Source organism: Lutra lutra, chromosome 11 (genome assembly GCF_902655055.1).
Source record: "Lutra lutra chromosome 11, mLutLut1.2, whole genome shotgun sequence".
NCBI lineage: Eukaryota > Metazoa > Chordata > Mammalia > Carnivora > Mustelidae > Lutra > Lutra lutra.
In genome coordinates, this window is record NC_062288.1 from 24,710,815 (window position 1) to 25,864,247 (window position 1,153,433).

The window sequence follows — 1,153,433 nt, forward strand, 5'->3', positions numbered from 1 at the left end:
TTGCAAATTACATAAAAGTTGTAAATTCAGGTAAAAAGTTCAACATAGAGGATACGGATATTTATTTTTACAGTGATTATGTAAATACAAACTTGGGTGGTGTCAGCACTGTGAAAAAAAACAAAAATTAAACCAAAAAATTAGTTCTGGCTAATTTAAGAAACCTATTGTGTCAGTTGGCCATTGGTATGTTAATACTGCCTAGTAAATTATCCCAAAATGTAGTGGCGGAAAACGAAGGATTGATCTGTAGGGATGTGTGATTTGCAGACAGCAGGAAGACCAGCTGATAGATGAGTGCAGTGATCAAGAGTGAAGCGATGGTGGCTCAGGCTGGGATGAAAGGAGTGGGCACCTGGGTAGTGACTAGATTTACATGTATAGGTCTGCTTTGCTTCAGAGTGTGGCAGCTCAGGGTCAGCTAATCTGGGTTCCATGCAGGGGACACTCTATTCCACGTGTCTCTCCTCTTTCTCATGGGCCCAGTGGGCTAGACAAGGACCTGTTTTTCTCATGCTAATGGAAAAGTCTCTGGACCACAAGCAGAAAAACTGTAAGCATCCTAAAGCCAAGCTGAGGCTCAGAACCAGCACATGCCACTGGCCTAAGTAAGTCCAGGGAAAGACGATTCTGCTCAGAATGACAAGGCTGTGCATACAAAAAAGGATGCAAAGATTTGGGCCAGTCATTCAATCTACAAACCTGTTTAGAAGCAATGGGCTTGAAACGAGATCTGTTATTGGCTGTGGTCACACATAATTAAGTGAACCCCTAAAAATGCAATGCTCTATAGTCAAAGTAGAGGATACAGAGGTCAAAACTTACACCTTTTAATGTTTGTTCACAGAGTTAAGTACAAACTGGGGGGGATAAAGCTGATGTGAAATAGAGGTAAACATGCCTTCACCTTGAAGTACATGTTTTCACATGCCACTTCTCCATAGGATTTTAAGAAATATTTGTGACTTGGGAAGACAAAATTTGTGCAACAACCTAAAAGTCCTGCAGTGGAATTGAAATTCTTTACAAACAAGTAAACAACAACAACAACAACAACAACAAAATCCTCTAAATTTTGCTTGTATTTTGTTGAAAATTAAAGTTGAAAATATTGAATGCAAATGGAACGATAAAAAAGATACCTTTTCAAGGTTTTAGAAAAATAAAATTATTGAGAGTAGTGTTAAAATCAGGAAGGCTGGGGGCACCTGAGTGGCTCAGTGGGTTAAAGCCTCTGCCTTCAGCTCAGGTCATGATCCCAGGGTCCTGGGATCGAGCCCCGCATCGGGCTCTCTGCTCAGCAGGGAGCCTGCTTCCTCCTCTCTCTCTGCCTGCCTCTCTGCCTACTTGTGATCTCTGTCTGTCAAATAAATAAATAAAATCTTTAAAAAAATAAAATAAAATCAGGAAGGCTTACAATGTATTTGTACAAAAACAAGCAAAAGACTGAATAAATTAATGATGAGAGCTCAAACAGGATACAAGATTTATGGTTTGAATTCTATACCTGCACTTTGGAAGATGTCAATTTGTGGGATGAATCATTTGATAAAGGTCTGCATGGATAAATGTATAATTTCTACCAAAGTTGAGTGAAAGTGATATAATTTTAAATATAGTGAAATAACAAAAAAATAATAAAGAGATAACCTGTCTGGTAAGTTATTTCTGACAAGTTTTTTCTTATAAAATATACATCAAAGAGAGGCTTTCTGAGTGGAGACAGAAAGATAAAACCTGTCCAAATATTTAGGTTAAATAGCTGCACATTTGAATTGCAAAAATAAAAGAAAGAATCGACAGTATCTTCCATTTAGCAAAAATTGCTTAAGTAATTCCAGGAATCTTAGCATCCATAAAGAGATTAATTAAAAAGAGGATGATCTACAGAGAAATAGTAATCAAAATTGTCAACAATTTTAAATTTAGTAATCATAAGATACAACGCTGAAGAACATTAAGGGTAATTACATGAAAACTGAAAATAATTAAGATATTCTTTTTTAAATGCTAAAAAAAATACATTCCTAAGAAAAACATCAATGGGGCCCCTGGGTGGCTCAGTCAGTTAAGCGTCTGCCTTCAGCTCGGGTCATGATCCCAGGGTCCTGGGCTCCCTGCTCCGCAGGGAGTCTGCTTCTCCCTCTGCCCTTCCCCCTGCTGGTGTTCTCTCTCAATCACTCTCTCTCTAAAATAAATAAATCTTAAAAAAAAAAAGAAGAAAAGAAAAACATCAATGGCATCTTTAATCAAACTGATTGAAGAATGTATATGCCAGGAATAATTATTCTATTTTTGTAATATTCACATAATCAATATAAATAAATGTTAAATTTCTTTAATGAATATGGATAGATGCTATTTTTATTTCTAGAAATCATTATATAGTTTCAGCATTATAATAATAAAATAATTTTGGGGGTAGAGAGACAAACATTTTAAAAAGTTATGTAATTATTTTGATATCCTCTTTCATTCTCAAAATTATCCCAGACTGAGATTTAAAATAAATGGTTAAACCTATATTTCAGTGATATAGGAATGACGTCACTGTCATTTGAACTCTGTAGATAAATGGTAATTGTCAGAAATAGAGATAGTGCCTGATTATATTTAAGAAGAAAAGTCAGTAGAAAGTTAAGTAAACATCTCCAGTTTTTATATTTTTGATTAGTAGAACTAGTTGGCTAGTAGAACTAGTTGATAAGTGGAACTCATCAGTTACTAGATGTTGTTGGCCTTCATGGGATTTAAAAAAAAAAGAAGAAAGGTATATAGTTTGGCAGGAGATTAGTTTTCAAATGGGAGTATCAAGAGACATTGAGGTTCTTGATGGTGGTCTGAAACCCCAGAGATGGTCATGGTTTTGATATAAACTAAAGGACAGCTTCTTCCCTAACTGACCATATCAAAGGTATTTCTCCTATCAAATGTACAGAGTTTTGTTCATTTGAAACCTCTAAACGTACTTATTTTAGGTGTTTTAAAACAAGACTAGGAAAGAGATAACGTTTTCTGTAATAATGTTTGTATGACAAATAAGTTACAAGTTAATTTAAAAAAATACTCTCCTCTATACTAATTTTCTGTGAGACCTAGGCAAATCAATTAAGAGTCCAGTGAGATAACTGTATAATTCCATTTACCCAGTAAACATAATGCATAATTCAACTAAGTAATAAATCCATTGGAATTCTATGCACTAAGGAAGTTAAAATTTAATATATTTGCATTCTCTGTTGATTTATTTAGTTCCTCATGAAAACATACACACACACGTGTATACTGAAATCACAGCCCATATAATATCCCAGGTGAAAATGCACAGATACAACCTGTAAAGCTAGATCAGTCTGGCATTTTAAACTTTTTTTTAAAGACTTAAATTTTAATCTGGTTAATTTTATTTATCTGATCTATTTAGTAAGACAGTAGATATTGCTTTAGCCCACATTAGGTTTTTCGTGTAATGTCAGATTTTCTAAAATCCACATTTTTTGTGATTTCTCTCCTTTAAGATTTTAAATTACTTTATATTTTATTTTATTCATTTATTTGGATAGTTTGAAAAATTATCATGGGTGTGCACATGTACATATTTTGGAAAAGCCTTGTGGAAAATATGATGTAGAACTTTTAATAATATAATGCCTGAATTTATAGGACAGTAAATTTTTTTTTAAAGATTTTATTTATTTATTTGTCAGAGTGAGCCCAGGCAGACAGAGTGGCAGGCAGAGGCAGACAGAAAAGCAGACTCCCGCTGAGCAAGGAGCCCGATGTGGGACTCGATTCCAGGACGCTGGGATCATGACCTGAGCCGAAGGCAGCTGCTTAACCAACTGAGCAACCCAGGTGTTCCTAGGACGGTAAATTTCAGTCCTAAGACTTATTGTATCTGAGGGATTCTGTTTAAATATTACTCTTTATCACAGATATTTAGACATTTAGTCTGGCCAGATATCAGTATGTATAGATAATCAAGTTCTTCCCAGAGTACTAAAGATGGATCAGAAAATAAATAACCTAAGTGGAAACAGAATCAATTAGATTCTAACAGTTATTAGAAAATTATTTCTTTTTTTAAAGATTTTATTGACTTTTGAGAGAGAGAGCACATGAGTGTGGGAAGGGGCAAAGGGAGAAGCAGACTCCCCCTCTAAGCAGGGAACCCAATATGGGACTCAATCCCAGGACCCTGGGAGCCTGACCTGAGCCAAAGGCAGACTCTTAACCAACTGAGCCACCCAGGCACTCTCAAGTCGATTCTTGTATGTGCTGGATTCTATCCCTTCTTGCCTTTTCAAGGACTTCCATGCCTCAGACATGCCTCAGACATGCCTCAGACATGCCTCCTCTTTCCTACCTCCTCAGTCGTTTCATCTTCCCATCATCCATTTCTCCTCTCTATTGGAATAATTCCATCCGCACACAGATGTTCTCTACTCTTTCCATTTTTTTTTTAAATGATGTTTGCCATTGCAACTTTTTTTTTAAGATTATTTATTTATTTATTTGACAGACAGAGATCACATGTAGGCAGAGAGGCAGGCGGGGGAGGGGGGTGGAGCAGGCTCCCCGCTGAGCAGAGAGTCCAATTCAGGGCTCCATCCCAGCACCCTGGGATCATGACCTGAGCTGAAGGCAAAGTCTTAAACCACTGAGCCACCCAGGTGCCCTACTCTTTCCATTTTTAAATCTCTTCCCTAACCCCTCATTTCCTCCAGTTACTGTCCTATTTTCCTTGTCCTCCTAGCAGACATTCTCTATTTAGTTGCCTATCCTCTCCAACTCTCTATTTCTCCAGTCCATCCATCAAACTACACACATTTCACTTATCTGCCCTTTCCACTGACTCTTCTTTTCAAGGTCACCAATTACCTCAGAGTTGCCAATTCTAATAGTAATTTCTCTGCGTTTCTCCTACTCCTACTCGGCCTCTTGACAGCATTCAACATGTGGGCAATGCTCTTCTGGAAACCCTTCCCCCTGAATTCTGTGACCTAACAGCTTTGGGCTTTTCCTCCAGCCTCCCTATTACCTCAAAGTCAGACTCTGATTTACATCCTTTCTTCTACTTCTGACCCAAGATTTGGTTTGCCTCCTCTTCCTTATTATCCATATCTTTCCTAGGTTATTTTTTCTTTGTCGTAGCTCTAGATAGCATTTCTGTGCTTCCACATACTTAATGTATTTGTCCAGGTCAGACCCGGGGGAATTCTAGATCATGCATTCTAGACACATGTGTTCAACGCCTGCCTGCTATCTTCCCTTAGAGGTCTAACTGAGTTGAAATATTCAAAAGGTAATTGAATCATTCTCCCTGCTGACCCATTCCTCTCCCTGCTTCCCCATCTTATGCAAGGGCTCCGCCATTTACTGAAGCAACAATAATAACAAAATCTAAAAACGATGCTTGATTCCTCTCTGTTCCACACCATCATTCCTGACATGCAGTTGTCTACCAGGTCTTGTTAATCTAACTCTAAAATATGTCTTAAATTTATCTAATAGATGTCCATTCTAATTCTGAAGTGCACCTGCCCTGTTCTAAGTTATCTTCCTGTATTTCCTAAAATAACGCAAAAGCTTTCTAATTACTCTCCCTTGTTAACAGTTCTTCCATTCTCCAAATTGTGGCAAGAATGTTCTTTTAAGAAATAAAATGAGATTGCATCGCCTCTCCATTTAATTTCTTCTCATTGTTCCCTAGTTTGCCTTTCCGTCATCCAGCTCCTATTCACGTCTGCAAACAGGTCCCTGGAATCACCTTTGAGCTCTGTTCCAGGCTTTAGCCACCTCGCCTCCATCCTGCTCTTCCGGTAGCCATGTTCCTGATCCCTGCTTGACATGAGTTCCTCCCCGCTCCCGTCCTCACCAGCTTCATTCTCATCCATCGTACTCCAGCTTCAAGTTCTCACTTTTGAAGACTCCTTCCCTCCCCCATACCATTTAAAGTGGCCTCTGTCTACTACTCTTTATCTTCTCTCTTTATTTTGCTGATCACAACTGACCACCACCCAAAAACATTCTATTTGGTGTCCTGTTCACTGTCTATCCATGTGAATGTCCATTTAAATGGAAGCTCCCAGAGAACAGGGACATTATTACATTATTTCTCTGGACCACTGTTATATTTTCTTAGGCCCAGGCCAGCGTCTGCCCTATATAGCGCCTGAGAGGTCATTATTGAATAAACACATGTCTAAATGAGTAGATTATTTATAAAGCATATTTGTTATATGAAAAAGGCCAAGGAATGTGAAATTGGATAGCATCACACTCTAACCCACACTAAGTGCCCCAACACCCTCAATTGTATGAAAAAGCCAGAAAATAAAAATAATCCAAGATGACCTGGAATAACGGCCCAGTCGAAAGAATCAAAATAAAACAAACGTATTAAGTTTAGAAGGATCCTTCTTCCCTCTTTTTTTGAAAGTTCCAAAGAAATGTATATATAATTGCAGAAATCTTATAAAACATACATAAGAAAAATAAGATTAACCTGCTAATCCATCAACTGAGTAAAACCTCAATTAATATTTTGTTGGACATTTTCCAGGCTTTTCCCATAGAGATGTACATGGGGTTATTGAGCACTTAAAACCTGGCTATTGCACATGAGGAACTGAATTTTTAGTTTGCTAATTTGCTTATTTATTTTTAATAAAATCAAAATTAAAACTAAAGGAGTATCAAATGTTTCTTCCAAAAACCACTTTATTGTTTGGTATGAGTACATTTTGCTTTAATGAAAATATAATGTCTGACTTGAGATGCTCTGTGAATGTAAACTATGCACTGGAGTTTTTAAAAAGATTTTATTTATTTATTTATTCATATATTTACTTGACAGAAAGAGGGCACAAATAGGGGAAGCAATAGAGGAAAGGGAGAAGCAGGCTCCTTGCTGAGCAGGGAACTTGACATGGGACTTGATCCCAGGACCCTGAAATCATAACCTGAGCTGAAGGCAGATGCTTCACTGACTGAGTCATCCAGGTGCCCATATGCACTGGATTTTAAAGACAATATAAAAAATAGTGCCAAAGAAATCAGTAATAACTTTTTTGTGGGATTCCATGTGTATTCTCGATATAATAGATTATATAAAATGTATTTTAAAATGTAATCTACTTATTTTTAGTTTTTTTATAGTAGCTACAAGAAAATTTAAATTACATGTGTGACTTGCATTATATTTCTATTTAATAACACTTCTGTATATACAAAGACTTTTACATATATATATTCACATCTGTTTTTATCAAATGTTCTTTTATAAATTATTTCCTTAGTGTTATTGTACAAACATCGTTTGCAGTCAATAAATACAGATCTATATTTAGCCTTTTTGAATGATTGTTTAGTATTTCACTGTATGGAATACTAGATACATACTTTTTTACTGACCATGTAGATGGTTTCTAAATTTTCACTTTTATATACAAGTAGGAGAAACACATTAAGGGATATTTTTATTTGTGAGGGATGCTTACAAAAGCCAAGTACCTCTTATGATTAGTATCAAAAGAATTGGATAAGACCAGGAGAAATTTTTAGAAAATTATTAAGGCAATGAGAATAATGGAAAGCCAAAGCAATAATGGATTATTGGGTAAGAAGGGGCAAGAATGGGATGCAGAACTGGTCACAGTGCATTCCAGGAGGAGCACAAGTCGTGGCAAGAAGAGTGTTCAGTGGGAGAGGGAGCACCAACAGAGGCTGAAATCAGAGACAGGAGGGTTGTCCGAAGATCTTTGGTCCAAGTGACCTTACCCAACTCCTGCACATATTGTTGTAATAGACAGAAGTTTCTAAGGATAATAAATGAGATCTGACCTGTTTCATACCTTCCATTTAAGACATAATGTAAATATTCATTGACCCGATATAATGTAAATAGCATATATTATAAAGATTTCTGTTAACAGCTAATTTTAAAAAAATCTATGTAAGATAGTTCTAATTGGGAAAATATGTTATATGACGAGTTCACCACTCTGAGAACACTTTAAAATAATTTTAGATAAATACTGCTCTTTAAAAAACAGAATACAAGGTCATGGATATAAGGTATAGAAAGCTCTGGCCTTAACCTGTCAGTTTTGCCTGTCTCTGAGATGTCCTGAGTAGTCTCAGAAGACACAGAGCCTACATGGACTGGTCCTCTGGTCCTGCCCTCCTGAGAAGTGTGTGTTATCTCTAGTGTGATGTTTTCCCACCTATGTAGGCCAGTCCCAGGGTTTCATGGAGGGATGTGGAATGGAATTGTTCTTGGCCCAGTTCAAGTCTCTGTGTTCCATCCCATGAGATCTGCTTCAGGTATCAACAGTCTGTAACTATGTTATCTCCAGAGAACTTAGGATGCACTCTACCTTAAGAGAAATAAACAGAGTAGTTCTTTCTTGATTTTCCAGTATTCTTAGTATACTAAATAATACTTAGTAATGCTAATTACTATACTCTGTGTATACTAAGTATACTATACTCTTAGTATGCTCTGTGCTTAGCGTTTCTGTATTGTGTGAATTACATATTCCCAGTGTTCCAAGGCCATTGCTTGGTTCTTAGACAGCAAAAGATTCAAGTTTAATACAGAGAAAATTATAGATGCGTAAGAGGAACTATTTTTATGATATTACATAGAAATAAAATATAAATACTGTATTTAACATTGCTAGAAAAAAGTCTTTTCAAATTTGAACCCATTATGCTACTTACTCCATAAATAAAATCATGTGACTTCCTTGGATAAGAACAGTACAGTAGAGTCTTTTTCAATCATTTGTTTCATTAATAAGGGTTTTGCCTCCTGGGGCGCCTGGGTGGCTCAGTCCTTAGGGGTCTGCCTTAGGCTCTGGTCATGATCCTGAAGTCAGGCTCCCTGCTCAGCAGGAAGCCTGCTTCTCTCTCCCCCCCCCCCCCGCCCCCGCTTGTGTTCCCTCTGTTGTGTCTCTCTCTGTCAAATAAATAAATAAAATCTTTTTTTTTAAAGATTTTATTAATTTGACAGAGATCACAAGTAGGCAGAGAGGCAGGCAGAGAGAGAGAGAGAGAGAGAGAGAGGAGGAAGCAGGCTCCCTGCCGAGCAGAGAGCCCAATGTGGGGCTCGATCCCAGGACCCTGGAATCATGACCCGAGCCGAAGGCGAGGCTTTAACCGACTGAGCCACCCAGGCGCCCCTAAATAAAATCTTTTTAAAAGGGGGGGTTGCAGCCTATGTCCTACACTGGAATTTTACTACAATTTCCTGCAATGTAATGTGTAATAAGTGGGATCTAAGAATTGTTAAGTTTCCAACAGTTAAACCTTTAATGTCAATATACTGGAAATTCAGTCAAAAGCCACTCCTCTTTACATCACTCCTGGAGGGTCACAGAAGTAGCCAGAAGCTCTGTTCTCTCTTTTTGGCTCTGCTAGTTATTATTTCACCAAGGGTATGTCAGTTGATTTCTCTGAAAGTCAATTTCCTCATTTATAAAATGGGACAATAGATATTATGCTGCCTACATCACAGGTTGTCATGAGAATCAAATGAGGCAAAACATATAAATACATTTACAAACTAAAAGAGATATTATTCCTGGAAGCTTAGAAAAATGTTAATAGTAATATCAAATTCTCATTTGGTAAATATTTATTAGGAATCTTAGGGTTGCAAACTATAGAGATCAAGTCCAACTTGCTTAAGGGGGAACAAAAGGTAGACAGAGGGTTAGATTATAGGGATACAAAACCATCTCCTGATATCCAAAACCAGGAGCACATCAAAGTCACCAAGAACTAGAACCGGTCACCTCTCCTTCTCTCTTCTGTTAGTTCTGTTTCCCTGAAGCATTTCTTGAAAAATACCTACAAATAGATTTCTTCTTCTCCTTGAATGAAAATGTGGCTACCCATAAAGCCAGAACATCTGTTTTATAGATCCAGTCGCCTGAAGACGTTTGATCTCTCATTTCCAACTACAGGTTCACAGGGAATCTCGTTATGTTCGGATTACATGCCCACCCATAGTCCCGTATTGTGATGAACAATAAGGACAAGTTAAAATGGCTGGTGAGAACTGCTCTCTATTTTATTTTCCAATAGATTGGAAAGAGAAACACCACTTCCCTCCCAGGAAAAGGGATTGTCAGACATAAAATCCCTAAAGTATCCATTGCTATCCTAAACTTTCCAAAGCCCTTTTTTTCATGTGAGTGAAATGGCGGGTGGTGGGAGGAACTATTGTATTAACAGATAGAAACAGAATTTCTCTGAGGGATAGAACTGTTTTTATTAAGAGGAAAAACACCTTGGCAAGCTATTGAAAGAGAATCTGAGATACTGAGTTTGTGGGTGCCATCTGAGTCCCAAAGACAAAAGAGTACAGAAGGGGCCTCTGCTTGGCAAAATGAAAGGTATTAGATTTTTTCTCCTAAGAGGGGAGGACATGGCGGGGGGTGCGTGGTAGAAGCAAGCTGCTGGGCAACAAAGCTCCATGGAAGAAAATCTCCCTGGTTGTGGGATACCCTGAGCATTCCTATCTACCTACCCCCGCAAAAGCCCTTTAAGAAGAGAAATAACCCATATGTGATTTTTAGTTGTTTCTGAGTAATTTGGATTATATGTCTGCTCTGTGGACATCACTTGAATGAGGGGTGTGTGTGTGCGTGCGTGTGTGTGTGTGTAAGTAAATTAAGCACGTCTGGACCAAATCAGTAAGAAACAGAGGAAATGTAGGAAAGCAGAATCAGAGGCATCAGAGGCACTCAAGGGCAGGGAGGCAGCAGCTGACTCAGGGTTATAAAGTTATTATTTCCTATGATCCGCCCAACAACTTGTCAAGTGATGAAAACAGATTATCATTACCATGTGACAGATGAGAAAACTGAAGATAATCATTTACTTAATGGCTTATAGCAAATTAGTTTCCAAACAGAGCTAAAGCCTAGGTGTCTCCTCACTCCTGGGCTCCTGTTACTGCACTGGATTGACTTTCCTTCCTCCAGATGTTATGACAACAGAACAGTGGTAACACACTTGATGGGCCAGAAAAGAAGACATTCTTTTTAATGAAATGCTTTTCATGCTTTTTAATGAAACCACTAAGATTACCTCTTCTCCACTCATCTAATAGGTGTTTGTTGAATTCCTACTCTGTGACCAGCACTGTGATACGTGATAATTCTTAAAAAACAACAACAACAACAACATTTTATTTATTTATTTGACACACAGAGAGAGATCACAAGGAGGCAGAGAGGGAGGCAGACAGAGTGGGAAAGCAGGCTCCTCACTGAGCAAAGAGCCCGACGTAGGGCTCGATCCCAGGACCCTGAGACCATGACCTGAGCTGAAGGCAGAGGCTTAACCCACTTAGCCACCCAGGTGCCCTGTGATAATTCTTTATTATGAGTAAAAATAGCTTGACCAAAATGAATCTTAAAACTGAGAAAGAAGGGACGCCTGGGTGGATCAGTCGGTTGGGCTGCTGCCTTCAGTTCAGGTCATGGTCCCAGAGTCCTGGGATGGAGTCCCACTTTGGGCTCCTTGCTCGGCAGGTAACCTGCTTCTCTCTCTGCTTCTGCCCACCACTCTGCCTGCTTGGGTGCGTGCTCTCTCTCTCTCTCTCTCTCTCAATAATTAATAAATAAATAAATAAATAAATAAATAAATAAAATCTTAAAACAAACAAACAAAAAAAAAAAAAAAACTGAGAAAATGACCAAATAGTAACAAAGGACCATGCAATTCTCAATGTTTTTGATTGTGTGTGTGTGTGTTCTTTGAAATTGCAGCGTCACACAAAGTCTGGTCTGGTTTCAGCAGCAGAACCAAACAGTTAAAAATCTCATACTAAACACATCAGCCCTCATCTGCTGCTGCTAGGAATACGAGGGTGCAGCCACTTTGGAAAACAGCTTGGCAGTTTCTCAAAAACTTCACTATGGAGTTACCACAGGACCTAGCAGTCCTACTCCTAGGTATATGCCCAAGATAAAGAAAAACCAGGTATTTAAACAAATACGTGGGGCGCCTGGGTGGCTCAGTGGGTTAAGCCTCTGCCTTCGGCTCAGGTCATGATCTCAGGGTCCTGGGATCGAGCCCCGCATCGGGCTCTCTGCTCAGCAGGGAGCCTGCTTCTCCCCCTCTCTCTCTGCCTGCCTCTCTGCCTGTGATCTCTCTCTCTCTCTCTCCGTCAAATAAATAAATAAATCTTTAAAAAAAAATAAATAAATACGTGCACATACATGTACGTATCAGCCCATTTTGCAATAGCCTCAAAGTGGAACTAACCCAAATATGCACCAGCAGATGAACAGTAAACTAAACCATGCGGTGTATTTATACAATGGGATAATATTGAGCAATAAAAGGAAATGAAGTATTATACCGCATGGATGAGACTTGAAAACATTATGCTAAGATACAAAATACACATTGTATGATTCCATTTACATGAATTACATGAATGGAAATTCATGTTCTAGAAATGTCTAGAATAGGCAAATCCATAGAGATGGAACACAGATGAGTGGTTGGCAAGGGCTGGGGTGAGTAGGGAATTGGGAATGACTGCTAAAGGGGACAGGGTTTCTTTCTTGGAGTGATGAAAATGTCCTGAAATTAGGGGTAACGATGCACAATCCTTGTGAATATGTTAAATCCATGTGAATCCTACACATGGATTATATCATAGTTCCATGAAGTCAGGACAAATAAAATTATCAACATGAACACTGACCACACTGCACTCACAGTACTTTGGTTACATTTTCTTTTCAGTGTTTTCCTGTGCTATCCAAAATGCTCTTCAGTGAGTCACTTTCTGTTAGAAGTCTCAACAATTTTATGGAAGCCAAACTTCTGAAAAGAAGCCGATGCCCTACTTTACCTTTCTCAATAGTCTGACTCTGTGTCCGAATAATCTTTTTCTTGTGGAAAAGCAATTGTTAATGGCTCAACACAGTGTAGGTCGGTTGTTATCTCTGCTTTGAGAATTGCTAGATATTAGGGTAAAGCTTTGAAATTATTTGAAATTTTACTTTCTAGGACCTAGAAATGCTTGAAAGTGCCCTGGCAATAGAAACCTTACTCATCTAGGAGTTCCCAAAGAACTGTTTCGAAAAGGAGTAGGAGCACTTTGAATCAAAGCCCCACAGTGTCAGTAGCTCTGCAGCCCCTATATCCCAAGTAGAGCTTTGTAAAAGGAGGAGGTTGAACCGGGGCCAAAGCTCGAGGGCCAGCAGCACCTCCCAGTGATCACATATTAAAAATCTGAGGGGGTTGGTGAGTTGGGGGCACCTGTGTGGCTCAGTGGGTTAAGCATCTGACTCTTGATCTCAGCTCAGGTATTGATCTAAGGGTAGTGAGTTTGAGCCCCACAGTGGGCTGCATGCCAGCAGAGCCTACTTAAAGACAACAACAACAGGGCGCCTGTTAAAACCTGTCTTTGGCTCAGGTCATGATCCCAGGACACTGGGATCGAGCCCCGCATCTCTGGCTCTCTGCTCAGCGGGGAGTCTGTTTCCTCCTCTCTCTCTCTGCCTGCCTCTCTGCCTACTTGTGATCTGTCAAATAAATATATAAATATTTACTTATATAAATATATAAAATCTTAAAAAAAAAGACAACAACAACAAACAAAACAATTCATGGGCCAATATGCTCAGGCTTAATTGTGAAAAAAACAGTGTACTGTAGGCAGGCTTTAAGCCAATACACATATTTTATGTCTTTCTTTTTGCAGGACATTTAGGACTTGATCTTCAGCATCTGACTAATAAACTCTCCAATTTGCCTGCTGCTATAATTGGGTACATGGAAAATCTGGAGAGTTTCATGTCTTAAAGTCCCTTGTGTGACTTCTTCCCCCATTCAGTGACCCTGAACTCATACAAAGAGCTCCTTTCTTAATAACTTAATATGGAGCTTATTTTGTCCCATTTAGTCCCTAATCCGTATATCACCTAATAAGGTGGCGATATTGAACAAATGCTTGCAAAACTCCTTACTGCCTTTATTTGGAATAATATTGCCAATAACTGTAATTAGGACAAAAAGGCATTCAGTGCTTCCCTGAATCTCTTTGGCCTGGCTCCTACTCCCAGTCCTGATCAATCCTTCTGTTGCATTTCCTGCTGAGCAGAACAAGAGACACACATGTCAGTTTCATAGCTGAAACAGAGAGCTAGAGTGAAAGAAAAAACAACTGAGCCAGCAGGGAGCATAAACTGAGGGGGAGGTGTCAATAGAGATCTTTTTAAATCCAATGTGGTAAATAAACACATAGCCTTTAATAAAGCTAGGTAGCTCTTTCCTTGAGATGCTAGCCTTCTTTGCTTCAAGCTTAGCCCAATGTTCACTTGATTCTTTATCAGAACAGCATTTTAGGAATTTTGGTAAAGTCAAACAAATGTGGGAGAAAGAAGAAGTTAAGGTGCCCATTCCTGGGCTTATTCTCAAAAAGAGAAGTGGGAAGCCTGAGACCCACGAAAAGACAAAGCAGGTAGGAATCACAAAAATATATTCTAAAAATTTAGGATTGGCCATCAAGATACAAATGGATACCGTATCACAGATTTGACTATGACCTAATCTTTCCTCTTTGGAACTTATGCAAATCCCTTGTCTTGGCTCTCAAAGCTCTCAATCGTCTTCTCTACCTTAATCTCTTCTCTTTCCCAGTCTGCTAAAGAGTGAAATGCTTAAACTCTTGGATCTGACAAAGCAAAAATTAAAGTACTGTAACTCTGAGCAGACAGGTGCCAGGAATTAGGTTATACATTATGTTATTTAATCATCCCACCCCTTCTGCTTATGTGTTCAGTTTTGATGAAAAATTTGAGGCTTATAAATTCTAATTTAGAATAAAGTTAACATAAATTCTGCCCATCTTTGAATGGTCTGCCCAATGTTCCCCGGCCTACCTTGCAGCCCTCATCTGTCTTGTCTCCTACCCCTTCATCTTCACTTTTATACTTCAAACCACCCTCTGAGTTCCTTGAGTGGGCCAACCTTAGTTCTACCCCAGGGACTTTGCATTTGCACGTTGTCAGTGAGGGAGATCAGAATCCTCTTCCTTAAATCTGGTTCTTCCTTATCTTCTACTTCTTAGCTCAAAAGTGTCACCTCCTTGTAAGGTTCTTTCTAAACAGGTGGCTAACAAGTATCAAACCCTTCTCTCAGAATAACTTCCTGTTTTGACCATGGAAGTGGATCCTCAGGTAACTCTTTAGGGGAGTGTAGCTGACTAACTGACTCCAACTTCTCCATCTTTAGATCCATTGCAGTGTTCAGTGTAGGTCTGAGACTTTACCCTTCGGACAGTGGTCAGAGTCTGTGACTTGGGCTGTTTCTGCCCAAGGCAGGACTCTTCCAATGAGCAATATTTACTAGGAGGTGGGGGAAGGGACCCCATTGGCCTGGTCAAGATTTTCTCAGTGTTGTACCCTAGTCTGAGGCTATACCTACCCAGTCCTTCTTCTTTCCTTCTCCCCAGCAGGTGTCAGAAATGCATCCCATTTGTAGTCTCTCTTCCTGTTCTCCTGTCTTCCCCTAATGAACCACTTGCTCATCTCATTCTGTCTTAGTGTCTCCTTCTCAAAAGACCTGAACTGGTGAGCTCTCTTGCTAAACACTTTGTTTCGTTATCTTCATAGCACTTAGAATTACTTTTGAATGTATCCGGTTTAATTGATCAGCTTACCTATTTATTTAACATGTCTCTCCAGCCTCTGCCCCCATTCACACCCTGAGGTCATAAATCTTACTCACTGATTCCAAGTGCTAAGAACATTGCCTGGCTAATGATGGCCCTTCAGTTAATTTTGCTGAATGAATTAATGACTGGTTTAGAAGACTAGGTTTATGCTCTAAATCTAGCTTCTCCATTTATCCATTTACAATGGCTATTTACTCTTCTAGCTGTTGGAGATAAAACAGTAAACAAAAGAGACAAAATCTCTGCTTTTCCAAATTCATGTTTAAGTGAGAGAGACAGGCAATAAACGATCACAAAAATATGTGTGTGATGTGCTAAGAGTTACAAAGAAGTGGTAGTGCATCGTAAGGGAATGAAGAGGGACAGGTGGGTAGTTAGGGAGTATATTCCCCTGATTAGGCGACATTTGCAGAGATTTGAATAAAATAAGGGAGGGAGCCAAGCAGATATCTGGCAGGAGAGTGCACCAGTCCATGGAGAACAAAAGTGCAAAGGCCCCATGATGGAGTGGGCTTGGCAAGTTCAAGGAAGAGCCTGCAGGTGGTGAGGCTGAACCACAGAGAGCAGGAAGGAATGTGGCAGGAAATACTAGGGGTGAAGGAGGTGAACTTGATAAATTACGTGAGTCCTTGTGTGTCATCATAAGGACTTGAGATGGGATTTTTCTCCAAGTAAGACGAAAAGCGAATGGATGATTCTGAGTAGAGGAGTGAAGATATCTGATTGACAGTTTTAAAGGATGGCTCCAGTTTGTAGCTAGACGATAGAAGGAGATAGTGGGAGAAGCAGAGGGAGTTGTAACAGGCTATTGCAATATTCCATAGACAATTGGAACCAGGCTGGATCAGTGGATGTTGATACTGAGCCACGTTCTGGATTTATTTGAAGGCAGAGTTAAGGGGATTTCCTGACACACTGGATATATAGGGTTTGGGGGAGTGGGAGAAAGCAATGCTGACGTTTGATTTTTGGCCTGAGCAAATGGAAGGATGGCGTTGCTGACTACTGTGTTTCTTTCAGTCAAGCTCAGCTGTGCAGGTACAGACACGTTCAGGCAAAGACTTGATTAACCAAATTGGAGGTTTTCCCCACTGAATACAATGATGGTGGTGTTTTGAAGGTACGTGGTAAGAGTATGACGATCCTAGCGGAAGATGGGACATAAGTTGCGTAATGAGAGAAATTAGTGCATGACAGGTCATGAGGGACAGGGGAAAGGACTATGCTCAGTGGATGGAAGGACTTGATGGCATTGAAAATTGGTGGCTAGAAGGTATCACCGGGAGTGAGGGGGAAAAAATCAGAGCCCGAGGTCCAAAAGTGGGGCAGCTGTGTTCCTTCCTTTGTACCATAAGCACTGCCTTTCCTACTCCTACTGCATAATGCCTGAGAAGACTCATGGCTAAAATGAAACAATAAATCTCAAACCTACTTCTCCATCTACCATCCCATGTGTCTACCACTCTTCATAATTAAAATTCTTAAATGTGGGGCGCCTGGGTGGCTCAGTGGGTTAAGCCTCTGCCTTCGGCTCGGGTCATGATCTCAGGGTCTTGGGGTTGAGCCCCGCATTCAGGCTCTCTGCTCAGCGGTGAGCCTGCTTCCTCCTCTCTCTGCCTGCCTCTCTGCCTACTTGTGATCTCTCTCTCTCTGTGTCAAATAAATAAATAAAATCTTTAAAAAAAAATAAAAATAAAATAAAATTCTTAAACGTTTCCACATTACGCTCTGCAATCACAGCACTTCCTTAACGTGGAATTTTACATAGCATGGATTCCATTCACAACAGTACATCAAAGTGCTTTTGTATCTTTGTCAACCACTTCCTGTTGAAATGATACACTCATAGGAACTCAGAGTTATTGGGACCTTGCAGGTGATATTATTCCATAAACTCACTTTGACAGATTGGGATGCTGTAGTTTAGAGAGGTGAAGGGACTTTCAAAGACAAATACGCAGTTGAAAACAGAGCTTTGAACTGCTCTAAGTTTATCTGATTATCTGCCTAGAGTTCCTTCTATCGTATACTATCGCCAGTTCTTTTTCTTTACACTTGTGGGGGGGGGTGGTATTTTGTGATGTTTTGGAAATCATTTATTACGCTTTTCCCCTAAACCTTTCCCTCCTTCACTATGTCCTGTTACGTTGTTCACTTTCTCCTGGCCTCATCAACAGTGACTTCAAACCTTCGCTGCTTTAGCAGGAACTTAAGCCTCCTAAAAATGTTTCCCAGATATTTCCAAGAGTCCACCAAGTTCGCCTCACCTTCACATGTGCTCTCAGACCAGTCTGTTGAAGTCACTTTTTTTTTTAAACTATCCTTCACGTTTTTTCTCTTCTTTTCCAGTTCCTTCTGTTATGGCCTCCGTCTGTGAAGCTCCTTGAAGGAAACTGGGGATTGCCACTGGCACAATGTCCATCGGGAGAAGGTGAATGCCCATACCCACACTCTGCTTCTAGAAGTTTTAGTCCCTCAGTGTGCAGGTGCCTGAGACTTGGTATGTTCCCTGCAGAGATGATGCCTTTTACATTATCTCTGCCCACATGTAACTTGCACACCCAATGAGTGCGACTTGACCAGTAAAGTCTCTCAATAATAATTCAATGGTTTTTTTTTCAACCTTCACCTAGAATCCCACTACTCTAATAGAAATGGTTTTGATTCGGGCTTTTCTGTCTCTAGCTAAAGAGGGGTACACATGCCATGTGTACTTTAAGACATGAAACTCTCCAGATTTTCCATGTACCCAATTATAGCAGTAGGCAAATTGGAGAGTTTATTAGTCAGATGCTGAAGATCAAGTCCTAAATGTCCTGCGAAAAGAAGGGCATAAAATATGTGTATTGGCTTAAAGCCTGCCTACGGTACACTGTTTTTTTCACAATTAAGCCTGAGCATATTGGCCCATGAATTGTTTATTGTTGTTGTTGTCTTTTTTTTAAAAGATTTTATATAATCTATATATATAAAATATGTATTTATATATATATATTTATATTTATATTCTCTTTTTCTAATTTTTTTTTTTAGTCTCTCCCCAAACCAAACTCTTCCCTTCTCACTTAGAAAGCAAAAACCTCACTGTAGGCAATGGAAAAGTATCCACACGCCACGTCTGTTCTCACCTTTGTGAACCAAAGATACACATTGCCCTTCTGATTTCTTTTTTTTTTTTTTTTAAGATTTTATTTATTTATTTGACAGACAGAGATCACAAGTAGGTAGAGAGGCAGGCAGAGAGAGAGGAAGGGAAGCAGGCTCCCTGCTGAGCAGAGAGCCCAATGCGGGACTCGATCCCAGGACCCTGAGATCATGACCTGAGGTGAAGGCAGCGGCTTAACCCACTGAGCCACCCAGGCGCCCCTGCCCTTCTGATTTCTTTCTCCCTCCCTTTGTGTGTCCGTGTATGTCAGGTTGTCCTGACTCTGTCTTCCTCTCTGATTTCTCCTTATCCCTGTGCCTAATCCGTCAACACACCAAGCCAACAACCTGTTAGATGCACTCCCCTTTCCCACTTTTGAGGGTTTTGTCATATGGCAAGATAAGTAGGGACAAGGCTGGAGGCCAGAAGGAGTTTCTGAATTTTAACTCTCCATTCTGACACTAATCCCATCTGACTCCTGAATGATATGGAATCTCAAGGTTGGAAGGTATCTTTAAAGTTTATCTATTTCTAGATCTTTCCCTAAATGCAATCATCCAGTCTAGATGTTTATATCTTAGTCAAGAATGAGGAAGCTTCCAAGGTCACCTATTCCTTTTAGGGGAGTTGTACACCATTTTCCCTCACATCCAAGTAAAATTTATTGGATGTAGCTTTCTTTCAATACCTTTAATGTACCACCTTAAAGTCAGACAGTGTTGAGTTATGACACAGTTTCGAGATACTTTAATACCTCGATGCCCACAGCTGAATGTGTCTCAATTGGTCTTAACATGTCCCTAGCTTTTTAAAAAATTAAATTCTAGTATAGTTGGCATACAGTTTTATATTAGTCTTGGGTGTATAATTAACTCTCTCAACATATGATGCTTATTAGTACTCAGCACTAAAAAGAAATGAAGTCCGGATCCATGCTACAACATGGATGAAACTTGAAAACTGTATGTGAAGTGAAAAGAAGCCAGACCCAAGGGTCACATACTATATGGTTTCTTTTATATAAAATGTCCAGAAGGAACATATCTACAGAGACAGAAAATATATTAGTGGTTGCTTAGGACTTGGGGTCAGGAATTAAAAAATTGGGGATAAGGCTATGGTTTAAGGGGTTTTCTTTTTGGGGTGATGAATATAATCTATAATTGATGGCCATCATGGTTGTACAACTCTGTGAATATGCTAAAAGCCATTGAATTGTACACTTTCAATGGATAAATTATATGGTGTGTGAATTATATCTCAATATAGTTATTTAAAAATATGATGTCCAGAAGGGAAAACAGTACTCTGCTGTAGATTGCCTTAACCTCTGTATTTCAGTTTCATTCTATAAAATAGATGAGTTAATAATATCTACTCCACCTCCTTGACAAGATTGTTGAATCACACTTTGCAACATCATAATTATGTAAGTTATTAGTTTGACTCTCACCACCTCATATCTGGATCACTGACACAATCCATTTACTGTAACTCATTTGTTTTGTGGGGTAAAAGACAATTTTTTTTTTAAACACTTATTACCCAACTCAGGAGAATGTAAGGAACACTTAGCACCCATTGCATAAAGTCTAACACTTCACCTTAATATTTAAAGCTTTCTTCCAACTTTGCCCCACACTTCCTATCATCCTTCACAGCCAGACTACATTCCAATGATAAAACACTTGCTTTCCCCAACATGTATTTTATGTATTAACCTTTTTAGCTGGTTATTCCTCTCAAACAAAATATACTGTGTTACAGACTGTCTTCCCTCCCCCCTTCCCCCCAAATTCGTATGTTGAAGCCCTAACTCCAATATGATGGTATTTGGACGTAAGTCTTGGGAGGTAATTAGGTTTAGATGAGGTTGTAAGTCTGGGGCTCTATGATGGGAAATTAGTCCTTATAAGAAGAGAAAGAGACTAGAGCTCTACATGCCAGGGCACAGCAAGGAGGAGACCACCTGTAAGCCAGGAAGAGAGTCCTCATGGGAGACTTGAATTGGCCGGCGCTTTGATTCTGGACTTCACAGCCTCCACAACTGTGAGAAATAAATTCCTGTGGTTTAAGTCACCCATCTGTCCTATTTTGTTATGGCAGCCCCAGCTGACCAATATATGCCTCTGGAAATCCTTCACTAATCCCAGTTATGGCTTCCTTCCAAAGTTTTTTTTTAAGTTTTTTTGGTAACTTTCTCTTGGACCTGCCTCCCTCCCCCCGCCTTACTGATTACTCCATTACTCTACATCCTCTAAGAAGGTTAGCTTCATATAAAGCTAATTTTCAGTTCTTATTCACTTATGTACTATATTTTAACTCCTCACCTACTTGACAAGTTTGTCAAATGAGAGATGCAATGTGAATAATTTTGTTGCACCTTCTCCAAAATATGAATTTTATGGTCACTTCCTCCAGTATTAAGTCATGGCTGCTTCCTCTTTTCCTGCCGTTGTTGGCCCTACACTAAGTATGGCCCAAAGCTTATAGGAAAGGCCTCGTAGCCAATAATCCAAAATGGCTAATACATAAACAATATGTTGAAAGTTCACTCTATCAAGTTTAACTTCAGAGTTTCTGATGAGTGTCAACATTTAAAGCACCAAGAAATATGGTAGCAAGTGATTAAGTACAATTTAAAGCTTGTACCTTTTTGTCGTTGTGTTACAAAAGGTCATAGGAAAAGTTGGGGCAGTTCTTGAAATTGCATCTCTTGAGCCCAGCGGGTTTGACTATTGTGGGAGGACAGGAAAGGGCATATCCAATAAGGAGGAAACTGCAGCCTCTGCTAGCTCCCCAGCCCGGGTTCAGTGACCTACTTCTGCCTAGAGCATCAGGTTTTTTTTTTTTTTTTTTTTTTTTTACAAACACTTTGTAGAAAGTAAGACTTCTAGGTGGAAACCAAAGAGCAATTTCCTAATTTTTTAAATACATTAAAGAGGATGTTTTTCTTTTTGCTACTAGCCCCGTTTTCTAATCAATCAGCATTTCCTGCAATGTCAGGGAAAAGTGTAGTGTAACTGACAGAAGAGACAAGAGCTTAAACCTGCGCTCATTCATTCCATTCTGGGTGAAATGCCTCCGAGGGTCCTACAGGCTTATTCCCCCCAGACCAGTTGGCAATAGAAGGTTGGAGCCATACTATGGATCATCTCCAACTCATTTTATGGGCAAGGAGACTAATTAAGGCCTGTGAAAGGGAATACCATGCCTAGTGGCTTATGATTTGCTAACACGGTGATAAAAATTGGTTTAAAATTTGGTGTGGAAGCTTACAGGATGCTCCATAGGAAGTAGGTTTTGGTGCGAAGCACATTTATCTGTGTGTGTTTTATTGCTCTTGTCGTTATAAAATATACTCTGAATATTTGTCTCATATTTTCTCAAGTTATGAGAAAATCTATCAAAATGTTCTCTGCTTGTGAAAAGAAACGTGAGAATGGATGGAAGGAGGGAAAATAACGAAGGAAAGAAAAACCTGAAGGAAGTAAGTTAACCTCCTAGCCCCCTCCCCTTTTCTGTTCCCCACCGTCCCCATCTCTGCTTTCGCCATGGCTCCATTCCCTTCCCAGCTCCCTTTATTTCCCACAACCCTGAAGGCCAGCCGACAGGGGTTTACATTTCGAAAACCCTTGCGCGGCTGCCGGAGCTGGGCATGCTCAAACGCCCAGGACTGGCTTTTTTCAGTTTCCAACTTTGGCAGCTCTCCCACCCGCACCCCGAAGGGGCAGGTCCGCACAGATCCCTCGGTGTGAGTAAGCGGGGAGAAATTAACCCACTCCCACGGAGGAAACGAGGTAGGGGAGCGAACCGGGCTGTTCGGCGTTCCGGGGGCGCCTCCAAAGGGCAGGCGCGGGGTTGCCAAGCCCTGGGGGGCTGCGCAGCGCGGGGGTCTGTGGCAGCGCGGGGGTCTGTGGCAGCGCGGGCGCGCGCGCCCGTGCGAGGGGGCGCTGTCCGAGGGCACGTGCGCGGGAGCGCGCGCGGGGAGTGGTCGCCGAGTGGCGGGCGGGGCGGGCAGGGGCGGGGCCGCGGCGGCGCGCGGACGCCGAGCTCCACCGGGTTTCCTGAGGCTGCGGCGCGGCCACCAGCGGGAGGGCGGCAGCCACCGTATCCAGAGCCTGAAAACCTGGGACTTCGGGGGCGCTGAGGGACGCAGGAGCGGAACCCGGCCGCGGGGAAGAGCCGCGCGGTGCAGCTCGCGCCTTTGCAGACAGCGCTTTCCTCGCTCCGTTTAGGAAGTGGGTGGGGGTGTTTCGTGGCCGGCGTCGGGAGGGATTGGAACGCCCGCGCCCGGAAAGAAAGAATTCACCTGTGTTTGAAGGCAGCTCGTCGGACGTGGAGGGAGCGGCGGCGAGCTCTCGCTTCTGGCACAATGGGCTGTACGCTGAGCGCCGAGGATAAGGCGGCGGTGGAGCGGAGTAAGATGATCGACCGGAACCTCCGTGAGGATGGCGAGAAGGCGGCGCGCGAGGTCAAGCTGCTGCTGCTCGGTAAGGGCGGCCAGGCGCGTCCCGGGGGGCCCTGGGGTCGGGCGGCTTGCTGGGCGCGGCGCCCCGCGGTGGCCGCCACAGGCCCCTCGCGTTTGGAAACGCAGAGCGGACGTGTCAGAGCGGCCGAGAGCGCGTCTCGTAGCGCCGGGGGATGGTTTCCGGGCGAGAGCGGGGACGGTGCGGTGGGGAGCCGCGGCGGGCGCTCCCGTCCCTGGTCCCCTGCCTGTCTTCTCCCTGGCCGGTGAGAACTCGCCCGCGGGGGGCGGGAGCCTCCATCACTGACAGACGTTGGTGTGGACCCCGCGAGGAACCGAGGAGCGGGTCGCGAGTAAGCCCGGTTTCTCTGAAGTTAGCTCAGCCTTCGGAAGATGAAGGGGGCTTTCGCGGCGAGGGGAAAAAAAGAAAACAGCACACCACCCCTCCCCCCTTGAAAACCCTTCGTACGAGGTGTCGTATCGTGGTTGTGGTTTTCCCCTGTCTAGAGTGCCTCGTTTTGTGAAATCAGTGCACCTTTTGTGAGGTTCCGTGGGATCGAGATGTGTCCTTCCTGTTAACTTCCTATGACGACTCAGTAAGTGTAAAGGTAGCACCGACTATATTTACCTGGCTCAAGGAAGTAGGCTATCTATGCGGGATGCTTGGTTTTTATTACTGCGGAGACATGGAAACCATCAAAGTTGGGTAACGTTTGCTCCGGTAGTAGGCAAGGCAGATACTCGAGCGGAGAAACCTATGCGAAAGGTGCGAAAGGGTCACGCGGAAAACGGACTTCTCTCCCAGCTGCCACGGTTTCTGATGAATGAGATTTGCCAGGTACACGCCAGGCTTTTATTTGTCCTTAGTATTGTTCTCTTGGTGGAACGCTATGGGGAGGTCTTTTCCAGCTTCTTGAGAGACCCCCCGAAAAAAAAGAGTAAGCCAGGGTTTTGACTGAAGAATACATTAGGAAAATAATCACAGCTTAAGATTTGTAGATCTGTGAGTTGGGGTTTTCTTTTGTTTGCTTGCCACCCCCCCCCAACATGCACACTCTATAGTTATTTAGGTAGGTGAAAGATTTCACAATCTTTATTTGCACTTCAGCGATTTCTTTTTTTTTTAGAGCAGTTAAAATAAAAGGAATCTTGCACAAGCCTGTTTTCAGTAAGCTTCTGTTTCATTGGTTTAATGACTGCAGGAAAAATGGTGGGTTTTTTTCTCCATTACTAGTAGGCTTAGAAGCAGCAAAGTTGGCATGACTAAAACTAATAATGATCTGAGTCATTTTGCTAGCAAACTGTGAAATAACTTTGCATTTTAAAGACCTGAGTGACTTTCTTCACCCTTTCCCCCAACATAAATCTTTCACAATTAATACTATTTACCTAAGTTTTTATGTTAATAAGAAATAACATATTTTTGCCTGGGTCAATGTGTTTTTAGTGTCTTGAACATAGAAGAGACACACCTTGATATGGAAACATGTAGATGGCTCTCTTCTGATGTGGATGTGCTTGAGACAAAAATGAAACAAAAGGAAGATTGCAAAGTTCTCTTCCTGCAGTTTCTGCACTCATGCTCTGATGTATTCTTTCCTTGTATTTTAGTGTGACTCTAGTTTGAGCCAGCCGTCCACCATGTTTAAAGCAGTTGAAAAATTGAGTCCTCTGGTGTTGTTTTATGCTTTAATTAGATGTCTGTTGGAGAGAGATGGCCTAGGATAAAGGTCAAAGGAGTTGGTTTTTGCTTATATTCAGAAGAGGTCATTGTTTCTCAGCCTTAGCGCTATTGGCATTTTAGGCACTGTAATCCTTTGTTGTGCATGCTGTCTTGTACGTTGTGGGATGTTCAGCATTGTAGGATGTTCTTTGGCCTCTACCTGTTAGATGCCAAGAGCAGCCCTCTTAACCTTTGATCCTTGAAAATGTCTCCAGATAGTCCCCAAAGTCCCCTGGGGGTAAAAATTAATCTCTGATGAGAACCTAGATTAACAGGTATAGTGACTGTATAATGTAGAAGTAAAAGTTGCCCCTCTACAACCAGCTACATTGAGAGTTATAGGAAGGTGTAGCAGAGTCATGCTTTTCAGAAGAAATTATGAGATTTTGTTTTTCTATACCACTAATGTTAGAAAGATTTCAAAATGATTTTTAATATTTTTTAGGTAACTGAATTCCTTCAGTTGTCTTTTCTAGCTTTGGTGTTTTGCTTTTCCCCCTGCATCTTATTTCTCTGTAGAAATCCCTTTGTACCCCTGTTGTGGGCCCAGTTTTTTCTCTTCTTCTTTATCTGTCTTACTCCTACTCCCCTTTTGCCCAGGGTCCCAGCGTTCTAGATCCTATAAACAAAATGCTGGCTTATTTCATAAATGTTATTCTTGGAATGTTTCAAAACACTTTTCCCCCCCTAATTTGTCTTTAGCAGTGAAGTTTTGACCTTTGGTTATTTTATGGATGTTAAAAGGCATATGTGTAAGTAGCTCAATGAAATCATTCCATATAAAACACGACAGCTGAATCAACTAGAAAAACAAAATGGTTTTCTGGGTAATCAATAACCACTGTCACTTCCATTTATATCAGGTCTTCCTCTTCAATTATTTTATTATTTTTTTCATCAAATGAACTTTTTCCATTTAAAAATGCCAGAAATCTCCCGAAGTATATTTAAGATAATATAATAAATAGTTCATTGTATTGCATTTTTTCTTAAAGTGTATATGTATTGTATTTTAAACATCTGGGTTGAGGTATGAGATGCCCATTATTAGGGGAAAAAAAGGTACTGGGTGTCTATTATAATTTAAATTTTCTAAAAAATCAGAGCTATTTCACTATCCATATTAGGAACAGTGAATTAGGACTTAAAAAAGAGAGGACTTAGTCTAATCATTGTCCTAAGGGAAATTAGGTCAGCGTTAGAGTGGTTCAAGTCTTCAGGTTTAGTTTTCAGGTATTGGTATGAGAATAATCATCCTAAACCGAAAAACTTATTTTTATAATGAAAGTTTTCTTTCCATTATAGATGGCTAATTGCCTGAGGGGAAAACATTTTTTATTGTCATATCTTTGAGGATGTTACAGTTTATCCTTTTTTAAGGGCTGTATTATTAGGTTTTGACTGTTTTTACAGTGAGACTATATTATGCATATGGCCACTTCTTAATTATAATTTTCAAAGATGTAAAGGTTAGATTATACAAAAGTAGAACTTTCATGCATTCTTCATAACATTTCACTCTAAAGCTGAGTTTTGAATCTCCTTTACTCCATCTCATTATCCTTTCCACTCCACTCATCCTCACAGACAAACAAAAATCCACACCCTTTCTCTTTCTATAGTTGGTTTTAAATATTATAGGTTGAGTGAAAATGAGGTGAGGGATAAGATCTCTTCTGCTTGGTGAATATTTTTCCATTGCTACCAGCAACCAGCTCTTTGAGAAGCTACATCATTAATCTTTTTGTTCCTTTATACTTGCCCTGTGACTTCCTTCGTTGGGAAATTCTGGCATTGCAGGACGTTGGATTTTGCGTTGCTTTAGCCATTTCCTTAGCATTGGCTCAGGATCTTAGATGTGGGGAGTCCCATTTTCTTGAGTAAATGGACCTGTATTTCAGCATGGGTTCTGTGTTTCTCTCTCACTCACCTACCTTGAGGTTAACGATTACTTTGATAGTCACTACAGGTGGTATTAAAGTGTGTTTTGAAAGGGCTGATTTTTCTGTATCTTCTGTTTCTTCTTAAAATTTGTAGTTCAAGTTCTCCGATGCCACTGGCAGCCTAATTGCAGAAGGCTTTCCAGCATCTGATATTTCGCCTCTTGCCTACTCTTGGTATCATGCTAATTCCTTGCTCAGAAACCTTTGTTGACTTCTCCATTGCCTGCATAAAAAAACTTTCTTCTAGACCTCGCTTCCCTCCATCCTTATGCTCTTCTCCTCAGGGCACCCTCCTCCTCCAGACAGGAACAGTTGGCATATGGTGAAGCATATTGTGCTCTGGTTTCTAGTTTGGTTTAGCTGTGTGCCCTGCCTGTTTCTCGGACTAGTGTGAGCACTTCGGGGGCAGAATCATTGTCAGTTGTACTTATATGCATCCCGAAAAACCATTTACTTTGTCATGTGCTTAATTAGTTCCTAATTATGTTAATACCTTATATAGAATTAGGACTTCATCTAGAATATAAACCATATACTTGGCCATTTTCAGTATTGATGGGAATAATTATCCAGCCAAACAAAGTAAACCAAAAAGGAATATTAACAGCATGTGATGACCAAAATAAACACATGGTATCTAAAAGCAGATTCGTTTAAGAATTCTTTTTGATTTTTATGAGAATTTTTCACAGTTCTTATATTATTTGAGAAATTAGAAAAAAATAAAGAAAAATGATGGTGGATATTCAATGGAGGAAAGTCTGCCGTGTTGCAGTTGTTATGTTATTCCTTAATTTTTTTTTTCTTTTGTACAGATCTTATTTTGTGATCTTTATTTTTGGCCTCTTTTAACCATAAATAAAGAGCATGAGTCTTGTTAAATTTATCAGTGTTGGGAAATCTAATGCCAATATTATAGGACTTAGAAGATGCTTGGAAATGTAATGCCCGTTTTCTAGGATTTAGTGGGAGATATTATTTAAACCGGGGAATGATTGCTATAACTTTTTAAACAAAAAGTGAGCATCCAACCACAGTCTTACTGTTCCTTGTTTTGCATGCCTCAGCTTTGGAAAGTTCAAGCTACCACAAATTCCCATGGGAGGACCTGAATGTATTTGTTGCACTTCTAGGTCACATATTTCTTGGTCACATGTTCTGGCATATGCAGTTACCCAATGTGTGACAACCCACAGTGTGACATTGGTGAAGCTCAGATCCCAGATGGCATTTGAGCTGTATGAACTAAGGTCAGCAGCACCTAATCTTGTAGTGCTTAGACTGCCTTCTGTCATAACTTGTTAAATACTAATTAAAAATCTTAGCAGAAATAAGGCAAACATCATTTTAAGGTGAATGTTCATTCCTTAAGTGTAGTGGCTTTTAAACAACATAAAATGTAATGAGTTTTATGTTCCTGGAGGTCAGAAGTCCAAAATGGGGTTCACCAGGCTAGAATCAGGAGGTCAGCAGGGCTAATTTTCTTCTGGAGGTCCCAGAGGAGAATCTTTTTCTTGGCCTTTTCCAGCCTCTATCTAGAGGCTCCCTGCTCTCATTGGTACATGGGAACCTTTCTCCATCTTCAGAACCAGCAGTGACTGGTGGAGTCTTTCTCAGGTAGCATTGTTCTTGTGCTAGTCCTTTCACTTCCAGGGAACCCTGTGATTTCATTGGGTCCACCATGATGCAGGATAAGTCCCTCCCTTCAGGAGACTTGTCTTAATCCCTTCCACATAGTTTCTGTTCCCATGTAGGCTGACATGTTCTCAAGTTCCTGGGACTGAGCCATGGGCATCTTTGGGCATCTCATGGGCTATTACTCTGCCTCCCACAGTCTGCCCTCTGGCTGCCAAAGATTTATGTAAAATGTACTTACCGAATCCCAACATCTCCCACAGTCTCAACCCATTACGGCGTCAGCACAGTGTCCAAACTCTCATCCGGATCTCATAATCTAACTCATTTTTGGTGAGATTCTGGGTATAATCCATCTTGTGACAAAATTCCTCTCTGCCTGTGAACCTGTGAAACTTGAGAACCTGTCTCTGCTCCTGTAATACGATGGTGGGACAAGCACAGGGTATCAGCTATAGATCTTCCTGTTCAGAAAGAAAGTGGAACCAAAAAAGAGTCATCCGGTCCCTTGCACTGTGCAAACTACATTAGGTTTCAAGACCTGGGAATAATCTTCTGATCCTCTCTACCTTCAGGGTTCTAGACCCCCCCCTTCCTTTTTAATGAAAGGTAGCGTGTTTGCAGCTTGAGTAATTTTATCAGCCAGTTTCTTGCCTATAGAATACTTGTGACCTGATAGGTTTTTGGACTCTCTCATCTTTTTTCCTTTACTCTTTTATAATAACCAGCAAGAAAGAAAACAGCTTGCACCTTCTAACAGTTTGCTTGGAAATCTTCTCATCTAAATACCCAAGCACATAGCTTATATGTTCTGTTTTCACATAACCACAGGACATAATTCACTTAAGCTTTCTGCCACTAGGTAGCAAGGAACCTCTTTCTGCTATATAACAACACGTTCTTCCTTCCCGTCCAAGTCCTCGCCAGCAGCACAGTTAAAGTCCATATGTCTGTCAGCAGCATGTTCATGGCAATGAAAATATTTCCTGAGATCTCATATGTTTTCTCTAATATATGTTCAGATGCTTAATATAGGTGTTAACACCTGTATTTCTAATAGTGTGTTGGGGGCAATCCAGGCTTTTACAACCTTGTTCCTCAAAATTCAGCCTCTGCCTTTCGCCTGATTCCAAACCCATTTCCGAATGTTCAGTATTTTTTTTCTTTTTTTTTTTGTGGCAGCATCACTGATACCTCACGTATAACTTAAGAGCATGCAGAATGATTATGACTTCATTTTCTTCAGTCCTTTGCAATTTGAGTGACTATCATGATAACAGCAAAATCACCAGTTTTCTGGTGCTTCGTATTGAACCCGTGATATTTCAGTCCAGGCATAGTGTTAAAGAATAAGACTTTTATTTTTGTTTGCCTCTGCTTCAGTGAAGTTTTTCCTGACCATCCAGTCTAAATTTGTCTTCCTTCCTCTCCCTTCCTAATTACACCATTTTGAAATCATCTTGTGCATCTACTTTTTTATTGTCTGTTGCGCCTTGTGTTAGGGTTGGCTTCCTCAGAGCGTGAATCCTGTCGGACTTGTTTATCATCGAATGACACAGAGTAGTCCTTCCATAAATGGTGATTAAATGATTGACTAGTTAAATTATTGAACATTAATTTTGACTAATAATCTTTTAAAAAGTTGATACATTTTTCTTGTGCCTTGGGTAATTTTAATGAGTTTTGGCCCAGTGTATTCTCATTTATTTCTTTCATATCTTGCTGGTTATTGTAACTAAATTACTCATAGTCTTCTAAAAACTAAAATTAGGGCGCCTGGGTGGCTCAGTGGGTTAAGCCGCTGCCTTCGGCTCAGGTCATGATCTCAGGGTCCTGGGATCGAGGCCCGCATCGGGCTCTCTGCTCAGCAGGGAGCCTGCTTCCCCCTCTCTCTCTCTGCCTGCCTCTCTGCCTACTTGGGATCTCTCTCTGTCAAATAAATAAATAAAATCTTTAAAAAAAAATAAAAAAGTAAAAACTAAAATTAATTTAGGATACCTAATTCTTGTTGCATGATCAGAAACATACTATGACTCTTGGGAAATTAGGTGTAGAGTGAAATGTGATTTTTATATTTGCATATCCTGGACATTTTTTCTTTTTTTTCTTTTTCTTTATCTTTGTGGACACTTTGCTTTTAATAGGATTGTTGCATTGTTGTTTCACCTGTTATTTGAGCGCTTTCTTAAAAGGCTTGCAGTCATACAGCGTGACCTCAGATGTATTCTCACAATCATATCTTTCACAGCAGGACAATGAGATTGTAACTTTGGCTTTCTGGAGCCAAAGTTAGAGTGCTCAGAAACTGACCACAGTCTATTCTTTATGTCTTTTCTGTCCTTGTGTGGCAAGAATTGTCCTTGGGGCATTTGCAAAGTGCATTGTATATTTTGGTTTTGAGTTATGCCTTAGGCTTACCAAATCCTTAAGAGAATTTACAGTTTACTTAGGGAAATATATACATAAAAGTAGTTCCTCATAATGGTAAATAGGGAAGAAATGGTATAATAATAGACACTAGGGGAGGTGAGCTTTAACACTGGGTGTCTTCATTATTGATCACAGATGAGGGTGGAGGTCACGTACCTCTCAGAAATTACCTCTCAGAATAACTGTGGTTATAAATCTGTCCATTTCCATGCATTTTGGGGCTTATTTTTTGATCCTGCCTGGCTGTAAGCTCTATTATATAGAAACCTGCAATCTAGAAGAGACTTTGCTATCTATGACGTAGTTTTCTTACAGTCTCCACGTAGAAGGAATTTTAGCCCTCCAAGGTTTATTTCGCTCTGTGCAGAGACTCTCTACACAGGGAAGGGCCGTTGACCTGGCAGTAAAATGTTTCCCTTGAGATCTTGGTCAAGTTATCCTAATTCTTGAAGCTTTAATTTTCTTTTCCATAAATTCCGGATAGTAAATGTACCTACCTCACAGGCCGGGGGGACAAAGTAAGCTAATACATCCAGGGTACTTAGAGTAACACATGGCACAGCAGTTCTTAGTAAATATAAGCTGTTATGATAAACACTTCAGAGATTCTTTGGAGTCAGCCCTCCCTCTCTGTCTCCTTCCGGTTCGATCCATTTATGGTCATAGATATTAAATCTTTTTGTTGGCTCTTCTTAGCCAAGGGTATGTACATAGCAAAGATATCGAGAAGTATAAAGCCAATCTTAATTACTAGTTTCTGATCCAACCATGGCTTCCTTGTGGGACTTGGCTTTCTGCTAACAGTATCCCCATTGGGAAAAGACCAGGTAAATATCTGTGCTGTTAGGAATTCTAGAGAGAGTAGATTTTAAGTAATTGGAAAACTTTACAGATGATTTAAAAGTGATTTTTTTCTCCCTTTTATTACCTGTTTTTAGAGTAAATGTATTAATTTCCTGTAAACTTTCCTTTTTATCTTTCTTGAAAATAAAACAAGGCTGTTAATGTAAGTTTTGAAACATTATTTGAGTTGACTCAAATGAATGTGCCATTTCTCTGGTGAATTTATGATTAGTTGCCACGAATTTAAAACCTTTTCGAAACTTTCTGTACTGGTGACTCAAACAGATTCCTAATAAAATTCCAAAATTACCATGAATATACTTTTAAGAAAGAAGTAGTATCTCTTGAGAAAGTGGTAGTAACCTTGATATAGAAACAGTGGAACATTTACTCTGTGATAGTATTTGTCTCTTTTAATAATATTTCAGAGGAGTCTCTTAAGACTTAGTCTTGAATTACCTGGAATTCCTTCTGCTTTTATTTTGCCTTTCTAAGGCACAGTCTGAAATTTTTCTAGTAATTTACTTATCTAATCTATATTGTAATTTTTTTGTTTGTTTGGGCACATGTCTTTTATTTGACAGACTTCCATGATATTTAAGAAGCATTGGACTTGTAAGTAAATGGCACCTAAGATCAATGTAATATAATAGGAATTAGAAGAAAACCTCCTTATTGGTAGTTCTGAAGTTAATCTAATTTCCAGAGTTAAATTTATTTCAGTGCAATTTAAAATTGATCTACTGAGTTTTTACAAACTGAGCAGTCAGTGTAATCAGCAACAAGATCAAGAATTATAGGCAAGGGTTATGCTGTGACTGTAACCAGTTGCCAGTCTGGCCAGTCTGGAACTGATGAGCTGGTGCACTGGCTCCCACTCAGCCTCCCAGAACCTTCCATCTATCCTGGTTCTCTCTGCCATCTTCATATTTCTCTAAAGACTCCTGCATCCTGGTCCATAAACATTCTCAAGTCATGCCTAGCATTAAAAATAATAAAATCCAAGCAAGATGTCCATACTCTCCTTAAATCATTTTTAGTCTCTCATTTTCCATCTAAACTTTTCAAAATAATGAGGCTACATTCCATTTTTATTTTTTCATTTTCCGTTCACTCTTAAATTGTTTTTTATTTTAAAAAAAGTATTTTTCAATTATATAGGAATATTGAGAAATAAAACAGGCACTCTTGTAATCTGTATGAATATATTTTTTTAAAGAGAAACTATCTGGGGTGCCTGGGTGGCTCAGTGGGTTAAAGCCTCTGCCTTCGGCTCAGGTCATGATCCCAGGGTCCTGGGATCGAGCCCCTCATCGGGCTCTCTGCTCAGTGGGAAGTCGGCTTCCTCCTCTCGCTCTGCCTGCCTCTCTGCCTACTTGTGATCTCTGTCTGTCAAATAAATAAATAAAATCTTAAAAAAAAAAAAAAGAGAGAGAAACTCTTATGGTTAGTCCCTTCTATAATTAGGTCAGGCCTCTCATTCTGACTTCCTATCTCTTAACTTTTCTCCAGTTTTTTTTTTTTTAAATCTCCTTTTTATGTTACGTATATATCTTTTAGTTTACCTTATCTATTTAGCAATAAACTAATCTGCCTTTTAACATACTGTTTTTAATTTTATTAGTAATATTTATATTTCTAGGAACTCTAAATAATCTTTTGGAAATAGTTTTTTCCATTCTTATATTTTGTAGCTTTTTAAAAAAGTCACTTTCATCATACGATACTTCATAGTCTCTTTGTGAAAGATTTATTATGTAAAGTTCTTAACAGTTCACATATTTGTAGGGTGTTGACTGTATTTCACGGTAGGTAGATCGTGTGCTCTAGTAATTTTTTATTGTGAGTGCATAGTAACCAGCACATTGTGTGAATCTTGTGCACCCCAGGTTGGCTCTAGTTTTTTCTTAGTCTTGCGGGGTAAGGGTAGAGGGCAGATTTACTTTACTTACCTTGTTATCACAATATTCTAAAATGGAAGGCCCCATCTCACCCACTTACCCAAACCACTTCCTCCTCCTCCTCCTCCTTGCTGTTGGCTCTATTTTAGTTGGTGGCACCACTGATCCTTGATTTCTTATTTGTTTTCACACCCATTTAGTCAAAAGCTCCATTGACTTTGTTTTGTAAATTTGTAAATTTGACTTTGTTTTGTAAATATTTTGCTTATTTTCCTGTCTTGCATTTTATCATCCAGCAACACTGAACTCAGGGTTTCTCTTCATTCCTGTGCAGGTTGTTTTTTTTTTTTTTTTTTTTTTTTTGGCCGCAGACCACCCTTTGCTCATGTGGTCTCTGCTTAGGATGAGGAGTACGTGTGCTTATGTGTGCATGTGCATGTGCTCGTGCGCATGTGCGTGAACCTGGTTGGCTCTCCCAGTACTGTTCTGGACTTATGATTAACTCCCATGGTGTCCCAGTTCCTGGCAGCCAGTTTTTTTTCCTTGCCTGCCAGCGTTCACTGCTTATTGGTCTATTATGGCTCATTTTGTTCCCGGCCAGGACAGTTTCTCTTACAGTCTTGCTCCTCCTTTGTGTCTCATGGGTGCTGTGGACCTTCTGATCTCTGTTTTTCCTGGGTAGCCCTTTGCTGCAGAGCCAGGACTGGTAGCCAGGCTCTTTTTTCGCTACCTTGAGTGCTCTGTCTTCTCTGGTCACATCAAGCATGTTGAAAATTATATGTCCTGTGCATTTTGCAGTGGTGCTGATATGCCCCGGAGAGATGCCTCAGGGTCTTTCTTCTCCCTGGATCTCACATAGGCTCTTCTGCCTTGAGCAATCTTTTCATCTTCTCTGATATTACTGGTCACCTCTGAAACTGTGGCTCAAAAAGGGATATCAAGATAGAGGTGACTCCCGGCCTCTCTCATCCCTAGCTGCCTCCTGCATTTGCCACTAGGCCATGGATGACCCTCTGGTTACCAGGCTAATGGTCTCTGCCATGCGATGCCTGGAAAGTAAAGCACTTGTACCCATCCATTTTCATCTGATGACACTAATGCACCCCGTTTGCCTCTTCTCTCATTATGCATGTAAATGCAAAGGAGAAAAAAGAACACATCAGTAATTCTCAAAATACTTCTAGCATTACATTCTCTGTTGTTCTTTCCATTCCTGCTCTGACGTTAGGCCTTTTCACACTTGTCATTATTGTATGCTTTTGCTGGTCCAGGTATGCTAACCTTATCTTCCTAAGGCAGCTCTTCTTAAATTTAAACTTTAATATGCATTGAAATAAGTTGGCATCTTTTAAAATGTAGATTTTCATTCTAGGTCTGGGATGGAACCTGAGATTCTGCATTTCTCACGGGCTCTCAGGGACTGCCTTTGCCACTGAGCCCCAGGCCAGTCCATACTTTGGGAAGCAGAGTTCTAGAGCTGGTGATCCTCCTGTATCTTTTCCATTTATTCATTGGATAAGCATTTTTCACGACTTATGCCGTTTTGGCCATATTCATGAAATCTCCCATAACCTCATCTTTAAGGTATTTAAAACAGTGCTTTGCACAAAGAGCTATCATTTATACACACACGTATGTACACATGCGTATGTAACACCTGTCACACTTACATAGTTAAGCTCTTAGTGTTAACCTGAAATGGTTTTTTAGTAGAATATTTTGAGGAAAACTATTTGATATGATCTTGCATGGAAGCATGCACTTCCTGGAGAGTGATCGAACACTATAATTAGCCATAATGAGTCTTCAGTATATTTAGCAAGTATTTTTAAAATGGATTTCTTCTTTTGATGATATGATTATTCAAGTCAGGTTGAATGTGACCTTATAAATATGTTTTTATGAACATCTTCATCTAGTAATATTCATGATGACATTCCTTTCTCAGAAGTAAATAAAGGATGGTTGCAAACTCTAAGAAAGTTTATAGTCATTGGTCTTGAAATAATTGATCATACTATTTTTATGTAACCTCATCTCTCCTAATCTTACCTCACATACAACACGATTTCCATTGCCTTCTTTAAAAGGCAATTCTGATCTTAGAAAACTGTCCTTTCCATTAATATTCACTGACAAGTACTACAAAATATGAAACATTTTATGATTAAATATAGCATAAATGACCTATCAGTTCTTTTCATTTGCTGGTTAGGCTTAACTCTAAGTTAGTTATGACACCTGGTTCTTATAAAACGTGTAAGTTCATTCAGTAAATATTTATAGGCGCCAGCTCTATGGCCTGCATTATCTAGGTATCTGGAGATGGAACTGTCTCTGGAAGCTGATATTAATTATAAGAGAGGAAACATTCGGGGCGCCTTTGTGGCTCAGTGGGTTAAAGCCTCTGCCTTCCGCTCAGGTCATGATCCCAGGGTCCTGGGATCAAGCCCCACATCGGGCTCTCTGCTCCACGGGGAGCCTGCTTCCTCCTCTCTCTCTGCCTGCCTCTCTGCCTACTTGTGATCTCTGTCTGTCAAATAAATAAATAAAATCTTTAAAAAAAAAAAAAAAGAGAGAGGAAACATTCTTCAAGTAGTTTAAGTATTAAAATACTGGAAATGTAGAATAAAAGCAATATGGGTATTTTGGCTTGTTTACTAGAAAGTTTAAAGCTTAAGAAAATGGGTTCTGGGTTTTTCTCTCTTTTGTCTTACTGTGTCTTTGGTGGAGTAGATCATTTTAACTTTGTTTTGGACGATTGCATTTTATACATCAGGTTGAATTTTATTGCTTTTTGCCAAACGCTATTCAAAAACTCAAGGATCAAGGAATAAATAAGGAACTCCGAAGTAATTTATACCATGCACATGGCCATGCTTAGAATTTTAAGACTAATTTCTTGAAAAGTTTAACCAACAACATAGCCCATGGGAGTTTTAGCAGTTATATTTGAGATGCCTTAAAGTTTGATATAAAATGTAACCAATATAGGGGCGCCTGGGTGGCTCAGTGGGTTAAAGCCTCTGCCTTCGGCTCAGGTCCTGATCCCGGGATCCTGGGATCGAGCCCCATATCGGGCTCTCTGCTTGGCAGGGAGCCTGCTTCTTCCTATCTCTCTCTGCCTGCCTCTCTGCCTACTTGTGATCTCTGTCAAATAAATTTAAAAAAAAAATGTAACCAATATAAAAAGAGTAGTTCTGAAGAATAGAAAACTCTTAACAGACTCTTAGTATAGCTATATTTGGAGAGCCAGTCAGCAGAACTTTATAATTCATAGACTTGTGTAGATTTTGAAATATATTTGGGCATGTGTATGTTTTTGTTTATCAGTGAGCAAGTGTTATTTTAAAAAAAACAAAACCAGAAATGTTAGAAAATTCAAACATCAGAATGAGTCTTTCAGATAAACAACTCATTTTTTTCTGAATAGAAGTAGAAAATGCTCTTGTAAAGTTTTTGTAGAATGAACCCATAGACATGGGGAACTAAGTTGAGATCTCAACTTAAATATTTTCAGAATTGTGTGGTATTCTAGAAATCATTTAGCATAATGGTTTGTCTGGGTTTCTGAAAGTTAAGATTAGTTATTTAGATTTATGTAGTTTTAGTCATTAAATATTATATGAATAAGTTTGCAACCAAGATATTCAGTGCATTTAAATAGGACATTTTGAGTAAGAGTATGGAGATGTCATTTAACCTTTGCTGCATTTTCAAGGTTTAGTTTGTTTTTAAGATTCTGAAACTAGATACGTGTACGCCTTAAAGGGGAGCATTCAGCTGGAGCATTTCTGTTACTATCTAGTAGATTCTGTGTTTCTGAATATGTTTCTTCTAATAATGGATTGTATGGTGTAGATCCAAGATAGTTTTGTATTTTTAATACAACAGTGGCGTGATAACTTCAGTACAGAGACCTCATAAAAGATACGTTCTGTAAATTTCTTGGGCATAAAATATTCACTCTGTTTTTCTATTTTTTTTCTTCCTATCTGTTTTTCTAATTTTATCTTTAATATTTATATGTTATTCTCTTATAAAAATGGCATCTGGGCTGTAGACATGGTAAACATTTGACGTGGTAAGTGTGTGAAGAGTGCCCCTGTTTATAGGTAAGGCTTTTTCTGTGTTAGGGGAAATACTCTTCAAGCTAGCTTCAGCACAGAGTCTATTATGAGGCAGACACCTCAGAGGAAACCCAACACTGAAACTTGAAAGCTGGTGCACGGGGAACAAGACTGTACCTTTGGCTTTGGAGATGATGGCCTTGCCATGGTGGTTTCCTTCCAGCCTTCTGATTTCCTCACTCCATAAGTTTTATACTCAGTTTATGCTACTCACTGCGTCAAACTCTTAGTTTTCCAAAGTCAGACAACTCTGATCTGCCCACCTCACCTTTTGTCCCCTGCTGTAGTGTCTTCAGCCTCTGGCAGGTGGAGATTGGGCACGTTTTGGTCAAATACACAATCCTCTTCAGTTCAGGCAGCTCTGGTGGGAGAGCAGGGCAGTGCCATGGTGCCTGGTCCTTGGCCAAGGAAAGAAAGGCTTTGTTAAACAAAAAAATTTGGTGCTGCTTCCAAAACTTTTATACATCTAGTATCAAAGAAATAGTTTATTACCTCTTAAAGAACAAAGAAGAGGCTTTTTTTAATCACATTGTTCCATCAGCAATGACATGTATGTTCATTGTCTTACATGCTTTGTGTTGTTTAGTTTTAATCTAAACTAAAGGTTACTAATATCTCAATGTATCTTGAATATCTTTAGTTATGTACAGCATTACTGTTTTATAGAAAGAAAATATAGATATTGATCCCTTTTGTTCTAGTATCTGATTATCTTCAAAGACTGATTGTCTAATTATTGAGTATTACATGTATTCTTTGAACATTTGGGAAAATAAACCTTTGAGAAGTTTCATTCCTCTATGCATTTTGAATAGTTTACATGATACTGTCTATGTATTTAACTGTGTACTTTTGTGGCTCATATATCAACTTCTCATTAAGTATTTCCAGTATGTCTAAGTAAATATGTAAGTATGTAAGTTTAGTGCCTACACAGTAATCCACTTATAGATCTGCATAATTTATTGAATCACACTAATGTTGAAAATTGAGGCCTTTCAGTTTTATAATCAGATATTCTGCCATGATGACTGTATTTTATGCATATATCATTACGTGTATTCCTGACTATTTCCTTAAATTATTGGGTTAAAAGGCTTGAACTGTCTTAAGGCAGATGATGTGTACAGCTAGACTGCTTTCCCTACATTCTGGTTTCCACCCCTGCAGGTGGAACATCACCTTCATTAGCATTGAGGGTTCTTGTAATTATCTGTACTAAACTGATGAGTAAAAATGGCTTCACATTGTTACTGTAATCTGCAATCTACTTTAATTTGCAAAGGGGTGGTGGAAGGACTGTTCTAAAGAAGTGAGTCTGGTCCATTTTGAGGTTCATCAGAACCTGCCCTTTAATACTTTGCGTATCTGTTGCATATAATTTCCCCTGTTGTGTGGTTCTGGATTTTGTTGCTTTTAGACATACATTGCTTGTTTTACTTCAAGTTCAGTAAGAAGATATAGAGTTGCTTAAGTTGTTGGCTCAGTAACTATGCCTTGAGTGATTTTGACAAATGGTTTTTTGGTATTAATTTAATTATATATGCCTTCAGATTTTACAGCCTGAGAGGTTTCTCATCAGCAGTAGAGAAGACTTTCTTAAAAAACAAGGGAAAAGTGCAGATTGTAGAAGACAAAATTGATTAATTCATTGATGTTAACATTGATGACATATGTACCATGAACAAAGTGAGGCAAAAAGCATACTGTGTACCACCTATTATGATGGAAATGCAAACAAAGATGAGATACCATTTCATGCCTCTTAGAATCAGGCAACACCAAATGCTAACCTGGACAACTTTAATATCCTTTTGGGTGGGAACATTAGTTGTTAGAAGCACTTTGGGTAAAGATACAGATCTTTACCCCACTGTAGTAATGTAGTAATCCCACTCACAGGTACAGACTACAGAGAAAGTATTGTGGTTTTAGTGAGAAAAATTTTCCTTGCAATATTGCTTGTAATAGCAAAATTTGAAATACCTAAATTATTCATCATCAGGTGTGAATAAATGCGAAACAATGAATAGAGTATATCTTGAAAAATGAAATAACCTGTACGATTAATGCAAATGAAATATTATACAGAGAAAGTAAATGTGTGATAAATCTTAGTGGCAATGTTAAGTCAGATAGGCAGTTTGCAAAATGATATGTTCTGTGACACATTCATATAAACTTAAAAAAATCTTCAAAACTATATCATATGTTTGGGCACCTGGGTGGCTCAGTGGGTTAAGCCTCTGCCTTCGGCTCAGGTCATGATCTCAGGGTCCTGGGATTGAGCCCCACATTGGGCTCTCTGCTCAGCAGGGAGCCTGCTTCCCACTCTCTCTCTGCCTGCCTCTCTGCCTACTTGTGATCTCTCTCTCTGTCAAATAAATAAAATCTTAAAAAAAAAAAAAAAAACTATGTCATATGTTTATAGGTAGAACATATATAGCAGAAGTATAAGGAAGTGCCTGGCAAGGCTAAACATCAAAATCAGAGTGTTGGTTATTTTAAGGAAGGGAGAAAGGGAAGTAGGTGAGGGAGAGGTGTCCAGGGTGCTGTAATGTCTTCATCTTAAGCAGGGTGCTGAATGCACAGATGTTTGTTCTCTTATTTTCTGGATACTTTCATATGACTGAACTATTTCATAAGTAAACAGAAGTTTTGTTAGATGCTAATTCATTGCAATTTTGGCATCTTTGTTTTATGTGCTCCCACATCTGGTTGTTTCCCGAGCCTTGTTTACTCTCATTTCCATTCCCTTGTCCATCCTCGTCCTCCTCCCATTTTCACATAAATGAGTCTGCTGTAATACCTTCCTACCTGGTCTTCTTGCCTACACACTTTCCGCCCTCCATTCTAAATTAATCTTTGTAAATGACAGCTTTGATCTTATCAGTAATTTCTCAGAAGTCTCTAGTAGCTCCAGTTATTTACAGAATTTCACCCTGTTTATTAGCACTTCTGTGGTTTGGCTTCCACTCTGCCTTCCAGATTTCCCATGACTATCCCTTGGCAATCTCTGATGACGTCCTGTGCTTTCTTATCTTTGATACCCTTGCCCATGCTGTTCTTTCTAGGAATACCTTTCCATCCTCACCAATTTCTAGTCCTGTCCATGTGTGTTTTGGAGCTGAGTTTTGGACAGTATTTGTCAAAATTGAATAATATGTCTTTAATAAGGAAACAATTCTTAGAGGTTCCTAATACTGATTTATGTATATTGTGATACCACTTATACAATTATGCAGCACGTAATTAGGTGTAAAAATCATATGTTTCTAACTTCTAAGCAGTCATAAAGCCAAAAAAAATTGCAAGTCTACAAACTATTCAGTTCTTATGAACATTACTTGTTCTGTGCTGATTGTGATATGAATCCGATAGAGACTGCTTTTGCATTTGGCGTTCCCGTACTACCAAATGCCACAAGATGTCTCAATTCTCTCCTCCACTTTCTGTAATTGAGCTATTGTAAAACCCTCATTCCTGTGATGTGCCCACCTTCATTGGAATAAATGCCTCACTGAGGAATCATCTCTGAGTATCATGAATTATAAGGCTCAGTGGTGTTCCTACCATGTAGTCTGATTTTATACATAAAGATAATATCTCTGGACCTTAATGCAGATATTCAATAAATCTTTAAGTAGCTACTGTCAGCTGTGGGCTATGTCAGGTGTGTGGATCCAAACATGCATCAAACATGGATCTGCCCTCAGGGAGTTCAGTGGCAAAGTAAAGCAAAAGGAAACATTAGTTATGGGAGGAACAAATGCTGGGGGTGGGCTTGGAACTTACAAGGAGAGGCACTTGAATTTCAAGTTCTAGCTGTTAACTATTCAGCCCTTCAGCTATTAAAGTACACATACAAGAATCTTATGTTTATATGTTTATATTGAGTTTATGTCTCTACTTTTATATTTATGTTCTTCATTCTTCTTTCCTTGCCTCTCATTTCTTTTTCATGGACCCTGTTTCTTCAATTTTTTAGAACTGGGGTAGGTAATATTAATTTCATGTTGCAAAGGATGAAATCGAAATTGAGGCTTAGATAGACCTGTAATATGTCCAAGGTTATACAATTAGTATGTGGCCAGGCTAGGTCTTGTCTCTCCCCTCATCAAATCCTAAGTTCTTAACCCTCTTGGTATATGCTTCCTTACACTTTGAACTAAAGTAAGTTTCTGTCCTCTTGTTATATTAAGTGGGCTTTTGTGTTTGTGAAATTAAAGCATATTTCCCCTCCATTAGGGGGACAGGGCCTGGTAAAGAGTAAACATTCAATAAATGTTGGTTGAATAAATTAGTTATATCCTATGTTGAGAGAATTAATAACTATAACTAAAAATACCAGTATTAACTGATAATATGTGATCAGGTGTTTTAACTGGATTTTTTAAAGTGGAGAATAACTTCTACCTGTACATTAAAATAGTGAGAAACCATCCTCAGGATATAGTCTGGAATTAGTATAGATTCACTCTCATCTCTTACATCTTCTTTATTTAGGACTGAAATATTTCAAATGAAAAATGAAATATATATATATACACACACACACACACACACACATACACATATATATATTAAAATACAGGTACAGTTAAATATCCTGAATCTTTGAAGAAAGAGTTAATTATACTTAAAAACTATACTTACCAAAGAATAAATTTGGGTTATTATATTTTAGAGATACTTTTTTCTATGTCAGCGACTTCACTATTAAGCAAAGTAACTAAAATGTTAACTTTTTCAGACTATGCCACAATGTAAAAATATCCCTGTCAGTCACAAGCTGGCCACAGCTTGATGATGACAGAGATTCTAAGAGGGCCGATTAAATTAATCAGGCTTGTCATGTCTGATGTACTCTTCAGAAAGAATCCAAGTATTCATTTTAATTTAGCATCCTTTTTTTTTTCTTTGATAGATACATAATACACAGTTTTACATTCTTGTTTTAAGGTTTCGATTATAATAGGTTTATCTTAAAAAATGGGAAGCTATAGTTAATGCCTATACAGTATCTTTCTAATAACTTTGGAAGTATATTTGAACACCAATAGGTCTGATTATCAAATTGAAGTTAAGAGTATTTCCCTTTCTACAAGTGAACCAGGAATATGTTGGAGGTATTTTCGCTCTGATAAAATTGAAGAAAAAGAGTGAGATGATTAATAAACAACTCAGAGGTGCCTGGGATAGACTGTGCTTGTTCCATCCAACATGGTAAAATATTATAAATATACAAAGGAGGGCTTCTGGTTGTCTTATTTTGAGGGGTCATATTAAATGGCCTTACCATCCTTAAACAGTGCCCTGGCTACTTACTTTACTTTAGAAACAATGAAAAAGAGATCTGTCTTTTGTGCCTTGGGCAAGAAGGAGAGGAAAAAAAAAAAATTTGTGAGCTGAAAATAATACTTTTTTTTCCTTGCATTTAGGAAATTGTCTAGTTTTGTTAATATTTTGTGACTTCTGTTCTGTTTCCTATACTGTAATTCCTAGAAGTATTTCATGCAGCCAGCTTATGTAAGCTTTATGGAAATCAGGTTTATGTACTCACTAAACTGATTTTTTTTTTAAGAGAGCAATAAAGAGGCACACCTTTATTTTGTTATTTTTATGATTATAATGTTTTTGTTTATTTGAGTTCTGGATTGTAAATGTTTTGTTAACATGTGTGCTTTTAAGCCCCTGTGAAAATATGGCAAATTTTGTGTTTAGGGCAGTTATGGTAAGGTAGGCGTGAACTCTTTGCACAGAGACTTTAGAAATAAAACTTTAATCTTTTCCAAAGTCTTAGGTGTTTGCCCTGGACAGAGTGGCAGGGATGGGGTGATAAAACCTGATTTTGTGAACTCGAGTGTGTTTGTTAATTTCCAGACTGAAATTATCTGGGGCTTTCATTTTTTATTTGGGTACTTCTTAGATAAATAAACTTCTACCATAATTTATATTCTTTACTGGAGTAACTTTATTTAGGTTTATGGTTGACAAGTAACACAGTTCAACTGTTACATAATTGTTTAGGGTTGTTATCTTTATAATAAAGCAAATGATGGGTATGTTTTACATTTGGGAGAAAACTAAAATATCTTTTTAAATTGGTATTTTCTCTCAGTTGCAAGAGCTTAGAAGAATTTCAATTATTCTAACTAGAGCTTTGACCTCAGTAATAGCTCTCTGGGGTGTGTTCCAGAATTATTTGTGGGGTCTAATTGTGAAAGACGTGGTTTTACAACTTATAAAGCTACAAATACAGTATTTTTAAAAGTAGATTATTTTTATAAGATGTAGTTTCATCTTCAGTGAGAAATATTACTGCAGCAAGAATACCTATTACCTATTATAAAAAAATAAATAGGTCAGTTATTTTTTATTCCATTTTAGCCTGCTTTTGAAAATTCATTTTTATATGGATAAATGTTGTATTTCTAACCAAAGTAGAGAGATTTTTTCAAATTACTGACTCAGTAAGTAGGATTATGAAACTTTTGAATTACTGAACTTTCCTTGGTAAAAAGAAAATTTGATGCTTTGCGTCTCCTTCCACAAATAAGAACAAACCATTCAGAGTTTGCTTTTAATCAAACACATAACTTATTTTGCTTTTTGGATATTTTCATCATGACTGAATTGTTTTCTTCTTACATAGAAAAGGAAACAAAACTTTCTTAGATAGTACTGCCAATTTAAATAATTTCCAAATCTATATTTCTGTAAGACATGTATAAAGTATAAAAATGAATTTCTGAGGGGTGTGTGTGCACCAAGACTATAATAAAGGTTTTAGAGATTTCAGAATTTGGTTTTTAGGAGTATTTGTTTTTATTTTGAAATCACATGATTTCATCAGGGTTAAACAAAACTCCTATGTGCATACGTTCCTTAAATATAATTTATGTAGTCTAGTTTTTAAGACTTTGCACTCTTAGTCATTAAGGTGTCAAAGTCAGTGAGTAGGCTGGTATCTTTATTATTAAAGATCAGTGATTATAATTGAGGTTTTGAAATTTTAAGTAGCAATGGCATCCCAGAAAGAATGATAACAGAGTTATGTAGTTAGATGTTTAAGAAAAAAAAAATTCACTGTCACTGAGTAGACTGTGAGAAAGCTGATGTACGTACGAGCAGGCAAGTCTATTGGGGCTTGTCCTTAGTCATCTCTTAACAAAGAACTGTTGGAGCAGGACTTAGTTGTTGAGGATGCCATGTGCATTTGCATAATTCTCCCCAACACTTTTCCCCTGTCTTAAATACATATGTTGTAGTCTGTAAACACATATTGTGTGCTTATTGTATGCCATGTATCCTGTTGTAACAACTGAAAGAAAAGACAAGGTTCTTGTACCTTAGGTCTAGTGGTAAGTGAGGGATTTAAGGTATCCCTTGTAAGGTGAAATAAATCCCCAAGTATACATTATAAGTGCACTTATTCTGCCTCAGCATAATAAAGGCCATATAAGGAGCTAACATCACATGCTGTGGTGAAAAGCTGAAAGCTTTTTTCTAAATTCAGAAATAGGACAAGGATGCCCACTCTTCCCAGTTTTATTCAACATAGTATTGGAGGTCTTAGCCAGAGTAGTTAGGCAAGAAAAAGAAATCAAAGGCATTGAATTGGAAAGGAAGAAGTAAAACTCACTATTTACAGATGACATGATATTATACATAGAAAATTCTAGAGACTCCAGTATGTAACTGTTATAACTAATAAGCAAATTCAGTAAAGTTACAGGACAAAAAAATCAACTTAAAGAATCTGTTGCATTTCTGTACACTAATAATGAACTATCAGAATGGTAAATTAATAAAACAGTGCCATTTACAGTTGCATCAGAAAGAATAAAATAGCTAGGAATAACTTTAACCAAGGAAGTGAAAGGTTTGTATATTGAAAACTATCAGACATTAATGAAACAAATTGAAGACACAGATAGAATACAGATAGATACTCCTTCCTCATGGATTTTCAGAATCAAGATTGTTAAAATGTCCATACTACCCAAAGCAGTCTGCAGATTCAGTGCCATCCCTATCAAAATTCCACTGGCATTTTTCACAAAACTAGAAAAAATGATTCTAAAATATGTATGGAAGCACAAAAGACCCCAAATAGCGAAGCAGTGTTGAAAAAGAAAAACAAAGCTAGGCATATCAGGCTCTCCGACTTCCAACTATGTTACAAAGCAATAGTCATCAAAACAGTATAGTATTGGTATAAAAACAGACACATAAATTGATGGAACAAAATAGAGAGCTCAGATATAAACCCACACATACATGATTGATTATGATAAGGGAGCTGAAAATATACAGTGGAGAAAGGCCAGTCTCTTCGATAAATGATGTTGGGAATATTGGATACCTATATACAAAAGAATGAAACTGGACCACTGTCTTAAACTATGCACAAAAATTAATTCAAAATGGGGTGCCTGGGTAGCTTAGTCCATTCAGTGTCTGGCTATGGTTTTGGGTCATCATGGGGAGGACAGAGAAATGGGTGAACTGTTTCCTTTTCCCTTCTTTTTTTTTAAGTTTAAATAAATTGAATTTTAAAAAAAGAATGCATAAAAATAAGCTGAGAAAGGGTGGAAAAAAGAGACTGACAAAAAGATACACAAGTTAAATATATATTTTGCTGTATGGTGTTAGGTTCTCTGGAGAAAAATGAAGCAGGAATTGCAGATAAGTATTGGGACTGGGGGTTGAAATTTTAAATAGTTGTTCAAGGAATGCTTCAGTGAGAAGGTAACATTTGAGCAGATATCTTAAAAGAGATGATGGAGTAAATTACACCGATAGCTGGGACAGAATTTCTGAGGATTAGAAGCAGCAAGTGCAAAGGCCCTACTGTGGAAACATGCCAGGTATATTTAGGATTAGTGAGGAGACCATTGTGGTTTGAATGGATCCATCTAGGGGGAAAATAGGAGATTGGACTTCAGTGAAAGTCCACATCAGAGGCAAAAAGTTTATATTTCAATGAAGTTTGAAAACTCTTCATCTAAATTACCTTTGAGGCCCTGAGAAGCATTAAAATTCTAAGGTTCCTTCTTATAGTACATAATCAGTGAGCCTTCATTCAGTGATATTAACTGCCCCCCCTTTTTTGCTAATTAATATCACTCCTCAGGGATTATATGTTTATCCAATAACTGGTTCTTAATACTTTTGTGGAAACTCAACTATGTTATTTTAGGGGGGAATAAGAATGGATAACCTGAGCATAGTATCTAATTTGGCTTTCTAGAAGTCTTTTAAATCCACAGTGGTTTTAAGAACTCAAATATACATAGTTTTCATATTCCCACAGCCAAGTATGTCCATCTCAAATTCCTAAATGAAATTACAAATGGCAAAGCAAATAAAGATAACTCTGGAGAACTTCATGAGAATTAACCAAGTTGAAATTTCTTTTAAGTTATCAAACATTTGAATAACCACACACTGTGGCACTTTCCCCTTACTCAAAACCGAAAGAGCTGTTTATTTCAGTTGAAAGTTGAAAACATATAGAATTCCCGAAGAGGAACTCTCAAGTTGTAGGGTGAACCTAGACTGTTACACTTCTTGAGTTAATTTTATGCACCTACTGAAATCACCGAAAAATCAAAAACAAAAAAGCATTTATTCTAAAGGAGAACTTTTGAAATAGTTTCTGTCTGACTCCAAAACTGTTAATGAGGGTTTTATATGCTTCATCAGTCTGCTAATACTTAACAGTTTTTTCTAGACTTTTAATTAAATTTTTCTTTTTCAGAGAGTGACCCTTAAATGAATATAAGTCGCATTGCCAGTGGTGAAGCCTACTTTCTCAGTGTGCACCAAGCTGATCTTGCCAGCCTCAGAAATCCATCCCTTTCACATTCTTCCTAATCCATCTTGAGATTTGTCAGGGAGACTTCTTGAACCTTTGCTCTTGGCTTTCACATGGACTCTGTCCCTTTCTTCTGCTTTTGGCATGACTCACCATGGAGAGGTCTTCTCTTGCTGTTGAGGTCAGAGGTGGCCTACCTCCTAACACTGCTCATCACCCACCCCACACATGCTGGGACTGCTGATGCCCAGGCTTGAGTGTGCTGTTTCTGTCTTGTGGCCTCACCAAGTCTTCTGTGGGTCAAGTTGAGAGTACTGTTCTGGGCCACCGCTGCTGGTGCTTTGCACTCTCACAGTCCCACAGACACATTTATGAAACTGTTCTTTTTAGGTTTTACTTGCTTGTTTATTACAGTGCTCTTGTGCCCTATTCTGGCACAAATCCAGATAGGCTTGGCCAAGTGACACTAAGAACCATAGCTCTGGGTCTGGTCTCCCTTGTTTTTGAGCCAAGAGTGTGTGACTTGATTCCTCCTTACTCTGTTTCTTTTGAAGTAGTGTCTTGTAGTGTTGAGAAAAACCTGAATCCTAGAGGACCACAGCTCAAGTTCAGGTAATACGCTCAGTGGGTGGTTCATCACAGACACTTGAGACATTTCTATTTATTATTTTCATTTTCAGCAGTCTCTTGGTATTTTGAAATATCTTTGTTTCCTGTTTGGATGGCCAAGAATCTTTATTTGTGGTTATATCCAGGTAGATTCTCTCCGTTTTTCAGTTTTCTATACTAAAATATTCCAGTCTTCAAACAGGCAGAATTCAGTTTGAATCTCTACTTCAGCTCTTTAACTGGTGGGGTGACCGTGGCACATTTCTGAATTTCTGGGAAACTCAACCTCCTCATCTGTGAAATTGGCAGAAAACATCTATCTCATAGGGATTGTAATGAGGGTTAGACATGTGTCAAGTGCTGGGCACACAGGAGATGCTCATTACCTGGTAGTTAATGTTGACCTCCCTGAGTTGGTTGGATCACTCATTAACCATCAGTAAGTAAGACTGCCCTCCCCTTTCTTTGCCTCAGAGATCTCTGCTTGGAGACAGCTCTGTTGCGTTTTGGTTCCTGGCAAGCCTCTCGGGAAGATGACAGTTTCTTTTTTAAATGATTTCACCATTACTCCACAAGTGACGTTTGCATATAGTATATGTAGCCTCTCTTTTAGGTTAGCTCACTGCAGACAGTGTTCTTTGAAAATATGTGGGATAGCATTAGAACTGTTTGCACATGATGTGAACGTGTGATAGCGGAGTGTAGATTAAAACACAGGAGTTCATGGAGCGCAGTTTCTCTGTAGTTCTCTGAACCTCAATTTAGTTATTAAGAAAAATGGCAGGAATGAACCAGGTGATATTTTAAGAACTTTAATTTGTTTTAAAAAATCTGTTATTCTCTAAGATCTGTGCTCAATTTTGTATTTTATTTTAGGAAGGTGGTTTTCATATAAGGATATATTCTGGGATTCCCATCATGGAGTAATTAAGTGTCCAGGAGAATCTCAGTAGAAGTCAGAGTTTGGAAATTGATCAGACAGTTTCCAGTCCCTTTTGGTTGTGACCTTCAGAGATTTTTATTTTAAAATGAATACTGGGACATTCATTTGAAGATCAGAGTCTTCAAGTTACTTGCCAATGTGTTATCTGGAGTGATTTTACCCGTTAACACTTTTAAGAAGAAGAATATTACCTTGAATTGTTATAGTACATTATATTCTTGAGAGCAATGTGAAAATCTATTAAAGAGGATATTTTGGTAAAACAATTTGAGTATTTCCTAAGAAAGGCAGGAAGTACATTTTTATTTTTAATATTCTTTCCATGTGGTAATATTATTTTTCAAAAAAAAAAAATACTTTGATAGCTAACATAGTAGTTCATGTCATATGGCATGGTATCTTCCACTTTTCTCCAGAACGCAGAATTTCCATACATCAGGTAAATTGGCTTCCCACATCTAAGAAGTACCAAATTCAAGTTAACAGATTTCTACTTTAGGACACTTTTGAATCTTTAATATGGGGATGTGCCTTGTGAATTCTCAAAAAGAAGGTGCACACTTTATGACACTATGTAGCCTGGTATGCACAGAACACTTCTTGGCATTCTTCATATCAGTGTTACAAGGTTACAGTTTGCGAGAAACTCATTCATATATAGTATTTCGCAGTTTATAAAGTGCTGTTACATTATTACCTCATTTGATCCTCTCAACCCTGTTAGGTATTGTTTTAATGTTGCAGGTATTAGGAGCATTGGAGAAACTGGCTGGCTACATTATGAAGGCACATATAAACGTCCTTGGAGATTATTTGATGCTGAGAAGGAAATTAGATCTTAAATCAGCAGCAGCATGTTGTTTTGAGAAGCATTTGAGAAGTTAATTGAGAATATGGCTTTGGTGATTAAAGAGAAATCTGTTAGACGACATTGATTTAGAGAATGAGAGTTTAAGAATGTCAACTATTTATCACTGGCATGCTAGTGAAATTTTCCACTCCTTAATTATGTTTGTGTCAACAAGAAAGAATTTCTTTAAATGTCATGTGTTTTTAGAAATGCATTATATGGCTCTGCAATATAACATCTCTGGGTTCTTAATAAATTTAATTTAAAAATACAAGCTCATCTATAATGTTACCGTTTGTTAAGGCGGGCGGGCCGTGTTTGTTTATAACGTGTGAGCTGCACAGTCCCAAACACACCAAATCATAGGATGATGGGAAGTTTAGTCCAGAGAGATTTTTGTTGTCCCTTACTTCATCCATCCTCTTCCAGAAAGCTGAAGTTATCCCTGCAACATTCTAGTAGACCATGGAAGTGTATGGCATGATTGGAAGTCACTGTAAAGGTGCTCACTTGCTTTATTAACAGGTACTTGTATGGTGCTTGCCATTTGCCAGGCAGCCTCTGAAGTGATCTGTAGAAATACCAGTGTGTTTCATTAATAGTCACTGAGTGTGTGCTAATGTGCCAGGTGGTTGGCCTGGAGCTTTAAGGTTCTTTATTAAATCCTACAGCAACTTGTAAGGAAGTGTGTATGAGTGTCCTCATTTTGTAGATCAAGAAACAGATATTCTTCTCCTGCTGAGATAAATCAGGAAATGTATTCTTCTCAAACAGTGTGTACACACCTGCATGCCAGGGTTAATACAAACCGCAGGAAGAGAACTGTGCTACATCTTCTCGAGTTGGCTTTGTTGCACAAGCAGAATCATTAGAATTCCCTCCATTTTCATGTTTTCAAAGAGGTTTTGCTCCTGGAACCATCATCTCAGTAGTTCAGTAGTTTAGGGAAATCTGTCCACCTGGAAACTCTTCTTGGGTTGAATGAATACCTTGAATAGTTCCTCAGATTGGTGGAGAGAAGTAAGTGGTCATTATTCAGCCACATACTAGGGTTTGGTGTGACAGTGTGGTGGGTGGTTGTGGAGACACCAGGTGAGAACAGAGTGGAAGGGAGCTGGAGTGACTTCCAGTGAAGAGAGGCAGGGGAGGGAGGAATGGATGTATATGTTGGGCGGGGGGGGGGGGGGGGGTAATACTGTTAGGTTTCTGGGATGCACAGTGTGATACCAGTCTTATTCCTTGTCTCCCCACAAAGTCTTTCTTAAACTTTAAAAAATAATTTGTGAAGCTGGACTTATATTAGGGAATGTGGCCAAGTGTTGACTACCGGTTTGAGGAAGGCTCAGAGCTGACTTGAGACAGGGACACATCTAGGTGCGCTTGTCTCTGTAGTCCTATATGTGTTTCCCTCTGGCAGTGTTTGTGTCCGTTCCCTTTTACGGAGCCTCTGAAGGGGTTTGAGATGTTTCAAGTACAAAATGGTCCCTACCCTAGAATTCTTCATTTTTTTATCTAAGATAAGTAATTTTAGCTCTGTAATTATCTTTATCACCTTACCACCCCCCTACCCCCCAGATACCTTAGTGTCCTGGTAGCCCTTCTGCGCGTGAGCCCATGCCGTTTGTAAAACAAGGTATATTGGAACAATGGCGCATATTCAGACCTTGTGTCATCTCCGGATGTCTTCACAGTGTGGTTTGATTCTGGTAGATTCTTCATCAGTCTGCTGTGTTTCGTAAACTCTTCACCATTGGCAGGTTCATTCTGTTCTTCTGAAATTAATAATGTAATTCCTTAGCTCAAACCAGTAACACATTTGAGAAATGGGACATTTTCCATCTAACTTCTATTTCTCGTGTCCATTTTAACATATGTGAAATTATTCTGAATTTTAAGATATTTACAGATAGAGGTTTTTATTGCGTACCTCATGATTAAGGTAATGGATTTTGTAGCATGTTATTAACACACTGATAGTAATTAATTAATCAGTATTCTTTAAATAGATGCTAGATACACACTCGCCTAAATGAACAGAAGTCCAGCCCTGTATTCTTGTATTGAGCACACATATATTATGGGGCATATTGTTAAAGCTTTGCTGAAATTAAGTTAGTCTCAGGTGTACTCGGGCCTTTTTCTCTAATAATCTTATCAAAACAGGGCAGGCTTTTTTTAGTGAACCTAGGCCACATCCTCATGCCGGTGACTTTTCTACGTGCCCACAATTTACCTTTTAATGAGTTGTTTTCACAACTGTCAGAAACTGATTCCAGACTCGCCTCGTTTTCCCACCCCTCCTTGCCGATCCCTTCTCTGACATTCTCCATGATTTCCTAGCTTTCATTTGATGATTTTACAAAAGTACCAGGAATTGGAGGAGGAAGAAGGATGGCTTAATAATAGCTGATTGACATTTCAGAGCATTAGAGTACCACTTGCTTCTTCATTCTGCCTTTTAAGAGTAATGGAGGGGCATCAGAGAAAAGGATTTATAAGCAGTTAGAAAATAAAGCTTATGAGAAGAAGATAAAGCTGACCTATTTGTCCCCCCAAAAGAGAAGGCTGAAGGGTTTATAAGTAAGGCTGTATTGTAATGGTCAACTGTTGTGCACATTTCACAAAGACCAAACAAAAGGAAATGGATTTAGGCTGGACTGTTCAGGGATTTATATTGAGTATTCTTAGGAATTTTATGATTCTAAACATTGTTGATCTCTGGAGTGACTTTTTGGAGGAAGTGGATTTTTTTCTCCATAGTGTCCAGAAATGAGAGATTTTTTTCATTTCTCAGGAATGGTGTAGTCTTATTGTGCTCCCAGAGGCTAACAAAGATACTCAATGACCTTTGCAAGTTCTTTCTTGCTCAGTGATTTTGTCTTTTCACAATCTCACTTCACATCTAGAGATCTGTTGCATTAGAGTCACTTTTATTCTTTCTCTGTCATTTAAAGTGCTGTTAACATTCCATCATGTATCTGCTAATGGAAAAGTGATGGTGCAGTTTAGTGTGCTCTTCTCAGTATAAAAATAAAACTCTCTATGTTTATATCAAGTAGAAAGACCTCACGTAATATTTCACTAATTTAAATGGCACTAGGTACTTGTGTTTAGTGACCAACTTTATTTTTCAATTTATCTTCAGAGATTTGACAAGAGTATTTTTTGTGTCTCTTGTGAAATTGGATATGCCATTCATTTATTTTTATTTTCTCCTTCAAATATGTCATTACTAGTTTGTTCTTTTAGCTAAATTATTCTATAACTGGAGTAAGAAATACTATAGTACTTTCAGAAAACTAGATTATTCTTTAAGCATGTCATATTATCTATCCCAAAAGAACAGATGCTATTTGGGAATATTATCCTTAATTTTTTTTTTTTTTTTTTTTTTTTACTTAGAAGTGAAATAAGCCATAGATGTAATCAAAATATTGAAGTAACTATGTAAAATATTCTTGTAATAATTACTGCACCATTAGGACAGTGTTGCCTCATTTGACTTTAATTACATTTTACTTCATTGAGAATTAAAGACAGAGAAGGTGTATTAATATGAAATCTTTGGCTCCTGATCTCTGTTTACAAGTAGGGTAATCTTGGGCAATTTAATTTTTATTAAGCCTCAGTTTTACCATTTATGATAGAACATAGGAATGTCACAGTGCTTAGTAAGACTGATGATAAAAATGAATGCAAAATGCTTAGCATTAGTGCTTGTCACACAGTAAGAACTATAAAGGTAGCCATTTTTATGCATTAACAAAAACAGATATGGTTTGCTTACCACCATTTACTAAGCATTATACAAGACACTGAGCACTTAAGAGGAAGAAAATTAGTCTTTCCTATGGGGGAGCTCTCATACTTAAGTAGGAAACATAGGTAGAAACTAGTAATTGTGATAACGAGAGTGACCACAGAAATGTAGTCTTTCAGAAAGTGAAGTTGGATAATACCCAACTTTACCTGCTCTTGGGAACAACAGAAATTCCAAATTGTTTCTAAAAAAGTGCCGTTCATATTTTTGTGTGTGTGTGTGCTGAGTATATTGATAAGTTGTTCTTGTAAACATCAATAATCATAGGATTAGCAGTAGAAATGCATTTTGCATTTGCTTGACTTTCAATCTGTTGGCAGTGTAGAGTCTCACAGATAATACCATTGTGAATATTTGCATATTGATTTAATTTAGTATTCTAGACTGACATTATGATTACTCATTGAGTTTTCATTCTAATATTCTTTAACTGTACATATTATAATTTAATTTTAGTGCTTTCAAACTATGGGAGTTCTGATAATGATGCATATTTATAAAAATATTACAGGGACCACCTGGGTGGTTCAGTTTTTTAAGCTCTGCCTTTGGCTCACGTCATGATCCCCAGATCCTGGAGTCAAGTTCTACATCAGGCTTCTTGCTCAGTGGGGAGCCTGCTTCTCCCTCTTCTTCTTGCTGCTCTCCCTGCTTGTGCATTCTTTCTCAATCTCTCTCTGACAAACAAAATCTTTAAAAAAATACATATTTATATTCAGTTTCATTTCCCCCATTATTCCTAATGTCATTGGTTAGTGATGGATATGGATCTTGTACACATAATGCTCTATAAAAATGTATACCTGTGGTTCTTTAGTGATTTGCTATAGTTCCCCCAAGTGGGTCTTCATGACACTCTTTAGTCTTCAGGTTTATAAGTTGATGTGTTCTGTAGAGATTTTATGACAAGTTTGTCACCATTGGTGTATGTCACTTGGAGCATTATGTTGGGTGTGAGAACTGATGAGGTAGGTGGAATTGGTATGTTCTATGGTCAGTGCTGTGAATTGTGTAAGACTGATGAATCACAGACCTGTACCTCTGAAACAAATAATACATTATATGTTAATAAAAATAATGCTAACCAGTGGGAATGAGTGGATTAATGAATGGTAGTGTTTCATAACCCCAAATCACTTGAGAACTGTTGATAGTTTCATAGACCTCTTAATGGAGTTGGAGCAAATCTTGGATTTAATTTTTGTCCAGCCTTAGAGTGAATATAAGAATGCCCTCTTGGCATTCTAGATCTCATCCTGATTCTGAGCCCTGCATATGGATAGATAGAAGAGAAAAAAGGTCTTCCTTTCATTGCTTCACATTCTGTGGAAAACAGACATTACAGTATCTGCAATATACATCCATTTTGTAGCAAATAGTTTAATGTCACCTGTAATATCCTGAGTATAACATGTAACTAATGTATTAGAGAAGTAAAAAAAGTAATCTATAATACGTTTTTCAGTGTGGATGCTCAGCTACAACTATAAGTCATTATAAAACTCAAATACTTTTTCCATATGTAGAATCATGCGTAGTTTGCTGTACGCACAAACTGCATTAGGTCTGCCTCTGAGAATGTCATTGTCAGAAATGATGCTCAGCTCTAGTGAAATTTCTAAGTGATGAGGATAATTAGTTGCATTCGTGGAAAAATTTGGTGTATATTTAAGGCATGCAGAAATTTATCTTTATAATCTTTGTTTATATGCAAAGTAAGTTCTAGACTCGGATTTATAACCCTGTGTTTTTGTTTGTTTTACCGACAGAGAAGTCCAGAGGGTCATTTGAAAATTGTGCAGCATAGAGGGCAATGTTTCATTGATAGGATTGTTCTGTATATTGCACCCAGCCACTCTTAAAACCAAAAATGCTCTCATAAATTTCCATTACGCTGTCTGTGGGGCGGTACTGTCCTTTTTGAGAATCACCGCCCTGTGCTGACTCCATTGGGACACCATGTAGCAACTTAGAGCCCTAGGAGCTACCTTAGGTCAAAAAGCTTAACATACGTCTATGCATAGGGACAGTGCTCTAGAAATCTCTAATTATCTACTTAGCCCCTTTTCACTAATTGACTAGATTTTAAGATTACTGTGAAATTTATTAGAAACAAGCCCCCATGCATAAAAGGCCCACATGTAGAACCCTAGATACACTTGAAAATTTTTTCTATTATGATAAAAATGTAGATAACATAAAATTCACCATTCTAATCATTTTTAAGCAATAGTTCAGTGCCACTAAGAATAGTCACACGGTTGGGGTGGCTGGGTGGCTCAGTTGGCTAAGCCTCCTGACTTGATTTTGGCTCAGGTCATGATCCTCGGGGTGGTGAGATGGATCTAGCCCGCTGTCAGGATCGGCATGGAGCCTGTTTAAGATATCTCTCTTTCCCTCTCTCAGTCCCTTCCCCTCTCCCCCTTAAAAAAGAACAGTCACACTGCTGTTCAAGCACCATCACTGTGCATCTTTGGAACTTTTACATCAGCCCAAACTGAAGGTCTGTACCTATTAAACAATAACTCCCCCCATATCCCCCTCCCCCCCAGCCCTGGGCAACTACCATTCTACCTTCTGTCTGTATGAATTTGACTGTTTTGTATCCTTCATGTAAGTGGAATCATTCAGTAATTGTCCTTTTGTGTCTGGTTCACTTCACTTAGCATAATGTCTTTGGAGTTCACCCATGTTGCATGTATCAGAATTTCCTTCCCTTTTAGGGCTAATATTGCCTTGCATGTATTTACCATATTTTGTTTATCCATTTGTTTATTGATGGACATTTTAATTCTTTCCACCTCTTGGGTGTGGTGATTAATGCTGCTGTGAATGTGGGTGGTACAGGTATAGGTATCTCTTTAAGACTGTTTTTAGTTCTTGTGATTATGTACCCAGAAGTGGAATTTGCTAGATCACATTACATAGTAATTTTATTTTTTAGAATAAAAAATTCTGTTTTTCTTATTTTAAACTGCCAGATTGTTTTCCATAGTGGCTGTTCTGTTTCACATTCCCACCAACAGAGCACAAGGGTTCTGCTTTCTCCACGTCCTTCTCTACATTTGCTCTTTTCCATTTTTACAACAGTAGCCATCCTTATGAGTGTGAGATATATCTTAGTGTGGTTTTGATTTGCCTTTCCTAATAATTAGGATGCCGAACTTATTGGCCAGTTATAAGTTATTACACTTATAAGAAGTGAATCTTCTTCGGATAAATGTCTGATCAGGTTCTTTGTCCATTTTTTTAGTTGGGTTCTTTGTCTTTTTTATTGAGTTGTAGGAGATATATATATATATATATATGGAGATACATATATATATATGATATGTGATATATGATATATATGATATATATATATGATATGTGATATATGATATATATGATACATATATATAGATATATATATAGTAGATATATATATGTAAAATACATAAATATTCTGCATATTAATATATATTATATATATTATATTATATAGTTGTAGAATGTATATATAATATATAGGTATTCTGCATACTTAATCCCTTGTTAGGTATATAATTTGAAAACATTTTCTCCGTTTTGTGGGCTGTCTTTTCATTTTCCTTTTAGTATTTTTGATGCACAAGTTTTTAATTTTTGTGAAATCCTATTTAACTGTTCTTTTCTTTCATTGCTTGTCATTTTGATGTCATATCAAAGAAACCATTGCCAATACTAAGTCGTGAAGATTTTCCCATGTTTTCTTCTAAGAGTTTGATAGTTTTATCCCTTGCATTTAGGCTTTTGAAATGTTTTGAGGTGGCCTTAGCATATGGTATAAAATTATGGTCCAACTTTGTTTTTTTGCATGTGGATATCTAACTTACTAGGTTTTTAACTTTCAACTTTCAGAATTGTTGTTATAGTCTTAATGATGTTACCATTTCAATGTCTTAATCTCCTTTTCACATGTTACTTTTTTCTACTTTATTTTTAAAATATTCTGCTTATTTTTCTAATTTGTTATGAGGTCATTTTTATTCTTAAAGATGTGCACATTTTTGTGTGTTTATGAAATTATTTTAGCTTTGTCTCTTTTTCAACATTCTCTTCAACTATCCTATTTTTTATCTCTTACCTTTTGTTACTGCCACCAGATACCCACAGACCTCATTTCCAATAATGTTTTCCATTGTAAGATTATTATTTTTATTACAAGATATGTGATTATTATAAAATTAATTTGCAAAAAGAAGTCAGAAGATAAAAAACATAATCTTAGCCTCAAAGGATAACAATTTACTGTATATCCTTTCAGGTACTGATTGATTAGATATGTAATTAGATATGTACATACTCATATATATATTTGATCTGTTCACACACTTTTGTAGCCTGCATTTTTTTCACATTAGGTATCCTATACTTTTTTCTATGTTGATTCATGTAGAATTCTCACATTTTTAATGCTTATATAAAAATATATCCAGGGGCGCCTGGGTGGCTCAGTGGGTTAAGCCTCTGCCTTCGGCTCAGGTCATGATCTCAGGGTCCTGGGATTGAGCCCCGCATCGGGCTCTCTGCTAGACAGGGAGCCTGATTCCCCTTCCTCTCTGCCCACTGTGATCTCTCTCTCTCTGTCAAATAAATAAATAAAATCTTTAAAAAAGAGAAAAAAAAGATATATTCATATGGTTCTACTATCATAACTTGTTTAATAAACTCCTTCTTCCTGGACATTTAGGTTAACTATATTCTTTTTGTATTGTTAAAATGCATACATGTATTAAGGACAGATATCTAGAAAGGATCATAGTGTTTGGATTTAGAAAATTTAAAAGTATTTAAAGGTTTTAAAAAATATATTGTCTGTTGCCTTCTGAAAGGCTGTAACAATTCTCAGTAGTAGTATATAAGCATATTCAGACTTCCACACCATGTCTTAAAAGTCACCCTACTGGTTTGATTAAAAATATTTTATCCCTTTTTTTGAATGATAGACCCTTTTTTTATATTTACAGAGCTTGTAATTTCTTCCTGTGCTTTGTTTTTTATTTCTTTATTGTTACCTGTTCTCTCCTTATTCTGTTTATTGGTTTCATCTTATCTGGTTTTTTTTTTTTTTTAAAAGATTTTATTTATTTGACACATGCAAAGGGGGGGCAAAGAGAGAGAGAGGAAGAAGCAGGCTCCCCACTGAGCAGGTAGCCCGGGTGGGACTTGATCCCAGGACCCTGGGATCTTGACCTGAGCTGAAGGCAGATGCTTAACTGACTGAGCCACCCAGGTACCCCATCATCTCATCTATTTTAAATAATAATTTTTTTCATCACCCTCTTTCTGTGCTGCTTTCCCCATTTATTTTTATTTTCATTATTGTCAGAATTTTTTAAAGTATATTATATATATTTTTTGGATTTAAAATAGGGAGCAAGGAAAAAATAGGGAACAAGAATTATGAATTGAGAGATGATGATTTTAGGAAGATTCAGTGTCATACATTTGGCACTTAGGGTGACTTTTTCTAGCCACTTGCTTCATAAGAGAGGCTCCTGCCTCTCTTTAATAAAGCTTTAGAATGACTGTGTTTGAAATGAGCAGTCTAAAGACCTACAGGCTAAAATTTCCTCCTGAGGGAATATTTTGCTAGTACTAGAATCATATTGAAGTAGTAGAAATACATCATTTTCTCATGCCAGACACCACCTGTATGCTTAGGTATAAAATCTTTGGATTTCTACTTTAGATAAAATCACGAATCTTTCAGAAAATTGTGCTGTCAGAAATGCTACACAATGGAAGTGGGGGGGGGGGTGTGGTATGAATGTTCCATTTAGAAAAGGTTTGGTTTTACTGAGCAAGGAACAAAGTGTTATTGAAAGTTTTGGGATGATTTCCTGGGAAGGAAGTAAATAGAATATCTGTAATCAGGTTTTTAAAATATTCTTAAATTATCTATTATTATTTTCACCAAACTTCTTTAACTTTTATTTTTTATTTATTTATTTTTTTAAAGATTTTATTTATTTATTTGACAGAGATCATAAGTAGGCAGAGAGGCAGGCAGAGATAGAGGAAGGGAAGCAGGCTCCCCACTGAGCAGAGAGCCCGATGTGGGGCTCGATCCCAGGACCCTGGGATCATGACCTGAGCCGAAGGCAGAGGCTTTAACCCACTGAGCCACCCAGGCGCCCCCTTCTTTAACTTTTAAAAACATCTTCACTGAGATATGAACCACACAGTTTGCCCATTTAAAGTGTTGTATGAGTCCGTGATTTTTAGTAAATTCACAGCGTAGTATAGGCATTACCATCACCAATTTTAGAACCTTGTTACCTAGAAGAAATCCCATATCCTCTATTAGTAACCTTCCATTTCCCCTAAACCCCACCTCAATCCTAAGCAACCATTAATCTCCTTTTGTCTCTAAGTTTGACATTTCCAAACATTTCATATAAATGGAATCATATAATATGTGGCCTGCGTTTGACCCCTTTGACTCAGAATAGTGTTTATAAGGTTGATTCATGTTGTAGCATCTATCAGTATGTCTTTTTATGGCAGAGTAATATCTATTGTTTGCATATATGGATATGCCACATTCTGTTTATCTACTCATCAGTTGATGGATAGTTAGGTTGTTTCTGTCTTTAGGCTATTAAGGAATAATGGTAACATGAACATTCAAGTACAGATTTTTACCTGGGCTTATGTTTCATTTCTCTTGGGTATGTATTTAGGAGTGGAAATGTTGGATCAAATGATAACTCTCTAACATTTTGAAGAACTGTCAGAGTATTTTCCGAAGTGGCTGCCCCATTGTATATCCCTGCCACTAGTGTATGAGGGTTCCAGTTTCTCTATGCCCTCCCCAATATTTGTTACTCTCTCTGATTTAGCTACTTTGGTGGGTGAGAAGTAGCATCTTATTGTAGTTTGGATATGCATTTCCCAGATGACTATTGATGCTGAGTATCTTTTCATGTTTATTAACTCTTCAAACTTAAAGTATAATAAATCCCTAGTAGAAGCCCTAACCTAGTATTTAGATCCATTGGTGAGGATGAAACAAGGGAACACATCATATCTCATTAATTCAGAGATACACATTGCATCTTTTTTTTCTTCCAAGATTTTATTTAAATTCAAGTTAGCTATCATATAGTATAGTATTAGTTTCAGGAATAGAATTTAGTGATTCATCACTTACAGAGAACACCCAGTGCTCATTACAACAAGTTCCCTCTTTAATGTCTGTCACCAGTGTAACCCATCTTCCTACCCACCTCCCCTCCAGCAACCTTGAGTTTGTTCTCTGTAGTCAAGAGTCTCTTAAGGTTTCCCCCTCTGTGTTTATCTTATTATTTTTCCTTCCCATCTTCTTTGTTCATCTGTTTTGTTTCTTAAATTCCACATGAGTGAAATCACATGGTATTTGTCTTTCTCTGACTTTTTTCACTTGGCATAATATACTCTAGTTCCATCTACACCATTGCAAATGGCAAGATTCCATTCTGTTTGATGACTGACTACTAGTCCATTGTGTATGTATATACATATGCACACCACATATTCTATATCCATTCATTAGCCAGTGGGCATTTGGGTTCTTTCCATTCTTCGGCTGTTGTTGATAATGCTGCTATAAGCATTGGGGTGCATGTGCCCCTTCACATCAGTATTTTTATACTTTAAAAAAAATTTTTTTTTTTAAGATTTTATTTATTCATTTGACAAAGATCACAAGTAGGCAAAGAGGGGGAGAAGCAGGCTCCCCGCTGAGCAGAGAGCCCGATGCGGGGCTTGATCCCAGGACCCTGAGATCATGACCAAAGCTGAAGGCAGTGGCTTAACCCACTGAGCCACCCAGGCACCCCAGTATTTTTATACATTTTTGGATAATTACCTAGCGGTGCAATTGCTGGGTCACCGGGTGGTTCTATTTTTAACTTTCTAAGGAACCTTCATACTGTTTTCCAGAGTCCACCAGTTTGCATTCCCACCAACAGTGTAAGGTGTGAGGTGGTATCTCACTGTGGTTTTGATTTGTATTTCCCTGTGATGTTGAGCAACTTTTCATGTGTCTTTTGGCCATCTGGATGTCTTCTTTGGAGAAATGTCTGTTCGTGTCTTCTGTCCATTTCTTCAAAGCATTATTTTTTGGGGTGCTGAGTTTGATAAGTTCTTTATAGATTTTGGTTACTAGTCCTTTATCAGATATGTCTTTGATATGAGTGCCTCATATACCAAGTGTAATATAGCTTTAGTAAAAACAGCTTGAAAAAAGAAAATCTAGACATTTAAGAAGTTTACTGATTATGGTTCTATAGTCCTAGAGCAACTTGTTCAACTAGAACCTAAAGTATTCTCAAGTTAGGTTCAAATATTCTTTCTCTTATACTTCATCAGATTAAATTTCTGAGTAGCTCATGGTGTGAAGCCTTTTTGCTTTTTTAGACCTTCTGATTAGAGTGCCAGTGCTTGTGAAGCTATTTTATCATGTTCTAGCCAGTGATTTGGTGCTTTATTTATCCTCATTTTTGAATAAAAACTAATTCCCTATTTCCTTGTAAAACATTATTTTTTTTTTTATATTTATTCAGGGACTTTTGCCTATTTTCTTTTTTATAAACTTGAGATCTCTGTGTGTCCGTGTGCGTGAAGGAGTGCAGGGATTTAGTTAAAGCTGCTCGGTTATTTATCATTGTTAGACTCGCCCTCATTCAGTAGAGACGGCTGATGAGAAAAAGCAATGAGGCCTTGTCTTTTATTGATCTCCGTGGAACTTTGACCCTGTACAGAAACTGGGTACAGCCAGAGAGCCAGAATAAAAACAATTTATTATTGTTGTTTATATGAAATCTACATGTTAACACAACTGCATGAGTCAGGATGGTACAAATAATTTTAATCATTTCCAGCAGTGTAATCCAGAGTTCTGTTGTGGCCCATTACCTCTCTCCCTCCCCCTGTTGTCTTTTTATTGTGATAGGAATACCTAACATGAGATCAATTCTCTTAACAAAATAATTAAGTGGACAATACAGTATTGTTAACTATGGGCAATGTGTAGTTGCCCCATTTCTTTTTAATTTGTATGTGATGTAAAGTGACATCTAACAAAACTATATATATATGTTATATATTTTATATATATATATACCTTCTACAGTAGAGAACTGGGGAGAATAACAGTCCCATTGACAGATGATATTGTTTAATAGATCTGGCATCAGATTATTAATAGATCATTACTTTTACTGAGCAAATTTGCTTCTGTGTAATTTCAGTTATTGATCTTAATTCAGCCTTCTGGAGTGTCGCATAGTAACTTCTGTTTCCACATGAGAGCTCTTCAGCTATTTATCAGACAGCCTGTTTTCCCTGATGTTTTTCTTCTGTTAACTTCTTCAGCCTTTGTCTGAATGAAGCAGTTCATAGACCTGTATACCTCTCTGGACATACTCCCATTTATCAAAATCCTTTCTAGAATAGTGTTTTTAAAAAAGTATTTCAGATATTAGTGGAGCAGTGGAAAAATGTAGGGTATAATTCTTATATTTTGGAATCATATGTGCTTGTACATGTTTTATTTGTATTAACTTTTCTGTAACTTTTTACTGTCATTTTCTTTTTATTAATTTAGTTCTTCCAGGGAATTACTGGATACATTAATTTGTTAAGCTACATTTGTAGCAGGTGTTGATATTTTAAGTCAACTGCATGTATTAATCACTTCCTCTGAGTAGCCGTTCCTTACCACACAGTCTGTAGTGTTTCCTGCAGCCTGTTTCTCCCCGCTCATGAGACCTGGGACCACAACTCTTATTTCCACTCACTCTGTCCTCTATGTCCAGCACTGAGCCTATACCATATAAGGGGTACTTCACGTATGAAAGAAAAAACCCCGTGATTGTTCATTTCCTTTACACCTTCCTAGAATCAGAGCGCTTGTCTTAACTTTGACTTGATTGCCTAACATAGTTGTTGACACCAAGTTGCTAGAATTCTGGTTGTATGGATTAGATAGACTCTTTTGAACATTGACACAGCTGGAAAATGGTTGCAGGCATGGGAAAGAGGTGAGACTACAAGGCCTTGGGTTCAAATCCAAGGATCTTTGGGATGCTGTGCCAAGAAATTTGCATTGAAGAGTTGATACAAATTTAAATATTTGAGAAAAGCAGTTTTGGAAAGAGTATAAAAATTGGGAGATTGGGTAATTAAGTTTTGAATATGTTGATATGCAGGAGGAAGTGTCCTCTGTACTGATGGGACTTGTATTTGTCAAAAACTGTCTTGGGATGCCTGGGTGGCTCAGTCAGTTAAGCATCTGACCCTGGGATCCAGCACCGCCCCTCCCTCCCCCTCAAGTAAGCTCCCTCCTTATAGGGGAATCTGCTTCTCCCTCCTCTCCCTCTACCCCACCTCGGCATACTCTCTTTCACGTGTACTCTCTCGTGCGCTCTCAGGCAAATAAAATCTTTAAAAAAAAACCCTAAAAACTACCTAAGGGAAAATCCTAAAACAATGCAAACATACCTTGAATATTTTCTTTTAAAAATAAGTAGTGTACTTTTATTTAGCAATCTTTTGATGTAGGATTGAATGAAAAATCCACAGTTAACATCATACTTAGTAGTGAAAAACTGAAAGATTATGCCCTTTTTTTTTTTAGTATGCCTCACTCATTACAGTTCAGAATTGTCTTTTTACACATACGAAATAGACCTCTTATTTCTGCTTTCTATTTCTTTTAAGTCAGAATTTCAAGATACCTGCAAAGGAATCTGAATGAAGAATCCTACTAGATTTAAAAATATTTTCCCTTCCATTTAACAGTAACTCATGGGTTACTTGATTCAGTAGCCTTGATTAGAGCTTGCTTTATTGGGTCTTTCCAAGACATCCAATTCAGTTTTTAGAAGAAAACCAAAACAACAACAACAACAAAAATCCTGAAATGTTTTATTTTGTATATGTTGATTGGCATAATATTTAATTTTAAAAAATTTCTTTTTTTTTTTTTAAAGATTTTATTTATTTATTTGACAGAGAGAGATCACAAGCAGGCAGAGAGGCAGGCAGAGAGAGAGGAGGAAGCAGGCTCCCAGCTGAGCAGAGAGCCCGATGCGGGACTCGATCCCAGGACCCTGAGATCATGACCTGAGCCGAAGGCAGCGGCTTAACCCACTGAGCCACCCAGGCACCCCAATTTTAAAAAATTTCTTAAAAGATAAACAGATCACAAAGGGAAGAAAAGAATAGACTTAAAGCGTACAGCCCAGACTTCTGGTTATCCCCAGTATCCACTGTCCCTCAGTATTTATTTTCTAGAATATAGCCACACAGCAAGGAGCCAAGTGAGGCCAGGAGGCTAGGTTCTGCTCCTGGGGATGTGAGTGGAAATGATGGTTACATTTTTTGAGTTAACACACTTAAAAGGAAAGAGTATTTCCTCCACTTCCCTTGCTTGTTCTCCCTCCCACTGCCTGCAAGGTTTGTGTACAGGTGGGATCACAGACAGACAACTACACTGAGTTGGAAGCCTGTGAAGTTGTGAAGATGGCAGAGTAGTAAGGCGAAAAGGCACTTGGACTCCTAACATTATCACGCTGACTGTGACCTCTGAACTGCTTATGCTTGGACTGCTATGTGAAAGAGAGGTGCCATTCTTTCTCTTATTTAGATCACTTCCTTTGCCTGAACCAAAATATTTTGGAAAACTCTAAACCCCAAGCACCCACCTCCCTATTGTAATCATCAGTTTGTTCTCTGTGGTTTAAGATTTATTTCTTGGAGGGGGTGTGTGTGTGTGTGTGTGTGTGTGTGTGGCTGTTTCAGTTCAGTCCCAGAGATAAGTGAAGTCAAATTATTTGTCTTTCTCTGACTTATTTTGCTTAGCATTATACTCTCTAGGTCTATCCATGATGTTGCAAATAGCAAGATTTTATTCTTTTCTATAGCTAAATAATATTCCATTCCATTCCAACATACCACCTCTTCTGCATTCATCTGTTGATGGACGCTTAGGCTGTGTCCATAGTTTAACTATTGTAAATAATGCTTCAAGAAGCATAGAGGCTTTGAATTAGGGTTTTTTTGGTGGGGGGTGGGGAGTGTAAATACCTAGTAGTGTGATTAATGGATCATAGGGTAGTTTTATTTTTAAAACTTTTGCGGGGGGGGGGGGTCCTGCACACTCTTCCACAGTGGCTGCACGGGTTTACATTCCCACCAGTAAGGCACGAAGCTTCTTTGTTCTTCACATCCTCACCAGCACTTGTTGTTTCTTGTGTTTTTGATTTTATCCATTCTGACAGGTGTGAGATGATATCTCATTGTAGTGTTGATTTGCATTTCCCTGATGATGAGTGATGTTGAGCATCTTTTCATTTGTCTGTTGGCCATCTGTAGGTCTCCTTGGGAGAAATGTCTGTCCACATCTTCTGCCCTTTTTAAATTGGATTACATGTTTTTTTGGATATTGAGTTGTATCAATTCTTTGTATTTTTTGGATACTAACCCTCTATTGGATATGTCATTTGCAGATATCGTCTCCCATTCAGTAGGTTGCTTTTTAGTTGTGTTGATGGTTTTCTTCACTGTGCAGAAACTTTTTATTTTAATGTAGTCCCAGTAGGTTATTTTTGCTTTTATTTCCCTTGCCTCGGGAGACCTATCTAGAAAAATGTTTGCTACGGTCTATGGTCAGAGAATACTGCTTGTGCTCTCTTCAAGGATTTTTATGTTTTCACATCTCACACTTAGGTCTTCAAACCATATTGAGTTTATTTTTGTGTTTGGTGAAAGAAGTTGTCTAGTTTCATTCTTTGGCATTTACCTGTCCAGTTTCTCAATACCATTTGATGAAGGGAATGTCTTTTTCCCATTGTGTGGTCCTTTGTCCTTTGTGAAAGGTTAATTGATCATATAATTATAGGTTTATTTCTAGGTTTTTCTGTTCTATTCCATTCCACCAAAAGCATGGTGTCACATAGAAATGGTTTAATCTGAGTTGGTGAAAATAGAAAAATAGAATGGTAGTATATGCATCCGATTACTTGAGGGAAGTGTTTAAAGTGGTGAGAGAATGACCTTAGTTCACATCAGGTGTGTAATACATGGTCATCCAAGTCCCTTTGATAATTCTTCAGAGCAGGCTGTGGATAGTAGGTAAAATTTGGGGTGGATACCGGAGAAAGTGTAATATCCATGTCTCCTTCTGAATATGATTAGAAACCATTACTTACGTATTAATAGTGAGGGTACAGGAGTTAATGTACACCATTTTTGTTTTAATTTAGCCTAAAATCAACTCACCTCCTGCTGAACTCCTACCTACTGATTAGTAGAGAAAATTACAAAATGTTCAATGTTGCTTAAGCCTTAGTCCAGTCGGATTATTTAAACAGCCCATTTATTTTTTAATTGAATTATTATTAACATATAATGTTACATTAGTTTCAGATTTACAACCTAGATTTGACAATTCTATACGTTACTGGACCGTCACCACAATAAGTGTGGTCATCATACAGTATTGTTACAGTATTGTTGACTATATTCCTTATGCTGTATTGTTCATTTCCATGACTTACTCATTTTATAACTAGAAGTTTGTATTTCTTAATGCCCTTTACCTATTTCACCCATGCCTTCCCCCCGACCCTGCAACCACCAGTTTGTTCTCTGTATTCGTAAGTCTATTTGTTTTTTTTTGTTTGTTTGTTTGGTTGGTTGGTTTTGTTTTTATTTTTGTTTTTCTGATTTCTCATATAAGTGAAATCATATTGTATTAGCGTTTTGCTCTCTGACTTATTTCACTTAGCATAACATCCTCTAGGTCCATCTATGTTGCAAATGGCAAAATTTCTTTCTTTTTTATGGTTGAGTAAACAGCCCATTTATGTAGTTTTCAGATGAAAGTGTTTTATCATTTGCCATCCTCCACTCCTGGCTGTTATCCCTAATTGGTATGGGGGGTCAGTGTGTGAGTGGGAAGAAGGGCAGAGTGACTTACTCCAACTCATTGTAGCAGGGCCAAAGTCTTAGATGTGCTATGCTCTGCCTCTTCTGGTCTTGAACACAGTGGCTCTTACCTAGGTGGTCCTGGCATCACAGTTGAAGTGTCTTGTGCTACTAATCATGGCTTGCAGAGAGCCTTCCTGCTTGAGCTGCCTCTAAGTGTGGCCTGATAATCTGTCACCTAAGTCTCTCTAGGGTTGTGGTTATCCCGCCTGCCATATGGGCCATGTGGTAGACCCAGTGTCTGTCGTCTTAGTTCCCACACTCCCTGAAAATTGGAAGTACCTTGGTCGGGAAGGCTCAGCCTCAGATACTCCCCTCCCTAAACATGGTGTGGTCATTTTTAGTCTCCATGTTGGTAAGGGGCTCTAGTTAGGATAAAGTAGGGGAAGATAGGGATGGTCATGAAAGTTTTGTTAGTAAAAGTAATTTGCTGTGATTAGATTGTGAGATTTATATGCATGAGTGATGATAAGGGAATGTGGGTTTGAAACAAATGAGATTCAAAAAGATAATTTTATTCAGATTTGATCATGAGAGAGATATGACCAAGTTTTTCTAAATAAATTGCACAATTTTAAGTCAGTGTTATATACAACATAAAAATTTGGAAATTACAGAAATATTTAAAGTATAAAATTGCTTAAGATACAAATATTTAATGCTATACCTCTTTAAATGTTCTTTTTGCACTAGCTGGCCGGTTAGCTCAGTTGGTTAGAGCGTGGTGCTAATAAATATATTTTTTGCATGAATATATATTTACATATAGCTTAAAAAGGTATGTTTGGTTTTCCTCTATAAATTGTTCTTTTTTTGTCAATTTTAATTCATTATGCATTAAATCTATGTTTTGATACTCTTTAATCACTGATATTTTTCCCTATTCTGTACTTTGCCTTTCCACTTCATTTATGGTGATTTAAAAAAAAAAGTTTGTAGGTTTGGGGACTTCTTTGTTTGGTTTATATATATATGTTTACATATTTGCTTATATATTTAAACCTGAACAAATTAAAAAAAATTTATGTCAGTATAAAGTCAAACTCTGTACCAAAGAAACCTAATCTGACCATGGCCTAATGAAGATGGATGCTTATTCCTTCCAGGTAACAAATCTGAGGTTAAGTAGTGTTGAGGTGCTCTCTTTGTATAGGCATTCAGGGACCCAGGTTTCTTCCTTCTTGTTACCCCAGTATTGTCTTATGCCCCTGGGCATTGTCTTAATCCATATAGTTAGAACAAGACCACAGGCATATCTAATTTCTGGCTCATACAAAGGATCAGGAGAGAGATGCCGAGGCTGCATTTTCCTTTTATACACATCATATGCTCTGATGGGAGATGTGGTGATGTTAACCTAGCAGCAAGTAAGGATTGAAAATACAGTCTTTAGCTGTCATGTTCTCAGCCAGTACTCCTATTACAATAGAAGAGAACCTGTTTTAATGGGCAATCACAAGCTCCCACCACACTTTTTTTTTTTTTCTTTCCAGTCCAGAATTCTCCCTTTTCGTAGTTCATGGACATATTGCTACGTTTTTTCATACTTTCTTCATGGTGTATTTCCTTCCTGCCTGCCAGAAAATGTGTTTATTGTATTCCTGCCATGTGCTAAGTATAGGAGAAAGCTTTGGGGATATTGTAAAAAAAAAAATCACTGGGGGTGCCTGGATGGCTCAGTTAGTTAAGCATCTGACTTTGTCTGGGGAGCCTGGGTTGGGAGGGGCTCCCTGCTCAGCGGGAGTCAGTTTCTCCCTCTCCCTCTGCCCCTTCCTCTGCCGCTCCCTCCACATCTTCCCCTCCCTCCGCTGTCCCCTTACTGCTCAGGCTCACTGTCTCAAATAAACAAATAAAATCTTAAAAGCAAAACAGGGCTTACTTTCTTCATAGCTTATAGTTCAGACTTTAAATCAGCGATTCTAGGAGTGATCCATGGACCCTGGGGTCTCTGAGACCATTTTCATAATAATACTAAGATGTTGCTTGCCTTTGTAATTGTGTTGTTCTTTGTTATGATAGTTCCAAAATACTAATCGGTTAAACTACCAAGTCAAGTCAGTGGACCTAAATTGTACCAGTAGTCTTTGTAGTCTTCACTACTATGCACTTGTGATAAAAAATGCTGAAGTTGTAAAAATCAGTATTTTTATGAAATCATGACCATTAGGTAATGTACGTGTAATACACAGTGTAACCAAACAGGAGGTGTGCCCAAAGGACTTTGCCATGTTCCAAAGCATGTTGCTTATCTTGAGGAAAAACAGTTGTGTGGTTGCTTGAGTTGTGATTTGAACTAGTTGCTCTTTTCTTGGAATACCACTTAGACTTGAAAGGAATTATGGTTAGTCCTACTTTGGGATTTGGCAGAGTTAGTCACTTCAAAGAAAACAGCTAACAGTGTTAGTTGCCAATAATAAAATTAGAGATTTTGAGCAAAAAAATTTTTTTGAAATTAAAAAAATGTATCCCTGGCACTGAGAGCCTGATATCTTCCCAAGACCTAGACTCTTTAGTGATGAAATTACAGGTAATATTAAAAAGGTAATTAAATAAATACATATACTGTAGGTAATATATATTCTTCTTACTATGTCATTACCATTTTGTATTGAAAATACATCAATATTGAGTTCTGCAGAGCTCAGCGAACTAATTTCCAAATCAGACATGGGTAAAATGCCCATCCAAGTACAAGGGAGACATATGAACTTTAAACTCTCAGAAGTATGAACAGTTCATAGAAATGCATTATTAACCAGTCTTCAAGCTACCCTTTTCAAATTTTGATATAGAATCGAAGAAGACTACCCACAGTTATCTATACATGCTATGAAATTGCTCTTTCCTTTTCTAACTACACAATTATGTGAAAACAGATTTTCTTTATATACGTCAACCAAAGTAATAAGTAATTGCACCATATTAAATGCAGAAGTATATATTAGAATAGAGAAGCCAGCTTCCTTTTAATAAGCTGTTTGCAGAAATGTAAGACATTACTTATCTCACATTTGAAGGGAGGAGGAAGATACAGTTAATGTTTTTTGTAGGTAGTCAACAATTAACTGACTACAGTTACTCTGATCACTAATCAAGAAAAAAATGTGACCCTTCTTGGGGTTCCTGGGTGGCTCAGTTGGTTATGTGACTACCTTCGGCTCAGGTCATGATCCCAGCCCAGGGTCCTATGATTGAGCCATTCTTGCTCAGTGTCATAGTATGGAACCTATTTCAAGCATGAAAGCCTTAGGAATTAGTTTTATTGAGAGTTAACAATGAGAAAGTTGGCCATTTGGAGAGTCTAAATTTTGGTGTTTATAGTCATTATCCAGTTATCATTATATCCTGGAATACCAGATATGTCCCATAAATATGTATATATTTACTTAAATAAGTTTAGAGGCTTTTTATAGGTAAGTAAAAAGGATTTTTAGGCTACCTAGAAATCCTCCTTGTAAACGTATCAGAGGAAAAAGAAAAAACAAACAAAAAAAACACTTGTTTTTGAATAAGCATTGAACCAGTGTGGTGTATATTAGAGGCAGTGCACTAAGATCTTGCCAAGACAGAAAGGAATCTCCTCCCTTTATATAGCCAAATGGATACAACGTACTACATACCTGTTTTCAAGTTAGACCTAACTAGTGCTTAAGAGGCTTGACACCTTATGCACACAGTTCATTGGGTAGATCATTGGTGTTAGCTAATTGGCCTTATCTGGAGGAGAAACATATCTCTTATCTTTATGACAGGAGGTAGTTTTGCATCTTGGAGCAAGGCACCCATCCAAGTTAGACCCCTACCCTTCTACAGAAACTGGGAGATAGGGGTGCTCTCTTCTTTGATGTTCACATTTCAAAGAAGTGGCTCCCAATCTCTTGAGAAGGATGTTTTGGGTTATAAAGCTGACCAAAAAAAAAAAAGCCTATTTGTTTTCTAAAATATGTGCACACACACATTTGAAAGAGAGGAAAAGTATTTACAATTATAATTTTTCTCAAGTAAATGTTCTAAGGACAAGGAGGGGAGGGTTATCTTTCCCCTTACTTTCAACAGGTTTAATTAAGCCTCATATTTTTAATTTATATTTGCCCTCACACCTTCTTTATTGCTTCTGTCGTAAATATAAGGACCTTAATCTTGTTGATTGTGTGGCTGCAGTGTGATAAACAAAAGTGACTTTACATGTAATTTGGTTTTATTCCAGTTTGAATTAAATTATACTGTAGCTTTATTCACTATAAAAATTTGAAGTTGTTAAATTCCACATAACATTTAGGATTCCTTAAAAGTAGAGTTGGTAGCCCAGGAATTCAGAATAAGATAATGAAATTGCCATCTTAATAGCTGAATAGCCTCTGATATTGGGCAGCTTAAATCCTGAAGCCAGGAGAATTGGATGAAGAACCTTCTTGCGGGGGCGCGGTATTTGTTTTCTGAAGTCAGAGGTACTTTGCTTTTAAACTGTTTGCAGTTAAAAGTTTAGATTTCCTATACTGCTCCTTAACAAAATCAGGGGCAGACACTATTTGATTATTATTTTTTAAATGGCAAATTATATAATTCTAGTCTAGAATTAAAATCTATCTAACCAAGTTTCCTTTACTTAGATACTGTTTGTGTTTTGGTTCCTTCCCCCTACTTGTCCTTGCTTGATGTGTTTCCCTTTCCTGAATCTCTTTGTTGACCTTCAACCGCCAGGAGTTTCCTCTTGGTGTTACCATGGTGATGCTCTCTGACTTTCCACCATCTGTCTGTGCGTTACCATCAGAGGCTGAACTCTGCTTCATACTCCTGCTGAGCTTACTCTTTGCCCTCAGAGAAGCAGTTTTCTATTAGCCACTTCCTCCTTACAGAGAGATCTGAAGGAGTGGTGGCAGGGGGTGGTGCCTGAATGGTGCAGTCAGTTGGGTGTCCCACTCTTGGTTTCACCTGAGGTCATGATCTCATGGTCATGAAATCAAGCCCTGTGTTGGGCTGCACGCTGAGCACAGAGTCTGCTGGAGATTCTCCCTCACTCTCTGCCCCTCCTGCTTATGCTTGCTCTCTCTCTGTCTCTCTCTGAAATAAATAAATTTTTTTTTAATTTTTTTTTAATATTTTTATTTATTTGACAGAGAGAGAGAGATCACAAGTAGGTGGAGAGGCAGGCAGAGAGAGAGAGAGGTGGAAGCAGGCTCCCCACTGAGCAGAGAGCCTGATACGGGGCTCGATCCCAGGACCCTGGGATCATGACCTGAGCTGAAGGCAGAGGCTTTAACCCACTGAGCCACCCAGGTGCCCCTGAAATAAATAAATTTTTAAAAAGAGAGAGGCCAAGGGGCCTTTTTGGTGATCCCACCTTTGACCTTATAGTGACTTTATAGCGCATTAGCTTACTAGTCTACCATGACTATATTGTACACATTCTTGCCCTTTGGGAGTAAAATCTCCCTTCCTAGTACTCTGAAGTCTGTCTCATTTGACAGTGACCAGCTTGTTGACAGTTACTTTGTAGATGATTTAGTCATCTTGACCAGCCTGGTGTTGTGACCACAGTGGCCACACACTTTGCTCTTTTCATACATGTTCTATATTCCTTGTTTCTCCTTGAGAGAAGGGTGCTTCCAAGCCTTTTTAATGCCACTTCTGGATTTAAGGGGAAGACACTAGCTGTCTAATTGAGTATTACTAGTAAAATTCACTTTTTTCCTTTCCCCTGCCTGTCCACTAGGTCTGAGATTTCTTCTTCTTCTTCTTCTTCTTTTTTTTTTTTCCAAATAATACTGCTTCCTGTCAGTGTCTCAAACGTGATTATACTGAGATTTTTGAGAATGACCTTTAACTCTTTCCTGTATGCTGTGTGGAAAGAATACCAGTATTTAGTATATTGGAACCCTGATCATGTAGCATTTCTGATTTTCCTATTAGGAGTCTCTGCATGGAAGTGAGAATTGAAAACTAATTACATAAAATTGCTAAGCTTTGAAACTCTTCAGCATTTCTGCCTCTAGGATATCTGTTCCTCAAAGAGCACCTTGTGACTAGCAAATAAATTAGGTAAAAATCCAATTAATAATACTCCCATTCTCAATCTTTAATGTTAAAGAGATTTGAGGATATTTTGCATCACAAGCCATTGACTTAAGATGATCATTGCAAAGGAAGCTAAGTGTCCCTGCTATCAATTATTTTAAGAGATGTGAAGTGTACTAGAACCTAAAGATAATGTCAGGAAATTTTTTTTTCTTATTAAAATTCTTGTCTGTATATACATAGTTAAACTGGTAGTTTTTTTGTGTTTTTTTTTTTTTGTTTTTTTCCTTTTTTTCACTATTTCTGATTTTACCCCATTTGGCTCTCAGACCTAACTGGCTTATATCATGTGAGCCTTTCTGGGCCTTTCAGTTGTTGACCTGTTTCACTGAGAGAACGATCCTTGGGTGGCTTTTCATCAGAGCTCACTATACCAATGGAATCCCCACTTCTGTGTATGGTTACAGGGATTTAGAAGGTCTCATCATTACAGCATGGCTGCTGCTGACTCAGTTTGCATTTCCGTAGAAACCAAGAGGGCCTTGTCAAGATAGCCCCTGCTGCAAACTACCTAGGGCATGTTAGTTGGGTGGATCTCTCTTGCATGAGAGAAATAAATGTGTGAGTCACAATGGCTACAGTGGTGCTTTTCACAGAGCCAAGTACACTATTGTTGATTAATAAATAATGGGTTGTTTATCTTGGAATTGTTTTTATTGGCAGATGCCCTGAAACATTCAAAGGCTGTCTGTAAATGAAGAATGCCCTCATTGTTTATTCAGCTCCTGCTTTTCTACTTAATGTGCTGGTATCTTGGGAAAATTTCTTGGATATCAAATCACAAGTAAAATTTAAGCAGCTTTACCCGCCCCAGATTTTCAAATAGGCCATTTAACTATGATCTGTTCTCACATACCTCTGATGATTTGGGATTGTGTGTGTGTGTGTGTGTGTGTGTGTGTGTGTGTGTGTGTGTAGCTAGAGGGGATGGGGTGAAGGGAACGAAGCCCAGAAGTTTGCTCTCTGATTGTAACAGGCACAAGTAGCTTAAATAAATTTAGGTACATTTCTGGTTGATTTTGTGTCTAGCACAAGTTAGCTGCTAAGAATTCAAGAAATATTGCAGAATTCAAGAAACATGTGCAGAGTGAGGGGTGGCAGGGATCCTGGGGGAGTGGGTCAGGAAAAGGTGGTTGATGAAGGGGTAAATTCATGGTTGATGGAGGATAAGCCGGGTGGCAAGAAGCAGCAGAGCAAATTAAATTTTGGCAGGGGAAACAATGTTTGAAGGTTTGTGGTGTGATCACAGTAGGTGTTCTTGGAACTATAAGGTATTCGGTCCTGCTGGATCACACAGCACTGGAGGAAGGGCCCCGGGAAAATGGGGATATGGGGCCCGATAATACAAATCCTGGCTATGTCTCTGAAACCGTGATAAATACCTCTGTGATAAGTAGCCCTGGCCAAAGACAACACGAAGGGAAGTGATGGACTTGTCATATTTTCTTTGTTTTGTGTCCTGTGCTCAGATGTTCTCTGCAGCATCTGGCTCTCAGAAGGAGCCTGACAAGTAATTGATATAATGTGATACGTGAAGACCAGTTACTGTTAAATGTGAAGGATAGGAGGGCTCTCCCTTTACAAAGGGCCATTTGATTGGTAATATTTTTATGTTATGATGGCATAATTCTAGGGACCCAGACTGTGAAGAGACCTTGCATATGTAGAAAGGGAAGGAGTGTTTTGAAAGTGGTTTATGACTTGCATGATAGGGAGGCTAGAAGAACATGGGGGAGACATTTCTGTCCTACATCCCGTTGCATCCCCCATGCTAGCCAGTTATGTTGGCTGTTTGTTAGAGGTTTAATGATGCTGGTTGGACATATATTGCATGAGACACAGCTCTTGCAGCATAATATTTTTCAATTATTCGTTATATGGCTTCTTGGCACCACTGCCCTCCACTTCATTCTTAGGAAGAAGCAAAGGTTAAAATTAGGATAACTGACCAAACAGAACATCTTTCAAGACAGAGCAAAATTTTGAATAAAACTAATTTATAGTACTTTAAGTTATAGAAGATTGAATTTTTTAATGGTTTAGAGAATGCACACAACAATAAAAGCATTTTTTTTTTTTTTCAGTTAAGTTGAAGTATTGTGAAGTAATAAACTGGTGGGACCCTTTTTGACAGTTTTTCTATATGTTATATGTTAAAGATTGTTTTGATATAGGGACTCCTGGGTGGCTTAGTCGGTTGGGCATCTGGCTCTTGGTTTTGCTCAGGTCATGATCTCATGGATTGTGGGATCGAGCCCCGTATTAGGCTCTTCACTCAGCGGGGATTGTCCTTCTGCCCCTCCCTACAGACAGACACACACACTCTCTCTCTCCCTCCCTTTCCCTTTCTCGCTCAAAAGAATAAATCCTTTTGAAAAAAGGTTGTTTTGATATACAATAAAATTTAGCTGTAAGAGAAGATGTGTGTGTGTGTGTGTGTGCGCGCGCGCGCGTGCACACACTCATTAATGTGCTGTGTTGAGGGGGTTGGATATGTGTAAGTGATGAAGTTAAAAATCCTTTATTTTACTTTTTTTAGGTGCTGGTGAATCTGGGAAAAGTACAATTGTGAAGCAAATGAAGTAAGTAGATTGAAAACATTAAATTTGTTTTTTATGTTTAACTGTACCCTTCCATCAAAGGAAGTAAGTGTTGTTTTGCCTTTTTTTTTTTTTTTTTTTCCTTTTGTCCCATTAGAATTATCCATGAAGCTGGTTATTCGGAGGAGGAATGTAAGCAGTACAAAGCAGTGGTCTACAGCAACACCATCCAGTCGATCATTGCCATCATCAGGGCCATGGGGAGGTTGAAGATCGACTTCGGTGACTCAGCTCGGGCGGTGAGTTTTTAAATTCATTATAACAGGCCTGATGAGTAGCAAGAATAACTTACATGATAATACCAGACTACGTAACACAGATTTATTTACTGTGTCAAGACCATTTTATAAAAGGAGTCAAAATGATAGTAGTGAGTGAAGGGAGTCAGAAGCTTTAGAAGTGATAACCCAAGAATATATAGCATTGTGTAATCTCTTTATACCTAGAATTGTTTCCTTATCCATCAGATGATTTGGACAGTATTTTCTATGTAACGTGTGATACTGGGTACTCCTGTATCTCCATAGTGATTCTTGGTAGTTACTGCTGAGTTTAATGCTGACTCTTCAGAATTTGTTTTCATAATCTGAAATGCTGAAATGATCTAATTATTTGTATTTATGCCCAGCTTAAAAAGCAGTCTAATCTCCTATAATGAAAATGGTATAAAATCTTGCCTGTCTTTTGAATAGGAAAATATTGGCTGTTAGAAAATGTGGATCAGGATTTTGGAGCTAAAGGGATGGGGACCTTAGGAGAAAAGCTAGTCCCACCCCTTTATTTGATCAGTAAAAACACTGGAACCCGACATGACAGAAAGATTGCCATATGGTTAGTGGGAACGGGGCACCGGGCTGGCGCTTCCTCATTTGGTCCAGTAACTCATTTTGCATTTGATCACAGCTTCCCTGGCCTAGTTCTTCCGACACTTTTTTCTTCATTTCACCCCACCCAGTTGTTTGCTTAATCTCCTTTATTTAAAGTTTTATTATTTGTGTGTGGTTTTTTTCTTCAGTGATTTATTTTTAATAACTGATAAAACTTAACCCTTCCACAAACCTTTAACTGAAATTCTAGCTTAAATTTTGATTTTTTTTGGGTACAGAGTAGGTGTCTTATTACTATTACTACTACAGTTTTTTATAGTCCCTTGTATTTTATGTATTCAGTATATATGTGTATGTGTGCATGTGTGTGCGTGCTTGCTGTCTCCCTGCTAATACTATGAGGAGTTTCTGTATTGAGACTGTAACTTTTCCTTTTTGTCTTCATAGTGTCTGGTAGAAAAAAAATTTTTTTTTTTAACTTTGAGACTCAATTTGTTCTTAATAGGAAAAAAATAAAAGCATTATGAGAAAAGATATATTGGGGAAATTTAAAATAACCCTTTTTTTAATATAAGTTACTCTAACATTTCTTTGTCAGTTATTGATCCATATTAATTTACTAAGCTTTATCTTTTAAACAAAAATTTAAAAACTTAGCATAATGAATTAAAATGTTCAGGCAGATTTCAAGATTATTTTGAATAATAATTCATTACCTTATAATCTTTTCTGGAAGAAGATTTGATCATATTCAGACATTTCTGCCTAATCTACTGTTCATAGAATCTTTTTTTATCTTTGATCGATTCATTTATCATTTATTCATTCAGCAAATGCTTTTTGAGCTCTTAATCTTACAGCAGACTACCACCTTGAAGAAGAAATGGATATAGATTGTACTTCACGCCAGTTCCAGTTATGGTGATTTAAATCGTCCATCCCAAAACATAGATGGCATTCTACATTTAGATGTTATATGTGATTATTAGTTCGGTTTTGTAGCCTCCCATTTTCTGAGGCAATTGAAGGGCCAGTGCAAGCAGTATTTTGTGGAGTCTCTTTATTTCCTGTTTTTCTCTCAAGGACTGAAGGACAGAATTGACTGGGAATAACTGCTCTGTCGCCACAGACTTCAAAAAAATATTTATTTTTTACTGGTTTTCTGATGCTTTGAAATCTACATGTGGGACTTCTTTTCTCCTCTTTGTTTCACTTAGTGGCAGTTTGAATCACTCTTCTTAGACTCTCTAGCTGTAGCCTAGTAACTGTTTGCCTCCTACCTTCAGACTCTTCCTTCTGTTTGCTTTAGCCATTGTTACTAACTCCTTCACACAGATGTCTTCATGCTCTCACATTGCTCTTGATGGTCTGCCCCATGTCTTCTTTTTTTCATTTTCATTTTAATTTTCTAAAGATTTTATTTATTTATTTGAGAGAGAGAGAGAGAGTGAGAGAGAGCATGAGAGGGGAGAAGGTCAGAGGGAGAAGACTCGATGTGGAGCTGGGAGCCTGATGCAGGACTCGATCCCGGGACTCTGAGCTGAAGGCAGTTGCTTAACAAACTGAGCCACCCAGGCACCCTGCCCCATGTCTGCTTGTGTTGCCTTGCATCTGATTAAGCCTTAAATACTTGGAGGCTTTTGGAATTGTGCTAAGAAATAACAGAGATGCACTAAACATGGCCTAGACTTGAGGAAGGGACATGAAGCTGGATATTGAAACGTGTAAGACTTTCCTAGACAAAAATAAAGAAAAAGCATTCCATAAATAAGAAACAGTATAGTGAAAGGCTGAATATATTTCTGTTTCTAAAGTACCAATTCTTGGAACTGTTATCCCTGAACTGGAGGATAACCGTATATTTAATTTTGATGGGAAGCACAGATGTCCTTTCAGAAAGAAAGTGACATGAATAATCTTTTCTAACAACTGTGCATCAGTGTTTACCAGAGTCTCGCCAACTTAGATATTATCTGCACTCTAATTTTTAATATCCCGTGCCTGAAAAATATTGTCTTCCTTTTTTTCTTTTTTAGTTTTTATTTTCCTGATTGTTGGTGAGATGGGAAATCTTTGTCTTTCTCTCTTTCTTCTGTGAATTCCTCTTAGTATTTTTCACTCAATTCTGTTAAATTACTTGTTCTTTTTACATTCATTCTCTTTAATATATTTATGTATTTAATTTATATTTTAAAATTGTATATTTAATAAATTTTTTTTAGTTTTTTGAAATAGTAGTTATGCTGTTTTAAAACTTAATTTTTTTTGCAATCAATTCTGACTTCTCTGTTTTTAGCATAGATTTTGTTCAAGTTATAGTTATTTTCTAAACTACTCTTACTTTTCTAGAATGTTTATTGTTTTATTCTTTAGATTTATCACTTCACCCATCTGGAAATGTTATTTGTGTCTCTTGGTAGGTGGGACCTAAGTATATTTTATAATCTGATCATCCCTTGCCTTACAGCCATTTATTAAATATTCCATTCCTCAGTGAGTTGAAAATGCTGCTTTAGCATCAAATTGGATGTGTTTCTGTACTCCATTTTTCCCCTATTGATGCATTTTTTTTTCCAGATTGGTCACTTATTGATTACTTTGCCTTTATAAGTTTCTTTCATTATAATAATATGGAAATGGGCACCTAGGTGTCTCAGTTGGTTAAGCGTCTGCCTTTGGCTCAGGTCATGATGCCGGGGTTCCTGGGATTGAGTCCCGCATCGGGCTCCTTGCTTAGCAGGGTGTGTGCTTCTTCTTCTACCCCCTCCCCCTGCTTGTAATCTCTCTCGCTCTCTAATAATAAATTAAAAATCTTTTAAAAAATAACAATATAGAAATAATAACATTCACCTGGGAGGGTTGTGAGGAATAAGGACATAATAAACATCAAGCATTTACCACATGCCTTTGTCATAATAGCTGCTCTTTAAATGTTTGTTGCTACTGTTGTTGCCATTTGTAATTATTATGCAACTATCATTCTTGTCAGAATCAGTTTATTTTAGTTCCTATTGTCTCACAGGGTTAATTGGTATTTGGCAGGTAAGAGCACTTATCCCATTGTTCTTTTACCAAAGTGTGAAGGCGATTATGCATTTCTCTTCCAGGTGAACTCGAGTATCAACTTAATGCCCCACTTCCCTGATGTAACAAAACAAAACAAAAAAGTCTGTTGGTATCTTGATTCGGATTACACTTTAGTGTGTAGGTTAATTTGATGAGAATTAACTAAAAAGATGTAAAATTTTCAGAGATGGTGACTAATTTGCTGTGGAATACTTCATATTTGGAAGTTTTCAGATTTGCAAAGCAGATTACACATTAGTTACTTAAAATCAGAGGAAACAAAATTGTTTTCTAGGATGGCATAGAGTGATCAGATTTCATGCTGATTATCCTTTCAAAACTCTCAGAATGAGTGTCTGTGGATGATAAATTATTGTTTCTAATAATGTGAAGTTAGGGAGGCATTAGGGAGGGGCCTGTTAGCATTTCTTGGTCACTGCACCATTTAAAACAGCGCTACTCTAAGTGTGGTTCATGGATCCGTGTCCACAAGCATGCACACGAGATGAATTCTGAAATTAAGGGTAAGCACTTCGGTTCATAGTAATTGGCAGAGTAATTTATATGCTAACTTTGATAGTTTAAGAAAATGGGTTTATATTTTATGTGGCATAAATCTTATTTTTCTAATGCTAATAGTTCTGAAATAGTTGGGAAATAAAACACAAGACTGGTCCTTTATCACATATAGTTTAAGAAGTACTTACTTGAAATAATTCAAGTACTTACTTGAAATAAAATATCTTAATATCTAAGATATAAGGAGCAGAAAACCTTGCTTGAATTGACTGAAATTTTGAGCACCCTTTTCCCCCAGGCTTCAGCATGCTCCCATATAATGGCCGCTTTTCTGTTTCTCTAATTTTGTAGTTTATTTCATTAGTTAGTTTCTGTCTCTCTGCCTGCATTGCCAGATTGCCTTTGAGAAAAGTTGTATCAATTTACTGTCCTGTCCCGTTTACTAGAGTGCCTTTTCTTAGCCCCCTGAGTAACCAACATTTAGAAGTCTTATTGTCAAAAAATATTGGCTAATTTATTAGTAAATCTTATCTCAATTTAATTTGCATTTTCAATTTTTAGCAAATTGCACAGTTTTCTGTCTCTTTATTAATTGTATTTTTCTATCTTTGTGTCAGTGACCTATTTTATGCCTTACTCATTTAATTCTTGGAGTCTTCGAGTTTTGATGATCTGTGTATGTGTTGTTTATGTGTTACATGTTTATGTGTTGTTTGTGTGTACATAATGTGTTACTCCTTTGTCCACTAATAGAAATTTTCTCTCACGTTTTGTTTACTGCCTTTAATCTTAATGGTGTTTGGTTTTTAAATCTTGTTCTGTTTAATTTGTTCTTGTGTTTAAATCTAGAAAATCTCAGATTTACTAAATATTCATTTTAAATGTTTTTAGGGAGTCAGTTTTAACATTATTCTTGTATTTATCCTTTAATCACTCCAAAACGTTGTTTTATGAATAGGGTTAAGAGCTACATTATTTCTTTTTTTGTCTTCAGATGGCTATTTAATTAGTAGAGTTTTTTTGTTTGTTTTTGTTTTGTTTTTTTTATAATCCTATCCTTTCCTACTAATTTACCTTGCCACCTATATCATATAATAAGTTCAGATTTGGGGTTTTTTTTTCCTCCCTATTGATCTGCTTTAATACCAGAGTGTTCTATATACTTACCCTAGTTTATTTCTACTTGTTATTTTTCCAGATAAATTTTTGAGTTGGTTTTTTATTCTGGCTTATGTTTGAGAACTAAGAGGTTGTTACAGGATTATAGTATTTTTCATTCTAAGGAATATTGATTTATGTATGGGGCAAAGTAGAATTAACCTTTATTTGAAATACAATATGTGCCTCTCCAGCACTGTATTTTTTCTGTTTCCCTCAATTCATACATTAGGTAGCACATGTTTTTATATCTCTTTTGACAGCAGGTTCTATTGTCCATCCAAGAAACACTAAAACATTTTTTATTTTATTAACTTGAAAATAAAAAGTAGACATATTTACAGGATTCATAAATGTATGTATAAAAGTTATATTTGTCTAACATTTATTGTAATCTCCTTTCTTGATATAAAGAAGCTCATGCTCACTACAATTTAGTAAAATTTTGCTCTCTGCAAATTAGTTAAAATTAACAGATTATTTTATTTTTAGGCTCCCCCCACCCTGTTAAGTAGTGCTATGGGAAAAAAGAAAAATGACTTCCTATTTCCTTGCTTCAGTCATTTTAACTTTGATTACATTTGTGTTTCTAGGGGGGGAAATGTTTTACATTTGTGTATTTCTTAAAGCAGTTCTTTTTTTTTTTTTTAAGATCTTTATTTGAGAGAGAGAGTGAGAGTGTGTGCCATTGAGAGTCAGGGGAGGGGCAGAAGGAGAGGGAGAGAGAGAATCTCAAGTAGACTCCCTGCTGAGTGTGGAGACCCATGGGGGTCTTGATCTTACACCCTGAGATCATGACCTAAGCTGAAACCAAACTTTGGCCACTTAACCGATTGAGCCACCCAGGTGGCCCCAGTACAGTTCTTGAAATGTCTGGGATTGGCACCATGAGCCATGGGGGTGGTATGGGGACTCCACTATTCTCAGATTTTCCTTAAAGGTATACTAACTTCGATAAAAGTGGTATAGTTGTGTTAAATTTTGGGGGTGATTATTTCCTATAGACATGTGGTAGATTAAATATATGAGTAGTTCTCATATGTGGTATTCAGTATTGTTAACTAATGTTATTAATTAAAAAATAGAGCTAAGTCACTGGAACAAAAGATTCCTATACATGTATTAATCAGGACATCAATATATCATCCTTGTGGCCGGAAATTTAGAATTGTCACTATTTTTAAGACTCCTTTATCGTATTATTTAGTCTGTATTATAAGAGGGCTTTCTGATGTCTTCTGTTTAAACCCCTAATCTCATTCATGAATTTTCTCTGCTGTATTACCATAAATAATTATCTAGTCTTTGCTTAAAAATTTCAGTCTCTCACTCCCCCTCACCCCATCCCCCGTTTTCTTTGGATGGCTTTGTTAAAAAGTGCTCTTAAAAAATTGAAATCTGATATCCTTTGATGCCTTAAGAATTCATAGAAGCTTTATGCCTACTAATGAAGTCTCTTATCTTTAATGATCCTTACTTAATACGTCAGAAGACAGCTGTCACAGTCCCTCCGTCTTCCCTTCTCCAGCCCAGAAGGACTCTTCCTAATTCTCATAAAGTGGGTGTCAGCTTGGAATAAAATGTGCTATCACTAAATACAGCATGCCAAGTGTTCCCTGACCATCAGTGGGAAAAGAGGCCCTATGACGTGTCTCCTGACACACAAGCATTTCATAACTCCTTTCTGAGTTCCCAGAGCACACAGTTATGTGACTTGGAGTGTACATTCTCTCCACCATCTGATTTTCTTTTCATTCTTAGTAGCTTGAAAACATATTAACGTGGCACACCCAATTATTTTTCCTTGCTACTCAGAAATTGCCTGGCAAACAACATTTCTTTCAACAACACAAAAGACTACCCATCTACCTATATTACTTTACTAACCTGTATCCCTTCTGATTAAGCTTCAGTCTTTTCTTCAGTAAGCAGAATCTTTTTTCTATCCTCTATCAGGCTGTTTTGGTACCCTCATCTTTTGCTTTCTAAATGTTCTTAAATAACACTATTTTACATAAATTTTGAAAAGACCTAATTCCATGGTCAGGTGGGATCATTGCTACATTGTACAGTGTTAACAGTTATCTTGCCTTGGGCTATGGCTGCTTACTAGTTGCTTGCTGGTAGGTGTGATTGGGTGACCAATTACCTGTGAAACTTAAATTTTTTTTTTTAAGGTTTATTTATTTATTTATTTGACAGATAGAGATCACAAGTAGGCAGAGAGGCAGGCAGAGAGAGAGGAGGGAGCAGGCTCCCCGCTGAGCAGAGAGCCCCATGTGGGGCTTGATCCCAGGACCCTGCGATCATGACCTGAGCCGAAGACAGAGGCTTTAACCCACTGAGCCACCCAGGTGCCCCACCTATGACACTTTTAAAAGAAGTTGCCCAACTTCTCTGTGCCCCGGGGTCTTTTTATACCAAACACAAATTTAGGTAGAATAATTACTAGGGTAACTTCCTGCTTAAATTTATTACCGTAAAGCTCATCCACAGACATCTGATAATGTCCTCCTAATGACATGGAAGTGAATATTCTAAGTAGTTTTTCAAGGAAGAGAGACTATTTTACATTTTGTGAAGAAGATAAATTTTTGAATGCAACAGAGATAGTATATAAATATACTTCCAACGTTTCTCAGGTCTTTTCTTCAGGCTTCTTCCTAGAAGGATTGAAGAGAATGTGATCTTATGGCCCATACTAGAGGGCATTAGTGTTTTCTATCGAGAAATTGTATTGAAATTGAATAATTATATCATAAGGCAAGCTGATTAAAATTACTAAGTGAAGAGTACTTTTCTGAAATGGATAGAGAAAATTATGTTTGATGTTATTTAGTTAATAACCAAATTTAGAAATTTCTCATATAAGGTAGTTATTTGAAAAAGTGAATAATTGTTTACTGTGGTTAGGTAAGTGGTGCTAAAAGTGACTTGAAACTATATTATGTTGGTTTTTTTTTATTAAGGCTGTTGTGCATGTGTTATTTGCTTGCATGCATTTCTCTTGTGATTTACTAAAAAGGGAAACATATGCTTGAATAATAAGTTCCCATGCTGGGTTACTTAATTATTTTTCACTATGGGTTCTATCTGGAAAAAAAAAAGTTTCACAAATTGGCAGCAGAATGAATTCATACTATCAGCTAGTACTCTTTGCTCTCCTGTGTCACCAAAAATTTCTCTACTGTGTACTTTGTCATTATGTGTGTCATCACTTTATAAACATTTACCATAGTACTTTGGGAAAACACCCCTTGAGAAAAATTAGGGATTGTCCACCCAATTAACATAAAGCTCTAAGTCTTAGGGTACAGGGAACCTCTGTGAAGTTAGCAGCTTCACATCTCCCCTATTTTTGGATTAACTGTGTTTTTACCTGAAAACTAGAGTTGTGTGATCCAGCACTGTAGTTTTTATAGAGTATTGAAAATGTATCTCTAAATAAATAAATAAATAAATAGAAAATGTATGTAAACAGAATTGAGATGTGCTATCTGTATAAAAGAAATGCCAGATTTTGAAGATGAAATATGAATAAAAATATGAATTATCTCAATAATTTTATCTTGATTACATTTTGAAACATTTATGTATAGGTTGAAGTATCTTGTTACATTTTACCTTCTTAAAAAAAATGGTTAGTAGAAAATTTAGAATTGCACCAGTGTCTCATGTTATATTTCCTTTGGACAGCCCTAACCTAATGTGCTTGATTACTTATGGATCAGAATGATTTAAGTATTTGTAGTCTCAAAACTTAAGGAAAATTTAATTAACTTGATATGCAGCAGTCCTTCATTTAAAATATTTTGCATGCTGTCTTCAACATGTATCGTGAGCATTTCTGCTTCATAGCTATGTTTATTTTGTTTCCTGTGCCTGCATTAACAAACACCTGTCCCCACCTCCTGGCCCACTGATTTTAATGTATACACACTTCAGGGTCTCTAGAAAATTTCAGATCATTCTGTGAAACTTTTTCTTACTCCACGTTGGTTTTTCCCCTCTGAGTTTCTTTTGCTTCTATAGAAACTATTGGAAAGCCAACATTTAATGAGATTCTATTTTAAAATAATCTCTAATGGTATTAGTGTGCCTCTTAGAAACATTTTGGGTGGGAGGGGTAAGGCATACACTATTCTTCTGTGTCCAAAACTGATCACTGTCGGTGCACAACAAACTGCGTGACAGTGGATAGTTGGCTAACATGTCCCCTCATGAACTGCAGGTGTCGGTCACTCTTCCAGTTTCCTAGTGCCTTGACAGCTATTACTAATATTACAAAACATAGACACATGATTTAAGATTATGCACTTTTAGTTAAGCCAATGTTTTTTAAGCGGTGCTTCAGAGAAACAAAAGTCATGACCCCAATGAGAAACGAAGGAAATTTCAGCATTGTGTCTTTTTGTAAATCTGTAATGCCTTCCTTTGTACTTTTCATCTATAATGTCCGCCCTTTCTACTTTAAAAAAAAAAAAAAAATGGTCTTTGAATGTTCAGGATGATGCCCGCCAACTCTTTGTGCTTGCTGGAGCTGCCGAAGAAGGTTTCATGACTGCGGAACTTGCTGGAGTCATAAAGAGATTGTGGAAAGATAGCGGTGTACAAGCCTGTTTCAACAGATCCCGAGAGTACCAGCTTAATGATTCTGCAGCATAGTAAGTAATCATAACTTCAGAACTAAACTATCACGAGTAATTACTTGCAAGTCAAATATACCTCCCAGTCAGTATTACTGCAGAACTGGCTGACACGTTCTTGTAAAACTCAGGATATTCAGGATGATGGTATTTGAAGACTTTTATGTTTTTTGTGTTTGTAGATAGCATTGCTGCTACTTCGTGTCCAGAAGTGTCTCAAGAGACTCATGCTTATGTAACTCTCATTGAAACATGCAGAATGGACTATTTGCGGAGTGTTTCCAAGAAATTGGAACTTCGCAAAGTTCACTGTGAATTTGGGTGTATCTCTAGTTTGCCTGGGACTAGCCCAAGGGGAGGGCTAGTCTTTTCATTATGCTAATAGTGCCTGAGAAGAGTTGTTTGTCCGGTGACAGGCACCTTGCATGAGATGTACCCCTTTTGAAGACGTGTGTGGTGACCCCAAGATGGTTTCTCACGGAGTAAAGTACTCTGTGCTTGAAAGTTGTCAGTTGTATGTGCCCTGTTGTATCAGACCTTGTTTACAGATAGCTAAGTATAGTATTTTGTAAGAAAAATCTGCCCTGAGTTTCTAGGTGGTGGCTACAGAAAGCTCATAAATCAAGTTGTGATAAAACCTGGTCAGGGAGCTTTCTGCTTGGTGATCTAGCTACAGTTAAAAAAAAAAAAAATCATGTATTCCCATAATGTGGCATACATACTCAAAAATGTCGGATAGGAGTAGCATTAATTAGTTTTAAAACGTGCGCTGTGCACTCATTTTACTTTGCATGTTACTCCTTTCCTTGACCGAGCCATTGGCGTTCAGGAACGTTGAAGTTAAAGTAGAAGATGGTGGTTAGTAATGCCGTCTGGTAAGTGCACGCACTTGAGCATAGTGAACGACAGACAGATGGGGGCGGTTCTCACTGGCGATCACGCGGCTGCAGGTCACTGGGTACACAGCAGAGTGCTCGGTACGTGTTCTGTGAGTGATTCCGTGTGAAGGAGTAAGTAATACGCCTTCGTGTGTAACTCATACCAATTTTTATTTTGCTGTTTCCCAGTCTGTATGTTTATTTTGCTGTTTCCCAATCTGTATGTTTATTTTGCTGTTTCCCAATCTGTATGTAGTGCTTTACAACGTGTAAACCACATACATTATTTCGTAGGTATTTTATACATGTGGATGTAACGTGTTACCCAGCACGTAGCTCCCCTCTCCAACTGGTATCATCGTTTCTTAGGCTGTATATCCCATGACTCACAGACTATGTCTTTGTCTTCCTGTTTTATATACTAATAATACAAAATATTTCTTTTAGAGCACTCACATTTGTACATTTTGAGGTAACGTGATTTGTATTTGTATCAAAAGGATTGTTTTCTTTCTCTGACACGACACTGTAAATTCGGTCAGGTCTGTTCTCACCCTCTGTTCTTTCTCTTTTGCCTGGCATATAGTTGTCATTCGCTGTGCCCTTGTTTAATGATGAATGAATGAATACACTAAACAGAGGCTAGAAGAGAAATTAGAAGAAAATTATTTACAGCAAGAATACAACTCTTAGACCACATTATTTGCTTTGGCACCACCAGCACCTGCAGAAAGATCTAAATGGGAATCACTGTTAGTTGAGAAGATTGCTCGAGCTGAGCCCAGCAAGGGGAGCTTTTTCAGTAAATAAGGGGTGCTTCTCAGGAATAATCGACTGATGTCAGTTTCCCCATGTGGTGGGACTTCCTGGACCACTGCAGGCTAATGACCAAGACTTGTTTCCTGTGCTCACATGTGTGGGTGTACACTGAGATAAATAAGCCATTTGGGCTCCCCAATATTTCATCAGTAGTAGTTCTGACCTTAAGATGGCAATAATGGAGCCATTTTTCAAGAATGAAGGAAGTCATGGAAATATTTTTTTCCATAGTGGTCATAGTGCATTTTGATTTCTGAGTTTTTTGACTAGAGATGGGGGGATGCTGCAAAGTTGCAATTTAGGACTCTCTAGCCACCTATTTGCTTTAAATTTATGATCATTTAAAACAATTGGGAGTTTTTCACGATGACTGTCTTATTTATCTTGTTGAAATATAACGTGCATTGTTTTGAGAGACTATTAGAACTGTAGCAATTTTAAGCAAAGAAATGCATCTGAGTAATCAAAGCACATTTTAAAGAAGAGTAACACACTGCTTCAGAGGGACAATTAGTAAAATCTTGCCATGACCTATTTAGTTGTTTATTAAATTAGATTTTCTTACGGTAATGTATAACATTATATATGTGTAATTAAAAACACCCACTAAAGTACTGGGGGATTATCACCAGGGCAACAATAAGATAGTATTATTTCTCAGTTCAATAAATACAATATGTATAACTCAAGCTATCTCCTACGAATCCCTAGTATCAGTATCACATACTTAGACTTAACTTTCTAAAACACTTCTGATTCCTAATTCAGTGTTTGGATAGCTTTTCAGCTCTATCTCTATGAATGAAATATTTATTAAGCTCCTTTTGTTTGCAAGACCTGTTCTAAATGGCTAAGAACGAGTTTCAGAGGATAATAGCAATTAAAGTTGTAGTCGTTGGTGCCTCACTGTAATAGACATAGATATATTTCTAACTTGTCTTTGACCACTCCACTCTGGTATCAAAAAACCCTGTAGGGATGCCCCCCACACTCAGCTGACCTTAGGATCAATTCCAGACTTCTCCTTTGAGTTTATGCACAGCCTCCTAGGGGCCTTACTTTCTGCAAAACAAGGTGACTATTCCCGCCTCCATACTATTTGACTACTTCCCCTGATGTGGGATGGCATTGTTTTTCCCATCCCATCATTCAGATTTCTTTTTACAACCCTCACCGTCTATGAGTGCTTCTTTAACCACTCAGGTTCATATTAATCTCTCCATACCTGGACTTTGTTAATAACATTGTTTACCATATAAAATGACACCACGACATTTTAGTAGCCCAACATATTTGGCCCAGTTGGCAGAGAGTATTGAATGGGTGGGTAACTAAGATCAGTGGGAAGTAAAATGTGAATATTGATTCAGGGAGCCAGGAAGATGCAGAGTAAAAGAGCATGTGCAGTGTTTTCCTGTGTGTTACTTAAAGCTGGTTAAAAAGGAACAGTATTGAATGTAGCCTTTGGCTAGAGGTTTACTCATTACTTTCTCAAAAACTTAAAACTTTCTAAATCCTCAGCAAGACAGATGTCTGGAAAATAAACACAGTGCTACCTTAAAGTGTGATAAAGAGAAACAAACTCCTAGTGTGTAGTTGGTTGTATCTGGTTTTTAAGAAGTTATTATTCTGTTTCCAACAAGGGCAATTACTAATTCATGTCCTGGGAAAGCAAAGTACACAATACCTAGAAAATGTTAAAAGAGCTTTATGGCTGGAGAAGTATAAAAATTTTCATTTCAATGGGAATTGCATAACATATAAACTTAAATTGGTTGTATTATATCATTACACGGAAACGTAAAAATGTCCAATAATTTAGAATCCTGCATGAATCAAAATGTTTTACTCCTTGGTGTAGATGATCTTTAATGGGTGTATTAACTATTAGCATATTGTTTTGTTTATTTCCTCAGCTATTTGAATGACTTGGACAGAATAGCACAACCAAATTATATCCCAACTCAGCAGGATGTTCTCAGAACCAGAGTGAAAACGACAGGAATTGTTGAAACCCATTTTACTTTCAAAGATCTTCATTTTAAGTGAGTAGCTTCAAAGCATATCATTTAACAAATGTAGGTATCAAACACTTTGTTTAGTAAAGAAATGTGGTAGAAAAAAAAGGAGCTAGAAATTACAAAACACTCTTCTTAGGTGATTGGACAAAATATTTTGAGTGAAAGGGGACAAGTAACATTCTTAGGAGGAATATTTATATATGTAAGAAAAAAATGGCCATGCAGATCTCTTGTCTATATTTTTCAGAGTGATTTAAATAAAAATAGTTTTGGGCTTTTATTTCTAAATGGAAAATAATTGTTCTGATACTGTATATTTGGAGAAAGTATTGCTATATATTCTTAGGTTAAAGAATTGTATTGATTATCTGCTTATTTATGGAAATACTAAAAATCAAGGGTACCTTAAAATTTTTCATGAAAATTTTGCAAACATGTTTGCACTTTTTCATGATGAAAAATGTCATTTAATTTGGAGTGTGTACCAAATATTAAATTACTGAGGTTTGAGCAGAGAAGCACTGAATTGTAACTTTTTGAAATGCAAGGGATCTTGGAGCTCGTTTTGTCCAATACACTCATTTCATAATGAACTAGACTCAGGGAAGTTCAGTGAAACACTAATTTACAGACCTATGTTCCTCTTTTTTTAAAGTATGAAAAAAATCTGTTGGAATTTGCTTCAGTTTAATGCTTTGAAACAGTTATAATAAAGCAGAACTTCTGAAAGCATTAAAAGATTTCTAGTCGAAGATTAAAAATATTCATAAAGAAGCTCACTAAGATGTGGAAGTACAATTATATATATGCAACTGTACTTAAAATTCCTTCCGTGAGTATTTACTTCTTTAGAGAGAGCAAGCACACACACATGAGCATGGGTGCGAATGACGGGGTGGGAGAGGGAGAGAGAAAATATTATTAGTAGGGCTTGATCTCACAACCCTGAAATAATAACCTGATCTGAAATCAAGACTGAGCCACCCAGGCACCCCCCTTCCATAAGTATCTCAGGTACATTTGTTACTTTCATTTGTCACTAATTTATCCCACATTCAGTGGTTCATGTAATTGAATTTTCCAGAAAACTGAAATTGAATTTTAATTTTCCATGGCAGCTTCCCTCCAAAAAAACCCTAAACATGGCACTACTTTTTAAAAAACAGAATTATAGATTATAACTACTTTATCTGACCATGTGATTTTGTACTTAATACATGGTCAAGTTTTTCATCTGCTTTAAATTCTTACCTGTTTTCACCAGTTTTTAAGCTGTCAGTGGACATTTTTTGGCTGCTAGCAATAGCTCTTACCAAAATCATTTACTGTCTTTTAATCATAGTTTACTGTTTCTAGGATATTAAATGACCAAAGCTGGGAATAGTAAAACATTAATATTTAAATAGTCTGGTATTTAGATGGCATAGATCTGGGAACTATTGTCATATTAATCTTAAAGTTACAAAATAATTTTAAGGAAACTCACTGTCAAAATGAGGCTTCAGAGTTTTCTTGGTTTTTTTTTTTTTTTACTTTGATTGATATGTACATATATTTTTCCTTTTTGCTTTATTTTAAATGCCTTATTTTTAAAAAGCAAATGTTGATTGTTATGTTCAAGTAATGACTGCGCTCTAACAAATGTAGTCTGAGGGGAAAATGCACGGAGTTAGGGGTTAACAAGTGCAAATTCTTGAGTCAGGTTACCCTCGTGGGTAAAGTGGCCATTTGGTTAAGGTTCTTGGCACGGAGCATTGCCATCTTGCCCGTTGTCAGAGGTAAACGCAAATGAGGTCATTGCCTCAATGGGAAATGAAGAGCTCTGTCGGTGGGGAAATGTGCAATCAGTCATTCAGCACTTCAGGCAGTCTGTACAAAATTCACTTTCAGTCTTGGTTCGATTCACCTTAAACATTCACCTGCCAGACCATACTCTTCACTTCCAGCCTCGGTTTCTCAGAGTTGTCATTTCGTCATGACAGAAGGGCTGGGATTCAGTAAAGCCGGCTCTCAGCATGCCGCTCCCCGGAAGTCCATTCATCTCTAGTCTCCTTGGGTGAGGTAGAATTTCATAGGACGTGTTTAGGTACTGTTTTCACTTGCTGCCTTGAACATAGGTTTGTCAGGAACTTGAGATAAACTTTATCTTATTTTGGATTTGAATTCTGTTAAATTACTATCATTGCTAACATATGGTTCTAACTTTGCTTTTTGTACGTTAAATGAGCCTCAGAAGAATGAGGGCAGAAATATACTTAGAATAAGTCTACTGGGAACTCTTGAGTGTGTCTTAATATTGTAATTCATTGTTTTATTTTAACAGCTAATGTAAATTTTCAGTTTCACTTAGTTTTGGTATGATTGGAATTAAATTCAAAATGAGGCAATCAAGCATTATAATTTAAGAATCTGTATTATCACTTTTGTGACCAGGCATTTGTAGAAAGTGTCTACATGGATTATTTTGCTTTAAGAAATCAACAGTTTTACTCTAATAATTTTGCCAAATACAAAATTGGAGTATCCCTTCTATTATAAAATTATAAGACAAATGTGTCTTCCTTTTTTACAGTACTATAAATGTGAAATGGGTTTTGGAGTATGTTATAAGGCTGATGGGCCTGTATGGTCAGCTAGCTTTGTACCAGTTGGTCTGGGTCCCAGAATTGTTAGGTCACAGTCTGAAGAAAGTCAGAACATTTCAGAATCTTCAGTATCCCCCTGCACCTTTTCCCTCTCCCCCTAAAAAAAAAAAAAAAAAAACTAAGAAAACTCAAATTCATTCCTCTATTTGATGCTAGAAAAAAGTCTGATCTCTTCATGTGAAGCAGAATGTATTATAATTTTCTTCTATTTTTGGTTAATTAAAAAAATAGTTCATAATTTAAAGGTAATTCTAATGTATGTGTGAAAAATAAATAATGCCTTAGGCACAATCATTTGTAACATCAGATTTTAGTCATTTTTGCTCCTTGGCTAAGGAATTAGACCAGTGATTCAAAAGTATGGTTCCCAGATCAGCAGCATCAGCTTTATCCCTCAGGTGATTCTGTTTTATACTAGCGTTTGAGAAGTACTGGTTTAGATGAAAGGTTCTTTGTTTCCAAATTAGAGATTTTTTGTGTGTAGTTAAATTACTTGATTTCATCAAGTTAAAGCTCTCTTACCTGTAACATTTCCACAGCATAGCTGGAAGATGCTGGAAGACCTAGATCTTTGAATTTTGTAAAGCTCGTCTGTTATTGCTTGAAGGTATTTTAAAATATTCTGTAGATAGAGTTCATTCATTCATTCAACAAATATTGATGAAGTACGACAAAGTCTTTGTCTCTACATTGTTGGGAAGCAGGGGGCGGGGGGAGATGAAATAAATATAATTATCAGGAGGTAATTGCTATAGTGAAAAATACAGCAGCCCTAGGAAATGAATATGTCCCCCTCCACCTTGCTTTAACAAATTTCTACAAGGTAGATGGCATAAGACAACAAATTTATTTTTTCATAGTTCTGGAGCCTAGAACTTTGAAAACAACATGTCAGCAGGACCGTCCTCCTCTGAAGGCTCTAGGCAAGAATTCTCTCTTGCTTCTTCCTGCTTCTGGTTGTGGTCAGAAATCCTTGGTGTTGTGTCACATGGCCTTCTCTGGTTCCTCTTGGCTTAATGGCTCCTTCCTCAGTTTCTCTCTCATTCCTCTTACATTTTACTATAGCAACAAGGAGAGAAGCCTGCACACTTTGCTTGGAAATTTCCTCAACTAATATTCTAGTTCATCCCCTAACACCCAGCACTAAAGCACAGTCTAGCGAAGATTTTGTGACTTTGCAAGTGATTACCTTTTCTCCTTTTGAGTTCCTTTGGAGAGCTCATCAAAAACATCTTTAATATTCAAATATCTCCCAACATCATGTTCATGATGATAAATATATCCCCTAAGATAGGAATATCTCCAAAATTATTACCTTCTATGTCTGTGTTTCTAAACCGACCATCTTTTCAGAGCAATCTGGGCTTTTTCTGTTGAGTAAGTCAAGATTCTTCTATCCTCTACCTCTTACTCAATTCTACAGTCACTTCACCTTTTTAGGTATTTGTGACAGCAGCTTCCCACGGTGGATGCTAAAATTTGTATCCATCAGGCTTGTCCCTTCCAAGGAATTGACTTCTAGGACCATGGGGGCTGGCAGGTGCAGGCTTGGACAGGAACTGATGCTGCAGTCTTGAGGTGGAATTTCTTTTCCTTCTGCGAGACCCGTTTTTGTTCTTAAGGCCTTCCAGCTGTTTGGATGAAGTCTGCCCTCATCAGCCGGGATATGTCTTCTTTACTGAAAGACCACCAATTAGAGATGTTAACTACGGCGATAAAATGCCCTCACAGCAGCACTTACGTTAGTGTTTGACTAGCTTCATGGCCAAATTGACACATAAAACTCACAACCACAGAAGGAAATTGTGGGACGGGATAGGATGGGTTTGCTTTGGTTGTTATTTTATATTGAGTAATCCGGATATATGTGCCATTTGATCAGAGGAGTTATTAAATAGTTTTTTCGGTAAGCTTCTTTTCAACTCGTGTTCTAGGCAGCTTAACAAATGGGTAATCATTTTAAGTTCTTTTATTTTGTTCTTATTTGATCTTTATTACCAGCTCTGTTTTTTGTGTCCCACCCATATTAATTCATTGTGTGGTAGAATCATTTTGTGATAGAGCATACTTAATGAACAATTCACTAGCTAACCCAGTGGAATGAAGGACACTTGACAATATTAGTTGATGCATTCAGATTTGGTTTATAGGCCAGTACTACTCTGCAGGGAAATTCTTTTTGCCTGAGAATTAAACAGGGACTGTTTTAATTAGTGCACCATCAAGATAAATGGACCCTTTTAGAATGTACCAGTTTGCATCGTGTTTCCATTATATAAGTGGTTATTTCTAGGTTGCATAACAATATGTGAATTTCAACTTTTGCTTAACTTAATATACTCTTATAAGGAAAAGATGAAAAGATCATTGTCTTTATGCAGTTTGTGTTACTACCCTGTACTAAGCTACAATGGTCTACTGTGGTATATTGTATAACTTTTTTTTTTTTAAACTCTAAATTTTAAGACTGTTCAGTAGTCTTAACCCATTGATCCATTCCATCTCTTATTTCTGTTTCTATACCATGGTTTTACTTGTTAATTTAGGCAACCTTTTCCCCCCTGTAAATACCACCTGCTTGCTCAGCTTTTTCTTATGGAACAAGGTTTCTTCTCCATGTCAGAGTCCTACTTGTTGCCTCTGAGAGAAAGGAAGCATTTTGTAGTGGGAAGAGGGGACTGTGTCCTCTGGCTCTCATGTTCTGTGACTTTGTCAAATTGAATATACCCTATTATCTCCGCATTGCCGGCTGCTTCCTGTGACTTCTCAATGTTTACTCATAGTGCAGTCCACTCATTCGTTTCTGCTGTTTCTGCTTTAATGTTCCGATCTAAGTGTTCTCATATGTTAATGAATGTGTTGTTTTTTGAGGGTATTTTGGGCTTTGTTTTCAATCAACAGTTTTTAAAAACCAGACTTTTTTCCCTTTTTGAAAACCAGTTTCTGACATCATTTTCCTCCTGTAATGTTCTCCTTTCTTTCCATCCCACATCTCTCTGCAGTTTGGAGCCTTTTTGATGATTTTATAGAACCCCCCCCCCCAGAGCTTTTGGACATTTAATGTGATGTCCAATGCATTGCTTCTCTTCCAGAATGTTTGATGTGGGAGGACAGAGATCTGAGCGGAAGAAATGGATCCATTGCTTTGAAGGAGTGACCGCCATCATCTTCTGTGTGGCGCTGAGTGACTATGACCTGGTTCTAGCTGAAGATGAAGAAATGGCAAGTAGAGCTACTGTTGAAGATTAAGTGTGAAATCTGAAGGGCTGGAGATGTTGCCAAGAATTTTTTCTGTGAAAAATTCTTGAGTAATTCTTGTTAGTGCATGAATTATTTGAAAGTTCAGGCTTTTTTTTTTTTTTTTCTCTCTCTGGCTCTTCTGTTTTTGTAATAAAAGGGAAGTACACTCACTCAAGAAGCACAGACCCGAAAAAAGATGAAAAGACTGATAGTTAATCTCACTTCAACCCTATATGCTTAACTGTGCATTTCCTGTATGTGGTTCTCTACATAGTATCTGAAAGTAAAGTTAGTTCCCATAATAGTCCAAGGCTCATTTTTCTTAAACTTCTGTCAGCTCTGTTATCTTTGATCCAGGTTATACTTTGCTATTGATGTGTAATTTTCAGATGTGTTCCAACATACCGTTAATCTAGAGGAAATATTTTTAAATAGAAATTTAAAATTCTGTCATTTTAAATTAATGTTAGTACATACTGGGGGGTGGGGGATAGAGCTCACAATGTCACTTCTGTGTTTTTAAAATCAGGCACATACAATTACAGGGCAGTAGGTACACGATCCCATCATGCATCCATTTCTCTCAGTTTGGCACTATAAAATGTATCCATGCCCTTTTAGAAACCACAGACACTAGAAGGGCCGGAAACAGGATTGGAGATTTCCTTCCCTAATACACCATTATTTTTAGAGTATTGGGCTAATTGTGTCTCCGCTTGCTCAGTTTAATTTATTAATCTTTACAAAACCTCTCCTTGTCTTTTAATGGAAACTTTGATTCCCCCTGTAGCAGCGAGGTCTCTCCTCAGATGTTAGCACTCCACAGCTGTAGACTGCAGGGTCCTGAAGCTGGGGGTCCCCAGGCCCAGTGACCCATGGTGGACACTCCATGAGCACTGGCTGAGAGCAAAAACATTCACCTCACCTGTAATCAAGTGTCCTTGTCCCTAAATGGCAGGAATGTATTTTTGTGGTACGCGGGGTTTCAGCTGACTAAGCTGTTTTATTTTAGTGCTTTTTAAAAAGTAGTGCTTCTCAAAATCCTTGCCCTCATGACAGATAGTATTCTTCTCTGTTACAGAATCGAATGCATGAAAGCATGAAGTTGTTCGACAGCATATGTAACAACAAATGGTTTACAGATACATCTATTATACTTTTTCTAAACAAGAAGGATCTCTTCGAAGAAAAAATCAAAAAGAGCCCTCTCACTATTTGCTATCCAGAATACGCAGGTATGCTGCTCTCTGTGGATAACTTGTCAAATCATGGATCTCTAGGCAAAGTCCCCCTAATGCAAAATTTCAGTTATAGATTTGAGTCTTTGCCTTAATAACTCTTACCCTTAAGGGAGATTATTAAACTATGCTCAAGGACAAATAGTTTCTTGAAGTGTAGCTAAGATGGTTGAAAATAGCATAGTTGTATGGAAAAGCTGTTAAGATCATTTTCTGTGATTACTCCAAGTCTTCCTAAACTTAAAATACTGATTTTTTTATCCAGTGACCAGATCTCTTGACAGGTATGTGTGACACACCATAAGACAGGTCTGTGCACACAGCCTAATCTCAAACACGGATATACCCCTAAAGCAGTGCAGCATGTTACTACAAAGGAACACGAGCAGTAATTGTAGGGGATACCTGAAGAAGGAATCCGTGAAATTACTTAACTTAACTTTTCAGGGGAGTCAGGCAAAGGTTCACAAGAAATCCTAGCACTGGTAATGAGACTGTTAATGGTCCTGTCACTTCCCTGCTGCAGGAAATGGTTCGCACTTCGAAAAAGAAACCTAAGGGACAGTTCTGGCCTCCCATGATTAGCTCTTTGATCTTGAACAAGGCCATTAATTTACCTGGGTCTCAGTACTCCATTTGTGAAATCAGAAGTTGAGTTAAAATTTGGTTTTAGTTGTGTTTCTTGGAACCTCTTGGGCTGCATTTGAAAAGTGGGTCCCAGAAATGGAGACATTTCTCTCTGCCACCCAGACATGCACACAGCATCTCTTTTATTAAAGTCGAGTGACTTTGTTGTTAATCTGGTTTACATTTTGGGTTTCTGAATAAGATTTTATTTTAATGAGAACTCTGTGCCTCAAAAAGAGTTTGACTACCACTGGTTTTAGGGTTTGGATCATTTAGCTAATTAATACAAGTTATTCACCCTCACTCCATCCTTACTTTTAAGACTTTTCTTTTTTTTTAAGATTTTATATATTTATTTATTTACTTACTTACTTTTGCTGGAGACAGAGGGGGAGATAGAGAATGTGTACAAGCCAAGAGAGGAGCAGCAGGAGAAGCAGATTCCCTGCTGAGCAGGGAAACTGACGTGAGCCACCTTTTTTTTCTTTTAAAGTCTCAAGAACTTGTTTCATTATAAACACAATTTCAGTCTTATAGGGAGTATATTGTACAATGAATATTTACTGCCCTGTCACAGGTGCTGATAAAACAGCTCTGCGATGGCAGTGCCCTCACATCCCTCTCCTGCAGGTGAAAACCCTGGAGCTCAGTGACCGTCCAGACCCACGTCTGTGGCACTCCTGCACCCAGACCCCCACAATTAAATCTGCACTAGAACCAAAGGGGAAAGTTCTTTGACAAATAGAATCATGCTATTCATTACTACAGGGTTTTTTGATGTGTACTCCAGGGTTATACTTCATAATTATTTCACATAATTGCTTACTTTTAAACGTTTTTCTTTTTGAAAGTCGTAGTATCTGGTCACCTTGTTCAGAAACATTGTAGTGCTTCTTAGGAATAAAATTATAGTTCTGTGTCCAAATTTGAAGTTAGCCAGAACCAGGGTGCCTCAGTTTTGCCTCTCCTTTCATCTTCCAGTTTATTTTTGTCATTTTGTATTATCAAGTAGCCATTTTGTGCTAATACTACCAGAGTGCCCACATGAATCCATAAATACCACATACCAATAGGGATTTCAGAGCCGCCAAGAATATTTCTCATGTTGTCACGTAATTTCCTCACGTGCCCAGGGTTAGGGCCTGCAATGAGAACTTTACATGATGATCCTGAGTTTTGATTCCGCTGCTGCTTGCTGCAGTGTTTAATTCCCACGATTATTGGCTTTCCACGGAAGAAGCCTGTATGGCCTCTAAACTACGTGGTCGGTTTCTCTCTACCACTGCCTGCTCCGCTTTCCCCCTCTTCTGCTTAAATACCCATATGTTGGCATTTCACCACATTCCATCTGCAACCTGTGATCTTTGAGCGCACTCTCCTTTCATAGTCTTGTCTATTCTCAACATGTTAAATTCCAAGGTTGATTCTCATTTCTCTCTAGAGCCTCAGGCTTCCATTTCCAGCTGCTTGTTGAACATGTACATGCTTTTTAGCCTCTGAAACTCAAACTGAACTCATGGGATTTGGTTTCTCAGATCTCTTCTATCTCCCTTTCAGTGCTTCAGGTCTCCATTCATGACCCAGGTTATCACCTATCCCTGCCTTTATACATGACGGTTCTAGCACATGGAGAAAAGTTCTGTCACCCTCCCACCACATCCTTGCCAATCTTAATTAAAATCAGATGAGAAATGTGCTCATGAGTTTATTCATGTATCTTGTAGCTCTTGGCATGGAGCAGTCTAGCTACCCATAATATATACAGCAAGTTGAGCTAGGCACTCACTGCAAGCTGTTTTCCCAAAGCATATTTTTAATTGACAGGTTGCATTAACTTCTATCCATAAGACACAGTTTATTGCTTTAGGAATTCAGAATATCAACCTTCTTGTGATTTAATAAACTAAATTTTGATTTGTAAAGTATATGGTGGCCTGCTAGCAACCTGAGTTACATTAAAATGTAAACTTATTTTGACAATCTAGAAAAAGTATAAAAATTCCTAGAAACATACAACCTACCAGGACTGAGTCATGAAGAAATAGAAAATCTGTTCAGACCAATTATTTCATAATCATAACCTCCCAATAAGTAAGTCCATTACCAAGTGGCTTTACTGGTGTATCCTACCACCATTTACAGAAGAATACATACTAGTCCTTCTAAAACTCTTGCAAAAAAAATGGAAGAGGAGGGAATACTTCCAGACTCATTTTATGAGGACAGCATAATCCCAATACCAAAACCAGACAAGGATGACATAAGAAAATTATAGGCTAATATCCCTAATCAACATGAATGCAGAAATCCTCAGCGAAATATTAGCAAACAGAATTCAGCAATCTGTTCAAAGGATCATACACCATGATGTAGTGGGGTTTATTCCAGGGACACAAGAGTAGTTTAACATTTGCAAATCAACATGATTACCACCTTAAAATTAAAAAGTCTTATCTCAAATGCAGAAAAACCCTTTCACAAAATTCAACATTCACTTATGATAAAAGCTCAGCAAAGTAGGTGCAGAGAGAATGTACCTCAGCATCTAAAGGCTATACATTATAAACCCGCAGTTAACATCATACTTCAACAGTGAAAAACTGCAGTCCACTAAGATCAGGAACAAAACAAGGAATTCCTGTCTTGCCGCTTTTATTCAACATCGTATTAGAAGTGCTACCCAGAGCAGTTTGACAAGAAAGAAAAGGCATCCATACCGGAAAGGAAGAAGGAATACCATCACTATTTACACGTGACAGATATATATAAAACTCTAAAGACTTTACCAAACACCTATTAAACTAATCAATGAATTGAGTCAAATTGCAGGATACACGGTATATACACAGAAATATTTTGCATTTCCATACACTAGTAATGAATCAGAAATGTATCAGAAAGAAATTAAAATACTATTTACAAGCGCATTAATACCTAGGAATAAATTTGAGGAATAAATATAAATTAATACCTAGGAATAAATAAATATCTCTACACTGAAAACTATAAGACATTGGTAAGAGAAGTAGAAGAAGACCTAAATAAATGGAAAGATATTCCATGTTCATGGAAAAATACTGTTAAAATACCTATACGACCCAGAGCAATCTGTGGGTACAATGCAATCCCTATCAAAATTCCAATGGCATTTTGTTTTCCCACAGAAATAGTATAAACAATCATAAAATCATAAAATTCACAAAAGAACCCAAATAGCCAAAGCAATCTTGAGAAAGAACAGAGCCAGAGTCAGCATGTTCCCTGATTTTCAACTATATTATAAAGCTGTAGTAATCAACACAATATGGCATTGGCATAAGAATAGACACATATGTCTGAGGAACAGAATAGAGACTCTAGAAGAAAACCCACACACATATGATAAAAAAAATTACAACATAGGATCCAAGAGCATACAATGAGGAAAAGGCAGTTTCTTAAAAAAATCGTGCTGGGAAAACTGGACCACTGTATTATACCATACACAAAAATGAACTTAAAATGGATCAAAGACTTAAAATTAAGACTCCAAACCATAAAACTCCTGAAAGAAAACAAGCAGTGGCTCTGTGACATTGGTCTTGGTGATGATGTTTTGGATCTAACATCAAAATTAAAGACAACAAAAGCAAAAAATATACAAGTAGGACCACATCAAACTATAGAGCTTTTACACAGCAAAGGAAACCATCAACAAAATGAAAAGGCAACCTATGGAATGGGAGAAGATATTCGCAAATCATGTATATGATAAGGATAGTGAAAACCTATCAAGAACTTCAGCTCAATAGTAAAACACTAAAATATGGCTAGAGGCTTTGAATAGACATTTTTCCAAAGAAGACATACAGATGGCCGGCAGGTCCGTGAAGAGAGGCTTAAAATCACTAATCATCAGGGAAATGCAAATCAAAACCACAGTGAGCTATCACTTCACCTGTTAGAACAGGTATTATCAAAGAAACAAGTGTGGTGAGGATGTAGAGAAAAGGAAACCCTCTTGCACTGTTGGTGAGAATGTAAATTGGTACAGCCACTATGGTAAATAGTATAGAGAGTCCCACAAAAAATAAAAATTGGAATACGATCTGGCAATTCCACTCCTGGGAATATTTCCAAAAAGAATGAAAACACTTGCACCCCCACATCTGTTGCAGCATTCTTTACAAAAGCCAAGATATGGAAAGCGGAGGGAAAGCACTTAGTATCACAGGTGGGAGTTGGTGTATAGGGTCCTGCCTGACATGTCGTGAGCCACAGATGTGGGAGAGAGGATCTCAGAATAGCTTTACCAAGCAGGCTGGATAACAGGACCTTGAAGCCAAGCAAGTAATTTTGTTATTACTGCAAAAGAGAGTTAATTTTTTTTTTCAGAAGGAACATTTTTGAGGTATATGTATATATATAAAATATATACATACGTGCACACTTAGCATAAATGTGAAGCTCACTGAATTTTAAAAAATGAAAATGCAGATATATTCACCATTTAGATCAAGATACTGAATATTACCAGGTCCCCAGAAACCCCGTCATGCTCCTCCCAGTCTTAAGCAATCACAACCCCCACCCTCCATACACACACCACACACACACACACACACACACACGTAATTATGACTTTCATCATTTTTTATCAATTTTTATTGTTTTCCATCGTTTTCCAAACAGCAGTTGAATTGTACAGTTACATACTCTCTGTGTCTGGCCTGTTGTACAATGTGGTTCTGGACCTCCTTCATGCTGTGCATAGCAATAGTACTTTATCAATTCTCATAACTGTCTGGAAGCTCATTGTGCAGCTACACAATAGACTGACTTATTTGCCAGTCTACTGCTAATGAACCTGGGGGTTGTTTCCTAACCTTGAAGTTGGTTCTGCCATGAATAGTCTTTTACAGGTCTTCTGATGAACTTTGTCTGTGGCTCTGTCAAGGGCACACTGAGACCCTATGGCTGCCTCGTGGAGTATGCGTGTGATTGTCTTTCGATACGGACTACTTCCTCAGTGCTTGTACTCAGAAGTCTTTAAGCTCATGGCCAATAAGCCACCTTGTAGACCCATGTACAATTTTTGAATAAAGAAAAATGGGAAAAGCTAATTGATATGTATAGAGTAAAGGGAATAACAAGTACTGATCAGCATTCAGCCAACATTCCTTGATCAACCACCAGTTAGAAAGCAAATGGCGTGCCACCATCAGGGAGAGTTGGCTCAGTATTGGGATGGAGCTTATAAGGGAGAAGAAAGGGAGATCTGGTGCTTGAATCTGGTAGGGACAAAGACCCTGGGGAGCATGGAATACCATGCTTTTGATTATAGGGTTTCTTTGAAAGGCTGACTGACAGTCATGACAAAGTAAATTAACATTGGGTATTTTTCATTTAGAAGAAATCATTTCTCTCATCCCAAAAGGAAAAATACAGGGACAGAATCCACCTATTTTGTATGTGTGAAACAGACTTCAGTATTTGCAGGTCCATTTTGCTTAACCGTGCACTCATTTTAACTTTTCGCCTTGTGTTTTTCTTGCCTTTTCCCATCTCAGGCTCAAACACATATGAAGAGGCAGCCGCATATATTCAGTGTCAGTTTGAAGACCTCAATAAAAGAAAGGACACAAAGGAGATATACACCCACTTCACATGTGCCACAGATACTAAGAATGTGCAGTTTGTTTTTGATGCTGTAACAGATGTCATCATAAAAAATAATCTAAAAGATTGTGGTCTCTTCTAAGTTTTGCAGTTAATGGGGAAAAAATGCATTTTCAAACCAAATGAGTGCTTATATGGGGATCTCTCTAAACTAGAGTCTTGCAGCAACACGGGGATGTAGTATACGGCAAATGCATCTGGGACCTGACCAAAGTTGTTCTGTTGTGTCTTTTTTTAACTGAAAGGAGCAGAAGGACCTTTCTTAAATGTGAGAAGTGGTCCTGCAGTGTGAAACTAAGGGCAGTGTTAACGCTCGGCTCTAGTGTATTGATGATTTCTGCGTAAGTGTAAATATGCAAATGTATGTATACATGTATTTATAACTTTAGTTTTCCACACTACTTTTAGGCTTTAAGGGTGGCAACTTAAGATTCTAGCGTGATGGCTTTGGTAATATCAGAAATATTAGGTACTTTGTACTGAATGACAGACTATTACTTTGTTTGCCAGTTTTAAACAGCTTTATTTATGTTCCTGTCCTGTAAATTTTTAAGTATAGTAATTAAAAATAGGAAACCTTGCAGTCCTTATCTTGATTATATGTATACTTATAATTCTAAAGTTATTTGTACAAACATTGCACAGACTATTTTAATAACATGATTTGTTCTTTAAATTCACTGTGTTTTACTGAAATGTTCTTCAGAGGATGACTATACCTGCCTTTGGATCAGTTATATAAACATTGTATGCATTTTAATTTTTCTTTTAAGAGTGCATGCTGATCTGATTCTACATTGAATTTGGTTTGAAAAACTAAAAATTTCAGATTTTTGAGGATATACTCTTAGACTTACTGTAAACACTTAATTTTTATTCAGTTGGTTTGTTTTCACTTTGAATTTTAATATTTGGATGGTATTCATGCATTTCCTTAAAGGTGATGCCAGATTAATTTTTTATACACTTTAAATAACTACATTTTTATTTATAACTAAGTTTAGGTGGATTATTGAGAGTATTTTGTGGGTAAAAAATATGTCAGCATAATGAATTTTGAGACATTCATTTGTGTATTTCCTTTGGGAAATCCCTTGTACCTAGAACACATGATAGTTCCTTATTTGGAAGATAACAAGAAAGACCTTTGATTATTCTGCTGCTGATATAATGCAAGCTTTAAATTCATATGTATAACTAGTTTCAAATTTAATTATCACACTATACTAAAATTACTTTTTTCCCTTAGACTATTCAGAGTTCCTCCACTTGCTTGAGTTAATCTTTTTAAATTATGCTATTATTTCTGAGACTGAAATGGGCAATTACACTTAGAAAATGAGTAGTAGTATTGAGTAAAGTCAGTGACTGTATGTATCCTGAAATAAGTCTTAAATGTCAGCTCGATATTGAATTTTGATAGCCTTTTCTTTTGATTCTTCACAATGTGTCTCTGTGACCTCATTTCAACAACACGAACAGCATTCCCTACGCTCCTTCTGTTTTGTGTCCTCATCTTGAAGAAGTCCTTCAGTAAGCTCTGTGGATAAGTACTTTCTAAGTTGAGTTATGTGCTGTCATTTTGTTGGAGTATATTTCTTGACGTGTATGTGTATGTATGTGTGTGAGGGGGGGTAGCCACAGACTACATTTTCACCTGTTCTATTTTGGGGATTCGTTTTTCTTCTTTGTAAAGAAATTTGAAGTTATCACACTTTTCTTAAATGTGTTAGTTTAGATTCTTTATGTGCCTTTCACAAAAGATATGTTCTCATTAATTTTACCGATGAAAGACCTGTAACATCCATATCGTGAAGCTATGTATGAGATTCACCTGTACTAAGAATAAATTTGAATCATGAGAAATACTGTTTAAAAAGCCACAAAGAAGCACATATTGGTGACCATCATTGGTGAATTCCTGAACTTTATTCTGTGTAATTGTGTTACTAATAAATCCTAATAAATTTAAATTTTTAAAATTTTACAAACCTGTTGACTAAACACATGTTTTGCATGAGGATTTAAGTATCTCTCTAGGAAGTCCATTTCTCCAGTATCTTTGCTAGCTTTTTGCAATTTCATCTACTCCAGAAGCTTGAGTAAATTTTCGGGCCCTAAGTTTTCCTCATGAGAGGAAAGTAGGACTGCCTGCTTGATATCCCCTTCTGAGAATGTACTGCCTGCTCCAAGTCCATATGCACCAAACCATCTTCATCATCATTCTACCATTAAACTAGTTCTTCTCACCTCCTGGTGTAGCCCACTCAGTACCATCATTTATTCAGTCCCTTAGTGGGGAACTTTTTAGCCACTTTTTAGCCCTTGTCTCCATCTCTAATAAGCCACCATCTTGCTCACAAGTCTACTTATCTAATGCCTCACTGGATTTTATTTTTTTCTTTATACTCTTTACATTCTTTACATTCCTACTGAATGCAGGTTTTTGCTTAACTTCCACAGGAAATGGCTTATTAAATTTCCTGCCTCCCATTTCTCCCTTCTCTAACCCAGGCTAGTTATCCCAATATAGAACTGCAGCTGTGTTATCGTCTGTGCACTGACCTGCATTGGCTCTGACCTGTCAGTAAAATCAAATTTAACTTAGCTTCCTATTCAGCGCTCTTCCATCATCTGAGCCCAGTTCATTACATTTCCACTCTTCTCTTATGCTACATCTTAATAGTACTTTGTGCATAGCCTGGGTTTTTTTCCCTCAAGCATCTGTCTACATACAATGTGATATATGCTTAAAACAATGTTCAGAACATGGGAAGTGTTCACTCATATCTGCTAATGTTATTTTTATTTATTAGGACTTTTGTTTGTGGTATCTTTTTTTAGACTCATCTGGCATCTTCTTTAATCTGCCCTTTTGAGAACTCCATGGTTCTAGTAGAGCTGCCAGTCCTCCGTGGCATAGACCAGTCCTAGTCTACTGTCACTAGGCATGTGACCCCAAACGAACCAGTTGTAGTCCCAGTTTCATCCCTAAGTTTCTAAAAGCTTTTCTGATTTCTAAAATTCCCTTCATTTCAGTACCCTTCTAAAAGACTACTTATATGCTTGATCTTACTCATCCGAATTCAATCACTTACTGAAAAAGTCCTGAATAAAATGTGTATGTTCTTACCCGAATAGCAAAGTAACCATAAGACCAGAAAAGTCTCAGAGAGGTTAATTAGGCTTAAAAATAAGGTTAAAAGGCTCAGAGAGGTTGAGCAAGATCAAAGTTTCAAATCTGTGGCTTCTGACTTCATGTCTGTTATAGAACTCTTAACAATGTGACCTTATTTCCAGAAAATGTATAAATAGTGTGCCCCCACTCTTAACCTTCTGAGTTTATCTAAACTACAACACTTTTTTAGATTAAAAATACACAAGATAGGGCAAACCTGGAGGCATCATGCCGCCTGATCCCGAACTATATTACAAAGTTAGAGTAATCAAAATAGTATGGTATTGACATAAAAATAGACACACAGATCTAAGGAATAGACTAGAGAACTCAGAAACCCATGCATTTATGGTCAATTAGTTTACAACAGAGGGGCTAATAACATACAATGAGTAAAGGACATTCCTCAATAAATGGTGTTGGGAAAACTGGACAGCCATATGTGAAAGAATGAAATGACCACTATCTTAAAACACACACACAAATTGAATGGATTGAAGAAACTTGGATATAAGACATGAAACCTGAAAACTCCTAAAGAAACATGGTTACCTCCTAACATTGGTCTTGGCAATGCATTTGGGATCTGATGCCAAAATTAAAAGTCAACAAAAGCAAAAATACGCAAGTAGGACTACAAACTGAAAAGATACTGTGCCATAAAGGAAACAAAATGAAAAGGCAACCTAGGGAATGGGAGAATACATTCACAAATCCTATCTGGTAAGGGGTTAATATTGAAAAGATAGAACTCCTATAACTCAATAGTAGAAATCAAACAATCTGACTTTGAAAAGGGCAGAGGATCTAAATAGACATTTTTCTAAAGAAAACTTACAGTTAGCCAACAAGTTCATGAATGTGCTCAGCATCACCAATGATCAGAAAAAAATGCAAATTAAGAAATCACAATAAACTATTGCATCATACCTGTTAGAATGGCCATTATCAAAAAGACAAGAAATAATGAGAGTTGGTGGGAATGTGGGGAAAAAAGAGAAGACTTGTGCATTCCTGGTAGAGAATGTAAATTTGTGCAGCCACTATTGAGAACAGTATAGAAGTTCCTCCAAAAAATTAAAAAATAGAGCTATAACATCATGCAGCAATTTTACTTCTGAAGAAAACAAAGACAGTAATTAAAAAGATATATATATCTCTCCCCATGTTCATTGCAGCATTATTTACAGTAGTCAAGATACGGAAACAATCTAAGTGTCTAGCAACAGATGAGTGCATCAAAATATGTGTGTGTATATATGTGTGTGTGTGTGTGTATCTATATCCACGTACATATACATAATGAATATTTTTCAGCCATAAAAAGAATGAAATCTAGCCATTTGCAACAACATGGATGGACCCTGAGAACACTATGCTAAGTAAAATAAGTCAGAGTAAAAGACCAAATACTATATGATCTCATTTATAGGTTGATTTAAAAAAAAAAAGAAAAAATGGGGCCCCTCACTGGCTCAATCAGTTAAGCAACCAATTCTTCGTTTCAGTTCAGGTCATGATCTCGTGGGTTGTAGGATCCAGCCCTGCAGCGGGCTTCACCCTCAGCAGGGAGTCTGCTTGAGATTCTCTCCCTCTGCACCTCCCCCTGCTTGTGCTCTCTCTCCCTTTCTCTGCCCCCTCACCCTGCCTCTCAAATGAATAAGTAAACCTAAAAGAAAGGAAAGAAGGAGAGAAGAGGGGAGGAAATGAAGAAAGGAAGGAAGAAAAGGGAGGGAAGAAGGAAGAAAAGGGAGGGAAGAAGGAAGGAAGGGAGGGAGGGAGAAACAAAGAAGCTCACTGATACAGAGAAGAGATTGGTGGTTGCCAGAACAGGGTGGTGGGCAAAATGAGCAAAAAATTAACAGGTATAAACTTCCAGTTACAAAATACATCATGGAGAGATAATGTACAGCATGACAATGATAATACGGTATTGCATATTTGAAAGTCTGAGAGAGTAAATCTTTAAATTTCTCATCACAAGAAAAAAATTTTGTAACTCTGTGAGGTAATAGATGTCAACTAAACTTATTGGGTGATCATTTCACAATATATACAAAAATATCAAATTATATTGTATACCTGAAACTAATACTATATGTCAAATATATCTCAACAAAAACTTAAATAGGATACCTGTTATATCTTATACCCAACCTTCCTATGGTATCTTAACATCCATTAGATTTGAAGCTACTTAAGAGTATGAAGAGTTTTAGATGTTTTACTTCATGTATGGTCTTCCGAACCAACCGTGATGCCTTGTGTAAATGAATTAATAACGTCATCGGTGTTATAGCTGTTACTATTTTCACTGCTCAGTGTGCTTTCTTAGAGGCCAGTAGAGAGTGGTGATGGGGGCCTAGGCTCTGGCATCCAGTCTGGCTTCAAATCCTGGTTCTATTTCTTATTCCTTGGGTAACGTTGGGCACTTTATTTAATCTTTATCTATTCCCTTTTTATCACCTGAAAAAAATAGAGATTAACTAATCAGACCACTAATCTTAATGGTTGTCAGTATTTAATAAGTTCACAATGCATATGAAGCTCTGAGAAGTGAGCCTGGCATGGGACAATCAATGTCCCTGTTATTTGATTATAAAGAATATTTAATTTGGTGGCGCCTTTAAAATCATAACCAGTGTTGACCAGTGGTTGTTGCTATGAGCCTTGGATGAAATGCCTCAGAAACAACATAACCACTGTGATTCATCCTCATAGTTAAAACCTCTGAGTGTCTCACATGGATATTGATAGACTGGAACAAGTGAAGGAGGACCGAAAATGTATCTTTTTTTAATTCAACTTCAGGATCCACGTCTTGTTTTCATGTAACCAAAAATACGAGAGATTTAGGTTATTTTAAAGTTGATTTGGGAAGTTTGGGAAGTTTTTTTTCTTGTTAGTTGCTTTCCCAAATCCTATCTTAATAGTTAAAATGCCCTTCTATATCACGAGTTTTAGATTTCACAACTCCATTGGCCTGTTTCCCAGGCATTTTTCCTTTAACCAGTACCACTTGCTTTGGTGTCTGTTGTGATTTCTATTATTTACTTGGATTTTTTAGTTACATTAAAAGTTGTGAAACACATTTCATCAAGTACAGAAACACCCAAATGTGCACAGGCAGGAAGCTGCTGGCAGCACACAGAGCAGGGCTGAAGAGGCCGGCCCTGGGACATGGGCGTTCCATGTGATAAATCTTCTCAGGACCATTTTGAAGGACAGATCGTTCCAGCTTCCCTGATTTACTGGCTGTCTTCCTGAGTTCTGTACCAACAGTGAGTGCAAACACTGCCATTGCCAAGAGACAGTTCTTTAAATTAAGAATGCATAGTTTCATTGATGAAAATGGAGACAGTAGTGTTGAGCAAAGCATGTACAGAAGATCAAGACCGATTTGATGACCATTTTAGCAGGTGATAAGTGCCACTTTTAATAAAAAGAGGTGCTGTTTCCCTCTGAATTGCTTAGCACCTCACCTAAAAGAAATCAGAGTAAGACCAGGACTGTGGATAACCTAAGAATCAAGGCCAAAGCTCTTCCAACGGCAGTGTCTTTGAACGGATTCTTAAAATTAATTTTATTCCTGCATATGCTATATTCGTATTCTCTATCTTACCAGGATTTTCTTTTTTAAATTAGATCTGCAATTTTGGAGTTCATTTTTACTAACTTGAGAGATGTTTGTGCAATTTCACTGTAAAGCTAGTCTTAAAGTAAGCCATTTGGAAGATTAGATATTACCTAGAATTTTATGTTAGGCACTCTCGAATTTTAATTATTTTCTGTGCAACTCCTCAGTACAGTTTCAATCCTTTCCTTACTTTTGAAATAAAAATAGGTGTGAAGTTAAAACTATTTCCAGACAACTCTGTCCTTAGTTTTTATTACACTAAATAGTACTGGGTTCCAGGTCATGATGGCAACATAGGAAGACCTTGAGCTCATCTTTCACAGACACACTGAATTTATAGCTACATATGGAAAAATTTCCTCAAAACAAAACACAAAAATACAGAACAAAACAGTAAAACCCCAAAAACTAGCTGTGCAACTCCTAAACACTGAGTGAATGAGGGGAAAATACCCCATACTCAAGTGGGTAGGAGAGATGAAGTCACAATCTCACCATAAAACCCATTCCTAGCAGGTCTACCCACAACAAGGAAAAATCTCAAACCCCCCTACTTCTTTGTGAAAAACTAACCTGACATTGAGCACCACAACTTCTAATACCTGCACCTGAATGATGAGCCCCCAAAACATCCAGCTCTGAAAGCCACAGGGGCTTGCATCCATGAAACCCACCAGACTATAGTGAACGGAGAACACACTTCTTAAAGGGCTCTCAAGTGCACAGACTCATCCACCTCAGTACCCAGTGCACAGACAGCTGACTGAAAAGTGCCCAGACTTTTCTGAAAGAGGCTTGTTTATCTTAAAGCGTCAGCCTAAGGGTAGGCATCTAAGTCAACATACATCTGACTCAATTGCTCTCTGGAGATGGAGGCCAGCAGGCGCCATCTTTGTGCCCTCCCTCTGCCTCACTCCAGCTTGCTGTTGTCTCCTGCAAAGGAGTTTATACCCTCATCTGGTGCCCTGACTTTTATGGCTGCTGCCCGGGGAACAGCTCCAGAACACCTTGCTCTGGTGACCAGGGGACTTATGCTCATGCTTCACACAGGAGAGAAACAGAGGAAGTGTTCTTAACTGGCTACTGCCCCTAGGGCACTGCACAAGGCCATAGACTGAGGCCCCCAGTACCTCTGTGAAAGAGGCCCCCTAGTTCGTCATACCCATAGCCTGAGAGTCCAGCTAATTGAACACACATCTGAGGACCAGCCGTAACCCTCTCCAGTGACCCTGAAGGGCTGGCACCGTCTCTGTGCAATCCCTCTGCTGTGCTCTTGAGTGACAGAGTCTTCTAGAGGGGAGCTTATACATGTGTCTGGTGTCCCAGTTTCTGTGACTGTCACCCGGGGTTGCCCCTTGATCCCTTGTCTCTGGTAGCCCAACAGAGCTTGCTTTCATGGGTTTCATGGGAGTTAAAAAAAAATGGAGAAACAGTTCTCAGCTAGTTACCACCCTCAGGGCATGCCACCAACAGACTGAAACATAGTCTTTCTGGAAGTGCCTATTTACTTTTCCTGGAGCTTCAGCCTAAGAGACAGGCTCCTAATATAGCACACTTCTAGGGCTCTACTGAGTGGCTCTCTAGGGAGACAGGGCAGTGGACTGGCCATCGTTGTATTCGCTTTCTGCCTCACTCCAGGTCATCAGTATTTCCTGGAAAGGAGCTTATCCAGTCATTTGGTGCCCTAACTTTTGCCACTACCACCCAGAGGACACCTTTAGGACACCTGGCTGTGGTGGCCAATAAGACTTCGGACTTGTAGTCCCACAGAACTGTATATATTTTCACACTTTAAAAACTGCTGCCTGATTGAACTAATAAACTTGGTAAAATTGCAGGATACAAAATCATCATACAAAAGTCTGCATTTCTATACATTAATAACAAACTATGAGAATGAAATTAAGAAAACAATCCCATTTACAATTGCATCAAAAAGGATAAAATACCTAGGAATAAATTTAAGCAAAGAGGCCCACTGAACACTGTGACACTGATCAAACAAATTGAAGAAGACTCAAATAAATAGAAAGATTATCCAAAGTAATCTACAGATTCAGTGCAATCCCTATCAAAATACCAAAAGCATTTTTCACAGAAATAGAATGAACAATCCTAAAATTTGCATAAAACCACAAAAGACTCCAAATAGCCAAAGCAATCTTAAGAAAGAACAACAAAGCTGGAAGCATCATGCTGCCTAATTTCCAACTACATTACAAAGCTACAGTAATCAAAACAGTGTGGTATTGACATGAAAATAGACAAACAGATCTGAGGAACAGAACAGGGAGCCCAGAAATAAACCCATACATATATGGTCAATTAACATACAATAAAGGAAGCAAGAATATATGATGGAGAAAGGACAGTCTCTGTAATAGAAAATGTTGGGAAAACTGGATAGCTACATGCAAAAAGGATAAAACTGAACCACCATTTTACACTATACACAAAAAGTAACTGAAAATGAATTAAAGACCTGAACGTACAACTGAAACCATACAACTCCTAGGAGAAAACATAGGCAGTAAGTAACTTGACTTTGGCCTTAATGACTTTTTAGATCCGACACCAAGAGCAAAGGCAACAAAAGCAGAGGTTGACAGGTAAGGCTACATCAAACTAAAAAGCTCTGCACAGCAAAGGAAACCATCAACAAGAAGAAAAGACAATCTACATAATGGGAGAAAATATTTGCAAATAAATAAAGAACTCCTACAGCTCAATAGCAAAAATACAATCCAATTAAACAAGTGGGCAGAGGATCTGAATAGATATTTTCCTGAAGATGACATATGGATGGCCAACGGGTCTGAGAAAAGGTGCTCAACATCATTAATCATCAGGGAAATGCAAATCAAAACCATGATGGCTATTATCAAAAAGACAAGAAATAACAAGTGTTGATGGAAGAAACCTAAGCTTCTCCATGGATGAATGGAGAAAGAAAATGTGAATCAGTAGTCTGTAGCCTGTGGAATGCGAACCATCCTGGCAGCAAATTCATTCATCTAATTTGTGCTGGACTCACTTTTTAGCACTCTACTAGAGAATAGCATAGGTTTTTTGTTTGTTTTTAATAAAAAAGATAAGTACCTGTCAATATAAGTGACCATTTCTCAAGCAAGACAGTTTAAATTAATTAATTAGTTTATTCTAATGAATAAAATATTTGTTCAGGCTTGGGCATACATTTTATTCCATTCTAAAATTCTCTATTACAGTAGAGTACCAATTAATTTAACTGTGCATCTGTTCTTCAAAAGGAAACTTATCTAAAGTCTAATAATTAATGACTGAAGCTAGATGGGAAAACTTGGAGCCGCTATAATGGACCCTTTCTTCTAAGACCACCACCTTTAATTTTCTGCACCTAAGACTTCTAGGTGTAGATTTAAAACAACAGAGTTCCAAACGGAGTCCCTTGAAAAATTTTAGTAGTGTAATAAGATTCATTCAAGACCATAAACCTATACATAGTTTCAAATATACTACAGATAACGTCTCCTCTAACATGTTAAGTATATATTAAAAATGCATACATACAATATCTACTCAGCACCTGAAGTAACAGGCATTTATGGGGCATTACTGATGCTTTCATTTAGTCCTTAGAAGAGTCCTGCAAAGTTACTGATTAAAGTTCCATTTTTTCAGATAAGGAGACAAATGAAGAAAGATTAAGTATCTGGTAGACTGTTGACCACTCGTAAAGTGGCAGAAAAAGCTAAAATTCAGGGCCTCAGATCATTTGTTGACCGTGTTTTCAAAATGCAGTGGCATAAAGATGTTTTCCCTGAGTGCCACAGGTATAGAGCAACATATCTCCAATGCTGTTGTCTAAGCAGACATTACTAAGTATGCATGGTGCACACTAGCACACCAATGGCAATGAAAAGTCTAGTGTGGAAAGGCAGGAAAAGAGCCTAGCATGTTAATCCGCTGTTTTCCCAACACTGGATCTGTGCTAACACAGCAGCTATGACCCATATGTGATTACAGAGCACGTGAAATATAGCTGGTCCAAACTGAGATGGGCAGCAGGAGCAACACACACACACACACACACACACACACACACACACACACACAGCTTATACAAAAAGAATGCACATGTTAAACATTTTGGATACAATGGGTTAAATGAAACGTATCTTTAGAATTCTACCTCTTCTTACATTGTTCATGAGGGTACTGGAATATATAAAATATTCAAGCATCTAGAATTATACTTCTACTTGAAAAGTAAAACACTTTTTTTTCTTCCACAACTTGATTTGCATTCCATGGGAAAGTTCCCAACTTTTTAGAGAAGCATATATCATAGATAAAAAGCTTAGATGTGAAGACTATTCCAGTTCTGAAATGGTATGGTTTGATGTAGTATGGCCTTTTACTGTGGGCGGAGGGGGGACTAGCTCATTCTCACTTCAAATATGTCAGCTGTAATAAGAGAGAGCAATACACACTTTAAAAATCCATACTCTAAAACTGAATTTTTAAATTAGCTCTGTTGTTATTTTTAGTTCCAATACATGGAGTAGAAGTAGACCCATCAGGGTACCGGAAAATTACTAAGCCCTGGTTTACAAACCCATCTCTTTACTGTTCTTTAGCCAAATCACAAGATTTGTTGCTGTTGTTGTTGTTTTTTAATGTTGTTATTGTGTTTTGTTTTTTAATATGTTTCAGTTTCCTTAGCCAAATTCCTTTCTTCCTCCACACCTCCTACAGAACTGGGCTGAGCATAGTCATGCATTAAAAAAGCTTCTGAACTTTTTTCAGAAAGAGCTGCTTCCCTGGAGCTGCAGAGGAGGACAGGAATTTCATATTCTGCAGGACTTAAATCATAATAGCATATCAAATATTCCAGTGCCTTTGATGCATATTTTGTTCTTTGATAAAGACAAAAGTCAGCAATAAGATCGCATCTGTTCTCAAAGTTTTAATAAAATCACATCTGTTTATCTATACAATTGAAACTTTCTAGATTCTCAAACTTCCCTCAGGATTTGAGCTCATTAGTTCACTAGCATCAATCTGAGAAAGGTTATTATACATATGTGCATATTTTAGCTACACTCCTCTTTAGAATATACATGTATAAGTCACCCCATGAGAAATACCACAATTTTCTATGTGGCACAATGTGCAACAAATAAAAGTTAACTGTATCAGAATATGTGAATAAGTTCATTTGTCATTAGCTGAAATCATCAAGACACTAGGCATTTTAGAACTATGTCTAGGTATATTTTTTAAGTTCTGGAAGAGCCCAAATGATTAAACCTTATTTAAGTTGCTCTAACAATTAGGAAGAAAAACCCTATTTTTATATCAACTTAATTGTAGTTTGATTAAATCTTTATATATCCAATAAAGGCATTAAATTTATCTCCCTATTTTTATACCAAACAATATAATGTTTAAAAGAATAAATTTTTTTTTAATTTTATTTTTTATAAACATATATTTTTATCTCCAGGGGTACAGGTCTGTGAATCGCCAGGTTTACACACTTCACAGCACTCACCATAGCACATACTCTCCCCAGTGTCCATAACCCCACCCCTCTCTCCCAACCCCCCTCCCCCCAAAGAATAAATTTTTTAATCAAATCATGCACACACGAATACAAGTTTTAACTTCATTCTGGTAATTCCATGTGTTTCTACCCTTTATGTCACTAAATCAGTAGAATGAACTTACTTTTACTCAAATACACCGTGGTTCACATTGGAAGAAGTACTTTTCCACAAAGAAATAGCAGTATCAATCCTGAGATCTAATCTCTCAGAGACTAACTTCATCTTTTAGGCCTATTTTTTGTGGTTGCTACTGTTTGTCCATTTTTGTTTTTGCATAAGTGTGTGGATAATCAAAATCACAGTTACTCTGTTTACTAAGCAGCAAAGGACTTCACACACTTGGCTTGCAGTCCCAGCCCAGGGTTCTAGGTCAACATAATTTTCTCAAATTTGGCAAAAAAGTTTATCTAATAGGCCTATTCCTTACTTTCTGAAGAAGTGTCATTTTTCTTGAACTTTGGGCAAAAAATGCCTTTTGTTTAGTTATTGTCAAGGGCAATTGAAAAGCATACATATGCACATATGTATAATAACCTTTCTCAGAATGCAATAACCAACGTTTGGATCTTGAGAGACTAAATTCATACATACCGGGCTTGAGCTGTAGTCCCAGCCAGCAGCTCTGCTAATCTGCAGAGCCTAGACAGTCATGCAGTCTGACCAGGAAATCTAACAAGATGCATGTCTGCCTGATTTGGGTCTTCAAATAAAGGTCTTGCGGGCCCTAGAGCTGAGTCATAGCCCAACCCACAGCTAAGTGTAGCTCCTGGAACTGGTTTACCAGAAAGTTTGGCCAAAAACATCTCAAACGTTATATAGCCCAACAATACTTGAGCAGAGTCCAGCAGGCAGACCTGATTGCCTACAGAGCAAATCCAGTGTCCCTGGTCATCCAGAGAACTTGGGGCACAGGTCAACTTGAGTCAAGACCACAAAGAGCCTTTCTGGCCTTGGAACCAGTCTTCCTACTCTGCCCAGTCAGGAAAAGTAATTTGTAGCCCCACTCATAGCCAACTATAGCCTTCAGCCCACTCAACCACTGAATGTCATATTGCACACAGAAGCTGCAAAGTCCACCCAACATCCATGCTAACATGTGTACTTGAACAGAAAGCACAGACCAGGACTTTTCCCCAATTGCAAGCAAAACCAGTGGCCTCAATACCAGGGAATTCAGCACATAGTCTTGCCTGATTCAGTTTCCCAAACAAAGAGCCATGCAGGCCCTTGGGGGCCTGTTCTGCTGCCCCACCAGGGCAGGGAAGATAATTTGTATCCCCACCTATTATTCAGTATAATTCCCAATCCTGACCATCTAGTAAGCTCGACCTAGAGAACCCAGGCCATTGTGGAGACTGTCCTACAGCCTTGCTTGGGCAGGGAACAAAGCCAGGAGTTTTATCCAACTCTTCTCAGCCAGCAGTAACCCTGCCTCCCCCACCTCAGAGCACAGGCAATGTCCTTACTTTATAAATAGACACTGATGGGGCGCCTGGGTGGCTCAGTGGGTTAAGCCGCTGCCTTCGGCTCAGGTCATGATCCCAGGTCCTGGGTTCGAGCCCCACGTCGGGCTTTCTGCTCAGCAGGGAGCCTGCTTCCTCCTCTCTCTCTGCCTGCCTCTCTGCTTACTTGTGGTTTCTCTCTGTCAAATAAATAAATAAAATCTTAAAAAAAAATAAAAAATAAATAGACACTGATAACAAGCTCCACCTCCCCAAGGGCTTTATAAGTGGACAAGCTTAAACCAGAAGCTTAAACTGAGCTGATTGGTGAAGAATGGTCTCTGCCATAGTGAATCTGTAAAGTCTGGATGAGGAGATGGCTTACTCAAATGAACTGATACAAACATAAGGAATCAAGGATCATGAAAAAGCACATAAACATGAAAATGCCAAAGCAACTAATAAAGCTTCAATAACTAACCCTAAAGTAATGGAAATCTATGAACAATCAGACAAGGAATTCAAAATGATCTTAAAGAAGTTTAGTGAAGTATAAAAACACAAAGACAATGAAATGAAATTAGGAAAACAATGGATGAACAAAATGAGAAGTTCAAAACAAAATAGAAACCATCAAAGAAAAAGAAAGGAGCCAAACAGAAATCCTGGAGCTAAAAAGTAATGACTTAACTGAAGGACTGAAGAGAACTTCAAAAGGAGACTTGACCATGAAGAAGAAAGAATTGGTGACCTCAAAGACAGAACATTTGAAATTTTCCAGTTAGATGGTCAAAAAGAAAACAGAATGAAACAGAGTAAAGAAAGCTTACAGGACTTATAGGACACAATCCAAAAGAAACAATATCTGCATTATGGGAATTCTGGAAGGAAAAAGCATGAGAAAGAGACAAAAAAATATATTTAAGCAATAATGGCTGAAAACTACTTGAACCTGGGAAGAGAAATGGACATCCAGATTCAGGAGGCCCAAAGAATCCCCAGTAGGTTGAATCTTAATAGGGCTACACCAAGACACAGTATAACTGAATTGTCAAAAGACAAAGAAAGGATTTTGAAAGCTGCAAGAAAGAGACAAGTCCATAAGAGTATTGATGGATTTCTCAACAGAAACTATTAGGTCAGGAGAGAATGAGAGGATATTTTTAAAAATTTAAAGGGGGAAAAAAACCCTCCTGTCAACTAAGAACTCTATAGCTGGCAAAGATGTTCTTCAGAAATGAAGGAAAGATAAACTTTCCTGAACAAACAAAAGCTGAGGGAGTTCATCACCAGTAAATCTGCCTTATAGAAATGCTAAAGGGAATTCTTTGAGTAGAAATAAAAGGATACTGATTAACATCATAAAAATATAAGAAGGTAGCATAAATTCACTGGTATTAAGTATATAGTCATATTACATTGTGCATTACGGTAATGGTGGTGCATAATTCACTATTATAACTCCAGTTTCAAAGTTGAAAAACAAATGTAAGAATAGTAATAACTACAATAATCTGTTACTGGATTCACAACATAAAAACATGAATACAGTAATGTCAATAATTTAAAAGGTAAGGGGGAAGAAATTTTAAAATATAAAGTTTAGGAATGCTATCTAAATTATCAGTTTAAAATAAAGTATTATAATTTTTTTTAAGATTTTATTTATTTGATAGAGAAAGACACCGAGAGAGGGAACAGAAGCACGGGGAGTGGGAGAAGCAGGCTTCCCACTGAGCAGGGAGCCTGATGCGAGGCTCGACCTCAGGACTCTGGGATCATGACCTGAGCCAAAGGCAGATGCTTAACGACTGAGTCACCCAGGTGCCCTGAAAGTATTATAAGATATTTTATATAAACCTCATGATAACCACAAGGCAAAAACCTGTAACAATTACACAAAAGAACATGAAAAGTTAATTAAAACATACTGATACCCAAGAGACATGAAAACACACAAAAAAGGCAGCAGAACAAGAAATAAGAAACAACAAATCTACGAAAAATCTAGAAAAGCCAGAAAACTCCTCTAGGATTCTGATGGATTCCTGTCTCACATTGAGGTCTTTTATCCATTTCGAGTTTATCTTTGTGTATGGTGTAAGAGAATGGTCGAGTTTCATTCTTCTACATATAGCTGTCCAGTTTTCCCAGCACCATTTATTGAAGAAACTTTTTTCAACTGTATATTTTTTCCTGTTTTGTGGAAGATTATTTGACCATAGAGTTGAGGGTCCATATCTGGGCTCTCTACTCTGTTCCACTGGTCTATGTGTCTGTTTTTATGCCAGTACCATGCTGTCTTGGTGATCACAGCTTTGTAGTAAAACTTGAAATCAGGTAACATGATGCCCCCAGTTTTATTTTTGTTCTTCAACATTTCCTTAGCAATTCTGGGTCTCTTCTGATTCCATACAAATTTTTGGATTATTTGCTCCAGCTCTTTGAAAAATGCCAGTGAAATTTTGATCGGAATGGCATTAAAAGTATAGATTGCTCTAGGCTGTATAGACATTTTAACAATGTTTATTCTTCCAATCCAAGAGCATGGAATGGTCTTCCATCTTTTTGTTTCTCCTTCAATTCTTTCATGAGTGCTCTGGAGTTCCTCGAGTACAGATCCTTTATCTCTTTGGTTAGGTTTATTCCCAGGTATCTTATGGTTCTTGGTGCTATAGTAAATGGAGTTGATTCTCTAATTTCCCTTTCTGTATTTTCATTGTTAGTGTATAAGAAAGCCACTGATTTCTGAACATTGACTTTGTATCCTGCCACGTTGCTGAATTGTTGTATGAGTTCTAGTAGTTTGGGGGTGGAGTCTTTTGGGTTTTCCATATAAAGAATCATGTCATCTGCGAAGAGAGAGAGTTTGACTTCTTCATTGCCAATTTGGATACCTTTTATTTCTCTTTGTTGTCTGATTGCTGTTGCTAGGACTTCTAATAGTATGTTGAACAAGAGTGGTGAGAGTGGGCATCCTTGTCGTGTTCCTGATCTCAACGGGAAGGCTGCAAGCTTTTTCCATTGAGGATGATATTTGCTGTGGGTCTTTCTTTAGATAGATTTTATGAAGTTCAGGAATGTTCCCTCTATCCCTATACTTTGAAGCATTTTAATCAGGAATGGATGCTGGATTTTGTCAAATGCTTTTTCTGCATCAATTGAGAGAACCATGTGGTTCTTCTCTCTTCTCTTATTAATTTGTTCTATCACATTGATTGATTTGCGAATGTTGAACCATCCTTGTAACCCAGGAATGAATCCCACCTGGTCATGGTGGATAATCTTTTTAATGTGCTGTTGGAACCTGTCTGCTAGGATCTTGTTGAGAATCTTAGCATCCATATTCATCAGTGATACTGATCTGAAATTCTCCTTTTTGGTAGGATGTTTGCCTGGTTTGGGGATCAGGGTAATGCTGGCTTCATAGAAAGAGTCTGGAAGTTTTCCTTCTTCTTCAATTTTTTGAAACAGATTCAGGAGAATAGGTGTTATTTCTTCTTTGAAAGTTTGGTAGAATTCCCCAGGGAATCTGTCAGAAAACTATTAATAAAATGGCAATAGGAAGTCCTTAACCATCAACATTTACTTTAAATATAAATGGATTAAATTCTCTAGTCAAAAGACACAGAATGTTTGAATGGATAAAAAACAAGATCCAGTTATATGCTGCCTACAAGAGACCACTTCAGCCTGAAAGACACACAGACTTGGAGTGAGGGATCCTGATACTAAAGCCAGAAAATGACATCACTAGGAAGAAAAAAAAAACTACAGTCCACTATCCCTAATGAATACAGATGCAAAAATTATCAATAAAATACTAGCAGACCCAATTCAGTAGCACATTTAAAGAATTATTCATCATGATCTAATAGGATTTATCCGTGGGATACAAGGATTGTTCAACATAGACACATCAATCAATGTGATGCATCATTAATAGAATAAAAGAAAAGAATCATATGATTATTTCAGATGCAGAAAAGGCATCTGATAAAATTTAACATCAATTCGTGATTAAAAACTTTTAACAAATTAGGTATAAAATAAATGTGTCTCAACATAATAAAACCTATATTTATAAGCCCACAGCTAAAGTTATACTTAATGGTGAAAGGCTAGAATATTTTCTCTAAGATTAGGAACAAGACAAGAATCCCCACTCTCCATTCCCATCCAACATAGTACTAGAAATCCTATCCAGAGAAACAAGGCAAGAAAAGGAACTGGAAAAGAAGAAGTAAAAATGTCTATTTGTAGATGACATGATTTTATATATAGAAAATCCTAAAAGACTGCACCAAAAAACTGTTAGATTTAATCCACAAATTCCAAGTTGCAGGATACAAATTTAACATACAAAAAGTAGTAGCATTTTTATATACTAACACACTATTTGAAAAATAAGTGAAGAAAATAATCCCATTTATACTAGCATCAAGAGCTATAAAATACTTAGGAATAAATTTAACCACAAACATAAAAGTTTACTACATGAAAACTATAGGACATTGATGAAAGAAATCAAAGAAGACACAAATAAATGGAAAGGAATCCTGTGTTCATAGATCAAACAGTATTAATTCTGTTAAAATGTCCATGTTGCCCAAACCCATCTATGATTTAATGCAATCCCCCTCAAGATTACAGTGACACTTTTTACAGAAGTGGAAAAAAATAACCCTAAAATTTTTTCTGGAACTCCAAAGACCCCAAAGAGCCAAAACAATCCTGACAAAGAACAAAACAGGAGGCGTCACACTTCCTGATTTCAAGTTATAATATAAAACTACAGTAATCAAAATTTCATGTACTTGCATAAAAACAGACACATATTTCTGAGGAACAGAATGGAGCCTGGAAATAAACACATGCATATAAAGACTATTAATATAGGACAAAAGAGCCAAGAATACTCCATAAAAAATATAGTCTTGTCAATAAACTAGATATTCATATGTAAAAGAATAACTCGACTATCTTATGTGACTCACAAAAATTAACTCAAAACGGATTGAAGACTTGAATATGAGATCTAGAACCATAAAACTTTCAGAAGAAAACATACAGTAAGCTCCCTGACATCAATGTTGGCAAAGATTTTAATATAGCACAAGCAACAAAATAAAAAAAAATTAACGAGTGGGACTATAACAAACTAAAAAGTTTTTGCAAAGCAAAAATATCCATCAACAAAATGAAAATACAGCCTACCTAATGAGAAAACATATTTGCAAACCATGTAACTGACAGATGAGACCCAAAATATATCAAGAATTCATACAACTCATTAACCTCCCCCAATAATCCAATTAATAAATGGACAAAGGACCTGAATAGACATTCTTTCAAAGAAGATATGTAAATGATCAACAGGTACATGACAAGGTGCTCAACATTACTAATTATGAGGGAAAAACAAATCAAAACCATGAGGGGAGGAGTCAAGATGGCGGAGAAGTAGCAGGCTGAGACTACTTCGGGTAGCGGGAGATCAGCTAAATAGCTTATCTAAAGATTGCAAACACCTACAAATCCAACGGGAGATTGAAGAGAAGAAGAACAGCAATTCCAGAAACAGAAAATCAACCACTTTCTGCAAGGTAGGACTGGCGGAGAAGTGAATCCAAAGCGACGGGAAGATAGACCGCGGGGGGAGGGGCCGGCTCCCGGCGAGCGGCAGAGCAACGGAGCAAAATCAGGACTTTTAAAAGTCTGTTCCGCTAAGGGACATCGCTCCAGAGGCTTAACTGGGGTGAAGCCCAGGCGGGGTAAGCGCGGCCTCAGGTCCCGCAGGGTCGCAGAAGGATCGGGGGTGTCTGAGTGTCGCAGAGCTTACCGGTATTAGAACGGGGAAGCCGGTTGCAGAGACAGAGCCGAGGAGTGACTCTCAGCTCAGGGTTGCCTTGAACCGGTCGCAGGCTCGGTCAGCTCGGAGCGCGGCCGGAGGCCAGGGTGACGGGAGTCATTTGGCGCTGTTCTCTGAGGGCGCACTGAGGAGTGGGGCCCCGGGGTCTCGGCTCCTCCGGGCCGGAGACCGGGAGGCCGCCATCTTTATTCCCGTCCTCCGGACTCTACGGAAAGCGCTCAGGGAACAAAAGCTCCCGAAAGCGAACCCGAGCGGATGACTCAGCGCGGCCCCGGGTAAGGGCGGTGCAACTCCGCCTGGGGCAAAGACGCTTGAGAATCACTACAACGGGCCCCTCCCCCAGAAGATCTACGGGAAACCCAGCCAGGACCAAGTTCACCTCCCAAGGAGAACGGCGGAATTCCAGAGGAGAAGAAGGCAAAGCACGGAACTCATGGCTTTCTCCCCATGATTTTTTAGCCTTGCAGTTAATTTAATTTTTTTTTCTTTTTCAATTTTTTTTTCTTTTTCTCTTCTTCTGCTAAATTTTTTTTAACTTTTACCGTTTTCTTTTTTTAACGTTTTTTAAATAGTTTATCTAATATATATATATTTTTTCCTCTTTTTATATTTTTTCTTTATCGGCTTTCTTTTTTTTAATAGTTTTTTTTTTTTCTTTCTTTCTGAACCCCTTTTTATCCCCTTTCTCCCCCCTCACAATTCAGGATCTCTTCTGATTTGGCTAAAGCATATTTTCCTGGGGTTGTTGCCACCCTTTTAGTATTTTACTTGCTCCTTCATAAACTCTTATCTGGACAAAATGACAAGGCGGAAAAATTCACAACAAAAAAAAGAACAAGAGGCAATACCAAAGGCTAGGGACCTAATCAATACAGACATTGGTAATATGTCAGATATAGAGTTCAGAATGATGATTCTCAAGGTTCTAGCCGGGCTTGAAAAAGGCATGGAAGATATTAAAGCAACCCTCTCGGGAGATATAAAAGCCCTTTCTGGAGAAATAAAAGAACTAAAATCTAACCAAGTTGAAATCAAAAAAGCTATTAATGAGGTGCAATCAAAAATGGAGGCTCTCACTGCTAGGATAAATGAGGCAGAAGAAAGAATTAGCGATATAGAAGACCAAATGACAGAGAATAAAGAAGCTGAGCAAAAGAGGGACAAACAGCTACTGGACCACGAGGGGAGAATTCGAGAGATAAGTGACACCATAAGACGAAACAACATTAGAATAATTGGGATTCCAGAAGAAGAGGAAACAGAGAGGGGAGCAGAAGGTATATTGGAGAGAATTATTGGAGAGAATTTCCCCAATATGGCAAAGGGAACAAGCATCAAAATCCAGGAGGTTCAGAGAACCCCCCTCAAAATCAATAAGAATAGGTCTACACCCTGTCACCTAATAGTAAAATTGACAAGTCTTAGTGACAAAGAAAAGATCCTGAAAGCAGCCCGGGAAAAGAAGTCTGTAACGTACAATGGTAAAAATATTAGATTGGCAGCAGACTTATCCACAGAGACCTGGCAGGCCAGAAAGAGCTGGCATGATATATTCAGAGTACTAAATGAGAAAAACATGCAGCCAAGAATACTATATCCAGCTAGGCTATCATTGAAAATAGACGGAGAGATTAAAAGCTTCCAGGACAAACAAAAACTGAAAGAATTTGCAAATACCAAACCAGCTCTACAGGAAATATTGAAAGGGGTCCTCTAAGCAAAGAGAGACCCTCAAAGTAGTAGATCAGAAAGAAACAGAGACAATATACAATAACAGTCACCTTACAGGCAATACAATGGCACTAAATTCATATCTCTCAATACTTACCCTGAATGTTAATGGGCTAAATGCCCCAATCAAAAGACACAGGGTATCAGAATGGATAAAAAAACAAAAACCATCTATATGTTGCCTACAAGAAACTCATCTTACACCCGAAGACACCTCCAGGTTTAAAGTGAGGGGGTGGAAAAGAATTTACCATGCTAATGGACATCAGAAGAAAGCAGGAGTGGCAATCCTTAAATCAGATCAATTAGATTTTAAGCCAAAGATTATAATAAGAGATGAGGAGGGACACTATATCATACTCAAAGGAACTGTCCAACAAGAAGATCTAACAATTTTAAATATCTATGCCCCTAACGTGGGAGCAGCCAACTATATAAACCAATTAATAACAAAATCAAAGAAACACATCGACAAGAATACAATAATAGTAGGGGATTTTAACACTCCCCTCACTGAAATGGACAGATCATCCAAGCAAAAGATCAACAAGGAAATCAAGGCCTTAAATGACACACTGGACCAGATGGACATCACAGATATATTCAGAACATTTCATCCCAAAGCAACAGAATACACATTCTTCTCTAGTGCACATGGAACATTCTCCAGAATAGATCACATTCTTGGTCCTAAATCAAGTCTCAACCGGTATCAAAAGATTGGGATCATTCCCTGCATATTTTCAGACCACAATGCTCTAAAGCTAGAACTCAATAACAAGAGGAAATTTGGAAAGAACCCAAATACATGGAGACTAAACAGCATCCTTCTAAAGAATGAATGGGTCAACCAGGAAATCAAAGAAGAATTGAAAAAATTTATGGAAACAAATGATAATGAAAACACAACGGTTCAGAATCTGTGGGACACAACAAAGGCAGTCCTGAGAGGAAAATATATAGCGGTACAAGCCTTTCTCAAGAAACAAGAAAGGTCTCAGGTACACAACCTAACCCTACACCTAAAGGAGCTGGAGAAAGAACAAGAAAGAAACCCTAAACCCAGCAGGAGAAGAGAAATCATAAAGATCAGAGCAGAAATCAATGAAATAGAAACCAAAAAAACAATAGAACAAATCAACGAAACTAGGAGCTGGTTCTTTGAAAGAATTAATAAGATTGATAAACCCCTGGCCAGACTTATCAAAAAGAAAAGAGAGAGGACCCAAATAAATAAAATCATGAATGAAAGAGGAGAGATCACAACGAACACCAAAGAAATACAGACAATTATAAGAACATACTATGAGCCACTCTACGCCAACAAATTTGACAATCTGGAAGAAATGGATGCATTCCTAGAGACATATAAACTACCACAACTGAACCAGGAAGAAATAGAAAGCCTGAACAGACCCATAACCAGTAAGGAGATTGAAACAGTCATCAAAAATCTCCAGACAAACAAAAGCCCAGGGCCAGACGGCTTCCCGGGGGAATTCTACCAAACATTTAAAGAAGAACTAATTCCTATTCTCCTGAAACTGTTCCAAAAAATAGAAATGGAAGGAAAACTTCCAAACTCATTTTATGAGGCCAGCATCACCTTGATCGCAACACCAGACAAGGATCCCAACAAAAAAGAGAACTACAGACCAATATCCTTGATGAACACAGATGCAAAAATTCTCGCCAAAATACTAGCCAATAGGATTCAACAGTACATTAAAAGGATTATTCACCACGACCAAGTGGGATTTATTCCAGGGCTGCAAGGCTGGTTCAACATCCGCAAATCAATCAATGTGATACAACACATTAATAAAAGAAAGAACAAGAACCATATGATACTCTCCATAGATGCTGAAAAAGCATTTGACAAAGTACAGCATCCCTTCCTGATCAAAACTCTTCAAAGTGTAGGGATAGACGGCACATACCTCAATATTATCAAAGCCATCTATGAAAAACCCACCACAAATATCATTCTCAATGGAGAAAAACTGAAAGCTTTTCCGCTAAGGTCAGGAACACGGCAGGGATGTCCGTTATCACCACTGCTATTCAACATAGTACTAGAAGTCCTAGCCTCAGCAATCAGACAACAAAAGGAAATTAAAGGCATCCAAATCGGCAAAGAAGAAGTCAAACTATCACTCTTCGCAGATGATATGATACTCTATGTGGAAAACCCAAAAGACTCCACTCCAAAACTGCTAGAACTTGTACAGGAATTCAGTCAAGTGTCAGGATATAAAATCAATGCACAGAAATCAGTTGCATTTCTCTACACCAACAACAAGACAGAAGAAAGAGAAATTAAGGAGTCAATCCCATTTACAATTGCACCCAAAACTATAAGATACCTAGGAATAAACCTAACCAAAGAGACTAAGAATCTATACTCAGAAAACTATAAAGTACTCATGAAAGAAATTGAGGAAGACACAAAGAAATGGAAAAATGTTCCATGCTCCTGGATTGGAAGAATAAATATTGTGAAAATGTCTATGCTACCTAAAGCAATCTACACATTTAATGCAATTCCTATCAAAGTACCATCCATTTTTTTCAAAGAAATGGAACAAATAATCCTAAAATTTATATGGAACCAGAAAAGACCTCGAATAGCCAAAGGAATATTGAAAAAGAAAGCCAACGTTGGTGGCATCACAATTCCGGACTTCAAGCTCTATTACAAAGCTGTCATCATCAAGACAGCATGGTACTGGCACAAAAACAGACACATAGATCAATGGAACAGAATAGAGAGCCCAGAAATGGACCCTCAACTCTATGGTCAACTCATCTTCGACAAAGCAGGAAAGAATGTCCAATGGAACAAAGACAGCCTCTTCAATAAATGGTGTTGGGAAAATTGGACAGCCACATGCAGAAAAATGAAATTGGATCATTTCCTTACACCACACACGAAAATAGACTCAAAATGGATGAAGGATCTCAATGTGAGAAAGGAATCCATCAAAATCCTTGAGGAGAACACAGGCAGCAACCTCTTCGACGTCAGCCGCAGCAACATCTTCCTAGGAACATCACCAAAGGCAAGGGAAGCAAGGGCCAAAATGAACTTTTGGGATTTTATCAAGATCAAAAGCTTTTGCACAGCAAAGGAAACAGTTAAAAAAACCAAAAGACAACTGACAGAATGGGAGAAGATATTTGCAAATGACATATCAGATAAAGGGCTAGTGTCCAAAATCTATAAAGAACTTAGCAAACTCAACACCCAAAGAACAAATAATCCAATCAAGAAATGGGCAGAGGACATGAACAGACATTTCTGCAAAGAAGACATCCAGATGGCCAACAGACACATGAAAAAGTGCTCCATATCACTCGGCATCAGGGAAATACAAATCAAAACCACCATGAGATATCACCTCACACCAGTCAGAATGGCTAAAATTAACAAGTCAGGAAATGACAGATGCTGGCGAGGATGCGGAGAAAGGGGAACCCTCCTACACTGTTGGTGGGAATGCAAGCTGTTGCAACCCCTCTGGAAAACAGCATGGAGGTTCCTCAAAAGGTTGAAAATAGAACTACCCTATGACCCTGCAATTGCACTGCTGGGTATTTACCCTAAAGATACAAACGTAGTGATCCGAAGGGGCACGTGCACCCGAATGTTTATAGCAGCAATGTCTACAATAGCCAAACTATGGAAAGAACCTAGATGTCCATCTACAGACGAATGGATAAAGAAGATGTGGTATATATACACAATGGAATACTATGCAGCCATCAAAAGAAATGAAATCTTGCCATTTGCGACGACGTGGATGGAACTAGAGGGTATCATGCTTAGCGAAATAAGTCAATCGGAGAAAGACAACTATCATATGATCTCCCTGATATGAGGGAGAGGAGATGCAACATGGGGGGTCGAGGGGGTAGGAGAAGAGTAAATGAAACAAGATGGGATTGGGAGGGAGACAAACCATAAGTGACTCTTAATCTCACAAAACAAACTGAGGGTTGATGGGGGGAGGGGGTTGGGAGAGGGGGTGGGGTTATGGATATTGGGGAGGGTATGTGCTATGGTGAGTGTTGTGAAGTGTGTAAACCTGGCGATTCGCAGACCTGTACCCCTGGGGATAAAAATATATGTTTATAAAGCTGTAAAAAAAAAAAAAAGAAAGAAAGAAAGGATGAATCCCCAAGTTTTGTAGCAACATGGACGGGACTGGAAGAGATTATGCTGAGTGAAATAAGTCAAGCAGAGAGAGTCAATTATCATATGGTTTCACTTATTTGTGGAGCATAACAAATAGCATGGAGGACAAGGGGAGATGGAGAGGAGAAGGGAGTTGAGGGAAATTGGAAGGGGAGGTGAACCATGAGAGACTATGGACTCTGAAAAACAATCTGAGAATTTTGAAGGGGTGGGGGGTGGGAGGTTGGGGGCACCAGGTGGTGGGTATTGTAGAGGGCACGGATTGCATGGAGCACTGGGTGTGGTGCAAAAATAATGAATACTGTTATGCTGAAAAAAAAAAAAAAAAAAAAAAAAAAAAAAAAAAAACCATGACAAGATATCTTCTTACAACAGTTAGAATGGCTATCTTCAAGAAGAAAAATGCTGGCAAAGATGTGACAAAAGGTAACGTTGGTGCATTGCTGGTGGGACTGCAAATTTAACAAACACTATGAAAAACAATATGGAGTTTTCTCAACAATTAAGTATTAAACTACCATATAATCCAGAAAGTCTACTTCTGGAAATATATCTGAAGGAAATGAAAACACTATGTGAAAGAAATGTCTGGAGCCCCATGTTCATAGCAGTATTATTTACAACACTCAAGACATGGAATCAATTTAAGCATCCACCAATGGGTGGATGGATAAAGACAACGCGGTTGGCAAGTGCGCATACACATGTGCGCGCGCACACCGCCCCCCCCCCCCAATGGTGTATTATTCAACCATAAAATAGAAAGAAATCCTGCCATTTGTGACACAACCTTGAGGTTATGATTAGTGAAATAAGTTAGAGGGGGAAAAAAGAGAAAGGCAAATACCATGTGATCTCGCTTACATGTAGAATCTTAAAAAAGAAAAACATTTGAAAAAGAGATCAAACTTGTTACTAGAGATGAGCAGGGAAGGGAAGGGGAATTAGATGTACATGGTCAAAAGGTAGAAACTTCCAATTAATTATAAGGATACATAATTACAGGGGTGCCTGGGTGGCTCAGTGCATTAAGCCTCTGCCTTTAGCTCAGGTCATGATCTCAGTTCATGATCTCCCCTCTCTCTCTGCCTCTCTGCCTACTTGTGATCTCTCTGTCAAATAAATAAATAAAATCTTTAAAGAAAAAAGATACATAATTACAGGGAATTTAATGTGCAACATAATGACTATAGTCAACACTACTGTATATTTGATAGCTGTTAAAAGAGCAGATCCTAGGAATTGTCATGGCAAAGAAAAAAAAAGTTTTAATTTAAAAAATATGGTAAATATGAAATGATGGATATTAACTAAACTTATTTTAAGTTGTTAATCATTTCACAATATAGGTAAATTGAATCATTATGAATCATTATGCTATATGCTTTTACAGTGCTGTATGTCACTTATGTATCTTAACTGGAAAATAAAAAATTCATATGTTCCTTCTAGTGACTCCTATTTTCCCAAGTTAATTCTAATAATTTCAATTGACTTCTTAAAACATCAGGGGCAATATCTGTGTGGATAGCTATTTTAATTTGCCATAGAGGGTTTTTTTTTTTTTTAAGATTTTATTTATTTGAGAGAGAGAGTGAGAGAGAGAGAGAAAGCATGAGCAGGGTGAGGGACAGAGGGAGAAGCAGACTCCCTGCTGAGCAGGGAGCCTTACGTGGGGCTTGATCCTGGGAGTCCAGGATCATGACCTGAGCTGAAGGCAGACACTAAACCGACTGAGCCACCCAGCTGCCCCATGCCATAGAGGTTTAGATAGAACACAAATTATTACATTGAAATTCTTTGTTGCCCAAACCCTTTTTTCTATTAACAATTAGAATTAGGGGTGTAATTGTGCCAAATTCTGTGTCCTTCACTTTTCAAATGACTACATATGCTGTGTTGGTGAAAAGTCCTACTTGGGGAGTCAAGAGTGATAAAGAAGCCAGCCGTCTACACCTGCCTCCTGGTTCTGCCATTTCTCACTGTGTGACCTTGAGCATATTACCTAGCTTCTCCCTGCCTCGATAATAGTTCTATAAACTGAGGATAACATCAGTGCCATCCTGCCTAGCTGTTGCCAGGGCTGACTTACCACATGTGATGCACACAGTGTGTCCAACACATAGTGAGTATGATGGGAGTTGTAGCTATTATAATGATCAGGATACTGAGGGTTATGATGCTGATAAATACATCATGGAGAACAGAGAAAGAGGAAAACGTCCCTTATCTCTGACAAAAGGACTGGGAGGGGGGACCAGTAGTGGCGGGGTAGACAAGTGCTTAACTGTAATTCAAAAGCAAACTGCCATGAGCACTGTGGTGGAAATATAAGCTGGGTGACCACCTGTCCCAGGACAGTTCTAGTTTATCCCTCTTTTCCCAGCATAGTCATTAATTTCACCCATTGCACCTTCAGAATGGACCTATGGTCACTTGAAATAAAAGCATCCTGGCATGAGAGGCCAGGGGATGGACTTAAGGCCTCATGGAGGAAAGACTTTTGAACTGATCTATTAAGAACAGTTAGAAAGGGGCGCCTGAGTGGCTCAGTGGGTTAGGGCCTCTGCTTTCAGCTCCAATCGTGATGCCAGGGTTTCTGGGATTGAGCCCCCCATGGGGCTCTCTGCTCAGCGGGGAGCCTGCTTCCCTTCCTCTCTCTCTCTCTCTGCTTGCCTCTCTGCCTACTTGTGTTCTCTGTCAAATAAATAAAATCTTTAAAAAAAAAAAAAGTACAGTTAGAAAATGAAAGCCATTTCTCTGTTCCTTGCCAAGTGTCTCCTAAAAGGGACCTGGATAGGGGAAAGCTAAGTTTTCCTTGCATTTTCAGAACAGAAAACAGGAAAAAAAAAAATTCTAAACAAGACTGTACTGGTTTCCTTTTGCTGCAGAAAATTACCACCAAATTTTAGTGGGTTTAAGCAATACAAACTGTTCTACAGTTTTGGAGTCAGAAGTCTAACATCGGTCCATGGGACTGCATGTCACTTGGAGGCTTTAGGGGACAATCTATTTGCTTACCTTTCAAGCTTTTGGAAAGTACCTGTGTTTCTTGCCTCACAGGCCCCTGCTCTCTGCAGCCCAACCTCTCCTCTCTGATCTTGGCCTCTATCTAAATATTTTGACCCTCCTGCCTCCCTAAGGACCCTTATGACTACATCGGGCCCACCTGGGTAAACTAGGATACTCTCTCCTATGTGAAGATCTTTGACATATTCTCATCTGCAAAGTTTTGTACACTGTGTAACGTATCCACTGATTCCAGGGATTAGACCATAGACATCTTTGGGGAGCCATTATTCTGCCTACCGCAGAGACTTATTGTTTTCATTGCTTTGGTGGCAAGAGCATAGTACTTGGAGCCAAATACCATCCTATTAAAAATGAAAGGTTCAGTATTTTAGCAACCTCAGGCACATGGCTAAGTCATCTAACTACAATTTCCAAAACTAGAATTAGGAACTCATTTACTGAGAAAATAGAGCTCTAAACTTCAGTGTGACTTTTAGACTTATGTTTAAATTAGAAGAATACCAGCATAGGAAATCATCATATGAGAATAATAGACAATGGAAAGGGCTTTTGAAGTGAATCCTTTTAAAACAGGAAGAAAAATGAGTAATAAATAATGATTAAGTTGACTGGATGTGTTCCTGACAGATGAAATTTAAGATTCTGAAAAAAAAAAAAAACATAGCTTATATTTAACAAAATTAAGATTGCATTTCAACTGTGCTCTAATTTGTTGAACAAAGGGCAAAACAATATATACTTTCGGCATAGTACTTTTCCAAATAAGTAAAGAAGACAGAAGGGAGTTGGGGGAAATTGGAGGGGGAGACAAACCATGAGGGACTGTGGACTCTGAGAAACACACTGAGGGTTTTGGAGGAGGGGGCTGGGGGGTTGGGTGAGACTGATGGTGGGTATTAAGGAGGGCACGGATTGTGTGGAGCACTGGGTGTGGAGCATAAACAATGAATCTTGGAACACTAAAAAAAAATTAAAATTTAAAAAAAGTTAAAAATAGAAAAAAAAGAGTCTGACTACCTTCATAGTTGGCTTTTACAGGATGATCTCAAAGAGGTATTCTGAAGAATACTAGAGGGCTTACCCTTTTCTCAAGCATCTCTCTTAATAATTCACCCCTGAATAATTCATTTTGTTATCATTCTTATAATTATTTTTCTTTGTTAACATTTCTTATTCTACCAGATCTTTTCTATATCAGATTTGATTATAGTATTTTTCCACCATTATTTTCATCAGTTGTGTTAATTCTCATATTGTCAGTGGCATCAGTAATTTGCCTTCACAGTGGATTTGAGTACATTTGCTAGAACTTCAGGTAATAAAAGGCAAAGACAATAATTAAAAGCCTGAATGGATGAAGGTGTTATTGTCCTGTGATGCAATGTGCTCCTATTAACAGAAGAGAAATGTTTGAGCAGGGACCAAGTAAATCAAAAGTTCTAAGTCAATTTTTTATGACAGGATGATTTTTTCTTCCCTATGCAATAATTTTTACTTTTAATAGTTACTTGAGTAGAGTCATAATAATTTAAAAAATATATTGGGGGCTTAAAAAATCACATTAAATTTGCCTTCAAATTGTATTCCTTATTTTACTGTTAAGTGTGTTTAAGAGAGGGGATTACTTTCTAACCATTTATTTTTCTTACATATAAGCTCCATGAGGACAGTAGTTAGGTCTATGTTTTTCACAATTGTGTTTCCAGCACTAAGATAGTACCTAATATAGAATAGATACTCATTCAGTACTGGGGGAGAAAGCTTGATGTAAGTTTTTTTTAAAGGTGATTATGTTGAGAAAATATTCACTAAACTGCAATATTTACCATAGAGAATTTGCTATCCACCTAGCAACAAAGAATACACTGTAGAAAGGAGGAGAATTCAATTAAAATATTTTATTACTAATATTTCATGTAAAAAATATTTAACTTCTTTTCCTTTTACTTTGAGAACAGTATTGGTCATAATTCCAACTCAGTATTTCCCATAATTTCTCCACAGGACATATTATTATTCAAGAAAGACAGGTAGAAAAGAAGGGATGTTTTTGGTCAAATTTTGGAAATGAATAGCATACCAGATCCTCCCCTTAGAGTTTTAAAGACACTGATAAGTCCTGATGTAAGACACAACTTCTTTACATTTGCTGTACTTACCTAATAAGGAAGGCTCTGTTGTTCTCAAACACCTACAAGGACACAATGAGTATATTTAGACCAGTATTGGGGGAATAATTTATTATTCTTTTGTCCTTTTCTCACGCCATTTCTTCTCTATTACTATGTGCTTTAAGAATTTGGCAAATAGAGAGTGAAGGTTTTAATTTAAAAAAGGAATGGGGAAGGAGGTGAAGAAAGAGAGGAGAAGAGCAGGAAGGGAACAAACATTGAACAAATGCAGAGTACATGGTTACTCGGGAGGCTACATGCTAGAGCCATGGTCGCCTGGAGGAGAGAGACCTGGAGGTTGAAGTGCTGGGAGATGTGAGTGGTCATTGTCCATAGGAAAGCTTTTGTGTGAGGAGACTCTCCCAGGGTCTCATGATCTGATCACTAGTATTTGTGGTTGTTTGCAGAGAACAGCTAGGGAGGAATTGGTATTTTGGTCTTTTCCACTCCCAGAAAGCCCCTGGGGTTCTTATGCAAATGATCCTTCACCGCCATAAGAGTTTTGCAAGACAGGGAGTCAAGAGGGAGCCAAGAAGATTTTCTGACTGGTCTTGTACTTCTGGAGCTATAGAGCCCACTTAAATGATCCTTTGAGTTTTTTGTTTTTTTAAAATTATGAATGTTTGTATGTAGATAGGTATGCACCAAACATTGAGCATAGACTATGGTTTAAAGAAGAATAAAACAGATACTTGCGTCGCCTGGGTTATATAAAGTTATTATCTTTGGAGCCCCCCATATGACTAACTCTGACCATGGCGCTCTCCAACCTCTCCAGAGCTAACCTGGATCCTGAAGTTGGTATTTACTAATCTTTGCATTACTTTATTGAATTAGCACACATGTAACCTCGTCTTTATATATTGCTCAGTTTTTCATATTTTTGAAATGGTATGTGATATATGGCATCAGATTGCACATATTCTTTTAGGACTTGCTTTTGTGTTGTTGCTCAAACTTGTTTGAGGTTTATGAATGTTGACATGTGTAGCTCTTGTTCATTTTCACTGATTTTTAATCCACTGTAGGACAGTATCAATTTACGTACTCTTCTTTGCTAAACAGTGTGGTCATTTCCCCGTCTTTCATCAATAGTGCCATGAGCATACTTGTCTAGAGCTGATCCTTAGGAAGGAGAATTAGGGAGTACAAGCATAGTCACATCTCCAAGCAGAATTATCTAGGATAAGCACAGTCACATCTTGAACTCTAAATGTGAAATTGTTTTTTGAGGTGGGTGTAGCAATTTGTACGCCTACCAGCATTTTATAAAACTTGCGGTTTAGGGGCACCTGCATGGCTCAGTGGGTTAAACCTCTGCCTTCGGCTCAGGTCATGATCTCAGGATCCTGGGATCGAGCCCCGCATCGGGCTCTCTGCTCAGTAGGGAGCCTGCTTCCTCCTCTCTCTCTCTCTCTCTGCCTGCCTCTCCACCTACTTGAGATTGAAATAAATAATATCTTAAAAAACAAACAAACAAACAAAAAAAACCTTGCGGTTTATTCACATCACCAAGAGCACTTGGCATCATTCAACCTGTAACCAATTTGCAGCAGGGCAGCAAAGTGTACTCTGTGATCAGCTGCTGGGAGGCAGAGCGTGTGGAATTTTGAGTTTACCCTCAAAGGACATCCCTGTACTCCAGCTTTCTTGTGATACAGTGGGAATTCAGACCCAGCTACTGTGGTATATGGGGACCTGTTTTTGGAAAGTGTCTGTGAAAATAAATATTTCAATGATCTAGATCATTGAAGCTGAAAACTGGTCACCACTCCATCCTGGGCAGGTATGTGGACCTGCAAGGGCACTTATGAAGGAAGTGACAAGAAGCATCTGACAGTGGGAGATGCCCGTGACCAAACCAGTGGTGGACATGGGCCAGTCTGACCTTACAGATCTCTCTCTCTGTGTGATACGTGGAAGCAGAACTGATTTCCTTTGTATTGAGTAAGCCCTTTGGTTCCTCAACAATTCGTTGTGGGGTTGGGGTGGGGGTATAGCGGGACATGTCAAAAAGGGAAAGAGAGGAACTTATGCTATAGAAGGAAACTTGAAAACTCAAACAACTAACTAGAAAATAAGTGTGATTATATTTATATTGCAAGCAAATGAAACAGGTGAGGCTAAATTCATACCATTTGGTGATCTAAAAACCCTTCTCTTCTCTCCTATTTTATACTAAGTCTGATTTAAACTTCTGAGAAGCTGCACCATAATCCAGCCTTCTTATAGTGAACCAGCCTTATTTCTCATGACCCCCTCCAAAATTGTCATCTTGTCTTATCAGTCTGTGGTTCTCACAGTTGAATGAATATCAAGATTTTATTGTTTTCCTTCTCTTTAGAATAACCTCTCCTCACTTCTTTCTCTATATAAATCGTCTGAGGTTCTACTTAAAACTGTAACTTAAACCAATTTTGTTTACGGAAATTACAATATTCGTATGGACTTCTGTTTTTCTAGAAATTTCCAACATTTGCTTTTGGTAAATTATGAAATATTTGTCCTTGGACTCACCCTTCAGACTCCAAGGGAGCGATACCTCAAGTAAGTGTCCTAGAGGTCAAACTCCATTTTCAAACCCCTTTCTGCCCTTAGTTGAGCATGGCCCATGTGACAGTGCCAGTGACCAATGGCAGTTCTTCCCTGGTACAACAGGACATAACCCGTCACAGCCAACTTTGTTGGAAGCCCTAGGAGTTCAAGTCTGTGGCTCACATGAACATCAGACACCTCTTCCTAAATCCCCAGTGCCATGCTCCCCAATGTCCCGATAAAAACTTCTGCCACTTCCCGCCTCCTCCTTGTGAAAAGGTCTAGTAGTAAAAGCCTCTCTCTAAAAGAAACCAAAAGGAAATTCAAGCTAGCTTAAGTAAGTGAATAAATAAGTAAATATTGATTCATGCACCTGAGAAGTGAAAGCATGAGGTAGACTTTGAGAGCATTTAGATCTAGGGTCTCCAACAAAGTTGTCTGACTCAGTTTCCCTATTTCTGGGCTCTGCTTCCTTCTACATGACAACTTCATTGTTATGGAAGCTTTTCTATGGGACAGGAAAGAGGAATATGGTCAGCCTCAGCTCCTTATCTCCATAGTTCATGAACTAAAAGAAAGAGAGCCTCTCTCGTTCCCGATATCTAGCTAATCTCATGAAAGACTAAGATGTGAATGTCTACCTGTTAGATTATCACACTCATTGACTGGATAGGTTATCCTGAGGAGCTAGGAGAGGGTGGGATTGTGTGATTGACAGGCCCCTTCAGGATCACCATGAAAGAAAGAGGAATATTTCCTCAGTGGAAATAGTGATGAAGTGTGAACACGTGTGCATGCATGTGCGGATACGCGCACACACACACACACAGAGAGAGTCCACTAGGCCCCTCTAAGATAAGCCAAGTTAGGGATCCTACACTGAACACTTCCATGTCTCCATGTATAAAAGAAACTTGAAATGGTTAGGACACGAACCTCTCAAATTGTCGGTCTCTAAATTTTCCCTCAGTGGCAGAATGATTGCTTAGAAAACTTAAAAAATTAAGAGGACAATGTGCCTGAAAAGATAACTTTCTTCTGATAAATGAGATCTTGGCACACTCAAGTGTTGGTCCCTGGCTCAGCCTCCCTTACTGAGAGGAGTTTCTTTCTGAGGAACTCAGGCCTGAGAATAATCGAGATTCGCTCACCTGGTTCCACCCTGGTCAGTCAATTAGGGTTTCATTCCTTGAGATTCCAGTCAAAGTGTCTGCACCTTTTCTCCTAAGAAGCTCCTAAGTATAAATGTGCACACAGAGTAAAGATACCTACTAAGGCTACTCACTGACACCCAAAATCTAACTTTGGAAATGAATGGTGCCTCATTCCACTGTATTCAATGTAAACTTAACCCCAAGTTCCAAGACTCCAAAAAGGTCTCATACTATTCTCCCTTAGGGCCAATTAAGGTCTCTCCTAAATCTTTATTTTCCTTATCCATTTTAGCTGACATATTGCTAGCTTTTTCTCTGAACGGTTATATATTTATAGTCCTTACAAGGCAGAACATCTTTGCCCAGAGTGAATTGTATGTTCCACAAGAGTGTGTAGTTATAGAAAGATCAATATCCTATACTTATCATATCGTATGCTGCATACACTTAATGCATACTTTTTAATAGCCTTGAAAAATATATATATATATAGGTCCCTATTTTTATATATAGATTTTTGCTTTGAGCTCACAAAGTTCACATAGTTCAGAAAATAATTGATCAATTAGTTTCTTAAGGGATGGAGGCAGTCTCTCTACAACACCTCCCTCTCTTTTTTCTCTGAACTTTTTGGAGTGAAAAATTTACTCATACTTTTAAGCCAGTGTTTCTCAAATTGTTTCAGTATATCAACAATTAATTCTGCAAGCTGTCTCTCAAAAAATTTTTTTTTGAGATTTACGAAGTACTTAAGCATAATAAACATTCTGAATGTGCCTGCACTAAAGAAAACAGCTTAATTTAATCTAGTACCTCCCAAACTTATTTGACCATGGAACAGTTTTATATGACAGATTTATTAAAACTTTACAGATCTAGTGCTTGAGGAACAAAGTATGGGAAATACTGACAAATGGAGAGATATGGACTTCCTTTAAGAGATAATGGCATCTCTGAAGTGTTTTGCCAAAAGATAGTATTTTCATGGAAGGTGGAGAGAAAAGGGTTAAAGTGTCAGGCTGGTATAGGAACAAGGCCATTTACCTGGGAGCTCAGCCATCTGGATCCTAGGTCCATCACTGCAGTTAATGCACAGCTTTCACTCTGACTCTATATTACCTTTTTGCTTTTTTCTTTGGTGCATTTCTTGTCTATTTTTAATTTGCTATTTGGTTATGTTGGCTCTCTTTAAGTTGCTTTAAAATCATTTTTTCATTTACTTAATAAAAGTTTATTGAAAACACTGTGTGATTTGTGTAGGCTCTGTGCTAGATGTAGGAATAAAAATTTAATAATATATGAAAAATACCTTTTTTAATTTTCCAGTCCACTGGGAATTTGAGATAAGTAAGCAACCTATATACCAAAGTACTATAAAGCAGATTCTAAGGAACCTCAGAGTGTTATCCCAAGCTTCAATGATCAGTTTTCTTTTTTTTAACTTTTTAAAAAAAGATTTTATTTATTTATTTCACAGATATCACAAGTCAGTCAGAGATCACAAGTAGGCAGAGAGGCAAGCAGAGAGAAAGGGGGAAGAAGGCTCCCCGCCTAGCAGAGAACCTGATGCGGGGCTCGATCCCAGGACCCTGGGATCATGCCCTGAGCCTAAGATAGAGGCTTTAACCCACTGAGCCACCCAGGCGCCCCTAGTTAAGTTTTCTTGAAAGACATTGTATCAAAGACTTGGATGAATGGGTGATGGTGAGGTGACCACCTGTCAGAGAGCATTGTTCCAAGTATTCTCTCGAATTGCATGCGATCTGCTGATAGGAGGAAAGAGAAAACATGCTAGGTTCAAACTAACAGATTAAACATTTAGTATGTCTGCAGCACAAGAGGAATTTGGGGAAGGGAATGGTGGATAGAGGAAGCAAGAACTTAGGCACAGCCTAGCAAGCCATTTTTAAGAGTTTGGACATGATCTACTCATAGAATGGAAGAAGAAATATTGTTAAAATGTCTATACTACTCAAAGCAGTCTACACATTTAATGAAATCCCCACCAAAATACTGAAAACATTTTTCACAGGCTTAGAACAATTCTAAAATTACTATGTGACTAGAAAAGACCTAGAATAGCCAAAGCAATCTTTAAAAAGAAAGACAAAACTGGAGGTATCACAATTTTAGACTTCAAGTTATATTACAAAGCTGTAGTAATCAAAGCAACATGGCACTGGCATAAAAATAGACACATAGGTCAACAGAACAGAATAGAAAACCCAAAAATAAACCCAAAATTTTATGGCCAATTAACCTTTGACAAAGGAAAAAAGAATATGGGACAATGGGAAAAAGACAGTCTCTTCAACAAATGATGTTGGGAAAACTGGACATCCACATGCAGAAGAGTGAAACTGGACCACTTTCTTAGATAATACACAAAAATATAAACTCAGAATGGATTAAAGACCTATATGTGAGATATGAAACCATAAACATCCTTACAGAGAACACAGTCAGAAGTTTCTCTAACATCAGGGCTAGCAACATTTTTCTAGATTGGTCTCCTGAGACCAAAGAAATAAAAGCAAAAATAAAGTACTGGGATCACATCAAAATAAAAACCTTCTGTACAGTGAAGTAAACAATCAACAAAACTAAAAGACAACGTAAAAAATTGGATGAAATATTTTCAGATGATATACCGGATAAAGGGCTAGTATCTAAAATATATAAAGAATTTATAAAGCTCAACACTCAAAAAATAATCCAATTAAAAAAGCGCAGAAGACGTAGCCAGACATTTCTCCAAAGAAGACATCCAGACGGCCAGAATACACATGAAAAGATGCTCAATATCACTCACTGTCAGGGAAACGCAAATCAAAACTACAATGACCTATCACCTCACAACTGTCAGAAAGGCTGAAATCAAAAACATAAGACACAAGTGTTGGTGATGATGTGGAGAAGAACCCTTTTGCTCTATTTGTGGGATGCAGACTGGTGCAGCAAAGTTATGGAAACAGCCCAAGTGTCCACTGATGGATGGAAAAAGAGGTGTTTTATATGTGCAGTGGAATATTATTCACCCATAAAAAATGAAATCTTACCATTTACAAGAACATGGATAGAGTAAGAGAGTATAATGCCAACCAAATAAGTCAGAGAAAGACAAATACCATATTCTTTTACTTATATGTGGAATTTAAGAAATAAGACAAAGAGGAGGAGGGGGAGAGAGGAGGAGAGATAGGGGAAAGAGGGGGGAGAGAGGGGGAGAGGGGGGAGAGAGAGAGATAAACCAAGAAACAGACTCTTAATTTCAGAGAACTGATGGTTACCAGAAGGAAGGGGTAGGGGTCTGGAGGAAATAGGTGAAGGGGATTAGAGTACATTTAGCACACTGAGCACTGAGTAATGTACAGAATTGTTGAATTACTATATTGTACTCCTGAAACTAATGTCACACTGTATGTTAACTATCCTGGAATTAAAATAAAAATCAATGTGAGAAAGGGTTTGGACATGATCAGATTTGTTTTAGAAAGATAATGTTGATTATACTGTGGAAAACTGAAAGGGTTAAGACAAAAAGCAAGGACAACTGGCTAATTTTTAAGTCAAACATAAAAGTTCCCCAAATAGGAGCAACTCATGTAAGCTACTCCGGCAGCCAATCCATGCTCTCTTCAGATCTCTGTAGGTTCAGCTAATGGGATCAGGAGGAAAAGCAAGGAAGTAGGGTCAACAGAAAAGGGCAGCAGGATTAACCACACATTAGTCTATGCTGCAGATACAGCCCATGCTTGACCTATGGAACAAGTACGTGTAACTCATCACGGCGTCTCTCAGTCCTGCTGCTCATTAGAACCACCAAAGAACTTTTTAAAATGCTGAAGCTGAGATTCTGATTCGATTGCTCTGGACTGGGGTCTTGAAAACAGTCTTGAGTGGGATCAGTAGGCAGGACTGAGATTCAGGGAGAACCAATGAGTCTACCCAGAATTTCAGACCTTTCTTAATTTACATTCCATAGTCTAAGCTAGTTCTTAAACTGTAACGGGCATCAGAATTTTATGGGGGAGCCTGTCAAAATGCAGACAGATATGCTCTACTCTGAGTTTCTGATTCGGTAGGTGTGGGTGGCACCTGAGAATCTGCATTTCTCCAAGTACAAAAATGATGCTTGTCCAGAGACCAGACTTTGAGAACCACTAGTCTTAGGCAATCATTATGGAAAGGAGATTTTTTTCTTTTAAAGGATTTTTTTTTTCCCCTGGAGGAACTAAGTTTTATTGTTTTGTTCTTTTATTAATTTATGTATGTGGAATCTTTTGTTTCAGAATAAAGTCTTACACACAGCAAAGAATTTCCATAGAGTAATTTATAAAAAATACAAGTTTTTTTTTTTTTTAAAGATTTTATTTATTTATTTGACAGACAGAGATCACAAGTAGGCAGAGAGGCAGACAGAGAGAAGGGGGAAGGAAGCAGGCTCCCTGCTGGGCAGAGAGCCTGATGTGGGGCTCTATCCCAGGACCCTGAGATCATGACCTGAGCCAAAGGCAGTGGCTTAACCCACTGATCCACCCAGGCGCCCCAAAAATATAAGTTTTAAAATAAGTTTGGCATGTTTTGTACAAACTATATATTACCTTGCATCACTATTATTTTTAACAATAAAATCTGCTCAAAGGCTAAAACAATCATCATTATAGACTTTTATTTCTAAAAATATACCAATATTAAATGTCACAGGAACTATACATATAAAAATAAAGCCATCAAAATAAAATGAAATGATGCAATTTTGAAATTAAGAAACTGACTTCTTCTCAATTAGGAAAAAATCTGGCTAAACAGATGGATCCTGAACTGAGCCCTGAAGGAGAATAGACTTGGCTTTATTGGACCATGACTGTTGGCCATGGCTTTGCCCTTTCATTGTCATTAACTCTTAGCACTTTACCACTACTTAGACTGGAATATTCCAGAAATAAGGTGACTCCTAAATTAGCTTTGGGGAACATCTTAACAACCGACAAGAAAAGCCACTAAAGCAACACCTTTTTTTTTTTCCTTCAAATTTTAATCCAAATTCTAGTTAGTTAACATACAGTGTGATATTGGTTTCGGGAGAATTTAGTGATTCCTCACTTACATTTAACACCCAGTGCTCATCACAAGTGCCCTCCCTAGTACCCACCACCCATTTAGTGCATCCCTCGACCCACCTTCCCTCTAGCAACCCTCAGCTTGTTCTCTATAGCTAAGAGTCTCTTATAATTTACCTCCCTCTCTTTGTTTTTTTCCCTTCCCCTATGCTTATTTTTCATTTCTGATTAAGTCATCAAACACACGAGAATTTTTTAAAGATTTTATTTGTTAAGAGTGTGTGTGTGTGTGTGTGTGTGTGTGTGTGTGTGTGTGTGTTAATGTATATAAGCAGTGAAGGGGCAGAAAGAGAGCGAGAATCTCAAGCAGACTCCCTTCTGAGCATGAAGCCCTACTCAGGGCTCAATCCCACCACCTTGAGATCATGACCTGACCCAAAATCAAGAGTCAAATGCTTAACTGAGTCACACAAGCACCCCACAACAGTAGAAATTTTAATTCAGTTTGGATGGTTTCTCAATTTTACCTTCACCCAAATTTTTCCTGATAAACCTTCCTTTAATAAGATGGTTCCTGCACATGCCAAAATTCCATTCCAAAAGCAAGAATGTGGTTTCTGCAATCTCACAGTTGTCACTCCCATGCCCTTAAGAACTCTCAATTTATCTAGAGCCATTTCTGCATTTCAGGGCAATGGGAAATTAGTTTAACATACAGTAAAATCATAGGCAAAGAAAACCAAAGCCTCTGTAAGCCCACAGATAGACTTTCATTTTTTTCAAATCACGCAAAATATGTTTTCAGTAATCATTTGTGTCAGAAGTAATTTGTGGGGTAACTACTCACTACTAAAGAAACATTTGCTAAACACCAGTGGACGATAGGTGCCAGACAGGTTCTCAACACAGGTTTAGTTTCATCATAAGCATGTAGATCATTCATCATTACTTATGCACAGGCTAAAATGACATGTTTTAACTCAAAACAATCAAAAGCCCGCATGGGTAAATATTTAGTCCTGTCAATCACTAAGAATATTAGTCAATCACTACTGAATATTAGTATAGATTTTATGTATCTATATTTTAAGTTTATGTATTCGGGAGAGAGTGAGTTCACATGCATGAGTGTGGCCAAGCATGTGGGGCAGGGGCACAGACTCCCCGCTGAGAGCAGAGCCCTATAGGAGGCTCAATCCCTTGACCCTAAGATCATGACTGAGCTGAAATCAAGAGCTGAATGCTTAACTGACTGAGCCACCCAGGGGCCCCAATATAGGTTATATTTTTATAATAAAATATTCACTATTAAAACTATACAAGAAAAAAATTGAATACTTTGGATATTACCTATTTTTTGATGTTTAAGTAAGCAATATTTTCATTTAGAAGTATAATCTAATTCAGTCATTTTGTAAGACTGTCCAAGAATGTGATCCTTATTTTAAGTATTTTGAGGAAAAAAAGAAAAACAAATTTGTAAGAAATGGATCAAAATATGAACAAGTATTCAGAGCATTCTTCTCTTTCTCCTTTGTTCCATGCCAACAAGGGCAATAAAGTTTAAATATTTTCCTCTAGCTAATGTAGCAAATGACATTATCAAGCAGGAGACCTATGGAAAACCCTATCATATTATTTATGGTTCTTTGAAGTGGCTGTTTATAGGTTGATAAGACACAACCTAATTGTATCACTTTAGAGAAGTTAGAGACGATCTCTTTCCACACCCTCACTGACCTATGAGGAAACGGAAGCCCAGAGCTAACACCGGGAATCCGTAGATGTCCCTCTGTCATATGTGCCCTTGTAGCATACAGAGCGCGGCTGGTGATACACTCTGGAGTGGTGTCAGTGTTAACAATGGAAAAACTGCTCGGTGGCTCTCAAACATTTGTATGCTGCTGGGTTAAACACGCCCCAGGCCCAGAGAGACAATTCACTAGGTCTGAATGGAGCCCAGGTGTCTGCAGTTTCAGCAGGGATGGTGAGATCACTGTGCTGACGCAGGTCAGTCTTGGTTGGTACTGAGAAACGCAGAGAACTATAGAATGGAAAGTTTCAGAAAGGGGTTTTATGCTGAATGAGCACATTTTCCCAACCAAGTGACAGCTTTTTCATCAAAACTTAATGGCTTCTCCTTTCCTTTACAACTATATGGAAAGAGGGAATGCTGTTTAAACAAGACACCAGGAAGACCACAGAGCAATAATGATCAACTTCTCGCACCTGACAATCAATCACCTGGGGATACCTGGAAACGTACACATTCACAGGCCTTTTTTGAAGAGTCTCATTTATGGGGAGGTATGTGGTAGTCCCCAGGAATCTACAGTTTTCATAATCACTCCTGGTAATTCTTATAATCACCCCCCCCTTTTTTTTTAATTTTTAAAAATTTATTCATGAGAGAGAGAGAGAAAGAGGGGGAAGAGGGGAGAGGGAGAAGAGGGCTCCCCACTGAGCAAGGAACCCAACCAACATGGGCTCCAGCCCAGGACCCTGGGATCACTACTTCAACACTTCTCAACGTTGATCTATGAAAGGTGAGGTAAAATAGAGTTGTCCATGGTAAGGGGTTTTTAAAAATCAGCTGGGAGGCTATTAAGGAGGTGGGCCTTAAGCCTGTCATCACGGGGTAAATAATGAACTTCTGACCTGGGCCAAGGTACAAATACTTCAAGGACTCCGTAGGCTCTGTAAACCAGGGACATAAGCATTCCCTTTTTGTTTTTAAAAATCACTGACTTTTAGGGCGCTTTGAGTGTCTCAGGGGGTTAAGCATCTGCCTTTGGCTCAGGTTATGATTCGAGGGTCCTGAGATCAAGACCCCGCATTGGGGGGCGGGGGACCCTACTCAGCGGAGAGTCTGCTTCTCTCTCTCCCCGCCCCATCGCCCGCGTGGTCTCTCTTTCTCTCTCAAATAAACAAAATCTTTTAAGAAAAACTCACGGACTTTTGTTCCCTTAGTGGGACATAATTTGCATTGCTCCCTAAATTAGAGTTCTAAGACCCTAAATAAGTGCTTTTGTTTTCTTTCAGTTCTGCCTCTTTTCTCAGTCAACAGGTATATAAAGTCAGCTCGGGGGACGCGGTGAGACATTTACCTCCACAGCTTCTGAACGCGTAGGGCTGGAGCGTGGTCCAAGAACTGGCATTGCTGCAAGTCCCCAGGTGATGCTGAGGATGCTGTGAAATCCCCGGGGTGGGGCCACGCTGTGCGAGGTGAGACAGAAAAATGCCCAGAGGCCCCGGTAGGATCCCTGACGAAGCCCGGACATATGCCCACGGTTGCCGGAGGAGCAGTAATGTGGCCTCTGCTGCTTTTCTTGCCTCCAAGGTTCAAGCAGGTGTTTCTGGTTCGTGGAACCTAAAGTGGAAACTCCTGGTAGAACTTCTAGACAACGAAGTTCCCAGGCTTCCAGCTGTTACAACCGGGTGGGTGCAGCCACGGGGATGAGGGGGGCGGGGGGTGGGGGAATGGGGAGGACAGGGAAGACATTAGCGGAAGCTCTAAGAGAAGAAATTGTGCTCAACTGCTAACCCAAAAGGTAGCAGAGATGTGCAGGAAAGTTTTCATAGTCATTTGTTCCAAACTATAAAAGTCCGTTTATCCCTGCCCATATTCCAAATATAAAGGGATTAGAAGGATCTGAGGTTCTTGGAAAAACAAGAAAATAAGACCCTAAAAGAGAGAAATTTCAAGGTTGAGGTGATCAGACCAGACTGTCCAATGTGACTAATAATGCACACAGTCAAGAGGCTTACTTAACAAAACCTGAAAGTAACATGATCAATGAAAGAAATCTTTGCTCTGTTGGCACGTACCCAAATGCAGAATCCCACTTGGACTTTGGAAACTATCCTTTTCTGTGCAAGTGAGCTATTAATAGGGGGAGTAGGCTTTGGAAACAAAGGCAAAGAGATCACAAGGAAGGCCACAAATCTGTGTTGGGAGAACAGAATTTTGTCCAGAGTAAGGCATACTTTAAGCGAGGGAAAGGAAGACTGAGAGGTGTTCTAAGTATACAGAAGGGGATCTCACAGTCCCTAGGCAAGTGAAGGCACTAAGACGCAATAATAAAAATGAAAATAAGAAAGGAGCTTTAGGGACAAAGAAATAAATGAATGTTAAAGGGGTAACTATAGGGAAAGCAGCCACCAAGGCAGTAAGCCTTGCATTAGAAATAAGAGTGGTGGGTATTATTGGAGGGCACGTATTGCATGGAGCGCTGGGTGTGGTGCATAAACAATGAATTCTGTTATGCTGAAAAGAAATAAAAAAAAAAAAAAGAAATAAGAGTTTGGTGAACAGAAAGAAGCCAGTCATTAAGGTGTAGTTAGCTTGTCTGTCTTCCACCAAATCTGCCTCTGTACAGGCACCATTTTAAAATCAGGCATCAAAACAGAATACTCCTGGCATAAAAGATCTGGTTTCATAAAATGACATGAAACAGGGACGCTGAAACTGTCACCGATTCAGGGAGCCTGAGATCATCAGATAATCACATTAGCACAGAGCCAGACTTTCAAATGCTATGTTTTCTTCAATTTTCTCTTGAATCCTTATGTTTATAGTAATTCTATTTTGCAGAGTTGAAAAGTAATATTCTTTGCTCTCAGTAAATGAAACACTCCATGTTGCTGCCTTATCTAAAGACATTTTAGGTCCCATGGACACATTTAGAAATGCTTAGGTAGAAGAAATCACAAAGGTAATAAACACAGAGTAAATTAAGCATACTTTAACTTATGTTAAACCTTAAGACCTCTTTACGGGAAAAAGTGTACATTGGAAGGAATGAAAGAGATAGTGAGAGAGGGAACAGAAGCAGGGGGAGCAGCAGGCAGAGGGAAAAGCAGGCTCCCCTCTGAGCATGGAGCCCCATAATGGGCTCAGTTCCTGGACGCTGGGATCATGACCTGAGCCAAAGACAGACGCTTAATGACTGAGCCACCCAGGCGCTCTCTATGATAGATTATTGAATGAACAAAGCAAAAGCAGCATTATATATATGCTTAGGGTCACATCTAGTAAATTTAAAAAATAAACACATTAAACGGATAAGTGGGCATGTCTGATAGACATTAAACTAGTAGACCAGGTGAGACAGGCAAAGGAGAAAGGAGGACTTGGAGTTTTCAGGCTTTAGTTCCACTCAAGGATTATGAGCCTTTTGTTTTATTTATTTCTTTTTTTTAAATTTTATTTATTTATTTATTTGACAGACAGATCACAAGTAGGCAGAGAGGCAGGCAGAGAGAGAGGAGGAAGCAGGCTCCCCGCTGAGCAGAGAGCCCCACGTGGGGCTTGATCCCAAGACCCTGAGATCATGACCTGAGCCGAAGGCAGAAGCTTTAACCCACTGAGCCACCCAGGCACCCCGAGCCTTTTGTTTTATAAACATAAAAGATTTATCATTTAAATATCAAAATGCTGGATTTAGGAAAGCCGATTACTTGCACATTTCTTGACTTCCCTGGTTTTAGATATCTTCTCAGCATTTCATACAGGAAACCAATGAAGTAATATATGCTGAATTGTAAGGAAAATAATTTGTTTCACAAAAATGTGACATTAATGTAAGGTATCAGGAAGACATTCTCCATTGAGCAAATACGAAAGAAATATATAACTCATGCGCTCCTCAGTACATATAGAAATTCATTAATCAGAAGTTGCTGTGTAAAAGACAAGTTATGAATCTATAACCCATTGGGACACAGAATTAATACTAAAATAATATAGAATCTGATTACAGAAAAGAACACAAAACTTGCAATTCTGGAATTAAAAGCTACATAATTTTCTCTAATAGACCAAACCAAAATTCTCTGCTGTGCCCCTGAAATGGGAGCCTAGAAGTGGAAGAACGCACACCTGCAAAGGTGGCCTCGTCTTTCATGTAAGGAGTGTAGCACTTTGTCATCATTGGGAAGGCCGCCAGGAGTGCTGCCTGGTCCACAGCATGCTGGGGGAAGGTCACCAAGAAGACGTGACTGCCAGCTGACCCGTGAGCTGGACGTGGGAGATCCCAGGCTGTGCACCCCCACCCCTGTCTTTGGAACATGGATTCTGCTTGCCTTTCCTGCTTCCAGAGACTTCTCCAAGGACAAAGCCTTGAGGCAGTGATGTGGTGTTGGAACACCTGCGTGGGTGTTCACGCAGAACACCTCCGTGACTGATTCCAGTTAAGGCCTCTATATAAACTTTACAGACCTGGCCAGCAGACATGAGGATCGATTTGCTTTACTGCCTCCACAAGACAAGCCTCCTATGTAAGTTCCCTCTGCTTCTGAAAACTGCCACCTACCAACCTGGATGACCTGCCCCTTCACGGTCTCCCTGCCCTCTGAGGACAGGGGCCATTTCACATCACACCTGGGAGCTCCTGAGGAACCCATGAACCAACACAGCTCGGAGAATGGCACCATGTGATGGGAATCCCCTGGCTTAATTAAGGCCATTCCCCCTTTAGGGACAACCAGCATCCGGTGACGGATCATCTGGATCCCCTGCCACAATTCTGAAGGATCCGGTGAGCTTTAGAGCAACCCATGGGTGGCTAAGGACTTGACTGTTACTGTGTAACAACACACCTTCCCCATGCACGCAGACGTGTTTTCTTCTCCCCGTTCCTATGGCTGGTTGTGCACAAGCACTCCCCCAAATCTTCCCATGATCAAATCTCCACCCTGGAGGACAGTATAGCAGGTTCCAGCTAATAAGGTTAACAAGAATAAATATGCTCTAAATTACTGAAAAGAGAAGAACTGAAAAACCCTAAAGAAAATTTAAAAAATGCGGAGCCTGGGTGGCTCCGTCAGTTAAGTCTGTCTTCGGCTGCGGTCCTGATCCCAGGGTCCTGAGACTGAGCAGCACATCGGGCTTCCTGCTCAGTGGGGAGCCTGCTTCTCCCTCTCCCTCTGCCCCCCACCCTGGTTTGTGCTCTCATTCTCCTGTGGTCTCTCTCTAATAAGTAAAACCCTTTAAAAAGAAAATTTAAAAAATGCAAAAACTCAAAAATTCCGTAAAGGGATCAATACAAGATCAGTACAATAAAATCTACAGCCCTCCGCATCTCAACAAATATTTGAATATATAATGGCAAATTTCTGGATAACAACAGAAAGATAAAACATCTTGGAAATTCACCCCAAAAATAAAGGAAAGCACATGGTATATGTGAAATAAATCTTGAAATTTAAAAAGAAGATGGCTATGAAGAGGAAAGATTGTCTTATCAGTCATGAAAATGTTATATAAAACTTGAGTGATTTTATTAATTTAATATTGGATGGCAAATAAAGAGGTTATGCAGAGAACTGTAAAGACAGACTCATGAACATATAAGGATTTAGTTTGTGATAAAAACAGCAATTTATGTAAGTGGGAAAAGAATAGTGTTGAAATGAGTGACTAACCATTTGCAAAACATTGAGTGAGATTTACAAGTCCTACTGTACACTAAAATAAAGCTTAACTTTCCACGTAAACCTCTGACTCCATCCTTTCTTCTACCCCAGCACCTAATTCCATCCCTTTTCCTCACCTTTTTCTGTATGTTCCACCTCTTCCTCTCTTTTCCATCAACAATTAAGCATACTTAAGTCTTTCCTATCTTAAACTACCAAACAATTAAACAAAAGAAAAACTCTCAACCCAACCTGCTTCTTCCAGCTACCACCATGTTTCTTGGCTTTTTGAAAGAACCCTCTGTTGTTCCTGTCTTTGCTTCCCCTCCACTTTTCTTACGTGGCACACCGTGTCTTACACTGGGTCTCTGGAATAGGTTCTGCAACCAGAGAACTCTGGACAAAAGGATTTTCAGGATGTGCTCTTAGGAGGTGCAGCAGGAAGAAAGTGAAGAAGGTAAAATTAAACAGATGGAGAAGGTGACCCACAGTGTAGGTCCTACTGAGTGCTCAGGTGATCCTGTTGGGGGCGGGGCTAGAATTCTTCCATTTGAAACACGGGGAGCAGGCCTTTTGATCCCACCACAGACAGTCACTGGCCTGGGCTGCCTTGTGCATGACAGTGCCCTGCCACTCAGGGCAACTGCCCATGGCAGGTGGTGATTCCTGATCAAAGAATGGAGTATTTGGCCTTCCAGAAGGGACTGGGTGGAGCAAGATGGTATCCACTACATTATCCACTACATCTACTCTGTGAGGGGTTTACAACCACTGGCTTCTTAAGTGATTTCTCCCCATCAGGGAAAAGCTTGACCTGGATTCTGGTTACTCCGGTTTCCTGGGGGAAATTAGGTGAGAAGTATTAGTAGAATGAGCTACAACCCCTATGCCTCCACCTGATCTCAAAACTACAACAGGCGTTCATCTTCTCCTCCTCCACCACCCATCTTAGGTGCCGCTTCCGTCGGCTGACACCTCTGCCCGCTGAGGCAGTTTGCTGGGTTGGCTGACTCACCACCATGAGTTGATGACCCGGTTGCTGGGCTGCTCCCAGGCTGCGGCTGCTCTACTCCTTCCAAGAGGGTCACTGTGAATGATGGCAATCAGAGCCACTCCCACTTAACTCTTTCATTTCCAAGCCCCAAATTCTACTTCTGTGGACACAGGTCCACAAACAGTTCCTGATTTAGGCTCCATCTGACAGGCAGGAAGGTGACGCCTTTCTCCCAGAGTATCTTCCCCAAGCTGGCACCTCAGTTACGCCTGGAAGAGGACAATCCATGTCCATCAGGCTGATTGGTTCTGAGTCATGTAGTAATGTGATAGGACCAGTGAGTCCCTTGTTCTTGTGCAGGACTGGAACTAGATAAGGCAAGTGAGGACTTAGGGTGCACCATTTAAGGGAACCACGCAACTGGAGTGCCTAGGTGGCTCAGTCAGTGAAATGCATCACACTTCATTTTGGCTCATGACCTCAGGGTTCTGAGATAGGTCAGTGTCTGGCTCCACACTGGGCGTGGAGCCTGCTTAAGGTGCTTAAGGGTCTCTCTTTCCCTCTCCCTCTCCCTCACCCGCTGTCCCACCCTGCCTTTTCTCTAAAAAAAAGAAGGGGAAAAAAAAAAAGTAAGGGAAGAAACTGCTCAACCTCAAGGGTGTGACATTTCTCTCAGACAATGTCTCTCTCCTGCAAAATGGCTGACCAGGCCCACTAACGGGAGGTCTGCCTATCAAAAATTTCTTCTCACCAATTTCTTCTTAGGCCAGCCCTGTTACTTGCAGTACAGAAACAAACATTTTTGCCTTGCCCCTGCCATGCCAGCTGACTCAGCCATTAATCCTGCTCCCTTTTTTCTCCTGGAGAGAAGCCATAAAGAACTTTTGATGAGGCAGTAAGAGTGATCGGAGCAAGAAGTACCAGACAATAGCAGCAAATGACTCAGTATGGGATCCTTGCGTTCATCCTCTTTACTGGTGCTTTCTCACTCTGTTCATGCTCAATTCCAGATGTACTACTTCTGTCTTACCATGGGTTTCTGCTGGGCCTTCCCCTACTTACGATTCCATGATTAGAGTTCATGAAAGAAACTGGCCACTTAGTCACTTGATGCTCTAGGGTCAGATGCTCACTCCTATTGCCCTTATAAGATCCACACGATGTCCATTTTCACTACAGATAACATGAGGACTACAGTGTCTCGGATTGTATGGCCAAGTCAAAGATCATTTGCATCATACCCTGGCCTTGTTCTTCCTTACAAAGCTCTTTTCTGTTCTTGTCTTCATTCAAAGATGGCAGTTTTCCATGTCACCTGATAAATGAATTCCAGCAATATTTACAGTTACAGAGTTCTAGAAGTTCTACCAAATGTTGTGTTTTTTTAATATGTTGTCAGAGATGTAAGATGCAATAAGTTTATTTTGGAGAAGATGGCCCTTTTGCCAGCACATATTGTTCCCATTCTGAAGCTCCCTTAGTGTCTGGTTCTCTTTCCTTAGAAGGGCCAGCATCTATCACTAAGCTGTGCTTGGATTTGGCCCTTTGTGTGGTAGCCTATAGGGGAAATAAGAGTAAGGCTAAAGAGGGAAAGCACTGAATTGCGAGGCGCCTGCCTCATTGGAGTCCTCAGCATAATCTTCAAGCAAAGGGACAGCCACTATCTTTTAGTAACAGGCAATGAACCATGTCTTCTGGCTTAGCAGTTTCATGGGACTCTGGGAGTTCAAGTCTATCAGCAGCATCTCCTCTTTTCCTCTTAGCCCACCATAGTATGGAAGAGCTTTCAGAGCTGAGAATTCAACCTGTTTGAAATTTTCCTACTCTTACAAATAAATTGTGAGTCTGCTCCTGTCTGACTTCCAAGATTCTTATAAAGTTCCCCAGTTCTTTATTATCTGACCAATCCTTACTTTTGAAACTTCATTTCTCATCACTCATCAAGCTCTTTATTTACTACAGTCTTTAACTAGACAATTATTTCTCAGCTCTGAAGTCTTAAGTTAATACTCACTGTTGAGGAAATGCTATCAACCATAAGTGATATAATATAGTGTGTTGGTTAATAGAATATGTCCTGAGAGACTGAATCATCAGTCTTTCTTAGGCCAAGGGCTTCACTTTGTACTGCCTGTGAATCCTCCGCCAAACTACAGATCGCTTTATGTTCAGCTTCCTCTCCTGTAAAACAAATATAGGTATTCTTCTTCACCATATTGTGGTGACAATTAAATAAGATGACATGTGTAAAATATTTGTAATATGTGAGATATAGAGGACTGAATAAATGTTAACTATTTAAAAATTTTCTCTACGTTCTAAAACTACTTCTGCTAAAGTTCACATACAGTATTATAATCGCCTATTTTTTCCTTTATGTTCTTCCCAGGATTATGAATTCCTGGGAGCCTAAGATATAATCTGTACAGTCTAGTAATAATTATACAAAGTTTGTAAAGAAGGTAATGGTGATGCTATGAGGACATCTAAATCATTCTGAGGATTTAGGGAGTGTTCAGGGAAGGAAGGCATGAAAATTTGTGTTCAGTTCTGAAGAATAAACAGGAGAAATCCAAGGAGAGCATCTGAGAAGAGAGAAAAGGGCACTCTCTGGATAAAAGACAGGATTGGTGAGGGTTTGGATGCAGTAAAGATCATTAGAAAAGACATTGCTAAGAAAGGGGCAAAGGGCAAGCAGGGAAGTGGTGGGAGGTGAGGCCAGTGACTGGTAGTCAGCAGGTGTTGACATGAGTAAAGCCTTTGTTTTCAGACACTCCTGGGTAGTAGAGGGTTCTTTGGAACCAAAGATTAGGTTTCTCAACATCCTGGCTGGATGGAGACTTAAAATTGTATTTAATCTGATTAAAAGAAAATAAGAAATGTTACTTTTTTTCTATGTGTTTGCGTCTAGGGGTGAAGTTACATCAGTTGCAGCTTTCCAGTGAAGCATTAGCTACCTTGCCTTGGGTTTTAGATCAAATGGGAGCTGAGGTAGAGATGATAATAGTGAATAATACTTCTTTAAAAAGGTGTATGGTAAAATATAGGATAGAAAAGTACTCTAATTACTAAGGAATAATAGGGAACCAAGGGCAAGCTTTTTGATCATGCTGGGTGGGAGTTGTCAGTGTTTGAATGTGGTACAAAGAGGAAAGCAGCTATGGCTGATGAATCACAGTTTCTGAGGAGCATAAAGCTGCAAAATCTAAAGAACAGGAGGATGAATTAGCCTTGAATGAGGGAAGAGGGAGTTAAGATACACTTGCTCCACTATGACAGGAGGAAATTAGAAGAAGATGTACAAGTTAAAGTTATTTTTATATGGGGAATAGGAAGTTTAAGAGTCTCAGAGAATGAGGTAAGCGGTAGTGGAGTGATAATATTCGTGAAGTAGGTAAAAATTTGGAAAATCTCCTGAAGGGGAAAGAGAAATGAGTTGACTGGGGACACTTAAGATTATATATCTGGGTAGAATTGAAGGCAGATATAACATATTGGCAAAGCACGCAACTTAAAGAGATTTTGTTGGAAGGCAGATGATCTGAAGAATGGGAAGAACATCATGGTGTCACCTTTTACTGACTTTAGCCACACCATATTAACCTATCCGCTTATCTACCTAATAGCCAGGCTGTAAAATTTATGTAGACAATGACCATGTCATTTTATATTTTTGTTTCCCCAGTCCTAGAACAGTGTCTTCCACATAGTGAGTGCTCAGAGGAACTGACCTTTTGGGAGATCTGCTTGCAAAGAGAACATTCTGCTTAAAAACAAAACAAAACAAAAAAGATTGAGGGTACATTTCCAGTGAAATAGGAGTTTCAGGAGACAAAATAGAAAAGATGTAATAAGAAAAGTAAGTTGTAGGGGCACTTGGGTGGCTCAGTGGGTTAAGCCTCTGCTTTCGGCTCGGGTCATGATCTCAGGATCCTGGGATCGAGTCCTGCAGCACGCTCCCTGCTCAGCAGGGAGCCTGCTTCTCCCTCTCCCTCTGCTGCTCCCCCCACTTGTGCTCTCTCTCCTCTCACTCTCTGTCAAATAAATAAATTCTTAAAAAGAAAGAAAGAAAGAAAGAAAAGTAAGTTGTAGGGGGTTAGAAGGGGAGGAAGAAGGCCAGAACAAAGCTATAACAAAAATACCTGTAGGAGAGAGGGGAGAGGGTCTGGCATTGGAGACAGTCATTCGGTAGGAAGAGAATGAGAAGCAAAATGGAAAGAACTGAACTAATGCTGGAATTCTGGCCTCAAACTGTTTCCACACTAAAGCAGTTAAAGACGCTTTTGAGCTGTTCAATGCTAGATTATATGTTTGTTTGGGGCTTAGTCAGCAATGTGCAGGCTTTTCTTAAGAATGTAAAAAGAATAGTGGGCAAACATTTCCTTTAATTTCTCAGTATATAAACCATTTTCCTAGATTACAGAGAGCATATTTAATTCTGAGCACTTTTTAAAAATTTAATTAATTAATTTATTTGTCAGAAGGAGAGAAAGCGCACATGCAGGGGGAGTGGCAGGCAGAGGGAGAAGCAATCTCCTCGCTGAGCAAGGATCCGGATGTGGGACTTGATCCCCAGACCCTAGGATCATGATGGGAGCTGAAGGCAGCAGCTTAACTGACCAAGCCATCCAGGTGTCCCTATTCTGAGTACTTTAGTGTCATTTCTGCCTGTTCTCTTTTTCTTTTTTGTGACTTTCTTTTCCCTTCTCTCTCTCTCTCTTTCTCTGGTCGTACCTCTTCTTCTTATATTTTCTTTTCTTCTTCTTCTCCCTCTTTTTTAAACAGTTTATCTTCAATTACTTTCTCTCCAACCATTTCTCATTTGTTAGGAAGGGGGAACATTCATGAGATAGGAGTATAACTGGAAAAACCAAGATGAAGGGAAGAGGGGTTTTGAAGTACAATGAGCATTTCTTTCTCTATTCTGGTATAAAGGAAAATGCCCCTCCCCCCTGCCCCAAGCTGTGTTTCATTAGAAATAAATTGCACCATTTGTCCAAGGTGAATTATGGGTAAAAATGGAGGAATTTCATGGTCACAGGAAGTACTGAACCTGAACTCGTACATACTTGGCTTCTCATTCTAGTTTTGTCATTTTTTATCTGTGACTTATGGCAATTTCTTTATCTTTCCTAAATCTCATCTTCCTCACTTCACAAAAGGAAATGTTATTATCTAACTATGGTAAGCAGACACTTGGCCCTCATGATTTTTGCTCCCTATGAATGTTATTTTACATAGCAAAAGAAACTTTGTAGGTGTAATTAAGTTTACTAATATGTTAAGTTTAAGATCAGAAGATTATCCTGAATTACCCAGATTGGTCCAATGTACTTGTATGAAGCCTTAAAAGCAAAGGAGAAAGGCAGAAGAGCAAGTCAGAGATTCAAAGCACGAGAAGAGTTTGACATGCTGACTTGAAGATGGCGGTGGCCACATGGAAAGTCATCAGTTATATTTGCAAAGTAGTCCCAGCCAATACTTTGATTTCTGCCTGCTGAGACACTGAGCAAAATTCAGCCACACCATGCTATGCATCTGACCTACAGAAACTAAGAGAAAGTAAATTTGTGTTGTTTAGAGATGCTTGAGTGGGTCAGATGGTTAAGTCTGCCTTCAGCTCAGGTCACGATCCCAGGGTCCTGGGATCAAGTCCCTCATCCGGCTCCTTGCTCAGTGGGGAGCCTGCTTCTCCCTTTGCCTGCCCCTTCCCCTGCTTGTGCTCTCTCTCTCTGACAAATAAATAAAATCTTTAAAAATAAATAAATAAATTTGAGTTGTTTAAAGGTGTTACATTTGTGGTAATTTGTTATAGTAGCAATTAAAACTGATACTAATAATATTATAAGATTTAAGGAATTGATATATGGATTGGAGTTTTAGGAAGCCAATAAGTCACATCCCTTTTATTTCTCAAATATAAACCAACCTCTGAGAAGTAAGACACAAAGGACAAATGGAAAATTAACACTAATGTTATTATTGATGAAGGCTGAATTGAATGATGTGACCTCAGTGTGTGGCCACTACAGACTTTGTACAGTTTCACTCAGGAAATAAATTCACATTTTTAGTCATCAACTGGGTCGAATGACCTTAGCACTTCTTCATAGGGCAGACCACTTACCACATGTTTGAGAAGAAACCAGAGAGCAGATCTCTCCAAAAATAGGCACATCTAAAAGATAGAGACCCCATGTATTTTGAGCTAAGCATGATTATTTCCTCTTTACAAACTCACTAGTCATATGAGTCATTCTTGTTTAATGGGTAGAAAGAGATGAGGAGAACTATTCCAAATGAAATTCTTCCACATTGAAAGATAGCTCAGGAGAATGAGATTCCTTAACAAAGAATCTGGCATATAATAAATGCCTTATTTATAGTTACAAAACAGTGGCAATCATTTGGCTTTTCTAACATATTCCATGCGAGTGTGACTTTATTTTTTTTTTCCTTCCAGAATCCAACCGTATGCTCTCACATTGACCTCTGTACACTGAATCAGGGCCAGAGGTCTTCGTTTTGGTGCCCAGCTAAGGCTAATAACTCTTGCTTGTATACCCTCATGAAACTGCCCAGCTCACTTCATCTTTTTTTCTGTTACCCTTTCGTACTGGCTTGTTGAATCTCATGATCTTGGGGCCAGATTCTCCACGCTTCTGTGAGTAGAAACTTGTAAAAATGCAAAGCAATCACTGCAGATGGGTTTTCAGTAAAGAGAGACATAACTGGACTCCCTTTTTACCCCATTCTAGATATATTACATCCACCTTGGAACTCAAAAGATCTCCCACTGAACCTGAATATTCCTTAGAATTAATCCAATAGTAGCAGCCTTCTTCTAACGTCAAGAAGCAAATAAAACTGGCAAATCAAATTTTGTATGTTGAACTCTTTTAAAACTTTGCTAAGTGTATGTCATAATCTAGTGAGCAATGGTATCTAATTTGGCACAAAATCATTAGTGTTGTAACTGTTTTAAAAAAGATTTATTTATTTATTTCAGAGAGGAAAAAGAGAGAGAGAGCATGAATGGGGGTAGGGCAGAAGGAGAAAGAGAATTTCCAGCAGACTCCCATGTTGAGCGCAGAGCCTGGGGCAAGGCTTGATCTCATGAACTGATGTCTGATCTGAGCCAAAATCAGGAGTCAGAGACTTAATGGTCTGAGCCATCCAGGCACCCCGGTATTGTAATTTCATGGTTAAACTTGATCAGTTCTTCATGATGCAACACCATGAGCAGAATGATTTGTATGTCTTTTATCAGAACAAATTTTATTTAAAATAATATGACATTAAGTGCTATTAATAGTAGGAATTTTAGGTTAAATAAAAGAAGTTGTAGGATTATTGTTACCTGGTAAAGCATTCTGAGGAAGCAGCATGCATTACAAAAGAGCCTCATAATCACAAACTTAGTCACTAACCTTAAATCTAGGCTGGCTATGACTATAATACTATTTTATGCTCCTCTTTCCCAGCCAATTAAAATACCAGCAATTACATGGCATTCCAGTTGGCTATTTTTGCTATCTACGTAAAGGAAGGCAAACATCTTAGAGTCATAGTATTTGGAAGGGGAAATGAGAATGACACAAACTCCTTTTATTTAAATAAAATTTATTTCATTGAGCTTCATAAGCACAAAAATGTATATTTATGTCACAATACTATCAAGATACCAAGGTCAGTTCCCAAATATTTGTGGATATTGGAACTTTCATTGAAGAATTATTTGTTCTTACAGCATTTATGCCAAATACCTGTGAAATATCTATGGAATCTTTGACAGATTATTTAACTTCTCTGTGCCTCAGCCTTCTCATCCAAGAGTGTGGGTAATAATATCAATTTTATAGGATGTCTTTGAGTATTAAGTGAGTGTCTCTTTCTCTCTCTCTCTCTCTCTACACACACACACACACACACACACACACACACACACACACACAGGTTAAAACAGTGCCAAACACATAAAACTATAAGCCATTATTGCTGCTGTTATTTTTTTAACACTATTTAAGTTGAATGACATGTGTTGCTGGGTCTCTCTCTGGAACAGTTCTTGGCATGAAACCACTCCCAGAAACCATACAGAGGGCAGACTGAAGCACACCTTGATCTTTCTGTGAAAAAGGCCTATTTTCCAGTCATGGAGCTTCAGCCTCAGGGCAGACTTCAGGTTTGCCATACATCTGGAGGCTATGGAAGTGTTCTCAGGAAATGAATGCCAGGGGACTCCAACTTTGCCCTCTGACTCAGCCTGACCACAGCTCATCAATACCTCCCAGAAAGGAGCTTATAGTCTCCTCTTATAGAAGCCTTGATTTTTGCCACCGTTGCCCAGGAGATCCTCCAGGTCTCCTGGTATGGAGGCCTGCAAGGTTTTATTGCAGACCCACAGGACTGAATATACTTAGATACTTTAAAAGTTGCTAAGTTTCTGGCTTCTGATCAGCCTGAAACTAGGTGCTGACTGAGATTTCTTCTTTGGAACTCTGGCAAATCTTGCACACCCTCATTAAATGGGACCTATTGAGAATAAATCAGGCTGCTTAGACAATCACAAAATTTCAAGAGAAAAACAAAAGCCAGGACAAGGTTGAAAAACAAGGTTTATCTCCTATACAAGGCCACTCCTTCAAAACTGGGAGAGGTAACTATTTTGCCTGATACATAGAAACAAACACAGAAAGTCAAGAAAAATGAAGAAACAGAGGAATATTTTCCAAACAAAAGAAAAAAAGAAGAATATCAAAAAACAAAAATAACTTTAATGAAATGGAGATAAGTAATTTACCTGATAAAGAGTTCAAAGTACTAATCGCAAATATACTCACTGAACTTGGGAGAAGAATGAACACAGTGGGAAGAGACAGAAAGAGACAGAAAATATAAGAAAGTTCCAAATAGAAGTCACAGAGCAGATGAATACAATAACTGAAATGAAAAATGCGCTAGCAGGGTGTAAAAGCAGACTAGATGAAGCAGAAAAAATGATCAGTGATCTAGAATGTGGGAAAATGGAACTCACCTAGACAGAGCAGCAAAAAAGAACAAAAAGTAATTTAAAAAATAAAGATAGTTTAAGGGATATATGGGACAACATCAAGTATAATAACATTTGTGCTATAGGAAATCAGGGAGAAGAGGAGAGGAGAAAGCTTATTAGCAAAAATAATGATTGAAAACTTCCCTAACCTGGGAAAGGAGACAGATATCCAGATCCAGGAATCTCAGAAAATTCCAACTAAGATAGATAAACAAAAAGATATCTACGCCAAGACACATTTTGATTATTGTATCAAAGTTAAAGCAGCAAGAGAAGAACAACATGGGCTATGTAACAGAACCCCTATAAGACTGCAAGCAGATTTTTCAGCAGAAAATTTGCAGCCCAGAAAAAGAGTAGCACAATGTAATCAAAGTGCTGAAATGAAAAAATTTCCAACCAAGAATACTCTACCTGACAAAGTTATCACTCAAAATGGAAGGAGAGGTAAAGAATTTCCCAGACAAGGCAAAGCTGAAGTTCTTCACCACTAAACTGGCTTTACAAGAAATGTTAAAGGGACCTTTTTAAGCTAAGAAGAAAGGACATTAATTAGTAACAAAGAAACATATTAACATATAAATCATACAGGTAAAGGTAAATATATGGTAAGAGTAGTGGGTTAATCATATATGAGGCTAGTATGAAGGTTAAAAGACAAAATAGCAAAAATAACTAATTATAATTTAAGAAATACACAAAATAAAAAGATGTAAAATGTGACATCAAAAACAAAGTTTGAGGAGGGGAGTAAAGATGTAGTTTTAGAATGTGTTAAAACTTAAGTTGCTATCCACTTAAAATAGACTGTTGTATGTATAGGTGGTTTATGTGAGACTCATGGTGAAAACAAAGAAAAACATCTAATAGATAAACGAAATATAGTAACAAAGGGAACCTAAAAACCTAAACTTAAAGAAATCATCAAACCACAAGGGAAGAAGCAAGAGAAAAAGAAAGGAACAGAGAGGAACTACAAAACAATTAGCAAATTGAGAGGAACAATTAGCAAAATGGCAATAAGTACTTACCTAGTAATAATTACTTTAAATATAAATGGACTAAATGCACCAATCAAAAGACATAGCATAGCTGAAAGGATTAAAAAAAACAAGACCCATCTATATGCTGCCTGTAAGAGACTCAATTCAAATGTAAGGAATTATAAGGACTGAAAATGACGGGAAGGAAGAAGATAGTCAATGCAAATGGGAATGTAAAGAAAATGAGTAGTCATACTTCTTTCAGTCAAAATAGACTTTAAAACAAAGACTAAGAAAAGATAATGTAGGGCATTAAATCATGATAAAGTGGTCAATCCAACAAAAGAATATAACTTTTGTAAATATGCAGTTAACACAGGAGTACCTAAGTAAATATATAAAACAGCTATTAACAGACATAAGAGGAGAAACTGACAATAATACAATAATAGTAGGTAACTTTAATTTTCCACTTACATCAGTGGAAAGATCATACAGACAGAAAATCAATATGGAAATATGGACCTTAAACAACACATTATACCTAATGAACTTAGATATGTAAAGGACATACCATCCAAAAGCAGCAGAATACACATTCTTTTCAAGTGTACATGGAACATTGTCCAGGATAGATCACGTTAGGCCACAAAATAAGTCTCAGTAAATTGGAGAAGATTGAAAACACATCATGAATCTTTTCCCACCACATGATATGTAACTAGAAATCAATTACAAGAAGAAGAAAATTGGAAAAATCACACATACATGGAGATTAAACAAAATGCTACTGGAAACAAGTAATGGGCTAAAGAAGAAATAAATGGAGAAATGAAAAAAATAGCTTGAGACAAATGAAGATGGAAATACAACTACCAAAATCTATGAGTTGCAGCAAAAGCATTCTAAGAGAGAAATTCATAGTGATACAGGCTTACCTCAAGAAATAAAAGTCTCAAACAATCTGTCTTTACACCTATAAAAAATAGAAAGAGAACTAAACTGCCATGTTAGTAGAATAAAGGAAATAACAAAGATCAGAGCAAAAAGAAATGAAATAGAGACTAAAAAGACAGTAGAACATATCAATGAAACTAAACTTGTTCTTTGAAAAGAAACAAAATTGACAAGCCTTTAGCTAAACTCATGAAGAAAAAAGAGAATGTTTAAATAAATAAAATCAGAAATCAAAGAAAAGTTACAACTTTAATACTAAGGATTAGTAAAAAAGTTACAACTTAGTAATATTAAGGATCATAGGAGACTACTATAAACAATTATATGCCCACAAACCAAACAACTTTGAAGAAATGGATAAATTCCTAGAAATATACAGTTTTTTAAGACTGAGTCATTAAGCAATAGAAAAACTGCATACATTGATTTCTAGTAAGGAGATTGAATCAGGAATCAAAAACTTTCTAGGACCAGATGGATTTACTGGTAAATACTTCTTTTTTTTTTTTTTTTAAAGATTTTATTATTTGACAGAGAGAGATCACAAGCAGGCAGAGAGGCAGGCAGAGAGAGAGGAAGGGAAGCAGGCTCCCCGCCGAGCAGAGAGCCCGATGCGGGGCCCGATCCCAGGACCCCGAGATCACGACCCGGGCCGAAGGCAGCAGCTTAACCCACTGAGCCACCCAGGCGCCCCAAATACTTCTAAATATTTAAAGATCTAATACATATTCTTTTTGAACTCTTTTAAAAAATTGAAGAGGAAAAACACTTCCAAACTCATTTAGGAGGCCAGCATTTCCCTGATAACCAAATCAGACAAGGACATCATAAAAACTGTATATATAGGCCAATACCCCTGATGAACATAGGTACCAAAATCCTTAACAAATATTAACAAGCTGAATTCGACAATACATTTAGAGGATCATACAGCATGATCAAGTGGGATTTATGTTAGGGATGCAAGGATGGTTCGGCAACCACAAATCAATCAACATGATATACCACATTAACAAAATAAAGAATAATAATCATATGACCATCTCAATAGATTCAGAAAAAGCATTTGACAGAATTCAACACTAATTTATAATAAAAAAATAAACTCAACAAAGCAGGTAGAGAGGGAACATACCTCAACATAATAAACCCCATATATAGCAAGAGCACAGCTAACATCATACTCAATGGTAAAAAGCTGAAAGCTTTCTCTTAAGAGTACAAGCAAGACAAGGATGCCCACTCTCACCAGTTTTATTCAACATAGTTTTGGAAGTCCTAGAAAGAACAATTAGACCAGGCAAAGAAATAAAAAGCATCCAAATTGGGATGGAAGAAGTAAAACTGTCATTATTTCTGGATGCATTTTTTTACATGTAGAAAACCCTAAAGACTCCACCAAAAACCTTAGACCTCATAAATGAACTCAGTAAAGTTGTAAGGTATAGAATCAGCATAACTGACAATAAACTATCAGGACGAGAAATTAGGAAAACAGTCCCATTTACAATTTTATCAAAATGAATAAAATAGCTAGAAACAAATTTAAGAAAGTGAAAGAACTGTACCCTGGAAACTGTAAGGTATTGATCAAAGACATTAAAGAAGACATGAATAAATTGGGAAGATATTCCATGCTCACAGATTGGAAGAATCGATATTGTTAAAGTGTCCATATTACCCAAAGCGATCTATAGTTTCAGTACCATCCCTATCAAAATCCCAGTGGCATTTTTCACAGAACTAGAATAAACAATCCTGAAATTTGTATGGAACCACAAAAGGCCCCCAAAGGCCAAAGTGATCTTGAAGAAGAAGAACAAAGCTGGAAACATCACGCTTCTTGATTTCAAACTATATTACAAAACTATAGTAATCAAAACACTAATGGTATTAACACATAAATGTACACATAGATTAATGAAACAGAATAGAGTGCCCAGAAGTAAATCCATGCATATATAGTCAATTAATTTATGGAAAAGGAAGTAAAAATATGCAATGGGAAAATGACAGTCTCTTCAACAAATGTTGTTGGGAAGCAAGAGAGCCACCTGTGTAAAAATGAAACCGAACCACTATTTTACACAAAAACATATCATGTTGATTGATTTATGGTTGCTGAACCATCCTTGCATCCCTAATATAAATCCCACTTGATCATGCTGTATGATCCTCTAAATGTATTGTCGAATTCAGCTTGTTATTATTTGTTAAGGATTTTGGTACCTATGTTCATCAGGGGTATTGGCCTATATATACAGTTTTTATGATGTCCTTGTCTGGTTTTGTATATATTTTATATAAAAATTAACTCAAAATAGATTTAAAACTTTACATTAAGACTCCAAACCATAAAACTCCTAGAAGAAAGCATAGGCAGTCAGATTCTCAACATTGGTCCTGGTGATATATCTTTGGATCTCACTCCAAAAACAAAGGCAACGAAAGCCAAAATAAACAAGTAGTTCATCAAACTAAAAAGCTTCTGCACAACAAAGGAAACTATCAAGAAAATGAAAAGGCAGCCTACTAACTGGGAGAATATATTTGCAAATCATATATCCACTCAGGGGTTAATATCTAAAATGCATAAAGAACTCATATAACTGAATAGCAAAACATGCACACAATCTGAAAAATAGGCAAAGGACCAGACTAGATATTTTTCCAAAGAAGACATCCAGATGGCTAACAGACAGATGAAAAGATGCTCAGCATCACTAATCATCAGGGAGATGCAACCCAAAACCTCAATGAGCTATATCACCTTACAAGCATCAGAATGCCTGTTATTAAAAAGACAAGAAATAACAAGTGTTGCAAGATGAAGATAAGGAGATCCTCCTGCACTGTTGGGAGAATGGAAACTGGTACAGCCACTACCTAAAACAGTATGAAGATTCCTTAAAGAATTAAAAATAGAACTACCATAAGATCCAGCAATTTCACTTCTGGGTATTTATCAGAAGAAAACAAAAACACAAATTCAAAAAGATACACACACCCCTTTGTTCATTGTAGCATTATTTATAATAGCCGAGATATGAAAGCAATCTAAACATCTATAGATAGATGAATAAAGAAGATGTGGTATATACATATATATATATATATATATACAATAGAATACTACTCAGCCAAAAAAAGGAGGAGGAGGAGGAGAAAGAAATCTTGCCATTTGCAGGAGCACGATTGGAACTTTGGAACTTGAGGGTATTGTGGTAAGTGAAATAAGTCAGAGAAAGACAAATACCATTTGGTCTCACTTATATTTGGAATCTAAAACAAACAAAACTCATGAGTATGGAGAATAGAGTGGTGATGGCCAGAGGCTGAGGGGTCATGGTGTAGGCAAAATGGGTAAAGGATTTCAAGAGGTACACACTTCCAGTTGTGAAATGAAGAGGTTATAGGGACATGGTGTGAAGCATGGTGACTAAAGTCAATGCTATTGTACTACATATTTGAAACTTGCTGGAAGAGTGGATCTTAAGAGCACTCACACAAGAAAAAAATTTTTTTTCTGTAGATTTTATGGTGGTAGACAGTGGCTAGACTTCATGTGGTGATAATTCTTCAGCGCACACAAGTGTCTAATCATTACCTTTTATACCTGAGACTAATATAATGTTGGACATCAATGATACCTCAATAAAAAAGAATATACTCTATGATAGTGTTTGTAAATACAGAAAAGCCTTAATATAGGAGGTGAGACTTAACTTTAACCTTGAAGAACAAAGGGAATCTGTTGAGTTGAAAGGGAATAAATCAGAATTGGAAAATCTATTCTGTGTCCTCCACTTAAAGACAAAATTGTCCTGGTTAATAATGTCTTTGTTATTAAGCACTGTTTCAGCCTTATCCCTTCCTTATGTAATAAGCTAGTCCAGCCCATAGCAATTGGAACTTCTTGTTATCTTAGAATATATATATTTTAAGCTCTATATGCTTGTATATAGAATTTTCAAATGTTTTGTAGTCATTTGTTCTTCTGACGTTGGCTATGGAATACTCCGCAGGCAATACCTTTAGTGCTAAGATGTCAAGAGAACAAGGGTCTACCTAGAAAAGTTTAAATGATCATTAGTAGACACTAAAAGCCACCTTATTCCAAAACTCATGTTTTTCCAGAACCTAGACCTAAGTAGGAGCAAAAGTAAAATTGGTATGCTGTCTTCTTTCTTCCCCCTTCTCCATGGAGGAAAAAGGGTAATCTTGACAGAAAACTATCAACTCCCTGCTAAAATCCTCCAGTGGTCCACCATTCTACTTATGATAAAATCCAAACTCCATATGTTGGTCCACAAGGTCCTGGATGATTTGTCCCTGCCTTCTTTCCTACATTAACTTGTGCCATTCTCTCCCTTCCTCTCTATGCTGCAACCACATTGCATCCTCTCTAATTACCCACAAATACTAATGTCCTTTCAACCATAAAGTTTCTGTTGTTGTTGATTCTCCTATCCCAAATACTCTTCCCTAGGCCTTTGAAATGGCTTTTTATCAAGCCATTGTACAACATCAGAAAACCAGCTCTGATGACTCAGTCTAGAGTTGCCTCACCTTTGTCCAATTTGTCATATCATCCTGTTCATTTGATAGTATTTATCACCTTGAAATTATCTTATTTATGTATTAATTCTTTCACCATTAACATATAAGCTCTAAAAGGACAGCGGTTAGGTATATCTTGATCACCAACAAGTTCCCAGTGTCTTAAAGATCACTTGGCATAAAGAGCCTGTCTATGGATAACTGTTTTGAGTAACTAATGCTGACTCTGCTTATCATGGATAAAACACTATACAGGCAATAAAAGAGGGCTCACCTTTGATAGCAATGGAAAAAAAATTAATCTTTATGCCCTCTAAGAGTGCATTTAAACTATAGTTGGGCTGTAGCACAAGCTGCATTGTACCATTTCTTGATAATGGCAGTCATCATGGAATCAATTAAATTCTTGAAATTCTGGAAGTCAGATCTATCTCTGCCTTCTCTTTATTTATTCACTACCCCCAAGGGCCTGCAGACACACAGAAGGGAAATTTTTATAATGGTAACAGATTTAATTGGTGGGAAGGAAAAAAAAAATCCCAAGACATTCTGGGGAGATGAAGCAGCCTTATCTCAAACCAGAGGCCACAAAGAGATTAAGGGGCAAAGCTCAGATTCTCTGACAAAAGTGGATGTTGTCGTGGGTAGCAGTAAATTTGGGTGAGTAAGTTCAGATTATTGTTAACATAAGTTTAGACTAAAGAGTAGATCAAAAATCCAGGAGGAAGAGTGGATTTGATGCTGAAAATATTTGGGAACAAAGTTAAGTCCTTGTACAGAGAAGTAGCCTAAAGATAGTAATATTTAGGAAGGATACTCTATCAATTTTATTTTGGACAACTTCCATATGAGAGGAAAGAAAGCTTAGAAGGATACTTGGGATCCATAATTAATGTTTCTATACCAAAAAGCTAATTGCTTTTACTTTGACAAATCTAAACATTAGTACTCACAAGAGTGCTTCTGTCAGAACATAAATTTTCTCTTAACTGCATTAAAAATTGCTATTTCATTACTTAGAGAAAAAAAAAGTCACAAGTCTTCACAGTTATATAGAGAGTAGCACAGCTGATGTGTTGGCCAGAACAGACTTATTTTCTTTTCTCCCCTTTTCTTCTTTCTCTTTCACACATTCTATCTTCCACTTCATTGTCTCCGATTTTAGTAGACATTTATTTTACAGAGGTTTTTTTTTTTTAAGATTTTTATTTATTTATTTGACAGAGAGAAATCACAAGTAGGCAGAGAGGCAAGCAGAGAGAGAAGGAAGCAGGCTCCCTGCTGAGCAGAAAGCCCGATGCGGGGCTCGAACCCAGGACCTGGGATCATGACCTGAGCTGAAGGCAGCGGCTTAACCCACTGAGCCACCCAGGTGCCCCTTTACAGAGTTTTTAATGTGTGTTTAACAAGATGCCAGGGACTGTGAGAGTACAAAAGCAGAAGATATCTAGAATGTATTCAGGAATTTGGAGGAGGAAGTGGTAAATGTGGGCAGAGGAGGTTGGAGAAGTAGCCACAAATGTGCACCTGATTACAGGTCTGCTTTTATTCACTCACAGGCTTCTTTCACTTTGTCACAGACAGACGTTTCTCTTTGTCCCCTCCCCCTCCGAATTTAGTAGCCCCAGTCATTTCCTAGGCTGTAGAAAGGAGAAACTCATGAGGTCATTTCAACCTTTGTCTCTTCTCACTCAAATCTATTTTCCACACACAAGTCAGAGGTGTCTTTCTGTTTTCTAATAAGTTTTCGCTTGAAATTATATTATGTGTTCTGTAATACATGTGCATTGATTCTCCTATCTCAAATACTCTTCCCTAGGCTTTTGAAATGGCTTTTTATCAAGCCATTGTACAACATCAGAAAACCAGCTCTGATGACTCAGTCTAGAGTTGCCTCACCTTTGTCCAATTTGTCATATCATCCTGTTTATTTGATAGTATTTATCACCTTGAAATTATCTTATTTATGTATTAATTCTTAAAAAATAACACCCAGAACTTTACAGATACAGCTGAAGTTTCCATTTGATCATTAACTTCAATGCTCTTTCTTTGTGCTGTTTCGAGTTTGGTATCTCAAAGTTTATTATTGGAAAGAAATTATGTATGTGCCAGGCTATGTGTGTGTTCACACTCATAAAACAAACATGACATTGGTTTGTCTAGGATGTATGGTTTTGCTAAAAAGGCATCTGATACTACATGTTACATTTCAACTTGCTTTTTTTTGTGTTTCACTTAATGCTTGGTTTTTGAGATCTCTCAAGGTCAAATTATGTAAGTATTGCTCATTTTAACTGCTTTTTATTATTCTGTTTCATAAGCATGCCATATTTTATCTCTTTATTTCATTTAAGGGTGCTAATTGCAAATTTTGATATCATGAAGAATGTTTTAGTAAGCATTTATTGATTCAAAATATATTTATTGAGGATTTGCCAAGTGCTGGGCATTGTTCTGGTTGTTCGTATCTGTGAACGAAACAAACAAAAATCCTGGCTTTCTTGTAATTTGCATTATACCAGAGTAGACAGACAGTAAATAATAACAGAAAAAGTAGAACAAGATAAGAGTTATGAAACAAAGAAAGAAAACAGTAATATAGGCATGTCAAAAATGCTAGAATAAGATGGGAGCTCAGGTTTTGTTTTGTTTTGTTTTGTTTTTTAAAGATTTCATCTATTTATTTGACAGAGATCACAAGTAGGCAGAAAGGCAGGCAGAGAGAGAGAGGGAAGCAGGCTCCCTGCCGAGCAGAGAGCCCGACTGGGGCTCCATCCCAGGACCCCAGGACCACGACCTGATCCAAAGGCAGAGGCTTTAACCCACCTAGCCACCCAGGCACCCCAGGAGGTCAGGTTTTAATACTAAATGGAGTTACTCGGTTTCTTACAACTCCGGAGGTCAAACTGATACAGTATGGCCCAAGTTTTAACCATGTATCACATTGTTAGCATAAACAATCTGGTTTGCTAGAAGGCCTCATGGATCCAAAGAGACTCCTAACAGGATATTGGGCTTAGAGGTTATCTCTCAAGAACCAGTAGTGAGCCAGTTCTTTGGAATGTGAAAGGTTTGAACACCCCAAGCCTGCTGATTAACTCTTGACCAAATAGTTTCAAATATGGTATGTGTGTGTGTGTGTGTTCCATTTTAAATTTTATCTTTTTTTTTCTTTTTTTAGTTTGCCTTGGTGAGAAGGTTCATCTGAAATAAATTAGTGTGCAATTGAAGAAGCAGAACTTTGCTTACTATTTTGAAAATATTGCTGTATTGATGCCCTGTATTTAATGAATCTGATAAAATAGCAGATGAAAATTGATTTTTATACTTTATTTTGTTGTTTTTCTTCCTGATGGTTTTAGAAGTTTCTCTTTATTCTTAACATATTGAACCTACAATGTGTACAATGTGCTCAGGTGTGAAGTTTAATTTGTTTCTTGTTTATTTGTTTTGATTTTGCTTAGCATCACATAGACTTTTGCAATATGTGAAATCATACGTCTACAATTCTCAGAAATTCTTTCCTATTATTTCCTCAAATACTGGCTTTCTTTATTTTCCCTATTACTTTCATCTGGAATTCCATTTAAATAAAATTTTGAACTTCTGGATTTATGCATCTGAACTTCTCTTAGACATTTTCCAGAGCTGACTCTTGTTATTCCTATAGTTATATTTTATTAAGTCTCTGTAAGCATTGAATTAGCACACACTAAGCAATTGTTCCTGGGGAAAATATGCACTTTTATATTTAAGAGCTATGTTGTTCTTTAGCTAAGTTCAGTTTGTTATTTAACCTAACTGTAATGAATTTCTTTTTCATTAATTTCAAACAAATTTGCATTTGTTTGATCTCTAAGTTCTTTTACCAGAAACTGTATGTTTTTTTAATAACAATTTACTTTTGTGTCATGGGTGGTTTTCTCTTACCTATTTCTTTGTAAATTGTAACTATACTTATTCTAACTCCTTTTTTATTTCTATATTACTTCTATGTTATTAGGTATAAATTCTTTGAGTCATGAATGTGTTGCTTTCTTTTCTCAAATGATTGATGATTTTTAGTCATGCATTGATCCTTTTCTCTTAATTATGACCACCTGCTGACACCTTGGTTTTTCGATATAGACATTTTCTCGGTGGTGTCATTAGCAATATATTGAGTAGCCTTTGTTCATTGCTTTACTGATATAAAGCAAAGTAGCCTTTGTTCATTGCTTTACTGATATAAAGACATATATTAGTCTCTCCTAATATAGAAATGTATGAAATAATATTTTAATAAACTTTTTTCAAAATCTGTTTTAAACTGATAAACTACAATACCAGTGTTGAAACAAGAAATTTTGGTATGCATGTTCAGCCTACCATCTTGAAATTAGAAGTCCCATGGAATTGTCAAAATTTGACAGGAGATGTAGCCATAGAAATAAAACTCTCTGACAGAAGTAATACCATTTAAAAAAAAAATTAAAGGCATTATCAAACAGATTTTCAGAATGAAAGATATCTATCTCCTTCTTTCCAGTGCCTTTCTTTGAACCAGATCTAACCATAAGTCAGAGAGAAGGTGAGCCCAGGAATATAATTCACTGAAATTTTTAGAGTGGAGCCTACAAGAAGAGTTAAATGGAGGAAACCCAATGTATCAAAATGCTTTTAACAACTAATTCGTCAACACTCTACCTTAATGCATATAGCACAAGTTTAATTATGACCATATAATTGCTGATCAGCTTCTTATGGTACCAAAATTAACATACCTGTTCAAATAATCTAACATTCTAATTATGCTTTTTTTCTTAGCTAAAAATTTTTCACTAATTTCAACACCTATTATCTAGAATATATATGTAAATTCTATACATATTGTATTAATAAGTATATTTTAATAAATTATAATGTATAGATATAACTATTTTATCTGTCTCTTTGTGTCTTATTTAAGAAGTCTTATATACATGAACATTCACCAATGATCAAGAGATTGGGACTGGGGTTACTCTTGTACTAAAGAGAATTATCTTATTTTATTTTCTTAGTAGGTCTTCTTCACACAGTGGTTCTTCTAATTTTTTAGAGACAAGAAAGCAAAGGAGTTAAGGCAAATATTTGCTTGACAATATTCTCATGTACTAATTGATTCTAATCAGGACAGCCAATGTCAGCTAAGTTAATATCATTATGCAAAAAACAAAAGTAGCATCAGGAACACAATTTACTAATTTGCTAATCATGGTTGAACACTAGCCAGTAGGTAGTAACTAATGGCACCACAAATAGATATGGAGATATTGACTGAACTATATTTAGTAGATACAATGCAATTCTTTTTCTTTTCAATTTTTATAGTTGATGGCAATATATCATCTTTGGGTAGTCTTGTTATCATTAATTTTACCACAAATATTATGGTGAAAATTACCAAAATATATATATATATATATATGTATATATATATATATATATATATATATATCTCCTGTGTGTAAAGTGGCAGATACATGTGCTGGTGGAAGATACATTGATGAACAGTGAGTCCTTCTTTAGAGCCCTGATAATTTAGTAAAAAGGCATTATGTAGGCAGATAGGAGGTACACCAAATGATAACTAAAATAACACTGACACTAATACAACAATTAATAAAAGTAAATAATTATAATAAAACAACAAAGTGTTACATAGCAAAAGATGAATGGTATGTACTTTTTTAGTGCTTAATAACTTATAACATGTTTCCCTACATTCATTTCATTTAATACTCATACTCTTTTGAGTTTGATAGTGGTATTGCTATTTTATTTATTTATTTATTTACTTTTATAGATTTTTTTTAAAGATTTTATTTATTTATTTGACAGACAGAGATCACAAGTAGGCAGAGAAGCAGGCAGAAAGAGAAGAGGAAGCAGGCTCCCTGCTGAGCAGAGAGCCCGATGCGGGGCTCGATCCCAGAACCCTGGGATCATGACTTGAACCGAAGGCAGAGGCTTTAACCCACTGAGACACCGAGGTGCCCCAGGTATTACTATTTTACTGATGAAGCAAAAGAGGTACAGAGGCAATAAATATATAAGAAATAAATGAAAGAAAAAAATCAGGGCTGAGAAGGAAAGTAGCCTATAGAAGACAGATTGGACTTAACATCATTCAGGAGAGGCTGGGGAAGGCATGTGGGGTCAAGGGAATGGAAAAGATTAGAAAAAGGAATATACAGAGCATATCAGTGAGCAGACCAGCTTGGCTAGAACATGCATATAGAAGAAAAATAATTTATCCATGCATAGGAAATATTCAATATCAAAAATCAGAAAAAAATTTCATCAATAGATAAATGATTATGCAGATTATTGTGTATGAATGATGGAATTATAAGAAGTATTAAAAACAATGTGAATAAATATACAAAGTCATAGTAATGATGAAAATAATTGACTTATATAACTATTTTTAAAAATAATAAATGAATATGGTACAAAATTCAGAAAATATGAAATGGTTTGTAATGAAAAGTAATCATCTCTTTTCAGTATCCATTTCACCCTCCATCTAGTGGCAATGTGATCATAGATAACTTATATATCTCTCTAGATATGCATATGCATACATAGGTATTATACACACATATCCATTTTTATCTACAGATTACAAATAGTTCTTAAACTTGTTTTTTTAAAAAATATAACAATAGGTGGGTATTAAGGAGGGCACAAGTTGTGATAGGCACTGGTCTTGTATGCAGGTGATGAATCACTGCTTTCTATTCCTGAAACTAATGTTAGATGTATGTTAACTAATCGGAATTTATATTAAAATTTGAAGCTACCCAAAAAAAACCCCAATATATTTTAGTAATTGGTTTCATTAATTGTATGGAGCTACCATGGTATAGATCCACTATAATTTATTAATAAGGATAAAAGTCTTTTCATATTTAAGATATTTATATTTTCCTCTTTAGTGAGTGGTTAGCTAAAATCCTTACTTACTTTAATTGGGTCATTGATTTTTTTCTATTAATTCTCTTCTAAAGTTAATTACTACTTTTTAAGTTTTTATTTAAATTCTAGTTAATTAATATATGGTATAATATTAGTTTCAGATATACAATATAGTGATTTAGCACTTCCATACAACACCCAGTGTTCATCACAGCAAATACACTCCTTGATCCCCATCACCTATTTTACCCATCCCCCCACACACCCTCCTCTAGTGAGAGTCAGTTTATTTTCTAAAGCTAAAAGTCTGTTTCTTGGTTTGCCTTCCTCTCCTTTTTTCCCCTTTGCTTGTTTGTTTTGTTCCTTAAATTCCACATATGAATATTTCTCTTTCTCTGACTGACTTATTTACTTAACATAATATTCTCTAGGTCCATCCACCTCTTTGCAAATGGAGCGAGTTCATTCTTTTTGCTGGCTGTGTAATATTCCATTATATGTATAATACACCACTTCTTTGTCCATTCAATAGTCAATGAACACTTGGGCTGTTTCCAAAATTTGGCTATTGTAGATAATGCTGCTATAAATATTGGGATGCATGTATCCCTTTGAATTAGTATTTTTGTATTCTTTGTGTAAATACCTAGTAATGCCATTGTTGGGTCATAGGGTAGTTCTATTTTTAAATTTTTGAGAAACCTCCACACTGTCTTCCAGAGTGGCTACACCAGTTTGCATTCCTACCAACAGTGCACTTAATGTTCCTTTTCTTCCACATCCTTGCCAACACCTGTTGTTTCTTATTTTTGATTTTACTCATTCTGACAGGTATGAGGTAATATCTCATTGTAGTTTTGATTTGCACTTCCCTGATGATAAGTATTGTTGAACATATTTTCATGTGTCTGTTGGCTATCTCTCTCTCCTCTTTTGGGAAAAAAAATGTCTATTCATGTTTTCTGCCCATTTTTAAATTATTTTATTCATGTTTGAGGTGTTGAGTTTTATAAATCTTTTAGATACTAACCTTTTATCCAATATGTCACTTGCAAATACCTTCTCCCATTCTGTAGGTTGCCTTTTAGTTTTGTTGATTGTTTCCTTCTCCATGAAGAAGCTTTTTATTTTGAGTTAGTCCCTGAAGTTTATTTTTGCTTTTGTTTCTCTTGCCTCAGGAGACCTATCTAGAAGGAAGTTGCTACTGCTGATGTCCAAGAGGTTACTGTGTTCTCTAGGATCTTTAATGGACTCAGGTCTCACATTTAGGTCTTTAATCCATTTTGATGTAGTTCTGTGTTTCACTTAAGAAAGTAGTCCAGTTTCATTCTTTTGGATGTTTTTATCCAATTTGCCCTGCCCCATTAGTTGAAGAGACTTTTTCCCATTGCATATTCTTTCCTGTTTTGTTGAAAATTAGTTGACCAGATAGCTGTGAGTTCATTTCTGGGTTTTCTTTTCTGTCAATTGTTCTATGTGCCTATTTTTGCACCAGTACCATCCTATTTTGATCACTACAGGTTTTAATGTAATTTGAAGTCCGGAATTGTGAGGCCTCCAGTTTTGCTTTTCTTTTTCAAGGCTGATTTGGCTATTCACGGTCTTTTGTGGTTCCATACAAATTTTAGGATTGTTTGTTCTAGCTTTATGAAAAATGCTGTTAGTATTTTGATACAGATTACATTGAATCTGTGGATTGCTTTGGGTAGTATAGACCTCTTCACAATATTTGTTCTTCCTATCCATGAGCATGGAATATTTTTCCATTTCTTTGTGTCATTTTGTTGTTGTTGTTTTATAGTTTTCAGAGTACAGGTCTTCCATGTCTTTGGCTAGGTTTATTCCTAGTTATCTTAATGTTTTTGGTGAAATTATAAATGGGATTGAATCCTTAATTTCTCTTTTTGCTGTTTCATTATTGGTGTATAGAGATGCAACAGATTTCTGTATGTTGATTTTGTATCCTGCGACTTTACTGAATTTGGGTATCAGTTCTGGCAGTTTTTGGTGGAATCTTTTGGGGTTTTGATATAAATAGTCATGCCACTTGCAAATAGTGAAAGTTTGACTTCTTCCTTGCCACTTTGGATTTTTTTTTTTTTCCTTTTTGTTGTCTCATTGCTGAGGCTAGGACTTCCAGTCAAATGTTAAATAGCAGTGGTGAGAGTGGATATCCCTGTCTTATTCCCGACCAGGGAGGAAAAGCTGTTTTTCCTCATTGAGGATGATGTTTGCTGTGGAATTTTCATAGATGGCCTTTATTATGTTGAGGTATGTTCCCTCTAAACCTACTTTGTTGAGGGTTTTTATCATGGATGGGTGTTTTACTTTGTCAAATGCTTTTTCTGCATCTGTTAAAATGATCAGGGGTACCTGGATGGCTCAGTCATTAAGGGTCTGCCTTCAGCTCAGGTCATGATCTCAGAGTCCTGGGATCGAGCCCCGCACTGGGTTCCCTGCTCAACAGGAAGCCTGCTTCTCCCTCTCTTACTCTCCCTGTGTTCCCTCTCTCACTGTGTCTCTCTCTGTCAAATAAATAAAAATCTTTTAAAAAAATGATATCATTCTTATCCTTTCTTTTATTAATGTGTTGTATTACATTAATTGATTTGTGAATATTGAACCACTCTTGCAGTCCAGGAACAAATCCCACTTGATTGTGTTAAATGATTCTTTTAATGCATTGTTGGGTTCAGTTTGCTAGTATTTTATTGAGAATTTTTGCATCCATATATCCAGGATATTGGCCTGTAGTTCTCTTTTTTAGTGGTGGCTTTATCTGGTTTTGGTATCAGGGTAATTCTTCTAGAATGAATTTGGAAGTTTTCCTTTATTTTCTATTTTTTGGAATAGTTTGAGAAGAATAGGTATTAATTCTTCTTTAAATGTTTGGTAGAATTTGCAGCAAGCCATCTGTCCCAGACTTTTTTTTGGGGGGGGAGTTTTTTGGTTACTGATTCAACATTTTTGCTTTTTATCAGTCTTTTTAAGATTTCTAATTCTTTCTGTTTCACTTTTTTTGTTAGTTTATATTTTTCTAGGAATTTATCCATTTCTTCTAGGTTACCTAATTTGTTAACATACAGTTTTTCATAATATTCTCATATAATCCTTTGTATTTTTGTGGTTTTGGTTTTTATTTCTCCTCTCTCATTTGTGATTTTATTTATTTGGGTCCTTTCTCTTTCCTTTTTGATAAGTCTAGCTAGAGGTTTGTCAATTTTATTAATCTTTGGAAGAACCAGTTCCTGGTTTCATTGATCTGTTGTATTGTTGTTCCAGTTTCCATATCATTTATTTCTGCTCTAATCTGTATTATTTCCTTCCTTCTGCTGGCTCTAAGCTTCATTCGTTGTTCTTTTTGTAGCTCCCTTAGCTCTAAAGTTACATTGTTTATCTGAGATTTTTCCTTTTTCTTGAGAAAGGCTTGTATTGCTATATACTTCCCTCTTAGGACCACTTTTGCAAAGGTTTTGGGCTGTTGTGTTTTCATTTTCACTTGTTTTCATGTTTTTTAAAATTTCTTCTTTGATTTCCCTGCTGAACCATTCATTCTAGAGTAGCATAGTGTTTAACCTCCACGTATTTGTGGTCCTTCCAAATTTTTTCTCGTGGTTGACTTCTACTTTCATAGTGCGATGGTCAGAAAGGTGAATGGTGTGGTTTCAATCTGTTTTATTCGTTGACTCCTGTTTTGTGACCTAATATGTGATCTCTTCTGGAGAATGTTCTTTGTGCGCTTGAAAAGAATGTGTTTTCTGCTGTTAAAACAGATGGAAAATTCTGCATATATCTGTGAAGTCCATCTGATCCAGTGTGGCATTCAAAGACATTGTTTCTTTGTTTATTTTCTGTTTAGGTGATCTGTCCATCAATGTGAGTGGGCTGTTAAAATCCCCTACTATTATTGTGTTATCAATTATTATTTATTGTTTATCAATTTATTATCAATTATTAATTATTCTGTTACTATAAATTTCCTTTATGTTTGCTATTGTTTTATATATTTGGGTGCTCCCATGTTGGGCATATAAATATTTCCTACAATCATCCATGTTACGATTTATTTTATAATTTCTTCTTTTATCCTGATCTTATTTATGATATTTTTGTTCTGTAGTTATGTTTCATTTCTGTGTAGTTGAGTCAATTTTTTTTCTGGTATCATAGAACTTATTTCATATTTTCTTCTAGTGCTTTTACCATTTCATATGATATATTTACAACTTCCATCTGTTTAACATTTTAAAAATAATAAAGGCAAGAGGGAGAGATACTCTCTAGTTATGTGATTATCTGTTGAAAAATCTGTCATTTCCCTAATTACATGAAATGCCTTCATCTTATAGTAAATTGATGTAATTTTAAGTATATTTCTAGAATCTCTCTATTCATTAATCTGTGTAAATATTCCTTACCTGTCATTACCTAATTTTTAAAATGTGTAACTGTTTAATTACTCAATCACTATCATTCACTACAACCAATGATCACATTGGCTAACTACCTATTATTACTTATGTTAATTTTCCAAAAATTTTCTATATATACACAGTGACTTAATATGCAAAGGTTAACAGAACAATGTGCTGTCTCCACTGCTACAACCAATTGAAAAGTTGCAAATGGTATTTATTTTCTCCATTCTCTATCACTGGTTTTATACTTTTCATGCCACTAGCTAGAACTTCAGTCTAGATGGCTTGCTTTGGGCCAAGGGTTTGGACCTCCCATTTGCTTTAATGTTGTCAGTTTGGGTTTATTACAGTTGCCCACTAGATTTATCAGTAGGCATGAAAACACCAAGAGAACTCCTGTTCCAGTGAACTCCTGCATTCTAGTTAGACTCCTGTATTCCCACATTGTGTGGCAGCAACCCTTCCTTAAGGTATTTAGGATCATGTCTGATGCTATGGTAATGTCTTTCTTGGCCTGCTGTTTCACTGGTATGAGATAACTTGAAAAGCTTCAGCCTTAATAGAACTCCTACTGTGTTCACAAAGAGAACCTTCTCTTTGTTGCCTCCCTTCCCCAATCCCATTTGCCACTATGTCTTCTAATCCAGCAGAACCTAAATTTGTAGGGTCGGGGAGTAGAAATTCTGCAAAATCATTTCTGGAGGAGATGATACCATGAACCTGTCCTACTTATCATCCCTGTTTCTTGGACTTAGGTAGTCTGAGTATTGGGGTCCCAGCACTACATACCAGGTATTAGTACAGTACATATGTCTCATCTAGGGGATGCCCCAAGCTGTTGCTTGGGTTTTTTTTTTTTTAATAGGTGTTCCAAAATTCTATTAGATTAGCAGCTTCCAAGCTGGCCTATTGTATGGCTGGACCAGTGAATCCTACAGTCAGGCCCTCTGTGTCATACCTTCTCTCTCAGAGCAGGTCACTTGGTCTGAAGTTATGTTGTGAAGGATCATACGTAAGTAAATTAGGCACTTTCTAAGTTTTTGAGTTGTATTCCTGATAGAGGCACTTTAGGCAGGAAAGACAAACTCCTATCCAGAGATTACTTCAATTCTGGCAAGAGATCATTGCTGCCCTACCAGGATGAGGATTGTACAGTGATCAACATGCCATAAAGTGAATGGCTGGGCTCCATTAGGGGTGTTGCCGTATATCAGGCTGGGCAATTTTTTTCTGCGACTCGCAGATTGGGAATTCCTACAGTAGCGGTGGGTAGATCAGCATCTTTGATGGAAATTTTGTTCTTTCATTTGCCATTAACCTAAGGTTATCCCATGGGAGCTTAACTCCTTCATGTACCCAGGCTTACACAAGCAACAGAAAGATGGAATGGGTGGATTCATGGAGTTGTCCCACATGGTGGTGACAGGGAAGCTCCAGGCCAGATAAAGACATACTGAGTAGAGAGAGAGTGAGATATTGTCAGGTTACATCTGCATGAAGCTGGTTCCTGCAGCAAAGGCCACAGCAAAAAGTTGGACTGAGAGGATGTGAAGCAGGGCAAGCAAGTAATTTCTGATCCTAAAACCGTCTTCAGCAGACTAGTCTTTGGGGATGTTATTTTGCTTTCAGTAAAGTCAAATAAAACATGAAGGTAGAAAAATATCTCAAATACCAAGACTAGCAATTAGTCTCTTTACCTCTAGGCAGGACGAAGGAGAGAAACCCTCTACTTTTGAACAGCAAATATTGTATGCTCCTCAATAAACATGAGGTATGAATATTTTAGTGTATGAATATTTTAAGGTCCTTGATACAGATCACTGAATAGTTTTAAAACATTACAGCTAGAGAGTATAATGCCAAGTGAAATAAGTCAGTCAGAGAAAAAAAGGACCATATGATTTCACTCATGTAAAATTTAAGAAACAAAACAAATGAACAACAACAAAAATAAACAAGCAAATGGGGGGGTGTGCACTAAAGAGAGAGAGGGAAAGAGACAAACCAAGAAACAGACTCTTAACTATAGAGCACAAACCGATGGCCACCAGAGGGGAGGGGGGTGTTGAGTGAAATAGGTAAAGAGGATTAAGAAAGCACAGGGTGATGTATGGACGTTTTGAATCACTATATTGTACACCTGAAACTAATATAACACTATATGTTAAAAATACTGGAATTCAAATTTAAAATTTTAATTAAAAAACACAACAATAAAAAAAAACAACAAAAAACATTATCAAAATGTATTGTGTAAGAGTATCCATTTCACTGTATCTTTAATAACAATGAGAATGAAAAGATTTAGTCCCATAGTTTAACAGGTGAAAAATAGCATTATCCTTTAAATTTGCAAGTCTTTGATTACTAGTATGGTTGTATTTTTGAAATATATACATAAACATATTCTTCTCTGGGTGACCAGTTCGAATCAGCTGAACATTTTTAAATCACCTTTTTATTTCTAGGAACTCTTTATATATTAAGAAGACTTTCTATCATACACATTGCAAATAATTGCCCATTTTCCCCTTGCCCTCTAATACTAATCATGATTTTAAATATTGAGCTCCTCTCTGTTTTTCCCGGGTTTTGTTGTTGTTGCTAAAAACTGACATTTGAGTAATCTTTTTCAAGTAGAGCTTTTTGGTTTTTTTTGTCAGGCTTGTTACTGAAAGCTAAGAAAAAGTCTGCTGGTCACAGTTAGATATCACTTGTCTCTACTTATCTGTTTATAATCTCCATTGGTAAAACATCATTTTTTATTTTTATAGATAATGATAGAAATGGAAAGAGCTTAAAATATGCTCTGTGGAACAAAGAGATAATAAAATTATATTTTTATTATAACTTATCTCCTTTTAGTGGCTCAAAACAGTTTTATTTATTCCTCACTTTGAGTAACATGGAATACCTTAAAATCTTAGATCTTTGTTTTTCAAACTGTGGTTTGCAGATAGTATCTCATACATGCTGGCAGAATCTCCGGCCTCATTCCAGATATACTAAATTAGAATCCACATTTTAACATGGTCCCCTGGAAATTCATTTGTCCATTTTGAGAATCATCATTTTAAGTCCTGCAGTCTATTTTCAGGGAGACATAAAACTAATTAATTTATCAATTTCCTGGATTACGAAATTCATAAAAACTAAAGTTGTAGAATGTCATAACAGAAATGTATATTACTTGTTTTTTTCCACTCCCATCCCCAGATTTTCATTTCAAATAGTTGAACACATGTGTGGCATCTGAGCTGTAGAAAATTTTCATTTTTGATAATCATCATTAAGCTTGGAGATTTTCAGCACTATATAGAATAGTCGATCTGTAGTCAAAGAAATAATTATAAACTAAGGAGTCACATAAATTTGTATCATAATCATACTCATTAATTCATTAACACATAAATTTACTGTGTATTTATGTACTGGGCACTATGCTAGGTGCTTTTGAGGACTTTTCCAAGGTCACACAGCTAGTGAGTAGTGGGGGGTGGAATTTCAACCACACTTGCCTGAATTCCTAGCCTATTACACATAGTTGAATACCTGCTTTGATTCTATCAGTAGGGGGCAGTTTGAAAAATTGATGACATCATTCATTCCCACGTCAGATTTCTTCCCTTTAAAGTTTCAGGTAAGGAATTTGAGCAGTTTTTTTTTTCCATTAGTGCAGGTGCTGCATACCCAACTTATTTCTTGTCTCTTTGAAAAGCCAGAGAGAAAACATCTATGAAGGCATAAAGCCGTGTATTTTCACCTTGTGGCAGCTGAGAGACACATTATAAATGAACAGGATGGACAGCACTGGACAGAAGAGGCAGGCTTCCTACATTTTCCCTTTCCAAGTAAAACTGTGGATAAGAACTTATTTCTCTACCTTATAAAGGGCACAAGCCATTATATAGTATTGAAAGTAAGACCTGTTCTTTCAGAGAAGAATAAAATGATCTATTAAGATAGGACAGAACAGGGGCACCTGGGTGGCTCAGTGGGTTAAAGCCTCTGCCAAAGGGTTCAGGTCATGATCTCAGGGTCCTGGGATGAAGCCCCACATAGGGCTCTGCTCAGCGGGGAGCCTGCTTCCCCCTCTTTCTCTCTGCCTGCCTCTCTGCCTACTTGTGATCTCTGTCTGTCAAATAAACAAATAAAAAATCTTAAAAAAAAAAAAGAGAGAGGATGGAATATTCTTGTGTGCGTATGTGTGTTTGCAATGCATTCGAGAAGTTGTATAAAGTCTTTTTCCTGATGTTATTTTCCAGTTGTGTGGTTGAATAAATATAGCTATGGAGAAAATTTAAATAAATTTGGTTAAACATGCAAACACCGTGCAATCCCAGCCTCGATGTAGGATTGCCTCTGGTTTACTCTGATTTGGTGAAATTCCAATTCTTTATTCTAAACAAGATATATGATAAGGGTGTGGAGTATTTGCAATACAAATCCTACTAATTACATGTAGATTATTTCTAAAGTCATGAGACATTTTCTTTCAAGTTCTAGTAGTGGGAAGGATGTGAAAGCATCCCAGCAATTGACTTCACGCCAGAAAAACTCCAATTGAGTCATTCTCCTTACTTGCTTAATTTAAATGATTCCTCCACAGTGGTTCCATAAATATGGTGTTGAGTCTTTTTTTCTTTTAAGGATGAAAACAAATTTTAATGGCCTATTCTAATTTCACAAATTAGGATAAAGAAGATATAAGCTGCATCGTGCAATAATAACATTCAGGGATATTACTTTAAAACAAACATTTTCACTGGAAGCAATATTTTTCCTCCGTGGGGCAAAAATTGGTTCTTGGGGAGGGAAAACCAACTTACCCTTTCTGTGGCTAAATCACAGATAGGCAGACAGTATATCAACAAAGATAGAGTATCTCCCTGGTATTAAAATTTCATGGGAAGTGGTTAGGGAACAAATGTCTAAAAGGTAATACTAATCATTTTTAAAAAGGTAGAGAAACACAGCTTTAAAGCGTCCCTCCTCTATCCCAGGCCACCAAGTCCCTTCCACATTACTGTCACTAGGTTGAAGAGCATGGATTCTGTTCCTTCACAGCAGTGTCCCTCCTGAAAGCAAGTGATAAACCTGCTCACCTGCTGCTGTCTCTAGTGAGGATCTAGACACAAAATTACTGTCAATAGGGAACCCACTGCCTTCCATTGCCCACATCCTGTGGGCTTTTCAGCTCCCTACTAAAATGGTTGAGTCTGTTCCATGACAAGATGCTAAAATGGGTGATTTCTGAACATCAGAAAAGATGCAAAGGTCCACAGTGAGACCCTGTGAACATTATTATCCATGACTGACATTTACAATTTTACTATTATTTTCAAATACTCAAAGTATACGAGAATTAAGAGAAAGAGGTTCAACTTACTTCACGGTAGCACTCAACATGTTGTAGAACCTGAGAATTTTCTGTAGGGCCTGCACAAAATCATGAGGCTTTTTCCCACCAATTTCCTCCTCAGGTCTTATTATACTCTGCTGTCTATCCTTCATCATAGAAACCACTTCCTTATAATTGCCAAAGGATCTCATATTATTTTATTATAACTTATATGAATTTTATGCAATATTTCATCTCTCCCCCTTCCTTATAATTACCAAAGGATCTCATATTATTTTATTATAACTTACATGAACTTTATGCAATATTTCATCTCTCCAAAGGATATTTACCTCTAATTAATTATGAAGTAAAGAGTGGTTTTTTGTGAAATATATTTCAGACATTATGAAGTATATAAAGAAAATGTTTTAGGGGAGATCTTGCAGTACCCCCAAAATAATTTCATGTAGACTACTATCTATTTTCTACTGTGCTTAAGTGTAATTGCAAGCTTGCTTTTAAGAATTGTTTGTTCATCTAGCTGACAGTCTAAAAGCTAAAAATTATTAAAGGATAGAATAGCACATTTTTCTTTTTTCCTATCTTCTTGAAGAGGGATTTTATAATTCATAGCTGATCCCAATCAATGGAGAGTTAGGGCCTAAACTCTAGGCAACCCCATTCTTTTATTTTTAATTTTGCTAAATAACAAGTTGGTGTAATCCCTATTCTTCATTAACATGCAGATTAAGAAATGAATAGAGGAAGGAAGCCCTTCTCATGTGTGAGAACTGAGGCACAGATACCTGTTTTCCTTTCCAAACCTTCATTTCTTTATTTGCCTTCTTGTTTTTCCCTTTTCTGTTAAATTGTCCAATCATAGATCCAATGTTACTAATATCCCCAGTCTGGCTCTTTTCATATAATATTAAAACTAAAAAGAAAATTCCATTTTCAAATTCAATATAATAATGCTTTTTTAATGTGACACATTTAAGTATAAAAATATACAATAATGAAGCCAATTATAACCCCCCCACCCTTCACTTGACCTCGAAAGGCAACAGTTCTCCAATTTGACTACATGCTGGAATCTGTTGGGGCATTTTAAAAGTATCCTCTGATGTAATAGATCCAAGGATGTATCTGGGCCATCAGTAAGATTTTATAGTTTTTAAATTTAACAGTTGTGTTCTTTTCAAGCCTTATTTTCTTGGTATTTTATATTATATTTCATTGACCCTAAGATGTCATGCTTGTTATTTTCACATTTTAATATCTCCCAAATCAAGATATATCAGTGGCAACCTAGATAAAATGAATTATCATAGTTTTTCTGTCATTACTGTGAACTGAATATTTTACCCTAAATTTACTATAATTTAATTTAGAATGTTTGCATTTATAGTCAATAGTGAAATTAGTCAATAGATTTTTAGCTTGTATTCTTTTTATTTTTATTAGGATATATAATCAAGTTAAATTGGGAATCTTTCCATTCATTAATTGGTCTAGTTAATTTAAATGATATTGCAGTTATATTTTTGTTAGAAGTTGTATTACACTTAGCTTTGAATCCAGCTGTCCAGCTTATCATTAGTAATATCATTATTATTAATTGAGGTATAATTAACATATAACATTATATCCGTTTCAAATGTACAATGTAATGATTTAACATTTGTCTATATTCTGAAATGATCACCACAGTAAGTCTAGCTAACAGCCATCATCATACAAGGTTACAAAAAACTTTTTTTTTGTGTGATAAGGATTTTAAGATCTACTCTCTTAGCAACTTTCAAATATGCAATACACTATTATTAACTATAATCACCATGCTGTACCTTATATCCCCTGAATTATTTATTTTATAACTGCAAGTTTGTGCCCTTCTCTGTGGATTTTATTTTATTTTTTTATTTTTTAAAGGTTTTATTAATTTATTTGTTTGGGGGGAGTGGAGAAAGGAGCAGAGGGGGACTGAAAGAGACAGAGAGAGACTATCCAGCAGACTCCATGCTGAGCATAGAGCCCCCACACGGGGCTCAAACCCACAGCCCTGAATTCATGACCTGAGTGGAAACCAAGAGTCAGAGGCATAACTGACTGAGTCACCCAGGTACCCCATGATCTCTGCTATGGATTTTAGCTCTTCCACTTCTTAGAAAAATTTTGAATAATTTATCATTAGCTGGCATGTTGCTTGGTGAATATGGTTATAAAAGTTACCTCAAATTATCTTTTTCTTAGTACATATTGTAATTTATCCTTAATTTTTCTTTTATCTTAATAGTTCGCCTTGTCTGACATTAACATTACAAATTGCACTTTCTTTTTGTTTGAAATCACAGGGTATCTTTTGGCCTACTCCAATATTTTCAATCTCTGTATACCACTTGCTCTCAGTATATTTGTTTGATATCCCAAAATGACAGTCTATGTATTATTTTAGGGGGACAATTCATGTCTTTCACATTTTACTGTGAAATTTATACAGGTAGTTTTTATTCCTAATATATTACCTCATGTTATTTATTTTAGTCTGAGATTTCTTCCTTCCTCCTCTCTTTTTACTTATTTTTTTGCTACTTTGATCTGCTATTCATTCCCATTTCCTCCATTTTATCATGAGAGACCTTCTGAACTTTATTGCATCAGCCTTTATCTTCCTTTCCCTAGAGCTTATAATTATAGTGCATTTTCTAGAAACATGATATCAATTTTCAACCAATCAAAATGCTTTATTATTCCCAGTCTCCACATAGCATGATGATGAGACCTTTAGAAGACTTTGACTTTCCAAAGACTATTTCCATCAAAATTCAAACTTGTACTCTACCTAATGGCTTCTCAGAAATTTATAAAGGAGAAGATGCATCAAATCTCATTATTATGCCAAAGAGAGATACAACACCCATGTCATAGGCTAATTATGGTATAATATGCATTATTGCCTGTTGTAATTTTGCCATCATAAATTCAAATCTAAGACATCTGAATCTATATAATCACAGGTCATAGTAAAATGGTAGCATTGGTATTTACTTGATCTCATTGAACTTGTTCACAAAATATCATGTAGCCAAAAAGCAAATTTAGTTTTATTGTAACCAAATATTGAAAAATTGAAAAGTTCTATGTAAAAAGGAGATTTTGTGACTCTACAGAAATATCATTTTCCTGAAGAATCAGTATAATAAAGTATTCATATACATTCTGTTAAAGGGAAGGTTGCTATTGGTACCCTATATCCCCATACATTCAACAAATAATTTAATACCATTAAGTTAATGAAGGTACTACTTTTAATTTTCAAAAAAAAATTTCGATTTAGTTAAGCTACTTTATATTTAAGTTGTTAGCATCTACATGTGAATGATAATGGGTCTGCAACCCACAAAGGTGACAAAACATCAGAGGATTATATTTCATGAATGAAATATCTCTATGTTTTGATGTTGCCCTTTTTTCTCCTAGAAATTTTTATTCTAAATAATTATATTTGCAATTGTTTCTTCTTTTTACAAAAAAAGTACAACAATACATAGACTATGGGGCTAGTTTTTAATAAGTGTAATGATTTTCTATGCTATTATAGGTACTCAAATATTATAGAAATGCTAATTATCACTTACAATGTGCTAACAGTGTACATGAAAGTGAATACAATGGTGTTTCCTACTCTAGGCAGTTGACAATATCTAAGAGAGTAAAACAAAAATCTAAGGAGCGGAGCAGATTGGTTACATGGAAAGAGGGCAGATTTGGACAATCTGGGGCTTGAGTCAAGTTTTGAAGGAGTTTTGATGTATCAAGAAGACGGGGGAAGGCAATGAAATATTCAACCGGGTAGAAGCACTGACAGATGAGAAGGCTTAGAGATTTGGAAGACCTTGATACATTGCAAGAAGTGCAAGTTGTTTCTTACAATTGATGTGAAGAGTGTGTTCTATGATAGGGTTAAAGGATATGTACAAAAAAGTAGACCAGACCCAACAATAAAAGGCATAATGTATTAAACCAACTGTTCACATTTTGGTCTTAGGATCACTTTATTGCTGGTTTCAAAGAGATTTTGGTTATATGGGTTATATGTCCTTTGATATTTATACCATGTTCAAATTTAAGCTAGGAATTTTTTAAAAAAACATTTATTAATTCATTGGAAAATAAGAAGAAACCCTGTTACTTTTACAATAATATTTTTCTGAAAAGTAATTATATTCCCCCCCAAAAAAACTAAGTGAAAAAATTTTACATTTTTCCAAATCTCTTTAATATCTGGCTTTATAGAAGACAGCTGGATTCTCATATGTGTTTCTGCATTCGGCATTTTATTTTGACTGAAATAATGAAGAAAATCTAACCTCACAAGATAAATATTTAGAAAAGGAAAGAGTTTCTTAGCAGGCTTTTTAGATAATTATGGATATTTGTTTTTGGAACTACATCAAAACTTAAGGAATGGATGGGAAGACTTATTATTATTAGGATGGTAATATTCCCCAAATTAATCTACAGATTCAACTCAATTCCTGTCAGAATTATAGCTGCCTATTTGTAAAAATTGTCAAGCCGATTCTAAGATTCGCATCAAATTGCAAGGGACTCAAAGTAGCTAAAATAATCTTGAGAAATAAAGTTGGAAGACTCACACTACTCAAGTTTAAAACTTAACTGTAAAGTAACAGTGATAAGATAGTGTGGTACCAGTATAAGATAAGCATATAAATCAATGAAACAGATTTAAGAGTCCAGACACAAACCCATGTGTCTATGGTCATCTGATTTTCACCAAGAGTGTCAAGATCATTCAGTGAGAGAAAGAATGTCCTTTTCAACAAATAGTGCTGTGACAAGTGGCTAGCCATATACAAAAGAATGAAAGTGGACTCTTATGCCATACCATATACAAAAAATTAACTTGATATGTATCAAAGACATATGTATTAAGATCCAACCTAAAAAGTCTTAGAAGAAAAAATTAGGATAAAGTTTCTTGACTTTGGGATTGCCATAGATTCTTATATATGACATCAAAAGCATAAGGAACACAAGAAAAACAAAATATCACAGTTCTAAGATCTAAAACTTACGTGCTTCAAAGGACAATACCAAGAAAATAAAAAGGTAACCCCAGGGGGGAGAAATTTTTGCAAATTTTTTATCTAGTGAGGGAATTGAGTATAGAATCTATAAATACTCCTACAACTAAATAATAAGAGAAAAACTAACAGTTTAAAAATGGGCAAAGTAAGTAGTTCTGGTCCAAGATGGCAATATAGGAAGACCATGGACTCACCTCCTCTATAAGGCACACCAAATTAAACCTATTAATAGAAAAATCCTTCCTGAAGAAGAACTGAGGGACTGAGGACTGACTGCACACTTTGAACAGCCAAAGATAGAGAGAACAGCAGAACAGCAAGAGACTTATACATGGTGTATACATGTCTCAGTATTTATCTATATCTACATATATATCATGTATATATACCATGAATATATACCATGCATATATATAACATATATACACTTCTCTATACATTAAATAAAGAAATAAATAGAAAATGGGCAAATTATTTGAATAGATAGGTCTCCGAAGAAGATAGAGAAATGATCATAAACACATAAAAAGTTAATTGGCATCATTAGGCATCAGGGAAATGAAAATCAAAATCCCAGTGAGATACTACTTCACATCCAATAAGATAGCTATAATTAAAAAGAAACATAACAGGGGCACCTGGGTGGCTCAGTGGGTTAAACGCCTCTGCCTTCGGCTCAGGTCATGATCTCAGGGTCCTGGGATCGAGCCCCACATCGGGATCTCTGTTCAGCAATTCCACTCCTGGTGACATACCCATGAGAAATGAAAACATATGTCCATACAAAAGTTTGTATATGAATGTTTATAGCAGCATTATTCATAGTATCTGAAAGGTAGAAATAATCCACCTGTCCATCAATGTATGAAGGGATAAACAAAATGTGGTATAGTTATATAATGGAATATTATTTGGCCATAAAAGGGAATGAAGTCCTGTTGCATGCCACAAATGGATGAATCTTGAAAACATTGTACTAAGTGAAAAAAGTCAGATTAAAAAACGTCAAATGATAAAATAAAAATAAAAATCATAAAAGGGAAAAGAAACATCAAATGTTGTCTGCTCTATTTATATGAAATGTCAACGATCAATTCCTTTAACACAGAAAGTACATTAGTGACTGCTTAGGGCTGTGGTAGATGGGACAATAAGGAGATGATAACCATAAGGTATGAGATTCTTTTTTGTGCTCATGAAAATATTCTAAAATTGGGGACATGGTTTCATGTATCTGGGAATGTACCAAAAGCCATTGAACTGTACATCTTAATTGTATTGTATATGTACAATTGAATTGTATTATATATGAATTTTATCTGTGAATATATCTATTTTTACATAAAAGCCAATGAGTGTAGTTTCTTAATGGTTAGATACAATGTACAATCTAAAAAAAAATCAATAAACATTTCTTTTTAACATAAAATCACTGAATGGGTCTATTACTTATGCATGATTTTGATCTTGTAGATATCTCAAAAGACCAAGTGTCCCTAGAGTACAGTTGGAGAACTGCTGTCCTAGGTTACAGAGTTTGAAATTCAGGGGGGCACAATCTAATTGAAAGGAAAAGAAAGAAAGAGAGGGAGGAAGGAAGGAAAGAAGAGAAGGAGGAAAGGAAAGGAAAGAAAAAAAAAAGAAAAGAAGAGAAAAGAAAAGGAAGGAAGAAAGGAAGGAAGGAAAGGAGGGAGGAAGGGAGAAAGGAAGAAAGAAAGAAGGAGAGAGGAAAGATAAAGAAAAGAAAAAAGAAAAGCCAAGCCAAGCCATCCCTTGAATCTTAGGAACTTTTGGAGTAAACTCTCTCTAGCTAGGTTCAAAATCATGTATAAACATTTTTAATTTTCTAAATTTTTAAAAGATTTTATTTATTTATTTGAGAAGAGAGTGAGTGAGAGAGAGAGAGAGAGAGAGAGCACAAGCAGGGGGAGGGGTAGAGGGAGTTGAGCAGGGAGCCCAACAGAGGGCTCAATCCCAGGACCCTGGGATCATGACCTGAGCCAAAGGCAGACGCTTAACCAACTGAGCCACCCAGGCGTCCCTGTACAAACATTTTTTAGATAGAGTACATAAACATTTACATTTCTTTCAGTCTAGTAATAACAATGACAAATATACGTGACACTCAGGTCAAGAAAGAGATTCATGAGACTGGAAAGAAAAATCTGGGGGAAAATAATTTCATACTTTCCTAGAAATTATGAGGGCCCACATGAGCTAAAACATTCAAGAACGGGAGGGAGCTGAGTCTGAGTAGCTTTGGAAATCTGACTGATGAGTAGTGTACAGTGTAATTCCCCGGGGGGAGCCCAGGAAGCTCCAAGTTCATATTCACTAAGCACAGGAAAAACAGCTTCTCAAGAAATGAAAGAATGGGTTGGGGACCAAGTGAATTGCCTTCATTTCATTCAGAAATGAATGTTTTTCTCTTGCCCAACAAGCAGAAATAAATAGTTCTTACTTATAGCCAAAGCTTAAATTAAGGGTGAAATTTGGACAGATTATAATATAGTAAGATATTTATTTTTATGTATGTATAGTCATGAGAATAATAAAGGTAGAAATTTAAAAAAAAATAGCATATGAATACATTTTCCTGGAGCAGACACAGCAAGAGATGAGGGTTATAAAGAAGAGATTGGAAACCAAGACTTGATCACTCAAGGGGCGAACTCCCCCAACTTGGAACCTAGTGTCCTAGATGCCATGGAATTGTTCCTACACTCTTCTGTTTTATTAGGTCATTATTGATCATATTTCTTCACTCTTCCAAGTCACTCTATATTACTCAAGACCAGACCTTCAAAGTACATCCAAACTTATCTCTAGTTTATGTGCTTGTTTGATCCTTGTACAAATAACTTAAAGGCTAATTTAGATTTTCATCTTGTCCCTTGAATTTGTTTCTTTTTTTTTTTTTTTAAGATTTTATTTATTTATTTGACAGATTGAGATGACAAGTAGGCAGAGAGGCAGGCAGAGAGAGGAGGAAGCAGGCTCCCTGCTGAGCAGAGAGCCCGATGTGGGGCTCGATCCCAGGACCCCGGGATCATGACCTGAGCTGAAGGCAGAGGCTTTAACCCACTGAGCCACCCAGGCGCCCCTTGAATTTGTTTCTTAATGAGTCATTCTTTCAACAAATATTTGAGGACTATTTACAGAGTGTTACTATAAACAGCAAACTTGCTCTTCTTCCCTGAGCAAAACACAGTTGTAAAACTTTTATTGTAGTGGGACACTAGAAATGTGTAGCTATCCATACCACAAATACTTCCGCCTCCCAGTTTTTAACTTCAAAGAAATAATTGCTACATAACAAAGGGTGCTTTATTGAAAAGGGGAAGGACACTGACCTCTTTCAAGAACACATCGATTCCTGTAAAATTAACTTTTGCCATGAGATCAGTTGTTTTGGTATCACATTACAGAAAGGCTTAATTATTCATTAATCAAAACTATTTATTATATAAAGCTCTCACTTAGAAAGCAGAGGGCCAGAGGTTGGGCCTAAAGTTTAATATACTGTCTTTCAAAATGGATTCATATTCACTTTAGTTTTTCTGGGCAAAGGAATATGATTTTGTGATGTGGAACAATCAAGCTTCCATAGGTCTTAATTGCTTATTTGAACTCCATATTTTAGCTTTCATGATTCAACAGCTAGATTAACCAACTCTGAAGTCTGTTTCCAGCTTTTATATTTGATACTTCTGATGTCAAAATGGAGACACAATTTTTTAATTCAAGCAACAAAAACAAATGACAGGTTAAATGTGCTTCTCTAAAATGAAATACCATCCTTCTCTGAAAGTGAAGTGACCGAACGTGCTACTGTAGTCATGATGTATTACTATCACTGAGCACACCCAATAATGCAATTTCAAGTTTTTTATGGATTTTTTTTTTTAGAAGTTGCATCTGTTGTACATTTTGGAAGCATGCATTTGTGCATTTGATTTACTTATCTACTGGGTCAGATAATATTGAGTGATACTGTAAAAGGTTTTGATATCAAGATTTTAGTAAAAAGGAAATAGAGATACTTCAGAAGGCAAATAAAATTTTCGTCGGTTTACAATGTCAAAAAAAAAAAAAAAAAAGAGAGAGAGAGAGAGAGAGAACTACCAAAAAAGCATGGCTAGTAGGACTATAGACATCAAACAGAGTAGTAACAGTTACACTCAAGGAATGAACAGTGCTCTGAAATTCTCTATGCCTCTTTTATTTGTTTATTTGATGGATGCCCATTGTTTTCCATAAAGATGCAAAAGGAGGGGGCACCTGGGTGGCTCAGATGGTTAATCTGCCTCCAGCTCAGGTCATGATCCCAGGGTCCTGGGATGGAGTCCATACCAGGCTTCCTGCTCAGCAGGAGTCCGCTTCTCCCTCTGCCTCTGCCTCTCTCCCCTGCTCATGCTGTCTCTCTCTCTCTCAAATGAATAAATAAAATCTTAAAAAAAAAAAAAAAGACACAAAATGGAACATAAAGCAGAGCCATAAAATCATAGAATTCACATATGAAATCCCTCTATCTTAATAACAGGAACCCTGGACTAATTAGATCTCTTTGTCCACATTTGACTCAGATAAATTTATGGAATTTTAAAATCTCTTACATAGACATGTAATTTTACAGACCTCATTTGGTGGTATCCAGCATGATGCCAATTTGAATTTCTTTTCTAATAAAAGCTTTTGCCTTTATTATTTTGTAAGAAAGAAATGATTGTAAAACAATTTGAATTAATACATCGCCACGTGGCAACCCTGTTATTTATGTCTCTTAAATATTGTTTTGTTGCTTAAAGAGGAAACAGACTACTATCTCAGTTCTTTCTTCCTGTTTTCCCGTTAAATGATTAGATTCGCCTTCACCCAGGGGCGCTTATCAATGGCGTGGTGAGGAGTTATCGTCTAGACTGGTTAGTGAAATTAAACATCGAAGCTGTGGAACCAGGGCGGATGCAACTCTCTCTGTCCGCTGATGCCTGCCAGAAAATATCATCAAGGTTGGTCCATAAATAGTCAAGCTTTTTCCTGCATGGTTTTTAATAGCAGCTTAAAATGATCTTTAGAAGGACGTGTGGATTGAGCAACAGGAAATTTTAACCAAGTCATTAATAGCTAATGATGTGAACTACAGCCAACTACCCATGACCGGTGGTAGAAAGAAGAGGAGAGAAAGGCCAGATCAAGGCGAGGGTATGCGGCAGTGTTTACTGCTGTAACTGTTCACCTTTTGCCTCATAGGTTATTCAGATGGTAGACAGAGCTTACTGGGTCAATGACTTTTCTTCTGATTTGTTTATACACACATATATGTACGTATAAACATAAATACTTATATATTCATGTTTATATATTATTTCTTATCAACATAAATTATATAAAATTATTATATTATCGCTCTTTTCCTGTGTTTTGTATTACTCTAAATAAATATAAAATATCCCAAATATTCTTTTTCTTTTCCCACTTGAGGCAGGTGAATATTTGTTTAAATGTACACTATTAAGAATAATATATTTGATAAATAACTTGTATCCAGAATATATAGAGAGCCCTCAAAACTCAATCATAGGATAAATAATTAAAATAGGTAAAAGATTTGAAAAGATACTTCACCAAAGAAAGTAAATAAAAACATGAAAATATGCTCACTATCCTCAACCACTGGGGAAATGAATGCTAAAACCAAGAGTTATCACTATCATCTATCAGCTTTTTTAAATTTTAAAATTTGATTAAGTATTAGGGAGTATGTGGCAGAAATGGAACCCATATATATAGTTGTATATATATTTAATATATATTATATATTACATAAATACATATATAAAATATATTTTATAAGTATATAAGTATATAATATTTATAGTATATGTTATATATATAAATTATATAATATATAAATATATAAAAAGCAAATATATAAGTAATTATATAAGTATATTACTTATATGTAATGTATAATATATATTAAATGTATATTTATATACATTATAATTTATATATATTATATTTATATATAATATATTATACTTATATATAATTTATATATAATATATAAACATATATTGAATATTATATTATATTATATTAATATATAAACATATATGTTATACATAAATATATAATATATATAATAAAATATAATATATAATAATAAAATATATACAATAAAAATAAAAATAATTTATATATTTATATATAATATATATAATTTTATATTATTTTATATATCATATAAATATATATTTCATATATAAACATATATATTCATATATTTATATATATAATATATATAAACATATATATTCATATATTTATATAAATATATATAAATATGTGAAACATATATAAATTTATATATATACATATAAATGTATATCATATATTTATATGATTATATGATGTATATATATAAATTTATATGTTTATTTATATAAGCATATATAAATATGTGAAACATATATAAATATATATATTTACATATATACATCATATAATCATATAAATATATGATATACATATATATGTATATATATTTATATACATGATATACATATATGTATATATATTTATATACATGATATACATATATATGTATATATTTATATACATATATATGTAAATATATGTATTTATATATGTTTCACATATTTATATATGCTTATATAAATAAACATATAAATTTATATATATGTTTATATAAATATATGAATGTATATGTTTATATATTTTACATATAAATATATGAATATATATGTTTATATATTATATATATTTTATATAATATATAAATAATATAAAAATATTATATATATTTTATATATAATATATAAGTATATAAACATATATTATTTAATTATTTATTATTTATATTATTTATATATTATATAAAATATATATTTATTATATTATTTTATATTATTTATATGTTATATATGTCATAAATATATTATATTTACATTATATTTATATAATATACATTAAATATGTATGACTATATATATGAGTTCCATTTATCATATATATATGTATACACACACACACACACACACACACATATATATATACATACACACACATACACATACACATATATACTTGGGGATAACAGTGTGTCAGTGCCTGTCCAGCCTTGGTACCAAATGCACCAATCTGATGAGTGATGTTGACAATGGGGGAAAACACGGGTGTATTGTGCAGGAGCATATGAGTAATCTCTGCACCTTTTTCCTAAATTTCTTGTGAACTTTAAACTGCTCTACATGGGGGGGTTAAGGGGGTAGGAGAAGAATAAATGAAACAAGATGGGATTGGGAGGGAGACAAACCATAAGTGACCGTTAATCACACAAAACAAACTGAGGGTTGCTGGGGGGAGGGGGGTTGGGAGAGGGGGGTGGGGTTATGGACATTGGGGAGGGTATGTGCTGGGGTGAGTGCTGTGAAGTGTGTAACCTGGAGATTTACAGACCTGTACCCCTGGGGATAAAAATACATCATATGTTTATTAAATTAATTAATTAATTAATTAAACAAAACAAAACAAAAAACCCCTGAAGTCTTTAAAAAAAGAATATTAATCTTTCATTAGCATGCAGGATACAATTTGTAAGAAAGACAAAGATCAGAGAAATATATAGGAAAGTAATGAGAGCCTAAACCTGAGACCACAGAATCAAGCCTAAGAAGGGGGAGCAGATAACCAGAAAAATGTCAAAATTTAATTCTATAAAACGAAGCATCAAATTTATGACTCAGTTGGTTATAGAAAGGAGACTATAGATCTACATAATTTGAATTGATTTCATGTCAGATAAACTGCTCAGTTACATTTATTAAAAGAATCTTCAAAACAAACCAAATTTTACTTTAATTAATCAATAATTTGACAAAATTAATGATGAGTTTTGTTAAATTGTACATGTGATGGAAAGGTTTCTCTGTTCCTGCTTTCGCTTTCACCAGAATGTGGAAACTTACTGAATTTCACCAAACTATCCCATTAATTTTATATTTTCAAAATTGGAATAATACATATATTAAAAATTTAGAATGTAAAAATGACGAAGTAATACTTGGTAGATAACTTAATATAATCGCTATGTAGTCAAAATAATAGAGTTATTTACATATCAACTGCGTTGAAAAATTTGAACAAAATTTGAATTTGAATCTTGACATTTTTCTTGAAACTTGGGCATTCTTCAGAGAATACCCATCTAGCACTAACTGTATTTTGATGAAGAACTTTTAAGTTTCTTTTACTGTTGCTCTTCTCTTGTAATGTAGGCACAAATATTTTTTAATTTTTAAGTAGAGACTGAGTAAATTACTTTGATCCATTAGCCCTAATATCTTTGAGAGTATTTTTTTCCTCTTATTTTCTTTGGTTAGGACATAGAATAAAAAGTAATAAACACTATCCCAGAACTTGAGTAGAACTTCACTGCATTAAATAGTGTCTTCAAAGGCAAAGCCAGACTATAAGCTCAATTCAATTTCAAATTCTTTGAAAACTCATGTCATTTTGTTCTCTTCTATGTCAGGCGATTGACCCAGCAGTAGCCAGATAAAAAGGCTTAGCATATGAGTCATTTAGACCACATCTGGGGAACTCAGATGTGCACTCTGACTGCATCATAAGCTCTTCCCAAAGTAGAAAATGAAATAAACAGAGATAATTACTGCTGCTGAAAACTTCAATGCTCTGCAAGACAGATTTATCTGGACTAGTGCATATTACAGTGCATTTGTGGAACAAAAGACAAGCTCACTTTTTAGAGCTTGTTTCCACAGTCTATGTGGCGAATTTATTTTCTAACCTGGGCATCGTCAAATGCACTTAGGTCTTTTTCCTCCCTCTGGCATTTTCCCTCTTTCTTAAAGATTAACAGTAAAAGAAAGCATCAGGGCCATTTTAATTTACTTATCAAGCATGTGACTATTGACTTTAGTTATTTAGCATGTGCTGAAGAAATACAGGCGTATAGAATGGAAAATAATGTCAGAAGAGTGTGAAATTCTTTTTTTTTTTTTAAATTCATGGCAGTGGCAGAACAGTTTGATTATACTCAGTGTTGGTGAGAGTTTGGGTAAAAAGACCCTCTCACACAATCATGGTAAAAAGGTAAATTGTTTCAACGTTCTCAGTTGCTAAGTTAGCAACATCTATCAACTTTTAAAATCCACTAAAATTTGACCCAGAAAATCCCCTGCCAGGAATCTGCACAACTATTTTAAAGATACAAGGCCATGTGCTACAATATTGTCAGTATTTGCAAAACAATGGCACTGATCCAAAGTGTCCTTTGTAGGGGAACGGTTAAGCCAAAATAATTTTTGTAGAAGTCTTAATAAAGTAATTATCTATGCTGGTAAGGAGAGATGACTGTGACGGACTTACGCTTGGACAAGCTGCCCCAAAATGTGACATTGCATATCGAGTACCTGAAGATGAAGGGCTTTAGGAAAACCACAGAAGCAGAAAATTCCCTCTGACCTCCCCTCTCCGGGAAAGGTGCGCTCCCTACACCCAGAGGAAAAGAGCAGCCACAGCCCTGAAAAGAAAAGGATGCTGGGAAGAACCCTGACAAACGGGCCTTGCTGTTCTCTCCAGTTTACAATTACATCACTCCTTCATCTACCAGAGTCCTCTACTACTGAGCATACTTTCTTAAGTCTAGCAGAGGATTTTCAGGTTGAGGACTGCCTGGGTGGCTCAGTGGGTTAAAGCCTCTGCCTTTGGCTCAGGTCATGATCTCAGGGTCCTGGGATTGAGTCCCGCATAGGGCTCCCTGCTCAGTGAGGAGCCTGCTTCTCCCTCCCCCTCTACACCTAACCCCACTAGTGTTCTCTCTGTCTCTCTCTCAAATAAATAAATGAAACCTTTAAATAAAAATAATCCTCAGGTCCAACTGTTTCTTGGGTCTTCATTTCCTTAGGAAGGCTCTCATGTCATGTAAGACTTATATTAAATAAATGTTTTTCACCTATTAATTTTTGCTAGTTTACTTTCAGACTCTAAGAGTGTTGGGGAGAAAGTTAAACTCCCCTATAATATCCACAAATGCGTGCTCAGAAATCCATAGAAATTTTCTTGAAGGTACACATGGAGCAGTTCACAGCGGGCTGTGAACTCTTCATAGAGACAAAAGAGCTGTGCAGCTGAGGGCTTTTATGTTTCTGTATTTTAATTACTTTTGTTTTTGTTTTACCATGAGGTTGTATCACTTTAAAAATCACAATGAAATCTGTATTAAGAGTATAAAAAAATGCATTGCTAATTTTTTTTTAATTGTTCAAATTCTTTTAAGTTTTCAGATTCTATATTAGGTTAAAATGTTAGGATTAAAGTCATTCTCACGGAATATTTGTAAAGGAAAACAAAGAATAGGAAAAGGGCTCTAATACTAGCAACTCAGAGAAAAATCAAGAGGAATACTTGTAGAAACTTGAGCCATCAGTAATAAAAATCGACTTGAAGATTATTTATTTTGAAATATATTTATTTATCAATTATGATACTTGGGATTAATGTTAGAATAATGTGAATTTTCTATTTTACAGATATAACTTCTTACACATAATAGATGTTCATTAATTATATGCTGACAATTAATAAGCCTATATAAAGATATTCAGTCTCAAATTAAACTGCGACATCTGACCTATGACTTTGTACCAGTAAAATTTAGGAAGATAATTATCAAAGCTTTTATTGGAAACAGTGCTCAAACCACTATTAAGAAGCCTTTTAATTTAGAAGACAGGGACAAGGGATACTTTGTAACAGGATATAGTAGACTGATTTATTTGGTAAATAAAGTTGTGCGCTTAAGTTAACAGATATTACAGGGGTGCCTGGGCGGCTCAGTCAGTTAAGTGTCTGACTCTTGGTTTGGGCTAAGGTCATGATCTCAGGGTTGCAGGATCAAGCCTCCCATCGGGCTCTGAGCTCAGCTGAATCGGCTTTAGATTCTCCCTCTCCCTCTGCCCCATCCCCCACTTGTGCTCATGTGCTCTTTCTCTCTCCCAAATAAATAAATAAATCTTAAAAAACAAAGTTACAGGTATTACAAAAGAAATTAGCATCTACTTGAGGCAATACAGAAAGACAAATCTTTAGGAGAAATCTGATCCTCTCACTGGCTACGAGGAACTACATCATAAGAGGAATGTTGCTTAATTTTATCTTTAAAATGATGGACGTATCAGTTTAAATGATCGGTTTTCATTCACGAGTCAGTCTTGAGTAAGTTTGGGTTTTGGGAGTTTTTCTTAGGGTTAGAAAACCCTGGCTGCTAGTGGTTAGTTTCCTCCAATAAAGAACAGAATAGATCACTGTCAGGAGCAAATGATAGTTAATTCTTTTCCTGATTTATGCATATCGATTATCACTTATATTAAAGAAAAAAGGTGGTTTACTGAAAGATCGTCATAGGGGCCCCCAGATTTGTGCCCTTCCGTTTATCCAAACAATCCAAAAGCCAAAAAACAAAAACAAAGAAATACACAGTTTTTTCTTACCTTGCTTTTATCTGTGTGAAGTGGAATCACAAATGCCCTTTTTACCTGTGGCCCTTGACCTACCTGCCTGCCTTCCTTCCTCTCTCCGTTCTGGAACAGTTTGCAGGATCGCATGTCCCATTTCCTCCTTCCTTTCCCTGTGATTCCATGCCAATCTCTCTACCACATGTAACCAATTGCATTCTTGCCTAGGAGAAAGAGGGAAACTCAGTATCACCTGAAGGAAATGGAAGCTGGGACCCTCCAAGGAGTCTAAGAGATAGATACACCACTGTGGAGCTCGTTGGTGCGCAGGCCTGCAAGTGTGTGACTGAGCTGTTGTGGTGCCTCAGAGACATTTATCATGATAGGGAGTTAAATGGGTTAGATCAGTCACTGTATTTAGTCTCTTAAAAATCAATATTTTTACATAAAGGAAACCTAATCTTTGAAATATATGATATTGTTATTGTCTTGTAGAAATTTATATAAAATGGTTTTTTCACTATAAAACAGATTTGTTTAGTTTAGTCTTCATTATTTGGGTATTACGAAAAACAAAATATACTTTCAACAGAAATAAATATATCTTTTATTCCAGCTTTATTAAGGCATGATTGACAAAAATTGTTATCTAATGTGTTTTGATATATGTACACAATGTGAAATGGTTACAACAAAAAAGCTAATTAACATATCCATCACTTCATATAATTGCCATTTTTTTGTGCATGGTGGGAACACGAGTTACACTCTCTTAGCAAAAACCAAGTACACGGTACACTATTAACTTTAATCATCACGTTGCCCATTAAATCTCTAGAACTTATTTATGTCATAACTGAAAGCTTGTACCCTTTGATCACCGTCTCATTTCCCCCACCCCCAGCTCCTGATAACCATCATTCTACTTTCTTATTTTGAGTCTGACTTTTTTATATTCCATGTACAAATGAAGTCATGCAGCATTTGTCTGTGTCTGGCTAGCAATAAATACATTTTATTTGCTTCTTGTTCTAATTTTTGATTTATTTACCTTTGAAATAAATGTAGCTTTAGAAAATTAATGTTGTCCCAGAATCTTTTGAGCTTCATATAGACATACATCTGTGTTTTGGGGACATGATTTTACTCGTACCTTATGCAAATCTTATGATAAACTAGAGACAAACCAAGCTGTTATTCAGAGGCAGGTGGGACATCCCATGGCTGTGACCATGACTACAAATTACATGAGAGTCCCATAGCCTTGCCAACTTTTTTAATGTGGTAGTGATGAAACATTTAAACGCTAGTCATATTCAAGCATCATGGAGAAAAATATAACAAATAAATTCGTTTGGTTGATATTACAGCAATGGCATAACAATGTAATGTCATGATTTCTTCAAACAGTAAACCAAGAAGTGAAGAAAGTCGAGCCTCATGAGTTTATAGTTTCGATCAAAGCCTAGGAAAGAAAATAAGACATTTATTGTAAGTGACTGTATTAAATGGAGTTCTGATCATGACAATACACACTTTTCCAAGTCCTGTCACACTTGGCCTTGTCAATCAAATATCACAAAGGACATAAATGTGATGACAGTCAAAGGACAGAGTGTAACTGCACAACATTTCAAAATGATTGTTGAGACACCTTTGAAAGGATGCTTTCCCAACCAATGAGAGAATTTCCCAAGCAGGAGGTATAGTAGCTATTTAGAGACAACTAAATGGTGGGGCTACGTGGTTCCAGGAGCTCTGCCATATACTTCATCATTCAAAATAGAACAAAACGGAAGAAGGATCATTTTAAGGCTCAGGTTGGTCCCAGAGACCAAGATGCCGTCAGAAGAGGCACAGTAGAGAACACCTTACTACAGTGCCAGTCATTTTGCCTGTAAATAAGGAAAGCTTAGTTTCTTTGAGAATGTCAACCCCTATAGCAAATATTTCCAGAGTATTTACTACGCGTCACATCCTGTAGTTTCTTGGTAGAGAATATAGTAAACATGGGATAAATAAGATAGCGTTATAAGAATCCATTTTGAAAGTTGGGTGTGCGCTCTTCCAGACCCAGACTGTTTTTTAAATTCCCTGGATAACTCGGAAACCACTTTCCCTGACTGTTCAAAATCATAGGGATTACGAACATCCGCGAATCCAGATTTCCAATGATTCCTGTTATTCCGAGGAAGCATAATCTCAGCTTTATACCCATGTCCTTGCTGCCTCTACCAGCAATCCCAGAGAGGAAGCCAGCCAGCATTTATGATACAGAACGGGCTGGAATCAGGACATGCTCAGTTCCACGATAAAGAATAATGGCAGTAGAACCTCTCATTTACTGGACACTCTATACCAAGCTCTATATTAGTGGCATGTATGTTATCGTATGAATCTTCAAAACAGCCAGGCAGAATAAGTATTATTGGCCCCACCTTGCACATTAAGGCACAGGTTCAGAGTATAAAAATAACTAGCCCAAACTACTCATAAAACAAAAATAGTATTCAGATGCGCGTTGTGAAAGCAACTGCTATGTTTAGAATACACTAGAAAATGCAGTAAACTGCCAGAAATTGCTGATGGAAATACTTGGAAGCAACATCCTAATACTCATAGGCAGCAATGGGCTGATCAGACTCCCTAGCAGCTCGCTGGGGGCTCTCAGCAGGCTTGGGGTTCTTAGTATGTGAATTCTCATTGTTTACCTTTGATTCTTCGCTGTTGGGAGAGGACTTTGAGAATGATTACACTTTCTCTGAGCTCTTAGATTTTTCTACTTTCCCAGGCTTCTCTGTAGTCCCTTTACTTTCATCTGAAGACTTCTTGGATTTATTCAAAATGTTAATTCCCAAGATCTGAGCTACTTTGTCCAGTTCTTGGAAACACTGCTCCTAGTACTGAGAGATCATTTCGTCAATCTTAGCTATTGCTACATTGTAAGTCACTTGTCATTAACATGGCTGTCACATAAATCTTCTCCCAGCTGAGGCAACTATATTTGATCTGCTCAAATGTTTACTCCCCCCCCCCTTTTTTTTCATCCCAAACTCTGCTAAGCATCTAATCTTGGTTTTATCTCTCATTTCCAGCTGTGAATTTATTGTGGAAACCTGATACATTCTTCATCTTGACCCTTGATGTGAATTCCTGTAAACCGCTCCCTGAGTGAAATTCACTATCCCTGGAATCCCACATTTCCCAGCCTATGAAATGACCCTCTGGAGGAGTAAAGTGGGTAGTTTCTCTCTCTAATGAAAGTGGGGCCAGGGAACAATACAGGAAGTCTGTAGCATAAGTATAATAAAAATCTATTCTAGGGGCGCCTGGGTGGCTCAGTGGGTTAAGCCTCTGCCTTCAGCTCAGATCATGATCTCAGGGTCCTGAGATCAAGCCCCGCATCAGGCTCTCTGCTCCACAGGGAGCATGCATCCCCTTTTTTCTCTGCCTGCCTCTCTGCCTACTTGTGATCTCTCTCTGTCAAATAAACAAAATCTTTAAAAAAAAAATCTATTCTAAAAAATACAAAATATTTGTTTTAAGTACAACATTCACATTGGCTTTTCTAATGAGAAATAAAAATCTTTCATCTTAAATTACTCAAAAATTTTCCTACTTAGTAATAGAACAAAGCTTTAGTGGTGCACATCTAGCCCTACCTCATGCCATGAGCTAGAACAAATTAAGTATATAACAAATACTGATCCAGTCTGAAAAATACAAGTGTTTTTTCAGGCTCTGTACTCACTGAACACCATAATTTTCCTTTTCCATGATTGATCATGTTACATGGAAATACGAAAACAATTCCTCAATAATGTAAATACAACATTTATTTCAAACCATCTCACTTAAATATCAAACCAAATTCTCCTTTTAATTTCCCATACCTTCCTCCTCAAGGAACATTCACTTGCAAATTATGTGTTAACCAATTTCTGCTGGAGAATCCTGTGCGTGTTTAATCACTGAATCATGGCTGTTGCAAAATTCTGGTGAGGAAAATCTAGTCTTTGTTATTTTCTGGTGATGATATCATCTTCAAAAGTGTATCATCTTCTGAAGGGACTTTTGGAGCCCTTGGAAAGCACAGAGCTGTTGGTGGTGATAGGATCCAAGCCCTAAGGCAGACTAATATGGAAATACATTATGGGTTTGCTGTACCAGAGATTTCATAAGATTCTTCCCAAAAGTCATGATAAAGTCCTTTTCTTAATTGTCAGTAGAGATCAATGGAACAGGTGTTTATTGCTCTAGGAGTCCAGAGAAATGAATTTAAGACTTAGCTTCTTTGCAGTATTACCTTGGACAAACTATTTCACTTCTTTGGGATTTGACTTATTCAGGTTATCTGGAGGGATTGGAATTGTCGTTTTCAGCTCTGGAAACGTAAGGAAATGTGATTGAAGATGGTCTTTTATCAATTTGTCTTTTAAAAATTATCTTAACTTCTTGGGGTGCCTGGGTGGCTCAGTCAGTTAAGCAGCTGCCTTCAGCTCAGGTCATGATCTCATGGTCCTGGGATCGAGCCCTGCTCAGTGGGGAGTCTGCTTCTGTCTCTCTCTCTCCCTCTGCTGCACCACCCCTACCCACTTGTGCTCTCTTGCTCTCAAATAAATAAACAAAATCTTTAAAATTTTTGAGAAAAAAATCTTAGCTTCTTATTTATCAATTTAACTTTTTCCTGCAGGAATTAAAATTTTGAGGCATCTCCATCACACTTCTGTCTGCCACATCCCCTACCCAGTGTTACTTTTTATTTTTAACCACTCATACTTTTAATTTATTTTCTAGCAGTTTTGTTCAACATGTCCTGTGTTAGGGATCTTCTGCTTTGCAATACTTATAATGATTCGGGATGATAGAGATGGATAGATCAAATGGGCATTGCATTTATTTATTCGTTTATTTATTTATTTTTAGAATAAACAGGCTAGAGTAATCCTTTATTTTGAGACATGTTCGCAAAGAGGTTTTCAGTCAATGAACTTTCCAGTGGAGAAGAGAGAACATGAAAATCAGCCTCTGGCCATCAGCTGCTGCTCCGCTCAGGGCCTATGATCCCAAGTTGTGAGGGGGTGGTGCGTCCTTCTCACCCTTTATTAATTAGTTCAACTCTCTGCCTCCTGATGTCACTCAGATGTGTCATCATCTCCTGCCGAAGCAGACATTCTACGAAATCACCAGATTCTATCTTGTACTCATTCTCTGCACGAGAATTTTTTTTTAAGATTTTATTTATTTATTTGATGGAGAGAGAGCACAAGCAGGGGGAGCAGCAGGCAGGGGGAGAGGGAGAAGCAGGCTCCCTGCTGACCAGAGAGCCCGATGCGGGGCTCGATCTCAGGACCCGGGATCATGACCTGAGCTGAAGGCAGACACTTAATGACTGAGCCGCCCAGGCGCCCCTATCCATTCTCTTTTAAAAGCATGGCATTGACCTGGAATCTCGTGACTCTGCTCAGCACTTTGGACTCTCATCTAATGGTCTAAGTCAAAGAAAGGCGTGGCGTCCTGCCACCGTGCCCCTGTCTCCTCACTGGCCACCTCTGCTCAGAAGGGGCATTTGAAACCTCACATTGGCTGAACTTGCTTTTCAACACTTAGCCTTTCTCATTTTCATCTAAGGCTGCAGTGAACTTGAAGAGTGAGGGTTAGGAAGTCTAACAGCTCTTTCTTTGAGCTAGTTTAGCTGTATAAACAGAATGAAAGGTGGGTCATTTGGGATCCATGGGCCCTGTTCTGCCTTAAAGAAGAAGAATAACCATAGTAAATAGTACCTGAGTGACAGTGGCCCAAAGACCACCTGGAAACATACGAAGGAGGAGGCAAAATGACGTACCATGTGGCTCAACTCAGTACCCAAGGCAAGGCTGGTACACAAATCATTTCAAGCGGTTGATCAAAGTGTGAGCGGGTTTCAATCTATTCATGAGCACCTATGTGAGTACATATACCTACACTGAAATATTTGGCAATGTCTGCATCACACGGTAAATACATGACAATTTGTTGCTATGGTTTTACATTTTTCGAGGCTTAAAGTTATTCATACTCTTTCTACTTAGAAAGGCATAGATATATAGTCTTGGTATAGTTATTTTTGCAGAGTGGAAAGTCTCCCACAGATTATGTTTGGCTACTAATGCTAACTTTTTCCTTTAATGTTATGCATTACTGTTCGTATACAACCTCGTTGTATTTTACTTTTAATATAAAATTTGAATTCTCCATCCAGTGAAATGTAAGTGGCTCCTGTGTCCTCCCATCTCCCAATGGAGAAGAGGTGAGAGTCACACACCATGACAAAATCAAAATGGGCTCCATGTGGATGTGGGCCCTGAGAGTGAGGAGGGAAGGGGCCTTTTGTGCCTCCTGCACTATGGCTCCCAGAAGATGAGTCAAACATTCCTGAGTGTTGGAGGGGAAGGGAGAAAGTCACTACATGGTTATCCTTAGAGGAGCTCTGCGTTAGGTGCTCTCCCTCCGGGGGAGACTCTGATTTCCCCTTTATGCTGGAAAGAGCTCTTACGTCTTACCTTACAGGGAGAAGACCATCTGTATACTACAGAAACTTCTGAAACTGTTGCCAAGAAACAGAACAAAAAAAAGGAATCTTAAAAAGTCTGTGGTCTCTTTAACTCTGAGAAGCCTGCAGAAGCTAACGTCTTCACAGAGTCTGCACTTATTCTCCTGTGATCTTCCTGTGGAGAAGCAGCAGACTGGGGGCCCCTTAAGGTGGCCAGACTCCAGCTCCAATGAAAAGTTGGCCCAGAGAGGGTTCCTTTGGGTTGGCGCCTGAGATGTAGTTTCTTTGGGGAAGCTTTTCCTGGACCATGGACGGGGCAGTGCTGACCTATTCAGGTCCTGGATTACTTTTTATCAAGGCGCGTGTGTGTGTGTGTGTGTGTGTGTGTGTGTGTGTGTGTGTGTGTGTGTTCCTGGGGATCCCAGGAGGGGTCCTGAATTCCTCCCATCTTGATAACCTTGGCAGTCCAGTTCTAGGCACTCTTTACCCATTATGGAGGCATAGAGGAGCCTGGGAGGTTCATTTTCTTTCTGTGAGCCAGCAAACCAGGCAAGGTTAGGACAACTGTAGAACATAGAGGATCCTCGTGAGAATTAAACTCATGACCTCATTCCCATCAGCACTAATTCAGTTCTGTCCACAGGCAACACAGTGTTCCCAAACACAGGGAACTCACTACTGTTCTGTAACAGAGTCTCTCTTGAAAGACCGTATATAGAGCTGGTTTCTTAATGGGTCAAGAAAGTAATTAGTCTTTTGCTGCATTGTTCCAAAAAAAAGGAGAGACGTTATGAAAAGAAATGGCCCTAGTGACGTATGTGCTGTGTCACCCTGTGACAGGTGAATACGTAAGCAGTGGTGTAAGATGGGTATAGACTATACATAACTTACGGCAAGTTACTCCAACCCATGGGAGAATTTTGTCTCCACTTCGGAAGAGAAAACAAAGTTCCTATTTCTTAGGACAAGCAGGGAAATATCTTAGGTAGAATATAGCTTGGGCAGCAATATAAGAAGGAAATAGTTATCATTCCTATTGCCTGCTTGATGTCCTATTTTCTCCCTCTCATTTGTTTTTTTCTCCCTTGTCTACTTGTAATAGAGTGTGAACATGAGGTCACAGATTTCCTGTCACTACTACAGGAAAGGATTCAAAAAATCTCTAAGGTGTTAGGGACTCAATATATTTGAAATAGTTCTCTCTTCCTCTCAGGAATAGTTGTATCAGGAAATGAATAAAATAAGTGGACAGAGCTATGCTTTACACAAAGGTGGGGAGGGGAGTCAGCATTCCTAGTATTTATCAGAAGATATCGTGTGAAAGCATATTTAAAGAATAAAAATCATGATACAAAACCATGCATATTAACTTCACTACTGTAACAAAGCACACATGAGGGAACAGGAAGACAAAGAAAACTATCATGTGTAGTGGGCTATAGCTTTTCGTTAAGATTTATGCGTAATTATTTGCTTTCTGTACACACACACACACACACACACACACACACACTATCTAATACAGCCTTTAAAAAAAATGGAAACCAGAACCCCCAAAACAATAAAATCTAGGTGTCTTGGCAGAAAAGATGAAGGGGAGAGTCAGACTAGAATTCGCAGGGCTGTTGTGTTTCCCAGCTCATTGACATTTCTCCTTGGCATCACAGCAATGGTTCCCTGTTGTTTTCAGTGGCCTAAAGCATTGCCATCCGTGTTGTGACGATTTCCTAACCAGGATGCCTGATACATTCCACCCAGCAGACCTCTTGCTGGTGCAATAATATTTTTGACATGTGCATTCTTCTCTTAGTTTAATTTAAAATTCTCTTCCACTTACTAGCTCACAAATCCACAGAGAACCTAGGTGGGAATTGGGTGTACTTTATTTAGCCAATCTAACACAGTCCTGGAAAGGCCAAAATAATCATTCAACAGTAGACTTTAAAAAAGAAAAAAAAAAGTGTGATCTATAGCATTCTCATCTCACCCTATTTCCTGTCAAAGAGAGGAATTTTTACGAGCCATAATAAAAATAGAAAATATTTTGATTCCAAGAATAATAGAAATGTCTGGCAAGACTTTTTATTTCACATTCAAGTGAGTCTGTGGATTGGAGTACTTTTTTTCTTTTTTTTTAAGGTTTTATTTATTTATTTGACAGACAGAGATCACAAGCAGGCAGAGAGGCAGGCAGAGAGAGAGAAGAGAAAGCAGGCTCCCTGCTGAGAGAGAGCCCAATGTGGGGCTCGATCCCAGGACCCTGGGATCATGACCTGAGCTGAAGGCAGAGGCTTTAACCCACTGAGGCACCCAGGCGCCCCTGGACTGCAGTAGTTCTAACTGTATTCTTTTTTCTACATAAGATCCAGAATAATAGCAAATATTTACAACGCACTCACTACAGGCCAACTTACTTAGTGCTTTATGTCTAAGGACTCATCTAAACCTCATAACGTGCCTCAAGGTAGCAAGTACTATGATACTTATTTTAAACACCAGGAAACAAAAACAGGAAGCTTATCATACTTGGCTAGGATCTTACAACAGGGCAGTGGCTGGAACTTAGACCTAACCCGTACTTGTAAAAACTGTCATTTTTTTTTAAATTAAATATAGGAATTCTTTTTTTTTTTTCTGAAAAAGGACAGAATTTGGCACTTGTTTCAAATACATGAAAAATAAATTTTTACTGAATTATTAACAATGGGTAACATGTATTGCTTTCTCTGTGTCAGGTAACTTCTTTTTTCTTTTTTTAAAAGATTTTATTTATTTATTTGACAGAGAGAGAGAGAGAGAGATCACAAATTGCCAGAGAGGCAGGCAGAGAGAGAGGGGGAAGCAGGCTCCCTGCTGAGCAGAGAGCCCAATGCAGGGCTCAATCCCAGGACCCTGAGACCATGACCTGAGCCGAAGGCAGAGGCTTAACCCATTGAGCCACCCAGGCACCCCAGTGTGTCAGGTGACTTCTAAGCACTTTGCCTGAAATATCTCATTATTGCTTGCAATAATCCTCTGGTCCATTTTATTTTTATTTATTTATTTATTTATTTTTAAGATTTTATGTATTTATTTGACAGAGAGAGAGATCACAAGTAGGCAGAGGGAGGCGGGTTGGGGGGGGGGCGCGGTTGGGGTGGAAGCAGGCTCCTGCTGAGTGGAGAGCTGGGTGTGGGTCTCGATTCCGGGACCCTGAGATCATGACCTGAGCTGAAGGCAGAGACTTAACCCACTGAGCCACGCAGGTGCCCCCCTCTGGTCCATTTTAAAGGTCCATTTTAAAGACAGGGAAACTAAGAATTAACAGATAAGTTACTTGTCCCAGTTACAAAGCTAGTGAGTGGGACATAGGATTCAGGTAGTTAGACTCCAGGACCCACACCCCTTAGAACCCCTCTACATGTTCAGTGGATGAGTCAATCATCAACGTTTATTGAACTGTCACGAATTTTGGAGGTAGACTGAAGAGTATTTCCCCCTTGGGATGTGTTATTGCCCCAAGAGTGTAGTTTGTCTGATTAGCATGAAGTGTGGAGCCCAGGCAGCAACATTAATTAGGATCATTTAAAGTCCAAGGAATTGGAATGAGATGATTGTTTCTTTGCCATGTATTCTGAATGGCTGCAGATTTAAATCCTGCAGTCTTTGCCAAAGAATTCTTGGGCTTATCCATTAATGTTTGAGTGATTTTCCAAGATATGCCAAGCCTATTTGAAGAGTTCTAACTATATTCATGTCTTGAGGGTTGACAGTGTTGATATGATTTCTTTCAATGATTGTGCTCTTGGGTGAGAAGATGGCATCAGGATAACTAGACAAGTGAAATTTATTTGTGAACTTTGTTCAACATGGTATTCTTGATGTATTCTTTGTAGAAAGGGGAAAAGCTAACAACAAGAAAGGATAAATTACAAAGTGGTATTTTAGAAAGAAGTTAGATTGATAACTGATTGTCAGGGATTCCATCACCCATCCGCTGGGTGACTTGACATTTTCTGTGACCAGAATCCTAATGTATAAAATGGTGGGGTTGGGGTTGATATTCTTTAGATAATCCTTCCATTTCTAAAATATAAGTTCTGTTAAATGAGAGGGATATTAGCATAATATCTTTCTGACAAATAAGGTTAGTAGTGGTTGTAAACCACTAAATGGTATGGGAATGTTGGGAGGGGTGTGGTGGGAAGATGAGGTATGGGAACGTTGGGAGGGGTGTGGTGATAGTTTGTGGATACAGATATATAATAAAGAAGGGATTTGTAAAGTAAACTAGGTCATTGGAATCTATTATAGTTTAGAGATGCTAATATTTGTGCTGTATTCTATAAATGCCAGGGTATTACCTATTACTAGAAATCGAGTAAATTATAAGCAATAAAAATAAATACTTCTGAGGATAAATTGTTAATTATTTACTGACTTTAGCATGTGTAAAACACCAGCACATAACATACATAGTAGCTTAGAATGGTGACCTGCTCACTGCTTGCCATTTAAGTATAAAACAAGGCAAATTATTCTTATTTTGTGGCAGGGATGAATTGATATCAGTCACCTTCAAGACAGTCTTTGGACATTCAAACTAATAACCTAGAAAGCCTGCCGCACCTCCGATCTGAAGAACTTCTAGAAGAGGAGAGGCCTCTCAAAGGCTGACTTAGCAGCAATCATATCAGGGGGTGGGAGAAGGTCTGCACAAGTCCCCTGCTACTGCTCAACCTCATCGGAAATTTTACCAGACTTTTAAACTTCGAAGTTTCCAGATCAATTTTAGTACAACCAGTTTACCTGAAGAATAAAATAAAATAAAATAATTTCTTTGAATTACTGATTTAGAAAAGTTTGCCATGAATTCCTTTGTAAAGCCATATTACAGCTAAGAGCTTTAAACATTTATTGGTTTTCACATGTTCTTCCTAAATTGAAACGAATACTGTGCAAATAGAGTCATTTGATACAATTCTGCAATTGAAAAGCCAATACACTGAAAAGTCTGGTGTCAATATTTCACTCGTACTCTTATCTGTAATAGGTTTTCTCTCCTAAGTTAGGACAACTCTCTCTTTTTTTCACCCAACAAACAATTAAAACTAATTCCAAATGGGTAGGGATAAGAAGAGAATCGTAACATCACATAAATAAGCTGAATTGAATATAATTAAATAAAGTTAAATTTATAAATAAGGAAATCTAGTTTTGTCTATCACGTATTTTCTTGCAAAAGATATATTCATTTGTTTATTCATGCTGCATATAAGTAATTGAATGGCTCCTAAGTGCTAGTCACTATGTTGGATAATAGATACACATTAGTGAACAGGAAATCAGATTACTCCTGGAGCTTATACAGTAAGGGTTAAGAGGTCTTTAAAATCACATGTATGGGGGCAGCTGGGTGGCTCAGTGGGTTAAGGCCTCTGCCTTCAGCTCAGGTCATGATCCCAGGGTCCTGGGATCAAGCCCTGCATTGGGCTCTCTGCTCGGGGGGGCCTGCTTCCTTCTCTCTCTCTCTGCCTGCCTCTCTGCCTACTTGTGATCTCTGTCAAATAAATAAATAAAATCTTTTAAAAAAATAAAATCACACATATGTGTATTTTTATACATGTGTGTATAAATCGACTACCTTAGGTATTTCTTTGGATTTCAGTGTCCCTCCCATTCATCTCCCAGGCCCCTTCAGAGTCAGAGAAGTGCTTGCTTCTCATGCTCCAGATATGTTTCTGGATTTAATCATCATCTGAGTAGAGAATCCCAGAAAAAGAGACCTGATGAGTGTCTCTCCCTCAACAAGTCCCGGCTGCTCTAGGAAAGATAAGAAAAACTCTATAGTATCTCTGATATCTCTTGTGAGTTTGTGAACTACGATTAACGAGTGTTTGATCAAGTATAAACCGTGGGACACCTGGTGGTGCAGTCGGTCGAGCGTCTGATCTGGTGTAGGTTCAGGTCTTGATCTCAGGCTCATGAGATTGATGGATCCTGTTGGGATTCTCTCTCCATCTCTCTCAACCCTTCAACCCCTTCCCCCCATTCTAAAATAAATAAATAAATCTCAAAAAAAAAAAAAAAAAAGTAAATTGTGACTGGCAGACATTTAGTGGCCTGACAGGCTCGGTGAGGTCTGTGCAGGGGGCAGTAGGATCAAGTCAAGGTCATAACTGGTGATCAGTATGACAGCCAAGAGCTGAGACATCATGAGTTACACAGAGAAGGCAAAACAAAGACAGCAACTGAGGTTAGCGGTTAAAATCAGAAGAAATGGGCAGAGAATCGGTGGGTTGGGAATGGATTAGAAACTCTGACAAGCCTGTGTAAGAATTTGGCTTCTGTGTAAGGATATTCTTCCATTCTAGGCCACAAGGACATGTGACAATGAGCCAGTTGAGCAAGCCTGATCAATAACATTTCTGATTGTGTACGTTACGTATTGAGCAATGGAAAAGCTGATTAGAGCTAATTAGAACAAAGCAAAGCCAAACAAAACAAAACCCTAGGTCTAAATCTTACCTCCTATATTAGTGTTACAACAGGAAGGTTCATTAATATCTCTGCAAATCAGTTTTTGCATCAACAAATGTGGAGAACCTCTCTCAAAGAGAGCTTTCTTCGAACATTAAATTCGATCTGTACATGAAATTACCCCCAAACTAAAAAAAACCATACACAATCAAAATTGACTATACAAATGCAAACTCATTTCAATAAAGAGTACTCAGATAATAACTTTTAGGAGACAGATTTTCTCCCCTTTTTGAGTTATGTATTGCTGAGACAATTTTAGACCTCTAGAAATTTCTATTAAAAATGTCAGTTATATCAGAGATCATCCTCAAACACTACAAAGCTTGGAAGAGCTTAGGAGACACTTACGCTTGGGATCAACATGAGATTCAGAGTAAGACTCTCAGCTGTGCAAAAAGGTACACCTGAGGTTCTGTATAGGCAACTGACGGTTGGCCAGATCTATACAGACTGTGTCCTCTTTAAGACTGGAGTGACTGTGTTGCATCACAGCTACCGGTGTCTAGGATCAGAGAGGTAGGGGATGGCCTATCCCATAGAGCAGTGGCTGACTACAGGGACAGAGCAGGGTAAAGGCCAAGAGCAGTGCGTGTGGACACAAACAACCAAGGGCTATTGATGACCTGCCACTCGCCCAGTGTGATCCCATGGACAAATCTAATGCTTTTTACTGCATTTATGAGCAAGGGTCTGGAACCAGGTGACCTCTCACATTTCATCCAGTTGTAATAGTCTATCATTCTATAAATTGTGTCCCACACTTGTCTAGCATGTTTCAATTTCTGAAACACATTCATCTTTGCCATTCATTGATCCAGTGAGGCAGGCAGGACATGTATTTTTACCATTACTTTACAGATGAATAAAGAGAGAGTTAAAGGTTGTGGCTTCTATGGAGTTTCACTGTGGAGTTTGAGTCACAGATCTAGATTCAGAAATAGTAGGTTTTTAAAATTATATCAGAGTTGAGTGTGTTTTCCTTTAAGAGTTCTTGGCAATTACAAATTATTTTGAACTACCATGTGAGGTGGTGGTTGCCATGGAAATGGCATTAATACATGAAGCATGCAAAGGTTGTCATGGCGTCAGATGTTGCTGCCCTTTGGCTATGCTAACTTACTCATCTGTTTTTTTGAAAAATATTTCTCTCTTTTTTCTTCTCCCCACCCCCCAAACACATGCATATTATGCTTATAATCCAAGAAATCTAATTTTGAAGTGACTCATTCTTCAGAAGTGCATTCAATGACTTGGAACAAAAGATTCTGGTAAAAATACAACCTGGAAAAAATAATCTGTTTAAAAAATATATATATATATATATATACATTTATATACAAAATATATATATATATACACATTTATATACAAAATATATATATACATATATTTTTTAAAACAGATTATATATATGTGTGTATATATATATATATATATATAGTAATTGTTTTGTATTCCCATGGCCCCACTAAAATGTGAAAAAGAGCAAAGGAAGAAGAATTAGATTCACAAGCTGGGATCATGTTTATGTTACAGTTATAAAGGAAAATCATACATGAGTTCAAGTATGATTTATTCATTATAAATAATATATAAAGATGTTTAGTATCTTTGAGTTTTGACCAAAGCTAGAATTTTTAAAATTTTGCATGCATTTATAAAATACTAGCACTTATAGGCATCTTTTAAAAATATTTACTTATTTTTTGAGAGAGAGAGTGCTCATGTATGGGTGGGGGGAGGGGCAGACAGAGAGGGATAGAGAGAGACAGAATTTCCAGAAGACTCCCCTCTGAGCACAGAGCCTGACACATGGGACTCCGTCTCACGACTCTGAGATCATGGCCTGAGCTGAAACCAAGAGCTGAAGCTCAAGTGGCTGAGCCACCCAGGAGCCCCGCTTATGGGCATCTTAAAAGAGTGATCATTGTTTTTAGATCGAATATTATTAAATATAAATACACATTACATATATGCATATAATATACATAATACTTGTAAATAGTTGCCACCTGCTGTTGACTGTGCCCCAAAATTCTATGTTGCAACCTAATCCCAAATATGATAATATTAGAACATTAGGCTTTTGAGAGATGATTAGGGTCAACATAGAGACCTCATAAATGGGATTAGTGCCCTTTTAAGAAGAGACCCCAAAGAGATCACACACCCCTTCTGCCATGTGCAGACACAGAGAAAAGACTGCCATCTCTGAGTTGGAAAGCAGGACCTCACCAGACACAGAATCTGCTGGCGCCTTGATCTTGGACTTCCCAGCTCCAGAATGATGAAAGATAAATTTCAGTTGTTTATAAGCTTGATATCCATAAGTTATATGAAGCACAAATACGTACTTTCTCCTACATTCACGTTTTTTGGCAAATACATTTAACCTCATTTTTTGTTGTCATGTGATTTGCTACCTTGTGATGCCAGGTATGGTTAAGGGGTGACATTCAGCACTATAATTCTCTTGCTGTCAATTATAGGCCATTATGGCACACTGGTCATCTTCTATTTGCATTTCTCTGACTCATAATGAAGTGGATTGTTATATACCAATTAGTTATATAACTTCTGTAAGATATTTATTTTCCCATTTTGCTTTCTGATTTACATTAATTATGTATAATAATAGTACGGAATACATTAATGTGTTTGATATATAAAAGATTTCAATTTTTATGTAGTAGGCAAATCCATCATCATTATCTTCACATGTGTTATAATGATTTTATTACTAGAAAATTCTACTCTTCCATTTTTTAAATATTTATATTTCATAGTGTCAGTAGTTACCTTTAAGCTTTCTCTCAAGTTTCAATAGAAATATTTTTGGATGCCAACTGAGAATTGGCCTTTTTTTTTTTTTTTTTCAAAATAGTATATTTTCCCAAAGCAATGTTAAACATAATAAATCTTTTTCCTACAGATTTACATTTTAAATCTTATATTGAGATCCTACAATGATTCATCTATGCTGTTGTCTGTCCCACCACACTATGATAATTATTATAACTTTACGATAAATTTTAATATCAAGGACATAATTCACTCTTTAGTATGATTCACAATTCTCATTTGTTTAATTTTTCCAGATAAACCTAAAAAAGTTCTCTCCCCTCACCCAAAATTCCAATGCTTTTTATTTTCTGTTTCATTTAGTTTGATTTATTTTTCTGCTTTTTGTTGTTGTTCCTGTTCATCTTTATTTTTAATGTTTGTCTCAAACTTGGAAGAAGTCATTATTTTACCAGAAATATTGAAATATTGGATATTGAGATTGGGGTTTATAGAATTTTGTCTGGATAGGACACCTTGATGAATAAGAATTTATACTAGGTAGGAGTAAAAAAAGACACCAGGAAAGTTACCCTGGAATAAAGGATATATATATATATATATATATATATATATATATATATATATGTGTGTGTGTGTGTGTGTGTGTGTGTGTGTTTGTACCGAATACAGAATTTTTTGAAAGTGAGGGTAGTGGCATTAAAGAAGTGATACTTTATATGGAGAGGATGTGAAATGGTCAACTGTAAGTTAATCTATGTTACTCAGCTGGAGTGATCCTGGCCTCAAAGACAAGCAATTTCTTTATCCTTGGGAAGTTTGCTTGTAATCTGGGAAAGTGACGTAAGAACATTTTTCAAAAAGAGCTCTTCCCTCAGGAGATTCCCTCCAAAATCCCTTTCTACCCCCGATCACACTTGTATATTAGAGAATACTTACAATGAAGAAAACTACAAGAAAGACTTACATCTCCAGCAATGACTACATTACATGATCCTATTCATAGATTCAGACAAAGATATAGGAATCACAAGACCAGTGGAATTAAGGCTGGGAGGTTTTAATGGAGGAGAGAAATTGATATTTTAAAGATCATACATATAAGACAGTGAAATATCACAGATAAGCTAAGATTTGAAATCTCATTCCACTAGGTACTGGTGGTTCGATGATGGAAAATTGCTGAACTAATCTGATCTTAGTTTTCTCATTCATAAAATAGATCACGATAATGTTGTAAAAGGAACATAAAAAAGACTAAAAGGAATAATGGAATGATTTGTAAACTGGGAGCAATGCTTGAAACAGCAGTAATAAATGTTAGTAGTTACTATTTATTGCAATTAATGAATAGTTTTTATGAGAATGGAAATTCTCCATAATACTAGGAAACAAGTAAACTATTTCCATTGGATCTAAATATATGCAGAAGAGCCTGTAGACAAGAGAAAGGAAGATCTAAAGAGAATCAAGACAGAGAAAACCTAGATGATTCTTTCTAAGGACTTTATTAATGTATTCATAGGGAGATCAACATTAAAACTGAATTCTATAAAGGATACTACCTCTTGTAAATGGTGCTTTACCATCTGGCATCTTCATTGAATTAAACTGTTTGAAACAGTGGGAATGTGACTGATTACATTTGTTCGAAAGAAAGGCTTCGAAAGTAAGACCAAGAAAAAACAGTAAATAGAAATGATTGTCAACTGTGTGAAAGGGAGACAATAAAATTTGTAGGTGATAATTTTGGGTGTAAAGACAAAGACATTAAGAACTAAGGAAAAATTCAGAAACTAGAGTAATTGATTTGCCGAGAGAAATACCTTCAGTCAATTTGAAGAAATGTGTTATTTTTGTTGTTGTTGTTGTTGTTTTTTTGGTATAGGGTTATCTTAGAGATATATTATGAAAAGTTTGTCCCTCCAAATTTATTATGAGTCCTATAAAATGTGCAGTGGCTTAGGATGTATTAAGGACTGTGAAAGAAACAGAGTTCTCAAGTTAATAACTAATCAGATGATTACAGGAGAAAAATGAAGAAATGGAAACATAATTTAAAACCGAAGAAAGGAATTAGCTTTGATGGTCTGATTAAAAACCAGAAAGGAAAAAAAAAAAGCTGCTGTGAGCATTTATCTTTAGTTATACAGCAAAAGTAGATAAAATAATTTCTGAACAGATTAATAGCAAAAAATTCACTCAGAACATATAAATTGTGCTACAGCATTTTCAGATAAGTTATCAACACCCAGAAGGGAAATTTATAACTCTGCAAAGAGAGCTAGAGAATTATCAGAGTAAGCCAACATCCTGAAAGAGATAAGAGATGGAAAATATTCTCCAGCCTGTGTTCCTCAGTTCTAAATATACTTAAAAGAAGGTAGCAATTACCCAGTTGAAAAACGTATGGACACGGGGAACTTCATTTTCTACAGAACTAAGAATTCTATTCTTGCATGTAAATTATAATACAAAAAAAAGCACTTTCTAAAAGTTAAGGCAAGTATAAGTTGAAATTAAGGAAATGATATTCTTTCAAATGTAAATAGTACGGTTTTGGACAGCAACTCCCCTGGTAATCTTTCAAGAATCTGAACTCCTTTGACGTCCAAGGGAGTCACTAGATTTGGCTTTGTGGCATTGCTGCTCAGGTACATTTTATAGCGGAAAGAGATACTGAGAAGCAGTATGTAAAGGAAAAAAGAGAGTGATAAGAAAAAAGGGAGTGCATTCATTCATTCATTTATTTTATCACTCATCTAGTGAATATTTATTGAGAGCTTGCTATATACTAGTGTTCCAATAGTGAAAGAAGTTGTCAACATCTTCTTACATTTTTTTTTTTAGTTTTTTTATTTTTTATAAACATATAATACATTTTTATCCTCAGGGGTACAGGTCTGTGAATCACCAGGTTTACACACTTCACAGCACTCACCATAGCACATACCCTCCCCAATGTCCATAACCCTGCCCCCCTTTCCCAACCCCCCTCCCCCCTCTTCTTACATTTTTACACTATAATGGTAGCAACAAGGAAATGACAACATATAAATTAATTTATAATATTAAATAGAAGAAGTGCTATGAAAAATGCATAGAGTAGTTCAGAAAACTAGGCCTGAGAGGCACCTGGGTAGCTCAGTCGGATAAGCGTCTGCCTTTGGCTTAGGTCATGATCCCAGGTCCTCGGATCGAGTTCCGCATTGGGCTCCTTACTCCATGGAGAGTCTGCTTCTTTCTTTTCTTCTGCTTCTACCCCCTGCTCCTCCTCTCTCTCTTATAAATAAATAAAATCTTTAAAAAAAAAAAAAAAAGGACAAGTAGGTCCTATATAAAGAAAGTTGACCCTTGCACAACATGGGTTTGAACTGCCAGGTCTACTTCTGTAAGAATCTGGTTTTTATCTAAATACAGTACAGTACTGTAAATGATTTTCTCTTCCTCATGATTTCCTTAATAACATCTTCTTTTCTCAAGCTTACTTTATAAGAACATAGCATATAATACATATAACATACATAATACATATTCATCAACAGTTTATGTTAACGGTGAGCTTCTCATTAACAGTAGGCTTTTAGTAATTATGTTTTTGAGGACTCAAAGTTATATGCAGATTTTTGTCTATGTGGGGATGGGGACTCAACCCCTCTAACCCCCATGTTGTTCAACAGTCAACCATCATCCAAATGAATGCTGCTTGGTGGAAGCCTGCAGAAGGTAAGAAGTCAAGTCAGTCCCTATGATAAATCAGCAGTGCTTCCCCAAGCACTTGGCATGGCGAATTGTTTGGTGCCCAGTCCTGGGCTGATTCACTCATCTGCAAGCTGGAGGGCATGGGGGATTCCCACATGTCACATTGTGTCACACACACATTACACACCCGCCCAGCAGATGTGATGGATGGCTAATATGGGGGTTTCTAGGCCCCCTACATCAATCTGAGACAACCCTGAGGGTCATCATAGCTCCAGAGTTCCCAGGGTGGTCCGCTGAGGCCTCCACTGTCCCTGCCCTGTAGCTCTGCTGCTCCCTCTGGTGTAGGCCTGCCTCTGACCATACTTCCGTGGCAGTGTATCTCCTGAAGGCATGTCCCAGGAAATCTGCTTGGAGTTCTCTCTCAGAATCTGTTTCTTGGGGATCCAGTCAAAGACACAGATAAACTGAAGGGAGCCAAGGGCTTCCACATGGAGCTTGGTGAAAATTCAGGACAGTTTTTATATGACAGGAAACAAAGCACAAAGTTTGGGGGAAAATTCAGATACTGAATGTATATGCACCTTGAAAATAATATCTGTTGAAAACTTTTTTTTTTTACATTTTTTTATAAAGATTTTATTTATTTATTTGACAGACAGAGATCACAAGTAGGCAGAGAGGCAGACAGATAGAGAGGGAGGTGGAAGCAGGCTCCCTGCAGAGCAGAGAGCCCGACGTGGGGCTTGATCCCAGGACACTGGGACCATGACCTGAGCCGAAGGCAGAGGCTTTAACCCACTGAGCCACCCAGGTGCCCCCTATCTATAATAAAAGTTGAAAACTTTTAAGGAGAAACTTGAGCTTACATCTGTTAAAAACAAATTAGGGTTTATGCTTGAAAGAGCTACACACAGCTTCTTCTTGAGACCTTTCAATGATCTTTTCAAATTCTTTTTTTTTTTTTTTTAAAGATTTTATTTTATTTTTATTTGACAGAGAGAGCTCACAAGTAGATGGAGAGGCAGGCAGAGAGAGAGAGAGAGGGAAGCAGGCTTCTTGCTGAGCAGAGAGCCCGATGTGGGACTCGATCCCAGGACCCTGAGATCATGACCTGAGCCGAAGGCAGCGGCTTAACCCACTGAGCCACCCAGGCGCCCCATTTAAGTATAATTTCAATGGTTCTAAATTTTTAAATAGTTTTAAACGTGTTTAAGTGATCTTTCATCTATCTATGTGAATAAAGATTACCCTTGGTGGAGACTATCAAGAATTTGAAAAGATGGGCGCCTGGGTGGCTCAGTGGGTTAAGCCGCTGCCTTCGGCTCAGGTCATGATCTCAGGGTCCTGGGATCGAGTCCCGCATCGGGCTCTCTGCTCAGCGGGGAGCCTGCTTCCCTTCCTCTCTCTCTGCCTGCCTCTCTGCCTACTTGTGATCTCTCTCTGTCAAATAAATAAATAAAATCTTAAAAAAAAAAAGAAATTATACTTAAATGATCTTACAGGTATTCTTTATTTTATTAATAATATAATGATACAAATTCTTGGGATACTTGTAACAGATTTTAAATCCATTCAACCTTTTTCAAATCAAGACTTTCAATATAATGGCGAGTCTCTCTTTTGCAGAATGAGCTACCCATTGCTGTGACTTGGCCACTAGCTTAGAGGGCTCTAAAAATGCACCTGGATTGCAAAATGAATAGAACCTTCTGACGGATGTGAGGACAGTTTTAGATTGGACCTCTAACCGTGGTCTGCAGACCAAGCTCTTTGGGCACCTGGGACACTCACATGGCACCAGTTTGATGGAACACACACCCACAGTGGCCGCCGATGAGATTTCCGGGGGATAAATGATTTCCTCCCTTATGGTACACCAGGAAGTGCTGGCTGTTCACTGCTCGCAGGGCCCTGGGGCATGCTTTCCAGGCTTGCTCTGCTGGGGCTATTGTCTAATGAACTCAAGGCTCAGCCTCTGGAGACTGTTCCAGGCCCAACCTGGTCACCTCAAGGACTAAAGTGATCTGTATCTTCTGGCACACTTACGACCCTTTGGCGGCAGTCCCTCCTGTGGGTAGCTCCAGGATCTACTCCTGGAAGCAGATTCTCCAATGACCAGTAGAGGTTCTCAGGGGAATACATAGCTCTTAAACAGTGTAACTGAGATTTAGGGACCTGGAGCTCTGTGACATTTACAAAGCTAACAACAATGTATGCTGCAGGTTGGGAAACAGATGGACCTGTGGTAACTTACGGAGCAGTCCTGAGAAAGAGGAACCTTCAGGCAACAGGAGTCTGAGCAATCTGAGAAGCCCCCTGTTTTAAAGTGGAGAATCATCAAAAGTTCCAGGAATGGGGCACCTGGGAGGCACACTGGGTTAAGTGTCTGACTTTCGGTTTTGGCCTGGTCATGATCTCAAGGTTGTGAGATCAAGTCCCACATCGGGTTCCGTGCTCAGTGGAGAATCTGCTTGAGATTCTCTCCCTCTGCCTCTCCCCCGACTCATGCACTCTACCCCACCCCCCTTAAATAAAGAAATAAATCTTTAAAAGAAATGCCAGGAATAGGTGACACTATGTGCCTCAGGGCCTAGGAGTAAAGGGTAAAATGCTAAAAAGAAGGAAATCAGGGGAAAACTGTTCAAAAACCAGTTGAATCTCTATTTTCTCCCCCAAACTAATCCACTGGACAGAAGAGATTCATTTCCTGGAAAATGTAGGACCAAGGGTCTTTGGAGTGCGGATCAAATGGCACAAGTGATAATGTTGGTATTACACAGAAAGTAGGGGAGGTGGTGACTTGACACACATTGTAGTCTGGATTCAAACCTCCCACCTTCCTTCTCCACTCAATTCCCAGAACTCATAGCCAGACCTTTAGCTACCAGGCAGAGGATTGGAAGAGAATCTTCTGGGAATTGGGCCAGATCCAAAGGAAAGTACTAAAGACACAAACACTTTTGGTTCATCCGCCCAGGTATGCCGTGAGGTTCAAAACATCCACACACATCTTCAGTGTTTCCACTCGGGTTTTTAGACCATCACCTTCCTTCATCTCTTTTGCCTCTTGCCTGATCAATTCTTATTCCTTTCCCAAGTGGTTTCTCTCAGGATAGAGCCTTGTACAGGAAGGAAACCCATGGTCAGTTCTGAGAGTTCATGAAGCCACCCTGTTCTAGTCCTTTCTTTGGTTTCTCTTCCTGGAGGTCCCTTGAACTCTCTCACAAACTGGGCAGGGCATAACCCCCACAAATTTAAGCTTTAGTTCTTAAATTTCCCTGCCATGCTTTGCAGTGACTAGCTGAGGGCCATTTTGGGGTGTTCTTTTGAGGTAAGCGAGAGTCATTGGTTTGGCTTTCTAGGCTTGAGAGGTTTTTAAAGTCTAATCTCACATTCCTTATGAAAAATTATAGCAAAGCAAGCTCAAAAAGGCTTATGTGATCAATCACCATTCTTGCTTTACTGATATAAAAACTGAGGACAAATCTAATAAGATTAGACTTATTTCATAAATAAGAAAAAGGGGGAGTGACTGTAGAAAGGAATTTTGTTTATTGGAAAGCTACAGTGCACCCATGTGGGTTCTCAGTTCTTTCAGTTTCTTCTGATACCTGGCTACAACTCTTTAAACTGATGTTTCTGATTCTTCTCCCACTCTTATGTCTTGGTATCACTGAAAATGAAAACTGTCCTTTTCCGGAAGTCCTGGAAGCTGAGCTGGAGGATTTGATATAAACATCAAAGAAATCACCAGGACAGATCTCAGATGGGCAACCTTCATGCTGGCTGCTATATGGGCAACTCAGAAAGTTCATTGGAACACTCACTGCCATCACCAAAGATATTCAAACTGCAAAGCAGGAAATCCACTGGATTGCCACTGCCATTCTCCAGCACAGGATCTAGAAATTTCCTCAATTGACTGGCTGTACTCTGGACTCAGAAACTGGATTGCCAGTCTGAGACTTTGTTTTTCTTTTATTTTCATAAATTGCCTTCATTTATGCTGGACTGCTGGCACCATCCAGCAAATATACCCTACAGCCAAGCTCCAAAGATGCTTCAACTGGCCCTTAATGAACAAAAGGAGATCAACTGAGAAGTGGACTTAAACATTGTTCGAAGGGAAGAAGAATGTCTCTTGAACAAGAGGAGAGAATGATGAGGATTCTCTTATTCACCAAACTTATAGTAATTTTCTGCTGAGCCAGACTAGACCCTGTCCTTGGGCGTGTCCTCTAGAAGCCCAGTTTTAGCAAGAATCCTGGCAAGTCATTTTAATCAGAATCCCGCACTTTTGATAACTGATCACTCTTTCTATCTGACCCTCACCCTCCATCAGCCCCCAGGTGAAGTCTGGGCACCCTGGGCTGCCTTCAGCAAGAATTCTGGTAAGTTGGTTTAGCTAGAATCCCCTACCCTTCTTGTTTCCTCTTAGTAATTTTTCATCCACTGAGTCCCCACCAGCTCCTTGGCTATAAATTCCCACTTTTCTTTGTATTCTAAATTGAGCCCAGTTCTATACTGAGGTCTCTTTTCTCCTAGTTCAATAGCTCCTAAGCAAAATCTGCCCTTACTGCTTTAACTAACAGACTCTGGATTTTCTCTGCCAAGGGAAACCATCTATATACAAAGGCTAAAGAGAGGAATTCCACAGGACTCTTCAGAAGAAATCATTTTATTTTTGAAAGGTTAAGTGAGAGAGAGTGTGGGAACCCTCTAGTTCCTGTTTCAGAAAAACAACAACAACAACAAAAGCTCCTGACTCTAGGAAGTGTTAGCTATTCTGCTGTCCTATATTTGGTTGGTAACTGCTGTTGCTCTGATTGATTTCAGCTGGAAGTGAGATGTAACTTTTTATTTCTGAAATTATGTTTTAAAATTAATTCAACTATTCTCTCTGGGAAGGAAAAACAGGAAGTAAGGACATTAAGTTTTTGTTTATTTTTTTGTTTTTGAGGCAGCCAAAAATAGTCTGTAGGCCAATAAAAAAGATGGTGGAGATGGCAATGATATTAAGGAATCTATCTTGGCAATAGGGTTCTGTGATTAATTTAACTATAACACAGAAGCTAGTTTACAGATGGGTGGCAGAGGAACATGTAATTACCAAGAAATTCAATGGCAGTTAGCCAGTATCCAAAGTCTATGTAGGGGACAAGAGTGATCCAATTAAGAAAGTATGTAGAGAATGTTGGATTCATGTGAAAGTTTCTAATGTCTCCGATAGATGGATTGATGCCAGTGGAATTTGACCCAGCAGGAATCAAGATTCAAGGAAATGATGTTCTAAGAAGATCAAAGTGCAAAGGTAAAAGCTCCAGACAATTAGGCACTCTCATTTACAATAAAGACTTTGGGATGATTCCTACATTTCCAGAAGACAGGAAACCTACATTTCAGGAAGGGCAACATCCTTGTCACTTGATACTGTAGATACTAAGGTATCAGCACCCACTAGCTGAGCCATCCTTTCCAGACTATTCTTTTATCAACTTATAGAAATGAAAACAAAGAAGACTGAGATTTTATTTCACAAATTGTGCAACTCTTATCTCTGAAGCTTAGTACTGAGAAATGCCATGACTCAGTAAGTTATGAAGACAAAGATACTTCAGATAAAAAACATGAATGGGGGGATGCCTGGGTCGCTCAGTCGGTTAAGCGGCTGCCTTTGGCTCAGGTCATGATCTCAGGGTCCTGGGATCGAATCCCACATCGGGCTCCTTGCTCCGCAGGGAGCCTGTTTCTCCCTCTGCCTCTACCTGCCACTCTGCCTGCCTGTACTCTCTCTACCTCTCTGACAAATAAATAAATAAAATCTTAAAAAAATATATGAATGGTAACTAAAGCCATAGTTAGTTTTAAAATATGGGATGCATTTAACTTAGGAAGCTAAAAAACATAAACAATAAAAAAAAAATCCCAATGAAATAGAGACAATGTATGTTTTCTGTCCTAATTTTAAACTCAAAGCCTAGCAGAAAGTAGAAATTCAATTGCTCAATGAATGTATAAATGTGACATTGTGAATGAGCATGTGTAAGTGAAGACTTAATAAGGATAAAAAATAAAATTAATGAGGTATGAAAAAATGAGCTAAAAAACAAAATTTAAAGTATTTTTTACGATGGTATTAAATGAAAGTTTTTGGGTAGTTTGTTTGTTTGTTTGTTTTGGAGGGGTTGGTAGCCGCATTTATCTTTGATTGTTTTTATACTATTTTCCTGTATTGCAGAAAACAAAATTTTCCTATGAAATGTGAAGTTTAGGGTCAAGAACTGGAAGGGTCTGAAATTGACCCACTTGAAAGATAACAAATTAGTTTGCCAGTGTTTTATATGAGCTGGTAGAGAGCCTGAAACTCTCGAATCCCAGATGAGGGACTGTATCATTCAGAACAGCAGTAGAAGCCAGATGATCAGCATTTGCTTTGGTTCTGCAAGACATACACCCCAAAGGGCAATGCACAGAGGGCTGGATGATACTGACACCAACAGTGGGGTGGATTATGGGAGAGAAACTCTTGAGTTTAAGGCACCTGAATATTTTAAAGTAGCAATAATTCTTTCTGGGTTTTGCCCTGAAGGGAGAAACTATTTCTGTCTTCCAAGACTATTTGCTACATAAACACCCTTGAAAAGATAGTCTGCAATTAAATCATTCAGTCAGATGTGTAGATATGTGAGAAACCCACCCACCGAGAATTGTCTTCCAACAGTTATGGAAGGAGGGAAGGAAGCACAATTTTTGAATGAGCAGCGGTAAATAGGTTTGTAGGATTATAAAATAACAGATGGATATTTTCCACCATTTTCTGAGTGTTTTCCTGTTGGATCACCCATTTTGATGCTGATGGCATCTTAGGAAATAAGCAGTAGTTTCTTGTAATTTTTTACTTCATGATTTCTTTGAATTGAACAGATTTTTGCCGCTTCCTCTAACCCCGATTATCAAATTGTTTTGTAAGTTTCTAATTTCCTCTATTAAATATCTTCCTTCTTATAATAGTATGTTTTCTGTTTTTCTGAGCAAACCCTATCTGATACGACCTAGGATATAAGAATATGAATTCAGAAAACAGGCTCTCATAGGTGGGAATCTGGGATTGCTCATTGGAAGGTCATGTGACTCTGTCATCAGTGGAGAATGGAAAGCTCGTAGTCCAAAGAAAACAATAGGACATAGGAAATAAATACAAAATAGGAAATAAAGTGTCCATTGTACTAATGGCACAGTTGGAGAAGCAAGATCCTTTTAGGACTGCTCTTAGAAATATATTTTTTAATTAACTTATAGATATGGAGCTACTAAATACAGAACCAGAAATAAGATTTCATCTTATGAGTTGCAGATTTACAAGACACATGGAATTTTAACAATGCTTTGCCTCTTGGGGCACCTGGGTGGCTCAGTGGGTTAAAGCCTCTGCCTTCAGCTCAGGTCATGATCCCAGGGTCCTGGGATCGAGCCCCATATCAGGCTCGAGGCTCAGCAGGGAGCCTGCTTTCTCTTCTCTCTCTCTGACTGCCTCTCTGCCTACTTGTAATCTCTGTCTGTCAAATAAATAAATAAAATCTTTAAAACAAAAACAAAAACAAAAACGAAAAAAAAAAATGCTTTGCCTCATACCTAAAAGTTAGGGCACTGATTAGGAAGGAGTAGAACCTCTAAGAATTGAAGTAGGAACCTTCCAATGGATTCCAATGAATCTGAAGAGTTTAAACTGCCTACTTCCACTGATCTTTACTTTCCATCAGAAGCAGCCCATCTTTGCCTCTCTGGAAACATTAGTCTCACTTCACCTGATGATTCTAGATGACCTCAGTGAAGCCTCCTCTTATAAGGAAATGCCAGTTCCATTCAAGACCTACCCCACCATCTTTCATTGCTTTCAGACGTGGAATTAGAAGTTTAGCACAGGATGAGGGGGATAATTATAAGGTCTAATCCAGGAGGAGGTGGCATAGACGCTGAAACAAAACCAATATTTTCCAAATTTATGTTTATAGAAACTGGGGTGAATGCTGGTAAAAATGATTCTAAGGGTTTTACAGCAGGAAAAAACAAAATGAAACAAAACAATAACAGCAACAAACAAAAACATACACAAGGTTAGATTACAGAATGGTTGCCCTTCCCAGACATTCTGAAGTTACCATGTTCCTGCGAGTGGCTAGGAATGACTCTAAGAATTTACTCAGTATGTTGACTTAAATCTGAACATATCACTGACCTAAATTACATAAGTATGAAGTGCCAGGACTTAGTATAATGCAGACTAATGAATCTAAGAGCTTAAGGATGTAAGCATACTGTTGACTATTAATTACATGAAACTCATGCATATATGCCCTTATTGTTAACCTGAGAATAATTTAGAGACTACTTCCTTCACCAAAGTTTGGAGGAATAGGTAACCCTAGTGTCTTTGAAGAGCGTGGCGGTAGCTGTCCTTTGCAAGCTGGATTAGACTAGGAGAGAAAGTGCCATTGAAAGGGAGTCCCTGGTTTTAAAGGATAAAGGGATCTAAAAATGGCGGAAACCAGGTGGCAGCATCAACTGCCAGAGACAAGGAGGTGCCATCACTGTAAAAGGCAGAACGTGAAGCAGAGTGGCTGTACTGTGAGAGTCTAGGTCTTGATAATTGAACAGCCTAGTAAGTTGTACTTGTTTTTTATGACCTGTACTTGATTTGGATATTGGATAAAATCTCTAGGTTTAGCGATCAGAGACTTGAACTGAGTCAGAGTCAGAGTTTGGTTTTACTGTGATCAAGCATTAAATGGAATTTGGGCCAATGTCCTTTCTGACACCCTGTGATTATTATTCCAGCTCCTGAATGCATGGTTGAAATAGATATAATCAGCTACTGACAGAGTCTCCACGTTGGCTTTCTAACCTATAGAAGAAGACTGTATAGTAATCTATATATAAATGGGATAAGAAAAATAGCAGCAAGCAAGTGCTCCCCTCTACCAAAATAGTAAATGAAAATTAATGACAAATTATGGGCAATTGCAGAGATTATTGCCACCATCAAATATTTGAAAGATGCAGGATTAATTTTTTTTTTGTAATTACATTCCTATGTAACCCAACTATTTGTTTTGTGCAAAAGATAAAGAGATCTTGTAGAATATCCATTAGTTATCATAAATTAATCAGGGGATGACTCTAATTTTAGTTGCTGTTTCAAACGTAGTATTATTAGAGTAAATCAGCTCAGCCCCTAGTACTCAGTATATAGCTATTTAGCAGGACATATTTATAATCTCACCTCAGAGCTATATCAGTTCTTTCTCTTCATCATAATATGTTCTACAGGAAACTGTCACACAGGATTTTACAGTTATCCACTGTATTGATGTCATGGAAATTGTCTTATTAAGACATGTGTACTAAAGGGTGGAGAAGATTCTCATAGAAATTCAGGGAACTTGATGGATTTTCTAGGAGTTTAAGAGGATGTACCAGGCATGTCAAGATATCCCATCCAAAATGAAAAAAAAAAATGTTACTATTCCTTAGACTTCTATCATAACAGAGTCATAGGTCTTGGTGGGGCTTTTGAATCTAGAGGCAATACGTAGTACCGCATTTCAGGAGGCTCTAATCCACTTACCAAGTAACCCTAAAGCTGTCAGGTTTGAATGGAGCCCAAAAGAGGAGAAAACAGTGTCATTCAGCTTGGGCTGAATGGCGTGTTGATCTGCCACTTAGAATTTATTAACTGCCTAATTCAGTGAATGTTCTCTAACACCTTCTGGAAATGTCTGATGGGTATATGATAATATAAATCCCTAGGTTTTTTGTTTTGTTGTTGTTGTTGTTTGTTTGTTTGTTTTTAGAACTACCTTTCACAGTTAATTGTTTTCCTTTTAAGAACTAGCCCCTAGCTTGCTTCTCAGCCTTGGGAGTGATACGATGACTCACTACAGAATGTAAATCAACCATGCTACATATGGCTTCTGTCTCAAACTGGATGTTATCTGGTCCTAAGATTAAGAGCATGCCCCGCTTCACTGAATCAGCAAGTAGAAGTTATATATATAACGTCATGTCCAAATAGGTCAGCACAAGCATGTTGTCTGAGTAGGTGACTCAGACTCCCAAAGCATCTCTTTCTGCTTCATTGTCACTTTTCCTTCTACTCTAACGAATGGACCTGTGGGCAATAGTTTCCTCTGACTAGTTGTCTGAAGCAAAAAAAAAAAAAAAAAAAAAGTCATTGGTTTTGAGGTAAAATTTGGCTTAGAGATAATTCTGGATGATAGGCTGCCCCTGATTTGAAGAGCACAGCAACTTCATCATAGCCCCACGAGGAAACGAGAAAAAAAAACTTCCCAATGGACAGAATTTTAAGTACATTGTATTTTTGTTTTTTTTATTAATTTGTTTATTAAGATTTTATTTATTTATTTGTGAGAGAGAGAGAGAGAAAGTAAGAAACTACAGAAGCAGAGGGGGAGGGGTGAAGGGAGAGGGAGAAGGTGAACCTTGCTGAGCAGGGAGCGGGATGCAGAGCTTGATCCCAGGACCCCTAGATCATGACCTGAACCGAAGGCAGATGTTTAACTGACTGATCCACCCAGGTGTCCCAAGAAATACATTGTATTTTTTAATTTAGCTTGAAGGGATAACAACCAGCAGGATGGATGGATACTAGTTCATGAGCAAAGACTAATGGATAAGCTGGATAATTATAGACTTGAGCGGAATAAGAGAGGAAGCTTAATGGTATAGAGGTCATGTGGTACATGTGAATCCTCATGAAAGCATCCCAGAGAAGACCTTTAATAATATTTGGATAAATCCATTCTCTGGATATCAATTTGCTTCTTTTCACAGTCAGTCCAGTGCTTGGCCATTGGACTCATGAAAGAAATTGCCAGAATAAGGATGGAATCTAAACAACACAAGATTTTTCCCCACAGAGTTCATATGGCGAATACCACAGCTGAATGGTTAACCAATAGACAGCCCAGGGCAAATACGAACCCGTGATATAGCATCATTTCCTAGCACGCCTCATGAATGACTCAGTGACAGAATGATTATATTGGACCCCTACCATCCTGGAAGGGGAGAAATTTTTCCCTTTGGAAAATATATGTACTTTGGCTATGGATTATATTCCCCCATGCACATGCTTCTGCCAGCGTTACCTCCTGGATATTTATTTATTGGATACTTTATTCTATGTTGGTAACCCACATGACATGGCTTCTGACCAAGTGCCTCATCTTACAGCAAAAGCAGTGACTCATGTCCATGAATCTCACTGGTTTTACCATGTACCATGTCATCCAGAAACTGCTGTCTTGATGGAATAGTGCAATGGTGCGTTGAAGAACCAGTCAGCTCCCTGCTGGGAGAACAACACAGCCCATATATGCAAATACCTTGTAAGTCTGAAGGGACATTGGACAAGATTTCGTGTATGTTCTAATAACAACTGCAACTAATACACAATTCTGCTTCTGCGATCACCAGGAGACACGTGGTCCAAGGGCATCAGAGTGGAGACAGCCCCTTTCCCTGTTTCTTCAAAGTTGTGTTCACTAACAATTTGGTTTCCCATCCCTGTCATGTTGATCTCTGTTAGATTTGTGAGTTGAATTTTCACAAAAATGGTTCTCGTCACCTGAAAGTTGAGAATTTCACAGGTGAGAACAAATTTTTCAAAAGGTTTGTTTATTTGAGAGAGAGTGAGAGAGAGGAAACACGAGCAGGGGGAGGGACAGAGAGTCTTAAGCAGACTCCACTCTGAAAAAACGCAGAGCTGTACGCAGGGTTGGATGTCACAGCCCTGAGATCATGACCTGAGCCCAAACAAAGAGTTGGACACTTAATCCACCACCTCCCAGGTGGCCCCACTGAACCATTTTGAGCTCCTCTCGCCATTGACCTAAAGGGCAAAGCAGGTGTTTAATGTCTGGATGGTTGATCCTGCTTATCAAGGAGAGATGAGATCACCATTGCACATTCTGGGGCATTCTTTCTATTACTACTCTTGTTGCTGCTGCTGTCGTGATTACTAAGAACAATTCAGAAATGACATTTGGGTCACTCAACCAGACAAAGAACAATGCCCACCCTAGGAATGCTGGCTGAGGCAAGGAACAAGATGTTTCTATATGTTATGCTCTGCTCACCACAGAAGAAGGAAGTCGTAAAAGCCAGCTAGACAGAGAGCTTCATGACTTGTTACCATATGGATATACATCTTCGTCCTGTTTCCATATACATATGATGACAAATGCTGACTGAAACAAAAAGTTAAAAATACATTATTCATAATTCACCAAACTAAATAATTGTAAAAGAAACAAAGAATTAAGCCTGGAAATGGTATTATTACTTAAGTTTATAGCGTTTATACTTTTGAAGTTATTAAAACTTAAAACCTCACTAAGACTTTGAGGAGAAGTTAATGCGTGCCTGGGCACATGTTTCTGTCTGTATATAATAATGACTCTGTTTTTCCCACTCTCTCCTTACCTACCATTTTATATGGAGTGTGTTGTTCCCAGTGGTTATCCTTCTAATTTAGTTATAAGTAGTTATTAGTTATTAGTTATTAGTTAGTAGTAGTACTTAGTAGTAGTTAGTAGTTATTAGTTAGTTATATGTCAAAGAGGGATTATACAGTAGGTATGCATGTTTTTCCTTACTCTCTCATGTGTTCATTTTATGTCCAAAGTAATTTTTCCTCCCTCTTTTTCTCTTCCCTTCCTAAGGGAACATAAAATAATTGATATACGTTCAAAGCTGCCGCTGGAAGTTTTCCTTCATTATTTCTCAGGATCTACGGGAACAAAGATGAACATTAGCTACCGGGGAGGAAGCATTCCTCTGACTTGAGGGAGCTATAATCTGTTTTCCTCCTGCATCCTGCATTCTTTCCCTTCAGTGTTTTTCCAGGGCGGTACAGAGAGAGCCCCAGAACCCTTGGCGATCTTGCCAAGAACAAATTGTGAAGTCGTTGCTAAACTCATTACCTGCTAAGATATTGTTGTTCATCTTAATTTGACAAAATACACATCTCTGGCCAAAAGAGTGTACTTCCTTAGGTAGTAAGAGACTCTGTAAATAATTCTTAGAAGACTCGACTATCATTACAGTCTTCTTTGGCCAAGCCGGGTGAATCCTGGAGGGAGTTTTCAAAATATACTTTAAAAGAAATTATTATGTCAGGAAGAAAAGAGAACATATGTGTGTGTGTGTGTGTGTGTGTGTGTGTGTTTGTGTGTGTGTGTTCAAACCATGTAGAAGACTTCATCTGCTTTGAGTCTCAGGGAAGTCACAGGGCTAGATAAATGATCTCAGTGTCAGTGTTTGGGGGGGAGATCCTTCCAGAAAACTTGCTGGGTAGATGCATATGAGAACAAACTTTCTAAAGGCATCAGCTGAGAGCCACAGAGCGCTTCACCTCTGTGAGATAGTTCTCCCCTCTGCCTTCGCAGGGCACATAAACAGGGCAGATAAGACCGGGAAGAGAGGCATTCATATCTTTACAGTGTTTGCATTTAAGCACATGAAAGAGTGAAGAGGAGGCACGGAAACATGTCTGATACCCTGCTCCGTGACAAATGGCTTAGTGTTATCATCAAAGTCCTACGCTGCAGGAACTGGCTGCATGTATGTTGACCGTCCCAGAGGCAGGCACCCCACAGTTCAGGTGGCAATGATGGACCACGACACCCTGAAGAATGGGGTTCTGTGCCCTCGTGTGTCCCCAACCTTGGAGGACAGATGCCAGGTGTTGAACAACACCATTCATTTGTGGTTTCCTCTGAAGCAGGGATGTGGGGAAGTTATACTTAAGCTTGGACCCATTGTGAAGAAGCGGGGAGGAGGAGGAAAGGATACATCTCCCCTGTGCTCTAGGGAAGAGAACGTTGGCTACCTCTTCCTTACAACCACACCTGTTCCCGTAGCATCAGGGTGCTATTACCATTTTTTTAAAAAGATTTTACCTTTTTTTTCTTAAATATTTTACTTAAATGTCTGACAGAGAGAGGCACAGTGAGAGAGGGAACACACGCAGGGAGGGTGAGAGAGGGAGAAGCAGGCTTCCTGCTCAGCAGGGAGCCTGATGTGGGAGTCATGACCCCAGCTGAAGGCAGACGCCCAATGACTGAGCCACCCAGGCACCCCCTGACCCCTATTCTATAGCCATTTGTCCAGGATCTTTGGGACATTAGTGTTTTTTTATTTTTATTTTTTTAACCTATTTGTTATTTGATTTCTTTTCTGATCTAATGTTAACTAGCATCTATAATGTGCTGAAAAAGAAAACACTTTTATAAGGAAAACACTAACAGGATCTCACAAATACCCATGGTTTTGTGTGCTAGCATAAAAAAGGCAAAACCTTTAAATTCATTGTATAATGTGTAGAATTTTGTTACTTTTGAGATGCTATGTGCCCTTTGGTGCATCTGTTATCAGAACCTGGTAAACCATATTGAAATAAAGTAATTTCAGAAAAAGTCTGAAAGATTTTCAGTTGAATATATATTAGTCATTTTTTGTGTATGTGTTTTTTCCCCCAAATCATATTTTATTTCCTCTTTCACCTTGACAAAGAATTATCAGCAGGAGATACCTGTGATTATTATTACACAATGAAGACATTTCCAAATTGTGTCTCCAATCTCTTCAAAGGACAAAGCACTTTCATATTTAAAATATTAGATAGTTGGGGCCCCTGGGTGGCTCAGTTAGTTAAGCATCTGCCTTCGGCTCAGGTCATGATCCAGGGGTCCTGGAATGGACCTCCACATAGGGCTCCTTGCTCAGCAGGAAGCCTGCTTCTCCCTTTGCCTCTGCCCGCCTCTCTGCCTGCTCAAGCTCATTCTCTCTCTCTCTCTCTCTGTAAAATAAATCAATACAATCTTTAAAAAATATATTAAAAAATAAAATATTAGGAAGGCAAAGTTGCCTAGCTTCAAGTGAAAAATTAATCATTTCAAGAGCAATGATCATATGGAATATATTATTAAGAGCTTTCACTGAGAAACAAAGGAGAGTTCTGTCTTTCTGAATTAGCCTAGCCAAATAAGGAAGAGGCAAATGGAGAAAAGGAAGACCCCATTAGCTCTGCAGTTGGGGGTTTCCCAGGGGCATTTCCGCTTGTCCAGTGTTGGGAGTAAAGCTCTTAAATAACTCAGTGCCATAGGGTGGTTGTGTCAGTATCACTTCATTTTGGGGGGAGCAAGAATGTGGTAGAATTGGGGACATGATTGGGCACCAATAGATGTTGGTAATGAAAAGAGCACTTAAAAATTAATAGATTTTTTTGGAGTGGTCTTAGGTTTACAAAACATTGAGCAAGAAGTACACGGAGTTCCCCTGTGCCCCTCACCAACCCCCCTTCTTGCACAAAGCAGTTTCCTCTGTATTTAATATCTTGCTTTACTGTGGCATGTTTGTTAAAATTGGCGAGCCAATGTTAATATCTTGTTACTAACTAAAGTCCATTGTTTACATTAGGGTTAATTGTTTTTGTTGTACATTTTATGGAGCTTGACAAATGTATGTTACAGTGACACTGTTACAGTGTCATGCAGAATGATAGCTTCAATGTCATATTGTGTTTTCACTTCACATTTTAAAAATGATTTACTGAGCAAATATTAGGTTAAAATAGCTTTCACTCTGTGCCCGTTAGTCTCCAATTGCTCTGTGATATCATTCACTGTTCTCCATCCTGCTCTATGCCCTTAGTGGTGACCTCTACTGACTGCATCACTGGGGCTCCACTCTGAATTTGGGTTGGGTTTGGTCAGGGAAAGTTGCCAGCAGGTGATCATCGGAGGCGAAGAGAAAAAGATCAGGATGTTTACTTCCTGCTTTCTCCTGTCAAGCTAAGGTTTGGCAACAGTTCTACCCATGTTCCTCTATCTGTGGCTATAATGGGGGCTCTCCTCTTCCAAAGGTAGAGGTCTAAGCTCATTCTAGAAATAGATCCTTCCCATATGCCCCTGGGCTAAGGGTAGTAACTCCTTCCTATTTTAATTATTTCTTGTGTGCTTTCCCATCCCTTGTGGATTTCTTTTTGTTGTGTACACCTTTGTAAAATGACCCTTTATTAAATTCTCTTCAATTACCCCTTGATTGTGCAACTGTGTCCTGCAGGAAGCACACACATCTATTCCATTGACTTTTTTTTTTCTTTTAAGTTTTACTTATTTATTTATTTGAAAGGGAGAGCACCAGTGGGGTAAGGCACAGAGGGAGAAGCAGACTCCCCACTGATCAGGGAGCCTGATGCTGGTCTCAAACCTGAGACTCTGGGATCATGACCAGAGCTGAAGGCAGATGCTTAACCAACTGAACCACCCAGGTCCCCCTGTTCCATTGACTTCTTAGAGCATTCTTAGAAATTCTAGCCTGTAGCTTTATCTTCATTTTATTTTGTGATTAATTAGTGATTACTGATTAACTGGTGATTAAGAAACTGAGGCCTAGAGGAGTCAAAGCCCAAGGTCACAGACAATGTTGATCCAGGGCTACTATTTAAGGGTATTGACTCCCTGTATAGCTGTCTCCTTTGCACAGGAAGATTTGGAAAAATGCTTTGCTATTATCATGTTGTATGTTTATCATTACCTGAAAAGGGAAATCAATAAGAGAAATAAATCTATTTTTGGAACTACTGAGTTTATAAGTGAACTGTATCACTTAAAAACTGAGACACATATTATTTGGGATCTTTCATGTTAGCTTTCATTATCTGGGGAATTGGATGTTAAGGAGTAGAAAATGTATTAGCATGCATTTATGTGTGCATGGAAGAACATATTTTACATGTGAAACAACTTGATTTTCAGGCTTCTTTCCAGAAATCATTTGATGGCCGGGATGGGCCATATTATGTCTATATTTAACATTTAGTAGGCAGTTTGCATTGAAAGAAAAAAAATATTTAATTTGTGTAAACGTTTTGCCAAATGTCAGAAAATCCCATATGATTTAGAATTAGCAGGTGTTATTTTCAAAGAATTCAGCAGATTAAGAAAATAATGAACAAATAATTGAGGCTCTGGATTTCAACAAAGCATTCCCTGACAAGGCCCCTCATGGTGATCTACTGCCAAGGGAGAGAAATATGGTTTGGGTAAGACCTGGTGGAAGTTTGGATTAATGTTGCAGGGAGTATGAGGGGTGGAGTCAGGAGATGGATCCCCATTAGAAAAAACAGTCAACTAGCACCCGTATGGCAATGATTCTCAACCCTGGGTGTATGGTGGAATCATCTGAGTAGTTTTAAAAAAATACTAATACATGGGTCTACCCTGACTTAATTGATTTGGGATATAGTGTGGGTAGTGAGATCTTTAAAACATTCTTTTTTAATTAATTATTTTTTAAAATATATAATGTATTATTTGCCCCAGAGGTATAGGTCTATGAATTGCCAGGCATACACACTTCACAGCACTCACCATAGCACATACCTTCCCCAATGTCCGTAACCCAACCACCCTCTCCATAGCCCCCTCCCCACCAGCAACCCTCAGTTTGTTTTGTGAGATTAAGAATCTCTAATGGTTTGTCTCCCTCCTGATCCCATCTTGTTTCATTTTTTCCTTCCCTACCTCCCAAACCCTCACTCTGTTTCTCAACTTCCTCATATCAGGGAGATCATATGATAATTGTCTTTCTCTAATTGACTTATTTCGCTCAGCATAATACCCTCTAGTTCCATGCACATTGTTGCAAATGACAAGATTCCATTTCTTTTGATGGCCGCATAGTATTCCATTATATATATACCACATTTTCTTCATCCATTCATCTGTTGATGGACATCTAGGTTCTTTCCATATTTTGGCTGTTGTGGACATTGCTGCTATAAACATTTGGGTGCACATGCCCCTTTGGATCACTACATTTGTATCTTTAGGGTAAATACCCAGTAGTGCAATTGCTGGGTCATAGGATAGCTCTATTTTCAACTTTTTGAGGAACCTCCATGCTGTTTTCCAGAGTGGCTGCACTAGCTTGCATTCCCACCAGCAGTGTAGGAGGGTTCCCCTTCCTCCGCATCCTCTCCAACATCTGTCGTTTCCTGACTTGTTCATTTTAGCCATTCTGACTGGTGTGAGGTGGTATCTCACTGTGGTTTTGATTTGTATTTCCCTGATGCCAAAGGATGTTGGACACTTTCATGTGTCTGTTGGCCATCTGGATGTCTTCTTTGCAGAAATGTATGTTCATGTCCTCTGCCCATTTCTTGTTGGGATTATTTGTTCTTTGGGTGCTGAGTTTGATAAGTTCTTTATAGATTTTGGATATTAGCCCTTCATCTGATATGTCACTTGGGAATATCTTCTCTCATTTCTGCCAGCTATCTTTTGGTTTTGTTGACTGTTTCCTTTGCTGTGCAAAAGCTGTTGATCTTGGGGCACCTGAGTGGCTCAGTGAGTTAAAGCCTCTGCCTTCGGCTCAGGTCATGATCCCAGTGTCCTGAGATCAAGCCCCACATCGGGATTCCTTTCTGACATTGAGGGCTTTCATCCATTTGGAGTTGATTTTTGTGTGTGGTGTAAGGAAATGGTCCAGTTTCTTTTTTCTGCATGTGGCTGTCCAATTTTCCCAACACCATTTGTCAAAGAGACCGTCTCTTTTCCATTGGACATTCTTTCCTGCTTGGTTGAAGATTAGTTGACCATAGAGGTGAGCGTCTATTTCTGGGCTCTCTATTCTGTTCCATTGATTTATGTGTCTGCTTTTGTGCCAGTACCATACTGTCTTGATGACATCTTTGTAATAGAGCTTGAAGTCCGGAATTGTGATGCCACCAACTTTGGCTTTCTTTTTCAACATTCTTCTGGCTATTCAAGGTCTTTTCTGGTTCCATATAAATTTTAAGATTATTTGTTCCATTTCTTTGGAAAAAAAAAGATGGATGGTATTTTGATAGGGATTGCATTAAATGTGTATGCTTTAGGTAGCAGAGACATTTTCATAATATTTGTTCTTCTAATGCATGAGCATGGGACGTTTTTCCATTTCTTTGTATCTTCCTCAATTTCTTTCATGAGTACTTTATAGTTTTCTGAGTATAGATTCTTTGCCTCTTTGGTTAGGTTTATTCCTGTATCTTATTGTTTTGGGTGCAATGGTAAATGGGATTGACTCCTTAAATTCTCTCTCTTCTCTCTTGTTGTTGGTGTATAGAAATGCAATTGATTTCTGTGCATTGATTTTTTATCCTGACAATTTACAGAATTCCTGTATGAGTTCTAGCAGTTTTGGAGTGGAGTCTTTTGGGTTTTCCACATAAAGTATCATATCATCTTCAAAGAGTGAGAGTTTGACTTCTTCTTTGCCAATTTGGATGCCTTTTATTTCTTTTTGTTGTCCGATTGCTGAGGCTAGGACTTCTAGTACTATGTTGAATAGCAGTGGTGATAATGGACATCCTGCTGTGTTCCTGACCTTAGCGGAAGCGTTCTCAATTTTTCCCCATTGGGGATAATATTCGCTGTGGGTTTTTCATAGATGACTTTGATGATATTGAGGTGTGTATACTGTGTCCCTACACTTTGAAGAGTTTTGATCAAGAAAGGATGCTGTACTTTGTCAAGTGCTTTTTCAGCATCTATTGAGAGTATCACATGGTTCTTGTTCTTTCTTTTATTAATGTGTTGTATCACATTGATTGATTTGTGGATGTTGAACCAATCTTGCAGCCCTGGAATAAATCCCACTTGGCCATGGTGGATAATCCTTTTAATGTACTGTTGGATCCTATTGACTCATATTTTGGTGAGAATTTTTGCATCTGTGTTCATCAAGGATATTAGCTGTAATTCTCTCTCTTTCTATCTTTTTTTTTAAGATTTTATTTATTTATTTGATAGAGAGAGATCACAAGTAGGCAGAGAGGCAAGCAGAGAGAGAGAGAGGAGGAGGAAGCAGGCTTCCTGCTGAGCAGAGAGCCCAATGCGGGACTTGATCCCAGGACCCTGAGATCATGACCTGAGCTGAAGACAGAGGCTTTAACCCACTGAGCCACCCAGGCGCCCTGTAATTCTTGTTGGGGTCTTTGTCTGGTTTTGGGATGAAGTAATGCTGGCCTGATAAAATGAGTTTGGAAGCTTACCTTCCATTTCTATTTTTTGGAACAGTTTCAGGAGAATAAGTATTAATTCTTCTTTAAATGTTTGATAGAATTCCCCTGGGAAGCCATCTGGCCCTGGGCTCTTGTTTGTTGGGAGATTTTTGATGACTGCTTCAATCTCCTTATTGGTTATGAGTCTGTTCCGGTTTTCTCTTTCTTCCTGGTTCAGTTTTGGTAGTTTATACATCTCTAAGAAAGCATTCATTTCTTCCAGATTGTCAAATATGCTGGCATATAGTTGCTCATGATATGTTCTTATAATTGTTTGTATTTCTTTGGTGTTGGTTGTGATCTCTCCTCTTTCATTCATGATTTTGTTAATTTGGGTCCTTTCTCTTTTTTTCTTGATAAGTTTGGCCAGGGGTTTATCCATCTTATTAGTTCTTTCAAAGAACCAGCTTTTAGTTTCATTGATTTGTTCTACTGTTCTTTTGGTTTCTATTTCATTGATTTCTGCTCTGATCTTTATTATTTCTCTCCTGCTGGACTTAGGCTTTCTTTGCTGTTCTTTCTCTAGCTCCTTTAGGTGTAGGGTTAGGTTGTGTACTTGAGACCTTTCTTGTTTCTTGAGAAAGGCTTGCATCAGTCTTTACTTTCCTCTCAGGACCACCTGCTGTGTCCCACAGATTTTGAGCCATTGTTTTTTTCATTTTCATTTGTTTCCATGAATTTTTTCAATTCTTCTTTAATTTCCTGGTTGACCCATTCATTCTAGTAGGATACTCTTTAGCCTCCATGTATTTGAGTTCTTTCCAACTTTCCTCTTATGATTGAGTTCTAGCTTCAGAGCATTATAGTCTGAAAATATGCAGGGAATGATCCTAATCTTTTGGTACCAGTTGAGACCTGATTTGTGACCCAGGATGTGATCTATTCTGGAGAATGTTCCATGTACACTAGAGAAGAATGTGTATTCTGTTGCTTTGGGATGGAATGTTCTCAATATATCTGTGATGTCCATCTGGCCCAGTGTGTCATTTAAGGCCTTTATTTCCTTGTTGATCTTTTGCTTGGATGATCTGTCCATTTCAGTAAGAGGGTGTTAAAGTCCCCTACTGTTATTTTATTACTGTTGATGTGTTTCTTTGATTTCGTTGTTAATTGGTTTATATAGTTGGCTGCTTCTATGTTAGGGGCATAGATATTTAAAATTGTTAGAACTTCTTGTTGGACAGACCCTTTGAGTATGATATAGCATCCTTCCTCATCTCTTATTATAGTCTCTGGTTTAAAATCTAATTGATCTGGTATAAGGATTGCCACCCCAGCTTTTTTTTTTTTTTTTTTTTTAATGTCCATTAGCATGGTAAGTTGTTTTCCAACCCCTCACTTTAAATCTGGAGGTGACTTTGGGTCTAAAATGAGTTTCTTGTAGACAATATATTGATGGTTTTTTTTTAATCCATTCTAATATCCTGTGTCTTTTGATTGGTACATTTAGCCCATTTACATTCAGGGTAACTATTGAAAGATATGAATTTAGTGCCAGTGTATTGCCTGTAAGGTGACTGTTACTGTATATTGTCTCTGTTCCTTTCTGGTCTACTACTTTTAGGCTCTCTCTTTGCTTAGAGGAGGCCGTTCTATATTCCCTAGAGGGGTGGTTTGGTGTTTGCAAAATCTTTTAGTTTTTGTTTGTCCTGGAAGCTTTTTTTTTAATCTCTCCTTCTATTTTCAATGATAGCCTAGCTGGATACAATATTCGTGCTGTATATTTTTCTCATTTGGTGCTCTGAATAGATCATGCCAGTTCTTTCTGGCCTGCGAGGTCTCTGTGGATAAGTCTGCTGCCAATCTAATATTTCTACCATTGTATGTTACAGACTTCTTGCTCCAAGCTGCTTTCAGGATTTTCTCTTTGTCACTAAGACTTGTAAATTTTTTTATTAGATGATGGGGTGTGGACCTATTTTTGAGGGGAGTTCTCTCTGCCTCCTGGATTTTGTTCCTTTTGACATATTAGGGAAATTCTTTACTATATTCCCTCCAATATACTTTCTGCCCCCCTCTCTCTTTCTTCTTTCTCTGGAATCCCAATTATTCTAATATTGTTTCATCTTATGGCATCACTTATCTCTCAAATTCTCCCTTTGTGGTCCAGTATTTGTTTGTCTCTCTTTTGCTCAACTTCTTTATTCTTTGTCATTTGGTCTTCTATTTCACTAATTCTCTCTTCTGCCTCACTTATCCTAGCAGTAAGAGCCTCCATTTTTCATTGCACCTCATCAATAGCTTTTTTAAATTTCAGCTTGGTTAGATTTTAGTTCTTTTATTTCTCCTGAAAGGGATTTTATTTCTCCAGACAGGGTTTCTCTAATATCTTCCATGCCTTTTTTGAGCCCAACTAGTACCTTGAGAATCATCATTCTGAACTCCAGATCTGACATATTACCAATGTCCATATTGATTAGGTTCCTAGCCATTGGTACTGCCTCTTATTCTTTTTTTTTTTGTGGTGAGTTTTTCCACCTTGTCATTTTATCCAGATATGAATATGCAAACGAGAGAATAAAATACTAAGAGGGTGGCAAAGACCCCAGAAAAATGTACACTAAGCAATTCGGAAGACACCCCAAACCAGGGGAGAAGAAAGGGGGTAAAAAGAATTATATATGTGTGTGTGTGTGTGTGTGTGTGTGTGTGTAGACTGATGAATAGAACAGAGCCATCCACCTGAATTTGGGTGTATTTTGTTCTCTTAGAAGAAACTACCCCCCAAAATTTTAAAGAAAGAAAAACTTATATATATATACAAAAATAAAGGTAAAGACGATGAAGAGATGGAATATGACTGTAAAGATGAGAATTAAAAAAAATTTCTAAAAAAGGATTGATAAGATAAGTTGGTTGGAAAAAGAAAGAAAGAAAAAAAAAGAAAGAGGAGAGAATGTGCTCAGTTTGGAGACTAAAACAATGCCCTGTGCTAGATTTAGGGTATCTTTTGATCTATTAGAAGAAATTATACCCCAAAATTTTTTAGGAAAAAAACCCCTATATGCATATGAAAAATAATGTTGAATATAATGAAGGATAAAATATGACTATAATAATGAAGGTCTAAAAATTTTTTTAGAAAGGTATTGTTAAGATAACCTAGTTTAAAAAAATATTAAAAGAGAAAAGAGGAAAAGTTTAAAAAAATGGAATAAGAGAAAAAAATTTTAAAAATTTAATTTAACTTTATAAGACTAAAGGATCATGGGGACAAAGCCATGAATTCCATGCTTCATTTTCCCCTCCTCTGGAATTCTGCTGTTCTCCTTGATCAATGAGCTTGGTCTTGTCTGGATGTTCTTGCTGATCTTCTGTGGGAGAGGGCTGTTGCAGTGATTCTCAAAAGTCTTTGCCTGAGGCGGAATTGCATGGTCCTTGCCAGGGGCCGGGCTATGTAATCTGCTCTGCTCGGATTTGCTCTCGGGGAGCTTTTGTTCTCTGAACACTTTCCATAGAGCTCTGGAGGACGGGAATGAAAATGTTGGCCTCCTAATCTCCAGCAAGAGGAGCCGAGAGTTTGGTGCCCCACTCCTCAGTGTGCCATCAGAGAAAAGCACTCAATCACTCCCGTCTCCCTGGTCGCCAGCCACACTTGGAGCTCACCCGGCCTGTGACTGAGCATTCCTGTCTCTGGCATACATCCCCATTTGGGGCTCCAAACCCAGCAGATTCCTGCTGTGCTGCTCCTCCACAGGAGGAAGTTCAGTCCCCCAGGATCTTCCACTTTTGGGGTCCCTGCTTGAAAAACAGTGGTTTGACTGTGACTTGGATCATAGTTTATGGTAACCCTGAACTGAGAGCTCACTCCTCAGCTCTGTCTCTGTAGCTGTCTTCCCTGCTCTGACACCTAAGGGCTCTGCTGCACCCAGACACCACCAATCCTTCTGTGACCCTGTGGGACCTGAGACCAAACTGTCCCTGCAAGGGCTCCACCCCCCTTAGCCTCTGGAGCAAGACCTCTAAAAATTCAAATTTTGTGCTCTGTGGCTCCACTGCTTGCCAGGAGCTGGCTCCTCTCCCCATGGTCTATCTTCCTGTTGCTTCAGATTCACTTCTCCGCACATCCTACCTTTCAGGAAGTGGTTGATTTTCTGTTCCTAGAATTGCTGCTATTCTACTCTTAGATCTCCTGTTGAGTTTGTAGGTGTTTGGAATCATTTGATAACTAGCTGAACTCCTGCAACCTGATGTCATTTCAGTCTGCTACTCCTCTGCCATCTTGGCTTTCCCCTCTCTTTAAAACATTCTAAGTGGTTCTAATATGCAACACAAACTGAATGGGAGAGACGATGCTGCATGCAGGCCCTAGAAGATGTATTTTATTCTTTGAGAGTAAATATGTGGAGTAGTCAGTCTCAAGACTCAAGATCTAGGTTTTATGCTTGATGGTTTGGATTTTATCCTAAGGCTAGTGGGGAGTTGCTTGATTGTTTTTTTTAAAGATTTCATTCATTTATCTGACAGACAGAGTCACAAGTAGGCAGAGAGGCAGGCAGAGAGTGGGGGGAAGCAGGCTCCCCGCTGAGCAGAGAGCCCAACTCGGGGCTCGATCCCAGGACCCCGGGATCATGACTGGAGCCAAAGGTAGAGGCTTCAACCCACTGAGGCACCCAGGCACCCCAAGTTGCTTGAATTTTATATGATATGAATTTTAAAAGGATTGCTGTGCTGTGGTATGGAGAACAGTCTAGAAATAGATCTGATGTTATGCAAGGGGACCACTAACTGAAGTATTTCAAGTCAGGTATGTTGGTGGTCTGGAGAGGGTGGTGGTAGTGTGGAGGTCGAGAAGCAAATGGATTCACAAGATATTTAGGAAGATTTGGTGACAATGTCTACAAAGGTGAAAGAATGGAAGAAGTCAAGAATGACAAGCATCGTTTTCAGAATATCAAACTGCTCTTATTTAGCATTTCCTGGGAAGGTCTGGGAGATTCTTCATTTTGAGGCCTCATTAGCCAAAAATCAGAGAATGCTGGCTAATGAATTTCAATAGCCATATTGGATCTTAAACTTTGTTGGTTAGAAAGACAAACTTCTGAGTTATCATTGTTGTAACTGACCCTTAGACATCATCTTGAAATGAGTGGAAAGTGTTTACTTGCAGAAAAAATTTATTTACTTGCATTAAAGAATGACTCTATATTTAAAACCAATCTCAATGAATTACATGAGTGAAAGAAAAATAGGCTTTGTCAAATTTTAAAATACAACTAGTATGTGTCTTTCATTTTGCTTTCAAAATGTCAGATTCATCTCTCTTTAAGGAATACAGTGGTGAGAAAACACAACACTTCAGAGCTCCTTTAAGAACTACTTTGTAAAAATGGCAAGTTTAAGAGCAGAGTGGTTGACAAGGTTCTGGAAATCCTAAAGGAACAATTTCCAAATATATCATGAGAGTGAGAAATGAATCAGAGAGATGGATGTAGTCATAGTTTTCAACTGCAATTCAGCTCCATCAGTAGATTTTTTATAAGCATCCTGAAAGAAAAAAATATATATATTTATGATTAAAAAATGAAAATAGTACATTTCATTCTCCTCGTTCAGTATGCAGCAAAGGTGGTGTGGATACACCTCCTACCACATTGAATCACTGGCTCACTGGGTTGCACCATTCATTACAATAGGTATCTACATCAATGAGGCTAATTTGCATATAAGTATAAAATTTATATAAGGTAGGTTATAGCCTACATTTGGATAATAGTCTTCCTATTATCTATATTTGCATTTGGTTTCAATTCAACTGGGTAAATATGGCTTTTGTCATCCTTGGAGAGTCATGTTAAACTAATGTGTCCTTTTATTTATATCATATGTCATTTCTGATGCCAAAAACATGGTTGGCCAATGGTTTCCCATAAACATATCATGGTAAAACCCCAAACTATTGACTCTTAGATGTCTTTATTTGGTAATGCTACCACTGTCCTAAGTTGAATATCAGTTTTTGGTGAGGTGTTATGTGTGTGTGTGTGTGTGTGTGTGTGTGTGTGTGTGTGTGTGTGTATGATGTGAAATTTGCTGAAAAATTCTCCGTCAAAACTACAAAGTGAATTCATAGATGGTAAAAATGTATCAAGCAATGAGAGCTATTTTAATGTGGAAAATACACAAGGGTTCCCTCTACTGAAATCCACTGTGTTTCTAGAAACCAGATCTTTAAGCAAATTGCTAAAATATAAGTTAGTCAGTTGTTTCTGCACATCACTGTTGACCAATAGTGGGAAATTCCAAAGCAATCTAATTTGTGAGAAATGTATGTGTCAGAGGATTATATTACAAATTCGGTGTGTTTATTGTTCCTGCTGAGTCTGACAATTTTGCCTGTGTATTTTCCTTTGTTTTCACCTTCAAGAAAGCATCATGTAGGTTAATTATGAACTCTACACCTACATGAATTTCAACTTAATTAGTTTGAGTTATGACTTTGTATGTCACACTAAAACACAGCAAAAGTGAGCTATGGAGTAGATGTTGAGAGAACAGAGTAACATAATATACACTTGCTATATAGACATGGCTAGTTTGTTGATAGCTATAGCTCGATTAACCAAATTACGTATTGTGCATGTGTACTATGAGAAAGGCTTAGAACCAACTTCTTATAATGAAAGGGATAGCAGACCCTCTGAAAAAACCAGCAGGTGCTCGAATAGTGAAAACTGTGCCTTCCTAGCTCTCTGGGTGTCATTTGATACAATGAAATACATATACCTGAAGAAGAAAGGAGGATACAGCAGTTGGAACTTCTGGACCAAAAGGAGGAGAAGAGTAGGAACTGAAGGCATCCCATTGACCTTAAAAGGACAGTGTGGTAGACATCGAGGAGATATGCTTGCTCTGCTCTGAGTCTTTTCAGATGTACCTGAACTTAAACTTTTGGAGAGATTTTGGAAATTTCAGATTTTTTTTTTTTGAGAGGAGACATTTATTTATTATTTTAAACTTTTTTTCAGAGAGAGAGCATGTGTGCATTAGCAGGGATGTGGTTGGTGGGGAAGGAGAGAGAGAGAATCCCAAGCAGACCCCACACTTAGCACCTAGCCGGACATAGGTCTCTATCTCAAGACACTGAGATCATGACCTGAGTCAAAATCAAAAGTCAGAAGCTTAATCAGCAGAGCCATCCGGGCACCCCTCAGGCATTTTTTAAAAGAAAATTTAATCTAATGTTTCACCTTTTTCCTTTCTCTTTCCTTCTAAAACATATATTTCTCTATTTTTAAACAAATACCTAAATAAATGGGAAAAACAATATTTTTGCTTTTATTTTTTAATTTTCTGTACAGAATAGACTCATTTCCTAGTTTCTGCTAGATAGGGCTTTCCACATTACTTATATACTCTACAAAGCCATCCATCTATTTGGGCCAAAAATTTGAGGGATGCATATGAAACACTGAAAAAGTATAGGTTTTAGAGTCAGAAAGATCACATTTTGAATGTCAGGTTTGTCAGTAGCTTCGCAACTGTGGGTGAGTTAATAAACCCCTTGGAGATTTATTTTTTCTTCTGTAAAATGGTGATATTTTAGAGAATGAAAATGACCTCTAATTGCTCATTTTTAAAATCTTTCACTATTATTAATTATTATAAAAATGTTCTCCTTTGCCTCAGTAAAAATAATGACTAGGAAAAAAATCAAAGTAAGCAAAATTTGTGCAAGTAAATGTAATCATCTTTAATTGTTATGTTTGCCATTTGTCTCTACAGGCTTTCACTCAGTATAAAGACCAAAGAGCTATCAGCATATGGGCACTATTTCACTTTTTTTCTTTCTATCTTTTCCCACCTTGGAAATAAATAGATGGTTAACTCAGATGGGCAAAGTGAGTGAAGACAGAATCCGCAAATAGATAAAGTAGATAGCGCTAAATGTAATAAATAAAGCGCTAAATGTAAATAATTGAAAGTTGACTATGTAGAATCTTTCATGACAATCCGTTTCATTTCTGTTTCTCAAATAGCATCCCCCAAGACAGAAGGCTTCTTAGCAAAGAAGAAAACTAATAGAGAGGAGTTATATACACAGTCAGAAAAAAGATATGTATTTCATAGTGCTATGAATTGGGGGAGTCTATGTTCATCAAATTAAAGTTTTAACATAAATATTCTGAATTACTTCGGCTGAAACAATTAGGGAAACATTCATAAAAATGATCTTGACTTGAGTTTTTCAAAAAATCAAAGATCATTTTAGTTATATGACATTATTGATATGCAATAAACGTGCTTTGAAAATAGGGTTTCCATATGAAAATTTTAAAGTAATAACACAAAGGAAATCCCAGGTCTATTGCTAGGCAAGTAATTTGTCTTTGATTCTGAGCATTTTTTTCCCTAAATATATTTGAGTTGACTCAATTCACAAATGTTGTTACTGTGACTGAATATCATTAGGAGTGATAAGATGATATTTCTGTCATTATTTGTTTCAGGTTTGTTTTTCTGGGGTTTTTTTTTTTTTTTTGGATGGCTAAACATACTATTTTGCATATAGTATAATATGTATTAGATTTAAATGTGACAGGTATCCACATAAATTTAAAAGATCATATCTATTGAATCACAATATTTTAGATCTAGAGAGTAACTTGTAGCTCAATTAATTAAATTCTTTTGCTTTCTTGATGAGGAATTGGGGAGATAAAAGGTTGACTTTCCCAAAGACTAGCATTAGATTTCCTTTACTTTAAATCTGAGTGAAGATTAGTTTTTTGGTTCTTAATACAGTCATGAGCTCCAAAACTACGCACAGTTATGTTGTTTGGGCAACTTCCAACCCTCTGTTTATTCATGGATCTATTTTTAGGAATCTGCTTATGGTGATGATTTCCCTATTTGCAATGACAATGATGATGATGGTAAAAACAGTGAGAAGACTGTAAAGACTGATAATACAACAATCAGCTTTACCGATGTCCATAAACATTCCATAACACAATCTTCATACATGTGTCAGTGTAGACCCACAGTTTCCCCCAAATCTTCCCATCCCTGACACCAACTCTGTCACTCCTCAGAAGGGGATCTGCTCTGGCCTGACATGAAAGCTTGTGGGAAGGCAGAATCTCAGGCACATCCCAGTTCTACAGACCCACAAGGTGATTTTTGACAAGATGGCTCTCACGCGCAGAAATGTTGCTCTAGAACGTCTTTGATGAGTCTCACGTGCCTCTCTGGGGGGAAGTTGGACTAGTCAATGGAGAATCTCAGTCTACCACTTTAAGGTTGCAAATTTTTCTTTTCTTTTATTTATTTATTTATTTATTGGTGTGGGGACAAGTACAGACCATACAATCCAGATTCTTTCTGTGGCACTCCCTAAATGTTTGCAATTGCCAAAAAAATGAAAGGATTGTTATAATTTCGCCCCAGAACCTGGTGGCGGCTGTATTAATTACCATTTCATGGCTATGTGGTGTACTCTACACTTAGAAGAGAGACCTCACACTTAATAGAAGTGGCTTTGCACTGCATAGCTGTTAAAACTTCCAGCAAATGCTACCAGATAAATTATATGGGTGAATTAAAGGGCCCCCTTTATAAATAGTCACAAAAGGCCTCAGCAGCTGATTATGGTGTGGGTGTAATTTGCAGAAAGGTTTGCTGTAGGCATGAAACTATAGTACTGCTGTTGGAATACAGCCAAGAGCCTAGCCATTTCCAGGAGCTGTATCACCACCTGCTAGTACCCTTATTCAGAATTGAGTCAGAGGGATGGATGAAGTCTAATGAATCATCACCTCTTCATCTAAAACACTTAATCTAGCTATTACTTTTCAAATGAGCCTTGTTTGTGCCAGACCCCAGCCTGTGGGCTGACCTGAAGTCGCAGAGATAAAGGCTTTCTGCCAAATGAGCAAATCACTTAACACAGCCTTTATTCTGAATCAGTTCTGGAGTTTTGTCTGGATCTCTCTCTGGTCCTGGGGGCTCCTCATATCTGAGGACAGGTCCTAAGAAATCTCTATCTCTCTGCCTCGAGTGCAGATTTTATTTCTAGCATTAAGCTAGTCTAGTAGTTAATGGCCTTAAGTGACTTTTGACTCAGAATGACCTGGAAAATGCATCTCCTATAGTCGTTGTTATATAGTAACAAATTGCTTATCACTAAGGTCTGCTGTGGTTTGAGGACAGCTAGCTAAGGAGCAGCAAGCCCTTTCTAAGGCTTACTTTCTCACTTAATAAGTCCTCCCATTTCCCATCTGATCAGACAAGGATTTTTAAAACTGTGCATGCATGTGTGTGTGTGTGTGTGTGTGTGTGTGTGTGTGTATGAAATTTCTGTGTGCCTTCCATAGTTCTAATAATAGGTACATTTATATAGATTTTACGGTGGACAAGGCACTGTTTTTAGCACTTCATATATGTTATCCAATTTAATCCTTACTATGACCGTGACTCAGGTACTATTATCTGTTTTATAGGTAAGGAAACTAAGGCTCAGAAATGTTAAGTTCCTTGATTGAAGCCACGAAGTTAAAAAGGAGGAACCAAAACTCAATTTGAACCCAGGTAGCAGAGATGCTAATTTATACTGTAATAGCTCCATTGATATGGCACCTGCCTTTAGTGGAAGAATGAGGGGACGGGTTGGCGGAAACCCTGAGAGCGGGGACGTCCAATTAGGACCTGGCAAGGAGACTGTCTCTAGCTTTGCTGGTGACCTAGAGTTAATGAGTGGTGAAACAAAGAGAGACAGGCATTTCTTCCTGTCTTCTCTGGCTGGGGAGCAGAAACGTAGGGGGAACATCCTGGCAGACAAAATAAGGAGCAAGTCACGAATTCCTCATTCGGAGAAACAGATGCCAACTCCTAGACAGACTCGTGTGGCCACACATTTAGGGTCTCAAATAGAGGGTTTTACCATCAGCCTGCTTTCTGGGAGTGGGAAAGAACCAGGCTGACCCTGGGGCAGTTGGCCAGCCTGCCAGAAATTGAATGGAAAGATGTAGGCTGCTGGAAGCAGATCTGAGAAATGCTGTTGAAGTTATCTGTGCCCAGATGGAGGAGGAGGTACTGGTAGGCAGGGAACAGGGTGTGGCCTGGTCAGCTGTAATTTCCTGGGGGCTGGAGAGAACATAGCTCAGCTAGTCTCACTCTTCCTGTACTTTGTGCAAAATATCCCCAACTGTGTTCATTAGATTATATAATCTTGAGTATTGGGAAGAAGATAGAATTTTTCTTAAATTCAGCAATGTACAAAGCATTCTTCATGGAAGTGATCTGGTATACTTTTAGAGATGGGAGACACAACCACAGGAAATGATGCTACTATGGGAGAAAATGTTTTTAATTAATACTGGAAGAGTGAAGACTCCACCAGCAAGAAAAACATTTAATATTAAAGTAAAATGTTATTGCCTGCCACTTCCTTTTCTCTTTAGATCATTAACATCGGATTAAACATTTTTAAATGGGATTTCCAACCCATACCAAGCAGCTGTCTTCTATTTCAAAAGACGATGCACTCATGCATATGTATTATGCACTTAATTAAAACTGTTGCATTTTCATTTTAAAAAGTTCTAATGCTGTCCAGCATTTTTATAATAATTAAAATCTCTGGACTGCCATCAGTTTGCATATTTTAAGTGGGAAAGGAGGGTTTGGGTAGGATAAGCATCCCTAAATTCACACAATTGGAGGGGCATGGCCTGACATGAGTGTGCACTGGCCCATTCTCCTGTAGCTGTTCCACTCTTAGGGATTCATTTCTTTTACCTAATGAGGAGATATTTTTCTCTCTGAATTTTTAAATTATAAATGTAATATATATTTGTTATACAAATTTTAGAAAAATAGAAGAAAATAAAACTTATCTATACTCCTATTTCCCTGAGATGAACCTTATTAATTCTCTTATTATAGATTTCATTTCTATAAGTTTGTTATGCAGAATCTACATGTTTTATAGAATTTGACTCATGCATGTTTGTAAACACATACTTTTTAGTTTTCACTTAATTTTAGGTGGTGAATTTTTTTTTCATACCTTTAACTCATCTTCAGACATGATTTTTCATGACTTCATCATCACCATCAGCATGATCACTGTAGCTATATTTGAACGTTTCACTTTATAATGTATATAATTTAAATTATAGAGAAAATAGAGATATAACTGAATTATATTGGAAAGAAGAAGAGTGACATAAAATCATAGAAGATAAATTCTGAGAGATTAAAGCATGAAATAAACTGATAATGTATACAAATAATTTTTTAAAATATCACAGTATAAGTGGCCAAGAGCCGGGATGGTTTAAAAATCTGCTTCTAAAAAGAGGAACATTTTTTTTTAAGATTTTATTTATTTATTTGACAGAGATCACAAGCAGGCAGAGAGGCAGGCAGAGAGAGAGGAGGAAGTAGGCTCCCTGCTGAGCAGAGAGCCCGATGCGGGGCTCGATCCAAGGACCCTGGGATCATGACCTGAGCCGAAGGCAGAGGCTTTAACCCACTGAGCCACCCAGGTGCCCCAAGAGGAACATTTTTTAGAAAAGAGGAATTCAAATAGGAGACCGATGATTTTTATTATGAGTTCCTCTAAATTACTTGATTTTTAACCATCTGCATATATGTTTTGGCTTTTAAAAAAAGGTATAACTTAACTTTGGCAAAGAGTTAGACATTAAGATTACCTTCAGAATCTTACACCTGAAGTTACAGCAGTTTGCGCGTACGTATATTCAAGGGAAGGCAAGAAGGGGAATGCTATGTAGGTAGTAGCACAGAAGATAGTAGGGGCTGGCTGTGGTACTCTCCTTAGTGGCCTGAGGCCACAGGGGGCTGAGAAAAAAGAGGAGAATTCAGAAGTTCTCTTTGTACCAAAGTGTCACTTTATACAATGTGTTTTGCTTTTGGCTAGTCTCACTGAGTAGACTTGATCATGTGGGATATAGGATCTCAATAGCAAGGCAAGGGACCTGGAAAAAGGACAGTCCCTCCAAATGCTATCATTATGTAGAAACAGAAGAGAACAGTGTTCTGGGGTTCCTGGTTTGCTCAGTGGGTTAAGCTGCTGACTCTTACTTTGGCTCAGGTCATAATCCCAGGGTCACGAGATCGAGTACCGGTTGGGCTCTATGCTCAGCAAAGAGTCTGCTTGAGATTGTCCCTCTCTTCTTTCATTCACCCAGATCCCCACTCCCGTGTGCACCCCTGTGTGTGTGTGTGCGTGCACGGTCTCCTGTTCTCTCAAATAAATAAATAAAATCTTTAAAAAAAAAAAGAAAGAGCAGTGTTCCAATCAACAAGTCTAGTCATCACAGCCATGTAAAATCCCCTTTTATAAACTGTATAGGGTGCCCAAGCCAGTTTGCTATAGTGTGATTTTGTTAAAATAAATATGTAGCTACAAATCGCATTTCCAAGCTGAAATACTCGGAAAGGAAGAAAACAACTAGTTTTCCCGGAGTGAATTGTGAGTTAAAATAAAAAGCATCTTAGATCTAATGGGAAAATGGAGGGTATCATGCCCACATCATGTTCATCCCTATAACCATTCTCTTTTTTTCCCTTCTGGTTCAGAGCCAAGTTGTGTTCTCCTTTAGTCTGATTGATGTGTTCGGAAGTTCAGATTAACAGACCTGAAAATTCGACGAAGGCAAAGGTTATTTTATAGATTATATTAATTAGCATTTTGAGGTGTTGACAATGTGCCAGGAACTATGTCAGCAACTGGTTTATCGTGGTTGGTAAAACACTCTCCCAGCCCCGAGATCAGCCATTGGGAGGGAGCAACAGTAAGCAATTTCATCGTGGATTTAGGAGAACAACTAAAGTGAACAGCTCAGCCCAGCTGAAATTTCTTTTCCTACATATACCATAAAATGTTAAAATTTAACCATTTCTTGTGGAAGGAGTAAAGAAAGAACATGTAAACAAGAACAAAAAAGTTAATATTATTTTCCTTTGTTAAGAATTCATTAGAGCCTGATAAATCCAGTTCTGGGTCACTAACTGAATTTGGTTTAAAGGAAAAAATGAGAACCGATAGAATATTTACTTTCTGTTTTGGGTGAGCTATTTTTTTTTTTTTTAAGATTTTATTTATTTATTTGCCAGAGAGCGAGGGAGAGAAAGCAAGCGAGCACAGGCAGACAGAGTGGCAGGCAGAGATGGAGAAGCAGGCTCCCCGCCAAGCAAGGAACCAGATGTGGGACTTGATCCCAGGACACTGGGATCATGACCTGAGCTAAAGGCAGCCGCCTAACCAACTGAGCCACCCAGGCATCCCTGGGTGAGCTTTTTCAATAGAGATTTCTCTTCTTGTTCTCCTCCTCCTCCTCCTCCAGGTGAACAGCATTCCCCACTTCTCTCTCTGGTTCCTTTGTTTCTCTCCCTCTCCTAGTGGTTTTCTTTACTTTTTCTTTCTCCCTGTTATTTCCTCTTTAGATGCCATTTCTCTCTCATCTCCCAGCCCCATACCATAAACCGCAGCCATTAAACAGTCTGAAAATTACAATCAGTCAAATCCAGCTTTCAAAGATACATATACTAGGGGCAATACCGGATATTGGCATTCCTGTTTGGGCAGTAAGTTGAGTTTTGCCTGCCCTGTGGTAGGCAAAAACACCATCCCCAGAGATGTCCATGTCCTCTGTCCAGAACCTGAGAATGTGTCCAATTACATGGCAAAGGGGAATTAAGGGTATAGAAGGAAGATTGCTAATTAGCTGACCTTGAGATGAGGTTTCCTGATTTATCCAGGTGGGCCCAATCTCATCAGAGGAGCCTTTAAAAGCGTAAGAGGGTGGTGAGTAGAAAACTGGAAAGATGGCTGTGTGAGGTGGCCTCGGTGTAATGCTGCGGCTGTTGGAGATGGAGCAAAAGGGTCGAGAGCCAAAGTGTGTGAACTTCTAGAAGCTGAAAAGGTAAGAAAACAGGTTGTATCCTGAAGTCTCCAGAAAGGGACCTTGTTCTGCTGACTCCTGCCCAGTAAGACCCATGTTGGACTTCTGAACTGATAATAAAATGGTATTGGTTAAGCTACTACATTTGTGGTAACTTGATACACCAGAAAAAGAAATTAATATAGGCTCTTTCTGGAGAAATGATGCAGCTCTGGTTTGTTCCTTGCTAATGACTCATTGACCCTGTAGATCCGAAGTGATTTTTAGTATTCACTAAACACAGGTGTTTGAAATTTAGGGCCACAGTACCTTCAAAGAGGCAATAGATAGTGAAAAGGGGCCCAATGGATGTACCTAGAAATAGAAGTACTGAAGAGTAACTTAAAGAAAAACGTTTCAACATTCACATGTTTCTGGAAATATATATGTGTGAGTTGTGTGTGTGTGTACTGTAGGGGAAAAAATAAGTTTCCCTCTTCCTTGCTAAGTTCTTAGCTAAGACCCCTGTAATGAAGATTAGTGAGAGAAAAACAAACCCGTGTATGTGTGGGTGATACCCCGGGAAATATGTATAACTCTGAGATCAAGGACCTGTGAATGGGTTCAACTACATGGGAAAGGGGAATTTAGCTTACAGATGGAATTAGTTTGCTAATTAGCTATCTTGACATGAGGGTGTCCTGGATCACCCAGGTGGGCCTAATCAAATCATGGACATCCTTAAAAGTAGAAGAGGGAGGCTTATAGTTCAGGCTGAAATCCCATCATAATAGAGAAGGAGGAGGAGGGATATAGGTCTCTTAGTGGAGAGTAAAGGATTATTAAAAAGATGAATGGGCTTTGAAGAATTAATGGGAGGTATGCCGGGTTTGGTGTTGACTTCTCTCCTCTCCCATGATGAGTCAAGCCCTCCTGATGAAAATCCTGGGGAGGGTCATCTGTGACAACTGAGTTCCTTTTGGTGGGTCTGTCTTTAGGTAGATGAAGGGAGTTCAGAGAAAGCCTCTCCTTGAGTTTGTTCAAAATAATATGCTAGAGTGACATATTTCGGGATGGCAGTACACACATAGGTAATTCTAATGTATGCTGTTGTGATAAATAAAATACAAATACTATCATCATTACTAGCCCATTTTTCTCCTTTTAAAATACATTTTAATAATCAACAAATTCTAAAATTCCAATTAATATCCTGTTGGAGTATCTGAGATATTTTTCAATGCTATGTAAGGTGAACTCAGCAATCAAAGTTTTGAATATATTATTAAGCCATAGGTAATGAAGAGGGTAAATAATCACTCGGAGCTCTTTTCATATATATCTTTTCTAAGTATTTGGTTGAATGCCTGTAAGATTTGGACAACGCTCAGGATACTGTTCTTTTTTTTTTTTTTTTTCCTCTTCCATATGTATATTTTAAGGGTTCTATATAGTTTCTAAACCAGGTGTTTAGTCTTAATGAGCCCAACTGGATGTTAGCAATCCAGGACAGTAAAAAAGAAGCCATACTTGCATAGGCCTGAATCAGCCAAAATCTGAATAACACAGCTCTTAAACCATCTGGATATTTGAGATTTTTTCCTAAACATTTGGATGAGAATAATAGGGGAAGTGGATGTATCTTACTGTTCTTAATGTCTTCTGTATGCTCTAGGAGCCTGAATTTGGAGCAGGTTTCAAGGGAAGGGGGTGGTGGGGATAGGTGAAAGTAGTACTAGCTCAGCCATAGGGAGAGAAAAACCCTTCATACTGTGAAAGCTGAACAGTGTGTTCAGGGTTGAGAGTTCACGGAACTCAGAATATGTCTACAGTGATAGTCATATCATTTTAAAGGCCTACAGGCAGTGACTGTAAAATTAAAGAGAACATTGACCTTAAATTGTTCCCCCAGAGAACAACAAATGTACATCTACAAAACCAATCCCCTTTCAATGCGTCTTCTGCATTTCCAGAAGGCTATAGAGAAGTTTTAGTACAAGCAGAAGTCTTTAAGTATAATGGTTTAGGGCCATATAAATCAGGTTCACTGTACTTTTTTGTGGTTTTGGAATTAGGAAGTTGATACAATCTTAATTCATTGAATTTGGATGACAAATTTTGGACAGACTCAGGAAGTGAGGTACAACTGTCTGATTTAAAAAATTCTTTTAAAATTTTTTCTTTTTAAAATTTTCGAAGATTTTATTTACTGATTAGAGCATGAGCAAGGGAGGTTCCAAGGAAGAGGAAGCAGACTCCCTACTGAGCTCAGAGCCCCATGTGAGGCTCCATCCTAGGACTAGGAGACTACTACCTGAGCTGCCTGGAACCCCCTAATTTTAAAAATTCTTCAGAATTTCATCAACATACCTATTTAACAATATAGTTGAACACTCAGTGTGTAAAGCATTATGTTAGCAGTTGGGGATATAGTAGAACTTAACAGAAAAACGATTCCTTTTCCTGTTTATATAATTCTAGTTGATGGTTGTAGACAATAAACAATGTAAATAGAATATATCAGACACTGAGAAGTCCTACTGAAGGAAAAAAAAAATAGAGGGAAGAGGGATATTGTTAATTGGAGAGAGGAGAAATTATTGATATAGTGGCCACAAGATTTTTTCGGAAACTGTCATTTGAATAGAAACCAGAAGGAATCCAGGGTGTAAAACAGAGGTTTCCGATGGGAAGCCATAAAGAAGGGAGCAGTCACTGAAGGATCGGGGCATGAGAGGGTGACAGCGGGGAGGCCAGTGTGGCTGCAGTGGAGGAAGTAGGGGGTGGAGGTCAGAGGGGATCTGTGGTTGGGGGCATCCAATCCTGTGGCTTATTGTAAGGACTTGGTCTTTCTCACTGAGTGAGATGAGAAGCTACTGGAGAATTTGCTCATGTACACAGATTACAATCTAAAATCTGAAGACCTGAACTGTCCAATACAATAGCCTCTTGCTACATGTGATGACATAAATCGAAATGAATTAAATAAAAATAAAATTCAATTCTTGAATAAACCACATTTCAAATGTTGAATAACCTTAGGGGGCTCTTGGCTATCCTATTAGGCAACATAGACGTGGAGCATTTCCATTATTGCAGAAAGTTCTTCGATATTTGCATTCTAGATTAATCAGACTATTTATTCTAAAATGATGTATGCCCCTAAAGAATCTGAATGGCATTTTGCTAGGCTTTCAAGATAAAATATAAGGAAGAACTGGGATTTTTGTTATAGATCATTCAGTCTCTTAAGGGGAACAAGGCACATAGTCACAGAACTATTACTGAAGCATGTTCAGGGAATAGGTTTCAAAGGAAAGAGTTGCTACTAATCCTGGGGGAAAGGTGAGTTACGAATCACAGGATAGATCAGGGTGTTTCTGGGGAATAGCTGAGTAGGGACAGTTTTACTTAATAACTACCGCAGTAAATGTGTATCTGTGATACCTCATTTAATATTTGCAGTCCTCTTGTGAGAGCAGGATTGATACCCATGTTACAGATAAAGAATACAGAAATTAAAAAGTGAAACCATGCCATGATCACCTAGCAATTTGATATATGAAAAATTAAGTTAGATTTATTATGGGCAAAGAAAACAAATATTGTTAGAACATTGTGCTCATGGAAAAGATGATGATAGAACAAGGATTAGGACTCAGGATTTTGGGTTTTAAAGGGTGTGCTTTTGTTGGCGAGTTAGCTCAGTTGGGACTGAGTTGGGACTCAGAGTGTGGTGCTGATAAAGGGTGTGCTTTTAATTCCTATGCCATATTAGTAATCCAAGGAAGCTTTTATACAATGCTAAAGAAAGGGGGGGAAATTATGTAACTTATTATAATACCTAAGTCAGTACTTCTCAAAATTTAAGAGAGCAAGCTAAAATTACAATTAGTGGGAACTTTTTAGTTTTAAATATTTTGATAAACAACCAAGAGTTCCATGAACAAATACACTAAAAGTTCAAAGTAAGCTGGAAAACGTTTGAGTCTAGAAATATGAAAAAAAGAAACAGTAAGGGGCGCCTGGGTGGCTCAGTCAATATGCATCTGTTTTCTGCTCAGGTCATGATCCTAGGGTCCTAGGATAGAGCCCCACATTGAGCTCCCTGCTCTGTGAGAAGCCTGTTTTCCCTCTCCCACTCTTCCTGCTTGTGTTCCTGCTCTTGCTGTGTTGCTCTTTGTTGAAGAGATAAAATCTTTTTAAAAAAAAAAGAGGAAATGATGACATAACAATTATGAAAATAAAAAATAATAAAGTTTATATAATCATAAAGATATAAGTATAGAACAGCAATCAAAATTAGAGCAGTAAAACAAAACCAAAAACTAAGCTTTGAAAAAGTTTGTGAGGTGATGTTGGGGGTAGGTGGGAAAAGGGAACACAGATCTCTGCTGGAGCCAGTCTTCACCAAACCCCCAGGTTTCCTAGTTGCACTTGTCCTACTATTTCCTCCCCTCTTTCCTCTGCTCGTGTGTTCCTAAAGTATGAGAAATTCCCAGTAATTGTACTCTTCTGCAAATTTTCATAGAAAAGATAGCAGAGCCAGTGGTATTGCTTTGGCTCCTAATGTTTACACCCATTTCCTTTCCTCACCCTCACTCCCTCATTTCTTCCCTGCCTTTCTTTTTAAAAAGCTGCCTGTATTTGTTTTAATTTTCTGTTATTTATGGTGGGCAACTTTCTTGTTACCATGGGACATTCTTTAGCTCTGCAGAAATATTTAAAGCAATGAATAAAATACGTTTTTGTTAACACTTTGAGCAGAGATTATAAGCAAGGCTTTTAATGGGGAGGAATCCATCTTCAGCCTCACTGTCTTCATTAAGGAGCATGTACTTTGAGGAGTTAAGCTTGACCAGTTTTATGACACAGCTGGGAGGCAGACAGGATTTGCAAGCAGGTTTCTAACATTTTTGTAAAGGAAGGTTTGCATGATAGGGTCTAGCAACTGTAGACCACTTGAAATAGTCACACAACAGATAAGATTTCTTAAAGCTAGAAATCCTACCCTTCTATAATAAGTAATCATTCTTCTTGAGACTAGAAAAAGAAAATCCCCCCAAAACTGGAGATAAAAGTAGGCTGAAACACAATGTGTATGTTTTGAGTATAACTGAATCTTCCAACTCTTTCTTTGTTAGTGGGAGTGAATAAGCCATGTTTTTCCAACTAATTTGATCCAGTATGCAGCCCCAGACCCTGGTTTACCCCACTCACTGTGTGGTGCCATCATTTCCAGAACACAGTAGACTACTCTCCCTTGGATGTGCTCTTATTTTCTAAGGATGCAAGAACTATTGGAAGCATTCCTTTGTCACTAATGAAATTCTGAAAACACCTAGAATACTGAAGAGAAGGGATAATGCTGGGAAAATCAGGATTCTGCTTTCACAACTGTTAGACTTCTTGCTCAACCACATCTGCCATCAGCACTTCCTAAATACTAAACTTATGAATATTTGCCCCTACCCTAACCCCCTGCTCCCCTGACAGCCTGGAGAGCCCACGCCTGCCTCTAGTCTTTAGTAATGTTGACTAATAAAGGAAGTGTCTACAGTTTCAGCTCTAACATCTATCTAGGAATTGGAATGAGTCATGATGTCATGGCTCCTTGACAACTGCTGGGCTTGCCTTCACCCTTGCTTCCATCTAGTGCTCTGAACTTAGCTAATACAGGGGTCGTCAACAGGATTTGGCAAAAGTCCTCCAGGAATCCTTCCCTGAGTTGGATCAAATTCATGTATCTCTTTTTCTCCTTCATTGGCTAATTCAATAAATAAATATTGAGCACTTCTCATTTTCTAGGCAATCTTTAATGTCTCTGGGAGATACCAGTAGATTCAACAAATTGCTGGCTCATCATAGTTTGGGGGGTGGTGGGGGGCGGGTAGAAAAAACAGTTTAGTGTAGATATTTGCTATGAAGAAAAATAAGGGTAAAGGTATAGAGTGGCTTTGGGAGCTGAGCTAAGGGATGGAAATGTTAAATGAGGTAGTAAGAAAGGACTCTCCTAGGAGAACAAACCACATCTCTATCTGGGGAAAGTGTTTTCTGGGCTGAGGGGACAAGCAAGACCCAGGTTCTAAGACAGATAGAAATGTTCCTGGAAAGAAAAGTCTACTGTGGCTGGAACACATTAAGTGAGATGAGATACAGAATAGTGAAGTAAGGCAAGGGGAAGCTCATGCAGGATCCTTGTAGGGCAAGAGGAGGAGTTCACATTCTGCCGTCTTCATGATGGTAAATTGTTGGATGGTTTTGAGCCCGGATGTGACATGAAAGTACCTATATTTTAAAGGTTCTTTCTGCTCTGTGGACAGACAGTAAACTGTAGGGGGACAAGAGACAGGTTAGTTAAAAGGCAGTTGTAGTCAAGGGGCAAAATACTGGTATCTCAATTAGAAAATGATAAATGATCAAATTGTAGTATTCTCATGAAAGATAGTACCTTGGAATACTTGATTCTGTTCCTTACTCATATGACTTAACTCCATGGGACAATTTTTGAAGATATTTGGATTTGAACGTTCTAATTTCCCTTGTCAATGTCCACTTTCCAGTCTCTTTAATCTTTGCTTACAAACATTCCCCAATTTTTCCTAGTGGCAGGTGTTTTATGTTTAGACTTGGACTTCTTGATTACCCTTTTCATGACCAAGTTCAGTCTCTTTGATCCCAAACTACAACTGCCCAGTACTTCTCACCTGTGAGAGGATCTCCTTTTGGTCTTTACTCATCCTACATTCCTACCATCCCTGAGTTTCACATGTCACAGTGGTTTCCCAATGAACTGATGGAAGTCATGAAAATCATAAAGAAAATATGACCAGCATAAATGCTATAAAATAGTGACCAAATAGAAAAGATAAAACTAAGTTACTGTATTTGATTCTGCTCAAAATGAAATGAAAATTCAAGAAATAAAAAATGCATGACTGAAATTAGGCACAACTGAAGAGAAAATGTATCATTTTCTTCATCTTACTTTTTCCTCCCTCTCCTTTCCCATAAACCCTCTTTTCCTCTAGCTCTAGCCATATTTCTCTAGTTAACTTACCTTTCTATGTCCAATCCCTGATTTGATGAAGACCTATGAATTTCTTGCTAAGATACAGTGGGTGAATGGGAAGCTAAGGTCCATATTTGAGGGATCAGGACACATCCAGAAATTGTTGAGGTATGATAGGCAGGAATGGAATCCCCAGTACTGCAGTTATTGGTCTAGGGAGCAACTATAAAACATAAAAGCACTAACCATGGTCAAAAAAGAGAATGATCCCAGAAAAAGAAGACAAACTCTTTATGAAATAGCTGCAATTTGAGTTCAAACCTCATTAAATCTCTATGTAGGGCTTAAAGAAGCATAAAGACCCAAATTACATTGATTCCAGCCCATTAGAATAAATACTTTATAGTGTTAGCATCTGTAAATGTTAATAGAATGAAAGTTAAAACTAATTTTGACTTTAAAATATTCCAGATATTCAAACTCTTCAAGTCACTAACTTTTTAACTTTCCAACCGACAACTGTAAGTTGACCATGAGTTCACCAGCCTCTTCGGCTCTTGTGCAAGATATCATTATGTCATGTAGTGTTTCAAAATTGTATTGTTTTTTTCCATTCCAAAAAGTGCCCAGTCCCCTTGTTGGAAGAGCAATTAGAGTAGATACATTCCATGTACCTTGGTAACAGATGTTATCTCACACTGGGCAAATTCCTTGACTCATTCAAGGTAAACATGGAGTCCAGGAAAGTAAAGTACTTCAGCCAAACTTCTGTCCAAGAGCCAGCTGTTTATGCAGTTAGAAAAAAGATGCCATTCAAAGTCTCTTATCTCAGTTACAGGATTTTGTAGCATGCTTTATATTGCTACAAATATTTATTTTCAGAGAAGCAAAAAGATTGCATGCAGATTTTACTCAGCATTTTGCATTTCTTTTTGCTTTTCTTTGATAAAGGACGAATGTTATTTGAATTGAAATAAAGTAAATCTTGCTAGATTTTGAGGCTTAGGAAAACTGTAAAACCACCCCTGTAATGGCAAGAAAGAGGCTTTTTCTTCTTGTTGTTGTTCTTCGATTTAATTACTTGGTATATTTTTTCCTTTTTTTTCTTGAAGCTGCCTGGTAGAACTTGCTTCAAGATGTTCCTTCTATTCTGACTTGCCAGTTCAGATCACTGTTACCTACTCTAGGGAAGAGAGTGGAAATAAAAGTTGATTATGTCTTTTTGCTCTAAACTGTGGGTTCTGTTACTCTAAAGAAATACATTTAAATAAATTTTTTTTAAGCAAAGGGAAAGGAACAGAAATAGAATAATGTAGAAACAACTGACAGCCATCTGTTAAATTTCACCAACTGCTGGTGGTATTGGTTTCTTGTGTCATTCTGACTCAAAAGAGCATTTTAAAATTTAATGTAACTATTATAAATGTCTTAACATACGTCACTTGGGCCACATGAGTTAAGAAAGAATGACTTTGCAGGATATATGCCAAAGGTAAATGTTAGACTTCCCTGCATACGAAGGCAAGTAAATAACCATGAAAAGGGATTCTGGCAGACAAAATATGTAATTTGTTAAACATTTTTATAAATATTAAAGCCACTTTCTCAATAAAATTTTACTTCTTTTAAAGTTAGTTTAGATTGACTAAGGGAATACTTTGAAAAAGAACCAAATTTCAATTATGATTACTGTGACAGTTGTAGGAACATACTTTCCTGAAGACTGGAAAGGAATACAGTCTCTCTCTAGCTCACCCTAAAATCTCTAGGGAGCTAAAGAGAACATCCATTAAGTGCTTACTCTTGTTAGATTTATGTACAACTGTCCATTCAACCTTGGTTTAGCATTGGTTATGATTAAGCTAGCTCAGAAAAGTCTTTGGAAGATGTGTATAGACCTGCCCACTTCTGTCCAGGATCCATTCAATTTCATTAGAGCTTCATGGGTAAAGCAACTTTTTCCATCATTTGAAGAAACAATATTTGACCATTTTTTATTTTTACCTACTGAACAACAATTTAAAGTGGTTCTTAAGGTCCTGGTGAATATTCTCATTATTTTGAGTTGCTATAGGAAATCTGCAAGGAGATTTGTGTGTCTAGTATCTTTATCTTTCATATCAACTGATCCATATACTTGATAAAAATAACTTTTGGTGGGACAGGACAGCAACATTTGGAATATGAGTTTCCCCTGTTTGCATTTTAAGCATTTTAGCCTTGTCCCTAACCTTGTCGTTTTCTACCAAAATGTAGTATTTACATGTTGTTGAGAGCAAAAACTCAAAAGACAACAGGGATATGTGTGTGTGGTTTCCAATGGGTGCTGTCTTAGAAGCTATTTATTTTTCATCTAAATCATGAGGCAGGGTGATTAATTTCCCAACTTCCTGGGAAAAAGAAACTGGAAAGATGAAAAACAGAAAACCTATTCTGCTCATTAAGCCATCTACTCAGGAGCTATGTAGAAAATATTTTTAAATGACATTATTACTTTGGTAATAATTACTTTGGTAAAATTGTTTGAGTAGAAATTTCTCCATTTTTATACTTCATTTCACTTCCACCCATGTCTTCCATGTAATGCTCTATGAATTACACCTCTCCGTCTATCTCTCCCATAGTTTCTTTTTCATGTCTTCTCCTTACTGGATATATATACTACACTAATAATGAATTCTGGTTTCTTCAGGCAGTAATTTTTAGTGCTCACTCTTACATACGTCACAGAGCTACACTATATTTCCCAGCTCCCTTGCTTCTAGATCTGGCTACTTTGGCTAGCCCACCCCAATAAACAGGGTGGAAGGTTTATGTGTCCCTTCCAGAGCAAGGTTGTTAAAGTACATGTGAAATTTTCCATAATCTTTAATCTGTGACATCTTCTGAATGTTCTTACGGAACCCCAAAGATGGAAGAAGGCCACCTTGCTCCTCTCATACTCTGGGAAAAAATTGTAACATGGACGGAATGAAGCCAGTGAAATTGGGGAATGTGCGTTTGATAAAGGAATTCTGTCTTAATACACTCTTAAAATCTCAACTCCATGGACATGAACTTTTCCTGGTCTACTCCTACCTCATCAACAGTTACTTCTTTTTTCTGCCCTTTATAGAGCCCCTTCTACTTTGTGTCTCTTAAACATTGGTCTTACACAGATATCCAATGTCAACACCTTGGTCTTTTTGGTCTATGTATTTTTTTGAGGGACTATGTTCCTCTCAACGTTGAACCTTTACTTTTATCCTCTCAAATTTCTCTCCTGATCCTTGACCTCTGCTGTCAGAATCAGACTGATGCTTTCAAGTTTTTATTGGAAACTTCTAAGTAGGTACTCCCTAACTACTTAAAAGACAGACTAAAATCAAACCCATCATTTTACTATTCCGATTAGCACATTCTTTTCCCCCTCTAATTTGGTGAATGTTATCACCACCTACCAACTGAATGAAGACAGAAATTTGGGATTTTTCTCAAACTCATTACAACATACTTCCACCTAAGAAAATGAAAATTTCTGCCAGTTCTACCTCAATATATTGTCTTTTGAATAAAAATAGATCTTTCCATTCCAACTATTCTTGTCTTATAAATGACCCTTATAATCTCTCATTTGGACTTTTAAAATAACTGGTTTCCCTCCTTCCATCATATATTTATCTGCTGCACACATTATTTCCAATAGAAGAGAAACTAAACTGATAATACTAAGGTGAGGAAGACAATGCAATGGACATATTGAGCTTTTTTTTGTAAGGGGCAATTATGAGCATTCTAGCTACAATGTATTCATTTTTCTTCCTTTAAGGGGGAAAAAAAAACAGAATTCAAGCTAGTGAGAGTGTTACTATCCAGACAATTATATTAAAATTTTGGTGTTAATATGAATTTTTTAATCACTGAAGCCTGATTGACATGTAATAAAACTTGCTAATTAAGGATTACAATTTCATGAGTTAGGATTAAAGTTTGCAGTCTTATAACCACCATCCCAGTCATGACCCAAAACCTGCCTATCACTCCCAGAACTTCCCTTGAATCCTTTTATTCTAACCCCTGAACCCTGAAAACACTGATTTTTTTCCCCTGCCAATCACAATAGCACAATTCAATTCTTGAATTCATAAAATGGATTCCTAGAACATACATTCCCTTATGTAGGATTTCTCTTCCTTGGCATAATGTTTCAGAATTTCACCAATGTGTGCATTGGGATCCCATTCTTTAATTTTGTTGAGTAATTTTTCTTTGAATAGGAGATCTAAAATATGTTCTGTCTTTCCAGGCGATGGACATTTAGGTTGTGTCCAGTTTGGGTTATTTTGAATACAGCTGTTATGAGTATTTGAGTACATGACTTTCTGGGGACGTGGGTTTTCATCTTGGGGAACTGATGACCTAGGAGTGGGAATTGTTACTGTATGATAAATACATGTTTATAAGTATATGACAAATTGTTTTATGCTCCCACCATAATGTGTGAAAGTTCAGATTGCTCAACCTACTTATCAATACTAGCTGTATCTTTTTTTTTGTATTTTTTGTATCTTTTTTTGTATTTTTTGTATCTTTTTTTTGTATTTTTTGTATCTTTTTTTAAGATTTTTATTTATTTATTTGATAGAGAGAGAGATCGCAAGTAGGCGGAGAGGCAGGCAGAGAGAGAGGGAGAAGCAGGCTCCCTGCTGAGCAGAGAACCCGATGTGGGGCTCGATCCCAGGACCCTGAGATCATGACCTGAGCCGAAGGCAGAGGCTTAACCCACTGACCCACCCAGGCGCCCCAAGCTGTATCTTTTTTTAATTACAGACATTTTGGTGACACTTGTATTTCATTGGTTTTAATTTGCATTTGCTTAGTGCCTAAGGATATTGAACATCTTCCATATGCATATCTGTCATTTAAAAAAAATTTATTGGATAAAGTGTCCTTTGTACTCATAGGCGTTTTTCCTTTGTCCTCAAGTATATGATGTGTTAGCAGCTGAGTATTTTTATCAGCCTGTTTTCTGCCTGTAAAATTTTAGGTGTCCAAAATCCTTCCTTGATTTCATATTCATCTTCTCTCTGTTCTTTTCAGAACCTTGGGCCCTGAGTGTCCATCACCCACAGGGTGTTATTCACAATCCTGAAACTTAATGGATTTTGCCCAGTTGAATTTTGAAGGAAGTGAGAGTTAGAATTGTTATATGAATAGGGACATGAATCCATTTGATTATAAAGTCAATACTCTGTTCATCAATACTTTGATACGATGGGTTATATAATATGTTCTTCAATAAAAGGAAACATTATTCATCAGGAGAGTAAGATATTTTGTGGTTAATATCTAAAAGGAAATTATTTTATGAAAAATATTGAATAATAATAAGATATTTAACAATGATTTTGCATAGGAAACAGAACATGTCTCCATTTCTGAAAATTTCAACTTTAATGACTTTCTATTTTAATAAATTATGACATTGAAATATGCCTAATGAAGATCTTTAGGTAGTGAAGCAGAGGAGTTTAAATATGGTTTTGGGTTAAATCTATACAAGACAAAAATAGAGAATCCAGAGGCATAGCTTTATAATGTCCATTTAAGAATGACCAAGAAATTTTGTGAAGAGTAAATAAATTATAATTGATTGATTTTCAGTGGCATTAAAAAGCAGTTTTCAGTAATCTGACGTATCTTTCAGGTGCTAGTGTCGTGTTTTTGTTTTATTTTTCCTGATTACTCCACTTTATGAGTATCGACAATTTTTATTTATTTATTTTGCCATTGTTGTGTTTCAACCTCAACTGTACACCTTACACTTTAAAACACCGTCGGTTTTTTATCCAAATGCTAAACTCAACTCTCCAATGTAAATTCTCTTCAGAGATAGTTAAGAAATTGTCAGACTAAAAAAGATGCTTTGTGATGATTACCATTTCTCATTTGTGTGAATAACATGAGGTAAACTTTCCATTGAAAGAATGTGTGGGTAGTACAGTTAAATCGCAGCAATGAGAACAATGGCTAAAACTGACAGATACTTATTTTCATGTTGGTCCCATTTAGAATCTATCCTTAATCAAGTCCTCTGCTTAGGAACTAGTTCTTACAGAATCGTAGGTGTCTTTGGTAATCAAACAAGATGGTATTAATGCTGGCTCCTGGCTATCTTTTTACAGGCCATCAATTTATTGTGGGTTTTTGTTTTTTTATTTTTGTTTTTTTGTGGGGTTTTGTTTTGGTTTTGGTTTTGGTTTTGGTATGGTGCAGTTCTTAGAAAAAAATTGTCTTGATTACTCTGGAAACTGTCTTCTGATGATCAGTTCATAACTCTGATGACAATAATAGCAACATCATGTGTGCTGTTTCAAATGTATTATTTAAGTGACTGTAAATTCATTATTAGAGACTGTTGGCAGTGGGTTTATATATGGAGTCTGAATTTCAGGCTATAAAACCACTATTTCTACTCACTCTAATATTTAGCATTTACCATGCTAAATGTTATCTCATTACATTCCCATAGAAGCTATTGGATGAATACTATTACATAGATTTTTTTAAAGATTAAAAAAAGATTTCAGGACTGTAAGCAACAAATATGCATAGATATACTTAAGTTTTGTCAGATACCCAAAGCACACAGCCTTAACCATTATGGACACTGCCACTCCTATATGGCTCTAATGCTCTAGGCAGACCTCCCCATTGAGCCAATAGAAAATCATTCTATGCAGACTATGTTATCAGTTACTGTGAATGACATGGAGGACACAGAGGTCCCTGCCTTTGAAATATTCAACCTAAACACAATCAGGAAATGCCCCAATAAAGTGTTCTAAGAAAAAATACTGATTTTTTTTTTAAACAGTGGCAATATTATTGAGCTTTGTTTACATTAAAAATGTGTTCTTCCTAGGTCTCAATGCTGTGAAGAAAAAAGAAAAAGAAAGGGAAAAAATCTTGACAAATTGGTAGACTTGTTTATTTTTTTTTATTAAAAAAAATTTTTTTTAAGATTTTTTTTATTTATTCGTTTGACAGAGAGAGATCACAAGTAGGTAGAGAGACAGGCAGAGAGAGAGGAGGAAGCAGGCTCCCCGCTGAGCAGAGAGCCCAATGCGGGGCTCGATCCCAGGGTCCTGGGATCATGACCTGAGCTGAAGGCAGAGGCTTTAACCCACTGAGCCACCCAGGCGCCCCAGTAGACTTGTTTAGAAAGAGTTTTGTTTTCTCTTATTAAGAAAACTCCGTGAAAGAGATGGTAGGGAACCCTTTTTTGACTGTTTCATTATCTAAATAATACATTATAGCTATACATTTATAGCTTATTTATAAAATTATCAATTTATAAATTGTAAAATTTCAGTTTTAAAGATAGTGAATGGACCCAAATATGCAGAAAACAAGTGGTAAATTAAAATTATGGATTATGCTCAATGTTACAGTTTTATTTAAAAATTACTCTAATAAAATTTTCTTTTCCCTTTTTCTTTCATGTTTTCAGTCATCAAATTTATTCAATTTGCCTTTTTTTCCCTTTTTCTTTTTTTTTATAACCAGCTTAAAGTTTTAATGATGTGTCTTTTTTTTTTTTTTTTAAACTGACATATATTATTTGGCCCAGGGGTACAGGTCTGTGAATCATCAGGCTTACACAATTCAGAGCACTTGCCATAGCACATACCCTCCCCTATGTCCATAACCCAGCCAATCCAACCCTAACCCTCCACCCCCCAACAACCCTCAGTCTGATTTGTGAGATTAAGAGTCTCTGATGGTTTGTATCCCTCCTGACCCCATCTTGTTTCATTTTTTTCCCTCCCTACCCACCATACTCCCCACCGTGCCTCTCAAATTCCTCCTATCAGAGAAATCATATGATAATTGTCTTTCTCTGATTCACTTATTTCGCTCAGCATAATACTCTAGTTCCATCCATGTCATTGCAAATGGCAAGATTTCATTTTTTCTGGCTACATAGTATTCCATTGTATACATATATACCACATCTACTTTATCCATTTATTTGTTGATGGACATCTAGGTTCTTGCCATAGTTTGGCTACTGTGGACATTGCTGCTATAAACATTCAGGTGCATGTGCCCCTTCAGATCCCTACATTTGTATCTTTAGGGAAAATACCCAGTAGTGTGATTTCTGGGTCATAGGGTAGCTCTATTTTCAACTTTTTGAGGAACCTCCATGCTGTTTTCCAGAGTGGCTGCACCAGCTTACATTCCCACCAACAGTGTAGGAGGGTTCCCCTTTCTCTGCTTTCTCACCAACATCTGTCATTTCCTGACTTGTTAATTTTAGCAATTCTGACTGGTATGAGCTGGTATCTCACTATGGTTTTGGTTTGTATTTCCCTGATGCCAAGTGATGTTGAGTACTTTATCATGTTTCTGTTGTGAGTGATGTGGAACACTTTTTCATGTTTCTGCTGGCCATTTGGATGTCTTTGCAGAAATGTCTGTTCAAGTCTTCTGCCAATTTCTTCATTGGATTATTTGTTCTTTGGGTGTTGAGTTTGATAAGTTCTTTATAGATTTTGGATACTAGCCCTTTATCTGATATGTCAGCTGGAAATATCTTCTCCCATTCTGTCAGTTGTCTTTTGGTTTCGTTGACTGTTTCCTTTGCTGTGCAAAAGCTTTTGATCTTGATGAAGTCCCAATAGTTCCTTTTTGCCCTTGCTTCCCTTGTCTTTGGTGACGTTTCTAGGAAGAAGTTCCTGTAGCTGAGGTCAAAGAGGTTGCTGCCTGTGTTCTCCTCAAGGATTTTGATGGATTCCTTTTTTATATTGAGGTCTTTCATCCATTGGGAGTCTATTTTTATGTGTGGTATAAGGAAATGGTCCAGTTTATTTCTTCTGCATGTGGCTGTCCAATTTTCCCAACACCATTTGTTGAAGAGACTGTCTTTTTTTCCACTGGACATTCTTTCCTGCTTTGTCAAAGACTAGTTGACCATAGAGTTGAAGGTCTATTTCTGGGCTCTCTATTCTGTTCCATTGATCTCTGTGTCTGTTTTTGTGCCAGTACCATACTGTCTTGATGGTGACAGTTTTGAGTTTGAAGTCTGGAACTGTGATGCCACCAACTTTGGTTTTCTTTCTCAACATTCCTCTGGCTATTCGGGGTCTTTTCTGGCTTCATATAAATTTTAGGATTATTTGTTCCATTTCTTTGAAAAAAAAAAAAAGGATAGTATTTTGATAGGGATTGCATTAAATGTGTAGATTGCTTTAGGTAACATAGACATTTTCACAATATTTGTTTTTCCAATCCATTAGCATGGACGTTTTTCCATTTCCTTGTGTCTTCCTCAATTTCTTTCATGAGTACTTTATAGCTTCTAGTAAAGAGTGTGTGTGTGTGTGTGTGTGTGTGTGTGTGTGTGTGTGTATGACTGGTCAATAGAACAGAGCCACACACTTGATTTTGGGTGTATTTTGGTCTGTTAGAAGAAACTACCTCCCAAAAATTTAAAGAAAGAAAAACATATACATACAAAAATAAGAGTAAACATGATGAAGGGATGGAATATGACTGTAAAGATGGAAATTAAAAAGATTTTATAAAAGGAATTGATAAGATTAGGACTTGGTTGAAAGGAAAAAAGGAGGAAAGAATGTGATCAGGCTGGAGAATAGAACAAAGCTGTGTGCTAGACTGAGGGTATATTTTGATCTATTAGAAGAAATTGTATCCCAAAATTTTAAAGAGAAAAAAATCTATATGTATATTAAAAATAAGGTTAAATACAATGAATTGATAAAATATGACTAAAAACAAAAATTTTTTAAAAATTAAAAGGTATTGATAAAATGAAATAGTTTAAAAATGTTAAAATAAGAAAGAGGAAAAACTAAAAAAATTAGAAAAAAATTTTAAAAATTTAACTTTGGAAAACTAAAGGATCATGGGAAGAAAGCCATGAAATTCTATATGTTGCTTTTCTCTAGCTCTGGAGTTCTGCACTTCTCATTGATCAGTGAACTTGGTCTTTGCTGAATGTTCTTGCTGATCTTCTGGGAGAGGGGCCTGTTGCCATGATTCTCAGATGTCTTTGCCTGAGGTGGAATTGTACCACCCTTGCCAGGGACCAGGCTATGTAATCTGCTTGGGTTTGCTCTTGGTAGCTTTTGTTCCCTGAATGCTTTCTGTAGAGCTCTGGACGATGGGAATGAAAATAGCCTCCCAATCTCTGGCCCCATAGGAGCCAAGAGCTCAGATCCCCACTCCTCAGTGAGCCCTCAGAGAAAGCAGTCAATCCTGCCCATCTCCCTGGTCTCTGGCCGCATTCCATGCTCACCCGGCCTGTGACCAAGTGTTTCTACCTCTGGTGCTCAGCCTTGTTTGGAGTCTCCAAACCCAGCAGATTCCTGCAGTGCACTCCTGTGTTGCTCCTCCCATAGGAGGAAGGAGAGGGTCTCCCTGGATCTACTTGTAGGGTCTCCACTCCTTGAAGAACAGTGGCCTGACTGTGCCTTGGATCACGGTTTAAGGTAATCCCAATCTGAAATCTCGCTCTTCAGCTCTGTCTCTGCAGCTGGCTTCCCTGCTCCAATACCTGGCAGTTCTGCCACACTCCAACACCCCTGGTCTTTTTGTGGCCCCATGGGTCCTGAGACCACACTTTCCCTCCAAGGGCTCCATCCCCACCTTAGCCTCTAGAGTGAAGTACCTCAGTGAAGCAGACTTCTAAAAGTTTCAATTTTGTGCTCCACTGCACTACCACTTGCCAGGAGTTGTCCCCTCCCGTTGCGGTCTTTCTTCCCATATATTGCTTTGGATTCACTTCACTGCACGTCCTACCTTCCAGAAAGTGGTCAATTTTCTGTTTCCAGAATTGCTGCTTTTCTTCTCTTCTATCTCCTGTTGAGTTTGCAGGTGTTCAAAATGGTTTGATAACTATCTAACTGAACTCCTGGGACCTGACAATAGTTAGACCTCCTACTCCTTCACCATCCTGCTCCTCCTTAGTCTTTTAATCATGTCTCGTAGATGAGAGTTCCTTGGAAGCAGAACATGTTATAGGGAGTTAGTGAATGTGATTTATTTGGAAAGGGATCTCTGGGCCACAGGGGTGAGAGAAGCAGGAAAAGTCAAAGGAAAAAGGCTGAGCAAGGATGGGGTCTCCACTGGAGCCTTCACTGTGATGGCAGGTGACTCAAACACAAATTACACCCTAGTTATATCCTTGAGGCAAAAAGGCAGTGCCTTGTAACCCTGTGCCAGTCAAATGTGGGAGGGCAGTTTTCAAGCAAGTGGCAACTGTGAGATACTAAGAGTCAATTCTCAAAGCAGCTGGGAGGTGAGAACCTCAGTCAGCAAGAGGGGACCTACACCATCCATGGTGCATGTACATATTAGAGCACACAGTCTATCATGCTGTGTCAAATATCAGCTAAGTTTCTTTGAATTCACATTTGTGTATTCCCCAGGGTTGTTAAAAGCATGAAGTGGTTGCTAATGACTCGATACAGGATTACCTAGAGCCTCAATAACTAGTGAGCCAGGATAGCTATTTTGTTGAAAAATACAGGTTAGTTTTGCCTGGTTGGTCAGTGACTTGTTTGGCCTTACATCCAATACCTTAGTTTTATAGTCTTTTGGTGCAAATGTACTAAGAAAATGCTGCATATATAATTTAAATGATAAAGCTTATATAAATTCTATTTTTACATAATTAGTTTATTCCTAATTGTGAGGTTTGCAGTGTGGAGTAACCAAAAAGTATGGGTAATCACCTAGGGGTTTTCCAACTGGAAAAGTTTGCTTCAAGCCCATGGGATGTTTAGATCCTTCTGTCACTTTCTCTTGTTTGTCTTTGAAGCAAGAATGAGGACCAGTATGTAGCAAGCTTTATTAAATCATTTACACAATTTTTTATCTGATTCAATAAATAAATGTGAATTGAATCAAATCTGTTGGGTTGGGATAAAGAACACTAAATTCTTCAGCATGATTCTCTTAGATAAAACACATGTCATACATTCTTGATTATATTGATGTGTTTTGTAAGAGGATTTTTTTTCCTAATAAGGCATTTTTGCTTGAGGAAACAAAAAGCAGTTTTTTCTTTCTTTCTTTTTTTTTTTATTCCTGATTTGCTTCTCTATAGCTACGTTTACACTGACAACTGAAATAACAGAGTCCAACCCTGAGACAACCGGCTGAATGTTAAATGCAGTGTGTCTCTGCCACCCTTGTCTGTATGAAGGGGTAGAAGTTTTTTTTTTTTTTTTTTTTTAAACAGTACGTCACTTTGGGTTTTATCCTATGATTATCTAAATTGGGGTCTAAGTTTAGCTGAGACAATGACAGCCATAGCAACCCACAGTTTAGTAAAGCCAGGAAGAACTTTAAAAGAAAACTAACAGATGAAAGAGATCCCAGCTAGCCTCATATGTATACTCTTACATGATTTTGTTTACCAGCCACATTTTAGAGGAAAATGAGGGTATTTCATCTAGAATAGAATACATGATTATAATTCAGAAGGAGAATATGGAACTAACATAAAAAGAATGAGGAAGATTATTGAGGCAAATAAGGATCCTACTATAAAAAAATATGTATTTGAAAAATACTCCAATTATTAAGTAGTTGGTTTCCATTCCTAACAAAGGTAACCTTTAATTAATTCAGATCACTAATAACAAATAAAGTCTCATTTTGTGGGTCTTTAAAGAAACCGTAGCTTATTTATAGACGTTGGGAGGCAGTAAGTCCATTCTTTTGACCATAACACCACGTTTTAAAGACATCACATTTCTTTGAGTCTTAGGAGACATTGAAAATCTAGTTGCAATGTACTTCTTAATTAAAATATTAAGAATGCTTTGAAAATAGCAATCTTTAGATACTTTAATATATTATTTGGGGGCTAAACAATTAAATTCTAGAGAAGTTTGTTGTGAAGGACCACAGAAGTATACTACATATTTACAACAAAGAGAAAGGTAAGGATAAGTTTTATAATTTTATTCTTTGGAGGTAATGGAAAAGAATTTGTTATCTCTGCAGTGCACAGATTTTGTTTCATCTTTTGAAATGTGGCAAATTTTTTAAAAATGCTGTATTAAAAACAAATTGGATGTATGCCTTATTAGAGAAAATATAGTGTAGAATGTTTTACTACATCTGTACTGACTTATAAAATGAATATGGTGTCATTTTGTCTACCCAGAATCATGATACCAAAAGTGATTTGGAGAACAAATATTTTTTTTAACTAGCTGAACAATTACCCTTTACATACTACAGTGATTTGCTTCAAGTTTTAACTATTCCATTGAGAATTTTTTCTGAAGTACTGTGTGTGTGTGTGTGTTCTTCATACTGCTGAGATGAATATAATTTAGATATTAGGCATCATGGTGAGAGCAAAGATCATGGGCTTGAGTACTGATCGGGGTAACATTTAGCATGTTTTTTTTTAAGTTGCTTAAATTTCTGATTTTTTAAAAAATTAAGACCTAGAACTAACTTTCTATCTCCTGGAATTGTTCAGAAAATTAAGCTTGAGCTTACACAACACTTCTAGCTCTGATCCCATCCTTGCATGATTCAGGTTCATTGTGAACATCAGTTGAGAGATTAGGATTGTATGAACATGTGTTAATTAACACTAAGGTTTTTGGAGATTCCTTTGTCTGAATTAACTTTTTCTCATTCCTTTGTCATCTCTCCTCCAATTTGCTCCCTATAATCCACTGAGAGCCCTAAAGACCACTCTAAAAAGAAAGCTGAAAGCCAACTAAAAATTAATTCAGGCACTATACAAATTGTCTACAACTGTACTGTTAAATACAGTAGCCACTATCCACATTATAATTTTAATTACAATTAAGAATCCAATTCCTTAGCTTCAGATTTCACATGCTTGATAGCCACTGTAGCAAGTAGCTACTATATTAGATGATGTAGAGAAATTGTTCCATCATTACAGAATGTTCTGTTGGATTGTGCTGACCTACATTGTTTAAAGTTCTGTATTTCTGTTGTGGAATTCTAAAGATGGGTGGAATGTGGTTCTTGCCTTGATGTAACTTAAGCCTAGTGGAAAGAAGTAAGATATTTGGGGGAGATGTTTGGGAAATGTAAAATCTCAGTTGTGTAGATGATGACTTTTTTTGACAAATACTGGGAGTTAGAGTAAACAGGTCAGAATTAAAAGAGGAACGAACTGATGGAGATGAACCCTAAAGCATACTATCATTTATGATCTTCCCAGTACATCAAGATGGTAGAGTGTACCAACTTGGGTCTATTCGTAGAAGGAGAGAAGGGGAAAAATTTGTGTCCTTATTTGTATTAGTATTTTAATCTGTTTTGTGTATTAGAGGCTTTGTGTTAAAAATACAATAGTAAATAGAATTATATTTTTAAAGAACCATGACTTTTGTAATATTTAAAGCTCTGTCCCTCTCTTATTCTCCAAATTAATTTCCTGGCATCTATTTTCATTCTTGTCATTTTTAGTTCTACTTAACTGAAAGATCTTTCTCATCCTGTCCAAAACTAATGTATTCTACAGAGTTGGAATGCCTTTCTCTCCTATTTCATATCAGGTAGTACCTCCTATTTCATTCCCCCCACCCCTGTTTTAAAACCTACTTATTTTCTTTTTAGTCCATTAATATGGATAAGAGTCCTATATCAAACCTGTTTAATCCTTTTGTCTCTCCTTTTGAAATTTCCTAAGAGAGTGGCCCCAACTCCTCCCCAATTTCTCACCTAGAAATTACTTTTCAACCCCAAAATTTGACTTTTAACTCATTATTATGTGGATGTTTTTGTTTTACATGGTGTCCAATTAACATTGTCAACAATTACTGCTGTCAATGCTAGCAGCTCCTTCACAGTCCACCTGTTTCTTTGATAAAATGTTAACTTCCCCATTCACCTATACTGATGACTTCTGAAGTTGTGCTTGACCCAGGTGTCCCTGATAGTCTGTCTTTCTACTAACTGACCACATACAAAACTGACTCTTCACTATTTCCACAAGGATGTAGGCATTTCAGACTTTACACTTGATCTTAGCCAAAAGGCTGAGAAGCAATAGGCATTTCAAACTTGAACACAAACATCACTGTGCCAAAATCTTCACCTCCTGCTCCTCCAGTATTTTTCTCCTGGTCAGTTGCACCACCATCTACTCATTTGCCCAAGCTAGAAGCTTAGAAAATCATCTATTGTATGCCAAATACATTTTCTCTAGCAATGGTTGCTATCTCCTTAAAATCCCTCCCATCCCCCTTGCCACCCCCAGCATCACTGATGTAGTTCAGGAGTAAACTTGGTCCCAAATCTTGGTCCTTCAGTTCTCACCCTCTCCCATTCATTTTTCACACTACCTCCAGGGTGATCTTTCTAAAATTTAAAAGTGTTCTGTCATTGTTTCCTTTTCTATTTATTTTTAACTTTTTGGCCAAAGCTCTCTGGTAGTTTCTCTCCCTTCTTAAAAGAAATAATGCCAGAATGATTTTTTTTTATTAAAATAAAGCAAAATACAGAATTCCTAAGGTTTTAGCACCACTTGAGGAATCTCACAAAAGCATCCAGGACTGACAATTCCTCAGTTTCAAATTCTCTTCAGTGTCTCTCTGTCATGACTGCTGCCTCCAACATGCTGGGGCCTGGAGATCACACTTCTTGGTTAGAACATAGTACTAGACAATACCAATTCTTTTATATAATATCCAATGATTAAGTACACAAAACTATGACCAAATGTTACAAGACATAATTAAAACTTGAGGAAGAACAGTGAGAAAATCAAAGAAAATTACAAAAGAAAAGACCTAGTGGTTTTATTATTTCAAATCTTGCTACCTTCTCTTCTAACAAAGCATTAATCTGTATCTCTTGGGGCGCCTGGATGGCTCAGTGGGTTAAAGCCTCTGCCTTCGGCTCAAGTCATGATCCCAGAGTCCTGGGATCGAGCCCTGAATCAAGTCCCGCATCGGGCTCTCTGCTCAGCAGGGAGCCTGCTTCCTCCCCTTTCTCTCTGCCTGCCTCTCTGCCTACTTGTGATCTCTGTCTGTCAAATAAATTAAAAAAAATTAATCTGTATCTCTTCAGCCAACATTTGAGATGAAGAAAAGGTAGGCTTCCAACATAGTTACTCAGCTGCTCTGCTACCCTCTGAATAAATGAGCCACAATCAGTGTAGCTCAGATGTTTCTGTTGGCCTTTGTGCAGATGCTGATGCCTGCCTCTGGTAGGACTTGAATGTAGACTCCCAGTGATTAGGGACACTTGATCTATATCTAAAAATTCAATAATAACTGGAGTTGGTAAACATTATCCTGGATTATGTGAAAATTATATTTTAATTTACCTATAAAATATGTGTGGAATCCTATGAACTGTTCTTAGAAGAATTCAATGAGTATTTTATGGCCATTATGAGTGAGAAATTTACTCTTGATGCAGATAGGACTAGTGTCCATGGACAGTTGGTTCCATGGCCTAATCATCATCAATCTTATCAGTGAGAAGCCTTAATATAGTCATATTACTCTTAGTTTCCAATATTCTATCAGTTGATTTATACCAAGTAACTCCATATGGAAAATTGATTAGTTTAAAATCTTAAAGAGAAGTTTTGCTGCTAATTTGTATGTGTTTGGGGGGATGGGGCATGGAAAGCCGTCTTACTAAAAATCGGATGATCACTAAAAAGCTCACATTTTAAAAAAATGTCCATAAAAATATATTACCTCAGTAAATGTGTCTTTATAGATGGAGACTGATCCTCAAAGTAATTTAAATATAAAACATGGCTTTATTTCTTTGTTCACAATGTGCATTAAATCTTTCATATCATAAACATGTCTACTAAGTGGCCCTATTTGGGTACCTATAGTACATCGTACTAATGACCTTGAGCCATATCCCAGAACTGAGTGTTCCTAGATTTTCAAAGCATTTTCTTCAGCATAGCTTCAATGTTAATGTTAATTTAATTGCAAACATTTTTTTATAATTTTAAAATGAATGTCCTCTGAATTATAACCTCTACCAGAAAACACATTTTATTGAATCACAGAGCCAAAGAAGACCCTTGAAATCACATACCTTATTAGCTTATGAAGCTGTTTGTGGATCAGTATTATCTGGGGACATTTTTTAAAAAAGAAATCAGATCTTGGGCTTGCCTCAAACCAATTAAAACCTGAAAATGAGGATTTTAAGGAATGCCTTAGATACTGCTGATGGGGATGGAAGCCAATTTTGGAAGAATAAATTCATTCTTTCCAGTTTTTAAATCAGAAAACTGAAGCAGGCCAAAGAAGGCAAAGTGACTTACCAAATAACATAGCACATCTGAGACAAGATCTTGACTCCTAAACCCCAGAATGTAGTAATTTCCATGAACAAAAATATAGAATTTCTTGTACAAAGAAATCTAAGAATTATTTAAAATAGTGGGATACGTATACGTTTCTGTTATTCCATGTGATGGCTCGCTACCAGGAATAAATTTTTCTGCTTCTAATTGAGGTGCTGATTGACCAGGCTGAGTCAATTATGTTTGCTTGAATTTTGCTGTCCTAAGTTGAGGCTGTGCTAATAAATGTATCACTTGTGACAAGTGCAAGGCCTATTACTATCAATAATAATATGTGTTTTATAATAATTTACTTTTCTATGTTCCTCTAGAAACTCAATATATTTTTCCTTCAACTTGAGCTTTGTGGTTTTATTTTTATTTTTATTTTTTAAAGATTTTATTTATTTATCTGACAGACAGAGATCACAAGCAGACAGAGAGGCAGGCAGAGAGAGAGAGAGAGAGGGAAGCAGGCTCCCTGCTGAGCAGAGAGCCCGATGTGGGACTCGATCCCAGGACCCTGAGATCATGACCTGAGCCGAAGGCAGCGGCTTAACCCACTGAGCCACCCAGGCGCCCCAGAAGAAAGGCTTCCCTGACCGGGAAACGATGAGCTTTGTGGTTTTAAAAGCCAGATTTTCAAATGACATTGAAATGCAGCATTAAGTTCTAAAAATATATTCACTTGTTCCATAACACAACACTGCTAAGACATGAACAATCACTTGTTATGCTGCTGCAACACTACAGTGATGCTCAGTTCTTGCCTAGTCAACGGGCTCAACTAGAGCAGCCATTCCACAGATCGTAAATCATGGCAAAGGGCTCATATAACACCTGGCATTTGTTTTGATCCCCAAAGAACCATGCATTATAATAAAAGCTAAAATCTATATGGTTCTTTAATAATTTCTGCCTATTGATAGCCTATGTTTTTTCACCCTGTACCTCACTGATGCTAATGAGCACTCTGAAACATGAGTAGGGTTCAGAATTTAGCTCTAAGTGCTTTTGTAGAACAGCATTATAGGTTCTTAAAGAATGATGTGTTTACAATAGTAATTATTTACTCTCCTGATTAATTGAAATTGCAGATCTTTCTTTGGGAAACCATTGCCATTCCTTTATTTACTGGCCCTAGCAAGTACCATTAAACTTTCATAAAGCAGACATTACCTTTTTTTTTTTAATTTTTAAAGATTTTATTTATTCAAGAGGTGGGGGGGAGAGAAGAGCGCAGGAGAATGAGTGCACGTGCACGCACATGTGAGCAGCAGGGAGGGGCAGGGGAAGAGGGAGAAGCAGACTCCTAACTGAGCAGGGAGCCGGACACACACGGGGCAGGATCCCAGGCCATGGACCATGACCTGAGCCAAAAGCAGACACATAACTTACTGAGCTACCCAGGTGCCCCCACAATCCTTTTATTTTTGCCATTGTGAGAATCTTCATCAGTCAGTATACTTTCCTGCTCCTGCCTGAAAGGCACAGGGAGTCTGTCCTTGACCAGTCATCAGAGTGGGCTTCGAAGCTTTATAGGGCTCATCATCATGGTATGTGTCAAAGAAGTAGGAGCATTTGACAGTGCCAACTCTGTTCCTAAAGAGCACATTCAGATTCAGTGTGACCACTGCAAAAAATGAGAGGTAGAAATAGAACGTCTCTAAGGCGCTTTTAGTTCCAAAGGTCTGTATTATTTTGAAAATTAAAGGTTGGGTCATATCTATACTGGTCCTTGTTGATTCTCTTGAGTTCCTAGTGTCAGCCTCTTCTGTCTTCTTCAGATTGCTCTTAAAAGTAAAGAAGATTTCCTAATTAACAGAGGCTTTGTCTTAATTAGCTAGTAAAAAGAATAATCAGAAGAGGGATTTGCTGAGCGTGGCAGTTGGTAAGCGACATGAGTGAATGTTATCTATACAACAGCAGATCTTGTTGTAAATGGCTGCTAGAACTCATCCCTACCCTCTCTGCCTCTCACACCACTCAAGTTCTCTGGTATTGCCTACCATCCTTAGAGGACAGAATACAGCAGAAATAATTCAGATACTCAACATCTGGGGCTTTAGGTATTTTTTTTTTCTTGTGCTCCTATCACATAGTCAGAAAAATGGGCAGAAGTAATTATAGAAATAATCCTATCTACCTTAATTTACTCTGAGGTGTTTCATAGTTAAGTAGAAATGATTGTGTTCCAACTCTGTGTGTGTGTGTGTGTATGTGTGTGTGAAGCTATTATTGGTTATGTATTAAAATATTTTCAAATACATATTAAAGCAAAAACACATGTAAATATGTTTTATTTGCATAAGTAAATTATAGAAATGATCATTCAAATGCATACCCTACCAAATCTTGTTTTAAGAAAATGCTGATCATTCCCTTCAAGATCATCTTTGTAACTCTCCTGAATTCCATTCCCTATTTTTTCTACTAAGAAGAAATTTTCTATTTAACATTTCTTGGCTTTTTTACTTTTACTCTAGGTCATTGAATACCAAAACAACATAATGTTCAAGTTTTCATGGTTCTCAAAGGGAATTACATTGTACAAACGATCTGTGATTTGCCTTTTAATTTTATTAAAAGAGTTGCTGTTGAGAAATTCATTCTTACTGTTCTTTAGGGGTCGGTACATTCCATGTGTCTTGTCATACATCAGTCCAATATGAACATAGCACAGTAGACTGATTATTTCGTTAATGTACATTGAGATAGTTTCCATAAATACTATGTCCTTTCAGAAGTACTTTTGCCTCTATTCACACGTGCTAGAATTCTTTAAGTAAATATTCCATGTTGAATTACTGGATTCCAGGTTTAGCTGTGTTAGAGAATATCAATTTGTTCTCCACAATGCTAAAAACAACTCATATTTCCATCATCATTGCTACCATTCCATTTGCTTCTTACCAATACTGGACATTGTCAGACTTTCATATTTGCCATTTCTGTGGGTATGAAAATGTATTTTATGGCAATTTTAATTTGCATTCCTCAGACTAATTTTTAACTCTTATTTTGATTTATTATAGTTATACTTCCCTCTCAGGACTGCCTTTGCTGTGTCCCACAGATTTTGAACAGTTGTGTTTTCATTTTCATTTGTTTCCATGACTTTTTTCAATTCTTCTTTAATTTCCTGGTTGACTCATTCACTCTTTAGTAGGATGATTTTTAGCCTCCATGTATTAAGTTCTTTCCAACTTTCCTCTTTTGATTGAGTTGCTCATAGTATGTTCTTATAATTGTCTGTATTTCTTTGGTGTTAGTTGTGATCTCTCCTCTTTCATTCATGATTTTATTTATTTGGGTCCTTTCTCTTTTCTTTTTGATAAGTCTGGCCAGGGGTTTATCAATCTTATTAATTCTTTCAAAGAACCAGCTCCTAGTTTCGTTGATTTGTTCTGTTGTTTTTTGGTTTCTATTTCATTGATTTCTGCTCTGATCTTTATGATTTCTCTTCTCCTGCTGGGTTTAGGGTTTCTTTCTTGTTCTTTCTCCAGCTCCTTTAGGTGTAGGGTTAGGTTGTGTACCTGAGACCTTTCTTGTTTCTTGAGAAAGGCTTGTACCGCTATATATTTTCCTCTCAGGACTGCCTTTGTTGTGTCCCACAGATTTTGAACCGTTGTGTTTTCATTATCATTTGTTTCCATGAATTTTTTCAATTCTTTAATATCCTGGCTGACCCATTCATTCTTTAGAAGGATGCTGTTTAGTCTCCATGTATTTGGGTTCTTTCCAAATTTCCTCTTGTGATTGAGTTCTAGCTTCAGAACTTTGTGGTCTGAAAATATGCAGGGAATGATCCTACTCTTTTGGTACTGGTTGAGACCTGATTTGTGACCCAGGATGTGATCTATTCTGGAGAACGTTCCATGTACAATAGAGAAGAATGTATATTCTATTGCTTTGGGATAGAATATTCTGAATAGAGCTGTGATATCCATCTGGTCCAGTGTGTCATTTAAGGCCTTTATTTCCTTGTTGATCTTTTGCTTGGATGATCTGTCCATTTCAGTGGGCGAGGGGGGATGTTAAAGTCCCCTACTATTATTGCATTATTGTCAAAGTGTTTCTTTGATTTTGTTATTAATTGGTTTATATAGTTGGCTGCTCCCATGTTAGGGGCATAGATATTTAAAATTGTTAGATCTTCTTTTTTGACAGACCCTTTAAATATGATATAGTGTCCTTCCTCATCTCTTATTATAGTTTTTGGCTTAAAATCTAATTTATCTGGTATAAGGATTGCCACTCCAGCTTTTTTTTTTTTTTAATGTCTTTTAGCATGGGAAATTGTTTTCCAACCCCTCACTTTAAATCTAGAGGTGTCTTTGGGTCTAAAATGAGTTTCTTGCAGACAGTGTATTGATGGGTCTTGTTTTTTTTAATCCATTCTGATATTCTGTGTCTTTTGATTGGGGCATTTAGCCCATTTACATTAAGGGTAACTATTGAAAGGTTTGAATTTAGTGCCAGTGTATTGCCTGTAAGGTGACTGTTACTGTATATTGTCTCTGTTCCTTTCTGGTCTACTACTTTTAGGCTCTCTCTTCACTTAGAGGAGCCCTTTCAGTATTCCCTGTAGGGCTGGTTTGGTTTTTGCAAAATCTTTTAGTTTTTGTTTGTCCTGGGAATTTTTTATTTCCTTCTATTTTCCGTGATAGCCTAGCTGGATATAGTATTCTTGGTTGCATATTTTTTTCATTTAGTGCTCTGAATATATCATGCCAGTTCTTTCTGGCCTGCCAGGTCTCTGTGGATAGGTCTGCTGACAATCTAATATTTCTATCATTGTATGTTACAGATGTCTTTCCCGAGCTGCTTTCAGGATTTTCTTTGTCACTGAGACTTGTAAGTCTTACTAGTAGATGATGGGATGTGGACCTATTTTATTGATTTTGAGGGGGTTCTCTGGATTTTGATGCTTGTTCCCTTTGCTATATTAGGGAAATTCTCTACTATAATTCACTCCAATATGCCTTCTGCCCCTCTCTCTTTCTTCTTCCTCTGGGATCCCAATTATTCTAATATTGTTTCATATTATGGTATCCCTTATTTCTTGAATTCTTCCCTCGTGGTCCAGTAGTTGTTTGTCTCTCTTTTGCTCAGCTTCTTTATTCTCTGTCATTTGGTCTTCTATTCCACTAATTCTATCTTCTGCCTCATTTATCCTAGCAATAAGAGTCTCCATTTTCTATTGCACCCCATGAACTGCTCTTTTTGTTTCAACTTGGTTAGATTTTAGTTGTTTTATTTCTCCAGAAAGTGCTTTTATTTCTCCAGAAAGGGATTCTCTAATATCTTCCATGCATTTTTTTGAGCCCAACTAGCACCTTGATTATCGTCACTCTGATCTCTAGTTCTGACATATTACCAATGTCTGTATTGATTAGGTCCCTAGCTATTGGTACTGCTTCTTGTTCTTTTTTATGTGGTGAGTTTTTCTGCCTTATCATTTTACCCAGGTAAGAATATATGAACAAGAGAATAAAATACTGAAAGGGTGGCTAAGACCTCAGAAAAATATATGCTAACCAAAGCAGAAGAGACCCAAAACCAGGGGAAAAAAAATAAAAATAAAAATAAATATAAATATAAATATATATATATATATATTAGACTGGTGAATAGAACAAAGCCACCCACTTGATTTTGGGTGTATTCTGGTCTCTTAGAAGAAATTACCTCCCAAATTTTAAAGAAAGAAAAACTTAAATATATACAAAAATGAGGTAAACATGATGAAGGGATGGAATATGACTGTAAAGATGAAAATTAAATAAGATTCTAAAAAAGAAATTGATAAGTTGGTTTGAAAAAGGAAAAAAAAAAGAGGAGAGAATGTGTTCAGGCTGGAGACTAGAACAAAGCCATGTGCTAGATTTAGGGTCTATTTTGATCCATTAGAAGAAATTGTATTCCAAAATTTTAAAGAAAAAGAAAAACCTATATGTATACAAAAATAAGGTTAAATACAATGAAGGGATTAAATATGACTATAACAATGAAAATTTTTAAAGATATTTTTTAAAAGTTATTAAGATAAAATAGTTTAAAAACATTAAAAGAGGAAATGTTAAAAAAATCGAATTAGAAAAATTAAATTTAAAAATTTAACTTTGCAAAAGTAAAGGATCATGGGAAAAAAAGCCATGAATTCTATGTGTTGCTTTCCCCTAGCTCTGGAGTTCCAGGGTTCTTGTTGTTCAGTGAACTTGGTCTTGGCTGGATGTTCTTGCTGATCTTCTGGAGGAGGGACCTGTTGCCATGATTCTCAGATGTCTTTGCCTGAGGTGGAATTGCACCACCCTTGCCAAGGGCCAGGCTAAGTAATCTGTTTGGGTTCGCTCTCTTGGTAGCTTTTGTTCCCTGAATGCTTCCATAGAGCTCTGGAGGATGGGAATGAAAATAGCATCCTCCTAATCCCATCCTGGAGGAGCTGAGAGCTCAGGGCCCCACTCCTCAGTGCACTCTCAGAGAGAAGCAGTCAATCCCTCCCATCTCCCTGGTCTCCAGCTGCCCTCAGTGCTCACTGGGCCTTTGAGCATTTCTATCTCTGGCACACAGCCCCAATTGGAGTCTCCAAACCCAGCAGCAAATTCTGCCATGTGCTTCCATGCCACTACTCCTGGAGGAGGAAGGAGGGGTTTCTCTCCAGATCTGCCACTTGTGGAGTCCCTACTCAAAGAGCAGTGGCTCGACTGTGCCTTGGATCACAGTTTAAGGTAACCCTGAGATGAGAACTCACTCCTCAGCTCTGACTCTGCAGCTGGCTTCCCCGCTGTGATACCTGGCAGCTCTCCCACACTCAGATGCCCCTGATCTTTCTGTGACCCTGCAGGTCCAGAGACCACACTGTCCCTGCAAGGGCTCCACCCCCACTTAGCCTCTGGAGTCATGTCCCTCAGTGGAGCAGACTTCTAAAAGTTCTAATTTTGTGCTCCACTGCTTGCCAGGAGCTGGCCCCTACCCCTGCAGTCTATCTTCCCTTCATTTTGGATTCACTCTCCACATATCCTACCTTCCAGAAAGTGGAAGATTTTCTGTTCCTAGAATTGCTGCTCTTTTCTTCTATCTCCTGCTGCATTTGTAGGTGTTTTGGAATGGTTTGATAACTAGCTGAACTCCTTGAACCTAAAGATATTTCAGTCTCCTACTCCTCTGCCATCTTGCTTCCTCCCCAGCTAAGAATTCAATTTTTGAATTCATGACCTCAAACACTAGTGTCAGTACCATTGACTGAAAACTATCCTTTATCCACTGACCCTTAATGTCATTTCTATCACAAAGCAATTATCAAATATATGTGAGGTTTCTCTTGGGGGAGGAGAAGAGAGGTTTACCATTAAGTAATACCAGGTTATTTTAATTACTCTTCAGTTTATAATACTTGTTCATTTTTGTTAAAGTAATTCTACATTTTTGTCTTAAGATTATCTGACCTATTCTTTGATCTTTGTATTTCCATATACATTTTTTTCATTTAGCTTTTCAAACTCCTCAAAAATAATACTTCAATCAATGTCAGGTTAACATTTGCAGCTATTGCTCATTTGGGGAAGAATTGGTATCCCTATGATGCTCATGTTCCTTGTTCATATTACTTTGCTATATTTTTAAAAAAATATTCTGAGAAATTATAAAGATCTTATAATCCTTCTCATTATATACATTGTTCTCATTAAGTGACATCTATGAGAGGAACATATTTTATTTTATAATTGTTTAGATGTAGAACACTCTCAAGCAGATAGTAGAGAGTTTCCATATACTTATTGCTACTCCACAGGTTCCTTAACTAACTTTTTATGCTAGCATGATGCATTTTTTACAACTAGTGAACTGATGGTGATATAGTAATGTTAACTAAAGTCCAAAATTTATCCAGGTTTCCTTAGTTTTTACACAAAGTCCTTGTGCTTTTCTGCTCCAGAATCCCATCTAGAATGTCACATTATATTTGGTCACCATGTCTATTTAGGCTTCATTTTGCTTTGACAGTTTCTCAAGTTTTCTTATGTGATAATCTTCACTATTGCAGAGGATGACTTACTGTTCAGGTATTTTGGAGAACCTTCCTCACGTGGGATTTGTCTTTTTGTGTCCTGATTAGACTGAGGTTATGGATTTGAGGATGAAAGAACACAGAAGTAAAGGAGAATTTTGATCCCATTATATCAAGGGAAATTTCGACATGATTTATGACTACTGCTGTTGACTTTAATCACCTAACTCAAATAGTGTTTATCCAGTTTGTCCATTACTGTAAAATACAATTCCTGTTTTAATCCAACCCTCTCTTTCTGTCTTTTTGGAGGGAAGTCACTATGCACAACACATACTTCAAAAGTAGAGAGCTATACTCTCTCCAACATTATACTATCTGATTTTTTTTTTCTTCCGGTGAATAAAAGTTAGTATTTTTTTAATAATTCCCAAATTGCTGAGCTCTCAACATTTGTCTATTTTTTTGTTCTTTTTAAACATAGACAGTAACCTCATCTGCAAATAAGTTTTGGTTCTTGCTTCTGATACTTTTTATCACTTTACTGTACTGAAAACAATGGTGAATAGAAGTGTTGATATTTTTCCTAATCTGTCTGCATTTAGTTCATAGTGGACTCTGGTTAATTGTGCCCAAGAATCTTGGAGAAAGAACTATGTAAAGATAGATTTTTAAATCAAATATGATTGTATTCTGTTGTAGTAATTATAAATTCCTTGCCCAAATTTAGCTTTATTACCATCAACTTCTTGCCAAGTGACCTAAACCATAGCCACACATCAGTTTTATGACAGTCAGAATGTAGACCTCTCTGTGTCTGAAACTATCTCCTCTCTGCCTCCTATGTCTTACCTGGTCCTCTTCTCTTTTCATCTCTGGAAATTCTTACTCTCTTTTCTTCCCAAGTTCTCATTCTCCTGCCTCTGAAATGTAGAATGATGTTCTAGGCCTTCTTTCTGTAGTCTTTCTCCTCTATGTATTTCCACTACCTTCTTATTTCAACTTTGGCCACTATATTTCTTCTAACTTTGAACTCTTTCCAAACCCTACCCCATGTTCCACTGCCTGTAGGATAATTAGATGATGTTGTATGTAGACTTGCCCAACATCCAACCTACATCTTCCCCCTCCAAATCCAACCTTCTTCCTTTCACTTATGTACATGAACCCCACTGTACTTTTCCCCCAGCTACCAGGTTCAAAACCTTGACATCTCATCTTGATACCTGGAAAAAAACTTAAGATGCAGATGATGGTATTGTGGTCGTCTCACTTTCTCTTCAGATAAGAAGTCCTAAAATCTGCAGATTCTTAATACATTCCCATTGATTTAATTTTTTCTTTTCAATCCCTAGTATCTCTACTAAGATTCAAACCTGCCTTAATTCTGTTTCTGTTGTTCACTGACATCCCAAATGTAATCTACATGCTGGAAAGTTGGCCTTTCCTCAATAAAGCTGTGGTGGTATTTTGATCTTACTAAAACAAGTGGCTTTAAGTTCTGAACCTGACATTCAAATCATTCCTCAAAATGTTGTTTGTTTTTTCTTAGTATGTCATCATTGCTTTATCAAATTCACTGTTGGTATGACTTGACAGTAAAATGTAACTTAAAATGAATTTTTACCTGATAGAAGAATTCCCCCTGCTCCAAAATAGGTAGAGTATCAGCCTTTTAGGTTTTCCTTACAGAAAGGGTTCTTTTTAGGTTCAGTAATGCTCCAATCAGCTCACAATGTTTAACTCACTAATCTAGGTAAGGAAAGTCAGAACTGTTTTTTTAACCTGTACCTGACCTATTGTACTCTCGTGGGAAAGTCTGCTTTTTCTTGTTTGCTTGCCTATAAAACAGTAATCATAAACTGTTTAATTCTTGACTATCAACAGGTGAATTATAATCATTGTAGATAACCTTGATTTTATGTCCTTGTTGGTTTAATTACAGAGTAGAGGAAACTATCTTTAGCTGAAATTATATACTAACTCTTGTCTGCTTTCAGTCTTTCTCTAAGCAGCTTGCTGCCCTTAAAGAGAGCTTTTAAAAACATAATAAGTTAATAGTTTCACATTTTTTTGAAATCTCTGAACAAAGATTTCTTAGCTACTGCTTTTGACCTTACTAATTGAGCAGACCTTACTAATTGAGCAGACCATCCTAGTTATATATAGTTTGGAGTAAGGACAATGGAAATGGAGAAGAAATGTTTAATGTTTTTCCATCTCCTATATTAGTTTTTCTTTTTAAAACAGAAATGCCTTGATATTTACTGATATGCCTGTCAAGCAGTACATAGTTACCTAGAATAATTTTTGCACTTAGTTTGAATCTGGATTATGCTTCTCATGTGTCTTTGACCTTGGGTATAGTACTTTATCTCTCTAGCTTCTGCATTGTCATGCATAAAATGGACAGTAAATAGGACTGCACTTAGTCCACATGTCTGATGTACCTTCTAACACATGTAATAAACAGATGTCAAAGATTAGACCAGGGATTCTCAAAGTGTGGTTTCTAACTGCAGCAGTATTATTACCTGAGAACTTGTTTAGATATGTCAAATTTTGGGTACCTGGATGGTTCAGTCAGTTAAGAATCTGCCTTTGGCTCAGGTCATGATTTCAGAGTCCTGGGATCCAGTCTGCCATTGGGCTCCCTGCTTAGCAGGGAGTCTACTTTTCCCTCTACCCTTCCCCTTCTACTCCTCTCTCTCTCTCTCTCTCTCTCAAAAATAAATAAAATCTTTTAAAAAAAAAAAGAGTCAAATCATTCTCATTGGCTTCCATTAATTATTTAAGTTTTTTTTATTTCCTGGTTGATCCAAACATTCTTAAGCAGGGTGGTTTAGCTTCCAAGTGTTTGATTTTTTCCAAACTTTTTCTTGTGGTTGAGTTCGTTTCAAAGCATTGTGGTCTGAGAATATGCAGGGAATAATCTCAATCTTTTGGTATTGGTTGAGCTCTGATTTGTGACCCAGTACGTGGTCTATTCTGGAGAAAGTTCCATGTGCACTCGAGAATAATGAGTCTTCATTGTTTTAAGGTGGAATGTTCTATATATATATATCTATGAGGTCTATCTGGTCCAATGTGTCATTAAATGCTCTTGTTTGTTTATTGATTTTTCTGCTTGGATAATCTGTCTATTATTGAGAGTGGTGTGTTAAGATTCCCTACTATTAATGTATTCATATCAATATGACTCTATTAACAGTTGTCTTATGTAGTTGGCTGCTGCCACATGGGGTGATAAATATTTATAATTGTTAGATCTTCTTGGTGGATAGACCCTTTAAGAATGATGTAGTGTCCTTCTTTATCTCTGACTACAGTCTTTAGTTTAAAATCTAATTTATCTGATATGAGAATCAGTACCCCAGCTTTCTTTTGAGGCCCGTTGGCATGAAAGATGCTTCTCCATCCCTTCACTTTCAGTCTGGATGTACTCTTAGGTTCCAAATGAGAAAACAAAAAGAAATAAAAGGTATTCAAATTGGCAATGAAGACATCAAACTCTCTGTCTTCGCAGATGACATGATACTTTATATGAAAAACCCAAAAGACTCCACCCCCAAGCTACTAGAACTCATACAGCAACTCAGTAATATGGCAGGATACAAAATAAATGTACAGAAATCAGGTGCTTTCTTATACACTAACAATGAAAATATAGAAAGGGAAATTAGAGAATCAATTCCATTTACTATAGCACAAAGAACCTTAGGATACCTGGGAATAAACCTAACCAAAGAGGTAAAGGATCTGTACTTAAGGAACTACAGATCATTCATGAAAGAAATTGAAGAAGACACAAAAAGATGGAAGAGCATTCCATGCTCACAGATCAGAAGAATAAACTGATAAAATGCCTATACTGCCTAGAGCAATCTATACTTTCAGCGCCATCCCAATCAAAACTCCACTGGCATTTTTCAAAGAGCTGCAACAAACAATCCTAAAATTTGTATGGAACCAGAAGAGACCCCGAATTGCTAAGGAAATGTTGCAAAGAAAAAACTGGGAGCATCATGTTGCCTGATTTCAAGTCTACTAAAAAGATGTGATCAGCAAAACAGCATGGTACTGCCACAAAAACAGACACATAGACCAGTGAAACAGAGTAGAGAGCCCAGATATGGGCCCTCAACTCTATGGTCAAATAATCTTCGACAAAGCAGGAAAAAATATACAGTGGAAAAAAGACAGTCTCTTCAATAAATGGTGCTGGGAAAATTGGACAGTTATATATAGAAGAATGATGCTCAACCATTCTCTTACACCATACACAAAGATAAACTCAAAATGGATAAAAGACCTCAACTTGAGGCAGGAATCTATCAAAATCCTAGAAGAGAACAAAGGCAGTGACCTCTTTGACATCGGCTACAGCAAATTCTTTCAAGATATATCTCCAAAGGAAACAAAAGCAAAAATGAACTTTTGGGACTTCATCAAGATCAAAAGCTTCTGCCCAGCAAAGGAAACAGTTAATAAAACAAAGAGGTAACCCACCGAATGGGAGAAAATATTTGCAAATGACACTACAGACAAAGGACTGATATGCAAGATCTATAAAGAACTCCTCAAACTCAACACACATACAACACAGATAATTATGTAAAAAAATGGGTAGAAGACATGAACAGACATGTCTCCAAAGATGACATACAAATGGCTAATAGATACATGAAAAAGTGTTCATCATCATTAGACATCAGGGAAATTCAAATCAAAACCACACTGAGATAACACCTTACACCAGTTAGAATGGCCAAAATCAACAAGACAGGAAACAACAAATGTTGGAGAGAATGTGGAGAAAGGGGAACCCTCTTACACTGCTTGAGGGAATACAAGTTGGTGCAGCCACTTTGGAAAACAGTGTGGAGATTCCTTAAGAAATTAAAAATAGAGATACCCTATTACCCTGCAATTGCACTACTGGGTATTTACCCCAAAGATACAGATGTAGTGAAAAGAAGGGCCATCTGTACCCCAATGTTCATAGCAGCCAGGCCACAGTCACCAAACTATGGGAAGAACCAAGATGCCTTTCAACGGATTAATGGATAAAGAAGATATGGTCCATATATGCAATGGAGTATTATGCCTCCAGCAGAAAGGATGAATACCCAACTTTTGTAGCAACATGGATGGAACTGATTATGAGATTATATGAGATTATAAGAGTTCCATGGGTGAAACTGATTATGAGATTATAAGAGATTATGCTGAGTGAAATAAACCAAACAGAGAGAGTCAATCATCACGTGGTTTCACTTACTTGTGGAGCATAAGGAATAACATGGAGGACATTGGGAGATGGAGAGAAGTGAGCTGGGGGAAATTGGAGGCGGAGACAAACCATGAGAGACTGTGGACTCTGAGAAACAAACTGAGGATTTGGAGGGGAGGGGCATAGGGGTTTGGGTGAGCCTGGTGGTAGGTATTATGGAGGGCATGTATTGCATGGAGCACTGGGTATGGTGCATAAACAATGAATTTTGGAACAGTGAAAAGAAATGAAATTAAAAAAAAAAAAGTCAAATCTTGGGTCCCACACCAGACCTACTAAATCAGGAGCCTTGTGACTGGGTCTCAACAGTCAGGTTAACTGGTCTGCCTAGGGTCTCATGCCTACTTTAGGGAACCAATGCAATAATGGCATGAATGAATGAATAAAATTAGTCTAGAATTATGAGATGAAGCAGGAATGATCATACCTCATATGGCTGAAGAAAATTTGAGATACTCACTACATTTGAGCTGGTAATTTGTCATGAATCATAGAGGCAATTCAAAATAGTTAAACCTGGTTTGAAAAAGGGTTTATGGAGGAGAGCAAGGTGAGGATGTGATTTACACCACTATGTCACATTTAGGAAACTACAAGTTCTTCAGAAGGCACAGAACAAAGAACAAGAGGAAGAATTTATTCAGTTGAAAATATTTGTGTAAGTTTCTAAGTTACAAAATCAGTTAAAAAAATCAAGTAGTCAGATTCATTTTACCATATAATATTTCTAGCTGTTAAAGGTGCTGTAGTGGAAATGTATCATATAGTGGGAATGACAGAAACCTTGGGTGGATTGAGGGGTCTCTCTTCTCAAGGTGTCAGCACTCTTAAATCCCTAAATAAAATGGGATCAAGAAAAAGGTAAAACTTACAGTCCAACACGTAGAAAAGGTAGAAATTCTTTAAACTCTATAATCAATTTCTATCTCCAGTCCCCAAGAAACACTTAAATATGTATTCCAAACTGTGGATTGGAACTGACCTACTTTGAAGTATTCCTTTCTTGAATGAATTATGTGAAGGTCAGAAGAAGGGGAAGGAGGCAGGGGAGACACTACCAACCAAAGAGTGTATGTGTTTCAGCTGGAGTGCTCTGCTTGACTTCACTGGGCAAATTCATGATTGCCCTGAGGCAAAACAATTCTATTTCATTCCTGACCCTCTGCTATGTGCTCTGCCTTGCTTGCTGGGAGCTTTTTAGAGCTAGGAAAATATGATCCTAGAAATGTTTGAATATAATATTCCAGCTTCAAGACATGAATTCTGTTATGTAAATTGTCCACTTGTATTTATGTGTTAGGACAGAAGGGTTCAGCTGCCCTCTGACTATTAAAATTTTTGCCTTCTAAGGACAAAAGAAATTCAGTTAGTATTTTTTTTTAATAACTTGCTCTCTTCTTCCTTTTTTTTTAAAGTGTCTTTCTAATTAGAGCATGATAGTCACCAGGGTCGTAAGACATTCAAGATGTTCTGGTTAAGGCTTTTGGATTAAAAATGTCTCTGAGGTCAATATCAAATATAATCCCTAAACTATACCAAGATATTGATCAGTGGGTGGTGGTGGAGATCATTAACCTGCTTAAAAATTGCATTTGTCTGTTGATTTTTATTTATATGCTATTTTTAATAACTGTTTTTAATTCCCATACTATGAGGAATCTTCCTTCCAGATTTTCTTTCATATTATACTCTGGAATTTAAAATTACTTTGAACAAACATCACTACATCTTCAAGCACTGTGCACCTCTCACACTGACCAAAGCTCAACCTCTTCTGGATTTTACCGTCTTCCACAGATGACCATCGTAGGGGAATGCTCCTCCCACATAGCATGTGCAACAGGGTGTCAAAAGAAAGGTGGCATCTCCTGATTCCTTAATATGGCTTGCAAACCACTACTTTCCTTAATGTCTTTAAAAAATATTTTAAATTTAATTCACATTTTTATTGAAGTGACACATGGATGTACTTTAAAAATGTAAATAGTTCTACAAAGCTTATTACAAAAATCCAGTAGTCCCCAAAACACCAAGCCCCATCCGAGGCCGTCTCGTAATATTTGTAATACTGAGTCGTTTCTTTTGTAATTTGCCCTCAGATTTATAAAAAAAAGTATATATCATTTTTTTCTTTTTTTCCCCCCACTTTTAGATATTAGCTATTCCTACAGAGTAAGAGGAGGACTTACGTTTATTATTCACTTGCCCTGTCTTCCCACTCATATTCTACCTCCCTACCCACCTCCATAAGTTACCATAGCTGATCACTTTGATTTTTGGTATATGGTCATGTTTTAAGTCATTAATCATCTCTAGGGGCAAGAATCTTCCAGAATGGGGTCCAAAAATTTTCTATGAATATTGCATCTTTGGTAGTAAGTAGGCATTCAATAATTTTTGAATAAAGGCACAAAATAAATCCTTTTTTTTTTTTTAAGGTTTTGGTTTTATCTTAATAGTGCAGTTGAGGTGAGTGGTGCAGTGCTTAAGAGTAGAAACAGGAGAATCTGACTACCTGAGTATAAGTCAGGGCTCAGCTATGTATTACCTATGAAGTTCGGGAAAGTTCTATAGCCTTATGTGGCTCAGCATCCTAAAATGTAACATGAGTACACTCACGGCACTTACCTCATGGGTTGTTAAAAAGCTTAAATTTTATTCTTATTACAATTCTTGGAATGTTTTTTGGCACCCGGTAAACATTCAACATTACTGTTATTGTTAATTTACATTAATACAATGTTACATTGAAGAGACTAAAAACCTTTGTTAATTTAAGGATCAAATAGTAAATCCTAGAAATCATTTAATTTGGTCAAAGTGCTTCTTTCATGGTATTTCTTATGGAAGGTAAGAAAAATGTTGAATTATCGCAACAGCTACACGAGTGGAATGAGAAATCCCAGATTCCTAGAATCCAAGTTTGTTTATATGTATGTTCTATCAACATTTCCTCATTATTTTTATGAGTATTATCTTACAACTACCTACTACATAAAAAATAGTGCAGCAAATCAAAATTAAACCCATATTGTTCATACTGGAGGTCACAAAGCACACAAGCACAGAGGAGAGAATGATAACCAGCGCAACCATCCAGAGCAGCTCAGATGCATAGACAACTGACCGGTTTGTGAGAAATGAGAAAGGATGAAAGGTTGTGCAAGTAAAATAAGGAGAGTGGCGCATGGTTAGAAACAGGTGGGATTGATTTAGAATGCCTTCCTGAAGGAGATGCTGATTCAATGGGTAGTTGTTTTATAGTCCAGATCTGGTTGTAGCTTGTCTTGAAAAATGATTCTTTTAAAAGGCTCCAAAATCTGATGCAAAAATGATTTGGCAGCCCATTCAAATGGAAAGCTGTAGTTAATAAAAGTAATTTTTTCTGCTTAACACACAACAGAATTTGCACCAATGTATTTTTGTGGCTATTCAACTAAAAATAAAATCAAGATGGGGAATGTAGTTATATTTTTCTTGAGCATAAACCGAATTTTTAGATTCTAAATTTCTGTAGCTGTATTCCTGCCATCTGGTGGTTGAAAATATTGATGTTCTTGCAGTCTGTGAAGCTATATTCTTTGTACACACATATTAATATGCATTGCCTCCACAAAGTAATTTGCCATAACTGAAACTGGCATGCATTTCAGTACATTGCACATGGAAAAAATAGAATGTATTTTCCTTTTTTGAATTCTTCAGTCAAAGTTTATTAAATTATTTGCACACAAAAAGTTTATTATGTTGAATTCTGTAAATGGTATTGTTTCGGAATGAAGTTTTTTTTTTTTTCCTTTCAACATGCTCTAAAGATATTTTTCTCCACTTTTCCAGCTGTGCATTTTTAGAATGCCAAGGAATTTAGGTAACCTTAGAATAAATTATTAATTTTGGTTAACATCTTTTCAAGAATGAGAAAGCAAAATTGAATACAAAATGAAAAACAAAGTTCAGTTTTCATTGGAGTTTATCCAAAGACCACCATTCACTTGGTTTGTGAGAATCTGGACCTTCCTTCACTTGTGCAAAGACAAATTTTTGTCTTCCAAATCATGCAAAGTATGTAATGAAGTGGGAGAAAAGGTAGCAAGAGAGTTGGGAGTGAGAGAGAGAGAGCAGACCCTAACATTGTTATAGTGGAAATAAATATAAGACCTCTCAGGCTAGGTCAGGGTCAAGCTTAATTGCTGACTCTCTTTAAGACCTTGACTTTGGGTTCATGACTTCTCTTAAAAACATTGGATTCTTGTTGGTTATCAAGAACCTCTACTATCCTATGACTGTCAGAGGAATTTAAAACTGTGGAGAGTTCCTCCTTTTAGAATGGGGTTGATCTTGTGTGGCTTATTTTTTATTTAAGACTTTGCAGCTATGTGTGCAAGAGGGGTAGTTCCCCTCCTGTTAGACAAGAACATTTTCAATATTAACTGAAGTTTTACTTGCCGTTCCCTTTGAAGCCTCTATTCTATTTTGCTGGGACAAGGACATGGTATTTGGAAACCTATTATTTGGTTACCAGGTCTAGTTTTTTTCTGTTAATTGACTTCACTCAATAATTTTGTTCTCAATAGATTGATCTGGAGAAACAGGGATGATGACAATACTTATCCTCCCTCTCTGCATCACATGGCCTTTCCATGATCAATAAATTTATGGTCAAATAATTTATAAAATAGACTGCTAAAAAGCTGTAATATTTAACATGGCTCCAGTTCTATTTGCTTCTTTCTATCCCTGGTTCCATCCAGTTCAAAAAGAGGACAAAGTAGAATTTAATAGAGGAAGAATATTGTGTGTGACAAGAGCCACTTGGGGCAACTTATGCTGTGACCAAGTGTAGGGGCAGCTACAGAATGGGGGTTAAGGGGACTGAGAACGGGGTCCTCTACAAATAGCTAAACAACATCTACAGTCAAACTCATGTTGAAATTTTGTAATTGAAGATTCATTTCACTTAGATCTTGTTGACCTCTCTTCAGAAAGTCCCTACCAAAGGGAAAACACTTTCCAGAGGTCATCAGTTACTAATAGCATGTCGAGAGAAATGAAGGGGAGGTCTACTGGTCAGAGGCCAAGCAATGTATCTGAGGAGGAAGAAGGCAAAGGACAATTTCTCTTGCACATCTATCTTTATCTTCCCAGTGGATTTTCCTAAGGCTGAGCCCTATTTTCATGATATCTTTTTTTTTTCCTCGGGAAAGTACATGCCTTTGCTAAAACATAATTAAAATAAGTATTCACCAGAGATATAAATAGTCAAGTTTGTTTTCCTTCACTATTTTCTAGGCTTTCCCTGAGTTTGAATTTTTTTAAAGTATTTTTTCTTTTATACTGTGTGTAGTTATCACTGTGGTAACCTTATAAATAAAAATATCTCTAGCATATACAATACATTTATAAACATTTCTGTGGATAACCCCGATATACTGGTGATAGCTCAGGGAATTTTCCGTTCCCATTTAAGAAATCAGGGTGAATTTTTTTCTTTCTAAAATTACTCCCCGCCAAATATATTTTGTTCACAACCATAAAAATGATGTTTAGAATGGTGACAAGTTGTGATCACAATTTTCTCTGTGCCAAGGATGAGTTTATAAAAATACCATTCTTGCAAGATTGCCAATCATTTTATATTCCTTAATATATTTTAAGAACTTAGACTATAAAACAGAAAAGACAAGGAGACAACTACATTTTAAATGATATTCCCTTTGTAGTAAAATCCTTATAGAACTAGAAATTAAAAGGGCACAAAACTTAAAATATGATCCTTAGTTAAATACCATATATATCATCTTGTTCATTCATTGTTAGCTCCCAGTACAACTACTGGCTTAGTGCTAAGTCCTTGAATGATGTATGTTACAATTCAGCATAGATCCTGCTTTTAAGGAGCTCATACATTTCAGGGAAATATAAGACATGATGCAGCATGGTAAGAAGAGTATGACAGACACTTGAAAGGTAAGGTACAATCAGTAAGAATGACAAATTCTTCTTGAGAATAAGAATGAAGAAAGGCTGTGTAGAATAGGACAAAAAAAGGGGCTGAGTTTTGAATGAAGACAATAGACATTTTACTAATCAGAGATGGTGGGTAGAGATGTGTGTAAGAACTGGTATTTTGGATAGATGAGTTGACATACATAAGAGCTATATGTGATATAAACTAATATTTAAATAATAGATTACAGAAGAGTAAAAACTAACATGATATAATATGTCTCATGACCCACTTACTTCCCTCACTAGAGTAATAGCTACAATTAGAAAGAATGTATTGTAAAATGGGATCTTTCAGCATTTTGCCTGTCTTGTTTGGATCCAATATTTTAAAGCATCAGTAAATTATAAATGATACATGCATATGAAAGAATGTGTTTGAATACTAAGGAAGCCTATGAGAATTTATAAATCTTACATTCTCTCTTCAAGCTATGATGTTATAAAACCTTGATAAATTTGATGTGGGAGCACATGAATGTTTTAATGTTTCAAAATTTTTGAGGTATATATTTTAGAATTTTATTTAGGTAAGCATGGAGAATAGGGTAAAGGTTTTACAACTTATGCGGGTAATGCAATAAGATTCTAAATTATTTGATAAAGGATTAAAAACAAGTTTCTTTTATTAATAGAAACATTTATAATAAAGTGCTAAACCAACCTAAATACTTAGTAATAGTGAAAATATAAATCAATTGAAATACATCCACATGATGCAAATACTAGGCAGTATACTTAAACTCACTACCTGGACACGTTGAATGGAGAATGTATCGTAATATACCAAAATAAAAATGTAATACTGTATTTGTTATGTAGAATAGGCTTTTTTTTTTTTTTTTTTTTTTTTTTTTAAAGAAAGGCAGACTGCCACGTGCAGCGCCTCATTTGGATGTGTCTGGAGTCTTGGAAGCTTGACTACCCTACGTTCTCCTACAAATGGACCTTGAGAGCTTGTTTGGAGGTTCTAGCAGGGGAGCACAGCTACTCGTATACCCTTGACCGAAGAACGGTCCTCTCCTCTATCGGGGAAGGTCGTCCTCTTCGACCGAGCGCGCAGCTTCGGGAGGGACGCACATGGAGCGGTGAGGGAGGAAGGGGACACCCGCCTAGCCAGCCAGATCAGCCGAATCAACCCTGGCGATCAATGGGGTGACAGATGTCGCAGCCAGATCGCCCTCACATCCGGCATTTGTTTTTTTGAAAAAATCCTTAATAGTATTTGAAGATTCTATAACTTTATGATGTCTCAGTTTTGTGAAATTCAGTGACTCATTTTTAATCTTTGGGGAAAATTCTTAGGGATAAAAGTGGAGTATAATAACAGATGCAATTCTGAAATTTGTGTAATTACATATTATATATAATAAAACATACTATATAATAGAATTGTATAATATATAATAAAACAGTGTGTACTGTGTATGATTATTTTATATAATGTGTATAGTGTTATATATTATAAAAGTATTTATAATTATAATACATATGATAAATATGTCACAGACACTAAATTAGAAAAGAAAGAGCCTATCCAGCAGTTTTATAGAGCTGGAACCAGCAGGTAGCTTAGATCCAGAAAGGTGTTCTTAGTTTCCCAACAGTGTCTCCCTGGCAAGTCACTAAATTATTAGAGGCTGTTATCTCTTGATATGCAGTTTTGGTTGCGTTTAATTTTTCTTCATGTATTGGCTGAAATTTTTCTAACATGTACCAACCACTATCATAAAACCATACTGTTTTTGGATAAACAAAAAATGTGATGAAGAGTTGGTACTGAATTTATCAACTGGAGTAAATGAAAATTTCTCTTCCTTACTCACATCAGCAACTCTTGGTATAAAGGAGTGTTAATTACTTCTATTCAAGTACCTAACAAAGGCAAGTGAGTGACATTCATTCATTCATTCATTCTGACAGCTCAAAGCCTGCAACCATTGTTTATCCTCTAGTTGCCTAGTAAATCATATAATTAATTTCTACTCTCAAAATACATTTTATAAAGGAGGCAAACTATAACCATTGTACTTGGTAATATACTTTGGTGGCATCATTATATAGTAAAGTGGGTTAAATATCCAAAGAGGCAGTTACACTGGGAATATTAACTACAACATTAATGGAAGTATGTGTTGATCACCAAGCAATGACTGAGAATAATAAAACTAGGCCAAATTATGAAATGCTATTGATACATTAGAGATAACTAATTTAACTTAAATGATCTTTTTACAGATGAGTTAAAACCCTAACGCTTATCTGAAACAACTTTTCCAACTAATCAGTAGCAAAATTAATGCTAGACTCCGTTCATATTTAACAACTTCCACATCCATATTTTTTTACTCTGTAACATTAGCTCCAATTCTGAATTTATTGTATATTTTCTGTAAAACATTAATAAAATTTCAGTCCTCTAACCAAGACTTTACAAATCCAAGTGTAAATTCATTCACTAAATTAAAAAGGAATTTTACTGAAAACTGTTCTGCTTTGGGTCATTTTGATGGAGTATAACAGAATATATAAAACTATGTTCATATCTCCCTGGCTGGAGATCAACTCATACCAACCTAAATACTTAGTAACAGTGTTATGTCTTTGATACATTTTGACTACATTTTTGTGAGTGCTAATGAGATTGGGGTCCAATTTCATTGTTCTGCAGGGGTTTCTTCAGTTTTCCCAGCCCATTTGTGGAGGAAATTATCCTTTCTCACTAGATATTCTTAGCTCTCTTTTCAATATTAGTTCACTGTATATGCTGGGATTTAATTCTGGGCTCCCTATTGAGTTCCACTAGTCAATGTGTCTATTTTTGTGCTAGTACCATACTGTTTGTATTATTACAGCTTTATAGTACAATAGTACAGTTGGAAATCCATTAAGTGTAATACTTAAGGCTTTGTTGTTTTTTCCTAAAATTGCTTTGGCTAGCCAAGGTCTTCTTTGATCCTACACAATTTTAGGAAATTTTAACAGAAATTTTCTATTTCTGGGACGCCTGGGTGGCTCAGTTGGTTAAGCAGCTGCCTTCAGCTCAGGTCATGATCCCAGCGTCCTGGGATCGAGTCCCACATCGGGCTCCTTGTTTGGCGGGGAGCCTGCTTCTCCCTCTGCCTCTGCCTGCCATTCTGTCTGCCTGTGTGCTCGCTCGCTCTCCTCTCTCTCTGACAAATAAATAAAATCTTTAAAAAAAAAAATTTCTATTTCTGTTAAAAATGTCTTTTTCATTTTGCCTGGTATTGCATTAAATTTGAAGACGGCTGTGAGTAGTAGGGCCATTTAACAACACTCTTGTGATCTACGAACACAAGTTGTCTTTCCATTTGTGTCTTCTCTGATTTCTATTGGCAAAGTTTGGTAAATTTCATCATATCGAATTTTTACTTCCTTGTTTAAATTTAGTAAGTTTCATTGTCTTTTAATGTTACTGTGAGTGGTATAGTTTTATTTCTTTTTAGATGCTTCACTTGTGTAAAAAATGCAATTGATGTCTATTGTATTTCCATTCTTATTTGTTTCAAGGCATTTTTTAATTTCATTTTGATTTCTGTGACCAACTGAATGTTCAGTATCCTATTGCTTAATATCTAAATACCTGTGAATTTGTCATTTTTCTTGGAATTTATTTCTTTTCTTTTTTTAAGATTTTATTTATTTTTTTGACAGAGAGAGATCACAAGTAGGCAGAGAGGGAGGCAGAGAAAGGAGGAAGCAGGCTCCCCGCTGAGCAGAGAGCCAGATGCAGGGCTTGATCCCAGGATATTGGGATCATGACCTGAGCTGAAGGCAGAGGCTTTAACCCACTGAGCCACCCAGGTGCCCCAAAATTGATTTCTAATTCATACTATTATGATCAGAAAAGATGGTTGATATGATTTCATTCATTTTAAATTTGTTAAGACTTGTTTATGTCTTCATGTGTGATCCATCCTAGAGAGCGTTTCATGTGCACTTGAGAAGGTATATTCCATTTGGGTGGAATGTTCTATATATGGATGTTCAAAGTCCATTTGTTCTAAAGCATGGTTCAATTCAAACGATTTTTCATTGATTTTCTGTCTATGATCTATCCATTGCTGATAATGGAGTATTGAAGTCCCCTACTATTACTGTACTCCTATTTCTCCCTTAAAATCTGTTAGTGTTTGTTTAATACATTTTAGTGCTTAAGTATTAAAAGCATGTGTATTTAGAATTATTATATCTTCTTGATGAACTGACCCATTCATTATTATGTAATGACTTTCTTTGTCTCTCCTTAGCTTTTGTGGCTTGAAGTCTATTTTTTATCAAAGTATGTCCATGTCCACCTTTTTTGGTTTCTGTTAGCTTGGAATATCATCTTTTATCTTTTCACTTTGAGCTGATGTGTGTCTTTAGAGCCGAAATGAGTTTCCTGTAGGCAGTATACACAGTTGACCCTTGAGCAACATGGGAGTTGGGGCACCAATCCCTCATACAGTTAAAAAAAAAATCTACATATAACTTTTATCTTCCCTAAAACATAACTAGTAGCCTACTATTGACTGGAAGCATTACTGATAATGTAAACATCCAATTAACACATGTATTTTATGTTACATCCATTATAGACTGTAATCTTAAAGCATGCAAGAGAAAAGAAAATGCTAAGAAAATCACAAGGCAGAGGAAAATACATTTACAGCATTGTACTATTTTTATTCAGTACTGTAAATTTACATTGTATCTTTATAAGATGGAGATAATGAAAATTGGTTGATCACTATGAGGATACAAAATGTATGTAGTTGCTATATGTATTGCTAACATTAGACATAAAAAATGAAAAGACAACATGAAAAAATTATAGATACAATGATTTATGCATTTATAAGAAGCAGTATGATTGCATTATGGTAAACCTAGTATAATAGCCTAGCCTTTAGATGATAAAAAAAAAATTTTATGCCATACAGTATTACAGTCATATTTATAATAAAGTATTGGAACATTGTTACATAAACCCCATTTACCTGTGATGTTAGGCTAATACAGTTTCTCCAATTATGAGAAAGAGACATATTGTATGATAATGTTATTCGTTAGAAAAAAAAGATAAAACTAACGCAATATTAATTTTATATTAACTATCACTCACTTTATGCCTACGTTAGGATAGGCTATCCACTCTGTGGTCTTGCAATGATGTTCTACATGATGAATGTTTAGGAGGTGATGATAAGCATCTCCTACATTCTTGCCATACAGTTATTAGCTGTTCACAGGAAGATACACATCTACACACCAGATAATTTTATTAGCTGTGCAGCATGATGATTATCTACTGTTGATTAAATGAAAGTGGATCATCATAAAGGTCTTCATTCTTAAGATCTTTATGTTGAGTAGGCTGAGGAGGATGAGGAAAAAGAAGAGGGGGTGTAGGAAATATGTTGTAATTTTAAAAAAATTTTTCTAAAAATGTTCCCACACAGTACCAGTCCTTCTTCCACTGTTTGCTATAGTTTCAGTGTCTGTGTCATAGAAGGGTCCATGCTGTATAAGAAGTTCAAAGCAGTCTTGAATAATCAGAACCCTTCTGTCAGATTATCTGATGTCCATTTGTTTTCTGGCACTATTTTCTTCTGTGATTTCTTCCTCATCATGTGTCATGGGTTGGGAATCACTCATCTTCATCAAGCCATCTTCTGCTAATTCCTCTGGTATGTTGTCTATTAGCTCTTAAATTTTCCTAAGATCCATATCTTGAAACTCTTCACCACCCACCTTTTTTGACATGCTGACAGTCTCTTTAATGATTTTCTTCATTAGCTCTGTTGATAATTTTTTGAAGTCATGTACAATACCTGGGCATAATTTTGTCCAAGAGGAACATACTGTTTTAGATATAATGGTTTTTGTAGCTTTTTCTATAACAATGATGACATTTGAAGTTGTGTAATCCTTCCAGACTTTCATGATTTTTTTCTAGGATTCTCTTCTATAACACTGATAAGTCCTTTCTATAGAAAATCATGTGTAATGATCTAAAAAAAAATGATCTTTAATGATCTTTAAAAAAGTCCTTACGACCCTCTTATCTAAAGGTTGGATCAGGGATGTTGTGTTAGGTGCAAGCAGACCATTTGACCCTTTGGTGTTGTGCTCCTAGTGTTCTGGGTAGCCAGGGACATTTTCCAACATCAAAAGAACTTCAGAAGGCAGCTAGTTATTGGCAAGGTACTTCCTGACCTCAGGGACAAAACATGCATGGAACCAGTCCAGGAAAAGAGTTCATGTTCTCTAGGCCTTCTTGTATTTTTTTTTTTTTAATTTCTTTTCAGTGTTCCAAAATTCATTGTCTAGGCCTTCTTGTTGTGCAACCAAAAGACTAGCAGCTAGTACTTATCTTTCTTCTTCAAGGCATTGGTTAGCAGTTGTCATAGACAAAGGCAGTCCTGATCATAAACCTGACTTGATTGGCTTAAAACAGTAAAATTATCCTATTGCTTCCCGCCTTAAATCCTTGTGCTCACTTCTCTTTCAATAAATGTCCCTTATAGGGCACCTGGGTGGCTCAGTGGTTTGAGCCGCTGCCTTCGGCTCAGGTCATGATATCAGGGTCCTGGAATCAAGTCCGCATCGGGCTCTCTGCTCAGCAGGGAGTCTGCTTCCCTCCCTCTCTCTGCCTGCCTCTCTGTCTACTTGTGATCTCTCTCTGTCAAATAAATAAATAAAATCTTTAAAAAAAAAAATAAAATAAATGTCCTTTATAGCATTTTCAGACAGAATAGGAAACTTCTGTCTGCATAAAAAGCCTGTTCAGACAGATATTCTTATTTTTAAATGACTTTCTTAGTGTCATCTAGGAATTCATCTCCATGCCTCTTGACCAGCAGAAGTTGCTTCTTCTGTTATCTTGACTTTTTTTTTTTTTTTTTTTTTAAATTTTGAAAGAGAGAGCGAGAGAGAGAGAACATGAACACACAAGGAGGGGCGGGGGAAAGCAGAGGGGAGGGACAAGCAGATTCTGTGCTGAGCATGGAGCCCAAGGTGGGCTTCAGTCCCCAGGACCTGGTTGGAGATCGTGACTAGAGCTGAAATCGAGAGTTGGATGCTCACCTGACTCACCCACCCAGGCACCCCATCTTGATGTTTTTTAACACCGACCTTCTTTTTAACATTACCCAAGCATCTTCTGCTAGTATTAAATTACCCAGCTTTAGAACCTTCACTTTCCTTTGGGTTTAAATTGTCACATAATGACTTCACTTTTCTCAAATCCTATTAGAAGCTCTAGGTATGCCTTTCTTAAAGCAAGACTGCACCCACCTAAGAACTGCATATTCAATACAAGATAAAAAGGTACGTATTTTACAAAAAGTGCAAGGTATTCATGCCTGCTGGTGTAGCTGCTGCAGTAGCTTCATAAAGGTTTTGTTTTTACAATGATCCCGACACCGAATTGACATATTGAAATGGCAGGCAATCCCAGCTGCTGCCTTAATCTGTGGTACTCATCAATTAGTTGAACTTTTTCTTGGGATGTTAGGATTTCTTTTCTGCTTCTTGGGAGCTCTTTCAGCATCACTAGTGGTACTTAGTAGGGGTCCCATGGTGTTATGTAAGATGCATGGTACTGCAATAAACACAATGAAAACTATGTGAAAATTCTGAGAGATCATTTCTTCCTGTGATAGGAAACTTACTGGAGGGAACAACTGCTCAGGAGGAGATGAGTAGCATCACACAGCATTTTAAGTGGATATTTGGAATACTTGAGCTCACTGTAATAGCAACCAGAGATGACTGCAAAATTATTACAGTACCCTATGTACTATACTTAATTTTATGTGGTTATGACTTAATACTGCATCTTTACACTTGGTGACTTTTCTCTGAACTGTGAAGGGCATGTATGGCCCATGTGTATAAGTTTAGTACATTTTAACTTCTTATATTTAGTGTATATTTTATGGTTGTAAGTAAAACACTTATCTATAATACATATATTATGCATTCATGTCAGACCTTTTTCTAATTTTTTTTTGTTATTTCTAGGCTATGTGTTTCACCTATGAGTTTTTTCAAATTGTCAAAAATTCCCAAAAGAATTTTGCAGCATATTTACTGCAAAAAAAAAAAAAAAAAATTATGTACGAGTGGACCCATGCAGTTCAAACACATGTTGTTCAAGAGTCAGCTGTTGCTAAGTCTGGACTTCTATCCAGTCAGCCACCCCGGGTCTTTTGATCCTGAATTTACACATTGACATTGATATTTAGGGTGATTATTGATAAGTGAGGATTCACTACTGCCATTTTAACTTTTGTTTCCTGGTTATTTTGTTTCTCCATTTTTATCATTCCATATCTACCTTTGTAAATTGGTGGTTTTCCATGGTGATTTGTTCAGTCTCCTCACCCTCCCCCCTCTTTTTTTTTTTCTTTCTAGAGAGAAAGAAAGCATGAGTGGGTGGGGGAGGGACAGAGAAAGCGCACACACCTTGGCAGGGGGCATCTCAAGCAGGTTTCACGCCCAGCAGAGAGTTTGATGCAGGACTTGACGTTATGACCCTGATATTATGACCTGAGCTGAAATCAAGCATCAGAAGCCTAACCAACTGAGACACCCAGGGGTTGTCCCCACTTTTTTGTGGATTTATATCTCTGTTCTAGATTTTTACTTTGTGGTTTCCAAGGTTTACATAAAACATCTCATAGATGAAATAGTCCTTTTTCTGAGGATAGCCATTTATCTTCATTTGTTTATAAGGATTCCACTCTTTTATTCTTCCCCTTTTATTTTTTGATGTCACAAATTACCTTTTATGCTGTAATTTAATTACCAAGTGGTAATAACTATTGTTATTTTTAAAGTTCTTTTTCTTGAAGCTTGATACTATAATTTCAGAGTTTAATCGACTATTTACAAAAAAGTTTTCTAATTATGACTGTATGCTTATCACTTTGATCAGAGCTTTATGTACTTTTGCCTTTTTGTCTCAGCTTGAAGACCTCCTTTTAACATTTTTTAGGCAGTTTGAAAGGTGATAAACTCCCCCAGCTTTTGTCTGTCTGGAAAAGCCTCTATTTTTCTTTCAAATCTGAAAGTTAACTTTGCCAAATAGAATATTCTCGGCTGACAATTTTTATCTTTCAATATTTTGAATATGTCACTCCATTTTCTGACTTACAGAATTTTTGCTAAAAAATTGGCTGATAGCCTAATGTGGGTTATTTTGCAGGCTACTATACTCCCCACCAACTCCCACCCCCCCACCCCAACTCTGGTTGCCTTTAAAATTCTTTATCATTAACTTTTGACAGTTTAAATACAATGTGTCTTGGAGAAGGTCTTTTGCACTGAGATAATAAGATGTTCTATTAGCTTGTGGATTTCTATATCCAGTTCCTTCCTGAGATTTGCGCAGTTCTCAGCTGTTATTTCTTTAAATACACTTTCTGCCCTTACTCCGTCTCTTTTTCTTCTGGTATATCCATTAGTCTTTTCTCGTGTTTTTGTTTTTTTTTTTAAAGATTTTATTTATTTATTTGACAGAGAAATCACAAGTAGGCAGAGAGGCAAGCAGAGAGAGAGGAGGAAGCAGGCTCCCCGCCAAGCAGAAAGCCCGATGTGGGGCTCGAACCCAGGACCTGGGATCATGACCTGAGCCGAAGGCAGCGGCTTAACCCACTGAGCCACCCAGGCGCCCCTTTTCTCGTGTTTTTAAGATAAATTTTTAAATAATCTATATACCCAGTGTGGGGCTCAAACTCATGACCCTGAGATCAAGAATTGCATGATCTACTGACTGAGCCAGCCAGGAACCCTATTCATTAATCTGACATTGACTTTCCTAATGGAGTCTGATAGTTCTCATGGGCTTTCTTTACTTTTAAAAATCTTACTTCCCTCTACTCCTCCACTTGAATTATTCTATTTTCCTGTCCTGAGCTCACTTAATCTCTCGTCTATCCTATCTTCTCTATTTCCAATGATTTCTAGTACAATTTTCATTCTCATTTACTGAGTTCTTCACCTCCAGAATTTATGGTTCACTTTTAATAAGAATCTCTTTAGTAGTCCATCTGTTCACTAACTTTTATTCCTGAGAACATTGTATTACCTTTTTGAGTTTTCTTGTAGCTCATTGAAAAACAGATATTTTGGATTCTTTATCAGTTAGATTAAATATTCCATGCTTTTGGTTCGGTTGCTGGAAAATGACCATTTTCTTGTGAAACCGTAATACCATGATTTTTCATAGTCTTTGATGGAAAGTGCCTCTGCCACTGCATTTGAAGTACTAACACTTTTCTTATTTAGGTGCAGTTTTGTTTACGCTGATTCTAGCAATTTAACACATTGGTAATTAGGAACCTTCCTTTTGTTTTCCAGATAGTGGCACTAGAGCACAAGTTTCTGGTTTCTTTGAACAGAGCTGACTCAATACTAAGATTGGGAATGCTAGCATAAGAAAAGCTGGCAGAGGGGCGCCTGAGTGGCTCAGTGGGTTAAGCCGCTGCCTTCGGCTCAGGTCATGATCTCAGGGTCCTGGGATCGAGGCCCGCATCGGGCTCTCTGCTCGGCAGGGAGCCTGCTTCCCTCTCTCTCTCTCTCTCTGCCTGCCTCTCTGTCTACTTGTGATCTCTCTCTGCCAAATAAATAAATAAAATCTTTAAAAAAAAAAAAAAAAAAAAGAAAAGCTGGCAGAGGGACAAACGTGGTGTGGCAGCAGACTGGGGTGAGCTGTGTGCTTACCATTGGGGTTTTGGGTGTGCCCAAGATCTGGTAGTGTGGATCTTTTTAGGGGTGAGAGGGGCCAGGGGCTGTCCTCTTGCCAGAATCTCAGGGCAGATGGCAAGAAACATTTTCCTTCAGTTCTTCTTCCTTCCTCCCCTTCCTTTAGCACCTCCAGTCACTGAGGTCACTTTTTAGAGAGAGCAGTGGGTCTCTTCAGCTCCAGGGCAGAACCAGGCAAACCCCCACTCACTACCTTCACCCTCCACCTCCTCTGCTAAATTGTTGTGCTAGCCATGGTGGGACCGATGACCATCACCACTCCTCTCATTCCACAGCCTCTTCTGAAGTCAAATCCACCCAATTCAGGATACACAGATGGACTCTCAGGTGTCCTGCGCAGAGGTGCTTTTCTAAGTTAAGAATGTTTGATAAGTTGTAAATGGGAGAGACAAAAAGGACTCATGCCTCCATGGTACTGACCACACTCTGTCCTAATTCTTAAAACCATGAATTTCTTATCTGAAACATCTTGAGATCTGATAAGTATTTTGGAACTGTTGACTGTTTAAAGTATTTCTCAGTGTAGACCAACCTATCATGCCAAAGAGAGTTGGCTAAAAGTAAATTGGGAAAGCAGAATGATAAGCTATTCAGGAATCTATCAGAATCTGCAATGGTCTGACTTAATCCAAGGATATATTTTTCAGCATCTATAGGAATACTACCTATCCCTCAGGCAAAACTCTATCACCAGTGTCTTGCTCAACAGAACAAATATTTAATATTGACAAACAAACAGTGGTGTGTTCTATTCCCCTGCCCACCCCAGCTACTAACTAGAGCTCTACTTTCCTAATTTCCAGTTAAGTGCAGTCATACATTGCAGAAAATGATTGCCTGATGTATGACTGACTTCTTAGAGAAATTTAATCTCTAACAAGAGTAAGTTTCTGAATAAGTTATTCTACCTTTATGAGGTGGTAAGCCAAGTAGAGAAAAGAGATGTGGATAAAGAATTGAGGGTCATCCATTCACAGATGCTATTAGAGTGGAGTTTCTCGAGATTATTCAAGGAGAATGTAGGGAGAACAGAAAAATGGTACGTGAAGGCCACTTATAGGAAGCCAGAAGTCATATGGGGGGAAGGAGCACCACAAAAAATGGTGCCTTGGTAGTCAAGAGTAAAGAGTATTTTAAGAATGGACTGGCTTAAAATAAAAAAAATGTCAAAGAGAAACCAAGTAGGATAAACTGAACATTAAATATTACTGAGTTATAATGTTACTATTGACCCTGTCTTTGATAAAGACAGGTTGCAGTGCTTTTAACACTATTTGAGTTGTAGGAAAGTTGCTAGTCTTCAAAAAAATGTTTGATTGGGAAAAGAGAATTTGGAGATCTAGGGTAGATTTAGGACAAAAGAGCAGAAAATAATTGTGGTCTTAAAAGGGGAGAGTTTTATGCTATTACAAACAGCAGAAAAGATATTTAATGGAGCAAGTCCCGGGGAGGTAAAGTAAGATGAAGTCAAGAATACAAGTAGAAGAACTCACTTTGTAAAAATAGGATGGCACAGCTTTTCTGTTAAAATCTGAAAGTCAAAAAGGATGATTGAAAATAAAGGAAATTACAAAAAGAGAATGTTGTTTTGAAAGATCTTGTTAAAAACCAACTATTTAGATGGAGGTAGCTAGAGTAAGACTAAAATAAAAATGTGTAGGTAGTACTCTAGATTGTGAATAATTGCTTTAAGGAAAATGATTTGAAGGTGATTAGAGTCAATAAAGAGAATTCTGAACTGGTTACAGGCTGGTTCAAAAGAGCATCATATATGTGTAATGGTGTGTAGGTGCAGGCTATCTGACTCTCCCTGGTGATGCTTGACAGCCTAAAATCTGAGGGAAAATAGATTTCTCCAGACATGGGATTATCAGGATAGTTGTAATGAAAAGACAAAAAGACCACAAACTTATTATTGAACTGGATAAAGGAGGTTCTTGAGACCGCTTGAATGAAAACTCTAAGTGTTGGAGTGCCAGACTGAAGATTGAGTCAGTAAACCTTTGGGCTTTATGGAGTTGCTTTCAGCTTATTTTCTGGTATAGGTTTAACTCTGCCACAGTTTGCATCAGTACTCAGTTGAATGATTTGATCTCAAAAAATTAAACTCTATTTGTTTTCTATCAACATGAGCCAAAGGGAGTGGGAAAGAAATCAAGTTGAAAATAAATAGTTTGAAACAGTTCCTATTCTACATATATGTTTGATATAAAATGATGATAAAGGGGGAACTTCAATATATACATATTCAAAATAAGGATGTAAAGCTTAATGGTATTACAATTAAACTTATTACTATTACTTTATTTAAATTTTAGTTAACATACAGTGCAATATTTGTTCTAGAGTAGAATTCAGTGATTCATCACTTAGATGTAACACCGGGTGCTGATCACAAGAGCCCTCTTTAATACCCGTCACTCATCTTTCCCATCCTCACCAACGTTCCTCCATCAACCCTCATTTTGTTCTCTATTGTTGAGTCTCTTATGGTTTTTTCCCCCCTTTTCTCCTGCCCCTTTCATATGTTCATCTGTTTTCTTTCTTAAATTCCAAAGATGAATGAGATATATGGTATTCCTTTTTCTGACTTACTTCATTTAGCACAAAACACTCTAGCTCCTCCAACGTCATTGCAAATGGTTAAGATTTCATTCTTTTTGATGCCTGAATAATATTCTTGTGTGTATGTGTGTGTTTGTAGCACATATTCTTTATCTATTCAACAACTGATGGACATTTGGGATCTCTGCATGGTTTGGCTATTGTTGATAATGCTGCAATAAATGTGGGGGTGCATGTACTCCTTCGAATTGTATTTTGTATCATTTGGGTAAATACCTAGTAGTGCAATTGCTGGATCATAAGGTGGTAGTGGTGGTGGTGGTTGTTGTTTAACTTTTTGAGAAATCGTTATTCTGGCATGGCTGCACCAGTTTGTATTTCCAAAAACAGTGCAAGAGGGTTCCCCTTTTTCCACATCCTCACCAATACCTATTTCTTTTGTTGTTAATTTCAGACATTCTGACAGGTCTGAGGTGGTTTCTCATTGTAGTTTAATTTTGCATTTCCCTGATGATGAGTGATGATGAACATCTTTTCATGTGTCTGTTAGCCATCTAGATGTCGCCTTTGGAAAAGTGTCTATTCATGTCTTCTGCCTATTTCTTAACTGGATTTTTTTTAATGTGTTGAATTTGATAAGTTCTTTATATATTTTATATATTTTGGATAACCCTTTATCAGATAGATCATTTCCAAATACCTTCTCCCAATCCATAAGTTGCCTTTTAGTTTTGTTGATTGTTTCCTTTGCTGTGCAGAAGCTTTTTAGCTTGATGAAGTCCCAATAGTTCATTTTTGCTTTTGTTTTCCTTGCTTATGGTGATGTGATTAGTAAGAAGTTGCTATAGCTAAAGTCAAAGAGGTCTCTGCCTGTATTGTCCTCTAGGATTTTGATGGTTTCTTGCCTCACATTTAGAATTTATTCTAGATTTTGAATTTATTTTTGTAGATGGTGTAAGAAAGTGGTTTAGTTTCATTCTTTTGGATGTTGCTGTCCACTTTTACCAACACCATTTGTTGAAGAGGTAGTCTTTTCTATTGGATATCCTTTCCTGCTTTGTCAAAGATTAGTTGACCATATAGTTACAGGTTGATTTTCTGAGTTCTCTATTCTGTTCCATTGATCTATGTGTCTGTCTTTATGCCAGTACCATGCTGGTTTGATGATTACAGCTTTGTAATATAGCTTGAAATCCAGAATTGTGATGCCTCCTGCTTTGTTTTCCTTTTTCAGGATTGCTTCGGCTAGTCAGGGTCTTCTGTGGTTCCATACAAACTTTAGAATTGTTATTCCAGCTCTGTGAAAAATGCTTGTGGTATTTTGATAGGGATTGCATTAAATGTGCAGATTGTTTTGGGTAGTATAGATATTTTAACAATATTTGTTCTTCCAATCCATGAGCATGGAATGCCTTTCCATTTCTTTATGCCCTCTTCAATTTCTTTCATAACTATCACATAGTTTTCAAAATATAGATCCTTTACATCTTTAGTTGGGTTTATTCCCAAGTATCTTATGGGTTTTATTGCAATTGCAAATGGGATCAATTCCTTGATTTCTTTTTCTTCTGCTTCATTATTAATGTATAGAAATGCAACAGATTTCTGCACACTGATTTTATATTCTGCAACTTTACTGAATTCAATTTTTTAACATTTTTTAAAAGATTTTCTACATAGAATATCATATTATCTGCAAATGGTGGAAGTTTGTCTTCTTCCTGGTCAATTGGTATGCCTTTTATTTCCTTTTGTCTGATTGCTGAGGCTAAGACTTCCAGTACTCTATTAAATTGTAATGATGAAACAGACATCTTTGTTTTGTTCCTGACTGTAGAGTAAAAGCTCTCAATTTTTTCCCATTGAGGATGATATTAGCTATGGGTCTTTCGTACATGATTTTGTGATGTTGGGGTATGTTCCATCTATCTCTCCTTTGTTTATCAAGAAGGGATCCTCTATTTTATCAAAGGCTTTTTCTGCATCTATTGACAGAATCCTATGATTCTTATCCTTTATTTTATTAATCTGGTGTATCATGTTGATTGATTTGTGGATATTGGACCACTCCTGCAGCTGAGGAATAAATACCACTTGATCGTAGTGAATAATTCCTTTAATGCAATGTTGAATTCAATTTGTTATATTTTATTGAGAACTTTTGCATGCATGTTCATCAGGGATATTGGTCTGTAAATCTTTTTAGTGGAGTCTTTTTCTGGTTGTGGAATCAAGGGAATGCTGGCTTTGTAGAAAGAGTTGTAAGTGTTCCTTCCATTTCTGTATTTGGAACAGTTTGAGAAGAGGTTGACTCTTCTTCAAATGTTTGGTAGAATTCCCCTGGGAAACCATCTGGCCCAGGACTTTTGTTTATTGGGAGATTCAATTTCTTTGCTGTTTATAAGTATGTTCAAATTTTCTGTTTCTTCCTGTTTTGGTTTCAGTAGTTTGTGGGTTTCTAGGAATTTGTCAGTTTCTTTCAGATTTCCCAGTTTGTTGACATAATTTTCATAATATTCTCTTATAATTGCTTTTATTTCTGTGGTGTTGTGATCTCTCTTTCATTTGTGATTTTCTCTCTTTGGGGACTTTCTCTTTTTGATAAATCTGGCTAGAGGTTTATCAGTTATCCTATTTCTTTCAAAGAAACAGCTCTTAGTTTTGTTAATCTGTTCTACTAGTTTTTGTTTGTTTGTTTCTATATTTTGTTTATTTCTGATATAATCCTTATTATTTCCTTTCTGCTGACTTTAGGCTTAATTTGATATTCCTTTTCTAGCTCCTTTATGTGTCTAGGTTGTATATTGGAAACTTTTCTTCCTTCTTGAGGTAGGACTGTATTGAAGTATACTTCCCTCTTGGGACTGCTTTTGTTGCATCACAAATGTTTTGGTCTGTCATTTTCATTTGCTTCCATGTATTTTTTTTTTAATTTCTTCTTTAATTTTCTGGTTAACCCATTCATTCTTTAGTAGGATGTTCTTTAATGTCCATGTATTTATGGTCCTTCCAAAGTTTTTCTTGGGATAACTTCAAGTTTCATAGCATTGTGTTCCAAAAATATGCATGGCATCATCTTGATCTTTTTGTACTTGTTGAGGGCTGATTTGTGACCCAGCATTGTGAACTATTCTAGAGAATGTTTCATGTGCATTTAAAAAAGATGTGTATTCTGCTGTTTTAGGATGAAATATTTCTGAATATATCTGTTAAGTCTCTCTGGTCCAGTGTGTCATTCAAAGCCATTGCTTCCTTGTTGATTTTCTGCTTAGGTGATCTGTCCGTTGTTGTAAGTGTGGTGTTAAAGTTCCCTGCTATTATTGTATTATTACCAATGAATTTTTCTTTTATTTACTTATTGTACAGACAGCACAAATAGGGGGAGCAGCAGACAGAGGGAGAGGGAGAAGTAGGACTCCTGCTGAGCAGGGAGCCAATGTCAGTTTTCATCCCAGGACCCTGGGATCATGACCCAATCTGAAGGCAAACTCTTAACCCACTGAGCCACCCAGGCACCCCATCAATGAGTTTATTTATATTTATTATTAATTGACTTAAATATTTGGGTGCTCCTAAGCTAGGTGCATAAATATTTATAATTGTTAAGTTTTCTTGATGTTTAAACTCCTTAATTATGACTTAATGCCCTTTTTAAAATCGATTGTTATAGTCTTTGTTTTAAAATCTAATTTGTCTAATGTAAGTATGGTTACTTCAGCTTTATTATGGCATCCAGTAGCATCATAGATGGTTCTTCATCCCCTCACTTTTAATTGGCAGGTATAAAATGAGTCTCTTGTATGCAGCATATAAATGGATCTTTTTTTTTCTTTTCTTTAACAATTCTAATACCCTATGTCTTTTTTTTTTTAAGATTTTATTTATTTATTTGACAGACAGAGATCACAAGTAGGCAGAGAGGCAGGCAGAGAGAAAGGAAGGGAAGCGGGCTCCCTGACTAGCAGAGAGCCGGATGTGGGGCTTGATCCCAGGACCCTGGGATCATGACCTGAGCTGAAGGCAGAGGCTTTAACCCACTGAGCCACCCAGGCGCCCCTACCCTATGTCTTTTGATTGGATCATTTAGTCTATTAACATTCAGAGAAGCTATTGAAAGATATGAAGTTAGTGTTACTGTGTTACCTGTAAACTTGGTGTTTCTGGTGATGTTCTCTGGTCCTTTCTAGTCTTCGTTGCTTTTGGTATTTTTCCCCACTTAGAATCTCCTTCAATATTTCTTGCAGGGCTGGTTTAGTGGTCCCACACTCCTTTAGTTTTGTCTGGGAAACTCTTTATCTTTCCTTCTATTTTGAATGACAGCCTTGCCTGGATAAAGAATTCTTGGCTGCAATTATTCCCCATGTTGAGTATATCCTGCCATTCTTCTGGCCTCTTAAGTTTTTGTACATAGATCTGCTGCAAACCTGACCTGTCTTCCCTTGTAGGTTAATGACTTTCTTCCCTTTGCTATTCTCAGGATTCTTTCTTTGTCCATCTATTTTGTGAATTTGACTATGATATGCCTTGGTGATGTCAGCTTTTGTTGAATTTAATGGGAGTTCTCTGTGCTCTTGGATTTTGATGTCTGTATCCTTCCCCATATTCAGGAAGTTTTATGCCATAATTTGAATAAATCTTCTGTCCCTTTTTCTCTCCATCTTCTGGGACTCCTATGATATAGATTTTATTTCATTTTAATGTCACTGAGTTCCCTGAGTCTACCTTTATGATCCATTACCTTTGTTTCCCTCTGCTTTTCAGCTTCATTATTGTCCATAATTTTATCTTCTATATCACTAATTCATTCCTCTACATCATCCATCCTTATTTTTATGGCATAGCTTGGCTTGCATCTTGGTTTTCAGTGTTTTTAATTTCAGCCTGAGTTGATTTTAGTTTGTTTGTTTGTTTTTAATATCTCTGCAGTAAGGGGATTCTCTATTGTCTCCTATGCTTTTTTTCAAGCCCAGCTAGTATTCTTATAATTGTTTCAAATTCTAGCTCAGAGATCTTATTCATATCTGTATTGATTAAATCTCTGCCTGTCCTTTCTTCTTCTTTCTTTTGTACCAAATTCCTCCATTTTGTCATTTTGGAGGGGGAAAAAACCCTAAAAATTATAAAATAATTTAAAAATAAATACATGTAGGAAGTTAGATCCTAGGTATGTTTAGGTTTCCTTCTTATAAGAAGCTTGATAGAACAAAGGGAGAAAGAAAAAAAATTAAAAACACAAAACAAAACTTAAAAAAATATTAAAAATTGCTCTTTCTGTATCCAAAAATATGAAACAAAATGAAAAGGAAAGACAAGACAAAGCAAAATAAAGAGAAACAACTAAACAACCAAAAAGACCTCAAAGGACACAAAATTCTGGTTTGGTGTGGTTGAAGGGTTTGTACTGGTCTTCTGGGGAGAGGGGTCTGTTGCACTGATTCTCAGGTGGATGCTGGAGTGGATATGCACTTGTAGGGGAGAGGAAGTCAGGGCTTGGCATAGCTGCTCCTTTCTCTACTTGGTGGTGCTGTTTAGCTCACTGGGGTGGAGCAAGCTTATGGGTTCCTAGGGAAAATGGCTTCACTCTGTTCTCTCCTTTCCTGAGTGGGAAATATATGCCACACTTCTTAGGTAAGCCCTCTCAAATGCCCAAACAATGATCCCTTCTGCATCCTTGGTTTCCATAAGATCCCCACCTTCACCCTGTATCCAAGCTGTCCACCTGCCAAATGGTGCTGCATTCTGGTGTTTGATCTCAGCAGTGGCTGTGTTTCAAAACCTGACACTGCAGAGACTCCCATAGCAGGGACCCGCATTAATTCTCTGGGGGAGGGTGGCCAGTGCCAGCTTGTCCCAGAAGACTGTTGCACAACCTCACAGTGGTTTCTAGTTTATGATGACTTGCAATACACAGCTGGCGCTAGGGTTTGCTGCCCTCAGCTGGCATCTTTGTTCCTCTACTGGTTAAGTGGGGGATAGCTCTATGGATCCTTCAGGGCCCTTTGCCTGCGGAGAGGCATATCCCCTCTCTCAAATGTGCTCCAAGACAGGGAACCACTTCTCCCCATGTGATCCTGGGGATCTTTGCTGCCTGCTGCTGAGGTTTCACCCTACTCTAGCACCAGAGCTCTCTTCAGTTCCCCAGGTGCAAACCTGCCAATGTCACAGACCTCTGAAATTTCAGACTTTGTGCTCTGCTGTGTATAGAAAATTGGTGGTAGTGTAACCCTTTCCTTTTTCCCTCTACCGTCTGTGTTTTGGGTCTTTGTTTAAACTCTAATCTGAAGGTTCCTTCTCTGCTGCTATATTGCTGTGGATGTGTATAATTTTTATCCCTTTCCTATCATTGTGTGTAACCTGGATGTTCTGGATGTAAACACACTTGATTTCAAGGTAGGCACTAGGCTCAAGGTCTGACCTTGCTAGCTAAAGAGATGAATTCTCTGAGGTTCTTTGCGAGAGCTTAGTGAGGCGGGAGCTGAAATGAGAAGGAAGCCAGATCCATGCTATCTTAATCTTAAACCAAAATCATCTGTCCTGAAGCCAAATATCATCCAAACAAATGACCGACAACAAATCCAAATGGGCAGTAAAAGGGATAAAACTAAATATAAAATTGATTTTTAGTTAATGATGTAATTTGACTGTTTAACTAGCTAGGTATAAGCTAGCAAATACACTGAACAATCTCCACTGTGGAGATATGAAAGCTATGAGAATCTTACAGATCACCTCCATCCCCAGAAAGCAATTATGTTAGATTCAGTTTCTGTCATTATTGCGTGTACTTCCTTCCCAGCTCTGCCAACAATTCCTTGGATACACTTAGAATCTACAAATATTTCCTTGATAAACCCTTATCTGACAGACCAAAGCACAATAATCAAAACTAGGGTTGTTTTGGATTTTAGAGGATCAATTTCTTAGTGTTAGGAGAAACCCTTAGATTAAGGTAGTGCTCTTATAGCCTCAAAATTATGTTAATTATTACTGGTTTGAATGGACAGTAGATGGAACATTCTGGCAATCTGGTTGTCAACAGCTAGTGATTGGGTTCTCTGCATGATAAATCAATATGTACGTGGATATATGATTGGGATTACAAAAGCATAAATGTTATGGTTTAGAAAACAATTTATAATCAAATTTCAGACTCACTGAAATGCTTTAACAAATACTGAAGACTATTTTCTAAGGATTCATATAAAGTAAAATGAGGTATTTGCTATATTTATGACTGTATGAAAGGTTTATGTAAAAATTATACTTTTAAAATCATAATAACATAATTATAATGAACAAGTTGAGTGGGTGCTAAAATAACAAGTGTGCATATTGTTCTAAAATTCATAATACTTAAAAGCTCTTAACAAACAGTAGCACTGCCTTGATCCCTTCATATCAATATCATTCTCTTAAGGCAATTTATGAGATGACAGAGATGTATATTAAACTTTTCTTTTTGTATTAAAATACATATGTTCCTATTTTTAATAAGATATAATCCACATACTGCAAAATTCACTAATTAAAAGTACACAATTTGAGGTTTTTCCCTATCCACAACTCTATCACAAGATGAAACCCTCACCATTATTGAAACCCAGTAGATTTTAATCACCTCCCAGCTGCCTAGAAAATCCCATGCCCATTAAGCAGTCATGTCGCCCACCTCAATTAACCCCAGGCAGCTACTAATCTGTGTTCTGTGCATTTACCTATACTTGACATTGTATATATATAGAATCCTGACATATTTAACCTTTACTGCCTGGCTCTTTTTACTTAGCATGAGGTTTTCAAAGTTCATCCGTGTTTTATCAATACTGCATTCTTTTTTATTGCTGAAAAATATTCTATTTTATGGATATGCCACATTTTATTTACCTATTAAGCCATTATAGAATTTGAGCTGTTATGATTTTTGGCTACATAAGCAATGCTGCTGTGAAAATGGATGTACAACTTTCTGTGTAGGCATATATTTTCAATTCTCTTGGGCATACCTCAAAAGTAGAGTGACTGGGTCATATGGAAATCTATGCTTAACTTTTTCTTGAAATCAAAGTAGAGTGGACATTCAATATTTGTTTCAGGTATACAACATAGCAATTTGACAATTATATACATGGAAAATACCACATTAAGTGTAGTTACCATTTGCTGTCATACAAAAGTATTATAGTATTATTATTTTTTTTTAAGATTTTTTATTTATTTGTCAGAGAGAGAGGAGAGCGAGCGAGCACAGGCAGACAGAATGGCAGGCAGAGGCAGAGGGAGAAGCAGGCTCCCCGCCAAGCAAGGAGCCGGATGTGGGACTCGATCCCAGGACGCTGGGATCATGACCCGAGCCGAAGGCAGCTGCTTAACCAACTGAGCCACCCAGGCGTCCCAAAAGTATTATAGTATTATTAACAATAATCCCTATGCTGTGTTTTTCCATCCCTGTGATTTATTTATTTTATAAATGGAAGTTTGAGCCTCTTAATCCCCTAACCTTTTTCACCCATCAGTTTATTCTCTGTATTTATGAGTCTGACTTTGTTTTGTTTTTCAGATGTCAGATATAAGTGAAATTATATGGCATTTGTAGTGCTCTGGATGACTTATTTCATGTAACATAATATGCTCTAGGTCCATCCATGTTGTGCATGGCAAGATTGCATTCTTTTTTATGGCTGAATATTACACTGAGTGTAGAAATACCACATAATTTTTATCTATTCATCTATTGATGGACACTTAGGTTGCTGCTATATATTGCCTGTTGTAAATAATGCTGCAACAAACATAGTGCACTTATCTTACTGGATAAGATATTTGATTGAATTACTGTTTTTGTTTTTTTTTTCAAGTAAATACTCAGAAATGGAATTACTGGTTTCTACGGTATTTTTTTTCTTTTACTTTTTTAGGGACCATCCATACAGTTTTCCACAGTGGCTATACCAATTTACATTCCTAAAAACAGAACACAACTGTTCCTTTTCATCACATCCTTTTCACCACATTTACACAGCCAACACGTGTTCTTTCTTGTCTTTTGATGTCTAGTCATTCTGATAGGTGTGAGGTAATATCTCATTGTGGTTTTTATATGCATTTCCCTGATTAGAGATGTTGAAAACCTTTTCATGTATCTTTTGGCCACTTGTATGTTTTTGAAGAAACGTCTGTCTGGGTCCTCTGCCCATTTTTCCATCACATTATGTGACTTTTTTTGGCATTTAGTTACAGGAGTGCTTTACACATTTCAGATAGTAACCCCTTAAACAATAAAGCATTTGCAGGTATCCTGCCCTGTTTGCAGGGTTGCCATTTTAGTCTTGTCCATGGTCTCCTTCACTGTGCAAAAGATTTTCAGTTTGATGTCCTAATTGTTCGTCTTTGCTTTTGTTTCTCTTGTCTAGATAGACTGGTTCAGAAAAATACAGCCATGACTAAAGTCCAAGAGCTTACTGCCTATGTTTTCTTTTAAAATTTTTATGGTTTCAGGCCTCACATTTAGATCCTTAATCCATTTTGAGTTTATGTTCATATACGGGATAAGAAAATGGTCCAGTTTCATTCTTTTGCATGTATCTGTCCAGTTTTCCAGTACTGTTTATTGAAGAGACTCTTTGTCCCATTGCATATTCTTGCCTCCATTGTCATAGATTAATTGACCATGTAAGCATGGGTTTACGTATGGGTACCCTATCCTGTTCCTTTGATCTGTATGTCTATTTTTGTGCCAATCCCAAACTGCTTTGATTACTACTTTGTAGTGTACCTTGAAATTTGGGATGGTGCTACCACTGGCCTATTTAATTTGTCAAGATTGCTTTGGCTATTCAAAGTCTTGTGACTCCATATAAATTTTGGCATCATTTGTTTTAGTTTTGTGAAATAATGCTGTTGGTGTTTTGATAGAGATTGCATTCAATCTGTAGATTGCTTTGGGTAGTAAGGACATTTTACCCAATTTGAATTCTTCCCATCCATGAGTATCTTTAATTTGTTTGCATCATCTTCAACTTCTCTAATGGATTTTTATAGTTGAAGGACTCTTAAATAAAAACATTTGGTCCATTTTGAGTTAATCTTCACATATGATGTGAGACAGGAATACAAGACTTCATTCTTGGCTTGTGGTTGTCTTGTCCTACCACTATTTGTTGAAAATATTATGTTCCCTCATTAAATTTTCTTGGGTTCTTTGTCAAAAATTGTTAAAATTTGGGGGCACCTGGGTGGCTCAGTGCCTTTGGCTCAGGTCATGATCCCAGGATCCTGAGATCAAGTCTTCTGAAGTCTTCAGGCTCCCTGTTTATTGGAAAGTGGGCTTCTCCCTTTACATGTGTTTCCCCCCCATCCCCCACCAACCCTGGCCTGCTCCCTTGATCTCTCTCTCTCAAATAAATAAAATCTTTTTAAAAAATTACTGTAATTTGGAAGCATTCATACAGTATTTTAGGTTCTGGCATATAACTTTAGAAATATGACATCAATTTTATATTTATTTGGTTATTTTCTCTTTCTGGACACTTGTAGAAAACACATTATTAAATTGTTTGGAATTGTACTATCAATGCTTTGGCGTAGGAATTTGTATGCTCCTATGTTAGGCCTTTGTTCTGACATTCAAGTGGTGGCAATTTTAAAATATATCTGCAAATATTTGACACTACTCCAACACAGAGATGGGGGTCTTTGTCCTATCTTGTTGAATTCATCTTCTTTAATGACTTGCTTATAGCTGATACATACATTTCAAAATATGTTATGTAACCTTCCAAGAGTAGGTTGTAAAAGTGATGAAACTTCCACCTGGCCTTCTGATGCACCCACATTGGTGTCTTGAGCACAATGTAAAAAACCCGACTACCTTGTAACTTCTACTCTATGGGGAAGGCTAGGCCACCTGGAGAGACCAGATGTAGTTCATACAGATCCAGCTGAGGTCACAGCTGCAAGACCACATCAGTTGTGAGACATATGAGTGAAGATGGTTTCAAATGGTTCTCCATCATTCAATCATCCCTAGCCATTGACTATTCCCAGCTGAGGGCCCAGAAACTGTAGCAGAGACAAGGCATTCTCACCACTCCCTCTCCAAATTTTAATATTTTTTAGTTTTAATTTAAATTAAAGTTAATATGCAGTGTAATATTAGTTTTAGCTGTATGATACAGTGATTCAACACTTCCATACAACACCCAGTACTCACCATATATGCACTCCTTAATCCCCATCACCTATTTATCCTGTCCCCACTACTGATCTCCCCTCTAGTAACCATGTTTGTTCTTTCTAGTTAAGAGTCTGTTGGTTTGCCTCTCACCACACCCCCTTTCTTTGTTTTGTTTCTTAAATGCCACATATGAGTGAAATCATATGGTATTTGTCTTTCACTGACTGTTTTCACTTAGCATAATACTCTCTAGCTCTATCCACATCATTGTAAAAGGCAAGATTTCATCTTTTTTATGGCTGAGTAATATTGATTATATGTATGTCACATCTTCTTTATCATCAGTCAACAGACATTTGGGCTCTCTCCATAATTTGGCTATCATACATGATGCTGCTATAAACATTGGACATGTATCCCTTCAAATAGAAACTTCTTTATAGATATGTCCCTTGAGGCAAGTCAAACAAAAGCAAAAAAACTATTGGGACTTCCTCAAAATAAAAAGCTTCCACATAGCACAAGAAACAACCAAAAAACCCTAAAAGGCAAAGTACAGAACAGGAGAACATATTTGCAAAAGATGTATCTGATAAAAGGTTATCCAAAGGTATCCAAAATACATAAAGAAGCTATCAAACTCAACACCCCAAAAAACAAATAATCCAATTTAAAAATGGGCAGAAGACATGAATAGACACTTTTCCAAAGAAGACCTACAGATGGCCAGCAGACATGAAAAGATGCTCAATAAAACAAATCATCAAGGAAATAAAAATCAAAACTACAATGATATGTCACCTCACATCTGTCAGAATGACTAAAATCAACAACACAAGAAGCAGGTATTGGTGAGGATCCGGAGAAAGGGGAACCCTCTTGCAGTGTTTTCAGGAGTGCAAACTGGTGCAGCCACTCTGGTTAAGAGTATGGAGGTTTCTCAAAAAGTTAAAAAAAAAAAAAAAAAATTAGACCTACACTATGATTCAGCAATTGCAGTAGTAGGTATTTACCTGTCCAAATTTTAAGCCCAAAACTGTGAGCATGATTAAAGGATTATTTACAGCAGCTAAATTTTAGGGTGTATGACAGTAATGATTATTTCTATTAATATAAATAATATTTAACATGACCAAACTTTTGTGATATCCAGTACTATACTCTGTCATTGATAGGTGCTTTTATTTTCTTTGTACTGTATCTAAAAACTGCTTTTATTTTCTTTGTACTGTATTTAAAAACTATATATATATCACCTGTTTCGTATCTTAAATCGTATCTGTATTTCAAAATCTGTGAATGTAGGTTTATATTTTTTTTTCCTAGAGAGGTTGGAAATCTAGGAGTTAATGGAGGTAAAGGAGGAACTGGGCAATTCTTTGACTCACAATGCTTTGAGCCTGACTAGTAAATTAATTACAATACTTTCTGTTGACAATACACTTGGGGAATTTATGTTGATCTACTCTCAGGGCTGACTTCCCAAGAGGATGCAAGTCAATTATGGTTCAAGCTCTTCCTGTCTCATTAGCTATTTGAATAATAGTAATATATTTGAATGATGGCCCAGGAGACTAGAATTAGGAACTGCTTGTCTCAGTCCCAAATGAGCTTTTAGTCAGATAATCCTAAGTGTCCATTATTAGTTCAAGCTGTGCCATGACTGACTCGTGGAAGTTCTATTCAATTCCAGAAAAACTGGTGGGATACAGAACTTTATTTCTTTTTTTTTTTTTTAAGATTTTATTTATTTATTTGACAGACAGAGTTCACAAGTAGGCAGAGAGGCAGACAGAGAGAGAGAGAGGAGGAGGAAGCAGGCTCCCAGCTGAGCAGAGAACCGGATGCGGGGCTGGATCCCAGGACCCTGGGACCATGACCTGAGCCGAAGGCAGAGGCTTAACCCACTGAGCCACCCAGGCACCCCAGAACTTTATTTCTTTTTAATAAACATCTAATTCTATCAGACTTCTGCAGCTTAGCAAATTTTCAAATCATCAAAACTGCTTCTATATCAAGAGATGTAAGTGATATGTCAGTTTTGCTCATTTTCAGCTTATAAACATAACTACCTTGTCTTAAAAAAATTGAATTTTAGAGATCTTTTTCAAAATGACTATTTCTCTGTAACCAAAATTTACACTTAGTGCAAAATTAGGATGCATGAGATGTAGGTCAATCTATAAAATTTCACAAATGATGATGACCTAGGTTATTATTTAAGTAAGTTGTTGAAGGGAAATTATTATTTTAAAAGCTGTTTTCCAAAAAAAATGCTTGAGAAAAAAATGCTAAAACATTATACAGTATGACCGACATAGAACACATAAAAGAAAAACATAAACCATGCAGTAACCGTGTAAGCAGTAGTCCCAGAAAAAATAGGATGGTTCTTTTATAAGTTGTAATTTTAAGTATCTGTAAAAGTGAAACTAAGAAACAAAAAGTTAGCCTTTGAATCTTTATAACACTCTAGAGAATAGTAGATAAAAGATCAAAAACCCAGCAATATTCCCCATTCCCAAGGGAGGTGTTTCCTATGTGATTACTACTCCATTTTGGTAATGTGTTTAGCCAACTTGAAGACAGTCATTCCTTACTTGTCATAAAAGCTCGCTCTTATCCTGTGAAATGCTTTCTCACTAGCTGGAACATTAACCCTTCGTCTGAGAAACCTCAATTCACAGATACCATGAACATAATCATCCTCTAGTTCTATCTAAATCATTAAATTCTTTCTATCACATGTTAATACAAAATGTTCTCATGGAAACACTAATACTAGAAAGGCCTAGATTTCTTATGAAGAGATATCTGTTTATTTTCTTCCTATAGAATTTATGCACACTTAATGTATGTTACATACTTTTTCTTAGTTTCTGATACAGATGATACTGGATTTTATGAGTTGATAGATTGCCCATGCATGTGAAGTGACTAGATTATAGATGAATTGACTATCCTGGCTTATTTGTTGATAGATGGGGATTAGCATATTAGCAGTGACCTCTGTTGATTAATATTGATCAGCACAGAAACTATAAAATGTGGCATACCTTTTGCAGTGACCAAGTGAAAACCTAACTTGAGTGAACATACCCATTGTGAGCATAAAGCTCCCAATGAAAATGTAGATAGAATTATTTTAGAAAAGATTAGCATTGGGATGCCCTGATGGCTCAGTCAGTTAAGAGTCTGCCTTTGGGGACATATGGGTGGTTTCAGGCAGTTGAGCATCTGCCTTTGGCTCAGATCATGATCCCACAGTCTTGGGATCAAGCCCCACATCAGGCTCCCTGCTCAGCAGGGAGTCTGCTTCTCCCTCTCCCTCTGCCCTTCCTCCCTGCTTGTGAGCTCTCATTCTCTCTCTCTCTCATATAAATAAAAAAAAAAAAAAAAAAAAAAAAGAGTCTTCCTTTGGCTCAGGTATGATCTCAGGGTCCTGGGATCAAGCCTTCTGGGTTGGGCTCCCCGCTCAGTGGGGAGTCTGCTTGTCCCTCTGCCCTCCCCCTGCTTGTGTGCTTGTGCACATGCATGCTCCCTCTCATATAAATAAAATATTTCCAAAAACAAACTAAAGGATTAGCATCATCATTCTATGGTAAAATATATTTAACTCATCTTTCTGGTGGCCTATCTTTGGATGCTGTCTGTAAACACATTGAGGTTATTTCAATAATTTTTAAAGAGTGAAGAAATTTTACCTATAAATATTTTAAATAGATCCCTAATGGGAAACATTCCATCATAACCAATAGCACCCCCATCTGTTCTTATGATTTGAAGACAAATATCTTGGCCTATGTAAGCCTGTGTGTTCTCATGTTAATTTAAGAATCTATTCTCATTAAAATAACTTGCTATATGTATTACTACTAGACTTTGGCTCCTTGAATACTCTGAAAGCAGGCTGCCTATTAAAATATGTTGACAGGGGCGCCTGGGTGGCTCAGTGGGTTAAAGCCTCTGCCTTCGGCTCAGGTCATGATCCCAGGGTCCTGGGATCGAGCCCCACATTGGGCTCTCTGCTCGGCAGAGAGCCTGCTTCCTCCTATCTCTCTCTGCCTGCTTCTCTGCCTGCTTGTGATCTCTGTCAAATGAATAAATAAAATCTTTAATAAATAAATAAATAAATAAATAAAATAAAATATGTTGACAATTCTCTCTAATTGTGCAGATGCACAATTATGGACCAAGCTGTGTTCCTGCATAATTTGTATGTTGAAGCTCTTAACTGCTAATGTGACTGTCTCTGGAGACAGGATCTTTAGGAAGTAATTAAGTTTATATGAGGTCAGGAGGGTAGAACCCTAATTTGATAGGATGGTGGCCTTATAAGAAGAGGAAGAAATCTCTTCTCCACCTCTCCCCTTCTCCTTTCTCTCTGATTCCCTCCTCCATCTCCACCCCCAAGTCACATAAAGACTTAACAGGAAGGTGTAGGTGGCTCTTTGCAAGCCAGGAAGAGAGCTGTCACCGGAAACTGAATCCTGCCAAACTTTGAACTTGGACTTTCTAGCCTCTAGAGATGTGAGAAAATAAATTTCTGCTGTTTAAACCACTCAGTCTATGGTATTTCATTGTGGCAGCCTGAGCTGACTAATACAGCAGTTTATAATTAGTGTGTTTTGATAGAAGAGCTGCTGGCACATTGAACAAGCTGCATCACGAATTTTAAAAGAAACTGATTAATTATGAATTGTATTTAATTGGACAATAGCTAAAGACAAAAATCAACACCTTCTTACAATTACAGGATGAAAATATCTTTTAAAATATCACTGCTATATTTAACAAAGGCTTTAAAATGCTGTGCTTACTAGGTGTATGTCTACAGCATCTATAATGGCAGTTTCAAATCTTTGTTTAATAACTATAGAATAACTAAGATACCTCCTACTTCTTGAGGACATATCTCCTAGGAGATGGTCACATTATTTAAATCTCTTATAAGATACTATTTTTCCCTTTTCACAAATGATGAAATTGACCATAGGCATGCAAATGAGAATACAGAGATTACACTTAATTCATTTAAGACCTGGTACCCAATGCTACACTTTCACCATAGATACACATACCTGCCACATAAAACATGTGTTTATGAGATAATGCTGAAGATACCATGCCAGTTTGTTCTTTGTTCTCTTTCTATAGATGTTATTTAGACCATTTTCCCTCCATGAATATATTTTTTTTCATTTCAAACAGAATTTTCCAAGACAAGAGCTTTCTTGCTGATAATCACTTTATAATCTTTTCATCCTTGAGTTTATATTCAGGGTTTGATTGAATACTTAGGTCATTTTTTGCAAGGGGCTAAACTTAGTCCTTAGAAAGTTTCAAACTACAGGGATGCCTGGATGGCTCAGCTGGTTAGGCATCTAACTCTTGGCTTTAGCTCAGGTCACAATCTCAGGGTCCTGGGGTTGAACACTGCAATGGGCTCTGTGCTCAGCATGGAGTCTGCTTGAAGATTTTCTCCCTCTCCTCCAGCCCCGCCCCCTTCAAATAAATAAATCTTAAAAAAAAAAAAAAAGCCTTCAACATACAATTTATTCTGAGAGTGACCACAATTTCAGTTTTGAAAATTTTGAAAATGCTTTACTCTCTACCTATAGAGAAAAAGATTTAAAAAAAAAAAAAGTGGGAGAGAACCATCTGTCTCTATATGCCAGGAAATATCCAGAACGAATCAAGTATGTCTCCCTTTTTCTTAGATTGTCTATCTCAGTTGGCTCAGGCTTCAGAGAGTTTATGAACATTTGTGGGAGACACCAGTGGGCAGAAAAATGACCCATAGAAACCTTTTTAAGGATAACTTCCTGTCTATATAGCTTTTCCTAGACCATTAAAATGGAAAGGAGGTATTGAGAGTCATGGACTCAGCAAATTCTCCCACGGACCTTAGAAAAGGAAAGAGAGCCAAACTGTTGAGAAATAGATTAGTAGAAAACAAATGTTGAAATGGTAGCACTTTCCGGTGCTTTCTGCCACAAATACCTGGTCCTCATTATTCCAGACCTCAGCTTCTTAGCTAAAACAGGCTGTTGCCATATTTTCTCCAAGTCTAGTGTTTATATATGTCACAAAACATATATTAAACCAGCAAATCCAAATACAAACTCATCATATAAACAATCAAATGTCTGTCATCCTATAACAATATTTTAAGTGTAATATCGACATAAAGATAATTTTTCCTAGGAGATAAAATGTATTATTCTTAGGGGCTGGTTATGATAAGGACTTGTAGAAAGCATTCCTTGAGAGGGTAGGATATCCATGAGAGAGTTAGAGTGGTAGCTGTATGAACAGTTGAGTCAGAGTAGGTTTCCCAGACCCCTGACTTACTCTGTAGACTTGATCCATATGCCTAACCCATGGCCATCTTAAGGAAATTCAGCAAGAAAAGAGAGGGACAATTTAAAAAGAGTAGAAAGCAGGCAGTTAAGGTACAAATAAAAAGAGAATAGGTTCCAATAGATGAGAGTGTTTAAAGAATAATCTGATTTCAAAAAATTGGAAATCAGAAAAATAAAAATTTGATCATAAGATAATTATAAAAGAATATTAAAAGGAAAAGTTTACATGTAAAAATAGAAATAAAATATTTCAATGTTTATAACACAAGTAGGTAAGATTGTAGAATGAGAGTAAGAATTAAGAACTGAAAATATTGAGCATAAATTACAATATAAAAACTGTGACAATAAATACAACCAAGAAAAATTTTTAAAAGTTAATGATTAGACAACTAGCTAATAGAATAAAAAAGTTATATGAAAAGCGATGGAATTGAAGATAAATAATAGAACTAAATAAAAGAACTAAAATCCTATGAAGATTAAAATAAAATAAATTATTTTATTATTAAAATAAAAGATTAAAATAAAATAAAAATAAAAGAACTAAAATCCTATGAAGACATTAAACTTGATTCTATCAAGAAGTGTGAGCCTTGGGGCGCCTGAGTAGCTCAGTGGGTTAAAGCCTCTGCCTTCGGCTCAGGTCATGATCCCAGGGTCCTGGGATTGACCCCCACATTGGGCTCTCTGCTCAGCAGGGAGCCTGCTTCCTCCCTCTCTCTCTGCCTGCTTCTCTGCCTACTTGTAATCTCTGTCAAATAAATAAATAAATCTTTAAAAAAAAAAAAAGTGTGAGCCTTGATGATATGGTATGGATCAACAATGACAGGGCATGAGCTTAGTATGGCAATCAAAAACTTCTACAGACCAGATATTAGTAATTCCATGGAAAAAGAAATTAATCCACATTTGTGTAAATACCCTTATCTGTTTGTATTTGAGAGATTAACATTTTAGACAACATGGAAGAAACTTTGTAAACTGTTTCTGCTAGATGGGAAAAGGAAAAACATTTCCATTTTAGTATAAACTCAAGTGTTTATGTATGATTATCCCTATCAAGATAAACGATCTCAGCTTGGGCATATTTCTCTGTGAATCTGTCTTGGCATCCAAGAGTAATCTTCAAGCACCAGAAAAATGAACTCTGTGAATCAAACAGCTGAGCAATTTAGTAAGATATGGCCTTTCACAGTTTCTTTGGTCTTGATCCTGGTGTGATATGCTTTTCTGGATAAGGAAACAATAGATCTGCTCTGTAATTTTTGAATTGCATGTCTAGCCTTCCCTCTGGTTGCAGTTCAGTGGTGGAGAATGATATGGCCAACAGCCTTGAGTTGGTAGGAGAATGAGTCTGTGTGAGCTATTACCTCCATTAGCTTGTCCATGCAAAAAGGAGTTGAGACCAGAGAGACAGCCAGGGAACTGGGAGGTTGAGTCACAACCGAGGAAGCTCTGGGCTATAGTGAAGGCACTTGACAAAATGTCTAAAAGATGAAATGCAGAGATTTATGAACTGGTCATTGGAGTACTTAACTAATGTTCTATAGAGGCCAAAAGGTTATGGATTAAGATGTTTGTTTTCTACCTTCCTTGTCCCCTCAAGGACCAATCCCCTAGAGAGATCTCAGGTCACAATTTGGCTTTGGCTTTGTTTTTTGTTGCCCCAGGCCAGCTTCGAGTATTCTCCTCTCCCCTGCTCTTGGGCTCAGTGTCTTCATCTGTCCCAAACCACTTAAAGCACCAAGAATCTACACACAACCACATTTTTATTTTTTTTTAAGATTTTATTTATTTATTTGACAGGCAGAGATCACAAGTAGGCAGAGAGGCAGGCAGAGAGAGAGGAGGAAGCAGGCTCCCTGCTGAGCAGAGAGCCCGATGCCGGACTCGATCCCAGGACCCTGGGATTATGACCTGAGCCAAAGGCAGAGGCTTTAACCCACTGAGCCACCCAGGGGCCCACGTCTACCTTCTTTATTCCCTTGGAAGTCCTCTGTGCCAAACCTTTTATTGCTACTCAGACCCACGATCTCCCACTCAATCTGATGTCAGCTGGATCTAAAAACGAAAGCAATTAGATTCTATGAATTGATAAAAGTATGAATAGCTGATAACACATACCTACTTCCAAACTTTTTGAGAAAAACTGTCATTTTGAAGTTAGACACTTTAACCTCAACAAATACTCATTTGGTAATAATTCAGTCACTATGTGAAAGTGAGAAAAGGGAAAACAGTAGAGATTGTGAGAACTCAGAAAAGGAAGGGCATAATTAAGAACTTCTAAAGTATGTGATATAAGTGGCTATGTAATTTATGTCCAAATACCATTCTTGAAATGCTAGTATTTGCCCATTAGTACCTGGTTACATATCTCCTGTGATTTTTGTCCAATTTAGCATACATTATTTAGTAATATTGCAGGTACAAGATTCCTCTTGGTTACTTCTTTTATGAAATGCTTGGTCTTTGTTGACAGCACAAATTAGGAGTATAATCCTTATCATGTTTTCCAGGCCATGGTAATTTAGTTTCTGCTCATTAAATGAGTGAATTTTTGGTTTTGGTAGAAAAAGTTCTATTTTATCAAAGGATAGCTATAAATACAGGTGAAAGGATCTCTTATAGATGAGAACGAAAGAAAAACCAACATAACTTATCAGCATCATTAGAGACACGTTCTTATAGTTCACTGACTGAAGGTTATGCTATACAGATACTACACACACACATTTCTCCCTAGTCCTTTCCATAATGAACATTTCCCATTATGGAAAAACTATGTGTGTGCAGTGGAACTGTGACAGGAGCCTTGTGTGTTTTCTGCTGGTATTTCTTGTTCTCCAAGTTTCTTAAGCTGGGTATGAACACACAGTCCAGACTGTCAGTTCTAAGGAAATAGACATACAATTGGGAAATTGTCATATCTGAATTTGAAATGAATTTGGGCAAAGTATAATATGGGAAAAAGGTGAGACTGAGCAATCAGGTACATATGTAGTCTGAGGAGAATCCCAGAAGCGAGAGAGCTCTAGTGTTCAAGTGAACAGTACTAATCTTCCTACATGGTCCTTTCTTATTTCTGAGGGCAACCGTGAAAATGAAAAATAATAACCATGGACTCCTATAAACCTGGGCCTGAATTCCAGTAATGGTCCTTACTCAAATGTGAATTTGGAGGAGTAATTTTTTTTTTTTTAAAGATTTTATTTATTTGTCAGAGAGAGAGGAGAGCGAGCGAGCACAGGCAGACAGAATGGCAGGCAGAGGGAGAAGCAGGCTCCCCGCCAAACAAGGAGCCCGATGTGGGACTCGATCCCAGGACGCTGGGATCATGACCTGAGCCGAAGGCAGCTGCTTAACCAACTGAGCCACCCAGGCATCCCAAGGAGGAGTAATTTTTAATCTCTATGCCTTGATTTCCTAATGTATGAAAATACAGTTAAATATATTTACTCTGTGTATTTACATAGTCCTTGGAAGAACCAAATAGGACATTGATGTGAAACTTCTGTATGCTGTCAACTTTTTAAAAAAAGATTATGTTTATTTGCAAGAGAGAGATAACAAGGGAGAGAGAGCATGAGTGGGGGGGCAGGGAGAGAGAGAAGGAAGCTCCCTGCTGAGCAGGGAATCCAAAGTGGGGCTCCATCCCAGAACCCTGGGATCATGACCTGAGCCAAAGGCAGATGCTCACCCAACTGAGCCACCCAGGTGTGCTTGCTATTAACTTTAAGCACAAAGTTGTCATTCCTTCATAGAAATTCTCTCAAGAAACAAATGTTAACAGCTCTACTATTTAAATTGATATGTGCTCATACTTCACAATACATCTACTGAAATCTGTAAGAACAGCTAAGTCCGGTATACAATGATACATAAAGAATATTCAGTTTGGCAATAATTTAATAATGTTTTACTGGATCCATGTGGTAGATTAATATATGTCCATTTAATTGTTGATGTAACATGTTTGCCGAATAGGGAGTATTTTGCAAATATAGTTTATAAAAACAGTTCACAGGAAAATATATACCACTGTTATGACCAAATGTTTGTATCTCTCTCAAATTCATAGCTCGAAGCCCTAACCCCCAATGTAATGCTATTTCAAGATAGGAGCGTTGGGAGGTAATAAAGGTTAGATGGGGTCTTGAGGGGAGGCCCTCATAATGGGATTAGTGCCCTTACCAGAAAAGATACTAGAGAGCTTACCCTCTTTCTCCTTACAGGTCTTCAAAGAGGTCATGTGAGCGCATAGCCAGATGGTGGCTACCTAAAGTCCAAAGAAGCTTGCTTTGCTTGTATCTTGGACTAATCTTGAACTCTCCATCCTCCAGATGTGTGAGAGCTAAATTATTGTTGCTTAAGCCACACAGTCCATGGTATTTGTTAGGGCAGCTTGAACCAAGATAGTTACATAAGTTTACTTTGTTAAGATTCCTAATATGTGTGTTTTAGGGCAATAAAGTGGAAGAAGAGACACCACACACTTAACAGTGGTTAGCAGTGGGATTTAACATTCAGCACTTCTCACTTTTTACTCTCTAAATTTGTACAAGATATAAATATTTTCTAATGTGCATGCACTATCTTCTGACTTGAAAAAAAGATACTTTTATGTAAAAAGAAAATCACAATTAAAGTTTTAGAAAGAATGCTTAAATTTGAAGGAAGTGATACCATTCTTGATCACGTTACCACAGGCATACCTTAGGCAAGTTTGTCAAGCTTTCTAAGCCTCAGCCTCTTCATTTGTAAATTACGTATAACGATATTGGCCCTACCCAAATCCTAGAATTTTGTAGGGGGAAAACAGATAAAACATAAGCAGATTTTTAGAAACTATAAAAGTGTTTTTCCTATGTACAGTATATCATAAATAACTTTGTCACCACATATGTTAAGAAAACCTATTTCTGAATAAGAGGGAAGGAGGAAACATTACTTAGACATGAGAACCTTAAGAATCAGCAACACACAAAGATGTTGTTAAAAAGTTATTCAACCGAATGGAAAGGAGTGAAGATTGAAACTGTTTGCTTCACCAACCGTGTCTGGGAACAAAGAGCACTTGCCTGTTATTCTGAGACATCCCATATTTCCAGTGGTATATTGCTATCTTGTTTAAATCATTATTCAGGTCTTCTCTGTCTGCTAATCTCAGCCTCTATTCTTTCCCATTTCTCTGTATTTTAGCCTTTGTGTATTTCAGAAAATAGTTTATTTAATTAGTTCTGATCAGACTGGATTAATCAAGATCCGTGGCTCCTCATCACTTTCAACAGTTCAATAGGAACTATTGACAGACAATAATACTCTGGATTTTCTTAAGAAACATAATATGTACCATTAAAAAAAAAAAAAACCATCTGGGGTGCCTGGGTGGCTCAGTGGGTTAAGCCTCTGCCTTCAGCTCAGGTCATGATCTCAGGGTCCTGGGATCGAGCCCCACATTGGGCTCTCTGCTCAGTGGGGAGCCTGCTTCCTCCTCTCTCTCTCTGCCTGCCTCTCTGCCTACTTGTGATCTCTGTCTGTCAAATAAATAAATAAAATCTTTTAAAAAAATCTTTTATATCTTAATTGATGCTTAATTAATTTTAGCACCACGTACTCTAAGATATTAAAAACAAGCTAGGGGTGATGTTGAGCAGCTTTGCTGCGTATTTGATAGATCATTTACTCTGAGAAATAGAGTACCATTTTCCTGTCGCTTACCTTCTTTTTATCGTAGGTGTAAAACGCTTGGTGAAACAAAGGTCATATATGACATTAGTTAAAAAAACAAAATAAGAGCCCTGACATTGCTTCCTTAGAGGAGAAATTTTCTATGGAATAACTAACATTTGTGGCTAAAAATAAGTCTGTCCTTGGTGTCATCTTTTCCTCAATAAATAGATACATCACCTTGTTAGAAGACCTATGGATACCCTGTCATGGGCAAATAGTCATGGACATCGAAAGTTTCATATTTTCCATTGGAAAATTAGAAGGATAGAAAATTTGCAATAAAGAAAACTGGGAGTTTCAAGTTGTCACTGCAGATTAAGAATGTAGTATGTAGTGTTTTCACATTAAGTGTGGAATGAATCTGGGGTTCTATTAGTTTCCTAAGTCTGTGCTTTTTTTTTTTTTTTAAAGATTTTATTTATTTATTTGACAGACAGAGATCACAAGTAGGCAGAGAGGCAGACAGAGAGAGAGGTGGAAGCAGGCTCCCTGCAGAGCACAGAGCCCGATGTGGGGCTTGATCCCAGGACACTGGGACCATGACCTGAGCCGAAGGCAGAGGCTTTAACCCACTGAGCCACCCAGGTGCCCCTAAGTCTGTGCTTTTTAAGAAAAAGGTAAATAAAGGTAGAATTCTCTCTCTAGGTTCTCTGGGTTCCAAGACTGCCTGCGTAAAGAGAAGAAACAGGTATTGTTATAAAACAGAGGAAGATACGAAAGTAACAAGTTGAGCTTTCAGAATGAAAATGCTCTAAGGGGAAGTGATTTTGTAAAAGGCTACTTGATGTTTACTGGTGTTTTATTTGTGTATATACTTATTTGAATTTCAATAGCCTTGAGATCTAATTCACATACCCCACAATTCACCCATTTAAAGCACACAATTCAGTATTTTAGTAATTCACATGATTGTACAACCATTAACACAATCAAATTTTAGCACATTTTCGTCCCCCCTAAAAGAAACTCAGCCCGCATTAGCAGTCAGTCACTGTTCCCACCTTCTTCCAACCTCTAACTCTGATGAATGATTAATCAAAATTCTGTCTCTGTAGATTTGCCTAAATATTTCATATGTATAAGGAATCCTGTAATACGTGGCCTTTTGTTATTAGCTTCTTTCGCTTAGCAAAATGTTTTCAAGGTTTGTCTTTGATGTGATATGCGCCAATACATTTGTTTTTATTGTGAAATAATGCTTTGTTTTATAGCTACATCTTATTTTATTGATCCATTCATCATTTGGACCTTTGGGTTGTTTCCACTTTTTGGCTATTTTACATAACACTGCACTGACCATTCAGGTCTATTTTTGTGAGGCTGCGTTTTTTTTCTTTGGGGTATAAAAATAAGAATGGAATTGCTGGCTTATAATGGTAGGTGTGGTGAAATACTGCTGGGGAGGGTGGATTTGAGACTCATTTTTAGAAGGATGATGAGTGATAAGATAATATGAAAATAAAGATCACTAACAGTTCAGAGCAAAAGATAAAGAGGCAAAGTGCCTCAAGGGTATGTCCATATTTAAGCAGCTGATGGAAAGGTGACATTGAAGAAGGGAGTAGAACAGAGCTGTTTGGAAACAAGAGAAAAGCCATGTCAGTGCTGCAAATAGTTCAGGAAGAGCAAGAATAGAGTCAGTGATACTAAACGTGGCACAAAGTAGATCAAGCATTGGTGACCTTGGGAAGAAAAGTTTCCGTTGATTGAAAAGAGTCCTAGGTAACAAAGGCTTAAGGAGTAAGAGGCAGGGAGGTGGCCAATGTGGGGTAATAATTAACAATTTTGATTTTTTTTTTAAAGATTTTTTTTATTTATTTATTTGACAGACAGAGATCACAAGTAGACGGAGAGGCAGGCAGAGAGAGAGAGAGAGGGAAGCAGGCTCCCTGCTGAACAGAGAGCCCGATGCGGGCCTCGATCCCAGGACCCTGAGATCATGACCTGAGCCAAAGGCAGCGGCTTAACCCACTGAGCCACCCAGGCGCCCAGCAATTTTGATTTTTGAAAGGAAAGACCATGAAAGGTCTATCGTTCAAAGTCAGGAAGCATGTTGGTAATCGGAGAAGAAAAGTCAGTACAAAGAAAGGAACTCTGAAAGAAAGGGAATTGTTCATTGAGAAAAATTCCAAATAAGGTGATAGAGTATTAGGCAAGGAACACAAGTAAGTGCAGGGTGGAAGCTTGGAAAGAAGGTAATACCATTCTAACAAACACACATCTGTAGTTGGGTAGGGAGTGAAGTTATTCTGTGAGGAATTTTTATTTTAGTTCCAGAAAATATTAAGTAGATATGACATTTATTAAGCATGTATTTTGTTCCAGAAACTATGTTAAGTGCTTTATGCATGAAATCTAATTCTCACAGCAATTTTATGGAATAACATTGTTAATTGCAATTGACAGATGATAAAACTGAGGTTTAATGTTCAGGAAACTTTAAAGATCACAGATAAATGAGGGTATGATTTAAAATCCAGGCTTGTATGACTTTGCTTTTAACCAGCATCTTAGTCTTTTTGTTATATTGACCTTAATCTATAAATTAGAAGATTTCAGTTGCTGACATTTGGAGTAGGATATATGGCTGACTGGATCTGTGACTGTTTTAATGTGTAGGAATATAAATCTAGAGTAGATTGGAATATGAGAGCTGAAGCTGTTCCTGATTTCTAAATGTCTTACCTTTTACCAGTCCACGTGAAGACAATGATGTGAAGTCTTGAAGCAGTCCTGCTCACAAAAACCTAGATTTGCCCTTCTCCAGTAGGGGGCAGCACACACCAACACACACCAAAACACACACACACACACACACACACACACACACACCCACACCCACCCACCCACCCACCCACCCACCCATTCACTGTGCCTCCGACCAACGCAAATAATGCAAAGAAAGATCTTTGAAGAGTCCACCGTATGAAGGTAGTAAAAACAAAACAAAACAAAAAAAACCCCTGAACCTATAATAATAGGGTCTTGCTTTGAGGAAGCATTTTGTGGAATACATAGATTAGTTTTGGTTCTCCCATTATATGGTTTATTCATTAGTTAGAAGAGCTATGTTGTCAATCCTGCTTGAGAGTCATAATGGAGATACTAAGAAATTGAACTGAAAATAATTTGCTTCAAATAAATTGAATATAAAAACATAATTCTTAAAATTCAGAATAAGGAATTTCACATCGGGGCTTAGAAATTGATGCTTTTAAGATCTTCCAGCATCTAAAACTTTGGGGTATAAATAAGAATATAAGTTACTGGCTATATGAAAGACAACACAATAATACTACAAGATGGAATTTACTTTTGTATTTCAAAGGCCACTCAACTATTTTAGGTTTTTGTTAATATGACACATCCTATGTTTGCTATGTTATTAGTTGGGTTCAAATTGCCATTATTTCATCATATACTTTGTTTTAAAAAATAATTTTAGTTTGGTATAATTAATGTATATATATATATATATATATACACACACACACACACACACACACACACACACACATATATATATATATGAAATTTTAGAAATAAAAGGAAAATAGAACTCATCTAGTGATAGCTTTTGCTTAAACATCAAATTTCAAGGCAACTTTGGATATTTTCCTAAACACAAAATTTAAAAATACATTAATTCTAGTTCTAGACTATTCCATTACCCACAGAAATAAGCTTAGATTTGCTGAGTGGCCTAATTGTGTGTTATTTAATAGGTAATATTTTATAGCAGAAAAAAAGGTGGGGGGGGGGCTTACACGGATTAGGTACTTCCCCCAGTGTCCATAGCTGGTGAAGCTAGGATTCAAACATAGGCCTAACTCCTGATCCCATGATCTTTCTGAAAAGCATACCACATCATTCCCATAGAATGCTCTCTCTAGGTAAGAATCCTACAGATTGAGGCCAAGATGGCTCAGAAGAGCCAGTAACAAAGTAGATGGCCTTCCCAAAGTTTCTCTTCTTACCCCTCTGTCAGGATACTTCAGAAGCCATTCACTAAGTCTAAAAGCAAGGATGGGGTAGGGAAAGGACTCTAGATACAGACAGTGTCTATCATCCACAAAAGCAGTGAAGGAGCCATGTCTTCAAAGAACAACCTTCTCCTTTGGTTCCTATGCCTCTGTTCCTAGAACACTGTCCTACTTAGGAAGCCAGTTTCCTTCCATCTTCTTCTCTTGGATCACTCTCTTTCCTACGCTGTGCTGGGCTTCCTTCTCTGACTTGCAGTCCATTCCAACGTTTTAGACACACCCCATACCAAAAAAATTCCAGGCTTTGCCACACAGACTAATAACCAATCTGTGAGGTACATTTAATAATGGCTGCACCTTGTAATAAAGTTACTGCATATTTTGTAAATTGATTGAGGCATAATTGAAATATAGTCAACTGTACAGATTTAAAGTATGCAATTGGATTATTTTTGACATCTACATATATCTGTAACACCAACAGCTTAATGAGGTTAACACATACTTCCGTGACCCCAAAAAAGTTTCCTCGTGCCCCTTTGTGATATTGTAATTTATAATTAAAAAAATTGGTTTTTGTCCCCATCTCTGATACAGAGCTCCTAAAACCCTTGAAATTTTCAAAGTGATAAGATCAACAAACTCATGTCTTTTGTTAGTCATAACAAGCCCTTTCAACCACCTGAGTTCAGGTCATCGAGATGACTTTTGGAAAGCCCTTAGATAACCACAGGATAGGGTTTGGTTGCCAAAGGAACCAACAGTGTAATTACAGGGTGGAAACTTTCAGTCCTGTTGCACGCTTTGTGGTTGCAGAGAGGCTCTGGAGGTTGAATTAATCCTCTGTAGTCAATTATTTAATCAGTTATGTCTATGTAACGAAGCCTTCATGAAAACCCAAAAGGATGGGCTCCTGGGTGGCTCAGTCAGCTAAGCGTCTGCCTTTGGCTCATGTCATGATCCCAGAGTCCTGGATTTCAGCCCACAGTGGGCTCCCTGCTCAGTGGGAAACTTGCTTCTCCCTCTTCCTGTGGCTCTTCCCACACCCTTCCCGCCTGTTTGTGAGCTCAGTCTCAAATAAATAGACAAAATCTTTAAAAAAATTTTTTTTCAAAAGGATAGGTTTGGAGAACTTTGGGGTGGTGAACATGAAGAAGTGCTGCCAGAGTTGTCTTGGAGAGGTTCTGGAAGCTCTGCGCCCTTTCCCACCTACTTGGCCGATGCATCTCTTCCATGCAGCTGTTTCTCAGTTGGATCCTTTAAAATAGGTTGATATTCTAATAAGTAAACAGATTTCCTGAGTTCCATGAGCCATCCTAGCAAATGAGGGATCTGAAGGAGGGGATGCAGAATTTCTCATTTATAACGGGTTGGTCAGAAGCATGGATGACAACCTAGACTTTTTCTGGTCATTTGAAGTTTGAGGAAGTTCTGTGGGAATGAGCACTTAACCTGAGAAACCTGATGCTATCTCCAGAGAGAGATTGACAGAACTGAGCTAAAGGACACTCAGCAGGTGCCTGGAGAATTCGAGAATTGCTTGGTATGGCAAAACAATGAAAATAAGGGCGCCTGGGTGGCTCAGTGGGTTAAGCCGCTGCCTTCGGCTCAGGTCATGATCTCAGGGTCCTGGGATGGAGTCCCGCATCGGGCTCTCTGCTCAGTGGGGAGCCTGCTTCCCTCTCTCTCTCTCTCTGCCTGCCTCTCTGTCTACTTGTGATCTCTCTCTCTGTCAAATCAATAAATAAAATCTTAAAAACAAAAACAAAAACAATGAAAATAAGAAAAAGAAAAGAAAAAAAAAACCCCAAACTCCTATATCTGGTGTCAAAAGTAAAATGCTGAAAGTATTAATGGAATAGTGAGTAGACAGAAAACAGGAGTTTTTCTTTGTACCCTTGCAACCCAGATGTCCACAGGCAACTACTGATCTGTTTTTGGTTATCATAGATTTTGAGTTTTACATAAGATCTTGAGTTTATTTGAATAGAATCAGGTAATATGGTATATGAATAGTCAAAAATGAGATACTGATGCAGTTATTTAATTACCTGAAAATACAAAGCTGGACTTTTTCAGGTGTTGGCCATGATGTAAAGCAATCAAACCTCTCCTGTATGTACCCTTCTGTGGGGATGTCAAATGGTACAACCAGCTGGAAAAAACAGTTGGATAGTTTCTTAAAAAGTGAAATGGTACCTACCTACTTCCAGGAATTCATCTGAGAGAAAGGAATGCATAAGTCCACACCAAGACTTGTACGTGAATATTCAAAGCAGCTTCGTTTGTCACAGCCCCAAACTTGAAAAACGAAAGTCCATCCACACATAAATGGATAAAATGAATTACGGTGTCTTGATACAATGGAATATTCCTCAGCAACAATAAGAATCAGCTACTGATACATTCAACAACATGGTTGAATCTTAAGGGGTTTATATTCTTAAAGCCATTGTCTGCCTTGAAGGGGTTTCTAGTGAGAGGGAGGAGGGAGAAAAGGAGAAGGGAGATCTAGCTCTATTGTAATCATTTAGAGATTTTTACCCAAGTAACACACACAAGATAGCTTCCCTGGTGTGTATCAGTGTAGGGAATGGTACACAGAGATAATCTGAAATGTTAGCCACCCTTTCCGTTCTTCTTGTCTCCCTTCCTCCAGGGCAATTTCAAACATGAAAGGAGTATGGAACCTTCTTAGCATGGCTTGAGTCAAACTGCACAGCCTCAGATCTTCTCAGGCAGAGCTAACTCTAGGCAGTAACAACGTGGAAGTATCATTTTAAAGTCTTTGCCCAAAAAAGCATAGGTCTGTGATGAGTGACAGACAGCTAAGGAAACTCAAGAGCATATAGATCTACTTGGGTTCCCAAGGCCCAAGAAAAGATCCAGCAACATCTTGAGAGCCAGGGTGCATTTGGGTAATGTTAATTCTGATTTATTCTACTTTGAAGAAGCCCATCTTGAGTTGAAGCAAAATCATTCTATTCCTTTAATTAAGAGTCTCTCCCCTGGCCTAGTTTTTTTCTATAATTTCTCACCTTTTTCATAATGCTCTTTTAATTGGATGACCTCTTGCTATATATTCAGCCATCATCTCTTTTTGTGTTACTCAGACTGAATCAAATGATCTTCCTCTTATGAAAAATTCTTGATGCTGCATTTTGATGTGGTCTGTTTGTCTGGAGGCTTCCAGGTGTTACATGAGTCCTGTGCCCTTTATTTTTCTCATTAAGAGCAAACCCCACTCTTCTCTAAGGTTTTTAATTAGAGCGATTACAAAAAACAACAGAAGCTCTGCTTTACCCTTTCACGGTTTTCCTGTTAAAATTCATCTTACTTTGTTGCGATAAACAAACCAAATGCTTAGTTCTCAAGCTGGCCGCCTGGCACGTGTGCAGTGACTCCCACATCTCTATGTGACCCAAGCCAGGGTCACTTCCCCTCAAGCCTGTCGTCCACATCTGCATGCAGCCTAGATGTTCCTCCATTTTTGTTTTGTCCAGATGTTTTGTAATTGCTCTCATTCTCTGTCCTACAAAAGAAGACCCCATAATATTAATAAAAAGCAATCTTCTGCTAGGATCAGCTAGGCCAGCCTATGAGAGGCAACACCTCCTGGATGAGAACAGCACCAGAATCTTCATCCAAGTTTGGAGAAGGCAGATGATTTGAAAAGGCTTGAGCACTTAACACAAACTAAAAGGCATCCTTTTGATTGTAAAAATTTCAGTAAAAGTAGAGGGAAAATAAACAGCTCCATACATTTTACAGCTAATGGGAAGAGCATTACATTTTCATTCTTTTTAATATGATAGACATTTTAATCCAATTGAGATCATTCACTTCTGTTTATTTGTATTTTTTTTAAAGATTTATTTATCTGAGAGCAGCATAAGCAGAGGAGGGGCAGAGGGTAGGGAACAAGCAGACTCCGCATTGAGCAGGAGCCAGACACAGGGCTCCGTCCCATAACCCTGAGATATGACCTGAGAAATCAGATGCTTAACTGACTGAGCCACTCAGACACCCTGAGACTATTAACTTCTGCTTAAACATGTTATAAGGTGTAATTTAAAGCTCAAAAACATAATTATTAGGTTTTTAAATATCTTCAATCAAATATACTAAAAACTGAGAAACGTAAATATGTTTTACATATATATGTTTTTTAAAGATTTTACTTTATTTTAGAGTAAGACAGAGCGAGCGTGAGGGGCAGAGGGAAGAAGAATCTTCGGTAGACTCCCCACTGAGCGTGGAGCCCAATGTGGGGCCCAGTCCCACAACCCTGAGATCATGACTGGAGCTGAAATAAAAAATCAGATGCTTCACTGTTTGAGCCACACACTATTTTGCATGTATTTTATCCTAACCTGAGTTTTCCAGAGAGCAAACCTGAAGGGAAAAAATTCCTTAGGAATAATTTATTTGGGGAATAGAGATGAAGAACACGAGAAGTGAGAATGTGCATGAGAAAAAGCCAAGGTAAGGATGTACTGTTGAGTTGGCTGTTACCCTATCTGGTGCTTCATCTTCAGGGATTTCTAAGGAGCCTAGAAACGGCCTCCTACAACTGACTATTCAGAGAGGATGAAAGAGGAAAATTATGGATAAGCTTCTGATATCCTTTGATGATGGCTGGCGCCACTGGTGTTGACCACCCCTACTTCCCATGTGCACTTCTCTGAATGCCCAGCAGGCTCCCGAGGGTGTCCCACCCCATAGGATTAGAGTCGTCCCCAGTCAGGAAGCAAAGGGATGCTGCATGGCCCAGACAAAGCATTGTATAGTTTCATGATAATAAAGCTGGTGAAGCACTGGCTGAAGTAAGAAGAGAGAAGGCCAAGAGGATGTGAGGAGGTTCTGATCCATAGCCACTGATGTAAATGTCAATACCAGTGGCAGTAAATAGGAGAGTTTATGAGCCACCTGCCTAAAATGCTAATAATACAAGGTAAAAATGCATCTCCACCTCTGGGTAGAAATGTAGATCTATAGCTATCTCAGCATTGGGAGTATACATACATGACAAAATGGAGTGATAACAAAAATAGTGATTACAATATAAACTAGTTTAGAAACACAGTCTGTAGAAAGTTCCTAAGTTTGATTAGTCAAATCCCAACAAGTGCAAGACCACCAGACTGTCTCTGCCATTTTGTGCTTTCTCAAAATGTGAACCAAATGTCTGATGGTTAAAAAAAATCATTTCCTTAAACATTTTATTTATTATACTGTTATGACATCGGTGGGATTTCAGATGATTCAGAAATTAAACCACAGTAACCTATCTCTTAAACAGTTATATATATCCTTCTAGCACTTAATCCTATGCTTGTAATGTGGACAAAACTGCAATCAGACTGAGTATTCACTTTATATTCTGTTTTAACATTTTCTTGTTATTCTGCAGTGTTTGTTCCTATGATTTTTAATCTGAACATTTTATTGTATGAAATTGAACTCTCATTTATCTGGCTATTTTTCTACCATTGTGTACTTAGTATGCTTCAGAATATAACCCATATTTAGGCCCCAAATATGTTGTAGTAAACATTTTTATAGTCATAATCTATTTCCTCTTTTGCATTACTTATGGGGATAAATGTCTGGATTTTAGACAACTGCATTTAAAAAGAGGACATATTTATTCTTAAGATATATTGTCTAAAAGGCCTGTATAGATTTTTATGTGCACATTCTCATGAGCATTAGGAGTTATGTTATCATAGTCATTAGCATTAGGAGTTATTTTTAAATTATTGTCAAAATAATAGTTGATAATAATTCTTGACCTAACTTGTGGTTTTACAGGTCAGGACCACCCAGTGTATCCCTTTTGATTATCTCAAAATCAACTGATAACCAGCTAATCACAGGAGTGATATCTTATCATATTACTAGTCCTGCCCACACTCAAAGAAGAGGGTATTCTATAAGCCCTGTACACCAGAGGGTGGAAATCTTGGAGCCATCTTAGATTTCTGCCTACTACATTGAGCTAAACTTAAGATTCCATATTGAACAGATAGAAAGTTATATGTTGAGCAGGTCAGGAGATTAAGATGCAATGGAAGACAAACATAATCATATAAGAAATAAGTAAACATTTTAACCTAAGTTACATGATGAGTAAGGATAATTGCTTTATTTTTCATACGGATTTGAAATGTCCTAATGTTAAAAGTTGCCAAAGAACTATCCATTTTCATGTCATGGAAAAAACATATTGATTATAGACGTGTTGGTCCAGGTAATTACTTTAAAATACAATTTAAGTTATAGGCGTAATAACAACATTTTAAAAATTGGAGAGAAATGAGAAAAGAAAAAAAAAATTACTCATGATGTCAAACGCAGGCCTCTCCACCATATCTCACTGACCTCCCTACTTCTTGTTGGATGGCTTGCTAGTGATGTTCCTCCTTACTGTCTTCCCCTTTTTCCTCTGATGTTCTCTGTCATACCCCAGACAGAACATTCACTTGCTTTTTCTCTAATTGTACCACTGGGTCTCCAGCTCATCATCCATATCAATTCCTGCCATCTATTATCATGCTGAGTGCATACAGAGTCCCACCTGACTTCTTCCCATTACCTTGTACTCGTTTCACAGGGTTTTCAGTATGGCTTTATGTATGCATACCTCTAGGTCATGTCCACTGAGCTTCCATCTTGATATTGAAAAAAAAACTGCATATCACTTTTCCCTTGAGAATTAGCCAAAGCGGAACCAGGTCTTGGTAGTCTCTGGTACAACTTGGAGATTTTCTGTTGGTTATCAAGGTCCGGTTTCTATATTGTTATTTCTGTATTTCTTGGAAGGCTGAAATCATAAATACTGACAGCATGTTTCTGATGTTTAATATGTCTCAAGCACTGTGCAATGTGCTTTGTATACACTACCTCTTGTATCAGCTCAATAAATGAGAAACCCATTATCACCACTGCCATAGATTGAATGTTTGTGTCTCCCTAAAATCCGTGCATTAAAATCAAACTCCCCATGTGATGGTATTAATTGGTGAGGTATTTGGTAGGTGATGAGGGTGTGAGGGTGGAACACTCATGAATGGGCTTGTGCCCCACCCCCTTTGGACAAGTGAGGATGTGGTGAAGAGTGAACCAGGAAGTAAGCTGTCCTCAGACACTGAATCTTCCAGCATGCTGGCCTCCAGAATTGAGAAGCAAATTTTGTTGTTTGTAAACTACCCAGTCTTTGGTATTCGGTGATAGCAGCTCCAATAGAATAAGACATACACATTAAGGATGAAGAAAGCAAAGCTCAGAGGTGAGGTCACACATTTAGCAAGCGGTAGGGCTGGGGTTTGAACCCAAGGAGACTGCATCCTACCTTGGCGTTCTAGATCTGACATGGCTTGGCAGTGAGCTGAGCTGACTGATCCCAAGGTATCATTTTCTTCAAAGACAGCAGTCTAGGAGTGCTAGGAGGGAGTGGATAATAGGATTTCTCTCACTTAATAGTCTATGATTCCCCACCAGGGTTCCACGGATAGTAGGTGCCTCTCCTCCAGAAACTTACAATTTATTGTCTAAGTTACAAGCTCATAAATGTTTTCTCTTTGTTTATGTCCTGTTCAGTTAATCAACAGTGTATTAAAATCCCTACCTCTATTACTGCTGCCTCAGGGTTTTTTTTTTTTTTTTTTTTTCCCAAGAATCATTGTTCCAATCTTGGAAATTTTCCAACTTTATACTAAAATTTAATGAGAGTATAAGAGACTTTCTTTTTATTCTTTTTCACTTTATTAGATCACCTTTTTCTAGTTTAGTTCTGTTTGAGATCTCAAAGATGTATCATTCACACAAAGGAAAATATATACACTTAAAAAAATTAATTCATGATTTTTCCACCATTCTTTGGTAAAATGGCTCTTGATTTTTCTCTTCTGCTGTTTTTACTTTTTCATAGATAGGCTTGTTTTTCCTAATTTGCAATTCCAAGTGAGTGAATGGAAATTATGTCTCTGCTCCTCTGAATAGAATACTTTTGTCCATCCTTAATATCAAAAATAAGAGATAAACTGTAAACTTTAATTTTTGTCACATCACTGTTTGCAAATGTATTTTTAAAATTCTCCTTAAGTGAAAAAGATGATAAATCATCAAATTATTTTAAAGTTAACCTCTTACTCTTTCAGTAAATAATGATAGGGATAATGTACATGACTTAAACTAATCTACCCTCAGTTTACTTTTTTGTTTGTTTTAAGAATACTTGGGTTGAATTAGTTGAGTCTAGGAAATTGACCTTGCTTCACTTTCTATCCTAAGGATTTACAGTTCTTACAGATTAATGTGATAAGATGGGAGTTGAAAAGACAGAAATAATGTCATTCTCCAATGTTAGCATTAAAATATTCCTGAAAATAGAATTGAGATCTACATAGCAAGTGGATAAAATATTTATTCTCCCCCACAAATACTTAGATTGAAATAGCATACTACATATCTATTTTAAAGTAATGTGATTATTATAAAATTTAGAGGAATATTTTGTGATTCAACTTAATTTAAATTACTATTTAAAGGTTAATTTTCTCACCTGCATTTTAGATCATTCCTACTCATTTATACATGTAGTTAGTGGAAACTGAATAAATACATGAATAATTAAATGAATTAATAAATGCAAGATTGGAGATAATACCTTTATTATAGAACTCCTCTTGAGATACCTGGCTTATCTCCCTTACTAGAATAGTTGGTTTTGAAAGTAGAACCTAATCTAATCCACTCACATTTCCCTCAGTGGTCTAGGTTGGAACATAGTTTAAGTGCTTTGTTAACTTTTTTTTTTTAATTTTATGTATTTATTTGACAGAGAGAGAGAAATCACAAGTAGGCAGAGAGGAGGAAGCAGACTCCCCGCTGAGCAGAAAGCCCAATGTGGGGCTCGATCCCAGGACCCTGAGATCATGACCTGAGCCGAAGGCAGAGGCTTAACCCACTGAGCCACCCAGCACCCTTGTTAACATTTGTTAAATGCTGTGTTCAGTGACTTAGGAATCAGACAGCATCGAATCTAATAGATGGAAAGCAGCTCCAAGGAGCAGTACAAGATGAAAGACTTCCATGGGCAGAAAGGAATAGGAACAAGGAAGTCCCAATGGGCAAAAAAGAAAGTTGGTTATTGTGAAGTTATTTTCCTTTAGGGGATGGCAGGGTCTATCAGGCAGATTACCTAATTAGTGTCAATCAGGTGATTCCTGACTGACTGGTTTAAGATTCCATTTTTTGGAGAGGCCAATACCGTAATTAAGTCTTAAAAATCTGCCTGGTGACATAGAACTTACTATAATCAACTCCATTTGGGAACTATTGTTTCATTTTAACACTGGATAAAAGACATCAGACGTAGATGACTTGAATTCAAATTCAACTGATGATCATTGAAATCTACAGTGATCAAGAAATGTAATGAGCCCTGAGGATTCATTATCTCATTCAAATTTCATAGAAATCTATGAAATAAGCACAACTCATAGTTGAGCAAGCTATTCAAGAGATGTTACATAGTGAAAGTTAAGTTGTTAGCTAAATGGTGGAACTAGGGTGGAACGTCTATTGAAACAAAGTCACATGCCCATTTGGGTAGAGGGGAAAGAGAGCTCAAGGTTCTAGAGACCATTTTCCACCTATCTCAGGACTGAAGTCCTGGTAGAGAGGATGAGTTAAAGCAAGATTATTAGCTTCTGTGACAGAGAGGCTCAAGGTACATTTAATAGAAAAGAAACATGAAAGGAAATTAAGAGGATGAGTAAAACAGTAAAGATGATGTTTTGGGAAATAATGTGTTTGAGATGTTGACTGGCATTTGAAATCAGCACTGCCTCTTCTCTCTTTTTTATAGTCAGACTTAAAACAAACAAAGAACAACAACAACTGTCAGGGCTCATCATCACCATTATCCTCTTATTATTTCTGGGTTATCTGACTTCCAGCCACAGCACTTTGCCAATGTGTCATCAGTAACATCAGTGTCCCTAAATCCAGTAGATTTTTTTCTAGGCTTCGTCTTTGTTGATCTTTTTTAGTGTATAGAACCATTTTTTAAAGATTTTATTTATTTGTAGGGGAGGGCATGAGTCAGCGGAGGGGCAGAGGGGAGACCAACACAGGGCTTAATCCCAGGACCCTAGGATCACAATCCAAGCCAAAAGCAGACGCTAAACTGGCTGAGCCACCTAGGCATCCTTCCTGTATAGAACAACTGATAACTCTTCTTTAGTTTTGAAAAATTCTCCCATGTTATCTTGTCCCTGCACTCTCTCTGATCTGAATCCTACCTGTATTTTTCTTGACTTTTGGCTCTCTTCTGCAATCTCCTCCTCTTGGCCACATAACTGTTTACAGTGTCCTGAGCTTTTTGTGATTTCTCCTGTATCCTTAGACAATCTCATTTGCATCCAAAGTTTCTATTACTCTCTATTTCTTGATGCTTCATAAAAATACCTATCTTTGGTCCAGACTGCTCCTCAAATTCATCATGCGCAACACCATTTTCATATACCCCCTTTGCCCTCCCCACACATGTTGCTCTTGACCATTCCCTACCTTGGTAATTTACCACCATCCCTAATATTTTCTCTCCCTAGCTGTCCACTAGCCCTACCATATCTCTTAGTGATGAATTAATCACAAGGTCTATTGCATTGGCCTCCAGAATACACTGTAAGTCTGTCTGCCATTTTACTCTCCATCTCTGTAGTCCTAGGTTAGGTTATTATCTCCTCTTGGATCATTTTGAATAGCTTCCCACAGATCTGTGCAAATCCAGTTTTCTTTTAGTCATTTTCCACAGCACAGCCAAGGTGAACCTTTCTAATTGTTAATCTTATCACACCTTCTCATTTCTGAACACTCATCTTAAAAATAAAGACAAAAATCCTTAATGTATATTAAGAAGACCCTGACTAGTCTAATCTTTTCAACCTTACTTCACTGTATTGTCCCCTTTCCTCTTTAGCTCCAGTAACCATAGTAATTTATCTATCCCATGATTTCTCTGACCACAGGGCATTGGCACAGCATTTCCTTGACCGAGAATTTTTTCCTTCTTCCCTTCATCTCATTACTGCATCCTCATCCTTGGGTCAAGTTTATTTACTCAGAAAAAATTTGCTGGCCCCATTGGAGTAGATCACTGTTTGCATGTTATGTGCTCATAAGATCACATTCACTGCTTTCATTACATACCTTGCTTTTTATACTTACTATGTTACTAATTTGTGTAATGGCTTTCTCCCTCCTAGAGTAGGAATTTGATGAAGAACAAGTCCTTATTTTTGCTATTATAGACCCCTAATTTGACATAATGCCTGTGCTGTAGCAGGTAAGTGATACATATTTACTGAGTAAATAAATGAATAAGGAAATGATTTAATAAATGCAAGATTGGAGATAATACCTTTATTATAAAATTCTTCTTGAGACATCTGACTCATTTCCCTTACTAGAGTAGTTGGTTTTGAAAGCAGACACTAATCTGATCCACTCACATTTCCCTCAGAGATCTTAGTAGGAACACAGTTTAAGTGCTTCATTAACATTTAAACTAAAAGAAAATATATAAGTGGAAACAAAAATTTAAGTCAGTGTTTCCTTTTTGATGTTTTAAGCAATGTTTCCCCTATACCTGATCATAACAATCACAAATTCATGGATCTTCTTCACCAGAATTGGAGTGGGAACCTCTAAATATACATTTTTATTTTTGTTTTTTTTGGGTTTTTTTTTTTTTTTTTTTTTTTTTTGACAGAGAGATCACAAGCAGGCAGAGAGGCAGGCAGAGAGAGAGGAGGAAGCAGGCTCCCCGAGAGAGCAGAGAGCCCGATGCGGGGCTCGATCCCAGGACTCCGAGATCATGACCTGAGCTGAAGGCAGCGGCTTAACCCACTGAGCCACCCAGGCGCCCCTAAATATACATTTTTAAATGGTCCTCTCTGTTGTTAGCAAGGCAAGTTCAAGAAGTACCAATTTAATTTATATATTTAATTTTAATTTATTATATTTAATTTAATGTATTTATATTTATAATAGACACAGTAATGAGCAAAAAACAATGACATCATTCACACATGTCTTAAAAAAAATACATTCTTCCATCTTTCCTACCTTCTTTTTGTCTGTCCATACATTCATACTGATGTATTCCAAAATCAAAATCAAGTTTATTTACAATAGACTTGCCAATTGTGTCTTCTTTTTCCTGAAGCATAAGTACACTTGGGATTTCTCATATCAATTTTTTTGCTAAAGGCAGAAACATATTTGTCTTCTGCAGTGATAAAGGAATTGTTACTTATGTCTTCAGGTTGGGGACATTGCTACTTAAGATTGGATGCTGAGAGTGTGGTTGTACTTAATGTGTAACTTATTGTAATCCACAGTGGTGCAATTATGTCTTATACATCTTACTGTATATTCTTTTGGGAAATCTCAACCTAAGTGCTAACATTTTTCTAGGTCCAACTCTGTGGGTTAAATTGTCTGGAAAATAGCTAAGCTGAGAAAGCCATGTTAAGATTATTACAACAGCATTTTAGTGAAAAATTTGAGTGTCAAGGAAGAGTTGCACTCAGATGAATGACCTCATATTGATTTTATACAAAGGGGCAAGTGGTTTTCTAGGGAAAGAGAGAAAGAATCTTGTCTCTGGCTCAGCATTTTAAAATGATAATAAATCAGGTCAATGACATTCTAATGGTTTCACTTTTAGAACAGTTAAGATTTCTGCTAGAGTTGGATAAGGGTTTCTGAATTAGGATTTCATAACTTAAAGACGACTGTTCAATGTAATTCAAAGAGTCAGGATGAAAATCAAAGCCCTGGAGAACCCCAAGGGCCTCCCCTTATTCACAGCTTTTTGTCTTCTCTTTTAAAGAAAATTGTTGCACAAAATAGTATTATGATCCATTCTGGCTGGGGACTTGGGGGTGGAGAGAAGGCAGTACAAAGGCATTACCTACAAGATGGCCACACTATGCCCAGGTCATGGCTCCCTGTCTTGCTACTTGGACTTGGTCAGTTATCAAAACTGCTTTTTACTGCGCATGCAAATAGTGCCCTTTTTTCATTGAAATTTAGTTTGTGGCCATGTCACTTAATGCTGACCAAAACTGAAAATCAGGAAGTAAGCAGAAAAGGCCTTTGCCCAAGAAACCTGTCACAAAATCCATGCAATGATGTTATTGCTGCGAATTTATTTAATATTACTCAGACTATATTTCTCAAAACCACCTGCAACAACAGGGGTTCCAAAAAGGAATCTTTACACTGTGTTTCCTCAAAAATACACAGCATTAAAGAAAGGTTTAACTTTATTTAACCTACTATGTTAAAAATTTGTCTGGCAAAGCTTACCCCTCAATCCTTACTTTTACTAATGTTGTCCTATGTGGGAAACTGTTCTATTAATTTGAAAGTATTTTGGTAACAGAGAGCTCATATTAAACATAATGATTTCACAAAATCTTTCAAAGTGCCAATTTGCAGTAGTTCTTTGAAAATTTTAATAAATGATTGGGTTAGTGGATGGATGGATAGATAAAAGGATAAGCAAGTAAATCATAAAACTCTTAAGCCTAATATAATGAATGTAACATCGATATAGTAAAAATGAAATAAAGTTTGCCAAACTCAGATGCTACTGTAAGATGAACCAATATTTATGGTAAATGGGGCACCTGGGTGGCTCAGTGGGTTAAAGCCTCTGCCTTCAGCTCAGGTCATGATCCTGGTTCCTGGGATCGAGCCCCACATCAGGCTCTCTGCTTAGAGAACCTGCTTCCCTTCCTCTCTCTCTGCCTGCCTCTCTGCCTACTTGTGATCTCTGTCTATCAAATAAATAAATAAAATCTTTTAAAAAAATTTATGGTAAATGTATAATATATATGTGTGTGTATATATATATATATCCCATAAAATCCTTTTTAATTAATGTATTAACATTTTAGAGGACATTTTTTTTTCCAAATCTCTTTCTTTCTTTCTTTTTTTTTTTTTTAACCTCCACTTCCCTTCAATTCCTTCCTCCTCTCCCAGCCAGGTTCTCTGTGACACCAAGAACCCTCTTCACATTTCTGTATACATTACAATTGGATGTTAATTTTTCTGCTCCCTCCCTTAATAACCAATAATCTCCAAACAGATCAGTCATTCTTCTAAACACTACACACATAATACCTCTTTTAATCCCAGACTCTGACCTGTAGCTGTTGTTACTCTAATTTTATGGATGTGGATACTGAAGAGTTAAGGACCTTGCTCCAGGCCATGCAGCTAATCCATGAGAGGGAGAGTTGAGTTTCCAGCCCAGATGTCCAACTGAAGGACATTTACTTGGCCCTGCTCTTTTCTATTTATATTCTCTCCACACTAAAGAGGAGGTTTCTCCTGCTTGTTTGTCTCTACAGCTCAGAGCACTTTTGCCAGATTACTCATATGAGCTCCTCCCATGTATTAGTTCTTATGGCAATGAATAAAATAAAACCCACATGCCTAAAATGAACCTAAAGGTCATTGTTGCATTATGATGTAGTAGTTATTGTTCATTATAATGACGATGGGACATTAAAGAAAGAATAAAATGTGTTGAATATATTCTATCTCAGAAGACAGAATAGTCTATAATACAGTTGAATAATTCATTATGGTTTAAGATACCAGGGTTTGAAAGGAGCAAATACTCTAGTAGTTTGAAAACACCCTATTTAGTAAGAAATCTCCCAGATAGACAGATGATAATGTCCTTTGAGTTCCAGATGGCACAGTTCTATCATATTCTGCTTATACAACTTGTGTATCAAAACAGAGCTTTTTTTGTTTAAAATTCGTACTCAGCTATACTATTCTTGATCTCCTTGTTGGAATAGTAATAAAATATGGCACTAGATGAGTTACTTGATGAAGCAATTTAAAATTGCAGCATGTTTCAGATACAGTGGTAACACCCTTAGTCAGCTGATGGTTGCAGATTAATGTCACAATTAGTGTGTGGGTGTTTGATATGCCGATCTCCTGGGTTTGGAGCACTTGTAAAATGCCCTGGGCTCAGCAGGCCTTTATGTCGCCATCGCTCACAAAGGTAATCTAAACAGTCATCTTCTGGCCCTCTTCCAGACCGGCCTCTCCTGAAGTAAGACTTGATTTGACTTCAAAGAGAAAAAAGACTTCCAGAGTGAAAATATTTTTTTCAGAAGGCAAATATCACAACACCTTTTATAGACAATTAAATGATCATCAGAAAGTCAAATTGTGTACATTCACCATTCACACCGTAGGAGTTTAATAGATTACACAGCTATTGTCGTTTGGTCATTATGCATGAGGGAAAACCTGCCCCTTCCAATGTTTTTAAAAATCGAAATTTATGCTGGCTATATTTTTAGAATTGAAACACACCTGAGAGAGAGCACAGAGTACATGCACAGTAAATTCGCTGAATCTTTCTGAAAAGGTTTTTACTGAATTTTTTTAGATTCAATTTTTGACTTTTTTAAAATTCAATTTTTTTTTTAAAGATTTTTTATTTATTTGACAGGGATCACAAGTAGGCAGACAGGCAGGCAGAGGTAGAGAGGAAAGGAAGCAGGCTCCCCGCTGAGCAGAGAGCCTGATGTGGGGCTCAATCCCAGGACCCTGGGATTATGACCTGAGCCAAAGGCAGAGGCTTTAACCCACTGAGCCACCCAGGCGCCCCTAAAATTCAACTTTTTTTTAAAAAGCCCTGTGAATTGAATAAAAAATTTACAACCCCTAACTGGTTGAACTTTAGCTTCTGCTTTAAAGAAAGACTAAGTAACTGGCAGGTTTTATTAGTTTAAAGGACACTTTTTAAACTGTGTTCAGCAAAGGTACTTTAGGTCTTCTTGAAGCATGAGATGATTTAGGTCATTATATTTAGCAACTTGCCTGCATACTTTATATTAAGAAGATAAAATTACTGAAACTTGCTAGATGTGATGAGTTTATGAACTTAAGGGAGGGCAATAAAAGAAATCTAAAAATCTCATGATTAAGCACCCCCTAACACAAGATTAATGGAAATGATGAAATTTCTAAATCTGTATCAGATCTGTATCAAAGATCATGATCGCTAAACTTCATTGAGAAAAAGTACTGATTTTCAACTGAAGTCTCTCCTGAGCAACGCAATATATCCATGTACATCTCAGTGAAAGAAATATTTTCTGCATAAAGATAGGTTAAAATGTGAGAAACTTAAAAGAAGAAATATATTCAGATTATAGAAAATATAGAAATAAGCATTTCGCTATTCCCTACTCGTGTATATAGGCATTAAGAGTAATTTATTCATTAACTTTACAAGTTTTATTGTAAATTTTGAGATGTAAGCATTTTCTAAAGCTCTGTGATAGAACTTTGCGCATATGATTTACACTCTTAGAATGTTACAGATGGGGTCATTTCTACTACATTTGGTATTAGCTTTAAAAGTGACTTAATACTTTGGTAAAAATCTGATTTATGTTTGTAAAGTAGTTGTGCACCTATCCAGTTCAAAGTCTGTGCTGTTCTTAAGGACAGATTTGCTTTTGCAAGGCTTAAAGACAGTTGTTTTTCTTTTTTTAAAGAACATAAAAATATTAGTAAATCTAAACAGGTTGCCCTCTATTATAAAGACAGCATGAAAAGCTACGAAATAAAATGTCTAAAGATTCTAAGGTTGGTTCCTTTCTTCCTGTGTTTTGCTGTTCTAAGGACAGTGCTTCATTTGACTATTCTATCTTTGTAAGCTGGGAGACAAGAGATATGTTCACATTTTAAGGTTTGTTTCTCGTGCAGTGGACTAATTGTTAACAGGCTTTCGTGATAGGCTGCTATTCATTATCCACAGCCTCAAAAAATTCTGTTTGACATCCATGTCTGCTTGGGATCAACAGTCTCATTTCAAGCTTTGTGAGATACCCTAAACGGGCTTCTTTTTACAAAGGCATCAGTGTGGTGGCAAAGGCAAGAATAGTGTTGCTTTCTTTTCAAATGTCTTTAGGATGATACTATAGTTTCTTAAAATAATGATGGGTTTGACTTCCTCTCTAGAAGCTTATGTAATTCATATTGAAACTAATAAGACATGGTAAATAACTTTGAGAAAACAGATGGCTAATGTATTCATGGAGCCCCCTTTGAAATATAAAATAAATAGGTAAAGCATGACTGATTGGAAACTTTACCAAATGCATTCAAGATTTTTTTTTTTCTTTTTAGGTTTGAATTGGGTAGAAAATAGGATATATGTTTTTTTGTCATGATACATGACTCTTTTTAGACACTTTTATTATCCCTTGCTACTGCACCAAGAACGCTGACAGAGCTGTGGACTTTAAAACACAAGGACACCCCTCACATGGTATAAACAGAGCGAGGTACAACCCTGTTTATCTTAAAGTGAATTATGTACTCTTCCGGGGACTGATAGGGATTTGCTTGACTTCATTATCATGATAAGGCTTACAAAGGAGATACAAGGGGGTCAGGGAGCACAAAGGACAGACAGGTAGCCAAGACCTAGACGATAAGGAGAGAATTTTTGAAAAAAAAGTAAAAACTTAAACGTTGAGTTTATTAGTCAACAAATGGGGAGAAGGGGAATATCTTAGGAAGAAGCACACTTGCCCGTGGATTTAGATTGAAGAATGGTAAAAGACTGAGCTAGACGGGTGAAAAGGTATCGAGGCAGAGAGGACATTTAAATATCATGGCAGTTGGACTCAATTCTGTAATAGTAAAGAACCAGAGATACATTTGAAGCCCTATATGAAGTTGTTTTGCAATTTAAAACAAGCACCATCATCTTGTCATTTGGATGGAAAATAGACTGGAAGTGGTGAGAACAGATGCAGTGTAGACAGTTTAAGGAGCTGTCCCAGAAATCTTTGCAAGAGAGAGACTTGAATTCAACACAGAATAATGATGATAGAAAACGCAGGCAATTAAAGAAATACTTAGCATGCAGAATCACTAGAACTTGTGAGTAATTTGAGTTGGTATCAGATGAGGGGGGCGGAAAAGGCTAAACCTAAAGTTGGCATTGAACAACTGAGAGACATCATAGGAAGAGGGATAGATAGATTCCATGAGTTTAAATTTAATTAAACTCATTAAATCATGAGTTCAATTTTGAAAGTGTTGAAATTTATTTCCATATGTCTCAGGAAGCAGTTAATATATACATCTAGAGATCAGAAGATTGATCTTTCCTACAAAAGAATGAAGTCATAAAAGTACTTAAGATTCCCAATAATCTGTAGAGTAGTAAAATATGGTCTAGATACATATTTTTAGTAACACTAATATTTATGGGATGGTAAGAGGAGTTGGAGAAGAAACAAGATAGGAAGAAAATCAGGAAAGTATTGTATTCTAAAGGCAAAGAGAATAGAAGCTTTCCGGGAGGAACTGGTAAAAAAACAAAAAACAAAAAAACATTGATTTATCCATAATTCACAAATAATAAATTTCTACGTTGCATCAAGCACAATTATAGAAAACCCCTATAAGGGCTCTGCTCTCAGGGAACTTACAGAAAGGTGGGAAAATAATGTAAATGAAAAAATTACAGAGGCACCTGGGTAGCTCAATGGCTTAAGCCTCTGCCTTTGGCTTAGGTCATGATTCCAGGGTCCTGGGATGGAGCCCTGCATCAGGCTCTCTGCTCAGCGGGGAGAATGCTCCCTGCTCCCCCTGCCTGCCTCTCTGCCTACTTGTGATCTCTGTCAAATAAATAAATAAAATCTTTAAATTAAATAATTATAAACATTTCATTGTAAATTTCAATTAGTCAAAAAGAGTAAAATTACCATAAAAAACTATAAAAATATAAACCAGTTGATCTTGTGTGAGTTTTGGGAACCACTGTCTAAAGAGGTGAACTCTGATTGAAGATTTAAGGAAGAAGTAGGTGCTGACAAGGCATGAAATGGGAGGGGACCCTGCAAACATTATGCACTGACTATGTGAAGGGACTTGGCCATGTACCCTGAGCTCTAGGAGTTAACCTGAAACTTTAAGCATGAGAATGATCTCCGCTTCGAGAAGTTTTTAAAAAAATAATTTATTACTTTTAGGCAACCAGCCATGCAGAGAGGATGGTCTTATATTGACAGGGTTGTTGAAGTTTAGTACATTTCCATTTTAGGCTGAGAGGTAATTAATTATGGGAAATATGAACTTGATAATTTATTAAATATTTATTCTATTACATGTAATGTGTGTGAGGTACTATAGGGAAGAAAGAGTTTATTATGATTTGAGGGACAACTTATATATTCACCCATTTTTAAGTGCACAATTCAAAAATTTAGTCATTTTATGAAGTTGTCACATTTTCTTTAAAGAAACTTTTATACCTCAATTGATGTGTTTTTCCTCCCTTGGATGGCAAAAGGACTCTACCAGACTTAATGAAATCTTGCTCTGTGAAGCCTTTACTAGGGCCAGTTAGATGCTTGATTCTTCTACCCAGCAATAAAAAACATTTCTAAGCCCTCAACTTAAGACTGAAAAGTAAAGGAGATGGCAAATTTTAAACATTTAGTCTCACATTTTAAGTGTTAATTAAAAAATAAAAATCCATTTGTCTTCCCATTTCTATTTTCTTTAAATAACTGAATTCAAACAAGAAAGAAAAGAATAGCCACTTTGTAAATTAGGAACTGTTCAAGTTTCCACAGGGAGATAGTTCATTCTAGAACTGATACATGAGTTCAAGTTCTCAAGCACAGTGCAGAGTTCCCTAGAGTTACCGTGTTACTTGTTCCAGAGACAAGATCCAGTTCAGTTCAGGAGAACTTTTTACCAGAGATTCATAATGAAACACCTGATGAGTAATTTGCTGTTGGAATCTCTGAGTTTAACGGAGCCTTCGAAGCATGGTGGTCCAGAATACAAGCGCCCAGATGCTTACATTACTGTTTCAGAGCAAAACAGTACTTGTTTTTATACTTGGAAAAGGAATAGACATCTGTGTTTGTTTTGGGGTAAGGTATACTATAGGCATGTAGAGAGAGTTCGTCACATGAACTGAGAAGAGTCGGAGGCTCAACTGACTGAGTCACCCAGGTGCTCTGCATTATATGTATATTTTTACTAATAAAATTCTCTGCCTTTTGTTTCAAAAGGAGGGGATGATAATGGTCCACCACTGCAGCTCTCATTGGGAGCACAAAATATATATGTGAATAAAAATGTGAAGTGGTTATTTCTTGAATGTCATAGAAACCAACTAAAGATTTGTAGACTCACTATGATGAATTAACTTGACTGAAACTACAAGGGAAATAAAATCGTTTCTTTCATTGGAAAACTATCTCACATAATCTGCGCTTTTGCAGGCATACCTCAGAGAGATTGCAGGGTTGGTTACAGACCAGCACAATAAAGTGAATATCATAATAAAGGGAGTCCAGTGAACTTTTTGGTTTCCCAGTGCATATGTCTTAGGTTTACACTATTCTGCAGTTTATTAAACATGCAATAGCATTATGTCTAGAAACAATGTATAAACCTTAATTAAAAAATACTTTATTGCTTAAAAATGCTAGCCATCATCTGCACTTTCAGCAAGTTGTGGTCCTTTCATTGATGTTTGTTGATGGCTGCTGACTGATCAGGGTGGTGGTTGCTGAAGGTTGGAGTGGCTGTGGTAATTTCTTAAAATAAGACAACAATAAATTTTTTCTCATCTGTTGATTCTTCCTTTCACAAATAATTTCTCTGTAGTATGCAGTACTGTTTGATAGCATTTGACCCAGGTGGAACTTCTTTCAAATTTGGGTTCAATCCTCTCAAACCCTGCTGCTGCTTTATCAACTAAGATCCTGGAATATTCTAACTCCTTTGTGGTCATTTCAACAATCTTCACAGCATCTTCACCAGGATTAATTTTCATCTCGAGAAACCATTTTCTTTGCTCGTACAGAAGAAGCAACTCCTCATTCATTCAAGACTTCTCATGGATTACAGCCATTCGGTCCCATCTCTAGGCTCCACCTCTAATTCTAGTTCTTGTGCTGTTTCTACCCCATCTGTAGTTACTTTCTCCACTGAATTCTTGAACCCCTCAAACTCCTCCATGAGAATTTCAATTAACTTTTCCAAACTCCTATTCAGGTTGATATTTGACCTCTTTCCATGAATCACAAATGTTCTTTATGGTGTCTAAAATGGTGAAACCTTTCCAGAAGGTTTTCAATTGATTTTGTTGAAATCCATCAGAGGAATCACTGTCTGTGGCAGCTATAGCCTTACAAAATACATCTCTTCAACAATAAGGCCTGGAAATAGAAGTTACTCTTTGATCCATGGACTATAGAAAGGCTGTTGTGTTAGCAGACATGAAAACATTAATCTTGCTGTACTTCTCCATCAGAGCTCTTAGATGACCAGATGCATTGTCAATGAGCAATGTTATTTTGAAAGGAACTTCTTTTTTCTCTCTGAGCAGTGGTTCTCAACAGTGGGCTTCAAATAGAGTAAACCGCATTGTAGACAGATGTGCTGTCTGTTGTCTAGGCTTTGTTGTTCCACTGATAGAGCACAAGCAGAGTAGATTTAGCATAATTCTTAAGGGCCCTAAGATTTTCAGAATGGTCCATGAGCACTGGCTTCAAATTAAAGTCATCAGTAGCTTCAGCATCTGATAAGATAATCAACCAGGCATTGACCTCTCCTCTCTAGCTATGAAAATCCTAGATGGCATCTCCTCCAAAATAAAGCTGTTTTCTCTACATCAAAAATCTGTTGTTGGGCGCCTGGGTGGCTCAGTGGGTTAAGCCGCTGCCTTCGGCTCAGGTCATGATCTCAGGGTCCTGGGATCGAGTCCCACATCGGGCTCTCTGCTCAGCAGGGAGCCTGCTTCACTCTCTCTCTCTCTCTCTCTCTCTGCCTGCCTCTCTGTCTACTTGTGATCTCTCTCTCTGTCAAATAAATAAATAAAATCTTTTAAAAAAAAAATCTGTTGTTTAGTTTAACCACTTTCCCGAATTAGGTCTTCTGGTAAACTTGGTGTATCTTCTAGAATGTACCTGGTGCTTTGGTTTGTACTTTTATGTTGTGGAGATAGCAGAGGTTCTTTATTAAGATTTAGAGAAAGAAGCTATCTTCAAATTTTTGTTGTGCAGCTTCCTTCCCTCCTTCAGCCCACATAAAATTAAAGAGAGTCAGGGTCTTGCTCTGGATTAGGCTTTGGTTTAAGAGAATATTGTGGCTGGTTTGACCTCCTATCCAGACCGCTACAATTTTCTCCACAGGAGCAATAAGGTTGTTTCTCTTGTCATTCATGTGTTCACTGGAATAGTACTTCTGATTTCCTTCAAGAACTTATCTTTTGCTTTCACAACTTGGCTAACCATTTGGTGCAAAAGGCCCAGCTTTCCTCCTATCTCCACTTTGGACATGCCTTCCTCACTAAGCTTAATCATTTCTAGCTTTTGACTTAAAGTGAGAGGTGTACGACTCTTTAACTTGAACATTTAGAGGTCTTCGTGAGGTGGGAAACAAAGGCAGAAGAAAAGTTATTAAATTTCCTTACAACTTAACAGCCCATTGACAAGTCCTTGAAACAAGCAGATTGACATTCCCCTAGGGACTCCGCTGCCTCGATGTTAACACTGTGCTAAGGGCAAAAGGCAATCTCATCCCAACCCTCCAGGCTCCTGTAAGTCTCCTTTAACATATAAAAATTCCTTTGAAAACTTTCTTTATCTCTACTGCCCAAGATACATGTTGGCAATCATCCCCCAAGCATATGACTCTCCGATACATATCTGAAGGGTCTCATGACTAAAGTTTTATTTGATGGTAATAAATGCTCTTTTCCTAACAATAGCTAGACCCATCAAGGTCCTGGAATCCTTGCTTCCAAAATTCCTTCAAGACTTACGGTATCCCTAACCCCCTCCCAACTTGAAAGTATATCATCAGCCACTCCTCATGACCCCAGGGAATATTTTCTGCCCACAGGTCCTGTCCCCATGCTTTAAAAAAAAAAAACAAACACTTTTTTTTTTTTTTTTTTTGCACCAAAGACATTTCATCTTGGCTGTGGGCTTCCAACCCTAATGTCTTTCCTGCATCTGTGGTAGGGTGGATACCTTGCCTAAGATCAGTATTACTGTGTCTCAGACAATAGGGAGGTCCAAGGAGAAAGAGAGAGATGGGGGAATGGCTGATGGGCAGAGTCCTTAGAACATATCATTTATTGGTTCAGCTTGCTGTGTCGTATGGTTCCAATTCATGGCACCCAAAATGATTACAATACTAACATCAAAGATTACAGATCACAGATCATCACAATAAATATAATAATGAGAAAGTTTGAAATGTTGTCAGAATTACCAAAATGTAACAGAGACACAAAGGGAGCAAACGCTGTCAGAAAGGTGGCCTTGACAGACTTGCTCGAGACAGGGTCAAAGCTTGAGATGCCTACTAACTATAAGCAAAATACACTGCAAAGCACAGTAAAGCAAAGTGCAGTAAAACAAGATATGCCTTCATATACAAACACTTCTACAACAGTATTTTTTAAATGGAATAAAACATTCAGATCTTCCTTAGAGAGGATAAATAATCTTCGCATACAATACCTTTGCCTTTGGCATTCCACACGTGGGGCTTTTTATGCCAAACCTTCTTCCACTAACTCTAAGCATAATCATCTATTGTTTTCTCCATTGTAAGGCTTTTAATATGTTAAAGTAGAAAAAGGCACCACTTTTTTGACATCATAATAGCATGTCTTACTTGGCCATTTTTCTTTTTCAAAAAAGAAACCACCACAATCTACACTGAAAAATATTTTCAATCACATGTATGTGCTAGCTTCTGTTCCAATCTGATGAATTTAGAAAACATGAATGTCTTTCAAATAATCCCTTGGCTTCTGTGTCTCATATATTATTTGCTTTCTGACAGGTGTTAGAATTAGAGGGCCATTACTGCCCATCTGAAGTAAATAAGGGCCCTTTTATTTCTTTCTTTCGTATGACTCTATTTACTTCTTAATGAGAATGACAAATGTGGTTTAAAGTAAAAATTGTGCCATTACTAATGAAAAATGTGCTGGCAGCCACAGAACTGGGAATTGCAAAATGTCACAGAGCACTTATTTTCCTGTCGATTTGGTGGAGTGGTGGTTAAGGAAAAAGTTGTAATCAACATAATAACGGGATGGTTAATATTTTAGCAGAGTGGAATTTTACTTTGATTTACTGAAAAGAAACACATCGATCAGCAGCCATTTAATTACTATTCATGAAACATAGTTGTTAAACATCAAATTATTTTTCTCCCATATTTCATTGTAAACTAATGAAGATTTTAGAAACAATGTAGATGAATGGAAAAACACACTGTACAAAATGACTGGTAACTAAGATTTAAATAAGAACTTGGAAATGGCAAAAAAAAAATTAGAGCATGGCTAAATATCTGTATAACAATGAACAAATTTGGAGCTGTTTTAATAGCTTTGTTATTCACAGACTTGACTAAAGCAGTGCTGACTGTGATCGGAAGATTATCGTATGCCTCTGAGCTGGAAGCACAAAATGAGCTATATTCTTAATAGGATTTTATTATCTGTCTCATTAAAGCTATTGATAATCTAAATTTATTATGTTTGCAACATTTGGGTAGAAAAACACACGATGTTAGTGTGCCCCCGTGTGGCTATAGACTGGTCAGTCAGAATGTCAGAAAAGGCCCACAAAGAAAGGAGGCCATAACTGGTTAGATTATCCATTGAATACTTGCTGAATCCAGGCAGAGGGTAGTGGCTCCTGTTTTTAAAGTTACTCTGAGAGGGTTCACAATTGCTTCTATAGTTCCTATGAATATTTTACTTTTAGTAGTTACTCCTGCTAACTGGCAAATCTATGATTCTGAAGTTGGGTGGCATAGGAAAAACACGTTATCTCCACACAGAAGATTTCTTTTCTCTCATGTTTTTATTTTTATTTTTTTTTAAGAGATTTTCTTTATTTTCTTTGACAGGGAGAGACACAGTAAGAGAGGGAACACAAGCAAGGGGAGTGGGAGAGGGAGAAGCAGGCTTCCTGATGAGCAGGAAACTGGGCTTGATCCCAGGACCCTGGGATCATGACCTGAGCGGAAGGCAGATGCTTAATGACTGAGCCACCCAGGCGCCCCTCTGTCATGTTTTTAGTGTGATTAAGTCAAGCCTGAATGGTTCTGTGCAAGTATTTACAAATATAGTTCATAAGTCAGTAGGATAGTGGATCAAGTAAGAAAACTTGTGTTTGGAGAGGCCCATAGCTTGAAAAAACCTAGTTTACCAGTTTGTATGATGTGCATGAAGACTGGTATTTGTTTATAAATTTTGTGAATCAGTAGGATATGGGATATCTATAAAGTTTGTGGTAGATTTCGCAGAATTTGAAACCCCTTCTATAGAACTGCTTTTTAGAGTCACCAGCTTTAATATTTTGACTCCAGGGTATTACCAGTAAACACTCTTCTTCATTTAACTCTCTAGTCACTAGTCCCAAGATGCAAAGACAACTGTGGACAAGTTCATGCTTCTGGAAATACTCCGCAAGGACCAGTTGTTAGTGACTCTGTTAGCTATAAAACCTTGCACCAGATCTTTGAGGTCCTGCAGTGTATCTACAATTGGACATGTTTTAGAAATGAATGAGTTGGGAGTGTTAAAAATCTGAGGCAAAAGGATTTACGGATATTCTGAGTGAGGAAGAGAAACCTCAAATAATAGAAAAGGGAAGTCGCAGTATAATAACACTTGATTTGACAAAGATTAAGACTGCTTTGAGATAAATCAAAGACTAACTCTATGGTTGGAAGGTTGAATTTTCCATTGAAACAGGTGTTCAAATTCTAACCAACTTTAATATTGCTGGTCTCAGCACAGGTTTCTTCTGGCTCAAGCATGGTTTTCCAGACTTTCCATTTTGTAATTTTCTTTAGTTCAAAATACTATGCATCCAGGCCAACCACTTTTTATTAAGAATTTAAAAAGTGAAATCAGAAATAAACTCAATTTTAAGGAGGCAGATCATTAAAGAAATAAAGCAAACATCTGTTTTCTCTACTAAAAATTTCTTTTTAATTAAAATGAATTGTTTACCATAACAACTGTGATTGTGAAGAATTTTTAAAATTCCAATCATTCCATTGGAAGGAATAGGTTTTATTTCCTTCTGTTTTCCTCTAATCCAAAGTGACCTCTAATTTTTTTTTAAAGATTTTATTTATTTATTTGATGGAGAGATTGAGAGAGAGAACAAGCAGGCAGAGCAGAAGGCAGAGGGAGAGGGGGGGGAAGCAGGCCCCCCGCTGAGCAGGGAGCCCATGAGGCTGGGCTTGATCCCAGGACTCTGGGATCATGACCAGAGACAAAGGCAGCAGCCCAACCAACTAAGCCACCCAGGCACCCCAAGTGACCTCTAGTTTTAATTTGATCATTTAACATAGTTTAATTTCCCAGAGAACAGTATTTTATAAATATTGATACTTGTCAATTTTCTGCACATATTGAAATGAGTTATGTATTTTTAAAAGACAAATCGAACCATTTCTGACCCCACCATTTACACCAAAAAGAGAAACCTTAAAGGTAGGGCAAAGTCAAAATCCAAATAATAATAGTAATACTTGACAAACTATTTTACTTCTCTTCACACTGTTAGAGAAAAGCAGGTTAAAGTAGAATAGGAAAAAATGAAAAGGCAAAGCAAAAGATGAAATGATAGTGTTTGTGATCTTAATTTAGAATCTCTTAGCATTGAATATCTCCTACCAAAATGTTGGGGTTTTGTCATATAGATTATTGGTTCTTAGCCAGAAAATTTTATTGAATTCTTGAACTCAATGTTTTCCCTTTTTTGGTCCTTGCTATCTTAGGCTCCTTGATGATTTATATTCTGCAAAGAAATTTCCAATTAATTTTTCTTACTCTGACATTTTTATTGGATTGTATTTGTTGATAACTCCTTTGTGTTTTTGAAAGTAAAGCCAGAAAATCTCCAGTCAAGGCTATTTATTGAATAGTGATCATTCCTAAGTGTTTAGAAAGGAAATGTTACAGAAACAGAAAGAAGTGACCCTGAGACAGAACTACCAAAATCCATCTGAGCTACAGATTGGCAAATTGCTTAATTTCTGTTTTCCTAATTTAGCTGGTTAAACACCAATTAGCTCTCTTTTCAGGGTAGTTATAAATCTCATGTGCTGACCTACTATTCTGATCTATGTATCCTTCTTCAGGATAAAAGAGTGAACAATATTGAGACCTGTTTGAAAAGGATAAATTGTTAAGTGGTATATATATTTTAAAAAAGAAAGTTCAGGGGCGCCTGGGTGGCTCAGTGGGTTAAGCCGCTGCCTTCGGCTCAGGTCATGATCTCAGGGTCCTGGGATCGAGTCCCGCATCGGGCTCTCTGCTCAGCAGGGAGCCTGCTTCCCTCTCTCTCTCTCTCTGCCTGCCTCTCTGTCTACTTGTGATCTCTCTCTGTCAAATAAATAAAATCTTAAAAAAAAAAGAAAGAAAGAAAGTTCATCTTTTCTGTTTGCAAATGACATGATTTGGTTTGTAAGACACCAAATTAACTTTTAAAAAGTAGGCTTGACCATTAGCATGCAGTCAGACATTTAGAAAGGACCATACAGTACTAACATAGAAGCTCAATGTTTCTTTCCTACAAAATCTCCTAATTACTCTTAAGTTCCTACTTCTTATTCACAAAACCAAAACGTACTAAATGCCAAGAAACTGAGTTACTTTTCTCTCTTGAAGTCTAAAGTTGTTGTCCCTCAACCATCAGTTGTAGTAATGTTCCATGTCACTCTGGAGCAAGATATGGGACTGTTGTTTGCACACAGTCCCATTTTCCACTAGGCTGATATAAAAAGATAGATTGTTAAGATCTCCAATTCTAAGGATAAATTCAGCATGAATGACTTTTTCTCTCAGAAAAATGTAGCAGATAAAATTACATGTGTTTCTTTTGCATATGGAATTTCCCATCAACAAGTACATGTCTAGTGAATATTTCATTAGCAACTTACTCATTAGGAGGAATTGACCAATAATGAATAGTCTTTATAGTACAGGCACAGTTACATATCAGTGAAAATAAATGCCTCTCAAAGTGTGGCCAATGAAATGATACAGAATACCTTGCGTTTGTCATTGTTCTATGATTAGAAATGGATCGCAGTACAGAAATTTTCTACCAAGCAAACTCACTGTCATTGATATGTACTGCTACAGCATTACCAAAATGTACATTTTCAGATCCGAGGACATGAAAATCAGTGTCCCAGAGAAACTGAAACCTACCCAGATATAGCTGAGAATATGTAATTTTTTTGTATGAAGTTTTTGCTTTAGAACACTAATCTGTTAAAACTAAACACATCACACAGCACCTTTCCTTTTGTATCTTGAAAAGTGTACATGAGCAAGAGCTGAAGAAAAAACAGATTGATTAGAAAAGCCCACAGTCTTTTAGATTCTCTTTGATTATTATATCTGTAACTGCATCAAACACGAACTTGACATTTTGGGTATCTGTAGCACAGGTCATGTGGGAATAAATTTCCTTATCTTCTTTCTTTAAATTCAGGTCTAGAAACTGGTTTTTGATGTAGTTCCCTGCATCTTCAAATGTATTTGGTCCTTATTAAAAAAAGAAAAGAAAGAAATGTTAATTGCATTTTAAAAGCAATAAAATTAGAAATGTCATTAAGTTTTAGGATTTTACTTTGTGTGCTGCTGTTTGATATACTCAGTGTTAAAAAAATCAAGAAAGCAATGGTCAGTTATCCAGGATTTATGCGATATTAAATTTGTGCTGGGAACTGTGCTTGTCTCACTGAGTGGGGGCTTTACTTGATTAAAATACAATAAAAATACTAACATATATCCATAAATGATCAATGAAGTCTATATATATGACAAAGGCCGTGCATGTATCTGTGTACATGGGGGTGTGTGAGTTTTCATATGAACTAAAAGAATAGAAATTGTAGATGAGTGGACTGTGGAATGAGGTGGTGTTTGAGCTGGATCTTGAGGGGTAGCTAGAAGAGAGAAGGAAGTAGTTTGACTGAATGCCAAAAAGTGGGAGTGAGAATGACCTGTGTCACTAGACTTGAGGGTAAGGTTCAGGATCAAATGTGTACCTTGGAGAGATGAGTTGGATGGAAAGGACAGATTTTTGCAGAAGAATTATAGCAAATCAAGTAGAATGGATGGTATAGGTCAGATTATGGACTATGTTGCTGACCGAACAAAGGAGTTGAGATGACGTATGTAGAACTAGAGAGAGCTGCTCCTGACTGATGCTTTAGTAGAGCTAGATGGAGAGTTGATGGGGAAGGGGTGGGGGAGGGGGACAGTTGGGAATGGTTAGCCTTGTAGCAGGACTCGCAATGGATCAACTGGGAAAGGAAGAAATAAAATACAAGTGCTAAGAAACACAAGGCAGCTAAAAATGACCTGTGTTGATGGTTTTACAACAGAATATACTTTGAGGGAACCTAACATAGGACAGGGCAGCAGCATAATGATTTTCCATGGTGGTAAGATTATTGTTCCTCACTTCATTGTAACTAGGAGAAAAATTCCGTGAGGGACCATCTTTAAAATGTAGAGTGCCTAAAATCCAAAACATTAACAGAACACCAAATACTGCCAAAGATGTGGAGCCACAGGAATTCCAAATGGTACAGCCACTTTGGAAGGCAGTTGGGCAGTTTCTTACAAAGCTAAACAGAGTCTTACCATACACTCTAGCACATGTGCTTCTAGATATCTACACAAAAACATACAGGCACACAGAATCTTGAACATGAATGTTTATAGCAGCTTTATTCATAATTGTCAAAAATTAGAACTAAGATATCTTTCGATAGATGAAAGATGAAAAAAACTGGTTTATGGAATGAAATATTATTCAATAGTAAATGGAAATGGACTATCAACCCATGAAAAGACATGGAGGAAATTTAAATACATATAGCATTTTATAATGAAAAGAGTCTGTCAGAAAATGCCATATATTGTATGATTACAGCTCTATGACATTCTGGAAAGAGTACAACTATAGATGGAGTAAAATGATCAGAGGTTGCCACAATTTGGAGGGGAGGGGTAAAGCACTGATTTATAGTGGAACACAGTTGATTTTTATGGCAGTGAGGCTATATGTTACTGTAATGATGGGGACATGACATGAATTTGCAATACACACGGAACTGCATGACACAGAGTGCCCCTAATAAACTATGGACTTTAGTTATAATGTATCAATAACTGTTAGTCAATTGTAACAAATACACCACCTCAATGCAAAATGTTAATGATAAGAGAAATGGGAAGCTGACTAGAGAGGGAGTAGAACTCTCATTTTCCATTCATTTGTCCTGAAAACCAAAAACTGCTCTAAGAAATAAAGCCCATTATTTAAAAGAAAACATACAGAGCTTTACTGAGTCTATATGTAGTTTGTATTATTCAAAATGGAATCATGATTATATTTAATCACATGATAATTGTGTTAACATAATTAATATTTACAAAGCTAGAAGAAAGATAGAAGCACTACTTTTACATTAGCATAAATAGCTACTATGACAGACTGCCATGCTTCTAGTAACATCTGGGCTACCCATAAAGCAAAGTAGTAGAATTAGCTTCTATTTGTGTTTTTTAAAATTTATTTTTATTTTTTTTAGAAGATTTTATTTGAGAGAGTGAGAATGCACATGAGTTGTGGGGAGGGGCAGCGGGAGAGAGAGAAGCAGGCTCCCCACTGAGCTGGGAGCTGACGTGGGGCTCCATTCCAGGACCCAGAGATCATAACCTGAGCCAAAGGCAGACACTTAACCAAATGAGCCACCCAGGCACCCTATTTGTCATTTAAATCATAAGTATTTCCATCTTACACACAATTTCATTAACAGAGATGTAACTATATACAAAAAAAAAAAAACCTATCTCTGAAGGAAAAAAAAAACTACTGACAGAACCTGATATTTATAGTCATTAACAGGATTAGCACTAAAATTCTAGGCCCTAGAAAAACTGGAAAATGAAAACTGGAAAGAGAAAATGTCACTATTCTCAAAAATCATTGAGACCGTCACTCAGGAAACTTAATTCAGACTTAGAAAAACAACTGCATTTTGAAGTTTCATTAGGAAGTACATAAAAAAATGCCAGTTTGGTGGGGGCATCTGGGTGGCACAGTTAAGCTGGGTGTCTGACTCTTGGTTTCAGCTCAGGTCATGATCTCAGAGTCTTGAGATGAGGCCTCGCATCAGGCTCCCCACTCAGTGCAGAGTCCACTTAAGACTCCGCCTCTCCCACTGTTCTCTCTCTCTCTCTCTCATAAAATAAATCTTTTTTAAAAATGCCAATTTGGAATATATTATTTGTAATGTTTAAGTTAATATAGTTTGTAGTGTTTAATACATAGAGTAGCAGCGCTGGTCCACCTAATCTTCCATTTATTCCTTAGAGCTTTGCTTTAATGCCAACAGTGTTGAGAGGGTTTCCTATTTCACTGTAAGATTTCTTCCAGTTTGAATCATGCACATGACTCAAGCAATTATCATAAGCCTCAACTTGATAAATGTTACCTATCAAGATGAAGATGGGAAAATATAGGTGTATATAAGAATTTATATGGAATTAAAGGATCTTACCAGTGTATTCTGGAAAGCAGATACTAAGATGCACTTTGGTTAGTTTTTCTTGAAAGAGATCTTTTTTATTGAGAAACAGGACAATGGAGGTGGTTGCAAAGTACTTGTGATTACAGATACTGTTGAACAGGTGAAGGCTTTCATGCATTCTGTTCTGTTAGGTATAAAGGTGAGAATGTGTAGCATTATTATTTGCAAAATATTAACATTGGGCATTATAAACAAGACTCGAGAAGTAACATCTATGTTTGGAAGATCTTCCCCTAGTTGGGGAATATGGTAGTAATGTTGAGAAGCACATATGCTTGGGGTTTGTTTGTTTGTTTGTTTGTTTTACCCTGGCTTTATTTTCTTTTGAGACTCACCACTTCCCCGTCTTCCACTAGGACCATGTCGTAGGCACTGAGAGCAGCACAAAATATAATACATGTGACGCCTTCAAAGCAGTGAATCCATTTCTTTCTCTCAGATCTCTGTCCTCCTACATCAAACATTCTTTAAAAAAAATGAAAACAGGATAACAAGTCTTAGAGATACCCACCAAAAGTTACATTAATGTTAACTTTTAGAACTATAAATGAACACTCTTAAATCTTCAAAAGATAATCTTTTGATTTTTATTGATTATAAAATATTTTATTTGGCCAATTTACAGCTCAAGGACTACAGAAAAAGAGTTCATCTTTTTTTTTTCTTTTCTCTTTTTTCTTTTTTGGTATTCATGCAAGCTAGAGAAAATCACATACTGACTTTGAGGGACTGGGCAATTTTTAGCAATTGATAGTTTTAGTAAGAAATTTACTAGATTCAAGAGATTTTTGGCTAAAGACTATGCATAGTGTGGAAGTGTTGTGTCACTATGTTGTACACCTAAAACTAATAGAAAACTGTATATTAACTGTACCAGAACTAAAATTTTAAAAAAGTCTATGCATAGTCTTAAATGAGCAGAACCTACAAAAGGATTGGAAGCTAACATAGTTCTGATACTCTGATTCTTGCTTCTTCTCTTAGTTCTTCCTTCCTTCCTTCCTTCCTTCATTCAATTACGTTTTCATTTTCTGTGTAGGGCACTGTGTTAGGCCTACCAACAGAAAGATGAAAAGATATGGTCACTCCCTTCAAAGAGCCTGCTGTTTTGGAGAGAGAAATCCAATATGTTATAGGATTATATGATAAATAATCTTTTATCTTAAAAGATTATATTTATTTGAGAGAGAGAAAGTGAGGGGAAGGGCAGAGGAAGAGAGAATCTCAAGCAGACTCCTTGCGGAACATAGAGCCCAACAGGGGTTTGATCCCATGACCCTGAGTTCGTGACCCCAGCTGAAATCATCTGTCGGACACTTCACTGACTGAGCTACCCAGATATTTGGTACTATATAATAAATAGAGTAATCCACAAGGTAAAATGTGAGCTCAGAGGAAAACCTAAGTCAGTCTGAGTCATCTTAGAACTTACTCAGAAGAGGTGTTTGAAAATGTGTTAGTATTTTGGTAAAAGTGTTAGTATTTTGGTTAAAGTCACCCTCGTGGACCTAGGAACTCAGTAAAGAAACTAGGAGTTATTCTTAACACCTTCCTTTCCCTTACCCTCCACATAATACCCATGCAAAATGCAGTTCCCAATTCATGCACTTCTCTCTAAGGCCCCTTCTCTTGTACAAGCCACCGATATTTCTCAGCACAGCCACGGCCAGAGTTCTGTGACTTTCCTCGGGCTTGTCAGCCATCAAACCACACACAGGCTGGTCTGATGACCCTTGAGGCTCTGGAAATTTTGGTTCCTGCTTACTTTTCCCACCTTAGTTCATACTACTCTCCTCTTTAATATAATCTGATCATAAGGCTACTCTTCACGCTCTTAATCCTAATTTTTTGCAGCTTCAGGACTTTGGCACAACCTGTCTCCTTCCCAGGTGACATGACTCCTTTCTTCATGACATGACCCTGCCTCATTCTCACTTCGCAGGTCTTACAGTCAGCGTCTGTCACAGTGTCCACAAGGAAGGTGCCTTGAACCTCTATGTGAATTGTGTCTCTCCCCATCTCCATTTACTTTCTCTCACATCACTTTCTTTCCGAGAAAGGATTGCTTTATAGGATGGTGTTAATAGGACAGGGTGGGGGGGAGCGGGGAGTTGTTATCAAGTGCATGTGCCAGTCATCAAGAAATGAAGAACATGGCATGTCTGGGGTAAGCACATAATGTATATTTTTGGGAACATGAAAACTTATGTAAAACAATTGCGATAAATGGCCTAATTATTCATTTATTCAAAGAATATTTATTGATCAGGCCAAGCATTAGAGATTCAACCTCAAGAAGCTTCTGGTCTACATGGTGGCAGTGTTGGTGGTGGGGCTTGTTGTGTGGTGTTTGTGAACAGACTTAGGATAGAGACATGCAAGGAGTGTAGGGATGGGTCATAATTTGAACTAAACTAACTGGAAACTGCTAATTAAAAGCTTAAGGAGTTGAGGGACTGAGCCAAGTGAATGTCTAGGAAAACGTTTCAGGGAGAGACAGCAGAAGAAACAGCAAGAGCAAAGGATTTGAGCAGGTGGGAGCAAACCTGGCATGTTAGCCCTGAAATAGGTTAACTAGGTCTTTTGTGTTACACGAGAAGACGACATTTATATAGCCATCAGTGGGGGAATTATGAGGGATTTGGGGGGCAGAGAATTAACATTGTTTGTTTGCTTGTTGTTATGTTAGGTCACTTTGATCTGAGTCCAGAAGATAGATTTGATAAGAGACTAGAGGCAGAAAAAGAAATTATGGAGCTTTCATAATAGTTTAACCACAACATGTTAATTACCAAGAAACATCCAAGCTGTACAGAGATTTCAAAGGCATTAACTGTACCTGGGATAATAAATTCCTATTAGTTGACTTGGTGAAGATAATCAAAAGTAGACTACATCGTAGAGTCCATTCTACTACTTTACACTTGATGTGTGAACCAGGTAGAGAACAGACATATAGAATTGAATTCCTCAAATTTGTATGTGTATACACACACACACACACACACACACAAATGCATCCCGATGCAAAATTAAAAAAGGAGATGCTAACAATACTCAAGATAATGTTGAAGAGTTCAGTAGTTAGGTGCTTTGGAAATTTAAATCCAGTATCAACAAACACTATTATAGTACTGCTAATGCCAAATCCTTTGCAGTTTCAGACTTGTAATATAAATGGAGGAAAAGGACAGAATTTTGAATTTAAGGTTATATTATGTGTAAACCATTTAATTTTTGAAAATGAGTTAAGACTCTTATGGAAACAAAGATAATTAATATGCAGTCAGACCTTTAAATTTTAGTCAAATATTTTGTTGATCTATAAAAGTAATCTTTTTTTTTTTTTAAAGATTTTATTCATTTATCTGACAGAGAGAAATCACAAGTAGGCAGAGAGGCAGGCAGAGAGAGAGGAGGAAGCAGGCTCCCTGCTGAGCAGAGAGCCCGACGCGGGGCTCGATCCCAGGACCCCGAGATCATGACCCGAGCCGAAGGCAGCGGCCTAACCCACTGAGCCACCCAGGCGCCCTATAAAAGTAATCTTAATATTTTAGTATTTTTAGTATTTTTTTCAGACTTTGAAAAATCATTTTATCTATAGCTTTGTTGAAATTATAAAATGTAGTCCAAATGGAAATAGTTTAGATTATGACTTTTATTAACTCCATGAGTTCCCACCAGTTGTAATGTCTTAATCTTAATTTAACACACCCAGTGAGAGTTTATTTGCCAAGCATGTGAGTAAGCTACAACAATCAACTCAAATTTTAAACTATAAACTCATAAGGCAAATACAATTATGATTTCTATTTTTCATAAAGCCACTTGCCCAAGGTGTATTAATTCAAGTAACAATTGTGGAGGCTGTTATGTACCAAGTGGCATGATAGGTTCTGTGGGTATGATCATGAAGCTTTGTTATGAGCTCATCAAGTGCAACTTATTTACTTGAACCAGAGGTCCTCAGTTAATACCTAGTGGCCAGTTAGCTTGAAAACTCTTAAACTCTCACCAGTGGGCTGGAATTACCTTTACTGTAGTCTGTCCTTCTTCTAGTTCAGACAGTAGTTCTATGTGTTGTCAAACTGGGCAAAAATGTAAAACTCCCCTTCCTAGGTATTTTGTTCCATGATTTTAATGGTGATAGTATAGATTGTCAGAATTCTAGGTGTTGTGTTTATTCCCCATTTGGTCATAGACAGATATATGATCATTTGTTGGCAAAGGAATGTGATACTGTGATCAAACAAAGATATATTAACTTGTGGATTTTGGTGTGTTGAAGATTGAATATGCATCCTTAGGTTTAAACTCCTGGTAAGCTTTTCTTTTTTTTTTTTTTTTTTTTTTAAGAGATTTTATTTATTTATTTGACAGACAGATTATAAGTAGACAGAGAGGCAGGCAGAGAGAGAGGAAGGGAAGCAGGCTCCCTGCCAAGCAGAGAGCCCGATGCGGGGCTCGATCCCAGGACCCTGTGATCATGACCTGAGCTGAAGGCAGAGGCTTTAACCCACTGAGCCACCCAGGTGCCCCGCTTTTCTTTTTTTTCTTTTTTTAAGATTTTATTTATTTATTTGACAGAGATCACAAGTAGGCAAGAGGCAGGGAGAGAGAGAGGAAGGGAAGCAGGCTCCCTGCTGAGCAGAGAGCCCGATGTGGGGCTCTATCCCAGGACCCTGGGATCATGACCTGAGCTGAAGGCAGAGGCTTTAACCCACTGAGCCACCCAGGCGCCCCTGGTAAGCTTTTCGAACTAAAACCACCCATTGTATCTCCACCCACTAGATTTGAACATGTATCTCCTTAATTCTTGTTTCCTCTTTCGTCCTAGTCCTCTCTTCAAGGTCTGCTTCCGTCGTGGGCATCCCACAATGGAGAACTAACTAATCACAAATGAGGACAAAAGTTGCTGGATGAATAGAATGAGTGATAAGAGAACTCAAAATTCAATTTCCACAGTAGAAATGCTATTGCTGTAGGAACCAAACTCCAGGACACCTTGGTTAAGTTTTCTCCACCAGATAGATAGGACTTGGGCTTGTCTAACTAGCGTTTCTTTTTGAGCCTCTTTTCCTCTGCTCTTATGGCCAACTAAGTAAGCTATCTCCGTCCATCTGATGATTTCTCTTTTTAATTACTTTTATATTTTCAATTAGATTATATTCAAAATTTATAAATCTGAAGATGTTCTATTAGTAGAATATTCCTTTCTCATATTTTTGGCACAGTGATCAAATATTTTATCTCAAAGAAGATAACCTTATTATGCTCGTGTCAATAGTTTTAAATCAGAAAAAAAAATTGCAGGGAGTCCCTTGCAATGAAAATAGTAATAATTATCAAGATATGGGTATTACCAATTTATGAACTCTGAGGGGAATTTAAACTCACCAGGAAAAGGGAAAAACAGAAACTTCATGTGGTTTCCATGTTTTTCTTTTCTACAACGTAATCTCAAATGGCTCTCCCAAGAAAGAGAATGTTTGGAAAATCTTTGAGATGAAATTCAGAGCAAGCCTAGCAATCTTGCTGGCTCTCTCCTGGCTTTCTCTGATCATTCAGCTTCTTCACAGCCTACTGTTGACATTAACATCCTTGTGTAAGGGTATCTATTCTCCTCTTCAAGTAAATATATACATTTAGTGAGGGGCATAATGTGTAATATGACCCTTTGCCCGCTGTTCTTTTAATTTGTCATGCAGCCTTCAGTAAACATGTTTCAATTGGCATAGCTTTCTCCTGAGGAAGGAAAGACAAAGATTTGTTCTCTGAGGGTTTTGTCATATTGATAAAATAGCTTTTCAAAGTCTTAGATAGCATGTTAGTTACCTTCTCATTTTATGACTCACTTAATAAACAGTGATGTGTATCTACGTGCATGTGCTCAGGTTGAAGTTAGAGACAAAGGCCCAGGGAGCATAGAACATTGCTCTAATGCCATCTGCCGTAACAGAATTGAAATGTCCATTAGCAAATCAGACCAACAGCTGGAGTTCTGCTCTTATACTCAGTCTACTGGATATTATGTTAGCTCTAAGAAGTTACGTGTTGTTTTGCTGCTATTGTAGTAATTTCTTTTCACACATCCCTCTTCACTTTGACCTCTTCCTCTAAATTTTAATTTTGGGTTTATTTTAGAGGTATAAAGCATTAAAACCTAGAAACATTTTAGAGATTTCCAAAGTAGAAGTCTTTTCTAACATATTTCATTGAATCGGTGTTCTCTGATCTAAAAAAAATATGTAAGAATATATATGAATATACATGAATATGAATACATGTATATTCCATCATGACCAATTTGTGAAGAACAAATGGAGAAATCAGAGAAAAACATGCTTTTTCGCTAACTGACATTTGGATTGGTCAGATCTACAGAGACAATTAATGAAGTAAACATATGCATGATACAGATTGAATAGCCTTGATTCCCTGAGTAGTGAAAGTAACCAGAGCATTAATGATATTGAATGAAATGTGCAATTCTCATTTGGGTGAAGAAGTTTTATTTTACTTATTTGTTTGGTTATATATATTTCCTTATTAAGTCTGATAGTTCAGTTAGACTTGTTTAAAAAAAAAGTTTTTAAATGCCCAAGTTGTACCATACAGCTAAAAATCCACAAACAAGGCTTTCAAGTGACAGCTGAACATTGATTATTTGTTAAACTATCCATGGCATTAATAGAGAGCAAGGTATCAGGGTTTTATGGCTTTATAGTCAACATTTGAGTTGTGTAGTCTATTTTAAACAATTGGGAAAGTTGTTGAGTTTTATGGCTTTATGTCAAACAGTCTAGCAGCTGGGTAGCCAATCAGACTTACTCCTAAGCTGACTTATACCCCCACAATAAAGGAAACCAGTGCACATGATCAATTTAAAATTCAAGAAAATTATAATTTATGTTATATCATAGATACACTCGAACATTGTTGGAAATAGTTACATTGAACTTACAAAACCTAAAGCTTCACATTATAATAGTTGCTGACTTCTCTTCTTTGACTTCCTCATAGCTTTATGTCTTTATAATTCTCTTGTTTAATTGTGGAACAATTAGGAAGCGACTTTTCTATAATTGTTTGATAAAGCCTTATAAATCTTTAAGTTCTTTGTCCTAAGGAATTATTTTATAACAAATAAAAGAGCTCACACTTGTATTTTCCATTTACTAGTACTTTAACATGTATAAAGATAATTTCTTTTATGTTTGGCAGTTGGAGTTCTGGTTTGATAAGAACACTAAGGTAATTTCCATTAAATTAGGTGATATAGGAAGATGATGTAGTATATTGGCAGAGAGAATTTTTCATTTTGATGTTCCTATTTAAAATTCTAGAGTTCTCTAATTTAATATGCAAATTAAATCTTTAGTTTTAAAAAATCATAGGATGATGTATGCTATGTGAATACAAATCAATGCTAATGCAATATATTTTAATATCTTAGGCACTTACTGAAATGAAGTTGGAAGGTATCTTATTTTTGTACTTTCTATTTTGAAATACTACCAAATTTTATACTACAAAATCCTGTGCATTTATAGATAATCCTATTCAGCCCTTCAAAAAAAAAAGTGATTTAACTGTGGGAATTTATTAAGGGATTAATATATCTCAGTTGCTGTGACTAAACTTAAAAATGTAAGTAAGTGGTTTTAAATAGTTCCTTAAGAAAGTAGAGTTGCCTTTTTTATATTTTGTAGTAAAATTTAAATATTTTCCAAATTCCATTGTTTAAATACTTGTGTTTAGAGAAAATCCTTGCATTTGAGTGAGTAATTAATATTCTCCATTCCTTATAGAAGATGCCTTTTAAATAATAAATCCTCTTGAGCAGGAGGAAAAACAATACCTATTAAAACAAAAGAGCTAAAAACCTATTTTTTTTAAAGATTTTATTCATTTATATGAGAGAGAGAGCACAAGTGGAATATGGGGCAAAGGGAGGGGCAGGGTCCCCACTGAGCAGGGAGCCTGATGTGGGGCTAGATTCCGAGATCCAGGATCATGACGTGAGCCAAAGGCAGATGCTTAACCAACTGAGCCACCCAGGTGCCCCACGAGTTAAAAACCTGTCTTAAGAATGGCAAAGAGGTCACAGTTGGGTATCATAGAAATTGTTATGACAAAAGAAGTCCTAACTTGACTTTACAATCCAGTTCCCAAACACCTTCCATTTCAGCCTTGATGCTGTTATAGAGAATTAGAAGACCTTTCCTACTCCTTTGTAAGGGCCAGTGAGATACGAAAGTAGCATAGGCAATCCCCTGCCTGTAGGACTCAGTGCCTCACAAACCATAGAAGGACAGAAAAATGATGATGGACCAATGGGGGTTTAGAGGTATAATCTGATGAGACCTATTATGAGGTTACATATCTTTAAAATAAGGTTTTATTTAAAAAAAAAAACTAATGCAAATGCTGTTACACTCAGAATATAATTTTTTAAATTTTATTAGTATTATTTGGTACTGAGAGGAATAGATGTTCCAGAAAATGAACGTGACTTTCTGAGGTTTGGGATGCTCACTGGCAGTCATCATGTCCCCTGGTTTCAGAAGCACAGATATGCGAAGGTACCAGAGCCTGCCAACTCCTAGACAGCTCCCCAACAGGCTGTTTTATTCCCTGTTCCCTCTTCTCTCTGAAGGGAATTACGAAGGACCAAAAACATTGGAAGGAACACTTATTCTATGGAAGAAAGAATGGTTTCTGCCAGTTTACCTCGTGGCCCACAGAGATACTCAGTGTAAGAAGTGTGGTCTTGGAAGTTAGAAAGATGTGTTCTAACCACATTTCTAGTGCCTCTATGTATGATCTTGAGGAAATCTTTCACCTCCTTTGAGCCTCCATTTTGGGGCTCTTTCCAACATAAGAGCAGCAATGCTCGGTTCAACGTGTTTCAAGGAATGTGTACAAATAGGGTCCATACAGTGATTGGCCTAGCACGTTTATTCATCTGGCAAAAATTAACTGTAAGCCTACTCTGTTCTAGCCATCATGATAATCACAGGAGATGGTACTGTAGAGACATGGCTCCTACCCTCCGGGAGCTCGGAGCATTTAAGACAGAAATAGAAACAAACAAAGAAGTCAATTTCATACATTAGTAAGGGTTTTGTTTTTGTTTTTGTTTTTGGAACAAAATAGCATGATATTTCAATCTTGTAAAGGCATTGGCTCACGTTGGTATGGCAAGTGAGAGCTCTTTGCATTTCTTCCCAGTACTACATTTAGTGACTTCTCATTGCTAGGTTGCAGTTAGCCATTGTTACAGTATTTTTATACCAAGGGGATCTTCAGGGACCGCATATCAGGCCTTCCTTCTCCCCCTGTCCCAGAGAGCCTACTGATAGGCTTACCAGGACACTATTGGGTATAGTAGTGACAAGTATACACAGGGATGGTAGACAGAATGATCAAGGTTCCATGAGGAGATGGCATCTCATTCTGGAACTTAATGATAAGAAGGAGCCAGTCTTTGCAGAGATCCAGGATCAGAGAGAGCATTTTAGGCAAAAAGAACAGCAAGTGCAATGGCCCTAAGGTTTAGAACGTTCAAGGAAGAGATATATACGGCAGATAGTTTATGATAGTGACTATTTCTGAGAAGATACCAAATTGGTGTTGCATAGGCTGACTGGAGTTGTCAACTTCTAGGTATTCAGTACATGATATTAATTTTCATAAGTGGTCCATGATCCCGTCTAAACTCCAGAAAATTCTATTAGTTTGTGTAATGCTTTGACTAGGCTTAGGAGGGGCAGAGGATCTAAGCAATTGGACTTGGATTCCCATAGGAAAACCTCAGAAACTGGATCAAAAGCCAGGAGTGTGGAGAAGGTCGTTGCCAAAGAGGAATTGCACGATGGCCGTGACAGGACCGAAGACAAACTGCTTACATTTGCCAAGAGTAGATGTTGATCCAGATCTTAGCAGTCCCTTTATCCTGGTTTGATCTTTGACTCATCTGTCAGAAAATTAACCATTTGTGGACTTGGAATTCAGGTGTAAATTTTGAAGAGCTTTCTGTGATATTAACTTGAAAATACCCTGGCTATCTATGTAACATCTAGTCTAAGCAGATATTCTGATTCGGCAATGTTAATAATAAAAAAAATTTTTTTTAAAGCTTTTATCCCACTGAAGTAAGTTTGCTTCACAAATGGATGCAGATAATCCATGTCACTTTTGTTTCATTTTTCTACTTTAAAAAAATATTCTCCGTTTGCATACATGAATGAGTTTTTTGCATTTTTAATTATTTTTTTCATTTTATTAAGTGGTACATCTGGAGCCTGGTTTTAATGTTTAACAGTCCATCTTATCCACAATCCACAGGGAGAGGTACTTAAGTGTCATGACATTTTATAACATTACACTTTGGATTTCCATTTCTTGGTATAGTAAATGAGTGGTTTTGCACTTCTAGAAAGGTCTTGGTAATGTGACAGCAATAAAATTAGTGGACTCATTTTCATACCCAAACCATACTTATAAAATAGGTCTTGTTACTTCAGTAAATAGCATCACATTCAAATAGTTCTCTCAGTTATTTGCATTTTTTAAATTAAGGATATGAATAAGAATATTTCAGGCAAATAGGAGATTGGAGGGCAAAGGACATTGTATCTGTGGCACCTGTTACTTAAATTTTATTAAAATATAATTTCTTTCTCTCCTTCTCTCTCTCTCTCATTTTCAAAGTAGGATATCAGTTTCAAGAGGAAAATGAAATCGAGCTCCCACCTGGTCAAGACAAGGCATTTTTCTTTGAGGAGGATATAGGGCTTAGGATGAGGTATAGGGTGTAAGGCCATAGGAAAGCAGTAAGAGAAAGTGGTACTGAGAGTGAACAGAGCTTGGGAAGAATGCCCAAGCATTCAAGCCCAAGCTCAGAAACAGGTTAGACCTTTCTCTGTGAAAAAATATTGACTACTTTCGTAGATGGTTAGAAAAGACATAGTGCATACCTGAAATGCAAATCTTTAAAGGAGAATTGAGTTTCAATGATTCCAGTTGTTTTCACTCTAGAATATAGCACATCTTGCTCATTCGGGACATATCCAGGAGCTGTGATTCTGTCGACGTCATTAAGATAGCTAATAAAACAACAAAAATAGCATATATTTTTTAAATTTATGTTTGAAGAGACCAGGATTTGGTACCAATGAATTTTTACTTCAGGGTACATTAAAATTATGAAGCTCCAGGCTGGTGCTTTTAAAATTGTGCTCATCAGAGCTTGGTGGCCGGATGCGGCAGGGCTAAGAGTGGTGCACAGCTGACCCATGGAGGTCTCTATAATTATAAAGTCTGCTAGACCAGTGCTGCCTTAGCCTGTGTTTTATGAGGTATATGTAACAGAACTGGCGGTGTATGGATATATTTCAGAGAAAAGTTCTATTTTCAGGTTTTGATCGTCCTCCCCCAAAATGCTATCTTGTCACGCTAGGCACTAGACTATCTTAAAAATGCTGTAGTTTGAATTTAGGTGCTTTGAATTTTAAGACAGTAACTGGTTGCAATAATGTTGTTCTCCACAGATTGTCTAGCTTAGGACTCTGGACCATTTGTTTTAAGTGCCATGATTATATGCAGTTAGTGCAATTAAAAAAAACCAAAAAACCAAACAAAACAAAAACACCTTTGACTTTCTTGCTCATTCACAGTGGAACTAACTCATGACATTGGTGACCATCCAAGCGACAGAAGGCTGAACTTAGACATTGCATTCACTCCTACTACTCTTCTTCCACCTGTGTGTCAGTGGCCTTACTCTTTCCTGGAGGACATATTTAAAAATCCTACCATTCCCAAGCCTAATACTGCCCTTTTTTGGGCCACAGAATCTAGGGGTGCTGAAAAGGAGGAACAGGTCTGAGTAAACCCTGTGCTCTCTTAGAGTCTGTTAGATGAGAGGGGAGGAATTGCTCTTTGGCTCTGTTTTGAAACCAGATCATGTCTTTAAAAGCATTTAATTGCTTTCAAAACAGTTGACAACCACTATTCTAGACTTTCAATACCAGGGCTTTAGTAGCTTAGCAATATGGCTATTTCTGTGAATATGCTAAATAGAGACAGTCAAAGTCTGGTAAGGTTTTTATGACAAAACTGGCCATTATATTAAACGAAGTTTACATTTACAGCTTAACAGGAAGGTCATGATGGGCAAACTTCCATCCAGACAGAATTCGAGGGGTAGAATCTAGCTAAATATTACTTATTATTCAGAAGTTGAATTTTTCAGGGGCTCGATTGAAGAGTTGGTATGCATTAGCACCTCACACAATGCCTTAAACAGCACAACTATGTTATCATTAAAAAAAAAAAAAATTCAACAGCAATGTAGATAATTTATTCTCTGAGGATCTTTCTGCTTTTGAGCAGAAACAAACGGACTGAATGCCCCAAAGGGGTTTTGGCCAGATGACAAAGAGGCAATCACAGTTCAGAAACATATGTATGTGTGATATGAAAATTTCTCACCATGCTTTATTCCAAAAAAGCTGAATTTTTCTTAAAAGCAAGAGACAAATCAAGATACAGATATATCAGAAGAAAATATTGGAAGATTTTTCCAGTTTATCTCTTTTCTATTTTGTGAAGCCCCGTCCTTTGTGAATTCCGTATTGACTAAGTCTACACGTAAGATAAAGTCTCCTGTTAGTCGGTTCATGGTATTGACTAAGTCTACACGTAAGATAAAGTCTCCTGTTAGTCGGTTCATGAAGGAACAACAACATCAAAAGCAAACATGTCAACATAGCAGTTAAATTCATTTTAATGATAGCTAAATGAATACTTTGGTAAAGACACATTTAATGTACTTTCATTTGCATGTACAAATGATTTCAAGCAAAGCAGAAGCATTAGCAGAGTGACAAATTTGCATTTAAGATAACTGCTTTTAATAAATAAAAGATTTGAGTGCTCAGGCCTGTGGTCTAGAACTGAAACCAGAAGACCAACATACATATGGCTCAAATCACCTTAAAAAAAAAAAAATCTTTTTCTAATCATGTAAAAACAGTATTTTTTTTCTTGTAAAATCTTTGCTAAATCTAATGCTGATAGAATTTAAATAGCATGCTAGATGGCCTCAATCAGTAAAACATGAAGTATTAATAAGAATCTTTCCCCTGTTCGTCACTGTCCTGCCCTCTTCCTTTCAGTTTGCTAGTACTGATAGGGGCAGGTTGGTGGGGTGTTGTCAAGGACATCGCATTCCCTGCTCTGATTAGGACTCACCTCCTTGTGAGCTTAAATTTGAAGGGACTAAAGGTTCTTTGTTTGTTTTAAATACTTATTTAATTGAGAGAGAGAAAAAAAAGAGAGCAAGAGAGCAGTGCAGGCACACACGTGAGTGGGGGTAGGGGTAAGGTGGGGGATGGGCAACAGCGGGTGGGGGGTGCAGTTGGGGAGAGGCAGAGGGAGAGAGTCTTAAGCAGTCTCCTGGTGAGCACAGAGACTGACTGACCTGGGCTGGTCTCCCAACTCTGAGATCTTGACCTGACTCTGAGATCCGGACCTGAGTCAAGACAGAGAATCAGAAGCTCAACCGACTGTACCACTCAGGAGCCCTGAAGGAACTCTAGGTTTGAAAAAATAATATCCTATTTTGACTGAAAACAGAAAAAATGGAAATGGGGGAAAGGGAAAGAGAGGGAGAAGAGAAAGAGAAAGGGGGGGAGGGAGAGAGGGAAGGAGGCCATTGCCCTGTATGGTACACGCAAAATAGACATGGGTTTGGTACCTATCTGATAATATATTTAGTTGTAAAACGTAAATCTAAGGCAGTATTGGGAAAAAAAAATGTTAATTTTTGGAAGAAAGCAATGGCCATTCAACTATTTTTCTTTGTGTTTTACATAATCTTTTAAGGACTTCTAAGGGCAGAAAATGTTAATATTTAAATTTGGAGGTTTTTTAATGAAAGTTTTCTTAGAGGCGCGGAGGTGGGAGTACTCAAAGGTGGAGAGGGGGATCAGATTTCTTGTTCTATTGCTCTGTACATCAGTCAGGGTATTTAAAACCATTATAATATGGGCAACATTCACAAAATTGGTACAAATGTGTAATTGCATTTAACTTGAACAGATAATTGCTTTTAATACGAATCTATAATGTGATAGTTCCACGGTAAATTATGTATTTTGTATGTCAGAAAAACTGAAACTTAAGGTTAGAAATACTAGAATATACTAGAAAAGGTGATTTCATCTGCCCATTTTAATAATAAAATGCATAAATTTTTTGCGGTTAAAGAGCAAAGTGTTTGGTAATCATAATGATAATATATAATCTCAAACACACGTCTTAGACTATCTGAATGAAAAAATAATGCTTAATTGCTAATGAATATCCAAAACTAACTTTATTAAGTACAGCTATTGAAGTGGTTCAGGACATCACCCTCTCCCCGCCCCGTTGAACCCCAGAAGGTACCCTTTGGCATGCAGATTATTTTGAGCTGAAGGTACCTGAGACCTGCAAGCCTAAGAGAACTTTTGCCCCTCCCTCAACTACATAGAAGAATCTAAATTGAGAGTCTTTGCCCTTGATTTGGCAGAGATACATTTTATCTCAGTGACCCATCTGTACGGCAGGGCAAACATCTGATTACCAAACATCTGCTCTTACCCCTCTGTGAAACACAGTCCTTTCCTCTCAAGTCCCAGACCACTACCCCCTTCTCTTTAGTTCAGAATAACATATATACCTCATTTTGACTGACTTTGAAATTTCCATGGTCATGTAGATTCCCTGTATGTATGCCTATTATATTTAATTTTCTCCTGTTAATCTGTTTCATGTCAATATGATTCTTAGGCCAGCTAGAAGGATCTTGGAGGGGACAGGAATTTGTGGTCCCCAACACTGTCTTGCACTCACTTTGGCAGCACTTACACCAACACCCTTAAACTCTCCCTTCTTCCCTAGAATTTTGTTATGCAACATTTTAGGAAAATATTCCATAATTCAGTTTCTTATTGTGACAGCCCTAATCAATGATTTATATAGAAAAGCCAGGCTCTCTATACTACAGAGAGTTCTGTTAGTATTAAAATGTGGCTAGGTACCTGGACATAAAAAAACAGTTTTTTTAGTTTATGTAGTCATATAATGATAGGCATTCTCTCCTCCAAAGAGATAAGAGCAGGGCTTTCCTCCAAGGGCTTTGGACTTTAAAGTGAACATGAGTGAGTAATCACAGAAGACTGTTGTTATTAACTTTTCCCAAAATTTATATGGTTTGTTTCCTCTTCATAATCCTTCTGACTGTCATGATCAGAAATCGGAAGTCTCATGCAGGTTTTATTGTTCTGTCCTCACATAACTTTTCATTTGCTTCATTTTGCCTGTATCTTTTTTTTTTTTTTTTAAGTACTACTAACATGTTCTGTTGGGAGTTCATCAAAAGGACTTTATTTATACCTTTTTAGACATGGTATGCATGGACAGAAATATAGAATAAGTAAATTATATTTGTATACATGTGCACACATGCAGGCATATAGCCACAGCATAGCTTAAAAATTGCTTACTAAAGTAGAAATTTAAAATAATTTTGGTAATGAAATTATACATGTTGTCATAACCTCCAAATTTCCTTATGGCTCATAATTGCCAGCTGGATGATACTCGCTGTGAAAATTGAATAATCTTTCTTGAGACTCAAACAGAATCCCACAATACACAAATGTGTTGGAAATCATTATTTTCTTCTATAATTCTGTATGCTAATCATCGAACCAAAGGAGCCAAAGAATGTGTCATTAATAAAATTATTTAGAAGATGATTTCAGTAATAGGACTAGAAAAGAAATGAATAGCCAGAAACCTTAGTATGCATGTCCTCGGTCTGTGTTGATGTTGAGCACAGTGCACAGAGATTAATTCTTTCATTTGGGAGAAAATATTTGCAGAACAGAGGTCTCGGGCAAATAGTTTCAAAATCAGTTATTTTAAATGCTCCTTTGCTTAGATTTTTAAATCTCATGACGTCACTTTGATCTTTATTTCTCTTCAATTACTCTTTCAATCTAAAAAATATAAAGCTGTTTGCATTCCTCAATGGTGATTACAAACACAGAGTTTGTAATCTTTGACTTTGAGAATTCTTAGCATAAAATGTTTCAACTGTAATTGCTGTTAATCGTATTCACTTACTAAGCTGCTGAGTCGTTGAGGTGATACTCAGATGCCCTTTCAAAGCAGGCCTGAACTCCGGGGTCCCTCCAGAGTCGCTTTATTACCTCAGCCAGTTCAGGTGTCATGCCTCCATCTTGCAGAGTGTTGGCCATCGCGCAGAGTTGTTGTTGGTCTTCCTAGAGCAATGTTTTTGTGACAGTGATAAAAATGTATTGTTATTTGGAATCACATATTTTTTTTTAAATAGAGCATTTCAGTTTTATTATTTTTATCTTATTCTTTTAGGTAATAATTTTGTTGACCATTTATTGAGTGTATCTTAAGGTCAGTTTCCTTCTAATGGCTGGGGGAAAGAGCTGTCCATTGCAGAAACTATGTAGCATTATATGGTGAAATGAGGATACTTTGGTATATATCATTAACTTCTGAATATGATGTCCAAGGGATTAATAATACTTCATATCCATTGAGATCTCAGTCAAAATGCAAGGAGAAAATACAGTGTCTTTTACAAATGAATCCAAAACTAGGAGGTTAATTTGCCAAACCAAGAAAGACAATGAGCATCAGAAGAAGAGTCCAACTCAGACTACTTTGTGCAGTGTCAGGTGGCTCCCAGTGAAGAATGGCCAATGAGAACTTGCTGCTTTTCTGATACAATTCAATTTATTATTTTAAAGAAGTAATAGTGGTTATTTCACCATCTTACTAAAAATCTGTTCTTTGAGTTAAAAACGGAAAGGTGGTCTCTCATTGTCAAAGAGAGGCTCTGTTAAGACTAAAAATCTTGTTACATCTGTCTTCACATTCAGATTTTATTGCTAACCCAAATTGATCGATGACTATTAAGCCAAAAATTATAAATGGCCCAAATCAAAGGATTGACCGCATTTTCATATACTGGCACAGTAAATTTTTAAGTCCTTCTTCCTGATAAATTGGTTGTGAGAGAGGGCTGCAAATCCAGTGAAGAATGACCCAGCCAGCTTAGCTGGGATTATCCCATTTGCCTCCTCTCACTGTTAGGGTGCCATTTAGGATAAAGGATGCAATGAAACAGCTGCTTGAACTAGGTTGTCCCTGTTAGCATACCTTTACAGACAATATACACTTTCATTAAAAAATTTTTTTCCCCAATTTCAGTTTATACTTTATTTGAATAGATACTATGAAAACATTCTCATCTTGAACATGTAAGTGTCAAAGTATTCTTCTACCACCACTTCAATCCTAGTACTTCCCCCAAAGGGCCAGTCATCCTATCAGCTTGGTTTTTGTCTTTTAGGACCTTTTATTTTTTAGTTTACTGCTTGCATAGGTAAAGTCAATGGTGAGGGTTTTCAAACCAGGCTGTGGCTTATAAGCATGTGGGGCACTTATTTAAAAAATACTGACACCAGGACCTTAACCGAAACAAAATGAGGCAGAACCTCTGGGATTCAGGTTCTGCAAAGGTATTTTTGAAAATCTTCTGGTGACTCAAATGTGAAGCCTGAGTTGAGAATCCTGGCAATAGAGGGTTTCTTTAACCATAAATAATATCCTAGTGGGCATACTGTATGTTAATTCATAAAGTTCTTCTATAGTTATTAAAGGACTGACATGGTAATTTAAAGAATCAAAATTCATGTATTTTAAGGAATTGGGCTCCCCAATCACATTTGAATTTTTAAAGTATATAAAACCAAAATTAACCAGTATTACAAAAAGTTGTCTTCTATATAAACAGCCAAATGATGGAAAACTGACTCCTACTGATAATCTTACTCATATTTTAAAAGCTCCAGTAATTTCCCATCACACTCAAAACCCAAAATCCCATGCCATGGCTCACAAGGTTCTATCTGTTTTAACCCATGTATTCCTTTTCAGCTTTCTTTCTCAGTCTCTGTCTCTCAGTCTCTCCCTCTCCATCTTTCCCTCCCCCCACAATTTGTCTCTCTTTCCTCAAGGTGCATTAGACTTCTTACTGTTCCTTCAACTCACGAAACCCCCATTTGAGAACATTTGAATGGCTGTTCCTCCATGTCTTCCCTATGGCCCATCTCCAACATCATTAGGTTTCTCCCAAAATATCACCCGCTCAAGAATTCCTTCCAGGGCCACCCTTACTTCCATTTTTTCCTTACAGCTCCAGCCCTCTGCCTTCCTTGATTTTTCTTCATAGCACTTACTATTACCTATGTAGTGCATATGTCTTTAATTTGTATCTTTTAAATTCGATTATAAGCACATGAAGGCAGTGATTTTTTTTTGTTCTGTTTATTTCTACATCCTTAAGACTGAAAGCAGAACCTAATACATTGTATGTCTCAGAAATATTGTAGAACAAATGAGTCAACAAAGTGAACACACTGATTAGCTCAGACCTCAGTTTCTAAAGAAACTTAAAAGGTTCTCCAATAACTTCTCACATTTTTCAAATAGCTCCAAAGAAGTTTGAGTGGCACTGTGAAGAGATTTTATTTCCTTGTGATATATTTAGGAAAGCTTGGGAATTATGGTGGCTCTGGAATAGTTCATTCTCTCAAGGTTGTGTAGATCTGGAACAGTGTTGTACAGAAAGCAAAATACATGTTCTCTACAAGTTACCCAGGCTTTCCTCATCAACATTAGGTGGTGGTGATCCTAGAACCCTGGAGAACTCATTTTAAACCTTTGAGTCATATTTCGAAAAATTGCAGAAACAATATATCAAGGAAGGAAAAGGATATCACAGCCTTGTAATCTTGGGAAATGTCAGGTTAAGAAATGCCCAGTTTTGTTATACAGGACTTTCTCAGGGCCTTTGAGTCCTGAAATTTGCCAATTTCCAAGAAGTTGTTATAATATATGCTTTCAAACTTACTTGATCACAGAACTTTTATCCTAGAACATCTTGTGAAATGAGTGTTCATTGGTTCATATGCACTTTGTAGAACACTGACTCAAGGATGGTCACAACAACACTCAAATCATGTGATAAAGTGTTAAAACTTTCAACTTTTTTTAAAGTTGGTAGTAGATGTTTTAGATGCTCTAAGATAGAATAATATCCGGACAGGATAAGTTGAAATTTACTAAATGCCTGTATTATGTCCGCCTCTAGTTTCTTTAACTTTCCCCTTTACAAGTTGTGTATTTATGAAATTAGTCTCTCAAGTATTAAACCAAAACAAGAACATGTTCTGTTAGCTTCATTCCTCTTTCAGCTATAAGTTCGCTTTCTCTCTCCTACTCCTCAGCTATAGTTGCTAAAAACGTCTTTATACTCTGTTCCCATATTTTCTTCTCATTTCTCAACATACTTTATTGGATTCTGCATCCACAACTCTTCTAAAACCCTTCTCATGATATCCCCAGTGATCTCTGTATTATTAAATCCAGTAGACTTTAAATATACTTCTTTCCTGACCTCTTAAGACCTTTCATCTTAGATAACTTCCCTCTGGAACCCTTGCATTGAATTCTGTGCTTCGATAAAAACTTGGTTTTCCTCTTACTTTCCCATCATTTCCTCCAAACTTCCCTGTTCCTCCTAAATGACCAGAAAATGTTACTTTCTTTTTTGAAGCTTTTATTTATTTGAGAGTGAGCAAGAGAGAAAAGGAGCAGGGGACGGGGAGAGGGAGAGGCAGATTCCCCACTGAGCAGGGAACCTGAAGGGGGCTTGATGCCTGTGACTGAGCCACCCAAGTGCCCCGAAAATGTTACTTTTTCAGCACAGGCACCTAACTTGCCACTCTCCTTTATACCTGTATCTTCTCTTTGTAAATATTTGACCTCCTTGATCCCATCCATATCCTAAAACACATTATACACCATAGTGTAATGCCAATACTACTGAGATTCCGATCTCTTATCAAATTATCTCGTTTGGACTTGAAATGTACATTTTCAACCACTTACACATGTGGACATGTTACAGAGCTTACAGACACATTTCTTAAATGTACTAGTTGTCTAGTTGTGCCCCCTCCCCAGTGACAGACTTCCTTTTTCAGTAATTCTTTTCATAAATGAGGATTTGGCTCTCCATCCAGCTGTGCTGCACTTTTGAAATAGCTGATGCTTTGTAATTACTTGTTCAGTGACAGATTTCCTTCTCTTGAGGGAAGATACTTCTCTTATTTTATTTACTGCTGATTCCTCAGTACATCCCGTGTCAAGTGTCTGCCATATAAATCATAGTTTAATGAAATATAATTTTTTCAGGGGCACCTGGGTAGCTCAGTGGGTTAAGCATCTGCCTTCAGGTTAGGTCATGATCCTGGAGTCCCAGGATCAAGCCCTGCATTAGGCTCCTGATCAGTGGGGAGTCTGCTTCTCCCTCTGCCCCTTACCTCCCTGGTATTCTCTCTCTCTTTCTCTCTCTCAAATAAATAAATAAAATCTTAAAAAAATATATATAATTTTTTCAAATGATGTTAGATGTGTAGACTTTAATATATAAATTTTAATGAGCTTACACTTAGAGTGATTACTGGAAAATAAATACTCAGTATTTACTAGGATCTTAAATATTTTGTTTTTAAGTGGATTTCCTATATTTTTGTTTGCTTCTGTAATAGTCCTTGAAACTCAGTGAAAAAAGCACTAACGTTTTGTGGATAAAGAGACCCAAATGTAGAGAGATTAAGTAATTCGTCCAAATTTACAGAACCAGTAACCAATAAAGCTTATGGACATTTTCCTTTAGGACTGTAATATAAAAATACATAAATTGTATAAATAGCTAAATTGAAAGCTATAGAACAATAGAACTCTGAAAGCCACACACATATAGATGTTTAGCAGGGTTATAGTTCAAGCCAGGGTTAAGAGTATATTAATTTTAAAATCAAATACTAAAGAAGGTCACTGAAACTACTATAGTTTACAACAACTGAAATCAAAATTGGGGGTATGTAGTACCTGACAGCTGATGTTTGACCCTTGAGGGTATAGGTCTTTCTGAGAAGTTGTATCAGTCCTTCAGTGCTGCATAAATTGCTCTGTTTTTACCATTTAATGTACAGTTTAATAAATTGCATTTACTTAAAGTTTCATTCAGCATAGTGGCAGCAATCTACAGAGTCTGTATTATTATCACTCTGCCTGCATGCCAGATCATTAAGATGTTAACCAGTGGAGGAGTAGCAAACATTTTGGATTGTTGAAAGTATTTTTACAAAAATCCTTGCATCAGGAAAAGCACTCCAATGGAAGCCAGAAGAGGTGGGTTTTGCCCAAAACACTAGCTGTGCAATGCAGGCTACCTTGCTAATAGTCTTTGGCCTTTATTTTTCACATCTTTAAATATGGGGATTATACCAGGTTGTTTCTGAAGGGCCAATTTAAAGTCTCAGATCCTTAGGAACAGCTAAGGTCAGAGGGATAACCAAACTACGCTTAAATAAAAAAGGAGATCACCAAGTCTAGGAATGGTAAAGAATACAAGGATATTGGAGTTGGGTTCTGGCAAGTTCCCCTCTTACATGTGAGAGGGGAACTGTAACCTAAAGAAGGTAGTGACTTACTGGAGCCAGGTTTGAGGAAAACTAAAAATGGAAGAGGAAACCTAGCCCAATTCCTGACTGTGCTTTACAAAGCATCTGCCCTAAAGACATACTTAGAATTGCTGTGCTCTTCGTTGGAAAATGGCAGAACAAGATGAGGGTTGACCATTAATTTTTTTTTTTTAATTAACAGCATGAAAGAGGTATTTTTCTTTTCATCCTAATGGCATCCAATGGTAATTTACATAGTCAAACCCTAAACTTCTGGAAGGGTAGGAAGAGTAAAGTACAAGGGTCATACTCTTCTCTACAATTAACATTCTTCCTCTCTTTCTTACTGTTAGTGGACAGGGTATCTAAGTTTACACTGGGAGCAGCTCAGTGGATACCATCTGGAGGCAACCAGCTGCTCCAGGACAGAACAAATGGAAATGAGTGTTTTCCTGTTGATCATGCACTCTTATTCCTTTTTTGCATGTGGTTAACTATTGTTCTTTGGAGAATGCTCTGTGTTCCATTTGTCAACTAAAATAGTTCTATATATTTGCACATAAACTGTTTGAAACGAAGTGGGTTTTTAATGTATTTTAACATAAAATATGTATTTAACATAAAATATTGAATGTATTTATTATACAGACATCTTAATCACACAATTTTGAATTCTTTTTAAAAAAATTAGCACTCTAAAATAGTCATTTCCCTGCCCAGCATTGTCTTTATAGTTATTGTTGAACAATAACAATTATGTTATTACTATTACTATAATGTTATAATGTTCATTCCATGAAATGACTCACAATTCAACTAAGAAAATAAAAATGGAGTTATTGCAGTTTGATTTTATAGAATGAACTCTTTCGTATTTAGTAAATATCATCATTTTTCTCTAATACAGTATATTATTTAACATTAGGTTTGATTCCTAGGAAAATAGTTAATGCCAAATAAGAATATGGCACACAGAAAGTTTCATTTAAAGAAAAAAATCTTACACCAAACAGAATTAAAGTTTCCAAAATTCATATTTTATGCTCTTAAATTTTTGGTGTAGATTAGTACTACAAATTTAGTTCTACTGTTTTATGGCTCAAACTCCATTGGAGACCTACAACTGTCATTATTTGTATACTTACTGCACTTGTGGGATTTACATAATCAATCCCAAGGGTAGTCATGGCTTTCACAATCACTAGGATGGATTGCAGTGTGTTACTGTAAATCACTGCTTTGAACTCCATGCATTCTTCCTCACTGTAACCATTCTTATGGATGATCCTGTAATTTAAACATGAAAAGCTTTTGTGAGTTGAGCAATTGGTTTTTTTTTAAATAATATTAAAACACATCAACAATAATTTGCTTGAATAAAATTACAGTATATATTTGTTACAAAAAATATTACCCATATGTATATGTTAAATCTGAACAACTTTATGGCTTTGGATTTTATTATTATCCTTGAGATTTAATACAATATTTTCTTTCTGGGCTCCTCATGCTAAATATAAAGAGGACGTAGAATTTGCCCTGGTAAACCAGTCTTTAAAATGAGTAAATCATGAGGAATTTTACTTAGAAAGCTTATTTATTTCAAAAGAAAAATTTCCAGATTCACAGGACAAAGAAATATACAGAGTTCTGAAACTAGTCTTTGTAACCTAGTTGTTGATGTCTAGAGGAAGCAAAGTAATTTACTAGAACATTCATTTCTTTTCCTATCACTTAAGACACACTGGAAAATACAAGTGCCTGCTTTCTATTTATAGCATTAACAAAGGCATCTCTCTCTTTTTTTTTTTTAATGTAGGCAGTTACTTGCCGTTAAATCCCTTGTTCCTTTTCCATCTGTGTACGTGCCATTAGTTCTCAAATTTGAAAGGCTTATGTTACTTGGTTGAACTCTCTTCCTTCCACTCACTCAATCAGAACTCAGCGTTTTATAGTTTTAGAATAATAGATTAAAATAGATTTACCTTCAAAAGCTAAAATCTCTGCATATTCTAGTTATTTTATTGTGTCTTTATTGGATAATACGTTCTTGCTCCTCTTTGTTGTTGTTTTTGAAGTGCTATCTGTAGGCATCATTTTGGAAGTCATATTCTGAAGTATTTGTGTTTTACAACTATTCACAGAGAGGCTTTAGCATAGGGAAAAGAATACAAATGCCCCCCAAGATATTAAAACTTTTAAATACAAGAATTTTTGCAGTCAAAGGAGAGGTAGCCCTTATATCCATTATTGACTGTTTTTGATATTTGCTTGCCAGTAATTGCTGTATTTCTATTTTAAGCATGGCCATGTTTATCTTGCTGTATTAAACAAATAACTTTAATGAGTAAATAAAGCAGACAACTAAAGGTTGTAGAAAAATGCAGTTAAAATATCTTTGTGGATAGATCAAGAATAAGTTCATTAAAGAAATCTCAGTTCTAAAAAAAAAAGAAATCTCAGTTCTTTCTCAAAAACTGAAATTGGGAAGTTATTTTAGTTACTAAATTAAAACAGCAGTTAACAGTAAACTTGGGGCATTTAGGATTTCTTTCTGGAACAAGTTCTGATTCCTATCTTTTCATCATAGGATAATGAAATATCACAAAGCAAAATGGCAAAAGCATACTTTAAAAAAATCCAGCTGTAGTAGGACTTTAAGCAACCTTGTTTTTCTGGGGACTGCATAAATACATTTCTCTGAGATAGAGCTTTGTACTTGAAGTTGATTCCTAAATCTGTTCCAATTAATGAGCTTTTACTGGGCATTTTCTGTAACATAAGGTATTATGTGCTGAAAAGAATGAGTTTTACTTTCTCTCCTCCCCAAAAACCTATAGGCTAGAGCTCTACTGTCCAATACAGTAGCCACCAGCTGTTATTTAAAATTAAATTCCTCATTCACACCAGCCGCATTTCAAATGCTTAATGGCCTCATATGACTCGGAGCTGCCATATTGGAGAGCACAGAAAGAGAATCTCCCCGTCACCATAGAATGTTCTATTGGACAGTAGTAGATTACAGAAAGATAGAGCATAAAATCCATTTCTGTGCAGTGTGATAGTATTTAGCATCAATGTCTGCATGTGGTCCAATAAACTAGAAAAGAAAAAGTGATAAACTTTATTGGGAGTAGGTGTAAGGGATCACGAGAGACTGCCTGGGAGCAATGATGATCAGCTGAGTTTTCAAGAAGTCATTATTTCCAGATAGTGAACAGGAAGAACATTCTAGGCAGAAGGATCAGTTATGACGGAATAAGATGGTTACAGTGATCAAGCCAGTGTGTGCCAAGAACTGTGTTAAGTGCTTATATATCTTCTCATTTCTTGCAGTAAGTCCTTTAAAGAAGGTAAAATTATTACCTACATTTTATAGGGAAGAAATGGAGGCACAGATAAATGAAGGAACTACCCCTAACTTATTCATTCAGTACGTGATACACTTGGGCAACGAACGCACTCTGATTTGGGAGCCTGTGATCTTAGGCGCTAAACTGTCCTGTCTTTTGTAGTCCGCAGAACTATGTGAGTTCAGGATTTCTGGGTGTAGAAAGCAGGAAGGGGGAAGTCATGGGACCTGAGAATGAAGAGAGAGATAAGAGCTGGATTCTAAAGTGCCTTGTGCTTCCTTCAAGGAGTCTGTTCTTGACAGTTCACGAAGAGTACAGTTCAGGAAAGAGATAAGTTTTCTTTTTAAAGAAATCCGTTGATGTCATTGTGGATACTGCAGTGGAAGAAAGAAGAGGGAGGGAAAAAGTGTTTTGCAGGGTATTGTATTAATCCAGCTCAGGAATTCGAGGTTTTTAAGCTAAGGCAGCGACAATAGGGATAAGTGACACCCTTGAAGACAAAAGTTGTTTAGATGTGGCAAAACTGAGAAAGTGAATGTCAGCATATCTACCCCCGGATTAATTGCTTTAGAGGCTGCAGCTGCTGTATTTCATTGTAGGGACATGGAGGCCAGATGGGGAGATAACTTAGCATTGTTCATTCTGATTTGGACCTATCCATAGAATATGGAGGTAGATGTACCTGCTTCCCTAATTTAGATAAAGTGAATGTGAAAGAAATAATCTGGGACAGTCTGCTTGAAGATGAGAGGGAAAATCATTGTACCTTAGCAGTTTTCATTTGAACCTATAGAGTAAGCGAAAAAGGGGGCCAAGTGCATTAGAGACACCAGCAGTTAGGTGGAATCTGAGAGTCAAGCAGGCAATTAGGACATAAACTAGGAGTTATTCCAAAAGTCAGGGTGATGTTTTAGAAGAGAAAAGTCCAGTGGAGTCGAATGGAATTCAAATAGGAACTCATGAGCATTTCAGACAAAATGGCAATTGGAGATAATATTGATGCTATTAGGGGCGCCTGGGTGGCTCAGTGGGTTAAGCCGCTGCCTTCGGCTCAGGTCATGATCTCAGGGTCCTGGGATCAAGCCCCGCGTCGGGCTCTCTGCTCAGCGGGGAGCCTGCTTCCTCCTCTCTCTCTGCCTGCCTCTCTGCCTGCTTGTGATCTCTCTCTGTCAAATAAATAAATAAAATCTTAAAAAATATATATATTGATGCTATTAAGGGCAATTGATGTGGCAAGCCAAAGGCAGCAGTGATGAGAATCGTTTAAGGGTAAATGGAAGGTGGAAGAGTGAAGAGCGTTAAGGCAGACTAGTCTTCATAGAGTCAACTGAAGAAAGGAAGGAAGGAGGAGGTAATGAGGAGACTCCTTTAATAACAGAAGCAGTGCTTGCTCCTTGTAGAAAATGTGAAAAGCCCAGCAGTATTCAAAATGAAGGTGCAATGTAACTTTAAATCCCAATGTTGAGAAATAACTATCATTGAATATTGGCCTGTATTATTCCTTTTAAAAAACTGTATTTTGGGGCGCCTGGGTGGCTCAGTGGGTTAAGCCGGTGCCTTCGGCTCAGGTCATGATCTCAGGGTCCTGGGATGGAGTCCCGAGTTGGGCTCTCTGCTCAGCAGGGAGCCTGCTTCCCTCTCTCTCTCTCTCTCTGCCTGCCTCTCTGTCTACTTGTGATCTCTCTCTGTCAAACAAATAAATAAAATCTTTAAAAAAAAAACTGTATTTTGTCATAGTTGAGGTAAAATGTTCATGCAGTTTTAGGTCTTAGTTTTTCAGCTAGTGTGAGTATTTTCTATTACAACTTTCTCATGTACGTGCAACTTGTAATGGATGCAAAATATTGCAATTGAAAACTGACTGGTCCCACACTTTTGCAAACTATTTCCTTGTGTTTTATTTTAATTTAGGGCACTTTAATCTCTCTCTTATTTCTCTATTTTAAATAAGACTAATTTAAACCTCTTGGTGCATAAACATTTGTATTTTCATGTTTACATCATTTTACTTTTGTGCTTTTTCAAATTTAAATTATTTTACTAGAATTCTCAGAGACCTATTTATATCAGAAGTTATTATTTTCCCAGGTTTCTAGTTTGATTGAAAAATTATTTCTACAGATTTGCTATAACAAGTAATTTTATTAGTAGTAATGAGAAATATTAAGTTCTCAAAACCTCACCCTTATTGGGTAATATTATTTAAAATTGTTTGCTAATATGATTTCACTTATTTGTGGAGCATAACAAATAACATGGAGGACATAGGGAGATGGAGAGGAAAAGGGAGTTGAGGGAAATTGGAAGGGGAGGTGAACCATGAGAGACTGTGGACTCTGAAAAACAACCTGAGGGTTTTGAAGGGGTGGGGGGTGGGAGGTTGGGGGAGCCAGGTGGTGGGTATTAAGGAGGGCACGTATTGCATGGAGCACTGGGTGTGGTGAAAAAACAATGAATTCTGTTACGCTGAAAAGAAATAAAATTAAAATTTAAAAAAATGCTAATTTACTAAGATGAAGAATAGCTCTTTATTGCTTTATTTATTTATTTGACAGAGAGAGAGAGAGAGAGAGAGAATACAAGTAGGCAGAGAGGCAGGCAGAGAGAGAGGGGGAAGCAGGCTCCCCACTGAGCAGAGAGCCCGACTCGGGGCTCAATCCCAGGACCCTGAGATCATGATCTGGGCCTAAGGCAGAGGCTTAACCCACTGAGCCACCCAGGTGCCCCTCATTATATTGCTTTAAATAGATATTTGAATTTTGTCTTGTGTGAACTGTCTGTTCATAGTCTCTTCCCATTTATATGTATTGGGCAGCTTATTTTTCTTAGCAGCCTGTGTGACTCTTTTTATATTATGACAGTCGGTTACTTATCATATTTATTATAGTTTTTTTTTCTAGTTCTCTTTTTAAATTTTATTATGGTTTGCTATATTTAAAGGGTTTAATTTTTAGAGAGTCAAATAACTGGTTATTTTTTGCTTTACTGCATTTAACTTCATAGAGAATGGAGAGGTAAATAGGATAGGAGGAACTCCAGTATGATTAGAACTGAAAGAAAAGAACAGGTGAACACAGTGGGAGTGTGATGGGGGTGTGAGATGATTTGCGTGAATGGTTGGAGCAGTCTGAACAATGATCAGGAGAGACGAGTGTCCTGTTCTTTAAAGACAGAAGAAAAGGTAAAAAATTTGGTTGCAAGTACATGTGTCAGGAAATTCCAAAAGTGGGACTTAAATAATTGTTGGTATGGAACTTAATGTCCTTATTACCTGAAAGGAAAGAAAAAAAACTAGTGATTTAGATTCTAAATAGACAATCATATCATTGACTGGGATGGAACCCTCGTGTGACATATTCCAAAGGACGAGATCCTCCAACACGGAACAAAAAATAAGCCAAAAAACAAAAAGGACTCTCTTCTTCTCCTATGGCAAGAGTTGTCCTTCAGAATTCTCCAGCAGTGATGGAGCCATCACTTAGAAGGCTTTACATCACTTAAAGGGCTTTACATAATCCCTTCCACTTACCAATGTAAATTTTATTCGTTTAGACATTATATTCTTTAATTTTAGAGTTTTTGTGTTTGTTGTCTCATTAAGAAATCCGCGTCTATTTATTTCATTATACAAAGAAAAAAAATAGAGAAAAGAAGTACAAAGATAAATTGAAATCCATGTTAGTAATAACTTTAATAAGCACTTTATTCCCCGGCAGGCAAAAATTTGTCAATTAGGTTTAAAATACCATTTCCTCCTAAATTCAAATGGGTCATTGATGGACATATTTTGAAATGTTGATGGCTTATACCCACAATACCGAAGCCCTAGATTATGCCCAGATGAATATATTTAAAACATGACTGCTTAGAGTATGCATCTTGTTGAGAGGCAAAATTTAAAAGAAAAATGGAAATTACAATATCACACATCAGTTACGCTCCCTGCGAAAGGATAGGAGAGAGGCTCACCCGGCAAATGAGACAGCTCTGCCAGTAACTACATGTACAGACCATCTGTCAGATTTTCCCAAAGTATTTCTTTTCAGACTGGTCAAGTACACAGACAGCCTTCAAATATCAAACATATAAAATAGTTTATACCTACTTCATTTGTTTAACGATTGTACTTTTTCCAGATTCTCCCGCACCTGAAACGAAAAGAGGAGAGTGTTATCAATTGCTACACTAAATTCATATAGATACTAAAACCTGGGGTTGTCATTTTCTCGTGGGTAAATCTTGACCAGATAGCGCTCCTATATAAAGAAGGAAAATAATCTCCATCAAGTCTTGAAAGGTATTAGCTGCCTACTTTCCATGACAGCAGAAGAAAATAAAACCTCTCTATATTGATGTTAAATCCAGCTATAGGTCTGGCTTCAAGGTAAAGGGTGTCTTCTAAAAGAAGAAATGTATATTCTCAGGGAAATAAAATTATTGCATTTGAACATAATTTGGAAAGCTCTATCCCCTGGGTTTGCACCCCAAGAAAAGTGGTCCCAACTTTGCAGTCTCTAGAAAATGTCTCCCAGAATGTCTTCTCATATATCATGTTTGATTAAATAGCAGTAAGGAAAGAACACCAGATGATTGTCTTTTATTTCCAGAACTGTTTGAAGCCTATCCTAATTGAAGAATGGACTTTTGTCTTTATTATTGTGTTTATCTTCATACATAGGTGTATTCTGCTTAAGTAAAGGAAAGTTAATAACACAACACTAAGCAAACCTAAAGAGCCTGCAGATAACAATGATGTAGGAGTATCTGAAAATGGATTACACACTCCATGGGAAGGAACAGGGGTGGCAGTGATAACATAGAGAACCAGTCGCATTTACCTAGAACATTTATTTTAGTTGATGATATACAATATACAACTTTATTTTGGTATGTTTGGCAAACATTGTATAAAGAGATGCGAAAATCACGTGATTTTTTTCAAAGATTTTATTTATTAGAGAATGAGCAGGGGGAAGGGGCAGAGGGGGAAGGAGAAGCAAACTTCCTGCTGAGCAGGAAGCCTGATGCAGGGGTAGATCCCAGGAACCCAGAATCATGACCTGAGCCAAAGGCAGCTGCTTAACCAAATGAACTACCCAGGTACCCCAAAATTCACATGATTTTTAAAATATAAAGGGAAACTTTGATGAAAAAATTTGATTATTTCCAGCTATGTCTTAAGGCCTTTAGAGCATATTTCTGGAGTGTCCTTTGCCATTAATATGAGTGTTGACTTGGGAAACGGAACCCAAGAAGTACTGACATGAAGTGACCTAAGTTTGAGGGTTTGGCTCTGTCCCCATGTGTGCACACATGTGTGTTTTTGTGTAGCTGCGATAGCTTTGGTAAATTTGTTAGCGCCTTAATTTCCTTACCTATAAGCTAAGAAATTTACCTCACAAGATTTATTAGAAGACTGTAATGACACAATAAGCATGAACTTATCTGCCAACTACCATGCAAAATAAAACAGAGCAATGTACTTAAGAATCCAAGAGTGAAAGAAATTCTGTGGTGTTTTGTAAAGAGAAGAGTGTCAAGATACCCTACATGTACCAGATGAATGATGCTGGAGCAACTGTGTGTCCATGTGGCAAAACAACACTGACTTTTATATGACAATAGGCCAAAATTAATTGAATTGATTCATAAACGTGTATGTGTTTTTGTATATAATGAAACTCTTAAAAGTTCTAGAGCAATATGTAGATGAAAAAATATTTTCCAACTTGAAGTAGTCAAAATGTCCTTAGATAAGACATTAAAAAAAAACTCAAAACAACAAAAAGTTGAAAATTGATAAATTGGACTTGATCATTGTTAAAAATATTTGCTCTCCAAAAGACAGTATCAAGAAAATGAGATGACTCGGGCGCCTGGGTGGCTCATTGGGTTAAGCCGCTGCCTTCGGCTCAGGTCATGATCTCAGGGTCCTGGGATCGAGGCCCGCATCGGGCTCTCTGCTCGGCAGGAAGCCTGCTTCCCTCTCTCTCTCTCTGCCTGCCTCTCTGTCTACTTGTGATCTCTCTCTGTCAAATCAATAAATAAAATCTTTAAAAAAAAAAAAGAAAATGAGATGACAAACCACTAACTAGGAGGAAACATTCATAGCATATATGTCAGGCGAAGGACAGGTGCCCAGTTTTATAAAAATTATTGTAAATTCATAATGAGAAGACCTAAAAATCCAATAAAAATTAGAAAAAAAACCTGAACTGACATTTCTCAAAAAAAGATATATGACGAATAATCTTATGAAAAGATGCCCAATATCACTAGTAATCGAGGAAGTACAAATGGCACCATAAAGAGATGGCATTACATATCCAGTAAATTTGGGTAAAATTTAAAAGATTCACAATACCAAGTACCGACAAGAACGTGGAGCAACTGGAAGGGTCTTAACACTGCTGATAGAAAACCACATAGTATAGGCACTTCGGAATACAGCCGGCAACTCCTAAGATGTTAAACATAAACCTGCCATATGATCCTGTCATTGCACTCTTAGGCATTTACTCCAAATAAATGAAAATATACATCCTCGCAGGGATTTGGACATGAATGTCCATAACAGCTTTGTTTGACAACCCTAGAGCAGTAATACCCAAATGTCTGTTAACGGGGATGATGAACAAAATGTAGCCCATCTTTATAATGAAATGCTACAAGCAGTGAAAAGGAACACACTATTGGCTCATGCAACAACATAAATAAACTCAAAATAGTTATGCTGAGGGAAAGAAGACAAAAAGTTTATTTACCTCCTATAGTCCCTAGTATATTTGTTTTACTTATATAAAACTCTAGAGAGTAAAACCAAAGCATAGTGAGAATGCAGACTAGTTCTTCCTGCTCGTGGGAGAGGAGAAAGGCAAGGATTGTAAAGGCATGTGAGGAAAATTGGGGGGTGATGAAAATATTCCGCATCTTTAATTATGGTAATAATGATGTCATGGGTGTGTATGTTTATAAAAACTCCACAAGTTGTACCCTTTCCGTATTTGTAATTTATTATATGTAGATTTTATCTCAATAATCTTGTTTAAAAAACAAACACCATCACCAACTTAGAACATTAACATTGTAGGTCATTATCCATTTCACCAATTTTTAAGGTCTGATAGTACCATAATATCATTAATATGTGTGTGCTTTATAAAGTAGGATATTATGTTTTTATAGTTATATTTTAAACAGTAGGGTGAATGTAGGCAGTGGGACTCAAGACTGTTTTATATAAGAGTGTTGATTAAAATGATGACTAATGTGAGGATGGCTGCCATATGAAGAGTCTAAAAATGGATATGATTCCTGAGAGAAAATGATGGGAGAATTTAGTTAAAATTACTGCAATATGTAGGGCATATTGTATGGAGTATAAATGGGATATAAAGACATGCTTTTTAGCGCACTTATGTGATAAATATCTATTTATCTTTAGTGCATTTATCTGTGGGATAAATATCTATGTATTTATCTTTATGTGAAGGAGGAGGTAGGGAAGGAGCAACCACTTGAACTTTGAATGTTCTGATTTTATAGATAGGAGAAAACCAGAGTCACCATGAGTTGGCAAAGCCTGATATACAGATTTGTTCATAAAATTATTAAGATACAATCACCTATAAATCTGGAAGGTATTGGGGGAAATTCAGAATTTTGTAATTGATATGAAATTGTATTTTTTTAGAATGTATCCTTGGGTTACAACTAACCCTTATCCATGCAAATATGATGTTAAAATATGGTATTGACCAAAGACCTGAACTAAAATACCAAAGAGTCGAATATTTTGGTCTTCTTATCCTAATTTCTGTATCTTTAAGAGAAGCAAGGGGTGTCATAGGTTACTGGCAGCTCCAAAAACTGGGTCATGGGATGTCTTCGAAGTCTCAACGTGCCTGTTAATTTTGGACAGATTTCAAAGTAGCACAGCTAAGGCAGTTTTAAAATTTCCCAGGAAAAATCAAAATGCAGGAAAACTAATAAACGTATATCCCTTACCAGCATGGCAGTCAACTGCGTTGTTTTACCTCTGTTTTTATGTAAGCAAAAGTAGTATGACTTTTTGTAATCCTCAATCTCAGAATTTTATTTAAATTTATATCAAGATATGTATTAAATTGGAGGACCTGACTACCCTGTTTCAGTTTTTAACTTCCACTATCATGCACTTTATTCTGTTTTCCTTCCTCTGCTTTTTCCTATCACTTACCTTATTCTACAAACTTACAAATTTTTCACATGCTGTTTTTAATTTTTCTTATCTGTCTTCCAATGCTGTGAGGTCAACTGCACTAGGGCGGGGGTCTTTGTTTTGTTCCCTGATGGATCTAAAGCACCTAGAAGAGTGCCTAATCGTAGAATTTCAATGGAATAAATGAATTCTGTAAATTCATAGTTCGGAAATAAAGTTTTTCCTTGTGTCTTGTATATTTTTCACATTGCAACATTTCTGTCTGATTGGCACTATTTTCCTAAGCTGTAGTGACACCTAAATTTAATTCTACTTCACAGCGAATTTGTATTGTCTCAGCCTATCTAACTGTATATAGTTTTATCTGAAACAGCTTATATAGTAACCTTATATAGTAAGGTATCAGTGGCAAAGTTATGGGAAATGGAATTTTATTGCCTGGTGGGGATAAATGGGTACCTCTTGGGGAAGCCTCCAGCATACTTCTCCTTATGGCTTTATATTGGTGTGGTCCACACCACACAGCGTAAAATTTGATAAATGCAAAATCAACGACATGAATTTGCTAATATTTCTTTGTAGACTTTCTAAGATGTAATCAAACATGAACTGACAGATGGGGCAAAAACCATCTCATTTATTAGAAACTGCTATGTCCAAGAGTAGAATTTTTGAGGATCAAATAAAAATCACATTAAAATATCACCTCTTGGGGGCACCTGGGTGGCTTAGTGGGTTAAAACCTCTGCCTTCAGCTCAGGTCATGATCCCAGGGTCCTCGGATCCAGCCCTACATCGGGCTCTCTGTTCAGCAGGGAGCCTGCTTCCCTTCCTCTCACTTTACCTGCCTCTCTGCCTACTAGTGATTTCTGTCTGTCAAATTAATTAATTAATTAGTTAATTAATTAATCTTTAAAAAAAAATCACCTCTTGGGGTGCCTGGGTGGCTCAGTGGGTTAAACCTCTGCCCTCAGCTCAGGTAATGATCTCAGGGTCCTAGGATCAAGCCCCGCATCCTGCTCTCTGCTTGGCGGGGAGCCTGCTTCCTCACCTCCCCACCCTGCCTGCCTCTCTGCCTACTGTGATCCCTCTCTCTCTGTCACATAAATAAATCTTTTAAAAAAATTAAAAAATATCACCTGACCTATCTTTAGAAGACAACTGGCTATATTATTTTGCATGGCTGAGCATTGCTTGTTTGCAACAGTGGTAAGAGAAAATCAATGAGCTTTGTACACTATCTTGGTTTGCCAGCTTTAGAAAATTTGTTATTTTGCTTTGGGCTGTGCATCACTTTGGAAAAATAAAAAAGTTATTTGGCAAGATTATAAAACTGTTTTTGGTAGTTTTGTTTTATGTTCTCTAATGGTAGATGTGGACATAAGAAATTATAGCATCATCCTCTATAGGTGACAGATTTGGAGAACATCTCTCCATATTTATATTTATATTTATATTTATATTTATATTTATAAATAATTTGCTATATAGTCTTTTTGCTATATGGAAAACTACAGGGTCATAGGGATGTGGGCAAAAAGCCAATGGGCCCAGTAGGGACTCTCTTGTTTATTCATGCCATGTGTATTTAGTGTTACATTTTGTTCAATCAGAATGGAAATACTGGGAAAAAAAACTTTGGAGAAAATATGAGACTGAGAAAAGGAACTCATTTCTGACTATTATATTTAATTGGTAATCACACAGCACTAAGATCTGGCATGTTTCCAAAATTATTTCTGAGTCTAGAGGGTATCTTATAATAAAATGATCATTGATGACCTTTCTTGGGTAAGCAGAATAATCAGTCATGTTTAAAAAACAGTATGTGGGGTTTTTTTATGGAACTACATAATGAAATATGAGTATTTTCTTTGGAATACTTTACAAAGGATATCTGGACTGTTGCTTGCTCAGTGTAGTGACCCTAGTCTTCTATATGAACATCCACTACAATCAGCTATAGCATTAACAGGAAAATTCCTGAAGAAAAGTCAATCTCTCTAAAATCTCATTTATTATCTGAAACTCTGTAAAGTTACCTCCAAAATGAATGATCAAGTCCCATTCTCACAATCGTTCTGGGTCATAGTTCACAATAACCATTCCATTCTTGTACAATGAGATCATGTTACAGAGTCAAATATAGACCTCAAAACAGCATGTTCACATAGGCTGAGGGTGTCCCGAAATAATCTCTGCCTTCCAAACTGGTAATTACTAAAATTATTTTCTGGGTCAAGGGGTACTAAGGGAATTTTATTTCTTGGAAGTGGATGATGTTTCAAATAATTAAATATTTAGGTTTATGCCTCATACTTTAATACTCATAAATTATTCCTAAGAATTAGAGATTTTATTCCATATTTTTATTGCAAATATTAAAAATAATGTTAAAGCTACATGGTATCTATACTTGTAACTGAACTTCAGCTGAACATACTCTAGGCTTGATTGTTCATTTGCTAAAAGAGGCAAAATAAGAATAAACACTTCAGCTTGTTATCCTGCATAAGATTTCTTGTAGGTGGTTTTAAAAATCACACAATTGTGCAGTAGAATAAAACCTCAGAAATCAACCAACTATGCTATCTCTTCATTCTGTGCATGAGAAAAATGGGTCCAGTAGAAATTGTGATTCTCACCCAAAGTCCCACACCTACCTTAAAACAGAGAAGCTATGTCTTCTGACTCCTATGTTAATGCTATAATGTTGTTGCTTTTTAAAATAAGTTCTGGTAATGTCAATATCAATATGATTTGAACACGTAAGTTATTTTAAATTCCTTCATTTTGAATTAATATGAAAGCAGTGTACTTGTCATAGATACTGGTATGCAGTCTATGCTTGTCATCCATTTATAGCCTGCAGGCATGGAAGGTTTTTAGGGTAGCCCTTTGGAACCAACTTAATTTTGTTGCACTGACTCTTCCTCTTTCTTACAGAGCAACAACAAAATTATCTGTCTCTTCCACATGACAGCCCTTCAAATCGTCTAGACTGAGGGTAGGAAAATGTGATCAGCACTTTGGAATTAAATACAGGCTCACAGTTATTTCTGACTTCGGGTATCTTGATCAAATTTAATAGAGAGTCAGTTTTTTTCTTTTAAAAAATGGGGCTTATTAATGTCTACCTCTTAGGGTCTGGGCAGGTTAAATTAGAGATAGGAAATACGCAGGACATATTTAAACTTACAGTGAGTTCTCAACACTTTCTTTTAATTAAAGCATGCTCTCTCTCTTTCCTAAGAGACTTCCAGTTTAATATGTCCTGTTCCTTTAATCCTTTCTTGTAGAACATATATTTCAACCCCTTCCACTCGGAGCTGGGTGAAAAACAGTGTTTGAAATACTGGTACTGAAAATTGTGCTGTAGATATCAGGAGATTTATCAACAACACTGATATTCTGATGTAGCAGGATAGGAATGCAACCTAGGCTGCCCTTGCCCTTGGTGCTTGTTTTTAAATAGAACACTTAATTCGGACCATGATTCATTTGCCGCCTCTTTTTTTTTTTTTTTTTTTTTTTCTGTAACTGTATCACATTCTTTACCTATATTAAGTTTGGAGTAAGTTAAGATTTTCCTACTTTTACTCCACACCACCCCTTTCACATACTATATACACACCTCATCTTTTTTAAACCTCAGTTGAAGATCTCAGTTAAATTCCATTTTGTTTATTTGGACCAGTCATTTCTGGTAGTTGAATTCTGGTAGTTAGAATTTTGACTTTGTTTGTCACTATATGTTGCCAAACTCTGAATCTTATTTGAGTGTGAAATGCTGAAAATCCTCCTTCACCCAAATCCCTGGTAAGAGCATTGAATAGGAAAGGGTGAGGGGCAGGAAACCGTCAAGTACCTGAATCACCATTAGTGCAGTCAACAATGCTAGCCGTGTAGTACACAGAGCTGACCTACACAGAGCTGACGGTAGTTAACTATGGCAACAACTGAAGGTTTTTGTACATACTGCTTATCTGGTTAAGGGATTGCCTTTATAGCTTATTTGATAAGCATTTCTATCAGGAATAGCTGAAAGAAGTTTATTGTGTTTAGCTTAGCTTCTAACATAACTATAGTGATTTTTCTCTTTTAATGTGGTAAGTTAATGAGTGATATTAATGTTCTAATACTATTTTAACCATGCAGTCTTGGGATAATAACCCCCCCCATACACACTTTTTTTTTTTTTTTTAAACACTTTATGCATTATTAGAGTTAGCTTGCTAGTATTGGCTTTGGTCTTTGTATTTATGTTTCGGAGGAGGGAGATTGGCCCGTAACTGTCGGTTAAATTTTGTTGTTAAGGTTGTCAAAGAATGCATTAACAAGTACTTCTCTCTTTATGTAATTTTAAGTGATGTGTTCATGAAGTAATTGGTAGGATTTACTTATAAAGTCATACTGAATTTTTAGATAAATTTGTACATTTTCTTTTGCCAGATAATAAACAATATCTCAGTGTACACTTATTTTTCCCATTTTATTCTACTAATCTTAAAACCTGCAGAAGTCTGAGAAAACAGTTCATTGAAAACCTCTATTTTATTTTTTAAATTGAAGTATAATTAACATACAATGTTATATTAGTTTCAGGTATACAACATATTGGTTCAACAATTCTGTACATTACTCAATTGTATATATTGAGTATATAATAAATGCTCACCAAAATAGGTATAATTATCATCTGTCACCATACAATGTTATTGCAGTAGTATTGACTATATTTCCTATGCTGTACTTTTCATCTCTGTGACTTACTTAGTTTAAACTGGAAGTCTGTAATTCTCTTTATCTCTTTCGCCCATCCTCTGGCAACCAGCACTTCTTTGTATTTAAGAGTCTGTTTGGTTTTTGTTTGTTCATTTATTTCGTTTTTTAGATTCCACGTATGAGTGAAATCATAGGGTATGCATCTTTCTCTGACTTGTTTCACTTAGCATGATATCTCTAGGTCCACTCATGTTGCAGATGGCAAGATTTCATTCTTTTTTTATGGCTGAGTAAGAGTGCATTGTATTTACCACATCTTCTTTATCCATTTATCTATTAGACACTTGGGTTGCTTCTATATATTGCTTCTTGTAAATGATGTTGCAGTAAATAGGCAGATGCATATGTCTTTTCAAATTAGTGTTTTCATTTTCTTTGGATAAATATCCAGCAGTGAAATTACTGGATCATACAACATTACTACTTTTAATTTGGGGGGAAAACTCCATATGTCTTCCATAGTGGCTACACCAATTTCCATTCTCACCAATAGGGCATGAGGGTTCCCTTCTCCACATCCTTGCCAACACTGGTTATTTCTTATCTTTTTTTTTTTTTTTTAAGATTTTATTTATCCATCTGACAGAGATCAGAAGTAGACAGAGAGGCAGGCAGAGAGAGGAGGAAGCAGGCTCCCTGCTGAGCAGAGCGCCTGATGTGGGGCTCAATCCCAGAACCCTAGGATCATGACCCGAGCCGAAGACAGAGGCTTTAGCCCACTGAGCCACCCAGGCACCCCTTATCTTTTTTTGATACTAATGTTTCTGACTGGTGTGAGGTGATAGGTCACCATGGTTTTGGTTTGCATTTCCCTACATCTTATGGTTTTGATTTGCATCGTGAATGATGATTACTGATGTTGAGCATCTTTTAACATGTCTGTTAGCCATCTGTAGGTCTTTGGAAAAATGTTCAGGTTCTCTGTGTATTTTTTAATTGGGTGATGATTTGGTGTTGTTATATGAGATCTTTATACATTTGGGATATTAATTATCATATAGGTGTGCATTTATTTCTTGGCTCTCTATCCTGTACCATTGATCTATTTGTCCATTTTTATGCCAGTGCCATACTGTTTGAATACTAAAGCTCAATAGCATATCATGAAGTCTGTGATTGTGATGCCTCCAGCTTTGTTCTTTCTTAAAATTACTTTTGCTATTCAGGGTCTTTGCGGTTTCATACAAATTTTAGGATAATTTATTCTAGTTCTGTGAAAAATACTATTGGTCTTCTGCTAGAAATTGTATTGAATCTGTAGATTGCTTTGGGCAGTATGGGCGTTTTAATGGCATTCATTCTTTCAGTGCATTAGCATGGTACAGCTTTCTATAGGTTTGTGTTGTCTTCAGATTTTTCATCAATATTGTATAGTTTTCAGAGTATAGGTCTCACCTCCTTGATGAAATTTATTCCTAGGTATTTTATTCTTTTTGGTGCATTTGTAAACGGTATTTAAAAAAAAAATCTCTTTCTGCTACTTCATTGTTAGTGTATAGAAATGAAACTGATTATGCATATTAATCTTCTATCCTGCAAATTTACTGAGTTCATTTATCAGTTCTAGTAATATTTTTGGTGGAACCTTTGGGGGTTTATACACAGAGTAACATGTCATCTGCAAATAGTGAGTCTTACTTCTTCCTTACCAATTGAATGTCTTTTATTTCTTTTTCTTGTCTGATTGCTGTACCTAGAACTTCTAGTACTGCGTTGAATAAAAGTAGTGAAGTGGATATCTTTATCTTGTTCATGATCTTAGAGGAAAAGTTTTTAGTTATTCACCACTGAGTATGTTCCCTGTTTGTTGAAAGTTCTTATCATGGTTGGATATTATTTTGTCAAAAGCTTTTTCAGATGATCATGTTTTTTATCCTTTCTCTTATTAATGTGATGTATCACATTGATTTTGTGAATATTGAACCACCCTTGCATCCCTGAAATAAATTCCACTTGATTGTGGTGAATGATTCTTTTAATGGATTGTTGAATTCAACTTAATATTTTTTTAGGACTTTTGCTTGTAAGTTCATTAGAGGTACTGGCCTGTAGTTCTTTTTATTTTCTTTTTTCTTTTTCCTCCCCCTACCCTTTTGTTTTTTGTGTGGTGTCTTTGGTTTTGATATTAGAGTATACTGGTCTCATAGAAGGCATTTGGAAGTTTTCCTTCCTCTTGTATTTTTTGGATGATGTTGAGAAGAATAAATATTAACTCTAAATGTTTGGTAGAATTTACCTTTGAAGGCATCTGGTCCCAGACTTTTGTTGTTTTTTAAATCTCTTTGGTCACCCATATCTTTTGATTGGAACATTTAGTCCATTTACATTTAAAATAATTATAGGTATGTACATCGTTTTCCTGTTGTTTTTATAGTTCTTCTTGGTTCCTTTCTTGTCTTGTCCTCATTCCTTGTGATTTGATGGCTTTCTTTAAATGTTATCCCTGAATTCCTTTTTTTTTTTTTTTAATTTTCTGTGTATCTGTTACAGGCTTTTGATTTGTGATTCCCTTTAGGTTCAAAAATAGCATCTTACATGTAGAGCAGTCTATATTAAGTGAATAATCATTAAGTTCAACCACATTCTAAAAACATGCAATTTCCTCTCCCCCTTTGATGTTTTATGTATATAAAGTCATACTTAATATCTTTTATTTTCTGTATCCTTTGACTGACTTTTTTATAGATATAATTGATTTTACTGCTTTTGTGTTTTAACCTTCACACAGGATTTATAAGTTATTAATCCATTACCTTTCCTCTATGTTTACTTTTACCTGTGAAATCTTTTCCTTTCATAATTTTCATCGAGTTATGACCTTTCCTTTCCACTCAAAAATTTCCTTTAGCATTACTTGTAAGGCTGATTTAGTGGCAATGAACTCCTCTGACTTTGTTCCTCTGGGAAGCTCTGTATCTCTCCTCCTATTCCAAATGATAACTTTGCTGGGTATAGTGTTCTTGGTTGCAGGTTTTTGCCTTTCAGTACTTTGAGTATATCATACCATTCTCTTCTCGTCTCCAGTGTTTCTGCTGAAAAATCAGCAAATAGCCTAATGGGGTTGCCCTTGTATATAACAGTTTTCTTTTTTTCCTAACTGCTTTTTTTTTTTAATTTTTAAAATTTATTTATTTATTTGACAGAGAGCACTAGTAGGCAGAGAGGCAGGCAGAGAGAGAGAGGGGGAAGCAGGCTCCCCGCCGAAGCAGAGAGCCCGATGCGGGACTCCATCCCAGGACCCCGGATCATGACCTGAGTGGAAGGCAGCAGATTAACCCACTGAGCCACCCAGGCGCTCCTCCTAACTGCTTTTAAAATGCTCTCTTTATCATTATTTTTTGCTATTTTGATTACTAAATGTCTTGTCATGGACCTCCTTGGGTTAATCTTATTAGGGACTTTCTGTGATTCTGGTCCCAAATGTCTGTTTCCTCCCCCAGAATTTGTCACTCTTGATGATGTCACTGAGTTCCCTTAACTGATTTCTATTTTTTACTCTTTGCTATTCAGCTTCCTTGCTTTTCATTACTCTTTTCCACATTGCTGATTTGTTCTTCTACAACTTCCAATCTGCTATTGATTCCCTCTGGAGTATTTTTTTTTTTTTTTAATTTCAGTTACTGAATGCTTCATCTCTGACTGGTTCTTTTTTATATTTTGTATCTTTGTGAAATACCTCACTGAATTTATCCAGTCATCTGAGTATCTTCACGACAATTACTTTGAATTGTCTACAGACATATTGTTTATCTTTGTTTCATTTAGCTTTTTTTTTTTTTTTGCTGTGATTTTGTCTTATTCTTTCATTTTGTCTAACTCTGTGTTTGCTTCTATGCAATAGGGTGATCAGCAATATCTCTTGGTCTTCAAAAATAGTGGCCTTGTGTGAAAGAGGTCCTGTGGTGCCCTGTATTGCAATGTCCCCCTGGTCACAGAACCAGATGATCCAGAGGTTTGTGGCTCTTGTGTCACTGCATGTACCCTACTATTGTCACTGAGTTGCACCTGTTTTCTTCCCAGCCATCTGCAATGCATTGGGTGCAGACACACCCAGTGGCAGGCTTGCTCCCTGTGTAGCCAGCAATGAAGCTTGGATGCAGGAATTGTGGGTATGCTGGTGTACGGGGTTATCTTCCCTTTTCTCCAAGACAGGAATCATTTTGGAATGGTGCCAGTTCCTGCTGGAGCTGCTTGCACTATGTGGTGGGTAGGCTCTTTAAGGGCAGGGACTCAGTTTCCTATTGTTTTTGGACTTTCCTGGAGTTAAGCCCACTGATTTTTAAAGTAGTCAGGGTTAAACCCCATGAATTATAAAACCTCTCAAATTTAAGCCCCACTAGTTTTGAAAGCCAGACCTTATGGAAACTTGTCCTCCCAGTGTGTGTCCCCAGTTCCTGGGGTGCCAGGGTGGAATTTAATCCTCTTGCTTTGCTACACTTGTGGTGTCCCTCCTGTTTGTGGTAGTCTCACTGGGGGGGTTGGTTCACAGCTGTGTCTCCACCTTTTCCAGTGTGGACTCCTCTCTACAATTAACTATGGAAGGTCTGTTTGGCCCGTCTGCAGGTCATTGCCAGAGTTAGTTGCATATGTGTACATGTTATCTCAGTGTGTCCAAGGAAGGAGATGAGCTGAGCATCCTCCTACTCTACCATCTTCCCTGTCCTCCCTTAAGAATCTATACTTTACACCCTTCACCGGTTTTTGTTTTGTCATGTTTCCTTTCTTTCGTACATCTATGAAATAGTTATGTATGTATTTACATATATATACATATATATATATATAAAATATACTTTGTTTTGCTGAACCTCTGAAAGTAGACACTTTACCCATAAACACTTCAGAATGCATAAGAATAAGGTAATTTTTTCCTATAAAATCATGATACAAGATTTCATGCTTGAGAAAATTAATATTAATCCAAAATGTGAGCTAATATATATTCTATATTTAAGTTTGTCTGATTGTTCCAAAAAAATATTTTTCATGCCTTTTATATTTCTTGGATCCAAGATCCAGTTAATGTTTATATATTCCCTCTGATTATTATGGTATTTAAATTTGTTTAATTTCAGAATATTTCCATTTTCATATTGTTTTAAATTTGTTTTCATGACATTAGCATTTTTGTAAAGTGTAGGGTAACTTCTTATATAATATCCAGTATTCTGTACTTATCTGGTTAGATTCAACATAAATATTTTAGCATAAATATGATATAATACTGTGGTTTTTTGGTGCATCACATCAGTACACTTATGGTGTCAGATACATTTCTGTGACTAATAGTATATCTAAGTTCCTATTTCTGTGATAGAATACTATAAGCATCACAAATCTGTAAAACACCTCATCAGGCAAACTAAGCATGTTTCATTTGTGGGAAATATTGTGGTTATATACTATCTTTTCTAATGAAATTTAAATACTTCCAATTTTATACTTGTTTTAAAAATATAATATTTAAAATATTATATGAGCCTTTTTGGATTTTGACAAATATTTTAAAAATATGGCTTCTTTCTTATCTTATTACTATATATTGTAGGCTGAAAAGGGACACCGTGGTTTTCCCCAAAGAGGCCTATTTTAACTGAAACATAGATGATAGATTTGTCTAAGTGTTCATTAATTGTGGAACAGGCACACACACACCTTTTTGTATACTAAAGTTTCCAAAAAAAAAAAAAAAAGGCCTTGGTTAATTACATGGTTATTTTATACACATTTGAGAATTGGGTAAGGGTAAGAGAAAAGAGAAGATTGAATATATCAAATCTCTAGTGCTCACTGGAGTTGTTCCTCCTAATTTCCAGACCCAAATATTCATCTGTTTAATAGATATCTCCACTCATTATGCTATAAACATCACCCATTTGAATGTCCTAAATCATTTCTCCTTTCATATCTCCCCCAACCTAAACTTTCTCTTGCCTTTTACATATCAATGAATAAAATGATCACCATTTTCAATTCTACCTTTAATCATTCTTCTCATTTAAAACCCATATGGAGTCAGCTACCAAGTTTTGTTGACCTTGTCTCTGGATGTCCTTCAAATCTTACTTTGAAACTTGTACTTTCCACTTTAATTTACAATCTTATCAAGTATTTGTGAAGTAGTGACAGTTTCCTAGTTGACCCACCTACCTCAATCATTCTCATAAAATCTTTGTCTTGTAGCATAGCCGGGATGGTTTTGGACCTCCTCCCTGCCCCCGCCCAAAAAAAAGAGTATAATCATTTTCACTTACATTCTGAAAACCTATCAATATATCCCAGTTGAATTAAATAAGCTCTTTATGGGATGCCATAATGGCTTTTTTCTAGCTCTCTTTCCACATTCCAAACATAATGTCCATGCGTTAGACACTATGAACAGCTTACAGGAATATTTTAGATTCTGATTCTGTCATTCTTCCGTACGTACATCATGCATGCATTCTTGTGCTAAGTCATAGGAATAAAATGAAGAATAAAACCTGACATGGTGTTTGTTTTCATAGACCCTAGAATGCAAATAAAAATTTAATACTAATAGGGATAAAAAAAGGCTTTGTTTTCTTGTCAACTATGTTGTAATCTTAGAAACTGAATTCTCTTAATTTCTTAAGATTCTCCTCTGTAAAATGAAGATAATATCTATTTCGTAGGGGTGTTTTCATAGACAGAAAACAATAGCAAGTGGTGGAGAAATATGAGATCCATTCTATCAGAGATAGAAGTAAAACTCACCTTTGCCACAAGGTTGCCCTCCGGCAGTGGGCAGAGAATGATCACAAAAGAGATAAAGAAGATTGAAATACAGAGTTAATATAATGGGAAAGAATATAATGGGGAGCCTCATAAAATACAAAGCTTAAGGATAAGTAGGCAGCGAGATAAACCTGAACAATAATTTTGAGGTCTCCTAAGGTACAGTCAGTTCACAGTTCACAGAAATTTGCAAATATGGATCAAGACATGGGCAAAAGGAAGGATATTAGTGTCATTCTTCCAGAAGAGATTGTTAAGTTTGATCTGCAAGAGACAGGACAGATTGCAAAACCAAGATCCAAGGACAAACCTTGATAGGTGAAACCATTTAAGACTGGGGAGAAGAAGAATGCTTCAGTAAAGGGAGCCATGAGGGGATAAAACACTAGAGGGTCTTGCAGCATTATAGGATGACTAAAGAAGAGAGACACAGTTATTAAAGTCTGAATTTTGTGAATTGGGGGTTATCAGGGCTCTGAGAGAAAGAACATTTTAGTAGAGAGGAAGATACACAGGTGGATTGCAATTATCTAAAGAGAATGTAGAGGATAAGAAAACAGAAGCAGTGAGCAAACACTAGAAGTATTTCAATATAAAAGTGTGTTTAAAAAGATACCTATGGGGGCGCCTGGGTGGCTCAGTGGGTTGGGCTGCTGCCTTCGGCTCAGGTCATGATCTCAGGGTCCTGGGATCGAGTCCCACATCGGGCTCTCTGCTCAGCAAGAGGCCTGCTTCCCTCTCTCTCTCTCTCTCTCCCTGCCTCTCCATCTACTTGTGATCTCTCTCTGTCAAATAAATAAATAAAAAATCTTTAAAAAAAAAAAAGATACCTATGTAAGGTAAATTCAAGGAGATTATGGAGTCAAAGAATGTTTTTTAGGCTAATGGAGAGAAATATATCTATGTTCCAAAAAGAAGGAGCCAGTAGAGAATTCTGAAAATTCACTTAATAAAACTTCTATAACTTAAAAAAAAAAAAAGAGAAAAGAGAAAATAATTCATAAAGCAAAATTCTTAAGATATGGAAGAGGTTGAAATTTATAACACAGTGGTTGAAATTAGCTTTAAACTGAAAGTGGAATAGTTCAGTGAGGTTTGGAGATGATGATTGATCACTATCTGGTACACAGGTGTTCATCTTGGGTGAGGCAGAGGGGAGGAGTTCTAGATGAAAATGATATTGGGAATACAGAAACAGTTGACCTTTGGTTGATTTTAGGAGAAAACTAGGACTCTGTAAGATAATTAACAGCTGTTTTTAACAGCTAAAGTTAAAAACAAATTAGTCAGCCAGGAAACAGAAAATGATGCCATTTTATTCTACGACACCTGGGAATGAAAGAAATTAGGAGAATGCGTGGGGGTCAGAATTGGATCAGCACTCAGGGCTGAAAAGATGTTGAATAGCATTGCTTTGGTGGAGATTGGTTGGTTTCAGTATATCAGAACAATGGTGGATGGAGAATTTTGAGGAATTATCTAGGGTGCAGAGTATGAATCTCAATTAAGGCAGCAGATTAAAGGAACAGGATGGTTCAGAGCTGTCAGACGAATACAGCTAAAATTGGGTTGATTCCAATTGAAGGGGTCAGGAAGGTATATGAAATCGAAGAACTAACTCACATGTGTCAAAGAGTGAGAGAATATAAAATGCTGGTCAGAGATTGAAACTTTCAGATATCTTAAAAAAGGAACAATTCTAAGTAGCACATTTATTCTATTTGAATATAAAATAGTGAGGCAGGAGTGACAGCTGTGACATCTGCTTTAAAGCATCAGGATCTAATCAACAGAATGGTTGTTTTTCCAATCTTGATTGGTCTTTTCCTCAGTTTCACCTTGAATCAATCCTACTTCTATAGGTTCAAGGCTACACTGATGTATTTATACATCAATACTTGGAGAAAACTTAGATAAGCAGATGGATTCTGGGTTTGAGTCTAAAATATTAACTGGAGGTATATTTGATGTGCAATCTATCACGGAGTCATTATGCTCTCAAATGTTCACTACCCTCCTATATCTCTAACAGTTTGGAGGAGTGAATAACTTTTTGTTGGCTGCTCATCATGCTTCTATAAATGTTTTTAAAGGTATGGTATCGCTTGCTCTCGAATCAGTAATTCAGAGTCTGAATGAAAAAAAGTGAATACAGAAAAGTTCTGTGGTATTACTAGAGAGGTTCTGTTATAAATCAGAGTTAACAAGAGTCTTTTCCAGAAGATTTAATCTCATTAGCAAATACCGTCATTTGGCTAAATATGGAATACCTTAATACATGGTTTGCATGTTTTATGTGAAAGACTTGAGTCTATGTATAAGTTCAACTGCTTATTTAAGATAAATTAACTTAAACAAACAAATATATGCAAAACATTTGTCTAAGCACTTTTTGCCTGTTGGAAAAGAGACATTATAGAGAGCTGTTTGATACTGCCATCTGCCATTCTTGGTAAATAAATACAATATTATAAATATTTGGGTTTGATTTTGGAACTTTCATATTGTTATGATGCAAATAGTTCATTGCATTTTTGATAAAATTTGAAACTCTTCAAGTAGACTTTTCTGCCTGTTTTCTCTCTCCTGAAAATCAGTTTTGAACATTTGCATTAAATATATTTGTGCATCCACAAGATTGGATATCTTTAGAAACATAAAATTATTCTATAATATTTTAAAACAAAAATACATTATTAGAGCAAGGAAAGGGTGGCTTTAATTTGAATAAATAAAACAAAAAAAATTGAAAACATTTAGGAATATATCTTACATGCTGTTCACTTATCACTAGTGATCAGAAAGAAATTGATTGGTTAATCCTGAAGTAATTATTCCGGGGGAATCTCATTGTCTGATCACATACATTGTCAGGCATTGATTCTTGGTATAATGGAAATTCAAAATAGAATTTCTTACATTTGATGAATTCATAATCTAGCCAGTGACAGAAACACATCCAGTTTCCTGCATACTTTCCCACTCATATTTAAAGATATTTAAAAAAAAATAAAAATAAAGACCTACTTTTCAAAAAAAGAATAAAAGTAAGAACTTTGCTTTAACCTGAGTTTCTGTCTTCTTTTCTCTTAGGTATACATAACAGGAAAACAAAGGAAGAAAAATTGTATACGTTTATGAACATTTAATTTATTTCAGTTTTGCAAATCTATTACACAACAAAAATACATCATATTTGTCTGGATTTTTGCAGTTTATAAAATACTTTGACATCCACCATTTCTCTGATGTTATGTGGCTAGCCTGAGGTAACTCAGAGATGTTTAAAAGCACATTATAATGAAAGCATTAAATCAATTATTTTTATCTCAAATGGCTTAAAAATACATTATACTCTACATGTTTTGAATTATAGTCTCCACTCTTCCAGGTGGATAAACCTATTTAGTCAATTCTGCTGTGCAGATTTTGTTTTACCAATTATTTTGTAATAAGCTTTTAAACGGTGTCAAAATTATCATAATTCTCCCACTGTCATACTGGAAAAATGATATACTTTCCAAAATATCCATTTGTTGAATAAATGGGACCATTTGAAAAAATTGAAAATGTTGATTACCTAAGTAGATACAAACACATTTAAAGTAGATATTCTTTTATATTTGGATGTTCAAGTTCACATTCCTAAGAGTCAGATGATTGCAATAATATTTTAAAACAGAGCTGAAATGGCACCATTAAAAAGTTTTGTGATATTAAATAAATAAAGAAGGGTTTAGATCTAAAAGAAAATTAATGATGAACAGTACAGGATAGTGCTGGAAATCACTGGCTAAAAGCTAATTATAATATCATAACTGAAAATTATAGAGTAAATGTGACAGTGTTCCAAATACGAAAACAAAGTTAATTTTTCCCTATACTTCCCATTAAGCTCTGAATCTACAAAAGTACAAAAGAAATTAATGTAAAGTATGAAGAGAAGGGACATAGAAAGAATGGAAATGATCCACTCTGATTCTGTAATTTAATGACAGGTGTTTCTTTTGGATAGTAATAAAATTTAATCAAACATTTAGAAGTTAAGTCTTCAAGAAATAACTAACTTAAGAATCCTCCAAAAGGAAAAAAAAAAAGAACTCTCCAAAAGAGAACATGTTATTCATTAAAATTTGTTCTTCTTATTAAAATGTACTCTTTCTGGGTAATCTTTACAGTTTTTTTTTTTTTTAAGGTACATGGCATTATTATTCTTACAGCAATTTTCAAATGTGCTAGGAATGTCTGAGTCATCTCCAGTGTTTCCTAGAAGCCTGCTTTTTGCAAAGGAGAAAGATTTGGCATCTCTTCTGTAATTTTACTAAATGTCTAAAAGGCATAATAAAGAGGGAACCTGTCTGCAAGGTATTCCTTTATTTGTAAAATAGCAATTAGATAGCTCTTTAATTTCAGTGAAGCCTTATGTCCCATAATAATACAAAAATGGTACATCTGCTTTACAGCACATGTTAAATTTGTAACTTGTGTCAATGTGTTTAAGCACCTACAGTTGATTAGATAAGAGGATCAGCATAAAGAATGAATTCTGTCAAAAATATTTTTCAATCTGAATCTTTTCAGAAATTGAATTAGAATCAGAATCTGATCACTACCAAGGCCTAACTAGTCCGTCCCATGTGACCTACATGCATTAGTAATCACTGTTTCAATGATGGGAGAGGTTAAGTAGATTTCATTTGTGAGGGGATTTGAGAGTTGGAGGATGGTAAGGTTTAGGTTAGTTCCATTGAACGCTTGTATGTCTTAATGAGGCCATATTGCAAATAAAAAGATACTGTTTAGAGAATTTGAGTTAAAGTAAAAAAAGGAGGATTGAAGCAGAGTTTTTATAAGACTTTATTGTTTTGAACTTGACAATTGAAAGATCATGCATAGAACTCAAGAGTCCAGAAGGGAAAACTTAGACAAACATTTGGAATAAACTGGGAGAGGAAGACTTGAGAATTTGATTCACTTGTGTAAATAAGTTCAGTACACTTATTTTCAGAACAAATAAATCCAAGCATATTGTATGGTATCTTTGGAACTGAATTTATGAAATTGTCTGGGAAAAGTAAAAGGTAAAATAATGCTACTAATGATCCTTTTTTAATCTCTGGTACTAGAAGTTACCCTCATTTCTTGATCTAACCCAACCACTTTAATCTAAAAAGAACTGGCATATTGAGAATAGGTCTAGTCTTTTGAAACTTTATTCAAAAATAGGGATTTTTAAATCTGTTTTATCATTACTCTTATACCACTGTTCTTAGTACAAGTGGGACACTGAATGCACTTGTAGGAATGTTTGGCTTTCCTTCTTATCTTTTATTTGCTTTTTCTATGTCCACATTACTTCTACTCTTGATCAAAGAAAACCTCAGAGAATGCTCTGGAGTGAGGGGGAAAATATTTCCAGTTGCAAGAGTTGGCTCCAGCATCTTTCTAAGTTACTCACCCCTAGGTGGTTACTTGCAAGTGCTGTGGGCAGGTGTGAGCCACAGAACTTGTGCATAAAGGGAGAGAACATTTTCTTTTCTTTGCGGAGCAAGTGCTAGGAATCCCACAGTTGATCTCTGAGACACTTTTGCCACTGAGAGCAAACTAGACACAGGAAAGGAGGCACTTAAAAAATGAGGGTATTTTGTGTGAACAATACACAATTCTGAAATAAAATGAAGTCTTTTTGTGGGTGCCTGGGTGGCTCAATCGGTTAAGCGTCTGCCTTTGGCTCAGGCCATGATCCCAGGGTATTGGGATTGAACCCCATGTCCTGATCCTTGCAGGGAGCCTGCTTCTCCCTTTCCCCCTGCAGCGCCCCCTGCTTGTGCTCTCGCTCTCTAACTCTCTCTCTCTCCGCGTCAAATAAATAAAATCTTTAAAAAATAAAATAAAATAAAATGAAGTCCTTTTGTGTGTAACTAAGCAGGAGCAACATAGTACCAATTAAAGTTCTTGTTTTGATCTCTTTTTAAAGGTCTTGATTTTTATTTCAAAAACATAATTGATCTTGCCATGACCACTACATGTTAGATTTTTTTATGTTTAGAAAAAATGTGCAGCATATAGCTTTCCTTCAACTCATTAAACATTAAGTTAGCATTGTGGTAAAACGTTGTGCTGAGTTTTAAAAGGGTAAAAAGAGGGGTGCCTAGGTGGCTCAATGGGTTAAGCCTCTGCCTTCAGCTCAAGTCAAGATCCCAGGGTCCTGGGATCGAGCCCCACATCCGGCTCTCTGCTCAGCAGGGAGCCTGCTTCCCTCTCCCACTCTGCCTGCCTCTCTGCCTACTTGTGATCTCTCTCTCTGTCAAATAAATAAGTAAAATCTATTAAAAAAAAATAAAAGGGTAAAAAGATAGAAGGAACATAATCCTGACCTGAATCAATATATAAATATCCTAAAAAAGTTTCAGTGGAGTATCTTATAAGTGTACAAATGGTAGCACAGGCAGTATTCAAAAGCCTGAACAATGTTATTAATCTAAGGTAACTTATCATTCATTACTCTCTAAATAACTTAATTCTAATTGGTTTTTACAGCACAAGTAATTAAATAACATGTTAAATTTGATATCAAACAACTCAACGGTTATTTCTGTTCAAACAAAATAATGTAACTCTATATAACTTGTAATTAAAGGATTGTTTTCAGTACTAAATAACTGATGTTCAGAAAATGATTAGTGTAGGAGGAAATAATAAATGGATATGAGTTTTCCTTTAATTGTAGTAAATTGTATTACTGACAAAGAGGAATTGAATCATCTCATAAATATTTGTCTCTCTGCTTAAGCAAAATAAAATAAAATACTAAATAAGAAAAGTAAACCTTTATAGAGGGCATATAAAATCTAAGTTTCCAAGCACATATTCATAATAAATCCCCCATATGGTAATTTACCTGAAATTAAAATTTGAGGAAAGAAATACATCCTAACTGCAAAGAAAAATGGGGGTTTTGAAAGCAAGAGGGAAAAAAATATTACCTAATAACAGCAACTTGACAGTTCTTGTATCTCGTTCAGCATCTTCCTGAAGCTTTTTCTCCAGTTCTTTGGATCTTTTGGCTGACTCTTTGCTCTCTGAGCTAATTCCGCTCCCCATCTCGTGGTGGTAGATACTAGTTAGTTTATGTGCCTGAGCTTTCTTCAACGTGGAGCACAGCTCCGGCTTGGAGGGAAGATGCAGAAGCAGTGCACTGCAGAGCTTCCTAACCACCCATTCCCTCACTCTCTGAGACCCTGCTTTGCCTAAGGAGATGCTTTCAGAGCTGTCACCTGATCACAGGGCAAAACCATACAACCCCATGGTTGTATGGCTAGAGGCAAAAGAGGAAATTCATTATGCTTTCAAATTAATGACCATTTATGGCACATCTTCAAAAACTTGCCCATCTTGCTTAAAGAACAGTGTATAATAATGTAGAACGTGGTGTAAATCTATCCACTAAAGATAATCTGCAAGGAACAGTTCAATCAGAACATACCATTGTTACTGTGATTTAAAGTTATTACTAATCAACAAGCTTGTATCTTCAGATATTTGAGTCTTCAAATTCTTCATAATCATTCCAGTATCACTATCAGAATATTTATATTGAATCATCCAAATTTATAGTCTTGTATATTCTGATTATCACTTAAAATTATTAGAAATATCTTCATATTAATTACAAAACAGGTTTTTTTTTAAAAATGGAAACAAATGAATGCAGTTCTTATATTTATACATATTTTTGTATTGCCACAAACCTAGAATTCAACACACATTGCTTTTTATTTTTTTAAGATATTATTTATTTATTTGACAGAGATCACAAGTAGACAGAGAGGCAGGTGGAGAGAGATGAGGAAGCAGGCTCCCTGCCAAGCAGAGAGCCTGATAGGGGCTCGATTCCAGGACCCTGAGACCATGACCTGAGCTGAAGGCAGAAGCCAAATACACAGAGGCACCCAGACGCACCCACACTGCTTTTAAATTATTGATTTTAGTCTCCTAGGATCCGTCTCTAAAAATTGAACTTTTACTGCTTGTGAGAAAACCAGTCTATCAACATTACTTGAGGGCCCACTTAGTGTAGACACTGAACAGAGTTCAATTTAGGCAGTACATTCACTCTTTGGGGCCATTAAGCAACAGCTGCTGAGCTGGAAGGACTTTCATTGATTTGGTACCAAAGAAATAAAAAACAGTGTTCTTTGAAATGGTCAGTAATTTGGCTCTTCCTGAAAAGTAAGAACAGTAAATATGCCTGTATATGTTCCCTGCCTTTCACCTATCCCAATAGATACCATGCATTTGAAGATCTGCAAGGTTGGGGGCAAAAATTATTTTGTACAACTTTTTGTTTATCTGAGGCTTAGAAAAGCACTTGTTAGGTAGTTGAGATATATTTATACATTATATATAATAATTACATAATTGATATATATCTCAGTTGAGATATATATAATTAATAATTGAAATATATAATCATATAGAATTGATATATAATATAATCTTAAGAGATACATATATATTCATATATATTATATATGTGAGATATATATAATTACATAACAATTGAGATATGTAGAATTATATATAATTGATATATAATCTCAACTGAGATATATCTCAATTATATAATTATTATATATGCTATACATTATATGTAGATATATAATATATAATTTTATAAACAGGGTTGGCTACCTGTGGCAGCAGGCAAATCTTTCAATGAATATTTTGGGATTTGTGAATGTGCCCTAGCCAGGAAATGATAGAATACAGTCAGCCCATCAACGTATCAGTGCTGTTCTTCTTTTGAGAACTTATATAAAGTTTGAACAGGTGGGGTTTTGCATATTCACAAAAGAAGGAAATTTTAGGCTTCCAAATTAAATACATATTTCTGATTTGTTTACATTTTCCACACACAATATTAGGCTGCAGATATATAAGCATAGTCAAAACTCCTGGATTTCACCTCTCCAAAGCCATGTTGTGATAGCACAGAGATGTGGAGAGGTAGGTACACAAGGCTTCGTGCAAATCATGTGGTATTGTTTTTACAATGCAAAAGGCCTGCCCCAAAGGAACAAGATTTGCACTGCTTCGTTTATTTATCCCCATCCCTGAACACAGAGTTCACTCTGACAGCAATGCAAAATAACAAAACTTAAAATATATTTGTTTTTGCCTACTGTTTCATGTCAAAATCAAAAATACCTAGTACCTTGACTATACAAGATTCTTATATGTTTCATAACAATTATAAACTAAGACACTTCATCTAATTTGCAATCAAGTAAATATGTCCCATAGCCTTTTCGTGGGGACATAACCTGGCCTTTGAAAAAGTATGCATTTTACTCAGCCTTCCAAAGTAGGTTATTAACTTTTTTTTCATTTTATTTTATTTTATTTCTTTTCAGTGTTCCAAAATTCATTGTTTATGCACCACACCCAGTGCTCCATGCAATACATACTCTCCTTAATACCCACCACCAGGCTCACCCAACATCCCACCCCCATCCTGTCCAAAACCCTCAGTTGATTTTCATACCAACCATGAGAGACTGTGGACTCTGAGTAGGTTATTAAACTGACCAACATTTTCAGGGCTATATACAATTTTCTGCATTGTGTAAAACTATAAACTTCTACTTTGCTGTGCAACCCAGAAGGATTAGTCATCAATTTGGAGTTGATTATGTGATTTTTTTTTTCATCAGCGATTAAAATAAGCTTGATATAAAATTCAAGACATTTCTATATTTAGGAGAGGCAGGCTGGGGAGAGCCAGGGGGAAGAGAATGGTTCCTTTTTCAGCTGTCTCCCCTGGGTACCTGGGCCACAGCTTTACTAATGAGCTAGGGTTGTTAATACAGCTCTTAGCCTTGTGGCTACACTTAGGATTATAGTTTTCTGGACTTAAAAAAATGATGAAAATTAAATAATAAACTCCAGTGGAGTAGGGACAATATCTTCCTAGCTTGGATGTGGTCTACAGTATATGGCAGTGTTAGCCATAGGAAATGTTCAAAAATTATTTCTTGCTAATAAATGAGGTCTGGAGTCCTTTTTATTTCTTCCGCTCTGTGAAGGTGACAGTTTGGCTAGGGTTCCTTTCCAAGGTTCGTTGTCATAGTGGGTCTATCTCAGTAGCCTAGAAATTTTAGGTTGTCTCCACAAATCAATGGAAAAGCCCAGTTTCGGTCTGAAGCAATGTCAGTATATACAATTACAACTGCTAGCCCAACATTTACCTTTTTTTTTTCCCCTTCAGCCTTAAAAATAACATTAGCATACTCCCTTTATATGGTTAAACCTCTTTTCATAGAGAAAATGTTGACAATGGGGAAAGGTAACTAAATTAGATGCTTTTTATTCAGGGGACAAATGTGGCCATAAATTTTGTTCTTGAAAATAAACATAAAACTATCCAAGACACTTTAAAATAGAGTTCTATGTCTTACCCAGCTGAAGGGATAGATTGCTCTGTGTATACACACACACACACACACACACACACACACACACACCCCTTGAAGGCAAGAGAGATTGTAATGGAGTGTCAAGCTCTTTTAGAATAATCACTGAGAATGACTTCTAAGAACCTTGTTGCTTTTTAAATGTTTTTTTTGTTTCATAGCTTCAGCCTGATTGAGAATATCTTCTTTTGGCATCAGGTTGTGCAAAAAAAAATTGACTTGAGGTAAAGTACAGAGAGAGTCCTCAGCTCTAAAGGTCACTGAAATATAGCAAGCTTTGTATGGTGTGAATAATTTTTCCTCTTGGTATTTTTGGTCAGGGTCTCAGTGTAATCTTCAGAAGGGGACATTAGCCTTTAAAAAAAAAGTCTGAGTTGAAGGGGTGGGGGGTGGGAGGTTGGGGGCACCAGGTGGTGGGTATTGTAGAGGGCACGGATTGCATGGAGCACTGGGTGTGGTGCAAAAATAATGAATACTGTTATGCTGAAAAAAATAAAAAAATTAAAAAAAAAAGTCTGAGTAATCACTCTTTTACAATCATAATTCCACATCTAGCTTGAGATGACATGCAATTATTCCCCACCTGCTTTTCATAATGAAATTTCAAACCATATTTTTGTAGATGTCTCTTTTGCCAGTATTACCTGGGCTTCAAGCTGGATTTCCTCCGAGGATGTGATATGTGGCTGACTTTAATAAGTGGTTTCAGTGGCTCAGCTCCTTCTGAAAATTGTAAATGCAGGCTACCATCTGTATTATCCTTTATTTTGTTTCCATATTTTATTGGAGGTGTTGACTTCAGACATTGGGTCCCTGGGTGGATTGAGTCCTGGCTGCCTTAGCAATGACCTTTATTCTTATATATTCCCATGAAACTTGAGGCAAACCATCCCTCCTTTGCTAATGGTACTCAAATGTGCACTTCTGGGAGCTCTGTGCATGGTATTTCCTCCAGAGAGTTCACATCTTTGGGGACTTCTTGAGAGCAGTCTTTTGATCTGGAGGGAATAGGGCAAAACTTGCTGCTTCAAGTTAGTACATTCATGTGGTGCAATAAATTTACCATACAGGCATTAAGCAGCTCTTATGTCTTAAGAGGTAATACAAATAGGTATTTTTATTCATTGGAATGGATTTCTACATTTACTTATTCTGCATATTCTTTTTAGATTAGAATATGCTTATATATAATGATTATTTGAAATTAAGAAAATGCTTTAATGCTTAATCCACAAAAGTGAGAATCTTAATTATCTCCCACGGGGCCCAAATTCTGTCCCAAATTCTGATCTTATTTAAGATGTTTCTTACCGCATCTCTTTAATGTAGTGTTTCTACCACTTATCCCCTTAATCTTATTCCTCAGTCACTTCAGTTCTGTAATTGCAACCACCTCTTACTTAGATTTACAGATTTAGTCTCTGCTGTTCCACCCTAACCTGTCTGATTGTGCCAGGTTAAAATCCCTCAAACCCAAGTTTCATGATTATATTTTTCTTGTTGAAAAATCAAAGAACTCCTTCACCATGACTGCTTTCTGCTGCCATATTCTCAGAATCTCGTTGGCGCTCTCCAACTATCCAAATACATTTCCCATTACTTCTCATAACACATTCTGTATCATAGCTGGGTTTTTGTCTTTTTACTAACTAGATGTCCCAACTTAGCTTTCACATATTCTTTCTTTCCTCAGTAGGAATATCCTGCCTTTCCATAGCTCAGTTTTTCCATAGTACCCATTCTTTAAGAACCTAATATGTATATTCTCCCTTACACCCACAACTGCTACCACCCATTGGGTGATCCTTTACTTTCCAAATTCCTAAGAGGAATCTGTTACTGGCTAGGTTGTTCTTCCTCATTAATGAGGCAGAATACTTTCCAGTGACCATGCCCTCTGCTTCTCTTCTGTTTGCAAGCTCCAAACTAAGAATACATAGAAGAAAATCTTCCTTATTGAAATAATTGGTGAATAGTAAGTAGTTGAAGGAAATAGGGCATTTGACATCTCTTTGCTCTGTCTTGAAAATATGTGATTCTCCTTTCTACATGATTGCAAGTATGAAATATTACTTCTAGAATGCCAGGAATTTATTAAACAGTTGATATATTTAACAACTGTTATGTACCAAGTATGGCAGATTCAGCAGAAAAGAAATTAAATAACACCTCTTACAGAACTTAGATTCTAGGATGTGAGTATGAATGGGGGCTCACATTATTGTCTAATAAACATATTGTCTGAAAAACATAATAAATATTAGAAGGATGTAGAATTATAGATGGTGGCAAGTGTTAAAACAGAATTTAAAAAAAAAAAGAAGAAGAAGAAAAGGGGTACCTGGGTGGCTCAGTCAGTTAAGCATCTGCCTTCAGCTCAGGTCATGATCTCGAGGTCCTGGGATTGAGCCCCATACCGGGCTCTGTACTCAGCAGGGGGTCTGCTTTTCCCTCTCCCTCTCTGGGCTCTCATTCTCTCTCAAATAAAATAAATAAATAAATAATAAAAATAAATAAATAATTAAATGATTAAATAATTTAAAAAAAAGACAAAAAACCCAGAATGAAATAAGAAGTATGAGGGTTGTGGTGAGGATGAGAGATTAGAATTTTATAACACTTGTCCAGGAAGACCTAACTGAAAAAGTAATTATTTTAGATCAAGTTTTCTAAAATCTGACTTTAATACAAAAAATGCATTCAGAAAATTTACCAGAAAGTTTTTTTTGGAACAATCCACAAAATGAGTAAAGAAAGCAATATTGGCAGGAGGAGGAGTTAGATTGCAATGGAGTTGCAACAGAGAACTCAGCCATTCCTATGGGGAGCTCAAAAGCTGAGATGGTCCTTTGGATTTATATTGGAATGAAGCACAAAGACTGGACCAGTACACCTCCTTTAAGGACCATAACAGCCAGGACTTGGTGGGGCAGTATTTAAGGCATCCGTTTGATATTCACTGTGTTAAGTCTTAACCGTGTAAACCAAAAATGTGATAATGAGGATTTTGCCAACTACCATGTATATTTATTCCAATTATGCATTTAGGGAGTTGAGAAATGAGTACTGGCCAAGTCTATGAATCCAGTGGATCCACTGTAAGCTCGATATGGTCCCAGATACCATTTATTACCCACTTCCCATATGTCTCCATTCTAGCATGAGGGCCATATGCTATTGCTGGTCCCCAAGTATCAAAGTTAACACAGACCCATAAGGTATCTTTTATAAATCTTCACCCTATACATATATCATGGTGTTGAAGTGCTGTCATTCATGAGGATCTTTTAGTCATTGGATCGTGGCTTTGAGAAATAGCTCAGGTATAGAAATAGAACAAAAGTTCATAACACTTTTTTGAGAGTGACTGTTCTTATCCTTCTAATGATTACCCTTCACTTTTCTGGTTGTTTAAATTAAGCAATACTCATATTGCCTACTCATTTATTTGGGCTTTAAGAACATTCTGTTCTGTGAACTTTTTTCGTAGATCTCTGCATATAAGGGACTCCTGGCTGCCACTCTGACTTTGACTCTCATTCCAATATTACACTTATTTTGTTCTCATAATTAAGTGCTGAAACCTGGTCTTTCTTATTTTGGGATCTTATTCTTATTGATTTGAGGAAGCCTAGGTCTGTAATTGAATTTTTTTTTTTAACCATTGCCTATAAAGAACTGTCTCAGTGATGCTGAAATTTTCTTCACTGGTATATTTCTTATTATTTTAATACATGGAAAACTATTTGTTCATTTCCTAAAGTCTGATTGGTTTTCCAATCTAGGATACCAACTTCTTTAAGCCTCTTGTTGCCCTTCTCTACTATTTTCCATAGGAAAATGCTATATCCAGTCTTCTAAGACCATCCTGTAAAACGTGTTAATACCATCTCCCAGGGTGTTGGCACCCTGAATCATAGGGATAAGCGTCTGTAAGTTACCTCTCCTTTATCTAACTTATGTCCCACCTTCCTTTGATCTAGCAACCTTAGAATTCAGTCATATATGTATATGATATATATGTATATGAATCTATTCTAGTTTCTGTACATGTTGGTTAATTTCTGTAGCTCTTTTGGTATGTGGCTCTTTCTTCTGGTGGCAGGTCCAGAGCTTCCCCGGCCAGGTTATGTCATAAGTAGATTATAGTTATTTACCTGATCTCTAAGAGCAGTGGGATTAGATCTTCACCAGGTTAAATGTTAAAAGACAAAGGCCTCTGTATTGTCTTCATGCAAGTGGATGTGTTAGCCTTAAAAAAGGAAGAGTATCCTACTTTTGTTAGTCGAGATGGTCCAAATCTAAGTATTCAACATTTTTTGATGCATCAGACCAGGCACTCCTTTCCAATGAAGACTTTGATTTTGGTGTGGTGGTCTTGCCAAGGTTGAAAATTCAATTTCTGGGACGCCTGGGTGGCTCAGTTGGTTAAGCAGTTGCCTTCGGCTCAGGTCATGATCCCAGCGTCCTGGGATCGAGTCCCGCATTGGGCTCCTTGCTCGGCGGGGAGCCTGCTTCTCCCTCTGCCTCTGCCTGCCATTCTGTCTGCCTGTGCTTGCTCTCTCTCCCTCTCTCTCTGACAAATAAATAAAATCTTTAAAAAAAAAAAAGAAAATTCAATTTCTTTGGAACTCTCCTACCCTTAAAGTTAAGTTCTACAGCTGATCATCAGTTTTTCCACCCTTACTTCTACTACAAAAGATGAGAGTCTCTTTTTATGCACCATGAGAAATCTGTTGGCTTTTGTATTTTGCATTTAATTGTTGATTAATCACTTTTGGCCCTTCATTGTCTTTATCTAGTGAATCCATAGTTCATCACTATAGTCCTTATAATTTCTGTTTTCCTTAACTCAAACACTAATATTTTGCTCACTTATGCATCGACTGTCACTGGTATGCCATTTCAGGTGAAAAGCTTTCAAAACTAAACTGCTACTGAAGCCAGGGGCTATCAGTGATACACCTACCATCAATCAAGGGGGTCTAATTGTTCAGCTGGCTAGAAGTTGAGGGTAAGGGGTGGATAATCTCTTTCCAGTGTCCATTTTAGAGTCTGCTTATTAGGTACACCCTTGTACCAACTCTCTCAGGTTAGGTTTCCTGAAACAGAATCTGAGACAGATTTACATAACACAGTGGGGTGGGGAATGCCCTTGGCAGATACGTCTTTATAGAATTAGAGTCAAAGCATGGCAGGAGTGAAGGCTGGACTACAATGCATTTACAAGGAGTCTTTAACTAGAATGAGTCTTCAAAGTCTGAGAAGGGAGAGGAAGCCTTACACTCCATCCCTCCGGTAGGAGTTAAAACCTTGGGAAAGACAGCTCCTTTTGGTCAAGCCCAGTTCCTCAAGAGAGACTCAGCAGCCAGCACTCCTATCAGCTGAAAGAACAAGAATCACAGTCATGAAAGGAGTTCTGAGTGGTGTAGCAGAATGCTCACTTCAGCAGTATTTAGGCAAGGACATCAAAGAGATGAGGAATAAAAATAAAATTGTCTGGAGAAAGACAAATCTGAGCAAAAGGAATGGTAACACAAAAGCCATGAGGCAGACATTTTGCCTAGTGTGACTGAAGAATTGTGAGAGAACAAGAGTCGCGGGAGTAGAATGAGTGCAGGGATGTAGAAGAGTAAAGCAGAGTTAGTAAGTGTGGGAGTGGGTGGTCCAGACTGTTGAGAGACTCTTAGGTTAACTCATGACTTTGACTTTTTCTCTGAGATATTGGAAAACATGGCAGGGTTAGCAGAATTCTGAATAGCATACTGAAAATTCATTAGGAAGATTTCACAATAATGAAAGTGAAAGGCAAAATGGTTTAGGCTAGATTATCACCATGGTAGCAAATGGCCAGATGTTTGGATACAGGTTACAGGTAGAACTGACATAGTATGAGAGGTTCAGCATTTCAGAGAAGCCTGAATAATTAAGAGTGTAGTTGCTATGTATTGAGATGGGAAAGACTGTGGGATAAATTTGGTGGAGAAAGATCAGAAGCTCGATTTTGAATATCATATATTTGGAATAATTATTAACCAAACTAAGTGTTTAAGCAGGTCATTTGTACATGAGTCTATGGGTAAAAGAGTGGCTCAGATAAAATTCTAGCTAGAATATGATTTGGGAGTGATCAGCAAATGATGGAATTCAGAGCATTCAAAAGTAGACGATATAATCAAGGGAATATGTAAAGATAGAAAAGAAGTTCAGAGGTTATGTACAAGACTTTAAAGAACGCTGAGAAGTTGTTGCTAATATGAAAGGAGATGAGTCAGGAAAACATACTGTCCTCCTGGAAGCCAAGGAAAGGGAGAGTTCTTAAGTGAAGGCAATGGTTCACTCTGTCAAATGTTACTGATAAGAAAATATATTGAGAATTAATCATTGATTCTAATCAGATCTACCACTAGCATTTTCAAGGAAGAATATCATTCAAAATGCATATGCTAAACATCTAAATATTTATTATAAATCAAGCTAACAATTGGGGGGGGAAGGTATTCTTTACTCTTAAAAAAAAGGAACTTCATAGTGCTATGAAAAGTCATTCAAATTTAGCTTACTGAGGGCTTTTCAATACCAAAATATGAAAGAATGAGGATGCTGTCTCTCTTCTCTTCCACCATCAACTCTATGCTCTGCCATGACATAATTCTTGCATAGGCAAGTTCAGGCCAAACTTCTTAATACCATACAAGCAGGTGCTTATTGGCAATTTCTCTGGACTAAGGATGAGTATACAGTTGGTGTGACCAACTCTTGAGGGGTCAGACTCAAGAAAGAGGCCCATGCAGATCCTGAAGTGGGCTTAAGTGATTTTAGCAGGAAATTCGGGGGTTGTGGTTTCTTGAAATATTTTCTAGAGGAAGAGCATCGGCTCTAAGTGGTCATGTCCTGGCCTCATGAACTCCTTGCTCTATGAAGAAAGCCCTGAAGGGCCAGAGCAGGGATTTCTAAGTTGTGGGGCTCAGAAAAGGGTCCCCTCTTAACTGAATATAGAGGTGGTACAGAATTTAGAAGAATTGACCTTGATAATAGTGGTTTTGAAGAAGTATTAAGAGTGAAAAAATGGGGAGAGAAACTAGAGACTGCAAAAACTAAACTCTTATTAGACCTGACATCATAGGGACAGAAGATTTATCTTTCCAAGGAACGAATGGCAATGTCCCTTATACATGTCCATTGTTTAAATTAAAAACTGTTAAAAGGCCTGAAGAACAGAAACTGGTTTGGGTTTTTTTTTTCTATTTTTAAGTTTTTAGTAATGAACAGTAGGATTTGAGAAGCCATTATCCTAAAAACTTGAAATGCTCAATAATTTCTGTTTATGGAAATTACATAATATCCACCCCTCACTTCTGACCATACATTCCCAGAAGAATTGTTGAATTACAAGTTCACATAAAACCTACCTTACACCCTACACCAAACTTACCACTAAGACCAAAGAACTGTAAGCCTACTGAAGTTATCCCATATAGAAGACCTTCTACTTCCAAATATCTCTGGAAATATTTAACTTTGTGTTTCCATCTTGAAGGAAGACATCATAAAATAAAATACCTTATAAAAACAACAATAAAACAACTTTTAAGCCTCTACTAGTTGATCTCAATTCACCTTTCTCCTGAATTTTAGAATTCTCCTGAATTCTAAATTCAGAATTTAGAATTTATTCTAAATTCTAGTCAAAATTAATCACTGTTTTTCATACCTTCTTTTTGTTAGCCTTTCATTCCTTTCTTCATTAACCTTGTGCTATTCTTGTTGCCTCAATGCCCTTTCTCATCTAAAAAATCTTAAATGCCCAGTTCAGTGTCTGTGCATCTATTACTTTCAACTCTACCTAAATTTGAGCAGTTTATATATTGTCTGAAAATATAAAATTTTTCTGGGACCACTTTTACAGTAGTTGCTGAACTTAACTGCAACTCATTTAACATACTGATATATCTGGTTTATTATTTCTTGTTGTTTTGCAAGTTGCTCGGGGGCTTTCCAGGTATAATCTGAAACTGGCCCCCCAGTATAGAGGGCAGAGAAAGACTGAAGAAAGAGGTCACTCCAGATTGGTAGGTGGCAGTTTTAAGAAGGAAAGGAACTTACATACGAGGCTTGTCCTGGGTGATGGTAAGATGAGTAATTTTCTGCACCTGCCCATGAAATCGTAAAAGTTTATATAGAGGACTTACTGGGTTCAGTCACATATTCCATGTGGATGGTCTCAATTGCACATCACTATCTCAAGGCTATGCCCTTGGAGCAGCATCTGGGATCAGATAAGGCAAGTGGACCCCAGAATCCAAGGTCAGGGAAGAGGGTGAGGAATCACCAGTTGCTGGGTCCATCTCACGGGCCAACCAGCAGTCCCATCTTCTTGATAACCTCCCTCAACAATTACTCATACTAATTGATGAGCTGTAGGTTTTGGAGACAGAGAAATCTGAAAAGAATACCACATGTTACTTGTACTTTGTAGAAGATTCCGTTGCAGAGTTCTGACTGAAGGTGGGAATATTCTGTATTTGCACAGCCCAATATACTAGCCACTAGCTGCCTGTGACTACTGAGCACTTGAAGTGCGTGCAAATAAAAACTAAATTTAAAATTAGATTCAATTTTTTTTTAAAGTTTTGGGTTTAAATTTAAATAGGTACAAGTAGCTAAAAGCTTTCAGTTACTATGTATTTGGCCTTCATGTGTACAGTGAGATTTCCTGTGTAACTGTCATCACAATCCATTCATCTCACCACATGCAAACTCTTGAGGTAATGCTGCTCTGATTCATAACTCACCCAGCCATTGCAACACTGCACTGCACATGCCACCTTTGGCCTTCTTTCTATGACTCATGCTAACTAACTCTAATCTGAGTGTTTTCCCTTTTCCCCACACTACTCAAAACATGTGAAAGCCTAAAAACAGTCACAGAGCCATTACTCACCAGACACTAGCCCCTGATCCAGTATTTTCTTTCCTATTCGTGTGGTTCCTATTTTCTTTGTGCCGAGGGGTAGACATTACTGGGTGCTTGATGGTAGCAGGAAGAAAAGGTCATCTGTTTCAGCAACTATACATATTTCTCTACCTTCATTGTGCTAGCAAAAGAATGATTTCATGTCTCCATTGAATTATTTTTTTCCCTAGAAAGTCCTCAAATGATTTTTGTACCTTTTTAACAATTTTTATATCTCTACTGATGTTTTGAACTGTGGTCATACCACAGAAGGATATTCCTAAAGATTATTAAAAAAAAAAATGGATCGGTCAATAATAAAATACACAAGAAAAGAGAACTGTGGTACAAGAGTTTTATGGTTAATGTCCCAAGAATTGTAAGGGACACCTTGGTGGTTCAGTCAGTTAAGTGTCTGACTCTTGGTTTCGGCTCAAGTCGTGATCTCAGGTTGTAAGACTGAGCCCTGTGTTGGGCTCCATGCTTAGTGGGGAGTCTGTTCAAGATTATCTTCCTCTCCCTTTGCCCTTTCCCCAGCTCCCTCTGTCTCTTTCTCTCTAAAACAAAACAAAACAAAACAAAACAAAACAAAACCTTAAAAAAAAAAAAACCCGTACACACACATATGCATAAAATTCAAGGAATTCAGAGGAGAGACCTATTACTTTTGTATCGTTTACATATAAGGAATCCTGTATGAAGTTATGCTTTTATTTATTTATTTATTTTTAAGATTTTATTTATTTATTTGACAGAGATTACAAGTAGGCAGAGAGGCTCCCTGCTGAGCGGAGAGCCTGATGTGAGGCTCAATCCCAGGACCCTGGAATCATGACCTGAGCTGAAGGCAGAGGCTTTAACCCACTGAGCCACCAAGGCACCCCTGAAGTTACGCTTTTAGCTATGCTTTGAATTATAGGTAAAATTTCAAATAGATAAAATAAAAGGCATGCAGAGCACAGTATAGACGACCACAAAGACATGGAATTTGTAAGCACATAATTCTCTTGGTAGTTGTATCACCCTTTGCAAATTTCTTAGTATTTAAAAACTGATTTTTCTTCCTTTGTAAAGTGAGAGACTTACACCATTCTTTCTGTTTCTATTTTCTATTCATTCTTTTTCTATTTGAAGATTAGATAATAATGTCTGTAAAACTCCCCCCATGGTGCTCGGAGGATTGCAGGATTTCAGTATAGAGTAGCATTATGACTTTTCCAGATGCAGGAAGCTAAATGTCCTGAGAACCAGAGGCAGGAATTCCCACAGACTCAAGAGAGTTTAAGAGACACCGTGGTGAGTTACCATGAACAGATCAGTTTGGCTCAAGGATTCTGTGTATTTGGGAGCAATGTGAGACAGTTTAGAAAAATAGATTGAAACAAGATTGTGAAAGGCATTTTATTCCAAGTTAAAGAGTTTGTCATCCAGATGGAAAAGAGCTGATGAATGTTCTTCAGTAACACAGTAGCCAAGTAGAAGTGGTGTTTTGAGAGTAGAAACTTATGTACCATACTTGGAAAAAAGAGAGATAGGAATAAAGCATCAAGTCAGGAGTCCAGTACGGTAGTTGAAACATTAGAAAATAGGGATTAGAATTATGATATCAAATGCGGAAAAGTGATATTTGTATCACTTAAAGGTGAAACAAATAGAAGAAATAATGTCTTCAAAAAGGTAAATGATGCTTTATGAAAAGGGGAACATGGAATGAAAACTTGGTTTAATGAAAGGAATTTTTTGGAGTCAAAGAATCTTGGGCTCAAAATCCAGCCTTCACTCTTTGCATGAATTTAGTCACATACCCAGTCTCCGGGAGCCTCAGTTATCTCCTCCGTAAGATAAAACTAACATTACCCGTGAGTTTGCTGGGTAACTGTAATATGATGGGATGGTAATGCATTTTGTATCTTGAATTGGAATGGTGGTAGTGTAAATGAACAGGATTTGGAAAAAAAAAAAAACCAACATATTTGAAATGGGAAATAAGACTAAGATTTAATTTGACATAATGGAAGGATTTCCTTGAGGCAACATATAATAGGCATTTGAAAATTCATGACTCATACTCAAGAGAAACATCATTATTTTATTTTGAAAATGGAGGTTATTTTGGAAGAATGGGGTAGAAATCTTGGCCTGGAATGTCAGAATTGTGAGGTTCGTGTACATCGCTCCATCCCTGCGTACAGCTCATGATGAAATCTGCTGTAGGTAATAGACGTCTTAGCCTGTCACTCTTACCTTTCCCCTTCAGTCTACACACTATGATTAAATAAGTTTTTCTAAGCCTCATTTGAAAATCTCCATTGACTTTGGAGACGTGGCATTCTCTCTCTGCTAAATAGCTCCAGTATCCCCATTTAGTCTCATACTTGACCATATTTCCGTAAGCTCTTTGCTGTTCAAGACAAAATCTCCCAGGACTTTTCAGTCTTCGAAAACAAACTCTTCGCTTTCTCTCTGTTCCCTGAAGTTATTTCTATGTGAAATGTCATTATGAATTCCAAACATGTCCATGATACCAGGGTTATGCAACATTCATTTAAGAGTTGAAAATGTGGAGTATGTAAATTAGAAAATCTATTTTAGGGAGTGCAGATCTAGCAGTCAGGGTAGCAGATTTGTATTGCGTTCTATGTTGATTCACACAATTTAGGTCAGATGCAAAAAAGTAAGAGTTAGATATTCCTTTCTCTTTCTTAGCTTTAAAAAATTAGGTAAACCCAAACATTTTCCACTGACGGTGATAATGGATCATTGGCAGAATGCAGAAAAGGCTTTATTATCCACCAGATGTTTACCTGGAATGAAGAGTGGACATTACTAAATAATCATTCCCTTAGTTTTATTTGACCCAAGACCAACCCCTTTAAAGAGTTACCCTGATAGCAAATGAGTGACATTATTATTTATACCACCCTACCTCCTTTTGAGAGTTTTTCTTTTCCTATCTCTTGGTACATTCTTCATTAAAAGCTCAGAGACCCACAAAACTTCCCATTTTCTAAATGACACACTTTTCAAACATGCCCACAAAACAGAACCTCTTAATTCAGACCTGCTCTACTCTCTAAAGATCACACTATGAAAGCTGTTTTAATAAACAGTATAGGGAAATGGAAAGTCAAGCAGATCTCACTGAGTTTAAGTAATCTCTAAAATGATAGTAAGATTTGTCTATTGTCACAAATGAACTAGCACAGGAGAGAATATTAAAGCAATGACTGGCTTATGGCAGTTTTTTTAAAAGAAGTATATTCTTCCTGATCCAATGCCAAAAAGAGATGTTCTGATAGGACTCACCTAAGTAACCACTGATGATTATATCTCCAGCACAATTCTTTGTCCTGTGGGTGGCCTAACGGTCATGTTTACTAGGATTTTGCGTAGATATCCTGTTGTGGATCCTGTGCCTAGTCACCCACACCCTTACTCTGGGTTGAAGGTTACTCCCCTTCAAATGCTAGAATGTTGTTGCCTGATGATAGCTGTGGGATTGTTCGTTTTCTCCACAGAAATTTCCCGCAGCCAAAAATATCTACTTCGCCCAAGGTCATACATCCCAAAGGGGGGTAGTCTGCACCCAGTGACTGGGATTTCCAGTCAAGACAAATCTGAAGAATCATCCCAGTTTCAGAGCTCCCCGTGGGCTTTGCGGAAACATTATTACTGCACGACATCCTACCTTTCCTTCTACCTAATTCTTAATACTTTTACTTCCCTCATAGATGTTAATCCTGGGAGCATTCCCTAACAAACTTCTTTTACAAAGGTCTTGTTTCAGAGTTGGCTTTCTGGGGAACCACACCAAACAGCATGCTCCAAGACAAAACAGGCTGCCACTGATAACAACAGCACAACTAGCAAACCTGTCATTTACATGGCATTTTCTGTGCTGAAAGTTTTGAATCAATCAACCAAGGTATTTTTGCCACTTAATCTCACTTTATTTCCACATCCAAAAAAGAGTCTACTCATTTTTAACAGACTTTATTTTTTTAACAATCTAAGACTTACAGCAAAATTGAGCAGAAAACACAGAGATTCCTCATATATCTCTGTCCCTATATGTATAGCCTTCCCCATTACTACTATCCCCACCAAAATGGTACATTTGTTACAATTAATGAACCTACATTGACACATCATTATCACCCAGAGTCCATAACTTTAAATTAGGGTTTACTCTTGGTATTGTACATCCTTTGTGTTTGGACAAATAGATAATGGCATGTATCGATCATTATAGTATACAGAGTAGTTTCACTGCCCTCAAAACACTTTGTGCTCTATTTATACATATCCCCTTTTCCATTAATCCTCAACAACTGCTGTTTTTTGTTGTTGTTGTTGTTTTTGTTTTTGTTTTGTTTTACCATCTGCATAGTTTTGCCTTTTCCAGAATGGCATGTAGTTGGAATCATAAAGTATGTAGCCTTTACAGATTGCTGTCTTTCACTTAGCAGTATGTATTTAAGTTTTCTCCATGTCTGTGGCTTGACAGTTCATTTCTTTTTAGCAATGAATAATATTCCATTGTGTGGATGTATCACAGTATATTTTTTTCATCACCCACTGGGCAATATCTTGGTTGCTTCCAAGTTTTGGCTGTTACAAATAAAACTTCTATACATCCACATATAGATTTTTGTATGGACCTGAGTTTTGAACTCTTTTGTATAAATACCAAGAGGCACAATTGCTGGATTAAATGGTAAAAATACGTTTACTTTTGTAGGAAACCACCAAAATGTCTTCCAAAATGGCTGTACCATTTTTCATTCCTACCATCAATGGATGAGAATTCCTGTTGCTCCACATCATTGTCAGTATTCTGGATTTTGATCATTTTCATAAATGAAAATGGTCACTATCTCTCTTTTTTAAATTTTCACATCTCTGGTGCCATACGGTGTGGAATATCTTTTCATATGCTTATTTGCCATCTAAATATCTATTTCTGTGTCTTTTAAGGAATTCGTCTAGGTTATCAGATTCAATGAAGCTATCAAATTTGTGGGCATACAGCTGTTCCCTCTAACGTAAATGGGTAATGATACCTTTTCTTTCATTTCTAACATTAGTGATTTGTCCACTCTCTTTTTTCTGTTAGTCTGTATAGAGGCTTATTGATTTTATTGATCTTTTTGAAGAACCAGCTTTTGGTTTTATTTATTTTTCTCTATTGATTTTCTGTTTGAAAAGTTCATCAATTTCTGTTATAATATTATTTATTTTATTCTTTCTTTTATTCACTTTGCATTTTTTCCTAGTTTCCTAAGATGGGAACTTAGATGATTAACTTTAGATCCTTAGTCTTTTGTAATACATGCATTTAATATTATAAATCATCTTCTAAATATGATTTCACTTCACCCCACAAATTTTGATAAGTTGTGTGTTCATTTTCATTTAGTTCAAATATCTTAATATTTCTCTTGAGATTTCTTCTTTGACTTACGTGTTATTTAAAAGTGTGCTGTTTGATTCTTTCCAAGTATTTGGTAGAATTTCTACCTTTTCGTAATTGATTTCTAGTTTAATTGCATTGTGTGATTCTACCCTTTTAAATTTGATGAGATGTGCTTCATGATACAGACTGTGATCCATCTTGATGACTATTCCATGCAAGCATGAGGAGATTGTATATTCTGCTGTTGTTGCATAAAGCAGTCTATAGGTGCCTGTTGTATCTGGTTGACTTACAGTATTGTTTTTTCAGCTGTGTTCTTACTAGTTTTCTGCCTGCTGGATCTGTCCATTTCTGATAAAGGGTGTTGAAGTCTCTAACTGTGCTAGTGGATTCATCCCTTTGTCTTTGCAGTTCTACTTTTATCTTGTTTTGTTGTTATGTACATATACCTTAAGGATCATTCTGGAGAATTGATACCCTTATGTGTCAGTTATGTGACAATTACGTGATACATTGATGTGTCAATATGTAACACCTACTTTATTATCATTTCTCCTTCAATTTTGAAGAATGATTTTTTAGAGTATAGAAGTTTAGGGTTTTTTTTCTCAACACTTTAAAATATTTTCATTCCTCTCTTACTTAAATTGTTCTGAGAAATTGGTTATAATTCTTATCTTTGTTTCTGTATAGGGAAAGTATTTCCTCCTCCCTCCACTGACTTTTTCAGTATCTATGTTTAATCTTTGATTTTCTGTAGTTAGGATATAATAAGTCCAGGCATATTTTTGGTTTCTGTTTGTTTGTTAGTTTTGTCATTTGTCCTTCTTGATGTTCCCTGAAATTTCTGCATTTGTTGTTTGGTGTCAGCATTAATTTGGGGAAATTATCAGTCATTATTTTTTCATGTATTTCTACTGTTCCTTTCTTTTTTCTCCTGGTATTCCCATATTTTATACTTTTTGTACTTGTCCCACAGTTCTTGAATATTCTATTCTGCTTTTATTCATTCTTTTTTCTCTTTGCTTCTCAATTTTGGAGTTTTCTACCAAGATATCTTCAAGCTTAGAAATTTTCTCCTCACTCACTTGCTCATTCATTCAGGCTGCCTGCTTGAGAGCTTGCTTGATTTGGTATTCAGTTCAACAAGCAGCAGGTTGTCTTACTACAGTGTGTAGGGCTCTTCATGATCCAGCTCTTCCTTCACTCCCCAGTTACATTTTCTTGCCATCACACCACACCCCTATTGTAATCATATTATTTATAGTCACGATATTCTTTCTTTAAACTCTAGATATTTTGCACAAACTGCTGCTTCTGTCTTGGCTTATCTTGCTAGTATTATTCATTAACACATAAAGTTGCATAGTTGTTAATTTCTTAAGTTAGGTTCCAAAATAACTAGAGAGGATTCTTGTATTATTTACTATCCTAATCTCTGATCTTGACAAAATGCCTGAATGGTATATACTCAAATTAAAAAAACAAACAAGTGATTTCTGTGTTGAAATGTTGTTGTTGTTGATTGGCTTATTTGATATAATCAAATTGTTTTGAATGTGGCTGGGTATAGTTCTAAGCTATGGACATTTTGGGGGAAAGGTTTTTTTCTGTTTAATCAATTGATATAATTTTAGGGCTCTGCATCAGTCAAAATAGAACAAGAAGTAATGCATTAACAAATAATGCCAAAATCTCAGGAACTTGAAATAATGATTTCATATAGTCATTACATAGAGACAACATTGATGCAACAAAAAAAAAAAACAGAATTCTGAGAACAGAGTACTGGGGAATGTTTCACAAGTAAAATAAAGAAGAAACTTTTTCTGTATTCCAGTATAACTACATGAAGATAATTATTTCTATATTTTCTACTGTATATTAAATGCATTTATGTGCACCTATATGAATTTATAAGCTCATACATATAAAGTTCATAATTGAATGCTGAAAAATATTTAGATATTTAAGCCATTGTTACTAAGTACATTTTCTAGAAAGTGACATTTCTATGTCATTTGTATTCTAAGACATTTGTATTCCGAGTTATAGGCCTATTTTATCTAAAAGAGTGATTATTTAATTTTTTTCCTAATAATATTCCAGGACAAACGTACATGAAGTATATTTTCTTTTTAGGTATATGAATTAGCAAGAATGAAAAATTTTCTCACAGAAGACCTTAGTGATAGTTTGCAAATTGTTTGCATGTTACCATATTTTTTCCAGGTTTTATGTTTTACATTAGTTCTAATCAAATTCCAAGACTTCTATTTTCTTTAATATTTGGTTATAGCAGTTATTCCTGTTATTTAGAGAACTGTTTTCTAACTGGTGTGCTAGCATTCTCAAGCTTATTTCCCAGAAGGGGAGAGAATATCTTATTTCAGGAATTTTATTTTTCAGGTCTCTTACTACTAAGAATGCAGATTATAACACTTTTATTAAAAGAAAGCATATATTACTTCCAAATCTTGCTCAATTTCTTCTAGCATATTGCTTCTTTCTATAGGCAATATTCTCAAGAAACAATCTACTCTGCTTATAATTAGAATAAGTGGATCGATAAGCATACCATATCTTTTGAGTGGTTCCACATTTCTCCACCACCCAGTTCCAGCATCTCACGTTCCCACATTGGCCAGGCTTTTTAAGAAAAACTATTTTGGCACGTTTATAATGTTAACTCACCCAAATATTTTCTGTTTTCTCTATGTTGTTGCTCTGTTTTCACATTTTATTTCTCAGAATATTAAAAAGCAGTGTTAGGGGTACCTGGGTGGCTCAGTAAGTTAAGCCTCTGCCTTCGGCTCAGGTCATGATCTCAGGGTCCTGGGATTGAGCCCCGCATCGGGCTCTCTGCTCAGCAGGGAGATTGCTTCCTCCTCTCTCTCTCTCTCTCTGCCTGCCTCTCCGCCTACTTGTGATCTCTCTCTTGTCAAATAAATAAAATCTTAAAAAAAAAAAAGCAGTGTTAAATTGTTGAGTTATTTTATAACCATAAATGAAAAGGAAAGGAAGAGAGAGGCTTTAGTCATAGGCCAGAAACTATTAGCATAGCTCACATCACTCATTCTCTTGTTCCATAAGAATTATTGACCAAGGGAAGATTAGAAAGGGTCAGGGAAAGCTATCCCTCTTCCAGGCCTTAGGAATACATTTTTTCTTCTGTGAAGGAGGATATGTATTATATATTAATATATATTAATTATCTAAGTTGAAAGGTAAATAATAGTGGAAGGCACACAGTTCCATTATAACTATTTCCCACTCATTTTGCATAGGTAAGATTATGTCTTCTGAATTGGACTGAGAACTTTCTAGGTAGAATGATTTCATTTTTTTTCCTTTTCATTTCCATAGTACCTGGCATAGCAAGGCTTTCAATAAATCCTGCTAGAGTAATGAATGAATAAATAAATTGATGGATATACCTTAAAATGTTACTCAATTATTAAAGTGTTTTCTGGAATAAAAACCTAGAAAATCTATTCTTCTGAGTAGTTTTTTTTTTTAAGATTTTGATTATTTAATTGACTCAGAGAGAGCACACAAGCAGGGAAAGCAGCAGAGGGAGAGGAAGAAGCAGACTCCCCACAGAGCAGGGACCCCCCCCCCCCCCGCCACCATGTGGGGCTTGATCCCAGGACCCTGGGATCATGACATAAGCTGAAGGCAGACATTTAACCTATTGAGCCACACAGACACCCCACTTCTGAGTAGTTTTAAAGCAGATTTAAAAATTGATTTAAATTTTTAAATTAAATTAATTTTAAGTTTAAATTTAAAATTTAAAATTCCCAACAAGTACTTCAGAATACTCAGGTGAAATTCATAAGATTGTTGTGAAAAATAAAGTGGGTCAGACATCCCTCTGTGAAAGATATAAGGTGCTCAGTAAACAAGTTACTTTTTTCAAAAAGTCTTTTCTAAGGTCCTTTTAACAAGTGAGCCAGAATATACCAACCAGAGAGGACACATAATCTGGGGACCAACTCCGTCAAGCAAACCCCATCCATATCTCCCCTAGTAGCAGTGATTGGGGCACCACATATCTCCTTGGGGGAGATTAACTGCAGTGTTTATAGAAAGCTGGTTTGGTAGTGAGTTATTCTGGGGCTTCTTTTTTGAAGGGGCATGATAGGAGCCTCACAATCCCGTGTCCTCTCCTCTGAATGCACTTGGATCTGCTGTGTTACTTAATTCATGCCTAGTCCTCCGTCTCTTCTTTCACATGACTGCATCTAGTCTTAGTTGTACTGGGTCCATCATCTTTGGGGGTCTTAAACATGGATATATTATCTTTGTGGATATATGCAAAAGATATTTATAAACACGTGCTTTAGCCTTTCTTTGGAAGAATAAAAAAAAAATCTTCAATGCAAACTTACATGAAGACTTAAAAACCTTACTGTGTAGACTAGTTATCAGGCCTATCTGAGAGAAATGCAAAGGAATCACATGAAAGAGAATATGAAATTTGAATTTAGTAAATCAAAGGAATGCAATGCCTTATGCCAATTTACCTTCAATCACTCATGCTCTCATTATTACTCAAGTTGTCACTGACAGATGAGAATTAAAACATTTTTATTTTTGCTATCATTTGTATGCAGTGTTGTTCTGTAACATGTAAATAGTTTTAAAAGTTTGGTACAGATGGGGCTCCTGGGTGGCTCAGTTGTTGGGCGCCTGCCTTCGGTTCAGGTCATGAGCCCAGGATCCCTGGGATCGAGCCCCACATCGGGCTCCCTGCTCAGCAGGAGGCTTGCTTTCCCTCTCCTAGTCCTCCTGCTTGTGTTCCCTCTCTCACTGTGTCTCTCTCTGTCAAATAAATAAATAAAATCTTTAATTAAAAAAAAGTTTGGTACAGAAATCCGACTATAAAGTAGCTCACTTACTTCCTTTAATGTATACCTTGAAGTAAACTTACTTGTGTTTTATTCTCGGAGAGGCAGTGTGAGTGCAGAGGAGGATACTGGGGAGTCACTAGACTAATAAGAGTCTCTGATTATTTTTTCCTTGACTTCATCTGCTATTTGCCTATAGCCTGACTTCTTCAGGGCTTTCTTCCTATTAACTCATCTTGACAACCAGCCAAAAGGAATTTCAAGGCAAATAGTAAAAGGGCACATTCAGCTTTTTCTTCACTCCTGATCACAAAGCTATTGTTGATTTCTTTTAGTTAAAAATCTCATCTAGAAAAAGTTATGGAGTAGAAAATTTGGGGCTTTCACGTTTTAAACTTTTGGAAACTCGTTATATCATCCTGAGGCTCTAATCTTTATTAGAGTACCTCCTTCTCCCTCACCTCCACCTCCCTGCCCCTGCAGACCCCAGTAGTTTTACTGCTTTACCCTCAATTTCCTGGAGGTTTATTCCCAACTGTGGAAGTTGGGAACTGGGAGATCCTACTGAGGATATGTTTATGGATCTTTTTAAATTTTGTCTCCCCTAGGGTCCTTGAAGCATTTTCTGACTGCTTCACTACATGTCCACTTAAATGAGAGAATAAGCAAATGAATAATTAACAGTTTTTATTAAGCTTTCCTACTTTGCACTTCTTCTTATTCTCTGAAGTTATTTTAAGACAATAGTCAATGTAATTAACTTCTTCGTTATATTTTGAATTTTTAAAAATTCTTAACAATCTTGTGGTTTATAACATACTACTACTTGTTATTTTAAATGCTTCAAATGTAATATTAAACTTTAAAAACTAGGGTGCCCTTATAAATATTTGAAACTAGCATTGTTTTCTTTTTCTGTATTCTCTCCTTCCCTTTGTACTGCAGAAAAAGAGAAAGCACAGAGAAAGCAAAAGAGAAAGCATAGTTTTTTCTTATCAAAGAGGCATTTATCAGAGGGAATAGAGTCTGCCTTCCTGGGGTTCTTTATCCTTTCCTATAAGGCTTTCTCGAAGTAATGCTCACAACCTGTTAGCCTTAAGGGCAGTTGGGCAATGCTTTATTTCACCTGTTGTCTCATACCTGTTCAATAGCTCGATAGGTAATAAGAAATAAAAAGTGAAAACTTACCTGTTGGGAATGCTAATAAAAAGAAAGTGTAAAGGAAGCAATAAACAAAATAGAAGTCTTACTATGAATAGAATGAGCAAAATGCAAATAGAATATTATGAGGTAAGATATTAATAACTTAATTGACATAAAAATCTCAGAAAAGCTTGCAAGTTTATGAAATCTGGGGAACACGGAAGCTTGGAATTTTATGGCTAGATAATATGAGAGATCATATAATAAAAAGGTTTTATGTCATGGAATAGAGACCTGGGTTGGGTTTTGTTTTGTTTTTTTGTTTGTTTTTGTTTTTGTTTTTCATAATTCAGCCAGTTCAGAGCTAAGACAGAAGTAGAATCCAAGTTTTCCTATGTTAAGCCTGGTTCTAAGGTGACTTTTATTTTTTAATTCTTTTGTAAGATTTTATTGATTTGAGAGAGAGATACAGAGAGCAAGCAAAGTGGGGGGCAGAGTGAGAGGGGGAAGCATACTTCCCATCTAGCAGGAAGCCTGATGTGAGGCTGGATCCTAGGACCCCGGGATCATGACCTGAGCCAAAGAGTACTGCTCGCTTAGCCTACAGAGCCACTCAGGCACCCCTCTAGGGTAACTTTTATAAGGTTCATAGTATAAGCTCTCTGAGAACAAGGATTTGTGCCTTCTTCACTGTGGTGTCCCTGTGTTTAAAACAATGTCTGACTATATTAGGTACTTAACTATTTTAGAGACACGTGAATATGCACTGAATACATTGATTCATTAAGACTTCATTTCTGGGGGCACCTGGGTGGCTCAGTGGTTAGGCCTCTGCCTTCAGCTCAGGTCATGATCTCAGGGTCCTGGGATCGAGTCCCGCATCGGGCTCTCTGCTCTGCAGGGAGCCTGCTTCCTCCTCTCTCTCTCTGCTTGCCTCTCTGCCCACTTGTGATCTCTCTCTGTCAAAGAAATAAAATCTTTAAAAAAAAAAAAAGACTTCATTTCTGAAGGGTTTGTAACAAAGCTCCTATGTAAAATAATGAGGTCCAAGATATAAAAGGCACAAAATATTTGATATTATTTTCTCTATATACTGAGGAATTTTTAGTAACTATATTAAATTATATGTAACTACTGATAGTTCAACATTTTTGACCTATAAAAATGGCAACATCATGGTTCAATTGAAAAATCACTGACATAAATTCAATAATGTATAATTGTAAGAATATGAAAAAAATAATAATGCTGCGTAATGTTGGAAAAATAACATATCAGCTCTGCTAGTGGTCTCTGCAAATTGCAAAAAGGTTAGTTTTTCTGATCAGGCTGGGTGATTGAACATAAGAATCATCCTGGAAGCGTTTTAAAATGTCCATTTCTGAATCTCTACCATTGGGATTCTGGACCAGAAAAACCAAATCTAAACTCCCCAGCATTCCAAGGCCTTTGTACCAGGTTGTAGCTTCGATGTGGCACTATCACCATCTCTTCACCAGTCTCATTTTATCCCTTCACCCCCAGTCACACACTATAGATCCTTAAATCTCCTTGTCTTTGTTATCTCTATCTTTATCTCAAATGCTGCATCACTGTCAAATTAAGTCATTTCTAAAAGGTGTCTTTACAGATTTATTTATTATCCTTTCCCCCTAGTAGGGAGAAAAGTTCCCCAGCGACAAGCCCATTCACCAACATTTTCCAAGTTCCTGGTAAATTTTTCTGGTAAATTGGATAGAATTAACAAATATCTGTGATATCCATAATTGGAATGATACATGCCTACTTTGCTATAGTAAGAAGCATAATGACATAAATATGAAATAGAAATGCAGATTTCATGCAACAGGACTGCTGAGGGCGGGTTTATTAACTCTGCTTGGGTAGAGGGTGGCTATTAGGAAAAGCTGCATTGAATTGGTGTCAAGTCAAGGTCTAGCTCATAATCAAAGACTAGGGATTTTCTCTATAGGCAAGGACTGACTGAGATTCTGATTTTTAGTTCTCTCACTCACTCACTCTCTTCTGCTGTCATTCTTTCTCTCAAAATGGCACATTTCATAAATATGGATTTTTAAAATTAATTTCTCAACTGTTATTATCTACCCCTTATTATAGCTTGAGAGCTCAACTTTATCTTAATTGGTAGTTAGTTTATGTGTTTGTTTAATATAACCAGTTTATTACATTTTGAGAATTTTTCTCCTTTTAAAGTGAATTCCTGATTGGCTCTCTCTAATTATCTTGGTTTTTGTGCGCAGTATTAAAGGAGTTGACTTTTAGAAGCATTCTAGGATCTGTGACCTATGATTTACAACGTTTACTTAATAACACAAAAGAAAACAAACAAAAGAACACTTTTTAACATCCCCAGAGACTTTCCCCATTAATGTCTAATTTTAGATTGTGTCAGTTCCCGCTATTGGCAGTCTTTGGAGCTGCCTGTTCCCATAATGCTTTCAAATTTACATGAGAAAGCAGAAACAACATATGGGACCAAAGTTCTGTTTTTCATATTCTCCATTTTAACCTTTCCCTTTAAAATTTAATCAGCATGAGAGGAAATAAACACTTTTCGCCTCCATTGTACAAAGGGAGTGACATCCTCTTCCATTTCCCTAGTGATAGTCAGATTCCAGATGGCTGCCTTAGACGCACATTTTTGATCAGGTTGACTCCTAAGAGTAACTTGGCTAGTATTTTTGCCAAATGGAGTCCAACTGTTTCTTAGATGGTGCCAAAGGGCTAAATACTAGTCCAGAACTATTCACAGGACTTAACAGTTCAAATCTGTAATAAGATAACATGTGTCAAACAACTAGTTTACTAGAGATAGAACCCAGGAAGGAAAAATAATTAAGAGGAGAAGTCTTAGGACTCATGGAGCATTATGTAGCTGTCAAAAAACTGGGATTCGTACTACAGAATGTCTTTTGAACAATTAACATGTAAAGTTTAAAGGGGAAATTAACAGAATTACTAAAACCTCACTGCTTTTTCTGAGCTATTTCTTCTGCTTCCTTGGTGAGGGGTGGAGGTGATGGGCAGCAGAAAGAAATACTATAAAAATCTATAGATACTAAACATGTTACACATTTTTGTTTTTTATAAAAAGAAACCCCAAATTCATTAAATATTAATTGCTTCATCTTGGGTATATGTGAAGTGGAATTGCCCAGCTAGATATTTATTCCCTATAGTGTTCATACTTAATAGTACTAGATTTTATTGACATCGGACTCAAAAATCAAAATTCTCATTCTTAAACTCTAGAGGGGAAACATTTTAAATCTAAGAGAAGTAAGTTTTGCTTTTCAGTAATTATGCTATTTTGATAAATAATTGAGTCTTTTTTTTTAAAGAAACACTTGACAAATTTTATCAACTTCTAGTTCTGTAACAATCATCAGATAAATATGATTAGAGTTTCCTTAATTATTTGTTGAGATATTTCCTTTCTAAATATTTTTGTTGCAGGTTCTTTTTCTAAATAGTTTAGCAATTAGATCATTTCATCATTAAAAAAACATTTTCTAACGTATGAGATAGATGAACAATATTTTAAGTAGCAATGATTCTTGTTAACTGAGTTCCATTTGTGTATGAGAGACTGGCAAGATCTTTGCACACACTATCTGTAAAATATTAGATTTTCTTCTGTATAAAAGGGCATAATAATAGTATTTACCTCTTAGTGGTGCTGTGCAGAATAAGGAGTAGTTGAATAAAAAAGCACTAAGAACAATGCTGGCCACAGAGGCACCTGGGTGGCTCAGTGGGTTAAGCATTCAACTCTTGGTTTTGGCTCAGGTCATGATTTCAAGGTCATGATCTCAGGGTCATGAGGTGAAACCCCACATGAGGCTCTGCCTCAGCGTAGAGTCCTCCCTCTCCTTCCCTCTCCTCCTCCCTACTCCCACCGCTACACAGAAGCACATGCATGCTCTCACTTGCTCACTCTAAAATAAATAAATAAACAAATAAAACTTACCAAAAAAAAAAAAAAAAAAAAAGAACAGTGCTGACCACATAGTAACCCTGTATGCATTAGGTATTACATAATATAATACCTGATATATTAATAGAATTGTCCCATGAGGTTAATATTTAAATGTCAAGAAAATTAACCTTAGGAGTTTAAGCCACTGGCCCAATTTCACGAAGTAGAGAAGTCCCAATCTCGACTCCAAAGTACAGGTTTGTAAATTGCCTCTCCTGTTTCTCTGGTATGCCCCACCCCCATAGGATTCCCCAGTATATACAAGGCAAATATCAGGGAGACTGCACCGCAGCACACGTGCTCGGTTATGGAGATGCCTATCTTGCTTCCAGAGAAGCACCTCCCTGAATTGTGCCCTGCATATAGGATTTTCTTACCATTTTGTATTTATGAGATGCTACTCTTTCTTCAAGTCCTATTTTTATTTTTATTTTTATTTTATTTTTTTGCTTTCTGGCTCTCCTGCTCATTCTGTCTCCTACTCCATCTTTGTCTGCAAGCTAAGAGGAGGAAGATTATTCTATCCAATCTCAAGAAGGTTATCCTATCCCATCTCTCATAGCAAAAATCAAAAGTTTCTCTCCCATAACATCTCGGTCATCAGTAGGCATGGTGCTACATTTGCCTCAATTACCCAAAAACCTTCCTTAATTTGAGTTTGAAATTTTTAAGGGTGGTTAGGAATACTTCAAATGACTCTCAAAAGATTAAGATAGGATCCCTTGAGCGGCCACGTGAATTTACATTGGAGAAATGAAATACTGACGCATTTTTGGTAAATACCGTCTTCAGACTCAACCTGTGTGACTGCCGTGAGGGGGAAGGGTTATCCTTCCATGCAACGACTGACAGAAAAGTGTTGTATTTCACTTGCTGTGTCACATGATCTTTGTAAAAATATAACCAGACAGAAAGAAATAAATGTTTTAGGCCAGAATCCACAAATCAGGGAAAAAATTCAGGGGGAGTGGTGACTACTTGGAGAATTAATTTTCATCTTTGATGGTAGATATACCTACTTATCTAGGTGAAGAGACCCTTCTGTCTCTTTAATTAACAACTTGTAAACATGTAATTACTGGGATAAAAATCAAGAGGAAAATCATTTTGCTACTTCCTGCCTTTCAATCAGGAATATAGGCAGACCTTCTGTTACTCTTCCTGTTCTCTCAGCATTAGCCTTCATTCTAATGACCCAAAGATAACCTTTCCTGATAATAAAATTTTCCAGCAAGAATTATAATTTATCCTACTGAGTTGCTGTGGAAATAGGGGCTATTTATACTGCTGTCTCTAATGATATTACTCTTACAATGGTTACATTGAATAATTTCATGCTTTCAATGTGCTAAATAATCTATTGGGACATAGAACTTATAATTTCTAAGAAATCCAGAAATTCACACTGCTCCATAATCTTTTTTTCTTGCATTGAGCCCCAAATTCCTGAGCGAATTGATCAGGTAGCTAACACAGCATATCTAACTTGGGAATTTCTGAAGGAATCAAAACTATTTGTTGAGAATGACTAAATATTTAGTGTAAAGTAAGACATTTGTAGAACGAACTTAGGAATACCTTTTTATGCACACTGAAAAACTGTAGAAGGTTCTAACTCACCTTCCAGTTTACTCATCTCTCACTGATAACTTATCGATGAGACCAAATATATTCTTATGTATTTAGAAAATTAAGTCATTTTTCAATGCATCTTTGTGTCTTCTTTCTAACAATTTCTACAACTTTGCTCAACTTAAAAATTTTAATGACATTCAATTCTCCTCTATGACTCAGAATCTTATGACATGCACATGTTTGAATATGTGGTATGTATGATTATGGAGTATGTGGGTAAATTGGTGCTGATTTCACTTGGCAGAAAACTCCAGATTCAAGTCTCAATAGATGCTTTTGAGATGTCAAAAATGATCTGGCAGGGAATGGTGCTAATGGCTAGAATTTCTTTGGTCATCTAGAAAGTTGTTGATAATTTGTGGGAAAATTTTAATTTTCTTTTGCATAATTTGCACTGCCTTTTCACTTTGAAAAATATTTTTTATAGTATTTTATTTTTGCTTTTGCTGTTGTCTATGTTTTATTTTTCTTCAGTAAGTCTTTATGAAGCTAATTCTACTCACAGATAATGTGTGCTAGATAGGTATCTCTCTTTTTAACTCAATTAGGTATGCCAGATATTAGGTGTTATGAACTGATGGTTGTGTTCTCCCAAAATGCATATATTGGAAACTTAATTTCCAACATGATGGTATTTGGAGATGACACCTGGAGGAGGTAATTAGATTCAGATGAAGTCACAAGGACACACCTAAAAGATGCAGAGACCGGAGCCTGCTCTCAGTGAGAAGGGAACGGTCTATAAACCAAGAACTTGGGCCTTACCAAGAACTTGACCATGCTGATATCCTGCTATCAGACAGAACCTCCAGAACTGTGAGAAATCAATGTTTGTTGTTTCACAACCTACCTAGCTCCTAACATTTTTGTTACAGCATTCTGAACTGATGCTGATACTGGGATTTACTGTCTGAGTGACCTTTTTTGAGTTGTTTATATCCTATACATAGATGAGTAAGGCATGCACTAAGCCCCCATGGAGCTTGTAATCTAGTAGCAGAGGTTGCATATATTCACCACTTGGCTACAGTAAAGCTGAAAATTTAAGAGGTCGTATGAGAGCCACAACCCATTAGCCATGTTAAAAAAGAAAGAAAGAAAGAAAGCATATTTCCATCTTGGAGGGTTGTTTCATTCTTCAGGAACACATTGAAATTCTTTAAAAAAAATTTTAATGTTTATAATCAAAATTTCAAAAATAGAGAAACCAGAAAGGACAGTACAGTGAAACCCATGTGCCCAATCCTTTATCTTCAACTGTTGTAAGCATTTTTCCATATTTGCTTTAAAAATTTAGAAATTAATAGTGGAAAAATCATTTTAGTTAAACTTTCTAAGGTAAGGCACTAGGATAAAGTCATTCAGAGGTTGCTTAGAGATAAGACAAGAGGATACGGGACAAGAAGGAAACCAAGGTTATCATAGAGCTGATAATTGGATTATGGGAACACCAAGCTCAAGGACATGTTTATGTAAAGCATGGTGGGGACCGAAGGGGATTGAACTTTTTGCATCAAGCGTTACGCTGCATGCTTTCATCTGTATTGTATATTTCATACAAGACATCCTTTTTTTTTTTTCCTATAGGTATCAGAAATCTCTTTAGATTTGTTATTTGGAAATTCTAGCATGTTAAGTTGAACAGCTTTCAGGGAAAAAAGAATGAAATCATGGAAGTTGGTTTAGGAGGCGAGGTTTGATAACCATGTGAGTGCTATTAAAGCTGAGCACAGGGCATGGTGGAGGAAAAGAAGTTGCAGACACATTTTTGGGTGAACTTTCAAGGAAGTGGCAACTGGGTTGGTAATGGATCATGAAGGGGGAAGGGAAGAGGCAAGATGAAGAGACTGGTAAGCTAGTATTTACTGAATACTCACTCTGTAAATTATGGAGATTAGTATTTTAGTTAAATTATTGCATATAATGCTTGTTAATTTCAAGGTCAAAGGCCATTGGTTTTCCTGTTTGTAAAAATAGAAAGTTGAGGCAAAGAGGAGTTAGAACATTTATATTAATAAACAGAACTTCCAAGCAGAAGGCTCTTGCAAGTTCAGTCCTGTTGGATGTTATAATCCCTCATTTGTCTACCTTATCTCCCTAAAAATGCATTTAACAGTAAAAGATTGTGAGTCTTAGTGAAAGAAAAAAGGATAGTACTACTAATAATGATAAGAGGGAAAACTAGCCATGGGGAATAATAATGACTTTGGTTTGCACACTGTAGCAGAAAACTCTGGTCGTCATATCCATTCTCCTTTTCTTCCATGATGAATTACCTTCCAATTTTTAACTGGTACCCAGCTGTCTAGAATGAAGAATACATTTTCCAGTTTCTCTTACAAACAGGTGCTGACTTGTGACCAAAGGCTGGCCAGTAGAAAGTAGGTGAAATGTTAAGTTCAGTGTCCGGGGAATGTCCGGGAAATTAAGGAACAAAGTTATGCTCTACCTCTGTACCTTCTCCTTGATAGAGGGAAGGTGGAGGCCACTGCTTCAACAGCAGTTCTGAAAGATTTATCTTTTGGGCCATGAGACCAGAAACCACAGCAGAGAATAGTAAGAGAAGTGGCTTGGATCCCTTCCACCGTGAAGTGAAAGAAAGAATAAACTTGTTTAAATTATGATTACTCTAGAATTTCTGCCATGGGAAGCATAATCTCATCCTACCTGAAACTAATATACTGATTTTGATTTCTATTACTTCCTCATTCCTTTTCCTATTATATATAAGTAATAAAAACCTTCAATGCATAAATACCTATACTTCTATTTACATGTTATTCATTATCTTAAATATGTTGAATGATTGTTTTTAGCCATATGATTATTGTTAATATTCTTTCCTCCTGTGAAAAGTATTTTGTGTACTTGAACTTAGATATCAGGTATAATATAGAATTGAATTCATCTATGTCATATGCTAGCTGTCGGTCCTTGGAAAACTCCTCAGTGTCTCTGAAAATCATTTTTCTCACCTCTAAAATAAAGACAAGAGTATCTGCCTTTCTTAAACATCGCTGTGTAGAGTAAATGAAAAAATATATAGAAAATACTAGGTAAATTTTAGTTCTCCTCTAGCTCATGACTCGTGCCTGGCACACAGAATGTGGTAATTGTTGCGTGAATTCCAGTTTGACAAGTCGAAGCCCCAAAATAAATGTAGTTCAAGTATTAAACTCAAGACCATATTGTGAAAACTCTGGACGAGAGGCTAAAGAATTCTCACAATTTTTTTTTCCTGAAGTTGGCTGTAACTTAATGCCTTGTGTATTTTTTTTAATTTAAATTTTTATGAATGAAAAGACTCCATGGAGAAGTATGCCCCTGGGTGAAGAAGGACTTAAATTTGTGTGCAGATACCTCAAAATTTACAGAGTATATGCTCTTGGATAGTGCAAAAGTAACACAAACTTTTGACTTTCATAACATATAATATCTCAATTCTGATTCTTAGTTGACTCCCATGGACTACTCACATAAATTTGTAATACTATATCCCATTTAAAAGGCAGTAAACATTTTGAGCTAAAGATGCCAATACTAGAATTATTTGGGTAATTATCATCAAATAAATAACACTATGATAATAGTCTTTATTATAAATTTACTATACTAAATTTTAGTTTAAAAATTTATAAGTTATAAATTTATATTAAAAATTTATATAAAATTTATTAAAATTTTATATAAAAATTATATAAATTTATAAATTATAAATTTATAAATTAATTTATAAATTTTATTGATTTACTTTACTAAATTTATTATAAATTTACTAATAAACAAATAATAAGAATAGTTGGGAAATCTTCAAAAGAAAAGAAATGTTTCTCGAATCAGTAATGAGTTGTATAGGAAACATCATCTCTGGCTATCAAATGACCATATTTGATTTCCAGGAAAACTGTGGGAACTTTAAGGACATACATGTTTCTTTAGAATGAACATCTAAGCATCTATCTAGTTCTTATAGGGCTCTGGATTGTTTCAAGTTATTTCCCTAAATAATATGTAATGTGTAATAAATAAATAACATGCAATAAATAATTGAAAAAGGGCCTACAGAGTCTGCATGTGGGAGACAGTTTTGGTAGGGGACGAGAAAGAGCTTAAACAAAAAGGGAGATGACTTATTAAGGAAAGTCACTGTAGTGGCAGGAACACAAGCTTCTTCTGTCATCTTGGATGCAGTTAGGACACACACTGCTTTAAGTTACTTTAATTACTGCAGTATGTTCCTTTGAATGTGTCACTGAACCCTTGGGGGGCTAGGTCATGCTCAGCATTTTGTTTAGGTTGCATGGTGGTTGTAACATGGAAAGGTTGTTTTATTTTTTTTAATTTCCTAATAGAAGTGGGTTTTAACTACATGTAAAGAAATATTGAAACTGGTGGACCCTTTGACTCAAATATACATCAGAAACAATATGGAGCATTCATTCCAGGGGCCAGGCATTGTTGGTGTATTACATGCTGGAACTTCGGAGCTAGGCAGAAAAGAATGATTGAATTTTTGGTAACTAACCTCAAACTGCTACATCTGCATTTTGTATGTGTTCCTTGTATCCTGTAAGAGAGGAAAAGTAAAAGGACTTACAATAAAATAGGAAAACACACGAATGATTATAGATAAAGCTATCATTCTTACTCTAAGCTGGCCAGGTACTCTACTTTAGGTAGAAATCAAGTCTCATTTATTCTTAGAACTTAGGATATGGATATACTCCACAATTATTTGTCAAATGAATAAAAGTGTAGATGGTGAATTCAAAAGACCATCCCACTCTATGCTAAAATATCTCTTTTTTCAGTTTTATACATATAGGAATATAAACTATGAGTGAGAGTTGATATATCTATAAATGACATATATATACATACAAATGTAAAACTATGTGTAAAATATGTGTTTATGTGTGCACATATAGGTAAGATAATGAGACTGATAATAATAATAATATCTGGTTAATATATATTGAACTTCCACTATATTCTAGATGTAGTACTAGGTGCTGCCATTTTCTTTCTTTCTTTTTTTTTTTTAAAGATTTTATTTGTTTATTAGACAGAGAGAGACACAGAGAGAGGGAACACAAGCAGGGGGAGTGGGAAAGGGAGAAGCAGGTTTCCTGCTGAGCAGGGAGCCCAATGTGGGGCTCAATCCCAGGACCCTGGGATCATGGCCTGAGCCGAAGGCAGCCGCTTGACTGAGCCGCCCAGGTGCCCACAGGTGCTGCCATTTTCTGCTTAATCATCACATGAGTCCATAAATTAAAAATTTCCGCAAACAATGTACCATTAGGAAAATGAATGTGAATGCCACATTGTTAGTGGCAGGGCAAAATTTCAATGCATGTATATTTGCCCAAAGAGACTACACTTTTAACCAGTATGTATATATCTATAAAGATATCCATAAGATCAAATGAACAACTATAGTTCACTTTCTTTTTTCATGAACTTATAACAAAAGGTTTGAAAATGTTTTATTTCTGTACGCAGCCACATATACATGCACAGAATAAAGAAAACGATGTGTCATTCTCACTATCCCAGTTATATCATTTCCTTGCTTTTAATATGTTGCTCTAAAGGAGGTAGGGTCTACACCAATGAATCTGGTTCATTGTAATGTAATTCAGAGTGAATTATAATGTAACTTGCTTTTTTGAATGAAGCAGGAATATGATTCCTATTGGTGTTCCATTACCAACACCTATATGAAGTATTGCATAGAACATAAATGTATCATTATATGGAATATGAAATCAGAATTATTTTGGCCTCTGTTCCTTTCATTAGAGTCATAAGATTTGACCTCCAGTTAAGTCCTTAGTCCATGAAACTCTTAGCAGGTTTCTCAGCTCATAGCCTGGACATCCTCCAGAGTTCTCTCATGTTCTGGACTCTACTCAAAACTGGCAGCCTCCTGAGTCACCTAATAAATGAGCTGAAGCAGTGTTCTCAAATGTCATGAATGCTGCTTCCAAATCCAGACAGGAGAACCAAACTGTGTGCCTCTTTCTTAGACGTAGCAAGTGCAAGGCCAGAAGGTCTAAAGGGTCTGCCCTTTACCTTAAGGGGGATATCCTAAAAATCAACATATCACCACACTTCTAAGACCCTCTCTGATGAGCCCATGAATCTCTGTGAGCTTATCTTGGACCCTCTAGGTCCAATGTGTCTAACTAGGCCACACAGAGTACTTGAACTTTATACACCAGTTCCAATTGCCATGATGTTATAGTCACTTTCTATGAAATCAGTGACTTTCTGCCACATACAAAGAAGACCAAGCATCCTGTGTACTCTCTTATGATAGAGACAGCAAACAATTGAACATGACTTTGGACTATGATTGTAAAACCTTACGGTTGCCCTTCTTGCATAAAGGCAAGATAATGATATAATTATCTTTATTGATATGATTGAAAAATATCTGTTTGCCAGATCAACAGATCCATACCAAAGCCAGCTGTTGTGTTGATATATTCAATTAAGAAGAACACATCTACCTTGAAGCAGCAGTTGGAGCCACTTGGTGAAGTTGATATTCCATTGCCATCTGTATAGTTTTTCCAAGAGCCGTTCAAAAGAAGTTAATGGAAATGTAATGGAAACTACCACACCTATATCCTTAAATCTTTAAGGATGGCACTATGCCTTGCAATTCTATCTAGAATATGGTATTGCTTCTGAAGTTTCAAGAGTGAGAAATTTCAGGGGCTTTCATTTGGTCCTTTTTATGCTACTTGAATGACTCTTACTGTCAGGTCAAGGGTCAGTATTAGGGTTTTCCAGCTACAAAATGTATGAATCCCAATGAGACAGTTGGGGTTTAAGGAAATAACCACAGAGTGGGTCTTTGGTTTAGGTCTTAGACTCCTTCTGTTACATGGTCTGTTTTACCCCACAGTTTAACTGAGAAGTCAAGCTTACTTTTATGTCCCTGATATCAGTGTCAGGTTTTATATATATTTATTTCTTGAAGAGAGGAGTATCAAAAAATTGGTGGACATATTTTAACCTAGCTATAATGTGTGATGGTAGAAAGTCCATGTGTGCCACGTACTTTAATTTTGCTTCAGGAAATACGCCAAAGATACTCTTTAATGCATACTCCATTTATCCTGTTTGGTGTTCTGTTTCTCTTAGTATTGATGGGAACAACAAAAACAAAATGACTTTCTGACCCTGACTATCTTTAACATTTTTTGGCTGGATATTGCATTTTTTTCTGTGTTTAGGATAGATTGTTTCCACTGAGTCATCAGATTATTTGAAGTGGAAATAATCTATCCTAAACATAGATAGATTATCAACTAGGTCAGTGTTTTTAAAAGCTGGCTGTGGAAATGTTTGTTGTTGTTGTTGTTGTTGTTGTTTTAATTGTTGTAGTTTGGGGGGGGGCAGTATCTCTGCTACACATTTAGCCAAGTAAATGGAATTTCTTTTTTTAATTTCTTTTTTTATTGTTAGTCACCACACAGTACATCATTAATGTTTGATGTAGTATTCAATGATTCATTATTTACATATAACACCTAGTGCTCATTACAACATGTGCCCTCCTTTAATACCCATCACCCGGCTACCCTATCCTTCCACTCCCACAGATACTTCTCCAAAGAAGACATACAAGTGGCTAAGAGACACATGAAAAAATGTTCAGCATTATTACCCATCAGGGAAATTCAAATCAAAATCACACTGAGATACCACCTTACCAGTTAGGATGACAAAAAGTAACAAGGCAGGAAATCACAAATATTGGCGAGGATGTGGAAAAAGGGGAACCCTCCTACACTGTTGGTAGGAATGCAAGCTGGTGCAGCCACTCTGGAAAACAGTATGGAGGTTCCTCAAAAAGTTAAAAAAATAGAGCTACCATATGACCCAACAATTGCACTGCTAGGTAAATGAAATTTCTAAGCAGTAGATCCAATCATCTGCATTTTTAACAAACTCCACAGCTAAATTTTGCTCTATTGGTTTAAAAACTGCTGAAGTCAATTAAGTTTCTCTTTGTCTTAAGTCATCACTTTCAAAGTTCTGCTTTGATTTTATTTTCCTGGTTCACTAATGGTCACAAGATACAATTTGAGATAGCAGTCTACAGCATCATAATTTACATTTAATTAATTATTCTTATCATTATGTGATTGTGGTCTCTCTTTCTGGGACTCTGTGGCCTTCACACAGTAAAATCATCTATTCCTGGCATTGGTTATTTTATATAAGGGACTTCTTTCCGAATTTCTTTCTTAGACTCTAAGTTCCTATGGAAAAGAGATAAATGTTACTGAGAGTGTGGATTATATTCTATGATTTTTAAGTTATGGTTCTTTAGCCCTAGGCTTTCCTTTCTGTGCACACTTTAAAATATTACTGAGAGTGGTCACAGAATTATTTGAAGTTCAAAAATGAGTCTCTTGATACATGAAGGATCATTTTATATTTATGTAAAAGTTTTAGGGATTTTTTTGTTTGTTTTATTTTTAATAATAGCATAGAAACTGAAAAACAGAGAAAATGCCTCATGTGTTCTGTTAGGCTGACCTAAATATAGTCTCATTACTCGTATCATTCAGTTGATGTCATTCGATACCATTCAGGCCTCTTGTTTTTATCCTTTTTTTTTTATTTGTTGGTTTAATTTTAAGTAATATTTGAAAATGCTTTACAAAGTAGACAATATAGAACCTCTAAAAAGAAAATACATAACCTATGTTCCATTTCGGCCTACCCCCACTTCCATTTCTCTGAAGTAACCTCTTAATTTTTTCTAGTTTCAGTCTTGTAGTAGTTTCGCCCCATGTATGTATGCATAGTTAGCACAATGTAGTGGCTTAAAGTGTGAAACTAAAGTACTGGCTTCAAATCCTGACTCACCGCTTATGAGCTGGGTCACCTGGGCTTAAATTTCTATGCCTCCATTTTGTCATCTATAAAATGAAGATGAGAATATCAAGTTTGTAAGTCCTAATACCGTAAAGTATTTTATTTTTTTAAAAGATTTTATTTATTTATTTGACAGAGAGCACAAGTAGGCAGAGAGGCAGGCAGAGAGAGAGGAAGGGAAGCAGGCTCCCTGGTGAGCAGAGAGCCTAATGCGGATCTCAGTCCCTGGACCCTGGGATCATGACCTGAGCTGAAGGCAGAGGCTTTAACCCACTGAGCCACCCAGGCACCCCAACCTTAGAATACTGTTTGGCAAGTAGAACACTAGCTGTTCTTAGTACCTCCAAATCTCTAAATACTAAATAGTTAATAGCTGTATTGCTATTTTTTTTAAGTTATCAATTTAAAGTATTTTCTACTGATGGGATGAAAATTTAACTCACATAGACCAGGTTATCTGTCTGCTTCACTATAGTCATTTCTGTATCTATTTTAGGCCATGTTACTTGTTTTATTCATATTTCAGTAATTTCCAGTTCCTTTACCCTTTTCCAGAAATGTGTTGGAATCTCCTGTATACTGAAAGTTCTCCTCCCACTCATTTTATTAGAGTTATATATTTATTGGGTTTTTACTACTATTTGAGTGGGGTTTGAGAAGAAAGGAGATAAATAATATGGACAATAAATAATAAGGAGATAAATAATAAGATTAGATGACCTCTTGAGTTTAAGAAACATGAATTTTCATTAAAAATCATAAGTGAGATAAAGAAGGCAAAATGATATGTACTTGTATGTGAACAGGGAAGATAGAGAATTCTTTGAAAATTACTTTCAGTTATCTAATATTTTTGATACTTAATCTCCCATCTATAAAATAAAGTACTTGAACATATTGACTTCTGAGTTCCTTCCAACTTGAACTTTTTATCATTATATTAGGGTTTTTTTTTTCCTTACAAATCTCTATCCTCCTCCTCACTGAACTCTGCTAGCCTAGTCAGTATCAGTGAAATATAATCTACACATACTGCCCTCTTCCTTTATATCCTCTGTTCACATCTACACACCAAATTTGAAAGATAACACAGAAACATTCTGCCACCTTTCATTAATAATCAACTTCTTTCAAGATTAGTAATTAAAAGGAAATACTTTGTAAGCTTTTATCTTCATTGTTGTTGAAGAATTAAGCTCAGAAATGGCCATTGTAGTTAATGTATTTGGGAAATATTTAGTTACATATTTGGGGAATATATCTATTAATGGCTTCTGCATATTTTGACCTAATAAAGCTGGTAGAATATTACTGTCCTCAGGAAAGCTTACTCATTGATGAAGTTTGAGTTAAATGGCCCTTCAGAGGCATACATCCTGGATTCATCATGATTTTTCCTGTTTCTTCACATCCATCCAGTATCAAGTCAATTCATCAGGAACTATGCTTTACTTCCTATATGTATGTATAAGAAGTTGACCCTTGGGGGTGCCTGGATGGCTCAGTTGCTAAGCAGCTGCCTTTGCTCAAGTTATGATCCCAGGGACCTGGGATTGAGCCCCATGTCGGGCCCTCTGCTCAGTGGGACTTGCTTGTCCCTCTTCCTCTGCCTGCTGCTCCCCCTGCTTGGCCCCAATCTCTCTCTTTCTCTGTCAAACGAATAAATAAAATTTAAAAAAAAATCAAGTTGACCCTTGGAAACACAGGACTGAGGACACAAAACCCCTCTGCAATCAAAAGTCTGTGTAGACCTTTTGGCTCCTCAAGAATTTACTAAGAGCCTATTATTGATCAGAAGACTTACCAATAACAAAAACAATTAACTTATATTTTGCATGTTACATGTATTATATACTATATTCTTACAATAAAGTAAGCTAAAGAAAAGATGTTATTAAAAGAACATAAGGAAAACAGACTTACTATTATACTGTATTGTGTTTTTCAAAAAAATCCACATATAGGTGGACCCATATTGTTTAAGGGTCAACTGTTGTATATATGTATGTGTATTACTATATGTATTACTATGTATATATGTATGTGTATTACTATGTATTACTATGTGTGCCTTTTCTCAGCATTTTCGCTGATACTACCCTCTGTTGGGTCACCCCTATACATCTCTGGTCTCCTACACTAATCTCCTAACGAATCCCTTTGCTCCAATCTTTTCTCTACATTTGCTTATTTTAAAGATTTTGTTTGTTTGTTTGTTTGTTTGACAGAGAGAGAGAGAGAGAGCGCGTGAGAGGGAACACAAGCAGGGGGAGGGGGAGTGGGAGAGGGAGAAGCAGGCTTCACCCTGGGCAGAGAGCCCGATGCGGGCTCTGACCTGAGTGCAAGACAGATGCTTAATGACTGAGCGCCCCCCAAGGTCCCTACATTTCCTTATTTTATTTATTTATTTTTTTTAAAGATTTTATTTTTTTATTTGACAGAGAGATCACAAGCAGGCAGAGAGGCAGGCAGAGAGAGAGGAGGAAGCAGGCTCCCCGCTGAGCAGAGAGCCCGATGTGGGACTCGATCCCAGGACTCTGAGATCATGACCTGAGCCGAAGGCAGCGGCTTAACCCACTGAGCCACCCAGGCGCCCCCATTTCCTTATTTTAAAAGGCTTCACAACACAATCAAAACTCCTACCACGTCCTATAAACATTTCTTAATCTGACCTGGCCTCCTCCTACCTTCTCTTTACTCTGTTCCCACAACAATGGCTTTGTTGTTTCTCTAATACATCCAAAGCTTTCCATCCTTTGGAATTTAGGCTTGTGATAGCCCTGCCTTGAATGGTCTCCCAGCTTTTTCTGTGGCTGATCTATTTTATATTTGGTTCTTTGCTTCATTGAATTACTTCAGAGAAGCCTTCCGAAAGAACGATGCTCTTCCCTCATCCCCTCCCAACATTCTGTTCCCTTTATTCTAACTTATTATCCTCATAGCACTTACCATTTTTTACTGTCACATGGAATTATTTATATTTATGCATATATGTTTGTTTATATTTTACTTCTCTCTCTGTCTCTGTCTTTGTCTCTTTCTCTTTCTCCTTCCCTCACCCAAAGAAGGTAAGGTGGAGGTTTTGCCTGCCCCCTTTTCTGCTGTACTGCTCTTCACAGCCCCTAGGATAGTGCCTAAAAAATAATACGCACTTAAGATATTTTAATATTGAATTCTAATTGCCTGTTTAATTACTTATAATTCCGAGTAGTCTGGAAGCAATCGCAGAGCAGGAACTATGTCTGCTTTACCATTTGATTCCTAATTCAAACTGGAGTTCTTTTAATGGTCTTAAAAGAGAGAAGGAATAAAAGTTCTGAATTCAACAATGAGTCTTATCTAGAAACTACTTTTTGTGACATTTATATGAAATGTTCTAAAAATTTAATTATTGGCGTCATGGCATTTCTAGGCTGAAGGGCACTTTAAATAACTTTTTAAAAATGACAGTCAACTTTTAAAATAGAAAATCCACCCAAATTTTTTTATGATGATGACTTCGCAAGTATTTGTGGTTTTCTATCTCTTACATACAAACATCTTAAATTTATCAACATCCTCCACTACAATTAGACACACTGTATTAGAAATGAGGACATTTTCAGTAAGCCTAGGAATTGAGGCAAATCACTGAATCCTAAGGAACCCCATTTGCTTCATTTGTAAGCTGAGAAGAATGGTATACAGGTTGTCCAAAATGCTGTTTTTCTTGCCATACCACATGTTTTATGTCATAATGTTATTGTTTTCCATAAAAGAGTAGTGAGTCATCATTAATCATACAGTCATACGTTAGTCATATAGTCACACGTTAGTACCACTTGGAGATCGGTTTAGTTCTGCCTGACTGTTTCAGGAACGTTGTTTTAGTGTTTGGGTTGTGGTTAACTAGTGGATCATGCTTTCATGAGCGGAGTACACTAGCATTTGTTCTGCTGTCTGTATGGATAACATAAACAGAGCCTCTTCAATTCAGGTAGGCAAGGTTGCTGAACCTTGACTTTATCTCTCTGTTGGATTATCATGTCTTATTAAGGCAGATGACTTTGAATTAAAAAAAAACTCTAAGAAAATTCTAAAAACTGTGTTCAATGCTTTATAGTACTGTTTCACAATGTTTGTAGGTAAAATGAATCTATCCTTTAGATTAACAAATCATATATTCAGTGATGGTTGTCACTCAGATTCTCTTATTTACTATAAACATATTCTTTATTCTAATCATTGTGTTTACTTCTCTAAATACCACTATTTTGCTAATCATTTTTTTAGTTCATTCTCTTGAGCTACTCTAAAGTTCTTCAAATTTGATTTAATATAGAACCCAAACTACAAAGGCCAGACAATGAATATGATTAATAGAGGCCATAAAGGAGTTCCTTTAAGATAAGGTGTTAATTTTCTGCTCACTAACGTTTCAATATCATCCTGATTTTTTTAGGAATAGCTAAATTGGTGGGTCATCTGGGTAGGTCAGTTGGTTAAGAAAATGCCTTCAGCTCAGGTCATGATCCTCTAGGGTCCTTGGTTCAAGCCCTGCATTGGGCTCTCGGCTCAGCAGGGAGTCTGCTTCTCCCTCTCTCTCTGCCCTTCCCCTTACTCATACACCCCCCCCCAAATAAATAAAGAAAATCCTCCTCCTCCTTCCTTTTCGCTTTCTTTCCTTCCTTCCTTCCTTCTATATGGCCCCCGCAGGGTATCTGGGTATGCTGGGGTGGGGGATAGATGGGGAAGTGTTAGAATCAGAACTTTTAGGAAAAACAGCTTGAGGAGAACTACTTTCTATTGATGATAAAACCTTAGGCTAACCTTGATATGTGTAGTCTATACCTATGTTCTCAAGAGAGGGTAGCTAGGTTGATCTGGCACATAGGAAGCTCTCAGTTAATTGTTGAATGGGCTGTTTTCCTTATATTCCTGTGGCTTCAATCTCTGCCCTTTCTACTGACTACTTCCCAAGAGCACTTCATTGTGCTTCATCTCTCCATCTCTCCTTTTCTGCTCCTCAGATCCATAGGTTCTTCTCCACTACCTTATCTCCCTTTGGCAGCCAAATTTCCTTGTGCTTACCCCTCTTCTCCCAATGTTCATCCCTCTCCAGTCTGTCTTCTACCCACAGAAGTGTCTCTGGTCAAGGTCAGCCATAGCCTGACCTGCTAATTTCACATTGCTCAATTCTTACTGTACTTGTTCTCTCCCACTGTTGAGAAATACTCTTCCATCAGCCTGTGTGACCTCAGACTTCCATTTGTTTTTTTTTTTTTCTTCCTCCCCCGGAGGATGCTCATCTCAGTCTCCTCTGCAGGTCCCTCTTTCTCTGCCAAGACATTAAATGTAGTGGCTATTAATATCCCCAGGGCTCTGGCCTTTAACCTCCTCTCTCCATTTTTCGTGGCTCATCTCACCTCCTTTGGCTTCAGTTACTAGTTACACTCCGTTGCTTCCCAGTCTACCTGTAACCCAAACACATCTCCTAAACCCAGAGGGATATTTTCTAGTACATATCAGATGTCTGTATATCCCACAGGCAGCCCAGACTCAAAATCTCCAAAGCCAAACTTGCCATTTCTCCTCAAAACCCACTATTTCTTTTTTTCTTTTTCTTTTGTTTTGTTTTATTGTGTTTTGTTTTGTTGTTGTTGTTATTGTTCTTTTACCTTAGACTCTTTTCACCCATTTTTCCCCCTTCTGGCAGCCAAAACCAGTCTTTTCTACGTATCTATGAGCTTTTGTCTTTGTTTTTAAGATTCCATATATAAGAGAGATCTAATGGTGTTTGTCTTTCTCTGTCTGATTTCACTTAGCATAATGTCCTTGTTGCAAATGGCAAGATTTCATTCATTTTTTTATGGCTGAATAATATCCCATTGTGTGTGTGTGTATACTGTAATATATACTATATATATATAGTAATATATACATATGTATAAACATACGTATATATATAATATGTACTATAATATATCTTTATATAACAATTTCTTTATCTGTTCATCAACCAGTGGTCACTGAGGTTCCTTCCATATCTTAGCTATTAGAAATCACTGCAGTGAAATAGCTACAGTGAACATGCAAATGTATATATCTTTTTCAGTTAGTGTTTTTGTTTTATTCAGATAAATACCCTAGGTGGAATTGCTAGATCATATGGTAGCTTTATTTTTAATTTTAAGTTTAATTTTTAATTTTAAAATTTTTAAAATTTTTAAATTTTTGAGGGACCTCCATGAATCCCTCCATGCGTTTCCATAGTGGATGCTCCAGTTCATATTCCAAGAGTGCACAAGGCTTCCCTTTTTCCCATTCCTCCCAAACTTCTTATTTCTCGTCTTTTTGATAGCAGTCATTCTAATAGGTATGTTTTTGTTAAAGATTTTATTTATTTATTTAAAAAAATTTTTTAAAGATTTTATTTGTTTATTTGACAGAGAGACACAGTGAGAGAGGGAACACAAGCAGGGGGAGTGGGAGAGGGAGAAGCAGGCTTCCCGTGGAGCAGTGAGCCCAATGTGGGGCTTGATCCTAGGACCCTGGAATCATGACCTGAGCCGAAGGCAGACGCTTAACGCTTAATGACTGAGCCACCCAGGGCCCCCAAGATTTTATTTAATTTTCGAAATAATCTTTACACCCAATCTGGGGCTCAAACAACCCTGAGAACAAGAATCACATGCTCCACTAACTGAGCCAGCCAGCTGCCCCCTAACAGGTGTGGTTTTGATTCATTTCTCATTGTGGTTTTGAATTGCATTTCCTTGATGATTAATGATGTTGAGCATCTTTTCACCTATCTGTTTACCATGTGTATGTCTTCTTTAGGAAATCATCTATTCAGTTCCTCTGTCCATTTTTGAATTGGATTGTTTAGGAATTTTTTGCCATTGAGTTCTTTATATATTATGTTCTTTATGAGTTCTTTATATATTATGGATATTAGCTCCTTATCAGAGATATGATTTGCAAAGTTTTCTCCCACTCAGTAGTTTACCTTGTCATTTTGTTGATGGTTTCCTTTGCTGTGCAGAATCTTTGTAGTTTGATATAGTCCCACTTGGTTTTTTTGCTTTTGTTATTTGTGTGCCTTTGATATCAGATTCAAGAACTCATTGCCAGGACTGATGTCAAGGAACCTATGTTTTCTTCTTAGGGTTTTATGGTTTCAGGTCTTATGTTCAAATCTTTAGTCCATTTTGGGTTAATGTTTTGTGTATAGGACAAGATAGATGTCAAGTTTCATTCTTTTGCATGTGGCTGTCCATTTTTTTCCAACACAATTTATTGAGTCACTGTCCTTTCCTCATTGTATTTTCTTGACTCCTCTGTTGTAAATTGACCATGTATGCGTGAGTTTATTTATGGGCTCTTCATTCTGTTTCATTGATCTGTGTGTCTGTTTTAATGCCAATACTATACTGTTTTAATGACTACAGCTTTGTTGTGTAGTTTGAAGAAAGAGAGCATGATGCCTCCAGCTTTGGTCTTCTTTCTTAATATTGCCTTTGTTGTTTGGAGATTTTTGTTATTACATTCAACTTTTAAGATTATTTGTTGTGTGTCTTTGAAAAATGCCACTGGATTTTGATAGGGATTGCATTGATGCAAAGCTATAGATTGCTTTGAGTAGTATGGGCATATTAACAATATTGACTCTTCTAATCCATAAGCACACAATATCTCTCTATTCATTTGTGTCTTTTTCAATTTCTTTCATAATTGTCTTTTCAGTATGCAAGTCTTGACCTCCATGGTAAAATCTATTCCTAGGTATTTTGTTCTTTTTGATGCAATTATAAATGGGATTGTTTTCTTAATATTCCCCTTCCAGTATTTTGTTATTAGTCTTTGCAACAGATTTTTGCATGTTGATTGCATATCCTGCAACTTTACTGGATTTGTTTATTCGAACAGATTTGTGATGGAGTTTTTAGGGTTTTCTTTGTGTAATATCCTGTCATCTGAAAATAGTGACAGTTTTACTTCTTCCCCCGCCTTCCCTACTCATACACTCAAACTTCAAAAAGTTTACAGATTTTGGGTCTGGGAGGCCTCAAGTTTCAGACATTAGGTAACTCAAGAAAACCTGACTGCAGACTGGGTATGTAGTGACATTTTATCTTCTGCATGCCTATTTCACTTCTCAGGGCTATGACCTCAGCTCTGTAGATCTTTCTGCTGGCATGTCTTAGTTCCCTTCATCTCCTCACACAGCCCTTCCTAACCACTTTCCTTTGCCATCAATACCTGAGCTGAGGTTATATTCTGTCAGTCCCTTACCTTGTTTTGAATTAAGCAGCACAGTGATAAAACACGGGTCTATCTGTGAAATAAAAAGAGCCCATTCTGCAGTTAAAACCAAGCCTTAAAATACTTACATCCTTAAAGCACATGAATAATATTTGCTTATTTTAAATATTAAGCAGCACAAGCATAAGTTTTCATAATATTATTTTTTTAAGATTTGTTTATTTCAGAGAGCATGAGTCAGAGGGGTGGGGGGAGAGAGACTCTTAAGCAGACTCCATGCTGATCACAGAGCCCAGGGTGGGGTTCCATCTCATGAGCCTGAGATCAGGACCCGAGCTGAAACCAAGAGTTGGACACTCAACTGACTGGCACCCCTAAATGTAAGGTTTCAAAAGAGGGTACCAATGGAAATGGCACAACAGCTTTGATGGGAGAAGAGAGAAGCCAAATCGAGAATAATTTCACAAGAATGGGAAGCCAAGGAATCAAACTAAAACTTTGACTTCAAATTTTTGCCTAAAATGAGCCTTCAGAGTCTCTCTTGCAAAGGTTCCCATCTAGGTGTACACAGCTCTCCTGAGTTCCTGCTGGTCACCAGACTTCGTTTTGGACCACTGGACCATTCTGTAGCAAATGAAAAAACTACAGATTAGCAAGGCAATATTATTATTTCCACAACAGACAATAAGACTGAGGCCCAGGGAACTTACATAAGTAACTTTCTTGAGCTTAAGGACTGCATCAAGAATCTGGGTCTCCTCCTTGCTCTTAGGAGACCATATCCACAAATCACACCCTCAGGGATATGATTCTAGGAAAGCCTGTCATGTTTGCTTACATCCTGTCCCCATTTGTTCTTCAGTTATTAGACTATTATTTTGCATTCTTCTCTGTCTTTTCCTCTGTTTCCCAAGCGCCTTTGTACTTTGCCCTTAATATTATGTGTGTTGCTCCATTATCTTAAATAGACCCAGCCAAAGATTCACATGATAACCTCTGCCATAAGCATGTTGGTCAAGGTACTAGGGAGGCAGGAGGTGTGCCAGCACATTGCCTAAGTGCCTTGATCGAGTAATCAGATACTGTGACACAGGACAAAGTGACCAAAGGAAGCAAGGAAATAGGGTAGAGTAAAAGTGAAAAGGAGAAAACCACAGAACTGCTAACACAATGTACTGGAGGCAGAATAGGCTGAAATTCTTCTGCAATCGTACTGTTAGAGACTTTACTGACAGAAGGAGGTTTAAATCAAATCCAGAATCTAATTACATGGAAACTTATTGGGCCACTTGATCCTTCATCAAAGACAAGAAATAGACATTCCCTTTGCATCCCTGAGTATGTGATCTCCCCCAGCGGAGTGGGATATACAAAGCTATAGAGGAAGCTCACCAATACTATTTGTACTTTTTTCTCTGAAATTTGTTGCAGGTTCTGCTCCAGAAGATCATAGAACTGGGAAAAGTCTTAGATGGCCCTTTTATGCAATCTCTGAAATGTCATTTGTTTTAAAATTTTTAAAGGGAAGGTATTTCATCTCATATTCTTTTATTTTAACTACCATTTTCTGCTCACCCTCAAATGATTGTTTTATAATGTCTTTGCATATTTAGCAAGAAATACGTAATTGGTGTACTCTAATTTTATACACAACCAAGGTTAGAAATGGTAGTGGGAAGAGATGCTTGGGGAAGGTCCTAACATCTCTACCTGTCCCTTGTAGAACAGCCTCAAGATGGTAGTTTTCCAGTGCATCTTGTTCATCCCCTACTTTCACAGACCTTAATGTCACCACTTATCAGTACCCAAGATTTTCTAAATAGTTCTTATGCTATAAGAAGGAACATTCTGGGAGTGGGTGTATTAGGCATGTCTGGATGTCAGAGAATTTAGGATATGAGCTCATTCTGTTTATTTAGAGCTTGATTTCTCTTGGGAGGAAATATACTCCCTTTTCACTTACAGGATCTCCCAGGTGGAAGACAGTTGTGTTTAAGTCATTCTGTTGGCTCTTTCAGTCAAAGTTCTTGGGCTTGAGACTCATTTTTCTTCAAGGCTGTATAAACCTTGGAGTTGGCAGGATGATTTTGGAGGAGGTACAAGATGGCAAAAAGAGAGCACAGACTAGAAGGCAGTGATTTGACATAATATTTCTTTTTTTCTTTTAAGATTTTATTTATTTATTTGACAGAGATCACAAGTAGGTAGAGAGGCAGGCAGAGAGAGAGAGAGAGGAAAGCAGGCTCCCCGCTGAGCAGAGAGCCCGATGTGGGACTCGATCCCAGGACCCTGAGATCATGACCTGAGCGGAAGGCAGCGGCTTAACCCACTGAGCCACCCAGGCGCCCTGACATAATATTTCTTATAATTCCTTGAGGAAGCTTCAACTGTGTGGTTGGCTCCTCCCAACTGAATGAATACTTATTTTAAATTTCATTAATATCACAAAGGAGTTGTAGAAAACAATGGAAAGTATATTGTTTATAAGGCAATGCTTGTTCTGTTTCTTATTCTACCATAAGTAAATAAATATATTTTATTTCTTATACTCTTCCATTAAAATGTAATTATAACTGATGGGTTGCATAAAATACTTCCTTGGAAAAATATTCAAACCATAGCTTTCATATTGTCTTCCTTGATACAGTCTTTAATTTTTTGGTTGATTAATTCTGCATAAAGATGAACATGTTCTTTAAATGTATACAGGGAAATACTTGAAAATGAAAAAAAAATTTTTCACTAAGTAAAGGTGATCTTTCATGTATTTTCTTCTAGTGAAAAGGCTATTTCTTATCACTTAAGAGTGGTTGAAGATAAACTATTGTATAGTATTAAAAAACTAAGAAATTCAGTGTTATTAATTTAGGATTTGAAAGGAATGATTAGAACTAAAAATGGTCAGGGTATCTGGGTGGCTCAGTGGGTTAAGCCTCTGCCTTTGGCTTGGGTCATGATCTCAGGTCCTGGTATCAAGCCCCACATCAGGAACTCTGTTTGGTGGGGAGCCTGCTTTCCCCTCTCTCTCTGCCTGCCTCTCTGCCTACTTGTGATCTCTGTCTGTCAAATAAATAAATAAAATCTTTAAAAAAAGAAAAAGAACTAAAAATGGAATGGTCATACTGAATTCATCATGACAACTTAGGTACTTAGGTCTCATTCATTTAGGCTTTGCTTCTATTCTTTTATTTATTTATTTATTTTTGGTTGGAGTATTTTTCTAGTGTTCTAAATACCTCTTGTTATTTTTTTTAGTACCTCTTGTTATAATTGATTTTACCATTATTTCTAGATGTTATGACAACAAACTTCTACAGCACATAGTAAAACACAAACAACTTTGATTCTGATTTCAGGCCCTTTGTGCATTTCAATTTCAAATTTATATATTGATAAATCCTAAATCCAAGGACAATTTTATAATACATATAACCCATACTCTAACTTTAGGGAGCCCGGGATTCTGATACCTATTGTTCAGACCTGAGACCTGAGAGCCCAGGATTCCTATTGTTCAGACCTGAGAAAAGGTTTTATTAAGCCCTAAAAGGGTTAGTTGAGGCATGTGAGTATTGGGAAATCATCCAGGTGTTTGGAAAATAGAGAGTTATGGATAATCCATTAGACATTCATTTCCTATTAAGAACTCTAGTTGTAAGAGTAAAAACATAACAACTGGCTACCAGGATAAGGAAGGATATTCTAACCAACTACATTTTGACACTTGATTAGTAGCTATTCTAACAGCAAGAATAAATAATAATGCCTGGCTGATAAATAGGTCAGCTTCTTCATGTAGTAGTTTATCTGCTCAATAAAGTGTTGTTTACCCGAGACACTGAATGAGGCTTAACTGAGATGTAACTGTAAGATGGAGTGTCATGGCAGGAGTAATGAAAGTGTAGGTATAAACTAGACATCAAAGGAGCATAAGCCCTGACTTATACCTTGGAGACATAAATTCAGTGTAGTGTAAAGACCAGGAGTTGGCAGTGGAGTCACTCACTAATAGCAATGCAACCAGAGGACGGCATTTAACTTTTCTCATCTGCCATGTGTGTCGCCTGAGTTGACGCTGATAATTTGCATTCACTTTGAATACATTGCTTGATGTATGTGTCAACCAGTTTGGTTTTTATAATCACAAGTCATCAGAGTAGTTCTCAAAAGTCAGTCTTGCTCTAGAGAGTGCAAACATTAAGAAATCATTAAGAATGGCCTGACGTTGGGGAGAATTCTGTGACCCAAGGAGAAAGATAGGTTATGTTGATTGTGCAATAGGAAATCCTTGTGCACGATGGAGACTCGTTGTTTGTGATTCTGATAGTATGGACAATCAAAATTCAATCAAACTCATGATAATTATTACATTAAAGAATTAGTGAATTCATGTATTAAAAATACTGGGTGTCTGCTATGTTCTAGACACAATGATGACTGCCAGTCACTTCCCTCCAGGAGCTTCCATTTCAGTGGATGATGATAATTAACAACACAAGGCAACATTCGTTAATTTTCAAATGAGTACCACTGAGAGTAAATTCTCCAGGAATTCTTAAGAAGAAACAATCTTCCTAAACAGAGAGGCTCATAAAGCCTCCATGCTCCCTGACGAATTTGTCCAGCTTTCACGTGAAACCAAACACTCAACTAAATGTACATTCTTCCCCAAGGAGACTCACCTGCTGTTTGTATTAAATTCCTTTTGGCTTGATTATTGCCATACAAACTTACTATTACTAGCATTTGTCCAATTTCCATAGAAAGCCGTCAGTGGGACAGGCCCTGAGCTAAACAAGGAGAAACTCACTAAGCCTGAGTTGTGATTGACAAGTAACAGAGCCAAACCTCCAAAGGACTTTATATGATAATATGACAAAGGTCAAAGGTCTTGGGGTCGAGTTCTCATGTCGAGTTTTCATCAAGAAAAGTAGAAGTGACATTTTTAGACTCAATGATTTATATCATCTCTTTGTTCCTATGGATTATTCTCTTTGTTCCTACAACCAACGTATTATAGCAAAATGAACCCAATCAGTTTCTTCTGGCTTGCGTGCAAAACAAACATAACATTTCATGACTGCTTTTATCTAGTGACTCCCAGCCTTGGTCTTTGCAGTTCTAACCAAATCTCCAATTTAGCTTTCAACTTTCAATTTTTACATTTCATTTTTCATGTGTCCTCCATGTTTCCCTTCCTATTCATCAAAGGCCTTCTGGACTCAATATATAAAAATGATTTCCTCTCCAAATGGCAAAATATTGATAAACACTGAAGCTGGGAAATGGTCATATAGGTCATTATACCTTTATTTCCACGCTTAGAGAGTCCAAAACACAAAGTCAAAAGTGTTTTCTGTATCAGTTTTGTGTGCAGTTAAGTCATTGTATGAAAGACTGTCAGTCTCCTGTGGTTTCTTTTTTTTTTTTTTTTAAAGATTTTATTTATTTATTTGACAGACAGAGATCACAAGTAGGCAGAGAGGCAGGCAGAGAGAGAGGAGGAAGCACGGTCCCCGCAGAGCAGAGAGCCCGATGTGGGGCTCGATCCCAGGACCCTGGGATCATGACCTGAGCCAAAGGCAGAGGCTTTAACTCATTGAGCCACCCAGGCACCCCACTCTCCTGTGGTTTCTAAGTCTCCTCAATAGGGTGATATCATGTAAATCGTGATCAAGAGTGAGGCCTTAGAGTCCTAACTGCTAATTTCAGCATTTCTATGTGGTGGACATTGTTGTTAAATATAAAATTCCTTAAGTCGGTGATTCTTTTTTAACACATTACTATTGTCAGGGACCAGATGTTTCCTTTAGATCATGTTAAGGCTTCTGAGTTGCTTCCCTTTTTGCTCTTATAATACATATCTTGCAATAGCTTCCATGCAGTTGTTTAAGGAACATTACACTATAGAGTCCTTGAGCTGGAATCTTGAAATAGTGTCTCAGTGACAAGGAAGGAAGCTCTAAGTGAAAAATGTGGAAAGAAAATAATAATGATAATAAAAGAAACAAATACAGTATATGGATATACCAGATGAGGCAAAGAAAAAAAAAAAGGCAACATTCTCCAGTTGTTTAACTATGATCTTAATGCAGAAGGAAAAATAAAACAAAACAAAAGAAACAACCTAATGGGGAAATGTTCCAATTCACATTGTTAGTTTAATATTCAGAAAAACTTTTAGTAACTGTCTTTTAGAACATGACAGTATCTCCATGACTTAATAGTCTCACTGTATTGGGGCACGTGGGTGGCTTAGTCACTTAAGCAACTGACTTGTTTTTGGCTCAGGTCATGATTGCAGGGTCATGAGCCAGCCCCTTGGTTGGGTTCCTCCGTAGGCACTGAGCCTGCTTAAAATTTTTTTCGGCCCTTCCCCTACCTCTCTCTCTCTAATATATATATATATGTATTTTTTTCTCACTGTATCATTAAATTTTCTATTATGTGTCATTTAATGGGAAAACAGAGATACTTAGATTATTCATTTTTTTTCTTTTGATGTAACTTTCCATATGATCAAATAGAAAATATGCATCAACAAAAGGCATTCAGGATTGTAATGGCTATTATAAAAATCAAGTTATTCAGGTTTTATTAGTTTATCGTCTTTCTGCTGTGTTTTACAAATGATAAAATTAAGATTTATAGAAGTTAAGTGGCCTATAATCACATATATTATAAGTGGGAGAATCACCATCCCAGATCTCCTGATTCAGTGCTTATTTTTCAAGGGCTCCCATTATGTAAAAAGCTCTTTTTTTTTTCCTTTGAATAAAAAAGAAAAATAGCATTTAAAAATATATTCCTTTTTTTTTCAGCTTCTCAAAAGTTTTTCCTCCAGATTTAAATGTGTCTCAACTAAGTTGTCTAACATATTTAATTGGTGAATCCTGTATCTCATCTAAGTCTCATTGCAAGTGGTTATGTATTTTTCCCTAACAAACATTATTTCTCAAGATCTCATTATATTTAGAAACAGGATATTTCCAAAGGAAAGAAATGACAAGGCTGTATCTTTTTTTCTTCTTTTTTAAACTAGTGCTACATTTTAGGGATAAGGACAGCTTCTTCGAAGTCTTATCAGAAATTATGGTGAAGACTCATTTGTCACTAGGAAAAAAACAGTAACTAAATTTTGTTTGTTTTTACATGCTTGACAATTCAGAGCCCAGAAGAAATTGATTGGATTTATTTTGCTATCTACTAATTTTATCTATAAACACATACACAGAATATAAGTAAATTCTTAAAATACCTTTAATTATTCAAATGTCTGTTCTAAAATGTATTTTAATAGGTGATAGATGAATTCAAGAGGTCTAAATAGACTTCATTTTAAATTCCAAACTGTTAAACACAGGCTAGTCACTTGGGACACCATATTAGTGTCAAGGAAGAAGATTGAGTTCTTCAAGGACCGAGACCTCATTGAAAATAGCCCACTCAAAAAACTAAGACACCCTCATTGCAAATAGAATGAGCCTAACAAAGTGAGTGAGATAAAGCTGAGATCCATCTTCCAGGCAAAGAAGGTAGGAACACCAAGTTCATGATGAGGCTTGAAGTTAAAATCAGAGAGAAGTTTCAGAGCTAGATGAGGTAGTTAGCAATGTCATGAACACAGACTGGAAATGAACAAGTAGGTCTGAATTTCATGGGCTGTCTGAGCTGAGCAGCAGAGTTCAGATGCCAGCAAGTCCCACCGATTTCTTACAGATTCTGAATGGAAACCTATGTCAGTAATTAGATATAATGACTTGAGAAATTTTTCTTACCTTCCTGCTGGGCTTTTCTTTATCAGGAATTATAGCCTGTTCTCTCAGTGAGAGCCTCCCCCCACACACCACACATATACTCACCAGGCCATTTAAACTGGAAATAAAAGGAAAGAAGTTACATGATTACATGTTCAACAATTTATTGACATCTGCCTGCAGGCAAATTTGTGACACACACACCAGGCACATCACTTAACATTTGTAATTTCGACAGTCTTCCTTCACTGAAAAATGCATGGCAGGCCCCCATTGAGTGCATTGTCATCCCCTATGGCAGCTCTTGAAATACCTGGGGGAACATTAAAGAAAAAAATATCCTCTATCATGATGAGCACTGAGTAATGAATAGAGTTGTTGAATCACTATACTGTATGCCTGAAACTAATCAAAGTAGGATCAGCAAACACATAGGTTTTCTTCATCATCTGGTAATGGAGACTGTTGTGATGTGTTATGCAATTATAAAATAATTCGAACTTTCTCTCACAATTATTCGAACTTTCTCTCATACAAAAATATAAAAACATCTTGTTACATAATATTAAGTCTTTAAGCTTCCTGCCAAAAGTGTTTCAACTTTGATAGATAGGAAATCTCTTTTCCTTGTACCCTTATTGTTATGACTGATTTCTGGCTTCATGTTGAGTCACCAGCTGAATCATGGACATGATCAGTAATTATGACCTGAACTCAGTACAGAGATACTGTGGGTTTGGTTCCAGACCACCACAATAAAGCAAATAGCATGATAAAGTTAGTCAAATAAATTTTTTTCATTTCCAAGTGTTTATGACTCATGTTCACATATACTATAGTTTATTAAAGGGTACAATAGCATTACACCTAAAAAGTGTACATACTTTTTTTGCTTTATTGCTAAAAAATGCTACCCATCAGCTGCACTTTCAGTAAGTTTTACCCTTTTTGCTGGTGGAGGGTTTTGTCTCAATGTCAGCAGTTGGCTGACTGATCAGGGTGGTGGTGGTTGCTGAGGGTTGGGGTGACTGGCGATTTTGTCAAATAAGACAATGAAGTTGGTCACATTGTTTGAGTCTTCCTTTCATAAACGATTTATCATTTATCACATGTAACATGTGATGCTGTGTGTTAGCATTTGACTCACAGCAGGATTTCTTTCAAAATTGGAATGGATCCTCTCAATCCCTGATGCTATTTTAACCACGACATTTCTGTAATATTCTAACTCCTTTGTGGTCATTTCAACAATCTTCACAACATCTTTACAAGCACAGATTACACCTCAAGAAACCATTTTCTTTCCTCATACATAAGAAGGAACTCCTTATCTGTTCAACTTCTACCACGAATTTTCATTCATTCAGTCTCATCTCTAGGCTCCACTTCTAATTCTAGTTCTCTTGCTGTCTCCACCCCATCTGCAGTTAAATTCTCCACTGAAGTCTTGACCCTTCAAAGTAATCCATGATGGTTAGAATCAACTTCTTCCAAATTCGTGTTCAGGTTGCTTTTTTCACCTCTTCCCATGAGTCATGAATGTTCTTCATGGCATCTAGAGTGCTGAGTTCTTTCTTGAAGCTTTTCAAGTTAACTTTCCCAGGTCCATCAAAGAAATCACTATCTGTGGCAGTTACAGCCTCATAAAGTGTATTTCTTCAATAATAAGACTTGGAGATTTTGGGGTGCCTGGATGGCTCAGTGAGTTGGGCCTCTGACTTCGGCTCAGGTTGTGATCTCAGGGTCCTGGGATCAAGCCCCATATCGGGTTCTCTGCTCAGTGGAGAGCCTGATTCCCCCTCTCTCTCTTCCTGCCTCTCTGCCTACTTGTGATCTCTCTCTGTGTCAAATAAATAAATAAAATCTTAAAAAAAAAAAAAAACCACAGAAGACTTGGGGGTCAAAATTACTCCTCAGTCTATGGGCTGTGGAATGGATATTATGTTTGCAGGCATGAAATAAACATTAATCTCATTGTCCACCTTCATCAAAGCTCTTGTCAATGAGCAGTAATATTTTGAAAGGAATCTTTTTTTTTTTTTCCTGTGTAGTAGGTCTCAAGAGTGGGCTTCAGATATCCAGTGAACCACGTTATAAACAGCTGTTCTCTCATCCAGCCTTTGTTGTTTCACTGATAGAGCAAAGGCAGAGTAGATTTAGCATGATCCTTGAGAGCCTTGGGATTTTCAGAATGGTGGATGAGCATTGGCTTCAACTTAAAGCCACCAGCTGCATTAGTCCCTAACAAGAGAGTCAGCTTCTGTCCTTTGAAGTTTTGAAGCCAGGCATTGACTTCTCCCTAGTTATGAAAGTTCTACCTCGCAACTTCTTCTAATATAAGGTGGTTTTATCCACTTAAAAAATTTGTTGTTTAGTGTGGCCACCTTCATTAGTTTAGCTAGATCTTCTAGGTAGCTGCTGCTTTTACGTGACGACTTGCTGCTTTACCTGGCACTTTTATGATGTGGTGACGGCTTCTTTCCTTAAACCTCATAAACCAACTTCTGCTAGCTTCAATCTCTCTTCTACAGCTTCCTTATCTTTCAGAAAAATTAATGAGAGTTAGAACATTGCTCTGGATTACGCTTTAGTTTGGGAGACTGTTGTGGCTGATTTGATCTTCTACTCAGACATCTAAAACTTTGTATCAACAGTAAGGCTGTTTCACTTTTTTTTTTTTTTTTTTTAAGCCTTTGTGTCTTCATGGAATAGAACTTCTAATTTCCTTCAAAAACTTTTTTTTTTTTTTTCATTCACAACTTGGGTAACTGGTATAAGAGGCCTAGCTTTTGGCCTATCTCAGCTGTTGCCATGACTTCCTAGCTAAGCCTAATCATTTCTACCTTTTGACTTAACATATGTGAGACTCTCCTTTCACATGAACTCTTAGACGCCATTATAGGGTGATTAATTGATTGAAATAATTGACATATAATGTTGTATTAGTTTCAGGTATACAAGATAGTGATTTGAGAGTTCAATACATTATGCTTAACCTGATAAGTATTGTCACCATAAAATGCTATTACAATATTATTGACTATATTTTTGATGCTGTACCTTTCATCTCTATGACTATTTTATTTTATAACTGGAAGCTTGTACCTCTTAATCCCCTTTCCTTAATCCCCCCTCCTCTCCTCCCCATCCCCTACCCTCCTCCTCTTTGCCAACCACTAATCTGTCTTCTGTGTTTGAGAGTCTGTTTGGTATTTGTTCATTTGTTTTTTAGGTTCTACATATCAGTGAAATCATATGGCATTTGTGTTTCTCTAACTTGTTTCACTTAGCGTAATATCTTCCAGGTCCTTCCATGTTTGCACAGATGGCAAGATCTCATTCTTCTTTATAGCTACTATCCCATTGTATATGTATACTACACATTCTTTATCCATTCATGTATAGATGGACAATTGAGTTGCTTTCATATCTAAGCTATTTTAAATAATGCTGCAGTAAACATAGGAGTGCATATATCTTTTTGAATTAGTGTTTTTATTTTCTTTTTTATTTATCCAGTAGTAGAATTACGGAATCATATGGCATTTCTATTTTTTTATTTTTTGAGGAACATCCATACTATTTGCACCGTGGTGGCACCAATTTTAATTTCCACCAACAGTGCACAGGGGTTACCTTTTCTCCACATCCTTTCCACACTCATTATTTCTCATCTTTTAGATACTAGCCATTCTAACAGGTATGAGCTGATATCCCGTTGTGGTTTTTTATTTGCATTTCCCTGATGTTTAGTATGTTGAGCATTTTTAATGTGTCTGATGGTCATTGGTCTGTCTTCTTTGAAAAAAAAAAAAGACTGTCTATTCAAGTGTTCTCAATTTTTAATAAGATTTGTGGAGTTTCGGTGTTATGTAACTTATGTATATATTTTACATGTTAACCCCTTATTAGATATATCATTTGCAAATAACTTGTCCCATTCACTAGGTTGCCTTTTGTTGTTGTTGTTGTTGATGGTTTCCTTTGTTGTGCAAAGGCTTTTTATTTTGAAATAGCCTCAATTGTTTATTTTTGCTTCTGTGTTTTCCTTGCCTGAGGAAATATATATGTAAATCTATTGTTGACGCTCTTGCCCAAGAGAGTACTGCCTGTTTTTCTTTAAGGAGTTTTGTGGTTTCAGGTCTCAACATTTAGGTCTTTAATTCATTTTGAATTTACTTTTAGTTATGGTATAAGAAAGTGATCCAATTTCATTTTTTTGCATGTAGCTATCCAGTTTTCTCAACATGACATATTGAAAAGACTATCTTTTCTCCATTGTATATTCTTCCTTATTTTGTTGTAGATTAATTGGCCTTATAAATGTGGGTCTATTTCTGGGCTCTTTATCCTGTGCCAATGATCTATGTCTATTTTTGTACCAGTACCATACTGTTTCAATTATGATAGCTTTGTAGTATACCTTGAAATCTGTGACTATGAGTAGGGTTATTGATTGGTCTACTTTCAATATTGTTGTCTCTCAGGGAATAGGGAAGCCCCTACAAGGGAAAGAGACCAGAAACAGCTGACCAGTGCAATAGTCAGAACACACACAAGATTTATCAAGTTTGGTGTTGTATATGGCACAGTTTGTGACACCCCAAAACAATTACAATAATAACACCAAAGATTACTGATCACACATCACCACAAAAAATATAATAATAATGAGGTAAACAGCGATTTCTCTATCAGCCTTCTGAATGTGAACAGTTAACAACTTTTGTTGGACTTGATTTGGAATAATAGCATATTAGATATGGTTGACAGAATTCCATAATGGTCCCCAATATTCCTGGTCCTGATATGCACACATATGATTTCCTGCCCTTGTGAATAAGTGGGATGTCTATATTATATTTTTCACTCCAGTGATGACAGTGTATTTTATTGAAAAATTAAAGGGAGTCAATGCTGGGGAGGTCTTAAAAGGGGTCAGAGATTTCAAGTGTGAGAAATTGTCTTGCTGGCTTTCAAGAAGTAAGCTACTATGTTGCGAGAAGTCCACATACAGCTAGGGCCTGAGGACTCCCCTAGTAGCTGAAGATAAACCCTGGCCAACAGCAAGCAAGGAAACATGAACTTCAGTCCTACAACCACAAGGAACTCATGAGTGTAAAAGATGACCTCAAGCCCTAACTGAGAATGTAGCTCAACAAAGCCTTGATTTCAGCCATTTGAGACTCTCAAAAGAGAATTTAGCCACCCCATGCCCAGACTTTTGAAATCCTCAGAACTGTGAGATAATAAATGCTGCTTTAAGTCACTAAGTTTGTGATAATATGTTATGAAGCAATAGAAAACTAACTCACTAAGGGTTTTTTGTTTTGTTTTGTTTTGTTTTGTTGCTATTAATTCTCATCATTTCCTGGGGGAGGGGGAGAAGCTGGAAGCTGTTCTTGACCTATAAATATTCTATCCCCCATAAAAATTATTTCATGGACTTAAGTTTCAATGTTAAATCTCAAACATTTTGGTTGTGAGTTAATGTAATAAATATATGACAGATAGTTTACTTAACTTGTTAATAAATATTTCCAGTATGCCTTTTTTCTGTGTGCTGGGTAATCTAAGGAGTGTGGAATATGGCAGTGAATAAGATAGTGAAAATTCCCTCAAGGAACTTACATTTTCATATGGTAGATTTTAAGAACTTAAAGAATACCAAACATATTTGATAAAATCAAGTAGCATAATAAATGGAATAAAGAAGACTAAGAAGATAATGATGAGAAATTGTTCTTTAAATACATAGACCCCAAGAGAGGTAACATGTGAGCAGAGAAACTGAATGAAGAGAGGAAGCAGCACCAACACACAAACATTTTGGAGAAGAGGTTTTTAAGTAGAAGGAAGAGCCATGGAAGGTCCAGATGTAGTTTGACCTGTTTCAGAAAGACCAGTATGGTTTGAGCAGAGTCCCTGAAGTAGAGCATAGTAAGAGATAAACATGGAGAAGTGGTTAACATCAAAACCATATGAAGTCTTATTTTTTTAAGTGGGCTCTACAATCAATGTGGGGCTCAAACTCATGACCTCAAGATCGAGTCACATGCTCTACCAACTGAGCCCACCAGGATCCCCCATAAGAGGCTTTAAGATTCTGAATCTTTTTTTTAAAATATTTTATTTATTTATTTGACAGATCACAAGTAGGCAGAGAGGCAGGCAGAGAGAGAGGAGGAAGCAGACTCCCTACTGAGCAGAGAGCCTGATGTGGGGCTTGATCCCAGGACCCCAGATCATGACCTGAGCCAAAGGCAGAGGCTTTAACCCACTGAGACACCCAGGCACCCCAAGATTCTGAACCTTTTAAGATATTTTCTACTTTTGAACCTTTTGTTAGAATTCTTTGGAGACACTGTGCCTTTTAATGTCTATCTCATAAAGATCTACTAAACTGAGTCAACTTAGAGTACAAGAAGTTTGATGTCTTCCAAAGGACTGCTATTTTCTTTTATGAGAGCTTTGACATACATTAGATCTCCCTTTTGGGCCTGCCTGCCAGGGTACACCAAGCTTGGCTTTGACTGAACAAACATTTCTCAGGCAGGGTTTTGGAATAAATCCATCTCTCCTCCCTCATGATTATCTTTGTTATTTATTTCATGCCTCCATGGATTTTATGTTGTTTTATTGTCTTAAATAACTTTTAGAAAGAGGTACAATAAAAAAAGAGGGGGACACTGAAAATACATTTTAGATGTATTGCCAATCAGAGATCTTTCTTTCGAAAATGATGATTCATAGTAAATCCCTTTATTAAATAATTGGTTAGTATAGTGGAACTGTGGATTAAATTAAATGAAAACCCTCAGTGTCATCAAAGAGATTAAATATGTATGCTAAGAATGATAAAATATGAGATTATGGGGAAATAAGAATCAAATATAAATACTATGGGAGGTCAATACAGGAAAAGCTTACACTGAGGAGACTTCACAAAGACAAGACAGAGAGGAGAGGTTCTCATTGAATTTTCAAGCAGGATTATCATAGGCTGCTAAATTTGTACAATGAACTAAAGGGTGTGAATAAGGTGAATACTAAAGGGTGTCATTTGTACTGTATATGTGATAAATTATATAAATTATAAAAGATATAGTATAAATATATATATATATATATATGGCAATTTTCTTATAGAGTATAGAAGAGCGTCTTGAAGAAGTGATTCCTTTAATTTGCAAAAAGTAACCCTATGGGCTAATAGTAGCACTAAGAGTAATTTTTAAACATGGAAGTATCCGTTAATTCTAATTTAATTTGTCCAGGATGGAGATTGAGCGTTGTATGTTTTTTAAAGCTTCCAGGGTACACACCATGTTAAAGGATCATTGAATTTCAAGAGTAACATTTAGGTAGAGCTTTCAGAATTCTATACAGAGGAAATATTTGAAGCAGTGGGAGATTCTAGATGAAAATACAGGGACCATTTCACTGAAGAAGAGACTTCACACATGAATAGAAATGACATCTGAGAGACTTCAACAGTGGTCTAAGTAGTTTAAAGTCCATTCTCTGGGCAATGGGTACAGTTAATGTTTTATTTTAAATAAATAAGTCATAAAATCTGATTTGTTTTTGGAAGATTAATCTGCAAGCTGTGGAAAGGATAAATGAAAAGGGAGAAATTCTGCATTCAGGAAAATTAGGAGACCATGGCAGTGAACAAGGTTCATTGGAATCAAAATCCAACTTAAGTAGAGGCAGTGAAAATAAAACACAGGAGACAAATAGAAGGTTCATAGTGAAGTTAGAATTATTAAGAATTAGAAGATGATTGGGTGTATGGGAAAGAGTTTCAGGCTGGGTGACAGAAAGCGTGGTGATGTAACACTGTAGAGATCAGGAACGCAGTCTCAGAGATAATGAGGTGGAGATGTGTGTTTAAGGCAGCAGAGTAGAGAAGTCCACAGAAGTGGGAGATCACATCTCAGCAGCACCTCTCAGCTCAAGAGCTGGATCCATGGAGAACCATACCCAAATCTGGCTACCTGGAGCCTTCTAACCATGAAGCAAGTAACTTAACTTCACTAAACTTTATTTGAATTTGTTAAATGTTAAACATTAATTTTAGCCCAAAGTTTTTTATTTTTTTAAAATCACATGAGATAATATAGACCCTTGACTAGTGTATAGAGAATTCTCAAAAATGCTAACTAAATTTATTAGTAGGATAGAAGGTAAAGGTAAAAATAGATTTGCGAGTTAACTCCAGAGGTGCCAAATTAAGCCCATGGAGTAGGATATGTTGCCAAGGAAGAGAAGATATAGGAGGAAAAGAGGGGCTAGATCTAGATCTTTGTAGATGCCTACGTTGAGAATGCAGACAGAGCAAGGAAAACCCAAACATGGATGGGAAAAGGACAGTCAAGAAAATGGGTCTCTAATCTTTACATGAAAAAAATATATATCCAGAAAAAAAGAATCATTACAAAATATGACCTAACACTGGAGTTCTTAAATCTAGAGCTTTGTTAGAACCTTCTAATGGACCTTAGGATTGTCCTACTTAATCTTCCCATTTCTGTTAAAGAAAAGAAGAGAGAGCTACAGTACACTAGACGCTGCTTTGTACAATCACCCACCAAGAAAGTACTAAGAATTGCCTGATAATTAGCTGATATTATGTGAGAACATCAAAACAAAATATTGTACACAGAAAGTGCTCAACATGGAAGTAATAATTATAACAAACCAAGGCTCTGTGTCTGGTTTTAAAAACCAGTGGGACATCTGCTTGGCTGCTACCATAATTGGCTACCAGCCTGTTGTTTTGCTGTGCTGGAAGGAGGACTTTATGTTCTGTGGATATTATTTGCTCTCAGTCCAGAGGGACCCAAGTTTCCATTAGGTTACAATCTAATGCACAACTTCTCTAAGTCACTTTAATTTTCTTTCCTTTGAGCACTGGGTTCTTTCAGGCTTTCTTGATACTTTTGTACGACTTGACTGTCCCTGTGACCTTTTGGTCTCTGAGGTGTCACTTGGTGTGTTATGACTCCACTTGGCAGTCGCTTTGAGAAAATTGCCTGTGATAACCTAAACAGACAGAGATATATGATGTCACAACAGAACTGTTCACTCCTGCTCACAATGTACTTAATTCCACTCACTCACTTGTTCATTTGTGCAATCTCTCATTCAGGAAATGTTTCAGCATCAGCCCTGTGCCGATCACTGACTTAGACGTATTCTCTCCTGTTATCTGAAGAGTAGTGTTCTGTTAGGGTCTAGAATGATTTCTGGAATACCTTCGATTTAAAGATTTCCTCAATTATTCTTCTTCCCCTTTCCTCATATACAACAACCACAACCACCACTAAAATCTCTTGATTTTACCTCCTAAGTGTATTTTTGCAAATCCATGTGTTTTCTTTTTTTTTCCCTCCATTTTTCCTGTATCCATTTTAGGTCAAGCTACCATTCAAGTTAGTAAGAGTTGCCTTACTGGCTTTCCCACATCCATTCTTCCATTCTCACCTCTCTTCAATCCCAGCAGCCGTGCTGCTCTCAGAGTTTGTTTTTCCAATCTGTATTTCAGACTTGAGTTTGTATCTCTCTGGATTAAAATTCCTCAAAGGCTCCCCATTGTTCTTGGGATAAATCCCTGCCAATATCTAAGATGTCTGGCTCTTCCCTAACTCTCCTGCATCATCTCCTGTTACTTTTCCCTATCCTCTCATCTAGTCATGTTGGCCTCCCGCTCTCCTTCTTCAGTGACTTGAGTCTTCTGGCTCCTTCCCTTCCATGGCAGGCTGCTTACAGTTGCTGGCTTCCTACCCTTGAAAGCTTTCCAAATTCTTTGCCACTTAAAACCTACTCACCCTTAGATATTAGTATGTGTCTGTAAATCAGTGGTAAATAAAAGTGGTAAATAAAAAGTCAAAGTTTGTGCTCCCAAGTATCTTACTGTTTTGTGAAGAGAGCCAGGCATTATTTAAGAAATCATAATATATGGTCATAAACTGAGATAAACTAAGGTAAACTGGAACAAAGTGTAAAGGGATGTTACACTGTAATAAGCTAAGCTGAAAGGTCAGAGGGGCTTCCCTACACACACACACACACACACACACACTCACACACACATACATATGTTTATGTGTGTACACTTTAAACAAGTTGATTACAATCCAAGGGTGTTTTCCAGATACGTTTTTCCTAAAAACAAGGTAGCAAGGTTAATGTGTTGAAGTATCTTGGTGAATATTCTCATTGTTTTCAAGTGTGTACAGAGGTTTATGCCAAAATTTCCCAACAAGGCCACAAACTATTCCTTCCCTGATACGTTACAGAGCCAAGGATTCAAAAACACTTTACTGTTAACTCTTACACAATGGACAGAAATATAAAGTGAGGGACAAATCTAAGATTTAAAATTTGAATTTCTCTGAAGGGAACTTTTTAAGGCATACGTTAATTTAAAAGTCCTAAACGCATTCATCATGGCGTGCTTAAGGATGAAGCGGGTTCTGTTACTACTATTTGACGAAGGTTACTGGATGATGCTGGCTGGCTGAAGAAGAAAGATACCTGGAAGAAGAATGGCGCCCTGGAGGCATCAGAGCCACAGGACTGCGAGGGGTTGGGAGCACAGAAAATAGGAGTACTGTTAATGCCCCTGTATTAATGATGTTGTGCGTATGGACAAATGAACTGCTTGTTTCGAGAAAAGCTTTTCACAACGAAATGGGAAATTCCATAATAGCATCTTGTGAGGGCCAGGCTATCGACAGCTGGCGACAGCTGCTATTAGCAGCAGAATTATTGGTTCAACTTTAATGCCCTAAAATTCTGCCATTCCGTGTGCAAAAAAAACCAGATGTTTTGGTTTTCTCTGGTTCAAAAATTTAGGCTCATCAATCCTTGAAAGAGGAATGGTTGGGGGGCTGAAAATTCCTGGGTTTAACTGAATTCTGTGGTGAAGTGTTTAATTTTGAAGATAGTTGGTGAAGAAAGTTTCTGATGATTCTCTGGATAAGGGGTTAGAAGTCTTGTCCTAGATCATTATCCCAGAGCTATAGTTTTATTTTTTTTATTTTTATTTTAAGTAGGCTCACACCCAATGTGATGTTTGAACTCATGACCCTGAGATTAAGAGTAGCATCTTCTACCAACTGAGTCAGCCAAGTGCCCCTGTAGTCTTTTTTTTTTTTTTAAACTGGGTCTACCACTAGTCTTTCCTTTCTCTCAACACCCACTGCTCATAAATTGGTGCCTAGCAGGGAGTGAACAATTTAATGACGATGAATAGGTAATTCATGGAAAGGAAATTCAAGATTTCCTATTCTTATTTATAGGACATAATCCTTATCCAAATATAATGGTGCTTAGAGTGTTGGAGACATTCTATGATATTCATTGTATTCATTGAAAATATGTGTGATCCTGAGTCCACTGGATTTTTTGTCTTCTCAATTCTTGGATGAAAGGTTTTATAAATAAATTCAAGTAGTAGACATTTTACACACATGAAAATTGTGGAAAATCATGGAAAATCTTTTTTTTTTTTTTTAAATGAACACGCTCACATTCACATTCTATGATAGTTGAAAATACCCTCCGCCCCCCCACCAGCCCCAACCCTCTTCTCATGCAAAATCTCTCTGGTACTGGTTGGTTAACCTCACTGGCTGACTCTCTGCCCTGTGGATAGCCCTCCTTTATGCTGGTCATCCAACCTCCACTTGCCAGATGTGCCATTATGGCTGAGAAGTGGCCATCAGACCTGGCCCTCCAGGGTCTGGCAGGTCAAACTCTGCTTATAGAAAATGATGAGAACAAGGTGAAAAACATAAATGTAAGAGATGAGAAAGATCTCTGGCTAGAATTGTGCCTTACAGAACTGTCTTTCCCTTGTGCTGGGGACATAATGCTTCTGGGGATTTCCTGGTGCCATAGCAATACTCCACAGGGACCGTTTTCATCCTTTCCCTAACTTTGTTTTAAAATTAAAAAATTTAAAAAGCCTTGGAATCACAACTAGGATGGCTAATCTAATATAGATAAAGCATGGATGAAACTCATTTTTAACCTGTAATTCTACTGTATGATGAGAAAAAAACATACTTTCAGGTCAAAATCATGTAAGCTAGATTCTCCTATGAGCCACTAACTAGCCATATGTCCACTGACAGTATTTACCCTTTTAAGTTCTAGGTTTCTTTTCTGCAAAATGGGACCTAAAAATATTAACTTGATTTGAAAGGATACTTTTGGATTAGGAAAAGAGAATGAGATTGTATGATATCTACTTAGCAAAGTGCTCAATACATGGGACTTACTAAAACACAAAAATACTGGTTTTAGTCATTAGAAAAAAGAATCATTCTCCTTTGCAGGATGTTAGGTACTACTAGGTACAGGTCAGCATCACTTAGAAAGTGGTAACCCAGAGTCCATTATTTTTCTTTAATGTCATTCTGTAAGACATACTATTAAAATATTTAGTACCTCAAAATATTTGTTGCCTCAAAAATCTCAGGGGAGTCGTGTGACTTTTCTAGTTCCTCTGTTCACTTCTAATATAGAATTAGATTCTTAAATTATGAATCCTAGAAAGTGATTGATTAGAGAATTTGCCATCATATCTTCAGAGTAATAACTTTAATCATAGTTTTGCAGGCCAAAGGTAATCTTATTTATATACTGACAAATAGTACTAAATAAAATTCAATTGAAATCAGCTACATTACACAACTATACAGAAAGATTAACTTAAACCAAAGCACTTGGCAATGCATAACACTTTCTGCCTCACTGAGTCAACCAATAAAGAACCATATTACTCCCCCACCATATAAGAGAAAAGATACCAGAGAGTTTACCAAATAGATGTTCACATTTAAGGACTTGCCTGCAAAAGAAACTAAAAAAAATATAAGTAATTCTTAATATTCACTATTCTGTTTCTTTTATACTTAACCAGAAAAGGAGATTTTGAGCTTGTCTCTATGCTATCACAACAAATGGTAATTATGGAGAGAAGCAAATTGATTACTAATGATTATTTGATTTCTCATGTTTCATAAGCACAGAAACTATTTTTTATGGGACATAAAAGGTTTTAATAGGAAAAGGATTATAGGTTTTATTTTCCTCAACTGAGGCACAAAATGAATGAGATTTTTCAAGTTAACTTTCATTCCATCTGGCTCAGGTGTCAGGGATCTATATTTATCTCGAGTTAGGCATGCGCCTGAAGAGCTGGAAGGCTCAAGATGTCAATGGCTTTCAGATGTCAGGATAACCTTAAAGACAGATGAATGGTCAAGACCCCGTGCCTCATTTCTGAGTTCTCAGCTGCTGTGCTGTGGAAATCATGTGTTTATTTTCTGCGTCTCCTCCTACAACAGTGTCTCTGAAGCCACACTTCAGATCCTACTTCTAGGCGAGCAAGCTACTCCAGAAGTTGGTGAGCAAAATATTTTTACTTAGGGATGAGGTTATAAATGTCTTTGTTGTGGAAGGGCTATCATCTAGTAAATATTAATAATTATTATTTTTAACTCTTTAGGAAGATCATACTATCTGTTCTAATAATTTAGGATGCTTTTTTTTTAACATTTGTAAGCTTTCAACTAAATAGATGAATAGCCTTTTGACACTTAAACAATTCTACTAGTCTCCAAATTCATCTTTTGATATTTCCATTTGCCCCTCTTCATGGCTTTGACTTGGAAAGTATAAGAAAAACACAAATTTCTTATTTCAAAAGTGTAATTTTACTGGAAATCTTATTCCTTCACATTCTCTTAAGTTGATATGGCTTGTCCCAACCTAGTCTGTGTTATTTTAATTTCTGTTTATCTTCTTCTAAGCTTTAAAAATATTATCCTTTTGAAAAGGACACTAAAAATCTGACCAATTAAATTTTTCTCTTCAAATTAGAAAAACTTTTATTTTTTTTTTTTTAATGAGACTAGAAGTTGAATGACCTTTGTTCTTAGGACTCTGAAAATGTTTTTTGGCACACCATCAAGACTAACAAGTATATTTAAGAAATAATTTAAAAGATCAAATCCTCTTAAGCTGACTCGTAGAAGGAAAAAAAAGTAAAAATCTTTATATATACTTACTGATCACTGGTGATAATACAAATTGTATTGACGGTGGGAACCAGATAACCTATTTTGGAGGGAGAGGGTTTTGTCACATAGCAGAACTTTGTTACCTGGGGTGTTTCATAGTAAGGCTGTGTAAGATCAGAGAACACTGCAGAGAATGACAGAGGAGTGACTTATGCAGAAAGGAAACTTAAGGACATACTTAGCTTACAGACAAAACCAGATGCTGATTTAAAAACAGTCCCCTCTGACATCCCACGCTATTTTTAAAAGTTTCAAAAAGAATTGGGTAGAATTCTTTACCTTTAAAAGATCATTTCCTTTTGTTCTTTGGAGAAGTGGTCGTTTGCAGCTGTGCTGAATTCTGGGGAGAACATTCTGAACTGATGCTTACAAAAGTGTTAACTTCTCGTCCACTCCCTTCGTGAGAACTCACAGCTCAGGTGGGAAGTGGATCAGATGAAGAGAAACAGGCAACCTGTCTTGTTCTCAGGTACACCTGACTAAATAATGAAAGCGGGATTTGTAGGGCAATACATGAGACTCCTGTAATCCTGACAAGGAAAGGAGAAATGTTTTCAGATGATGTACAACGCAAACACTAATTATTTGGAATCTGATCCTTTTGTAAAGGACAATGACAACTTTGCAGCTAACTGTTTTGAGAGTTTAAGAAAGCAAACACCTGAGGATAATAAAACAATTTTCACCTGGGAAAAGTTAAGCTTTTGAACTCAGAAGAATCGTTGTCAGGCAAAAACAGGGGGAAGGAGAAAGGTGGAGGGACTTTAATGTGGCTAACAAATCAGTAGTAAATACTATTTAAGACTGCAGAGCAGGCAGTTAAATGGAAGAATATGTTTTTCTTGGAGTGAAGAAATACATAGTAATCTACTGATGTTAATGTGACTGTGGTTAATTTTGCTTTTAGCACAAATGGCTAATTAGGGTTATTCATTAAGGAATTTAATATCCTTAGTATTTACAAACTAAATTTCATAGAGTTCTGAAATTCAAAAGAAATGCTTTAAAATGAATGACAAGGGAAAATGTCTTTTATGGGTCCGTTGTTTGTTTTTCATCGTTCTTTGGATGAAAACTGCTAGGTGCATTACCACTTCCCTGCAGCCTGTAGGAAGTGTTCTGAAGTGAGGAACAGGGAGGTGTCCACAGGTGAAGTGACCTTGTGTTTTCGTCAGGTTCCTGGAATCCTAAATTCTGCTGGGTTAAGTGTGATTCTCTCCATCACAAACAATGAACTGTTGTCAGGAAAAAGGAAACAGTCTAAAACTAGCTTAAGTGCAGGGAGAATAAAAAAAGAAACAGTTTTATAAATAATTAGTGTTACCGTTTGTTGTATTGTAGCAAAGTGCAGAAATTGACTAAGCCACTAAAAACTTTTGTCTTTTACTAAAGACAGTGAGTGTATGCCCCTGGTTTCCCTGTGAACTTTCTAGCCACTTCTTTATGAAGGCTGGTAAGGTGGATTCTGTTTTGTGTCTTCTGAGGAATTTAGCTGTGTGGAAATTGAGTAACCACTTTAAAGAAGGTGCTTGGTGGTACATTGTTAAATTGTTTAAAATGTTTTGAAATATGCCCAGAAAACTTTGTCACACAAACACTATCATCTGAAAGAGGAAATGACAGAAAATTGGCAAGCATCATTGAGGGGCATAGCAAACAGCTTGGCTACATTCATTAAGGAGTCCAGAGTGTCCCCAAATAGAAAAGCATTGTTCAGTGCTTGTGGAGTTTAAAAGCAGAATAAGAACAGTGCTTTTAAAAAAAAAAAAAATTAGTTTCATCTCTCTTAATGTTGTTTTTCTCATTAAGTCTTCCAAATATAAATATTACTTTTTTTTTTTTAGGAAATCAAAAAATATTAGTAGTCATGTCATAGTTTTAAAAAATTAAGAACACAGTCTAAACAAAATTCATCTGAAGGCCCATTTTGTCCTATTCTGGAATCTCATTACTCCATTTGAAATGTAACAGATGCCATTGTAAAGTGTCCTTCCTGTATCTCAATCTAGGAAGTTTTAGAAACGAAGTAATAAAAGTTAATTTATTCAGGACACTGGCTCCATAGCATGGACCCTAAACACAGTATCTTTATAGAACAGGCATTAATTTGCAATAAATGAGTGGGATCTTTTCAACAAGTGTTGTTACTTTAAGAGTGAACCCTAAAACAGCAAACCTGATGGAATCAACTATCTGTCAGTCACTTATTCATTGTTGTATCCATTAAAATATACATATGAGCATTTATTTTGTGTCAGACACTGTTGTAGGCTCTAGAGAACATGATTAACAATATTGTGCTGGATGTTTATAAGGATCCGGGATCTTTCTTCAGGTGCTTGTTCAACCCCCCGCCCCCGCCAGATTCTAAATTTTGTTTATATGGAATGAAACTTTAAAAAAAAAATTTATTTATTTATTTGACAGAGAGAGTCACAAGTAGGCAGAGAGGCAGGCAGAGAGAGAGAGAAGCAGGCTCTCCATTGAGCAGAGAGCCCGACACAGGGCTCAATCCAGGGACCCTGGGATCATGACCTGAGCCGAAGGCAGAGGCTTAACCCACCAAGCACCCAGGCACCCCAGAATGAAATGGTTTGATGAAAGTTTCAAAAAACCTGTTAACTTAGTAAATGACAAAGATGTAGGATTTTTGTGGACACTTTCCGCACCACTGCACACAGACCCCATAATGTATCATCTCTCCTGAAGAAGACAGGCTGGACAGGTGACTGCTAACTTTACAGAACTGGAAGGAAGAGACTGGGCAGAGTTACTTCCTTTGCTCGCTCCTAACATCTTGTCACTGCCCCTACAGATGAGCAATGCATTCTTAAAAAGCTAAGGAACTAACAGAAAGCATGTAGAAAACCCTTCTGGAATACGGTCACCTAACTGCGTGTGTACTCCCAGCTTTGGGTTTGATAGCTCCTTAGGCTTACTTTGTGATGACCTATTCCACCTGAATGGGGGAACCAACACTCCTCTAAACTTAGATCCGTCTCTTGGAGGGGAAAAGAAAGACATGGAGTTTCTCTGGAAACTTCTAGTTTCTGGGAGCCGTCTCCTTTTCAGAGCCGCTTGGTCAAAAGTTAGATCTAAGCCGACATGTGGAGGGGCAGTTACAGAGCAGGAGGACACAAGCTGTAATAACTATAATGAATGGTGATTAGACCTTCACTGTGCCCTCCGAGTTGGCCCTTTGGCGAGGCTATAAACTCCAAGGAGGCAGGGGTCATTTGTAACTGAGCATCAGCACTGCCCCGTGCCTGACACAGAGTAAACCCTTGATAGTTCGATTTTACTCCTTATTCCAATTTTAGTATATGTGCTGCCGAAGCGAGCACTTACTCCTTATTCAATACAAAAAGTTTTACATCTAAATTTTTCCTAACCCAAAACGTTCACCTTCCACTAAGCTCTCTGACTAAAATTTTCAAAAGTTTTAATCATTTAAATGCATCTCTTATGCTTGGTGCTTTTAAAAAAATAACCAAATGAGTACAAATCTCTACCGCAAAGTGATAGATCTGCGCAGTGTTTTGTGTGTGAAATCCTTAGGTAGGCGCTTTCATGGAACGTTACCACGACGAGCACCACTCCTCCATTCTCAGCACGACTAGGGTTTTGTTATTCTGTCATACAGGGTAGATCGTCTGTTAAAAATTGAATTATGAAATGTAACACCCAAGTATTCTGTAATTCACATAACACGATGATCTCCCAGTGGGTCAAGTCCATGAAGTCCATTTATTTCCCCAAATGCCGCTGATTTCTTAGTCTTCCTCCCACCACCACCACCACCACCCCCCCCCCCCGTGTGCAAAACTCAGATATGCTTGTTCTGGCATTCAGTCTGTAGTCTTTACTCTGTGTACCAAGTTTTGGAGAATAAGAGAAAATCTCTCTCTTATTTCTATCTGTTCCATTCTCCGCAGGGTCCAATGGTCATCTTCTAGATTTGCTAACCTGGCCCCAAGTACAGATTATGATTCCTCCATGTCTCACACACTTAATGGGAAACCACAGCAAAGAGAGAATCTGTTTTTCGCAAGCCTAGTACACAGAACCCCAGAATCCTCCCTTGGGGTGGAAGGAATGGCCAGCTGCGGGGAGAGGCATAATCATCTTCTGTTGTCTTCCTCTTGGTGAGGGGACTTCCTTCGGTTTTCCAAACCTCTGTATTGCATCCTTATCCTGCACTGCTCTTATAATAATTCAGCGACATTTTATGTTTTACCCAATGAAGTCAGGAAAAAAAAGATTAAGCAGGGAAAATGGTAAATCCTTGTACTCAGAGGCACATTGTAGGAAGCTCACTGTGATGATGCCCATTATCTTCTCCACCCCATTAATATTCCTCTTAAGTAACAGAGGTGCCATTTTGTTTTTCTCTCTCAAATCTCCCACACAGAACTTCTGTACATAGTAACCGCAGGAACATTTTTGAAGCTGAAATCCTGTAGAATAAATAAAAGCAGTTGAAACTCACTGAATGGTCTTTTGTGAAAAGAAAACGACTTACTAATTATCTCCCATGGCAAAGCAACAGCTATGAAGCTTGGCTTTTTTTCTGAGGTTTAAAGCTGGAAGTCGACTTTCAGCAGCCCTCCCAACGTTCACAGTTGCTCACAGCAAAAGCTGCAAACCTTAGAAGTGGGAAGAGTCTTAGCATACTTTTAAACCAAGATCCACTGATTTTATAAATGAGGACTTCAAGGCCCAGAGATGTTAAATGAGCTGTTTATGCCATTGCCTAATAGGCTTTGAAGTGACAGTCCCCTGTTTCCTTGTCTTCAGTTTTTTAGGGCCCCGTTCCCCATCAGCACCTACTAAGTGACCTTAATCAGTTTTTATAGTTTTGCCAATAATCTATACATTCAAGAGGACGCAAATCTGTATCTCGTGACCCCAGTGCCTGCTGATCAAGGTCTCCATGTGGATGCTTGGGGTATCCTGTGTTGAAAGTATCTGACCCCTTTAAACTTATAGTTTTGTCTTCTGTTTCATGATGTGCATTTTACGTTCAAGATTAAACTGGAAGCAACCCCAGGATAGGTATGTCACTTACTATGCTTGGATCGATCCTCATGCTGAGTAAAATGTATGTACATACGTAGACTCTGCAAACACTTCTTAAACAAATGAATAGGTTGAATCGGTAATTATATCCTGCCAGTGAAACCAGAAATTATAACCCCTCTGATCGCAATGATGTAAAATAAGTAGTATTTAATGAGAGGCATTGTAAACCGTTGGTGGAAACACTGTCTCTGTAGTCCGATGGAAGAGGTGTGAAATATGGATCTGCCATTTCCCTCAGCCATGACCCTGGCAAAGTTGGTAAACCTCTCTGAGCTTCTACATCCTCATCCGTAAAATGGGGATGATGAAAGTATCTACCTCATAAGTCAGTTGCTCAAAGACAGCAAGTTACTGCATGCAAGGTATTTACACAAGTGCCTTGTACGTGATAAGTGCTTAGAGGGATTAACTATTGTTATTTCGCATATTAATTAGAAATGGGTAGGGTTAGCCTCATTTTAAGTATGAGTAAACAGAGATTAGGAAACTGGCCCAGAATCTGGCATCTAGTTCAGTGAAAATGGCATAGACCTAACCTCATCCCACACCCACATCTAGTCCTAGTATTTCCTCTCCATTCTTTGCTTTCTTCTTGTTACTAGAGCCTGAAACGCAGGACCCCTTCTTGATTTTTCTTTTTTTTAAACTTTACCTAGCTAATTATTCCACAAGGTTGAGCTATTCCTGCTACTTTCTAAATATCTCTCCATCTCTACTAATATTTCTGAAATCTTTCTCAACTACTTCCTTCCCAGCCACTACTTTAATTCAGACCATATAATTTTCTGCCTGGGTTATTTTCAAAAGATTCCTCTGGGTTTCTGTCCAATCTGTTCTCCACATTGTGCCAAAGCCATCTTCCTAAACCTAGATTTTATTATGTATGCCTTCCCTAAAATTCTTTAGTAGCTCTAGATTGCTTTCAAGAGAAATTCCCGAGAGAATGAATTCCTGGGTCTTCAAGCACACAACTCAGTCTGGTGTGGGTTGTGGTAGGACTTCACGTTGTCATCTGTGCCTTTCTCTCTAATATCCCATCTTGTCTTTCCAAAACCCATATCTGGTACCAAAGCTTTCTCAAATAGCTATCTTTACTCAGTATGGGTTTTTTTTTTTTTCGTTTGTTTTTTTTTTTTTTTAAAGATTTATATGTTATTTTATTTTATTTTATTTTTAAAGATTTTATTTTATTTATTTGACAGAGAGAGATCACAAGTAGACGGAGAGGCAGGCAGAGAGAGAGAGAGAGGGAAGCAGGCTTCCTGCTGAGCAGAGAGCCCGATGTGGGACTCCATCCCAGGACCCTGAGATCATGACCTGAGCCGAAGGCAGCAGCTTAACCCACTGAGCCACCCAGGCGCCCCAAAAGATTTATATGTTATTTTAGAGAGAGCACAGGGTGAAGGGGCAGAAAGAGAAGGAGAATCTCAAGCAGATTCTGCTGAGCAGGGAGCCCAATGGGAGATGACAGATGGGGCAGGTGCTTGATCACATGACCCTTATATCATGACCTGAGCTGAAATCAAGAATCAGAGGCTTAACAGATAGAGCCATCCAGCCACCCTGTCAGTGTGTGTTTTAATATGGAGATTATATATATTCACATACATACATATATAATATATTTATATTATTTATATATATATAAATTTATATTATATTATATATTATATTATTATATTATATATTATTATTATATTATATATTATTATATATATTATATTATATATTATATATATTATTATATTATATATTATTTATATTTATATTATATTTATTTATTTATTTATTTATAAATAAATAAATATCTTTTCTCCCTTTTACCCTCTTCCACTTGCTTTATCTGGACCTGTATTGTATACCTCTCAAGTAAGCTAACACTTTTTTCACCAAAATGTCCTTCGTCACCCTTCCCCAATCCACTATTCTTCTCCCAACCTCGGTGTACGTGTCACAGTGTAAAATAATTTACAATTATTTGTAAAATTGTACAAATACAATTATTTGTAAAGAGACAATAGTTGTCTCTTTACAAATGTATCTTCCTAGCCATTCCTGAAGTGGCTTCAGAAGTAATCTGGAGCTTTCAATAATGAGGAAGAGTTTGATAGAGGAAGTGATCCAGTATTAGAACCTGCAAAAGTGGGAGCCTGGGTGGCTCAGTTGGTTAAGGGACTGCCTTTGGCTTAGGTCATGATCCTGAAGTCCTGGGTTAGAGTCCAGAGTTGGGCTCCCTGCTGCAGGGAGGGAGCTGCTTGTCCCTCTGACCCTCCCCCGTCTCATGCTCTCTCTCAAATAAATAAAGTCTTAAAAAAAAAGAAAGAAAGAAAGAGAAAGAAAGAAACCCATTAAAGTGATTGCAAAAAGCCTGAAACAAGAACTTGTGTATCTCCTGGGCTGTGATGTAGTGAAGGGAGCGGAACCAGAGCTTGGTTCAGGTTGCAGGCATGACCATTCAGCAGGTGCTTGCTATGTGGGCAAAGGGTGAAGGGCAAGATAAGATTAGTGAAGGACAACACTGTGATGGCTGAGCCAAACTCCAAGTCTGATGTAGTTTTAAATCCTTCCTTCTTTTGGAAAACAAGGACAAGCAAGGGAATGTTGGAAACTAGAGAGTGAGAAGTATTATGTCCTAGCACTCCGCTCAGTTTTGACAGCTGCTTAAATCAGACTAGATTTAGCACAGTAGTTCTCAAAAAAATTGGTGTATATGTGAATAACCAAAAATATTTAACTCAGTTCTCATAATGCCTGCTTTTAAAAAATCTGTTGTTATGTGGCGTAATTAGCCTCATCATCACCATCATCATGACCGCTGTTTCCTTAATCTCCTCTCACATCCTGTACTTCCCACCTTACTGATTACCATTAAAATTTGATCCCTTTATATACAAACTTTATCTGAATCCCTTTAAGAAGTTGTTTAAAATCAACCTACTATTATCTTGATAGCCCTTTATTGGGAGGGTCATTGGTTCTCTAATTATATGGTGCTGTTTCTATGTTTTGTGGCAGTTAGAATTGCATAATATCTTCAATGTAGTGGCTGAGACTCCTTTCCCTTAGTGGGATTTCAGTGATAAAGACTCAACATACTTGGGACGCCTGCGTAGCTCAGTCATTAAGCGTCTGCCTTTGGCTCAGGTCATGATCCCAGGATCCTGGAATCGAGCCCCGAATGGGGCTCCCTGCTCAGTGGGAAGCCTGCTTCTCCCTCTCCCACTCCCCCTGCTTCTGTTTCCTCTCTCACTGTGTCTTTCTCTGTCAAATAAACAAAATCTTAAAACAAACAAAAAAGACTCAACATACTCTTGTAGCTTCTCTTGAAGCAGAACTATAAAGCTCTTCATTATTTCAATGTCCTTCAGCTCCTGATGGGTTTCTCCTCCCCTGCCCTGGCTTATGTTTCTCATCTTGGCATATTCTTTTATTCTCCATTTCATACAGTTGCTCTAACCTCAAAATCATTGTTTAATGCCATTTTGCATAACTATAATCATCTCTCTTGTTCCTCATCACCATATTATCTTCTAATTTTTCTTCAAGTTCCATTTAGTCTTCTACAACATTCTAGGGAACCGTGGTACCAAATATGTCAGAGCCTCCTGATACCAGGGGCACAAGAGCCAGGCTTTTGAGATAGTTCATAGTCCTTGTGTTCTTCAGCCAAAGACAAGCAGGAACACACCTGCAGTTGAACAAGTTGAGTTGATTACTCATTGCAAAGAGGGCAGAGTGTACCATAGGGAACCAAGGGTGACTCAGATAGGTGTTTGAAAGATTCTTATAGAATTTGGACTTTGATTGGGTGATTGGGTGGCAGGGGGCGGGGAGAGGGGGCGGTGGCAAGGAAACAGCTTTGCCCTAAATAGGATATTGTTGGGAAGCAGGGTAATTTTACAACTGGGTGTCTAATACAGCTAATCTAGTAGGAGGCAAGATGAGACTGGCAGAGGCTGTAGTTGGCACAGAAACAGAGATAACCTTTATTAGCTGGGAAAGGGGTTGCGTCTTGTCTTGTGTTCATAACTAGTCTATGTTTATTTATTTTTAAAAGATTATATTTATTGGAGAGAGAGCGAGAGAGAGAGAGAGAGAGAGAGGGGACACAAGCAGGAAAGAAGGGCAGGAGGGGAGGGAAAAGCAGACTTCCCACTGAGCTGGGAGCCCCATGCAGGGGTTGGATCCCAGGACCCTGGGATCATGACCTGAGCAGAAGGCAGACACTTAACCAACTCAGCCACCCAGTGGCCCCGATAATTGGTCTATATTTAGACACAATTACAGAGTGATTTGTTTTTGTCATGACCCACCGTGATCATAGAGTGGCCATTTCTAAAGCTGATATTTGTGAAATTGTTCCTGTTTGACAAGCAGATACCAAAGCCTGGCTGTGAGTACCAGGCCAGTGTCCAGAGACAGCAAGACCTACCTGTCACATAGCAGTGGGTGAGGTTCTGACATCAGGGGCAGTTTTCTCTTTCTCGTGACAAAATTCTTTGTTATTTCACTAATGAAACCTACTTCTATGAAGTCCACTTTCCTCTATATTGGTGATAAGATTCTAATAGAGCTTCTTTGTAATTTTCTTCTTAAGCCCTAAGGTATGGTCAATGCACTGAATATTTTAATACAAAATTTTATTTATTTTATGCTAGCTTTTTTTTAATGATTTTATTTATGTATTTGATAGAGAGAGACAGCGAGAGAAGGAACACAAGCAGGGGCAGAGGGAGAAGCAGGCCCCCTTCAGGGCTGGATCCCAGAACTGTGGGATCATGACCTGAGCCAAAGGCAGACACTTAACAACTGAGCCACCCAGGCACCCCATGCTAGCATTTTGATGGTTACTAAGAACCACAAGAGATTGATCTGTGTGTAACTATAATGCGTACCAGTTTCGGGAATTGATTCATTTGTTTGCACTTGTACCATAAAAATGAATTTGTTATGTAAATGAAAAAATATACCATTGACCGATGTGAAATAAATGGAATGAAATCTTAATTTCACTTAGTGAAAGCTACTTGTGGAGAAATTAGAAGGTCTTCCCACTTAGTGCATAGGGGAAGAGCTTAATTAATCAGAGATTGCAGAATCTTGGAGTTGAGAATTACTATAAATCAAAGTATTTCTGGAAATAGATCTAAGTTGAACTTAAATAAATGTGGTTAAAAATAAATAGGCCAAACTTCTACTTAGATATTCTAGATGCCTCTTGAAATAAATGGCATAATCTTACTTTTTCTTTTGCATAATAGACTATCATTGTAAGTTTTGCTTGAAAGAACATCTAGGAAGTGATTCAAGTTCATGATTGAATAATGTTCAATATTTTAGTAATGTGTGGATTTAAAATCATTAGAAACATTGACAAATACCCCATGCTTATAATTTGCTTTAGAACTTGCTGGCTTCTGTAGAGGAGGTGTGGGTTGGGATGGGACAGGTTGTGGGGGCGGTGGGGAAAAGATGAGATAAAATAAAAATTAAGCTTGATTCCATAAGTCACATATGGAAAAATACTTTTCACAATGTAATATTTAAGACACTTGGAATATTGTTAAATATACCACTCGTTTTATATGTACTTACTTTTTAAACATGAGACGCATCATAAATCTAAGATTTCAGTCCCATATGTAAGATTAAATTTCTCCATCTTTGGGTGTTTTTCCGATTAGTCTTAAAATAGAATAAAGGCAGTACAAAATAGAGATTTGTTTTTCACCTCTGCTTTTTTTTTTTTATCGTATTATCTTCTTAATAAATAGAAGTTATTTTCATTGAACTTTATAGAATTTGCCCTTTAGTTGCCCTGAAGATAGGATCTAAACAAAGAAAGATGTGCAATTTTTATTTTCCCTGTAAGATTTACCCTGTTGCATGATCCTATTTCATCTTTCCTGTTTTCAAGTGAAACATGTAGCTTTGTTTTATGGAAGCCAGGAATAATAATTTACCAAATGGGAAACTGAAATTGAGAAGTTAAAACTCCAGTTAAACATTTCAACTGTTAATTAAGCAACAAGGCTTAAGTCTTTTTAAATATTACAGATATCTCTTAGGAGCCTAGGTGATGTGGGTTTATTCAAGTCTTGTACAACCACTGGAAGCACTTTGGATCTTGAAATCCTGATAGTTGAGTGGTTATAGCAAGATCCTGATAACTGACTTGATTCCTTGTTTATAGTAATAACAGGGAAATAATACCAATAAATATAAAAATATCCATTTGTTACTTGGGAAATTAGTATTCTTGGACAGTGTTATTTTATGCAGGGTCAAATTTGCATAAATGTACTTGTGGATATGCATTTTCTTTAATACTGCTGGAAGTTTGCTACAGATAATCATTACTGATTTTTGTAATGGTCAAAGTAATTAATTACTGCTTTTTGTAATGGTCAAAGTATCTTTGTGTGCTCAGTTTAGCAAGAGATACCTATTTAAAATGGAAATTAAAGAGGATTAGGGCCAATCATTTTCCTTACCTGAAACATTCCTGCACTTGGTGTGTTTCTGCAAACTCCTCACACATCACAGATACTGTTAAAACAGTTGTTATGACTGAGGTCAGAATAAAATGGCAACTTTCTCCTTCTGCCTACATCTAATCCTTGTTTCTCCAGAGCATATCAGGCTTAGGGGCAAACAGAGGTGATTGTTTTTAATTGCAAAAACTAACCAGATTATTTCTTGGAAAGTCTTCGTGTTTTCCACCGGCTTAAATTCTCTTCTGTTCTTTATCCTGTACCTCTTTAAACTGTCCTAATGCATTTACGTTTTGTGTACCCACTGGCCAAACAAGACACTGTACATATGTGCACCAAAAAGCAGGGTCATACAATCTTTTTACTTATTGCTTAACAACATAAGTTGTTAAGGTCCTTCTCAAAGTTACGCACACTAGACTGAGGAAGGCAACTGACCACTGTCTCTTACTCATTGGTCCATGGTCTTTGTAATAGAGCCCTCTGTCTCTTGACCTTTGTTCCCCAACCTTAGCCCCTGCGTCTCTCCCCGACCCTCCACGATGCTACAGGGCTCTCCCAATTCTGCTCGACCTTGTGAGCCATACTGCAGCCTGGGAAAAATGAGAAATTAGGAGTTTAAATGCTTCTTAATAGCAGCTGAAGGCCGTGAGTGCCCTGGTTATCTGCTTTACTATTTGTTCGCATTATATTGTAGTTGGCACTTCAGCCGGTGTAAGAGAAATGCTCTGGCCTAGGTTCCTTTGGGTGTTAGTGTTTTTGTCTCTGCCCTTACTGGGACTATTGGTTCAGCTCTTACTCCGTTTTCACTGCTTCTCCTCTTCCTACCCCTGCTGTTCGTCTCCAGAGCCCCGTCAAACAGGCTTTGCAGGATTATTCCTTCCAGTTAGGAGGAGGACTCCAGGGGCTGGCTTCTCAGTTTGACGACCCCCTTGCCACGGCTGGGCCATAATAAATATTCCCACGATGCCCCGTTCTGTCTAGAATGACTCTATCTCCTCCTCGTTAGACCGGATACAAGTTATAGTTCAGAGCCTCGTGTTGTGCCAGTGTTCATTAGTCTTCTGTGGACTTCCATCCCAATTTACTGCTTTTAATACAACCCTTTATAAGGGAAAACTGTTATCTTGTCATTTCCTCTACTTACAGTCGCTTAATGAGTCTCTTCTGCTTACAGAATAAAATTCGAGTTTCTTAGAAATATGCAGGGGGCCTCAAAATCTTGTTTCCACCCATTTTCTTCACTTTTTGCTACTTCCTTAAAAGTGATTTTTGTAGTCTTCCAAATACATCATTCCCTTCTGACTTTGAATTTATTCATACTGTTCACTTTGCTTGTCCTGCCTTTTCTTCCTCTCGCATGATTAGAAAATATCTACTTATCCATTGAAGCCCTTCCTTTAATGTATAGTATATCCCCTCTCGACAAAACCACAATCTATTAAACACCCTGTTTTTACTCCTCTTGTATCCCAGTGCCAACCTCAGTGTCTGGATAAAATCAGTGGCCAGTAAATGTTTAAATGAATATATGAGTAAATGAGTTTCCTAACACCTTTCCTCCCTTTTAATCCAAAGCTTGGAACTTTCTTTACTTCTGTTCTTTATAATTTATCCCAGAAAAGCTTAGGAGAAAAGCTTTATGAAAACTCTTGGAGTTTTCCCCAATAGCAATTCCTAAGTGTAAAATTTATATGGCATTAAGTAGATCTGAATTCAAGTCTTAGTTACAGTTTCATGCCCTTGGACAAATTGGGCAGCTCTCAGTGTCTCAGTTCCCATCTGTAAAATGGGTGCAAAATTATTATATGATTATTATTTTAAAATCCAAACTATACCAAAAAGTTGGAACTCTAAATGATTTTTAATATCCCTCTCAGGTTCAGAATTAGAAGACATGAACTTTATTTCCTGTTCTCTTACTCTCTGTGATATTGAGAAAATAAATTTTAAGGTCCCCTCTCTGCTTTTTACTAAAATGAGGCAGTTATACCAGATGATCTATAAAGAGTCACCCAGTCTAAGTTTACTTGATCATCCGTCATCTGAATCTATTTCCTTTCTTATGTATATATGATTACACTATAGTTTCCCAAGTATGTTTTTTTTAGTTTTTTTTGTTTTAATTAAAATTGTTTGAAAAAAAAATTTTTTAGTTTTCCCAAGTGTGTTTTTAAAATTATTAACAAATGAAGATAATTTCAGCAGGGGAAAGTGTTCTAAATTTACAGAATAGGTGTCTGGGAGCTGGTAAGCAACAGGCTACAATATCTTGGTCAAATTCCAAACACAGAAGTAAATTTTGGTGTGTTGATTTTTTGATCTATAGGCTCATATAGCAACTATTTATAAAGACCCCAATAAAATTTTTAGACTAAATAGGAATGATGTCAGCAAGAGAGCAGTTTTAGAAATTTCTAGCACCCATTCTGTCCCAGACACATCAATCTGAACAACTACCTACACATGAAAATACCTTCATGAGAGCTAAGAATTCCAGGTGAGGAATTATTGTACCTGTGTGAAGCAGGTACTCTATTTTTTATAAAGATGTTGAGACTATATTGGATGACCTCAATATTTTCAGTGAAGTAAAAAATGAAGCAGTTTTCTGAGAAGATAAATTTCCTGGGAAATTCTTGAGAAAATCAAGACACAGAAGAAACGAGAGAGTGATGGTAAGAGACACAAGGTTAGGAAGAAAAACTAAGGGATTGAAAGTCCTTCTTGTGGACAGCTCAGTTCAGATATAATATTGTTTCAAAATGTATTTGATTGGGGCACCTGGGTGGCTCAGTTGGTTAAGTGTCTGCCTTCAGCTCAAGTCATGACCCTGGGGTCCTGGGATCCAGCCCCGAGGTTCAGCGACAGGAGATGCAGCTCCTGTTCATCAAGGAGCCTGCTTCTCTCTCTGCCCTTCACCCCACTAGTGCTCACTCATTTGCTGACTCTCTCTCAAATAAATACATAAAATCTTGAATAAATAAATAAATAAATATATTTGATTACCAAATTGAGCAAAAGTCAAATAGTATTTTAGCACCTAAAGAAAAACAATTCAGGGATGCCTGGGTGGCTCAGTCGGTTAAGTGACTGCCTTCAGCTCAGGTCATGATCCTAGTGTCCTGGGATCAAGTCCCACATAGGGCTCCTTTCTCGACAGGGAGCCTGCTTCTGCCTCTGCCTGCCTGTGCTCTTTCTCTCTCTCTCTCTCTCTGACAAATAAATAAAATATTTTTTAAAAAAAATTCCAATTGCCCTGGTTTCCCTGTCTTCTCCCATTCCCCGTGTCTACTCCCAGGAGAAGAATACCTTGGACTTTTTCTAGATAACATACCTATAATGTTAATGCTTGATTTAAAAAAAAAAAATGTTGTCTTTTACACATTAGCCTTTGATTTGCTCCTGTGGAGAAGGAGGACCTCCCTTTTATTGTATATACACACAGACCCCTCCCCCCAGTCACCCACTACACCCACATATATACCTTTTCCAACCCAATCAGCATGGTTCCTTCTTGATACTACTGACTGTTTGCATTCATATTATACATTTTCTGAAAAGCAGAGCCACAAGTTGAGAATGAGTGCTTTCTTTCTGGTCAAATTTACCTTTTCCTGGTGATGCTAATTGCCTCCTTCAATCTTCTTTCATCCTCCTGATCCAATATTACCTTTCCACCCCCTCAATCCTATGACATAATTCTTACCCTGAAACTGCCTTTAAATTTCCTCATGGAAATTCCCTTTTTGTCTCTCAGTTGTCAGACTAGCTATTTCTTCAATCCTCTGTCTTCAGGTTTCTTGGTTTACTTCCTTGCTTTGATGGAGTTTCTGTTCTGGGAAATCCTTGAGCTCCTTAGGAAAGGGTAAAAGACAAATTTGGGAACTTGTAGACATTAAAATGTCTTTACCCTCATTCTTGAAAACCTGTTTGCATGTAGAATGACAGAAATCATTTTCCCTCAGATGGTTGAAGAGATTGCTCATGTGACTTCTAAATTCCCAGTGTTGCTATTGAACGTTGTTATCTTTCAGACTTGTGTGTGACATTACTCCCAAGCCCACTAGAGGTTTTTAAGACCTTTTGTTTATTCTTGATAGTCTCAAGGCTCATGAGTACAGACAGCTAGGACACCGCAGGGGCCCTATGAATCCACTTTGCTATGGCTGGGTGACTTCTCATGCTCCAGACATTTCTGTCCCTCAATTCTGGAAAATACTCGTGAATTCTACCCTTATTCCTTCATTTTGTTTCTGGTTTTATTTTGCTTTCCCTGGAAATGGCTTCACGTGGATGTTGCCTCTGCTCTACTCCAGTGATGGTGCTCTCATGACTTCTCTGTGCAGCCAACACTCTGACTCAGATACTCCAACTGCTCTGCTGACTCTGTCATTTCTGTGAGCATCACTTACATTTTCCAGATTGCTACCTTTTATTTCCCTCTCTATGATTTTATGATTTTCTATTTCACTAGTCTAAGGTGGAATCTCTTCTCTCAGTCTAAAGACATTAATCACAAAAATATTTAGTGTTTTCTTTATTCCCTTTCCTTTTATTTATACTTCTTGTTTGCTTGTCTGTTTTAAATTTTGTCTTGCATGTCAGGTGTTCCTCAAATGTCTGATGATGGTCCATTTATGTTTAAAATGGTGGCAGATAAATAAAAATCTCTCATATGGGTTTTCTCTTATCTATAGCCACTAGCTATAGATGGTTCTTAAGAATTCACTTAGTCCAAAATGAGGTGTACTATTTTTTAAAATTTTATTTTATTTTATTACATTCAGTTAATTATAGCATACCATTAGTTTCAGAGGTAGAGGTCAGTGACTCATCAGTTGTATATAACACCCAGTGCTTATAACTCATGTGCCCTCTTTAATGTCCATCACCCAGTTACACTATCCCCCCACCCAGCAACTCTGTTTGTTTCCTATGTTTAATGAGATGTGCTCTAATCGTAAAATAAGCTTGGACTTCTAAGACTTTGTATAAAAAAGGCAAAATATCTCATTAATAAAAAATACTATAATTTTTATTTAGGTTATTAAAAAATAATGCACTGTAACACTATAATATATATTATTTATACATACAGATGATTATAATTGATTAAAATGATAGCATTTGTGATGTTGGACTAAATTATATATTAATATGAAAATTAATGTCACCCATTTATGCTTTTAATGGGCACCTGGACATTTCAGAAGTAAGTATAACTTGGTATACTTCTATTGGACAGTATCACTCTAGAGGAATCAGGTAAGGTCCCAGCCATGTCGTTGTCCTCCTCCACGGCCCATCTCCACTAGGACATCCTAGCAACACATTTTCTCTTATACCAGTCAACTCCCCCAGAAAGAATCCTGTCACTTCTGGCTTGCTAGAGTTCTGTCACTTCTGGCAATAGATAAGGAATCAGTATGTAGAATTTCACTTAAACTTATCGCAGCGTGGATCTCCCTCGTGCCCATAACTGGGCCTCCTGCTCTTAAGCCCAGAATTCTCTGGCTCAGTACCGCCAAAGAGAAAAGACCCCACCTTTCAGCAGGGCGAGGAGGGAGAGCAAGTAGGCTGAGTGGAGTGTGTAAAGAGAGGATCTAGGGTATAGGACTTACAAAGATATTCAACCAAGTTATTCCCTGCTTCCCATGGCCCCCTGTACTGCTAATCCATGGCCCCATCTCTGGGACTCTAGAAAACAGATTACTCCTTTTGCTTCTCACTGGCTTCATGTTCTAGGCATAGATGCTGAGAATCTGATGCTCTAGGGTCTGCTGAGCAATTACCATTGGTCCATTTGCTTTCTAATTATTGAGTTGTCTCTGGCCTCTCTCATCTAAACACTTGGGCTGAACACATGCATTCATGTTTTTGTAAGCTCTGTTACTTTCATTTTAATGAAATTTCAAGTGCAAGTGAAAATGAATGCGATTTGCCACGTTGAACCAAAAGTCTTAGAAGTACTTTATCTTTCCTGCCTTCATTCTTTTCTGTCAGGTTGTGCTGAGGCATTTAAGTCTCCTATAACCCAGTCTAAATATATTTACCTCTACCTGTAGATATATCAAACCAGGCACAGTTTGTTCATACGCTTTTTTTCAGTCATGCCAGTTACAGTGCTAAATGCTTTGTGTAATGACCTAGTTTTATTTTCTGAGAATCCTACTTCTTTCTAGTTGGATCTCAGAGTTCTGCAAATACATTCTTAGAACTTCATGTGATTGTTTCCTACAACTTACAGTTTTTTTTAATAGGATATACTGTTGTTGGGACATGTTAATCCAGCTAGTTTTGTCCCTCCCGTGCTCCTCATTTGAACTGCAAAATAGGAAGCTGCGAATTGGGGAAGGGCCTTAAGTGGAGGAGGCAAGAAATGGACTTTATGTGACTCTTCAGTTTTTGTTTTTGTTTTTGTTTTTTGAAGAGAGTGTACAAGCAGGGGGAGTGGGGGAGGGAGAGTGTACAAGTAGGGGGAGTGGGGGAGGGAGAAGCAAGCTCCCTGTTGAGCAGGGAGCCTGATGTGGGGGCTGGATCCCTGGACCCTGGGATCATGACCTGAGTCAAAGGCAGAAACTCAACCAACTGAGCCTCCCAGGTGCCCCTGTTTCTTTTTTTAATTCGAGAGAGAGAAAGAGCATGAGTGAGGAGAGGGGCAGAGGGAGAATGAGAGGGAGAATCTGAAGCAGACTCCACACTGAGCGTGGAGCCCTAAGGAGCCCCACATGGGGCTTGATCTCATGACCCTGAGATCATGAGCTGAGCCAAAACCAAGAGTCAGATGCTTAAGGGACCGAGCCACCCAGTCACCCCAACTCTTCAGTTTTAATAAAGATCTGGAAAGCAGTCATGATCAGCCTGAAACATTTTTCATTCTCAATATTATCCTAAGGCAGATAAAAGATCATTAAGCTTGGACTGGAGTGGGAAAACAGCAGCTTAGATGTGAAGGAATCCCAGAGAGTTACTGTGGTCTGCCTTGCCTAGACCCATTGACTAAGGCAAGCTTTCTCCCCTTCCTCCCCTCAGGTGAGTATAACACTCTTAGAGCTGAGGTGTGGCTCAGAGACTACAGCCTTGGAAAACACTGTGTCCTTCATGGAGTCAGAGCCGTGGTATATCCGTGGTGTATCCTGGGCTCTGTGTGATGTATAGGCAGCTGTGTTTAGAAGCACATTCATGAAGACCTTGGGACCTAACAGTGTGCTCAGGGTTCTAGAAGGTTGTGTAACTAAGCAGAAGAACAGCCATCATCTGCTCAGTGCTCATGACCAGGGAAAGCCGTAGCCACCATTCAGAGCGGGTTCTGTGTTCCCATCTCTTCCTCTGAATCTAACCCCTACTGAGAAACCTATTGTTGAGAGTTTAAACCTGAAATGACTGAGAAATGTTCAAAAAAAGGGGGGGGCGGTTTCTTGAAAGTGCTAATATGAAATATGCTGGACCACATAGAACGAAGACTTGAAATAAAAAATAAAATGTAGAAAAGAAGAATTTCATTTCTGCACACCTGAGTCAGTGATTCTGAAGCTCATTTCCATTTCAGTAATAAACAGCTATTCCCAAAGTCACCAACTGTGACAGCTCACTCTTGCCAAAACAAATGGAAAAGTCTTTGAAGTTTACCAGGCCTGCTTCCCTTTGTTGTGTAGAAGTGAATTTTCTATTCCATGTTCCCCTTGTCAGGATAGACTGTTCTCTTTCCTAGAGGGATGGAAACTTCTACTGGATTTATTTTTTATTTTTTAATTTTTTAAAGATTTTATTTATTTATTTGACAGATGGAGATCACAAGTAGGCAGAGAGGCAGGCAGAGAGAGGGGGAAGCAGGCTCCCCACCAAGCAGAGAGCCCGATGTGGGGCTCGATCCCAGGACCCTGGGATCATGACCTGAACTGAAGGCAGAGGCTTTAACCCACTGAGCCACCCAGGCACCCTGTATTTTTATTTTAAACTTTGATTTTATTTTGAAACCTTAACATGGAACATTTTCTCCCATTAAAGCAATACGCATCCTTCTAGGTGATGGGTGATCCTGTGGCATTTCTGTGGTCTCTGGTTCAAGTTGATGGCATGCACACACACATGCATAAGCAATTTGGTCAAATAACTGGTTTCAAGATGGTAAAATAGCACAGTGTTCTAGTGGCTGCTTCCAAGAAAAGGTAGCATTTCGGAAGCTGATCATTATTTCCTAATAAATATTATTTGACAAGTGCGTCGGTGTTCCTCCATACTTTGGCCTACTTTTCTTGGAGCAGTCTGTTCCTTGTAGACGGAAGCACCCCCATCGGTGCGGCCGGGGCTCAGCCCTCTTAGACCTTGAGCCGGAGACTTAATCTGTGTCAGTCCTTCTGCCCCTCAGTACTTGGGTACTTAGGCCATTTCTAATACTGGGGAAACAGTAATCCTTCAGATGGTTGTGAGATGTAGTAAGACCCCTATCAAGTTCATGGAATGGTGTCTGGTCTGTAATGAACACCCTCAGGGTTAACATGACACAGTTTGGGTTTTTCAAAAAGAAAATGTGCATCTGATAAGATGACCCTTTCACAAATGAAATACAATGTGATTCTACAAGAAATAAAAATGGTGATGTGATTAGTTAAAAAGTCAGCTGACACACGGTAAGACTCTGCCAACCCAGCCTGCGATCAGATTCTGGAGATAACTGCAGTGACTTTTGAAATTACTCATGAGGCAAAACTTTGGTTTTACTTAATCTTAAGGCTGAAGGGGCAGGAGGTTCCATTGAGCTGGTATTGACAACTAGACTAAAATAATTATTTGCCCGATTGTCTCCTTCTAGAAGCTTGCCCATATATCCGAACATTTATCCTTGAGTTTAAACTTGGAAGCTCAGTGATGTTTGGAGAGAAGAGGAATCCAGTCCCTGCCTCCGGGGACTTTGGGAGTTAGCTCTTTGATAGAGGACAAAGCAAGACTTGACTTTTTATTACCTAATCCAGTTGAGCAATAAAGAGGGAGAGACTCCAGGATAAAGTGCTTGACAGAGGTCACAGGGAGGATTGCGTGCTGAGAGAGTGTTGTGTCCTCATTGCCTCTTTGTCTTGTTAGGAAAGCCTCGAAGTAAATGATTATGACCAGAGAGCATTATATTTGGATGGTACCTGTAGGAGTAGATTTTAAAATGAGTGATCTGGAATTGGGAAAAGACTTTTAAAGTGAGGGAAATAGAGGTGATTAGGGGACAGTCAGCACCTCTAGAAAGCCAACTTTCTGACCTAAGGCTGCAGTGTAGGCTATCCATATTTTAAGAATGTTTTACGGTGGGGGTGCCTGGGTGGCTCAGTGGGTTAAAGCCTCTGCCTTCGGCTCAGGTCATGATCCCAGGGTTCTGGGATCGAGCCCCGCATCGGGCTCTCTGCTCAGCAGGGAGCCTGCTTCCTTCTCTCTCTCTCTCTGCCTGCTTCTCTGCCTACCTGTGATCTCTGTCTGTCAAATAAATAAATAAAATCTTAAAAAAAAAAAAAGAATGTTTTACGGTGAAAAATAGGGGAACTAATACAATTTTCATTAAGAATTTTTCCTCTGTGCTTCCAAATGGAAACAAATTTCACCCCTCACTCCTGCATTTAATTTCTTTAAACAAGAATACATTGCTTAAGTTTCTATCTTTTGTGAATTAGTATTTGTACAACCTCAGGTTTCTTGTTTCCTGAGGCATATGAATGTTTGCTTTCTCTAACGCCTAACATTCACAGTAAGATGATAAGTTTTAGCCATAACAAGAGATATTTATATAAATATACGAAGATCTTCTTAAAATTTACTTAATACAAAAGGAAATCTATAACAGTCATAAGCATGTACATTTTGATATGTTTAGCCTGACTAGTTTTAGATTTAAAAATCATTAAAGTGCTTTGAAAGTTATAGGTACACCTTTACTTTTCATCTTCATTATTTTCAAATTAAATTGGTATATTTTGGGGTGCCTGGGTGGCTCAGTGGGTTAAAGCCTCTGCCTTCAGCTCAGGTCATGATCTCAGGGTCCCAGGCGTCTCTCTGCTCAGGGGGGAGCCTGCTTCCTCCTCTCTCCTCCTGCTTCCTCCTCTCTCTCACTCTCTCTGCCTCTCTGACTACTTGTGATCTCTATCTGTCAAATAAATAAATAAAATCTTAAAAAAAAAAAAAGAAAAGAAAAAATTGGTATGTTTTTATAGCAATCTACATATTTGTACTCATTTTCTAAATTTAAATGACCTTTCATTATCTATGAAAGTACCAAACAACCAGTGATGTTCATAAAATGCATCCAGTATTTTCTGTTTTGTTGTTTTTCTTTTTTTTTTTTTCTCAGCCCTAAGTAAACTTCTTTTGTGCTTCGAAGTAGAATTTTTAGTTCTTTCCTGGACTGACTTATGCAAAGTTATAACTCACAGCAACTTAATACAAATTGCTTTTGAATTTTAAGATGAAACCACATTTTAACCTAACAGTGCCTGAACTTAGCAGACACTCGGTTGGAAATTAATTTCCTCTAATCTTGTTCATTTTGATATTGCCACAACAGTTTTTTACATGTTCTTCCTTGAAGTCACTAGCTTTCTGGTAGAAATTGCTATGTCTTTCTGAAGATGGAGAAATATCATCTGTCTTTCACCCTTCTCTGAGTTGGCCAATACATGGTGATTGGTGTGTGATTCATGTGCCTGTGGAAGGAACTGGAAATAGTTCCTCTGTGAAGCTTGGCATCTCCCCTTCTGAAACCTTCCCCCTCTGCAAGTCACCCACTACACCATAAACTTTCCATCAGACTACCTGTTGTCCTAGTATAGTAATTTTTCTGTGTGTCTGTCTCACTCCATGAAGCTAAGGTTTTTATTTATTTTCATAATGTCTGCACCCAGAAATACCCAGTGCCAAGAGGAATAGATTTTTAAGACCACAAATTTATTCACTTTTATTTAACTATAATCTCTACATAAAATTAATGAAAATAATTCTAAAACCACAAAGTAGCCTAGCAAAATGCATATGCTGAGAGCTTTATTTTGACAAAAGGTAAAGATTTAGCTCTTGCAAGGAAATGGTTATGTGTAACCATATATACATTTTTCTACCAATCTTTGATATCACTTGTCACTTAGATGCATAAACTCAAGGTCATACATTTCATACTAATACTGAAAATCTTAGCATTTGTCTAATTTTCCTAGTTTTTCCTGAGTTACTTATCTTCTCTGTAAAAATGTAGCTAATAACAACTAATTACAGAATTTCTTGTGGACTTGAATAATAACACATGGAAGCATTTAGCATGATGCCTGGCCCATGGTATAGTGTTAACAAATATTTGTCTTCTCCCTTGCCCTTTCCTAGAATTTTCACATTGTTCCATGTGAAAGGGAAGAAGTAGAATATATTAACCAAATAGAAATGTTTTCTTTTCATACTTAGTAATTTAAGTAACTTTTAAAATGTTTAAAGATTTAAAATCAAATTTGAAAAGCGAAAAAAGCAAGAACCAGAATAGTTTTCAAAACTTTAGTAACAGGGGCTAGCATATGGGAATCAAAAAGAGGGGTAAAATATTCTAATTATCCAAAAGCTGAATATTAAATTAACATTGCTGAAGAAGAACAAAGAATAACAGAATGCACACAAAATTAAAGCATTACCTTAGCAAATTACCAAGGGAGAACCTGGAAGAAGATATGTGAAAAAGAGGTAAAAATTGGAGAAAATAGACACATAAGGAGAAAAAGCAGTATTCTGGTTGCGGTTTTTGTTTTGTTCTATTTTGTTTTGTTTTGAGTTTTTTTGGTTTTGTTTTTTGAAAACCGTTAGGACAATGTAGAACAAGCATTTCCGGCTCTCTGGATCTTTGTAACCTCTTCTGTTAAATGATCGGGACCAGATGATTCTTAAGATTCCTTCAATTTCTGCAGTGTAAAGGTCATGAACAGAGAGAAGAAATGTGTCATACACAGAAGTGGGCAAAAGGTCTTTGAACGAAGAGTCACAGCTATTTATATCTGAATACATGTGGATGTTCTGGGAACCCAGGAAACTGTGGTCTTCTACCCTAGAAGATTTATGTAGAATTGCCCTTTGTGTGTGAGCTATATCCTTAGAATGAGAGCTCCTTGCAGGTAGGTGTTGCTCAAGGATCCAAGCCAATTTGAGCATCCACTATTACCAGGTTATTTTAGTAAATAGTGGTAGCCTTCAATAACTAACAGCAGAGAGAGCTAGAGATCTCCTGCCCACAATAGACAAAGGGAAAGCTCTCTCAGATCGACTTCTGACTGAAACAGATGAGTAGCAAGCAGGAGGTCAACCTGGAAGCCCTCATGCTCCGTAGGCCCAGTACATCTTACATGGATGAGTCAGAGGCATATGCTTAACATACTCACAATGGAATTCAGCTAACCACCCAGTCCCAGGCAGATAACCAGGAATGCCCCCAAATCAAAAGCTAGACAGTGGGTCATTTCTCAGCTGAGCCTTACGCAACCAGGCTTGGTGGGTATAAAGAGCCTACAATGTAAGAGGAGGGAGTTAGCCATATGTCTAGCCAACTCATAAATCTTTCCTTTCACCAATGAAAACCTTACAATTTTCAGTGGACATTTTTTAGGGACATTTTCTGATTTTAAGAGGTAAAGATAACAAAATTATAGACTTTGGTTACATGCTAAATAGCTCGACAACGAGCATTCATGGCCAGGATAGCAGCCCATTCTGAGAGGGTAGCTTAAAAATGCTTAGTGCTCGCAGGCTGTTTTTCTATGGAAGTATTTGAAGTACTTTACAGAAAACCTCACGATAGGAGTCCTGCTTTCTTCCTTCTTGTGACGGACTTCTGGGCACCTCGTGGCGACATGATAAATCTTTATGGAGCACGTGTATAGATAAGGACTCATGTCATCAACAGTCGTCCCCAGGGAACTATTGCCTAAATGATGTGGGGAAAATCAGCTTTCATTTTGTCCAATTTAGCATATACCATATTGGCTTGATTTGGTTTTGGAGTGTCTTTGTTTCAATTTTTTATTCTGATGAGTTGCGTATATAATAATATGCCCACCAAATATTGCTATCCTGGTTCTCTTCTATCGCCAAAGAATGTCATGATTCTTGTAGACCTGAATTTGCTCATTTTGTGAGGCCCTGCACCAGAAACCTCTTCTCTCCAGCTTTCACAAACTAGAATAGTCATCGATGCTTTGTTTCTTATACTAAAGACAAGCATGCATGTTGTTATATGGTTCCTAGGAGGACTGCAGAGTCTTGTAACAAAGACACAGGATGAAAAGAGTCTAGGGAGTTGCCTTGAGAAAATAAGGAGGGAGATCCCTGGAGAGGGACCTGCTTCTGTGTTCTTTTAAACGTCACAGAGTAATTGTTTCTTTCTTTCTCTCTCTCTCTCTCTCTCTCTCTCTCTCTCTTTTTTTTTTTTTTTTTTTTGTCTTAAGGGAAAGAACCAGAGTGAGGAGCAGCTCACTTCCTTGCTGGGGAGGTTGGTAAATACTGGCGGCAGGGTTTACTGTGGCTTAGGAATCCCACTGCTCGGTGGAGTGTCACTCAAAATTCCACAGTCATTCTTGGATACTTAGAGGTGGGGCTGACTGATGTACAGCAGGGACTTGACCCAGAACTTGGGCCAGACTCAACCACAGTTATCCGTGTTAATTCCGTTGTCTTCCAACCAGCATCTCGCAAGTGAGTTAATATTGGCAGCCCTGGGTCTTTTCACCGGACTTCGAACTGGTAACTACACTTATGTAATTACTGTGAAGTTTTCTAGCTTAACAACGTAGGACTCAAGACCAGTGCCTACAACACTCAGATCTCTACATTGGTCTGATCGTTGCTTTCTTCTTGTCCACTGTAAGCTCTACTTGTCTTTTTTCTCTTCTCTCAGTGAGTGTTTGAGACCTGCCCCTACAGGCAGCCTAACAGAAGCTTTTAGGTAAGAAGTTATATGTAAAAAAAAAATGGAAAGAGTTGGTCAGGTGTAGTATCTTTGCTGTGATCTTGTCAGTGAGAAGTACAATTCTAAGTGATAAGAGGTTATTCAAACATATTTGAAAGTCTCCAGACCCTCCAATGTACAGGTGCTTATACACACACAGCAACGGAGGAATATCTTAATAGACCAAAAACATACTAAAAGGGCAAATTCATGCTCTGTTGTCTTTTTTACTCTGAAGAATACCTATGCCCAGGAAGACTGTTGTAGAGGGTCATTTCTTACGTGAAGCAGTTACAATATCATTACGCAAGTTTTGAACTCGCCAGTATTAAGATTGTAAGGAAGGCAGAGTGTTCTCTTCCCAGTCTTGGAGAAAGCAGCAGCTCTCTTCCACACTTACAGAGTCAGCAGTAATCCCTAGAGGTCACAGGCGGAGTTTGTCTTAACATTCCTGGTGTTGCTCGAGTAGACAGCTGGCTCCTGTGACTTGTTTGAGAGGTGACTTTGCAACTTTATTTTTTTATACTCAGGTGAGAGAACTTGGTCATTGTATTGTGATTACCAAATCTTTGATTCAAAGGCTAAGAAGATATAGGAATTAACATTAAAAAATTAGCCATTCCATTAAAGGCAGTTTTCAAGTTGCGTATCATTCCTACACTGTTTCTGATGGTAAGAACCAGCCACATGGAACGATGATAGGAGGCATCAAAGACCAGATACTAGAATTTGGTATCATTTTTACAGATTTCAGACATAGCATTTTACTGGTCACATACAACCACTTTTAGTCATGGCATTTTATTCTGACCTGCATTGTGATAACAGTGTTCTGTAGGAACAAACGATATCTGTATCCCTTAACTTAAATTATCTTCAATAGTTGGAAAGTAAACCTTGTGAATTATAAGACAGCTTTCAGTTCACATCTGTGGGTATTGTGTGAAGACAAGGGGACCAAAGAGAGAGAGTGTTTGACAGAGATAGGGATAGGAAATGCTAATAGAACCTCATTCAAAGAATCATTTGTGACTTTGCTTGTACCTCAGACCTATACAATTCTGTTTGACATCTGGGTGGTTAATATTACTTAAGCATTCTGGACATGCTGTAATTAAACATTTCAGTACCAGATTACAGGCTATTACATATGTTACCTAAATGTAAGCCATTAGAAAACAAAAATTGAAATGATGTGCTGTGAGGTAATGCAACTAAACAGATACAGTTTTTCTACTAAAGGGTCAGGATTTTGTGAATGCCAGCATTATGCAGATGACTTTGTCTTTAGACAGTTGGAATATGAATATATATATGTATATATATACATATATATATATGATCAGAGTGTTAAATGGATGATATCAGGTACAGAAAATGATCAGTACCAAGTATGGGTTGGGCAGACAAATATCTGTTGAATGAATATTTGTCTGCCCAACCCATACTTGGTACTAATCATTTTCTGTACCTGATATCATCCACTTAACACTCTGATCATCAATTCCATATACATACATATTATATGTATTTTATATATGTGTGTGTGTGTATATACACACACACACACACACACACATATATATATATAATCAAATACTATTATTTAATAAGTTAAATGGGTATCAACACAGGAGCATTTTATAGGAGGTCTACTGGAGCATCAGGGAATCCCACACTGAATTTGATACCACGGGTTTTCATATTTCTCCCTTAAGGATGATGAAAGATCAGTGAATTCCTAAGTATCTGAAGTCTGCAGAGTCTTAGGTTGCTTAGAGACTAAGTGACTATGGGCTTGCTATGGTAACCCAATTTATCAGTGAATGCAGAGCCAACAGAGCTGGCGTGGTGCCACATCTCCGTACTTCGCTGGTAAGAATATTCAGATCAGGTCCTCTGTTGTAACAGTACTTTCTATTATTTATACAGTCAAACTAAAAATAAAATCACAGACTACCAGATTTCAAAATAGCGACCTATAGTTTATAATGGGTAGAAACTACATGAAAATTAATCTTACATTTACAGTGTAATTTTAGTTATTTCCAGCATATTATGTGTGTTATTATTCCATTGCCTACCTTGCTTTTATACAAATGATTTTTATTAAATTAAAAGCATGAGAAAGCAGGACTAGTAAAGTATTTAATCTATGTGATAATAAAAAGGTTCTGTAAATTTGACTTAGATTAATCGTTCCATGCAAATGATCTGTAAATATATCTATATATGTTATGTTAAACATTTTAGCAGTATTTTCATTTTATATTAACTCTTTATTTGCATATAATAAATGTGTTTTACACAAATTTTTTTCTTTTTAAATCTTATGCTTTAAGTGATATACCATGTCATCTGACACACAAATGTATTAGGTAATTTATTTGGAAAACACATTTTTGCAATAATGGAAAAGACCTACTTAGAGACCTACTCTCATCCTCAGTTTGAATATTTGCTCCCTGTAGTACCTTTGCAACTATTTTGTCCTTTCTGCTTTTAGACATGGTTTCAGATTTTAATGACATCTTTTCATACTTTTTGTATATTCATGCTCTATTTGACTGTAATCTCTGCACCTCTCTGTAGGTGGGTGTCATATCGCTCTCCTCTCCCTGTTGATCCTACCTTCCCCGTGTTTATTCCAGTCCCTAGCAGAGCTGGAACCCACAGCCTCTCCTGAGGAAAGAATGCTACCAGGTTCTACCTGCTGTCCTTCTCTCCTGGGTTTTGGCATTTATGCATTTTGTTTTGATATTTAAGAGTTCATTGTATTAAAGGTTCTCCTGAGAGAAAAAAAAAAATCAGTGTGGCTCAGGTTTTCTTGGGACAAGGAAGGATACATTTGGTGATATTTCCAATTTGTTCTAATTTGTTCTTTGTACTTTGTTTATTTGGACAGAATTCTGAAACTGATCAGTGTGTTGGATCCTCCAGCATGTCTTTTCAGCTGGCTGATGCCCAACTTACTGATAATGTGTCTCATCTCATGGATGGAAAGAAGTACAAAGACAAAACTTAGGTCATTTTTCTTGAACCAACTGCTATCAGAACAGAAAAGCCACTTCCCAGGGGTGCCTGTTTAAGGCTCCAATGACTGCACCCTACTAACCCTCTTGCCAAAGGTGCATTTTGAAGTCAGATAAAGGCCCACTGTTTTATAACAAAATAAGTGAGCAGTCCAGAACAAGTCTTCTAGACAACCCAGAGGAGTCAAACTATTAGCAAGGGATTACCTAAATTAGTTTGTAAAAAGATAGATTGGCATGTAAAAAGTTAGATGGTAGAGTATAATATTTGGAAAACTTGGGAAAAATTCTAATAGGCAAAATAATATAACACATTGGGGCAACTGGGTGTCTCAGAGGGTTAAGCTTCTGCCTTTGGCTCAGGTCATGATCCCAGGGTCCTGGAATCGAGCCCCGCATCAGGCTCTCTGCTCAGCGGGGAGCCTGCTTCCCCCGCTCCCTGCCCCCGCTTGCCTCTCTGCTTACTTGTGATCTCTGTAAGTCAAATAAATAAATAAAATATTAAAAAAAAACTTATTATGGTCTACATCTAATATTGAATCATGTTTTTAAACAAATTTGGAAATCAGGGGCGCCTGGGTGGCTCAGTGGGTTAAAGCCTCTGCTTTTGGCTCAGGTCATGATCCCAGGGTCCTGGGATCGAGCCTCGCATCGGGCTCTCTGCTCGGCAGGGAGCCTGCTTCCTCCTCTCTCTCTCTCTGCCTGCCTCTCTGCCTACTTGTGATCTCTGTCTGTCAAATAAATAAATAAAAATATCTTTAAAAAAAATTGGAAATACTCATTTTTTAAAAAAGATTTATTATAGAGAGTGCATACATGCACACACAAGTGGGGGAGGAACAAAGGTGGAAAGAAGGGGGAGAAAAGCAGACTTCCCATGAAGTGCAGAGCTCATCACAGGGCTCAGTCCCTTGACCCCGAGATCATGACCTGAGCCCAATCAAGAGGTGGATACCCAAACAAGTGAAACTCTCAGGCGACTGTAGAGATCTTCACTTTAATAAATAAATGTCTCTTCCTGATAAACGCAATTTGTATATTAGATTCATTTAAAACACTTGCAAAGATCTTATTATAGGACCATGTCCTTTATCCTTGCATTGCAGTTCTCAGTAAATGTCTGTGAAATGATAGAAGTAAAGCCCTTCATAAGGACATTGTCTCATGTGGAAGAATCAGACTGTTGGTTTAATATGTGCAGATTTTTGCTGAAAGCAGATCCCAACTGTACTTTGTTTGATTTCATGCCTGGTGTCTACTGAATACACACACACACGCACACGCGCACGCGCGCGCACACACACACCTGGAAAATAAGAAATCTTTTTTTTTTTAATTAACATGTAATGTATTATTTGCTTCAGGGGTACAGGTCTGTGAATCAACAGTCTTGAATCAACAATTCACAGCACTCACCATAGCACATACCTTCCCCAGTGTCCATCACCCAGCCACCCTATCCCTAACCCCCCACCCTCCAGCAACTCTCAGTTTGTTTCCTGAGATTAAGAGTCTCTTACAGTTTGTCTCCCTCCCCAGTCCCATCTTGTTTCATTTTTTCCCTCTCTAACCCCTACAACCACCCCACCCTTCCTTTCAGATTCCTCTAATCAGAGATATCATATGATAGTTGTCTTTCTCTGATTGACTTATTTGGCTTTGGCTTAGCATCATACCCTCTAGTTTCATCCATGTCATTGCAAATGGCAAGATTTCGGGGGTTTTTACTGGCTGCATAGTATTCCATTGTACATATATACCATATCTTCTTTATCCATTCATCTGTTGATGGACATCTAGGTTCTTTCCATAGTTTGGCTATTGTGGACATTGCTGCTATAAACATTGGGGTGCATGTGCCCCTTCAGATCACTACATTTGTACCTTTAGGGTAAATACCCCGTAGTGCGATTGCTGGGTCATAGGGTAGCTCTATTTTCAACTTTTGGAGGAACTTCCATACCATTTTCCAGAGTGGCTGTACCAGCTTGCATTCCAACCAACAGTGTGGGAGGGTTCCCCTTTCTCCACATCCTTGCCAACATCTGTTGTTTCCTGAATGGTTTATTTGAGCCATTCTGACTGGTGTGAGGTGGTATCTCACTGTGGTTTTGATTCATATTTCCCTGATGCCAAGTGATATTGAACACTTTTTCATGTGTCTGTTGGCCTTTGGATGTCTTCTTTGTAGAAATGTCTGTTCATGTCTTCTGCCTGTTTCTTGATTGGATTATTTGTTCTTTGAGTGTTGAGTTTGATAAGCTCTTTATAGATTTTGTATACTAGCCCTTTATCTGATATGTCATTTGCGAATATCTTCTCCTATTCTGTCAGTTGTCTTTTGGTTTTGTTGACTGTTTCCTTTGCTGTGCAAAAGATAAGCAGTCCTTTTAAACTTGGTGTCAGATAACCTGGTAACTCCTCTTCTATCAAAGTATTAAACATACCCATGTCTCTTTTTTATCTATGCTGTGGTACCTCTCCTATAGGTTTTTCAGTATCTATTCAATGCGTATTTGAATACCTATTATGTGGCAGGCACTGTTTTAAAATCTGGGATGTAATGATAAACACTACTGACACAGTTCCCAGTGAGTACATTATAGGGAGCTCCATTGTGACGGGTTCCCTTGCAAGTCATGAATAAACAAGCAAATGATGAATTGAGCTTTTTATAAGACCTTTTATGAGTATAACACTAAGGAGTTCTGGAGATACATAGAAGAAAATATAGTCACATGGTATTTTATATGTGCTTAATATTAATATCTCTGTTGCATGTAGTGTAGAAAACCATATTTCTTGCTTTTTTTTTTTAAAAGGCCTCCTGTTTAAGTCCTATTTCTTGACCACACTTAATGAACCAGAAATTTGGTTAGATATTTTATTTGCTTGAAATATATGTGACCTGAGGTCCACATTTTACATAGACTCTCAAGGTATCAGTTTGGGTACTTTTAACTCAAGCTAGCTGAATCAACACAGGGATTTTTGGCTGTCCACATAACTGAAAACTCCAGTTAGTACTCTTTAGGCATAGTCGGATCAAACTTGCTAGTTCTTTCTCCTTAACTTTTTCTGTTCTTCCCTTTCTTGGGGTGTTGTCTTTGACTTAGACTGACTTTCCGTGAGATTTTGAAAAGTTCTCCAGCAGCATGCATATATGTTTCCTTATTCTTCTACATTGAGGATGGGGATGGGGGAGAGATAATAGTAGAAAGAGTGATTCCCACCAATGTTGTGCAATGTTGACCAATGTCTTTGTGAGTCCTGAGCGAAAATGTATGTTCTGGTAACACTCTCCATTTAATTAAAGGAAAGTATTAAATGGAACATTTGTATTTTTAGAGGGAGTCTCTAGAATCAAAACCTTTATAAATGAAAACAGGGAGCGGTTTTTTAATTTTCCTTCTGAACTTAATATTTAAAGGCATCTCTAAAAGCTGAGTCAGCCACTCATGGCTTCCATGTCACAGGCTGCTCCTCCCTACATGGGAGGCACTAAGGATCTGAGGGTGTGAAGCTCCTGAAGAAATGTTACTGTCTGTCTTTCCTCTGGGAAGTTCTCAAGCATAATGAAATATCCCTTACAGATCATGATTTAGTCCGTTAAAATGGCTGAATTTAGTCAGATTTATTCATTATGTTTCATCTTTAAAAATCAAAGCCAGTTTCCCAAAACATGTCTTAACACTTACGTACTGGACTTTAAAAAAAAAAAATTCTCAGTTTTAATTTTATTCTCCTAGGATCAGAGGAAGATTGAAAGAGTGACCTATACAATGGTAGACTATTCTAGAAAGAAAAGTTTTCCAAGTAATAAATTTGCACCAAAAGACTTAAAAAGAAAATCAGACAGTATTTTCCCCCTAACCTAGCTGACATGAGCCAGAGAAAGTTTACTAGTAAATAGTACAAATATAATTTAATCTTCATTTTTTTAGTTTCATGGTTTGAAGAATTTAAATATTTTATACTTCACAGGGTGGTAAATATGAGGTTAAAAGAACAAGTGACAAAATAAGGCAAAGTTTAGGCAAAAGTATTTTCTGATAACATTTGGTATATTGAATTCCCATTTGGAGGCTGGATGCCTTTCAAAACAGAAATATCTGTTAAGTGGATAATGTGAGCCTGTTTGTAAAAGGAGTGAAGGGTCAAATGAATTCATGATTTCTGCTGATTTAGGGATAGCCATGCTTCTGTAAATGCAACTGTGCGAAGTAATTTGGATGCAACTCCAAATTTATATAACCAAAATCATGGACCCTTTTGACAAAATACTAGAAAAATAAAAATGAAATGTCCAATAGGTGCATAGAAACCAACCAGGACAAATACATGTAGGGTGACCAAGGAAAAGAAAGAAAAATTAAAAGAGAAGCTTATGAAAGATAGAAATCTATGCTGAGATTTATTATAAAAACAATATTTGGGGACATGCCTCTTTATAACGTAGGAAATATTTTCATGGTTTCTATTTTCGAAATGAGTTAGTTCATGAAATGGTATGGTTTCCATGCTTTCATGGACTCACTTCAGCTCCCAGTATTACCCGAGGTAGCCACCTTTCCTCCAGCCTACCATGATGACCCAGTTTTCCCTGAGGAGTTATAGGAAATGAGAGGAAAAACAGGCCTAGCCTCATTCTTGGATCATATCCAGGAAATGGTTTTTAGCCCTTGGAATACGTAGAGGATGCTGCTCCGAGCCTTGTATCTGTGGCTTGGGAAAACAGTCCTATTCTCAGCATTCACTCGGAACAGGAAAGCACTGTGCTGTTAACAGAAGTGCCTCACAGAGTCCAGTGAAACACCCTCAGAGAACAGAAGCACTCCAGTTCACAATTGTCTCCTTACCCATGAGCTGGAGGCATGGTGGAGGGGGACAGTTTGCCTACCTGCATACCACAACAGAGAGACCTCAGGCTCCCACGGCCGGGAAAACAGTTGGGTCCCAGCAGTCCCTGAGGAGAGAGGAGGTCATGAAGCAGAACAAAACCAGCAGGACCGAGAGAGTCAAGCAAGGCTGACATTCCGTAGCAATTCATAACTCTACAAGCCGCTGCTGTTTACTTGAATCACACCCTCAGAACAAAAGAGAAGAGTGACCTTCAGGAATCTGAAAGGGATGGTCATGAGAAACATGTTTTGGGTCCTGGGTTGCTTGTTGCAGAGCTAGGATGATGACAGAGACTTGTGCAGAGACAGGGTGGATGCTGCCTAAACCCACCTAAACCTCCCTAGTCCAGTTACCTCCAGGTGATTTCCTTTATCAGTTTTACTCTCAATGCCCCAAAGTGCAATGCAAGCTTTTTTTTTTTTTTTTTAAGATTTTATTAGAGAGACAGACAGATTGACAGATAGTGAGAGAGCAGGAGTGGGAGGAGAGGGAGAAGGAGCCCAATGGGGGCTCCATCCCAGGCCCCTGGGATCATGAGCCTAGCAGAAGGCAGATGCTTAACCGACTGAGCCACCCAGGTGCCCCACAGTGCAGGCTTTAATGCTGCTACTGAAATGTCACAGCCAAAATTCAGTTTCATAGGCAAGTCAAACTTCTTTATGATTCAGAATCGAAGTGTAGAGATTACAGAGGGAAGGTTTTACTCTACCTCTGATGAGCCACGAGCAGATAACCTTGAGATCACAGAGACACATGGAGGCCAATTTCAGGGTTTTGATATTTTAGAATTATTCTAAATTCACCTGTCTACTGTGTCACAGAGTGGTAGTGTATCACTTTTTATTCCATCTAGGTTCTTATGTTTATGGTATCTGGAATATGCCTGTTGAAATATTTTAAAGACGTGAGCGAAATGATTCATAACATTTCCAGGTCAATATTTGCTTCTGGAAACTTTATCATATATATTTATATAAACAGTTTGTGTGTGCAAGTGTATATTTTCAGTGTTTTTTTGTTGTTGTTGTTTTCTTACAAACTATTGTACGAGGCTTTATTCAAACTGAAAACTACAACTAGTGTAGAATGTTCCCACCTTGAATCCAGTAGATTCTTGGAAATCTTAAGAATATATTTCAAGTTCTTCCAAGGAGCTCATTGGAAAAGTAGCACTCTAAACTAAACTTGTGGGTCTCTTTGAAGGCCAAAAACTCAGGCTTGTCCAAGAGCAAACCCTTCCTTTAAGCCCACTGAGAACCAGACTGAATGATGGTGATGATTTGATTTCACTCTAGGATTGATAGACTGTTTTATGTTCCCTTAAACCTTCTAGCAGAGGCGGCTGTATCACTCAAATGTAGGCTTTGTGCCAAGTGATTCTTTGTAGTGTAAAACTCTTCCACTTCAGACAAACAGAAAAAGAAAGGCAACAGGAGTGTATTTTTTCCTGTGTGGTGATTTTTTAAAATAAATTGTTGTTGTATAACCTGCATCTTAGAAACTTCTTTTCATCTTTAAAGAGACCTAATTAGGTATGCTTCTACGTCCCTGGAAAAGTGTGCGCATACATGTGTGTGCGCGCTTGCGTGGGTACGTGGGTGTACACATGCATGTACATTTAACTCTTACAGGAATCTGATGTCCAAGTGTTGTGTATCTTTGAAATTAAGGTAACAGATTGTCCAGTGGCATGGATGTCCATACAATTAAGGTGGTTAGTATGTCTACGAAATGGAACAAAATCACTTTGATTCTCATTATTCAGCTGATTTCTTTGTGTAAATTTTTTTGTTATACCTTGCCACACTCTTCAATTTTCCCTGATGATTAAACAGTAATAAAAAAAAAAACCCTGATATCTTAGCGTTTAAAAGTACCTCATTTTGATCAAGCCATGAGCTAACACGAATGTAACCGGATTTTGCTAACCCTTCTTTATTTTATTTCATTTTTAAGACCCCACTTCAGGGGCTATCTGTATAGTCAGATTACATTTCTTAAGAATCAAATGTGCTTCCCCCTCAGCTCAGTCATTTTTTAAAAATATTTGTCCTGTGAAATTTCAAAATAATAGGTTGTATATATTTTTTTCCTCAACCTTTTCTAATTTGGCACTTGTTAATGGCTTGTTTTCCTTATTGATTATTGTGCTTTCTTTTCTACTATTTCACCATGCCATGTTTTCAGACCTAGGTATCCTTTCACCTGAATATTTTTGTTTTAACCCCTAATAATTCTCCATTTAGTGTATGAGCACAAATTACTCTGACAACTATGCTGATCATACCTTTTCCTTATGTTTCCTAGTATCATTTAAATATTGCCTTATTTTCTTCCCCCTTCCTGAGCTGAGTCAGCTTAGCGAACTGTTGAAGTAAAGACTAGGTCTGTCAACATTTTTAGGTGGCCTGTGAAATTTACATATTGATTTGGCCCTGCCCACATGAGCACTGGCCGCATATACAGAGGTGTTCTCTCTTCAGTCTCTTTTCCACACAGCTCCTACCATGGCTTCTATTAAATATATGGGTAAATTTACTTTCTCATTTTAATGTAGTGTCTTTGCTTTTATCCTGTGTTTCCAGCCATTAGATTACATGGTTTAAATCTAAACTTTAATTACCCTGACATTCTGCATCTTACCTTTAATGGTGTCCTTGAAATTCTCTTCTAAGGCCATCTTAGAAGCCTCTGTTTTAGTTTCTCAAGCTTTGACTGGCATGACATTATACTGTTATGTCTTAATTATGTCCATCTATATTCATTTATTTTTATTCCTGCATGTGAAGTCCTTTCTCACCATAGAAAGCAGGTAAAACATGCCATTGGTTTGATGCTCTCACAAATAAGCAAGGTAGCAATTGAAAATAATAGATGTATATTTATACACATACACACATAATTATGTGTATATACATATGCATAAATATGTATACATATGTGTGTATATTATGATTAGTTATCCCCAAAGATTAAAGTGATAAATTTTACTTATGGTTTGACATTGGTAGCTAATGTTCTGAAATAGTTACAGGCCTTTAGGAGGATTTTATTTAATTTCAAAATAATTCAGTTAGTAACCACTTACAGACTACACATTCACTGTTCATTCTCTGTTGTGGTTAGAAATCATTTTCTTGTAAAGGTAACATCAGGTTTTTTAAAATTGTTGTTCAATGTGTACAAATGTATCAGAGTATATGCAAATTTAGGTATTGATCAAGAACTTTTCATTCTTCTTGTTTTCTTTCAGAAAAGAGTATAGGCTCTTCATTCAGTCTATCTAGGTTTTAATCCATGCTTTGACGCACACCAGCTTTGTGACCTCAGTTATCTAAAGGCGCAGGGAGGTGGTATGGCAGGTCATTGAGGTAACACAGGTGAAAGACTTAGTTCAACAAGCCTCCATTGTGTCTGAGCTCCCTCATGTCATCATCATAATTAGTAGTCTTTGCATACCCATGCAATCTAAAATTGCATTGTATATTATACTAAGATTCTTCTATCATACTAAGATGATTTTTCATTTCCTGGCCTGTAAAAAAACAAAAACAAAAACAAACAAAAAAAAAAAGCCAAACACCTAAAAAATTCCATCTCCTAGTAGAAGCTGCATACAGATTTACATTAGGTTTAAACCTAATATCTGATTTGATCTTTCTGCCTTAGGATGTAGGTGAATTCTGTATGACTATCCCCTTTGTGATGAAAGGAAATCAGAATTACAATGACTGTGTGTTACTGAGTCCACAAATCTTGTTGTTGTTAATAAGCAGTGATCAGAACTCAGGCCATGTGACCCCTCTTTTAGAGTCCTTACACTGCGTACATCATCTGCTTCTCAAATATGTTGCAATATTTGTTACTCAATTCACTTTCTCTTCCTCTTTTACTTCATGAGTGTTAAATTCCATGAATCAGCTTATCCAAAAATATTGTTACGAATGATTTTATTTAAACCATACAAATACTAAAAGAATTATTACTTTTAATATTTTTGAAATGAAGAGAGTCTTTCAAAGTATGACACAATATGTTAAAGGAAATTACTGTGAAAGTTAATGGCAGAAAAATTTTAAACTTTAGTAGTATAAAATTGGACAAAAAATGAAGTTAAATATTATCAAAATTTTTAAAAAAATATCGAATGTCAGAAGACTGGCCAGTTCCTTAGTAATTAACAAGGAAAGGACAAACAAATTCATAGAAGAAAAATGGACAAGAATATAATCACAAATACTTTAAAGATTTATTGGTTTTAGAGACAGCGTGTGTGCACGAGCATAGGAGGGACAGAGAGAGGGAGAGAGAGAATCCTAAGCAGACTCACTCCTGAGCATGGAACCCACGCAGGGCTCAGTCTCACGCCCCTGAGACATCAGGACCTGAGCAGACACCAAGAATCAGACACTCAACTGACTAAGCCACCCAGGCACCCCTCACAAATATTTTAGAATAGAAATGGCTAATATACCTAAGAAAATAGGTTCAACTTCATTCATCTGAATATTTACCAATAAAAAAGTACTTGTTAAAAACTCAAAATTCAGTATAAACTAGTATGAGTGTGTTTGCAGACAGGTAGTCTCACACATTGTGGTGTATATGTATAAACAGAAATCTGGTAAAACTCTACTCCCCACTCCCGCCAAAAAAGTACACACTTTTGACCTAGAAATTTCACTCACTGCTGTTTACAGGTGTCCTAGAACACAGAAACAAAACTATATATGCATACAATGATATTATAATAATGTTGTAGGTGACAGATGACAGATGAGAGCGACACCTGGAAGCATGGCACAACACAGCTGTTGAATCACCATGTTGTACACCTGAAACTAACATTGTGTGTCAGCTGTACTAAAAAAAATTTTTTTTTCATTTTATTTTCTTTTCAGTGTTCCAGAATTCATTGTTTATGCACTCAAGAAATTTTAAAACTGGGGGCGCCTGGGTGGCTCAGTGGGTTAAAGCCTCTGCCTTTGGCTCAGGTCAGGATCCCAGGGTCCTGGGATCGAGCCCCGCATTGGGCTCTCTGCTCAGCAGGGAGCCTGCTTCCTCCTCTCTCTCTCTCTCTCTCTCTCTGCCTACTTGTGATCTCTGTCTGTCAAATAAATAAATTAAAAAAAATTTTTTTTTAAACTGTATATGAATGCTTAGCATTTTTTGTTCAGATCATAGAACTGCCGATGAAAGTGTCATTAAAAAAGAGATCAGTTATTTCAAAGACAATACATCCTTTACTATGGGGTATTTTTCAATAATGGAAAAAGAGAACATTAACTCTATCCAAAATAGGATATTTCCAAGGCATATAGTTTGAGAAGAGTCCGTTGCAGAAAGTATGATTTGGTATGTGTAGTATTCCATATACGTATGTATGTAAACTTAAAATTCATAAAGCTATAGGCAGTTGAGGCGAACATAACTAAATTGGGCATTGAAACTTCTCATTTTATACATTTTTATAATTTTCAATATTTCTTATTTTTTCATATTACTTTAATAAATTCCCCAACATAAACATCTGCTGAATAGCCAATGATCACCATAGCTGATTAAACACTATATGTCAGGCTCTGTGCTAAATCCTTAGTATTATCACTGTTCATCTTTACAACAGTTCTGAAAAGGCAGTATTTCCACTGTAACCAAGAGAGGCAAAGTAGTTAGCAATAGGGCACATGCTTTAGGAAGTGATGAACTCCAAATTCAAACTCTGGTCCGGTGACTGTCAAAATAGATGCTCTGTATCTCAAACCATTGAATATTTGTGGTATGAACAGACAGCCTAGTAACTTCTGATTTCTGACCATCCATGCTATTTTTTTTTAAGGGGGAGGGAGGGAGGGAGAGGGGAGAGATAATTTAAACAGGCTCCAAGCCCAGTATGAAGGCTGATGTGGGGCTCGATGTCATGATCCTGAGATCGTGACCTGAGCCCAAATCAATAGTCAGAAACAACCTACTGAGCCACCCAGGGGCCCCCATTCTGACTCCTTTTAAAATATTATGGTTATGATAATTACTGTGTGTATGCATTTATTTAATTGGTTGCCAGCTTTGAGTCTGGTGTTCACTCTGGGGATTGAGCAGTGAACTAACTGGACAAATGTCTCCCTCCTCTTGGAGCCAGTATTCTAGCAGATGCAAAAACAGGACAAAAAAATAAGCCAAATCTATGTAGAATAGTGCTGCATAATCATCAGATAATAGGACAGAAGGGAGAAAAGGGGCAGGGGCCCAGTGGAAGCAGTTTGAATTCGAGTGCTAGTGATCAGGCCCCTGTCATGTGTTGCAAAGAAGTCCCTCACTTAGTTCTTACCATCCTCTTACTTAGTTTTGTCCATTTTTTGATTAAAAAATAAGAGTAAGAGGTCCTTTAACTACTAACCTCCACTCGACTCAGCCAGTGCCCAGTAACCTCAGGATTCACTTGTCTGTCTGATTTCAAACCCTATTTGGTCACCAAAAAGCGTTCCTAGAGAGCTGTGCCTAAACAGATTTTTTATTCTGTTGCAAGTTTCATCCTTCATTTTACTAGATCTGTCTAGTGCTCTAGTGGATGTACACACGGCAAGGTGTGCTCTCATATAAAATACATCCCTTCAAAATACTGTGGGTACATATTCTTTTCCCAAAATGAAAACCTCAACATTGTTTACTCAGAAATGGGTGCAGCGTTTTTCTGCTTTATTGTCCCAGGTATAGATTTTGCTCAAAATCTAAATGTATGGTTACAGATTTTACCTAGCTGTGCTCTTTCCGGGTCTTAGCACACAAGACTCCGGAAGCTACTCAAGAACTGCTGTCTATGGGATTGAACACAGCTGCCCTCTGGGAATGTAAATTTGGTTCTTTGGACTGCTTGGGACTGTGTGACATTTCTCTCTCCAGAGACAGTCAGAGGGTTTGGATGGCATTAGCCTACTGATGAGTGTTCCAAGTAAGTTCAGTGTCAAAGCATCTATTTTGCTTGTATTTTTTTCTGAAGTATCTTTCTGTGATGGTGTTCATGTTTTCATCGTCATTTAACTATCCTTGCAATATGTTTAAAATTTGCTCTTTAAAATAGGAGCTGTCTGAACTCCTGTGTCTATGAGCTATTTTTGAATCGTCGTGTTGGGGGCAGGGGAAGTGTGTGAGAATTTAAGTTGAGAAGAAAATCTATCAAAGCAGTTCAAAAACAATAAAATAGATACTCTTAAGGTAGTTATTGAAATAGCCCTTTATTACCTTTTTACTAATACAGCAAAGGTCACAGTCCTTCCAAGGACTCCTCTTTTTAAGTTACCTGAAATCTCTAAGCTCTTCTGTTGAAATGAAAAGCATAAATCACAAGGGGATTGTACAAGTTCATTTCTACTTTATCCTAATGGAGTGGTCTCAAGATTTAGAAAGAAAAAGCCTAATAATACCTAATACCTAGTAAGTACTAATATCTAAGCATTCATTTTTAAATATAAGCATCCGTGAAAATACCTAGGAAAAAGAAAGCTTGAGGGAAAAAGGGCAGTTGAGATTCCTGTCCAGTTGCACTGCAATGCTTACAAATGAAGAGAGTCCCGCCATACTCAGAAGGGAGAACACAGGCAATCCAGTGAGAAGGACTACTTTAAATATGATCTAATGAACTAAATATATCCTGCCTGTTATTGTCAGCTCGCTTTATTTCAAGGTTGACTTGGAGACATTTATGCAGTGGCCTGTCTGATAGATGGCAGTTTAACTTTGTAAAGATGTTGATCTTCCTTACATGATTTTGGGAATTTCTTTGTATTCTTAGTATTGATGCTCTCTCCCTGGCAAGACCTTCTGATTTCATTTTAAAATCTTGCCTTTCCTTTAAAGTACCTTAAGTATATACCTCTCTACATTAAAAGGTCATCTTAAATGTAATTCTATTCATTTTTTTAAAAGATTTTATTTATTTATTTGACAGACAGATCACAAGTAGGCAGAGAGGCAGGCAGAGAGAGAGGAGGAAACAGGCTCCCCGCTCAGCAGAGAGCCTGATGCGGGGCCCGATCCCAGGACCCTGGGATCATGACCTGAGCCAAAGGCAGAGGCTTTAACCCACTGAGCCACCCAGGCGCCCCTGTAATTCTATTTAAATGTTATTGAATAGTTGTCTTTTGGCTGAAGAAACCTAAGGGGAATTTCATTTTTTGTTTTCATATGGATATTTTGCTGTACTCATGACAGTTGTGGAAAACTAACAGAAAATGATAAACATTAGTTAAGAATTTGCAGTTAGAACAATATGCTGTTTCCTTTTTTAAAGTCAGTTTATCATCCTTGTTGATTGACAGTGTCTCCAATTGTTTTCAAAATCCTTAGTCTTCATGCACTTTAGATTAATGCTATCTAGAGAAGTGCATTTTCTTTCAGTTTTGTGGAGTTTTGCAAGCTAAATCATGACAAGGAAGTAAGATTACCAGTTCTTCCTAATTTACACTTTCCACCCCCCCGGACCCAGTTCATCATCTGGAATAATGATTATGCAGGAAGATAGAATATATTAGAGGCAGATCAGCAGGTCAGTGCCTTTTGTTTCTCTGGCCTCTGACTTACTTGGATGGGAAAATGGCCAAAAAAAAAAAAAAAAGTCTGCTGAGTATCTCAGATATAGGTAATGGGTCCTCACCAGACCATAAAAATAGACCCGTAAGAGCCATACCAGTAGTGTGATGTGGGTGGGTTTCTTTTCCTTTTTTTTTTTTTTCCCTAATTCCTCTGGCAACAAACCACTCACTGGGATTTGATATCGTACTTTTTTTTTTAAAGCATATTTAAACTCACAGGCTTTATGTAATGAGGATTTTAGTGTAGAATTTTTCTGCAGAGTACCATTTGGTCCTACCAAGAACTGTCTGTTCAAATGTTTGAGCCTTTGATTGAAAAATCTTGCTTAGCCTATTTAAAGGTAAGTCATATGATTTGTTTCTAACAAAAAGGATTTCTATCTCCTAAATGATAGGAGATGACTGTAGTATAATAACACTCTTAAGAAGTTGTATCACAATAACAACAAAAAGCTGTAGCTCTTTTTTCAAAGTCATTAGGCTTTTTTAAAAAATTAGATTTGTGTTGTTTTCCAAGTTACAAGTCTTTCAACATTTTATGTTTAAAAAATATTAAAACCTTGTCCAATGGTCAGTGGCATTTTATTTTTTAATGTTCAAAATTTTTCATCTGTAAACATTTATTTATTAACATTTAAAATGATTTATGATCCAGTTTGATTACAGTGAAACTTTCATTGTACACGTAAGCTATTTATACCTGATTTTTAATTTGGGAATAAAAATTCATGGTAAGATTAATATAATGCATTAATTATTATAAATGACTTGCTATTCTTATGTCCACAACATTTCTAGTTTGCAATTAACTACTTATTACTGGACAGAGTCATTAGTGTGTTTAATTTTCTATCTGAATAGTATTAATTGTTGGTGAACCTTGTCACTATGGTTAAATGCAATGTGTATTTTGGATATGTTCTTGTTAAACATTTTTTTCCTTAATGAACAAAGAAACTCTAATTGCTACTTGGAATGGTAAATTATATTCCAAATAATGATTCTAGATTTAATTAATTAGTATAAATTGTGTAAAACTTGGTAGGTAGGAGAATAAAAAGAAATCAAAATTAATATTTGGGCTCTGTAGAAAACTTATTACAAATAAATATTATAAATAATAAATAAATAAATTAAATTAATTAATTTGTATTATTACAAATACAAATTATTTCCTTGAATGATGACACCAAATTTATTTATTTTTTAAAGATTTTTTTTTTTAAGATTTTATGTATTTATTTGACAGAGAGCAAGAGAGGGAACATAAGCAGGGGGAATGGAAGAGGAAGAAGCAGACTTCCCGCCAAGCAGAGAGCTCAGTAAGGGGCTTGATCCCAGGACTCTGGGATCATGATCTGAGCTAAAGGCGGACACTTAAAGACTGAGCTGCCCAGGATCCCCTAAGTTTAAATTAAGGATAAATCATCCTAGGAAAATTAAAAGTTTCAATAATAATTACAGCAAGTTAATTCATACTGGAAATGGCATAAATTCTCTGGAGTAAATCTCACACAGTTTCTGGAATTATCAAGAAACATAGTGAAAGATGTTTTTAAAATGTTTGCTTGCACTTTTCAGTCCTCTCCTATGTGGTTTTGAGTTAGTAATGTCTTTTGAACTTAAAAGAAGCATTACTTCCAATATTGGTTCAGAAAAAAACCAAAACGAAATTCTAAAAGGGTTTTGTTATGTAGGGTCCAGTGGTCCATTGGATTTTATGAGAGAAAAATATGTAGAAAATCTTTATTTACCAGAATCATTATTATAGCAGAACAATGAATCCAGTCCACCATCATCAGATAACAGCTTAGTCTGGGAGGTACACTGACCTTACAATTAAAGAGTACTTGCACAGGATGTACTAGAAAGTTTGGCATTTATAGTTGCCTCCCTTATTTTTTATGAAAATGTTTAGCCCTGTTTACTCAAGCACACTTGAATCTTGTGGGTTTTCTGTTTCTGAAGGAGGAAATTCTGTAACCATCCTTTGATTTAATCACAAGGTGTTTTCATTCACTGGCCCAAGTTATGGCTAAAAGCTTTAAGCAGCATCTCCTAAACTAGCAGCTACCTCCCATTTGTGTGATACTTTATGTTTATGTATATATATATATATGAACATAAAGTTATATATATATATATATATTCCTATATATATAGAAAAAAATCTGATTAAATTTGTATATATATACAAATTTAATCAGATTTTATTGTCATCTAAGTGTTTTGCAAATAATTGTTCCTACTTGTATACACTATATACATTTATTAGATTAAAAAATTGGCCAGTATGAAATAACATTTTACTGTTTAATTGTATGGTTGTTCAAAATAATATTTCATGATAACATGTCAAAATAACATGTTTTTAAAGATTTTATTTATTTATTTGACAGAGATGACAGGCAGAGAGGCAGGCAGAGAGAGAAGAAGGGAAGTAGGCTCCCTGCTAAGCAGAGAACCCAATGAGGGGCTCGATCCCAGGACGCAGGGATCACGACCCGAGCTGAAGGCAGAGGCTTTAACCCACTGAGCCACCCAGGCACCCCAAAATAACATTTTTTAATAAAGGAAATTTTATACATAATCTCATTTACTTTTGAAATTTACAACCTTATTTGATTAGTGATACAGCCATTTTAGAGAAAATTTAGCCACAGAGAAACTCTCCTATCGAGACCCAAATTAAACCTAAATCACTTGACTTCAAAGTCCAGAATCTGAACCATTGCAAAGCACATGATATCTTACTGTTTATAGTATAATTTGAGGTGGGAAAAAATAGAATTCCTGTCTGAGGTTCGAAGATTAAGAAAAGCTCTAGACAGTCCTACTTAAACTGATATGATCTTAAGAAAATCATTTCAGACCTATAGTAATTCCTCCAAGTACTCCAAAAAGTAGCCTTGTTTCTAGATGGACTTAGTAATGAAGTCCAGTGTACTTACTGTTTTAAGACTACCACGGGAACAAGTTTTAAATTATAGTATTTGAAAGTATAATTTAGTGATATGTATTTTTGTTTCATATTATAGATGTTTATAATTTTTTCCATTGTATATTTTTACATCCACTTATTTTTTTAAATTTTATTTATTTTAGAGGAGGCAGGGACAGAGAGAATCCCAGGAAGACTCCCTGCTGAGTGTGAAACCCTGGGCTTGATAACCAGGACCCTGAGATCATGACCTGAGCTGAAACCAAGAGTCAGCCGCTTAGGTGTCCCTACCCCCACATATTCTAATAGGATAGAAATGCACATGTAAAAAGTTACATGTGGTAACTTTTGTAAGAAAAGATATTGGATAACTTCTCATCTAGTTATTGAAGTATTTTTCTGCAGAGCCGTAGGGTTCTGTGAGGATGACTCAGAGCCCAAGCGAAGTAGGACAGGAAGGGGAAAGGGTCACACTTCTTGTCCCCTTCAACCAGAATAGCTTTTCTTTTAGCTATGTTTATACACTGGAATTGCATGTAAAGAATTCTGTCTCTGAATAGAAGATTATAAGGTATGGATCTAATGACTTCTGTTTCCACATGATGAAATGCAAGCAGATTTAAATTATTGGTTTACACCCATTGCAACTAGCTTGGGTTTGAACCTGAATCATATTTATGTCTAGGAAATCATGGCATGGAAACACACCTAGGTATGGTGTAGGGTCAGAGTGTGAAAAGGAATCTAATTTTGAAAACTAACTTTCATCATCCATATCTAACCTGTTGAATCAATAACACCAAAAATGGGTTTTGTGGGCACCATATTTCTTAGGTGAGGAAGGCCTGTGTACCAAAAGAACAGTGTATGTGTGTGTGGTTGAAAACAGAAGAGTATGATCTGGTTTTCTGTTCTAAGGAAACGTGCAAGGAAGGTTTATGGATAGAATAGGAATTCTGAGCTACTCACTCATGAGTAAGAAAATGTCATGAAGGTCCTAGCATTCATTTATGGTACAAATACTCTTGTAATCTGAGCTTTTTCAAGTTTTGCAGTTCACAGGAAATTTTAGGCTATGCCTTCCCTGGGAGGAGTTTCCCAAGGAACACAGCTTTATCCACACATGGGAAGAATTACAGATTCTCTGGGAATTTTCTCTGATTTTCTGATCTATTTATTGGAGAGGCTTCTTAGAGCTCAGTCTCTCAGTTTCTACCACCAGGTTTTCAACATAGTGGAAATGCACAATGCTCCTAAATTCATTCTGGAAACACTCCTTTGATTTGACAAGGGAAAAAAAACAGGCGAAGGAAAAATTGTATTCTTCTTCCTTCTTTCAAAAATAACCCAAGGGAATAAGATACACTTACAAATTCTACAAAAAGAATAGGATTTATAATCTGTAAATTGATAAGATACAGCTGGTCTCCCTATAGATTCAAGAAAGGTATGTGATAAGTGATATTTTTAAATATGCCTTTTTCTTTTCTCTTCTTTAGAAAACATTCAGCCATTAGTTTTCTGTCCTGTACCTGTGATTTTTCTTTGCTTTCCAGATTTAAGTATCTCAAGCAAGAAGTAAATTATTGCAGATATCAATTTCTTATCTATTCTTATGAAGGAGAAATAATAATAAATGTAATCCAAAATTAGCAAGTGAAATAAATTACTATTTTAATATGTAAGGAACTATGTTTTGAAGAAAACCAAATGTGCAAGACACACATTTTACATGCCCTAGCTAAATGTGAGAGAAGAATGGGGAAGAACTATACTTTTTTTTTTTTTCGTGAAGATAAACATGGGTGGAAAAACCATTCAATAGAATGTGCTGTAACCTGAGCTTTTCTCTTATGTATGCAGTGTGTCTTATGTAATGTTTGGCCTTCCTTTGCCTCAGGTGAATAAAACTGATTTTAATTTTATAATATGAAGCATAAGGTTAAAGTATGAGTTGAATAACAATACCTAATTATTCCTGGTATTAAGGCACTGAAGGAAAATAAATGAACCCAAGTAATGTCAAATATCTTGCCTATTATTAGGGGGGAAGTTGGAAAGTTACAACGGTGTACCAAAAATGAATCAGTTGAAAATGTGGAGGAAAAAAAAAAAGACACAAACTCAGTCTTTCTCTCTCAAAAATATTAATACACATGTGAAGTAATGTCGGATTACTACTTGTAGCTTTCCTTACATAACATCCAAACCAGTGTTATCCCAGTACCTGTCTAACCATGAGATTCAACAGGATAAATTACTTGATAAATTACTTGATACTTCTGTTTTCTGATGAACTTAAAACTCACAAACGGGGATGCATACACTATCTCATTTCAGTTTTAAGTTTAAAGCAGACAGAGCCTGAGCAGGACCCAGGTTTCCCCCTTACTTGACATCTTTGGGGCCCTGGATCCTTAGTAGTCACAATAATGGATTTCCTGGTTCAGAGAGGGAGGCATTGGACAACATGTGCTGTCCCCTGGGTCTTCTGGCAGACGTTCCTGGGACTCTGCCCTTTGCAGAAACCCTTCCCTCTAGTACATGGGCTACTTGAATAAAGGAAAATAATTCTGGAAACAGTGAGATAGATTTATGATTTGATTACGGTACAGAATCTAGAAAAGGGCAAATATATGCACATGGATCTATTTTAACAACAATAGGAATTTAATTTTTAAGTCATTTTATGTTCCTTCTGTCAGAGTTGCAAATGACATGACTATTAGTGAAGATTTTTAGTGAAGTTTTTATGGAACATAAAATAACTTTCTAAAAGGTATGACTTAATATTTGAGTTTTTTTTTAAATAGATTCATGATATTTAATAAAGAGAACTGCAATTTAACCGTGGGGATTTCCTGTACTAATTTTTAAATGGGTTTGCAAAGCCATTGATTTCTATTGATATTCTCGTAGAGCTTCTTCAGTGTGGAGGAAAGGAGAGCATCAGGTGGGAGAGGGGGACGAAGCTGGGAATCTAGACCCAGGGTTCCCACCACGGTTGTACTCCATAGTTACTCTGCCCATTTGTCATCCATGTAAGAATCTGAAGAACCAGTTCAGCCACTTGAAAACTGCAGATCTCGTCGTAGCATCTTACTTTACACATGAGGAAACTGAAGTGTGAGAGATTAAGTGGTTTGCCCACTGTCATCTGGCAAGACAGTTGCAGATCAGTTTTTTGGCTTAATCTCTAGTCAGTATACTAAGTCTCAACTACACTAGGTTAGATCTCTGTATTCGCATTGCTACTTGAGGTAAAACGTGCAAATGGGAGTTGGAGGATGGTCTTTGAAATGAGCATTCAGTAAGATATTACTTAATAAGCTACCCTGATTATGATTATTTGTTCATAGTGTAGAGAATACCAGGATAGCAATGCATGTTACATGATTTCAGAGAGTAGGGAAAGCTTTTCTTCACACTTCACCCCCAAGCAATTGATAAAAAGCCAAATCCAGACCGCAGGAAACCTAAGTCACTTGTTTAGGCTTGTATATTTACTTTTTACATTGGAAAAAACGTTTGACACTAATAGGATTCAGGCTGCTTAGCCATCAGAATCTCCATGTGAATGAGTTCAGTGCACCCTGATTTACAGTGGAAGTATCCAGGGTATAAGGCATGGGTAAAGAGATATGACAAAGATAAGAATGAGTAGAGGTAAGTAAATAAAATTGCCCTGGGAAAACCGTACCACTTATCTTTCTCCATTTTGAGGACAAGTCTTATTTTCTTAGCTATACAAGTAATATTCTTTAAAAAAAGAAATGGTTCTGGGGCGCCTGGGTGGCTCAGTGGATTAAGCCGCTGCCTTCGGCTCAGGTCATGATCTCAGGGTCCTGAGATCGAGTCCCGCATCGGGCTCTCTGCTCAGCAGGGAGCCTGCTTCCTCCTCTCTCTCTCTCTCTCTGCCTGCCTCTCTGCCTACTTGTGATCTCTGTCTGTCAAATAAATAAAATCTTAAAAAAAAAAAAATAATAAATAAATAAATAAATATAAAAAAGAAATGGTTCCTCCCACGGAAATAAGTGCTCATGATGTCATAAGAGTGGCACTTCTGTTGCAGCAACACTGTAGAGGGAAAATCTGAGACCACAAGAAAAGTAGAATTTTTATTTTTTTTTTAAGATTTATTTATTTATTTGACAGAGATCACAAGTAGACAGAGAGGCAGGCAGAGAGAGAGAAGGAAGCAGGCTCCCTGCTGAGCAGAGAGCCCGATGCGGGGCTCGATCCCAGGACCCTGGGATCATGACCTGAGCCGAAGGCAGAGGCTTCAACCCGCTGAGCCACCCAGGTGCCCCGAATTTTTATTATTAAAGTGTTGGCAAAAAATATTTTGTGTGATTTTTTTTAATCTGCAGTCTCCATTCTTTTGGCATTTATGTTTTCCATGGCCTTGGGCAATGAAGCAGGGAATATTTGTTTCTAAGCTACAAGGCACATTTTAACTGTTCATCAATGCCAGGTCATCCCCACTTAAAAAAAAAAAAATAGAGTTGTAACCAAAAATAGGAATGTGCTTTCAAATATTAGAAGGAACAAATTCTTATTTCTTACAATAGAATCCACTCATATCAGAAATAATTTCCTTTCAGTCTTTGTGAAATAACCACGTAGTGTATAAAGATACCAAAAATAAGATAGACTAGGTGCAATACATACAAGCACAAATTAGTTGATTTTAGCACAATCGGTGTGAAGCAATTGCCCATGATGACAAAATAATATTGCAGTTGAATACGCAAAAAAGAAAAACAACAAAAAACAAAAAACTGAGACTCGTAACAAAGCAGTGCCTATCATTAAAACTACATATCCTCTACCTCATGTATTTAAATTCTTCACATCTATGGTCTATCCAAAATTCAGTTATTAACAATGAAATTGAAAGTGAAGTACACGGGGTGCCTGGGTGGCTCAGTTGGTTGAGCGACTGCCTTCGGCTCAGGTCATGATCCCGGAGTCCTGGGATCGAGTCCCACATCGGGCTCCCAGCTCCATGGGGAGTCTGCTTCTCCCTCTGACCTCCCTTCTCATGCTCTCTCTCTGTCTCTCAAATAAATAAATTAAAAAAAAAAAAAGAGAAAGTGAAGTACACTTCTTTCAAATAGTTCAGGTTTCAACATTATTTATAAAAAAAAAATCAGGCATGAGCTCAGTATTCATGAAAATGAGATTTTTCTTTTAGTAGTGGTTATAATTTTGGTGACATGAGAGAGATTCTAGTATTAATTCCCAGTTTATTTTCCCAATTTAACCATGCATTTTTGTTTTAACAGAGAGCTTCCAAATGATTAGAAGAATTGATTCTTTCTGAGACTGCTCAGAACATCCCCTCTAAAATCTATATCTTGCTGGATACTTGTGAATAAGGTATAGTAGAGACCATGTGTGTTATCATACTTAGCATTTGGCAGAGAAGACCTCAGTCAATACATCTTCATGAGCAGGAGAGCTCCAGGCAGGCTGTGGCTGGCTGTGTTTGGGAAGTGAAGCCAGATAAAGGACTAGCTGGCATCTAAGGGTCCCAGGAAAGCAGATGAGGCCAGAAGTACAGCAAGCATGTTCTCCTGAGATAAGATTTCAATGCTCATCATCCAACGGTAGAAAATTGAAAAGATGAGAATTTTGAGGAAATACTCTCTGACGAAATCTTTTAGATCTTCCACCAGTAGACAGTTAACATTGAGAAGGGGAGGACCTAACCTAGAAAGTCCATCTCTAAAACAAAAAGGAAAAGCGTCTGTTTGTTTATAACTGGCAAAATGACTTTTCAGTTGCGTTGTCTTTGTACTTTGATCTTTTCATACTGATTATTTAAGCTTCTGTTTTATGATCTGTTTCTAAGGCTAAACCCAGACCTCTTGAAACCATCTAATCAACGCCAGAAGTTTGAAAGAAGCAGGTGCTGAATAGTCCTGTTTCCCCGATAAAGAAAATGGGCTGTGATCGAAACCGTGGGCTCATCGCCGGAGCAGTCATCGGCGCAGTGCTGGCTGTGTTTGGAGGTATTCTGATGCCGGTTGGAGACATGCTTATTGAGAAGACCATTAAGAAGGTACAAGTAGTCTAAAGGGTATTTCTTGTCATTGGGATTCAGTCTGTCTTCTGTCCCTGTTTTGCTGCGGTACCTGTTTTCTATTTCATGGTCACAGGCAACGTTGTGTCTTTAATAAAAAGGGGGTAATGAGCCATTGCAACTTCACCTGGTAGAGAAATGTTAAAAGTATAATGTACATGGAACATGAATGCATCACTGTCTTAAGCATAATATTCCAATTCTGACAAAACCTGTGTAGAGGTACCCAGGTTAGTAGAAGTGATTGCTTTTCATTATGTCTCAAGACTATGTTGATATGCTTTTGAATGAGAAATAAGTGTGCTTTGTGAGGGTACATTTATAAAATTAGTTGTACTTTGGTTCATGTTGATAGAAGTTAATATATTTATATGTAGGTAGATATATACACACACACACACATACATACACACTTAAAATGGATTATATTTCATAATGAAGCAGGAATCTTTGGTAAAACTGGTATAAACTTTTTTTATTTTGCAAACTGCTGCTTTTTATAATATGTAATGACATATGATTGTCTTATAAACATTTCCTATTTATAAAATACTTTCAGAAAGTTTTGTAGGACATAAGCCAACATATATGCAATGAGTTGCCTGTAGTTTTAACAAAAATTAGACAAACTAGAATTCATCTCTGACCCTCATTCTTTCTAATGAGCTTCACATCCACCAAACTTTGACTGAGAGAGAAGGGGGGAGCACGAGAGTAAGAAGCAGGTTGGCTGGAGTCCTAAACCATGGGTGGCAAATTCAGATGGCTTCACGGGTTCTGAGACAGGATATAAAAAAAAGATTCCAAGAACAAAATAACGTAAGAACAGGAACATCTTGAGAGCATGGTCCTGCCCCAGGGCATGTATACTTGGGTTTTATTTGGCAAGTATTACATGTAAAAAAACTATCTGAGTGCTGGTCTCAGTTCGCAGCCTGTCTAGCTGTCAGTGGCCCAGGCAGAGGGTTAAGGAGCATGGTACACGATGGAGAACAACAAAAATCCATAAAATGGGCTAGACCTACCAATTTATACTGAAATTTCTGTTAGTGCCAAAACCTTTACTTCCCTCATCCATTCATTCCTGTTGACCTCTTATTCTTACTATGAGTATAAATAATAAATAGTTTTAAAGATTTTTATTTATTTATTTGACAGAGATCACAAGTAGTCAGAGAGGCAGGCTGAGAGAGAGGAAGGGAAGCAGGCTTCCCGCTGAGCAGAGAGCCCGCCATGGGGCTCGATCCTAGGACCCTGAGATCATGACCCAAGCCGAAGGCAGAGGCTTTAACCCACTGAGCCACCCAGGCGCCCCAGATAATAAATAGTTTTAAAATTAAAAGAAAATGTCTCGGGGCCACTGGGTGGCTCAGTTAGTAAAGCACCTGCCTTCAGCTCAGCTCATGATCTCTGGGTCCGGGGATCAAGTCCCACATTGGGCTCCTTGCTCAGCGGAGAGCCTGCTTCCCCCTCTGCCTGCTGCTCCCCTTGCTTGTGCACTCTTTCTCTGTCAAATAAATAAATAAAATTTTTAAAAAGTGAATTGTCTCACTATCACCATTGTCTTAGTATAGAAGATAAGACAGTAGGCCATTTTTCACATAATGGCTCCTATATATGAGTGCTGTATTTTCTCAATAATAATCTAGGCATTTCTAGCATTGCTATTACTAACACATTGCAAAGCTGAAACCCCATGCATTTAACTTCAACTTTAAAAATATATTGTAAAAAAAAATAATAAAAAGTAAAAATATATTGTAAATGGAATGTAACCCCTCCCTCCTTGGAATACCCAGTTTTCTTGCTATTATTTATGATCCACTTCAAGAGAGACAAGCAGATGCTGGTGAGGTGGGGCTCACATGACCCTGTGAGATGGAATTGCACTGCATGGTCCTCTTCCTACTTTATAAACTGAGCTTCCCTTATGGAACTTCTGTGGCGAGAGCACAGAATCAGTTTCTCTGCTAATGTAAAGGCTACAGTGTATCTTTTGGGAAAGTTTCCAGAATGGAAAGTCACCATAATCTCCCACTGTGCAGCTAAATTTTAGGCTTTTTTTTTTTCTGACACATAATTGATGTTCAGTAGCTAAATATTGATCATTTATCTTTTTCTTCTTCATTCAACAACAGTAGTACAGATAGTCTCTCTGTTCAATGGCGTGTGAAGTGCTAAAATCATTTTAAGTGTTTAACGTTTATCTCTACATTCATAATATTGAATGATTAACTAATAATTGAATGATTAACTAATCATGAGAAAAGTAAGGGTTTTGAGATGCCAAAAATGTGCTTTTATATAGTGACAAGAAAATTTTTTTTTTTTACCTCAACAAGTTTAAGATTTAATTGGAGAAGGTATATCATACCAACATACAGAGAACTGTGAACCTCATGTATCATATGGGAAAATGCTACTTGGAGTTTTTTCTTAGAATAGTAACTTCAGAAACGTGAACCTGTTGGATTTTGATCAAGCATAGGATTTTGAAAGTCCAAAGAGGGCTGCAATAAAGGCATCAGAGGACTGATTAATATTTAATGGAAAAAGTTATGAAAATGCAACTAACAGCTATGAAGAGGGAGGGAAGAATCCAGAAAATGTGCCCAAATACAGGATCAACAAAAGAGATGATTAGAAAAACAGCATGGGTAAAATTTGGGAAGCTTCGAAGATTAGGCAGAAGAATATTTAATTGACTGTATGACAGGCAGTAGTAGTTGGTGGCTGTTTTCTTGTAGTCATAAGAGGTAACAAAACCTGCATGTAGAGATTGGTATCATATGGCCAGCATTTATTCAGAGCTGTGAAGAGCTTCAAATATACCAATTCATTTAATCTTTGCAGATCTCTATGAGAAGCTGTTATTTTATCCATTTTAGTCACAAGACCTTAAATCGACTTGCCAACTCATGTGGCCAGAAGAGTCCATTGCCGAACCTAGACAGTGTGTAGGCAGAGACTAGATCACACACAGTCTTGTGCACTGTGATCCTGCCATAGAAAGGGTTGAAGAGTGAGGAGGCCAAAAACAGGAGAACAAGGAAAGCCTATGTAGGACATAGCCATTTTCAGGGAGAACCTTAAGAGTCCCGTTTAGCAAGATCTCTGCACAGTCTGCACATGATACCACAAAGGTGCTCTGGGCTCACATGGTAGAGTACATAGGAAAAAAAAAAGGGTGATGGAGTGTGGTGCAGTTTGGATATGGAACTAAATTAGGATAGAGGGTAAAAATACTTCAAGATGTCCCGCTGAGCTATTGGGAAAGATGTGCTATAGGAGGGAGGAAAAAAAAAAAAAAAAAGACTGAAGTCTTATGAGTGTTTTGATGAGAATATCAGTGTATATTTCAAAGGTCAGAACTCGGATTGATCATTGCTGTAGAGATTACAGATAAAACTAAACAGTCGATGTGCTTTCTCAAGAACTTGAGTATAGAGACAAAAAAGCAGAGAGATCACTACAAGTTTTATGCATAATTCAGAGGTAAGAAGACAAAAAGAAACAATTTTATGTGAAGAAATAAAAACAAAAGAGTGTAATTAATTTGGAAGTTAGTGGGGGGCCAGCACTCAAGGAAAGAGAAAATCAAATGCTCTCAGGCCGATGAAAATTCAGGAAATAATGGTTAGAACATGTCACTAAGGTTACTGAATCTATAAATTCAGTAGGATAGGATAACAAATTTAGCAGGGAAATGCAGCGTAGAGATGGAGGACTTTATCTTCTTGTTGTTGAAGTAAGGGTTGTCTGTGCAACCTTTTACAAGACAAGGTGGGAGAGTATGGATCTAGAACCTAGAAGGAGAAGGAGGCACAAAACAGATTGAGGAAGAATGAGTTCCAAAAAACTCCTGATAGTTTATATCGTATGCCTGCCACATGTCCGTAGACTAAGACGAACCATTAGAATCCCTTCAGGGGTCAGAATCTCTGATATATTTAAGACTAAGCCTGATTTTCTCCCAGATTTCCATATAGCCATGTTGATCTTGTCAATTTTAGTCCTATAAAGATGCCGGGTCTTTTTCTTTCATTATACTAGGCTGTTTCTTTTTTCTTCAGTTTACAAAAACTGTTCTAAAAATAAGATTGCAGGGGCGCCTGGGTGTCTCAGTGGGTGAAGCCTCTGCCTTTGGCTCTGGTCATGGTCCCCGGGGTCCTGGGATCGAGCCCGCGTCGGGCTTTCTGCTAGGCGGAGAGCCTGCTCCCTGCCACCATCCCCCCGCCTGCCTCTCTGCCTACTTGTGATCTCTGTCAAATAAATAAATAAAATCTTCTAAAAATAAATAAATAAATAAAATAAGATTGCAACATGTATCTGCTTGACTCTGAGTAGGAGTCAAATCTCTGAATTATGTGTAAACCCACGGAGCCCAGTGCCTTTAAGACCCCCTGCCTCTGGAGCACTTAGGTTAAAGCTATTATTTTGCAAACATATAAATGTTTTAGTTCTGGTTATTGTTTGCTACTGAAACTCACTGAAGATTACTTTCTTCATTTAATTGACTAATAACAAATTGGGCAAGTTTTTACCTGCAAACAAGCACCCTTTAAAAAAAAATGAAGTGTTTACTTGAAAAGGGTCAGAAAATCATCCTATGCTTTTATCTCATTTATAAAGTGGAGTTGGAACTAGGTGCTGTCTTCTGTGATATCATTTAGATTTAAATGATATCACAGAAGACCGCACCCAGTCAGCACTTGAAATAGTCTAAAATAGTCCAGAAATTTTACCTCTTTTGTATATATATATGTGTGTGCATGTATGTATACACAAAACATTCATTTTACTTACTTTCTAAGGGATGTTTTCTAGGGACATCATGCTTTTAACGGATTACAGCTGAATACTTTCCTACCAGTACTTCTGACTCTGATTGCTAAGAAAGTTCTGTGGAGTCAGCAGGTTAATGCAGTCTTACATAGCTAACAAAATCATTGGCACTAGCTGTCACAAATGCGGAAACTACCACAGCACTTTGGAAAAAGGTCAAAGTTCTGCCACCACTTACAAAAGATAATTGATTACTTGATGTTGTTTATACCACTTGATAAATATTTGTGTAACATTGCTAATTTTAAATAAATCTTAATTTCCCTATCATAGTAAGTATAGAACACCAAGAAGGAAATTAAAGCTTCCTTTTTTCCTCCTAAAAGACTAATGTTAAATTATACCATCAGTCAATTACACCCTATTCTTGAAAAGAACAACCCTTTGGTAGCTTGTAAGACATGCCTTCAGATAAAATAAATTGAAATGATATTTATTAAAATAGCCCAGATTTGACTTGATAGTCCATATTTTAAATAGTATAATATTTATATTACTTCTATAATACCATCTTATAGTGTTTCCAGGTATGAAAAAATGATTTGTAGAAATTGTTTTATGTTAACGACAATATATGAGAACATAAACATGAACATGAAACAGTATAAAGTAAATTTAAATTAGAGGTGTAAAAATGGATTAAACACTACATATATTTTCATTTGAACTGCAATAATAAAATTACTTAACACCAGTGTTTCAAGAAACAGCAGGTATGTATATACGATTTTCATCCTCCCCTCCAAGTTGTATCAATGTATCAGCATAATTTGGTACTCACGCTGAATGCACAGCCTCCCATATAAGTTCTCACATCAGTTTTTGGAGGCTAATTTCCTGGGTTTCAACAAATCTTATGCTGGGTTTTAACTGAAGATTTGAGGCTGAAGCTCTTTTTTGACTGTCAGCACAACTGCCATTAATACCATAATTCAGTGTGGTTGTTGTGCACGTGCACACATGCACATGTGTACACTCACTTGCGTGCATAATGCCCAAATTTTTTTGCATGTGAGGAAATGGCTTGTAACTAGTTCTAAACAGAACAAATTGTGGTAGTGAATGGGGAGGGTGAAGACTATTTTCAGTATGTTTCTGCATTTTAAGGAAGTCTTAATGTCACTGAGGTGAGAATAAAATTTAAAATGACTAAATAGCAGGAAAAAAAGTGCCAGAGAATACTATGTGAGTTATCGCCACATGACTGGTTGAGACAGAAAATGCTATGAATGAAACAATTCAAGCAGTCTAGAGAATAAATGATGTTAGCATTCTCTCCCCAAAGGGTGGATAGGATTTGTATGAGAATAATAGCTAAGATCTACTGAATGTTGCTAGCTTTGTGCAAACACTGTTCGAAGTGCTCACATTTATTAATCTCTACAACTAGGAGGCTAAATATTCAATTAAACCATATTCAACTTATGTTGAGTTTCAAAAATGCTAATTTCATGTGGTTCAACCTAATACTATTTTTTAATCCCTATTTTACAGATAAACTGACACAATAAACTTGACAGTATAAAGACTTTCAATAACCTGCCCCAGTTTGAGTGGTTTGCACAAGACTGAACTGGGGACACTAGGATCTAGTGTCATTCTTAAATATTTCACTCTGTTTTGTTGGAAGAAGCCACTATGCTTGTTCAGGGTGAGGAAAAGGGAATCTAAGTCATAGACTAAATTCTGCTACACATAATTCTCTTAGCACTTTATGAGATCCTTGAGAAATGAGACATTGGGTACACTCGTACCCTACCTACTCTACGCATAGGAGGATATCAAGGGCATTTTAATAATGACACCAAAGTTGCCCTCGGTGGTAATGAGCAGTTTTCCTGCAATAGCAGTGATCCAGTGGGTATGTAACTAGGTGGAAGACACCACTGTTCCAAACATCTGCTTTCAAATTAATGTAGCAAAATAGAAGTTACAATGTCAGTAGTTTTCAACCCAGCTGGAGTCCTTGCCATAGGAGAGACATCAGGTTGGAGTCCAGTCAGGACTGGGGATGATAGCCTGTGTGCTTAAGGTCAGGAACAGATACTGATGGACACGTCAGCCAAATGAGAGGACCTTAAATTATATTATTTTTTCATGTACATCATTATTGACCCCATACTTTGAATATAGTGAGAGATTTGCAAAATTGGCTAGATAACCCAAATCCAACTTAAAAGTCAGGCATAAAATTCTTTGTTCCTTTTAAAATTAGAGGAACTTGTGGCCTATTTGGTCTTGGTACTCAAGGAGTGGCTGTACTATTTTCTAATACTTACAGTAGTCTTAGGACCGGAAGAAATGCATCCCTATTTTGACAGTTTCGGTATTTTTTTTATTGTCTCTGATCAAACCATGCATTATGGAAACTACACAAGCTTGGAGTAAGAACTGATTTCTCTATTACCTGCTACTAAACTGTCACATAACATTGACTCAGAACTCATTTCTAGATGGGGAAATCTAGAAATGAGACTTTCTCCAGAACTCATTTCTCCAGAACTCATTTCTCCCACTGAAAAAAACCAGAGATGGGGTTAGATGACCCTACTTCTAACAGCTGATAATTCAATATTTTCATTTTAATTTCTGTGTTTCAGCTTGCCCATTTAAGAAAAATACCTCCCGATCAACAAATAAGGCAGAATGATTCCTGGCCTTTAGAAGAAAAGCATGATAACACTGACAGTCTTTTGATTTTAAATGCACACACCTTAGGGTTAGGGAGGTTTTCTGTCCTGCCAAGTACTTTCCGTCACAGTTCCTTTTCAATTCTATAAACATTTACTGAGTTTCTTTCATTAAGAACTAAAGTAAAATGTGTGCCTTAAGAGTTATATGATAAATAATTGCTATTGCATTAGTCCTGGAGATTCTTACAGTGCAAGGGTAGTAGTGCCCATGTTCACGTGTTCTTTCCCTCATACAGGCTTGTGAGATTGGTACATTATCCTAGGGTCAGTTTCAAAACCATCATCAAATACCTTTACCTTTAGAATAGCCGTAAGACTTCATCTGCTTGTAACTCTGTCTTAATATTGAGCTTGTTTGTATTGGAAAGAAGACTTTTGGCGGGCTAATAAAAAGTTTTTCAAGGACCAGTGGTTGCAAAAATATGGTCTCACATCATTTTAGCAGCTCCAGTGAGCCCAGTGAAAACGCATTGCAACAGCGTGGGGTTTTGTAATAGCATTTTAGCTTGGTGCCCTGTTCTTCTCTAAGGAGTTTCCTTATTCTCTGCATTAAGCAATAAGTAATCTGTCCTGAAGATATGAAACTTAGTTTGACTTCTTCCAACTAAGTGCAGAGGTAACGGGGGGGCGGGGGGGAGATTGTAATAGCATGGTGTAAAAGAGGACTAGTCTAAGAGTCAGAGACCGGGATTTTCATGATGGTTCTGCTGCTCTTAGAGTGCCCATGGGCCAGCCACATAGTTCCTCAGAGCCTCAGAGAGCTCGCCTAAAAAATGTGATAATGTTCGGTGTCCTTTCCCAATTCATCATTCTATGAATTGATGCTTCCTGGTGAGGGAAATGAACAGGTCACATTGTTCTGTATTCATGGGTTTGTTTGGGCACATTTTCTGTGAAATTCTTTTCTTCCTCTTCCTCAAGCACAAAGATGGAGTTCCATTCTGGGCATTTTTCCCAAGGTACTTAACTGAAAATATCAAATCACATTTGTTTGCACTGGTTACCATAGCTTTATAGACTTACTCAGAGAGTGGAAGCCACGGACAGAAACTGGGAGAGCATCCATTACTCCCTCAATTAATAGGTAATGAAATTGACCCTGAGGGGTCTGGTGACTTTCTACTCAGTCCCACGGCATTTAAAACAAGGGAACAGGTTACTAATATAGGGTTTTGTGGTTCCGTCATTGGTACTTTTTCTACTTGTTTAGCCTCACTACATGGGGCATTGATGATGTGTAATGAATTCCACAAAAGAATGATAAGACAACTTCCTTATTTCATCCTTTTATTCTAAAAGTGGTAATTTAATAATGTTAGACTATTGCAGCTTTTGGAAACATGTCCTTTTCAGTTACCACAAATATATTGAGTTAGGGATTGAGAAGGATTTTGAGAGAGAGAAAATGTGGGAGCAGGCATGGGGGGGGGGGGTGGGGAGGGAGAGAGAGAATCTTAAGCAGGCTCCACACCCGGCATGGAGCCCTGCTCAGGGCTCCATCTGACTACTCTGAAATCATGACCTGAACCAGAGTTGGATGCTTAATTGACTAAGCCACCCAGTTGCCCCCCAGGATTGAAGATTTTGAAGAGAAGTCAGATTTGTGTTTTTCGAGAAGCCTTTTTTTCCCCTTAATTTAATTAATGTTAAGTGATCATCCTCCGAAGTATACAACTTTTGAGGAAAAATCAAAGCTTTCAATACTGCCAGATTTTTCTCCGTTTTTCTGTTTTGTCTCCTCAGTCTGACGGCAGAAGAGAAGTTAATGCTCAAGCTGATAGGAACTTTTTGGAAGAGGTTTAATAAAATTTGCTTAATAAATTGTGTTTAACTGTTGCAATATTACCAGAGGATCACTGTAAACCTTGCCAACTGTTGGCCTTAATTCACCAGCCATGTCTACAGTATCACATACTGATTGCCTTTATAAAAGGTTGACTAAAAGAGGTTGCTATAATAATTTATTGAAAACATTTCTGTTGCAATCGTATGACAGGTTTGCAAGAGTTCTCTTGAATAAGGTCCTTGAGCTTGGTCCTTGCAGTGGCTTACCAAAAGTTCTAAATTGCCAGAAGCGCCCATATTTATTACAAAGAAATAACACAAACTTGTTTTCCTTTTTGTAGCAAGTTGTACTGGAAGAAGGTACAATTGCCTTTCAAAATTGGGTTAAAACAGGCACAGAAGTTTACAGACAGTTTTGGATCTTTGATGTGCAAAACCCACAAGAAGTGATTGCAAACAGCACCAAAATCAAGGTCAAACAAAGGGGTCCTTACACATACAGGTGAGTCCCCACAAGTAAGTGGCATTCTTTCCTTGACCATTTGTATTTCTGAAGACTTTCACTTGCAAAATGACGTTTTCCGATGCACTTATTATTTTTTCCAGTAATATATATTGAAGTATTTTATTCCTGCCTATAGAGAATCCTAATCTAAGAGATTTAATGATTATAGGAAATACAAATTTTATTAGAAATTTGGCGGTATCAGGGTGCCTGGGTGACTCAGTGGGTTAAAGCCTCTGCCTTCGGCTCAGGTCATGATCCTGGAGTCCTGGGATCGAGCCCCGCATCGGGCTCTCTGCTCAGCAGTGAGTCTGCTTCCTCCTGTCTCTCTCTGCCTGCCTCTCTGCCTACTTGTGATCTCTGTCTGTCAAATAAATAAATAAAATCTTAAAAAAAAAAAAAGAAATTTGGTGGCATCAAATAACTGCCTTACTTTTAAGAATTTACAGGCGTTTCACACTTGTGACACATCCTCTTGGCAACTCTGAAATACACATGCTTAATAGCAAGAAATCTATGAGAATTCTTAAAACCAGAGTGTTTTAAAATCCGAAAATTGACTGTATACATTATACCAGTGGTTCTCAAAGTGTGTTTCGCACCCTGGCGGCATCAGCCTCCCCTGGGAACTTGCTAGAAACGGCAAACTCTCAGATCGCACCCCTGGTCAAATGAGGCAGACTCTTGGGTTGGAGCCCAGGAGTGAGTTTTGCAGATTCCCGGGTGATTTCAGTTCCACTTTTGTGAATCACAGCATTAAACTGATTTTATGTAACTGCAGGATCTGCTAAGGATTTCTATCGAAACTAATTTCCAAGTCAGACACGTGTTTGCTTTGATTCAGTGGTTTCATCCTTCTGTTTTCTCCAGGACTGAGACTGAAGATGCTACGCCTATATCTTATATTTCCTAATAGTTTAACATACTTTTGAATAGAATATTCAGGTATTGGTACTAGAGGGGAATGATTAGCCAGAAGTTTTCATATTGTAAACTAAAAAAACTGACACCAGAGGAAGTGAAGTGATGTGTCCGTGTTCTCACAGACCTAGGAACTGGTGACTCCTAGATTTTGTATTTTTTTTTCTTATTTAAATTACAGACTATGTAGTTTTTCCAGCTATAAGGAAGGAAAAGGGGGGAGGGACTGAGGTGCTAAAGGCACTAACCATCACCAAGGATAGGGAATACATTTATGATATCCATGTGGGAAGTTAGGTAAGTCCTACTGTATTATTCGTTATACCAATGTGTGATTTTTTTTTCCCCTCAAAGATAATTATAACTTGTTATATAGTATGATCCATTATTATTACAAAATTTCATATTTACAATGATTTCTTATAATTGATAGTTTTAATATCTGTTTTAGATGGTCTATAATTACATAATTTATTTCTTTATACATTTATATGTTTTTAGATTGACAACTCCCACTCAAAATGTAATATAACAGCCATTTTGAAGGTAGTGCCTGTTGCCCTAGTGTATGATACATACGCTGCTGACGCCTTGGTGACTCTTCTGTCCTAGCGATTGTCCCCAAGTCTCTTGTTTCTGTGCACACCTCTGTGACTATTCACAGTGCTCTTGAAGAACACTTGGTTTTCATTGTTGCAAAAAAAAAAAAAACCCTTGCAAAATGTTTTCATTTTTTTCATGGTCTTAGAGTTCTCATGTCATTATCAAAAGCCTAATATGAGTATTTTGTCCCCCCCCCCAAAAAAAAATGTTTAGCAATGATGTATACCTATGAAAATCTAGAATTCAATGTGAACTAATGAGAATCTAAGAAAAATTATTAAGAAAATTACAACCCGAGTGAACTGAATACATGTGAGGAAAGCAGATAGTTGTTAGAATTTGAGAACTCCTTTTCTGTTTTATTTTTGTCTTGGGGAGGGTCATGTTTCCTATTTTTAAGGATATTGCTTGAGATATGGAGAAATATAAACATAATACAGAATCCAGCCCAAGTCATGCTCTGATATTTCCTTTTTAGAGACTTCAGCCTACCTCTCCAAGGAACAGAAGGGTTGGATACACTTGATTTACTTGGAGAGGCAGCGAGGGGACGGTTGAATTAGAGAAGTTGGATTTGCAGCTAAAGTTTATAAACAATAAATTCCCATTTGTACAACAACGTTAAAGGGATTTCTAATTAACTAGGGATCATCCTGTCTTACGATGTCACCAAAATGAAGCCATTAGTGTCTGTTTAGATGCCTTAATAATAGGAAAACAATCAGTTACCTTTCAGAAAAAGTTAATAATTTCAGAGTCTTCCTAATAGCTAATAGGTTGAAGCGAACTTGCCTCCCCATGAATTATACACTGAATGCAGTTGAAACTGGCAGAGAAGTAGGATTTCCCTCCCTCAGAACCACAGGCTCATTTGACTCATGTCTGCTAAAGTGAGTTCAGTGAAACTTTGATTGACAAGGTATAACATGGGTCAAAGCAGAAATTGCCTGGATTGAGATCTTAATTATGTATACTGCAATTTCATCGTCTCTGAAGATTGAGTAATTCCTTGAGAATCTCTGATCCAACATTACTGCTTTTTTTGTTGTTTTTAAGTTACTTTGCTCTGGCAGGTGTACAAGGAAAGCAATATGCAGCAAAATCTAAGGCACATTTCTCCCTTTGACCTTACTAACTAACACTTTGCAAAACCTATGTACATCCTATTTTTTAAACAAAGGAAGTGAGCAGTTACGTTCTCTTTCTAAATGTACATTCTAAACACAGGCGTCCGTGTAAAGGCTTTTTTCTTAGTGCCATCTACTGGTGTAATATTGTTAGTACAACTTAAGTAAGCTAGAATCTGGGTCACATATGTTGCTATTGTTTCAGTTATTACACATACATAAGTCTTTCTGAAAATTAAAGTGCTTCAGTTTTGAATGTTAATAGCAGGTTGTCTAATTTTAAGATATAATTACATAAGAAAAAATAGTATTTGACTAGTAATAGACTGTCCAGTTCACCATTTCAGATTTGTATATTCCTGGTATGTCTACAGTACTCCAAGAAGAATAACTAATAGAACTTTGACAAAATTATGTTAAAAATAAATTATCTCTCCATCTCACTGTGAACTCTTTTGAAGAAATGTGATCCTTAATTAATTTATTCATCCAAAAATTATTTATCCATAACTCACTAGGTGCCAGTCACTGTGCTTGGGGATATAAAACACTCCTAATTTCTACCCTACAGAAATTTACTTTTTTTGTTTGTTTTAAAGATTCTATTTATTTATTTATTTAGAGAGTAAGAGAGTGCACATGTATGTGCATGAGCAAGGACAGGGAGAGGGTGAGAGGAAGAGAAAGAATCTTGAGGGGACTCCGTGCTGAGCATGGAGCCCAACCTGGGACTAGATCCCACTACCCTGAGACCATGACACCAGCAGAAATCAAGAGTCCAGTGCCCAACCTACTGAGCCACCCAAGCGCCACCCAGCAATTTACATTTTTATTATACTTGAGTGAAATGTTGTGGCTTTTAGTTTTACATTTTTTTAGTCCCATGTGTTTTCAGTCTTTACCTCAGCTATCTATTCATCTCCTTTATAGACATTCACATATATGGTAATGCAGTGAATGATGTGTAACTTATTTTGTCTCCGTAAATATCGTGTAGTTGCAAAAGATTTTTTTTTTCTCATAATAATCAGCCTTCACCATGTTCCTAAAAAGTGGTTGGTACTCTTTACAGCCAGGAACTTAGAACTAATGAGTATTTAATATGTTGTAGGAGTGGGGAGGGGAACTGGCCTGTAAAATGGAAATTTATTTCATTAGTTATCTTTAATTCTCATTAAAGTACTGGAAAATATAGAAATACCAGTGCTGGACAGGCTATATACATTGAGCATTCTTTCTAATGTAAGAAAAGGGACTTACTATTCGCCTAAGGGAAACTTTCTGTGGTCTCCTACATACCCTCAGGATAAAGGCTGAATAATAGAGGATAGGATGCAACCCTTTTATGCTTGAGATCTTATTTTGATGGCTTTATTTCCCACCATTCTTACTTACTCTGCAATCCAACAAAATTCAACAATTTGCATTTCTAACAATACATGATGTGGTTTTTACCCTGTTTTTCCTCATTTAACTTCTGTTTGTCAGTCAGACCACTTACATGGAATTGCTACCAAATCATGTCTTAACCCTTACTTCCACCATGACCATCATAAACGTGGATTTGTATCTGTTTCCCATGGATTCTGTGAAAACTCTTATAGACACCTATTACCTTTCCCATGTATCAGCATTGGCTTATTTATCATTTTAAACAAATTGGTTAGCATAATTTTTGACATATTCTATATGCTCAAAAATTATTTGTTACCTGAATGGATGGCAGTGGAGACCTGTTCACTTGAGACATTTATTCTGAATTTTGCTGATTTCTGTTTTTCAGAGTCCGTTATCTAGCCAAAGAAAATATAACCCATGACTCTCAGAGCCACACAGTCTCTTTTGTACAGCCCAATGGTGCCATCTTCGAACCTTCGCTTTCCGTTGGAACAGAGAATGACACTTTTACTGTTCTCAATCTGGCTGTAGCTGTGAGTAGACTAGACAAATAACCAAATTGTTTGTTTTGAAATACTCTAGAACCAACTATCATTAGCCTCATGATTAGAACTATCATCAGATAATATTCTTGTCATTTTTATAAAAATATATTCCTGTGTCATTATTTTGAATGGAGTGTAGGTCATTTGGAAAGAAGACAAAATCAGAACAACTGAATTAGAAGACCACTTAAAGTAGTATATCATTAAAAAAAATAAAATAGGGTCTAACATTAAATGTCTCCTTGTGACTGGCACCGAAGCAGAGAAATGTGATTATCTAGGGATTAGACAAATTACATTTTTTTTGTCCTGGCAAGATTAGGTAATAATTTTAAAGATACAGTCAGATTTTTTTTTCCCCATTGAACTTAACTGTAGTATTGGATCCATCTATTTGTTAGGTACTAAATAGGTACTAAAATTGATGTCTCAAGCAGTGATTTTTTTTTTTTTTGTAGGCTGCACCCCATCTCTATCCAAATGCATTTGTTCAAGTGGTACTCAATTCACTTATCAAAAAGTCAAAATCTTCTATGTTTCAAAGAAGAACTGTGAAAGAATTCTTGTGGGGCTATACGGATCCGTTCTTGAGTTTGGTTCCATATCCTATTTCTACGACAGTTGGTGTGTTTTATCCCGTGAGTGCTTAAATATGAATGTTGATTTTTTATACGTTAATTGGATAAATATGATGGCATTGGTAATTTATAATTTTATAATTTAGTGTGTTTACATGATTTCTGATCTGGGAATAAATATCCTAATTTTTTAACATCTCTGTCTCAGATGGCTTCAGTTTTCCTGGTTGGAAAACTTAATTCATCTAAATTTAACAATTAAATTTAAAATGAAGCAGCTGAGATTTAATTAGGTTTCCACTCTTGGAGAAATACACAATTTGTCTAAAGTAGGTCATAAAATACACAATAAGGCTTTGAATTCTATTTTTGGTTTTGATTTCCCTTCTCAAAAAATCAAGTTTAATAATCATATTTTTATTTGTGTTAAATGGATTCATCTTATCATTCCTCCTTCTTCAGACCTCTTACAGATTTGTGTTAATATAAATTTAAGTTTGCATGCAATGAGACGGATGAATCAGCAATGTCCTGTTTTAATGTGTTTGTCATGAAATAACAGCAGATTACAGAAAGAGTGAACCCGGCAATGCACTTACTTATAGCTTAAGGTTTTAAATTATAAACAGGACAAGCTAACTATCGAATCGGAATTTTGACTGTGGCTTATTTGGCACTATATGTAGTATTAGTTATATTCTCCAATTTGTTGTTATTTAGTTTTAGTGTTCAGGATTGCAAGGCTATAGGTCAATAAATATGAATGTAGAAAGCCTTAAAAGGATCAGAGATTCAGCTAGTATCTTTTTTTTTTTTTTTTTAACTCAAAAACTCATAACTCTTTCCTTGGCTAATTCTGTTTTTAATTTTGTAGGCCTAATTTTTAGTATCCGCTTATTAAAGATCATAGCACTTAGAAAGAAAGAAAAGACCATGACATTTGGAATACCTCTAGAAGTCTGTCCTTGTTCTCATAGGCATTTTTTAATATCCCCTCACTTCAGTATAATAGTAGTGGTAAAATTACTTTACCGGCTTAGCTAGGACAAAGAGGACTACAGTTTGGATCATGTCAGCTTCTGCTACAGGTTTTCCTTCCTTTGTCTCAACCTCGAGCACTTATTTCTAGGTGCCTTTTATATGCTATCTTGTTTAAATGTTCAAGACCAATAATGTTAAACCTTCATTGCATATGTATTTCTAGCCATGTAATCACAAACCACCAGAATCTGGAAAAACGCAAAAGCGAGTTACATATTTTATAACTTGGAAAATATGGCTTGTCCTAGAAGTGATTTCTTCTTGTACCTATCTTTTCAGTACAACAACACTGCAGATGGCGTGTATACGGTTTTCACTGGGAAAGACAACATAAGCCAAGTTGCCATAATTGACACTTACAAAGGTAAAAGGTAAGTAAGTATCCAGGTAAAGTGTGTGTACTGGGAGGCAGGTATGGTATTCGTTCAACAAGGCACAGGCACCAACTGTGGTCCAGACCTGCCTGTATCTCAGCCCTGGAAAGTTTGTTCTGCCTGGTATTAAACCTTTAGTTATGACAGCTGGTCACACCCACGCGTAGCTGCTGAAAATCAGCCCCAGTTGAGAATTTGGTTTACCCTCATGCACAGGTTCTCTTATGTAAAGAAATCCAAAGGGACTATTTCCATCTTTGCCGCAGGATGGGCCTACAGTTATGTGACCGCAAAGGAAGGGAGGAAAATCAAAACATAAGCCAACAACTAGCAGCTAGAAAAACAGCGTGCCGGGTGTGTTGCACTTTTATGAAGCCTATCAAATAAAAATTGTTCATGTCACAGCATGACTGCATGGGTCTACAAAGATGAAAACTTAATGAATCCATGCAAATGTTTTCATGACTTCTCCCTTCAAAAATTTCTTAAAATAATTTTCTGTATTGGCAAATCAGCATTTTTAAGCCTTTATCAGTGCAAAAATGGAATTAGTATTTCAAATGCAGTTCTAAAATGGGCATATTAAACTTGAAAATAAAGACCGTGCCTCCTTTGAAGGAGTAATAGAATGAGATAAATTCATATAGTCATGATTTGCTTTTTTCCCCCTAGCTCCTGACTATTCATCTGGAGTATACATAATTTATCCCATGTGTAAAAAATAGGAAGATTCTCAGTAAGTGTCAGGGAAGAGAGTCCTTTTCTAATCAAGGTTAATAAATGTGCTTTAGCTTAGTTATTTCCTGGTAAAGAATACAGTAGTCAGAATTGAAAGAGATGAAATGTTTTTATTAATATAAGTAACCACTGCCTCACACTGAGTGCCTATCTAAAAATTGCATACAGCCATTAAATATTCACTAAGGTAGTATATCTTTCTATAGAAAAGTCTAGTGGAAGAAAAACACTTCTAAATGCTTATTTTGGGGGAAATAGCATCACTGTATATTGGGGAATGAGCATTTCTGCCATTTCAATATTACAGAGACATTTTGAGGAGAGTTGCTAAGTGCTTCTAATTGGAGTGAGAATTCCACAGCATTTTGAGATTATGACAAGATCAATTTTACTGATCCTGGCAAGACTGAGCATGATTGTCCACTTATTCTGTTTTTTTAAAAAAAAGCAACAGCTTGTCTTGACATGTCACTGGATGATATGTTAACAGTGGGAAAAAGGTTTTCCATCACCAAAAAGTGGCTGAAGATACAGAGAAACTATTACTACTGTTGTTTGTATTGCTTCCAGATATATATATACACGGATCTTGCATAGACACCAGGGTAGGAATTAGCTCCATCCTACTTGAATGCCAGCTTCTGCAAGCATTAAAAGGGAGAAAAGTATAAATTGATGATCTGCAGGTTTCCAGTCTCTTCTCTTTCTTCAACATCTGCTTTTCTTTCCTTCTCCCCACACCCCTCTTCTCCCTCAGACTGAGCTTACATCAGTTAACCACTTATTTTTCTCCTATTTATTTTGAACACTTAAAATACTACCAATTCGTCCATTTCTCCCAATGGGAAAAAAAAAATAATTCTCCCCTAGGTAGAGGTCTAAATTTCAGATGTGTTTCTCCATTTTCTTTCTTCAGAAATGTTCTCTAAGTTTTTTTGAATGAACGTTTGGCAATTTTTAATTTATAATCTGGCCACTTAATGGATCCTTCAAACAAAACATGGGCTCAGTGATTTAGAACAATTCTTCAACTTGGCTTTTGTCACACATCTTTATTTTAGCAGAAGTACTGAATCATAATAGATAAAGTAATGTGAGAAAGGAGCTCTAAAGAGAGAATGTTTGTTGATTTCCTTTCTTTTTATTCCTCAGGAATCTCTCCTATTGGCCAAGTTATTGTGACATGATTAATGGTACAGGTAAGGGCATTTGTTTCGTGGTAATACTCACAATGAACCTGCCTCCCTCTATCGCACAAATTCCACCCCTGTACCTACAGTGTTCTGAAAGTTAAGGATATGCATTTACCTATCTTTAGAGCCATGCAACAACATTCAGTCTCTGTTGTTACATAGGCTTAGTAAATGTCTGTCTAATGTGATGGGATTTTGGAGGATTATCTCTGAGGACTAGCCTTTCCTGCATGACTAGGGAAACATTTGTTATATAAAAGCTCAATTTCGGGGCGCCTGGGTGGCTCAGTGGATTAAAGCCTCTGCCTTCGGCTCGGGTCATGATCCCAGGGTCCTGGGATCGAGCCCCACATGGGGCTCTCTGCTCAGCAGGGAGCCTGCTTCCTCCTCTCTCTCTCTGCCTGCCTCTCTGCCTACTTGTGATCTCTCTCTGTCAAATAAATAAATAAAATCTTTAAAAAAAAAAAAAAAAAAGCTCAATTTCATGAGCCATTTTCCTGGCAAAGAAGTAAAGGGTTAAAAAAAAAAAAACTTAGAGAAGAGTTACTATTTACATATTTTATAAGTAATGTACAGATAATTTAAAATTGACAGAATTTTTAAAATAAAGATAATTACAAAAGGTAAAACATATTTCAAAATGGGATTTCAAGCTGAGGTAGAATCCGTGAAGTCTCAAGACAGCCATCTCTTTTGAATAAAGTGGTCAGAGTGGGGGGGACAAAAAAGAACAAAAACTTAAGGTTAGAGTTCTACTCTCCATGAAAAACATGTGCAAAATGAACATTCTAAATTAGAAGTGGGGAAAAGTAGTATGAACTTAGATTTTACAGCAGGGTTAGATTTGGCTGCTTACTCTCCTTGAAGAAAAGCAAAGGCAAAGTGCAAGATAGACCTATTAGTTAAAGAATCAAGGTTTTAAAAAGCAAATGGGAATCGAATACCATGAGGTAATTAAAACCTGAGATGAGGGGAGCTCTCAGCAATGCAGATGCCGAGACAGAAGCATGAGACAGAGCATTCCAAAGTTGGTGAGGCCATACCCTGTAGAAAAAAATATAATAAAGATGAAGACAGTTAAATACAAAGTTATGTAAAGGGTACAGAATAAAAAGGAAACACAGGGAATATTTACTTTTCCAAAGGTACTGTTGGGTTTCGCACATCTGTTTAATTTTGTTGCCACTGTCTTATAGAAAAAGAACAGCAAAAACCTTGTTGAGTTTGCTTTGTACCAAATTTCAAGAAAGCCCTAAGTAAAGCATTTCTGCAAATAAATTGTCAAGCGTTCTAATGCTATTCACTTCCGTAATTACAGAAGCATAATACTTCAGACCTTAGATACAGAGAAATATATGGTACTGCCCCTAAATACTAAAGGATTCTTTATGGGTTTAAGGGGGAAAAAAAAAAAAACCACTATTAAATTCTGTCCAACGGTAAGTTTTAAAAGGAGAGGTGAAGGATCCATTAATCACAAAAAAAAGATAAATATATGAGCATCAAGCATAAAGTTAAAGGTATCTAAGAAGAAAATAGAAGGAAAACAAACTAGGATCAGAGGTAGATTGGACAGGGCAGGGGACTCTGATGTGATCTCTGTGAGAGATTCTTGGTTTATAGCACTGGGGAAAAGAAACTGACAAAACAGAAAAGGTTATGATTTAAAAGTGCCTCCTCTATCTTCTCCAGTAAGAAGAGACATAAAATGAAAATATTGATATACATTTGAACTTTAAAAAAAAAAGTCAGCAATCTTGTAAGTTATTTCCCTGGTAATTGAGAATATTTGTGGCATAATCTTCAATGATATTTCAGATGATGAGTCTTGGAGCTTTTTAAATTATTTTTTGTTGTTAGTCACCATACAGTACATCGTTAGTTTTTGACATAGTGTTCCATGATTCATTGTTTGCATATAATACCCAGTGCTCCTTGCTATATGTGCCCTCCTTAATACCCATCACCAGGATAACCCATCTGTCCACCCCCAGTCTGAAACCCTCTGTTTCCTGGAGCTTTTTCCTTTTCCTTTAATGGTCACAGTGTTGAGAAGGCAGTTGTAGACAATGTCCATTGAGTGACCTATCTGGAGAGTTCAAGCCATCCTTGAAGATCCAGTTCTCTCAATGCCAGAATCAAGTTCAGTGAGATCTTCTATTATATTTCACTTATTAGAAGAGTATAAGTGAAATGTAACAAGATCACAAGACTGAGGCATTTAACCAGAAAAAGAACCCAGAATGCATAATTGAAGGAGGGGTCTTCCTGTTTTCAACAAACACATTCAGTGGTATGGCTCATTTTAGTGAAACTAACTAGAGAAGCAAATGCAGGAGTTATCCAGTTATTTCTTCATATATCATGTGTGTGATAGGTATGTTTTCCAAGCGTGTGGAAGAAATTTTGGTTAGTGAATTTTAATAAATGATTTTTAGAAAATATTAATCAGCCATTAGGACAGACTAGTGTATCGCTCCCTAAAGTAAAAACAACATAAATCTAACCCAACTTCATAGTAAGGAAAGTACCACCTATTGATTGGGTGAGGGATTTCAAAAACAAACACAATCACAATTTTAACATATGATTTTGCCATTATTTTTGTAAACTTTCATTTTTAAGGAGTAGGAAGATTTAATATGAAATTAAATACCAAAGAATATATATAGTATATAGACATATTGAATAGGGTAACTGCTAGGCACATGTTGATATTAAGGAAAGAAATTAAGAAATGGGCTTAATGGAATTATGAATTGAAATGTGCTGTAAATATACACATTGTATTTTGTTAATTTTTGTATCAATTACATGCTGAAATGATGGCATTTGAGATATGCTGGGTTAAATCAAATATACCTGTTTCTTTTTACTTGCTAAAAAAAATGTGGCTACTGAAGAATTTAAAAATTACATATACAGGTTGCCTTATATTTCTATTGATCATACTGGCATAGAGATCACAGGATTTTTCTAGAATACACATTACATCTAATCCCTTTTCACTGGCTTGATTTTTAAACAGATGCAGCCTCCTTTCCACCTTTTGTTGAGAAGTCACAAGTATTGCGTTTCTTTTCCTCTGACATTTGCAGGTAAGACAAAGACAATGATGCAGTTCTGGGAGTCAGAACGTTTTTCCCCAAGTGACAAAACACAGACCTCAAGCTCACACTAAATAATGATATTATCTGAGGGAAAAAAGTACACATAGGGAAATTTTTTCCTGCTTTATTCAGAATAAACAAATATTCATAATGTGCTTAATAACTTTTATAAAAGTTGACGGTTGCAGATGGACCATATACATTATATGAATTATTTTTTCTCAATGTTTAAGACCTATTTTTCCTTATTTATTTATCTATTGACTATACTAGACTATATTCAATAACAGTCCCATCTAGAAGGTCATGCCCATCTTTCTGATGATGTCCAGAGAAGGGGATGCCATTAACACAGAACAATGGTCATGTGCTCTGCTACTCCAGCCTCTTAAAATTGGTGGCTCCCAGCAGATATCACTAAAGCACTGGAGTCTAGGCCAGTTGAGTCCTAGCTCTGTTCCTAAAGACTAGACGATGGGCAAACATTTGAAATATCTCAGTATTTTTTCCTTACCTGTGACATTGAAGAGAGCAGTGTTTCTTTACGTAGGGTTATGTGGGGATTCGAATATGTATTGAGTCCCAGCACATTGCCTTGGTGTTGGTGAGTACTCGGTACCTGAAGCGGTCACTTAGTAAATAATGAGATAATGTATATCAAGAACTCACATGCACACGCTGCAGTGTGTACTTGGTCTTCCTCTCCAGGACTGAGTTTTAAAAGAAAGAAATTTTCATTGTATTTCATTTAACCTGGGCACAAATAAAAGATCTGAGGAAATTCATATGAATATTTAATCTATAGAGGAAATTAACTGTGAGGAAAGTCTTCCATATAAATTCCCATGGTAGGTCACAGCAAAAATTGCTCTTGGAAACTTTTGAGCATAAAGGTAAAAATAGTTCATACTCAGGTAGTATGTCTTGGTATGCCTTGCAGTTTCCCAAGAATTTTTTTCCTGTGAAATAAGTGAGAATTTAAAATTCTGACAAGAGTATCCAATGCGTTTCTCTAAATTAAAGCAAGAATAGAAATCTAAAAATAAAATTAAAAAATCTCCAGAATGTAGTTCAGTTTCCTCGAATAAAGCTCTTTCTTATCTGTGTTTAGGTCAATCTACGCTGTGTTTGGAGCTGACATTAATCTGAAAGGAATCCCTGTCTATAGATTTGTTCTTCCATCCATGGCCTTTGCATCTCCACTTCAAAATCCAGATAACCATTGTTTCTGCACAGAAAAAGTTATCTCAAAAAACTGTACATCATATGGTGTGCTAGACATTGGCAAATGCAAAGAAGGTGAGTAAATGTTCTCAGTAGCACAGTCCATGATACAATTTGCAGTATTCTTTAAAATGCAACCTTTACTCAAGATCCCTTTCCACCAAAAATTTAAAATCAAAGCAAGAAAGCAATAAGGCCAGGAAGTAAGTGTGGTGGTAGAAAAGTGTTGTTTTGATTTTGTTTTGTTTTTCAGGTCCCACTTAGTTACTATTAGGTGGTATTATTATTTTCTCTGCTGCTTTGGAAAATACCTATTTAGGTCCTTAGCCCATTTTTTAAAATGGGTTACATGGTGTTTTTTGTGTTTTTTTTTTTCTATAAATTCATTGTATATTTTTGATATTAAGTACTCATTGGACATTGGTTTGTAACCATTCCTGTGTCTTTTCAGATAGGTGATAAGATAAAAATAATTCCTAGGCTACTCTGAGCATCCCAACTTATCCATCTTCCATTTTTCTAGCTTTTTCTTCCCCAGAAATTGGTTAATAAAAATATGTTTTCAGTAGGTCTTTGAAGCAAGAATTGACTTAAATGCAATTTGGAGTCTGTCTTGTTTAGCTTACCTCCTTCATATTGGGATTAATGAGAATGAAGAAAGAAAACCTCTTAATTCTCAGTTCACAGATATATCACTGCCTGAAACATGAACATAATGCTTGAAATTTTGTGCTCAGCAGCTAAACTTAACATACTGAAAATTAACACCTAAGGAAGAACAGTAGACATTAGACATTAACTGCCTAGGGTGATGAAGAGATTCGTATTTTATTTTTGTACAGTAGTGATCAGGTCATATCATTTCCTCCCCACCTTTATTCCCCAGTCAGTGTTTAAGCCCAGCTGTGCCTTCTTTTATTTAAAAAGTTTTATTTTTAAGGAAATATTTTCTGAGTGGTATGTGAAATGAGGGAAATGATTTACCCCCAATTATTTCTTAAAATTTGTTTTCAGGAAAGCCTGTATACATTTCACTTCCTCATTTTCTACATGCGAGTCCTGATATTGGAGAACCTATTGAAGGCTTAAATCCAAATGAAGATGAACATAGCACATACTTAGATGTTGAACCTGTAAGCAAATATATTATTGATTAAACTGAAAGAAAAAATAAATTCTCTCCTCCTTGTTAATCACATTTATTGAATCACAATCTTGATAAATTACTATTTTCATTTCAGTGAAAATTACATTGATTTCTTTCTATTGTTGCTTATAAAATGTCAAAGTCATTAAACTTTAGTTTTTCAGCGTATGGAACTTTATAGGCCTATTCAGTGGTTCGTAAGTCAGGAATATCGATGAGAAAGTTTCTAATTGGCTTAAAACAGTAAATATTAGATAAGCATAAAACAGCAGTTTATGGGACACCCGGGTGGCTCAGTCAGTTAAGCCTCTGACTTGGTTTTTTTCTGTTTGTTTTATTTGATGGAGATCACAAGTAGGCAGAGAGAGAGGAAAGGAAGTAGGCTCCCCGCCGAGCAGAGAGCCTGATGCGGGGATCGATCCCAGGACCCTAAGATCATGACTTGAGTCGATCTCTTTAACCCACTGAGCCACCCTGGCGCCCCCCGACTTGCTTTTGACTCAGGTTATAATCTCATGGGTCCTGAGATCAAACCTGCCTCCATGCTCAGTGGAGAGTCTGCTTGAAGATTCTCTGCCCCTGTCCCTCTCTACTCATACCCTCTTCTCTCTTTTTCTCTAAATCTTTAAAAAAATAATTTGTAACTAAATATTGCTTGCCTGAGGAAATACTGTGTATTATGAGGAATTAAAAGAGATGTTTATGGATATATGTGAATTGGGGGCAAGATCTATTATAGTTAGTGCGAAGAAAAATCAATAAAAAGTTAAATATCAAAATTTTAGTGGTCATGTGTCAGTTTAAATAATGAGAAAGGTAGTATTATAATTAAACTGATGATACATTGATTCTGAGTAAATATACATTTGATGATGCAGAGTTCAGGAATCTATATGATCAGCTCAGCACTGCAGTATTTTGTTAATTACCCAAAACTATTTTTGGTAGATACCACACATCTAACTAAAACCTTGACATCTGTTTGGGCGAGGAAATTGTGTGTGCTTGCACAGGCATACCCATGCTTACCTGCATGTACACATGTGATTCTCATAATATGCAATGTAATATGTAATATACTTAATATGTCAAAATTAATTTCACAAGTTTCAAGTAGTAGAATTTCATCTTAATTTCCATATAACAATAAAAATTTGGGATTTTTTTAAGTTAATAACTAGTTTGTTCTCTTTTTAGATAACTGGATTCACTTTACGATTTGCAAAACGGCTGCAAGTCAACATATTGGTCAAGCCAGCAAGAAAAATTGAGTGAGTCTCTTGAACAAGTTTATGGTTACCTGATTTTTAGTATTTTCTTGTAAGAATGTGAGTTAATCTATTAAAGTAAGTGGAAAGAATACAAATTTTCAACTTCTCTTTGGCTTAAGGTCATTAAATAATCATTATTAAATGCATATGATGATTTTCATTTGTAATTTAGAATTATATCCAGTGTTTATGGAAATGATAACTATACATATTTTGGAATGTTTTGAGTGTTTGGTGGTATCTCTCATTTTGTGAGCTGTCCAGATATTTCTATGACCAGTTTTTGGAATTCCTATTTTACTTTCCCATTGAGGAAAGGGAAAATCTGTGCTTAGAAAAAGTCAGTCTGATTAGAAATAGGTATTAGAAAGTTTTTTAAGAGTGAAAGCTGTCTGAGAAACAGTCACATTAACACTTAAATGATTTATTACAGGGGAAAAAAAATCAAGGAACTTAACCAAGTTGCAAAAGCAGCTAATTTCTGAACATATATTTATACTAGTACTTACTGAAATTTCTGTCATATATGTGTTTTCATAATTACTTTTTATGTATGTATTACAGAGCATTAAAGAATCTGAAGCGAAACTATATTGTGCCTGTTCTTTGGCTTAATGAGGTTAGTATTTTTTAATCTCTGTCATTAAAAGCAGTAAACTTCCATGTATATAAAAAAAAGTTTTTGGTGTCTCAAAACTGAAAATGTATGTATAGTATTTGAAATTGTGTATGTTTTCTTACCCATATAGATGAGTACATATATTCTACCTACTTGAGAAAACCCAACCATACAGAAATACCAAGTTTGTGTTAGTTTTCAGTGTTTTTCTTTTAAAAAGTCAAAGCATTTTCTATCATTTTGCTTATTTTCAAAATTTATCTTTTAAGCACTTTTTCTTGTGATAGTGCTTGTTTTAGGAGAAGTCATATGTACATGTAACTCCAAATAACTCAAGACTTGGCGAATATTACAGCGTTAATAAAATCAACCAAGCTTATAAAGACCCGGTTAGAATAGGTACAGGCCGTCTGTCTTATTGCCTGATGAGATATTTGTAGTGTAAACCATGGAATTAATTAGCCCTAGAATTAGGAAATGCAGAACATAAAACTTGAGAGGGATCAGAACTGTTGACCTTTGCCACTTCATCTGTCAATAGGAAACATCTATTGGAAAATTGTGGAATATGTTAGTAAAGCCATTTTGAAGATCAGTGAAGCTTAGTATGTTCAATAGCACTATATAACATATTCAAAGGGAAGGGGATTATATTTCACTCTGTAAGTATTCTACCTTGGTATTTATTGCTGCCCTTGACGTGCAAGGTGAATTCTATTGGCTTGTCTTAAAGATACAAATGACTAACACCTATGCAAGTGTTTGGAGAAAAGAGTAATAAGTAAGTGGAAGGTTTCAAGTATTTTGCTCCACTGATCTACTCTTGTAATGCTAATTATTAATCTGATTACAGACTGGTACCATTGGTGATGAGAAGGCAGAAAAGTTCAGAAAACAAGTGACTGGAAAAATAAACCTCCTTGGCCTGGTAGAAATTATCTTACTCAGTGTTGGTGTGGTGATGTTTGTTGCTTTTATGATTTCATACTGTGCATGCAGATCAAAGAGAGTAAAATAAGTAAGTATACCAAGAAATTTATATAGTGCTTCAGTAATATTAGTTTTCATATTTTCATTTTACTAAAGAGGAGTTATATATTAGGCTGTGACCATTTCTAGACTTGTCTAGCCTACTATCCTTTTTAATATACCCTCCAAGTTTTGGGATGTCTAAATTAGAACAAAAACGAAGACTGGACAAGTCAATGTGGCCTGTGAATAGCAAGCAGATCACTACATTACATCTTAAGTTCTGGGAGGAATGAAATAAAAGATGAAATTATCACCTTTGAAAAGTTAGTATGAATATAGCTTTATTCTGACTCTTCATTTCTTAAATGGATTCTCACTAATTATAAAGAAATCAAAAGTAATTAATATATCATTGCCTAGAGAAGGTTATGCAAGGGGAAAGGGGGAAAAAAACTTAAGCTAGAAATCAGTAAAAGAACTAAAAACTCATTACAAAACAATAGAGATAGAAGAAAAATAGGCTGTTAAAAGAACACTGAAGTAAAATGAACAAAACTTGTTAATATAAAAACAGAATTGCTGTGTATAGACATGCTGGTCTAAAATTAGGGTGTACACCCCAAATGTTTACTGTGGAAGCCCCAATGTATGATTAAATTGTATGATTTGACTTTGAATATAACAGTACAAGAGAATATGAAAAAATCGTGTTCAACACAACAAAACTAAATTATTCAATTCAAAGGAAAAATTTCTTAAATGTGGGCAAGATTTGAGTTTTAGAAAAATTGTAGAAGTAGTTCAGACCTCTGTGTTTTAGGTATTAGTGCCCATGCCCCCTTGTTCATAAACAGGAATGAAAGCCTGATCCCATCTCCCCTAATGGAAGCCTTTAATCATCATGGGTGGCATTGGTATGGCCTCTAAGGTAGAATTTTCCATTTCCCCCAATGTTTCTTCTACTTCCCCAAATGTTTCCACCAGCCTCTCTTCCCAAGCTCTTCAGAACAACAAAATACAACCTCAGTAAAAGCAATATGCTTACTTGGAAAGCCACAACTTCAAATCAGACTGTTGACCCCAAGATGTCTTATATAGAAATTCTGGAGTTGCTACCCATAACTATGGAGCTTTTTACTTTGTACCAAGAATAATCTTGGAAAAAATTTCTTGCTAATTCTTGCTAAACAGTTTTCATGTATTATCACAGTTAATCCCTAATAAAATTTCATGAGTTCCCAATAGTCAGGGACTATTTAGCATTCATTCTATCTTCTGAAGACATTCTAGAACATTATAACAGTGCAGAATTGTTCATTTTTAATACGTGAATCAGTCAAATTGATTGCTAAAAAAAAAGTACAGTGGAATTTTCTGTCCAATATTTTTGTGTGAGATTCACAGCCTGTGTCTAGGAAAGCAGCTGAATCTTGTTCTGATCATTTTAGCCATTATTTATTCACTAGGAAGTAGACTAGATAGCTTTGCCTACATACATTCACATTAGAATAGAGGACATATTGTATTACCTTAAGACCTATCATTAACACTGTAAAAAATAAGTTATGATTAGACAAAGATAATCATATGACAATTTAATAAATTACTGCAAAAAACCTGTTCTAGTGGGAAAGCATACTTTTCAAAAGGTGGTAGTTATAATTTGTTTTCTGTATTCTCTAGCACAATTACATGATAAATTTCATCAGTGTTTAACGAGCCCTGAATGTCAAATTTCTTCAGTCCATACATGCCTAAGTTAAGGTGAATAAGTGAAAGCTTTCAGAGTGTCTTCGTCAGCAAGTATGTTAGTTTTGCTCTGACATGATGTTGTTACAAGAAAAAGTTACTGCTTTTTATAAAACTATTTCTTTGTAAGAGAAGAAAAATTTTCTTTGCAGATTACTAGTTCTAGAAAAATCATGGAAGATAGAAATTTCCTTTAATGAGCATCAGTTTTGAATATTATAAAAGTTATATCTTTGGATAGATTTGTAAACAGTTGAAAAACTAAGATGGACATACAGGAGGGAATAAAGATGGTGGAGTTAACATATGGTTTTACTCAATGGATCACAGATTAAGCCAATAGTTCTTTCAAAAGCAATAGTGTATATACCTCTAAATGAAAGGTGGCCTGAAGGGATGGCAAAAATGGTTTAATTAGCTACCACTCTTTATCTGGCTAATTCTTGAGAGTCGGAAAGTAGCCTTCCATGATTGGGAATATGTAGTGCCTTATCCATAATGTCCATCTGAGAACTTTTCTTTGTCATTTGAAAACTTAGGCTAAATAATAGAAAGAATGATATCTTGCATATATAGAACATAAATATTACCTGTTTTATTTTTCCACTGCTTTGAAGAAGTAACATTTCTTCTATTTTTCAGGCAGTAAATGAGTTTTCACCTTTCTGTACCAGCTACGTCAGGACCTTTGTTACTGTTGGCCTACAAAATGAAGATTTAAGATGCTTTATTTTTTCAAAACACACCTTATCCTCTAGTTAAAGAAATGGTGACTTTTTTTTCACTAAGCCGCAGCACATTTCTAAAGGATTTTAAGATGTTGGTAAAATCCACTTTGCACACAAAACTGGAACCTTTTAGAATTCATCATGTGCACAATCGAATTAATTTCAGTTTTTATAGACATAGCTCAAGAATGAACCAAATGTTTTTATTTGGTACTGATTCACTAACTGGTTCCCTGGTGGCAAATTCAACACAGTGGACATTCTCAACAAATCTTGGACCCAAACTCCTGTCTTCATTATCAAGGGAAAAACATCAGTGTCCCCGTTCATTTGCAATAGACTGACCCCAGGACTGTCAGTACATCACAGTTCGTGAGCACCGACTATTTTGAAAGACATTTAAGAATGGAAAGTAAAGTTATATATTACTCAAGATTCTCTCTCTGTGGAATCCTCTGTACAGCAACTGCAGGCATTGTAACCATTCTCTTACTGTATAACAATATGGGCTTATATTTTGACACTGATTATGCAAATGGACATTGTTTTTAGCACATTTTGGCTCTTCATGTTTAAGGACTTTGCCATCTTCCACGTTCTGCAGCTTTTCTGGCAATATGAATATGTGCTCTTTCTACTCAGTTACATACAATTTACGGTTGGCACCTTCAGAATACTGTGCTAGGTGTTAAGAGATGTAAATGGTAATAAAGGAATTACTGTATGGAAGACTACCAAGCATAGAATGTACATTAACAGTTATTTGTTGTAATAGTTCTTGCTTTCATAGTCACCTCAGAATGGTCTCAACCATTAAAATACGTTCTTCCTTCCTGTACTTTGCATGGTTCTTCTGTCACAAGACATTTACCCTAGTTTTCTGTAAGAAGTATTCTGTCTGAATCTCCATTTCCTTCTGGCACTATGCTTTCTGAGTTCAACCATGACCATTTTGTCCTAGGCTGTTTTTAAGCCCATATGAGAAAAAGCAAAAGAGATACTTGGTTTCATCCTTGACAGCAGTAGGACTTCAATCTAGAGCTCAAGGACTTTTCCTTCTTATTAGGAGACCTACTATTAGGTAAATCTTCTTTCTTTATCAAGGGTTCACTTAATGCAGAGCACTAGTTCTTGTAAAAAGCTTTCACAGGAAGGGAAAATAGACCACATTCTATCTTGTGTTTTATTCACAGTGGTTTACATGACAAAGTAGTTATAACTGGTTTGGATACTAAAATTAAAAATATCTTGTTTTCCTCACATTACCTTCCAGGGCAAATACTGAAAATCCCAAAGACACCTCCAGTTTGGAGGGATCTTAAGAAAATCTCAAAAAGTGTACTGATTTATGTCTTTACATTTAGTTGAGAAGCAGCGGCTGAGGGGAGGTATCCCTGTATTGAGATTCTAGACATCTGATATTTAAAAGTTGACATGGTGATCTAAAAGATATATGAAGGAAATTTAATTCCTTCAGCTAAGTAGAACAAAGAATTGGAGGAAAAACATATATATCCACCGCACACAAGATCTACGTATCCAAGCAGTGATTCAGACCTTAAAATCTTCACAAGGAAAATCATCTCACAGCATTTAGGTATCAGGAAAAAGATTTCACTTATGTGTCTTTCGTATTTAGCTAATTGCATGTATATTCTAATCTTTATCATTACTCAACATTTTCTTGAAATTGTATAATATATATACAAGAGGAAAGACAATACATATGCAAAGTAAGTAAATTATATTAAAAATACCCTATAGGAAAGACAATACTTTCTTTAAAGAACAGGAGCTAGGGCAGGGTTGAACAATAAGGGGCATCTACAGGAGGAAACTCAAGACTATTTCATTTAATGCAAAGAAAACCACAGAGAGTCAAGTAAAATGAAGAAACAGAAGAATATGTTCCAAATTTTAAAAAATAATAATAAAACTTCAGGGAAAAAGCCCATCACATAGATAAGTAATTTACCTGATAAAGAATTCAAAGAAATTCTCATAAAGATACTCAAAAGACCCAGAATAAGAATGGATAAACACAGCAAACTTCAACAGAGGGACAGAAGATACAAGTATCAAATAGCAGTGACAGAGCTAAAGAATAAATAACTGCACTGAAAGTACATGAGAGGGATTCAGCAGACTAGAAGACAAGATGAAACAGAAGAAAGGATCAATGAATTCAAGACATGGCAGAGAGAACTCACCCAGCAAAAAAAAAAAAAAAAAAAAAAAGGAAAAATGTGAAGATAGCTTAAAGGACTTAAGGAAAACTTTATCAAGCAGGCTGACATCTGCATTAAAGGGGAGACAGAGAAAGAGATGAAAACTTATTTAAATAAAGGCTTAAAACTTCCCTAACCTAGGTAAGAAAATAGACCTCTAGATCCTGAAAGCCCATAAAATTCCAAATAAGATGAACCCAAGGAGAGCCTCACTGAGACGTACAAGTAAATGTTGAAAGTTTAAGACAAGGAAAAAAAAAAGGTAGAAAGAAAAAGCTACTTGTTACACACAAGGGAACTCCCCATAAGGTTATCAGAATTATCAGCAGAAGTTTGCAGGCTACAGTATAGCGGCACAATATATTCAAAGTGCTCAAAGAAGAAAAAAATTCCAACCAAAAATGTTCCACCCAAAAGCAAAGTTATTCAGAAGAGATACAGAGTTTTCCAGACAAAAAAGCTAAAGGAGCTCATCATCACTAAACTGTTCTTATAAAAAATTTAAGAGGGCCTTTAAGCTGAAAAAAAGCAGGCTAATTAATAATAAAACATATAAAATATAAATCACACAAATATGTAGTAAAAGTTATGGATTAATCATTACTAAAGCTAGTATAAAGGTTAAAAGACAGCAGTAAAAAACTATAATAATTAAGGGTCACACAAGATTCAAAAAAATGTGGAGCTTTAAAAATGCATTCAAACTTAAATTCTTTTTTTTTTTTTTAAAGATTTTATTTATTTGACAGAGAGATCACAAGCAGGCAGAGAGGCAGGCAGAGAGAGAGGAGGAAGCAGGCTCCCTGCCTAGCAGAGAGCCCGATGCGGGGCTCGATCCCAGGACTCCGAGATCATGACCTGAGCCGAAGGCAGCGGCTTAACCCACTGAGCCACCCAGGCGCCCCCCAAACTTAAATTCTTATTAATAAACTATTACAAGTTTTCCATGTAAGTATCATGATAACCACAAAGCAAAAACCTCTTATAGATACACAAAAAAATAGAGTAAGAAATGTAAACATAGCATTCTGAGGGTCATCAACTCACAATGGAAGAAGGCAAGAGAAGGTATAGAGAAGAACTACAACACAGCCAGAAAACGATGAACAAAACGGCAAAAACACATTCCTATCAGTAAATACTTAAAATGTATATGGACTAAATTTTATCATCATCAGACAGAGTGACTCAGTGGACTTAAAAAATGAAAACAAGACCAAGGCTGCCTACAAGAAATTCGCTTCAGGTATAAAGATACACGCAGACTAAAAATGAAGGGGTGGAAAAGGATATTTCATGAAATGGAAACCAGAAGAAAGCTGAAGTAACTATACTTACAGCAAACAAAATACGCTTTAAGATGAAAGCTGTCATAAATGACAAAGGACATTATATAATGATAAAGGTATCAATCCAATAAAAGGATAAAACATTTGTAAATATTTATGTACCCAATATAGAAACATCTAAAAATATAAAGCCAATTTTAACAAACCTAAAGAGGGAAAGAGACACCAATATAATAAAGTAGGGGACTTGAATACTCCTTTTGCATCAATGAATAAATCATCCAGACAGAAAATCAGTAAAGAAATAACATGTTAGGCCAGATGGACTTAATTGATAAATACAGAGCATTCCATCCAAAAGAAAGATAACACACATCCTTCTCAAGTGCACATGGAGCATTCTCTAGGATAGATCATCTGTTAAGCCACAAATATGTCTTAATAAATTTTAAAAGATTGAAATCATATCAATCTTTTCTGACCACAATGGTATAAAACCAGAAATCAATTGTAAGAAGTAGACTAGAAAAGTTACAAATATATGGAGATTAAACAACATACTGCTGAACAATGAGACAAAGAAGAAATCAAAAGAGAAATCAAAAAATACCTTGGAACAAATGAAAATGGAAATAAAACATGCCAAAATATGTGGAAAGCAACAAGAGCAGTTCTAAGAGGGAAGTTCATACCAACAAATGTCTACATCAAGAGACAAATATCTCAAGTATATAACCTAACATTACATCTCAGAGAACTAAAAAAGGAACAAATCCCAAAGTTAGTAGAAGAAAAAAAAAAGATCAGAGTAAAAATAAATGAAAAAAAGAATAAAAAGAAAATAGAAAAAGATCAATGATAATAAGGGTCGATACTTTGAAAAGAGAAAAATTAACAAACTTTTAGTTAAGACTTACCAAGAAAATAAAAAGAAAACTCAAAATCTGAATGAGAGAGAAGACATTACAACTGATACCACAGAAATACAAAGAATCATGATAATACTATGAACAAATATGCCAACAAATTGGGCAAAATTAGAAGAAATAAATTCCTAGGAATATACAATCAATCAGGACTGAATCATGATATAATAGAAAATCTGAACACACTGATTACTAGAAGATTAAATCAATAATTAAAAACCTCCCAACAAACAGAAAGCCAGAACAAGACAGCTTTACTGGTAAATTCTACCAAACATTTCAGGAAGAATTATTACCAATCCTTCTCAAACTCTTCCAAAAAAAAAAAAAGAAGAAGAAGAAGAAGAAAGAACACTTACAGCTTCATCACAAATCAAGCAATGTGATATGCCACTGAACAACAAAATGAAGAATAATCATATGATTGTCTCAAAAGATACATGAAAAACATATGACATTAACATCCACTAGTGATTAAAAAAATCTTAACAAAGTGAAGATAGAGGGAACATACCTCAACAAAGGCCATATGTGACTCCAGCACAGCTAACATTATACTCAACCATAAAAAGCTGAAAGCTTTTACTCTAAGATCAAGAGCAATACAAGACTGTCCACTCTCACTGCTTTTATTCAACGTAGTATGGGAAGTACTGGCCACCACAATTAGGCAAGAGAAAAAAATAAAAAGCATCCGGATTAGAAGAAGTAAAATGGTGACTATTTGCAGATGACGTGATACTATGTAGAAAGTCCTAAAGACTCCACCAAGAAACTCTTAGGACCAACAGATGAATTCAATAAATTGGAGGATACAAAATTCATATAAAGAAATCAGTTATACACCAACAAAAGAGTAATTAGGAAGACAACCTTTTTTACAATTGCATCCAAAAGAGTAAAATAACTAGGAATAAATTTAAGCAAGGAGGTGAAAGATCTTTAGGGCAAAAGCTATAAGACATTAATCAAGGAAATTGAAGGTAACACAAATAAAGGGAAAGATACTCCATGCTCATGATTTGGGAGAATATTTTTAAAATGTTCATACTTCCCAAAGCAATCTACAGATTCAATGCAATTCCTATCAAAATTACAATGTCATTTTCCACAGAAACAGAATAAATAATCCTAACATTTGTGTATAACCATAGAATAGCTAAAGAAATCCTGAGAAATAAAAAAACAAAACTGGAGGCATCATGCTTACTGATTTCCAAACAGTATGGTAATGGCATAAAAACAAACATAAAGAATAGAGACCCAAGAAACAAACCCATGCGTACATGGTCAATTGCTTTACAACAAAAGAACCAAAAATACACAACACATAAAGGGCAGTCTCCTTATAAATGGTATTGAGAAAAATGAATGACCACATGGAAAGGAATGAAACTGGACCACTATCTTACAACCTGCACACAAATTAACTCAAAATGGATTACAGATTTGAATGTGAAACCTGAAATCGTTAAACTAGAGGAGACATAGGCGGAAAGCTCCATGACATAAGTCTTGGCAATGACTTTTTGGATCTGACATCACAAGTAAAGCCAACAAAGGGAAAAATGAACAAGTGGAACTACATTGAATAAAAACTTTCTGCACAGCAAAGGAAACTATCAGAAGGCAACCTATGCAAAGGAAGAAGATATTTGTAAATGATATATCTGATAAGCATCTGCCTTCGGTTCAGGTCATGATCTCAGGGTCCTGGAATCATGTGCTTCGTTGGGCTCCTCGCTCAGTGTGGAGTCTGCTTCTCCCTCTGCCTGCCACTCTCCCTGCTTGTTCTCTCTCTGATAGATAAAATCTTTTTTAAAAAATTTAAAATAGAACTGCTATAGTACTCTGCTATTCCACTTCTGTGTATTTTCTGAAGAAAACAGAAATGCCAACTAATAAAGATATCTGAATACCTATGTTTATTGCAGCATTACTTACAATAGCCAAGATATGGAAACAACCCAAGTATTTGTCAATGGATGAATGGATGAATGGACAAAGATCACACACACACACACACACCCCATGGACTATGATTCAGTCATAAAAAATGCCCTTTGTAACATGGATGAACTTTGAGGGCATTATGCTAAGTGAACTAAGTTGGTCAGAGAAAGACAAATACTCTATGATCTTATTTATACATGGAATCCAAATAAATAAATACTTAAAAAGGCCCAGCTTACAGAGAGAAAGATCGGTGTTTGCTAGAGGTGGGGTGTGTATATACAGGGATTAAAATGGTTGAAGGAAGTTGAAGGCGGCAATGTTCCAATTATAAAATGCCTAAGTCATGGAGACATAATGTACAGCATGGTGACTACAGTTATTGATAATGATATTACAGATTTGAAAGTTACTATGAGAATAAATTTTAAAGTTCTATCATAAGTTTCCTAACTACATTGAGAGATGTGACTTACAGTGGTAATCATTTTATAATATATACAAATATCGAATCATTATGTTGTAATGCTGAAACTAATACTTTATGTCAATTATACCTCAATTTAAAAAAAAATTCAGCTCTGCTAATAAAAGAAATAATATGGAGAGATGAAACTAAGTGTATAAGGAAGTAGTTTGTATGACATGTTAGACATAAAGTCAAGCATGTGATGAAAATAGGAAGGTATGAAATTACCAAGTACGTATGAGTCACTAAATGTGTATAATACATTTATAAGAGACACAGACATATCTCATTTCCCCCATGCCAGTAACATACAGAAAAAAGCAAAAACCACAGCCATGGCTATCTATCAGGTCACTGGTTCTCCACAGCTGGGGCTAGACATACTTGTTCCTGTGTCTAATTCAACAAGGGTGGGTTTTGACACCAAGCACCCTTGTGTTTTGGACCCCCTTGTTCAAATCCCAACTCCAGTCTTACTCTCCTCACCATCAGCAGGGCAGGCTGCCGCAACCACATGGGATTCAGGCATAGTGGGGCTTCCACTCTGTCCTAAGTTTGTAAACCTACTCAATCTTTCATAGCTCCTCACTGTGCATTTTAAATTGAGAAATCATGGCATTAGATAAGCTAAGTTCTCTGAGATGTTCTGTGCCAAGACCTGTGGGACAGCTCCTGGACGTACTCAGAGGATACTACGAGTCAAGAAGTTTCCTACACAACACTATAGTTCCTCTAGTGGGACTGAAAAAACAACGAACAAGTTTGTTTAGAGTAACTCAGCAGTGCAAAATAGGAAAATATTTAACAGTCTTGCTAAATAAACAACAAATTACAAATTGTATATGCGGCATAAGGCCCAGATGGCAAATAAGTTCATTTAGCAGCTGTTTGTTGGTAGTTGCCTGAAATCGTTTGGTTGAAAAAGAATGAACTGGCTGAAAAAGAGAAGTAGACAGGTCCAAGATCTGCATAGACCAAAGGCCCTGAATAGTTAGCAAGGTCTATCATGGGAAACACTGAGCGAAAAATCCCTGGATTTTTCCTCCTCCCCTGGAGGAAGGGGAGGTCCCTCAAGTTAACTGTATGAAATGGGCAAGTTGATGTGTGGGTTTAAACACTAACACCCTGCAATGGGATAAACACAGATCAATAAGCTTAATTCACTGCCACATTGTAGAAATATTACCATGAAAAAGTCTCCCAAGTTTTATTAATCATAGGGCTTACTTCTGAACAAAGTTACATGGGACTCAGTTTCACATACATGCATTAAGGTATTTAACACGGATGAAAATGTGCTTAAGCTACTAAAATAGGAATCAGCCATACTTATTCTGGAAAGGACCAGATAGAAAATATTTCAGGCTTTCCAGGGCCTAATGGGCTCTGTGGCATTTGGTACTACTTGGCTCTATCATCATAGCACGAAAGCAACCTCAAACATGGCTGGATTCCAATAAAACTTTATTTACAAAAACCAGGAATGGACTAAAATTGGCCCCCAGGTCATAGTTTATGGATCCCTGTGCTAGGAAGTACTTAAACTTTGTAAATTATGGTATGATGGGTGATTATTTTGAGTGGTTTGGTTAATGGGGACGTTTCCTATACACTAATATTAAACCAGTCTATCATTGCTATATAAGACATTTGTCATCCAAAATTTGGGCTATAAAGAACAGATATTTAACTGTGTTGCTTTACCACACCAAGAATGGAACTCTTGACTTTTGGGACTAGAAGCCCCTCTCACAGGGGTTTCTCTGTTTGATACTATCTGACTGGTTAAATAAGAATTATCATATTTGAAACTGGTAGGGCCCTCCCTTCTAGTTCAAAACTCATTTTCTCTTTTCTCAGATACTCTTTATATTTGTTGGATAAGAAAAAAATTTTTTTAAAGATTTTATTTATTTATTTGACAGAGAGAAATCACAAGTAGGCAGAGAGGCAGGCAGAGAGAGAGAGGAGGAAGCAGGCTCCCTGCTGAGCAGAAAGCCTGATGTGGGGCTTGAACCCAGGACCTGGGATCATGACCTGAGCCGAAGGCAGCGGCTTAACCCACTGAGCCACCCAGGCGCCCCGGATAAGAAAATTTTGATTTGCTTTTATCTCTATGGGAAGATATTCAAAAATTCAGGGTCTTGATAGTTCAGAAAATTTTCGATTAGGTTTTTTATTTTTACTTTGGTTATAATAGTTCCGGTTTCTACTGTGACTAAATCTAAAAATTTATCTCCTTTTTCTTAATTTGATGGTTAGAAATTTAGTTCTGGCGTCTGGGTTTAAATTCCAGGTCCACCACATACTGTATGGTCTTGGGATAATTATTAACCCCTCTATGTCTTAGTTTCTTCATCTGTAAAATGAGGACATTTATGGAGTGGCTCTCAGGGTTAAGTGAGGTAACAAAGTGCTTTCAAGGGGGGCCTGGGTGTCTCATTCAGCTGCCTTCAGCTACGGTCATGATCCCAGGGTCCTGGGATAGAGCCCCGCTCGTGGCTCCCTGCTTAGCAGGAGGCCTGCTTCCCCCTCTCTCTCTGCCGAGATCTCCCTCTGCCTCTGCCCCTGCCTGCTGCTCATACACACACACACACACACACACACACACACACTCTCTCTCTCTCTCTCTCTCTCTCTCAAATAAAATCTTTAATAAAAATAAAGTGCTTTCAACAGTGAATGAGGCAGAGTAAGCACTCAGATGTTAACTAAGACCGTGTAAATTTGGTAGACCCCAGCAACTGTGAGAGGATTGTCTAACAACTCGTATTTCTCCTCTGCCAAATAGAACTCATAACCCTGGAAAAATTATTCAAATTAATCAACCTTTGGAAGGAGCTGAAAGTTGATTAATACCGTGTTGTACTGTTGCCCCCTGTAGGTGAATCTACCCTATTTACAAGCTAATAATTTAGTCTATACTGTTCATAGATATTGACAGCAGACACAGGATACTTCTGGGAAAGAGACAAAAGACTGTTTCTGGTAGTACACCAAAGCACGAGCAACAGTGTATTTGCTCTCAGCTGCTCTTAACCTTAAGTCTCACAGAGCGGATGGAATATGGCCCAGATGGGTGTTGTGGGTTTGTATGCACATAGTGGGCTTGTATCCTAGCTGAGGAACATGGCATTTCAGGAATCCACCACTTGGAGAGTAAATAGTAAGCAAGGCTGCTTCTCGTTTGGGATGGGAGTGAGACATTTGCTTATCCCTCTTGATTGATCACTGCAAATATAAACCTTAGAGAAGGACTGCCTAAGAAGTAGCCAGGACCTTCCTTTCTTGGCACATCCAGCAAGACAAGAAGCCTGATGGTTCCTATCTCTTTCAGGAGCATACATGGCTAAGCAGTTTGTGTTAGGTTCGTTTTTCTTCACTCTTTTTAGCGATATGATAAATACTTTGATAAATGTGGGTAAATACCATTAAACTGATTTCTTCCTGGGAAGCTTTTCAGACACTTTAAGGTGCTATAAATCTCCAAGAGGAAAAATTACTATTCAATGATCTCAATGTTTTATGACTCTGAATTCCTTTGGCTTGAGAATAATTACTTATGAATGCGAAGTACATTCTTTAAAACACCATTGGCTATTCCTATTTTGCTTGTTACTCACAATTTTTTTTTTTAGTCACTGTAAAATAACTGTACCCTTAATGCATGAATATAATGTCCCTAGGCAAAAAAAAAAAAAAAAAAAAAAAAGGCACATATAAAGTGCTCAGTATTTAAAACCACTGTCTTGGGCACTGTTTGGCTCAGGTCATGATCTCAGGGTCCTGGGATCGAGCCCCACATCGGGCTCCCTACTCAGCAGGGAGTCTGCTTCTCCCTCTCCCTCTGCCTGCCACTTCCCCTGCTTGTGTTCTCTCTTTCTCTCTCAAATAAACGAAATCTTTAAAATAAATAAAAATAAAACCGTTGTTTTCCCCTACTCTCTGGCTTTCATTGACATACTAACTTTAATCATCTGATCATGGTAGTGACTGCATTGTTGTAGTAACATTTTGTGCCACTGACACATTCCTGGACTACACAGTTACCCTTTTTAAGCAAATGCCAAATGTTCCTTTGGTTCCTCGCCAAGACTTTCTGAAATTCTTCTCTCACTAGGACATGACCCGTATCTTACTAATGCTTTAATCTTCTCTCACATTCAGTATTTCCTCATTCTGCGGCAGACTCTATTTACCATCTCACAACACATGTAGTAATCTCTCTTGACATTCAGGAGACAGCGAGCTCCTAATGCCATGGAAACTTCACTCATAAAAAGAAATTAAGAAGCACTGTTAGTAGCAACAGTGAAGGTGCCGAACATTTTGTCTACTTCCCTGCATCTCTCAGACCCCGACATTTAGGTCTTGGGCAATAAATTCTGGCCAATTGTCTACTGATAGAAGTGTGATGCAATACTTCTTCAGAAACACTGAAAAGCTCTTAGATCGTTGTTACTTGTTGCTACACGTGACACCACCACAGAGGAAGCCTGGTTTCCTGAGTGACAGCATCACAGCCACCAGCCCCAACTTGGAGACACGTGGCATGGAAAATAAGTTGTTGAGTTATGCTGTGAGGGTCTGTTATAATAAAAAAACAAAACCGATTCTGAATAAAAGATCACCCCCCTCCAAAAAAAGGATTCCTCCAAACGGTTTCTTTTGTTTTTGGAGCCACCAACAGCCTATGTACAAACTGTGTTAATAAATTCAGAAACCTTGAAGACCCTTATACTGAGAATGAAGATAGCCTGTAATAATGTTTACTAAGTGGTGTCCCTTAGCACACTAATTCTTGGATAAGTTCTATATGGGAAAAAAAATTGGTCCTCTGGTGAAATATTTAGGATATTACAAACTAAATAGCCCTCTTAGAGTCATGAGATATATAAGCATGATAATATGTTCCAAGATACCACTGAACTCCTTTAATCCAATGTTTTCTAAAGTTAAGCATGGAACACAGTATTTTCCAATAAGTATTTGTAGTAGTGACTTAAAAAATTTCAATTTGGGAATGCCAATGTGGAGAAACGTTTAAACCTTCTTCCCACCAGTCTACTGTGTAATAAAGGAATTCTGTATATTTCCTATTGCTCAAGAGCTCCAGGATAAATGGGTATGATATAAGTAAGACAAAGAAGATAGACCGTGACTCAAAAAAGGAACCTCTTTGTTTCTACGCAAGTTCTGGGATACAGATAAATAAGGACAGCACTGAACTTCAACAGGCAGCCTTCGAGCCTCAAAAGCAAACAGATTATTTGGTGGGGCGTCTAAAGCACCTGACCCTTAACTTCTCAGTCACACAAAATCCGTGTTTCACATAAAGTTTAAAGCAGACAAAAAGGGGGAAATCCAGGGTTTGTGTGTGCACATATATGCACGCACTTACATGCAGACCGTATACATGTGTGCATGGGTGTGTCTGTAGAACATAAAAATGGCCTTGGTGCATGGAATGTTAAGTTTCTCAAGCAAACATGCACCCTGAATTTTATGAACAATACATTTGGAAAGGCTAGAGGCCTAGATGAAATTGAGAAATCAAATATTTACTGAGCACCTGTTATGTGCCAAACATTCTCCCAGGATCATCAGATACAACAATTTTTTTAAAGAGAGGTATAAATAATTAAATTAAGGTAATACAATACAGTGCTGAGCAGTTCCTTAATACTAGGGACTCAGGGAAGATCTCTGCAAGGATTTGACATTTGCAGTAAGAAGATTGGCCTTCCAGAGATATCTATGCCCTAATCCCAAAAAGCAGAGACTCTGTTTTGTTACAAGGCAAACAGACTTCTCAGCTGTAATTCAAGTTATAGACTTCAGTTGGGAGATTATCCTGTATTATCCACGTGGGTCCAAATAAATCACGGGAGCCCTTCAAACTACAGAATTTTTTCTGCCCGGAGGAGAAAGAAATATAGCACAAGGGGACATCAAAGAGGAGGCAAGCATTCATTCAGGTCCTGGTAAATGGAGGTGAAGAGTTAGACTCATTTCCATACAACAGGACCACATTGTAAGAACGTACCCAGACTTATGAAGAACGGAGCTATGTGAAAGCAGTATTTCGCAAACTTTTTTTTTTTTTTTTCCAGAGCAACTTGCAGGACTAGTGTTCTGCAGAACAGGCTCCGGGAAACGGTCATCCAGACAAACTATAATCCATATTTGTGAGGAATAAAATGTTTTGGTTGAAGAGTAATATACTAGCAGACAGGAGCTCCAAATTTAGTGCTGCCAATAACTGTCTGATTAAATTTCCTTTGCTTCATCTATAAATCGAAAGAATTGAGCTAAACTTTTTTTAATCTCAAAAATTCTAGATTTTTAAAAAAGCTTACACTAGTTATCATATGCTATCCAGAAATACACCAACAAGAAAATTGGTATTGTTACTCTAGAATCACCCTGATTAACATTTTCCAAATAAATGGATTGAAATTATTCAAAACATCCTAATATCTTACATATCTCAAGAGATTTGACTATTTTGAAATTTGTCCTCTCACCTAAGACAACATTTTCCCACATTTAAGTCTTTCACTCAGATGAAAAGTGATTTAAATGCTCCTTCAAGGCCACGTGGCTACATTAAATATCTTGGAAAGACATCTTGGTCTATAAATGGTTCATGGGCTATTGGTGTTTCTGAAACTTGAATGGGCATCAGATCACCTGGGAATCCTGTGATAACACAGTCTCTAATTGCACAGGTCTGGGCTGGGGTCTGAGATGCTGCATTTCTCACAAGCTCCACGTGAGATCCTAATGCTGTTTCTCTGTACATAGTAACACAGACTTGAATTTTAATGCATTTTCTGTAATTGCCAGCCTGTGTGAGATTGATCCACTAAGTATTTCTGTTCCTGTTTGCTCATTGGCAGACAGTAGTAATAAAACTTGCTCGAAAGGCCTCCCAGGGTTATTGTGAAGATAAAATGAAATTTTATGTGGTGATTCAACAAAATTAAAAAATATTCTATCCATATAGGTTACTTTTATGTAGATTCAATGACTCCCTCATGGGCATTTTTTATCCTTTTTCCCACAACAGAGAGGACTTATTTTAATCATCTTTTAAGACCTCATTTATTGATTTTCCAAATTTTCTTTTAATAACACTAATACATATGAATAATCTGAGTAATAAGATATGAAAATAGGGGAAGAGTATAAATTTAAAAATGTGATTTTTTTTTACTATGAAGTGAAGATTTAGTATAGTGCCACAGAATTTTATAGCTGAAAGAGATTTTAACCTCATTTTGTGGAAGAGTAAATGAAGATGGGGTGGGGGAAGGAGATATTGATATTATTGTCCAAGGTCAAGTAACCAAAAACTAGATTGTACAAAAAATTCAAGATGACAGAATCCCTACTAAGATAAGAAATAATGAGATAAGAAATAATCTTCACATAAAAGTCCTTTAAAAGTGTCAGGTAAGGGGCGCCTGGGTGGCTCAGTGGGTTAAGCCGCTGCCTTCGGCTCAGGTCATGATCCCAGGTCGTGGGGCTCGAGGTCCTGGGTTCGAGCCCCACGTCGGGCTTTCTGCTCAGCAGGGAGCCTGCTTCCTCCTCTCTCTCTGCCTGCCTCTCTGCTTACTTGTGATTTCTCTCTGTCAAATAAATAAATAAAATCTTTAAAAAAAATTTAAAAAAAAAAGTGTCAGGTAAAGTTGAAGACTTTGATTAAATTTCAAAACCAAAAAGACGCATAACCTACAGCCGGGAAGGAGCCCTTAGTTTTTACATGTGATTTTTCAACATTCCACTAGATGTCAGACAAAACCCAGTGTAAAATACAGTGGGCCGGAAGCAAAGGGAATGGGATAAGCAACTCACTCTTTTTAGCAAATATTTCTTTATTGAAACACTGGCCCTCTGATTTTGATATGTTTATTCAATTTACTAATATAAATCCTATCACTAATACACAGAGATATACTTCCTATACCTTAGTTTGTTTAACACTGAACTAGCTAATCACCCTAAAGAGAAAAGTATTTAGTATTGTGGAAAGAATATTAAAAGGAGGCTTGGGGCCTGGGCATAGTTTTGACACTAAATGAAGTAATTATATGAAGACATCTAACCTCCGAATTTCATAGTCTTACTCAAACTGTGGATAACAAACAACAAAGCACTACCTGATTGGAGGGTGTTGGGTTATATGGGAAGCTGCTTTGTGAACTAAAGAGCGGTACTCAAGGGTTCATTGATGTTATTTCAGCGTTTTCCCCCTTTTTTGACTGGATGGTAGGAACTGAGAACCTCAAGTCACGGTGGCCCCCCCTTAACCAATCCCTACTCCAATCCCCAGCCCCCGCGTCCTCAGGCTCCAGGAAGCTCCACTCTTCACCGATTCTGGCTGGCTTCTGTGTTTAGCTCCCAGACTCCTTTGGACATTTTCAAGTGTGTCTACTTCAGGTGGAACATTCTACTGGTTTAGTACTGTGGATCACAAGAACTCTTGTTCCTCCCACTTTGAGTTAAAGCCCCAACTTGGCTCTCATGAGAGAAAAACAGGAAACTTCAGAGTTGCTTTGCTAAAGTCACAGTTTTCAAACCTTCGAGACAGAAGCCAGATGATGACACACTTGTCCCCTCACATTCCCTCTGCCCTTCTGCAGAAGTTTTTTTTCCCCTCCTGGTACTGTCCAAATTCCAGTAATTCAGACTCAGCAATAGCCTCACTTCCTCTTTCTATCGCCTTAGAATGGCAGATTCGCCCTTGCAAGGCACATCCCAACAATATATCTTAATTCAAGATTCAAATTAATTGTTATAGTCTGAGGTTACACGGAATATGACTCAAAACTCTATAGCGGGCACTATTGAAGACATTCTTGCTACTTAATATGTGAGATGAAATAAAGAGGACTTGTCAGATCTGTAGCTTGTTAGCAAAATAGGTTGTGGAATATTCTCCAGCAAAGGTTGTGGACGAGCCATTTTTGGAGAGTCTGACCCAATGGCATTAATCAGAGGGTGAGCTAGGCAATTCATGCAGGAATGGTGGAAATCTTTGAACAATCTGCAAAACTTCTAAGTAATTAACTAAATTCCAAATAACAAAGCATTCATCTGCCACTTTCAGGCTGTTAGAAATGTGTGTTCATCTGTCCTTCTTGTTAATAATTTTCCCAATAAAACAAAGTTCTCAGTGGTTAGCGTTGTTATCAAGATCTGCTTGTCTTTATTCACCAAGGAGGGGAAACTGATTCACTGTGATTTCTCTCTGGGAACAGGTCATCCCCACTTCCCAGAAATGCCCCTGTGTTTAAGCTTCCCTCTATTCCCCCCCATTAAGTCCTACCCCCCTCCCACTCCCAGCTTGCATTTACACAGAATGGTAAACAACCTGATAAAATCTGAATGAATTAAATACTCCTTCCAAAGCTTTCACATTTCAAAGAAATCAGAAGGGGATGAAGCAGAAAGAATGGCTGGGATTTCCTCTGGGTTCTAAAGTCCTTGAAAATCCCCCACAAGACTGACACCTTCTAGCATCGTTTATGAGTCTATATAAATAGACTAAATTTCTGTTTTTTGTTACTAGCTAGAGACAAGCAGCTGGCAGAGTCGTAACAAACTGGAAAATTATGCTTGGAATGATTTGACTTGAAATGGGTTCGTCAGTCTCCCCAGGAGCACATCTCAAAGACGTAAGTGAGCAGTGTCCAGAGCAGAGGTCACTGGGGTGTAAGGAGACACCCGTCTAAGTTCAAACTGGACAGAGTCCTATACAAATTAGAATATTCTATACAGAGAAAGCACACAGTGCTTTGAATTAAAAGTGCCTAAGTTGAAAGTAGGAAGGACTGATCATCCAAAATACACGTGCTTATATAATATGTTCTTAAATAGCTTTTCACTTGAGCAACTCCGCAGTGAATGGCAGCTGACTTATTTGCATAGACCAAGCAACAGGAAGGGGGAAGGTAGTAGATACATATATATTAATAACCTTACTTATCCCTTAAAATGCTAATGCCAAGCTCGTGTCAAAAAATACTTCTGGAGGGACACCTGGGTGGCTCAGTGGGTTAAGCCTCTGCCTTCAGCTCAGGTCATGGTCTCAGGGTCCTGGGATCGAGCCCCACGTCTGGCTCTCTGCTCAGCGGGGAGCCTGCTTCCCCCTCCCCCTCTGCCTGCCTCTCTGCCTACTTGTGATCTCTCTCTCTCTCTGTCAAATACATAAATTAAAAAATTAAAAAAAATACTTCTGGAATATTAGAGAGTATCTAAGACAGAGTCCAAAGCAGGGTAGAATAATTTCTGTGAAGTTGCCAACATTGGTGTATTCTGATGGCAACCGTTATAGGTGTTGGTGGGACACTGAGGCATAGCTCCCATCCTACCAGGTCTTGCTTAGATAATGCATGACGTCACCTTCTAACTCACGAAGTTCACAGGCCCCTGTGTCAGAGATTCTTAGGTTGCTTTTAAGCCACCAGCATGATTATTTTCATGTACTGCCATCTACATCTCTTCATTTCCATAAAAGAACAGGAGGTTCACTTTTCTTATCTACAGACAGTTCTCCCCTCCGACCATGCAAGTATGCTAAAATATATCCTACCTTTAAATGGAAACAAACAAAAATCCCTTTGCTACTGTAATATTGGGCAAGTACTTGAAGCCACCATTGTCTTTCCTAACTAGAAACAAAGCTTCCGTCCTTGCTACTCTCCCCACTGCCTTCCACCAGTATATTCTCAACCCAGAAGTCAGTGTGCCTGTTAAAATCTTGACCCATGTCACTCCCTTGCCTAAAACCCTCCGAATGTAAGCCAAAGTTCATGCAATAGCCTTCAAGATCCCAGGTGATCAGTCCACCCTCCACCTTTAACTTTCTGACCTTAGCTTTTTATTACTCTCACCCTACATCCCTCAGTTCTAGACTCACCGACCAGCTTGTCTATCCTTGCACATGCCAGGCACACTTCCAGAGTGTGGCCTTTGTGTTTGCTGCTCCCTCAACCTGGGGTAATGTCAACATGCCCAAATACTTACAATGTTTCTTCCCTTACCCATCCAACATTTTTCCTTAAAAATCACCTTCCCTGACAAATCATAAGAGACTCTTAATGTCACAAAACAAACAGGGTGGCTGTGGGGAGGGGGGTAGGGAGAGGGTGGTGGGATTATGGACATTGGGGAGGGTGAGTGCTGTGAAGTGTGTAAACCTGGCGATTCACAGACCTGTACCCCTGGGGCTAATAATACATTATATGTTTATAAAAAAATAAAAAATAATTTAAAAATAAAAAATAAAAATTAAAAAAAAAATCACCTTCCCTGGGGCTCCTGAGAGGCTAGTCAGTTAAGCATCTGTCTTTGGCTCAGGTCATGATCCCAGGGTCCTGGGATGGAACTGCACTTTGGGCTGCCTGCTCAGCGGGGAGCCCGTCTCTCCCTCTCCCTCTGCCTGTGGCTCCCCCTGCTTTTGCTCTCTCACCCTCTCTCTGACAAATACAGACGTAATACAATCCTTTTTAAAAAATCACCTTCCCATGAGCTCTTCCCTAATTACCTACTGAAATTTGTATTCCACCCTTAGTCCCTTCATTTCTGCTCAGGAAATACATGTTGAATGAAAGAAATGACCATCCCGGTACGGCCTGTGGAATTGAGCAGTTAGGAAGGAGAGAATGGGTAGATTTGAGCAACATGTACGAAACAGAAATGTCAGGATTGGTGAGTTTGAGAAGAACGACCTGTTACAGGAGACTGAAAAGAGGCAAACAACAACAACAACAACAAAAATGCCGGCAGTGTGGAGACACAATGAGAGGCAAAGAATTAACTCTTCCTGGGGGACAGGGTCCTAGTCAGGAGTAGCAAGATAAAGATAAAAAGCGTTCTATTGGGTATGGTGGCAGGACAAACTCTGTGAGAATCATTGGATATAACCCCACAAATGTTCCCTGATCTCTCTTCCACCGTCTGGCTTCTCACCAGACAAGCCTCCTTTTCCCGCCTTCGGACCGGCACGCACATGCGCAAACCCACATAGCCCGCACACAAATGCATACAGATGCTTGTTCATGGCGGTTTTAAGGCAGACACACAAATTCTTTGGTATTTCTTCAACCAAGAGGTGAAGTCCAATTCTTCTCCCCTTGAATATGGGTTGGCTTTAGTGACTTGCTCGTAATCGAGAGAATGTGGCAGAAGCGAGGCTGAGTGCCTGGGGATGCGAAGTCATACAGGGTGATGCAGCTGCCATCTGGCCTGGTCTATTGTCCCTGTGGAGCACTGGGCCCACCTGTAAATAAGGCTGCCTACTCTTAAACTACCAGGCTGAAGAGACCAGCTGAAGAAAACACGTGGACATAAGGACATGCCTATGAAGCCCCAACACGTCCAGGCTCCGGCAGCTTGAGTCTGGTCACTCCAAAGTGGGACTGAGGAAGCCTGCACAAGAACTCCAGCATCCAACACCTTCTGACTATAACAACAATACAGACCTTTATTAATCATTTCAGGCTGCCATAACAAAACACCATAGACCGGGTAGATTAAACAAAAATTTACAGAGCGGAGGCCGCAAGACGGAGATGAGGAGATAAGGCCGCCGGCGCAGTCAGGTTCTGAGGAGAATCACTCACTGTAGTTTGTAGACAGCTACCTTCTCACTGGGTCTTCACAGGGTGGGGAGAGACAGAAAGCAAGTTCTTGGGTGTCTCTCCACCAATCTGAGTGCGAAAGCTCCGCCCTCATGACCTCATCTAATCCTAATGACCTTCCAAAGGCCCCATCTCCAAATACCATCCAGCTCGAAGTTAGGGTTTCCACATATGAGTTTTGAGGGGATACGAATATTCAGTCCATTACACATCTGGAATGTCTGCTTGAGGCTGGTCCACACCAGAACCCTAAGAAAGAATATTAAATAATTGATGTTCTCTTTTGCCACTAAATTAGGGATAACTTGACATGCAGTGAGTGACAGGAAGCCAACACACTGGGTGACTCCTCTTCAATCTTCCGGGCTTTTCCCAGTTATGTCTGCAAAGAAAAATGGTCTGTACTATTCTTTTTCATTCCTCTCACCCAGACATAAGGAAGTTATACCTCCTATGTGCTCCCTCAAGTTATTTATTTCACTTTAAACTGGCATTTATCACAAGTGACTGTAATTGTCTGTGTTCCCTGTGAGAGTCTCTGGAGGCAAGTGATACAGAAGTTATAAAAAAAAATGTTGAAAAGATAAGCATTTAAAATCAATGCTCATATAGTATCTGTGAGGAGTACACTTGTGGGTAGAGAGGAATTAGGAACAGCACAAGATGTGGAAGGAGCAATTACATAAAACTCCTGAAGAAAATGACATTAGTTTTACCCTTCATCTTCAACCCCTCAATAAGTGTGTGTATGTGTGTGTGTTGAAGCCTGATTGAATTTTAAGAAGGCACAGACCTAGAGAAGAGCATCACCAGAAGTAGCATGCTTGTTTTTGCTATAATTATATATGAATGATTAAAGAGAGCCACAGATGGTGACTAACATTGTAAGCATTAAATAGAAGCAAGATCCAAATGTACTCAATTTATCAAAGCATATTTATTGAATGTCTGCTATGTGTTTGGAACTATCTTATTTGCTATGGGAGAAATGAGGGAATTATAAGGAAGACTTCAAGGGAGTAATTATCTAATTAGTGAGATAATATATAAATACAAAAGAAATTTAATAACAGAGGAGGTAAATGGTTTATTTGAGCATATTAAGATCTAATACAACCCAGCAGGAAATAATCTATGTAAATAAGTGACCAAAAATATTCAAAAATATTTTTCAAGGTTGGAACAGTTAAAAATTTAGGAAAATGAGCTATTCCATGCTGAAATACAAATGGAATTGCTTATATTTATTTATTAATACCAGAATTACAAAAAATGAAGATGTGCCAAGTAAAGAACTCTTCACTGAATTTTCTGATTAAGAAAATGGAAGTGTTGCCCTGGGGGATCTAACAACAAGAATATTTACATATTGATTTTTCTCTTTTAATTTTATATTTAAACGATATGTCCAGATTTCTGCCTGATGTTCTTAAGACCTCAACATTTTCAAAATTTTTGTATGGGAAAATACATAAAATCTGATTCAGGCCATAAAGTAATTTTTTAACATTTCTTACTATTTTCCCTGAAATTCATAATTCCCATTCCAAACAATTATTATTTATTCTTTTGTAGGCTTTGAGGATCAACTTGATAATTCTTCTCAACAAAGATTATACTGCTTTTAGTTTTATGCATAATATGAAAATATAAATGCAAAATCAGAAGAAAAGTATACTCACTGGGCACATATTGGAGAGATTTGAGAAAGCAGATAGAAATGTATTAAACTAATTACTAATATTGAGTGGACTAAATTGGTAGTACCTATTGATTCATTTGTGGAATGTAAAAGAATTTTATTTAGATAGTTAAGCAACTTGATGGATGAATGGATGTACCAATCCATGATATAGGCAACATAAAATTAGACATGGTTTTGGTTGGATGAAGTGCTGATTTTTTTCAAATGCATATATAATTAACAAGTGGAACTTACAAGACGGAACTGGAAAGAGCTATACTTAAACCCATGGAAATGAATGGATTCATCTAGAGGAAATGTAGAAAGTAACAAGATAATCCAGGACAAAATTTTGAGACACACTAACTTTATTAAAGGATCAAGTGGGAGAGAGAGTATTTCCAAAAAAATCTACCAGGAATGCCAAGAATAGTAGGAGGAGAACCACCATGGAAGCCAAGAAAAGAGTGTGCAGTAGAAAAGAAACATTGGTGACTAGCAGCCTCCAACCTTATGCTAGACTTTGGAGGGGAGCAGGGACATTGGAGTCCTGGGAGCGGAAACCAGATTGCCCAAGAGGGAGTGGGGTACTAAGTGTAAAAACGTATACACAACTCTTTCAAAAAGCTTAGGGGAAAAAAGAGGTCTTTAATTAAATCTCATCATATACATTAATCAAAATATTAAAAGAAAGTAGCTGGAATGGTGTAGTGAGCACACTATTTCCTCTGCAAGCGCATTATCTTGGAGAGCTTTAAAAGAAGCCTATAAAATCCAACTCCACACTAATGTACAGGGCAAGCTACGGAAGGTGTCCCTCTCCCCCCTCACCAACCGAAGTTGCAGTTCCTAAACCCTCTTTTGTTCTTCCACCCATAATCAACCAAAGATTGGAACTTCCACTGATAGTGGGGTGGTGTGGTATGTGAAAGAGGTCACTCAAGCTAGGGGTCAGTGACAGTCTTTCTTTTTCTCTCTTGTGGCACATTTTAGAACTGGGACTTCTGACAAGAACTCCACTTTGAGACCTCAGGGGCAGAAGAAATATACCTTAATTTGGCCAGCCTTTTATGGCATTTCGGTACTGTGAAAGCTGGCGTCTAACCGTGAGAAGGCATTTTCTTGAAGAGTCTCAAGACTTCTGTCAGTTAAACTGAGTAAAGCTCTTTTTATTGTCTCGGGACTGTGAAAGCTGCCATCTCTATGTCAAGAGCCTCCCCAGCTGAGGATCCCACTCACCTCTGGATGGGACGGATGCAAAGCTACTTGTAAATCATAATGGATTCCTATACTATAATCACTTGGGATAACCAACCACCAAGGTAAGCTTGACAAGCTCCTTGTCTGTTTCTGTGAATACATTCAAATTAATTGTTTTTACTGAAATGAGTGCTTTCAATGGCCTTTCAACCAGAGAAGAAAAAGTCACTTCATACAAAAGGAGTGATCTGCTTGCAGATGGGACAAGGAGTTGGTACTTCAAGGAAATGAAAAATGGACCTATTTTGAGGAGGAGTTACAATATCCTAATTTCTTCAAAAACCAGCCAAGTTTCCATGAATTTTGGTGGACACTGTATAATCAGATATCCAGCTATGCTTATATGAATGTCATATCCCAACATAAAAACTTTTCTGATCTGGCATAGGTCACTGGAATAAAGGGATGCACCAGAATTAACAAATATTTCACATCTTTTAAGAAGCAATAGAACACTATGATTTAGAGCACAGAGTCTCAAGCCAGAATGCATGGTTCAGATCCTGTCTCCATCTTTTACTAGTTATGTGACATTGGGAAAAGCAGTTATTTATTCTATCCCTCTCTTCCTTCATCGGTAAAATGCAGACACTGATAGACTCTTACACACTGGCTTACTAAGAAGATTAAGTAAAGTAATATTTTTAACAAATTTAGGATGGTGCATAGTACATAATACCATTCATAGTGCATGCTAAGTGATAAGCAAGTATTTGTTAAACAAAGTAGAAATTTCAGAATCTTGATGGGCTTAGGTCACATCCAAATTGAAGTTTACTGGAGAACCTGCTTGGCTCAGTCTGCTAAGCATCTGCCTTTGGCTTAGGTCATGATCCCAGCGTCCTGGGATCAAGGTCCGCCTGGGGCTCCCTACTCACTGGGGAATCTTCTCCCTCTCCCTCTGCCCCTCCCCCCACTCGTGCACACACACTCTCTGCCTCTCTCTAGCTCGCAAATAAAATCTTTAAAAAATGTTTATTTCAAATGGAAGCTTACTGAGGATAAACAGCATGAGATCAGAATTATTTCTAAGTTGTTAACTCCCCTGTGTTGTCCAATATGTTTGTTTGCCCATGGTAGTTTCTGAAAAGGGTTTACTGATTTTAATTTGCTTCCTGAGAACAAAAGTTTAAATGACTTTGGAGAATTAGAACCAGGAAGTTCTCTAACTGCATGCCAAAGAAGACCACAATAAAGGGAGAAGTGTTGCAAGAAGACTACAATTTTATAAACCACACCACATGCAAATAATGGTAATTTCTGGTCAGAGCTGTAATTTCATGCTAATAGCAAGCGTTTCCAAATGTTGAAAGTGTGATAAATACTGCTGTCATGTCTGTTATAAATTTATATTTATTATTACCAAACAGCTCTAGCCTACAATTGAATTCTCCTTGTGACCTGTCTTCTTCTTGTACACATAATTGACTCAGCTTGGCTTCTCAGAGTCCCTGGGGGACCTTTTGGCACTGGGCTCACACATAGTCTCTCTGTGGTGTATTCAGCATGTTGCACATCTCACTGTCAGGCACACCCACCTGGACTCTCTCCTGATTTACGTGTGCTACTGCCAACCTCTTCATCATCTTCTTGAGTCAGTACTCCCCAGTGGTCTTACATCTGGCCCAGAGAATTGGTGAATCAGGAGTCAGGCGCAGAATTCCTGGATATTTCTTACTCCCAACTGGGATTAACATTTGGGTTAAACTAACCATGCTTTCAGTTTCTATGAACGGAGGAGTGCAGTAGACCTAAGTGTGTCCAGTATGACAGCTGACCAAGTCTTAAGTCCCCAGGCAAAGGTTAGGCCTTCTTCAGCACACAGCCAGGATTTGGACTTCCTAATGTGTAGCCCTCATTCTGCTACACTAGGACACTCCCATTTTCTTCTTCATTCTTACTATTGTGCAATGGGGTTAATAATAATGTAATTTTTAAAAACTGTATCTTGTCAGAAGATTAAAAAGGCAAGGTAAAATAATTTTAAAGCAATATACAAGATTCCAACTTGGCAAGGCCTACCTATTTTACTTTGGAAATGATTAACTTTTAAATGATCAAGAGCATTATTTTCCAAAACAGGATTTTGGAATACTATTTCCAAACAATGATAATGCTATTTACTGAAAGAAAAAGAGAGAGAGAGGGGAGCAGGCTGTGAGAATAAGCCTGAGCAAAGCTGGGTGGAGTATACAACATTAAACAGGTTACTTTATTACAGAATTCTTCAGCTATTAGTAAATAATTGTGCACTATGAATACCTGAGAAGATAGGAATGTAGTATACAGCATTTCTTGCTGGAGTTTCTTCGGTTTGCATTAGTGTTCCATGGATCATGGTAGGGGGAAAAAAAAAAAAACTCCTCTTATGGCATCACTACTGACAGGTTCAACAGGTCATACATATACATGAGCTATCAAATCACTGATGGTTTTGAATTTGCTTTAGCTCCATGATTAGGAAGGACCATCATCCACATTGCTCCCTGCTGCTCTTGTGGACTCTGGCAGAATAGATTAACTAAGTAGTTGATTGACTGCTTTAGGTCATGGGTACCAAAGGCATCAATCAGCTAATAATGTTGGCATCATTTTCTGCTTACAGTTTCTACTCAGACTGAGTGTGCCTCAAAAAATAATCTATTACAAACAGACAAGGGCATCCACAGTTCCTTAAAGCCCAGCAAACAAGAGGTCTAATTTTCTCCTTCCAAATTTAGATGGCAAAATATCAAAGAGATGGGAACTGAAACTCTCAGACTCAATAATCACAAAGAGTGGTTTCACGTCTGGACAACTTATGGAAAGATGAATTGGAGTACTACCAACTATGATACTATACTAAGTATTAACCTATTTTGACAGATTTTGAAATATAATGCACATAATATAAATTAGCATATCTATATTATACATTAAATAACATACATAATTTCATATATTTGTTACATAGAATTTTTATAAAAGAAAAGATTAAATAAAAATGTAAATTAAGAGTAATGTCACCAGGATAGTGACATAGGTTGTTCCTGGCTTTGCTCCCCCTATAAGGAAAACAACAAACAATTATTCACGTATAGAACACCATTGAGAAAACCAGAGGACATGCGGCTGAGGCCAAAGCACACCCCCTGCATGATAGAGACCAACACAGACCACATTAGAAGGGTAAAAAGAGTGGCTATACACTGGCCACATTGCCTCTTCCCCACCCCTGTGCAGCACCATGCTTGGAAATCTCCTATGAGCCTCTGGTTCCTCCAGTAAAACAAACAAACAAGATAAAAGAAAAGAAAACAAAGGAAAAACAAAAAGAAACAGAGCCTAGGATGGACATTCAGTTCCCTCATGGTTATGGGTTGCTTCTTGGGAGTCCCCAACCAGTCTTGTCCCATAGGAACTACAGGGGAATCTCTGGCACTTGACCACTAGGAATTGTGATGGAGAAGAAGAGAAAGGCTTGCAGCAATCAGCACTCAGGTGAAGGCAGACCAAGTGCCTACTTATAGCAGTCAGCTTGTCATCCCAACAAGCAGGTTGGCTCACTTGCAGAGCCAAGATGGTGGTGCAACTGACCAGGGAACACAACAGGATACAGGTATGCCTAATTCATCTTTGCTACCCCTGGAGCTACCCTCTGCCCAGGGCATGGGAGCCAAGTTATAGCCTAAATTGCTGCTGAACTTACCTCCCAGCCCACTCTGACAAGAAAGCCTGACTGGAAACATATGCAAACCCAGCAAAACTTGAGAAAAGAGTCTGGAAGGTAGAACTAATTGCAAAGTAAGCCAGTGCACAGTTCAGCCAGGGAACACAGGGAGTGGGTTGGTTTTAGTCAAAGCACAAAGGGCCTGGCTAAGCTTGAAGTATGTTCTTCTACTCTGCCCAGCCAGAAAAACTAATTTTAATTTAATTACTATGTGTTTTGGTGAGGTCCTCCTTGGGATGATAATCTCAGGGACTCTCCGTGTCTCCTGGATCTGGATTTCTGACTCTTTCCCAAGTTTAGGAAGATTTCATCTATTATTTCTTCAAACAATATTTCTGCCCCCTTTTCCCTGTCTTCTGCCTTTGGGATCCCTATAAGGCAAATGTTGTTATGCTTGATGGTGTTGCTGAGTTCCCTGTTTTCATTTTTTATTATTATTTTGTCTTTCTTCTGTTCAGTTTGACTGCTTACTCTGTCCTCCAGGTCATTGATTTGTGCTTCTGCTTCCTCCAGTCTATTTATTCCATCTAGTGTATTTTTATTTTCAGTTACTGAGTTCATCTCAGATTATTTTATGTTTTCTATCTCTTTATTACAGGTCTCGCTGAGGTCATCCACTCATTTCTGAACATCAGTGAATATATTTATGGCCACTGCCTTCTCTCTGGTATATTTCTTATCTCCAATTCCTTTAGTTCTCTTGCTGTAATTTTGTCCTATTCTTTCACTTGGGACATATTCCTCTGTCTCCTCACATTGTCTAACTCTCTGGGTCTGTTTCTACATGTCAGGAGAGTCAGCTGCATCTCATGCTCTTAAAGGTAGTGGCCTTACAGGGCACCTGGGTGGCTCAGATGATTAAGTATTTGCCTTCAGTTCAGGTAACAATATCTGGGTCCTGGGATCAAGCCCCACATTGGGCTCCCAGCTCAGCAGGAAGTCTGCTTCTCCCTGTCCTTCTGCCTTTCCCCTCTGTCCGTTCTCTCTCTCAAATGAATAAAATCTTAAAAAAAAAAAAAAATAGTGGCCTTATGAAGAAGAAGGTCCTGTAGTGCCCTGCAGTTAATGTCCCCTGTTCACCAGAACCTGGTGCTTCAGGGGTGTCCCCTTGCCTGTTGTGTGCACCCCACTGCTGTAACTGGGACACATCTGCCTTCAGTCCAGTCATCTGCAATGGCTCTCTTTGCATGTAGACAGTGTTTGGTCCCGGCATTGTTAGTGAGCCAGTCTAAGGACATCTCGGGCTTGGGTTGAGTCAGACAAGGTGTTTGCCAGAGATGCAGTAGCATCAAACTGCAGGGTACTTTCCCTGTGTTGTCCTCTGAAAAACTTTCATTGGTGAACAGGCCCTGTAGTCAGATCAGATGCCTGCTCCCAGCCCACTGCTGGAGCTGAAGTCAGACTAGAATGTGTGTTTATTTTCCTCTTACTCTGGTGCAGAAGTCACTTTGGTGTGGTATTGGCCCATGTTGGGGCTGCTTGCACACTGCAGGCTTGTGGCGTGGCTTTTGATGGGCTCTGGCCAAGAGTATGTTAGAGTAGGCAGGTCTGCAGCAGAACAGGAGTAGGGGACACAGTATCAGCAGGGTTTGCACAGGTCTCTTATGGGATGGGACCCAGAACTGCTGAACAGGGAGTTCAGAAATTCCTGCTGAACGGGGAGCCTGCTTCCTCCTCTCTCTCTGCCTGCCTCTCTGCCTACTTGTGATCTCTGTCAAATAAATAAATTAATTAATTAAAAAAAGAAGTTCCTGCTGAAGGGCTGGAGAAGGTGGGTGTGCAGAAGTACATGGAGGTGAGGGTACTCTCAGTGCCAAGAGTGTGTTGGCACTAAGCTGACACCTGCAGGTGTCTATGTGTCTAGAATGAGGGGTGGGGGGAGGAAAAGGTGCCAGCCAGCTCTTTTGTTCACAGAGAAGTCTCCCAATGATCCCTGACCCTCCAGGACAGGCTCTGAGATTAGTTAACAAGTCTCCATCCCATATACCTCAAGCATTTTTCAAACTGCTGTTTCTGTGCTGTATCTTAGTAGTGCTAGTTGTTGTGTTATCCCTTTAAGTACTGGGACTCAGTTTCCCTTCACCTCTTAGTTTTCCCAAGCCAAGCCTGCTGGTTTTTAAAGTTCTTGGTATTAAGCCCCGCTGATTCTAAGAACTCATGAAATTTTGACCCTCTGGTTGCTGAAACTAAATGTTATGGGGATTCATCTTCCCTGTACAGGGTACCTGTGCCTGAGGTGCCTGGTATGAGGGTCTGTTTCTCTCCCCTCCCCATGCCTGTGGGATCCCTCCCTCCTGCAGACAGAACCACAGGATCATGTCTCCACCCTTCCTACCCTGTTTACTTGAGGCCTTTTCTTTACATTTAGCTATGGAGAGTCATTTCCGCCAGGCTTTATGTCATTTTCTGGATTATTAACATGGATACAGGTGTTTTCTAGTTGTATCTCTGAAACAAGGTGAGCTTAGTTTCCTCCTAGCCCACCATCTTCCCCAGAAGTCCTAAATAGATGAATTACTATTAAGGAGATTGAATCAGGTATCAAAGATCTCCCAATGAGGAAAAGCCCAATACCAGACAGCTTTACTTTAAACAATAATTCAAAAAAAAAAATTAATGCCAATTCTTCTAAAGCTCTTCCAAAAAAAAACTGAAGAAGGGAACATTCCCAAATTCATTTAATGATACCAGCATTACCCTAACACCAAAGTCAGGAAAGAACACTACAAGAAAAAGAAAACTATAAGCCAGTATTCCTGGTAAATATAAGTGCAAAACCCTTCAATAAAATGCTAACGAACTGAATTCAGCAATCACTAAAAGGGTCATTTACCATGATCAAGTAGGATTTATGCCTGAGATGCAAGGATGGCTTCCATACAATGTGATCCATTATATAAACAGAATGAAAAATCTTATTCCCTCAATACTAGTAAAAAATATGATGGGAAAATTCAACATCTGTTTAGGCTTGACAAATTACACACAGAAGGAATGTATCTCAATGTAATAGATGCTATATATGACAAGCCCACAGCTAACAATCATACTCTACTGTGAAAAAGCTGAGAGTTCTTCCTTTAAGATCAGGAACAAAACAAGGATGCCCACTCTTACCACTCTTATTCAAAATGCCATTGGAAGTTCTGGCTAGAGCAATTAGGCAAGAAAAAGGCATAGAAGACATCAAAATTAGAAAGGAAGAAGTAAAATTGTCATTATTTGCAGATGACATAATATTATATGTAGAAAATCCTAGGGGGTCCTGGGTGGCTCATGGCCCAGGTCATGATCTCCAAGTCCTGAGATCAAACCCCATGTCAGACTCCCAGTTCAACAGAGAGTCTCTTTCATCTCCCTCTCCCTCTCTCCCTGTTCATGCTCTATCTTTCTGTTTCAAATGAATAAATAAAATCTTTTTAAAAATCCTAAAATTTCCACAAAAAAATGTTAGAATTAATCAACAAATTCAGTAACATTCCAGGATACAAAATCAACATATAAAAATCTGTCACATTTTTATACACTAATAATAAACTAACAGATATATTAAGAAGATAATCTAATCTATAATTGCATCAAAAAAATAAAATACCTAGGAATGATTTTAACCAAGGAGATGAAAGAACTGTACACTGAAAGCTAAAATCATTGAGGGAAAATGAAGTGGACACAAATAAATTGTAAGATATTCCCTGCTTTTGGGTTGGAAGAATTAATATTGTTAAAATGGTCATACGACCCAAAGTAATCTACAAATTCATTGCAATCCTTATCAAAATTCCAATGGCATTTTTCAAAGAAAAAGAACAAAAAAATCCTATAATTTGTGTTGAACTTCAAAACACTTTGAGTAACCAAAGCAATCTTGACAAAGAACAAAGCTGGAAGCATCACACTCCCTGATTTCAGACTATATTATAAAGCTAAATCAATCGAAAGACTATCATATTGGTATGAGAACAGACACATACATCAATAGAACAGAATAAAGAGCTCAGAAATAACCCCACATATATATGGTCAATTAATTAACAAAGGAACCAATAATCAACAGCTGGGAAAGACAGTCTCTTCAATAAATGCTGATAGTAAAACTGGAAAACCACATGCAAAAGACTGAAACTGGATCACTATCTTACATCATACAGAAAAGTTCCAAATGGATTAATGATTTAAGTGTGAGACTAGAAACAATAACACTCCTAGAGGAAAACAAGGGTAAAAAATTCCTTGACATGGGTCTTGGCAATGATTATTATTATTATTTTTTTGGCAATGATTTTTTTTAAATACAACAGCTAAAGCACAAGCAACAAAATAAAAATTAAACAAGTAGGACTACATCAAACAAAAGAAAAGAGCTTCTGCACAGCAAAAGAGATGATCAACAGAATAAAAAGGGAATCTTCAGAATAGGAGAAAGTGTATGCAAATCATATACATGTTTTGGATCAGTATCCAAAATATATAAAGAACTCAAACAACACAATAGTAAAAACAAACAAGAAAAAATGAAGAATCTAACTAAAAAAATAAGCAAGGACCCTGAAAAGACATTTTTCCAAAGAAGATAAATTAATGGTCAACAAATAAGAAGGCACTCAGTATCACTACTCAAAGGAAAAAGCAAATCAAAGCCACAATGAGATATCACTTCACACAAGTCAGAATGGCCATTATAAAAAACACAAAAGATAACAAATGCTGGTGAGGGTGTGGAGAATCCTTGCACACACTTGGTAGGATTGTAAATCAGTGTAGCCACTTGGAAAACAGTATGGAGGTTTCTCAAAAACTTAAAAATAAATGTACAAATGATTCAGCAATTACACTTCTGAGTATTTATCTCATGAAATAGAAAGCACTCACTTGAAAAGGTATCTGTACCTGCATGTTCATTGCAGCATTATTTATAACAGACTAGATATGAAATTTACACACACACACACACACACACACACAATGGAATACTATTCATTTGATAAAAATGCAATCTTGTCCTTTGTGACAACATGGGTGGATCTGGAAGTCAGAGAAAGACAAATACATTATTGTCTCACTTACATATGGAATAAAAAAAAAAAAAATCAACAAACAAAGAGATGAGCTTTGTGGTTACCAGAGATGGTGTTGGGGAGTAGAAACTAGAGTAAGACAGTCAAAAGGTATAAATTTCCAGTTGTAAGATAAATAATTATTAGGTATGCAATATACAATATGATTACTGTAGGTAATACTGCTATATGGTATATCTTATAGTTAAAAGAGTAATCCTAAGACTTCTAATCACAAGGAAAAAAGAACATTTTTTTATCATTTTTTGCATCAGTATGAGATGATGCATGTTAACTAAACTTTTGTGGTGACCATTACACAACATATGAAGTAAGTCACTGTGTTATACACATAAAACTTGCACAGTTCTATATAGTAATTACATATATCTCAACAAAACTGGAAAAAAATTCATGCATGTTTTCCAATAATCTTCATTTTCCCAAATCAATTTTAATAATTTTACCTTAGGTCTCAATAGGCCAAGGACAATATTTTGTGTGAATAGCTTTTTTTAAAAAAATGCCATACAGGCTTAGATAGAACACAAATTACTATATTGAAATTATTGCTTATTTCCTAAGACCTTTTTTCCATTAATATTTAGAATTAGGGGTATAAGTGCATAAATCTAAGTGTCTTTTACTTTTCAAATGACTATATATGCCTTGTCAGTGAAAAGTCCCACTTGGGGAGGCAATAGTGATAAAGAAGTCAAACTTTCTATAATGGAATCCTGGACTTATCACCTCCCACTGTGTGACCTGGAGCATATTACTCAGCCTATCCCATGCCTCAATAATTTCTCTATAAACTGAGGATTAATATTAGTGCCATTCTCCATAGCTGTTGCAAACACTGAGTTATTATATGTGATGTGTACAATGTGCCCAGCACCTAAGAAATACCATGGGAGTTTTAGCTATTATAATGATCATGATAATGATGGTAATGATGATGATGAATATATATGGAGAAAAGAAAAAGAGGAATACCTTCCTTATCTCTGGCAGAAGGAAAAAGGATAGGGAGGGCAGACAAGTATTTAATTGTAATTCGAAAGCAAACTGCAGTGAGCACTGGAGTGGAAATGTAAGTAGGGTGACCACTTGTCCCAGGACAGTTCCAGCTTATTTCTGTTTTCCCAGCATAAATATTAATTTCACCTACCGCACCTTTAGAACTGACCTATGGTCGCTGTAAATAAAAGCATCCTGGTATGAGAGGCCAGGGGATGAACTTAAGGCCTCATGGAGGAAAGACACTTGAACTGACCCATAAACGGAACAGTTAGAAAAGGAAAGCCAGTTCTCTTATTCCTTGCCAGCCTCCTCCTAAAAGGGACCTGAGAAGCAGAAAGCTAAGTTTTCCTTCTGTTTTCACAAGGAAAACAAAATTCCAAAAACTTCGAAACTACACCGTACTGGTTTCCTCTTGCTGCAGAAAATTACTCTCAGCTTAGTGGCTCAAAGTAATGCAAATACATTCTCCTACAATCTAGAGGTCAGGAAGAGGTCTTAAATGGGTCCATGGGACTTCATATCATTTGGAGGCTATAAGGGAGAATCTCTTTCCCTGCCTTTTTCAACTTTGGAGGCTACCTATATTCATTGCCTCATGGCCCCAGCCTACCACAAAGATTTCTTTTTATTACTCTGGTATCAAGAGCACAGTACTTGGAAACAAATACCATCCTATTAAAGATGAAAGATTCGATATTTTAACAATCTCAGGACATGGCTAAGCCAGCTATCTACAATTTCTAAAGCCAGAATCAGGAACTTAATTACTGAGAAAATAGGTCTCCAAACTTCCATGTGACTTTCAGATAGTTGTTTTTTGTTGTTGTTGTTTTTTGGGGTTTTTCTGTTTTGTTTTGTTTTTTATTTATTTATTTGACAGACAGAGATCACAAGTAGGCAGAGAGGCAGGCAGAGAGAGAGAGGAAGAAGCAGGCTCTCCACTGAGCAGAGAGCCCGATATGGGGCTCGATCCCAGGACCCTGGGATCATGACCTGAGCTGAAGGCAGAGGCTTTAACCCACTGAGCCACCCAGGTGCCCCCAGATAGATGTTTAAACTAGGACAATACCACTCTACAAAATCTTCATTGTCTGAAATAACTGACAATGAAAAAGGCTTTTTAAGTAAATCCACTTAAAATAGGGAGAACATTCCATATTAAATAATAATAAGGTTGACTGGATGTTTTCCTCACAGAGGAATTTAAAATTCTACAAATGCATGTATTATGTTTAAAAAGAATTGTTGAACAGAGAATAAAGCCATATAATAGTATACCCTTGTGGTATACTATTTAAAAAATATGATAGGGTATTTTGGCTTTTAAGTAATCATGTTTCTGGGGACACCTAGGTGGCTCAGTAGGTTAAGTGCCCGCATTTGGCTCAGGTCATGATCCCAGGGTCCTGGGATCTAGTCTCACACTTGGCTCCCTGCTCAGTGGGGAGTCTGCTTCTGACCCTGCCCCTTCTCCTTCTAATAAGTAAATAAAATATTTTTTTAAAAAAGAGGTATTTCTGAAAATGTGTTTGAGGGCTTACCAAATTTCACAATGATTAACCTCTGAATAATCCATTTTATCATTCTTTAAAAATTTTTTTTTTTGTTAACAATTCTTATTCTGCTAGGAACTAATTTCTTTATGGGATTTTATTATAATATTTTTTCCAACACCATCTTCATCAATTGTGTTAAATCTGATATTCTCAATAACATTGGTAATTTTATTTCATACTTCATTTGAATCATATTTGCACAGAACTTCAGGTTATAAAAGGCAAATACAATAATTAAAAACCTATATTGGCAAAAAATGTTGCTGTCCTGTAATGCAGTGGACTCCTATTAATAAAAGAGGGATGTTTGAGCAGGGACTAACTGAATAAAAAGCTCTAAATGAATTTTTCATCATATAATGACTATTTCTTCCCATGCAGCATTTTTTTCCTATGGGGAATTCAAATAGTGAATACCTTGATAAACAACTAAGTATTTTACTTGAATAGAGTTGCAATAAATTAGGGGGGATATGGAAGTAAAAATAACACTCAAGTTTTCTTAAAATTTTGTTCCTTATAAAACTCCATGAAAACAGTAATTATTTCTATATTGTTCACTTTGTGTCCCTAACACTAAGATATTATCCAATATAGAGTAGATACTTATTCATTACTGGGGGAGAAAACATGATATAAATTTATTAAAAGGTGATTACATTGAAAAAGCATTCACTAAACTGTAACATTTACCACAGGTAATTTTATGTTTCCATATCAACAAAGAATCTATTGCAGAAAGTAGAATTCAGAAAAGGGAAGATGGCAGCAGAGTAAGAGAACCCTAGGCTCATCTTGTCCCATGAATACAACTAAATAATTATCGAATAGCCCAGAAATCAACCTGAACTCTGGAAGAACAAACTCTACAACTAAAGTAGAGAGGAGATCACATTGAAAAAGGTAAGAAGTCTGGAGATGCAGTTTGGGAGAGAAATGGATAGTGGCTATCCATTGTAGTGGGGTTATTTTAGAGAAAATATTATGTTTTAATAACACACCTTTATGGATGTTAAATTCTAAATTTTATTGTCTTTAAATGTTTGTTTACCTAAGCTAAACAACTTGAGGTAAACTTCAGAGAGAGGAAAATGAAGACAAATACCTTTGGAATACAGCAAAAGCAGTTCTAAGAAGGAAGTTTATGACCTACCTCAAGAGGCAAGAAAAATTTCAAATAAACCACCTAACTTTGTACCTAAAGAAGCCAGGAAAAGAATAAACAAAACCTAAAACTAGAGGAAATGAAAGCAATAATAAAGATTAGAGTAGAAGTAAATGATAAACTAAAACAAAACAACAACAACAACAAAACAAAACCCACCACTAATACAGAGTGAGATCAGGAGCTGATTGGGGGTGGGGAGAAGCAATAAAATTGGTAAACCTCTGGCCAGATCTATCAAGAAAAAAAGAGAAAGGACTCAAAATAAAAAATGAGAGAGGATAAATAAGAACTGACACTATAGAAATATAAACTGTAAGAGAATATTATGAAAAATCATATGACCACAAATTGAACAACTTAGAAGATATAAATTCCTAGAAACACAACGACTCCTGAAACTGAGTCAAGAAGAAATAGAAAATTTGAACAGACCTATTACCAGAAAAGAAATTGACCCAGTAATGAAAATCTTCTAACAAACGAAGTCCAAGACCAAATGGCTTCCCAGGTGAATTCTACCAAACATTTAAAGAAGAGTGAATATCAATTCTTCTCAAACTACTAAAAAAATAGAACAGGAAGGAAATTTTCCAAATTAATTCTGTGAGGCTAACATTATCCTGATAAAGACACCACAAAAAAAAGAGAACTACAGGTCAACATCTCTGATGAACATAGATGCAAAAATATTCAACAAAATAATGTAAATCAAATCCAAAAATACATTTTAAAAAATCATTCACCACGATCAGTTGGGATTTATTTCTGGGTTGCAAGGGTGGCTCAATACTTGCTAATCAATCAACATAATCAACATGATACATCACATCAACAAAAGAAAAAACCCTTACGATTATTTCAATAGTTGCAGAATAAGCATTTGACAAAGTACAACATCTGTTCATGGTTTAAAAAAAAAAAAAAAAAAAAAAGGAGGTTCAGAGGGAATATACCTCAACCTAACAGAGGTCAAATATGAAAAGCCCACAGATAATATCATCCTTAAAGGGGAAAAACCGAGAGTTTTTCCCCTAATGTAAGCTCCAAAACAAGGGTGTCCATTCTCACCACTTCTTTTCAACATAGTACTGGAAGTCCTAGCCAAAGCAGTTAGATGACAAAAAGAAATAAAAGGCATCCAAATCAGTAAGGAAGAAGTAAAACCTCCACTATCTGCAGACAACATGATACTATATACAGAAAACCTGAAAGACTCCACCAAAAAAAACTGTTATAACTGATAAATAAAGTGAAAGTATAAAAAAATCAATGTATAGAAATCTTTTGCATTTCTATACAACAATAATGAATCAGCAGAAAGAGAAATTAAGAAAATTTCATTTATAATTGCACCCAGGTGGTAATAGTAGTATTATTACTACTAGTAATAATAGTAAGATACTAAGGAATAGTAAGTTACTAGGAATAAACCTAATATTCAGTAATAGTAAATTATTATTTTTTATAGTAAGTATATACTTACCATATAATAGTGATATATTTATTATAATAAGTTACTAGTATATACCAAAATGGTAAGACAGTAGGAATAAACCTAACCAAAGAAGAGAAAGAACTGTATTCTGGAAATGATAAAACATGGTTGAAAGAAATTGAAGATCACACAAAGAAATGAAAAGATATCATGTTCATGGATTGTAATAAAAATACTGTTAAAATTTCTATACTACTCAAAGTAATCTACAGATTTAATGCAATATGCAATCTGTATGAAAACACTAACAGCATTTTTCAAAGAACTAGAACAAACAATCCTAAAGTTTGTATGGAACCAGAAAAGATGATGAATAGCAAAAGTAATCTTGAAAAAGAAAAGCAATGCTAGAGGCATCACAATTCTTGACTTCAAGTTATATTACATAGCTGTAGTAATCCAAAAAGTATGGTTCTGGCACAAAAGTAGATGTATAGATCAATAGAACAGAGTCAAAACCCCAGAAATAAAACCATAATTATATGGTCAATTAAACTTCACCAAAGCAGAAAAAAAAATGCAATGGGTAAGACAGTTGTTTTAAGAAATGATGTTGGGAAAACTGGATAGCTACCTACAAAAGATTGAAAATGAACCACCTTCTTTCACCATACACAAAAATAAATTCAAAATGGATTAAAGACCTAAATGTGAGACCTGAGACAATAAAAGTCTTAGAAGAGAGCACAGGCAGTGACTTCTCTGACATGGGCCATAGCAACTTTTTTCTTGATAGGTTCCCTGAGGCCAGTGAAAGAAAAGAAAAAATAAACTATTGAAAGTATATCAAAATAAAAAGTTTCTGCACAGCAAAGGAATCAATCAGCAAAACTAAAAGACAATTTACTGAATGGGGAAAATATTCACAGATAACATCCAATAATGGGTTAGTATCAAAAGTATACAAAGAACTTACACCACTCAACACAACCGCCCCCTAAAAAATCCAATTAAAAAAAATGGGCAGAAGACATGAACAGACCTTTCTCCAAAGGAGACATATAGGTGGCTAAGAGACACATAAAGAGATGTTCATCATCACTTATTATGGAAAAGCAATCAAAACTATGATGAGTAGTTTCTGTCAGAATGGCTATAATGAGGAGCACAACAAACAACAGGTATCGGTGAGGATGTGGAGAAAGGGGAACCCTTTTGCGCTGTTTGTGGGAATGCAAACTGCTCCAGCTACTGTGGAATACAGTATAGAGGCTCCTCAAAAAGTTAAAAAAGAACTACCCTATGATCCAAGAATTGCACTACTGGATATTTACCTAAAGAATTAAAAAACGAAAAACAAAAACAAACAAAAAACTAGTTCAAAGTGATACATGCACTCCAATATTTATAGCAGCCAAGTTATGGAAGCAGCCCAAGTGTCCATCCATTGATGAATGGAAAAAGAAGAAGTACACACGTGTGCGTGCATGCGCGCATGCATACACACACACACACACACACACACAATATAAGGGTATATTATTAAGCCGTTAAAAAGAATGATATCTTGCCATTTGCAATGACTTGGATGGAGCTAGAAAGTATAACGCTAAGTGAACTAAGTCAGTCAAAAACAAATACCATATAATTTCATTCATGTGGCACTTAAGAAGCAAAACAAATGAGCAAAAGGAAAAAATGAGAAAGAAAAAACAAGAAGCAGACTCTTAACTAATGATTTATCAGAGGGGAGATGGGTGGGGATGGATGAAATAGGTGATGGGGATTAAGGAGTGCATTTTTCTAATGGGGTGCACTTGTAATGAACACAGGATGATATATGAAATTGTTGAATCACTACATTGTACACCTGAAACCAATATAACACTGTATGCTAAGTGGAATTAATATAAAAACTTTAAAAAAGGAGAAATCAGTAAAATATTTTATTATCAACATTTATTATAGAAAAGTGTAATATTTAACTCCTTTTGCTTTTACTATGAGAATATTCTTGGTTGTAATTCAAACTCATTATTTCCCATCATTATTTCACTGAACATAGTATGATTCAAGATAGGCATTTGAAAAAGAGGGAAATATTTTATTAAACAAATTTGGAAATTTATAGCATACTAGCTCCTCCTCCTAGAGTTTTAAAGACTCTGGTAAGTCCTGATACAAAGCAAAAATTTTTTAGAACACTTGCTATACTTACTGAAGAAGGGAGGCGTTGTTTCCCTTACAACACCTACAAAGACACAATGAGTAGATTTAGAACAGGTTTGTTTTTTTTTTTTTAGAAGTATCTCATTCTATTTTTCTCTCCTCCCACCTCTCTTCCCTATTACCCAAAAGAATTTGAAAAGTAGATAATGAAGGTTAAAAAGCAAATGTGCAGACAAACAAAAAAACAGGGAAGTAGGTGGAGAAAGAATAGAGAAGGAAAGAAGTTGGAAGAATAGAAAATGTTGAACAAATGCAGAGTACATGGCTACACTGGAGGCTACACACTTGAGCCATGGTCACCTGGAGGGGAGAGACCTGGAGTAACCTCCAGTGCTGGAAGAAGATGTGAGTGGTCATTGTCCACAGGAAGGCTTTTGTGCGAGGAGACTCTCCCAGAGTTTCATGATCTGGTCACAAGTATATGTGGTTTTTTGCAGAGAACTAGCAAGGAGTTCGTAGTCTAGCTTTCCTCTCTCAGAAAGCCAGTGAGACTTTTAGGCAAATAGTTCTTCAGCCAGAGATCAAGATTTTCTGACTGGATTTGCACTTAAATAATTACACTAGCCCACTAAAATGACCCTTTAAAATTTTTTTTACAACAAAATTATATCTGTGTTTGTATGAAGAAGGGTGTGCACAATACAAAATATGTCTACCTTAAAGAATAAAACATTTATGTTTCCTGTATTACATAAAGTTAGTATTTTTGGAGCCCCCTCATATGGCTAACTCTGACCACAGCTCTCTGCATCCTCTCCAGAGCTAACCTAGATTCTGAAGTTTGTGTTCATCATTCCCTTGTGTTTCATTAATTTATGACACATGTACACAGCTCTTAACTATATATGTTAGTTTTTCGTATTTCTGAAATGACATACGGCTTCAAACTGCATGTGTTCTTCTAGGACTTGCTTTTGTCATTGTTGCTCAACCCTGTTTGTGAGATGTAGCCATGTTGACATGTATAGTTCTGGTTCATTTATTTTCACTGCTGAATTTTAATCAATTGTACGACCATGTCATAATTTATGTAGTCCTTCTCCGTTGCCAACCATTTCAATCAATTCCTCTTCTTTTGTCAATACAGTCATGAACATGCTCATCTTGAGCTTGTATTTTGGGAGAATTACCATATATAAGCATAGTCACAACTTGCACTCTGCTAACTGTGAAATTGTTTTTCAAGGTGGGTGTAGCCATTTCTACTCTTACCAGTATTTTGTAAAATTTGCAGTTTATCCACGTTCTCAAGAACACCTGCTATTTTTCAGCTTGTAGCCAGTTTATAGCAGGGGAGCAAAATGTATTCCGTGATCAGCTGCTGGGAGGCAAAACGTGTGGATTTTTGAGTTGACCCTCAAAGAACATCCCTGTGCTTGAGTGAGTCAGCATGGGTTCAGACCCCCAGCCACTGTGGTATGGTGTCCTCTTTTTGTAAACCACTAGAAGACAAATTTATCTAGAAGATAAATTTTATTTAAGGTCTGTATCCCTGAAGCTGAAAGATAGTCACCACTCCATCATGGGCAGGTATCTGGACCAGCAGGGCACTTCTGAAGGAAGGGAGAAACATCATCTAATTGTGAGAGATGCTTGTGACCTAGCCAATGCTGGTTATGGGCTAATCTGATTTTTATAGTCTTCTCCTCCTATTTGGTGTTTGAAGCAGAACTAATCTCCTTTACGAGTAAGCTCCTTGGTTCTTGGACAGTTCAGTGTAGGGCTGGGGTGAGAATATAGTGGGACATCTTAAAAAGAGAAATAGAAGACATTATACTATAGAAAGAAACCTGAAAACTCAAACAACCAGCTGGAAAATAAGTGTGATTGTATTTATATTGACACCAAGTGAAATAAATGATGCTCAGTTTATAGTATTTGGTTATATAAAACCCTCTTCTTAACCACTATTTCATATTAAACTCAATTTAACTTTCCTGACCTGCTGCACTGTAACCCACCCTTCTAACTAGCCAGACTTTTTTCTCACACCCCTCTCTAAAATTTCATTTTGTCTTCTCAGTCTGATGTTCTCTCAAAGCCCTATGAACCTGCAAATATTTCATTGCTAATATTACCCTTTCTCTGGAATGACTTCTCCTCATTTCTTTTCCATATAAGAAGTCTGAGATACACTTAAAACTATACCTTAAACCACAATTGCTACAAGTCTCCACCAATCTTGCTTAAAGAAATTACAATATTTGGAAGGACTTCTATTTTTCTAGAAATTTCCAACATTTGTAATATGACATATTTGTCATTGGATTTACCCTTCAGACTCTAAGGGAGCAATACCTCAAGTAAGGGTCCTAGAGGTCAAACTCCATTTCTAAACCCCTTTCTGCCCTTAGTTGAGTATGGCTCATGTGACAGTGCCAGTGATGTTCTGGCGTCAGTGATGGTGGTTCTTCCCTGGTACAACAGGATATAACCCATCACGGCCAACTTTGCGGGAAGCCCTAGCAATTCTTCAAGTCCGTGGCTCACCTAAGCATCAAACACCTCTTCCTGAATCCCTAGTGCCATGCTCCTGAACGTCCTGATGAAAACTACTGCCAGTGGCCTCATCCATTACTTGCCTCCTCCTCATGAGAAATTTTCTCCATTAGTAAAAGCCTCTCTCTAAAAGATACCAAAAGCAAATTCAAGCTAGCTTAAATAAGTAAGTAAGTATTGATTTATACACATGGGTAATGAAATCATGGGGTAGATTTTGAGCACATTTTGATCCAGGGTTTCTAACAAAGCTATCTTAGTTTCTCTGTCTCTGGGCTCTGCGTCCCTCTTTGTGACAACTTCATTCTTATGCCAGCTTTTCCACATGGTAGGAAAGAGGACTGCTGTCAGCCTCAGCTCATTATTTCAGTCCTTAATGAATTAAAAAAAAAAGCCTCTAATTTTCCCAGTATTTATCTAATCTCATGAAGGACTCAGGTCCTGTTGCAGTTCCATGTCCACCTATTGGAATACCACACTCATTGACTAAAAAAAAAAAAAAATATATATATATAGGTTACCCTTATGAGCAAGGCCAAAGTGGGGCCCAGTCCTGTAGCTAGGAGAGGGAGGGGCCATGTGATTGACAGCTTCCCTCAGAACCACAATGAAAAGAAGAGGAAAATTTCTTTGGTGGAAATGGAACACATGTGTACATGTACACGCACACACACACACACAGTCTACTAGGCCCCTCCAAAATAAGCTCAGTTAGGGATCCTACACTGAAGACTTCCATGTCTCCGTGTATAACAGAAACTTGAATGGTTCTTAGGATATGAACTTGTCAAACTGTTCATCTCTAAATTTTGCCTCAGTGACACACTGGCCATTTAGAGAAGGTCTGGAATTAAGTGCACAATGTGCCTAGGTCACTTTCCTCAGGTAACTTAGACATTAGTCCTAACTGTTCTTCACCGGTCCAGCTTCCCTTACTGTGGGGAGTTTGAGGGTGTCAAGATTCACTCCGTTCTACTCTAGTCAGTCAGTTAGGCACTTATGCCTTCAAATCTCAGTGATAGAGGTGTGCCTTTCCTCCTAAGAGCCTACTAAGTATAAACGCATACATGGAGTAGACATACCCACCAAAGATACCCACTGACACCAAAAGCCTAACTTTGGAAATGAATGGTGCCCCATTCCACTGTTCAATATAATCTGAACCCCAAGTTCCAAGACTCCAAAAGGGTCTCATATTATTCTCCCTCAGGGCCCATTTAGGTTCCTCCTAAACTTTTATTTTCCTATCTGTTTCAGCTGGGATTACTATACTTTTCCTCTACCGGTTAAACATTGATAGTTTTTACATTTCAGAAAATTGATGCACCACAGTGAATTTTATGTTCCACAAGAATGTGTAGTTAAAGATAAATATTTTATGCTCCTCACATCATATATTGTATGAAGTATATTTATATATTTAATGCATACTTTTAAATAAACTTGAAAATGTGTAAATTGATATTTCTTCATATAGATTTTCTTTGTGCAAGTTCACAAAGTTCCCATAGTTCAGAAAATAATTCTGATCAATTAATTTCCTGAGGGATGGAGGAAATCTCTCTGCCATGCTCCCCCTCCTTCCCCCACTCCCACCATCCTCGCCTTTCTTAGAGTAAAAAATTTGCTGGTTTTCAACTATTGTTTCTCCAACTATTTCTATTAAGCGACTATCACTTCTGCAAGTTGTCTCTCAAAAAAAATTGAAATAAATGCTTACTATTTTTCTCTTTTGGAAATTAACAAAAGAGGTTAGCACAATAAAAATCCTGAATATGTTTAGACTAAAGAAAGTTGCTTAATTTAATTTAGTACCTTCCAAACTTGTTTGGCCAGAGAACATTTTTATATGAAATATCCGTGTATCTTGTGTATCTCCTGCTTGAGGAACACAGTATGGAAAATGCTGACCAACTAAGAGAAATGCACATTCCTTTAACAAAGCAATGGCATCTCTGAATTGGTTTGTTAGGAGACAGTTACTTCATGCGAGATGGAAAGGAAAGGATTAAATTGTCAGGCTGGTGGAAGAAAAAGGTCATTTACCTGGTAGCCCAGCCATCTGGACCCTAGGTCTATCACTTCACAGTTAATGCACAAGTTTTACTCCTGACTCTACATTGCCTTTGGTGCATTTCTTCCTTACTTTTAACTTGCTATTCAGTTGTATTACCTGTCTTCAGGTTGTTTAAAATTCATTTTTTCATTTACTCAATAAAAGTTTCTTGAAAACATTATGTATTAGCTCTGCATTAGATGTAGGAAATGAAAAATTAAAAAGAAATATATGAACAACGCCTTCTTTAATTCCTTAAGTCCACTGGGAATTCCAGATAAGCAAGCAAGCTATATAACAAAGTGTCATAAGGGAGATTCTAACACAGGGAGTGTTATCACAAGCTTCGAGGATGAGTGAAGTTGGAAGAAATCATATCAAAGTCATGGATGAATGAGTGATGGTGACAGAAAAAACTGTCAGGGAGCAGCATTCCAAGCAGGGAAAACAGCATGTATTCCATTGAGGAAAAATGTGCTGTGTTCAAACTACCAAACTGAACATTTTGTATGGCTGCAGCATAGAAGGAATTCGGGGAGGGAAATAGTGGATAGAGGACATGGGACCCTCCTATGTGCAGCCCTGAAAGCCATTTTGAGGATATGGATATAATCAGATTTATATTTTAGAAAGAAAATGCTGGCTACAGCACTATGTGGAGAACTAATTGAAAAAGGATAAGACAGAGCAAGAAAAACAATAGTGAAGTGTATTTAATATTCCAAGAGATAATGGGCCGATTTGTGAATTGAATATAAAAGTTCCCCAAATAAGAGCAACTCCCATATAAGTTCCTCTGGCAGCTGAGCCAGTTTCAGCTCATGGGGTAGCCAGGAAAAACAGGGAATCGGTCAGCAGAAAAGGGCAACAGGAATAACCACACATTAATCTATGCAGAATATGCAGCAAGTGGTTGACTTAAAGAATAGGCACGCAAAACTAATAACCATGCCTCTCAATCCTGCTGCTCATGAGAACCACCAGAGAAATTTTTTTTTCAATAAAAGGTTTTATTTATTTTTGAGAGACAGAGAATGCAGAGAGAGGAAGAGGCAGCATCCCTGCTGAGCAGAGAGCCTGATGGGGAGCTCAATCCCAGGACTCTGAGATCATGACCTGAGCCAAAGGCAGACACTCAACCGACTGAGTCATCACCAGAGAAATTTTAAAGTGCTGATACAAAGACAGAGATTCTGATTCACTTGATCTGGGTTGGGGTCTTGAAAGCATCTCCAAGTGAGATCAGTAGGCAGGACTGAGAGTCAATGAAACCAAATGAGTCCACCCAGCAATTCAGACCTATCTATTTTAGTTTTGTTAACTTAGGTTCCCTCGTCTAAGGTAGTTGTTCTTAAACTGTAATGGACATTAGAATTACATGGGAAGCTTGTTGGAACTCAGCCTGATGGGCTCTATTTTCAAAGTTTCTGATTCACTAGGTGTAGGTGGGATCTGAAAATCTGCATTGATAAAGTACAAATAGGTGATGCTTCTGCTGGTCCAGACACCAGATTTTGAGAACTGTTAGTCTTAGGCAGTCATTTTGGAAAAGAGATTTTTAAAAAGGATTTATTTTTTTGCTAGAGGAATTAACTTTTCCTACTTTATTCTTATTAATTAATAATTAATTCTTATTTATTAAAGATTTTATCCATTTTATCCATTTATTTGAGAGAGAGCACAGGCACATTCATGCACAAGAGCTGGGTGGGGGTGGGGAGAGAGAGAAGCAGACCCCATGCTGAGCATGGAGCTGGATCCCAGGACCCAGAGATCATGACCAGAAGTCAACCTCTTAACTGACTGAGCTACCCAGGTTTCCCTTATTTTATTTTTCTATTAACTTATATATATAGAATCTTTTTAATTTCACACCTTGTATATTATGGGAACAAAGATTAAGAAATTATCATATACTTGTATTTTATTACAGACATGAGAAGTAAATACAGAGTGAAAAATCTCAAAATATTTTCTATGCTGATTCTTCTGCTTTTTAAAATTTTATTCTAACAAAGGAGGGAAAGCCCTATTTATAGAATGCATCATATATAATAAGAGAATATATAATATTCTGATAGTCCGGGGCGCCTGGGTGGCTCAGTGGGTTAAGCCGCTGCCTTCGGCTCAGGTCATGATCCCAGGTCCTGGGTTCGAGCCCCACATCGGGCTTTCTGCTCAGCAGGGAGCCTGCTTCCTCCTCTCTCTCTGCCTGCCTCTCTGCCTACTTGGAATTTCTCTCTGTCAAATAAATAAATAAAATCTTTAAAAAAAAAAAAAAAAAAAATATTCTGATAGTCCACTACTGTTCCCAAGTCAGAAAAAGCTTGTCCCATATAATCAAGAGAGCAGTATTTCTGACATAAGTTTCTGCCTAAAATGAGTCTACAAGTTATAACAAAGTCCAGTGTCTGGGGCTGGCTGGCTATCTCCTAACTCAGAATCAAGTACATCTTACTCTGATTATGCTAATTCATTATTCTTTATGTGGCATTATTATTCTTTCAATTCTCTGGGAACTTTGGTTAGTTTACAGAAGGCCCTTTTTCTTTCAACAGAATATTACTAAAGAAAATTCAATTTTATCAAGTCTGATAGGTTTCTCAAATGCACACAAATCGTTTCAAAATTCTTATTCATTCTTATGAAAAGTAAATTGACTTTAACTGTGCACGGTTTAATCATATCAAATATAACTTAGGTCAGGAATTTGATGATTTTTTTTAATATAAAATAACCTTCACTCTTTAAAAAAACTGAGTCCCACAATGTCAAAGTTCTTAATATTAGCCTTTCTGCTCAGCATATTAACATTTCTTATGCCAAAGGATGAATAAAGTCTTATGGGTAGCAAGAAATTTCCTTTATGATTTACATGTTCTAAAATAATTATGGTATGTTTTATACCAACTATACATTTTATTGCACCAGTATTTTTTTTTTAAGATTTTATTTATTTGACAGACAGAGATCACAAGTAGGCAGAGAGGCAGGCAGAGAGAGAGGGGGGGAAGTAGACTCCCTGCCGAGCAGAGAGCCTGATGCAGGGTTCGATCCAAGGACCCTGGGATCATGACCTGAGCCGAAGGCAGAGGCTTTAACCCACTGAGCCACCCAGGCGCCCCTGCACCAGTATTATTTTTTTCCCCCAGTTATAAAATGAAGTCTACTTTCAGGCAAAAACATAATAATCACTATAGCCTTTTATTTCTAAAAATGTACCAATAATAAACGTCATAGGAACTATGAATACAAAAGCCAAGCCATCAAATTAAAATGAAATGATGCAATTTTGCAATTAAGGATCTCGCTGACTTCTCAGCCAGGAAAAACCTACCTAAACAGATCCTGAACTGAGCCCTAAAGGTAAATAGACTTGGCTTTATTGGACCATGACGATTACCCATGGCTGTGCCACTTCCTTGTCATTAGTTCATAACACTTTACCAGACTGGAATGTTCCAGAAATAAGGGATTATTAAAATAACTTTGGGGAGCATCTTAGTAAGTAGAAGCCAGGAAACCAACACTTTATTTAATTCCAGATTAAGCCACAACTTGAGAGCTTTTAATCAATTTCAGATGGTTGTTCAATTTTACCTTTACACAAATTTTTCCTGAGTCACCTTTCTTAAGATGGTCCCTGCATACACCAAAATTCCATTACAAAAGAAATAATGTGGTTTCTGTAATCTCACAGTTGTCCCTCCCATGCCCATAAGAACTCTTAATTTATCCAGAGCAATTTCAGGGCAATAGGAAATTATCCTAAGATACATTAAAATTGTAGACAAAGAAACTGAGGCCTGTATAGTCCCACAGAAAGATCTACTATTCATTATACAAATTATGCAAAAGATGTTTTAAAAAATCATTTTTTGTGTCAGAAATATTTTGGGGAGTACTCACTTGCCACTCAAAAAACATTTACCACTAAAAAAAAAAAATACTAAATACCAATTCAAGATAGTGCTGGACATTTCTTAACAGGGGTTTAGTTTCACTATAAGCATGTAGATTATCATTGTTTATTCATAGGCTAAAAAGATACAATTTTAACTGAAAACAATGATAAAAAGAATGAATAGTTAAACATGTAGTCATTGTTAGCTGTTAATATTACATATAGACTATATTTTTACAATAAAGAACAGTTATGACTAAAATTAAACATTGAAATAAAATGTGATGATTTTGGGTATTGTTGTCTTTGTGCTACTTAAGTATTTGATATTTTCATTTAGTAGTAAAATCTAATTCAGTCATCTTATAAGACTGTCCGAGATTGTGATCAGCATTTTTGATATTTTGAGTAAAAAAGAAATAACAAATTTGTTAAAAGTAGATGAAAGTATGAACAAAATATTTAGAGCACACCTCTCTGCCTCCTTTCCCTTTATTTTGAACCAACAGGATAATAAAACGAAAATATTTTCCTCTAGCTAATGCAGTAAATGACAAGATGAAGCAGGAGACCTATGGAAAACTGTATCATATTATTTATGGTTCTTTGAAGTGACTGTGTGTATAAGTTGATAAGACACAACCTAATCATATCCACTTTAGAGAAGTTAGAGACGATCTCTTTCCATACCCTCACTGACCCATGAGGAAACGGAAGCCCAGAGCTAACACCGGGAATCTGTAGATGTCCCTTTGTCATATGTGCTCTTGTAGCATACAGAGCACGGCTGGTGATACGCTTTGGTGTGGTGTCTGTGTCAACAATGGAAAAACTGCTTGGTGGCTCTCAAACATTTGTGTGCTGCTGGGTTTGTTAAACACACCCCAGGCCCAGAGAGACAATTCACTAGGTCTGAGTGGAGCCCAGGTGTCTGCAGTTTCAGCAGGCACGGTGCGATCACTGTGCTGACGCAGGTCAGTCTTGGTTGGTACTAAGAAACGCAGAGAACTATAGAATGGAAAGTTTCAGAAAGGGGTTTTATGCTGCATAAGCACACTTTTCCAAACAAGTCACAGCTTTTTCGTGTAATTGCTTTTTCCTCCCTAGGTGACTAACAGGAAAAAGGGAATACTGTTTAAACAAGAAACTGGGAGAACCACAGGGCAATACTCCAACAACTTCTGACACTCCACCAACAATCAGAATCACCTGGGGATACCTGGAACCATACACATTCATAGGCCCTTTTTCTGGAGAGCCTTATTTATGGGGAAATAGGTGGTGGTCCCCAGGAATCTGCAGATTTTAGAACCACTTCTGGTAATTCTGATAACCAACCCGCTTTGCAAACTTGGCCATGATGTTTGTTGTATGAAAAGAGACTTCAGCAGTTCTCAGCTTTGGTGTATGGAATCAACTAAGGGGACTCAGCAAAGCACTTACCTCTAGGGTTTATGAAAGTATAGGCTTGGAGTAGATCCACGAATCTGCTTTGTTGCAAGTTCCCAGATGATGCTGATGTTTTTGAAAGTCACTAGACTAGGTTACGCCATGCAAACTGTGGCAGACGACTTTTAGAAAAATACCCAAAGGCTGCTGTGGTATCTTTGCCAAAACCTATCCATCTGCCTACCATTGTCTGAAGAGTGGTAACATGGCGTCTGCCCACCGCTTTTCTTGCCTCCAAACTTCAAGCAGGTGTTTCTGATTCATTGAACCCAAACTGGAAACTCCTGGTAAAGATTCTAAAAAATGTGGTTTCCCGGCTTCTAGCTGTTACATCACATAGGTTCAGCTAGGCTAGGGTGGGGAGGACTGGGGAGGGGGGAAGCCAGAAGAGGGGAAACTATATTACACTGACAACACAAAAGGTATCACAAACGTGCAGGCTAATTTTAGTAGTTTGTCAGTTAATCCCTGACCATATTCAAAACATAACACAAAGATGGCCTCATCTTTCATATAAGGAGTGCAGTAAATGCTATTATGTGCTTACCCAGGCCCCTTCCGGGACTGGCACTTACTTTTTTGCCACTGGGAAGGCTGCTGGGAGTGCTGCCTGGTCCACAGCCTGATGGGGGAAGGTCACCAAGAAGACGTGACCGCCAACTGACCTGTGAGCTGGACGTGGGAAATCAGAGGCTCCACACTCCCTCCCCGTCTTTGGCCCACAGGTTCTACATGCCTTTCCCACTTCCAGAGGCTTCTCCAAGGACAAAAGCCTTGAGGAAGTGACGTGGTATTGAGAACACCTGCATGGTACCCGTGACTGATTCCAGTTAAGGCCTCTATATAAACTTTAAAGACCTGGCTGGCAGACATGAGGGTCGATTTGCCTTACTGCCAACACAAGACAAGCCTTCCATGTAAGTTCCCTCTGCTTCTGAAAACTGCCACTTACCAACATGGATGGCCTGCCCCTTCACGGTCTCCCTGCCCTCTGACGACAGGGACCGTTTCACATCACACCGGAAGATCCCAAGGATCCCATAAACGAACACAGCCCTCAGGTTCAGCTGTGTGCAGGAATGGCACCATGTGATGGGAATCCCCTGGTTTAATTAAGGCCATTCCCCCTTTAGGGACAAGCAGCATCCAGTGACAGGTCACCTGGATCCCCTGCCACAATTCTGAAGGATCCGGTGAGCTTTAGAGCAACCTGTGGGCAGCTAAGGACTTGACTGTTATTGTGTAACAACACACCTTTCTGATGCCTTCAAACTTGTTTTCTCCCCACTGCCCCTCCGCCACCATCGGCGTTCCTCCACAAGCACTCCCCCAAGTTTCCCACACTCAAATCTCCTTATATACTCCTCCACAGTATAGTAGGTTCCAGCTAAGAAGGCTAACAAGAAATAAATCAGATATAAATTACTCAAAAAAGAAAAATTGGAAAAACCCTAAAGGAAATGAATAAATGCAAAACACCCATAAAAATTCCATAAGAGGATCTATGAGAGATCATTGTAATAAAATCTGTAGCCCTCTCCATCTTAACAAACAAAAATTTGAAAAATGCAAAGATTCTAAAAGCAATGAAAGATTTTTAAAAGTCCTAAAAATAAACCCCAAAAGTAAAGCACATGATATATAAGAAACAAATTTTGGAATTAAAGCAATGAGAAGAAATAGAAATGTTTTATCCTATCAATTATTAAAACGTTACATAAAAACTAGGGTAATTTTATTTTTATTTTGGATGAGAAAGAAAGTGGCTATGCAGTGCAAGAGTTTAAAAACAAGCCCATGTCTGCCTTCAGCTCAGGTCATGATCCCAGGGTCCTGGGATCAAGCCCCGTATCAGGCTCTCTGCTCAGTGGGGAGCCTGCTTCCTCCTCTCTCTCTCTCTCTCTCTGCCTGCCTCTCCGCCTACTTGTGATTTCTCTCTCTCTCTGTCAAATAAATAAAAAAAAAAAAAAAAAAAACAAGCCCATGAATGTATGAGGATTTAGTTTGTGATAAAAGTAGCAATCTATGTAAGTGATAAAAAAGTGAGCTAGTTGAGAATAGTGTTGAAATGAGTGACTAACCATTTGCAAAACATTGGGTGATATTTACAAACCATACTGTACACTAAAATGAGGTTAAGTATTTCCTCTTAAACCTTTGATTCCATCCTTCCTTCTATCTGTCACCTCTGTCAAATTCCTTTTCCTCACCTTTTTCTGTATGTTCCACCTCTTTCTTTCTTTGCCATCAACAATGAAGACTCAAAGACATGGAAAAATGTTCCATGCTCATGGATTGGAAAAACAAATATTTTTAAAATGTCTATGCTACCTAGAGCAATCCATACATTAAATGCAATCCCTATCAGAATACCATCAACTTTTTTCACAGAGCTTGAACAAACAATTATATGGAACCAGAAAAGACCCTGAGTAGTCAAAGGTAAGTTGAAAAAGAAAACCAAAGCTGGTGGCATCACAATTCCAAACTTCAAGCTATATTAACAAAATTGTAATCATCAAAACAGTATGGTACTAGCACAAAACAGACACATAGATCAATGGAACAGAATAGAGAACTCAGAAATGGACCTTCAACTCTATGGTCAACTAATCTTCAACAAAACAGGAAAGAATATCCAACGGAAAAAAGATTATCTCTATAAACAACTGGTATTGGGAAAATTGGACAGCCGCATGCAGAAGAATGAAACTGGACCATTTCCTTACACTATACACAAAAGTAGACTCAAAATGGACAAAAGACCTAACCATGAGACAGGAATCCATCAAAATCCTGGAGAAGAATACAGGCAGCAACATTTCTGACCTCGGCTGCAGTCACTAGTATTCAAAATCTATAAAGAACTTCTCAAACTCAACACCCAAAGAACAAATAATCCAGTCAAGAAATGGGCAGAAGTCAGGAACACACATTTCTCCAAGAAAGACATCCAAATGGCCAACAGACACATGAAAAAATGCTCAACATCGTTTGGCATCAGGCAAATACAAATCAAAACCACAATGTGATACCACCTCACACCAGTCAGAATGGCTAAAATTAACAAGTCGGGAAAGGACAGATGTTAGTGAGAATGCTGCCAAAGGGAAACACTTTTACACTGTTGGTGTAAACAAACAAACCAACAGAGGATTGGTGGAAGGGAGAAGTGGGGGATGGATAAGTGGGTGATAGGTATTAAAAAGTGCGTGTGATGTAATGAGCCCTGGATATAAGATTGATGAATCACTGACCTCTACCTCTGAAACTAATGCATTAATTAATTGAATTTAAATTAAATGAACATTAATTTATGGAATTAATTAAGTGAATTAATTAATTGAATTTAAATTAAATAAACAAACATACTTTTCTATCTTAAACAACTAACCAACCAATTAAGCAAAAGAAGATCTCTCAGTCCAACCTGCTTATTTCTGCTAACACCTGCCTTCTTAAAAGAGCCCTCTGCTGAAAAAAACCCTTTGCTTCCCCTCTAATTTTCTTACACAGCACACCATGTCTTACACTGGATCTCTGGAATAGGTTCTTCAACCAGAGAATTCTGGACAGAAGGGTTTTCAGGATGTGCTCTTAGGAGATGCAATACAAAGGAGGTGAAGAAGGCAGAATTAAGCAGATTAAGAGAAGGTGACCCGCAGTGTAGGTCCTACCGAGTGCTCAGGTGATCCTGTTGGGGGCGGGGCCTAGAATTCTTCCTGTTGAAACACGGGGAGCAGGCCATTCGATCCCACCACAGACAGTCACTGGCCTGGGCTGCCTTATGCGTGACAGTGTCCTGCCACTGAGGGCAACTGCCCATGGCAGGTGGCGATTCCTGACTGAAGAATGGAGTATTTGGCCTTCCAGAAGTACTGGATGGAGCAAGGTGGTATCCATTACATTATCCACTACATCTACTCGGTGAGGGGTTTACAACCACTGGCTTCTTAAGTGATTTCTCCCCATCAGGGAAAAGCTTGACCCAGATTCTGATTACTCCAGTTTCCTGGGGGAAATGAGGTGAGAAGTGTAGGTAGAAAGAACTACAACCCCTATGGCTCCACCTGATCTCAAAACTACAACAGGCGGGGCGCCTGGGTGGCTCAGTGGGTTAAGCCGCTGCCTTCGGCTCAGGTCATGATCTCAGGGTCCTAGGATCGAGTCCCACATCGGGCTCTCTGCTCAGTGGGGAGCCTGCTTCCTTTCCTCTCTCTCTGCCTGCCTCTCTGCCTACTTGTGATCTCTCTGTCAAATAAATAAATAAAATCTTTAAAAAAATTTTAAAAAAATTAAAAAAATAAAAAAAAATAAAGAGCTCTGATAGTTTAAAAAAAAAAAAAAAACTACAACAGGCGTTCATCTTCTCCTCCTCCACCACCCATTTTAGGTGCCCCTTCCCTCAGCTGACACCTCTGCTGGCTGAGGCAGTTTGCTGGGTTGGCTGACTCACCACCATTCCTGAAGGATTGGAGCTCCTGGTTGCTGGGCTGCTCCCAGGCTGCGGCTGCTCTACTCCTTCCAAAAGGGGCATTGTGAATGACGGCAATCGGAGCCACTCCCACTTAACTCTTTCAATTTCCAAGCCCCAAATTCTACTTCTGTGGACACAGCTCCATACAACAGCTCCTGATTTGGGCTCTATCTGTCATGCAGGAAGGTGACGCCTTTCTCACAGAGTATCTTCCCCAAGCTGGCACCTCAGTTACGCCTGGAAGAGGTCAATCCATGTCGATTAGGCTGATTGGTTCTGAGTGGTGTAGTAATGTGATAGGACCAGTGAATCCCTTGTTCTTGTGCAGGACTGGAACTAGATAAGGCAAGTGAGGACTTAGGGTGCAACATTTAAGGGAACCATGCAACTGGAGTGCCTAGGTGGCTCAGTCCTTTAAGTGTCTGATGCTTGATTTTGGCTCTGGTCATGACCTCAGGGTTCTGAGATAGGTCAATGTTGGGCTCTATACTAGGCGTGGAGCCTGCTTAAGATTCTCTCTTTCTCTCTCCCTCTGCCCCACTCTGCATTTTCTCTCTCTCCCTCTCCAAGGAAGAAAGAAAGAGAGAGAGAGAAAGAGGAAGGAAGGAAGGGAGGGAGGAGAGAAGGGGAACAGCTCAACTTCAGGGGTGTGGCACTTATCTCGGGCAATGTCTCTTTCTTACAAAATGGCTGACCAGGTCCACCAAAGGGAAGTCTGCCCATTTCTTCTTAGGCCAGAACCTGTCACTTGTAGTACAGAAACATCCATTTTTCACTTGCACCAATCATCCAGCTACCCATCCATTAATCCTGCTCCTTTTTTCTCCTCTCTGGAAACCATAAAGGGCTTTCCCCGAGGCAGTAGGAGTGAGCTGAGAAAGAGGTGCCAGACAACAGTGGCAGATGACTCGGTATCCAAGACATGTGCTTGTGCAGTTTACTTGTGTTTTCTGGCTCTGCTTATGCTTGTTTCCAGATGTACCATTTCCATCTTACAGTGGATTTCTGCTGACCTTTCCCCTGCTTATGACTTGGTGATTACAGCTCATGAGGGAAACTCTGGTTATGTAGGCACTTGACGGTCCAGGATCAGATGCTCTCTCTTGGGCTCGTTATAAAATCCATATTGATAAACTTTCATCATCTGACTTCATGTTAGATTCTCCCTTGATCTAGCACCCTTAGGTTCCAGTCTTTGACAAATATTCCTGCCTCTTGCCAGTACATATTGTTCCCATCTTGTATATTTCCCCTGCTCTTATAAATAAATTGTAAACCCTGGTCCTCGCCTCTTTCTGCTTTCTAGTTGCAGGAGATTAAGACTTTTATAACGATGCCAAGGATGCTCTCTGACTCTCACATTTTGCCTCTAATTAATGATTTATCACCTTGAACCCAACTTTATCTCTCTTCAATGTTGATCAGCAGTAGCACAGCATTTAAGAATGTATTTTCAACTATTCCTCAAAAACACCAGAGGCATTCCTTAGTCAGCAAATGCTTGCCCACTGATATTCCCTCCCAGTTCACCATCAGTAAAATTTTCAGCAATTGTACTATCATAGCATGCCAGGGGCTATCCATACTCCAACCACTCCCAGTGATGGGGTCCCCAGTGCCAGCTGGTCAATGAGAGACCCATCTCCAAAATTCAATTTAGAATCTACTTTGTAGGACCACTTCTAGTACTAGCTGTCTTAGATTGGATTTCCTGAAATGTACTCTGATATGAAGAATCATGAGCAGAACATTTTCTTATCTCAGCCAAGACTGCTGGAATTGAGATGGCCTTTTAGCATTATTCTAAATTGAAACAGGAGGTCTTTATTTCCTCACATCAGGAAGTGTTCAGTCATGATCCACCGAGGGGGAGGATGTAATTCTTGGTGAGACAGTTTCCAGTGACTGCAGCAATTCCCACTGTGGGGCACAACTGAGAGCAAATAACCACGGATATTTGGAGCGTCGAGGGGATAGACATAGACATTTACACCCTGGAGCAGGGATCTGGGTGGAGCACTGGCTGTATTTCTCCCCACTGCTGCACTGAAACTATGCCCGTTTTGTTGTCCAAATCAATGAATACTTTTTAGATTTTAAATTAACTTGACTTTATCCCAGAATTAGATTCTGTGGTCATAACCCTCTTCTGAAAACACTCTTTATCTGGCTTCCTGGAGATTATTCTTTTAACACTAGAATCTCCTTGTTTCCCTCTCTGGGCACAGATCAGTCTCTATTGCAGCTTCTCTTTCTCTGCCTATCCCTTAGAACTTAGTTTTACTCAGAGATCTGTCCAAGGCCCTTTTCATCTTCAGTTGGTGTCACAGTGGTGATCTGAAAATCAAGACACTGGAGCTATGGAAGCTCCTATTCTCACTTAAACAGTTTTGTTTTCTTTTCCTGGTAGGCCTCCTTAGCACACTTCTTTTTTTTTTTTTTAAGATAAGAAAGCAAAATAATTTAGGCAAACATTTGCCATGCTTAATAAACAATGTTCTAATGTGCCAATTGATTCTAATCAGTACACCCAATATGAGCCTACTTAATACACCATTATGCAGAAAATAGAAGTATCATTAGAAATACAATCTATTAATTTGCTGATTATGGTTAAACACCAACCAGTAGGTAGTAACTAATGGCATCATAAACAGATATTGACTGAGCTATATTTAGTAGATACCATGCAGTTCTTTTTCTGTATGCTTTTTCTGTATGCTTGACAGTAATATATCATCTTTGGGTATTCTTGCTATCATTAAGTTTATCAAAATTATTATGATGATGAAACTTACATAATGACATATGTGTATATATATTTTTCCCAGATCAAATTTATATCTCGTCTTTTCATTTTTGTAATTATAAAGAACTATAAATGATTCATTCCCTCTAATTAATTTTAATTAATTCCAATTTAATGAGCATTTGCAAACACAACATGGGCCAAGCACTGTGATAGGGACTGGGAACAGGAGGATGAAAAATCAGGATCACGGCCCTCATAGAGTCATCACATGACAGAAGAAAATCCATGCAAATGACTAGTTGCATGCAGGATATCAGGTGAAGCAAAGTCTATAGCTGAAAAGATGACACAGAAATAGGTCAGAGTCAACTGTGTATGAGAGGTTTAGAGGTCTCTTAGATAAGTTGTAATCTGAACTGTGTTTTATGTATAGTAGATTCAACAGACTCCTTCCAGATATGTGTTTATCTGAGTTGCTGGTGGACTGGAGCATACTGGTGCAAGGGGCATGTGGCCTTTGGCTGAGCATTTCTCTTAATAGAGTACATATAAATTCTGGGCCATCATTTATATTTTGCTGTTTTAATTTTAAAATTCTTTATAGAATAGTTTGTAACTCAAAGTCCAAATAGTAGAACAATATAAGAGCATTTATTATCCCCATGGACATCATTGCGGATCTCTCATGTACAAGGCTCCAGCTTTGTGATGGTGGAAGGCCCATATAAACAGTGAATCCTTCTTTAAAGCCCTGATTGTCTAGTAAAAAGACAATATGCGCACAGACAGGAGGCACACAAAGTGATAACTAATATAACAGTGATACTGACACGACATATAATAACACAAGAAATAATTATAATGCACATGACAATATACTTAAAATACAAGAAAATACGAGTGATATTATTTATGTTGTTGTAGTGCTTAATTCTTTATTCAATGTTTCCTTATACTGACTTAAATGAACCCAAATACTGTCTGAGTTTGATTTACTGTTTCTATCTTATCAGCAGAGCAAAATAGGCACAGAGAAATAATAAATATGTAGAAAACTAGGGCAAGGGCTGAAAAGGAAAATAGGCTATAAATGATGGATCGGGTTAAAGTCACTGAGGAGAGCTTGGGGAAGGTATGTGGGACCAATGGATGGAAAAGGTTAGAGAAAGGAATATGCAGAGCATATCAGTGTGCAGACCAGCTTGTCTAGAATGTGCATATAGAAAGACCAGTATATACAATCATGTGAAATTTGCATCAGCAACAATTAGACAATAAAAACGTAATATATTTATTTTTCAAAAATTTTCTGGGATACACACCATGATTTAATATGCAAAAGTTAATAAACAGTGTGCTGTCTCCCCTGCTGCAACAAGCCCAAAAGGTACAAGTTATTTGTTTGCTCTTCCCTCTATCACCAGTTTTATGCTTTTCTCACCATTGACTAGAATTTCAGTCTAGACGGCTTGCTTCATGAGAATTTGGAGCTCCCTACTTTAATGTTGCCAGTTTGGGGTTTATTGCAATTGCCCATTAAGCTCGTCAGTAGGCATAAAAACACCAAAGATGCTCCAGGAAAACCCTGGTTTCTAGACAGACTCCTGTTCTTCCACACCGTGTTGCAGCAACCCTCCTCATGGTGTTCAGGATCGTGTCCAACAACATAATAATAACTCATTTCTTGGCCTTCATTCTAACAAAAAAAAAGAAAGAAAGAAAGAAAGAATGAAAGAGAGGAAGAGAAAGAGAAAGAAAAGAAAAGGAAAGAGACTCATAGTAAAGGAGATCAGATTTGTGATCACTAGAGGCAGGATGTGGGGGAGAGGGAACTGGATGAAAGTGTTCAAAAGTACCAACTTCCAGTTACAAAATAAATAAGTACTAGGGATCTAACATACAACTATAGTCAACTATGGTTAACACTGCTGAAATTTGTATGAGAGTACGGTGTATCTGAAAGTTGTTAAAAGAATAAATCCCAAGAGTTCTCACCACCAGGGGAAAAAAAACAACAATTTTTTTCTTCTTTTTTTCCAATATCTATGTGAGATGATGGGTGTTAACTAAACATACTGTAGTAATAATTTCATGATATATGTAAGTTAAATCATTATGCTATAACCTGAAACTTGTATGGTGATATGTATCAATTATATCTGAATAAAACTGGGAAATTAACAGTTATATAAGCTTCAAACATTTTTCAATGTGATTATGTAGGAAACAACATTAATATCTATAATGTGAATTAACATAATATGATGAATATGCAGTGAATCTTAGAGAGTCCATTTTTCCAAGGCAATTTTAATTTTCAAATTGCAAGCTACAATTTCTCCTCAAGGGCAAGAGAATAGCATGGCCTGGTTATCTGTTTTGAAGCATGAGCGATGAGTAGGAAAAAAACAAATACTGTGAGAACAAAACAAATTATCTCAGTAATTTGCTCTGCCCATTTCTCTCTCTCTCTCTCTCTCTCTCTCTCTCTCACACACACACACACACACACATGTTGAACTGTCAGTACACCTATAGTTATATTGTCAATCTATGTCATCTAATTTGCCACTCATTGACCTTTCATATTCCTGTGACCCACGTTAGTCAGCAGTGAAGACTGGTTCACACTGGCCAGTTAGCTCCTGTGCTGTCCCCCGGTCACTCCTTCTTCATGAGCCATTGCATTTCCTGCCAGTGTACTCCTCGCTTCCTTCCCACTGGCCTCTGCTTTACTCTGTCATCCTCAGTCTCTTCTGGGTCACCCCGCCTTCTGTTAGTCACACTTGCACTGCACATGACACATTTCTCCATCTGTGTCTTATTGCAAATATTTTCTGGTGCTCTTTCACAAGCTCCTTTTGTTGTCCTGGGTTATTCTCACTTCCTTAATTTATTGACTTTCATTATGATGAATGATCAGGATTGCAACACATTTCTATAATTCCAGCATGGTATTTCTAACATTCATTTTGCTGTAGCTGTCACACAAATTCTGAACATACAGGCCTAAAGATTAAGTTAATAAACTTTGGTGATTAAAATGAACTTCTTATTTCTTCTGTACATTTGCACCCCAGGTGTAATGGGGTGTGTCTTTGTGTGTGTGTGGAGAAAGCAAAGATTTAATGAAAGAGTTGAGGTAATTTCTCAATTGAATAGAGAAGTTAAATCCCTAAAAATTTAAAATTCCTAAATTAAATACCAGAATTAGCTCACCTTATCATGATTATCATGAAATCACATTATCATGAAATGGGCATTGAAATGCCCATCCTATTCAAGGTACACAGGTAAATCTGCATTTGGAAGTGTCCCCACCCCCCAAACAAGTCATAAGCTATCATTTGATTGAGTGTATACATTTTCTAAATCAAAGCCACTGACCTAAAAGACCCAGATACAATAGCAACCTCTTTAAACAATCAGATAGTCTAGCACTGTACTAGATACTCTGGGAGAATCAAAGTAATCTGAGATCTTCCTTCTACATATACTCGTAAAAAGTAAAAGTAAATATATTACAATAAAACCTCAGATGTCACAAGGTAGTACTTTTTTCTGACAAATGCTAAATAGGCAATTAACACTCTCATTTGAAAGTTGAGAGGAGTCAGAAATTATATGAGAAATTACTTAATAGGATTTTTAAAATTTGTTTTGTCTCCACAAGCTGTTCTTATTGGTACAATAACTAAAACTGAGGGACAAAGTTGAGAGATGTTCTAAAACAGAGAGATAGCAAAAGAGGAGTGGGAGAGGAGGAGCAAATGTAGGGGAAAACAAGAAAATGAAACATAAGTGAAAGGGAAAGAAGAGAATATAAAAGCAAGAGAGAAAGAAAGTTGCCTGTATGTGCCGCGATACTGATTTGCAAACATGCCACAGAGCCCAGGATGCCCTCTGGAATGGGAGAGAATGTGGAACTTTGGATGGGGATCGCCTTCATCTAAGTGTATTGCTTAACTTATTTTAGCCCTATTCTCTTTTCTGTAAAGGGACAGTCTGACCCCAATGACCACCAAGATTCCTTTTTGTTTCAAAATACAAAAATTCTATGAAAGGTCACACTCTAGGCCAGGTAACAGCTGGGCAATACGCAAGTATGTGTTTATATTCCAAACATATTCTGAAAGCACCCTGTAGAGTTTGAAAAAGCTCCTAAATTTGTCCATCAAGATTCTTAAATATGAACTGTTCTTTGGACTTGGTAAAAGTGTTCCTTTCTTCTTTTGTAAGAGTCCTTTGTCTGAAAAAGCCATCTGGGAAATATTCACCTCAAGATTTCTTGTAGGGTGGAAACACTGTGGCATGTGATCTGACTAGAATGAGTACAAATCTACCCAATGGTCACTAAGTGCCATCAAAACCCTAAATCACTTTCAGCTTGGAGGAGACATATGTGTTGGGAAGAGTCCCATTCAATTAGTCTGTTTCAGTTGAATTCCAGAGTGAATCAGGGCTTAAGCCAATTCTTAATAAATACACCAGATTTTAGCATCTGGAAAGAAGCTGATCCAAAATAAATTATATGACCCATATAGTATGTAGCTTTGGTGTGGTCATCTGATTCCTGAGCAGTGACCATACTTTGGATGAGTGTGACGAACTTTTAACCCAACAAATGACAATTTAGCAAACAACAGCTGAATAGCCCTTTCTCCAGTAGAACTATAAAAACTCAAATAAAATGAATTGTGTTTACAGTTGCATTAGCACTCCAAATGGCTGTTTCTTTTAGTCTTTAGAAGATAAGAAAGCCTGCAGCAAACAGGGGATTCAGCTATTTTTAGGAGATATACTGTGCCTTAAAAAGGCAGATAAGATTAATGTCTCCTCAACTGGTGATCTTTTATCTTTAGCTCTGTTTCAGATCTTTTCTAAGGAAAGAAAGAATCTGTCTTGGATGGTTTTGTTAAACAACTTGGCTTATGCTGTGTTTTATGACTAATTAAAATGGGACTGAAAACAAATTAATGCACCCCCCCCCCCCCCCCCCCCGCCCCGTGTGGACCCCCCAGGGCTTGACTCAGCAGGTTGTGCCCTAGTCCTGTAGCCCCAGGCACTTTCAGGTGGCTATGATTGAATCCACAGATTCAGTTACAACAAATGACACTATGAGGTCTGTCTCTTAATTACTTAAAGCAGTCTCTGTGGGTCATGACAATAGGCACATTAAAACAGGTGGTGTAAATTTAGCTGTAATGAGCGTGGTTGAGGCAATTTTTATAAAAGCTGCTGTACCCCAATGGGAAGTATCTCAAATTCAGTTAGGCAAAGTGTTTCAGTGAAAATGAAGCATTATCCTAAAAGCCATCTGGATGATGTCATCTGTTATGCATAAAATGACCAAATGAAAAAAATTAAATTGATAACTGAACCATAAATGTCTGCTTATGGGGATGTCGGTGGTCAGGGAAATATTTTGCCTTGCAGCAAGCTCCTTTTCAAACTAGAATAGGGAAGAATGCTGATGTGTAATTACTAAGCAGAATTCAGTATAAGGATTCTCATCATGTTCTAAATATGTGCGAGGCATTCTAAATGCCAGATATAGGGAGGGCAGTTCAAGATGACAGAATAGGAAGACCCTAAACTAACCTCCTCCCATGGACACACCAAATCTACAGCTGCATATAAAACACTTCTTTCTGAAACAGACCTGAAAACTAGCTAAACAAGATCCTCCACTACAGAGAATAAAAAAACCACATCAAGATGGGGCAGGAGAGACAGATACATGGTGTTGCCTAAAACCTTTACCCTGGTGGGGTAACCCACAAGCAGGAGAATCTCACAAATGTGCAGAATATCCCTGAGGAGTAAGGTGTTTGAGCCCCCATATCAAGCGTGCCAACCTTTGGGACCTGCACAGAGACAAGCCCCAAATATCTGGTTTTGAAAGCCAACAGGGTTTATGCTCAGGAGACACAAAGGACTGCAGAAAACTAAGACTCTGTTCTTAAAGAATCATGCACAGACTCACTGGCCTCAGCACTCAGTGCAAAAGTAACAGGTTGAAAGTGCTTCTTTGACCCTGTGTGAAAGGATTCATTCACACCTTAAAGTGTCTGCCAGAGGAATAGGGATTTGTTGGAATTTTCTTGCGAGATGAGGATACTGGTTGGTGCCACTTTTGCACTATCCTATTATGTTGCTTGCACTCCTCTACAGGTCCATGCCACTAAACCTGGCAGGGGAAGCTTGTCCTGGCTCCCCACTCACCTGTGGTGCAGTCCTGCTAAGGGCCAGGCAGGCCTACCCTGGCCCTATACCCCTTAGACTCAATGTCCCACTAAACCTGGTAGATAGGCATATCACAGTCCAGCACCACCCCATGACCTTGCCATACACTAACTGAACTGAAAAATACACTGGAGGGGTTCAACAGCAGACTGGATGAAGCAAAACAAAGTGATCCCAAGACATGGCAATGGAATTTACCAATCAGAACAAAAAAAAAAAAAAGGAAAAAGAATGAAAAAACTGAATATAGCTTAGGGGACTTATGAGACAACATTAAATGGACTAATATTCACATCACAGGGGTCCCAGAAGGATAAGGGAGAGAATTCTTCTTATTTGAAAAGTAACAGCTGAGAACTTTGCTAACTTGGAGAATGAAAAGATATGCAGATCCAGGAAACCCAGAGAATTCTTACTAAATGAACCCAAAGAAACACACCAAGCATATTATATTTAAAATGTCAAAAGTTAAAGATACAGGAAAATCTTAAGTTTAGCAAGAGAAAAACAACTCGTTACAAATTAATAATCCCCATAAGACAATCAGCAGATTTTTTTTAAAGAAACTTTATAGGCCAGAAGGGAGTAGCATAATAGATACAAAGTGTGGAAAGCAAAAAACCTTCCAACCAGGAATACTCTACCTGGCAAGGTCATCATTCAGAATTGAAGGAGAGATAAGAGTACTCCACACAAGCAAAAGCTAAAGGCATTCATCACCACTAAATCAATCTTGAAAGAAATGTTGACTTTTAAAAGAAATGACTTTTTTAAGCTAAAAAGAAAGGGCACTAATTAGTAATAAGAAAACACGTGGAAGTAAAATCTCACTGGTAAAGGTAATTATATAGTAAAGGTAGTAGACTCATCACTTACAAAGCTAGCATGGAGGTTAAGAGACAAAGTATTAAAAATAAGTATAATTATAATAAAAATTAGTTAAGGCATACACAAAAGAAAAGGATGCAAATTGTGGCATCAAAAACATGAAACATGGGAAAATGGCAGTAAAAACATAGAGTTTTAGAGGGTATTCAAACTTAACTTGCTTTCAACTTAAAATAGATTGGTATACATATGGGCTGATACCTGTCAGCCACATTATAACCACAAAGCAAAGACCTATGGTTGGTACACAAGAGAAAATAAGAGTGGAATCTAGACATAACACTAAAGAAATTCATCAGCCACAAGGGAAAAGAGCAAGAGAAAAAGAAAGAAATAGGGATAAACTACAAAACAACCATAAAACAATGAACAAAATGGCAATATGTACATAACTATAATTATTTGAAACATCAATGGACTACTCTTCAATCAAAAGACAGAGAGGGCTTAATGGATTAAAAAAACACTATCTATAAGCTACTTACAAGAGACTCACCTCAGAAGTAAAGATATATACAGACTAAAAGTAAAGATAATAAAGACTAAAAGACTCCATATGAATGAAAACCAAAAGGAAGGCGAGGTGGCCATACTTATATCAGAAAAATAGACTTTAAGACAAAGACTGTAATAAGAGAAAAAGAAATATCATTTACATATGATAAAGCGGTCAATCCAACAAGTGGTTATAACATTTATAAATATTCATGCACCCTATATAGTAATACCTAAAAACATAACGCCAGTATTAATAGACCTAAATGGAGAAATAGCAGTACGATAATAGTAGGGGATTTAATACCCCACTTGCACTAATAGATCATCTGGACAGAAAATCAATAAGGAAAAACATTGTTGTCTTGATTCCTGTAAAGATTGGTTGCCTTTTTCAGTCCCCCTTTGTTCAGCATATGATTTGTATTTTTCTTATTTACTATGGGTTTCATTTTTTATTTTCCCAATTGGAAAATTTTCTGGAAATATTTTTCATGTTTTAATCAATAGTCCTTTTTTGTTGTTTCAAACCAAAGTATACTGAGGGGTCCTTTAAAATTGAAGAGCTATCTACCAGTAATTTTAAATTTTGGCCACTCACTTCAGATTTTATATGATTCTTGTTGAAACTCTACTTGAATTTTTTTTTGAACTTTTTTTTTGATATGAAGATAAACATTCCTGATTTTTACTTGATGTTGTTTAAAAACCTTGATTTTTTACATTTTGAAAATTCATATAAGTTTAATTTGATATAAAATAAAGTTAGTATTCTACTCAGGAATAAGAAAAAAAGTAAAACTGGAAAGTTCACATATATGTGAAGATTAAACAACATGCTGCTGAAGAGCCAATGGGTCAAAGAAGAAATCAAAGAGAATTTAAAAAAATACCTTGAGACAAGTGAAAATGGAAATAAAACAGATCTAAACATATGGGATAGAGCAAAAGAAGTTTTAAGAGGGAAGTTCATAGCAATAAATGCCTACATCAAGAAATAAACCAAAAAAATCTCAAATGAACCACCTAACATTACATGTCAAGATATAGGAAAAGAAAAATAAAGCCCAAATTTAGTAGAAGAAAGGAAATAGCAAATATCAGGGATATATGGATGGCTAAATATCCACAAACCAATCAATGTGAACCACTAAGTTAATAAAACAAAGGATAAAAACTGTATGAGTATCTCAATGGATGCAGAAAAAGCATATGACAAAATTCCGCATCCATTTATGATCAAAACTTTCAAAAAGTGAGTATAGAAGAGATGTACCTTATATAATAAAGTCCATTTATGAAAATTCTATACCCAAAATCATACTCAATGGTGAAAACCTGGAAGTACTTCCTCTAAGATCAGGAACAAAACAAGGATGCCTACTCTCACCATTTTTATTCAACATAGTATTGGAAGTTCTAGACACATCCATTAGGCAAAAGAAAGGAAGAAAAGTATCCAAATTGGAAAGAAGTAAAATGTCACTATTTGCAGATCACATGATATTATATACAGAAAATCCTAAAGGCTTCACCAAAAAACTGTTAGAACTAAGACATAAATTCAGTGAAGTTACAGGATGCAAAATTAATATGCAGAAATCTGTTCTGTTTCTATATACTAAGTACAAACTAGCAGAAAGAGAAATTAAGAAAATAATCCCATTTATAGTTGCATTAGTAAGGTAGCCAATGAGATGAAAGAACTGTACACTGAAAATTATAACATTAATGAAAAAAAATTAAGGAGACACAAATAAATAGAAAGATATTCCATGCTTGTGGATTAGAAGAATTAATATTGTTGAAATGTCCATACTATCCAAAGCAATGTATGAGTCACTGCAATCACTGTCAAAATTCCAATGACATTTTTCACAGAAATAGAGCAAAAAGTCTTAAAATTAGCATGGAACTGCGGAAGACCTTGAAGAGCCATCACAGTCTTGAAAAACAGAACAAAGCTGGAGGCACCATTCTCCCTAATGTAAAACTATATTAAAAGCCATACTAGGGGTGCCTGGGTGGCTCAGTGGGTTAAAGCCTCTGCTTTCAGCTCAGGTCATGATCCCAGGGTCCTGGGATCAAGCCCCGCATTGGGCTCTCTGCTCTGAGGAGAGACTGCTTCCTCCTCTCTCTCCCTGCCTGCCTCTCTTGCCTACTTGTAATCTGTTTGTCAAATAAATAAATAAAATCTTAAAAAAAAAAGCCATACTAATCAAAACAGTATGGCATTGGCATGAAAACAGATACATATATCAATGGACCAGAATAGAGAGCCCAGAAATAGACCCACATGTATATATAGTCAATTAGTTCATGACAAAGGAGGCAAGAATATACAAGGGAAAGTCTCTTCAATAAAATGTGTTGGAACCAGTGGACATCTTCATGCAAAAGAATGAAACTGGATTACTATCTTCTACCATACATAAAAATTAACTTGAACATGATACCTGAAACCATAAAATTCCTAGAAGAAAACATAGGCTGTATGCAACTTGACATTGCTCTTGGAGAAAAAAAAATGAACAAAATAAAGATAACCTACTGAATGGGAAAAGATATGTCAAATCATATGTCCAATAAAGGGTTAGTAGCCAAGATAAATACAAACTCATACAGTTGAATAACAAAAATTGGCTATTCTAAAAAGCCCCAAAATAGCAAGTGTTAGACAGAATATGGAGGAAAGGGAACCCTTGTGCACCATCTTGGGAATGTAAATTTGGGAATGTAAAGCCACAGTGAAAAACAGTATGAAGCTTCCTTTAAAAACTAAAAATAGAAATTCATATGATCCAGAAATTTTTTTTTCTGGGTATTTCTCCAAAGAAAATAAAAACACCAATTTGAAAAGATACATACACCTCTATGTTCAATGTATCATTATTCATAATAGCAAAGATATGGAAACAACCTAAAGAAGATGTGGTATATATACAATGGAATATGACTCAGCTATAAAGAAGAATGAAATCTTGCCAGTAATGACAATACCGATGGTCCAGGAAATAAGTCAGACAGAGAAAGGCAAGTAGCATATGATTTCACTTATGTGCAGACTCTAAAAAAACAAAATAGATGAACAAACAAAACAAATTGGAGAGGCAGGGAACAAACTGATGGTTGCCAGAGGGAAGGGGAAGTGGGGGAGGTGAAAATGGAGAAAATGGTCAAGAGGTACAAACTTCCAGCCATGATATAAATAATCATGAGGATATACTGTACAATATGGTGACTGTAGTCAATAATGTTATATTGTATAATATATAATTTTATATGGTAGCAGGGGAAAACTGAACTTATTATAGTGCTCATTCATGATATATATAAATATCAAATCAGTACATTGTACACCTGGCTGTAATATAATGTTGTATGTCTATTATACCTCAATCAAACAAACAAATAAATGCTAGATGTGGACCTTGAGTAATCCGCAGGACAGGAAATCAATTTAATTACATCACCTGTCTGTTTCCTTCTAGTTTTAATAATTTATTTTTCTATGAAATAAATTAACTTGTCATTTTTTATTCATTTCTGGTTGGAACTGATTGGCTATTTGGTCTAAAAACATTACAAGGAGGAAGTCAATGATGAAGATTTGGAAGAAATTCCTGAGCAGCCAGTGGTGAAGAAAAGTCTTAAGTTCTAAAAGCTTTTCTAGATTGTTAAAAATTCCATGAGTGGGCGCCTGGGTGGCTCAGTGGGTTAAGCCTCTGCCTTCAGCTCAGGTCATGATCCCAGGGTCCTGGGATCGAGTTCCACATTGGGCTCTCCACTCAGCAGGCAGCCTGCTTCCCCTACCCCTCTCTGTCTGTCTCTCTGCCCATTTGTGATCTCTCTCTCTCTCTGTCAAATAAATAAATAAAATCTTTAAAAAAAATTCCATGAGTAAAGGAAAGTTATGTGTATTTTCTTATTGATTTATCATTTTACCCTAGTTGACTGGTGTGGTTCCGTTAGGTCCTTAGCCTGTCAATGTGCCTTGTGTTTTTTGAATGACATATTCAGAGCCCAGAATCAAAATTCTGTGCCATATGGCATTCAATATCCAATCTATTCCCAATGCTTTATGTTAAAAAGAAGTGCTACTGTAACTACAAAAAAACAGATCCATATTATTCTATCAAAGGTTAATTATTTCAAGAATAAGTTATAATTGCTTTTACAGTCTAGAACTTAGAAAGTATAATGTATTCTATTCTCATAGTTATATTTCATATTGAATCTGATATGTGAGGGAGGTAAAAGGAAGAGATGTGTCTAGCAGAAGAGCAAAGTAATTATTCTTACTAACCCAGTTTGTTAGTGAGAATGAAGAAAAATATTTCAGAAACTAGTTTTTGATCAGAAATTTATCCACAATAAAGATATAGCCAGTATGAATTTTCAGGGCTTAGCTACTGAGTCAAAGACAAGTTTTGAAATGTCTAGTTTATTGCTAACCTCCAACAGCTATGCTTTTTTTCATCAGTCTCATGAACTCTGAGATTATGAGACTATAGCATTTCTTTAAAAATAAAGGAACTTGAACAACTCTCTCGTGGCATATGCAAACCACAGCTCCTGGGCCAGTTGAACTATGCTGTTGAGTGGCTTCATGTTCAATAGCAGTGATGGACAAGTTCCTCTTTTCTGACCCCGTTGCCATCTGTCATCCTTGATTCCACCTACAGTGCATTGTATGAGCTACATTGAAGAGGTTTCACCCTGGTCAAGGTCACTGCCCAGCCAATCAGAACTGATGGGGTCACTGCAAATATCCAAATGACTTCCAAATGGAGGTGCTGACAGACACTGTTAATGAGGACTGTTTTGTCAGACTTGTTGATGACCTTTGACAACATTGCTCTTCCAGACTGTCAAGATTAGTCTCGTTTCCCCCCCCTCTGACATTTAGGTGGTATCTGATACTTAAATGCACAGTCGAAGGTAATCTGAATACAGTGTCCAAAGATGAATTTGCAGAAGTGACAAAATTGATAGCATCATTATCCATCCATTAGTTAAGAAAATATTTTAGTTCCTTATCTCAGGAAAGATCTAAGCCTGCACCTCTGTGTAACTGTTATTGGAGAAGCGAATGTTAAATACACAAATCTATATATTTGTAAGGATAGCTCAATGATGGCAACAAAGCAAATAATCCTACTTCTAAACAATAGCATGAACCTACTTTTCCACTTGTGTCCTGTAATGGCCAGCGAAGTGCAGAATATGGGAGAGAATAGATCATTCAAAAGGTATATTTTATCATTCTAAAATAATGACATCTGCATATTCCGATTTAACAAAATTATCAGGTAGAATATCAAATAGACTCCAGATTGTAGCCCTGCCCTTAACTTTAGAGAACATCTCGTAACATTTCCAGTTAACCTCTGTGATAAATCAGTCACATCACAACATTCTCAAGAAGCCATTTAAAATGTTGAGGTATTAAAACCATAAAACTAAAATAAATAAATAAATAAATAATAAAATGTTGAGGTATTAGAGTGTGTGTGTGTGTGTATGTGCGTGTGCGTGTGCATGCACACATGCGCCTACATATAGATAGACCTTTGACAACTCTACAGTTTAATAAAACATCCAGCTTAGAAAAGACTAGTATATAATTTTGTACTTTAATTTTAAAATTATTTTACCCAGCAGCCTTCTAGGTATTTTCCATATAAAACACCACTTTTTTTCAAGAATTCTTCTTCATAGTCACTGATTCTTTGTTTTGGTTGTCTATAAACTTAAATCACCTGAAGTGAAATCCTATACAACTCTATTTCCTTAATTCCCAGAGCAAGCTCCATGACCTCTCTGCCTCCTCAGCGGGTCCTCACTACCTGTTGCCTCTCTCAGGAGGCTGTTGCTCACCCTTCATGACTGTTTCACAGCTTTAGATGAAATCACTTTAGTCTTAGAAATTTCCTTAGAATAATCATGATTTTAAAAATACTGTGCTTCTTAAAAATCCCAGGTGATCACAATTGCTTCTAATTGTTTGCAAAGAAAAGGAACATGGGTTTCTCTGTGAAGAATGGGAAGAAAAGGAGAAATAAATAAATTATTTTCTCCTCCAAACTCTACCTTTATGCTTTCAACTGTAAATTATGAAAGTAAAATAGAGCCTTACCACTCAAAATATGGCCTGCAGACTAGCATTTCTAGAAGCTTATTAGAAATACAGAATCTCCGGATCCATCCTAGATCTACTGAATGAAAATCTACCTTTTAACAAAGTTCAGAGGTGATTCATATGCACATTAAATTTTGAGAAGCACTGGGATAGAGGAGATAGAGTGGTGGGGAAGACTGGGAAAGGAAGGTCGCTCGGGAGGAGGGTAAGATGATGTTGGATTAGGTCAGAGCTACATCCATCAACTGTCAGGCCATAGGGGAAGGAAGGGAAACCTGAAGGGGGAGAAATTAGAGAGGGAGACGAACCAAGAGAGACTATGGATCCTGGGAAACAAACTGAGGATTTCAGAGGGGAGGGGGTTGGGGGGATGGTGTAACAAGGTGATGGGTATTAAGGAGGACACGTGTTGTGATGAGCTCTTGGTGCTACATGCAACTAATGAATCGCTGAACGCTACATCAAAAACTAATGATGAACATAATTAAAATAAATAAATAAAATAAAAATATTTTATTGTGAAAAAAGAGAAATAAAAACAGTGATGTTGACAAGATAATTCTCAACTTACTGCTGAGAAAATTGGAGAAAATTATATTGTGATCCTGAGGGTAACACTCTTCATTTTTTCACCAAGCAGAACATGTGGATTAAGGAAAAACATATTCTTGTTTCATTTTGGCCCTGTTTTACACCAAGGCCCTGTGTAGCTAAGCAAAGCCAAATAAGACCAAAAAATTCTGGTCTAGTTGTTGTGACTGAACAGCAGCCAGACAATAAACTGGAATCTCAGAAACCCAAGCTCTTTTCTTATTGTATGCTAACAGTCAAAAAGAATAATTCTGAGGGGTTTGTGTTCACTTTTCTGCACTATATAATCATATCTCCAGGCACTTATGTATATAGAAAAAACACCACATTGATAAGTAGAACTGGCTGAATTACAAAACGTGTTGACTTCTTTCTGGGTCTCGGTTTCATAATCTATATAACGGTTGTATGTAACAGCTTTTGGGACCACGCTGGTTTTCTTACCTGTCCTCAAACTTTCCAACCCAGAGTATTCTGATCCGTAAAAGCATTTCACCTAAAAATACTTTGTTCCTCAGCTCTGGCTGTTTCAGCGTATCCTGATAAAGTGTGCTCCTTGCCCTAGATTTTTTGGATTCTTAAGCCCTACAGTTGCTAAATTTGTTGGAAAGATTTTCCTAACTAAAGTGTGCATATTGTGAATAATTCTAAACATGGGTGGTATTTTAACCTAATCTTAATCATTGATTTTTCCTGTGATAAAAGTAATGTTCTGAGATGTTATAATTGTTGTTGGCACAGTTGGAAGTTATTAGAAATTCTGATGTGATGAAATCATATTATCTACAGAGACAAATATCTAATAAAAGGAAGACAAAGCTAGAAGTTCCCATTCATAGAAATTACTCTAATATTCCCTACCAAAACTTACCACCAATATTAAAAATCTCTTGGGTCTCGGAGGGCACCCGTGGATAACTAATTACAATGCAATAGGGCATCATAGTTTAGAATATCTACTTACTCTTTTATTCATGTTAAATTTCTTTTCAAAAAGATTTTATTTATTTATTTGAGAGAGAGATCGGGGGCATGAGCAGGGGAAGAAGCAGGGAGGAAGCAGACTCCCGCTGAGCAAGGAGCCCTACTTGGAGCTTGATCTTGGGGCCTGGGATCATGACCTGAGCTGAAGGCAGACACTTACCCAACTGAGTGCCACAGGTACCTCCTAATGTTAAATTTCCTAATATTATTCTGCTTTGGTGTCATCTTCTATAAAAAGGTAAATAATAACAGACAATAGTTCTCAGGTTTGAAAATGAGAATTAAACAAGATAATGCACATACGTAACAATGCCTGGCAATTAGAAAAATCCTATTCATGTCAGCTCTACTGTCTTTATTATTACTTCTTTTACCAAAACCTAAAGCACAAAGTTGGCAATATTCCAACCCATCCAATCATTATTCAACTAGCCCAAATGTAAATATCAAGGGCCTTCTATGTTTTGACACACACAGGTAACAAAAACCGCGTTCTCAGTGCGCCCACTGAGCTATTGACAACACATGAGTGCTCATCGTTCTTCCTCCGCTTTAACCTTATTGATTCCTAATGGTATCTTCTCACTTGGATTTCCTTAGAGAAGCAGTTGGGGCATTCATCTATCAATTAAAGTAAATGTTTGCCTCTCATTTCTCCCTTCTGAAATATATCCTTCTCAAAAATAAAAAGCGGGTCACACATTTCATTATTTACTCCATTCTCTTGCACATACATCTAACTTTATCTCTGCTCTTCATAATTTCAACTCTTGCAATCAACCAGTAGATTTTCTTTTGTGTATTTATTATGTTTCTCACCTATAAACCTTCTTCCTCCTCATTCATCTATATGAATGCAGTACTGCACCCTCCGTTCCAAGACCCGCTGGAACGTGAAATATTCCCCAATTACCACCGTGACGTCTCCATTCTCTCCACTCTTACTACCTGGGAGGTATAGGGGAAAAGTAAGGGTGGTTTTCAATCCGAGCCCACCAACTTGCGGCCTTAAGGAACTTCAGAGCCCATTTTTTCCATCTATAAAATTTGTATAGTAACGCCTACCAAATCAGTACCATTGTGGGAATTCGATAAGCCACGGAATCAGTAGGACTCACACAGTGAATTAGGGCACTGATAGAGCAAAGCTGGTATTTTAATCATGTTCTTTTGTTCCCCTTGGGATATAAGCCATACGACAGTTGTTTAAGCATCATCTTTTACTAACAAATATTTTATCTTTGTCTTTGCTTTCTCTTGGAGAACTGCAATGGTCTTATTCATTTCTTATATAGAAGTACATGGTAGATTTTTAATTGTTTGTTGGTGGTAAGTTTTAGTGAGGGCTCTCATTACCATAATGAAAAGCCTGTGAACTTTCAAACCAACAACTGTTCGTATTCTGAAATATGTATTATAGTATGCAGTATTATTGACTCCTTATTCATTAGAGATAAAAGAGTTTAAAAGGATTTACTATATACTATTAAAAAGGGAAGGCCCTGTACCTATTATATGGTCAACAATGCCTTAGACACTAGGAATAAAATAGCTGGCAAGAGAGGAAAATAGGAGGTTAAATGTAATAAACAGGGTGAATGTTACACTATGAACAAGCCTTGTGGAAAAAACAAGGAATAATAAACTAATCTGGGGAAGCAGGAGAAGGGTTCACAAAGCTACACTTTTTTCCCTAAATGGCAGTAAAAGCCTGACAGTAAAAGCCTAAAAAGCCTGAAAAAAGGTATTTTTATGATTTCTCCTGATGAATTAAAGAAAAACAAGTGCTAATCATCTCAGAACACATTAAGCACTCCCCTTGCTGTTCTCTGGCTATAAATAACTTTGTTCTTGACCTAACCTAGTGGTTTTGGTAGTGGTAGGGGTGGTGCAGGGTAATGCTCTTTAAAGAGAGGTAAAGAAATGAATTAGTCTTTTATTTCTTCTTCCCTTCCTCAAATTCATCTTCCATATTTTTATCCATGAGTATCCATAATTATTCTGTTGCCAAGAAGAAACCTGGGTTTAATTCCATTTTCAAAACCTCAATGCCAGCTTCTGATGAAATCATTTCAAGGCAGTCAGTCCAGAGACCATCTTTCTAGAAACACTTTGTTTCCCTTTCTTACAGAGCAGAGGAAAGCAGTAATCTGGGGTGGGAGAGTCTACTGTGAATGGTAGTAATAGTCAGGGAATCACTCTTTTAATGCTGACCCCGGTGCCCTAATTAAACACGCAAGTTTTTATATAAACTGCATGGTAATTTCACCCTTCTAGAAAATGTTAATTCACCACCCGCTCCATTCTCAAAGCTGTCCCATTCACTTAGACAGCTTGTTTCTACATGTAAGATGCAACTGCATTATTTGCCAGTAAATAAAATCAGGATGAAGTAAGGGGCCATTAAAGCAGCTGGCCTTGGTAACTAGTTGGCCCATCAATCATGTTGCATTGTATCTTCAGTAAGGTTATTTATCGTGGACTTTCATCCATTATGGCCATTTACATGCTGTTATTTACAGCCACTGTCCATGTGACTCCATTCTATCTTAAAACATCCACACAACATTGTCCTTAATGACTTTTAGATTTTTATCCATGACTATTTTGGTTCCCTATATTGAAACCTATGCCATTTTCTCCTGTGGACATTACTTGGCAATAAATCCCTCATTCTGGCAGTTTCTGCATCTTCTAGCTTCAGGATCACCTCTAGGCCTTTCTTCAAGCCACCTCTTGACCTCTCTTGGCGTTCCTTTCACCTGTATGGGGTACACCACACTAACAATTCTTCCTCAGGCACAGGGTAAGTACTGTCTCTTATGAACCCTTCTCCCTCTTTCAACAGTACACTCCAGGAGGGGTCTACTACTGCTTGTTTATACTGCCATGTGAATTAAAGTCAATACTTTAATCTATCAGTTATGTGCTTTAAAAAAATAAATATGCCTTGGACTCCTAGTTGGTCTTTTTGTTTTCTTTGTGTTCTTGCTCTCAGAGTTCTCTAAAATACAGGCACAAGTATTTCTGATTTAAAGTAGATCACTCATGTGACATCATTAGTCTCCAGTAGCTTTTGCAAACTAGAATCAAGCCTAAATTTCTCGCCCTGAGAAAGAGAGACAGAGAAAGTGAATGAGCAGTGGGGAGGGCCTGAGGGATAGGGAGAAGCCATCTCCCTGCTGGGCAGGAAGCCCAATGTAGGGCTCCATCCCAGGACCCAGAGAACATGACCCGAGCCGAAGGCAGCCGCTTAACTGACTGGGCCACCCAGGCGCCCCTGGATTTTCCTCTTTTAATTAGACCCAGCCACATGGGTTTTCTTTCCTTTTTCTCATATCCACCAAAATTTTGTTCACCTTAGAGCCTTCTTCTGGCTTGTCTTTCTGCCTGGAATGTTCTTTTTCCCTGCTCTTTCCATGACTTCCTTATCTTTCTCCAGCTTTCTTCGCAACACTTACCTCAGCCTAAGCTAATGCCTAATTACTTGCTTCTTTCTTTCATTTCTTTCCCTCTAGAAAGTAAACTTCACAATAGGAGAGATACTAATATATTCCTTACCATAGCCTCAATGCCTAAAATACTGTCCTAAAATACAATGCCTCAAATACACTCACATAGTAAGTGCTCAATAAATAGTTGTTGAAAGAATTAATAAATGGTATTTCCAGCATCAAAAGCATAGTAATAAAACTGCCAATATTTATTTGATATCCATTTTACATTATGTAAGTTTGAAGTGCTTTACATGAATTATCTCAACCCTGACAGTCCTGTGAGATTGATGTTATCATGGTAATCTCAGACCTGTAAAGCTAGCTACTAGAAAGCTAGAAAGTCAAATTTAGGCAATCTGACTCCATGGCCTGAGCTCATTTTACCTGGAGTCCTATAAATCACATTACAAAGGCTACTGTATATGAATATTTTTGTAGTGGATATTCTTTAGTGAGATGAAATATAGAAGATGCTTAAAGCCTAGAGCTAGACTTGGTATTTCATACTTTCAGGACTTTAGAAAGTTACTTAATTCAGGACAAGTCTATATAGGTGTAAGACTCTTAGTTTTGCCATTTACAAAACAGATTCCTGTAAAGGAAGTAGATATGGATGTATCTACTTTACATACTTATCTACTTTTAAATAGATAAGGATGCATACCTTTATATAGGAATGTTCACAGAAAGTACTCAATAAATGGTTATTTTTATGAGGATGATAATGGACTTCTGATGGTGCTGTAACTGTTGATGCTGGGAGCTGCTTAGCACATAATTTAGCTTCTCCCCCAGTGTGAATTCAGATGAGATTTACTGTGCCTGGAAGGTTGCCAGGACCTAGCTGACGGGACGCTGTAAAAAGAGGATAGCAAGGAGCCTTATGCAAAAGGTCAAGTCTGTAACACTGTGGATGACAGCTAACATCCAAGATGAATAAATCAAGCTCCAGGAAAGCCAGCTTCTCACAGTAACTCCAAGGTTCCCAGGTGAATGGTGCAGGAATTCAGCTTGAGGACAGAGAGAGTCAAGAGCCTGCTCTTGATTTGGGAAAATAGAAGTTGAGGGTTAAAAATGAAGATCCACAAAGGGCACAAGGTAATAGTGATCATCAGACTGTCTGCTGGCAAGTGGCAGGAGGATGATGGAAATTGGAACAATGATAAAGATAAACTGTCACTGGAAATTTTGAATAAGACAAATGGGTTTTATAACAGCAGGTAATAAGAGCACTAATTGAACTAGTAATATTTTAATCATGTAGCAGGACTGTTGTAAACAGTCTATAAACCTACATACATATAAAACATGACTCTAACCTTTACAACAAACCTATGAGGTGAATAATATTTTCAGATAAGAAGCACAAGAGGTACAGAGAGGTTAAGTAACTTTCCCAAGGCCACTCAGTAAGCAAGTGGCAGCTGGAAGTCTGTATTACAAAGTATTATCCTGGAAAAACTATGGAGGTGGCTCATTGAAACAGAGAACCCATCAAGGCATAGCTTGAAGGATCGGTACAAGTATCGAGGAGAATGATGGTTTCCAAAAATTTCTTTAAGTACAATTGTTAGAGAACATAATCAGATTGTTAGCTTATTAATTAAAATAAATTCTGACACTGGGGCGCCTGGGTGGCTCAGTGGGTTAAGCCGCTGCCTTCGGCTCAGGTCATGATCTCAGGGTCCTGGGATCAGGCCCCGCATCGGGCTCTCTGCTCAGCGGGGAGCCTGCTTCCTCCTCTCTCTCTGCCTGCCTCTCCGCCTGCTTGTGATCTCTCTCTCTGTCAAATAAATAAATAAATAAAATCTTAAAAAAAAATAAAAATAAAAATAAAATAAATTCTGACACTAAAAAGTTAATAAACAAAACAAACAAAAAACCGGAATAAGAGAAAGCTGATGTTTCCCAGAGGCAAGACGGGGGGTGAGCAAAAGGATGAAAGGGAGTGGGACATACAGGCACACAAGGCATAGTTTGGAAATTTAACAAGCTTCTCTTTGTTAAAAACATCAAAAAAAAAAAGTGAAAATTAAAATACAAATGATTTGAAAAACATTATCGGCCAATATGATCTAGTTGATACTGAATACCACACCTAATAAATACACATGAGACATTAGCCTATACTACAGATTGGTTACTAAAACATATCTTAATAAATATTGAAGGCATGAAGTCATTTAGGTTATATCATCTGACCTCAGTGGTATATAATTAGAAATTAATAGATACTTGATAATAAGATATCTGGAAAAAATCCCTAAGTAACTTGGAAATATATCAATATACCTCTTATAAACCATGGAATTAAAAAAACCCTTAATTTTTTAAATGTCATAATTTATGTCATACTAGAAATGATATCCTTTGCAAGTACTTGAACTTAGAATAAAAAATTTAGACATTATCTTGGAACTATGTAAGGGGGTACCTAGCTTTTCAAAATGTTCTTAGAGGATGAAGTGTGAAATCCACTGCTGAAGCTCATGGGAGATACTTAAGGAACAATTCCTGCTATCAGAGACCACAACAGTGAAGGGCAGATTGGAGAAAAGCGTGATGAGTATAGAAGGGGTTGTGGGTCCTATCTTTCTACTTCATTGCCAGGTTTGTGTCTTGAATAGGTATAGGATCCTGAAGGGGCCAAGCGCGCGCGCACACACACACACACACACACACACACACACACACACACACTCCCAAGTAATTTTAGTCAGGAGGGGCCCTTGGCTTGTCCCCCAGAATGATGCAATAGCAGAAACATTCCTCTTCTTCTAAGAGTGTCTGGCGGTCGTGGAAATCTCACCTGCCCTACCAGGACTTTGTATCAGCAACAAGGGATAGCTCAGGGGACATCTGTACATTGATGGCTAAGTTCAAACAAAAAAAATGATGTCCCCATGGATGCCAATATAGATAAATGACATCAACTATCAGTTGAGCTATTTTGATGCCATCTGAGATAAAAGAGGAACAATGCTCAAATATTTGAAAGAAATAGTTTCTTTCTCCTGGTAGAAAAATAATCATATGTACTCACTGAACTTTTACTATGTGTCAGGCACTGTAAGAATTCCACACATATTGACTTAATTCTCACAACTACTTCATGCCATAGATATTGTTATAATTCCAATTTCAGAGAAAGCAACAATTTATCAAGAGGGATGTAATGTTCCCAAGCTTATATCATTTGTAAGCAGAGAAACTTGAAGAAAAAATGGAGCCTTATTTTGAAATAATAAATTGAATATAGCTGTGTTGTGGAGTTATGTGTGCATAATCCATGACCTAATAAATATATATACATACATAAAAACTTTACTGATTGTCCCAGGCTGATATGGCTTAGGTAGCACCTCCTCAGTATTTTGTTTTTCATAGCTGCTTCTCCTATTCATGAGTCAAGCTGACTCCCAACATCAAACCACAATTTATAACTGCCAAATCATATCACCTCAGAAGAAGTTACTCTAGGGCGCCTGGGTGGCTCAGTGGGTTAAAGCCTCTGCCTTCGGCTCAGGTCATGATCCCAGGGTCCTGGGATCGAGCCCCGCATCGGGCTCTCTGCTCCGCAGGGAGCCTGCTTCCTCCTCTCTCTCTCTCTCTGCCTGCCTCTCTGCCTACTTGTGATCTCTGTCTGTCAAATAAATAAATAAAATCTTAAAAAAAAAAAAAAAAGAAGGTACTCTGAAGGTCCAGCTTCTCCGACAAGCCATGATGTAGCAGAAAAAGGAAGATGATTATAACCGCCCCCCAACACCCAACATGCAAGCACAAATCAGTAACAGAAAAAAAAAAACAGAAAAGTTTCAACTCTGTTTTCCTATACAGAGTGGTAGAAATAACATTCTGAAAGGACTAAGAAAATAGGAAATTCCTTTCATGTCACTGTACCCCCTTATGAGCCAAGATCACATGTATATTGAAAAATACCCGGGGAAACAACAGGAGTGGTTTTTATTTTTATAATAATTTTATCATATATCCATTCTGCCATGCAGAAATCATTATGGGTTTTGGTCTCATAAAATGTGTGAATGACATTTTTATATAAATAATTCAGAGAAACTCTTAAGGAATAGACTTTGTCCTGCTTTTGTTCTTGGGGAACACAGAGGTAACCTTACGTAGAATAAACGGTTTTAATGTGTTTGTTATAATGCCATTCTCTAATAGCACTTTATGTAAGTAACACTCAAGCATGGCAACATAATAGCCCTGAGAAATACACAATTCAAACTCTGTGGGAAGTATTATTTTATGAAGTGAATAGACAAATACACCATAAGTACACTAGTCATAGTAGGAAGGCATTTTTGTCTTAAAGCTAGTTCATCCTATTCTCAATACCTATGCACTGTGAAAGTAGCATTGTTATGAAACTATAAAAGTTGAAATATATGTCAGAAGCCCCTTAGGAAAAACAACTTATTGGCAATGAAGTTCACTGAGCGGCACATACACAGAATCTATAGCAACTGATTTTGATTTTGCAGAAAGGTTGGTATTCTTGTGCAAAAGGAGGCTGGATAAAACAATGGTGGGATAAATTCTTAAGGAAAAAAATAAAAATTCAGTCTTTCATAGGTTTGTCATGATTCATAAAATTCAATGAAATTTTCATTGCTTCTAGGTAAGTAAACATTCTCACTTAGTCTGATTATTTCTTTGTCTAGATTTACGGTTTTTACAGGCTTTACTACATGTAAAATAAAGCGGCAATGTCTCTCTTAACTTCAGCTACAAGAACAAATATAGGAAACCAATATCTTTTTCTTAATTTTTTCCCCCTAGGTAGGAGCCATAAGCCTCAAAAACACATTAAAATGATAAGAAATATGTTAAAATTACTTTAACCTAAAGTTAAGATGAGATATAAGCAAGGGAGACACTGAAAAATAATGAGGCAATTAGGGAGTAGTGCCAAATCATTAGGTTGGAAGATTCACTGAGATAACTTTTAATATATATATTTTTTGGTTCAGGTTTTCTCCACTCACATGATTACAGAGTTAAAGCCCAGAAATTGAAGAAATCTCTCATATTTATGTCTTTCAAATGGGTTAGCAGCACTATGAATTAGCTTATGACTTTCTTCCCTCAATTTTATAAAGGCTGGTTTTACCTGGTAAGGTGTTACGTGATCCACTGACTGCAGGCTCCCCAGCCTGGGTCATTGGCATTTAACATGACACAGAACACAACGGAAAGAGTCCTTCCTGTTCTAGCAGGATGTCACTTTCTAAATAAGGAGAGTATTAAGACATTTATTGAATAGTTATTGCATCATATGTTCTGTTCCAACACTCTGCAGGTATGAACTTGGGCAGACAACTAAGGCAGAGAGAAATACAGTAACTTTTCCAAGACAATGAGCTTGGATTCAAATCTAGGTAGTCTGGCTCCAAAGCCCAAGCACGCCTAAACTATACTTTTTCTTCCCTCCACTGTTAGTCACAACACAGTATGAATAACTACTGATGGAGCTGAATGGATGTATAGTGCCTCTTAAAGAGAAACCAGATATGAATTTGTTTGCATATATGTAAAATATCACAGAAATACACATAGAAATTGACAATATTGGATGTCTCTGGGGTTGGGACTTGAATAAATGAGGGATAATGATACAAGGAGAGTTTTCCATGTATATTCTTCTAGAAGGTTTGAATTTAGAAATACCTAGATGCATTATTTTTACAAAAATGGATAAATAAATAACTACAACTTAAAAATTATAAGATTCAGTAGGTTCTTTCTTCTCAACAAGCAACTATATATCCATCATTAAAAAGAAAAGTTGAAGACATTCTTGGGGAATTCAACACGTTTTATTTTGCCAGGCAAATGATTTTTCAATATCCAATTAAATATTAATGTACTAATTACATTTAATTTATTTTCTCACAGAGTGAACATTCACCGTAATGACAGTTTCATCATGCTAAAATCTATCCACAAACCTACACTTTGGGAAAAAAGTGAATTCCTAAGAAATTTTATGTACAATATAAATGGAAAATGTATTAAGTCATCAAAATGTCAAACTACACAAAATAAAACTAATTAACCACCAATATTCAATATATGTTGACATTATTTTGGAGAAAGAAAATTTTCTTTACATATTGGCAGTTATGTTGAAGAAGAATTTCTATAATTTTAGAACAAAAGTAATAAAAGTATATACAACTGAACAGTGTTCTAAGGAGAAGGTATTAAATAGCACAAATAATATTACAAAACTAAACACCCTTATTGTCTATCAGTTTGTGTTTACATGAAGCAAGGGGACCTGTGTAGTTTACCTATCCTCTGACTCTAAAACAATTTTACTTTAAACTCTGTACATAGAACATATTGGCCATAAACAATAAAGATGGTTTTGGCCATAAACAATAAAGATGTTTTTGGCCTTCCATTGACAAACATTTCTATTTGGGCACATAGCAAGCAAAATATTTATATAATAAACCGCTTTAGAGAATAATTCGGAATCATATACATTTGGAAGATAGCTTTTATTTATCAGCTTATTTTTGAATGAACATTATTTATGTTGTATATTTTAACTGCTATGTTTGCCCCACTGAGGTTGCCTCTTATAATATCATAATTTATCACCACTTAAATAGTAAGTCATATTCTTAGATTCTGATCAATGGTTACATTCATTTTGACAATGATTTTAGTTCTTGAAGTTTTTATGCTATGGTGCTTAAAAAGGTAATAAGTCTACCTTACCTTCTTTGTGGACTGTTAACTACAAATAAAATTTTGCTAGATTTTTGAATAGGCCTATGATGCAATTTCTATTTGTGCTGGGAAACAAGAAAATTTCTTTAAAAGCAAATAAAATTCAAAGGCAAAAGTTGTGTTTCAAAAGGAAACATAACAGTATAAAGAATTTTTTCATATTTCTCCCATCTAATTGCTATTTGGAACAAAAGGATCAATAATAAATTTTTCTAGTGAAATGACCCAAGCACAATTAGAAGGAAATTATTTTATTCATTACAAAACTTAAAACATTTGTATTTATAACCAGTGAACAGAATGCACCAACATTCTTTCAAAAGAAAGTATGTCTATTTTTGTTCATATTCAAATTTTTTTCAGTTCTCCTCAAAATGAGCACCTCGCCAGCGCACACTAAAGATCATCACTAAAGAACCAGTGACTTAAAAATCATATGATGTCTGAGGTTGGTAAACCAAAAAAAATGTGAGAGTTAATTATTGAAATTAATCACTGATGGTAAAAACTAGTCACTTTTTTTATAAATAGCTTTTCATAAAGTTGCATTTCTTACTTTATTTTTCCCCATTTTGATAGTTTTACCTCTCATATACAAGTTTGATATTTCATCTTTTTCTTCTTATATTGTTTACTTTACCATACAGACTAGAAAATTAGAACAAAAACAGTAATTAAACACTGTAAGATTATATTCTCTGATTCTATAATAACTTAAATAACTTCCAAAAAAAGTGCTTTTGTTTGGAAGATGATAGCATAAGAATAAAAACTTAAATGATTCACTGACATAACTCTAATCAAAAATGTTTACAGTGAAGGTCATTCATTTTATCTTCTTAAAACTAGGAAACAAAGACCAATAACAGATACCAGCAACTGACCATTTTTATAATAAAAACATTAATGTATTTCACTGGAAACATATAAGCTGTTCATTTTTCTGTATGAATCACTCATGTTTTGTACAACTTTTAGATGCACTCTTCCTTGACTTGTACCTAGTCTACATTTCTTTTGATGACTACTCTATCACATATACTTATACAACTTTTACAATGTAAAAGTTGTGAACTTGGCATTTGTTTCCATATATAAAATCACTGACAATTCCAAATCTAAACCCCTAAGGCAAGGAAGGAAGATCACAGGGTTTATGGCCATCATTCAATTAAGGGATGTAAGAATTTTAGTTTTATATCCGCCATATTGATTTGAATGAAAAGGAAATAAAGATATAAATAAAATCTGGGTTAAGTTAAATATTTATATGCACCATGAGGACCATGACATGTCTAGTGCTAGTCAATATTATACAAGAAAATGCATGCTCATTTCAGTTCATGTAATAGTCACTTTAGGAGTGAGTTACACCTTTCTCAGGAATTTCTCATGGGTAAAACACAAGGTTCTTTGCTCAAAATTTGATCATTGAAGACAGACCATTCTTTACTGAAAGCATAAGTTCCAAGTAAGAGAACATTATGACTCTGGCAACTGATTCCTCCTGTTTCTACTTTTCCGGCTATTGATGAGAGCCTTTAACTTGCCATAGTCCCCTCTTATCTTCTGGGATTCTTCTTGTTGATGTTGCTGTCGAGTGTCTTTGCAGTACTGATTAATCATCTGCATTTCTGAGTGGCTGAATGCCCCCATGATGTCCTTTGGGTGGAAGGGTAAAGCCCTCACAGAGCTGGCCCAGGTCCAAGGGGACCATTTTTCTGTCACGACAGCCACCATTTCAGAATCTAAAACTTTAAAGTTGATCTTGGCTATGGTCTGCTTGAAACTATTCTCTGTTGCAATGCAGTGATACAGTCCTTGGTCAGAATCTTGAACGGAGCGGATTAGAAGTCCTTGTGAAGTGGCTATGATTCGTTCATTCAGCTTGACCTAAAAGAGAGATTCATCAAAGATCCCAAACCCCACTCTATGTTTTCTAAAAAGATATGAGCAACATATACAGAGTATCTCTGGACTTTCAAATTTGGGGAAAGCATCAAGTACTTATTAGCTTCCTTCTTAGTGAACACAAATGTTTGGTCAGTTCGGTTGCCTCTTTTGCACAAGAGATTTTGTTTCAGGAGCACTGAAGCTATTAAAGGGAGGGTGAAGTTATCACCCATATTACCAAAAATAGCTTCAAGTTCATTACCTTTGGACAGAAGTAGTTTCGGTATATATAAGCACAGAATTTTGGTTGCATTTGGAGTGTGAATCACAGTCAACTATAAAATAAAATTCACAGAATAATTTAAAATATCTCTTTTGTCCTGGAGTTCTTGCCTTTAATTGCAACAAAAATACTCTCTTATTAGTAGAATCATGAAGCCACAGTTAAATGGTTGAATTTTACCATTTTTCAATGATGAATTTTCTCCTAACTAGAAGTGCAAACAACTTATTTCTTGACTGAGTAATAAGACAACCCGAAAAAAAATTATATAAGCAGAAGTAGAGTTTTGAACACTGTCAAGGGTTTTTTCCAATTATCCCAAATTAAAGAATGACTAAAAATAAGCTGAAATGCCATCATCTTCTAAGTCTAAATGGTTTTACTTTCCAAGGAAAGGTAATAAAAAACTATGAGGTTAATATTTAATTACTTTACAAGCTTATCCTGGAAAAACCCTCATGTGCTAGATATTAGTTCAATGTATGCAATCTTTCTTTCTTAAAGTTCCAGCTATAGTCTTGTCAATGAACAGACTAAAAAGCTAAGTGGTAAGAAATTCCTTGATATGGGGACTTGGGATTGCTCTTTCACTGGGGTCGGGGGGGGGGGATGAATCCAAATCAAAATAAAGGAATGTTTTTCTAAATGGTTAATTTCTGTGTAAATATGTATTTAATTATTAATGAAATAAAAATCAAAGATAGATTATTTTAGTTAAAAAGTAATGCCCTCCTCCAGAAAAAAGCACAAAAAGGCAAAGTATAATATTGAAACAAGATAATAGAACAGATCTAGAAAATGGGAGATCAGAAGGGACTGAAATGTATAAAGCAAAGTTTTTTTTTTTTTTTAAAGATTTTATTTAGTTATTTGACAGACAGAAATCACAAGTAGGCAGAGAGGCAGGCAGAGAGAGAGAGGAAGGGAAGCAGGCACCCTGCTGAGCAGAGAGCCCGACGCGGGGCTTGATCCCAGGACTCTGAGACCATGACCTGAGCTGAAGGCAGAGGCTTAACCCACTGAGCCACCCAGGCACCCCTAAAGCAAAGTTTTGATGTTAATTTAATTTTTAAAGTTTAAAGGTGTCTCAAAAATAGTTCCAATCATGTAGAAATGCACTCAGAAACAAAAGGAAAGGAAGACTTCTACGTGTGCAAAATTAGGAAAAAATTGGAGGCCAATTTTATAAATCTATATAACATGTTTTTGACACAGAAATTTCATTTCTAGGAATTCATACAGAAGATATACTCACAAGTGTGCAGATGTTCATTTACATGATTTTTTTTTTAAGATTTTATTTATTTATTTGACAGACAGAGGTCACAAGTAGACAGAGAGGTAGGCAGAGAGGGGCAGGGGAAGCAGGCTCCCCGCTGAGCAGAGAGCCCAACGTGGGGCTCGATCCCAGGACCCTGGGATCATGACCTGAGCCGAAGGCAGAGGCCTAACCCACTGAGCCACCCAGGTGCCCCTACTTGATGTTTTTTATAAGAAGAAAAATAATAACCTTAAGTAGTAGATAGCTTTATATATTCATATAGTGGAACAGTATGTAGCCAAGAAAAGTAAGATAGCTCCAAATGTACTGATATTAAAGTGTGTGTGTGTGTGTGTGTGCATCAGAGAGACAGAGAGAGAAAGACAAAAATAGGAACATGATGGAGAATATTTGGAGGAATAATTATGACTGAATATATAACTCTTAGTAGCTTCATACTCTAGAAGTATGAATAAATATTGAAGTGGAGATAAGGAGATCTTTCAGTTTTTACTTTATGCTATTCAATACGAACTACTTACAGTTTTGTCCATGAGCTTTTATGACTTGTCTTCAATATTTATATATCATTAATATAAGACATAAGCTTGTGTTTGCCTAAACTACTGATAACAAATCAAGATAAATTTAATAATATAGTAACAATTTGTTCAACTAAATTAAGAATGAGTGGAATTGTGCTCTGTAATTCTGGATATAATAGATTTGCATAATTATAGTTAATTTTTTCATAATCTTATAGCACTCTTATGCCAGAGAAAAAAGCAAGATCGTAATAATGGAGTCTATATTCTTGAGCATTCTGAAATAAAACACTAGAAATATCACAAAGGAGATTCAGTCATTAAATCTATAACTCACTCCATTTTTAATTTAATTTATTAATTTCTGTGGCATGTATTCAAGCTTGCGTGTATTCATTTTCTTTAATTTAAATAGAAATTTTTTTCGCTTATTGCATGTTATTCTATTTTAAGTTTTTATTGAGTTAAAGAAAAATATTTTATTCATGTTAGGTAATCCCTATTTGAGTTTTAGATTTCCAATTCACATATGAACACATAGAACTTCTCAGGAAGGACCGTTTATGACCCTGTGACATGCTCTGGCCTAAGAATTTCATTTCTGTGTGGTAATCATCATCGCGCAGTATGACTTCTACTCTAGGTTACTTAGTAAGGCAAGTAGTATTACCATTTACATCCATTCAAAAGAATTGAAAATTAATTAGACTGTAGAAATTTCAAGGTCTCTTTGATGACAGACTTTTGTGGCAAAGTAAAGAGATCTTAAATAAACAATTTTTTATTAATAAAAATGTTAAAAAGATTGATTAGTATCATAGAATTATGGGGCAAGAAGGAACCCCGGAGTTCACCTAGCTCCTCTCGCCTCCAGATGGTTAAATCGCTTATGCAAGTGGACATCAGCCTACGGTTTACTAGTCCAGTGACAGGGGACACACAATTTCCTAAACAGCTCATATTGTCTTTGGACAGGCAGGTCTGAGTTGTAAAGTATTTTCTCATATGGAGCCAACATGTATTTCAGTAACTTTGATGCAAGTGTCTGTGTTTTATAGCTTGGGATTGTATCCGATCTGAATATCTCCAATTAACTTAATACTTAGTACCTAAACTACCCACAACAGAAGGATACACCCAAATGCAGAAGGCTCCATTTTCCCCTTCGCTCTATCAGATTTTATGACACTGCTAGTAGCATTACATTTTAGACTACCCTAAGGCTTTATATACACATATATATTTTTCTTCTTCTTCCTCTCATTTGTCAGTACAACATGAGATCAATATTACGGAGCTCATTATTTATAATATTTCACCCTAAGCCGTTTTACAATGCTTCCCTTTTAAAACAGCCCTTTCCGATCAGTGAAAGGTTAATGTCAGTGTCCTTTTCTTTGAAAAATTGTTTTTCCATATAACTAAATAAAGGCAACGGTCCCATAAACAATGATTCCCTATATTACCAAACCAAAACCCCAGAGTCGTGGATAATAAAGCAAAGGAAACAGATTACCACATAGCAGAAAAATGCTCCTTACCATAAAAGTTATGGCTTAGTGTAATTTCTTACTGAGGAAAAACTGAACTTTTTTTAAAGCCCCCTTTTATCTTGTGAATCACACAAAGGTGCTGCTGTGTGAGAACTTGGCGTCTGGTTTTGCACACATCTTGTTTCTTTTACGAATGCTTCCTCATATCAATTCCCCTGTCTTGAGTGTCCAAGCTCTTGTTTCAGTCACCATATTATAGAGGTGAACAGGCAGCAAGGATTTCTAATTAATTCATCATCTCTGCAGACAAAGGATTTTAAAGGAAGTGGCACCTGTCATCCCAAAGACATAAAAGGATGGTCATATGCCGTTTTTTTTCCCGTTTGATCTGAACCTCACCGAGGGATGGTGATTGAATATCTTTCCGAAGCCCTGACTGATTGCTGCTGTGGTGTGTTACTCACCTCTTTCCTCCTGTCTTTGTCTTTCTGTAACAGCCATTTGATCGATGCCTGTGGAGACTTCGGGGCACACTCAAGGAAAGTGGTGTTATTTTTTACTCCATACTGAACAATTTCAGCTGCATTTCTATATGCTGAAAAGCAAAAATGAGAGAGAGAAGAGAATTCAGAACATATACTCCTATATGTTTATTGCTCTATAAAATTGTCACTACCTATAAAGTATCCAAAAGGCAATCTTTAATCATTTAACAAGCAGACTATTACACATCGTTTACCTGTTGTGTTTAACCTAAAGGGAAGGAGAGAAAGACATAAGGGAACCGATTTTTATTCAAGAAGTACTCTAAACCAAGGAATGTCCTTAATATCACTTTGAACACTTAATTATTTCAGTATCCTTATGAGTTAGGTTTTCTCAGTGTTTCAGAGTTGAGCACACTGATGCTGTGAATTATTAGGAAACACAACCTACTTGAAGAGTTAGTAAGTGTTAGGCATTATTAAAGCCAGGTTCATCCATACTCAGTGGAATATAGATGGAATCCAGAAGCATCAGGAAAAGTCAGAAAGCCAAGTGTGGCTGCAGTGGGAAGTTGTGGTTGAGAACACAGTCTTTGCAATCAGAGGTATTGGAGGTAAAATTCTGATTTCACCAAGACTGACTGTGTAGCCTTCAACAACTTACTTGACCCTTCTGTGTCTCAGTTTTACTCAGCTCTAAAACATGGATTATGTTTTCATATAGGTTCTGCACTGAAATTCTTTTTTTTTTTTTTTTAGATTTTATTTATTTATTTGACAGACAGAGATCACAAGTAGGCAGAGAGGCAGGCAGAGAGAGAGAGGAGGAAGCAGGCTCCCTGCAGAGCAGAGAGCCCGATGTGGGGCTCGATCCCAGGACCCTGGGATCATGACCTGAGCCGAAGGCAGAGGCTTTAACCCTCTGAGCCACCCAGGCACCCCTGCACTGAAATTCTTAATTCAGGAAGAGCATGTAGTAAAATCATGTGGTAGCTTAGACATGAACAGCATCTTCATTCATAAAATGATGATAATAATAGACCTTACTTTGGTATAGTGTCTTGAGCATTAATTGTGACAATCCATAAAAAAAGCACTTAACTCAGATTCTGACACAAAGCCAACATCCATGTTTGTTCATCATTAACCCCACTGACAGTTCTACCACTGTAACTGCTATTAGAACTGGCACACATATTTATAAAATACTCAGTAAATAGAGAAATGGTACCATGGATTTATTCTCTCAATTAGATGTATAGAACCACTAAGCAAAACATGTCAGAATTTTCTTCTTATAGCTCATGTAGTTATTAATAAGAATATCAGTCTTTACTAAAGAAAGGCCCAGACTCAAAAATATTAGCAGTAGGAGTTTTGGTGTTAATTGTTGCAACAGTGGGTCTATGGCACCTTGGTAAGCCAAGAGAGTTGCCTGAAGAAATTTCCCTGGTGGGGTTCAGGTGGAGGGGAGAAGGTTAGTGGGGAAAGTATAATACCATGGGATCTTCATGTCAGGATGGGAAGAAATGGGTTAGAGTGATCATAAGACACAGGCAGGATTGTCAGAAGTATTGGAATGGTTATAAATTGTAAAACCAAGGCACCGGTACACCCATATTCAGAGCAGGGTTATTTACAATAGTCCAAAATGGAAGCAATCCAAGTGTCTAGTGATAAATGAATAAACAAAATGTGATCTATACATACAAAAAATATTTTTTTCCATTTTCAACAGAAAAGAAATCCTGACACATGTTGCAACATGAATGAACCCCAAAGAAAAAGTGAAATAAGCCGTTACAAAAGGTTAAATATTGTGTAATTCTGCTTATAAGAGGTATTTACTAGAGTCAAATTCATAAAGATGGAAAGTAGAATGGTGGTTTCCAGAGGCTGGTGAAGAGGGAAGTTCATATTTAATGGGTATAGAGTTTCACTTGGGAAGGATGAAAAAGTTCTAGGGGCACCTGGGTGGCTCAGTGGGTTAAGTCTCTGCCTTCAGCTCAGGTCGTGATCCCGGGGTCCTGGGATCGAGCCCCGCATGGGGCTCTCTGCTCAGCGGGGAGCCTGTTTCCCTTCCTCTCTCTCTGCCTGCCTCTCTGCCTACTTGTGATCTCTCTGTCAAGTAAATAAATAAATAAAAAATCTTAAAAAAAAAAAAAAAGAAAAAGTTCTAGAGATGGATATGGTGCTGGTTGCACAACATTGTGAATGTATTTAATGATACAGAACTGTACACTTTAAAATGGTAAATTTTTAAAAAATTTTTAAATTTTCATTTAAATTTTTAAAAAAGCAACTTTTTTCTTAAGAGAGAAGACAATAGCTTTGTTTCTTCAGAAAAAAAAATAATAGCTTGGAAAATCTGTAACTGATATCTGTGTGAAATTCCTAACCAACTAACACACCCAAGGTCTCTGTATTCACGGACCTCTGTTTCTCCTACTATACATACAAATACGTTTAATTTTTAATTTCCATATGAACACCAAGAATCTTCATAATCTTTCCTTAAAACAGAAGAAGTGAATTATAATGAGGTCTCCCTCTCTGAAATGTGACCTGGAGCACTGTGACTCTTTACCAAGTTTGACCCTTGCTCAGTTTTAATACCTTTTAGATTAAATCCTCTGCACTGAGTCAATGGATTTCCATGTCTCACATCTTGTCTTCGGCTCCTCCTATAAGTGCAAAGACATACATAAAACTGACTTAGAATTAACATTGCCAATTACACCACATTTAAAAGATTGCATTTTTAATTTCACAGTCTTTTAATTGCCCAAGCTTTCATAAGGAAAAAAGAGGTCTGCTTATCTGGCACCACTATCTGACATTTCTTATTCACTACCTTCATGATAGGATTGGTACTTCACCTTGTTTTCATTCTGAATTAATTCGGTCCCTCCCTATTATTGGTGATAGAATGGCTATGAAATCCTTATTATGTGCATTTTCTGGGTAAATGCTAGATTCCAAATGAATAGTGTAAATTTTAGTTTAGAGACCTTTATCAAAAATTTTCCAAGATGAAAACCTCTAGAGTATAAACTCACTGGCATCTTCTTTCTTATAATTTTGTTTTTAAATAAACATGGCTTTCTTACAAAAATCAACATTTCCTAACACTGTCCTGTTATATTAAAACTTTTCTGAAACAGGTGATTGAGAGATAGAAAATAGACATTTAATACACAGTTAAGCAAAATTGTTCATTTACTAGAATAAGAATTTTCCTTCAACTTTTTACTTTGAAAAACATCAAGCCTACAGAGGAGTAGATGTATGAGTACACTAAATACTAACATACTTAGATTCTTGAATTGTTATTATTTTGCCACATTTATTTTTTCTCTCACATGCAAGTTTTTTTTTTTTTTAAGATTTTACTTATTTATTTGACAGAAAGACAGAGATCACAAGTAGGCAGAGAGGCAGGCAGAGAGAAGGAAGCAGGTTCCCTGCTGAGCAGAGAGCCTGATGTGGGGCTCAATCCCAGGACCCTGAGATCATGACCTGAGCGGAAGGCAAGGAACTTAAACCATTGAGCCACTGAGGCACCCCTCACATGCAAATTTTATGTTGTATATATACTTTATGCGCATATATGAAAATCTTTAGAAAATAAATTGCAGACATAATAATGCTTCATTCCTCAATACTTCAGCATGAATCTTCTTAATTTCCCTACATAACAGTATCATTATCATGCTAAATATATGAATATTCCATAATATCATATAATACATATTTTATGTTAAAATTTCCTTAATTGTCTTCTAAACATCCCTTATGGATTTTTTAAAGTTTAGTTAGGGGGCGCCTGGATGGCAGATTAAGCGTCTGCCTTCAGCTCAGTTCCTGATCCCAGGGTCCTGAGATTGCACCCCACATCGGGCTCCCAGCTCAGGGGGAAACCTGCTTCTCCCTCTCCCATTCCCTCTGCTTGTGTTCCCTCTCTCTCTGTGTCTCTCTCTGTCAGATAAATAAATAAAATCTTTAAAAAAAAAAAGTTTAGTCAGGACCAAAGTTCACTCATTGCATTTTAGTTATTATGTATCATCAATTAAGCATTTCAAAATTTAGTTACATTCTTTATGTTGGCCATTATTTAAATCAATGTTTTAAATTATTTGAATACTAATTAATTTCCTGAGTCTTAGATTCAAAATATTCATATTCAAAATATGTATTTTTGTATATATAATATATATACATTTTGTATATACTATATATATATATAGTATTGAATATACAATTGAAACTAATACATATGTTAGTTTCAATTGTATCACACAGTGAAACAAATCAAAATAAAGCAACTGAAATTCTCTTAGCAATAAATCATGGATATGAAGATCATTATAAGAAAGAAAAAGTGAGGGGCACCTGGATGGCTCAGTCGTTAAGTGTCTGCCTTCAGTTCAGGTCATGATCCCAGAGTCCTGGGATCGAGCCCTGCATCGGGCTCCCTGATCAGCCGGAAGCCTGCTTCTCCCTCTCCCACTTCCCCCACTTCTGTTCCCTCTCTTGCTATGTCTCTCTCTGTCAAATAAATAAATAAAATCTTAAAAAAAAAAAGAGAGAGAGAGAGAGAGAAAGTGAGCTCTCTGGGTGGTTCAGTTGGTTGAGGGTCTGACCCTTGGTTTTAGCTCAGGTCACAGTTCCTAGTGGTGAGATCAATCCCTGTGGCAGGCTCCACACACAGTGCAGAGTTTATTTCAAATTCTCTCTCCCTCTCCCCCCAATCCCTGAATGTGCTTTCTTTCTCTAAATAAATAAATAAAAGTCTTTAATGAGAGGGAGAGAAAGAGAGAAAAGGAAAAGATCTACTCTTTAAATATCGGGAATATCGGGATACATTGATTGTTTACTATCAAGGCTTTGAAGTATATATAAATGAGCATATTACTTAATTGGATCATCTGTTAAGTCTCAACATTTTTACCCTTAAAGATAAATTATAACATTCAGTGAGAAGAGCAGAAATATTAAAATATCACAAGGATTATTAAATTTACAAAGTGAAACTAATCTCAAAGTCATCAATAGTGAAAAAGATAATTTTAAGGTTACAACAAATAATAGTTTGTGTATTCAATGGTTCATGTAAATCTCTCTATGGAAATACAGGTATATAATTTTGTGTCTATATATATATATTTAAAGATTTAAATATACATATATATAAATATATATTTAAAGATTTTATCTATTTATTTGAGGGAGAAAGAGCACACCTGCACAAATGGGGGAGGGGCAGAGGGAGAGGGAGAAGCCGACTCCCTGCTGAGCAGGGAGCTTGACATGGGCCTCAATCCCTGCTCACAACCTGAGCCAAAGGCAGATGCTTAACTGACTGAGACACCCAGGCGCCCCTCAATTTTGTATTTCTAATACAACAACACACACATAAACTAGTGGAAGTCACTCTTGTCTCAGGAAATACAATTTTTTAATGCTTTACTCTAGAATAGCTCCTAAATCCCTATATCAGCTTTTCACCGCATTGCTATTTGCTATATTTCCAAGCCATGGCATTATTTACTACCAATCAACTTGTGAGTACACGATATTATATGAGCACCATGTGAGAGTTCTTATGGCTGAACTAGTCATTTTCAGCCATCTAGAGAAGCACTATCACTCACAATAGTTAAATTGATTGTCCTGTGACCAGTACTATGTTTTGGTTTGCATAGCTGGGGAACCCAAATTTATGGGATCACATAGCTTCCAGACAGTCTGCACAGAAAAAAATCATTATGGCTTGGCCTAAATGATGAGATCAACAAGACAGCTATCTGACATTTTTTATATTTGTAGAATCCCTTTAGGATAGTCATATAGCATTGCAAAAGCTGGTAGGCAGAGTAATATTATATGTGAATGTAGGTTTGGGATTTGAGCTCAAGTTACCAATGTTTTCTTCTTTATAGTATAATCCTTCAGATAAACAATGAAATCATTTTGTTCTTGTATGTAAAACAGATATTTACTTGAAGATTGAACTGATTATCCTGTCTTAGAATAAAATTTCTAAGAGCATGTCTGAATCCAAAATAAATAACATTTGAGATTAAATTGCAATATTTGGTACAAATGCACAAATATTTATGATACTTGAGAATGAAAAAGAAAATTGCTTGTATTATTTATCATAAGCAAACTTGAAAAAAAGAGAAACTACAGATCCAATGATATTTAACAACTTTATTATATCAAAACATATACTCCATAGATTTCCAAGTATCACTGTAATTCTTATTCCATACAAAGGACACCTTTTTGATTTTCATTCCTATGAACTCCTCCACATAATCTTTGTGTTCCAGATAGGTAGACAGCACAATCGAAATAAAATGGGTAAGTTAGCGGCGCCTGGGTGGCTCAGTGGGTTAGGCCACTGCCTTCGGCTCGGGTCATGATCTCAGGGTCCTGGGATCGAGCCCCGCATCGGGCTCTCTGCTCAGCAGGGAGCCTGCTTCCTCCTCTCTCTCTGCCTGCCTCTCTGCCTGCTTATGATCTCTCTGTCAAATAAATAAATAAAATCTTAAAAAAAAATGGGTAAGTTAACACTATTAAAGAAAATTAGTATGGAAAATACAAGTGATCATTTTTACTATTATTATATAATTACTTAAAAATATTATTATGAGGGGCACCTGGGTGGCTCAGTGGGTTAAAGCCTCTGCCTTCGGCTCAGGTCATGATCTCAGGGTCCTGGCATCGATCCCCACATCGGGCTCTCTGCTCAGCAAGGAGCCTGCTTCCCTCCCCTCCAACCTGCCTCTCTGCCTACTTGTGATCTCTGTCAAATAAATAAATAAAGTCTTAAAAAAATATATTATATATGAGAATTTAGGAAATAGTTAATTCAGCAAACATGTTTTGCATTCACTATATGTTTAAGTTTTAAAATAATTTTGAGCAGATCAACAGTATAGATACTTGTAATGAAACTTTCATTGTGCTAACCAAAGATGGGTTTGAGTAGGCCAAGGAATAAGATAGGTTATAGAAAGATAGAATGATAGAGATTTTTCAGCTTTTAATTATAGAATTAAGACACTGCTAGAGATTCTGAAAGCTCTTTAAAATTCCCTCCTGCTTATACTTTATTAAATTGAGAAATAATTGACACATAACATTATATTAGTTTCAGGTGTACACCCATTCATGTTGTACACCTGAAACTAATATAATGTTATATGTCAATTATTTCTCAATTTTAAAAAGTATACATATATATATATATATAAAATATATGATTGATATATAGTGAAATGACCACAATTAAGTCTAGATATCATCTGTTCTCATAGGTAGTCACAAAATTCTTTTCCTTGCGGTGAGTACTTGTAAGATGTACTCTATCATCGACTTTCAAACAGCCAATACAGTATTATTAACTATAGTTACCATGCTGTACATTACATCTCCATGACTTAATTATTTTATAACTGGAAGTTTGTGCCTTTTGACCCCCTTTGCTCATTTTTCCTACCCCCTACCCCATCTTTGAGAACCACTAATCTGTTCTCTATCTCCATGAGCTTGGTTTTTTGTTATTTTCAAAATTCCATTTATAAGTGAGATCATACACTATATGTCTTTCTCTGAATTATTTCACTTACCATATGGCCTCAAGGTCCATCCATTTCACAAATGGCAAGACTGCATTCTGTTTTATGGCAAAGGAGTATTCTTGTGTATGCGTGTGTGTGTGTGTGTGTGTGTTTATAACTTTACTCATTCATCTGTTGAAGGACACTTAGGTTGTTTCCATGTCTTGACTATTGAAAACAATGCTGCAGTGAATATGGTGGTGCATCTATCTTTTCAAATTATTGTTTTTGTTTTCTTCAGATAAATATCCAGAAGTAAAATTGCTGGGTCATATGGTAGTTCTATATTTAATTTTTTGAGGAAACATCGTACTGTTTTTCATAGTGGTTGCACCAATTAAGATTCCCACCAAAACTTTTTTCCACATCCTCTCCAATATTTGTTATTTATTGTTTTTTGATAATACGCATTCTGACAGATGTGAGGTGAGATCCTGTGGTTTTCATTTGCATTTCCCTGATGATTAGTGACACTGAGCATCTTTTCACGACATGCTGGCAATCTGTATGTCTTCTTTGGAAAAATGCCTATTCAGATCTGCCCACTTTTTAAATCAGATTGCTTGTCTTTTGAATACTCAGTTGTTTGAGTTCTTTATATTATTTGGATATTAACCCCTTATTAGGTCTATAGTTTGCAAATATTTTCTCTCATTCAGTAGGTTGCCTTTTCATTTGGTTGGTGATGTCCTTTCCTGTGTAGAAGCTTTTTAGTTTGACATAATCCCACTTGGTTATTTTCTCTTTTGTTGTCTTTGCTTTGGAATCATATCTAAAAACTCATCATGACCTATATCAAGGAGCTTCATGCCTATGTTTTCTTCTAGGCGTTTTATGGTTTCAGGTCTTACATTCAAGTCCTTAAACCTTTTGAGTTAAGTTTAGTCTATAATGTAAGATAGTAGTCCAGTTTCATTATTTTGCATGTGGTTGCTCAGTTTTCCCAGCACCATTTATTGAAGAGACTGTCTTTCCCCATTGTAGATTCTTGCCTTTTTTGTTGTAAATTAATTAACCATATATGTATGAATTTACTTCTGGGCTCTCTCATGTGGGCTCTGGGCTCTCACATAGATCATGTGGATCTATGTGTCTTTTTTATGACAATAGCATACTGTTTTGATTATTACAGCTTTGTAATATAGTTGGAAGTCAAGGTGCATGATGCCTCCAGCTTTGTTCTTTCTCAATATTGCTTTGGGTATTCGGAGTCTTTCATGACTCCATACAAATATTAGGATTGTTCTAATCCAATGAAAAATGCTAACGGAGTTTTCTTAGGGATTGTATTGAATCTGCAGATTCCTTTGGGTAGTATGGCCATTTTAATAATATTCATTCTACCCCTCCATGAATGTCAATTATCTTTCCATTTATTTGTGTCTTCAATTTCTTTAATCAATGTCTTATAGTTCAGTGTAGGGGTCTTTTACCTCCTTGGTTAAATTTATTCCTAGGTATTTTATTCTCTTGATGCAAATTGTAAATGGGATTGTTTTCTTAAATTCTCTTTCTGATAGCTCATTAGTCATGTATAGATTTTTGTTTGTTGATTTTGTACCCTGTAACTTTACTTAATTTTTTTTTTTCTGTTTGCTGTTTGCTGTCCTAACAGCAAACCTATGATACCTGATTTCATACCAGGCATGACATTGCAACAGTAAAAATTGCAAGACAATTTCAGCTCTTTGTTGATTACAAGGACATGATCAAGATCAAATTTGTGGCATTAGCATGACAATGTGGAACCTACCTTTACATTGCATCTGAGAAAGGATTACTGAGGTTGTAATTAGAAGGAGAATAGGAGAACAAATGAGTCAACTCATATTTTAGCAGAAACGTCTAAAATGTAAACAAAAATCTCAAATATGCAATGATAGTTTATATATAGTATGAAATTTTACTTGAGAAATATTCTTTGTTTGTTAAATGAAAACGCTTGTTTGCCAAAGCCTAGGTCTGGAAGTTTTGCAGGGAAAGAGTACCAATCTCCAATTCCTCCACATTATAGGAGAGGCCAATAAGCCTAAAGGAATATGATAAGATTCACTTTGTGATCTTCATAGCACTTTCTTTCTTAGAAAGTGTGAGGCTTCATCTTCCTTTAGCTTTAAATCTGTTTAATAGATAGAAGATTGCACTCCAGGTATTAGATATGCCAATTTTTATAACTCTTTCTCAAGAAAAATATATTACCTTAGAAACAGTTATAGTAATAATTTTAAAATATCACTGCTATTGTCATTGGGAGTATAAAACAAATATGATTAAAATTTACCAGCAATGACTACAAAAATCATTTATTTGAGATTACATTTGGAATTTGCTTTCCTCATACTCTGTCCAAGTTCAAATCTCCAGTCTAGTGCAAACAGAAAATCTCAGGATAATGAGGTCTAAAAATTCTATGTAGAAATCAAGAGGCTAGAAACTTCCTGCCTAAATCTCAAAATGACACAGAAGAACACAGGTCTTTAAACACAGATACTTAGGACTACTGGTTTAAAGAATAGGAGTTCTCTTCACATTCCATGTCTTTAAAAACAAAAGACTTTCAAATTATCCAGACCAGGCCACACCTGTGCAATCCAAATTCATATTTCTAACTGTCCAGTCAACCTCTCCATTTGAGTATCTCATAGATACTTTTAGCATCATCTTTCCTTCCATATACCTGTTCCTCCCCTTGTCTTCTGTTTCTCAGGAAATTACATCTGCATACGCTCAGTTCTGAGAACTTGGTTCATTCTTGAGTCTTCTATTTCTCTAACTGAGCTCTATCCCGAATCAGACCTTGTGCGACCTCCACCTCTATCATTCCTGTGTGAGCCACCATTTTATCTCACTTTGAATGTACAGTGCCCTAACTGCCTTGCAACTTCTATCTCCTCTCCCCCCATCCCCTGCCTACCTCAGGGCTGCAATCCCAGCCAAACCCAACCAGATGAGCTTTTTAAACCAAATGTTTAAAAAAAAAAAAATTCATTCATGTTCTCAAAGGCCCTCAGTAGTTTTCCATTTCACTCTATAAAAGCCTTCAGTGACTTACTAAATCCTATGTCATATGCCATTCTGAGCTCATTTTCTTTCTACCCTTCCTTTTTCTCATTCCATGATAGCCCCATTAGTCGTGGTGCTATTTCTTGAACAATCTTGACACACTACAGCTTTAAGGATTTCTGGTCCTTCCTTCTCTCTGGAATGCTATCCTCCCAGATAATGCTTGGTGTCATTCCTCATCACACTCAGATCCTTGTTCAAATATCACCCCCTTAATCACCCTGATTGACCCATAGTTCTGATCTTGGCTGACCCTAAATTCTGCATATTCTTTGTTCTATAATCAGTGTCACTACTGGTGTCACAACTTGTGTACTAGTTGGTTCTAAGTTTCTCATCTAAGTCTTTGCTAGGATAAATGGCTTTCAGTCTCAGACTGTCTTACTCTCTCAATCTGACCAGCAACCATGCACTTCCCATTCTCAGAGGTAAGAGCATGTCACCAAGGTTCTGAAAGCAATTCAGCATACCCATTTTGGAACAATGTTCCTATTGCCTGAACTAGGACAAACATCTGATCATTGGAGAATTAAATGGCACAGGGAAACCCTAAGAAGGTGGGATTTAATGATATACATTATGATATACAGAAGCATACAAAAAATTAGGTAATGTGGAAAACATTAAATGCTGCTTAAAAAATATGCTGGGTCATAGGGGGGAATTGTATTGCTAGAGGAGCTTTAAGAGGAGAAATAAATGTCTCCAAAGTACTGTATTCCTACATATCTGTGAGAATTTCAAGTTAAAAGTATAGCCATTTGGGGCACCTGGGTGGCTCAGTGGGTTAAGCCTCTGCCTTCGGCTCGGGTCATGATCCCAGGGTTCTGGGATCGAGCCCCGCATTGGGCTCTCTGCTCTGTGGGAAGCCTGCCTCCATCTCTCTCTCTGCCTGCCTCTCTGCCTACTTGTGATCTCTGTCTGTCAAATAAATAAATAAAATCTTTAAAAAAAAAAAGTATAGCCATTTACTTCATTCAATAACTATACAATATGCTAAGCATAGCTACTACTTCTAGTGCTATTTGAAAAGAATACAGCAATAGAATTTTTTCTAATGATGTGGAGTATCTGGCAACATCAGTTTTGACTTTCAGTTGAATGTTTGGTACTCACCGCTTCCCAGTTGGGTAGAACCTAGAGCACGAATGGCCATCCCAGGCACAGTAAGGGTCCCTTGCCAGGCAACAGTCAGCACAGGCTGTACCATAGATGTGGCAGCGATGCAGAGACACTTGGGAAATCCCTTCATTGGAGCTCACATACAACTGTTGCTATTGGAGGAATGATTATGATTTAATTCAGATGTGGACGTTAAAAGACTTTCAGCAGGAACGCATTATGTCTACACACCCTGAGATTCATTTTAAAATAGACTAAAAACAAGAAGCAAAGCACAGAGGTATAAGCCAAAATAAATAGAATTTTCTTATGTTAATATGCCTATAATATTACCACTTTCCTGTTAAAAGAAAAAAAAAAAAAACCTCAGGGCCCTGTGTAGAATGGTCATACATTTGAGACATTGGGATTTATTGTTCTCTCAAATTTGTGTTAATATGTTACAGATTTACATTATGATACTTGCTTTATTTTTTGAATGCACAAGGCAGCTTTCTTTTTCTTCAAATCTGGCAACCCATCACCTTGTAAATTTGAAAACGTCAAGTCTTAAATAAAGGGCATTTTTAAGTTTAGGGAAAAAAGTACACTTATTAGATAAAATTAAAAAAATTTTTTTTGCATGCCTTTGAAAGTGGCATATTACTCATTAGAGCAACTTTTAAATTAATTAGAAGAATATCAGTATTTATATTTAGTCATGTCTTAAACTTGTTGTGGGATCCAGTGATCTTCAGCATCCCAAGTCATAAATAAAGATTTCCCTCTCTCCTTCATTTACAGGATGTCAAGAACTTCTTAGGATACTGCTCCAGTTCTTTCTGTGCATATATTGGTTCTCAGGAGTTGAAAGGGTAAGTTTCTAACTGATGCTTATTTTCTAAGGAAGTAATATTGTATGATTCAAATTAGCAGAGAATCTTTAAGCTGGAACTCAAATATATTCACATGTGCAACACACACAAAGACATCTATACATATTCACCTACATGCAATTTAAAATTTAAATCAGTAGGAACACCACTGGTCTGGTTCTGGAGGCAGACTTCTAGGATTCAAATCCCAGCTCAACCACAACCATGCTATGAAATTTTTCTGAATCTCAGGCCATTCTTGGGTAAAGGTGGGATAATACAGTACCTATCCTATAGAGTTATGTTAAGAACTAAATGTAGGGGCTAACTCCACATGAAATACTTAGAATAGTTTCTGACACCTAAGAGCTCAATGAATAATGAATGAATAATGTAGTAGAGAAAATTACCAGTTAACAAACTATCAACTTATACATTGTCAATTCTAATTAATCATTTGAATCACACCTCAGTCTATTGTCTAATAAAAAATCATTTTATTCAGATTAATTAATTTTGCAGAAATTGGGCTGAAAATGATTGATCCCCAGCTGAGACAAACTGTATGAAAACAATGGCATATTTTGACAATAACCATTTCTCTAAGAACATTTCAAATAAGTGTTTATTGAGTACATTAATAAATAATATAATGAAAGCATCAGCTATGCTAAATTAAGGAAACTGCTTTATTTAAGGAAAGAATACAAGTAGTTTCATTCTAGAAATTATCTTTTTAAAAAAATTAATCCAACTATTTTCTGCCGTATGGAATGCAAGAATAAATTAGAGAATAAAGAAGCATAAAATAGAAAATAAAATAATTTGAAGAGTAGGGAAGGCACTAAATTCATAGTGCTTAAAGGTACATAAAAATACCATTGGCAATTTGTACTTCTTTCTCACTGAAAAAATAATGAGGCATGCAGATGTGCAAATGAGTTCCCCAAAACTGAAATAATTATTCTGCCCTAAATCTCATGATTGAAAGAAACATTTTTTTTTTTTTTTTTAAAGATTTTATTTATTTATTTGACAGAGAGAAATCACAAGTAAGCAGAGAGGCAGGCAGAGAGAGAGGAAGAAGCAGGCTCCCCGCTGAGCAGAAAGCCTGATGTGGGGCTCGAACCCAGGACCTGGGATCATGACCTGAGCCGAAGGCAGTGGCTTAACCCACTGAGCCACCCAGGCGCCCCCGAAAGAAACATTTTTAATTATCTACAATATAAGATGTTGAAGACAGATTTAATACTCATTTTTTCCCATGTGTGTATGTGTACTGCATATTGCAACTTAATGGAGTGGATTGTGAACTATGAGTCTACCGGGTGAATTGCAGCCTGAATAGTAACGTGTGTCACTGTAACTGTGTACTGGGCTACTCGGCCACACAAATGGCTCTGTGTCCATTTTGAATTTTGCTCTGATACTTTCTCTTTTCATTAAACTACTGTAAACAAGGGGCTTCCTGCTGACTTCAAAGACAATTCTGACTTGGGATCAGCTCCCTGGGACATTGGAGAAAATGACGAATGGCTTCTTGTTATTTGGGAAAATGTTTGTTATGCACCATGCAAACATTTTTACAGATGAGATCTTTAGCTCTATGGTACTCTATTTATTTTTCTTCATAAAATTGAGTCAAGTGAGGGGCGCCTGGGTGGCTCAGTGGGTTAAGCCGCTGCCTTCGGCTCAGGTCATGATCCCAGGTCCTGTGTTCGAGCCCCACATCGGGCTTTCTGCTCAGCAGGGAGCCTGCTTCCTCCTCTCTCTCTGCCTGCCTCTCTGCTTACTTGTGATTTCTCTCTGTCAAATAAATAAATAAAATCTTTAAAAAAAAAAATTGAGTCAAGTGAAAAGAGTACAGGACTGACTGAGGAATACTTCTTCATCTGTAACAGACCAAATAAGGCAAAGAACACTAAATTTATGTCATCAGTTGTGCTAATACTTAAAACCTTTATCCATATTCCAAGAAAAATAAGTCTCAGGCTCTTTAAACAGCAGTTATGAAGGACCTGCTTTATTTTAGGCAATTTATATAAATTAACTCTTTTGTGAGAAAAGCATTACCGTATAGAGGCAGAAACTTAGGTCTGTGAAGTTTAACAATTTATTCATGATTTATGGATAAGTTGGGATTCAAATGCACGTCCATTGTGCTCTGAAGCCTACTCCATTTCTGGCTATATGACTCCACCCTTTAGAACTTTCTTCCAGAGAGAACGCCTTGGGGGCTGGAGAGGTGTACACGTTGCATAGTCAGAGACTGAGATAGGGCTTTTCCTTTTTTTCTGATCATTGTGTATTTGCATGTGCAGGCATGAATTAGAACTGATAATCATAGCCAAACATTTCTTCCCTCAAACCCAAATCCTTATATGGTTTAGATCTGAGAATTCAGATTTTTTAAATGACACATATAAACTTTAAAAAATAGCACTTCTTTAGCAATAAGCATAAAAGAATGCATTGCACATTTCAGACAAGTGATAGCAGCAGGAACTCAGAAGAGGACTGATTACTCATTCCAAGCCCCTGAGAATGTTTGTGATGCTATAGTAGCCCAAACATTATACCAAAGTCTTCATTCAAAAGATTATTTTTATTTTGGTTGGCTTCACACACTGTAATACTTGAGAATACAGGATATACAAAATGTTGGGATATCTTGCAGTATATATTTATATGTTCTGCTCTCCTGGGCTTTTATACAAAATAGACCTATTTTGTCTTCCGTTCATAGCCTGTCAACTATGCATCAAAATTAAAGGTGATTTTGTGGTTATTGTAAATAATAATTATTTTTCTAATACTAATATTAATTTTTCTAAAATTATAAAATATATTTTTCACAACAGTAAAATTTTTAATACATAAAGAAAATAAAAATGGAGTTGTTCTACCTTCTTGGATGAGATTTTCATTGTTGTTATAGGAGCACGATTCTGAAAAATTAAAAAAAATTGTTAGCTGTTCAAATAATCCTTTAAAAAGATTTGCATTAAAGATATTCTCATGTCTGTTAAAATTCAAGACATCATCATTTCTCTACACATGCATATATACTTAAAGTTTAGCAATAGTTGTCTCTAAAGCACATTTCCTCTGTTGTGCTAACAAATATATGATTAAATATATATGATATATTTTACAAATATATGATTAAATTTAAAAAAGTAGCAATTATAACACATCATCAATATAATCTTTAGAAAAACAAAATCTGAGAAATTTGGAAGAATTAAAAAATTCTATCTCGGAATACTGAATGCAATGAATAAAACTTAGGCTTGGATGGGGGTAGATAAGATGCTGTGGAATGACACCTTGTGTTCTTCCCCCACAACTCAAGCGTCTACATAAGAAACTACCATGTAGCTGCCAAATGTTGCTTTGGAAAGACATATTAGCCTGAATCATACTTATCAATTCTCCTGTTGCAAACAAAGAAATACTGCTAGAAAAAAAATAAAAATCTTACAACTTTGAAACAAAAAAAAGGAAAAAAGAAATAGAAAATGTTCTCTTTTGATAAATGTGAGTTAATGAAAGCACCTAAGGATTTTCTGAAATAGTAATCCTTTTTAAAAAAATTTTTTATTTAATTATTTTATTTTATTTATTTGACAGACTGCGATCACAAGTAGGCAGAGAGGCAGGCAGAGAGAGGGGGAAGCAGGCTCCCTGCTGAGCAGAGAGCCCGATATGGGGCTAGATCCCAGGAACCTGAGATCATGACCTGAGCCAAAGGCAGAGGCTTAACCCCCTGAGCCACTCAGGCGCCCCAGTAATCCTTTTTGAAAGTGACTCTATTCATAGAGTTTACTTCTTTTTTTTTTTTTTAAAGATTTTATTTATTTATTTGATAGAGATCACAAGTAGGCAGAGAGGCAGGCAGAGAGAGAGGAGGAAGCAGGCTCCCTGCTGAGCAGAGAGCCAGATGAGGGGCTCGATCCCAGGACTCCGGGATCATGACCTGAGCCGAAGGCAGAGGCTTTAACCCACTGAGCCACCCAGGCGCCCCCATAGAGTTTACTTCTTAAACATTATGAGTTCCTTTTAAAAACTAGACTCATGATAACCTGATAATCATCTGTGAAGTTTTATTTGAAAAATGCAAGTGAGAGCAAGCTCTCAAAATTAACGGTACCTACAATTATTTCACGTTCTGAAATAATTTTAAGTGTGTGTTCTTACACACGTTTAAAAGAAAAAAATGGTGATATTATTAGATTACCTCAATCTAAACACTCAATTGCAACAGGTTTTGATCACAGCTTAGAAATACACATATGCATACAAAAAAGGTATTGCAATTTATATCCATCCAGGCAACTACTAATAGCTGTACCACCAATTCAAGTTAAGTTTGAGGAAGCTGGATGTATTTTCCGGAAATATTCTGAATAGAGGATTAAAAGAGATTATGGTTCCGCACTCTATAAAAACAAAGAGTCTGGTTTTTTTGAAGGTTACATTGAGTTTGAGTTTTCTGCAGTGTATCAGTGTGACACTCCGCTTAGGAATTTGTTTCCATTCAAATGCATTATTTCCTCACATGCTAATCACAGTATATCATACACACCCAGTTATTTTTACCTCACCTCAGAAAATATTACACAAAAACTGCTGAAGACAATAAGTAACTGTATTTGATAACTGTGTCTCTCAATTTGGCCATATCAGTCACTGGCACACATGTCCACAAGAAAGTTCAAACTTTTTTAGTCTCTCTTGGGCTGATGTCCCCCACGTGCATTTTGACTGACTCCGTTTTTCCACTGAGGGTTTATTCTTCATAATGATAACACTAGCACAACTCATATAACACACCATAAGTAGTTAGCACATGATCAGAATGACTCCCATTTCTTTAAGAGCTTTTCATAAATTACATGTTTGGGTTTGTGTCAAACTCAATGTTTTCTGATTATCAAAAAATTATATTTCAGAATTAAAAATTAAGGTCTGCCATATGGCATTTTTTGCTCTCTTCAAGCAAATTCCAGAATAAGGTACTTTATGTTATTTTGGCTAGCCAAGTTGTCTGTATTGAACTGAACGAGAAAAAAATATTTTATACATAATATGTATAAATATGTATAATGGTTAATCTAATGAAACAATCAATTCCTTTATAAAGCAAGGCATAGAAAAAAATCACTTGAATGTACCTAGGTAACATTTTGTAAGCACAATATTAACACACTAATCAGAAAGAACCTTATGCCAAAGTGAGTCTAGCATTTAAAATTATAAATTCAACAAGATACTGGAAAATTTTCCAGAGTTCCTCAGATTTCATTTGGTTATTTTTAAAAAATATTTCTTTACATTTAAAATGAATTAGCATAATCTAAACAAGGCATCTTGATCATTTATATGCTTATATATTCAATAATTTTGGTGACTGTGGGAACATGTATTAGTAAGTCAATATATTCTGAGTTCACTCAGCTAAGCAAAGCAACTGACTAAACCAGCAACAGTCTGCTCCTGGGAGGCCTGACGTGCTAACTTTACTCAGTTAAAGGCTGACTCTGGTCTTTGGATGTCCAGGGACCGTTGGTTTGTTTTGGTTTGTTGTTGTTTATCATGTTACATCATAAACTTAAATCTTCAATCCAGCTAGACTTGGAGGGGATTAAGGAAAATATGAACCCATAGAACTGCAATGAGAGCACAGAAATTATAGGATATTTTGAGCAGATGTTGGTGAAGGGGTGCTCACCTAAGCTACAGAAGGAATGGCCTAGTAGTTAAGATAAAACAGGAGTCAAATTTATTAATTTGTCCACAGTCGGCAATGGTGATCTTCTTGCTAGTCTCGCCATTCTTGGACCCAAAGCTCTTCTTCCACAATATTCCTGCCCTCCCTCACCTTGCCAAAGACCACATGCTTGCCATCCAACCACTCAGTCTTGGCAGTGCTCATGAAAACTGGAAACCATTTGTGTTGGGTCCAGCATTTGCCATAGACGAGGTGCCAGGACCCCATGGGCTTCAAATGAAATTCTCATCATCAGCTTTCTCCCCATTGATCGACTTGCAGCCAGTGCCACGATGGCCCATGAAATCACTACCCTGGCCCTGAAATCTGGGAAAAATCCTGTAAAGCAGGGATGTTTATTACTAAATCTTTTCTCCCTAATGCTCAGAGCATGAAAGTTCTCTGCTATCTTTGGAATTTCGCAAACAGCTTGAAGGAGACGAACCCCAGGGCTCACTGTCCAGGGTGATGTCAAAGACCCAGCGGTGTTGACCAAGGGCGGGCAGTGTTGGCGGCTCTGGGGCGGCAGCGTCTGTGCGTGGGCCGTTTCTTCTTGATTGATTTAGTTGGAAATAGTACTCTGCAATAGGATTGATTCCATGCCAAAGTATCTTTGCAATCCTAACAGCTTCTGTGGCTGTGTTTTATCCATCTTTCCAAATGTTTATCAGAGAAATCACCTGAACTATAATGGCTTACATCTTAAGGAGAGAAGGGACACCACAGATCTGCTCTCCCAAGTCACATATCTAGAAAGAATAAGCACTCTGCCCAGAGCAGGTGATGCCTTACAGGACTGAACTTCCCACTGCGTGCCTTTTTGTTGATGTTGTGTATTGTTTTTCTTTCTTCTTCTTTTTGTTAAGCCGAAATTTAAGAACAAAGAGAGTAATAATGAAATCTCAAGTTCAGCAGAACATGAAGCTTTGAGCAGTAAAGAGACATTTGTTTTATGTAACTTGAATGTCATTTGAGTTGAAAGCCATAAAATAAGAGCAAACAAAGCAGTTTTTCTTAAAATTCCTGGATTAAAAAAAAATTATGAGAAAGTTTATCTAACAATCAATAATGTAAGGCACTTGGATTTCAGTGGCTTGTGAAGCAAATGATAAAAGCCCTTGCTGGCAAATCTTTTCGACCTTGACCACAAGAACTCATTTATAAAAATAATGATGACCAAAATTCTTTGAGTTGTGATAATAGTTGAAAAAGCGAATCTTTTAATGTTAAGATAACTTGAAATGCAAAAAAAAAAAAAAAAAAAAAAAGACTTCAGAAAAATATTTGTTCTATATTTCTTAGTTTATCTGGTGTTTCCTACCCTCAAAAACTTATGATATTTATTTGATCCTTTATCAAATATTTTTTTTCCTCCCAAGTGGCCCTAAGATGAAAGAATTCCATCCATCATGCATGTACTGAAATTAACAGAAGAGATGCTCAAACCTTAAAGACTTCCAGCTCCTCCAGAATGAGCTCACCCCTGGCAGAGCTGTTAGAGGGAAGAACCACCACCTTCTGCACAGTGCCTCGATCTAAACCAAAGGAAAACAAAACAAAACAATGAGATGCGGAAAGAGAGACATTTAAACGTAAGACCACTGACTTAGCATTTAGAATATTATTTATGTAATTACTGAGTCATCAAAAAGAGGCTGTATATATTGAGCCATCCAAACAAATCTCATTTGTGTAAATGGATATTGAAATTAATTCAAAATGAACTAATATGAACATCTGATATTCTGTACGTATTTGGTATAGTCATAGCTATGAGAGAAGAAGAGAATGCTCAAATGCCTTATTAAATCAAAGTTCTATTTCTGAACCAAGTGTGTGTTTTTCAAATATTAATACATAATTTTAAGTTTGGCCTTTAAGAATATTACTTAAATCTCTTATATGACTTTATAAACTTTATAAAGTGACACTCCCATGTTTTGTTAACCTTGACACATAATGATTTATCTGAGAAAAAAGATTATTACAAATGAGTTATTATGATAATCATATTATGAACAATAGTCCTAGAAATTTACATTTAATCTGTAGTTGTGAGATATTTCAGACACAGTAAAAATGTTTTACTCACAATTCAAAATAATTTTCAGAGCAGAAACATAACTGTGGTCTCTCATCAGATGTGGACATGTATTCATAGAATAATTCTACTATTTTCACACATACACACATTCAGGAAATGTTTTTTGGATATTCTTAAAAATCAGGGGGAAATATGAAATTAGATGGTCCAAATAAACTTAAGCAAATAAAAAATTTACTCATAGTTCCAATGAGATTGCCAAAAATAGACATGCTCAATAAATGTAATACATGCAGAAAGTGTTACTTATGTCAATATTTTTAGTTAAAATAGTTTCATATATCACATATAATTTTCTACTTCTAGGCATAAAATTTTGCCACACTATCAATCACATACATTTTAGGTTTAAAGGAAACTAGTTGAGATTCAGCGATGTGGGGTTAAAGCAAATTTGTAAATTATTTGATAAAGTAAGAATATATTTCCTCACCAAAATATGTTTCTATTATAATAATTAATGAGCTCTAGCTTAAGTATCAAGTCATTATTTTTAACTATGAGCATGTACCTATGGGTATATAATTTGGAAAGATGAATTACCATCAACAGATATTGGAACATTTTTTAAATTCTGTTGAGAAACGTCAATAAGAGTTCATTTGAGGGGCACCTGGGTGGCTCAGTCAGTTAAGCAATGGACTCTTGATTTCAGATCATGATCTTGGGGTTCTGAGATGAAGCCCCAATCAGCTCTCCACCATGGACATGGAACCTGCTTGCAATTCTCCCCCAGAAAGAGTTCATTTGAACTGAGTCTTACAAGGCTAAATTTACAACTAGGAGCCATTTTGCGATAAACACCATAATTTCCAAATCCCACATCTGAAACTGGCCTGTATTCCATAAGCAGAAGTATCTCTGACATAAAAGATCCCATTTGAGGGGACCCTGGGTGGTTCAGTCAGTTAAGCAACAGATGCTTGATTTCTGCTCAGGTCATGATCTCGTGGTCCTGAGATGGAGCCCCACTCAGGTTCTATGCTGGTCATTGAGACTTCTTAGGATTCTTTCATCCTTTCCCCCTGCCCCTACCCCCTACCCCTCTCAATTGCTCTAAAAACAAAACAAAACAAAACAAAACAAACCCTATTTCACATTTACATTTTCTACTTATGAGCCTAATTGAAAGATTCAAAATAATTACTTTTTTTTTTTTTAAAGTAACTTCTATACCCAACGTGGGGCTCAAACTCACAACCTCAAGATCAAGAGTCAGATGCTCTACTGACTGAGCCAGTCAGGTGTCCCTCAAAATAATTCTTAGTATAAAAAAAACCTCTACTTTAAAGTGTTACCAGCTAAAAAATTAAAACCCACTAAATAATAAAATGTATAGAAGAACAAGATATAGGGATTTTGCCAGAACAATCCCTGAATCCTGTAAGGATACAAATTATGTGCGCCTGATCTTAGAAGTTTCAAACTATATTCTGTAATTTAAAATTCATTCCTTATGCCATATTCAAAGATAAATAAAAATCTCAAAGCCTTGAAAGCTCTAGGTATAATTAAAACGCTTTGAAATTTCTCTGTTTTACTGATCAGCTTCCCTGGAATCAGCCCTGGTAACAATTTGTACTATTTTTCTTGGAAGATAAGTAATGCATGTATAAATTTGAAGGGAAAACACATTTGGGGATCTTGTGCAGAGACATGTCACAATTAAAATGGATGAATGTGGTTGCAGGTGTCCCCCAGTTTCTATTAACAATTCATCACCAAGAACCTTGGAAACTTCTGAGGGAATAAAATATACCAAAATCCCTAAAATGAAAGCTTTGAAATTATAATAGCTAGGGCAGGATTTGTGTAGTATTGTGTATGTGTGTGTGAGTAAGAGAGACAGAGTGTGTGTAAAGAATAAGCGTGTAAAACCATCCTTATTTTAGGTCATAAACATTATACTCTTTTCTTTTTTTTTAAGAGGTCACAACAGAGTTTTATGGTTCCCTGCTGCAGTTTGTAAGGATCACTGTCATTCTCTGTGACAGCAGTGACCCTCTTTCTTGAGCAAAGACTGAGCAGAAACTGTATATAACCATAGTCCCAAATAAAACTGCAAGAAAGGGAATCTTGACTACAGGGATTCCTAAAGATAAAACTATCAGCTTTGAGAAAAATTAAGTATTCTCAAATGAGATAACTGGCTCCTGTTTTTAACCTAAAGTTTTAACTTAACTAAGTGAGCAATATTTACACAAATCATCCTTTCTTTTGAAAGAAGCCACAACAAACACACTTTATGCATGTCATTTATAAAATATTACCCCAAATGCAGCTATAAAAATGGGCTAATAAAAAGATAATGAAATATTTGCTTTTGACTCATTTGCAATAAAGCAAAAACAGCACTTTTATATATTGCTTGTCTTCCTATTCGAGTTATTTTTTTGTTTTACTGGTAATGATGAGTAGACTCCCTTTTATTTTATGACCCTTAAAGTTAAAAATATATTCTTATACTAAGTAAAACTGAATGTCAATTTATCTGAAACTCTTGCAAAAATATAAGTAACTTTAAGTATTGGTAACATTTCTAGTTGAAAATCAAGTTTAAATAAATCATAGAAATGTAAGATCCCCAGAGAGAAACCCATAATTATTGAATGCCTACTATGTGCCTCGTTCTATCATAAAAATGTATTATTTAATTCTGACTTTCAAGAAAATAGATATCCATTTTAATCCCTTTACTTTTCCACGTGTAGGCATGGACTGGTACTTTATGAGCTAGTATTTCTGCAGAGTTCTTCGTTATGCTGGTTCAATTTTCATCAGTGCATTACAAATGAATATATTTGTTCTTTTTAGAATTCCACATATTAAAGTTTTTATATGAATAAATTAGAATAGTCATTCAAATGTGTGGATTCAAATATGAATATAATAGTTTTAAATCTTTGTGGCATTGTTAGTCATCAATTTTAACAATGGTTAATTTAGGTTTTATGAGACCTTGAATTCATGTAATTTGGGAAGCCTTTTTTAGGAAAAATAATTCATAAATACAAAAACAGAGTTGTGTCTTCCCCAAACAATTGCAAATGAGGAACTCTCAATTTTGTGCTAAGTCCACCTCTAATAATTAGACTAGTTTCCTGAAAAAAAGAAAAAGAAAATTATTTATAAAACTGGGCAACATATTCTTTACATTGAAGAATCTCTATTGAACAAAATCTCATCTATAATGTCACTACAATTTTATTGTCCAAGATCATCTTTCACAAGTCAGCAAAAGGTTGAAAAATGTCTTCTTCAGTTAAATCTACCTCTCTGTTGCTTTTATTGATTGGTCTTTCTTCTATAGCTATGAAGAATATGCTCAATCTTCTTTTCACATCCCTCTATATTTATCTTTATAATCTCTTCCTCTGGTCTAAGCATCAGCACTGTCTTCAAGTATATTTATTAAAATTCAAAACCAAACCTTTTTGCCTGCCTGTCCCTGGACACTGCACAGTTTGGCATTATCCTATTTAAAATGTGAACAGAATTGTAGATGGTTATGCTATTATTTTACCAAATGACAGACCTCACTGAAACTGGACTATTTAAAAGGCACAGCAATAGTTCTAGGTAGTTGACCTCATACATGTCAGAATGGCTAAAATCAAAAACACCAGAAACAAGTGTTGGCAAGCACATGGAAAAAAACAAACCCTCGTGCAGTTGGCAGGAATGCAAACTGGTGCAGTCACTGTGGAAAATAGTAGGGAGGTTTCCCAAAAAGTTAAAAATAAAACCACCCTATTATCCAGCAATCACACTACTGGGCATTTATCCAAAACAAAAAAAACAAAAACAAAAAAAAAAAAAACACTAATTCAAAGAGATACATGCACCCCTGTGTTTATTACAGCATTATTTATAATAGCCAAATTATGGAAGCAGCCCAAGTGTCCATCCACTGATGAATGGATAAAGATGAGGTGGTGTGTATATACAATGGAATATTATTCAGCCATAAAAGGGAATGAAATCTTGCCATGTGTGACCACATAGATGGAGCTAGAGAGTATAAAGCCAAGCAAAACAAATCAGTCAAAGACAAGTACCACATGATTTCACTCATATGGGGAATTTAAGAAACAAAACAAATGAGCAAAGGGGGGAAAAAAAAGAGAGAGGCAAACCAAAAAACCAAACTCTTCATTATAGAGAACAAACTGATGGTTACCAGAGGGGAGATGGGTACAGAGATGGTTGAAAGAGGGGATGGGAATTAAAGAGCATACTTATCATGATGAGCACTACTCTGAGTAATACACAGAATTACTGGATACTATACTATATTGTACATCTGGGGCTAATATAACCCTGTATGTTAACTATGCTAGAGTTAAAATTAAAAGCTTAGTGAAAAAATATAGTTCTAGTAATAGATCAACAACTTAGGTGATTGGTCAGGATCTCTAGTCCTTGGGGCCACAGAAACAAATATCCTAACTCCAGTGTACGCCATTTACAAGGCTCTACTCTGGATGTCTTTATATTTCTGCTTTTGTTATAAACTGCCTGATTCCCACAAACTCCAGTTCAGAGTCTTAAGACATAGGTTTAATCTGGTCCAACCTAATCATGACTAAGGCACAGCATAAACTAGTACTTGGAGACCAGTCAGTCACCAGTCTGTGTCATTTCAATCGGTTGACAGAGCCAATATACAGTTTGCTGCTGCTCCCTAAGCAGGGCCATGCTAATGGAATAGTTATTCTCAAAATGCAGTCATGGTAGACACGTATAGCTTCGTTTTCAAGACATACAAATCCTTCAGTTCCCCATATAGAAAATACTTCTGAGGTACCCCTGGGTTGTATCATTCACTACTAAGTAATTAAGTTGACTTGGATTGTCTCCCACCCATTTTCACTCACTGATTCAACAAGGAATTACTGAGTGCCTTCAGTGTGTCAGGCACTGTATCTAGTATGGATGCAAAAATAAATAGGCACAGCCCTCAAGAGTTGACAGTCTAAAATATATGGTTTTTTGAGTAGTGTTTTCCCATTAAAATGTTAGTCATTGAAAGATACACATTCCAGAACGTCCATAAAACTCCCAATTACTTATATCTACATAAAGCAATCTCTGTACCTTTTAGTTTGAAGATGATAATGTAGTTACCAAATGTCTTCTTTCTGATGGTAGTGAGAGTGGCATTCCTTGAACGTACTCAAAACATAAATCCTTTTTATTGTTTTGTAGAATTTGGGGTATTGCATTTATCTCCTTGGGATAAGCTCCATCCCTACAATATATTTACAGTGAAGCAGAGTATCCTCCTTTCTCCCCCAAGCCTCAGTTTGCTTGTGTGTAAATATACATAATAATTACCCTATTGTAATGGATATCTGTTCCTAAGGGTTACCCAGAATCACACCCCCTTCTTTGGGTCATAACACCCTGAGACATTATGCACTTAAGGAATGGTGTGTGTCTCTCTCTTCCAGCTCCAGAGATGCCATGACTTAGGCCTGTCCAATAAGTGTATCCCTTTGCCCTGGTGATTCATGCAGGAATGGGCCCAGAAACAAGTCAGGGCCCAGGCTTCCCTGGGAATTAGGTATTTGGGAGTCTCTTTCTTTCTGAGATCAAGATGATTAAAGATTATAAATCTGGAGGTGCAAATCTGGAGGTGCAGGACTGTCCTTCCTACCGCATGCAGAGACTCCCTTTGAGAATAAATAATACAGAGGAAAGCAGAGCTGAAAGACAGTGAGATAAATTCCTGACAACATCATTTTTGCACAAATTCAGCTATGTCTGAGGTTGCTTCCTGCATTTCCCAGTTGAACATACACACAGAATGTTATTTTTTTAAAACTAGATTAAGAAGGGTGTATGCTCACTTTCAGTTGAAAGAGTTCTGACAAATAAAAACTAAATGAATAATATGTGGAAATTGCTTAGCATAATGCCTGGTACATAGTATACCTTCAATAAATACAAGTTTGTTTGTTTGTTTGTTTTTATTTATAGCTTAACCACCTACAAAAATTTTGACATTATTGGAATCAAATTTTTTCTGAACTCCAATTTTCTCATCTACGAGATATAGAAAATAGTCATATCTTGAGTATATTGAAGCACTGTGACATGAACCAAGCAGGACAAGTCTTATTAGTAATTTGCATGATATAAACCTATATGCAAAGATAACACATTAGACTCACCAACCCACGTTAGTCACTTTTATTTTCTTTTGTTTCACTGAATCTTTAAAGAAAATTCCCCAGAAAGCTCTTTCCTGCCTTTTACATTTTAGACCACCTAGGATTTTTTTTTTTTTTTCTAATTCAAGGAATCACAGCAATACTATCCTTAAACCTTTCCACTGTCTCCAGACAAAAGAATGATTTGAATTTATAGCAAGTAAATGTTGGCTGTCTCAAACAGGTGATCAAACATAGCTAGCTCATCACCCACCAGTCCATTGGAATAGTCATTTGTGTTATCTATCAGCTGAGTCTCACTTAAACTACAATCCTCAGGGTGTTTCACTGGAAGTTGCTGTACCAAACTGTCTGCTTCACTGGTCACCTGAAGACTTGGGGGAACACTGCCTCCTTAATCAGATCTCCTGTCAGAACCCTTCCCCCACTGCTAATCTGTAAAGATTTTCTAGTCAGCGTTGGCTTTGTGGTGTTAAGACCTGTGTAATCACACAAGTTCCTGTAGTCAGAGGTCCATGCTTGGTTTCATGTTCTGTGGTTACCTCCTAGAAGTTCATAATAACTTTAAGCATTTTCAGTTTGTACCAGGCTCCGCAAATTACGTAGTCAACCTGATTCTAGGTTTTGGTGATTAATGGGAATTTCTACCATCTAAGGAGCAGTCTTACTCAATTTAGTCAAGACAAATATACAAATCACAAGGTCATATACTCAACACATTCTTCTTTCTCCTCTGTCTTCATGTCAACCTAAGCAGCACTAAGTATGACTTCCACAGCAAATTATTGCAGGAAAATCAGTAGTAGTATTTATTCATAAAATTAGTATTATAAAAGATAAAATCAGTGTATTTATTAAATGACAATTCTTCCTTCATCTTGATTTTCTGAGCCAATTTATTAAAGTAAAGAAACATAATTAAAACAGAAAAAAAAAAAAAAAAACCAAAACCAAAAACCCCTGCAATAACTCTGCAGGACAAATGAAAGCTTTATAGATAAACGAGGGATGGATGGCTGGACATCCTGCATGATAAGTTCCTAAAAGCAGATTTTACCAGTTGGCTGCCTTGTTTCATGTTAGTTAAAATATGTATTCAAAATAGATTTCTTCCTGTTAGTTTATCAAACTGCAGATATGAGCTACATTCTCTTAAAAGCATTTTTTTTTAGAAATTTGAGAACAAAACTGAATCATAAATTTATAATCTTTATTAATAGTTTACCAAATGTACTTTTTAAAGGCAGCAATTCTATTTATGAATGTTCTCCTTTTAACAACAACAACAACAAAAGAAACTTTTCTAAAGTAGGTCACCACAGTTTCTCACACTTAGCAGAACTTTTCACACTAAATAGATAATTTAAGTGCCCTGATGTCGACAACCTTCTGTGGCACCCCTTAGGGCAGTTAGAGCCCCATTTGTCCATCAAAGTCATCTCAGTGTCTCTATTTGAGGGGAGGCCCTTAGGAAGGCAGTATCAACAAGTGCTATCTATTCAGGATCTCCTGAAGTGTGATGGTGTTAAAAAGTTTGTAGGGTCAAGTCAATTTGGATAGTACTAGGTTTACCTAGGTTAAAGAGGTTTCTTTGCTGTTTGCTGAAGAACCTTTTACAGTTGTTAAAATACTTTTCTGCATTGTGAGGAAAATATAGAATTCAGTGACTTTCAAGTTTATTTCCTGATACCATTAATTTTACTTCACTCCCAATGACCTACCATCCATGTCCATTTAGAGACCGTATTCTATTGAACAAATAGTTTCTCAAAATGTGGTATTCAAACTTTCTCACTCAAAACCACCTAGGGAGTTTCCTAGAAAATTTGGGTGTTGGTTCCCATGTCAGACCACAAACTTAAAATTCTTAGAAGGGTTAATTTTAAACAAACTTTACAGAAGAAATATGTATCTCCTCAAACGTTTGAGTATTGCAGAAGATGAACAATACAATTCTTTGTAAACTGTATTGTGTCTTGGTAGTAGTCTGTATTTGTCAAAGAACAAACTACAAAATTAGTTTTTCTATATGTCTATTAATTTAAAATTTTTCTTTCTGCTTAAGTTTAGCTAAAATGATATATTTTCTACTAATATATAAAATCAGTGACTTATTTGGAATGTACTAAAATACTCTGGGAGATTCTCCAAGCAAAACTGTAATAAAAAGTTTCAGACATTTTGAAAATTATATAATTATATATGTAAATATATATATGATTTGTATATAAACAGTGTATTTATGAAAAAGTACACATATTTTTAAAAGTATATATATACGAAATTATAAAAATACCCACTTAATCTGCAAATCTTAAAATAATGACAAAACCTAGAGTTGGCATGGATATAAACAAATTGCTGCTTTCAAACACTTGGTAGAAAACACATTCCAAAACATCTTTCTGGAGGTCAATGTGGCAGTTGGCCATGATGAGGTAGTTAATAACTGAATAGCCTTCCTGCAGTAAACAACTATAAAACTGACAAACTACATGAGGTAATTCTTTCTAGGTAAGGGATAATAGCACATGACTAAAAGAAGAAAAACTCACAAGATAATCTACATGATCACCCAACTTTCAATTGTTTGGGAACAATTTCCCCAAAGAGGTGTAAAGACTGTTGTCCAAGTAGCGCATGGTGGTCCCACTGAGATGAGGAGACAGATGTGAGAATCTGGGGCAACAGAAGCAAATTAATTCTGTGGCACATGGCATCAGAGAGAGAAAGCTGTGCAGAAAAGGGGTTCCAGAAGAAGTCCATGTGGAACTCTCCTGAGTCTGCTGCTGATTCCTGGGATATTTATTTGCAGAGCAGGACCACCCAGGGCTTCAGCAATTGCAGCTGCTATCGGGAGAATGGGATAGATAAATGACAGTTTCAGCAGTGCTAGGGAAGAGCAATCCTAGGTGAAGTGGGAGTTCTGGCCCAACCAGAGTACACACATCTTGATCACATGTTGTTAAAACTTCTGGCATACAGCTGACATGAAAAGACTGAGCCTATAAGAGTTTGCGCCACATTTTAGAGTAAGAATTAACTTTAGGGCTGTCCTAACAAAACTTGTAATCGAGACCGGATAAGACATATGAGGGGTTTGGAGTTTGAGTCCTGCTAAATTAGAGTGACTTACCTTGAACAGAAGATTTTTAACAAAGAGTAAGACAAGTCTAAACATATTATATATGATTGGCCAATAACTGACTGTCTGCTATACCAAGAATGAACACTCTTCAGGGGAAGATAACAGAACCTAAAGCCAAGATATTATCTGTAATATCCAGTATTCAACAACAACAAAAATTATTATACATGGAGAGAAAGAGATTGTGAGAAAATGTGTGGCTAATAATCAAGAAGAAAAGGGAGTTCACATGATCTAGATGTTATACTTAGCAAATGACAATTTTAAAGTAGTTATTGTAGCTACATAAATATGTTGAAAATATTGAAGAGAAATTCAGAAATGAAAGGAAGACATGGTCTTAATGGATTAATAGATAGAAAAACTCAGCAAAGAAATAAAAATTATATAAAATTAAATGGACAGTTGACAACTATAGTATAATGACGAAAATAAAATTTAAACTTGATAGACTTTTTTTTTTAAGATTTTATTTATTTATTTGACAGACAGAGATCACAAGTAGGCAGAGAGGCAGGCAGAGAGAGAGGAGGAAGCAGGCTCCCTGCTGAGCAGAGAGCCCGATGCGGGGCTCGATCCCAGGACTCCGGGATCATGAACTGAGCCGAAGGCAGAGGCTTAGCCCTCTGAGCCACCCAGGTGCCCCTCAACTCAATAGACTTAGTAGCTGACTAGGACTGAAAGAAGAGAGTCCATGACTTGAAGCCAGATCAACAGAAATTACCCACTTGCAAAAAATACTGAAGAAAGCAAATCGAATCTTTCAGGCATGTGTGATATTATCAAATAGGCTAATATATGTACAAGTAGAGCTCTGAAAGGAGAACAGGGAGAGATTGGAGAAGAAACATACGAGAAGAAGTAACGGCTGAAAATTTTCCAAATTTGATGAAAAATATTAAATTGCACATCTAGGAATGCAGTGAGACCCAAGCTGAAGAGAGACAAAAAAAGGCCACCCCAGGCACGTTATATTTAAACTGTTGACAACAAAAGCTATAGAAAAAAAACTTAGGGGGAAAAAAAACACCAGAAAATAGACATTATGTCATGAGAACAAGGGCTATCATTACTGATGATATTTTATTAGAAATAATGGAGGCCAGAAGATAATGGGATGACACTTAATTGCCGAAAGGAAAAAAAATAATAAAAAGGAGTTAACCAAGCACTCCAAAGCCAGTGAAAATATTCTTTAAAAATGAAGATGAAATCAGCCATTCTTTAGAGAAATAAAATCTGGGAAAAGTTATCTCCTACAGATCTCCTGCATTTGAAGAAATGCTGAACGTATTTTAGTCTAAATGGAAATAATGCAAAATGGAAACTCGGGTTTATAGGAAGAACAAAGAGAACCAGATATGACCCTCTTTCTTGCTGTCCTGATTGAGGTGCAAATATCTTTTCGAATGTTAACAGGACAATAGTTGATAGAAGAACAAAACTGATTCCTGCTCCCTGCTAAGGAGAACAGAGCCCAAGACTCCAAAGAAAGAAGCTAGAGCCCTAGTCAAACCTCATCTAAAGCCACCCTACCACTGTTTTTCAGCTCTGTGAACCAATAAATCTTTACTAACAAGCAAACAATATTTCTTAGACTCTTAAGGGCCAGTAAAATAAATGCCCCTCTCTCCCTCAAAAAGCCAAGCACAGCCATTTGTGATATCTTACGGAGTGAAAACATAATCAGTATTTATAGCATGATTCCTCTATATCAGCAGGAGATTGTAAGGACCTATTTAGCCGGAGGCTTCCATCAAGGTTAAGACAATAACGCTGTTTAACCCTTAAACTATCCCTGCTCCCCTTCCTCCAGGGGACTTACTTAAAAACAAGTCCCCAGAAACCAGCCCCAGGTAACAAAGCCCAGATACAAGGGTGGGTCAGGCCAGGTGGAGACATCTGATCAGTGGGGGGTTGCATACTGTCTCCCTAGCTACCAAGGAGTATGGGCCCCACCCTTTGAGAGCCTTTTGGGTGCCAATTCTAAACAAGGTGATAGGCTGGGTCAAATGTCTACTATAGGGTAAATTGTAATTCAGTTGGTTACCTAGCATCACTGTGCAGCTTTCTCTGTGTGTTACAATTTCATTGGCCACCTGTGCGTGGCCAGGCCCAACCGCATGGCCTTGGCCCTTAAAAGCTAGTCTGTGAAACAGAGAAGGGTCGCCCTCTCTGTAAGAGGCGCGGCCCTGGCTGGTCAGTTTGATTCTTGATGCCTTTTATCAGTCTCGCTCCTTTAATCACGGACCCATTTTTGGGGGGCACAACAGAGGTTACACTCTATTTTTAATGGAGGCCCATTATCTTTTTTCTGCAAGTCTAATTTAAAAAAAAAATTTGTTTGTTTTGTTTTGTTTTTGTGGTTTAAGTTCCTTTGGTGGTAAAATCTGTCCTGACTTGAACTAATTTGGTCCCAAAACCTGACCTGCACTTACTTAAGGCTACTTATGGTTTTTTATTTATTATACTTGGTTTGAAGATTTCTGTCTCACTGCAGAAATAGCACTAGGTATTTCACTGGGTGTGGTCCAAGGTTCTGCAAGCCACTTTACCTAATATATAGGCACAAATTACCTTTTTCTATTCAAATACTTTCAAAGGCTGAAATACATTTGGTTTCAAATAGGGAATATAAAACAAGATGGCTTTTTTCTTTCTTTTTTCTGTTTTTGTTCATCTCTTTCTTGATTAAAAAAATAAGCATAGGTAGGTTGAGCGGTTAAAAAATAATTTCAGAGATATAATTAGGTAAAGCTGTAGACTGAAATTATGTTCCAGTTGTTACTAAAATGATAAAGGAGAATGTAAATATTCCAAAACAGACCTAAGTAGAGCTGCTCTAGTAATTCAGGACACTGCTCCTGAGATCACCTAATAGCAGCTACATTAGAAGGGATACGACCAGTTTGCACTGTACACCCACAGGCTGGACACTGTGTAACTGAGCTCTCGGAGGGTTCTCTTTTTGCAATGAGCTCACAGGAGTGGATAAGCCTTGCTGGTAACAGCCCCCTTAATGGCAGTTCCTACCTCACTATTGAAAAAGAACATACACTTGCTTCCACCAACCTGCTTAGTGTCCTCTCTTTCCACTGTATCCATTCTGGTTTTACACTTGTAATTGGGATCAATTTGAGCAAACCTACCTCTTGTAATACTTTTTATTTCTCTATAAAATGTGGATATATCTCATATACTTGACAAGGCTGTTCAAGATCAAAGGAGAGAGCCCGTGGGAACTTTCCCTGTAAACTCTACCGAGAATGTAACTAATTTTACTCTCCATGGCCTGAAATTATCTTTTTTTATTCCCACTCTTTGTTTCATGTTATTTACTTTTCTCATGTACCAGTGTTTTTACTCTTATCTATAATTTTGAGACAAAAGAAATGCCTCCTACGTGACCAGCAGATTTACCTACCATCGGGAGTTAGGGTTTTTCTCGCTCTGCTTTTTCTAATGTAGCGTACTCAAAGGTAATACTGAAATAATTATATGCCTGTTTCCTTCCACAAGGATATTAAGTCTATGAGAGGAGAGGCATTTTTGTATTTTGTTCATTGCTTATGTCTAGTGAATAGGATAGCATCAGGATTCATAATAGGAATTCAAGGATATTTATGTGTGTACATATATATTTGTATTCATAGACATACACGGTTGATTTCAATAAATATACATCTACTATGTAGATACAAGTACCTGCTGAATATTTACTGACTTCTAGGCAGTAACTTCAGGGCTTTACTTACATATATCATCTCATTCAATCTTTGAAATATGTTCAAAAAGTAGATACAATTATGACTATGGTTTAGAGATGCTATATAATTTGCTCGAGGTCATTACAAGGACAAGAGATAGAAGACAGGATTTAAACATACATCCTTTGAAATCAAAAAGCCTGTTCCCTAATTCTTAGTCTAGAATCATCCAAGTGACCTGGGACACAAAGGCAGATGGAAGTGCAGATAAAAATTAAATTAAATGTCCTTATAACCTGAAGCCCTTTGACAAATACTTGAGATTATAACATTCGTCCAGGAAACCCCCAGTGGTTTTTAAGGTTAATGCTTTGCTTAAGGGAAAACAACCTTAGCCTGACAATAGCAAGGCCTCCATGATCCCACGAATCTTCTTTAGCATATGAAAGTCCTTTAGGAACTTCCCTGAGTTTTACTTCCTCCAACCCTAAGGTATAGAATCAGCTGCCCCTCCCAATCCTGAGGCAGCAGCTCCTTCTGCTCACAGGTTCTGTCCCTGTGTTTTAATAAAAACACATTTTTGCACGGAAAACATCTCGAGAATTCTTTCTTGGCCACCGGCTGCGGACCCCAACAACACTACTCAAAACAACAACAACAAAAAAAGCCCAACCAACCAACCAAACGAAAACACGTCAGAAGAATAACTCATACTTGTTCTAATAAGGTGTTCTGTGTTTAACAAGGTTTTATCCCAACCAAAATTAGATTTGGTCATTATGAGGAAAATCTCTGGAGATTCTCACTTGCCATATCATGCTGCCGTATGTGGATCTACAGTATCACAGGTACATGCGTGCTCGCATCCATTACTGCTGGTTCAAGGGCCAGAATTACACATTTAGGTAGTTGATTGAAAAGTAGTGTTCTGGGGCAAAGCTGAAAGAGAAATCTTAATGCCAACAATTTTATGAAATTAGCAGTTCTGTAAGAAGTACTAAATTACCAGTTTTGGCTTGGTTGAGGCTTACCAAAAAATCAGAAAGCAGAAAAATGTACCATTTTTTAAAAATTTGACTTATTTATTCCACTAAGGTGTGTGTTCTCATGAAAAATACCTGCTATAGCCAATGTATCAAAATATGTTTAATAAGTTTACAATATAATATGCTTGCTTGTTCTAATTCTAGAAGCTAATTTTCTTTGTGAGGCTTAGAAAAAAAATTGTCCTTTAGTATTAGACCATGTGATAACCCATCAACATCTGCATTATTATAGTTTCCTAGTGATAACAACTAAAGAATACTGAAGTAGGGTCTCAGAAATCACTAAAATTAACATTTGAGGATGTTGTAAACTGCTAAAACATACACATCACATTTTAGTATCTCTAGAGCATTACATCACGAGTAATTTATTTACATTTAACTTAAACCAAATAGACTTACTTTGAACAATGCAGCTGTACCTTCTATTTACACCTAAATTTCCAACTAAATTTCCAAAGATGCAAAATGGGGCTAACTCTATTTAACCGTTCAACATCTGGGGAAAGAATTACTCATCTGAGAGTAATAAAATTTATGGTCATTAATTAACCTACTTTCCTGCACCGTTTTGACTGGAAGATAGGCTGTTTCGTATTCACTGTCAAAGTTTAAACTGCTTATGGATACTCTGCGGCCTGGAGCACAAACCTAAGTTTCTGGGTGCTCAGGTACAGAGAGGAGCTTTCCTGTCTTCATTGGGTCATCTCTCAAGCTACTGTTTACTTGCCCCTCTAACTTCTCCCTACTTCCTCCTGTCCACATTTCATTCTTTTCAACTGGAATGGCTATTCCCCTCTCAAACCTTGCTGTTATGAAAGGAGATAGGGTAATGTGGAAAGGAATGGATGACGAGGTCCCTGCAGCCCAGCTGCACCTCTGATGCTCTCCACTACAGCTTCTTTCCTGACTGCAGCTCTCTTTGTTCCAGGCTGCCATGATGCTACTTCCTCCTCTTTGGTTAACTCTCATCATCGCTCCTTCTCCATTTCCTTGGTAAACTCTCTTTATTTTCCTAACTTTAAATGAGCTCCCCAGAGTTAAATTCTTATCTGAATAGACTCCTAGCAGGGCCTCAGGAATTGTCATGGATTCAGCTAACACCTACATTGCTGTGACTACCGTATCTACATCTCTAGCACAGCCCTCTCTGCTGAAGTATATCTCCAACAACACTCTCTTACTGATTCTTCTGATGGTCCACCAAATCTTTAACTCAGCGTGGGACAGACTTGGGTTTGAATTTAATTACTGTTTCCAACGGCATCACAACCCTAGGAAAGCCATTTAACCTCTCAAAGCTTCGGTTAACATAACTGTAAAATGAGGGTACTAACTCATAGGGTCATTGTGAGATTTTGATAAGGTAATGTATTTTCATTGATGAACTCAGTCTCTGATGGAGAACAGGTCACATGAAAGTGTAGGTGTGCCGTGCAAAAAGGAATTCATTACTTTCCAAATCTGGTTGGTGATTCCATACTCCCTTGACCAGTGAATAGTACATCTTCCCATCTATTTGCCAAGTTACAATAAACACTCTATTATAGTCTATAAAACACTCTAAACACAGTTTTCACCCTTCCACCTTTCCCAAATCAATCAGTTACCATAAAGTCCTTACCTCTTCCAAAATATCTCTTAAATCCAGTAATCCCTCTCAACCTTCAACTTCTAACACCTGTCTTAATTTATGCTCTCATCCTCTCCTGCCTATAATAAAAAGTCTCCTAACTGGTTTCCTTTTCTCTGTCTGAATGCATGCTCCACATCCTTGCCAAAGTGATTTATTTACTATGTATATAGGCAGCAGCTGACCCACTCTTAGGTGCCCCTGATGATCATGTCTTTGTATATCCTCTCCCCTTGAGTGTAGGTGGAATGTGTGACTTACTTCTAACCAAGAGAAAAGTGCTAAATTGATAGCATGTCAATCCCATGACTATGCCACATTATATGAAACCCCATCTTAGCAGATTGAAGGGAAAGACTGCTAATTTCGAAGGCGCAAACAACTAGGATTTGAATGACCAACAGAGATCCATGTGGGAAGGAATGGCTATGGCCTCATTTCTGCATCAAAACTAAAGAATTTAATTTTTTCCAAAAATCATGTGAGTTTGGAAGAGACGCTGGAACTCCAGAAAGCAATGCAGTCTGGCTTACATTTTGCAGACTTGTGAAACCCTGAGCAGAGACTCCAGCCAAGTGTTCATCTACAGAAACTGAAATAGCAAGTGTGGATAGTTTTAGGCCACTAATCTTTTGGTAATTTGCTAAGCAGCATCAGAAAACTATCTCAAATGTGTATCAGGCAGCAACTTCCTTCCTGGACTCTACAGATCCTTACATTATAGATCTTAACACACTGGTCTCTATGAAGAGTTTACATAGCTCTTTCACTAAATATTCTCTTATTTTTTCAAGTCTTTGCTAAACTCTAACCACGAGACAAACCCTAAAGTCTTTCACCAGGAGTATGTGTGTGTGTGTATGGTGTTTCATAGCACTGATGGAATTCAAACAGGTTATAGAATTTGTTTATGTAGTGTGGTCATGTTCTATACCAGTAGAATGTAAGATCCAGAAGGGCAGAGAGATCTTAGTCTCTCTGGTTCACTGGTGTATCCCAAGCACCTGTGAGAGGGCTCAATAATATTTAGCTCAATAATATTTACTGAATTAGATCAAATTGCCTCCACCATTGGGCCATGAGTTCCTTAAAGGTAAGTGCTGTTGCTATTTTTCTATATATATCATAAGCTCTGCATATAATAGGCACAATAAATTCCAATGAGTGAATAAATAATACCTTCGGGATGTATCACTAAATTATTCTGTATTGGTTGAAAAGCAGCTATAGAAAAAAATATTATCTTTCTGCATTCATGAGTAAAGGCTTTGCTAGAGTTTTAAAACATCAGATTGATTATTTTTATTTTAGAAATTCTTAAGAGAAATATCATATAGTTTTATTGTAGTCTTTCAATGAAGCTAGAATTCAAAACCCAGTTGTAGTAGTTTCCTGTTGCTGCTGTAACAAATTCCCACCAGTTTCATGTCTTAAAACAACACATACTGATTGTCTTACAGTTCTGTAGACTAGAAGTCTAACACAGGTCTCACTGGGCTAGCATAAGATATCAGGAGAATTGCATTCCTTTCTGGATACCATTAAGGACCATCTGCTTCCTTGAGTTTTCCAACTTCTAGAACCCAACCAAATTCTTTAGCACATGGTCCCATTTTCTCCATCTTCAGGGCCAGCAGAATCACACCTTTCTGACATAGCTTCCATTGTCACATCTTACCCAATGATAGCCAGGAAAGATTTTATGCTTTTACATAGTCATGTAATTAAATTGAGCACACCCAGACAACAGAAAAATCTCCTCATCACAAGGTCTATAACAAAGTCTGCCATGTAAGGTGACATATCCACAGGTTCCAGATACCAGGATGGAACCTTTGGGGGGCCATTATTCTACCTGCTACATGAGTGAAAGCAGAAAATAGCATACAACTAAGTAAAACATTTATGACTCTAGTACCACAGAATCACCTCAGAAAATCCAATTTCAAATTTTTTTATTCCAATTTATACTGTATTTCATATTCTAAAATGAAACCTTTCTTTCCATTTTCTACAAAAATTGGATTCTTCTCCATTCAATAAAAAATGACAAAAACAAAAACTTGTAAAGCTGGCTTTCCACAGAAACCACCTCCACAACTGAGACCTAGCTATAGACCTCCTTTGGGTAATCACATTAAGAAGGCTTGGCCTTACTGAGTCTAAGGCTGCGAATTCTTCTCCTAGAGACAAAAGCTGCTTAGTCTGCCTTAAGGAGGAACTTGGCAGCACATCAAGAACAAAAACATAGGGTGGTTATTTCTTCTTAATACACAGACAAAAGATTTTAAATTGACTTTATGCTAGGAAATTTTTTACATCATTTATGAGTAAAGGGTTAAATGAAGGCAACATACAAGAATGAGGTTTGGCTATAGTTGTTTCCAGGTCATCTAGGAAAATATCAGTGATTAAATAGTAAAAGAGTCAGTGTCACAGAGCAAATCATCACCATCTCTCCTGTTGAGAGGCACTGACTCCTTTCATGATATTCTGAAATCTTCCAAATACATCAATTGAACATGCAGAATCCATTTTAATTAAGTAATAGAACCATGCCAAAGAGATTTGCATATGTTTTTGGTGAGTTCATAAGACATACTGAAGACAGATATAAGCCCCATTAAAAAAAAAATGGAAATGCACAAAGATTTGCGGATATGTCAAAAATAAAGGTGAAGACCTACTCCATTTTTGCAACCTCTCCTCTCCCCCAAAATATAATCTCCTTCCTTTCTGAATATGTGGTAACTGACATGAAAAGATATCAGATTCACAGGTTAAATTCTAGCAGAGTTTAGTTAATTCACACACAAATCCAGTCTTTCAAGTCTTTTCTGTCACCTTGTAAGATGTATCTTGTTCATGTGTAAGACTTGGTGACAACATATGGGTGGCAAAAGCAAGTGATGTCACTCAAAAAAAACAATCTGATGCTGATGTTGAGTGTCAGCACGTCAATGGCATCGTCCTGACTTAGATGGATAAAGCATTTATTTCTCACTAAAGTGAGAAAATATAGATGAAATTATCTTAACTTCGTAAAAGGTAAATAATATAAAGTGGTGATGGTCAATGAGGTAGTAATATGAAGAGAATAAATGCTCAGGGTATATAAACAGACAGTAAGAGTTGATATTCTAGTTGTTTCGTATACCAAATATCTACGTGAACTTAACTCATCTGAGCTTCTGTCCAAACATGATGGAGGATAAGTACAAATCATTCTCTCATTCGTTCAAATAATATCTGTTGATTGGCAACTCTGAGTGATGCACTATTCTAAGTACGGAAGATATAGCAATGAATAAATCCAACAAATATGCTGCCCCCACCCCCGCCCCCCTTGGAGTATGCATGCTCACAATTCTCACAGAGTAATGATAAGGGCCAGATGAGAGTCAATAAGTACTGTAAATAAATGTAATTAGCATCATTATAATAGAAATAAGATATTTCAAAAATGTGAAAAAGTATACTTTTTGCATAATAAGAATACTGAATAAACAAATGGGTTATTCAGGTAAACTTAAGAACACTAAAATTTACGCTATCATTACATGAGATTTTGTATGTTGTCTTTAAAAGAATATCTCTGAAGAATAGCTTAAAGAAAAAAAAATCTGCTTTTTGGCATAAAAATTTTCAGCAATTGGCCATGTATGTATTTTTAATAAGCTCTCTTTTGGAAGTAAATTTTAAATGAGAACATTATCTCTGGATTAGCAATCATTCTATGGGCTGGTTTCCTTTCTCTCTCTCTCTCCCCCTCTCTCCACATATACCCTTTTTGCTAGTCTTCTACACGATCAAGCAGTCATCACACCATGATTTATCTTCTCCTGTCAATTCAGCCATCATTCCACTCTGTTCCATTAGTTTTTCCTGCTGTGAAAATCCCAGTAGAATCCTTGGTAAACTCTCAGAAGTTTCCAGATTCTGCTTTGGAAAGCAGTGAACCACAATGTTACTAAAAACCAGTGACTTATAAAGGGATTTGTTCCTTACTCCTAAGCAAAGGGGAAGTCTAGACATTATCCTCAGAGTGACATTCATGCACAGCTTCCATCTGATGGAAGTCTTTTCTGAGCTCAAAAGCATTGACTGCTCCAGCTATCAAATTTTACATGGAGTATTTTAGGGAGCCCTTTAAAAATCAAAATGCCTGGCTCTGCGGTTCACTAAGTGTGCCATTCCAAGAGATGTGACTGCCAAAACTGCGTCGTTATTATGAAGGTAGTTATCCTGTAATGCTGCAAGGCAAACATATTAAGGCTTTAATCACATATGTGGCACACACTTCAAAACTCCACACTTTCAAAGGACTTACTGAAGGCAACATTCCAACTCAGTACTCATCCAGTGAAACGGAAGCTAATAAGAAGCATGAAACAATACATACTATAAGAACTTTGGCAGAGCACCACACGTATCGACCTTACATTAAAAAATCATGATGGCATTAAATCATTCCAATGATCCAGTGGAATTAAATCATCCCAAACCGCTAACACCCATTCACAAGAAAACTACCGTTCTTTCATCAGAAACCGCATGTCATTCTGATTCATATATAGTGCTAAAAATATAAATTTGATAGAATGTGTCTAAACCTGACCCAGACACTTAAAATATTTCCATAACTCCAGAGGCAAAAGGAAAACAGGCAAAAATGTCTTCACTGTGCAATATAGTCAGCTCTGAACAAATGGCCTGGATGTAAGCAGTAGGTAGCAAAGTTAAAATAGAAATGTTAATCCTACGAGAGCTCTGGTCTGCTGTTTTACAGCCTTTCCTAAAGATTAAGAAAAAAAGGAGGTAGGGGAGTGAGGATCACACAAATACCCAGCACTAATACCAAGCACAGCACTAATACCAAGAACTAAAAACACAAAACAAAGCAACACACACTACAAAACATCAACAAATGCTACAGAATAAAACAAAGCACTGACTGGAAAATACATTTTTTGTTTTTCAACATGAGATCTTTTTTAGAGGGTCGTAGCAGGAATGAATGGGAATGTAATTAAGTAAAGTTATTTTCTGGTTTAAGTTTTAATAGAACAGCAGAATATTTTTTACTCAAGATAAAAGGAGAAATATTTATTTTGGGCAACATTATGAATTCCTGTATTATATCTACATATTAGAAAATAGCTTCTTCAAGAAGTCTTCATTTTTCTAAAATTATCCAACTATCAGACAAAACAACGTCAGCAAACTTTTTTCTCTAAAAGGCCAAGTAACAAATATTTTAGACTCTGGGAGCTAAACAGTCTCTGTGGCTCAAAAGCAGCCACAGACAAAATGTAAAAGAATGAATGTGGCCATATTCTAATAAAACTTTATTTATGGATATGGTAATCTAAAAATCTTATTATTTTCAGTGCTCATGAAATATTGTTCTTTTTTTCCCCCAATCATTTAAAAGTATAAAACAACATTCTTAGCTTATGTACCATACATGCAGTGGGCTAGATTTGGTCCAGGTTGTAGTTTGCTAATTCCTAGGTTAGACATTAATAATGCAAACTCTAGGAAATAAAACATAAGAAGACAAAGCTCAAATTATCTTTCTTTCTTCCCTTCTTTCTTCTCTTTCATCTTTCTTAATTCCCCCTTTTCTTTTATTTATTTATTATCTATCTATCTATGTATCATCTGTCTATCTTTGCATCTGGCAATACACAAAGTATAAGGAAATAGTACCAGGGAAGTGGAGGGTCAGACTACCAGTCTCTTAAATTCAGCTGGTATAATAGTCCACTGTAAGGGGCTAACTATAATGGTTGGCAGGCATTGGGCCTATGTAACTACCATGGAGATTCTGAGCGCTATAAAACTGTTCATAATATTCAAAGTGAATACAGTTACATGATATCCTATTTGCATTCCAATTAGCTGTCATGTAAGTTGTTTGTTTTATTTTTTATTTTTATTTTACTTACTTTTTGTTGTTTTTTGTTTGTTTGTTTGTTTTCTAATGACATCTTCTTTGACAACTAATGTCTTCATTGAATTCTTACAATATTTCCATAATGGTAAAGAGAGAAGGAAGCTATGAAGAGAAGAGAAGCTTGCTTCATGGCAAGGGCTGGAGCATTATTATTTACTTATAACAGCTGAAAAGCTGTTTTTAACTGTACAGGGAAGCTTCCCTAATGATTGCCAGATTCCTCTGGCAGTGAGGAATTTGGTAACACCATGACATATTATGCCCTTCTTAAGACATTTAGATACATAGTGCTAAGAAATCCTTGGGAGCGGTGACCTGTAATTCTCCCAAGCTCCATTTCAGAAAAGGCAATTCTATTCACTTTTAGTAGCCAATAAGCACAGGGAACTCTCTTTTGAAGAAATTTCACCAGCAATACAAGAACTGCTTAGGCAGCAAATATTTTATACCAATATACTGGCTGTTAGAGTTTCAGGTAAACGGAAATCCCTGCTTCTAAATTCTAGTACAGTCTGTTATGACCATGAGGATAAGATTCAATGGTTCAGTTAGTCAGCATCTCTTCAGAAAGATGCTGTTGGTAGGGGGATTGTCATAGTATGTACTTTCCTATTAGAATCGAGTCTTTCAGAGACTCATGTGACTTTGTAAGCAGTCATTAAGGAAGCTTCCCAGTACAGTTAAAAACATATGCCTAAATACTGTTTTTCAAAATGACACAAATATTTAAATACCAACACAAAAAGTCTATGTAAAGGTGCCAGATACTTATATGGTAAGAAAAGCCAAAGAATTTATGCATAAGTATGTGTCTTACTGCCTTCTATCTGAATAAACACTGCCACACAGTTTATAAAGACTTGAAAATTCCATCCACTAAATCTACATATTTTATGCAAACCTTCATGAGACACTACCCGACGGTGACATCAGAGTTCACATTTAACACAAGTTCCAAAAGGAGAAAGCAAGCAAGCAAGCAAGTAGTCACTTTTTATGAGTAATATGAGATATTAGGGGGACGTATGACTCTAAAATTACCACTTCACTTCAGGAATTTTTTAAAAAATGCAATCTCCATGCCAGATAATCCCAGCCAAGGCTAGGAGCAACTCTTCGAAGTCATCCATATGGAGGTTATATCTTTGGAGAACACAGTTTATATGCAAAATGAAGATAAGCTTTTGCAAACAGTTATGAATTCATTTCATTATATGAATAGCAATGGATATAATCATGATTTTCAATTCATCTTGACAAATATTGATTGAGCTTACCAGACATGGTGATATGCCTACAGAGAAATTACATATCATGGAGAAATTGAGTGTTGAAAGGAGCATGTGGTAAAAATACATAATATGGGAGACTGGATTAAGCACTGGTTCTAAAGTCTTAGGAGTGGATAAACTGAGTTTGAAGCATGACGTTGAAATGTTAAGGAGTTCACAATTTTTGTTACCTAAAAGTAAGATGTAAATCAACAACACAGATGTTAGCAGAGATGTGGAGAAAAAGGAACACTCAGGGCACTGTTAGGTGAGAATGCACACTGATGCAACCACTGTGGAAAACAATGTGGTGTTTTCTCAAAAAGTTAAAAATAGAACCACCTTATGATCTAAAAATTGCACTAGAGGGTATTTACCAAAAGAATACAAAAACACTAATTCAAAGGAATATATGCACCCCTATATTTATAGCAACATTATTCACAATAGCCAAGATATGGAAGCAGCCCGACTGTGCATTGATTTATGAATGAATAGAGGAGAGATGGTACATATACAATAGAATATTACTCAGCTATAAAAAAGGACGCAATCTTGCCATTTGCAACGATGTGAATGGAGCTAGAGTATAACGCTAGGTGAAGTAAGTCAGACAGAGAAAGACAAATACCATATGATTTCGCTCATATGTGGAATTTAAGAAACAAAACAAAAAGGCAAGTGAAACAAACGAAAGAGAGAGAGAGACAATCAAAGGAAGAAACAGACTTTTAGTTATAGAGAACAATCTGATGGTTACCAGTGGAGAGGTAGGTGGGGGACGGAGATTAAAGTATGTACTTGTGATGAGCACAGGGTGATGTGTTTCCGGAAGTGTTGAGTCACCCTTTTATACACCTGAAACTAATATAACACAGTTAACTAACTGGAATTAAAATAAAAACTTTAAAAAAATGTTTTAAATAGTAAAATAAAATACAAAAAAACAAGTAAGATGTAAATGCAAATATTGAATTCAGGAAATTACAATAATTAGGGATTTGGGATTTGTTTGTACATCACAGATAATTAAAACCAAATAAATAGGTGAGATGGCCAAAGAATATGTAAAAACAGGAGGACTGTGGACAGAATCTCAGGGAATACCTATGCTGACAAGCAGGAGGAAGCTGGGCTGATGAGAGAAACTGAGAAGGAACTTAGATTACTTGTGTCTGAAGCAACAGGTAAAGAGCGATTCTACACTACCAAACAATGCAAAGAGGAGATGGAAGTATCTCAGCGGTTAAAGGTCATTGGATTTTCTTATGATGAGGACACTGAAGACCTTGGCAAAATCAGCAGGCTAGCAGAGGGTGAGCAATGGGTCAAGGTGTAGTTTAGTTTTGTATCCTTGTGTAAGGTTTCTAGGCCAAGGATACAGTAGAGAATGAAATGAACAAATAAAGCCAGTAAGAAAATAGCTGATAAAGAAATCTTAGAAATGGCAGGAAAGGATAAAACTGAGAACAGACTTAGAGACTGGTTAGTCTGGCAAGGAAGGATTATTTCTCAGGTGTGGGGCAAGCAAAGAGAGGATCAGTGAAAACACCAATTTGCCCAGGTGTAAAGAGGATGCCAAGGAGAGCATGTCAGCAAATTCTCAACCTCAGACCAATACAAGCTGAAATTACGGGAGTGAGAGATTCAGATCTGGGGTTTTAAGTAAGACCAAAATAAGAATTTCATAAGAAAGGTACACTTTGAAATTACTATTTAGCCAAGAAGAAATATCCACATCTTAAATTGATTGAGGTCTGAGTGCAATTCATTTCTTAGCTCAGAATACCTGTTGCACCACTGCAAATCTTATAATGAGGTTTACAGACACATCTTATATCTCTTTCTTAAGCTAGTAGAGGAATTACCTAATTTCATAAAGTAGTTCTGATATTATAAGTAAAGAGATTTCATCACTTCCTGCAAGGTGGTCAGGAATGTGTGAAAGATATTAACTACTGCCTGACTGGCAAACTAGAGTTTTTTTTCTCTTGAGTAGTGCTTCTCAAACTTTAGTGTATATTGAGCTACCTGGAGGGCTTGGTAAAACACAGATGGCTGGGTCTTACCCCTAGAGTTCCTGGATTGGACCCCAAGTTGCATTGCTAACAACTTCTTGGGTAACACTGATTTTGTTAGTCTGGGGAACACATTTTAAGAACCTCTGCTATAAAGTCAGCCATTCTACATTCATGTAGATCTCTAAACAAGAGTATTTTTCACCCAACTTGTCTTAAATTGGCAAACTACAATTGTGAGTGTTTTAAAATACTAACATTAGTATTTTCAAAAAAGCTATTTTTTAATTAAATTTACTTGTAAATGTTACCTAGAACTATCATTATCACTGGAAAATGGTTTCATGTATTTGTTAAAAAGTTGCAGAATTTGGGGCACCTGGGTGGCTCAGTGGGTTAAGCCTCTGCCTTCAGCTCAGGTCATGATCTCAGGGTCCTGGGATGGAGCCCCACATCAGGCTATCTACTCAGCGGGGGGCCTGCTTCTCCCTTCTCTCTGTCTGCCTCTCTGTCTACTTGTGATCTCTCTCTGTCAAATAAATAAATAAATAAATAAATAATTTTTTAAAAAGGCTGCAGAATTTGCTTCAGTTGAGAGAAACACTACCCATGCTTAAAATTTCTTCCCATCCTTTCATTTGGTTCATAATCACTGTATTTCACTATAATATGTGCCAGGGACTGTTCCAGGTGCTTTTCATATATTAATTCCTCACAATTCCTTCAATATTTGCTCCTCACAATAACCCTATGAAATAATGTATTTCATTAACTCTATTTTACAGCTGTGGTAATAGGCACAGAGATATTAAATATCTCAGTGAGGGTCCAACAGACATCAACACTGGAGTCTCTCTGGTTCCAATATTATAGTCCTTACCTCTTATGCTCTTCTGTTACACATTATAGTTTGAGCTCAAATAGTTACCTGTGCCGAGAAACAGGACATGGTATCTACCATCAGCAGCATTCACTCGATCCACAGCTATCTTGGTGTATTTGTAGTCAGTGCCTATACGAACAATCAAAGGCCTTCTGTGGATTGGGTAGACAGAATTGTACATGAGAGGATGGTTCCGGATAAAAGTGACAACATCATCTGGGAATTCCTTAGTGGTCCTCATATTGGGTGTAAATGCTCCTCCTGGACACTAATAAAATATTTTAAAAGAGAAATAGTAAAGAGTTACTTTATTTTAGTGATAACCAAAGGCCTCTACTTTTCAACATACTTAGAAGCTTAAGTTGTTGTAAATACAGATCCTCCTCAACCTATGATGGGTTTAAATCCTGATAAAGTCATCATAAATTGCAAATGTTGTAAGTTTATAAAATGCATTTGATACACTTAAGCTATTAAACATCATCGCTTAGCTGAGCCAACCTTAAACATGCTCAGAACACTTATATTAGCCTGCAATTAACAAAAATCATGTAACACAAAGCCTATTTTATAATAAAGTGTTGAATAATTTATTGGATACTGTATTAACAGTGAAAAGCAGAATGGTGGTAAGTGTATGGCTTGTTGACCTTTGTGGCTGTCTGGGAGCTACAGTTCACTGCCCAACCCAGCATCATGAGAGAGGATCGTGTCACAAATCACTAGCCTCGGAAAAGATCAAGATTAAGTATTCAAAGTACAGCTTCTGCTGGGTGTGTATTGCTTTTGCACCATCATAAAGTCAGAAAAACCATAAGATGAACTATCCTTAGTGGGGACCATTTGTATTTGCTATCTGTTGAAGAGAAAGCAGCATGACTATACAACTATCTATAGAAAATTATTTAAAAAGATACACAGTTTGACCACTAGAGCAAGGCTAATAAGTCCACTGATCCTAATTCCATTTGTTTTCAGAGAGCAGTTGATGCCATTTAACCTTTCCACCCATCACTTTTCTGTTCTTATTCTGTGCCACTGACAGTGTTACTAGAGAAAAAAGAAAAAAAAAAAAATCTTGTGGATATAATCTAATGCTATTACTGGCTAAAATAGATCATCATTATCAAATTCAGTCAGAACTCTAATGTGCAAGAGTTTTATTCCACCTGATTCCCTCCTCCCAGAAGAGGGATCTCCAAAGTTGGGGCACGGATTGGGTGTGGTAAATTAGACCTGATAGTTTCCTTCTAGAAAAGACTTCTATGACTTCTACTACTCTTAGAATAAAATTCCAATAGCTTAGCATGAACTAGAAACCCCTGTATTTCTGGTCTGCCTCTATCATTCCCAGAATAGTTCTCACTGTTCCCCCTCCAGGACCTTGGCACTTGCTGCTCCCCATTTGAAATATTCTTATCCAGACAATTCCATGGTTTTCCCTGTTACCTCCTTTAGCTCTCAGTTCCCCAAAATTGCTTCTTTAAAGGTGGTGACACATATAATATACCCCATCTCCGTCTCCACTCTCTAGCTCCTTAACCTGCTTTATTCTTCTTCACAGCTCTATTTACCTAACTCTATATTATGATTAGTTGCGTGTCTGTTTTTCGTCTGTTTCTCCCTCTAGAATGTAAGCTACGTGTTGACCTTAACTGGGTATATTTTGTTCACTGTTTCACTCTTAGACCTATACCAAAGCTGACAAATAGTAGATATTCAACAAAGAGTAATTAATGAGTGAATTACTCTGTTATGTCTGGCATTCAATTTTGGTACAGGGGATGTATGAAGCAAGAGCCTCAATTCTGCCAGGAGAGGCAAGGTTCAGAACATTAAGTTCAAAGAGGCAGCTACAAAGCAATAACAAGATCTGAAAAAGGAATGCTGGACAACTTCGGCCGTTCTGGAAAGAAGGCATGACAAGGGCTTCTGGGGAGAAGATTCCATTTATAGGGCATCCAAGGCCAAGCTCAGTGGTAGGCTGGGAGCTGCTGAAGCTTAGAACTCAAACTTATCCATTAATAGGATCCAAGTGCTAAGTTATACAAGTGAAACTGTTAGGTATAATCTTTAACACATATACACATTATTTGTGTAACCCTATTAAATACCTGACAATATTTCCACTTTCAAAAGCAAAAATGCTTTGTCATGTTTTCTTGAAAGAAAAGCACTTCTGTTCTAATTTTCATTTATTCTCTTAAGAGAGGTAGAAACTAAAGGAAGGGAACAGAGCAAACTTTCTGATCGAAAGCAATGGGTACAGCATCTGGGCAAACCGTAGGATATAATAGGGACAGTAACAAACTGGAAAGTTGTGCATTATTTAAAATTGGCAATGAACACTCATTTCTAGGTGATTGCTTCTGTGCAAGAATATAAGCCTAATGTGGCAAGATTTCAACAGAAGATAGAACTGTGGAGCTTTATGTGAATTCTGCCAAAATTATAATGCTAACTCAATGTAAAAAAAAGAAAGCAAGAAAGAAAAACAACTTTAGGGACCCCAAAAAGACGGCAACCTCTAGGTTAAATCTTTTCAATAGCTAACCCACAAGGGTAGTGCCTCTGGACCAGTATCGTTGGGCAGACCCATGTTTGCAAATAACTCTCAGCAAATTACTAATGCTGCCTCACTCACTTAGACTGTATTATACTGAATGCAATTTTTAGACTCACTTTGACCAGTTAACATTACTAGGACTTTTTACAGACCAGTAACTACAGTTCTTTTTTTTAATAGAAAGGCACAGGGAGCAATTAAATGACTTCACTAAGGAGAGAAAATGAGACAAGTAATAAAAGTAAGCCTCTGATTCATTATCCCATCAAGTGACTTTCATTTGGGGCTCATATGTTTTTCTTTTAGGAAAAAGCATTATATTTAAATATACATGTTCATAAATTGCCCACAAAAAAACCCAAATGGGGACAAAGAATTTCATCTGAGGGTATTCTGAAATGATGGATGTGTTCCATCCTTCTGCAAAGTGTAGAATTATGGGTGTTCTCTATCCTCATTCCTCACACAAAGTGGAAAAAGGGAAATGCACTGCTCACTGAATGAAAAAATGGAAAGAACAAATGCATGGGCAATCCAGTTCCTCATAAAACACCGCTAATTATGGTTTGCTAAGCTGAGATGTCTCCTTAAATATTTGCAAACATTCTCGTTTGTAAGTTCCAGAATGATCCAAAGTTAGCATATATTACTAGGCAATTTATATAATTTCCAGTTAGCATTTATTTCCATGTGTGATAAGGTTATTAAATTGTAAGTGTGTTAGTTTCTGGGTTTTAGTTAATTTAAATTCGGTTAAAAATTATGTCTCATGTGCTCAAAAGTGAACTTATTAAATAGGTAACCCAAATAAATCAACTCAAATCAGTTACTTTATATTCATTCAAATGTCCCCCATTTGGGACTTTTGTTTTATGAACTTCTTGCTTAGAAACCAGTGTTTCCTGGCAGGAGTATTTTCAAAATTACAAAAGAAGCCTTTTTGACAATAATTAATTTTTTCCATTGATTCGTGGCATAAACTTTGCAGATAAGACACAGGATGGGTGACAATGATAGTGACAAGAACAAAAATGGATTACTGTTTGGAGAGTCTCTATCTGGACTTGTGAATTTGTTCAGTGTAACGTTACCAAGAATAAATAAGATGCAATTAACTTATCCGTCACCTTATGATATGTGAAAGCATGTGTACTGAAATCTCAAGATAATATAATATCCACATACTGTCATAAAATAAAGCCTCTGTCCATGAGTGAGGCTGGTGTCTCATTCTTCAGAAGGCTGACTGAGCTTAAGTAGTTCGGTTTAAACTTCTCCTTTAAGCTGTTTTTTTCCAGTTCTAGTTTTCTGTTTATCAAGCAGTGATAAGACTCCTTTTTTGAGTAAAGACATTTTAAGTGTTTTGATTACTAAAGTGTTGGGTGAAATGCTAGGAACAATAACAATGCCATGTTAAGGAAGTATCAGCAATTGTTGCCCTCAACCAAATTTCTTTCCTATTTTTAGGTATCCTTGACATCTGCCATCCTCTGATGTTCCTAAATCTCACATATATGGTCCTAGTTTCCAATATTAATATTATTCAGGGGCGCCTGGGTGGCTCAGTGGGTTAAAGCCTCTGCCTTCGGCTCAGGTCATGATCCCAGGGTTCTGGGATCGAGCCCCACATCGGGGTCTCTGCTCGGCCGGGAGCCTGCTTCCCCTCTCTCTCTGCCCGCCTCTCTGCCTATTTGTGATCTCTGTCTGTCAAATAAATAAAAAAAATAAAAAATCTTTAAAAAAATATTAATATATTCATATATTAATTCACATAGCTATTCTTTGGATACTTTTTATTCAAAAAGCATTTTGATGTGCCCAGTGGGGGACATAATAAGAAGCCACCATTATCTTCTAGACATAAGTATTCTAGTAAGGAAGATGGGCATATTCAAAGTAAAATAACAACGTATATAATAATAATTCAGACAAATAGAAGATAAATAATTTAGAAGATTATAAAAATCTGAGATAAATAACAATTTTGGTTCATGATCAATTGCCATATATGCGTAAGATCCAATATTTTTTAAATGAATTCAGACTAGAAGAGAACTTAAGGCTCTCAGGGTTGGTGAAAAGGTTTAGAGATAGAAAAAAAAATTGGAATATTTTGGAAACTATAATTCCTGGGACATTGCTGGATCACAGAGCACAAAGTGGAAGAAAGAGGTAGGAACTGAGGTTAAAGACTACAGAAAATAAAAGCAAAACTAGTCAGAGAAGGAGTGACGGGCATGGTCAAGGGGAGCTTGACCTAAACACTTGCAAGATGAGTGGTGTACGGATAAATTTATGAACATAAATAAATGGCATTCCAGAATCTGTGGTAGTTTCTGGCACTGGTCTTTGGAACTTGTATTCTTAGAGAAACTGAGCTCATGCTTAAGGACTTGATAATCTAGGCCCTTTATTTAAAGCCCAAAGATTTACATAGCTGAAGAGTCGTACTTATGTACCAGGTGATCCTCATTTTACCTCCATTTATCCACCATTGCTGACAGGAGTGCTCTATTCCAGTACTGCTAGTTCAGGCAGAGCTTCTAGAACTCGCTTATTAATTTCTATCTTTGCCTTATAATGTAAGCTGTAGCCTTTCTGGAATATTATTCTTTCCCCACCTAAGTTATCCAAAACTGACTGACTTCGGGGCAAGCTCAGTCTCCTATTTTTATATGCCTTCTCTACACAAGGCTGTCCCACGACAGTCTCTCTCTCCCCTAAACTTCAATAGTATTTATTATCTATTTTATTCATGGGTCTTGAATAATGATATGAAACAACATATAATGCATTTTTCATGTCTATACCCCTTATATACTTAATTTTATTGTAAACTTCCCTAACAATGTTTTAAACATCTGTGAAGACTAGAAATATTTCTAATGTAAGAATCACCAAAAGATACATGGAATCAACAAAAGTGTCAGCAATAAAATTCTTTTTCTGGCCATCACTCACTAAGTGGGTCACAGATTTTCCATGTTTTCTTGCTGTACCAGGTACCAGGCACAATGATGAATGCAAATGGTTCTAGTCCACTTATAAATAGACATTAAAACAGAACACTTCTATTAGGTTCTGCTTTAAACAGAAGTGTATAAGCAAAAATAATTTTCTATGGAAGCTTTATACACGTTGCAACAGAATAATGTCATGTGTTAGCTCAGCCACAGAGAGAATATGCAGTCTTTGGCCGCCCTTTGCAACATACCAAAGGTGTCTTGTTTCTTCCACAAACTTGAATTACTTATGGAAAAACATTATGACACAATTGGCAGGCTTCTTCCCAATGACTTGGGTTTGCTAGTTGGGGCAGTTTGCTAACATTGCCATCAACCTGGCTTTAAAAGAATCACCTACAGGGAACACTAGAATGAGGGTAGACAATTCCTGCCCCTGTCATTTCTTTAAGAATCCAGTCATGGATTTATGAGATTGACCCGGCAACTGGACTACTGCATAGGGAAATAAAGTAGAGCAATCACAGTTGATGCTTCATGGGAGGACTTCAGAAGCAACATTTTTAGCCCTAAAGAAGAGGGAATGCTCTGGGTCACTTGGCTGTAGGTCTTCCTGCTACATCAGTGGGATACGAAACCCGGGAAGCCTAGGAAAAAGACAGACGCTGGCCACTGTGAGTCAGACAGCTGAGACTTCCGGGTGTGTTGCTCAGGGAAGGGTGGAGGGACCAGATCTTCTGGGAGGTATGCTTTCCAGAAGGAGTTCCAGAGGTCTTCCTCCACCCTGCCTGTTTCCCTCCCTAAGGATCACTCATCTGACAATTTTTTTTTATTTAAGGGAGCTGCTCTGGTCTCAGCACCAGATGTAAGAAACCACATTATAGAAATATGTCTCAAGGACTGACTACTCCCTTTTTTTTCACAGCGTCAGCTCCAGATGTGTGTTACTAAGCCCTGGCTTACACCACACTACTTTACAACAGAAAAAAATATGCTTATTCTTAGGAGCTTGGAAATAGTGAAAAGTGGGACTGTTAGCAGAATTTTCTAATTTAACATTGGTTTATTTTGTTATACTAAAAGGGTTTTTATCTATTCCCACATTTAATGTAGAATAATTGCTATTCGACATGAGTGGTTTTCTCAGTATGATTCCTGAGAGTCTTTTTGAACTGTCATTTTTTTTTAAAGATTTTATTTATTTATTTGACAGAGATCACAAGTAGGCAGAGAGGCAGACAGATAGAGAGAGGGGGGGAAGCAGGCTCCCTGCAGAGCACAGAGCCCGATGTGGGGCTCGATCCCAGGACACTGGGACCATGACCTGAGCCGAAGGCAGAGGCTTTAACCCACTGAGCCACCCAGGTGCCCCTGAACTGTCATTTTGGTGAAGAGTCTTGATGAGGGGTAGGAACAGGAGTGGCTTTTCTTCAGGAAAAAAAATTCCCTGAATTGTAACACTTGTCAGTTTTCAGACTGTAACTATTCTCACCATGCTGATCTCAAGTTAGTACTGTGAATCCTTACTTGAGATGAGGCACATACAATTTGCTCTTGTAAATTGGGTATAAACTAGCTTCCACATATACTCACTGAGGCTCTGAGGCCTCAAACCTGAACCAATGAGCATGGCTCTCATTTATCTGTTTTTATTTATCTGGGAAATTTATCTTAAGGTAATACTTGGGGGAAAACAGAATTTTGTTGAGTTTACAAACCCAGCTGTTCCTGTATATGTATGTTGTTAAAAAGAACAATTAATGAAAGCATATACAATCATAATTGTTAATTTTCTGTATTAAGATGAAGCAATGACTTGGTCAACTTCAAACAGTAAATAATTCTCAAAAAGAAGATTTAGTTTGAATAGATTATCAGTGAGTCACCTGAGAGTGCATGAAATACACTGAATGAATAAAGAGAGCCGTGAGTTATAATGGAATTTGAAAGTTGTTTGCCTTCCCCTTCACTTTGCCTCCTCTTACGTAATCTCTGCTTCTTATCCAACACATCCCAACTTGAGGTACCCTAAGATCAATATATCTATTGATATCTTCCTTGTGTTACACCAAATAATTATTTTTTCACTTTCTCTTGAGCTATGAGCATCAAAAAGAGATCACATATAAGGAGACCATGAATTGTATAATAGGACTTTGTCCCCAGCCATGATTAAGTGTGGCTTTTTAAAATTTAATTCTTTCACAGCTAAAGAGCAAGGATGATAATCTTTCCAGATAATTAAAAGTTAATTGTTCCTGTAAAAGATATATCAATGATTAATCTTTGAGCTTCTTAGCCAGGGAACCAAATTTGAGCTCTTTTATTTTTTAATAAATTAGGTTTAAAGGCTTAGCAAACTATTTTTCCTATTTTTTAAAAGAAATTTGACAGCAGTATAATTTAAGATGATGAAAAAAATAAGGGACTGAATAATACACTGCAAATAAACTCTAATAATAACACAAAAATAAAGTGAATCAATAATCGGTAAAAATTATGTGGGATGAATATCTGAAAGAATTTTGGTGGAGGGAATTTCATATTCAAGTAAAAAGGAAAAAGAAACATTTTAGGAAAATAATATTTTAACAATTATCTTTTAATTATTTTCCATGAAAACATTCTTCTTTACTCACATCACTCCAGTTTATAAATATAACCATATTCTATGAAATGCAAAAATACAAAAAAGTTATATTCCTCTTGATAGTCAGTTGAAAACTATATTCCTCTTGATTGTCTCTTTTCAGTGTACTCTATGACATTTTATAGAGATAAAAACTAATCAATATTCTAGAATTCAATAAAGCATTACAAGGGGCCAAATGAAAAACAAACAATAGGACTATGATCATTGTTGTCCTAGGAAAAGTTCAATTCCAATCTATGAGTGCACCGTCTGTAACTTCAGCTAGAAACGTTAGCTTTCAATGTACTTCTTAATACTGCTAATATTACTTAATACTGTAATATACCATATACCTCAGAATTTTATAGTTCATAAATATTTTATTGAACTATAACATCACTTTCATTGTGTTTATTTACACATACTATTTTCTTTTTTTGAGAAATGCACAGCATATAATTTCTCATATATCCCTTAAAATTCAAAGATCCACATATATTTTATCTCTAAATTAATTCTTGTATGGTTATTCCTTTATTAAAATAGGTGAAATTCATTAATATCAGGAAGGGTTACTAAAAGCAAATACCATTCAAATTCTTTCAGGCTGACACCAAAATGTTAACACTTTCCAAGCTATGGCTTTTATGCGAATAAAATTAGGAAATATCTCTGTCCTGTTTCATATATCCAGTTGTCTTAAAGTCTAAGAGAGATTTTATTAGTAATAGTACATAGAAAAAAATTGTAGATGGTGCTATATTTGTAAAGTCCCAAGTGACCTGAAAATTATAATGAGTTTATCAGTTGGTCTATGGCTGTATTTAATAAACATGAACATGATATTCATATCTTGTTAAATTATATTTACTAAAAACCAAAATAACAAAGAAACATTCCTGGATACTTACAGTTCCAGGGCGAGGATATGGAATTCTACCCTGATAGGAAATCAGCTGATGATTTGGCCCTTCTTTATGGGCAAAGGGCCCATTAAACACAGTCTGTATATCAGATAAATGATACACACACACTGCTGATCCTTTAAAAACCGAGCTAAAAAAACAAACAGAAAGAGATCTATTTTCTTATTTTTTTAACTTTTAAATACAATTTTAAAAAACAGATAAAGTTTGTGATAAAAGTTGATATAATTCATCATAGAAAACTTGAATGCTACAATACACACTATAAAGCTAAAAAACTTCTATTATTTTGAAATAAGCCATTGACACATAAAATATTAAAACATTTAATTCATCCATGGAGGTAGTAGGCAGTAATAAGTTATAAAAGAGTCATCAATGTTCCCAAAATATAGGACTAGTAAAGAAATTTCTAACTAGCTTATCTTAATAAGAAAAAATAAACTGATGATTTATTTAAAAATATGAGTTTGAATTCTAAGTCACCGTCAATACAATCTATCATAATTTAACTCAGAGAAATAAATCTCATTAAGGGAAAATGGTATCTCTTTGCCTTAAGATTATTTTAATGTGAGAATGTTCCTACATGTATCCTAAAGAGTAGCTAGAAAAGTCTGTTGTCATAGTCTCTGTATTTTCCCTGTTAGTAACAGAAAAAAACAATAGATTCTGAAAGAGATTCATTACATTAACTTTGTCAATAAAATCTCATAGAATTTGTTTGGATCGTTACTAAAGACTATTTCTGTTGTTACTAAGGCAGATTGACTGAAACAAACATTGTGATTTATATATATCTCCTAAATCAGATGCTTAATGGAAAACTTAGATGCCCATTGGAAAAAACAAGATACATTATTAATCATTAGCATCACTGACATTAGCATCAATGTCAGAAATGACAATTTTGAATTTTTCAAAAAGCTACTGGGAAGAAAACAAACACTATAGAAATATTTTTGGGGGACGAACATTTTCTTCTTAAGAATTTCGTTCTTGGGGCGCCTGAGTGGCTCAGTGGGTTAAAGCCTCTGCCTTCAGCTCAGGTCATGATCCCAGAGTTCTGGGATCGAGCCCCACATCAGACTCTCTGCTCTGCGGGGAGCCTGCTTCCTCCTCTCTCTCTGCCTGCCTCTCTGCCTACTTGTGATCTCTGTCTGTCAAATAAATAAATAAAATCTTAAAAAAAAAAAAAGAATTTGGTTCTTTTCACTTTGTTCAATTCCTTGTGAGTTAAATCAAGACTACTTTCTCTGTTAGAACAGGAGTTAAACTGTCCATCCTGAAGGACATCTTTTTACAAGTTTCATAGGGCAAGTGTAAATATGATTTATAATCAATATTTCTGTGATTTTCTTTTACTTTGAGGGCCCATTAACAGTTTACAATTATGCTGTGCTTGCCCCACTGGAAGAGAATGCTAAAATCTTTAAGTTTCTGCTTTATAATTGATGGTCTCATAAAAGGGACCCATTGTATTCCTCATTGGCCATGTCACAGCTGGAGTATTGTGTTGCATTCTGAGTAACATTCCAGTGTAAAATGAGTAAACAGAAGCATCTCTACGAAAGGGTGAGAATATGGCAATTGTCTGGAAATATATGACAATTGGGACTGGATATCCCAGAGAAGTTAGAAAACATTAAACCTATCTCCAAATATATGAAATACCATCATATGGAACATGAAAATTAGTGCAGTATTTTATTAGTTTCTGAATAGTCATCATTTTAGATTGCTCCAGAAGTAAAATTTATTTTAATAGAAACACCAAAAGTTTTAGGTGAAACATTAGTCTTCCACTTACTTAAAACTTCCACTTAAAACAAAATAGCTTACATACTTCCTGCATTATCATTCATGTTTTCCTTTCTTTGAGAAAAATAGCATATAGTCATCAAAAACACTGTTCAAACCTATTTTGAAAGTGTTAGTTCAGCTTAAACATATTTTGGTAATCAAGCAAAAGTAGTAAAACAGGATGATTACATCCTGAATGTTATGTAAAATTAAAAGTTGAAAAGAATATTTTGTAATAATTACTATTACTCAATAAAGTTTATTGTTTAATCCATAAGCTGTAATTGTTTAATAATTACCTTGATGTTGTAAAAATGCCATACACTAGTGTTGTCCTTGGATTATCAGTTTCGAGTAGAAACACATCCTCTATAAAAGGAAAACATCACTCTTTGAAAGTTCCCAAATATTAACTGTATTTTAAAATTTTACCCTAAGAAAATAATTTCAACTATGAAAAGTATTATTGAGATAGGTATTCCGGCGGCATCATTATAATCTGGAAACAACTAAATGAACTCAATGACAGGCACATGGTAGAGTAAATTAAATAAAATATTATACAAACACAAAGTGGTTTATAAAGACGGCAAACTTATGGAAACCATGCTAATGAAGTAATATTAAATGGAAAAGGCACAGTGGTATATAATATAGACGAGAACCATGTAAACCGTAAACCTATACACCACGATACAATAAGATCACCAGTGTGTGTCCATGGTTAGCAGAAATATAGAAATATTGTCTTTTTTCTGCATGTTCTCTCTCTCTTTTTTTAAGATTTTATTTATTCATTTGACAGACAGAGATCATGCGTAGGCAGGGAGGCAGGCAGGGGGTGGGGGTGGGAAGCAGGCTCCCCACTGAGCAGAGAGCCTGATGCGGGCTTGATCCCAGGACCCTGAGATCATGACCTGAGCTGAAGGCAGAGGCTTAAACCACTGAGCCACCCAGGTGCCCCTGTTCTCTCTTTTTTAAAAAAGATTTATTTATTTATTTTAGAGAGAGAGAGAGAGAGAGAGAGAGTGTAAGTGGGGGAGGGGCAGAAGGAGAACAAGAAAATCTCAAGCAGACTCCCCATAGAGTGTGGAGCCCAAGGGGCACTCTGTCTCAGGAACTATGAGATCAGGACCCATGACATCACAACCTGAGCCAAAATCACAAGATGGACATTTACCTGACTGAGCCACTCAGGTGCCCCTTTTTTCTGCATTTTCTAAATGTCCTTTAAGGATAATATGCCACTTTTTTAAAATTTAAAAAGTATTACAAATCATAATTTTTTTTTGACCTAGGGTTAGAAGTTGGAATGTGGAAGAAAACCTTTTTTTTTTTTTTTTAAGAAAACTCTTTCAACATGACTTTTTTTCTTTATATAAAATAAGACTTTTTTGGTTTATGGTCAAAAGAGCTATTGGTAGCTTAATTTAATCAATAATTCCCCTAATGACAAAAAGTTTAAAGTATATTAAGGCAAAGCCAAACATATAGGTAGTTTGGTTCAGTAACACATATGAGAACCTGGAAGTAGATTTCTGGTGGGAACCCTTAGTTAACAATCACCTGTACAGTTAAAAGAAAAATTTGAATTTAGTGACACTTTTGCAAATTAAGATTCTTGCTGGGAAATACAAAGAAAGATGTGTTTATTTTAAATTCACAATAAACTTAGGACTTCTTAAGCAATAAATTAATAAAGAGAAGACTTTCCATATGTGAACAAAAGGCTAAACTGTCTGGCTTTCCCTAAAAAAAACCAGGTAAGACTGAAATACCCTAAGTCATTAAAACATAAACATACTTGCAAAGAATTTGGGGACTATAATGTGTGAGCAGGTTATAACACAAAGTCATACTTGGAACTTTCTTCTAGAAAAGCTGATGCAGGGGTCCCTGGGTGGCTCAGTCGGTTAAGCCACAGTCTTCCACTTAGGTCATGATCTCAGGGTCCTGGGATTGAGCCCTGCATTGGGCTCTTTGCTCAGCGGGGATCCTTCTCTCTCTCTCTCTCTTTGCCTGCCTCTCTGCCTACTTGTGATCTTTCTCTGTCAAATAAATAAATAAAATCTTAAAAAAAAAAAAAAGCTGATACGAAGACTTTTGTTTCTATGATCAATACACTGGCTCGCTTTTGAAGAGTTCAGCTACCTATTCCAGTTTCTACAACTGCTAGAACCAGATTTTTCTATATTGTAATGCATTTTTATTGCTTACCATATCACCTGCCTCAAAATCTGAGAATAGCCAGCATTTTACATTTTAATGGATTAAAGCAAAATAAAAGTCATTTCTAAATGGCACTTAGTAAACATGACACTATGATGTATATCAAGTTATTCTGATTAAAAAGAGAACTGTTGGGGCACCTGGGTGGCTCAGTGGGTTAAAGCCTCTGCTTTCGGCTCAGGTCATGATCCCAGGGTCCTGGGATGGAGCCCCACATTGGGCTCTGTGCTCTGCAGGGAGCCTGCTTCCCTCTCTCTCTCTCTCTGTCTGCCTCTCTGCCTACTTGTGATCTCTGTCTGTCAAATAAATAAATAAAATCTTTAAAAAAAAAATGTCATTTAAAAAAAAAAAAGAGAGAACTGTTCCTTGGTAGAAAGGAATAAGATTGTTAGTCTTATTTGACCTGGAAAGTATCACCCTCTTCATGTCACACATGCTGAGAATACTTAATCCCAGGGTCACCAAGGAGGACCAAGACTAGAGAATACATCTATAATTTCTACTCTGACACGGTCCCAACCAACCTTGATTCTGCTCAGTAACTATTAAAATATATAGCTCCATTCTCATACCAACTGATTTCAAATCAGAATATTAGGATTTAAATATATATGAAATGCATAGTCTTTCAGATAAGCAAAAATATATCATTATTCATATGTAAATTATGCAAGTACATCTTTCGCTCTCAAACACACACACACTTCTTTATATATCATGGTGAATTCAATGAACTAAATGTCTCAGTAGTGCACTCAGAGGCAAAACAGATTTAAAAAACACTTAAGGAAATTTATGAACAGTGTCCGGATCATTCATTCAAATTGGCAGATTATTTATGCTTAAAGCATTCATGGAAAATACACCCTCTTCTGAGAGGTTATTAAAATAAACTTTACAAACTCTTTTTCAAAAAACATTTCTCAATCTCACATCATGTACCTAATTCATCAAAGTGTGTTTCTGGGCCGTCTTCATCGGTTACAGAGCACACCAGCCTCGCTTTTAAGAAGGTCGTCCACTTGTTGACAAGGCTACGCAGTCCCCCAGTGTCATTCTGAAACCATTTTGAAAACACACTTCAGATAGCTTAAATAAATATTCAAGTGCATTAAAAATTCAGCTTGGACTTGGATTACTTGAGGATTTGTTATAATCTGAAGGGTGGAAATGCTAACTACATGTGCATACCAGTGAAGATGAATATTTAAGATCTACAGTATTCATAGCTATACTAATAATTTTCTATAGTATGGTATCAACTGTAAATGTTTCAATTTATATATGCCCTAAAGCTTTCTAACTTCAACAGTGCATGGAGAAAATATCTGGAAATTTATGGAGAACACATAATCTAATTTGTCCTAATAACTCATTGTCTTCAAAATGAACATAAATTTTTGTATACTGTGAAGCTTGCAGAGTATACTGTGGTCAGGAAAGTGGGCTATACTTATACCAAGTGGTCTCCAATAGCTCTATTTTCTCTCCTTCATTTCTCTGTGTTATCGTTTAATCTTCAGTATTTCCAATCAGATGCTTCACTAGATATATTTCTCCAGCTAGGGAAGGGAAAATGGCATTTGGGTCATTCACAAATAGTCTCTCCTGATTTTTTTTTTCTGTATGCCCAGAAGCTTTTCACTCCTTCTGCAGGCTCTACTGCCTTGTTCCAAATGACTTAAAAGCAGATGAGCTCCACAATTAATGGAATATTATAATATTTAAAAATAAACTATTTAAAACACTGAACACTTTAAGAAATACTTTTGCACGAAGTATGTTAGTCATAAATAAGTCAGGGCAACCCTATAAAACTATTTGAGAGGGCATCATGAGTTTTTTTGAGTTGCTATGTATACTTGCTATTTATATCAGAAGACTATTTTGTTCACTGTTTTTAATTAGGACTATATTTTACTAATGCACTTCTTTTCATTAGAAAATGAAAAGTTCCTCAATAACTGTCTTTACTGAGGTTTTGCTGTATTTTGTTCACAAGAATTATTGTTTCTTTCTATAACATACAATTTAGCTATTTGTTTTCAATACAAATGCATTAAATGCAAAAAAATTAAACAAAAACCATTTATTTGTGTAAAACCATGACAACAGTATTTCCTTGAATTAAGCTTTTTTATCTCATATGACTGATGTGAATAAACAGTAAATTAAAATGTCTCCCTCAATATTTCATTAATTTGTAACTACAAATAAAAGTGGGAAAATAAACTATCAGCAAAAGAAAACATATTTGTATGATTTGAATTTGTGTCTTTCCTCAAATTAGGACAAGATTAATACTTACAGGACATATTCTAGCAATCATGGAATGAATCTGTTTTGTGCTTCTGCTATTGTCAGTCAGTTTCTCTTTGAAGAAGAAGTACACCTTAGCATCATTTGGATCTGTGCCATCTGGGATCACATGTGCATCCACAAACATGGGTTCTGAGGAAAAAATACAAAGAGTATATATATATATCCTCCTGATGGAAATCCATCTACGGTTCATGCAAATAGATCACAGGCATATGGCTTCTTCATCTTTGGTATAGAAGAATAATTCCATGTTCATAGGCAGAATCTAACAGCAATAATTGTATTCACACAACATATTGTCTTTGGAATGTCAAGTGCTACAAAATATATCTATAATAGCTTAAACTATTTTTTTCCCTGTCTGCAATACATTCTAGAAGTTCAGTAAATGCAAAAATCCTTTGTGCCGGTTCGAGTTCTAACAAATCAAAATGCTTTTCTACCAGCTATATCCCGTGGAATTGAATGGTCATTTTATAGGGGAAAAAAAAAGTTTGTTTTTCGAAGTATAGTTTTCCAATCTAGTGCATAAAAACTCAAATTCACTGAAGCAGAATGTAGAGCCGGGAGTCCAAGATCTCAAAAACGTTTTTTTCTTAAGACAGCATATGAAATGAAGGGGAAATTTTTCAAGGAAAAAAATGCAGTCATCTGAAGACATAGAGGGATTTTTTATTTCAAGAACAAAACAAGTTTTAGAATACTCTATTTCCAGATGTACTGGAGTCATAAATTGAAGAAGTAAATGGACAATAGCTGCTTTCTTGTGCCTGCCTATCAGTGAAGTAAGATGCTGAACTGCGATGATTCATGCTTTGCTGTGCAATGTTAAATGAATTGTCAAATTTAGGGTCAGCTAGAAATCATCCCCAGGGTGAAATGACAAAGATTGTAGTGGTTTCTTCTTCTAAGCAGCAGCAACCGATTGAAATTGTACATTAAAGTCAAATGAGCATCTTTCATGATGTGAATGTCATGTGACTCTACCCCAAATTAGAAATAAATGACTAGTGATAATCACAAAGTTATCATACATATGATTTCTGCTAAGTATTAATCAATTATTAAAAATTATACATACCAGTTTTATCATTGAAGAATCTAAGTATAAAACAAATATGAGGAGTTCCTGAAAACACCCTAGTCATTATATCTAACTGTCATAAATTTAGGAAAATCTTCAGGTTTGACATTATTAAAATTTTCAAGGAGACTAAATGAATAAATAGCATATTTAATTGTTATATACTACAAGTAGACAACTGGAGAAGATTCTTGCATATGAGCCTGTTTAGTAAATATCATTGTCATTTTTATTTATTAATTTGTGATAATTATATGACAGTTAATAAAGAGTTAGAATATGAACTATGGACTACTTCAAGTATTTATTTTTCCTAAATATTTAAAGTCATAGAGTACAGAATTGTTACATCACAGTTGATTTTTTCAAACATTTTAACCTTTCTTCATTATAGAACTAAATCAGTTTAAAGCATGATTCTCAAAATGCAGAAAATGTTTCTTACCACTTAGCCATTTGGAATTGTGCTGATCAGTTCTGACTGCATTCCTCTTGGTTAAACTTCGAAAAATAGCAGCATCTGTGCCCATGAAATCTATATACATTCCAGAGAAAAGCTCCTCATCTATAAAAAAGTAAGAAAATGTCAACACAATTTTAAATGTTTTTAAGGCTATTTTAAAAATCAAGGAAAACTCATTTATTAGGTAACCTCACACATTACAGAGTGTTTATAATTGTTGGTTTCCATTGTCCATTAAATTAAAAAATTGGATTAAATTTAATCTGGTCTCATTATTGCCTGTATGATTACCAAAACAATTTTATTCTACATAGAAATAAAAATTCTTCTGCCTATACTTAATTATACTAAAAACCTAAGTTTATACAGTGTGCATCAAAAATGACAGAAATAATATGCATAAAGTTAATAAAATAGCCTAATTATTACTTTCTTTTAATAAGTCAAAAATACTATAAGAGAACACTCAATTTCTAATTTTGGCAAGAATTAACCAAGTGGGAATTAGGGCTAAGTCATTTAGTACCCTGAATCTCTACCTTCTCAACTTTAAAATATGGGAATTGGCTTATGATCTCAAAATTTTTCACCATGTGTTAAAAATTCCATGATTTCACTACATAGGTTGAAAATACTAGTTTTTATTGTCAAGATATTATTAATGATAAGGTTATTTTATCCTTAAAAGTATATGTTGTAATTTTTAGTGCTAGAAGTTTTCTATAAGGTAATTTTTCAATTACAATACACAATATTATTACTAACATTATGCTAAAAGTATAATATTATATTAATAAGCCACATGTAGTTTGACACATTAAGCTTTAAAAAACAGAATGCAGAGATAAAAAAGAAAATATATTTTAAAATTAAATTATCATCATTAATGGCAAAATCAGATCGTTTAATCTGTATTTGCATAACATTAGATTTTGAGCTTATTTAAGGTCCATATTAATTCCTACCCTAGTAAGGACAGTAAGCATTGAATTGCTATGTGTAACCCCAGAATAAAAAAAGTAATTAAATGTCTATTTAAAAAAGAATAAAATGTATCGGGTCTGACCCACTGAACCACTGTGCAGCTTTTTTCTCTGACTGATGTTCTACAATTACTCCCCTGGCTATCTTCAGATCATGGTCATTTTGGCAGGACTGAAACATTTTGAAGCACTCCAAACTCACTGCCTAGTAATAAGCGATACCAATTAACCCAGGATAGAATGGAGAATGAAATGTTTTTAATATGTGCTCACGAGGTCATGCACTGGACCCCTACCGGTTAGCAAATGGGTATCAGCCATTGTGTTGCCCAGTTCTGCTTCCTAGTGGCGGTCTGAAACCCATGGAAACAGATTATAGGAAGATAACAAACGTTCATGAAAGCATTTGGAGCAATTTAGCTTCATTTTGTGAATATTTGTGTAGCAACAGCTCAAGTATTCTATAGACAGAACAGTTGTCAAATTAAGATAACTTCGTAATTAACTATTTTTCATTTTTACTATATTGATTATCCCCAAAATGGTGGGTTATAAATTCCTGCTTTTCAGTAGATCGATTAGCACAGATATTATCCTATCTGCTTCCAGGAAGAAAAGGAAAAGGACACTCAGAGGATGGTGTATGGCAGGGAGGGCTGATTCTAATCCTACTGTACCACCTCATTATTTATGTTAAAAGCCTACTTGCCTTGTTGGCGTCATATCCTGTCTTAAATTCTTAATAATTTTATTTTTTTAATTTTCTTAAAGATTTTACTTATTTGTTTGAGAGGGAGAGAGAGAGAAAGAGAGAGAAAGACTGAGCGAGAGCGTGAGAGCACGGGGAGGGAAAAGCAGACTCCCCACTTAGCAGGGAGTCCAACTCTGGCTAGATCCCAGGACCCTGGGATCTTGATGTGAGCCAAAGGCAGACACTTAACCGACTGAGCCACCCAGGTGCCCCTTTTATTAATTTTAATAGCAAGTTAGGAATAATAAAGCTTCTGCTTTATTTTGTATAAGAAATAATTAAATAATTAACATCACTTTAAAAAGAATTTTGAGTAGGGATGTATTTTTCAGAATGTCTGTGCTGGTTTATGCAAATAAACTGTGCCTTTTAACTTTTAATTCAAAAATCCTTTGCTTTCCAATTTTTCTTCTACTGAAAAACCTCCTGAGGCTCTTGATAGCTTAAGAGATATCATCTAACTTCTTGCTGTGTTACAACAATGACATGAAAAAAGAAAAACAACAAAAAAGACCCTCTAAAGTTGAACACTGGTTTACATACCACAACTATATTATGAAATTTGAAATTCTTCAGTTCTCGATGTTTCTTGATCCTTTAATATATAGAAATACTTTAAATAATCTGTGTTATTTAGTGCCTTGCACTAGAACAGAAATGATCAAACCCCATATGGCAACGTGAGATGACTACAGAAATTCATTATGCAATATTGGAGACAATATTGGAGATAAGTTTAGAGGGATAATCAGTAGAACAAATAAAATGACAAATACAAGCTACTAAACTTATTCCTCCTTTCTGTTTTCAGTTTTGAGGGTAAGCAAATCACTTATCCTAATGTTAATCAAAATATTAAAAGATAAGGGCGTCTCAGTGGCACAGTCGGTCCAATGTCTGACTCTTGATTTTGGCTCAGGTCATGATTTCAGGGTGGTGGGATCAAGCCCTGAAATGGCCTCTGTGGTCAGCACGAAGTCTGTTTGTTCCTCTCCTTCTACTCCTCTGCTCGCTCTCTTTCTCCTTCTCTCTCATAAATAAATGAATAAATAAATAAATAAAAAATCTTAAAAAAAAAAAGAGTGTAAGAATAAAAATTGAAGTCTCAAATCCTTGAAAAATGAAGGTCAATAACTAAATTAATTTTGTAAACAAACCCAATTCTTTAAGGACAAAAATATTAAATGATTTATCAGTTTAACAGGAAAATTTAAAGTGTTCTGCTTTAAATCTTTTTTGTTCTAAATGATATTTGATGACTATTAGTATTCACAGATCTTTGAAGTTTATTTTCATAGAATTTAACTTGAAATAAGTGAAAACTCTATATTTAGCTAGTATTACATATATATCATCCCATTTCGATAGGTGAATACAGTTTTCTTCCTAATGGAAAGACTTTTCAAGACATTGCTTTTATTAAATAATATTCAGAAGCTTATCTGAAAAGTTTCTGCATCAGACATAGCTGAATATCTTGTAATTTCAAAGCTTTCTAATTTTTGCTCCTAAGGATATCCATATGCATTTTATTATTCTTTCATTTGAAAGAAATATCATTTTAATCATTTGTAAAATATTACTAAAATATGAGAAAAATGGGTATACTTAATACAGAAAAGAACTACAGAAAATATTGAAAATTACTTTATAATATATATCATTCTTTTTTAAGATTTTTATTTATTTATTTGACAGAGAGAGAGAAAGAGAGCACAAGCAGAGGGAACAGGCAGAGGGAGAGGGAGAAGCAGGCCCTCCACCGAGCAGGGAGCCTGATGTGGGTCTCCATCCCAGGACCCTAGGATCACGACCTGAGCTGAAGGCAGCCACCCAATCAACTGAGCCACTCAGGCATCCCTATCACTATGAGTATATGAACACACTCTTTTTGGTAAATGGTTGACTTGCTCTAGAAGTGACAGCATCATCATAGTGAATGAAAAAAATACATGTTTATCACTCCATCGCAAGTTCTTGCAACTGATAAACTACAATTTCTCAGCTCACAACTTTCTGTTACCTCATTCTTCATATGACTATCTCGATGGGCATACCATGTCATGCATTTATTTTAGTTTCCCTTTCATTTGGTATTTCCCCCTCCCTATTTTATTTTCCACTTACTGATCATAACAGACACTGTGTTCACATTGGGGTTGAAGGAGCAGCGTCCTTTTCCAGATTCACACTTAGAGTCAATCATAAAAACTTGGTCCTTTATTATAGAAAAAACAGAAATACAGCAACAATAAATAACTTTATATTTAGTTAACCAATTTGCTCTTTAGTAAAACAAAGCATCATCATAAATAATATGCTTTCCATTTGTTTCCTTATGCCTCTTCAATTTACTTTATTAAGACTTTCTTGGCCTATATGAAGAAAACATCTGGAAATGATAAGCAAACTTCAGCAGGCCAAAGTTCTCATCCTACTACCATCTACATAAAGCTGATCCAAAAAGTTCTTCTCAAATCAGTACCAGAAAACAAACAAATAATACCAGCAAAAACCACCTGGGAATCAAGGATCATTGTAAATCAAACTAGATACATTGAAAATTAGCCAAAAGAAGAAAATTGTCCACAGAGAAATAATCTATACAAGGATTATAACACTTCCAAAAAAATCAAGACATTTATATATATAATATAATATATATAATATAAAGTTTATATTACTAGTTAACTTTGTTATATAAGCATTATGCTAGATTCAACAAAGTAGAATTCATAATTTAGATAAAAATGTTTTTTTACTCTTTCATTCATTTAACAAAAATTTATTGAGTATTCACTATATGCCAGGTATTATCAAAACATTAGGAATACAGTAAATAAAATAGACAAAAATCTTTATCCTCAAGTAACTTATAATATAATGATGGAGAGTATAAATATACAAAGGATAAGTACAGAAAATATAGAATATGTTAGATGGTGCTCAGTGTTTAGGAAAAAAATTTAAGCAGAAATGGAACTTGGGAAACCCAGGATTGGAGGCAGTGATTCAATTTGAAATATGATGGTCAGTGTAGCCTAATAGAGAAGGAATATTTTGTTGGTATATTTACCTTTTTATTAAACAAAGTTAGCAAAAGCTACTACTAAAATTTAAAGACAAAATTTTTCACTTTTGTAGGTTTGCATTAGATGATAGAAGATCTTAATTATAAAGCTAAGCTTTTTCAAAATTTTCCTGAAAGAAATTCAGGCTCAATATTTTTGAGTATGGAAACGAAAGGATCAAAACATTGCTTTAAGAAGATTGGGTCTTACCTTGGTGTTTTAAGAAGATTAAGAATGGCAATTTTATTTTATTTTGCTTTATTTTATTTTATTTTTAAGATTTTATTTATTTATTGGAGAGAGAGAGAGAGAGAGAGAGAAGCAGGGGAGGGCCAGCCAGAGGGAGAAGTAGATCTCTCGCTGAGCTGGGATGCTGTTGTGGGGCTCCATCCCAGGACTCTGAAATCATGATCTGAGCCTAACCAACCGAGCCACTGAGGCACCCTGAGAATGGCCATTTTAAAAACAGACACTGGATTGAAGAAATAGATTTGCTTTCACTAGCAATAGTCCAGGAATTAGGTAATAATAATCTGACATGTCAGGATTTCAGGGATCATGGTAACAGCAGTAAAGATGCAAGAGAAGTTGTAAAGTAAAAATCAGCAGACTTGGCAATCAATTACAGATCAGATGTAGTTCAGGAAGATGAAGAAAAGAAAGACTTCTGAAGTTTTGAATCCTTAAAGAAAATAAAACTAGTTCATTTTTGTTACACTGAGTTTAATATGGTGGCAGGACATCCCTGAGATTTTAGGGAATCGTAGAGTTTAAAATGAATCACAGTCCTCTTGCCTGGAAAGGTCTTATAAAATGATCCTCTTCAACGAATTAACTCTATAGATGAGGGAAATATAACTCGCCCAATGTCAGGCAGCTAAATAATGACAAAAGTAAAATTAAAGTTCAGTCTCCTCAAAGCATAAGTGACTCTTAATCTCACAAAACAAATTGAGGATTGCTGGGGGGAAGGAGGTCGGGAGGGGGGGTTATGGACATTGGGGAGGGTATGTGCTATGGTGAGTGCTGTGAAGTGTGTAAACCTGGCGATTCACAGACCTGTACCCCTGGGGATAAAAATACATTATATGTTTATAAAAAATAAAAAAATAAAAAAGATTAAAAAAAAAATGAAACCTGAAAAAAAAAAAAGTTCAGTCTCCTGACTCTTCACTATGTCTGCTTTCCAAAAAACTTAGTATTTACAAAATGACTAAACTAAACAAATGATTGAGGAAAAACAATAAAATTTAGTAAGGCCAGTTGTGATTACTTAGTCAGAGACATACACATATTTTACAACAAATGTGAGAGGTGGCACTGCAGGAATTGATGAAATTGTTTAGGTACCACTTGCTCTCCACTGAACTACTCCTCCATTGTTCAGCATCATTTCTCACACAATTTGAGTCTAGATCTTATCACCAGAAAGAGTGTGGTCTACCTGAATATCACTAATTCATGCATGCAGCAACAATTCTCCAATTTCATCTCCTAGGAACCCATTTCATCAGCCTTCTCTCTTCCTGACTTTCTTTGTTAACCCATTTAGATTCTGTGCTCTTTAGTTTCACTAATTTTTTGCAGAAATATTAAGTTCCTTAAATCTCTGATTTTTTTCATTGAAACCACAGCCTGGAAGGGCATGTCTGTCTATACATTCTCCATACTTGTTCCAAACATCTAAGCATTTTGCAGAAAGTGATTCTTCAAAGTAAATTCAACATAATATAGATTTGTGATCACCAACACAAAATGGATCCTCTGTACTGCTCAGTAAACTTTCAAGGATACTCTATCAACTGGTTCTTCCGTTAATAATTTCAAACCATTGTCACTATAGTCATGACAATCACCCAATTTGTTCTTAGTTCATATGATGAACAAATAATTGATCATAGGATTGCAGAGTAAGTATTGCAGGCATTAAATGAGACATCTTTAATTTCTCACTCCAAACACATAAATGAATATACACTAACACCCACTAGTACATGAGAGGAATTCTTTCTCTTACTTTAAGGTCATTCCACCAATGTTTTGGATCTCATCGTATCCAATCTTCTTAGGCAACTTATACTTTCCATTATCTCCCCTCTTTCTTGAATCTTATTAACTGGAAACTTTATATCATCATTTAAAGAACCCATTCAGTTCCTACACATTACTCTCATTGAGAATCACATTTCTTAAAGAATCACATATACTCATCACCATTTCCTGACTTCTCACTTTCTTCTCAATCCATTTCAATTGGGTGTTCAACCTCAATTGTTCTATTGAAACCCTTTTTTAGATCCTAATGGCAACCACACTACACAATTCCTGTTTCTTTTTTAGACTTCATTTTACTTAGATTCTCAATGATATTTTAGATTGCTACCCATTCTATCTTTTTAAAAAGACTTATTTTTATTCTGAGAATGAATACATTTTTGTTTTTTCCTTCCTACTTGGAGGGTTCTTCTTCTTCCCTGGCTGTTTCTTCTTGGTCATGTTCAAAGGTCCCTTTTTCTCCATCTTGCCATTAAATTAAGAGACCCTCAAGTTTCAATCATAGTCACACTTCTGTTTTCACATTATTCCCTCTCTGCATGACTAAACCCATGCATTGCTTGGGTTTCAGTTACTCTTACAAAACAATGGCTCAAACATTAATATAGCCAACTGTATATTCAACTGCCTACTTGACATTTCTACTTGAATCTTTCAACAGCAACTCAAACTCAAGAGAACAAAGCTCAGGCTTAAAATCTTAATTCAAACATGATTCTCTTTGTTGCATCTCATCTCAGTTCATGACAAATACATGACTGAAAAGGCCAAAAATAAAAAACAAACAACAAACAAATATCTGTATCATTGTAAATTTACTTTTATATAGCTAAATCCACTAATTATCAACTATACTATTTATTCTATACTTCATGCCTATTTTTCTGTCTTTATTGCCACTCTCTTTCTTTCTTGAAATATTACATCCACTCTCTAACTGATCTCACTATAGGCCTCTCATTCCCTCCCCACCTTAAATCATTTGTAATGCAACACACAGGTAAAAACATAAGCCTTGCCATACCATTTTCTTTTAAGATCATTACAGTCATTACAGTTGCTCCTCCTTTGACACAGGATAAAGACCAACATCTTAAATGTAGCTTACAAGTTCTGAAATAATTTTGTTTTTGCCATTATTCTCATTAAATAAATACCTACTTATAGACTGGATCAGTGAGAAAAACAAGTAGGACCAGAAAGAGAGTAGGTGGTGAAAAATTAGGAAAGAAGGCATAGCAAAATGTCTCAGGTTATAGATGTCAATAAAGGCATTGAAAAACAGAGGGCATGACCAACATATTATAGATTAGTCTAGGAGAAAGGATGCTGATTAGAGGAGTCAGTTTGATCACTGAGGAATCTTGGTCACTGAGAAATAGTATTAGTTTATGGATGGTAATGAAAGTCAGATCAGAAAGGCTTAATAATGACAGGAAAAACAGGAAATATAGCCTACTAGTCTAAGAAGTTTTGTGATGAGTAAACGTGAGAAAAAGAAAAAGTTGAGAAAAGTCACAGATCTGAGATAATGATTTTAAGGAAAAGAAACATCCTATTTTAAAACAGGAGAAAGAGTAAACACGGGAGAAAGAAAACGAAGATAGTAAACAGAATAATGAAGGTCATTGATCAAAGAAATTTATTGATAAGGAAAATCCACAACTTTTCCTCTGAGAAGAGGAAAGCTATGAATAGATACATAAACAGATAAGTTGGGTGACTAATTTGCTTCAAAAGGCTCTGGGAATAATTTGAATGCCTGTGATATTCTTGGTCATTCAAAGATAAGTTTATCTGCTTGATGACTGACAAAACCAGTGGCTTAAAGGGTATTCAACTGCTGGAACCAATGTATGGAGATATCTGATAAAATCAACCAGAAATGAGATGTAGTAATATTCTAAGAATATGCAGCAAAATTAATCAATTATAGTTTTTAAACTAATGTTTTATTCATTATTTCAAGTCATTATGTACTTGTGTTGCTTTTTTTAGGAACAGAAGACAGAGAATGAAGAGAATAGACAGAAGAGTGGTACCATGGTTAGGAATTGATGTAGCAAGGATTCGTAGGCTCTTTGGATAGGCTCTGCAAAAGCTCTGACTCAGTCTCACAGAATAATGGAAGACTCATAGGATATAATGAAAGTGTATGTGATGTTCCAAGTGTGAAGTAGGCTCATAAAATATCCAAGAACCAACGCATTGCTATTTGATAGGCTGATAGAAGGTGGCAGATAATGTCTCAAGAATAAAACTGAATAAGTAATGATTGTGCCATCCTAATTTGGTTTACTCTCAAACTGGTTTGAAATACAGGATGAAGGCCATATCTTTATACCTGCACATGGTGTTACTAGTAAGTACTAATTCTGGTCATTACAAAATATTAGTGATATTTTTTAGTGATATTATAGAAAGAATATTAGTGATATTACAAAAAATCAGTGATGCATAAGAAGGAAAATTCTCTCAAAATACAACTCTCTGTATCATGTGGTCATTTTATGCTCAGGGATCTTTTATCCTAAAGAAAACAAATACAGGAGATGCTTGCTAGACCATGCATTCTATATTTATGTTATTATTTATATACTACAGATATATAAAAAATGATGTTATGGTGAAACCCTTTGACTTGAATCAACTATACACAAAGCTTAAAATTCATAACACTTTTCCTACTTAAATTGGCTCTTATGATGTTCACATATTATTTAAAGAGGTTAATTAATGGAAATGCTTCCCCCTTTGAAATATATCTTTTGAAGTGAGACTAAAGTAGTTCATATTTAGTAAAGTGATTAAATTTTATTCCATGCTGGTTTTCCAAAGGAGATTATTTTTTGGACCGACTTTCCAATTAAGCCTCGAAGTGCATAGTGGGCAATTTGTACATGGGAAAATGATTTTATTTGAAATCTGTGCTCTGCAAACTGTTATGCTATTGTTGGCCTGTACAGTGACTGCACAGCCTTCAATGGAGTGTCTGACAGATTGCAGACGTCTGGGGCAGTAGTTTATTTAATCAATTGATCACAGGCATGTGGTTCTAATGACAAGCTCAATGCAGCCAACTGTAGTCTTCCAAGAAGCATAGCTTTACTTTTCTTCAAGAATTGTAATATTTCATATCATGTTGAACCACTTGGAAATGCCTCATTTGGGGTCAACTTATAATTACTCAGCTATTTTTAAATGACTTTTTATTTACCAAAAGATATGTGTGTATAAATACCATGTCTGAAAAAATTAATAGTAAAGCAATATAAAGAGAAGCATTGTTCAATTATATTTGTACTTGAGTACATTAATCTCTGTGAAAGGAAAATAAACTTAATAAGGTGTATGAGTAGCAACATTTAATCTTTTTTACAGTTCTAAACTCTAAAACTGACATTCTTTAAGAACTGGACATTCTAGATTTAAGTTGCATATGGAAAACAAAGCCAGATAATTTGAAATAATTAAGTTTTTTAAATGCTCCTATTTAGTAAAACAACATGTTCGATTAAAGGAAGGAGGAAAGGCTCTTTTGCTCTGATGCATATTTTCCTTAGTCACTAATTACAAACTCAGAAAAACACAGTTTTAAGTATCATTGGTGAAGTTCAACCAGCCTTTATTTGTCTATACATATTAGGTACATACTTAGTGTTTAGCAAATGCGTTTGTTCACAGAACCCCAAATCATTTTAACTAATGTAAGAATAAAGCTAGAAAAGTCTAGTGTAGACTAATGTTGGTCTAAAATGAAAGCATTATCCACTAACTATAGAAAGTTCTTTTCAGCAAGGACACTTGGGCTCCCTGCTTTATGTATCTCGTATAGGTATCTCATTAAAGTTTACCAAGTTAATTTAAAAGTTAAATAAGAAATTACTTAAATTAGCTTTAAGAAAGTGAGGTTATACTATAATATTTCTATAATTTGGAACAAATAGTATCAATACCTTTTTTAAAGTTACACCATTTTTCTTTCTTTTATCTTTTGTAGCTTTTTTATTCAGAAATATATATATTTAGTTGAAGGCAAAAGCCACACTTCAGTAATTGTGGGGGACAGCAATCAAATTAAATATATTTTGAGTTAAAAGGGCTTGAACCTTTGATTGATTACAACTTTTTTTTATTATTATGTTATGATTACAACTTTTTTAGATTCAAATACAGTTTTTTTAAAAAAGATTTTATTTATTTATTTGAGAGAAAGAGAGTGAGAGAGAGCATGAGAGGGGAGAAGGTCAGAAGGAGAAGCAGACTCCCCATGGAGCTGGGAGCCTGAGGTAGGACTGGATCCTGGGACTCTGGGATCATGACTTGAGCCAAAGGCAGTTGCTTAACCAACTGAGCCACCCAGGTGCCCCTCAAATACAGTTTTAAGAAATCTTTGGCATTAACACCAAAACTAACAATGAAAAATTGTTTCACTTACCTCTGATCTCCTCCCTCTATTCAAATAAGTACACACGGGGCTGAAAGCACCACTCCCACAAACATACAAGTGAGTGCGATTGAAAGCCTGAATTACACGGACGAAGTTCCCACAGCCATGCTGAAAGAACAAATGAGTAAGCAGTTAGCAATACAGTGACATTTATTGTTATTTCTAAGTAGTACTCTCACACTCCACCATATATTTCCTTCCTGCTCTCACTTTTTTGTAGTTGTTAGGAGATAAGAGAATAGCATGGTTTATTGGTTTACTTCAGGAAGAAGGTAGTTCAACTTGGATAATGAGTAAAATGGTATGTCACTCTCATATTTCAATATTTTATATACTGTGTAAGTTTTTATGTTCTGAAACTTAATGAACTTATTCTTTATCTGAGAAAGTTGAGAAACTGAAAAGTACACCAAATTGTCTCCTCAAATTTTCATCAAAATGTTACATGTGCACACACATGTTATATAAAAATATTTTGAACAAAACTGCCTATACTACACAATGGCAAACGCTACTGGCTTTTACAGTTGGCAAATAAAACAGACTGTTAAACACATGCCAGCGCTGTGATGTAATCATTGTCTCTCTGGCCTTCATCCCCTAAAATACTTTCTCCCCCAGTTTTTTTTTCACCTACTCCTAGTCCCACCATTGGAAAAGGTGTCCTTTGTTCACTCAATGAAATGCAAAATATTACTGTAATTTTAAGTTGACTCTGACCATGCAGAAGTATGTAAACACGGTTAGCACCAAAGGTAGGTTTCTGTGGCTGAATTAATCATTGTGTGTTGTGTATTGCTAGGCTCACTATCCCTTGTTGATTACCAATTAAGCAAGCCTGAGATTGAATGTGGTTTTCTTCAGTCATTTTTTTCACAAAGAACATCATGAAAATGGTGTTAAAGGGGTGCCTGAGTGGCTCAGTTGGTTAAGTGTTTGACTTCGGCTCAGGTCATGATCTCAGGGGATTGGCATCAAGCCCCATATCAGGCTCCTCCGCTCAGCATCGACTCTGCTTCTCCCTTTCCCTCTACCCTCCCCCCTGCTGGTGCTTTCTCCCTCTATCTCCCTCAAATAAATAAATAAAATCTTTAAAAGATAAAAGATAAATAAAAATGATGTTACAAGGACAAATTTTTTTATTAATAGATATATTAAAAGGTAGCAGTGGTTTTCCTTTTCAGACAGCATATATTTCTTCTTTTTAACTCTTCTAGGTACCATATTACTAATTTTTTATAAGCACATTTATTATTTATATTATTAGGAAAGTTAAAAAAAAACCCACAATTCTCCTAAAGTACAAGTTAGTTTTTTTTAGAAGTCAAGTTTAAAGTCAATATTATTTTATTTTTTTCATAATATTCTCCTTTTATATTATTACTTGCTAGTGAATATATGCTTATTTTTATATGTAGTAATTTTATACAATTTCTATTATGGATTTTATATGAAACAATCAATCATTCGCTCTGTTGTCAAACAAATTAATTCTTACACACCAGACTATACACTTCATTTTTATTTTAAGACATCAAGAATTTTTGTTAAATATATAGTGTCACTCTGTCTTGACACCTGTTTATAGGGGCACCTGGAAATTGACTACATAATTGTAGATGATAATGTGTTTCTCTGTAGAAAAAGAATAGATGAAGTATGGTGTTTATATAATATGTCTATGTTAAGGTTATCTGTGAGCAATGAGACTTGTGTTTATTTTTTTCACATCCAAGTTCAGTCATTCTGGGATTCTGTATATACTATTTCCCCACATAAGACATGAATTCAATTCTATTAATAATAGATTATATGTCATCTTGAGTTTTGTAGACAGTTTACTGTCATGAATTACTGGTATTGGTAAGAAGAAAGATATCACTAATATGTTCTATATTTCAAATACATATTATACTTGTCTCATGTATATGTTTTTCTATCTCTCTGTATATTTTATATCTACTTATCATGATCAATATTTGTTGGGAATTTATCATTCGCTAGACTTTAGAATGATCATTTTACATATTTAACCTGTTTTACTTCCCAGGAGGTTTGATTTTTCACCTTTATAGCTTATATTTATTGAAGGTACTTATGCCATTTGGGCACTTCACATTCGTTCAGTTTGGTACAACTCAACTCCAGCAAAATAGAGCATAGAGCTTTTTTAGTTAATTTGCTTGAGATCATTGAGCTAGAAATAGTTTAAACAGATTTTCAAGCACAAATGTGTTTAACATTGAATCTTGTACTTTCAATCACTTTATAATTTGTCCTTCGGTAAGGAATCTACAGTGGGTAGAGGAGAGTTTTTCCAAGTTATTAATGTTTACAGAGCTCTTAATACTTTGATGTTAAGTATTTTTAATCTTCAAAGCAATGTTCCAATTAAAGTATTAGTCCCATTTTAGTGATGAGAAACTTGAGTCCCAAAGAGGTTAAATGAAGTACTCTAAGTTTTAATAAGTAACTGAGCTGGGTCTTGAACCATGGCTACCCTCCACCATCCAATTTTTGTAAAGAAAGGGGTGGGTTCACCATGAGACAGATTTCCAGGTTACCTGATGATACCCAGTGTGCCCCTGCAACCTTCCCCACAGAGAAAAACTCAAAAGAAAAAATAGATCAGTTAGTTATTGAAAATTATTTTCTAGGTCCTTTCCATTTCCATAGTTTTTGTTCACATTATTTCTGATTTAGACCACAGCAATCATATCAATGCTATCCAGCAAAAATTTACTGAACTCATTTTTTGTAAACACTGTATATGGTACCAGCAACAGTGAAATAAATAAATTCAATTTCTCCTTTCAGAGAAAGGAAACCATAATACATGAGGCTACATGCGGATGCTATATTAGAGTTATATTTTTTTCAAAAATATGCTGTAGGAGGAAAGAAGAGAGAATGAATAACGCTGACTTAGGTGTGAGGGTTTGGAAAGGGGTGTCATTGGTGCTGGGACTTGAAGAATAAGCTAGATATTTTGACAGGCAAAAGCATAAAGAAAGAGCTTTCCAACAGAAAGAGAGAGAATATGAACAAAATAATGGGGGCATGACAGGGCAGGGTTTACTCGGGAAGCAGTGCCTAGAGGGGATAGTGAATTACTGTGTGATGAAACCGGAGAGGCAATTAGAGTTGGTCTGTCATCATGCCATAGTCTTCAGATGGGCAGTGGATGGTGGATTTACGTGTACAGATATCAGAGCCAATTGACCCGGGTTCAAACTCTAGCTTTACCTTTCAGTAGGTGTTTGAACTTGAGGCATTTACTTAGCCTCTCTGTGCTTAAATCTTTTTACTTGTAAATGGTGATGATAACATTTGTTGTGAACAATATACTAATGAAGCACTTGGAATCGTGTCTGGCAAATCATAAATATGCACAGTGTCAGATACTGGATTCTTTCATATGTATTTTTTTTATTTCAATGGTCAGAAAAGCCTGGTGAAGTGGACAGGGCATTTGTCCTGAACAGAGATTAGTAGAGATCCTCTATGAAAGGTTTGGAGAATGCATCTTCAGTGAAGTTCAATACTGTGGATTTTTTCTTTTTTAATTGCTAGTTCTTTTTAAAAACTATTTCCTGATACAATGCTAAATGAAAAATTAAGCTGTTAACATTATGCAGAATATAATACCATTTTTTCTATATTCTTAAACATTTCAAACAATCTAATTTTAAAGTGATTACTTTGGGGTAGTGGAATTCATTTTATTTACTTAATAGTAATATACCACTTACTGTGTACGATATACTGTTCTAAGCTCTCTTAACATATTAACTCATTAATCCTCGTAACAACCCAGTAAGGTAGAGATGATGAGAATGCCCATTATGCAGACAAGGAAACTGAAGCACAGCGAGGTTAAGTTTCTAGGGTCAAAGAGCTCAGAAGAGATTGTTTTCTGTTGAATTTTACATGCTTTTCTAGGTCTTCAAAGATTCCATACTGAACATGTATTTGTTATGTAATTTTTAACAGGAATGTTTTTGAAATATGTCCTGGAGCCCAGATGCTTAAGGCTTTAAAAATACTGACTCCCATTGCCCAAACTAAGCAATGCAGAAAAAAATCCCTTATTCTTTTCTTCTTGGCCTACACATCTTTGGTGTGAGCAATAAATCAAAATATTTTGATAAATATATTTCTTTTTTTTTTAAGATTTTATTTATTTATTCAACAGACTGAGATCACAAGTAAGCAGAGAGGCAGGCAGAGAGAGAAAAGGAAGCAGACTCCCCCCTGAGCAGAGAGCCTGACTCGGGGCTCGATCCCAGGATGCTGGGATCACGACCTGAGCCGAAGGCAGAGGCTTTAACCCACTGAGCCACCCAGGCGCCCCTTGATAAATATATTTCTAAAGAAAGTATATTATCCAGTAGTTTGGGATCCTTTGGTCACATAATAGGGATACTGATATTCCTCAATTAATAAATAAAGTTTAAAATTAATTAATTAAAATTAAAATTAATAAATAAAGACATTCTGTGCATTTAATGTACATATATCTAAATATATGTACTCCTGCTTAATTTTCCAACAATCTCTTACAGTATTTACTCAGTGCATTCATTATGCCCTATCTCATTGGATATGTTTGACAGCATGTGCTACTGTTTAAGCTCAATTTATTTAGAGTATGAATAAAATATTAATATTTAGAAACAAATGGAGCATAGAGGAATGTGAATACAAAGGGGCAGAGAGGGAAATGGGAGGCAGGTTATAGTCTCTTTAGCTAGGCAGAAAATTAGTTATATTCCCACCATGATCATGTATTTTCTTTATAAACATTAGTTTATTATGATATATGATTACTGGGATCAAATTTTTGTCTATCTTGAATTATTCTCTAATAAGTGTTATTTTTTCTAAGTAATTAAAATTTGATACATTAAAAAAATCTAAAGGAATAAGAGATGCTTAAGTCCATGCTGTATATTTTCTTTCAATAGCTACAGCAGTATGGATTTTAACTGTCACTAGTTTATGTTTTACGTAAGTAGATGATTAATATAATATGTAAAATAAAAATATTTTACTTTAACCAAAATGAGCTTCTAAAATATGTGCATAATGAATTTATTACAAATATTATTAATTTAAAGGCATTAACAAGCTCACCATCCACTGCATCCTACCCCCAACTTCTGACAATCACTCGGAACAGATTCCCATACTTAGAATTTTTTCAGTTCTTGTTCAACTTTATTAAGTGCCTAGGTACAGGTCTGGGCACAGAAAATAATGACATTACCCAGTACTTCCAATCAATAAGGGGAGAGTAATAGTTACAAACACAGCAATATATGTCAGAGTGTTTCCAGCATACACAGAGGGACAGCCACCCCAATAAGACTTCCCAGAGAAGCTACATCTGCACTGTCACTTTAGATGGTGAGTGGATGCCTGAGGTTAAAAAGATGGGAAGATGATTGAATAAGGCAACCACATGTACTTGGTGTCAAAGGCTGAAAGAGGAAAAGGGTAACACTTATTTGAATTTCAGTATCATTGAAATAAAATAAAGAAAGTTAATATAGACCCAGTATAATTGCCAGTAAAATCTATCAAAACTTTCCTAAATACCCCAACTGCAGTGTTTTTTTTTTTTTTTTCTTTGTCTGTTGTGGGTATCCTTAGCATTTACCGAATTCTTCCTAGTGAGAGGGCATGTTTTATCAGATAAGACAGTGGCCTCCTGCCCACTTGCTAGCAGGACAGCTGTGGTAAGTTCCTCACTCTTTTAGTGATTTTTTTTTTAATCTTAAAAATGCGGGGGTGCCTGGGTGGCTCAGTGGGTTAAAACCTCTGCCTTCGGCTCAGGTCGTGATCCCAGGGTCCTGGGATTGAGCCCCGCATCGGGCTCTCTGCTCAGCAGGGAGCCTGCTTCCTCCTCTCTCTCTGCCTGCTTCTCTGTGATCTCCGTCTGTCAACTAAATAAATAAAATCTTTTAAAAATAAATGCGAATGGTGACAATAATGTCCATCTTGTAGCATCATGGCAAGAATTAAAAGAAAGACTTAGAGGGCACCTGGGTGGCTCAGCTGGTTAAACAACTGCCTTCGGCTCAGATCCCAGAATGCTGGGATCATGCTGGCAGCTCCATAGGGAGTCTGCTTCTCCCTCTGCCCTTCTCCCCTCTCATACTCTCTCTCACTCTATCTCTCTCTCTCTCTCAAATAAATAAATAAAGTCTTTGAAAAAAAAAAGAAAGACTTAGAACGGTGTCTGGCCCATTCCATTAAATGTTGACTACTGTTATTGGATAGGTATTACGTATATGTCTCATCATCTCTAGTGTATTACAAAGACTCTTAAAGATAGAGACTCCATCTTATTCACCTTTGGTTCCTTCACAATAGTTAACTGATTTTCACAAATTAAGATTCCCCTGTTTTTAAGTAAAATAGAAAGTATTAGTTGATATTTCTTCTAACAGAATTAAGAGATGCTTGACTATTTAGTTTCATTAAAGAATGTAATAATAATAACAACAATAACAATAACAACAACCTTTCCCTACCATTGGTCTTTTTCTTGTGGCCTGATTAAAGGACATTTCTCTGTAAGTACTTCTTCACATGTATGAAATGAACTGGGTTGGTCAAACATTCTCTTCTCTTCATAGAACATGTATTTAGAAGTTAGTTTGATTATTTCCCAGCACCTAACAATGCTGGCCATACTAGAACAGAACCCTCTACCAGTTACTTCTGTTATGTATACTAATTGGCTACAGAGCAGAATTTAAAGATATCCATGAATGATATTACAGCATGATAAAACTATGGGAAAATGTAAGCATATATTGAAGATTTCATCTAATGACTCTTAATTACAAGAAAGTAAATGACAGAGCATTTCCATTTTGCCAAAGGAGGAAAGACAGCAAATGATTTGGCTAAGATTCTTCAGAAAATCAACACCAATCTTTAGAAAGAAAATGTGCAATGGTATCTAAATCCTACATATTCTATCTGTGACACTTTGTATGAATGGAAATGAAAATCTTTTTGAACAAAGAGGACAACTAAATACAATAACTACAGTCACAGGACATTATTGTGGCAAAAAACAAGACATGGAAGAATGCACACCAGTGGGGCAAATCTCTACATTAAAGGATGAATGAAAACATTTAAATTCATGTACATTATTGAAATAATAGCTTCATGGGACAAAAAAAGACTTCTCCACAACATTACACTTTCTACTATTTGTTCCCTAGAAGATAAACATAATGTATTTTTTTGAGTGTTTCTTACACATTTTCCTGGATTTTTTTCCCATAAACTATGGTCCAGCAGATCCTGTGGGAAGCAAATATGCCTCTGCAAGCTCCTTCTGCCCATCTGAAAACTTCTCTTAAAAGATGAATTCTAAACCTGGAAATGTGAGACCCAGAACTGAATCACCAGCTCTCAACAACACCCTCCAGAGGGACCCAGAGATACTAGATGCTGGGGTCTTCCATGGCCCTGTCTTGCACCAGACCTTTTCAGAGCCTCATCCCAGAGAGTAAAGAGTCAATGAAAATAAAAGTTTAATTTTCACACTTCCTCTTTCCACAAGGATTAGTCTTTTCCTTGAACCACCATGACGCATCTCTGAAACCCTCACTATCAAATCTTAGTGCATAGCCTTGGACCCTGAAATCAACATTTCTTACCTCTACACTTTTAATGAGTGCTTAGTCAACATTTTTTACACAAAGTCAAAGCTGTTATTTCTTATGACCTCAGATCTGATTGTGTGTATGTATGTGTACAAATACTAGTTTTTCTAACCAGCCACCGTATTTCAACTTCATACCTGCATAAGCACTTCCATGCTCCTTCAATTAATGTTGGCTTCTCCAGCAAGATAATAAAGTTGAGGAGAATCAGACTGTCTATTTTGGTATATATTATGGCTGTAGCAATAAACATTATGCTAGGCACATAATAGGGGCTCAATCTATATTGGTGGAATGAATGACTGAAAAAGTGAATCAATGCATTAAAAAAGTTCTTTACCAAATTATTTGTGTAAGATGGGTAATTCTGATATACAGTTCCATTATGAGAGTTTTCACGATTTGAGACAAGGCAAAATGATGTACATGCTTTATTATAAAATTAACAAACATGTACGCTGAAGATCGGCTCCATGTATTTGTTTTAGCATATTTGAGAATAATTTAATGTATCAGTTTCAGCAAGTTGTTTGCAGAAATCCACAGAGATTTCTTTCTTAACTCTTTATATGGAATTCCACATAAGATATACAATTTGTACAAATGTTGCACACTGAACATTTATTGATATTCATAGCTGCCTTGATTTTTGTTTCCGTGGTTATTTTTAACTAACAAAGATATCGGTAATCATTGGTGATTTACGCCTCTGGAATGTGCTGGCTCACCAGTACCCTTTTGCCGAGATCTTTCTTTGGAAAAGCCCACATGGTATCTGGGAGCTTCTCCAGACACTTGCATTATCATTATTTCAGCAGCCTGCTGAGAATTCTGCAGGTTGGATCCACTCGAACAGGGGTTATTACTGAAATCCATCATGAAAAGTGTCAGAATGCAATAATGAAAGCAAGGCAAGAAGTTTTTACCAAGTCAGAAATTCCTAAGTTACAGTGTTTAAGAGTTCCAATTCCGTTGCATTTTCATTTTTTACCATGTGTCCAGCAGAGGATTTAAAATACCAACACCCTTTGTCTCACTCTTGGCTGCACTCGAGGTACATGGATTCAAAGACCAAATATTTAAGTTTTAGAGCTTTTTTAGGCACTCACTGTGGGATCTTTGCCAGCCATCTTGCACTCTTCGACTTTGATTGTAGATGCTGGCCAGAAAACCTGCTCGGAAAGGAAAATAAAGGTTACATAATCTCACTTATACTTAGGACAGCTCAGTGCTCTTCATCTACTTTATGTTAACACATTTCTTTAAGGCATTTCTATATTTCAAGATTCTTTCTTTCAGTTTATGAACTGAAATTCACAAAGATTTTATTATTTTATTCTAATAACTGTTTTTATTTTTCTCATCAATTTTTCCTTTAACAAAAGACTTTCAATAATATGTGCCCATTTCCTAATGACATATTAAAATAATGTCATTCATGTGTACAATAAAATGTGTATTTCCCTCCTTTTCCATTATTCTTTTTTCAACTGCTTACATCACAATGAATTTATATTTATATTACCATTTTGGTTTAATATTATTTTTGGTAAACCACAGTCAGGCTGTTAGATTTACTTAAAACAGGCCCCTAGCCTCAACAGCTAAAATAACTTGGATTGAATCTAAGAGATTCCCTCTCTGAAATACTCAGCTAGTGTTCTAAGTCACAATAGCTTTGGGTCAAGTCTGACAGTGATGATGATTATTATTTTTTTTAATTGTCAGCCACTGACCCTTGTTAAAATAATAAATTCAGAAATCTCCTTGTTGTAATAAACGTATAATTAATTAACTTTTATTTCTTTACTCCATGAAGACCAATTTATGTCCTTCTTATGAGATAGAATGATAAATATAGGTCACACTTGTTCAAAGAACAGTGCACTTAATAATGGTTTTTTTAAGGCCTTCTTGGATTACATACAGATGACAAGGTAGATCTTCCTTTAGTCTGATCATTTTTTCAGGCGATATTGTATGCTTCTTTCTGTCTATCTTTCTATCTCTCTCTGGGTATCCACACCCACAAACAATCATATGCAAACACTTACACAGGAAGTGTTTTCTCATTTAGTTTTAGATTTTGAAATGTTAAAATCTATGAAGCTAGACAGTGAGAACTGAATTGATTATATTTTCAGTCCATGAAGTAAGTACTAAACTTCCGATTATTTGTTGACATGCGGCCTGTATTTTTTATAGTTCTAATGGAATACACAATTTTTTCATTTTATTTGAAATTTTTAAAGAAAAAGAAACCTAACTCAACATGGCCTTCATAGAAATGATAAACTTACACTCAAAGGTTCTTGACTTATATTGTTAATATTCAAGGAAAGAATGTGATCTTTGCTGCCCACATATATCCGGTCCTGATCTTCATCCATTAATAATATCCTGTAGTCTAAAGGGTGGTGGGACAGGGTGAAGTATTCAGAGGTCTTGGTTTCACGAAGCTCTGAAATAGTGAATAGCACAGTGAAAATAGTGTCTCTTGGTTCCATGATTCTATTATTTTAATGAAAATTACTTTATAGAAATATTTACCAAAAAATTTAAGACGTATTTTCCTTCCAATGATGATAAATTAATTTAAAAGAATTATGTTAGTGGTTATTTTTATTTATTGTTTCTATATTGAAATAAAACATAAAGAAATCAATAAATGCAATATTGAAGTTTATGATTCTATTTTATTGCAAAATTATTCATATTATGCAAGAATCTCATCTCAGTTTTATCACTGGCTATCATCAGCTCAAAACTAAAATAGATCAACCAAAAAAACAGAGTAAATGAGCAGACTGAAGGAAAAAACAAAACAAAATAATGACAGTATGATGTCTTCTTAACTTCTCTTAATGTTTTATGGTTATAATCAATACATTCATCATTTTAAGATTGGTATTTTCTACTTGAAATATTTACCTTTCTTCCTCAACATAATTCTAACTAGTTTGACTTTTTTTTTCTATAAATTACTTGAAAACAAACCTACTCTTTGCCTGTTATACCTCATCCAGAAGACAATGCTGCTTAAATGACGGTCTGGCTATGTATATATCAAAAAGTAAACCACAAATATTCAGATGACCTGAATGTTTAGATTTTCAGTATCTCAATGATCACTGACTCATGCTCATTTAAATTCTTTTACAACATGTGCAAAATATGTGCCCATAAAGCCGAACTTTGAAGACAATGAATGCACCATGACAATTAAAAAAAACAACAATCAGTATAGCACATTCAATTTTTTTCCAGGCAAAATACTTCTTTTTACAATTTATGCCCTTCCCATTCAAATGGTGAAGTATTTCTTCATTCTTGGGATTATGACCTTAAGAGAGTGACAAACTCTACAAAGCAGTCTGCTTTCATAATTTACTGTTTCAATGATGAATTATTTCTAAATTTTAGACATTGAATCACAAATATACTTCTAGAAATTCTCATAGGCTGTGGTGTGACTTAAATCAAAGCTTGAAACGGTAAGAATTCTTATAGAAAGACATGAACTATAGTCTGTGAACTCTAGGGCCATATCCCATATGCAAGGATAGAGAAGTCACAAATTTAACCTATTTCCTGGGCATATCAGTTCAGAATGTTTGCCATTATATTCTTCAAGCAGTTCTATATCTAGCTAAGAATCTGAAAATGTCATGGGAGTAGCACAGTGATTATGAAGACAGACTGTGGTACCAAACTTCCTGTGACATTGAACAAGTTACTTAACATCTTTGGGCTTTAATTTTCTCATTTGCAAAAACCAACAATATCACCTCTACCAAGAGTTTCCATGGAAATCAACTGAATACATGTAAATATTAGAAATGACTGACAGAAAAAGTATTCAAAAAGTTCTAATAATTACTGGTTAGTTATTAGTATAGTATTATCAAATTTGAATTACTATCCAAATGACATATGGAATTGGATAAATAGATACACATTTTTCTTTTTTCCCTTTTTCTTCTAATTTAAGGAACTAGATTTCTCAAATTACTACCACATAATCATAAAACATAGTCTCTGATATTTTGTCCACACAATGACAGTACAGTGTAGAAATTTTTTTATGTGAAAGTTATAAAAATACTTCAGAAGAGTCTTAAGAAGTAAATCATGTGAGAAGACAGAAACAAAAGACACTGAAAGATGATTTAAACAAGAGACTAGATGACAGATCTGGAAATCGGAGATTTGAGATGCAGAGCGCTGTGTGGCGTGCTAACCTAGTTCTAAGTTACTGGGCCTCAGGAGGCATCAGACAGGTGATGTGGTTGGCAATCATGGTGCCACTGGTCCCGGAACTGGAACTGCTTCTTTCAGGAGGAAAGCAAGAGTGAAGAGAGGGATGTCATTCAGGAAAAAAGTCAGCTCCTGCCAGACCAGAGATTATTGCTGAAATAGGGGAAAAAAAGAAAAAAATCCAAAAGCTCAAAACATGAGAGAATATAGTATCCAAGAAATGTCACTCAAAGTTTGCAGAGATGAAGTCTGCCTTGATTTTGCCTAAAATTCAAGATGTTATATAAAGCTTGGTTTTCATCATATGGAAGAGACTCATGGTTGTATAATGTTTCTATAAAAAACATCAAGAGAAAGGGATAGGTTGGGGTGAAGAATAGATGTTCAACACATACCTCTTCAATAAATAACTCTCCAGTGAAATATATAGACCAGGAAAGTAAAATATGACTGAGTTCATGGCCTCTGGGGCCCAACCACCAGAGTCTGAATCCGAGCTCTGCCATTTCATTTCTTGTTTTGTTTTGTTTTTGTGGTTTTTTTTTAAAGATTTTATTTATTTATTTGACAAACAGAGATCACAAGTAGGCAGAGAGGCAGGCAGAGAGAGAGAGGAGGAAGCAGGCTCCCTGTTAAGCAGAGAGACCGATGCGGGGCTCAATCCCAGGACGCTGGGATCATGACCTGAGCTGAAGGCAGAGGCTTTAACCCACTGAGACACCCAGGCGCCCCATGCCATTTCATTTCCATATATACTTGGCAGGTGACTTTAACCCTCTGCACTCTAGTGTCTTCATGTGTAAGGTCAGAATAATAATAACAGTACCTACCTCATAGTGGTGTTGTGAGATTTAAATTGTTGATATACATCAAGTGCTTAAAAGAGTGCCTGTCCCATAGTGACATGGGTTATATTATATGACTCGGGAAAAGACATCAAGCTTCAACCAGCAAGGTAAGGACAATTCTTTACACATGGAGGAAACATGGAGGACCAGATGGCCTGATTTTTATTTATTCATATATTTAATACTTCATTTTTTTCACAGAATGTATTCAAATTATTTGAACAGGAGAATAAAATAAGAAAATTATTTTTAAGGAAAATAATTTGTTTGAGCGGCAGGATAATTTTAAAGTATGTGAGACTGGAAAACTATGAGATGAGGGTATTCCAGATATGATGTTGATAGAGACCTGATATGCTAAAAATGGAAAAGAAGAATTGATGAGCAGAATGCTTAAAAGAAAGGATTTGGAATTGATTTTATAAGAAGCTGGTCTGGGGGGTAAAAGGAAGCTGTAAGCTAAGAACAGGACAAATGAACATGCCTTTACTGGTTCTGGGGGATTTGAAAGGGAAATTTCCTTGGTAGAGAGATTGCTTGAGTGTTGACAGATTAAATTCAAATCAAAGCAGATACATCCCACAAACATGTAAAACTAAAGTATCTGTTTGCCATCAGAACTATCAAGTCAGGGGCACCTGGGTGGCTCTGTCATTAAGTGTCTGCCTTTGGCTCAGGTCATGATCCCAGGGTCCTGCGATCAAGCTCCACATCAGGCTCCCTGCTCCGTGGGAAGCCTGCTGCTCCTTCTCCCACTCCCCCTGCTTCTGTTCCCTCTCTCTCTGTGTCTTCTCTGTCAAATAATAAGTAAAAGAAATATCAAGTCAGCAGGTAGAGTTTTTCCAATTCTTCTCAGGGGTTATGTTGAGTTTCTGAGAGTAGACAGCTCTGAGAAAGCCCTGAGAAGAAACTCTGAGGTAGTAAATCTGAAGTGAAAAGCCAAACATAGGGATGCATTGATTGTTTCACTATAATTGAAACTGAAAGTGAATCATGATATATAGGCAAGAGTGTGCCATTGGGGTGGGAGTATACAATCCGAGTCAGACAGTCCTGAATTGAAATGCAAGCTTAAACACTTACTGAGCATACTATTTTAAGAAAGCTACCACTCTTTGCCCAATTTTGATTTCCTCATCTATATGTTATGCTAACACCCAGTAGTGGGTCACGTTGTGCTCCTTTGAGCAGGAGACACTTGACCTTCCATCTAACAGAGAATTTTCCTTGTCTTCCCCGTAGGCAGAGCCCGTCTATATCTACCATCGTTGTCCCACCTCACCCCTAGCCCGTGAGTGGCTTAAATGTGACATGTGATGAATGCGGGTCAATGAGAATTAAAGGGAAGCCTTCTGCAGGAGTACTGGAAGAGGCTTCTTCTGTCTTCAAAACTGGCACCAAAAAAAAGAGGTGATTTTGTTTTCTGCCTCTGGACATTTGTACATGAGGGCTATGATATGTGACACAGTTGCTGCTTACCATGCACACTGGGAGCTCAGAATGGCAAGCAAAAATTTAGAAAAAAACCTGGCTGAAGAAATGATTTAATCTCTGAACTCATCCTAGAACTGCTCTATCATCACTGGACCACTTTCGTTACAGAAGATTAAAAAACAAAAATCCATGCAATTTTTTTTTTTTTTAGATACATTGAGGTTTGCATTTCCTGTTGTTGAAACCCTTCCTAGAGATGCCTGGGTGGCTCAGTCAGTTAAGTGATGCCTTCAGCTCAGGGCACGATCCCAGGGTCTTGAGATCCAGCCCATGCAGGGCTCTCTGCTCAGCGGGAGTCTGCTTCTCCCTCTCCCACCTGCTGCTTCCCCCTGCTTGTGCGCTCTCTCTCTAAAATAAACAAGAAAAATTTTTAAAAAAGAAAAGAAAAAGAAACCCTTCTTAACTGCCACAAGTATTCACAGCCCCTACCTGCCACCTTCTCATTCTTTCTATCATGGTTTGTTTCATTCCAGTATTTTTTTAAATATTCTTTTTTCTTCTTCCCTTTTCTTCCTAATCTATACTGAAATAAAACCAAGAGTGTAGTGTGATCTTAGCCCGGAAAACAGCCTCAACCAAAATTTACTTCCAAGTAACAAACAATGGCAGCTTTCCTCTTTATCTGTGTCATTAGAAAATAATCAATTTCTTGCATTAATTCAAATACCAGAGGGAGCAATAACCGCATTAACTAAAGACCTTTCTGGTTCAAGGATTTTATCTATTTTCCTGAGCCATAAAGCTATCTTCAAATTTAATTACCTGCTGCCCATTGACAGTTGACAGCTGTTAACCAAGGAAGATTTACTTAGGAAGTGCCCTGTTAGAAACCTAGAACCCAAGGTTATTTTGTTTAAATGCTATTTAAATTACTGTTAGTTAGCCATAACTGAACTCTGGAGCTTGGGAAAAAAAACAAAACAAAACAGACTTTTTTTTTTTTATAATAAAGAGATGAGTTCAAAGCATTGAGGATTTTTATCTATAAAAAGAATGACTGAAGAATCCATCATTTTGGTTTAATGCAGATCCAACATAAGTCAAATGAATGATTCAGTGATTTGGTCATAGTAAAAGAAAATGATTTAATGATTTGGCTAGTGAGAAGGAAATCACTATCTTTCATCTAAACAAGTCAAAGAAAGCACCGTCCTTTTACTTCTCTAAATCTTAACAATGATGTCATCGTTTTTGTAAGTGTTGGAGGTAAAACTAGTTGTGTTGTTTCTCAGAACATGCTCAACAGTTTGAGAAGGAACCTTGGCTGAGAGTATGTAGTATTAGAAAATGCAGTGCCCCACAAAGGGCAGTGTAGGTCTCTAAGTCCCTGGGAAAATCTCCTGGGAAACAGTATTTAAAAAAAAAAAAAAAAAAAAAAAAAAAAGCATGCTTCTATCCTGAAATCCACATTATTATAGAGTTCTGTGATGGAAAATTACTGTAATGCCTTCCATGCCAATGCTCCCCAAGGGAAAATTTGCAGCACAATATGCTTACCTGAAATTCATGTATTGACATGGATTTTCCTTTGTAATAGAAACTACCAGGAGCCTTGAGAATTTCACCAAGGTTGGGAGAATAATACATTCCTCCAAAATATAAACCCTAGCAATATAAGCTTCTGGGTTCACTTTATTATAGTCAATATATTGCTGTAGCAATTACAACATAATTTAATATACAGTAATATATTCTGTATATAAATAACACTATCTCTAACCACATAAGAACTAACTTTTGTTCTCTGTCAAACTAGTGAGAGATCTTAACATTTCTGTGGTGACTAAGTCAATAAAAACAAATTCATGCTCTGAGAAATGTGATCTTGGTGGAGGGTGGCGAGTCCTTCTTTCTCATGAACAATATGTATCTGTTAAACTATTAAGTAGGGGAACTCATTCGTTCAGAATACTACATTATCTTTGGCCTTTTATAAATGACAAGTACAAGATTACTTGAGTGAAAATCAATTCCCAAGGTCTCTCTATTAGAAGCATATGCTATGGTTACTTATTAATTAAAGTTCAGGATGTGTTATTAACTTATGTGTTCAATACATACATATTGAGCCCTTATCACAGCCGACTAGACACTGCTCAAATAAAGGCCACAAATATGAAGATCCCAGGCCCTCACAACAATTCCAAATCTTATCTTACATTCTGTTATTCTGTTTGGCTAGCCCACCGTGACCTTCTCAACTTAAACCTTAGCTGCCCCCCAGGCAGAATGCGCATCTACATATTTCAAAGTAAATCCTTAGGTTATCTTTTACTTCAGAGCTATTGCTAGTGACAGGATAATTTCCTCTCCAGAATGTCTTATCTCAGAAGAATTTTAAGTAGTACCGGCTTAAATGACCCATCCTCTCCCTAAGGCTCACTGTTTTTGAAACTGGGTTAGAAAATGAACTTCACCGGTCCCTTTAGGACAAACAAGCAGATAGAGACAAGAGCAGTCCAACTTCATCAGAATGAAAAGATACCTCCTAATTCCTAAAGCAAAGAGAAGTTAGAAGGCATGTTGTTAAAACCACATTTGCTTAAAAATAATAGCCCCTAATAATCACCACGTGTGGGCTTACCAGTAGGAGAAATGGTTCCAGGTATTTATAAACTTATTTCATTTAATTGGCATTCAAAGCCTTTGTGTTAGGCCTTAATGTTATTCCTGTTCCACACATAATGAAACTAAAATTCAGAGAATTTGAGCAATCTAACCAAGGTCACAGGGTAATGAGTAGAAGAGGCTAGAGCCAGGATTCAAGGCAAGGTGAGTTCCTTAATCCGTGAATTCAGTTGAATATCCTCGTTTTTTCAAATTGGACAGACTTTAACACTATTTGTTGGGCTTCCAGCATGTTCTCCCCGTACATATGCAGTTGCACCTCTGCAATAACAAACGTAGTGTAAGAAATGCCTCTGAACCTCAAATTGTCTTTGCTAGTTTGAGGAGCATGGCAGGGGGTGAGGGGAAGGGGTGACCACACTCCAAACAACTTGAGAATGATCAAAAATTCTCAGGGATGCTGTTCTTACTAAGCCATCATACCAAGTCTGAAAAAGGCTACTATGAAAGTGAGATGAAAAGAGTCAAACATAATTTCACATAAAGGTAAAAAGATCTACTTCTCTGTGTTTTTGGATGGATGGGCATGATTAGCTAAGTGGAAGAGAATTGCCACCTGGATGAGAGAAGGAACAAGGGAAACAGTTGTATTCAGTGAGCCTGGCCAGGGATGGGTAACAGTGAATACAGACTATGTCCCAGGAGTTGTGTCAGAGGGAAAATTAGCCAATATCCAGAAGCCTTTAAGAAGGATGGTTCTCACTCTAGTTTGCCCTAGACGGTACAGCTTGTGGCTGTTTTTCCAGCAAAATTATCTATAGTGCCTCTTTTGTACTCTGAAAGGATTCATGGTTTGGATGTTGAATTATATGGTCACTCCACTTTTAGGACCCTTTCTCTTATTTGACACGGCTTTCCATTACCTTTAGAATAACATCTAATATTCTTTGTGTCCTTACAATGATCTGGTTAGAGATTGCCTCACTAAAATTCTCACTCATCACTTTTTGCCTCTTTTCTTTGTGTTTTCACCCTTCTGACCTTCTTTTCGCATTTTCAAACATGCCTTTCTCCTTTCTGCCTCAGGGCCTTTGTACATGTTCTTCCTCCGCTGACAGGATTCCTCCTGCCATTTTCTAACACCCACTCATAACTCAAGCAGTAGTTTCCATGTAACTTAAATTGGATGCTTCATAAAGGCTTCCTTAATCCTCTAGATGAGGTTATGTCTCAGGTCTGTTGATATGTGCTCAATTACCCTTTGTGGTTTTCTCTTAAAGACTGCTTAGAAGATCACTTGAAATGTTCTAAAATACCATGGAGTAGAGGGTGGGGGGAACTACACTTTATGACTTGCTAATACCATCTCTGTATTCTGTATAACTTTACAACTGGAACTGCGTCTGAATACAAGACAGAGTTCTTTGTCCATTCACATTCTATGCTTTTTCCTTCTATATTGAGTCTTAGGATCTTTTAATCTTGATGAGTTAAAAATTATGAAAATGATGGGTGCCCGAGGGGTGGCTCAGTCAGTTAAGTGTCTGACTCTTGATTTTGGTTTAGGTCATGATCTCAGGTTCCTGTGATCAGCCCCTAATCAGGCTCCATGCTGGGCATGAAACCTGCTTGAGAGTATCTCCTTCCTCTCCCTTATCCCCTTTCCCTCCCCTCCCCCACTTGCACACACTCCCTCAATCTCTCTCCAAAAACAAAAAAAAAATACTCTCCCTCCCCCTCTGCTTCTCCCTTCACTCATGCTTTCTCTCTAAAACAAAAACAAAAATATGACCAGAGCCAATAAAATGAGAAAAAAAATGCTATCAAATTTCAAAAATTCAGGCTTACATGATTATAATGTATTCCTATTAAAGGGTAAGGTGTATAGTGGGGAGAAGGTAGAATCATTTTTGGAATTAGTCAACTGGGACTAAAGTTCTAGCCTCACCATTTGTTGATACAGGGTTTGATTTGTCCCCCTTCCCCCAACCACTCCCTTCTACCCACCCCAACCTTGGCTCTATTATCTACAGAATAAAAGGAAGAATGAGAATATAAATGAGAATCATCTCTAATGTTCCTTGCAGCAATAAAAATGTCCATGAAAACAATTCCTTTTCCACTGTTTATAAGTATTACCTACTGTTGTAGAATATCTGTAAAGCTAAGGTAATCTTTTACATTACCATAAATCTCACAGGAAAAAAGGTTATGTTTAAAAACATATCTTAGAAATATGACCAAAGAAATACAACTGTGTTTTTCTGGAAAAATTAAGCTAAACCAAAAACTAAGGCATTTCTTTCCCCTACCTAAAGCATATTCAGTTTGTGTTGTATACTTCAATCAACTGGAGGGTTACAAACTCTGACCTCCCTTCCTCTAAGCTCACTTGGGAGACAGGAAAGCACACTTCAAGGATGTTAGGTGCCAATCTCTGGCTCCTTGTATGGGAAGTGGTGGCTAGATTCTATCTCAGGGTATGAAGAATATACAATTGGGAAATAGTTAAGATGTCTTGAGAGTCTCTGAACTAGAAGGAAGTAACTTCTGGAAAGTAGAACCAAATCTGAATCCATTGTTAAGCTGTAGAGGAGAGCATGAAGGAGCTGAGCCATCATTTTCATCACTGGAGTCCCTACTGTCAGGAAGGCCTCAGTTTCAAAGTGTCCACTTGAGATGTAAACAAGGGAGATAACTTGTAGAGGAGGAAACACTTCATCTGACACCTCCTTTCTACAACTCTTGACTCTTCTGGAAAAGCTGCCTTGGGGCAAGGTATTCAAAACCATCAGTCCAAGGTAGTTAGCAAAACAAAAGCAGAAATGCAACAAGAGAAAGCCAAAAACAAAACAAAACAAAAAAAACAACTAAGGGGATATAATAACAATTGGAGAATGGTATAAATTAGTATATAATATAATATAATGCTAATATAATATTATAACAAATATAGTATTATGCTTTCATTACAATTATATATGTAGAGATTTGAAGATACAGAAAACATTTTTCATGCTATTAAGTTTTAAAAGCAGGCTATAATATGAAAACAACTGTTAAAAATTATTCACAGAAAATAAAGAGTAAGAGGACCTATTTTAAAATATTAGTGCTAAAAAGCTTCTGATGGTGAGACATAGAAATTTAAAGACAAGAAGACAATCCCTCAAACCAACATGTGTACTGTGGGCAGGGGTGAAGAGCTAACGTGGTATATCACACCAGCGAAATCCCAGAGCACCCAGAATACAACATACCCCACTCCTCCATGATAATCCCCAAAGTGATCATACTGGATCCATTATATGGAAAGATTTTTACAGAAGCATTTACACTTGTCTGTCACAAAATTTGAACTGGGTATTATTGGTTTTCCACACTCTGAAACAAAACTTCCTTGGGATATCTTGTAGCCTTCTAGTGAGAACTTCCAGTCAGCCCCCTTGATTGTAGCGAGAGTAGTGGGAGAGTCCATGTGCAGGGTGAGTCTCTTGTCACTTTTCACCCCCATAAAATTCTGTAAACTTCACACCACGGGTCTCTAGGACACAAAGCTTACCTTTTATATCATACAGTAGGCTCTATACAAAATTGAAATATTCTTTGTGATTGTAAGGACCTTTTAGCCAGAGGCTTCCATTAAGGTTAAAAAATAACCTTGTGGTTTAACCCTTAAACTCTCCCTGCTCCCCTTCCACTAAGCGACTTACTGAAAAACAAGTCTTGGAAACCAGCCCCAGGTAATAAAGCCCAGATACAAGGATGGGTCAGACCAGGTAGAGACATCCGATCAGTGGGGAGTTGCATACTGTCTCCCTAGCTACCAAGGAGTATGGGCCCTGCCCTTTGGGAGCCTTTTGGGAGCCAATTCTAACCAAAGTGTGATAGGCTGGGTCAAATGTCTACTATAGGGTAAATTGTAATTCAATTGGTCACTTAGCACCACTGTGCAGCTTTCTCTGTGTGTTACAATTTCATTGGCTACCTGTGCGTGGCCAGGCCCAACCGCATGGCCTTTGCCCTTAAAAGCTAGTCTGTGAAACAGAGAAGGGTCGCCCTCTCTGTAAGAGACACGGCCCTGGGCAGTCAGTCTGATTCTTTTTTTTTTTTTTTAAGATTTTATTTATTTATTTGACAGACAGAGATCACAAGTAGGCAGAGAGGCAGGCAGAGAGAGAAGAGGAAGCAGGCTCCCTGCCGAGCAGAGAGCCCGATGCGGGGCTCGATCCCAGGACCCTGGGATCATGACCTGAGCCGAAGGCAGAGGCTTTAACCCACTGAGCCACCCAGGCGCCCCAGTCAGTCTGATTCTTGATGCCTGGCGTGAAATAAAGCTTTGCTTGACCTTCGCTTTATATCAATCTTGCTCCTTTAATTACGGACCCATTATTGGGGGACCTAACAGTGATGTATATTTATTCAGTTATCCAATAGATAGTGTGTAAGCCAGGGCTAGGTAAAAAGATAAACATTCTTGGTCTCCTTAAAGTGGATAGTGCAAAATGGAGGGACACTAACAACTACAGCATTAGACGATGACTCAGGGGCACCTTGGTGGCTCAGTTGGTTAAGCATGGGTCTCTGGGTTTTGGCTTAGGTCATGAACTCAGGGTTCTGAGATCAAGTCCCTCCACCACCGCTGGGCTCCACGCTCAGCACAAAGTCTGCTTGAGATTCTCTCTCTCCCTCTCCCTGCCCCTCTTGCTACTGCTCTCTCTCTCTCTCTCTCCAAAATAAATAAAGAAGTCTTAAAAAATAATGATAACTCGGGAAATTAAGGTAGAACTGAAGGAAGGTTAAGTCTTCCTGGAAATAACAAGGAAATCTTAAACAGAAGGAAATGCTTGACCTTACATCTTCATTTTATGTCTTCATTCAACAAATATTAGTTGAGGCACTTTATCTATTAAACTAATAATCACAGTGATAAATGCCAACATTTATCAAACACCAAGAAAGTGTGGTAAAAGACAGGATAAGTGTTTAAAGCAAGGGCAGCTGCTTTACATCAGGAGTCAGAAAAAGCTGCAGCAGCCAAGTGTCATATAAGCTGTGACCTGAGGAATAAATATGGGTTAATAAAGAAACATTTTCCAGGGAGTGGAAAGAGCTTAAATAGAAGCCCTGAGATGGGAGATTCAAGGATAATCATAAGTTTTTGGAGTTGATAAAGAGGAGGAATTGGGCAGGCTTTGTCAAGCAGAAATAAGGAATCAACCAACATGGAAAAAAGCAAACTTCTTGGATGTCACACAAGCAACAGGCAATGATGCAAACTCCTCATGTATCAAACCAAAATGGTTGATTTTTCCAAAGCTGCTGAAGGTGCCAGTGGAAAAAAAAAAATCTGAGCAAGTGCAGGACATGATCATTGACAAGTTTGTTAGATAAATTCTGCTACTAAAGAGTTCTCAAGGGCAAGATTATTTTATGATGCAATATTGAGTGAGTAAAGTAGAATAAAAATATTTGCATAACTAAACTATAAGATGTCCGCATAGAAATACATACGCATAGACAAAAGTCTTGGAAAATATTCAACTTGTTAATACTCTTCTTCATGATGTGCTCAGTTAAAAATAAGAGTCTGATCGTACTGAGGGCTCAGTTTAACCTTGTGTCAGTTTAAAGAAATATAATTATCTTTAATCAAGAGGCAGGCCGTGCAAACTCTCTCTACAGACCTTTATGATTTAAATATATTCTCATACAGGAATCTGGAGTCACTGCACCTAACAAAATGCTGAGAGCTACAAAAAAGAATAGCAATTATCACTAACTGGAAAACGGCTGTATATTGCCAAATTTTTTGATCTCCAGATTCTTTCAGGATGGACCACACACAACTTTCAGTAAGACAGACATAGACAGACTATTTGGATTTTAATAACCCAGCACCCCCACCAACCAAAATTCTTGAACTCGGCTTTCACTTGACGCATTCTTAAGCCCATTTTCATTTGCACACAGAAAAATATCATAAACTGTATACAGTAAACTCTCAAATCTAAAGAACCAGGCTTCATGAACAAAGAAATAAAGAGATGTTTTCCTAAAGAGACAGCTATTTTATCTAAACATTATTTAATTCAGTGTGACTCATTGTTTAGCCAAGTTACTGCATTTGGCTTCAAAACAAAGAAACAAGTTGGAGAAATGTAGGGGACAGTAGAGACATGTTCATTTCACTTTAAACACATTCGCTAGTCATTCAGTGCCGAAGCCTCCTTTTCTCCTTTCTTCTTGTATCTCTCTCCCCTGACATTGTCTAAAATACAAGGTCAGTGACTCTCAGTGCTCAGCTGCTGGAGAAGAGATTTAAAGGGAGTCCTCGGGAGTGTGCCTTTACATAGTAATAGAGCTCCCCTTTGATTCTTTTCAAGAGAAACACAAAGGATCGGACCACATTTCCTGCAGCTTTGAAAAGCTTAAGACTCATCATGTATACAATGGCTTGCATATACAATGTATACACAACACATTTCTCTTTTCTTCATCCTAGACCTGGAAACCATTCGCTTCCAAATTTCACAGGACGATATTTTGAGATGGAGTGGGTGCGGCATCATTCAATCTTTCACAAGAGAAGATCACTGTTGACACTTTTCTGCTTTTGCTCTGGAAACAAAATATTTATCATTCCTAGAGGCACTTCAAGGAGAATAGCAGAATATGGACTCAAAGTGTATGTATTTTACAAAATGCTATTGCCTCCACGAGGGAAGCATTAGCCAAGACTGTCTCTTTAATTTTCAGGGTACAAGTAAAATCGTCCTGTGGAAACAAGGCACACTTAAAAGAGGAACTGACAAGCTATGGGAAACCGAAAGTTTGACCTGAGTATTAAGAGCTCACAGTTGTCTTTTTAACGTGGAGGGAAGTTTCAGTCCACTGATTTATAGCCAGTTTTCCTCCCGAATTTCAAAGAGCAAAACATATTTACTAGACAAAGTGACAGGTGCAGATAGTTGGGATGGTGTTATTTGAGGGATTTCACATTACACAGTTCAAGTGACTTAGGGATTAAGTGAAACAAGCCACTTTGTGCCCTAAAACCAGAAGAGTGGATAAACAGGTTTCTGGTTAGGCATTTGCCTTTAGTTTTTTTTCATCAAAGAGACATACAGGTTGTACCTCTATAATTTTAAAGCTTTGCAAGTTTTATTACTCATAAGTAATGAATGCAAGAATAACCAAGACTGTCTTTTAACACCCAAGTGGAAAGTTAATTCAAGTTAGTACAATTCAAGTCCAAAAATCATATTAACCTAACACACAGAGATAATTACAATGAAACTCTTTTTTATTTGTTTGTTTGCTTTGTTTTTGTGTCTCTCTTCTTTTTTTTAACCTAATGCATCTCTAGAAAAAAGTCTGACGTTTAAAGACAGAGAGATCTATGCTCAAATCTTGGCACTGCATCTGTCTAGTTATGGGGCTTTGGGATTAGTGCCTAAGTACTCACACCTGAATGATGGAAGTAATACCTATCTCATGGGACGATTATGCTAATAGAACGAGAAAATGTATGAAGCACCTCAAGCATAGAAGCTCTCACATGGTCTCCATACCAAGATGAAAGTTTCAGTTTTAAACAGGTTATTTGTACACTGTCTTAGCTTTAGGCCATTACTCTGCAATTGTTTTCTGAGCTAATCCTGCTAAAATAACATCTGTGAATTAATGTCTAATTTATATTGAAGTATAATTTGCATACCAATTAAAAAGTTAGGATGTTTCCAAGTTCTAGCAAAAATAATTCTCAGATTCCATCACAAAAGCAAATGATTTTTGAAAGATACAAGTTTTCTTCATCTTTTTGCAGTCTGCCTCTCTTGTTACCACTCATGCTACCTTCCACCTATTGAGAATATATGAAGTACCTACCAATTTAATAAAAAAGTTTACACTGTCTTATTTAATCTTCACAGCAATCCTACTGTTTTCTGTAATAGATGAAAAAATAGTGGATGAACCTTGGCTAACTTTTTCCCTAGTTTTGGATATAAGTCTGTGTGTCCCATAGTCCATGGTTCCTAGTCTTCATGGAGGATGAGAACACACTCAGCTGGAAGATTTGGTCTCGGTCACTTTTCTCTGGGTAGAGCATTGGTTTTCAAATTTCAATATACACAGAAGAGATGTGTAAATTGCTTATTAAGAATAAAAATTCATAGGAGTAAAAATAGTTCCTTCCAGAAATACTTATTCAGAGAGTCTTCTCAGCTCTCTCTGTTGAACATACCAAATCTGTGATAGTACCCGGCTGATTGACAAGGAGATTAACCAAGATCTTCCCAGGGTTGCCTCCTTCTTACAATTCAGACCTTAACTGGCACTAGTCCAAGACATACCTGTGCTCGCTTTACCTAAAGAATGTCCTCCCAGGGGCGCCTGGGTGGCTCAATTAAGTGTCTGATTTTGGCTCAGGTCATGGTCTCAGGATCCTGGGATTGAGCCCTGCATTGGGCTCCCCACTTAGCAAGGAGTCTGCTTCTCCCTCTCCTTCTGCCCCTCTCCCTGCTTGTTCTCTCTCTCTCTCTAAATAAAGCTTAAAAAACAAAAAACAAAAAACCGCCCCTCCATATTATTCTCTATGTTGTAGCCCTATTCTATTATCTTCAAGTGCTTAAAATTTTTTCTGGCCTTAAATCTCAAATTTATTTTAAATATTATGCTGTTTGGGATAGAATTAATATCAATATGTGACTAGAACTGTTTTTGGAATCTATGCATTTACATGTGAATTTTCGACAATTACTTTTTAAAATATCATCTCACAAAGAACTCCAGATCTTCCAAAAGATGAAATTGTTTTTCTTCACAAAGATTTGTTGTGAAGATTAGAGATAATTTATACTTTGGTCCAATTCTCCTCTTCCCACAAAGAATTTGGAGAGTCTCAAAAATGCATGAGATGGAAACACTGGTGCAGAAAAGCTTTCTCCCCAGTTTTTGGTAAAGAAGATCCTTAACTGATATATAAATAAGATCCAAAAATTCATGAACAAGCTAATTATTTGAGATTTAAAACTAATTTTTCTGGGGCGCCTGGGTGGCTCAGTGGGTTAAAGCCTCTGCCTTCAGCTCAGGTCATGATCCCAGGGTCCTGGGATCGAGCCCCGCATCGGGCTCTCTGCTCGGCAGGGAGCCTGCTTCCTCCTCTCTCTCTGCCTGCCTCTCTGCCTACTTGTGATCTCTGTCTGTCAAATAAATAAATAAAATCTTAAAACAAAACAAAACAAAACAAAAAAACCCCACTAATTTTTCCTTTAAAAGAAACCATTGTTATAAGTGGGACTGAGGTCCACAGTTCTCCCTTGCAAAAAAAAGCCTAGTTATCATATTAATATTACTAATAATAATATCGAAGCAAATATATGTCTGATATTATTTTCTAAGATTTTACATAAGTGACCATTTATCTTCATTATGGTCCTACAAGGTCTATAGTGGTCCTGTGTGTGGTCAGGCGTCAGGGTAAATACCCTCCTTGTCTCATCCTGTGTTATCAAGGAAAATTACCTAATTCTTTGGAGCCTAAATTTACTTATCTATAAAATGGGGATGATGAAATCATATATCTAAAGGGTTTGTTGGGATAAATTAATATATTAAAGTAGTTAGAACAGTTACAGGCACATTATATTGCTCATAATGTAGTAGTTGCTCTCATTTTCTTATTTTCAGGGAATAATAGCAATATCCTCCAGGAAGGTCAGACATCTTTCTCAAGGTGACACAATGGGAGAAGACTGAAACTTGGTCTTTCTGTCCCCAGAGACACTGTCCTTTACAAATCACCATACCATCTTTCTATATTGTCAGGGCACCACCCCTTGAACTCTACCTGACTGCCAGTAGACCAAGTCTTTTTTTTTTTTTTCAAAGATTTTATTTATTTATTTGACACACAGAGAGAGAGAGATCACAAGGAGGCAGAGAGGCAGGCAGAGAGAGGGGGGAAGCAGGCTCCCCGCTGAGCAGAGAGCCCGATGAGGGGCTCGATCCCAGGACCCTGAGATCATGACCTGAGCTGAAGGCAGAGGCTTAACCCACTGAGCCACCCAGGCACCCCTAGACCAAGTCTTTTTAAGGAAATGCATGCAAAGTGCTAATCGAGCACATCACCGCAATAATTTTCGAGATATAATTTGTATATACATATAAAATATGTACGTAATATGTATTTTTTATGTGTGTGTGTGTTATAGCCACCATTAAAATATCACTTTAAATCTCTGTATATGTTTTGTTAAAACATCTTTATCTTTGTCAAAGCATTCCACTCCTACATGCTTAAGGAGCAGAACTCACCAAATGAAATCAGAAACTCAATGACATATCAGTGAGAAATTGTTCTTGTTCAGTCTTGAGTAGGAGCTCCTGAACCCTGCCTGTCCAACATTTTCCACTTCACTGTTTACAAAGCACAGATGTACTACTCAACTTTTTATTCCCAGTCCATGAAAGGTTTGTGCATTGCAACTGTTTCCTCACATAAACTGGAAACTATTATGAGGCAAAAACTGTCAGGAAGTTTAAAAATGGGAAACAAAATGTAATCTTCCCTGCAGGTACTAAAAAGGGGACAACATCCTTTATGGCATCTTTAACTTTTTTAAAACATAAACTTCCTGAGTCGTCTTAGTTGGACACCACTAAACCAACTGCTACTGCAAATACCATAAAAATTGAAAAATAAATCATGTCTCCTAGTGACCTACAGTCTTCAAGGGGAGATATAGTACATTCATTGAAATATAATACAAGGCAGTAGAAAATAACTGTCTTTAAAGACAGGCATAGAATGACACAAGCATCTATCATCCAACCTATAAACCAGGATATCATTTTCAGTTCCTCCCTCACAATTAGTTGTCGAGTGTTGCTGATTTATCTCTAAAATTTCTCTCGAGTCTGTCCTTTCTTCTCCATCCCAATTATCACTCTTTAATTCTATACACTTGTCATGCCATCTCTGACTGGATAATAGCATAAAATGGATAATTACTCTTCTTGTCATTAGTCTTATCCCTTGTTCAAATATTTACTGAATGTTGGGGAAACATGGGCACTATGAGGCATTCTTTGTTCTGGGTGGTAGGGATACAAAGACCATGACCCTAATCTACAAATCAAGTGGAATTCTCACATCAGTTTCCTGTATCCACTTGAGTTAACTATCATCCAAAAGTTAAGTATAACCACATCTTTTACACACACAGCACTCCAGTCCCACTTTAAATCTATTCAGTGACTTCCTATTTCCTAACCTGATTATTCTGAGTTTGTTAGAAGCTGTGGGACACTTTAAGAATCTAGCAAATCTTCGGGCCTGTCTTTTTCTCAAAAATTTCATATGTGATTAAAGTCATAAAATATTGTATGCAACTTTAGGATGTCACTGATACCTTGGAATTCATTCAAATACCCCAGTTTCAATGAGGAGGCTTCATGCACCCAGGTTATAAATCTCCCATCTAAAGGGAAAATTCCATGCCTACAAGTTTGCTAAGTAAGGCTTTTGATGACTTAACCCTTTCTTACTTCCTCAACCTTAACATCTGGTATTTCCTCCTTGATCTTTTTGTTTCTGCAGTTGAGCTACCTGTAGTGTCTGACAAAAACATCTTACTACCTTATGATTCTCAGCTATGTTCATATTAGTCTTCTTTGTCTTATCTGCCTGGCTAACTTTTCCATGTTTTTAAGGCTTAACTAATCATATAATTTTTATAAAGTCTTTCCCAATTCTCACTTTTCCTCTGAGAAATGAGAATGACTTACCTTTATTGGTAAGATATGATTTGACTGTCACTGAGATGTCTTTTACTTACCTATATTTAATCCCTGCACCATGAGATTTATACATCGTATTCTCTGTCTTATAAAGAAACTACTGTTAGAGGAGTTAAATATGGGCTGATCCCCTATAGCTATGGAGTGGTAGAGTCAGGATTGAAATCCAGAATCCAGGAAAGCTTGACTCTAAAGTTATTTCCATTATAACATTTTGAGTACACATCTATTCTCACACATATTAGACCTAATCAGACTCATTTGTCTTGAGTGTTGCAAATCTAGGCACAAAACTAGGCACTTTTTAAATTTTTATACTTCTTTTAGAAGCTTCCAGAATGCCATAAAGAGACTGGCAAACTGTACCTATTCAATGAAAATTGTTTGCATCGATCTGTAAAAGTCCTTAAATTCTCAACCCAATTTGGGAGAGGAGGGAGAAGAGAAGAGAAAGGATTATTTGTCCCAGCAGGTGGTGTTGCCTGACTTGAAGTATTTGTTATTTACTAGTCAGGGAATCTGAGGAGAGAGTGCCATAGACTAAACCTTTTCAAATGATCAGTGGTGTAGGACAAGTGCTTTTGTTTCCTTTAAAAAAATTATAATAAAAGTGAATTTCTAGACAAATGAAAATTAACAACTCCACCATATAAAATAAAAGCCTAGATGTCTTCACATTCAATGCAGTAGACCATATTCTGTCAAATGGCTATACTATGATTTTCTCTATTTACTACATTGTGGACTGGTAACAACTGTTAGCATTCTCTGTCAGTTATGGAGGACTATGCCTGAATAGCATTGGTACAAGCAAGTTTTTTTTTTTTTCCTTTTCTAAAAGTAGTAAGAGTAAATTCACTTGGCGTTCTCATTTTGCTTGTGCAACAATTAGGACAAACAATGAATGGGTAAACAATGTACTCTGTCAACAAGGCTCCTAGTACTGAACACTTTACACAGAGCTAACTGAAGCAGCTGGTCTCAGAACTACTCTTGCTACAAATAGTTAGGTGGCACTGTGGAAGACATTTACTAGAAAAAGAATCAGTAGCAGACAAACAACAATCATGTTCTTATAACCAGCTTTTTACTCTTACACATATCATCTAACTCAGTCTTAGTTTTTGCATCTGTAAATAAAAGAGTTGAACCAATTAATAAGGTCCTTTCTAGCATTAGTCTTTTCCAACTTTTAGACTTTCTAAAACAACCCTTAATCTCTACCTGAAATAAACTGAATTCTTTCTAATTTAATCTATAATAGGCTTTTTCTTCCTCCCCAATATTATTTTCACTGCTACACATGCAACTAATCCTAGTGTCTAAGAAGCAGTTACAAAATTTCTGAGCAATGCCCAAGCACATGTATTTAACTAAATTTCAATTTGTATATTTCTAGTTCCCCCTGATTTAATAATGAGAATAAAAACATAACTAAGGCTTGGGAAAATAAAAAAACATTTCAAGTAATATTTTGGATTTTGACTAAACTATGCCCCCTGATTAGTCTCATGACTTAACTTGAAGCTCTAATTTTTGACCTTAGGAAATCATATATTCTCTCTCTCTCTCTCTCTCTTTTTTTCTTTAGGAAGTTGTATATTCTCTTGATTAAAATCCTACATCTATCAAGAGATCCCTATATCTATCTGGTACACAATTGTGCATTAAGTCAAGCAACTTAAAAATTATTATTTATTAGGTGATAACTTTACTACCATCATGTGTCCATAGCCTAGACATAGACTAGCATTCAAGGTCAGGTCATGGGTCACTGTCATATGATTCTTCTCTTAATACATTGAAAAGAAAAAAAAAAAGCCTCCATTAGGTAAGTCTAAAACAACTTCTTAGTACCAACCTTTTTATACTTTTTGATGTTTTATTCTCAAAAGGATTTCTCTCTCTATTCCTCTGGTAAGTATATTTAGAAAACAGGCAAAATACTCCAAGTCCAATTTTTTTTTCTTTCAAATCAAACTTCTTTCTGATCAGCCTTTTATCTTATCATTTCTTTCTTACATATCATTTCGAAGCAGCCTATGTAGTTTGTAGAATGTAGTCATTTTCATCCCATGTTTTCCTTTCATTTTTTAAATCTATGATGGATCTATTCATGATGATTTTGTTGTGGAATCTAGATCAAGGAATTCTTTTTCTGACTCTGGAATCCCTCTAAACTGAACACAATCTCTTGCAGAAGAGATGATAAAATCACTTCAGCACGCTACCATTACTATGTTTTACAGTAACACACATTTCTTAAACTACAAAGTTTTACTGCCTCTTTAACCCAGCATTTGAATGTCATACAAAACATCATTTTGCAGATAAGTTTCCAAATTTAGCCTTAAAAATGTCTATCTAATTCCACCATGAGGAGGTAATTGCTTAATCCCTTATGGTTAATATTCCCCATGAAAAATAATACAAGAATGTTTATTTAGCCTTTATTTTACATCATTTATAAACAGCTTTTCTACCTAAAATTTCAAACCAGAGTAGTAGCAAGACTAAGTTTTACTAATGGTGGCAATTAAAGAACTTTTGATGCTTTTGCTGATAGACACATACAAAGAAAAATTACTATTGCTGAAAAAATACTTTTCCCTGATTTTAAAGCCTTAATGTATTTTTCAAATTTATAGACTACGTATTACTTTTATCAAGGTCTCTACTCCATGTATAATAAAAAATTGCATGCCTGAAAATACATTTTCTTAAAGGGGGATGCTGCTGAATATAGTGGATAATAATGTGCCTTTTCATAATAGTTTTGCAAAGAAAAAAAAATAAACACTATAGATGAGGGTATAGAGTAATAGATACTCTCAATTTCAACTGGTTCAAGTATAAATTTGTATACTCTTTCTGAAAGGCAGGCCAATCATAGATTGAAAAGTTAGACAAGAATTCCCTTAGAGAATAATAGGAAACACTACCTTCATGGCCTTGGAATAGTTAGATTTATTAAAAAGGGCTAACAAGTATAAACCAGAAGAAAAGAACAATGAATTGGAATACATTAGATTTGGAATCTCCATTTATGCAACAGTAAGACTGCTAAAAAGAAAGCCCAATGGAAGAATATCTGTAAACTCTTATAACCTACACAGGGCTGATATCCAGAATGTATAAAAGAACTCCTGAAAAGCAGGAGGAAAAATATAACCTAAAATAAAATGTGCAATGTCTTGAAATAATTGCCCTAGAATATATTCAATTAAATAACAAATATTTGAAAAAGTGACCAAAATCATTAGTCATGCAAAGAACAGAAATTAGAACTATGAGATACCACTGTATACCACTGCCTAAATGTTTCATCTTATTAAAAAAAAAAAAATTAAAGACAGTAATTTTCAAGATTTGGCAAGGATATATAGAACAAATGGAATTTCCATCTACTTCTGGAAGGAATATAACTTTGTAATAACCACTCTGGAAAATAATTTGGCTTTCTCCACTTCATCGGAACATACACATACTATGTGACCCAGCAATCTAATTCTTAGGTATGTGCCAAAACACATGTATATGAAAGTTCACAGCAGCTTTATTCATGATAGCCCCAAACTGGAAAAGACATAAATGTCTACAAACAGGAAAATGGATAAACACTGTATTTTCCTACAAGGGGTAGTACTCAGCAATTAAACAAACAAACAAAACTGAACTACTTCTACTTATAACAATGTCAACGAATCTCTCAAACAAAATATTAAGCACAATAAGACAAAAATAAAATACAAAATTCCATTTATAAAAAGTTTAAAATTAGGCAAAATTGCGCTATGATGTTAGAACCTGGGACAGGATCACATTCAGGGAGAATGAGAGGGACAAAAGAGGACACACAGATTTTTCAGTCTGGGTGAAAGTGTGGTTGCTTGGTGCTAACTCATGTGAGAACTCACTCTTACAGAGGATTTTTTGCACTTTTTCTGTACTTATGTTTGATTTGCGGAAAATTGCATTGTAAAAAAGAAGATATATTTAAATCTACCCATGCATAGTTTCTGAATCAGGCTGTGTTAGTTTTTGAGTTGCTATAGCAAATTACAATGAGCTTTGTGGTTGAAAACAACAGAATTGTATTCTCTAAGTTTTGGAGGCCAGGAAGTCCAACATCAGGATCACCAGGCTGACACGGAGCAGGACACACTCCCCCTGGATGTTCTAGAAGAAAATTATTTTGTCTCTTTCAGCTCTGGGGCTACTGACATTCCTTGGCTTTGAAACCACCTCCCTCCAGTCTCTCCGTCTGTGATCACATTGCCTTCCTTCCTCTTCTGTTTTAAATTTCTCTGTCACTGTCTTATAAGCAAACTTGGACTTAAGGCACACCTGGATTATCCAGGATAATCTCCAGATCTCAAGAGTTTAAATTTATCCATACTAGTGAAGTCGATTTTGCCACATTAAGTAACCTTCACAGGTCCCGGGGATTAGGATGTGGCTGTCTTTCATGGAGCCACAATTTGCCTGTCATACGTAGTGCCACTGACAGTAATCAGGATGCTAGAATAGTGTGAACATTAGCTGAGAAGGGCTCACAGAGCAGGAGGGGAGACCTGCATGTTTATGGATAATGGTATCAGAACATGTAAAGAATAGGGAGTCACAGTCCCAAACGGCCACAGAGGATGCCAGGTAATAAAGAAAAAAAATTAATATAATCCACTACTGGTAAAAACAAATGAAAATGTGCCTAAAATGGGGTACATTATTATGAAAAAAGAAAGTATCCATTTTAGCTGTTCTTAACACAGCCAAAAATCTCACCAATGAAAATCTTCATTTCAGCATTAAAAAACAAAACAAAACAAAACAAAAACGTGACTGAAAGGCAAAAATCATGGACAACTTTTGTTTGTTTGGGGTTTTTTCCACACTTCAGCAACCCTCTGCCATCTCTAAGTGCCTATGCTTATTCCACTTATGCAGAGTTATCCAGGCTGCTAATGCAAACAGCCTGACAGTGTGAGGCTGGGGGCAAAGCGTTTCAACATCACCCAGGCACTACAGCAAGACCCAGGCACAATTTCGTGGAAGCAGAAGAACCAGTTCATTACATTCCCTAGTCAGGTCTCAGAGCAATCCTGTGGAGAGTGAAGAAACTCTCATATGTCTACTCCCACATTATTGTTGCATTATTGTTACATATGCAGCTTAATCTCCGACCTTCTCAATGTCACTAGTTTGAAATGTGTGTGTATCCCCTTGGAACGTAGCTGGTGTCACTTGTTATTCACAAAGCTCTTCAAAAGAAAGGATATTCTTTTCTGTCATCACTTTCAAAGGAAATGAAATAATTTCACTGTCTTACTCTCCACAGTGAAAACTCAGGTTATTATGTGATATTCAAAAACGATTTTTCTCTAACTGATACAGTATGATTACAAGTTAGGCATCAGGAGGATCCAGAAAAGGTTACATGTTTTTAGTGATGTTACTGAGGTTATTCTTATAATTCTGGAAAATCATCTGTTACCCCAAAAAATGCTGTCAAAGATGACAGAAGGCCTTTCCAAGGATTCCCATCTGGTTTTTTTTTGTTTGTTTGTTTGAAGTGAACTTTACAGCAGGCTCAACATGAAGTTGTACAAGAAAGCAGCTTTTGAATCCACATGGAGAGAGGAGACTTACTCTTCTTTACCTGATCCTGCTTTGGGACAATTTTCCCTGCCATCCACTTGGAGAGTTATTAAAGGAACAGCACAGGTATCTCTGTGGCCCACTAGAAGGGTCACAGCCTAAACCTGGACCCACTGTGGGGCCAGAAAGGAACCTCTTAGTTGCTGGATCCTGAGTAAGACCAAGTATTTTTTGGGTAGGGCTGAGGTGACCAAGGTAGAAAAGAGTCACCTGGGTTTTTCAATATTTTAATAGCAGTACAGGCATATTGATACTTTTCAGCTGAATATCAGGTCTGCATCCACTGTATTAATGGGTGACCATTTGTGCTCTTTTATACCTTTATGGAGAGGATATTTACTCAACAATTAAATCCAGTTACATTTTAGCTAATATATAACCTATTATTTGCCTAAAATAATAGCTGCTTGAAAGACCAAGACTAACTTCCATTTATGTTTTCTACCAATAACATTATTTCCTGATTTTGTATTTCATTATTTTAGTGATTTGAAATTATTAAAATGTGGACCCACTGATACAACAAATTGTTTTGATATTTGGATGTAAGAAAAGACACAACCAGATATGTTGAAAATACATATTTTCAGAGTGTTGAGGGTACCATGCTCCTCCGTTTTCTCTTGTTACTATATAACTGCATGTGCCCCTCTTTTGGATTTCCCTTGTCAATTCTTTTTCCATATATATTTATTTATTTGTCAGAGAGAGAGAGAGAGAAAGCATGAGCAGGGGGAGGGGCAGAGGGAGAAGCAGGCTCCCCACTGAGCAGGGAGCCCGATATAGGACTCTGTCCCAGGACACTGGGATCACGACCCAAACCAAAGGCAGATGCCTAACCAACTAACCACCCAGGCATCCCTCTGTTTCTTTACAGTGGGATTAAAATCGATAAGAAATATAATAAGCTTGTATTGATAAGAAACATTTCTCTAAGTGCTTTACATAATTAAGGATCAGCTCATCTAATCTTCACAGTCTCTGTATAAGAAAAGGCACCCTATACTTTATCATTTAAAATGGAATTTTCCTTTAAGATTTTATTTATTCATTTGAGAGAGTGGGGGGGGGGGAAGAGACAGCACCAGTGGTGGTGGAGGAGGGAGGGGAAGAGAGGGAGAAACAAGCTCCCCACTGAGCAAGGAGCCCAACATGGGGCTGGATCTCAGGACCCTGGGATCATGACCTAAGCTGGGCACCCCTAAAATGCGAAAGGGGGGAACTAGTAATAATTACTTCAGGACAACTGGTATAAATGGGGGCTATTCTTGGCAAACTAAGAGGGATGGCTACCCTATGTATGAGAACTATTTTAACTTTATATGGGTAAAGAACCTGTGGTACAAATGTTTCAAACACATGACCACAGTGCACCTGGGCGGCTCAGTCAATTAGGTGACCAAGTCTTGGTTTTGGCTCAGGTCATGATCTTGGGGTAATGAGACTCAGTCCTGCACTGGGCTTCATGCCTGTGATTCTCTCTCCCTTTCCCTCTGCTCCTTCTGCTCGTTCTCACTCTCTCAAACAAATAAATAATCTTAAAACAAAAAACAAAAAACAACAACAATAACAAAAAAACACGTGTCCACATTCACGGCATCTATAAAGTGACAGAATCAGGATTGACTCCCTGAGCAGTCAGACTCCAGAGTCCTTGACCACAAGCCTGGATGACTGACTGCAGCGGAATCCACAAATGTAAACTCAAGGGAACTAAGAGCAATGAAAGGAGATTATCCTACTAACAATTTACCTTCACTGATATTTGGTTGTTAACACCAGTTTGAGCTAGGGAGATTACTTGTTTTGCTGGTGTTTAGGTTTCAGTTCACCATGAAGATCTTTAAAAAAAATAAACTTTTCTCAATCACTCAGGTTGTTTTAGCTAGACTTGGCATGTATTTAAGCAATCTCATTATCATGTGTTTATATAAAACTAAGTGTGTATGAATTTATTACTTGCTTCTTAAAAAGGGGTTGTGTGTGAGTAGATATTTGGACTAAATGTATTCAGATAATACAGTTTTTAAGAGCCTTTCATAAATCAACAAAAGAATGAATTAAATACTGTTAACAATTTTTTTAGAGTTTTAAATTTATTATTTCTTGAAAGATTCTCCATGAATATGAGGTAAAAATTCACTGTTCTTCTAATTTTATAAAGGTGTCAGGATAACATTGGATTTGCTAGATAATTTGAATTTCAAAAGTGACCCCTTGAGGCTGCACGTTAAGAGAGTTGCCCTTTTCTGTCCATTGTCTCCCATGTGGAACAGATCAAGTGTATCTGATTGTGATACACAGTAAAACATCAACACTCAAACACAGAAAATACTCATGACCGTGAATTCATGGTGAACTAACAATATAATCACCTGGAAGGAACAAGGATTAGCAAAAGCAGGGAGAGGCTGGCACTGCCATGCGGCACAGCATTCAAAATAATGGTGACACCCCCACCAGACTTGCAAAGGACACGTAATCCTGTTTGGGAAAGTAGGTCAGAAGAGGAATTTATGCAGATAAAAACTGTGTACTTTGGACTTAGAGTTTAAGGATTAATAAACAAAGAAGCATTGTGCATAAAATTCTTTTCCAGAAAAATATGTTACATACGCTATCTTATTATCTTACTGACACTTCTGTTACTGGGTAAAACTCGTTCACTTACATGTCTCTACTGCTGAAGGCGCCAGAAATGAAAAGAAAACGGACCTGATCCTTTATCTGGGCCTAAGGCCCCCGGGGCAAACCAAGAGGAACCCCCACCCTCTTTAAGTATGGCAGAAATTCAAGGGTGTGATCAACCTAAATGGTCACTCCATTTGCCTCCCCTGTGCTTTGGAATGAAAATTACAGCCCTGGGGGCTGAGCTTGAAGCAAAAAACATTATCCCCATCCTCCCTTTCCTCCCTCTTATTTCATTTTAACAACCACATGCCACTGGATAATGGGATCAAGAGGAGCAATCACTGAGGCCATAACCTTACAAATTTCATCATCAATATATGTTAATGAAAAACACCTCTCTTCACCTCTACCTACACTTTCCATTAAATTAATTCCTGAATTTAATCCATTTTCATTTCTTTTTGTCTTCTTAAATATGTACATATTTTCTTTAAATTAGAGTCAAATTCCTGCCTTCCAAGAAGGGAACATCAATGCATCAATGCATCTTTGGTAGCAGTGACACAGGGTCCTTTATTGAAGGGAATCTGAATCTTCAGAACATACTCACGTGCCATATATTCTCAAACCCAACAAATCACACAATAAAATAATTTCATAAATGTTCAGCAGTTAAAGGAGGAACGAAAAAAGCTAACAAAGACCAAAAAAAAAAAAAAAAGGCGGGGAGGGGGAGACTGTTTAAATTACATGATTCATTCCCCAATCAGTTGGGTCATCTCAGAGTTGCTTATTCCTAGATAAAATATTTTCTTAAGGTGTATTAATTTTTGACTTATGATGTATTAAATTTTTTTTAAAAAATTAGTAGCCATAACCTGATACAAAGGATTTTCTCTCCATCTAAGAATACATCATAAAAAAATTAAAATCACATCACTATGAACATTTAAAATTATCAAACATTTCTAGAGAGCATAGTTAGTTAGTTCTTCCCTTTCTCTGGACCCTAAACCACCTGACAGTATCATTCAGGGGAATATTTTGATCAGACCAGTTATAGCTTACAGTCAGCATGAAGAATACATAAAGGAACTAAAAGCTCTTTGTTAACTAAGCAAACTAAGAATTTTTACCAGCTCAAACATTTGGCTCAATTTCATGACCCTGAGATCATGACCTGCACAGAAATCAAGAGTCTGACACTTAACTGACTGAGCCACCCAGGTTCCCCCCAGCTCAAACGTTTTAACAGTTAAGCATTTACTAGTGTCTTAGTTGCAGGACAAGTTTACTAATACCTTGTCATTAATTGTGATGTTTCTAAATATGACCAAGGATATTCTATATTCACAAAATATGAAACTGAATCTGACAGCCTGATAAGACATAACACTTTTCTCCTCCCCTAAACTTCCATAGTGTTTGGATATTGGACCCTGATATGGGGTTATCTAAGATACTGTTTTACTTTCACCTTATTTTTAATACGTCTGAAGGACTCGACAACACTTAAAGTACTGACATCTTGAAAATACCATGAGGCATTTGCTACTGAAGGTGGTCAGACTACTAAATCTATCTGTATATGAGGAAGGCTTTCAGGAGAGCCTGACAAGAATATGTAGCCCAGACCCCACTGTAAACCACTGGATCATAATTCCTTTGGGTGGGGCTCAATAATGTATACTTCCAATAAATCTTCCTGACAACATTGAATCTCAAGCATGTTTGAGACCTACTAATCTATATCATGACAGGACAAAGATGTTTGCCTGTAAGGCTTCCATCTGGTTTAACTGATGGCCTGAACACTAGACCCCAGAGGAAAATTTTTGGTTACGTGTATGTCCAGATATATTCCAAACTGAAAAACCTCAGTGAATAATGTAGAGCAAACTGGAGTACTTAAGATAATACGTATGAGTTTTGTTGTAAATTCATCAAACCACAAAACTTTCGAGGAGGAATTTCGGTCCCTATTTTTAATAGATGAGGAAACAACTGAATAAAGTAGATGATGGCATCAAATACCACAGTTTACAAATCACACATGCTCAAACAAGGGTGTACAAAATGAATAGGAAATTTTTAAAAATGCTAAGATCAATAGAAACAAGAAGACTGAGTTGTATCCAGTTGAGCCATCCAAGTTCATGAAGCTGCTAGGTATAGAGCAGAGACCATTCTTTTTCTATCCTCCCACACAGCCCTGGGATGTTTAATTAGATCAAATGCATTTTAGCCTAGACAGGGTCCAGCCTTGAAGTAGAAGTAACTCTACAATCTCCTTTTCCATTTATTGTAGGAGTCTTAGTTTAGGGAGGAAACAAATGTTTTCACATCAACTTAAATTGGAATATAACTGAATCCTAGACATGTTAGAACCAAGTGGTATCTACAAAGGATGAAGTCTGGACTCCTTCCTTAGAGTTACATTATTTGTTCCCCTCACTGCAACACTTGGACTTTGTAAAAGCTTTTGGGTTTTGAGGCTTATTTTTCTCTCTTGCTTTTACCTTTCATCATCTGAAACCTTCATTATTTGAAATTTTTGTCTAAACTCCCTCATAAAACAAACATCCATCATACTTTTAAGTTCTGAGACCATAAACCCAAGAGAAGTAAATAGTGGTGAAAACTCAAGATAATTCCCCATTTTTTTTTCTGTAAGTGACAATTGTATTTGCTTTGAATATATTAATGAGGCATTGTAATGGTTTATCCTAGTTACATGCTGAGACACACATACTTCGATAATTTTTTTCCCCTTCAGGTATGTGGGTCTAGAAATCGCTTCCATTGCTGTTTATAGCAAGTGTATTACTAAGTTTTGGCATGCCTGTCGAGTTTGTGGTTGCTTTGGAAAAGTACCCAATGGATCCACGGGAGGGATACCTGATCAGTCACTTCCAAGTTCATCCTAAAGATTTACATCAAACTTCAGGTGGATCCAGTAAGCTCATAAATCCAAAAAGGAGCTGCTCTAAGTCAGGGTAACAGCCAGCCCTCTAGATCATGGCTAAAGGATCACATGAACTGAACTGCATAGGTTGAGAACAACCAAAAGGGAGAATTTATTTTTTTTTTAATTTTTTTTTTAAGATTTTATTTATTTATTTGACAGAGAGAAATCACAAGTAGGCAGAGAGGCAGGCAGAGAGAGAGGAGGAAGCAGGCTCCCTGCTGAACAGAAAGCCCGATGTGGGGCTTGAACCCAGGACCTGGGATCATGACCTGAGCCGAAGGCAGCGGCTTAACCCACTGAGCCACCCAGGTGCCCCCAAAAGGGAGAATTTAAATCAAATATACAACTGACATGATTTTTGGAGTGTGTGTTTTCTGTGTTAAAGATTGTTCAGGGGTACAAATTTTGAAACTGAAACCATTGCCACTGAATGTTGACAGCCTCTGTTTGGGTGTCTCTTGTGTTCACTACATGGTAAGCTCATATCTGAGACGAGGCACGAGGCCTTATTTGGTGATGATAGCTCAGCTCCCAGCTCAGTGGCTGGCACAGAAAATGTTTCTGAGCTGAACTGAAATTTAGAAATCTCCAACACCTTTCACATATGCTTTGGTTTAGGAGTCCCTTTGTAAGTCTGCCAAACACAATTTATGTTTTAAATAATCAGTCTCAAGAATGTCTCCTCTGTTGGGCTACAAATTCATGTGTAAACTTGGGAAATAATATTTTAATGAAGAGGTATAAAATATAAAATGCTATTTATATAATACTCAGCTTTTATTCAAGTAAGTTTTAATTTTTCTGTAATAATCCTTGTGCTTAAATGTATGCCCAGCAAATGCATATAGGCCAGTATTTTTATCCCACTTACCATTCAGCAATAAAACTCCTTCCCAGAGGAAATGAACTATTGTCTAGTTTTTACCAAATAAAGTAAACTATAACTATGGCCCAGCATGTTATATTAAGTTTATAATCATAAAAATACATTTTTTAAAAAGATTATGAATCTTCCCAAAGGCCAACCATTTTCTGGCTTCTTCATTACTATTTTGGGTACACTTGAACACAGCTATTGCTTTCCCAAGAGTCTATACCATTTTGATTATAGCTACTTTTCAGAATGGAGTACCATCGCATTTCTGCTAATATGAGGCTCTGTCTCTGTCTGATCCTACAATAGATCCAAACTATGGCCCTTAAAACACTGCTACAACATGGCAGAGAAAACTGACTCAGCCTGGTAACCTGTATGTACAGCCCGAACTCTGTCCAATAGCCTGATGGTTACAGAGGCAGGTTCCTGTTTCCATTTAATAGTAGGAAAATAAGCTCAATCAGAGAGCCTGATCTAAGTTTAATTGGCAGAAAACCAGAGCGCAGGTTGGAGATCCAAAACTGCAGAGGTCAAGGGCCTACCGTCATTATTCTTCCGGCAGTGGCAGAAACAGAACTGGCAAGTGCATTCAATCAAAGGAGATGAACAGTGAGTAGGAGGCCACCCACACAAAGCTTTCTTGCTTGCTTGGTTCTTTTCACAGAATACCATGAAGACAGGTGCTATGGGGCTTGAAAAATTCTGTTTGGGGAAACTGGCTGCTTGTTAAGTGCTTTTTCTTCCATTGGTACCTTTGAAGCATAGTTTTGCTTCTCCTTTAATTTGCTTCTCCTTTAATTAGAATTTGTTTATTTAGTGTCAGCAATGTTGACATAGCTTTATACGCAACTTTAAGTCAAAGGCACATGGGAAGAAATAATATGGATTTTCACCTTATTAACAAAGACCTTTATCCAATTGATCAAACACACACAAAAAAATGGGAACAAACTGATAAGAACATTACTTTGACATTTTTTCCCTGACAACACTACAGAACAGATTTTTTTTTTTAAGATTTTATTTATTTGAGAGAGAGACAGTGAGAGAGAGCATGAGAGGCGAGAAGGTCAGAGGGAGAAGCAGACTTCCCATGGAGCTGGGAGCCCGATGCGGGACTCAATCCCGGGACTCCGGGACTGGGACCTGAGCTGAAGACAGTTGCTCAACCAAATGAGCCACCCAGGCACCCCAGAACAGATTTTAAATACAGGATACATTACAAAGTTGTTTTTCTCCTATATTCTGCAAAATTTTCTCCTATATTTGATTTTTAAATCTATGCATCCATCCATTATTCCTAAACCACAGAAAAGTCTCTCCTTAAGAGGAAAAACGAGTGTTTCTAAAAGGCACTGCTTCCAGATCAGTTAGTTCTGAAAACTTATTATAAACATATTAGAAATAATCCAGTCATCATTTGTAATAAGGTAATAAATGTAATTTGCAGTTAAACTTGTCACTAAATAGGATGATGTCGCATATTTACTTGCATTGGTTTTCAATATTACATGCCCACTTTGAATAGCCAATAAAATGCCCAAATTTTATGTTACTTCATTTTATGGTTATATCAAATTTTATAAGTATTTGTGGCAATCTATCAAGTCAAATATATATCAAGCCAGAAGCTACTAGCTCTGTTCATACAAATTAAATAGCTATAAATTTAAATGGTTAAAGCCTTTCAAAAAGCGATTTCAAAGTTGAAAAAATATAACTATTATTAAATTGCTACATTCTTTCAAAAATATTCCTGAGTATGTATTTTTGGCCAATCATTTGGGTCCTAGAATATAAATATTGAATTAAATACCATGTCTCTCTCCTCATGGAGTTTTCATTCAATGTTTAACTTAACGCTGCAGGGTTATGATGTTATTACTAACATAAACTTCAGTTATACAGTGATCAGAGAAAAATATCAAGAAAGACTGGATATAATATAGGAGGTTAATAAGTAATAATAAAGAAAGACACACCAAAAAACCCACAAACACCTTAGAGCCTCCAAAATATTATCATATAAAATAATTTTTTTCCCTTAGAGTCACTTGGATGTAGGTGGTTCCTGAGTCTATCACTCTAGATTCTACTTCTCTCCTGAGCTATAAAAATGTCACTTTCCCAAATATCTATTAAACATCTCTGCCTGATCTTTGTAAATATAATTCCAACTCAGCATATGTTGATCAGAACTCATTATCTTTCCTTCAAACCAGCCTCTGCCTTGTCTACCTTCTGCTGTTAAAGGGGCTGTGAGTCTCCCGGATGCTTTCTATCAACACCTTTCACTTGTCTTTTATTTATTTATTTATTTATTTATTTATTTATTTATTTATTTATTTATTTGAGAGAGAGTGAGAAGGAGTAGCAGACTCCTCACTGAGCAGAGAGCCTGAAGTGGGATTCGATTCCAGGACCCTGAGATTATGCCCAGAGCCGAAGCCTAACGATTAAAAAACTGAGCCACCCAGGCACCCAACATCTTTCATTTTCTCTTAATGTTTCCCCAGCTCTCACTGCATCTTTTCTGTTGGATTTTATACCACCTGGCATCACATATTGTATGTTTCTTTTCATCACCTGAATATTGAAATGGTCTTCTTTTTCTTTTTTAAGATTTTATTTATTTATTTGACAGAGAGAGATCACAAGCAGGCAGAGAGGAAGGAAGAGAGAAAGGGGAAGCAGGCTCCCTGATAAGCAGGGAGCCCAATGCAGAGCTCTATCCCAAGACCCTGAGGTCATGACCTGAGCTGAAGGCTGATGCTTAACCACCTGAGCCACCCAGATGCCCCTTGAAATGGTTTCTTTCTTTTTTTTTTTTAAAGATTTTATTTATTTGACACACAGAGAGAGAAATCACAAGCAGGCAGAGAGGCAGGCAGAGAGAGAGGAGGAAACAGGCTCCCTGCTCAGCAGAGAGCCCGATGTAGGGCTCGATCCCAGGACCCTGAGATCATGACCTGAGCCGAAGGCAGAGACTTTAACCCACTGAGCCACCCAGGCGCCCCTTGAAATGGTTTCTTAAATGTTCTTTACTATCTTAATCATTTGTAGCACTGACATATGCTGTGGGGTAATATGAATCTTCCTTACAACATATTTCTATAAATTTGTTATTAATTAGCTTTGTGATCTTAATCAGGTCACATAAGCTCTTGAAAACTAATGTGTGAAATTAAATGATATCTAAAAGAAACACAGAAATTTTTTTTTTTTTTTTAAACCGCATTTCCACATACACTAAATATACACTTAGACCCTGAAATACTTAATCAACCTCTCTGGCCCTGTCCTCCATGACAACTCTAAATGTGTCTTCCACTCTGTCCTGGTGTTCTACTTAATATGTCACAAACATAATTCCAATCATTCTGTCTCCATGTCTTGGCTTTGTTCTCTTTGTTATTTAGAATATTCTTTCCTGAAGTTCATCTGTCCTTTTTTTTTTTTTAATTTTATTTATTTATTTGACAGATAGAGATCACAAGTAGGCAGAGAGGCAGGCAGAGAGAGAGAGAGGAGGAAGCAGGCTCCCTGCGGAGCAGAGAGCCCGATGAGAGGCTCGATCCCAGGACCCTGGGACCATGACCTGAGCTGAAGGCAGAGGCTTTAATCCACTGAGCCACCCAGGTGCCCCAGTTCATCTGTCTTTAAGGATGCATATCAAACCATCCAGATTTTTCTGAGCTCTCTCTTTTCAATGTCCACAGAATTTAGTTTATACTGCTTTTACTTTACTTATCTGTAAGGCAATAATTTCATACATTATAGTTCTCAACTATAAATGTATTAAGAGGAGGTACTATATTTTGCTACTCTTTATCTCCTGGGTTGCCTAATTTAATGTTTTGCATACAGTAAGTATTAAGTAATTATGTTTTTAATAACATTTACCTAACAATAGGAATGAAATAATTTACATTATTTTAACAGGTTAAAGATTCCAAAGTGGGGGCGCCTGGGTGGCTCAGTGGGTTAAGCCACTGCCTTCGGCTCAGGTCATGATCCCAGGTCCTGGGTTCGAGCCCCACATCGGGCTTTCTGCTCAGCAGGGAGCCTGCTTCCTCCTCTCTCTCTGCCTGCCTCTCTGCTTACTTGTGATTTCTCTCTGTCAAATAAATAAATAAAATCTTTAAAAAAAAAAAAAAAGATTCCAAAGTGTTTTCAGATATATTTCCTCAATAATTTGCATAAAACTCTATGATGCAGACCATAGATTCAATTTGCATATAAGGAAATTGATTCTCAAGCAAATTAAGTAATTTGTCAAGATTACATAACTAGATGGTGAAACTCGGGCCCAAGATTCAAAGAAAAGACTGTCCTCTGAGGAGTTCAGTGTTTCGTCTATGATGTTATGGTCAAAATTAAAATGAAAAGAAGTTTATTTGCATAATGAAAACCTCACTTTACGAAGTTTCTTGGGGGGCATCGGGGTGGCTCAGTCAGTTAAACATCTGCCTTCGGCTCAGGTCATGATGCCAGGGTCCTGGGATGCAGCCCTGTGTCAGGATCCCTGCTCAGTGGGGAGTCTGCTTCTCCCTGTCTCCAGCTCTGTGCGCTCACTCAGTCTCACTCTCAAATTAATAAATTAATTTTTAAAAAGGAAGTTTCTTGGTTTTTTTAAAAAAAAGATCTGGAATGAAATCTTCTAGCAAAATTAGTTTTACTTCTTATTTTTCACAGTTGTTTAAGAAGTATCATGTCACCCAGTTAAAGCCTGGTTTATCAGTGAATTCCATGGTGATGCCTGTGCATAATTATAATCAACACTCCTGCAAGGTGGCGGGGCAGCTGGAGAAGGTGTTTGTTTTTACTGAAAACTTTCTGTGCATTCTGAAGAAACAAGTATTAACTTAGTGTTGAAGGAGCTCATTCTTAGAGCTTTTTACAACTTAGTAGTAATTTTAATTGATTTTAAATACTCAAAATAAGAAGCATGAGAAGATATGGAATCTTCATTTGCACTTGTAGATAGTACATTTCTAACATAAGATTTCCGTGGTAGAAATGTTGAACAAGAACAAAAACTTTGCACAGAAGTAAATTCTCATGCTTCTATAGCTTAAAAGCTGACACACATGCCAACTGGATATACTTAGAGAGAATGCAGAGAGCAATGTAAGGTTGAAGTTGTGGAAACAATGAAGCTTGTGAACCAGCAAAAAAGAGCAATTTTTAATAAGCAGAAAAAAAGAGAGGCTTCCAGGGAAGGAATCCTGTTGGAAATGCCTATTGGAGGAATGCCTATTGGGAAACCATTTACTTGTTAATACATGAAATAAACAACCAATTACAATTTAACATACCATTATGGAATCCATAATACCTTCTGATTAGTGGTTGTAGGAAAATATTTTGAAATAAATATTTTTTCAAACAAAGAGAAGATATGTTTCTACTGGTGTATACATAAGGCAATTTTTATTAAACATTAGGACCCACCTCCTCATGAAAGTGGCAAGATTTCAAATTATCACAATATGAAAATCACTAATAACAATGTTTTTGTTAACCCTGTTCTTACTTTGTCCCTGTGTTCTTTCCTCCCCATGTTTCCCTGTCTTGTCCCAGGTGCTTTGTGAAATTTTGTGAGTTGCTACTACAGATAGGAGTCACGTGGTGATGCTGAAACCAGGAAGGAAAATGAGGGCGCAAAATACCATTATTATGTTAGAAGCATACTTGTCATTTCTTTATACACACACACACACACACACGCGCACGCGCACACACACACACACACACACACACACGTTAACCTTCTCCCTGGAAAAGACATCGTAAGAGGGAAGCACTCCATGCCCTAGAGACTAAGTATGTAATGCAAATGAATGAAGCAGACCAGGAGACGTTACAAATGGATGGTCAGTTGGAACTGAGCCTTGCTTGGTCTCAGGGCTGGGATACCAGTAAGACAAACAAAACAAATGACAGACTTGAGGCAGCACCAGGAACAGCAAATACTCCTTCCCTTCCTTGCTCCCTCCCTTACTTTTTTAAAAATTTTTTTATTTTTTTTAAGATTTTTTATTTATTTATTTGACAGACAGAGATCACAAGTAGGCAGAGAGGCAGGCAGAGAGAGAGAGAAAGCAGGCTCCCTGCTGAGCAGAGAGCCCGATGCTGGGCTCGATCCCAGGACCCCGGGATCATGACCTGAGCCGAAGGCAGAGGCTTTAACCCACTGAGCCACCCAGGTGCCCCCTCCCTTACTTTTAAAACAGGACACTGAGTGTTAATATTGCATGCATTAGTCATGTATTTGTAACCAACCCATGACCATATACTTTCCTTTCTTCAGAGGCAGAGATTATTCATGACATTTAAAGGATGATGTCAAAATCTGTGATTTGGGTTAAAGAGAAGCGAGGTCACTGTAATCTGGATAACCCAGCAAGCAGATTACCGGAACCTATAGCTGATGTGTGTGTGGTTCCAGAGCCCGCTATTGTGGCCAGACCAGGCATCAGAAAAGGAACTGGAGCAAACAACCGACAACATTTTGGAAGAAAGTTTATCATTAAATTGGGAATTACCCATCTTAAAGGCACAAGTTTATCTTGTCAAAGCAAAAGCTGTATTAGAACACATTTATAATTAGGAAAGACTGTTTACTATTCCCCAAACTTAACTTAATGGTATTTTTAAGAGCATAAAACGTCCTGCATTATTTCAGTGGAAGAAATTATGAGCAACTACAATTGTAACTACAATAAGGAGAGCGGAGATTTTTCAAAAGGGTATTTTCATATAAAATCCTGGTATTACAACTCAGTGCAATTTTTAGTAACTTAGGTAAATGAATTGGAATGCCACCCTCTCCCCCCCAACACACACAGATCTGGCAATGCTGTCGGTAATCACACATGAATTTGATGTTCATAATTAACCGTAATTAGCTGGCAAAATGTTAATGAAAGTATGTTTTTTAGCAGCAAAGAAAATCAGCATCTCATTACCAGACCAGCAGAGAGCATTTGATGTATAAACAAACTGGTTCATAGATTAGTTCTTAAATGTTAAAAGCACGAATTTTCTATGTAACTTTTAACATTTATAGCCACATAAAAACTCACAGAAGTAAAAATGTGCAGTAGGTGATGTTTTTCTACACAGACATTTCTCATTTCTATTTCTACATTTTTCTTCATCGCCTTTCCAGACCCCACACCAGAGCCCTTCCAGGAGGGTTGGATTTGTATTTATTGATATTCCCCGTGCCAGGCACTGCGGCAGGAGAAAAGTGAATCAGAGGAGCCACGAGCACCTCAAATATGTTTTTGATTAATATGTTTGCCTCCTGCTGGTATTTAAAAGTCATAGCATTTATTGCTAGATGTATTAGTTTCTTCCCCAAACCAGCGTCTCCTTTTCCATAAAGCACTATTTACTTAATAGCCTCTTTCCAGTTTCTGGGATTCAGACCTCAATATCATCCCTGACCCCTTAGTCCCCCCATTCCTCAACTCAAAAAGATTCCTATGGGATCTAATCCTGACATCTACTAATCTTTAACTCCAACTTCAGGTTCCTCTCCTTCCTGACTACTTTCTCAAACTTAACTCTCTCTTGGCACCAATTCTTCCTTTACCTTGTTACCAAAGATGACTTTCTTACAGAAGAGACAACAGATAATCAAAAACTCCCATGCTCGAAAATTTCCCTCCCCTCTCTTCCTTGCAGAGCCAAAGCCCAGCCTGTAACCTGGAGAGATCTGTGTTCTCCATGCTGTTTCTGAGCTGTTTCTCCCAGACAATGTTATTACTACACCACCTCTTACTGGGTACGAAGCATTGTACACTCTTCATTATGGAAATGGGCTCGATGGATCAGTGGCTTCTTTTCTTACTGGGAATTACCTTGCCCTACCTGAGTAGCATGACAAACCCCTTTTAATGTGCCCAAAGTCCATCCAAAAAGCTCCTTTCCCTTCAGTGTCTTGTTTGATGCCACTAATCAAAACTGTCATCTTCCTCTTCAATTATTCCACAGCACCTTTGGGGACGCCTCCACTAAAGCTCTCTGCAGAGTTTATATGATGTTTTCTATTCCCATTCAACTGGAAACTGACTTGAGACTGAGGATCTTAACTTTTTAGAAGTCATCATTTATTTTTTCACTCAGCACATGCACTTGTTAAACGGATTCTCTCTTTTAACTGAACAAAAGCAAGACTTTCCTCTTCTCCTCTTACTTTTAGATTGGGAAACCAAAGCTTCGACATGCTAAATGACTTAATCGGAGTTTCTTGGCCATGTAGCTGTAAAGTGAGTGCTCCTTGAGTCCTCCTCCCAGCCTGCTATGCTACCCACTGTGCCATAACAATAAAAACCAATGCTACCAGAGGATGCGCCGGGGGTCAGGGACTGTTTTAATTGTTTTTACATGTGTTATTTAATTCTCACAACGACACTCTAGAAATCTTTATTTTACAAACACAGAAGCTGAAGCAAAGAGATGTTCAACTTCTTGCGCAAGGATCATGTAGCTGACATAACATGAAGCCAGAATTAAATACAGGAGTTTGGTACCAGAACCCCAATTCCTAATGTTCTCCATGGGATTTGTATTTTTAAAAAGCACAGCAGAAAGAAACACTTTAAAGAATGTCTCTTTAATGGTAGAGTTTAGACACTTGTGCCCCTGAGGGGGAGAAAGACCTTCCCGAGAGCCCTTCAAATCACACCACAGATACCACACATCCTTGCTTTATATATTAACAGCTTGCCTTGGAGGGATATGTGTATTTTTGCCTGAGTGAGTTCAGACTTTAATACTGGCCACCTTTAATTTATGTTGCTCTATAAAAGTCAACATGAGGTTCTGGCTGTAAATTTGTCATGCCTTACTAACGAACTAAATTGTGTTTTCTGTCCATGTTCCATTTAAATTGATGTGACCTCATTCATTAGCACAAATGTATTTATAGCTGTAAGAAACACACAAGGGTTTCACAAACTTCTGCCCCCTCAAAGAGCCAAGGGGGAAGTCAGTAGAAGAACTGGTAAAGATGGATGGGAAAAGGAAGATAAATCTGTCACTATAGGATCATCTTTCTAGTACCCAGTTTTTACCCTATTACTTTCCCATTTGGAGACCTTAATTTTTTCTGTATTAGCTGCATGGTCAGTTTTATGAGCTGCCGTGTATGCAAAGCTTCCTACAGAGCTGGCTCACATCTAGCCTAGGAGTTACTCTCCTTCAAACTCCATTTGTTCAGACATTAATTCACCTGTTCTCAGGTTGATTGTCTACAATGCTTCAGGTACTGTTTCAGGTGCTGAAGGATGTGAAAGTGGTGAATATGACAAAGTCTGTGCCCATCCAGTGCTTATATTTTAGTAAAAGAAACAAGTAAATAAGAGAAGTAATTTCAGCATTTGATGCCTATTTTAACACAACTTTCAAAAATTTGGGTCTCAAGACCCTTTTGCACACTTACAAATGATTATGTACCTCAAAGAACCTGTTTTGGTTTTATATTTATTGATTATTACCATAATATAAATTAAAATGGAGGAAAGTTTAAATATGCATTAACATATTAAAAATAACCATAAAAACATAAATGATGTGATTTTATGAAAATACCTGTATTTTCAAAGCAAAAAATTAGAGAAGAGTGGCAGTGTTTTACATTTTTTTTTAGATCTTTCTAGTATGTGGCTTAATAGAAGAGACCTGAATTCTCGTATCTTCTACATTCAGTCCGCAATACCCCATGTCAAACTTGACTATATAGTCATGAAATTACAAGAGTGAAAAAAAGGAAGCTACATCTTATTCTGTAATAAAACTAATTTTGAACTTGTGGACCGCCCTGATGGATCTTGGGGCCTTTAGGGATCCCTGGAGCATACTTTGAGAACCACTGGTATAAGGGAAGGAAACAAAGGTCAAGGAGTGAGGTAAGAATTTTAGATAGGGGCCAGGAAATACTGCTCTGAGGAAGTGAAAGCTGAGGTGAGGTTTGAAGAATGAGAAGGACCCGAAACAACTGTACGTATATAGAAAACAAAACACAGAAGGCCCAGAGTATGGAAGAGCTAAAAAAAAAAAAAAAAAAAAAAAAATCTGAAAAGAGGTCACTGTGGAGAGAATGTGGCAAACAGGGGAAAGGGTGTTATGAACTGTGGTTGCAGAACAAGGCACAGGCAGACTGAACAGGGCAGAGGTCATAAACTAGTGGCTTGTGGTTCTGATCCGGACATCTGTCTTACAGATGTATTCTGTCTGCACAGTGCTTTTTTTTTTTTTTTTAACTATCCTTATTGAGACACATATTTTAAAATGGGAATTTCACATACAATTTGTACTTCTGGGTTCTCTTAAATAGACCAAAACAGGGGCACCTGGGTGGCTCAGTGGGTTAAAGCCTCTGCTTTCGGCTCAGGTCATGATCCCGGGGTCCTGGGATCGAGCTCCACATCCGGCTCTCTGCTCTGCGGAGAGCCTGCTTCCTCCTCTCTCTCCCTGCCTGCCTCTCTTGCCTACTTGTGACCTCTGTCTGTCAAATAAATAAATAAAATCTTAAAAAAAAAAAAAAATAGACCAGAACACCAGGCAATAGCAGGCTTATTTCCAAGTAGGGCAGCACTTACTACATCAGAGGGAACCACAGTCCCCACCACTCCTTATTGCCTCCACAAAGGTGACGCCCTCTCTGCTTCCATTCATCCAGGCCTGTTTCACTTATTAAAGTCATTTTCCATGTGCCACAGACATGTGGCATATGTGAGAGCTCTAAGGAAGGATGCATTGGCTTTGTAGCATTTGGCTTTCACTTTCACGTGAGATGAGAAATCCTTGAATTATGGTATGTTAAATGCTCTCATTTATGTTTTTAAAAGACAACCAGTTTTTCCCTGGAAAACAGATTGTAGGGGGCAGAGTAGAAGTTCCTGTTGAAACGTTCACCATCTGCACCTCCTCCGGCCCTCGAATGCATCACAAACTTTGTCTTTTCTCTTGCCTTTCCCACAAGAATGTCCTGCCCCCCACTCGTACCTCACCTTAACTTTTCTTCCTCCAAGATGCACCTCAAAGCCCCCTCCTCAAAGTGGAGATGTGGGTGGGAGGTATTCCCAGACCACAATCACCCCGTGAGGCCCTAAAAGTACTCCTTGTTTACCCTACAACATTATAATCCATGGCTTTAGACCTCTTCACAATCAGAATATTATCAGTTAGACTATAAATTCCTTGAGGACCTGAACTTATCTTTCTACTTTTCCTACTATCTAGAACTGATTGCTCCTACCAACCCCAAAGAGCAAAATCACAACAACCAGCATGGTGTTTACAGCATTTACAATTCCTGAGGTGCTTTCCTCATGCTGTCTAGGCTCCCATGATCTATTGTTCAGTGGTTGACTGATCAGGATAGGCAGACCTTTGAGAAATGACCAGAATTAAATCTACAGTGTAAGCAACTGCTTTTATACCACAGGTACTTCCCTGTTCTATGTATTATTTAAAAGACCATGGGCAAGTCATTGAACTTATCTTTTAGTCTCCTCAGCTGTAAAATGGAGTTAGAATAAATAGCACCTCACTCATGGTCTGTTATGAAGATTAAATGAGATAATACATATACCATGTTCAGTTCTTCGTAACTACCATTAGCAGCACAGCTTCCAGATGCTTGTCCTTGTATGTAAGAGAAATGTCTGTGCTATTCCTAAATCAGAAAAAAATTTTGCCATTTTTATAAAGTCCTCCTCATTAAATGGTGTATAGAATACTTTCATGATATTAATTTTTTATTATCAAAAAACATTTTCAGCACCCTCAGAATATGTATATATTACTATACTTTATATTTCATGCATTATATATATTACCTAATTGCTTAATATATGTTACTATATATTACTATATATATAATATACATGACTTAAAAGACATCTTTCTGGGAAGAAATTTATGATTAGTCAATTTATACATTAATAAATTCCCTAATGATTTATTTTTTTAAGTAATTTTGGAATTTTAGATTTTCTCACATTATCTGTTTCCAGTATGAAGCACCATGATCTTTAGAGCCCTACACGGGTGGGTTGAGTGTTGTAAAAAAATACAGAAGGCAACATAGAAGAAGTGAAATGATTAAGAACAGTGAGTGACTCTGGAACCAGATGACTTGGCTGGGGTCCTGGATCTACCATTTGTTTTCTATCATGACTAACCTCTTTGTGCCTCATTCACCCCATCTATAAATTGGGGCTAATAACAATATCTAACCTGTAGGGTTACTTCAGATTAAATGAGTTTTGGTGGTAATGTAGGATTTATGTCCCAAAATATAAGAGAGCATTATTAAATTATTTAGCAAACTGAAGTAAAATGATACTGCTTTTTTAGCATTAAAAATCTTTTTAAAAATCATTTTGATAATTAAAAAGCTCCTTCTGCAACAGAAATGAAAGCCATTTAATAATATTTAAAACAGGCCACACTGAAAGTCCCACAAATTTTTAAATTTCTTTGTCAGTGTGATTTGTCACATGTAAAATACTTATTCGTAAGCAGCGTGAAAACACTTGTCAGTAAAATGAAAATGCTGGCGGTCTCCAAAAGCTCTCATTTCTTTGCTCTTTCCATCATTGCACTGCTCCCAGCAGTTCCCAGGGAATTGCTTTCAGGGTCACGCCAAACTAGACCCAAGAGATTGCAATAATTACATCCCAGTGGTGTTGACATTCAGCTTTGTCCCACAAGCTGCGGAGGATGGGCAGGGCGCCATCTGTCATGTTAGATGGCCACTAGCTAGCTATAAGTGACGAAGATTACTTTTCTGACATGCTACAGTTTGCTTCTGAGCCAACCTTTTAAAGTCTGGAGCAATTAGAGTTTATTTTGGCAAAAGATCATAGCAAGACTGTGAGTATACATTGAAAATACATAGTTACGAAATTTGGAGCACAGTATCACAAGAGACATGCATAGGTCCCTCTTACACTACAAACTTCCTTTAGAGTGGTTACCATATATTTTTAACAAGTGTCCTCATTTATTATATATTCCAAGATATATTTGTTAGTCATACCCTACTGAAGTCTTCAAATTTGGAATGTTCTGCCTCATTCTCCTCCAACTGCCAAGCTCTTCGTAGGCTGAAGTTCTTTAACTTCAACAATAGACAAAGTTCTTTAACTTCTTCCATACTGAAGGGTTGTTTTTTAAATCCCTGTAAATATTAATCTAAAGTGTGATTTTAATGATCATATACTCCATCACCTAATTTTGTCTCATGTTTTCATGACATTTGGTGATAACAGCCATTGATATTTCAAAAAGTATTTTAACTACATTTCTGCTTAAATATACATATTAGCTGATGGATGGAACTAAAGAAATTATACTCAGCCTAACAGTTTCCTTTTTTCTTATTTTTTTTAAAAGATTTTATTTATTTGACAGACAGAGATCACAATTTGGCAGAGAGGCAGGCAGAGAGAGAAAGAGGAGGAAGCAGGCTCCCCGCCAAGCAGAGAGCCTGATGCGGGGCTCGATCCCAGGACCCTGGGACCATGACCCGAGCTGAAGGCATAGGCTTTAACCCACTGAGCCATCCAGGCGCCCCCCTCTTTTCTTAAAAGTAAATTCCATCTTCATGCGATTTTAATGAATATATAATTTAAATATATATTTTCCTGTCTAGTCCTTTGTTCTGTATTGATAATTGATTGTAATGTAGTATTGTGTACTTTAAAAAATTTCCCCAAATTAACTTTTCTGCAAACTTCGAAATATAAGAGATAATCTATGATGTGTGAGATTTGACGTAGTATAGTTAGAAGTGATTATGAGTGAAAGGCGGCAAAATTCCTCTCAATGGATCCTATGTGTTGAATTCCCACTCAGGGTGAAATTATTTCTTTCAACCTAAATCACATTTTTGGTTAGAGTTCTGTAATGACAAGTTTAAAATTTATAATCTTCATTCAAATTTAATAACTTTTTATGATTACGGCCTTTTCCATTAATGTGAATTTTATTTTCACAATGGAATTTATTATATTTCCTTCAAATTCTATAGAATAAAAATGAATATAATTTCACAAAAATTGACATTGAAACATTAAAGTAATTTAGGAAGTTTTATGCTGTAAGCTATAAAGGACAAAGTAATTGATTATACAGGAGGAATGTAAGGAGTGAGAAAGTAATAAAGAATGGTACCCATGACGGCAAATTTTCCATATGACACTATGGTAATGGGTACATGTCATTATGTATTTGTATAAACTCACAGAATGTACAATATCAAGAGTGAACCTTGACAGAGTTTGGGTGATTATGATGTGTCAACATAGGGTTGTCAACTGTACAAATGTAACATTCTGGTCGGGGAGGTAGATAATGGAAAAGGCTGTGCATGTGTCAGAGTAGAAGGTTTACGGGGAAATCTATCACTTACTCTCAGTTTTGCTATGAACCTAAAACCGCTCTAGTAATGATGATGATGATGACAACAGTAAAAATAATAATGGGACTGAGGTTCCTAGCTTGGACCCTGGGATATATAGGTTGTCATTTACCAGGTACAGAAGAGAAAGGAATTTGGGGGAAGGAATCAGTATTCAGAGTTAGACATCTTGAGTTTCAGGGCACTTACAGGATGTGGGTGTTCACATAGGTGTCTGGTACACAGTTGTCTGTAAGAGCCTTGGGTTCAAGGGAGACCTCAACTGGAGATATAACTGGAAAGGCTTGCAGCACAAAGATGGTGATAGGAAGCCTTGCCAGGGAATGAGACTGCCTAGAATATGGAGTGTGACCTTAGGAACAGTGGTGTTTATAGAGTAGGCACAAAAGGGGATTTGAAATGATGAGAAAGAAACTACCAGAGAGGTAGAAATGACTTGAAAGGATAGTGTCATTAAAGAATATTTTCCAGGAGAAAAGTGGCCTGAAATATCCAATGTTACAGAGATCAAATCAGATAAGAAGTGAAAAGTAGCCTAATGTAGCAGTAAAGACTGGTGATACTTCAATGAAGTAATGGGGATGAATCCCATCTGCAGAGATCTGAGCCTAACAAAAGGAGAAGACAACATGCAGACAGCAAGTACTGAAATGCATCCACAGAGGTCGGTACTGAACAAGAGAAGCAGATAGTGCCAAAAAACTGGACCTAGAAAGGGATTATTTTTTAAATGACAGGAGACCTCTGAGCAGCATGCATTAATGGAAATGGTCATTTAAGCAGGATATGTTGGAGATACAGGACAGGGACAGTAACTGATGGAACACGTACAGTCCCTTCATAGACAAAGTATATGGAATTCCAGAGCACAGGGAATCAGAAAGTGGACACTTGGTTCTTTTCAGTCAGGAGGGCCAGAGGCAGAGAGAGACATGGATGCAGTAAGATTGCAGGCACCTGATTGTGCTTTCAAGATGCTGTGCAAGGAAGGGGAGGCAAAGAAGCACAAATTCCAAACACATATAACACTTTGTGAAAATACTTTGCAGGCCATGCATTAAATTATGCATGGAATTTTAGCTACTCCTTACCTTGGCTTATGCCATGAACTCTTCTCTTTGTACGTATAGTTTTCTTTTACTTTTTCTTTTTTTGAGCTAAAGCCATAATGCAAAAGACAAATGTGCACCACCCCCACCTTCAAACCAATACCTTTTGACTTTAACCCCGCTGCCCTCTCACTCACTCTGCTTCGGCTGCACTGTCCCTCTTTCTGAAATACGCTGGGAATGCTCCCTCACATCTTTGTTCCTTTGCTTTGGTTCTTTGCTCCATCTAGAATGCTCTTCCCAAAGACATCCCCTTGATCATCACTCATCTCCTTCAAATCTCTGCAGTCTCAAGAAGGCCTACACTGGTTGCCACATAATACCACAGCCTGCCCTGCCTTCAGCCCTGTAGAACACCATCATCCTGCTCTACATCTGCTTTTCCGTACTATTTATCACAGTCTAAGACACTGATAATTTATTTGTCATATGTAGTGGGGGTTTTTTTATGCCTCCTTCCACAAGGATATAAGATCCACTCTGGTAGGGGCATTTTTTTTTTTTTTTTTTTTTTCAGTGATATTCTGAGCACTTAAAATAGTATCTGACGGGTGTCTGGGTGGCTCAGTGGGTTAAAGCCTCTGCCTTCGACTCAGGTCATGATCCCAGGGTTCTGGGATCGAGCCCCACATCAGGCTCTCTGCTCAGCAGGGAGCCTGCTTCCCTTCCTCTCTCTGCCTGCCTCTCTGCCTACCTGTGATCTCTGTCAAATAAATAAATAAAATCTTTAAAAAAAATAGTATCTAGCATATAATAAGCACTAACTATTTGTGACATGAATAAATGAATTTGATGATGTGATTATGTTTAAAAATCGTAATGGCTGCTTATCTTAGAAATACATGCTACATAATTTACAGAAATCTTCCCAAAGATCTATGCCTTTTAGTGTATTTGGGGGAGAAATGCAATTGAAAGTTTCACTCTTACCTGCACTTATAAATAATGCCCTTCTCCAAAAGTAGATCATACTACAACAAGAAATCAATCAGCATGTCTTTTAGAGAATTATCTTGCATTGTAAATATTCAATATTAATCATTGTTATGGAATTATAACTTTGATGACAAATAGCTAAAGTTAATTTGATTGTTAGGATGTACAATGGTGTTTCTGGTAAATAATGATCTTCTAGGGGCACCTGGGTGGCTCAGTTGGTTAAGCCTCTGCCTTTGGTTCAGGTCATGATCTCAGGGTCCTGGGATTAAAGCCCCATGTTGGACTCCTTGCACAGCAGGGAGCCTGCTTCCCCTTCTCCCTGCTGCTCCTCCTGCTTGTGCTCTCTCTCTCTTACTATCTCTCTGTCTTTCAAATAAATAAATAAAATCTTTAAAAAAAATGATCTTCTAGCAAAAATTTCATGCGGAGTGTTATTCTTGTCCCCTGGGGAAGGAGACACACACACTCACTCACTCAAGTTTATCAACCATTTTATCTAAGAAGTCAACAAGACTAACACTATTATTCTTCCAAAGGAAACTTAAATATTGCTCTATCTATAGTTTCTTAGCTAATTTCATACCATTTTTATATTCAGAAACAACCTGTAAGATATGTTTTATGCTATGCTTTATGATGAAGTCACATTTTTTTTTTACCACAAACATAACAGCACCAGCTTCCAACAAAATAGGTTGATACTTCCTCTAAGCACACTCTGAGTTTAATCCAGGGTTTATAAGAAATAATAGACAAGTTTTGGCACCACTGAAAGAGTTTTGCATATGTAATTGATTAGGAAACTGAATGCTACAATTGCTACGTTCTTCCCAGAGCTTATCTTTTGTAGTATGGAAAAGTCAAATCTCTCCTACATGGGTGTTTATCTTAGGAATCATGGAAACTATTATCTGCATTTACAATTGGCTTCACAGCACCAGCAGCAATGAGTTGAAATAAGGTTAGAGAATTAGATTCATACTGTTCCTTGTGCAGATAACCAATCGATTAGGGCTGAAAACCTCAAATCAGCCAGTGCATTAACTTGATGACAGTGTGAGGGGAAAATGTCAAGCCACATAAAGTTTGTAGTGACAAAGAAGGCTTGCTGAAAATCATAAAAGGCTGAGGAAGTTCAGCCATACAGGGATGCAGATATTTACTGGGGAAAAATCATGCAAAAAGTACTCATGTACTCATGTGATTTTATTGATTTAATCTAGTAATAAATATTTTGGAATGCAACATCTTTAAATAAGACATAAATATATCAGTAAGAGGAAAAATAGTTTTTCATGTAGGCACACAAGGGCCTGGGTTCTTTTAATTGTCACCTATGCAGTACAAAATTTACCATGATCATATGAAAAGGAACCCCAATCACAATGGACTTTAGTCACTATAACTGATAGTGTAGATTACTACACCTAGTTCCCCAAATGCTATTATTCAGTACTGTATGGATTAGACCACTAAAATGTGGTCTACATAAAATGAGTCTACAAGACTCAAATAATCTCAATTTGTAAAATGAGATGTGTTAACCCTGTCTATGAACATGTCTTTACTTCCTGGGAGGTATGTTATTGGCCTGAAATGCAATATATCTTCTGGCAGTTTAATTTCTCAGAGGCTGGACCATTGCAAGAACTTTGAATCACTGTAGAGCACCGAGCAAAACCTCAAAATACTCTCTTGAATTTTTAGAAAATGCATTTTTTTCTGATATTTTACATGTCAACTATGCCTCATACAATTTACATATTGGCTAGAATGCAATCATATAAAAAATAGGCCACTAATAGAGCTCCTGACTCATAGCAGGCACTCACGGAACATTTGGTGACTTGTTAAGCACTAATGTCAATGAAACATTTCATCTCCAATAGGCACATTAGAAGCCAGATTAGTACTGGCTTCTCCCTTAGGGAACCACGATTACCTCATGTCTCACTTCAAACAATTTATTTTTCTTGTATGCATGACTGAGTTCAAGAGTTCTTTCCTTGTTTTAATTGGATATAGTATTTGTCCCCCCTCCTTTTTTTCTTCTTTTTTTTTAGTATAAGTCCTGTAATACAGTAAGGACATCCAGTAGAAGTCTCAGAGTTATCTGGAAAATTTTTATACAGCAAATGTTTCATTTGGACAGTTTCCACACAAAAAATGGATATGCACATATGAAAATTTAAAAAAAGAAAAAGTCCTGAAGAGGAGTCTCCTATTAGAAAATGACTTTCACCTAAACTCATGTGTAACGCAGAAGGAATGGATTAAAAAAATGAGGGCCCTATGGCATGACACGCCATGAAACCAGACTATGAGAAAACTAGAAGTTCTCTTCCATTGGGTAAGTTAGTTTAAATGACTTCTTTCACATTTTCCTACAGTACTTCATATTTTTCTCCCAAATGTTTGTTAATAGGCCACAGATCACCCTGTATGTAATGCTTTTCGTATTTAGCGATCAATACGAAATGTACAAATTTTTTAAAAGTTAAATCTAATAAATCAACAGACTCTTTCCAAAATAAAAGACAGGTTGAGTCTGCCTAAGCACATTACGGCACACATGGAATTTGGATTCAGTTCCAAGTCTCAGAGGGCAGAAGCACACACTTTCGCATTAAGGTCCTCTTGTTCCAAATCACAAAGAGCAGAACTAGGCCCAGGCAAGTCTGCGTCTGGACTCTGCCTGCTCTGGGATAGTTTCAAACTGAATCAGAGGCAGCTCATTTGGAATATCAATAAAAGTAACTGTATAATCCAATGGAATAAACTTCTAAAGGAAAATTTTGGTTTTTCTCTCACTACATGAGCTTTTGAGAATAGGCTGCTCACTTCCCCAATAGTTTTTGTGCACTCAGACATAAGGGCTCTCACCCTCTCCTTGGAGTGACATTTTGTCTTTTTGTCCTATGACTCATGCATGCTTCTTGCTGTTCCTCCCACCCTGGACACAAATAAAGGCTCACAGTTTGCCCTAAGACTTGCTTTAGAAGCAGCTTTACAGTGATTCACTTCTCTGTGGTCCTTCATGGTATCAAAGCACACACTTAAATCATGAGGAAAAGATCAAAGATGTCATTATAAATGAATTCATACCATCAATTACCATAATTTGCAAGAATCATCACTCATCTTTCATTTTCATTTGGTAGCCATGAAACAAGAAATGTTTCCAGATCCACACTAAGTGTGAGGCACTGTGGTAAACCCAAGAGGTTGTACTCTAATCTGGGTTAAAATCAGCGTCATGACCACTTTGTGAGCAGAAATTTCCTTTCAGTAAAAAACAACACCTGCTATGTTAAACCGCCCTCTTCGATTGAATTTTAATACTTCTTAATTTATCTATTAATAAGTTTACTTTACAGTCATAAAAAGTTCTAAGCAAAAGAAACGTATCCCTAATTTTATATATGAACATATCTCAGTAAAATTTCATATATGCAATAACCCCATTTCCCTTAAAATATTAAGAAAATATTTTAGATAGAAAGATCCATTTAAATCTCCACATTTTACAGGTAAGAAACTGGAGATCAGTCCAAGCCCAAATGGCTATTAAGGAAAGAATCAAGGTAACGTTTTCTAACTCCACCATAGAAGACTTTTAACCACCTAACTAGCCTCTATCTAATTGCTACAAAAATTCGAGCCCTCCTTAACTAACTTTTCAAACACGAGATAGGCTATTAAGACTATCTGATCTTAAAAATACCACTATGTTCCAATATGGCAAAGAAATGAACGAAGCCCATATTCTACAGACTACTCTACGGGCAATTCCACAGTGAAGACGAGCAGCAAATAACTTTCCAGCAGTGTAAACAGAAAGGCCGGGCAGAGAGAAACTCCAGACTTGCAAGGCAGGTGGATGCAAGAACATTAGGCGTCCACTCTCATACAAACTGTGGCATTGTTTTTCATGGAACCTGGTGCAAGGCACCCGAGATGGAAGCTGCTGCCACATGTTCAGCAGAAATACTGATGTCTGTTTACAGAAGAATTTCTTCATGTGTTTATTACTGCTTTGATGTATATCATCAATTTCTGCCTAAAGGTCACAAGATTGTGATGACACATCACAAACCAGGTTGTAATAATATGTTGATTGTTGAGGAAAACTGTGTAAAGACCTAAAGAATAATAAACGTTAAGGCTATTGTATGAATTAAAAAAATAGATTAGATGTCCTTTAAAATTAAAAAAAAATAAAAGGACTCTAAGGAAATCTTTGGTTCCTGTAGGTATAAGTAAAACGTTTTACTGTTGAGTTGAAGTCATTCTTTCTATGAAGTCATCGCTGCTGCAGACTTTCGTAAGATTACAGTTTTGTGACAACTTTCTCTTTAGAATGAGAGAAGGAGGATGATTCTTATGTTTAAATTTGTTAACCTGTTAAATGTTTTGCAACTTGGAATTTTCCCCTATAGTTTAGTTCTTTTTTTTTTTTTTTTAAAGATTTTATTTATTTATTTGACAGACAGAGTAGACACAAGTAGGCAGAGAGGCAGGGGGGGTGGGGGGGAAGCAGGCTTCCCACTGAGCAGAGAGCCCAACTTGGGGCTCTATCCCAGGACCCTGGGATCATAACCTGAGCTGAAGACAGAGGCCTTAACCCACTGAGCCACCCAAGCGCCCCTAGTTTAGTTCTTAAGGAGAATATTACCTGATGTCTGAAATGCAAATATAGTTTCTTTTTATGGTTTGAGATGTTGGGAACATAGCTCTTCTCATTTTTCCCTCTTTAATCCCTAGGTCAATTGTGTAAAGAATAATTTTTGTTTTCCTATAAAAAACCAACCAACCAACCAATCGTCCATTGATGAATTCATATAAACTCTAATAAAGTAAAAATGTAAGAGCTTTTTCTTTTTTTTTTTTTTTTTTTTTTAGATTTTTTTTTTTTTATTTATTTATTTGACAGAGAGAAATCACAAGTAGGCAGAGAGTCAGGCAGAGAGAGAGGAGGAAGCAGGCTCCCCGCTGAGCAGAAAGCCCGACTCGGGGCTCGAACCCAGGACCTGGGATCATGACCTGAGCTGAAGGCAGCGGCCTAACCCACTGAGCCACCCAGGCGCCCTGTAAGAGCTTTTTCTTAATGCATTTTATTTATTTTTTATTTTTTTAAAGATTTTATTTATTTATTTCACAGAGAGAGATCACAAGTAGGCAGAGAGGCAGGCAGAGAGAGAGGAGGAAGCAGGTTCTCCGCCGAGCAGAGAGCCCGATGCGGGACTCGATCCCAGGACCCTGAGATCATGACCTGAGCCGAAGGCAGCAGCTTAACCCACTGAGCCACCCAGGCGCCCTCTTAATGCATTTTAAATACATGAGTCAATTCAAAGTGATTTTTATACCCACATAACATTTGTGAAGTTTAAAACCTGTTCTCAGTTTATAGTACTGTAACCTCTAGCCACACTGCCCTCACACCACCACCAAAAATCCTGCATTTCTGTATTTGCGTGACTTGCTGCCTCAGTGATTCTGCCTTTGCAGTTCTTTAATCTAACTGTCTTGTCACTGCCTAGTGAGGTTTATATAAACCTGCTGTGCTAAGCATCTATGACAACAACCCTGCTGGTGACATATTGATTTTTTTAGTTTCAGTTGTCTCCCCTGAGATTTTGGAGCAGCTGCGTTTTTTTGTAAGATTCCACTGAGCCCAGAGCACACTCGACATTATCCATTCAAAGTAATTCAAATAGAGGGATAGTTAATCACTGATGAATGTATCCCCTGTTGAAGATGCTAACAGTAAAGACCAATCAGCAAATTAATTAATTATAGCTTTGCACATATTGAGTCTTTTTTTTTTTTTTTTTACTCTTGTTAGTTTATTTCTAACATCTGGTAAAGTGCTTCTTAGTTGGCATTTGTGCAATAAACATATACTGTACATGCAGTATGTATTCATATGTCCATGTATTTATGAAAAAAAAAAAAAAAGGCTTAGCTGGGCTTGTATATACACTCAGAAATTAAACTTCTTAAGGATTACTTCCATTCACAAGGTTAACCATGGCAAGTGACTATGAGAAGTGGCTTGGTGAGCAAGGATTCAGGATTCTAGGAGTTAGTTAATACAGTATCCTAAAATTGATTAAGTCAGCTCTGTGCTTAAGTAACCAGCATGTAGTCTAGTCCTTAATGCCGAATATATGGCTGAATTTATAGAAACATTTAAAAATCTCATTGAGTCAGTATTTTCTCATAATGAGACCAATGAGAAAGGAATTGGGATATTTCTAGGTAACAGATATTGGTCAATTTTTCTCTCATTCCATCATTGACCACTAAGATCTTTAAATGTGTGCAAATATATGTAAAATCTCTAATAGGTTAGGGTAATTAGACTACGGCATATACGTGCAGCTTCTCAGTGCTTAGCTCACACATACTGTTACTAGGTAGTTAAATTATCCCATGAAAAGATTTGCATTTTAATGTAGCTATGTAATTTTACAGAGCAGATCCAAAATTTAAGGCATGATTCACCAAGGAAGTTTACATACTCTTGCATGGAAACCTTATTTAGCATGTTGATGAAGTTTTCAATGAAAAGAGTTATTAAATGTCTAAAGAGATTGAGCTTACCACTTTGTACACAGCATCCAAAACAATTATTTCAATTTGATATGCTAAAAATAGGTTGAGAAAACAAATGTCAATAAGTCGAGAAGAGTGACCCACTGAATGCCTCTCACTGAGGTTTTCTCTTCAGTAAACACTGAATTTAGAATGAAGTAGAAAGATTAAATTGATGATTCAGCTCTCTAAACCAAGATTAAATGGGTGAAACTAATTCCCAAATCAAAGCACTGGTAGTATGTTTAACAAATTACAGCATTAAAAAATACAGTAGCCTCAAGGCCAAGGTTAAAGAATATTACCTTCAATCTGCCAAACCAGTTTTGAGTTGCTGGTTACAGGTTTTATGGTTCCTAGAGTTAATTATAACATGGATTTGTTCTATCAACTGAAAGCACTGCCTTTCCTGAGTATACAGAGTAATTGAGACTCGAGACGAACTTGCAGTTGCTTATCATGGAAAAGAATCTTAAAAGACTCCAAAAAATTTATGTCTCTAAAGCCATAATTGAAATATTTAACACATCCTAGTATGGAGGCTTTCTAAATATTGATTTTGTATGTTATCTTAGACATCCCAAAGAGTATAATTTTGATTTTAGTTTAACAATAGTAAATAGTCTATATAAAGAATGTAGTTTGGGGGACAGAAATATAGATTAAGGTTCTTTGTCTAAAGAAGTCTCTTTGCATATTTTAACATTACAGATTTATACATTATAAAATAAACAAAATGTTTTGGAAAGATGTCTCCTGACATTGTTTTCTGCTTACACCATTTAAAGTCAGAGATAATTCCTGAGATGGCCTCCAGATTTAAAAAGAAATAATTCTGTAGTTAATATGAACGTATTGACATGAACACTAAGTCTATAAGACAATGTAGTGAAGAGATGTCTGAAAGGAAGGAAATACATCCTGGACATATATCTATGTAGTAATTAACAAAGAATACAGAAGATCTGGTATCATTCTCAGATGTCCAAATTTTTGTCTATAGCACTACCTCTGTTTCATGTCTCACAAATATAATCCTTGAATTGGCTTTATGTTTGAGTCATAGCAAACATTTTAAATATTTATAACCATAATAATTGAAGAAATATACTAAGTCTAATTAAAGAGACAAAGTATGCTGTATTTTGTCTCATAGTTAAATGCCAAAAACAGTGCTCTGATTTGATCGTATATTTGAAATTGCATATCTTGAATTCTATATTACAAAAATATAGAAATATAAATATAAATAAAAATATATATAGAAAATATATTTTCCATTTGATCTCACAATAGCCCTGTTGAGAAAGGACAGTTATTGATATTTTCATTTAGATAAGAGAAAAGGAAAGACTGCAGAGTTTAAGGGACTGGGATAGTCAAATTAAAACTAGAATCTTAGCCTCAGAATTCCTAATTGTATATAATTTGTATTACATATATTCACATACATATGATCACCTTTTTATGTTATAAATAAATCTGCAAACAATTACTTATCATCAATGATTCCCTTTTAATATAGAAAGTGTCATTTTCTTCTTTCTTGTATCATCACCTGTCCCTGCGATTGACTTAAAATTCTTGTCATAGGGGCACCTGGGTGGCTCAGTGGTTTAAGCCTCTGCCTTCGGCTCAGGTCATGATCTCAGGGTTCTGGGATCGAGCCCCGCATCGGGCTCTCTGCTCAGCAGGGAGCCTGCTTCCCTCTCTCTCTCTCTGCCTGCCTCTCTGCCTACTTGTGATCTCTCTCTGTCAAATAAATAAATTCTTTAAAAAAAAAAAAATTCTTGGGCGCCTGGGTGGCTCAGTGGGTTAGGCCGCTGCCTTCGGCTCAGGTCACGATCTCAGGGTCCTGGGATCGAGTCCCGCATCGGGCTCTCTGCTCAGCAGGGAGCCTGCTTCCCTCTCTCTCTCTCTCTCTCTGCCTGCCTCTCCGTCTACTTGTGATCTCTCTCTGTCAAATGAATAAATAAAATCTTTAAAAAAAAAAATTCTTGTCATATAAGTTCTATAATTCTGTTTAACCTTTAAAATACATTCTTCTCTGGACACCTGGGTGGCTCAGTCAGTTAAGCATCTGCCTTCTGCTCAGGTCAGGATCTCAGGTTCCTGGGATCCAGACCCATCTTAGGCTCCTTGCTCAGCAGGGAGTCTTCTTCTACCTTTCTGCACACCCCCGTCCCCGCTCACTCTCTCTCTCTTTCAAATAAATAAAATCTTAAAAAAACACACACTATTCTCAAAGAGGTATGGTTACAAATTGAGTATGCATTGTTAGTAAAAATGTATGTTATGGGTGCCTGGGTGGCTCTCTCATTAAGTGTCTGCTTTTGGCTCAGGTCGTGATCCTGGGGTCCTGGGATTGAGCCCCACATAAGGCTCCCTGCTGAGCAGGGAACTGCTTCTCCCTCTCCCACTCCCCCCGCTTGTGCTCCCTGTCTCGCTGTATCTCTCTCTGTCAAATAGGTAAATAAATATGAAATAAAAATAAGTAAATAGAAATGTATTTTAGATAAATTTTAGACAAATACAACAAATCAAAGTAACTATGTACATTTCCAAATAGAGTGCAATGTTGTAAAGGTAGAGATATAGTTATTTTAAGCATAAATGTGATGATAGAAATGATGATATATCATATAGTATAAAAAGAAAAAAGAATTCATTTGTGTATCACCCTCCTAAATAATACCTAATGATAAAAACATTTTTGTATTTATGACAATTTTTAATAACACAGTCACAAATAACTAATTCAGTCAAGTCAACCATGGAGTTGGGAGAGGACGAATAACCATTCAAATTGTATCTTTTGCACTTTAAGCAAAATTAGCAACCATATTATTCAGTTTTTAGATGTCTGATGTTCTCATACGCCACCTATTGTTCTCATATTTAGAAACCCTAATTAAAATGTGAAGAAATGAATCAGATTAGATGTGTGTTAAGAGAAACCATTTGTTTTTAGAACTCTAACATATTGACGGCATTGACATTGTGGCTAAGAAGTCTGTTGTCTTTGACAATCTGGGCACTTGTCCAATTTAATCTATCACATTTTCAATATGTAAATCTTTAACATTTATTGCTGTCACTTTTGGATAAAATTTTACCATGGCTCGATCAAGGGCAAGAAAAAAGAAAGCTTATTTTTAGTTTTGATCTCCTCAGTGGCTGATATGGGCAAATGTTCCTGAAGGAAGCTGAGGGTCTTCCAAGGTTTCAAAGGTATCCTTTACCTGCCACACCCTTTGCAACATAGACCATAAAACTCAATAGAAAGATGAATGACAATGTTAAAAGTGTATAAAGGAATATGAAATTAAGTTCATAAAGCTTAAACTCTTGAAAGAATACTTGGGTAAAATAAATTTTAGAAACCACCTCTAGGGCGCCTGGGTGGCTCAGTGGGTTAAGCCGCTGCCTTCGGCTCAGGTCATGATCTCGGGGTCCTGGGATCGAGTCCCGTGTCAGGCTCTCTGCTCGGCGGGGAGCCTGCTTCCCTCTCTCTGTCTCTCTGCCTGCCTCTCTGTCTACTTGTGATCTCTCTCTGTCAAATAAATAAATAAAATCTTTAAAAAAAAAAAAAAAAAGAAACCACCTCTAAACAACCAAACCTAAAGGCTCAAAAATGACCAAAGTTGCTTTTCACTTGAGGTTTGGGTGAGTTATTTTATGTTTAGCAGTGACTGAACTTTCCCCCTAGGTTGGCACATAATTAACCACACAGTTCATGGAGTTCCAAAAATACCAAAGCTCAGTAATCTCTCTACAGAGAAAGTTTAAGATTCTGGCAAAGTTGTTGTTGTTTTCTAAACGTTGTCCTGAATTACTAGCATACTATCACTTTCTCTGAAACCCAAAATGACAAATATCCTGAGTAACAAATAAATACATTATCTAGGATAATGCTATTATTTTATGACCTTTGCAGTATTATATTTTAAAGTGTTTCACTACAAAGCACATGGACACGTAATCTCTATGTTAACCGAGGCCTCCCTAAACTAACAAGATTTAAAGACTCTTGCTTGAGACCCCAGTTTCTGAGTCTGGTACAATTAAAAGTCTGTTTGACTTCACGGTTCAGAACTGTCTGCCATACGCGTGTCCCATGTGAGAAAGGGCTTGGACGTTGCACTTTCCTGCTAATTTCCACAGAAATTTCAGACATGTTCAGCATTTTGTGATACTCAGCTAATTTAAATGGTCCATGGGTGAGCCAGGAGTATCTCATCAGTCATTAAAGCATGTTTCCCATCTTTCCTCTACATCCCTTCTTGAGCCCAAACTCATGGTATATGTACCTCCTTACTCTTCACAATCTATTGCAGTGGTCCAATCCCCCAGAATTACCCTCCCCTTCTTGTGATACCTCTACTGTTTCCATACTAGAAATAGCCAAAGGCCAGTTTATCTTCCCCAGTCCCCCTAAAATTCTGATAAATGGACTTTACCCATTGCATTACATACACACACAAAATCTTCAAGTAACTTGGGACCCATGAAGAGGAATGAGAATGAGGAAGAGAATCAAAAAGCAATGAAAAGCAAGAAGACATAACTATGGTTCCTTTCACATTTTTTTTCTTATTTTGAATGATAAAATACATGAGAATGATAGATTAAAAAATTTTTTTTGAAGGGGAAATACCAAATTTCTTTAAAGAACAAACACAAATATTCAAATTATTTTCTTGAGTTCTGGGGGGAAACATTCTACCTTTTCTGCTGAATATAGTAGTCAAAATCAGACTAGAAACTACAAAACTACACAAGCACTAATAATTCTATCCACTTAACTAAAATACATTTGCTAAACTACTGAACTATTATACTTGCCTAAGTCACAATTCTTTTCCCCATGCTAACTAGAAAATTGTATAACTGTGACATTTACTCTTGAATGTAAAAAGCATTTGAAATCATGGCATTTAAACAAGAATGATTACCTAGGAAATTTTATTTTTTCCCTCTTATTCTTCTAAAAGTATGTACCATATGCTTGGGATAATAACCTCTGTAAAAGTTTGAAATAGTAAATGTCTTTTTTAAAAAAAATATTCTTCCATTTATATTTCTATGAGTTATAGGCTGCTTCCTTTAGAAATACAGCTTTGTAAATACTCCTTGCATAATGTTAAAATCTTAGGATCACATACAAAATCACCGGCTTGTACAGAGTTTCTTTACAGGAGACAAACTATTGGTTTACACGTTGAGTAAGATCATTGTGACATTTGATTTATCTTGCAGTTCTCTGTAATCTTTCACAGTTACATGTTGAATACCCACCAACACTTTAATGGGAGACTTAGCACAGATTATTGAAATGTATTTACAGAGAGACCATTCTCCACTTTAACAGTTACAGGGGCCTTTTTAAAAAAAAAAAAATTATTCTAATACCAAGGTCATCTACATCTTGCAGAGTTATATAGATTCTTTTACATACAATGCTTCAAAGGTAGTCATGATATTTTCTTCTTTTCATACGACTTTCTACTTTACTATAGACCTGTGATTAAGTTCAGGGTGTACACTGCCTAAAAAAGGAGACAGAAGTAGGTCCCAGACATTGTAGGAAAATGATATACTGAAAAGCTCTGAAACCCCCGGGGAAAAAGAGAAACCTAGAGCATCCTACAGCTAACAGATCCTATAGACACTCTAATATTTTTTGAATTAAAGAATATAAGTCACTAGATCAAACACAGATTTTTCAAAAACATGTTCTCTAACATTCTTTTTTTTTTACAAGGTATTTCTATAATCAGGGTTAAGTACTTTGCTCTGGATCTGCTCAAGTTCCTAAACAAACTCCCATTCTGAGTAACTGACTCCCCTGTTAAAATTTGGGATGTGTGGTTGTATTATGATCTTTTTTTCCCTCCATTTTTCATTGCTCTAATGTGAAAGTATTTTGCTGCTTGTCATTTTATTCTAAAAGAATACAGGACATTGGCTATCCTTAGAGTGTTTCCGTATTTCTTCCAGAAAAGAAGTCAGGAATGGTGCTGTATTAGATAATTAAAGTTGTACTTGAACCCTTGAACATAAACTCTTTCATCAGAGGATAATTAATGGCAAAGAGGCAGAAAATATGATACCCAGAAATTCTACTTATTTTTAAATCATGATCATCCCCTGTTAGTTTATTTACACTGGTCTCCTTGTCTGGCTCTCCCTTTCTCTTAATGTTTTACCTTAAACTCCAACCAACTGCCTTGTCATGTCCATCAGTTTACCTCAACATCTGGGAAACACATTAGCCAGGTTAGTTTCTCCAGTCCCATTTCATCCTAATCCCTGGAATCAACATTGTTCCAATCCATCACATAATGTCTTGGACTCAAACAGAACTTAGGAAATTGTTGTCTACGCCATTGCTCTATCAGATAGACTCTTTACCTTCTTTCCTGGAGGCATATTCTCAAACTGTACTCTTTCTTCAGGTAAAATTCAGATCTACCCCGTCTCTTTGTTTTTTTTTTTCCTTATCTCTTCAGCCTTCAATACCAATCACTAATTATGTCACATTGTATAGTTATTATTCTCTGCATCTCCTTAATGGGATTGTAGATCCCTGGAAAGCAAGGTGTCCCTCATTTACTGTTCTGCTCAATACAGGAGAGGATGCCTTAAATGTGGTAGGTTCTCAATCAGAAATTTTTAAATTAGGGAACATTTTGAAAGGCTGATGGGGGTATCATATTACTGTATATTTTGTGTTAGTTGTCATCCTGGGTTTATACAGATTCTAGCTCATAGATTACATGAATAATGCAGGGAAATATACTAAGGATATTTCCAAGGTATACAAAATAATTCCTGAAAACAAAAGAAAGACCAGACCTTATACAAAAATTAACTTATGCCCTTTAGCCATTATGAAACAGAGAACCATTTTAAAAACGTAAACAAGGGACGCCTGGGTGGCTCAGTGGGTTGGGCCACTGCCTTCGGCTCGGGTCATGGTCCCAGCGTCCTGGGATCGAGTCCCACATCGGGCTCCTTGTTCTGTGGGGAGCCTGCTTCTCCCTCTGCCTCTGCCTGCCACTCTGTCTGCCTGTGCTGGCTCTCTCTCTCTCTGACAAATAAATAAATAAAATCTTTAAAAAAATAAAAAATAAAAATAAAAAAAATAAAAACGTAAACAAACCTTAAAGTTATAAGGATTTTAATGCTGTGTCATGACTGAACGGAGAAACTGAAGTCATTTCTCTACTTTGAATATATTGCTATAACTTGTTTGAGTTGTCACACATGAATGCTAAGAAAACTAACCCTACTGCCCAAACTCTTTCTGTCATTGCTATGATATAAATATCCAGTTTATAGTACAATGAGATAATTCTTCCCTTGGTAGACAATACTTCAAACTAGTTCCTGAATATTGTGAATTACAGTTTTAACTGTAGCAGTTGAATCAGAGAGTGTGTTAGGATGTACTACTTTATTCTTATTTAAATGCGGGGGGCCTCTATTGCTAAAGAGCATTAAAAACATAGTGAATTAGATTTGCATATGTGCAATTTATTTTTTTTTTTTAAAGATTTTATCCATTTATTTGACAGACAGAGATCACAAGTAGGCAGAGAGGCAGGCAGAGAGAGAGAGAAAGGAGGAAGCAGGCTCCCTGCTGAGCAGAGAGCCCGACATGGGGCTTGATCCCAGAACCCTGGGATCATGACCTGAGCCGAAGGCAGAGGCTTTAACCCACCGAGCCACCCAGGCGCCCCGCATATGTGCAATTTAAAACTTACTGCGCCTTCTTAAAAAAACTAGAACATAAATCATTCCTTATGTCTTATACAGTTATTTCATTGTCATCTTAGTAGAATATTTATTGGAATTAACAGTTAAATGATTTTTTAAAAATATTTTTTGTCAAAATGATTTGGAAATTCTTTTGAAATGTTGAGGTTATGGATGCATGTTTCCACCAGATTTTTTTTTTTTTTAAACAAAATTCACCTATTTCCCTAAAGAACATGTTTCCAAAGTAGAAGGATTTGGACCCTCTCTGACACTGGCTAAGTATCAATTCATGAATTTTGGAGGCAGATGACTTTAAATGCTTTTTTTCTCTGTTTAGATACCAACCATAAACAGTAGGTATAAAACATCAACAAATTTTTATTTGTTTCTGGTCCAAAAAACTTTCCTAGTTCACAGTACTCAATTTATCTTTTATGATTATATCTTTTTAAAGCTTGATTAGATCAACTCTTACTCTCTCTCTTCTCCTTCATAGTACATTTCTAATTTCTCCATATATCCCTTACATGAATAGGTAGAGAAGAGAGTGATGATGACATAGGAATGCCAAGACAAGCAGCAAATATACCCAAGTTCTATTTATTTGCCTAGTGGCCAAGACACTTAATCTCCTAGGCTTCAACTGTAATATAAAAGGGCCAGATTAAATGACCTCTGGTTTTTCTTCCAGAAATAGAATTCTGATTCTAAATATAGGAAAGTGATGCATATTCTTTCTGGCTACAGAATGCCACTTAACATTTTGGTACAATTAGACTGTTAGAAATGGGACTGCAACATAAAACATGCCTTAGTCACTAATGGCACCCAACCCAACCACCTGATTTCTTCCTAATTGATTTATTCTACCCACCTACCCACCCACACACACACATACACCCTCTCCATAAATCCACACTCTGAAAGTGCCATTTATTTTAGTTAAAACTTTTCCTAAACTAGTCTTTACTAATGGTGCTTAATCTCCATGTGGCTTAAAGTAACAAACCAAGGAGTCTGTGTGTGGTGAGCATGTGGTCACGAACAAGAGGAAATCTGAATTTAAAGGGCAGAAAGCAATGGAAAATGGAAGCCAGCCGACTAACTCTGTTTTTCCAGCTGTTTCACTGGTAAAAGAAATTCTAATAAAACAGACAGTATTTCTTTATAGCCTCATTAGTTTTCCTTATGTAAACTGACAATGCAGGGCAGTGTTCCCTGAGTCCAATATTAGTATACAGTAATCTCTTAATTTTTAAAATGTATTTCCTGACGATGCTTAACAAAGTGGCAAAAGATTCAAAATGTTAAATGAAAATCTGCAGAAATTCTAATCCTTGATAAATAAAACAAATTCAATTCTTAATATGCACAGCAAATGACACATTACACAGAGTGATTAGAATATTGCAGAGATTTAAAAATTTAAACACAAAAGGGTCTCTGTAATATGTGGAATATATTAATTATCTATGTAGAAACAATGATCACTTCAAAAACACGCAGGAGAATGCTTCAAAAAAATCTCTTAGGAAACATACAGTTACCTCATTTTCTAAAATATCTCTGTGATCTGGAAAAATCAAGGAGATGATTCAATTTAGGGCTGCCTAAAACAAAGTTTGTCCTACATAAATTAATTACATCAACTGTTCTCATTTTTAAGTTTTTTTTTCTACAATCCATCCTTAAATATTGCCTGACTGATCTTTAGGCATATGATGCCATTATATGAATAGAGTTTGTAGGTACTGCCTAATTAATGTTTTTCATAATATTTTCTAAAATGCTATGAAGTAAAAAGAGAAAATATAGAGAATACAGTAATGTGAATGTAAGATTTGTGTTTAGTTTTTCATATCAATCATACTCAGTACTCCCAATTTTTAGCATAATCACATTACAATTCACATTACTATACGATTTTTAAATTATCTTTTAAATAGCCCTACAACTACAAATATTAGATCTGCTTATTAATCCATAATAACAATGCCAATTGTAGAGAACTTGAAAATGCTTCAAACCACTATAAAATCAGCATCTAAAGGTGATTACTCAAGGTAGCCACTGGTATCATCACTTGTGTCAAATCAACGTAACAGTAAAAACTCTTGTCATCTGACCGTTAGTCATTCCAACTGTGCAGAGTTCTTCATTTTATTGTCTCCTGATGCTGTCAATTAACCAAGCCTCAATCATACACCTATTATCAAGAGCAGGTCCATTTCAGGTTACCTTTCATAAAAGGAGACTCTACATTAAAAAATAAAATAAATAAATAAAAGTATTAAAAGGGAAGCAAAAAGCCATCTTAGCAGCCAGCTACATCTGCCTAATAATAGTGAACCGAATCTCAGGTGGAGTACACTAGTACCTCTTACAATCTTATAGGATCTCAAATGACCCTCCCTCAATCATAAGGGTTGTTCCTTTAGAAGTGGCTATCATAGGGTTATCTGTTGGGTCCTACTCTAGTCTTGCCGTCTTGCAACTCAGCTAACCTACATCTTAGCTTCTCTTCCTTTTGTGCCAGCTTTTAAAAAAATATTCTGCTACTTCTTGAATCAACCTCCCAATAAAGGAAAGCTGATGAGGTGGTGTGTGGCAGGATGGTAGCGTTCATGGAGCAGCAGTCCAGGAAGGAGAGAGGAGGTGAGAGAGGAACATAGACCCCTGAGCACAGCATGGGGCTGTGGAACTGTCCAGCAGCTGGCACGGCCTGCCTGATCCACCGGCCAATGTGTTCTGAAAGTTAGTAATTCTGTTCACTTCTCTCTCCAATTTTCCTTTAAGTACTTATTGGAAAAATAAGGATCTAAAGTGAATGAGAACTATACAAAATTACTCATTCTTGTCTCCTGGGCTGTGGGGCAGTGTATGGAGTTGTAGGGCAGTGACTAGAAATATTAAATTTGGGAATTTGCATCAAAACATAAAACAACCGGGGCACCTGGGTAGCTCAGTGGGTTAAAGCCTCTGCCTTCGGCTCAGGTCATGATCCCAGGGTCCTGGGATCGAGCCCCGCATCGGACTCTCTGTTCAGCAGGGAGCCTGCTTCCTCCTCTCTCTCTCTGCCTGCCTCTCTGCCTACTTGTAATCTCTGTCTGTCAAATAAAATAAATAAAAATCTAAAAAAAAAAAAACAAAAAAACATAAAACAACCGAAGTCCATAAAAACTCAATATTCTTTTCTTTTGCTCCCTATGGGATAAGTAGATCTCTGGAGGGAAGAAATGTCTTTTTTTAAGGTTGGAGACTGTAGATGACTAGCAGTAAAAGGGTTGCTTAGGGAAGACCACAGTCTTCAGACCTGCTCCCATGCCCAGGTCAATTCTGGGAAGGATAAATAAAAGCAAAAGGAGGTGTGCAGGGCAGGGCACACAGACAGAAAAGAGTGCTCAGAGGTACAGAAGAGGAAAGAATGAGAATCAGGAACTTGAAGAGCAGAAAGGTAACCAGCTGAGGAAAACTTATGGAAAACAGTCTGAAGCTGTTCAATGAGTAGAAGGTTGGATACTCGGGAAAACAAAGAACTGAATGGAAATTCAGTCTAAGATTAAGAAGAAGGTTGCATTTACAGTTTAAAAATTAAGGCTCCTGTGCTATTTGGTTTAACTGCAGCTCTTAAGTTTTTTTAAATTTTTATTCAGTGCCTTTTTATTTTTATAATTTTTTAATTTTTATAATTTTATAAATTTTATAATTTTTATTTTTTAATTTTTATTCAGTACCTTTCTAAATTGATAGTACAGTCAGATAGTATTAAGCAATGGATCATTCTCATGTTGAATGAATATATAATAAAAATTTCTAAGCTCTTTATGAACTTGGAAATATTTTTTCTTTGTAATCATTCTTGACATAATTGTCAATAAGAAGTGACACAAAGAATAACAGGATAGAATTTAGATGTGGTTTATGGAGACCATATCAAGATTTGTTTTTTCTCAATAACTTCCCATATTTTAAAAATGAAAACTATATGAACCCAAAGACTCAATCTTAAATAATTCTTATTAAAGATGAGTAACACTGAGCTCCATGTATAAGAATAACAGAAACAAAGAGATATATATGCATCATAATAGTAAGACAAGAATTATTATATTATTAGTATATATGAGCTCCAGGCAATGTTTTCTGTCAATATTTAGCAAAATATGGCAGAACCAAATCATATCAATCCTGCAGCTCACAGTACTTGGGAATCAGACTACCATAATAATACTGTGTTGAGTATCAGAACACTTAATGCAAGCTCTCTCTTTCCTTAAATGAATATGTATGAACCTATGATATCTGGCACTAGATTTTCAATGAAGAGCCTGGTGGTAGGTATTAAGAAGGGGACGTATTGCATGGGGCACTGGGTGGGGTGCATAAACAATGAATCTCCGAACACTGAAAAAAAATAAAATTAAATTAAGATGTTTAAAAAAAAAAGGATTCTTACATCACTAAACTTCCATTTCCCAATTCTTTGTGCTATAGTTACCAACATTTTACTTCTACGTGTTACAAATCCCTCAATACAATGTCATTGTTTTTATTTAAAAAAAAAAGAAATGATTGAATAAAAAGTTTTATGAACCTTTTTAGGTACATCATAACAGGCAATTTGATCACATCATTAACCACAGCCTGCCCAAAACATCTCTAACTTCACTGCTGATCATAGTGCCTGATAAATTCTATCCCAGAGTCTGTCAACATAGCCTGTGCTATTTTAGGGACAGTTTGTGCCTTCATACAAACCTCAACACATGCCCACATACCTACACATTTATGAAAAAAGAAGTTGTGTTGTTTTTGATTCCCTTCACTAAACTTTCTTACATACTCTTTGGCCACATAGTTTCTTCATAACTAGTTTTCATAAACAAGGACAAAAGTAAATGTATCACTTTGTTCAATTTGGGTCTATTCATATTCAATATCATAAACATGGTATATATTTTTAAGGAAGACATGATATAAATCTTGTTTTATTATTTTCATTTCTTTTTTTCTAATTATATATTCTTTAAAGAAAGAGTTCTATTTTTTCTCTTTTATGCTTTAATGCCACCAAAGATAGAGCATTCTTTTTTTTTTTTTTAAAGATTTTATTTATTTATTTGACAGAGAGAGATCACAAGTAGACAGAGAGGCAGGCAGAGAGAGAGGGAAGCAGGCTTCTTGCTGAGCAGAGAGCCCGATGTGGGACTCGATCCCAGGACCCTGAGATCATGACCTGAGCCGAAGGCAGCGGCTTAACCCACTGAGCCACCCAGGTGCCCAAGATAGAGCATTCTTATAAGACCTCTTGCTTTACTCAGAAATGATTTTTCATCTGTCATTGTGCCCAACTCTAGACCAGGAGTAGAAAATAGACAGGTGAACATAAATGAGTAAAGGAAACAAGGCTAGAAGGGGGCAACCCTACTCAGTTCCCATCTGTCCTTCCTAGGTCTTCTGACTTCTTAAGAACAATGACAAATACACACCATCAATGAAAATCTGACTCTTACTTGTTAGCAGCTAATTCATTTTTTGTTAAATATTTTAATTTTTATTATTTTACTATGTTCAGTTGGCTAATTCATTTTTTTTTTTCAAAGACTCTATCTATTCACCTGTGAGAGAGAGAGAGAGAGAGAGCGCGCATGAGCACAGGCAGACAGAGTGGCAGGCAGAGGCAGAGGGAGAAGCAGGCTCCCCGCCGAGCAAGGAGCCCAATGTGGGACTCGATCCCAGGACGCTGGGACCATGACCCGAGCCGAAGGCAGCCGCTCAACCAACTGAGCCACCCAGGCGTCCCGGCTAATTCATTTTTAAATATTATGGAGCTAAGAACATTCTTTTTTAGGCCAGTGACCCACAAGTTTTCCACATCTAGAATAATGTTTCTTAATATAAACAGACAATATATTTCTTAAGGGCATGGAGTATATCCTAGTCATTTTTTAACTCCCTCGGCTTTATGCAAAATTATAAAAATAACATTTAGTTATACTAACATTTAGTATACTTTTACTGTGTGTCATGTCTTGCTAAATGTTTTACATACATTATAAAACATTTAATATTCATAATAAAGAACTAATAAGAACTAATAAGAACTAATTTATCCTTACTGCCTAGTAAATAAAGTCTAGGGAAGCTGAGGGAATTGCCATGAGTTAATATGGTTTCTAACTGGTGGAGGGATATTTTAAACCCAGGCACTCTACTCCTAAGCCTGACCTACTTGCCTTAGCTGTACAGCATTTACAAAACAGAAACAGTTGTTCCTTTTGATTTAACTGGGCAAAGATAATAGTTAGGAGGGACTATTCACTACTATCCTGTAAATTGTCCGTTAAATGTGAAAAATAAAATCCTTCTACGTAACAAGTGAATGCATAAAATTTAGTTCTTCCATGACTAGTTCATTGCACTGCCCTATAAACTCTCCATCACTTTTTTCCTCTTTACTACTGAGATAACACAGACACAAGAATGAAATGTGAAAAGTGTATAATCAGTATTTTAGTGTGTTTTCCCTGGAAGAGAAGATGTTGGATATATTGCCTCAGTGGCTTAAAAATAAATTGGGAAATACTGCAATTTAATACCTCATTTTGTTACACTGCACTAAACAATCTGGCATAATTGGGTTGGGGAAATGAGTCACAGTTTTGCCTGTTACAGAGGGTGGTACAAGGAATTACTATACTTCATTTTGGTGGATTAACTCCAGAAATAAATTAGGAACCTGTACAGTATTTAAAAAGTCAAGCAATTTTTCCATTTGTCATGTTAGAATTAAATGATGACTTGAATTTTATAAATGATTTTCCCAAACAAATAAATGATAAGGGAAACATTCCCTTCACTCATGACCCTAAAATTTACAAATGTGGCTATTTTACAAAAGAATGTTCCATTTGTGAAATTTGCATTTTGATACACTGAGTTGTATTCATAAAGTCTATGAAGCCAGACATTGGTATTTGATTTCTGGAAATATTTCAAGCCATTATTTAGTTATTTGTCAGTTTTTCGTTTGCTTTGCTTTGTTTATATACTTTGCAAGACTTGCTACCAAGTCCTAAATAATAGGAGTACACTACATCTAATCATTTCTTTTTAAAAAGGCAAAATATATTTCTTTCCATTAAAGATCAGTCAATAAAGTTACAGGTGGAATCTTAGGGGAAAAAAAACCAAAACCTTAGTTTGATGTGACTGGAATCCTAAAAGCATACAATGTCCTAGAATACCATTGTTGTTTCGTTAATAAGTAGTTAATTTTCTTCTCCTTCATAAACTGCATCCAGTGAGCAAAATGTGCTTTCTGGAATTTGCCCATTTTATGCATACTGTGCATTTCAGGTGTTAAACTTCTATCTTCCACGAAAACAGTTTTTTCCCCTCTAATGAAAGACATCATATTGGTACACTGAAACATATACCATAAAGCTCCTGAGAATGGCTGTTTTTAATTCATGTTGTTTTAATATAAACAAGTAAACATGACATATCCTTTAGAGTCAATACTGACTCTTCAAAGGCCTCAAGTACTTTTGTGTTCTGTTTATTGATCCGCTTGTAACATGGCTTTTTAAATTTCTCTCTCATTACCCTTACACATGGTATTTTACTCCAGAAATCTTCTGATTTGTTAAGTATGCAGATACGTTTCATAAGCTAATAAAAGCCATATCTTTTCTGCCCACATGGCAATAATAGGATGACACTACTAAGCCCAGAGACCTAAACCAACATAATTCTCTAAGAAGAAGGTTAAAAGTGTATTTATTAAGAAAGGTCTCTGAATCATTGGCCCTTCATGATCCTGGAACTCAGAGCTAGACAGAGTTTGATTCACTGACCTACTTCGGCTCCCCTCCAGTACTCTTCATCACTAATGCAAATATAATAGCATCTATGCTCATTGAAGAGCCTGGAAAAGAAGGATATAGGAAAAAAGAACAGAATGTGTTCCCACTGCCATAGGTGACACATTTTTTTTTTTCCTGAGAAGAAAGCTTCCTTTTCTTACACCTCTCCCTACCTCTACCACTATCTGAAGCTCTTCACCTTCTGGAGGGTGACACAAAGCACATACAAATGAAATTGTCTAGGAGAGAGTATCCATTACACAAAACTTTATTTAATATTCTTAGCAGCATACTCTATGACCAGTGATGTAACATAAATCAAGACCTAGCTTAGGTTATCAAGAACCTTGGTGAGATGTCAGATGTCCCTACATTTCAAAATATAAAGGAAATAAAAGTAGAACACAATTTTCTAGGTTGTGGCTTTGAAACAGATCTTCACATTTCACATAGAAATGAAGGATATCTGTTCACACTTTTTTTTTTTCTTAAAGATTGTACTTATTTATTTGACAGAGAGAGAGACAGCAAGAGAGAGAACACAAGGAGGGGGGGTTGGAGAGGGAGAAGAAGGCTTCCTGATGAGCAGGGAGCCTGATGTGGGGCTTGATCCCAGCACCCTGGGATCATGACCAGAACTGAAGGCAGCCTTAACAACAGAGCCACCCAGGCGCCCTGTTATCTGTTCATTCTTAATGGGTTGTCAACCCTCAAGCTCATTATGGCTACACTAATGATGATTTCTCTGGCACTGAAAATCTTAATTGTTGAGTAAAGGAGCTAAAATTTACTGTTTAGCACTATCTTGGATACCACTAGAGCAACAGGCTGTCTACAGCTCTCTTTCATTTTTAAAAATTCCTGGGAGATTTCATGTTCTCTCATAGAAACTGAACTTTAGGGATTTGGGACAGTGATTCCTAACATGACTGCAGACTGGAATTGTCTGGAATAGTTTAAAAACACGAGTTTCTATGCCTCATCACTAGATAAACTGACTCAATGGCTCTGGGTGTGGTCTGGGCATCAGGATTTTAAAGCTCCCAGATGACTCTAATGTGTAGCCAGTGTTGAGAATCACTGTTCTGAGGTCTTAGGTTTAACCTAAGCCATGATTCCCAAAACTCAGAATTGCTGATTTTTTTTTTTTTTCCCCTGGCTTAATTTTTTCTGTCTTATAGACTTATGATGATGGAGTGGCAAACTGCTGATGGGAATGAAAGCTCAGAGAAAGCACGACCTCTGGTATGGAATTCATTTTGGGGCATGGAAGATATTTCTGAAGATCTAATTATCTTGAACCTCTGGTCTGGGTCCTTCATTCTATCCCTCAAATATGGCTGAGATTGTGGGGGGGGAGGGGCGGGGAGGAGAGGGAGGGAAGGGGAGAAGGAGAGAGAGTAGAGATAGTAAGAGCACTTGCTCTGGAGAGTGAGCAAAGTAGAAATTTGGAAATCAAGAACTGGAGAGGATAAAACCTGTTCCCCATCCCTACCCCCACTATATACAGTTTAGGATTTTTAATGCAGGGCATTTAAAGACAATTTGGCAAACTGGAGTCAAGCTGTTTGTCAACTGATCAGGTAGAGATAATGATTCTGCATAGTTACAGACACTAAGGGCAATCTGGAGGTAAATAAAACAAGACAAAAGAAAAGAAAACCCAGCAAAAGTGCTTTGCCTCAGAGGCTTTGAGACCTCTCCTCAAGTGCAAATACCTCCTCTTTGGCATTCCAACTGAACTCCCCTCTCAATCTAGTTTCTAGCCATGATGAAAACTCTAACCCCTATAAGCAGAATGATTAATGCCCACAACGGGTTTAAAGCCAATTTAAGATAATGTTTCTATTTCGAAACTGACCTCTTCTATGTATTGTTTGTGCCTCTTTTATGGCCGGGTGTGCCTGGTGTAACACTTGTTTATGTAGATGGCGTATCCTGCTGACTAGAATGGATGGTCACCACGGAGAGGATTCATGCCATACTTCTTTTTATACTGAAAGCTGTACCACACAACATTGCACAAGGTGGGTACTGTAAAATATTCCTGGAATTCCGTGCAGTTCATTGGGTCTTTTTTTTTTTTAATTGAAATGATGCATTAATGGAATCTATCTAAAGTAGGGAGGATGAATGGGGAACAAAGGAATAAGAAACAGATGGACACAACATTATTTATAAAAGCCTAAAAGCTTTTTCTCATATTGACCCATAATTTGCCAACAATCAATTCTAAGCAGATTTCCCAGCTTTCACTTTAAGGTGAACATAATTTGTACTGTTGGCACTTAATATAGATTTACTTGTATACCTCGAAAAAGATCTAAGCTATTAAGGGACCTCATCAAATTTATCTTTAGTTCTAAAAAAAAAAAAACCCAACTTTTTTTTTTTTTTTTTTTAACCCAGAAGCAATTTTTGTAAAGGTTTTAAAACTCTATTTTAGTATAAAATATTTATTGTAAAAATTGGAAACCAAAGATGGTTATTTGTTTTAAAGATCACTTCACCTAAGTGCTGAAGGCACTGAATTTCATTTCCGAAGCATAAGTGAATGACATATCTTAACACTAGGCCACCTTTAACTCAATTCCTACTACACATTCCATCAGCACCTGGGCTCTGAGGCTTTCACCATTTTGTGAATAATTTCATACAAGATTCTATAAAGGCAAACTGCTGAAAATAAATAAATTACTAAAAAGATATAGCTTTTATAGGCCTAAATGAGGAGAAGCAATCCTTCCCTTTCACCTGAAATGAGCATATTTTATTATTCTACAGCAAAGCAATAACTGCTCTTTCTTTAACAAAATATAGCCTATTGAATGTTCTCTTCCTCCCTCAATAGAAAATTGTTTACACCACTATTATTGATACAATTAAATGAATAACCAAAGTATAAAATACTGGCATAAAGATCTCTTTGCTTATCCTACTTTAGATATCAAAATAAAGAAACATACAACTGCATACAACATATGCATTATAAGATCCTCCGGGGGAAAAAAAAAAAAGATGCATAATTAGATTTTCACACAAAGGTTTTACAACTCCAGTCATATCAGCAGGTTTTGAGTACTAATGGAAAATGGAATTGATGCAATTATGTTGAATAGTGGCAGGAAGCATGCTTTTAAGAGAATCAGCGTACAGAGAAAAATCCCAGTTGCATGTGCATTAAAGCTGTCAAGATGTTAAGCTAAAGATCTTCTCTCTGTGCCATCTAAACCCCTGCCCGATTCCAGGAAGTAACTTTCTGAAGCCATGCCAAGCCCTGTGCTTGAAAGTAACATCTTAATTGGTTTCTTCTAATAAAATTCAAAATGTTCCTTTTGGTGATGACAATAAACTCATTGTTTTATTCCTGCTTAATGTTCTGGTCTCTTGGAATGCTGTGAGTATTACTGTTCAGGGAAAAGGAAGAAAAAAAAAGCTCATGAGTATGAATTTATGTAGCAACAATCTAGCTGGATGGACCAGCAAAAGTTGGAAGTTTTTGATGGGAGAAAGAGTACTTCTATTTAAAGCCAGATTTGTATGGGGTACCAATGAGATTCCAATTGCTCCCCACTGTTTGCATCATTATTACATAATAACAGTTACATGTAAATACAGAGCTAGGTTGATAATGTTTAGAGAATGTTTAAGGCTCTTATTGGCAAGTAACCCAAAATAAATTATCCAGTAAGTCTTTTCAAACCAAGGAATAACTTAAGCCATGAGGTTTTTGTTTTTGCTTGCATTATAACAACTACTGTGTATTTAAGAGGTTGGAAAGTTATAAAAAGAGCTCCAAAATATTCACTGGATCATATTATCAGAATTTCTCCATGCCTGGTCATCATCTTAAGTTCTTTCATTGAAAGTTTTTCAAGGCAGTCTATTGACGATTTGAATACCTACAGACATAACTTTAATTTCGTAATGAAATTCAATATAAATGTTATTTCGTTTATACAAGTCCATTTTATAATCACTTTGGTACTATTCACTTATTCATTACACAAAAGGTCCCTGTGTTAAGAATGACAGTTCTGCTGGAATTGTGTTTTTATATGTAAAGGTCTCTTACACTTGAGAGAACCCTGGCCACACACACCCCCTCTACCTGAGCCAAAGAAGGAAGGTCAGGAATACTAGGGTACTAGACTCCCTTTACTCTCGGTTTCTAATTTTGCTAGTGCAGTCTTAAAATTTTCAGACTCGTGTGCACTATCAAATTTCAGTAATGAATGAAGTGCCAGTTTGGTGCACCTCACATAGTTTGTACAAAATGATGTCTATTTACAAAAGAGATAATGTCTTTTCTAAGCTAAATTTTGTGAAATCAAGATTTTAGAAAACATAGCATGTAAAAAAAGATTATGTTTCATATGCTATAATTGGAAATCTGCTAATTCCTTGGCAATTCATGCTAACTATAGTAACATGAGCAACCTGGGCAGCTAGACTTCACTGGCTGTAAAGGCAGCAAGCATAGGGAGCCGATTTAGATATTTGTGGTGTATGTGCATATGATTCGCCCCATTCATTCCCTGTAGGCTCCGGTTCCTATTATCTGTAGTAACCATGGATTACCTTCTTCCGGCAGGGTCAGCGAATCCTTTTGTTCTCACCATTACTAACCGTCAGTGATGGGAAGGAGGCAAGGCTCAAAGACAGAAGTCACTAGAGTTTCTTCCTCTGCTCCTCAGCTCACTTGCCCTGAGCTGTTACTCTATGTACACCTGTGTTGCAGTAATACGTTAAGAACTACAGTATTTGCCAAACTAATCACCACATTATTGTGTAAGTATAAATTTGTGGTATTTGAAATTTAACATAAGAAAGCATAAATCATACATTAAAAATTATACCAGTTATACAGTAGCTTTTTTCCTGACTTCTCAACTTTTGTTTTATGCATTTACAAGACAGTATATGCTCAGGAAAGACTTAATCAGTAGCAAAACACAATAGATCTTTACTCGCGGCATACATGTGTGTGTGTATGTATGTATGTGTGTGTATAGACAGTACATTTATTTTTACTCAGATATACATCCCCTCTCCATAACTGATTCTATCTTTAGAACATGAAACTCCATGCTAAGGAAATAAGATATTTTTCTTGAAAGAATTCAGCAACTGTTTAGTGCTATTACTCCTACAGAGAATCAACGTGTTTTATTTTGTTTTGATGAGATCAGTAGTTTGACCCTCTTCTTAGAGGAATAGCAATTATCTGTTGCAAAATTATATTACTTTGATTCTTTGGTTTATCAAGTCCATAGAGACTAGAGACTTGACATTAGCCATTACATTATATAGAAGATTAAATATGAGTAATCTTATATTGAAACTCTAGTACTCGTTCATTTTTTCTAAGGAAAGCATTTCAGTGAGATAGTAAAATAGGAATTAATTAGGTAGAATATTTCATACTTTTTAATCTAGAATCTTAAATGCCAGCAAGTGCTAAAATTGAGAAAGGCAAGAATACTAGGCATTTTCAATGACATCACTTCAAACTAGGACATAAGATTAATGATTGTTTTCCTGCTAAGACAATACATAAACGAACAGAGTAGAATATTCTATTCTAGGTGTTGACAAAGAGGAACATGGTATCCTGATGTACACAGCACAACAATCAAAACTCTTGACTTATGGGAGTTATAATTTGAGAAAGGCAAGACAAAGAAGGTATGTTCATTAACTTACATGAATTAGACACAAATAAAAATATGAATTTTTGACTTTATGTATAGCCTCACTCTTTCCTCAGAAAACTCAGAAATGTTTCTAATACAGTGTTAAAATATATTTAAAATTTGACATAATAATCCACAAATTATTGCTAAAAAACAGTAGTTAATTGAAAATTTAGGGAATGTTAAGGGTGCAGTGTTGCACATACTTTGGGAAGCAAATCACATGAGGCAAATCTGTTAAAATTCCTATTAATGGCTTGGTATTTCTGAAGATTTTATAATACACATTTGCAGAATTCTCTACAAGCACAGCTATAAGTAACGTTTCTCTTCTTATACCATTTCCTCCAGTCGTGCCTCTGTCACCAATGGGCTGGAAGTCCTTACCCTCTCTGGGCCTTCACGCCTAACAACTTCATAGGCATTCTGTAATAAATGACATAAAAATGGAAATCCTCCAAAAAGTGAAAAGCACTCTGCAACAGTAACATTTCACTACAGAGTTCTCAAAGGCAGTTAATTCCCACTTAATAAGGAGGGAAGACTGAAGTGATAGCTTTGGAGAAGCATGCACCTTGGAAATGTAGGATGAACTTGCCATCTTTTATAGCTCAGCACATTGTTTCGGGGAGAGCACTGCCCTAAAATAGCACACAGCTCAGCACTTAGCTCTGCCTTTTATGTGCCCTTCTTGCCAACTCATAGTCTGTGTCAGAAAATGTCTAACTTTTCCGTTCCTTGCTTTTAAATTTGTTTTCATTAGCAACAGTGGTCCTCAGGAATATATAAATGAAAGTACAGAAGGCAAAAGGGTGCTGGAAATTGCCCAAAGCTCACAGCTCTTTATCTCAATACTTTTATTTTTGACAGTAATGGAACTAAAACCAAGATGATAGTTTCTTATACCTTGTCACATAAAAGATATTGAAGAAATGGAAAAATGGAGCATATCTCAGTGCTCTCTTTAGTGGATGCTGCAATGGTATCCATAAAAAAGAACATTTTTAAATTTTTTTATTATTTTTTTTTATTTTTTTATTTTTTTCTTTAAGAGAAAATGTAGGTTTTATTGAACTTATGAAGACACTACTCTGATAAATTTGCACGGTTAGCTAAAGGGAATGAATAATAAATTTTCCTATAGCTATCCTTTGTCTTAGCTCGTACTTGCTCCCTTAGCCACAAAGGAAGACCTTATCTCCTGCAATGAAAGAAGAACATTCCACAGGAGTTAATTCCCTTATCCTCACCTTGATGAATCCAGAATTGAAGGGGTACTTAGGGATGGTATAGAGAGTGAATTTTATTTCCTTTATTTTCAGGAAGGAAGGATATTCTAAAAGAAAAAGAAGAAGTCTATTGTGACACCTTTAACATGATAATGTGAGTTTAACTGTGATTTTGTGAGTCTTAAAACTAATTCTAGTAGCATCTACTGAAATGGCTCTAGCTCTGGAGTCTGATTGCTGTGTTTTTGTGTGTGTGTTCTTTTCCATCCCTGTGACCTCAGGCAAGTGACTTTCTTGGATTCTCCATTTTATGAGGATAAAAATAGTACCTAATTCACAGTCTTGTTTAGAGAATTAAAAATAAAGCCTGGCACAAAGGCAATATTAATGTTAGTGATTATTATAACAAATACAAATAAATTATCAGAAGTACTTTGAAAAAACAGAAGACAAAATATCATACATCTAAGAAGAATGGAAAAATGCCTATCTTTAGTTCTAAGTATGTTCTTCAAAATCAAAATTGCAAAGAAAGGTATGTAATATATATTTTTAATCTATATATATGAATAACATCAAAATATTTGATCAATCTGTAAACAAATTTAAAATAAGCTATCTAAAGCAATCCGCAGATTCAACGTAATCCCTTATCAGATACCAACAGTATTTTTCACCGAACTAAAACAAATAATCCTAAAATTTGTATGGAACCTCAAAAGACCCTGAATAACAAGAGAAGTCTTGAAAAGGAAGAACAAAATTGGAGGTATCACAACCCAGATTTCAAAACAGAGAGTATGGTACTGGCACAAAAATAGACACATAGATCAAAGGAACATGACAGAGAGTGAGAAAATAAACCCATACTTATATGGTCAATTAATCTGTGCAAAGGAAGCAAGAATATACAATAGGGAAAAGACAATATCTTCAATAAATGGTGTTGGGAAAAATCAGCCAGCCACATGCAAAAGAATGACAGTAGACCACTGTCTTACACCACATACAAGAATAAACTCAGGATGGATTAAGGACTAGATGTGAGACCTGAAACCATAAAACTCCTAGAAGAAAACATGGGCAGTAATCTCTTGGACATCAGTCTTAACAATATTTTTCTGGATCTTTCTCCTCAGGCAGGGGAAACAAAAACGAAAATAGACAATGAGGGCCATATCAAACTCAAAAGCTTTTGCACAATGAAGGAAACCATCAACAAAATGAAAAGGCAATCTACTGTGGGGGAGCGTATGTTTGCAACTGACATATCCAATAAGAGCTTAATATTCAAAATATATAAAGAATTTAAACAACTCAACACCAAAAAACCCCCCAATTCAATGACAAATTAGCAGAGGCCCTGGACAGACCTTTCTCCAAAGACAAACAGATGGTCTAAAACACATGAAAAGATGCTCAACATTACTTAATCATCACAGAAATACAAACCAAAATTATAATAAGCTATTACCTCATACCTGTCAGAATGGCTAGTATCAAAAAGACAAGAAGTAACAGGTCTTGCCAAGGATGTGGAGGAAAGGGAAGCTTCGTGTACTGTTGGCAGGATTGAAAACTGGGGCAGCCTTTAGGAAAACAGTATGGAGTGTCCTCAAAAAATTAAAAAAATAGAAATATCATTTGACCCAGGAATTCCATTTCTGGGTATTTACCCAAAGAAAACAAAAACACTAATTTGAAAAGATACCAGCACCCCTATGTTTATTACAACATTATTTGCAATAGCCAAAATATGGAGGTTACATAAGTGTCCATCAATAAATGAAAGGATAAAGAAGCTGTAGTGTACACACACACACACACATACGTGCGTGCGCGCACACACACGGGACCATTACTTAGCCATAAAAAGGAATGAAATCTTATTATTTACAATAACATGGATAGACTTAGAGGGCATTATTCTAAGTGAAGTAAGTCAGAAAAAGACAAATGCCATATTATTTCACTTACATAAAACAAAACAAATGAACAAACAAACAAAAAACTGGTAAATACAGAAAACTGGTGGTTTCAAGAGAAGAGGAAGGTGGGGGGGATGGGCAGAACAGGTGAAGGAGATTAAGAGGTACAAACTTCCAGTTATAAAACAAACAAGTTACAGAGATGAAAAGTACAACATAGGGAATATACTAAATAATACTGTAATAACATTTTATGGTGACAAATGGCGACTACATTTATCATGGTGAGCAATGAGTAATGTATAAAATCATAATTGTTTATACATATCTATGGATAATCATGGAATAGACACACTTTTTTTAGGGAAGTGCTTTGGCGAGATGACTGAAAAAACGCAGAACAAAAGCTCACTCTTTTAATATCATATCACTGGAGCATCCCATCCTTGTTTGTAGTTGCAGGAACCCTGTACCTTTAGAAATGGCTTAACATCACAGCATCATCTTTTGGCAACAGAACTAAGCTTACTGGAATTTGACAAAACTCACCGAGAGCAAGAATTACTCTTTTTATGAGAGGAAAATAAGAATTTTCAACTTTTATCCAAAATCTTTAAAAGAACACATCATTGTAACGTATTTCTATCCTAATACTTCTCAAGAGACTTTCCTTGCTCTACTTAAAACTTCTCTAATTCAAGACTATGAAAGAGATTTTGTTTTATTTGGACTACTAGAATCTTATACCAATATATATTATAGGGAAAAACAGACATACAAAATTTCTTAGCAATTTCTTCTCATCTTCTGTTCTCAGTATAACAGTTTTAACTGGTTCTTTATATCACAATTCAGTGCTACTCTACTTAAAAGTCTTTATGATTTAGGTGATGTCCTACTCACACTTGTATTCATCAATCCCTTCCTGATTTCAAAAACACTCTCACAGGGGGAAGAATGCAGAATTTCTTACTCACAGCAGCATGTCTTGTGAGTTTGATTTTATTAAATATGCAGGTGTTCTTAAAGATGTTTAACTGACATTTAAGTGAAACTATCAGAAGGGGAATTAAAATAAACTGCATCAACACAGATTTTCCCAAGAACTAAATATTTCAGAAGATTCAATACAATCTGAATGAGCTTTCCCCAAGATTAATGGAGAAATCAAGAACAATTGGCTTTATTTTTATCTCTTGGGCAACCATAAGAGAAACTGTCTTCAACAAATGTGCCTTGTAATGTTAATGCTACCAGAGTCCATAAAGAGACAATTTATTATTTTGAGTTTATTGTCCAACAACAATTCATCAGCTTTCAGGTTAAGCTCACTAGTTCACAGGGGTCCTTTTATTTGTCGTTTAATTAAGCTTCTTGTCAAATGAGGCAGATATTAAAAGATAAAAGATGTTTTGTAAAATTCCATCATCTTTCATTTATATACTATCGATGACCTGGAGACTTTGACAATTTTATTAATGAAAATTGAGCACCGAAAGAAGGTAAAAAAGAATCACAAAGTAAATCACTGAAAGAACTGATAATCCTATGCAAGCTTAGTCTCTACACTTCATATGCTTGCTTCTCAATAGAACTCAAACTGACATTTTTATGTTTTTAAGCCACCATCATACACATGTAAATGTAAAACTCAACCCTGAGTCAGAAAATTGGCAAATATAAGGTAAGGAAAAAATGTATCCAAATGGTAGAAATCTTTATAAAGTTTCAATCTTTTAACTGTCATTTTCCTTTTGAGTTTAAGGTAATTAGTCGCAGGCTTCAATGGAGTGGGGGGCAGTTTAGTAGTAGGGACTCTTTACTGTTCTAATGAACACAAGCAAAGAATTATTAGCAATCACAAATAATTGACTTTTCTGCAAGGCATCTAACTATTGGTGAATTTATTTTTGAGTTTTCGTGGCTCTGTAAGTGCTTTATATATTTCCACGGCCACCCTGATAACTCAAGAGTTTTGAACCAAAGGAAAACTTGAAATAGAACCAGACTACTGCCTGTTTGGTAAAATGATATACAGGCTTTTTGAAGCCTATGGGATACTGAGTGCATCCTACTTCTTTATTGTATTTTGGTTTGGGGTGTGTGTGTGTGTGTGTGTGTGTGTCCCAGGCTTGTTTACCTAAGAGAAAAGTGATGAGGGATGTGGGAATATCCTACTTCTTTATTTCAGGATATTATGTTTCTAGATCGAAAACCAAGCAAATATAAACGATAATCTAGAATTTATCAGGATTACTTAAAAAAAAAAAAAAAAGTCTGACATCTTAGAGGTTTGTACTGGACAGATAAAACATGTTCATGGCTGAATTATTGCCTTTAAGGTAACAGAGGTGGAACTACTATTTAATTTTGGATAAGTTAACTCCTGAATTAGAGTTGATATCCAATCTTACACATAAACAAGCAAGAAATTTTGCTGTCAGTAACTTAATAATACTCTTTAGTTCATATAAGATCAACTAAATAAAAAAAATCTTAATTAAAATAAACTTTAGGATCTATTCATTTCTGTACAGAAAATGTATTCCAAAGACCAAGTATCCTCAGTAAATTTCAATTTACTCAACAAAGGAAAAGGGGGAAAAAATCTAATATACTATTTAACAGCCATTACTTTAGGAGTATGTTTATGACCTATGTTTGGTATTTTTATGAATATATTTATATTTGTATTTTATTTTATGGGTATATTTATACAGATATATTTCATGTCATGGTACAGAAGTGGGTCAGAAATTACCCTACATGCCCTCCACATTCCTGATGTTTTATGGTATTCTTAAATGTTCCAAGAGTGGCAAATAGTTGTCTAAAATTTCAAGCCATGCACTGTGCCATGATAATCATAAGAAGTAAACTAAGTAGGTAGGGTTCTTACTAAGTTCAAGTTTATCATGAAAAACTGGACTTTAAAAAAATAGAATCTTAAATAATGCATTTGTGCATTACTTTAAAAGTCTAGACATATCTAGACATGCTAGACACACTAGCATATATAGATGCCAACAATATTAAGGATTAAGGCAACATTCCTGACAGGTCACCAGTCAAGGCCCTGTGGAAGTATGAGGTCTCTTCCCTTTAATATAGAAAACTAGGCTTCCAATCAAAACACACAAAAAACTCTCTGAAAGAAAACATCTAAAATTTATAGAGATGAAATGTCTTTTAGAGAAGAAATAGATAAAGAGATTTGAGAATTAACTGGAAAGAGTAAATATAAAAGTTGAATTCCCAGACTATGTTGAATCTCTAGTGTATAACATGGGAAAAGTTGGGAAATAGAAAATATTTGACCATCAGCTATGTACCAGAATACGAGTCTAAAGCTATCTGTGCAATAACAAAAATTCTTCTCTCACGGTACTTGTATCTTAATGCTAAGATGAAGAAATTTTGGATCTACCTAGTAACTGTTCATTGTTTTAAATTAACCAAGATTCATGATGAAAGACTGATGTAGAGTACTAAGGCTCTATTAGTTGGGAAGGTAGAGTGGTTAGAAGTATCAAAATGTACATTAATTCAACATTTATTGAAAAATAGCAAGTGGCAGTCTCCACACTAAGTGGAGGGGAAGTAATTATAGTACAAAAGACCATAGTTTTACCCTAAAGGAATTTATAAATACTAACTCTAATGTAAGTCTTTGTGTATTTTAATAAGACATATACTATATACTACACGACACAATTTACAAATTTAATTCATTTCATTTTAAAAAGAGTTCTGTGTTATTCTCATTCTATAGATGATAAAATTCTAGATTAGAAAGATTAAGTAACTACCCCAATGTAGCATCTCCAGAAAGTAGCAGGGAACTATGATTTAAAAACAGCTCAATATGACTTCCAAATTCATGAATTTTTAAAAATTGTTTGTTTAGTTTTGTTCTCTCCCTTGCCCGGGTCCTTCCTACAAAATGTTTTTGAAAGCATTGAAAGGAATTATTGTAGAACACTTCCTCAAAGGAGATGATATTATAAAGCAAAACTAAGCTTAGACATCTTATAAATTTGGTTACTAAAGGGTCTTAGAGTTAAGTTAGCTCCCCAATTAACTGTTTGGGAGAACAAAGGTCCTGACAAAGTTTCAGAGTTAATTAGTGAAGAACCAAAGTTTGAAAATCCTGATATTCCATGTAAACACTGTTCTCACAGCATTCAAATGCTCACATTTTCACATACATCAAATGCTCACACTTTCACATACATCAAAAATATATGTTTAAACACAGTCCTAGTATTTTAATAAAAACTTTCTAGAGGCCACTAGAATGATGACAAACATTTTCCCTCTTAATTATAACTAAAATTTTGTTGGTTGGTATTTTCCATTATACAAAAAAGGTAGAAGTATTATATATAGACAAAAATACATTTTAGAACTCTAATTATTACCAGGAATAATCAGGGATATGTCAGTATCTAATAATAGAAATTTTAAAAAACGAAGTAAAAACTGATAGATCTGAAAAGAGAAATAGACAAATCCATAATTATAGTTGGAGATTCATTTTCTTTTGTCAGTAATTGAAGGAACAAGTAGAAAGAAAATCAGTAAGGATATAGAAAACATAACAAACCATCAACTGATTGAATCTAATTGGCATTAATAAAACATTCAATGTGACAAAAACAGAATATACATTATTTTCTTTGTAGGCTATAGTCAGTGCCATAAAGCAAGTTTTAATAGTTTTTTAGAGAACCTGAGGTATATTATGTATGTTCTTTGACAACAAGAGACTGAGTCAAAGACCCACAACATAAAGATATATAAAAAACAAATATCCTCAAATTACACAACATATTTCTAAATAACTTGTGAGTAAAATAAAAAATAAGGGGAGCAATTAGAAGACATTTTGAACTGACTGAAAATCAGAACACATTTTATCAACATATGCAGAACACTGCTACACAGTGTACCAAGGGAAATTTGTAGCATAACTGGTTATATTAGGAAAAAAGTTCTCAAATCAGTGACCTATGTTTCCATGTTAAGAATTTCCAAAAAGAAGAGCAAACTAAACACAAAGCAAGAAGAAATAAGACAATTTCATTTTAGAGCATATACCAAAGAAATATTAGACAGAATAATAATAATAATAAAAATAACAAAACCAAAGCTGATTTTTAAAAAGATCAATAAAAAAGGAAAAAGTTCATCTCCACATGGATCAGTCAGAACATAAAGGAAGTAGACACAAATTATCAATTCCATAAATGAAGTAAAGAACATTACTACAGATCCTACAGACATAGTGAGGATAGTAAGGTAATACTAGAGAAAACTTCATGTCAATAACTTGCATATCTTAAGATTCACAATCTGAGTTACTAAGTGAAAAAATAATCTTATTTTAAGAATCTGCCTCATTTTAAAACAGGAACAATACTTAACACATTTAACTTAGAATCACATTTTATATCTTTTAAAATATAGACAGTATTTCCATTTTTCTCAAGCTCAAAGACTTTTTGTAAAATGACGTGCAACTGATACCTATTATCACAGTGTACAGTATTTACTTCTGGCTTTGCAAAATACTACGTGCTAAAATCCCTATTGGATAAAGGCAAAATCATCTCAACAATGCTTTCCCTTGTATATTAACAAGCAGCACAAATTTGTCTATTGTACATAAGTAGCCTTGACTTTCCTTATGATCCTTATAGAGTCCAAAGATTTTCTGAGGAAAAAAAAAATACAATTACAATAATGCTATGAAATATGATTCTGTCAAACTGGATTTTTTCTTAATAAAAATTCAACTTAATCAAAAGCCTTTGCATGAACCTTATATTTATTTGAAAAGCTATTTGGCATAAAAATTAGAATGATAACAATTATAAAACGTAGCATTTAATAGGAATCACAGTTCTTTAACATTCAAGATTTAACTGGTACAAATGTAACTAATTAATAACATCTGAAGTACATTCTCCCAGAGGACTGATGACCATCTGGTTGACCTTGCACTAGATCAATAGAGAAGGCAAATCTGTAAATCATTGTTTCCCAAATGTTATCAGTCCATCACTCTACCACAAGAAGAAGGGATAAAACTTGGATGGGAGAAGAGCTCTCTTGTTTCACACATTTTTTTTTTTTAAAGATTTTATTTATTTATTTGACAGAGAGAGATCACAAGTAGATGGAGAGGCAGGCAGAGAGAGAGAGAGGGAAGCAGGATCTCTGCCGAGCAGAGAACCCGATGCGGGACTCGATCCCAGGACCCTGAGATCATGACCTGAGCTGAAGGCAGCGGCTTAACCCACTGAGCCACCCAGGCGCCCTGTTTCACACATTTTTAAATTGACTTCGATTGTTAACTGGACTGTAAGACAAGACTGAGAGGATTCTTCTGAAGTCCCATACAGAAAGAGACTGGCAGAAGACCGAGTAATAGTGAAGGAAAAGAATTCAAGACAAAAGAGTTAGGAGGCAAGGTAATTATGAGAGAATATAAAGAGGCAAATGACCTCTGTGTGATATAAGCTGATATTATTTTAATTTCTTCAGAATCATTTTCCAACTCATAAATTTTGGCTGAAAAATAGTGACAAATTTTGAAAGAAATGAAAGAAGTATATATCATATATATTTTAATTAATATATAGTCATGTATGTGTCAACTCTATAAAGTTCTATATTTTAATGTTAAGAGTAAATAATTTTGGAAGAAATGTAGTTACTCATTGTGATACACAGAAAAGTCGTCATAAAATCAATGAGAAACTTAAAATAATAAGAAATTTGGGAAAGGCACCTGGACAAAATGATTATGAATTAATGATTAAAATTTATACATTTTAACAACTGTTTTGTCCAAGGAATTTTTTCTATGATACTATGCCTAAAATATAGTTTACTGTAGGAATTTTTTGTATTAATTTAGAAATTATGGAATTTCATTATTTGTTCTCCCTGTTGATATATCTCTTTAAAACAAATTATGTGATATTCTGTTTGATTATTTCCTAGAAAGAATAAAATATTATAGAACTCTCAGATCAATAGCTTATCTTATCATGCTGTATTCTACATAGGTTATAAATTAAGGTAAGTCTTATTCTGCAAGAATCTGTTTTCAGTTTGAGAGCATTAAACATGGAGTATTTTAAAAAGCCCATCGTAACTTCTAGTCACTTTATACACAGCAGTTACTGTCCCACTTAGTACTGAAGTTTGGTTTTAAAAATTTATACTACTTAGGGGTGCTTGGGTGGCTCAGTGGGTTAAAGCTTCTGCCTTCAGCTCAGGTCATGATCTCAGGGTCCTGGGATCAAGCCCCCCATGGGGCTCTCTGCTCAGCGGAAAGCCTGCTTCCTCCTCCCTCTCTCTCTCTGACTGACTCTCTGCCTACTTGTGATCTCTATCTGTCAAATAAATAAATAAAATCTTTTTAAAAAATTTTATACTACTTAATTTCCTCTATAAAAGATAAACTGTAAAGTTTTCAAATAATGGACTTGATGGATTATCTTTTGAAATTTACACATTTTGAGTTAATTTTGGGGTAAAAAAAATTTTTGGTTAGTTTTGATGTAACAGAACAAGTTTAGATATCGAATCTATGAGACCACTCCATCTTCCTATGTATATTGAGAGAAATATAGAAGAGAAATATTGCACTACTACCTAATGCTTTTATTTTTTGTTTGATTAGATATTTCCTAGTTCTCAACTTGAAAGAAAAGGTATAAGTAGACTGATGCTATAGTAATTAAAAAAAAAAAAAAAAAAAAAGACACTTCCAAGGGTCTGGGAAAGAAAGAAAAAAGATACCCATTTGACTGCTAAGTGTCAGTCATCTGTCTTTGAAATTCAAGATAATAAAGCTTTTCAAAGACATGCTATAGAAAGGTCTGAGAGTATACTGTTTCTCAAGTAAAATGAAAATATGCTCAATGACACTAAGGTTTATACAAAAAGTTGAAAAAAGTAATAAAGTAATAAACTAAATAACCCTGATTGGCAAGATGATTTTCTTGATCCATTTTTTATTCTTGTCCAATTAGCATGGACTGACCAAAGTCATCCATCTAGAAGTTGTTTGAATTATTTAGATTAAAACTCATGCATACATTTGGCAAACCATTCCCTCAGAGGGTCTTACACCTTTTATGTTTGAGCAAATTTGAAATCACATCCATTTTCCTAAGCTTCTGAAGATAATATTTGTACACAACAGCAATTAAAAACATATTTCCAACTATTCTTTTAGATCCTTTTCAATTAATTAGGAGATTTTGCCAATCTCAGGAACTCCTCCTTTTGGAAATGGAAGGAGCACCATTTGAACAACATATGGAGGAACCAGTTTGGAGGGTAAGACCAAAATTTATTAAGAAAATTTTTAAATAATTAAGCCTACATAGACCTCTCTGCTGATAAGGATTAGCACACAGCGGGTGCTTCTCAAACACCAGGTGACTAGAAAGTAGATACTTCAAAACAGGAAGAAAATATTTCAAGCATTTTCATCGACAAATACAATAGAGGGCTTTTTTTCTATGAACCAATAATTTCAAATAGCCATGTCATCCAAAAAAGCAGTCCAGTAAATATTTTCAAAATTAATCAATAGTCGATATTTTACTATCTTTAATTTAGTATTAATATTTGGATCTGAATGTGAAATATTAAAAAAGTTTTCAAATGACATTTTCCCATAGTATTTATCAACTTTCTTACCATCAAACGTTAAATAAACTCTTGCTTGGGGCTGAGACGATCCTTTTACACAGATAGAACAAACAAATACTCCAACCAACATGAAAACTGCCCGGAATGCCATATCTTCAGATTTGCAAGTTAGTATCCAAGGGAAAATGCCTTTAAAAGAGAGGTAACAAGTTTGTCATATTTCATTTTACATTTTAGGAGCACACCTGTGCACATACTCAGAGATAACACACAAAAACAGCAATCTAGACAGAGCACCTTATTCACAGAAGACATATCTGAACTTTGACAGTCATGCAAACAGTAGGAGGTGCTCTTTGCTTCTTAGATGTGAAAATTTGGATTTGATTCATTTGTATCTGGAAGTCTTTGGGAGAAAAGAAACTGCTTGCTCTTCCAACAAATAATGCTAATATTAAAGCAGAACAAAGCAGCCAGGAAAAAGGTATTGGTTCCCAAAGAAAAACCCAATATTTAAAGTTGATCTTCTAACAATCACTGAACATTGAAAAGACTTGAGAATGGTACCAATATGTATTAGTGGATGAAAATTTCTCTTCCTACCATAAATATAGTAGTAGCAGGAAAATGCCACATGAACATTCACGTGCACCCACTCACTTCCATCCTCATTAGCTCTTTTGGAGTAATCATCTGAGATGATGTTTTTACACATAAATATATGTGTGCTCAATCCTTGACCACTGAAATCACTCAAATTAGTTATCTGACAATTTATACAGATGATCATGCAGCTGTTAAATGATGCAGATGAGGTAACCATGGACTAGTGCCAAATTCAAACCAATGACTTAGTGGTGAACAATCCAGTGAACTATGTATCCCTCAATGCATATTTAAAATAAATCAACTAGAAAGCAGGCTGTCAAAATTCCAAAAGATAAATCAGAGAGAAAAGCATTACCTTTTGAGACTGTAGCTATAACACTGATACATGCTATTAACTAATGTCTGAATACCAAGGAAGATCAGGTAATGGGTAACTAGAGAGTCACAGCAGCTCCACTGGCCACAATATGCAAAATAAACCCAAGACCATGAAAGAAATCATCTAATTTTGAGTCCGATGTAATTATACAATAAAATGACAGAGTTTAATCTAGAAATTTATTTTTACAGGTTACAATAATTCTCATCTTCACTATTATGTGTCTTTTAATATTAAAATCTTAACATTATTTTATTTAATAAAGGCCACAAGAAATTGAAAAGACTGCCTCATGAACACAGAAGAAAAAGCACAGTTAAATTAAACATGCCTTTTTAAACAATTTAAACATTTTAAACAGTTGATTTCCTAGGTGGTACATATGTTATGAGACACAGAAACAAAAACTGTTTGCCTCTTTTACCACACAGATGGAGGAAACCCTAGAGATGTTTGTGTTGGTAATTTTCAAATGAAACAGTTTCTTCCTGCTTCCACAACCTCTTCACCTTGTCATCCCTAAATTAACTTACAAGAAAATTGATTTTATGGGATAACTTTCCCTTAATTTGCTCCCTGGTTTTGTGGCTTAAGGGTTTAAAAAAAAAAAAAAGGCTATAAATACGACTAACCTTTGTCTCTTTATTAAGGAGGCGGATAATATTTACACATTTTTACATATTGCTATTATTAGTATTTTATCTGGTATGTCTCACCAAAAGTAACATATGCTAAAAATTGCGAAGAATAATAGTGGAAATGAAATGACAAGTCAAATGAAGTGAGTATACATAGCAATGTGATTTCAAGACTACCTGGAGATGAGAAGTGAGGGAAAGCCAAGGGTCTTACACGTGCGTCCCCCCGCAATATATTATAACTTCCCTTTAACTGAGACACTTAGACATGCTGCTTGTTTTCACTTCTACGGATTCAACACTAATAACATGCAGGACAAGGAATTTTACGTCCTCTCGAGCAACCCTGCATTAGAAGGCACTGAAATACTCAACTTTAAACTCGCCGCAGGTGTCATAACCTAAAGAAACAACTTAAGCAGGGCTCTCAGCAAGGGAAACACTGCCCTGACAAACTGCATGTGCTCTTAGGAAAATGTCCAGACTTGAGCACACCGATGTGTAAAAAAAAAAGTCGGTACACGGAACCAAAAGTTATATTTTGCTAAATCTGTAATGCCGAAAATAATGAATCCAGCTTACCGAGATGGGAAGAGATCGGCGCGTAAAAGTCATCAATTTGCTACCGGTGTGGCTCCGCGTGTCTCTCTAGTCTTTTTCCCAGAAGACTTTAATTTCTAGAGCGTCCCAGCGGTGAAATTCTTTCTTCCCGGTCCTCTGAGTTTCTTTGTAAAGGAATCCTGAACGTCGCAGTGCTGTGGCACCCGGAGCCCTACTCCGCGTCGCTCAATCAAGGACTTCGGAGTGAATGGAAAGTGGCCGGGCACCGGGGGCGAGCGCCCGGGTGTCCGATTACAGCGACGCGGCGCGCGGGTCGGGCTGCCGGGGCGCACCGCCCAGCCGGCTAGCCTCACCCTCCCAGCACACCCGCTGCATCTCCGCCGCCGCGAGGCCCCACCCAGAGCACGCCCGCGAGAGGGTGGCAGGGAGCCCCAAGGGCGGGCGGCGATCCGCCCGACGGGCGGGGCCGACCCCAGGACTGGCTGCCGGGAGATGCAGGAATGCGCGCTGCAGGCCGGAGGACCAGCTCGCTAACTCTGCTCCTTCCGCGGTCCGCGGTGGAGTGAGCAACTCCTAGGGTGAGCTCCAAGGATTTTGTTACCGGCAGCTCTTGGAAGGCATTCAGGATTTGCTTAGCCGTAAATATCAAAGTGCAAAGCAGTTTTTTTCCCCCCCAGAAAAGGATCACTGCATCCTTTTAAGGCAAAGAGATGCGTTTGTAAAAGGGCATGAGTCTTATCCTTTTCCTGCAGCAGATTTTCTAAAACCGGTAGAGATAAACCAACTATCTCATCGCAGTTTACCCTTTTAATGGGTGGTGTTTTCCATTGCGTTTCCTTAATATCCCGAAGGCAGTAACTCTGTTGACCTCTACACATTGACTCATATTCAGAACACTTCCCTCCAGGCTGGCCTCAAAACATAATTACAAGAAATTATTTCACAATTCTGTGGAAGAAGGCTGTTTGAATTATGGCAACAGATAGAAGTGTACAAATCTAGACATTAGGGATATATTTCCAACACTACTTTCAGGAAAACTTGTTACACTCTGGAATTGACTTTAATATTTAAGTGAAAATTATTTCTCTGGACCGCAGTGGAGTAGATATTTAAACAGGAGGACAAATGAGCTTTGACACCCCCCCCCCAATAAAATGAGCAGGTATTGTTTAAAAATAAATCACGGTGGGCTATAACAGCCCACAGATGTCACTATACAAAGAATATGGAATGTGATTTCTCCATCTTGTTCCTTATAATTTTCTTTATGAAATAAAGCAGATCACTAAATTCTTACAAACTGAATCACAGAAAATACTTCTGAGAGTGCAAAATCATTGCTGGTGTGGGCCAGTTGAATTAAATATCAGGTGAGAGGAAGTGAACAGGTGATTAAGACATATCTTTCAAGCACTACCTGTTATGTCCAGTTGGCATAAACCTGTCTTTAACTCTTTCTGTACAGATGAGCTATGAAGGGATGATATAAAATGTAATTTTAAGAGTTCAAAAGGATGCAAATTTCAAAACTAAATTATGTTCCAGGGCAAATGTTATCTTCAAATGTCTATGTTTATGAAAGAAATTGCTAATTCAATGGATGGGTTACTTTTTAAAGTTTAATACAGTTAAACTATTTTTGTGATTAGTGCAATAAGTGTGAACAGCTCCTTAAGTTTATGATAATGAATTTAACCACAAAACATCTGACAGTTTTAAAGAGCAGATGCAAACATGAAGAAACACCAAGCACATTTCTCTGAAATAATTCTGAAACCGATCAAGACCCTCTATATTGAGCACTAATGTCTGAGTCAGCATTTATCAATTAAGGAGGGAGGAGAGTAAATCATTAGAAAGAAGATTGCTGTGAGCATTCACACAAATTATATAATTGTTAATTGAGAAATGTGTAACCATTAGACACTGATTGATCTGTACATCTGTATAAAGTAGAATATATTTATACATTTTACCTTGAAGTTTCAGGGAACCAAGATAAAGAAAGGCAAGGTGAAATGCATATCAAATGGCGTTTTTACAAGTTTACTACTTTTACAAGTTTTACAAGTTTTCAAAGTTTACTACTATCTCAATTTTCAAATATCCAAAGGATTAAATCCATGTTTCACACATGTTCACAAGGCTTTGGAAACTATGACAAATAGCTTAGATTTAGTTGTAGTCTATGCAACTTATACTGTGATTCCCTCTACCTTGCCTAAATAAACTTCTATTCAATGTATTTAACTGAATGCTATTTGCTTAATACTGAGACATTTACCATTGGACTCACCTCAAAATAAGTCATGAAATTACTGATAGGCATTAGCCAAGGCAGATTCAAGCACACTGATGAAATGAATGCTCATGCTTGCCTGAAACTTGGGCCATACAAGTGAAATTTTAAGAGTGGCAATAATTGCCCCTAGTAAGACTCATCTCTACCCCCATTTCTCCAAACTACTTAGAAATCTAAACCACCTTAATGCAACAGTACCTTTATAAGAAACTTTGGTGGCCAGTGCCACTTCTCCAGGATGAGTTTTTGACTCTTTCCTGATAGGAGGGAAATAATATGAGCTAACTGAGCAAGCTAGTTTGGGAAAGGAGGACACTAAATAGAGGCACAGGAGTAATGACACAATTCAATTTAGAGGCCACTAATTACAGTTTGCCCTCATCAAGGTGTCTTGGGAAAAACATCCAACTTAAAATACTTAGAGTCATTTTTATTAAGATGTTAAAGAAACATCTTACACACTGAGGTTGCTTTGCTCAAGTGGCCTTATTTTAAATATTTTATATTTAATTAATATTAAATATTTTATATTTTTGGTGATCCTGAAAAAAAGCCATTTACTTTAAGCTCTTGACAGATTTCCAGCAATGTACCCAACTATTCCTTACGAGTTAGGCAGCTATGAATTCTCTTGTTTCAAATTTAAAGAAAATAGACCATTCTCGTATTTTTCTCCATCATATAGATGCTCTATATGAATCCACTTCATCTAACAAGAGAACCTCAATCCTCCAGAGATCAAAAGTTGTTTCCTTATTGTCATAACTAATATTTGTCTCAGGAAACAAATATATAGACCGTACATATTCCAAGCCCTTTGTGTATTATGAGCAGCGTTTTTTAATTACGTTACTATCTCACAAATGAGAACACTGAAACTTTGTCCAAAGTCACACATGGATAGTAAATACTGGAACAGAAAGAGAAACTCAAGCATGACTGACTCACCGCCTTAGGGTCTTGAATATGAACCTGAGCAAGTGTTTCCTCTTGATCTTCCTCCTCTTCTCAACTTCCAGATGCTAGCACTTTAAAATTCCTGAACTGTATCTTTGGAAGTCTCTACCTCAAATGCTTATTTGCTTTGTTTACATCAGCCTTTCTTCTCCTCCAGTTACCTTAGCCGCTCTGGGACCAAGCTGGTCAAACAGGTCTGGCCTAGAAATCTGTGTGTGCAATTACTCTCTGCATAGTTGATACGCTTTAGTATTTCCTTCATTAAGATCATTCTTTATTTTACAGTAAGATGACTGTATCTCTACTTTCATTCTTAACACATTGCTAATTTATATCCCTGACCCTTGATCTCTTTCTCTGTTGATAGGTACTAGACTAGGCTTCTCAATCTGTAGGGTCACTGGCATTAAGCAAACAAATAAAACAGTCCTGGAGAGGAAAACTGGCCTGAGAGAGAATTTTCATTGTTTCCCTCTTTTCACCTTTGTAATTTTAAACCAGGTGAACTATAAGCAATTAACAAAGTTCAAAGTTTAATTCTTCAGCATTTTTTAAATACCTTTCAACATCTCAAACATCATGAAGTGCTGTATTTCAACCAAAATAAGAGCACATCATTTCTAATGTTTACATATTATAATATTTCAAATGTAAAAATAGAATTATAAAGAATTTCAGTAGAAATGTCTGTTAGTGATTTTACTTTTTTGGTATTTTCACCTGACCAAGTCCTAAGAGTGTTGCGATCACTCACCCTTTTCTCACAGGTATAAAATGAAAACTCTGTTTTGTCTTTATTATAACATTTCATGTGAACCTCTATGGGGGGATATATGTCTTTTTTTTTTTTAAGATTCTTTTTATTTATTTGACAGACAGAGATCACAAGTAGGCAGAGAGGCAGGCAGAGAGAGAGGGGGAAGCAGGCTCCCCGCCAAGCAGAGAGCCCAACACGGGGCTTGATCCCAGGACCCTGAGATCATGACCTGAGCCAAAGGCAGAGGCTTTAACCACTGAGCCACCCAGGCACCCCAGGAACATATGTCTTTAAGATGAACCTTACAACTACAGTTGCAAAGTAACCCACTGTTATTTAATAGATAATGTTTATTAGTTGAATATATATAGTGCATCCACAGTAAGATTTCTGTAAAGAAAGGCAAACTGTTTTTATGGCCCTCTTATATCTAAAGCTCTCTTTCTCTCTTCACCTGGGAGTACAAAAACGCTTCCATTTTATTTTCACAGGAGACCCAGGACAGGGCTGTGTAAGTGCCTCTGATTGTCAGCTGTGTGTAATGAGGCTCAAAAATAATAACCAGCTGGAGTAATGAATTCAGGACTGTTAGTTACGGCTAATTGACTCCCATCTACAGCCCTTCAACATGGTCAAAGGCCTTTTCCATGTAGTCTTCAGATTTTACCATTTTTCTACTCTTTGCAGACTTTAAATGGTTAACTAGAAAATAGAGAATTAAATTGTGTAAACAGCAACTTCCACATCCTAGTAGAGGCACTCTCATGATGAAAATCATATGGTAAATTCAGTTGTCTTTTTTAACCAGTAATTTCAAGAAGATAGAGCTGTATAGTAAATTTGAAAAGGATCAACTCCTTATTTTACTTACTTATTTTTTGTCACTATACTTAATGCTTTGAAATTCCAGGTGATATTTAACAACTCTAAAGAAGGATATATAATTTTTACTTTTTAACAAACATAAGTTAAAACATGCAACTCTCAAGATACATTTCAATGAAATAATTTTCCTTGATGGACTGTGTCCATTGCAATGAGCTCACTGAAATTCAGATGGGGTGGCATGAGGGGGTTAGTATGCTCGAAAGAGTATGCATTATTTATTAAATATGTTACAAAGAGTACTTCTTTTAGTATTTAAAAAAGCAGATATAAGTATCTCCATTGTGCGAAAAAGAAGGCCAGTTCAGAAATTTGAGGCACCATTCCCCTTCCTAAACCCACCCCCGAGGCAATGAATTCAGATCTGCCTGTTCCAGAGTCCATATATTTCCTGTTTTTCACTGCTTTTGTGCATCAATCTAATAGTCCAATAAATAGGAAGGGGAAGCGGAGACCCTTACCTCTTCTAAGGTAAGAAGGTTTTCTGTTATTGTTGGACACCTGTAACAGTCTCAGAGATCTGAATGATAAATGCAGACATACCATCTTCATCATGAAATTCTAGACAGCTTGAGAGCAAGTCACTGTCTAATCCTCCTTGGTATCTATCAGAATGCCAGAACTCTGATGATTAATGAAAAGACTGGCATATAGCTGGAGGAGGATTTAGGGAATATAGGTGGAATAGGGAACCGATAATAAATTGGGTAGGTAAAGGACCACACAATTATTAAACAAAAATTCATGCAAATTCTTTCATCATCCATCTAAGTACTTTTATAGATATATAAGCTGGTTTTATTCCTTTCAAATGTTGAGTTTGTTACTTAGGTAAATTTAGTAAATGCTAATCCAGAAACAAATTTGCACAGTGGACTCAAGCCTAAATAACATGAGATTCATCAATATCAGGGAAGGTCAAGTCTGGTTTTAAAATTACAACTCACAAATCACCTGTTATGCTAATTGTCACAAGGGTTATGGAAAAATCTTTTGTTCTTTACTGAAGGATAAAGTTCCAGCTTATTTTCATGGCTCTTACATTCCCTTTCACTGCTTTGTTGGTATTAATCCCTCACTCCCTCTTACCCATTCCTTCCTCTGGCGACTTAAATTTCATATGTATCAAATAAATGCTTTACCTTACAATTCTCTGATCATATCATGTCTCCTAACACTTCTGTGGTTTTGCACATGCTATTTTCCCTATTTCACCCACCTGGCAAATTCTTTCTTATTCACTGAAACTCTCCTCAAATAAATCCTCTATGTAGAACATTCCTTTTCTACAATCCTAGGCAAAAACAGTCAAGTCCTGGATGTTATATGTAGATTGGTAACTTTACCAGTTTTGATGTCAAATAAATTTTTATTTACATCTCTGATACATAACTTGCTACCTATATAATTTGGAGTATTGCTTGATTGCCAGTGTTTTGTTATTTACAAAATGAGAATTATAATAATTACTGTTAGGTTGCTTTGTTAATTAGATACCATAATGTGTGTTAACACTTACTCCTTTATTTCTGTATTCCCCAAAATTTGTTTATCCCTCTGCCATATCATTTAATACTACAGTTGTGTGAACATTTTTTTCATTGATGGCCAAACTCTACAGAGCAGAACATAGGAATCTTAGATGTTTTGTAGCCAGCAGCAAAGCTAATCTTGTCACATAGTGACTGCTGGACAAATGGTCACTCAATTAATTAAACCAAACTTTTCTTTCAATGATGTTCTGTGGACCTTAAAAAGCCTAAATAAAATATTTTCACTGTTAGTGTTGTCACTGTTAATGTTGCATTCAAACACATGAAATTTCTTAGGCTTCTTAAGTAACCATTTTCCAAGGCTCATAACTTTACTTTCAATGGTAATTATGTTGTGTTTTCCCCGTTAGGCCATATCTGAATTTTAATTTAAGTTTGTAAAAACGTTGGGAATATTTGAACTGGCTGATTCTTGATAATCAACTACTATAGGAACAGGTGGTATGCATTAATCTTGAATTCTATTTTCATTTAAGTCTTAAAATTTGGAAAATATGTTTTTAGTGCTCCATTTAAAATTTAGAATAAGATTCCCTGAAAATCTTGTCTCATTAAACATAAAAATAAAAGCAGATTAAAAAGAAACTAGTAGCAGCACTTCTTGGCATTAGAAAGAGAAAATAAAAAACCTGTTTTCAGAAATTGGATGTATTTCTTCTCATGTTTCATTATAGATTTGTTTCATTACAGCCTTTTATCAAGGTCTTAATTTGAACAAACAAGAATATCATCTTTTAAGAAATCAATTTTCTAAAAAAAATCAATTTTCTAATTGCATTTTCATATTTTAATCTATCAATTTGCAGATTTCCATCTCCATTTTTTTATTTCTAAAGTATATATCATTTGAAATAATCTCATAAATTGAAAATCTGGCATTAACTAATGGATTAATAATGGCATTATTAATTCTTGTTTTAATTCTTGAAAGCTAATAAAAACTTGCTTTATCAAAGGATTCTTCAGTTTATCCAAAAGATTCCTTCAATCAACATGTTACCCTAATACATTCAAGTTAAAAAAAGATTATACATTGATTTTCAAAAAAATAGCTATGATTTAAATGAATAGTTACAGGCGTGCCTGGGTGGCTCAGTTGGTAAAGTGTCTGACTCTTGATATTGGCTCAGGTCATGATCTCAGGGTTGAGAGATCCAGCCCTGCATCGGTCTCCAGGTTGGGCATGAAGCCTGCTTAAGATTCTCTCTCTCCCTCTCCCTCTGCCACCCCAACCCCTTGCTTGAGCTCTAAAATAAATCAATAAATAGAGTTATAATAGAGATCATCAATAGATATCATCTGTAATACTAAACATTTAGTTTTAAAATGCAATGAAAGAAATTAATATAAAACTTTTGTAATTATAAGCATGTTATTTCAGGAATATATGGTATATTCTTTGCTTTTATCTACAGCAAATCCATATCAAATGGGAAAAAATCATTTGTACTTCATAATTATGGAAAATACGAAAATTTTACAAAAGTAAACCTTATTGAGAAGCATTGAGCTGTGCCATAGAATCAAGTGCTATTACTGGATATTTTTCTCCTTGATAACTTAGAAGGCAAAAAATGTACACCTGTAGCTCCAGAAAATTCACTATATGGGTGAGATTTCTTCTAGAGAACTTCTATTTTCAATGTGAACTATTCTTCTTCCTGATTTTAAAAAGCCCACCCCTCAAACACCAATACACATGCATATATTTTGAAAAAGCGTCCTATTAAAAGCTTTTAGGAATATTCTGACCCTGGATCTGCAGTGTTTAAGAACAAACACAAAAATATACTGTAATTTTATTACAACATAGGCAGACTAAAGACATAACTCAATTTTGAGGTATAAATTAGATTAACGCATCCATTTATTAATGTTGTCATTTGTCTATGTGCGTATAGAGAGACCAGTGAAAAGTTTCCTACAGAGCAACAGTCTTTAATATTAGAAAATACTTCATTATTTGAATTCCATTTAATTTAAATCTCTTGAGTGTGTGTAGCCTTTGGTCACAGTATATTGCTTCTCCATGGGATTTATGTTCTTTATATACCTTATGTATCCCCTGGGGTACATTTTGGTTACATGACATATTTATATAGAATATGCATTTTGATTCTTTTTGCCTTCCATTTTCATTTAAAACTCTCTAAACCCATAATCATCTGTTGTTTTCATTCTTTTTTTTTTTCAATTCTTTCTTTATCAGTCTTTTAAAGATTTTACTTGGGATAACGATTTGAATCAAACCAAAATATGGTGGGAGTATCTACAAATTAAACATAAGAAATTACTTTTAATGGAGAAAGTAAGCTTTAAACAATGAGTCATTAAACAATGCACTGTTAACATTTAGTGGAGTTTCGAATGTGTCATGTTTTAATCTTATATTTGGAAGGGCAAACAAATGTTCTTTGCTTTTAAAGTTTAAATATTTAGAGTTGAAAGAAATAATCTCTCCACTGCTCAGTTTCACCATTTTTAAGATAAGATATCACAAACAGACAGAAACTTAAATATAAATCTACTTTCTGGGGCGCCTGGGTGGCTCAGTCGATTAAGCATCTACCTTTAGCTTAGGTCATGATCTCAGGATTCTGGGGTGGAGCCCCGTGTCAGGTTCCCCACTCAGTGGGGAGTCTGTTTTTCCCTCTTCTCCTCCCAAACATTTTGTGCTCTCTCTCATTCTTACTCTCTCAAATAAATAAATAAAATCTTTTTTAAAAAAATCTACTTTCCTCAGACATCGCAACCTGGTGATTAATCAAATCACATTAATAATCCATACTTCATGAACTTGCCAATTTGTACAATAGTTTAACCCAAATAATGTACAGTATAATAGCATTTCCTGAAATATTTTTTTAAAGATTTATTTATTTATTTGACAGAGATAGAAATCACAAGTAGGCAGAAGTACGCAGAGAGAGAGGGAGAAGCAGGCTCCCCGCCGAGCAGAAAGCCCAATGTGGGACTCGACCCCAGAACCCTGGAATCATGACCTGAGCCGAAGGCAGAGGCTTAACCCACTGAGCCACCCAGGTGCTCTCCTGAAATATTCCTTACATGATGTTACAAATAAATACAGTCAGCTACCTTGGCACCTACACCTACTGTCTCTTTCCTCTTGTATTGTCTACTCACCCTCATCTCTGATTCAAAAATCCCCATGCCTGCTGCTGAAACATGGAAGCATATAGGGGATCAAAATTTTGCTTCATATAATTCCAAAGTAAGCTGGAGGTGCAGGGAAATAACATTATTCCCCATTCTGATAATTTCTAACAGAGAGCTGTATTAGTTCAGTTTGTATCCTATTATCCCAAGGAATTTAGCAAGGAACAACTCTGTTAGCATTTATAAATTATATTTTTAGCATATACACGCCTACACCTCAATCAAGATTTGAAAACAATGAAAGCTAGGTAAGGAAATAAATCTGAATGAAACATAGGAAAGACAGAATCTCTGTCCCTCCTGATTCTTTTTAGGTCATCACCATCGTGCACAGCTATATCCTCTGGGATGTCCACTCTCCTAGTAGGTCATGGCTACATTCTCTTGACTACAATTTCAGTGGCTTTCTGAATTATATCAGCATCACTTGGGAGGAATTACGGGTTGAACTATGTTCCTCAAAAATATATGTTGAAGTCCTAACCCCCTGTACCTGTGAAAGGACCTTTTGGAAATAGTCCTTGCAGGGGCGCCTGGGTGGCTCAGTGGGTTAAGCCGCTGCCTTCGGCTCAGGTCATGATCTCAGGGTCCTGGGATCGAGCCCCGAATCGGGGGGTCTCTGCTCAGCAGGGAGCCTGCTTCCTCCTCTCTCTCTGCCTGCCTCTCTGCCTGCTTGTGATCTCTCTCTGTCAAATAAATAAATAAAATCTAAAAAAAAAAGTTTATGGAAATAGTCCTTGCAGATAACCAAAATAGGAAGTCATTAGAGTAGGCCTTAGTCCAATATGAGTGGTATCTTTAAAAGAAGAAGGCCTTGCAAATACGGTGATAGACGGAATTAAGCTCCCATAAGCCCAGGAATACCTGAGGCTACCAGAAACTGGAAGAGACAAGGAAGGATTCCTTCATGCAGGGCGCAAAGGGAGCAAGGCACATACCTTGAATTTGGATTTCTAACCTCAGAACTGTGAGAGAATACACTTCTGATGTTTTAAGCCACCCAGTCTGTGGCACTTTCTACAGCAGCCCTAGGAACTTAATTAATGTTAATTAATTTTCTTCTCCTGCTGTCTGCATTGTGCTATTTTCTTTCCTGTAAATCTATTACTTGTTTTAAGTTAACATCCTATGAGAACTTGAACAAGTTCTTTATTTTCTCTCAGCTTCAGATTCCTGTCTTGTCCAATGATGTTTCCCTCCCATAACTGTGTAGCTTAAACCAAATAAAAATTTTGAAATATCTGGGGCGCCTGGGTGGCTCAGTGGGTTAAAGCCTCTGCCTTCAGCTCAGGTCATGATCTCAGGGTCCTGGGATCGAGCCCTGCATCGGGCTCTCTACTCAGCAGGGAGCCTGCTTCCCCCCCCTCTCTCTCTGCCTGCCTCTCTACTTGTGATCTCTCTCTGTCAAATAAATAAATAAAATCTTTTAAAAAAAAAGTTTGAAATATCTGACATGTATTAGGAGTCATTGATTATTTCCCTGCTTCACTAGTTTCAAACATTTTCTGATTATATATAATTTAATATTCTCAATTTCATAGTTACTAATTAAAGTCAAGATGTTTCATGTCTTAAATATTTAATAAAAAATAAAAACCCATTTTTGCAAAAATAACATTGAGACTGGATTAGAGCCAGAGACATAAATATCAACTCATGTTTAGCTTAATATATAAATATATTTATATTGGAAACAAAGTTATGATATATATGTGTGGTGATTAATTTTATGTGTTTACTTGACAGGACCACAGTACTAAGATATCTGGTCAAACATTATTCTGGATATTTCTGTGAGAATGTTTCTGGATAAAATTAACATTTAAATTACTGGCCTTTGAATAAAGTAGATTACCCTCTATAATGAGGGTGGGCCTTATCCAATCAGTTGAAAGCCTAAATAGAACAAAAAGACTCCTTCTCTCTCTCTCTTATTTTTTTTATATGCATCTCTATGTTTATTGCAGCATTATTTACAATAGCAAAGATAGGGAACCAATTTAGGTGCCCATCAACAGATGAATGGATAAAGATGTGGTATATATATATATATGGTGTGTGTGTATATATATAATGGAATATTACTATATATAATGTATATTATATATATATATAAATATATATGTGGGGTGTGTGTGTGTGTGTGTGTGTGTGTGTAATGGAATATTACTAAGCCATAAAAAGAATGAGATCTTGTCACTTGTAATAACATAGATGAACCTATATGATATTATTTTAAGTGAAATAAAAGACTGACCTCTCTTGAGCATGAAGGGAATTTTGTAGCAGATGTCCTTCAAACTTGAGCTGAAACATGGGCTCTTCTCTGGGTCTCCTACCCTATTGGCCTATCCTGAAGATTTTGTACTTACCAGCCTGCAAATTGACATGAGTCAATTCCTTAAAATAAATCTCTTTCTACAATGCATACATCCTACTGGTTCTATTTTTCTGGAAACCTTAATATAGTATGTATACATGGATTAGTATACACACATATAATAAATAGCTGTATACGTGGAGAAGTCCTAGAAGCAATAACACCACAGTAACAACCAGCACATCTTAATTATCTAGACCTTGGTTTCTGAATACAATTCTCTAATAAAAAGGAACCAGGGCACTTAGGAGAAATGGCTGGTTCTAAGATCAGGGCAAAAATAAGTCAACAAAAGAACCTGGATCATCTTGTATTTCCAAGAAGTAAGGAAATACTCAAAAATGAAATGATAGAGAAACTTCAAAGAAATCCCACTTAAAAGAGTTCCAAATGGCCACACTTGGAACAATTTCAGCAACAAAATAAGTAACATAGTACTAGGTTATAATCTAAAGCATAAAATAAGTATACATGAGCCATGCTGATATAAATGACTGAATGAATAAATAGTTGAAAGCGAAAAATATTTCCTCCCAGAAGAATTCCAAATAGAATGGGTGGTCACTACACCCTCGGGAGGTGAAGATTCATTCCTGTCCTCACACATGCTGGTGGCCTAGACTTAATAACTCACTTCCAAAGGACAGAGCAACAAAAGAGAAAATAGTGACTACACAGTAGAGAACCACGGAAAACACTACTTTAGCAAGTAATTAAGATTAACATCATGAGTGATATAATTTAGAGAGCATGTTTCAGAAATAATGTGAAGAGAAGGGTACTTCACCTGTTCTTTCCAAAACCCATAACCACAGACTAATAGTAAGAAAACAACAGACAAAACAAAATTAGAAGTCACTATGCAGAATACCTGTCCAGTACTCCTTAGTATTGTCAAGGTCATGAAAAACAAGGAAAGATGGAGAAACTGCTACAGACCAAAGAAGACTAGGGAGGCCTGAAAACTAAATGCATTGTATGACCTTGGATTCTAGATCTGGAACATAAAGAGGACTTTATGAAAAACTTGGTGAAATCCAAACAAAATCTGGAGTTCAGTTAACAGTAATGTTTCAATGTCAGTTTCTTAGTTCTGACAAATGTACCATGGTAATGTAAAATGTTAACACTGGAAGGAACAGAATGAAAGTGTATGAGAACTCTATACTATCTTTGTCACTTTTCTGTAAATCTAAACTTTTTTTTTTTTTAAGATTTTATTTATTTATTTGAGAGAGAGATCACAAGTAGGCAGAGAGGCAGGCAGAGAAAGAGGGGGAAGCAGGCTCCCCGCTAAGAAGAGAGCCCGATGCTCAATCCCAGGATCCTGAGATCATGACCTGAGCCTAAGGCAGAGGCTCAACCCATTGAGCCACCCAGGCGCCCCACAAAGCACCAATTTAAAAAATCAAATAGTACACGTGGACTTATAATAAAAGAAATGACATTTCTCTGGCTCTCTCTTTCTTTCTTTTCTTTTTTTTTTTTAAGAGAAAGAAAGAGGGAGAGCAGGGGAGGGACAGAGAAAGAGGGAGAAAGAGAATCCGGAGCAGGCTCCATGCCCAGGGCAGAGCCCAGCTCTTGGCTGGATCCCATGACCCACCCTGAGATCATGACCTGAGCTGAAATTAAGAGTCTTTTGTCCACCTGACTGAGCCACCCATCTCCTTCCCCACTCTCTACTTTTAAACACGGGTAAATCTATGTTAATATTTCTTAATCAATTTCAGAGGTGATCTTTTGTGCTCACAGAATGATAGGTGGAAGCAGAGAATTCATACAATATTTAACTTATTCTCAATCTTCTTTCTCCGTAAAGTGAGATTACTGGGGCACCTGGGTGGTTCAGTTCATTAAGGGTCTGCCTTCAGCTCTGATCCTGATCCCAGCCCTGCATCAGGCTCCCTGCTCAGAGAGGAGTCTGCTTCACCCTTTGCCCTCCCACGCCCTGCTCATGCCCTTTTTCTCTATTGCTTCTCTCTCTCTCTCAAATAAACAAGATCTTAAAAAAAAAAAAAAGGGTAATGATTATTATTTTTAGTTTTGTTTCTGTTGTAAATTTTCTTATACTCTTATTCGTTATGCCATCAACAATAGCCAGCCTCCTTAGAATTCTCATTTTGTAGGATCTGTATGTTATTCCCACCCACAACCTTTTCTTCAGTTCTCCAACTTTCTCTCTTCAGTCATGTGAGCATTTTCTTACATGTTGTTAAGGTTGGTTACATTTTATTCAGTTCTACAATAAATAATGCTTCTGGTCTTCATCTATAGCTTACTTTTTAAAACTGACAGGCAGTATGAGGTGTTTCTTATTCATGTCCACCTAAATAGTACTTACCATGGAACCACGTTATGGTGTGATAACATTTTCTTTTCTATCTAGTTTCATTCATTCATTCATTCCACTATTTATATCTTTACTGAAGTTTAAAGTGACTTTTTTTTTGTCGCTTTTATGTTCTTTAAAATTCTCAAAATAACAAACCTATGAAATTCCGTTTTTTCCTCATGAAATAATTCCCATCTCTACCCTTTATTGTCCTGCTTCAATCTTGGCTGATTGTAAAATATTCTGGTACATATCTGTGACTCACAAGGTTTCAATTCTCTTTTTTCTACATTCTATACATCCATCTTCCTCTTTTTGTGTTAGTTTGTCCATTTGCACTTTCATTTTTCTGCAACTCACACTTAAGGAACTTCCTTTAAAAAGACTATGTGTAAAGTAATACTCTCACACCTTAACCTGCGTAGTGATGAATTTTCTGTCCACCACTCCCTTTCTATCTCTATGTGTTCCAGTATGAAGACTGGTCAACTTTGAGGGTATTGTACCACATTCTTCTAGGATCCAATTATGTGAAGAAGTCTGATACTAGTTTGATTATTATTCCTTTGTAGTTAATCAGTTAATCAGTTTACAATCTCTTTTTCCTTGCCATACTAAAATTTTACAATAGTTTTCTAAATGTATATCTTTTTCACAGTTAACTCCTCAGTTAGCCCTTTTAATCTGTAAACTTTATCTCTCCAAAGTGATTGTCTACTATTTTTAATTCTCTTCCTAGTATTTTCTCTCTTCATGCTTCCTAGAAATTTGTATTAGTTTGATATTCTGTCCCCACGTTTCTTCTTCTATTTATTTTATCTTTTATAAGTTCTTGAGAAATATCTTTGACTTTATATTCCAAACTTCATAATGAATTATTTGGAGGCAATAAATTATTAATTGCTAGGAGATCAGTTTTGTTCTCTGATTATTCTTTTTTTTTTTTTAAAGATTTTTTTTTTTTTTTTTTTATTTGACAGACAGATCACAAGTAGGCAGAGAGGCAGGCAGAGAGAGAGAGGAGGAGGAGGAGGCAGGCTCCCTGCTGAGCAGAGAGCCCTATGTGAGGCTCGATCCCAGGACCCTGGGATCATGACCTGAGCCAAAGGCAGAGGCTTTAACCACTGAGCCACCCAGGCGCCCTCTGATTATTCTTTTGTCAGAGAATCCTATTTTTATATGATGGGTACAGTATATTCTTTTTTTTTTTTTTTTGGGTACAGTATATTCTTTACCAGAGTCTAATGACCCTATTATATATATTTTTTTAATGTTCTATTCTCTTCTGTGAATTGTTTCCCTGGGGTCATTTATTTGTTCACTTTGGTTTTTTTCATATTTTGTACTTTTCTAAACTTTCCTGTGAACTTTGGTTGTCCATTTATGTGGACTCATGGCTATGAGTTTCTCTGATGTGTGAGGTATTTGCTGATTGCCAGACTGCTTGGAATAAAGTCAGAAAATTGGATTGCTACATACTTGGATCCCTAAATATCAGAATATAGATGGTCTTATGATAGCTGGTTTTATGATGATTATTTCCAGACATAGAGCCACCCATAAAGGTTAATTTTTGATCTTAGAATTAAAAAGTTGCTGCCAAGTGTTTTATATTCAGTTGTGATAAGTGGAGTGAGCCAATTATTCCAACTACTGACTTTAAATTAATCTTCCACTTTTTATAGTTACTGGCATCCCCAGTTCTGAACCTCCTGTAGGTTTGCAGTACATATTGACTTTCTCCTCACCAAATGCTGTCTTACCCCCATATTCTCTAGGTCACAGTTTTTCTATCCTTTAGTAATAGTACCACTTTATCATATGCTTTCTGTCTTCTAGAGGTATATAAAGATCTCATAAATAGCTCCATTCTGCTCACCTGTTGTTACATATCCCTTCAATATCACTTTAAAGTAAAGTTAACTGGGAAAGGACATAAATATAAAAGTTCCATCTACCGTTTTGAACAAAGTTCCCCCCCACACCGTTAATTCACTTGAAGTGAATTAAGTTCAACTAGGAACTTAAATAGGGTTTCATTAGACACTATGTCTTCTAATTAAAAAAATTAATGTATTAATAATAAGTAAGTAAGGATGTATGTATTAAGCACATGAATGTACAAGTGTTTATGTATTCTCTAGTCTTAAAGACTCTGCAAGTCTCTATATCTCCTTGTAAGGATATTTTTCTTTATTGCCTGACAGCACAATTACCTTCTCATGTGTAGTGGAGCAATGACTTCATGACATTTTAATGGATTTTAAGTGGATCCTGACCCTGACCTTATCTTATTTGTATGTGACTTTCTGTAAAGCATTAGACCTATGTTCTTTAATCAGTTAAATTGTGTGAAACAAAGCCAGTACTTCCTCACTTCCATTCATTTCTTTTGCTATATGATGAAATATTTATAAATCACTTTCACTGATGTGATAAATTAGTGTTAAAATTATTTTAAATTATGATACAAAAATAATATTGGTGCACCAATTTTGGATCGGTGCATCTGAGCTGAACTTTCCATGTGATGACATTTCCAATGTTAGGAGTAGCCTCTGTCTAATGTACCGCTATTTCAATGATGTCTAGGCCAACTTGTCTTTCTCCACTGCGATTATTTACAGAGTTTCCTTATGTGACTGCTGTGTCTCTTTAAACTACTTATTGTAAAAACCTGGCCATCTTCACTTCTGTTTGAAAAGTTAAAAGCAAATGCATTAAAACAAAAGTTTATAATCACTGTATTTGGGTTGTGATAATTAATATAACTTTATACAAATTATTAATAGACATTTTCCTTAATTCAGAAGATTTCTTTAGTTTTTCTTTTGGGAACAAACAGTAAGATTATCTAAAAACTACTTTCATACTTGATTAATACTTGGTCAAACTGCCTTTTGTTCCTAAATCATCTGTAATATTTAGAATCCTAGAATTAGAAGGGATCTTTGAGATCATATTGTCCAATGCATTCTTTATACCTATAGAGATTGATGCTTGAGTTGGCTGGTGAATTGTTAGAATAAAACTAATATGAATTAGAGCCTGAGATAGAACTGATATCTGTTGGTCTCAAGTCCAGAGCTCTTCCCATTTCCACATTGTGTTCACTATACTTTCATACTTTAGTAATGTAAAGTATATAAATTAATGTAAAGTATGAAAGTAAAATACTTTCATACTTTAGTAAACTAGATATTCATTGATTCAGAGAACTGAGATGAACAGGTAAACATGTCATTTATTATTGTACAGCAATTTATCACTTACTATTGTACAAGAATTCACAGACCTTGTATCATCAGATAAGATCTTAAAGGTTATCAAATCTATTATACTTATACCTTCTGTACCCTTATAGTATGTGTTCTATTTTTTTTGAAAGATTTTATTTATTTATTTGAGAGAGAGAGTGAGAGAGAGAGCATGGGAGGGGAGAGGGTCAGAGGAAGAAGCAGACTCCCTGCTGAGCTGGGAGCCCAATGTGGGACTCAATCCCAGGACTTCAGGATCATGACCTGAGCCAAAGGCAGTTGCTTAACCAACAGAGCCACCCAGGTGCCCCTACAGGATGTGTTATGTTTAATATTGTGTAGGCTTAGTATGTGAATATTTTTTGGTATTCAGTCTATATCCTATGCATATCTTTTTTGTTTGTTTGTTTTTTAGTTTTTTTTTCTATGCATATCTTTAAATCTTGACTTTTTTATCCAATTAAAACTCTTTATTGAGTACTTACTACACAAAAGACATAGCACTTTACATATATTATCTTCTTTAATTTTCACCATGACCCTGAGAAGCTTTCTTATTCCCCATTACAGATGAAGAGGAAATGTTGAGTGAACATCTCACTTCATATCACTCAGAACAGGAATTCCAATTCAAGTCTTTTTTTCTCCATAGTCTATATTGTTAACCATACTTTGCTTTGGCTCTTCACATCTATGTTCTTCAAACTGCCAAATTTGTTCTCACTTTGGGGTCTTCTGCCTGGGATGCTTCCCTTCCATCCTTGCGTGGTTCTAGTCATTAAGATCTCAGTTGAAATGTCAGCTTTTCAGAGAATTGCTTCTTGTTCATTTATTTATGTTTATCATACTTTGTTCATTATTTTAATTATTCATTTACTCTATATTCTTATTTTTTTTAAGATTTTATTTATTTATTTGACAGACAGATCACAAGTAGGCAGAGAGGCAGGCAGAGAGAGAGGAGGAAGCAGGCTCCCCGCTGAGCAGAGAGCCCGACGTGGGACTTGATCCCAAGATCCTGAGATCATGACCTGAGCCAAAGGCAGAGGCTTTAAACCACTGAGCCACCCAGGTGCCCCTATATTCTTATTTTTAGTGAGTAAATTTTCCATAACTTCTTTTTATCTATCTATCTATCTACCTATCTACCTACCTACCTATCATCTTTGATGGTCCTTTCTCTCCACTGGAATGTAAATTCATAATAGCAATTAATTTGTCTCTTTCACAACTATAATTTCCCTAATCCAATGCCTGGCATGAAGTAGTTCTCAGAAATTATGACTTGAATGAATCAATGAACTTATATGATTTACAGACTCTTAGCACTTTTTATGTTATTATAGTCTCATCATAGGAGTTAATGAATATCTTCAACAAAATAATGTATTTTCAATTATGCCACATCATCTAGAGGATGCGCTATAATTTACTTATTAACTATTTTTCATTGTTCAAAATATTTAGTTAGCTTTCAACTTTTTGTTGCTCTAAACTGAAGTTTCTCAGTCTTGGCACTATTGATATTTTGGTCCAAATATTTCTTTGTTGGGGATGAAGGTGGGATGCGGTCTCTTCCATCTAAGAGTATAGTGGCATTCTTGGCCTTTAACCCACTAGTAACTAGTGACTTCCCCATCCTCAAGTTGTGAAAACAAAAATGTTTCCAGATATGGCCAAATGTGCCCTAGGGAACAAAATCACCCCCAGTAGGGAACACATCTTTAAATTAAACATTTATACCTAAAGGTATTTAGGTATAAAGCTTTAGGTATAAAACTTCTTTCCATATGTAAAATTATTTCTAAGTGTTAAATTTTAGATTCATTTTATAGATAGAAAAATAGAGCTTAGAGAATAATACACCTTGCCAAAGGTCATCCAGTTATGATGTGGCAAAGTTGGAATTTTATCCCCAATCAGTTTGAGTTCAGGGCTCATATTTAATCATGTTTCAGGATTGCTAAATGAAGACCCCACACACCATGGTCTTAGATTTTAGTAACTTGTTTTTTTGTCCCCTCCTTCACTCTACTTTTACTTTTTTTTTTTTTTTTTTTTCCAGATTATCTCACTCTTTCTCATCCTGGCATCTGGTAATCTATTTTCCTATCTCACACTTGAAAATTCCTATTTTCCCTGTTCCTCCCTCTTCTTTTACCTTTTTTTATTTTGGTCAGGTTCCAAAGAAACAGACCCTGAGCCAAGGACATATGTGTAAATGATTTATAAAGGAAGTGCCCCCAAGGGATACCGGTTAGGGAGCTGGAGGAAGCAGGAGAGAGAAGGGAAGGAAGCCAAGTCAACAGTGCAGATTAGTCTCAAGCATGAGTCTTCAGCCTACATGGAGCTCTGAAGTACACCCTGTGCCTTACAGGTGCCCAAACTGGAAGCAACAGAACTGTATTTCACAGCTGACAGTCTTCTTTCATTGTTAAGGGGTAGGAAATAGATTGTTGAATACACAAACCATTAACACCCTACATCCCCCACACAGAAATGGTAAAAAGAATCCAAAAGGATATATGAAGAGCTCTGCACTGTTCACTACATATTTCTCAGATGTTGAATCAACTCTACCATAAAATTTACTATCTGCTCACTGTGTTCTGTCCTGTGACCATTCTACTATGTCCGGGATAATAAACCAGGAACCTGTAAGCTAGATTTGAGCAATGGGTCTGGGATAGCCACCTCTGGGAATCTTTGGTCTTTATCACAAAAGAAATTGAGTCTGCTTTTGTGTGTGGAAATTCTCTGATACTCTGAAAGAGATCACTGGACCTAAAGTGGCCTCTCGGGGGACTCCCATTTCAAGGCTCTGCCTCAAGGAAAACTGGAATTTTTGGTTTGAGGATCATAATGGCAATTATCTCAGTTGGGGACAGCTGGTACCTTCATGGGGGGTTAAATTTAGCTTTGTAGTTAGAAACTAGCCATTTTCTGATTCATAAATACACACTCGTTGTTATAAGGAATACACCGAGGGTAGGCAGGAGGAACACAGCAAAGACAAAGACAGTCTTCTTTCAGTTCCATAAAGAAAATTTCACATGAGCTTTGACACACAAATTCCTACAAACAGAGGATCATGCAACTATTGCCCAATGAGTTTAAATGAAATGATTACACTTGGTCTTAATTGCCCAGTTTCTTTTTTTTTTTTTTAAATTTATTTGACAGACAGATCACAAGTAGGCAGAGAGGCAGGCAGAGAGAGAGACAGGAGGAGGAGGCAGGCTCCCTGCTGAGCAGAGAGCCCGATGTGGGACTCGATCCCAGGACCCTGAGATTATGACCTGAGCCGAAGGCAGAGGCTTTAACCACTGAGCCACCCAGGCGCCCCTTAATTGCCCAGTTTCTGTCATAAAAAATTAGGCACTAAAAAACACAATGATGCATAATGGAGAAATTTTTTTAGTTCTTCATGTCAGAGACTGAACACAATCTCAAAACAAGTACCAAACTATCAAAACCCTAATGCAAAATATATTTCTAAATGGATACCATAGCTCTTAAAAGGAAAATTTATATAAGCGCCATTTTTTAAACACTGCTCTTCAATAGAACCTTTATCCTCTCTGTTTTGTTGTTTGATCACCTTCCTTCTGTCTCTTCTCTTTTCTCTCCCCTTTTTTCCATTCCCAGTTTAGTGTTTATTTCTTAAGAAACAAGTTTACATATCCTTTTGTTATCTCTTTGCCAACAGAGACTTTCTTCACCTCTCAGCTGTGAAAACAAGGTATTTTTCTAACAAATCCATCCCAAAGAAAAGTTCTAATGTCAGCTGATTAAATAATAATTCTTTTCAATATGCTTCAAATACATTTGTAATATTTGAAAAAGTTATTGTAAGGAGATAGAAGACTTCTTCTCTTCTTAATATTGCAGTGCTGACAAAAAAAACTCAAGTAAGTTTGTATAATCAAATTACAGTTTAAAAGCCATGATTCTAAATAGAAGGCTCAGTTTTCTTTTCTACATCCAGGAAATACTGGCTGATCCATGGCTCTTGCCAGCGCTTTCATAGCTGCCCCAGACAGATCATTGCAGAAACTCTGGCTGAGTCATGTCTCTGCTCAGCTATTCAGAAATGAACCATCTCTAGGGACATTCCTGAGACGTGCCAGAGATGTATTTCTGGTCTCCACCTATTTATTTGTCATGCCCCAAGCCATGCCCACATTAGTTGAATTTCCAGTGCATTGCACACTTAGAAGGACAAAGGGAAAGTCTACAAAATTGCTATTTAATATTGCTCAATACATCAGTAACAGAAGCAATGAATGGAATGGAATGCAAGATTCTTGGCTATTAGCCCTAGAAGGAACCACTTCCTTCCTATGATCAAATAGTAGTTAATACATTGGCTTTGAAGGCTATGGGAGAGAGAGAGAGAGAGAGAGAGTTTCTAAGTAGTTAATTTTATTCTGAGAATATGGAAAACACCACTTTCAACGGGAGGGACTACACTACTTCTTTTTCTTTTTCTTTCCCCCCTTGGATCAATGAGTATGTATTCAAGTAATAAAGAGTCAGTGAACAAATGTTTACTGATTTTAATAATTAAACAAAATGATTCAAAAGAGTTACTGAACAAACATTTGCTGTCTTAATAAATAACATGGTGATTCATATATGAAGTATGTTAGTTAGGTTCTATAAATGCTGTATTCTTTTCTTTCAACCAATATTCTATTTTTTGTCCCAAGTAAGCCTCCAAAATAAAATTGTTGCTGCCTATCTAGAAAGATAGTCATCTAAAAACAAAACAAACAAAAAAAGGAACAAGTTAATAAAATACAACAAAAGCATGTTAAAGATAGTGAAATATAGAGAGAATGCAGAAGCAACTCTTCATCCCTAGTAGTCCTATCTATATCAAAACCAAAGTATAGGAATGGACAAATGTTTTTTTTGACTCAAGAAAACTGCTTCCTATCACTGTTTCTTAATTGTTTTTTCCAAGATGCCACACTGCTGTTAACTTTTAAAATATCTCTTCAGTTCAAACACCCCATTTGGTCCCCATTGCAAATGTCCCCTTGCCATTGGAACTGCTCCCTCAGGAACCTCACCCTCTACCCAATGTGTTGATGTTCCCGTACTCACACACCACGCCCTTTCCCCACATATGGTAGACATCACTGTTGGATTGACGTTTTCTGCAGAGATTATATTTGAGACATGTATCCAAGTGCCTGTGATTTACAGGAATAGGCAAAAAAGATAAAATCTATTTGTTCCAGTAACTGTAGTCATCCATCCTTTTTGTTCATGCTTTAATATGCCAATAATGTTTCTTTAAAGAAAAATAAATCTTAAATAAATAAAAAAATATTCCACTTCCCTGTTTAAGTCTTGACATACAATTTCCTAGAAGATAAGAGGTAAACTCTTTAGCACGGTAGGAGGGTTCTCCAACATACCTGTAACGGCCTCCTTCTCTGTCACATTACAGGTTCTAAGCCCAGTGTGCTCTGAATCAACTCATTGTTATCAACACATGGTTCTCTTTCATGTCTTTATGCCTTTGCATTTGCTTTTCCCTTTAGCTGGAATAACTTCCTTCCTCATACTACCATTTCTTCTCAGTTTTAGGACTTGGTTTAAATGCAATAATATCTAGAATTCTTCCCTGAGTGTCCCAGACAGGATAATTATTTACTCATTTGGCTTTTCAGAAGCTGACAAAAACACTAAATGTCTACACTGTTTTAGGTTGCTCTGCTAAGGAAAAGACATGGTTACTATCCTTTGAAAGATTATGGACTCTTGAGGCTATGAAGATTTTTCAATTACAACTTTTTCTTTCTTTTTTTCTTTTTTTTTTTTTTGGCCTGATACTTTATTTCTGAACAGTCCTCACTGAACTCTGGGCTCTTTGAATAACTCTTTGTCAACATCAGTTGGGAAGTTTAGGCAGAAGTCACTGAAAACCATAAGGAAACTGAAGTTCAGAGAACAGCAGAATGTGTATGTAAGAAAGAGCATTATGGGATCTTCTCATTAGCTGAGTATTGCTCAGTGCATTAAAGATAAACATTTTCTGTTATACCAGCGTTCCAAATAGGTATCAGTTTTTAAATTTATTGAAATGTAGTGACAGTTGTAGATCTGCCTGGGGATAAACTGGCTATTACCTTTAGAACAAAGTTAGTATAGGACTGAGAAATATCAGGTAATTAAGAGAAGTGGATTATGGATATAATTTTAGAACAAAGCTATGCCATTAGAATTATTCCCTTAATAAAGCAAATTCTTTTAGAAGGGGTAACACATTAAACAGCATCTTAGTATGGATTTATTTATTTTCTCTTCAACAAATGTTTATTGATGATCTTCTCTGCATAAAAGATTGTGAGAGGTAGAGTTGACAGGACAGACAAGATATAATCTCTTATACAGTTTATATTCCCAAGGCAAAGAAAGAAAATAACTAATGTGCAATAACATAAATTAGAATTAACCAGATAATAACATTATAATTTTGAGACTTGGGGGGAAGAAAGCATGGAATAGAACAATACAATCTAACCAGGTAAATTTTCTATGAGGGACTGATATTAGGTATGATATGAGGAATGGTAGGAATTAGTTAGGTGAAGAGGGAATGACAGAGCATTCCAGGATTAAAGAGTTGTCTATACAAATGGCTTATGGTTGCATGGTATAGAATGCACTCAAAGATATGAAAAAGGCAGATATGGTTGGAAAGCAGAAACCTATGGCTAAAATGTCTTATGCTGAGTCTAGTGATATCAAGAATAATCAGACTTTCATAGGTCATATTCAGGATTTTGAATTTTATTATAAAAGCAATGGGTAAGCGTTTTCTCTTTCCTTTAAGAGGAAAAAATTGAATAGAACATTGATCACATCAGATGACACATTTTTCTGAGTACATAGTATTGTATTGGTCTTAGAACTCCCTACTAGAGCAGTGAACTGATGTTCATGAATATGTTTAAGACAAATTTCATTTTATACAAAAATATCATATGATAAAGTATATGCCAAAGTACTATGTTTTAGATTTTTATGTCAGAATTTAATAATTTATTTTAGAAAATAATACCTAGTAAAATCTAATTTTGATTCAATGACTTCCTTTCTAATAAAATATACCCTTTGAGGATTAAATTTCCCTTTGCAAAAACAAGTCAAATGGCCTGGAGTTGTGGCATTGTCACTATTTTCTATTAGTGCTGCAGGAAAAGAGATTTGAACTAGAAAGTAAACTTGGCATTCATAAATCACTCTAAAGCAAAATCAAATATCCTGGACTTTTGGAAAGCATTTGCAATAACTCTTGAAGCAGAGGACAATACAAGGACAGGGCAGACAAATACAAATGAATTTTTCCCAAGTGAGGAGTTAGGAGGGTTTTGGAAATATTCAACCAAGGAGAAGGACAACAGTTGCTCTCAGAATAATGGCAATATTATTGTTAAACTTTTCATATAGTAGTAAATGGTTTGAATATTTGAGAGCTAAGCAGTTCCAGAAGTCTACTTCTCTTCTAAAAAAACTAAGGATTTGACGTAAATTAGAAGAATGAAGATTTCTATAGGCAGAGAATGACAGGAAGGCTGTACTGTCTGAGAGAAGATAGGAAGGGTTTTATGAAAATGAAAGGGGATTGGAGGAACCAGGTAGCATTATGGTGTGTCTAGAACATCTTGTACCTAAAAGGAAGTAGCAAGAGATCAGGGTAAAATTGCAGCACACTGGCCAGCCACCATTTGATCTCCCTAGCCCCCTTCCTTCCTTCTGAGAAAAGCAATCCCCTCTTTTTAATTGTCTACTGCACATCTCACTAAAAAAATATCTGGCTCTCTTTGGGGCTGCTGATTATAATATACTGTCTGGCTCCCAATCCCATCTTTGCCACAAGAATGAGCAGGTGCCTTTGCCAGGCTGATTGGAATTCTCTAGATTCGTTTTTAAGTTAAAATGAAGAAAAGCTACTCTTTGTGTTTCTGTAGTTTGGTCATTATAGTTGGCAGAATAACTGCCCCCCAGAGATGTCCATGTTCTAAACCATGGAGGCTGCGAATATGTTAGGTTACATGGCAAAGGGGAATTAAGACTGCTGAAAGACTAAAGGTTGTTAGTATCTCGATGTTAAAATAGATCATCCTGTGTATCCAGTAGAGCTCAATAGAATCACAGGGTCCTTAAATATGGAAGAGGAAGGTAGAAGAGGATGTCAGAGTAGTGAATACCAGTGAATTCAGAAACTTAGAGAAACTGAATGGTCTTCAAGTAATTTAGAATTTCAGTTTCCCATTTTCTCTCACATCTTGTGCTTCTTGAGACAAATTTTCTTCCTTTGGTGTCCTTAATACAGGAGTTAATGTACTGTATTTCTTTGGTCCTTGACATAAGCAATCTGTCTTAATATTTAATAATGCATAGTATAGGGGTGCCTGGGTGGTTCAGTTGGTGAAGCACCTGACTTTTGATTTCCATGATCAGGTCATGATCTCAGGGTTGTGAGATCGAGTCCCACATTAGGCTCCATGCTGGGCATGAAGTCTGCTTAAGAATCTCTCTCTTCCTTTCCCTCCGCCCTTCATCTCTTTCTGTTTCTCTCTCTCCCCACCCCCCAAAATAGATAAGAAGCATAGTATAATCCATATGGCATTTAACATAGTACATATCGTGCTCCTATTTTTCCTCGAATGGTGGTGTCAGGTCAATAATGTGTCTATAAATTGATAATATCTTAGAATTGAGGAAATGTGCTAATTAATGTCTAGTTGTCTTGCGGATTAGATGAGTAAGTATAAGTAAAGCACTCGGAATAGTGCTTAGTATATAACTATCACTCAACAAATGCCAGTCATTATTATCATAAACATCATCATGATTACCTTATGAAGGATAGTGAAATTGTGAGGAGCACAGTTTCTGAAGCCTAACTTCAAACCTTATTCTATCATTTATTAGCTGTGTGTCCTGCTAAGTCATATAATTTCTCTAAGCTTTAGTTTCTTCTTATCGGAAATGGAAATATAAGACATACTTAAAAGTAACGAGATTAAATGAGAACATCTGTTTTATGAGTCTATCATAGTGCCTGGAGCAGAGCAAAATCTTAGCTGAGGAGATATCAATCTGCTCCCAGTTAGCTGCAGCCAGACATTAGAGCACTTGGCATTCTGAATCTCAGGCTCTGTTCACAGGACTAGCATTTGTCAGCAGGTGCTTTCAGGAAATGGAGAGACAAGAGAGAGAATGTATCTGATGTAACTGGTCTTGGCTTGCATTCCTAGTCCTATATCCAGTATCATCACTTGTGGATTTGAACTTGATGACATCTCTGGGCCTAAAATGACAGATGATCAAAGCTTTGTTGCTGTTGTTGTTTATAGAAATGGATAGGAAACTATCATAGGATATTCTGGTAGTGACCTTGGGTCAAAGTTTTGGGAGATCCATTCAGTGACCCTTAGGCATCTCTCTGTGTAGAGGTCTCTCAGTTTGGCTTGAGGTTCCAAGTCTTTCTATTATTTTAAATGATTGTCAGGGAGCTAGGTAGACAGTAAAAGGTAGTAGCATTCTTTTTTTTTTTTTTTAATTTTATTTATTTATTTATTTATTTTTAAACATATAATATATTTTTATCCCCAGGGGTACAGGTCTGTGAATCGCCAGGTTTACACATTTCACAGCACTCACCATAGTACATACCCTCCCCAATGTCCATAACCCCACCCCAGGTAGTAGCATTCTGAGTGAGCTTGCACTGGCCTTGTAGAATTGGTTGTTAAATTTTCAGAAGTTTTGGAAGACAATTGTCCACACAGTTTATTAAAATTTTAATTATAGGGGCGCCTGGGTGGCTCAGTGGGTTAAAGCCTCTGCCTTTGACTCAGGTCATGATCCCAGGGTCCTGGGATCAAGCCCTGCCTCGAGCTCTCTGCTCAGCAGGGAGCCTGCTTCCTCCTCTCTCTCTGCCTTCTTCTCTGCCTACTTGTGATCTTTGTCGAATAAATAAATAAAACCTTTAAAAAAATAAATAAAATTTTAATTATATACATTTACAATTCAATTATATTAAAAGCAAAGGTAATAACCATCTAGAACTTAATGACTTCTTAATTATTTTACTATTTACTACTATTATCTATGCTTTGAGGCTATTTAAATATATTGTCTTTCTATAGTAAAAATATTATCTAATGGTGTATTCCTGACATCACTTTTCAACTCTGCTCATTGATGGCAGGTTGGTAATTTTAAATCAGCCATGATGGTAATATATGTTACAGAAATGGGTCCCTTCACCAAGTGGGTTCTTTTTTTTTTTTTTTTTCTTCAAAGATTTTATTTATTTATTTGACAGAGAGAGATCACAAGCAGGCAGAGAGAGAGGAGGAAGCAGGCTCCCTGCTGAGCAGAGAGCTCGAGGCAGGGCTTGATCCCAGGACCCTGAGATCATGACCTGAGCCGAAGGCAGCGGCTTAACCCACTGAGCCACCCAGGCGCCCCACCAAGTGGGTTCTTAAACATTTCCCAGAATGCCACTGGAGTTAGCACAGAGTCAGATACATGAGAACATGATGAAACGTTAAGTAACCATCATACCACAAGGGCTTTTTATTAGACTTCCCTGATATTATTTGATGGCATTGATGGCATTTGATGTGAAAATGACATTTTAAACAATCTTTTTCTATCTCTGTGTATGTGTGCTTCTTTTTCATTTTTTTCTTTTCTTCTTTCTTTCCTTCCTTCCTCCTTCCTTTCTTCCTTTCTTCCTTTCTCTCCTTCCTTCCCTCTCTCCCCCTCTCCCTTTCTTCCTTTCTCTCCTTCCCTCTCTCCCTCTCCCTCTCATTCCCTCTCTCTCCCTCTCTCTCTCTTTCTCCCTTTCTCTCTCTCTCTTTCTCTCTCTCTCTCTCTTTCTTTCGACAAACTCGTGAGTTCAGGGAGGAGACAGCTTATGCCCAGGAGGACATGGTTGTTAATATTCGGTAATTGTGATAGCCAGCTGGGAAACCACTGGCAGCTTGAAATCATCTATGATCTGAGAATACCTGCACTTCAATTCAGGATTGTTTCCTTGTTGTTTTAAAGAGCTTCATTGGGTGTTATATGCAACTAATTAATCATTAAGTATTATTCAAAAACTAAGGAGGTACTATATGCTGGCTAACTGAACATAATAAAAAAAAAATGAAGAGCTTAACCAATCCCATACCTGAAATCCCATTTTTGCCTAGAGCTCCAACAAAATATTATTGGCTTATCATCATGCTGTCATTTTAGTGTCATTCCTACTCAATCCCTGCACAATAGTTAGTCACAGTCTGAATGTTTTAAGGATCGATTCTATCAAAGCTTCAAAAAATACATTAAACCTGAAACCACCAAAAAAAAAAAAGAAAGAAACCACCACCAACTGTTAAATCATGTATTGACATAATACATGTATTATGTACAGTACAATGTTTTATATTTTTCTGTTTTTAAAATGCTATTCTTTGAATTTCTCTAGCATTTATTGCTTTGAATTCTGTCCCCTGGAATTTCTTTTGCTTTGTTAATGCTTTTTGTCAACAAGTAACTTTCTTTACTAAGAGTAAAAAGAGACAGCAAAAAGATACAGTAAAAAGCTTTTGGCTCAATTTTCTAAACACTACCACTAAATCTACATTTTATGGAATATGAAATAGAACTTTTTACATTCTAATACATATAAAAAGGGTCAAATTCTAGAAAATATTTATGAAAGCAAGTGCTCATAAATTGATTGCTATAAGATTTTGACTAGTTATAAGTGTTTGGCTTGGATAATTAACTAATGATTTATTAATTTTTAGAGACCTAAACATTCACTCTCATGACTAGGGTAGAGGTGCAAATTAATTAATCCTTCTTTAATTACTACTCCATTTATATCACTGAAAAGGCTAAAGTAAGTTATCATTGGAGTAGTGATAGGTTAAATTGTTAATAAAAAATGTCATTTACTGAATGGTATTTTTATGGGTATATTTTTAGAGGACTTTGTGGAGAATCTCTCTTAAAACAGCTAATAGAGAAGAGAAACAGTTTGATAATATAGATCATCAGAACTCTAGGAGTTATCTTCTGAAGTCCAGTATAAGTGGTTCTGCCTTTCCTATTCTGAGTATGGTGCTTCATTGCCAAGTATTGTCAGAGCATGCCTGATGCTTTTGAAACTTGATCCTCAAATTCCAAAGGGTCTGTCATATCACAAAACCCTGTTTGATTTTTGTACATCTACTAATCCGATGCCTGCCCAGATGATGTTCCCAGGATAGAACCAGAGGGCCCCATAGTTGGGCACTTAGTTCATAAGCTATGGCATAAAGAATCATAAAACAGAACAAAGCTGTATATCATTACCCATGAGAATTTGCTGAACATACTTGAATGACGAAATGGATGTTATTTCTATACTGTAGACATTTCATATGATTTTAAAATTTTCTCAGTTTTTGAGATTAAATCCTATTTTATTTTTTAAATTAAATTAAATTTAAATTTAATTTTTTTCAGTGTTCCAAAATTCATTGTTTATGCACCACACCAGTGCTCCATGCAATATGTGCCCTCCATAATACCCACCATCAGGCTCACCAACCCCCACCCCACCCTCCTCCAAAACTCTCAGTTTGTTCCTCAGAGTCCACAGTCTCTCATGGTTTATCTCCCCTTCCAATTTCCGCCAACTCATTTCTCCTCTTCATCTCCCAATGTCTTCTGTGTTATTCCTTATGCTCAACAAGTAAGTGAAACCATATGATAATGGACTCTCTCTGTTTGACTTATTTCACTCATCATAATCTCTTCCAGTCCCATCCATGTTGATACAAAAGTTGGGTATTCATTCTTTCTGCTGAGGCATAACACTCCATTGTTTATATGGACCATATCTTCTTTACCCATTCGTCCGTTGAAGAGCATTTTGGTTCTTTCCACAGTTTGGCGACTGTGGCCATTGCTACTATGAACATTGGGGTACAGATGGCTCTTCCTTTCACTACATCTGTATCTCTGGGGTAAATATCCAGTAGTGCAATCGCATGGTCATAGGATAGCTCTATTTTTAATTTGTTAAGAAATCTCCACATTGTATTCTGAAGTGGCTGTACCAACTTGCATTCCCACCAACAGTGTAAGAGGGTTCCCCTTTTTCCACATGCTCTCCAACACTTGTTGTTTACTATCTTGTTAATTTTGGCCATTCTAACTGGTGTAAGGTAGTATCTCAATGTGATTTTGATTTGAATCTCCCTGATGGCTAATTTTCATGTGTCTGTTAGCCATTTGTATGTCTTCTTTGAAGAAGTGTCTGTTCATGTCTTCTGCCCATTTTTTGGACATGATTATCTGTTCTGTGTGTGTTGAGTTTGAGGAGTTCTTTATAGATCTTGGATATCAGCTTTTTGTCTGTAGTGTCATTTGCAAATATCTTCTCCCATTCCGTGGGTTGCCTCTTTGTTTTGTTGACTGTTTCCTTTGCTGTGCAGAAGCTTTTGATCTTGATGAAGTCCCAAAAGCTCATTTCGCTTTTGTTTCCTTTGCCTTTGGAGACATGTCTTGAATTAAATCCTATTTTATGGGCCAAAAGCCAGTGCCTCCCATAGTAGCCAAGCTAATTTTGAGTTATGAAGCAAAATTATGGAAATGATGACCTACCATTTATGCTACCTTATTTATTCAATATTTATGCTCATGTACCTTTATTGTGCTGAGTATTGAGCAGACTCAAAGGATCAGTGATTTTTTAAAAAGAGACATATTTCTTGTTCTCAAGGAACTAGAAGACAGGTATTAGAGAATAATTTTATGTGCATTATAAGTCTTATAAGAAGCACCAGATAAAGTGGGAATCAAGATCACAGGACTTAACACAGTGTGGGGAAGTCAGGAGACACTTCCAAAGGAAATGACGTTTCTGCTTAAGATGGAGAGAATCAAAGGGTTTATGCAACCAAAGGGAGGCAGTATCAATAGGCTAAAGGCATCTCTATTTTTCATCTGTATTCTATGCTGTTGTCTTCTTACCACTGCCTTAGTCTGTTTAAGCTGCTATAACAAAATACCATAGACTAGATGGTCTTATAGTTCTGCAGGCTAAGAAGTCCAAGATCAAGGCATGGGGAGATTTACTGTCTGCTGAGGCTCTGCTTCCTGGTTCACAGACAGGTTTTCTTGCTGTGTCCTCACATGTGAGAAGTGGGGAAGGGAGCTCTCTAGGGTCTCTTTTATTAGGACACGAATCCCATTCATAAGAGCACCATCCTCATTATATAATTACTTCCCAATGCCCCCCCCCCCAAATACCATCACACATAGGCATAGGATTTCACCACATGAGTTTTGGAAAGACACAAACATACAGTTAATAGCACCACTTTTTTTTTCTTCTCCTCCTCCTCCCCCTCCTCCTCTTCCTCTTCCTTCTCTTCATTCCTCCTCCTCCTCCTTCTTCTAGTTTCAAGTTTTTACTTAAATTCCAGTTAGCTAACATATAGTGCAATATTAGTTTCAGGAATAGAATTTAGTAATTCATCACTTACATGTAACACCAAGTGTTCACCACAAGCTCCCTCCTTAATCCCCATCACCCATTTAGCCCGTTCCCCCCACCTCCCCTCTATCAACCTTCAGTTTGTTCTCTATAGTTAAGAGTCTGTTTTATGGTTTGCCTCTCTCTTTTTCCCCCCTATGTTCATCTGTTTTATTTTTTAAATTCCACATATGAGTGAAATCACATGGTATTTGCTTTTCTCAGACTGACTTATTTCACTTGGCATAATACACTCTAACTCCACCCATGTTGTTGCTAATAGTAAGATTTCAGTCTTTTATATGGCTTAGTAATATTCCATATATGTAATTCCATATATGTACACATATACACATAATATAAATATTATATATGGATGTTCACACACACACACACCCACACACACACACACACACACACACACACACACACACACCACATCTTGTTTGTCTATTCATCAGTCAGTGGACATTTGGGCTCTTTCCATCATATGGCTATTGCTGAGGATGCTGTGATTAGCATAGGGGGTGCATGTTTCACATTGAATTAGTATTTTTGAATCCTTTGGGCAAATACCTAGTAGTGTAATTACTAGATCATAGGGTCGTTTTATTTTTAAGTTTCTGAGCAACCTCCATACTGTTTTCCTAAGTGGCTGTACCAGCTTGCATGCCCACTAACAGTGTTTATCGAGGGAAGTAAAGAGAATACATTAATAATTGACACTCTCCTCCCCACTCCCCCACACCACCTCATAATCCTAACCTTATCTTTTATGATCCCAAAACTTAAGCAAGATTCAATTTAATTCAAGAATCCAGTAGGACTACGTAAAAGAAAACTGATTTTTGAGGAATGAGAATAGCCATACATGATTTAACACTTCTCTTTATCCTCTACCCACTCATCTCCTCTCCAATATTTATGAATTATCTATAATTCTATGCAGGATTTTCTATGTGTGCTTATATTTATTTTTCTTCCTTCCCCCAGAGGGAGGCTTCATAAACATCATTCACTTAATTTTCAAATCAATCTGGGCCAAGAATAATAGAATTGGCAAAAGGAGATGGTTTAATGTACTAATATAGGTGAAATATTTACCTATATTTTCTTCTAATTCTTTTTGGCTTCATTAGAAATTTAGTTATTTAAATACACATGATTGAAATACACATAGCCATAAAGATTCAATTTTTCTTATACCATCTATTCAATGATAAATACCCTCATTATCAATTGCAAGCATCTTTTATTATTATGCATTTATTATGTATTTATTATGTATTGCTCCCATATGCTAAAAGATCTACTTCAGGGTTGGGGTGCCTGGGTGGCTCAGTGGATTAAAGTCTCTGCCTTCGGCTCAGGTCATGATCCCGGGGTTCTGGGTTTGAGCCCCGCATCAGGCTCTCTGCTCAGCGGGGAGCCTGCTTCCCCCTCTCTCTCTGCCTGCCTCTCTGCCCACTTGTGATCTCTCTCTCTCTCTCTGTCAAATAAATAAATAAATAATCTTAAAAAAAAAGATCTACTTCAGGGTTATCATAATAATTTTCTAATCTATGTGTTGATTTTTCATACCAACTCTTTGGTGTTTTAATTCTTGTAATTTCATCTGAACCTGCGTAGCTGAACTACTCAATTTTACATTTTTTTTAAAGATTTTATTTATTTATTTGACAGAGACAGAGATCACAAGCAGGCAGAGGCAGGCAGAGAGAGAGCAAGAAGCAGACTCCCTGCTGAGCAGAGAGCCCGATGCGGGGCTCGATCCCGGGACCCTGAGATCATGACCTGAGCCAAAGGCAGTGGCTTAACCCACTGAGCCACCCAAGCACCCAACATTTTCTTTTTTTTAATGTACATTTTGACATTATTTTGACACATTTTGACAAGTTACCAAAAATAGTCCATTAAGATAGTGATTTGAATAGTATTAAATCTATACAATCATCAAGAAAATTGCTTTACAAAATCAGTCTTTTCATTCAGTGACCTGGTATTCTCTCTCTTTGACATATATTTTTTTCTATATGCTCTGTACATTTCTTGTTAAAGTTATTCCTAACATCATACATATTTAGATGTTATCACAAATGTAGTCTTTTCTAATTATCATTCTAATAGGTTAGTGTTGGCCATTTATTTATTTACTTTTTGCCTTCTCCAATTTGTCAAACTCTTAATCATTCTAGAAGATACAAAGTTGATTCTTTTAGGTTTTCTGTATAACCTACAAATAAAAAAATATATATAGATTATCTTTCTCTAAATCTTTTATTGTTTTGTTTTGCTTTTTATCCTACTACATTTTCTAGAACTTCTAATGTAATATTACAGTCCTGGTAACAGTGCACATCCTTGCCTTTGTCCTAATTTTAAAGGGTAGTAATTTGTAAGTGTATAGTGAATAATTTTGCACTTGTGATTTCAGGAACATGGTATTCCCATTGAAAGAGAACTCTTCCTGTAAATTCATCTAACAATCTGTGTCTATTCTCAAGACTAAAATATTCGTTCTAGCATAGAATCACATCCTGTACTCTTTAATAACAGTTATCTACTTTTACTTCATGATCCCAAATACAGCTGCATTCATTCTTATTCAATTGTTGCTTTTTATATATCTCCAAGAAATATTACTTCTCACTTAAAACACTGCAATTCATGAGTAGCTATTATGCATATCTTAAATAAGGTGTTTTGAGTGTGTGTATTTGTGTATGTGTATGTTTGTGAACATGAATTTCCATTCATACTATTGGAAAGAGCCCAGTAATACAGCTCAAATTTCACTTCCTCCATGAACCCTCTCTTGAACTCTTGGACATAATGAGTTTTTTTCTCCTAAACTTCTAAAATATTTGTCACGTATCACATACAATTAACAAAAGTATATATTTTTAAATAGTTTCATCTTTTTCTAGGAAACTATAGTGATATAAGTCACAGGGCCAGGAGTTAGACTCACTGGTTTCAAATCTCACTTCTTCTTAACCTGATTTGTGAGCTTCAGCAGAATTCTAGGGCAAATTATTTAGCTTCTCTGAATGAAAATTTCCTCATATGTAAAATAAGACTAAATAATATTTATAATTTACTTACACTTTATTTTAGAGTGTTCAAAAATTAGTGGAATATATTTAAGCTCTTAGAATTGTTCTTGGCACATAACACACATTCAATGAATAAATTACAACAATAGTAATTATTTAAGGTCACCTTTGTGTTAGGCACTCTAGTTAATGTTTATATACATATTACATTTCATTTAATCATCCCAATAAAGTAACAAGAAAGTTTAAGGGTTAGAGATTAAATTATTTGCCCAAAGTCACTTCCTTAGTAAGTCCGGGAGTTGCAATATCAACTCAGCTGGTCTCACAGTAAAACTGCTGCTTTTTAGCAGTATACAATTCAGGATTCCAACCAGTACCACTAAAATAAGAAGGTTCCTTCTGTACAGTTTGTAGATTCACATGAGTATGGGGGAAGCTTTATGTGAACATCTCAAATATAACTACCAACTCACATACCAGTGGTGCTCAAACTTTGCTGACCTTTAGAATCACTTGGGATTGCAGATTTAAAATTTTTTTTTAAGTTGCAATGCCCTGGGTTTTAAGTTGCAATGCCCTGGGTACCCCTGAACCACTTAAATATGAGTTTCTGAGGGTGAGGTTGAAGCATCAATGTATTAAAATTTCCTTGATGATTTCAATGTGAGAAGATGAAGAAGCAGTGGTTTTTTAAACAGAAGAGTGATTCTATATTAAAACAAATTAGAATTTGAAAAAATAAATTCCTGAATCCTCCAGATGGGTCAGGAAAGCCTTCAAAGAAGAGGTCTTTATTGACTTGATATTTAAAGGTGAAAAGTATGCCAAGGAATCATGGGGAAAAGAATGAGTAGGGAAGGGATGTAAATATGAATAAACAAAATGTGCCAATACACAACGGAGGAGATATAGGGCATGGTACACTGAGGCAATGCAAGAATTCTCCAGTCCTTGACATCTTGTACCATCCCATGATTTTATTTGTGTAATTATGCTTGCAATTCTTCATAGATCATCTTCATCTTTTATTCTAAAAATATGACTGTTTCTTCCTTCTCATCTGATCCCTGACAAACCATCCATAGGATATTTCCTTTGACTATCCAAAGCAATACTATTCTGATCATTTTCTTACATTATACTTATTTATTTGTACCAGTTTTTTTTTTAAAGATTTTATTTATTTATTTGACAGAGAGAGATCACGAGTAGACAGAGAGGCAGGCAGAGAGAGAGAGAGAAGCAGGCTCCCTGCTGAGCAGAGAGCCCGATGCGGGACTCGATCCCAGGACCCCGAGATCATGATCTGAGCCGAAGGCAGCGGCTTAACCCACTGAGCCACCCAGGCGCCCCTATTTGTACCAGTTTTAACTAAAATATTTATTATAATATTTAATTCTTATAGTCTGCTGAGTAAATATTGGATAATAGATGTTTTCTATTAGATTGTGAACACTAAATGTAGGGTCATTTTTTTCATAATATGTTTATTTCTATATGTAGTATATGCAGAGTAAATCATTCTTGCCTAAAATAGTTTTTCCGTTGTGTAATTTGTTTCAAATAACCTGATTTTTTTTTGCTTTTGAGCAATTTAGTTATTGTCACCTATATTTTATGTTCTTACAAGTATTAATATGCATTTTATTGAAAAACAATAGAAATTTTAATGCCTTAAAATTATATGTGTGAGTGAATACATATATAAAATGTTTATAAGGTAAAGTGCTAACTTGAAAAATACCTGGTATTTCAAAAATACATTAAAATTAAAGTCTATAAGAACACATTCTGTTAAAATAATTTATGTATGTACCTCTAATTGCCTTATTAATAAAATAATAGAGATTTTAAAAAAATGACTAGAGATGGGAAAACAAGTTGGATATGACAGGGATTTTTGTAAAACCTATTAATTTGTTTCAAACCATATAAAAATGACTTCCAGGGGCACGTAGGTGGCTCAGTCTTAAATGTCTGCCTTAAGCTCAGATCATGATCCCAGCGTCCTGGGATGGAGCCCCATGCTGGGTTCTCTGCTCAGCAGGGAGTCTGCTTCTCCCTCTTCCTTTGCCCCTCCCAGCCACTGGTGTGCTTGCTCTCTCTCAAATAATTGAAAATAAAAAATAAAATAAAATAAAATAAAAATAAAAATGACTTCCAGGAAATAATTGGTCATACCAATGAGTCATAAATTTCCAAAGAAGACAATAGTGAAAGTAAATTAAAATGCTATGTAGGTCTGAGGGGAAAAAAGAGTTATTTACCATAAATCCAAAGTAGAAAATACAAATAAAGAGAATTAAGATATTTTCTTTTCAATGGAACTTGGTAGCAAAATGCAACATATGGCTTGAAATCACATTGCTGACAGTCTGGAGGAACTATTTAGTGGTTTCCAATAGGAAAATAAATATCATACTGTCTTTAAAATGTAATAAGCCAAAATATGTTGGACTATTTAATGAAATCTTGCAGTACTAACTGCTCTGTGAGAGAAACATAATGCAGAAGTTGAATTGATAGATTAGAAAGTTAATCACCAATTTGAATTGGTGTCTTCATGATCATGTGGTTGACAGTGTTATACATTCAAAAGGAATAGCTGTTAACATGACATTTTGAATAATAGGAGTAATTTTATAGGCCCTTAGAAAATGCACATGAAGCTTCAAAATCACCCTTTGGACAAAACTATTGAAGAATATGTGCAGTAACTGCTCCAAAACAGTATTCCCTGGGACCATAGTTAGTAGTTACCGAATCCACTGTCACCCATATATCATGGTCTATAGAAAATACAATAGAAACAGTCAATTGTATTTTTATTCCTATAATATGGTTATGAATATAGGTCAAAGCTGAAAAATTTGGATATGATAAATACCGCTTTTTTTTTAAACATCATCAGTGAAAAACGCATTTTGCTAAGACTTCCAAAATGATGTCATTTTCACAAATAGTCTTCTAGAAATCTATAGCTTTATAGTCACATTAAGAGATATGTTGATATTAACTCCTTACCAGATATATCATTTGTAAAAATGATGTAAAAATGTAAAAATGAAAAAAATCTTTTCCCATTCAGTAGGTTGCCCTTTTGGATTTTTGGTAGTTTCTTCCATGGTGTAAAAGCTTTTGATTTTGGTGTAGTCCCAATAATTTGCTTTTTCTTTTGTTTCCCTCTCCTGAGGAGATAGATCCAGGAAAATGTTTCTACAGCTCCCGTCAAAGGAATTATTGCCTGGGGCACCTGGGTGGTATGGTAGGTTAAGTGTCAGCCTCTTGGTTTCAGCTCAGGTCAGACTCTCTCTCTTCCTCTCCCTCTGGTCCTCCACACCACTCTCTCTCAAATAAATAAATAAATCTAAAAAAAAAAAATCTGTATTTTAAAAAAGGACTTACTGCCTATGTTTTCTTCTAGGAATTTTATGGTTTCAGCTCTCACATTTTGGTCCTTACTCCATTTTGAGTTTATTTTTGTGTATGGTGATCAGTAAAAGGTCTAGTTTCATTCTTTTGCATCTGGCTGTCCAGTTTTCTCAACACCACTTGTTGAAGAGACTGTCTTTTGCCCATTAACATATTTTTGCTTCCTTTGCCATAGATTAATTGACCATATTAATGGGTGTTTATTTCTGGACTCTTTATTTTGTTGCATTAATCCATGTGTCTGTTTTACCACATTGTGTTGATTACTATAGCTTTGTGGTATAACTTGAATTCTGAGATTGCGTTATTTCCAGTTTTGTTCTTCTTTCTCAAAATTGCTTTGGTTATTCAGGATCTTTGATGTTTCCCCATACAAATTTAAGGGTGATTTGTTCTTGTTCTGTGAAAAATGCTGTTGGTATTTTGATAGGGATTGCATTAAATCTGTAGATTGCTTTGGGTAGTATGGACACTTTAATAATATTGTTTCTTTCAATCTGTGAGCATGTAATATCTTTCCACATGTTTGTGTCATCTTTAATTTCTTTCATCAGTGTTTTATCGTTTTTGAAGTACAGGTCTTTCACCTCCTTGGTTAAGTTTATTCCTAGCCACTTTATCACTTGTGGTGCAATTGTCAATGGGATTATTTTCTTAATTTCTCTTTCTCCTACTTCATTATTAGTGTATAGAAATGTAACAGATTTCTGTGTATTAATTTTGTATTTTGTGACTTTACTGAATTCATTTATTAGTTCTAATAGTTATTTTGGTGAAGACTGTAGGGTTTTCTACATATAGTATCATGTCATCTGCAAACAGTGAAAGTTTTACTTCTTCCTTACCAATGTGGATGTCTTTTATTCTTTTTTCTTGTTTGATTGCTGTGGCTAGGACTTCCAGTACTACGTTGGAAAAAAAGTGATGAGAATGGACATCTTGGTTTTGTTCCTGATCTTATAAGAAATGCCTATTGAGTATGGTGTTAGCTGTGGGTTTTTCATATATGACCTTTATTACTTTGAGGTCCATTCCCTCTAAACCTGCCTTGTTGAGAGTATTTATCAAGCATAGATGTTATACTTTATCAATACTTCTGCATTTACTGAGATGATCATATAAATAAGGATGAGTAAGGTACATAATATCATTTTTGCTGTTTGAGACTCAGATAATGTTATCTTTGAAATCCAAGAATCCTTTTGAGAAAAGTAGGACTCAACCAATGGTTGCAAAAAAGAAAACATGGTGCCTTCTGAGGCATATTAGAGGTTCTACAAACCTGAAATTAGAATCTTATTTATTACATAGTTTCAGCCTTTTAAAAAACTTTAAAAGATGATTTTTATCTATCAATTACTAAGTGCCCAGTGCTGCTCTAAGCATTCTATAGACCATGGCTCTTTTTGACCTCATTCAATTTGAATTACAGATCAGGAGATTAAGTCACTGAGATGTGAGGTTACTTGCCTATGACTATGCAGGGATTAGGTGCTAGAACTGGAATTGTGAACCCAAGAAGCTAGGCTCCATAATCTATACTTCTCACACTCTAGTGTATTATAAAATAAATTGATATAAACTAGAAGCAATCAAGGTTTTAAATTATGCTGGCTGATAAACTCATTATGGATTAATGCAGCTTCTGCTTTCGAAGTTCATTTTCTTTAATTCTCTGCAAATGTAGAATTCCATTCCTTTGTTAAAAATATCCAGTCTTGGGGGTGCCTGGGTGGCTCAGTGGGTTAAAGCCTCTGCCTTTGGCTCAGGTCATGATCCCAGGGTCCTGGGATCGAGGCCCACATCGGGCTCTCTGCTCAGCGGGGAGCCTGCTTCCCCCCTCTCTCTGCCTGCCTCTCTGCCTACTTGTGATCTCTGTCAAAAAAAAAAAAATCTTAAAATTAAAAAAAAGAAGTATCCAGTCTTAGGTATATCCATCTTCTCATGTAAAACTCAAAAAGCAAGAGTGTATTACTGATCCCTTTGCACATATTTTAACAGTGTTTAGATTATCCTTTTTTTTTTCAACAAAAAACTCTTTTTAAAGTAAATAATAGGTGAATCTCAATTCACATGTAAAGCTTTTCCTTGTTTAATATATGTCAATGAGAACAATTTGGTTGTCTTAGAGATGTTAAAAATTGAAATTAAGGGCTTGAAAACACAAGTTGTCGATAATATGTGTTATTGCTCTATTTTGGTTTGATTGTACCATATATGGATCATCTTGATTGTCACAGATTAGTAGTTGCAAAGATAACTTTTTTCCAGACTTTATCTTGCAATTTCAGGATAATCTCTTTTAATATTTGGTGGATGAGTAGGTGGTAGGAAATATTGAAGTTGAAGCACTGTTACCATAAATGTATCTTTATCATAAATATAAAATCAGAAAAAGAAACCCAAAAATTGACTAGTGATAATACTTTGTAGTAAAATGTGGTTACCTTGTAATTTAGTCATTTGCACTTTTATCCTGATATGTGTAACTCCTGAGCAATGCCTTTGTACCTTGCTGATGGAGAGAGATTGATACAGGTACAGTTGCCTAAATAATATACTCATTTATACTGATTTACAATAATGAATATGCTCAGAAGCCTGAATTTTAAAAAAAAATTGAGAAACACAGTGCTTTCTTAATTAACGAGAACATTACAAGAAGTTTAAGTACATGCACAGAAATGGCTGGAGATGCTTTAATATCTGCACAAGATGAGTTAACCCTGAAGAACATATTGATGTGTTAGTGGTTCTACAAGATTGCAGCTTAATGTAAAATATATTTGCTATGGATGTTGTCTCTCAATACAACTTTTAAAAGGTTAAAATATACTTTTAAAATTTTAAATTCTAATTAACTGGTTAGAGAGTCTCCCAAACATCACCATAAGATTTAAATTTACATTTTGAAAACCACTCATATCAACATTGATTCTAAAACATGAGTCAGTGTATGATTCTACAAATTCTAAAAATTACTATTGGCTATTAAATTTGTTGCTAGTTTGGTTTATTTTTGGCAGATATTTTGGCAGATGTACTTTGCTTATCTTCTGTCAGACTCTTCTTTGAATAGGGAACATATATAAAAAGAAGCACAACATTTTAGTTAGGTCCTTTCATGTTATATTGTTTAATGTTTATCTAGTAAAATTTGGAGTAATCTGGATTTACAGGACCAATTTCTATGGGGATTAAAACTCATTTGATTTCTGTAACAATGTTCAATTAGATACTTCCCTGTAATTCATTTGTTTAACAAATATGTATGGTGCATTTTTCTGTGCTAATGATGTAATGGTGAACAAAGGAGAGGCAGTCCCCTAACCTTCTGGAGCATAACTTCTAGTGCAGCAGAAAGGCATTAATCTACCATAGCCCAAGTGAATATGACAGTGGATAAAGACGCACTATGAAAGCTTACAATAGGGCATTGACCTAGGGAGACTTAGGGAACTTTCTTGAGGGAATGATCTCACTTTGAACTCTGAACAGAAGCAGACATTAATCTGTTAAAGAAGAGAAGGAGGAGTATTCTAGTAGAAGGAATGACATGGTTAAAGATCTTGCAGTAGAAGGGCACATGACTGGTTTAGAACAGGAAAGAAGACCAGAATGATTGGACAAGAGAAAAGGAGGGGAAATGTGATGGAAGATGAGGTTGAAGAAAATGATGGAGGCAATTGCCAGTCTTGTGCTAAACCCGTGTAATGAGATTTATCACTTTAGGAGCACAGGGAAGCTTTAAACGGGGGAATGACATACGCAGAACAAGACTCAATACTAATTGGCAATTAAGAATATAAAATTTGTAGGTTTAAAGCATGCACAATAAGAGTAAACACTTGGGAGTTGTTAAAAGGCCCATACAATTCTATGCTATTTTGTTGATATAAAGCACTTTAAGTTAGAATTCAAAAGCATGTTCTTTGTGCTGATTTGGAGACTATATGATATGACTGGTAAAATGGCAACCTGGAGTCCTTTTATAAATAATCCATAAATTAATCCATAAATTAATCCATAAATTAAAGACTAGGAATGATCTAATGTCTTTAAATTAAAACAGTAGAACTGAAGAAATTATCAAAATGTTTTATGTAATAGGAATTTGATGTATCCATGGATTCTTAAGCTGAATTTTACCCAGATGTTCCTGGTTTGCTCCCAGCTGAGGATAGAAATGACTTGAAATTGTTACTACCTGACAGCTGCTGACATATTTAAAATTTATCTGCTGTCAGCTTAGCTATTAGAGCAGGTGTCTACATGGTAAAGCCAACATTCTAATTGCCACCAATTGGTTTCTTCTTTGGTGAAGTCAGTAAAAAGCCAGAGATCAAGTTGTTTAATCTCATCAATAAGAAATGGAAAAGACCACCTTAAGTCACTTTTCCTCTTCCCTTGAGACCACAACTGTTTTTCTTCAGGTATTTTGTCCAGTCTGATTTAAATATATATCAAATGATCTGAATTCTCTGCTTTCCCCATAAAACCTCTAAACACTTTTTTTTTTTTCTCACTTATTTTCTTCTTTGCTTCCTTAATAAACATCTTAAAAGAATTTCTGCTTTTTCTCTGTATTCCCAGGATTCAGATAGTAAACTGAGATGTTCACTTAAGTCATGAAGAAAGAATGAGCTGGAAAACAATTGCCTAATTACCTCAGTGGGTGGTCCTTATATATGGGAATAAAATTTATCAGAAGGGAGAGATTTTAGTAACTATGAGCCATCCACAATACCATAACATAATCCCGATGATTATTTGATATTACAATCAAATATTTACAAAAACTGAAAATCACCATAAATTCTAAACCAATAAAATACATTAAAGGATGGAGAGGAAAATGGGAATCTGTGATCTGAAATATTCTATTTCTTTTTTTTTTAAGGCTGAGTAGAATGAATGTAGTACATTACTGTAAAAAATACTCACCAACCACACCTTAAAATGTAGGTAGCTGAAGGAGTTATCATGTGTTTTATAGATTGAATGTTTTTATCTCCCCAAATTAATATGTTAAATCCTACCTCTCACTGTGGTGGTATTTGGAGGTGGGGCCTTTGTGTGGTACTTGGGTCAGGAGAGCAGAGGCCTGATGAATAGGATTAGTGCCATTATAAAAGAGACCTGGAGAACTTCCTTTCCCATTCTCATTCTATCATGTGAGAACACAGGGAGGAGACAGATGTCTGTGAACCAGGAAACAGGTTCTTACTAGACATCAAATGTGCTGGTGCCTTGATGTTGAATTTTCCAGACTCCAGAACTTAGAAATGAGTATCTGTTGCTTATAAGCCATTCAGTCTATGATATTCTGTTATAGTAGCCCAAACAGACTAAGACAACATGTGTTTGGAATTATCAAAAAAGCATTTCAACTGGTAAGTATAAGTTCTTGTAAATTATAAAAAAATATATTTTAAAGGTGTTCATGTTCTTATAATATGACCTTATACTATTTCTTGTTTCACAATCTAGGGAGTTGAAATTCTGTAGTGTAGCAAGTGAGAAGCAAATCTGGAATTAGAATTCAGGGATTTTATTTTTCAAGGCCTACTTATTTGCCCGTTACCATCTGTTAGGTTTTTCCTTTCGTAGTGTTTTTTTTTTTTTTTTTTTAAATCATATATGAAGGCTAAGTGGAATGCTTCTGAGTTATGACAAAGAAATCTTGTAGTTGTAGGGGTAATGGTAAGGAGGGGAAAAACCTTTTCTTGAACAAAGCATTTAACAGTTTGGTGTTTCACACATGGAGAAACAATCTTGTGGTCATCTAACACCTGTTTTTCCAGATTCTGATATATCTGGCTTGCATAAACTCCTTTATTTTCCTTTTTGTGTGAAGGACTGTACTGCTAATTAGCTATGGGGAAACATAATGTCAATAGCAGAAAGAAGGTAGGAAATTAATAAATTTCCTATTAATAATTATTAATAATTTTATTAATATTTTTATATTTTTAATTTTAATAATTTAATTTAATAAATAATTTAATTTAATAATTTTAATAATAAAATTTTAATAATTTTCCTATTAATAATTATTAATAATTTTATTAATAAATTAATAAAACTCATGATGTTTGATCCCCAATCTTTATCTTCTAAGTGCTTTATAGAATTAATACTAATTCTTTTTTTTTTTTTTAAAGATTTTTTATTTATTTATTTGACAGAGAGATCACAAGTAGGCAGAGAGGCAGGCAGAGAGAGAGGAGGAAGCAGGCTCCCTGCCGAGCAGAGAGCCCGATGCGGGGCTCGATCCCAGGACTCTGAGATCATGACCTGAGCCGAAGGCAGTGGCTTAACCCACTGAGCCACCCAGGCGCCCCGAATTAATACTAATTCTAAACAGATTCACAATAGTGAATCTTCCAGAAAAAAGAGAAGGAGGAAAATTTAAGAACTGATAGTTTTTCTACGAAATTGCTCACAGACCTTGGGGCTTCCCCATTGTTCACTTGTTGGAAGAACATTAATAGAAAAAGTCAGACAACTTTATAACCATGCCATAAAATTGAAAGTCTACATTATTACTATCTTGATTTAGGCTTTTTCAGTGTGACTCCACCAAAATTTATCTTCCACAGGGTGCCTGGCACATGGCATGACTTCTTAATCTGTTTGTAGAATGAATTGTTGGAAGCCGAATTCAGTTAATCAATGGAAACAACACATCATCTAAGTCTAAGGATAACAAGAAAGTATATCAAAGATAATGTGAACAATTAGATTTTTCTTTAGTAAAATATATCACTTGTCTAGCAATACTAGGAGCATGAAGACTTTCATTCACATATCCCATATCCTCATGTAGTTCATGAGGATTTAGCAGTGTTTCTTGCCCAAGTTCTATCTTCTAAATGGACATATAGATTTTGAAATTTTCCTTGGTCCAGAATAATTTTTAATAAGATTAAATAGCAATAGTTATATATAAGTAAAAAATGAAGATTTGGTTCTTCGTTCACACAGCATAATATTATTACTCTTGTGATAATTGGTTAAATAACTAAAATAAGGCAAATCAGTATGCTAAGTATTAGGGAAGGGACTGTGTTTTTTAAGCATTTGCTGAATACTTAATACTAATACCAATGCTAAAAAAAATGTATGATTCCTATTGGGTTTGCTAGCAGGAAAAACTCAGTCATCTCTTCATAACTGTATATATTTTAACAATGTATAACTCTGAATCCAATCAGGAAATAAAACCACATAGGAATTTGAGCAGGAAGAATTTAATATAAAGAATTATTAAATATAACAGGGGGTTAGAGTAACAAGGGGTTGGCTAGTAAGAATTAAAGGGAACGCTAACAAATTTAGAAATGGACCATATAAGGAACAGTCAGCACCCTAGGGCTGAGATAAAGTATCCACAAAAGAGTCTCCCCAAGCAGCTGGGCCTGAGATCCAGACTTTGTGGGAGAGAAAATAATCCCCGCTCACTGAAAGGGAGCTGTTGTGGTGGAACTTGGAGGAAATCTGTCCTTTAGAACTTGCCAACAATCACTCTTTTGGTGATTATGTGGGGAAAGCTATTCTTGCGGAGCTGTGTCACTAGAGGCACTGTACTGTGAAACCACCATGGGGTGTGCTAGGGAAAGCTTTTGATCCCTGAGCACTACTGATTACTGCCCTGCACAAGTCTAGTGCTAGAGAAGCTACTTATTTTAAAATGTAGGTATTATTATTCAGGTATGGTGAGGCCAGTGGATCAGGAGATGATGGCCATTGAGAGAGAATAGATTCTTATACTCACACATCCAAGAGGAGGGGACATATCATGGTGAGGGGGAACACCAGTGTCAGCTGAGAGGCAAAGGGAGTGAGAAGAAAATGTGGCAAGAACTTTATAGTTGTTTTCAAAGGAAAGAAAAGGGAAGCCAGGGTAAGCAGACTTATGATTGGCTGGTTTGAATAATTTCAATAGCATCTGGGACATAAGGGCTGTCACTAGTAGTCTAGTACCTGGCCCAGGGGTGATTGGGGCAGGTGGATAGTGGCTCAAGAGTGTGAGAGCCTGGTAGAGGATATCCTCAGGGATTTGCGCTCTGGATTGGTCACTGTGCATATGAAAGAAGCTCTTGGAGACTGATTGTTTGCTTTCTATAGGAATTAACTAACCCTGGAAGGGGCCATCTCTCCAGTGTCAGTGGGGCTCCAGTGTGTCAAAGCACTGTATAAAAGGCAAAGTATACAAAGTATAAAAGGCATGGTTAATACACAATCCCTACTGTAGAAGGTGGGCACTTGGGAAGCTGCCTGCACTGTTAGAATCAGATGCTGGTGAAGCTGCCCTCACTGTAGTAACCAGGTACTAGAGCAACTGTGCACTGTAAAAGTTTTCTAAGACAGCACACTGGGAAACTCCTACCTGTGATATATTTCCAACCACTTTTACTGACAAAGCTTAACATCAGTCCAGCTGGTAAAAGTAAAATCTTCAAAGGGCTCGTCTATATGTTTGAAGAACAGGTAATGAAATGTGGATTTGGAGCTAATATATGTATAGGCAGTATATGTATAGACAATATACATCTATGTTCAATTGTTGATTTTGTTATCTGAATGTCTCCATTCAAGTCAATTCAACACATTATTTTGAAAAATCTCATTCAGTGAATCAAAATGGAGTTGAATGTTCCTTCGGGTCTGTCCCAAGCTGGACTGAGATAGTAGGTCCTTTCCACCCCTGCATTGATCTGTCATTGGATATAGTTGTCCAGGAAGTGTCAAAACTGAGGCAGTGCCTGGCAAATAACAGGTGCTTGAGAAATATGTTTTGAATGTACGTTGTTATTATTAAGATTATCATTTTTAATATAATTCAGTGGAATTCTTGCTGTGTCCTAAGGTGAAGATGTCCCTCACTCCCTTTGGGAAGCAGGACTTCTAAATCTACAATGGGCAGAATAAGCACAAATAGCACAAATTCCCAAGTGGGTCACTGGAAGTAAGTGGGGTTATTCCTGCTACTATCATTCCACTGTTTTTGAATTCTATTTTTATTTTATTTGAATTCTATTCTTCCTATTGGGAGTAGAGTGCCACACAAAGACTTCTAATTTATACTTCTTTATTGCAGTGCCCCATTTACATAATGTGTCATCTGCAAACTCCCACTTTAGCTATGACTTTAACAGGCTGTTCTGTTCTGTCAGTCCAGCAGCTTTTGGATGGTGTGGTATGTGATAGAATCCTTGTTCATGGTCCCACTCTGGAATGTTCTTTGCTCTAAAATGTGTTTCCTTCTCTGATGTCATATTCATGTGGGACCTCATGCAAGTAAATCTTGTAGATGATAGACAAAAACATACCAGAGTACTCATCTCTTCCTTTCAGAGTGAGTGTCTGGTTGTCCCTATCAGGGTAGAGGAGATCCAGTGTGGTCAATTTGCCACTCATTGTCTTGTTATATGATCCTTAAGGGATTGTACTAAATACAGAATTCAACATTAGTCTCTGTTTCTGGAAGATTGTATTCTGGGGCCCATGCACAAGTTTCATCTCCACCTCAAAGGCCACTTTACCCTCAGGTGCCCATCATGCCTGCATTAGAGTGGTCAATGGAAAGGCTCGATTAACTACAGATGGACAAGTCATTTTGTCTGCTGAGTTGTTTAGTACCTTTCCTCTGGCGATATACTCTCTGGTGAGTATGAGTGTGTGATACACAGATCTTCATACTTCATTCCCACTGCTATTTGTACATTCACACATCTCTATTCCAGAATTTATCTCTGACATTATTCTTCTCCTTCCAGGTCCCTGATCAGCCAGGCAGGTCATTGTCTCTGACCATGATTTCACATATCTCTTAATCTAAAACCACTTCTTGTTTCACACGAAGTTGATGACCAGGAGCACTGCACAAAGATCTTTCCACTGGAGGATCCCAAAATGCCTTACATGGTTTAAATCCATTTTAGTATATTAGTTCATAAGCACCCAGAAATAAAGCTACTTAAACTTCACCCTGGATCCCTTGGAGATCTTTCTCTTCCTCTGAGTCTCATGAGTTTGGCATTTGAGCTTTATTTGGAATAGTCCCCCAGTGGATTCTGCCTTTAATCAATCAAGTAGGCAAACAATTCAAATGTCTCAATTCTATGTTAGCACTCTGAATCACAACTTATAAGGATGTGAATATCAATAAATCTAGTCCAACTTAAAATCAGAATCTTCTGTATTCATTCCAGCTTCCTTAGGATCAAGTACCTCCCAATTCCCCCCAGCATTTGTTAGTAGAGTGCAAACTTGAGACTGGATTATTTGTAGAAGTAAGCTTAAAGATATGGCCTATGCTATGTCAGCTTGCAATTCCAGAATTGCCATAGCATAGCAGTTCTTAATTGAGGATAAGTTTGCCACTATTTCTTTCCCAGGATTGACAATGTCTGGAGACATTTTTGGCGCTAGTAGTATGGGTACATACTACTAGCTAGTATGGAATACTACTAATAGCTACTAATAGCATTACTACTTACTATTAGCCCTACTATACTATTAGTATACTACTAATAGTACTACTAATAGCTAGTAGAGGTGCCAGTAGTATCAACTGGGTAGAGGTCAGGGATGCTGCTAAACATCCTAAAATGCACACAGCAGCTTCTACACAAACCTGCACAATTATCTGCCCAAAATGTCAACAGTGCTGAGGTTGAGAAACCTGCTAGACTCAGAGAAGTGGCCATGTTGGAGTAGAGAAAACCCACTGTGGAGGGGAAAGATGATGAACCTTTACCAAAAGATGGGTTCATTGATGGCTGTAAGCCAGGGATGATAGAAAGAAAAGCCATTACAGAACTAGGCTCACTTATGGCGAAAGGGGATGATAGAACCCACCTAGTGGTTATTACCCAGTTCCTGAATGTATAATTAGAATAGACTAGAAATACTTGGTAGTTGGTACAACCCCACACTGGGTCCTTGGTTTGGTTTAAGAACGACCATTGTTCTGTATTTCCACAGCCCTTTACAAATCACTTTGCTGTCCTGTAAAATCTAGATAAAATTATAAGAAATGAAGATGGTCCTAGTTAGAAAAGAACCAATATTCAGCAACCATTATAAGGATATAAGTAAAATTTCCCACTAAAAATTTTGGAAGATTCCCTTGAATTAACGGATATCATCAGCACTGATGTAGCTTCACCTTATTTTCTTGTTCAGAATGATTTGGGTCTCCCTCTCTTTTAGATGGATCCAGGAAATCAACAGTTTGTTTTGTTTTAGGTACAAATACATCAAAATAACACAACAGAACAATAACAGAAATGACAACCACAAAAACGAACTTGGACTTTGCTTGTCTGTCTACATACCAAACATTCAATAATATTCTTTTGCTTTCTCTCTATAGGTATAGACTGAAAACACAAGCCTATATTTCTCTCTTTTTTTTTTTTAAAGATTTTATTTATTTATTTGACAGAGAGAAATCACAAGTAGGCAGAGAGGCAGGCAGAGAGAGAGGAGGAAGCAGGCTCCCTGCTGAGCAGAGAGCCCGATGTGGGGCTCGATCCCAGGACCCTGAGATCATGACCCGAGCCGAAGGCAGCGGCTTAACCCACTGAGCCACCCAGGTGCCCCACAAGCCTATATTTCTAATCCAAATCACTAAGCTGCTATCTAGAGAGTTAAGGGTTCAGAATTTTACCTAAAAATGGTTTAAAGTTTTGTTTTATAAATAAAGAAATAAAGGTCAAATGGTGTTTTATTTAGCTATAATTTCTATATCTAGCTATAATTTAGCTAGATTTCTGTCTTCCCATTTAATGCCATTTCCATGAAATAACAAAATGATAAGTCCAGAGATAGTCAAAATAATTTGAGTTAACTAGAAGTCATGCTATGTAATTCTAATTTGAATGGACTTTATTTACTTGGGTCTAAACATATTTCTAGCCCCAAATTAAGACATCTGTATTAAATATATGCTATATGTTTCATTAGACTAACCAATTTATTGGACATCTCTAAGACTCCTTTTGTGTCAAGTACAATATTCTACTTTCAGCAGAAGACATTGTGAATCTAAGGATTGATATCTAGGCTTTATTTCCATTATCATTGATAATGTACATAATCTTGATAAATTGCTTTCTTCTTTCTGCTTCTGTTTCCATAATGATAACTCTGCTTCCCCCAACCCCCACCTCATCACAGTGGGATGCAGATGATTAAAAACACAAAAGAGTTGTTGATGTGAAGATAAAGTGGTAAAAGACAAAGGCTTTTAATAGAATTTTCCTGATGTATAATTTAATAGTAACGGCATTGGGTTATGTAGTGACTAAGTACATTTGAGCCAGTATTTGGTGGAGAAGAGGTAAAGGAAGAATAAAGAATTAGAGATTGTGTTGGAGAATTTTTAAGTCCTAAGGGCTTATGTTATAATTCTTCTGTTTTTCTATTTATGAAGTAAAGAGAATTACCTTTTTGTGTAGCCATTTGTCCTAAGGTCTTCAATTCTCATCCAATTCAGGAAAGACAAAGGATTATTCTTTGAGTCTCAATGAACAAAGAAAAACAAGATGTGAATACTAAAAAATATAGTTTCATAGATACTATCCAAAAGCAACTTCATATTATAAATTTGAATCCTAAGATATAAATAAAACAAATATTCTCATTTTTATCATAAACTGTTTTCTTATACCATCCAAAATGCTGCAGAGTGGGACTTAAAATAGGACTTTATATCTTATATCTTCATATCTTTTACTATATTAGTTCTAAATTTCTTCCTGTTTGCTGTTTCATTTTCTTTTGATAAATATTTATCATTTCCTGAACCAAAAATATCGATTCAACAAATATTTATTGAATACCTTTAAGCCACAAAATTGACTCTTAAGGATCAGAAGAGAATGGTCCCCAACCTTGAGTATCTTACCATATAAAATAGCAAAAGTAAACTAAATGTATAACTTTTGGTTCAGCAGCTCAATCCATGCAATTAGGTGGTTGAATGGGAACTCAAAACTATTTAATCTATTTTGAATTTTCAAATAACCAATTATCTAAAGAAAAAATTTCACTCAAATTATTTAAAAAGCAGAGTTGACAAAGTACCCATTTAAGGAAATTCTGCATTTTATTTTCCTGATATAGTATAAATCCTGAATATATTCACACACACACACACAATTTTTTAAAAAAAGATTTTATTTATTTATTTGACAGAGAGATGGCACAAGTAGGCAGAGCGGCAGGCAAAGGGAGAGGGAGAAGCAGGCTTTCCTTGAAGCAGGGAGCCTGATGCAGAACTTGATCCCAGGCCCTAGGGTCATGACCTGAGCTGAAGGCAGCTGCTTAACTGACTGAGCCACCCAGGCACCTTATATCCAGTTTTTAAATCATTAATACCGTTCTTCAAATAAATTAAATTGAAAACTCTTCTTTCATATTTGTATTAAAAGATTTATGATTTTAAAAATCGCTTAAGTGATTTTGTATTTATCCTATTGTGACTAATTAAATTTTATTGTGGTAGAAGAAAATATTTTGAGACTTAAATCTTTTCAAAGTTATTGAAACATTTTATGGTGCTGCTAAAAGAATGTTTATTCTACAACATAGGGGTATGGTCAAAGAGATTGATAGTACTATTAAAATATTTTAGTTAGGTAGGTAGTTATTGAACAAACATTTACTTATAGATGGATGCTAAAATCTCTAAATATGATTTTGGATTAGTCAATTTCTACTTTTAGCTCTGTCAAATTTTGCTTTATCTTTGTAAAGAATGAACCCTTCTAACATTTTACATTTATTCTCTCTGTTTTTTGTATTTCAAGTACATCTTTTGCAGACGAAATGTAGTAGAGTCTTTTTATTTGTTTCTTTTTGGATATTAGATCTCACTTCTTAATCCGGTCTAACAAACATATCAATTTGTCTAATGTACTTGTACTTGAAGTTCAAGAAAGAGAATGTTAACAGATGGAGAAAGAAAAATATTTGAAAAAAAATTATATTGTCTCACAGATCATATAGTCTCTCTGCTCATTTCATTTTCAAACTTTCCCCCACTTCTTCATATTAGACAGTTGCTACTGATTTTCTCCTGAGGTTTATTGCCCTTCCCTTCTGTTCTTTCCAATATAATACTAAGACCACATAATGGATTGAGACCACACTTAGATTTCAGATACTGTAATTTTTAGCTCTAGATTTTCCAATTTGAGTCTTTTTAAAACAGTTCCAATTTATCCTCTGAAAGTCCTCTCTGGTTTACTTATAATAATTATTTTCTTTAAGCTTGTTATTGAACATATCAGGTGTTTTAAAGCTTAAGTCTGCTAATTCTAATATCTGGGCGATCTCATGGTCTGGATCTATTGATTGCCTTCTATCTTAATTGTGGATCACCTGTTTTTCTGTTTTTTTTTTTTTTTGCACATTTATTAATCTTTTTTACTGTACACTGAACATTGTGGGTGATACATTGTACAGACTTTGGATACTGCTATATTCCTCTGGAAAGTGGTAATTAATCTTCTGGCATGGAATTAAATTACTGACTGATGCCTTGGTTTTAGATTTTATTAGTAAGGATCAGTTTAAGTTTTGCCCTTGGTCTTAGGAAAATTCTTAGTTCTAAGACATAGAATTATGAGATGGTGTGTGCCCTCTTAAGTTTTAGCAGAAACCCCTCTAACCTAGTACATTTCAAATTTCAAATTCTAACTCCCCTTTAGTGAGCAGCACTCTTAGTTTCATGTAACATTTTCTTCTTTATAGCTTTTGTTCCTTGCATGATTTCTTATAGTCTTTCTTGTTCATACAGTTAAAAGTTCAGCCAAGGATATGAGGGAGTAATATGAAAATTTACAGATTTCTATGTTTATGGTTCCCTACTTTCCTGAATTAATCTCAATTTTCAACTGTCTGGTAACACCAAAGTCTGTGCCTCTTATACTATGCCTCAAAACAATAACACCACAGGTTTCTGTTTGATCGCTAAAGTTTTCCTGAACATTGTGGATTGGCTAAGCCTCAAGAAAAACAACAACAATGACAACATATAAGCATAGAACTCACCCAGTAAAATTCTTTTTTTCAAGCATCAATTTCCCTCAAGTTTCTGCCTGGTTTGTGTCAGTTTACAATTCTTTCAATAATTTTTTAAAAATATAATTGGTCCATATTTAATTGTTATTTGCAGGAGAGTTAGTTTCATTTACGCCATTAGACATTACTAAAAATGACGAGTTTTGGAACTGCATTCCTTGGAGACACAGGGGTCCATGGTAAGGTCATAAACAGCTGCAAACAATGACAGAGAACTTAGGCTGGAGTAGTCTCATCTTCCTAAAGCTGTTTCAGAAAACCAGTCTCTCTCTCTCTGTTTTTTTTTCATGTCTTATTTTATTCATCATTGTTGCTCCTTGTAAGATTTTGTTTAGAAAATAAAATCTGCTAAGAGTAATTTGGGAAATCACTAAAGCAGGCCATGTATTCAACAGATTTTAAGTAATGTAATGACATGTGCTGTACCAGACTTTGAATTTTAATTTTAGTCAAATGACTAATGATAAGGTTTATGGTAAAATTTTTAGTAACTTCATCCTCTTCTTTTATGCAGGCTTCTTTATTTACATATCTATGATACTGAAATGAGTAGTACTCCCAGGTAGAAAAAAGTAACTTTTTATTTCAACATTTTACTAAGGTGTGTAATTTATATTTAAGTTTTTGGCCATCAGAATTTTTGACTGAAATTGTTAAATAGAGACCTCTTACTCCAGATTTATAGTACCAGGGATAAATCAAAATATTTTGAACGTCCTGAAGTTGAGAATACAACAAAAGGAACAATTTAAATAAAGTCCCTATCGAATAAATACAATAACTATTATTATATAATTATTTTAAGCAACATTACATAAGATAGCAGTAATACTATACAGGGGAGTTAAGATGGTGGAGTAGTAGGAGTACCCTATGTTTGCTTCATCCTTTGAACAGAGCTAGATAATTATCAAATCATTCTGAACACCCAGGAAATCATTCTGAGGACTGAGAGAACAAAGAGCACAACTGGAGGGAGAAAGGAGGCCACATGTGGAAGATGAGGTGCTGTGATGTGATTAGGGGGAGAAAAGAACTATAGGTATTGCAGATGGGTGATCACAGAGAGAGGAAAGAGAGAGAAGGGAGAGAGAGGGAAAGAGATAAAGCAGCAGATGGGGGATTGTACAAGAAAAACACTAACCCAAAACCACTGACTGAGTCAACAAGGGGGCTGATTACCACAAGGTTTACAAGCAGCAGAATGGAAAGTCTGAAGTTTTAGAAGTCCACACTATCACTAGGGTTGAGCCTGGTGGGCATAGTTATGCTTCTGCAGAGAAGGAGGGCAGAGGCATCGGAGTGGACAGAGTGCTCTGAGAATCCCCTGGGCCATGCTGGGAGAGACAGTTCCCCTTCTTGGAGTGTATTTGGGAGAGATGGCACTTCCTTTCATGAGACAAAAGAGCCAGCAGGTGCCATTGAGCTGACCTGCCCCATTTGTTATCATATGAGCAGAGATGCTCACTGAGGGCAGCTGACCTGGATGCCAGCTTTTTGCTGTGCTTTACCATAAATTTCAAGGCCCTCACAGTCATGCAACTCCTTTTCTGGGACAAATTGGTATCAGTGACAGTGTGGTGAGTATTCCCCCAGAATATCAGCATGGGTCTGCATCTTGTGGGTCCCTAAAATTTGGAGTTTTGAAACCCAGGTACATACCTGAGATAAAACACAGGAGCATTGTACCACTGCTGGGCAGGCAGATGGCAAGGACACAGACAGGGTGAAGGCAGGGATCTGAGGGAAGCCTAGGACACAAGAGAAGAAATTGTTTGGCCTTCTGTGAAGGCTTCCTTGAGAAAAGCACAGAAGAAACTGGAGAGATTCTCACTGCAGAGATAAAAGACCTAACAATTAGGCCAAAATAATAAACTCTGTAACTGAGATGCAAAACCAAGTGGATGTAGTGACCACAAGGATGGAAGAAGTAGAGGAACAAATAGGTGATATAGCTGATAAAAGCATGGAAAATAATGAGGCTGAAAAGCCAAGGGAAAGAAAAATATTGGCTAACAAATGCAGCCTTAGGGAATGCAGTGACTCCATAAACCATAATAACACATCCTGGGAATCCCAGAAGATGGGGGCGGGGGGAGAGGCAGAAGATTTATTTGAGCAAATTACAGCCATAAACTTCCATAAGCTGTGGGAAAAAACATACATCCAAATCCAGGAGGCACAGAGAACTCCTATCAAAATCAAAAGCCAGCCAGGGACGCCTGGGTGGCTCAGTTGGTTAGGCAGCTGCCTTCAGCTCAGGTCATGATCCCAGCGTCCTGGGATCGAGTCCCACATCGGGCTCCTTGCTTGGCGGGGAGCCTGCTTCTCCCTCTGCCTCTGCCTGCCATTCTGTCTGCCTGTGCTCGCTCGCTCTCCTCTCTCTCTGACAAATAAATAAAATCTTTAAAAAAAAAAAAAAGCCAGCCAACACCTAGACATATCATAGTAAAATCTGCAAAATACAGAGATAAGGAAAGAATCTTGCAAGCAGCAAGAGAAAAGAAATCCCTACCTTATAAAAGAAGACAAATCAGGTTAGTAGCAGATCTCTCCACAGAAAGCTGATACGCCAGAAAAAAGTGGCATGATATATTCAATGTGCTGAATGGGAAAAATATGCAGCCAGGAATACTTTATCCAGCAAGGCTGTCAATCACAATAGGAGAGATAAAGAGTTTCAATAGACTCAATAGACAAATAAACACTAAAGGAGTCCACGACCACTAAATCAGCCCTGCAAAAAATATTAAAGGGGACTCTTTGAGTGGGAAAGAAAAACCAAAAGCAACAAAGACTAGAAAGGACAAGAGATCACCAGAAACACCGACCTTACAGGTAATACAATAGCACTCAGTTACAGTCTCTGGTTTAAAATCTACTTTGTCTTATATAAGTATGGCTACTCTGGCTTTCTTTTGATATCCATTAGCATTATAGATTGTTCTCTGTTCAACCACTTTTGATCTGGAGAAGGCTTTTAGGTCTAAAATGAGTCTTTTACAGGCAGTATATAGATGATTTTTTTTTTTTAATCCATTCTAATACCCTATGTCTTTTGATTGGAGCATTTAGTCCATTTACATTCAGAGTGATCATTGATAGATATGAATTTGTTGATCATTTTCTTTGCTGTGCAGAAGCATTTTCTCTTGATGAAATCCCAATAATTCATTTTTGCCTTTGTTCCCCTTGCCTCCTGCAATGTGTCTAGTAAGAAATTGCTAGAGCCAAGGTCAAAGAGGTTGCTGTCTGTGTTCTACTGTAAGATTTTGATGGTTTCCTGTCTTACATTTAGGTCTTTCATCCATTTTGAATTTATTTTTATGTATGGTTTAAGAAAGTGGTCCAGTTTCATTCTTCTGCCTATTGCAGTCCAGTTTTCCCAACACCATGCAGACAGAGAAATAATTTCATCTAACTCCTCTAATTTATATTTAATTTTAAATGGACCAGACAGTTTATGTGAATTTTTTCAGGTTGAAACAGCTAGATCCGGGAAGAAACAGGATTATACCCAGGTGACCAGACTCTACTTGTTCTCATTTCAAATCACTTCACTGCATTACAAAGTAAATAACTCAACTTGGTTCTCTTTAAATATGTTATTTTACAAAAAAAAAAAAAAATCAGTTCATACCAATATTGAGTGTAAGTGTTTTGTTATGGAGAACAAACGAGACTTGTCCAATTGTCCAAATGAGATTGAACACAAAAATTCAGTATAGTTGGTTAGAAGAGAATTTAATTATCAGGTTTATTAAATTAAAACCTAACACACTAACAGGAAATTAAAAAATAGATAAAAAATAGTTGAGGATTTATATGAACATTTCCCAATTTCCCTTGGAATTATCTTGTCCTCAAAGGAACAATGTCTTATTCCCCTTCATTTTTTCCTATAGTGTTTATTCAGCATTAAGACAAGAATTATGTTTGTATAGTAATATATCATTAAGACCAATGGATACACATTTATTTAAACTTACATAAATACATACCTACACACATACATTTTTCCAACTTTAAGTTCTATAACTGCTTCCCCTAAGGGATTCATAATGGTGCAGAATTACTCAGAGTACACACCTAGATTAAAAGACAAACCACACATTCCACAGAGTCTACATCTAAGAGTGTCTCATAGTAATATCACTCCTGAATGTTGTTTTAGAAACTTCTGCCAGATCCGAGGTCTGGAACTTGTTACACATACAAGCATGATAAATAGGAAAAAAATAAACAAGTGAGCTGAATTTTTAACCACGGCAAGGATCAAAAAATGCCAGCACAATTTCAACCCAAAAAGCACTGAAAAAGGCTCTTTCATGTCTAACCACCATCTAGGGGAAGGAAGGCAGAGGTAGAGGAGGGGATAAATGCATCTTTGGATCAGTTGTAAACATTAGCTTTTTTGGATAACTTATGCTTTTGTGGTGATGTGACTTGAGAAAGCAGATTGACTCTGAATTCTGTAAACAGTCTTTTCTTTTGGAAAATAGTGCTTATTCTACAGGGGCATTCTTTCTTCATCATTTATATGACCCAATTTTTATCTCATAAACATCAATAACAAAAAAGATGCTTGTGGGTATAGCTGTGAGAAATAGTCCATTTGAGAACTCGTGACAGAATTATTCAGGGAAGGATCCGTCTTTTCCTGAGTAGTATTTCTATGAGTCCTTTCAGTTAGGCGAAGATAGAGAAACAAATCTACTAAATATCTCTCCAAAATAAAGTTAGAATGATTCAAGATTTCCCAAGGCTGCTCATAAGAGAATGACATTTTCTGGGGACCTGAAGCAGTTGAATTGGTGAGAAATACAGGTAAGGAGAAGGTCCAGCAAGATGGTAGGGATGTGAGGCCTAAGAAAGAAAGTGAGATAGTCACAGCTGTGGGTGATACTTGGGACACACATATCCAATTTTTAATCTAAGTGTGGTAGATAGTTGTGCTGTGCTATGCTTTGTACACTTGAAAGTAACCCTCCACTTTACCATACTCTTCGACCTCTATTCTTGATTTTTCATAAAATTCTATTAAAAATACCTTGTATTGGGGCACGTGGGTGGCTCAGTTGGCTAAGTTGCTGCCTTTGGCTCAGATCATGATCCCAGGGTCCTGGGATTGAGCCCCACATAGAGCTCCCTGCTCACTGGAGAGGCTGCTTCTCCCTCTGCTTGCTGCTCTGCTTACTTGGGCTCTCTCTCTCTGTGTCAAACAAATAAATAAAATCTTTTTAAAAAAAAAAAAACCTTGTATAAATGCAACTCAAGAATAAAAGAATATAAAATATTCTATGGCTGGGTCCATGCAGCATAGAGAGAAGAAAAGGGTACTAAGACTATTTCAGGCAAGGGAAGGAATGATAATAAGACTTGACTAGAGACACATAAGAACCATTTGGTGGGACTGTGGGTAGTATGTCCTATTATTGGCAGAAGGAAATTTTGATACCCTCTTCCTAAAATCAGTCAAGGGCAATGAAAAAAATAAAACAGTATATAAGAAGTGCCAGAATGGGAGGAGGGTGCTTCTTTAGGCAGGGTGGGCCGGCAAAGCCTCTTTGAGGAGCTCATATTTGAAATGAGACATAAATGATGAAGAGGAGGCAGCCAGATAAAGATATAGAAGAAGTGTGGTAGAGGAAGAAGAAACAATTCCAGAACAGAAATTGGCCAGTGTAGCTAGAATATAATTGATCAGGCATACTGGCAGAGAATGAAAAAGTGTAGGTCAGCTGTGATTCATCATGTTGACTTCACACACTGCATAGCCTGGTTTCCTTGGAGAACAGAGACTGAGGCAAGCTGTATTAGGAGGAGGGTACTCTCAGGGTAGGAAAAGTGAGGAAGGGAAGGAAATGAAAGGGGAGTAAATGAAAATACAAGGAGAGCCTTATTAAGCTAATTAAAAATTGTTCAGTCAGGGAGTACTTTGGGGTAGGGTCCATCTGGAACTTCATAATAGTCCATTAGGGAAGATGGAAGAAGTAAAAACTATCTCTCAGCTCCTTCCATCTTCTGTCTCTTGGTGGTCTAAGTTTGTCAATGAGGTTTTACCTCCCTCATCTTCCCTGCCCTTTGTAGGCACCTGCTGGTGGTACCAGACATTTTGCATGTGTGGTTGGGTGAACATTAGGCAGTGTAGTTGCAATGGCTTCTGCCATAGGTGGCATGATAGAAGTCAGAAAGAAGTCAGACTCTCATTCCCAAGGGGAGGGTGAATTGGTCAGAGGGATTAGGAGATTTTGCTGCAGACCAGCATCTTGGATTTAGGATTTAGATTTCATATTAATTTCAAAATCAAACTATTGGATTTTTTTTTTTAAAGCAAATGAGCAATATTGTCTTACATTTATAAAAGATCACTATCTGTTATGTGAGGTAGAAAAAGACACAAGAAAAGAGCTTGGTAGTGAGAGGTAGGGACTTCAGAATTATTAGAATAGAGCTTTTTTTGTTTTTTTTTGTTTTTGTTTTTAACTTGTCAATTCCAATGAAAGTTTGAAAAAGATGAGAAAAGAGAAATTACAATTTCTTTCAATATGGAGATCTTTAACAGCCTTGATCTGAGTCATAATGGTGAAGTATGGGAACAAAAACATGATCAGATTAAGCAAAGAAGAAAATGGAAGGTCATAAAGTAAAGGTACTAAAACGAGAATAGGTAACCCTTTGGAAAAGTTGTACGGTAATTTTTGTCAAAGTCAATACTTCACCTCTAAAGGGATAATTTTAAGGTGATTTGTGTACTGATGATCCAACCATGATACAGAAATTTATGAAGTAGGAAAAAGTGGGGTAATTGCAGGACAAGTTCCCAGAGTGAGATGAGATGGGAGCTGGATTGGATGGAAGTGAAGGGTTTGGCCTTGCAGAAACAGAGGTGCTTCTTTAATTGCAACATTAAAATCCTAGAGGTTTTTTCACATCTATATGTACTACTAAAATGCCCATCACAAGTCAACTTATAATCATTCTTTCAAGAATCTTAGCGCTAAACCTTCTGATTCCAGGTCCAAATTCTAAATATATGTCAAGATTGATATTTACCACTAAAGAAAAATTGGGGAATCCTATATTTAAATTTTTTTAACTGTTGCTATTGTTGTAAAAATTAATTACTTGGAAAATCAGGCATTCTTTCAAAAGCATGTCATGTGAATATTACCTTCTGAATTTTGTGTTCAGTGAATTCAAGCCATTTTTTCCTGTTTATGACACTTTTCCCATTGAGAATGCATTAAAATGGGCATTTCCATGTTTTGTTAATGTAAGATGAAATCAGTAGAATCTTCTGAAAAGAAATTCAGTCATTATAATGTCAATAGTACCAAATATGTACATGCCCTTTGATACAAAATGCTTTTTCTCAGAAATTAATCTATGGCGGAATACCTTAAAATACAGGCCTGGGGGAAAGCTGTACGGCATAAAATGTTTACTGCAGTAGTGTTTCTAATAGCAAAATATAAGTGATGATCCAACTGCCTAATAACATCATAATGTTTTTAATATTAAACACTATCAAATGAAATATTATGCAACTATAAAAATGGTTTAATGCCTATTTAAGAATATTAAAATAATTTGTTTGAATTCTAAGTAAGAAATGATAATAAGTACACATATATCATCACTAAATATACTGAAAAATACATAGAAAAATAGCTGAAAGAAAATACCCACAAATACACAATAACACTGTTACTGTCCCATTTCCATTTATTATCAAATATTCTATGAGTTTTTTTGAAGGGACTTCTGAAATCGCATATATATATATATATATATATATATATATATATATATATAAATTGCTTTGATCTTGCCATAAAAAGCTAAAAAGGCAATTAGAATGCAGTTTCTCGGAAATCAAGTACACATTTCTCTCTTTTTAAGATTTTTTAAGAATTGGGTGCCTGGGTGGCTCAGTGGGTTAAGCCTCTGCCTTCCGCGGCTCGGGTAGTGATCCCAGGGTCCAGGGAAAGCCCCACATCAGGCTCTCTGCTCAGCAGGGGGCCTGCTTCCCTTCCTCTCACTCTGCCAGCCTCTCTGCCTACTTGTGATCTCTGTCAAATAAATAAATAAATAATCTTTATAAAAAATTTTTTTTTAAGAATCTCTTTTTGAATTTTAGAGTTTAACTTAAGGAGCCAGACTAGTTGCAGGGAGGGAGGAAATGAGACAAATGCACGATTCCCTTCTCACTAGTTAACTTTGGAAACAGCTATTATCCATTACATAAACTTTACTCTTATCCCAGGCAAGTAGTAGGAAACAATGAATCCATTTGTTTTACTGCTGGCATAATTTGGAAATGGATTCTTTGCAATATTTCCTGAGGTATCTTTCTTCTTTTGTCCCTATATGGGTCCAATTTTTCTAGTTGTCTGTGAATAAGGAGGCCAGGGCAATTGCAGTTTGTTTCTTTATTTTTTTTCTCACATACATATAACTATTTGAATGCTATTTTCTTTCAGCTATATTTCAATTGCCATCATTGCTAGCTCATTCTAAGTTACCACATTGGATGTTCTAAGATTCGCTAAGGTTTGCCCTAGCATGCTTTTGAGGATGAGGGAAGGAAAAAAAAAAAAAAAGAAAAAAAAGAATGAACACAGTAGCTACATTTTCTAGAGGTTACTGAGATATCAATGTTTATTCATTATTCTGTATGGCTCCTTACAGCTCTTAAGAATAATAACATCAAATTTTATATATCAACAATAAGAAGTGATGACTAAGTCAAGCATTAATAAGCACTTTAAAGCCATGATATTAAAAATTCCTTCACTGGGTGGGGTATAGATTGTGGCTTTGCCTTGTTTTTATGAACTGATTCTTCAGGGGTTTATGAGCCCATGCAAATGTAAAACCCAACAAATACAAATATACTTGTTCAGTGAGAGAAAAAGTAAAAATTGCTAATCAATAAAATATAGAAAAACATATGTTTTGAGTTATTACTAATGGTTGTATAAGCATCAATAAACAAAAACAGAAACAGAAATATCCTGTTTATTTTGTCTCATAAGAATCTGATTTTTAGGTTCTTAAATGGCTTAGGAAATGAGTGAACACTATTTTATTAGATTTTTATTATTGATTTTTTTTTTTTATTTTTTTCAGCATAACAGTATTCATTATTTTTGCACCACACCCAGTGCTCCATGCAATCTGTGCCCTCTACAATACCCACCACCTGGTGCCCCCAACCTCCCACCCCCCACCCCTTCAAAATTCTCAGATCGTTTTTCAGAGTCCATAGTCTCTCATGGTTCACCTCCCCTTCCAATTTCCCTCAACTCCCTTCTCCTCTCCATCTCCCCTTGTCCTCCATGCTATTTGTTATGCTCCACAAATAAGTGAAACCATATGATAATTGACTCTCTCTGCTTGACTTATTTCACTCAGCAAAATCTCTTCCAGTCCCGTCCATGTTGCTACAAAACTTGGGGATTCATCCTTTCTTTCCTTTTTTTTTTTTTTTTTTTTTTTTACAGCTTTATAAACATATATTTTTATCCCCAGGGGTACAGGTCTGCGAATCGCCAGGTTTACACACTTCACAACACTCACCATAGCACATACCCTCCCCAATATCCATAACCCCACCCCCTCTCCCAACCCCCTCCCCCCATCAACCCTCAGTTTGTTTTGTGAGATTAAGAGTCACTTATGGTTTGTCTCCCTCCCAATCCCATCTTGTTTCATTTACTCTTCTCCTACCCCCTCGACCCCCCATGTTGCATCTCCTCTCCCTCATATCAGGGAGATCATATGATAGTTGTCTTTCTCCGATTGACTTATTTCGCTAAGCATGATACCCTCTAGTTCCATCCACGTCGTCGCAAATGGCAAGATTTCATTTCTTTTGATGGCTGCATAGTATTCCATTGTGTATATATACCACATCTTCTTTATCCATTCGTCTGTAGATGGACATCTAGGTTCTTTCCATAGTTTGGCTATTGTAGACATTGCTGCTATAAACATTCGGGTGCATGTGCCCCTTCGGATCACTATGTTTGTATCTTTAGGGTAAATACCCAGCAGTGCAATTGCAGGGTCATAGGGTAGTTCTATTTTCAACATTTTGAGGAACCTCCATGCTGTTTTCCAGAGTGGTTGCACCAGCTTGCATTCCCACCAACAGTGTAGGAGGGTTCCCCTTTCTCCGCATCCTCGCCAGCATCTGTCATTTCCTGACTTGTTAATTTTAGCCATTCTGACTGGTGTGAGGTGATATCTCATGGTGGTTTTGATTTGTATTTCCCTGATGCCGAGTGATATGGAGCACTTTTTCATGTGTCTGTTGGCCATCTGGATGTCTTCTTTGCAGAAATGTCTGTTCATGTCCTCTGCCCATTTCTTGATTGGATTATTTGTTCTTTGGGTGTTGAGTTTGCTAAGTTCTTTATAGATTTTGGACACTAGCCCTTTATCTGATATGTCATTTGCAAATATCTTCTCCCATTCTGTCAGTTGTCTTTTGGTTTTTTTAACTGTTTCCTTTGCTGTGCAAAAGCTTTTGATCTTGATAAAATCCCAAAAGTTCATTTTTGCCCTTGCTTCCCTTGCCTTTGGTGATGTTCCTAGGAAGATGTTGCTGCGGCTGACGTCGAAGAGGTTGCTGCCTGTGTTCTCCTCGAGGATTTTGATGGATTCCTTTCTCACATTGAGATCCTTCATCCATTTTGAGTCTATTTTCGTGTGTGGTGTAAGGAAATGATCCAATTTCATTTTTCTGCATGTGGCTGTCCAATTTTCCCAACACCATTTATTGAAGAGGCTGTCTTTGTTCCATTGGACATTCTTTCCTGCTTTGTCGAAGATGAGTTGACCATAGAGTTGAGGGTCCATTTCTGGGCTCTCTATTCTGTTCCATTGATCTGTGTGTCTGTTTTTGTGCCAGTACCATGCTGTCTTGATGATGACAGCTTTGTAATAGAGCTTGAAGTCCGGAATTGTGATGCCACCAACTTTGGCTTTCTTTTTCAATATTCCTTTGGCTATTCGAGGTCTTTTCTGGTTCCATATAAATTTTAGGATTATTTGTTCCATTTCTTTGAAAAAAATGGATGGTACTTTGATAGGAATTGCATTAAATGTGTAGATTGCTTTAGTTAGCATAGACATTTTCACAATATTTATTCTTCCAATCCAGGAGCATGGAACATTTTTCCATTTCTTTGTGTCTTCCTCAATTTCTTTCATGAGTACTTTATAGTTTTCTGAGTATAGATTCTTAGTCTCTTTGGTTAGGTTTATTCCTAGGTATCTTATAGTTTTGGGTGCAATTGTAAATGGGATGGACTCCTTAATTTCTCTTTCTTCTGTCTTGTTGTTGGTGTAGAGAAATGCAACTGATTTCTGTGCATTGATTTTATATCCTGACACTTTACTGAATTCCTGTACAAGTTCTAGCAGTTTTGGAGTGGAGTCTTTTGGGTTTTCCACATATAGTATCATATCATCTGCAAAGAGTGATAGTTTGACTTCTTCTTTGCCGATTTGGATGCCTTTAATTTCCTTTTGTTGTCTGATTGCTGAGGCTAGGACTTCTAGTACTATGTTGAATAGCAGTGGTGATAACGGACATCCCTGCCGTGTTCCTGACCTTAGCGGAAAAGCTTTCAGTTTTTCTCCATTGAGAATGATATTTGCGGTGGGTTTTTCATAGATGGCTTTGATAATATTGAGGTATGTGCCGTCTATCCCTACACTTTGAAGAGTTTTGATCAGGAAGGGATGCTGTACTTTGTCAAATGCTTTTTCAGCATCTATGGAGAGTATCATATGGTTCTTGTTCTTTCTTTTATTAATGTGTTGTATCACATTGATTGATTTGCGGATGTTGAACCAGCCTTGCAACCCTGGAATAAATCCCACTTGGTCGTGGTGAATAATCCTTTTAACGTACTGTTGAATCCTATTGGCTAGTATTTTGGCGAGAATTTTTGCATCTGTGTTCATCAAGGATATTGGTCTGTAGTTCTCTTTTTTGATGGGATCCTTGTCTGGTTTTGGGATCAAGGTGATGCTGGCCTCATAAAATGAGTTTGGAAGTTTTCCTTCTATTGCTATTTTTTGGAACAGTTTCAGGAGAATAGGAATTAGTTCTTCTTTAAATGTTTGGTAGAATTCCCCCGGGGAAGCCGTCTGGCCCTGGGCTTTTGTTTGTTTGGAGATTTTTGATGACTGTTTCAATCTCCTTACTGGTTATGGGTCTGTTCAGGCTTTCTATTTCTTCCTGGTTCAGTTGTGGTAGTTTATATGTCTCTAGGAATGCATCCATTTCTTCCAGATTGTCAAATTTGTTGGCGTAGAGTTGCTCATAGTATGTTCTTATAATTGTCTGTATTTCTTTGGTGTTCGTTGTGATCTCTCCTCTTTCATTCATGATTTTATTTATTTGGGTCCTCTCTCTTTTCTTTTTGATAAGTCTGGCCAGGGGTTTATCAATCTTATTAATTCTTTCAAAGAACCAGCTCCTAGTTTCGTTGATTTGTTCTATTGTTTTTTTGGTTTCTATTTCATTGATTTCTGCTCTGATCTTTATGATTTCTCTTCTCCTGCTGGGTTTAGGGTTTCTTTCTTGTTCTTTCTCCAGCTCCTTTAGGTGTAGGGTTAGGTTGTGTACCTGAGACCTTTCTTGTTTCTTGAGAAAGGCTTGTAACGCTATATATTTTCCTCTCAGGACTGCCTTTGTTGTGTCCCACAGATTCTGAACTGTTGTGTTTTCATTATCATTTGTTTCCATAAATTTTTTCAATTCTTCTTTGATTTCCTGGTTGACCCATTCATTCTTTAGAAGGATGCTGTTTAGTCTCCATGTATTTGGGTTCTTTCCAAATTTCCTCTTGTGATTGAGTTCTAGCTTTAGAGCATTGTGGTCTGAAAATATGCAGGGAATGATCCCAATCTTTTGATACCGGTTGAGACTTGATTTAGGACCAAGAATGTGATCTATTCTGGAGAATGTTCCATGTGCACTCGAGAAGAATGTGTATTCTGTTGCTTTGGGATGAAATGTTCTGAATATATCTGTGATGTCCATCTGGTCCAGTGTGTCATTTAAGGCCTTGATTTCCTTGTTGATCTTTTGCTTGGATGATCTGTCCATTTCAGTGAGGGGAGTGTTAAAATCCCCTACTATTATTGTATTCTTGTCGATGTGTTTCTTTGATTTTGTTATTAATTGGTTTATATAGTTGGCTGCTCCCACGTTAGGGGCATAGATATTTAAAATTGTTAGATCTTCTTGTTGGACAGTTCCTTTGAGTATGATATAGTGTCCTTCCTCATCTCTTATTATAATCTTTGGCTTAAAATCTAATTGATCTGATATAAGGATTGCCACTCCTGCTTTCTTCTGATGTCCATTAGCATGGTAAATTCTTTTCCACCCCCTCACTTTAAACCTGGAGGTGTCTTCGGGTGTAAGATGAGTTTCTTGTAGGCAACATATAGATGGTTTTTGTTTTTTTATCCATTCTGATACCCTGTGTCTTTTGATTGGGGCATTTAGCCCATTAACATTCAGGGTAAGTATTGAGAGATATGAATTTAGTGCCATTGTATTGCCTGTAAGGTGACTGTTATTGTATATTGTCTCTGTTTCTTTCTGATCTACTACTTTTAGGGTCTCTCTTTGCTTAGAGGACCCCTTTCAATATTTCCTGTAGAGCTGGTTTGGTATTTGCAAATTCTTTCAGTTTTTGTTTGTCCTGGAAGCTTTTAATCTCTCCTTCTATTTTCAATGATAGCCTAGCTGGATATAGTATTCTTGGCTGCATGTTTTTCTCATTTAGTACTCTGAATATATCATGCCAGCTCTTTCTGGCCTGCCAGGTCTCTGTGGATAAGTCTGCTGCCAATCTAATATTTTTACCATTGTACGTTACAGACTTCTTTTCCCGGGCTGCTTTCAGGATCTTTTCTTTGTCACTAAGACTTGTCAATTTTACTATTAGGTGACGGGGTGTAGACCTATTCTTATTGATTTTGAGGGGGGTTCTCTGAACCTCCTGGATTTTGATGCTTGTTCCCTTTGCCATATTGGGGAAATTCTCTCCAATAATTCTCTCCAATATACCTTCTGCTCCCCTCTCTGTTTCCTCTTCTTCTGGAATCCCAATTATTCTAATGTTGTTTCGTCTTATGCTGTCACTTATCTCTCGAATTCTCCCCTCGTGGTCCAGTAGCTGTTTGTCCCTCTTTTGCTCAGCTTCTTTATTCTCTGTCATTTGGTCTTCTATATCGCTAATTCTTTCTTCTGCCTCATTTATCCTAGCAGTGAGAGCCTCCATTTTTGATTGCACCTCATTAATAGCTTTTTTGATTTCAACTTGGTTAGATTTTAGTTCTTTTATTTCTCCAGAAAGGGCTTTTATATCTCCCGAGAGGGTTGCTTTAATATCTTCCATGCCTTTTTCAAGCCCGGCTAGAACCTTGAGAATCATCATTCTGAACTCTATATCTGACATATTACCAATGTCTGTATTGATTAGGTCCCTAGCCTTTGGTATTGCCTCTTGTTCTTTTTTTTGTTGTGAATTTTTCCGCCTTGTCATTTTGTCCAGATAAGAGTTTATGAAGGAGCAAGTAAAATACTAAAAGGGTGGCAACAACCCCAGGAAAATATGCTTTAGCCAAATCAGAAGAGATCCTGAATTGTGAGGGGGGAGAAAGGGGATAAAAAGGGGTTCAGAAAGAAAGAAAAGAAAAAAAAAAACTATTAAAAAAAAGAAAGCCGATAAAGAAAAAATATAAAAAGAGGAAAAAATATATATATATTAGATAAACTATTTAAAAAACGTTAAAAAAAGAAAACGGTATAAGTTAAAAAAATTTTAGCAGAAGAAGAGAAAAAGAAAAAAAAATTGAAAAAGAAAAAAAAAATTAAATTAACTGCAAGGCTAAAAAATCATGGGGAGAAAGCCATGAGTTCCGTGCTTTGCTTTCTTCTCCTCTGGAATTCCGCCGTTCTCCTTGGTAGGTGAACTTGGTCCTGGCTGGGTTTCCCGTAGATCTTCTGGGGGAGGGGCCCGTTGTAGTGATTCTCAAGCGTCTTTGCCCCAGGCGGAGTTGCACCGCCCTTACCCGGGGCCACGCTGAGTCATCCGCTCGGGTTCGCTTTCGGGAGCTTTTGTTCCCTGAGCGCTTTCCGTAGAGTCCGGAGGACGGGAATAAAGATGGCGGCCTCCCGGTCTCCGGCCCGGAGGAGCCGAGAGCCCGGGGCCCCACTCCTCAGTGCGCCCTCAGAGAACAGCGCCAAATGACTCTCGTCACCCTGGCCTCCGGCCGCGCTCCGAGCTGACCGAGCCTGCGACTGGTTCAAGGCAACCCTGAGCTGAGAGTCACTCCTCGGCTCTGTCTCTGCAGCTGGCCTCCCCGCTCTAATACCGGTAAGCTCTGCGACACTGAGACACCCCCGATCCTTCTGCGACCCTGCGGGACCTGAGGCCGCGCTTACCCCGCCTGGGCTTCACCCCAGTTAAGCCTCTGGAGCGATGTCCCTCAGCAGAACAGACTTTTAAAAGTCCTGATTTTGCTCCGCTGCTCCGCCGCTCGCCGGGAGCCGGCCCCTCCCCCCGCGGTCTATCTTCCCGTCGCTTTGGATTCACTTCTCCGCCAGTCCTACCTTGCAGAAAATGGTTGATTTTCTGTTTCTGGAATTGCTGTTCTTCTTCTCTTCAATCTCCCGTTGGATTTGTAGGTGTTTGCAATCTTTAGATAAGCTATTTAGCTGATCCCCCGCTACCCGAAGTAGTCTCAGCCTGCTACTTCTCCGCCATCTTGACTCCTAGATTTTTATTATTGTACTTGAATTACTCTACGTGGTTATTGCTGAAGATCCCTTGAAAATGCAATATTGCAAAATGTATGAGATTTTAAAATTACATAAGTTATGAGACTAGATACCTCCATAGAGATAAATTAATTGCTAAAAAAAGATAATGGCCATGTTCAATTAGTATCTGGTCTTATGAACAAGTATCTTTTTTTCCTAAAAAAATAACCGAAAACCCTACTCTATGTAGTGATTTTATACAATTTGCACATGCATAAAAATAAGATTTATAGAGCTAAACTGATGTTATTTATTAATAGTTCATTTTTGTTGTTTCAATAGTTAATGTATCATAACTTTCATAACTTTAAGTAGCTATAACTTCTTAATGCAAAGGAAACACTTATTATTCTATAAGTCTCAGATACCTAAGATATCTGAAGTATTTCTGTTAAACTTATGTTTTAGTATATTTGAGGTAACATAAGGGCCTTCAAGCTTTCAAGTTTTGGAACCTTGGTTCTTGACCTACCTCCTCTTTAAGTAATTCTATTGAGCAGTCCACAGGGAAGCGCAGTTGAGCATAAGAATTTAAGACCAACCCAACATTTGGGATTATTCATAAAAGTAATAAAAAGAAACATATATTTTAGGTTTATGTGTGTAACTCAGGACCAACTAAGAAGTGAAAGAACATTAAGTAGTGTTTCTCTATTTTCTGCTTCCAATTTCTTTTGTACACCTAACTCATGTTACACACATTTTTATTTGTTTTTGTTTGTTTAATTTTTTAAAGATGTTATTTATTTATTTGAGAGAGCGAGAGACAGAACACGCCCAACTTGGGGGAGGGGCAGAGAGAGAAACTCAAGCAGACTCCATGCTGAGCACGGAGCCTGATGCTGGCTCCATCACATGATCCTGAGAGCAGGGCCTGAGTTGAAATCAAGAGTCAGATGCTTAAATGACTTAGCCACCCAAGTGCCCCAGGTGTTTGTTTAATTTTTCAGAATCATAACTAAATCTGCACCAAGCAAATATTTCTATTAATAAATATTTTTAATTTTGCAATTTAACTTCTGAAATCTATACTAAATTCAGTTTAAAATAAAGAGGAAAAACTCAGGAAAATCATAGTTGTTTGTGTATGTGATCAAATATGCTTGTGTGATAGGTCTGTGTGTTTGTGTTTATGTGTGTGAATATATATCCTCCAAATTCCTTAGAAATGCTGGAAGAATAATTATTAAAATTTTTATTTTTGTTACTTTTTATGTACAATGTTGTTATTGTCTCTTTCTTCAGGACCAAATTTTTTCAGATTATTTTATTATTATTTTATTATTTAACTTTTGTTTTTCTTAACAAGGAAAAGAATGAAATGATTCAAAAGAAGTAAAGTATAAAAAACTCACTATATGACCATTTTTTTGCCACCAAGAGAAAACTGTATTATTTCATATTCGTAATGTTGTTCTTAAGATGAGGCACCTGTATTAAAGACCATGAGTTGTACTATTGATTCCAAATGAACTGGTCTAAGATAGATAGTATGTGTTTGGTGATAAATTAAACCACTTAATATGTTACCTCAACTGGTCATTTATGAAAGAATTTGTTTTTATCGGTCTTACATGCAATCTAAAATTCATCTACTACAGGGTTTTTCAAACTTGGTCCTGTGTATTTTATTTTATTTTATTTTATTTTTTAAAGATTTTATTTATTTATTTATTTGACAGACAGAGATCACAAGCAGGCAGAGAGGCAGGCAGAGAGAGAGGAGGAAGCAGGCTCCCTGCTGAGCAGAGAGCCCGATGCGGGGCTCCATCCCAGGACCCTGAGATCATGACCTGGGCCGAAGGCAGAGGCTTAACCCACTGAGCCACCCAGGCGCCCCAAGTCCTGTGTATTTTAGTATCATTAGCAGTACTCCTGACCTCAGATGCTAAAAGTCTAAAGTTCCTCTCTCGTGTGACAACAAAATATGTCTCCAAAATTTCCAGATATCCCAAGGTGGGCAAAATTCACCCTTGATAAGAAACACTCATCTATTCTAATTAGCCATATGATGCTTAAAAAATCCTCTTTATTCATACTGATTTTACAGAATCATTTTTTCCAGTATGTACAAATGTCATTTTATGAGACATAGTCAATTAGATTGAAAAAATGATGAAGAACAAATTCTTATTTAATAACTTGCCATTTTTAGCACATCTTTTAATAGTTTGCATGTTTGTAATAGTTGTGAGAAATTTTGTAGAGATAGTTATTTTATTCTAACTTCAAAATGTATTAATTGATTTTTGTACTTTTGGATTGAATAAGATCTATATAAATATCCTATAATCATTTAGACATTTAATCATCAGCTTATATGATAATCATCACAATTCTCTTGTTTCTGTCAAAATATTTATAAAAGTTTAATGACAACTTTAATTTTACCTTTAAATATTTTTCTACTGTAAGTACCAATGAATAAACAATTAACCCCTCTTCTCCCACATTAATTCACTGTGAGGATTTATTACCAGGGATTAACACTGTATTGGCTACAATATGAAAATCAAGTTTTAGTGAAAGCTTCTATTTCGTGTAACTAGAAAGTCAGACTCCTGAGAAAAAGACCAGGGGAAAAATGGGGTAATATCAAACCATTTACATGTAAGGTTCCAAGAAGCCTGAGCAAGGCTGTTCCTCACCTTCTCGGTGCCATGATTAAGTTAACTATAGTCCTAAGAGAGGTTAAGGGTGAAAGTCTGAGTGAAAATGGGAAATTGTATTACATTCAATCTTTCATCGACTTGACCTTAGAAACCCCTCCCTTTTTGGAGCATAGAGAATCAGATATATCCCATGGTGACTGTGTTGGTAAGTACTCAATTTATTCAGACCCTCTTCCCTGAGAAAGGTGGGGGAAAAAAACAATCAAGCACAATTCATCAGAATAAAATAGGAACATGACTTAAAAGCAATGGCAACAAGGAACAAGATGGCCAAAATGGGACAGTATTGAAGAGCACCCGATGAAGCAACAGAACAGTGTGTTCGGCAATGGGGAGAAGAGTAATACTGACAGAGGCAGAACCAGTCCTTTCGCAAGAGAGTCCTCAAGGGTGTAGCAGAACCGTGGGTGAACATTAGGAATGGTGGGAAAGGACCCTGCTTGTAGCAAAGACAGCTCCAGTTAAGGATTACAGGGTTGGAAAACAGGCTTTAAAGCACAATTCAGTAGGTAAAGTATGACAAGTGAGAGAAAACCAAAGAGGTGGAAAGCCAGCATTTAGGTACTGACATTATTTGGGTAGTTAACCTATGATGCTCATTTGAGGAAGTGGGTTTCTCAATGCTTGGGTACTGTAAGCTGCATGTATCCTATTTTCTGTACTGGGAAGACCCATGGAGTACTGAGAGAAGGATGGAAGGGAAACCAAACCTGATCAGTGATTTACAACAAAACTCTGTGACTGCTTGTCATGCAGCTTGAAAAGACAAAAATATTTTGATTTTGGTGTCTCAGTAAGATGTCAGGTGAAGAACTACACTATTTTTGCCCTTTAGTTCTGGATAATACATTTTCTGGTTACCATGATTTCGTAAGAAAACCATTTCATTGTTGTTTTCATAAATCATGAGAAACATGTAAACCCATATATAGTAAATCTAGGATTCACTAGGCTCCAGAGAAAAGAAAGAAAACCCTAAAACTAAACTATCCTGTACATGAATGTATTTAGAACTTTGAATATTACACATTTGAGTATAATTCCTACATAAGCTCAAGCCATGTGAGAAATTAGAGAAAGCGAAGGAATAGGAAGCAGAAGAGAGATGACCTACGAACACATTTTCTCATCCTGAGGTGGCTGGTTGCCTACCATTCCCATGTGCAGCAGATGGGAAAAAGGCAGTAAGGGTGGGAGTGGCTGGCACTTCACAGACTGCCAGCCTCCGTCTGGGCTCTTGATAAATATTAATTAAATGAACTGAATCCACTGAAGAGTGCTGTCCATGCTGCCAATTATGATAACCAGTCTTTGTTTTATATATTATCCTCATGTTAGCATGACAGGGAAACTTTGATATATCTTTATAAAGACTAACAGGGTACTCATAACCCAAAAGAGGTGAAAATCAAAGGCACACAACTTTTTTAGATCCCACTTTACAAACATACTTTCACAATCATATCCTAGTGACATCTTGATTAGTAATTCATCTGGAGGTAAAGTTACAATACTTTAGCAAAATCAATCTGTGTGTGATAGAGATTGGGAGAGTCTCAGGTTTTTTCTTCACTTGGCCTGGGGCTGTAGTGGATAAGGAGGAAAAAACCCCAGCAGTACAGAATTCATTTGTGAAGGGGTCTTATTTTCCTATGTTTCACAATCCATGTAACTTAGGAGTTGTGGAAATGTTTCTTGGGTTCCTGAATTGAAAAATTTTCAGAGTGGTGTATGTGTCTTTGTTTAGGAAAGAGAAGGTGAATAGAGCTACAGCCTAGATAAAATGAAGACAGTCTGGAGATTAGCAATCTCCATAAAGGATTAGAGTTAGGAGTCATAAAGAAACCTAGATATTCAAAAGCACCCTCCAAATAGTGTGTTCATTCAATTTTGTATGTAGGGATTTCCCAAGACAAAGTGTCATAGGAATACATCTTTATTATAGCAAGTTACCCAGAATGTCTGCAGGTCTCGCCTGCCTGTGGGTTCAGATAAGGATTCATTAATATTAATGTCCAATTTCACAGGCTCCCTCTTAATGGCAAGATATCGCTCTGCCTTCCTAGTGTGCAACGTTTGAAAATGTTGGCTAGTTATTTCTGGGAGTCCTCAAGTGCTGTCTCAGAAGCTGTTTCCTTTTACTCCAGCTTTCTAGTTAATGGAGACTGTCAGGCCATTTCCCAAGGGGAGGCACCTGCTCACTGACAGTTTCCCAAGATTTTTGAAAAGGGTATTTTTTACACTCCAGGGTTATCATATGGGAATAATGTCTCTTTCTCTCTGTTGTGCCTTGTCATTTGTGCTCCAAAGTGGCACAGTTAGCTCCTCCTGAATGCACCTCCCTCTATTTTTTGTATGTCAGACTTAGCACTGTGCACAGATAAGGGACATTTAGGTTACTCCTAGTTAACCTTCAGGAATAAGGATAAACACTGCTTCCCCGGGAAGTGTTTCCTGACTTTTAGAATGTGTTAGGACTCCGATCTTTATGTTCCCAACATTCCCTATATTCCTTTCTTTTTCACTCTATATTTCTATTCTGATAGTAATTTCATTTTTATTACTTGTTGGTCTATCCTCCCCCTCTAAACCATTGATAAGGTAAGAGATGTATGCTTATATAGCATAGTGTTCCTTAGGAGGCTATCATGGCACAAGTCCAGTAGGTACCACTGACACTGGATTTTCTGAATTTGGATAGCAAAGGCCCCAATCTCCAGCATTAATACAACGTGATAGTCACTTAAGTAATTTTGAATGAATAAATCCTATTATGCATTTCTATGTATCTCCTACAACTTTATTTAAAATTCATGTTTAAAACACATTTCCAAGAATACCAATTAGTGCAAATACTCCTGGGTGACTCAGCCCACCACTAGAGCAGACACTTAAATTCCAAATCCCAAATTACATGTCAGTAAAATACCCGAAATTTGTTATATAAAGAAATCAACATAAAATATTGAATATACAAAAATACACATATAACATCATATAATGTAATTTAATATAACATGATATCTCTTTAATTTGGGAAAAATGGTGATGAAGAGATGCTCTACAGAAGAGGCTTAATCGGGTGGCTGGCTGGCTCAGTCAGTAGAGCATGTGACTCGATGTTGGGGTCATGAGTTTGAGCTCCATATTGGGTGTAGAGATTATTAAAAAATAAATAAGAGAAATTTTTTTTAAAAGATTTTATTTATTTATTTGACAGAGAGAAATCACAAGTAGGCAGAGAGGCAGGCAGAGAGAGAGGAGGAAGCGGCTCCCTGCTGAGCAGAAAGCCCGATGTGGGGCCCGAACCCAGGACCTGGGATCATGACCTGAGCCGAAGGCAGTGGCTTAACCCACTGAGCCACCCAGGCGCCCCATAAATAAGAGAAATTTTTAAAAAAGAGGCTGAAATTGCCACCTACCCAATTCAAATGTCCATATAGGATGAAAACATGGCAAAGACGTAAGTAGCAGTGAATACATAGGAGTTAGAAGCAAAAAGGAGACATGAACATGTATTCATTCAGTTATTTTACAAATATTCGTGGATCACCAACTCTATAGCAAGTTCTATTCCCGATCTGGGGAACAAAGTGGTAAATAAAATGAGGGAAACAGACAATAAACAAATAAGTAAATAAGTAAATATTTAGATAATAATTATTGCAAAGAAGATTCAGTAGAACCACAGGATAGAGCATAATATAGGCATGTGGTTATTTAATATAATTTTGTCATTGAGTAACCTCTCTGAATAAAGAGGAGTAAGTGTTTAAAGATATTGGGAAAAAGCATTGCAGGAAAAGAAATGGTATGCTGAGGCAAATCAGGTAATACCAGGGGAAAGTATCCTTGAGGTTATTTGGTGAATCAGAACAAAGCAATGAGAAAAGTATACAGATGGGATTTATGGCAATGCCTACTTCATTGCTACACATTCCATGCTGTAAATATTTCACTTTACTGACCATAGAAAATGGGTGCTCCATGCACTCTGCTAAGCACTTCACATTTAACCGTTTCAAAAAGTCCCACACATAAGTAGCAGTATTACCTCTATTTTACATATGAAGATATAAAGGCCAAGAGATAGGAAACTTTCCCAAGGTCACAAAATCAACAAATGTCAGTGCTAAGCTTTGAGTCCAGAAAGCCTAGCTACAGAATATATGATATTAATCATACATATGTTTTTAATTTTAATGTCATTTGAGATATCTGGACACATGGGGAAAATTCATATTTTAATAACTGAATTATTCAAATAATCACTTTTCCCACTTAATGTTGATAATTTGTTTTTTCTCATTGAAAAACAATCAAATAATACAGTAATAAAAGTAATTGTTTTTTATTCTTTACCTTATTTTGTGCTCTATAATTCAAATGTTTGTGTCAGAAATAGCTATAAAAGAGCATAACCAATGCAATTATTTCCATTATTCTTCCATTTGTTGGCATCATTTGGCACCATAAAATAATAATAAGGTTAGCTATGGTAGCTGGTGTTAAGCACTGAAGCATCTAAATAAAAGGGTCATCTTCACTTTGAGTGAATAAATAGTGATCTATGAATTTATAACTCTAACTCTAGTGTCAGCCAAATCTGCTTGTAAGTTTCTCTGATGAGAAAAGAAACAATTTTTAAAAATCAATTTAAGGTTTTGTGTGTCTGTTTATATTTTATTGGGTTCTAAGTATTATTTAAGGAAATATTTTTCAAAAGATATAGAAATAGTATTAGAGGAAACCCTGAAAGAGAATATAAAAAATGTAATCAGCATATGATACAGCCCACAGAAGGCTGTTCATAATGTACTACAAATAATTTCTGTTAGCGGTTCTGGATACTTATTGGAATTCTTCCCTTGGGCAAAGTTAACAGTGAAATATCAACATTGTTCTTAATGAAAGTATCCATGGTGATGAACAAATAGATAAACACAGTCAATTCATGGAACATTTATATTAATTTTACTTATTAAAAATGTGGCTGCTATTACTACTACACACCCATTTCTTCATAGCTCAGTGAATGGAAAGCTGGTCCCAAACTGCTATTTTTCCCCAAACATTAAATACAAGTCTTCTACCAATTTTATCAATTTAAATACACCAGCAACAATGGCCCACCGATCTATCTGTGGCTGACACATTTTCTGCTTGTAAAAATCACCTTATCCAAGTGCTCTGCCTCCTATCAGACAAAGCTATGGTGGAGGAGGAATGGATCTAACAGATATGCATTGTAACGCCTGGGAAAACACTGACTTGAGGAAATTACAAATGGGAGAGAATTTTAATGCTAAAAGCCACTCCGAATGTTCCAATGGGCAGTGCCAAGCAGGAACACGGTAGATGACAGATGGTAAATATATTCTCACCAACTGACAATTGCAATTCCCATGGCCAAACAATTCCTATGTCATGCAATTCCCAAGTCAAATAGACTTCATTCTGTATCTATGCTTGACAAATACATGTAATTATCTTTAATGAACAAATGTCTTAAGCTACTAGAGGTACTTGGGATGTATAAAGAAATAACTGTTAAAAATATTTAGGACACTGAAAAAGCTATTTGATCATATTCTGAAACATTTTTAATTATTACAGGACACTCAGTTAACATCTTCAGTCTTTTGAAAAAATATTTTCTCACAATGAAACTGATATAGCAGATCATTCAAAATGTTTTGCCAAGTTACATGGATATTCAACTAGAGAGATGATTCAAACTGTCTAAATGGTAATTTTTATATCAGGCTTTTGCTGTGTACAATTGGTGTTTTAGGAAAAAAATTATTTGGTCCAGAGTTTCTCCAGATGAGTATGAATTAGATCACTTAAAATGAAAGTTAATTTGTTTAAATACTGCTATGTTACATCGATGGAATTCTTTATTCTAACATTAGCAAAAAGATCACCTATTCACCTAGAAAAATGTCATTTTCTGGTCTTCAAATACACAACAGATTAGAGATGCTGGCATTGTCAGCTAGTGCAATACTAGATCTTTCTGATTTTGATTTTGCTGTTACATGGAAGTCACATTTTAGAGTCTGTAACCATCTCTCTGAAAATGGGGATATATATATATACAAAGGTAAGTGACCCACCCTATGCCCAGGGTTGAGATTGTTATACTGAATAGGATCCGCTCCTTAATATTGGTAGGATTTCCAATGACGTTCCTTTTTCTCATTCACTCTGAGAACAGGACTGAGAAGGTTTGCCAGATAAAATCTTACTAGGACTTGGAAGCTAATAGTTTTCAGTTGCTAATTCACATTAACCACTAGCTATGCCAGCTTTAAATGAGACTGAGTACAAAGCCAGATGACCTTAAATAACTCCAAGAATGAGCAGTCACCTATGAATTAATAATTTACATATGAATGCTCCTACATAATGCCAAAATAGATAATACAGATCTGAATTCCTCAATCTGTCTATTTATGTCATTATATTAATACAATAATGACTAAATTTCCACATAATTTTCCTTCTACCTCTGTCATACCATAACATCAAGAAAAGTTCATTGAAATTTTATTTTCTTCTTATTATTTTTGGAAAGTAATATATCACCCTGAAAATTAGTGGCTTAAAACAACAGCTATTGAAATTAGCTCACCATTTGTCAGGCTGTAATACGACTTGAACTTAGTGGGCAGCTTTCCCACAGGCCTCAGCTAATCCCACTCACACATCAGGACTCACCTGGGAGCTGACTGGGGCTGGCTGGTGGGAATGACCACACTCATAGCCTTGGTGGATGGCTGGCACATGGCTAGTACAATAGGGGAGACTGGATCATGGATCTCTCTTCAACCAGCAGGCTAGCCCTGGTTTACTCACATGTTGGTTGCAGAGTTTCACAAGCTTCAAGGAAAGGACAAGCCCCAATGCACAAGCATCTACTAATTCTCTGCTTGTTTCATGTTTGCTATTGCTCATTGACCAAAACAAGTCACATGGCTAAACCCAACATCATAGTGGATGGGCACTCAGAATTACAGGGAAAGGTAAAGTGGATACAGAGAAGGGAATAATTTATCATATTATTCATTATTCAACATGGTCAGTTTAACATGAAGAACAGAGTACTAACTGGGTTGGTAGCTTTAGCAATGTTTACTAAACAACAAAGCTAGAAACTGCTATGGTGCTCAGTTTTTAATAGGTCAAAGATTTAGATAAATGCTTTAATATACACATTTAACACTAACATTTATTGAGCTTTTACTGTGTACCATATATCAGCATTTTACCTACATTATTCCATATGACTGGGAAAATACCCAATGAGGTAGTTGAGTATGTTATTTACCAGCATAGACTTGAAGTCAGACAGCTTCTGTTCAGTCCTAGTGCACTACTTACTACTTGTGAGATTTGGGTTAAATAATTAACCTCACAGGGCTCTTGTGTTTTCATTTATTAGTAGATACACAGTCACCTGGAACTGAGCCTAACATACCATGAGTGCTATATAAGTTATCATTATTATTATATATTCAGTACCATTATTATCTCCATTTCAGTGATCACAGAGCCCAGAGAAATTAACTCACCAAAGTAACATAGTGTCATAGTGTCTACATTAAAATTGAAGACAGTTTGATTAAAAATCCTGTGGTTGATCTACTTAAATTTTGTGTAATGGGAAAACAAGTATGGGGATTATTTTTATCCATAAGATTTTTAAAATATATATAGTTGTCCACTGTATTAAAAACTTAAACCATCCAAATTATGGTTTTTCTTATTAACATGACAAATATTTTGATCAAAGAATTTTGAATAATTGTGTCTGTTCTAACATGGAGACTCATCATTAATTAATCCCAGATTATATTTGTTTAATGAAATTACTATCTCATAAAATAATACATAATTTTTATTTTCTTTCTGCTAGTTCTAGCTATCTATATATAGTTCCATGTTTACTCTTCCATGTTCCAATATTAAGCTAACTAGCTTACTGAAAAGATGCTGAATATAACAATGGCTAAGAACATTTGTGTTTGAATTCCAAATCTTCCATTTATATGAAGGCTAGAGAAGTTATTTGCCTTCTCTAAGTCTTGGTTACATACACAGAAGATAAAAATACCACCTGTATCACAGAGAATGAAACTAAATAAAGGACTTCTAAAATTCAGAGCACTGGGTAGTATATAGTGAAAGTTTGATATATGCTGTGATTATCAAAATTCTAATACTAATTGTTTTATTAATATTTTAATAAAAATTAATATTTTTAGTGAACTTTATGTAATTCACAAAAATATACATTTGAATATTAAATTAGGTTATTATTTGGATTCTATTATGATAGCTCTGGTGAAGCAGTTATGAAAAGACGTTTTAAGGCAGCAAGGCTCATTTTAACCTTACTTGTTTAAATAATAAATGACTTTCTGGAAAGGCCCTACTAATGGAGAGCAATTTCACAGTGCCTGTATATTATGAGCATCAAATTGCTGGTACCAGTTTACTATAGGAGATATTTAAAAACCTGGGATTGGGTGTTGGGGTTATAATGTTTCGGGACATGGACTCTAGAGACAGACCACCTAGATCCAAACACCACATCTATCACGTTCCCTGACTATGTTATGTTGGACAAAGACCTAACTTAAGCCTCAGTTTCCTCATCTGTAAAATGGAATTAATATCCGCACACAGATTTATTGTTAAGAATAAAATAAGATCACTTACATTAAGGCAGAAACATATGAAATTGTTAGTATTTCCCCCTTTCTGACCTACAGAAATGTGATTTCATGTAACTCAATGTAGTACAGGTACTTAACATAGAAAACACTGAATAAATTCTAGCCATTATTATTATTATTATTATTACTATTATTTCTGGAAAGGATGTAGTTTCTTTGTCTACATAGCCAGATGTCTTCTTAATCTATTAAATACAAGTAATTTTAGTTAATATATTAACAAAATACACATGAAATGTAACTAGAAAAACTTGACTTATGCATGACATGGAAATATTCTAAAAGAAAATGTGTATGATTCAAATAGATCCAAACACTCTGAAGATATATTTTCTTCCTCTTTAATATTGATAGTTTGAGATCAACTTCTTGCTCTGATATGATCTTGTTTTACTTTGAGAAAGCTACTGTTTCTATCAAATAATATATTAACCTTTTTTTTTTCTGAAAATAAGAGGAACAAAAATACAACAAAAAAATAACCAAAGAGGCATTTTCTGAAACTTAATATCTGTTAAATCACAGTTCAAGGAAGCCAAAAATTTTTGTTACACTGAACTTCTTTGGTAATCAAAAGAGATCCTATGTTTACATAGTTCATAATAGCAAAATTCTGTATTTTCCACATGCCATAATAAAATTTCATCCTATATTGTCTTTATGTGTTTCCTTACCAAAACATCTTTTTCTTGGTTGCCACACATCTCAACACATTGCCTTTTTTATTATTCAGCTTTGGTGGTTTCTAATTATCTACTCCTGGCATTGCAACTATACCTCTTCAATCCTCCTAACTACCACACTCATACCAATGTCCTCTAATGAGTGGAGCTTGGTAAAATAGCATCCCTGCTTTAATTATTTATATCCACTAATTTATACTGGAACTGATGATCATCCTGGATAAATAACTTGAGCTAATGTGACTACTATGATGTAAACATATTAAAATATTTTCAAGGACTAGTTTTAGATCTGTGGAGTCCAGATTGCCTGGAACAAGAAAAGGGCTTCCTAGAGAAAACTCAACCAAAGGAAGAAATCAAGATGGCAAATTAGATGCAGACACAGGAATGACTGGCAGAGCAAAGGAAGTCCAAGCGTAAGTTCATGAGAACTTATGAACTGGGCCCACGGCTGGGCCCATTTCAAAGCACCTGAAGTTGGCAGTATGTTTTCCAACAAAATCATGTAATTTCATTTATTCAGGAAGAAAAAATTTTTTTTTTTTTTTTTTTTGAGTGCCTATATGTGTGACAGTGTGCTGAGCTGGTCAAGGGCTTGATGTTTTTACTCCAGGGGATTAGGAGTCCTAGATGCCAGGACTCTCCATTGAGGCCAAGTAAGGCCTCCGCAGGGGGAGCCGGCTCATTGCCCACCTCCTCTAGTCAGCCAGGTAGGAGCCGTTGGCCTCCTGCAGGATAAAGAAGTATGGTTTTTTTTTTCCCCTTCAAACCATGATTTACTTTTCCCCTAAACCTAGTTAGAGAAAAATGTCTATCCTTCAGCAAATCACTCTGGTCCCTCCTGGAGCTGGGTGTTTTCACATTTTTCTTTAAGAGTTTTATGTCATAATGTGGATAGTGAGATTTGCTTCAGGGCCTGTAGTTGGCAGCCCACAGCTTCCTTTGGAAGGGTTTTAAGAGGCAGCCCCTGATAGGAAGTTCCAGACAGCTGGCCGGACTTGCCTCCACCCTCTTGCCCCTAGGGTAGCCGTCTCACATGGGGTTACTGCAAGTTTCCCTTGCAGGACCCTCTGGGGGTTGCTCTGCTGCCCTCAAGAGTAAAAGCCTCTATGATCCAGAGTTGCTATGCACCAAATTCTGATGCCTTTTAAATACCTTGATGCCTGTAGCACTAGAAATGCTTTCTTATTTAAAATAAAAGTTGAGGGGCGCCTGGGTGGCTCAGTGGGTTAAGCCGCTGCCTTCGGCTCAGGTCATGATCTCAGGGTCCTGGGATGGAGTCCCACATCGGGCTCTCTGCTCAGCAGGGAGCCTGCTTCCCTCTCTCTCTCTACCTGCCTCTCTGTCTACTTGTGATCTCTCTCTGTCAAATAAATAAATAAAATCTTTAAAAAAAATAAAATAAAATAAAATAAAATAAAAGTTGAATTTTAAAAGAAAAAAATGTGGAGAATGAAGAGGAATCAGAAAAGCATGCTGAGAAGAATGGAGAAGAGTTTTAGAAGGTAGGGCTTACAATGCCAAAGGGGACAAGTAAGCCTGAAAGGGGAACTAAGGAAAGGAGGCTGTCCTCAGTAAGGGAAGGGATCCTGGTGATCTTGGAGAAGCCAGTTCAGTGAAGTGGTAGGAAGGACAGGTGAAAATGAGAATGTGCAGGTTTGAAGCAGAAACGAAAAACAAGGATCATAAGAAAGGAAAATCCAAATCAATCCCTGTTACCAGAAAAATCATCCATAGGAAGCCTTAGGGGAAATAATTTTGATGCCAGTGAATAATGTTACCAGTATCAACATTACCTACTTTTGAAGAAATGCTAATTTCTTCATGCTAATTAGATATGCTAATTATAACCAGGTTGACTTGGGTTATATTTCAGAGCTAGGAGACAGGTTCTCTGCATATTTGGACAATATGCACAGAGCTATAATCTCCTGAAATAGAAATAAGTTTGTTTTAGTACGCTATGTACCAGGGTGAGTGAGTGATAGAAGTGCTGATTTCTTACTTCTAGGGGAGAGCTATTGCTTATTTGTATTAAGGTCCAAAGGTAGTTTTCCAAATCCACCCTGGGGTGACACTTCCAACTTCACCAGCTTCTAGGTGATAGTGATGGCCTCAGATGCACTGGAAACCATGAACATTACAGTTTGTTAAACTAGACTAGCTGTACATTTCTGACTCAGCCTTCCAAACAACCATTGAAAGAACAGTTTTAAGAATTCCTATAATATAGTTTGTCTTAAGCAAGCTTTTGTTGGGTGTCTTAAATGGGCAAACATGGGAAAAAATATGCTCCTTTTGATTTTCTAAAACTAGAAAGAAGGCAAAAGGTGGTGTCCACAATTGATCAATATCCAATATCATCTTAGGGATGACCTTAGAGAAATACTTTCTCTCTGGATCTGCAGGGGACTTGGGCCACCCAATCCCTGTTCTGCTGCCTTCAAGGGAAATTGCAATTCAAAGTGATTCATGGGCACCAGTATTCTTGCAGGCAAGCAAAGTGGCTCTTGGAGAGTGGACATTTGTGTATTAACGTCAACACACTACATTTGCAGTAGCTGGATAGTGAGGCCTGAACCCATGTTCCACAGGGATCAAGAAACTAAGGCCCATGTCACAGTCCAAAATTAAAAATTAAATTCATAAAATTTTATAAAAGAAGTAAAAACTTGAGACTAAATACATAAAGTATTACTGTATTACTTGGTAGTATTACTCCAAATTAACTAACATTCTCAAAGATGGACGTCTAAATGTCAGTGTAAATTGTTACCAGATTTTTCTTTCTTCTACCTGGAAGAAATAACATAAAATATGCTTTTTAAATGCATACAATATGGTTTAATAACTTTTGATTCTTCCTCCATTCTTTCCCTTCCCCTTAGCCCTTGGCTGACCTACCCAGTACTGGAGCCACTCCCTTCATTTTTCAGCAGAGAATGTATTCACGCTTCTCACTTGCAGTAGCCTGATGTTTCTAATCAAATCTAAGGACTTGGGATTTAACTTAAAACATCATCATAACACATTTAAGTATAGATAAATAACTATGAGTGTTACTCTCTAAATCTTAGAATACATTAATAATAACTGGGCTATCTTCTCCAAGTTCAGATTGTTTTAGCAGTTTTGACTAATTTAATCAGCCAAATACTATTTTTTAGATTAGGGTTATTTTTTTCTTTTATTTCTTTTATCATTAAGTTTTACCCCTGTCTTTAAAGTTAGCATGTACAAAGATAAAATTCTTTCCATATGGCATAAAATCAACTCAATTTGTTGAACAAATATGGAGACTCAATTTTAGAGAAGACAGTGTTAAACACCAGTGAGAAGGAATTATGCCGACTTCCCATTTCTTTGCACCAAAATGTCTTTTGCATATGGATGCTCAGTAAGCAATTACTGAGCTCAATTAAAGCATATTTTTTGGTTATGTTTTAAAATAGTGAAACCAATATATACATTTAAATAGGTTGACATTTACATAGCAATATTATAGACTTCAAATGAATTGTCATAAGAGAGATTCAGTGGCTGCAAAAGAGATGATTTCAGGATTTTCCTCCTCCTGTCAGACAAGAGAAGACACATGCTAGACATAGAGAAACAGCTATTGATTCATTGCTCTGGTGACAGATTCATGGATTTTGGAATACAAAGTATAAATCTGGGACCAGATGACTCCCAAAGAATAGTACAGATGGTACGGGAATTTTGTTAGCCATATTAGCCAATATTTAAATATTTACTATATCATATTTAATACTGGTGGAATTGGGAGTTGACAATCAGAAGTGGATAGGTAAGTGATACCAGGAAGATGGGAGACTGGCTGCAAGAGTAGGTGATTCAACTACTATTTAAGATTACAAGGCAAAAACCAGGCTGCCATAGCTAACATAAAGCCCAGTTCCTAAAGGAATCATGGTAAAGGAAAAATCTAAACATAAAAATTGTGAAAAGAGCACGGGCATTAGAATTAGATCTGAAATTTTGTCTTGTCTGTGGATTTCAGCACATTAATTAATATACTTAATCCTCAATTTATCCTGGTAGAATGATAATATTAAATATATGAAATGTCTAGGATAGTGCCTGGTGCATAGTAAAGGCTTTATAAGTGTTCACATATGTACCTTTGTGAATCCATAATGAATAAATGTATAAACTGTTCCACAGAGAATCAAGATAAAAGAAAACTATTCTTTAGCACACAAGTGCAGAACAATTTGTATTATATTGCATCAAGACGACCTTGAGCTCTGAGGAACAAGGAGCAAAGGCCTATTCACTGCTAAGACAGAGATCCATCAGTCATCTTTTCAGACAGTTGATGATGGTATATGACTGTCTTTTTTTTCCCAGTTAAACAGTAGTTTATTCCTTTTTAAAATAACAGTTACAATTATTTCCTTATATATCTACATTTCCTTATATATCTACAACAATATACTATATACTCTTTTCTTATTCTTTTTTCCCACAGAGGAAGGAAAAGTTCAAAGCATCTAACTTTCTCAAGTATACATATAATCTGTGGGGTTTTCTCCATTTTTTTGTTAAGACCCTCATCCAGGCCACTCTTGACGTGGACTACTCATGGATCCTCCTAATTAGAAGGTTAAAATCCACCATCTCTTCCTCTAACCAACCTGTCACATTGTTTGGTAGCACTCTGTTACTTAACATCACATTTTACATTTAATAGGTCTTCAATTTTAAAACCTTCCGAAGCTTCCCCATGCCTTTAAAACAGATACCAAATACATCATAAAGAGTCATACAACCCTGGGGTGCCTGGGTGCCTAAGTCAGTTAAGCATCCCACTTGTGATTTCAGTTCAGGTCATAATCTCAGGGTCATGGAATAAAGTCTTGTGTCAGGCTCCTGGCTCAGTGGGAATTGCCTTGGGATTCTCTCTCCCCCTCTTCTTCTGTCCTCCCCTCCCCTCACATGCGTGTGCTCTCTCTGTCAAATAAATAAATAAATCTTAAAAAAAAAAATCATATCACCCCCTGCAAACCCATGTCTCCAGGTCACCCATGGTTATCATGCCTCAGCCAGAATGCTTCTCTTTCATTTTCCTACTATACAGACTTTTTTGTGAACTACATGCATCCTCTTTTGTCTGAAAAATCTGAACTCCCATTCTTTACCTTCTCATCCTTCAAATATCAGTCTAAATTCACTTCCCCAGAAAGAACTACCTTGACTGTTCAATTTAAATTGGATCTCTCTGATTATCTCTTTTACAGTATATCCATTTCAATGATAGATCTTTAAATTCCAGTTTGCAATTATATATTTATGTATTTATTTATATGTATATATTATATTATTACATTATATTACATTATATTAATATATAATATTATATATTTATATGTATTATATAAATATATAATATATATTATTATATTATAATATATTATATTATATGTATATATTTATGTATTTATGTGTGATTACTACTTATTGTGTATCCTCTCCTCAAAGTGCTACAAAAGTCATGACTGTCTTTACTCACTGCATCTGTACTCACAATTGTCTATCTGCTCAGTAGCTAACACTGGACATGACACACAGAGGCGCTTGATAAATATTTTTGAATAAAAGAATGAATAATAGATCACAGTTAAACAAATAGGATGACTGAAATTTTGAAAATTATTATGTTATGCATACATATAAGACCATATCATAACCAGTCTTTCTAATAAAGCCAAGATGGTGGGTTCAGATCACAAAGTACTGGCTTCAGCAAGTTAGAAAGTGAAGCTGTAAATTTCCTCTTTGGAGATACCATGTGAACATCAGGCTTGTTTTTTCTTCATGGTTTCTGAAGTCTAAATTCCATTTTTATCTAGTTGTAGGTTGCATTAGTCTTGAATTTCTTTCATAAATGTGTTGTTTTACATTTTCATAATGGTTTAATCATTTTTCTTTGCACAATCCATCTGAAGTCATTGGGAAAATGAAAAGCAAAAATTAACTTTAAGTACTTAGCTAAAACTCAAATATGTCCTTACAAAAGTGCAAAGGGTTTTTACATCTCTCAATATGTTTCCTATAAATGTTACTTTAATATATCAATGTGTTTATTTATTTTAACAAAAGAGAAGAATCATCATAAGGCTCGAGCACTTACATTTGACATTAAAAAGAGATTATGCAAGATCCTCTAAACTGTGAATGAAATGAAACATAGACATGGAAAAGAACACAGATCATAATTATGGGTTCCAATGAATTTTTACAAAATAAATAACACATACGTTAACTACCAGCATTTCTCAATCATTATTGCCTGCACCAAAGATAAGCACTATTCTAACTTCTATCAACATAAAATCATTTTGACCAGGAGCACCTGGCTGATTCAGTTGGTTAATTGGCCAGTCTTGATTTTGGCTCAGGTCATGATATCAGGTTCCTGGGCTCACACCCTATAAAGGGTACATGCTCAGTGCAGAGTCTACTTCAGGATTCTTTCTCTCCCTCTGCCTTTACCCTGCCTAAAATAAATAAATAAATCTTTTAAAATATAATAAAATGATTTTGCCCATTTTTAACTTAAAATAAATCAGAGAGTATTTACACTTTGGCTGTTCTAGCTTATTCTACTCAACAGTATGCTAGATTCTGCCTTGCTCTTGGGTGAAAGGGCAGTTTCATCTTTCTTTTTTCTAACTGCTATATTTACTAAAATTTCTTTATCAATACTAGTATTGATTAACACTGTCTTTCCCTACTTTGGGGCTGTTATGACTAATGCTTTCTATTAACATCTTTGAATATGTCTTGTGATGCACATATGCATGCAGTTCTGTGGATATATTTCTAGGCATGAAATTCTTGAATGTGCACATGTCTCGTATTAGAAAATATTGCCAGTTTTTTAGAGTGATTGTATCTCTTTATAGTCTCATTGGCAGTATATAAAAAGTCCTGTGGTTTTTAATTTGTATCAACATCTGATATTGTCTTCTAATTTTAGCCATTCTTTTAGGTGGTTAGTGGTGATTTGTAGTTTAAATTTTAATTATCAGATGAGTAATGATGTTAAGCACTTTTTACATATTTTTTAAAAATTTTACTTATTTTAGAGAGAGAGATCATGTGTGCATGTGTGCATGCATAAGCGGCAGTAGGGGGCAGAGGGAAAGGGAAAGAGAATCTCAAGCCGAGTCCACTGAGTGCTGAGACAGACAAGGGACTGGATCACATGACCCTGAAATCATGACCTGCGCCAAAATCAAGAGTTGGTTGCTTAACTGACTGAGCCATCCAGGCGCCCCACTTTTTAAATATTTTATTATTTTTTTTAAGATTTTATTTATTTATTTGACAGAGAGAGAGAGAGAGAAAGAGAGTAGAAGCAGGGGGGAGTGGCAGAGATAGGGAGAAGAAGGCTCCTACTGATCAGGGTGCCTGATGTGGGGCTCAGTCCCAGATGACCTCAGCTGAAGGTAGACGCTTAACCAACTGAGCCACTCAGAAGTCCCTTAAAATATTTTAAAGGACATTGAATATCATCTTTTCTGATGTTAGCTATTCAATTTTTAAAAATCTCATCTTTGTTTTTTTTAACTAGTATTCTACCTTTTCTTATTGATTGTGGTTTTTTCTGCTTTATATACATTCTGGATATAAGTTCTTTGTCAGATTTTATATGACAAATATCTTCAACTCTGAGACTTGCTTTTTCACTATCTTAATGTTATCTTTTGACAAACAGAAATGTTTATTTAAAGAGGTTGAGTTTGTTAATTTTTTCTTTTTAGTGTTTTTTATGTCCTGCTTAAGAAATGGTTATTTCAAAGTCAAGAAATTATTTCCCTATCTCATCTTTCAGAAAATATACTCTTTATCTCCTACACTTAGGTTTGTAATCCATTTGGCACTGATTTTTACATATAGTGTAAGTTGGATATAGTTTACTTACTTAATTTTATTTAATTTTCCACATAAGTATCCAACTGTATTGATGCCATATATTGAAAAAAGACATCTTTCTTCACTGAATTGTAAGTGGCACCAAATCCATATGTATGGGTCTGTTTCTGAATTCTCTATTCTGATCTATTTTCTTGCTTGGATCAATAATATGCTATATTTAAAACAAGTCTAGATATCCAGTAGTCTGTATCTTTGAACTTTATTCTATTTCAAGAATAGAATAGCTATTCTTAACTCTGAGTTTTCACATAAATTTTAGAATAATCCCATCAATTTTCATATACATACACATACATTTAAAAATAGTCTCTTGGGGTCTTGATTAAGATTGATTTTTTTTATCAACTTTGGAAGAATAAATATTTTTACAGTATTGAGTCTCTGAAATGCATGGTATATAGATTCTCTTGTTTAAGACTTAGTTTGTCAGTGATAACTTTTAGTCTTTTCTTTAGATTCCCATATATCTAGCACTAACTTATTTGATTTTTTAATTCTGTATAAATGGCATTTTTCTTAAATTTTTTTCTCTATTATAAATATATATACAGTAACTTTTGTATATTAGCGATGTCAATATACTTTGTTACATTTATTTATTAGCTCTAATTTTCTTACCTTTGGATAATTTAGAATTTTCTATATTCTATTTTCTGCAAATTATGACAGTTTCAGTATTTTCACACTTTACTTTTTATTCCTTTGTATTGTCTTATTAAACTAAGACTTCCCATAAAGTTATAATAGAAATGATAGTATTTTAATTTTACTCGGGATCTCAAGAGAAAAGCTTTCAACATTTCACAATTGTATGACACATGTTGTTATTTTTGTAGATACCTTTTATCAGGTTAAGAAAGTTCTGTTCTAGTATTGGTTTCTTAGATTTTATTATTAGTCTATCAGAATTTTTTCTGCATCTCTGTTTTTTTAAAGATTTTATTTATTTCTTAGAGAGAGAGTAAGAGAAAGAGTACACAAGCAAGGGTAGAGGGAGAGGGAGAAGCAGACATCCCCCTGCGCAGGAAGCCCCCACTTGGGGCTTGATCCCAGGACCCTGGGATGACGAGCTGAGCCAAAGGCAGAGGCTTAAGTGACTCAGCTACCCAGGCACTCCTTTTTTTTGCATCTCTTAACAGTATCCTTTAATTCTCCGTCTTTATTAATATGTTTCTTTGCTTGAGGCTTATATTATGTTTGGATCTTTGGCTTAATTATTTTTGGGTTTTAGATACCAGTTTTTCAAATACTGTTTTGCCTTATGTTCTCTCCTCTACTTTTGATATTTTTTTCTTTTTACAATGTTCCATATTTTTTCTTATGTTCTTCTTTCTCTTTCTTCTCTTCTTTCTCATCTTCCTTTCTTCCTCTCCCCTTCTCCTTCTTCCAAGGCTGCTACTGTTGCTTCTTTTACTTATTCTTCTTTCTCCTCCTCTTCTACCTTGTACTTCAGCATGCATATTTTCTTTCTTTTTTTTTTTAAGATTTTATTTATTTATTTGACAGATAGAGATCACAAGTAGGCAGAGAGGCAGGCAGAGAGAGATAGCAGGCTCCCTGCTGAGCAGAGAGCCTGATGTGGGGCTCAATCCCAGGACTCTGGGATCATGACCCGAGCCAAAGGCAGAGGCTTTAACCCCCTGAGCCACCCAGGCATCCCTAGCATGAATATTTTCTAAAGATCTATATTTCAGTTTACTAATCCTCTTTCTGTGTCTAATAGGAAGGATGTTAAAATCAACAATTAAATTCTTCATTTTAAATACTGCATTTTAAAATCCTAGACTTTCCTATTTAATTTTCTTAGATAGTCCACTTACAGAACTAGATTTGCATCTTTTTTCTTTTCTTTACATATTGATACAATCTGTGACTGCCAACTTAAATAACAGAGTATTCTGTGAGTTTTTTCTATTTAACAATAGAAAGCTCTTCTGAATGGACCCTCAACTCTATGGCCAAATAATCTTCAACAAAGCAGGAAAAAATATACAGTGGAAAAAAGACAGTCTCTTCAATAAATGATGCTGGGAAAATTGGACAGCTATATGTAGAAGAATGAAACTCGACCATTCTCTTACACGGTACACAAAGATAAACTCGAAATGGATAAAAGACCTCAACATGAGACAGGAATCCATCAGAATCCTAGAGGAGAACATAGGCAGTAACCTCTTCGACATCAGCCACAGCAACTTCTTTCAAGATTTGTCTCCAAAGGCAAAGGAAACAAAAGCGAAAATGAACTTTTGGGACTTCATCAAGATCAAAGCTTCTGCACAGCAAAGGAAACAGTCAACAAAACAAAGAGGCAACCCACAGAATGGGAGAAGATATTTGCAAATGACAGTACAGACAAAAGATTGATATCCAGGATCTACAAAGAACTTCTCAAACTCAACACACACAAAACAGATAATCATATCAAAAAATGGGCAGAAGATATGAACAGACACTTCTCCAATGAAGACATACAAATGGCTATCAGACACATGAAAAAATGTTCATCATCACTAGCCATCAGGGAGATTCAAATTAAAACCACATTGAGATACCACCTTACACCAGTTAGAATGGCCAAAATTAGCAAGACGGGAAACAACGTGTGTTGGAGAGGATGTGGAGAAAGGGGAACCCTCTTACACTGTTGGTGGGAATGCAAGTTGGTGCAGCCACTTTGGAGAACAGTGTGGAGATTCCTCAGGAAATTAAAACTAGAGCTTCCCTATGACCCTGCAATTGCACTACTGGGTATTTACCCCAAAGATACAGATGTAGTGAAAAGAAGGGCCATCTGTACCCCAATGTTTATAGCAGCAATGGCCACGGTCGCCAAACTGTGGAAAGAACCAAGATGCCCTTCAATGGACAAATGGATAAGGAAGATGTGGTCCATATACACTATGGAATATTATGCCTCCATCAGAAAGGATGAATACCCAACTTTTGTAGCAACATGGACGGGTCTGGAAGAGATTATGCTGAGTGAAATAAGTCAAGCAGAGAGAGTCAAGTATCATATGTTTTCACTTATTTGTGGAGCATAACAAATAACATGGAGGACATAGGGAGATGGAGAGGAGATGGGAGTTGAGGGAAATGGGAACGGGAGGTGAACCATGAGAGGCTATGGACTCTGAAAAACAATCTGAGGGTTTTGAAGGGGCGGGGGGTCGGAGGTTAGGGGAGCCAGGTGGTGGGCATTAAGGAGGGCACGTATTGCATGGAGCACTGGGTGTGGTGCAAAAACAATCAATTCTGTTATGCTGAAAAGAAATTAAACACACACACACACACACACATACAAAGAAAGCTCTTCTGATTGGAGCTCTTTAATGAAAATATTGTAGACGTTCTAGGTCATGTTATTATCTCTAGGAAGAGTTTACCTTATCTTCTTAGCAGAGACCCTGAGTTGGGAGGAAGATTATAGTAAATCAGGGCTTAGTTTATGTAGCTGGATTACAATTTTTGCATGGTTCAGGTTATCTTTGCTTTATTCACTGCTCCTAGGTTGTTATGCTTTGGGGCACTAACTCAGAGTCTAAGGGTATTTATTAGGGTCTTTCCTTTTTAATGGGTTAATTCCAATACTTATTTCCTTGGCATGAAGAAACTTTCAAACACTCATCTCAGCTTTTAAATGCCTTCTACTTTTTGCTTGGTTTTTTAGACTTTTTCTCTGTGCATATAATTCAACAAATGCTTCAAGGAGCAACACTGGCCAGTGTAATTAAAGTCAACTCTCCTTGCCTTCCTTACTCTTAGATTTTGCGCCCCCCCCCTTTTAAAGATTTATTTGAGTGAGAGTGACAGAGAGAGAGAGAGCAGGGAGAGGGGTAGAAAGAGAGGGAAAGAAACGTCAAGGAGACTCCCACTGATTGCAGAGCCCAACACAGGGTTTGATCCCAGGACCCTGAGATCATGACCTGAACTGAAATCAAGAGTCAGACCCTTAACCAACTGAGCCACCCAGGCATCCCTAGATTTTGCTTCTTAAATTCTGGATGCCTCACTCCAATTTTTGTCTCTTAAACCTACCATATTGAACCTACATACTTCATATATTAACTGAAACTTTTTTTCTTGTGTCTCACCTATTATCTTCTGTCTGGCTTGTCAGTCTCTCTACCCCCATTACAAAAATCAGCAAATGCTCTGAGAATGAAAGTGGTTCATAGAATTTCAGCTTACCTCTTTGTTCACTACTCTTTGGGCTCTTGGCCCCTCAAGTCCTGATAGCCTTAACAACTCTCCAATGACTTCATACAAATTTCCTCTCCACTTGTAATTTTTTTTTAAAGGTTACTTATTTATTTGAGAAAGAGAGAGAAATAGAGTACTAGGGGCTATGGAGTAGTCCCTTCTGAGTAGAGAGCCGCATGCAGAGCTCCTCAATCCCAGGACACTGAGATCATGACCTGGGCTGAAGGCAGACACTTAACTGACTGAATCACCCTGGTTCGATCCCCCTGCCCTCCCTCCCTCCACCTTGTAATCTTATCTGTCTAGTTCTCAGAAAGACTGTTAGTCAGCCAAAGCTACTGTATTATAGCTATGGGGAAATTCCCTGTAAATTGGTTTTGATAGGTCGAGAGTTACGTATTTTTTTGAGTGTCAGAATTTGAGTGCTTTAACAAGCATTGCATAACCTTTAGTTAGAAAAAACCAAAAAACAAAAAAAAAAAAACCTGGGAAAGCATGTTTGCTATAATACGTGTGAAATCCTTTAAATAAGCAATCCATTAGTGCTGTACACTAATGGAATGGTTCTCCTTACTTTTAAAAGAAGAATGGAAATGGAAGGAAATCTGTTTTTCAGAATCGGAGAACAGATCATATTTGAGTACAAAATGGTAAAAAAAAAAAACAAACCCACCCCCACATATCACTATATAATCACTTAGTATTTAGAATGGAAAGAATATATGGACTGTAGTACATAGGAATTTACTTTGCAACCCATTGGAGACCTGAAATATTACTGCTCACTAGTTTTCCAACTACAGCAAAGACAAGAAACAGGGTTGTGCTATAGTTAAATGAATAGTGTGAAAGCTTCAGTGGCAACAAGAGTTCCAAAGTTGAGATATTACAGATTGTGGGGCTTAGGAACTGTTACCATCAGATAGACAGTTTCAGTTTTATTCTATCAAGGGACATTAATATAATAATTAGTTGGCTGTTGCTAAAAAGATTAGGACAGTGAAAAGGAACTTATTGAAATGATCTTAAAATCCTGTGAAACACTTTCAGCTAAAATTCTATTTTATTGTGAATTTTTAAAATGAAACATATATTTTCTTTCTTTCTTTTTTTTTTTTTTTAAATTTCTGATAACCATGATAGTCCATTTTTCGGCTATGACTGAATGCTGGTGTCCCCTTCAAACCCATATGTTAAATCCCAAAGCCCAGTGTGATGGTATCTGGATTGGGGCTTTGGAAGGTGATCAGGGTAGGAGGGTGGAGTGCCCTATGAATAGGATTAGTGCCTTTTTTTTTTTTTTCCAAGATTTTATCCACCTATTTGACAGACAAGTAGGCAGAGAGGCAGGCAGAGACAGAGAGAGGAGGAAGCAGGCTCCCCGCAGAGCAGAGAGCCCGACGTGGGGCTCGATCCCAGGACCCTGGGATCATGACCTGCGCCGAAGGCAGGGGCTCTAACCCACTGAGCCACCCAGGCGCCCCAAACATATATTTTCTATCTTATGTATTTTTTAAGGACTAGTCTAATATTAAATTCAATGTAAACCAAACCACTGAATCAAATTCAAAGATGTACAGGACAATATCCAGATGTTTTAGAGGGTAGAAAGGAACTCACTTAAGCTTCTATTTTATGCATCAAGTCTGTAATTTCAAAAAAAAATGGTGTCCAACTTAAAAAAAATATGGTTTCGGGGTGCCTGGGTGGCTCAGTCAGCTAAGCATCCAACTATCAGTTTCAGCTCAGGTCATGACCTCAGGGTCCTGAGATCAAGCCCCACTTTGGGGTCCATGCTGATTGTGGAGTCTATCCCTCTCCCTTTTGCTCCTTTCCCTCCTCTCTTTCATAAATAAATAAAATCTTTTAAAAAATCATTTCATAAGGTACTTTCAATGAGAGACATATTGTTTTGAAATTGAGAAGTAAACATTTTAAAACTCAAAATTGTCCAATATATAAAATTTCATATTGCTATAATATTTTTATTATGAAGAATGGGTCTATTCATGTTCTAATAATTGAATCTTGGCCACAAAGTCCTATATATTTTATTATTATTTTTTTTAAAGATTTTTATTTGTTTATTTCACAGACAGATCACAAGTAGGCAGAGAGGCAGGCAGAGAGAGAGAGAGAGAGAGGAGGAGGCAGGCTCCCTGCTGAGCAGAGAGCCCAGGACTCTGGGATCATGACCTGAGCCGAAGGCAGAGGCTTTAACCACTGAGCCACCCAGGCGCCCAGTCCTATATATTTTAAAGACATTGAAAGCTTTGTTAGCATTGTAGAAATTCATTAATGTATCTCAAATAAAAGCACTAAATCTATAAATAGCAATAATTGGGAGAGTCAGGGGAGAGAAAGGATTACATTTCCAGACATAACAACTTGCTTAATATTATGTTTTGTATATGTGGATGTTGCTGACTCACTAGTGACTTACGTACTCATGATAAAGTAAAAATGACTCAATAATTACACTTTTTACTCATCCTTGTTTATAATTTGGCATTACATAATCAAATCATTATTTTACATAGTTTATACACACTCTTCTTCCAGTTTTAAACGGAATTAAATTTATTCTTTGATCAACTTCTATATATTTTCTGTACCATTTATTTGAACCTTTGTAATGTGCCAAACTGTCATTTATCTCTGTTATTCTACAATTTACCCTCTTACAGATGTTGTATTGTGGTGAAACGAATCTACATAATAATTAGAAAACTCAAAATCTAATCCTTGCTGTCTCATTATTGTATGGTTTGGGTTGGATAAGACAAATTCTAGTCTCCATTTGTTCATAGAATGAATGGATTGTTACATACAGTCTCTGATTTTCAATTCAAATTATTTGATTTGATCCCACTTTTTCCTTTCATTTAGGGTGAACTTAAATTTTAACTTTCTATTACTCTCAACTCGGTGGAGAGGAACATTTATTTCATTTAAGTTTTCTTTATATCTAAAATTTTTTACCCTCTGAAAAATCTGATCACCTGTTTTAAAGCTTTTGGACATTATCATTTCCCTCATCTTCCATATGTATTTCAAGTGAACTGAATATGGAACAAAATATGTATTTCTTAAAGAAAACTCACCCTCAAAAATCTTATTGAATGGATGGCCCAAAGTGCCATTTACTGAAAAGTTCATCTACAATGATCCACAACTTCAGCTCTGGCAAAAATCAGGTTTCTGTATTTGTGTCCATCTGTTTTAGGGCATGATATCCTATTCCATAGTTCCCAGTTTCACTGACTTATTACAGTTTCAGAGTGAGCCTTGATATCTGAGAAGACAAGTCTAGCCAGTTTTCTTCTGTTACAGTGGTGTCTTAACTTTTCCTAACCTTTAAAATTCCATGTACATTTCAGAATATACTCATAAGTTCCACCCAAAATATTTTTTTTGATCTTGATTGGGATAGCACTGAATTTATAGGTCAAAGTAGGGAAAATGACATCTTTATAACTTTGAGTCTCCAATCCACGAACATAATATGCCTCTCCATTTATTTATGTTTCATAAATATTTTACTATAGCTTTATATGATGTTTCCACAAATACTGTGTACACATTTAATTAGGTTTAATTCTGGGTCCTTTATCCTACTTTAAATTATATATATACACACACACTAGTATAATTCAATTGTATATATTTTCTACTAGTTCTTGATCATGATGTGTTATAACTTTGTATGTATGTATTGTGACTTTTGAATACAATCTGTTCATTGAACTGTGTCTATGAAAATACATTTAGCCTGGGATAAAGTTGGACTCTTTCAAAGGGAATTTGTATTTACTTCTTTCTGTGGTCTGGGAGCACCTCGTTAAGGATATTTTAAACTAAATTCTTGGCTTGTGGGTTTTTTGGACTACCTTGTAATGTAAATTCAGGCTGTCAAACTGTGTAATAGCTAACTTGTAGTTAACAAATCATTATTAGGAGTGATTTTTAAAAATTTTTTTAAAGATTTTATTTATTTATTTGAGAAAGAGTGAGTGTGAGAGAGAGAGCACAAGCTGGGGGAGAGGGAGAAGCAGGCTCCCCACTGAGCAGGGAGCCTGCGGTGGGGCTTGATCCGACCCAAGCTAAAGGCAGATGCTTAACAAACTGAGCCACCCAGGTGCCCCAGGATGACTTAAAACAAACAAACAAACAAACAAACAACTTTTGTGGCAAGTTTTAAAACTATTGATTGACTAGTAGTGCCCAGTTTGAGTAAGGGTCTTTCTAGCTCATCCTTAAAAATCAGGTGAAAGCTTTTGGTGGGATGCCAGCTTTATATCAGTCTTCAATTATCCCCATCAACTCAGGCTCTGAAGTTGAGTTCTTGTTCCAACTTCTGCATATTTGCAAAAACTGATACTCAAATTCTCTAAGTTCAAAAGAATGTTTCAAAGACAAATTTACTGCTGTTTTTAAAAGTTTTTTATTAGATCACTAATTTTGTTATTATGTTCGATTAGCCACCATATAATACACTAGTTTTTGATGTAATGTTCAATGATTCATTAGTTGCATATAAAAATTTTATTTATTTGAGAGAGGAAGAGAGAGCACAAGCGGCATGGGGGCAGGGGAGAAGCAGACTTGCCTGACTGGGGCTGGATCCTGGGACTCTGGGATCATGACTTGAGCTGAAGGCAGACGCTTAACCAACTGAGCCATCCAGGTGCCCCATAGTGCCACTTTCTTTTTTTTTTTTTTTAAGTTTTTTTTTAAAGGTTTCATTTATTTATTTGACAGAGATCATAAGTAGGCAGAGAGGCAGGCAGAGAGAGAGGATGAAGCAGGCTCCCCGCTGAGCAGAGAGCCCGACGTGGGCCTCCATCCCAGGACGCTGGGATCATGACCTGAGCCGAAGGCAGAGGCTTAACCCACTGAGCCACCCAGGCGCCCCAGTGCCACTTTCTTAACACGAGTCTTTACTTGTTTGCCAATCATAGATGCATTTAAGATTTTAATATACGATTTCTCAGTGGGTCAGCCTGGTTATTTAGCCATATTACCTGAAACAAAGTTTCCACATCTGTATTTATTAAACATCATGTAATTTTTTGTGAATATTATCTAAATTAAAAGAAATACTTAAATTTTAAAACTAAGCACTAAAATAATTATAGAGTAATGTATAATTGTATAACCATTGATATTACTTTTCTTTCTAAGATCTCTGCACTGAAAATGTCTATAAAGCAATGACAACCCAGTAAAAACAAGCTCTACTTATCCATGATATGGCCTCAAATATGATTCCCTATTTGAAAGGAACTATAGCTTTTGTAAACAATACTGATTTCAGCCATGTGGCAGAAAATACAAAATGAACCTGGAGAATTTCACTGGGCCAACAATCAAGTATTTATCAATCCTGCTATTTTGTGTAAGAGGATATGGAGATCAACCTAAAAGAGATCACATTTTCCAAATATTAAATAATTTGAGCATCAAAGAATGATTAATGGTAGTTATATAAAGCACATTATAATTTTATCCTGAGTTTGAGAGAGTTGTGAAAGAGAAACAAAAAGAAAAAAAGAGAGAAAGAGTGATTGAAGGGGTAAAGAAACCCATTGAACACCCCTAGAAGTAATGTACACCAATTCCTTACTCTTAAAATCAGCCACTAAAATGGGAAAATTGAACACTTACTCTAAATTTCCTACATGATTTTTTAAAAAAGATTTTCTTTATTTATTTGAGAGGGAGAGAGTGAGAGAGAGCATGAGAGGGGAGAGGTGAGAGGGAGAAGCAGACTTCCTGTGGAGCCGTGTGCCTGATGTGGGTCTTGATTCCAGGACTCCGGAACTGTGACCTGAGCTAAAGGCAGTCACCTAACCAGCTGAGCCACCCAGGCGCCCTCCTATATGATTTTTAATTCACAATATCCAAATAACCTTGAATCATAGGGGAGGGAGGGAAAAATGTCTTTTTTTGGGGGGGAGAGAATTATTCTTTAAAAATATTACAGATAATAATTAAGAAAATGATAATGAAATGAAAACGATTTTATTACCCTTAATGAAATAAGTGATTCTGGCACTAACAATGGATAAACAAAGAGGTAAAAATTTGATGAAAATTTTTTACAAGAGAAGTATTATGCAATTTCTACATAAACCCAGGATCAATGTTGCATCACTAAAAATGGTGGAAAAACACATTGTGTGTTTCCTGATGTGATGTAACAGGAAAAATACAGAATCACTTCTAGTCTATACAAGTTGATCTTGAGGCTAATCAATCCTCTGGATCTTGTTTAAATTTGTAAGAAATACAGATACCAGAACAATTTAAATGACAACAAAAGATGCAAATAGAGAATTTGGGGGAATTCTTCTAATCAAACTGTTCCAGGTCTTTTCAACAAGCAAAAGGCAGAAAATACAGAGTGCATTATATAAAATAACTTGGGGGGCATACAAAATCAATATTACATGTGAATATTGTTTGGAGACTTATTCAGACAAACATTGTGCAAAATATATTTCTGAAACAACTGGGAAAATATGATTACCTATGTGAGTATTAAATTTCAAATGTTCAGATGTATGCTAAGCACTTTTGAATCTTTTTAAAACTGAAGATTATTTTTTTTCAAAGATTTTATTTATTTATTTATTTGATAGAGAGCTGGTGAAGGGGTGTGGGGAGGGAGAGAGAGAGGAAGAATCTGGAGCAGACTCCATGCCAAGCATGGAGCACAATGTGAACTTGATCCCATTACCCTGACATCACCACCCAAGATCAAGACCTGAGCTGAAATCAAGAGTTGGGCTTTCAACCAACTGAGCCATTTGGGCAACCCTAAAACTGATGATTCTGGTTCAGTAGTTCTCAATGAAACTAAGATACCACATTTCTAACAAACTACCAAATTCTTCTGCTGCTGGTTTGCAGACTATACTTTGAGAAGCAAGGTATTAAATAATGTTAAGGAGTAATATTTAAGTTTCTTCGATGTGATCATTTTGTAACTATGTAAGAAATTATTCATATTTAAAAGAATTATTTTATGTGATTAGATACGGATACTAGAATGCATAAATTTGAATGAAATATGCTTAAATTTGCCTTAAAATAATTCAGCAAGAAAAAAGAAAAAGATGAACACTAAGAAGATGCAAATGGTCAAAATTTTGATGATTGCTAAATTTGGCTGATGGCATGAGAGTCACTGAATAATTTTCTTTATTCTTCTAGCTGTTTTAATGATAAAAATAATAAAATAAAAATCTGTTTTTAAGTGTACTGAAAAAATTTAAGATAAAGCCACCTTATGTACTTATATGATGATCAACTGATGACTATTCCAGATAATATATATGACACACATTTTTTCTGTAGAATACAAGTTAAAAGTAGTAGTACTCCCGCCCCCACCACACTGAGGACTATTGTCTGGAGAGGTCAAATCACTACATAAAACGTGTCTTCAGGGTCATATTATCCTGGTATGATGTTATTGCTCATATTAGTAAAATAAATAAACCAGAGGTTCATCTCAATTGATTTTAAAAATATATATATTTGATAAAACTCAACCCTCATAATAAAAATCTCTCAGAAATGAAATAGAAAAAGAAACTTACCATAAGGTATCTAGATTAAGAACATATAAAACAATTTTGAAGCTAACATGATATTTACAAGTAAAAAACTGAATGTTTTCTAAGTTAGGAAGAAGGTGAGAATATGTATTCTCATCCCTTCTATGGTATCTTGTATCAGAGACTTAACCAGTGCAATACAGCAGGAAAAAAATTTAAAAAAAAATTAAAGGCAAACAAAAAAAAAAAAAAAGGAAGAGACATGTTTTTATTTGTAGACAACATAATCATTTACATAGGAAATACTAAAAAATTAACAGATGGTAACTAGAACAACTGAGTCGAGCAATGTCACAGGATATAAAGCCAATAAATAAAAATCAATTACACAGCAAAGTTTAAGGATTTCAACTACTTAACTTCATTCAAGTCTCTATCTATATAATGCTACAGTAATCAATATGTGTTACACTGGCATAATGAAAAATACACAGAGTTACAAAAAGGACACATACACACATAGTCTATTGAATTTGACCAAGTTTCCAAGACAAATCAATGGGAAGGATAATCTTTTCAACAAATGGGGCTAGAACAATTGATATAAACTAAGACCTTTCAGACCATTTTGTTAATTTTAACTAAAAATATCTAGAAATTGGTTACAGGGTGAAATTTGAAAACTGAAACTATAAAAGATAAAAACATAGGAGAAAATCTTAGTGAACTTAGGTTAGACAAATAATTTTTAAATGGGACAAAGTACTCCCAAAACTATAAAATAAAATTTGATAATTTGTATTTGTCAATAGTAAAAACATTTGATGTTTGAAAGACATACTTAAGAAGAGAAAATGGAGAGGCAAAAAGTGAGAGAAAGACTTGTATCCAAACTTATGAAACAGACAAGTAATCAAAAACTTTTTTAAATTCAATATCAAAAAGACAGATAACCTATAACCCAATTACAACACAGGCAAAGTTGAACAGACATTTAGCAAAGAAAGTATGGACTGCAAGTACCATGTGAAAAGATGTTAAACATCATTACTCCATGGGAATACAAATCAAAACCACAGTAAAATACTTCTACACACCCACAGAATGACTGAAATTGAAAGTGATAATATCAAGTATCAGCAAGAATGTGGATCAACTGGACCTCTTGTACATTTCTAGTTGGAACTGGGACAGGATTTTTGAAAAATAATTTGGCATTTTTTAACAAAATAAAACAAATAAGAGAGAAATATTTGATTATTCACATCAGATTATTTTATTTAAGTATATAAATATTTAATTATGATGTGAAGAGTTGGGAAACCACATTAAATAAATACAATCTACTATTCAGTAAGAGCAGCTTCCACTAATAGTAAAATTTACACCCAATATATTATACATTAAATTCCCAAGTGATGATAATTTATACCATAGAACAGTGAGTTCTGTTTCACACAAGTCAATTTGGATAAAATTAAGACTATAACTGGTTTTAATAATGCCAAATATGTAACTAAAAGAGAAAATGAAATTATCCACTTATTTTTAAATATGCAGATGTCACTCACATCAAGCTTCCAGATGTGTGATGAAATTTATTTTTCTGGGAGATAGTTCAAGATGGCAGAGGAGTAGGAGACCTTAGTTTCATCTGGTCCTAGGAATTCAGCTGGATAGCAACCAAATCTTTCTAAACAGCTGTGAACTCAACTGGAGATTTAAGAAAAGAGTAGCTGAGGGATGCTTGGGTGGCCCAGTCAGTTAAGCATCGGCATTTGGCTCAAGTCATGATCCCAGGGACCTGGGATCAAGTCCCACATTTGGTTCCCTGCACAGTGGGGAGCCTGCTTCTCCCTATGCCTGCCACTCACCCTGTTTGTGTGCTCTCTCTCTGACAAATAATAAAATTAAAAGAGGGGCACCTGGGTGGCTCAGTGGGTTAAGCCTCTGCCTTCGGCTCAGGTCATGATCTCGGGGTCCTGGGATCGAGTCCCGCATCGGGCTCTCTGCTCAGCGGAGAACCTGCTTCCTCCTCTATCTCTCTCTCTGCCTGCCTCTCTGCCTACTTGTGATCTCTCTCTGTGAAATAAATAAATAAAATCTTTAGAAAAAAATTAAAAGAAAAGAATAGCTGAAAGTCTACATAGAGAAAAGCAACGATTTTCTACAAGAATGACATGACAGAAAAATTCACATTAAAAAAAAAAGAACAAGTGACAGTACTGAATGCAGGGACATAATTGGTATGAATATAAGTAAGACGTCAGAACTAGAGTTCAGAATAATAATTATAAAGATACAAGCTGGGCTTGAGGAAAGCATAGATGACACTAGACAATCCCTTTTTGGAGAAGTAAAAGAACAAAAATCTAATCAAGTTGAAATAAAAAAAGGCTATTAATGCTTATTCGTGGAGCATAACAAATAACATGGAGGACATGGGGAGATGGAGAAGAGAAGGGAGTTGAGGGAAATTGGAGGGGGAGATGAACCATGAGAGACTATGGACTCTGAAAAACAATCTGAGGGCTTTGAAGTGGCAGGGGGTGGGAGGGTGGGGGAGCCAGGTGGTGGGCATTAAGGAGGGCACGTATTGCATGGAACACTGGGTATGGTGCATAAACAATGAATTCTGTTACATTGAAAAGAAATTAAATAAAACAAAACAAACAAAACAAAACAAAACAAAAGGCTATTAATAAGATCCAATAAAAAATGAGGCTCTAACCACAGGATAAATGAGGCAGAAGAGAGAATTAGTGATATAGAATACAGAACGGTAGAGAATAAAGAAGCTGAGAAAAAGAGAGAGAAACAACTACTGGATCACGAGGGCACAATTCAACAGATAAGTGATAGGATAAAGTGAAAGAATATTAGGATAATTGGGATCCCAGAAGAAGAAGAAAGTGAGAGAGAGAGACAGAAGGTATATTGGAGCAAATTATAGTGGCGAGCTTCCCTAAACTGGGGAAGAAAATAGGCATTTAAATCCAGGAGGCACAAAGAACCCCACTCAAAAATCAATAAAAGTAGGCCAATACCCTGACATATAATAGTGAAACTTGCAAATCTCAGAGACAGAGAGGAAATCCTGAAAGCAGCTCAGGACAAGAGATCTGTAACCTACAAGGGTAGACAAATTAGACTAGAAGAAAACCTATTCACAGAGACCTGGCAGGCCAGAAAGGACTAGCATGATATATTCAAGGTGTTAAATGAGAAATATGTATCCAAGAGTACTTTATCTAGTAAGGATGTCATTCAAAAGAGGAGAGATAAAAACCTTCCAGGACAAAAAGAAATTAAAAGAATTTATGATCACTAAACCGGCCCTACAAACATTATGAAAAGGGCTCCTTTAAATGAAGAGAGAGCCCAAGAGTAACATAGACTAGAAAGGAACAAAGACAATATACAGAAAGAGTGACTTTACAAGTACTACAATGGCTCTAAATTCGTATTTTTCAGTTGTTACTCTGAATGTAGATAGGCTAAATGCCCCAATCAAAAGACATAGGTTATCAGAATTGATAAAGAGGCAAGATCCATTGATATGTTGTCTGAAGGAGACTCATTTTAGACCCAAGACACATCCAGATTTAAAGTGAGGGGTTGAAAACCACTTATCATGCCAATGGACATCAAAAGAAAGCTGGGGTGGCAATCCTTATATCAGACAAATTAAACTTTAAACCAAGAGATAAGGAAGGACACTATTTCATAAATAAAGTGTTTATCCAACAAGAAGATCTTACAATTGTAAATATTTATGGCCCTAACATGGAAGCAGCCAATTACATAAAACAATTAATAACAAAATTAAAGAAACACATCAGTAATAACAGACTTTGACACTAACTTTAACACTCGAACACTGAAATGAACAGATCATCTAAGCAGAAGGTCAGCAAGGAAACAGGGCTTTGAATGACACACTGGACCAGACGGACTTCACAGATTTAGTTAGAGCATTCCATCCTAAAGCAACAGAATGCACTTTCTTCTCGAGTGCACATGGAACATTCCCCAGACTAAATCACATACTTGGTCACAAATCAGGTCTCAAATGGTACCAAAAAATTGGGATGATTTCCTGTATATTTTCAGACCATAATGCTTTGAAACTATAACTCAATCACAAGAGGAAATTTGGAAAGAACTCAAATACCCTGAGGCTAAATAGCATCCTGTGAAAGAATGAGTGGGGGATGCCTGGGTGGCTCAATCCCTAAGCATCTTCCTTGGCTTGGGTCATGATCCCAGGATCCTGGGATCAAGCCCCACATCAGGCTCCCTGATCAGTGGGAAGCCTGATTCTCCCTTTCCCACTCTCCCTGCTTGTGTTTCCTCTCTCAGTGTCTTTCTCCCTGTCAAATAAATAAATAAAACATATAAAAAAAACCCAGAATGAATGGGTCAACCAGAAAATTAAAGAAGAATTAAAAAAAATCATAGAAACAAGTGTAAATGAAAATGCAACTGTTCAAAACCTTTCAGATGAAGCAAAAGTGGTCCTAAGTGGAAAGTATATAGCAAGACAAGCCTTTCTCAAGAAACAAGAAAGATCTCAAAACACAACCTAATCTTATGACTAAAGGAGCTGGGGGAAAGAATAGTAAATAAAGCCTAAACCAAGCAGGAGAAGATAATTTAAAGATTAGAGCAGTAATCAATGAAATAGAAACCAAAAGAACAGTAGGGCAGATCAGCGACACTAGGAGCTGGTTCTTTGAAAGAATTAATAAGATTGATAACCCCCTGGCCAGACTTATCAAAAAAAGAAAGGACCTGAATTAATAAAATCATGAACAAAAGAGGAGAGAACACAACCAACACCAAACAAATACAACCAATTATAAGAACATATTATGAGCAACTATACACCAGCAAATTAGACAATCTGGAAGGAATGGATTCAATCCTAGAGACATATAAACTACCAAAATTGAAACAGGAAGAAATAGAAAGCCTGAACAGACCCATAACCACTAGGGAAATTGAAGCAGGAATCAAAAATCTCCCAACAAATAAGACTCTAGGACCGGATGGCTTCCCAGGGGAATTCTACCAAACATTTAAAGAAGAAATAACACCTATTCTTTTGAAGCTGTTTCAAAAAATAGAAATGGAAAAAAAACTTCCAAACACTTTCCATGAGGCCAGCATTACCTTCATCCCCAAACCAGACAAAAACCCCACCAAAAGGTAGGCCTGTATTGCTATATCAATGGACAGTTATGTCCTCAATAGACAGAAATTCAACAAGGAAGCAGTGGCTTTGAATGACACACTGGCCCAGATGGACTTAACAACTTAACAGTTATACTCAGAATATCCCATCCTAAAACAGCAGAATACACATTCTTGAAACTGTACTTGGAACATTCTTCAAGATAGATCACTGAGTAGGCCATAAAACACAACTCAACAAATTCAAAAAGATCAAAGTCATACCATGCATCTTTTCTGACCACATGCAATTAAGTTAGAAATCAACATCAAGAAATATTCTGGGGGCACCTGGGTGGCTCAGATAATTAAGCCTTTGACTATTGATCTTTGCTCAGGTCATGATCTCAGGGTCGTGAGACTGAGCCCCACATCTGGCTCTGTGCTCAGCATGAAGTCTGCTTGAGGGTCTTTCCCTCTTCCTCTCTCTCCCCCAACTCCTCCTCCTCCTCCTCTATCTCTATATAAAATGAAAAAAGAAAACCTTTAACAAAAAGAAAAAAGAAAAATTCTGGAAAGACCATGAATACATGGAGGTTAAATAACATGCTACTAAACAATGAATGCCTTATCTAAGAAATGAAAGAGGTAATAAAAAAAAAAAAACTACATGGAAAAAATGAAAATAAAAACACAATGGTCCAAAATCTTTGGAATGCAGCAAAAGCAGTTCTAAGAGGGAACTTTACAGCAATACAAGCCTACATCAGAAAGCAAGAAAAAAAAATCTCAAATAACTTAACCTTACACCTAAAAGAGACAGAAAAACAAAAAACAAACCCCAAAACCAGTAGAAGGAAGGAAATAATAAAGATCAGAGCAGAAATAAATAATTTAGAAACCAAACAGAGCAATGAAACCAGGAGTTATTTCTTTAACAAAATTGATAAACCTCTAGTCAGGCTCATAAAAAAAGAACTCAGATAAACAGAATCACAAATGAAAAAACAACAGAAAGGAATACAATTATAAGAGTATATTATGAAAATGATATGCCAACAAATAGGACAACCCAGAAGAAATGGATAAATTGCTAGAAACATATAACTTATAAAAACAGGAAGCAGGAAGAAATAGAAAATTTGAATAGACTGATTACCAGCAATGAATTTGAACCAGTAATCAAAAACTCCCAACAAAAAAGAGTATAGGACCAGATGGTTTCACAGGTGAATTCTACCAAACATATAAAGAAGAATTATATTCCTATTTAAACTATTCCAAAAAATAGAAGAGGAAGGAAAACTTCCAAATCTATTCTTTGAGGCCAGTATTACCCTGATACCAAAACTAGATAAAGACAATGCACACACACAAAAGGCAAATATCTCTAATGAATATAGATAAAAAATCCTCAACAAAATATGAGCACACCAAATCCAATAATAAATTAAAACACCATTCATCATGATCAAGTGGGATTAATTCCTGGTTTCAGGGTGGTTCAATATTCACAAATCAATCAAAGTGACATTTTACATCAATAAGAGAAAGGAGAAAAACCATATGATCATTTCAACAGATGGAGAAAAAGCATTTGACAAAGTATTTGATAAAGTACATTTATTCATGACAAAAACATTCAATAAAGTAGGCTTAGAGGGAACATACCTGAACATAGTAAAGGTCTTATATTAAAAACCCACAGTGAAAATCCTCAAAGGGAAAAAGCTGAGAGCTTTTTTCCTAAGGTCAGGAACAGGACAAGGGTATCTACTCTCACCATTTTTATTCAGTGTTGTGCTGGAACTCCTAGCCACCTCAGTGAGACAACAAAGAGAAATAAAAGGCACATGATCAGTATGGAAGAAGTAAAATTTCATTATGTGGAGATGATATGATACTGTATATAGAAAACCCAAAAATCTCCACCAAAAAACTGCTAAAACTGTTAAGTGAATTCAGTAAAGAATACAATAGATTACAGAATACAGAATACAATATCAGTCTGTAGAAGTCTTGCATTTTCTTCAATAATAGTAAAATGTTCAAAAGAAAAATTAAGAAAGCAATCCCACTTACATTTGCACCCAAAATAAAATACCTAGGAATAAACTTAATCGAGATGATGAAACATCTTTTCTCTGAAAAACAATAAAACACTGATAAATGAAATTTAAGATGACACAAAGAAATAGAAAGACATTCCATGTTCATGGATTAGAAGAACAAATACAGTTAAAATGTCTATACTACCTAAAGCAATCTACAGATTTAGTGTAATCCCTATCAAAATACCAACAAGATGTTTCATAGAACTAGCACAAGTAATGTTAAAATTTTATGGAACCACAAAGGACCCTGAATATCCAAAGCAATCCTGAAAAAGAAAAACAGATGATAAAGAAGATGTGGTCCATATATATAATGGAGTATTACTCAGCTATCAGAAAGGATGAATACCTAACTTTTGAATCAACATGGATGGGAATGGAAGAGATTATGCCAAGTGAAATAAGTGAAGCTGAGAAAGTCAACTATCACACGGTTTTGCTTATTTGTGAAACATAAGGAATAGCATGGAATACACTAGGAGAAGGAAGGGAAAAATGAAGGGGGTGAAATCGGAGGGAGAGACAAATGAGAGACTATGGACTCTGAGAAACAAACTGAGGGTTTCAGAGGGGAGGTGGGTGGGGTGATGGATTAGTCCAGTGATGGGTATTAAGGGGGGCACGTATTGCATGGAGCACTGGGTGTTATACACAAACAATGAACCATGGAACACTACATAAAAAACTAATGACGTGCTATATGGTGACTAACTTTACATATTTAAAAAAAAGAAATAAAAAAGAGAAACAAAGATGGAGGTATCAAAATTCCGACTTCAAATTACACTACAAAGCTATAGCAATCAGAACTGTATATACTGGCATAAAAATAGACACACAGATCAACAGAACAGAATAGAAAACCCAGAAAGAAACCCACAATTATATGGTCAATTAATCTTTGACAAAGGAGGAAAGAAGATTCAAAGGGAAAAAGACAGTCTCTTTAACAAATTGTGTTGGTAAAACTAGACAGTTACATGCAAAATAATAAAACTGGACAACTTTCTTATATCATATACAAAAATAAATTCAAAATGGATTAAAGATGTAAATGTGAGACCCGAAACTATAAAAATCATGGAAGAAAGCACAGGCAGTAATTTCTCCGACACCAGCTGTAGCAACATTTTTCTAGTTATGTCTACTAAGGTTAGGTAAATAAAAGCAAAAATAAACTATTGGGACTAGATCAAAATAAAAAGCTTCCACTCAGTGAAGGAAATAATACTAAAAGGCAATCTACTGAATGGGAAGACATTTGCAAATGACATATCTGATAAAGTATTCGTATCCAAAATATATAAAGAACTTAAATGACTTAAAACACAAAAAACAAATAACCCAATTAAAAAATGGGCAGAAGACATGAATAGAAATTTCTCCAAAGAAGACATCAGATACCCAACATGGAAAAATGTTCAACATCCCTTATTAGCAGGGAGATGCAAATCTAAAAGTAAAATGAGATATCACCTCACACCTGTCAGAATGGCTAAAATCAAAATGATGTGGATGGAACCAGAGGATATAATGGTAAGAGAAAGAAGTTAGAGAAAGACAAATACCATATAATTTCACTCATATGTGGAATTTAAGAAACAAAACAGATGATCATAGGGGAAGGGAAGGAAAAATAAAATAAGATGGAAACAGAGAGGGTGGCAAAATATGAGACTCTTAACTATAGGAAACAAACAGGGTTGCTGGAGGGGAGGTGGGTAGGGGTATGGGGAATGGGCGATGGGAATTATGGGGAATTGGGTGATGGGCATTAAGGAGGGCACTGATGTAATGAGCACTGGGTGTTATAAGCAACCAGTGAATCACTAAATTATACCTCTCAAACTAAGAATATAATATATGTTAACTAAATTGGATTTAAATTAAAAATAAAAAATAACTCAGGAAATAAATGTTGGTGAGGATGTGGAGAAAAAGAAATCGTCATGCATTATTGGTGGCAAAGTCCTGCAGCCACTAAGGAAAACAGTAAGGAGCTTCCTACAAAGTTAACGCTAACTCAAAAGGATACATGCGCCCTTATGCTTATTGCAGCATTATTTACAATAGCCAAATTATGGAAGCAGTCCAAGTGTCTATCGATAGATGAATGCATAAAGGAGATGCTGTGTGTATATATATATGCATGAGAATGTTATTCAGCCATAAAAAAGAATGAAATCTTGTCAGCTGCAACAACATGGATGAAGCTAGAGCGTATAATGCTAAGCAAAATAAGTCAGAGAAAGATAAAAGCCATATGATATCACTCATATGTGAATTTAAGAAACAAACCAAACAAGCGAAAAGCAAAGGGGAGAGAGAACCAATGAATAGTTTTTTTTTGTTTTTTCTTTGAGATTTTTGTTATTTGAAAGAGAACAGTGTATGAGCAGGTGGGAGGGGCAGAGGGAGAAAGAAACTCCTTGCTGAGCAGGGAGCCTGATGCAGGGCTCCACAGCAGGACCCTGAGATCACGACCTGAGCTGAAGGCAGATGCTTAACCGACTGAGCCACTCAGGCACCCCAAGAAATAGTTCTTACAGAGAAAAAACTGATGGTTACCAGAGGGGAGGTAGATGGGGAGATGGGTCTAATAGGTGATGGAGATTAAGGAGGGCACTTGTGATGAGCACTGGGTGATGTACGGAATTGTTAAATCACTATATTGTACACCTAAAACTCATATAACAACATATGTTAACTAACTGGAATTAAATTAAAACTTGAGGAAAAAGAAGATATCCACTCAGTATCAACAATAATAGATTTAAAATAAAAATTTTTGCATTCATCATATGACGGCAGAAATAACTGAACAATGGCTTTTAGTTTCCAGTGTCTGAAGTTCAAAAGAGGAAGGAATAACTTGTATCACAAATCATGTGTTTCAGTTCAAATCATCTTTATACTATATTTGGAATTCATGACTGGGAGGATGTATTTTTCTTGGAAGTAACTAGTTAACTCTCCAAAGACCAGGGTTGTGAATATTTATCTAAAAAGCTTGTCTGGCGTTTATTGAATGAAATATTATGACCCAGTATTTGACCTGTTCATTCTCAAATGTAGACTCTCTCCATCACCACATTCTTTTACCACTAAGGCTCCAGTCAGATTAACAATGAATATCAAATTGTTTTCTTTTAAATTTTTTTTCTCAATATGGTTCAACAAAAATTATATGCTAAATAATTATTCAATTTTCATATTTTTCAGGCTCTAGTTCTGTGCTCTTTAGTATCACAGAGAATAATGTACACAAATAAGAAAAAAATAATAAGATATTAAAATAAATAAATTCAATTCCTATTAATATCTGATAAAATATTTATAGGTAAATAATATTAAAATCTACAGTCAAATTAAGATTCAAAGATCATCTTTCATTGTTTTCATGATTAGTATTTATAATATGGACAAGGGTCGTATTGGTGATGGTGAGTCAATTAAAATTTTTGGAACCGAGTAGATTTTTTTTTACTTCATCTGAAATGGTGATGTCAGTGATTTTTCTTCACTGATTTTTGTTTTTGGATTTCCACAGGTAACCAACCAAACCAGATTATTTAAGAAAATAAGCCCAGAAGATAGGATAATTTATTCATTTATTCAGTCAAAAAAAATTTACTGATTGCCTATTATGTGCAAAGCACAATTAATATAGCAATAAGCTAAAGCCCAAATCTCATGGATCATATGATCCAGCGGTAAGGTACAGACAATAGATAAAATATAATATATTGTGTTGGAAAATGTAAATTAATATGAAGAAAAAATAAGGTGGGTGAGGGAATGGGAAATATTGAGGTATATTGCAATGTCATGCAGAATAGAGAGTGAATGCCATTGTAACAGATGGTATTTCAGAAAATATTTAAAATAAGTTTTGGGAGAATCTGTTCAGGTGTCTGGTCAGGGAGCAAAATTATAGACAAAAGGGAGCAAAACATGCAGGAGTCATGAGTGGAAGCATACCTGGCACGTATGAGGAACAGGAAGGAGTCTTGAATGGCAAGGGCAGAGAGACGAAAGGTGAGTAATAACAGATATGACCAGAGATGTACTGCTTTCCACTTCATGTAATTTCTAGGCAATGGAATCCCACAGTGCTCTGTTCTTATCCCTGTCTTATTGAAAAACTATATTGATAATTTGAGTGAAAGCATACAACTAAAACACAGGGCAATTTCAATAAAGCTTGAAAATGGCTAATATGAAACACTGGGCTAAAGACGCTAGGACAAAATCTAGAAAGATAGATACAAGATTTGCATTTAATTTCAAAATAACCACTTGCATAATTTAGAAAACTTCTGTTAACAAATCCAATAAAATGTTCAGGGTATTTAATTTGGTCAAGCCTTTCAAAACATGTGACCAATTACAAACATCTATCAAAATCTTAAAATGTAGCATTAGAAAAATAGTATTCATATCATAAGAAGTAATTGTCTCATGTGCTTCTCTTGTTGCATCATCTGGAGTATTGTGTTCTATTTTTGGAGCCACATTTTAAGAGGGACACTTGTAAACGGGATCATGCCAAGTAGAGGATACAATGGAAATTTAGGATGATAAGGGTCAGGAAGTAATTTTATAAACCACGCAAAGTAATAAATATAACTCCATGCTTTTATCCTGCACTCTACCCCATCACCTGCTGGGTCTATTCTCAACATTGCAGGGGAATTCAACTTTTGAAAAGGTCAGAAAATTTCACTTCTCAAACACTATAATTGCTCCACAAATTACTAATAAAGGTCTATAAAGCTGTGTACATCCCCCCCCGCCCTGGCCCTGATCTTCTCGTCTTTGGCTACACCCTTGTTTACTTTGCTCCAGTCACACTGTCTGCTTTGCAGTGTCCTTTGCCCAATCTGTTCTTTCTACCTGGAACATACTTCTAAAGAGTCACATGGGTAATTCTGTTTATCAGCTTTAAGTCCTTGCTCAGATATCACTTCCATGAAGCCCACTGATCAATTCTATTCAAATTACAAACCATCTCTATGCCTGCATCCCAACCCCCCTATCTTGTGTTTCAAATTGATTTTAAACCTGACCACTCTTTTTTATTTATTTTTTTGAGAAAGAGAGAGAGAGTGAGAGGGGATCAGAGGGAGAGAAACTGAAGCAGACTCCCTGCTTAGCACAGAACCCCAAGTGGGGATCAATCCTGGGACCCCAAGATCATGACCTGAGCCAAAACCAAGAGTCAGATGTCCAAATGACTGAACCACTCAGATGCTCCATAAACTTGACCACTCTTAAAATGAACAAAAAGACAAAGCATTGTGATGTTAGGAGGGTAATTAATAACTGTAATAAATTTATTTTGCTTTGCTTTAGATATAGTACTAATAAAACTTTCTGTAATAAGGAAAATGTTCTCTACAATATCAAGTATTGTAGCCACATATGAATATTGAGTACCTGAAATGTGCTCATAGTGTGACTACAAAAACTGAATTTTCAATTTTACTTAATTTTAATTAATTCAAATTTAAATTTATATAGTCACATGAGTCTAGTGGCAACCATAAAAGGCAGCACAGCTCTAGAAGGCATAAACTAAAGTTACTAATTATTATTGGGAAAGAGATTTTTACTTAATTAAGGAAGAACATTTCAATCAGAGCAATCCAATGATGGAAGGGATGGCCTCATGAATGAAGTATGCTCTACCTCAAGAAGTAATGTTTGACAATGGCCAAGGAGTCCCTTTCCAGAATTGTTACAGCAAGGATTCTTGCCTGTATAGGCCAGTTGTGCTACTAAGTTAATAGAACTTCCAAATCCAATATTCAACTACCCTCTGATTGCTACCAAAAACTCATGTCTACCATAATTTATTTAGTATTCCTGTAGTTGGAGGGAAATCTAGTATTCCAAATGTAGTGAATCATGTACCAAAAAGAGGTAAATTTAAATCCACGGTTAGTGAAAGGCTATTAGGAGGAAAAAACATTTTTAAAGGTGACGAAACAAAACATAAGTGATGCCAATACATCTGGATATTAAACTAGGCTCTACAGTGACAAGTAAGAGTATGGGCTTTTGAGTCATACAAGCTCCAGAGACTCTCCAAAACAGGCATACTCTGGTGATCAAAGGCTGTCAGATGTCCATCAATATCATTCTTGTCTATTCCCATGGTAGTAGAATTTGGTCTGTCATGGCTGCCCACCTAGGAAGGATATGTCCCAAAGCTTCTATAGTAGTTGTAGGTTTATGACTAAACTCTTGGCACTGAAATATAAACAGAAGTGATGTGTGCAACTTCTGCCTTGCCTAATTAAGAAGAAAACTCTGGATCTGGAGATTTGCTCTTTTCTTCTCTCCAGTGGCTGAAATGGCAATGATCAAAGTGATCTTAAATATTTTTAAGGATTTTATTTATTTATTTGACAGAGAGAAAGAGAGTAGCAGAGGGAGAGGGAGAAGCAGCCTCCCCACTAAGCAGAAAACCCAATGCAAGACTTGATCCTAGGAGCCTGGGATCACAACCTGAGCGGAAGGCAGATGCTTAACTAACTGAGTCACCCAGGCACTCCAAAGTGAACTTAGATTTTTGAACAATGTGAATATATTATCTATTCAACAAAATAAGATAACTGAAACATCTATTAAATTTCTAATCTATAGAAATACTAGTTAAGGTAGGAAATATAATGTGTGTGCCCAAAAGCAAAATGAGAAATGTTTCCTGTATCTATTTGTCTCAGAATCTGATTAACTCCCAGACAGGTGAACCCTAGATTTGGAAGAACAAATTTTGGTAATAGTCATGAACAGTGGTCACTGTGACAGGTAAACCTTTACAACTGCAGCTAGAGCTGATAACCTTACATTTTCATTTGAAACCCTTAATATGAAAAAGTAAAAGGCTATTTAAAGCAATGACAAAGATACTGGTGGGAAGGCACATTTGCTTTTTCTTCCTACATGGTACTTAGTGTTTAATAACAAAAACACTTAGATTTTGGGCTATAATTTTAGATGGCATTCATAGGATATGAATCACTTTCCTGATACAAACATGTAATTAAAATCAAACAATGTCAACAGTTAAACATGGCATTGCCCAATAGATTGTTTAATGATGGACTTCCTTTTTCCCTAGTTGAAAGGTAAGGGTTCATTGCAACTATTTGGTAGTCTAAATACAATTTGTCTCTTAAAATATCTTTTGATAAAAGCCATGGTCCTTTGATTGTATATTTTCTCATGAGCAAATGTTAGGTTTAGTAGCTATTTTATTAAGCAAATTGTTCTACCCACCAAGGTTTGCCAAAAGTCAAAGTTTAACTAAAAAGACTCACTGTTTTACTCCTTGTTTTATTTCTGATATAATGAACTGTAATTAGGGTACCTGATATGTATCATAATAAATAGGACATTCCATTTATAATACAGGCAAATGGAAAAGCTTAGCCAACTTATGTCATAATGTAGTGTTAAGTTTTAGAACAAGAAATTTTATTGTTGCTATTTTCTCTTATTAAGCATATTCTTTTAGTTTGGGCAAAACACATTCAATTTGAGCATTGATCAGAAATTCAAGTTTAAGCAAGTCATTAAATGATGTATAATCAGGTCTGTTTTGAAGAGTACTATAATCCTGATGATTTTCTCATAGGTAAAAAAAAGTCCATTACTTCCAAGAGAATATTAAATATGCATTAAGTTGCCAGGTTATAAATTAATATATTACAATATGTTGGTATACCAAAGTCAACTTTCCACAATATATTTTTAAGGTGATTTCCACAAAATGCAAAGTGACTACAGAGATCAGGAAGTGGAGAAGAGAAAGATAATTATTTGGATTTTTAATCCTTGTGTTTATTAAATAAGTCTTTGCTTTAAACTTCAAAATCCCCCAATAAAATGAACAAATACATTATTTCCTTCTCAGAATCACTTTATCTCGTTTCTAACACTTTTCAGTAAATCAGCCACATCATAGGCCACTCCCTGATTTTCAACTTGAAAAATTTTGTTTTGTGATGCCATGGTATGAACTTCATGATCAAGAAAGGAAGAATGGAAGCAAACTGAAATATACAATGATTATGCAGTCAAAATGAGAAACAGATTCCAGAATGAGAGTTTATCCTATTTTAATCTGTTATGCTTTTTTCTTTTTTCTGCTTTCATTTTTAGATAAATTTTTCCTGTTAGTACAAAAAAGTAGTTTTCTTACATTTAAGTGTTTTTAAACTACTCTAGGTGAATAGTCACTACAATTTCATCTGTATCCATTTAGAACATTAAACAAAGGTGATTAGAGTTCTGTTTCTCTATGATACATACTAAATAAAATACAGGTTACAAAATTAAAAAGTGATTTTATATGATATATTTATTTTTCAAAGTAATTTTAACTTATAAAAGAATAAATATTCATGTTTTAAAGAGCAAGTTCAAGGCTTCCAGAACAGAAAAGATGATATAAATCCATTTCTCAGTATCAAGCACAATTATAACTGGAAATAACACAAGAGGCCAACAGATAAAAATTATGAAATTCAAAAGAGAATTTTTGAAATTTAATGAGGAAGTCAATATGATTAGAGACCCCAGGACTAGAAGAACAATATAGTGGCAGGGTAACTTATGACCACTCTGTTCTACCCCCACCTGAGAGAAAAAGATATCCTATGGTCAGCTTTGCTTGATTCCCAACTAGCAAGAGAAAGCAGTCTAGGTAGATTAATTCCTCCTCCTCTGCAAATAAATGTCCAATCAATCAATGTGTGCTAAACTGAGATGACAAAGATGTCACAATTACCTGACAAAGATTTTAAAGCAGCCATCACAAAAATTGCTTGTTAGCAATTATGGATGATAAACCAAATGAAAACAAAACAAAACAAAAAAACAAAACAAAAAAACCCAGAATGTCTCAGGAAAGAAAGAAAAGGTACAAAGCCAAAAAAGTGGAAACTCAGAGACTGAAAAGATAGTAACTGAAATAAGCCTCATAAAAGCTATAATATATTAGTCATTAGGGAAAACTGATGATAAAGGTGAAAGAGAACATGGTTAATCTTGAAGATTAGTGGTAAGATAAACTGAATTCTTTCTTTTTTTTTTTTTTTTAAAGATTTTATTTATTTATTTGTCATAGAGAGAGAAGCGAGAGTGAGCACTGGCAGACAGAGTGGCAGGCAGAGGCAAAGGGAGAAGCAGGCTCACTGCCAAGCAAGGAGCCCGATGTGGGACTCGATCCCAGGACGCCGGGATCATGACCTGAGCCGAAGGCAGCTGCTTAACCAACTGAGCCACCCAGGCGTCCCAAACTGAATTCTTTCTTGACAAATTGTGACAATAATTTTCATCTATGTGATATTTAAACACCCTGCTGAATTTTTTGGAAGTAAAAAAATTTAAAAAAAATTGGTTAAAAAAATTAATGAGCTCAATATCAATGATTTAATAATAATGATTACATTTTCCTAAAACCCATCTAGCCTTAAGAGAAAACATTTGCAGAATGTGTTTATAATTCTTTTAAACTACCTATAAAGAAATAACATGTTCTACTTATTGAATCCTAATTGAAGACACATTCACTTATTCATTTTGATATAATAAAAATTCAGTACAGTATTTCCTAGTAATTCATCTTGTGGAATTACAAAAGTATCTGACTTATATGCACACTAGATATAAGGTAGTTAAATTTATTTTGTTAGGAGTTCTTTGGACAGTTAGGTAGTCAGGGTCAGAGTCCCCGACAAGAAAATATGGAGTCAGGACAGCTAAAATCTAATAGCACTAACATCCTGTTTTGCAGCTTAGGCAGGACTGCCTACATAAGGACATAAGCCCCAGATGTCAGCAAAAAAAAGACCATCAGCACGTAGACATTAACCTAATAGGTAGACAGATACGTGACCAAAGCCCTGATTGGCACTACTCAGCCCACTCTGACTGTTTAAGACAGTTCCACAAAAGAGCTCATAAAAGCCCCTAAACTTAGAAACTCCAAAGGCAACCCCCTCAGGCCCCCTCCCTTTCCGGGAGCTTTATACTCTTGCTCAATAAACTTTGCTTTGCTGCCCACCACTCTTCTTCTGGTCTTCCTCTTCCTTCTTTGAAGTGGCATGACCAAGAACTCTGGGCACTAAAGGCAGAGAAATCCTGCAACAATTTGAAGATAATTGTCTTTATTGAATGAAAGAAGAAAACTCACTTTGCAAGATTCTTTTGGAAGGCAAAATTCATGAATTCTTTTGTAAAGCAGTTTTTGAATTGTCTGAATCCTTTGGGATAAAAATTACAAGATGTAAAGTACTTAGTTTTGTGACTAACAGAATTTGAGGGCAAAAGAAAATATCTTTTCCACAAAGAAGGTGAGGTGAAAGACTTTTTTAAGCTTTTCTTTAAGCTAACTGAAAGAGTTTGAAATGAATTAATTACTATGCAAAAAGAGATTTGATGGGCATTTCTTTTCCTTCTTCAAAAAAAATCAACACCATTTTCCTTTTTAAAAACTCTCTATATGCTATGAAGTAAGCACAACAATGAAACCAGAACTTATATCTAACAAATTTAGTCAGATTCCTTCCTCTATACATGAATGAAAGGAATCAACTCGATATATACATCTATTAAGTGTCTGTGGTATATCAGATACTGACTGAATTAGGGGATTTGTTTGCATTATATTCTCCCAACAACCTTATGTGCTTACTGTTACCTGAATTTGAAATATGATGGACTAAAACATCAGATTAAATACTTCTCTTCAGTTCACACACTTAAGATAGCAGTTGAGGCTGGAATGAAAGAAAATTTCACTTTCACCCACAAAGAATTCTCTATCGACTCCATCATGCTATCTCAAAGTATTGCCAAGTGTAATTTGGTTATTCTGAGTCCAGGTGGAGAAGAGTGATTAGAGAGTTTTATCCACACAGCTGAATGTTATTGTGCTCAAATTCAGATCAGACCTGTCTTCTTTCTCACTCCATATCCATATAATATCAAAGAACAAAATTGACAACAAAAAGTGTTGACAACTCATGGTCTAGACACAGTGTGTGTGCACAGCAGTACTCCCTGTCAAAAGGCAGTAGACAAAAGTAAGGAAACACTTTTGATCAAAACCCAGTTGTTTTCCTAACTGCTTTTCTCCATTTCCAGCTGCTCCAGTCCTTCACTCAGCAGTAGGAATTTAATGACAGCTGCTACAAGGATTATGATGAGAAACTTCCCACTTTAGCTGATCTTCTGGACTGGTTAATAGCTTTGATCTGTCATTGTTAGGTCCAACTAGTGCTAGAAGTAAGAAAACTAGTCTTATTTCCATTCAACTAAAAGCTGATCCAAATTAGACATGGAAATAGAATTATATTGTTCCATTTTGTTTAGATACAATGCATTTTGAAAAGACTAAGTTAATAGGAATTTCTATAAATGGAACATAATTTATTAATTGTCTTGGCTTTCTTTTTTTTTTTTTTTAAGATTTTATTTATTTATTTGACAGAGAGAGATCACAAGTAGATGGAGAGGCAGGCAGAGAGAGAGGGAAGCAGGCTCCCTGCTGAGCAGAGAGCCCGGTGCGGGACTCGATCCCAGTACCCTGAGATCATGACCCGAGCCGAAGGCAGTGGCTTAACCCACTGAGCCACCCAGGCGCCCTTGTCTTGGCTTTCTAAGAATAGGAAAGTATTATATTTCAAGAGTACCAGCAATTGGGCATTATCTTTCCAAATTCTAGAAGTTATTTGGTAGGTATAATGAGTCTTATGTGATAGAAATATTTCTTCAAAAGAACATAAATAATATGAAATATTAATAATTAAATCCAAAGTGATTTTGGAAAAAAATGATGCTATCATAAAGATCTGTCAAAAGCATAAACAGTTTACTCTGAGTTTTATTGACTGAAGTTCTGTATTTCATTTGGAACAATCAGTGCTTCTTAGAATTGGCTCTTCTAACAGTTTATTTCTCCACAAGATTCATGTCAAAAATCTGCTATAATCACTCTCCCACCATTATCCCCATTACTCACGCTCACAAAATAGCCTGCCTACTACTTTGCTAAAATTTTCTATTTTATGAAATTCCTCTATATTCTGTAACCCCTCTTACCTCCAGATTGTTTTCACAAGTTTACCCATGCTTTTGTCATTTTCTGGTTTCAGAAGGTCTAACCTCTCCCACTTAGTATAATATTTCTGTTTTGGTTTAACCTCTCCCATTGTGTTCATTAACTCAAAAAACTTTTAATCCACTTCTGTTCTGAGCCAGAAATTATGTTAGGAATTTCTATGTTAGGAAGTAGGAATTCAAAGATGAGCAATTTCCCTTTAACAGGACTTCTTGCCATGTCCTCCACTCTCAATTACATCCTATCCTGCTTGCATCAGCACGCTTACCCTTTCCACTGACTTCTTTTCCCTTGCATAAAAACAAGTACGGTAAGAGAAAATAAACAAAGCAAAGAAAAGAAAAAAAAAAAAACCTACTCTGTATTAAACTACTGTCCTATCTCTTGCCTTGGTGTTACCTCTCCATTTCTTAGTAATATCCATGTCTATAAAATGTGTTTTCCTGTACTCAGCATCAAGTAATTCCTTAATTTTACGCTCCTGCTCCCGACACCACTTTTCTGAAATTTTCTTGAAAATCATCTATGGTCTCTCAAAGGTCTTCTTTGCAGTCCTTTTTATTAAATTTAATTAATTAATTAATTAATTAATTGCAGTCCTTTTTAAAACTCTGACTTATTTTCAACATTTTGATAGCTTTTTTGAAATAGGCCCGTTCCTTTTCAGCTTTATATTGCTAACTATTATTTTCCTTTTCCCTTCTCTCTTTCTCTCTCTGTTTTATTTGCCAGCACTTGGGCTTCTCTTAACTCCTATATAGATATTTTCCAAGGGTCTCTTCTAACTTTCCTTTTTTTTTTTTTTTTTTTTTTGGTTAAAATTGTTTACCATCATGTCTCTAACTGATGCCTCTGCATAACTGCCTAATAAAATTTTATTTTCTTTTTTCTCTTTTTTTTGGCGAGGGGATGTTTAGAAGTAGCTTGCCTCTATCAGCAGTTGGGATATATTTATCATAGACATAGTGTGGAAGGAAGAGTTTGGATAGTACTCTGGCAGCTTTGATTTTATTTTTATTTACTTTTTTAGTTTTTTAGTGTAACATAGTGATAGATAGCCTCTTGGTTATGTTATCCCAAAGGTCTACTAAGCTAACACTAACTTCATAATTAGTGAAAATATTTATATATGTGATGCTAGCATTGATAAAGGAGAAACCATTGGATGATATGTCATGTACCTATCATGACAATATCAAAATTGTATTTTGTAGAAAAAGAACCTTCCCATCACTAGTCAAATTAAATTTACCCAAAAGATAGGCCAGGCCAGCAGCCAGACATTGAATTTCCAGAGTCACTGTTTTGCAAACCTCAGACAAGTTGTGTTTATTGCTGAGGAACAGGGCAAGAGTTTGGGGAAGACATAGCATAGGTCTGTTCTATACTTCAGGATGGTTAGGAAGAGTTTAGACTTTTTCATTGGACTTTTTTTTTTTAATATCAAAAGTACGAGAGCTATTTGATATCTTATTTCAAGATAGGATATTCACATCTTGGTTAGTAATAATTTTCTGAGTTTAGCCCACAGTAAATCTTTTCAAAAAATTGATTCTTTTTTTTTAACTTGTATGTCCATAAAAAAAAGTAGAAGACATATAAACTAAACATTTGCTCCTTAGTATTTCTTAAGTGGAAGATGTATTTAAAGATGACCTGCTTTAATACCCTTTCTGCTCCCTGTCCTTGGAGAGCAAATACCAAACATAGGAATCTTAGAAAGACTGGCATAATAGAGCATGGGCCTGTGTTCCTAAAATTGTATGGATAATGCTTCCTGTCCTAGGGATCTGAATACTCCTTGCTTAAAGACATGTATGATACACTTAAGTCTTACGGCAGGAAAGAGAGTCAACAGGTGGCCAAAGAGAGAAATATGGTTACTAGAGAGGTCACTGTACGAATGACCTCATGTTAGCCAGTGACAGAACCTATCATTTTAGAAGACATTGCTTTCAAATGTGAAAAACAATGGTAAAAATGGCAGGAAAAAATGGTGTGTTTAAAAGGTAGAAGATTGGAACATTCAAAATATTTGGATAGTCGTTCAGATTAGCTGAATACAAATGCAGGTTTGTGGAGGACAGCCATATTGAAGGTTAATGTGGTGATAGATTACGTGGGGTTTGAATGTCACACCACACCAGATTTATACTCTCTTTGGCAGGCTCAATCACTGGCAGGAGAGAGACTAATAATTTCCTGTCCTCCCACCCTTCTAAGTGGGTGATATGAAAATATCTCTGTTTTAAGATCAACCAAGAAGCTACTTGAAAAGAACTGGCAGGTTATGTACTAAAGACAAGGAGACCAATTTTTGAAAGTTCCTTCCTCCTCTTTCTTTTTTTCTTTCTTTCTTTTCTTTCTTTCATCCTCTTTCCTTGTTAAGGAAGTAGGGTAATGATAGCCAATATTAGGGTAAATATCATTGAGATGGATAAGAAAGGCTAGAGGGAAAAGCTCTGGCAAACCACCTCAGGAAACAATTCACAAGACAATAGTAATCAGGTTGAAAATGAGAGAAATGAAGAGGTTTTTGAAGCAGAATAAAAGGGACAGCAATGCTGAACAGAAACAGCGAAACCGGGGGTGGTGCAGATCAGAGGTGGAGGGCAGGAATTGTGGGATTGTTTTCAGTCGTGATAAATTAGGACAAAAGGGTAACAGCCAGATCAGAATGTTCAGGGCCCATGTGGAAATTCAGGAGAGAGATGAGAACAAGAGATAGAGATCTGAGAATTATCCATGACAAAGTAAAACAAAAAAACCCCAAAACAATTCAATGAGGATTTTTATGTTTTTAAAGTGGGTGTTGTGCTGAGGGATCTGCTATCTATCTGCTGCCACACGAGTTCTGAACCTCATCTCTTTTGCACAAATGCCCTTCTCTACAAGTCAGTGCAATAATTATTGTGTGCATGTCATGCTGCAGCATGAGGGCTGTTCTTAGGAATAAGCCAATATAGAAATGCTTTGAGGGTGCCTGGGTGGCTCAGTGGGTTAAGCCGCTTCCTTCGGCTCAGGTGATGATCTCAGGGTCCTGGGATCGAGCCCCGAATCGGGCTCTCTGCTCAGCAGGGAGCCTGCTTCCTCCTCTCTCTCTGCCTGCCTCTCTGCCTACTTGTGATCTCTCTCTGTCAGATAAATAAATAAAATCTTAAAAAAAAAAAAAAAAGAAATGCTTTCATCTGCTAATTGTTTAGTGTTTTCCATATCCAGCTTTATCTGTACAAGGTTTCTGCTTGTACTTGAACTTCCCGTGCTAACTTTCACCATAACAAGTTGAAGAATGCAGAACACTCCTCCAAATCCTGTTTTGGCAGAAAAAACCTTTCATGAGGTTTTAAGTTTAAACTCAGCTGAGCTTGTGATATCTCAGAGTAGCATCACACTTGACTAGATGTAATCATTTTTTTTTTTTAATGACCAACAACATGAAATCCAACCAATCTGTTAACATGAACACATGGAGTACAGAGGGTAGAGTTATATAATGTTAATAGTATTTCTAGGATATATTTCAGAAAGATGGGGACCAGGATTATAGAGCAACTAACTGAGCCTTTGGTGAGAATCATATATTTTAAATTTAATAGTGAAGGTATGTAACAGCTAATTGTCAAATAAATGTAAATTAAAGTGAGAGACCAAGTTTAATCCTATCAGTCCGGCAAAAAGTAAATCAATACAATGAAAAATTAAAAATAGATTTATCTTATTATTGTAGGAAAAAATAATTCTCTCCAATGTTGTTACAGGGATTGAAAACTGGTTCCATTTTGCAGGGGAAATTGCATGTGTAAAAATAAAACACGATTTTACCTTTCCATCCGAAGTCCTACTTTTAGGAACCTGAGACTACAAAGATAGTGGACATAAATGGATGTTGGTAAGTTAAAAATTGGGGAAAAAATAATGGCCTTATAGGAAGGGATATATAAATTTTGGGACAGCCATATAATCAAATAATATGCAGTCATTAAAGCCAATAATAAAGATATATAATATTTATCATATAAGTATTTAATATTTATTAAAATAGAAAATTAATTACAGAGGAACACAGACAACCCTATATATGTATATATTATATGTATAATATTATACGTATAGTTTCACTTTAACTAGAACAAGAATGGTCAAATATTTACAGACTTGGTCCCACACCCATCAAACCAAAGGAAATCTAGCTCACAAAAAGGCTTTTTCCCTTCCCCTGAATCCTGGTCTTTTGCAGGTACTTTAGGATGTGGAAGTGGCTGGCAGTCATTGGAAATGGAGTCTAGGGGAATTTCTACACTAAAAAGAATGGAGAGCAAGAAAAAGAAAGCAGAGGATAGTTCTAAGAACAAAATGCGGAGTGCCTGGTAAGAAAGAGCTTGCGAAAAGATTTAAAGGTGAGTATTGGGGATTTAAGAAATTGGTGGGGGAGAAAAGACAAGAGGGGTGCTACTATCATATAGGTTGAGACACTGAGATGATAAAGGGAAAAATTTAAAAAGGTTTTCTCTGAATTACAACCGTACCCTACCAGCAGTGTATTCTGGTGAAGTTCAGGTAAATAATTGGATCTCAATTTATTTTTGTAGGGCATGATTTCTTTTACTGTAACTTACTGCCCACATTAATTCACAAGGCTATTATTCACTTTCATGCAAGTGAATAAAAAATAATTGTAAAGTAACTATTGAAGTATATATTTTTTAATTTTCTAAAACCAAGGTAAAATTAGGTGTAGTTTCATTCTTCTAAAGAGGTTTCTTTCTTTTTTTTTTTTTTTAAAGAGTTTATTTATTTGACAGAGATCACGAGTAGGCAGAGAGGCAGGCGGGGCGGGGGGGGGGGGGGAGCAGGCTCCCTGCTGAGCAGAGAGCCTGATGCAGGGCTCCATCCCAGGACCCTGAGATCATGACCTGAGCCGAAGGCAGAGGCTTTAACCCACTGAGCCACCCAGGCGCCCCCTAAAGAGGTTTCTAAACAATTTCTTTGCATGCTATTTTAGATATTCACATACACCCACACAGTTGGTGTCAAGTTGGTGTTGAGAGTTTAACTAAACTACACCAGGGCATTGCTGCCACGGCACCCATTTTGTTTGGCCAAGTGGACTGCAGGGGCATTGAACCAACACTAAGCCCTCATGCAAGCATGCCAGAGATTGCAAGCAACCTGCAGAATCACAAATATGTTCCAGATAGGACTTTCCCAGCAGCACTTATGATCAACAACTTTCCTTGACTCCCAGGGCATTCCATTTCAGCATTCACATTCCTTAGATAAGACCCCATGGAACTTTACAAATCTACCTTTTTTGGTTTGAATTGACCAATCTGGCCTTAGCCTGGGAACCCTGAAGCACCCCACCCACAGAGCCTTATGAATGTGTGTTCCCAGGTCCTGCTTCTCTCTTTGCCAGCACCCTGCCTTGATCAACCTGTGTGCTCCTTGAGGCATTCTGTATATTCCCTCCAGGGCTCAGTGAGTAATAAACCTCTCTAGTTCAATTTCTCTTGCAGTCTTTTCTTGAATTCTGTCTCACTAACCAACACACCAGGGCTCTACTTAACAAATGTTAATTTCACAAATTCTTAACAATTGATTTCTTTGTATTTATTACATAAGCAACAGTATTTCTAGATTTTATAAGAATAGGTCCTCTGATAGAAGTAGTAAAACTAGTACAAATTCTGGACACCCAACAGACCCTCAGAAGATACATGCTTACAGAACTTGATTGAATTACAATTATAATTAGTACCCTTTATTTCTTTCTTCTACTGAATCATGGGGGTTTAAAACATGGGCTCTGAAGCCCAGTAGACTGAGGTTTAAAAACATGACTTTGTAATTATAAGAGCTAAAAGTATTAATGAGCACATTTAAAATTCAGTCTTTTCAAATATAAAGAAAAAAAGAAAAAAAAAAGCAATAGGCTCAAGAGTTATATACTAGCTATCTTTTCCTTTTAATATGTTTTTCTACCCAATTACTTTCATGTACATCAGTTTGGCCAAAACAATACATGTCCAATCCTGGCTGTAAAGCAATCTGAGAAATCTAGCTCTTTAATCTGAGTTCATGGCCACTCAAAACAAAGTAACAGACATTTTTTTTTTTTTTTTAAGTGAGGAAGAAGAGAGTATGTATTTATAGATATTTAGGCTTTTGTATAAGAATAACAATATCTACCTCACAAATTATTGTCGTAAGTATAAAATGTGATTACATATATGTACACACACAATCAAACTGATCATAATGCCTTGTGAAGAGTATACATTCATAGAGTATTACATAAAAAATCTGTCTCAAATTTCCTTGATTAAACAAAAGATATAAAAATCTATTGACTTTATAACGGCCTGGGTGGATCAGTTAGTTAAGCATTTGCCTTTGCCTTGGGTCATGATCCCAGGGTCCTTGGATGGAGTTCCACTTTGGGCTCCCTGCTCCATTGAGCAGGGAGCCTTCTTCTCTCTCTCCTCCCACTGTGTTCTCTGTTGCGATCTCTGTTTCTTTCTGTCAGATAAACAAAATCTTTTAAAAAATCTATTGACTTCAAAAACAGTTGCTTAAGATTTTTATTGAACATACATTATATGTTCACATGACAAAATTGTTTTCCAACTAGGACACCACCAAAACTCTTCTATAATTTCACACATTTATAATTTAATCATGGATTTCTTTCACTTTAATAGTGACAAGAAAATATAATAGTGTCCTTGATTTTAAATATAGTATTTTTAAGTTTTGCATTAAGTACAGTATGCTGTTGGATAGCAAAGGGGATATACATGAAGCTCTTAAAAATTTCTAAATAGAAAATTGAAGTTACACTGGATACCATTTGAAGAAGCAAATGGACGTTTAGCCCTAGGAACTATTTTAGCCTATGGTACCAACTTTCAAACTTTAATTAAATTCATTTTATAATAGTTGTACACTCAGAGAAGGCTTTTGTTCCAGAAAAATCTCCCAATATGTGCCCACCACCCGAGTTTGTTGCAAATGGATTGCAAGTATGGCAGAAATGGGCTCCTCAACCTTTGGTTTTGCTATAGTCCTTGGGCTGGTCTACTCCTAGAGCGTTCTTGTCTCTTTACCCTAGCATTCAATAAAATATTATAATTTTCTAGATATACTGAAACTGTTCATGTATTTATGCTTCAACTCCCTAATTAGATTATTATGTCTTAAGAGGAGGGATTGAGTCTTCTTTAAGAACCTACATGATTATATAGAATTAATGCTTGCAGAGGTTTTTTTATTTATAATCAATATAAATACATTATTTTTGGCATTTGTGATCTAGGCACATATGTATTAAACAATTGATACCTGTTCTATTTGTTAAAAAGAAAGTTCCTATTCTTTTGGTGATATCTGCACTATCTCTTGATTAAATTGAGTAGAACAATTTCATGAGTCATTTATATGTTTGACTTGTGCTCATATTAAATCTTTTCCCTGATCTCTATTTTATAATGATTATGTGAATTTTATCCTCTGAGATGAGATCAGGACTCATCAACCCCACCCTGTGCTTAGTTATAGAACTTCCAGAGCTTGGAATGATCTTGGAAATCAAGTGTTCCAGCACTCTCATTTCACAAATGAGGACTCTGAAATCAGAAAGGTTGGAATTTTCAGTTCAAAAAACATTTGTTGAACATCTGTCATATGCATAGCCCTAGGCTACATCCTAGGGATAAACATTCAAATTAGAAATAATCATATAAGGATTAAATGTGATATTATATGTAATGAATAGAACACAGCACTTAGCATGCTATACTCATTCATAAACAATATTTGAATATTTTATGTTTAATGCTGTAGCTTCTAATCTTACTAGATTGGGGTGGGGGGAGACCTGAAAATTGAGTGACAGATGAGAATTCCTTAAGGATTTCACTCTCAGTCAAGTAAGACACACTAATATTATGGCTGTTCTACAATTACACAGCAAGTGAATGAAACAGGAATTTAGATGAGGTGTCCTGACTCCTGTTTAAGGTTTTCTTTTTTATCTCCAGTTTCAATTCTTTGTAAAGCTATGTGGACTTGCATATTCTTACTGTTACATATGAATAACACCATGTTGGAAAGCAGAGTGAAAAATAATAATAATGGAAGAGAAGTAAGATCTTTTTCAATTTTACAATACAGAATATAGAAAATATATTACATTAAGTAAGAAAATATATGTGTCATAGGAGTGATAGGAAAGCTAATCCTGCTCCAGACAACTCTAGTGCCTTCTAGCCAAAGGCTATTCGGGTAAGGTTAGAGGTTATCCATGGTCCTGTTTGCCTGTTTTTCCTTGGAAGTTTTTTTTTTAATTAACATATAATATATTATTTGTTTCAGGGATACAGGTCTGTGATTCATCCATCTTACACAATTCACAGCACTCACCATAGCACATACCATCCCCAATGTCCATTACCTCACCACCCCATCCCTCCCACCACACTCCCTCCATTCCAGCAACCCTCAGTTTATTTCCTGAGACCACAAGTCTCTTAAGGTTTTTTTCTCTCTCTCTCTGGTTTTATCTTGTTTCATTTTTCCCTCCCTTCCCCTATGATCCTCTGTCTTGTTTCTCAATTTCCTCTAATGTCAGTGAGATCATAATTATTATTGTTCCTCTCTGATTGACTAATTTTGCTTAGCATAGTACCCTCTAGTTCCATCCATGTTGTTGTAAATGGCAAGATTTTTTTTTTTTTTTTGGTGGCTGCACAATATACCATGGTATGTATGTGTGTATGTGTGTGTGTGTGTGTGTGTGTGTGTGTGTATGTGTGTGTGTATGTATATTCTTTATCCATTCATCTGTTGATGGACAACTAGGTTCTTTTCATAGTCTGGTGGACATAGCTGCTATAAACATTTGGGTACATGAGTCCCTTCTGATCACTACATTTGTATCTTTTGTATAAATACCCAGTAGTGCAATTGCTGGGTCATAGGGTAGCTCTATTTTCAAATTTTTGAGGAACCTCCATACTGTTTTCCAGAGTGGTGGCACCAGCTTGCATTCTCACTAACAGTGTGGGAGGGCTCCTCTTTCTTTGCATCCTCACCAACACCTGTCCTTTCCTGACTTGTTAATTTTAGCCATTCTGACTCATGTGAGGTGGTATCTCACTGTGGTTTTGACTTGTATTTCCCTGATGCCAAGTGATGTTGAGCACTTTTTCATATGTCTGTTGGCCATTTGGATGTCTTCTTTGCAGAAATGTCTGTTCATGTCTTCTGCCCTTTTCTTGATTGGATTATTTGTTCTTTGGGTACTGACTTCAATAAGTTTTTTATATATTTTGGATACTAGCCCTTTATCTGATATGTCATTTGCTAATATCTTTTTCCATTCTGTCAGTTGTCTTGTGGTTTTGTTGACTGTTTTCTTTGCTGTGCAAAAACTTTTTATCTTGATGAAATCCCAACAGTTCATTTTTGCCCTTGCTTCCTTGGCCTTTGGCAATGTTTCTAGGAAGAAGTTCCTGTGGCTGAGGTCAAAGGAGTTGCTGGCTTTGTTCTCCTCAAGGATTTTGATGGATTTCTGTTGCACATTTAGGTATTTCATCCATTTTGAGTCTATGTTGAACTACTTTTAATTAATGATATGCATTCAGTTATAAATAAGTTCTATTGATGGCACATCAGAAATGACTTAAGGATCTGATATTTTTTTTCTCTATCCCCACTTCAATGGATGTACTTTACCTTCACCTAACCAGTGAAGCTCTCACTTATTTGGCTATGTCTTTCAAACCTCTGTCTATCCTCTCCATATTCTTTTTTGTTCTTCACATTATCACTAATTACTTTCTTTTAAACATATCCAGAATACATCATTCACTCCTGAAAACATATATAGGTTTTTGTGGTATATAGGAAAAAACTCAGATTTTTTTAGTAGGTATTAAATAAACTATTTGCTCCATAAAATCTCAAAAGCTAAAAAGCCTGAAGTTCCTTGCTCCCTACCATGAAGACAGAAAGTTCTGCTGATATAGTTTGAATAAGTAAATGGCTTAGCTTGGGCTGCTGTAACAAAATATCACACACTGGGTGGCTTAAACAAATGACATTTATTTTCTCACAGTCCTGGGGGCTGAAAGTCTAAGACCAGGATGTCAGCATGGCTGGGTCCTGGTGAGTCTTTCTTCCTGGCTTACAGATGACCCTCTTGCTGTATCCTCATATGTCAGATAGAGAGCAAGAGCAAGCTCTTTCATGTCTCTTCCTGTAAAAGCACTAATCCCATGATGAGGGCCCCAAGTGGCCTCATGATCTTATCTAAACTTAACTGCCTCCCAAGGGCCCATTTTCAAAATACCACTGGAGGTTAGGGATTCAACATATGAATTGAGGGGGACACAATTCAGTCTATAAGACCAAACTTTAATTATTCCAAGCTACTCTTGGTCTCTTCTAGTAACTACCGCTAGGCAAGAATTAACACTGTGTCCATACATAGATACTTAGTTATCAATTTTCAGCTCCTAGTCTAATCAAAGAATCCATTCAACAAGATGATCCCACATCATCTTGATTTCCATATCAATATATGGAAAAAATAGATATGATAAGAAAAGATGTGGAAAGAATATTAACACCACAAAAAGAATGTGTGATAGTATGGAATAATCTTGTTCCTTATCAGTTCCCCCACAAGGATTCTGTATCAACTCAAAAATAGATATAGGAGTTAGATAAGGAAGAGAATATCAATTTAATTGGAGGTAGGATTGGATTGCAGGATTGAATTTAGAGTCAGATTGGATTTTCTGCTTTTTTGCCTCCTGAATGGAACTAAAGCATATATTCATAGGTTGAAGAGATGGACAATGGTGACATCCCACAACTAGGGCAGGGCTGGTGAGATTATATCACAGACGTAGCACAGAGAAGAACTAATGGGGTCTGTAGGTAAGCTGGTTCTAAGAATCTCAGGCTCAAGTATGTCTGCTCAGAAACTTCTCAGGTTTTTCAGATTAAAGAAGTCATTTCTCCTCCCTTGTGAAAGAGGTCATGAGAGATAATGAAAGGTGGGGGCAAGGGCAGATATTTATTCGCTACTAAAACTTTCCCAACTAAGGAGCATTATGCAGAAATGAGAAAAGGTGAAGAATTATTTCATTTTGTTTTGATTTTTGGTTTACTTGTTCATTTGTTCATTTGTTTTCCCTCCAGAATGTACCCATAAAATTCTCAGAGAATGAAAACACAGAACATAGCTGAGACAACATTTTGTTAATTAATATAGAATTACTTATTCTTTCATAATTATCAAGGAATGAAGCATCAATACTTAAAGGTTATACATTAAACAAATGAATAAGATAAGACAAAGATCCATTGATAGTAAAAAGAGAAAATCATCACAGCTGAATTTAAGATTTCTTTTAGAAAGAGCTTTGTTTAGCAAAATAAACTGATAAACCATTTAGAATAAAAAATGAGACTCTAACAGCATGGTTTGCAAAAAGACAAAAAAAAGAACTTTTAAGAACTCTGCTTGAAAAATGAGTAAGAATGGGATGGAGGCATCAGAGAGGAGAGAAGAAGGAACTGGAGAGAGAAGAGAGGACAGTCTCACAAAAACAATGTGTTGCAGTTTGGAGAAACTTATTTTTCATCTTCTCTATCAGTTAGGTTTTAAACCAATTGAGACACTGATACAGAAGTAAGATAAGAACAAACATATTGACTTCAGCAGGGGGTAAATCTGAACTGGAGAATGTGACTTGAATGTGGAACCAAGTGGGACTTTTCCCTTCTTCCTTTCTTGTTGAACTAAAGATAAAACAAGACAGGGAACAAAGTACAGAAATGGATATGAACAGAGAAAATCTTAGATTTACCCAATTTTTATTGCTGTTCATAGAGAGTGGAAATCATCAAGAAATTTTAGATACTGACCTGTCTGCTGAACGTATGGTGTTTCATAGCAAAACTGAGTGAATAGAGAAGCAGATAAAATGGGCAACACTCTGAGGATGGAACATGTATTTTGTTAAATACCTAAACAGTCCTAGGGTGGTGGTGATTGTTAATAGCTGGGACCTACTTTGTAACAGAAGCCCTAAGGCAAAAACAGATGTCTCAGTCCAGATGTCATGAGACAATGAGCAATTTATTAGCCCTCCACACCACTAAGCCTCTAGAAGGAGAGAAGAGTATGATTTTCAAAGGTGCTAAATCATTGTTCATCATTGAGGAGGAGGATCCAATGGAGACACATACATAAATGCTTCAGATATGGAGGAGATGCTAACTAAGTAAATTGAATGGACTACCCTGAGCATAGCTAGAGTTGGTAGGTGTCTGTCAAATTCTAAGGCAGAAGGTGGGGGAGGGGTTTCAATATATTTTCCACAGTACCATGTCCACAGCTGTCTCTAGCAGCCAATCTGAGGTCTCTACACTTTGTTACCAGTATAGGAAACTGGAAGTATAATGTTTGGTCACAGTCACCCACAGTGATCTGCAGCTTTTGAGGTACCAGCTGAATAAAGTCTAGGCATGGCAATCACCCTTCTAAAGGTACTGCTATCATGACAATAGTGAAGCACCTTTGTCACATGTTTTAAAACTCAGGACTATGGATGGAAGAACATGACACACAGTGAGAACACTTAAAAAGGGGATGATGGGGGCACCTGGGCAGCTAAGTGGGTTAAAGCCTCTGCCTTTGGCTCAGGTCATGACCTCGGGGTCCTGGGATCGAGTCCTGTATCGGGCTCTCTGCTCATTGGGGTGCCTGCTTCCCCCTCTTCCTTTCTCTGCCTGCCTCTCTGCCTACTTGTGATCTCTCTCTGTCAAATAAATAAATAAAATCTTAAAAAAAAGGGGGGGGGATGATGAAGTCATCCAACTATGGAAGACAAACTAGTAAAGTTTGGTAATAATGTCACTGTGACTTCAGTGTGTACTCATTGTCTTGTTTGGCTGGGTTATTGGACATTTGATTGTCTTCATTCATTTTTTTCCTTTTAATCCCCCTCCTAATAACTCTTTCCCTGTCTTTAATGGCTATAGAATTGTATGATTTTAACCTTCATTCAAATTTTAGTAGAGAAACCAATGATGGTGCCAGGAAGGCAAAGAAAGACAGCACAAAGAGGGGAGAAGTGGCAGTCTTAGTAGAGCTGGGGTTATGGGGCAGCTGCAGGAGCATTAGTTGTTTGTTCATTCCTCAGTGGTGTACCGTTGCAGCATTAACACATGAAAATATGTGCTTTTAACAACCGATTTCTTAAGTGGTACTAATGACTCAGTTTCTCTTACATGGGGCAATATGTGTTTATAAAAATAAGCAGGTAGGACATAACTGTTTTTGTGTGTGTGTGCATGCATTCACACGTACTAGGTTCTAATATCAATCTATAAGTCTTGCTTATAGGTTGCCATTTAGCTAATACAGATAAGAAATTTCTTCTGATTAATCCTGCCATAGTTTAGAAGATCATTTTCACTCACTCCTAGAAAGCCTAAGAAAGGAAGGAAAGAAAGGAAGGAAAGAAGTCCCCTGTTTACTACATTCTATTTCCAACTATCATATACACTAGTCATACTATTCTTTTTTTTTTTTTCCCAAAAAATTTACTCACTTTGAAAGATTTACTGGGATGCCTGAGTGGCTCAGTCAGTTAACAGCCTACCTTCAGCTCAGGTCATGATTGATCTCAGGGATCAAGTCCCACATCAGACTCCCTACGCAGCCGGGAGTCTGCTTCTCCCTCTGCTGTTGCTCTCTCTGCTTGTGTTCTCTCTCTCTCTGACAAATAAGTAAATAAAAGCTTTAAAAAAATGTTTACTAATTTTCTGGGACACCTGGGTAGGCAATTGGTTAAGTGTCCAACTCTTGGTTTTGGCTCAGGTCATGTTCTCAGAGTTGTAAGATGGACCCTCACATTGGTCTCTGTGCTCAGAGTCTGCTTAAGACTCTCTCTCCCTCTTCCCTTACCCACCTCATGCTCTCCTTCTCTCTCTAAAATAATTAAATAAATCTTTCAAAAATAATTAAAGGCTTACTAATTTTTTATTTAGATTTGAGAAGACATTATCTTATTTAAAATAATAATATATTTCCAGCCCCACATAAAACATCTTAAGTTCCCATGAAAAACGTTCAGATGACAAACACATCCATAACTGAAGACCTCAGGCAAGCATGTCAATAATCCCTCTGTGTAGTCAATGTTGCTTAGCTCATGTCATATTGATTTTTTTTCAGAAATAAAGTTCATCTCTCACATCTTACATCTCTCACATCTTACATCAAGATAACCATAGAAAAGAAAATATAAAAAGGAAAACAATATGTGGCTATGTGGAAATAATAAGGAAATAAGAGCAATGACATATTGAGGATGACTTATAATACCAAAGACTACAAAGCAAAATTAACCCATCTCTTTTGAATTTACTCAAAGAATCTAAAATAGTGTTTTCACAGTTGTCAGAAGTTCTAGTTGACAAAGGAGTCCAGCTGAATAAAGCAAAAGAAAAAGTGGCTGGTAATATGAGTTGACATCAAAAGTTTTACGGAATTCCAAACTTGAGTAGATATCTTGACAAAGGAAAGTGTAGAAAATGAAACAGAAAACAATTCCTTCTTTTGGGCTTAAATGAAGTATATTTTAAAGTTTATGTAGAAGTTTTAACCATAAACTCATACTTAATGAAAAGTTAGCTTGCCATGAAGTACTAAGCCAAACAAAAAGTTTGAATATGATGAAAACAATTTCCTTAATCAAGGAACCTGTTGTAGGAACAGGCTAGTTTCATCGGTAATTAAGATTATGAAAAACAAACAAACAAACAAAAACCACTATAATATAAAAAATGGTATCTATACATAACAGTATAAAGTGAAATAGAAGCTTAGGATCATCAGGACGGGAATCAAACAGAAAGCACAAGGATATTAAAGCAGAATTCTGTAATATATTGGCTAAGTATTCCAATACTCTGGTTAACTTGGCAAAGCTCCATCATAAGTAGTTTTCCCATTATTTTGGCTAAAATTTGTCTTGATCAGCTGCTGACTTTAATATTCATACAATTGGCAAAGTTATTTACAAAATGGCAGATAGATGATAGAGATAGATAGATAGAAAGATAGATATTTTTGTTTGATTTCTAAATTTACACCTGGTAAAGCACACTACTGATGTCTGACTCCCTATGCAGCATGATTCAGGGAAAGAATGCTCTGGTAATTTGGACTTCAATTAATATGGTTCATGTCACAGTTGTTTCTCATCATAAATTAATAAACTCTAACTTTTGTCAGTTCCCTGAAGACCTCTTTATTCCTGTGCACCAAAAGCTGTTTCTTGTAAAGCACGGGGCCAGATCCTAACATCAATGTTTTACTTGGTAAGGCCCAGTGATATTTCAGCAGACTTTCCTGTGGATTTCAGTACCGGCATCCATCTGCTTATTTGCTACATATTTCTTAATTTACATATTATTTATGTAACTATAGGCTTTTGCCACCTTAAATTGTTACAATAGGGTTGCCATACACTAAAGTGATGATTCCAATATTTTTTCTCCCCTAAAGGTAACATTAGCTGAAAGAAAGGACACTTTCAAAGAGAACCTATATGTATTGTTTCCTTCGTTTATTTCTCTAGTCAGCAACTGTGTAGAGAAACCTGCTGTGTTGTAGAAAAATTGCTCAACATTGTCAATACAATAGTGACCAAGTTAGAAAGAGAGGATCAACATGAGTTTACGGTCTTGTGATAGAGATTATTAAACAGATAATTATTCCGTGTTGCTCTGTGATACTAAATTTGGTAAATAAGGAATATTTTTAGTAGAGAAAGTGATGTCAAGGTCAAGACCAAAAGAATGAGTGGAATTTTGCAGGAAAAAAAGCACAAGTGGAGTGGTAGAGTGACCTTTATTTTGATAGCAGAAATTTATTAATATGCCACGTGTCAAACTTAGTCTCTGAGGATGCAGCAATGGACCAACCATACCAGATTCTTGTTCTTATGGGTTTGGGGGAAATGAAGAAAATCAACTTATAAGCCTATAAATGAACCATTTTAGGTGGCAATGGTGCTATGAGAACTAAAACTGGGTTGTAGTGCACATTATGTTTGTCTCCCAGCATCTATTTGCTCTGATGTTTGGGGATTTACTCTTTCCCCATATAGCTCATATACTTCTGGGCAAGCTGATATGTACCCTAGTATTAGGTCTGAACACAATTGTTCTGAAAGTAATTCCATTTCTTTATAAGCAATTGGTTGAGCAATTAGAACCTAATTAAAGCAGTTTTTTAATTTACCTGACCTTAGATATTGGTTCAGGATGGTATATAAACAATTGTAGCCAATTAAACATGAGAGGAAGATTGTGCTGAACCTCTGGAGCAGAAGTTGCTTCACTGTTAAGAGAAAGGGAAAAAAAATGGCCTCTGTGTTAACCAATTACATAAGCCAGTGACCACACTTGAATAGATCAATATAACTACAAATTTCTCTTACTCATATGAGAGCACTGTAAATAAAGCCAGAGAGGGGTGCCTGGGTGTCACAATCAATTAAGTGTCTGACTCTTGGTTTCAGCTTAGGTCATGATCTCAGGGTCGGGGGGAACGAGCCCAGTGTTGGGCTCCATGCTCAGTGGGGAGTCTGCTTGAGATTCTCTCTGTCCCTCTGCCCCTTCCCTCTGTGCTCTCTCTTTCTCTCAAATAAATAAATAAATTGGAAACAAACAAACAAACAAAAAAACCCAGAGAAACATTTGATGTATTAGAAAAGAAGTGAAAAGGAGAACAGGGGAGAGTGTAGATTTGGCTTTAGCCTGGCTGGCCAAGAACTGACTGTCTGAAGAGGTGACAAGACATCAGCCACGCTATGCCCTGACAGTCCACTCTTCCAGGAAGCATAAAGAACAATTTGATAGTCACAAGGTTCAATTAAGAATAAGGAGGTTTTACACTAAAAATGAGTGGTTCTGATGATATGAGGCTTGTGAGTCATGTGGAAAGGTTTAAGATTCATTCTAAGAGCCAGTAAAGCATTTGAAGTTTGGGGATGACAAATTAAGTGTTTTTTCTTCTATGTTAATTTAATGTTGTTAGTGACTATTAAAATGTGTTACATTTTTTAAAGATTTTATTTTTATTTATTTGACAGAGAGATCACAAGCAGGCAGAGAGGCAGGCAGAGAGAGAGGAGGAAGCAGGCTCCCCGCCGAGCAGAGAGCCCGATGCGGGGCTTGATCCCAGGACTCTGAGATCATGACCTGAGCCGAAGGCAGCGGCTTAACCCACTGAGCCACCCAGGCGCCCCATGTGTTACATTTTTTAAAGAAGTTTTTTTTTTTTGTTTATTTGTTTGTTTGTTTTCTGAGAGTAACTAAGTGACAGGAAAGCAGACAATAGAGGCCATGGGGTAGCCAGAGAAGCTGTGAGGTATATTATAAAAGAATTAAAATTACAATTCTGCCAAGTAGATCTTGCTGGAATCCCTTTGCCACCCTCAGCTTTAGCTTGAACATTTGTAAACTGGAAATAATATGTGTAGGTTTGTTCTAAAACATGAAAAAATACATGAAATTATTTTTTTAAACTCTGGAAGTATGCTGTCCACCATGGTAGTCACTAACCATATGTGGTTATACAAGTTTAAATTCAATTTAAATAACTTTAAAATTAAGTTCCCTCATCACACTAACCACATAGTTAGTACTAATACTCACATGTGGCTAATGGCTACTATATTGGCAGAAAGGACATAGAATATTTCTATCATCACAGATAGTTTCATTGGGCAACATTTCTGTAGAATGCAATACCAAGTATACATTTCTTTTCTACTTGTCTTCATGGTCATAGAATAAGAGATTCTAGTTAATAAATGAATGCTTTTAGGTAGAAAGAAACTAGCCATAGGATAGAAAAGGAAAAGGGGTACAAAATCTATCTTCATACGAAAATATCTTCTTTCTTAAAGATATATTTATTTACTTGAAAGTGAGAGAGTGCAGGCTTGTGCATGCATGCACATGTGTGTGCGTGCGCACACACACATGCATGAGTTGGGGGACAGGTAGAGGTAGAGACTCTTCAAACAGACTCCCCATGGAGTGTGGAGCCCTGGCTCAGTCTCATAAACAATGAGATCATGACCTGAGCTGAAAACAAGTCAGATACTTAACTGACTGAGCCACCCAGATGCCCCATAAGAAAATATCTTATTGGTAAATTATACACTATTTATACAGTGCTGTGTGTTAATTTTCTCAAGAATATCAATTATTTCTCTTGAGACTCCATGAAAAAATTATTCATATTTACAGCCTCATAAAATGCAATCAGGAGTAATCATTTTGTAGTCACTTCGTAAAAGTCAAAACCATATTGTATTTTAGAAGATGCTCCAAAGACTATGGCATATATTTTTAAATTTTTAATGTGTAACATACACAATACTGAAGCGCACAAATCTCAAGTTTACAGTTTGATGAATTTTTAACTTATGTACACACCTGTGTAACTACATTTCCAGTCCTCAGAAGGCTTCCTTGTGGTCCTCCCTCTCAATAAATCCCTCTCCACAAAGACCACTCTTCTGACTTCAATCACTAAGGAATTAGTTTCTTTCATTTCTTGACTTCACGTAAGTGGCACTGTATATTCTGCACTTTCTTTTGGCTTCTTTCATTAAATATTATTATGTCTGTGACATGAAGCCATGTTCTTGAAACTAACAATATCTCTTTCCAAAAATAAAATAAAGTTTGATACTAAGTTCTCCTATTCCAGAGAAGTGAGGTCACTACTCAGAGGATTAAGTGTAGTTGCCCAGTTGGTTTTGATGTTTAGCAAAATGTCTTCCCACAGTTCTACTGTCTATTAGCTATAAATATTGTTAAGAACTTCCTTAAGGGAAAAGATGTACTTTCCTTTATTTTCCCCTTTAAGGGCAGAAGCTTTCCAAACATCGTTGTTCTTATGTTTTGAAAACTGCACTGAAAGCTTATTCTCCCAGGTGGCTGCCATCTTTTCTGAATATGGTGATTCCCTGTAATTTCAAGCCTTCTGTGAATTTCCAGTTCCCCGAAGTGGAGGGTTTTTCTTCATATCAGTATCACTTGTGCATGGTAATTACGGCAAAGGACAAGAGAGGTCTATAAATCTAGATGTTTCAGATCCTCTTGCCTTTTATGTAAAAGTAGTTGTGAATAACACTGTTTTTCTAATCCCTAGATTTACAGTCCTATTTAAAGATTTAACAATCACATAATTGTCCTTGTAAATATCCAACTACCTAAACATTGGATCGGGATATGTTTGAGCTTTAAACAATTTCCTGTGTAGAGCTGTGTACACAAATAAAGGTACTACTTTTTAATATGTGCCAAGTACCATGATACCCTTTATATAATCATCATTTTGTATAAAACTCTTGCCATCCCTCTTGCACATCTATGAGATTTTAAGGTAGAATTATTTCCGCCATCTACAGATGGAGAAACAAAGCTCAGAGAATTTAAATAATCTCCCTGGTGAAATCAACAAAAAGCCTAGCTTCAAACTCTGACACCAAGCAATGATTGCAAATATGTTTTTTCTCTTGTATTTTACTAAGAGTATAGGGATTATATGGATTTGAAAGCATACTATAGATGTTGTGCATCTTTATATCTGGGTTTATACATAAAACCAGTTCCTCTGAAGCTAGAATCAAATTTAGAGAAGAGAGAATTGATCTAATTGTAAAAAGCTAAAGACTAATGCTGGTAAAATTAAAATGATCTTAGAAATAATGTAACCAAAACAGATCAAAAATAGAAAATCTGAAATGTTGTAAATCCCAAGTGATGTTTACGTAGTTTTATAATTTGTCAACTATTTATATAATTATAAAATATGAAATTGTATTCTATCAAGCTATGTAGTAATGGAGACTTCTTAGTTTCCTTTTTATAACCGTAGAAAAAACAATTTCCCTCATAACAGCACAAAGAAATGACAAAGCATGGACATGAGGGCTTTTTATCAATTCAATCAATGATGTTCTGTTGTATATTGGAGGGTAAAATTTAAGATTAACATAGGTTGGTATTATTACTATTATCATATCAGCCAGATACATTCTAATCCAAAGGTGGGAAAATGGGTTAACTTGGGGTGGCAAAGTCAAAATAATTAATGTGGAATATGCAAAACTGGATGCTGCCAATAATTTGACACAATTTAGACCTCTATTTCTGGGTAAAAATACTTTAAAAGTATTTTTAAAGATAAAGGCATAATGGGTTTTCTTTTATCATGTCAGCTTCCCAGCAAATTTAAGAGTTTTTAAATGAACAATGTAGTACATGGTAACTATAAACATATGAGATAACAATTGAGCCATTGTCTTGGTCTCTAGGATTCACTTTTAAAGCAATCCTTGAGATCAAAATATAGAAGTGGTTACATTTCAGTATATAATACAGATATTTTTCCTCTGTTTCTGAACTTTTAGCTGTTCTCTAAAGTTCTGCTTCTTTAATTAGCTTTTTTTGGATAGATGAGGTCTCAAGAAACAATGAGGTTCTGATTGATTCATAGACTGATTTAAAAGTGTGCTGTTGGGGCACCTGAGTGGCTAAGTGGGTTAATCCTCTGCCTTCAGCTCAGGTCATGATCCCAGGGTCCTGGGATCGAGCCCCACATCTCTGCTCAGCAGGGAGCCTGCTTCCCCCCTCTCTCTCTGCCTGCCTCTCTGCCTACTTGTGATCTCCCTCTCTCTGTCAAATAAATAAAAAAATAAAATCTTTAAAATAAATAAATAAATAAAAGTGTGCTATTGAAGGCACCTGGGTGGCTCAGTCAGTTAAGCAACCTGACTCTGGGTCTCAGCTCAGGTCATGACCCCAGGGTTCTCAGATAGAGCCTGAGCTCTGTGCTCAGTATGGAGTTTGTTTGTCCTTCTCCCTCTGCTCTGCCTACCACCCCCCCCACAATAAATAAATAAAATCTTTAAAAAAATAAAAAGAAAAATGTACTATCTAATGTGGGAGTGAAATCTGTAAAAACAGTAGAGTTGTTAATGAAGTTTATCTTCCTTGCAAAATACTCACTTTCTATAATCTCAGAGTACTGAATCAGTGAATCTGGTATGGAAATATGTTTTGAATAATCTAAGTAGTTGCCTATGATGTTTACATAGTAATTAAACTTTTTAGACAAATTCAGCAAATAATGAATGAAAAGAGGAGAAAAAAAGGCCAGAACAATGTTGTAAGAAATCAGCTTTAGATATCTGCCCTGATAAATGACTGGATTTCCACTTGTAGGATTTGTTTGGCTGCCTTGTTTGACTGTGGAAAGGATTTTTGTTTCTGAGATTTATAAAGGCTGATTTTCACAAAAGACAATTCTTGTGACTTAATTGATTTCTCACAGGGAGTGTGTTCCAGCTAAGGAGGCCAGAGTGCATTTTCCATTGGATCAAGCTCCAAAGCAGACATTTATGGGGGGAATTCTTCCATTCTACACTCAGCTGCTAGGCTAGTTGGTTGGAGTTTGCTGCCAGTGAGTGAAAGGTCATGAGTTCAATACTTGAACAGATCACTTTGCTTCACACAGAGAAAGCTCTGTAACAGACATGGATTACAGCTTTATTCCTGCCAGTGCCAGCTGAGCTCCAAGTGTGAGGTTATTCCCACAAGAGGGACCAGATTCTCTAAAGACCTGATAGGTCCCCCAATGAACAACACATAAATTCTTTTCCAGTTTTCCCAGCACCATTTATTGAAGAGACTGTCTTTTTTTTCCACTGTATATTTTTTCCTGTTTTGTCGAAGATTAACTGACCATAGAGTTGAGGGTCCATATCTGGGCTCTCTACTCTCTCCACTGGTCTATGCTGAGTGAAATAAGTCAAGGAGAGAGTCAATTATCATATGGTTTCACTTATTTGTGGAGCATAACAAATAGCATGGAGGACATGGGGAGTTAGGGGAAGGGATTTGGGGGAAATTGGAAGGGGAGGTGAACAATGAGAGACTATGGACTCTGAAAAACAATCTGAAGGGTTTGAAGAGGTAAGGGGGTGGGAGGTTGGGGGAACCAGGTGGTGGGTATTAGGGAGGGCACAGATTGCATGGAGCACTGGGTGTGGTACAAAAAACAATGAATACTGTTATGCTGAAAATAAATTTAAAAAATGATTAAAAAAATTCTTTTCCATATCAAATAATTTCTGCTAAAATGTAAAGACAAGCAATCACAAAGAAAATGACTTGGTCTTTTTTTAGTGTTTCCTGAAAAAAAAATTGTTAATGAAAATTAACCTTAAAAAAAGTAGTGTACAAAATTTTAACTAGAAAAAAAGTAGTGTACAAAATTTAACTAGAATCTACTGCTCTCATGGATGAATCATGATTAGTCTAAACCCATTATATCTCACTTTAACGAGTGAGAGAGCACACACACATACACAAGCAGTGGGGGTGGAGGAAGAGAGGGAAAGGGAGAGAGAGAATCCTAAGCAGTCTCCACACCAGGTGCGGAGCCCATGACCCTGAGATCATGACCTGAGCTGAAATCAAGAGTCAGAGGCTCACCTAACTGAGCCACCCAGGTACCCCTAGAATGCATATTTTTAAAATTATCTTTTTTAATAAAGTGGACTAGATTTTTAGGGGTGAGAATAAATATTTCTGGCCTAAGACATTAAAGTGAGGATGTTTAACAAAGAATCAATCAATAGTTTTTGAAAAAATCTTTTGAAATTATATTCATATGTGGGAAATTTCAGAAATTTGCCACTTATTTATGCATAAAACTTTAAATGGATTTATCCATTATCATCTTTGAAATTATTTCAGTTAAATCAGTATTTTTGCAGTTCTACATAACAGAATTCTGTTTTTAACTTCTTACTGTACATATTTAATGTACAAAATGAAAAGAAATGAATATTACTTCATATTGATCTTGACTTAACCACCACCTCTCCCACCAAGTGATTGGCAGCAAATCTTATTAGTTCTATCTCTCAAGTATCTCTGGAACCAGAAATTTTGCTTCCACATATACTGCCAGTACTTTAAAGTCTAATCCTTCCCCTGAACATCCTAATGTCCTCCTAATAGTCTACTTGCCTTTAAAACCGGTTATCTTTCCATAATGATCTTTCTAGAACACAGGTTTCACCATGTAATTTCCTACCACTCTATCCACTATAGGATAAACATGAGACACTCCCTGATCTGTGTCTGTCAATCTTGGTTTGGTCTCTATGACCTAGTTATATTGAATTAGTTGCAATTTCCCCAAAGGGCATACTTGCTAATGGTTCCACTCATTCACACACTTTCTGAAATTTGTTTGCCACCAACAGTCATCCTCATCCCATTTTCCCTTGCAAAGAAAAAAATAAAAAAACAACAACAACTGAATTTTTTGCTTCCTCCACATAACATTTATAGCATTCCCATACTTGGGATTGAGTGGGGGCACCAACCCCTCCACTGCTCTCATGGATGAATCATGATTAGTCTAAACCCACTATGGTGTTTTTCTCTTCTCCTAGCCTTTCTTCTTGCCAGAGATCACTTTTAGTATAAGCATGTGAGCCAAGGTTTCCAGTAAAGTTCTTCTCACTTTTAAAGCCAGAACAAGACCAGATTTTCTCCTTCTTCCTATTATTGGTAGATATTTTGGGAGGATGGGATACTCTAAACACTTCTGGGGGAAGAATTCAAGGACAAAAGATAACTCTGAGAATAACATAACAGAAAGAGAAAAGAAACTTGATTCCTTAATGATGTCCACAAATCACTGAATTAACTCTGGAGTTATCTATCTCCAATCTTGCTTTTAAGAGATGGCAATTTTCAGATTATTTGAGTGAATTCTAAATGGGTCTTCCATTCTTTACTATTAAAAACATCCTAATTGATACAAATTCCCATAGCTCATAAGAGGCATATCTTTGCTAACACATAGCTCGCCTTTGCTAATTTTCACTTCTTCTCTGGAGACTTTCCTAAATTCCCACCCCCTTAGAATACACTTTTTTTTGGTGCCATTTTACTTTATTCATATAGTTTCTACATGTGCTTATCAGGCAGCATTACAATATTTTGCTTGACAAATTCAAGACATCTCTTTGTGTGCTTTGCACATATTATGTTCTTACCATCTGCATAGGAACAAAGCATGAGAAAATGGGTAAATGTATCAATTAATAAATTTATTTAGGTTAATATAGTTCTAGGACAGATCTTCATATAAACTACAAGAAAATTATTCTTATAGGTGAAATAAATGATGATTCTATGTGTTTTAAAGTTGTATTTAACCATAAACACCAAAGCCACAGGGGGAAAAATCACATTTTAAGACAGTATTAATAATACTACATAATTTTGAAATTTCTTATAGTATCTTCCACTAATTAAAAAAACCTCTGCCCTTCAAAGCTCTTCATATACATAATACATTTTATTTCCATAATACCTTCAAAAGTAGGGAAGAGCAGGGGCTTCTGGGTGGCTCAGTCAATTGAGTGTCTGACTCTTGATTTCAGCTAGGGTCATGATTTCAGGGTTGTGAGATTGAGCCTTGCATTGGGCTTACACTCAGAGCAGAGTCTACTTGTCCTTCCCTCTCACCCCACTTTTACACGTGCTCTCTTTCAAGTAAAAAAAAAAAAATTAAATCTTAAAAAAAAATTGGGGGAGCAATGTTTTCATATACATTGTTCAAGTAAGATTCCCCTTGTTATGGAGAGGATAATTCATTTACCCAATGTATTAATCACCCTAGAACCTCTTTTCCCCAAGCATCTGAGGTTTATACCCTTTGTTCTTGCCTGTTCTCTTCCTATCTCACTTTATCTGGGTACAATGCTGCATTGATAGGATGGCACCAATGGATGAGACTCACAGCTCCACTGGAGCTGCTCAAATTGTGGTCCCTAGACTCCTGCATCACAATCACCTGACATTGCTATTAAAGATACTAGTTCCTGTGCCTCATCCTAACCTTCTTAGTCACACTGATTAGGTTTGTTTAGAGCTGAAGAAACTGATTTTTAAAGTGTGTTAAGTGATGGAGACCTAAGTTTTAGAACCATGATTCCATGACTTCATTCATACATGCTTTAACTTTTTCACAGTTGCTATCACTCTGATCATTACTTATTTTCTCAGGCCAACACTGTTGTTAGAGGAAGGCTCACACGTGTCCCTTCTGCTGCCTGTCCATCAAGACACGCCTTTTTCAATGGGAGGTGTTCTGTGCAGTACTGGTTCAGCAGACAATATAAATACAAGTGCTCTGGGAGGTTAAATTCACCAATCTACATTAAAATATGTAGGGCAAGGTTGCTCTTTCATTGCTTACTTTTTGTTTTGGCAGATGCTGTGATGGTTGCTGTATACCCACATAGGGGTGTTATATTATGAGGATTTAGTTTATGGAATTAAATTCTCCTTACTTGACAAAAGAGAAAACTTTCTTTACCATGTTGTGCTTAAACCTATTCACCTGGTGCACAGTGAGTATTCAGTTGTATTCATTTTTTATACTTGCATAAAAAATTACTAGACACTTAGCAACTGAAAACAACACAAATGTATTTTTTTCACAGTTTCCATGGGCCAAGAGTCCAGTATAGCTTAACTGGGTCCCCTGCTCAGAACCTCACAAGGGTATAATCAAGCTGTCAGCAGAGATTGCTCTCAGCTAATAAAGACTATCTTCAAGTTCCTGCTGCACAGGCCCCTTCACAACATGGCAGCTTACTTTTGCAAGACCAAAAAGAGTATTTTATGACCTCTAAACCCTTTTTAAAAGGGCACACTTGGTTACCTCAAGCTCTCCTAGGAAATCTCACTTTTGATTAACTTAAAGTTAACTGATGAGGGCCTTTGATTACATTTGCAAACCCCTTCACCTTTACCATAATCTAATCTAATGCAATGTAATCAGGAGTGAAATCCATCATGTTGATAGGCTCCACTTGTACTCAAGGATTGGGGATTATAAAAGGCATGTACACCAGGCGGCAGGAAATCTTGGAGGCCATTTTAGAATCCTAGTTACCACAGCAATAAATATTTGTTCATTTTGATTATTTTTCTGCATTGGCTAATTTTTTTATTAAAATACGTGTAAATGTAAAAAAGGTGAAAGAAGACAAAAGCATATGTAATGAAATATGTTTGTCATCAGTGGCTTTGGTCTCCTTCCCTGTTTGTAGGCAACAATATTTTAAAAGATTTTTATACAAGCTTCCATATTAATCTATGCATCTATGTGCTAAAAACACATTTTCACATTGCTTTATCACTAGTCTCCAAGATATATCTTTAACAACAAATGTGTATGTATCACCTATTTGTATGTGTATATATATTCTTATATATATTTGTAGTATTTTTCCATTGCACAGGTATATGATAAATTATTCTAGTCCTGTGATGATAGAAATATATATTATTTTTTATTATATTTTTATCCCCAGGGGTACAGGTCTGTGAATCGCCAGGTTTACACACTTCACAGAACTCACCATAGCACATACCCTCCCCAATGTCCATAACCCCACCCCCCTCTCCCAACCTCTCTCCCCCCAGCAACCCTCAGTTTGTTTTATGAGATTAAGAGTCACTTATGGTTTGTCTCCCTCCCAATCCCATCTTGTTTCATTTATTCTTCTTCTACCCCCTTAACCCCCCATGTTGCATCTCTACTTCCTCATATCAGGGAGATCATATGATAGTTGTCTTTCTCCGATTGACTTATTTCGCTAAGCATGATACCCTCTAGTTCCATACACATCGTTGCAAATGGCAAGATTTCATTTCTTTTGATGGCTGCATAGTATTCCATTGTGTATATATACCACATCTTCTTTATCCATTCATCTGTTGATGGACATCTAGGTTCTTTCCATAGTTTGGCTATTGTAGACATTGCTGCTATAAACATTCGGGTGCATGTGCCCCTTTGGATCACTCATACTCTGTGTTCATATTTTATGCGATAAATTCTCAGAAGTAGAATTCAAATAGGAAGTGCTTTTAATATTCTGATAAGCATTGACAATTTTTTCCAAAACATGTTGTATGATGTTCCACTCACAGTTTTCTTATATTTTTGCCAATACTTCATTAAAACCTTTTTAGCTTTCTCAATCTGGTAAGTGAACAATGACACGTCATTACTGCTTTAATTTGTAAAAACACAGTTGAAAAGCACTTCAATATATTTAAAAGTCATTGTATTTCTTTTTTGATAAACTGCCTGTTTATGCCCTTTACTAACTTGAATTCTGTGGCATTTCCTGCCCCCCCCTGGCAGAAAGTTGAATACTTAAGGAAGAGGACTTACTACAATCTGAGAAGCAGAAATTACACTCTTCTGGAGCATCACTGGGAAACTATGTGCTTAGGGCTTCCAACCCATGGCCTGTCTGTTTTTTTCATTCCTTCCTGCTTCACTCATACACAATGGTAGGTCATTTTCTACACAAGGTATTTTAGGTAGGTAACTTTAAAAATGCTTAAGCTGAAATAAATAATAGGTCCAGACTGAGAAGCTCTTCCTTTGAACTCCAGCTGTGATATTTACTAACCACAGATCCTTGTATAAAACATTTAACCTAGCTGAAGCTCAGTGTTTGTGAAGCTTACATGATATAAAATATGTGAGAATGAAATAAGTTAAATAAATTATTTAATGAACTAATTCTTCACTTTTTGTTCCAGGTTTATTATATGACACCAGCATGTTCTGAAAACTCTAATTAATTTTAATCTAAAAATGCAACACATCAGGTAGCATAAATAAGCATACAAAATGTCAGTCTCTTTTCTTACTTACCCAAAGGCAAAACACAAACGCTACCACAAAAGAATGAATGTCTTGGGAGTTTGAGGCCCACAATGCTATTACAGTGCAAGATTTTCAAGAATTTGTTTTCTTAAACTATTCAAAACACTCCATCTGGGTTTAAAAATGCTTATTCTGAAAGGTTTCAAAATAACTAAGTACTTTTTAAAATATAAAGAAAAACAACCTTCTGGTCTACAAGATAATGACAAATAAAGGTAGGTATTAAAGTGAGAGATGACACCTGAAGAAATGGTCCAATGGACAAAAGCAAAGGAAACGGTACCTTTGAAAATCTTGAGAAAAAGAGGATAAAATTATTGTCATTTACTCTCATGTTGTTACTAAGGGCTAAAGTAAGACAGGTAGTACCTTGAAACTTTCCTAAAATGTCATTTCTGTAAAATACTTGATCTAAATGTATAAATTGTTATAAGCAAATCACAATTGAAAAAAAATTCTATGTTGGGCACCTGGGTGGTTCAGTGGGTTAAGCCTCTGCCTTCAGCTTGGGTCATGATCCCAGGGTCCTGTTTTTGAGGCCCGCATCAGGCTCTCTGCTCAGCACGGAGCCTGCTTCCCTCACCCCACCCCCTCTGTATGCTTCTCTGCTTACTTGTGATCTCTCTGTCAAATAAATAAATAAAATCTTTTAAAAAAATTCGATGTTAATTTGGAAGGAAATCCTTAGCAATTAAGGCTTTACATTGGAAGACTATAAAGGATCATAAATATAATAGCCAGCCTGGCTTCCTGCCCCTCCAGCACACTGGCCTTCACATCTGGGGGCACTTGAATTCCACCTGCAGATTCAGCTCCACTTCAGGCCATTGCAAGCTGGAAAAACAAATGAGAGCAGATTCATGTCTCAGAATTAAGGCAGGCTTTCTGCTGGTCCCTACCAAAGGAGTGAGAAAATGTGCACTGAGTCATATATGGGGGTTCAGTTGGGGGCAGAGGCCTTATGAAAGGTTAATTCCCACTAGTCCTAGATTGGAGCTTCTCAGTGATGTCAATGAGCTACTTGTGAGCTTAACTCTTCCCTCATACCTTGCTTTGCTCTTTTGGTCCAGGAAATGAGGAGAGGCTGCCATAACCCTTACTAAAATTTAGGTTAGAAGTAGAGGTGACGTTTGAAACATCCCACTCAAGAATAAAAACAGAATGTGGGATGCTCACACATACCTTATTAAAACACATTCAGGAAATACACAGACCTTAAGAACTCCACGGGATGTGTACCTTAGTCATGATTGCTCTTCCATCTGTTTCTCTTGCAGTAAGACTCCACAATGGAAGGGGCTTGTATATATACTTAAAAGTAGCATAGACCTTCAAGGAATGGCAGAGAGCAAAGGAAAGCTGAGGAGAATTTCTATTTTGCCCAGGGTACCCTGCCAGAAAATGACCTCCTTAAAGACAGAAGGTGAGCCAGTCTCATGCATATCTGTACTTTCAATGAATACATGAATAAGGAAAGATGTCAACTTTATATAAGAGTGTCTGAAACCTGATGTCAGGGGTAAAAGGACAGATAAGGTTAGCTGTCTGGAAAATTAACCTAAAAGATACTTAGCAGAAAGGGCTTTAGAATCTATGACATGTTCGCCCTCCACTTTACAGTTCATATTTCAAATCCCTACCTTATATCTTTATACTTAAAGCTCTTAGTTGCTTTCATGCCTGATATCCTAGTCCCTTTGAGTCTTCCACCCACAGTCTTCCAAAATATCAGATTAAATTAGATATGTAAGCCCATTCATTGACTATTTGTGTGTATTAAGCAAGTTGCTTACTTGTCTGAGCCTCAGTCTCCTCATCTATACAATGGTAATAATCATACCAACTTCACTGATTTTTAATAATTTCAGAAGGCCTTGCACATCGTAAGAGAAATGACTATTCTTATTTTCAATTAGTCATGGGAGCATTTTGTCTGGGTCTCTGAAACTGCTTGCTCAAGCCTTCCACCATCTGACACTTCTCTCACTTTTGTCCCATCCTCCAAGACCCTGCCTATCACTGAGGTGTGGTCCCTCTGACAGAAGATGCTTTCTTGTTGCAGTTCCTTGCACTTGCTGCTGTTGAAACCTGTCCTGACCACCTGTGGCCATCATCAGCTCCCAAGGGATCTCTTAGTATCCAGCACCTGGCCACTTCCAGTCTGGCTAGCTCACTGACTCAAGGTTTCATCACTGGCTTTACTCAATGAACACATTATTGAATTTAGCTAAAACCAGTGATAAATCTAACACATATTTGAGTGAAACTGAACACAGGTGCTCTATGTAAAATTTCTTCACTTCAGCCACTCTCTTATTTTAGATAACTTATTAACACACTTTAAAGTTTCCACAATGCAAAGTTGGAAATTGCTCAAGAAATTGTCATGGCTTAACACTGCAAAAGAATTCAAAAGAAGTTTACCATTTTGATTACTATGTCTAGCATATTCTCATATTCTTGCTTTTAAATTTAATTTGGATCTTATGCTGAGTTGTGTCATAGAACTGGACTTAATTCCTTGGCAGACTCTCAAAAAATTTGAAAGCCCTATTACAGACATCGTGTTTTCCAAGCTCCAAAGCACACACCCACATACACTGCAAGAAAAAGCTATTTAAAATGTTATTTTATTCTACTCTTTAGCAGTTTTGTTATTTAATGGACTGTAATGCTGTTATTATTAATGTAGGGAATACAACTGACTTTTTTCTCATCAGCCAAGAAAAACAAAAATACTATTACAACCAACTCCATGTACCTAAGTCTTGGGTTTTCCTATCTCAGAAAGAAATTATTTGTATTTACTGCTAAAAGCTGTCCTTCCCAAGCCTCTAATTTGGAAAGTCTGAGCTTTTGAGGCTGCAATGTTGGATAAGGCCTGCAGCGGTTTGAGGCCATTTAATCTCAGAAAGAGAAGAGACTAAACTGAACCCTGGTGGTTACTGAGATGGGTGTGCTTTAATTCAGCCACGTCTAAAAAAGAGTGTGGGCCCTGGAAGGTGCTTAAAAGGGACCTGAACAGGTGGTCTCTGAGGGCTTTAGATTTGCAATTTCAGCTATTGATTCTTTACGCCAACCCTGTGGTCAGTGAAAAGGAACACTATAAGGGAATCTCTAAGTAACATAAAAATGATCGATTAATAGAAGGCCATAAAGAAAAATGGTGGTGATAGTGAACAGCAAAGACTGAAAACCCAGACATTTTCTTCATTGTTTTACCTAGGTCAAACTAAGTTTTTTATATACTAACAAAAAGAGAATGAAAAGATTGCAATCATGAGCCGGTATTGGCCTTAGGAAGTAAGGTCACAAGTTTTCCTTATCTGTAAGAAATACTCATTGCTATAACTTGGCGTATGAACTCATGAGTTTCATGGATCCATGTGTTCCATCTATACCCTTATTGACAGGTCCAGGAGTCTCAAGGGATTATCCTAGAATTGCATTTTTCTGCCTCAGTCTGAAGCAAGACTCAGCAAAAGCCTTCTGACTGAAGTCACTCTATAGTGAGTACTTGTGAGCATAGAACACTTGCACCTGGCAGGAAACGTAAAGGACAAGTCAGATGTCAGCCATTCTGAGTCAACCAATTCAATTCAGTGTTGGTTTTATACATTCCAGATTACAGAGTCAGAGGCAAATGTGTCTGACCTGGCTATAGAGCCTTGCTGAACTGCTTCTCTCTGGCACCCCTTCCAGATGGATATAGAACACAACGGCACATCTTGGGGTCTGTATAGACATTTTGTGGAAAACACAAAACTATACCACTTCTCCCTCTGTGTGGATGCGATTTCATGGTAGAGTTCTAGGGCTTGGTAAGTGACAGGCAGGCTGAATTTCAGCTACCACTTTCCCCTTTGGGTTGGGTGCTCTTGTATAGGAGATGACTGTACAATCCTGTGTGGAACCCTGATTCTTTGTCTAGATTTCTAAAATTGACCCTCCTCAAATAGCAACCTATAAGTAATCAATAAACCTTTGTGATAACTTTTAAAATAATTGCCCTCACTTACCATAATTTTTCTGTTAAAGATGCCAAAATACATATATAAGCATTGGAGAATTATTTCAATAAAAATAAGAATCACTTGCAAATATTTCACAAGGCATATTCATCAACAAAAGATTTTATTATGGAAATTTGAAAATTAAAATAGAATTGAGTACTTGGAATCAACCTTAGGAATAGGAAAGCAAATTTTGATGGAAAAGAAAATATACATTCAAATGAAGCAGAATGTTGATTGTGGGGATCTGAAGGAGGAAAATTGAGACTGGGCCAAAAAAATGAAGGGAAAAAAGTAAACACTATGGTAAAAAAAATGCCTCATCTACTTTCTTGAAGATATCTTTGAACATAAACTAAGCTGTCTGAATATGGTCATGAATGTGATAGAATAGTTTTCACATCTCTGAAAGGATATAACCTTTTGGTAATATCAAAGTAATAGAACATTGTTGGAATTAGAAAATATTTAAGAGGCTGACATCAGTTGTGATAAAGAAGGGAAGACTAGGGAATTATCAATCCACTTCACTCACAAAAGGGCTTGTTATTCTGAGAGTGCTGAGTATTCATCTCCCTAGAGAACTTTAACAGAAATGCAGTATTTAATTAGAAGAAACACCTCTCTATTTAAAAGAAAGAATAATCATGAAAAAAATCAAAAGAAAAAAGACAAGAGTGGGTAAAATATTCAGAAGTTCATTATGTTTATTATCATTTACCTTTGGCTCTTTATGTACAATATAATTCACAAACAACCTAAAATATCAGTGGTTTGTAACATTTACTTCTTGCTCGCATTATGTGAGTGCCACAGGTTATCTGCAGCTCTGCTGGGTTCAGCTTAAGTTTGGCTTGACTTGGTCAGGCTTGGCTGTGTTTGTTGTTGTGTATGCTTTGCTGCGCTTGAATCTATGTGTTTCTTCTGGTACCTAGGCTGAAGGAGTAGCCTGTATCTCGGATATATTATAAGGAAGGATGACAGGAGCAAGAGGACAGGAGCATGCATTTAAAACTTCTGTTTGAACATGACATCTATAATATCTGTTCATAGTCCATTGGCCAAAGCAAGTTACATTGGGAAAGTACAAAATGAATGAGACAGAGAAATGTAGTTAATGTATTAGTTTTTGATGGCTGCTGTAACAAATTACCCCAGACTAGGTGGTTTAAAACAAAAATCCATTCTCTCAAAATTCTGGATGCCAAAAACCTGAAATCAGTGTCACTGAGCTAAAACAAAAATGCAGATTGGGTGGCACTCCCCTTGAGAGGCTCTGGGGGAAAATCTGTTCCTTGCATCTTCCAGTTTTTGATGGCTTCCAGCATTTCTTGACTTGTGGCCATGTAACTCTAATCTTTGCCTCAGTCTTCACATTGACTCCTAATGCATGCATTTAATGCATGCATTAAATTTCTCTCTGCCTCCCTCTTATAAGGATATGTGACATGTATGGCCCATACAGATAATCCAGGACAGTCTCCCCATCTCAAGATCATTAATTTGATCACACTGTCAAAGATCATGTTTTCCCCCAAATAATATAACATTAAAGGTCCCAGATAATAGGAGTTGGTATCTTTGAGAAGCATTCAAACTACTACAATTTATCTATAGAGAAGCACAGCAAAAAAGGAGGAAATGAATAACACTAAGCAAAAGAAACAATCTACATGTAGACCGTATGTTAAGAAAAATTGTTTGCTTTAAGAATGAGTGAATACTGGGGCACCTGGGTGGCTCAGTGGGTTAAGCCTCTGCCTTCGGCTCAGGTCATGATTTCAGGGTCCTGGGATCGAGCCCCCGCATTGGGCTCTCTGCTCAGCAGGGAGCCTGCTTCCCCCTCTCTCTGTAGCTGCCTCTCTGCCTACCTGTGATCTCTCTCTCTCTGCCAAATAAATCTTTAAAAAAAAAAAATGAGTGAACACTGGTATAGACAATCATTTTATAGTGCTGTATCTTTAACTTTGAAAACCTTTCACACAATGCAGAGCTACGTAGTTTCCTGGTTTAGGAAAAACTTGCTTAGAGGCAATGGACACTGGTCCTCTGGTGTAATTTTCAGTTCAGATCTTTAGATTAATTTTCTAATTCTAATATAATTTAATATAATTATACTTACTTGTATTCAAAACCATAAATTTTTAAAGACTGTGCAGTTTCTTATATTGTGTTTTGAAAAATCAAATCATTTGTCTCCTTAACAGAAAGCGCTAATGAGTGTTGGATGGTGTCAGAGGTGAGACTGCTCAGTGAGGTCTGGAAAAATGACTGAAGGCTTCAGGAGTCATTTTGTGAATAGAGCTCCAAAGGTTTCAGGTTTGGAAATAGATTAACAAAAAGTTTAACTTTTACGGGAGAGCTTTTATCTACATGAAGTAGTGTTTCATCTTTTTATCTTACTCAACATCTAAGATTATGAAGGTCAGTTATTACCATCTTCCTTTTACGAATGAGGAAAATAAAATAAAGCAAGATAAAATTACTTTCCTAACATATTGGAAAATGTATGGTGTAGTCAGTCTTAGCAGACAAGTAGTTATTAAGGAATCTGCATGCTCAATATAAGGAAAATAAAATGGAAGGCAGGAAAGAATGTCTCAGGGTACTTACATAGACAGAATTTTTAGAGCTACAGAGGTTAGCAAATGAAAGACAAGGGTGTATTTCACACACTGGGTGGTACATACAACTGATGAATCACTCAATTCTACCCCTGAAACTAGTAATACAGTATATATTAACTACATTAAATTTAAACAAAAAAAAATTTTTAAAAATAGAAAATAAATTTTGCTTAAGGATTAACTTAAAATTTCTAAGGCATTAAAAATTCACCCAGTAAACTTGGAAATTATTTAGAATATCTATAGAAAACTATATGAAAAGACATTGTCTTGGTTGGTTTGAACTGTTAGCTAATGTACTTTAGTTTTCCTTTAGCTTTGCAATTTTCTTTTTCTTTTTCTTTTTTTTTTTTTTGAAGATTTTATTTATTTATTTGACAGGCAGAGATCACAAGTAAGCAGAGAGGAAGGCAGAGAGAGAGAGGAGGAAGCAGGCTCCCTGCTGAGCAGAGAGCCCAATGTGGGACTCAATCCCAGGACCCTGGGATCACGACCTGAGCCGAAGGCAGAGGCTTTAACCCACTGAGCCACCCAGGTGCCCCAAGATTTGCAATTTTCTTACTGAAAAAAAAAAAAAAAATACAACTGTCAAAAGATTAATGTTGTTAGCATAATACATACCAACATTTTCTGTATTGGCTCTTACAGTGGAGATGGATTATAGTATTTCTGGAGCCCATGTTTCTACCTTAGTATGTAATTCCCAAGAGGTTGAAAAAGGATGTTGTTGCTTGGCAATCATGCTCCATACAACTTATAAATCTGCATATCACCCTTTCTGTTTTTATGTGAACTCAATAGAAAAATACATACATACATACAACTTGTTCCATTTCACCCCCCAATCCCTGAACTACAGAAAATAACAAGTGTTATATGTAACACTTGTGGAAAGCTCATGTATGTAGTAAAGCAGAGAAACTACGAATTCAAGGGAGAGATCAACCATGACCTAATAATTCTGGATCTTTTTGCAGGTAGTAGGGGTGACAGTGAAATTAAAATTTAAAAATGAAATTTTATAAAAATTAACTTCCATGGGTCCTTTTGATATAAAAATACTTTTCCCAAATTAACAGCTCTGTAAAACCATGAATTCCTCAAAGGCTGGAATATGACTTATTGTTATACATATTTCTATTGCCTAACATAGTGGGATTAATGAATAAAATAAAATAAAACTTATTACTGTTTAAATTTTACAAATATGAATTTCAATTCTAAATATGGAAATTCCCTTCGGGCACCTGGGTGGCTCAATGGGTTAAAGCTTCTGCCTTCGGCTCAGGTGACGATCCCAGGATCCTGGGATCGAGCCCCATATCGGGTTCTCTGCTCAGCAGGAAGCCTGCTTCCCTTTCCCACTCTCTGCCTGCCTCTCTGGCTACTTGTGATCTCTCTCTGTGTCAAATAAATAAATAAAATATTTAAAAAATATGGAAATTCCCTATGTTCAATGTATAATTAAACTGGAAATATTAATCTTTCCAATTATTTGGGTTTTAAGATGTCTAATATGACTTTCAAGATTAGTAAAATAGTATAAATGACTTTAAATATAGAATTTTAATAATGATCTTACTTTAATGATATTTCTATTAATGAAAACTGATCCTTTCTTATAATTCAAATGGAATTGAACTAATCAGTTTATTTCAATGTGGATTAACTTCAGCCAAACAAACAGTTTGACATATATTTCATTAAAGTTTATAGTTGCTATCTGAAAAGTGGCTTGGCATCATGGCGATAAGCCTTAAACTCCATTTTGACAGTCTAAGTGAGGAAGCAGATAGAGATGGTGTTTTTAAACCATTAAAAAACTCCAACTATATCCATATCAGTTTTGCCTGGACTACCCAGATATTTATTATGCTATCTTAAATTTTGTTTTCCACATCTGTTCTTGGATAGTAAAACCCTAGAAGCATAGGTTTTTTTTTCAGAAACTATAAACTATAAAGTGGTTTTTGTATGTTAGATCCATCTCATTCTTCACCGTTTTTGGAAATAAAGCCAAGAAAAAACGTCTGCTATGGATATGATTTTAAAGTAAGGTCAAGTATTTCATATAAACTTAAGAATTTAGTGATGTCATATCTGCAACACCACTGATTTCTTAAAATGATTACTGATAAAATTAAAAGCCTTTTCATTCATAAATAAATAAATAAAATTTTGGAATACCTAAAATGTCACACAGTATCTTACACATATGTATCATAAATTTATATCTATCTGTACATTCATTTACACAATATTTGTATATTGTATTTGTATTATATTAATATAATATGCATTATTATTTAGTGAATAGATTTTTTTTAAATAACTGAATTTTAGGTTGGGAAAGATTTTTTTTAAAAGATTTTATTTATTTATTTGACAGAGAGAGAGAGAGAGTGAGAAAGGGAACACGAGGAGGAGGAGTGGGAGAGGGAGAAGCAGGCTTCCCACTGATTGGGGAGCCTGATGCAGGGTTTGATCCCAGGACCCTGGGATCATGATCTGAGCCAAAGGCAGACATTTAATGACTGAGCCACCCAGAGGCCCCTGGGGAGTGGTCTTAAAAATTAACTTTTGGGGCACCTGGGTTGCTCAGTCAGTTAAGTGTCTGACTTTTTTGATTTAGGCTCAGTTCATGATCTCAAGGTTGTGGGACGAGCCCTGCATTGGGTTCTGGGCTTAGTAGGGAATCTGCTCAACATTGTCTCCCTCTCCTTTTGCCCCATGTGCATTGCATCACCCCCATTTCTCTCGCTCTCTAAAATAAATAAATAAATCTTAAAAATGTTAATTTCCATTTGGCAGAGAAATTCCCCAAAAGAGGTCATTTGATGACTGTTGAAGTTGGCAGGAACCTCAGTTCTACCAAGGAGTTTAATGTTATTGTTGAATAACTGAACTGTTGTATTCATCAAATATTCTGTCCTCAAATATAGTGGTTTCTCAATAAATGTATAACGAATTAACAAATTCAAACTCACTTAATTCTTAACTTTCATCCATTAACCCTAGTTCTGCTCTTGTAACTACACAAAATCATCTCACCCTCTTCCATAATGCTGAAGGTAACTATTTTGGGTTTTCAAGTCTTTACCTTTCCCGTATAAACACACCAACAAATAACCTTTCCCAGGGCAAAATCTATTCCATAAAGGATATTTATTACAGTCTATTTCTATTTTTTTCAAATATAAGGCATACAGTGAAAGAGCTGATGTGCAAATGAAACAATAGAATATACTCTAGAGTTGTATTTCTATTAATAAAAAAACACAGTTTTATTTATTTTGTGAATCTCTTTAGACTGTTAAGATTTTCATAGTCTTGTGGTTCAAATTATTTCTGTTGTAGCTTTCTTGCTTTTGCTTGTATGTTTGGTTTTTAATCTTTTCTTTCATTATTTACTGTTAAGCTTAGTTTTACATATCCTGTACTTTAAAATGACAGAAATATATCATGCTACTACATTGCTGCCTACCATTACCTATGGCAGACACTGACAATTAATTATAGCCCCACCTCCCTTTTTTGCAAGGTCCAGACGCCAGCTCAGAATTTTCCTTCAGTTGGTTGGTGATGACTCAGGTACTCATTTGTCTTCACTTCTAATCTTGACTTCAGAATGTACATTTAGATGTAGTACATTTAAACATGTTAGTTCATACCGCTGTGTTGAGATATTTTTTTTTTTAAGATTTTATTTATTTATTTGACAGAGATCACAAGCAGGCAGAGATGCAGGCAGAGAGAGAGAGAGGAGGAAGCAGGCTCCCTGCGGAGCAGAGAGCCCGATGTGGGGCTCGATCCCAGGACCCTGGGATCATGACCTGAGCCGAAGGCAGAGGCTTTAACCCACTGAGCCACCCAGGCGCCCCATATTTTTGATGCATATTCTACCACATAACCTATAAGTTATCGTTCTTAACTCATTCTGAAAATTTGATGAGACTTCTTTTTCTTCCTAGGTTGTCCTAATCTGATACTGATCCATTCTTCTATTGTTTTTAGAATATGCATTTGGCAGACAATGATTTATATTTCTTTCTGTTTTTAAACAGAAAACACACCTCATTTTGGGTCTACTAGTTGTTGGCCTTATTTGCAGCTCTTTCCTCCCAAACTTTTTTTTCTGGAAATTGCTTCCTTCCTATCCATGTGATCATAGAGGTAGAGATAGATTTACTACTTTTTATAAAGATGGAAAAGTTGGCATTAGGAAATGATCATTTCTTTCACTTTCCCTGTTAAGAATTTAGCCTATGTAAACTTATGGTCCTTAAATAGTTACAAGGATTCTAACTTTGATCTTAGGACAGTTAGCCTAATTTGTTGTTGTTGTTTTTAAAAATCTTTGAAGATTATTTACCTTAACTGAGGAGGTAGGAAACACACACACACGCACACAGAGAAATCTCTGCAGTTGAGATAAATTTATTTGATCTTCTTGATATTCTAGTCATTTGAAAATGAAGTAATTTGGCTAAATATTAAATATAATTATGATGGATATGAGGTATTTATAGAGTTAAATATCCTGGACAGATGAATTTCAATTTTTTCTTGTAATGTACAACATGATTTTATAGTGACAGTACATTTAGATGACAGTTTGTGGTGTATAACCTGTAACTTATTTTAATATTATATCTGTTTAATGTCAATTGTTGTAGATATATAGTATTATATTGATAAAATTTTAAATAAAAAATCAAAGATCTATGTTCCTGTATGTATATCCAGGAGAGCTTGACCAAGCCCATTTTACATTATTAAAATAATTACAATCATAATTTAATAATCATCCATATAGTGAGAAGAAACTGGGTCTCAAAATGATTTTTTCTATTCTCTTCCAGTCTACCACATAAAAATGACATATTTATTAATATATTCCCTTCTATTAAGATTTTTAAGTTTTCCATTAAAATGAAAAAAAGTCACTGAAGTAGTAAAACACTTCTCCATTTTATACTTCTCAACTCTATTCCTCTTTGATTCAAGGGATTCAGTTTTCTATTTGTTCCTGTAATATTCATGATTACTAGGGCTCTGCTTGGCCCTTTGATATTCCACAACACTGATTTTTAAGATTTTTTCCATGCTAAACACCTGTGGTATAGAGAAAAGTCACATCATTGATTATAAATTGTGAAACTGTGACACACATGTGCTTTTAGAGTGGGCACTTTAAGAGGTACTGGGGAAATTCTTAGAAGCAAAGTGCTTGAACAAAGATTGGGTGTTGGAAGTGCAATAATGGCTTAGAATCAGATGCAGAGATGCTTACTATCCTTCGGTGGGTAAAAAAGAAGATCCAATGCACTAGAACAGTCAGGGAAAGATCAATATAATCTATAGCAAATGTGTAACAGAGGAGACTTGAAGCAACTTTTATCAGACTTAGGGAAAATATCATTATTAAACCAAAAAAATATACTAAGTTCAGTGATATCACTGAATTTTATTAATAAATGTCATTTAGAAATATTTTATATTACATAAGAGTATTTTATAGTACAATGACTATAAATCTATGTTGAATAAATGTTTATTGAAAATATATTTATGTTTGGATTGCCTGCAACTCTTTAGGCAGAATTCTGATACTACCCCTGGAGATATACCATACCTACCTTATGGTACTATTTCTTTTTCTATTCCATTCCTTATTCCATCTTATCTATGAAATATAAAGTATTCAACGTATTTTAGGAACTTTTATTGTATTTTTAAATGTTTATTTAATTTAAAATTTTTATTTTGTTTCTTTTATTTTAAGAATAAAACTTATGCTTTGGCATGAATATATAGGATTAGTCTCAACATAGGATTAATCCATTCTATCAAGGAATTATTGTCCTAAGGTAAGGAATTATTTTGACACTACACTTCTAAGTTAGATCATCTTTGTGAGAATACTGTTTATACTATTGCCTCTCTGACAGTTGGCGATTTGTATTGATGTGATATTCCTATTTCAACTAAGATCATTTTAATTTTCCATATATAAATAAGTCTGGTTTTAACTTCTCACCTTTTGAACTCTGATGTTCCCATACCTATAACATAGCTCTCTCAGCTATCTATACCTTTTCTATGGAATGGCTTTCTCTTATTTCTCATAAATCTAAACTTATTTTAAATAAGTACAAGCATTTGGTCACTTCATTGTATCTTCTAAGGGACTTGCAACCAAACATTTAGCTAAATACATATTTTTAATCACAAAGTCACAAATTTTAGTTTCCCTTTGTATTTTAGTTGAGGCATAATGGCAAGTGTTTTTAAATTATGTACTAGAGGGACGCCTGGGTGGCTCAGTGGGTTAAAGCCTCTGCCTTCGGCTCAGGTCATGATCCCAGGGTCCTGGTATCGAGCCCCACACTGGGCTCTCTTTTAAAATCTTTAAAAAAATAAATTATGTACTAGAGTATATAATCATTTTCATCTGTAATTTCACTTATAATTAATAAAGAAATGATTTTTCTAATGTCTGTTTTATAGAATGGATATTGGGTTCAGAAGGATTGAAAACCATTGTCCTATAGTGTATGAAAATCTTTGAGTGCAGGGGAAAAACTGTACAGAGCAAGCTTTATGTGTGTGAGACCCATACATTCACATAGAAAGCTATCCTTAGAAGGCCCCCACACTTAATTTAATGATCTGTCGTCATTGTATTAAAACTTTTAACATAATTTTGAATAAGAGCCCCACTTGCAAATAACTTATAACAAATAAATAATAGCAGTGAAGAACTTGAAAAAAGCCCACAGAGAATAATGATACTACTCTCCCTTGAATGAACATATATCTATGTTCTCTTTCTAGATAATTTCAACAACTACCAACTTAAAAAATAAGATAAAAGTTCTCCTAATAATAAATTCTTATTCTTGATCCATTCTTCTTTCTAGAGCTCCATATTCATGTTTCAGAGTGTCCAATAAACATATCCTCAAACACCAAGTCAGCCTCTCCCTGCATATCTAAATCTCAGCGACCAGCAACATCAGAATTAAAACACTCATTAAGTACTCATTATACTTCCCTATGCCACATCACCACCATCCTCTGTGAATTAATTGATTCTCATCGTATTTATTTTGGTTTCTCAGCTATTTATTTGTAGACATCATCTTAGTTCTGCATTAATTCATCTATATTATTATATACTCCTGATCAATCTCTTCTGATAGTTTCATAGCACTAAATTCAACCTCAAACCATACTGCCTTTAAAAATTTTGTTTTATTTAAAACATAATTCTTATCATTTGTTTATACTACATTGTTTTTAATAGTGCTCCACATATGTCTGAATAAAATCATAAGTGTTTGATCACATGTTGCTTTAAGAATAGTTTCCCCCTAACTTTCAAGTCTCATTTTTAACACCTTTTCCAAAACGTACTTATGCTTTAACCAAACTAAAAATTTCCATCAGATTCTTACAAGCCTTGTTCCTTTAGGCTTCTGAGCTGCTGTATAAACTATTTTGACTGGAAGATCCCCAGTTGTCGTTGTTGTGCTAGCTATCCTCTTGAAAGCACATTGTAAGATGAAGGTGGAACTGTAAGAGATTTATTGGGGATAAAGCCTGTGAAAGATAAATGGGATGAACAGAAGTGAACAAAAAAAGGCTTCAGTTTGGAATGCAGGTCTGACCTCCTTCATTCAAAGGAGAAGAGGAAGAAAGGAGGACTGGGTATACAGCACAACTATGAATAAGTCTTGGGGACCTCAAAGAGGAGCTCTGACATGAAGACTGCCTTATGTAGAGTACCCACATGGAGCAGAAATGGTCAGGTCCTGGTATCCCTACCATGTTCTGTTATTGGCTGGGCACTGTGACTTGCCACTAAAAATGTAATCTAAGCACTAAAGCTGATGTGGATGCTGAAAGCAACTGACTGGCAAGTTCTCTTTAAAGAGCAAATGAAGAACACACCTTCATGACTGTTGCTACAATTCTCCAAGACAAATACTTTGTTGGAATGTGACAGAGAATAAAAGAGTCAATCCATAAATTAAGAACTTCAAATTTTTCTTTAAACTCAATTTGAATTGTTGAGTCTTGAACTTTGACCTTTCTGGAAAGGATTAATGTACTCCTATAGCTCCTTAAACATTTCAGTACTAAAGGACACTAATAAAATGATGTGTTGGTGCTTGTCTATCCCTATTAACCATAAGCCTTGCCCCTAGCAATTTATTTGGATATGGTCAGAGTGGCCACATGACCAGGTGGTAGTTAATAAGCCCAGTAATAGGGGAAGTGACCAGAACCTTGGTGGGAATAAGATTGGGTGTGAAAACAGTCAAGGTCTGTGGGACAATACGATCAACAATGAATCTAAACAGAGGTACAGTAGATTCTGTTTTCCCAAGTTCTATTATCACATACATGTATGTAAATTCCAGAGAATTCTTTGGCAGATGGCAAATTCTTTTGAAATACATATTTACAATATCCCTTTTATTAGCCCAGAATAAAGATCATAGATAAAATAGCCTTCCTAGACTCATAAAAAGATTAACATTATGCTCTAACTATTCTATAAAGGAAGAACCAAAGGAATTTGTCACAAAATGATATGTATACTGAGTATTTACTTTTTTATTTATCTTTAAAAAAGATTTTATTTATTTATGACAGAGAGAGATAGTAGGAGAAGGAACATAAGCTCCAGGGAGCTGGAGAGGGAGAAGCAGGCTCCCTGCTAGGCAGGGAGCCTGATCATGACCTGAGCTGAAGGCAGAGGCTTAACGAATAAGCTACCCAAATACTGAGTGTTTAAATTCCCGGTCACTATTATACTAAAAGACACAATAGGCTAGTAATCAGATTGTTTCACCTATAGGTAAAATCAAGGTGAATGCAACAATTATAATGTTGATTGATATTTATGTATTATAATGTTAATTCAGTTACGAACTGGTAAAATTTTCCACAGTGGAAAACAAAATCCTCTGTAAAATTCTAATCAAGTTTGTTAATCTCAATTTTTCCTTAGTTTATTCTCTAGTTGCATTCTTGGTAATTTTAGTATATATTTAGTACACATATGATGGGGTTAGATTCTAGTCTTGAATAATTATACAAAGTCTTTTCTTCTACACAAATTATTATAGGATTGTCAAAAACTGCAAAGGAAATGGGACCATTTTTAGTCATTTTAGTCTGCTTACATTCTGCAGGATGGCTAATATTCCTAGCAATGGCGCTGATTAGTCACTGTGATACCATAAGATAACCCCACACATTTTCAGAATGTTCTCTGAGGTCTAAACAGCCCCTCCCACCCCCACACTGAGAACTTCTATTCTAGGGAGTGTTATAGACATGATGCTGATTTTTCTGCAACATAATCACACTAGGATTTCCACAGCAGCTCTAAAGTAATGATTAAGAATCACTTTTTTGAGCATCAGTGTCTTGGGAAAATGAGAAGACATTTATAACAAGAAGAGATTTTAAAATGGAAGAGGAGCTAAACAAATGTAAGAGTGCCAGGACAGTACTGTGGAGGGATGAAGGAAGTCTTGATACAAGACCCTAGAATTTACAGAAATGATAGTCCAATGGAAGAAATGGTAAGGTTCCAGAGGATGGTAGAAGGATGGAGAGATAATGTAGTATGGTTTTGAAAACAATTTTGCCTAATTTAAATTTTACCTAAGAGCAATGGAAGCCATCCAAAGGAATGATAAATCATATTTGTTTCTTATAATATTGATGTGACTTGGAGTGGGGACAACAAGCTTGGAGCAAGTGGTATAGTTCATTTTCTAATGGCTTCAAGTGAGTTCTAATTCAAGGAAGAGAGTTAGTGCCCTGGATAGGGTAGGCCCTGGTTATGGAGTAGAGTAGGTAGACAGGAGAGCTGTTTGGAAGCCAGACTTTGCCTGACCTGATGATTCACATGACTGGGTATGGAATGTGAGAGAAAGAGAGGAAGAGAGAGAGGGAGAGAGAGAGATGAGTCTGGGATTATTCCTAGGAATTTGGCTCCTGCTGCTCAACCAAAATATTCCACTTACAAAATTTTTCATGAAGATAGGGACAGGATATTAATTTCAAAGGCAATAGGAACACAACTGGGAAGAAGGCATGTGGTGAGATGAAAGAATATTTAAGGCAAAGGTAGTAATTTTCCTGGGACCTACTTAGTTAGTTATCTTTATTTCCCAACCGCCCCCTGCCAGCTTCCTACTCAAACTGGCCAAATTAATGTTTAGAAGAACACAGTCCATGTTTACTTATTTATTTTTTGCCAAAAGATTTCATTTTTACATACCAAAAATGGATTTTAAATCATGACAGAATTCACAGATGATAAGATCACATCTGTGTATTTAGCAACAATCAAGTAAACACAAAATAGAATAGCATGACTTTAGTGCTGATGTTATTCTGTACACAGATCACTTCAGACTCACTAGCTTAAAAACACCAGGATTCAGATAGTACAAATAATGTATGAGATAAACAAGAGAATCAAGAAATATTGCTCTGTAGATTCTTTTATTCGCGAGAAACCAAAATTTGACTCAACTGTGCAAATTGATAACAAAAAAGCTAAAAGTGAATTTCAAGATTTAAAAAATTCTACTACCAGATGGGCAGTTAAAGCATCAAATAGACTGCAAATAATAATGAAATTGACTTTTTAAAAAAATTTCAAATTACATTATCTATGATATCATATCTCTGTAATACTATAGATTGAATAATAACATTTCCAGAAAAATTTTAAGAAGCCAAGACTAATTGGGAGAATATAAACACATGTATTCATTTTATGTTGTAAGAAAGTCCAAAGAGGATTTATAATGCAAAGAAAATATGAAGAATGATCTTTGTCACTTCGTTTATTTAAAATTTGATACTGATGGAAATAATTTTAAATCAATATTGTTTTGCTAGTCCTCTTAATTCCAAGGGCACTTTATTAACACTTTTTTTTTTTTGGGCCCATTAGAGTTAGCTGATTTTATAGTTATTTTTTCATATGTCTCTGTGCCTTTCTAGATCTAAAATCCTTTGATAACAAGAACCACATTTTATATTTCTATACTCTAGAAGACTAACACAATATTGTTAATGCAGTAAAACTAAATGAAGGTATATATTAGATCAATTTGTGTACTGAGGACTTTATCATGAATCAAAATAGCATTCTAATTTAACCTGACAAAAACCTCACAATTACCATTTTATCTAGGTGAGATAGATTTGAGGATAAAACATTGTTGCTGAAACATTATTGGTTCTTGATTCAGATAATTAAAAATTTATGGCACAATTTCATAGGTAGAAAAAGTACCAGGAAAGATTGGTAAAATGATTTTTCCTTTTGCTCTGAGATTCAGGATTAAGAGATTTTCAATAGCATACAAACAATAACATTCTAGATTCTTATGTTCTATATTTCAGGTTCTCTGGAGACACATAATAGATTCTTTAGGTGAAGTAAAGTTTAAGTAAGTAAAAGCTTGTTTACCCAAACAGTCTTTGCTTAGTAACATGAGTTTTCATATCCAATCTACTCTTGCCAGGGTGTAGACAATAAAAGGCAATAAATGGGATGAAGACATTTCTCCTTTTAAAAGTCTGTTTCCACTTTAAAACATTTATAAGGAACACTTATGGTAAGATGCATTTGTAGTTGGTCTCTTTTATTTTTCTTTAATTTGAGAAATGAGTACAGGGATGGGAAGATTTTATCTGACTCAGGAGAAAGTTGGAAAGAAGAGTATGACTGAATCCCTATATTCAATAATTTTATTGTCCAGTGGGAGAGGAAAAAATATTAAAAAGTATGGAAGAAAGAAACAATATGAATGAAATTTCCTAACTGAAAATTGTATCCCTCTCCCTGAAAAAAACTATACAGATAATTATATACTCTTATGCATGATTTTTATTACTTGTAGTTATTTCAATCTCAAGCATTCCTTTTCAATCAGACTAAGATTATCTTTGCTCTCTTCAACTACAAATTTCAGATATTAGCAGCTAAACTTCTGATTTGTAGGTTCCTGGTATAGTTTTACATTCTTCTGGTCATGAAACAGATATGCTGTTCAATGTTAACATTTTTACCTGAGCTACTTGGTATCTGTTACTACAAATGTTATCCCCACATCTATTCCCACCCCAGGTTTAAAATACTCTAACATCTGAAAGATTTTTGTTTCCATTTATGGATCAATCTTATCTTTAACTTGTTCTGTAAGTGTGTCTATGTAACTACCCGTCCTGTGTTTTAAATCACATTGGGAGAGGTAGCTTGAGAGTGGAGAAGGGTGTATAACAATCTGTTGAGATGACCAGGTTTTACACAGACAGCTATTTATTGGTCTGTTTACAAAGTATGTGTGCACAGCACAGCAATATGAAATTTTCATGTAAAAGTTAATACAAACTGCAGGAATTACCTTTGCCATGATGTTTTGAAAAAAAAAAATAGATGGATTCTTATAATACATAGATGGAAAAACAATGACAGTCACTAAATATCATAGACACTTAAAAAAAAAATCTAGAATACGTAGATCCCTGAAGTTTTTTTCCTTCCCTAATTCCTTTTCTGATATTCTTTATTATGTATCAGAATTTTTATAAACACTAAAGCTCACTGGGACACTATTTTTCTATCTTTATTTTCATGGTTTCTTCTATCACCTGGCTTTTGCTAAATTGTAAGCACCTTGAAATAATTTCCTAAAAACTTACTTCAATTTTATGGACCTCATGAGAGTATCATAAATATTAAAAACTATAAAAGAGTAGCTAAAATTTGGGCTCCAGTCTAATGTTAAGAGAATCTTCATATTAATTAGGCCTTTAGATCTTTAGATATTCTTATCTGGATAAAATGACAAGGTGGAAAAACTCACCACAAAAAAAAACAAGAGGCAGTACTGAAGTCTAGGGACCTAATCAATATGGACATTGGTAATACATCAGATCTAGATTTCAGAACAATGATTCTCAAGGTGCTAACTGGGCTTGAAAAAGACATGGAAGATATTGGAGAAACGCTTTCTGGAGAAATAAAATCCCTTTCTGGAGAAATAAAAGAACTAAAAATCTAACCAAGTTGAAATAAAAAAAGCTATTAATGAGCCTGGGACAAGAAGTCTATAACATACAATGGTAAAAAATATACATACAATGGTTAAAAAAAATAATAATAAGTTTGGCAGCAGACTTATCCATGGAGACCTGGCAGGCCAGAGAGAACTGGCATGATATATTCAGAGCACTAAATGAGAAAAACATGCAGCCAAGAATACTATATCCAGCTAGGCTATCACTGAAAATAGAAGGAGAGATAAAAAGCTTCCAAGACAGAAACTAAAAGAATTTGTAAACACCAAACCAGCCCTACAGGAAATATTGAAAGGGGTTCTCCAAGAAAAAGAGAGCCTAAAAGTAGTAGACTAGAAAGGAACAGAGACAATATACAGTAACAGTCACCTTACAGGCAATATAATGGCACTAAATTAATATCTTTTAATAGTTACCCTGAATGTAAATGGACTAAATGCCCCAATCAAAAGACACAGGGTATCAGAATGGATAAAAAAAACAAGACCCATCAATATGATGTCTATAAGAAACTCATTTTAGACCCAAAGACACCTCCAGATTTAAAGTGAGGGGGTGGAAAACAATTTGCCATGCTAATGGACATCAAAAGAAAGCTGGGGTGGCAATCCTTATATCAGATAAATTATATTTTAAGCCAAAGACTATACTAAGAGATGAGGAAGGACACTATATCATACTCAAAGGGTCTATCCAACAATAGATCCAACAATTTTAAATCTCTATACCCCTAATATGGGAGCAGCCAACTATATAAACCAGTTAGTAACAAAATCAAAGAAACACACCAACAATAATACAATAATAGTAGGGGAGTTTAACATCCTCATCACTGCAATGGACAGATCATCTAAGCAAAAAGTCAACAAGGGAATAAAGGACTTAAATGACACACTGGGCCAGATGAACATCACAGATATATTCAGAACATTCCATCCCAAAGCAACAGAATACACATTTTTCTCTAGTGCACATGGAACATTCTCCAGAATAGATCACATCCTAGGTCACAAATCAGGTCTCAATTGGTACTAAAAGATTGGGATCATTTCCTGCATATTTGTAGACTACAATGTTCTGAAGCTAGAACTCAATCACAAGAAGTAATTTGGAAAGAACTCAAATAGATGGAAGCTAAAGAGCATCCAACTAAAGAATGAATGGGTCAACCAGGAAATTAAAGAAGAATTGGGAAAAAAGTTCATGGAAACAAATGATAATGAAAACACAACTGTTCAAAATCTGTGGGACATTGCAAAGGCAGTCCTGAGAGGAAAGTATATAGTGCTACAAGCCTTTCTCAAGAAAAAAGAAAGGTCTCAAGTACACAACCTAACCCTACACCTAAAGGAGCTGGATAAAGAACAGCAAAGAAAGCCTAAACCCAGCAAAAGAAGAGAAATAATAAAGATCAGAGCAGAAATCAATGAAATAGAAACAAACAAACAAAAAAAAACAGTAGAACAAATCAACGAAACTAGGAGCTGGTTCGTTGAAAGAATTAATAAGATTAATAAACCCTTGGCCAGACTTATCAAAAAGAAAAGAGAAAGGACCCAAATAAATAAAATCATGAATGAAAGAGGAGAGATCCCAACCAAGACCAAGGAAATATAAACAATTATAAGAACATATCATGAGCAACTATACACCAGCAAATTTGACAATCTGGAAGAAACAGATGCATTCTGAGAGATGTATAAACTACCAAAACTGAACCAGGAAGAAATAGAAAACCCAAAGAGACTGATAACCAGTAAGGAGATTGAAGCAGTCACCAAAAATCTCCCAACAAACAAGAGCCCAGGGCCAGACAGTTTCCCAGGGGAATTCTACCAAACATTTAAAGAAGAACTAATTCCTATTCTCCAGAAACTGTTCCAAAAAATAGAAATGGAAGGAAAACTTCCAAACTCATTTTATGAGGCCAGCATCACCTTGATCCCAAAACCAGACAAGGATCCCATCAAAAAAGAGAATTATAGACCAATATCCTTAATGAACACAGATGCGAAAATTCTCACCAAAATACTAGCCAATAGGATCCAACAGTACATTAAAAGGATTATTCACGACGACCAAGTGGGATTTGTTCCTGGGCTGCAAGGTTGGTTCAAAATCTGCAAATCAATCAATGTGATACAATACCTTAATAAAAGAAAGAACAAGAACCATATGATACTCTCAATAGGTGCTGATAAAGCATTTTATAAAGTACAGCATTCTTTCTCGATCAAAACTCTTCAAAGTGTAGGGATAGAAGGTGCATTTATCATATTTTAAAAGCCATCAATGAAAAACCCATAGCTAATATCATTCTCAATGGAGAAAAAGTGAGAGCTTTTTCGCTAAGTTCAGGAACATGGCAGGGATGTCATTATCATCACTGCTATTCAACATCATGCTAGAAGTCCTAGCCTTGGCAATCAGACAACAAAAATAAATTAAAGGCATCCAAATCAGCAAAGAAGAAGTCAAACTATCATTCTTTGCAGATGATATGATACTTTATGTGGAAAACCCAAAAGACTCCACTCCAAATCTGCTAGAACTTGTACAGGAATTCAGTCAAGTGTCAGGATATAAAATAGTGCACAGAAATCAGTTGCATTTCTATATACCAACAAGACAGAAGAAAGAGAAATTAAGGAGTCAATCCCATTTACAATTGCACCCAAAACCATAAGATACCTAGGAATAAACCTAACCCAAGAGGCAAAGAATCTGTACTCAGAAAACTATAAAGTACTCATGAAAGAAACTGAGGAAGACACAAAGAAATGGAAAAACGTTCCATGCTCATGGATTGGAAGAACAAATATTGTGAAAGTGTCTTTGCTACCTAAAGCAATCCACATGTTTAATGTAATCCCTATCAAAATATCATCAATTTTTTCAAATAAATGGAACAAACAATCCTAAAATTCATATGGAACCAGAAAAGACCTTGAATAGTCAGAAGAATGTTGAAAAAGAAAGCCAAAGTTGGCATAACAATTCCAGACTTCAAGCTCTATTACAAAGCTGTCATTATCAAGACAGGCACATAAACTGGCACAAAAACATAAATATAGATCAATGGTAGATCAAATATAGATCAATGGAAGAGAACAGAGAGCCCAGAAATAGACCCTCAACTCTGTCAACTACTCTTTGACAAAGCAGGAAAGAATGTCCAATGGAAAAAAGACAGCCTCTTCGACAAATGGTGTTGGGAAAATTGGACAGCCACATGAAGAAGAATGAAACTGAACCATTTCCTTACACCACACATACAAATAGACTTTGAATGTATGAACGACCTCAATGTGAGAAAGTAATTCATCAAAATCCTTGAGGAGAGCACAGGAAGCAACCCTTCGACCTCAGCCATGGCAACTTCTTCCTAGAAACATCACCAAAGGCAAGGGAATCAAGGGCAAAAATGAATTACTGGGACTTCATCAAGATCAAAAGCTTTCACACAGCAAAGGAAACAGTCAGCAAAACCAAAAGACAACTGACAGAATGGGGGAAGATATTTGCAAATGATATATCAGATAAAGGGCTAGTATCCAAAATCTATAAAGAACTTATCAAACTCAACATCCAAAGAACAAATAATCCAATCAAGAAATGGGCAGAGGACATGAACAGACATTTCTGCGAAGAAGACATCCAGATGGCCAACAGACACATGAAAAAGTGCTCCATATCACTCGGCATCAGGGAAATACAAATCAAAACCACAATGAGATTTCACCTCACACCAGTCAGAATGGCTAAAATTAACAAGTCAGGAAAGGACAGATGCTGGCAAGGATGCGGAGAAAGGGGAACCCTCCTACACTGTTTGTGGGAATGCAAGCTGGTGCAACCACTCTGGAAAACAGCATGGAGGTTCCTCAAAAAGTTGAAAATAGAGCTACCCTATGACCCAGCAATTGCACTAGTGGGTATTTACCCTAAAGATGCAATTGTAGTGATCCGAAGGGTCATGTGCACCTGAATGTTTATAGCAGCAATGTTCACAACAGCCAAACTATGGAAAGAACCTAGATGTCCATCAACAGATGAATGGATAAAGATGAGGTGGTATATATGTGTATATATATACATACACACACACACACCCCGGAATACTATGCAGCCATCAAAAGAAATGAAATTTTGCCATTTGCAATGATGTGGATGGAACTAGAGGGTATTATGCTGAGTTAAATAAGTCAATCAGAGGAAGACAATTATCATTTGATCTCCCTGATATGAGGGATTTGAGAGACAAAGTGGGGGGTTTGGGGGTAGGGAAGGAAAAACAAATGAAACAAGATGGGATCGGAAGGGAGACAAATTATGAGCAACACTTTTTTTTTTAAGGTTTTTTTTTTTTTGAAGATTTTATTCATTTATTTTACAGAGAGAGAGATCACAAGTAGGCATAGAGGCAGGCAGAGAGAGAGAGGAAGGGAAGCAGGCTCCCTGCTGAGCAGAGAACTCAATGTGGGGCTCGATCCCAGGTCCCTGGGATCATGACCCGAGCCAAAGGCAGAGGCTTTAACCCACTGAGCCACCCAGGTGCCCCTATGAGCAACTCTTAATCTCACAAAACAAACTGAGGGTTGCCCAGGGTAGAGGGGTATGGAGAGGGTGTTTGGGTTATGGACATTGGGGAGGGTATGTGCTATGGTGAGTGCTGTGAAGTGTGTAATCCTAACGATATACAGACCTGTACCCCTGGGGCAAATAATACATTATATGTCAATAAAAATTTTTTTCATTGTAAAAAACCCTATTTCAACTTAAAGAATACAATTTTATAGGTCTATTTGTTAAATGTAGAATAGATTAACTTTTCCACCCCCACCCCTGCAAAAGAAAGGTTTTGGTATTACCAACAAATTGAAATAGAATTCTGTAAGAGTGTTGTCTATTAATCTTTTATGGTACCATAGAATATGAAAACAATACTTTCCTCTTTTATTTATAAGAGATTTCTAAATGATAATATATTATGAACTCTTTCTCCTTCTAAATGATAGGTCTGAGAAATTAATGTCTAAAAAAGCTAAGCTTCCTATTATTTCCATATCGCTGTGGCCACAAACTCTAGGGTAAGGGAATATGTAGTAGTTGAGCACCTTATTTATGTGAAATAAATTTTATAATAGGAAATATAGTATTTTTAATTTTTTAAAATACAGAAATACCCATTTTATCTTGTAAGAAATGCAGAGTATAAAGAAAAGTCTACAATAATCATCTATACTTAGTTTTTTACAGACCAAAATAAATGGAACACAGGTATCCTTTCTTCCCTAAAGTTTTTGAAACCTAGCTTCAAATAAGATATAACTGCTTTTCTATTTGATGGTGTTAAAATAGCTTTTATTTCACCTTTGTAAGTATGGGTGCTGACACATCATAACTGAGTATAAAAATGGCTGATGTAAGAAGGACATCATCATTCAACCACAGGACTGAAAAGGACCTTCACAGAGCACCCAGCCCAGCACTTTTCCCCCAAGTATTGAATGCATCCCACTGATAGGACAGGGGTGAGTTCAGACTGTTCTCTGATATATTAGTTTGGTAAGGCAGCAGCAATTACCACCACGTTGATGGCTTTAAACAACAGAATAGTATTCTTTCATAGTTCTGGAGGTTAGAACTATGAAATTAAAATGTCAGCAGGGCAATACTATCCCTGTAGGCACTAAGAGAGGATCCTTCTCTGCCTCTACCTCGCTTCTGGTGGTAGCCCACAATCCTTGGTATATCTTCACTGTAGACACATTACTTCAGTCTTTGCCTCCTTTGTCACATCATGTTTTTCCTGTATATCTATATCTGTGTCCAAATATCTCTTTTCTTATAAGGATATTAGTCATTGGATTAGAACCCATAATCCAGAATGACCTTATTTTAACTTGATTATATCTGCAAAAAACCTATTTCCAAAGCATGTCCCATTCACAGGTACCCAAGTTTCTAACTTGAACATATGTCATTTTTTTTGGTGGACACAACAAAAATAAGTGTCATTTTTCTATAATATATTTTAGTGTACATCAATAAAATATAATTAGCTCATCAAACTATGATTTTATTGATTTTACCTATCATTGCTCAAGATGACTAAAGGCTAGAATTGAAGGAAATTAATGAATTTTAAGGAGTATCTTGAATCAACAGCTCTATAGGTGTTACTCAGATATTGATGCATTCACATTTGAAACTGATTATGTTACCCTCAACCCCTCTCTTTGCGTAAGGTCTTACCTAGCAAGGAAAATAAGATAAGTAATTGAGCTCTTAGAAAGAGCTCCCCAAAGTAGATTTTATAATTTACCTCCCATTTAGGCCATTGTGCTACAACACTCAAGCCTGGAAGTTCTTCCTTATATTTAACACCAATGGTTCTTGCTTAAGTTAAAGAAGACTGCTGGAGACATACCCTTTATACAATTAAAAACCATTAAGTCATCTAACATTCAGGCAGATGAATTATGGGTATGCAGAACTTCTAGTAGCTTAAGAATTTAATGGAATTATGACATATGAACTGTGTGTTATCTTTTTAAAAATGCTAAGATTTGGGGCGCCTGGGTGGCTCAGTGGGTTAAGCCGCTGCCTTCGGCTCAGGTCATGATCTCAGGGTCCTGGGATCAAGCCCCGCATCGGGCTCTCTGCTCAGTGGGGAGCCTGCTTCCTCCTCTCTCTTTGCCTGCCTCTCTGCCTGCTTATGATCTCTCTCTGTCAAATAAATAAATAAAATCTTTAAAAAAAATGCTAAGATTTAAGAAAAAATATACATAGTTATACATTTTATATATAAAAATTCATACAAAACAGCATGTGTTATAGATTTTTAATCTGACAATAAAAATATATAACATTAAGATTGAATTTTAATCATATTCATGCTTAAAATATTTATATAAATCTTGTCAAGTCAAGAAAGGTTAAACATAATACTGTGATAGTATAATCTCAGTTTTGAAATTCTAGAATGGAATTTTATGATTTGAATTGACTTATATAATTAAACTGTTAATTTAGTTTTGAGGACACAGAAATTTCTTTTTTATGTCGTATCCATTCAAAACTTCTCCACTACCAATGTAACATTAGTATGAACAATTCTCATTCCTTATTTTCTCTCATTCTCACATTCTCTTCTCTTTACCCTTTACAAAAGAACAATGCTTTTAATTTTGATTATTGGGTGATTATCATAGCTTTGTGCCTAAAATCTTGTGATACTGTTTCTTAACAATATTATATAACAATTTGGTATTTATATTGCAAATTTGATATTTTACAGAGCTTTGTGACAGAATGGAATTATTTTAAGAGTTTTAAAATGAATTTCAGAAATTTTGAAATTTTAAGTTTTTACTAATATTTTTATTAAATTAAATCAATTAATAATTGAATTAATTAATTAATATTAAAATCATTTAAAAACACTCCTCAGATCATGTAAATTATTGGTAATACAATTTAAAACAACATAAATAAAAATTACATAAAAATTTTCCTTAATACTGTATTTCATTTTGGAAGCTCTTGGCATACAGCACAATAAGGAAAGCCATACATTCTCAGTGAAAAATATTGTTGGCACAAATTCATGAAATTTGAGTAATTTAAACTGACTTTATGCAAGAAATGGCAGAAGATGTTATTTATGTAATGAATAAGTATGTTTGGAACACACTTTTTAATGATTGCTAACTTTCCAGGATTTATGCATTATTATTTAGGTATTTTACTTTCATCTTTTCATGGCCAAGTTGATACAATGGTCATTTTACAACATATTCCATATTCTGTTATAATATGAAAAGAGTTAATAGGAAGCAAAATATCATTAATAGTTAAAATTAATTTTTTGAGATACATGTACATAGTCATTCATCTTTAATAACTATATAATTTTGTTCAGAAACACTTACATATAAAATTTTTATAAGCTTGATGATGGCTTGGACGATCTTGAGAAACTCTTTCAAATGTGGGTATATCTGGTAGTATGTAGTTTAAGAGTGGAATTAGGCACTAAGAGTGTTTAGGAAATTCCATTATTAAAAAGGAAAGATGTTGGGCTCCTGGGTGGCTCAATCAGTTAAGCATCTGCTTTCAACTCAGGTCGTGATCTCCCTCTGCCTCTGCTTCTCTCGCTCTTTGCCTCTCATGAATAAATAAATAAAATCTTTAAAAAAAAAAAAGGAGAAATGTCTATTCATACTATCTACTTGAAACCCAAGTTTCTTATAGTATGTCTTTGAGAATCAGAGAAGAAAGGTATACTTTCCTTGAGTTATGTGCACAGTATTTTAACAGTATCTTAACTTGAGTTAAGCTGAGTTTTTGGTGTAGCATATTAAAAAGCATCATACATTTTAGCTCAGGTCATGATCTTAGGGTCATGAGTTTGAGCCCCACATTGGTCTCTGAGCTAAGCAGAGAGTCTTTTTGAGATTCTTTCTCTCCCTCAACCCTTCCCCCCGCTCACATGCATGCTCTTGCTCTCAAATAAATATACATGTTTTTAGATTTAAAAAATATATATTTATTTGAGAGAGAGAGCTGGGAGAGAAGCAGCACAACCTGGGTGGGTTGGGGGCGGTGTGGGCAGACAGAGAGGGAGAAACATACTTGCCACTGAGCAGGAAACCCAACGTGAACCTTGATCCCAGGACCCTGAGATAATGACCTGAGCCAAAGGCAGATGCTTAACCAACTGAGCTATCCAGGTGTCCCAATAAATAAATACATCTTAAAAGAAAATAAAGGGGCGCCTGGGTGGCTCAGTGGGTTAAGCCGCTGCCTTCGGCTCAGGTCATGATCTCTGAGTCCTGGGATCGAGCCACGAGTCGGGCTCTCTGCTCTCTCGGGGAGCCTGCTTCCTCCTCTCTCTCTGCCTGCCTCTCTGCCTGCTTGTGATCTCTCTGTCAAAAAAAAAAAAAAAAAAAAAAAAAAAAAAAAGAAAATAAAAAGCATCATACAGTATGTTTCACCATAGCTGTTTGGCCCAAAAGCTTTTGTAGGTTAGAGAATCACTTTATAGACTAGAGACTCAGTAGACACTGGTTTCTAAATTTCTTGCAGAAGTTCTGATAAATCCCTTCATGGTTCATTATTGCCAAAATAATGTTTTTAGCAAATCCTTGTTTATTAAATGAGTGTTTGGTCTAATATGTCAAACAGTCTTAGTTTTGGAATCTTATAATCTGGGTTTGTTTTTCAATATGGGGCATACACTGGTTTTAAAATATAAATACAAATAAAATATAAATACATATATTCATATAGAACTTCAAAATCTTCATCTCTCAAGGGATATAATTATGTTAGACTTGCAAGTACTCGTATTGGTAAACTGAGAAAGCATGTGAAATGCTTAATTAGTGGCTGGCATATTAATATTACTATATAGCTTAATATTACTTACTGTTTTTTTCCCTCAAATCAGAAGTTCTATAATTTTTTTACTCTCCAGATGTGTTTGTAGGGCTAAAAATTTTTAAACACTAAAGAATTTTATTTATGTGGATGATAACTGCAGACATATTTAAAGTTAACTTTGATGAACCTTCGTATTTATTAATTCATTTAAAATAACAGAAAACTGATAAAATATGAAGATAAATAATGAACTAAAAAACAATTTTAAGAAGGCAATCTCCTGTGGTATAAATTATTTGTGGAAGTCAATGAAGAACATCTGGCCTCACACAGATGTGTATTTGGAAAAGGAAGCCACCTTAATAACCTTTTAGATAATGGTGCATATTCTTTTCCTGATACCACAAAATAACTCCACACCAACTTCTAAAATTTTAGTTGCAATCTAGCTAAAGTTTAGTTGCCTGGTAGAAAAAAAGAACTACACTGAAATGATGTCAATAAATATTTCATACTTTCTCTTTATTTTAAAGATTTATTTATTTGATATAGAAAGAAAGAGAGAGAGAGAGAGCTCAAGTAGGGGGGATAGCAGGCAGAGGGAGAAGGAGAAGCAGGGAGCCCGATAGGGGGCTCAATCCCAGGACCCTGGGATCATGACCTGAGCTGAAGACAGACACTTAACTGACTGACCTCCCAGGAGCTCCTCACACTTTATCTTAAAATCTTTTGGCCTATCTTACAATGTTACTGGATTTCATTGGAAAATTTGACTCACTGCAATTTGCTGATCTTCTAAATGTTGACACATTTCGCTACTGTATGGCTTTGCTGGGGCTGCCTTAACAAAGTATCACAAACTGGGTGGCTTAAACAACAGAAATTCGTTTTCTCACAATTCCGGAAGCTAGAAGTCCAAGATCTAGGTAAGGGTAGGAATGATCTCTTCTGCGGGCTTCTCTTCTTGGCTTTTAGACGGCTGTCTTCTCCCTATGTCTTTACATGGTCTTTCCTCTTTGTGTCTTGGTGTTACAATCTCCTTTTCTTATAAAGACACCAAACCTTATTGGTGGCTCTTTATTTGTTAAGCAGGAAAACCGAGTTTATATTTTTTTGTGTCTCATAGTCACAAATTTATAGCAAAAATTTAGACATGTTTTCAGTTCCTAGGAAGTTCCTGAAAGATCTTCATTGTTAGACATGATGTGTAGTTATCAGAATTTCTATCTTTATTGAAGCTGGCCTATTTCAATGGCTGCTTCAGAAATTCATGCTTGTGGTACTTAAAGCCCCAATTTGAAATTTTCGCCCTTCCTTCCTTTCTTCCTTCCTTCCTTCCTTCCTTCTCTTCCTCCTTCTCTCTCTTTTGGCTTCCATCCTCATTAATAAATTGTATTAATTTCATAAATATATTTGCTGGAGTATCTCCTTGACTGTCAGTATGGCATTAGAGGCCTTTCATTAACAAGACTAGGATTAGACAGCTTGTTCTCTCTCACTAATTAAGAATCCCCTTTCAAGGGGAACCCTCCTACACTGTTGGTGGGAATGCAAGCTGGTGCAACCACTCTGGAAAACAGCATGGAGGTTCCTCAAAATGTTGAAAATAGAACTACCCTATGACCCAGCAATTGCACTGCTGGGTATTTACCCTAAAGATACAAACGTAGTGATCCGAAGGGGCACGTGCACCCGAATGTTTATAGCAGCAATGTCTACAATAGCCAAACTATGGAAAGAACCTAGATGTCCATCAACAGATGAATGGATAAAGAAGATGTGGTATATATACACAATGGAATACTATGCAGCCATCAAAAGAAATGAAATCTTGCCATTTGCGACGACGTGGATGGAACTGGAGGGTATCATGCTTAGCGAAATAAGTCAATCGGAGAAAGACAACTATCATATGATCTCCCTGATATGAGGGAGAGGAGATGCAACATGGGGGGTTAAGGGGGTAGGAGAAGAGTAAATGAAACAAGATGGGATTGGGAGGGAGACAAACCATAAGTGACTCTTAATCTCACAAAACAAACTGAGGGTTGATGGGGGGAGAGGGGTTGGGAGGGGGGGGTGGGGTTATGGACATTGGGGAGGGTGAGTGCTGTGAAGTGTGTAAACCTGGCAGCGATTCACAGACCTGTACCCCTGGGGATAAAATATATTATATGTTTATAAAAAATAAAATTAAAATTAAAAAAAATTATTTTAGGCTAGCATGCTAAAATTTTACAGAGGTGCTATTTGAATTTAGGAATAAAAATGGATAGAACTTAAAAAAAAAAGAATCCCCTTTCAAGCTACATTTTCTCTAATTTCATATCTTTAAATAATTTCTGTGTTATAATTTCAATGGCATAATTAAAAGTAAACAAAATTCTAAGATATGATTAGCTGTTAAAATGTTAGTTTAAAAATTATCCTCCAACTAGAAAACATTAAAAGTTATTTAAAAAATACTTTCCTTGGCATGAGGGAATGCCACTAGTTAAGGATACAATTGATAACTATATTAAAGCTTAATACCATTAAGAAAAATGAACAAAAATATTATATTCAGAATATGTCTCTCAGCTGTCTTACTATACTAATATAACATTTTAGGTTCTTTTCTTTTATTATAGCCCTTTTCTATATAGTCTCTAAGAATATCAAATTCCAGATCTAAGACCACTTTTATTTCTAAGTATATATATCTCTGTTTATTGTACCTAACTTGAGTGCACATATACTTTCAAGTTAGATATTATCAAGAACAAAATATTCAAAAGTATTTTAAAAAACACAGGATTCTTGAATTCCTGATATATGAACTAGTGGTTTATGAAATGATTACTGTAGTGAAAGTAAAAGAGAATAAATATTTTTAGTTAGTGCAATACATCAAACTTGAATTCAGTTACATAAAACACCCTCTAGGTATTTCTATCACAAAATAATTATTGAAGGCTTTCATACATTCATGTTCAACTCTGGGTCAGACTTTAACCTTCATCAGTTTTTGCTAGTCAACAACTGACATTTTTTCATTTCTTTATTATTAGTATTATTTAAAGAGAAGGCATATATGAACAGTGGGGAGGGGCAGAGGGAGAGGGAGAAAAAGAATCCCAAGCAGGCTCCATCCTCAGCATGGAGCTGGATATAGGTATCAGTCACATGACCCTGAGACCATGCCTAAGCTGAAATCAAGAGTCAGATGCTTAACTGACTGAACTACCCAGGTGTCCCTATTGTTATTATTTTTTAATCCTGAAGAATATGTATAGCCCCTGCTCAGTATCAGTCTGAAGGCATTAGACAGTTCTGAAAAATGAACACTTAGAAATCTGTTAAAGTATATATATATACATATATATATGTATATATATATATGTATGTATATGTATATATATTTCTATGTATATTTCTATCTATACATACACTCTATATATTTCTAATCAGAATAGTCTATTTGTTCTCTATAGCTCCTGAAGATAAAAGAAAAAAAGGAGACAAGTGATTTACCTTGTAAAATCACTCCCCCATCTGTTGTTACTCTTTATTCCTTACTTACTTTAGACTGTATGTACTAAGGGTTGGTGGATGGAGGTGGAGCTTGAATTTTTTGGCAACCAGAGCTTCTCTCTCATCATAAAGCCCCTAGACTAAATTTGTACCACAACGAGCCTTGTGTCCTAAGAGAACTTCTGGGCATTAGTAACATTTAGCTGTCAACAACTAGTCAGGTACTGTTTTTTATTTTATTGTGTTACACAAAGGCAGCTTTCATACATCAGAATTAAAATTTGTCTTTTTTCTTATTAACTAATTTGATGGGGCTGAATCACTGGCAATTTAATTGCCAAAATGATTTCTCAGCTGCTTTCTCCTTTTTGCAGAGACAAATGCTTATTGTCTTTTAAGCTGCTATCTTCAACTGGAGCTGAAAAGAAAAGGGGCATGACTGAAACAACAACTTGAAAATGGTCAATTTTCCCTTCCGTGTAATTACTGGTAAAGGAAAGAAATGATTTGTAAAGAGAAACATAAATTCTTGTCAGTTTGAGATAGGAAAATCATACATATATGTGTGCATTTAAACATGTAATGTAAAAAAGGAGAAGCAGAGCAACCAATCAATATACCCCAAATTTGTATTTTTATTAGAGGAAAGAACAGTAGTTCAGTAAAGACCTACTAAACTTATTTTAAAATTGAATTATTAGTGTGTTTTCAATACATTGACATTGCCTTTTTTTCCTCAATGCTATTATTACCTTAGCCACTTCTAACTTTCTGGATTAAGAGTAGAAACCAAATTAAAGTTTGGTTCCAGAAATGGGAATGGAATAGACAGTTGCAAAATTTTGGTGCTGTCAGTACAGAACATGCTAAAAATCATATGAGGAAAAATAAGACTGTTTGGAGGATAGTTTTTGCCCAATGTGAAAGTGGAGGATGTTTAAAAAAATAATAATAATCAAGAAACATCTTAAGTTTTTGTAGGAAGTAGAATGGCTAATTTTTATTTAAAACAGTTTTACATACTCCTGGGGCGCCTGGGCGGCTCAGTGGGTTAAGCCTCTACCTTCAGCTCAGTTCATGATCTCAGGGTCCTGGGATCAAGCCCCACGTTGGGTTCTCTGCTCAGCAGGGAGCCTGCTTCCCCTTCTATCTCTGCCTGCTGCTCGCCTACTTCTGATCTCTGTCAAATAAGTAAGATCTTTAAAAAAATAAAAAAAATAAAACTACTCCCTTCCACTGTTAAAAAAAAAGAAAGTTCTACATACTCCTAAATTCATAAACTGACCTTATGATGTCATGGCATATACTAAAAGATTTTGCAGTAAAATGTAGATATTATAATAATAAACTGCATTCTATGAAGGACATTTTTTAAAAACTGAGGTATACATGGTGCCATGTATCTATGGAAAGTTAACAATTTATTTACTTTTGAAAGATAATACTGCTTTATAAAGAGTAATAATACCATGTTTTACCTTATCAGTCAGTCTTAATGAGTACAGTAGCACAATGAAAAAAATATAACCACTCAAAACAACCCCATTGTTAATCAGTGATATACATTATTATAAAGTAATATTATTATGAATAGCAAGTTAAATGGTAGACCAATTACTGGAGTTAGTGGATTTTCTTTTCTATTTCCAACAGAAATTGGGTGCATACTTTAATGGAAAATTCAAAAAGTAATTCTAAACAATCAAGGTGTTTTTAGAATATCAAATATATATGAAGATTCTTTTAGAATGTATTTGGTGCCACTTTTTCTTTTAACATTAGGCAATTTTCCTAATTGCTGAAAAAGAATCAGAGAATGTGTCTAATTACCAATTCTCCATATTAAATTGGTTCCACTTGGCTTTTTTGTGTTGTACAGTCTTAGGATCCTGATGAAGCTCTTTCTTTCCTGTAGCCATTTAAGCCATCATTTGACTTACATGATGGGTGTGTGTGTGTATGTTTTATAATATGCAGTTATAGTTTCTTTCTGTGGAAGTATTTTTAGAAATATATTCAAAGGGTTACAATAGAATCCAATATCCATTTTCCCCACTTTCTGAAAATTCTACTCACTTACGCAGTGAAGATCTTTTCAGAAGTGTTGTATTTTGTGGAGTGGCAAAAAACCAGCAACAACGTATGTAAGTTATAATATTTATAACTGATAAAGTTAATCATGTGAGACTTTGTTATTTTAGACCTCTAAATATTTATTAATATCTATATTATTTATTTAAATTTACTCTCTATAGCTACTTTCTTAATATAAGTATAGCTTCTTTTTATTCCAATATAATAAAAGTTGTAAGAAAAACATGATTTAATTTAAATTACAGCAAATTTTGGCAAAGTTAGTGTTGAAAAAAATCTTTAAACATGTCTCATAAAAGTTTGCTGAACTTAGTCTATATTTCCTGAGTAAATGTAGCAAGTGTTATATCATGTTTTATAGGAATGACATTTGAATTGATTAGAATAATTTTATTAAAAATTTGATAATTCCTAACAGATGTGGACTTACTTTTCTATTTTTATTTTTCAATTTCAGTTCATTTGTAGTTATGTGGACAAAGTTGGAAGAATAATATTCACACAATTGCTAATGATCTCCATCTATCCATGTGATTAAAGAAAAAAGAAAAAGAATGTAGATGCATGGAAAGGTTGATAAGAACAAAGACAAAAAGTGCAGTGGGTATATCATAAACCAAATAAAAATTCTGCATTTCTAAATACTCTTTATTTTTATTTATTTTTTAAGATTTATTTATTTATTTGAGAAGAGAGAGGGCACTAGCGGGAGGGGCAGAAGGAGAGGGAGAGACAATTTCCAGGAGACTCTGCATGATTGCAGAGTCCAACATGGGGTTTGATCTCAAACCCTGAGAATATGACCTGAGCCACAATCAAGAGTCGGATGACTTAACTGACTGACTATAAAATAGTATAAGGGCCAACCAGGTGCCCTTATACTATTTTAAAAACCAGAGTACAGCATAATGAAACTTTTAAAAGGTTAAAGCTCTACTCAATTTCTAGTGTTATTCATTGTAAAAGTTAATAATATCAATGCTTTTTGACATATTGGTTAATCAAAAGCTCTTATTATAATTTTTCAGAGAAAATTTTACATAAGAAGGTATAAATGTGGCATTTTTCAAAGTGCAATGTCTTCCACTATACGTTTATATACAACTCATATCTGTGATTTGATGTCACTAAGATTTTTAAAATTTACTGTGCATATTTTCAATTCCTGCCTAACTCATTATGTCTAATTGTGATTCAGTTTTTAATTATTAGAATGTAGAAAAAAGCAAATACAACTTATATAGATGTGATTGGTCTATGTAAGTTTCTCTAAGATAAGCAAAGAATTCTCAAATGTTTTTGTTTGACTTGCTTCATTCGTTCATTCTTTCATTCATTCATCAAACCTATATCAAATATTTATTGAATAAACTGTATAGCAGTCAAGTTCTGGAAGGAATTTCAATTAGAACTTGTTTTTTGTTTTCTTAAATTGATATTTTACTTTAATCTGTTAAATCACTAATTTTTGACTATGCAAACTCTCAAGTTAAAAGAATATGATAGCGGGGCGCCTGGGTGGCTCAGCAGGTTAAGCCTCTGCCTTTGGCTCGGGTCATGATCCCAGGGTCCTGGGATCGAGCCCCGCATCGGGCTCTCTGCTCAGCAGGGAGCCTGCTTCCTCCTCTCTCTCTGTCTGCCTCTCTGCCTACTTGTGATCTCTGTCTGTCAAATAAATAAATAAAATCTTTAAAAAAAAAAAGAATATGATAGCTCGTAGAGAAGGGACTAACACATTTATATTTAGAGATATGATTTTTTTCTTTTTTAAAACCTATTGCTATTTTAGTAACTTTGACAACTGAGAGTTACTCCAGTCTTTATTTAAACTTTCATTGTTTGTTTGATCTCTTTCTTTTCTTAGACATTACATTGAATTCCATACTATATTTTTTCATGAGGCAGGACATAATCATCAAAACAAATACATATTAAAATTTATTTTACAATTCCTGCCCTAAATAGAACTTTTATTTGGAGCTCTCTATGTAGGAAAACAGTTAAAATAAAAATCAAGCCCGTGTGGACATTACATTTCATTATCAGTATGTGTGAACTTTATTTGAACAGTCTAACAATCTAAGAAATCACTCGTATTCTTTGCGATTTTATAGCATCATCCAAAATTAGAAAAATAATGTTGTTTTTACTTTGGAATCTAATTTCCTGTTAATTTCTGTGTATGAAATGGCAAGGAAAGGAATATTGGAAGTTGCAACAGGTCATCCTGTCACATGAAGAAACAGTCTGGGTGCAATGAAATCTTCTTACTAATAAATGTAGCAACAAATTTGGTTAAGGATGAGTTCAATGTTGTAGAAGTACAGCCAAGAGCATTCTTTAACTTTGTCCTTAACTTTTCCTTTGATCATTGCACATGATAATATCAGAAGAATATAATTATATGAAAATATTTGACATCTTATTGCTTTGGGAATTACTGTTATGCTTTAAACCTTAACCTGAAAAAAATCCACATAATTTATTTGCTACCAATTTATTTGCTTTTTGGTCTCAAATATTTGCTCTACTTAAGAAGGCCACCTGTTTTATCCAAGGAGTAGTGTAGATTTCTCAAAGACACTGGCAAAAATCTTTATAATTTGGTCACTAGATCTGATTTCTTTAGGCCAAGTCACAATTTGTTTAAAGTAGTCTTTAAATATAAAGAAAACAAAGAGAAGCAAAAAGGAAGGAAAGAGGAAGAGTGAGATGAGGAGGAAAGAAATCCTAGACTTCTATTATTTGCCTACTACAATGATTTGTTTTTTACTTCAAAAAGAGTTTAGCCAGTAACACAGGCTAGGTCAATCTAGTAGCATAAAAGATTAAATAGTTTGAAAAATAAGCACTTCACAATAGGAAATACGAAAAGCAAAGTTTAGAATCACAGTAAATCCTTTGAGATATTTGAGATACTTATTATTCTCCAATCAAACCAACTTGTAAATTAGAAAATGACTTTCTCCAAATTACTCAAAGGTATGATAATTTTATCATTTTTTTCAGGAACTAAAACATAGTTTTTATCCAGATATAAAATAATCTCCTCCTCCATTTTAAAGTGGGCTTTAAAAATTATACAAATTTGGAAGTTTAATTATTACTACAATAATGACCAAAGATAAACATTTTAAATAATTCTCTCACTTTTCTGCCTTTGGCTTCTAGATTCTTTTTTTTTTTTTTTTTTTTTGCCTTTATATCTTGAATTCCCATACATCATCTTTGGAAAGGTGTGAATTTTTCACTGAACATGTATGTTGCCTCATTCAGTACTGTGTTTGTTTTTCTGAACTTTTCTCATTATAGATTTAACTCTTACTGTGGCCTGTTACTTAGGAAGTGGTATAACTAATTCAGTGCTAAGAAAAAGTCATGTGCATTGTGCCAATTAATTAACAAAATTACTGATTACACATAAAAGCGTACCTCTCCTAAAACAATTTATTCTAACAGTATTTCAATAGATGAATGACAGTACCTAAAATGCTCCTTTGAATACGAATGATTAATATAAAAGAAGTGGTCTTAACCGTAGTATCACAAATATGTTAAAACAGTTTATCTCAAACATTAATGTGCAGCTGGAGATCTTGTTAAAATGTATATGCTGGGGAGGGCATGAATTTCTGCATTTCCAACAAGTTTTCAGATCATGTTGAAGCTGCTGGTTCATGAATCATATTTGAGTAGCAAGAATCTAACGGATCCCTTTCTGTGGATCCATTACAAACCCCATCCTAATGAAATTAATGTAAAAGTAAAACCAATCCCTTACAATTAGATCAAGCACAGCATTCAAGAGATTTCATAAATACTGTATCACTCCCAATCATTTTTAAGATAGCAAAACAGTAACTCAGTTTAAGTGACTTGTCCAAAGCAACAAATAATTAAAGACACAAATCTGAAATCCATGTCTCCTAGATGTGAATCCTTTCCATTGCATTCAGCAATTTCAAAATAATTTAGCTCCTTTCCAAGCAGCAAATGACTTTATTTTGGAAAGGGGTAGTAAAGGCTTATAGTCTTATTTTTACTTCACGCAAATAGTGACTTGTGGTGTTTATTTAATTCCACTATTCTAAGAATTGTCACTATACTCAGTGTCATTATCTGCTATGAGCCCATAAATCAAAGTTTTTCAATAGAGGTGATAAGTTCATTTTTGATCTTCTTACTCCTAAGAAGACATCTTGAGCAATCAATAAAGCATTTGACACCAATTCTTTGCCCGAACACATTGACGCAAGTGAAAATTCCTAAAGATATAATTTGTGAACTTCCTCTAGAATTTATCATTTAATGAAAGGTCGATAATTTACTTATTGAGTTTGCTATTTCCCGTCTAGACAACTACAGAATGATAGTTTTTGCATGACTTTGCTGTTTTTTCAATTCTGTTTTCAAACTTTACAAAATGATCCACTTTCTTTTTAACACCATGAATTTTGTAGAGTAAAACTTACTCAAATAATTGCATATGTTCATGTAGGAGTCTTGTTCATTCTTTTTCCTAGTTGTCTGTCTCTAGTTCCCCTGTCCTTCCCTATCAGGATATATTGTTACAGATTTCAAATTCTTTCCACAATTTGCACTAAGGTTTTGGTAATTTTTCTATCAAGGATGAGTTAGACTAATGTTAAATATTTGAAACCAGAATATTTTTGGGGTGTATATTTTTCTCCAGTGATACAAAAACTGTCCTATCCTCTAATTCTATTACATATTATTCAAAGTGTAAAAAAACAATTGTTTGTTCTCCTTCTCCCAAATTTCTCTCTTTAAAAAGATTTAAAAGAACAGTGAACATATATATCAAAGAACTTTGTAAAAAAAAAATTGATCACAGTAACCTAAATAAATACTTCACTCTACCAAAAAGTCAGGAATGACTTGATGACATTATTAGAATCAGTAGCATGGGCCAGTAAAGAGGAATTTCCTAGATCTGGGTGCTATCAGAGCATAACAACAAGACAGAAGTTGGTTATATACATCTAAAATACTTCCTTTTAGAACTGTATAAATTTAGATATGGTAGGAAAGTGTGATGATATTTAATTTCATGGCTAGTTTAGAAAACATGAACACCTTCTTTAAGTGGTATATCTATGATGCCCTTTACAGAGATATTTGCAGTTCTTTCTATTCAATTTTACCTTAGCTACTTAGTACTAAATGAAATACATATTCCTGATATGGCTTGGTTAATAAACATTTTTTTCCCTAAGTTTTAGTCAAACTTGATTTCAGGCTTATAGTTGAGAATTTAATTTCTCTTATTCAAAAACTCTGCCAGATGTGGACTGATGTTTTCTCAGATCACGTGATATGATAAAAGAATATCAAAGAAAAAAATCAATAAAACTTTATATAAACTGTTGGTTACTTTAATATAAATGTTATCTGTTATAAAAATAGCACTCCATTTTAGCAGGCCTAAAAATAGGTTAAAATGTAATTAAAAGTAAACTATGAACACTTTTTTTTTTTTGAATGGCAACTCTCCCATGAACTGACTGCTCTACAGTTCCATATTATGTTTGCTAAAGCAATTTCTTTGGATGGTAGTATTCGTGCTATCTATGGAATGTTAATTATGTTTTAAAGAGGAAACCACTTAAATGTAGTCTACACATCATTATTCTTATTTTGTGTTTTATTTTAAAAATTAATCTGTATATCATCAAGGTTTAGTTAATATTACCTATGAAAATTATTTTAATACTTTCTAATAACTAAACTGGTTTTGAAATGCAATTAAAATAGATTTACTGTTTTCTAAAACATTACTTCACAAGTCTCTAATTAAATGGGAAACATGCATATATTTGTGTTTGATTATAAGGATAAGTGTTAAGCCCAGCTTTCTAGGACATGAAACAAAACAAAACAAAACCAAAAACAAAAACCCAACAAACTTAATACAGTAGGATTTCCATGGGTTAAATTCAAATCTTTGGCAATATTTCAAGATAGAATTTCAATAAAGAGACTTGTTTCATATTTTTCAGATAGATGTATTAATATTTCCCATTTTAGTGAAATAAATTTGATTAAGTACCTGATACACATCTTATAATGAGAGTAAGATGACAAATATTCAACAATCCTAATGGTATGAGCTCTTAACTAATCAGAATAAATAATGGTCTTCTCAGAACAAAGTTCAGAAGTAGATAACGCGTGAGGACTGAATTACAACCCTGTCTATAATGTAAAATACGACTTTAGAATGTGATGGCCTATTCCTGAAGGAGGCTAATGTAAAATGAATTGCTTCATTAATTTCTATGCATTGTAATATCCATGAACCAACTGCATATGTATACCTGTTCATATTTCACACTTCCTCTTGGATTTTCCCATCTTGTAAGAACTTACTATATTTAGCTCAAATTTCTTCATGTGCAACCTTGAAATTTTTGAAGTGATATGATTTGGTTGCACATCGATACATATAATAACTTTAAGCCTCTATACTACTTCTCATTTTCTAATATATTGTTCATATAATTTAGGAGAGGTTTAGTTGGTTCTGTGCATCTAACTTCTAAAACATATTTTATTCTGATTAGTGGTATCATTTAATTAAGACATGTGTCTTACACTGATGAGGACATCCATTCAATAAATATTGATGAAGGGTTGACTGTGAATTAGAAAAAGTATTGGCAAATGGAGCAGATAATGCAAATAACTAACAACATAGCACATAACAAATAGCTATTTATGTTATAAATATAAATTAACCATTTATATATGGTAAATTCCTTTACTGTATGGTAAATGATAAATTCACTGAATCCTGTTTACAGTTCTATGTGCTTAGTACCTGTTCTAGAATGTCACTGTTATTGTCATCTCTGTTTCCAATGAGCAAACTAAGACACAGAAAGATTGATTAACTTGACCAAAGTCACATGGCTAGCGAAGATGGAGCTGGACTTTGATCCCAGCTGATGTGGTATGAGAGTCTATAATATTAACCATTTTGCCATACTGACTTTCTGGCTTTAAATGGGATATTTTCGCGTCTCAAAACTGAACATAATAGGAAAAAAGGCTCTTCACATTATATACATTGTAGTTACAACCAAGTTGGACTTACTAAAGTAGTGAAAACAGTTCACCCATGTCCACAGTATATAAGAGGATGCTAGAGACTTGAATGGGTGACTTATTGAGGTAGTGAGTAATCAGGTTAGTCAAAGAGCTATGAAATTTCCCTTTCTTCTTCCAGCTATCATCTCAATCGAAATGAGGAGAGCTCCAGAAGGGTATCATGCTACTCATTCCACCTCTGTATGCTTTCTAAATAGCAGAAACTCATTAGGCCACCTCTGGGTATACTAGGTTAGAATACATTTAGATAATTCTTGAGCAAGCTTGACAGGCATCTCCATAACGTGGGAAATATTTATGAAGAAAGAATCTACTGTGATTTTATCATCTGGGTCCACAGGGCAGGGTAAGGAGAAAGTCATGTAGTGCAAGCAGCCTTAATCCTACAAATGACACATGGCAAGTATGTAAGAGTTATCTCTTGACCCAATGAAAATGTGGAACAAATGGCGAGATTCACACCAGCCTGACAGCATCCTATGCAAGAAGGTGCTCTGCTGGGGGGAAAAGTAATGGAACTCTATGGAATGTACTTCTAGAAGGTGGGAAACTGAATTGAACCATGAAATATGAGGTATCCACAGAAGCCTCAGAAGAACCGCTTAATACAATAAATGAAAGAATTAGCATTTAGGACATGATATCCAGAATGCTCAGATAATAACAAAAACAATCACAAAGGTTATTTCTCCATCTTTTCTCAAAATACACTGAAGCAAGTGAGGAGAAAAGTGAAAAAGAAAAAACAGACCATGTTTGCCCTCCCACTACAAGTCTCCAAGCCAAATGAGGTCATAGCTGCATTGCTATGAGAAATCTTCTCACTCGGGAGAAGTTTTGCATTTTATGTGAGATTTAAGTTTTAAATTAACTGGACTGGACTGAACTTTTTAATATCAAAAGGAGTCAATTACTAAAGTGAGACTTGTTCTTAACCGTATGGCAAAAGGTTCCATCCAAGACTGGGAAGGAAGTAACAGAAATGTTTTAAGGCACTAGTTTGGAGGAAACATAAGAAGAAAGAGAGAGAGAATGCTATTTTGAATCAACTCTCAGTTGATTCAATCAGCTTATTAAAGGGCTTAAAATACATGGCATCTCTCCTCCAAAAGCCCATAATCCAATGGGGAATTATCACTCAACAAGTTGTCTCAAAATAATGTGAGAAGTGAAAAGAAGCACATGCATTTATAAAGGGGAGGAGTACCAACCTAGTGAGTGTATATGAGATATTAATGTACAAACTGGATCCTTAAGTATTAATCTATTAACCATGTAAATCATGGCAGAGATGCAGAGATGGATTGTAATTAGTATCTAGACCAAGAGAGTTCTGGAAGATTCTTATGTAGGGGAAAACATGACACTCTGAGGAGTTCAGTTCAATATGAATATATTCCCTGCAGGAAGATGGCACCTCAACACATTTTGCCAAGAGAGGAGCAAGAAATCTCAGTGGCTAAAAGGAACCATAGCAAACAACTTTAAAGCCATGTTTTGTTTTGTTTTTCATCTCTGTGAAGATCTTTACTAATCATGGCTAGGAAAATTAAAAAAAAAAATCTCAGAAACCCTTCAGCAGAGACCAGTAAGGGCTAAAAATGGAGGTAAAAATCTCAAGTGAAAAGAAGCTGGGAAACAGCTAAGTAAGAAGTTCACTTACTGGATCCTGCAGAAACACTGCATCCCCACAGGCACAATCAAGGATTTGGGCCCAGATGACTCTTCCCTCTCAGTCTCTTCCCATCGAGGACGTCAGATAAGGCGCCTCCTGCTCCCCAGCATCTCTCTTCCCCGCACTGTCGTAGCTCCATCCCTGAGGCGCCATTGTCTTCAGCTGGTGAGAAGGCTGGCCTTGAGGGCTTCTCTGTGCTCAGAGTTAATCGCTTCCTTTTCCAGCCGTACGTGGTCCACGCACCTGCAGCTTGTTGTCCACAATATCCTGGACCACGTTCTCCATGTGCCTGTGGGCTTAGCCACCTGCAGTTTTGTTTGTATCTGCTGGAGGCACTGGCTGAAAGGGCATCAATATCCATGAGGCCCCCTCGTGCCTCAGGGAAGGAGATGGGCTGCACGCTCTGTGCCACAACAAACTTTCACCACAGAGTAGGTGATTCGGGTGATTTTCCTTACGTCCTCTTAAGTGTAAAGTGACATCGTTGAAGGAGTTGGTCCCAGATGGGTGCCACTCAGGGCCAGGCACATCCACTCAAACAGCTGCTCCTGGTGAAGAGATGTAGGTCTCCCTCAGCATCAGAGCAACGCCCAGGATGCGTTTGTCTGAGGCGTGTATCTTCATCTCCACCTCGGTGTGCTCCAGCCACCAGCCAGCCAGAAAAGAGCGGGGCCTCACTCCCAAAACGCGGCCTCCTCTGTTCTTCTTTGACAGGCTCTAGTTTCCTGGCGCAGTCCTAGCATGGACACGTGGCACGTGGTACGTGAAAATAAACGTGCGGACGTACACGTAGCATTTCTACACAGGGTACAACAGTGGAGGGATTGGCGGCCCTGAGTGATCTCTGACGCGTTCTGAGTGAAAGTTGCGAGGCTGGGTCCGCTTCAGCCTCTTCCGGTGCTGGTGCTAAAAATCTTCTATCTTTCCTGTAGTATGGGGAAGTCGATGAAGATAGGGGAGTCAGTGTGGCCTCAACACGGCGGCCAACCAATATGGCAGCTTGGTTGGTGTACAACAGGATGGTGGTGCCCCTTGCATTTCTACCAGAAACTGGCTGAGATGCTGCTTCCCCTCATGGTCGTAAAAGCCAGACACGTTGGTGGGGCACTTAATTGCCCAGAACATGGATCTTGTCAGCGAACAGGATGCCAGAGTCCTCGAGTAAGCTTCCTTAAAGGGGATCCACAGACTGGTGTTGTCGGGCCTGGGTTGACCACCGGCAGCTACCGCCTGGGCCCGCCGCGCTTTCCCGCAGCAGAGGGGAGGGATGGTGACCTGCAGCTGTCCTGTGAATTTTGGCGCCAAACTGCAGGGAACACTATGGCCTCTTCAGATCCACAGACTCTGACTTCTAGCTTGGCTTCGTGCATTCCTTCTGTGTCTTAGAAGCTGCCTCGTTGGCACATGTCGCTGCCCACAATCACGAAAGAAGATATTTTAGAGCCAGTTAAAAGCACTGACTCCTCCTTTCCTTCACGTCATTCCAGTCAGATGGCAGATTACACAGCCACGTCCACGGCTGTCATCCTGAAGACGGGGAGGGTATATCCAAAGAAGCCCAGAGGCTTACAAAAACTGGGATTCTGGCCTTGCCCTCCTCCCATATTCAGTTCATCTTCAGCCCCTGTCTGGAAGCTTCTCTGTGATTTGTCAGTGTTTCAGCCGGCATTCAGTGCATCCAGGCCAGCCGAGGTGGCTGGAACACACGGCTCCCGGTGCTGGTAGACTTCCACCACATCGCTCTGGGCACCCATCGCACGCACTGCACCACCCCCTTAGCGGGCATCTCAAGGACACGGGCGGCCCAGGAAATGTCCCCACCGGTGCATAACGGGTTCAGCAGGCTCACCACGATGGCAGCCAGAAGCAAGGTAGGCAGCTGCTGGCAGTACTCATGGCCTTTCCTTTCTTTGTGCCTCGTCTCTCTGTCGTCCTCAGGAGTCCTCCCCTTGAATTTTTCATTGCTCGCAGTCCTCTTCTTGGTCTTTGAGATGTTCAGTTACTAAGTACCACCTAATAATTTCCAGAACCCGACTGGATTCTGGAATAGGTGCTCTAACAACAACCAGGGGTTAGTAGGCTCACATGCACACTTTATGGGGCCGACCTCCACCCTGGAGGAGGGGGGACCCACCGAGGTCTCTGTATGAAATAGAGGCTCTTCCTCTCAGCCTGGGCCCTCCAACCATAGGCGACTGGGCCCTAGTTTAGGGCCTTTTTATTTATTTATTTTTATTATTTTTATTTTTAATTTAGACTTTACCACTTTATTTACTTTTGAAGTGGAAGATATTTTAGCACTTCCATAATTTCCATCACCTTTTCCCCTAAAGCACCCCCAAAACATGAAAAGTGGTATACTTGCTATTCTAAATCAACTTAGGCTTGAATCCTCAAGCCTAAGTTCCTTTCCAACCAAATAGCTGTCCCTGAACTTGTTTCTCAGAGAAAATCTGGAGCCACTGTGTAAATATTATGAATCTTCAAATTATATATACATATGTGTTTAGAGTTTACTAGTAACAACTTGCATTTCATTGAATCATTCTGCTTTTGCATTTTTTAAAAGATTATTTCTTGGTTTCCTGTTTTGTTTTAATGGAAATACAAGTACAGTAAATATGACTTGATAAACCTGGAGAAATGATTTAAATTAATAAAAGCCCTTAAAATGTTTACTAAGAGATGTAAATACCAGATGCTCAGCTTTCCTATTTCTACATAAAATGTTCATTAATAGCAGTTACTACTTTTACAGCTATCCCCAAGGTTTATGAATAACAAGCAGTTACCTCATTTTGTTTAGCATTGTAATGTTTGTCTCTGGGGATTTGACTCACATTGTGTAAGTTTTAGGATATTATGGAAGATTTACATTGAATGAATACTCAAGGGTCTAGGTAAATCAATATCTAGGTTGAGTTGTTACTTAAATATTATTTAACAAAATTACACTTGAATCACATGGAAGTATTTTGAAGGGTGGCTTGATATAGAAGGCAGCTACTATAGTTATTACTCCAATTTTATTCCAAGAAGAATCAAATCATATAAGGAAGGAAAATTTTTTATATTCAGATAATCATTACCACTAACTGGTGATACAGGGAACCTTCTTTCCTAGGCAGGGTTATTGATTTGAAATTGAAATTGAAAGACAATTCAAACTCTCAGGGCTATATGTGTGTGTTGACCTCATTTATAAATTTCATAGTAAGTGATTGGACCATTGCATTTTATTCATAGGTAAAAAGAGAAGGTAAATTTTTCTACAGAGTTTATATGTTTTATCCCGAATTATGTTTTTAAGATATGTACAGAGTTTTATAATAATAACCATAGCTGGGTCATTGTATAATCACTGACAATTTTGTTTTTTTTTAAATATAATTATCTCATTTGAGGGTTACAATATTAATATTTTTCATTTTAGTAGTCACATAATGGGGAAATTGTTGAACAGGGCATGTTTTTCTTTTGGAATACTCTAGGAATGATTTGCTGGTTCTTTTCCTAGGTGTTCTTTTGTAAACACTGATTAGAATCAGAAAGACAAATATGGAAGGTTTCTATTGTGATATATTTACCTACTGAAAAAAAGAAGGATGATTATCCTAGTTATGTTTAAAGATAATATTGATGATATAGGATTTTATAATTCCAGATTATTTGAAAAAAATGTTTAAATTTATAAAAATTTTTGAAAACACAATCCCTAGAATATCATGCATGAAACCTTCAGTAAAACAACTAATTATTATATGATAAACACATTAATAATCTGTACCCAGTAACTACTGCTGTGGTGAATATTGTATATAATAAAAAACTAGAATACTGTGGCACATTGATTTTTAATTTCCCCCAAATCTAAGAATGGTTATTGTTATTATTTCTTTGTGATATTATCTTTAGTAAGTTAGAATTCAAAAAAGTTCATTTCTGGCTGCAGGCATCAAATAAAATTGGATGTAAATATTAAAATTAAATATATATAGCATACAGTTTTCCTATTTTTTAGATATTCTTAAATTTCTAAATTGTCAATGCTGCTTAATTGTAGTTTATTTTTTAAACATAGATATTTTAGATATAATATTTGTCATCTCATATGTTTTTATTTATTTATTTTTAAATTAAATTAAAAAAAATTTTTTTTAAGATTTTTTTATTTATTTACTTGACAGACAGAGATCACAAGTAGGCAGAGAGGCAGGCAGAGAGAGAGGAGGAAGCAGGCTCCCCGCTGAGCAGAGAGCCCGATGCAGGGCTCCATCCCAGGACCCTGAGATCATGACCTGAGCTGAAGGCAGAGGTTTTAACCCACTGAGCCACCCAGGCGCCCCAAATTTAAAAATTTTTTATGATTAAGTGTTGGGTACACCCATTGCACTATGACTTTTATTTTCTTTTTATGTTAATTTTTAAAATTCGAGTATAGTTGACACACATGTCCAATTAATTTCAGGTGTACAACATAGTGATTCAACTTTTCTATACCTATGCTATTATGCTCACTACAAGTGTAGCTACTACCATCTATCACCATACAGGGCTATTACAGTATCATTGACTATATTCCCGGTGTTGTGCCTTTTATTCTAGTGATTTATTTATTCCATAACTGGAAGGTTGTATCTCTCATTCCCCTTCACCCATTTTGTCTATTCCCATCACCCTCCTACCCCCTAGCAATTTACAGGTCTGATTCTGCTTTTTGTTTGTTTGTTTGTTTATATTCATTTGTTTTGTTTTTTTAGATATCATATATGAGTGAAATCCTATGGGATTTGTCTTTCTCAGTCTGACTTATTTAGGTTAATGTACTCTAGGCCATCCATGGTGTCACAAACGATGCGGTCTCATCTTTTTATGGCTGCATGATATTCCTCTGGGTGTATGAGTGTGTGTGTGTTTGTGTGTGTACTATATCTTTCTTATTCGGTCATTTTTAATGGACACTGAGGTTGCTTCCATATCTTGGCTATTATAAATAAGACTGAAATAAACATAGTATAGTGGTGGCATACATCTTTTTGAATTAGTGTTTCTGTTTTCTTTGGGCAGATATTTCATAGTAGAATTATTAGGTCATGTGGTATTCCTATTTTTATTTTTTTGAGGAAACTCCATACTGTTTTCTATAGTGGCTGTATCATTTACATTCCTACTAACATTATATGATGGTTCCTTTTTCTCCATAACTTTGCCAACACTTGCCAACACTTTTTTTTTTTTAATTTTAGCTGTTCTGACAGATGTCAGATGATAGTTCACTGTGGTTTTGATTTGCATTTGCCTGATGGTTAGTGATGTTGAGCATCTTTTCATATGTCTGTTGGCCATCTGTATGTCTTCTTTGGAAAAAATGTCTACTCAGGTCACCTGCCCATTTTTTAATTGGATTTTTTTTCTGGTGTTCTGTGAGTTCTTTATATATTTTGGATATTAACCCCTTATTGGATATAACATTTGCAAATATCCTTCAGAACATAATATGTTCTGCAATATATATTCATGCTTAGAACAAGGCAAAGTTTAGTTTTATCCCAAATTTGCAAGAAACCTTAAAATTTACCTCTGACTGCAAAACTAACCTTGCTATGAACTGATTCAAATACTAGACATCGGTTTTCTGTCAAATTCTGAAGTACAGCCTTCATTATTAGCTTTTTTGTTTGTGTGTTTTTATTTTTTAATTTTTCCGGGCCTATTGTAATATAAATGACAAAAACTGTAAATATATGAGGTGTTCAATATGATGTTTTAATATCCATGTACTTTGTGAAATTATTACCATAATCAAGCTAATTAATGTATATATCACCTCATGTACTTGCCATTTAAACTAAGAATAATGCCTTAAGAAACATACTAGTCATAGCACTAATATAGAGTGGTAGAATGACAAGAAGAACAAAGAGGAAGAGGAGAAGAGGACAAGGAGGAGAAGAAAAAAAGTGCAATCTTTCTTTTTTCTCAGAGATGGGTTTAGATGATTTAACATACACGTATATTCCAAAATGATTACATAAGGTTAGTTAACACATTCCTCACCTCATGGTTACCCTTTTTCTTTCTATCTTTTTTTTTTTTCTGTAATGAGAATTTTTTTTTTTAAGATTATTTATTTATTTATTTGACAGAGAGAGATCACAAGTAGACGGAGAGGCAGGCAGAAAGAGAGAGAGAGGGAAGCAGGCTTCTTGCTGAGCAGAGAGCCCGATGTGGGACTCGATCCCAGGACCCTGAGATCATGACCTGAACCGAAGGCAGCGGCTTAACCCACTGAGCCACCCAGGCGCCCCTGTAATGAGAATTTTGAAGAACTAGTACTCTCAATAACTTTCAAATGTATAATACAGAACTGTTGACTGTAGTCACAAGCTGTACATTAGATCCCCAGAATTTATTCATCTTACTATTGGAAATTTGTACGCTGTGGCCACCTTCATCCATTCCCCTCACTCCCGCCCTTGGCAACTACCAATCTCTGTTTTTATGAGTTCAGATTTTTTAGTTTCCACTTGTAAGTGAGGCCATAAAGTATCTGTCATTCTGTGACTTATTTCAATTAGCATAATTGCCCTCAAGTTTCATCCTTGTTCTAAACGGCGACACGTCCTTTTTACTCATGGCTGAATAATATTCCTTTGTGTGTGTGTATGTATATATATATATACTACATTTTCTTTATGTATTCATCTGTCAATGAACTTTTAAGCTTGTTTCCATGCTTGACTATTGTAAATAATACTGCAGTCAACATAGGAGTATACATATCTGTTTGAGAGAGTGATGTCATTTTCTTTGGATATTTACCCAGAAAGTGGAATTGTTGGGTCATATGGTAGTTCTACTTTTAATTTTTGGAGAACTCTATATTATTTTCCATAGTGACTGCAGCAATTTACATTCCCACCAACAATGCATAAAGCTTCCCTTTATGTACACTTTAGATACAGACTTCTGACCTTAAATTTCCAATATTTTATTGTATCTCTACTTATTTGTCTATAATGGTTTTATACCCCTTCTTAACTTCTTATTTTTGGACTCTTTTTAAATTTAATTTTTCCAAAGTTATATTTCTTTTACAATATTTTTTTTTAAAGATTTTTTTTTTTAAATTTATTTGACAGAGAGAGATCACAAGTAGACGGAGAGGAAGGCAGAGAGAGAGAGAGAGGGAAGCAGGCTTCTTGCTGAGCAGAGAGCCCGATGTGGGACTCGATCCCAGGACCCTGAGATCATGACCTGAGCCGAAGGCAGCAGCTTAACCCACTGAGCCACCCAGGCGCCCCTCTTTTACAATATTTTTATTTATTAGTTGCTATTCTTTTCCCTCGTGTCATAGTTCAAGTTTTTACGTCTTTCATTTGGAATTAATCCAGTTTTTCTCCCAGATTATTGAGCATACATTTTGTGGTTTCAGTGTTTTTTTTTTCAACACAAATGTTAGAGTAAATATAAAAATCCAAGTGTTCAATTTGCTCTTTTTTTAGTCTCAAGGGACTTGGGGAAAGTTTTTTTTAATTAAAAAAAAAACTCATAATTTTATAATCAAATGTGACATTTTTAATTGATGAAAAGTCTAAAATGAGCAATTGTTGAAGTGAATTAACTATTCTTGTTTTACTAAGAGAAATGTATTATTAACTTTTAAAATTATTTATATAGGTAAAACCTTAAGCAGAAATAGGACTACCATAAATTAACAATATCAGTGTATATCATGAATATCTCACTAGTTTCTAACATATATTTTCTGGATTAATTTTAGGACAACCTGAGATTGTTTAAAAATTTTTTTTAATGTGAAAAAAAGATCAAATAACTTTTCTTATTTTACCTGTAAATTATAACTTTGATTTCTTTTTCATGTAAATATAGTAATGTCTTAATTCTTTTCCTTCAATTTCTGATTTCCTTTCCATGTTAATGAGAAAGAACTATGCTCCCGTATGTCAGTAATACATACAAGTTTAGCAGAGGTTTATATTTCTAGCAACTATGTTGACATATGTCAAATAATTTGGCAAGTATGGCCACTGGCTTTACAGTTTAGATCTGGGAAGTTCATTTCTTTTGGATGATAAAAGAGTGAAACTGGAAAGAGGAAAAGTAGAAGAAGATGAGGATGAATTTAGAATATCACTATGTGACAACATGGATTAAGCATCTACTCTGTGTAAAAGGACCCCATAGATATTGTGAGGAGGGGACACACATATAATAAGATAGTAGTTTTCGTATCCTGAGAATGATCTACAGGGATGTTAGAATGAGGAACAACAGTAAAAGGGAAACACCAGCAACAACATAAATTACACTTTTCTTAAGTGCCCAATGTTTTTCAGATACAATTTTAATTATTATAGCAAGGGCCTTTTAAATCTTGCAAGGAAGATGGAAATCTAAGTTTGAACTATCTCATTGTAACATGTTTGCACCATTCTGTATTCCCAGACCCCTGTGATTTCAGAGATCTTAGAAGCAAATGTCACAGCTATTTTGTTCTCATTCACATAAACTATGTTAACCACACAGCAGTGCATATTTATACTAGTCTGTTTCCTGCCACACAAGTCTGCTCTGTTCTCTTTCCTCTACCCCCACTGCTGACATACAGAAGCACATGGGCACACACAGGCACATACACTAAAGAAAGATTTATGTTTCTGTTTGATGACTAACTATTAAATATAGTCTTTAGCTATGTGAAGATCACTAAAACATACATGGGTTGACACATATATATGAAGAGAAGCAATATTTAGTACAGGAAGTTAATTCTAGAAACCAGCTATCAGATAGGATTAGCTTAGCTTCACTGGAGATTTTTTCTTCAGATATTAAACTTTCTTTCCTCCTGTGAAGATTATTATTTTGTATCCCAAACATCCAGAGCTAACTGAACAAAATGACCTTCTTGTCTAGACATTGCCTAATAGACCATGGGGAAAGGGGAGGGAGGACGGGGAAGGTTTGCAGCAGAAGAAATATCTGGACAATCAGTTAAATATGTCTGCATGATGAAATATTTTCAGAATGAAAGTATTGATTGGACTCCATATGTACTTTCTGTGGAGGAGGATTGACTGACAGCGTATATCAAAATAGAGCACATGGGACTTTAATAACTTCACTTATGAAAATAACACATTTTTAATTTTGGAGTGATTTGAGTAATTTAAGCATAATTAAATAAGCAGTAGGCATGTAAGATAGTGGATTTCCAGGAAAAAAAAAGGGGGTGATACTTTATTTTGCTATTGTATATCCAACCTAAGAAGAATAAAATAAAATTCGCAAGTGATGCAGAGATTCACCAAAACTAACTCCATTTTCTTTTAAATGTTGTTCCAAAAACCTTAAAAAGATTTTGAGAATGCAGGACTTGTATGTACCTCATTGGATTTTAAATTTCTATGAAAAGCCCCTTTGTTTTCCACTCCTAGAGAGCCCCAACCCTTTTCAACCGTAACATAAACTACAACTGCTTTCATATTCTTTGCATTTCCCAATGCGTTTTTTTGTCATTTATATGACAGAAAAGTATGTAATAGTGCATGGATAGACACAGCTTCACACCTCTTATTTCAACACAGAATTGTGTACTAGATTAAGTGGAGGAATTTTGTTGTGGAAAACTGGTAAAACATGAGGTATAGTTGAGTGAAAATCAGAGAAACAATGTTCAAAATATATAGTAAATGCAGATAAGAGAATATAACCTAAAAAGAGAGGGAAAGAAGAGTGAGACAATAAATAATGGGTGGGGATAGGAGAGTTTGGAGAATGAATGAAGAATTAATTGGGAGGTGATGGCAGTTTTTTCCCTCTTTCCCAGGGTGTGTGTGTGGGGGGGTGTGTGTATGTGTGTGTGTGTGTGTGTGTGTGTGTGTACATGTGAAAGAGAAAATAGACTTTTAAGAAATTGTCCTGGGGGCACCTTGGTGGCTTAGTAGGTTAAGCAACTGCCTTCAGCTCAGGTCATGATCCTGGAGTTCCAGGATAGAGTCCTGCATCAGGTTCCCTGTTCATCAGGGAGTCTGCTTCTCCCTCTGACCTTCCCCCTCTCATGCTCTCTCTCTCTCTCATTATCTCTCTCTCTCTCTCTCTCAAATAAATAAATACATAAAATCTTTAAAAAATTTTCCTATGCTTAAATAAATAAAATCTTTAAAAAAAAAAGAAAAAAAGAAACTGTCCTATGCTAAGTATTATCCCCATTTGGCATTTTCAAGAAAATTCATAAAGATAATGTGACTTTATGTTGGGTACATCTGTAAATACTATATTTGGGTATTGTAAAAGATATTTTTAAGAGATAAAATCATCATTCTCATACAAATATTAAATGAACAGGCATGTACCAAATATTTTACATAACTTATTAATTAATAAGAGATGCATTAAGATGCTATGACTGGTTCGAAGGAGACTTCAAAGTACTGCACTTCTGTAGGTAAATCAGGAATGCCAAAATGAATTTCTTAGTAGATGCAAAATTGGCTTTTTTTTTTTCATAAGAAGGAAGGAAAATCAATTGTCCCTTCACTAAAAAGAATTAATTAGCGTGTGGAAGATAATAATGTGCAATGCTGTGAATTGATGTAGACAACCTAAAGTGGTGAGTTAGTCAGGACGTCCTCTAATCATTTTTGCCTGTTTCAAAGTCTTTCATGATTTTTCCTGGCTAAACATAACAGGCTCATATTGGTTTTAAAATTAGAGTATGGAAACTGTGTTTTAAAGATGCCATATACTTATATATTGGGAGAAAATAATAGCAAAGCCAAAATATTATTGATTCAACTCCCTTTTTAAATTTTACAATGGTTGTGTGGTATAATAACTCCCCAGATTCTATGAGTTACCTAATTTTCCATCTAAATAAGTGTTTAATTATCATACTGAAACTCATATTGGTAAATCTTTCACTGCCCATTCTTTACATGAACATTCTTTTTATCTTCCCAAAGGTTAAGTGAAATGTCATGCAGGTGATCTGTCATCTGTTGCTTTTGTCCCATTAGATTGGAGATAGAAGTGAGTTAAACACAAACCTGATAGAGTAAAAGTAGAAAACATCCATTATAGGGATTTAGAGTTATTTGTTTAAAGTGAAGTTCTCAATCCCATATCCTCAGTTTCAATGTATTAGAAAAAACACATTAATTAGCCTAGTGATAGGGTATTGACTATTAAATGCAAAGTAAAAATATGAGTAATATTAGCATTTGGATGACCATCAAGTTAAGACTACACAACTGCTTTTCTTTTCTAAGAGGCCCTTTTTCTAAGAGGCCCTTTTATAAAGTGGAACTATTCATTAATTTGAAAGTTACACATGTTTGTTAAAAGTGTTTTATGAATTCCTAAGTATAATATCATAAATATATTTGTGGTGCTATGCCAGTATCTACTGATTTTCAATTTTGATGTAAGGGACTTAAAATTTAAAATAATACAACATTTTATTGAAGGTAAAGGGTAACTATGCCTAACTATGTCCTAAATCAAAAGACAAATATTTTAACATTGCCTGATTTAAGACTGAACACTATCTTTTAACATAAAAACCAGTATAAACACATACCACACCACATCATGAGAATGGGTTACCAAACTGTTTCTGGTTTGCTTCATCTATATTAATAACACTTTCAGTTCATGTATGATGTATATCCCTGTTAAAGTGATATAAACCTAGGAAGTTTAGTCTGAGAGTTATTTGTGTAATTTCGCTTGTTTTGTACTTTGGTGGTACCTAGAAAATGAGATTAGTCACTTCAAAATAGTTTTGTGTCATTTCCTAGGTGATTTACTGCATGTAGATATTAAGCTTTAGCTCAGAGTTTGTACCAAATAAATCACTAGAGTCAATAGGAACACATTTCCAGAGAATGATTTAGTACAGTTAACAAAAACAAAAAATAATTTGAAGTGTTAATTTTAATTAGATTTCTGGATAAGACTTATATTATTTAACATTCTTGCTCTAAATTAGCCATGGAGAACATACATTTTATGACTTGTTAAGAACAAATTACTATGATTTTTCCCAGCAAAGACCAAGCACAGTGAGATTATATGGGAAACACAAATTTAGTAGCCTGTTAAATACACTGACGGTTTTTATACTTAGTCCTACAATGAGGATTAAAAAAGCAATAAAATGGTATAAGTAATAAAATAGCTGCTGCTAAACATCAAATTTAGGCTCAAAGAAACATGAAAGCTTATTAATCATTGCAGTTATTACTACACCTACCTGCGGATAAGTTTGTAATTCAAACTTTTGCTTTTAAACTAGATAACGGCTAAAATTACAGCTGCAATATAATGTGGTTCTTCTGAAAAAACTCTCTCCTTGACCAAACTTTAGTGAGACTCCTCTGAGTCCTTTTTAAGACTAGGTCTTATCCTTGGGCCTTGCTATCAAGCCTTACTAGCCCAATCGCTGTAAGAATTATGCTTAAGTCAGTTTAGAGAATACCCTACCCTTAATATCTCATCATCCTGGCCTGCCTATACCAGGAGTTCTGTTAAGTAGGTTTAGCAAAATCTCCCCTTCCCTTGATATCATCTCAATTATCTCAATTTCAATCCACTGATACCCACACCAAATCTGTTAATTAGCTATTAATCTCCATTTATCCTTGTTGTATTTAGAGTTGAGCTAGAATGCTCTCCTCTGCTGAGATAATCTTGATACCTATAGCAATGGTCTTAAATAGTCTTCCTTACCATTTTTAGTAAGTGTCAGACTAATTTTTCCTTTGACAGTTCAAGTGATGTATTTGAGCCAGTATAAAAAACAAGAAAATGTATTAGATGCTAAAAATTTTTGGAAAATATACATTAATTATTCAGCCTCCAATTTTCTTATGTATAATTTCAAATTTTATTAACATTGTACAGTATTCAAAAATTTTATGAAAACAAAATCAATAAACATATCTTAATGTTCAAATTTTATATAAATGTATGACTTTAAAAATTTAAAGACAATTTTTATTCTTGTTTCATAAGATTACTTGTATCAATATTTAATAGAGGCTTTTAAAAATATTTTTTCTTGGAATATTTGCTTTAAAGCCTTAATTGAGATCTTCAAAGCACCATTGTTTTCTGTCCATAACTGAGTTACAGATGTGTTCACATTTTGTATAGTATTTGATATATATATATATACACACATACATATATATACACACACACATGCACACACACATATATGTATACATATATAGACAGTAATTCCTTTGATAAAACTAACAAGCACAAGGTGATGCTGTAAAGAATACAGTGGAAAATAGAATGTGTGGAATATATTCTATATAGAATAGAGGATCCAAGCAAGGCACATAATCACTAACTATGAAGATTCCTGGAAGGTTACATGTGTGTTTGGTGGTGCTAGTGGTAAGGAGAGGATTGGGTAACATTTATATTTTATTTTGTTTACTTAATTTTATTTTTTAAATTTGATTTTAAATCAATTTTACAATAAAAAAATAAAATGCATAGGTTAGTACTTAGTATATACTTTATCAATAATTGCTGCAATAATGATGATAGGGTTTATTCTAGATACCTATTGCCTGACCCATTATATCATAACTCTAGAAAAGGCTCTTCTGTTGAGTGATAATAGGGTTGGACAAAATTAGTTGGTTTTTTTTTCCACTCATCTGAAGCATAAGTGAAGCTATTGTGCTGTTTCCTTTCCAGCACCACTTTTGAACCAGTCTCTAGCCTCCCTTTTGTTTTCATTCAAATACAATACATTTTGAGTCTACAGTCTTGAAGTCATCACTATGTTATCATTGTACCCTATACGATTTACTTCTATCTCTGTGGAAAACTTAAGTCGATTGTTCATATATATATATTTTCAACCAACTTTAGCTGAGCTCACTTTCATAATTTCTAATTTGATGTTGTCTATTAATATAACTCTTCAAGTTTATTTCATTTTGCCCTTTTCAATAACCCTGACTTTACTTATTTTCATTCTAGATTGACCACCCTGTAATACAACCAATAACACAGCACAGCCACTCCCAATAACTCAAATTTTTACTTGGCTTTTATATTCAAAACTCCTGTCTTGTTTTCTCTTACATTTCCCCACATCCACTAAATCTATTCTGTAACTTGATTGAGGACTAATTTCTCCATTTCTTTCTTTAACTCTCTCCTTTCTTTTAAATATGTATATGACTTTCTATATATCTTTCTTCAGGAAATTTTATCATATTCCTGGATTCTCTAATACTGACTTAGTTATTTCTGCTGATTGGATTTATGGTAGTTCTTGTGGTGGAACCATCTAGAGTTACCTTGTTGATGCCTGCATTCTGAGTTTTATTCTCTAGCTTTCCATAAGATATATGACCCCAAATATCTACTGGATAATTTTGCTCTTTGTTTAAGCTAGTTTTCTTTTTTTTTTTTCTTAAGATTTTATTTATTGATTTGACAGAGAGAGATCACAAGTAGACAGAGAGGCAGGCAGAGAGAGAGAGGTAAACAGGCTCCCTGCCGAGCAGAGAGCCCGATGCAGGACTCGATCCCAGGACCCTGAGATCATGACCTGAGCCGAAGGCAGTGGCTTAACCCACTGAGCCACCCAGGCACCCTTAAGCTAGTTTTCTTTTTATAAAATTTATCTTTGCCACTGTGAATGCTGATAAATGCAACTGATAAAACCCAAGGGCCCAATAAACAGCTTAGCTTGGCACAGGGCATATATGTTCCAGGAAGGAAGATAAGACTTGAAAAGAGGTTTGGGAGCTCTCTAAACCAATCTTTTATTTATGTCAGTGATTCTTAAATTGGACTTCAAAGTTACTCAAATAATCTGAGGATAGAAATGTATTTAATAGAATTGATTTTCTTGGGAGACAACCAAAGATAACATTCAGTAAGTAAATATAGCTTCAGGTCCAGAATCTCAAGTTGATAAGCAGTAGTCACTTCATTGGGAATCTGTGTAGCTCCTTTTGGACTCGAAACCTAAGAATTTTGAGGACAGGTTATCTATCCCATACATACTCCATACGCTGTAGTAGAACAGGGGCAAAAAAAACACTCACACAAAAATAGTCCCACTTGAAAAGGAGGGTGGAAGTCAAAAAAACAGTGACTAGGTCATAGATATTCTGAGATTACTATGAAAGCCTCTTATGTTGAGGTCAAGAGTTTCCTTAAATAGGATATGATTCTCTGGGCAGAGCTTTTGTTCATTTCATTTATTTTCTGCTATCCTCTTGATCAATTCTAAACTTTTTTAGCTCACTTCCTGCTTAGTGATGCTTGGGGACCCATAGGTAACTTTAATTCTCAGAGTCCCACACTTTTCCAATTCAGGCTCATGGCTTTTTTGGCAGTTAAATATCCCTTTTACTTTCTTTGCATCTGCTGTATTTTTGTGTCAGAACCATCTATGTGCTAATTAAAATGGAAAATTCCTATACTCTACTCATCATAATCCAAGAGGTAAAGTAGAAATTAGGGTCTGAGAATATGCATTTTAACAAACTTGTTAAATAGTTTCGGTTCTCTGTAAAATTTAGGGGCTATTGGACTACCCTGAATGTGGTTCTTTGAGTCAGGGTATCTATTTGAGTCATTCATAGGTAAAAAGATATGGGGTAGGAGTCTGAACTAAGGTAGTGATAGAGCAACTTGACAAAAATAGATTAAAGAAATATTTTAGAAGAAGAATCCACAAAAATTGGACACATTATATAGGAGATGTCAAAAAAATAATCAGAACGAACTCCCAAGTTTTGCATGTAATAGAGCATACAGATAGAGGTCATCATCAAGGTTACAAAAGAAAGTTTCTTGTTGATTTGAAGGTATCTGTGGAACATGGGCAGGGAGGGAGTGTTAACTGATGGTCATCAAAATGAGAAGGTAGGGGTGCCTGGGTGGCTCAGTGGGTTAGAGCCTCTACCTTCGGCTCAGGTCATGATCCCAGGGTCCTGGGATCAAGCCCGGTATTGGGCTCTCTGCTCAGCAGGGAGCTTCCTTCCCCTTCTCTCTCTGCCTGCCTCTCTGCCTACTTGTGATCTCTGTCAAAATAAATAAATAAAATTTAAAAAAATGAGAAGGTAAAAGAAAAAAAAGTGGAATTTATAGTCTTTGAGAAGAGAGTATTTTAAACTATTCTGATCTGAGGTCTGATTAGCATGCCACATTTTCCTGATGTCCTATGTGAAATATGAACTCATTGTAGTCTTTTGCACCCTGGAAAGTGATTAATGGTTCTTTCCTTTTAAATTATGAGATATCCTTGAAAGTGAGATGTTCTATGATATATCTGTAAGAGAAAAAAAGGACTTCTGCTTGACAAATTAGTTTTCAGCCTTAAATTCTATTCCATTAATGACAACCCAAAATGTTGTGGACAGTCAAAGGCTGTATAATTCTGCCTCCTACCTTGTCTTGAGACCTTGAAAGCATTATCTCTTTTCAGCACTTGGTGTTAACATACATAAATTAAAACTAGGAATTTGTTCAAGACAAAAATTATATAGCCTTGGAATTGATGTACATCTCTCAAACCCCCACATTCCTGGTTAAACAAAAGGACAGATAAAATGTGTAGCTGCAAAACCATATGTGAAGTATCTGTTCCTGGTGACTTTGCTCACTTTCATTTTTTATTTTTCACTCTGAAAAATGAAGAATTTTTATTATATCTAGGTATGATCTACCACAATTGTAGAATCACTATTCATTTTGTTCTGAGCTAAAACTTTCAGAATTTTTCCATTTAATAAAGATTAAAGAGGGGATTCCATAAATGTACCAATGCCATACAAAGATAAAGCAAAAGTGTCCCTGGAGGTTCCCAAATGACTCTGACAATTATAGCAAAGTACTCTGGGGACATATCAGTATGTCAGTGTGTTTCCCAGGAGCACTAGATCAGCTTTCTTCCCCCAAGTGGGATCATTTTGCCTGGCCAAAGTATTGTGACATTTATACTACGCCGCTGTTTGTTCTTTCTTTCACCATTCCACCTACCCCGACTGTGCTTCAAGACAACCTCCAAATTTTATAAGACACCTGTACTGTCATTCTAGGAAAGAGCTTGAAAATCAATGAAAAACATATTTCAACTAATTTTTGTCCACTGAAAATATATACATTCAGATACATCTACACAGGTATTCTAACTTGTTTTCTCATGTCCATTTCTATTACATATTAGGCAATTATGAGTTTTTTATTCCCCACAGTTTTGTTGTACATTACATAGAAAAGAATACATATATGTATATATATGGCTCAATATAAATCACATCTATAGAGTTTATTTCTTAGGCCAAAACAAGCCATGCCTAGTTTGTTGTTGTTGTTTATGTTTGTGTGACAGTGGAACGAAAGAGAGGTTAGTGTTTATTTTTTTTTAAACCTTAAGATCCACTTAAATCTGTCCTTTATTTAAGAGGCCCTGAAACCTGATCTTGTAGTTGAGATTTGTGAGACATCTCTCAGTTTCTGGCTCTGACATTCCCCACATGGTAGGGAGAGACTATCCTGTTTTCATAGCACATTAAGAGCAAATACCTTGAAGCTAGATTGAATGATCTGTTATCAGTAGAACACTGATGTGATTAAAAATGATAAATCACTGGAAAAATTCTTCCAGAGGAGCAGTAGTAATTGTCTTGTTTGGAATTATTTGATATGAATAATCTCAATTCACGAATATTAAAGTATTCTCCTTGAACACAGGCCTCATTAGTCTCCTGAATAAAATGATACATTTTGAGACAGAAAAGTCTTCTTTGTATAATACATACATATTTTCTGTATTCAAATAAAGTACAGAACATTTTTAAACTGTTTGGAATAATATGGGGTGCTGGGGTTTCTTAGTTGGTTAACCATCTGCCTTTGGCTTAGGGCATGATTCCAGAGTTCTGGGACCTGCCCTTCCTCTGCTCATCTTTCTCTCTCTCACTCTCTCTCAAATAAATAAATAAAATCTTAAAAAAATAAACTGGAACAATAGAAGTGGCTGGAAACATTTTACTAAACAAAGTAAAATAGTCAAGAAAATCCAGAGACAGAGTTCATTAATGCAGAATTTTGGATCATTGTCAGAAACTTTTACAGATATTTGTTCTGCCTTGCAGATCCACAAATTTCTAGTATTTTAATAATGATAGCAATAATAATAGTAATAATAGTAATAATGTGATTGATATACTATAGAAATAAATTAGCAGTTACTTATTATTTGTTTTTTTCAAAGAAAATATAGGTTGTTTAGATAGTCATTTTAGGAGATATATTAGACCATGTACTTTTCCTGTCATTTTCTGTTACTGCTTACATTTCCTAGAGACATTCTAAATAAGTAAGATGGTATGCTCCTTGGGCACCTGGGTGGCTCAGTGGGTTAAGCCTCTGCCTTCTGCTCAGGTCATGATCTCAGGGTCCTGATATCAAGTCCCACATCGAGCTCTCTGCTTGGCAGGGAGCCTGCTACCCCCCTCCCCGCCTGCCTTTCTGCCTACTTGTAATCTCTCTCTGTCAAATAAATAAATAAAATCTTATGAAAAAAAAAGATGGTATGCTCCTTAATATAGGAGCAGATTTAATAGTCTACAAACTTCAGAGGGGTTTAAGGAGAACCTGATCTTTTTATTTGATCATTTGGAATTATGAAAAATAATTTCTTCTATGAATTGCACTTCATTCCATTTTTTGTTTATAATCAGACATGTAATTAACTTTACAGAATTTATATCTAAGTTTTTTTTTTGCATTTAGCTAAGTCATCTATTCACATCACATGTCTGTATGAATTTGAGTTTTATAAAATATTTTTTAAAAAGCAAGAGTTTAGGAATGCTTGGGTGACTCTGTCAGCTAAGTGTCTGCCTTTGGCCTGGGTCATGATCCGGGAGTCCTGGGATTGAGCGCTGCAGTGGGATCCCTGCTTAGTGGGGAGCCTACTTCTCTCCGTCTGCTGCTTCCCCTGCTTATGGACGCTCTTTCTCTCTCTCTCACTCTGTTAAATAAATAAAATCTTTATAAATAAATAAATAAATAAATAAATAAATAAATAAAGTTTAAATAATTTCCTTAGGAAAACTAATTGTTGTTTTCCTTATTTTCCACGAGACCAAAATGATAATTTAGGGATATTATGCTTTTGCTGATGTTAATAAAAATAATTTCAATAAACTTCTGACAAAAGACGCAAGGATGGTGTTTTTTCTAGCCATTTTCTTTAACAATGAACAAAGAAACTAGAGGTTATCCTTTCCACATCTTTTAGGCAAATGATTTTCCAAAATTAATTTTGTCTTCTCTGCCTCACATGATTGCTAGTGCACCAGGGAAGATGCTTTAAGCACTGACACTACTTGGTGTGCTGAGGACTGTTCAGCCTAGCAGTGTACATCCTCATCCTTGGCTACATATTTCTTTATGTGTGCATTTTCTCCCTTATCTCATTTTTAAAAAGTAAATGTATTGAGCACCTACTATATGCCAGGCTCGGGGCCAGATATTCCAGATGTATTTTCTCATGTAATTCTCACAACAACACTGTTGGTGAGAATTTGCGCTATTCTCACACTACAGATGAAGAATTAGTAAGTATGATACAAGATCCATTCTCAGTTTTTGAAAGTAGGAACAATCAGGGTCTTACAGACTTTTAAATGTAATTATTTGGCAATAAGCAATAGTGAATGGGTTAATTGATTTAATCTTTATTTTATTATTATAATTACCTTCTCATAACATATTCCCTAATATTATTGGCTTAATTTTTACAAATACCATGTATAAATAATCTAACTGACTTTTATATTCAACACTTCTTTCATGAGTTCTCAGCATGGGTCCCATCAGCACTGCATTTCTCTAAACTTTAGACATGTGTGGAGGAAGTGCTGGTTGTTAATAACTGAGGGATACATCTAGCATTTAGCAGGCAAAGGTCATAAGTGTAAATATCTCACAATACAAAGAGACTTCCATACAACAAAGGACTATCCTGTCCACAATGCCATCAATAATCCATTGGAGTAACACTGAAAACCAGCTCAAAACCAGAAAGACCAGCACAACACTTAAATATTTGTACTGATGCCATCTGCCATCATTGTGATCTTACTCATTGAGAATTATTTCATGTAATGTCTTTGAATTTGGGGTATGATATATTCATTAATGATCATGAAATCAATGTAATCTTTTGTGACTGAGATTTGTTTACATTAACATAAGAGAATAGACAATAGCAGATTGTACTGCATATATTTAGAATATTATCATGTAAATATTTTGTTTCACTTGTATATTTACGTGTAAATGTCTGTGCATACTGTATTGCCATGAAAAGTTATTGCTTGCTGAGAGTAGTCATTAAAAGAAAACAAAACATGGGCGCCTGGGTGGCTCAGTGGGTTAAGCCGCTGCCTTCGGCTCAGGTCATGATCTCAGGGTCCTGGGATCGAGGCCCGCATCGGGCTCTCTGCTCAGCAGGGAGCCTGCTTCCCTCTCTCTCTCTCTGCCTGCCTCTCCATCTACTTGTGATCTCTCTCTGTCAAATAAATAAATAAAATCTTTAAAAAAAAAAAAGAAAAGAAAAGAAAACAAAACAAAAAACTTTAAAAATTACTTAATCTATATAGTTGACTTTTTTATTTCACTGTATACACCTTACTTGGAGACATTAGGCAAATCACTCCCAGCTCAGGAAATCAGGTACCAATTATCTATGCAAAATATAAATTTAAGCCAAACATCAACTTCATGTCACTGAGAACTAATTTTAGTGAGGAGATAAGAATACATCAACAATTAAAGAACAATGAAAGAAAAAATATATATATTGTATATACTTCAGGTCTAGGAACTCTGAAAAAAGAAAGATCAATATGGACTTGAATAGTCAGGATTTTGAGGTAGATGTCAGATGAATTATATCTTAAACAAAATGTGGTATTTGAGCAAGAGCAGTAGGATAAAGGGGACTCTCTCCTTTGTTGAGAGACTAAGTGGAAGATTGTAAGCATACAGGATTTTTATTTGAAAGTAAGCTGAAAAATTATCTTGCCTATCTTGTTTTTAAAACTTTTTTTAAGTTTTTAAGTTTTTAGAACTTGAAAGTTCATTGGGGTGCCTGGGTGGCTCAATTGGTTCGGCATCTGCTTTTAGCTCAGGTCATGAACCCAAGGTCCTGGAATCGAGCCCCAGGGTCCTGGAATCGAGCCCCACATCAGGCTCTCTGCTTAGCAGGTAGCCTGCTTCTTCCTCTCCCTTTGCCTGCCTGCTCCACCTGCTTGTGCTCTCTCTGTCAAATAAATAAAAACAATCTTAAAAAAAAAAACTTGAAAGTTCATAGATAAGTAACTTAAAAAAATATTTGAAAGCTAGTACTCGGGTGACTTTCTTTTAATGACAAAAGAATCTGAGGTCGCAGGTAATGTAAATTCCCCAAATAAAGTAACAGAAGTGAACTAGTATATATGCCGAATATGGATTTTGTATTTCCAACATCTTTTCAATGCATAGTCAGTGAGCTTTGACATAATACTTGCGTAATACTTTGACCTTAGTATAGTGTATAGTGTCTGTAAATATTTATGGACTAAATAGATGATTGAATGAGATAGGCCATAGAAATTAAATAATTCTTCAGTATATTATATTCTTTTTGTAAGGATAAACTCTTTAGAACTCCATTAGTATAATAAACAGTGAAACATGGATTACTATTTCCTTTTTCATCTTCTTAAAATATGTGAACTTTTTATTTGTTGGTCAGTGATTATTTCATTTGTGTTTAAAAAATTCCATGTGGTGTTTTCTGAAACAAGTTTATTTTCATGAAAAGTGAAGCCATAAGTTGCATTTACTATAAGTATTTCACAATGTATTAATCTTTGTGTATATAACTCTAATAATATTTCAGTTTATATGCACTGTTATTTATGAAACAGTATTTAGAAAGGACATATCTATATCAGCTGTCAGAATTCCTACATCATGAGACGGTTAAAACTATCTTACAAATTCTTCCCTGCAAAACTCCTGCTTTCATAATCTATATGCGATCACTTCAGAGCCACAGCTGAACTACATTCTAGTTTTTGTGGCAGAAAGAAAAAAATATAGGGAAAGAAAATGAGCTAAGTCTTTAGTTATAAGTGTGATGTATCTGTGGAACTGAAGAAGTATATGCCTTTGTATGCAGTGATTAATGAAAAATTGATCATCATGAGGCTGTTTTCATATATAATTCGTAGACTTGCAAACTTATCATTTTTTAAGAAATAGGTACTTGTTATGCTCAGACTTACCCAGAGTTTTATTTATTATAGCTAAATTTATGTTAGGATATTTATCTTCCAAATAATATATTTTATATCACAAAAGATGCCTGGAATAAAAACTTATAAATATCTTAGAATAGTATGGCATTAGTGTAATTTTGTTCAATCATTTTACATCTTAGTTTAGGAGAAGCAATAACTTTTTTTTTTTTAAAGATTTTATTTATTTATTTGTCAGAGAAAGAGAGCGAACGTGCGCGTGCGTGCACATACACGCGCACACACACACACACACATACAAGCAGGGGAAGAAGCAGACTCCCTGCTGAGCAAGGAGCCTGATGTGGGGCTCCATCCTAGAACCCTGGGATCATGACCTGAGCTGAAGGTGGCCACTTAATCGATTGAGCCACCCAGGTGGCCTGCAATAAAGTCAGTTATTCTGACTTTTACATTGAATTTTTGCTATTTTTATTTTTTTCAAAATCTATTACAGAAATTACATCTCTAGAACTGTATTCTAACTGGATGTAAGTCGTCCCTCACATTCCAGATTCATTCATATAAGTTTGATATATATGGTCATTTATCTTCCAGAAATTGTTCAGTTGTTGATGAATAAGGTTTCCATGCCCATAGGTAGCACGTATATTTTTCATGCTTATCTAGATCACCCTTTACTAAAAGTCTGGGTGGTTAGATTTGTATCACATACACTATTTCCTGGCCAAAGCTGATTGGGCCAGGGTGAGCACCTGACTTAAAGAAACTCATTCAATTACAGGTGAAAGGAATAATCTGTTTCTTTGTCAAGAATTTTAAATAAGTTGGTGGTGGACTTTGAAGTTAAATGGTTCTGAACATCATTTGCTACTCTGACAGAAGAAAACAGGGCCAAACTGAATTATAGGGATGAGAAACTCAATTAAATAGAAAAACTATACTGTTGATGAGTAAAGAGTAATAACATGTTGAAAGCATCAGAAATTAAAAATCTGTATAACCCAAAAGAAAAAATGAGGAAATGTGTTGTTTTCCATACATTCTGTGTAAGATGTGACTTGACTTCCTGAAGTTTGACTTCAAGTTTTTATCTTTTAATACCTTTTTATTATTGTTCTGTGTGGGTTTCAGTTCTTTGTAAGCAAAGAATTTTGATACTCAATATGGGTAGTAAACCATTTTGCTACCCAATATTTTCACTGCAATGAAGGACAAGGTATATATATGTATATTCCAGATTGTGTACTCACTGGTTATACCCATTTGTGTCAAAAGAAGAGTAGTATCATTCTGAAGATTGCTGCATTCCTTGATTGTGATGGGATTTAATAACTTCTAATTAGCAAAAAATTAAATTAACAATATTTAGATCCAGTTGTGAAATAACCTGATGTACAGATTCCTCAGAATAAATTAGGCAGGAATAAAAGTACTTATTTGAACAATGCTATGGTCTGACTATGTGGTCCTCTGCCCTCATTTTGTATGTTAAAAACCCAATGTCCAAGGTGATGTTATTAGGAGGTAGGGACCTTGGGACTTGACTGTCGTGAAGATAGAATGCTCATGAGTGGGACAGAAACCTCCCATTCACAGCAACATTGACCTCTCTTCTAGAAGATGAGATTATAAATGTAAAGCAGGAATATTTTATTTTATTTTATTTTATTTTATTTTATTTTATTTTGCTTTGTCTTGTCTTGTTTCATTTCCTTTTGTTCCATTTTATTATTTTTTACCCATTCCCTAACCAACCTGCTTGGGCTGCAGTTGATTTTCTTTTTATCTTTTTAGTTCCTCCTCACTCTTTTGATCTATCCCCTGCTGAAGGGGTTTTACTATAAAAGATTTGAAAAATTCTGGGACTGAAGAAGAATTTTTCCTTGATTTATTTGATATGATAACTGTCTCTTCAGAAGTAAATGCTGAGATTGCTAATTGCAGAATTAAATCTTTGGTTGGAGGTGAGCATGACTAATTTCAGACTTCTTTAGGCAGAGTACATATGGCCTACATATTTAACCTTTCTCTTACTGGGAGTAATAAAAGCAGATACCTTCATACCATTCCTGGTAAATGTAATGGGTATATAGCATTTAAATTCCACAAAAACCCACTACAACTTGTTATAGTACATGATATTTTTATCCCAATTTTACCACCAAGGAAACTGTAAAACTGTGACTTCAAGAAATGAAATAATATTTTGAAAAAGTTATTCAATTAGCAAGTGATGAAGTTGGGTCTTGAATTCAAGACTATTAATTACAAAGCTCATGTTCTTCTCATCTGATAACACTATCATCTTTTTAGAAAAATGTTTCATAATATAATGAATACCACATACATTTCTAAAACTTCTGTATAGAATAATATCAATCTCATTTGACTACTCATTAGTCAGAACAAAATATAGAAGGACCAAATCAAATATATTTCATTTTATCCATATTTTTCACATATCTGCATACTTCCTCATAATTTTTGTTAAGGCAAGGTGGCCTTTTTTATGTTTAAAATGTTTTATGTTGTATATTTATATTTATGCATATTATAAATAGGTGAAATAGTATTTCTTTGAGGTTAGTCTTAAATTTCATATTTTTATAATTATAGTGTAAAGTTTTCCCACCTTTTCAAATTTTGCAGTTTGAAAATCTTCACATATAAAATTTTTCTTTGTTTATTAACAATAAAAGGAAATTCTGAAGTGGTACTTTCAAATAAAAAAAAAAAAAGAAGAAGAAATGTACTTTGGAGTCCAAGATGTAGCAACTAGTTACATGATTATGTAAATGTAAAATAATTACAATTTAATTCAATTTAATTTTCTTCACTCTCAGCAGGCATACATCTCAAGTGTTGAATAGCTATTTGTGACTGGTGGTTACCAAATTAGGCAGATATGGAACATTTCCTTCAAAGTAGAAAGTTCTATCTGAAAGTACTGGGATATAATGTTAACATTCTAATTTAAAGCAAAGCCTGAGTACCTAATCAGCCCTCCACCTGTTTTTGTAAGTAAAGTTTTATTGGAACATAGTGACATCCATTTGTTTGCATGTTTATAACGTTTTCCTTATTGAAATAGCCGAGTAGAATAGTTGGAAACCGTTTGGTTCATAACACCTATTTCATATTTTACTGTTTAAGGAAAAGGTTTGCTAAACTTTGACTTAAAACCTCTCTTCTAAGCTCCCAATAATTGGCATGATTTTCTGGCCAAATTGCTATTTTTACATGAGTATTTATAACATTTTGCCCTCTTCACCCTCCTCTCTTCACTCTTTGATATAATTTCAATCACATATTCCTTTACTTAAATTGCAAAAATTGAATGAAAATCTCTTCAGGGATTTCTTAGTAACTTGATAATGGAAGGATTGCTTGGACCTAGATTCCCACATACTTCTATGAATTTTTAGCCACCATGACACGGAAGTAAAAATACAGTGATGTTTTTAACAAAGTCACAGAGATTTGGGATATGGAGAGGAAGTAATCTTTCTGTTTTATTGGCCTAAATAGAGAGGAAATTCCTTTGGGTTAGAGTCCCATGCATCTCTCTTTTTGCTTATTTCTTTGCAAGAGAAAGTTCATGTTTCCACTATTGGTACATATTACCACTTTTCACTCCAGATAGACTAATTAAGAGAAAAATCCAAAGACAGGATAAAAAATTATCTACTTTTCTTATTTCATTCTTATCTAAAAATATTCTAAGACCTTTCTTCACTGTTTCATGTAATAAAATAAGGGAGAAAGAATTTTCTCTGACTGTTCTCATATAGGTCAACAATATGGACATACAATAAAGTTATTTATTTCCAAAAAGTACCCCTAATTATAGTGTGATTGCAGTTAAAATTTGAATTCAACTATTGAGCTATGAAATAACTACAAATAAAATTTTACCTGTATTTATTAGCAGTAATATTAGCCTGATGAGAAAATCTTTTGGTTTTCTCCACAAGTAAACTCTATGACTCTTGGTGGAACAAATGATTTACCTAATATTTCATCAGACGCTTTACTATGCACTATTTTTGTTCATTTTATACAGGTGTTAAGGTGTTAACTCAGTTAAGTTAAATAACTGAGATGTAATGGAATGGGGTATTTTCTCCATCTACTACCATACACATCTAGCCAGCATTCACATAGCATCATATAGGGGAACATTCGTGACAGTGTATCCCAGAGCTCTGCCTTTTGCTAGCTGTATAATCAGCCACATGTTACTTAATCTCTCTGTTCTTCAGATTCCTCATTCCTCATCTATTATATAGGATAAAAGGTACCTATCTCATGGATTGTTGCAGAATCAAATGAATTAATATTTGCACAACCTTTAGAATAAGTCCCCAATAAACTCTCACTAAATGTTAGAGAGATTTATGTTACTACAAATGGAAAGTGAAGTGGAAAGATAGCATGCATTAGAACCAGTCAGATTTTTCCTTAAATCTGCACTTCTAGTCATGTTAAATTCTCTGACCCTCAGTTTCTTCATCTACAAAGACTAGAACCACCTATACTCATTTTATAAATGAGTGGTAGCTGTAGTAATGGTTAGTGACAAAATATGTAGGATGTTTGGCATAAGTATGATACTTAATAAGAGACTGTTTAGGGGCGCCTGGGTGGCTCAGCGGGTTAAGCCGCTGCCTTCGGCTCAGGTCATGATCTCAGGGCTCTCTGCTCAGCAAAGAACCTGCTTCCTCCTCTCTCTCTGCCTGCTTGTGATCTCTCTCTGTCAAATAAATAAATAAAAAATCTTTAAACAAAAATAAGAGACTGTTTATAGTAACATAATTGCGTAAATATGAGGACTCCAAATGAGCGGACTTATTTAGTCAATCTGGTCGGCCAACAAATATATAATTCTAAGCTCATTTACTCAAATCTCCTGAGACCTGTCTTGTAAAATCTGTAGAACAAATGTTTAACTAGTAAACTTTGTGTCTGCTCTTAAGAAAACCTACTCTGTCTTTGTCAGTATGTGCCTTCTACTACTGGAGTTAAACTAAGAATCATGATTTCACAGATTATGAGAACTGAAATATAAGTGAGGTCCAAAAAGCTTACTCTGTCCCCCCAACCCCCAAGTTGTACAACTGTTTTGCCAAATTTCTTCCAGAAAGCTATGCTGACCCCAGCCCTTGCTTTTTATTACATCACTTTGCAATTAACATTTACATATATATGTACATATACCCTTTGTATACTTGTTTGTATAACTTCACTATTGGTTTCTAGCTGTCCTCAAGCACATGTAATTTTTCTTCAAGTTCTAAGGTTTTTGAAAACAAGGATCTTGAGGTTTTTCCATTTAGATGATTCAAAACAAATACGTTAAGTGTTTTGGAAAAAAAAATGGATGGTTTACTAGTGAAAGAATTCTTACAAGCTTCATAGTAGAGTAAAAATTCTGTCATATAAGGTATCTGCAGGCTTCCATAACAAAATTCCACAAACTGGGTGGTTTATACAACAGAAATTAATTTCTTACTGTTCTGGAGGCTGGGATGTCCAAGATCGGGGTGCCAGCATGGTTGGGTTCTTCGAGGGCATACTTTTTAGCTTGCATATGACCACCTTCTTGCTGCATACTCGAATAGTGGTGAGAGAGAACCAGCAAGCTCACTGGTGCCTCTTTTTAAAAATACATTAGTACCATTATGAGGTTCTCACTTTATGACTTTATCATCTAAACCTAATAGTATCCCAAAGGCCCATCTCCAAATTCTACCATATTGGCAATATTGGCAGTTAAGGGTTCAACATACGAATTTCAAGGGGTCACAATTCAGTCTATAGTACAGCGGTAAGTTTTCTTTTTCTTTTTTTTTTTTTAAGTTTTTTTTTTTTTTTTTTTTTTTAATTTGACAGAGAGAGATCACAAGCGGGCAGAGAGGCAAGCAGAGAGAGAGAGAGAGGAGGAAGCAGGTTCCCTGCAGAGCAGAGAGCCCGATGTGGGACTCGATCCCAGGACCCTGAGATCATGACCTGAGCTGAAGGCAGAGGCTTAACCACTGAGCCACCCAGGTGCCCCAGCGGTAAGTTTTCTAATGTAATTTACATAAGCATTCCCATTCAGTTCAGTCTCCTTACATCTGACATTTCAGACATTGAAATACAACAAATACATAGGTACAAGTACACAACAATCAGAACTGGCTACATTTCATTGTTTGGGTTGTTACCCATTCTTGGAATGCTTTAGTCACAATACTTTGAATGGAGAAAGAGCTTTACAACACATCGTATCTTCTCCTAAAATGGTTGATATGTCCAGTATGTTTCCTTGCTTCCCATTCTTCAATTACTAGAACCATAAGCCAAAATATATGTCACAGTGCAATTTTGACATGATCATTTTTACTAAACATTAAGAAAAAAATTATGTAAAACTTCTAAAATTACTCAGTATTGTGTGAAATAGACTTCCTCAGTCCTTTTCTTTTTTTTTTTTTTTAAAGATTTTATTTATTTATTTGACAGACAGAGATCACAAGTAGGCAGAGAGGCAGGCAGAGAGAGAGGAAGAAGCAGGCTCCCTGCTGAGCAGAGAGCCTGATGCGGGGCTCGATCCCAGGACCCTGGGATCATGACCTGAGCCGAAAGCAGAGGCTTTAACCCACTGAGCCACCCAGGCGCCCCTCCTCAGTCCTTTTCTTAATCATACAGTCTTTCTGACCCTAAGCAGTGAAGGCCATTTCTTGGAATCACAGATATGTTAAGGCTCATGTTATCTGGGTTGGAAGCCAGAGATTGGGGGCCAGAACTAAGGTCTAGGTAATGGAATGAGCTAATGCCATGTGTATCTGTTCATTCATTACTGGGTAAAAATAAAATAAAGAAAATGAATAAAATACAAGATAATACATTGTAACAGATTCATATTAATTGGGGTTCCTGGGTGGCTGAATTGATTAAGTGTCTGCCTTTGGATTGGGTCATAATCCCAGGGTCCTGGGATTGAGCCCCATGTCAGGCTCCCTACTCATTGGGGAGCCTCTGCTTCTCCCCTGCTTGTGCTTGCTCTTTCTCTCTTTCTCAGTCAAATAAATAAATCTTACCAAAAAAAAAATACTTTCCCAAATTGAAATCATATTAATCATACCCAAATAACTGTATCAAACAGACCTCAACAAAATGTCTTACTTTTAGTCAGTCATTGTTATTAATTAGAATAGTCCGTTTCCTCACTTGTATTGAGTTAGAAAAAGAGATTGAGAATACTGCAGTTTATTCTCTCTTGTAGTTTGTTGCATGTATTCTCAATGACATGCGTATAATGGCATCTAAATTAAGATTATATACTTGATGTATTCTTGATATGCATGTTTATATATTCTGAGAATAAGAATGAAAAAAGTTGAATGATGAGTTTTCCTTCCCCAAATCAAGGAACTTTTAAGAGCAGCGATTTCTTAAGGCTTTATTCTGAAGAATTCAGAAATATGGAGTTCTCCAAATTATTAAGTTCACTTTCTTTTCTTTTAATACCTGATATATGAATATATAAATGGTCTATAGATTCAAGTGTGTTTTAAGGTTTATGATTTCTATATTGAAATATTAGACCACTTTAGATTACACAAAACATTGGATTTTTTTCTAATTTATAAGGATTACAAATGAGGATTAGAATCACGTTATCATTGGTACCATTAATGTAATCAAGCAAGGGTTATTAATTTGAAAAAAAAAAACCACCTTTAGTTAAACAGAAAAATGATTTGTTGGAAAGATACCTTGTACTTTCCAGAACCAAAAGGGAGGCTGCTGAACTGGGCTGAAATAAAAAGAGTAAGACAGAAGGGAGACCGGACAGCCAAGAACACAGCCAACATCACATCATGTATTGGTTCTGCTTAGAAAATTGCCTCTGATGCTGAGACTGCTGATGCCCTGCTGAGTTGTTGGAATTCAGTGCAGCTGCCACTGTGGCACTGGACTCTGGCTATTTTAACTGCCACCACAATGTTCCAGAGAATTTATAAACTGTCAGTACAGAAACACTCTGTAAGGCAGGTGAATCTGACTAGTAGAGCAGAGATCTCAAGCTCAGGATTAGTCACATGACTGTGTATGAGCTGCCAAGGGCTTATGAGAACATGAATCTGGCCCTTTTGGTTTTAGTGGAAAGACTTCATCAGGCCTCGCAAGGTATCAGACTGCCCAATCATAGGAAGATGAGTTCAATGCTAATCAGCCAAAGAACAAGCAATATCTGTCTCACTGTTTGTCTCTTGTTAATTTTGATTCCTGTCTCTATTGTGACTCTAGTCTTTGGTTACATAGAGACTCGAATATTTATATTTTTCCCAAACTAAATGATCAAAATTTTCTGAACCTCCACCTGAATTTCTTATGCACTGGTGATGCTCTTCTTTTTACCAATAATTTTGATTTGCAAAATCATTCTTCCTAAACATTTCAAGATTTCATTTTAACTTGTTATTCATCTTTGGTTCCTTATAAGTAATAAAACTAGTATTAAGTATTAGATTGGCTCTCTTTTGTTGGATGTTAGGTTTGGTATTTACTTGGTACTAGTGAATCCTGACAGACAATGTATTATTGGTATACAGTCAGAGGAAAATTTTCATTTGTTTTCAGACCTCTTTTGCTCTCTCTACAGTACTAGTACTAGCATATCAGTGAATATAACACATAATTATTACTTTTCTTTCCTTTATCTAGTTCCTAGATAATTGTTTCTTGGTGCCTAAATGCATTTTTGCACTGTTAATACAGGCATGCAAGACTTTTACACACACACACACACACACACACAGCTGCTATTTCTGCTACTCATCTGCTAATTACAAGGGGCGCTATGTGCAGGGAAACTATAAGCAGCAATAGACCAAAGCTTACTATTTCGCAGAAGACAAAAATATTTATGGATATGAATAGCCTCCATGAATATTAACACTTAAAGTTCCTATGCAGGGTATATATCAAGATACATTATGTTTAATATACTTACATCCTGAATCATTATCTTACGAGCTAAAAGCATTGTGAATTACTGAGCTAGAAGCTACTCAGAGGATATGACTGAGTCTTTTCTGCATTATCAAACACACCAGCATAGTCTTACGAAATCCAGTTTTGTTATTCACCCTCAATAAGAGAACCTATCAATATTAATTCTTTCCAAATAGGCTCATTTATCTCTTTTTGTTGATCATACATATCTATTATTAGCAAAAAAAAAGTATATCTATTGAGTAAATAAAAGAAGTTGGATTTATGAGCATTAGCAATTAATAATCAAGGAAAAAATTAAAAATAAGACAAATACATGTGCAAGATACATGTATTTGTCTTACAAATATAAGAGCTATACAGTTTACAATATATACAATTTATCATACAAGAGCTATACAGTTTATCCGCAGAACTGAAAAGTTCAACAAGTGTTGTTACTTCCTAAGGCTTAAGTTTTGGGTTGGTGTTTTGTATATATGTTGAAAGGGAAGAGAGAAGACAGAGATGGAAATGGTGATTCTATTTTATAAACGTAAGATTTTGTTGTTTTGTCTACATATGTACATATTTACATAAAATAAGAATATATTAAACAAAACTCACAACAAGAAAGTATTAACCAATCTTAAATAATTTTAATGAACAAAAATGCAGTGATAAAGTGCATTAAAATTTTTGGTATTGGGGAAAAAATGGAAACAGAATAATGGGAACACATTAAAAAAGAATTAGATGAGTAAACGGTTATAAAATTGGTTTTAAGTATGTTTAATTGATTACAAAGTGTATATAGGCTTACTGACTGTTATAAAAGTTTTAAACTCCATAAGCACAAGTATTGCCCGGCCCTCTTCTCATAGCCCTGTTGAAGGGCTTGGAATTGGCTCTTGGATAACTAGGAAAATAAAATGCTGATATTCTGACTACTGCTATTGCTGTGAGAAATAAAGTACTGCATCTCTGGCCCACGAATCCCATGACTTCTAGTTTTAAGAGACTATGGTATGCCAGTTTATTTGCTTGATTGCAGGAAGTGTGAAATTATAGAAATTTTGCAGTTCTTGACAATCTTATACACCATTTCTTCTAATATCTCTTAGTTCAGAATTTAGGCAAGTAAGTACACCTAGTGCCAAGGGGTCCTGGGGAATGTTATCATTAGCTTAGCATTAAAATTGGTGTATTGCTACCAGGAAGAGGGAGTAGTACTAGATTTCAGGGTAGGAACAAAGACTCACTGCCAAAGCCTAAAAAAGCTTATTTGCAATTTATTTTTATGTGAAAAAAAAAATGAAACATATGAACAAACAAATAGTTACAGACTACATAATTTATAACAAATTTTTATAGAGATTACCTCTGGGTAATGAGTGCATGTTAGTTTGCTAGGGCCGATGTAGCAAAGTACCACAAAGTAAGTGGCCTCAACAATGGAGATTTATTGTCTCATAGTTCTGGAGGCTTGAAGTCCAAGATCAGGTGTCGTTCGGTAGGGTTGGTTCCTTCTGAGAGTTGTGAGGGAAGGATCTGTTCTAGGCTGCTCACCTTGGATTATAGATTGCCATTTTCTTCCTTTGCCTCTACATATTGTGTTCTCCCTCTTTGGATGACCCTGTGTCCAAAATTCCTTTTTTTAAAGAAAAGGACAGCAGTTATATTGGATGAGGATCTACTCTAATGACCTCATCTTGCTTATTAACTAATTACATTTTCAATTAATCTGTTTCCAAATAAAGTTATACTTGGAGGTAGTTGCAGTTAGGACTTCAACATTTGAATTTTTAGGGGACACAACTCAACCAAGAACAGAATGTATAGATGATATTACTTTCCTGTTTATTTATTTGTGTATTTATTTAACAATATCCAAGTATTGTTATACTGCTTTTTTATTATTTTGGTTATTTTAAAAGTATACATTTTTTAAAACAAAAGGTCAAAGTGTCTTCTGTTTTCATTATGTTTATATGATCTTGTGAATAGTCTCAAAATGTGGTTTAACACCTCCAGATATATATTTTTTAATTTTTAAAATTTATTTTCAGTGTAACAGTATTCATTGTTTTTGTACCACACCCAGTGCTCCATGCAATCCGTGCCCTCTCCAATACCCACCGCCTGGTTCCCCCAACCTCCCACCCCCTGCCCCTTCAAAACCCTCAGATTGTTTTTCAGAGTCCATAGTCTCTCATGGTTCACCTCCCCTTCCAATTTCCCTCAACTCCCTTCTCCTCTCTAACTCCCCTTGTCCTCCATACTATTTGTTATGCTCCACATATTTTTAATCTTCAGTGAAAAATGCTTAATAGCTGAATGAATAGATAACTGCCTCCAGATTTGCCACAACAGGTAACAACCTCTCTTCCAGCACACTTGAATAATTTTTGTTTTCTTTTGCTTTGCCTCCTTAGTTAAATCTTCAAGGCTCCCTATATTCACAAAATTATTGCATCTTTATTTAGTATTTGGCCTTATATCCTTCAGTAGGAGTAGCTGTGAGTCTAAAATTCTGAGACATCTTTTAAACCATGCAATGTATTTCTGACTTCAATATTGAATTGGTGGGAAATCCTATCAACTGAACTTCATTCCCACTGATATAGAGACATTGAGTGGGAGTTAGTGAGTGATGACTGTTCCAGTAGAATGTGAAGGTAATTGTAACAGTTTGATATACAAGAACAGAGTGACTGCTTCAAGCATGAGGACATAGGGAACAAACCAAGATAAAAGGAAGACTTGGAAACAAAGACTACATTCTGAACCACTTCTTTCCAAGTACTTTACTCTGGAAGAGAACTTGTTAATGAATAACCACTATTGAATAGCTGCCATGAAAGCAAACAGAGAGCTATTCTACTGAGTTACATTTTCATGCAAAGGTTACTCATTTGTGCCTGAAAACTCAAATATTCCATATCACCCCAAAGTGTAAGGTGGAGAGGAATGCATAGGTAACCAGCTTAGACCAAAAGAAGAGGCAGGAAACGGGAATAATGAATAAAGAGAAACTGACCACATATGAAGGAGTCTAAAGCCAAGAAAAAGAAATGAATGGAGGCCCTCAGTTGATGTGGGAAATTGTGTGGCTCATTTTACTAAGCCCCAGAATAAAACTTGAGAGCTAACATGTTAGTTAAGGTCATGGAAAGATAGATCATTATATTCTTAGAAATACTACTCTCATATAGCAATATTTATTGTTTTAAAATCCTGGTTACCATAAAATACTAGAGCTTTATATAAGCATTATTACTCTTTAACATCAACAATGTGTTGGGAACATTATCTAAGATTTTTCAGTCTCATATTAACAATACTGTATTCATTGTTCTAGTCCTGATTTTTTCTTTTCAGAACAAATCCTGATTATTTTTAAGTAGAGCATCTCTCATAAATCCAATTTATTTTCTTATTCTCCAATCAATATCTAGGTTTCTTTTCTGCTTCTTATAATTTCTTCGAATCACAACCACCACCATGCTCCTGCAAGAGACCCAGAAAAATCACCAGATTTCACAAGACAGGTTACTTTAGTTAATAATGTGTTGAATAAATAAATTGCAATTAACAGTGACATTTACTAAGAGTTAATATTTTTAATTCTTTTTTTCAATTACTGGGTTTTCTGATAATGAATGATTCAATATCAGCTTCCCAATGGCTCCTCTTAAATTTTAAAGAAACATCAAAAAGTCCCATAGAATCTTCAGCCTCAGGGGTTTATGTATGTAATTACACAGAACTATTTATATTTAAAATATTGAGCAAATTGGATGTTATATAAGTATGGCTTTGCTTTCTATTGGCTTCCAAGAAGTATAACTCATAAAGAATCTCAATGTATCCTTTATAGTCTAGTCTAAGTGTCAGTTTGAAGACATGATTCAATCTTAGTAACTCAAGCCAGGAGAAATTTATCATTTTCAAAGCCTTAAAACCGGTGCATCTGAATAAATAAATCATTTTTAGTCAAGCCTCATGAATAATAATTTCAGTCTGAATGAGATGCTATAATCATAAAAAAGGGGGAAAAGAAATGACAATTTAAAAAATATCAAAGAAATAGAAATGTTCTGACATGATTGAAACTGTTAGGTAGTATATCAGTTCCATATTTTTTTTACTCTAACTTTTCCCCTTTTGATTAAAACAAAAGCACATCTTGGATATCTGATACCCAGAGCAGATAATAATTTTTTAATATCCTTCATATTTTTATAACAAAAGTATATTTGGGGGGCACCTGGGTGGCTTAGTGGGTTAAAGCCTCTGCCTTCAGCTTAGGTCATGATCCCAGGGTCCTGGGATTGAGCCCCGCATTGGGTTCTCTGCTCATCAGGGAGCCTGCCTCCCCCCTTCTTTCTGCCTGCTTCTCTGCCTACTTGTGATCTCTGTCAAATAAATAAATAAAATCTTTTTTTAAAAAAAGCATATTTGGTCATGATCTTGCAGTGATCAATAATGATCATTATTTTAAGTCACTCTTTAAAATCAACAATTTGAGGGGCACCTGGGTGGCTCAGTCAGTTAAGTGTCTGCCTTTGGCTCAGTCATGATCCCAGAATCCTGGAATTGAGTCCTGCTCTGTGCTCCATGCTCAGCAGGGGAGTCTGTTTCCCTCTCCCTCCCCTCTGTTCATCATGCTCTCCCTCTGCTCACTCTCTCTCTCTCAAATAAGCAAATAAAATCTTTAAAAAATAAAAAAAAAATACAAATAAGTAAAATCAACAATTTGGGAGAACCTGGGTGCTCAGTTAGTTAAGCATCCAGCTCTTGGTTTCCACTGAGGCCATGACCTTGCAGTTGTGAGATTGAGCCCTGCATCAGGCTCCATGCTCAGTGAGGCATCTGCTTCAGATTGTCTCTCTCTCTCAAACAAAGAAAATCTTCAAAAAATAAAATCCACAATTTAAAAGAAAAATTCAGACTTTAAAATGAGAGAATAACTTCAGCAACTTTAATTATACTGTTCTATGTAACCACTTAGAGTTATTACTCACTTTAATATTTAAAATGTTTAAAGTGAAATAAACTGTTAACATGAAAGGCATAATATGTACTGGGGGTTACAATAATGTACATATTTCAAATAATACAATAAAATTTTTATTACATATAAATATCTTTAAAGTCATTGGAATTATTAGTATTATTAATTATTGATATTAAGCATTAGTGTTATTAACATTAATATTGTTATGTTATTATTATTGTACTTTTACCATTTATGTAGAATCTGCTATTTAAAAACAAGGTTATGTAATGCTATAGGTGATGAGGACAAGATCAGTACCCAGAATGAACTTGAATGATTCTGAACCATTTGGAATTTAATATAGGACCAAACATATGTCACCTGAATGGGTATGTGTATGCTGAAGTATACAAATATATAAAAGATGTAGTTTAAAAACACTTTGGAAGTTGGGGCACCTGGGTGGCTCAGTGGGTTAAGCCTCTGCCTTCAGCTCAGGTTGTGACCTCAGGGTCCTGGGATTGAGCCCCACATTGGGCTTTCTGCTGAGCAGGGAGCCTGCTTCCCCTTCTCCTTCTACCTGTCTCTCTGCCTACTTGTGATCTCTCTCTCTCTCTCTGTCAAATAAATAAATAAAATCTTTTTTAAAAATTTAAAAAACAAAAACACTCTGGAAGAATCTTAAATTACTTTTCCAATAAACATGATCTGTATGCTTATATGGTATGAAACATTAATATTTAATGAGAACACTTGATTTGGTTAGTCTGTTTTAAATGTTTTTCAGATCTGTACAACATTAAAAACACAGACATAAAACATTTTTCTTCTCAACCATAAAAAAATGATCTACTGAATTTGTATTAGGTTAGGGGCAAAAATAGATCAGAGGATGCTAATCCATGAGAAATGTGTCTCCGCCCCCTATTTTTCCCTTCCTTTAAAACCAAGAGATGCGTGTAATTTAACCATGCTTGCTTTGGGTAACAACCAGCATGGGGTTGAAATGCATTGAGTCTGCTTTCTAAGAAAGTATAATACTTCACATTTATAATGCATCACTGAACAGAGGTCAAATAGAGTAGTTCTAACATAATACAACACATCAGACTACCCACAGTAAAGTAACTCTATATACCCTGTGAATATTTCTCCCATATTAACAAGTGGGTCATCAGTCTCTTAGCCAACTTAAGCCCAGCTGTAAATTTATGGTATTATGCTTCCCAACAGTTCCCGCTCAGTTTTCATGATTGTCTTTAACATATAATCACTGGGAAAAAAGAAAAATATTTATTTTTGATTGACAGATTAAACTAAAATGATTTTTATTCCCTACTGAGAATTTTGGGCATTATGTAAACTATTAAAAATAATAACTGTGTATCCAGTACAAGAATTATATAATTATCTACCTGGTTTCTTTTTACATTTCTTTGTAGCTGTCTAACTAAATTAGTAGCTAGGACCATCACCTTGAAGAGAAGTAATTAATACCAGATAGAAGAGTTTAAACAATTCCCAAATTACAGATTTAAAAATTGCACATGAATAAATAAGATAATTATAAATTCTGTAGCTGTGAAGGTAAACATTCTACTTAATGTGGATGTTAACCTGTATATAAATTATATATAAATATGCTAATTTCCTTAAAGTTTATTTTCCTTGCTGTTCAGTACTTATTTGTGGACATTTTGAGTGTGTATGTGTGTATGTATAAAATTTTAAGTAACAAAGAACAATAATAATATCACATTTCAACCACAATTGGAAGAGTTTTTGCTTATTTGAACAATTCTTTGATTATATGGTTATGTGATCATATTTATATACAGCAAAGCAAAAATTTTAGGTTTAGAAGATTTTTATTCTATTTTCCTTCAAGTAAGAAATCTAAGCATTTATCATATGTACATATATCTACTTTAAAAATACCTCCATTAAGGATTTATTTAATACACATTTGAGCATTATGCATGTTTCAGGGATATAAAATGAGTAAAGTTAAGTTTCCTGGTTTGAAGAGCTTGTAGTGTGATGAGAAAAATATATGTTATTGGAGAGGGTATTTTGTTTCTGTCCTTAGATAACACATTTGGAAATTATGCAATTCAGATAACTTCAAAATTTGCTTTCTTTACCAATAAAGTATAGTTCATATTGTTTTGACACCTGTTCTTCTAAAGATTCATGATGGAGATCTGACCTGTGCCACTGCAAATAATAGAAGTGACGCTATCTCTTGGAAAAAAGAGTCTACTTTCAGAGCAGGTGACTCATCTTCTATGGCTGTCTAGGCTAGAACCTAGGAATCAAAGGTGAATAAACAGAGAGAACACAGAACCTGATATTGCTTTTTAAGATAAAGTTACAAATTCATTCTTCATAGAGTATAGAATGGGGACACATTGCTCTGTTTAATTTGGTAAAAAAGAAGTGTGTGTGTGCGTGTGCATATCTATATGTTTTTGTATACACTTATATATATGTGGTTCTGTAAATATAAATTTACGTTCTCAAAATTAATTGTCAGACTGTCTCCTCATGCTATTTGCAAAGGCAGAATGGGAATTCTTTCTGAGGATATTCAATAACTAGCAACTATAAAATAATAGGGCTTTAATTTTTGAAAAAGATATTGGTAAAATGCCTTGGATAAGGAATAACCAAAGTTCTAATTTTGTATAAAATTAGTTTGATAGAGAAAAGATATGTTTTTTGAAAAGATGGAAATGACTTGAATGTTTAGTAGTGGGGTATCAGATAAATCATACAACATCTATATAAAACTAAATTAGACCATTCAAAGGAGACTTTATATACAGACTTACTGAAATGACAAAATATTCATATTATAAGCCAGATAAACAGACATTGATGGAGTTCATGAAAGTCCACCAATATATGGCACAAAAAATTATAAGGTATGATATATGTACTATATCCAACATTATTTTTTATTAAAACTTTTAGTATAGTAACATGTCTTTCAAATTCATCTAGTTCAAGGAATGTAGAAATATGTACTATATAAATATTATCATTTATAAAAAAATTACTGATTTTCATAGTGTATTTATAATCTATCAGTCAATACTCTGAGTATGCTATTGTATGTTAACTCACAACAAACCAATGAGGCAGAAACTATTATTTCCAGTCTACAGATGAGGATACTGATGTTCAGAGAGGTTAGGTTTGCCCTGTGTCCATCTCAGAGCTAATAACTGGCAGAGGTGGAATTTGAACCCAGTTATCGTTGCTCCAGAGTCTCTTCTCTTAATTCAGTGTGCCATTAAGAAATGGAATCATTTAACAAATATATAAAATTTTTACTTCTATCAGTTTTTTAAAGGATTTCTGTGTGCGGTTTTTTTTTTAATCATTTGAAAAATTTACATACCATAAATTTCCTCCTCTTTTTTTATTATACAGTTCTGTGAGTTTTAACATATTCACAGTTTGGTGCAGCCACCACCAAAGACAGGATACAGGACAATTCTGTTACCCCCCAGAATTACCTCTTTCTGCCCTTCAATAGTTAGACACTTCCCTGATTTCCTGGCAACCACTGATTATTCTCTATTCCTATAGTTTTAAAGTTTAAGAGGATGTCATATAAAGGGATCGTACATTGTGTAATCTTTTGAGACTGACATCTTTTCACTTAGCATAGTACATTTGAGATTCATTCATGTTGTTTTATGTATCAGTAGTTCATTCTTGTTCATCGCCAAGTACTATTCTATTGTATGGATGTACCACTATTTGTTTATCCCTTCACCAATGATAAGATTTTTTTTTTTTCGTGTATGGAGACAATTATGAGTAATAGTGCTATTTGTATTCAGGTTTTTGCATAACAAGCCTCTTCCTTTTTATAGGACAAGACTTGTCAGCCTCAGCACTACTGATACTTTACACTGTGTAATTTTTTATTAGAGGGGACTGTCCTGGGCATTATAGGATGTTTTGTAGCATCTCTGGCCTCTAGCAACTAGATGCCAGTAATATCCATGGATTTAACAAGCAAAAATATCTCAAGATTTTAATATCCCCTGGGTGAAAAATCACCCACAAATGAGAGCCTTTTTTTCTAAACCCTAAAAGTAAATTGCTGGATCATATGAATGTATATTTAACTTAATGAAAAATGGCACAATTGTGTAATAGGGTAGTTGTAATAATTTGCATTCCCATCAGCAAAATGCATCCTCAGTAGCACATCTTATTGTTAACCTTTATTGGACATCTTTGCCATGTATATATCTTGCCATCTGCATATCTTCTTTGTAAAGAATCTGTTCAGGTCTCTTACCCATTTGTTTTTAATTTTTCTTTTTGTTATTGAGTTTATATATTCTAGATACAAGTCCCTTGTCAGATATTTGATTTGGAAATTTTTGTTTCAATATGTTTAGTTTTTAAATTTTTTGGAAGGAAAATATTTTAAATAGTGATTGATTTCACTTTACCCAATATTTCTTTTACAGATCATGCTTTTGGTGTCTTATATAATAATTCCTTGAATAATTCAAAGTTATAAAGATTTTCTCTATTTTCTTCTAATCATTTTATAGGTTTTGATCCATTTTAAGTAATGCTTTTGTACTGAATGAGATATAGGTTGAGGTTCTTTTGTTTTGAATTATTTATACTCAGTGTTTAATTGTTCCAGTGCAATTTATTGAAAAAAATGATTTCTCCATTGAATTATCTATGCATTTTGGTAAAAATCAATTGATTCTATTTGCATAGGTCTATTTCAGCATTATCTGTTCCATCTCTTCCATCTGGTGTCTCTCTTTTTATTAGTGACACAATCTTTAATAACTGTAGGTCAGGAGTCAGTCTTAAAATAGGAAATGTGGAGGGAGGAGTCAAGATGGCGGAGAAGTAGCAGGCTGAGACTACTTCGGGTAGCGGAAGATCAGCTAAATAGCTTATCTAAAGATTGCAAACACCTACAAATCCAACGGGAGATTGAAGAGAAGAAGAACAGCAATTCTAGAAACAGAAAATCAACCACTTTCTGCAAGGTAGGACTGGCGGAGAAGTGAATCCAAAGCGACGGGAAGATAGACCGCAGGGGGAGGGGCCGGCTCCCGGAGAGCGGCGGAGCAACGGAGCAAAATCAGGACTTTTAAAAGTCTGTTCCACTGAGGGACATCGCTCCAGAGGCTTAACTGGGGTGAAGCTCAGGTGGGGACAGCGCGGCCTCAGGTCCCGCAGGGTCGCAGAAGGATCGGGGGTGTCTGAGTGTCGCAGAGCTTACCGGTATTAGAACGGGGAAGCCGGCTGCAGAGACAGAGCCGAGGAGTGACTCTCAGCTCGGGGTTGCCTTGGACTGGTCGCAGGCTCGGTCAGCTCGGAGCGCGGCCAGAGGCCAGGGTGACGGGAGTCATTGGGCGCTGTTCTCTGGGGGCACACTGAGGAGTGGGGCCCCGGGCTATCAGCTCCTCAGGCCGGAGACCGGGAGGCCGCCATCTTCATTCCAGTCTTCCGGAACTCTACGGAAAGCGCTCAGGGAACAAAAGCTCCCAAAAGCAAACCCAAGCGGATTACTCAGCTACTCAGCGCGGCCCCGGGTAAGGGCGGTGCAACTCCGCCTGGGGCAAAGACGCTTGAGAATCACTACAACAGGCCCCTCCCCCAGAAGATCAACGGGAAACCCAGCCAGGACCAAGTTCACCTACCCAGGAGTGCTATTTCAATACCAAGGAGAGCGGCAGAATTCCAGAGGAGAAGAAAGCAAAGCACGGAACTCATGGCTTTCTCCCCATGATTTTTTAGCCTTGCAGTTAATTTAATTTTTTTTTCTTTTTCAATTTTTTTTTCTTTTTCTCTTCTTCTGCTAAATTTTTTTAACTTTTACCATTTTCTTTTTTAACGTTTTTTAAATAGTTTATCTAATATATATATTTTTTTTTCCTCTATTTTTATATTTTCTTTATCGGCTTTCTTTTTTTAAATAGTTTCTTTTTATTTTTATTTTTTTTTCTTTTTGAACCCATTTTTATCCCCTTTCTCCCCCCTCACGATTTGGGATCTCTTCTGATTTGGCTAAAGCATATTTTCCTGGGGTTGTTGCCACCCTTTTAGTATTTTACTTGCTCCTTCATAAACTCTTATCTGGACAAAATGACAAGGCAGAAAAATTCACCACAAAAAAAAGAACAAGAGGCAGTACCAAAAGCTAGGGACCTAATCAATACAGACATTGGTAATATGTCAGATATAGAGTTTAGAATGACGATTCTCAAGGTTCTAGCCGGGCTTGAAAAAGGCATGGAAGATATTAAAGCAACCCTCTCGGGAGATATAAAAGCCCTTTCTGGAGAAATAAAAGAACTAAAATCTAACCAAGTTGAAATCAAAAAAGCTATTAATGAGGTGCAATCAAAAATGGAGGCTCTCACTGCTAGGATAAATGAGGCAGAAGAAAGAATTAGCGATATAGAAGACCAAATGACAGAGAATAAAGAAGCTGAGCAAAAGAGGGACAAACAGCTACTGGACCACGAGGGGAGAATTCGAGAGATAAGTGACACCATAAGACGAAACGACATTAGAATAATTGGGATTCCAGAAGAAGAGGAAACAGAGAGGGGAGCAGAAGGTATATTGGAGAGAATTATTGGAGAGAATTTCCCCAATATGGCAAAGGGAACAAGCATCAAAATCCAGGAGGTTCAGAGAACCCCCCTCAAAATCAATAAGAATAGGTCTACACCCCGTCACCTAATAGTAAAATTTCTAAGTCTTAGTGACAAAGAAAAGATCCTGAAAGCAGCCCGGGAAAAGAAGTCTGTAACGTACAATGGTAAAAATATTAGATTGGCAGCAGACTTATGCACAGAGACCTGGCAGGCCTGAAAGAGCTGGCATGATATATTCAGAGTACTAAATGAGAAAAACATGCAGTCAAGAATACTATATCCAGCTAGGCTATCATTGAAAATAGAAGGAGAGATTAAAAGCTTCCAGGACAAACAAAAACTGAAAGAATTTGCAAATACCAAACCAGCTCTACAGGAAATATTGAAAGGGGTCCTCTAAGCAAAGAGAGACCCTAAAAGTAGTAGATCAGAAAGAAACAGGGACAATATACAATAACAGTCACCTTACAGGCAATACAATGGCACTAAATTCATATCTCTCAATACTTACCCTGAATGTTAATGGGCTAAATGCCCCAATCAAAAGACACAGGGTATCAGAATGGATAAAAAAACAAAACCCATCTATATGTTGTCTACAAGAAACTCATCTTAAACCCGAAGACACCTCCAGATTTAAAGTGAGGGGGTGGAAAAGAATTTACCATGCTAATGGACATCAGAAGAGAGCAGGAGTGGCAATCCTTATATCAGATCAATTAGATTTTAAGCCAAAGACTATAATAAGAGATGAGGAAGGACACTATATCATACTCAAAGGAACTGTCCAACAAGAAGATCTAACAATTTTAAATATCTATGCCCCTAACGTGGGAGCAGCCAACTATATAAACCAATTAATAACAAAATCAAAGAAACACATCGACAAGAATACAATAATAGTAGGGGACTTTAACACTCCCCTCACTGAAATGGACAGATCATCCAAGCAAAAGATCAACAAGGAAATAAAGGCCTTAAAGGACACACTGGACCAGATGGACATCACAGATATATTCAGAACATTCCATCCCAAAGCAACAGAATACACATTCTTCTCTAGTGCACATGGAACATTCTCCAGAATAGATCACATTCTTGGTCCTAAATCAAGTCTCAACCGGTAACAAAAGATTGGGATCATTCCCTGCATATTTTCAGACCACAATGCTCTGAAGCTAGAACTCAATCACAAGAGGAAATTTGGAAAGAACCCAAATACATGGAGACTAAACAGCATCCTTCTAAAGAATGAATGGGTCAACCAGGAAATTAAAGAAGAATTGAAAAAATTTATGGAAACAAATGATAATGAAAACACAACGGTTCAGAATCTGTGGGACACAACAAAGGCAGTCCTGAGAGGAAAATATATAGCGGTACAAGCCTTTCTCAAGAAACAAGAAAGGTCTCAGGTACACAACCTAACCCTACACCTAAAGGAGCTGGAGAAAGAACAAGAAAGAAACCCTAAACCCAGCAGGAGAAGAGAAATCATAAAGATTAGAGCAGAAATCAATGAAATAGAAACCAAATAAACAATAGAACAAATCAACGAAACTAGGAGCTGGTTCTTTGAAAGAATTAATAAGATTGATAAACCCCTGGCCAGATTTATCAAAAAGAAAAGAGAGAGGACTCAAATAAATAAAATCATGAATGAAAGAGGAGAGATCACAACGAACACCAAAGAAATACAGACAATTATAAGAACATACTATGAGCAACTCTACGCCAACAAATTTGACAATCTGGAAGAAATGGATGCATTCCTAGAGACATATAAACCACCACAACTGAACCAGGAAGAAATAGAAAGCCTGAACAGACCCATAACCAGTAAGGAGATTGAAACAGTCATCAAAAATCTCCAAACAAACAAAAGCCCAGGGCCAGACGGCTTCCCGGGGAATTCTACCAAACATTTAAAGAAGAACTAATTCCTATTCTCCTGAAACTGTTCCAAAAAATAGAAATAGAAGGAAAACTTCCAAACTCATTTTATGAGGCCAGCATCACCTTGATCCCAAAACCAGACAAGGATCCCATCAAAAAAGAACACTACAGACCAATATCCTTGATGAACACAGATGCAAAAATTCTTGCCAAAATACTAGCTAATAGGATTCAACAGTACATTAAAAGGATTATTCACCACGACCAAGTGGGATTTATTCCAGGGCTGCAAGGCTGGTTCAACATCCGCAAATCAATCAATGTGATACAACACATTAATAAAAGAAAGAACAAGAACCATATGATACTCTCCATAGATGCTGGAAAAGCATTGGACAAAGTACAGCATCCCTTCCTGATCAAAACTCTTCAAAGTGTAGGGATAGAGGGCACATACCTCAATATTATCAAAGCCATCTATGAAAAACCCACCGCAAATATCATTCTCAATGGAGAAAAACTGAAAGCTTTTCCGCTAAGGTCAGGAACACGGCAGGGATGTCCGTTATCACCACTGCTATTCAACATAGTACTAGAAGTCCTAGCCTCAGCAGTCAGACAACAAAAGGAAATTAAAGGCATCCAAATCGGCAAAGAAGAAGTCAAACTATCACTCTTCGCAGATGATATGATACTATATGTGGAAAACCCAAAAGACTCCACTCCAAAACTGCTAGAACTTGTACAGGAATTCAGTCAAGTGTCAGGATATAAAATCAATGCACAGAAATCAGTTGCATTTCTCTACACCAACAACAAGACAGAAGAAAGAGAAATTAAGGAGTCCATCCCATTTACAATTGCACCCAAAACTATAAGATACCTAGGAATAAACCTAACCAAAGAGACTAAGAATCTATACTCAGAAAACTATAACTCATGAAAGAAATTGAGGATGACACAAAGAAATGGAAAAATGTTCCATGCTCCTGGATTGGAAGAATAAATATTGTGAAAATGTCTATGCTACCTAAAGCAATCTACACATTTAATGCAATTCCTATCAAAGTACCATCCATTTTTTTCAAAGAAATGGAACAAATAATCCTAAAATTTATATGGAACCAGAAAAGACCTCGAATAGCCAAAGGAATATTGAAAAAGAAAGCCAAAGTTGGTGGCATCACAATTCCGGACTTCAAGTTCAATTACAAAGCTGTCATCATCAAGACAGCATGGTACTGGCACAAAAACAGACACATAGATCAATGGAACAGAATAGAGAGCCCAGAAATGGACCCTCAACTCTATGGTCAACTCATCTTCGACAAAGCAGGAAAGAATGTCTAATGGAAAAAAGACAGCCTCTTCAATAAATGGTGTTGGGAAAATTGGACAGCCACATGCAGAAAAATGAAATTGGATCATTTCCTTACACCACACACGAAAATAGACTCAAAATGGATGAAGGATCTCAATGTGAGAAAGGAATCCATCAAAATCCTCGAGGAGAACACAGGCAGCAACCTCTTCGACCTCAGCCGCAGCAACATCTTCCTAGGAGCATCACCAAAGGCAAGGGAAGCAAGGGCAAAAATGAACTATTGGGATTTTATCAAGATCAAAAGCTTTTGCACAGCAAAGGAAACAGTTAACAAAACCAAAAGACAACTGACAGAATGGGAGAAGATATTTGCAAATGACATATCAGATAAAGGGCTAGTGTCCAAAATCTATAAAGAACTTAGCAAACTCAACACCCAAAGAACAAATAATCCAATCAAGAAATGGGCAGAGGACATGAACAGACATTTCTGCAAAGAAGACATCCAGATGGCCAACAGACACATGAAAAAGTGCTCCACATCACTCGGCATCAGGGAAATACAAATCAAAACCACAATGAGGGACGCCTGGGTGGCTCAGTTGGTTAAGCAGCTGCCTTCGGCTCAGGTCATGATCCCAGCGTCCTGGGATCGAGTCCCACATCTGGCTCCTTGCTTGGCAGGGAGCCTGCTTCTCCCTCTGCCTCTGCCTGCCACTCTGTCTGCCTGTGCTCACTCTCGCTTCTCTCTCTATGACAAATAAATAAATAAAATCTTTAAAAAAAAAAAACACAATGAGATATCACCTCACACCAGTCAGAATGGCTACAATTAACAAGTCAGGAAATGACAGATGCTGGCGAGGATGCGGAGAAAGGGGAACCCTCCTACACTGTTGGTGGAAATGCAAGCTGGTGCAACCACTCTGGAAAACAGCATGGAGGTTCCTCAAAATGTTGAAAATAGAACTACCCTATGACCCTGCAATTGCACTGCTGGGTATTTACCCTAAAGATACAAACGTAGTGTTCCGAAGGGGCACGTGCACCTGAATGTTTATAGCAGCAATGTCTACAATAGCCAAACTATGGAAAAAACCTAGATGTCCATCTACAGACGAATGGATAAAGAAGAAGTGGTATATATACTCAATGGAATACTATGCAGCCATCAAAAGAAATGAAATCTTGCCATTTGCGACGATGTGGATGGAACTAGAGGGTATCATGCTTAGCGAAATAAGTCAATCGGAGAAAGACAACTATCATATGATCTCCCTGATATGAGGGAGAGGAGATGCAACATGGGGGTTTGAGGGGGTAGGAGAAGAGTAAATGAAACAAGATGGGATTGGGAGGGAGACAAACCATAAGTGACTCTTAATCTCACAAAACAAACTGAGGGTTGATGGGGGGAGGGGGTTGGGAGAGGGGGGTTGGGTTATGGATATTGGGGAGGGTATGTGCTATGGTGAGTGCTGTGAAGTGTGTAAACCTGGCGATTCGCAGACCTGTACCCATGGGCATAAAAATATATGTTTATAAAGCTGTAAAAAAAAAAAGAAAAAGAAAAAAGAAAAGATGAATACTCAAGTTTTGTAGCAACATGGTCGGGACTGGAAGAGATGATGCTGAGTGAAATAAGTCAAGCAGAGAGAGTCAATTATCATATGGTTTCACTTATTTGTGGAGCATAACAAATAGCATGGAGGACAAGGGGAGATGGAGAGGAGAATGGAGTTGAGGGAAATTGGAAGGGGAGGTGAACCATGAGAGACTATGGACTCTGAAAAACGATCTGAGAATTTTGAAGGGGTGGGGGGTGGGAGGTTGGGGGCACCAGGTGGTGGGTATGGTAGAGGGCCCGGATTGCATGGAGCACTGGGTGTGGTGCAAAAATAATGAATACTGTTATGCTGAAAAAATAAAAAATTAATTAAAAAAAATAGGAAATGTCATGCCTCCAATTTGGCTCTTTTTTTGGAAAATGGCATTTCTTGTATATCTCTTTTTCCATTTACATTTTAGAGCTAGCTTGATAATATCTACAAAATATCTGTTGAGATTTTTTTTTTTTTTTTTTTTTTAGATTTTATTTATTTGTCAGAGAGAGAGGGAGAGAGAGCAAGCACAGACAGACAGAATGGCAGGCAGAGGCAGAGGGAGAAGCAGGCTCCTGCTGAGCAAGGAGCCCGATGCGGGACTCGATCCCAGGACGCTGGAATCATGACCTGAGCCGAAGGCAGCTGCTTAACCAACTGAGCCACCCAGGCGTCCCTATCTGTTGAGATTTTAATTGGGTGGTATGAAATCTAATGATCAGTTTAGAGAGAATTGACACATTCTTTTTCCTTCACCTTATCAGTGTCTACAGCAACCAATATAATATAGAGTAGGGGTATTACAACCAGATATTCTTGCCTTATTGCTGACTTTTGGTAAGGAAAGTTCAGTTTTTCACATTAAGTATGGTGATAGGTTTAAGTTTTTTGTAGATAGTCTTTATCAGGTTTAGAAAGTTTTAATTTACAACTAATTTCCAGAGTGTTTTTAATCCTAAATAGATACTGAATTTTATCAGTCCCTATCATTTAATCTGTTAATCTGTGATTTAAATATATCTATTTATTTTTGAATGTTGGAAGCAAACTTGCATTCCTGAGATATATCCTACATGATAATGATGTTTCATTATTTTTACATATTAGCATATTCATTTGGCTAATATTTTGTCAAAATGTTTGTGTTCATGAAAGATACTGGACTGCCCTGTTTGTTTTTTTATTGTCTTTATCTAGTTTTGCTATTAAAGTAATGGTTGCCTCATAGATTTTTTTTTCCCTCTTTTCTGGAAGAGATTTTTTTTTTTTTTAATAAACATATATTTTTATCACCAGGGGTACAGGTCTGCGAATCACCAGGTTTACACACTTCACAGCACTCACCATAGCACATACCCTCCCCAATATCCATAACCCAACCCCCGTCTCCCAACCCCCTCCCCCCATCAACCCTCAGTTTGTTTTGTGAGATTAAGAGTCACTTATGGTTTGTCTCCCTCCCAATCCCATCTTGTTTCATTTACTCTTCTCCTACCCCCTCAAACCCCCATGTTGCATCTCCTCTCCCTCATATCAGGGAGATCATATGATAGTTGTCTTTCTCCGATTGACTTATTTCGCTAAGCATGATACCCTCTAGTTCCATCCACGTCGTTGCAAATGGCAAGATTTCATTTCTTTTGATGGCTGCATAGTATTCCATTGTGTATATATACCACATCTTCTTTATCCATTCGTCTCTAGATGGACATCTAGGTTCTTTCCATAGATACAAACGTAGTGATCCGAAGGGGCACGTGCACCTGAATGTTTATAGCAGCAATGTCTACAATAGCCAAACTCTGGAAGAGATTTTATGGATTTGGTGATATTTAAAATTTACTTTAAAATTTATTTTTATTTTTATTTTTATGTTTACATTTTTAGAAGGTTTTATAACTATGAATTCAATTTCTTTAATAGAAAATAATTCCAGTTTTCTACATTTTCTTGAAATTGTTTTTGTAATTCATATCTTTTAAGGAATTAGTAGTTTCTTAGGATTTTCTTAATGTTTGTGATATTTGCCCTTTTTGTTTCCAGTGGTGCTCACTGAGTCCTCACTTTTTTCAAACCCTCATTTTCACTATCACTTTTTTGGATCTTTTTGGTCAAGCAGCTTTTGGTTTAATATATTTTTCTCTATGATTTTCTGTTTTCAGTTTATCAATTTCTGCTCTTTATTTCCTTCTGCAAGAATTGCATTTTGTTTGCTCTTTATTTCTAGTTTTTTTTTTTAATTTCTAGTTTCTTGAGTTAGAAGCTTTGATTATTGATTTTTTTCTTCTTTCTAACATACACTTTTATAGTATAAATTTCTGTGTGCTGCTTTATCTGTATCTCTCAATTTTTGATACGTTGTATTTTAATTTTTAATCAATTTAAAATTGTTAAAAATCAAATTTAAAATTTCCTTATGAAATTCTTTGATCTAGGTATTATTTATAAATTCATTGTTTATTATCAAATTATTTGAATTTTAGCAAGTACTTTTTGAAAAAATATTTTTGCTTTTACTATGGCCAAAGAATATACTTTTTATTTTTTTAATTTAATAAATTTAATTTCTGACAAAGAATATGGTCTATCCTAGGGGATGTTCCATGTCTGCTTGCAAGAATATGTATTTTAACTGATTTGGATGGAATGTTCTATAAATAACAGTTTGGCAGATAAGGTTCTGCAGATCATCCAAATTCTTACTTGGTTTTTTGTCTACCTATTTTATCAATTACTGAGAAATGACTGTTGAAATGTCCAACTAAAGTCACAGATTTGTCTATTTCTCCTTTTAGATTAATCAGTTATTGCTTCATGTATTTTGAAGCCATGTTGTTATATGTAGACACAGTATTATTAGATCTTTGTGATGAATTGATACTTTTATCATTACATAATATCCTTTTTTCTGCTAATTTTCCTTTTTTTCTGAAGTCACATTGTCAGATATTTATATAGCAACCCCAGACATTTTTTTATTAGTGTTTGTGTGATATATATATATATATATATATATATATATATATATATTTTTATTTATTTGACAAAGAGAAAGAGAACACAAGCAAAGGGAGTGGGAGAGGGAGAAGCAGTTTCCCCGCTGAGTAAGACCCTGATGCAGGACTCAATCCCAGTCACCCAAGATCATGACCTAAGCTGAAGGCAGATGCTTAACCTACTGAGCCATCCAGGCACCTGATATATCTTTTTCCATTCTTTTTCTTTCAACAACTCTAATCATTGGTTTTCAAGTTCTTATATTAAGTACTTATATATATCCACATATATTTTGGCCTCTTAAAATAATTCAGTATCAGAAGCTCTTAATAAAGTGTATTAGACTACTTATATTTAATGTGGATGTAGGTCCACCATTTTATTATTATTTTTCTGTCTGTACAATCTTTTTCTTAAAAAAAAATTTCCTGGGCGCCTGGGTGGCTCAGCGGGTTAAGCTGCTGCCTTCGGCTCAGGTCATGATCTCAGGGTCCTGGGATCGAGTCCCGCATTGGGTTCTCTGCTCAGCAGGGAGCCTGCTTCCCTCTCTCTCTGCCTGCCTCTCTGTCTACTTGTGATCTCTGTCTGTCAAATAAATAAATAAAATCTTAAAAAAAAAATTTCCTCCCTGTCTTTTTTGATTATTTAAATTATTTTAGTATTTCATTTAATTTATCTATTGAGCTTTTCACTGTGTTTCCTCTACAATATTTATGTATTGCTGTGGCAATTCACCTAACTTTTACATTCTACTTAGAGATAATTGTTTATGTTAAGTAAAATATAGCCTTTCAACCTTTCTTTATGCTGCAGTTGTGATATACATTACATCTACATAATATTTTAGGTATAAAACTACTGAAGATCCTCTGGGAAGGCTTTCCTCACTCTTAAAAAGTACAAAACATGTTTTCAATTTTGCTTTCTTTAATGATGCCTAGAAATGTTTTTAGACTATAAAATAAAATGCCTAAGAGGACAAGTTAAGATGCTGACAATGGTAGAAGAGAAAGATGTAAGAGTAAGGAATCTGACATTTTAAGAATGAGGATATTCTTCCCAGGGAGTCCTCAGCAAGCTTTTTTATAACTTACTAGCTAGAATTATGACATGTTTACTTCCAAAAGTGATCACCTGAACCTCATTCTTGTAAATTATCTCATCTTGCATACTCTCCAGTTCCATATTGTTGTAAAGTAAAATTATTAATGATCTTAGTGTTTAAGCCATCCTTATGACTTATCTTGAATCTTCAAACATCCTACATTCCCAGAACTTAGCTAAAGTCAAGGATGCTGTCATTCATTAGACAAACTATTAGGTTGGCTCTGACCAATGTAATTATTTACATTATCAGAAGTGGAATTTTGTTCAGCGAAACTACTGTTAGAAATGGAAGTATGGGTTCAGAGACTTCTCTTTAGGAAGATATATAGAGAGAGAGGTGGAGGAAAATTGGGGAGAGAGAGAGAAAGGGACAGCATAATTTTGCTTGCCTCTGTATTTGAAGAAGTTTGGATATGTAACTATAATTACTTTGGAGTTAAAAAAAGGCATCCCATCAATGTATTAAACATTATTTATTTGACATTCATTGCCAATGTATTCATAATTTCTAAAGTTTTTTTTGAAGTATGTCCTTATTTATTTGTAATAATTTTCAAGAATCATTCTATTATATTCACAAACAAATCTTCTATTATATTCACAAACAAGTTTCTACAGCAGAACAAATCCTGTCCTAACCTGTTTTTGTTAATAAAATACTATTTAAATACAGCAACACCTATTCATGTCTCATTCACCTGTGGATGCTTTGTTACTACATTGGTAGTTGAATAGTTGTGATAAATTTGAGTAGTTGTGATAGAGACTATATGGCTCACAAAACCTAAAATATTTATTGTTTGGCCCTTCACAGAAAAAGTTTGCTGACCCCTGACCTAGAGCACCCATTAGCTGTTTTCTTCTGTCTTATCTTACACTTATTTAGTGAGGTGATACCTCTGCATGGATAACTGTGATTGGTACTCAATTTAAACTCCCAATTAGGTATTGATGTTGCTTATAGCTCTAAAGCCACTAAAATAGGGGCCTTTGGAGTTTTATATTTATAGCTACTGCTGTCAGGGTGACAGATGTCTGGCAAGGATATCTGTAGTCCCCTGAAATCCTTGTTAAGACAGAGCTGAGTGGTACCCACATGCTCTCAATGTCCTAAATGTGCATAGCCATGCCGAGTTCATTGTATATTCAAATCTCTCACTTTTGCGTTATAGTTTTAAAATGACTAGTTTTGTTGTCCAGTATCTACAGAATTGTAACGAAACTTTATTGTCAGATTTGGATTTTTGTTTATTTTCTTTTGTGCAATATCTTTTTAGGATATGTTCATGAGTTTATTTGTTAGGGAAGAAAATGGATTTGAGTGACCATCACTATATTGGCCTCAAAATTACCTTTCTTGTAGGAAACTGAGCTTTTTTATTTGTGTCATTTGTGTCTTTCTTTATCTTCCATTTAAAGATGTGTTTCTTCCCAGAAAGCCACTTGTGTGTTTAGGTAAATAAACTGCTGGCAGGTCATTTTCAGCAGTCCTCTAAAGACTTGTCTGGATATGTCTGCATTTCAGCTGGGCGTAACCTAAGCTCTTTGAGTCCTTTAACCATGAATCCACTATCCCATTCAATCCTTACAACTCTGGAGGAAGTTGTAATGCCCACCCTACTACATAGATGAGAAAATTAATAATTAGAATTGTTCATAGTTAAGCAGTGTAATAAGCCCAGTGAAAACCAGACTCTTATCTTGTGTTCTTGCCACCAGACCATTTATATGGGATAAATAATTCTACATTGCTTTTTATATTTAATAATCATTTTAGTTCTATATTAAAAAACTAAAATTAGGGGAGAAAAAACTTAAAAGTAGCTTCAAAATTGAGGAAAATCGGGAAAGGACAGCTTTGGAATTGGAAAAGAACAGTTTCAAGATTTACCTTTTGTGACTTTGCATATTAATTGGCTAATTTATGTGAAAGAGATTCAGACTTTTTTTTCTTAAGCACCATCTGGCTAGATCTCTTTCTTTTCCCCTGAAGACTTTTCAGTCAATGATCAAGTCCTAAGTGCTTAGTTCCATAATAACATAGCCTTCTGTAAACAAGTGCCTTGGTCTCTTTTATCAACCATTGAATTTCACTGAATTTCAGCCATTTGGAGTACTTGTAACGGGCAGAAGAAAGAACAAAACACAGTGACAACATGATCTATTGTTCTGGTCTCTGAATATGGTATCCTTCCAGACAGAGGAGACCACAAAAGGGCTGACACAGGCAACCATCAGACCATCCATGAGTAGCTTGTCACTTTCCATAGGAAATTAAACTTGGGAGTGGTGAAATATTTACTTTATGGTTAAAGATCTCCTGTCTTTTGACTGAAATTTTAAAAAAAGACAACAGTAAAACAAAAACTGTGAGCTAATAGGAAAAGAGCCTGCCAAATTAGTAACAATTTTGAAATGGTATTTGAGAATATCATTTAGAAAAGCTGTAATATTCATATGAAGCAACAATAAAATGTAGTATTAGTTAGAATTTAATTATAAATACCTTACAAGGTCCACAAATTAATAAAGTTTATATCTTTCTTCCATTAATACCACATGAAACTAAATGAGAATGTGTCAACCAGACTGATAGTTTTTATTTGTATTAAATCGACTGAACATAGATTTTAAGCATCTAATGTGTTTTCATGAAGTATATGAAAAATGTGAACAGTGCTTTTTCTATAATCTGTGATTCTGTCCATGAACTGGTAGCTCGGTTTGTAGCATATTGATCTTTCTTTATCTGATCTGTATTACTTGTTTCTGTTTTGGCACATTTTTGTTGTTGCTGTTTTTCTTTTACTTTCCTTTCCCTTTTTCTGAAAAACCAGGATGGTTTCATTTGTAGGACCAACAGTCATTTGCTCCTGATTATAGGGCTCAACGTGCAAATTACATTCACCTTTTAGTATAGAAATGACACCATGCCACTTCCCTGGGATATTTAATGCAGACAGAATTTTCCCTGAGCAACCTTTACCAATGTGTCTGCTATCAATTACCTTTTTTCCCATTCTCAAAATGATTTGTAAATTTTCTACTAATTAGTTCAATTGAGTAGCTATGGGTGGTGCAGAATCACTGATTTTTCAATGAATTTGAAATATTTTCAACTTTAGCTCAAAATTTCAGCTTATTTATCTTTTGTTGATCTCAAAGGCACTTGAAGATTAAAAAGTTTACACTACTATTATTATATGACAGAGCATCTATCAAATTCAAATATGTCTGCTTCTAAAGCTATTGTTTTGTCATAATTTGAATTGAGAATTAATTACATGTAGCGTATTCATGTTCAGATTATTAATCTCACCTTTAGTTTTCCCCCAAATCAGTTTATATTCTTTATTACTTTTTATTAATGTTACACCACTCTGAAGTCATACAATAATGCAAAATGTCTGAGAATGCTAATAAAACACTAAAATGAAAATTCCAAGTCTCAATTCACAGAATCATATATTCTGTGTCTACTTCAGAGTCATATATGCAACAAAATCAAAGTATATCAAACTAGAAAATTCAGAAAGAAAAATTAACTGTAATGTGCATAATAAACATTGAGAAGTCTAATGTAGGGCTTCTGATTTTTGTTTTCTAATCTGTTTTAGTCATTCAAAATGTTACTATGAGGAATCTCTGATAATGATAATGAAAACAAATCCAGGAGACTGTATTTGGAAAATGTATGGGTCTAATATTAGAGGCTTGTATTATAAACTTCTTCATTTAAATACTCCTGAAAAAATCATCTCATGACTCACTTTCAATTCCTTACTGGTCAGTCATAGTGGAGATTTCTTGTCACACTTAACAGAGCTTCCCTCTAGCATTTGTGCTAGTTTGTTCCCTTAATTAAGTGGCTTATGTTATTGTGTGAAGATATTGTACTGAGAGTAATAGTCATAGTCTGTAAGCTCATCCAGAGTTCATGATAGCGTACCTAGTTGACAATAATTATTTTAAAATAGATACATTAATAAAAAAAATCCTTGAGAATTACTTTAGAATTCGGTTACCTCTTATCACATGAGCATTGTTTGTTAATGACTGTACAATTTGAATTTCCTGAAGGTACTAAAGTGGATAAATAGTCTACAAGCAGACTTATTTTGTATCAGAAACTGTGCTTAGACATTCAATGATTAGCAGAGGAAATTGCTCCCCTTCTACCATAAAGTTTTCATTCTAATGCAGAAAACTATAAATGAATTAGAGTAAACAATTACAGGTTATTAATGTCACTAAGAAAACAGATAAAAGACCAGAATGGAAAATAATGCAATAGAGAGTTATTTATATTGGGTAGTCAAGTAAAGCATCTCTGATTAGATAAGTTAAGCTGATAACTGGAAAATGAAAAAGAAGAACAACAATAGAAGAACATTGCAAGACCCCGAAGAAAATAAATTTTGGTGTGTTCAAAACCTGAAAAAAAGACCAATGATGCCAGAGTACAGTGACTGAAGAGAAAGAAGTGTATATAGTAAAGTTAAAGAGAGAGGTAATTGCTACATGGCAGAGGGTCTATAACCATGGGAAAGAATTTCAGTATTGTTCTAAGTATAAGAAGAAATAATTGAAGGGTTTTTATCAGAGAAATGACAAGACTTAATGAATTGGAGGAGGGAAAGAGTAGAAGTAGGTAGCCCAGTCAAAGGCTTTGGTCTAGTAAGAGATAACAGTGTAACAACAACAGAAAAAAGTTGTGACCTGTGTTTGGAAGGTAGCAGTGAAGAAGAAGATAATTAACCAAAGTTGAAATATATTTGATAAGTATCATAAACAAGACTTTGTGCTGGTTGGGATGTGGAGGGTGTGGAGACGTATGGAATATGATGACTTTTTTATGTTTAGTTTTAAAAGCTGGATGGATAGTGATACCATTTGTTTAAGTGTAAAAAATTGGAGGTGGGTGAAAACTGTCAGGGAGAGGGGAGGGTTTTGTGAGATAAGTAAGTGATGTCTAGCAGGCAAGTAGGTAGAAAGAATGCAACTCACACACTAGGTCTGAGCTTGAGATAAAAAATAAATGTGAGGGGCACCTGGGTGGCTCAGTGGGTTAAGCCTCTGCCTTTGGCTCAGGTCATGATCCCAGGGACCTGGAATCGAGCCCCACATCGGGCTCTCTGCTCAGCAGGGAGCCTACTTTCTCCTCTCTCTCTCTCTGCCTGCCTCTCTGCCTACTTGTGACCTGTCTGTTAAGTAAATAAATAAAATCTTTTAAAAAATGTGGAAATAGAAGGCAGATTGAAGTACATTAAAGGTTATTGGGAAATGAACAAGAGTCAACATCTTTTTTTTTTTTTAAAGATTTTATTTATTTGACAGAGAGAGATCACAAGCAGGCAGAGAGGCAGGCAGAGAGAGAAGAGAGGAGGAAGCAGGCTCCCTGCTGAGCAGAGAGCCGGATGCGGGGCTCGATCCCAGGACCCTGAGATCATGAAGAGTCAACATCTTTTGTATGAAAACTATTAGAGAATTTGAGTTGAAGGCAGTTATGAGGTCCATGGAGGGTTTTTCTAAGATAATCTATATTAGAACATATTTATGTGTTTATTGGAATGCTGTAGAAGAGATAAAAAGTTAGATATTGCTGAAAAGAGAGGATACAAACTAAAGTTCATTCATTGGGAAGGCAAGAATATAGTGGGTCCAGAGAACATGTGGATAGATGTTCTTTGATAAAAGATGGTGGGTGTGGGCATTCTCCATTGTCACACCTGGGAAGAAGATCAAATGTCTGTTAATGCAAGTAGGTCTACAAGTTTACCAATATAAGATGATGGGATTTGAGTTCCATTTTTTAAAGAAAGATGAGTATAGATAATAATATAGAGAAGATAAGGTTTAATAATTGAAGAGGAGATGCTAATTTTCTTTATGGTGTGTGGAAGAGTGAGAAACATTTTAAATTTTCTGAATAGAATTGAGTATTTATTTGAAGTTTGTTACTATTAATACCTATGAATTTGAATTAGAAGTAGTTCCATTATATAATTTTCTTTAACAATGTTCATCTAGCTCTTCAGGCTTATACTTGAAGAGGCCAAATGGTGGGTATAATAGATTCCTAGAGCTGCCAAGACAAATTACCACAAACTTGGTTTCAAACAACAGAAATTTATTCTCTCATTGTTCTGGAAGCTAGAAGTAAAAAAATAAAGGTGTTTGCAGGGCCACATTTCCTCCATAAGGTCTAGGAAAGAATCCTTTCTTGTCTCTTCCAGCATCAGGTCCTTCTTTGGTTTCCCAATGCACAGGTTCAATCTCTGCCTCTGTTTTCATGTGACTTTATCTTCTGTGCATCTTTGACTTGGACTTCTGTATCTGTGTCTTCTCCTTTTCTGTCTTATAGGGATACTTGACATTGGATTTAGGGCCCACCTGAATAAACCTAGATGATCTCATCATGAGATCTAACATCACATTCACATGTTCTGGTAGAAATATCTTTTGGGACATATTATTCAACCAGCTCTAATAGGGTTCACCAAAGAGCTGATATTTTATTTACCAAACCATCTGATATATTGTGAATGCTCCAGATTGAATGCTCAAGTATCAATTCCATATCAAGATATCATAAGATAATGGACTATCAAAATATGGTGCCATTATTTTTGAATACTGCACAAAAGTCAACAGACTGAACACTTTACATTTAGGCTCCTTACTTTTAATATGGAAATAATAAATTTACCTGCTTGAAGGCTAGGAGTTCCCCCGAATGATCTTCTGTGGTTTCTTTTGCTTAGAATACCTCTGGTTCTTTATTTTAGCTTAAGTATTTTGTTTTTTAAATTATCTTAAAACATGAAGATGTAGTACAAAATGATAAAATAGTACACAGTTTTCCTTCTGAATCATAACGTGGACATTGGTAAAGCCTCTTATTAAATACACAATTTTTCTTAAAAGTAAGGACAAAGAAATATTGGTTGTTTATCACTAGAAAATTACTTTAAATTCATGTCCTAGATTGAAGGGCTTTGTTTATCTCAAATGTCTGGCCCAAAGAGTAAGAAAATCATTCTCACAAAAGTTACCTGAAATGTTTTAAACTTGATTGACATTTGAAGTAATAAAACAATTATTAAAAGACATGTTAAGGAGCTTAAAAATATATTGCAATTCCATATTATTGTCAGCTAAGAGGGAGTAAGGCCCAAGGAAAGTGAGAAAATTTGTCTATCCAAATAATAGAGAAATAAATGTAAATGAGCAGAAAGAGAAACAGATAAATTCATCAGAGATGAATCTTGATGAACTAAAGTCACTCATCACAACTTTTCCATTGCTATCAACATTATTAGATTACCATCACCTGTTATCTGTATTCCTTCAGGGATTAAAATATATTGCTATTCAGGGCACATGAGATATTGGAGAACATGGATTCCTATTCTCAAATATTTAATTCTTCATATTTAGGAATATAACTCTGGTATCTTATGGGTATTGATGCAGTTGTAAATGGGACTGATTCCTTGATTTCTCTTTCCATTGCTTCATTATTGGTTTCTAGAAATGCAACCGATTTCTGCATGGTGATTTTATATCTGAATTTCATGCTGAATTTGTGTGTCTGTACTAGCAATTTTTTTTGGTGGAGTCTTTTGGGTTTTTTACATAAGCTATCATGTCATCTGTGAAGAGTAAAATTTGAGTTCTTCCTTTGGATGAGTTCTTCCAGTTTAGATGCTTTTGTTTCTTTTTGTTGTCTGATTGCTGAGACTAGGAATTCCAGTACTATGTTAAACAGCAGTGATGAGAGTGGGCACCCCTGCCTTGTTCCTGACTGTAGAAGAAAGAGTCTCAGTTTTTCCTCATTGAGGATATGAGCTGTGGGTCTTTGTATATGGCCTTTATGATGTTGAATTATGTTCCCTCTATCCCTAATTTTTGGAGGGTTTTTATTAATAAAGGATCTGTATTTTTCAACTGCTTTTTCTACATTTATTGAGAGGATCATATGGTTCTTGTCCTTGCCTTTATTAATATGGTATATCACATTGATTGATTTGTGAATATGGAACCACTCCTATAGCCCAGGAATAAATCCCACTTGATCATGGTGAATATATATATTTTTTAATATACTGTTGGATTGTTGCTAGTATCTTGTTGAGAAATTTTTCATCCATGTTCAATAGGGATATTGGCTTATAATTCTCTTTTTTAGTGGGGTCTTTGTACGATTTTGGAATCAAGGTAAATCTGGCCTTGTAAAATGGGTTTGGAAGTTTTCCTTCCATTTCTGTTTTTTGGAACAATTTGAGAAATATAAGTATTAACTCTTATTTACATGTCTGGTAAAAATCCCCTGGGAAGCCTTCTGGTCTGGGGCTTGTGTTTGTTGGGAGATTTTTGATTACTGATTCAATTTCCTTGTTGGTTATGGATTTTTTCAAATACTCTTTTTCTTTCTGTTTCAGTTTTGGTAATTTTTTGTTTCTAGGAGTTTATCCATTTCTTCCAGATTGCACAATTTGTTGGAATAAACCCAATCAAAGGGATAAAAGATCGGTTCTGTGAAAACTATAGTGAATTGGGGGAAATTAGAGGGGAAGATGAACCATGAGAGACTGTGGACTCCGAGAAACAAACTGAGGGTTTTAGAAAGAAGTGGGGTGGGAGGATGAGTGAGCCTGGTGGTGGGTATTAAGGAGGGCACATAATGCATGGAGCACTGGGTGTTGTACATAATGAATCTTGGAACACTGCATCAAAAACTAATGATGTATTTTATGGTGACTAACATAACACAATAAAATTTTAAAAAGAACACTTCTGAAAGAAATTGAAGAGGGCACAAAGAAATGCAAAAAGAATCTATGTTCATGGATTGAAAGAATAAATATTGTTAAAATGTCTGACTACCCAAAACAATCTACACATTTGATGCAGTCTCAGAATAACACCATTTTTTACATAACTAGAACAAAGAATCCCAAAGTTTGTATGGAACCACAAAAGACCCCAAATAGCCAAAGTAATGTAGAAAAAGAAAAACAAAGGTGGAGGCATCACAATTCTGGACATCAAGCTATATTACAAAGCTAATGTCATCAAGAAATTATGGTATTGGAACAAAAACAGACACATAAATCGATGGAATGGAATAGAGAATCCAGAAATGGACCCACAATTATATGGTCAACTAATCTTCAACAAAGCAGGAAAGAATATCCAATGGAAAAAAGATAGTCTCCTCAACAAATGTTGGGAAAACTGGACAACAACATGCAGAAGAATGAAACTGGACCACTTTCTTACACCAAAGACAAAAATAAACAAAGTGGATGAAAGACCTAAATGTGAAGCAGGACACCACCAAAATCCTAGAGGAGAACACATGCAACAACCTCTTTGACATTAGCCATAGCAACTTCTTACTAGACCTGTGGCTGGAGGCAAGGGAAAGAAAAGCAAAAATGAATTATTAAGACTTCATCAAGATAAAAAGTTTCTGTACGGCAAAGGAAGTAATCAACAAAACTAAAAGGCAATTTACAGAATGGGGGAATATATTTGCAAATGACCTATTGATAAAGGGTTAGTATTCAAAATCTATAAAGAATTTATCAAATTAGGGGCGCCTGGGTGGCTCAGTGGGTTAAGCCGCTGCCTTCGGCTCAGGTCATGATCCCAGGTCCTGGGTTCAAGCCCCACATTGGGCTTTCCGCTCGGCGGGGAGCCTGCTTCCTCCTCTCTCTCTGCTTGCCTCTCTGCCTACTTGTGATTTCTGTCAAATAAATAAATAAAATCTTAAAAAAAAAAAAAAGAATTTATCAAATTCAACACCCCCCAAAACCAAATATTCCAGTTAAGAAATGGGCGCCTGGGTGGCTCAGTGGGTTAAAGCCTCTGCCTTCGGCTCAGGTCATGATCCCAGGGTCCTGGTATTGAGCCAGACATCTGGCTCTCTGCACAGCGGAGGCCTGCTTCCTCCTCTCTCTCTGCCTGCCTCTCTGCCTACTTGTAATCTCTGTCTGCAAATAAATAAACAAAATCTTAAAAAAAAAAAAAAGAAATGACAGAAGATACAAATAGACTTTTTTTTTCCTGAAAAAGACGTTCAGATGGCCAAAGGACACATGAAAAATTGTTCAATATCACTTTATCATCAAGGAAATACAAATCAAAACCACAGTGAGATACTATCTCATGCCTGTCCGAATGGCTAAAATTAACAACACAGGAAACAATAAATGTTAGGGGAGATGTGGAGAAAGGGAAACCCTCTTAAACTTTTGGTGGAGGTGCAAACTGGTACAGCCACTCTGGGAAACAGTAAAGAGGTTCCTGAAAAGGTTAAAAATAGAACTACCCTATGATCCAGCAATTATACTGCTAGGTATTTACCCAAAGGATACAAAAATATTGATTCAAAAGGGCACATGCACCCTAGTGTTCCTGTAGCAGCATTATCAACAATAGCCAAACTATGGAAAGAGCCCAAATATCCATGACTGATGAGTGGATAAAGATGTAGTCTATAGGCGGGCCTGGGCAGCTCAGTCAGTTAAGTATTTGCCTTCGGCTCAGGTCATGATCCCAGGGTCCTAGGATCAAGCCCTGCATCTGGCTCCCTGCTCAGTGGGAAGTCTGCTTCTCCCTCTGCACCTTCCCCTGCTCATACTCTCTCACTCTCTTTCTCTCAAATAAATAAATAAAATCTTAAAGAAAAAAAGATGTAGTCCAAACTCTCCCCACCCCCAACACACATAGACACATACTGCACTATAACTCAGCCATCAAAAAAGAATAAAATCTTGCCATTTACAACAATGTGTATGGAACTAGAGGGTATTATGCTAAGCAAACCAAATCAGTCAGAGAAAAACATATGCCATATGATTTCACTTTCATGTGAAATTTAAGAAACAAGGCAGATGAATATAGGGGAAGAAGAAAAAAAGAAGAGAAGGAAATCATAAGATACTCTTAACTACAAAAACAAACTGAGGGTTGATGGGGGTAGTTGGAAGATGGGCTAAATGGATGACAGGTATTAAGGAAGACACTTGTGTTGAGTACAGGGTGTTATATGTAAGTGATGAATCACTAAGTTCTACTCCTGAAACCAATATTACACTATATGTTAACTAACTAGAATTTATTATATTTATTTTTTAAAAGATTTTATTTATTTATTTGTCAGAGAGAGAGAGTGTGTGTGTGCACAAGTAGGGAGAGTGGCAGGCTTTCTAAGTAGGTGGATTTTTAAATAGCTTTCAAGATACACATATTTTTTTCCTTTAAAAAATGTCTGTCGGAGCAGTTTTGTTCTTGTTTTGCTGGTCATCCCGTGGTCCCCAGCCCCCTTCGCCTGGGCCGGGGACGCCCGGGCTGGGGACTGGACGCCTGTCTGGGCATCACGGAGACCCCGGGCTCACTGTTCCACCCGGTCTTTCCACAGATCATGCAGGGCCGCCCGTGATCTCAAACATCCGTTTATTTCAAAGCGGTAATAATTTAAAATTATAAAAACCTTTCCGCCGCTGCTGTGTGGAGGGAGAGTGGCAGACAGAGGCGGAGAGAGAAGCAGGCTCCTTGTGGAACAAGGAGCCCAATGCGGGACTTGATCCGGAGACCCTGGGATCATGACCTGAGCCGAAGGTAGCAGCTTAACCGACTGAGCCACCCAAGTGTCCCCTACTAGAATTTAAATAAGCATTAAAAAAATAATATAACTCTCATGGCAGATATTATTAACTACATTTATTGTGGTGGTGTTTCACAATATATACTACACACACACACACACACACACACACACACACATTTACACTGAAGGGAGAAAGAGGGTGAATAATTTTTTGAGGCAATGGCTAGGAAAAATCAAGCCTAGGATTATGTTGGACCTCAAGGCTTAAGTTTGTTTCTCTCTTACCATATATGAATACCAAATCCAGAATAAATTTTCATGTTAACAGAGAGAATGCAATTACCACCACGTTTTATAACAGAGAAAATATAATTGGAATAAGGAAGTTAGCAGATTTAATACATAAATAATAACAATCACTAACATATTCTGAATACATACTATATATCAAAACCAAGGTTTAATGCATTTACATGTGTGTATACATATGCATATATATGTTCTTTAGATCTTCACAAAAAGTGAGTTAATATTATTCGCTTTTATATTTTTTTATTCGCTTTTATAAAGGAAAAAATGGATTAAGCAATATTAAGCCACTTGCCCAAGGTTCAGATAACAAATAAGAGGTATAAATACAAATTCAGATCTGTTTGACACACCATCTTTTCCAAGGGAACATTTTCTACCATACTTTTATCCAGCAGTTAAAACAGCTGGTAGTTCAACAAGTTTTCCTGGTACAGGTGATAAAGTTCAGTAGTCTTTTGAGGTACCATAAAATACAGCATTTATTAGGAACCAAAAGTCATCAGAGAGTTGTCCACAGAAGACTGGCCAGGTGTACTGCCTCCCCTAATTGCACCTTGATCTAGTCGTCAGTTTCTCCTAATTTAGTGTTTCTTATCTGGCTATCTTATCCTCTTCTAAATTTGGAGAAGTAAGAGACTTGTAGTGGTGTCTTGTACACTCACAACTATATCTCAAATAGAGATAATTCCCAGTGTCACAGGCAGAAATTCACAAATTACAGAACCTAAATTTGATTTATTAATTCTTTTTTAATCAAGTCATTTAGCACAGAATTCCAAAACTGGAAGAAATGTATAATTTCAAAGTTTTCTACTGCATATTTACATCCTTCTGATAAACATTTTTATAATTTTTAAATGAGAAAATATCCTCAACCATGTCAGCTTTAATATTACAATTCATGTGCACAAATTGAGTACTTTTTATACATTAATTAGGTCATATCAAACAACTTCCTTTTTAAACACTTATGTCTTCCGGTCACTGTTATCTTACATTATAGGTTCACAACTAAGATTGGCTAACAGTATACAAACAGTTAACAATATTAATCCCAGTGCAAAGTGAAAACTGAGGAATAACCATCAAATCAGCTGGTCAAAGACTGAAGCTAGTAAATTGAACCATGGTACTCTAATCTCTCCCAAACTGAAAAAAATGCAGGAGGTTTTATTTTTATAAAGTTTAAAAAAAAATATTTACTTATTTTAGAGGGAGAAAGTGCACAGGGACAGTGTGGGAGGGGCTGAGGGAGAGAGAGGGAGAATCTCAAGCAGACTCCATGCTGAGCATGGAACATGATGCAGGGCTCAATTCCATGACCTTGAAATCACAACCTGAGCCAAACACAAGATGCTTAACTGACTGTGCCACCCAGGCACTCCCAAAAATGCAAGAGCTTTTAAATATTACCCAAACAAGTTAAATTATTACATTTAAATATGTGTATATGTAGAATTTGCAATATCTCTAAATTTAAATTAGATCATAGCCAACATATATTTTTTAGTAGTTTTTTTTTTAAAGATTATTTATTTATTTATTTGTGAGAGACAGAGGGAGAGGCAGAGGCAGAAGGAGAAGCAGGCTCCCCACTGAGCAGATAGTCTGATGGTGGGATTTGATCCCAGGACCCCAGGATCATGACCTGAGTCGAAGGCAGACGCTTAACCATCTGAACCACTCAGGTGCCCTTTAGTAGTGTTCCTATAACATGAAATAGTTATGTTGATATTTGAACATAATGAAGATTCTAGAGGAAATACATTTTACTACTTGAGTTTTATGTTATTCATTCTATATACTGCTATGTCGGTGTATTAAAAATTCAGCAAATGAGGGTTATACAAAATGAGTGTTTACTCTTAAAGAGATCATTGGTGATTTTTATTTAAGAAAGAGATGGAGATTTTAGAGCCTATTAAGAAGTTAATTCTGGCAAAACAAATTGTAACTTGGTAGTCTTCGTTTTACCCAGTGCCCTTAGAATTTTACTTTGCTTTAGAACCCTGCTAAAACCGGAGGAGTCAAGATGGTGGAGAAGTAGCAGGCTGAGACTACTTCAGGTGGCGGGAGATCAGCTAGATAGCTTATCTAAAAGTTACAAACACCTACAAATCCAACGGGAGATCGAAGAGAAGAAGAACAGCAACTCTAGAAACAGAAAATCAACCACTTTCTGCAAGGTAGGACTGGCAGAGAAGTGAATCCAAAGCGACGGGAAGATAGAACGCAGGGGGAGGGGCCGGCTCCCGACAAGCGGTGGAGCAACGGAGCACAAAATCGGGACTTTTAAAAGTCTGTTCCACTGAGGGACATCGCTCCAGAGGCTTAACTGGGGTGAAGCCCGCGCGGGGTCAGCATGGCCTCAGGTCCCGCAGGGTCACAGAAGGATCGGGGTGTCTGAGTGTCACAGAGCTCACAGGTATTAGAACGGGGAAGCCAGCTACAGAGACAGAGCCGAGGACTGACTCTCAGCTCGGGGTTACCTTGAACCGGTCGCAGGCTCGGTCAGCTCGGAGCGCGGCCGGAGGCCAGGGTGGCAGGAGTCATTGGGCGCTGTTCTCTGGGGGCGCACTGAGGAGTGGGGCCCTGGGCGCTCGGCTCCTCTGGGCCGGAGACCGGGAGGCTGCCATCTTCATTCCCGCCCTCCAGGAACTCTATGGAAAGCACTCAGGGAACAAAAGCTCCCGAAAGCAAACCCGAGCGCATTACTCAGCCCGGCCCTGGGTAAGGGTGGTGCAACTCCGCCTGGGGCAAAGACGCTTGAGAATCACTACAACAGGCCCCTCCCCCAGAAGATCAGCAAGAAACCCAGCCAGGACCAAGTTCACCTACCAAGGAGTGTAGTTTCAATACCAAGGAAAGCAGCGGTTTTCCAGAGGAGGAGAAAGCAAAGCATGGAACTCATGTCTTTCTCCCCATGATTTTTTAGCCTTGCAGTTAATTTAATTTTTTTTTCTTTTTCAAATTTTTTTCTTCTTCTGCTAATTTTTTTTAACTTTTACCATTTTTTTAACATTTTTTAACTAGTTTATCTAATATATATATATATATATATTTTCCTTTTTATACTTTTTCTTTCTTGGTTTTCTTTTTTTAATTTTTTTTTCTTTCTTTCTGAACCTCTTTTTATCCCCTTTCTCCCCCCTCATGATTTGGGATCTCTTCTGATTTGGCTAAAGCGTATTTTCCTGGGGTTGTTGCCACCCTTTTAGTATTTTACTTGCTCCTTCATATACTCTTATCTGGACAAAATGACAAGGCAGAAAAATTCACCACAAAAAAAAAAGAACAAGAGGCATTATCAAAGGCTAGGGACCTAATCAATACAGACATTGGTAATATGTCAGATATAGAGTTCAGAATGACGATTCTCAAGGTTCTAGCCGGGCTCAAAAAAGGCATGGAAGATATTAGAGAAACCCTGTCGGGAGATATAAAAGCCCTTTCTGGAGAAATAAAAGAACTAAAATCTAACCAAGTTGAAATCAAAAAAGCTATTAATGAGGTGCAATCAAAAATGGAGGCTCTCACTGCTAGGATAAATGAGGCAGAAGAAAGAATTAGCGATATAGAAGACCAAATGACAGAGAATAAAGAAGCTGAGCAAAAGAGGGACAAACAGCTACTGGACCACGAGGGGAGAATTCGAGAGATAAGTGACACCATAAGACGAAACAACATTAGAATAATTGGGATTCCAGAAGAAGAGGAAACAGAGAGGGGAGCAGAAGGTATATTGGAGAGAATTATTGGAGAGAATTTCCCCAATATGGCAAAGGGAACAAGCATCAAAATTCAAGAGGTTCAGAGAACCCCCCCTCAAAATCAATAAGAATAGGTCCACACCCCGTCACCTAATAGTAAAATTGACAAGTCTTAGTGACAAAGAGAAGATCCTGAAAGCAGCCCGGGAAAAGAAGTCTGTAACGTACAATGGTAAAAATATTAGATTGGCAGCAGACTTATCCACAGAGACCTGGCAGGCCAGAAAGAGCTGGCATGATATATTCAGAGTACTAAATGAGAAAAACATGCAGTCAAGAATACTATATCCAGCTAGGCTATCATTGAAAATAGAAGGAGAGATTAAAAGCTTCCAGGACAAACAAAAACTGAAAGAATTTGCAAATACCAAACCAGCTCTACAGGAAATATTGAAAGTGGTCCTCTAAGCAAAGAGAGACCCTAAAAGAAGTAGATCAGAAAGAACAGAGACAATATACAATAACAGTCACCTTACAGGCAATACAATGGCACTAAATTCATATCTCTCAATACTTCCCCTGAATGTTAATGGGCTAAATGCCCCAATCAAAAGACACAGGGTATCAGAATGGATAAAAAAACAAAACCCATCTATATGTTGCCTACAAGAAACTCATCTTAAACCTGAAGACACCTCAGATTTAAAGTGAGGGGGTGGAAAAGAATTTACCATGCTAATGGACATCAGAAGAAAGCAGGAGTGGCAATCCGTATATCAGATCAATTAGATTTTAGCCAAAGACTATAATAAGAGATGAGGAAGGACACTATATCATACTCAAAGGATCTGTCCGACAAGAAGATCTAACAATTTTAAATATCTATGCCCCTAACGTGGGAAGAGCCAACTATATAAACCAATTTATAACAAAATCAAAGAAACACATCAACAATAATACAATAATAGTAGGGGACTTTAACACTCCCCTCACTGAAATGGACAGATCATCCAAGCAAAAGATCAGAAGGAAATCAAGGCCTTAAAGGACACACTGGACCAGATGGACATCACAGATATATTCAGAACATTCCATCCCAAAGCAACAGAATACACATTCTTCTCTAGTGCACATGGAACATTCTCCAGAATAGATCACATTCTTGGTCCTAAATCAGGTCTCAACCGGTATCAAAAGATTGGGATCATTCCCTGCATATTTTCAGACCACAACGCTCTGAAGCTAGAACTCAATAACAAGAGGAAATTTGGAAAGAACCCAAATACATGGAGACTAAACAGCATCCTTCTAAAGAATGAATGGGTCAACCAGGAAATTAAAGAAGAATTGAAAAAATTTATGGAAACAAATGATAATGAAAACACAACGGTTCAAAATCTGTGGGACACAACAAAGGCAGTCCTGAGAGGAAAATATATAGCGGTACAAGCCTTTCTCAAGAAACAAGAAAGGTCTCAGGTACACAACCTAACCCTACACCTAAAGGAGCTGGAGAAAGAACAAGAAAGAAACCCTAAACTCAGCAGGAGAAGAGCAATCATAAAGATCAGAGCAGAAATCAATGAAATAGAAACCAAAAAAACAATAGAACAAATCAACGAAACTAGGAGCTGGTTCTTTGAAAGAATTAATAAGATTGATAAACCCCTGGCCAGACTTATCAAAAAGAAAAGAGAGAAGACCCAAATAAATAAAATCATGAATGAAAGAGGAGAGATCACAACGAACACCAAAGAAATACAGACAATTATAAGAACATACTATGAGCAACTCTACGCCAACAAATTTGACAATCTGGAAGAAATGGTTGCATTCCTAGAGACATATAAACTACCACAACTGAACCAGGAAGAAAGAGAAAGCCTGAACAGACCCATAACCAGTAAGGAGATTGAAACAGTCATCAAAAATCTCCAAACAAACAAAAGCCCAGGGCCAGATGGCTTCCCGGGGGAATCCTACCAAAGATTTAAAGAAGAACTAATTCCTATTCTCCTGAAACTGTTCCAAAAAATAGAAATGGAAGGAAAACTTCCAAACTCATTTTATGAGGCCAGCATCACCTTGATCCCAAAACCAGACAAGGATCCCATCAAAAAAGAACACTACAGACCAATATCCTTGATGAACACAGATGCAAAAATTCTCGCCAAAATACTAGCCAATAGGATTCAACAGTACATTAAAAGGATTATTCACCACGACCAAGTGGGATTTATTCCAGGGCTGCAAGGCTGGTTCAATATCCGCAAATCAATCAATGTGATACAACACATTAATAAAAGAAAGAACAAGAACCATATGATACTCTCCATAGATGCTGAAAAAGCATTTGACAAAGTACAGCATCCCTTCCTGATCAAAACTCTTCAAAGTGTAGGGATAGAGGGCACATACCTCAATATTATCAAAGCCATCTATAAAAAACCCACCGCAAATATCATTCTCAATGGAGAAAAACTGAAAGCTTTTCCGCTAAGGTCAGGAACACGGCAGGGATGTCCGTTATCACCACTGCTATTCAACATAGTACTAGAAGTCCTAGCCTCAGCAATCAGACAACAAAAGGAAATTAAAGGCATCCAAATCGGCAAAGAAGAAGTCAAACTATCACTCTTCGCAGATGATATGATACTATATGTGGAAAACCCAAAAGACTCCACTCCAAAACTGCTAGAACTTGTACAGGAATTCAGTCAAGTGTCAGGATATAAAATCAATGCACAGAAATCAGTTGCATTTCTCTACACCAACAACAAGACAGAAGAAAGAGAAATTAAGGAGTCCATCCCATTTACAATTGCACCCAAAACTATAAGATACCTAGGAATAAACCTAACCAAAGAGACTAAGAATCTATACCCAGAAAACTATAAAGTACTCATGAAAGAAATTGAGGAAGACACAAAGAAATGGAAAAATGTTCCATGCTCCTGGATTGGAAGAATAAATATTGTGAAAATGTCTATGCTACCTAAAGCAATCTACACATTTAATGCAATTCCTATCAAAGTACCATCCATTATTTTCAAAGAAATGGAACAAATAATCCTAAAATTTATATGGAACCAGAAAAGACCTCGAATAGCCAAAGGAATATTGAAAAAGAAAGCCAAAGTTGGTGGCATCACAATTCCGGACTTCAAGCTCTATTACAAAGCTGTCATCATCAAGACAGCATGGTACTGGCACAAAAACAGACAATGGAACAGAATAGAGAGCCCAGAAATAGACCCTCAACTCTATGGTCAACTCATCTTCGACAAAGCAGGAAAGAATGTCTAATGGAAAAAAGACAGCCTCTTCAATAAATGGTGTTGGGAAAATTGGACAGCCACATGCAAAAAAATGAAATTGGATCATTTCCTTACACCACACACGAAAATAGACTCAAAATGGATGAATGATCTCAATGTGAGAAAGGAATCCATCAAAATCCTTGAGGAGAACACAGGCAGCAACCTCTTCGACCTCAGCCGCAGCAACATCTTCCTAGGAACATCGCCAAAAGCAAGGGGAGCAAGGGCAAAAATGAACTATTGGGATTTTATCAAGATCAAAAGCTTTTGCACAGCAAAGGAAACAGTTAACAAAACCAAAAGACAACTGACAGAATGGGAGAAGATATTTGCAAACGACATATCAGATAAAGGGCTAGTGTCCTAAATCTATAAAGAACTTAGCAAACTCAACACCCAAGGAACAAATAATCCAATCAAGAAATGGGCAGAGGACATGAACAGACATTTCTGCAAAGAAGACATCCAGATGGCCAACAGACACATGAAAAAGTGCTCCACATCACTCGGCATCAGGGAAATACAAATCAGAACCACAATGAGATATCACCTCACACCAGTCAGAATGGCTAAAATTAACAAGTCAGGAAATGACAGATGCTGGCGAGGATGCGGAGAAAGGGGAACCCTCCTACACTGTTTGTGGGAATGCAAGCTGGTGCAACCACTCTGGAAAACAGCATGGAGGTTCCTCAAAATGTTGAAAATAGAACTACCCTATGACCCAGCAATTGCACTGCTGGGTATTTACCCTAAAGATACAAACGTAGTGATCCGAAGGGGCACGTGCGCCCGAATGTTTATAGCAGCAATGTCTACAATAGCCAAACTATGGAAAGAACCCAGATGTCCATCAACAGACGAATGGATAAAGAAGAAGTGGTATATATACACAATGGAATACTATGCAGCCATCAAAAGAAATGAAATCTTGCCATTTGCGACGACGTGGATGGAACTAGAGGGTATCATGCTTAGCGAAATAAGTCAATTGGAGAAAGACAACTATCATATGATCTCCCTGATATGAGGGAGAGGAGATGCATCATGTGGGGTTAAGGGGGTAGGAGAAGATTAAATGAAACAAGATGGAATTGGGAGGGAGACAAACCATAAGTGACTCTTAATCTCACAAAACAAACTGAGGGTTGATGGGGGGAGGGGATTTGGGAGGGGGGTGGGATTATGGACACTGGGGAGGGTATGTGCTATGGTGAGTGCTGTGAAGTGTGTAAATCTGGTGATTCACAGACCTGTACCCCTGGGGATAAAAATATATTATATGTTTATAAAAAAAAAAAAAAAAAAAAGAACCCTGCTAAAACCAACTCAAGCAGCAGACATTATGTGAACACTGTAACAATGGAAGGGATTCTCTGAGACACTCCTGAGAAGACAAAATCTTCTCTTTAAAACTGAATTAAATTTATAGATTCTTCAAGTCTTCCTATGGCCACATTTCTTAACCATTTGTACTACCAATTTAAATTTGAACAGGGAAGATAGTCTAAAATATCAGAACTTTCTTTCCTTTAAATGAGGAGACCATTTACCACATGAATAGTTAATATCATAGTCCAAAGCTAAGGATAAAAGCTATTTACTTCTTCTAACATGTATATTTTAACAAGAGACATAAATATCTATGGTTTACTTGTAACCTATTTAAATGTTGCCCAAAATGTTTTTTTTCTAAACTTACCCTGAATATGGTATAATAATGAAGACCATAAAATGTTCCTCCCTTCCTATCCCTATGATTTGAAATATATTATAAAATGAACTCTCTTTATAAAAATAATGCTTAATATATGAAAGGAAAATATTACATAAAACTTTTATTATTACATTATTAAGCTTGTAATATAGTCTTTCTTTACACTCATAGGTAAGTCATCTTAAAAGTAGTTTGTCTTTGTCTCCTTTCTCATTATCATACATATGTACAATCACACACACTAATCCGTATCTGGATTTGTGGTATTCAGAATGTTCCCTTCTTGATATACCTAATTTATAATGCATTTGAAATATTTCCATGGTTTCTTGCCATGTTGGGAATTTCATTTCCACATGAGGATATGTTTTATGAATCCAGAAAGAATTTTTTTTTTTTTAGACAAGTGAAACACTCAGTGTCTTATTTACTTTCACATGTCTCCTATTTTTACTGTTAACTTGTATATTATTGTTTGGGTTCATGATTAGTTCTAGTGGTAGCTGATTTACTTTTAATATTTTAAGCAATGTAATGTGATTTATAGAGAAGGCAGAAACTGAGGGAAAGTTGATTAAGACAGTTCCGGATAAGCTTAACTTCCCTATGGTCCTTTCATATTCACTAATAACCGTGTCTTATCAAATACACTCTTGAATGAATTTTTGGACCGAGATTTACCAAGTTTCTGGGCAAGGATCCATGTCAAATGAAGTGACGCATTCCTCAGTGATGCATTTCTGCATGCATCAATGGTGAAATTCTGGCAGGGCCAGTTGAACTGCTGGACCATGTTCTTTATGTTCAAGGTAAAGGCTGCTTAGGTTCAGCACACACTGGAACTCTTGATTTGGCTTGAACTTGCTTTGAGCTAAATAGTCCCACACACATACAAGAAACACAAACACTACCAAGGGATTTATTTTCCACAAGAAGCTGTGCACTACCAAGCCAAAGAAAACAAACACCAAGAAAAAGAAAGCTCTTATGATGTAGCCAGAACTGACTCTCCTAATTCTATTTCTCCTTTTCCTAGAGAACAATAGAAGGCAGTTCAGTGGTCAAAGGTCAATCTATACCTAAATGGATTTTCTTTGGAATTTCTTGACTTCTTTTTTACCACGTTTGAACAATAGGATAAAACTCCTTATTTGCCTGAAACAAAAAATTTCTGCTTGAGGTCAATAATCTATTATTCTTTTCCTCCACATTCTTCCCAAGAGGGAAAAAGTTAGAAAAGTTACACTGTTTGGTATGAGATTTCTTTCCTTTGAAATTATCTCACATCTGTAACAATGTCTGTTATAATTTATTACTTATTTCTCATCAGTTTGACATATATAAATATTAGAAAGGTAACTATAGTCTGAACTAAAATTCATTACCATCTTACACTAAATTATGACATGGACATTTTCTCCTGGGTACAAATTTCAGAACTTTGCAGGAAGTACAGTGTATGTGCACCGGAATGTGGATGCCATCCCAGAAATTAGGTGACAAATGGAGCAAATTAGATAGCAGAAATACCATTTTTATAGAATGAAAAAGAGAAAAGAAAGGATGAAAAAAAAAAGGAAGGATGGGTGGAAGGGAGAAAGGAGAAAGTAGCTTTAAATTTTGTATATATGCATCAAAATACTGCTTCCTTCCCCTTAGAATTAAAAAAAAAAAAACCCTCTTTCATTCACATCAGTGTATTGTTTTATGTCTAGAACTTCCTTGAACTAAATGCAATTTGAGCCTCAAACCAAATTTTGTGAGATAATATATAAATTTATCTTATAGACAAATTAATTGAAAAGGCAAGATATATGCTGTTTGGATGATAGTTTTTTCTGATAAAATATTTTGATGAGTTAAAGACATGTTATTCAGAAACATGTAGATTAAGTATTTTCAAATATGCAAGGGTTTAAAGAAATGGAGGTTAGACATTTGGCAAAATACTTGACAAATTTTTTTGAAATATTATTTGACTTAAAATATGACTGGGTTCACCCATCCCTTTATGACACCAGCTGTTGATGTGTCATGAAAGGAGGAAAAAAAAATAATAAAGGTCATTTCAGCTGTGTCTGCAAGCAGGCATGCCAGATGTGGACATTAATACTACAGGAGGTCACTTCATGTGTGTCTGCATTTACCAAAAAAAAAAAAAAAAAAAAAAGTGTTCAAACTTTAGTAGCAAAAATATAAACTTATATCAGTAGGAGAGGTATTTACAGAACATAGCACATTCTTTTCAAAGCATACAGTTTTTGGAATGGCAACAAGAAAGAATTTCATCTCCATGGAGAACCCATTTGTACGCCTTGTGGGGCTGGCAAATGTGCCAAACATGCCACCATGAAATAATTGGCAGCAAGAGTGGGAAAAAGAAGAAAACCTCATTTTAATGGTGAATTTAAATCTCAGGGGTCCACAGACTGCTTCCTCCTGAGAGGAAATGCAAACAGTGAGGAACTTGCTGTTGAATAGGAATTTTCAATGACTGTGATCAAAGCAAGCCTCAGCAATGTTGCCCAACAAGCAGAGCTGGCTGTGGGAATAGATAGCACAGGAGCTGCTTGCTTAGGTAATAAATTTTGTGAAGCTAATATTTGAAGGCTTATCAGTCAACCACCATTATTTGTTATTGTCCTGAATGCTAATTCTGAAGAGATTAAACTTAAATCCTTATGAAACAACCTTTTAATTTTCTAGCTAATGACTTAGCAAGGAATAAAATAAGGAATTGCAAATGAGTGGGAGCTCCCCATAGCAAACCCTGACCAACTGATAATTTTGCCAAGATTAGATCTAGATACAGGATGGTAGATAGAGCCACTGAAATGCTCTGTACTCTTAAAGGAAGTGGAAATTCAATGATAGTCAGTGTTAACTCAGAGAAGCCCTGGTGGTGAAAGCAGGGTCAAATGCTAAAGTGTGAAAGGGTAAGGGTCATTAGAGGAAAAGATAGTAACCATATTAAGCCTTTTATTTGGAGGTTTATAGTTCTCTAAGAACTTTCAAATGAATTCACAGATTTGATGTCTGATTGGTGAGCATATCATATATCTATTCCTGGCTGCAGAGGAGTTTGAGAAACAGTGTGAAGCCAGACTGGAAATAATGGAGTCAGCCCACCTACAGGGTCTGCCACAGACCCAATTCTAAATTTCATATGACAGTGAGAAGGGTAATTAGGCTCTTGTCTAGACTAGTGGTAACATTCAGAAGCTATCAAACCTACCTAACTTCATGATGTGACTGAAAATGTTATTTCTGTCTTTTGGTCATTCAAGTTAAAGAAATAGGAAAACACAATAAAAATATAAGTAAAAAGTAAGAAAAAAGAACCTCTGTGGTAACCACATAGTTTTTTAACAAGCCCACATATTTCTAGCTGGAATAGGAACTACCAAAGGTGCAGAGGCTAAGGACTGATGGAGGATAATACTTCTTGGGAAGTACAGAACCTCGCTTTTTCTGCAGCTGGGACAAAAATTCACAGAAGAATGAGGCCTCTGAAGTCCAGAAATGGCTGGGATTGGACCTTATTGGTGCTTCTTCTGATTACATGTTTTGAATTCCTCTGAAATCCTCAGAGGAAGTACACTGTAGGCAGCATTAGGAGATACACGTGTAACTTGGGTAAGGTAGATGGAATGTCTGATCTAACTGATCTAACTCTGTTTCCACAATATTCAGCAAAGTGTGCTAAATGAGGTAATGAAATCTTTCTTGTCTCAGCTCTGCTGGTAACAATGTGTCATGTCCTTGAGCTTCAGTTCCCTCTCTAATTTTTTCAGTAATAAAAATGTACAAGGTGCATAAACTCACTTTGACATTTCAAAATGTTATGTATATATTATGAATATGTTATAAGTGCTACATGTAGATTATATATATACATATAATAAATTTGTACAAATATATTATATATGTGTATATAATATATATGTGTATATGTATATATATATATATATATATATATACACACATATGTATATATAATGTAGGTGTGTGTGTGTGTACTTGTTTCTGAATTTTACTGACATAATTAATAACTTTAGATATCCTCCTTGACATCTTTCCATAACATAAACATGTAAAAAGATACTTCTATTTTCTTGTAAGGCTTAATAAAACTAATTTTATTTTTACTTAGAAAATGAATTTTTAACATTTTTATATTTTCTTACTTGGCATTTGTAGAAGTGAAAGTTATTTATCAATGGTATAGACTAGGAGAAGAGCTCGTAAATCTTCTGAAACAATCATATAACAAATACCAATGAGAAAAACAATTCTTATTTTGATAGAGTTTGATGAAATTTCAGTTATATTCTTAACACAGATATACTATGCAAGTATTTGTCTTTTTATTTATACCAAGCATCTGAACATTTGTTCAATTTTGGAAAGAATATTCTCTAGCGTAACTCTTGGTGAGAAGAAATATTCCTTATGCAAATAAATAAGACAAGAGAGACAAATACAGCTTCTTCCCACCCATGACAAACTAGGACATAGACATGTGCCCTACACTTGGCCAATTAGATCCTCACCGGAGGCTTTGGATCTTAAATTTGTGATACTAAGTTGTAGAAACAGTTGCAAAACCATTCATGGCAGTGGTGGTGATTGATAACAGAATGCAATTGCATAACAAAACCTATGGTAGCTTTGTGAGCCCAGCAATGGCAGTGAGTGCCCAGTGGCAGAAATGTCACCTTTGCTGCTTCTGATAGCATATTGATTAGATGATTCCTAGGTCTGGTCCTGGCTATACTTTCAGCTCCTGCCTGTTGACTAAAACATTGTCAAGTCTATCAAAGCTGCAAGCTACTTGATACTGATACAGTAAATTATTTTTCCTTTTGTTTGTGAGTATTGGTTCCTATTCTTAAAATAAGACTCCTGCCTGATTCATAGATTCCTATATGTAATTTTTGTTTTTAAATATTTGTTGGCACTTTAATGGCACATATAAAACAATTTCCTGCCTTATTAATGATTACCTCCCATGTACTTTACTTACTATCTACTCCATGATTATTTTAAATCACTAGGAGGTGACTTGAGTTGGTGACTAATGAAATCTGTAGTTATTGACCAAAGGCTAAAAGTAATTATATACTATTCATTGAATACTTAGTATTTTGACAAAATGAAGTAGAATTATTTAGTTATAATATTTACTTCAAAATAGTTAATTTTGACAAATAAGTAATACCATGACCTTTAGGAAAGAAACAGGTTGTTGAAACTGAAAATAAGTGAACAGAGCCAGTATTTATTTATTTGTTTATTTGACAGAGAGAGAGAGAGACCATGAGAAGGGGGAGGATCAGAGGGAGAAACAGATTCCCTGCTAAGTAGGGAGCCTGATGAGGGACTTGATCCCAGGACTTGAGGGTCATGACCTGAGCCAAAGGCAGCCGCTTAACCACCTAAGCCATCCAGATGTCCCTCCAAGTATTTTTTAAAATTATGTTACTTAAAAAAATCTCATTTTGCAGCCCTTATGCCAACTTGTAATGAATGCATTTTTTAAAAGAATACAGAAAATGATTGAAAAATTCAGACATTTTTAATAATTTCTATATTTTGATTATTTTTTCTCTTGAATTTTTTTCCAAGTAATTCTTATACAACAGTTTATAATTTAACTGCTGGGAAATAGCTTAATGAAACAAAAGAAAAAACAGAACAAAAAAAATTGTGAATTGAGTCTTCAGTTGAACTCAGTATTCACCTAATTACATACTTTATATGTTTTCTTAAAATAATTATTTTCAAAATTTCTAATCTTTTGAATATAATAGTAAAATTGTTATTTTTGCTCTCTTAAAAATGGTTACCTGTAATTTCATTGTCATTTCTTGAATGAACAATTACTAATTTATCTTTAGAAATCATCCATTATTAAATTACCAGTATCATTACCTCTTTCTTAGCAGCCAGAATTGACTTTTTATATGTACACTATACACAGAATAATAGAATTCTATTATTCTGCAAAAGTTAAACTTTTAACCCCATGTTTTAGACTATACCTAGTCTGCTCTTGTTGTCAAGCTCCCCAGTGAATAAATGAATTTTAGTTAAATCCAGGAAAAAAAAATACATCAATGACTATAATGAGAACTAAAATTAGATATCAGGTGGTCCATTTCAAGTATCAACTCTGCACCAGACTCTTTTAATGTTTACATGGGAGATTTATTTTATTTTTCTGACTGGGTTATGGTTACCTCATTAAAGAAAAAAGTGAGTGAATTTCATTGTTTGTAAATTTTGCTTCAGTTTGGAAATTCTATGGATGTGATGTATATATAGCAAAAGTTTAGTGAAACAGCTATTTTTCTTATTTGAAGGACATATATTGGAATGGATGATACAAAAATATATATGAGAATGTAATTACATAGAAGTGATCCTACTGGAAAGTGGCAGTCATCAGTGGGACAAGGTAGGGTAAATTCACTGTGGTGGGATATGTGAGGAGTGGGACAGTTCCATCTGTCCAAAGTATCTTCCTTTCATCTCCCCAACTACACTGCTGCCTTGAAACCCTCACAATAAACACATATTGACACTAAACACATATTATGACAATAAACACATATTAAGGCACCTTTTACCAAGAATGAGCTTTGTTAAAATGCAAAGTTAGAATCCTATAGAAGACTCTGGAGTTCTTGTCTTTAAAACATTGCCATTCATTACTGGTTAATTAATAGTATTTACATTACTATTTCTGTGAAAATAGGTATGAATATTATTAGACAGTAATTATCAATAATTATAATGCTTTGGCTAGAACATGTGCACAGAGCTGAAAGAGGTTAAGTACCTATTCTCAGGAAAGCTATAGTCTTGGCTGCACACAGAGAATAATGTGTAGAACACTACAGAGCAATATAATAAGATGGTAAATTACTTCTGAGTTCAGCATTTGAATTTTTGTCAGCAACTAAAAATCTTCAGGACTAAATATGCACTTTTCTTTTGAAAAGAAAGAGAAAACTTCATAATGTGGTATCAGCAGTTCTCATTTAACCTTCATTAAAACAAAACAAAAAAAGCCATTGTTTGCCTCCTTGACTATTAGTAACTCAGTAAAACTGGCAGTTACTGGAGGTCTTGGACCTTGTAGCTCAGAGTGAAGTCATATTTTGAATTCCTATCATCTGATTCTGGCCTTAAGGTTTGGCTGCAGGAGCTGCCTCAGAGAGGTGGAAGAGAAAACGACCTCCCTTAGCTCAGAAAATCTCCACCCTTCTTCAGTGAGTCAAGATTTTGTGGGTAGATCTTTGGCAAATTAACTCAGAGCCATCTGTTAAAAGAGAACTTAAAAAGAACCTGTCCTTTCTAGATATTATGTCTTAGCTAGAGCAATGGGAAAAAATAGAAAAAAAATAAAGTATATTAAAGGAAAAATTAAGCAGTAGATGCTGCAATAGTTAAACTTTTAACCCCATGTTTTATACCATAGTTCCTGCATTTGTCAACTATCCAGTTTAATTTTTAATTAAAATAATGCATATGCATACTTTAAAAGTCAAATTACTCTCTAGAGCTTAAGTTAAAAAAATGAAGTCTTTTAATGCCCCCTCTTTCCATACCCAACTCCTTAAGTTCTATTATCCAGATCATGTTCAACTCTTTTAGCTATTTCTTCTGGTCTCCACTTCCACATATCTATAAAATGCTGTAGCAGGCACTTGTGAGGCACCGTATCACATCTCCGTGGCCCACCTGATGGACATTTCCATACGTGTTTGCCAGTGTTCCACAACTAGCTACTCTGTTTCCACCCAAAAAAAGTCATTTACCAGTGGGCTTGCACAATCGTGAAATGCGGGAATTAATTTCCATGGGACAACCTTCAAATAATGAAGGATGCAAAATGGGGACTTAGGTGCCCCAGCCCCCTCATTTAATGGTGGGTTAATTCTGTGGCAAGTTCTATATGATACCTCGCATGGTCACCCAAGGGATAGTGTCTCTCAGTTGCTCACGGTACTAACCAACTTGGTAACACAGTCTTTATTGTCATTCACCTCTTCCTCATCTTACTTTTCCCAAGTCCTCCCATTTTCTAAGATTGCCTTTCCAATAAACTATGTACTTCTACCTTCTTATGTTGAGTTTGGCTTTCGGAAGGAACCCAAACCAGAACAGCTGGTTCTTCAGAGCCTAGAAAGCAGCCCTTTAAGTTAGAATTTGGAATTGGATCTCTCACCAGTCAGATGGTAATAAGGTAAATGGAGTGGTGATAACCTCTTCAGTTTCACATTTCCTAAAGTTCTCATTTGGACAGAGTTGGGATGAGATATAAGTAGAAGAAGCAGCACTGATTACACCAAGATTCTCAAAGTATAACCAGTATTCATGGAGGAGAGAGGGGGAAAGCAAGATCCAAAATGGTTGAACCATTTCAATGTGATATACTTAGGGTATAGAACAACACTTTGGAATACAAAAAGAAATGAATATCTAACAAGGTAAAATTTACAATCTCTGTCATCCAGTAAAAAATTATCAGACATTCAAAGAAGAAGAAAAATACAACTCATAATGAAGAGAAATATCAATTATTTGAAACCAACTTGTAAGTGAAACAGATGAAAGAAAAATATTCAAGGAAAAATGACAGTCATAAATGTATTCCACATGTTCTAGAAGCTAGAGGAAAGGTTGAACTTGTTAAATAGATATGTGGAAGATATATAGAAGACATAAGTCATATTTCTAAAGGTGTGATTACAATGCTTGAAATTTTAAAAATACACTGGATTAGATTAATGGCATATTAAAACATTAGACATACAAAGGAAAAGATTAGTGAACTTGAAGTCATAGTAGTAGAAACTATCCAAAATGAAACACACGTAGAAAAATTAATTTAAAAAAAAGTTTATTGGTGAACTGAGAATATATATATATTTTTAAAGATTTTATTTATTTATTTGACAGAAATCACAAGTAAGCAGAGAGGCAGGCAGAGAGAGAGGAGGAAGCAGGCTCCCTGCTGAGCAGAAAGCCCAATGCGGGGCTCGAACCCAGGACCTGGGATCATGACCTGAGCCAAAGGCAGTGGCTTAACCCACTGAGCCACCCAGGCGCCCCGATGAACTGAGAATATTTTTAAGCATTTACTACTGTATATAATTAGCATCCCCAAATGAGGGAAAAGGAGAGGTAAAAGGAGAAAACAGAAAATGGAGTAGAAATAGTTACAGAAACTTTTCTAATTTTGATTACACTCACAGATCCAAGATGCTCAATTAATCCCATCTTTAATAAATATGAACATATCTGCCCCAGGGCACCATAATAATGAAATTACTTAAAATCAGTAATAAAGAGAAAAACATAAAGCAGCAAGAGGAAGAAAAGACCAATTACATGCTAAGGAGCAGATATTTTGTTGAAATCAATGCAAACAGGAAAATAGTGCAACATTTTTAAAGTATCAAAAGAAAAATAATGTTAATTTAGAATTCTAGGGGCACCTGGGTGGCTTAGTGGGTTAAAGCCTCTGCCTTCAGCTAGGGTCATGATCCCAGGGTCCTGGAATCCAGCCCTGCTTCCAGCTCTCTCTCTCTCTCTCTCTGCCTGCCTCTCTGCCTACTTGTGATCTCTCTCTATCAAGTGGATGGATGGAATCTTGAAAGAAAGAAAGAAAGAAAGAAAGAAAGAAAGAGAAATTGGTAGAATTCTAGACCCATTTCAAAAATGAAGACAAAACAGTAATAATAAAAAATGGTATCAAAAAGCAAAATAGTTCATCGGAAAACCTAAACTAAAACCAATGTTAAAGGAAAGTTTTTGGGTATAAGGGAAATGATACTAGATGTAAATCTGGATCCACACAAAGGAATGGGGAACTCTGGTAACTACCTGGGTAACATTTTTCTTAATATTTAACATCTTTTGAAAAATAGATTAAGTAAATTTAGTAACAATGCACTGTGTGGTTTTAACATGACAAAGGTAAATGTATGGTAATAATAGTATAAATGTTAGGATGGAAGAAATGAAGTACACTCTTATAAACTTGTTAATACCATCTGTATGTGGTACAGTATCATTTGAATGTATTAAGTTAAATTGTATGTCATAATCTTAAAGCAATCACAACAATGACAAAAATAGTATTACTGAACAAATAATGGAGATAAATAGAACCAATTAAAATATTCATTAATCTAAAAGCAGGAAATAAAAAAGGAATTAGAAAAGAAAAGAATAATATAGCATAAATAAAAAAGAAATGGTAAGATGGCAGATTTAAAACATACTGTATCAATAGTTGCATTTTATATGTGGTCCAAATGCCCCTATCCAAAGGCAAATATGGGCTGGGGGAAAAAAAATCAGACTTAACTGTATGCTTTTTATAATAAACCTAATTTAAATGACATCATTAAGTTCAGATTTACTAGACTAACACTATTAAAAAAATCAGAGAAAGTAGATTTTATAGCAAAAATAATACCATCGATATAAAGGTCCCATTTTTAAAGATACAAGAGTTGATTTTTAAAGAGAACGTAATTCCAAATGTTGATACACCTAATAATGATGCTATAAAATATACCAAGAAAAAATGATACGACTACAAGATTACTAGACAAATAAATAGGTATAGTTGGTGATATCAGCTATGAGTAGTTCATAGAGCAAGTAAAGAAATAATCAGTTAGGATTCAGAGACTTGAAAAAACATTATTTACCAACTTGAATTAATAGTCATCTATAGACCCTCCATTTCAAACAGAATGCACATTCTCTTCAATTGCATACAGGACATTTACCAAGATGCACCATATCTTGGGCCATAAAATGAGTCTAAATTAATTTAAAGTAATTTTAGTAATAAAACATGCTGTGTGATCACGATGGAATTATCTTACAAATAAATAGGAAATATCTGGAAAACCACCCCAAATTTGGAAACAAACAAAAAATACTATGTTAATACTGTGGGCCAAAGAAGAACTTAAAAGGGATATTAGAAAATATTTTTAACTGAGAATGAAAATATGAAATATCAAAATTTATGGAGAAGTGATAAAGTAATATTTGGAGAAAAATTTATAGCACCAGATCATATAGAGAGGAAAATGAAGGTCTCAGAACAATGACTTTAGCTTCTGCCTAATTAAGAGGTCAGAAAAAGAAGAATGAATTAAACACAAAGTGAAAGAAAGGAAATAAAAATGAGAGTGGAAAACAGAAAAAAATAATAATAGAGAAAAATCAATGAAACCAAAAGCCATTTCTTTGAGAAGATCAGTAATATTAAAAAACCCTTAGTCAGTTGGCTAGACTGATAAAGGAAAAAACCACTACAGATTTTAGAGATATTAAAAGAATAAGAAGGAATATTAAGAATAACTTTTTGTCACTAAATCTAACTTAGACGAAATTGAGCAATTGCTAGAAGTGTACGAAATAAGAGAGCTCTCTCTCTGAAGTGATAACCTGAATATCTTTACATCTTTTTAAGAAATGAATTTGAAGTTAAAACACATCCCCAAAGAAAACTATAGGTTCAGATGGTTTCAACAAGGAATTCTACATTTGAGGAAGAAATACTGCCAGTTCTACACTAAGTCATCTCAAAAGTTGAAGAGGAAGATCTGTTTTGCAACTTAGATGGAGATCAACACTATTCTGAAACCAAACCCAGGAAAATACATTAGGAAAAAACAAAACAACAAAACAATAGAACTACTTTTCATTAATTTAGATCAAAATACTGACACAATTTATTAAATTAAGTAAAGTTCTAGAAATGGAAAGAAGGAGCCCAAGATCATTTTTTGAATGTACTTCTTTCCATGGACAGTTTTAGCTCTGGAATTAACCACTATGGGATCAATAGATTGTTTATTTGCTTGAGCTAGCTTTGATTGGATTTATTTTACTTTTTTTCTTCTTTTTTTCTTTTTTTTTAAGATTTTATTTATTTGTCGGAGAGAGAGCAAGCACAGGCAGACAGAATGGCAGGCAGAGGCAGAGGGAGAAGCAGGCTCCTGCTGAGCAAGGAGCCTGATGCGGGACTCGATCCCAGGACGCTGGAATCATGACCTGAGCCGAAGGCAGCTGCTTAACCAACTGAGCCACCCAGGCGTCCCTTATTTTACTTTTAATTAAAAATATCCTGATTATATATATAGAAAGATAATTACATGAACAGATAGAAACATGTAATCTTCTGATTATTAAAAACAGTTATGGTATATTGTTCTATTAAAATGATATTTTACAGATAGAAAAATAGAAGAATACATTAGATGAAATAAAAGAAGCCTATGAGATAATAAGACAACAGGGACAAGCAACTAGCAACAGGGATAAATCTATCAAAATATGTGCAAGACATTTATGGAGAACTAATTTATATTTCTGTTGAATGTTGTTAATATTTTTATGATGTTAATTTTTTAAAGAACTATGTATTGAGTTAAGGCAATTTCAGTCAAAATACAAATATTTTAGAGAAAGTAAGCTTGATTAACTTTTTCTGAAATACATAAAAAAGAATAAATGTTTAAAAAATTTCAAAACAATCCTAAAGAAAAATAATAGGGGTATAAATAAATGAATTAAAATGTGACACATTTATCTGCTTTTTCCAAGTATCAAAGATTTTTGGTTTTGTTTTTAATACTTCATTCAACGTGAACAGTGCTCTATAGAGTGACTGGTGCTTTTAATGCTATCTTAATGATAACAGTATATCACCACTTTGGAAGCATCCTATAAAAATCCTTATAAAGTCTTTAATTATCTAATAATTCATTAACTCAAAGACTATATGTAATATAAATAAGTTAGGAAGTATAATAATGAAATATACACCCATGAAACAGGTACTCAATTTTAGAGCTAAGCCATTGTTACTAGTGTTCCATGTTCTATATGAACCTCCTATTTAACCCATCCTCCCACCCACCTCCCCTTCAGCAATGTTCAGTTAAGACTATAGTTAAGACTCTATTTCTTGGTTTGTCTCTCTTTTTCCCCCCCATGTTCATCTGTTTTGTTCCCTAAATTCCACATCAGTGAAATCATACAGTATTTTTCTTTCTTTGACTGACTTTTTTTGCTTAGCATAATATTCTCTAGTTCCATCTGTGTTGTTGCAAATGGGAAGATTTCATTCTTCTTTATGGCTGAGTAATATTATTGTGTGTGTGTGTGTGCATGTGTGTGTATGTGTATCCTAGATCCTTGTCTCCATGCCATTCCTTTCAAGGATTTAAATTTTAGATTTTTCTCTATTATGTCTTATTTTAAAAATGAGGTTAGGGGATGCTTGGGTGGCTCAGTTGATTAAGTGTCTGCCTTTGACTCAGGTCATGATCTCAGGGGCCTGGGATCGAGTCCTGCATTGGGCTCCTTGCTCAGCTAAGAGTCTTTTTCTCCCTCTGCCTGCCTCTCTCCCTGCTTGTGCTCTCTCTCTCCGACAAATAAATAAAATCTTAAAAAAAAATGAGTTTTACCAAAATAGAAATATGTTCCTAAACATATATTATTTAGTTTTCTTTTGTTCATGGGAAGCCCTATGTAGTCTGAAGTTAGCAACAAGCGATTTTTAGAGAAAGTAAGATTGGGGAAAATAAACTAAAATTTTAATTGCTTATAGTGGATTGAATAGTGGAATCTTAAAAGATAAACCCACATCTTAGTTTTTAGAACCTCTAAATGTTACCTTATTTGGAAGAAGAATCTGTAGATATACCTAAGAATCTTGAGGTGGCAAGATCATCTTAAATTACCCATGTGGCCCCTAAATCCAGTGTCAAGAGTTCTTGTGAGAATGAAACAGAGGGAGACTACACAGACACAGAAGAGAAGGCCACATGACCACTGAGGCAGAGGTTATGATATGGTCATAAACCAAGGAATGCCTGGAGCCAGCAGAAGCTGGAAGAGGAATGAAGGAAATGAATTCATCCTTAAAACCTCCAGAGGAAGTGTGGCCTTGCTGAATTTCAGACTTAGAGCCTAAAGAACTGAGAGAATATATTTCTGTTGTTTTAAGCCATCAAATTTGTGGTATTTTTTCCAGCAGCCTCAGAAAGCTAATTAAACTTTTTTATATGTATTACCATTGGTCCAAAGTTTCTATAACCAATTTACTTATGATTAGTTTGATAACATAAAATAATAATATTTTTAAATAATAAAAAAATTTAAATGACATTTAAGAAGACTCCATAATGGCAAATATGTTATGCTAATTTTTTTTTCCTCCCTACCTGTGAGGAACATGGAACCCTAAATATTCAGAAATTCTACTGAGAAATGCAAGGAAGACAACCTGAAACTGTTCTGGAAATTAACACAAGGAGCTCATACTGCTTTTTATCTCCAAACACTCTCACAGCTTAGCAGGGAATCACATAATTTATAGTGCAATCAGGAGCAGAAAGGCAGTTGATACAATGGCAAGTGAAAATTTAAGTGTCTGGGGAGAGCAGTGTCAAAACCTGATTATTAACCTGGGTTTAAATATGATAGGTTTTTCTTGACTTTAAGAATGATGTAGAGAGAGTTAGTTTTACTCAACCTGAGAAGATCTCAAAATTAAAATACAGAGATTAAGAATCATTGAAAAAAGTCTGAGTGAAGCCTAACTTTAGCTAGTTTAAACTTTGTTCTAAATTGTTTAGCTAATGTTTAAGTAAGTGATTAGATAGTCTAGTTTGCTTTACTTTGTTGTTCTAATGTAAAATTCCATTGTATGGGAAAAGCTCAAATGAGGTTGAAAGATTCGAAACCTGAAACCAAAGCCAATGCATCTCCATGCATTTGCTGGCTGCAAACCAAAATCTAGGTCAATACATCTATGAAGTAATAGCCTCTGGGGGCTTTATAAATGAAAGTCAGTTGTTGGTAAACATCATCAACTCAAAGTAGTTTATTAACTAAAGAATGTAAGATGTGGTCACTATCCTTTGGATGACAGAAATATAGTAAAACAGAGACTTTAGTTTTCTTATTTTACAACTGCACTATGATACATTGCATATAAATGTGATTTTGATAAAGAATTTCAGGAAAGAAAAAGCTGTAGGCCACTTTATTAACTTGGCATTCATTTACCTTATGAAAAATGCATGAAATTATAATATATAAGCAAACTCTAAGGTAAATTTATTTAAGTGCATTAATTTCTAGATGAGCTCAGTTCTGAAATCTTTTCACATGAAATATATCTCCTATTTTTTCATATTGTATTCAACATTAAGCTAAACTACCTTCATTTATGTAAGTCAGGTATGTGTGAAGTGTGATTAAGATAATCTATTTTTATTCAGAGAGCTATTTTTGATCCTCAGTCTTGTTTAAGGCATCTTATTTTATTATACAGCCAGTTAAAGATACATGATGACAAATTTTTGATTATGTCCATTTTTCCTTATTGAGTTTTATACTCAAGATTCCATTTATTTGCATATGTGTTAAATAGAAACTAATCAAAGCAAGTATTAGAATAGAAACTATTTAGATATTTTACTTCACATCAGATTTTTATTTCATACCTTCTTCTTGTTGACAATAGCCTCCAGATGGGAATGTACATGTGTAATCTGGAAATTAGCTATCATCACTACCCCTAAAGGTTTAACTCATATTATATGAGTTTCTTTCCCCACATCTCTGAAAAATCCCAAGAGGACTTTACATCATCATAGTCCCTTCTGGCTCTATTTTTCTACTTCTTAATTAGCTTAGTTTATAGATTTTCTTGCTTTTCCCCATATGCAGCTTGTATTTGGCCTCACATGGACCCAGCTGTGGAACTCAGACCATTTTCTTAATGTCCACAAAGATAACCTCTCTCACTCAAAACTGTGCTTGTGCATAGACTTCATGCATGATTCAGTGGACGGGAGAAGGGAGGTGTTACACTCCAGAAACACAAACAACTTTTTAATGAGAATTGAACATTCTGCCCCACAGCAATGGGAACTTTTTTTTCCCCACTACTTTTTCTGGTTACCTAGTGCCAAGTGTAACCAATTTCTGTCTCTCACTCAGTCTCTCTCGCTCTCTCTCTTTTTTTTTTTCTCTATCACCTCTCTTCTCCCCATTCCTCAGCCCTTCCAAGCCAACCAAGTAGATTCATGTCCAGACCTAAAAGGATGACTTGATTAAAAAAAATCTATTAGATTTTTAGAGTAATTGGACTGCCAAAAAAATTGAGTAGAGACTATACTATGACAGAGGGAATCAGCATTTCTAAGTGGAAAAGAGAGTGGTGTCAGCAAAGGAGACAAAAAATAAGCATTGATGCAGGAGGAAACCTAGTAGAGTGAAGAATTATAGAAATCAATTTATAAATTATTCATAAAAGGAATTATCAACAGTATCGAATGATAGTGGTAGTTTAAGAAAAGAAATGGGAAGTGACAATTCAATATGGCAAAATAAAGGTCATTAATAACCTCATCGAGACAAGTTTTAGGAAAATGTTTTGAATGAAACTAGGATTAGGCAGATGAGAAATTTAGAGGTGAGACACTGGGGGAAGAAGTATAGAGAACACCTTTAAGATTCTGTTCTGTGCAGTTGTAACTAGAGGCCTTAACAGGATGATATGAGGTCTCTGGGACTTTATTATCTTAACATAGGAGAATTTCTGAGGGATCATAGATTTGTGGTAATGATAGAGCAGAGAAGGAAAATCTATGATACAAGCAAAAGAATAATTAAGTAAGATGTGAGCTACTGTTCAGTGGTGGGGTTCATTTTAGATAGAAGCTGAGAGAGTCTGTCTTTTGACCAGAGAGAAAGGCAAAATAATATTGCAATAGATAGAGATAAGTTTATAGATTGTTATATGGGATATTTCTTGTTTGATCATCTGCATTTTTTCAGTGAAATAGGAACAAGTGTTCTTTGTTGAGCTGGGAGATTGAAGATAGGATGTTTTCCACATAGCTTGCTATAGTATAAATTGTTAGCAGCAATTTACTTGAATATCGTCCTCAACAGTGTTAGTCATTTGGGATGATTTTTCAAAATTTTAACTTTCTGTCAGTTATATTTGCATGTCTTTGCAGGTGAACTTTTTTTAATATTATAGATCCCTATTTAAAAATACATATATATGTATTTATATATTATACATATAAAGCAATATATATAAATATATATACAAAGTTATACACACACACACATATATATATATACATATATATATATTTGAGACTAGATATAGAAAAAGGATCAATTTAATCCAAGATATGTCTTCTCAAGAAATTTGTGTTTAAATTCTTTGCATTATTGGTAACTGTGTCTGCTGTGCTTTGGAATAGAGTCCAAGATTCTAAAATGACTTTGGATCTTACTCAAGATATCACTTATCCAAGAAATTCAGGATAAATAGCCATGTGGAGACAATCAACATCAGGAGAAAAGGCTACACAATCAGAGCTGATAAACGAATTTTAGGGCACTATTTCTGGTTTTCTTTTTGCAATTTATACAAATGTATTTTTTTTCAAGATTTTATTTGTATATTTATTTGAGAGAGAGAAGGAGTATGTGAACAGGGGCAGGGGGAGAAGGAAGGGATCTCAAGCTGACTCTGCACCTGAGTGAGGAGCCTGACCCCAGGCTGCATCTCATGACCCTGAGGTCATGACCTGAGCCAAAATCAAGAGTCAGACGCTCAGCTGACTTAACCATCCAGGAGCCCCTACAAATACATTCTTAATATCATGATGTGTTCTTCTATCTCCACTCCATAATATTCACAGAATTAATAAAACTAGTCACATAACAAAATATCAAACTCATAACTAGTTTTCTAATCTAGTTAGTAGAAACTGGATTTATTTCCCCTCTAATTTTTGTGTTATTGCTTTCTTTAGACATTAGAACAAAGATCAGTAAAAGAGAGGAATTTAAACCTGAATAAATGTAGTTTTTCCACTTCTGTCATTATTTACTGATTCAGTAAAGGATTTCCATGGTGTCTTACAAATCAATTCCTTGAAGACGAAGTTATAAAATTTGGATTGCACGATTACTACCAGAGGTTAAATCTCTCATGGTGGGGTGGTTAGCTGAGGTGTAACTGCCAAAGGTGAAGTTTGTGAGTTTGAAATTAAGTGTGGTTTGCCAGAGATAATATTGCTGAAAGTAGCTTTGCCAAAATATTTTTAGAGTTAAAGTTAAGGTGTGTTCTCATTTAAGATACAGTTACTTAGGTATATTAACTTTGCAATTCAAGATTTCAAGGTTCAGTTATGATTTACTTACTGCATACTTACCTGGACTGCAAGGGTAAATTTAACCTTTGCATTGATTTTAAGGGATTTAAATGAAATAACTGAGGGAATGTTGTGAACTGTATTAGAAATGGATGATTAACACATCCGTTCTTTAATATCCTAAACTAAAATAGTTTTCCATAACAATTTTCTTTTAAAAATAGAACACGCACACACATCGTGTAAGCATATGTGTATATGTGTGTATTGTACCTCTGCCCAAAGTGGTCTTAAACTTTTGCTTATGAGTTTGTCACTGATTAATAACATTCTTAATCTAATATCTAGCCATATTTGCTAGAACTAAGTCTCAGTGTCTTTCCTTTTTCACCTTCATATTGAACTAATTACAAAACCCTACAAATTAATCATCCCTAATATTTTTCATTTATTTATTCCTACACTTCTTAGTCCAAACGTGTTGTTTCTTATTCCAGAGTTACTGAAACAGCCTCCTGCAGCATTCTTCCCTCTTAGACCCTGGTCATAAAGCCACACTTTTTTTTCTCAATCTCCTTTGTGAGTAGGTATGCCATTCAACTGACTAGTAGCCATTACAATATAAGTGGAAGAAATGTTCACTTACAGCTGATGTTCTTTTTGTGCTTTCCTGTAGTGTGTGGATGCTCCAAGGTGGGAAAAAAGTTTGACAACTTCAACTTTGAATATAAAACTCCATTATGATTCAGTGTTAGCTCATTTTGATTATCTCATCAAATACCTTATTTTATCAACTTTAGATTTATTTTTCCTAAAATTATCTAAAGTAAATCATATGTATATATACCAGATACTTTCATTACATTAAAATTAAAAATTTGCATGCAAATTAAAGGTTATGTTAGCAGAATAAATAATATTGCCATTTACTTTATTTCTCTAGATTCTAAGGAGGTTCTGATTCTTTAAGGATACATTTTTCTTCTTTATTTTTCCACAGTAAAACTGAGTTTATTCTAGGTTATATCTGAGGGGGGAAACAAATATAAAATGCAATGCTTTCAGAATGTGATTTCCCAGATGTGTGGCAAAACCTGAAGCAAATCCATATTGTACTGTGTCCTCTATATAAATAATTACGAAGTATTCAGCATCACAATTTGGAAACAGTATCAGGCAGCATGGCCATAAATAGCATGCGTGGGATAGCTTTAGAGTTCTCAGAGATGCTTGTTAGGTTAGTAACTAGGTGATTCTAGAGGTTCTTCTGCCATTTGTAAACAGTACCATTAAAATTCCATCTCCCTGTCCTTTTGTAGCCACTAGTATTGTTCCAGTAGGCTATGGTCTTTGTCCTTTATGAAGTGGCTCAAGTTTATTCCTTAGTCTTTCTTAGCCATTTCTCTTCTCTATCTTTCCTCATAATCCTATTCTCCTTTAAATAGGGTGATGATAAATTTTGGCTTGCTCCGGTCATTGTTCTGGAAGAGCTGGTCCAGTTGGGTGATGAATTAAGATCGTCCTGCCTTTAAGCTTCACCTCATTTTTTACCTCAGTTAGATATGGTCACTGCTTACACTATTTTGTAATGTGATTCTTTTATATTATACTATTGTAATACAGTTATAAATATTTTAAAAATCTTTGTAACAACATGAGAGCAAATTTTATGTCTTATTTACCTTGATATCCTCATAACCTAGAACATGTCCTCACATATGTTAATGCTTAAAAGTACTTATTGAATAAATGAGTGAATGTATGAATACATGAAATTTAAGCAAGAAAGGAAAACTTGGAGGCTTTAGGGCACAATCAAGCACATGGCCTTGGGGAGGTACTGAACTTGCTCTTACAAATAGTTGACCCCATACCAACATTTCCTTCACCAAAGAGTGTTTGGATTAAAGAAATACGAAGTCTGTTAAGATTCATGACTGAGCTGTGGTGGTCTGCTTTTATTTTCTAGTTCAACATTTCCACCTACTTTAAGAAATTAAGGTTGAAATGTTAAAAGCACTTACGGATGTTATTGGGGAATATTTTCTGTTTCTCAGTAATAGCTCACAGTTGAGTTTTGAAATATATCAAAATATTTCAAATAACAGAAATCCTCTGAAACACTCTTTTTAATTAGAGTAAAAAAAAAAACAACATGTCTTTTATTGAAGGTATATTTTCATGTTATCTACCTTAAGCCATTACAAAATAGTTGCCTAAAAATTACATACAAGAATACATAGCAAAACAGATTCTATGAATGAGGAGAAATTAATCTTATAAAAAATAGTGTAAAATACATATTTAAGAGTCTCTATTTTGAATGGGACAAGTTTATTAAAAACTTTATTTAAATAAAGAATAAAGTGTTAATTTCCTACACGTGAAACTTGAATGTAGCTTTTTTTGGTTTTTTTGTTCTTTGTTTTTTTGAGTAGAGTGTGTTTCTAATATGAATTTGGAATAAAACTATTCTTTAATATATTTTGCATTCAGTTAATTAGAGCTAATAAATCAGTTACTGTATATGACACACGTGTGAAGTGACTCCTTTAAATATATTTCTTGGATTTCTCCTTACAAAAATTTCAATTGCATTTCAGTTATTTACTAAAACAATGATTTTTTTCTTTTGAATCTAAATTGAAAATCATGAAAATCTGTATTAGATAAAACTGTTTCAAAATAACATAAATTACATATTAAACACTTCACATTTTTTAATCTTTTTTTGTAAAACTTTACACTATAGAACATTTCTTCAGTAATTTCTTGAGCAAACCACACAACTAGAAATATTTTGTTTTTGTAAATTAATTACATATAAAATTATAATTTTTACTTAAAAAGCTAATTCATAAAAATACTTCAAGGACTTTGAGTTAGTGTCGGCTTTGTGTATAAATTTATTGAGCTTTCATTTTAATGAAAACTATAACTAATAACAATGACATATATCCTCTCATATGTATTTCTTATTTAAACCTTAAGTATCTCTGGGATATAAGATTTATTTTCATTATATTTTATGAAAAAGAGGTTGAAGTCTTAAATAACTTCAGAAATTTTAAATGACTTCTCTAGTATTAAAATTGTTAAGTATTACATTTAGGATTTAGACCCAGTGTATGAGCAAATTCCTTATTTTTTATGCTCTATCATGTTTTCTCTCTCATATTGTTACTGAAAAGGAAATCTTTTTGTAGTGTAATTTGTAATGGGTAGAGAAATAGGATTGCAGTTAGAGAATACACAGATTAGGGGTTTCTGGGTAGCTCATTCTGTTAATCGTCTGCCTTCAGCTCAGGTCATGATCTCAGGGTTCTGGGATCAAGCCCCACATCAGAGTCCCTGTCTAGTGGGGAGCCTGCTTCTCTCTCTCCCTCTGCTGCTCCCCCTATTGTGCTCTCTCACTCTATGTCAAATAAATTAAAAAAAGAAGAAGAAAGAAAGAAAGAAAAGAAAAAAAAAAAGAGAGAATATGCAAATTAAATCCAAAAGTCAAATTGCATAAATTGGTCCTCTCAATTATCTTTAGTCATCTAATTAAGCTTTATCTCTATTACATCAAAATTTATGATTTTTTTATCTAGCTATCTATAGTTTATATTTGTTACAGGTCTACTCTACCAGCCACTGAGCCATTTACATATTTTATTTTAGGTATTATTCAACAACAGTATAAATTAGGTGCTTCTTTGATTCCCATAATAGAAATGGGGAAAATAAGACAGGTTATTTCACTTGATAAAATTTATTGTCAGTTGTTGGGGCAGCCAGATTTACTAGAAGCAAGGATTGGTTCCCAACCATCATGAACATATCCTCATCCAGTTACTGTCAGTTTACTTCATGGAATGGGCTTTCAGTAAATAATTTCTATGGAAAAATAAGATTACATCAATGACATAATAAATTCTTCTTATGGAAAAAGATTAAATTATAATTTTAGAGAAGTTGCTTTTCAGTTCCAACTAAATATCCATGTTATGCTTGTGAAATAGCATGTGTGTATCATAATCTTATTATAAACACATTTGTGGTAATTAAAATTGTAGTGTATAATAAAGCATGTATAATCAGTCATTCAAACCTTGTGTTAATGTAGTGAATTAAAAATACACTTTAAATAAGTTTAAAATCAGAACACTATTTTCCACTACTTTAATTAACAAGTACCTGTATTTAACTTTGTATAAAATTACATCCATTTATTATACAGTAAAATGTCTTTACTTCTAGTTTTTTTAAAAATTTTTAAGATTTTTTATTTATTTGTCAGAGAGAGAGAGCAAGAGAGAGCAAGCACAAGCAGGATGAGTTGTAGGCAGAGGGAGAAGCAGGCTCCCCACTGAGCAAGGAGTCTGATGTGGGACTCCATCCCAGGACCCTGGGATCACGACCCAAGCTGAAGGCAGACACTTAACTGACTGAGCCACCGAGGTGTCCCCTCACTTCTAGTTCTAATGTGCATAGAAATCATATATATATATATATATATATATTTATATATATATATAAAAATTTCTCTCTCTCTCTCTCTATATATATATTTTTATCAGTCAGTATGGGGATTATATAAATGTTATCACCATTTTTAGATGTATCCACTCCGTTTTGAAAAATCATGTAATTAGGACACACAGGATGATGACTAGGTTTTGTACTGACCATTCTTTGTAGATTTCTAACATGAAAAATACTACTACTCTTACTTAGCAATATTTGTTTATTTAAAAAAACAGGCTAAAAGTAATAATTTGCTATATAGTCATTCATATTCAAATGAGAATAGCAATGTAAAATGGCATTATGTGTAAACTGATAAAAGAATCACTAAGGACACCCCCTTTCAATTATGCTTAATGAAAGGTTTCATACTTTTTCTTTAACATAGTTTTATTCCTGAACAATAAACCAACAGATTCCTTACGTGGACTATGATAAACATTAGTGAATGACACCACCTTTTCGGGAGGGGTAAGTCCCTTGTGATTTGTAACCAAATAGGGAACAAAATTTCAGCTTCTAGATTTTACCATTATCTTAATTCATATGACTATCCATTAAAAAAAATACCTGTTAGTAAAGTTAGGCTATTTCCTTTTAGAAGCTCATGTCTCTATATATCTATTTATGTTTCAGAGGACTGAAGATTCCTTTTTCAAAAAATTTACATTTATCTTAATAAGTATTATATATATATTATTATTATTTTCTTGCATTTTATTTATTTACTGAAGTATATTTGACACACAATGTTACATTAGTTTCAGGTGTACGTAGTGGTTACATAAGTCCATAGGTTATGTCATGCTCACCACAAGTGTAGCTATTGTCACCATATAATACAATCATTTTTAAAATATTTATTTATTTGAGAGAGAGAGAGTGCATGCTATCATGTGAGCAGGGGGAGAGTTGAGGGAGAGAGAGAATCTCCAGGAGACTCCCCACTGAGCACAGAGCTGGAGGTGCTAGGTCTCAGGACTCTGAGGTCATTACCTGAAATGAAGTCAAGTGAAATTAACTGGCTGAGCCCCCCAGGTGTCCCTATATAATGCTATTGTTTTTAAAGCAGTAACTACATTTCAACTATCTTTTATTGCTTCTCAATTATATTAAATCCTTTTTCAAAGGGTGTTTTTCACCTACATATCACTATCACTTAGCACAGTGTCTTGACTCCATAGTCACTCAGTATTTATATGACTAACTCATTAATTAAACGTACCATCCATTATAAAATGCTGAGTATAAAGAAGACCTTTCATGGATAGCTAAAAATTAACTTATTAAGATGTTCATTTTTATATGAAAAGTGAATGTTTATATAACATGTAGGACTGTTCAGCTTCATTGTTGCCTCCAATGTTAAACAGATTACATTCTCTTATATGCATGATCTGAAGAATTCTAATGTAAACTTACATAAAATCCCATTGATATTTTGATGTATGGTCTTTTATACATTAAAAAACCAACAGGATGTATTGTTATTTAATATACCTCAAAACATGATCCCTTTGTAGTAAGAAATTGATTTTGTGGTGACTTTCAGATATACTTGATTTTTTTTCTGCCCTTCTGTACTGTTGGACTCTCTCAGTCTTTTGTAATCTGCTCCTTTATACCTAATGACAGATGAAATGAGAGCTCTTAAATATGTCTATGTTCTATAGTAGAATACTCTTCCCCTGCATATTTATATATTTACAAATAGTACTGAGATGGTTGAAGAGTTACCATAGACCAGAAGCAAAGAAAGTAAAATAAAACAGAGAGACAGTGACAGACACATAGACAGGTTCAGGGAGGGGGAGTGGGAGGAGAAGGAGGAAGAGGAGAGGGTAGGAGAATAAGGGAGGGAGGGAGGAGGAAGGAAGCAAAAAGGAATGAAGGATGGAAGGAAGGAAGGAATGAAGATGGAAGGAAGAAAAAGTGGGTTCTTAAAGGTGTATTCATTTGTACTAGAGACATATTTCTCCTTTACAAACCAGTTGGGGCAGGGCTGATCCAACCTAACAGAAAACTAGTTTCTTTTCTCCATCTGTCTTAAAGAAACTGTCAAATCACCACAGAAGGCAGAACGAAAGAAAAACACAGTTTTAAGGAAATCAGGTTATCTTGTCTTGTTTATAAGAAATATCACTTCCAGACTTTCTTTTACATAAGTCAGGGATCCTCTGTTGCTTTGACATTCTTAAAAAGATGTGGGATCATATTTCAGCATGGATTTATGTTGGATTTGAATAAGTATTATTCTTCATAGAAACATGAGTTAAGATACATAGGTGTTGTCATGCCTTCACAATTCCACACTATTGTATAACAGGTACAAGAAATTGATCACAGAATCCTGAAATATATGTACTTGCTTAAACGTTCATTTATTAAGTGTCCATTTATTTTAGCTCCTTCTTGGGAAATTTCCAGGAAATAAGAGTACAAATATACATGAACAGTGTTTTGCCTTCAAAAGCTTATGGTTCAGAGAGAGAGAGAGAGAGAGAGAGAAAGGCAAACCATAAGAAACTCTTAATTATAAAGAACAAACTGAGGGTTGATGGAGGGAAAGTGGGTAGGGGGATGGACTAAATGGTGACAGGTGTTAGGGAGGGTACTTGTTGTGATGAGCACTGGCTATTATATGTGAGTGATAAATCACTAAATTCTACTCCTGAAACCAGTATTATACTATATGTGAACTAACTAGAATTTAAATAAAAGTTTAAAAGGAAAAAACAAAACAAAACAAAATTTATGGTTCTGTGGGAAAATGCAAACAATTAAACATACCATGATTCATTTTATATTCATTCATTCAGAAACAGAAACAAGGTGCTATAAAAACACATAGAATTGATATTTACCACTTGAGGTACCTAAGGTACACTTACCACTTGGAAGGCTTTTTGGAGGAAATGTCACCTGAGTTAGCTTCTATAGGCTGAAGAGAAATTAGCCAGACAGATAGGAAGAGCTCTCAGGATGACAAAAACAAACAAATATGCATGGTGGGACCAGACAGTAAAAATATTTCATCATGTTTGAGAACAGATGATGACATAATATTTATAATACATTAAGGAGATTGTTCTTTATTTTGAATAGTATTTAGTGCTATAGCTTATTTATATTTGCATTTTAAAACAATCACTCTTTAATAAGAGTAGAAATTTTCTAAAGGACATTAAGAGTGGGATATAACAGTATCAATTAAGATGTTATTCATAGTAATTAAGGTTCAAAAAAAAGTTTGTATCCTGGATATGAGGCTCTTTTCTTTTTGAGAGGGTGTGAGAGAGTACATGCACAGGATCAGGAGGGGTGTTGGGGGCCAAGGGAGAGAGAGAGAGAATCTTAAGCAGCTCCATGCCCAGCATGGAGCCTAACTTGGGGCTTGATCTCAAAACCCCAAGATCATGACTGGAGCCAAAATCAGGAGTCTATTGTTTAAGCAACTGAGCCACCCAGGTGCCCCTTGGATAAGAGCTTCTGAACAAATGGAACAGTAAGTGGGGGAGGCTATAAAGAAAAAAAAGTAAGACACAACTACAAATTAAAGGCTAACTTAGAAGATAGTGACTGCACCAGTACTTTTAGAAGGAGATATGGCATCTCAGAAGATGATTTCTTTCTGAGGCACATTGAGTTTGAGTAGTGAAGGTAGTCATTATTTGAATAAATAGTCATTATTAGAATAAATATTTCTGTCACTGAGGAATTAGAATGAAGCTGAGGATAATAATTTGAGTCATTAAAATATACAAGAGATAGTTCAAGCCATGTAAATGGATGGAATCAATTAGAAATCCTGGAAGCACCGAATTTATAGAGTGGCTGAAGAAGAGAATATAATAAAGGAAAATAAAAATGGCTAGAGAGACAGGTTAACAAATGTTAACCTAGAACAGAATGCAAAAATATAAACATGTTGCAGAGAGTAAATGAGACAAAACTGTGGAATCAGATTTAAGAATAAGTCAATCAGGGGTGCCTGGGTGGCTCAGTGGGTTAAGCTCAGGTCATGATCTCAGGGTTCTGGGATCGAGCCCCGCATCGGGCTCTCTGCTCAGCAGGGAGCCTGCTTCCTCCTCTCTCTCTACCTGCCTCTCTGCCTGCTTGTGACCTCTCTCTGTCAAATAAATAAATAAAATCTTTAAAAAAAAAAAAAGAATAAGTCAATCATTAGAGGTTTTGGCTTTTTTTTTTTTTTTTTACAAACATGCCTGAAATGAATGTTTTAATAGAATTTACCTTTTCCTTAAATGGTCTTTTCATAATCAAGACAAATAACAAAAAACACCCAATGTTAAAACCACTTAATAAACTTACAAACTTGAAAAATTAGACACTTCAGGTAGGCAGTAAACTCAATATTATGAAAGCAATGTTTCCAAGTTTCAAAGATTTGACAAGTTCTGCAGAATAACTTTTGTCAGTGGATGGATACTCCACAATCTTCTGCCAAGTAGGACTGAGTGTCATTCACTGGTGTGAGGTCGAATCCATTTCAAGGAATGTTGTGTTGGCACAGTCATTGAAGGATGATAAAATGTGTAGTCAGGTCTTGTACACTGAGTGTTACATCTGCAGTGTTTTGGATGATAGAAGGGACTTTCCATTTTCCTACAAGCAGGGAAAGAATGGCACAGTTGACTATTAGAAGCTAGAAGATGGCACTGGTTTTGCAATTGCTGGCTTTGGAGACACTACTGGAATTCTTAGACTCATATGAGTGAAGGGACAATCTGATTTAGTACATTTTGTATCATATTTTCAATTTGGATGAAAGAACAAACATTTTTTCAGTAAATTTACAATTGGGGAAGGCTTTGCAAGTGAAACAGGTTGATGGTAAGCACACTCACCCCCATTTTTAAGGCAGGCAAGTATTTGCAACATTTCAAAAATCTTTCTGGTTTCTGGACCACACTCAGCTCACTCATCTCCCATCTGAAAAGCTACCATTTGGCTCATCAAGCTGCCTGCTCATCAGCTGCAAGTGCTGTGGGTGGAGGAGACCTCTGAGTCCCTTGTTTGAGGTTGCAGGTTGGTTTACAGGTTTCACTACTTCAAAACACATGTCCTCCTCTTGATCTGACCTGTATTCTCATAAGCTGGGGACACCATCCAGTGTCACTATAAACTTGGGACTTGCAGGTTTATCTGGTGGTACAAGATCCCATCTGCCTAAGGTTTCCTGAAAGTACCTGAAGGGTATCTCCAGTCTTCATCCCCCACTCTTGTTTTGGAGCCACTACTATTTCCTCAGACAGCTTTGGCTTCTTCAGAATAAATGGTCTTGTGTCTGCATGGACTATGGATTCCATGTCATAGTAATCTTGACTGATCTGCAGAGTTTCTGCCATTACTGGCTCAATTAGCAGTTGGGATAACAACTGCCTCTGTTGAGTTCCTGGGCTTTTTTCTTTATTATCTCCCTTTGTTTCCTCTTCTTTAATGGGGAGATTTATTCTGGGAGTCCTCCTTTGCCCTGGACCATTTCTGTCAGCAATTCTTCTTGAGAAGTTCAAGTTCTGGGAGCAACTGGAAGTGTCTGTTTCTGTGAGACTAGAAGAGTTAGTTGTTTTTGTTACAGATTCTTGAGCTTCAGATATAGCTTTCAAAATTAGATTCTTGTTAGCTTGTTTAGAAGGTGGAAGCAAAGGTCTCCTTTCAGGCTTTGCTAGCACTTGACACACTGCTAGGGATGCTTCCTCTATGAGACCCAAAATCATCATCTTCCTCCTCTTCTTCATCAACATGATGGAATTTTTTTACTTTAACAGTTGAACTTACCACAAGCAACTTCCTCTTCTGAAAGTTTTCTTCCTCAATACTTATTTTTTTCTAAGTTGTTTCTGAAGAAGGTTCTATAAGTCTCTTCTAAGCTGTTAAGCACTTATAGTTCACAAAAATGTCCTGTTTCATATACCTGGCTGTTCTGTATATCAGGTTGCTTGGTGGCACAAATACCATTTTGCTGCTGTTGAAATTGCAGCTTATTTAAATGAGAACCACTGTCTGCATTTTGACTTGCAGGTGGTTGACAATTTTCAATAGAAGTGTGAGAAGAATTATATGAAACTGTCACTGTAGGGTTTTTTTTTCTGAGATAAGGGTTTCTCCTGCACAAAACTGAGGTCTTCATCAATGAGGTCATCTGGTTCTGGCTTAGTATCAATCACATCTTCAGAGGGTGCTGTCTGCCTCAGAGGCTTCATAGCTGACATTAATCAGGTTGCAGCTCCATCATCATAAGTCTGTCTGACTTAGTAGTTTTCTGCACCTGTAAACTAGGGGAAACCTGGAATCTCTTTTTTCAGGTCTAGTGTTAGCAATGGCAAGGGGCAGCACTGCAGCTTCATGCCTTCTCTCATCCCCCCGGCTGAAACTGCTCTTTTTTGAAGACACATTATTATCAAAGATGTTGGTTTCACAAGACTTTAGACTGGAGGGGTCAGTTGTAACAGAGCCAAGTTTATCTAATACACCATGAAGACATAATGATGAATCGTGTTGTTCCCTAGGAACAAGGACAGGTCCTCTGTCATTTGGTCCTGACTTTCTTGTTGGCCGCCATTACTATAATGTTATCAGGAAGTTCTTCATCAATGTAAGGTCTTGTAATTTCCCCTTAATGGCACTCCAGATCTTCGACTGATCTCCACTCCGATTTCCATGGCTCCAGCATTGGCAGTGGGTTCAGCCCTCCTGTGTCTTACTTCCCCAGATCCTGGGACAGCTCCTTGCCCGCGGCTCAGCGCCAGCAGCCATCAGCCACCAGCACCACTCCAGGGCGCTCTGTGTGTCCCACCTCCACAGTCTCAGCAAAAATACTTTTAAGGTGGTGGTGGAAAATCTAGCATAAACAGTAAGTATGGACTAATACAGCTAGAAATAGAGTAATAGCTGAAAATACGTAGAGTTGAGGAAGGCTGTATATTTTATTTTCTTATGTATTTTGCTTAATGCCTTATGGTGGGAGATGTTTTTACATGTTTAAAAGCTATTGTGGAAGAGCAAATAGGAAAGGATAGGGTGAAGTTATGGGAGAGAGAAAATAAGGAGTAATATCCAAGCAGTAAAGGCAGATACTGTTGCCATGTGCCCCTACAGTTTACTGATTCTATCTTCTCCGTATGTCTCCATATTTAAAAAAAAAAAACAAATTTTTTTTTTTTTTTTTTTTTTTTTGAGAGAGAGAGGGAGAAGGAGGAAGGGGCAGAGAGAGAAGGAGAGAGTCTTAAGCAGACTCCACACTGAGCATGGAGTTCACTCAGGGCTGTATCTCACCACCTGAGGTAAACTGAGCTGAAACCAAGAGTCCAACACTCAATGAACTAGGCCATCCAGGTGTCCCAATATGTCTCCATCTTGATACATTAGGACTGTATGTAGAGAAAGCATAGTTGTGTGTGTGTGTGTGTGTGTGTTTAAAGAGAAACCACCAAAAAACCTATTTGATCTTTCTGAGTGCATAAACAGTTATTTGAAAACAAAAAACAAAAAACAAAACCTAATCCTCTGAAAATCTACTCAGAATCACACAATTTCAACAATCCTTTCAGTTTATCTTGTATAAAATTATTCAGCTCTTCCCATGCTTTGATCTTAGATGATATCAGAAAGTATCCCTGAAGGAGTACAGGCACTTGCTCTCTTAGTAGAGTTAGGGAAAGTGATATTCATGATGATCCTTGGGTTTGAGCTGTCTATTGTGCATTTTTTCATTCCTGTAAGCAGTGTTGGCCTCTTTTGCAGAAGTTCATGGTGGATGAACTCATAGTTTATTCATTTTGCTCAGGCAATGGTACCAGGAAGTCCTGGGCATTTCTCTCCTGTTGATGTAGTTTCCACTTAGTTCTTGCCAGCTGTGGACTCGGGCTCAGCTACCCATCTCCAGCCTTTGCTGTGAGGTCATCACACTGCCCTCTTGAGGTCCTAAAGCCAGTTTTTCAGTCTTCAGAGTTCATGTCAACCAGGAACTTAATGTGGCTTAGCTAAGTTTATTTGCTGCACATTTTAAAATTTTTCCTTCTTTTCAAATTGGCTAAGTCCTCCAAGTTGCTATATGCCAGGTTAGTAAAGAGGTCATTTTTCCCCCCAGAATCCAGAGGTTGATTGAAGTACTTTTTGCCTTTCAATATGTATTATTTTGGGGATTATTCTCATTATTTAACAAAGCTCCCCAGTAAGGAGTTCCAAAGACCCAGAGAAAATTAGCAGATTCATTTTCCTCCCACTATCTTTGTTTCCTATTTTTGTCTCCAGTGCTTACTATAGTAAACCCTTCTTTCTGACTCTGTGTAAGCCTTAAATGAGAGGAGATATCCTTTATTCCCCCTTTGAATGAATGCTAGGAGATGGGTTCTCCAAGCTTGTGCTTGATATGATAAATAAGGAGAAAAAAAATAGTTGGCAAATTTTTTCTATTGACTTGCCAAGAGATCTAGTACCAACCTTCTGGCCTGGACAGACGTTGCAAAGAAACCAGGAGCACATGTAAAGTGGAATCGGCAGCTGACAGGTTATGAGCCTATTGGGATGTTCAGGGCAAAACAATGCTGTAGACATAAGTACCAATGATGCATAAACCACATCTCAAACAAAAAACCAGGTGCAAGACTCAGAACAGAGCATCACTACCTTGGAAATAACATCTGGTTTATTACCTAAAGCAAAAGGATAGTGAAACAGCCACCTGGGAAGGTTGGTAGGATCAGTCTCCCAAATACATGAGTGAGCATGTCTTGAGAATTTACAAAGAGTCTGTGATTCTCAGCCTTGGTTCCACATTAGAATCACCTGAGGGAGCTTTTATTGATCCAGGTGCCCAGGCAATGCTCTATCATATGAGAATCTCTAGTTATAGGACTTATATTTTTAAAACTCTCTGGGTGATTCCAATATGCAGCCAAGTTTGAGAACCACTGCACCAAAGGAAGGAACCTAAAAGGAGACTGGAAATCAGGCTTTTGTGAAATTAAGGGCAAGTACGCTGTCATAATCTCTTTTCAGTGTGGACACAAATTTCTTGTAAACTTTAAATTTTATCATGCCTAGTGTTTCTTCAAAGATTATGTGTAGTTAGAGGAATGGGCTTTTGTTAGGGTTCTCCAGTATTGCTCTAGACCCATGATTCCTTTTAATATTATTTTTTAGACTGTACCATTGAAAATAGAGAAATGAGAAAATATTACTTTAAAAAAAAAAGAAAAAAGGAAATGAGCCTGAAAAAAATAAATCACAAGGTAGAGGATTAATGAATCTAAAGAAAGGTTTTTTTTGACAGAACTCACAACTAAACCTTTCACTCCCTCACTTAAATAAAAAAGAATCTCAGTTTCCAGATGCAAACTACCAAAATTCTAAGCTCTGATTTTAAGGAAATTAAATTATGTGCTACATTTTTCCAAATATCTATTAGCCAAGAAGTCATCATTCAGAAGTTCTGGAAGAATTCATTAACATTTGTAAATCATTTTCAGTATAAAGGCAAATGTAATATAGTTCACTTAATCAATATATTCTCCAAGGGAACTAGAAAAGCCTTTATGTTATTAGATTTCCAATGCTGGTCCACACATTGTTTATCATTGTATACTGTGCTTTTTATTCATTTTTATTTTTTTAAAGATTTTATTTACTTATGTGAGATATAGAGTGAGAGAGAACATGAGACAGGAGAAGGTCAGAGGGACAAGCACACTCCCTGTGGAGCTGGGAACCTGATGCCGGACTCTATCGCAGGTCTCCGGGATCATGACCTGAGCTGAAGGCAGTTGCTTAGCCAACTGAGCCACCCAGGCACCATATACTGTCCTTTTTAAAAATGGGATTTCTATAATGTAAAAATCATTTTAGTTTGTATTAAGTATTCACACAATTCACTGTTGATGTCAGCCTGACAGCATTCATGGTGAGAAGACATTACACATTGCTTAATGTGAATGTTAGCCCTAAAGGAGATAGCCGGAGATAAATTCTACCCTTTTCAGTTCATGACAACCACCGTTAGGAAAATGAACATGATTAACAAATTGTGGAGAGGTTAGTAAGCTTTGTGTGCTATCAGAATTAAAATAAAAACAAACAAACAAAAAACAAACAAACAAACAAAAAACCCATGATAATGTACAGGTACTGTATCAAAATAAAAGTGCAAAGAAAACCTCTGGAAGAGTGTATTTGCTGGCAAGCATCCATTTTTTTTTTTAGTCCAGAGATAGTATTCTTCAATAAATCACAGTATATATACACATATATATATATAAACACACATGCATAGGATAGTTAGTCTTCCCAGCAAAATCTGCCAAATCCCACTTAGAATTATAGAGTATATTGGCCTAGGTGGGATTTTAGATATCATGAAATATTCTGTTGGGATAATACACAGCTTTCTTCAATCACAATTTTGCCAGTTAACTCCTCTAAGATCTTAGACAAGTCACTAAACTTTCTGATTATGCTAAAATTGTGAAAACTAAGCAAGTATTTTATATTAAGTATCTATCCCATAGATAATCCAGAAATGTTAGTTGGGTAATTCACGAAAGAAGTAAGATTTGAATGATTGGTCCTTGGCAGCACAGCTAGTCATTGGCAGACTTGAGACCAAAACCACAGGCTTCTGGCTCCTCTCAAGTATTTTTGCTTTTCTTCCTACCTCTTAAAAGTTAGAAAAGAGGTTATGATTCTTCAGGTTTCTTAGAATTTGTACCAGGACTTCCAAGCTCTTTTAAAAGGAAGAGACCACTAAGTGGCTTTTATATAAGATATCTGGAGATAAGTATGGAGATAATTCTCAAATTCTTTAAAATTAGAGCTTTGAAGTCTATTAGAAAAGACATTGTGAAGTATTCACCAATGTGTTTTTAATTTGATTTTTTCTCCCACATGACCCTTCTCCCCATTTCAAGGAGAGTAAGAGTAGTTTAAGTTTACTGCTTCAAGAAAGGAAAGATATAACAAGAAAAAAATTGAGAACTAAGTCAGTTCTTGTGTCCTAAATTTCAAAATACACTTATGAATTTAAGGAAGACACAACAGTCTTGACAAAAAAGGCTTTGGAGTGGCATGATAAGAGGTCTTTTAAGTATTGAAAGCTAAGGTCCTGACCTAAATTACTGACATAGAAAAATAAATATTCTGTTAGAACAATTTTTTATCACCTGGTAAATCTCTATAAAGAATTTGGGAGGAGCATAAGTGAGATAGTAAGAAAAGAAAGATAGCCACAGACCAGTGCCCTCTTGAAGTAAAAATTACTCTAGCTGCTGCATCCCTGGCAGAATGAGAGAACACACAGCTTTCTGTTTGGGATACTGCTAACACTTAAGAAATTCCTCCGACTGTGGTTTTGAGAAAACAGAGATGATGTTTAAATGAAGTTATTTGGCTGGAGAACATAAGGCCCAGAGTCCCTATGAGCAGTAAGTCCTAGAAGTGTGCAGTCACATAATTTTATTTCCCTTGTATTGCCCTGAGTGACACAGCTGTATCCTGGAAAGACAAAAGTTCTGGGGTGGGCAGAGATGAGGACGTTCTTGTGGAATGTGCCACAGAAATTTACATATATAACATGGATGCCTCATCATGTGCTGAGGTAGAAGATTGATTATGCTATGGAGGAGGGGAAGTGAGAGGCTAGTAGAGCACAGGAATTTGAACCTCAGGTTGTAGAGTACCACTGTTGTGTTCATACCCAACTTTGTCTCTTAATTGCTGCATAAACTTGACACAATTTTTTAACTGCTCTGGGTACCAGTTTTCCAGTTTGTAAAACATGGATAGTAATAATACTACTTGGATAGTAATAATAGTACTTACTCCATAGGGCTGTTTTGAAGATGGATGAACAAAGATATACCTATAGATAGAAACAGTTATAGATACAGATATAAAGATATATAGATATAAATTACCTAGTGTAGAGTTATGTAAATGTTAACTATTTTTTTTAATTTTATTTTTTATAAACATATAATATATTTTTATCCCCAGGGGTACAGGTCTGTGAATCGCCAGGTTTACACACTTCACAGCACTCACCATAGCACATAACTTCCCCAATGTCCATAACCCCACCCCCCCTTTCCCAACCCCCCCCCATCAACCCTCAGGTTGTTTTGTGAGATTAAGAGTCACTTATGGTTTGTCTCCCTCCGAATTCCATCTTGTTTCATTTACTCTTCTCCTACCCCCTTAACCCCCCATGTTGCATCTCCTCTCCCTCATATCAGGGAGATCATATGATATTTGTCTTTCTCCGATTGACTTATTTCGCTAAGCATGATACCCTCTAGTTCCATCCACGTCGTCACAAATGGCAAGATTTCAATTCTTTTGATGGCTGCATAGTATTCCATTGTGTATATATACCACTTCTTCTTTATCCATTCGTCTGTTGATGGACATCTAGGTTCTTTCCATAGTTTGGCTATTGTAGACATTGCTACTATAAACAATCGGGTGAACGTGCCCCTTTGGATCACTACGTTTGTATCTTTAGGGTAAATACCCAGCAGTGCAATTGCTGGGTCATAGGGTAGTTCTATTTTCAACATTTTGAGGAACCTCCATGCTGTTTTCCAGAGTGGTTGCACCAGCTTGCATTCCCACCAACAGTGTAGGAGGGTTCCCCTTTCTCCGCATCCTCGCCAGCATCTGTCATTTCCTGACTTGTTAATTTTAGCCATTCTGACTGGTGTGAGGTGATATCTCATTGTGGTTTTGATTTGTATTTCCCTGATGCCGAGTGATGTGGAGCACTTCTTCATGTGTCTGTTGGCCATCTGGATGTCTTCTTTGCAGAAATGTCTGTTCATGTCCTCTGCCCATTTCTTGATTTGATTATTTGTTCCTTGGGTGTTGAGTTTGCTAAGTTCTTTATAGATTTTGGACACTAGCCCTTTATCTGATATGTCATTTGCAAATATCTTCTCCCATTCTGTCAGTTGTCTTTTGGTTTTGTTAACTGTTTCCTTTGCTGTGCAAAAGCTTTTGATCTTGATAAAATCCCAATAGTTCATTTTTTGCCCTTGCTTCCCTTGCTTTTGGCGATGTTCCTAGGAAGATGTTGCTGCGGCTGAGGTCGAAGAGGTTGCTGCCTGTGTTCTCCTCAAGGATTTTGATGGATTCCTTTCTCACATTGAGGTCCATCATCCATTTTGAATCTATTTTCATATGTGGTGTAAGGAATGATCCAATTTCATTTTTCTGCATGTGGCTGTCCAGTTTTCCCAACACCATTTATTGAAGAGGCTGTCTTTTTTCCATTGGACATTCTTTCCTGCTTTGTCGAAGGTTAGTTGACCATAGAGTTGAGGGTCTATTTCTGGGTTCTCTATTCTGTTCCATTGATCTATGTGTCTGTTTTTGTGCCAGTACCATGCTGTTTTGAGGATGACAGCTTTGTAATAGAGCTTGAAGTCCGGAATTGTGATGCCACCAACTTTGGCTTTCTTTTTCAAAATTCCTTTGGCTATTCAAGGTCTTTTTTGGTTCCATATAAATTTTAGGATTATTTGTTCCATTTCTTTGAAAAAAATGGATGGTACTTTGATAGGAATTGCATTAAATGTGTAGATTGCTTTAGGTAGCATAGACATTTTCACAATATTTATTCTTCCAATCCAGGAGCATGGAACATTTTTCCATTTCTTCGTATCTTCCTCAATTTCTTTCATGAGTACTTTATAGTTTTCTGTGTATAGATTCTTAGTCTCTTTGGTTAGGTTTATTCCTAGGTATCTTATACTTTTGGGTGCAATTATAAATGGGATGGACTCCTTAATTTCTCTTTCTTCTGTCTTGTTGTTGGTGTAGAGAAATGCAACTGATTTCTGTGCATTGATTTTATATCCTGACACTTTATTGAATTCCTGTACAAGTTCTAGCAGTTTTGGAGTGGAGTCTTTTGGGTTTTCCACATATAGTATCATATCATCTGCAAAGAGTGATAGTTTGACTTCTTCTTTGCCGATTTGGATGCCTTTAATTTCCTTTTGTTGTCTGATTGCTGAGGCTAGGACTTCTAGTACTATGTTGAATAGCAGTGGTGATAACGGACATCCCTGCCGTGTTCCTGACCTTAGCGGAAAAGCTTTCAGTTTTTCTCCATTGAGAATGATATTTGCGGTGGGTTTTTCATAGATGGCTTTGATAATATTGAGGTATGTGCCCTCTATCCCTACACTTTGAAGAGTTTTGATCAGGAAGGGATGCTGTACTTTGTCAAATGCTTTTCCAGCATCTATGGAGAGTATCATATGGTTCTTGTTCTTTCTTTTATTAATGTGTTGTATCACATTGATTGATTTGCGGATGTTGAACCAGCCTTGCAGCCCTGGAATAAATCCCACTTGGTCGTGGTGAATAATCCTTTTAATGTACTGTTGAATCCTATTGGCTAGTATTTTGGCGAGAATTTTTGCATCTGTGTTCATCAAGGATATTGGTCTGTAGTGGTGTTTTTTGATGGGATCCTTGTCTGGTTTTGGGATCAAGGTGATGCTGGCCTCATAAAATGAGTTTGGCAGTTTTCCTTCCATTTCTATTTTTTGGAACAGTTTCAGGAGAATAGGAATTAGTTCTTCTTTAAATGTTTGGTAGAATTCCCCCGGGAAGCCGTCTGGCCCTGGGCTTTTGTTTGTTTGGAGATTTTTGATGACTGTTTCAATCTCCTTACTGGTTATGGGTCTGTTCAGGCTTTCTCTTTCTTCCTGCTTCAGTTGTGGTAGTTTATATGTCTCTAGGAATGCATCCATTTCTTCCAGATTGTCAAATTTGTTGGCATAGAGTTGCTCATAGTATGTTCTCTTAATTGTCTGTATTTCTTTGGTGTTCGTTGTGATCTCTCCTCTTTCATTCATGATTTTATTTATTTGGGTCCTCTCTCTTTTCTTTTTGATAAGTCTGGCCAGGGGTTTATCAATCTTATTAATTCTTTCAAAGAACCAGCTCCTAGTTTCGTTGATTTGTTCTATTGTTTTTTTTTTTTTGGTTTCTATTTCATTGATTTCTGCTCTGATCTTTATGATTTCTCTTCTCCTGCTGAGTTTAGGGTTTCTTTCTTGTTCTTTCTCCAGCTCCTTTAGGTGTAGGGTTAGGTTGTGTACCTGAGACCTTTCTTGTTTCTTGAGAAAGGCTTGTACCGCTATATATTTTCCTCTCAGGACTGTCTTTGTTGTGTCCCACAGATTTTGAACCGTTGTGTTTTCATTATCATTTGTTCCATGAATTTTTTCAATTCTTCTTTAATTTCCTGGTTGACCCATTCATTCTTTAGAAGGATGCTGTTGAGTCTCCATGTATTTGGGTTCTTTCCAAATTTCCTCTTGTGATTGAGTTCTAGCTTCAGAGTGTTGTGGTCTGAAAATATGCAAGGAATGATTCCAATCTTTTGATACCAGTTGAGACCTGATTTAGGACTGAGAATGTGCTCTATTCTGGAGAATGTTCCATGTGCACTAGAGAAGAATGTGTATTCTGTTGCTTTGGGATGAAATGTTCTGAATATATCTGTGATGTCCATCTGGTCCAGTGTGTCCTTAAAGGCCTTGATTTCCTTGTTGATCTTTTGCTTGGATGATCTGTCCATTTCAGTGAGGGGAGTGTTAAAGTTCCCTACTATTATTGTATTATTGTCAATGTGTTTCTTTGATTTTGTTATAAATTGGTTTATATAGTTGGCTCTTCCCACGTTTGGGGCATAGATATTTAAAATTGTTAGATCTTCTTGTCGGACAGTTCCTTTGAGTATGATATAGTGTCCTTCCTCATCTCTTATTATAGTCTTTGGCTTAAAATCTAATTGATCTGATATAAGGATTGCCACTCCTGCTTTCTTCTGATGTCCATTAGCATGGTAAATTCTTTTCCACCCCCTCACTTTAAATCTGGAGGTGTCTTCGGTTCTAAAATGAGTTTCTTGTAGGCAACATATAGATGGGTTTTGTTTTTTATCCATTCTGATACCCTGTGTCTTTTGATTGGGGCATTTAGCCCATTAACATTCAGGGTAAGTATTGAGAGATATGAATTTAGTGCCACTGTATTGCCTGTAAGGTGACTGTTATTGTATATTGTCTCTGTTTCTTTCTGATCTACTACTCTTAGGGTCTCTCTTTGCTTAGAGGACCCCTTTCAATATTTCCTGTAGAGCTGGTTTGGTGTTTGCAAATTCTTTCAGTTTTTGTTTGTCCTGGAAGCTTTTAATCTCTCCTTCTATTTTCAATGATGGCCTAGCTGGATATAGTATTCTTGGCTACATGTTTTTCTCGTTTAGTACTCTGAATATATCATGCCAGCTCTTTCAGGGCTGCCAGGTCTCTGTGCATAAGTTTGCTGCCAATCTAATATTTTTACCATTGTACGTTACAGACTTCTTTTCCCGGGCTGCTTTCAGGATCTTCTCTTTGTCACTAAGACTTGTCAATTTTACTATTAGGTGACGGGGTGTGGACCTATTCTTATTGATTTTGAGGGGGCTTCTCTGAATCTCCTGGATTTTGATGTTTGTTCCCTTTGCCATATTGGGGAAATTCTCTCCAATAATTCTCTCCAATATACCTTCTGCTCCCCTCTCTGTTTCCTCTTCTTCTGGAATCCCAATTATTCTAATGTTGTTTCGTCTTATGGTGTCACTTATCTCTCGAATTCTCCCCTCGTGGTCCAGTAGCTGTTTGTCCCTCTTTTGCTCAGCTTCTTTATTCTCTGTCATTTGGTCTTCTATATCGCTAATTCTTTCTTCTGCCTCATTTATCCTAGCAGTGAGAGCCTCCATTTTTGATTGCACCTCATTAATAGCTTTTTTGATTTCAACTTGGTTAGATTTTAGTTCTTTTATTTCTCCAGAAAGGGCTTTTATATCTCCCGAGAGTGTTGCTTTAATATCTTCCATGCCTTTTTCAAGCCCGGCTAGAACCTTGAGAATCATCATTCTGAACTCTAGATCTGACATATTACCAATGTCTGTATTGATTAGGTCCCTAGCCTTTGGTACTGCCTCTTGTTCTTTTTTTTTGTGGTGAATTTTTCTGCCTTGTCATTTTGTCCAGATAAGAATATATGAAGGAGCAAGTAAAATACTAAAAGGGTGACAACAACCCCAGGAAAATATGCTTTAGCCAAATCAGAAGAGATCCCAAATCGTGAGGGGGGAGAAAGGGGATAAAAAGAGGTTCAGAAAGAAAAAGAAAAAAAAAAAGAAAGAAACAATTAAAAAAAGAAATCCAGTAAAGAAAAAATATAAAAAGGAAAAAAAATATATATATATATTAGATAAACTAGTTAAAAAACGTTAAAAAAGAAAAGGGTAACAGTTAAAAAATTTAGCAGTAGAAGAGAAAAAAAATTGAAAAAGAAAAAAAAATTAAATTAACTGCATGGCTAAAGAATCATGGGGAGAAAGCTTGAGTTCTGTGCTTTGCTTTCTCCTCCTCTGGAATTCCGCTGCTCTCCTTGGTATTGAAACTACACTACTTGATAGGTGAACTTGGTCCTGGCTGGGTTTCTTGTTGATCTTCTGTGGGAGGGGCCTGTTGTAGTGATTCTCAAGCGTCTTTGCTCCAGGCGGAGTTGCACCGCCCTTATCTGGGCCGCGCTGAGTAGCTGAGTAATCCGCTCGGGTTTGCTTTTGGGAGCTTTTGTTCCCTGAGCGCTTTCCGTAGAGTTCCGGAAGACTGGAATGAAGACGGCGGCCTCCCGGTCTCTGGCCTGAGGAGCTGATAGCCCGGGGCCCCACTCCTCAGTGCGCCCCCAGAGAACAGTGCCCAATTACTCCCGTCACCCTGGCCTCTGGCTGCGCTCAGAGCTGACTGAGACTGCGACCAGTTCAAGGTAACCCTGAGCTGAGAGTCACTTCTCGGCTCTGTCTCTGTAGCCGGCTTCCCCGTTCTAATACCTGTGAGCTCTGGGACACTCAGACACTCCGATCCTTCTGAGACCCTGCGGGACCTGAGGCCAAGCTGACCCTGGATGGGCTTCACCCCGGTTAAGCCTCTGGAGCGATGTCCCTCAGCGGAACAGACTTTTAAAAGTCCCGATTTTGTGCTCCGTTGCTCCACCGCTTGCCGGGAGCCGGCCCCTCCCCCCGAGGTCTATCTTCCCATCACTTTGGATTCACTTCTCTGCCAGTCCTACCTTTCAGAAAGTGGTTGATTTTCTGTTTCTAGAATTGCTGTTCTTCTTCTCTTTGATCTCCCTTTGGATTTGTAGGTGTTTGCAATCTTTAGATAAACTATCTAGCTGATCTCCCGCTACCTGAAGTAGTCTCAGCCTGCTACTTCTCCACCATCTTGACTCCTCCCTCTCTGAACTATTTTTTAATGGTCTTTTTCAGCAGATGCCACCTATGGATAGATGGACTATAAGGATGAGGTTCTTACTTCCAAATTTCACAACAAATTTCATAAATTTAGGATTTACACCAAGTTGGGGGTTTAAGTAGGGACAGAAAAAACAAAAACAAACACAAAAATTTACTGAGGAAGTTTCAAAGGGACTATTTGATAAAGTTTCAGGCTTCTGCACTCAGGTAGAATTATAAATTAAGCCATAAATTAAACTTATCCATATTCATATATGCCCATGTATATGTAGTCATATATATGTTTATTTCTTTGACATGTAACTATGTGGCCTATGGGATTCATGCTACGAAAAATTAAGTGGTGAAAACTTAAAAGGCTTTTAAACTGAAAATTCCATTTTAGTATGACAGTAAGATATTTTTTGCTGATATATATCTGTTTTATTTTTTATATGCTGATTTATATTTTTATATTTTTATATTTAAGATAATTAATCATTATAATATGTATTATATATTATATATAATATAATTAATTATAATTAATATAAATAAATAATTATTTTTGTATTTATATTTAATATATATATATTCTTTAAATGCTGATATATATTTTATTTTTTTAATTAAAGATTTTATTTAATTATTTGAGAGAACGAGAGCAAGAGACACCATGAGTGGGGGGGGTACGGGGCAGAGGGAGAAGGAGAACCATACTCCCTGCTAAGCAGAGAGCCTGACATGGACATGGGGCTCCATCCCAGGACCCTGGGATCATGATCTGAGCCAAAGGGAGACACTTAACTTACTGAGCCACCCAGGTGCCTCTATATCTATAGCTATCTCTCTAATCTAGCAATTTCTTTCTCATATTTGAAAGTCGATTACAGCAAAATAATTAAAGATCCTGCTAAGTGATTATATATTATAGTAGCATAGATTTAGAGTCAGGATTCTCTCACTAATAATATTTTTAAATAATCTGTGTCATAACTGTCTTAATCGACTATCAGGTAGTAATAAATGAATATTGTCTATACATTGGCAACTCAACAGAGAATAAGTTCATATTCAATTTATCCTGTGAATTTTGGGAAAAAAAAAACAAAGGAAAAATTATATGTATATTTTTTGAACAGATGTTATTTATTTATTTATTTATTCATTTTGAGAGAGAGAGAGCGCTCAAGTTGGGGGAGTGGCAGAGGGAGAGGGAGAGAGAGAATCTGTAGCAAATTCCCTGCTGAGCACAGAGCCCAATGCAGGACTTGATCTCAGTACTCTGAGATCATGACCTGAATCAAAATTAGGAGTCGGACACTTACTGGACTGAGCTATCCAGGTGCCCCCAAATGATATTTTTTAGCAGAAGAAAAATGATAAGAAATTGGTATGTGTTAAATAATTAAGAAACACTAAAAACAGAAATACCATGTTTTGCTGAGCATGTTTACCATTTTAAGGATCTAAAATTTGGAACTGGAAAATTCCCGAGACTTCCAGCCTAAATAAAGGAGTATAAAGAACATCAAGTTGCCTTTAATCTTTATGAGTGGAAAGTGTTAGTACCTCTATTCATTCATGTGTTTAACTGAACTTTGTGAGCACCTTTACTCACAAAGACAGATGTCAGTACTTAAAATCTTGGCTTTCAGACTATAGGGATTACTGCTTTCTGAGGCATTCAAAGTGGGAAAAAAATATATTCACTGGAACTCAGAAAATGAAAGAGTTTTAAAGAAGGGAGTGTAAGGCAACAAAATTCATTACATATTTTATCTAAACTTGTAGTAACTTTTGTCCATCAAAGAACCTTCTCTCTTCACATTCTTCTTCATCTCCTTCCTCTGTTTCCCTCCCTTTGTGAGTAATCTGGTTTTATAGTCCATCTGGGTTAACAGGTACACTATACTACACTAAGATGGGAAACTTTAATGGGCAAATAACTTTTAGGTTGCATACCAAGATTTCATAGCTCCAGTTCACTCTGCAACTAGACTTGAGAAAGGAAATGCAACTAGACTTGAGAAAGAAAACATTAGGTCACTTTTAAATCAGAGAAAATTATAGTTGGTAACTAAGAGGTAGTAGTTCAACACCTGGAAATGACTGTAGGGATTCATTCATTCATTCCTTCTATAGATAAATATTGACTCTGAGTGCCAGAAACAGGTTTATTATATGATGATGTTAAATCTTTTCAGCTAAATTCTTCTCATCTCCATTTTAGTACACATACATAAATGTCAAGATTATTTATCAGTTTCTGGGATATTACAGAAACTCAGCAATTCATACGTATTTCTTTGTTTCATATTCTATGTATTTGTCATGCATAGTGTGGAAAAATATAGAGAGTGGCTGATAGCTCTCTTTAACATAGAGAAATAAAATATCAGATGCTGGTTGTAATCAGAAGAATAGGGAAAGAAAGGTCACAGGAGAGTACCATGGCATAAAAAGAACAGGCCGTCCTGGATTTCACGGAATTGGATGGAGAAAGAACACTTTTGAGGAGCAAAGGTCAGGTTTTATTAGTTGCATCACTGTTCTACTCAAAACTTCCTAATGACTAAGACACAAGAGAATAATAAGCTCTGTGATAGGTCTTATTCTTCTTCTATAAACAACTTGAAAACTGGAGAAATTATACGAAACAAACATTTTTATATGTTAGACAGCAGAAAGTACAGGACTGTTATCCCTGGATTTAGGAAAAGAAATCACAGTAGCCTTATGCTTGAAGAAAATTTCTGGAATGCAAAATAGCAAGGGGAACCCAAACAGACCATTGGTTTTGCTGTGTTGACAACATGAGGACTGAACTTTTAAGATGCTGAGATGACTAGAATTTACAAGGTAGAAAACATGAGATGAGAGAGATACACAGAGAAATAGTTCCAGTAATTTACACAGAGGTCTTAGTTTTTAGAATTCCATTCTGCACATATTACAAGAAAAACCTCAAAGGGCAAGTAAAAAAAAAAATCTTGTAAGAAAAGAACAATTATCAGGGAGCTGTAAGCAAAAGAGTTTCCAAAAATCACACAAAAGTAGGAGTTATTCAAGTCTTAATTCATTGTGGAGTCTCATTAATATGTGAGACACTGTAGAGACTCCAGACATATCATGATTTAGGAGGAGGACTAAGTGAGCTCTAGCAGAAATACTACTCCAGAGTAATTAGTGCTCCAAAATAAATAAATAATTTTAAAAAATAATAAAAATAAATTAGAAAATAATAAGAGTGCTTTAAAAAGCTTTGAAAAGATCAAACTAATCAACAAGTAACTCTACCAAAATGGTGTCATCACTCTTTAAAGGAAGACAATGAATGTCAGCACTTAACAACATCAAATTTGGAAGCATCTAATAAAAAAAGTACATAGATATGAAGAATTAAAAAAATGAGGCTTATAGCCAGCAGCAATGTCTATCAATGTAAACATTCTAAAAAATGACAGGAATGGGAGAATTTTTCCATAAGGACTATAAAAATCAATTATAAATATGCTCAGATATTTAAATAAAAACGTGAACATAATGAGAGAATAAATTAAAAATATATATAATAGCTATTTTCTGACAAAGAAAAATATAAATATCAAGTAAAACACCACTACATAAGATTTTTATCAAATTAGACTCCATCAGAAAAAAAGTAATATTAAACCCAAAAGTATAGAACCAAAAACTATCCAAAATGAAGTAAAGAGGTATTAAAAACTGAAAAAAAAGCAGAGAAAAAGAGACTTACAGTTTATGACTAAACAGTCAATATATGATAAATTGGAGTCCGTTAAAGAGAGTTCTATAAGAAGAAACAAATTAAAGAAATTATTGCCAAAATTTTTCCAGGTTTGATCAATATAAACCCATAAACCCTTGATATCAACAAATACCAAGAAGAAAATGAAGGAAACTACATCAATACAATTCATAATTAAATTACCAAAATAAGTAATAATAAAGAGAAAACCTAAGAAGAAATAAGAGAAAAAAAAAATCAAACATGTAAAACAGAGGTAAATAAATTGTGGTCCAGGTACCAAATTCGGCCTATACCCTGTATTTGTATGACTTCAAAGTTAAGAATGTTTGCCATGGTTTTTTATTAAAGAAGAATATGTAACAGTGACTGTAGCCCACAAAACCTAAAGTACTTACCCCTGGTATGAAGGAATAAAGGTAAATATTACTGTAACCTTTTCTTCAGAAATTATGCAAGCCAGAAGACAATGGAAAAAACGTCATTAAAGAGCTGAAAGAAACAAACTGTCAACTTAAAATTCTTTGCCCAGTGAAAATATCTTTCGTAAATGAAGGCCACATAAAAACTTCTTCAGGCCAGCAAAGCTGGAAGAATTTGTCTGTAGAACTAGACTGTAAGACATGTTAAAGAATTTTCTTCAAGTGGAAGAAAAGCTGTTTTAGATGGAAATGTGGATCTATGCAAAAGAATGAGATCGATAAACATGTGTGGGGCTTTTTAGAATTTTTAATTATAATTTTTATAATATATTTAAATATATATTTTATATTTATATTTATACATTTTTAATATATTTAAAAATAATAGGGATAAGAGACAACTCTTACTTATAGAAGAATTCTAATTAATAAATGTAAAAGTAATGAAGGAAATATAGCATCATTAGAGCTCTACAGTAATTGTTGCAGGCAAGATCTACCAAAGCATGGCAAGAGGGCAGAAGTTCATGGTGAAATGGGGTATTTTATACCTTCAAAGTATATCACCTCAAATATATATCTATATCTCTAGATATAGATATCTGTATAGACATAGATACACATTTGAGAGAGAGAGAGAGAGAGAGAACAGAGGGAGGGAGAGAGGGAGAGAGAGTATCCTGAAGCAGACTCCCTGCTGAACAGGGAGCCGGACTTGGGGCTTGATCCCAGGAACCTGAACTCATGACCTGAGCCAAAATCAGGAGTTGGCTGCTTAATAGACTGAGCCAGCCAGGTGCCCCACCTCAAATACTTATTAAGTACAAAGGGAAAAAATACTAAGGTTACAGTAAAGAAATTTGATAAATACCACCTTAACCAAGTGGTAAATATTAACATAGTCAGTAATAAGTCAAATATAGACATGTACTACTGATTTGATGCCTAAGAAGGGACGTCAACTCTGTGGTACTTTTCCTCAAATCCATAACCTCAATCTAATCATGAGAAAACATCAGACATATACAAATTGAAAGGCATTCTGCAACATACTTGGCCATTATTCTATAAAAATGTTAAGGTCATTAAGAATAAGAACAGACTGAAAACTCACTGTTTGGAGAAGATTAAGATAGGGAAACTAAATGCATTGTGGAATCCTGAATCAGCTTTCAGAATAGAAAAAATGTATTAGTGGTAAAACTGGTGATGTGAAAAAAAAAGTTCATGGTTTAATTAATAATATTATACTAAAGTTAATTTCGTGGCCTCAGTAATTGTATAGTAATTATGTAAGCTGTTAACATTAGGGAAAGTTAGGTAGAAGATACAAGAGAACTCTCCATACTATCTTTGCTAAACTTCAGTAAATCTAAAATTGTTTCAGAATATCAAGTTAGGAATGTTAAATGACAGCTTAAAGAAAGATAATGACAGAATACCCTCAAATCAGACTGTTTCAGTTTGTAATCTGGCTATTCAATTAATTGACATAAAACCTGACAAAAGTTACTTAACAAAGCCTCAGTTTCCCCCTGAATGTAATTCTCTCCCTTGGGAGGATTAAATTTATTACTAGATGTAAATGTCTTAATATATGACTTCCTAGTAGTTAGTATATGTACTGCCTCAAAATACTAAATACTTCTATTAGGGTAAATATATGAGAAAAATAACAGGAATATATAATTAAAAGAAGAAAATCTATAGCCTACTTAATTCTTGAAAATAAAATTAACCAAATAGCATTCTGTTACTGTTACTGTTTGTTGGCCAAATTGTTACCTGAAGCAGGCAAAAAAAGTAAGTAAATAAATAAAATTTAAAAAAAACAAAAATATCTACTAAGTTGGGAAAAAAATTTGTAAACTTTAATTCTGAAATTACATGTATGAAAGATCTTTAAATATCTAAATATCAAAATATAGGGTACCAAGACAAATAAAGAGAAATGAAAATTTAATTTATAGTAAATTGTAACTCTCCTCATTTTAAAATAGTCACTAAGTTAGCAAGACTAGGGTTTCTTTTAGACTATGATTTTGTTGAGTTGGATTTCTGAAATGATCAGATTGTAACAGTGAGATAGACTTGAAAATATCCTTGATACTAAGTTTTCTTTTCATTTTTGTTAAGTATTTTAAAATTTCCTGTCAGATTTCACATCCATGGACTTTCTTTTAATAAAATAAATAATAGTACAGTAAGGAAATTGCATGTAGGGGTGTCTGGGTGACTCAGATGGTCAAGCGTTTTCCTTCTGCTCAGGTCATGATCCCTGGGTTCTGGGGTCCAGACCCACAAGGGGCTCTCTGCTCAGGAGGGATCTGCTTTCCCCTCTATCTCTGTCTCTGTCTCTCTCCCCTGCTCATGCTCTCTCTCTCAAATGAATAAATGAAATCTTTAAAAAAAAAAAAAAGAAAATTGCATGTAAATAGGCAAAGGTGTTTGTATTTTTTTAAATAATTTTATTTATTTTTTTTATAAACATGTAATGTATTATTAGCCCCAGGGGTACAGGTCTGTGACTCGCCAGGTTTACACACTTCACAGCACTCACCATAGCACATACCCTCCCCAATGTCCATAACCCCACCACCCTCTCCCTACCCCCCTCCCCCCGGCCACCCTCAGTTTGTTTTGTGACATTAAGAGTCTCTTATGGTTGTCTCCTTCCCGATCCCATCTTGTTTCATGTATTCTTTTCCTATCCCCAAAACCCCCCACGTTGCATCTCCACTTCCTCATAGGTTTTGTTTTAATTGTCAAAGATAATAGAGCATTTTTCAATATGGTAACTAAAGTTTAATTAATATATATTACCCTTAGTTTTTTGACCAAATTTTACATATTATGATATTATAGAAGAATAATAAATCTTGACCTTTGTCTTCCAAATTCAATACACTTGTTAGAAATTCAAAAATTTTTATAGGAATATACTCAAATATTTTCAAGTACTTATCAAGTAAAGGAAGAGTTGATGGAATAGGAAGATGTATTTTTCTTAACCTATACACATGGTTGAGAAAAGTCAGAGGGAAGAAAAATAACTCAATGGAATGAAATGTATTCATAAAAGTGTTCTATTAATGAATTAATAAGTATATGCTTAAAAGAGATTTGACAAGATCTGTTTTATACTATTTATTTGTAAAAATGATAGATTTCAAAAATCATTATCCAAAGTAAAGAAAACTAATTCCAAGAAAAATTAAGGTTATATGCAATTGTTAAATTCCACCTCTCCAAGTTTCCACTTAAAGGAATTCTTTGTGAAATTTTCTCCACCATAAATCTGTTGCTTTTGGTTTTAAGCCTGTACATTTTGATGTTCATTATTCTGATTGCCTTTTCTGTTTATTTCTCCAATTCACTGACTCACTTCTTTATTCTATTTTGGCCCCTTATTTTCTTTCTTGTGTACATACATTTGCAAGAGTATTAGTTATCATCATGTTCAAAGTGGGATAATCTATAAAGTCATTAAAAGTCTTAGCAGAACAGATGTGGAAGTTATAAACAGACATTTCCAGCACTATGAAGTTTTCTAGACTTGAGGGAAGAATTACAAATTATTATAGGATGAAATATGTGAATGCTAAGTAAACATTTGTTTTCATAATTCTCTCAAGAGTATCTACTACAAAGTATGGGTTTCATAAATATATATGTACATGCATGTATATGTATATAAAGGCATATATATGTGTGTGTGTGCTTTGTGTGTTTTCATGTATGTGTATACATGCATTTGTACAGATGTATGTAAGCATGCATGCACGAGTATGTGTTTTCATACACATGCACATGTATATATATAAAAGGTATCAATACATCTGTTTGTACATATGTACTTTCTTGTTTACATACATGTACACAAAAGGTATATGCATATACTTTCATACACATGTCTATATTTTCAAATGATGCACACAAATGAAGTTGAGCAAGAGAAAGTATGAATTTTGTAACAGTAATCAACATGAGTAAACCCTTGCAATCATTGAAAATACTTAAGACTATAAAAACATCAAGAATAATGTTTGCCACATGGTATGGGTAATAAGATAACCTTCCTTCGTTGATAAAATGTTGTCTTGAATCTTCAAAATGATATTTGCATAGTTTCTTACTGAAATTAAGAGCAATTTGTTTGATAGGCCTTCTGTTATACTTTGAAATGATTGCAAAAGATTGAAAAGTTACAATTATAAACTTATATATCTGGTGGAAAAAATATGTAAAGGCTGCAGTAAAGACTTCTAAACCAAGGTTTCTCAAACTTGTGTATACTTTAAAATAATCTAGCACAGGTCGAAATAACTGATTCTTGGACTGTAACCCTAGAGATCAGTGAATAATGAGTGGATTCAAGAACTCTAAAATTTTATAATGTACCCTGGGTGATTTTAATGCAGTTGGCCCATGGATCACACTTAGAGAAAAAAGAAAACAGTGCTGCAATTTGAATTTCATAATTTTTCTCCAGGATAAGGAACTAAATAGAGCAGAAAAATATGAATTTCTATATAAAGTCTTCCAAGTGGACAGAGATACTACAAAGTTACTTCTTGTATTACAAATGTTTGTGCACATGTCTGTAACTACACAATTTTGGCCAATGAGAGGATTTTTAAATATTATATGTGTCAATACTAAGCAAGAAGGTAGACTATATCAGACTTAAGTAGTACATTAAATATGGACCTATGGAGATTCAGGACTATTGATGCATATTAATTAAATAGCTAGGGGCACCTGGGTGGCTCAGTGGGTTAAGCCGCTGCCTTTGGCTCAGGTCATGATCTCAGGGTCCTGGGATCGAGTCCCGCATCGGGCTCTCTGCTCGGCAGGGAGCCTGCTTCCCTCTCTCTCTCTCTGCCTGCCTCTCTGTCTACTTGTGATCTCTCTCTCTGTCAAATAAATAAATAATATTTAAAAAAAATATAAAAAAAAATTAAAAAAAAAAAATTAAATAGCTATAAGCTTGTAGGTGCCAGGGCCAAAGGTAAGAGACAGATTTATTTAAAACGCATTTTTAAAGCCATTTGGGATTACAGTCATTAATCATTCATCTCTTGATGAATGTGTGGTAGCAGTCAAGTAGAACACATCTGCTGTGTTACACCCAGAAAAGTCCATTCTGAGGTTGCACTGACTGCAGTGGAATGTTGATGGCAACATCAGTTAAGCAGATGTGGAAGGAAAGTGGCACTGGCTGTGGCAGTCAAAGGAATGCAGAGCCACAAACTTCAAATGCATATTAAATGACATATTAGACCAGATCAGATGCTTTAGAACATTCACAGTCCTTGAAATGCTACATTATTTCTTATCATTCCTCAAGGACAGTGTGTGCTAGGGGGCATGAGGATGTTCTTTGCTGTCAATTCTTTGTGTCATTTGCTGTAAACAAGAATTCAAACAAGCTATTATTCAACTAAATCATGTTTCAACAAGACCTAGAAGTCTCATTGCTCTGTTTACTTGTCTTTTGTAGAGTAAAGGGCAAAATTTGTGCTAGTGAAATACACTAGGCTCTGTTGGCCTCACCATGATCTTCTGTGGATATAGCAATTTAAAGGCAAAAGACGAGCTCTGTATGTTCATTATGAGGAAGAAAAAAAAGCCAATCAGCCTCTATTCGGCTAACAACCCTAGCAGATATATTGTAATCATGTCAAGTTATATTTAAAAAAGCCAAATTTATGTGCTCGCTTCGGCAGCACATATACTAAAATTGGAACGATAAAAAAGCCAAATTTATGAATGGTTAATGCTACTAGAAGCTCATTTGACCTTCAGATAAGTGGAAAATCATGTTACACTATCTGCATAAATTATTTCTTTTGTTTTTATGTAAAACCATAAATGTCTTTTAATTAGAGGAAATTATGTATCAGTAAGACAGATTTCCAAAAATAAGGGCAGCAATACCGTGAATCAGCCTCAGGTAGTGATTGTCACTAAGAATGTATTTTAACATGATGTTAAACCACAATGAAGGAAATTATTTCTTGTATCTCAGTGTGATCTATGGATAATAGAAAGTAGACTTAAAAAACGGTCTAATGGAAATAAAATGATAAATGATAAATAGTAGAAACTAGCACATGGCCTGTGACAGTTTCATGAAATACTCAAATAAACAGCACAAATTGTATTTAAAAATGAATATTGTTTAAAGTATTGAAGAATGTATCTATATACAAGCTAAAACTACCCTATAATTACTTATTTGAAGTTTTACCAATTTGTTACTTATTTTACTTAGCCTTTTTATTTTTATTGAATCCATTTATTCAATAAGAGCAAGCATATTCTAGACATCGGGAATATAGTAGTGAACAAAGAGACAAAATCCACTACCCTCATGGCGATTACATTTTAAGAGGTAGAAGGATATATAAGATAAACAAGATAAAGAAGCAAAATGTAATAAGTTAGAAACTATAATTATTAAGGAGGAAAAGAAATCAGGGACACTGCATATATTTGCATGGGATTTTGGTGGGGACAAGTTGAGATTCTAAATAGTAGACCAGAAAATACCTTAGTGAGAAGCTGCAATAGGAGGAGAGATCTTAAGTTGTTGAGAGAGAAAGTTATTTGGACATCTTTGGGGACAGCATTCCAGTGAGAGAGGGCAACAACAGATAAGGCCACCATAAAAGCAATGCCTGGCATATTTTAGAAAGGCAAGGAAGAATGAACAAAGAAAAAGAATTCTAGAAAAATGATTTGAAACAAGAAAAAGGTAAGCAATGGGAAGTTCAGAGCATGTGGAGTCATGTAGGATACTGCAATTTAAAGACTTTGGTGCTTCCTCCCCCCCACCCCCCAAAAAGTAAAGACTTCTGTGGACTTTCAGATAAAAGGCTGAATTATTTGGGAAGGTTATCAGTTTCCTAGAAAAAAATAGTAGCTTTGTTAAGTGTTCGAAATACCTGTAACTGAGCTAGAAACCAGAACTATGAGAGTGATGGAATAAGGCACAGTACCCTCCCTCATGGAGCTGACAATCTGGTTGGAAGACAACCGCTTTGAACAAGCACAGTTATTTAAGAAGTTCTACGAAAGGAAGCATTACAGAGGACTTGGTTAGCACAAAGGAGAAGCCTCTAAGGAATCAAGGAATGGTTTCCCAAGGGAAGTCACATGCAAGTTGAGACATGAAAGATCAGTAGAAGTTAACCAGCGCGGTGAGAGGGAGGAAGGCCCATGAGAGAGAGAGAGTGTGTGTGTCTGTGTCACTCTGTGTGTGTAAGATCTTTGGTTGTAAAGGGAGAAGTTAGTGCTATGTAGAGAATAATTCATTGGAAAGTTTATATTTGATAGTGTACATATACAAGAAAGCAAAGTAGGGTGTTTAGGAATTTGGAAGAGACTAAAGAGTACTAAGTTGGAACCGCAAGAAAAACCTTTATTTCCCTGATGAAGGGTTGTATCCTTAGGTTACCAGAAAACTCAAAGGATTTTAAATTGAAAATCAGTTGTTTCCATTTTTGTTTCAACAGATCAACTTGGTTAGAGTTGGTTAAGGAGTTATCAGACTGTTGGAATGATTCAAGCAAAATGTGATGGAGGCTTGGGTTTGGCAATAAACAAAAGTCAAGAAAAAGGAAGGAACTATATTTCAGACATTTGAAGATATAAAATTTGCAACACTTGGTGATTTATTAGTAGGCAGGATAGTAAAGAGGAAGGAAAATTACCTGATGTCTGGTTTGGGCAGCTGGCATATAATGCCATTATTGAGATAAGAAGTGCTATAGGAAAATAAGTTTTGTGAAGAGAAGATAAGTTCAGTCAAAAGTCCTTGTAAATATTCATGTGCTGATGTTCAGAATACTACTGGATTTCCTATAGAGAATGTCTAGGACAAGATACACATTTGGCAAGGGTATGTTCAGTTAAGGCACGGGAGAGGATGAGATTGCTCAGAGTGTATAAAATTTGAACACAAGAGAACTTCAAGTGGCACTCTTAAGAGCCCATAATTAAGGAATAAAAGAGGAAAAGGTGCCTTTATGGAGATACCATAGGTAAGGGAAGAAAATTAGAAAATTTGAGACCATGACATCTCAAAAAAAAAAAAGAAGAAGAAGAAAGAAATATTTAAATAGTGGGCATCCTCATCTGTTTGTGCTGCTATAGCAAAATTCCACAAATTGAGTGGTTTAAAAACAACAAACATGGGGTGCCTGGGTGGCTCAGTGGGTTAAAGCCTCTGCCTTCGGCTCGGGTCATGGTCCCAGGGTCCTGGGATCAAGCCCCACATCGGGCACTCCGCTCAGCGGGGAGCCTGCTTCCTCCTCTCTCTCTGCCTGCCTCTCTGCTTACTTGTGATCTCTGCCTGTCAAATAAATAAATATTTAAAAATAAAATAAAACAAAACAACAACAAACATTTGTTCTCATAGTTCTGGAGACTGGGAGTCTGAGATCAAGGTGCCAGTATGGTGAGCAAAGGCCTGCTTCCTGGTTGCAGACTTCTCATTATATTTTATGTGGCAGAAGAAGCTAGGGAGGTCTGTGGGGTCTTTTTATAGGAACATTAATCCCATTTATGAGGGTTCCACTCTCATGATTCAATACCCCCAAAGGCCCTAACCTCCTAATACCATCATATTGGATATTAGGATTTAAACATATGAATTTGAGAAGAACATACACATTCTAATCATAGCAGAGAGAATGGCCAATGTTGGTAAATACTACTGAGAAGTCAAGTAATGTAAGAGCTGGACACCATCCACTGTAATTTCTAAGAACTCATTATTAGTAGTCTTGTGGAAAACAGTCTCATTGAAATGGTGTGGACTGCAAAGTTGAAAGGGTGGATGTGGTGAAAAGAAGCAGAGAGATGTGGACATTGTGATAAACTGGTAAACTGGTGTGATCATATATTAAAGGTTTTCAAAGGAGCTCTGTTTTAAAGACAAAAAGCATACAAATTCCGAATTAAGTTCACCAATAAAAGAAACAAACAAAAACAAGCAAGAAAAATGGCATAAAGTTGTTCTTTACACCCTCTGGATGGCAGGCATTAGATCATATCCTGTTGAGTTTGGCTTAGAAACAAGGACAGTGTCAACTGGGGAGGAATACACCCAACTCCAGAAGGATGCTGGACTGCTGCATGGTTTGCCAAAAGCTTACCTTACTGAGGGCAAACTCTTCAGATAATTACAAACACAAAGTCTACAACTGAAGCCAGAGTCGTATTTCAGAAAAGCCATCTACAGAGAGCAGGGAACTCAAGTTTGCCAAATGCAGGGGCCAAGAGTGTAGTTGATATTGTTCCAATTGAATTATTGCCAAGGAAGGCAAACTGTAAGGGGAACTCAGAGAATTTGAGGATCTAAACTGTCAGGGCAACACATTACATCCAAATGGATGAACGAGAGAGGAAGACTGGATAATATCAAACATGATGCTAAGGAATAGGACAGCAGGAAACTAGGAGACAAATTACATCTGACAAGAGAGGAGCAGAAGCCCCATCTGGGTCCGAGTCATGGGCCAAAGCCTCGTCTCTGTTTTTCTAAAATGTGAAAGGCTATATGTCAGAAAATAAGCTCAGAAAAATGAGTGGCCAAGACTTAGGACTAGCTTTCCTGAGTCCTTGTACCCCAATGTACCCTCTTGAGGGCCCTTAATATTTAGATACTCAAAGCTAGAAGATTTATTGTAAAAACATAGGGCAAGGGAAGGGCTTTATTCCATGTTCTATAAATGACAGCTAATTTGTTAAAAAAAAATCTCTGACATGTAGTAAAATCAGATAGAAAAGTTTAAATGGTAATACATTTAACAATTTCACAAATAGAAGAAAATATAAAAAGCAACCTTTTATGTCTGCAAAGGCAAAATGTGCTTTCTAAAGGAAATAAAATATGCTAAGGATTGTCACAATTCTGTCATCTTGGTTGATTCTGTTGTCATTGTGTTACCAATGAGATGACACTGAGCAAAATTTTGATTCTCAAAGTTTTCCTTGGAAGCTGCAGTTACAGTCAACTTAACAGTTGTCCATACTTGATTGTAAATAAATTTAAAAATCTCACAGTAGAAGCTAGCAAAATTAATAGCACTGTTTCTTTAATGGGGAG

The 1,153,433-nt window shown here is 36.5% G+C and overlaps 4 protein-coding genes, 2 long non-coding RNA genes and 1 pseudogene across 15 annotated transcripts; 2 read left to right on the plus strand and 5 right to left on the minus strand.

Moving 5' to 3' along the window:
* The first annotated feature begins 22,484 nt into the window (after positions 1-22,484).
* Positions 22,485-105,977, plus strand: GNAI1 (G protein subunit alpha i1). 3 transcript variants are annotated; one of them, XM_047696139.1, is made up of 9 exons: positions 22,485-22,657; positions 23,182-23,350; positions 76,588-76,630; positions 76,746-76,887; positions 86,725-86,882; positions 90,478-90,606; positions 96,320-96,449; positions 97,549-97,702; positions 103,882-105,977. In XM_047696139.1, the coding sequence occupies exons 2-9, from the start codon at positions 23,233-23,235 to the stop codon at positions 104,070-104,072; spliced, it is 1,065 nt and encodes a 354-aa protein (XP_047552095.1). In that variant the 5' UTR covers positions 22,485-22,657; positions 23,182-23,232; the 3' UTR covers positions 104,073-105,977. The 3 variants fall into 3 exon arrangements, with proteins under 3 accessions (XP_047552095.1, XP_047552096.1, XP_047552094.1); XM_047696140.1 differs by lacking the exon at positions 22,485-22,657 and adding an exon at positions 22,911-23,098; XM_047696138.1 differs by lacking the exon at positions 22,485-22,657 and having other exon boundaries at positions 22,911-23,350.
* Positions 105,978-135,643: 29,666 nt separating this feature from the next.
* On the minus strand, positions 135,644-624,944 carry LOC125081465 (uncharacterized). Of its 2 annotated transcripts, XR_007121692.1 has the most exons (4): positions 624,898-624,944; positions 151,264-151,849; positions 138,530-138,602; positions 135,644-135,968 (listed from the first exon to the last, which is right to left on the minus strand). It is a non-coding gene; the product is annotated as an uncharacterized LOC125081465 (long non-coding RNA). The 2 variants fall into 2 exon arrangements; XR_007121691.1 differs by lacking the exon at positions 624,898-624,944 and having other exon boundaries at positions 151,264-151,991.
* Positions 367,901-423,278, minus strand: GNAT3 (G protein subunit alpha transducin 3). The gene is made up of 8 exons (XM_047696141.1): positions 423,161-423,278; positions 400,539-400,581; positions 394,226-394,367; positions 387,631-387,788; positions 382,431-382,559; positions 371,784-371,913; positions 371,419-371,572; positions 367,901-368,386 (listed from the first exon to the last, which is right to left on the minus strand). The coding sequence occupies exons 1-8, from the start codon at positions 423,276-423,278 to the stop codon at positions 368,196-368,198; spliced, it is 1,065 nt and encodes a 354-aa protein (XP_047552097.1). The 3' UTR covers positions 367,901-368,195.
* Positions 490,818-572,735, plus strand: CD36 (CD36 molecule). Of its 4 annotated transcripts, none has more exons than XM_047696134.1 (15): positions 490,818-490,977; positions 541,932-542,025; positions 542,501-542,710; positions 552,396-552,556; positions 556,994-557,141; positions 557,612-557,791; positions 559,052-559,143; positions 561,037-561,083; positions 564,106-564,175; positions 565,299-565,486; positions 566,426-566,544; positions 567,756-567,829; positions 568,394-568,448; positions 569,302-569,466; positions 571,812-572,735. In XM_047696134.1, the coding sequence occupies exons 3-14, from the start codon at positions 542,591-542,593 to the stop codon at positions 569,464-569,466; spliced, it is 1,419 nt and encodes a 472-aa protein (XP_047552090.1). In that variant the 5' UTR covers positions 490,818-490,977; positions 541,932-542,025; positions 542,501-542,590; the 3' UTR covers positions 571,812-572,735. The 4 variants fall into 4 exon arrangements, with proteins under 4 accessions (XP_047552090.1, XP_047552091.1, XP_047552089.1 ...); XM_047696135.1 differs by lacking the exon at positions 490,818-490,977 and adding an exon at positions 516,884-516,975; XM_047696133.1 differs by lacking the exon at positions 490,818-490,977 and adding an exon at positions 527,581-527,643.
* LOC125081466 (uncharacterized) lies at positions 495,284-507,081 on the minus strand. 3 transcript variants are annotated; one of them, XR_007121695.1, is made up of 4 exons: positions 506,939-507,081; positions 502,331-502,420; positions 496,722-496,822; positions 495,284-496,110 (listed from the first exon to the last, which is right to left on the minus strand). It is a non-coding gene; the product is annotated as an uncharacterized LOC125081466 (long non-coding RNA). The 3 variants fall into 3 exon arrangements; XR_007121694.1 differs by lacking the exon at positions 502,331-502,420; XR_007121693.1 differs by lacking the exons at positions 502,331-502,420; positions 506,939-507,081 and adding an exon at positions 497,000-497,381 and having other exon boundaries at positions 496,722-496,968.
* Positions 624,945-628,536: 3,592 nt separating the features above from the next.
* SEMA3C (semaphorin 3C) lies at positions 628,537-833,540 on the minus strand. 2 transcript variants are annotated; one of them, XM_047694856.1, is made up of 18 exons: positions 833,176-833,540; positions 831,016-831,156; positions 743,913-744,073; positions 742,722-742,784; positions 733,910-734,029; positions 726,473-726,563; positions 722,594-722,713; positions 721,051-721,193; positions 719,685-719,799; positions 716,813-716,882; positions 714,696-714,840; positions 705,669-705,891; positions 679,125-679,213; positions 674,812-674,853; positions 671,046-671,203; positions 661,852-661,919; positions 659,215-659,345; positions 628,537-629,366 (listed from the first exon to the last, which is right to left on the minus strand). In XM_047694856.1, exons 2-18 carry the CDS (start codon positions 831,116-831,118, stop codon positions 629,145-629,147), a joined length of 2,064 nt encoding a protein of 687 aa, XP_047550812.1. In that variant the 5' UTR covers positions 831,119-831,156; positions 833,176-833,540; the 3' UTR covers positions 628,537-629,144. The 2 variants fall into 2 exon arrangements, with proteins under 2 accessions (XP_047550812.1, XP_047550811.1); XM_047694855.1 differs by lacking the exon at positions 628,537-629,366 and adding an exon at positions 652,329-655,168 and having other exon boundaries at positions 833,176-833,521.
* Positions 833,541-1,125,287: 291,747 nt separating this feature from the next.
* Positions 1,125,288-1,127,489, minus strand: LOC125080904 (zinc finger CCCH domain-containing protein 14-like; annotated as a pseudogene).
* Between the last annotated feature and the right edge of the window lie 25,944 nt (positions 1,127,490-1,153,433).

Bases quoted from the DNA above. Each gene is read 5' to 3' on its own strand.
- GNAI1 (XM_047696139.1), top strand. From the start codon at position 23,233: ATGGGCTGTACGCTGAGCGCCGAGGATAAGGCGGCGGTGGAGCGGAGT. The intron at 86,883-90,477 runs GTAAGTAATCAT...TTATTTCCTCAG, and splicing joins CTTAATGATTCTGCAGCATA to CTATTTGAATGACTTGGACA. The intron at 96,450-97,548 runs GCAAGTAGAGCT...TCTCTGTTACAG, and splicing joins TAGCTGAAGATGAAGAAATG to AATCGAATGCATGAAAGCAT.
- SEMA3C (XM_047694855.1), bottom strand. From the start codon at position 831,118: ATGGCATTCCGGGCAGTTTTCATGTTGGTTGGAGTATTTGTTTGTTCT. The intron at 742,785-743,912 runs GTAAGTTTATCA...CTTTCCGAGCAG, and splicing joins TAAGTCAAGAACCTTTGAGT to GTTTTCTGGCCAGCATCTAC. The intron at 655,169-659,214 runs GTGAGTAACACA...TCTCTCTTTTAG, and splicing joins ACAAAGACAGGAGGAAAGAG to GTCAAGCTGAATGAACGAAT.
- CD36 (XM_047696134.1), top strand. From the start codon at position 542,591: ATGGGCTGTGATCGAAACCGTGGGCTCATCGCCGGAGCAGTCATCGGC. The intron at 567,830-568,393 runs GTGAGTCTCTTG...TATGTATTACAG, and splicing joins AAGCCAGCAAGAAAAATTGA to AGCATTAAAGAATCTGAAGC. The intron at 568,449-569,301 runs GTTAGTATTTTT...ATCTGATTACAG, and splicing joins CTGTTCTTTGGCTTAATGAG to ACTGGTACCATTGGTGATGA.
- GNAT3 (XM_047696141.1), bottom strand. From the start codon at position 423,278: ATGGGGAGCGGAATTAGCTCAGAGAGCAAAGAGTCAGCCAAAAGATCC. The intron at 394,368-400,538 runs GTAGGTATAAAC...TTTAAATTACAG, and splicing joins ACAATCGTTAAACAAATGAA to GATCATCCATAAGAATGGTT. The intron at 382,560-387,630 runs GTAAGTGAATAC...TTGTTTTATTAG, and splicing joins CTCAACGACTCAGCAGCTTA to CTATCTTAATGACGTCGACA.